General features: G+C 44.1%; 7 protein-coding genes and 2 long non-coding RNA genes across 14 annotated transcripts; 5 read left to right on the top strand and 4 right to left on the bottom strand.

The window, feature by feature from the left end:
* Nucleotides 1-3371: 3371 nt before the first annotated feature.
* Nucleotides 3372-11594, bottom strand: LOC121279029 (leucine-rich repeat-containing G-protein coupled receptor 6-like). Of its 2 annotated transcripts, none has more exons than XM_041189783.1 (2): nt 11278-11594; nt 3372-5182 (listed from the first exon to the last, which is right to left on the bottom strand). In XM_041189783.1, exons 1-2 carry the CDS (start codon nt 11353-11355, stop codon nt 3950-3952), a joined length of 1311 nt encoding a protein of 436 aa, XP_041045717.1. In that variant the 5' UTR covers nt 11356-11594; the 3' UTR covers nt 3372-3949. The 2 variants fall into 2 exon arrangements, with proteins under 2 accessions (XP_041045717.1, XP_041045718.1); XM_041189784.1 differs by lacking the exon at nt 11278-11594 and adding an exon at nt 5951-6159.
* A 2382-nt stretch (nt 11595-13976) lies between these two features.
* On the top strand, nt 13977-42813 carry riok3 (RIO kinase 3 (yeast)). Of its 2 annotated transcripts, XM_041189781.1 has the most exons (13): nt 13977-14183; nt 20126-20247; nt 21407-21549; nt 25344-25451; nt 30338-30447; nt 31643-31786; nt 33980-34107; nt 35142-35324; nt 37518-37677; nt 38064-38144; nt 39126-39215; nt 40969-41076; nt 41980-42813. In XM_041189781.1, exons 1-13 carry the CDS (start codon nt 14124-14126, stop codon nt 42073-42075), a joined length of 1533 nt encoding a protein of 510 aa, XP_041045715.1. In that variant the 5' UTR covers nt 13977-14123; the 3' UTR covers nt 42076-42813. The 2 variants fall into 2 exon arrangements, with proteins under 2 accessions (XP_041045715.1, XP_041045716.1); XM_041189782.1 differs by lacking the exon at nt 35142-35324.
* Nucleotides 42814-50577: 7764 nt separating this feature from the next.
* Nucleotides 50578-137137, top strand: rmc1 (regulator of MON1-CCZ1). 2 transcript variants are annotated; one of them, XR_005943363.1, is made up of 20 exons: nt 50578-50735; nt 59080-59156; nt 74383-74467; nt 74577-74633; nt 74726-74812; nt 79595-79735; nt 82454-82551; nt 83160-83249; nt 83335-83440; nt 86094-86205; nt 86931-86975; nt 91560-91613; nt 94134-94262; nt 101603-101709; nt 103637-103756; nt 106886-106963; nt 107053-107157; nt 116627-116695; nt 127666-127766; nt 131698-131832. XR_005943363.1 is itself a non-coding variant. In XM_041190489.1 (20 exons), the coding sequence occupies exons 1-20, from the start codon at nt 50619-50621 to the stop codon at nt 137003-137005; spliced, it is 1983 nt and encodes a 660-aa protein (XP_041046423.1). In that variant the 5' UTR covers nt 50578-50618; the 3' UTR covers nt 137006-137137. The 2 variants fall into 2 exon arrangements, 1 of the variants encoding a protein (XP_041046423.1); XM_041190489.1 differs by lacking the exon at nt 127666-127766 and adding an exon at nt 136926-137137 and having other exon boundaries at nt 131698-131923.
* Nucleotides 137042-173414, bottom strand: npc1 (Niemann-Pick disease, type C1). Of its 3 annotated transcripts, none has more exons than XM_041190485.1 (25): nt 173226-173414; nt 167580-167711; nt 166147-166253; nt 165101-165261; nt 163433-163600; nt 159782-160031; nt 159563-159642; nt 158915-159285; nt 156511-156737; nt 154738-154838; nt 151735-151837; nt 151405-151594; nt 150725-150907; nt 150519-150633; nt 149818-149945; nt 149169-149300; nt 147396-147485; nt 147120-147310; nt 146167-146282; nt 145448-145577; nt 144037-144237; nt 139868-140099; nt 139085-139198; nt 138570-138732; nt 137042-137485 (listed from the first exon to the last, which is right to left on the bottom strand). In XM_041190485.1, exons 1-25 carry the CDS (start codon nt 173307-173309, stop codon nt 137406-137408), a joined length of 3849 nt encoding a protein of 1282 aa, XP_041046419.1. In that variant the 5' UTR covers nt 173310-173414; the 3' UTR covers nt 137042-137405. The 3 variants fall into 3 exon arrangements, with proteins under 3 accessions (XP_041046419.1, XP_041046422.1, XP_041046420.1); XM_041190488.1 differs by lacking the exon at nt 173226-173414 and adding an exon at nt 172930-173077; XM_041190486.1 differs by lacking the exon at nt 173226-173414 and adding an exon at nt 172922-173076.
* On the top strand, nt 173207-181522 carry LOC121279330. Its single transcript, XR_005943364.1, has 3 exons — nt 173207-173332; nt 179570-179687; nt 180813-181522. It is a non-coding gene; the product is annotated as an uncharacterized LOC121279330 (long non-coding RNA).
* Nucleotides 181523-214822: 33300 nt separating this feature from the next.
* Nucleotides 214823-353871, bottom strand: ankrd29 (ankyrin repeat domain 29). Its single transcript, XM_041189326.1, has 11 exons — nt 353554-353871; nt 352756-352809; nt 344403-344513; nt 344084-344182; nt 341222-341320; nt 336898-336996; nt 302418-302516; nt 283022-283120; nt 227111-227206; nt 223835-223933; nt 214823-214906 (listed from the first exon to the last, which is right to left on the bottom strand). The coding sequence occupies exons 1-11, from the start codon at nt 353869-353871 to the stop codon at nt 214823-214825; spliced, it is 1257 nt and encodes a 418-aa protein (XP_041045260.1).
* A 105466-nt stretch (nt 353872-459337) lies between these two features.
* Nucleotides 459338-968883, top strand: LOC121279009 (laminin subunit alpha-3-like). Its single transcript, XM_041189741.1, has 77 exons — nt 459338-459677; nt 471390-471542; nt 615236-615353; nt 633613-633731; nt 636630-636800; nt 638504-638601; nt 643895-644010; nt 659831-659949; nt 660812-660902; nt 669870-670001; nt 680371-680433; nt 682751-682891; nt 691538-691675; nt 694496-694630; nt 701295-701432; nt 705314-705366; nt 713500-713602; nt 721978-722030; nt 722137-722242; nt 723418-723517; nt 731065-731221; nt 735068-735206; nt 739203-739345; nt 739499-739605; nt 747208-747355; nt 768176-768339; nt 768973-769081; nt 774647-774744; nt 790014-790191; nt 795152-795278; nt 797943-798082; nt 801030-801145; nt 811991-812202; nt 814093-814297; nt 818576-818720; nt 832245-832385; nt 833146-833307; nt 836587-836688; nt 838184-838267; nt 840771-841001; nt 869935-870048; nt 877484-877602; nt 877713-877793; nt 879972-880093; nt 881062-881112; nt 883400-883551; nt 884527-884637; nt 885732-885843; nt 889218-889367; nt 892661-892857; nt 896287-896403; nt 896493-896647; nt 899742-899883; nt 903919-904021; nt 905467-905583; nt 906705-906887; nt 908166-908305; nt 908963-909160; nt 909260-909396; nt 912046-912211; nt 914970-915103; nt 915860-916016; nt 919763-919882; nt 927469-927608; nt 931407-931533; nt 935450-935587; nt 937546-937673; nt 939237-939380; nt 944566-944719; nt 944805-944980; nt 945223-945412; nt 946387-946539; nt 949443-949602; nt 950304-950434; nt 961244-961334; nt 963116-963235; nt 965126-968883. The coding sequence occupies exons 1-77, from the start codon at nt 459423-459425 to the stop codon at nt 965269-965271; spliced, it is 10386 nt and encodes a 3461-aa protein (XP_041045675.1). The 5' UTR covers nt 459338-459422; the 3' UTR covers nt 965272-968883.
* Nucleotides 537286-574563, bottom strand: LOC121279010. Its single transcript, XR_005943312.1, has 3 exons — nt 574517-574563; nt 544722-544900; nt 537286-538518 (listed from the first exon to the last, which is right to left on the bottom strand). It is a non-coding gene; the product is annotated as an uncharacterized LOC121279010 (long non-coding RNA).
* A 5356-nt stretch (nt 968884-974239) lies between the features above and the next one.
* Nucleotides 974240-1101294, top strand: ttc39c (tetratricopeptide repeat domain 39C). Its single transcript, XM_041190568.1, has 14 exons — nt 974240-974402; nt 999096-999144; nt 1002899-1003027; nt 1038788-1038902; nt 1039760-1040111; nt 1046918-1047086; nt 1052808-1052901; nt 1056465-1056572; nt 1067117-1067226; nt 1082145-1082268; nt 1086137-1086234; nt 1086821-1086925; nt 1098238-1098276; nt 1099197-1101294. Exons 1-14 carry the CDS (start codon nt 974350-974352, stop codon nt 1099284-1099286), a joined length of 1635 nt encoding a protein of 544 aa, XP_041046502.1. The 5' UTR covers nt 974240-974349; the 3' UTR covers nt 1099287-1101294.
* The last annotated feature ends 23557 nt before the right edge of the window (nt 1101295-1124851 follow it).

Raw genomic sequence — 1124851 nt, 5'->3', positions numbered from 1 at the left:
TTTCTGATTTGTCTCTGTGTTTGATAAGGCACATCCAAGCAATTTGTCTGCAATGTATAATTTGATCCAGTCATTGTCAGACAGGCAGGGCTTCAGAACTGTTCTGAACAATGGTCATATTTGATTCAAATGTTAACTCTGCTTCTCTCTTGGCAGATGTTGCCTGACCTGCTGACTATTTCCAGCATTTTCTGCTTTCATTTCAGGCTTCAGAACTATTCTGAATAAGAGTCATACTCGATTCAAAACCTTAACTCTGTTTCGCTCCCCACAGATGCTGCCAAGCCTGCAGAGTATTTCCAGCATTCACCGTTTGAATGTCAAAATTCCCAGTGCTGCTGAGATCGAACAGTATGACTGAGGAATGTGCAAATCAGATGAGAATGATGATATGACAATGTGAGAACTGTAAGCTAGCATTGCGGAGACCCTCTGTTATTGAGTGTCGTTGTCTCAAAATAACAGGCATATTATAACCTAATCAGTGGGTTAGTGACTTTTTGGGGTTTTGTTCTTTCTCCCTTCTGGACATGGGGGAACTTCTTTAATTCAGAATTCAAGGTTATGATCAAAGGCAGAAACATTCATTAGGGCAGGAAATAGGGAACAAGTGCAAATAATCACTGGTCTGCATATGTCATTTTCTCAGCAACTTTCTCAGGCTGGTCTTTATCTTCAAGTAAGGCTTAGAGGGGCCCTTCCTAACACTGCACAATATTTCTGACTTCTGTTCTCAAAGATGCTCCCCCTCTGCAGAACTTGTTAACAACTAATTACAACTGTCTGCAGCAAGCAATCAAATGCATTCAAATTCTGTTTGTTTTCAAAATTGATCTCTTCTTTAAAGTCAATCTTAATTCAACAGTTCAGTGATTGCTGCATCTTTCTTAAACATACACATCCCGCTGTTGATGACTGGATACATACCGGAAGGGGAAAAAACAGTGATTGCATTTTATAAGTATCTCATTGGCTGTTGCGCATTTTGCGATGTCCCGAGATTGTGAAAGGTGCTATAGAAATGCAATTTCTTTCTCTTTTTCAGAGTAAAGTGACCTGTCACTCGTCTATACGTTGACCTCACTGAGAAACGCCACAATATAATTTTGCTGGTTGAGATGTGATGGAGCTCTGCTTCTGTTACACAGTCACCACGCATTCTTAATGCTTCTGTTACACAGTCACCACACATTCTTAATGCTTCTGTTACACGCTCACCACGCATTCTTAATGCTTTTTGAATAAATAGTAAAAAAGAAATGCAGCAGTTCAAGAAGGCAGCTCACCACCACCTTCTCAAGCAGTATTAGGGATGGGCAATAAATAACTGGCCCAGCCAGTGACATATACCACGAACAACTAAAAAAAAATATGCTGCAATGTAAGAATACAAGGACAGAAGAAATAGGAGCAGGAGTAGGCCATTCAGCCCCTCAAGCCTGTCCCAGGAGATGTGGCCATAAGTTGAGATAGAGTGAGATGGCACGAGGTTCTGTGAAGCATAAACACCAGCATGAGTGAGCTGAGCCCAACTCCCTTCTCTCAACCCCTTTTTGAAAGTTATTATTGAATCTACTTGCGCTGCCCTTTCAGTCAACGCACTGCAGTCAATAACTTGCTGGGTACATGCAATCTTCCCCGAGTACTTTTGTCAACTATTTTAAATCCATTTCCCTGGTTACCAACCCTCCTGCCAATGGAAATGGTTTCTCCTTATTTACCCCTCATGGATTTCAAACCCTTGTTTCCAGAGTGAATAATTACACCAGGAAGGGGTTAATGGCTATTGGCGAATTCTGGGCTCAAGCGCATCACCGATTTCCATCCCACCACCATTGGCATCTGTGCCCTCCACTGCCTGGAATTCCCTCTTTAAACCTCTCTGCATCTCTCTCTGTGTTTAAGGCCCTCCTTAAGGACATAATAGCTCTGCAGAGAGTGCAGAGGAGGTTTACAAGAATGTTGCCAGGGTTAGAAAAGCGTAGCTACGAGGAGAGATTGGGTGGGGTGGGGTTATTTTCCTTGGAACAAAGAAGGCTGAGAGGTGACTTGATTGAGATGTACAAAATTATGAGGGGAATAGATAGAGTGGACAGGATAAAATTGTTTCCCTTGATGGAGAATTCTAGAACCAGGGGATATAGATTCAAGATAAGTGGCAGAAGGTGTAGGGGGTGACATGAGGAAGAACATTTTTACGCAGAGGGTAGTGGGTGTCTGGAATTCGGTGCCCAAGGTGGTGGTAGAGGCAGAAACTCTAAACTCTTTTAAAAAGTACCTGGATCTGCACCTAAAGTGCTGTAAGCTGCAGGGCTATGGGCCGGGTGCAGGAAGGTGGGATTAGAAAGGGCACCTGGGTGTCCTCGGGCTGGCATGGACAAGATGGGCCAAATGGCTTCCTTCTGTGCTGTAACTTTTCTATAGTTCTATGGTCAGTACTGAGGGATTGCCGCACTGTCAGAGGGTCAGTACTGAGGGAGCGCCGCACTGTCAGAGGGTCAGTACTGAGGGAGTGCTGCACTGTCAGAGGGTCAGTTCTGAGGGAGTGCTGCACTGTCAGAGGGTCAGTACTGAGGGAGCGCTGCACTGTCGGAGGGTCAGTACTGAGGGAGTGCAGCACTGTCAGAGGGTCAGTACTGAGGGATTGCTGCACTGTCAGAGGGTCAGTTCTGAGGGAGTGCTGCACTGTTGGAGCTCAGTTCTGAGGGAGCACTGGAATGTCAGAGGGTCAGTACTGAGGGAGTGCTGCACTGTCAGAGGGTCGGTACTGAGGGAACGCTGCACTGTTGAAGGGTCAGAACTGAGGGAGGACTCCACTGTCAGAAGGTCAGTACCAAGGGAGCATTGCACTGTTGGAGGATCAGTTCTGAAGGAGCGCGGAAATGTCAGAGGGTTGGTACCAAGGGAGTGTTACACTGTTGGAGGGTCAGTACTGAGGGAGTGCTGGAATGTCAGAGGGTTGGTACTGAGGGAGTGCTGCACTGTCAGAGATGCTATCTTTTGGATCTGATTTTAACCAAGACATGCTCTTCCCTTTCAGTTGGACGTAAAGGATCCAATGGCTGTATTTGAAGAAGAGCAGAGGACTTATCTGCAGTGTCCTGGGCAATATTTATTCCTAATTTAAAACTAGTCATGATTACTGTTTGTGGGAGCTTGCTGTGTGAAAATTGGCTGCTATGTTTCCTTTATTAGAACAGGGCCTGCACTTAAAAAGTACTTCATTGAGACATCTTGGGTTGTGAATAGTGCTTTATCAATGCAAGTTTTTCTACTTTCTTTTCTTTGATAGGAATGCATGAACTTCAATTTTAATTTGCCCATGGGATCTGACTGTTGCTGGTTAGGCATAATAAAACTAAACTTCGAAATGAAAAGAATGGCTTTTATTAAAGTAATGCAATGTATTTGTAAATGACTACAGTCTCATTGCTTCAATCTAATGGTAAATTTTGCTGAAATGAGAGCCATGTTGTTGAAGCTTTTCGTCTTGCACTCATCAGGACAAACACAAGAATACCAAATTTCAAATGATCACAACAATTTATGCTCCAGGAGAAAAGAATGGTGATTGGCTGGCAAGTCAGCTCTGATTGGCCAAGGTGGTGCCATGGAGTTTGATTCAATCAGCCAATCACTGGGGTGTATGGCGTATGTACCTGGCATTGCACCGGAACTGAGATTCATACATGAAGTTGCTCAATTGTGTGGTGGGTAGAATGTCTTTTTGGACCGATGGCAGCATTCCGTCAGTAAAAAGTACCACTTGTGTCACCACTGCAGAGCAGCAGCATGAAAATGGCTAGCTTAACCTGTTGTTCAGAGTTTTGAAAAAGCTTTTGTCTCTCTTTTCAGCAAAATTGAATTTCTGTATTGCTAAGCGACGAATGGCAAATCTGCCGATATCATTTCCGCGGAGAATTTTTTTTCAAACTGACTTTCGAGCAGATTAACAATGCTTCTTCGTACACTCAATGTTTGTGGATTCTACTCGTGCTGCATGTCCCCGGTTCAAGCAGATTGGATTGTTGCTCAAGATCACAGATGAAACGTTCTGAAACCCTTCGCTGTCCCATTGCCTGATGAGGTTGTCATTGACTTGGAGGCATTGCAGCTTTACTAGGTTGTCACCAAATTCTTTTGGAAACTCAACCAGCCGGTTAAAGGACAGAGTCAACTCTTCTAACTGCTGCAGTCCTTCAAATACTGGAAGGGTGCGGAGGTTGTTGCTGTCCAAATGCAGGTAAACTAGTTTAGGGTTACATTTGAATATGTCAGCTACCAAGTTGCCAATGAAATTGTCAGAGAGCTTCAACACCTGTAACTGTTGCAAATTGGAAAGGAAATTCTTGGGTAGAAAGGTTAGTGAATTACTGGACAAGTCAAGCTTTAACAGTTTGGTTAAGTTACTAAAGAGCTCAGGAGGAAAATTAACCGGGGCATTTCCAGAGATGGTCAGATACTGTAGGTCGTCCAAATGGGAAAATAAAGTGGCTGTGAGGTTTCTCAACTTATTGTGGTCAAGACGCAGGTCAGTCAGCTTGCGGTGTTTATTGAAGAAACGGGAAGGCAAGGAGCTTAGGTCATTGTTCGACAAATCAAGAACTTTAAGAAGAAATAATTGGTCAAAACCTGTTGCTGGGAGAGCCTTTAGTTGGTTATTATTGAGAAACACTGTGTCCAGCTGAGGCAAGTGTTTGAACGTTTCTTGGAACACAATGAGCTCATTGTTGGACAGATCCAAGTAGGTCAGTTTGGCAAGTGACATCATGGGAGGAAACCTTTGAAGATTGTTGCTGGCCAGGTTTAACCAGGTGAGGTTTGAAAGATTTTCCAATAGAGTTTCCTGGAGCTGCAACAAGTGGTTTGCAGACAGGTCTAAAGCCTGCAGCTTTAGCAGAGGTTCAAATGTGTAGTTTCGAAGGAGGAGCCGATTACTTGATAAACCAAGATAGCTCATGTTCCCTAAATTTCCGAAGGCGTTGCGAGGGATTCTAACCAGGGAGTTCCCGTCCAAGAATAAAGTCTCGGTTCCAGGACTGACGTCGGGTGGAATATTCTGCAGGGCAATGTGGCGGCAGTCGACAAGTGTTGAATAACAAAAACATTTTTCTGGACAGGCAGCGGTGACCCCTGTCCCGAGGAGAATGATCAGGAACTGCACGGCGGTCCTCATGGGTGCCTACATCAGACAGATAAAGCTTTGTTATTGCACACACAGCTTTCACAGTGCAGCGGCTTCAGGAAAAATGGTGGAATTTCATTTTGTTCCCACCCATAGACTTGCTGACCTGGTGGCTGCATAGATGCAAATCACAACATTGATGAGAATAATCTTAGCCTGCTCACCCACTTCAGTTAGCCAAATAAACAAACACTTACATTTCTTTAGCACCTCACACAACCTCAGGGTGTCCCAAAGTGCTTTACAGCCAACTATGTACCTTTGAAGTGTTGTCGCTGTCGTAATATAGAAAACATGGCAGTCAATTTGTACGCAGCAAACTCCTGTAAACATTGATGTGGTTAATGACCAGGTAATCTGTTTTAAATGTAGTCCACAAACCTACCTGTGGTAAAGTGGATTGCTATGTACCTTTAAGAGAATATAGTTGGTTGGCTATGTGACTGTATTGACCTATCACTACACAGCATGGGGCTTCTGGGGTAACTGGAAGTCTAGAGCTGGAGGTGATTGAAGAAGCACACATGGTGTTAGTGCTCTGTTCTGAGTTTCAATAAACCCCCAGTGTTTGTTCAGTTAATCGACCTCTCTGCCTGTATTGTTCCAAGCACCAGCTAATGTGTTAATATCAAGGGCGCAGCTCGCGTTCACCAGACAAAGCGAACCTGATAACCTAAAATATAAAACTGGCGACAAGGATAAACTGGATCAATTGACAGCAAGCAAGAAAGCTGCGGCAAGCCAGCTACGTTACTTCGTCAATACCTTGAAGCTGTTTGAAAGCGCAGTCTCCTTAGTCATCAAGTATACTGCAGTCTCGGCATCTTGAACCATTCGACCCCATTTCCGACTGGTCTCATTATGTCGAACGCCTGGCCTTCTTCTTTACCGCTAACAACATCATGGGAGAGGACAAGAAGAGGGTGATTCTTTTATCCAGATGGGGGATCCGCAGCCTCACGTCACCAAACACTCCCAATATGAAGACTTCCGACGAGTTAGTAAACATTGTAAAAAAAAACCACCTGAAGCCAAAGCCCTCAGTCACTATGCAGCATTTTAAATTCAATTCGAGGAATAGAGACTTCCAGGAGAGACAATCGCTGGCTATGTAGCTGCTTTAAAGGGACTAATGGAATATTGTAAATTCAGAACTTCAATTAATGACATGTTGAGAGACCCTGACTGATATGCGGAATCTGAGACGATGCTATTCAAAAGCGATTGCTATCTGAAACTAATCTGATTTCAGTAAGTCATTAGAGTTGGCAACAGCCTTGGAGAGGCTGTTAGAGACTCAGACGGAAATAAAAGATGCACAAAATGGCACCGACCATCTTGTAGGGCAGGAAGGGCTGGTAACAGAAGGCGTGAAAACATCGGACTCCACAGAAAGGCGGGAAACGCCCACTATGTACAGACCATTGAGGAACAACAGAACTACAGTGAACACTCACAACATTAGGGAGAGAAATGCATCCAGGCAGCCTGCAGGCGATCGACAGTTCAGAAACATCGAATGCTTTCTCTGCCACTGCAATGGTCACATAATGCAGCACCGTCAGGATAGACTGAGACAGCATTTTAAAAACAAAGGTAGAGATCGCGAAATCTGTCTCGTTCAAGAACCAGAGGAAGCAGAATCTGACATCTATTCATTATACAACCTGAAAAAGTGTATAGAACTGAGCCAATCCAGGTAGTCATTGGAGTCAACGAACAACCCATCAGGATGGAGGTTGATACTGGGGCATCAATGTCTGTCAGAGGAGAACATACGTTCAGACACTTGAATGAAGGAGTCCATCCTTTAAGTTTGGAAGAATCGGACACTAAATTAAAAACACGTATGGGCGACAAAATGAGAGTGAAAGGGATATATCAAGTCCTGGAGCAGTATGGGGATCAGTCTGCAAATTTACCCCTTAGAGTAATAGATGGGACGGGCCCCAGTTTTATCAGTTGCAACTGGCTCAAAAAGTTTAAATTGCAATGGGTCAAGGTTTTTTTCAAATCAGAATGAGAAACTTACAGGAATTGTTACAAAAGTGCACTTCCATTTTCAGTGGCAAACCAGGAAGGATTCACGGGCTACAAGCCAAAATCCATGTAGACCCTAATGCAATTTTATCAGAGCCAGACCAGTCCCTTATCCTCTACAGGACTACGTTGAGACTGAGATAAACCGGCTGGAAAAGTTGGGTATCTTATAACAGGTGCAATTTTCCAAGTGGGTGACACCCATAGCACCCGTACTGAAGCCAGACCAACGTGTTCGCTTATGCGGTGACTATAAGTTAACTGTAAACAGAGTGGCCAAACTTGATAGACACCTGATAGCAAAGATTGACAAACTATATTCGAAATTGGCAGTGGGCATCACTTATTCAAAATTGGACATGAGCCACGCCTACCAGCAGGTAGAGTTGGAAGAAGGCGCTAGGGAATTTTGTGACCATCAATACACATCGAGGATTGTATCAATTTACTTGGCTACCGTTTGGATTCTCAGCGGCGTGTGTTATTTTCCAGCGTACCATGGAAAATCAGCTTCAGTGACTGCCCCATGTCGTGTTTATCTGGATGATGTCTTAGTCGCTGGATGAACTGACGAAGAACACTTAGCTAATTCGGAGGAGGTGCTGAAACGCTTCTCACAAGCGGGGGCGGGGGGTGCACTTGAAGCAAGAAAAATGTCTTTTCCAAGCCAAAGAGGGAGTTTACTTGCGCAATAAGGTCAATGTGCAGGGCCTGCACCCCGTGGGAAAGATGGTCAAGGCTATTGACAAGGCACCTGTGCCGAGAAACACTACAGAACTAAAGGCCTTCTTAGCATGATAAACAACTATGGGCAAGTTCTCCCAAATCTATCAACCGTACTGGCTCCGTTAGACGCATTGCTTTAAAAAAAAACATAAATGGGATTGGCAATTTCCTCACCAGGATGCGGTCCGGAAGGTAAAGCAATTGTTACGATCATCGGCCCACTGGTCCCCTTTGACCCAAAGAAAGAATTGCTTTTAACTTGCGACGCATCCCCTGATGGAATAGGGGTTGGACTTTCACACCGGATGGTGGGTGGCTCTGAACGACCCATTGGTTACACATCTCACACGCTCAGTGCTGCAGAGCGCCGAAATTCTCGAACTGATGCGGAGGGCTTGTCTGTTGTGTTTGGTGTTCGGGAATTCCATCAATGCCTCCACGATCGCCATTTTCACATTATATCCAACCACAAGCCTCTGCTGGGATTATTTAGAGAGGATGAGGCGATACCTCCCCATCGCATCCGCTCGCATTTAGAGGTGGGCACTGATATTGGCTGTTTTCGAATACACTTTTATTCACCCATCAGGAAGCCAGATCACACATGCTGACGCACTGAGCTTGCTCCCCACCCCCCAGCCAGATAACAACGTGAAGGCTCCAATTCCCCAGCAACTTGTCTCAGTTTTAAATTTTTTGGGTTCCTCCCCTTGTCCAGGCCAAACAAATCCGTGAGTGGACAAGCCGAGATCCGCTTTTATCTCATATCTGAGAGCAGGCTTTGAGTGGATGGTCAGGTGAACCAAAGTCTGATGACATGAAACCCTATTTTAATCACAGGATGGCATATTGCTCTGGGGAGCAAGGGGTATCGTGCCCCTGAGAGGGCAAAGGCCATTACTGACCGAATTACATAGTGCTCACCCTGGCATTAGTAGGATGAAGATGCTCGCGCGCAGCTACTTATGGTGGCCAGGAATGGACGTGGACATCGAAACCCTAATCAAAAGTTGTCTTCAATGCCAGCAGATACGAAAGCTCCCCCCCCTTAGCTCCATTGTACCCATGGAAATGGCCAAGCCAGCCACGGGTGCACCTCACATCAACTATGTGGGGCCCTTCTTGGGCACGATGTCCCTTTTACTAACAGGCGTCCACTTCAAGTGGATGGATGTCTACAAAGTCCGGTCACCCACATCTGCTGCCACCATAGACTGTTTGTGAAAGAGTTTTTCAGTGCACAGGTTACTAGAGGTGCCCGTGTCAGACAACAGGGCTGCATTTACCAGTGGAGAGTTCCACATGTTCACAACCCTCAATGAAATAACTCACACCAAAACCTCGCCCTACCACCCCACCTCTAATGGTTTGGCTGAGCAGGCGCTCCAAACTTTTAAGTCCGGGATGAAAAAGCTGGACGGGGTTTCCATCAGCATCAGATTGTCATGGTTCCTGTTCACATACTGGACAATGCCACACACAACTACCAGTATTGCCCCCACTGAATTACTAATGAAGAGACGTCTCCGCACCCATCTAACTCTTATCAGGCTGAATTTAGGGGAGAGGGTGGAGAGAAGCCAAGAGGCTCAGAACGCTAGACATGATGGCCATAATCATGAAAAAAATTTCACAGGCGGAGATACAGTTCTCGCGAAGACCTTTGGGGATGGGCCCATTTGACTGTTAGGCTAAGTGAGTGCCGTGACAGGGCCTCTCTCCTATAATGTGTCGGTAAATGGCTGAACAATTAGACGACATGTAGATTATCTCCAGAGAAGAGAGACAGTCCCACAAGAAGGAATGTCGTCACCATTTACGTTTGAGTCTGTACCGCGCGTGGGAGAAACGTCTCATGATTTGAAAGTACCGGTGCGGTCTGTTGGACCCGGGAGGGTCGAAGACACAAACTTGTCCATTTCCACCGAAGAGCCCGGTGGTCAGTTGACCCCTGAGAAGGGGGTCTCAGAAAAACCAGCCGAGGCCTTTGAGCTACAATGCCTGACACGTCTGAGGAAGCCTCCTGAGAGACTTGATTTGTGAATAGTTATTCATGTAAATAATTAGGATGTTGTGATGCTTGTCAGTTATACATTCGAGTAAAGGGGGAGGGCTGTGGTAAAGGGGAGTGCTGTGTACCTCGAAGAGAATGTAGTTGGTTGACCATGTGACTGTATTGACAAATCGCTACACAGCACAGGGCTTCTTGGGTAACTGGAAGTCCAGAGCTGGACTTAGTTCCAATAAACCATCAGTGCTTGTTTAGTTAATTGGTCTCTCTGCCAATTTTGTTTCAAGCACCAACTGTGTTAGTATCAAGGTCGTGGCTAGCGTTCACTGGACAAAGTGAACCTGATAGCCTAAAACATAAAACCACCCTGCTCTGTGCAGATTTCACATTCACTGATCACACATTTGTACACTAATTGGATGGTATGAAATTCTGCTCTGGTTTTAACAAGCTACACTTAAAGAAATGGTTCTACGGTATGGGAGTATGGATCATAATCAGGGCCACAATGTTTAAGCCCTGTTTCCAGTACATGGCTTATCCAATATGTAATCTCCCTTTAATGGGAATGTAGGCTCTTTCACTTTGGCATTGGGTGCCAGAATAACACAACAAACAACATCCTCACTACGTCCACACTGTGTACACAATATATCCTCACTGCAATAACGCTCTGCGCATACTTATGTGCACACAACATCCTGACTATGCAGCCACTACACATGCACTATGTATAAAACTCATGAAAATATTGTGAACGCACAGTGATCTCACAGATCCCAAACACAATCAGAAAGCTAGTTTCATTCGATGTTGCAGAGTTTTGATTGAAAGCTTTCCCGATAGCAGTGGAGAATGGTTTAAATTATCAGTCGAGGAGTATCCAATCTCATGGCATTCTTTTGAGGAGGAGCAGGGGAGTTATCCCCAGTTTCCTGGCCAGTACTTATTGCTCAATCAACATCACTAAAAATATCACATTATCATATTACTGTTTGTGGGATCTTGTGAGAAAATTCCTATCTTACGACAGTGACTATACTTCAAAATTACATCATTGGCTGTAAAGAGATGGCCAGAGGATGTGAAAGGTGCTATATATATGCAATCCCTTCTTTCTAGAGAGCCACGCACACAAAGTATTGGACGTTTATTCATGAAGTATGAAAAAAATAAGCAAACCCAGTCCCAGTTAATCTACATCCCTCATTTATCTCATGTGATTATGTTGCTCTGTTTCTGTACACCAGAAATGAATAAACTCTGTTAAAGCTATTCCATAGTCACAATAACAATTAAAGTCATCAATACTCACTAGTAAAGCCTGTGTCTGTAATGCAAAAATCTTCAAAACAACTGTCAACACCACTGCAGAAATATGTGTTCCTGGCATATTTGTTCATGAGGTTGATATTCCTGGAATCACTGTCGATCATTTATTGATGCAATCTGTTGCCAAGGTCAAAAAACAGATGGCTCTTGGTTTGGTGTTTTCCAGTTGTGAATTGGGAGGCTTTTTTTAAAATTCATCCACAGGATGTGGGCTTCGCTGGCTGGGCCAGCATTTATTGCCCATTCCTAATTGCCCTTGAGAAGGTGGTGGTGAGCTGCCTTCTTGAACCGCCGCAGTCCATGTGGTGTAGTTAGTCCACAGTGCTGTTAGGGAGGAAATTCCAGGATTTTGACCCAGCGACCGTGAAGGAACGGCGATATATTTCCAAGTCAGGATGGTAAGTGACTTGGAGGGGAACTTCCAGGTGGTGGTGTTCCCATGTGTCTGCTGCCCTTGTCCTTCTAGATGGTAGTGGTCGTGGGTTTGGAAAGTGCTGTCTAAGGAATCTTGGTGAACTGCTGCAGTGCACCTGGTAGATGTACACGCTGTTGCCACTGTGCATTGGTGGAAGAGGAAGTGAATGGTTAAGGTGGTGGATGGGGTGCTGATCAAATGGTATGCTTTGTCCTGGATGGCGTCAAGCTTCTTGAGTTGTTGGAGCTGCACTCATCCAGGCAATTGAGGTGTATTCCAACACACTCCTGACTTGTGCCTTGTAGATAGTGGACAGCCTTTGGGGAGTCAGGAGTTGAGTTACTCACCACGGGATTCCCAGCCTCTGACCTGTTGATTACATTTTTGTTAAAACCATTTCTTTAAGTTTTCAGTTCATGTAACTAACTGGGTCAGCTGGTCAGACGGATGACTCAGTCCAGGGCTTTGCTGATGTTACACTGAATCAGTGTCAGAATAACTTGGCAACTCTCAGAAACTCTGGGACATAGGAGCAGGAGGAGGCTATTCAACCCCTCGTGTCTGTTCTCACCATTCGGTGTGACAGTGGCTCAACCTACCTGCCTTGGTTTGCTAACCATTAATACCTAAAAAAAAATTATATCTCAGTCCTGAAATTTTCAATTTACCCCCAGCCTCAACATCTTTTTGGGGTCACATTTTTGTCCCCTTTGTGTGAAGAAGTGCTCCCTGACATCACCCCGGAGTGGCCTGGCTCAAACTTTAAGGCTCTGCCCCCTTGTTCTGGGATCCCTGCCCACCAGAGGAAATAGTTTCTCTCTGTCAACCCTATTAAATTCTTTAATCATCTTAAAGACCTCAATTAGATCATCCCTTAATCTTTTATATTCAAGGGAATACAGCCTAACGTATGCAAACTGTCCTCATAATTTAATCTTTTTAGCGCTGGGATCATTCCCCCCCAACCAAGACCGATAAATTCTTCCTGAGGCATGGTGCCCAGTGCTCGACATAGTGTTGACATAGGATCTGACCAAACTCTGCACCGCTGTCAGATTTCACTGGACGGAATTTTCCCATCCTGTCCATGGCATCCTGCACTGAGGGATCGCCGCACTTTCAGCGGGTCAGTACTGAGGGAGCACCACACTGGCAGAGGGTCAGTACTAAGAGAGCACTGCACCGGCAGAAGGTCAGTACTGAGGGAGCACCGCACTAGCAGAGGGTCAGTACTGAGGGAGCGCCGCACTGTCAGAGGGTCAGTACTGAGGGGTGCCGCACTCTTGGAGGGTGAGGACTGAGACAGTATTGCACTTTCAGATGGTGAGCATTGTGGATGTGCTGCATTGTCAGAGATGCTATCTAAAAACAAGCTAAGAACAGATTATCTGGTTATTGCTGCTGTGAGCTGTTGCTGCTGTGTTTTTTGCTAACCCTTCAAAAACTTCTTAATTTCTGGAAAGGAATTTATGAATGAAAGTGGTGGCAGCAGATTGAATTATGGCTTTCAAAAGATCCTTGCATTATTATCTGAAGAGCAATAATTTGCAGGGCTACAGGGAAAACGGCAGCTGAACAACACTGGGTGTGCTGCTCTTGCAGAGAGCTGGCACAGGCACAATGGGCTGAATGGCCTCCTTTTGTGCTGTAACCATTTCACGATTCTTGCTTTCTTTGATTCTAGTTCCCTCTGCACAGATGGTGTCAGGCCTGCTCAGCATTTCCAGCATGTTTTTGTTTTAAATACTAGTCCTTTCCCTCTTGGTTTCTTTCTTTGGGAGAGATTTTCACCTCCGGGTAGTGGGTGGAGGGGCAAGTGCGGAGGAGAAAAAAAATTTGCCTCACCGGTCCAGCACCATTCCATCCCTGGGCCATTTTCCTGGAGGTGGGATTGGTGAGGCCAGGCTCTCCACCCACAAGCAGTGGGCAGCCAATTGAATTACTTAAAGGCTATTCAAGGCCTGTTGCCAGAGGCAAGCTGGATACTGAGCCACCCACAAGCTACAAATTGGGAAATAAATTGTTTCCAACACAGACCCCCATTTAACCCAAAACCCCCAATCCTGCTTCTTATCTCATTGTTCCTTCACCTCTTTATGTTTTCTTTATTCTCTGTCTTCACTCTTTCCCTTTTCCTTTATTTTCCCCTCCCCCTCCGAGGCTTTGGGGAGGTTCCAGCTTCAATGGCGGCCCCTTCGCCCCGCCCCCTGACCTCACCGGAAAGTCCTCTATGCGCAGCGCGGGGCTGCTTCACCTTTGACCCGAGGGGCGGGAGGTGGTGGATTTCCGCTTCCGGCGGACGCCATTTGCAGCGGCGGCGCCTCCTCCAGTCGGGGCGCAGCTTCTGATTCCTGCCGGGGCCTCTCCGTCTCTTTCCACCACCCGCCCCGTCTCCCGGGTTCCTGCAGCCGAGGATGGAGCAGGTGGCGCCGCCGCCCGGCCCGGCCGCTGGATCACAGCCCTGGAGAAGCAAGGTACCGAGCCGGGCCCCTGTCAACGTCTGACCCCCCCCGGCCCCTGTCTGACCACCCCCCCCCCCCCCACGGCCCCTGTCTGACCGCCCCCCCCCCCCCCCCCCCCCCGTCTGACCACCCCCCCCCCCCCCACGGCCCCTGTCTGACCGCCCCCCCCCCCCCCCGTCTGACCACCCCCCCCCCCCCCCCCCCCCCCCCCCCCCGTCTGACCACCCCCCCCCCCCCCCCCCCGGCCCCTGTCTGACCACCCCCCCCACGGCCCCTGTCTGACCACCCCCCCCACGGCCCCTGTCTGACCACCCCCCCCACGGCCCCTGTCTGACCAACCCCCCCACGGCCCCTGTCTGACCACCCCCCCCACGGCCCCTGTCTGACCACCCCCCCCCACGGCCCCTGTCTGACCACTACCCCCCCCACGGCCCCTGTCTGACCACCCCCCCCACGGCCCCTGTCTGACCACCCCCCCCCACGGCCCCTGTCTGACCCCCCTCCCCTCCCCCCCGGCCCCGCCCCTGTCTGACTCCCCTCCCCCCGCCCCGCCCCTGTCTGACTCCCCTCCCCCCCCGCCCCGTTCCTGTCTGACTCCCCTCCCCCCCGCCCCGCCCCTGTCTGACTCCCCTCCCCCCCGCCCTGCCCCGCCCCGCCCCTGTCTGACTCCCCTCCCCCCCGCCCCGCCCCCGCCCCTGTCTGACTCCCCTCCCCCCCACCCCGCCCCTGTCTGACTCCCCTCCCCCCGCCCCGCCCCTGTCTGACTCCCCTCCCCCCGCCCCGCCCCTGTCTGACTCCCCTCCCCCCCGCCCCGCCCCTGTCTGACTCCCCTCCCCCGCCCCGCCCCTGTCTGACTCCCCTCCCCCCCCGCCCCGCCCCTGTCTGACTCCCCTCCCCCCGCCCCGCCCCTGTCTGACTCCCCTCCCCCCGCCCCGCCCCTGTCTGACTCCCCTCCCCCCGCCCCGCCCCTGTCTGACTCCCCTCCCCCCGCCCCGCCCCTGTCTGACTCCCCTCCCCCCGCCCCGCCCCTGTCTGACTCCCCTCCCCCCGCCCCTGTCTGACTCCTCCCCCGCCCCGCCCCTGTCTGACTCCCCTCCCCCCGCCCCGCCCCTGTCTGACTCCCCTCCCCCCGCCCCGCCCCTGTCTGACTCCCCTCCCCCCGCCCCGCCCCTGTCTGACTCCCCTCCCCCCGCCCCGCCCCTGTCTGACTCCCCTCCCCCCGCCCCGCCCCTGTCTGACTCCCCTCCCCCCCGCCCCGCCCCTGTCTGACTCCCCTCCCCCCGCCCCGCCCCTGTCTGACTCCCCTCCCCCCGCCCCGCCCCTGTCTGACTCCCCTCCCCCCGCCCCGCCCCTGTCTGACTCCCCTCCCCCCGCCCCGCCCCTGTCTGACTCCCCTCCCCCCGCCCCGCCCCTGTCTGACTCCCCTCCCCCCGCCCCGCCCCTGTCTGACTCCCCTCCCCCCGCCCCGCCCCTGTCTGACTCCCCTCCCCCCGCCCCGCCCCTGTCTGACTCCCCTCCCCCCGCCCCGCCCCTGTCTGACTCCCCTCCCCCCGCCCCGCCCCTGTCTGACTCCCCTCCCCCCGCCCCGCCCCTGTCTGACTCCCCTCCCCCCGCCCCGCCCCTGTCTGACTCCCCTCCCCCCGCCCCGCCCCTGTCTGACTCCCCTCCCCCCGCCCCGCCCCTGTCTGACTCCCCTCCCCCCCGCCCCGCCCCTGTCTGACTCCCCTCCCCCCGCCCCGCCCCTGTCTGACTCCCCTCCCCCCGCCCCGCCCCTGTCTGACTCCCCTCCCCCCGCCCCGCCCCTGTCTGACTCCCCTCCCCCCGCCCCGCCCCTGTCTGACTCCCCTCCCCCCGCCCCGCCCCTGTCTGACTCCCCTCCCCCCGCCCCGCCCCTGTCTGACTCCCCTCCCCCCCGCCCCGCCCCTGTCTGACTCCCCTCCCCCCGCCCCGCCCCTGTCTGACTCCCCTCCCCCCGCCCCGCCCCTGTCTGACTCCCCTCCCCCCGCCCCGCCCCTGTCTGACTCCCCTCCCCCCGCCCCGCCCCTGTCTGACTCCCCTCCCCCCGCCCCGCCCCTGTCTGACTCCCCTCCCCCCGCCCCGCCCCTGTCTGACTCCCCTCCCCCCGCCCCGCCCCTGTCTGACTCCCCCCCCCCCGCCCCGCCCCTGTCTGACTCCCCCCCCCCCCGCCCCGCCCCTGTCTGACACCCCCCCCCCGCCCCCCCTCTCTTCTTCCCGGTGGTCCGCCCCGTCTCGTCTTGGCCCCTGTCCCGTCTCGGTCCCCCTCCCCCAAATCTGGTCATGTTCGCCCCCCCCACCCAACCCCTTCTTGCCTGCACCCCCCCCCCCCATCTCGTTTCATCTCTCCCCTACCCCCCGCCGTCTACCACAGGCATCACCTTCCCCTTTCTCCTGTCTACCCTGGACACCCCCTTTTCCACCCCCACCCACCCTCATCTACCATATCTCATGTTCCCAACCCCACCGGCCTAACCTGGAAACTTCCCTGCAACTTGCCCTGGGAATCCCCCTGCAGCCCTTGAGGATGTGAAATATTGGATGGGATAAACAGAGAGAGGGAGGTACTATCAAATGTTTAGCTTCATTGAAAGTGGGTGATCCCCAGACCTGGATGGAAGTATCCCAGATTGTTAAGGGAGGAAATAGCAGAGGCTCTGAGTATTTTCCAATCTCCTGTAGCTGCGGGTGAGATGTTAGAAGAAATTAATGTTATACCATCATTTAAAATGCAGGGATTGGGTTTTGTCCTGTGTCTCTTGATCTACTCGGTCCTGCACTTGGAGCTCCCTTGTAAATCTGTCAGGCTGTTTCAATGTCAGTAGTTTTGTCACAACACCAAGTGACAAAGAGATGTGGACATACAGGACGATGTCATGCATACTCTACACAAAAACTAATGAGGAAGTATTGGCATTGGCTGGAGAGAAGAGGAATTTAGCGCATAACATCAAATATCAGCTGACAGGCAGGGAGTCAGACCAGTGAGTCATACTAAGAAGTGAAAGATTTAATACTTTGATCATGTCATTAGAGCAGGCGTGGACAGAGACTGTTATTGGAGAGGGGAAATTGACAAGGTAGGTGAGGGGAGCAGAGGAGAATGTGGATATGGATGTAATGGAGTGGATATGGTTAATCCAAGTGGAATGCATAAGGGCAGCAGTGACAGATAGAGGTGGAAATCCAGGGCAGTTAACTTCCTGGAAAGAAGATGACACAAATTAATGAAAGCAATTCCACAATAAATAGGATCATACAGCATAGAGGCTGTTCGGCCCATCTTGCCTGTGCCGGCTCTTTGATAGAATTATCCAATTAGTCCCACTCTCACTTCTCTTTCCACATGGTCATGCAAATATTTTCTTAGTATGACTCACTGGTCTGACTCCCTGCCTGTCAGCTGATATTTTGTAATTCTGGTGTGGGGGAAGAATATGTTGTTCTGCTGCTCTGCACTTGAGTGACTCCGACTGCAAACATCTTTTCTTAAACCTCCTATTTTGAAATTTGAAATCCCTGCAAACTGTTCAGTGGCTCAGAGCTGACTCCATTTTGGTTACATTTATGATTTTATTTCAGCCCTTAACGCACTACAGTATTTGATCAGCTTACAAAGAAAAATGTTATCCATTATTATGCTTTGGGTAGTAGTTGTGGCCTGTTCCTCCTCCTCAATACCTGCTTGGTGCTCTGCCTGACCCTTTTACACTGATGACCCAAACTTTGGATATACCCGAGAAGCTGGAGCCAAGCAGCAATCCATCCAGTCGCAGTAACTGCACGTTCTGGGCTTTGGCACAGACCTCTCCTCTCCTCCTGCCTTATCTACCTTTTAGCCTCAGCTCAACTTTTTTGGTTGCTTGCTTTCTGTTTTCGTGGTTGATGATGATGCAACCCATGACCTTCTGGATAAGAATCATAGAAAGTTTACGGCACAGGAAGAGGCCACTTGACCCATCGTCTGCGCCGGATGAAAAGCGAGCCTTCCAGCATTTGGACTGTAGCCCTGCAGGCTTCGGGACTTCAGGTGCATATCCGGACACCTTTTCAATGAGTTGAGGGTTTCTGCCTCTACTACCCTTTCAGGCAGAAAATTCCAGACCCCTACAACCCTCTGGGTGAAAAAATCTTTCCACATCTCCAGGCTAATCTTTCTATCAATCACTTCAGATCTATTCCCCCTAGTCACTGACCTCTCTGCTAAGGTAAATAGGCCCTTCCCATCCACTCTATCCAGGCCCCCCTCAATTTTGTACATCTCAATCAAATCTCTCCTCAGCCTCCTCTGTTCCAAGGAGAACAGCCCCAGCCTATCCAATCTCCTCATCGCTGCAATTTTCCAGTCCTGGCAGCATCCTGGTAAATCTCCTTTGTACCCTCTGTAACGCAGTTCCAGTCTACTGCAGAAGTTCCAATTGTAAATAAATCCTATATTTTAACATGCTTTCCCTAAGTCGTGACATGAAAGATAATAAACATATAGACCAGCAACCTTAATATCAACCTGCAATCAAGCAAAGCTTATTGTTGGAAAATAGTAAATGAGAATTTATTATATTTAAACATCTTGCGAAGGTTCCCACAGGGAGGCCAGTGTGATGAAAGCTCTGGATTTCATCCTGGATCTTACCCCTCTCGTTCAACAGTCAGATTTTGAAGGAGACCTTGTGATTGTAAGTCACCCTGAGTCTGAAAGCCATAGAGTTTGCAGAACAGCTGATCTGCAAAAAGGCTTAGGGTCATTTAACTCTGTAACGCCTAATCCCTCTAAATACCCTCGAAGCCCATGTTCTCTCAGTACTTCCAGTGAGCAACAGAGAAAGCTGAGGCACAAAATCATTTCTAAACATGGGAGAACAACATAGAGTTCAGTTTGGAGCTGCTACCTCAATCCTAAATGCGGCTAGAGACAGGATTACGTAGAAATTATAGCAGAAAAACAAGTCAATTGGCCCAAACAGTTGGTGCATGCCTCTCTATCTTCCATGCAAGCAATAGTCCTGTCTCGTGCCCATATCCTATAACTGGAATTCATTTAAACTGAGGTCACATGAGAGAAAATGTTCTTGCTGATGCATCCTGTTGCTAATGCTCGTGTATACATTAACCTGTTTCACCTGTGTCAGTGCAAAGATTATTTTCCCTGTCCCTTGTTACCTGAGGTTTGATAAAATGAGTGTTTTTCTGAGCACTTCAGAGTCAGCTACCTTGTTTCGGAGTCATATATTGACGCATGCTTGGTATAGACTGTCTTTCTACTTTCCAGGATTTTAATATGTGTCTCTTCCCCACACCCCCTTCTCTCCTCCCCGTCCACCTGCAACCAACCCCCCCTTCCGTCCATCTCCCCCCCCACTCTTCCCCCTCCGCCCTTCCCCCTCCGCCCGTCCCCCCCCCCCTCTCCCTCTGCCCACCCCCCCCCTCTTCTCCCTCTGCCCGTCCCCCCCTCTCTTCCCCCTCCGTCCATCCCCCCTCTCTTCCCCCTCCGCCTGTTCCCCCCCCCTTCCCCCTCCACCCGTCCCCGCATTTCCCCTCTCTTCCCCCTTCACCCACCCCCCGCTCTCACTTTCTCTCTGTATGAATGAAGCAGCCCCAAGGTGTTTGCCAATGTTCCCAGATCAGTAACATTCTATTCACAAGATTAACGTGAGTCTCAGGGGAATTGCTAGTTTTAGCAGATTAAAAATCCAGAAAATGAGCAATCAGGAAACCTTGAATATTTGCATTGTGAGGGAAGTTCCATTTTACTATTTGATGTTAGTCAGCCTGTGCTACTTATAACAGTGAGTGTAGTGCATTGACATTTAATTATGTACCGTGGGTCAGAACGAATGCACTGAGGAATAGGATGCAAGGTTTTTACATGAACATTATTGTGTCATTCACTGATTGTTGATTAGGATTCTGTCCCTGAGATGCTTTGATGTTGTTTTCAGTGTCCTTGGGGATCGCCACCTTCCACTGTAACTCCCTGCTCCCTTTCCGATGTAATGAGTGAAGAGCTTGCTAAAGAACTGCAGCAACAGGAAGAGAGTGCAGCATTCCCTCATGTCATTGGGTATGTGACAAGTTCTCTTTGAAATGTTCGTGTGAGGCTCGGAACATGGAGGAAATGATGAGTTTAATTTTGTTCAGGGCAACAATTTCTTCCACAACACTGAATAAGCCACAAACTACATCCTATGTGACTAGTTGTGATAAACTATCCTCGACCTCTCTGCAACTTTGGACATGGTTGACCACGTCATCCAATGTTTCTCCTGTGCCATGGGATGGCCTTCACACCAGTTCCATCTGTCCAGTCATAGCCAGGGAATCACCACAATGGAATCTTTCCTTCCGCCGCACTGTTACCTCTGGTGTCCCCCTAAGATCTATCCGTAGCTCCTATGTTGCCTGGCATTAAATACTGGATGAGCTGCAGTTTCCTTCATCTAAATATTGGAAGACCAAAGTCATTGTCTTCAGATTCTTGTCACCAATTCTGCCCCCACTCCCAAGCCCGTGTCTGAGGCTGAATCATCCCGTCAGCAACTTTGGCCTCCTATACGACCCTGAGCCGAGCTTCTGACCCCATAATCTTCTCCATCGCCAAGAACACCTATTTCCACTTCCTTAAGATTGTCTGCCTCTGCCCATGTCAGCTGGCCTGCTGAAACTCTCATCCGTGCCTTTGTTATCTTGACTCTACTATTCCAATGCTCACTTGACCTGCCTCCCATCTTCCACCCTCATCCCCGACTCTATTGCCTGTAGCATTACCAAGTCCCATTCACCCCTGTGGATGCTGACCTACATTAACTCCTGGTCCACCAATGCCTGGATTTTAAAATTCTCCCCTCCCTTTCTCTATAACCTCCTCCTGCTGTGCACACCTCCGAGATCTCTGCTCTCCTCCAATTCTGGCTTCCTGATTATCTCGCACTACCTTTGTGTACCATTGGTAGCCTGGCTTCAGCTGTTGGCTCTGGCATTCCTTCCTTAAAGATGTTTGCCCCGCCATCTTGCTCTCTTATCTCTGTTTTAAAACTTTTTATAAAACCTGCTTATTTAGCCAACTGTAAGTCCTAAATCCCAAGATCTCCTTTTTGGCTCACTATCAGTATTTATCTGATTACACTCCTGAATTGCACCTTGGAACAATTCCCTCGTTAAAAGTGCTGTATCAATGTAATTTCTATAACTTAAAAAAAAATAATCCCTTCACTTGTATTCAGAATTGATACGACAGCTCTTATTGGAGAGGGGACTGAAACTTCCAGTGATCTCCTGCTCGCCCAGATGCTACAGATGCAATTTGACCGTGAATATGATGCACAACTTCGCCGGGAAGAAAATAAATTCAATGGTGGCAGCAAAGGTATGAGTGAATGTGTTCTCAGGTTCCAGTGTGAATTTCTATTGTAAATTCATCAATCATTTTGTTTTTTTTTTATAAACATCAGCTGAAGCCTTAAAATGAACTACATGGTATGTATAGCACAGAAGGGGACCATTCAGCCCAACTGGTCCATGCTGGTATTTATGCTCCACATGAGCCTCCTCCCCTCATCTCACCCTATCAACCTATCCCTCTGTTCCTTTCTCCCTCATGCTTATCCACTTCCCCCTTAAGCATATCAATGCTGTTGACCTCAACCACTGCCCGTGGTGGTGAGTTCCACATTCTCTAGATAAAGAAGTTTCTCCTGAGTTCCTTATTCAAGACATAATTTTGTTGGTTCGATACATTGAGCTATTTTCTCTTTGTGAGAAGGAGGACAACACAAAAACTATCTGAAGGTAGATAGTTTTGAGACAAAAGCAAAGTACTGTGGATGCTGGGAGTCTGAAATGGAATTTTTAGCACAGAATGGGCTAATTGGTCCAGCTGGTCTTTGCTGATGTTTGTGCTCTGCGCAAGCCTCCTTATTTCGCCTTGCTCATCAATACACCCTTCTGATCCTTTTCCCTCGTGCTTATCTATCTTCCCCTTAAATGCATCTGTGCTATTCGCCTCAACTGCTCCATGTGGTTGTGACATGCCAATAGTGAGAGCAGGTGGGATACATTAGCATGGACAAGTCAGACCGAGTGATCTGTAGACTCTGTCACTCTGCAGTCCTTCCCTACCAGAATTACCTGCAGAAATAGCCTGACTTTACAGGTAATGACAGATCTCTAACAATTCAGATTTCTAGCATTTTCAGTTTGTCCACTTTGTCAGAAGGTGTAACTTGCAGGCCTGAAGTAGTGTTTCAGATACTGAATAAATAATGTCTACCAATTAAGGCAGCTAAGCGTCTCAATAGAATTCTTCAGTAGCTTTCAAATTTTTTGGTTCACCAGAGGAGTGTGATATATTGTAACTCAGCATTAATATTGTTTTAGAAAGTTTCAGCATGGAATACTAATGTGCTGCAAAGAAATTGAGACCATTTAGTTTTGTAGTTGGAAATGGTTTTTATTTCCAAGTGAAAACAGGCCGTGACGGTGTTAAAGTAAGAACGTGAGAAACAGGAGCAGCTGTAGGCCATTCAGTCCTTCCAGCCCGCTCTGCCATTCAATGAGATCATTGCTGATCTACCTCAACACCATTTTCCTGCACTATCTGTGTATCCCTCGAGGTCCTCAGTCTTAAACATACTCAGTGACTCAGCCTTCACAGCCCACGAGGGCAGAGAATTTCAAACATTCACCACCCTCTAATTGAAGAAATCTCTCCTCTTCTCAGTCCTACGTGGTTTGTCCCTTATTCTGAGAATGTGCCCCCTGGTCCTAGACCTCCCAGCCAAGGGAAACAACCTTCCTGCATCTGCCCTGTCGAGCCCTGTAAGAATTTTGTATGCTTGAATGAGATCACCTCTCAGTCCTCTAAACTCCAGAGAATAAATCTTTCTTCATAGGACAATCCCTCCATCCCAGGACTTAATTTTGTGAACCTTCGCTGCATTCCCTCTATGGCAAACATATCTTTGCTTAGGTAAGGAGACCAAAGCACATTACTCCAGGAGTGGTCTCACCAAGGCTCTATATAATTGCAGTAAGACATCCTTTTCTTTAGAAAAGGTTCAAACCCAACAGCTCGAAAGGTGCAATTGCTGAATCACTGACTTGCAAAATCTAAAAATCATTTTCAATAATCAGTTGGGGATTCGTTGTATTATTTCACAGAATAGCAAGAGTTTTGAAGTTATTCAATTCATCTAAGAATTAATATGAAAGTACAAAATTGACAGGCAGGAAAAGGCTCCATCAGGCCCTGGCCTATATCTCATGATGGATGGAGCATCATAATTAAACATTTCCCACCTAACCCCCACACCCTCCCTTGCAAGCAAACAAAATTCAGACAGGATTTATAGTGAAGTTATTTTCTTACTATTCAAATAATAATAGGAGACTATTGAAGGCTGCTAGCTGTCAGCTGTGGTTCACCAGCAGCATCCTTGAGTCAGTTGGTTGCAGGTTCAAGTCCCACTCCAGAGATGCTGAGCACAAAACCTATGCTGGCACATCAGTGCAGTACTGCTATTTTTTTTTTATTTTTTAAATCTCCTTGTTGGAGTCCAAATTTCAGTAGCATTTTTTTTTTGCTCAATTGGGGAAGGATCAATCAGAAGCCTCATGGGTGCTTCAAGCCATTGTGATTTACACCAAACTGGGAAGCCATTTCGCTCACCTTACTTCTGCTGGCTCTTCGCTAAAACAATTCAAAACCAGTCAGGAACAGTGCAACACGTTTATTTTTCACTCTGCTCTGTGTCACCTAAAAGGAATCAGTTTTGACAGCTCATTAGCAATAATATAACAATACTAATGTGATTCTTCTACTGACAATGCTACATCAAGGAGCACAGCTCAGTTACAAAGCCTACCTTGTATTGTATTTCACAAAAATCCGCCAAAAAATTTATGCCTGTCCAGAAATCAATATTATTCATTCTTGGTTTTAAGTTAACTTGAACACCATTGCAACTTGAATTGTATTTTCCAAGCAAATCATGTCCTAATTTGGAGTTTATTTGCTCTATTGAAACACTGACCCGGGATTGATTCCTGGCTTTACAAGGTTCAGCAAATGGTTCAGTGCAGCCACGACTCAGAGTAACAAGATAGCCCCTGCAAATAAGACAATTGCCCCAAACATGCAGCGACATAAATATGAAATCATTTAAGAAATAAATCACAGAGCATATTGATACCCGTGTAGACAAGGCAACAGCTGTAAATATAAATCGATACTAAATAATTTAACATGTACAAAAATCACTGAGTATTGATGCTTTTGTCAGCCATTGAGTTGGAGGTGAGATGCAATCACAGCAGGGCTCATAATGAACAGAGGCTGGGAATCCTGCGGTGAGGAACTCACCTCCTGACTCCTCAAAGCCTGTCCACCATCTACAAGGCACGAGTCAGGAGTGTGATGAAATACTCCCCCCTTGCCTGGATGAGTGCAGCTCCATCAATACTCAAGAAGCTTGACACCATCCAGGACAAGCCCACTTGATTGTCACCTCTTCCACAAACATTCCCTCCCTCCACCAGCAGTGTGTACCATCTACAAGATGCAATGCTGAAACTCACCAAGGTTCCTTAGCACCTTCTTAACCCGTGACTTCTACCACCTAGAAGGACAAGGGCAGCAGACACAGGGGAATGCCACCACCTGGAAGTTCCCCTCCAAGCCCCTCAACATCCTGACTTGGAAATATATTGCCGTTCCTTCACTGTCTGTGGGTCAAAATCCTGGAACTCCCTCCCTAACAGCACTGTGCGTCTACCTACACCACATGGACTGCAGCGGTTCAAGAAGGCAGCTCACCACCACCTTCTCAAGGGCATCTAGGATTGGACAATAAATGCTGGCCCAGCCAGCGAAGCCCAAATCCAGTTAATGAATAAAAAAGTTTATTTAGACAGTCTCTGCAAAATGCAGCAAACAGAACTCATGACTGAAACTGCAGAAGTGTTCTTGACTAAGCAGGATAATTTCCTCAACCATAATGCAGTGAGTGGACAATAGTAAAGCATACACATAATAGATGTAAAATCAATTCCAGTCCCTTGAGCATCAAGGTCTGAAGGTGTGATTGACGGGTGACTTATGGTGTCTCTATAAGCAACTATATAAAATAAACAAGTATTATTGTGTTATCTCCCTCCACTCAGTTTCCATTTCTTTTGAGAATTATCGAATGGTTCATCCTTTTGAAGACAGTGAAAGCTCGGATGATGAAGTTGATTGGCAGGATACTCGGCACGATCCCTATGGTCCTGGTAATGTCTCACTTGATAGCACTGAGCTTATCTGATGTCTCTGACTATATTAATTTAGCCCTGACCTCCTGTATGATGCATCACATGATAATGATTAAGGAAGTCACCCCTGCCTTACTCCTTGAGAAATCCTTACAATTCCTTGTGTGCTTACAATTCCTTTAGGAAATCACAATTGTTTGACTTTCCCCGCATCTCGAGAAAAAATAGTATATTTTACAGCACCAAATGAAACAGTTTGTCCCATCACGGAGGCCTGAACTAATAATCCTGAGGACATGGGTTCAAATCCCACCATGAAATCTTGAGCATTTAAGTTTAGTTTTTCTTTTCAAAGAAAGCAACTGTGGATGTTATAAAAACCCAGTTAGGTCAAGAAGGCAGCTGACCACTACCTCCTCGAGGACAATTAGGGATGAGCAATAAATGCTGGCCTAGCCAGTGATGCCCACGTCCCATGGATAGTAAAATAAAGTTCACTAATCTTCTAGGGAAGGCAACTTGCTGTTCTTGCTCAATCTGGGCCTGTACTTGTCTTCAGTCCCACATCAGCTTGGTCAGCTCTTAATTATTCTCTGGAATGGCCACTCAGTTTTAGGAATGACCAATCAATGCTGGTCTTGTCAGCGATCTCGAGGATGAATTTTTAAAAAATTCCCAGCTGTGCTAGCTCTCCGAATCAACTCACTTGCCATTTCTCATGTCGGTTTAATTTTTTTTAAACTATTAATCCACTCCTCTTTTAAAAGCTTTATCTGACTAAAGTGTCAGTTGTGGCTCAGTGGGTAGCACACTCGCCTCTGATTCTCAAGGTTCTGAGTTGAAGTTACACTCCAGGGCGTTAGCTCGAAAACCTAGGCTGACGATCCATTGGAGTACTGTGGAAGTGCTGCACTGTTGGAGGTGCTGCCTTTCGGATGAGACACTAAATCTAGCATGCGACTGCTCAGATGGATGTGAAAGGTTCCATGGCACTACTGCAGAGAAGAGCAGTGGAGTTTGCCTTGGTATATTTCCCTTTCAATTAACATCAGTAAAGGGATGATATGGTAATGGTTGGTGTTGCAATTTTAAACATTCATTTACGGGATGTGGACACCGCTGGCTAGGCCAGCATTTATTACCCATCCCTAGTTGCCCTTAAGAAGGTGATGAGCTGCCTCCTTGAACCACTGCAGTCCATGTGATGTAGGTACACCCACAGTGATGTCAGGAAGGGAATTCCAGGATTTTGACCCAGCTACAGTGAAGGCATGGCAATATATTTCCAAGTCAGGATGGTTAGTGGCTTGGTAGTGGCACTACCAGGTAGTGGTGTTCCCATCTATCTGCTGCCCTTATCCTTCTAGAATGTAGTGGTCGTGGGTTTGGAAGATGCTGACTAAGAGCCTTAGCGAATTCCTGCAGTGCCTCTTGTAGATGGTACACACTGCTGCCACTGTGCATTGGTGGAGGAGGGAGTGAATGTTTGTGGACATGGTGTCAATCAAGCGGGCTGCTTTGTCCTGGATGGTGTCCAGCTTCTTGAGTGTTGTGGGAGCTGCACTCATCCAGGCAAGTGGAGAGTATTGCATCACACTCCTGACTCGTGCCTTGTAGATGGTGGACAGGCTTTGGGGAGTCAGGAGATGAGTTACTCATCGCAGGATTCCTAGCCTCTGATCTGCTCTTGTAGCAGCAGTATTTATATGGTGGGTCCAGTTCAGTTTCTGGTCAATGGTAACCCCCAGGATGTTGATAGTGGGGGATTCAGCGGTGGTAATGCCATTGAATGTCAAGTGGCGACGGTTGAATTCTCTCTTGTTGGAGATGGTCATTTCCTGACATTTGTGTGGTGTGAATGTTACTTGCCTTCAGCCATTTCTTGATATCAAGTGGAGTTTATTGAATTGGCTGAAGACTCTGATGCTGGGGCATCCAGAGGAGGCCGAGATAGATCATTCACTTGGCACTTCTGGCTGAATTTGTTGCGAATGCTTCAGCCTTATCGTTTTGCACTGATGTGCTGAGGATGTTTGTGGAGGCTCCTCCTTCAGTGAGTTGTTTGTTTGTTTGTTTGTCGTCCACCATTCACAACTGGATGTGACAGGACTGCAGAGCTTAGATCTAATCTGTTGGTTGTGGAATTGCTTAGCTTTGTCTTTCACTGCTGCTTGTCATATCAGTAGCCCTGTGTTATAGCTTCACCAGGTTGACACCTCATTTTTAGGTATGCCTGGTGCTGCTCCTGGCATGTCCTCCTGCACTCTTCATTGAACCAGGGTTAATTCCCTGGCTTGATGGTAATGGTAGAGTGGGAGATATACCGGGCCATGAGGTTACAGATTGTGTTTGAGTACAATTCTGCTGCTGATGCCCCACAGCGCCTCATGGATGCCCAGTCTTAAGTTGCTCAGTCAATTTGAAATCAATCCCAATTAGCAAGGTGGTAGTGCCACACAATACGATGGAGGGTATCCTCAATGTGAAGGCAGGACTTTGTCTCCACAAGGATTGTGCGGTGATCACTCCTACCGATACTGTCATGGACAGATGTATCTGCAGTAGGCAGGTTGGTGAGGATGAGGTCAAATATTTTTTTCCCTCTTGTTGGTTCCCTCATCACCTGCTGCAGACGCAGTCTACCAGCTATGTCATTTAGGACTCAGCCAGCTCGGTCTCTCGCGGTGCTACCGAGCCACTCTTGGTGATGGACATCGAAGTCCCCCACCCAGAGTTCATTCTGCACCCTTGCCACCCTCAGTGCTTCCTCCAAGTGGTGTTCAACATGGAGGAAGCACTGATTCATCAGCTGAGGGAGGGCGTTACATGGTAATCAGCAGGAGGTTTCCTTGCCCATGTTTGACCTGATGTAATGAGATTTCATGAGGTTCGGAGTCGATGTTAAGGACTCCCAGAGCAACTCCTTCCTGACTCTACACCACTGTGCCACCACCTCTGCTGGGTCTGCCCTGCCGGTGGGATGGTGGTGATGGTGATGTCTGGGACATTATCTATAAGGTATGATTCTGTGAGGATGACTATGTCAGGCTGTTGCTTGACCAGTCTGTGAGACAGCTCTCCCAATTTTGGCTCAAGCCCCCAGATGTTAGTAGGAGGACTTTGCAGGGTCGACAGGGCTGAGATTGCCGTTGTTGTTCCCGGTGCCAGGGTCGATGCTGTGTGGTCTGTCCGGTTTCATTCCTTTTTTGAGATTTGTTAGCAGTTTGACACAACTGAGTGGCTTGCTAGGCCATTTCAGAGGGTATTTCAGAGTCAACCACATTGCTGTGGGTCTGGAGTCACATGTAGGCCAGACCAGGTAAGGACAGCAGATTTCCTTCCCTGAAGGACATCAGTGAACCCGATGGGTTTTTATGACAATCGTTCCATGGACATCATTAGACTTTTTAATTCCAGATTTTTCTTGAAATCCCGTGGTGGGATTTGAACCCGGGTCCCCAGAGGATTACTCTGGATTACCAGTCCAGTGGCAATACCACTATGCACTGCCTCCCCAATTACAGGAGTTAACTGTGCAGATTAACTGTCATTTCATGTAACACTGACCACACGTCATTGGCTGTAAAGTGCTTTGAGACATTTGTAGTTATGAGAATCACTATATAAATGCAGTCTTTTTTATTTTTACAGCTGTTTCTCGTGGACATTCAATTTCCTAACATCTGTGTTTTTTAAAAAAAATTAAAAAATAGAAAAATAAAATCACCCTTTTTCCCTCCCCCTTGTTTTCATGCTGATAATCTTAAATTTATGTGCACTAGTTACTGACTCATCTCACAGTGGTTAAAGTTGTTTTCCTATTGGATATCAAAACCCCTCATATGTTTGGAGCATCTCATTCAGATTTTTAACCACCTTTGCTTTGAAAGAGCTTCAATTTTTCCAATCTTTTCTCATAACTGAAACCTGAGTTTTTTTCTGCACCATTGTCCTGGCCTTGCACATAGGAGCAAGAGGAGGCCATTCAGCCCCTTGAGCCTGTTCTGCTATTTAACTAGATCACAACTGATCTTCTACCTGAACTCCATCTTCCTGCACCATCTCCATATCCTTTGATGTCATTGGTATCTAGAAATCTATCAATCTCTGCTTTGAACATGCTCAATGACTGAGTCTCCACAACCCTCTGGGGCACAGAATTCCAAACATTCACCACGTTCTGAGTGGAGAAATTCCCCTCATCTCAGCTCTAAATGGCCTGCCCCTTATTCTGAGACTGTCTCTCCTGGTTCTAGACTCACCTACCTCTTGAAGCAGGGCTCATTAAAAATTGAACACTGTTTTCTAACTGGTCTAGACGATGATTTGTATGGATTCAGAATGAGTTTATACTTTTATATACTCTATATCCCAATTAAAAAACTTAAAATTCCATTTACTTGCTCTTTTAAACAGCTAGACTGAACTTTGGGATTATTGTACCTGAACCCCAAGTGTTTCTGCCTCTGGTCTATTCTTAACAGTTAAGGCACTTTTTAACAAATGGGGTGGAGGTTGGGGGGAGTCGAGTGGGACTAATTGTATTTTGTCATCTCGAATGACTCCTGTTCTATTAGACTCTTCCTTGTCATTGTGACACATACGGAGTGTATGAATAGTCTTCATCTTAGATCTGAGTGAGTTCTAGCACTACTTGTTACTATAATACATCACTGTATAAAAGACATGGAATTGTCTGACATTCCTTGCTAATATATTTCAATCAACAGTAAAGAGCCAGTGGTTGACATGTTTGTAAGACCCTCTACACAGGTTGGATGTCTTACTATTTTGGTGCAAGGGGCTTCGAGATAAAGAATAGTGTTTTAGGTTTTTTATTAAGGTTTTGTCTAGTGAATCTTTAATTTTTCTAATCAAGGAGTTGAAAATTTTTGTATTGGCAGATAAACCTTCAACAAATGCAAAACGTGGATTTGTAGGAAAGGGCAGAGAGATTACCACCAAGCATGACGAAGTGACTTGTGGCAGAAGGAACACTGCTCGAATGGAAAATGTAAACATTTCTCTCTATTCATATCTCTCTTGCTATCACATACTTGTGTTCTGGGCGGAGTAGGAGTGGTGTTGTTTATACTTGTTGAGCTGCTTGTTTCTACCCTTTCAAAATAGATATTAAGTACATAGCATGTACTGTGAAAAATAATAAATATGCTATTTACTGTTTGCTTATTGTCATGAAGAGATCTATAATGTTATTGGAATTTTTTTTTAAAATAGAGTTTAGTGGAGTCTGTCTATTTGTGTGTGTGTGCATCTTAATTGGATTAAAGCCAGCTAGTCTGGGTGCTTTGCTGTATAGAAAGAAGTCGGTCTGAAATGGTAATTAGACAAACATGGGGAAGTTTAGAAACATGGGTGTTAGGGGGGTACGTTTGCATTTGTTGAATATGGTATTTGAGTGGGAGTAAAATCTTGCACCGAAATGGGAGACGCCAAGCAATGTGTTTATGTTACTAATAAAATTAGTGGGATGAAAAGGTTATTGTTAGAAGATGTGATGTTAAAAACCTAGTAATACAATGGGAAATTTACATTCAAAGGAAAAGCTAGGTAGAAACAGAAAGGAGTTTGTGTATAAGGCAGAGGCATTTAAGATCTAACCAGCTTGTATACAACTGTGTCTGCAAGGAACCTCATTTTGAATTTGTAAGGTCAAATTTGCTTTGCCTGGGGTCTTTTTAAATCTGAGATTTACTGTTGCTTTAAAGGGGGTGTAACTGAGAGTCAGATTAATTTGGGGATTTGTTTAAAAGTTATTATAGTAGGAATTTGTAGCCACGTGTATATGTTTAATTTGTTAAATTAATAAATACTTAATGTAGTTTTATATATAAAAAACTTGGTGCGACTCGCTGGCCTTATAATTACTGAATTCAAAGCCTGCGTCTCGAAACATACAAATTGCAAAAATGGATTATGACAGTTGTTTCAAGTTTCCCTCTGGGGTTTGAACAACTCAGCCCTCACTTTCGGCTGTGTCATGATACTTATTTTCTTATAAAGGGGAGTTTCCACTTGCTAAACTGTAAATGTAAGACCCATTGATACTGTGCTGAAAGCCATAACCTGGATAATGTTAGGTAAGCTTAGAGGCAATCAAGGATAGCAATAACTGTTGACCTTATCGGAGACAATCCATGAGCGAATAAAAAAAAAATTAATGATCCCAAATTTGTTTTTCTTTATAGTTTGCTCCAGAGTTCCAAGTTGGCGATGGAATCGGGATGGATTTGAAACTATCTAACCGTGTTTTCAATGCACTAAAGCAGCACTCGTATTCTGAACAGCGTCGCAGTGCCAGGATTCACGAGAAGAAAGAACATTCCACCTCTGTATGTCTCACTTTCTTAACGTGTTAAATGTGACCTAGCACAGAGGGATAACAGCATAGGAGGTGGTATTAGGACCGCAGCTGATGTTCGTCGCTGAGCAAGCCAAATCCCAGAGGAAAACTTGTCTTACTGATCATCCTTTTTTTTGTTTTTTGCAAACCAGGGCAAAACTATTGACCCCAGAAGCATAGAATCCCAGTAACACTTTTAAGATTTAAAAATTAAAAGATTTATTAACAAAAAACAGACAAGATTAAAATTGCACAGTTGAAATAGTTTTTCAATCCCAAAAAAAACCCACTTGATCAAAACACATAAGTAAACTACTTGGTAACAGCTCCCTTATAGATTTTTATGGCTAAAAATCTATGTAATATTACCCAAGGCATAAACTGCTGCTACTTTAATAAAGTATATCACATGACTTCTCACTTTCTTCCACTCTGCTGTGGAACTGAAGGAAGTTCAGAAACAGACTGCTTTCTGAAAATAAAGACTTTTCTGGCTTGAAACTGGATGGTAAAAACAAAAAACTGCAGATGCTGGAAATCCAAAACAAAAACAGAATTATCTGGAAAAACTCAGCAGGTCTGGCAGCATCGGCGGAGAAGAAAAGAGTTGACGTTTCGAGTCCTCGTGACCCTTCTACAGAACTGATCTTGATCAGTTGATCTAAGATCAGTTCTGCTGAAGGATCATGAGGACTCGAAACGTCAACTCTTTTCTTCTCCGCCAATGCTGCCAGACCTGCTGAGTTTTTCCAGGTAATTCTGTTTTTCAAACTGGATGGGCTGCTTCAAATTCACACTTTTTCTCAGCACAGAGCTGGTCTCAGGATATCTCCCCTGCACAGCCACCTCAACTCAACTAAACATCTCCCTTAAATATCTTTTTTTCCCTTTCATCCTAGGTACCATTGTCCTAAACACCTCTGAACTCAACTTTTCTAAAATATAAAATTGGTTCATCTCTTCCTATTGCCTCTACTTTAGGGTCAGATAAAATTTAATAACCTTCCCTTGTTTACTTATGAAACCTTCGTAAATTGTACAGGTCCTGAAACTCCCTTTGAAGTTTGGCAGCTGAAAAGTCAAGTTGTTACCTATCACCCGATGTAAATTTCAAAACCCAACTTATTTACTTGTAATTGCAGTTTCACCATAGCCACTCATTACAAATGCATGCATTTAGCTCCTTTACCTTTCGCCTCTCAGTTTCTATAGACAAGCTGTCTTTACTAACCTTCCCCCCAGTTTAATTACCCATGGACGCACGCAACGACAAACACACACACACACACACACACACACACACACACACACACACACACACACACACAAACCCTTTACAGAATACCACCATATTCCCAAAAATATTTAAAAAGATAACATCCATCTTCACAGGCCATTCAGCTTATCATGACTGTGCCAGCTCTTGGAAACAGCTATCTAATTAGTCCCATTTCTCTCCCTGTTTCCCCTTAACTCTGAATTTTTTCCCCCTTCAGGTATTTATCTCGCTCCCTTTTGAGAGTTATTATTGAATTTGCTTCCACTGCCCTTTCAGGCAGCGCATTCCTGATCACCACAACTCGCTGAATTAAGGGAAGAAAATTTCTCCTCATCTGCCATTGGCTCTTTTGCCAATTATCTGAAGTCTTTGCCCTCCAGTTAGCCATCCTCCTGCCTCTGGAAACAGAGTAAATAAGGAGAAGCTATCAAAAAGAGAAAAGAACCAGTGTGAATATGATGGAACTGTTGATGTACTCCAGTCCATATGTGATTCAATGTTGAAATGACTAGTTGTTTAAATTGGCTTAAGATCAGCAGTTGGTGATTAATAAATCAGTCTTTAAAAAATACTTTGTAATATTATGCTAATCTTTACCTTCCAGAGGTGATTGAATTCTTGTTTCCCCTGTTGTTGAGCCAGCAACAAATATTTTGTATGGTCTAGTATGATTTGAGCGCATTAATACTTTGCACTATGGCATGACTGTCTTTTACTGGCACTGTCAGTCTGTTTTAAAGTATTTAAAGCCATGTCTTTGAACAAGAACTGTTCTCTGGTAACGTAGTTTCAATCTGCACCGGGGAAAGTTGACTGATGACAAATGTAACTGTCTTTATTTTTGATTGACGGTGAGCTGGTTTGCTATCTAAATTCCCATTGCGTATTTTCTTGCCACTTCAGGACCAAGCTGTAGACTCGAAAACTCGTTTGCTGCTGTACAAAATGGTGAATGCTGGGGTATTGGAAAGCGTCAGTGGCTGCATCAGCACAGGCAAAGAGTCTGTGATCTTCCATGCTAAAGGAGGAAGGTACCTATTCATCTAAAAATAAGCCGTCTCCCCCACCCTCCTTGCAGAAATTCTACCTATCGGCAGAAATTGAGTTCGAGAAGAGAAGACTGAGGGGTGACCTGATTGGGATCTTTAAATGATGAAGGTATTCGATAGGGTGGACGCAGAGAAGATATTTCTATTTACAATAGGAAGTGTAAAACCAGGGGCCATAAATTTAAAATTGTCAGTAATAAACCCGATGGGGGGGAATTCAGGAAAAGCTCCTTTACCCAGAGAGTGGTGAGAATGTGGAACTCGCCACCACAGGGAGTGGGCGGAAGTGAATAGCAGAGATGGATTTAAGGGGAAATTGGATAAACTCATGAGGGAGAAAGGAATAGAAGGATATGGTGAGATAAAATAGGGTGGGAGGAGGTTTGTGTGGAACCTAAACATTGGCATAGTCCTGTTGAGCCAAGTGGCTTTTCTCTGATGTATGTAACGTGCAATCCTATGGAATTGAAAGACCCAATTTAAGATTTTAAGTTGGGCTCGCAGTGTGGCTCAATTACATGTGCTAGACGCCACATAGATTCTCTCTCAGGCCTTGTCCTTCACAGACAGAAGGAACATGCCCACACTTTGCACCTTTTTCACCTAAACAAAAAATTCGGGAACAGTCATTCCCTGGGCAGTGCCTTGATCAATCGTCGATCTGCCTGGTTTGAATTTGAACAAAGCTGCTGAGTTAACTGCCCCATGCTGCATTCTTCTTGGCAATGCCTCCACCAATCAGCACTCTCTTCTCATGCAGTATAAATTGTTGTTCCCCCATCACAGATTGGTAATCTCTTGTGAGATATCCTGATGAGTGCACGATGAAAAGATTAGATAGCATGGCTATTTTCTTAGCAATACTCAAAACTGACTTGTTACAGAGATGTTTCTTTCTATCACCAGCATAATGATCAAGGTGTTTCTTGCTGGCTGTAACATGCATCTCCAAACTGTAATTAACATTGGCAGAAAATCATTGTGGTTTCTCTCTCTCTCTCTTTCTCTCTCTGAAGCATGGATGACAAAATGGTTCCATCAGAGTGTGCCATCAAAGTTTTTAAAACGACACTTAATGAGTTCAAAAACCGTGATAAGTACATCAAAGATGATTATAGATTCAAAGACCGCTTTAGCCATCTGAATCCTCGCAAAATCATTCGCATGTGGGCAGAGAAGGAGATGCACAACTTGGTCAGGTAGTGCCTCTTTCTTTTGAATTGAAAAATTGACTTGAGGTTTGTGAAGTTAGAAAACTTGGTGCACTTTCGTTCTGTACCATGTCAGTTTCACACTTATTGAACGTTTCGAATTCTGTCAATTTATTACAGGAGAAATTGCAATCACATAGACTTAATTGCTGCAGCTTGTGTGATGCATTGACGACTGCTTCCACAGGTATCGTAGGGGACTGGCTGGTGTAGCCCTGGCTGACATGGGAGGGATGTGTGGTGCCCAGAACTGAACACAGTTGGGGTCTAACCAGAGCTTTAAATACCAGATGAAGGCCAACATTCCATTAAACATTTTAATTATTTTTTGCACCTGCCAAAGCTCTTCTTCATGATTTGTTTTTGAAAAAATATTTTTGGTATCTTTGCTACCTCAACCTCTTCCTCCTCTTCTGTGAAGAACATTACGAAGCAATTATTGCGCATGGGGAACATGGGTTCAAATCCCATCATGGCAGCTGCTGGAATTTAAATTTAATAAATCTGGAATTGAAAACTAGTCTCAGTAATGGTGACTATGAAACTTTCATTGTCATAAATCATCTGCTTCACTAATGTCCTTTATGGAAGGAAATCTGCCATCCTTACCTGGTCTGGCCTACGTGTGATTCCAGAACCTCAGCAGTGTGGTTGACTCTTAACTGCCCCCTGAAATGGCCTAGCAAGCCACTCAGTTCAAGGGCAATTAGGGATGGGCAACAAATGCTGGCCTTGCCATCGACACCTGCATCTCATGAAAGAATAAAAAAAGTCTGCCATTTTCTTAACTTTCAATTCCTTTATCACCTGTGGCTGTCTTTAAGAACCCACGTTACCTGAGGCCGCTCTCTCTCTCTCTCTCTCTCTCTCTCTCTCTCTCAATATACCTGTTGAAACTTTTTATGGCACCCTCACAAGCTTTTTTTTAATGATTTTCCGTTTTGCAGCTTGTAACCCTTTGTATTTCCAAACATATCTCCAATATTCTTTGCAGTTGTACAACCCCCTTCCTTCTAGTTTTATACTATCTCAATCCTTTTGGATGATCAAGGGGTAATTATAATTGTATGATTTTTGGATACCATTGCAAGCTTCACCATACATCTGTAGACAAATCAAATGAATCAAGATGAGTGAAGAACAAAGTGGCTTTTTTTTCTGTTCACCAGCCCTTCCTACATGGTCCCTATCTTTTTGACCACCTCCACTATTAAAACTCGCCATAATTTCTATGTCCCTCTTAAATCTGACACTCACCCATCCCTGATTTTCATCACCCACCATCTGCGGCTGGACCTTCAGCTGCTTAACTTTTAAGGAGCGTCTTCTAGTAGGAAAGAGAGGTGGAGAGACCCAGAACTTAGGACCCAGGCAGCTGAAAGCACGACCCCCTCTCCCCCCCCCCCCCCCAGTGGATGATCAAGAGGCTGGAATTGGAGGAGTGCAGAGATCTGAGGGTTGTGGGGCTGGAGGAGATTAGAGAGATGGGGAGGGGCAAAGCTATGAAGGGATTTGAAAACAAGGATGAGAATTTTAAAAACTGAGGCATTGCTTAACCGGGAGCTGATGTATGTGTGAACGGGTTTGCTGAGGGTCAGGACAGGGGCAGCATGGTTTTGAATGACTTCATTATACTGTGGGTAGAATGTTGGAGACCAGCAAGGAGTATGGTGGAATAGTCAAGTCAACAAGGACCTGAATGAGGGATTCAGTAGCAGCTGAACTAAGACGGGTGGAGTTGAGCGATGTTATGGAACTGTAAAGAGGCAACGTGATGGTGCGAATATGTGGTCAGAAGCTCATCTCGGAGGTCAGAAAGGGCACTGAAGTTGTGAACTGTCTGGCTCATACACAGATCATTGCCAGGGTGGGGGGATGGGCTATGGAACAGAGTTGAGAGCAAGGACCAAAGACGAGGTCTTGGGCCTTCTGAACGTTTAATTGGAGGAAATTTCTGCTCATCTAGCACTGGATGTTGGATAAACTGTCTGATAATTTAGACACAGCGGAGGCGTCGAGTGAGACGTTGGAAACTCGAGTTGGGTGTCATTAGTGTACATGTAGTTCAGGATCAAATTATGTATGGTTATGCTCGTGTGGGCATTTCTTATGTTAAAGGTGCTATATCAATAATCCAAGTTATTGGTGTGGTAGTTACACAGTCTGTTTATTTTTCCGCAGAATGCAGGAAGCTGGAATTCCCTGTCCAGAGGTGGTTATGCTTAAGAAGCATGTTCTGGTGATGTCCTTCATTGGCCAGGATCATGTGCCAGCTCCTAAATTAAAGGATGTTAAACTCAGCTCCGAAGATATGAAACGTGCCTACTACCAGGTCTTATATGTAGGTTATTCTTCCTCTACACATGCTCAACTTGCAACGATACGAAAATGTTCTGCTGTTTTCAATCATACTGTCTCTGTCAATTGTTCGGTGAATCCAAACAGAATTGAAAATATATCAAGTCTTGAAAATTTGTGTGTGGGGAGGGTGGTGCGGGTGTGGGTGTGGATGGGTGTCTCTGGGCATGTGGGAGGGTGTCTGTCTGACTGTGGGGCGGGTGCCCACACACAGCCAAGCCATAGTCTCCATCTTCTCTATTCTACCCTGTCTTTCATCTTCAAACCATCAATCTCGTCAACTCAGCTTTCTCTTTTCTCTATCATTCGATATTTGCTTAGCAGAGGTTTTCTTTGTGCCATTTGTTAATGGTCAATCTTCCCTTGCAGATGATGCAGCAACTGTACACAGGATGTAAGCTTGTTCATGCTGATCTGAGTGCGTACAACATGCTGTGGCACATGGGGAAGGTGAGAATACTTTTACTTGTGGAGGGGGGTAAGAAATGTGAGAATTTTGGTGAGGATGGAGTAGAAACCGAAAGCTGGAATACCAGACATGAATTTGAAGCTATTGGAATGGAGTGTGAAGTCCTTTCTTCACTGGTTATGGGCGTTACTGGCTGGGCCTGCATTTATTGCTCATCCCTAATTGCCCCTTGAGAAGGTGGTGGTGAGCTGCCTTCTTGAACCGCTGCAGTCCCTGTGGTGTAGGTACACCCACAGTGCTGTTAGGGAGGGAGTTACAGGACTTTGACCCAGCGACAGTGAGGGAACGGCGATATATTTCCAAGTCAGGATGGTGAGTGACTTGGAAGGGAACTTGCAGGTGGTGGTGTTCCCATGTGCCTGCTGCTCTTCTCCGAGGTAGAGGCCATGGGTTTCCTCTCAGGTTGCTGTAGATAGATTCAGCAATTATTTTAAACTCTAAATTAGTCTAATTTTTAATCCACTTCCTGCTAATACAAAAATTATCATTCATACCCTGGTAGGAATGTTGGAGGGGAGGCCATTCAGCGGCTCAAGCCTGTTCTACCTCCATTCAGTTAGATTATGGCTGATCTACATTTCAGCTTCATTTATCTACCTTGGTCCTGTACCCAGGAAAAATTTAGTAAGAGTAGCTTTGACATTTTCAATTGACCCCAACTTCAAACAGCCTTTGGGGGTGAAAGTTAAGTTTCTACACATATTTGCGTGAAGAAATGCTCCTGACATCTAGAATGATGGAATTGTTTTGATTTGTCTTAATCCTGAATGGCCGTTGAGATGCTGGCAGGTCTTAGCATGTGCTTAAAGTGACCCTCTTCCCCCAACATCAGTGTTAAAGGATCCTTTCATTAAAACGGTTTTACAACAGCAACTGGAATTCCGATGGCAAAGAAATGCCCTGTTGATGATTCACACGGTCGAGATGATTATAAACTTTCCTGTGTTTTTGTTTCTTTATAGGTTTGGCTGATTGATGTCAGTCAGTCTGTGGAACCTACTCACCCTCATGGGCTTGAGTTTCTCTTCAGGGACTGTAAGAATGTTTCTCAGGTATCCGTTACGTTACTTCTCTCTTACAGATCCAGGTTAGACAACTAGCTTAGCCTAGCAGCAGTGAATGAGTGCAGTTTGCTGTAGAATTTACAGCCCAGAAGGAGGCTGCTTGGCCAAACATTGCAGGCCAATGTTAATGCTCCACTGTGGTCTTATTTTACTTCATCCTATCTCACCACCTCCTAATCCTTTCTCCCTCACTGAGTTATCAAACTTCCCCTGAAATGTACTGATGCTCTTCACTCCAACCGCTCCTGGTAGCAACAAGTTCTAACCACTCCCTGGCTAAAGAAGTTTCTCCTGAATTCCCTATTTGATCTTTAAATGGAATCATCACCTCTACATCTGCCCAATAAAACCCCTTCCTAATTTTGATGATCTCTATTGGGTCATCGCTCAACCTTTTCTTTTCTAGAGAAAAATATTCTGCCTTTCCTCATGCTTATTTCCCTTCTCCTTGGGGAGGCGATGGTGCCGTGGTATTGTCACTGGGCTAGTAATCCAGAGGCCCAGGGTAATGCTCTGGGGACTGGGTTTGAAAGCAGATGGTGGAATTTGAATTCAATAAAAATCTGGAATTAAAAGTCTGATGATGACCACAAAGCCATTATCGATGGTTGTAAAAACCCATCTGGTTCGCTAGTGTCCTTCGTGGGAGGAAATCTGGCCGTCCTTACCTGGTCTGGCCTTCATGTGACTCCAGACCCACAGCAATGTAGTTGACTCAGAAGTGGCCTAGCAAGCTGCTCAGTTGTAACAAATTGCTACAAAGTCACAAAAAAAAATGAAACAGGATGGTCCACCTGGCGTCGACTGGTCAAGCAACAGCCTGACATAGTTGCCCTCACGGAATCATACCTTACAGATAGTGTCCCAGACACTGCCATCACCATCCCTGGGTATGTCCTGTCCCACTGGCAGGATAGGCCCAGCAGAGGTGGCGGCACAGTGGTATACAGTCAGGAGGGAGTTGCCCTGGGCATACTTCACATTGACCCCAGACCCCATGAAGTCTCATGGCATCAGGGCAAGGAAACCTGCTGATCACCATGTACCGCCATCCCTCAGCTGATGAATCAGTGCTCCTCCATGTTGAACACCACTCAGAGGAAGGGTGCAGAATGTGCTCTGGGTGGAGGAGTTCAATGTGCATCACCAAGAGTGGCTCGGTAGCACCACAGCTGGCTGAGTCCTAAATGATACAGCTGCTTTACTGGGCAGGTGGTGAGAGAACCAACAAGACGGAAAAACATACTTGACCTCAACCCCATCAACCTGCCTGCCGCAGATGCATCTGTCCATGACAGTGTCGGTAGGAGTGTCCATCACACAGTCGTTGTGGAGACAAGTCCTGCCTTCACGTTGAGGATACCCTCCATCGTGTTGTGTGGCACTACCATTGTGCTAAATGGGATAGATTTCGAACAGATCTAGAACTCAAGACTGGGCATCCATGAGGTGCTGTGGGCCATCAGCAGCAGCAGAATTGTACTCGAACACAATCTATAACCTGATGGCCCAGCATATACCCCACTCTACCATTACCATCAAGCCAGGGGGTCAACCCTGGTTCAATGAAGACTGCAGGAGGGCATGCCAGGAGCAGCACCATGCATTTTGTAAAATGCCAGTTAAATGCATGTCTCTAATTTTGAAATTGGTACTTTTGAATTGATGGTGTGCTTAACTTATGGTTTTATTATGTTACGCATATGTAGAATGATCCTTTTTGTTGCTTTCCTTATTGCAGTTCTTCCAGAAGGCGGGAGTTGTGGACGCAATGGGTGAAAGGGAGCTTTTCAATGCTGTCTCTGGTTTAGATATTACAGCGGATAATGAAGTGGACTTCATTGTTCAGGTATAATCTTTTCATGGAATAAAGCGTGGCTTTTAAGTGTCTTGAAATGTGTTACTATGCTGAAGGAGTTCCATAAATGCAAGTTGTTTTTGAGGACTCAGTTTGTAAGCATTTCGTCGGATAAACCAACTTAAACTGTATTTTCTAATATATTGCTGAAAGTGGGAAATATCACAATTGTAACGGTGCAGAAGGAGGCTGTTTGGCCCATCGTGTTTGCACCAGCTCTCCAAATGAGCAACTCACCTGGTGCCATTCCCCTACCTCTCTCCTAACCCTGCAGATTCTTCCTTTTCAGATAAGTCTAATTCCCTTTTGAATGCTTCAGTTGAACCTGTCTCCTCCCACACTCTCAGGCAGAGCATTCCAAACCCCGAACACTTGCTGCATAAAAGATTTTCCTCATCCTTTTTATTGCTTCTTTTACCAATTACTTCCAATCCGTGCCGTCTCATTCTTGACCCTTTCCCAAGTGGGAAGTTGCTCCCTATCTATTCTGTCCAGACCCCCCTCATGATTTTGAATATCTTTATCAAATCTCCTCTCAACCTTCTTTTCGCTATGGAAAACAGTCCTAACTTCACAATATAATTGAACAGGCAAGGATGAAGCTAATTTTTGTTTTGCTGTGGTGGTGTGAAATCTTTTGATTATCTGAGAGCTTGTTTCTCTGCATGGTGTTTACAGATCGGTGTAATGTGCCAGATGCTTTAATGGATTTAATGAGTCTGGCTTTAAGACAAAATGCAACTTCCAACTTTTATCAATTGATAAATATTTGGCTAAGAAAACTAACAGCATGCTATTCTTTGAAGTATAAAATTTAAAATCAGATGAATGGGTGCATTCATTTTAACGTCTGTGCTAAAAATGTGTTTGCCTTTATCAAAAAAAAAATCTTAGATTGAAGCTTTGGAAAAAATCAATGAAGACCATGTCCAACAAATAGGGAAACGGGCGAGAATGATTCATGAATGTGAAATTCCAGCAGAGGATTAAAGGAGGACTGGCTTTTAAAACATTTTGCAGACTGATCTTTGCAAGCTGGGCTTGAACAGCGATGGAAATTTGATTGTGCAATTTAATTTGATTTAAAATTAGATTATCGATAGGTTTGTATACAGTAATTGGTATTTGCGACAGAAATTAGACTGGTGTGGTGATGTTGAAGATGCTACTGGTGTTCCCTTTGTCTACACCATTTATGTTAATTTGGCACCTGTGACAGAGAAATGCTCTGCATTCTCTTGTGTTGGCAGATTTTCAAACCAAATAAACAATGCATCTTGACTTTAAATTACATTTTGAGTGAAAGCCATATTTTGACGTTTGGAGCGTAACCACAAAATGTTGCACGTTTTACATGGTCACATTGAAATGGGGTGAGAGTGATGCGCACATTCGCTGTGTTATTTTATGAAATTGTAATCCCTTTATTTACCATTTTGATGTGTTGTGAAAGATGCCGCTGCAGTGCAACACCTGCACTCGAGCTATAACTTTTTCCAACCAGATTCTCTGAGACCTCTGCAAATGCTGAGGGCAGCAGAATGTAATCTGAAGAAGTAATTTGGCTTTTAATTCACTTTTTAAAAATTAGTTCGAAACTTCTTGTGGCATTATGAGGTGATTTTGTAACTCATCTCACAATTTGTTTAAACAATACATAATGAAATTCTGTTTGTATTCAACAGATTACTAATGAATCTAAAAGGTATTAAAATATTTGGGATCAAATGGGAAGTTATTCATTTTGTGTTTATAAATGGCATTTAACAAAACATGCTCTGTAAGCTGAGTGTATCCAGAATGTTTTGTGTGGTATCTAGAATGAATATTACTGCGCTTGTCACATTGTGACTAAATATACAAGGCACTAGTTGGACCACACCTAGAATACCGTGAACAGTTTTGGTTCCCTTATCTAAGGAAAGATATACTGGCATTGGAGGCAGTCCAGAGAAGATTCACGAGGTTGATTCTGGGTATGGAGTGATTTTCTTACAGGAGAGGTTGAGTAGGTTGGGCCTGTACTCATTGGAGTGTAGAACAATGAGAGGCGACCTTATTGAAACATAAGATTCTCAGGGTGCTTAACAGAGTAGATGCTGAGAGGTTGTTTCCCCTTTTGGGAGAGTCTAGCACCAAAGGGGCGCCCATTTTAAGACAGAGATGAGGAGGAATTTCTTCTCTCAGAGGATAGGGAATCTGTGGAATTCTTGACCACAGAGAGCTGTAGAGGCTGGGTCATTAACTATATTCAAGGCTGAGACAGATTTTTAATCAGTACAGGAATCAGGGGTTATGAGGGAAAGGCAGGAAAGTGGAATTGAGGATTATCAGATCAACCATGTTCTCATTGAATGGCAGAGCAGACTCGATGGGCAGAATGGCCTACTTCTGCTCCTCCGTCTTATGGTCTTATTAGTAATTGTATTGTACGTCTTAGTTCATTCCATCGGAATACAGGAGGATGTCTATGCCAATTTAGCCTTCATACTGTCCTGTAAGAGTTGCCTCTGTAATACATTTCTTCCAATTAGCATCAATATAACAGCCTTTCCCAAACAGCTTTTTATGATAAGTCGCATGTCATTTTGGTCATATGCGCAAATTTAAATCGAGCAAAACTCTGCTTGGGAACTAAACTCGAACTAAGTCCCATTCAGCCATCACCCCCGTGTTCACTAACCTACCTGGGGACCAGGTTAAGCAAAGGCATGATTTTTTATAATTCCCATCCTTGTTTTCAAATCTCTCCATGATCTTGCCGTTCCCTATCTCTGTAGTCTCCTCCAACCCCACAATGCTGATATTTGTGCTCTAATTCTGACCTTTTGCACATTCCTAATGTAATCACACCTTGCTGTATTGTGTGTGGTGCTGCCTGAGTTGTGTGGCTGGCACTGCCTGGTGTGGTGACTGGCACTGTTTGGCTGATGCACCTTTCACCCATGGTGAAGTGCTTCCTTACTTCTCCCTCTCAGACTTTAAGATAATGCCACATGTCCTACGCTGTAGTCCTATCAGCAGAACATGCTGCTATCCTTTCCGAACCTCAATCAAATTACCCCTGAACATTCTATATTCAAGGACATGCAAGCCTAATTCATGTATTTCTTATATAAAAACAAATAAAGCTAGAACAACTCAGCAGATCAGGCTGTAGAGAGAAACAGTGTTAACATTTCAGGTCACTTTAGTTAAACTGTTAAAAGCAAAATACAGCAGATGCTGGAAATCTGAAACAAAAATAGCGGGAGAAACTCAGCAGGCCTGACAGCATCCGTGGAGAGGAAGACAGAGTTAACGTTTCGAGTCCGTATGACTCTTCATCAGAACTAAAGAAAAATAGAAATGAGATGAAAAATAAGCTGTTTGAGGGGGGTGGAGACAGGTGGAGCTGGATAGAGGGTCAGTGATAGGTGGAGGCAAAAAAGAGATTGCCAAAAATGTCATAGACAAAAGGACAAAGGGGTGTTGACGGTGGTGATATTAGCTAAAGGATGTGCTAATGGGGACATTAAGGGTAGAAAGCAGGACAACAAGGTACAGATAGCCTAATGGGGGTGGGGAGGGGGGAAGGGATCGAAATAGGCTAAAAGGTGGAGATAAAACAATGGATGGAAATAAATTTTAAAGTAATAGAAATAGGTGGGAAAAGAAAAATATATTTAAAAGATATATAAATTATTGGAAAAAAGGGGGATCGGAAAGGGGGTGGGGATGGAGGAGAGAGTTCATGATCTGAAGTTGTTGAACTCAATGTTAAGTCCGGAAGGCTGTAAAGTGCCTAGTCGGAAGCTGAGGTGCTGTTCCTCCAGTTTGCGTTGAGCTTCACTGGAACATTGCAGCAGGCCAAGGATGGACATGTGGGCATGGGAGTAGGGTGGTGTGTTGAAATGGCAAGCGACAGGGAGGTCTGGGTCATGCTTGCGGACAGACTGAAGGTGTTCTGCAAAGCGTTCACCCGGTCTGTGTTTGGTGTCTCCAATGTAGAGCAGAGAATGCAGTAGACGAAATTGAGGGAAGTGCAAGTGAAATGCTGCTTCACTTGAAAGGCCCTAGCATGGTGAGAAGGGGGGAAGTAAAGGGGTAGATGTTGCACATTCAGCAGTTGCATGGGAAGGTGCCATGGGAGGGGGTTGAGGTGTAGGGGATGATGGAGGAGTGGATCAGGGTGTCCCGGAGGGAACAGTCCCTATGGAATGCCGACGGGGGTGGGGTGAAGGGAATCATGCTGGAGTTGGCGGAAATGGCGGAGGATGATCCTTTGAATGCGGAGGCTGGTGGGGTGATAAGTTAGGACAAGGGGGACTCTATCATGGTTCTGGGAGAGAGAGCAAGGTGTGAGGGCAGATGCGTGGGAGATGGGCCGGACACGGATGAGGGCCCCTGTCCACCACCCTGGGTGGAAAGACCTCGGTTAAGGAAGAAGGAAGACGTCAGAGGAACTGTTTTTGAAGGTAGCATCATCAGAACAGATGCGACAGAGGCGACGGAACTGAGAGAATGGGATGGAGTCCTTACAGGAAGCAGGGTGTGAGGAGCTGTAGTCGAGGTAGCTGTGGGAGTCGGTAGGCTTGTAATGGATATTGGTGGACAGTCTATCACCAGAAATTGAGACAGAGAGGTCAAGGAAGGGAAGGGAAGTGTCAGTGATGGACCATGTGAAAATGATGGAGGTAAAAATTAGAAGTAAAATTAATAAATTTTTCCAAGTCCCGACGAGAGCATGAAGCAGCACTGAAGCAATCATCGATGTACCGGAGAAAGAGTTGTGGGCTATTTAACTCCTTACACCCCACAGATGCTGCCTAATCCTCTGAGTCTTTCAAACCTTTTTTTATATTTATTTCATTTACACAGTATTTTGGTTTTGTCCCAGCCCCAACCATTTTCAGCCACTTCATTGATGACCTTCCTTCTATCACAATGTTCAGCATCATTTGCGGCGACTCATACTGAAGCAGTCCATGTTCAAATGCAGCATTACCTGGACAATATCCAGGCTTGGGCTACAAGTGGCAAGTAACATTTGTGCCACACAAGTGCCAGGCAATCACCATCCCCAACAAAATGGAATCCAACAATCGCCCCTTGATGTTCAATGGCATTATCATCACGGACTCCCCCACTATCAACATCCTGGGGGTTACCATTGACGAGAAACTGAACTGGACTAGCCATATAAATACTGTGGCTACGAGAGCAGGTCAGAGGTGAGGAATCCTGCAACAAGTAACTCACCTCCTGACTCTCTAAAACCTGTCCACTATCTACAAGGCACAAGTCAGGAGTGTGATGGAATACTCCGCACTTGCCTGGATGAGTGCAGCTCCCACAACACTCATGAAGCTTGACACCATCCAGGACAAAGCAGCCTGCTTGATTGTCACTACATCCACAAACATTCACTCCCTCCACCACCAACGCAGCAGTGTGTGCTATCTACATGATGCACTGCAGGAACTCACAAGGCTCTTTAGACAGCACCTTCCAAACCCACAACCACTATCATTTAGAAGGACAAGGGCAGCAGTTACATGGGAATGATACCACCTGGAAGATCCAGTTCAAGTCACTCACCATCCTGACTTAGAAATATATTGCTGTTCCTTCATTGTCGCTGGGTCAAAATCCTGGAACTCCCTCCCTAATAGCACTGTGGGTGTACCTACACCACATGGACTGCAGCGGTTCAAGAAGGCAGCTCACCACCTCCTCCTGAAGGGGCAACTTGGGCATGACCAATAAATGCTGGAACAGCCAGTGATAGCCAAATAGTGTGAATGAAAAAAAAGGACCATAAGACATAAGAGCAGAAATTAGGCCATTCGGCCCATCGAGTCTGCTCCGCCATTCAATCATGGCTGATAAGGTTCTCAACCCCATTCTCCTGCCTTCTCCCCGTAACCTTTGATCCCCTTACCAATCAAGAATCTATCTATCTCAGTCTTAAATACACTCATTGACCTGGTCTCCACAGCCTTCTGTGGCAATGAATTCCATAGATTCACCACTCTCTGGCTAAAGAAGTTTCTCCTCATCTCTGTTCTAAAAGGTCTTCCCTTTACTCTGAGGCTGTGCCCTCGGGTCCTAGTCTCTCCTACTAATGGAAACATCTTCCCCACGTCCACTCTATCCAGGCCTTTCAGTATTCTGTAAGTTTCAATCAGATCCCCCCTCATCCTTCTAAACTCCATTGAGTATAGACCCAGAGTCCTCAAACATTCCTCATATGTTAAGCCTTTCATTCCTGGGATCATTCTCGTGAACCTCCTCTGGACCCTCTCCAGGGCCAGAACATCCTTCCTGAGATATGGGGCCCCAAGTTGCTCACAATATTCGAAATGTCTGACCTGAGCCTTATAAAGCCTCAGCAGCACATCCCTGCTTTTATATTCTAGTCCTCTCGAAATAAATGCCAACATTGCATTTGCCTTCCTAACTACCGACTCAACCTGCAAGTTAACCTTAAGAGAATCCTGAACTAGGACTCCCAAGTCCCTTTGCATTCCAGATTTCTGAATTCTCTCCCCATTTAGAAAATAGTCTATGCCTCTATTCTTCCTACCAAAGTGCATGACCTCACACTTCCTCACGTTGTATTCCATCTGCCACTTCTTTGCCCATTCTCCTAACCTGTCCAAATCCTTCTGCAGCCTCCCCACCTCCTCAATACCACCTATCCCTCCACCTATCTTTGTATCATCTGCAAACTTAGCCAGGATGCCCTCAGTTCCTTCATCTAGATCATTAATGTATAATGTGAAAAGTTGTGGTTCCAACATCGACCCCTGCGGAATTCCACTAGTCACCGGCCATCTTCCTGAGAAGGACCCCCTTATCCCCACTCTCTGCCTCCTGCCAGACAGCCAATCTTCTATCCATGCTAGTACCTTGTCTCTAACACCATGAGCTCTTATCTTACTGAGCAGCATCCTGTGCTGCACCTTGTCAAAGGCCTTCTGGAAGTGCAAGTAGATAACATCCAATGGCTCTCCTTTGTCTAACCTACTCGTTACCTCCTCAAAGAATTCTAACAGATTTGTCAGGCATGACCTCCCCTTGATGAAACCATGCTGACTTTGCCCTATTTTATCATGCACTTCCAAGTATTCTGAAATCTCATCCTTAATAATGGACTTTAAAATCTTACCAACGACTGAGGTCAGGCTAATCGGCCTGTAATTTCCCGTCTTTTGCCTCACTCCCTTCTTAAACAGTGGGGTTACATTAGCGATTTTCCAGTCCTCTGGGACCCTCCCTGACTCCAGTGATTCCTGAAAGATCACCACTAACACCTCCACTATCTCTTCAGCTATCTCCTTCAGAACTCTGGGGTGTAATCCATCTGGTCCAGGTGATTTATCCACCTTCAGACGTCTCAGTTTTCCTAGCACCTTCTCCTTGGTAATGGCCATCATACTCACCTCTTCCCCCCAACTCTCTTGAACTTTGGGGAGGTTACTCGTGTCTTCCACGTGAAGACTGATGCAAAGTACCTATTCAGTTCCTCTGCCATTTCTTTGTTCCCCACTACTACTTCTCCAGCGTCATTTCCCAGTGGCCCAATGTCCACTTTTGCCTCTCTCTTATCCTTTATATATCTAAAAAAAACTCTTGCAATCTTCTTTTATATTACTGGCTAGTTTACCCTCATATTTAATCTTCTCCCTCCTTATTTCTTTTTTAGTTATCCTTTGTTGGTCTTTGTAGGCTTCCCAATCCCCTGGTTTCCCACGGCTCTTCGCTGCATTGTATACTTTCTCTTTAGCTTTTATGCTGTCCCTGACTTCTTTTGTCAGCCATGGTTGCCTCGTCCTCCCTTTAGTATGCTTCTTCTTCCTAGGGATGAATTTTTGCTGTGTCTCCCAAATTACTCCCAGAAACTCCTGCCATTGCTGTTCCACTGTCTTTCCTGCTAGGCTCATCTCCCAGTCAATTCTGGCTAGCTCCTCCCTCATGCCTCTGTAGTTGCCTTTATTCAACTGTAATACCGTTACATCTGATTCCAGCTTTTTCCTCTTAAATTGCAGAGTAAATTCTATCATATTATGGTCAATTCGTCTTAAGGTTTCCTTCACCTTAAGCTCCCTTATCAAATCTGCTTCATTACACATCACTAAATCTAGAATTGCCTGTTCCCTAGTGGGCTCCACCACAAGCTGCTCCAAAAAGCCATCTCGTAGACATTCCACAAATTCCTCTTCTTGGGATCCACTACCAACCTGATTTTCCCAGTCTACCTGCATATTGAAATCCCCAATGATCACTGTAACTTTGCCTTTCTTATGCACCTTTTCTATCTCCTGGTGTATCTTGTGCCCCACATCCTGACTACTGTTCGGAGTCCTGTACATAACTCCTATTATGGTTTTTTTACCTTTGCGATTCCTCAACTCTACCCACACAGATTCTACATCATCTGAACATACGTCATTTCTTGCAATCGATTTAATTTCATTTCTTACTAACAAAGCAACCCCATCCCATCTACCAACCTGCCTATCTTTTCGATAGGATGTATATCCTTGAATATTTAGCTCCCAGTCCTGATCACCTTGCAGCCATGTCTCCGTGATGCCCACCACATCATACCTGCCAATTTCAATCTGCACCACAAGCTCATTTACCTTATTTCATATACTGCGTGCATTCAGATACAACACCTTCAGTCCTGTATTTCCAGTCCCCTTTCTCATTGTTGTCCCTTTATCTGATGTGCATGAAGTTAGATCCCTAGCCCTTTCCAAACACTCTGTCCTATTTTGTGTTCTGGGGACTTTAATATCCTCTCCTGGGCTCTCTTTTCAGTTTTTCCATAATTTTCCATGAAGTTGAATCCACCGCCCCCCCCGCCCACATGCTAATCTGCTGAATTGCTTCCGATTAGTCATACTTCTTGGAGTTTTACCCTTCTCTATCCCCTCCCACTTTCTAGTTTGAAGTCCTCTTGACCACCCTATTTACCCTTTTCGCTAGAACATTGGTCCCATCTCTCAAATGCCACCTCTCGTCAATCGAACACTTGGAGCATTGGTTACATGAAGTCAGGGTGTCTGGAACTGTGCTGTACACTGGGCACCTAAAGGGATCTAACCTGGGCTTTGTATTAGCTGTAGCAAAACTGCCTCCCCTGTATAATTAGTTAAAATAATAAAGTTTATTAAAATTATTGTGCACTGATCCCTAAATCCCAAATTAACCCTTTTCTGCTGCAAGATGACTATGATATTTGAAGGCAATATGCAACCCCGGGAAACCGTTATGAGTGTTACTGCTGCAGGAAGTAAAAATAAAAAGATATAAAACTGAGAAGTGAAACTTCAGGTACTCCCCTGATACATAATCATCACATGAAGGGCTGCGCATGCGCACGGTTCAACCGGGCAATGGCTATCGCGCATGTGCAGTACTCGGAGGTGGGGATGGGACCGCGCGTGCGCGGCCAGACCATGGCAGCACCGCGCACGCGCAGTGCGGCGGGGAGCCGGATGTAAACAGCGGCGTTTGGACAGGCGGCTGAGGCGACGCTGATGGCGATGGCGGCACCGCAGCCGCAGGGATATTACCTGGAGCTGTGCGACACCCCGCTGCACTTCGAGAAAGTTTCCGCTGTCAATAACGTATTTTTCGATGAAGCCAATAAACAGGTGAGAGGGGGGAACGCGCGAGGACTCGAGTGCGGCTCGTCAATAACAAAAACCGACAGACCCCCCCCCCCCCCCCCCGTCCCGGCACCGCCGAGCGTGCGGCTCTCCCTCAGTACTGACCCTCCGACAGTGCGGCACTCCCTCAGTACTGACCCTCCGACAGTGTGGCTCTCCCTCAGTACGGACCCTCCGACAGTGCGGCCCTCCCTCGGTGCTGACCCTCTGACAGTGCGGCACTCCCTCGGTACTGACCCTCCGACAGTGCGGCACTCCCTCGGTGCTGACCCTCCGACAGTGCGGCACTCCCTCGGTGCTGACCCTCCGACAGTGCGGCACTCCCTCGGTGCTGACCCTCCGACAGTGCGGCACTCCCTCGGTGCTGACCCTCCGACAGTGCGGCACTCCCTCGGTGCTGACCCTCCGACAGTGCGGCACTCCCTCGGTGCTGACCCTCCGACAGTGCGGCACTCCCTCGGTGCTGACCCTCCGACAGTGCGGCACTCCCTCGGTACTGACCCTCCGACAGTGCGGCACTCCCTCGGTACTGACCCTCCGACAGTGCGGCACTCCCTCGGTACTGACCCTCCGACAGTGCGGCACTCCCTCGGTACTGACCCTCCGACAGTGCGGCACTCCCTCGGTACTGACCCTCCGACAGTGCGGCACTCCCTCGGTACTGACCCTCCGACAGTGCGGCACTCCCTCAGGGCTGACCCTCCGACAGTGCGGCACTCCCTCGGTACTGACCCTCCGACAGTGCGGCACTCCCTCGGTGCTGACCCTCCGACAGTGCGGCACTCCCTCGGTGCTGACCCTCCGACAGTGCGGCACTCCCTCGGTACTGACCCTCCGACAGTGCGGCACTCCCTCGGTACTGACCCTCCGACAGTGCGGCACTCCCTCGGTACTGACCCTCCGACAGTGCGGCACTCCCTCAGGGCTGACCCTCCGACAGTGCGGCACTCCCTCAGGGCTGACCCTCCGACAGTGCGGCACTCCCTCGGTACTGACCCTCCGACCGTGCGGCCCTCCCTCGGTGCTGACCCTCCGACCGTGCGGCCCTCCCTCGGTGCTGACCCTCCGACCGTGCGGCCCTCCCTCGGTGCTGACCCTCCGACCGTGCGGCCCTCCCTCGGTGCTGACCCTCCGACCGTGCGGCCCTCCCTCGGTGCTGACCCTCCGACCGTGCGGCCCTCCCTCGGTGCTGACCCTCCGACCGTGCGGCCCTCCCTCGGTGCTGACCCTCCGACCGTGCGGCCCTCCCTCGGTGCTGACCCTCCGACCGTGCGGCCCTCCCTCGGTGCTGACCCTCCGACCGTGCGGCCCTCCCTCGGTGCTGACCCTCCGACCGTGCGGCCCTCCCTCGGTGCTGACCCTCCGACCGTGCGGCCCTCCCTCGGTGCTGACCCTCCGACCGTGCGGCCCTCCCTCGGTGCTGACCCTCCGACCGTGCGGCCCTCCCTCGGTGCTGACCCTCCGACCGTGCGGCCCTCCCTCGGTGCTGACCCTCCGACCGTGCGGCCCTCCCTCGGTGCTGACCCTCCGACCGTGCGGCCCTCCCTCGGTGCTGACCCTCCGACCGTGCGGCCCTCCCTCGGTGCTGACCCTGCGACCGTGCGGAAAAAGTTCCATTTTGCATGCCCTTTGTTTTCTGCCAGCCGGCCAGCCAATCTTCTATCCATGGTAATATTACCCACTATACCGTGAGTTTTTATTTCCTGCAATAACCTTTGATGTGACACCTTATCAAATTCCTTCTGGAAATCCGAGTCCAGTATGTCTCCTGGCTCCCCTTCATCCACAGCTCATGTTACTCCTCCAAAGAACTCTAATAATTTGGTTAAACATGATTTCCCTTTCACAAAACTGTGCTGACTCATCCCGATTACTTTGTGTTTTTGGAAGTCCCCAGCTATCACCTCTTTAATGATCGACTCTAACACCTTTTCCACGACAGACGTTGAGCTAACTGGCCCATAGTTTCCTGTCCTCTGCCTCCCTCCCTTCTTGAATAGAGGGGTTATATTTGCTACTTCCAGCCTGATGAAACCTTTCCAGAATCTAGGAAACTTTGAAAAATTAACACCAACACACCTACTACCTCATTAGCCGCCTCTTTTAAGACGAAATCCATCTGGACCCGGAGACTTGTTAGCCCACAGCTCCACCAGTTTGCTCAGTACTGTTTCCCTAGTAATTGTAATGTCACCAAGTTCCTCTCTCTGCTCCACCTTCCTCCTGATTTATAGCTATTACTGGAATGTTTTTTATATCATCTGTAGTGAAGACAGGAGCAAAATATTTGTTCATTTGATCTGCCATTTCCTTATTATCTACTATTAACTCCCCATTCTCACTCTCTGGAGGACCAACACTCACCTTACCTACTCTTTTCCTGTTTGAAAACCCATAGAAACTCTTTCTTTCTATTCGTTTTTACATTTTTAGTTAGCTTCCTCTCATACTCTAATTTCTTTCTCCTCATTAACCTTTTAGTCATTTTTTGCTATTTTTTATATTCTGACCAATCATTGACCTGCTGCTCATCTTTGCGCAGTTATATACTTTTTCCTTAAATTTCATGCTTTCCCTAACTTCTTTAGTTAACCACGGATGGTGGATCCTCCCTTTAGAAGTATAATTATTGAGTATTCTGAAAAATTCCCTTAAATGCCTGTTACTGTTTCTTATTGATCTGTCCCCTAGCCTAGTATCCCAGTTCACTTCAGCTAGCTCAGCTTTCGTGTCTGTCATGATAATAGCTGATTGTGGTTGTGGACTCCAGTGTTAGATACTATATGGTACTCCGTACAATATATGGGGGTCACCTGATCAGGTCAGATAGCACATGTTGGAACCTGTCTTGATAGAGTTCAGACGGTACAGATACGTTACCATGTTAGGAACATGTGTTGTCGATAAAGTTAGCTCAGCTACAATGTTGACAGCCTATGTGCATCATTAAACAAAGAAACAAAAAACAAGGCATAGTGTCAGGAGTAAACTAAAAGCATCAGTGGAAGTTCTGAAACCACTGCAGAGCTCAGTTTGGAGGCTAATCTCACTGAAAACTGGAGGAGGTTCCAGCAGCGATTCGAACTGCACCTCACAGCAATGGGCGGTGATTAAAAAAAAGACCCTCCGGTTACAGTCTTCCATCTGTCTTCATGCAGCTGGGGAAGAAGCCCCAGAAGTCTATAACATCCACATTTGAAAGTGATGAGAAACAAAATGACGGAAAAGAAATTCGAAGCCCACTGCAGCCCTAAGAACAACATCATGTATGAAAGATACAGACTTTTTTTTACATGCACACAAGACAGTGACAACAGTAGGCAACTCGGCTGAGAAAATGAGCCAAGTCGTGTGAAATTGGAGAGCTTAACGCATCACTCATTCAGGATAGAATAATTTGCGGGATTGTAAATTACTCCCTGAGAGAACGGCTTTTGAAAGAAGTTGATCTCATGCTGGAGAAAGCAATAAATATCTGCAGAGTGGCAGAGACAATGAAATGCCAGATTGAACAGATGACAGAAGATGATAATCCGCACCCAGCCAAACAGTTAGATGCGGTTAAACAGAAATAGCCCAGGGAAAGAACAAATAACCCGAAGGTAAAAAAAAAACTGGTGTTAAAATATTTTAAATACAGCTGATGTGGAACAGAGCGTGTGCCATTTAGTTGTCTAGCCTACCGAAAGCAGTGTAAAAATGTGATAAGCTCGCTTCACTCAGATGTGTAAACCGAAGAAATGCACATGATTGCAGATGATGACAGATACTGAAACTGGTTTTCGTTGGTACAGCAATAACAAATTCCAAAGAAGACAAATGGAAGGTGGATTTAAAAATTGCCAACATGATGGTGAATTTCAAGCTTGATGCCGGTGCACAGGTAAATGTGATTCCCATAAGCCTGTATCATTAGATAAGGAAGGAAAAACAGCTAACTAAAACAAAAGTGAAGCTGTCCACTTACACAGGTGAAAAAGTTGCTGTAAAAGGCAAGTGCACATTTAAAGTGAACTACAAAAAACAGTCTTAAGCATTTCCATTCATAGTGGTGAAAAATGATGCAAAACCCACTCTTGGAATCATAGCTTGTGCAAAATCTGAAGCCAATCAAGAGAATAATGACTGTCACCATTGATGACATCCTGAGTGAGTATAAAGATGTGTTCCAGGGGATTGGCTGCCTAAAAAGAGAACACACCATCAAGATTGGCGAAACTGTGACACCCAAAATACACCCACCCAGGAAAATGAGAGACTGACTGAAAGCAGAGTTGGACAGAATGGACAAACTTCACATCATTAAGATAATTGAAGAATCAACAAAATGGGTTAATCCAATTGTAATTGTAGAAAAATCAGATGGGAATCTGCCTGGATCCCAGAGATCTAAACCAGGCAGTACAAAGAGATCATTACCAGCTGCCCACAGTAGTAGAGATCATGTGTAAGCTAGCTGACATTAAATACTATACAGCCTTCGATGCGAGTTCAGGCTTCTGTCAGGTCAAGCTGGATGAATGCAGCTCCTATCTCTGTACCTTCATCATACAATACAGGCAATACAGGTTTTCACGCTTACCTTTTGGTATTAATTCAGCACCAGAAGTGTTCCACAGAACAGTGAAGCAGCTGTTTAAAGGGTTAGAGGGCATGAGAACCTATATTGATGATGTGCTGGTCTGGGGAGCCTCACGAGAAGAACACGACCACAGACTGAAGCAGGTGCTGGCCAGAGCTAGAGAAAGGAATCTCAAGTTAAAGAGGAAAAAGTGCAAAACAGGTCTTCATGAAATCAAATACTTGGGGCATGTGCTAACAAGTGAGGGACTGAAGCTGGACCCAAGTAAAGTCAAAGCAGTCGTGAACATGCCACCCCCAGAATGTAAGAAAGACTTGGAGAGGTTTTTGGGAATGATGACCCATCCTGGGAAATTCATTCCGAACATGTCAGACCTGACAGCATCTCCCAGAGAACTTCCACAAAATGATGTGGAATGGCACTGGGAACAAAGTCTCTATGAAGCTTTGACCAGCCTGAAGAGAACACTGACTCAAGTACCAGTATTACGATGTCAGTCAGCTGGCCAAGATCTCAGTAGACACTTCAAAGACTGGCCTGGGAGCTGTCCTCTTGCAAAATGAGGCACCAGTGGCATACACTTCAAAGACAGTGACTGAAGCACAGCAGCGGTATGTCCAAATAGAGAAGGAAATGCGAGCAATTGTGTTTGGCCTAGAATGCTTCCACCAGTTTGTCCACGCAACGACGTGGAGGTAGAGTCTGATCCCTAGCCTTTGGAAGCTGCACTTAAGCCCCTGAACTGTGCACCACCAAGAATCCAAAGATTACTGATGCATCTGTAGAAGTACTAGGTCAGAGTTAAGTACAAACTGGGCAAGGAAATGTACATCGCAGATACTTTGTCACGTGCATACCTACCTATCACAGAGGAAGAGGATAAAGAAACAGAAGCACAGGTTCATATGCTGACAAAGAACTTAGCTCTGGCTGTAACCAAACTGGATGAGATCAGGGCAGCGACCAAGAATGATGCCACCCTGAGAAATCTGCAGCAGATTGTGCAAACTGACAGGTCCACACGTCGGAGCGGAGCCCCTTCTGCTGGACAAGAGAACTGGAACTTTTGTGAGTAACTTCATGTAGCAGAAGAAATACTTTTCAAGGGAAAAAAGATCATAATTCCTGCCACACTGAGGAAAGAAATGCTGCAGCACATACATGAAAGTCACCTCAGCATAGGAACATGCAGGAGAAGAGCTCGAGATGTAGCGTATTGACCTGGAATGGGAGCACAAATCAGGGAAATGGTGAATGCATGTGCAGTGTGCAAAAAGTACAGTAAATCGCAGTAAAAAGAACCACTTCAACCACACAGTGTTCCTGAGAGGCCCTGGCAGAAAACTGGAGTGGACTTGTTCACATTTGACAACAGTGAGTACCTACCAGCAGTAGATTATTACTCAAAGATTTTTGAGACTCTGCTGCTGAGAAATGATAATAAGAACATCACTGTAATAAATGATTTAAAAACAGTTTTTGCTCACCGCAGCATACCTGAAATGCTGTTCCCACATAACTGTCCACAATTCTCAGGCACAGAGTTCCGCAAATTCACAGGACTGGAAGTTTTGCCACACCCCGTCAAGTCCCAAATATCCACAATCCAACGGAATGGTGGAACGTACCATGCAGATCTTAAAACACCAGTTGAAGAAGGCAAAGGTGGACAGAAGAGACCCCTTCCTGGTTGTGCTGGATTTCAGGATACTCCATTAGAGGGCATTGGATCATCTCCAGCACAGCTCCTGATGGGGAGAAAACTAAGAACTAAGCTTCCAACTGGGCCCCAACTATTATTTCCGCAGCCAGTGAGCTACAGCATGCAGGACCTGCTCAAACTGAGACAGCAGAAACAGTACTTTAATCCAGGTGCTTGGCCTCTGCCTGACCTGAACATGGGAGAGACAGTGAGGATTCAGCATGAAGGGATCTGGAATCCTGCTGTTGTCACATGAATCACAGGAGAACCAAGATCTTACTAAGTGCAGACTCCAAATGGACAACAGTACAGGAGAAACCAGAAATTCTAATGGAAAACAAATGAAATGCAACCTTGCTCTGAACCAGAAAGTGTAGCTGAGATCCCACCAGTGAAGCAACAGATAACCAGACAAAGCCTGAGAGTTCTGAAAACTATCCAAGGCATGATAATGGCACAAAGCTGGAGAAGGCCCCTTGTCCTTCAAAATCACTCCTATTACCATTCAGAACATCCAGTGGAAGAATTGTGAAAAAAAACAGAGATACAGAGATGAATAAAAGGCAAAACAGACTGATTAAAACAGAGAGAGAAATAATAGATAAGAGACTTTGCATACTTGAGTTGTATAAAAGTTTTTTTTAAAGAGGGAAATGTCATGATGATAGCTGATTGTGGTTGTGGACTCCAGTATTAGATACTATATGGTATTGTGTACTATATATGGGGTCACCTGACCTGGAGGTTGAAGGTCAGATAGTATATGTTGGAACCTGTCTTGGTAGAGTTCAGACACTGAAGCTATGTTAGGAAAATGTGTTATCCATAAAGTTAGCTCAGCTACAATGTCAGTGGCCTGTGTGCATCGTTAAATCAAAGAAACAAAAAACAAGACAGTGCCCACATAGTTGCCCTTATTTAAGTTTAAATTTTCCGGGTCCTCGATTCGTCTGCTCTATTGCCTCTGGATCCCCTCTTCACTTCTCTTCTAGGTGGTGATTACTGCCTCCGGGGATAACTCACCTGCTCTTCTTTGGAAAAGTGAATGTTGCATCTTTTACATCCATGCAGGAAGATGGGGCCTAGGTTTAATGTCTCATCTGAAAGTCAACACCTTTGATGTCGCAGTTCCGTCTCAATGCTCCATCATTGGCAGCTGTCAAGGCCCTAAGCTCTAGAATTCCCTCCCAGCCCCCTCCATCTATTCCATTGTGGATCAAAAATCTGCCTAACTCAGCCTTGGATATATTCAGTGACCCAGCCTCCACTGCTGTCTGGGGGAGGGAATTCAAACACTAATGACCTTGCAAGAAATTCCTCCTCATCTCCATCTTAAATGGGAGACCCCCTATTTTGAAATTGTCCCCCTTAGTTCTAGAGGAAACATCCTCTCATCAACCCTAGCAAGCCCCCTCACAATCTTATGTGTTTCAATAAGGTTACCTCCCATTTTTCTACACTTCAATGAGTATTACTCAACCTTTCCTCATAGGCAACCGTTTCATCCCAGGAATCAGCCGAATGAATGTTCTCTGAACTGCTTCCAATGCAATTATGTCCCTCCTTAAGTAAGATGAACAAAACTGTACACAGTACTCTAGATGCAGTCTTACCAATGTCCTGTACAGTTGTAGCAAGACATCCCTACTTTTAGACTCCATCCCCCTCGCAATAAAGGCCAGCATTCTATTTACCGTCCTAATCATTTGCTGTACCTGTTTTCTGACCTTTTGCGATTCATGTACAAGAACACCCAGGTCCCTCTGGAAAGGCAGCATTCTGCAATCTCCTTTTAAAGTAATATTTCTTTCTATTTCTTTTCAATTCTTCCTGCTGAAGTGGACAACCTCACATTTTCCCACTTTTATATTCCACCTGACAAATTTTTGATCCCTCACTTAACCTGTCTATGTCCCTTTGTATATGAAATGATAAGCTTCCAACACTAAGCTTATAACTTGGTGATGGTATAGAAATTTATGATTTACTGGATTAGATAGCAGATTTTGTTTTTAAAAATGACTTTTTTCATTTGCTGCTCGTAGGTATTTGCTGTTCGATCTGGGGGAGCTACTGGTGTGGTGGTTAAAGGGCCCGATGACAAGAGCTGCATCTCTTTCAGGTAAGGTATGCTGTACAAACACAGCAAATGTTTTTCTTTACATTCATTCATGAGATGTGGGCGTCGCTGGCCAGGCCAGCATTAATTGCAAATCCATGTTGCCCTTGAGAAGGTGGTGGTGAGCCGCCGCCTTGAAACGCTGCAGTCCACGTGGTGTAGGTACACCCACAGTGCTGTTAGGGAGGGAGTTCCAGGAAGTTGACCCAGTGACGGCGAAGGAACAGTGATATATTTCCAAGTCAGGATGGTGAGTGGCTTGAAGGGAACTGCCAGGTGGTGGTGTTCCCATGTGTCTGCTGCCTTTGCCATTCTAGATGGTAACAGTCGTGAGTTTGGAAGGTGTTATCTAAGGAACCTTGGTGAGTTCCTGAAGTGCATCTTTTAGATGGTACACACTACTGCCTTTATGTGCCAGTGGTGGAGAGAGTAAATGTTTGTGGATGTGGTGCCAATCAAGTGGGTTGCTTTGTCCTGGATGGTGTCAAGCTTCTTTAGTGTTGTTGGAGCTTCATTCATCCAGGCAAGTGGGGAGTATCCCATCACACTCCTGACTTGTGCCTTATAGATGGTGGACAGGCTTTGGAGAGCCAGGAGATGAGTTATTTGCAACAGGATTCCTAGCCTCTAAGCTGCTCTTGTAGCCACAGAGTGGTATTTTCTGTGCCGTTTGGTGTCAGGCATGTTTGGCGGCATGAGTGGACAATATGGCAAAAAGGCCAAAAATCGACTGCACAGCGTCGTGAAACCGGCTCGCAATTGTTTGCGGGCTGCATTTCCTCAGCTGTTGGATGTCGGGAACCTCATTGTAATACATCTGCATATCATTATAAGGCCAGCTTGCCGGAATTACCCCCCCACCACCACGCTGGTGTAGAACACATCTTGATAAGTGTGACATGCAAAACTCAAGACTTACCACCAGGGCCTTGCTCACATCATGGACATCCGAGGAGTGGAAGTTGCTGGAAGCCCGACAACAACCACACACTGGAGGAATGTCCATGGCATACTGGGCAGATTCTGATGGATGGTGTCAAGCTTCTTGAGTGCTGTGGGAGCTGCACTCATCCAGGCAAGTGGGGAGTATCCACCGTGAAGAAGTTCACAGAAGTTGGTAAGTTACCGTTGAGGGTCTGCTCACAATGGATGTTGGTGGAGAGGAAGGTCCAGCTGTGTTTGGGAGAGGAAGATGTACCCAGGAGGGGGTGGGGGGGGGGGGAAGAGGAAGGCCTAGGATCGACTGGGAGAGGGAGAGATGTCAGCGGCGGTGAGATTGGGAGGCAGGGGAATGATGGTGTCTTGGGCTGGTGAACCAGCGTTGTGGCGGGGGGGGTGAGTTTGTTTGGGGGGGAACAAAGATGTCGGGGGTGGGTGAGTTTGTTGGGGAGTAACGAAAGTTCAGGAGGGTGGGTTTGGTGGGGGGTGGAGACGAAGGTGGCGGGGGAGGGTGGGCTTAGGAGTGGGGTGGAGACGAGGGTGCTGGGGGAGGGTGGGCTTAGGAGTGGGGGAGACGAAGGTGGTGGGGGAGCCAAAGTGTCAGTGGCTTGAGGTTGGGTGTGGGGGACAGGTTGGGAGGGAGAAGGGACTATGGGAGGAGGAGGAGGATGGGGTAATGATGGAGAAGATGGAGTGGAAGGTGTCAGGGAAAGGAGTGTGGAGAGGCAAGGGTGGAGTGTGATGAGGGGAGAGAGAAGTGCACAGAGGGGAGGGAGTAAGGGTGGGAGAAGGAGTAATAAATAGGCATTCACACAATTTTTATTCCATCTCATAAAATATTTGTTTTATTAATTTATGGGATGTGGATGTCACTGGCTAGGCCAGCATTTATTGCCTATCCTTAAGTGCCCTTGAGAAGGTCGGGGTGAGCTGCCGCTTTGAACTGCTGCAGCCCATGTGGTGTAGGTACACCCACTGTGCTGTTAGGAAGGGAGTTCTGACCCAGCAACAGTGAAGGAATGATGATATAGTTCCAAGTCAGGGTAGTGTGTGGTTTGGAGGGGAACTTGCAGGTGGTGGTGTTCCCTACCCTTGTCCTTCTTGATGGTAGTGGTTGTTGGTTTGGAAAGGAGCCTTGGTGAATTCCAGCAGTGCATCTTGTAGATGGTGCACACTGCTGTCACTGTTTGTCGGTGGTGGATGGAGTAAATGTTTGTGCCAGAGGTGTCAATCAAGGGGGCTGCTTTGTCCTGGATGGTGTCAGGAGGGGGTGGGGGGGGGGGGAAGAGGAAGGCCTAGGATCGACTGGGAGAGGGAGAGATGTCAGCGGCGGTGAGATTGGGAGGCAGGGGAATGATGGTGTCTTGGGCTGGTGAACCAGCGTTGTGGCGGGGGGGGGTGAGTTTGTTTGGGGGGGAACAAAGATGTCGGGGGTGGGTGAGTTTGTTGGGGAGTAACGAAAGTTCAGGAGGGTGGGTTTGGTGGGGGGTGGAGACGAAGGTGGCGGGGGAGGGTGGGCTTAGGAGTGGGGTGGAGACGAGGGTGCTGGGGGAGGGTGGGCTTAGGAGTGGGGGAGACGAAGGTGGTGGGGGAGCCAAAGTGTCAGTGGCTTGAGGTTGGGTGTGGGGGACAGGTTGGGAGGGAGAAGGGACTATGGGAGGAGGAGGAGGATGGGGTAATGATGGAGAAGATGGAGTGGAAGGTGTCAGGGAAAGGAGTGTGGAGAGGCAAGGGTGGAGTGTGATGAGGGGAGAGAGAAGTGCACAGAGGGTAGGGAGTAAGGGTGGGAGAAGGAGTAATAAATAGGCATTCACACAATTTTTATTCCATCTCATAAAATATTTGTTTTATTAATTTATGGGATGTGGATGTCACTGGCTAGGCCAGCATTTATTGCCTATCCTTAAGTGCCCTTGAGAAGGTCGGGGTGAGCTGCCGCTTTGAACTGCTGCAGCCCATGTGGTGTAGGTACACCCACTGTGCTGTTAGGAAGGGAGTTCTGACCCAGCAACAGTGAAGGAATGATGATATAGTTCCAAGTCAGGGTAGTGTGTGGTTTGGAGGGGAACTTGCAGGTGGTGGTGTTCCCTACCCTTGTCCTTCTTGATGGTAGTGGTTGTTGGTTTGGAAAGGAGCCTTGGTGAATTCCAGCAGTGCATCTTGTAGATGGTGCACACTGCTGTCACTGTTTGTCGGTGGTGGATGGAGTAAATGTTTGTGCCAGAGGTGTCAATCAAGGGGGCTGCTTTGTCCTGGATGGTGTCAAGCTTCTTTCATTGTTGGAGCTGCACTGAGCCAGACAATTGGACAGTATTCCATCACAGTCCTGACTTGTGCCTTGTTGATGGTGGACAGGCTTGTGAGTCAGGCAGTGAGTTACTTGTCACTTGATTCCTAGCCTCTGACCTGCTATTGTAACCACTGCACTTATATGGCTGGTCCAGTTCAGTTTCTGGTCAATGGTAAAACCCCCCCCCACCAGGATGTTGATATTGGGAATTCAGCGATGGTAATGCCATTGAATGTCATGGGGTGATGGTTAGTCTCTCTCTTACTGGAGATGGTCGTTACCTGACACTTGTGTGGGGTGAATGTTACTTGCCACTTGTCAGCCCAAGCCTGGATATTGTCCAGGTCTTGCTGCATTTGGATATGGACTGCTTCAGTATCTGAAGAGTCGCGAATGATGCTGAACATTGTGCAATCATCAGTGAACATCCCCACTTCTGACATTATGATGGAAGGAAGGTCATTGATGAAGCAGCTGAAGATGGTTGGGCCTAGGACACTACCCTGAGGAACTCCTGCAGTGATGTCCTGGAGCTGAGGTGACTGACCTCCAACAACCACAACCATCTTCCTTTGTGCTAAACATGATTCCAACCAGTGGAGAGTTTTCCCTCTGATTCCCATTGACTCCAGTTTTGCTAGGGCTCTTTGATGCCACACTCAGTCAAATGCTGCCTTGATATCAAGGGCAGTCACTCTCACCTCACCTCTGGAGTTCACCTCTTTTGTTCATTTTTGGAGCAAGGCTATAATGAGGTCAGGAGCTGAGTGACCCTGGCAGAACCCAAACTGAGCATCAGTGAGCAGGTTATTGCAAAGCAAGTGCCTCTTCATAGCACTGTTGATGACCCCTTCCATCACTTTTCTGATGATCGAGAGTAGATTAATGGGATGGTAATTGGCTTGGTTGGATTTGTCCTGCTTTTTGTGTGCAGGACATACCTGGGCAATTTTCCATGTAGCTGGGTAGACACCAGTGTTGTAGCTGTGCTGGAACAAATTGGCTCGGAGTGCAAGCCTTCAGATTTATTGCTGGAACCTTGTCAGGGCCCATAGCCTTTGCACTATCCAGTGCCTTCAGCCGTTTTTTGATAACATGTGGAGTAATTGAATTGGCTGAAGACTGACATCTGTGATTCTGGGGACCTCCAGAGGAGGCCGAGATGGATCATCCACTCAGCATGTCTGGCTGAAGATTGTAGCAAATACTTCAGCCTTATCTTTTGCACTGTTGTGCTGGGCTCCTCCATCATTAAGGATGGGGATATTTGTGGAGCCTCTTCCTCCTGCAGTGAGTTGTTTAATTGTCCACCACCATTCATGACTGGATGTTATTATATACAACTAGCTACCTCCACATTCAGTTGAAACACAAAAAAATGCTGGAAGCAATTCAGACCGTTAAGTGTGGAGAGAGAACGGGTTAATGCTTCAGATTGATAACCTTTTGTCTGGGAAAAGTTTGAGATGTAACAGATTATAAGAAAGTACAAAACTGGAGTGGGGTGGGGTGGTGGAGGAAAGAACAAAGGGAAGGCCTGTAATTTGGTTGACGGCAGGAGAAACTAAAAGATGGAAAGAAGATGGTATTGGGACAGGTGTGCAAAACAAAAGTTGGAGGTATATACAGCAGCAACAGCACCATGCCTTACAGATACACAAATTAGGAGCAGCAGTCGACCATTCGACTCCTTGAGCTTACTCTGCTATTCAATAAGATCTTATTGTAGCCTCAACACCTCTTTCCTTCCTACTCTCTGTACCTTTATAGGAGCCATCTGAACTCAGTGGGAACAAGGATTAAGATCTATACCAGGGCATGCTTTGTGCCTCTGAGCAAGGTGGAGCTGATTGGTAAAGTCGCCATGAATAACTTAATGTTCTTTTCAAGCAGCATCCTGTCCTCTTCCCCAGCACCTGCGCATCCATAGGTAGGAGCTAAGAAACTGGCTGGTTCCTGATTGTGGTGGTGCATTGCATCTGGGCTGTGTGATAGCCATGGTACCTTCCTCTGAAATCTTCATTTCCTCTTTGTGAGGAGAATTAAAAAGGGGAAATGGTCTTGAAAGCATGTTTGTTGATGCTTTTTAATAATTTGCCATCAATATGATAATGTTGAAATGGTCTCTTACTGTGAAGGAAAGATACTTTTGACAAAGCCAGTATTACACAACTGTTCATTATAAAGACAGAGCCACTTTAAGCACTATCTCAGCACAATTTTGCCAATAGTTACCAAGTCAGACTAAATTATTGTGCTTTTTAACAGTTTAACAGGAACATTTTTCTGCTTACACCGTATTAGAATTTGCTTGTGGCAACAACTTGCATTAATATAGCACCTGTCCCAAAGTGCTTCACGGGAGCATTATCAGACAGCAGACATAAGGAGATATTAGCCCAGCTGTCCAAAAGCTTGGCCAAAGAGGTAGGTTTTAAGGAGTGTTGTAGAGGAGGAGAGGGAGGTGAAGAGATTTATGTAGTGAATTCCAGAGTTTGAAACCTAGACGGATGAAAGCTCGCATGCCAGTGGTGTAGCAATTAAAATCAAGAATGCGCAAGAGACCAGAATCAGAACAGCACAGCGATCTTGGAGTGTTATAGGGCTAGACTGGTAGGTAATGGGAGTTTGTGCCAGTTAGATGTGTGGCAGCAGAGTTTTGGATGAGCTGACGTGGGTGGGGGTGGGGGTGGGTGGGGGGTGGGTGGGGGGGTGGGAGGGGCAAGGTTTGAGTCAGGCCAGGAGAATATGAACATAAAGTTGAGGATTTCAGCAACAGGTGAGCTGAGGAGGAGGATGACATGGAGTTGGAAATAGGCGGTCTTAATGATAGACGCAATGGGTCAGGAGTTCATTTTGACATGAAATGTGAAGTCAAGGGTACGATCTGTCTGATTCAGTCTCAGACAAGAGCCATTGAGGAGGATGGGATTAATGGTTAGAGAACAGAGTTTGTGGCAGAGTGTGAAGGCAATGACTGCAGTCTCCCCAATACTTCACAAAAAAATGTGTACTTTACAAAAAAGCTTCATTAATATGGATCTATCCTGTTGAAGTATCTTTGAAGTTAATGTTATAAAAGTGATGCGAGGTGGCAGTGGGTTGTTTCATGTATGTTTCATCTTTTCAGTAGCATGATGAGAGCAGCTTGAACAGTTTTGCTGCCTTGTCTGGCATTAATTAAAGGTACATTCTGTCGTAAAAATTAATATTTCTTGAATTACTGTAATGTCGAGAAATCGATGTGAGAGATGAAGGCTTACTATGCTCTCTTGATGTCTCTTTGTTCATTATTTAAACACGGCTGTAAATGTGCACAGTTTGGCTAGCTCCACTACCAATATGGCAGATACCAAAACATCATACAACCTTTTATCTGGTGACATCACCAACAAGAGTTTCTGGTGTTGTAAGGTGACAAATTGCAAATTTATAGTTGAATCTTGATACTTAGAACACAAGAAGTATGAAAAGGAGTAGACCATTCAGCCCCTCGAGCCTGCTCCGCCCTTCAATAAGATGGTGGCCGATCTCTAGCGTTTCGATTTCCACGTTCCCATCTAACCCGGTTAACCTTGTTAGGCAAGGGAATCAATCTACTTCTGCCTTAAAAATATTCAATGACTCTGCCTCCGCCACCTTCTGAGGCGGAGAGTTCCGAAGTCGCACAACCTTCTTGAGAAAAAATTTCTCCTAATCTGCCCTAAAAGGGTGACCCCCAATTTTAAAACAGCGCCCCCTAGTTCTGGACTCACCCACAAGAGGAAATATCCTATCAACGTCCACCTTGTCAAGGCCATTCAGGATCTTGTATACTTCAGTCAAATCACCCCTCACTCTTCTAAACTCCAGACAAGCCCAGTCTGTCCAACCTTTCCTCATAAGACAACCCGCTCATTCCAGGTATCAATCTAGTAAACCTCCTTTGAACCGCCTCCAATGCGTTTACATCTTTCCTTAAATACGGAGACTAAAACTGCACACAGTATTCAAGGTGCAGTCTCACCAACACCCTGTATAACTGAAGCGTAACATCCTTTTATGTTCAATCCCTCTTGTCAAAAAGGATAGCATTCCATTAGCCTTCTTAATTACTTGCTGTATCTGCAAACTAACTTTTTGTGACTCGTACTAGAACACCTAGATCCCGCTGCACCTCAGAATTATGCAGCCATTCTCCATTTAAGTAATTCTCTGCTTTTTTTATTCTTTCTGCCAAGTGATGGAATACTCTCCACTTGCCTGGATGAGTGCAGCTCCATCAACACTCAAGAAGCTTGACACCATGCATGACAAAGCAGTCCAATTGATTGGCACCCCATCCAAAAACATCCCTCCACTACCAACAGAGAGTGGCAGCAGTGTGTACCATCTACAAGATGCACTGCAGAAGCTCACTAATGCTCATTAGACAGCATCTTCCAAACCTACGACCACCACTACCTAGAAGGACAAGGGCAGCAGAAACATTGAAGCACCATCACTTGGAAGTTCCCCTCCAAGCCACTCACCATCCTGACTTGGAAATATATCGCCATTCCTTCACTGTTGCTGGGTCAAAATCCTGGAACTCCCTCCCTAACAGCACTGTGGGTGTACCTACACCACATGGACTGCAGCGGTTTAAGAAGGCAGCTCACCACCACCTTCTCAAGGGCAATTAGAGATGCGCTATTAATGTTGGCCCAGCCAGCATCACCCACATCCCATAAATTAATTAAAATAAAATGGTTAAAATGTAGAACTCACTACCGCATGGAGTGGCTGAGACGAATAGCGTAGATACATTTAAGGAGAAGCTGAATAAATACGTGAGGGAGAAAGGAATAGAAGGATATGGCAATGGGATAAGATGAAGTAGATGTGGAAGGAGGCTTGTGCAGAGCATAAATACCAGTTGGGCTGATTGGCCTGTTTCTGTGCTGTACGTTTGATGTAATTCTGTTTATCATGTTTTTACAAAACGTTGAGGTAACTATCTTATCTGGGTCAAAATCCTGGAACTCCCTCCCTAACAGCACTGTGGGTGTACCTACACCACATGGACTGCAGCGGTTTAAGAAGGCAGCTACCCCGCTCCCCCATCCCCACCCCCTTTCTGTTTTCCCCTCCTTTTCTTTTTTTTCCAATAAATTATATAGATTTTCCTTTTCCCACCTATTTCCATTATATAAAAAAAAAAAATTTTTTTTTTTTTACATCTTTTATGCTCTCCCCACCCCCACTAGAGCTATACCTTGAGTGCCCTACCATCCATTCTTAATTAGCACATTCGTTTAGATAATATCACCAACTTTAACTTTAACACCTATGTGTTCTTTTGTACTATTGTTGTTGACATCTTTTGATGATCTGCTTCTATCACTGCTTGTTTGTCCCTACAACCACACCCCCACTCCACCTCTCTCTCTCTCTCTCTCTCCGCCCCCCCCACACACACACCTTAAACCAGCTTATATTTCAACTCTTTCTTGGACTTGAACTCAAGTTCTGTTGAAGGGTCATGAGGACTCGAAACGTCAACTCTTTTCTTCTCCGCCGATGCTGCCAGACCTGCTGAGTTTTTCCAGGTAATTTTGTTTTTGTTTTGGATTTCCAGCATCCGCAGTTTTTTTGTTTTTATCTCTGTGTTTAATTGACTGCCACTGCTCTTCAAGAAATGCCTACTTCCTTGAAGAAGTTCTGTTCTTTTCTGCGACAAGATTTCCGTTCCTCTCTTTTGCCCTGCTCCCCTTCCTTGCTTTCCATTTCCCTCCTGGTGTTTGACAAGGTGTTTACTAAAACCCGCTTTCACAGCCACATCTCCTTTCTCAGTGACTGTCTCCATCTCCGACTTACCCCACGTAGATTTCAACTGAAATTCCACCCCTCATGTTTCGAACCCACCCAGGATTACAGGTATCTCCGGGACATAAAACGTTTCTCGGACTGCTGTTCCCGTCACATTCTGAAATCTACACTCAGTGCCATGCGCCGCCATATGAACACTCGACCTCTCCCTCCAGCAGCAGCGCCGCACCCTTTTTCAGAGCTGCGCGTGCCCCCAGTTTCATTTTATCCTTCGGCTCATCCGACGCCTCAACAAGAAACTTTTTCTCTTTCTCTCAAGTGCTAAGGAACGCAAGCTCCAACAACTCATCGATACCAACACCCATCTAGGACCCTCCACCCCGTCCTGTCCCTCCGTCCCCACCCCATCTTCCAATCCCAACCCCAGCCGTGTATTCACTATACCCCCTGACCTTCCCCTCTCCGATGCTGAACGTTTAGTGCTCAGCAAAGGACTTAGTTTCATACCCTTACGCCCTCACCTCAATGAATTTCGGGCTCGGCATGATACTGAACTCTTCTTCCGCCATCTTCGTCTCCGGGCTCGCTTCTTTGGGCAGGAGTCCTTTCCCAGTTCAACGGATCCTTTTACCCTCAGGTCCAACACTGACATTGTCATCAAACCCGTTGACAAGGGTGGTGCTGTTGTTGTCTGGCGCACTGACCTCTACCTCGCAGAGGCTGAGCGTCAACTCGCAGACACTTGCTCCTACCTCTCCCTGGACCATGACCCCACCACTGAACATCAAACCATTGTTTCCAGGACTGTCACTGACCTCATCTCCTCTGGGGATCTCCCTCCCACAGCTTCCAACCTGATAGTCGCCCAACCTCGGACGGCCCGCTTCTATCTCCTACCCAAAATCCACAAACAGAACTGCCCCGGTAGACCGATCGTGTCAGCTTGCTCCTGCCCCACAGAACTCATTTCTCGTTATCTTGACTCCCTTCTCTCTCCCCTTGTCCAGTCCCTTCCCACCTACATCCGTGATTCCTCTGACACCTTACGTCACATCAACAATTTCCAGTTCCCTGGCCCCAACCGCTTCCTCTTCACCATGGACGTCCAATCCCTCTACACCTCCATCCCCCACCAGGATGGTCTGAGGGCCCTTAGCTTCTTCCTCAAACAGAGGCCCGAACAATCCCCATCCACCACTACTCTCCTCCATCTGGCTGAACTTGTTCTCACGCTGAACAATTTCTCCTTCAACTCCTCTCACTTCCTCCAAATAAAAGGTGTGGCTATGGGTACCCGCATGGGCCCCAGCTATGCCTGTCTCTTTATGGGATATGTGGAACATTCCTTGTTCCAGTCCTACTCCGGCCCCCTTCCACAACTCTTTCTCCGGTACATCGATGATTACTTCGGTGCCGCTTCGTGCTCTCGTCGGGACTTGGAAAAATTTATTAATTTTGCTTCCAATCTCCACCCCTCCATCATTTTCACGTGGTCCATCACTGACACTTCCCTTCCCTTCCTTGACCTCTCTGTCTCAATCTCTGGTGATAGACTGTCCACCAATATCCATTACAAACCCACCGACTCCCACAGCTATCTCGACTACAGCTCCTCACACCCCGCTTCCTGTAAGGACTCCATCCCATTCTCTCAGTTCCTTCGCCTCCGTCGCATCTGTTCCGATGATGCTACCTTCAAAAACAGTTCCTCTGACATGTCCTCTTTCTTCCTTAACCGAGGTTTTCCACCCACGGTCGTTGACAGGGCCCTCAACCGTGTCCGGCCCATCTCCCGCGCATCTGCCCTCACGCCTTCTCCTCCCTCCCAGAAACATGATAGGGTCCCCCTTGTCCTCACTTATCACCCCACCAGCCTCCACATTCAAAGGATCATCCTCCGCCATTTCCGCCAACTCCAGCATGATGCCACCACCAAACACATCTTCCCTTCATCCCCCTTATCGGCATTCCGTAGGGATCGCTCCCTCCGGGACACCCTGGTCCACTCCTCCATCACCCCCTACTCCTCAACCCCCTCCTATGGCACCACCCCATGCCCACGCAAAAGATGCAACACCTGCCCCTTCACTTCCTCTTTCCTCACCGTCCAAGGACCCAAACACTCCTTTCAAGTGAAGCAGCATTTCACTTGCATTTCCCCCAACTTAGTCTACTGCATTCGTTGCTCCCAATGTGGTCTCCTCTACATTGGAGAGACCAAACGTAAACTGGGCGACCGCTTTGCAGAACACCTGCGGTCTGTCCACAAGAATGACCCAAACCTCCCTGTCGCTTGCCATTTTAACACTCCACCCTGCTCTCTTGCCCACATGTCTGTCCTTGGCTTGCTGCATTGTTCCAGTGAAGCCCAACGCAAACTGGAGGAACAACACCTCATCTTCCGACTAGGCACTTTACAGCCATCCGGACTGAATATTGAATTCAACAACTTCAGGTCGTGAGCCCCATCCCCACCCCCTTTCTGTTTCCCCCTTCCTTTTCTTTTTTTTCCAATAAATTATATAGATTTTCCTTTTCCCACCTATTTCCATTACATAAAAAAAAAATTTTTTTTTTTACATCTTTTATGCTCTCCCCACCCCCACTAGAGCTATACCTTGAGCGCCCTACCATTCATTCTTAATTAGCACATTCGTTTAGATAATATCACCAACTTTAACTTTAACACCTATGTGTTCTTTTGTACTATTGTTGTTGACATCTTTTGATGATCTGCTTCTATCACTGCTTGTTTGTCCCTACAACCACACCCCCACTCCACCTCTCTCTCTCTCTCTCTCTCTCTCTCCGCCCCCCACACACACACCTTAAACCAGCTTATATTTCAACTCTTTCTTGGACTTCTGTTGAAGGGTCATGAGGACTCGAAACGTCAACTCTTTTCTTCTCCGCCGATGCTGCCAGACCTGCTGAGTTTTTCCAGGTAATTTTGTTGTGGTTTTTAACTATCTTATCCGCTGCTGAGTGATTGCAGAAAGAGTACAGACCACATGGTGTCACTCTTTCAACATTCTCAGCTCTGCAGTCAAATGCGCAACTTCGTTATTTTCTGCTCTGCTGTGAAAAAAGAGTCATGTGGTCCCGACATTTAACTGTCTGCCCCTCCACAAATGCTGCCAGACCTGCTGAGCTTTTCCAGCAAATAATTGTTTTCATTTCATCATTTTCTGGCTAACTTCAGTGCAGTGCATCTTTTAGAAAAGGAAGACTTGCATTTATATGCAAAACTTGTGTGACTACTGGACGATTCAAAGTGTTTTACAGACAATGGCGTGTCATTACTGTCGTAATGCAGGAAACGTTATGTAGGAGTGCCCGATATGCATTCAGCAAACTTCCACAAACAGCAATGTGACAATGACTAGACATTTGTCGCCTGTCTTTTGTGATGTTAATTGAGGGATAAATATTGACCAGGACAGTGGGTGGGTTGGTGGGGGGAGTTTAACTCCCCTGCTATTTTTCAAAATGAAGCCATGGGGTCTTTTACATCCACCCGAGCAGGCAGATGGGGCCCATGACTTAACGTCTCATCTGAAGGACAGTACCTTAGTCAGTACTGCACTGGAGTCAGCGTTGATTTTTATGTTCAAGCCCTGGAGTGGGATTTGAACCCAGAACCTTGTGATTGAGAGACGAGAGTATTATCACATCTCTGATTGTTTATAAAATATTGTTTATTATTGAATCCTACAAACTGTAGAGCAAGAAAAAGCATAAATAGCTGCTTCATCTCTAGATAAAAACAAAAAAACTGCGGATGCTGGAAATCCAAAACAAAAACAGAATTACCTGGAAAATCTCAGCAGGTCTGGCAGCATCGGCGGAGAAGAAAAGAGTTGACGTTTCGAGTCCTCATGACCCTTCGACAGAACTAGTCTTACCCTGTGATGGATTTGTTTCTACTTATTAAATGTTCAGAGTTTAGCAACAACAATAGAAGTGTTTGACTTTTTGGGTATATGTGCGTTGCTTTGAAAGTGTGAATGGGTGTTTGAAAGTAGAAGTGGTGTAGCAAAAGGAACTGACTTCTGATTCGGTTTTTAAAAAGACATTTCTGTAGCCAGTGGGCTTTCAATGTGTTTTTTTTAGAAGGTGTCTATTTAATGGGCGTAATTTTGCTGAAACATTAATGGGATGTTAATGACACATGCTATTATTAATGTGCAAATCAGTCAACAAGTTCAGGGGCTGAAGAGATACACCACGAGCTGTGCGTCTTTAGATGTTGCTGCTTCATTTATGCCCCTTGCTGTTTGCCTCATCTTGCCCTTAGCTTCCCTGTTAGTTTTTAGAACTTGCTGTATTTGCACATTAATTATCCATTAAACTCAGCACAGACAGTTAGGGCTTGTGATTAACAGCGGAAGTACACTTTTAACCCTTGATAATTGTTAATTTCCCCTATCCAGATTGTGGTTTGAAGTTGTGAACTCCAAGCTAGTTGATGACACTAAATTAGGAGGCACAGTAAATAGAAAGGGGTAGTAAATTACACAGTTACAGGTTAAAATGATTGCAGAACTGTGGCAAAGGGAGTTCAATATGGATCTAAGAGAAAAATCTGAATTATTTCCTAAAAGTCAGAGACTGGGAGCTGTAGCAGAGGAAAAGGATTTGGGTGTGTAGGTGTACAAATCACTAAGAGGTAATGGACAGCTCCAAAAAGTAATCAAAAGTGGAATGCTGGACTTTATCTCAAAAGTTGGCAACATTCAAAGGGCATGAAATCTTGTTACAGTTTCAAACAGCCTTGGTCAGACACCATCTGGGGTAACTGTTCAGTTCTGGGCACTCGCACCTCAGAAGAGATATTTTTTTTAATTCATTCATGGGATGTGCGTGTTGCTGCTCATCCCTATTTGCCCTTGAGAAGGTGGTGGTGAGCTGCTGCCTTGAGCTGCTGCAGTCCTTGTGGTGTAGGTACACCCACTGTACTGTCAGGGAGGGAGTTCCAGGGACTTTTTTTTAAAAATTCATTCCGGGATGTGGGCTTCGCTGGCTGGGCCCAGCATTTGTTGCCCATCCCTAATTGCCCCTTGAGAAGGTGGTGGTGAGCTGCCTTCTTGAACCACTGCAGTCCATGTGGTGTAGGTACACCCACAGTGCTGTTAGGGAGGGAGTTCCAGGATTTGACCCAGCGACAGTGAAGGAATGGCGATATGTTTCCAAGTCAGCCTTAGAAGAGGTACAGAATGATACCGAGACTAAAAAGTTTAGGTTTCATAAACTTGGTATTTTTTCAAGTTTAGAAGGTTGAATATTGACTTAATTGAAGTGTTAAATATGATTAATGGAATCACGGGAGTCCAGAAAAAGGGGACATAACCTTAAAATTAGAGCCAGGCTATTCAGGGGTGATGTCAGGAAGCACTTCTTCACACAAAAGTCTGTCGATATCTGGAACGCTCCCTCTCAAAAAGATGTTAAAACTGGGGGATCGGTTGAAAATTTCAAAACTGAGATTGACAGATTTTTGTTGGTCAAGGATGTTAAAGATTACAGAACCAAAATGGCTGGATGGAGTTGAGCTACAGATTAGCCATGGCCTAACTGAATGATGGTACAGATCCCAGAGGCTGTTTCTCTGTCCATGGGTGTCAGTCAGCTTGCCTTAGTGACATTATTCGTGAGTTAACCTTGATTTGATAGTGTCAGCACGTTATTTAAAGAGGGGCTTATCTGTTCCTCACCTGATATCCAAAGATGTTAATTTTCAACAGGGTCTCCTGGATACCAATCAAAAGTGAGAATACTGGTTAACTGTGCCCTCCAAAACCAAGAGTGTTGCTTGCAACATGGCATAGACTTAACATCACATTTGATTCTGTCTGATGAATAGGCTCAGCTACTTGCCAAATAAACAGCCATCGAGGGAGATGGCAATGAAAAGTAAACTCTACCAACTTTCAACCCCTGCTGTGACTATATATACTGGGTTGTACTGGGAAGTGGAAACGCTCTCCACAATCCACAGGTCTCCACTTTTTGCTCTGTTATGATGAAATTTAACTCCCCTCCCTACTGAGTCCTGAAAAAGAAGCAGTAGATTTTAAAACTTCATCTGTGTGCTTTTGTGGAACCCAAAACAGCGACCATTTGCCTCTTTCCCCCCTGTGTAATGACAGATTTTATGCTTCAGTCTTATTCTCATTTGGCCTAAAATCACCTTTATTATTCCTCTCAAAGAATGGAGGACAAAGGAGAAGTGAAGTGCATCAAATTTTCACTTGGGAACAAGATTCTAGCTGTGCAGAGAACTCCAAAGGCTGTGGTAAGGAAATGTTTTTACAAATGATGTCTTTTCTTTTTTAATAAGGTTTAGGGTTGGAAGGAAGTAGATTTGTGACAGCGCATGCCAAAATCTTTAATATTTTTTGCAGGATTTTATTAACTTCATTCCTGATCTACCTCAAACGGAGTACTCTCAAGAATGCAAGGTAACAATTATAATTAAAATTGTACAGTTTGAATGTAAAATGTCATTTCCTGCCCTTTTAAAAAGTATCTTTCTATTTTGTCCCTTCTGTAGACTAAAAATGCCAACATCTTGAGTTTCTGTTGGATCAGCGCTAATGAAATAATATTTATTACTGACCAGGGCATCGAGTTTTATCAGGTAAGCACCGTACATAATGAGGACAGGAAAAGCCCAAACTTTTTCCCCCCACACCATCCCAGTTAACCATCATCTTGTTTTATAAAGATTAGTGGAATGTTCAAGATTAACAAGAACCCAGTCATTGCAAATATAAGAGCAAAATATTGCAGATGCTGGAAATCTGAAATAAAGGCAGTGCTGGAAATACTCAGCAGGTCAGGCAGCATCTGCGAAGAGAGAAACAGCGTTAACGTTTCAGATTGATGAACTTGCATCAGAACTGGGATAAATTGAGATGTTTGAAGCAAATGAACTGGGGAATGGTAGAAAAAGAACAGAAGGGAAGGTCTGTGATAGTATGGAACAAAATAGATTAAATGACAAAAGCGTTAGGCTTGCAGGGCCTGTGATAGTATGGAACAAAAGAGAGATTAAAAGACAAAAGTGTTAGTCTTGCAGGGCCACAGGGAGTGGATTTGGGCAAGAAAATAAACAAAAGATGTGCCTAGAGCAGGTGTGCATGGCGGAATAATGAACAGCTGCTATCAAAAGCAAAAACAGGTGAAAAACAAGGTTAAAACATGCACAAAGAAGAGGACATAAACTGGGGGCAGTTCAAAGATGAGGGGGTCGTTCCTCAAGCTTGCGTTGAACTTCACTGGAACATTGAGCAGGGGCGGAGAATGAAAAAGATAAGTGACTGGAAGCTTGGGGTTGTGCTTGTGGATTAAACTGAGGTGTTCTGCAAAGCGACCACCCAATCTGTGTTTGGTCTCTCCAGTGTAGAGCAGACTACATTGTGAGCAGGAAATAGGGTTCACTAGATTGAAAGGAGTATTCATAGATTGCTGTTTGATGTGGAAGGACTGCTTGATACTTTGGATGATGAGGAGCGAGGAGGTGAAAGGACAGGTGTTAATACTTCTGACGAAGAGTCTTACGGACTCCAAACGTTAACTCTGCCTTTCTCTCCACAGATGCTGTGAGACCTGCTAAGTTTTTCCAGCATTTTCTGCTCTTGTTTCAGATTTCCAGCGTCTGCAGTATTTTGCTTTTATCTAAGAGAATTTATGCAGGAGGCAAACTTGAATTGGAGAAATGGTCAATAGCAAGTGAGTTTCTGGGTTGTAACCTGTTTTGGAAGTCAGATGAGGCCATGTTTTATGAATTTTCAGTTGAGGTTAGATTAGAATCTTTGTGGACATGAGCTTTTTCTGAACCATGGTCTTGCCACATCTACTAACAAGCATTATTGACATTACAGACTGTATTTCACAGTCAAGTCTTTCTGCCTTGTAACATTGATGAGCAGTGACTGATTTATTTTAATTTTCTCTTGGTACTCTGAATATATCCAAAAATATAGTCAATTGTCAGAAGGCTTGGGTTCTGCAATTTTCTTTTATATGCCACAATGACCGATGCAGTTGGTAAAGCGGAGTTACTTAAAAATCCCAGAGGAAACTTTAAACAACTGTCATAATCTATAATTTTATGTGTTATGTTTGAGATGCGACTCGAAATACAGGAATCAGACCATCAGTTCTCAAGACTTTACATTAAACTAAATGAAATATTTTATTAATTTTACACAGGTTAAAATATATATACATTGCTTCAAATTACTACTGTCATAACTTTTAACAAATTCCCAAACTAGTCTCCATTAAGGCAACAGCAAATTATAGACTTAACCAAACGCCGGGCAAAGCATTTTCTCCTTACGACTTCAAAGAACAAAAGAGCAAAGAAAAGTACAGCACAGGAACAGGCCCTTCGGCCCTCCAAGCCTGTGCCGACCGTATTGCCCGTCGACTAAAACATTTTGCACTTCCGGGGTCTGTATCCCTCTATTCCCATCCTATTCATGTATTTGTCAAGCTGCCTCTTAAACACTACTATCGTACCTGCTTCCACCACCTCCTCTGACAGCGAATTCCAGACACTCACTACCCTCTGCGTAAAAAAACTTGCCCCGCACATCTCCTCTATAGTTTTCTCCTCTCACCTTAAATCTATGTCTCCTAGTAATTGACTCTTCCACCCTGGGAAAAAGGTTCTGACTATCTACTCTGTTCGTGCCACTCATAATTTTGTAAACTTCTATCAAGTCGCCCCTCAATCTCCATTGCTCTGATGAGAACAATCCGAGTTTCTCCAACCTCTCCTCATAGCTAATAACCTCCAGACCAGGCATCATCAAAATGATGTTCTTTCACTTTGGTTGCTGTGGAGCCAGTTGGAGGCTTACAGCTGCCTTTGAATACAATGCAGATGATACAAAGATAGGTGGAGGGACAGGTAGTATTGAGGAGGCGGGGAGGCTGCAGAAGGATTTGGACAGGTTAGGAGAATGGGCAAAGAAGAAGCAGATGGAATACAATGTGGGTAAGTGTGAGGTCATGCACTCTGGTAGGAAGAATAGAGGCATAGACTATTTTCTAAATGGGGAGAGAATTCAGAAATCTGGAGTGCAAAGGGACTTGGGAGTCCTAGTCCAGGATTCTCTTAAGGTTAACTTGCAGGTTGAGTCGGTAGTTAGGAAGGCAAATGCAATGTTGGCATTTATTTTGAGAGGACTGGAATATAAAAGCAGGGATGTTCTACTGAGGCTTTATAAGGCTCTGGTCAGACCACATTTCGAATATTGTGAGCAATTTGGGGCCCCATATCTCAGGAAGGATGTGCTGGCCCTGGAGAGGGTCCAGAGGAGGTTCACGAGAATGATCCCAGGAATGAAAAGCTTAACATATGAGGAACGTTTGAGGACTCTGGGTCTATACTCAATGGAGCTTAGAAGGATGAGGGAGGATCTGATTGAAACTTACAGAATACTGAGAGGCCTGGATAGAGTGCACGTGGGGAAGATGTTTCCATTAATAGGAGAGACTAGGACTCGAGAGCGCAGCCTCAGGGTAAAGGGAAGACCTTTTAGAACAGAGATGAGGAGAAACTTCTTCAGCCAGAGAGTGGTGAATCTATGGAATTCATTGCCACAGAAGGCTGTGGAGGCCAGGTCATTGAGTGTATTTAAGACCGAGATAGATAGATTCTTGATTGGTAAGGGGATCAAAGGTTACGGGGAGAAAGCAGGAGAATGGGGTTGAGAAACTTATCAGCCATGATTGAATGGCGGAGCAGACTCGATGGGCCGAATGGCCTAATTTCTGCTCCTATGTCTTATGGTCTTATGCCTTTGCATCTCACATTGCCTCTGCTCTGCAACCCGAAAATTACTGAAGTTATACCTACCATTACTGATTGAATTCAAATTCTCATTGTCTCACCAGCCTCTTTGAACTCCACCTTTTAACAATGAAACCCCTTTCATAGTACCAATTTTATTAGTAATATAAACATATTGCTTGGAAGCTGCTAGAAGGGTGTCAGTTTTCAACCCACTTGAATGCTTTGTTCAAAAAATGCAAATGCACACTACCTCTCTTATATATCCAAACAATACACATCAAAGCAACCAGACTAACTGGCTTTAAGCCAATTAAGACACACTCACAGACTCAACCTCTATTTTAAAAGAAAAATATCTTCCAAAATATTATATACACTAATAACTTCATAACATATACATTCTTTCATGGAATGTGGGTGTCACTGGCTGGGCCGGCATTTATTGCCTATCCCCAATTGCGCTTATGAAGGTGGTGGTGAGCTGCCTTCTTGAACCACTGCAATCCATGTAATAGGTACACCCACTGTGCTCTTAGAGATGGAGTTCCAGGATTTTGATCCAGCGACAATGAAAAAATGACAATTTGTTTCAAGTCAGGGTGGTATGTGGCTTGGAGGGGAACTTGCAGGAGGTGATGGTCCCATGAATCTGCTGCCCTTGTCCTTCTAGGTGGTAGAGGCTGCAGGTTTTGAAAGTGCTGTCAAAGGAGCCTTGGTGAGTTGCTGCAGTGCATCTTGTAAAGTTGGCTGCTTTGTCCTGGATGGTGTGGACCTTCTTGAGCGCTACTAAGTTACTGCAAATGTTACTTGCCACTTATCAGCCCAAGCCTGAATAATGTTCAGGTCTTGCTGCATAGGGGCACAGACAGCCTCAGCATCTGAGGAATGGTGCTGAGCATTGTTCAATCATCAGTGAACATCCCCACTTCTGACTTTATGATAAAGGGAAGGTCACCGATGAAGCTGCTGAAGAAGGTTGGGCCTAGGACACTACCCTGAGGAACTCCTGCAGTGATGTCCTGGGACTGAGATGATTGACCTCCAACAACCACAACCATCTTCCTTTGTGCTAGGTATGATTCTAATCAGTGGAGAGTTTTCCTCTGATTCCCAAAAAATTCCAGTTTTGCTAGGGCTCCTTGAAGCTACAATCGGTCAAATGCTGCCTTAGTGGCAAGAGCAGTCACTCTCACCTCACCTCTTGGACTAAGGCTGCAATGAGGCAGATGCAGCAGGAGCTGAGTGGCCCTGGCGGAACCCAAACTGAGCGTCAGTGAACAGTTTATTGCTGAGTCAGTGTGGAAAGGTTAGACAGTTAGACAGCAGTAATCCTTCTATTTCACTAAGAGGTGAACACCTCTTGAATCTTTAACACTATCTTCTTCCTGTACCATCAAAAATTGTTTTATTTCTGTTATGTTTGGCCTCAGACCCACTGTTGCAAATTCAAAAGAAAATAAGGCTGCTTCTGCCATCACTGACGTAATTGGGAAATTGCTTTTTGATTTAAAACTCATCCAGAATGCATAAGCTAAATCCCAAAATGCTGAGAGTTACAACTGTTTGTTTTGCAATGTGGCCTCAGCCATTTGTTGATTTTATTATTCCCAGGTATTACCTGACAAGCGCAGTTTAAAGCTTCTGAAGAATCAGAGCATCAATGTTAACTGGTGTATACACTCCCCAGAAACTGCAGTCCTCCTCCTGTCTACCACAGTGCATGGGAATGTTCTTCAGCCATTTTATTTCAGGGTAAGTTGGGCACGTTTCTCTAATCTCACTGCCTGAAACCTCGGTATAGTTCCTTGAGCTAAATTATTTAATCCTTGAGCTAAATTATTTAAAAAAAAAGGACACAGAAACACTCGGGAAGGTGCAGAAAAGATTTACTAGGTTAATAACGGAACTGGAAAGTCACATCTATCGGGAAAGCTTGAACAGGCTGCGATGCTTTTCTCTAGAAAAGAGACAGGTGACCTGAAGGGATTCCTTAAAATGATGAAAGGGTTCAATAGGGTAGATGTAGAGTTGATGCTTCCACTTACAAGGGGAGACCAATACCAGGGGCCATAAATATAAAACAGTCACTAATAAATGCAATGTTGCGAATTGTCCTGGTGAAAAGCTTCCACAAAAAAAGTCTTTTTTTATTTTACAGCACTATTCAAGCCCTGTACTAACAAACGACTATTAATAAATTTAATGGAGCATTCAGGAGAAACTTCTTTAGGCCAGAGAATGATTAGAATACGAACTCACTAGCAGAAGGAGTTGCACAGGAAATAGGAGCAGGAGTAGGCCATTCGGTCCCTAGAGCCTGCTCTGCAATTAAACTAGACCATGGCTGATCTTCTACCTCAAAGCCATTATCCTGCACCATCCCCACATCCCTCGGTATCCTTAATGTCTAGAAATATATCAGACTCTGCCTTGAACATACTCAATGACTGAGACTTCACAGCCTCCAGGGCGGGAGAATTCCAAAGGTTCACCTCCCTCTTAGTGAAGAAATTCCTCCACTTCTCAGCCCTCGTTGAGACAAATAGTATCAATGCATTAAAAAGGGTAGCACAAAAGGGCAAAAGGGATAGAACAAAATGTTGTTGGGGGTTAAATGAAGGGTGGGAGAAGGGTTGTGTGGAGGAAACACCAGCCGTGTTGAATGATCTGTTTTCTGTTGTGACTATGTTGCAATACTTTTCATGAAGTTTGAAGTTCCTTGAAACGTTATGTGGTTTATTTTCCGAATAGAAAACATGTCTGAAATCCTAACTACTGTGAACGCCCACCTCAGTTCTCAAAATATGCTGCAGGATTGCCAGCTTAATTTTAGTCTTGGGAAGCAGATAAACATGAACAGGAATATTCATTGATGAATGTTAATGGCTGGACAGAGGAGGAAGATGTGGGGGGGAGTGCAATAGTGAAGAACACCAATAATCCAGTGGACATGAATTCCATCTCTGTGATGGGGAACAAGGGAACGATGTGATGAATAATTGGACATGGGCACAGAAGGAAAGGGTCATGTAATTAATAAAAGTAAATCTTTGTGGCAGAATAATGTCATGGTGCTTCATTTTTAAAATCTGAATGTGCTGAATCTGAACCTTTTTAATGGAATGATAATTCTCTCTGGATAAAATCTGTTTTGAGTTGCGAAGAATTTAATATAAATTTATGTGTGCCTTTGTTTAAATAAAAGGACTTTGAACTTTTGCGACGGTTAAAATTCTGTAACATTTTAATAGTTTACTCTTGCAAACATCCTTAACATGTTCTAACCCTAAACAAATAGGGCGTCTCTGACTTTACACAGAAATTGATAAACTCACAGAGGCAGATTCGGCCCAGAGGAATGAATTAGTGTTAATAATTAAACGGCTGATCAAACTTCAAAAACTCAAGTTTCTGGTGCAGAGAGAGTGGGAAGGTTTGGAGATGGGCCCAAATTTTTAACTTGTTAAAAAAACATGGTGATCTGTGCAGGCATTGGGTGGATGTGCTCTTTAGGATCCATCAGGATTAGCATCATGCACCACCGTACAAATGGGTGGTGACTGTGATTCATCTAAATTAGGGAAGTAAACTGAATCATGCAATTGCTACATCAAAAAAAAACCTCGTCATGATCACATTGCTCTCTGTGGGATCTTGCTGTGCACAAATTGGCTGCCACGTTTCCTACATTACAACCGTGATTGTGCTTCAAAAAAAAACTTAATTGGTTGTGAATATTTTGGAACATCTTGAGGTCATGAAAAGTGCTGCAGAAATGCATGTATTTTTTTCTGTTTTGTTTTAACCATTTCCACCCTAGCAGTGCTGGGTGTAAAAGGATGATTCTATATCTGTTATCCAATGTGGCTAAGGTTGTTGGGTTAAAATTTGAAATTTAAAACAACAGCTTTAGTTTATACGTTTAACGTAATGAATCTTCGCAAGGTGCTTCACAGAAGTATTATCAAACCAAGTGTGACACCGAGCCCTGGAAGGAGATATTAGACCAGATGGTCAAAAACTTGGTCAAAGAGGTAAGTTTTCAGGAACATCTTAAAGGAGGAAAGAGAGGGTGAGAGGTGTAGGGAGCGAACTCCAGAGCTCGGAGCCCAGGCAGCTGAAGGCACAGCTGCCAGTGTTGGAGCGATTTAAATCAGGAATGCACAAGAGGCCAAAATTAGAGGAGCGTAGATACCTTGTAGGATTGGAGGAGATTAGAGAGACTGTGAGACCATGGAGAGATTTGAAAACAAACACGAGAATTTTAAAATCAAGACATTGCTTGGTCGGGAGCCAAGGTAGGTCAGCGAGCTATTGCGGTACAGCAGTTTAGCTGTTTAGAAAATGGTTCAGCTTTTCCCTCTGTAACAATCTTTGAGTGCACACAGAAAACCCCCTTTTGTCACAATAAGCAATTGTGGCAAAATGTTTGTGCATTGAGATTTGAATCAGTTTGATTTCACTTTGCAGAGTGGAACAATGTCCAAGATACCAAAGTTTGAAATCGAGTTACCTGCCTCTCCCAAATCTGGAAACCTCTGCGTTTCTGATATTATAATGGCCACCATGTAAGTAAAAAGCTTCTGTTTTTCTTGGACTGACTGCTAATTGCAAATTGGTTCTTACCATTCGCACTTCAGATTGACAAGGTAAATCCATGTTGCCCCCTGGTCGTTGTATATAAAATGGCTGGGAGAGCTATCATTCTACCTGCAGTACTAAATGTGCATCAGAAACTTGTGTAAAGTTTCAAATAATTACAGCAGCTAAAGATAAGCTTGGTCCTATGAATATTACATAAATGCCCTACCCTGGAATATTATACCAATTTTCTCCTCAAAGGATCAAACTCGCTTTTCCTCATACATCTGGTCACCATCCAGCTTTTATTCCTCTAGAACTTTTATCTAGCAATGATTTTTGCATTGCATTACATTGTCTGTAACATTGCTACCACACCGAGACAGCGCTAATCCATAGTACTGGTTTACAAGGCCTTTTGGCTGTGATTGATCCTGACCATTCAGTTACCCCACATTCAATTGGTGCAATAATGCTTACTAATCCCTCCATTATTTATTTGCATTTGCCCTGTTTGTCACACTATATCCCAATGGTAGGGTCAATTTTAAGAATGCAACAGTAATTTTTTTTTTTAACCTATCTTTTACACCAGATATGGGCAACTTTATGTTCTTTATCTGAAGCACCAACCAAGAACCCCTAATAACCTAGGGGCAGAAGTGATCTTGTACTATTTACCCAGGTAAGATTTGTTGATTAGAATCACATTTAGTCTCCACTGTGTTTTAGAATGATTTTCCTAAATGTATGCTGCATTTTAATTGCAGGGAAGGACAGTGTAAGAAACTGCATATATTAAAACTAAATACCACTGGAAAATTTGCTTTGAATGTTGTTGATAATTTGGTTGTGGTGCATCACCAGAGTTCTCAGGTAAGGAATTTACCATCAACCTCTTTCCTGCTTGTCATTCGATGGTCATCTTAGTGCAAGGGTAAAAATTACAAATGGTCTCTGCTTGTCTTATTTAAATTTGGACAATGAATTTGTGAAAAGTTTTACTTCATTTGAGTCTAGGACTAGGGGACACAGTTTAAAAATAAGGGAGATGGAGATGAGGAGTTTAAAAGCTAAATTCTGCGGATGCTGGAAAGCTGAAATAAAAACAGAAAATGCTGGAAAAACTTAGGTCTGGCAGCATCTGTGGGGAGAGAAACAGGGCTAATGTTTCGAGTCTAAATGACTCTTCTGAAGAATCAGATCAGCCTTGATATTATTAAATGGTGGAGTAGGCTCGAGGGGCCTCCTTCTAATTTGTATGTTCTTTCCTTTGTTTACTCTTTCCTTCACTCCCTGTCTTTATGTGTTTGTGTATCTCTGCTTCTATCCCAATCATACACACACAATTTTCATTGTTACTGACTATATTTAGGAACATAGAAGCATGAGAAGGCCATTCAGTCCGTCGAGCCTGCTCTGCCATTCAGTATGAGGACGGCTGATCGTCTACTTCAATGCCTTATCCCCCACACTATCCCCATATCCCTTTACACATTGACAGATTTTTAAATACCAATCTCTACTTCAAACATACTCAATGACTGAGCTTCCGCAGCCCTTTGGCTTAGTGAATTCCAAAGATTCACCATCCTCTGAGTAAAAAAAAAAACTTCCTCCTCATCTCAGTCCTAAGTGGCTTCCCGCTTAATTTGATTGGACTATTTGAGTTTTACAAATACAATTCTTGTCCCCATTTGTACTTGGAATAAATTAAAACTTCTCCCACCCACTTATTGCCTTTATAACTGGTCTGATTTTCCAGGGGACACTGTCAGCTGCAGCTCCCAAATGAAATCGGCTATGTGGAGTGACGTTATGATTATCAACCTTGCCACTTCGCTAACTTCCTGCCCCTTCACGCTTGGTGCAAGTCCTAACCTGCCATTTGAATGATGTTTAAAGGAATCCTCAGTGTCTCTTATGTAAACCCAGCTGAACATTCGGACACATTATTTTGGGACAATAGAATGAGGAGCAGGAGTAGGTCATTTGGCCCCTCAAGCCTCAGTTCCACTTTCCTGCCTGCCCATCCATAAACCTTGACTCCCTTGTCAATCAAAAATCTGTCTAACTCAGCCTTGAATGTGTTTAATGACCCAGCCTCCATTGGTCCATGTCGAAGAGAATTCCAAAGATTACAGAATCACAGAACTATTTCCATGCAGAAGGAGGCCATTCAGCCCGTTGTGTCTGCACCGGCTCGCCGAACGAGCAATTCACTTAGTGCCATTCACTCACCTTCTCCCCATAACTCTGCACATTCTTGCTTGTAACCACCCTCTGAGAAAAGAAATTTCTCTTCATCTCCATCTTAAATGAGAGCCCCCTTATTTTGAGACTCTGCCCCCGAGATCAAAATTCCCCCACAAGGGGAAACATTCTCTCTGCATCCACCCTGTCAAGCCCCCTCAGACTCTTGTGTTTCAAGATCACCAGGTCAGAGGCTAGGAACCCTGCGGCAAGTAACTCACCACCTGACTCCCCAAAGCCTGTCCACCGTCTACAAGGCACAAGACAGGAATGTGATGGAATACTCCCCACTTGCCTGGATGAGTGCAGCTCCCACAACACTCAAGAAGCTTCACGCTATCCCGGACAAAGCAGCCCACTTGATTGGCACCATATCCACAAACATTCACTCCCTCCACCACCGATGCACAGTAGCAGCAGTGTTTACCATCTACAAGATGCACTGCAGGAACTCACCAAGGATCCTTAGACAGCACCTTCCAAACCCACGACCACTACCATCTAGAAGGACAAGGGCAGCAGACACATGGGAACACCACCAACTGGAAGTTCCCCTCCAAGCCACTCACCATCCTGACTTGGAAATATATCACCATTCCTTCACTGTCACTGGGTCAGAATCCTGGAACTCCCTCCCTAACAGCACTGTGGGTGTACCTACACCACATGGACTGCAGCGGTTCAAGAAGGCAGCTCACCACCACCTTCTCAAGGGCAACTAGGGATGGACAATAAATGCTGGCCTAGACAGCAACGCCACATCCCTAAATAATTTTTTTTTAAACTCTCATTTTTGTAAACTCCAATGACTGTAGACCCAAAACCTGTACAGCATTTCCTCATAAAACAACCCCTTCATCCCAGAGAAGGTTCAACCTAGTGAACCTTCTCTGAACTGCTTCCAATGAAAGTACTTAAAAAAAAAAATCTATTCTTGAAATGTGGCCGTCATTGCCCATCGCTGGTTGGCTTTGAGAAGGTGGTGGTGAGCTGCTGCCTTGAACCACTGCAGTCCATGTGGTGGAGGAACACCCGCAGTGCTGTTAGGGCGGGAGTTCCAGGATTTTGATCCAGTGACAATTAAGGAACAGCGACAGTTCCAAGTCAGGATAGTGTGCAGTCGCTTGTGGATGATTTGATCTTAAAGCTTTTGAAAATGATTTAAGTGTAAGTCTTTTGGCTTTGCAGTTGTTCTCTCGATGGAAGTCACTAGGAGACAGTGGGAAGAATTGTCAACCTCAAAATGTGACCTTGCAGTTTGCTTTATTTTATTCAGACATCTATGATTTTTGATATAAAACTGCGAGCAGAATTTGATGGAGCTGTCATGATTCATCATCAAGTGCTCCCAGCTCTATCCATTCACCCATGCAAGATTCCTCGGGCAGGTGTGTAAGTTCAAAAATCTTAAGAGCAAGTAATACTTTTGCATAATTTGATAGTGATTTGCTTAACCTTGAGCACAGTGAAAACAAGATCTAATTTTAAAAATAAATCCTTCCTCTTGTCATGACGTAACTACTGGACAAGCTGATCAGGGTGGAATCCAGCTTGATAGATCGGAACTTATATTTTTTGTTTAGGTACATGGAGAGTAGCTTGCCAACATTCACTGTCTAAGCTCACCCATAAAAAGCAGCCACTCTGGTGAGGTAACAGAGGCTGCTGTTTGCTGATCTCTGTAACCCCCATCCAAATCTGGTGCCTTGCAAACAGAGCTATTTAATCATTGGGGGTTTCCCAGCTGACTCCAATCACATACTTCATTGTGACACCCGGGAACAATCAGAATCCTGATGTCTTTCCCCCCCTTGGAAAGAGGAGCGCTGAGGCTAGTTTTAACACTCTCGGCTGTCTGGGCCCTCAGTTCAGGAATTCCTTCACTAAACCCCTCTGCCTCTCTATTTCTCTCTCCTCCTTTAAAGTGTTCTTGAAAACCTGTCTCTTTGATCTAGCTTTTGATGGCCCATCCTGATGTCTCCTTTTGTATTTTGGTATCGAATTTTATTTGGTAACACCCCTGGTGAAGGTAAATCCTGATGTAGAAATTGCATCTAATGTAAGAGTTTGATTCCACTTAATATTGTCTTAATGTCTTGAAATTCTGTGGCAGGTCCATCAGCTGTGACAACACAAAGCCCTGTCCCATGTGAACTTTGTATCCTTCAGAGGGAATTATACACCAATGTATGATGACAATTAATATTAGTTTCTTTGGAATTTTGGGATAAAATGAGCACAATTCTGTCAATTCTGAGAGTCTGAGATACACTCAGTGGGTCAGGCAGCATCTGTGGAGAGGAAAACTGAGTTAATGATTTCCGGTCAATTCATCAGAACGGTAACGAGTTAGAGATAACATCTTTGTAGTGACACGGGGAGGTGGGGGGGAGGTGGGGGAGGAAAAGGGAAGGTCTGTGATAGGGTGGGGGACAGGAGTGATTGGGAGGAGGGACTGAGTCAGCAGAAGGATCAGGAGGGGCATTAGTGTCTCTTGAACCATTGAAGCTTGCAGTTCTTTACACCTGAAAGGAAGAGCTTTGTTAAAGTGCCGGGTTAGGTGAAGGATGAAATGAACTGTATGTCAGGACACCTCCGAGGCAGAGTGAGTTAGTGCTGCTGTAAAGCGAGGCCATGTGGTGGCACATGGCATTGAGTGTGGATCTCAAGAAGTGGGTATGGTAGCATGATGTTTGCATCTCTGGACTAGAAGTAGAGCGATCTGGATGAGTGATCTGGGGACCTGAGTTCAAATTCCACCATGGCAATTGGGGAATTTAAATTAATTTGATTGCAATTGTAAAGCTAGCTTCTGATTGTTGTAAAAACCTAGCTGGTTCATCACTAATGCCCTTTAGGGAAGAAAATCTGCTGTCCTTTGCAGACCCATAGCAATGTGGTTGACTTTTTAACTGCTTTCTGAAATGGCCAAGTAAACCATTCAAGCAAGAAGGCAGCTCGCCACCACTTTTATCAGTGGTACTTTGGGAGGTGCAGTTGCCAGCTATGCTTGCATCCATAGTTTAGAAAAATAGCTTGAGAAATACTGAACAAAGCAGAGATAAAAATGGTCATGGGTGGATCAAACATTATGAAGGGTGGAATCTAAACTGGAATCCACGTTTTTTAAAAATTTGTTCACGTGATGTGGGCATCGCTGGCTAGGCCATTATTTATTGCCCATCCCTAATTGCCCTTGAGAAGGTGGTGGTGATCTGCCTTCTTGAACGGTTGCAGTTCACATGGTGTAGGTACACCCACAGTGCTATTAGGGAGGGAGCTCCAGGATTTTGACCCAGTAACAGTGAAGCAACAGCAATATATTTCCAAGTCAGGATGGTGAGTGGCTTGAATGGGAACTTCCAGATGGTGGTGTTCCCATCTATCTGCTGCCCTTGTCCTTCTAGATAGTAGTGGTCGTGGGTTTGGAAGTTGCTGTCTAAGGTGGCTTAGTGAGTTCCTCCAGTGCATCTTGTAGATGGTACACGCTGTTGCCACTGTGCGTCAGTGGTGGAGGGAGAACATAAGAAATAGGAACAGGAGTAGACCATTTGACCCCTTGAGCCTGCTCCGCCATTCAATAAGGTCATGGCTGAACTTCTTTTGTTTCGGTTTCCACAATCCCATCTAACCCCGATGACCTTAGGTTCTTATTAGGCAAGAGAATCAATCTACCTCTGCCTTAAATATACTCAGTGACCCCACCTCCACCACCTTCTGAGGCAGAGAGTTCCATATTCGCACAAAGGGTGACCCCTAATTTTAAAACAGTGCCCCCTAGTTCTGGACTCACCCACAGGATGAAACACCCTTTCGATGTCTACCCTGTCAAGGCCGTTCAGGATCATGTATACTTCAATCAAATCACCCCTCACTCTTCTAAACTCCAGTGGAAACAAGCCCAGTCTGTCCAACCTTTCTTCATAAGATAAACCCCCTCATTTCAAGTATCAATCTAGTAAACCTCCTTTGAACTGCCTCTAACGCATTTACATCCTTCTTTAAATAAAGAGACTATAACTGCACACAGTATTAGAAGTGCGGTCTCACCAATGCCCTGTATAACTGAAGTATAACATCCTTACTTTTATGGTCAATCCCTCTCATAATAAAGGATAGCATTCCATTAACCTTCTTAATTACTCGCTGTACCTGCACACTAACTTTGAGTGACTAGCGTACTAGAACACCTAGATGCCTCTGCACCTCAGAATTATGCAGGCGTTCTCCATTTAAGTAATACTCTGCTTTTTTGTTTTTCCTGCCATAGTGAACAACTTCACATTTTCCTATATTAAACTCCATTTGCCAGATCTTTGCCCACTCACTCAACCTATGTATATCCATTTACAGCCTCTTACTGTCCTCTTCACAACGTACTTTCTTACCTAGGAGTGAATGTTTGTGGAAGGGGTTCCAATCAAGTGAGCTGCAACTGCCTCCCCATCCTGGATGGTGTCAAGCTTCTTGAGTGTTATTGGAGCTGCACTCATCGAGGCAAGTGGAGAGTATTCCATCACACTCCTGACTTGTGCCTTGTAGATGGTGGACAGGCTTTGGGGAGTCAGGAGGTGAGTTACTTGCTGCAGGATTCCTAGCCTTTGACCTGCTCTTGTAGGCACAGTATTTATGTGGCTAGCCCAGTTCAGTTTCTGGTCAATAGTAACCTCCAGGATGTTGATAGTGAGGGATTCAGCGATGGTAATTACAGGTAATTACAGGCCAGTGAGCCTGACGTCAGTAGTAGGTAAATTATTGGAAGGTGTTCTGAGAGATCGAATATACAATTATTTGGACAGCCAAGGGCTGATTAAGGATAGTCAGCATGGCTCTGTGCGTGGTAGTTCATGTTTAACAAACCTTGTAGAGTTTTTCAAGGAGGTTACCAAGAAAGTAGATGAAGGAAAGGCTGTGGTTGTTGTCTACATGGACTTTAGTAAGGCCTTTGACAAGGTCCCACATGGGAGGTTAGTTCAGAAGGTTCAGACACTTGGTATCCATGGAGAGGTTGTAAACTGGATTCGAAATTGGCTGTGTGGGAGAAGACAGAGTGGTAGTGGATGATTGCTTCTCAGACTGGAGACCTGTGACTAGTGGTGTGCCTCAGGGATCTGTGCTGGGACCATTGTTGTTTGTTGTCTATATCAATGATCTGGATGATAATGTGGTAAATTGGATCAGCAAGTTTGCTGATGACACTAAGATTGGAGGCGTTGTGAACAGCGAGGAAGGCTTTCAAAGCTTGCAGAGGGATCTGGACCAACTGGAAAAATGGGCCAGAAAATGGCAGATAGAATTTAATGCAGAAAAGTGTGAGGTGTTGCATTTTGGAAGGACAAACCATGGTAGGATATACACAGTAAATGGTAGGGCACTGAGGAGTGTGGAGGAACAAAAGGATCTGGGAGTTCAGATACATAATTCCCTGAAAGTGGCGTCACAGGTAGACAGGGTTGTAAAGAAAGCTTTTGGCATACTGGCCTTCATAAATCAAAGTATTGAGTATAGGAGTTGGGATGTTATGGTGAGGTTGTATAAGACATTGGTGAGGCCAACTTTGGAGTATTGTGTGCAGTTCTGGTCACCTAACTACAGGAAGGATATCAATAAGATTGAAAGAGTGCAGAGAAGAATTACTAGGATGTTGCCTGGTCTTCAGGAGTTGAGTTACAGGGAAAGATTAAACAGATTAGGACTTTATTCTTTGGAGCGTAGAAGAATGAGGGGAGATTTGATAGAAGTTTACAAAATTATGAGAGGTATAGACAGAGTAAATGCGAGTAGGCTCTTTCCACTTAGATTAGGAGAGAGAAACACGAGAGGACATGGCTTTAGGGTGAAAGGGGAAAGGTTTAGAGGGAACTTCTTCACTCAGAGAGTGGTGAGAGTGTGGAAAGAGCTGCCATCTGACGTGGTGTGGACTGGGTGCAGGTCAATGGGACTAGCGGAATAATATTTCCGCACAGACTAGAAGGGCCGAATGGCCTGTTTTTCTGTGCTGTAGTGTTCTATGGTAATGTAATTGAATATCAAGGGGTGATGGTAAGTTCTCTCTTGTTGGAGATGGTCATTGCCTGGCACTTGGGTGGCACGAATGTTACTTGCCACTGTCAACCCAAACCTGGATATTGTCCAGGCCTTGCTGCATTTGGACATGGACTGCTTCAGTATCTGAGGAGTTGCAAATGATGGTGAACATTGTGCAATGATCAACGAACATCTGAACTTCTGACCTTGTGATTGAAGGAAGGTCATTGATGAAGCGGCTGAAGGTGGTTGAGCCTAGGAAGTGGGACAATAGGGAGCCAGAGACAGTTGCAGTTAGGTTTAGGAGACATGTGGTCAGACACAAGGAGAAAATCCTTTGCAAACTCTTTTGGATGAGGTGTTAAACCCCCTCAGGTGGACATAAAAGGCCAGTTAAGGAGCAGGGGGTTTATTGCCGGTGTTCTAGTCAATAATTACCCCTCAGTCAACATCACAAGAATAGATTATCTGGTGATTATCACGTTGCTGTCTTTGAGAGCTCGCGATGTACAAATGTGTTGCTCTCTTTCCTACATCACAACAGTGACGCCACTTCAAAAGTATTTGATTGATTATAAAGCACTTTGAGACACCCAGTGATCATGCAAAGTGCCATATAAAGGCAAGTCCATCTGCCTTGAAAATCGTGTACAAGTAAATTCAATAAAGATGTAATTACCTTGTCGATGGCATCCATGTATTCTTTAACACTTAGATTCTTCCTCGTGGACTGTGTTTCAACCTGATATTATAATCAATGCAAGTGAAGGTGAGTGAATTCTGGGAGTTCTTAATATTTGTCCTGTATTTGTAAACTTGCAAAGTGTCAATTAAGTGGTTTGCAATAATCTCTAACCCGGCCTGTGCCGGCTTTTGAATCTTGCGAGAAGATAGCGGTTTGTTTCTTTGTGGCCAACTGTTACAAATTCACTTTTAATGGGAATCCAGAGAACCGGTGTGCAATGTCATATTTGTGTGTGTGTGTGTGTGGTTCACTCTGCCCTGTCCTCCCACTCATCTACCTTCTGCTGTCTTGCAGGTCTTACAGAAACATGGTTATTGGCAAAAGAACAGGAGGGCACGGGGGTGGGCTGGAGTGGGGCAGGGGATGGTGATAGTTTATTTTTCTAACGCATCCAGTTATTACTGACTGGGATGAGCTGCCTGAAATGTTGATGGCAGCAACAGATTCAAGAGTAACTTTAAAAAGAGTTGGATAAATACTTGAAGGGGAAACATTTACAGGGTTACGGGGAAAGAGTGTGGGAGTGGGCTGTTTCAAAGAGCCAGCACAGGCATGATTGGCTGAATGGCTGCCTTCTGTGCTGTAAGATTCCATGAACAAGCCTGAGATGGAGTGCTGGAAGGAGAGTTTACTTTCTTGGTCACGTTTGGCTATGGGAGATAACCTGACCAAACAGTGATTTAATTTTTCACCAAGTACAAATCCTCACTCTTATTATTCACAAGTATGTTCCTTTATTAATCCTAGACAGAAAACGATCCCTTGGCTCCATTGCTGCATCTACATTGTTGGCTGAATTAAACATTCATTTCGCATTCTCTGTTCGATATTTCCCAAACACCAGACAAATATTTGCCTTGCTCTAAAGAGAGCCTTGGTGGAGGGGGTAAACCATATTGTTTGTAGAATTCAGGCGTAATCCTCACTGTCTCTGAAGATTGAAACTATATACAATCAAATACATAGAATTTACAGCAGAGAAACAGGTCCAACTGGTCTATGTTGGCATTCATCCTTCACACGAGCCTCCTCCCACCCATTTTATCTTGTCTTATCAATATATCCTTCTATTCCTTTTTCTCTCATGTGCTTATCTAGTTTTTCCTTAAATGTCCTCAATATTTTTCACCTCAACCCCACTCTCTGTGATAGTGAGTTCCACATTCTCACCGCTCTCTGGGTAAATGAGTTTCTCCTGAATTCCGGATTGGATTTATTAGTGACTGTCTTGTATTCAAGACCCCAAGTTTAGTTCTTACAACACTGTCTCTATATCTACTCTTTCAAACCCCTCATAATTTTAAAAATCATCCAGTTCACCCTGAACCTGTTGTTTTTAAGAGAAGAGAGCTCCAGTTCATTCACTGTTTACTAAGTTTACTCAGATCTGTACCCTCACTGCTCTGATAGCATCCTAGTAAATCTTTTATGCATCTTCTCCACTATCTTTATATCCTTCTGGTGAGATGGAGACTAGAACTGTGAGTAGTAGTCTTAAGTGTGAGTTGTTATTTTTGGCGCTTATCTACAAAAATAAGTTTATAGATTGTCACATTTTGTTTTCTTTTCAATTTACTAACCTGTGAACGTGGCTTTGCACCTTGGCGTGAGTGTTCATTCCTTAGTCTGATGTAGAAGTAGTGTACCTATTACTTCCACTACCTGCTCTACTTGTGTTATTTAATTAAATCTCAGTCTGTGCTTATTTTCTGTGACCTAGTACTGCTAACAGATTTATACACAAAGGATCATGTACTACAGAAGGAGGCCAATTGTCCCATCGTGTCTGTACTACTCTCCCCTACTCTTTCCCCATAGTCCCTGTAATTTTTGCTTTTTCAGGAACTTGAAGCATTTTTTTAAAAAAATGCTTTCACTGATGCTTTTCTTTTACTAATCATCTTAAATCTGTGTTTCCTGCCAGTGAAAACAGTTTCTCCCATCTCTCCATCCATTTAGGGGAGATGGTGGCATACTGATAATGTCACTGGACTAGTATTCAGAGCCTCGGACAAATGCTGTGAGGGCGTGGGTTCAAATCCCACCATGGCATCTCCATGATGGTACCATGATAACTATCATCGATTGACCTTTAGGAAAGGAAATCTGCCGTCCCTACCTGGCCTGGCCTACATGTGACTCCAGACCCACAGCAATGTGATTGACACTTAACTGCCCTCTGGAATGGTCTAGCAAACCACTCAGTTCAAGGGCAATTAAGGATGGGAAGGGCAACAAATGCTGGCCTAGCCAGGGACGCCACATCCCATGAAAGAATAAAGAAAAAATTATAATTTTGAGCACCTCCTAAATTTTCCTTTCACCTTCTCTGCTCTAAGGAGAACAATCCAGCTTCTCCAGTCTCTCATCACTATTCTGGTGAATCTCCTCCACACCCTCCAAGGCCTTTCCATCCTTCCTAAAGTGTGGGGCTCAGAATTGGATACACTGCTCCAGCCGAGGCTTAAGCAGTTTATAAAGGTCTATTGTAATTTCCTTCTTCCTGTAGCTTTTTAATTGATTGGTTCTATGGATTTTGCATAGGTTATTTGTGGTGTCTCCAGATAAAGCTGCAGCCTATAGTCCACATGCTTCAAGACAAGGGGCGGCTAATGGATTTCCTTCTGCAGAGGAAAGACTGCAAAATGGTCACATTGTCAGTGTGTTGTCAGAGTGAGTACCCTACTGCACTTGGAAGGAATCATAACTGTTTGTGTTATTTATTATTTACATACATTCCAGACTAAAAACAAGTGAAGAAGAGTCATACGGACTCGAAATATTAACCCTGTTTCTCTCTCCACAGATGCTGCGAGACATGCTGAGTTTTCCCAATGCTTTTGTTTTTATTTATTATTTTTGTCACTGGTCAAGTTTGTTTATAGTACTCGTGCAAGCAGTGTAGGTTAAAACAGCAAGACTTGGGAGAGCGAGACTGCAGGAGAGTGAGCTTAAAACAGCGAGACTTCGGGACAGTGAGGTTAAAACCGCGAGGCTCGAGTGGGAGTAAGGGCAAAGTAAAAGCAAGGGTCCACATTCTATTTAGTTAAGATATGTCTGGGGAGCTCAGGCCTGTGGTGTGCACATCCTGCGCTATGTGGGAAATCCTACATGCTCCTGGCGGCCTGGGTGACCATGTGTGCAGGAGGCGCCTCTGACTGGAACAACTCGAGCTCCAGGTTTTGGTGCTTGAGCAGCAGCCGGTGGCACGATGGTGCATTCACAAGGCCGAGAGGGTCGTGGACAGCACGTTTCAGGACGTGGTCACTCTACATCTTAAGGAGGTGCAAGCAGAGAGGGAATGGGTGACCACCAGACAGAAGAAGGGGACCAGGCAGATAGTGAGGGAATCCCCTAAAGGCATCTCACTTGTAAACCATTTTTCAGCTTTGGAAAACGGTGAGAGTGACGTTTCCTCTGTGGAGGCCAATCAGAGACAGGGCCATGGCACTGTGGGTGGTCCCCCTGCTCAGGGGGGAGGAAGAAGTCTGGAGGGGGAATAGCGGTGGCTGAGTTGTTAGTGAGGGGAGCAGACAGGCGCTTCTGTGGCCGTAGACATGACTCCAGGATGGTATGTTGCCTTCTGGGTGCCAGGGTCAAGGCTGTGACGGAACAGCTGCAGGACATTCTGAAGGAGGAGGGTGAACAGCCAGAGGTCGTGATCCACATTGGGACTAATGACATAGGAAGAACGAGAAATGAGGTCCTGCAAGCAGACTTTAGGGGTTAGGTAGAAAATTGAGAAACAGGACTTCAAAGGTAGCAATCTTTGGATTAGCAACAACTCATTGACACCAACAACATGTTGCCCAAACAACTCATTGATACCAACGCTCATCCAGGACCCTCCACCCCTTCCTGTCCCTCTGACTCCAGCCCATCTTCTAATCCCAGCCCCTGCTGTGTATTCATCATACCCTCTGACCTTCACCTCTCTGGTGCTGAACGTTCAGTACTCAGCAAAGGACTCAGTTTCATACCCTTATGCCCTCACCTCAATGAATTCCGGGCTCAGCACAATGCTGAACTCGTCGTCTGCTGCCTTCGCCTCTGTGCTCACTCCTTTGGACTGGAGCCCTCCCCCAGTTCTACAGATCCTTTCACCTGCCTCCAGTATTCTTCCTCCACCTGGACCCCTCCCCTGGCCTCTTACCTGCTCTTGATCTTTTCATTGAGAATTGTCAGTGTGACATCAGCTGTCTCAGTTTCTCTGCTCCTCTCACCCACTCTAACCTGTCTCCTTCTGAACTTGCCACACTCCATTCTGTCAGGTCCAACTCTGACTTTATCAAACCTACTGACAAGGGTGGTGCTGTGGTTGTCCGTTGTACTGACCTCTGCCTCGTAAAGGCTGAGCGCCAACTCTCAGATCCTTTCTCCTACCTCCCCCTGGACTATGACCCCACCACTGAACATCAAGCCATTGTTTCCAGGACTGTCACTAACCTCATCTCCTCTGGAGATTTTCCCTCTACAGCTTCCAACCTCATTGTCTCCCAACCCCAGACAGTCTGCTTCTATCTCCTTCCCAAAATCCACAAACAGGACTGTCCCGGTAGACCCGGGTCAGCTTGCTCCTGCCCCACAGAACTCATTTCGTCCTATCTTGACTCTGTTCTCTCTCCCCTTGTCCAGTATCTTCCCACCTACATCTGTGAATCCTCTGATGCCCCACGTCATATTAACCATTTCCAGTTCCCTGGCCCTAACTGGCCTCTTCACTATAGACGCCCAATCCCTCTACACCTCCATCCCCCACCAGGATGGCCTGAGGGCTCTCCGCTTCTTCCTCGAACAGAGGCCCGAACAATCCCCATCCACCTTCACTTTCCTCTGTCTGGCTGAACTTGTTCCCTTACTGAACAAATTGTTCTTTAACTTGTCTCACTTCCTCCAAATAAAAGGTGTACCTGCATGGGCCCCAGTTATGTCTATCTCTTTCTGGGGTATGTGGAACATTCCCTGTTCCAGTCCTACTCAGGCCCCCTCCCACAACTCTTTTTTTCGGTACATCGATGACTGTTTTGGTTCCACTTCATGTTCTCATTTGAACCTGGAAAACTTTATCAATTTTGTTTCCAGTTTACACCCCTCTATCATCTTCACATGGTCCATCTCTGACATTTTCCTTCCCTGCCTTGACTTCTCTGTCTTAATTTCTTGTGATAGACTGTCCACCAATATACATTACAAGCTCACCAACTCCCACAGCTATCTCGACTACAGCTCCTCACACCCCGCTTCCTGTAAGGACTCCATCCCATTCTCTCAGTTCCTTCACCTCCGTCGCATCTGTTCCGATGATGTCACTTTCCAAAACGGTGCATCTGACATGCCTTCCTTCTTCCTTAACCAAGGTTTCCCTGTGGTTGACAGGGCCCTTCACCGTGTCCGACCCATCTCCCGCGCCTCTGCCCTCACACCTTCCTCTCCCTCCCACAACAATGATAGGGTCCCCCTTGTCCTCACTTTTCACCTCACAAGCCTCCGCATTCAAAGGATCATCCTCCGTCGTTTCCGACAACTCCAGCATGATGCCATCACCAAACACATCTTCCCTTCACCCCCCCGGCAGCATTCCGCAGGGATCATTCCCTCCGGGACACCCTGGTCCACTGCTCCATCACCCCCTACTCCTCAACCCCCTCCCACGGCACTTTCCCATGCAACCGCAGAAGGTGCAACACCTGCCCCTTTACTTCCCCCCTCCTCACCGTCCAAGGGCCCAAACACTCCTTTCAGGTGAAGCAGCATTTCACTTGAAACTTCCTAAATTTAGTCTACTGCATTTGCCGCTCTCAAAGCGGTCTCCTCTACATTGGAGAGACCAAACGCAGACTGGTTGTCCTCTTTGTGGAACACCTTTGGTCTGTCTGCAAGTATGACCCAGACTTTCCTGTCGCTTGCCATTTCAACACTCCACCCTGCTCTAATGCCCACATGTCCATCCTTGACCTGCTGCATTGTTCCAGTGAAGCTCAACGCAGACTGGAGGAACAGCACCTCATCTTCCGACTGGGCACTTTACAGCCTTCCGGACTTAACATTGAGTTCAACAAATTCAGCTCATGAACACTCTCCTCCATCCTTGACTACTTTTTATCCCCTTTTTTCAATATTCATTTTCATTTCTTAATTTTTATTTTTTCATTTTTATTTTTTATCCACTTTATTTTTATTTGTTTTCATTTTTATTCATTGTTCTATCCCCACCTTTTAATCGTATTTTCAATCTTTTTTGCCCACCACCATCCACTCCCCCCAGCCCACCCCCACAAGGGCCATCTATCATTTGTTCATGTTGTTCTTTCCAGAGTGCTTACCCTTGTCCTGCTATTATCACATTCTGCTTTCTGACCTTAACGCTACCATCAACACCTCCTTTAGCCTGTACCACTACCATTAACATCCCCTTTGTCCTTTTGTCCATGACATATTTGTCAATCTCTCCTTTGCCTCCACCTATCACTGGCCTTCAATCCAGCTTCACCTGCTCCACCCCCCCTTAAGCAGTCTAAATTTCATCACATTTTTACTTCTCTGAAGAAGAGTCATAAGGACGTGAAACGTGAACTCTTTTTTTCTCTCCCCAGATGCTGTCAGACCTGCTGAGTTTTTCCAGCATTTTCTGTTTTTGTTTCAGATTTCCAGCACCCGCAGTATTTTGCTTTTAAGAAAGAAGTTAGTTCAGCAAGGCTAAATGGAATCTATTTTAATGCAATAAACCTGAGGAATAAGACAGATGAACTGAGGGCACAGATAGGCACGTGGGAGTATCATATCATATAGCTATGACCGAAACTTGGCTAAAAGGGCAGGATAGGCAGCTGGTTATTCTGGTTATAGGTTATTCAGAGGGATATAGAAGAGGAAGGGGGTGGCGGTTGAAATATTGATCAAAGAATCAATTCTAGCAGTGAGGAAGGATGATATCTTGGAAGGCTCATCAAATGAGGCCACATGGGTAGAAGTAAAAAAAAAACACAAAAGGGGCAAGCATGCTGTTGGGTGTGTACTATAGGCCCAAAGTAGAGAAGGAGCAAAATTCTTAAGTTGCTTCCAAGAGAGCTTTTTTTAGTCAGTACATAGCCCAACATGGGAGGTGGCAGTTTTGGATCTAATATTTGGAAATGAGCCCGGGTAGGTGGAAGGTGTATCAGTAGGGGAGCATTTTGGAGATAGTGACCATAACTCAGTTAGATTTAGGATAGTTATGGAAAAGGATAAGGTTGGGCCGGGAATAAAAGTTCTAAACTGGGGAAAGGCTAATTTTACTAAGATGAGATACAATTTGGCCCAAGTGGACTGGGAGCAGCTACTTGCAGATGAAACTGTGTCAGAGCAGTGGGAGGCATTGAAGGAGGAAATAGTGAGCGTACAGGGCAAATATGTTCCCATAAAGACAAAGGGGGTGACCAATTTTGGAGAACTCTGGATGTCAAGGGACAGAAACATTCGGATTAAGAAAAAAAGAGAAGCATATGACAGATACCGAGGGCTCAACATGGCAGAGTCCCGAGAGGAGTATAAAAGGTGCAGAGAGGAACTTAAAAAGGAAATTAGGAAAGCTAAGAGAGTGCATGAGAAAGGATAGGTGGGTAGAATAAAGGAAGACCCAAAGGGGTTTTTTAAAATATATAAAAAGCGAGAGAATAACTAGGGTAAGAGTAGGGCCAATGGGGACCATAGAGGTAATGTGTGTGTGGACCCAGAAGATGTGGGTACAGTTCTCAATGAATACTTTGCATTGGTCTTCACAATGGAAAAGGACACTGCAGGTATAGACATCAGGGTAGAGGATTGTGAAATATTAGAGGAAAGTAACATGCAGAGAGAGGAGGTACTTGCGGGTTCAGCAACCTTAAAAGTGGATAAATCCACAGGCCTGGATGAGGTGTATCCCAAGCTGCTGAGGGAGGTAAGGGAAGAGATATCAGGGGCTCTGGCAGTAATTTTCAAATCCTCTCTGGCCACAGGTGAGGTGTCAGAGGTCTGGAGGACTGCCAATATTGTCCCATTATTTAAAAAAAAAAGGGAGGAATGGATAGACCAGGAAATTACAGGCCAGTCAGTCTCACCTCAGTCATGGAGAAGTTACTAGAAAGAATTCTGATGGACAGAATATATCTGTACTTGGAGAGACACGGATTAATCAGGGATAGTCAGCATGGATTTGTTAAGGGAAAGCTAAGGGAATCCTTTGAGGAGGTAACCAGGAGTGTTGATGAGGGTAATGCATTTGATGTGGTTTACATGGACTTCAAGGCTTTTGATAAGGTCCCTCATGGCACACTGGTCAAGAAAGAAAGAGCCCATGGGATCCAAGGCAAAGTACATGTTGGATCCAAAATTGGCTGAGAGGCAGGAAGCAGAGGGTGATGGTAGAGGGATGCTTCTGTGCCTGGAAATTTGTTTTGAGTGGGTTTCCACAGTGCTCAGTGCTGGGGTCCTTGCTGCTTGTAGTGTATATAAATGATTTGGACTTAAATGTAGGGGGTATGATCAAGAAGTTTGCTGATGACATGAAAATTGGTGGGGTGTTAAATAGTGAGGAGGATAGCTGTAAACTGCAGGAGGATATCAATGGACTGGTCAGATGGGCAGAGCAGTGGCGAATAGAATTCAACTTGGAAAAGTGTGAGGTCTTTGGGAGGGCTAACAAGGCAAGGGATTACACTATGAATGTACTGGAAAGTACTGAAGATCAGAGGGACCTTGGTGTGCATATCCACAGATCCCTGAAGGTAACAGGGCAAGCAGATAAGGTGGTTAAGAAGGCATATGGGATACCTTTATTAGCTGAGGCATAGAATACAAGAGCAGGGAGATTATACTGGAACTGTATAAAATGCTGGTTAGGCCAGAACTAGAGTACTGTGTGCAGTTCTGGTCACCATGTTATAGGAAGGATGTGATTGCACTGGAGAGGGTGCAGAGGAGATTTACCTGGATGCTGGAGAGTTTGAGCTATGAGGAAAGATTGGATAGGCTGCGGTTGTTTTCCTTGGAGCAGCGAAGGTTGAGAGGGGACCTGATAGAGGTGTATAAGATTGAGAGGGACATAGGGTGGATAGGAAGGCACTTCTTCCATTTAGTAGAGGGTTCAATGACCAGGGGGCGTAGATTTAAGGTAAGTGGTAGAAGGCTAAGAGAGGAGGTGAGGAGAAATGTGGTGGGAGTCTGGAACTCATTGCCTGAAAGGGTGGTTGAATCAGAAATCCTTGTAACATTGAAGAAGTAATTTGATATTCACTTGTGTTTCCATAGCCCTCAGGGGTATGGGCCAAGCGCTGGAAATTGGAATTAGTGTTGTCAGATCTTTGTTGACTGGTGCGGACTTGATGGGCCGAATGGACTCCTTCAGTGCTGTAGTCGTCTGAGTCTGAGGTTTAACACCGTAAAAGCAGAAATTCTTCCAAGGAATTGCTGATAGCTTTGTAGTATATATTCTGCCTGAGGGTCGATGTAAGGGATCAGAGGGTTAATTTATATGAGGACTGGTTGCATAGACTAGGCTTGAATTCCCCCTGAATATAGAAGATATAATTGGCAATTCTTATAGAGGTGTTTATGATGATTGAAGGAGTTGATAGGGTCGATAGAGGACAACAATTTCCTATGGTGGGAGGGAGTTCAGGACAAGAAGGCAGAACCTTAAAATTAGATCTCAGCCACTCAGGGTGGTGTCAAGAAGCACTTCTCCACACAAAGGGTAGTAGAAATGTGGAGCTCCCTCTCTCCAAAAAGCTGTTGAGGCTGGGGGAGGTCAATTGAAAATTTCAAGACTGAGATGATAGATTTTTTTGGGGGTAAGGTGTTTACGATTACGGAACCAAGGCAAGTAGATGGAGTTAAGATACAAATCAAGCATGATCTAATTGAATGAAAGAACAGGCTGAATGGTTTCCTCCTGTTCCTGTGTTCCTGATGGCATATTGCAAAGAAATTTACCAATTATTGTTCATCAGTGTGGTGAGGTTGTCCCGTAATCCTGTTGCACCTTTTTGTTTCAGTGCTGAGCGCAGCAGAGCGGGGTAGCTTGCCTGTGATCGCTACCATATTTGACAAACTCAATCATGTCTACAAGGAATACCTAGAAGCTGAGCAGAACTATACCTTGGTGAGAACTGCCTCCGGAGTATTTGCTGTTCATAACACTTAGTCTGATATGCTGACATGCGGGATATAGTTTAGTTTACTGTTGGATGACATAGCAAGAAGTGCAGGCTAGAATCTCCCTGCCCTTTGATTCCTCTATAACTGATGACCCTGGTGAAATTCAGAAAGCTTTTGATAAAGTCTTACAAAAGAGGTTAGTGTGCAAAATGAAAGCACATGGGATTGGAAATTGGTTAGGCAGGAAATGGAGAGTAGGAGCAAATGGGTCTTTTTTGGAGTGGCAGGCGGTGACTAGATGGCTACCGCAGGGATCAGTGCTTGGACCCCAGCTATTTACAATATATGTTAATGATTTGGATGAGGGAACCAAATGTAATATTTCTAAGTTTGCTGACAACACGAAACTTGGTGGGAATGTGAGCGATGAGGAGCATGTTGAGAGGCTTCAAGGCAATTTAGACAGATTGACGGAGTGGGCAAATACATGGCAGATGCAGTACAACTTGGATAAGTGTGAAGTTATTCATTTCGGTAAGAAAACCAGATTGTCAGAATATTATTTAAATGGTGATAGATTGGGAAATGTTGATGTACAAAGGGACCAATCACTGAACGTACCTGCTTGCTGCACCTGCATGATTATGAAGGCACATGGTTTCTTACTGTAGCTATACAGGGCCTTGGTGAGACCACGCCTGGAGTATTGTGTGCAGTTTTGGTCTCCTCACCTAAGAAAGGATATACTTGCCATAGAGGGAGTGCAGCGAAGGTTCACCAGACTGATTCCTGAGATGGCAGGATGGTCGTATGAGGAGAGATTGGGCCGACTAGGCCTGTTATTCACCGGAGTTTAGATGACTAAAAGGGAATCTCATTGAAATGTATAAAATTCTGATAGGGATGGACAGACTAGATGTACGGATGGGCAGACTGGACCCAGGGATGATGTTTCCTCTGGCTGGGGGTTCCAGAACAAGGGGTCACAGTCTCAGGTTACGGGATAGGCCATTTAGGACTGAGATGAGGAGAAACTTCTCCACTCAGAGGGTGGTGAACCTATGGAATTCTCTACCACAGAAACTGTAGAGGCCAAGTCACTGAATATATTTAAGAAGGAAGCAGATTTCTGGACTCTAAAGGCGTCAAGGGGTTTGGAGAGAGAGCGGGAGTATGGCGTTGAGGTAGCCATGATCATCTTGAATGGTGGAGCAGGTTCTAAGGGCCAAATGACCTACCCCTGCTTCTGTTTTCTATGTTTCCATTATAGGCTTGTCAATTAGGTGAATTACTCAAACATTTTGAGAGTTGTTGTTCCCATCTTTTTAATAGAAGGGACACGCTGTCGAAACTTTTCACCTTGCGCTTGTCAAGACTGATGGAAGAATGCCAAAGTTCAAAGGCAGCAACAATTTGTGCTGTGTGAGAAAAGGGCCCAAAACTGCCATCAACATCTTTTTGTCAAGCAGTGTAAATTGTTGCTCCCTTTGAAATTTGGTATTCTTGAAACTGTCCTGATGAGTGCAAGACAAAAAGCTTTGACAGCATGTCTCTTTTGTCAGCAGTACTGAAGAGTTTTGGGTTTCACCTCCTGCGGCTTCACAGACAATGAAGTACTCTTTTGAACTGAAATCACCTGTTGCAATGTTGGAAGTATGCCAGGCAGCTTGCACACAGCAAAATCCCACAAACAGCATTGTAGCAATGATTAGATAATTTTTTTTTTTGATGATATTGGTTGAGAGATAAATATTGGCCAAGGCAAAGGGGAGAACTCCACTGCACTTCTTTGAAATCGAGCCAAAGGATCTTTGAGCTTTGCGTAAGATCCCACATCTGCCATTTAGGCAGAATCTTTTCTTTTTCCTTCTTAGTTGAATTTGAAAGTAATTACCTTGAGTGAGTGATTGAAGCATTTCTGTTTTGCATAGGCTGTAGAGTCAGGAACAAGTCGCAGCAGCTCCACTCAGAAGAGACCAGTGCGTACACAAGCTGTCATTGACCAATCGGACATGTACACCCACGTCCTGTCTGTGTTCACCGACAAAAAGGTTCGTATCACTGGATGAGATGCACTTGAATTAGGGAAAGCAAAAACTGCCTAAAGCAAAATGATCCAAACATCATTCTAATCCAATAACATGATTGAACCGTCGATCCCAAAAAGAGGAGTCATGTTATTGGATAGGATATGAGAAACTGATTCCATACCAATACCCAAAACCAATCTTAATTGATAACTAAATTTAGATGCTGGATTAAGAAAGAACTTGCATTTATATAGCACCTTTTGTGACATCGGGACACCCCAAATACTGATAAAGAAATTATCTAGCAGTGATATATTGGTACAGTGCAACACCTTTTGGGCTAATCTGTTGATGCTTTCAGAGGTCCTTCAGAACAATATAAACCAATACCCAATTAGGTACTTTTTGAATTGTAATCAGTGTTATAAAGTAGGAAAAGTGGCAGCCAATTTGCGCACAGCAAGCTCCAACAAACAGCAATGCTTTTGCAGGCGTCAGGGCAGAAACTTGAAATCGGAGGACTGGTTCAATATAGTACCCTTCTCAAGGGATCTGTGATTTCTGTGAGCAGGGCCAGCGGCAGTGAGATTTTTTTAACCAGTTCGATCGAAGAATTCACACTCAGATTTGCAAAACCTAAACAAGGAAGTGTAAATTATATTTAAATGATACTGAAAGCTAAATAAAAATTGGGAAAGCCAGGTGAGATGAAGAGAGCGAGAAAGTTTTAAAAAAAACTTTTTAAAAAAATTCTCCCTCATTAATTAGCTTCAAAAGAAATGAGAGTCCACACTTGTAAAATTTCAATGTCAGGTCTAGAGATATTTGTCAGTAATTATTGATTACTACTAGTGGGCAAATATGCTAAGTTCACATCATTACAAGCCTTTCAGTGCTGAGTCTATCAGTGAGGACTGCATCAGTACACCTTGTGGCAGAGTGGGCTATCTCTGACAGCAACTTCTGGATTTCCGTGCATGTGTCGACGTCAGAGTTGCTGTCTGATTTGCCTTGTAATAACGGTGAGCGCAGGATCATAGAATGGCTACAACACAGAAGGATAATTTGGCCCCTCGGATCCAGACCAACTCTGTGAGAGAAATTTCATTCCTCCCCACTCCCCCACCCTTGTGCCATGGCCCTGCAATTTTTTTCCCTTCAGGTGCTTATTCAATTCCCTTCTGAAAGCCACGATTGAACCAGTCTCCGCCACACTCTCTGGCAGTGAACATACAAACTTACGAACAATGACATGAGTAGGCCATTCGACCCCTCGCACCTGCTCCACCATTCAATAAGATAATGGCTGATCTGATGATAACCTCAAATCTGCATCCCACCTACCCCAGTTAGTCTTTCACCCCCTTGCTTACTAAGAATCTATCCATCTCTGCCTTAAAAATATTTAAAGACTCCGCTTCCACCGCCTTTTCAGGAAGAGAGTTCCAAAAGACTCATAATTTTGCCTCATCTCCATTTTAGATGGGCAACCACTAATTTTTCCCAAAGAGGAAACATACTCTCCACATCCACCCTGTCAAGACCCCTCAGGATCTTCTGTTTCAATCAAGTCACCTCTTACTTTTCTAAACTCCAGTGGATACAAGCCTATCCTGTCCAACCTTTCCTCATAAGAATTTCTTGTTTTAGTCTGGTAAACCTTCTCTGAACTGTTTCCAACGCATTTACACCCTTCCTTAAGTAAGATGACCTGTACACAGTACTCCAGATGTGATCACACTAGTGCTTTGTATAACTGAAGCATAATCTCCCTACTTTTGTATTCAGTTCTCCTCACAATAAATGATAACATTCTATTAGCTTTTCTATTTACTTGCTGTACCTGCATGCAAACTTTTTGTGATTCATGCACTAGGACACCCAGATCCCCCTGCATCTCAGAGCTCTGCAATCTCTCACCATTTAGATAATATGCTTGTCTTTTATTCTTCCTGCCAAAATGGACAATTTCATATTTTCCCACATTATACTCCATTTGCCAGATCTTTGCCCACTCACTTAACCTATCTATATCTTTTTGTAACCTCCTTTTGTCCTCTTCACAACTTACTTTCCTACCTACCTATGTGTCATCAGCAAATTTGGCAACCATCCCATCCATACCTTCAATCAAGGCATTTATATAAATTATAAACAGTTGAGGTCCCAGCACCGATCCCTGTGAAACGCCACTTGTCACATCTTGCCAACCTGAAAAAGACCCATTTATGCCCAGTCTCTGCTTCTTCTTAGCTAACCAATCTTCTATCTATGCCGAAATGTTACCCCCCCTACATTAAGAACTTATATTTTCCACAATAACCTCTGACATGGCACTTTATCAAATGCCTTCTGGAAAGTACAGGACATCCACCGGTTCGCCTTTATCTACAGCACATGTTACTTCCTCAAAGAACTCCAGTAAGTTGGTTAAACATGATTTCCCTTTTACGAAATCATGTCAACTCTGCCGGATTACCTTGAACTTATCCAAGTGCTCTGCTATAACATCTTTAATAATAGCTTCCAACATTTTCCCCATCACAGATGTTAAGCAAACTGGCCTGTAGTTTCCTGCTTTCAGTCTCCCTCCCTAATCACTTGCTGCGTTTAGAAAAAAAATTATTCCCCCATGTTGCCTACCACCTTTAAACTGGTACTGTCTAGTTCTCGATCCTTCATCAATGGGAACAGTTTTTTCCTATCTACTCCATTCAGACTGTTCATGATTTTGAATGCCTCTATCAAATCTCTTCTCAACCTTTTGTTCGCTAAGGAAAATAATCTCAGTTTCCCCACTCATTCCACCTAACTGATGTCCCTCATCCCTGGAACCATTGTTGTTAAGTCTTCACATCCTTCCTAAAGGGCAGTGACCAGAATTGGAGACAGTACTACAAGTGATAGCCTCACTGTTATTATTAATGCAAATTCTGGGCCAGTATATTTATTTGAAAGCCAGAGTTGCTTTATAGATTGTAATTCCCGAGTTTGAGTCCTGGTAGCATTACCTGTACATAATTAGCATATTAACTGTGTTAAGAGGCCACGATACGGCTGGTTTTGCATGTTGCTGAAAATGTCGTTGATGGGCTGAATGGTCTCGTTCCATACTTGGATCATGTGATTTTCTACAACTTCTTTTACCAGGGCCTTCCCCACAAGTTTGTTAGCGCAGTATTGATGGAATACATCCGGTCTCTCAATCAGTATCAGATCACTGTCCAGGTAATTCAACCCCTTCACTTTAATCAGAAATATTAACATTTCTGTATTTGAATTATTTACTTCCTTTAAAACATTGTATTTTATTACAGCATTACCTTTATGAATTGGTTATAAAAACCCTTGTCCAGCACAGCTTGTTCTACATGCTTCACCAGTTTCTACAGTACCATGTGCTTAGTGACTCCAAACCACTGGTAAGGTACCAGACTTTCTGAAATATTCACCTGACTGTTGAATTGACCTTTGACTAAAGAAAGCAGATGGATTTCATACTTATAATATAAAAGCAAAATGCTGGAAATACTCAGCAGGTCAGGCAGCATCTGTGGAGAAAGAAACCGAGTTGGCATTGAGGTCTATGACCTTTGGTCAAAACTGGGGAAAGTTGGAAATGCAATAGATCTTGAGCAGCTGAAAATGGGGAGGGTAGAAAAAATAAAAAAAGGGGGAGGTCTTTGATAGGGTGGGGGGCAGCTGAGATTAAATGATTAAATGTTTCATGATGCAAGACCAAGGAAAGCAGTAATGGCCTGGTGCAGTGTTCCAATTAGCTCAATTAAGGGGGCTTGAGGGACAGCATCTTATCCCTACAGCCTTCTGATTTCAACATTTGAGTGCAACAATTTAGATTATGACCCCTGCCCATTTCATTTCCTTTTTCTTTGCTGTTTTTTTTTTCTCTTATATTCTTTTCTTTGTTTGGGTGGCACCTACTCAGGATCTTGCCACTCGCATCTCCTTTAGATGCATCTTATGTTTCTTTACTTGTCCCATTACCACTTCCTTTTGTCTAACACCATCATCCCCTTTGTCATTCGATCTTTCCTACCCTCTGCCCTATCACAGACCTTCCCTTTTAGTCTTTTTTCAACCTCTCTTTTACTCATTTATTCATTCACCGGATGTAGGCATCGCTGGCTAGGCCAGCATTTATTGCCCATTCCTAATTGCCCATGAGAAGGTGGTGGTGAGCTGCTGTTTTGAACTGTTGCAGTCCATGTAGTGTAGGTACACCCACAGTGCTGTTAGGGAGGGAGCTCCAGAATTTTAACCCAATGATGGTGAAGGAATGGCAATATATTTCCAAGTCAGGGTGGTAAGTGACTCTGAGGGGTACTTGAAGGTGGTGGTGTTCCCATGTAACTGCTGCCCTTGTCCTTCTAGATGGTAGTGGTTGTGGGTTTGGAAGGCACTTTTGAAGGAGCCTTGGTGAGTTTCTGCAGTGCATCTTGTAGATGGTACACACTGCTGCCACTGTTCATCGGTGGTGGAGGGAGTAAATGTTTGTGGGTGGGGTGCCAGTGAATTGGGCTGCTTTGTCCCGGACGGTGTCGAGCTTCTTAAGTGTTGTGGGAGCTGCACTCATCCAGGCAAGTGGAGAGTATTCCATCACACTCCTGACTTGTGCCTTGTCGATGGTGGACAGGCTTTGGAAAGTCAGGAGGTGATGACATTGATAGGGCTAGAAAGGAGGTCCTGCTGAAAGAATTTGAACAGTTAGCAACTAAATTAAAATGCAGAACCCCCCCAAGGTAATAATCTCAGGATTACTGCCTGAGCCAAGGGTAAACTGGCATAGGGTAAATAAAGTCAAGGAGTTAAATGTGTGGCTCAAAGATTGGTGTGGGAGTAATGGGTTTCAGTTCATGGGGCACTGGCACCATTACTGGGGTAGAAACTAGCAAGTAATATAAAAACTGAGAGTAAGAGCTTCTTTAAAGATATAAAAAGAAAGAGAGAGGCTAAAGTGAACATAGGCCCCTTAGAGAATGAGGTTTGGGAAATAATAATGGGGAACCAGAAGATGGCAGAGGAGTTGAATAAATACTTTGCATCAGTCTTCATGGTAGAAGACACTAATAACATTCCAAAAATACTAAATTATCAAGGGACAAAAGTGGGGGAGGAAATAAATGCAATAACTATCACTAGAGAAACTAATGGGGCTAAAGGCTGATAAGTCCCCTGGACCTGATGGGTTGCATCCTAGGATATTAAAGGAAGTAGCTGCAGAGAAAGTGGATGCACTGATAGTAATCTTCCAAGAATCCTTAGATTCTGGAAAAGTCCCAGAGGATTGGAAAACTGCTAATGTAACACCCTTACTCAAAAAGGGAGGGAGACAAAAAATGGAACTGTAGGCCAGTTAGCTTAACATCTGTCATTGGGAAAATGTTAGAGTCTATTATAAAGGATGTAATTGGAGAGTATTTAGAAATGCATAACCTAATCAAGCAGAGTCAGTATGGCTTCATGAAGGGGAAATCATGCCTGACAAAATTTATTAGAATTCTTTGAGCAACTAACAAGCAGGATAGAGAAAGGGGAACCAGTAGATGTAATATATTTGGATTCCCATAAGGTACTGCACATAAGGCTACTTAATAAGGTAAGAGCCCATGGTGTTGGGGTGGTACATTAGCATGGATAGAGGATTGGCTAACTAATAGAAGACAGAGTTGGGATAGGGGGGGCATTTTCAGGATGGCAACCTGTGGAGTCCCACAGGGGTCAATGCTGGGGCCACAATTATTTACAATATACATTAATGACTTGGATGAGGGAAATTAATGTACTGTCGCCAAGTTTGCGGATGACAAAAATAGGTGGGAAGGTAAGTGGTGAGGATGACATAAAGAGTTTACAGAGGGATATAGACAGGTTTAGTGAGTGGGCAAAAACTTGGCAGATGGAATATAATGTGGGAAAATGTGAGGTTATGCACTTTGGCAGGAAGAATAGAGGAGCTGAATATTATTTAAATGGAGAAAGACTGTAGAAAGCTGCAGCACAGAGGGATTTGGGGGTCCTCATGCACAAATCACAAAAAGCTAACATACAAGTTCAGCAGGTAATAGGGAACGCAAATGGAATGTTGGCCTTTAATTCAAAGGGAATGGAGTATAAAAATAGGGAAGTCTTGCTAAAAGTATACAAGGCATGTGTTAGACCACACCTAGAATACTGTGAACAGTTTTGGTCCCCTTATCTAAGGAAAGATATACTGAAATTGGAGGCAGTCCAGAGAAGGTTCATTAGGTTGATCCCGGTCTATGGAGGGATTTTCTTATGAAGGGAGGTTGAGTAAGTTGGGCCTGTACTCAATGGAGTGTAGAAGAATGAGAGGTGTCCTTATTGAAAGATATAAGATTCTTAGGGGATTTGATAGGGTAGATGCTGAGAGGTTGTTTCCCCTTGTGTGAGAGTCTTGGACCAGAGGGCAGAATCTCAGTGTAAGGGGTCACCCATTTAAGACAGATGAGAGGAAAGTCTTCTCTTAGAGGGCAGTGAATCTGTGGAATTCTTTACCACATAGGGCTGTAGAGGCTGGGACATTTAAGTATATTCAAGGCTGAGAGAGATTTTTAATCAGTAAGGGAATCAAGTGTTATGGGGAAAAGGCAGGAAAGTGTAATTGAGAATTGTCAGATCAGCCATGATCTCATTGAATGGCAGAGCAGACTGGATGAGCTGAATGGCTTACTTCTGCTCCTACGTCTTATGGTGAGTTATCCAGTGTTTTCAGCCGTTTCTTGATTTCGCGTGGAGTGAATTGAATTGGCTGAAGACTGGCATCTGTGATGCTGGGGACCTCCGAAGGAGACCGAGATGGATCATCCACTTGGCACTTTTAGCTGAACATTGTTGCAAATGCTTCAGCCTTAGCCTAGCACATGAGCGCAAAAGATCACCCATCAATGAGGATGGGGATATTTGTGGAACCTTCTCCTCCAGTGAGTTGTTTAATTGTCCACCATCATTCACGACTGGATATGGCAGGACTGTAGAACTTAGATCTGATCCGTTGGTTGTGGGATCGCTTTGTTCTGCCTATCGCTTGCTACTATTGCTGTTTGGCACTCAAATATTCCTGTGTTGTAGCTACACCAGGTTGACACCTCATTTTTAGGTACGCCTGATGCTACTCCTGGCATGCCCTCCTGCACTCTTCATTGAACCAGGGTTGAACACCTGGCTTTATGGTAACGGTAGAGTGGACGATATACCAGGCCATGAGGTTACAGATTGTGGTTGTAAACAATTCTGCTGCTGATGGCCCACAGCGCCTCATGGATGCCCAGTTTTGAGTTGCTAGATCTGTTTGAAATCTACCCCATTTAGCACGGTGGTAGTGCCACTCAACACAATGGAGGGTACCCTCAATGTGAAGGTGGGACTTTTCGTCTCCACAAGGATTGTGTGGTAGTCACTCCTACCAATTCTGTCATGGACAAATACATCTGCATCTGCATCAGGCAGGTTTGTGAAGAGATGACCTCACCAGTGGTGGTAGGAGTAGGTTTTTCCCTCTTGTTGGTTCCCTCACCACCTGCTGCAGACCCAGTCCAGCAGCTTTGTCCTTTAGGACTCAGCCAGCTTGGTAGTCGTAGTGCTACCGAGCCACTCTTCCTGATGGCCATTGAAGTCCCCCACCTAGAGTACATTCTGTGCCCTTGCCACTCTCGATGCTTCCTCCAAGTGGTGTTCAAATTGGAGGAGCACTGATTCATCAGCTGAGGGAGTGCAGTAGGTAATATCTACAAGGACCTGCATAATCAGTTGCAGTTTCCCTGCCCATGTTTGACCTGATGCTATGAGACTTCATGGGGTCTGGAGTCGATGTTGAGGACTCCCAGGGCAACTCCCTCCCACCTGTATACCACTGTGCCACCACCTCTGCTGGGTCTGTCCTGTTGGTGGGACAGGACATATCCAGGGATGGCGATGGTGGTGTCTTGGATGTTGTCTGTAAGCTATAATTCTGAGAGTATGACTGTCAGGCTGTTGCTTGACTATTCTTTGAGATGGCTCTCCCAATTTAGGCACAAGCCCCCAGTTAGTAAGGAGGACTTTGCAAGGATGAGTTTGCCATTGTCGTTTCTGGTGCCTAGGTCGATACCAGGTGGCCCATCTGGTTTCATTCCTTTTTGAAGGCTTTGTAGCTGTTTTGATACAGGGGAGGCGGTGGCCGAGTGTTCCAGAGACCCAGGGTAATACTATGGGTACCGGGGTTTGAATCCCATCAAGGCAGGTGATGAAATTTGAATTCAATAGAAATCTGAAATTAAAAGTCTGATGATGACCATAAGACATAGGAGCAGAAGTTAGGTCATTCGGCCCATCGAGTCTGCTCCGCCATTCAATCATGGCTGATAAGTTTCTCAATCCCATTCTCCCGCCTTCTCCCCGTAATCTTTGATCCCCTTACCAATCAAGAACCTATCTATCTCGGTCTTAAATACACTCAATGACCTGGCCTCCACAGCCTTCTGTGGCAATGAATTCCATAGATTCACCACTCTTTGGCTAAACAAGTTTCTCCTCATCTGTTCTAAAAGGTCTTTCCCTGCTAAGGCTGTGCCCTCGGGTCCTAGTCTCTCCTACTAATGGAAACATCTTCCCCACGTCCACTCTATCCAGGCCTTTCAGTATTCTGTAAGTTTCAATCAGATCCCTCCTCATCCTTCTAAACTCCATCGAGTATAGACCCAGAGTCCTCAAACATTCCTCATATGTTAAGCCTTTCATTCCTGGGATCATTCTCGTGAACCTCCTCTGGACCATCTCCAGGGCCAGCATAGCCTTCCTGAGTTACGGGGCCCATAATTGCTCACAATATTCTAAATGTGGTCTGACCAGAGCCTTATAAAGCCTCAGCAGCACATACTTGCTTTTATCACAAAACCATTGCTGATTGTCATTAAAACCCATCTGGTTCACTAATGTCCTTTAGGGAAGGAAATCTGCCATCCTTATCTGGTCTGGCCTACATGTTACTTCAGACCCACAGCAATGTGGTTGACTCTTAAATACCCTCTGAAATGGCCTTGCTAATCACTCAGTTCAAGGGACAGATAAGGAACGACAACATATGCTGGCCTTGCCAGTGATTTCCCATGAAAGAATTTTTTAAAAACTAACTTTTTTATATAAAGAACTTGATTGTTCTTTATCTGGATCCCAACTTAAGACACTTTGTGCCAGAACATTGAGTGGGAGCTTGGGATTTCTATGGTAGAGTCTTGTGTTTGTTAGGGAAGGAAATCTGTCATCCTTATCTGGCCTGGCCTGCATGTTACTCCAGACTCTCAGCAATGTGTGATGTGTGATATTTTAGTGATAGCGACCACAACATGGTATAATTTAAGCTTGTTATGGACAAAGAAATAGACAAGTTGCAAAAAAATGCATTGGATTGGGGGAGAGCGGATTTTAGTCAAATAAGGCAGGATCTGGCCAAGGTAGACTGGGAACAGCTCCTTGTGGGGAAATCTACAGAGGAGCAGTGGGGGTGGTGGGAGCGGGGTGGGGGGTGGCGTTCAAAAAGGAAAGCGGGAGGGTACAGGCTCAACATGTTCCCTCTAGGGTGATAAGTAGTAACAAGCCCAGAGAACCATGGATGGCCAGAGATATTCAGGATATGATGAAAAAGAAAAGAGAGGCTTTTAGCAGGTACAAGGGAAACAAATCAGCAGAGGCATTAGTGGAGTACAGAAAGTGCAAGGTGGAGCTTAAGAAAGCAATTAGGAGAGCAAAGAGGGGATATGAGAAAGCTCTGGCTAGTAAAAGTAGGGAAAATCCCAAGATATTCTATAAGTATATAAATGGGAGGAGGATAACCAGGGAAAGAGTAGGGCCCATTAGGGACCAAGGGGGCAATCTATGGGTGGAGCCAGAGGACATCGGTAGAGTGTTGAATGAATACTTCACATCCGTCTTCACCCAAGAGAATGAAGATGAAGGTATCGCACTCGGGAAAAGAGACTGCAAGGTTCTTGAGCAAATTGATATAGGAAGTGACAAAGTATTGGAGATGTTGGCAGGCTTAAAAGTGGACAGACATCCAGGTCTGGATGATTTGTGTCCCAGACTGCTGAGGGAGGCAAGGGAGGAGATCGCAGGGGCTTTGACCCAAATTTTTAATACTTCTCTGTCCGCGGAGGAAAGGACTGGAGAACAGCTAACGTGGTTCTGCTATTTAAGAAGGGTTTAGAGATAAGCCAGGGAACTGCAGGCCAGTAAGTCTCACGTCAGTGATAGGGAAACTATTGGAGAAAATTCTGAAGGAGAGAATCTATCCCCACTTGCAGAGGCAAGGTTTTATCAGGGATATTCAGCATGACTTTGTCAGAGAGAGGTCATGAAAATTTGATTGAATTTTTTGAGGTGACTAGGTGTGTAGATGAGGGTACCACAGTTGATGTAGTTTATATGGATTTCAGCAAACGCTCCACATGGGAGACTTATATAGAAAGCAAATGCACATGGGATACAGGATAAGGTGGATTCAAAATTGGCTTAGTTGTAGGAGACAGAGGGCGATTACAGAAGGATACATTAGTGACTGGAAACCAGTGTCCAGTGGCGTACCACAGGGATTTATATAAACGACTTAGATGACTTATGTGGGGGGTAGGATTAGTAAGTTTGCGGATGACACAAAGATTAGCCGGGTGGTTAACAGTGAGGTTGAATGTCTTGGGCTACAGGAAGATATAGATGGGATGGTCAAATGGGTAGATAAGAGGCAGATGGAATTTAACCCTGAAAAGTGTGAGGTGATACACTTTGAAAGGAGTAATTTGACAAGGAAGTATTCAATGAACGACATGACACTAGGAAGTTCTGAGGAACAAAGGGACCTTGGCGTGTGTGTCCATAGATCTTTGAAGGTGGAGGGGCATGTTAGTGGGGTGGTGAAAAAGGCATATGGGACACTTGCCTTTGTAATCTATGCCTCGATTGATAAAGGTAGGGAGGTCATGTTGGAGTTGTATAGAACCTTGGTGAGGCCACAGCTGGAGTACTGTGTGCAGTTCTGGTTGCCACATTATAGGAAGAATGTGATTGCACTGGAGGGGGTGCAGAGGAGATTCACCAAGATGTTGCCTGGGATGAAACATTTAAGTTATGAAGAGAGGTTGGATAGACTTGGGTTGTTTTTGTTGGAGCAGAGAAGACTGAGGGGTGACCTGATCGAGGTGTACAAGATTATGAGGGGCATGGACAGGGTGGATAGGGAGCAGCTGTTCCCCTTAGTTGAAGGGTCAGTCACGAGGGGACATAAGTTCAAGGTGAGGGGCAGGAGGTTTAGGGGGGATGTGAGGAAAAACGTTTTTACTCAGAGGCTGGTGATGGTCTGGAATGCGCTGCCTGGGAGGGTGATGGAGGCGGGTTGCCTCACATCCTTTAAAAAGTACCTAGATGAGCACTTGGCACGTCTTAACATTCAAGGCTATGGGCCAAGTGCTGGTAAATGGGATTAGGTAGGTAGGTCATGTGTTTCTCATGTGTCGGTGCAGACTCGATGGACCGAAGGGCCTCCTCTGCACTGTGATTCTGTGAATGTGGTTAACCCATAAATGCTCTCTGAACCAGGGCAATTAGGAATGGGCAATAAATGCTGACCTAGCCAGTGATGTCCAAAGCCCCATGAACAAACAAAATCTATATAACCGAGTGGCTTGCTTGGCCATTTCAGAGAACAGTTAAGAGTCAAACTCATTACTTCCCTAAAGGAAGGAAATCTGCCTTTCCTAAAGGTTTCATCACTATTACTGAGACTAGTGGGATTTGAACCCATCTTCCCAGATCTTTAGCCTGGGCCTACTGAATTACCACTACGCCAACACCTCCCCTCACTTGCTCAAAACCCATTGAATTTCTAACTTTTCCCAATTCTGTTGAAATATCACAGACCTGAAACATTAACTCTGACGTTTCGAGTCCTCATGACCCTTCAACAGGAACTAGGTGAATCCAAGGAAGGGGTATTTCACCCCTTGAGGACTCGAAACGTCAACTCTTTTCTTCTCCGCCGATGCTGCCAGACCTGCTGAGTTTTTCCAGGTAATTCTGTTTTTTTGTTTTGGATTTCCAGCATCCGCAGTTTTTTGTTTTTATCATTAACTGTTTCTCTCTCCACAGATGCTGCCAGACCTGCTGAGTATTTCCAGTGTTTTCAATTTTTATTTCATACTGTTGGATGTTCTAATCACAAATATCTCTTAAAATATTTTGGATGTGAAAGAATTGCGGAGGGATCAAAGTTAAACACTAAGGATAAAAGACTAAGAAAGACTTGCATTTATCTCGTGCTTTTGGCAGTCATTGTCCCCCTTTACATTTCCATAATCTCCTTCAGCCCTACAACCCTCGGAGGTCTCTGTGCTCCTCCAATTCTGGCCTCATGTGCATCACTAATTTCCATCGCTTCACCATTGGTTGCTGAGGCCCTAAATTCAGGAATTCTCCTGCTAAACCTCTCCATCTCTTTTCTCCTTTGACTTGGTCCTTAAGGCCTACCTCTTCGATGAAGCTTTTGGTTGCCATATTATGTGGCTCAGTGTCAAATTTTGTTTGATAACTCTTGCGAAGCATCTTCGGACACTGAAGGCCTATTATAAATGCAGGTCCTTGTAGATCGTACTTTTTATGACCCCTTAAAAGTTTGATAATTCACCTTCCCATATAATCCTCCCTCTCTCACCATCTGCTCCTGGGCAGGTGTGTGAGCTACTGTGAGGGCAGCGCGACTCTAAATTTAACCATCTGGGAGATGTGTGAGAACATTCCCATTAAATAAATTGTACAACAGTCACGTTCAACTTCGGAGCTACATGTAAACATTATATTGATTCTATATGTGCTTTCGTGTTCCAGGCCTGTCTGCTTCTGTCGCTGGAGAGCACCTACCCTCCTGCACATCAACTGTCCCTTGACATGCTGAAGGTACGATGGTTTCTATGTTCACTTGGCAAGTCTCTAAAATCTTCACAGATGAAATAATCCTTGAATGCTTTCTGGTAGCATCTTCCTTTCTTCAATCTTGATTTGCCCCCACGATCACCACCTACCCCCCCCCCCCCCCACCCCCCATTAAAGAGTCCTAAAGGGAAGCCTGGATGGGACAGAGTTTAATGCCAGTCAATGGATCCTTTACAACTGAACCATTGGTCTAGCAAGTTGTCCAATAAAACGGATTGTGCCCACTTACCCATTCTCTAAAACAATCTATTCCACAGTTGTAGCACAAAAGGAGGCCTTTTGGCCCATCATGCCTGTGCTCTCACTTCGAAAGTGTTATCCAGTTTGTCTCACTTGCCTGCTGTTTCCACAAACCTCTACAAATGTTTCTTTTCTAGGTCTTAGTCGATCAAACTTTTTGTCAGCTGTCCTAATATCTCCTTGTGGGGGTCAATGTCAGATTTTGTTTGATAATCACTCCTGTGAAACGCCTTGGGATCTTCTATGATGGTAATGGTGCTATATAAATGCAAGTTATTATACATCCATTGCAGCACCTATTAACTATCATGAACTTGACATCTGTGATTTTAGCAGCCTAAGTGAAATTATTGTTATTATGGTTCAGGTATCAAAAACTTAAATCTGCTCCCTCTAATGGCTTGCTGACTGAATCAATGTTTGATAAAAACAAAAAAACTGCGGATGCTGGAAATCCAAAACAAAAACAAAAACAAAATTACCTGGAAAAACTCAGCAGGTCTGGCAGCATCGGCGGAGAAGAAAAGAGTTGATGTTTCGAGTCCTCATGACCCTTCGACAGAACTTGAGTTCGAGTCCAAGAAAGAGTTGAAATATAAGCTGGTTTAAGGTGTGTGTGTGGGGGGCGGAGAGAGAGAGAGAGAGAGAGAGAGAGAGAGAAGTAGAGTGGGGGTGTGGTTGTAGGGACAAACAAGCAGTGATAGAAGCAGATCATCAAAAGATGTCAACAACAATAGTACAAAAGAACACATAGGTGTTAAAGTTAAAGTTGGTGATATTATCTAAACGAATGTGCTAATTAAGAATGGATGGTAGGGCACTCAAGGTATAGCTCTAGTAGGGGTGGGGAGAGCATAAAAGATTTTAAACCTAAAGTTGTTGAATTCAGTATTCAGACCGGAAGGCTGTAAAGTGCCTAGTCGGAAGATGAGGTGTTGTTCCTCCAGTTTGCGTTGGGCTTCACTGGAACAATGCAGCAAGCCAAGGACAGACATGTGGGCAAGAGAGCAGGGTGGAATGTTAAAATGGCAAGCGACAGGGAGGTTTGGGTCATTCTTGCAGACAGACCGCAGGTGTTCTGCAAAGCGGTCGCCCAGTTTACGTTTGGTCTCTCCAATGTAGAGGAGACCACATTGGGAGCAACGAATGCAGTAGACTAAGTTGGGGGAAATGCAAGTGAAATGCTGCTTCACTTGAAAGGAGTGTTTGGGTCCTTGGACGGTGAGGAGAGAGGAAGTGAAGGGGCAGGTGTTGCATCTTTTGCGTGGGCATGGGGTGATGCCATAGGAGGGGGTTGAAGAGTGGACCAGGGTGTCCCGGAGGGAGCGATCCCTACGGAATGCCGATGGGGGGGGTGAAGGGAAGATGTGTTTGGTGGTGGCATCATGCTGGAGTTGGCGGAAATGGCGGAGGATGATCCTTTGAATGCGGAGGCTGGTGGGGTGATAAGTGAGGACAAGGGGGACCCTATCATGTTTCTGGGAGGGAGGAGAAGGCGTGAGGGCGGATGCACGGGAGATGGGCCGGACACGGTTGAGGGCCCTGTCAACGACCGTGGGTGGAAAACCTCAGTTAAGGAAGAAGGAGGACATGTCAGAGGAACTGTTTTTGAAGGTAGCATCATCGGAACAGATGCAACAGAGGCGAAGGAACTGAGAGAATGGGATGGAGTCCTTACAGGAAGCGGGGTGTGAGGAGCTGTAGTCGAGATAGCTGTGGGAGTCGGTGGGTTTGTAATGGATATTGGTGGACAGTCTATCACCAGAGATTGAGACAGAGAGGTCAAGGAAGGGAAGGGAAGTGTCAGAGATGGACCACGTGAAAATGATGGAGGGGTGGAGATTGGAAGCAAAATTAATAAATTTTTCCAAGTCCCGACGAAAGCATGAAGCGGCACCGAAGTAATCATCGATGTACCAGAGAAAGAGTTGTGGAAGGGGGCCGGAGTAGGACTGGAACAGGGAATGTTCCACATATCCCATAAAGAGACAGGCATGGCTGAAGCCCATGCGGGTACCCATAGCCACACCTTTTATTTGGAGGAAGTGAGAGGAGTTGAAGGAGAAATTGTTCAGCGTGAGAACAAGTTCAGCCAGACGGAGGAGAGTAGTGGTGGATGGGGATTGTTCGGGCCTCTGTTCGAGGAAGAAGCTAAGGGCCCTCAGACCATCCTGGTGGGGGATGGAGGTGTAGAGGGATTGGACGTCCATGGTGAAGAGGAGGTGGTTGGGGCCAGGGAACTGGAAACTGTTGATGTGACGTAAGGTGTCAGAGGAATCACGGATGTAGGTGGGAAGGGACTGGACAAGGGGAGAGAGAAGGGAGTCAAGATAATGAGAAATGAGTTCTGTGGGGCAGGAGCAAGCTGAGACGATCGGTCTACCGGGGCAGTTCTGTTTGTGGATTTTGGGTAGGAGATAGAAGCAGGCCGTCCGAGGTTGGGCGACTGTCAGGTTGGAAGCTGTGGGAGGGAGATCCCCAGAGGAGATGAGGTCAGTGACTGTCCTGGTAACAATGGCTTGATGTTCAGTGGTGGGGTCATGGTCCAGGGAGAGGTAGGAGGAAGTGTCTGCGAGTTGATCAATGTTTGGTTGTGAAACAGCTGTTTGGACCAGGAAGACCTTGGTTTCAGTCTCGAGTGCTAGCTGCTTTCAATTGGGGCTATTTTGAGGAAAGGAAGGGGAACTGCTAGAATCCAACCATTTGTTTTCTCCTGCACAAAGTGCATACACATGACCATCTGTGTAGGGAACATTGTATTTGGCTCTTTCCCTGCCACTTAATGGAATGAACTGCAGACACTCACAGTCAAGGCTCACAATTCCAACATAGTCACTGGTGTGAAGTATTAAAGAACAATTGTCTTGTCTCACACAAGGCATCCCAGTTCAGGAAAAAATAGAAGAAAGTAATTGAGAAACCTTCACACTAAAACAGAGTGCAGCTGACTAACTGAGTGAAGACTTGGAATTTGGTGAGAAGGGAGTTCAGTGAAAGGGGAGAAGGAGTTGTTCATTTCCTCTTTCTATCTTTCTCCCCGCATAGAAATTGGTTCTTGCTGTACTACGGGGAAATGGTGCTATATAAATGTTTGGTGGGTGGTAAAGTTAGTAAAATATATAAGAAAGCAACATAAATAAGTGATTAATATAATTAAGTAATTATTTAAAACACATTAAGGATGGCTGGACAGGTGATGTGTCAAAGCTGCATGGATAACATTGTGATCCAAGGCCAAACACATCTGCAGTAAGTATTTGTGGCTTGAGGAACTTCGGCTCAGGGTCATTAAGCTGGAGGTTGAGCTGCTGAAAGATACCTGGATGCTTTATGCCAGGGGGCAGTCACACCATCTAGGATAGGGTCTTCTAATTTGGTCAGTGGCCAGGGACAGGAGGGTGTGACTGTGAGTGAGGCAGGTAAGGGGACCCAGAGGGCAGGAGTGTTGAGCCTCTGCAATTGTCCAACAGGTCTGAGGTTATCTCAGCTTGTTTGGTTGAGAGTGCGGGCTGTAGGGTGGACGAGCAAACTGACCATGGCACTGTGGTACAGGAAGCCATTCAAGTGGGGGGAGCAAAAAGGAATGTAGTGGTTGTAGAGTATGGTAAGGGGGATTGACACTATTCTTTGTAGCAAAGAGCGAAAGGCTAGATGGCTTTTTTTTTTGCAAAAATATACTTTATTCATAAATCTTCAACAACATTTCAAACCATTTCAAAATCGCCATCACAAAAATACAATCAGGTTCAACTTTTACAACATGAATCACAAGGTGTATCAGTACAAATAATGAATATTACAGTCATTGGCAGACATTCATTTTGAGCTGTATACCCCGAGGGGCTCTTTACAGTTCCCAGCCCCTCGGTGCACTGTAACAGAAAGGTCTTAGACAGCGGCCCTTCCCCATTGCGCCTTTGCGGCAGCTGCCCCAAGCTTTAGTGCGTCCCTCAGCACGTAGTCTTGGACCTTGGAATGTGCGCCAGATGTGGCTTTGTTGCCTGCCCGGTGCCACGGTTTGGGACATCTGCTTAGGACTGGAGAGGAACTTGCAGTGGGAGCGGAGGATCCAGTGGTCATGTCACGGTCCATGTAGGTATCAGCCACATAGGCAGGATAAGGAAGGAGGCTCAGTTTAGTCAGTATGACGAGCTAAGGACCAAATTAAGAAGCAGAACCTCAAAGGTAATAATTTCTGGATTATTACCTGAGCCACATGCAAATAGGACAAATAAGATTAGAGAAATGAATGCATGACTTGTGTGGGAGAAGTGGGTTCCGGTCTGTTGGGCACTGGTACCCGTACTGGGGAAAGTGGGATCTTTACTGTTGGGACGGTCTACACCTGAACCGTGCCGGGACTGGTGTCCTTGTGAGCTGCCTAACTGGGGAAGTAGAGAGGGTTTTAAACGTAATAGTGGGGGCAAGGGATCAAATCTGGGAAGATGTGGTAAGCCAAAGAGTAGAGACCAGGCAAGAGACACCAATATTAGTATGGGAAATGGTAAACAGACTGTGACAGGATGAGACAGAGTGCAAACCTATGAGTAAATCAGCAGATAAGGCTGGATACTACAAAGATAAAGAAAGGACAAAACTAAGGGCTCTGTATCTAAACCATGTATCGATTGAAACAAAACAGATGAACCGATAGCACAAATAGAAATAAATAGGTACGATCTGATAGCCATTACAGAGACATAGCTACAGGATGACATAGACTGGGACCTGAATATTGAAGGGTACGTGACATTTAGGAAGGACAAGCAGTTAGGAAAGTGTGGAGGGGTGGATCTGTTAATTAATGATGGTATTAGGATATTATAGAGAGATGACCTAAGTTCAGGATACCAGGATGTAGAAGTGGTTTGGGTTGAGATGAAGAATGATAAAGGCAAGAAGTCACTTGTGGGAGTGGTGTACAGGCTCCTAATTGTAATTACACGGTAGGACAGAGTATAATAGAAGAGATAATGGGAGCTTGCCAGAAATGTACAGCAATAATCATGGGGGATTTTAATCTACATACTCCTTCACCCACAACTATAGCTTTACAGTTGTATATAGATTTGTAAGGATAACACAAGTTACAAGATCTATCTTATACTCTAATGTACACACTAAGTACACAATCCATGTCAACCAATAGGCACCCGATTCTCAGACACACCACACTCAGAAACCAAGTGACAAATGCCACCTCAGTCAGATGCTATGGATCTCTCCTCAACTCCCCTCCCAGACATTTGTCACACCATGAACCAACGAGTCTCACTGAACCCCGTCTTTCACACGATGGCTTCTAATCTCCACTCACCAAGAACTTGCTTTGGAATCTTCTCCCAAACCAACGCTCTCTCAGACGCTTTCCGCAAGAGTTCACCTCCAGGGTTTCGAACTCTCCTTCCAATGTTCCTCTTCCCTGGGTCACCACATGCATTCAAGCTGTCTTCCACGCACTCTCTCTCACCAACTCAGCCGTCAACAGTACTCCACTGTTTCAAATGCCCTAGCAAAGAGTTACAGACCTTCAGCCATCTCTTTGGACTTTCCTGCCTTTTGAAAACTGTTCTCACTTTAAAGCTGCTTTCTGCAGCCTTTGTCTCTTTAAAACTGAAGCTTGGAGCTTCTGCCCCTCATTCTTAACTTCACTTAACAGAACCTTTGAGGTTCCTGTCCTTCCTTTGATTAGAAGGTCATCTTTGAACTTTGTCTTCTTCCACTCCCTTGGACCTTGGGGTTTTTCTTAGCTTGGGACTTGCCATTTGTCCCCTTTTAGACTGCTCCTGCTTCACAGCTTCTAACCAACTGAACACAAACAGCTCCCAAAACTAAACTAATATAAAAACAAAAAAACTGCGGATGCTGGAAGTCCAAAACAAAAACAGAATTACCTGGAAAAACTCAGCAGGTCTGGCAGCATCGGCGGAGAAGAAAAGAGTTGACGTTTCGAGTCCTCATGACCCTTCGACAGAACAACAGTTCTGTCGAAGGGTCATGAGGACTCGAAACGTCAACTCTTTTCTTCTCCGCCGATGCTGCCAGACCTGCTGAGTTTTTCCAGGTAATTCTGTTTTTGCCCAAAACTAAACTGCTATTTTCCTCCTTCTGGGTGTGTGCCTGTGGGAGGGACCTGCCTCTCTGGGATCCTGTTGTTAGGCAACTGTCCAATCCTTCTACCCTTGTATATTTACTTTCTCTTCAGGGGTTGTAAAACTCCCCATTAGAAACTTTATAAAGTTAAACTAAAACTCCATTTGACGTTTCTTAACATACAGATGTTGAAATGCAGATCATGTAAAGCTAAAACACATTCCTAACACCAACAAATATCAATATAACTTAGTCAAATTACCTCTATTTCCTAACACTTAACCTGTCTATATCCCTCTCTAGACTCTGTCATCCTTACAACTTGCCTTCCCACCTATTTTTGTCATTCGCAAACTTGGCAATAGGACATTGACTTAAGAACATAAGAACTAGGAGCAGGAGTAGGCAGTTCAGCCCCTCGAGCCTTCCCCGCCATTCATTACCATCATTTCAGCCTCAACTCCAATTTCTCCCCATAACCTTTCAACCTGTTACTGATTAAAAATCTGTCTATCTCCTCAAATTTATTCAACGTCCCAGCATCCACTGCACTCTGAGGTAATGAAATCCACAGATTCACGACCCTTTGAGAAAAGCAATTCCTCCTCATCTCTGATTTAAATCTACCACCCCTTAGCCTAAAACTATGGCCTCTCATTCTAGAATGCCCCACAAGGGGAAACATCTGCTCCACGTCTACTTTGTCTAACCCCTTTAGCATCTTATATACCTCAATTAGATCTCCTCTCATCCTTCTAAACTCTAGCGAGTATAGGCCTAAACTGCTCAATCTCTCCTCATAAGACAAGCCCCGCATCTCTGGAATCAATCTAGTGAACTTCCTCTGAACTGCCTTCAATGCAACTACATCCTTCCTCAAATAAGGGGACCAAAACTGCACAGTACTCCAGGTGCAGTCTCACCAATGCCTTGTACAGTTGCAACAACACTTCCCTATTTTTATACTCTATTCCTTTAGCATTAAATGCCAAAATTCCATTTGCCTGCCTTATTACCTGCTGTACCTGCATACTAGCTTTCAGCGATTCATGCACAAGGACACCCAGATCCCTCTGCACTGAAGCATTCTGAAGTTTCTCTCCATTTAAGTAATAAGTCGCCTTTTTATTCTTCCGACCAAAATCATACTTATCCATGTTAAACTCCATCTGCCCAATTTTGGCCTTTTCACCTAACCTGTCCATATCCATTTGTAAATTTCTTATTTCTTCATTGCAACTTACTTTCCCACCTATTTTGGTGTCATTTGCAAATTTAGCTATAGTATCTTCTATCCCTGAATCCAAGTCATTAATATAGCTTGTAAATAGTTGGGGCCCAAGGACTGAACTCTGTGGCACCCCACTAGTTACAGCTTGCCATCCAGAAAAAGACCCATTTATCCTGACTCTCTGCTTTCTCATCCCTCATCTTCCCTCATCCAAGTCATTGGTATATATTGTAAGTAATTTCTGGCCCCGGCACTGATCCCTGTGGCACTCCAGTTATAGGCTGCCATCCTGAAAACACCCCCTTTATTCCAACTCTGTCTTCTATTAGTTAGGCAATCCTCTATCCATGCGAATATACCACCCCCAACAACATGGGCTCTTATCTTATTAAGTGGCCTTATGTGCGGTACCTTATCGAACGCCTTTTGGAAATCCAAATATATTACATCTACTGGTTCCCCATTATCTATCCTGCTTGTTACCACCTCAAAGAATTCTAATAAATTTGTCAAGCATGATTACCCTTTCATGAAACCATGCTGAGACTCTGTTGTTTTTGTCTCCTTCCCTTTTTGAGTAAGGGTGTTACATTGGCAGTTTTTCAATCTTCTGGGACTTTTCCAGAATCTAAGGATCCTTGGAAGATTACTACCAGCGCATCCACTATCTCTGTAGCCACTTCCTTCAATATCCTAGGATGCAACCCGTCAGGTCCACAGAACTTATCAGCCTTTAGCCCCATTAGCCTCCTTAGTACTTTTTCTTTAGTGATAGTTATTGCATTTATTTCCTACTCCACTTTTCCCCTTGATTATTTAGTATTTTTGGAATGTTATTAGTATCTTCTACCATCAAGACTGAAGCGAAGTATTTATTCAACTCCTCTGTCATTTCCTGGTTCCCCATTATTATTTCCCAAGCCTCATTCTCTAAGGGGCCTATGTTCACTTTGGCCTTTCTCTTCCTTTTTTTATATTTAAAGAAACTCTTACTGTCTGTTTTTATATTACTTGCTAGTTTGCTCTCAAAATTTATTTTCTCCCTCTTTATTATGTTTTGGTCATCTTTTGTTTTTAAAACTTTCCCAGTCCTCTGGCTTATCACTAATCTTTGCCACGTTGTACGTTTTTTCTTTCAATTTGATACTGTCCTTAACTTATTTGGTTAATCATTGTTGGTTTATCCCCTTTGTTGTGAGTCATGAACTATTTTCTTGACCATCTGCAATTGTTCATCAACTGTCTTTTCTGCTAAACTCCTTTCCCAGTCCACTCCAGCCAACTCTGCCCTCATTCCTTTGTAATTACCTTTATTTCAGTTTATCACAGTTGTTTCTGAACTAAGTTTGTCACTCTCAAACTGAATTTTAAATTCCACCATGTTATGGTCACTGTTTCCTAGGGGACCTTTTACTCTGAGATCATTTGTTAAACCTGCCTCGTTACACATTACCAGATCCAAAATCACCTGATCCCTGTTTGGATCTTGCCCCATCTCCATTTCCCTCAACCCCTTTTCATCTCCCACTCCCTCTTCATTCCCCTACCCCCTCTCCACTCACCTCTCCATCCCTGCTCCCCCCTCTCCCTGATCCCTGGTTGGATCCACAACATATTGTTCTAGGAAACTGTCCCAAATACATTCTATGAATTCTTGCTCGTGGTTACCTCTGCAAATTTGATTTTCCCAATCTACATGAAGATTAAAGTCACCTATGATTATTGTACTGCCTTTTTTACATGCCCTCATTATCTCCTGATTTATTGTCTGTCCTACAGTATAGCTACTGTTAGGGGGGTCAAGAGACTACTCCCACTGGTGTCTTCTTCCCCTTGTTATTTCTTACCTCCACCCATAAGGATTCTACATCTTCCAATCCAAGATCATTTCATGCTATCATACTTATTCCATCTCGTACTAACAAAGCTACCCCACCACCCTTTCCTTCCTGCCTGTCCTTTCGAAAAATCTCATACCCCTGAATATTTATCTCCTTGCAACCCATGTCTCTGTAATGGCTGTAAGATCATACCCATTCACCTCTATTTGTGCCGTTTATTCATTTATTTTGTTCTGAATACTACGTGCATTTAAGATCAATTTTGCCTTTTTACCATTTTTCCTCCTTTGACCCTATTTGCTGCTTTTTTTTAATGTTTGTACACTCTGTCCGTTCCTGTATCTATAGGTATCATTACCTAATTAGCTCCCTGCAATGCTGCCATATCCTTTTTCTTTGTTAGCCTAAATATCCCCTCTCCCCCACTCTATTTAGTTTAAATCCTTCTCTACAGGCCTAGTTATTCGATTTGCAAGGACTGTTCACCGCACGGTTCAAGTGAAGCTCACTCCACCAGAACAGCTCCCTTCTACCTCAGTACTGGTGCCAGTGCCCCATGATCTGAAACCCATTCCTCCCACACCAAACTTTGAGCCATGCATTTAACTCATTGATTTTATTTACCCTAGCAATTCTGAGATTATTACCTTGGAGGTTCTGCTTTTTAATTTAGCTCCTAACTGTTCAAATTCTTTTAGCAGAACCTCCTTTCTAGTCCTATCAACATCGTTGGTACCAATGTGGATGATGACAACTGGATCTCTCCCCTCCCACTCCAGGTTCCTCTCCAGCCCTGAGGTGATGTCCTTAACCTTGGCACCGGGCAGGCAACACCGCCTTCAGGACTCACGCTCATGGCTGCAGAGAACAGTATCTATCCCCCTAATTATACTGTCCCCTACCACTACTATGCTCCTATTTCCTCCCTCTACTTGAATGTCTCCCTAAATCACGGTGCCGTGGTCAGTTCGCTCATCCTCCCTGCAGTCCCCACTCTCGTCCACACAGCTTGCAAGAACCTTGTTACTGTTGGACAATTGTAGGGGCCGAAGCTCCTTAAACGCCACCTGCTGGGCCCCTATACCTGTCTCACCTGCAGTCACACCCTCCTGTCCCTGATCAGAGACCAAATTTGAATGACCTAATCTAAGGGGTGTGACCGCCTCCTGTCCAAGCTCTCCCCTCCCTGATGTGGTGCAATGTCTGCAGCTCAGACTTCAGCTCTTCAACTCAGATATGGAGTTCCTCGAGCTGCAGACACTTACTACAGATGTGTTTGCTCTGGATCACCTTGATGTCCAGCAGTTCCCACATGCTGCAGCAGCAACACATCACCCGTCCTGCCATCACTATTGTATTTTATTTAATTTAATGAATAATTACTCTATTATCCCTTCTCTTTACACTTGATTGTTATTAATTTTTTACGCACCAGTATCGATCTTATACTTAACAAACTACTTTTAAGAAAGAGAAAAAAAATACTAGAGACCTAAGCACAAACTAAAGACCTTTCTTTTACTTTAAAGACTAGAAATACTCACCAATCCTAGTCACCAATCGGCTGCTTTCCCTGCACTCGTGTCATGTTGTGGTTTGTGACATCATTCCGCTGCTGGTCTCACTGCAGGTAGGCCTCTCGATCCATACCTTTTAACCTCTCCCGTTCACCTCGCACTCAAAATATATTATTTTGAGCCTTAGGACTAGAATAAACCTTAATCATTTACCAGATACTCACCAATTAACCAGCTGCTTCTCCTGTAGCATAGCAAGAATCAATTCCTGGAGACTGAAAAAGGTTAGGCAAAAGCCATCAAACACCTCTTTCCTTCCTTCGCTTAACTCCCTGAAGCGCTCAACTCCAGCACTCTATTGTAAGTCGCACTAAGTTGGGTACTTATATATGCTCCTAACACAAAAGGCCTAGCTGAGTGATTCAGTGAGGATCCAGCTTCAGCTGCATCTTAATTAAGCTGTTGTTTCACTGTTTCCTTGAAAAAAAAACCCAATTAAGGTTGGCAACCACAGAATTTAAACTATAGATTTTCAGTTTAATGCCAACTACAAACTAAATTAGCTTTGTACAAATAAAAAGGTAGACTTTCTTACCCAACAACTGCATGCACTCAGTCCTTTGGTTTAGTAAAAGGGAAATCGTGTTTAACCAATTTATCGGAGTTCTTTGAAGGAGTCATGTGTGCTGTGGCTAAAGGGGAACCAGTGAATGTACTCTACTTATATTTCCAGAAGGCATTTGATAAAGTGCCATGTCAAGATTATTGCAGAAAATAAAAGCTCATGGTGTAGGGGGTAACATATTGACATGGATAGAAGATTGGCTGGCTAATAGGAAGCAGAGAGTTGGCATAAATGGATGGATCTTTTTCGGGTTGGCAGGATGTGATGAGGGTGTGCCACAGGGATCAGTGCTGGGGCCTCAACTTTGTTCAATTTATATCAATGACTTGGATGAAGGGACCAAAGGAATGGTGGCTAAATTTACTGAGGACACAAAGTTAGGCAGGAAAGTGATTTGTGAAGAGGAGGCTACAAAGTGACGTAGATTGGTTAAGTGAGTGGGCAAAGATCTGGCAAATGGAGTCTTAATGTGGGTAAATGTGAAATTGTCCATTTTGGCAGGAAGCATAAAAGATGGTGAGAGATTGCAGAACTCAGATTTAGTGGATCTGGGTGTCCTAGTTCATGAATCACAAAAGGTTAGTGTGCAGGTACAGCAGTTAATTAGGAAAGGTAATAGAATGTTATCGTTTATTGTGAGGGGAATTGATTACAAAAGTAGGGAGGTTATACTTCAGTTGTACAGGGCATTGGTGAGAACACATCGGGAGTACTGTGTACAGCACTGGTATCCTTATTTAAAGAAATATGTAAATGTGTTAGAAGCAGTTCAGAGAAGGTTTGCTAGACTAATCCCGGGAATGGGCGGGTTGTCTTATGAGGAAAGGCTGGACAGGTTAGACTTGTATCCACTGCAGTTTAGAAGAGTAGGAGGCAACTTAATTGAAACCTTTAAGATCCTGAGGAGTCTTGACAGGGAGGATGTTTCCTCTTGTGGGAGAACCTGGTTAGCGGGGTGGGGAGGTGGGGGTCACTGTTTTAAAATAAGGGGTCGCTCACTTAAGACAGATGAGAATTTTTTTCTGAGAGTTGAGGGTCTTTGGAACTCTGCTTCCACCATCTTTTGAGGAAGAGAGTCTTTGAATATTATTAAGGCAGAGGTAGATAGATTCTTGATTAACAAGGGGGTGAAAGGTTGTTGGGGTTGAGGTTGCATTCAACCATGATCTTATTGAATGGCAGAGCAGGCTCAAGGGGCTGAGTGGCCTCCTACTGCTCCTAATTGGTATGTAAGAATGAATTGGCCATACAATATGTTGTGATGATTCCAAGAGCTCCAGTGGGGAACTTTCAAACATGTCCATGAAACGGGTATGACATTGCAGGTATCCATTCCTGTACCATGCAGAACCCTAGGACCTGTGTTGCATTATATTGAAGTTACAGCTTAGAAACTGTTCTGTTGCCAGTGCTGTTGTTCCATCTCAGTTGTCTCCTCCTCCCCTCTTTAACTTACCCTGATTTTATACTTCATGTTTATCTAGCTCCCCTTAAGTGCAGTGATGCTATTAGACCTCTTGTCAGCAAAGATTTAGGACAAGGTTCCCAGTCCCTCTACAGGAGTTGGTTTGCTTTTTTTGCTCTACAGTGGAGGTGCTGGGGTTATAAACCTCTGAACAATACACTGGGCTGACTCTTGTGTGTAAAAAAAACATGCAAAGTAAATACAGCTTCTGAGGTGGTCATGTTTTGATATGCAAATAGAAAGCAATTGAAGCAGCAAGAATTAACACAAGGGCTGAGGCAGGAATTTATATTAGGCAGGGATTGTACCCTATTGTCTTGTGTTTTACACTTCCTAGCTCACCTATGAGATACGTCACTTGCATCAAAAATAAACTAAGCATTTCCAGAGTTGTCTATGTCCCCACCAACACTACCCAAAACTTTAAACGCTGCACAAAATGTAATGTTCTATTTCTAATCTTAAATAAAAAGGACTCTGCCCTTACTTGCCGCTTCAGACAAAATCTCTTCTAGAAACCTAACAAATAAAGATTCTCATGATTGCTATGTGTGCCAGAGTTTTCTACTCTGATTCATATTCCATCATTGGTTAAAATAGTTTCCTCAACATACTCCTGTTAGGTTATGCTATCACTATCCATACTGAATTTTGTTGTATTTTTCTAGGTTGCTCAGATTTAGGCAGAATTTGATCAAAATTCTTAACCTTAACAGCCTTAACAAAATTGAAGTCAATGGAAAGCGGGTGGTGGGGTGGACACTCCACTGGTTGGCGTCATACCTAGCACAAAGGAAGATGATTGTGGTTGTTAGAAGTCAATCATCTCCGTCCCAAGACATCACTGAAGGAGTTCCTCAGGATAGTGTCCTAGGCCCAACCATTTTTAACTGTTTTATTGACCTTCCCTTAATCATAAGGTCAGAAGTGGGGATGTTTGTTGCAGAGAGTTCAGTACCTATAGCTCTTCAGAGAATGAAGTAGTCTGTATCTACATGCAGCAAGACTGTACAATATTCAGATTTTGGCTGCTATGTCGCAAAATGTCACTTGTCACGTAATTGCCAGGCAATAACCATCTTGGAATTCTGCGGTGATGAACTTGCTCCTGACTCCCCAAAGTCTGCCCACCACCGACAAGGTATAACTCAGGAGTGTGATGGAATACTCCCCACTTGCCTGGATGACTGCAGCTCCTACAACACTAGAAACTTGACACCATCCAGGACAAAGCAGCCCGCTTGATTGGCAGCACATCCACCATCTTAAACATTCACTCCCTCCACCGCTGATGCACAGTGGCAGCAGTGTGCACCATCTACAAATTGCACACAGCCACTTGCCAAACCTCCCATGACCTCTACCACCTTGAAGGACAAGGGCAGTAGACACGTGGGAACACCAACACTGCGAGTTCCCCTCCAGGCCACACGCCATCCTGACTTGGAAGTATCCGTGTCGAAATCTAACTTCTTGCTAATAACACTGTGGGTGTACCTACACCATTTGGACTGAAGCGGTTCAAGGAGGTGGCTCCCCACCACCTGCTCAAATGCAATTAAGCATGGGCAATAAATACTGGCCTTGCCAGTGACAATCCCACAGATGGATAAAAGCAAGCTGTTTGTGAAAAGTGAGCCACAGTTTCAAAGACAATAGACTAATGAAAGCTTTGTAACAATCCGTCTTTTGGCAGGGTTAGTCTCCCATCTGGCTGTCCAAAAAAGATGACGGCAACGCATTGAATGAGTAGAGAACGACTGTAGTCATTCTCTCCGTTATCAGATGCTTTTGGCAGTATATTCCTAATCTAATCAACAATGCAGAATTCATGTTGACAAAGCAATTGCTCATTCTACAAAACACTGCAGAACACAGCATGCATTGTACTCTTGTGGGTAATGTGATTGACTTGGCTCAGGATGAACATTTTCTGGAAATTTCACCTTTGCAGCGACTCTCCACAGCCAATGATGAGATTGTGGAAGTTTTGCTATCCAAACACCAGGTTCTGGGTGCACTGCGGTTTGTTCGAAGTGTTGGCAGCCATGACAATATATCAGCGCGCAAGTTTTTGGATGCAGCAAGGCAGACTGGAGATGCGATGCTATTCTACACCACCTTCAAATTTTTTGAGCAGAGGAATCAGCGGTTACGAGGAAGTTCACACTTTACACCAGGTAAGTACAAACCACTTCAGACATGTTGGCAGGAGAGGGAGAATAGTCCCACTACTGCAAAAAAAAAAGGTGGATTAATCACTCGACATTTCAAAAGGTTAGAATGGTGGTTTTCCCAAATGAATACTTCAGTATCAGTCTTAAATGAGCAGTAATTCACACAAAATTGTAAACTTCATTTATTTAAACACGACATATGAACGTAAGAAATAGGAGGATTAGGCCATTCGTCCCCTTGACCCTGCTGCACCATTCAGTATGATCATGGCAGATCTGATTGTGGCCTTAAGTCAGCCTAACCAAGATACCCTTTGACTCCCTTGTTAGTCAAGGCCTAAAAAAATATCCCTTGACCCTGCCTCCACCATCCTCTGGGAAAAGAATTACAAAGATTCATGAGAAAATTCTCCTCATCTCTGCCTTAAGTGGGAGACCCCGTATTTTCAAACTGTGTCCCAATTTCTAGACTCTCCCACAAGGGGAAACATCCTTTCAGCATCCTCCCTGTCAAGTCCCCTCAGCATCTTATATCTTTCAATAAGGTCACCTCTCATTCTAAACTCCATTGGGACCAACCTCCCCCCCGAACCCCACTATCAGTTGAGTGAACCTTCTCTGCACTGATAACATATTTATATCCTTAAATAAGGAGATCAAAACTGTACACTTCTTTAGGTCTGGTCTCACCAATGCCCTACAATTGTAGCAAAACATCCCTTATATATACACCATTCTCCTTGTAATAAGCATTCCGCTTGCCTTCCTAATCACTTGCTGTACCTGCACACTAACTTTTTGTAATTTATGGACCAGGACACACACATCCCTCTGTCCCTCAGAGTTCTGCAATCTCTCTCCATGTAAATAATATGCTGCTTTTCTAATCCTCCTCCCAGGGTGGACAAGTTCATTTTTTTTCCCACATTATACTCCATCTGCCAAATTTTTGCCCACTGACTCAACCTATCTGTATCCCTTTGCAGATTCCTTATCTTCACAGCTTACTTTCCTACCTATCTGTGCCTCATCAGCAAATTTAGCAACCATATATTTGTTCCCTTCATCCAAGTCATTGATATAAATTGAAAATAGTTGAGGCCCCAACATGGATCTCTGCGGCTCTTCACTCATCATCTTGCCAACACATTTCTGCCCACTGTCTCCTATTAGCTAACCTATCCTCTATCCAGGCTATGTCTCCCCTCCCCCTCCCCCCCGCCTCCTAATCAGGAGCTCTTATTTTGCATAGTAACTGATGTGCCACCTTGTCAAATACATCCACAGGATCCTTTATCCAGGTTGCTTGCTACTTCCTCAAAGAACTCCAATAAATTAGTCAAACATGATTTCCCTTTCACAAAACCATGTTGACTCTGCCTGATTGCATTGAGGTTTTCAAAGTGCCTTCTATAACCTCAATAGATTCCAGAATTTTCCCTATGGCAGGCCAGCTGGCCTGTAGTTTCCTGCTTTCTATCGCCCTCCTTTCTTGAATATAGGCATCACATTCATTATGATGGGACCTTTCCAGAATCTAGTGATTTTTGGAAAATTAAAACCAATGCATCTGCTGTCTCAGCAATCATTTCTTTTAAGACCCTAGGATGAAGTCCATCAGACCCCTAGGATTTGTCAGCTTTTAGTTCTAATAATTTTCAGTACCATTTCCCTGGTGATTGTAATGGTTTTAAGTTCCTCCCTCCCTTTCACCACCTCATTTACAGTTATTTGTATCCTCTACAGTGAAGACCGATGCAAAATCTGTTGAGTTCATCTGCCATTTCCTTATTTTGCATCATTAATTCCCAGACACACAGTTTAAAGAATCAACACTCACTTTTTTCAAATATGTCTAGAAACTCTTTCTACCAGCTTTCTCTTGTACTCTAACAGCTCTTTGTTATTCTTTGCTGTTCTTCATATTCTGTACAATCTTCTGACCTGCCTCATCTTTGCAGATTGTAATACCTTTAACTTCCTTAGTCACAGATGGTGCATCCTGGAGTTGTCTCGCTAGAATATATGGGTATTCTGAAATCCTTAAATGTCTGTCACTGCATCTCTACTGACTTATCCCTTAACTTAATCTCCCAGTTCATTTTATCTAGCTCTGTCTCATGCCCTCATAATTACCTTTTTTTAAATTTAAAACATTAGTCTTAGATCCAGTCCTCTCCCTCAAAATGAATGTAAAATTCAAACACATGCCCATTGCCTTCACTGAGTTTATTAATTAATCCTGTCTCATTGCACATTACTACAATAGCCTGCTCTCTGGTTGGCTCTAGAGCATGCTGTTCTAAGAAACTGACCCAAAACGTGAATTCCTCACCTAGGCTATCTATTTTATTTCAATTTGGACATATCAATGTAGATTGGAATCATCTATGATTATCACTGGATCTTTTCACAAACTCCCAATATTTCTTCCTGTCTACCCTGTCCTACAGGGTGGTTACTGCTAGGGAGCCTATAATCCATTTCCAATAACTTCTTACCTTCACAATTTCTCATTTTAACTCAAAGTGATTCCATATACTGATCTCCAGAACAGGTCATCTTTCTCTATTGTACTATCACAGATTTTTACAATGCAGAAGGAGCCATTTGGCCCATCAAGTCTGCACTGGCTTGCTGAGAGCATTCCACCTAGTCTCACACCCCTGCCTTATCCTTGTAACCTTGCACATACTCTTTTCAGGTAGCAAGCCAATTCCCTTTTGAATACCTCGATCAAAACTGCCTCCACTACCATATTCCCAAACCACCCTCTGGGTGAAAATAGTCTTTCCTCATCACATTTACTCCTTTTGCCAATTATTTTGAATCCGTGCCCTCTAGTTCTTGATGTTCTCTTGAATGGGAACAGTTTCCTACTATTTACCTTGTCCACACCCCTCAGGATCTTGAATACCTCTATCAAGTCTCCTCTCAGCCTTCTCTTCTCCAAGGAAAAAAAAGTCCCAACCTCTCCAATCTATCCTCATAGCTAGTTGTTTATCCCTGGAATCATTGTGAATCTCCTTTGTACTCTCTCCAGTACCTTCATGTCCTTCAAGTATGGCACCCAGAACTGGATACAGTACTCCAGATGAGGCCTAACTAGTGTCATACAAGTTCAACTTACTCTTGTACTCAATGTCCAAGATACTAAATGCTTTATTAATTGCTCTCTCAACATGCCCTGCCATCTTCAATGACCTATGTATGTATACAGAGGTCCCTCTGTTCCTGTACCTCCTGTAGAGGCTGTCTCTCCAGATCTTTCCTGCTAACACTAATTAATATTTGTCATTCTTAACTACCTCTCCCTTTTCCCTAGCTTCCTGAATATCATGTACCTTTGAACATTCAAATTCAAGGTTTTGATCATGTAGATTTTGTCAAATTTGTTAAGACTGCTATGTGCATCGAGCCTTTAGTTCTTTTTCCTATTTTATTTTTACAGTCCCTTCCTGCTACCCCCTGATCATTTTTTTTACTATCTTGCCTTCTCTAATTTATCACACTTCCTCTTTCCTCTCACTCCGTGTTCTGGCAAGTTGTATAACTGGGGTGGTAGAGATTTAAACTCTGGTCCCAGTGCCTCATGAACCTAAACCCATTTCTCCCACACATCAGATAGGAGAGTAAGTGTGTGGCTCCATTTGCTCAGGTAGTAATCTAGAGATTACCTTTGAGGTTCTACTTTAATTTAGCCCCTAGCTGCTCATGTCATTAGTAGCTACATGGGCCATAACCACTGGATCCTCTCCAGCCAACATGTTCTAAACCCCGGCACCAGGCAGGCAACACAGCCATCTAGACTCCTCTCAGTTGCAGATAATTGGCTACCCTACTATCACTACATTCCTCTTAACTCCCCATACTCTAATGGCTTCCTGTATCACGGTCAGTTTGCTCATCCATCCTGCAGCCCCTGCTTTCATCCATACAAGTTGCAAGAATCTCTCACCTGTTGGACAATTGCAGAGGCAAGGCTCCTTCACTGCCACCTTATCTGTCTCACTTGCAGTCACACCCTCCTGTCCCTGACCAAAATCAGAAGACCCTACCCTAAGGGCTGTGACTGCCCACTAACATTTTTATAGCTCAGCCTCCAGCTCTGACTGAACCAAAGTTCCTCCAACCACAGACAAGTTTGCTCTAGGTCTCACTTGCATCCAGGAGCTCCCACATCTTGCAGTTGCAAGATCATCTACCCTGCCATCTTAATTTTGTTAATTTATTAAAACCCCCACTACTTTAAGCTTTACTGCTTGTAAACTTTACTAATCAAACCTTACATAAAAGACAAAAGAGAACCCAGTTTCCCTGTGATGTCACTTATTCTCTCCAGATGCAGTCGGCTCAGACTCAGCTAGCCAGCTTTGAACTCTGAACTTGCCTCACGCTGGTTTCAATATAGAATATCAATATTGGGACCCAAATTCTACTTTGTTCTGGAAACATGGTCCCATCTGTCCTTCAAGATCCTATGGCACTATTCAATAGGTTTTTCCTTTAGTGGGTGTCACATTAGGTTGTAGCAGCCAAACAGTACAATGCTTCATAGCATTTCTCTTTTGCTTTTATACTATCTTCCCCCACCCCATAGTATGAAAAATGTAAAGTTGATCAATTAAAATGTTTTAGTAGGTTTCTATTAACGATTTGAAATCTAAACTGAGAGGAACTGGTTTAAAAGGTCTAGAGGCTGAGCTGAAATGTCACTGTTCATTCACCAATTACACATCTTTTGCTTTACCTTATGCAGCATTGTGACTTATTAATTCAAGTTTCAAAAGTACAAGACATTAACTAGATAGCTAAAAGTTGTACAGTAAAAATTAAATTTAGGTAGCAAAATGTTGAGTTTATGGCACCCCCCCCTCCCCCAATGTTTAGTTGTTGGGGGTTTGAGAGATTCCTAATGAAATTGCACTAGTACTACAATAATTCATTTTACCTTGAGTCTAATCCCAGGTCACATTCTTTACATTGTGGGTTGTTTTAATTTCAGGAGAGCACTGTGAAGAACATGTCACCCATTTCAAAAGCCTTTTTGGTGAACAAGCACTTCTGACACCGATGGCTGTATGAACTCAGGACTTGCACACAAAGCAATGCACCAGTTACTGAATGTCTAGAAACTTTTATTAATGTGCATATAAAAAGGACCATAAAAATTATCTACATGATTTTGGCATGTATTAAAAATATGTATTAGTGTCACTTCCCAGTGTCATTCTTCAACAGGTCAACTGGAAAGAGAAAATCTTGCATTCAGTTTTATAGATTCACTTTGACTGAACTACCAGTTAAGATATTACTAATCCAATAAAACTGGACAGTCCTTAAATAACTTGTGCTGTAGCAAACTAGCTGATTTCCAGGGTACAGAATGCCACAATTTCTGCATTAAAGTGCAAAATCCTTTGAATATCATCATTTAGGATGCATTAGTTAGTCTTTGATGCTGAAGTTCTTGGTCAATGTTGGTTTATTTCAACAGTCTCTCCTGTTCAGTGTTCTTGTAGAGGTTGTGCAGTGCAGAAACTTTTCCTTTGTTCAAGGGTGGTCCTAAATAAATTGAGTAAACAATTCAGACAGTATAAAATCTCCAACCTAAAATGTTCTAGAAATGGTTGAATTTAGATTATAAATTCTAGTTTGATTTGAGAAAACCAACAATGGCTAGAGTTGGTAACATGTATTATCAACTGGAGGACAAGGCTTGGGGTTGTGAGCATCTATCAAATTATTTCCCCACATCTTGCATATCTGTTCATGAAGTGGTCTAACTAACGCTAGAGCATAGCTGATTTTCAGCTGCTGTGAATGGGGTTTAATGTGACCTGCAATTTACTCATGGAAACTAGACTCATGTACAGGCTAGGTGCGATCAGGCAAATGTTCACTCTAATAGCGTATGTACATATGTAGAATAAGAACAATTCACCCCTTCTAACTGGTTCCAGTCTCCATAGCTTTAAATGGAGGAGATTCTCTCCAATTCTTATCCAGACATCTTTATTGGAAAAAAGAGATACTCAATCTGTTCATGAACCAGAACTCTTCCCTAGATGCTTCCCTTTGTTCTTAAAGTGTGGTTCTCAGAATTGGAGACATACTCCACTTGAGGCCAACCTAGTGTTATGCCCCCAACTATAAAGCCCAGGATCCTGTACACTAACCACTTTTAACCTGCCATGCACCTTCAATGATTTGTTTACATGTTGAAGGTCCTTCTGTTCATATATTTCCTTAATTCATACATTTTGGCAAGATTTAAGAGGTAGTATAAAATGAATCATTTCACATTTCTCTACATTGTGTCTGCCATTCCAGCCTGTTAATGTCTATCATTATCTTTAGTTCAATAGATGTCGAAGTTGTCATTTGCAACTGCATAGTTACCTATCTATTTCAGGAAATGACCCTAGTTTACATAAACTTTACTTATGCCAGCAACATTCTGCACAGGGCAAGATGCTGCACTTTAGCTTACATAAGTCTCAAGAATAGTGTTGAGAAAGGTGAATAGATAATTATTCATTAAGCTATGTTTTAAATGCTGTTAAGACCAGTGCAAGAATTTTCTCCTTTAACCAAAGTTAAAATGATCAGTGACAGCCAGATTGTTGTGCTACAACTTGAATCTTACCTATGTAACTTAGTAATACTGGAAGGAAAATGAGGCCATGAGCAGCTCCCAAAAGCACAATTGCCAAGTACATCCTGAAGTAGAAGATCTGGAAAATCTGGGATTTGGAAAATGCCAGGACCACAATACCTCCAAACTTAGTCAGTGTGATGCCACTAAATACCTAGGAGAAGAGGAGAAAATTGTGAAGTTCAGTTTGACAAGTGCTGGAACAGGACAGCTCCAGTACTTGGAGCTGCTGCCAATGTTGAAGATCCCATGGTGAGCCAAGCTAATCCTTACAGATTGACTGCAGCAGTTCAAGGCAGTGGCTCACCACTACTTTCTCAAGAACTGTTAGATAGGCAACAAATACTGGCCTTGCCAACACATCCATGAGGGGATTTTTAATTTATGCAAGATTAAGATTTCAGACAAATCCTCTTATTCTTAGGATGAAAGTTCCAAATGCAAATTCACTGAATTAAAGTTAAAAGTAATGTATCCTTGACAGATATCACATTAAATTTACTCACCGAACTACCCATATTTGCTAGTGCTTCCTCAGCACGCTGCACCCTGGTTTTCTTCAAACTGACAGAAAATGCACGAACAATATGGCTACAGAACTCAACCGAAATACCACAACACTACAAGGAAATAAAACGTCAATGTCAAATATCCATTCTATTGTCCCAGATTGTAAGACCAAGCCCAATATTTCTTCAGCTAACAAGATAGTGAGCATTCAAACTCTACTAGAAAATGTACTTAGTACTGAGAAACACCCATAATAAGTTTTCCACTCCTAAGATGGTGCGAATACAGAAGCCCAATGACTGACCAGAGTAGGCTAGAAGTGTGAAAGTTTGTTGAACTGCACATTAGAAACTGGTTGAAGAGGAGCAAAAACAGAGTGGAAAAAAAAGGTAAAAAAAAAAAAGCTTACACTTGCCCACACAAGTGCCGGCAAGATGAGTTACAGCAAGTTTACATATAGCATTCAATCTACCATGGCAGATAAGATTAAAGCAATAATAGTGGAGTACAAGATTCAGAATGCTGTATTATGACTCAATGGGATCAAGTACTTAAAAAAGCCATCAGCATGGATGATCAACTACTCAGAATTTAGTGTTAAAGATCACGACAAAAAAGAAGGTACTCTTGTTTCTGACAGCTGTCAGCTATTATTGAAGTTACTAGCTCCAGGCATTGGGAAAAGCCTGCAAGTTGAAAATGGCTTCATTTGGACATTTCACTCAAAATACTAAATAGCTTTTATCTGGAGCAGCTTGTAAATCAAGTAATCCACTTACCATAACCAGGTTTACTAATGAGACTGCATTAAGGCTGATGTTCCACAACCACATAACTCCAAACATGTTTGTGATTATCATAGAAATAGTGATGCAGACGATCACAGCAGACCAGACTTCACAGCCCAGCAGGATTGTAGTCACAACAAATACAGCTCCCAGTGACATGCAGATGTTGAAAATTGTGTCTTTCACAATGGTAAAGTATTGTTCATAAAATACATAAAACACACTGTAAACAAACAGAATAATCTAGTATTACTATGTGCCATTTGCTAAACAAGATTCCCAAGAGCATGGGCTGGAAATTTAAAGATGTAAGTAAACATGACAATTTCAGGCCAGAATAAAATACTCAAGGTTAAAAAACAGGAAAAACTGGAAGCACATTGAGACTTCAGTCATTCGGCACAAACAGTAGTTAACATTTCTGACAACTCAATTAAAAAAAAGTTAGATAATACAATAACATCACAAAACTCTTTTGTTAGGGAGGGTGGACAGGTGCTAAAATACAAGGGAGTGGAGCCCTGGCAAAGTTAGGTTACTCAATAATACAGAATCTAGCCCAACTGGTCTATTCAAGAAGTCTCCTCCCCTTTATTCAATACTAAGCCTACATCTCCCTGATGTTTCTCTGCCTATATCCAACAATTTTCCCCTCCTCAACATACAAATGAACTAGGGGCAGCAGGTCACTCAGCCCTTGAGCCTTCTCCATCATTCAATAAATCATGGCGGATCTGGCTGTAACCTCTCACTTAACTCATATCCTTTCACCCTCTTGTTAAATCAAGAATCTATCTAGCTCTGTCTTAAAAATAGTCAGTGGCTCTGTTTCCACTTCCTTTGAATTCCAAACACTTGTAACCCTGAAAAAAATATGTCTCAACCCCTCAGTTTTAAAGAGTGACCCCCCCTATTTCTAGATTCTCCCACAAGAGGAAACATCCTCTCCACATAAAACAACCCACCCATTCTGGTTATTAGTCCAGTAAACCTTCTTTAACTGCTTCTAATGCATTTCTCTTCTGTTTAGTGAGACCAATACTGTACATAATACTCCAGATGTGGTCTCACTAGTGCTCTGTATAGCTGAAGCATAACATCCCTACTTTTCTATTCAATTCCCCTCAGCAGCTTTCCCAATTACTTGCAAACTAGCCTTTTGCAGTGCATGCACTGGAACACCCTCAATCTGCACTCTGCAAATTGCTCACCATTTGGATATGCTTTTTTGCCAGAAATTGACTACTTCACATTTTACCACATTGAGTGAAGACCTGACAAATGAGCACATTCACCTTTGCAGCCTACTTAAGTGATAGGTATGTCTTCTTCACAATTTATTTCAAGCCAACTCCCACAGCTAGCTGGGGTATTCTTTCCCCCGAGTTTCAGCAACATACATCTTAAGCTGAGACTTCTGTTGTAGTCAGGTTCCTTGACTGGGTCAATTACCGTCTTGTGCCTTTGCCCCAGAACCCACCCCTTACCATGACAATATCCTGGTTTTCATCTCCCACCTACCTGCCTCCACATTTGCCAGGTCTATAGCTTCACGTGACACAGGAACATAAGAGCAGGATAAACCATTCAACCCCTTGGCCCACTCTGCCATTCAACTAGATCATGGCTGATCTACCCAAACACTCCATATCCCTTAAAATCATTAATATCTGGGAATCTATCAATTTTTGTCTTGAACACACTTAAAATATGTTCCCGTAATGACGGGGGGGAGGGGGGGGGGGGTTAGAAACCAAGTCTGGAGAACCCTGGACATCAAGGGACAGAAAAGTTAGGATCAAAAAATTAAAAAGCTTATGGCAGGTACTGAGGACTTGATGCAGAGTCCTCAGAGGAGAGTGTAAAATGTGCAGAGGGGAATTTAAAAAAGGAAATTAGGAAAGCCAAGAGAGTCATGAGAAAGCATTGGTAGGTAGAATAACGGAAAACCCAAAGGGTTTTTTAAAATATATTAAGAGCAAGATAACAACCAGGGAAAGAGTAGGGCCAATTAGGGACCATAGAGGTAATGTGTGGGGACCTGGAAGACATGGGTACAATCCTGAATGAATACTTTGAGTCAGTCTCCACAGTGGAAAAAGGATGATGCAGATATAGACATCAGGGTAGAGGACTGAAATATTAGGAGGAAATTAACAGAGAGAGAGAGGGGCGAGGTACAAGCAGGTTTAGCAGCCTTAAAACTGGATAAATCCACAGGCCCAGATGAGATGTATCCCAGGCTGTTGAGGGAGGCAAGGGAAGAGATATCAGGTGCCCTGGCAGTAATTCTTAAATCCTCTGGCTACAGGTGAAGTGCCAGAAGATTAGGGGACTGCTAACATTGTCCTATTATTAAAAAAAGGGATAGACCAGGAAATTACAGGTCTAACCTGTGGTGGGGAAGTTACTAGAAATATTCTGTACTCTGAGACAGATTAATCAGGGATAGTTTGTGTGGATTTGTTAAGGGAAAGTTATGTTTAACAAATTTGACTGAATTTGAGTAAGTAACCAGGAGTGTTGATGAGGGTAATGCATTTGATGTGGTCTACATGGACTTTAGCAAGACTCTTGATAAGGTTCCTCATGACAGACTGGTCAAGAAAGTAAGAGCCCATGGGATCCAAGGCAAAGTGGCACGTTGGATCCAAAACTGGCTGAGAGGCAGGAAGCAGAGGGTGATAGTACAGGGATGTTTCTGTGACTGGAAGTCTTTCCAGTGGGGTTCTGCACGGCTCAGTGCTGGGGTCCTTGCTGTTTGTGGTGTACATAAGTGATTTGGACTTAAATGTAGGGGCTTTGATCAAGAAGTTTGTGGATGACAATTGGTAGGGTGGTAAATAGTGAGGATACCTGTAAACAGCAGGATGATATCAATGGACTGATCAGAGCAGTAGCAAATGGAATTCAACCTGGAAAAAAGTGAGGTAATGCACTTGGGGAGGGCTAGCAAGGCAAGGGGTTACACCGAATGGTAGGGCCCTGGAAAGTACTGAGGATCAGAGGGACCTTGGTGTGCATATCCACAGATGCCTGAAGGTGGTCAAGAAGGCATATGGGATACTTACCATTATTAGCTGAAGCATAGAATACAAGAGTAGGGAGGTTATGCTGGAACTGTATAAAACGCTGGTTAGGCCACAACTAGAGTACTGTGTGCAGTTCTGGTCACCATATTATAGGAAGGATGTGATTGCACTGAAGAGGGTGCAGAGGAGATTTATCAGGATGCTGCCAGGGCTGGAGAGTTTGAGCTATGAGAAAAGATTAGATAGGCTGGGTTTGTTTTCCTTGGAGCAGTGAAGGTCAAGGGGGAACCTGATAAGAGGCATAAGATTGAGGGACAGATAAAGGTGGATAGGAGGGCACTGTTTCCATTAGTAGAGGGGTCAATAACCCGGGGGCATAGCCTTCTACCTTAAATCTAAGAGGGGAGTGGAGGAGAAATTCTCACCCAGAGGGTGGTGGGCATCTGGAACTCACTGCCTGGAAGTGTGGTCAAGTCAGAAACTCAAACATTGTAGTATTTAGATATTCACTTGCATTGCCATAGCCTCCAGGGCTATGGAGCAAACGCAGGAAAATGGGATTAGTGTAGTCAGATCTTTGTTAGCTGTCATGGACACTTTGTGCCAAATGGCCTCCTTCTGTGCTGTAGATGTCTGAGTCTATGCTCAGTGATTGAGTTTCCACAGCCCTTTGGGATAGAGACTTCCAAAGATTCACTACCCTCAGGTGGGGAAGTGCTTCGTCTAACAAATCCAAGAATATCCTTCATACCCAGATTCACTCATCTGCTTTGTTGATCTTCCTCAGCTTACACAGAAGATGCAACAATTGCCCATTTAGCTCCTCAATGGCTTAAATGCCACAAAACACTCCATGATTCCTGGTACGTTTTCACAGCTATTTCCCAAGGTATTAGATGAAACTATGCTGATCACATGTTGCTTCGTGGCTTGCTACAAACTTCAAAAAGGGATCAGAAACTAATTTACAAGATCACTGTAATGAAAAGAACAGGAAAAAAAGTGACCAGACTCACTACTGATCTGGAAGGCCTTTTGATATATACAGCAATCTACTGCTCGTTTTATAAATTCCTGCTCTTACCAGGAGATTGTGTTTCTGCTATCGGAGCAAATGGTTATAGTTACCTGTATGGAAAGACACGATAGCCTTTGTGAGAAATGTTCATGGATTCAGTTATGTTTTCAGCCAAAATACGTGCACTCTCAGCAGCAGCAATGAAGTCAGCAGATGTTTTCAGCACTGTGTGATAAGTCATAAAATAAGTGGCTCCCACAGCTGTATTGTTCTCAAGCAGATTCACTGCAGAGCCGTATGCTGCATGGCCCCTACAGAGGGAATAGAAAGTTAGCTAGCATTAGTTTTCTATAACAGGAAAGGTGTAGTCTTCTCAAATGTTCTAATTTCAGTACAAACTGGCCATGACTCCAAAAAAAAGGGAAAATATTCAAGAGGGGAAATATTCAACGTCAAGCAGTCAATTTGAAATAGGGAACCTACCATAACACTAAAACCAATACTTTGGGAGAGAGGTCATGAAGTACATATAGCTCACGTTAGATGCAGGCGTTGAATATTTTGCCATTAGGAATGAGGATGGGGAGAAGGCAAGACCACTATGAAGCAATAATATCTCAAAACAGGAATCGGCAAGGCAGAGATAGTTTTAAGTTGGCCAATAGAATCAAAAGGACAACTTGTGTTGCAAGTTAAAGGAAATCAGTCAAAGTACATTCAGCACAAAATTCTCTTGTCAGGGAAAAAGAGATAAGGTGGTGGATGGGGGGGTACCAGTCAGGCAGGCTGTGTGCTGGATGGTGTTGAGGAGAGTACACATTGATGTTAATGCTATTGAATGTCAGGGGGAGATTCTCTTGGCACTTGGCTGGCACTTCATGCAAACATATCACACATCAACCCAAGCCCAAATGTTGTCCAGTTCTTGCTGCATATGGGAACAAAATGCTTCAGCTAACAGATTCCCTGGGAGTGTAACATAAGCATTTATTGCCTTGTGCATCCAAACCTTGAAGCAGCTACAACACTGCACCTGATTTTATGTTAATCAATCAATGCCGTAAGTGGATAAATCCACCAAATTTGAAATTAGAGCAATACTTAGCTTCTAAGGAACAAGATGTACTCTCAATAGGGTATAAAAGTTCAATGTTTTTGCATTAAGCTTGCCCAAATAGCAGTCAGCTTTCTCCTTCCAGTGTCCTCATGTTGCGTAGCAGTGTCAAGACACAATGCAATGAGTCTGTTCTACGGTGAAATGCAGCTCTCAAAACTTGAAAGTGTCTCAATCTGCTCAAGTAGGTGTTATTCAAATACAAGTGGATTCAAAAGACAACAGTACCTAGGCTTCCAACATTTAAAAAACAGTACTCATGGATTTGACAAAAGTTTCAAAGCTAATGATTTTTTTCATAGTAGGTTTGCAGGCTTAGAATATATAGATAATGGAAATGACCCTGCTCAAGTGACTAAATCCAAGCTCCTTAATTTTGCTAGAGTTCAAGGATTGTAGTTCCTTACCCTTTGCCACATTTTGGGCTTGGATTATCAGACAGAAACATGGGAAGAAAAGTCATGAAGTCTTCTCCATAAGGCCTTTGTTTTCCCTCTCTAGTCAATGGACGGCAGTGAACACATGATGAATTAACAACTACAAGAGCATAGAAAGAGCAAAAGTTAGGTTTTTCTCCTTTTCAGGAAGCTTTTGAACTTTGGGTGGAATCCTCATCTTTCCACCTGACCTGAGGAGTGAGCATCAAGTTAAACAACCCTGGGTCATTGCATCCAAAATAGCATCAGAACAGAAACCTTAGCTAAGGTTCCAGAAACTTGTTCCCAATCCAATGATCTGTTAGAGAACATGTTTTGGGGCAGACCAGCATGAAGCCATTCACCCCTCAAGCCAGTTCTGCCATTCATTTAGATCATAGCTGATAACCTCAACTCCATTTACCCACCTGGGGTGTTTGAAAATCCCTAATGAAAATCTACAATTCAGTTTTATAATTTTCAATTGATTTCCAGCCTGTTTTTTGGGGGAGGCATTAGAGCAAGTTTGATTTGCATTACCCTGTGTGAAGTGCCTCCTGACATTTAACCACCACCACCCACCCAAAGTGGTCATGCTCCAAATTTTTGTTATTCTAGGCTGTCCTACTAGATGTTATAGTTTCTATCTACCCTATCAAATTGCATTATGCCCCGCTCATGGGCTCAAAACTGGAAAAGTGCAATGTCACCTGATGCATTGCAGAACTTCTCTGAAGTATTGTAGACTCTGCAGCAGGTTGATTGTGGCTTCACCCAGTCAAAGTAATCATCGATCCATGATGATGGTGGGAAACCAATTCTTGTACTGAAGGAAATTTAAGTTACAGAAGCAGTTAAAAAACCACACTGCACCCAACAACAGCACAAGTCATCTATAAAAGTTGTGGAAAACCTTGAAGATGGCAGAAGTTCATAAGGACATTTATCCAAATCACTTTTTTTTTGATCACAGGAAGCCATTCAGTCCATTGTGTCTGGAAAGCATGGAGTTCCTGGGTTCCCATTTTCTAAATGGAGTGGGGACATGCATATAAAAGTGAAATTACACAATCTTCTGGTCAGGCCCTAGATGGAAATCAAATTCTACCAAACTTCAGGAAGACATAGCTTTTGGGGGTGTGCAAAGGAGATTTACTAGAATGGTACTGAAGACTTCAGTAATGTCAGTTATCAATACACTGTTTATTGGGTTAGTTTTGAAAACTCCAATGAATATGAAATGAAAGGATGAAACAGATTAGTGCAACCCAAGGCCAGAATATTTCTAGTAACCAATGAGGTGTTCTCCTCTTGAATAGTGAGCCAAAACTTGTGCTAAATTAGATCTTTCAATAATCCAGAAAATAGTCTCCCCTGTACATAGTGGGAATTTGTAGAATCCCATATGTCCACTATGTTTGGCAGGCAGTAAAACCCTTTGAGTGAAGCTGCCTGAAATGTCCCTCTGTGGACTTTGCCCAAAATCAAACATGTTAAATTGACAAGTGCACAGCTAAATCTGAATCAGTGCCTTTAAAGACACTGTTAAATGGTGTCATTTGCTGGACATAGAGGGACAGCATGACTGGTAATGACCATCAAGGAAAACAATCACAGACTTGGTAAGGAGTCAAAGTACTATGGTGCTCCTGATGGAACTTACTAGTTGTCCAGCAGAGCAGCGGTATAAATTTGTTGGACAAGTGAATCATTGTTACAGCCAACACCGCCACAGACTATATTCTGTCCTTCCAAAGAAGTGTAATTATGTCCTTCTTCAATCACAAAGTAGACAGGAGGGCCTGCATGCAAGTACTCTGCCATCGATTCAAAGTAGTGCAACACATACGAGTCCTGGGAAGGGAAAATAATCCCATGGTATCAGAAATGTACAACCACAGCAGTTGAACAAAAACAGTGAATCTCAGTTTGTACTTACATCTGGCATTGAATAACTCTGATTTAACCCAATCTCAACTTTGTTTAGTACTGCAATACTAAATGACAGGAGACCAACAAACACAGATATCTGTGGAACAAAAGTAAAATTTAGGTTCTGTGCAAGTAGCTATGGACACAATGATCAGAATACAAGCCTGAAATATGAATATACTCCAATAAATTGAGAATCAACTATGCAAGATAGGAATTCATATTACCAACAGGCAGGTAGGGTTAGAATAAAGGCAGCCTTCATCTGGGCCACACAATTATGAGCCAGAGGCAACAAAAACAAAGTGCTGGAAAAGCTCAGCAGGTCTGACAGCATCTGTGGAGAGAAAGACAGGTCATATGGGCTTGAAATGTTAACTGTCTTTCTCTCCACAGATGCTGTCAGACCTGCTGAGATTTTCCAGCACTTTGTTTTTGTTGCTGATTTCTAGCATCTGCAGTATTTTGCCTTTATCTTATGAAAGAAAGCCTCTGTTTACATTCAACATCAACTCAAATTCTTATACATTACTTAGTCATTCAAACTATTTCAGGCTATTACAAATGACTCCACCCATGTAATAAACAATATTTTCCTCCTTTATGCAATGGAAAGAATCCTTCCTATAGTATGGAGCCCAAACTCCAAATTTTAATTTAGTCATTACTACATCTAGAAACTTGTTAGAAAACTTCAAACAGCTTTATCCACTTGTGCCTTAAATTTAAGGCTGCTACTTCTGGGAATCCCACAAATGGATTTAAGCCGAGGATATATTTGAAATTAGTTAAGTCAAGGATCATTAGCTTGTTCTGTAACTTTTGATAAATGTTATGACCACAGCTGACATTTGCTGAGCAAGCCAAATTCCAGAGGGAAACTTCTTATTGATCATAACTATTTTGAAAAAGGGAAAACTACTAATCCAAAAAACACAATCTTAAAATCAAGATAAAAACTGAGGCACATAAGTTTAAAATCAGTTAAAACAGTCCCAAAAATCCAGTTAGTCAGAAGACACAAACTACTTGGCAACAGCTCCCATTGATTTTTAACCATAAAAGTTCAGCAATATTGCCCAAGACAAAACTGCTGCTGCTTTAATTAAAAAAAGTATAGCACATGACTCTCTTCCACTCTGCTGTGGAAATAAACCAAGTTCAGAAACAGACTTCTCTGGCTTGAAACTGGATGGCTTCTTCAAATTCACAACTTCAGTACTGAGCTGGTTTCAGCTTTCAGCTCTCCCCCACAGCCAACAATTCAACTAAACATCTTTCCTTAAATATTCTCTTCCTCCTTGATCTTAAATGGCAGTTGTAAGCACCTCTGAACTGAATTTTTCAGAAAAATTGAAATCGTTATCTGCCTATTGCCTCCACTTTCAGGTCAAGTTTAATAACCTTCCCTTGTTTACCTAGGAAAACTTTGTAAATTGTAAAAGTCCCTTGTCCCTATACTCCAAAAAGTCCTTACCCATCACCTAATGCAAATTTTAAAATCCAACCTATTTACTTGTACATTCAACTTCATCATAGTCTCATTACAAATACGTGCATCGAACGTCTTTACCCTTCATCTCTGCTCCCACAAATAAGCTCTTTACTAACCTTCCACCAGTTTAATTACACAGCCTTCACAGACCACCACCATATTCCCAAAAATATTTAACACCCATCCTCACATGTAAAACATTTTACATTCCTGAAATTTAAGAATATGACAACTAATCTGTTGTTAGAGCTCTTCAAAAAGTCCATATGGGATCGCAATACTTACCACAGTGGGCCTCACCCAGTTTGATAATAAAAAGGGTGCATATATATGTTTGAAACCTCTGAAGAGGCATTCTTCTGAATGACTACTAACTTTTTCTTGTTTCACACAACACACGATATCCATACGATTACTCTGCAAGCAATGAGAGAGAGTGTATAATGTAGCACCCGAGCTTTGACACCAAGCCACAAAAAAATGATTTCTGAACGGGTGACAAAAACTTCAAAAAGGAACATCTTGAGGGGTAGCATAGAAGGGCGGGGGAGAGATTAAGTAGGAAAACAGCCTTAGCAACTGAAGGTTTGGCTGCCAATGATGGAGCAATAGAAATTTGTGGGGGTGGGGATGGAAAATAAAAACGTACAAGTGGTCAGAATTGGAGGAGACTGGAGGTTGTAGGGCCAGAGGAGAGAGAGAGAGAGAGAGAGAGAGAGAGATAGGGAGAGACAAGGCATGCAGGGATTTGCACATATATGGTTGAGAATTAATGTTGCTATACTGGGAGCCATTGTAAACAAATGAAGATGGTGAATAGAATTTGGTGCCAGTCAGGTTATGGACAAGAATTTTGTCTCATTCAAAGCTGAGGAGGGCAGAAGGTAGGAAGCTGCCCAAATCAGATGGAGCCCATTCCAATATGGAGACTCACCTCTTGTCGCTGAACATCCAGCCCAAAGAGACTTACAAAGCAGGTTATCTGGAGTATAAAATCTATGAATACAGCCATTGCTGCAAAAAGGGAGAAGGTGCGAACGGCTGGCATTGTTGATAAAGAACCTAAAAATAAAGTTAAATCTATATTATAAAAAAGGTCAGAGCAGGTTTTCAAGCTCCAAATAGCTCTTCAGCTCCCAATGAACATCTCATTTACTTCAAAAAACAAAAATAGCTGGAAAAACTCAGCAGGTCTGACAGCATCTGCGGAGAGGGACACCGTTAACGTTGAGTCCGTATGACTCAGCAAAACTGATGAAGAGTCATATGGACTCTCAACATTAGCTGTATTCCCTCCTGTCAGACCTGCTGAGTTTTTCCAACTATTTTTGTTTTTGTTTCAGATTTCCAGCATCTGCAGTATATTTTGCTTTTCTCATTTACTTCACTGCCCTTAAATTGATATCCTTCCATTTCTTTTCCCTCCTACATGCACCTTCACTGCTCCAATGGAGGCGGTGACTGGAAATATTAAGGCACATTTCAAGTCAATCTTGAACAATTGTATTTGCAAGCTAACCCGTTTGTATTTTGAATTACACTTTTAGATCTTGTGTCAACTACAAGATCAAACCTCTGCAGCATTTCCTCCTCCGCCCAATCCCCAATTAACTTCAATTTACCAGTACAACATACCCAGAAAGAATGCCACAGTCTCCGAGAAGGATGAAAGGAATATACTTGGTGCTACTTCCCCCAGAACTCTGCCAATCTGATGGTCGAGTGATTCATTCTGTAAACGTTTGTCTCTCTAGATGGGAAGACAGCAATTGAACTTCATGCATACAATCAAGTGAATACAGGTGAAAACACATTGCAATGCAAGAAAATTGTATCAATACCCGAAATGTCTGAACGATGATAAAGATGTTGTCCACACCAACTGCCAACACCAAAAAGGGGATGACTTCAATCACAATCAGTGTGAGGGGGATACCAGCATAACTGAAAATCCCAAGAGAACAGGCCACCGAACTCAGGACAATCACAATACCAGCAACTCCCAGAGAAATCTTAGAGTCTACCTATAAACAAGAGAGATTGCAATATAAAAAGCAAAAACATTGACAAAGCAATTATGCAATACTCAAGCCTTGCTGAATACATATGCACCATTATAGAACAGTTTATACTTCAGCTAAATATTTGTTAATTTTCAATTTTCCAATCTTAAAAACTTTAAAGTATCTAGGTCTAAACTTCTAGTTCTTAGCTCAGAGGACCAATGTAACTTTTAAACTCAATTTTTGGTTTCCTGATAGAAAAGTGAACATGGTGACTATTTATAGTTAAGGCAGTTTCCCAATCTTGGTTCCATAACAACAATATAAATCCAGAACCAAGCCTTTGTTCATTACCAGTGTTCTATGTCTTTATTGTACAAGCCCTCACTTAATGCCCAGTGTTTTTTGCTTAGTGGCTTGGTTAATCTTTCCTCCACCCCCAGGAGATAAAGCTTCTATTGAAACAATATTCCACTTCTCAAAGAAGCCACTAAATAGTACATTCCAGCTACACCCACCATGAAAGTCCAGCAGCTCTTGATGTGCCCCAGGGAAATGGAGATGTACAAGAACATGACAGCATAGCTAATGATAATTGTGATGATGTCACTGTTACTCTCGCGATTTATCTCGTCTTCAATGCTCCGTTCAGCAGAGAATTTAATGGTCAAGTTGGAGTCATTATAATTTTTCAGAAAATCAATAAATCTGGAGAAGAAAAAGAAAAGACAATCATCTAGTGTTTTTACAAAACTAGAAACAAATCTAAATCAATCTTTAGCCAAGATAGCATCTCCTGGTTTAGTCTAATGGAAGTTGACTAGAATGCAAAAAAAAGGAATACTTACACCTTCTCCCAAGCCAAAGCTTTGTTCAATTTCTCAGTGTCATTGTGATAATTATTTACAGGGAAAGTGATCACCAGTGCTGTGGCATTGTTATAATCATCCCCTATGGGTCAAAAATCATTAACGTTACATGTCAAATTAGTTTCCAACATGTCAATCAATTGTTCATTTCCCCACCCCCCCACATCCATAAAGTAAATGCAGAGAGTGCTTCTGTTCCCATTTGAAGCAGGTAGTTGGGTAGGAGAATGCATTTAACATGCAATTTCAGTAAGTACAATTTTCCTTTATCCCTACAAATCCTGAATTCATTGGTAAATACAATACAAATGCCATGACCTAGATGCATACTGGTTCACCAGCGAGCTTGTGATCTTGGCTTGTTCATTTCAGATGGACAGGAAATTAGTGAGCTCATAAGCAGAAGTAGGAAACTGTGTTTAAACTAGGCAACAACATACAGACAAATCCAAACTGCTCCATACCCATTTACTTGATCCTGCTAGTTAATGGATGGCTTAATTTCTCACCACCCCCCAGACAATATTGTTTGTAAACTAAAATTCCCAATTATGAAGTGATCCCCTGCCAAAATGGTGAATAGAGCCAGAGTGGTTCAAGTCATAGCTCACCTTTGGAGTCAGGCATATGTTCAACCTATTGTGGGATTGAAGTATACAATCCAGAGCAACGCTTCAATGCAGCAGAGAGGGAGTTCTGCATAATTAGCCAAAAATGTTGAGACACGTTTTGAAGAACTGATCGAGTGTTGGCTAATAATCCTTCAACCAAAGATTCACTGAATCAGTTTGGGTTCTGCCAGGGCCACTCAGCTCCTGACCTGATTGCAGCCTTGGTCCAATCCATGCTGGACAAAAGAGCCAATTCTAGAGTTGAGCTGAGAAGGACTGCCCTTGACACCAAGGCAGCATTTGACTGAGTGTGGCATCAAGGAGCCCTAACAAAAACTGAGTCATTGGGAATCAAGGAAAGCTCTCCACTGGCTAGATGCATACCCAACAAAATGGAAAAGAGTGATTACTAGAGGTCATCAGTCCTAGGATATAGCTGCAGAGTTCCTCAGGGTAGTACTTGGCCCATATATCTTCAGCTGAATCAGTGACCTTCCCTCCATTAGAAGGTCAGAAGTTGGATGTTTGAGACTCCTCAGATGTTGAAGCAGTATCTATCCATCTGCAACAAGGCCTGGACAATATTTCAGGCTTGGGCTGATGTATGGTACAAATGTCTACCACTTAAGTGCCAGGCAAAGAAGTCCAAGAAAGGACCCACCATGTCTCTTGACATTCAATGTCATTACCACTGAATACCCCATAATCAACACATCCCAGGGGTTACCATTGACCAGAAATGGAACTTGACCAGCCATATAAATACAGTGGCTAAAGAGGTCAGAGGCTGGGAATTTCTGCAGTGTAACTCATCCCAACCAAGGCTTGTCCCACCATCTGCAAGGCACAAGTCAGGAATGTGATGGAATACTCTCCACTTGCCCAGATGAGTGCAGCGCCAACACCAAGTAGCTTGACACCATCTAGCCCACTTGATTGGCACTGCACCTAAACAATAAATATTCACATCCACCATTCTGTACCATCTACAAGATGGCAGCAACTCAAGGCTCCTTTGACAGCACCTTCCAAACCAGCAACCTGTACCGCCTAGGAGGACAGATGCATGGGACCATCACCTGCAAATTTCCCTCCAAATCACATTATCCTAGCTTGGAATTATTTTCAGTCTTTCACTGTCAAGTCAAAAATCCTGGAACTCCAACAGCACTGTGGGTGTTCCTACAACATAAGAACTTCAGTGGTTCCAGGCACCTTCCAAGGGCATTTAGGGATGGGCAATAATGCCAGCAACACCAGATCCCATGAATATAAAAAAATTGCCTAGTTCATCTAATTTCCTACTTTTGGGGGGACCACAGCATCTATCTGGCAATGTGGAAAACTGCCCACCTGTCCTGTACACAAAGCCAGATAAATTAACCTGGCCAATTATCACCCGTCATTCTACTTTTGATCATCAGTAAAGTGTTTGATCATCAGTAAAGTGATGGAAGGTTTGAGTGCTATCAAGTGGCACTTCCTTAGCAATAACCTGCTCACTGACACTCAGTTTGGCATCCACCAATAACCCTCTCCAACAAGAGAATCTAACCATTGCCCCATAACATTCGCATGCCCATCACTGAATCCTCACTAACATCCTGGGGTTACCATGGACAAGAAACTGAACTAGCCATCTAAATATGGTGGCTACAAGAGCAAGTCAGAGGCTAGGAACCCTGCAGTGAGTAACTCACCTGATTCCCCAAAGCCTGTCCACCATCTACACAGCACAAGTCAGGAGCATGATAGAATATTCTCCACTTGACTGGATGAATGCAGCTCCAACACTACTCAAGCTTGACACTACCCAGGACAAAGCAGCCTGCTTGATTGGCATTCCATCCACAAACATTCACTCCTTACACCAATGCAGTGGCAGCAGTGTGTACCATCTACAAGATGCACTGCAAGACCTCACCAAGGTTCCTTAGACAGCATCTTCCAAACCTATGACCACCAAATTCTAGAAGGTGAAGGGCAGCAGATACATGGGAACACCACCACCTGTAAGTTTCCCTCCAAGCCACACCATCCTGACTTGGAAATATCACCATTCACTGTTACTGGGTCAAAATCCTGCAGCTCTCTCCCTAACAGCATTGTGGATGTATCTACACCACATGGACTGCAGTAGTTCAAGGTGGCAGCTCATTACCACCTTAAGGGCAATAAATGGTGTCCTAGCCAGCAATGCCCAAGTCCCATGAATGAGTAAAAGATTTGCTAGCAGAGTTGGCTGCAATGGTTGCCTGCTAATTGAAGGTTTCAATGGCAAGCAAGAATTAAACCTTTAAATACATTGCACCTCTGTATATTAGGTGAGGCTCTGAAACGATTTGTTACTGCAGCACTAAATCTTGCTTACCATTATATCCTCCTAGAACCAGCCAAGGAAAAACTGGTCCACCAAATGTGCCCAAGCAGGGATCATGGAGCATAGTTGTATCATTCAGTGAAGCTGGAGCCCTGTTTTAAACAAAATAATTTAGGACTGATCAGAATTGCAATCAAGGAGTTCAGATTTGGATCTTAATATTGACACCTGGCAGGAAACTGAAAATTAATATTTGTAGTCATACCAAATTGAAGCAAGCAACTTTAAACCACAGCTACAAACCAATACCACCATGAACTGAGGGGCATGGACAGGGAGCAGCTGTTCCCCTTAGTTGAAGGGTCAGTTACAAGGAGGCATGTTCAAGGTGAGGGGCAGGAAGTTTGGGGGGTGGGGAGGGAAGGAATGAATGTGAGGAAAAAAACTTTTTTTACCCAGAGGGTGGTGACGGTCTGGAATGCACTGCCTGGGAGGGCAGTAGAGGTGGGTTGCCTCACATCCTTTAAAAAGTACCTGGATGAGCACTTGACAAGTCATAACATTCAAGGCAATGAGTCAAGTGCTGGTAAATGGGATTAGGTAGGTAGGTCAGGGGTTTCTCACGTGTCGGTGCAGACTCGATGGGCTGAAGAGCCTGTTCTGCACTGTGATTCACCCTGTCACCACAGGAAATCCACTAGTGTATGAAAGTTTTGCACCAACACCCTCCACCCCAAATGGCTTGGAACAAAAATTCTCTCATGGAAAAATGTGCCTTTACTAGTAAGCACTAAAGGAATACCAGTGAAGTTGGAAGGAGTTGAAAATTATATAGCAGTGTCTAAGTCTGTGGAATAAATGTTGGATAAGCTAAAGGGGCCAAATACCATATTTCCAGACCAGATGGCATGTATCTAGTTTGGAATTAGACTAGGTGTGGCCATACTTTGCTGTTCAAATTTGAGCCCTTTGTAACCAATGAGCTCTAGGAGCATCTGTATAGAGAATAGCAATAATTTTTGTAGCCTAAGAGAGCATTGAAACATAACAAACGTGTTACTAAATGGTTACAGAGGATGCAGTTGAGCTAGGAAATTTAGAAATCGGAAATTTAAGAAATCAAAGTATTGTATGGAGAGATAACAGCGTTAAGAACTAAATGAAGCAGCAAATAAATCCATGACCCAAACAGTGGGTACAATTGGACACTGACATCCTGTAAGAAGAGTACAATTTAGCCTGTTCCTTGGATTACACAGCCCAGCCTTTTATAGCCCAAAGACCCATTTAAGTTACACAAGGATCCCTTGGGTAGGATCCACTTCAAATATAGAAATGTGCTGCTCTTGAACAAACGATTGGGATGTTTCAAATCTTATTTACTAGGCAAGAAAATTTAGTGATCCAGGATAGATTTTTGAACTGTACAGCATGAGGTTATTCATCTAATTATGCTGGCTTTTTGGAATAGTTCCACAGTTCTGCTTTATCCCATGGTTCTGTACATTTCTCTCCTTTCAAGTTCTTTTTGAAGGTTTCCAAATCAGCTCCCATCAGCTTGCATTCAGCACAGCTTAGAACAAAAGCCTGGTAAAAAGCATCTCTCCTCTGGTTCTTCCAGAGTCCAAAATCCATATCCTCAGTTCCAATCTTGCCAGTATATTTTACCTTAAATCTCATAGTTTGGCAATTTTAAAGCCCATCAACTAAAGTACAATATATTCAAAAATCTTGGAACAAGGGTTGAGGGAGAGCTCTAAGTTATGGAAGGAGACAAATTCTGGAGTGCAAGGAATGTCCAGCCCCGAGTCAGTGGTGACCTACCTAGTGCAATACAGGAAGTGGCTATGGTAGTCAGCATACACGTAAAAGTCATCACCAACAGAATGATCAAGGGCAGCATGACTGTTTTGGAAGTAGTTTAAGACACTCAAGATGGTACAGTTATTGTTATATGGAGCCAAAGGTGTCAAGCAGATGTCCTGCAGCTTCACAGTTTCATTCTCGTAATAAGCTTCCAAATCTTGAATAGCATCCTGCAAATCCAGTACCTAAAAATCCAAGATACTTGGTGTTAAATTGGGAACAGTGCTGTTTTCAGTGAAGTCAAGCTTCAAGTTACACCTGAGATAAAAACAAAAAAACTGCGGATGCTGGAAATCCAAAACAAAAACAGAATTACCTGGAAAAACTCAGCAGGTCTGGCAGCATCGGCGGAGAAGAGGACTGAATATTGAATTCAACAACTTTAGGTCGTAAGCTCCCTCCCCCATCCCCATCCCCTTTCTGTTTCCCCCTTCCCTTTTTTTTTCCAATAAATTATAAAGATTTTCCTTTTCCCACCTATTTCCATTATATATATATATATATATATATATATAAAAAAAACCCACTAGAGCTATACCTTGAGTGCCCTACCATCCATTCTTAATTAGCACATTCGTTTAGATAATATCACCAACTTTAATTTTAACACCTATGTGTTCTATTGTACTATTGTCGTTGACATCTTTTGATGATCTGCTTCTATCACTGCTTGTTTGTCCCTACAACCACACACCCCACTCCCCCCTCCACCTCTTTGTCTCTCTATCTCTCCGCCCCCCCCCCACACACACCTTAAACCAGCTTATATTTCAACTCTTTCTTGGACTCGAACGCAAGTTCTGTCGAAGGGTCATGAGGACTCGAAACGTCAACTCTTTTCTTCTCCGCCGATGCTGCCAGACCTGCTGAGTTTTTCCAGGTAATTCTGTTTTTGTTCAAGTTACACCTGTTGTCATGAAGATATATATATATATATATATATATATATATGTTATTGGAAAATATTTTAAATTGGACTTGTTTTTGGGTCTGAGTGAGTCTGTGGATGTGAGAGAGAGTTAATTGGATTAAAGCCAGCTAGTCTGGGTGCTTTGAGATGTTAAACAGTAAGGTAAGGGGATATTTGCATTTTGTTGAATAAACCATTCAAAGAGTGGGGGTGAAATCTTGCACCTAGCCAGGAGACACCAAACAATGTTTATTTTACTAATAAAATTGGTACTATGAAAGGGGTTTTATTGTTAGATGAGGTGGAGCTCAAAGGGCCTGGTGATCAAATGCAAATTCTCATTGTAAGGGAAGGCTAGTTGTATACAAAAAGTGTGGGGAAGTCAGAGATGTGTGATATCCAAAGGTAAAAACAAAAAAACTGCGGATGCTGGAAATCCAAAACAAAAACAGAATTACCTGGAAAAACTCAGCAGGTCTGGCAGCATCGGCGGAGAAGAAAAGAGTTGACGTTTCGAGTCGAAGTTCTGTCGAAGGGTCATGAGGACTCGAAACGTCAACTCTTTTCTTCTCCGCCGATGCTGCCAGACCTGCTGAGTTTTTCCAGGTAATTCTGTTTTTGTTTTATGTGTGATATCCAAGCACCTGTAAGCCTACAACTGTCTGCAAAGGAAACAAATTGAAAGGAACCTCATTTTGAATTTGTAAGATAAAATGTTGTCTGTTTCAAGTCTATAGGTTATTGTTGCCTTGAAGATTTTAAGAGTGATTAATTTGGGGATTTGTTTAATGGTTTAGGATAGTAATTTGTAGGTGTGTGTTTAATACCTTGTTAAATTAATAAATGTTCAATTGAAAAACCTCTGGAGGCTGGTGGCTTCATTTCTGAATTCAGAGCTGCATCTCAAACATACCAATTGAAAACATAGGATATGACATTTGTTTAAAGCTCTTCTGGGATTTTAAATAGCTTAGCCCTTACCAACTGCTGTGTCATAACACTTTGAACATTGGATTTTGGTTTTGATTCTTCAGTGTACCTCCTGTTCAGGAAGGGCTGACTTGTGCCCAGTTAAGTTGGAGCTGCTGGTGGTCAGTTTAGAGAACTGGTCTGTGTGCAGTACCAACTAATGCCTTGTAAGAGCTAGCCAGTTAATTCCACTTCCATTCTCCCTGCTGTATCCCATAGAGCATTTCTCCAAGTCACTAACAAATGATTCCAGATCAGAACTCTGGAAAAACCTTCCTTTCTGGTTTGAAAAAATACCTTAATTCTGTCCCCTGGTTACTGACCCTCCTGCCGATTGCAAGAGTTTTGCCCCATTTACCATATTAAGACCCAGTTTAATCCTCATCACATTTTCTGCTCATAAAATGAAACCCAGCTTCAGTCTCAAAACTGCAATCCCTCATCCCTGGTTATCCTACTTGAATGGTTCCAAAACAAACAAACCTGATGTAGGATGTCCTTGCCCAATGGAGGGCCAAATGGCACATCTGACCCAGATGGATAAGGAGAGTAAGTGGTCCACGAGCTATTTGGGGCTGTAATAATCAACTGCTCAGTGCGGAAAAAGGGTCCAAAGTGGGTGTCAAAATAATACTTTTCCTTGCGAGCTTGGCTAGATGGTGCAGACCAAATGTCGACTGGATCAGTCGTTACTTTCATGAATACCAAACCAGAGCTGCAGACTCCCACTGCAATAATGGTCAGCACAATAACTACAGCAGGTTTTCTCACACAGAAGGACCCCCACTGTGTGAATAGTTCACGGAGGAGCGCTTCTGATTTTGCACCAAGCTGTTCACAACATGATATGTTATCTGAGGAAAGAATAGGAGGCAAGTGATCAATAATGGAAGGAAAACACTACATGCACCCTCACTGATCCCTTAAGGGAAAAAATTTCCAATTCGACATTAATGGCAGAAACAAGCCAATTAATGAAATCCACACCCCCTCCCACCCCAATCCCATGAAGAACCAGCTATATAGCCATAATGGCAACTTCATGGGGGTCAGTTTTAGCAATGATTCACCACCCGATGTTGGCACACCAACTGTGACCCAATTTCAACATTAACAAGTGGAATAACCTACCTAGATCATGACTGATGATGTCTGAATGATTTAAACTGGTATCAATAATTGGTGCATATTCAGAAGCAATGTGCATTTTCCTGTAGGAGTAATGAATTCCAAATCAATTTGGAGATAGTAAGAAAATGCAGACTTTATTGTCAATTGAATCCTGCTCACTGGAACCACTATCAGAACTTCATTGATTTAAGCACATTTGAGCTAAGTAAAGATTGTTACCTGTAATACCACATGCTAAAGACTGCTCCGCCAAAGACAGCCAGGAAGATCAAATAGGAGATCCACATTATAACAGCCATAGCATCCAAACCAAAAATGGTCCATGGGATAGGTGCTGGTGGGGGAACTGGTTTTGGGCCACAAACCAGTGAGCAGTCCTGGCAACTGCATGGTGGAGAACCATCATCCAACGTCTCATTGCAACCTCTGGTTTCATTATTCATGGGGGTCATTCTTCCAATTGGATGATCTATCAAAAAGGGGAGACAGTTGCCAGTACTGATACCAAGTAATATAGTATCACCTTTGCAGCTACAAGTTACTCAAGCACAAGCTTCTATTCACGAGGAAACTCTAGATTTTGACCATTCCAAAACTCTTGGCCAGTATAAACAGAGTTATATATCTCAAACAAAAACAATACCTGGAAAAACTCAGCAGGTCTGGCAGCATCTGCTGAGAGGAGCACAGTTAACGTTTCGAGTCTGCATGACTCTTCAACAGAACTAAGGAAAAATAGAAAAGGGGTGAAATATAAGCGAAATATAAGGGGGGGGGTGGGACAAGAAGAGCTGGATAGAGGGCCAGTGATAGGTAGAGATAACCAAAAAATGTCACAGACAAAAGGACAAAGAGGTGTTGAAGGTGGTGATATTATCTAAAGGAATGTGCTAATTAAGGGTAGAAAGCAGGACAAGCAAGGTACAGATAGCCCTAGTGGGGGTGGGGTGGGGTGAAGGAATCGAAAAAGGCTAAAAGGTAGAGATAAAACAATGGATGGAAATACATTTAAAAATAATGGAAATAGGTGGGAAAAGAAAAATCTATATAAATTATTAGCAAAAACAAAAAGGAGGGGGAAAATCGGAAAGGGGGTGGGTATGGAGGAGAGAGTTCATGATCTAAAATTGTTGAACTCAATATTCAGTCTGGAAGGCTGCAAAGTGCCTAGTTGGAAGATGAGGTGCTGTTCCTCCAGTTTGCGTTGAGCTTCACTGGAAAAATGCAGCAAGCCAAGGATAGACATGTGGGCATGAGAGCAGGGTGGAGTGTTGAAATGGCAAGCGACAGGGAGGTCTGGGTAATGCTTGCGGACAGACCGAACGTGTTCTGCAAAGCGGTCACCCAATCTGCGTTTGGTCTCTCCAGTGTAGAGGAGACCGCATTGGGAGCAACAAATGCAGTAGACTAAATTGAGGGAAGTACAAGTGAAATGCTGCTTCACTTGAAATGAGTGTTTGGGCCCTTGGACGGTGAGGAGAGGGGAAGTAATGGGGCAGGTGTTGCATCTTCTGCAGTTGCATGGGAATGTGCTGTGGGAGGGGGTTGAGGTGTAGGGGGTGATGGAGGAGTGGACCAGGATGTCACGGAGGGAATGATCCCTACGGAATGCCGCCGGCGGGGTGAAGGGAAGATGTGTTTGGTGGTGGCATCATGCTGGATTTGGCGGAAATAGCGGAGGATGATCCTTTGAATGCTGAGGCTGGTGAGGTGAAAAGTGAGGACAAGGGGACCCTATCATGGTTGTGGGAGGGAGAGGAAGTTGTGAGGGCAGAGGCGCGGGAGATGGGTCAGACACGGTGGAGGGCCCTGTCAACCACAGGGAAACCTTGGTTAAGGAAGAAGGAAAACATGTCAGATGTGCCGTTTTGGAAAGTGACATCATCGGAACAGATGCAACGGAGGCGAAGGAAGTGAGACAATGGGATGGAGTCCTGGAAGTGGGGTGTGAGGAGATGTAGTAGACGGTAGGCTTGTAATGGACATTGGTGGACAGTCTATCACCAGAGATTGAGACAGAGAGGTCAAGGAAGGGAAGTGTCAGAGATGGACCATGTGAAAATGATGGAGGGGTGGAAATTGGAAGCAAAATTAATAAATTTTTCCAGGTCCCGACGAGAGCATGAAGCAGCACCGAAGTAATCATCGATGTACCAGAGAAAGAGTTGTGGAAGGGGCCCGAAGTAGGACTGGAACAAAGAACGTTCCACATACCCCATAAAGAAACAGGCATAGCTGGGGCCCATGTGGGTACCCATAGGCACACCTTTTATTTGGAGGAAGTGAGAGGAGTTTAAGGAGAAATTGTTCAGTGTGAGGACAAGTTCAGCCAGACAAAGGAGAATAGTGGTGGATGGGGATTGTTCGGGCCTCTGTTCGAGGAAGAAGCGGAGAGCCTTCAGACCATCCCGGTGGGGGACAGAGGTGTAGAGGGATTGGACATCCATGGTGAAGAGGAAGCGGTTGGGGCCAGGGAACTGGAAATTGTTGATATGATGTAGGGCATCAGAGGAATCACAGATGTAGGTGGGAAGGGACTGGACAAGGGGAGAGAGAATGGAGTCACGATAGCAAGAAATGAGTTCTGTAGGGCAGGAACAGGCTGACACGATCGGTCTGCCAGGACAGTCTTGTTTGTGGATTTTGGGTAGGAGGTAGAAGCGGGCCGTCCAAGGTTGGGAGACTATCAGGTTAGAAGCTGTGGAAGGAAGATCCCCAGAGGAGATGAGGTCAGTAACAGTCCTGGAAACAATGGCTAGGTGTTCAGTGGTAGGGTCATGGTCCAGGGAGAGATAGGAGGAAGTGTCTGCGAGTTGACGCTCAGCCTCTGCGAGGTAGAGGTCAGTGCGCCAGACAACAACAGCACCACCCTTGTCAGCGGGTTTGATGACAATGTCAGGGTTGGACCTGAGAGAACGGAGTGCAGCAAGTTCAGAGACAGGTTAAAATGGGTGAGAGGAGCAGAGAAATTGAGACGACTAATGGCACGGCGACAGTTCTCAATGGAAAGATCAAGAGAAGGTAAGAATCCAGAGGGAGGGGTCCAGGTGGAGGGAGAATATTGGAGGTGGGTAAAAGGATCTGTTGAACAGGGATATCATGTTGCATAATGAACACAAAAGGATGAGAAGTAGCTTAAAAGTTTTCCCGAGTATTCTAACAGATGGTTTCCTTACTTACAGCACATCCCTCCCAATTTTTAAAAAACACACTGGTGTCAAGTCAAGTGCCTGATGTTATAAACATGGTCATTTTGCATTAAAGGAATTGGTGTTCAAAAGGACTGGAATTAGAAAGAACAAATCAGGGTTAAAGTATAGCCAATAATATGAAAGTTGAGATGTGGCATTATCCCAGCCAGTGCTGGTACTCAAGGCCAAGGCATTAGTCGATTATCCTTTATTCCCCTAGCAAGGTATTTTTATCCATTAAAGCCCTTATTTATTCCACCACAGGAAAGTGATCAGGAATACAGCTAGGAGCCAATGCATGAACTTGTATAAATCAGTCAATCAATCTCCTGTTAAAAGGGCTCAACACATGTAGCTCTGGAATTTTCTGCTGTATCTAATCTAAAAACCAGTCCTAAAAATCCAGGTCTTTTACATGGCACTTCCCTTTAAATGGGAAATTACTATGTTTAATTAAAGTTATGGATGATGCAATACTTATTCATGAAGCTATCTGCAACACAGCAAACAACTTCAAATGCACAGGCAATTCTCTTGTTCTACAATGTCATGCTTCCAAGCACCTTGATCAATGTTTATTGAAAGATGCATCTCATTTGGAAGCCCTGATTTGAACAATCAACCAAAGACATTTCTACATTGACCAAGTACACTTGCTCAAATTTCTTCAAAGGCTTACCACCGAAGATGGGAATGATGTTAAAGGGAGTCTGGGCATTGCTAGTGCTACACATGTACTGAATCCAGTTGGTTGCATTGCAATCTTTTGCATCTTTTCCACAAAGCAGCCCCAAAGCCTTGTCATTACTTGAAGGGGACTGAACATCTTTACAGGCATTATACATAGCTGCAAAGAAAACAAAAATTGGTGTGAAAACTCATACAGAATACCATTCATCTTGTGGTCAGTGCCAAAATTCATTCCATTTCCACAGTTTGAAATGTTTCTAGCAACTCAGAACAAATTATGAATTTGCTCTCCCAGTATCTTAACCCACTGGACATGCACATCAATAATAGGTGTGTAGGCCTTTGGGCAATGGTCTTTCCAATCATTAACCATGACCAGAAATCCTACAGCAGCCAACTTCCAATCCAAAATTTGTTTCACATGGCATGAGGTTATTACAGCTCGAGGGGAAAACTCCTTAAATCTTTTAAGACCATGGATAGTATCCAAATGCTATTGGATGCTTGCAGTTACCATTTGCATTCAAATGGTGTCTGTTAAAGCTTCCAAAGCTAAGTGAAATCACCATATCCAGAAATTTATATCTAACCCCAATCTAAAGATCTACTAGTTAGTGATTTGCTTTTACTATTAAGGGAAAGGTTTGTCATTCCTCAGGGGCAGGCTGTGAATCCAACCAGGAGTGGCAGATACCACCTCAGTTGTAGTTGATACGTGACTCTAGGAAGCTAACAGAATGTTTAAGGAGCCTGTCAGTCTGAAGTCAGACAAACATCCTTCCATTATGAAAGCTCATTAATAATTGTGCATAAAAGTGAGCTCAGAGTACTCAAAGACTGGATGGAAGGATTTGACAATGCCCATTTGCAAATAACTGACTATGGTTCAATGAGGCCCACCATTACTTTGCCAGCCCACTTCTATATCCCAACAATAATTAGGCATGTGGAGTTGTGGACTCAATAGAAAAGGTGCACCGCATAGCCACAGCTCATAAAAAGGACAGTTCCTCAGTGGCCTCGGTTTACACAATTTTGCACTTCCACTATTCTAGATAAGAACAACAAAGATTCCTGCCTCATTGTGGCAGGGTTTGAACATGACATTAGACTAGATATCAGTACATATGAACAGGGCAAGAGTAGGCCACTCAAGCCTGCTCTGCCATTCAATAAGATCATGGCTGATCTAATTGTAACCTCCCACCTACCACTAAACCTTTCACCCACCCACCGCCCCCCCCCCAACCTCTGTTGTTGATCAAGAATCTATCTAGCTATGCATTAAAAACAAATATGTTGCTTCCATTGCCTTCTGAGGCAGAGAGTTCCAAGGAGTCATGACCCTCAAATTTCTCATCTGCCTTAAATAAGTGACCCCTTCAAGAATAGAGTCATAGAGGTCTACAGCATAGAAAAAGGCCCTTCGGCTCATTGCTGGTCAAACAAATACTAACTATTCTAATCCCATTTTCCATTCATTAACCAGGCTTGTAGATAAAGAAGTTGCTTGGGCAATTCAGTTGCAGCATTGAAGAATTTAAGGATTTCACTACCAAGTCAAAGTACAAAATCCCTTCTGTCCCCATCATAAATGTTCCTTTATTCCAGAGGAAAATGCTTTTGTTGCATTTTAGCCAGAAATTGGAATTCTCACCATTTGCAAAACTTGATCCAATGTAATATTCCACCTCAGTGATGCTGGTTTGGTTCTGGACATATGGTTCAAATTTGGTGGCATTCAGAAAAAGGCTTTGAGTAGGACTGCAGGTCAGTTCACAATAAAAGGTCATAAAATTGTGAAAGCAAGATGGACATCTGCAAGACAAAAACATGGAAGCACTGGTTATATTTTTGGAATGGGAACCTTACAGCTTGATAGCCATCTTGTAAAAAATTTAATTCAGCACAATCTAGATAGCAGTCTAGCAACATGAATGACAAATCTATTATTCAATCTCAATTTGCAATTGACTTTTCAGCCTCCACAGCATTTTTGGGGATAGGGAACAGGGAGGAAGAGTTCCAGATTTCCACTACTCTGAAGTAGTTCCCAACATCACCCCTAAGCATGCTCCTTCTCTCCACCACTGATAGTGGCAGCAGTGTGTACCATCTACACGATGCACTGCAGCAACTCACCAAGGCTCCTTTGACAAACTGGTGACTTCTACCACCTAGAAGGACAAGTTCCCCTCCAAGCCACACACTATCCAGACTGGGAACTATAATCACCATGCCTTCATTTGTTGAAGGTTCAAAATCCTGGAACTCCCCAACAGCACTGTGGGTGTACCTGCACTGGTTCATGGTGGCTCATCACTACCTTCAAGGTGAATTAGCAATGGATAACAAATGCTGGACTTGCCAGTGACACCCACATCCCATGGAAAAAAATCTACCATCCTTACCCAGTCTGGCCTGCATGTGACCCACAGCAATGTGGTTGACTCTTAACAGCCCTCTGAAATGGTCTAAGCAGCCACACAGGTGACTCACCACCTGCTCAAGGGCAATTAGGGATATGCAATGAATGCTGACCTTACCAGCAATGCTCACATCCCAAGAATAATTAAGAGCAAATTTGACCATTGTCTTGACAATAGGCAATATCAGCAATCCATAAGCAACCTCAGAAGGTTAATAGAAACCCATCCTTGGTTTGGATTGTAACATTTTAAGCAAGAGACAAATAATAGATACCTGGACAAGAACTGCAGTGGTAGCTGCATATTATCCTTCAGTGTATGTAGTTGTTGAACATCACAGCAAAGATCAAGATTTCCATAGTGAAAACTTGGACACAATTCCTAAAAAGGACAAAGGAGTAGTGACTACATCTATGCTTGTTTGAAGTAAAAAGGCTACAGAACATATTTTAAACTATAGTCTACTTTAAAAAAGTTACATACGTTAATTTACAAGAATCAAACAGTGAAAATTGTCATGATGCAAGGCAATGCTTAGAACAGGCAACAAGGAATGGTTTCATATCTTTTAGGAAGGATACAACCTGCTTTTATATGGCATCTTTAAAATTAGCAGAGTGTTCCAAGGTACTTCACAGGAATGCTTTTAAACACTATGCAAAGGAAATTAGGTGACCAAAATGTTAAGGCATCATAAGAGAAGAGAGGCAGACAGAATTCCAGAACTTATGATTTCCTTCTGCTACCTAGATCCTAAGTGCTTAATAGGACAGAATTGGAAGTGCAAAGATGAGTATGTTGTAGAACTGGAGGTTAGAGATAGGCTGGATTTAATGATAAGATAAAAAAGCATGCAGAGAAAATTTACAAGGATGATAGCTGTAATGTGCAAGGGTAAATATTAGGAAGGATTGACAGGCTGGATCACCTTGAGATAAGGTAGCTGATGATGACCCAGTAGAGGTCATCATAATTTTGATGAAGTGGATATAGAGAATGTTTCCTCTTGTGGGGAACAGGATATCTAGAGACCATTTATAAAAGATGGCCAAGAAATCCAAGGGAATTCAGGAGAAACTTTAAGGGGCAGCTAGGCAAGCATAATGGAGAATTGAACAGTGGGTTATGATGCTAGATTTAGATTTGACTGAAGTGGAGCATAAACACCAGCATGGACCAGTTGGACTGAAATTGCCTGCTTGTGCTGTATATTATTCTATGCTGGACAAGGAGCCAATGTGGTCAGCAAGTAGAGATGCACCTTAAGACTGGAAAACCTCAACTATTATATTAACTGAATGAACTGTACATAGTTAGCATTGATGTACAGTCCTAATCAGCATACTTTTCCTCATGCAATATAAATTGTTGCTTCCTTTGAAATTTGGCATTCTTGCATCTGTCCTGATGAGTGCAAGATGAAATGCTTTGGCAATATGGCTTGCACCTGGAGTACTGATGAAAACTGACATCAGCACACTAAGTTATTTTGCAAAATTTAAACCTGCTCATCTTAGGTTTTTCAAAATGCTTCGACAACAAGTTAGAGATCCTAATTTGATTTTCTCTTTGGAAGAGCCATAGAGTCTGTAGACAAATATTTTCAACAGGCTGTTTAGTTTGCATGAAGTGCCCCAAGCCAGATTCTTCCTTCAAAGTTTAGCAGATGGTGTTAATAGATCAAGGTTTAAAAAACAGGCCACTTACATCAATTAATGCATATCCCTCTTCAGGCAACGGTTTTGGTGGGCCGCTATATTTGCAATTATACCGCTTCTGAGAGATTGGATCTTTCCCACATTCTCCGTACCAAACACAAGTTCCATTCAATGCAAATATCTAGAGAAAAAAAAAGTTAGGTTAATCTCAACTGGCAAGTCATAAAGTGCTAGTCACTAAAAGCAGTTTGCACAGTTTTAGGCCTGCTTTTGTCTTATTTATACATTAGAGGAAGTTTCTTTTCTGAAGACTGGCTTCTGCAGAATTTGGCAGCTTCTCACCCAAGTTGCATACCTTTATCAGCCCAAGCAGTGAACATTATCCATTAGCCCACTGAATCTGCACTGGCTCCTTCAAAGAGAAACCCAGTTAGTCCCACTCCTTGCCCATATCACCGAAACATTTCATCCTTTAAAGATTCAGTTCTTTTTGAATCTGTTCCACTATCTTGCTACTTATTGCAGTAAACTTTCCACGTCACCATCTTTCACCAATCATTTTAAATGATTTAAAATCTTTGTTATTTATTCTTCAGCCACTAGAAAAAAAGTTTACTATCTCTAAATCTCCTTCTAGCCTTTTCTGCTCAGGGAGAATAGCCCAGCCTCCCTAGTCCATTCACGTAATGGTAATTACCCCAGAACTACAACTGCAAATCCTCTCTACAGTTCCAATGTCCCCAAAAACAGGATTATGAAAGGATTTATAAAGGCTTGATCAAGAGATTATGTTGCTACTAGTGGGGGAATTCAAAGTTAAATGGGCCATAAATAGAATATTCACAACATAAAATCAATAGGAAAGTCAAGGGAAATGTCTTTGTGGTGAGAATGCTTGGAACTCACTGCAACATAGAGTAGGAGGTGAATAGCATCAGTTGCATTTAAGGTGCATCTAGATAAGTAATGAGGGAGAAAGGAATAGAAGGATGTTGGAATGAGGTAGGTGGGAGGAGGTCTGTGTGGAACATAAACACTGGCATGCACCAATTAGACTGAATGGTCTATGCGTTATAAACAGCAAAGATCAGGAAAGAGACATAATTAAACACCAAAATAAGCCAACATTTGCTGTAGTGGCTTTCTATTCTTCAGGTAGAAAAGACCACCAAATAAAGTGGATTTTGTAGTAGTTAGACAATCTGCAAGTGGAACTTTATATAACTGAATTGTTCATTTTAATAAGGAACAATAGCATGAACATAGATTTTGTTTTTAAGCTAACCAGTTCTGAAGCCACTATTGACAAGGACAGGACCAAGCCAGCCCTCACCCTAACACTGCTGATCTGCCCCCATCAGGTCAAAACCTGATGTCAAGAACAGAAATTACAAAGTGTTACTGTCCACTCCAGATGTATTTGTACTGCCAGATGTATTTGTTTAGCTGACAAATCGTTTACAGCAGGACATCCTTAACCTCTGCTTTACTCCTCAGCTTCTTCCGAAAGCCAGAGTTCAGTAAGAGTTAAACATTAACTGTTTTTAATGCAGGGAAAAGACAAGCAATATTAATATACCAACAGTTCCAAATAGCAACTCCAGGTTGGATGAGAGAGTTATTTTGTTGAGTATTGGGGGTGGTGAGGAGACAAAGGGATGGAATAGTTAAAAATCACTGTTTATTGAAAATCAGTTACAGTCAGACAGGTGCTTCCTTTGAAGAGTTCTCTCTCATCACCTGAAGCCACTGACTGACAAGTGGCCATTCACTCACCAACTTGCCAAAAAGGGAAGAGAGACAAGTTAAATCTCACTTCAATGGCCAGTTTCCTCCAAGGTTCACTTCTAGTTCTCAATAGGATTTCTGACTTTTAGGACACACTTCCCTTACTAAGAAGCCACAAGAACCTTTACCCTCCCATGTCTAATGAGCAGATGGGTTAGCAGTCACCTAGGCATGCTGCACATTAGGAACCCATAGGATTCTCAAAGGGACTGCTTAAGTCAGGTCTTGAGGATAAGGATACAAAGTCATGATTAAGCTCTCTGGCAAATATTAAAAATTCCTTTGTCATTAACAATTGAAGAGGAATATCATAAGTTATATACATTTCTCAAGTATTGGTAATCCCAAGACCAGAACATTCAAATCAAATTAATTTGAGATTGTTTGCAGGAGAAAGGAATAAGTAGACAGGTCTTTGGTCTCAGCAGGCAGGAAAGGAGCTAAGGCTGAGGACCAGCCATGATTATATTGAATGGCAGATCAGGTGAGTGTCCATATGTCTACTCCTGCTTTATCTTCTTGTTGCTAAGAAAACTGCTCAATAGACATGGGAGGATATACAATTCTTAAAGATAAGCATTAGCAGGAGTAGGCCACTTGGCCCATCAAGCCTGCTCTGCCATTCAATAAGATCATGCCTGATCTGAATATAACCTCAGCACCACATTCCCGCCTACCCCCAATAACCTTTCACCCCTTTGATAAATCAATAATCTATCTAGCTCTGCCTTAAAAATATTCGAAGGCTCTCTTCCTCAAAAGGCAGCAAAAGCAGAGTTTCAAAGAATCAAGACCCTCAGAAAAAAATTCTCATCTGTCTTAAATGAGCAACCCCTTATTTTTAAACAGTGACCCCCTAGTTCTAGATTCTCCCACAAGAGGAAACATCCTTTTCACATCCACCCTGTCCAGATCCCTCAAGATCTTAAAGGTTTCGATTAAGTCACCTCTTACTCTAAATTCCAGTGAATACAAGCCTAGTCTGCCCCACCTTTCCTCAAGACAACCCACCCATTCCTGGTACTGATCTAGTAAACTTTCTCTGAACTGCTTCTAACATTTAGATCTTTAAGATAAGGAGATCAATATTGTACACAATACTCCAGATGTGGTCTCAACAGTGCCCTGTACAACTGAAGCATAACCTCCCTGCTTTTATAATCAATTCCCCTCAATAAATGAGGTCATTCTATTAGCTTTCCCAATTACCAGCTGTATCAGCATTCTAACCTTGTGATTCATGCACTAGAACATCCACATCCCTCTGAATCTGAGTTCTGCAATCTCTCACCATTTAGATAATAAACTTCCTGCCAAAATGATGATTTCACATTTGCCCACCTGATACTCCATTTGCCAGATCTTTGCCCACTCACTTAACCTATGTCACTTTGTAGCCTCCTTACATCCTCGTCACAATTTACTTGCCTTCCTATCTTTGTGACATTAGCAAATTTAGCCACCATATCTTCTGTCCCTTCATCCAAGTTATTTGTACAAATTGTAAAAAGTTGCAGCCCCAGCACTGATCCCTGTGGCACACCACTCACAATCTGTCAACCAGAAAAAGACCCATTTATGCCAACTCTGCTTCCTGTTAGCTAAGCTATCTTCTATTCATGCCAGTGTTACCCCCTACGCCATAAGCTTTAATTTTCTGCAATAACCTTTGCTGTGGTATGTTACCAAATGCTTTCTGGAAATCTAAGTATAGTATATCCACTAGTTCCCTTTGATCTGCAGCACATTTGACACCTTGAAAAGAGCTCCAATAAATTAGTTAAACATGATTTCCCTTTTACAAAACCATGCTGATTGCCTTAAAAAAAATCCCAAGTGCCCTGCTATAACATCTTTAATAATAGCTTCTAAATTTTTCTCATGACAGATGTTAAGTTAACCAGGCTATAATTTCCTGCTTTCTGTCCCCCTCCCTTTTTTGAATAAAAAGGAGTTACATTTGCTATTTTCCAATCTAAAAAAGGAACCTTCCTCAAAGCAAGGGAATTTCGGAAAATTAAAACCAGTGCATCAATTATCTCACTATCCACTTGTGGCTAAGTAGGGGATGTTTAAGTCCTATAATGAGAACCAACAATAAACAATGCACAAAACTGGCCATATAGTGTGATTTGACCGGTCTCGAGACAGCAGCCACAGAAAACAAAGATTCAGTGTGACATACAGAAGGAACGGTTTGACAGTGATGATCTGGAATACACTGCCTGAAAAGGTGGTGGCAGGTCCAAAAGTAATTTTCTGAAAGGGAAAAAATGCCCCCTAGTTCTAGATTCCCCAACAAGGGGGAAACATCTTCCCAGCATCCTAAATTAGAGATTCACATACAAGGACTCCCAGATCCTTCTTTATACTGCAGTCTCCCCATTTAAAGATTTGATGATCAGAGAAATAGCGAGACCAGAGGGAAAGGAGCCAGGCTAATTTTGCTATTTCATTCATGAAGCAGGCGCAGGTATAACAGGTGGAATGGGTTCCTGTTGCCCACAGGAGCAGCAGACCACTGCCTTATCAAGCCTGCTCCACCGTTTGATTAGATCATTGCAGATGCAGTGTGGCCTCAACTCCCACTTTCTGCCTACCCCCATGACCCCTGATGATCAAAACAAAAAATCTAGCAGCTTTATATATTCAATGACCCCCCCGCCCCCCACCCCCCCCCAGTCTCCATGGGCATTCTTGGCTCCAGAAAGCAAGGACTAATGACCCTCAAAAAAAATCTCCTTAAATGGGTGCCCCCCTAGTTCTAGATTCCCCAACAAGGTGGGGGGGGGGGGGGGGGACATCTTTCCAGCATCCTAAATTGGAGATTCACGTACAAGGACTCCCAGATCCTTCTTTATACTGCAGTCTCCCCATTTAAAGATTCGATGATCAGAAAAATACTGAGACCATAGGGTTAATGCATTCTAAACACAGCTGTTCTGCTGATGACAACCTTGCACTGTCTTGCAAGTCATGATCTCACCCTTCATTTAATACGAGAGGATTTTAAACAAAAAAAAAAACCCACTTTCTTAAAAAAGACTAGCCAATGCTACCCTTGGCCCAGACACCCATTGCAGATGGTCCAACTCCTCCCAACATGACAAGGAGTGGTTTCAATGGCAAAGCCACAGATCACGAGGTATCCTGTACACACGGGGCGCGTGAACTCCAGGGCAGTGAGCAAACCCGCCCGATCAGGCCATAGGGCCGGGGGTGGGGTGGGGTGGGGGGGGGGTGTGGTGACAGATGAGTCACGTGTGGGCCTGAGGCCAGTTCACTCCTTCGCGCTTGCGCGGGGGGGAAGAAAGAGAGGAGAAGAAGTAAAGATGCGTCAGTCAACCTTGACTACAGTAACTGGGCATCCAACACGGTCCCGATATCCGACAGCGAAACACCAACCCCTTCCCCCACCCCCGAAAAAAAAAAATCGACCCGTCCACACACCACGACTGAGTCAGTCAGTCGGTCGGTCGGTCGGTCACCCCGGGAGGAAATCAGGCGACAAGCTCGCGCATATCCGATCAAAGCCGGTTAATTTACATCGCTCCACCAGCGAAATAAAGGCAGCAGCCGACACGTTCACACACACACACACACATAAACACCTCCCGGCGGTTAAGCCGGCTACTTTACACCGCCGACTCGACTCGACTCGACACGATAACCCGGCACGACGGTCTGCAATAAGCCGGTTAGGTTCGACAGCCTTTCCCGTCCAACGGAACCGTTCCAGCGGCTTCTCGAGTCCCGCCGCCGCCGGCACAGGCGCGCGCGCGCGCGCGCGCACACAGACCGGGACAGCAGCCGCTGCCTCCGCCGCCGCCGCCGCCGCCGCTCGAGAGGCAGTTGGACTGGCGGCCGTTAGGTTTAAAGGCGCAGCGCGGCGGCTCGCGCCACTCACCGAATGTTCTGGAAGCATCAGGATCACCAGCTGCAGCAGCGCGGCGGCGGCGGCCGTACCCGTACCGCCGCTCAGGCTCTTCATGACAGCCGCTCGGGATCCCCACGGTGAGTGAGTCCGTGCACTGCTTGACAGAAATACCTGCTGGTTTTGAACACACACTAACTTCGCCCTGTCCGCCGTCCTCTTTTTTTTTCTCTCTTGTAATTATAAATTGATCCCTCCTCTCCCCGGCGGAGCAAATGAAGATAAAATGCCCGCCCACCCGCAGCTCCTCCTCCAACACCAATCAACCCTTCACACACACACACACCCACACACAGCCGGACCCAGCCCGGAAATTCATCAGATTTAAAGCCCTCCCGTTTCCCACTCCAGAGACTTGAGCTAAAAATCTAGACTGAGACTTCCAGGGCCGCACGGAGGGAGTGCCGCACTGTCGTCGGAGGGTCAGTACCGAGGGAGTGCCGCACTGTCGTCGGAGGGTCAGTACCGAGGGAGTGCCGCACTGTCGTCGGAGGGTCAGTACCGAGGGGGTGCCGCACTGTCGTCGGAGAGTCAGTACCGAGGGAGTGCCGCACTGTCGTCGGAGGGTCAGTACCGAGGGGGTGCCGCACTGTCGTCGGAGGGTCAGTACCGAGGGGGTGCCGCACTGTCGTCGGAGGGTCAGTACCGAGGGAGTGCCGCACTGTCGTCGGAGGGTCAGTACCGAGGGGGTGCCGCACTGTCGTCGGAGGGTCAGTACCGAGGGAGTGCCGCACTGTCGTCGGAGGGTCAGTACCGAGGGAGTGCCGCACTGTCGTCGGAGGGTCAGTACCGAGGGGGTGCCGCACTGTCGTCGGAGGGTCAGTACCGAGGGAGTGCCGCACTGTCGTCGGAGAGTCAGTACCGAGGGAGTGCCGCACTGTCGGAAAGTCAATACCGAGGGAGTGCCGCACTGTCGGAAAGTCAATACCGAGGGAGTGCCGCACTGTCGGAAAGTCAATACCGAGGGAGTGCCGCACTGCTGGAGGGTCAGTACTGAGGGAATGATTCACTACACAATCCCATCTACACACAAGCATAGAAGAGGAGCAGGAGTAGGCCATTCACCCCTTCGAGCCTGCTCCGCCATTCATTATGATCATGGCTGATCCTCTATATCCACGCCATATTCCCGCTTTCTCTCCATACCCCTTGATGCCCCTAATATCCAAAATTTATCAATTTATTTCTTGAATCAGTGACCTGGCCTCCCCAGCCTTCTGTGATAGAGAATTCCACAGATTGACCACCCTCTGAGTGAAGAAATTTTTCCTTATTTCAGTCCATATCCTGAGACTGTGGCCCCTGGTTCTACATTCCCAAACCAGGGGAAACATCCTCTTTGTACCCAGTCTGTCTAGCCCTGTTAGAATTTTATGTTTCAATCAGATCCCCTCTCATTCTTCGAAACTCTGGTGAATACAGGCCTAATTGAACCAATCTCTCCTCGTACAACAGTCCTGCCATCCTTGGTATCAGCCTAGTGAACCTTCACTGCACTCCTGCTATGGCAAGCATCTCCTTTCTTAGGTAGAGAGGCCAAAACTGCACGCAATACTCCAGGTGTGGTCTCACCAAGGCCCTGTATAACTGCAATAAGACATCCTTACTTCTGAACTTAAATCCTCTGGCAATGAAGGCCAACATTATAAGTGTGAGGTGATGCACTTGGGCAGGACAAACAAGGCACGGGAATACACGATGAATGGTGGGACCTTGGGAAGTACCGAGGATCAGAGGGACCTTGGTGTGCATGTCCACCGGTCCATTAAGATAGCAGGGCAGGTAGATAAGGTGATTAAGAAAGCATATGGGATACTTGCCTTTATTAGCCAAGGCATAGAATATAAGAGCAGGGAGGTTATGCTGGAACTGTATAAAACGCTGGTTAAGCCACAGCTAGAGTATTGCATGCAGTTCTGGAATCTGCATTATAGGAAGGATGTGATTGCACTAGAGAAAGTGCAGAGGAGATTTACCAGAATGTTGCCTGGGCTGGAGAGTTTTAGTTATGAGGAGAGATTGGATGGACTGGGGTTACTTTCCCTGGAGCAGAGGAGATTGAGGGGGGGACATGATTGAGGTGTATAATATTATGAGGAGCATATATAGGGTAGACAGGAAGGAACTTTTCCCCTTGGTGGAGGGATCAATACCAGGGGTCATAGATTTAAGGTAAGGGGCAGGAGGTTTAGAGGGATGTGAGGAAGAATCTTTTCACCCAGAGGTTGGTGGGAATCTGGAACTCACTGCCTGAAAGAGTGGTAGAGGCAGAAACCCTCATAACATTTAAGAAGTATTTGGATGTGCACTTGCGATGCCATAGCATACAAGGCTATAGGCCTCGTGTTGGAAAATGGGATTAGAATAGGTAGGTACTTGATTGACCGGCACAGACACAATGGGCCGAAGGGTCTTTTTCTGTGCTGTAGATCTCTATGACACTATGAACATACCATTTGCCTTTCTAATTTCTTGCTGCACCTGCCTATTTGCTTTCATTGACTGGCGTACAAGGACACCCAGATCCTTTTGTACACCCACATTTCCCAACATAGCACCATTTAAATAATACCCCGCCTTTCTGTTCTTCACACCAAAGTATATAACTTCACATTTATCCACGCTATACTGTATCTACCATGTCTTTGTCCACACCCAACTTGTCTAAATTGCCCTGAAGCCTCCTTGCATCCTCCTCACAACCCCGCCCAGTTTTGTGTCATCAGGAAACTTGGAAATATTGCATTTGGTTCCCACATCCAAGTCATTTATACATATCGTGAATAGCTGGGGCACAAGCACTGATCCCTGTGGTACACCACTAGTCACCGCCTGCCACCTGGAAAAAGATCCATTTATTCCCACTCTCTGTTTGCGGTCTGACAACCAATTCTCAATCCAAGCCAGAATATCACCCCCAATCCCATGTGCTTTAATTTTGCCCACCAGCCTCTTGTGTGGGATAAAAGCAAAAAACTGCGGATGCTGGAAATCCCGTTGCAGAGAGGGCGGGGAAGGAGGAGGACCTTCTTGTGAACCTGCTCCTGGGCCTGGCCAAGTTGGCCATCAACAACAGGCAGTGGTTGATCGAAGGGGTTGTCCGGCCTGACTACCTCTCTTCCATGGTCATATTCGTGGCCGGGTGCCCCTGGAGAGGTGTTCACTGGCACAATTAAGGCCTTCCATGCCTGATGGACACCAACAGGCTGGGGTGTTTTATTGACCCCTTTAATCACGTTTCAATTTGAATTTTGTAAGTTTTCTTTAAGATTTTGCTTTTCTTTTTGCAGTATCCCTTTAAGAGGCTGCTTTTTTACGTTGTCCCCGATTTGTTAAGTTAGCTTCATTGGTTTAATTCAAAATAGTTTCGTCTTATGAGACAGAAGACAGTCACTAACACCTTAGCTATTTACCACAGTGAAACCAGAGTAGATTCCAGCTATTGGGCTCGAACTCAATCCTGCTAGTGAGGGATCTTGTCCATGTTAGGGCCCCATAAACATGACATTGGCTTTGGCAGCTATCTGTCGGAGAGGTGGATGTAGGGAGAAAGTTGTGATGTTGGAGAGTAGGATCCCAGTCAACAGTGGCTTATATTATTCTTGTGGAGCTGGAAGGAGCACTCCTGGACTCACACACATAATTTTAACACTTTGCTTTTTGAGCCTCTTCGGCTTTATTGTTACTTTTTACTCAGCAAAGCACCATGGCATATGATCCAAGATTAAAGTTAACACCTGAAATAATTAAAGTCATGTTAAGGCTAGAGGACAGAGGCTGCAAACAATATATTGACAGTGAATGAAACAGGGCTCTGATTTTCATAGATTAATAGAAAAGTCCTGCGTGTTTCAGGTGATTGCCACCACCACCCAGCAGAAATCCCCAAGAAAAATGTGGAATGGTTAGTCTTCCACTTCATTTTAAATCCGCTAGCAGCAGGTTTCTGCCAGGCAGAGGGAATTAGAAACTCCAATCAGATTGGTAGTCTCTGCCTAGAATTTCTGACGTAATATGGCCTGATGAGCAGTGCTGTTGAAATGTGGGAGGAGCCTAAAATTTGCAATTGAGGAAACCAGTCAGTTAAGCTAGACACACTCACTTGTTACCTCAGTAATGACATTTTAAACAGTTGAAAGGTATGTTACAATGTTTGTTTTGTAATACAGCAATAGAAGGGACTGAGACACATTTGTAGATAGCAGCAGTAATACCTGGTGAAAACCTACATCCTTAGAATGAGCGAAACTCATTTTTGATTTGATCAAATATATCACTGCCTATTGGCTTTTCACTAATCATTTTTATTGTTGAGTGTTTCCAGCATTTTCTGTTTTTCTTAACTTTATAATTTTTTTTCCTCTTAAGTGTTCATTTATATAACTGGGAGATTAAGTGACAGGCAGGACCTCTTAAGTATGCCTTACTTAAAGTCATCCAAAACTGTGAAAGGCTTGAGATAGAACTAGGGACCACAGTCTCAGGATAAGGAGTTCGCCATTTCGGACTGAGATGAGAAATTTCTTCACTCAGCGGATAGTGAATTTTTGAAATTCTCTACCCCAGAGAGCTGTGGATACTCAGTCAAGACATTGATCATTGAATTTTTGGACTCTCAGGAAATCTGAAATGGTGTAGTGGTATTGTTGCTGGACTGGTAATCCAGAGACATGCTCTGGGAACCCGGGTTTGAATCCTGCCACGGTGGAATTTAAATTCAATAAAAATCTGGAATAAAAACTTGGATGATGACTATGAAACATTTTTCAATTATTGTAAAAACCCATCTGGTACACAAATGCCCTTTAGGGAAGGAAATCTGTCATCCTTACCCTGGTCTGGCCTACGTATGACACCAGATCCACCAGCAACTCTTACATGCACTTTGAAATAGCCTAGCAAGCCACTCAGTTGTATCAAACCATGGCTAAAAGTCACAAAAAAGGAATGAAACCGGACGGATCATCCGGCTTCGACCTAGGCACTGGAAACAACAAGGGCAAACTCAGCCCTGTCGACCCTGCAAAGCCCTCCTTACTAATGTCTGGAGGCTAGTGCCAAAATTGGGAGAGCTGTCTCAGACTAGTCAAGCAACAGCCTGACACAGTCATCCTCATGGAATCATATCTTACAGACAATGGGCTGAATTTTGTGCTTGACTGGCGGGTGAGCCCGACTGACTCGGTGGCGGACGGGCAGCCGATCCCTGCTGCCGTAACAGGCCACGCCGCCATTTTAAACAGGAGTGCCAATTAAGGCCCGCCCAGCGGGGTACTGACTCCCGTGTTCATCGGGAAAATTAAATCGGCGGCGGGCGTGTTCAGACTGCCGGTTCCAATGGGGAACCGACAGTCTGTATAAAGAGCGGCCAGGCAGCCTCCTTTAGGCTGCCATGGCCAGTCATCGGGCAGCACAAGAGGTGAGGGCAGAGGAGTGGGGCGGGGGGGGGGCAGGCTGCAGGGTAGGCCATTGGGGGGCCACTGTGCCCCTCGGTTCTCAGATGCCTGCCTTGCTGTCCTCCTCGAAGAGGCATCCAACTATCAGGATGTCTTGTTTCCAGGGGATGGGAGGAAGAGGGCCCCCCATGTCACCAGGCAGATGTGGCAGGAGGTGGCGGAAGCTGTTAGCTCTTATGATGATGTGCGGTGCACCGGAACGGAGTGCCGCAAGCACTTCAATGATTTGTTGCGCTCTGGAAGGGTGAGTACCATGTCAGCGTTGGCCATTTGACCCAACAGGTATCCTTAGCCTTTGAGGACCCCCCCCCCCTCCCCCCCATCAGCCCCCACGTCTTAGTGTCGTCACTGCATCGGGCAGTTGGCACACGCTGGGTGGACAAACGGGTAGTGACCATGCTTACATCAGCCTTAGTGGTTGAGGAGAAGATGGGTTCTCCCTGCAGCATATGTTGTTTTTTGCATTTAAGTAGTCTAGGGGCAACTGCAGAGGAGGCAGCTAGACACAAACTCAGAACTCCAGCACATGTCTTATTGATGGTGATGAGATGGTGGAAGGGGAGCCTCACGGTGTCGTGGCCAAGAGCCATCTGCTGGCCTTAGCACCGCACCTAGTTGCGCCTCCTTGCCATGGGTGCTAAGACCCGTGTGTTATTCAAAGTGATGGACACCAAATGTGTCCAAGGTGGCCATTGGGGGAGGGGGTTGGGACCAGCCGTACTATCTTCTGGGGACTGATCACCAGTAGTGTGGACAGGAGCTGCTGGAGGCCTCAGATGGGCGACTATGGTAGGGGTGCAGCATGCGTGTGCAGAGTACATGAGCAATCAGCCCCAATAAATGCTCTTCTATGTTCTGCAGGCAAAAACTGAGAGCAATATGCGGGAGCGGCAGCGAACTGGTGGTGGGCATGCCGTGCTGCAGCGCCTCACCACTATGAGGAGCAGGCCATGGAGCTGGGGAGGAGGCAGGTGGCCAGGTCGGTAGGTGTCGGCGAGGCTGGGGTCCAGCAGCCAGGTATTTGAGGGCCACAGTTCCATCCACCCTGTCTCCCCACCATCCAAAGTACTGATGGTTACTGCAATTGTTAATGCAGTAACACTGCTCATTCAGACTGATACAGTCAGACTTGTGGGTCATACACAAAGGTCCCTTGACCCCTTGAGGATGCGTGTCTTTAGCACTTTCCAAAGTCGCCTTATCCCATTTGTGACCACTATCCCCATGGCCTAACATGCCATGGCATCGCAGCTGCACATCCAAAGACTTATTGCATCTTAGGAGGGTTTGTACCTCCACCACCCTTTCAGCCAGTACGTCCCACATTACTCTGTCCAAAAGATCCTCAGCACCTGTCAACCTCATGGCACTCAACTTAAATAAATGTCACCACGTTAGTCATCCCCGCGCCAAGGGGAAATGTTGCCTTCTGTCTACCCGTTCTATGCCCCTCATGACGGTATTGAGGTCAATAATGTGACCTGTCAATCTCCTGTGCGCCATGGCAAATGTTGCAAGTGTATGCAATGTTTCCTCATCACTCCAACTCTACAGGCCAGCACGTGTCCAGGTTAGGAACCTCTGCACTCTCCCCACTCCAATGTCATCCCTCCCATGAAGCTCAGGTCACAACTGAACGCAGAAGTGTAGATGTGGCCTCGACAGTGTTTTCTACACTTGCAACATGACCTCCCTTTTCCTACCTTCTATTCCTCGGCTAATAAAGGCAAGTCTGGCTTCAACCTTGTTAAATGCCTAATGTTCCTGTTCTTAACAGATCTGTCCAGCAAGATCCCTGTAATTGTCGTGACTTCCCACGGTCCTACCATTACTCATGTATTCCCATACCTTGCTTGTCTTGCCCAAGTGCTTAACCGAACACATATTTACATAACATTCCATGTGGCATTCCTTAGGCCATCTGACCAGCCTGTCTGTATGCGCCTGTAATGTTTGGGCCTCCTCTTGACTATTTACTACACCACCAATGTTCGTCCCCTTAGGTTCTTGAAGGGTGAGCGACTTATGAGGCTAGGGGGGGAAGGGATGAAAGTTGTTACTGACTGAACGCTAACTGATACACTGTCCTTGTTGTTAATTTCAGCATCACCACCGCATGGCCGCCAACAACACGTCCAGAGCACCCCCCTCCACACCTGAGGGCCAAGACTCGCAACTTGCATCACACCCTTTCAGCGAACCAGGCACCAGCGCAGCGACAAACATTTTGGTGGGGATTATTACGTCGGCTAGTGTCCTGGGGCACAGTGGAGGAGATGGCACAGACAGAGAGTGCCAATGGCGCCAGCAGCCAGAGGACTGCAGGGACCAGGCACATGCTGAGTCCGGCAGTGATGATGTGCCTCTGGAGATGTCAGCCATGCAGCAGCTGCAGGACAAGTGGCAGGGTGGGTGGAAGCATCTGGCAGGGTTGCATGAGGGTGTGTTTCATTTGGCCTCTGTGGTGGAGGTGTCCAGGCAGAATGTCAGTGACTGAGCTGGCCAAGTCCTAAAGGACATAGCTGCTAGACTGGGTCTACAGCAGGTGGTGAAGGAACCAACATGAGGGAAAAAAATACTTGACCTCATCCTCGCCAACCTGCCTGCCATGACAGTATCGGTAGGAGTGACCACCACACAGTTGTTGTGGAGATGAAATCCCGCTTTCACTCATTGCAGATACCCCCAGCGTGTTGTGTGGCACTACCACTGTGCTAAATGGGATAGATTTCGAACAGATCTAGCAGTTCAAGACTGGGCATCCATGAGGTGCCATGAGGGCCATTATCAGCAGCAGAATTGCACCCGAACACAATCTGTAACCTCATGGCCCGGTATCCCCCATTCTACCATTGCCATCAAGCCAGGGGATCAACCCTGGTTCAATGAAGAGTGCAGGAGAGTGCACGCCAGGAGCAACACCAGGCATAACTAAGAATGAGGTGTTAACTGGGTGAAGCTATAACACAGGACTACTTGCATGCCAAACAGCATAAGCAGCAACTGATAGACAGGAGCTAAATGATCCACAACCAACAGATCAGATCTTGGCTCTGCAGTCCTGCCATATCCAGTCACGAATGGTGGTGGACAATGGAGGAAGAGGCTCCCCTTCTCAATGATGGAGAGGCCAGCACATCAATGCAAAAGATAAGGCTGAAGCATTTGCTACAATCTTAAGCCAGAAGTGCTGAATGGATGATCCATCTTGGCCTCCTCCAGAGGTCCCCTGCATCGCAGAAGCAAGTCTTCAACCAATTCAATTCACTCCACGTGATATCAAGCAACGGCTGAAAGCACTGGATACTGCAAAGGCTATGAGCCCTGACAATATTCCGGCAAAAATACTGAAGACTTGTGCTCCCGAACTTGCCACGCCCCTAACCAAGGTGTTCCAGTACAGCTACAATACTGGCATCTAACTGGCTATGTGAAAAATTGCCCAGATATGTCATGTCAACAAAAAGCAGGACAAATCCAACCAGACCATTTACCACCCCATCAGTCTACTCTCGATCATCAGTAAAGTAATGGAAGGGGTCATCAGTAGTGCTATCAAGCGACTCTTGCTTAGCAATAACCTGCTCACTGACACCCAGTTTGGGTTCCGCCAGGGCCACATAGCTCCTAACCTCAATACAGCCTTGGCTCAAACATGGACAAAAGAGTTGAACTCCCGAGGTGAGGTGAGGATGACTGCCCTTGACATCAAGGCCGCATTTGACCGAGTGTGGCATCAAGGAGCCCTAGCAAAATTGGATCAATGGGAATCAGGGGGAAAGCTCTCCCCTGGTTGGAGTCATATCTAGCACAAAGGAAGATGGGTGTGGTTGTTGGAGGTCAGTCATCTCAGCTCCAGGACATCACTGCAGGAATTCCTCAGGATAGTGTCCTAGTGTCTACAGCTGCTTCATCAATGACCTTTCTCCCACCATACAGTCAGAAATGGGGATGTTCGCTGATGATTCCACAATGTTCAGCACCATTCGTGACTCCTCAGATACTGAAGCAGTCCATGTCCAAATGCAGCAAGACCTGGACAATATCCAGGCTTGGACTGACAAGTGGCAAGTAACATTTGTGCCACACAAGTGTCAGGCAATGACTATCTCCAACAAGAGAGAATCCAACCATCTTCCCTTGACATTCAATGGCATTACCATTACTGAAGCCCCCACTGTCAACATCCTGGGGGTTACCATTGACCAGGAACTAAAGTCAGAAGAAACATCAGTCAGAAGAAAGGTGTCAGGCAGGTAGTCAGGAAATCCCCAGGGTGCATCTCGCTCAAGAACCATTTTTGTGTTGGAAATGGTCCCTGTGGAGCATGGCACTGTGAGTGGCTGAGCTGCACAGTGGGGTGGAGGAAAAAGAGGGGAAGAGCAATAGTGGTAGGAGACTCAATAGTAAGGGGAACAGACAGGCGTTTCTGCGGCCGTAGACGTGACTCCAGGATGGTATATTGCCTCCCTGGTGCCAGGGTCCAGGATGTCACTGAATGGCTGCAGGGCAATCTAAAGGGCAAACAGACAGAGATCATGGTACATATTGGTACCAACGACATAGGTAGAAAGAGGGATGAGGTCCTGCAAGCAGAATTTAGGGAGCTAGGAAACAGATTAAAAAACAGGACCTCAAAGATAGTAATCTCTGGATTACTTCCGGTGCCACGTGCTAGTGAGTATAGAAATAGGAGGTTAGTCCAGATGAATGCGAGGCTGGAGAGATAGTGCAGGAGGGAGGGCTTTAGATTTCTGGGACATTTGGACTGTTTCTGGGACCTGTACAAGGCGGATAGATTGCACCTGAACCGGAATGGGACTAACATCCTTGCAGGGAGGGTTGCTAGTGCTGTTGGGGAGGATTTAAACTAACTTGGCAGGGGGATGGGATCCTGAGAGGAGGTTCAGCAGGGGGAGATGCACAGCCAAAATTAGAAGAGAGAGCGAGTGAGTCTGGAAGGCATAGAAATTATAGGCCAGTTAAGGCACAAGGGAGTTTGCCAAGGTTGGATGGTATTTACTTTAATGCAAGGAGTTTGACAGATAAGGCAAACAATTTGAGGGCACAAATGAACACATGAAAGTATGATATTGTTGCTGTCACAGAGACATGGTTCAGAGAGGGTCAGGATTGGCAGCGCAATATTTCAGGTTATATGGTCTTCAGGCGAGAAGGGAAGGAGGTAAAAGAGGGAGAGGGTATCGCAATATTGATGAAAGAATCAATTACAGCCGTAAGGAGGGATGATACTTTAGAAGGCTCCTCAAATGGAGCCATATGGGTAGAACTGAAAAACAAAAAAGGAGCAATCACATTGTTGGAAGTGTACTACAGGCCCCTAAACAGTCAGAGAGAAATAGAAGAGCAGATATGTAGGCAAATTTCAGAGAAGTGTAAAAATAATAGGGTAGTAATGGTGGGGGATTTCAACTTCCCCAACATTAACTGGGTTAGTCATGGTGTGATAGGTTTAGAGGGAGCGGAATTCTTTAAGTGCATCCAGGAGAACTTTTGAAGCCAGTATGTAGAAGGCCCTACAAGAGAGGGGGTGGTCTTGGACTTAATTTTAGGGAATGAAGCCGGGCAAGTGGTAGAGATACCAGTGGGGGAGCATTTTGCCGATAGTGATCATAACTCCGTTAGATTCAAGGTTGTTATGGAAAAGGACTAGGATGGGCCAGAAATCAGTGTTCTAAATTAGGGGAAGGCCGATCTTAATAAGATCAGATATGACTTGGCAACATCCTGGTAAATCTCTTCCGCACTCTCTCTAGTGCAATCACATCCTTCCTACAATGCGGATTCCAGAACTGTACGCAATACTCTTGCTCTTCTAGATGCATTTTAAGAATTCCGCTCCCTCTAAACCTTTCACGCTGTGACTAACCCAGTTAATATTGGGAAGTTGAAGTCCCCCACTATTACTACCCTATTATTTTTACACTTCTGTTTTGTCTTATATATGTTGGCAAATTTCAGAGAAGTGTAAGTCAGGAGTGTGATGGAATACTCCCCACTTGCCTGGATGAGTGCAGCTTCCATGACATTCAAGAAGCTTGACACCATCCACGATAAGTTCAGCATGATCTTATTGTTATGTCAATAGGACATGAAAAGAAATTCAAAACTGTATGTAACAAAATTTTATTTTTTGCTATTTTTAAATGGACTCTCTGCTGAACCAAAAATGATGGCTGCTATGAGTCACAAGACCACAGGATTGGCTCTTTGCTCTGGAAGCTACCAACAGGAGTTACAAGAATAAAATAATCCTCCTGTCATCGTTGTGGAGTCTCACACCCATTTGTAAGGATATTATAATCACAAAACCAGGGGACTCACAGATTGAAACTCATTATGCCTGCAGAGCTGTTAACAGACTCATCGCACCGCTGGGACTGTCCTGGTCGTCCATTTCAAATGGGGACCAATGAGGGGAAAATGGATAAAAAGATAAAAACAAAAAACTGCGGATGCTGGAAATCCAAAACAAAAACGGAATTACCTGGATAAACTCAGCAGGTCTGGCAGCATCAGCGGAGAAGAAAAGAGTTGACGTTTCGAATCCTCATGACCCTTCGACAGAACTAAGTAGAAATAGGAAAGGGGTGAAATATAAGCTGGTTAGAGGTGTGTTTGTTGGGGTGGTGGGGGGTGGGGGGTGGGGGTGGGTTGGGGAGGGGGGAGAGAAGTGGAGGGGGGGTGTGGTTGTAGGGACAAACAAGCAGTGATAGAGGCAGATCATCAAAAGATGTCACAGACAACAGAACAAAAGAACACGTGTTGAAGTTGGTGATATATATAAACGGATGTGCTAATTAAGAATGGATGGTAGGGCACTCAAGGTATAGCTCTAGTGGGGGTGGGGGAAGCATAAAAGATTTAAAAATATTTAAAAATAATGGAAATAGGTGGGAAAAAGAAAAATCTATATAATTTTTTGGAAGAAAACAAAAGGAAGGGGTAAGAAACAGAAAGGGGGTGGGGATGGAGGAGGGGGTTCAGGACCTAAAGTTGTTGAATTCAATATTCAGTCCTGAAGGCTGTAAAGTGCCTAGTCGGAAGATGAGGTGTTGTTCCTCCAGTTTGCGTTGGGCTTCACTGGAACAATGCAGCAAGCCAAGGACAGACATGTGGGCAAGAGAGCAGGGTGGAGTGTTGAAATGGCAAGCGACAGGGAGGTTTGGGTCATTCTTGCGGACAGACCGCAGGTGTTCTGCAAAGCGGTCGCCCAGTTTACATTTGGTCTCTCCAATGTAGAGGAGACCACATTGGGAGCAACGAATGCAGTAGATTAAGTTGGGGGAAATGCAAGTGAAATATTGCTTCACTTGAAAGGAGTGTTTGGGCCCTTGGACGGTAAGGAGAGAGGAAGTGAAGGGGCAGGTGTTGCATCTTTTGCGTGGGCATGGGGTGATGCCATAGGTGGAGGTTGAGGAGTAGGGGGTGATGGAGGAGTGGACCAGGGTGTCCCGGAGGGAACGATCCCTACGGAATGCCGACAGTGGGGGTGAAGGGAAGATGTGTTTGGTAGTGGCATCATGCTGGAGTTGGCAGAAATGGCGGAGGATGATCCTTTGAATGCGGAGGCTGGTGGGGTGATAAGTGAGGACAAGGGGGACCCTATCATGTTTCTGGGAGGGAGGAGAAGGCATGAGTGCGGATGTGCGCGAGATGGGCCGGACACAGTTGGCCCTGTCAATGACCGTGGGTGGAAAACCTCAGTTAAGGAAGAAGGAGGACATGTCAGAGGAACTGTTTTTGAAGGTAGCATCATCAGAACAGATGCGACGGAGGCAAAGGAACTGAGAGAATGGGATGGAGTCCTTACAGGAAGCAGGGTGTAAGGAGCTGTAGTCAAGGTAGCTGCGGGAGTCGATAGGCTTGTAATGGATATTGGTGGATAGTCTATCACCAGAGATTGAGACAACGAGGTCAAGGAAGGGAAGTGTCAGAGATGGACCATGTGAAAATGATGGAGGGGTGGAGATTGGAAGCAAAATTAATAAATTTTTCCAAGTCCCGACGAGAGCGTGAAGCAGCACCGAAGTAATCATCGATGTACCGGAGAAAGAGTTGTGGAAGGGGGCCGAAGTAGGACTGAAACAAGGAATGTTCCACATACGCCATAAAGAGACAGGCATAGCTGGGGCCCATGTGGGTACCCATAGCCACACCTTTTATTTGGAGGAAGTGAGAGGAGTTGAAGGAGAAATTGTTCAGTGTGAGAACAAGTCCAGCCAGACGGAGGAGAGTAGTGGTGGATGGGGATTGTTCGGGCCTCTGTTTGAGGAAGAAGCTAAGGGCCCTCAGACCATCCTGGTGGGGGATGGAGGTGTAGAGGGATTGGACGTCCATGGTGAAGAGGAAGCGGTTGGGGCCAGGGAATGGAAATTGTTGATGTGACGTAAGGTGTCAGAGGAATCACGGATGTAGGTGGGACATCATTTGCATCTTGATAAGCTTTCCCTTCTAGCGGAGCCAGAGAATCTGCCTGGACAAGAACCTCAAAGGGATGGTAAGGCTAATGGCTGGGACATTATCAGTCCTGAAATCGAAGCTAGTTCCAGACACTGGATAAACATCTCTTTTGAAATCATTGTGGAGAAAGAAGCTCACATGACTCGAGTGACCATTTTGAAATCTTTATATTCCTTTGAGAACAGAGAAATCCTCAGACTATTGTATTAAGATCAACTGGAAAGGACTCCAGCAGCCCAACTTAACAATCAGTTGGTTACCATCTCTCAATTCTGATTGATTTTAAAAGTCTGCGATCAATGCTCTCCAAGCACAGAAAACTCATCGTGCTGCAGCGTTATTCGTTTCAAGGGTTTTCGTGTTGTCATTTCCAACCAGAAGTTCATCAGGACTAAACACCACCATGAAGGAAACATTTTCTGGACTTTGGCTTCTTGACTCTGAAAATCACATAAACTAATATTCATTTCTATGGTCCTTGTACTGTTACTATCCATAGCTGTGAAACTTATTTTTTCCTATTTCCCCCCTTACTCTGTGTGTGCATAGTAGAATGGGAAGTTGTGAACACTCCTCCCCCAGGTTTTGAATGTGAAGTAAACTAACCTTCTGAGTTAATTATAACGTGCTTTTATTATTAACGTGCGAGTTATTAGTAAATTGGATCTCACAAACCGAGGGTTGGGAAAACACATCACATCATATTTTAAAAATAATTCAAAACACCTGCTTATGGACAGGTGGTGAGAGGAAAAGAGTAGTTTGCCTGTCCATCTTCTGTTCGTAACAGGAGGAAAAATTAGTTGAAGACTGCAGCTGCATCTAACCGGCATGCACTGGAAGCATACTAGTAAATCCAACTGGAAATCAGTTGGTGCCCGATATTGTCAGCCGACTTTGGCTGTGGCTGGAGATTTACTGGAGACTGACTTACCTGGAAACTGACTGGCTGAAGTCTAGACACTGTTATTCTCCATAAGGTCCACTGCATTCCATGTGTCACTGATCAGACTAGTGTTCGCCATTCTTGTATGTTTTCGGATTGGACAGAGTTTGTATACTCTTGCCCATGTTCTGGTTATCAAATTTTGCCAGGTAGTTCTATGTTATGAGAATCAACAGACCTCTTACCAAACCTGAATCCATCCAGGTTGAACAACAGTCCAGTATTTTACAGATTGATGCGGCTTTGCTGTCCTGTGTCCCAACACCAGGTGCAGTGGTGGATGGCCCAAAAGGGTCAGGGGAACAGAGATTCTGGGGGATGCGGGTGGGGGTGGGGTCCAGTAAGGTGTGAAGGAGCGGGGTTCCTGTAGGCCTGATGGGGTCAGGGGTGGGGTTTCTGGGATATTGGGGTTGCCTGATAGGCCTTGGGTGCTGGGGGTCAGGCAGGCCCAAGGGTGCGGGGGATCTGGCAGGACTGTGGGTGCAGAGTGGGTTTGGCAGGCCTGAGGGTGTGGGGTTGTCTGCCAGGCCCAAGGATGCGGGGAGTCTGGCATCCCCATGGGTGCTGGGGGTCCAGCTGGCCCAGGGTTAGACTCATAGACATCTACAGCACAGAAGGAGGCCAATTGGTACATCATATCCGTGCCAGTCAACAGAGATCTGACTACGCTAATCCCATTTTCCAGCACTTGGCCCACAGCCCTGGAGGCTATGCCAATGCAAGTGAATATTTAAATACTTCTTAAATGTCATGAGAGTTTCTGACTTAACCACCCTTTCAGGCAGTGAGTTCCAGACTCCAACCACCCATGGGTGGAAAAAATGTCTCCTTAACTCCCCTCTTAGCCTTCTACCTTTAACCTTAAATCTATGCCCCCTGGTTATTGACACCTCTACTAATGGAAAAAGTGCCTTCCTATCCATCCCATCTATGCTCTTCATAATATTATACACCTCTATCAGATCCCCTCTCAACCTTCGTTGCTCCAAGGAAAACAACCCCAGCCTATCCAATCTTTCCTCATAGCTCAGACCCTCCAGCCCAGGCAACATCCTGGTAAATCACCTTTGTACCCTCTTCAGTTGCAGTCACATCCTTCCTATAATATGGTGACCAGAACTGCATGCAATACTCCAGTTGTGGCCTAACTAGCGTTTTATATAGTTCCAGCATAATCTCCCTGCTATTGTATTCTACGCGTCGGCTAATAAAGGCAAGTATCCCATATGCCTTCTTAACCACCTTATCTACCTGTCCTGCTACCTTCAGGGATCTAAGAATATGCACACCAAGGTCCCTCTGATCTTCAGTACTTTCCTGAGTCCTACCATTCATCGTGTAATCCCTTGCCTTGTTAGCCCTCCTCAAGTGTATTACCAAACACTTTTCTGGGTTGAATTCCATTTGCCACTGGTCTGCTGGTGTGTTGAGAAGGTTGCTGTAGAACCCAGGTTTACTGTTCATTTTCTCCACATGCTGCCATTGCTGTTGATTTCCATTTGCTCTGTTAACAGGCAGGAATGTGACTGTCTCTACAGTAAAGTGAACTCAAGCTGGAACCTTGTTTTAACCATATAGACATAAAAGGATGTTGCACTTGAAGCCCTGACCAGTCCATTGACATCCTCCTGCAGCTTACGGCTTTCCTCCTCACTATTTACCACCCTACCGATTTTTGTGTCATCTGCGAACTCCTTGATCATACCCCCCAAATCATTTATGTACACTACAAACAGCAAGGGACCCAGCACCGAGCCGTGCGGTGCCCCACTGGAAACAGATTTCTAGTCACAGAAACATCCCTCTATAATCACCCTCTGCTTCCTGCCTCTCAGCTAATTTTGGATCCAATGTGCCACTTTGTCTTGGATCCCATGGGCTCTTACTTCCTTGGCCAGTCTGCCATGAGGGACCTTATCAAAAGCTATGCTAAAGGCTGTAGACCTCATCAAATGCCTTACACTCATCAACACACCTGGTCACCTCAAAAAATTCGATCAAATTTGTCAAACGCGACCTTCCCTTAACAAATCCATGCTGACTATCCCTGATTAATCTGTATCTCTCTAAGTGCAGATATATTCTGTACCTCAGAAATCTTTCTGGTAACTTCCCCACACCCGAGGTTAGACTGACTGGCCTGTAATTTCCTGGTCTATCCCTTCCTCCCTTTTTTAATAATGGGACAACGTTAGCAGTCCTCCAATCCTCTGGCACCTCACCTATGGCCAGAGAGGATTTGAAAATTACTGCCAATGTCCCGATACCTCTTCCCTTGCTTCCCTCAACAGCCTGGATACATCTCAGCTGGGCCTGCAGGTGTCTGCCAGGCTGGGTGTGCAGGGGATGGGATCTGGGGACCCTGGAAGGCCATGGGGGAAGGGGTGCGTGGTGTCCTGGGTAGGCCCAGGGGGCTGGGCAGGAGTCTAGCAGGCCATGGGGACCAAGAGCGTGGGGGTGCGGGTGCCATTCCCCTGTCTTTTCCCTGTAACCCTGCACATTCTTTTTCAGATAATAATCCAATTCCTTCTTGAATGTTTTGATTGAACCTGTCTCCAACATACTCTCAGGCAGTGCATTCTAGATCTTAACCACTCACTGTGAAAATAGTTTCTCCTCCTGTCTCTATTAATTTTGCGAATGACCTCATTCTTCATCCTTCCACCAATAGGTGCAGTTTTTCCTTATCTACTCTGTCTAGACTTCTCATGGTTTTAAATACTTCTATCAAATATCCTCTCAGCCTTCTCTTCCCCAAGGAAGATAGTTCCAACTTCGACCATTTATCTATGTAACTGAAGCACCTCATCCTTGGAACCATTCTCGTGAATTTTTTCTGTACCCTCTTTGATGCATTCACATCCTTCCTAAAGTGCAGTGCCCAGAACTGCGATGGGCAGAATCTTCCAGTCTCTCCAGCAGCAGGAAGCTTGGCAGCTGGGGCAATTTAATCTGGCTGGAGGCCGAAAGTCAGTTTCTCAATGCCGGGATGAATTTTAGCAATTATGTTTTTGGGATTTGAAAGGCGGGTTGAGCTTCCAGACAAGCTATGTCCGGAAGCCCTTTTACATGCATTAGTATGCCATGCATTCTCATTAAATTACCCAAATCAAATTTCTCCTCCAAATTAAGTTCCCAGCCAACGAGAAATTAGAATGTTCACATTTATGACTGAATGTAAATAGCATGCACCTGGCGAGCTTGACTTATTACCCAATTTTTGAAGTGAGTAGATGCTGCTTTGGTTTTCCTGAGGACCACTCACAAATCCTGCCTCATATCGGCTGCCAATAGGAGAAGCTGGAGCGAAGGCTGGAGATGAGAGGCAGGCAAAGGGTGGAATAGTGGAGTGAAAGGTAGACAAGGGAGGAAGGTGGAGGGTGAGTTAGGGTGGAGGATGAGGTGAGGGCTGGACAGGGGAGGGCCATCTTTTTGAGTGACATCACTATGAGATAGTTCCTTATGCACATGCTTAATAGCTAGCTTTGGGGTTAACCCTTTACTCTATAACTCCCCCGAGTCTTTATCCCCATATTATATACAAATCCTCCTACAATAAGTATTGTGTCGGCACTAATAAATAGGAAATTCAGGAGAAGCTTACTACACAGAGTGGTGACAATATGGAACTTGATACCACAAGGAGTAGTTGAGGCGAATTGCATAGATGCATTTAAAGGTATCTTTAAAGGAAGGCTAAACAGAATTATAGAATCATAGAATATTACAACACAGGAGGCCACTCAGCGTGTCAAGGCTGTGTGAGTTCTTTCGAAGAGCAATCCAGTTACTCCCATTGCTCCTTTTCATGTGACACTACAGTTTTTTCTCTGTCAAGTATTTATCCAATTCCCTTTTGGGGGTGGGGGATTGGTGGGGGACAGGTTTTGGATCTCAGGCAGGGAGCTGTGGGGGATGGAGGGGTAACATCTTGGGCAGGGTGTGTCCCTGATGTGAACAGGGCACCACTCCCAATGATATGGCCCCCTTCCTACCCGTCTTTTCCATAAAGTTGTTTACACCACTCTTATCAGGCATTGCATTCAAAACCCTATCCACTCATTGCTTAAAAATATTTATCCTCACATCACCCCTGGTTCTTTTGCTAGTCATCCTAAAACTATGTTCTCTAGTTATTGACCCTTCAGCCATGGAAAACAGTTTCGCTTTTGTGATGAACCCAAGGAGGAGAAGGCTGGAACTTACCTTTTTTGAGTCAGAGATCAAGCTTCAGAGTTTGGGAACTACAGTTCCCAGGGGGGCCCCCAGTGAATGGCCAGCAGCCCTAGCAGTCCCAGCAGCGCCAGTCGGTGCTGCTGGGATTGCAGGTAGGATGGAAACAATCCAGACCCAGCTAAGTCTGGGCTTTTGGATGGGGAAGGATAGGGAAGACTAGGGACAGGGGCGAGCGGATGGGGAGAAGGTGCAGTGGGAGGCAAGTGTTGGAGCTCATGCAGGGAGGAACAAAGTTGTGGAGGGGGTGGTAACATCTTGAGCAGGTGTGCCCCTGATGTGCACAGGGCACCACTCCCAATGATATGGCCCCCTTCCTACCCATCATTTCCACAAGCTTGTTTTAAAAATGGCCTTCTCACTCTCGCATGCCAGCCTACACCAACCATATTATGGCATGGACAATGTAATATTCAGGTCAACTGGCTTGTTAACAAGCTCAACTGCCCGTTAATTATTTTTCTGAATTTGGTGGGTGGGCTCCAGATTTCAGTGCTTGCAAGCTTACCATTTTGTAGGAACTGGATCAGGGGAGGGCAAAAAGGTGGTGGGCTAGCCAACCAAAATGATTTACTTGCCTCCTCATGCCAAAAACATGCCCAGCGGGGGCCCATAAAATCTAGCCCATGGAAATTTATGGTACAGAAGGAGACTTTCCAGCCGTTGGTCAGTAGATCTGCAGGTTATAGCACTTCAAGTACATATCAAAGTATTTTTAAATTGCAACAAGCCTTTCTGCTTCCACCACTCTTTCAGACAGTAAATTCCAGATACCCTCCACCCTCTGGTTCTCCCCAACTCATCTTTAATTCTTTTGCCAATTGCAGTAGAAGGAGACCATTCAGCCTGTCATATCTGTGCCAGCTGAAAAAGCAATCCAGCCTAACCCCACTTCCCAGCTCTCGATCTGTACTTTGAATCTATGTCCCTGGTTATTGATCTTGCTGCTAAAAGAAATAGGTCCTTCCTACCCATTTTGTCTGGGCCCCTCATGTTTTTATATACTTTAATTAAATCTCCCCTCAGCGTCCTTTGTTCCAAGCAAAACAACCTCAGCCTATCCAACCTTTCTTCATTGTTAATATTTTCCATTCCTGGCAACATTCTCAAAAATCTTAAAACCTCCTACAGGAATAGAAGGAAATAGTGAGAGGATTAGACGGAGTTGGATGGCAGGACGTTCATGTGAAGTACAAAGACCAAACAGACCATTTGGACCGAATGGAATGTATCTCAATTGAGTAAATCCTGGTAGTCATATGATGATGTTCAATAGATGGGACGGTTTGTCACATGCTTCCAATTTGCCTGCCCAATCCCTGCTCTGGCTTAAAGTCAGGGCTATTCACCTCATAACTGCTTAAAAATAGTTATGAGAGGCCTGTGAGTAGCTGATCCATCAGTCCTATGTATATGTTATGTAAAGGAAATATACCATTCAGAAAATGCTGCAAACAAACATTCATGCAACAAGAATTTATTAATTTGGACCAAATGTTTGCTGTTTCCTTTTCAGTACATGAACCTACATTAGAGAGTGTCAAGGGAGAAATTAGAGGAGTTCTTTTAATCTAAATAATTACATTTGTAATCATATACTATACTTTCTGCATTTCAAACTATTGAATGTACACAATGAATGTACCATTCTGACTATTTGTAGCACCAGCACCATCTGCTGGGCAAAAGCAGTCTCAATCAGTCGATATATAAACAGAAGGAACATGGGGAGAATTTTCCCCACGTCAGGAACACTGCATTGCCATTTAACGTGGGTGGGCCAATTAAGGCCTATCCAGCGTGTTTGGCAACTCCCAGGGATGGCGGGAGTGGGCAGGCGCTAGCAGATCGGCAATCACCGCCGGGTCGAATAGCAACCCTGCGGCCTGTTTAAAGGCTAAGCTGCAGCCGCTCCAAGGCTGTTGTACATGGCCAGAGGTCGGGGCCAAGGCACATCGAGGCTAGCTGAATCTGATATAAAAGAGCCAATCCAAAGCTAAGAGGAAATCTCGGTGGCTGAAACAAATTTTAAAACAGTAACTTACCACAGAAAATTCCTTTTCCTAACACTAAACGAATGGCAATTTTTGATGCCTAAATGAGGACCCAGCAAGGAATTTGGAATGGTGAAACTTTAGCAGCCCTTAGCACAGGGCAACTGAAAGCTGTAGCTAGGGAGGTGCAGTTAAAATTGTCCAGTAAAGTGAAGAGAAATGAACTGATCCAGTTGTTTGTAGAGTATTTGGATCTCGTGTTACCAACACAGCAGTTAGATGTAGAGCTCAACCATGACTCCAAATCCCCTCCCCTAGCCAAATTCATGTTCGAAAAGCTCAGCATACAGCTGGAATTTAAGGAGAGGGAAGGAGGAGCACAGGAGAGGGAACAAGAAAGGGAAAGAGAATTCCAGCTCTGAAAATTGGAAATGGAGCTAGCAGCTAATAGGGAAAGCAAGACAAGACAACTAGAAGCTGCAAGGGAAAATCGCACTCTACCTGGTAGTGCCCCCTATATTTCTAACCCAGGACCACTCTCTGAGGCCTTCAAGTATGCTAGATTAATTCCCAAATTTGAAGAGAATGATGTGGAGTAATTTCTTTGCCACTTTTGAGAAAGTAGCAGGACAACTAAAATGACCATCGGAGATTTGGATGTTTTTAATTCAAGGGCAGCTGTCAGGAAGAACCCAAGAAGTCCACTCCATGCTGACTCCTGATGTGTCCAGGAATAATGAGCAGACCAAAGCTGTCATCCTAAGCGCCTATGAGTTAGCCGCAGAGTCATATCGCCAGCAATTCTGGAACACCTGTAAGAAGCCCACATAAACAGTAACAGAACACTGAAGTGCATTGGCGACTGAGGGATCTGGGTGTACAGGTCCACAGGTCACTGAAAGTGGCAACGCAGGCGGATAAGGTAGTCAGGAAGGCATATGGCATGCTTGCCTTCATTGGCAGGGGTATTGAGTAAAAAATCTGCATAAAAGAAGTCATGCTGCAGCTGTATGGAACCTTGGTTAGGCCACACTTGGAATATTGCATGCAATTCTGGTCGCCACATTACTAGAAGGATATGGAGGCGTTGGAGAGGGTGTAGAGGAGGTTTACCAGGATGCTGCCTGGTCTGGAGGTTATTAGCTATGTGGAAAGGTTGGAGAAACTTGGATTGTTCTCATTAGAGCGACGGAGATTGAGGGACAACTAGATAGAAGTTTACAAAATTATGAGTGGCATAGACAGAGTAGATAGTCAGAAGCTTTTTCCCAGGGTGGAAGAATCAATTACTAGGGGACATAGATTTAAGGTGAGAGGAGAAAACTATAGAGATGTGCAGGGCAAGTTTTTTACGCAGAGGGTAGTGAGTGTCTGGAATTCGTTGCCAGAGGAGGTGGTGGAAGCAGGTACGATAGTGGTGTTGAAGAGGCAGCTTGACAAATATATGAATAGGATGGGAATAGAGGGATACGGACCCCGGAAGTGCAAAATGTTTTAGTTGACGGGCAATATGATCGGCGCAGGCTTGGAGGGCTGAAGGGCCTGTTCCTGTGCTGTATTTTTCTTTGTTCTTTGTTCTCTTTGTTCTAAACCTACATCGAGTTTGAACAGCTGAAGCAAATCGCATTTGACCGATGGATAAGGTCCCTAAGAATCCTACATACCTATGAAAGGCTACATGAGTTGGAATTGTTGGAGGAATTCAAAAATTGCTTACCCTCCAACCTGCGAATGTACTTAGAGGAGCAGAAAATCCTCTCAGTCAGGGATGCAGCTGTAACAGCAGACAGTTATGATCTCACCCATAAGCCTGGAAACTCAGACAGGTTACTTTCTTTCCAAAGTAACCCTATGAGCATTGGAAAGATAAGCAGGGTGATTTAGATAGGAAAGGCACCCCAATCAGATAAGAAAACACAAAGGAGGGTGCGAGAAGCCCTCCTGCAGCCCAGAAGGAGAGCCACCAGAGACCAGTGTGAACCCATTGCAGTAAAATAAATCATTCCGGGCCTGAGTGCTGGAGATTGCGAGGGAAGCCTTTTGGTCTAATAGGGCTTCAAATGAGTAGTTCCCCAAAGGACACCCCAATGGGTAGTGTAACAGAACAGGCAAAAACTTTCGCCAATGAAACAATACCCTTTGGAAGGTATGGCAGCGTGTGTGTTTCTGAGCCAGACAAACTCACAAAGAGCTTCCAGAGTTTTGTCCATTCCAGAACAATGTCCCTCTACCAATCCAAAGTCCATTATACTGCTCCGGGACACAGGGGCCACTCAATTCTTAATGTTAGAAGGAAGCCTAAACCCACTTCCTGAGTACTCCCTGAAGGCCAAAGCACTAATCAGTGGAGTGCAAGGAGGATATGTGTTTGCTTAAGGTCCACTTAAATTGTGACCTTGTTTCAGGGTTGTCGTGGTAGGAATTGGCCTGGAACTTAGTCAGCAAAAAAAGAGTCTGACATCAACAGGCAGAGATCTGCAAGACAGCAGAAAACTGGGGAAGGTCCAGAGGCCCAAAAGGGTGAAATAGCACCCATGAGTATTGAGTGAGGGCTGCACAAATATAGCAAGGCCGAAGTAAAAATGAAAAAAGTAAACAGCTTCACTGAACAATCCCTGAATTAAACAGGAACCAGAACAGGGAAAGAGATAGTGTGAAAGATGCCCCACATAGTCAAAGAGCCTGAAGGAAGGCAAGCTATTAAACTAGGATAGACAAAGGTTAAGGAATTGCCTGAAGTATGGATGGTAGAAAACTTCTTTCCGACATTAAATAGGGACAAAGGGAATTCCCAAACCAAAGAGTAGATTGGGAGTGTCATGAAGCTATTAATGTATATATTATTGGAAAATATTTTTCTTTTAAAATATAGGTTTAGTCTGTGGATGTGTCTTAATTGGATTAAAACCAGCTAGCCTAAGTGCTTTGATAAACACCCACAGAGTGGATAGAGTGCACTTGCACTATTTGAATGCAGCATTTAAGAAGTGACACTTATCTAGCAGATAACAAATCATATGTTTATATTACTAATAAAATGATGAAAGGGGTTTTATTGTTAGGGAGGTTTAGTTCAGAGGTTGTTGATACGATGAGAATTAACATTCAATGGACAGTGGTAAGTATAACTTTAGCAGTTTTCGGGAATGCAGAGCAGAGGCAATGTAAGATCAAAAGGCAGCTGTAAGCCTTCAATGGGCTCCACAGGAACCAAAGTGAAAAGAACCTAATTTTGAATTCATAAGGTGAAATGCTGTGCCTGGTGTTTGGTTAAGCCTATGGGTTGCCTTAATGGAGATTAGTTTTGGGAATTTATTAAAAGTAATGATAATAGTAATTTGTAGCTATGTGTGTATCTCTCTCTCTCTCTCTCTCTATATATATATACATATATATACACACACACACATATATTTTAACCTGTGTAAATTAATAAAATGTTTCATTTAGTTTAATGTAAAACCTCAAGAATTGGTGGCATGAATCCTGAATTTAGAGTCATATCTCAAACATAACACTTAAAATTATAGGTTATGACAGTTGTTTAAAGTTTCCCTCTGGGATATTTAAATAACTCAGCTTTGCCAACTGCATCAGCCATAACAATTGGAGCTCGTCCGGGAATAAATTATATTTCTAATTCCTTGATTGGTTAGGAATTGGTGAATCTTAAGCTTACGAGTACGAGAGGCACTTTGAATTCAGGAGTTGATGAGATATTTTAGAAGTGGTGAGATTGCAAGATGGCTTTGGCAATTGCTAAGACTTGTCTGGGAGTAGAAGAAATAACTCTGATTGGGCTGGAGAAAACCAAAAGTAAGTTAACAGAGTTGGCGGATAAATTAAAATTGGGGTTACCTGAGGGGGATAGAAAATCAGATATAGTTAAAAGTATAGCACAGCATCTACAGTTGGAAGTGAAACCTGACACTAGTGAGTCACAGCTGGAGGTAGTGAGACTTCAGTTACAAATGAAGATGCTAGAATTTTAATAAGCCAAGGAACTGAAAAAGCTTGAATTTGAAGCAAAGGGCAGAGAATTGGCTTTTAAAAGGGAATTATAAATTGTGAAAGTAGAGAAGGAGGAAAGAGAAAAAGAGAGAGAATTCCAACTGAAAATGTTGGCAGTTAGAAAAGAGACGTCAATAGGTGAGGAAGGATTTCTCTCCAGAGTGGAACCCAGTGGGGATATGTTTAAATTTGTACAAGTTCTTCCAAAGTTTGAGGAAAAAGATATTGAAGCATTCTTTAAATCATTTGAGAAGCTAGCTAAACAGATGAAATGGCCACAGGAAAACTGGACATTATTATTACAGTCTAAGTTGCTAACTAGGGCACTTGAGATATAAGCTTCACTTTCAGAAGAAATGTTGGTGAATTATGATGTGGTGAAAAAAGCTATTTTGAGTGCATATGAGTTGGTTCCTGAAGCATACAGGCAGAAATTAGGAATATGAGCAAACAGCCTGGGCAAACTTAAATTGAGTTTGAAAGAGTAAAACAAAGTAATTTTGACTGGTGAAAACAGGCGTTAAAATAGAGACAACCTATGCAGCTCTTAGGGAAGTAATTCTTTTGGAAGAATTTAAATATTCAATCCCTTCAATAGCAAGAACTCATGTGGAGGAACAGATTGTTGTTGATTCTGTAAGACAAGCAGCAGAGATAGCTGATGATTATGAGTTAGTTCATAGAGCTATACCTTTTTTCCGTTACCCTTTAAAATTGGAAAAGGATAAAAAGTGGGAAGGTGAAAGGAAGGTAGGTAGTCAGGGAAGAGAACGAATAGCTGGAAGTTCCAGGAAGTTTTTTTCTCAGAATAAAAAGGAAGGTGCTGAATGTAGAAGTGACATTTGAAAATGGACGTGTTTTCATTGTAATAAAGTGGGGCACACAAAGTCAGTGTGTTGGAGAATGCAGGGAAAATCTGTTGGAATTATTGGGGTACAGAAAAGCTCTGAAAGTAAAAGTATTGTGGGTCCTGAGGTTCAGGCACAGGAGAAACCGGTGGTTTGTCTACAGATGAAACAGGGAGAATCAGTGAAAGGTGAAGAAGTAGGGATGTGTTCACAGTTTACTCAAGAGAATTCTAGGGAGCAGGTTGCAGAAATGTTTAAAGATTTTTTATGTGAAGGGAAAGTCTTTCCATGTGTACAGGGTGGAGTAGGTAAAGATGTTAACATTTTAAGAGACACAGGAGCTAGTCAATCCTTAATGTTATGGGATAGTGATATTTGTTGTTCATAGGGCGTATTGCAGGAGAAGGTAATAATAAGTGGGGTTCATGGAGATGCTAAATCTATTCCATTGTGGAATGTAAATTTAAAGAGCAGATGGAAGGTGGGTGAAGTTATAGTTGGAGTGCTGGAAAAGCTGCCCATTGCAGGGGCTCAATTTATTCTGGGTAATGATATAGCTGGATCGCAAATATGGGTGATGCCTCTGGTAGTTGAGCAGTCTGTAGAAGTGTTTTCAACAGAAGTGCTACAGAAGGAACTTTCTGAATTGTTTCCTGATTGTGTTATAATGAAATCAAAGGCCCATAGGGAAGAACAAAATAAACAAGATAAGCAGGCAGTTCAAAGGCAAGAAGGAGCTATCAAAATCCAATTAGCTGGCACTGTATTTGGTAACATTGTTCAGGAGGAAGGAATGCAGGATAAAAACAGAATTACCTGGAAAAACTCAGCAGGTCTGGCAGCATCGGCGGAGAAGAAAAGAGTTGACGTTTCGAGTCCTCATGATCCTTCGACAGAACTTACTCCGAGTGAGTCCAAGAAAGGGGTGAAATATAAGATGCTGCCAGACCTGCTGAGTTTTTCCAGGTAATTCTTTTTTTGTTTTTATCGGAATGCAGGATAGTTCAGTTGAAGTGTTTAACTCAGAGAGGTTAGTGGAGTTACAGAAAAATGATTTGCAATTAAAACAGTTATATCAGAAAGCTTATTCAAAAACCAAAGCAAAATGTATTCCAGTATGTTATTATCTTTGGGAAGGTATTTTAATGAGAAAATGGCAGTCGGATTATGTCTCAGCAAATGTCTCAGCTGGAATGCGCTGCCTGGGAGGGTGGTGGAGGCCGGTTGCCTCACATCCTTTAAAAAGTACCTGGATGAGCACTTGACACATCATAACATTCAAGGCTATGGGCCAAGTGCTGGTAAATGGGATTAGGTAGGTGGGTCAGGTGTTTCTCATGTGTCGGTGCAGACTCGATGGGCCGAAGGGCCTCTTCTGCACAGTGTGATTCTGTGATTGCTCATGAAATTCCGAAGGGGGGCATTTAGGAATTAGGAAAACACAGGAAAAGATACAGGATTTTTTTTTGGCCAGGACTGCATAGGGATGTAGTCAAATTCTGTAGAACCTGTTATATATGTCAAGTAACAGGAAAACCACAAGTAGTGATTAAGCTGGCGCCTTTAATGCTAATACCAGAATTTGAAGAACCTTTTACCAAGGTCATGATTGATTGTGGAGGGCCCCTCCTGAAGACTAAAAGTGGAAATCAGTACTTACTAACAATAATGGATGTGTCTACCAGATTTCCTGAAGCGATACCTTTAAGAAATATTACAACTAATAAGATTGTGGTGGAGTTAATTAAATTTTTTACAAGATATGGTTTACCTAAAGAAATACAATCAGATCAGGGGTCAAATTTCATGTCACAGCTGTTTAAGGAAGTAATGAACAGTTTGGGGATAAAACAGCTTAAGTTAATAGCTTATCATCAGGAGTCACAAGGAGCTTCAGAAAGGTGTAGGGGGGACATGAGGAAGAACTTTTTTACGCAGAGGGTAGTGGGTGTCTGGAATTCACTGCCCAAGTTGGTGGGTACTTTTAAAAAGTACCTGGATCTGCACCTAAAGTGCTGTAAACTGCAGGGCTATGGGCCGGGTGCAGGAAGGTGGGATTAGGAAGGGCACCTGGGTGTCCTCAGGCTGGCATGGACAAGATGGACCAAATGGCCTCCTTCTGTGCCATGACTTTTCTATGGTTCTATGGTTCTAACTTTAAAAACTATGATAAGAGCAGTCAGAATTTTGCACAAGATTAGTATATGGGAATCCAATTTTTGTTATTTGCTATTAGAGGTGCTCCTAATGCATCATCTGGTTCTAGCACTTTTGAACTAGTTTATGGTCATGAGGTAAGGGGACCACTGAAATTGATTCATGAGAAATTGACGGGTCAAAATTCAGAAACTACTCTCCTGGATTACGTATCAAATTTCAGGGAAAGATTGAACAGAGCATGTGAGCTGGCTAGGGAACATTTAAAGATATCACAGCAAGCGATGAAAGTGAAAGCAGATAAGGCTAAAATTCATAGTTTTGTTTCTGGAGAGAAAGTACTAGTTTTGTTACCAGTTCTAGGTGATACATTAAATGCGAGATTTAGTGGGCCTTAAATTGAGTGAAGTAAATTATTTAATAAATACTCCAGATAGAAGAAAGAAGCAGAGGGTGTTTCATGTAAATATGTTTAAAAAGTACTTTGACAGGGAAGAGGAACAAAAAGAAGTATTAGTGGTAGTGGATGATGAGAAAGAGGTAGAAGCGCAAGACTCTGAAATTGATTTTCCTCTAATCAAATTGGATAATGAGGGGGGCTTGAAAATTTAAATGAAATATTGAGTTACCTTCCAAGCAAGTATCAAAGTGATTTGGAAAAGCTATTCAGTCACACAAACCTATTTGTGGAAATAGGTTGGGAAAGACACATTTAGCTTTACATGATGTATGTATCGGAATATCATCTTCAATAAAGCAGCAACCTTATAGATTAAATCCAGCAAAGTTATCACAAGTTCAAAAGGAAATTGATTTCATGCTTCAAATGATATCATTGAGTCTAGTTGCAGTAACTGGAGTTTGCCTATTGTACTGGTACCGAAACTGGATGGAATACAAAGGGTGCGTGTGGACTATTGAAAGGTGAATGCGGTCACAAAAGCGGATTCATATCTCATACCACGGTTGGAAGATTGCATTGAGAAAGTGTGACAATCAAAATTTATCACAAAGATTGACTTGCTAAAAGGATATTGGCAGGTACCATTGTTGGAGAGAGCAAAGAAGATATCAGCTTTCATAATGCCACGTGAACTATATCAGTTTAAAGTCATGCCATGTGGTATGAAGAATGCACCTGCAACATTTCAAAGCCTGACAAACAAAGTAATTGTGGGTCTAAGCAATTGTGTGGTTTATATTGATGATCTAATTGTTTTCAGACAGACGTGGGAGAAGCATTTACAGCATCTGGAAGAATTATTTACTCAATTACAAGAAACTAATTTGGTGATGAACTTGTCTAAAAGTGAATTTGCAAAAGTGCAAGTTACGTATCTAGGCCACACCATTGGACATGGTAAGGTGGCTCCGAGAGATGCGAAAATCAAGGCTATTGTGGATTTCCCAGTGCCAACAACAAAACAAGAAGTTTTGAGATTTCTGGGCATGAGTGGGTTTTGCTGGAAATTTGTACCAAATTTCCAAGTGGTTGTTCCGCTGGCTGAACTATTAAAAAAGAACAAAAAGTTTCAATGGACACTGGAGTGTCAGAAGTCATTCGATAGTTTGAAAACTGTATTAACTACAACACCAGTGTTGGCAGTACCCAATTATGCCAAGCAATTCAAGTTGGCTGTTGACACAAGCGATATAAGCATTGGGGCCATACTGTTACAAGAAGATGACACTGGAATTGAAAAACCGATAGGGTATTTTCATGGAAACTGAATGTACAACAGAGAAGATATTCAATGATCGATAAAGAGACTTTGGTGTTAGCATTGCAGCATTTTGAAATTTATGTTGCAAACAATTCATCAGAAACAATTGTTTATACAGACTGCAATCCTTTGCAGTTTTGGGCAAATTTCATGACAAAAATGCAAGTACAACCATTTAATCTACAGATTGTACATATTACTGGAAGAGAAAATCTATTCGTAGATGCATTGTCAAGAGTTTGAGGCTTAAAGGAAAATGGGACATTTAAAAAAGAACCTCAGACACTGAACTGTAGTGATTTATTTTGACACCAAGGACTTGTGTATATATACTGTTATGTTAATGCATGCATCTGGTAATGTAATGGTGTAAAGAGTATAGGAGATAATGTGAGATGGATTATTAAATTGAAGCCATCTTTTAGAATTATGATGGTTTATTTTCTGATGAGGAAGGGGATGTCATGAAGCTATTAAAGTATATATTTTTGGAAAATATTTTTCTTTTAAAATATAGGTTTAGTCAGTGGGTGTACTTTAATTGGATTAAAACCAGCTAGTCTGGGTGCTTTGATAGGTAAACAGAGAGGTAGAGTGCACTTGCAGTTTTTGAATAGAACATTGAAGAAGTTGGGTGAAAACTGACACCTTTCTAGCAGTTACCAAGCCATATGTTTATATTACTAATAAAATTGGGGTACTATGAAAGGAGTTTTATTGTTAGAGATGTTTAGTTCAGAGGTTGTTGATATGATGAGAATTAATATTCAATGGGCAGTGGTAGGTATAACTAGCAATTTTCGGGTGTGCAGAGCAGAGGCAATGTAAGATCAAAAAGCCTCCAATGGGCTCCTCAGGAACCAAAGTGAAAAGAACCTCATTTTGAACTTTAAGGTGGATTTTTTTTATTTTATGGGATGTGGGAATCACTGGCTAGGTCAGCATTTATTGCCCATTTAAGAGTCTACCACATTGGTGTAGGTCTGGAGTCATATGTAGACCAGACAAGGACAGCAGATTTCCTTCCTCTAAAGGGGATTAGTGAACCAGATGGGTTTTTAACGACAATCAACAATGGTTTCATGGTCATCATCAGACTTTTATTTACAGATTTCTATTGAATTCAAATTCTTCCATATGCTGTGTTGGGATTTAAACCCAGGTCCCCAGAGCATTGCTCTGGATCTCTGGATTACCAATCTAGTGACATTGCCACTATGCCATCACCTCCCCTCTTTGCCTGGTGTTTGGTTAAGTCTATGGGCTGCTGTTGCCTTAATGGAGATTAGTTTGGGAATTTGTTAAAAGTTATGATAGTAATTTGTAGCCATCTGTATATATATATATTTTTTTAACCTGTGTAAGTTAACATAATGTAAAGCCTTGAGAACTAGTGGTTTGATTCCCGAATTTAGAGTCACATCTCAAATATAACACTCAAAATTAGAGGTTATGACAGTTGTTTAAAGTTTCCCTCTGGGATTTTAAAATAACTCCGCTGTACCAACTGCATTGGTCATAACAGGGAGTAATATGCCTCCCCTAGTTGAAAAGCCACAAAACAGTGTAGTTGGAGCTGTACCTCCACTTGAGGGCAGTGGTGGTCCAGGGAACATGAAACAAGTTAGGAGAGTGCCCATTCCCAAGCCAAAGGCCCCAGCTAGGAAGCCATTTTTTGGTTTGGCTGGTAGCTTTATGGGGAATTTAAATGGGGACCAGGAAAATTCACAAATTGGCCCAAAAAGAGTGAGGGTGAGTGAGCGTGATGGCTCACTTAGTGGAAAAGCCACCAGGAGGTACAATGAGAGTTGACCATCCACCAGAGGGCAGTAGTGTTACAAAAGGCAAGAAGCCTATGACACAACTGACCAGCAGAGGGATCCCAACTACTATGGATCCTATCCCCACCCATCTTAAGGCAAAATCGCGAGACAACCTGACAGGGTTGTCCACTGCATTTAAAATAATCCACACCAGGCCAGAGCCCTGTAGCCCTACTTGGAATGGATGCGGGAGAGACCCCTTCTAGAAGGCCAGCTTTCCATCAGCCGGGCCCAGAAAGGTTGGCCGAAGTTCAGGAGCAGACTGCCTGCGTGTTGCCATCCCAACCTAAAGCACCTAGCAACAGAAGCTGGAACACTCCACTGGTGCTAGTGCCTGAGCCGCCACTGAACCAGAAACCCCTAAAGAGGCCAAAGTCCCTTTAAAACACTCCAATCCACAAACATTCATTCCGTCCACCAACGACGCACAGTGGCAACATTGGGTACCATCGACAAAATGCAATGCAGGAATTCAACAAGGCTCTGAAGATAGCACTTTCCAAACCCACAACCGCTACCATCTAGAAGGACAAGGGCAGCAGATGGATGGGAATACCACCACCTGGAAGTTCCCCTCCAAGTCACTCACCATCCTGACTTGGAAATATATCACCGATCTTTCACTGTCACTGGGTCAAAAATCCTGGAAATCCCTTCCTAACAGCACTGTGGGTGTACCTACACCACATGGACTGCAGCGGTTCAAAAAGGCAGCTCACCACCACCTTCTCAAGGGCAACTAGGGATGGGGAATAAATGCTGGCCCAGCCAGCGAAGCCAACATCCCATGAATGAATAAAAGAAAACATCACCATTCACTCTCTCGCACACACCTTCACTGGCCTCATCCCATCCATAGGACCACTCACCACCCACACATGTCAGGCATACTTATCATCTGGCCTGGCAGGCATCCTCCTTACACTCTCCATCTCTAATCATGCAGGTCAAGCTGCCACACAAGAGGGCAAGGTTGCAGAATGGTGGAGGAATGCCTGAAATTGAGGTCCTCACATACTTTGAAAACAGAACCATCCAGCTGGCTGGTGAAAATCTGGATCATTCCTGTGCTGACTGTCAGGTCAGCAGTGCTCTACCAAGTGAGGATCCAGTATTCCAACATCCATCAGACAACCATGCTATGACTGTTGTGTCCTGTTTCACAGGCCTCTGCCATGCACTAATTATCTCCCTTTGCCTTCGCAGGCACATTTGGAGAACAACCGATGGAGTCCACGACCCAGGGCCTCCAATCAAGCCCCAAAGAAACCTCTGAAGAGGAATCTGGAGGCACTCTCCTTGAAGTCCCATCACAGCGATCACCCACACCTTCCACCTGCGCAGAACCACACACCTCGGTGGCTCCTAGCTTTACAGTAGCTTCAGGATCACAATTTGGTGAGCACATTGCACTGTCTGATCCGCAGCAGACAATAGCAGGGACTTACCAGGTGTCCGGCACTCAGAGGACTGCTGGAGGCCAGATATTTGCTGAGTTTGAGTCACACGATGAGCCTCTGGACTCGGTCATACCTCAGTTGCTGAAGCTGCAAAGGCAAGCTCAGGAACATCAGGAAGGGAAGTCTGCTGCTCTCCTCAGATTGCAAGGCACAATGGAGGAGTCCGTCCGCCTTCAGGCTGAGATAATAGTGCCAGCATGCCAACACACCGAGGTCAACACTGGTAGTATGGTGGCCGCCATGGAGACCTTGGTCCAGGACCTCGCTCCTGCACTGCTGCGTGGGCTCAACTCCATCACTGACGCCATTGTTGGCCTCCAACAGTGTGTACGTGAGAGGTTGCAGGGCAGCTCAATGTCACTCCAGCTACCCCTTCTCCTCAAGGAATCAGCCAGGGGCCCATGGGCACCCTTAGGGATGAGGATCAGCAGCTATACCCCCTGGGGCCATCCATGTGGGTGGCTCCAGGTGTGTCCAGCCCATCTGAATCCCTCTGCCTATGACCTCAGCAGCTCCAGCTCCACAGGCCGAGGAAGGTGCCACTGCCATACAGCAGGATCCCAAAAGCAAGCTGGGGTCCTACAGGTCTCAGCCCTCCAGAGGATGCCTACCAAGGTAATTACAGACAGGGCATAGCTGTCAGCAGGCTACCTCCGCTGTGGATGTGCGGGGAGCACCAAGATGTAGCGGCAGGGTTAGGAAAGTTAAGAGAATGGAGTTGCACAGCCTGGGCTTGGGTGTTAATCACCTGTACATACTGTTCACTATTGTCAATAAACTCCCAAGAATGTCTCCTTGCCTAGGCTCCTTATTCTGATGAACAGTGTTGGTGTCAGATGTGAAACCTTTCTGCACAAGATAAAGGCAGGTGTCTCAGTCTAAGGCCTCTTCTCTGTGCTCTGTGCAGCCTTCAGAGCAAAGTGTTGGTCCAGCCTCACACTCTTGGACACATTACTGATGCCTGCACCTCGTCGGTGCTTGTCATTGCTGCCAGAATGTTGTGGGTAGGCGTCACAGAGTTCCGTCATTCTCTCGGTGTGCTCTCAGCACCTTTAAGGTGGGGCTGGCCCCCGTCTCTTCAGCATCTGTGACCAGTGATGCTGTGCTCCTTAAGAGGTCAGGTGCCGAAGGCAGACAAAGGATCAGACACTTTTAAAGTTTCATGGCTGCTTCTCTAGGATATGATCCTGATCACAAAGCACAAGCGAGCTGCTCTCAGCCAGACAGGAATCCGACATTCTCAGAGGCTATGTGAAGATCTATGGTGTGTCCTCACTATATGTCATCATCCTCCTCCTGCAATAGAGCAACTACTAGGGCCTCCACTGCCTCTCCATGACAGGAGAGCATTATCATAGAGGGTATGTGCGTTGCCAAAAGCCAGATTGGAGTCAAACGTTCGTAGATGCAATGAGAAGATCTATTGTGTCTCCTCACTGCATTTCATGATCACCTTCCACAAATCTAGCAGCTATGAGAGCCTGCCTCATCTGGCCAGTGCGCGGGCCTCATCCCCAGCATCATTGCCTCATCGGAGGAGCCCTCCAGCTTCTCCATCTCCTCCTCAGCCAGTTCCTCTCCCTGTTGCAACACCAGGTTGTAAAGGGCACAGCAGATGACAATAATGCGTGCCCTCTGGTGGACTATATTGCAGGGCTCCACCAGGCCACTCCAGGCACCGGAACCTCATTTTCAGCATCCCATTGGTCTGCTTCGCCAAGTTGTGAGTTACAACATGAGCCTCATTATACTTTCGTTCTGTCGCAGTCTGAAGCCGCTGCATGGGTGTCGTCAGCTACGTCCTCTGTGGGTAGCCCTCGTCCCTGAGGAGCCATCCCTGTAGCTTCTGTGGACCCTGGAAGACCTCAGGGATCTGTGACCAAATGAGAATGTAGGAGTCGTGTCTACTCTCTGGAAACCATGTGCAGACCTGCAGGATGCGCTTGTGGTAGTCACACACCAGCTGCACAATCAACAAATGAAATCCCTTGTGGTTGACATAGTTGACCGCGTGTTGCAATAGAGATCTGAGCACCACATGAGTGCAATCAATGGCACCCTGCACCTGTGGTAGACCCAAGATCTGGGCAAATCCAATCACTCTTGCATCCTGGCTCTCCTGGTCCCAGGTGAAATACACAAACCTGTGTGTCCTCACAAAGATGGCATCCTTGACCTCATGAATGCAGTTGTGGGTGGAGGCTTGTGATATCCCACAGAAGTCACCTGTGGAGCCCTGAAAGGAGCTACTGGCATAGAAATTGAGTGCTGCGGTCACTTTCATGACCATTGGCAGTGGATGCCCTCCATGTCCCCATGGCGCCAAATCCTGCAGTAGCTGGAAGATGTAACTGACCAGTTCCTTAGACATGTGCAGTCTTCAGTGACACTGGTTCTTGGTCATCTGCAGGAATGAAAGGCGGTGTCTATAGACCCTGTGGTTCGCTGTGGCTCTTCGATGATGTGTGCGGGAGCCCCAGCTGTCCCTTCTTCAAGAGGGTGATGCTCCTTTCTCTGTGCAGCCAGGTGCCTCAGTTGCTCTCTTCTCAGTCATCTTCGATCTCTGTAAGCCACAAGGCATACAGCTAGGTCACCAGGCTCCATGATCCTGCAGAATGAAAGAGATGCATGGGTTAGCATGGGTGTACTAAGAACCTGTCTTGGATAGCCAGAGATTCGGGCGCTGCGTGGCTGCCCGAAACCCCACCCACCTCCACCCCACTGGACCTGACCGATTGGCGGCAGCTTTGCCCACTGGACTGCATGCTGTGCTCTCATCTCAGGCGCAGGCATTCTTCTAACCTGCGCTGCAAGGCTGCACTGTTAGCTTGAACAATGGGGGAAGCTGGTTCAAATTGGGATGATGACATTGCAAGGGGCCAGGAGTGTCTCTGCCAGTGAGTGTTCCATGGCTAGCTTTAGCAAGGAGAAGGTATAATGTGCCCAGTCATCCAACTGTTCTGCAGTCCACTATAATGCTTATTACTTTGCCATCTGTGCCTGTGGGGTGAAAAGCTCTGGAGCACTTGGTGGCACTTTGATGCCTCTGCGTTACTTGAGTGGGCAGAGAAGCTAGAGGCTCGACCCCAATCATATCAGTGTGGCTGTGCCTGAACTGTCTTCAGCTGCAGAGGAATGGTTACTTTATACAGGGTTTCTCTAATGTGTGGCTGCTTCCCTTGCCCACTGTTCCCCCAACCCCCAATATCCCTCCCACCCCCAAATGCTTATGCATTACCTTCAACTGCAGCACAGCCCTGGCTTCCCCAACACGCCTCAACCTTGAAGTCCGACAGGTGACCTGGGCGAGAGCTCCGCAACCTTACTATGCACTCACCTTCAAGTTCCCCTCAAAGTGCAGTCTGCCAAGTGCACGCCTTTTACAGGTCGTTGTGAAACACATTGGCATTCAATCACGCCAACGTGAGCAGATGATCCAGTGGGGCAAGTTCAATTCCAGTGTGCTGGGCTTATAATGATATGCAGATGTATTACAATGAGGTTCCCGATGTCCAATGATGAGAAATGCGGCCCACCATTGCGGGCAGAGCAGATGATCACAAACTGGCTTCATGACGCTGTGAAACCAATTTTTGGCTTTCTTGCCATATTGTCCATTCACACCAACGAACATGCCGGCCAGCGAACATGGACGATTCCACCCATACGCTGTGAGGTTTTAATCCTGTTACAGTCCTTATGGAAGCTAGCAGGAGAGTGGTAGGATGCTAGATGGCTCAAAGGGAGAGAAAACCTTCACAGAGAATTCAAGAATAGAATGACCTTTTGATATGCTGTTACAGCCTATGTGTCTATGATTTCTTTGCTACTTATCAGTTAAAGAAAAAAAACCTATGGTCACTGGAGCTAGATCTATCTGAATGTCTATATAAAATTCAATTCTAACATAACATGGCCCAATCCTTATACAATAAAATGAGCTTTCTGTTATTGTTCTCTTAAGCTAGAAATCCCAGTCAGCAGGTGGGACATGATGATTTCAGTGATGAAGCAGGATCTTCTTGACCAATTTTGGAAAAGGATTCTAAAACAGGCATTATTGGCTAATTCAAAGGGCCTAACACCTATTTTAGGCTGATATCAGATACCCATCTACAACAATGAACCAATATGGCACTGGAAGTGGTTCTAACGCTATTGGGGCCTGACAGGTTGACCCCTAATATGGATTTCTATGCACTTATTTTTCACCCCTGTTATCTGCAACTTCCAACTTCCTTTCCTTTTATTCAGTTCATGATGCTTCCACTGATGGGCTCTCCAATTGCCAAGTTTCCATCTCCAGTGCCTTTGTCCCATCAGTTATCAAGGTGCCAGTCCCACCATTCCCTCAGTACTTCAACCAGCTCCAACACCTCAAGTTAATGGCAAGTTGTGGCAATCAACTGGCTCAACCATGTTGGGTAATACTGCTAAAGACAAATGCTCCTGTTAGTTTGGATCCACCTGGTAAGACAAGAATGACTTCAAATGTCTTTTCTCCATTGTAGATTCACGTGCAGGCTTCTGAAGAGTAGGTATGCTTTTGTTTCAACAAGCGTTGAAACTAATCTTAATATGTAATCAGGAACAGTGAGAACCCTTGCTGGCTTTTACTCACCACCTGCCAACCCCCTCACACCACCAACCTGTATCCCCAACCCCCAGACAGGATCCACCTGAGGCCCACGGGTGATCGTGCCTTGGGATATATGGTACTCATTCACAACATGGAAGTCTTACTGAAATGAGACTCAAGGCCCAATATTGATTGGGCCTTGGGATCTATTTGTTTTGATGCCAAGTCTGCTCCCCTGAACCCATACTGTGTTGGTTAAACAGCACAGACAAATTTCTACTCCAACTGCAGGTGAGGACTGATTTAAGGAGAAATTTCTTCACTCAGAGGATCGTGAATCCATGGAATTCTCTATCTCAGAGGGCTGTGAATGTTGATTTGAATATATACAACGGTGAGACCACTAGATATTTGGAATCAAGCAATAGGGGGCTAGTATGGGAAGGTGGAATTGAGATAGAAGATCTTAGTAAAAAGCTGAGCAAGCTGAAGTGACTGTATGGCCCACTCCTACTGCTATTTCTTATGTTCTTATGAGACTTTGGTCTCTTAAGATTCTGATCCTATGGAGGTTTGTGTAGGTGAAACAACACTTTATACTGCCAATTAGTAATAACCTGTGTAAAGGTAGGTACTCTGCTCATTTCTCCATGCCTTGCGGTCTCCCATTTAAGACTGAGATGAGGAGAATTTTTTTCTCTCAGAGGATCATTAGTCTGTGGAATTATCTCACAGAATCACACAGTGCAGAAGAGGCCCTTCAGCCCATCACGTCTGCACCAACATGTGAGAAACACCTTACTTACCTACCTAATCCCATTTACCAGCACTTGGCCCATATCCTTGAATGTTATGACATGCCAAGTGCTCATCCAGGTACTTTTTAAAGGATGTGAGGCAACCCGCCTCCACCACCCTCCCAGGCAGTGCATTCCAGACCATCACCACCCTCTGGGTAAAAAAGTTTTTCCTCACATCCCTCCTAAAGCTCCTGTCCCTCACCTTGAACTTATGTCCCCTTGTGACTGACCCTTCAACTAAGGGGAACAGCTGCTCCATATCCACCCTGTCCATGCCCCCCATAATCTTGCACACCTCGATCAGGTCACACCTCAGTCTTCTCTGCTCCAACGAAAACAACCCAAGTTTATCCAACCTCTCTTCATAACTTAAATGTTTCATCCCAGGCAACAGCCTGGTGAATCTCCTCTGCACGCCCTCCAGTACAATCACATCCTTCCTATAATGTGGCGACCAGAATTGCACACAGTACTCCAGCTGTGGCCTCACCAAGTTTCCATACAACTCCAGCAATGACCTCCCTACTTTTGTAATCTATGCCTCAATTGATAAAGGCAAGTGTCCCATATGCCTTTTTCATCATCTCACTAACATGCCCCTCCGCCTTCAGAGATCTATGGACACACATGCCAAGTTCCCTTTGTTCCTCAGAACTTCCTAGTGTCATGCCATTCATTGAATACTTCCTTGTCAAATTATTCCTCCCAAAGTGTATCACCTCACAGTTTTCAGGGTTAAATTTCATCCACCACTTATCTGCCCATTTCACCGTCCCATCTATATCTTCCTGTAGCCCAAGACACTCAACCTCACCACCCGGCCAACCTTTGTGTCATCTGCAAAGTTACTAATCCTACCCCCCACATAGTCATCTATGTCGTTTATATAAATGACAAATAATAGGGAACCCAGCACAGATCCCTGTGGTACGCCACTGGACACTGGCTTCCAGTCACTAAAGCAGCCTTCTGTCATCACCCTCTGCCTCCTACAGCTAAGCCAATTTTGAATCCACCATATCAAATCACCTTGTATCCCATGTGCATTTGCCTTCTTTATAAGTCTCCCATGTGGAACCTTGTCAAAGGCTTTGCTAAAATCCATATAAACTACATCAACTACACTACCCTCATCTACATACCTGGTCACCTCCTCAAAAAATTCAATCAAATTTATTAGGCATGACTTCCCTCTGACAAAGCCATGCTGACTATCCCTGATCAAACCTTGCCTCTCCAAGTGGAGATAGATTCTCTCCTTCAGAATTTTCTCCAAAAGCTTCCCTACCACTCAGTAGCCTGTAGTTCCCCGTCTTATCTCTACAACCCTTCTTAAATAGTGGAACCACATTAGCTGTTCTCCGGTCCTCTGGCACCTCCCCTGTGACCAGAGAGGAATTAAAAATTTGGGTCAGAGCCTTTGCGATCTCCTCCCTTGCCTCCCGCAGTAGTCTGGGACACAAATCATCTGGACCTGGAGATTTGTTCACTTTTAAGCCTGCCAACACCTCCAGTACCTTGTCACTCCCTTTATGAATTTGCTTAAGAACCTCACAGTCTCTCTCCCCGAGTTCTCAGACTCACAGATGCTCCACTGTGTCCCCAGCCGCCGTTCCAGCTCTGAAACCTGAGCTTCCAGGAGCTGCAGCTGGACACACTTCCTGCACACATGCTGGTCCCGGGCACTGGAAATGTCCCCAGCTTCCCACATGGAGCACGAGGAGCACACCATGGCTTTGAGCTTGCCTGCCATGACTTATCCCTTTAAATAAAACCTTTTAAATTAATTAATCTCCCCCAGAAAGCAGTGGGGGGTGGTTCACTGAATATATTCAATGCTGAGTTAGATAGATATCTGCTTGACAAGGGAGTCAGGGTTATGGGGGTGGTTGGAGGCAGGGGAGGGGGGGTGCGGGTGACAAAAAGGAAAGTCGACCTGAGGCCACAATCAGATCAGCCATGATGTTATCGAATGGCAGAGCAGGCTTGAAGGGCTGAATAGCCTACTCCTGCTCTGAATTCTTGTGTTCTTGCGCTTTCCTCTTCAGCTGGTCCTAGGAGCCTCAAATTTCTATTTGAATGAACAATAAGTAATATGACCAGAGAAAAGAATATGAGATGTTCTCCCACTGCCTTCCGCATATGTGCCTAAAGGAAACACAACTCTTCCCAATGGATCTCTGCCTGTAAGCAGCCGTTGTCCCTCAAGATTCTGGCTCTTCTGCCCTTACCACTGAAAATTCGCTGTTTCCGTCATTGGCCATGACGTGTAACCCTGAAAATGCGACCCTCACCTGGGTCTGGGGCAACTTGCAAAAGGGCAGGGATGACCTCCTGAGGTTTCAAATAACCCTGATACCCTAATACTACCAAAGTACTTTATCCAAAAAATATTTGTCCCCAGTGCTATTTGAGGATTTTCTAATAAAACAGTCAAATAAATACTGGCAACATTTCAGTTTAGTTATGGTTTAATAAAACTATATTAACTTAGAAATTATTATTTGGTTCAGTGCAATTGACCCACCTTGCATATGTATTTGTGTGGTATGGTGCTTAGAAAGTTGCATTGCATGTTTTCTAGTGAAATGACAAATTAGTATTTCAACACTGTCATTTATTAACTATTGAATGACTGTTGATAAAAGATTAGTTTTATGACAGAAAATTTAACCCATTAGCAAGAGACATTGAAGGAATATTTTCTTTGTTTGCTATTTCTAGCAAAAATGTAAATGCATTCTTTATTCTCATGTTTTTAATTTCATCACCAACAAGAAGTAGGAAACTCTACCCATCAGTTCTTAATGAATCAAATGCCAAGAACAATTAGGCACCAGTAACAAGTTAAAATTAGACTTAATTTTTACTTTTAATTAGATAAAATAAAAAAAGGGATGCACAACAACCCTTTATATGGCTCAATAACTTTTATGTAACATCCTTACGACCACTCAACTGAATTGTGTCCCTGGTCAGAAGCAGGTGCCATTACAGTTCTCACTGGACTCTGTGTTTGTCAGAATGGGCCTTGTGCCTAGTGTGTTCTACATCTTCAGCTTTTTGCACTTCTTTGTTTTGACTGAAGCTGTTGGATCAGACGATCATTCCTTGTTAGGTCTGCTGGTAACTCTTCTTCCTGAAATACAAAGTGCAAATTAAGGCTTCCACGATATTTTAGTGCAGCACATTTCCCATGATGGAGCCAGATGTCATGCAGAAGGTTACATGCAGAAGCCGGCACTGGCAATATGTAGCAGTCACAATATGGAAAGAACCCAGTTCGTGTTGATATTTACCCTCAACATGACCAGATAGTTCCAGTAATATTTACTGTTACTAAACCCCTTCAGCCCTTTAGCCTTTTTCCCTTCATCCATCTGGCAAGCAGATAATACTTCAAGCAGTTGTTTACCACATGGCATGTAGAATCATGTAGCACAGAGAAGGCCATTTGACTCACTGTGCTGTGCCTGTGCTGGCTCTTTTAGTCCTACTTTCTACAGCCCTGCAAATTTGTCTCCCTTCAAGTATATATCCAATTCCCCTTTGAAAACAATTAATACAATGTGAAGTATTTATATTGAACTATTTCTACCTACTGTATATACTTGTGTAAAAGTCGACTTTCTAAGACTAAACATTTAGCCAAAAAAGTAGCGGGTCGACTTTTACATGAGTAATATTTTCAAGGGGTTGAAATCCACTCTCTCCCATCATTTCACTATCACAGAATTGCTGGGTCAGAGACTCTTCCTGCCAATCCTGCCCCCAAAAGCAGTGCAAAAAGAGCTACAAAGTATTTTTATTTTTGAATTTTTATTTTTATTTATAAATAAATAATAACCTCCATGGAGACCGACATTAATTTGTGTACGGTAAATTCAGATTTATAAAATTCAAAAACAAAAGCCATATACAAATTTATACAATTTCATTCAGTTTCCTTCACAGTGCAGGAAAGAGTGCTACTTGCAACACAACATGCACTGAACATGTATTAAAGTCCATAAAAATCAACCCCTCCTGGTCTTCAGAACCAAGTAACCCATCCCAATATGCTTCTAGAATGGCATCATCATATGGATCATCAACATCACCTTCATCAGCAATCATGTCATTATTCTACAAATAACCTTTTGTGCCATCAAATGCATTGGATATCCCACATTTCTTGAATGATGACAATCTCTGAACTGATTTCATCCCACGCCTCTACAACCCATTCACACAGGGGCGGAATTTTCCGTGCCTGCTGGCATCGGGTGTCATGGTGGGCATGAGCAGACAATATAGCGGGAAAGCCAAAAATCAGTTTCACGCCATTGTGAAAAACGTTTGCAACCAACTGCTTTGTCCATCAATGGTGGGCTGGGTTTTCAGCTGCTAGATGTTGGGAGCTTCATTGTAATAGATCTGCATTTCATTATAAGCCCAGCTCGCCGGAATCATCCCCCCATGCTAGATCATCTGAGCACGCTGGCGTGCAATGGTGCTTTGCAGCGTTTGCGAGGGTTGCCTGTTGGACCTCAAAGTTGAGGTGCCGTGCATTCAGGCGAGGGCACAGGCAGGTTGCTTTTTCCCAGTTGGTTGACAGTGCACTGCCAGGGCAAGGGCTGCTCTGCAGTTGAGATGAGTTGGGGTGTATGACAGGGGTTGTCCTGTGGTTGAGGCAAGTTGTGGAAGGGCAAGAGCTGTCCTGCAGTTGATGATAATGCACAAGCACATGTGGGGGGTGTGGGGGGGGATTCAGTGTGGACGGAAGCAGCCACACTTGTATAAAGTGACCATTCCTCCGCAGTTGAGACAGTTCAGGCGCAGCCATGTTGACATGCTTGGGTTTGGGCCTCCAGCTTATCAGCCCACTCAATCAACACAGAGGCCTGAAAGTGCCACCAAATACTCTAGTGCTCTTCACCCCTTGAGCACAGACTGAAAACTAATGAGCGTTTTAGTGGACTGCAGAGCAATTGGATGACTGGGCGTGTTGTACAGTCTCCTTGTGAAAGCTGGCCATGGAGCAGTCACTGGTGGAGGCGATCGAGGCCCCTTACAATGTCATCATTTGGGCTAGACCAGTCTCCCCATGATTCAATCTAACAGCGCAGCCTTCTGTGTGGGCTAGGAGAATGTCTGAGTTGAGAGTACAGCATGCAATCCAGCGGGTGAAGCTGCTGCCAGTTGGTCAGGTGGAGTGGGGTGGAGGTGGGTGGGGTTTCGGGCAGCCATGCAGTGCACTGAACTCTGCCCTTCTAAGTGGCTGCCAGCACTCTCAGGGCTGCATTAAGGGACCTTCAAGCTTAACCAAGAGAGGTTCTTAGAACACCCATGCTAACTCATGCGTCTCTCTCTTTCGTCCTGCAGGAGTACATCAGCAACATGAAGCCTGGTGGCCTAGCTGTATGCTTCAAGGCTTACAGAGGATGGAGATGAAGGAGAAGAGAGTGACGGAGGTGCCTGGCTGGGAAGAGGGAGAAGCGGCACTCACAGGAAGAAGGGGTAGCTGGGTTTCCCGCTCATGCCACTGAAGAGCCAAAGCAAGCCATCGCTGGTCGGTGCCGAGGCAGACCCAGGGTCTGTAGATGCCGCCTTTCATTCCTGCAGATGACTGAGAACCAGTGTCATCGAAGATTGTGCATCTCTAGGGAACTGGGCTGTCACATCTTTCACCTGCTGCTACATTTGGCACCATCGGGACATGGCGGGCACTGCCAGTGGCCATGAAAGTGACCGCGACACTCAATTTTGACACCAGCGGCTCCTTTCAGGACTCCACAGGAGACGTCTGTGGGATATCGCAAGCCTCCACCCACAAATCCATGAGGTCACAGAAGCCATCTTGACAAAGACACACAACTTTGTGCATTTTGCCTGATACCAGGAGAACCAGGATGCAAGAGTGCTGGGATTTGTCCAGATCTTTTGCTGGTGTGTGACCACCGCAAAGGCATCCTGCAGGTCTGCGCATGGTTCCCAGAGCATCTGCAACTCCTACATCCTTAGTATGGCTTAGATCTTTGACGTATTCCAGAGTCCACAGAAGCTGCAGGGTTGGCTCCTCAGGGACAAGGGCTACCTGTAGAAGACATGGCTGATGACACCCATGCAGCGGCCTCAGAGTGCAACAGAAAGAAGCTATAACAAGGCTCATGTTGCAGCTCACACCTTGGTGGAATGAACCATCGGGATGTTGAAAATGAGGTTCTGGTGCTTGGCCCCTGGGTATGCACCTGCTGATTCTCCTCCCTATGGGTGCCCAACAGCCCCTGTCTGACTCCTTGAGAAGAAGGGGAAGCTGGAGTGAGATTGAGCTGCCCCGCACCCCTCATCACAGCAGTGCAGGACCGATGTCCTGGACCAAGGTCTCCATGACAGCCGCCATCCTACCAATGTTGACCTTGGTGCATGGGCATGCCGGCGCTATCACCTCAGACTGGAGTATTGTGTACAGTTCTGGGTACCACACTATAGGAAGGATGTGATCACGTTGGAGAGTGTGTAGAAGAGGTTTACAAGAATGGTTCCAGGGGTGAGAACCTTGAGTTATAAAGTGAGATTGGAGAGGTTGGGACAGTTCTCCTTGGAGAAGAAAAGGCTAAGAGGAGATTTGATCAAGGTATTCAAAATCATGAGGGGGCTGGATAGAGTGGATAGGGAGGAACTGTTTCCACTCAATCAAGAAAGAGAGGCCACAGATTTAAAGTGATTTGCAAAAGAAGCAAATATGATGTGAGAAAAAACTTTTTGACACAGCGAGTGGTTTGAGTCTGAAGTGCACTGCCTGGAAGTGCAGTGGAGGCAGGTTCAATCGAGGCATTCAAGAGGGCAATAGATGATTATTTGAATAGAAACAATGTCCAAGGGTACATGGAAAAAATATGAGAATGGCATTAAGTCACAATGCTCATTTGAGAGCCAGTGCAGACACAATGGGCCGAATGGCCTCCTTCTGCGCTGTAACAATTCTGTGATTCTGATTGCAAGTGGACAGACTCCTCCATCGTGCATTTTTAAAAGCTATTCTTTCACGGGACGTGGGCTTCGCTGGCCAGGCCAGCATTTATTGCCCATCCCTAGTTGCCCTTGAGAAAGTGATGGTGAGCTGCCTTCTTGAACCACTGCTTCCATGTGGTGTAGGTAGACCCACAGTGCTGTTAAGAAGGGAGTTCCAGGATTTTGACTCAGCGAAAGTGAAGGAAACATGATATATTTCCAAGTCAGGATGGTGAGTGACTTGGAGGGGAACTTGAAGGTGATGGTGTTCCCATGTATCTGTTGCCCTTGTCCTTCTAGATGGTAGTGGTCATGGGTTTGGAAGATGCTGTCCAAGGAGCCTTGGTGAATTCCTGCAGTGCATCTTGTAGATGGTACACACTGCACTGTGATCTGAGGAGTGCAGCAAACATCCCTTCCTGATGTTCCCTGGCTTGCCTTTGCAGCTCCAGCAACTGAGGTATGACTGAGTCCAGATGCTCGACATCTGACTCAATCTCAGCAGATTTCTGGCCTTCAGTAGTCATCCAAGTGCCAGAAACCTGGGAAGTCCCTGCTGTCTGCTGTGGAACAAACAGATTGTGACCCCGAGGCTACACTAGAACTAGGTGCCACCAAGGTGGCCAGTGGAGGGTGTGGGTGAGTGCTGTGATGGGTTTTTAATTGCGATTTCAATAGATTCCTCTTCTGAGGTGTCTTCAGGTCTTGAGTTGAGAACCTGCATCACGTATCCCCTCAGCTGTTTCCCACATGTACCTGTGAAAGCAAGGAGAGATAATTAAGGCATGGCAGTGGCCTGTGAAGCAGGACACATCACTCAATGCATGATTGTCTGATGGATGTAGCACTGCTGGAACCTCACTTGGTAGAGCACCGCCAATCTCACTGTCAGCACAGTGGAATGGTCCAGATCTTCGCCAGCCAGCTGGATGACTCTATTTTCAAAACCCTTGAGGACATTCAGGTATTCCTCCACCAGCCTGCAACCTCTCCTTTTTGTTGTGTGCCGGCTTGTCCTGCATGAAGACAGATGGAGAGAGTGTAAGCAGGATGCCTGCCAGGCCAGATGATAAGTATGCCTGGCATGTGTGGGTGATGAGTAGTGCCATGGACAGGATGAGGACAATGAAGGTGTGTGTGAGATAGTGAATGGTGACGCCCCTTGAACATAGGTGATCCCTGTGGATGTGTGATGGGTTTGTGAGTGTGTGAGTTGAGAGTGATGAGAAGAGTGACTTATCCTGGCGGAACGGCGGAGATCACGCATCCTCTTTCGGTACTGGGTGGCTTTGCAGGGCATTAGCACTGACCACCATTCCCCCCACCTCCCAAGCCGGACTGGTGATGCTGCTACCCCTCCTAGTGCCAGAGTGGGGGGTAGAGGCCTCCACGCCGTCCAAAAGGCATTCCAGGGACGCATCACTAAATCAGGGGCAGCTGCAGTCTTTTTGCCTTTCAGGGCCATATCTTCTGTGCAGCAGTCCTAGGTTGGAGGCACTGAGAGATGACTGTGCGGCTGCACTTTAAATATGGCACCTGGTGTGAGGAAGCAGCAAGGTAATAGCGTGGCACGCGAATGACAACTCGCTTGCCATCAAACGGTGTATTTGCTGGGAATGCATGATTTATGTGAGGCGGGTTTGAGACAATATGGCGTGAAAAGCCACCATTGCAGCCAGCTACTACCACACTTAGCACAAATCTGAAATGATTCTGCCCAGGGTTGCTAACATCAGAGCCTGTATGTTGCCATCCTTGAAGGGCTTGTTTAGAGAGACATCCAATGGTTGAACAAGGCTGATTAGACCACTGAGAATCACTGCAATCTAACTTTAGCAACAATATCATCGACAAGCTCTGATTTGAACATGTCCCAGATGAGAAGACTTTTTTCCTTTACATAATCCTCCTGGCCGGAAACTCCAAACCTTTCTCAGCCATTTTTTCAAGCCAGCTTCATCAATCCACTTTTTATCCTGAATGTGGATGACTACTCCTTTTGGGAATTGCTGTTGGAGAGGGTTTTCTCTTGAATATCATGATTGACTTAAGCTTTGTCACCTCTATATACACAATTGCAGAACTGTGAATCTGCTCTTAGTCTTCACTCATGCTGTTTTCTCTCTAACTTTGCTCACCGTTTGACTGGCTGCAATGTCAAAGTTCAAGGGAGTCTCATTCATGGTACCTGATACAGGGCAATCTATATCCATTCGTCTGTCGATGTTTGATTATAAACCACTGAAATGTGATAAGCCTGTCATTAACTTCTGCCGGGAGACGCTGAGAAATCTTGGATTTCTGTCACAGTACAAAATTGTTCCTCTTCATAAACCTGGTATACCACCCAAGACTGGCTTTGAAATCTGCAATGTCTAATTTTCTTGCTTGTTTCAGGAAAAAGATTCGGATAGATCCGCAAGAAACCGAGTCCATTCTGGGTATTTTCACTGGTGTATTTTGCAACTTCATTTTCCAACTGCAGCCACATGCTAAATTTTCTCTGTCTGAACAGCCTAAGCTGTGTAGAGAGCTTCCTCTAATCTCTAACGTTCTCGTCAAAATCTTGAATTCTCCATCTGCTGCACAATTATTTGTCTGCTGTCCAATCTCAATTACTTTAAGTTTGAACTGGGCTGTGTATCTGCTGTTCCTTCTTGATGCCACGTTGCCATGTTAGAGGGTGGGATTGGTGGGAACGCAGCATGCACCAGTGAGGTGGTAGCCTTGACAGCACGTGTTGACTTGCACTGACACAAGGAGCTGAACAGCCGCCTTCAATGGTTTGCTACTTTCTAATTCTATCAATGAGTAGGTTTGCACCAGGGTGAATTTGATTTCAGCAGTGAGTGGGCAGTAAGTCAAAGAGTTTGGAATTTTGGCCAAAAGTCCAGGGTCGACTTTTACAAGAGATTGAATCATTACTTGATCATTATTCGAGTATATATGGTATTTTAAAGTAACCAGCAAATATAAATGCATTTTGCTTTTAATATAAATGTACTGGCAGTTTGCTCATTAATAAGGAAGTAAATTAATCTCCTCAATAAGCTTGCCTCTTAGATTGGTAGATAGTGACACTGTTGGTCAATATGTCTCCTCTTCTTCTCCCAACTCCTCTTCCTGCAGGTGATGGTAAACATTCAAGGGCGTACTGCAAGGTTTCCCCAGATTGGAGTAGACAGTGGAATATTGATTTGAGCAAGCAATTGTCAGATAAATGAATTTTCTCATGGTTCATCTTGTAGGCCTGCTATGCACCAGTCCATGACAGGAGCCATGTCTGAAAGGGCTAGTCCTTGTCGCTCAATATCCAGCCTGTAATTTTGCAACCTATTTGGAATAAAGGCAGCAAAGAGGATTGGTATAGAATGAAAAAATCTAGAATGTTGCCTGGACTTTTTCACTCAGAAGGTGGTGGGGGTCTGGAACTCATTCTCTGAAAGATTGGCAGAGGCAGAAGTGCTCATCTTTTAAAAAAATATATTTGTGTATGCACTTGAGGTAACCTACAAGGAAATTAACTAAAAGCTAGAAGGTGGGATTAGACTGGCTAGCTCTTTTTCAGCCAGCACGAACCCAATGCGCTGAAAGGCTTCCTACTATGCTGTAAATATTTCCATATTTTTATGTCTCTATAGCTGGCCCAGAAGTGCATGCAAATCAGCTGTACACTGAAGAAATGGAATTCCTTTTGTCAGTCTAGTGGCAGGGAGTACATAAGACAATGTATCTACAGTTTATAGCTCCTTGCACCCAGGTGCATGTAGGTGAAATCTAGTGCCCACATCCTGTGTCACTTGTCACTTGGCAAAGACAGCCTCAGTGACCTCCCTGATAATTGGTGTATGGAAATTTGGAGATGTCAGCTGTGCAGCATGAAAGAAGCCTGCAGTGTAAAAGTTGAGAGCCATGCTGACCTTGATAGATACAGGGGCAGTGTTGTTCATTCTGTGGTTTGAGACTGGAATTGAGGCTGTAACCAGTGATAAAAAACAAAAACAGAATTACCTGGAAAAACTCAGCAGGTCTGGCAGCATCGGCGGAGAAGAAAAGAGTTGACGTTTCGAGTCCTCATGACCCTTCGACAGAACTTGTGAGTTCTGTCGAAGGGTCATGAGGACTCGAAACGTCAACTCTTTTCTTCTCCGCCAATGCTGCCAGACCTGCTGAGTTTTTCCAGGTAATTCTGTTTTTGTTTTGGATTTCCAGCATCCGCAGTTTTTTTGTTCTTATCTCTGTAACCAGTGATGTCGCACAGTGACAGGCTGTTTGGTGGAGCAACTGTGTCTAAGATATTGCTCCTGAGTAAAATTAATGTAAAAGTGCTCTCTGAATACCCACTGAATATGACCTCCTATGCAGTGCCCTCCTCCTCCTCCTTGTGACAGCTGCTCCTCCTTTAAATTCCAGCCCTTAAGGCAGCCCTAAGAGGTTACTCATGACTGCAGCCCAACTATTTCAGGGGCAGCCAAGAAGAGGGCAACACCAAAATCTTTCCCTAATTTCACAAAATGAACATTCCAGGGTAATTCCGACATTAAAAAAAATCACCAAGTTCACCAGCAGCTTGAAATGACAAGCCAGCAATTAATCTGTAAGAATAACCTGATCCCTCGAAATAGCACTGGCAAGGGGGCCTTCCTGCTGGCTAGCATGTAGCAAGTGAAGCACTGGGGCAATCTACTATCTATAGGAGGTCCTGCAAGAAGTGCAGGACCCTAATTAGATTAAATGACTCCCCCTTTTAAATGTGTTCCAAAACCTGCGCAGCCACCTTGACCAACGATGAAATTTCTTATGAAAGGTTACAGACCTGAAATACTAACTCTTTTTCTCTCTCCACAGGTGCTGCCTAACCTGCTGAATATTTCCAGCATTTTCTAGTCATATTTCACCAATATGGCGGATAGCTCACTTACAAGCTGAAATGCGAATGCACTTCTTGCCCCAACCCATTTTGCGGCCTTGGTAAGCTAGTTAGCACTTGAAAAACAAGTCCTGTGAAGTTGAATTTCTAGGCCTGGACTTCACAAACATTAGGAAATAGAAGGCAAAGGTAAGTGCCTATTACCGTATTCCTTAGACTTGGATCTGCTCCAGAATCAATGAGAAGGCCTACTGTTCTGGCATTGCCTCCTAAAACTGCAGCATGGAGAGCTGTTGTTCCATTCTGTACATGCAAACAAAGAGTGGTCAATAATCTGTCCTGTGTTCAATTACCCTCACTGTACCAATTAAATCATAATACAATTTAATGCACCACAGCTATGTAAATATTAACTGACCACCTGCTTCAGGTAGGGTTAAAATCACCACAAATGCTACAAAGCAGTAGCTGGTTACCAGGTTGTCTTTTTGACTGGGGAAATAGGATAGGTTATGGCGCATGGGAAGGAGTTCAAAGAAGGAGGAAGCTCATTAGAAATAAATTTGAAATGGGATAAAAATAAAACACAATGATGAAGATAGAGCAAATCATTCAGTGCAGCTGCTTATTTTTAAACATGAAATTCTCTGAATGAGGTTATATGATGCTTATCTCTAAGGAGTACTTTTACAGACCTATGTAGCCAGCATGGAACCTCATTTCACCGTCAGTTTAAATGAGATAGTCAGGCACATGCTGACCACAACTTTCCAACCATAGGTAGTTTTACAATTACCCCTTCAGGAATGGAACTGGGATTTGTTCGCTAATTCTCTTTTTTATGTTATGTGACTGTTTATGATGGTGTTAAATATAGCATTAAAGAACGAAGCATCAGAGGAATAGGCACAAAGAAATATTCCTTGGAACTACTGGCCAAATTTTCATTTGAGGTCTCGGTCAAGATTGGATGTGGGTGGGCTTGCAATTTGATGCCGCCGGCCATTGTTCTAGTTCCCTGCCTTGTTCCCAACCCTGAGCCTTTTTCAAAGATGCCAGCAGTGGGTAGCCAATTATCTGCAAATTAACTTAATTAAGGAGTACCTAGTAAGGCCCCATTCCGGGCCGATTGAGACTTCTGGTCAGCAATATGGGCAGACCACCTTGGCCTGGGCCATGTCTGGACCTGGACACCCCTGCACTTGTAATGGCCACCAGGCTGCAGCCCTTGGATGGGGTTGCTCCTTCAGGATCAAACCCAGGCAGCTGTGGCTGTTATAAAATTCTGTCTTTTTCCTTCACTGTCTCCATCTTCAGACTGGCAGCTCCCATCTTGGCCAGCGGGGTCATTGATTTGAGTGCTGGAGGGCTTCCTATTGGCCCTCCAGTGTTGGAGCCCACCTGCCATCGGATAGCAAGCCCACTCCGTGTGTGTCTATAAGAACTAGTTCAAATCCCCACCTCTTTCAGGTTCCTGATCGCTGCATGAAAATTCAGCCCTAGATTTCCTGGCGTTTCCAAAAGCACAAAGCAAGAGGCAGCAAAAACAAATGGCTGTACAATACTGGATCTACCAACTTGATTCCACCCATCCGGACCACTCGTGCAGTTTTGCCGTGCCCCCGTGAGGAAATGTCTGGACCAGAAATGGCTACATTGAGAATGGAAGTGTTGTGATCATGTTACTAGCCCTGTAATCCAAAGAATGTAAGTTCAAATTCCATCATGACAGTTTGAGAATTCATTTGGAATTTTTAAACTAATATACTTTAGGGAAAGAAACCTGCTATCCTTACCTGACCTGATCTATATGTGACTCTGAACCCACACTTCATGGCTGACTTTTAACTGCTCTTTGATGTGAAGTAGATGGCAGGTGGGCTCCTAGTAAGCCACTCAGATGTATCAAAAATGCACCAATTCAAGAGGAAGATTCACTATTACTTTCTCCAGGCAACTAGAGAGAGGCAATAAATGGCAGCCATCTCCCAACAATGAATGAAAAAAGGCAATGAAAAGAGATTTCAATACAGAGCACTTAATAGAAGCTCTGGTAAAATGCTCGGAAAAGAATCATAGAATGCTTACAGCACAGAAGGAGGCCATTGTGTCTGTGATAGCTCTCCGAAGGATCGATTCCTCTAGTGTCACTTCCCTGCCTTGTCCCCTTAGCCCTTCACATTATTTCTTTTAGATAATAATCCAATTCCCTCTTGAATGCCTCAGTTGAACCTGCCTTCACTCCACTTTCAGGCAGTGCATATCAGGTCCTGGTGCATGAAAAACTTCTTCCTCATGTTATTGTTTCTTTTCCCAATTACCTTAAACCTGTACCCTTTGGTTTTTAAGAACATTTGATGTGATCCTTTAACCAATGGGAACAGTTTTTCCCTATCTATTTTGTACAGACCCCTCATGATTTTGAATACCTCTATCAAATTTAATAGAACTTTTAAAAAGTACCTGGATCTGCACCTTAAGTGCTGTAAGCTGCAGGGCTATGGGCCGGGTACAGGAAGGTGGAATTAGAAAGGGCACCTGGGTGTCCCAGGGCTGGCATGGACAAGATGGGCCGAATGGCCTCCTTCTTTGCTGTAACTTTTCTATGGTTCTAAATCTTCTAAATCTCCTCTCAACCCTCTCTTCTCCAAGGAGAATAGTCCCAACTATCCCAATCTATCCATTTAACTTAAATTCCTCATTCCTCAAACATTTCTCGTGAATATTTTCTGCATCCTCCCTAACACTTTCACATCCTTCCTTAACTGGAACTGCCTGGAACTGGGCGCAATACTCTAGTTGAAGCGGGGTAATTGAAATAATTCGATATTAAAACTGATATTAAGATGAACATTAACAGCTTTAAAAGTAGACAAGCGTAGTTATGAGAGCTCTTTCGAGGAATGATGGGGAATACTGTCAGTACTGTGAAAACTAACTAAAAATCACAAACAGTAAACCAAATGACCTTCACAGCATGTGTAAACAAGTTGTTAAAGAGATAAGGAAACAAACAGGGAGTCATTAAGTCCCAAACACAAACACATTGTTGCTGAGGCCAAATGCTGAAATTGCTGAGATAACAGGGAACATCTGCAGAACAAAGTAGCTCCCCCACCCCACACTTGATTAGGTGATGTATGTGTTGAGGCAAAACCAGTGATGGGGATTGTAATAAACAATGTTTTGCTATGTGATAACCAAGGGCTATAAAATTGTGATACAGAGTTTGTATCAAGCAGAATCCTTGGAAAAGCAACCATAATGATCTCTCCAGCATTTACTTGAATAAAACCTTTGCTTACTGGAAACTCAAAGACTTGAGTGGTCTCATCTTTCTACCACACAAGGCTGAGCCAGTGTTTACAAAGGTTTACCATAACTTCCATCCCACTTCTGCTTGCTCATTTTTTATCTTATATTTATGAGTTGGGATTGTTTCTCACATCAACATTGACATTAAACAAATTTACTTTTTACCTTAAGAATTCCCAGTGAAGGAGAACATGCCAGTAACTCTCGAACAATTTCTGTAAAGCCTTTGTATGCAGCTTTGAATAAAGGTGTTGAGCCATCCTTTGGAAAGAATAATAATTGTGGATTAACATGGGATTTCTTGTTTGTTAACGTTAGAAAGGTTTCTATAATCAAGAATGTTCATTTTATGCATTGCATAACCATCCAAGTTGTAAATCTTTTATATATGCAGGAGATAAAAGTTTATTTTAATTCATCATATTTATAGGGTAGGTGGAATGTGGAGTTGAGGTTGCAGTTAGATCAGCCATGATCTTATTGAATGGCAGAACAGGCTCAAGGGATCGTATGTTTGTATGGCTATCATGTGATAAATATTTTTCAATCTGTTTTTTATGACTGCATAGTCAAATATAATTAAGTTATCTTCAATATGGATGCAATCCTGTTATAACATGATGATAATGCATTCCCTATTGTTGCTGATGATGGCAGTCTTTGATTCCCAAATTAATACAGGCTGCACGTCCTCATATGACCATAAAGATCAGTTCTTTGTTAGGAATGGTCTCCTATACACAGGATATTTGGTGTCAAATTGAACTTAAGGCTGATCTTTCTTTGACTTCCTTTGGGCTCTTTGGTGAGCTTGATATGGCTTGTTTCAAACTTTGATTTGTCATTGTGAACCATCTTTTGCCACATTAGCCTGTCACTTGCATCATGCTCCTATGTCATTTGAAATGCTACATTTATTTAGGAATAGTCATTAGATAGTCCTTATATCTTTGAACTGATCACCACATGAGAGTTTACTAAGCTTCAGCTCTTCATGGAATACCATCTTGCGTCATCTTGCATCAAGCGTATGGATCAACAGACATAGAGCCAGGAATCGGCCATTCAGCCCCTCAGCCTGAATTAGATCATGGCTGAACTGTATCTTAAATTCATCTACCCCTTGGCACATCATATCTTGCCTAACAAAATCTATCAATCTCAGTTTTAAAATGTTTGACTCCCAGTTCTCAACAGCTTTTTGAGGGATAGAATTCCAGATTTCCACTATCCTTTATATGAAGAAGTAGTTCCTGACATCACCCCAAATTTTAAGTTTGTGTCCTCTTGTGGACTCCCTCCACCAGAGGAAATAGTGTATTTCTATCTACACTAGCAGATCCTTTAACCAGCCCACCTTAGCTGGATCATTGCAATCATGTGTCTGCCATATTTATTTTCTCTGCTGAAGAAATCAGGATTGGATTACTGTGCCACCATCAACTTTTCACGATCTTTCTTAAGCAACCAGGATGGAAGTGAGTTTTCAGATGTGGCAGCTGTAAGGGTCCAGCGATCACATAGGTACAGTAAGAATGTAGTTACTATCATCCTTCAGTAGATCTTAAGGTTTGTTGCCAGTTTAATGGCCTTTTAACATCAGACGTAGGCCAAGATTTGTGCTATCGAGCTGGGTAGCTTGAGTCAGAAGTTTCACTTGGTACGGGGGTGTGGGGAGAGGCAGGAGTTTGTAGAGCAGGTGCAGGATGGAGTCAGGCCCACTAACCCCAGAAGCAGAGCATAGGTAGCCATAGGGGGTGGCCAAGTACCAAGGGGAGCTGGTCAGAAGGCCCGCCTCAGTTCTCTGGGACTTCCTCCCAGTTGTACTAAAGGTTGTTAGGCCCTCTAGCCCTCACCCCTCACACCCCACACTTCCACCCACTTCCCATGCCAATTTGAGACCCACTCAAGCCCCCCAAACCAACCGCCATGCTCCCCTGTAGCCCCTATGCCACTTCATGGCCTTCCTAGCTATTCACCGAGTATACACTATGCACAGAACTAATGAGCCATGTAGTGACAATAGCTTTTGTGGAACTGCTCAGAAAAAAAAACATCCAATCACAAATCTTCTTTTGAAACAGAAACCTTTGTTCCTACAATCCTATAATAGTGTCAAATACAGATTAATGAAGTATCAATAACAGAGGCTTCAAACATTTGACAACTCTTAATCTTGTGCAAATAAAAAAAGAAATCTCGGAAAGAATAACTTACTATAACCATTTAAAGATGTCAATCAAGCAAAATCAACAGTTCTCTCCAGTTGTCAAAACAGAACCTCCTGAGATAATCTTTTTATGAGTCTGGGCTCTCAGTCAAGCACGTGTGAGGGACCAAGATCTCACAATGTATATTTTTATATGGCTTATGACTATTTTTAAAATTTAAAAAAACTGAACAAAGATCCCTAAAATGGTTGAAACTGTGTCTGTCTATGACCCAGAACAAAATAAGCCACTTCACAGTTTCAGAAATCTCACTGCTTGTTATCTATGAACAGCTACTATGATCACCTGGGGACTGCATGGTCCAAGTTCAAAAGGAGCTATACAGGGGCCATCTGCATTTAATAACCCAGGCTGGCCTGAAGGAGATGGATTGTCTGCTTAGACAAAGGCCCACAACCTTCCTTTCAATTCCTAATAGCTAAGAACTTTTAGAATTCACATCCTTTGTCAAAGATGGTGGAGAGGTGGGAGTTATGTGACATGGACCTATGGCTTGCAAAACAATTAATATTGATTTGATGAACTGAAAAGCTCAGTCTGCTTTTTACCATCTAACTGCCAGAAAAGAAGTTCTGACCTAGATTCAATATCTGGCCCCATCTACTCTGTTTCTGTTGGAAGTTCTTTACCAGTGTCTACAAGACTGATTCACCTCTGCATGCCTATCTCATGATGTGAAGTCAACACCACCAGAAAAGTGAATGATATGACATCGGTTTTCAGTCCACCAACCTCCATGAAGAAATATCTCATTGGATTTTGATTCTGGACACTGGGACCCATGTGAACCAATATTTATTTTCTCTGTACTGTAAATGCTTCTTTTCTCTATCCCTCTCTTTTCTGTCCAAATGTGGAGGCAACATTGCGACCCTCCTCCCGTGTTTTGAGTGTATGCAAATAAACTAACCCTTTGAGTTCATCCTATCTCGAGTTTGCTACGGGGTTAATACTAGAGAATTGGATCACACAAAAACCGAGGGGTTAGGGACATAGGCCACTGTTTATAAAGAGGGAAACAAATGAAAACACCTTTCCATTTATGGACAGGTGATGAGAGGAGAAATTAGTGATGTTTAAATTAACCCTGTTAACACATGCATAATGAGGCAATCCAGTTCTACTCAAAGCATTCTTTAATCCAATTGTGTTCCTCCCCTCAAGAGGAAACATTATTGCTACATCCACTTTACCAAAATCTTTCATAATTTCAAAGACCTCAATTAGGTCACTCCTTCAGTTTTCTTTTTTTCAAGAGAAAAGAGTCCCAGCTTGTCAATCCTTCCCTGATATGTAAACTTACACATTTCTGGTATAATCGTTGTAAGTTGTCTTTGCACCCTTTCCAGTGCCTCTATATCCTTTTTATAATATGGTTGCCAGGACTGCACACAGTACTGTAAGTGCAGTCTAACCAAGGTTTGATACAGGTTTAGCATGACCTTCCTGCTTTTCAACTGTATCCATCTAGACGTAAAGCCTAGTTTCTTTTAATCTTTCATGGGAGACTGAGCATTACTGGCAAGGCCAGCATTTGCTGCTCATACCTAATTTCCCTTGAGCTGCTGCAGTCCACCTATATGTGCACCCACAGTGTATTAGGAAGGGAGTTCCACCACAACAGTGAAGAAACAGCGATATATTTCCGAGTCAGGATGGTGTGTGGCTTGGAGAGGAAATTGCAAGTGGTGATGTTCCCATGCGTCTGATGCCTTTAATGTTCCAGGTGGTAGCGGTCACGAGTTTCGAAGGTCTTGTCAGACGAACCTTTGTGAGTTGCTGCAGTGCATTTTGTAGATGGTACACACTGTTGCCAATGTGCATCAGTGGAGAGGGGGTGATTGTTTATGTTGGTGGATGGGGTGCTGAACAAGTGGGCTGCTTTGTCCTGGATGGTGTCGAGTTTCTTGAGTGTTGTTGGAGCTGCACTCATCCAGGCAAGTGGAGAATATTCCATCACACTCCTGACTTGTGCCTTGTAGATGGCTTTGGAAAATCAGGAGATGAGTTACTTGCCTCAGAACTCTCAGCCTCTGACCTGCTCTTGTAGCCACAGTATTTATATGGCTGGTCCAGTTCAGTTCCTGGTCAATGGTAACCCCCAGGATGTTGATGGAGAGGGATTCAGTGATAGTAATGTCATCAAATGTCATGGGGAGATGGTTAGATCCTCTCTTGTTGGGGATGGTCAATGCCGGGCACTTGTGTGGCACAAATCTTACTTGTCATTTATCAGCCCAAGCCTACTGCTTGGGTTTTTTTTATGTCCTTGAATTGTTTCACAATTTTAGTGATTAGTTTGTTTGCACTCCAAGATTTCTTTGTTCGTCTGCCCTGCCTGGAGTTTAACCTTCCAAATTTTAAATAACCTCCCTATTGTTCCTACCAAAAATGTACTACCTCACATTTAACTGTGTTGAAATTCATTTTCAAATTATTTGCAAATTTATTAATGCCCTCCTGCAATTTGTTGAAGACCTCATCACTTTTGACTCACACCCCCCAGTTTGGTGACATCTGCAAATTTAGAAATTGTGTTTTTGATTTCAAAGTTCAAATCATTAATGCAAGTTTTGAACAGTCGTGGACTCAGCATTGATCTTGTGGAACTTCACTTCTCATCTACTACCGCTCTGAATAATTACCCTTTATGTTTCCTGTCTTGAAGCGAGCTTACCATCTGGTCTGCCTCTTATTCCCGGACACCACATTCTTTGACCATATTATTTTGTCTACAGCATGGCACTTATTGAAGGCCTTTTGGAAATCCAGATAAGTTACATATACTGCGTTATCGTTGTCTACTCTCTGTTATCTCCTCAAAATATTCAATAAGGTTGGTCAAGATTTTAAATGAAAATAGAGGACAGAATTTTTCGTTTGACGTGTGGGGGGGTGGGTCTCGCATGCCCGCGCATAAAATGACGCATGGTGAGGTCAGGCAAGCGTCTCGATGTCACCGTGCGCCATCGCAATATTTTACTGGGCAGGCGAGCGATGAAGTCCAACGCGCACCCGCCATTAATTAACGGGCCATTTAAGGCCCTTTAGTGTTCAATCGACGCTGGTTTTTCAGCGCCCATGTGATCTTCGGGTCGGCGCACGGGCGCAATTGGCAGGCAGGTAGGAAACATTTGTATTAACCTCATCCATAGGCGGGATAAGAGGGCTCAGTGCGGGTCATGGATCTGCTCTGTGAAATGTTTATTGTTGAAACTTTTTCAAACTTGCCTGTATGATCTGCAGATCTTCAAAATGCATCCCTACTCCTTTTTCAGGACCCCTAACCTTCAGGTCAGCACTCTGCAGTGAGGAATCATTTCTGGGCCTGCAGGTTTCAGGAAGCCTTCCCTTAGCCTGGGTATGGGAGCTAATCTGTCCACTAGAGGCAGCTCCACTGAGGAGGAAGGGAGGGCTAGAAGGGTGAGGTGGCCTGGAGTGGATAATCAGCCTCCAGGGGAGCCACCTTTGGGAGGACAGGCGCAGGCACAAGGGCCGCAGAAGATGCCACTATCCTGCTACCAGGGTTCACAGGCGGCGAAGCAGCTACTTCAAATTGTCTGAGGTGCAGTGCTGAAGGAGGCTCCGTCTCTCAAGGGAGACAGTCAACTATATCTGTCAGATGGTTGAGCCTGAGATCTCTTCTAACTGTGTGGGAGGATACCCCACGCCAGTGGCTTTGAAGGTCACAGCTGCTGTCAACTTCTATGCCTCTGGCTCCTCCAGTGCTCGGAGGGTGATCTTTGCGGTGTCTTCCAATCAGCTGTCCACACTTGTGTCAAACAGGTCACAGATGCTCTGTTCAGGGGTGCATTGACCTTCATCCACTTCCGTTGGGACCAGGCATGCCAGACACAGTCAATTAACAATCAAAAAGAAATCATAAGGACCTAATCTCGGGCCAGCAGAAAAGCACCGGTGAAAAACCCGTGGTGTGCCTAAGGTGCCTTATGCTACGTATTGATGCTGCCCCATCACTCAGAGATCATCTGAGACAGTCTGCTGACTCTGCTGTCCTGTTGGCCTTGATAACCTTGGCGGTCGTCCTCTGTCCCGCCTGGGAGGGAGCTGCCTGTTCCGCAGCTGGCATCTCCCCAGTCGTCGCGGCCTTACCAGATGATATGGTCACTGGGAGAGGGATGGAGGAGCTGCCGCCCTCATCTGGAGCACCCTGAGAGGAGCCCACAGAGACAACAGGCAGCTGCTGCTCTGACATACGGTCGCTTTGGACCTCCCTGCTCACCGTGGATGGGTGTGCAACGAGCTGGGAAGCTTGATGCCCACACCATCTCCCACACTGGCATCGACCAGCTGAGGTCATTGCCGATGGCTTGCTGGTCAGAGCGCATGCCCAGGAAGCCTTGGAAGGTCTCCTGCAGTAGGCTGTCCACGAGAGTCGCAAATCTCTCCACAGAGGACGCTGGTGCTCAGACATGTGGCTCATTGCTTCAGCAAGCGTCCGCATGGACTCCTCCACCACAGAGACCGTGCCAAGCATATCCTCATGTATCACCCCCAGATGCTCCTGCACACCCAGCCGCATTTCTTGTGTTGCTGCATAGCAGATGATTCCAGAGGCACATCATCAGGCACCGACTGAGCATGTGCTTGGTCCCCTGCAGTCCTCTGACTGCTGGCACCATAGGCGCTCTCAGTCTCTGCCAGCTCCTCCAGCAACAGTGAAGTGCCCTCACCACTGTGCCCTGGGACACTGGCTGTTGTTCTAACTCCCACCAAAGTGCTAGTATCTGCGCTGGTGCCTGCCTCGCAGAAATGGTGTGACGCTGGTGAGACTTCAGGCACCTCAGGTGTGAGAGGGGGCTTCTGCTTCTCCTCCTCCCGGCCATGCTTTGATGATGCTGAAAGGAAGAAGAAGGACACTGGATCAGTTAGCGTGCAGACAATTACAAAGTTCATCCCTGTCCCCCCAGCTCATTATGCGGTTAACCTTCCATAACCAATGGCCCAGCAATGTTGCAACAATAACTAATTTAACAATCATCAGTGCTACAGCTGTTGGGAGGACAATGTGGACCTCACTGATGGGCTTAAATACCTGGATGTGGCACCCCAGCCTCACCGACACCAGTAGACCTGGGTGAATGGCGCCTCTCCAGTTCCAGGGCCTCCTACTCGAAGCGGCTTAATATGGAGAGCTGTGCCTGGCCACCTCCAGTCCTCACACACTTGGCTGCGTTATGAGCATTCTTCTCCTGAAAAAGAGAGAAGAGCATTGATTAGGGCAAAAGCAAAATACTGTGGATGCTGGAAACCTGAAACAAAAACAAAATTAGCTGGAAAAACTCAGCAGCTCTGAGAGCATCTGCGGAGAGGAACACAGTTAACGTTCCGAGTCTGTGTGACTCTTCATCAGAACTAAGGAAACATAGGAGAGGTGAAATATAAGCTGGTTGAGGGGGGTGGAACAGGTAGAGCTGGATAGAGGGCCAGTGATAGGTGGAGGCAAAGAAGAGGTTGCCAAAGATGTCATAGACAAAAGGACAAAGGGGTGTTGACGGTGGTGATATTAGCTAAGGAATGTGCTAATGGTGACATTAAGGGTAGAAAGCAGGACAAACAAGTGACAGGTAGCCCTGGTGGGGGTGGGGTGGTGGGAAGGGATCGAAATAGACTAAAAGTTGGAGATAAAACAATGGATGTAAATAATTTTAAAATTAATGGAAATAGGTGGGAAAAGAAAAATATATTTAAAAAAATTATAAATTGTTGGAAAAAGGGGATCGGAAAGTGGGTGGGGATGGTGGAGAGAGTTCATGATCTGAAGTTGTTGAACTCAATGTTAAGTCCGGAAGGCTGTAAAGTGCCTAGTCGGAAGATGAGGTGCTGTTCCTCCAGTTTGCGTTGAGCTTCACTGGAACACTGCAGCAGGCCAAGGACAGACATGTGGGCATGAGAGCAGGGTGGTGTGTTGAAATGGCAAGTGACAGGGAGGTCTTGGTCATGCTTGTGGACAGACCGAAGGTGTTCCACAAAGCAGTCACTCAGTCTGCATTTGGTCTCTCCAATGTAGAGGAGACCGCATTGGGAGCAGCGAATGCAGTAGACTAAATTAAGGGAAGTGCAAGTGAAATGCTGCTTCACCTGAAAGCAGTGTTTGGGCCCTTGGACAGTGAGGAGGGGGTAAAAAAAAGGGCAGGTGTTGCACCTTTTGCGGTTACATGGGAAGGTGCAGTGGGAGGGGGTTGAGGTGTAGGGAGTGATGGAGGAGTGGACTAGGGTGTCCTGGAGGGAACGATCCCTGTGGAATGCCATCGGGTGAGGGGCGGGGGGGGGGGGGGGGGAAGATTTGTTTGGTGGTGGCATCATGCTGGAGTTGGCGGAAATGGTGGAAGATGATCCTTTGAATGTGGAGGCTGGTGGGGTGATAAGTGAGGACAAGGGGGACCCTATCATGGTTCTGGGAGAGAGAGGAAGGTGTGAGGGCAGATGCACGGGAGATGAGCTGGACAGGGTTGGGTGGAAAACCTTGGTTAAGGAAGAAGGAAGGTATGTCAGAGGAACTGTTTTGGAAAGTGGCATCATCAGAACAGATGCAACGGAGGCGAAGGAACTGAGAGAATGGGACGGAGTCCTTATAGAAAGCGGAGTGTGAGGGGCTGTAGTTGAGGTAGCTGTGGGAATCGGTAGGCTTGGAATGAATATTAGTGGACAGTCTATCACCAGAAATTGAGACAAAGCGGTCACGGAAGGGAAGGGAAGTGTCAGTGATGGACCATGTGAAAATGATGGAGGGGTGGAAATTGGAAGCAAAATTAATAAATTTTTCCAGGTCCAGATGAGAGCATGAAGCGGCACCGAAGAAGTCATCGATGTCCCGGAGAAAGAGTTGTGGGAGAGGGCCTGAGTAGGACTGAAACAAGGAATGTTCCACATACCCCATAAAGAGACAGGCATAGCTGGGGCCCATGTGGGTACCCATAGCCACACCTTTTATTTGGAGGAAGTGAGACGAGTTTAAGGAGAAATTGTTCAGTGAGAGAACACGTTCAGCCAGACGGAAGAGAGTAGTGGTAGATGGGGATTGTTCGGGCCTCTGTTCAAGGAAGGAGCGGAGAGCCCTCAGACCATCCCTGTGGGGGATGGAGGTGTAGAGGGATTGGACGTCCATGGTGAAGAGGAGGCGGGTGGGGCCAGGGAACTGGAAATTGTTGATATGATGTAGGCCATCAGAGGAATCACAGATATAGTTGGGTAGAGACTGGACAAAGGGAGAGAAAATGGAGTCAAGATAGCAAGAAATTGTTGGTGGGTTGGTGGGGGGGGGGATGTCCAGGTGAACATGTAAGGAAGGGGTCTGTGGAACTAATGACTGCCTCCTGCGGAGAGAAGTAAGGATGGGCATGGTAGAAGGGAATGGTGAGTGTGAGAGGGGACAGAGTGAGCTGGAAGGATGGGAGGGTGAGGATGCGATGGTAGAAGGGACGTCAAAGGTGGTTGGTGGGGACTGGGAGGCAGACACGGACCCTGGGGGGGGGGGAAGGAGGAGGTTAACGTGGATGGGGGTGGATTCTCAGGAAGGTAAGGAAACAGCACATTAGCAAGACATCTTGGAAAGACAAGGGTTCTGCTTGGTAGGAGATGGTGGGGAGGTGGAAGGTGATGCTTGGCGTGTCAACAGTGATGGTGGAAAGGTCTTGGGTGACCGGGGAAGCTGAGCAGAAACATGACAACTACCATTTTTCTCAAATCAAAAGTGAGCAAAGTCTCGTGTTGGACGGACACAGGTGCTGCATGGGAGTGTGATCAGTGGGTGGGTGGAGATGCAGGTTGGCTCAGAGGGATAACGGAAAGAGACAGCAGTGATAATGCTCAGGACATTGAGATGAATGTGATGGAAGACGACTTCGCGTACATGGCAGAATGCTAGCACGATACTCTGAAAGGCCCTGCCACACACACACACACACACACACACACACACACACACACACACAGACTTCTCCCTCCAGAATCACTCGTGGGCTGGCTGCGTGCAGCTGAACTGCTAGTGGGGTTTGGGGAATGTAGTGGGAGGACTTGCGAAGCCTGTAAATGAAGCTGAAAGCACCATTACACATTACTTAGTGAAAGTGAATATATTTTCAGATTATAAAATGACAAAATGTGTTCACCTGTGCAACCACTTGTCTTCAGAAATTCTTAACTTTTCTAGGCCTACCAATTCTTCTAGGTGCTGCCTTGACATCCACTGGATGGTTGGAGACAGCCTGTGCAATGGTTATGCCTGTTGCCTCTGATGACTGGTGTGGGTCCTCTGGAGGGCCAAGGCCGAGGGCCCCGGCTTGCTTTGGACGTCCTCCTATGGGCCAACTGCTCCCTCTGTGGTGATTGAGGATGAGGTTAAGGGGATCACAGGCAAAGGGGACTCGGAGGGAGAGGACAGCCTCTGAGATTCCTGAGTGGATGACCCTGGGTATCCAGCTGCCGCTCCTCCTTCCTTTGGGTGCCCGAGGGCCCTGCCCTGACTCCTTGAGGGGAAGGAGCACCTGGTGGGACATCAAGGTTCCCTTTCGTGTTGCATTGCAGGAACTCACCCATGGCCACTGCAATAAGAGTGCAGGTCTGTATGCATCTCTGCGTTCTGCTGGACCAGAGTATCCATGGCATCAGCCATCCTCCCCATGGACACCTCAATGCGCGTACATGTGGGCACCACTTCATCAGAGAGCAGGCGGATGCACTCATCCGACTCATATGCCAGCCTTTTGAGGACTTCCAAGAGCTCTACATGATTTTTCCCCGCCTTCTGCTGACTCTCCACAATGGGTTGGAAGGCTCATCATCTGACTAGGACCTCACAGATGCCTCTTTCCCAGCAGTCTTCCAAGTGTCAGGGAGCTCAGCTTAACCTGCCTCCTCCTGATGCGGACAGGTGTCCATGTGGTGACCACCAGATTGTGAACCCGAGCCTGCTCTAGATCTAGGTTGCATCGAGGTTTGTGTTTCTGCGCTTGTGCAGGATGTGGGTAAGCACTGTGACAGGTCTTCCAGGCTGTTTATTTCCAGCTCTCCAACAGAGGAGGAGTCCTCTTGGCTGGAGGTAAGGCCCTGGATCGAGCTGAGGGACTGGCTGGCTGATGGTGTCAGTTGCTTGGCAGAGCTCTCTGCGAACCAAAGTAGAGATAATTAGTCAAAAGCAGTAGAGAGAGATTACTCACAGTTGCATTGATAGAGGGATGATGTGGTACAGGATCCTCATGTGAGTGTTTGCCACTGAAATCACCGTCACCACAGGCAAGCTCCTCAAAGTGAGTGAGGGGTTTAATGTGGGCACTCCATCCCTGGTTTGGGACCTCTCCTGGCTGTTGTGAGCCAGCTTCTCCTGCATGAAAGCAGATGGAGAGAGTGTGAGCAGGATGCATGGCACTGCATGGAATGTTTGTGTGGTGAGCGGAGCCATGGAAGGGATGAGGATGTGAGCTCCAGACTATATGAGCCTGATGGAGATGCGAGGGCGTGTGTGAAAGTTAGTGGTGGTGTTCCTCGATTTGTAAGAGTGTGAGTTGAGAATGATGAGAAGAGTAATTTACCCTGGTGGAACGGATGAGAACATTCATCCTCTTCCTCCATTGGATGGCTGTCCTCTTCTGCAGGGCATTGGCACTGACCACTGACTCCCATGCTGGATTGTGACCTTGCTTGCTGGACCTCACCCAGAGCAGGAGTAAGAGACTTCACGGCCAGCCTCCAATGCGTCCAGTAGGCGCTCGAGGGAGGTGTCGCTAAATTTGAGGGCTGAATGTTTCCTCCCTTTGATAGCCATCAGTTCCCAGCAGCTTCCTACCCCTTGAAGAGAGTTAGGTCTGTGTAGGGGTGCCCTTTAAATATGGTGATCAGCTTACTGAAGGCCTGAGGTGATGGCGGGGTGAGCGAATCAGAGGATGCCCTCCCGGTGACCAAGTGGGTTTCCCGGGAATGCATTATATTAGGAAATAGAGACAATTTAAGTAAGCTATATTTGTATTTGTGGGTGTTGGGAATGAGTTTTAGTTTTAAAGCTTAAGTTTGATGTCTATTTCTGTATTTTGTGTTAAGAAAAAGCGAAGTTGAGTTTTAGTTTCACTTAAAAGGTGCCTGCATTTCTAATGAGTTTTATGACTGTTGGCAAGAAGTTAAAGCAAACAGGAAAAAACATGCTGTTGCCTAGCAACAGGGGTCCAGAGAGGCAGGATCTACCCATAGCACCCCACCACATGCACGCACATATGCGCTTATAAAAACACAGCAGTTTGAGTGAAGTTGAAAGAAGGTACTAGGACAGGCAGGAAATGAAAAGGGACAGATAGCAGGTTCCAAACTAAAGAAGAAAGTCCCCAAAATCCAGTGGCATGGAACAGGAGAAAATGCCAAGAAGACCTTCTAGTCAAAGGGAGGACAAGCAGGACAGGGAAGAGGATGGTGTAATGGTATTGTTGCTGGATTAATAATCCAGGGACCCAGGCTAATGCTCTTGGGATCTGTGTTCGAATCATGCCACAGCAGATAATGGAATTTAAATTCAATGAAAATCTGGAAGTCTGATGATGACCCATGATTGTTGTAAAAACCCATCTGGTTCACTAATGCCCTTTAGTAAAGGAAATGTGTCACCCTTACCTGGTTCTGGTCTACACATGACTCCAGCCCCACAACAATGTGACTCTTAAATGTACTTGGAAGCAGTCTAGCAAGCCACTTAGTTTAACAAAGCACTATAAAGTCACGAAAAAGGAATGAAACCAGACAGACCACCTGACATGGACTGGAAATGAGAACAGCATTCTCAGTCCTGTTGACCCTAAAAAGTCCTCTTCCTTACTAACATCTGGGGGCCAGTGCCAAAATTGCAAGAGCTGCCTCAAAGATTAGCCAAGCTAAAGCCTGACATAGTCATCCTCACAGAATCAGACTCAGACCTTCCAGATAATGTCCTAGACATCACCATTCCAGGGTATGTCCTGTCCCATGGGCAGGACAGGCCCAGCAGAGCTGGAGGAACAGTGGTATACAGTCAGGAGAGAGTTGGAACCATAGAAAAGTTACAGCACAGAAGGAGGCCATTTGGCCCATCTTGTCCATGCTAGCCCAAGGACACCCAGGTGGCTCTTTCTAATCCCACCTTCCTGCACCCAGCCCATAGCCGTGCAGATCCAGGTACTTTTCAAAAGAGTTTAAAGTTTCTGTCTCTACCACCAACTTGGGCACCGAATTCTAGACACCCACTATCTTCTGCGTAAAAAAGTTCTTCCTCATGTCCCCCCTACACCTTCTGCCACTTATCTTGAATCTATGTCCCCTGGTTCTAGAATTTTCCACCAAGGGAAACAATTTTATCCTGTCCACTCTATCTATTCCCCTCATAATTTTGTACATCTCAATCAAGTCACCTCTCAGCCTTCTTTGTTCTAAGGAAAATAACCCCAACCTATTCAATCTCTCCTTGTAGCTACACTTTTTTAACCCCGGCAACATTCTTGTAAATCCCCTCTGCACTCTCTCCAGAGCTATTATGTCCTTCCTGTAACATGGTGACCAGAACTGCACACAATGCTCCAGTTGTGGCCTCACCAGTGTTTTATACAATTCCAACATTATATCCTTACTTTTATATTCTATACCTCTGCCAATGAAGGAGAGCATTCCATATGCCTTCTTTACAAACTTGTCTACTTGAACTGCTGCCTTTAGGGACCTGTGTACTTGTACGCCAAGATCTCTCATTTCATCTATCCCTCTTAGTATATTCCCATTTATTTTGTAATCCCTGTAACTGTTTGACCTCCCTAAATGTATGACCTCACACTTCTCTATGTTAAAATCGACCTGCCACTTTACCACCCACTCCACCAACCCATCTATATCGTTTTGGAGATTATGGCTATCCTCTACACTATCCACTACTCGGCCAATCTTTGTATCATCTGCAAATTTCCCAATCGTGCCCCCCACGGTCACGTCCAAATTGTTAATATATAACACAAACAGCAAGGGTCCCAACACTGAGCCCTGTGGAACACTACTTGAGACAACTTTCCATTCACAAGGGCATCCATCGACCATTACCCTTTGTTTCCTGTTACAGAGCCAACCTTTTATCCAGTTTGCCACATTACCCTGAATCCCATGGGCTTTTACTTTCCTAACCAATCTGCCATGTGGGATCTTGCCCTGGGAGTCCTCAACATCGACTCCAAACCCCATGAAGAATCAGTCAAACACAGGCAAGGAAACCTCCCGCAAATTGCCATGTAATTACTCTCTCTCAGCTGATGAATCAGTGCTCCACCATGTTGAACACCACCTGGAGAAATCACTGAGGGTGGCAAGGGTGCAGAACGTACTCTGTGTGGGGGACTTCAATGTCCATCACCAAGAGTGGCTCGGTAGCACCACTACTGACTGAGCTGGCCGAGTCCTAAATGACATAACTTCTAGACTGGGTCAGTGGCAGATGGTGAGGGAACCAACAAGAGGGAAAAACATACTTGACCTCATCCTCACCAACCTGCCTGCCCCAGATGCATCTCAATAGATGACAGTATCGGTAGGAGTGACCACCGCACAGTCATTGTGGAGATGAAGTTCCAGCTTCATATTGAGGATACCCTCCATTGTATTGTGTGGCAATACCACTGTGTTAAATGGGATAGATTTCAAACAGATCCAACAACTCAAGACTGGGCATCCATGAGGCACTGTGGGCCATCAGCAGCAGCAGAATTGTACTCAAACACAATCTGTAACCTCATGGCCTGGCATGTTCCCCACTCTACCATTACCATAAAGCCAGGGGATCAACCCTGGTTCAATGAAGTGTGGGAGGGCATGCCAGGAGCAGTACCAGGCATACCTAAAAATGAGGAGTCAACCTGGTAAAGCTATAACACAGGGCTACTTGCATATCAAACAGCATAAGCAACAAGTGATAGACAGGGCTAAGCGATACCACAACCAACGGATCAGATCTAAGCTCTGCAGTCCTGCCACATCCAGACGTGAATGGTGATGGACAATTAAACAACACATTGGAGGAGGAGGTTCCACAAATATCCCCATACTCAATGATGGAGGAGTCCATCACATCAATGCAAAAGATAATGCTGAAGCATTTACTACAGTCTTTGGCCAGAAGTGCTGAGTGGATGATCCATCTCGGCCTCTCTGGAGGTCCCCAGCATTACAGAGCCAGTCTTCAGCCAATTTGATTCACTCCACATGATATCAAGAAATGGTTGAAGGCACTGGATAAGACCACAAGACATAGGAGCAGAAATTACGCCATTCGGCCCATCGGGTCTGCTCCGCCATTCAATCATGGCTGATAAGTTTCTCAACCCCATTATCCCACCTTCTTCCTGTAACCTTTGATCTCCTTACCAATCAAGAACCTATCTATCTCGGTCTTAAATACACTCAATGACCTGGCCTCCACAGCCTTCTGTGGCAATGAATTCCATAGATTCACCACTCTCTGGCTAAAGAAGTTTCTCCTCATCTCTGTTCTAAAAGGTCTTCCCTTTACTCTGAGGCTGTGCCCTCGGGTCCTAGTCTTTCCTACTAATGAAAACATCTTTCCCACGTCCACTCTATCCAGGCCTTTCAGTATTCTGTAAGTTTCAATCAGATCCCCCCTCATCCTTCTAAACTCCATCGAGTATAGACCCAGAATCCTCAAACGTTCCTCATATGTTAAGCCTTTTATTCCTGGGATCGTTCTCGTGAACCTCCTCTGGACTTTCCAGGGCCAGCACATCCTTCCTGAGATACGGGGCCCAAAATTGCTCACAATATTCTAAATGTGGTCTGACCAGAGCCTTACAAAGCCTCAGCAGCACATCCCTGTTTTTATATTCTAGTCCTCTTGAAATAAATGCCAACATTGCATTTGCCTTCCTAACTAGCGACTCAACCTACAAGTTAACCTTAAGAGAATCCTGAACTAGGACTCCCAAGTCCCTTTGCACTCCAGATTTCTGAATTCTCTCCCCATTTAGAAAATAGTCTATGCCTCTATTCTTCCTACCAAAGTGCATGACCTCACACTTCCCCACATTGTATTTCATCTGCCACTTTTTTGCCCATTCTCCTAACCTGTCCAAATCCTTCTGCAGCCTCCCCGCCTCCTCAATACTACCTGTACCTCCACTTATCTTTGTATCATCTGCAAACTTAGCCAGGATGCCCTCAGTTCCTTCATCTAGATCATTAATGTATAAAGTGAAAAGTTGTGGTCCCAACATTGACCCCTGCGGAACTCCACTAGTCACTGGCCGCCATCCTGAGAAGGACTCCCTTATCCCCACTCTCTGCCTCCTGCCAGACAGCCAAACTTCTATCCATGCTAGTACCTTGCCTCTAATACCATGGGCTCTTATCTTACTGAGCAGCCTCCTGTGCTGCACCTTGTCAAAGGCCTTCTGGAAGTCCAATTTTTGCTGTTTCTCCCAAATTACTCCCAGAAACTCCTGCCATTGCTGTTCCACTGTCTTTCCTGCTAGGCTCATCTTCAGTCAATTCTGGCCAGCTCCTCTCTCATGCCTCTGTAGTTGCCTTTATTTAACTGTAATACCGTTATATCTGATTTCAGCTTTTTCGTCTTGAATTGCAGGGGAATCTCTATCATATTATGGTCACTTCCTCCTAAGGGTTCCTTCACCTTAAGCTCCCTTATCAAATCTGCTTCATTACACATCACTAAATCTAGAATTGCCTGTTCCCTAGTGGGCTCCACCACGAGCTGCTCCAAAAAGCCATCTTGTAGACATTCCACAAATTCCTTTTCTTGGGATCCACTACCAACCTGATTTTCCCAGTCTACCTGCATATTGAAATCCCCCATGATCACTGTAACCTTGCCTTTCTTACACACCTTTTCTATCTCCTGGTGTATCTTGTGCCCCACATCCTGACTACTGTTCGGAGGCCTGTACATAACTCCCATTATGGTTTTTTTACCTTTACAGTTCCTCAACTCTACCCACGCAGATTCTACATCATCTGACCCTACGTCATTTCTTGCTATCGATTTAATTCCATTTCTTACTAACAAAGGAACCCCACCCCTTCTGCCAATCTGCCTATCTTTTCGGTGTATATGCTTGGATATTTAGCTCCCAGTCCTGATCCCCTTGCAGCCATGTCTCTGTGATGCCCACCACTTCATACCTGCCAATTTCAATCTGCGCCATAAGCTCATTTACCTTATTTTGTATACTGCGTGCATTCAGATACAACACCTTCAGTCCTGTATTTCCCGTCCCCTTTCTCATTGTTGTCCCTTTATCTGATGTGCTTGAAGTTAGATTCCTAGCCCTTTCCAAACATTCTGTCCTATTTTGTGTTCTGGGGACTTTAATAGCTTCTCCTGGGCTCTCCTTTCTTTTCAGTTTTGTCATAATTTTCCATGAAGTTGAATCCACCCTCCCATACGCTAACCTGCTGCTTTGTTTCCCATTAGTCATACTTCTTGGAGTTTTACCATTCCCTTCCCCCCACTTTCTAGTTTAAAGTCCTGTTGACCATCCTATTTACCCTTTTCGCTAGAACATTGATCCCAGATTGGTTCAACTGGAGACCGTCGCAATGTTACAGATCCCTCCTGTTCCAATACTGATGCCAGTGCCCCACAAAATAGAACCCCTCTTTCCTGCACCACTCCTTTAGCCACATGTTTACTTCCCTTATTCTCGCATCCCTATGCCAATTTGCACGCGGCTCGGGTAGTAATCCGGATATTATAACCCTTGAGGACCTGTTCTTTAATTTAGTTCCTAGTTCCTGATAATCCCCAAACAGGTCCTCTTTCCTAGTCTTACCTATGTTATTTGTCCCAATGTAGACCACAACAACTGGATCCTCCCCCTCCCTCACCAATATCCTTTCAAGCTGGTCAGAGATGACCCTCACCCTGGCACCGGGCAGGAAACATACCATGCGGGACTCTCGATCCTGCTTACAAAGGATGCTATGAATTCCCCTAATTATAGAATCCCCTACAACTACCACTTGTCTTTTTGCTCCCACCTCTTGAATGACCTCCTGTGCCATGGTGCCGTGGTCAGCTGGCTCATCCTCCCTACAGCCCTGTTCCTCAGTCACACAGGGAGCAAGTACCTCGTACCTGTTGGACAAGGTCAAGAGCTAAGTCTCCTCTGTTCCTGAACACAGGATCCCTCTACCTGCCCCACTTGCAGTCACACCCTGCTGACCCAGACCACTGACCGAACTTGAGGTACTTAATCTACCGGGTGTGACCGCCTCCTGAAACAAAGCGTCCAGGTAACTCTCCCCCTCCTGGATGTGCCGCAGCATCTGGAGCTCAGACTCCAGATCATCAATTCTGAGCCGGAGTTCCTCCAGCAACCAACACCTGCTGCAGATGTGGTCACTGCGGCTCACAATGGGATCTGCCAGCTTCCACATCACCTGCCCAGCCATCTCGACTTAGATAATTAATTTATTGATTAGCTTTGCAGTGTTTCTTTTTCAAATTTGGTGCAGATTTCCTACCCACCAATCAGGTCACAGCTTTCCTGTGATGTCATTTTTTCAGTTTTGGCTTCAGTTACTATGTGCCCTGAGGTCACCACTCCGGTGCTCCCCCCTCCGATCTGCTCCCTGGAGACAAGGCCGCGAATCCCCGAGGTAAGTTAGATTTATACTCACCGCTCCAGTGCTCCTCGCTCTGAGTCTGCTCCCAGGATTTAGTCATCAATCAGCTGTTTTTTCTTTAAAATCCACTTTCAGAAGAGGGTCCCTCGCTAGCCTGGTGCACTCCTGAAGGCAATGCCTCTTCCTCTTTTTTTTTAAGGTTTGAGGAGGGAGGGATGGAAACACTACAGCGATGTAATGTTTGGGACTATTCCGTTCTTTGACAGTGGGTCCTCCTCAATTCCCTCCTGAGTCATGGTGGCTGCGGTGACTTCTCCCAGAATGCTTCAGTCACTTCTCACCAGCGCCCTCTGTTGGTTGTTGGAGGTCAGTCATCTCAGCTCCAGGACATCACTGCAGGAGTTCCTCAAGGTAGTATCCTTGGCCCAAACATCTTCAGCTGCTTCATCAATGACCTTCCTTCCTTCATAAGGTCAGAAGTGGGGATGTTCACTGATGATTGCATGATGTTCAGTACATTCGCAACTCCTCAGATACTGAAGCATTCCAGGTCCAAATACAGCAAGACCTGGACAATACCCAGGTTTGGGCTGACAAGTGGCAAGTAACATTTGCACCAAATAAGTGTCAGGCAATGACCATCTCCAAAAAGAGAGAATCCAACCATCGCCCTTGATGTTCAATGGAATAACCATCACTGAATCCTTCCTGATCAACCTCCTGGGGGTTACCATCGACCAGAAACTGAACTGGACTAACCATATAAATACCGTGGCTACAAGTGCAGGTCAGGGGCTAGGAATCCTGCGACATGTAACCCACCTACTGACTCCTCAAAGCCTGTCCACTATCCCCCACTGAACTTCTACCACTTGTCCGGCTTCATTCTCTAAGATTAGTCCAGGACCGCCCCTTCTTTTGTGGGCCTTTCTACGTGCTGGCTCAAAAAGCTCTAATTCTGCCCCCGCTAAGTCTTTCGCACTAAGACTATCCCAGTTAATAGTGGGGAAGTTAAAATCCCCTACCATTATTACCCTATTATTTTACACTTCTCTGAGATTTGCCTACATATCAGCTCCTCTGTTTCCCCTGACTGTTTAGAGGCCTGTAGTACACTCCCAGCAAAGTGATTATCCCCTTGTTGTTTTTAAGTTCTACCCATATGGCTTCACTTGAGGAAGCTTCAAAGATACCATCCCTCCTTACTGTAGTAATTGACTCCTTGATCAATAGTGCAATGCTACCTCGTCTTTTACATCCCCCTCCCTGTCACGCCTGAAGGTTCTATACCCTGGAATATTGAGCTGCCAGTCCTGCCTTTCCCTCAACCATGTCTCTGTGATAGCAACAATATCATATTCCCATGTGTTAGTCAATGCCCTCAATTCATCTGCCTCACTTGTAAGACTTCTTGCATTAAAATAGACGCAATCCAGCCTTGCATTATTCCCTTATGCCTTAACAGGTCTATATTTGCTCTGCATTCCAGACTGACTTAGCTTCTCTTCCATATTTGGCTGTGCATCATCCCCTACTGTACCTCCATTCTGTATCTCCTTTCCCCCCACCCCTTGCCAAGTCCCCCTGCGGAAGGCATCTGAGAGAAAGCGTCGGTTTGGGAGAAAATTCCTAAGTAAGTTCTTGAAGACTAGAGATTGGAAACCCTTATGTGAAAGACGGAGTTCAGTGAGATTGATTGGCTCACTGTGTGACAAGCACCTGGAGGGGGAGCTGATGAGAGATTCATAGCATCTGTTTGGAGTGACAGATGCCACTTGGTTTCAGAGTGTCATGTGCCTGACCACAGGTCACCAATTGGTTTACATGGACTGTGTACTTATTGTGAACATTAAAGTATAAGATAGTTTTTGTAACTTGTAACAAATCTGTATACATCTGTAAAGGTATAGTTGTGGCGAAGGAGTATTATAATATAGTGCATCTTTTCTTGTTAAATGAATGTTCTATTCTTTTGTTCAAAAATTCATTAGCTGACTCTGGTGACTCTGTTCAGTAGCCACACTCGACACAAATTAAAAGTTAGGATCTATCAAGCTGAGTTCCACTCTGGGATCAGGCTTGTTCAGTGGTAACATCAGCTGGGATCCTAACAATTATTAATGAGGCAGGACATGCTGGGAAGGGGACAAAACGGTGTGAAAAACTGCCACTGCAGCCAGCGGGTAAAATGTCATTTTTCCCACCCGCTTCCACACTTAATGCAAATCTGGGATGATTCTACCCTTCATTTATCTCTTCACAGATGCTACCAGATCCACTGAGTTTTTCCAGCTTTTGCTGTTTATATTTCAGATTTTCAGCATCCACAGTATTTTGCTTTTATTCAAGCAGCATTTTCCTGTTTGCAATCCATGCTGACTATTCATCGTTATATTGTTCATTTCTTCGTGCTCCTCCATTCTCCACTTTAGTAGGGATTCCAGTATTCTTCCTACCACTGATGTTAATCTGACTGGTCTATACTCTTATGCATGTTCTGGTCCCCTTCTTAAATACAGGAAATACATTAGCTATCCTCCAGTCCCCTGGCACTCCACCTTTTTGTAACAATTTATGAAATTGTCCCTAGTGATGCCTTTGCTATTTCTTCCCTTGATACACTTAAAATACATAGGGCAGAGTTTTGCCCTTGGCGTGCGGGCTTGGTGGGGGTGTGCGGGGGCAGTCGGGAAGCCGCCCACTGCCTGTGATCTGGCCCGGAAGGCAATTTCACGCTGGCGGGCCCAGCGTGAAACATGAGCGGCAGTGCTGCTGACACCAGCACGTGCCTGCTGACCGAAATATTGCGCTAGTGCGCGATGATGTTGGAACACTCGCCCGAAGTCACCACGTGTCATTTTACACTCAGTCGGGTCGGGTGCACACCCGCCCACTGAGCGAAAAACCTTACCCATAGATGCAATCCATCTGGATCGGAGGGGCAGGAGTAGGCCATTTGGCCAGTTGAGTCTGCTCCACCATTCAAACAGATCCTGGTTGATCATCTACCTCTACGCCATTTTTGTGCACTACCCCCGTATATCCGCTAATGCCATTAGTATCTAGAAATCTATTGATTTCTGTCTCGAACATGTTCAATGACTGAGCTTCCACAGCCCTCTGGGGTAGAAAATTCCAAAGATTCACCATCCTCTGAGTGAAGAAATTCCTCCTTATCTCAATCTTAAATGACCTAACCCTTATTCTGATACTGTGTCACCAGCCAGGCGAAACATCCTATCCACATCTACCCTGTCACGCTCTGTAAGAATTTTGTAGGTTTCAATGAAATCATCTCTCATTCTTCGAAACTCTAGAGAATACTGGCCCAGTTTCTTCAATCTCTCCTCATAAGACAATCTTGCCATCCCAGGGATGATCTTTTCATGGGATGTGGGCGTCACTGGCAAAGCCAGTATTTGTTGCCCATCCCTAATTGCTCCTTGAACTGAGTGGCTCTCCAGTTAAGAGTCAACACATTGCTGTGGGTCTGGAGTCACATGTAGCCCAGACTGCCTAAGGATGGCAGATTTCCTTCCCTGAAGGACATCAGTGAACTAGATGGGTTTTTACAACAATCAATGATAGTTTCATGGTTACCATTACTGAGACTTGCTTTCAATTCCAGATTTTATTAATTGAATTTAAATTTCACCGCTGGAGTGGTGGGATTTCAACCCACCAGAGCTTTAGCTTGGGCCTCTGGATTACTCGCCTCATGACATTACATAGGGATGCTACCATCTCCCCCTTAGATTAATCTGGTGAACCTCCGTTGCAAGTACATACCTCCTTAGATAAGGAAACCAAAACCGCACACAATATTCCAGGTACAGTCTCACCAAGGCTGTATAAAATGGCAGCAAGACATCTTTACTCCTGTACTTAAATCCCCTTACGATAAAGGCCAACATACCACTTGCCTTCCTAATTGCTTGCTGCACTTGCATGTTAGCTTTTAGCGACTCATGAACAGGGACACATGTCCCTTTGGACATCAACTTGCTAAACACTTGCTATTTAAGAAATATTCTGTGTTGAGTTCCCTATGACAGGAAAAGAAATCCAGAACTTTATTCATTTGCAATTTTTGGAAAATGGACTTTCTGCTGAAGTCTCTGCTACAAATCACATGACCACAGGGTTGGCCCTCTGTTCTTGGAGCTACCATCAGGAGTTACAAGAACAAAAAAATTTCTTCACTCAGTTAGTGGAATCTCACACCTCATTGTATAGGCCCTTTGTAATCAATGAAAGTAGGGGAAGTGCAGACAACTAGCTCCCCCAGCTGGAACTATCATAAAAGGCAGAGGTCAAAACTCATTATACTGGAAGAGATGCCAACAACCATCTCATCTCTCTTCTAAGGAGGAACGATGGAATTCTGGCCAGAAGCACAGGAACTGATTATTAAGCTGCAATTAACCATTAATGGGCCATATTTCATGACCCAAATCTCTGGCCTTTTGGACAGTTTTAACCTTACACCTTTGGCCTCACAGTCAGTTTGCTTTTAACATCCAACCATTGAACCCCCCCCCCCCCCCCCCCCTCCCCCAAGAAGAGCCCCAGGCAGAACAACAGCCTGCTCCTCAAAGCCTGTCTCTGCTGGAAGATTTCCTACCATCGTCCGCAGAACCGACATAGTCTCCGTGTACCTGCTTCATCTGCAGTATCAGCACCAATTGTAAAGCCAACTCTACAACTCTGGTCTTCACCCAGCTGAACTTGAGCTCCGACATGAAAGAATTCCTCATTGGATACTGACTCCGGAAATTACTTGAACTAATATCCATTTCTGTGGTTCTTGTACTGTTACTATCCACAGTTGTAAAACTCCTTTTTCTATTCACCACCGCCCACCACTTACTGAATGTGCGTGTATGTAGTGAAGTGGAAAGCTGTGAACACCGCTGCCACCACTCCCCACCGAGTTTTGAATATGAAATAAACTAACCTGAATTAATCACAATGTGAGTTTGCTGTGAGGATCACACAAGAGTTTGGAGAAACATGCCACCGCATACTTTAAAAATAATTCAAAATACCTTCAACTTGCAGACAGGTGATGAAAGGAAATAAGTACAGTTTGCCTGTCTCTCTCCTGTCTGTAATAGAAATTGGAAGCATAGATCCAGAATAGACCCATTACCAGCAAACCAAACATTGATCAAACAAGAAAATCTGACCAAAAAATTTGACCAGTGTCCAAATCTAAGATACAAGCCAAATCTGATAAAAAGAACCAAATAGAAGCCAAGCAGGAAAATTCAGTGGCCGGAATGATTTTTAAAACACAAGAAAATTACCGTAGCAAATTCCCTTCACCTAACACTAAGAAAATGGCAACTTTCAATACACGAATGTGGGTAAAGCAAGGAGACTTAAATGGCGAAATATTAGCATCCCTAAGCGCAGAACAACTGAAAGCTGTAGCTAGGGAGTTACAACTGAAACCACCCAGCAAGATGAAAAGAAATGAACTGAACCAGTTGCTGGTCGAACATTTGGACCTCACTTATCAATCAGAGCATAAGAGCATAAATAAGAGGAGTAGGCTATTCAGCCCCTCAAGCTTGCCCTGCCATTCAATAAGTTCATGGCTGATCTGCCCCCTAAACTCCTCTTTCGTGCCAGCTCCTCATAGCCTTCTACTCCCTGATATTTCAAAAAGCTATCTACCTCCTCTTTAAATATTTTCCGTGATCTAGCCTTCACAACTCTCTGGGGTAGAGAATTCCAGACATTCATCACCCTCTGAGAGAAGAAATTCCTTTGCATCTCAGTTTTAAATGAGTGTCCCCTTATTCTGTAACTATGTCCCCTAGTTCGAGATTCCCCCACTAGTGGAAAATCTTCTCAACATCTGCCCCGTCAAACCCCCTCAGAATCTTGTATGTTTCAATACGATCACCCCTCATTCTTCTATACTCTAAGGAATAAATGCCTAATCTGTTTAGCTGTTCTTGATAAGTCAACCCCTTCATCCTAGCAATCAGCCTAGTGAATCTCTTTTGAACTGCCTCCAATGCCAGTATATCCTTTCTTAAATACGGGGACCAAAACTATACACAGTACTCCAGGTGCGGCCTCACCAACATGAGTTGTAACAAGACTTCCCTACTTTTAAACTTCAACCCCCTAGCAATACAGGCCAAAATTCCATTTGCCTTCTTAATTATTTGCTGCACCTGCATGTTTACTTTTTGCGTTTCATGCACAAGAACACCCAGATCCCTCTGTGCTGCACTTCTCTGAGTCTTCTCCATTTAAATAATAGTCTGCCTTTTGATTCTTTCCATCAAAATGCATGACCTCACATTTTCCTACATTAAACTCCACCTGCCAAGTTTTTTGCCCACTCACTCAACCTATCTATACCCCCTTGCAGATTCCTTATGTCCTCATCACAACATGCTCTCCCACCTATTTTTATATTGTCAGCAAATTTGCTTATATTACACCCTGCCCCCTCCTTCAAGTCATTAATATAGATAGTATATAATTGAGGCCGTTGGACTGATCCTTGTGGCGCTCCACTAGTCAAATATTTCCAACCTGAAAAAGACCCAATAATCCTGACTCTCTGTCTTCTGTGTGTTAACCCATCCTCAATCCATGCTAACACATTACCCCCAATACCGTGGGCTCCTACCTTGTGCAATAACCTTTTATATGGCATCTTAGGGAATGCCTTCTGGAAATTCAAATACACTACATCTACCAGTTCCTCTTTTTCAACTCTGCTTGTTATATCCTCAAAGAACTCTAGCAAATTTGTCAAACATGATTTCCCTTACACAAAACCATGTTGACTCTATTTGATTGTGTTAAGCTTTTTTAAATGTCCTGTTATTTTTTCCTTAATAATGGACTCTAGCATTTTCCCAATGACAGATGTTAGGCCGACTGGCCTATAGTTTCCTGCTTTTTGTATCCCTCCCTTCTTGAACAGGGGTGTTACATTAGCAGTTTTCCAATCCACTGGGACACTCCTTGAATCCAGTGAGTTCTGGAATATTTCGACCAATGCCTCCACTATCTCTGCAGCCACTTCCTTTAAAACCCTTGGATGCAGGTCATCAGGTTCTGGTGACTTGTCTGTCTTTAGTCCCATTAGTTTGTCAAATACTTTGACCCTTGTGATAGAGACTGTTACAAGATCTTTCCTCCCATTAGCTCCTTGCTTATCTGAAATCTTTGGGATGTTTATAGTGTCCTCCAATGTGAAGACTGATGCAAAATATTGGTTTAAATTATCTGTCATTTCCCTGTTCCCTGTTATTAATTCTACAGTCGCATCCTCCAAGGGTCCCACTCTCATTTCAACTACTTTCTTTTTATATACCTGTACAAGGTTGCTGTTGTTTTTATATTTCTTGCCAATTTACTTTCATAATCAATTTTCTCCGTCTTTATTAGCTTTTTAATCATCCGCCGCTGGTTCCTAAAAATTTCCTAATCCTCTGGCCTACCACTAGATTTCACCGCTTTGTACGCCTTAGTTTTTGACTGGATACTCTCTTTGACCATCTTTGTTAACCATGGGTGGTTCATCCTTCTCATCGAGTCCTTCATTATGTCCGGGATAAATTTTTGCTGAGCTTTAAGAAATATTTGCTTAAATGTCTGCCACTGCTCATCCACTGTCCTTCCCCTTAGACTATTTTCCCAGCCCGCTTTAGACAATTCTTTCTCTTCATGGCTCTGTTATTGCCCTTATTAAAGTTGAGGACACTGGTTTGAGACCCGAGTTGCTTGCCCTCAAACTGAATTTGAAATTCTACCATGTTTGATCGCTACCCTCTACAGGATCCTTAACATTGATATCTTTTATTAATCCCATCCCATTACACATTACTAGATCTAAAAGAGCCTGTTCTTGGGTAGGTTCTGCAACATATTGCTCTAAGAAACAATTCCTAATGCACTCTGCAAATTCGTCTTCAAAGTTACCCCTGCCAACCTGATTTGCCCAGTGAATATGCAGATTAAAATCACCCATTGTAGTGCCCTTCTTACATGCCTCCATTATTCCCTGATTTATACTTTGCCCTACAGTGAGGCAACTCTTTGGGAGCCAATAGACAACTCTCAGCCGTGACTTCGTCCCCTTGCTCTTCCTTATTTTCACACAAACTGATTCCACACCACGATCTACTCAACACCGCACTACCTTCCTTTATTAATAAAGCTACCCATCTCCTTTTCCTTTTTGCCTATATGTCCGGAACGTCGAATACCCTTGAATATTGAGTTCCCAGTCTTGGTCACCCTGCAACCACATCTCTATAATAGCTATCAAGTCATATTCATTTATTTCAATTTGTGCCGTCAACTTATCTATCTTGTTACAAATGCTGTGTGCATTCAGATAAAGAGCCTTAAGCTTTGACTTTTTACCATTATTGCTCATTCTGATTCTGATTTCTGCTGCACTCTTCTGCTTAGATTTTCTGCTTCTTCCTGTCACTTTAATTATCGTTCACTTCTTCACTACCCTGCACCTCTGCTCTCTCGTTTCTTTTTGATTTTTTAAACTTCCCTTCAATTGAACCCAGGTTGATGAGGAGTTCAATCTGGACTTCAAACCCCTTCCCCTATCCAAATTCGAGCTGGAAAAGCTCAGAATGCAGCTGGAGTTTCAGGAGACAGAAAGAGAGTGAGAGAACGAGAAGCTTAGGAAATGGAAAGAGAGAGAGAAAGGGAAAAGGAGGGAAAAAGAGAGGCAGAAAGGGAGAGAGATGAATTCCAGCTCTGAAAATTAGAAATGGAGTTCACAGCCCAAAGGGAAAAAGAGACCAGACAGCTGGAAGCTGCAAGAGAGAAACTCAACTGGTATCAGCCCCTGTTCACCTAATCCAGAACTAATCTCTGAGGCCTCTAAATACATTCCCAAATTTGAAGAGAGTGAGGTGCAATACTTTTGCGCTACTTTTGAGAAAGTAGCAGGACAGTTAAACTGGATTTTTTTAATTCAAGGACAGTTGTTAGGAAAAGCCCAAGAGGTTACCCCATGCTGACTCCTGATGTGTCCACTAATTAGGAAGACAGCAAGGCTGCCATCCTTGGTGCCTATGAGTTAGTCCCAGAAGCATATCACCAGCAATTCTGGAACACTCGTAAGAAACCCACACTGCTTACCATCCAACCTAAGGATGCACTTTGAGGAGCAAAGAACCCTGACAGCCAAGGTTGCAGTCAGCACAGCAGACAACTACAACCTCATGCATTGGCCTGGAAACTCAGGCAGACCCTTTCCAAACCATCCACAGGACCGTTGGAAAGATAAGCAGGGTGACATGGATAGGAAGGGTGCTCCACTCAGAAAGGAAAGTACAAATGAGGATGAGAGGAGTCCTCAAGCCTGAAAAGAGAACAACTCACGGTGACTGGTATGTTCCCATTATAATAAAATAGGACACTCCAGACCTGAATGCTGGAAGTTGAAAGGGAAGACCAAGGGTCTAATAGGGCTCCATAAGAGTCGACCCCAGAAGGACACAACAATAGGCAGAGCAGGTACGTATCCTCACTGCAGAAACTTGCCCTCCAGAGGTACTACCCTATGTGTGACTGAGCCAGGCAAACTCCCAGAGAGCTTTTGGCATTTTGTCCTTTCAGGAACAGTGTCCCCCGTACTCGTCCCAGGATGTGAGCAAGTCCATTGTACTGCTCCAGGATACAGGGGCCACTCAGTCCTTAATGTTGGAAACATAGATCTATCACCCCAGTCCTCCCTGAAAGCCAAGGCACTGATCAGAGGAATGGGAGGAGGATACATGTTTGCGCCGCTCCATCGGGTCCATCTACAGTGTGACCTCATCTCAGGCTTAGTAACAGTAGGAATTGTCCCCGAGCTACTAGTAGCAAGGGTCGATATCCTCCTTGGAAACGATTTGTCTGGCAGTAAAGTGTTAGCTAGCAAAAGAAAAGAGGTCTGCAACAACCAGCAGGAATCTGGAGTGAGGGAGCTGTAGAATGTTCAGAGGCCCCAAAGGGTGAATTAGAACCTGTAACAATTTAGGTAACTAAGAAAGGGCTTCTTGAATTTAACAAGGCCAAAGTTAGGTCAGAAGAGTAAACAGAGGTCCAGGAAGGACCAGTAGAATGTAAAACAGACCCAAAGAATGACCCAGAAATTGGACTGGCAGGAACATCCTGCCTAGAATTAACCAGGACAAGAGAAGGCTAGGAATCCTGCGATGAGTGACTCAACTCCTGACTCCCCAAAGCCTATCACCTGTGTTCCTCTCCGCAGATGCTGTCAGACCTACTGAGTTTTCTCAGGTGTTTTTATTTTTGTTTTTGTCCCCAAAGCCTACCACCGTCTACAAGGCACAAGTCAGGAGTGTGATGGAATACTCCCCACTTGCCTGGATGAGTGCAGCTCCCACAACACTCAGGAAGCTTGACACCATCCAGGACAAAGCAGCCCACTTGAATGGCACCACATCCACAAACATTCAGTCCCTCCACCACCGATGCACAGTAGCAGCAGTGTGTACCATTCACAAGATACATTGCAGGAATTCACCAAGGCTCCTTCGACAATATATCACCGTTCCTTCACTGTCGCTGGGTCAAAATCCTGGAACTCCCTTCCTAACAGCACTGTGGGTGTACCTACACCACATGGACTGCAGCGGTTCAAGAAGGCCTTCTCAAGGGCAACTAGGGACGGGCAATAAATGCTGGCCGAGCCAGTGAAGCCCACATCCCGTGGATGAATTTTTTAAAAAGTCCCAGAGCAGGAAAAGAGACTGTGAGGGGTATGCCCCACTTATTTGAAGAGCCTGAAGGAAGGCAAATTGGTAAAACAGGAAAGGTAAAGGTTGAATATTTGCCTGAAGTATGGTTTACAGAAACCTTCTTTCCAGATTTAAATAGGGACGAAGTGAGTTCCTAAACAGACAAGCAGATAGTGTGTGAGATGCCTCACCCAGTTGAAGAGCCACAAGGGAGAACGGAAGAGGCTGAACATCCATTTGAGGGCAGAAGTGTTCCAAAGGACATGGAAAAAGTTAGGGGAATGCCGCTTTCCAAGCCAAAGGAACAAGCTAATGAGCCAATATGGATTTAGCCAATAGCTTTATGGCAGACTTAAATGGAGACCAGGGAAATTCCCAAATAGACCAAGAAAGAGTGAAGGTGATGGCGCGTTTTACAAAACTGCGCCATGTCCTTGTTAAGACCTGGCCAGTAAAAATTTGATTTATCTGCGCAAGGTTTTCCATATCCCTACATGTCTAGCCATTGGAATATCATATGCTATCCATAATATCTCTTTACAATATTTGGTCAATACCACTACCTGATGAACAACCATCCGCTGTTTGTCTGCAGGTCTGTCAGGAGGTCTGCACTTCCTCATCAGAATCTCCTTTTTAATACAATAACATTCCGGAACCCAATCAGCTTCAGTTTTGGGTGATCGTGCTACCTTATTTAACTCTGGATCGGATTCTTCAGCCTTGATTAGAGAAGATTTACAAAACATTTCTTTTGGATTATCCAAGTCTCTGAAGAAAGTTTTGGCTGACTGAATATCTCTGTGTGGCATCACTTTGACCTCTGATGATGGACTTTTCTTAGCAATGGCTCAGGTCACCACACACGAAGGTAAAATTCCTGGAACCTTTTCCTGTAATTGCTCACTCTCTTTAACTTCACTTGGGCTTTCCATAACTATGGGAGAGGCCACTACCTTCTCTCTAGCTGAATCATTTCCCAGGAGTAAGTCAACTCCATCTACAGATAACTCCTGGACAACCCCTACTGTCACTGTCCCAGACATTAGGTCACACTCCAAGCACACCTGGTACAAAGGTATGGGTATATACTCCTTGCCAATACCATTTATTAAAAACAAAAAACTGCGGATGCTGGAAATCCAAAACAAAAACAGAATTACCTGGAAAAACTCAGCAGGTCTGGCAGCATCGGCGGAGAAGAAAAGAGTTGACGTTTCGAGTCCTCATGACCCTTCAGCAGAACCAGTTTTTCCAGGTAATTCTGTTTTGTTACCATTTATTAAAAGTTTGGCTTTTAATGTGCTCTCTGATGGAAAGGTTATGCCTTCCCCGAGCAAATGTGTTTGGGTAGCTCCGCATCTCTTAATATAGTTATAGGTTTAGCTGTTTCATTTGAGGGATAAGGGGTTACTTTTCCTCTTAACAAAAATTTTTTATAACGCTCATGTACCTTATTCACCTCCCCTGAACTCACAGCAATGTTCACACTTGGTCTCACAGCTCTAGTTAACACTACAAATTGATCTGTTGTATTTTCAGTCAGGGCTCCTTTTTCTGAATCGCCTTTACGTACCCCACGAAGTCCCATGGATTTCCCGCACAACTTCCAGCAGTCTGCATGAAGGTGTCCCACCTTGTTACAGTCGAATATCACTTCCACCCTCAGCATCTTCCTTTTTGGTTTGAGGAAGAGTTCCCGAAGGAATTCCCAGCTGTCCCTTCTCTTTCCTGGCTATTTGCCTTCCTTTCACCTTCCCACCTTCTACCATTGCGATGTTGAAAATGAGGTTCTGGTGCCTGGGCTGGTCTGGTGGAGCCCTGGACTACAATCTACATGCGTCGTCATTGCCTGCTGCACACTTTACAACCTGGCATTGCAACAGAGGGAGGAGCTGACTGAGGAGATGGATGAGCTGCACATCTCCTCCGATAGGGAGGACATCAACGAGGATGAGGGTGAGGAGGTCCTCAAAGGCGAGGATGCTGGCAATGAGGCCATCGTACTGGCCAGACGAGGTAGGAGGGCTCAGGGGGCCCTCATAGCTGCTACATTAGTGGAGGATGTTGACAACATACAATGAGGAGACACCATAAATCCTCACTTTATGTCTGTGATCATTTGACTCCAGTCTGGCTGATAGCAACGCACAAACCCTCAGTGCTCAGGCTCCTGGGATGGAGACACAGCGGAGGCCCTAATAGTCACTAGATTCCAAGAGGATGATGACAACATGCAGTGAGGCCACTCCATAGATCTTCACATTGCCTCTGTTACTGTTTGACTCCTGTCTGGCTGAGGGCAGCTCGCTTAAGCTCTCTGATCAGGGACATATCATGGAGACACAGCTGTGAAACTTTAAATACACCTGATCCTGTGTCAGCCTTCAGCACCTGACCCCTTCAGGAAGACAGCGTCACTGGTCACAGATGCTGTGGGCCTGGGGAGGCAGCCCCAAGAACAGAGAGAATGACACAACTCTGTGACATCGGCCCACAACATTCTGTCAGCAATGTCAAGCATCATCAAGGTGCAAGCATTACAATTATGTCCAGTGAGTGTGAAGCCGGACCATCAGTTTGGTCTGGAGGTTACACAAAGCACAGGGAAAGGGCTCTGGTCTGAGACACCTGCCTTTATCTTGTGCAGGAACCAAGCTTTCACATCTAAGTGACGTGAACATTGCTCATCATAACAAGGAGCCATAGGCAAGGAGATACTCTTGGGAATTTATTTACAACTGTGAATATTATGTATTTGTGATTAACACCCGTGCCCAGGTTGTGCAACTACGTCTTCTTAACTTTCCTAACCTGCCGCTACATCTTGGTACTTCCCCGACATCCACAGCAGAGGTAGAGGCAGCCTGCTGACTGTTAAGCCCTGCCTGTGATGACCTTGGTTGGCGTCCTCTGGAGGGCTGAGACATGGAAGGCCCCAGCCTGCTTTTGAAGTCCTGCTATACGGCAGTGGCACTCTCTGCGGCCTGTGGAGCTGGAGCTGCTGGGGTCCCAGGAAGAGAAGATTCAGATGGGGTGGACAATCCCTGAGTGGATGGCCCCTAGGTGAGTTTCAGTTCATGGGATTTCAGTTCACAGGGCACTGGCACCAGAACTGGGTAGGGCTTCACTTGAACAGTGCTGGGACCAATCTCCTGGTGAACTGAATAACTAGGGCTGTAAAGAGGACTTTAAACTAAATAGAAGGGGCGAGGGTTCTGGAAAGGGCTTACAAATACTGAGGCTTACAAAGCAAAAGGAAATGGCAGCCTTGCAGGGCAGCAATTTAGGGAATGATACCCAGAGTGTGACAGGAAAGGACAGAGTCTACAAACATTAAAAAACAGCAGTAAGTAGGGTCAAAAGGAGAAAAAATGGTAAAAAGACAAAATTAATGGCTCTTTACTTAAATGCGTGTAGTATTCAAACAAAACAAATGAATTAATGGCACAAATTGAGGTTAATGGGTATGATCTTAAAGCCATTACAGAGACGTGGTTACAAGGAGATCAAAGCTGGGAACTAAATATTCAGGGGTATGTGACTTTTTGAAAGGACAGGCAGGAAGGAAAGGGTGGTGGGGTAGTTTTGTTAGCACAAGATGGAATAAGTCTGACTGCAAGAAAGGATCTTGGATCGGAAGATGTAGAATCCATAGGGGTGGAGGTAAGAAATAACGAGGGGAAGAAGATACTGGTAGGAGTAGTCTATAGGCCCCCTGACAGCAGCTATACTGTAGGACAGAGAATAAATCAGGAGATAATGAGGGGATGTAAAAGAGGCAGTACATTAACCTTGGGTGACTTTAACCTTCATGTAGATTGGGAAAAACAAATTGGCAGAGGTAGACACAAGCAAGAATTAATAGAGTGTATTCAGGACAGTTTCTTAGAACAATATGTTGTGAATCCAACCAGGGATCAAGCTATTTTTGATCTGGTAATGTGTAATAAGGCAGGTTTAAAAAATGATTTCAGAGTAAAGTATCCCCCAGGAAGCAGTGACCATAATATGGTGAATTTAGCAATCAGTTTGAGAGTGAGAAACTTGGGTTGGAAACAACTGTGCTAAACTTAAATAAGAGTAATTAGAATGGAATGAAGGCAAAGTTGGCTGGAGTGGACTGGGAAAGCAGTTTAACAGAAAAGGTGGTTGATGAACAACAGCAAACGTTTAAGAGAATAGTTCATGACTCTCAAAAAAAGATATATCCAGTGAGGAAGAATGATTCAAGGAAGGGGATGAAACAACCACAGTTAACCAAGGAAGTTAAGGACAGTATCAAATTGAAAGAAAAAACGTACAACATGGCAAAGATTAATGGTAAGCCAGAGAATTGGGAACGTTTTAAAAACCAAAAGATGACCAAAAAATAACAAAGAGGGAGAAAATAAACTTTGAGGGTAAACTAGCAAGAAATGTAAAAACAGTAAGAGCTTCTTTAAATATATAAAAAGGAAGAGAGAGGCCAAAGTGAACATAGGCCCTTTAGAGAATGAAACTGGGGAAACGATAATGGGAACCAGGAAAAGGAAGAGGAGTTGAATAAATATTTAGCTTCAGTCTTCACAGTAGAAGATACTAATAGTATTCCAAAAATACTAAATAATCAAGGGGCAAATTGGGATGGGAGGGGGAGGAAATAAATACAATAACTATCACTACAGAAAAAGTACTAGCGAAACTAATGGGGCTAAAGGCCGATATGTCCCCTGGACCTGATGGGTTGCATCCTAGGATATTAAAGGAAATAGCTACAGAGATAGTAGATGCACTGGTAGTAATCTTTCAAGAATCCTTAGATTCTGGAAAAGTCCCAGAGGATTGGAGAGCAGCCAATATAACACCCTTATTCAAAAAGGGAGGGAGACAAAAAATAGGTAACCATAGGCCAGTTAGCTTAACATCTGTCATCGGGAAAATGTTGGAATCCATTACAAAGGATGTAATAGCAGAGTGTTTAGAAATACATCACATAATCAAACAGAGTCAGCATGGCTTCATGAAGGGGAAAGCATGCCTAACAAATTTATTAGAATTCTTTGAGGGGGGCAACAAGCAGGATAGCTAAAGGGGAACCAGTAGATATGATGTATTTGGATTTCCAAAAGGCGTACAATAAGGTACTAGACTGGAGGCAGATGTTTGAGGGCAAATCAACAACTGACATGTGGGGGGCTTTCAAACGTCAGTTGATAAGAATTCAGGACCGGCATGTTCCTGCTAGGATGAAGGATAATTATGGCAAGTTTCAGGAACCTTGGATAACGAAGGATATTGTGAAATTAGCCAAAAAGAAAAGGGAAGCATTCGTAAGGGCTAGAAGGCTGGGAACAGATGAAGCTCATGGAGAATATAAAGAAAGTAGGAAGAAGCTTCAGCAAGGAGTCAGGAGGGCTAAAAGGGGTCATGAAAAGTCATTGGCAACTAGGATTAAGGAAAATCCCTAGGTCTTTTATACATATGTAAAAAGAAAGAGGGTAGCCAGGGATAGGGTAGGCCTGCTCAGGGACAGAGTTGGGAATCTGTGTGTGGAGCCAGAAGAAATGGGAGAGATACTAAGTGAGTACTTCTCAGCAGTATTCACCAAAGAGAAGGATTTAGCGGTCAATTTATCTAGGGAAGAGTATGTAGATAGCCTGGATCATGTTGAGATCACAAAAGAGGTGTTAGGCGTCTTGAAGAATATTAAGGTGGATAAGTCCCCAGGGCCAGATGGGATCTACCCCAGAGTACTGTGGGAGGCAAGGGAGGAGGTTGCTGGGGCCTTGACAGAAATCTTTGTATCCTCACTGGTTACAGGTGAGGTCCCAGAGGACTGGAGAATGGCCAATGTTGTTCCATTGTTTAAGAAGGGTAGCAGGGATAATCCAGGAAATTACAGGCCGGTGAGCCCTACGTCAGTGGTAGGGAAATTATTAGAAAAGATTCTTCGTGACAGGATTTACAACCATTTGGAAAAAAATGAGCATATTAGTGAGAAGCAGCATGATTTTGTGAAGGGGAGGTCGTGTCTCACTAACTTGATCGAGTTTTTTGAGAAAGTGACAAAGATGATCAACGATGGAAGGGCAGTGGATGTTATCTAAATGGATTTCAGTAAGGCCTTTGACAAGGTCCCTCATGGCAGACTGGTACAGAAGGTAAAGTCGCACGGGATCAGAGGCGAGCTGGCAAGATGGATACAGAATTGGCTTGGTCATAGAACTCAGAGGGTAGCAATGGAAGGGTGCTTTTCTGAATGGAGAGCTGTGACTAGTGGTGTTCCGCAGGGATCAGTGCTGGGACCTTTGCTGTTTGTAGTATACGTAAATGATTTGGAGGAAAATGTAACTGGACTAATTAGTAAGTTTGCAGACGACACTAAGGTTGGAGGAGTTGCAGATAGTGAAGAGGATTGTCAAAGGATACAACGGGATATAGATCGGTTGGAGACTTGGGCGGAAAAATGGCAGATGGCGTTTAATCCAGACAAATGTGAGGTAGTGCATTTTGGAAGGTCTAATACAGATAGGAATTATACAGTAAATGGCAGGACCCTTAAGTGCATCGACAGGCAGAGGGATCTGGATGTACAGGTCCACAGGTCACTGAAAGTGGCAACGCAGGTGGATAAGGTAGTCAGGAAGGCATATGGCATGCTTGCCTTCATCGGCAGGGGTATTGAGTCTAAAAGCTGGGAAGTCATGCTGCAGCTGTACAGAAACTTGGTTAGGCCGCACTTGGAATATTGCGTGCAATTCTAGTCGCCACATTATCAGAAGGATATGGAGGTGTTGGAGAGGGTGCAGAGGAGGTTTACCAGGATGCTGCCTGTCTGGAGGTTATTAGCTATGAGGGGAGGTTGGAGAAACTCGGATTGTTCTCACTAGAGCGACAGAGATTGAGGAGCGACTTGATAGAAGTTTACAAAATTATGAGTGGCATGGACAGAGTAGATAGTCAGAAGCTTTTTCCCAGGGTGGAAGAGTCAATTACTAGGGGACACAGATTTAAGGTGAGAGGAGAAAACTATGGAGGAGATGTGCGGGGCAAGTTTTTTATGCAGAGGGTAGTGAGTGTCTGGAACTCGCTGTCAGAGGAGGTGGTGGAAGCAGGTACGATAGTAGTGTTTAAGAGGCAGCTTGACAAATACATGAATAGGATGGGAATAGAGGGATACGGACCCTGGAAGTGCAAAATGTTTTAGTTTGACAGACAACATGATCGGCGCAGGCTTGGAGGGCCGAAAGGCCTGTTCCTGTGCTGTACTTTTCTTTGTTCTTTGTACCGCACATTAGGCTATTTAATAAGATAAGGACTCCTGGTATTGGGGGAAGTATATTAGCATGGATAGGCTAACTAATAGAAGACAGAGAGTTGGAATAAGGGAGGCATTTTCAGGATGGCAACCTGTAACTAGCGGAGTGCCACAGGGATCAGTGCTGGGGCCTTAATTATTTACAATATGTATTAATGAATTAGATGAGGGAAGTGAATGTACCATCACCAAGTTTGCGGATGATGCAAAAATAGGTGGGAAGGCACAAGGAGGATGACACAAGGAGTCTACAGAGGGATATAGACAGGTTAAGTGAGTGGGCAAAAACTTGGCAGATGGAATATAATGTGGGAAAATGTGAGGTAATGCACTTTGCATTGGCAGGAAAAATAGAAGAGCTGAATATTATTTAAATGGAGAAAGACTACAGAAAGCTATAGCACAGAGGGATTTGGGGGTCCTCGTGTATGAAACACAAAAAGTTCAACAGGTAATAGGGAAGGCAAATGGAATGTAGGCCTTTAATTCAAAGGGAATGGAGTATAAAAATAGGGAAGTCTTGCTAAAACTATACAAGGCACTAGTTAGAACACACCTGGAATACTGTGAATAATTTTGGTCCCTTATCTAAAGAAAGATATACCGGCATTGGAGGCAGTCCAGAGAATGTTCACTTGGTTGATTTTGGGCATGGAGGGATTTTCTTATGAGGAGAGGTTGAGTAGGTTGGGCCTGTACTCATTGGAATTTAGAAGAATGAGAGGTGACCTAATTGAAACATGTAAGATTCTTAGGGGGCTTGACAGGGTAGATGCTGAGAGACTGTTCCCCTTTGTGGGAGAGTCCAGGACCACAGGGCATAATCTCAGAGTAAGGGGGCACCCATTTAAAACAGAGATGAGGAGGAATTTCTTCTATCAGAGGGTAGTCAATCTGTAGAATTCTTTACTGCAGAGGGCTGTAGAGGTTGGGTCATGAAGTATATTCAAGGGGGAGGCAGACAGATTTTTAATCAGTAAGAGAGTCAAGGGTTATGGGGGAAAAGGCAGGAAAGTGGAGTAGAGGGTTAACAGATCAGCCATGATCTCAGTGAATGGCGGAGCAGACTCAATGGGCAGAATGGTCTTATGGTCTTATAAACCTCTACTGAAAGTGATGCATAAACCTTATGAACCCTGCCCGTCAACCTGCTTTGCAGGAGCAGTGTCCAGTTTTCTTTTGGCCACTTCATTTGCTTAGCTACTTTCTCAAACAAAATGAAGGTTGCCTCTACATCCCTTTCATCAAACTTTGGAAGGGCTTGTACAAATTTAAACATTTCCCCCACTGGGCTCTGGGTTGGGGTTAGTTCTTCCATCATCAAAACTTCCCCCAACAGCTGCGACCTCTTTTTTTAATTCCAGCCTTCTAAGCTGGTATTCCCTTTCTCGTTCCTTCTCTTTTGCCTGAAATTCGAGTTTGAGCTGCTTAAATGCTTTTTCTTGTTCAAGTTTTTTATTTCCATTTCCTTTGTTCTTTCTTTTTCATTTTCCTCTCTCTCTCAAGCCTTCTCAATTCCAATTCTCTTTCCTGTTCAAGCTTAAGTTCCTTCATTTCTTTTTCATGGTCAAGCTGCTTCATTTGCAACTGAATCCCAGTTTACACAATTGACTCACCCCCTGGAGAATATGGTCTCTCTTGTATTCCTTCCAATCTCAACTATGTCTGCTTTCCTCGCCCAGATGGTTAATTCTAACTTCAGTTTATCGTCAATTCCATTAGCTCAGACTTGGTTACTTTTTGTAATCCAGTCAGGAATAAATCTTCCATCTTTAGAAAAGACTTAGCAATGTCCAAAGCCATTTTGGTTTATTAATGTATAAGAAACTTGGGGCAGAATCATCCCAGATTTGCACTAATCTGCACAGATTTGATAACAAGTGGGTAAAACAATGTTTTGCCCGCTGGCCATGATGGTGAGTTTTCACGTTGCATCATTCCAAACCCACAACACTACTTATTCATTTCCAGGAAACATGCCGTTTCCATGGCGGGCATACTCTCATTCATCTGCCACGCCATCATCTCGCTGCTTCATCACGTTGGGCGCCATATTTAAAGTCCAGCTGCACTCAGTGCTTCCAGCCCAGGACTGCGGCAAAGAAGATATGGCTCCAAAAGGCATGAAGACTGCAGCCCTCAAATGCCTTTTGGATGCCTTGGAGGCACGATGTCCTCTATTCCCGCTCTGGCTGCTGGAGGGGCAGCAACATTACTACTTTGGCTTGGTAGGCAATGGCAGTGGTGATCAGTGCCAATGCTGCACAGAACAGGTTGGCTATCCAATGTAGAAAGAGGATGAATGATCTCATCCATGCAGCCAGGGTATGGCAACCATCTGATCACTCAAAACTCACATACTCAAGCCCATTCACTGGCATCTCACTCACTACCAGCTCAAGGGATATCATCACCCATTCTCACACACGTAACCTCACATGTCTATCTGGCCTCATCTCTTCTGGAGAGTGCCTCCTCAACCCTCACCATTTTGAGGACACTTGCACAGATCAACATGTGCCATCACGCACACCACGGGTTACCCTCCTTCCCCAGTACAGCTCTCCTCCTGCAGCCTCTTCTCTTGCCTGAGGTCACTTCTCCCCCTTCTCTAGCTCTGCAGCCATTGAAAAGCCACACACTAATGGCTGACCCGGTAGGTAGAAACCCACTGTGAGCCCCTCTAAAAGTGATGTGGTGCTGTCTGTGAAGCCTGGTGTTGATGACTGTGAGTGCTGACTGAATCAAGGTACACGAGCAAACCTTGAATCCTGAGCGAAGTGCAGCCTGCCTGGTGCATGTCGCTTATGTTGTAAAACATATCGAGGTTTCTTTCCTCGACCTGGGCAGAAAATCCAGTGGGGAGGGATGAGTCCGGTGGGCTGGCCTTATAAAGATGTGCTGACATATTACAATGAGGTTCCCAACACCTCATGGCGGGGAAGGCAGTCCGCTGTCGGCGGGCTGAGCAGATAACTGCAAACTGGTTTCACAGCGCTGTGAAATTGATCACACCATATTGTCCGCTCATGCCACCTAACACGCCTGACACCGGCGTGCATGGAAAATCGTGGCCCTGGTATCTATCCTATTATCTATCAGCAATTATTATTATTCCACATCCAATCACCTGTTGTCCGTGTTTTGATATCCCATAAGAGTCCGCAATCTATGATATGCCCGGGATGGGAGGAGTGCGCAGTTTCTCTACTACTACTTCCAGGTTGCACCATAAGTGTAAATGTTTAATTCACTCACTAAAATGGCCAAATGTTTACTTTTGCTATTGTTAGAACCAGAATAAAAAAAACTTTAACCAGGCTTCTTCCAATGAACTTAGAATGACTGATTTATTATGAAACAAAGCTTCTTTCTAAAAGCAAAATGCAAAAGCTGGTTAACATACAATTTGTAATCTGGAAGTTTCTTTTTTATTCATTCAAGGGGTGTGGGCTTCGCTGGCTGGGCCAGCATTTATTGTCCATCCCTAGTTGCCCTTGAGAGGTGGTGGTCAGCTGCCTTCTTGAACTGCAGCAGCCCATGTGGTGTAGTTATACCCATGGTGCTGTGAGGAAGGGAGTTCCAGGATTTTGACACAGCGACAGTAAAGGAACGGTGATATATTTCCAAGTCAGGATGGTAAGTGACTTGGAGGGGAATGTGCAGGTGGTGGTGTTCCCATCTATTCACTGTCCTTGTCCTTCTAAATGGTAGTGCTCGTGGGTTTTGAAGGTGTGTCAAAAGAACCTTGGTGAATTCCTGCAGTGCATCTTGTAGATGGTACACACTACTTCTATTATGCATCGGTGGTGGAGGGAATGATTGTGGATGTGGTGCCAATCAAGCGGGCTGCTTTGTCCTGGACGGTGTTAAGTTCCTCGAATGTTGTGAGATCTGCACTCATCCAAGTGGGGAGTATTCCATTACATTCCTGACTTATGTCTTGTAGATGGTGGACAGACTTTGGGGGGTCAGAAGATGAGTTACTCTTTGCGCTATTCCTAGCTTCTGACCTGCTCTTGTAGCCACAGTATTTATATGGCTAGTCCAGTTCAGTTTCTGGTCAATGCTAACCCCCAGGATGTTGAAAGTGGGGATTCAGTGATGGTAATGCATTGAACATCAAGGGGCGATGATTGGATTCTCTCTTGTTGGAGGTGGTCATTGCCTGGCACTTGGGTGGCACGAATGTTACTTGCCATTTGTCAGCCCAAGCTTGGATATTGTCCAGGTCTTGCTGCATTTGGACATGGGCTGCTTCAGTATCTGAGGAGTCGAGCATGGTGTTGAACATTGTGCGATCATCAGCGAACATTCCCATTTCTGACCTTATCATGGAAGGAAGGCCATTGATGAAGCAGCTGAAGATGGTTGGGCCGAGGACACTGCTCCGAGGAACTCCTGTGGTGATGTCCTGGAGCTGAGATGACTGATCTCCAGCAACCACAACAATCTTCCTTTGTGCTAGCTATGACTCCAACAAGCAAGGCGTTTCCCCCTGATTTCCACTGAGTCCAGTTTTGCTAGGGCTTCTTCATGCCATACTTGGTCAAATGCAGCCAAAGGGAGTTCACTCTCACCTCACCTCTAGGGTTCAGCTCTTTTGTCCATGTTTGAACCAAGGCTGCAATGAGGTCAAGAGCAGAGTGGCCTTGGCGGAACCCAAACTGGGCATCAGTGAGCAGGTTATTGCTAAGCAAGTGCCGCTTGATAGCAGTGTTGATGAGTCATAGACTCATAGAGTTACACAGCAAAGAAACAAGCCCTTCGGCTCATTGTGTCCATGCCGGCCATCAAGCATCTATCTATTCGAATCCCATTTTCCAGCAGTTGGCCCATAGCCTTGTATGCTATGGTGTTTCAAATGCTCATCTAAATACTTCTTAAATGTTGTGAGGATTCCTGCCTCTTCCACCCCCTCAGGCAGTGTGTTCCAGATTCCAACCACCCTCTGGGTGAAAACATTTTTCCTGAAATCCTCTCTAAACCTCCTGCACCTTACCTTAAATCTATGACCCCTGGTTATTGGCACCTCTGCTAAGGGGAACAGTTTCTTCTTATCTACCCTATCTATGCCCCTCATAATTTTGGATACCTCTGTCAGGTTCCCCCTCAGCATTCTCTGCTCTAAGGAAAACAGCCCTTACCCATCCAGTCTCTCTTCATAGCTGATATGCTCCAGCCAGGCAACATCCTGATGAATCTCCTCTGCATTCCTCCAGTGCGATCACATCCTTCCTACAGTGTGATGACCAGAACTGCACACAGTACTCCAGCTGTGGCCTAACTAGCGTTTTGTACAGCTCCAACAAAACCTCCCTGCTCTTATATTCTATGCCTCGGATAATAAAGGCAAAAAGTATCCTATATGCCTTCTTAACCATCTTATCTACCTGTGCTGCTGCCTTCAGGGATCTATGGACACATACACCAAGGTCCCTCTGATCCTCTGTACTTCCTAGGGTCCTACCATTCATTGTGTATTCCTTTGCCGTGTTAGTCCTCCCAAAATGTATTACCTCATACTTCTCTGGATTAAATTCCATTTGCCACTGCTCTGCCCATCTTACCAGTCCATCTATACCTTCCTGTAATCTAAGGCTTTCCTCCTCACTATTTATGACCCCACCTATTTTCTTGTCAACTGCGAACTTACTGATCATACCTCCTATATTCACCTCTAAACCATTAACGTACACCACAAACAGCAAGGTCCCAGCACCATCCCTGCAGTACACCACTCGTCACAGGCTTCCAATTGCAAAAACAACCTTCTGTTCCTGCCACTAAGGCAATTTTGGATCCAATTTGCCAAATTGCCCTGCATCCCATGACCATTCTCCCATGCGGAACCTTGTCAAAAGCCTTACTGGAGTTTGTGTAGACTACATCAATTGCACTACTCTCATCTACACAACTAGTCACCTCCTCAAAAAACTCAATCAAATTTGTTAGACATGACCTCCCTCTGACAAAGCCATGCTGACCATCCCTGATTAATCCCTGCCTCTCCAAGTGGAGATTAATCCTGTCCCTCAGAATTTTTTTCCAATAGCTTCCCTACCACTGATGTTAGACTCACTGGCCTGTAATTACCTGGTTTATCTCTATTACCCTTCTTGAATAATGGTATCACATTTGCTGTCCTCCAGTCCTCTGGCACCTCTCCTGAGCCCAGAGAGGATGACCCCCTTCCATTACTTTACTGATGATGGAGAGTAGACTGATGGGGCAGTAACTGGCTGGGTTGGATTTGTCCTGCTTTTTGTGGACAGGACATACCTGGACAACCTTCCACTTAGCTGGGTGAATGCTAGTGTTGTAGCTTACTGGAACAGCTTGGCTAGGGTCATGGCAAGTTCTGGAGCACAAGTCTTCAGTACTATTGCTGGAATATTGTCAGGGCCCATAGCCTTTGCAGTATCCAGAGCCTTCAGCCATTTCTTGATATCATGTGGAGTGAATTGAATTAGCTAACTATATACCCCTTTAAATCCCAACACACATATATACACAAAAGACAAAACAAATAGGGTCTCTGCAGAGGTTGGCCAATAGGAAAGCTTTATGAAAAAGTCTAAAGTTCATAGGGCTTAGATGCTGTTGATCTGGTGTTCCTGCGTGCGAAGATGGACTGCTTGTCACAGTAATCGTCAGGAAGTTCTTTTCAAAGGAGCTTCGGTGAATCACTGTCCTTGGGATCCCTCTCTTATCTTAGCTTCTCAGGCTTCCAAATACAGACGAGTTATACTGGGATGAGCTTCTCTAGCTGGAGGTTGATAACCACACTGAATTTCAGACAAGGCATTGAGAGAGATAGTTAGCCAAACTTTTTCAGTTTATTCCCAAAACTGAGTCCAAAATACAAGTTCTAATACAGAAATCCCTCTTAGTCAGGTGGTTTCCAGCAATTGAGCAATGTTTCCAGCATCTGAAAACAATGTTTTCTTTATCTCCAACAACTACATTTCAAGTAAACAAGTGGCTCTTATCTCCCCAGGTGTCTTGCTGGTCATTTTTGCTGAAGTCATGTGATTTCTTGGAAAAAACAGCTTGCTCACAGACCAAACTTGTAACCTTTTAAAAAAGCCCAGGTCAGTTCCCAAAAAAGTGACCAGAGAATTTAATGTCCTTCCAAATTTAACAAAAGTACACTTAGCTCCTGGAGATACGTATTCCTAACAATGTAACTACTGGACAAGTCAGATCCCAGAGTGAAACCCGGCTTGGTACATCCTAACTTTTTCTTAGAAACCATGGAGCTAAATTACTGAACAAATTCACAGGAATCTGATGAACTTTTAACACAAAGAATATTTATTAAATAAGGAGAAGGAACTATATAGCACCAGACAAAAAGATTGGAAATACCTCAAAACAAACCCCAGCTATCACTTAACAGACACATGAGAATTCAGAAATATAAAACAATTCACCATATCTATCTTACACTCTAATATTGGTATATATGCAGTACATGTGAACCAACTGGGGAACTGTGGATGTCACACTACACTCCAAAGTAAATGATATATGCAACCAAAGCAGATTCTTTGGATTTCTCAAAACCTACCCAGAAGCTTGTTACACCGTGAGACAACTGGTCTCACTAAAACTCTGTTTTTCTCAAGAGGGTTTCCAAACTCCACCTTTGAAGAACTCGCCTTGGAATTCTCTCCATAAGTCATTCCCACTCGGACAGCTTCAACAAGGATCCATCTCCAGGGTTTCAATCTCACCTTCCGAGATTCCTTTCCCCTGGATTTAAGTGTACACTCAAGCACCACCTTCCAAGCACAATTTCAGACCTTCGGGCCATGCGAAGCAGAACACCCTTGCTCCAAATGGGTACCTTTTCCCATACGGCCCACAGCGCAGAGTCACCAACCTTTGGCTTCTCAGATTTTCAGGCTTCTCTTGAGCCCACTTTGCTTCAAGATTGCCCCCCACAGCTCCCTCTAATTCAGAGACTAGTGCTCTGCTCCTTTTTCCCAACTTTACTTGACAGGATCTGTTTCTGATCTCTGTCCTTGTCCCTTACCTGGGACTGTCTTCTAGGACCTCTTTCTGTCGCACCTCCTTCTTTGGGAACTTCTTCTTCGTTTGGGACCTTCTCCCTGTCCCCCTCCCGGTGTCCTGCTCCTTGAGACACTTTCTCTGCCATGGCACTCCTCTTCAGCTCACCTGACCTGCAGTTTGCACTTTTTCACTTTCCTTCTTTTTCTTCTGTGCAGGGCCAGTTCCCGGCCTAAAGATGTGAAAGGCACCAATTGTGCATATCAACCTTTTCCCGGCTGATGTGTGTGCAGAAATCCTGAGGCACAGTAGTTCCCAAAGTCTAAACTCCCACTTTAAACTTCAGTTTTTTTTCTTGTTTCGTACAAGATGAATTGCAGGCAGACAAAGGTGAATCCCACATTGAACCCCCTACTATCCAACTAGCCAACAGAGAAATTCTAATGAAATTGGAATCAATATTTGCCCAGCTAAATGCAGAACAGCATGGAGGCCTGACAGGGCTGCTAAATGCATTTAAAACAACCTGTAAAGACAAACTAGGCTGCACCACTGTAGGTCTACCTGATGTGGATATGGGAGAGACCCCTCCCATAAGGCAACACCCTGATCATCTGGGTCCAGAAAAGTTGCCCGAGGTTCGGGAGAAGATTAACCACATGTTGCAGTACCAACTAATAGAGCCTGGCAGCAGCAATTGGAACACCCCAGTTGTGCTTGCACAAAAGCTGCACACTAAACTAGAATCCTTGAGGGAGGCCAAAATCCAATTGTAGCCCACCAATCTCCTGGCAATCATATTGACAATAGTATCTGGATTTGAGCAAAGGAATTCACAGGTTATGAAGGTGGACTGGGAAGAGTTAAGCTTGACAAGAGCAGCTTTGCCCTACGGTCAAAAGAATTTGCATTTACAGGGTGAGACACCCAGAGTGGCCCTACGGGTAACCCAGAACAGCTTGACTATTATTAACAACCTAGGTGCTAATTGCCACGTAAAACCCCGAGACCCTTTAGACAATATGTAATTGGGATTTGAAGAGTCACTGAGTTCTGAAATCAATATCATTGCTTATGCCTGACTCCAAAAGATAGAAAAAAAATCATAATTCTGATCCCCAAATAATCTTTCCTCAATGAAGAATGATTTTAAATGTAACCAGGTTAGCTAAACATTACCCACATCGCAAGAAAGGACAATGTCACACTGATGCCCTATCTCAAGTTTAAACTTCGAAATGCAGCAGGGAACTGACATTGCCCCTGCTATGAAGTATCAACCTGGTGAAGCTACAACATCTTTGCGTGCCAAATAGTGATAAACAGAGCTAAGCGATTCCACAGCCAAAGGATCAGATCTAAGCTCTGCAGTCCTGCCACATCCAGTTATGAATGGTGGTGGACAATTAAACAACTCACTGGAAGAGGAGGCTCCACAAATATCCCCATCCTCAATGATGGAGGAGCCCAACACATCAGTGCAAAAGATAAGGCTGAAGCATTTGCAACAATCTTCAGCCAGAAGTGCTGAGTGGATGATCCATCTTGGCCTCAGCATCGAATATGCCAGTCTTCGGCCAATTCGCTACATTCCCTGTGACATCAAGAAGCGGCTGAAGACAATGGATATTGAAAGGCTATGGGCCCTGACAATATTTTGGCAATAGTACTGAATATTTCTGCTCCAGAACTTGCCGCACCCCTAGCCAAGCTGTTCCAGTACAGCTACAACACCGGCATTTACCCAGCTATTTGGAAAATTACCCAAGTATGTCCTGTATATAAAAAGCAGAACAAATCCAACCTGGTCAATTACCGTCCTATCAGTCTACTTTTGATAAGCAGTAAAATAATGGAAGGGGCCATCAACAGTGCTATCAAGCTGCACTTGCTTAGCAATAGCCTGTTCACTGATGTTCAGTTTGGGTTTTGCAAGTGCCACTCAGCTCCTGGCATCATTACAGCCTTGGTTCAAACATGGACAGAGGTGAGGTGTGAGTGATAAAAACAAAAAACTGCGGATGCTGGACATCCAAAACAAAAACAGAATTACCTGGAAAAACTCAGCAGGTCTGGCAGCATCGGCGGAGAAGAAAAGAGTTGACGTTTCGAGTCCTCATGACCCTTCGACAGAACTGATTGAATCCATCCCACTAGAGCTGTACCTTGAGTGCCCTGCCATCCATTCTTAATTAGCACATTCGTTTAGATAATATCACCACCTTCAACACTTGTTTGTTCCATTGTTTGTGACATCTTTTGATTATCTGCTCCTATCGCTGTTGCTTGTCCCTACAACCACACCACCCCGCCCCCCCCACTTCTCTCCCCCCCCCACCCTAAACCAGCATATATTTCACCCCTCTTCTAACATTCAATCAGTTCTGTCGAAGGGCCATGAGGACTAGAAAAGTCAACTCTTTTCTTCTCTGCCGATGCTGCCAGACCTGCTAAATTTTTCCAGGTAATTCTGTTTTTGTTTTGGTGAGGTGAGAGTGACTGCCCTTGACATCAAAGCAGCATTTGACTGAGTGTGGCATCAAGGAGCCCTAGCAAAACAGGGGTCAATGGTAATCAGGGGGAAGACTTTCCACTGGTTGGAATCACAGCTAGCAAAGAAAGATGGCTGTGGTTGTTGGAGGTCAATCATCTCAGCTTCAGGACATCACTGTAGGAGTTTCTCAGGGTAGTGTCCTAGGCCCAACCATGTTCAGCTGCTTCATCAATGACCTTCCTTCCATCATATGCTCAGAAGTGGGGATGTTGGTTGATAATTGCACAATGTTCAGCACCATTCGCGACTCCTCAGATACTGAAGCAGTCCATATCCAATTGCAGCAAGACCTGGACAATATCGTGGCTTGGGCTGACAAGTGGCAAGTAACATTCGCGCCACACAAGTGCCAGGCAATGACCATCTCCAAAAAGAGAGAATCTAACCCTTGACATTCAATGGTATTACCATTGCTGAATCAGCCATTACCAACATTCTGGGGGTTACCGTTGATCAGATACTAAACTGGACTAGCCATATAAATACTGTGGCTCCAAGAGCAGGTCAGAGGCTAAGAGTCCTGCGATGAGTAACTTACCACCTGACTCCCCACAGCCTGTCCACCATCTACAAGGCTCAAGTTAGGAGTGTAATGAAACATTGTCTACTTGCCTGGATAAGTGCAGCTCCAACAACACCTCCAGGTTAAAGCAGCCCGCTTGATTGGCGCCCCACCAAAAACATTCATTCCCTCCGCCACAGTGGCAACAATGTTTACCACCTACAAGATGCACTGCAGGAACTCACCAAGACTCCTCAGATAGCACCTTCCAAACTCATGACCGCTACCATCTAGAACACAAGGGCAGCAGATGCATGGGAATATCACCACCTGGAAGTTCTCCTCCAAGCCACTTGGAAATATATCACCGTTCCTTCACTGTTGCTGGGTCAAAATCCTGGAACTCCCTCACTAACAGCACTGTGGGTGTACCTACAGCACATGGACTGCAGGATGCTCACAAAGACAGCTCACCATCACCTTCTCAAGGACAATTAGGGATAGGCAATAAATGCCGGCCTAGCCAGCGACACCCACATTCCAGGAACGAATTTTAAAGAAGGCTGTTTTTGACTTTCCAGTATAAACGAGAGAGTGACTGCATACCTTTCTACTTCTTTGTTTTCTTTTGCGAGACCACATGCAAAAAAAAAACGAAACAGTATTCAGTATTTTTCCCCAGGTGAAAGGACAGTTGGGTTTCCTGTGACATGAAAAGAAATCCAGAACTTTTTTCATTTTGCCATTTTTAAAAATGGACTTTCTGCTGATCCAAAAGAGATGGCTGCTTCAAGTCACATAACCACAGCTGAACTCAAGCTTCTAGGTTAAATAATTCCTCATTGGACCCTGACTCTGGATTCTGGAAATCACGTGAAGTGTGGTTTCTGTGGTTCTTGTACTGTTACTATCCATAGATGTAAAATTCCTTTTTCTATTCCCACCACCCCCCCCCATACTATATGTGTGTTTGTGAAATGGAATGGAAAGCTGTGAACACTCCTCCCCCAGGTTTTGAATGTGAAATAAATTAACCTTCCGAATTAATCATAACATGAGTTTGCTGCGGCTATTATTAAATTGGATCACACAAACTGAGGGTTTGGGAAAACACACTACCATATACTCTAAAAATAATTCAATAATAATTACACCTCAACCCCCTCCCACGGCACCTTCCCATGCAACCGCAGAAGGAGCAACACCTGCCCCTTTACTTAGCCCCTCCTCACCGTCCAAGGGCCCAAACACTCCTTTCAAGTGAAGCAGCATTTCACTTGCACGTCCCTCAATTTAGTCTATTGCACTCGCTGCTCCCAATGTGGTTTCCTCTACATTGGAGAGACAAAACGCAGACTGGGTGACCGCTTTGCAGAACACCTCCGGTCTGTCCGCAAGCATGACCCAGACCTCCCTGTCACTTGCCATTTCAACACACCACCCTGCTCTCTTGCCCACATGTCCGTCCTTGGCCTGCTGCAATGTTCCAGTGAAACTCAACGCAAACTGGAGGAACAGCACCTCATCTTCCGACTAGGTACTTTACAGCCTTCCGGACTGAATATTGAGTTCAACAACTTTAGATCATGAACTCTCTCCTCCATCTTCACCCCCATTCTGATCCCCCCTTTTCCAATAATGTATATATATTTTTCTTTTCCCACCTATTTCCATTATTTTTAAATGTAATTCCATCCATTGTTTTATCTCTACCTTTTAGCCTATTTTGATCCCTTCCCCCCACCCCATCCCCACTAGGGCTATCTGTCCCTTGCTCGTCCTGCTTTCTACCCTTAATGTCACCATTAGCACATCTCTTAGCTAATGTCACCACTGTCAACACCTCTTAGTCCTTTTGTCTATGACATCTTATGGCAATCTCCACCTATCACTGGCCTTCTATCCAGCTCTACCTGTCCCCCCCCCCCCCCAAATAAACCAGCTTATATTTCACCTCTTTTCTATTTTTCCTTAGTTCTGACGAAGAGTCATTCGGACTCAAAACGTTAACTGTATCCCTCTCCACAGATGCTGTCAGACCTGCTGAATTTTTCCAGGTATTTTTGTTTTTGTTCAAAATATCTTCAGCTTGTGGACAGGTGGTGAAAGGAAATAAGTTGTTTACTTGTCTCTCTCCTGTCTGTAATACTCTGCCTTTCTGTTTTTTCTACCAAAGTGGATAACTTCACATTTATTCATGTTACATTCCATCTGCCATGTTCTTGCCCATTCACTTTGCTTGTCCAAATCCCCTTGAAGCCTCCTTGCATTCTCCTCACAAATCACATTCCCACCAAATTTTGTGTCATCAGCAAACTTGGAAGTTACACATTTGGCCCCCACACCAAAATCATTGATATAGATTGTGAATAGCTGGGGATCAAGCACTGATCCATGCAGTGCTCCACTAATAACAGGCTGCCATCCTGAGAATGACCCATTTATTCATACTCCCTACTTTCTGTCTGCTAAACAATTCTCAGTCCAATATATCACACCCAATCCCACGTGCTCTAATTTTGTTTACTAACATCCTGTGTGGGACCTTATAGGAAGCCTCCCAAATGCACCGCAACCACTAGTTCTCCTTTATCGATGCTACAAGTAACATCCTCAAGTCTGTCAAACTCTGTTGAGTCTGCCAGTGGCCTACTGAGGAGGATCCCTTTCAAAGGCCCTGAATGCCCAACCAAGGGAACTGACATCAGGAAGTGAGTGTTCACTGAAAGTCAAAAACGGTGAGAGAAGTTGGGGGTGAAGTTGCTTCCTGAGACCATGGAATTTTATCAATGGTGAGGCAGGTGGTAATTGAAGCCCTTAAGTGGCCAATTAAGAGCCACATAGGGGGATCTTTCCGCCATTGCTGGCATTTTACCAGTGGCTGGTGGGCTCCCCGCCATGTGGGAGACTGCCCAGTAAAATCTGGCAACTTCCCTGTAGGCTCGGGGGGGGGGTTGAGTTCCCTCCTTATCAGACACTCTGTGGCCCATAAAGGAGCATCCCTACAACATGGGCTGACCCAGAGAAACAACCCATTCGCCCGCACCAACCCCCCGCCATCATCCGCTAGGGCCCTTGCAGCGCTGGTCTTAGTGAACCGTGACCCTATCTTACCTTGTGGGGAGTCTGGCATCCATTTTTGTTAGCTGCAATACCTGGAGTGAGCACTGGTCCCAGTGGCATCACTGAGACTGAAGAACTGCCGGCCCTCATATTGGCTGGCACTCTTGAGGACAAGCTGCCATCTTTAAAGAGATGAGAACCCCACTGCTAGGTAGCTAAATGCTTGAGCACAGAAAAATGTGGCTGGGGGTGGGGGGGATCCTCTAAATGGTAGAGGTGTGATTGCTCCAACTTTTTGGTCTGGCATCGTGACTCCCGCCACACATTCAGTCCAGTGTGTGCCCTTCAATGGTGATATTGAGTCATATATAGGTTTTATTGGTGTGCAACTTTCATATCTTCGGGCTGATAGTGTGACCAAATTTTTACCAATATCTGAGAAATGTGTGTGTGTGTCTGTGTGTCCGGAACTTAAATGAATTAGAGACACTGGTTTGAAGGCTTTGATGTAAGAAGAGAAGCTAGGTTTGAAATGCTAAATAGGTAAACATGGGTGAAGTTTTAGAATGTGAGGTGTAAAGGGAACATTTGCATTTTTGAATAAACCAGAGTAGCTTGAATTCAAAAGAGAGGGGTTGAAGTGTTTCACCTAGCCAGGAGAAGTTAAGAAACAGTGTGTTTATTTTTCCCAAAGACTACTGGGAAAATTGGTACTATGATAGATTAAATTTTAAAATTTTAATTTTATTTTTATTTGCTTTTGGAAACCTCATCCCAGCCACGGATGAGGGTTCCTAAAAAGTGCAAAGGTCGCTTGGCCTTATCGCCTGCCCGACAACCATAAGGTTGGATGGGCAGCGTAAAATGTAAGTTAATTGAGTCTTTAATGGCCTTAACAGACCTTTTAATTGTCAGTGAGTGCACTGTCGATTCCTGTGCGTGGCCGCTGACTGAAATATCACATGACTGCGCGTTGACATCAGGACGCTCGCCCGACATCAACGCGCCTAATTCTATGCTCGAGCGGGCTGAAACTTTGCCCAATGGAAAATTGTATTTAAAGGGGAAAATATGTATAAAAGAGAGAAGGCTGTGTGTAAGAGAAGGCATTATAAGATCTAACAAGCGTGAAAAACTTCCAACCTCTAAGCCTCAAGTTGTTGTCTACACAAACTGAAGTGGAGAATTCAACTATTCAGAGTATCGTGTTACTTTGCCTGGGTCTTTGCATTCTATAGTTGCCTTAATGGAGGTGTAACTGGGAGTTAGATTAACTAGGGGAGCTCAGAGTTACCATAGTAGTAATTTGTAAACATATGTATGTGCTTAAAATTATTTTTTTATTAATAAATGTTTAGTTTTGTAAGAAACCTTTAAGCCTCAGTGGCCTTTTTATTGAATTCAAAACCTGCATCTTGGAATAAATACAAATTGCAAATAGTTGTGGCAACTTCTTCAAGTATCCCTCTGGGATTCTGGCCACTTGACAATTTACCATCCACCTGCCATAACACCGCTTCGAACTGTCCTGTTCTGTCCTGTCCACTCAACTGCCACTTTCCCTACCTTGAATCTTTTGTAACTGATGAACAAAAGTTTTCAAAGAAAACAAATTATTTTTATTTCACTCTATGGCCAGAATATTCTGCCCCCCCCATTAGCGTCGGGGTCATGGCGGGTGTGAGCGGACAATATGACACGAAGGCCAAAAATGGGTTTTATGCCATCGTGAAACCAATTTGCGATCGTCTACTCCGTCTGTCAATGGCGGGCCACCATCCAACATTGGGAACCTAATTTCAATGCATTTTCATCTCATCATCTTGCCTACTCACCAGAATCATCCCCTACATCAAATTTACCGCCCACATCAGCTAGAAAACATGACAGCCCAAAACAGGTCTTGACAAGTGTGACATGCAGAAGTCAGGACTTACCATTAGGGCCTTGCTCACATTGCAGACATAAGAGGAGTAGCAGATGCTGCAGCTCAATGGCTACCGGACCCTGGAGGAACACGTGCACCACATACTGGATGGATTCCCATGGACGTGGCTCAGCTGTGAAGTGGCTCACTGAAGGTGGGCGGTCTCCATTGATGTCTGGGGTCTGCTTCGGGACATCATAGTCTTGGCCATGGGCTGTTATGGATAATCATTGGCGGGGATGCACAGGAAGGTCCAGCTGTGAGTGAAATAGGAAGGTGTTTTGGGGAGAGCAGGGATGGGAGAGAAAGGTCTAGGTTTCACTGGGCAAGGAAGGTCTAGGTTTCACTGGGAAAGGAAGATGTGCCAGGGGTGGGGGCGGGGTGAGGTTTGGAGGGGGGAACAAAGGTGTTGGTGGGGTGATGTTGGGAGGGGGAGTGTAGGGACTACAGAGAAGGAGCATGTTAACAGAGGAGAATGTGGCAACTGGAGAGGTAGGTACAAGGGCGGAGGAAGGTGTAAGGTGTAAGGGAAGGAGTTTGGAGTGAGGAAGGAGTCCGGGGGGAGAGGACTTTGGGGGGAGGAAGGAGTTTGAAGGATTGAAGGACATCAGGGGGAGGAAGGAGTTTGGAGGGGGAGGGAGTCCGGGGGAGGAAGGTGTTAGGAAGTGGGAAGAATCCGGGGGAAGGAAGGAGATTGGATGGGCAAAGAGTCCAGGGGGAGGAAGGAGTCCGAGGGAGGAGGGAGTAAGGGTGGAGGAGGGGGTAAGGAGTGGGGGGGGGTGTCCAGGTGAATTTGCAAGGGAAGAGCCTTGTGTTGGGTGGGCATAGGTGCTGCATGGGAGTGCGATCAATGGGTGAGCAGATATGCAGGTCAGCTCAGATGGTGGAGAGTGCTTGCATGAGGCTCCGAAAGGCCTGCCCACACACACACTTTTCCTTCTGGAATCACTCGTGATCCAGCTGCATGTGGATGTGGATCTGTGATGGGCTTGTGAGTGCGTGAGTTGAGAGTGATGAGAAGGATGACTTAACCTGGCAGAATGAATGAGACCATTTATCCTCTTCCTGCACTGGATGGCTATCCTCGTTTGCAGGGCATTGGCGCTAACCACCACTGCCACCACCTCCCATGCTGGATTGGTGAACTTGCCTGCTGGTCTTCGCTCAGAGTGGGGGGGGGGTGGGTGGGTGGGGGTGTGTGTGTGTGTGTGTGTGTGGGTGGAGATAGGTGGATAGAGGGCTTTGTAGCCGGCCTCCACTGCATCCATTAGGTGCTCGAGGGAGGCATCGCTAAATGTGGGGACAGCATGTTTCCTCCCTTTGGCAACCATCAGTTCCCAGCAGCCTCCTATCCCTTGAAGAGTGCTAGCTCTGGGCAGGGGTGCCTTTTAAATATGGCACCCGGTTTTACTGAAGGCCTGAGCTGACGGCAGAGTGGGTGAATCAGAGACCTTCCCGCCAGTGACCCAGCGTGTTTCCTGGGAGTTCATTATTAATGAGGCAGAACATGCTGGGAAGGGGATGACACAGCGTGAAAAGCCACCATTGTGGCCGGCGGGTAAAATGTCCTTTTGCCCACCCACTACCACACTTTGTGCAAATCTGGGACGATTCCACCCTATGATTATTTTTTCTCAGATGTTGCATAAAGCAGCGGTCTAGAAATTAATCTTTAATTTCTGGAGACTCCAGGGAGACCTGGATGGTGGCAACTCTACTCGATATAGATTTTGAATCAAGGTTTCTATTTTACCTTGTAAAGCTATCAAGTTGCAGCATGTGACCAGCCAGTAGGACTAGGACACAGCTATGCAACTCGAGTTGGCAGACAGGAAACAAAAAGTAGGAATAAATGGGTCTTTTTCCGAATGGCAGGCAGTGACTAGTGGGGTGCCGCAGGGATCGGTGCTGGAACCCCAGCTATTCACAATATATATTAATGATTTAGATGAGGGAACTAAATGTAATACCTCCAAATTGGCAGGCGACACAAAGCTGGGTAGGAGGGTGAGCTGTGAGGAGGATGCAGAGATGCTTCAGTGTGATTTGGACAAGCTGAGTGAGTGGGCAAATGCATGGCAGATACGGTACAATGTGGATAAATGTGAGGTTATCCACTTTGGTAGCAAAAACAGGAAGGCAGATTATTATCTGAATGGCTATAAATTGAGAGAGGGGAATGTGCAATGAGAGCTGGGTGTCCTCATACACCAGTCGCTGAAGGTAAGCATGCAGGTGGTAAAGAAGGCAAATGGTATGTTGGCCTTCATAGCGAGAGGATTCAAGTACAGGAGCAGGGTGTCTTGCTGCAATTGTACAGAGCCTTGGTGAGACCACACTTGGAATACTGTTTGCAGTTTTGGTCTCCTTATCTGAGGAAGGATGTTCTTGCTATAGAGGGAGTGAAGCGAAGGTTTACCAGACTGATCCCTGGGATGGCGGGACTGACATATGAGGAGAGATTGAGTCGGTTAGGAATATATTTGCTGGAGTTCAGAAGAATGAGGGGGGATCTCGTAGAAACCTGTAAAACTCTAACAGGACTAGACAAGGTAGATGCAGAATGTTCCTGATGGTGGGGGAGTCCAGAACCAGGGGTCACAGCCTGAGGATACGGGGTAGACCATTTAGGACTGAGATGAGGAGAAATTTCTTCACCCAGAGAGCGGTGAGCCTGTGGAATTCACTACCACAGAAAATAGTTGAGGCCAAAACATTGTATGTTTTCAAGAAGGAGTTAGATATAGCTGTTGGGGCGAAAGGGATCAAAGGATATGGGGAGAAAGTGGGAGCAGGGTATTGAGTTGGATGATCAGCCATGATCATAATGAATGGCGGAGCAGACTCGAAGGGCCGAATGGACCATTCCTGCTCCTATTTTCTATGTTTTTATGTTAAGAGCTTGTTAACCAACATGATATATGTAAACATGAAGAAATTAACTGAGATGGGAAAACTGGAAATGTAAAATTACCAAAAGTAAAGTTTGCAATGAAATGACTTTGTTCACTGCTCCAGCCTTGGGGGCCTCATTTTACATAATTAACAATATGTTTTCCACTGAACTGATATAAACTAAGTGCAAATATAAAGCTCTTTCTTTCACAAAGAGTAATCTGACCTTCCGAGGAGTATCCGAATCAGCTCCCCGTTGGAGCAGTAGCTTAACAATATCTCGGTGTCCCATCTGTGCAGCTATCCACAATGGAGTTATTAGATCCTAAACAAAAGAAATAAAGAGATTTCAGGGCAGGCTTTATCAAAGAGGTTGCTTTTAAGAAGTGTTTTAAGGGAGAAAAGGCAGAGAAGTTTAGGGAGGGCATCCAGGGTTTAGGGTCAAGACGTTTGCCAATTGTGGGATTAAGGAAATTGAGGATGCACAACAGGCCAGAATTGGAGGAATGCAGAGTAATTGGAGGATTGTAGGGCTGGAGAAGGTTACAGATGTAGGGAGGCAGATTGGAGGGTGGCAAATGTAACCCCACTAGTTAAGAAAGGAGGGAGGGAGAAAACAGCGAATTACAGTCTGGTTAGCCTAAAATCAGTAGTAGGGAAAATGTTTTATAAAGGATGTGATAACAGGACACTTAGAAAATATAAACAGGATTAGACAAAGTCAACATGAATTTATGAAAGGGAAATCATGTTTGACTAAACTACTGGAGTTATTGAGGATGTAACTAGCAGAATAGATAAGGGAGAACCAGTGGATGTGGTGCATTTGCATTTTTAGAAAGCTTTTGATAAAGTCCCACATAAGAGGCTAGTGCGCAAAATTAAAGCACATGGGATTGGGGGTAATATATTGGCGTGAATTGAGAATTGGTTAGCAGGCAGGAAACAGAGAGTAGGAATAAATGGAACAAAAACAGAAAATGCTGGAAAAACTCGGCAGGTCTAACAGCATCTGTGGAGAGAAAAAAACAGTTAACATTTGAAGTCCATATGACTCTTCTTCAGAGCTAAAGAGAAGTAAAGATGTGATGAACTTTATACTGTTTAAGGTGGAGCAGGTGAAGCTGGATAGAAGGTCAGTGATAGGTAAAGGCAAAGGAGAGGTTGCCAGAGATGTCATGAACAAAAGGACAAAGGGGTGTTAATGGTAGTGGTACTGGCTAGAGAGGATGCTGATGGTGGCATTAAGGTCAGAAAGCAGAATGTGATAATAGCAGCACAAGGGTAAGCACTCTGGAAAGAACAATGTGAAAAAGTGTCTTTTATGGGGGTGGGGTGGGGGAGGGGATGGTGGTAGGATAAAAGATACAAGGTGGGGATAAAACAATTAATAAAAATGAAAATAAATAAAAATAAAAATAAGTGGATAAAAAAATAAAAAATAAAAATGAAAATATATATTAAACAACGGGAATAAAATGGGGGGTGAGGATAGAGGAAAGAGTTCATGGTTTGAAGATGTTGAACTCAATGTTAAGTCTGGAAGGCTGTGAAGTGCCTAATCGGAAGATGAAGTGCTGTTCCTCCAGTGTGCGTTGGGCTTCACTGGAACATTGCAGCAGGCCAAGGATGGAAGGATGGACATGTGAGCTTGAGGGCAGGATGGGGTGTTGAAATGGCAAGCAACAGGGAGGTCTGGGTCATGCTTGCGGACAGGTCGAAGGTGTTCCACAAAACGGTCACCCAGTCTGTGTTTGACCTCTCCAACGTAGAGGAGACCGCATTGGTAGCAGCGAAGGCAGTAGACCAAACTGAAGGAGGTGCAAGCTTCACCTTGGATGGTGAGGAGGGAGGAGGTAAAGGGGCAGGTGTTGCACCTTCTGCAATTGCATGAGAAGTTGCCGTGGGAGGGGGGTTAAGGTGTCGGGGTGATGGAGGAGTGGACCAGGGTGTCCGGGAGAGAATGGTCCGTATGGAATGCCGACAGGGGGTGGTGGTGGTGGTGGTGAAGGAAAGCGCAGGGATCAATGGTTGGGCCCCAGCTATTCACAGTACGTATCAACGATTCGGATGAGGGAGCCGAATGTAATATGCTGACGACACGAAACTTGGTGTGAATGTGAGTGGTGAGGAAAGTGTTAAGAGGCTTCAGGGCGATTTAGACAGGTTGAGCGTGTGGGCAAATACAAGGCAGATGCAGTATAACATGGATAACTGTGAAGTTATCCATTTTGGTAGGAAAAACAGAATGGCAGAGTATTATTTAAATGGTGATAGATTGGGAAATGCTGACGTACAATGGGACCTGCGTGTCCTTGTATACCAGTCACTGAAAGCTAGCATGCAGGTGCAGCAAAGAAGCAAACAGTTAAGAAGGCAAATGATATGTTGGCCTTCATTGCAAGAGGACTTGAGTACAGGATGTCTTACTGCAGCCAGACAGGGCTTTGGTGAGACCACACCTGGAGTATTATGTGCAGTTTTGGTCTCCTTATCTAAGAAAGGATATATTTGACATAGATGGATTTCAGTGAAAGTCCACTAGACTCATTCCTGGGATGGCAGGATTGTTGTATGAGGAGAGAGGGAGTTTGGAAGAATGAGAGGGGATCTCATTGAAACATATAGAACTCTGACAGGGCCGGACAGAGTGGATGCAGGGATGATGTTTCCTCTGGTTGGGGGGGGTCTAGAACAAGGGGTCACAGTCTCAGGACACAGGCTAGACCATTTAGGGTTGAGATGAGGAGAAACTTCTTCAGTCAGAGGGTGGTGAACCTGTGGAATTCTCTATCAGAAGCTGTGGAGGCCAAGTCACACATATTTACGAAGGAGATAGATAGATTTCTAGACTAGAGGCATCAAGGGGTATAGGGAGTGCGTGGGCGTATGGCATATACAGGACTAGCCATGATCATATTGAATGGCGGAGCAGGCTCGAGGGGACCTACTCCTGCTCCTATTTTCTATGTTTCTATGAAACTACTGGATTATCATAATAATCCATCTGGTTCACTAATTTCCTTCAGGGAAGGAAATCTGCCATTCTCACTCACTCTGATTTGTATGCGACTCTCAACTGCCCACTGAAATGGTCTTACAAGCCATTCAGTTGTATCAAACTGCTAAAGAAATGTCAAAATGGCAAAGCCAGATGAACCACCTGGCATCGACCTAGGTATCAGAAACCTGTCCAGTCGACTCTGGAAAGACGTCGTTACAAACATTGGGGACTTAAACTAAAATTGGGAAAGCTGTCCACAGAGTAGTCAAGCAACAGCCTGTGGCAGATGAATCTGTCTATGATAGTATTAGCAGGAGTGACCACCACCTGCCCTTGTGGGGACAAAGCCCTGTCTTCACACTGAGGACATTCTTCACTGTGTTCTGTGGCACAACCACTGTGCTATATGGGATAGATTCAGAACAGCTCAAAACTGGGCATCCATGAGGTGCTGTGGGCCATCAACAGCAGCAGAACTGTATTCATCCATAATGTGTAATTAGTGGATCAGATCAAAGCTCTTCAATCCAGCCATATCCAGTCTTGAATGGTGGTAGACAATTGAACAACCAGAGGAGGGAGCTCAGCAAATATCCCCATGCATAAAGATGGGGGAGCTCAGCAGGTAAGTACAAAAGCCAAGACTGAAGGATTTACAACCATCTTCAGCCAGAAATGCCAAATGGATGATCCATCTTGGCCTCCTCCTGAGGTCCCCAGCCAATTCGATTTACTCCATGTGATTTCAATAATTGGCTGAAGGCACTGGATACTGCAAAGGCAATGAACCTTGACAACATTCTGTCTGTAGTACTGAAGGCATATCCAGAACTAACCATGCCCTTGGCCACATTGCTCCAGTACTACCTGACATTGTGGAAAATTGCCCAAGTATGTTCTATGTAAAGGAAGGAGACAAATCCAATATGGCCAATTACCGCCCCTTATGTCTACTCAGCAATAACTCAGCAATAACCTGAGAATCAATATGCAGTTTGCTTTCAGCCAGGAACACTTGCATCAGACCTCATTCGAGCCTTTGTCCAAACTTGGAGTAGAGAGTTAAATTCCAACGGTGAGGTAAAAGTGACTGGCAGGATTTGACTGAGTGTGGCATCAAGAGGCCCTAGCATAATTGAGGACAATAGGATTTAAGAGAAAAGCTCTCCACTGGTTAGAATCATACTTACCACCAAGGAAAATGGCTGTATTTGTTGGAAGCCATCAGCTAAGCTTAAGGCCATTGTTGCAGGAATTCCTCCAGGTAATTTCCTAGGCCAATCCATTGTCAGCTGCTTCATCAAAGACCTGTCTTCTATCATCAGGTCAGAAGTGGGGATCTTCACTAATAATTGCACACTGTGCAGTCCCATTCATAAGTCCTCAGAAGCAGACTGTACCCGCATTCAGCAAGACCTGGATAACATTCAGGCTTGGTTTGATAAGTGACATTTTTTATGACCGGTCCCCAGGCGAGGTTCCCCAATTTGTTATGATCCTGGATGAGGTACTCCAAATTGTTATGCTTCCGGGTGAGGAGGAATGAGCAGACTCCCTTTCTTTATTCAACCCCCTTGGTTGGTCGCAACAAGGTTAATTTAGAAAGGATCCCTTCCCTCGTGGATACCTTTTCCCAGTCCAAATGCATTTATGTTTTAAAAAGGAGCCAATTTAACCAGGCTGTCTTGAGTTGAAGAAAGAGTTAGTTTATGAGTCACTAAACACGAGAAAAAAAATTTAAAAATGCAACACACATACACACAGATTAGAAATTGAGAAATTGAGTCCAAAAATAAAAGTTAAAAAGATATACAAATCAGTCCTTTGGCTTGTCTGTGAGGAGTAGATGGTGAAACGTTGCAGTCGTTAAGTTGGGGTGATTCCATTGACACTGACTTTGGCAGTTGAGCAGTTGGTTTGGAGATTCTTGGTTTTGCAGATTAGCTGAAAGGAGTTGTCCTGTTTCCTTTTTGACCGTGGCTTTGCTGACCTGTAACTTGCTTCCAACAATCAGAGAGAAAGAGCATTTTTACCTGCAAGCGCAGGGATGCCTAGATGGTGTTCTTCAGCTGTGACCTTCACAGCACACACACCACAACAGAACACCAGGCTAGCACATAGAACTAGGGTTGCAGTTGGCTTTTTTAAACCCCTCCTTGTATATTCGTGGAATGGAAAAAACAAACATGTATTTCTCCCAGATCTGTTTTTCTTTCACTCAGTGCATGTTCACAGTCTGGGATATAATTCAACAGGAGGTGGTTTCGGCTAAGATGGTAATAATTTTCTATTGTCTCCTCAACCGCAGAAGATTATAGTTTGCATTGTCTCTTTCCTTTGAAGTAGAGCATGTCATAGCTTTTAGGTGTGACATTCTGCTCACTCTGAATTAGTTGGTCAAGTAATCCATATAGGAATTTTCCAGCAAGTGGTTACTACATAGTCTCAGCCAGCTTTTGCTTGTATGTCCTTTTTTAAAAAAAACACAGGTCTTACTTAAAAGTTCAATATGTCCAAAAGTAATTCAAGGATAGGATCCGTAGTCATGACACTTTCCCATATGACAAGTGAAACAAGATTAATTCTCATTTCATTACAAAAGAAGGAAAAAATAAGTATAAAACAACAAACACACTCACACACACATCCATTCTTCTAGCCTTGGTTAATATTATCTTTTCAATTCTAACTGGATCTCATTAAGTTCTGGACTGGGCGCCTGGTTTGATTTGATTTCCCGGCAATGTGGGTGGTTTTTAGGTGGTAGGGTTGGAGAAGCAAACTCCAATGGAATAACCTGGCATTCTGGGTCTTAGATTCTTCCACAAAGGTTAGTGGGTTGTGGTCAGTATAGACTGTAGTCTCTCTGTATCCATTTCGGACATATATCTCAGTGTTTGAGAGCCAATAGCAAACCAATGGTTTCCTTCTCTGCTGTGGAGTACTGTTTCTCATACTTGTTTAGTTTTTTGGAGAAGCACCTGATTGGTCTCTTTATCCCTGATTCATTGTCCTGGAGGAGGACAGCCCCTACCTGATGTCACTCGCATTGATGGCTACTTTAAATGCTTTGCTAAAGTTCAAAGATGCAAGCACAGACTCTCCTACTAATGCCAGGATAGCTTTTCAACAGCTGTCTGGCATTTCTCGGTCCATATTATCTTTGCTTTTTTTCTGTAGTAGGTCTGTCAGAGGGGAGGCTACTGTGCTGAAGTTTGGGACGAACTTGCGATAGAATCCACATATCCCGAAGATCCTCATGATCTCCCATTTCGTTGTGGGAATGAGGAATTGTGCTATTGCGTGTACCTTTGTAGGCCTGGGCAGTACTTGTTCTTGATCCATTACGTGTCCTAGATAGGTAATTGAGCCTTAGTGAACTCACTCTTTGCGAGATTGACCACTAGGTCAGCTGACTGTATTTCTGGAAGAGGGCTTCCAGTTACTCTAAGTGAGTTTCCCAGGTGTTGCTGCACACTAGAAGGTTGTCTAGGTCTACTACGCAATTGGCTAAACCTGCCGCTACTTGGTTAATCAGCCTTTGAAAGGTGGCTGGGGCATTTTGAAGTCCAAATAGCATGACTCAACGTTGGTGTGACCCATCTGGAGTTATAAAGGTGGAGATTCCCCTCACGCGGGCAGTCAAGGGAACCTGCCAGTATCCCTTGAGTAAATCTCTTTGTATGCTGCTTTACCTACCCTATCTATGCAGTCTTCAAGCTGGGATATTGGGTCAGCTCTGGTCACTGCATTAACTTTTCAGAAGTTTACTAGTCAATGCAGAACCTTGTGGAGCCATCCAACTTGGGCACGAGCACAACATGCAAGCTCCAGTTATAGTTGCTAGGCTCCATTAGTTGGTGCTCCAGCACGTAGTTAATCTCTTCCCAACCCTGTGGCAGCTTTTCTGGGCACAGACGATGGGGATGTTGTCTTATGGGAGGGACCTCTCCCACATCCACATCATGTAGAGCTAGTGGTGCATCCTGGTTTGTCTCTGCATAAGGCTTTAAATGCAGTGAGCAGTCTCGTCAAGTCTGCTCGCTGTTCTGCACTTAGTTGGGTAATAAGGAGCCTAAGTTTGCTATTATCTCAGCGTTGGTTAGCTGGATAGTAGGGGGTTCAATGTGGGCCTCACCTGCATCTCCCTCCAATTCATCCCTACGGCTACACTCATCTTCTCGGTCGGTGGCAATGGAACAGACCATTACCTGCATGTCCCTTTCTCGCTGTGATATCACTTTATTATGCTGACATGACACAGCCTTTGCCTTTTCCCCTAATCTGGGTTCTCAGTTAAACAGTTTACTTCCCTGAGCTTCTTTGCTACTTTGCATAGTTCGCTGAACTGTGCTTTTAAGGATTCACCTCCTATTGGTAGAGCACTAACACACAGTCTCCTGGCTGAAAGGCTCGTGCCCTGGCAATACTTGTCTGCCTGTTTCTTCATTGCTGACTGAAAGATTTTCAAGTGTTCTCGGGCCACAGCACAGACTCTCATGAGTCGCTCCTGGAACACTGTTACATAGTCTAACATGGAGACTTCCTTCTTCTGTTCTAAAACCCTCTCCTGGATTAGTTTCAGAGGCCCACGCACTTGGTGCCTGTAAACTAATTCAAACTGAGTAAAGCCAGTGGACTCATTGGGTGGGTCCCTGGTAGCAAACAGAAGAAAACCTAATCCTTTATGTCAGTCATAAGGGTACTCGTGGCAGTGTGCCCTGACCATTGTTTTTAGGATCTGATGGTAGCGTTCTAGTGCCCTCTGGGACTGCGGGTGATACACTGAAGGCTTCAGCTGTGTCACGCCCAGGTTACCCATGACTTCCTGGAATATTCTGGACATGAAATTTGAGCCCTGATCCGACTGAATCTCGTTGGGCAGACCATATCTGGTAATAAAATTGGGTCAATTCCCTCACCACTGTTTTGGTAGACATTTTTCTCAGGGGAACAGCAGATAACCACACCGATGATGGTAAGGATATATTGGTGGGCCCCCCTTTTATTTTTGGCAGGGGCCCCACACAGCCCACTAACACCTTGCTGAATTGTTCCCCAAAAGTTGGCACTGGAATCATAGATGTAGGTCTTATTGCAGGCTGGGGCTTTCCCACAACCTGGCAGGTGTAGCATGTTCTGCAAAACCTTACGACATCCCTGTGGAGGTGTGGCCAGTAAAAATGTTGGCTGATGCAGACTTGAGTTTTGCATATCCCGACACGCCCAGCCATTGGAATTTCATGAGCTAGCTGCAAAAAGCCAACTGCAACCCTAGCTCTGTGTGCTAGTCTGGTGTTCTGTCCTGATGTGTGTGTGTGTGCTGTGAGGGTCACAGCTGAAGAACGCCAACTTGGCATCCCTGCACTTGCAAGTAAAAAATCTCTTTCTCTCTGATTGCTGGAAGCAAGTTCAAGGTCAACAAAGCCACAGTTGAAAAGGAAACAGGACAACTCCTTTCAGCTATACTACAAAGCCAAGAATCTCCAACCCAATTGCTCAACTGCCAAAGTCAGCGCTACCGGAGTCACCCCAACTTAACAGCTGCAACATTTCACCATCTACTCCTCAGGGACAAGCCAAAGGACTGTTTCATGTATTGTTTTTTAACTTTTATTTTTTGGACTCAATTTCTCATTTCTAATCTGTGTGTATGTGTTGTGTTTTTATTTTTTTTTCTCGTGTTTAGTACTTACTCTTTCTTCAATTCAAGACAGCCTGGTTAAATTGGCTCCTTTTTAAAGCATAAATACATTTGGACTGGGAAAAGGTATCCAGGACAGAAGGGATCCTTTTTAAATTAACCTTTTTGCGACCAACCAAGTGTGTTGAATAAAGGAAGGGAGCCAGTTCATCCCTCCTCACCTGGGAGCATAACAATTTGGGGTACCTCATCTGGGATCATAACAAAATGGGGGAACCCCACCCCGGGACTGGTCGTAACACAAGTAACATTTGCACCACACAAGTGACAGGCAATGACCATCTCCAATAAGAGAGAATCTAATCACAATCACTTGTCTTTATGTTCAACTGCATTATCATCATTGAATCCTGACCATCAACATCCTCGGGGTCACTATTGGCCAGAAATTTAATTGGACCAGCTACCTAAATACTGAGCTGCAAGAGCAGGCAAGAGGCTGAGAATTCTGTGATGCATAACTCACCTCCAGACTTACAAAAATCTGTTCACCATATACAAGGCATAAATCTGGAATTTGATGCAATATCCTCCACCTGACTGGATGAGTGCAGCTCCAAACAACACTCAAGAAGTTTGATGCAATCCAGGACAAGGCAGCTGCTTGATCCACACCACATCCACCATCTCAAACATTCACTCCCTCCATTATGGAACATTGACTTTTTCAACAGCACCTTCCAAACTTGCAACCACCAAGGGAAGCAGACACATGGGAACACCATCACCTACAAAGTTCCCCTCCAAGTTACACACCATCCTGTTGCTAGATCAAAATCCTGGAATGTCCTCTTTAACAGCACTCTGGAAGCATCTACACCACAAAAACAGCAGTAGTTTGAGAAAGCGGCTCACCACCACCTTCTCATTGTTAATTAGAGGTGTGTGTTGGAATCATCTCTCAAGACTGAGTACTTATTCTACAATATGTAGAGACATGGCATGATCTGGACATTTGGATGTCAACCTGGGATTTTTTTTAAAAGGTCATAAGTTCACTTTGGAACTGTCAGCAAGCAGGCCTCTTCCAAGAAATCACCTGACCTTTATGGTACCTGAGGAAGATCTGGTGGTTTGTTTTGAAATGCAATCACTTTAACTGATGAAGCAAAAAACAGAAAAGGAGGTTGGTAAGTTGCTGGAAATCACATCGATGAAAGAAAAATACTTAAATAGCTTGATTTGAAGGCAGTCTTGTTGGGGAACAAGCTGAGGAAGGAAGGCCACCCTAATTGGCTCCCTCTCTTTACCTTGTCTAAAATAGTGTGTGACTATCAACTCGTAGCCAGAGAACCCTCATCTGAGTGTAACCAGTCTGCATTTGGACCTACAAAGCTGAGACCTGTTGGTGAGAACTTCCAGACATCCACCAGGATCAGCAATTCATCTTCACATGATGGAGCTCCAGGCAACAGCATCGAGACCCTGTAGACTTTGACTTTTATTTTATAACGCCCATCCTCCAAAGCCCATCTCTGCAGGCAGACTCTATCTGTCCTTTGTTTGTCTGTGTGTGTGTGTGTTGGGGGAATTCTTTAGGAAGAGATAGGTAATTGTACTTCCCAATTATAATTGTGTGTTAACCAGTACTGTTAAAAGAAGATTTTTTAAAAAATAAATTAATCATTCTGAGTTTTTTGAAAAAAGCCTCGTCAGAGACTCTTTTCTTTTGGGTACTAGAAGTATAGGTACACAATTGACCAGTTCAATGAGAGAATTAAACATTTAAATTAATGGCATGGCCTGCGGTGTAGTGGGGCTTGACAATTCACACACTCCTCCCATCCTGGTCATAACATAAATTGGAGGCTCTTGCAGGATTTGAAATGCGGACAGTGGCTGATTGGATGCAGGATAATAATTGGCAAGGGATAAAGGGACTGAGACCAGCTGAAATGGCTTTGAAAGTTGCTAAGGCTTTTCTACAGATGGAAAATGTAACCCTGACTGGTTTAGTAAAAGCAACCAAGGCCAGAATTTTATGCTGGTCGTGTGGGTGTGTGCCTAACCCAACAGCATGTGAAATCGCGTGAGATGAAGTCAGGTGCGCGTCCCAACGTCATCACGCACTCGCACACCAACAATTAAGCAGGCAATTAAGCACATTAAGGAAGTAATTGAAATAGATTTTATGTGGCTAGTCCACTTTTACAGTTGGCGGACAGGCCAATCAGCCAGGTGGCCTTTACGTTTTCGCTGAAACCTTGATCCAGGGTGAATGAAGTGTCTGGGGTGAAACATAATAAAAAAAGATATCTAGGGACTGATGTTTTTTGAGCTTTGCTGTCAGGAGCTTGAATGTGTTGCATAGACACATTTTGGTGCATTTTATTTTTGCCATTTAATCTGCCCAGGTCTGCAGCTCCCTGAGGCAGCCCACCCACACCCTCACTTTTACCGGCACCCACCCTCTTCCTGTGCCGCCCCCCCCGCCATCCCCAATCCCCTGGCAGCGCTGAGAGTTTCTCAGTGCGTGTTTCACACTGGCTGGCCGTTAATTGGCCAGCCAGCATGAAAGTGTTCGGGGGGCCGATTGCAGGTGGAAGCACACTTCACATCTGCTTCCGGGCCCACCGATTGCGCGTGCCTAATGAGATTCAGGTCCAAGACTCAGCTAAATGGAATTGGCGGATAAGTTGGAGTTAGAATTACCTGTTGGGACGAGGAAGGCAGACATAGTTGAGGTAATAGCACAGCATTTGAAATTGGAAAGGATACCAGAGAGACCACATTCCCCAGGGGGTGAGTCATTTGAGTTAGTAAAGATCCAGTTGAGAATGAGGCAACTTGAAAATGAAAAGGAACTGAAAAAGCTTTAATTGGAGGCAGAAGAAAAAGATAGGAAAGAGGAAAAGAAAAAGAAGGGGAAAAAGGGGAAAAGGGAAAAGAGAAAATGAGAAAGCTCAATCTCCAGCAAGAGAGAGCTTAGCAATGGAGAAAAGAAAGACAGAACAAGAAAGGGAATACTGGCTTAAAAGGCTAGACTTTAAAAATGAGACTGCAGATGCTGAGCAAGGTTCTGATGATGAAAAACCTCCAACACAAAGCCTAGTAGGGAAATGTTTAACTTTGTGCAAGCTCTCCTAAAGTTTGAGGAAAAGGATATAGAGGCACCCTTTATCTCGTTCGAAAAGATAGCTAAGCAAGTTATGTGGCCAAAAGAAATCTGCTCTTACAGAGTAAGCTGGTGGATAGAGCTCATGAGGTTTATGTATCAATGTCAGAAGAGGTTTCTGTGGATTATGATGCAATGATAATGGCAGTGCTGATGAGTTAGTCCCTGAGATGTACAGGCAGAAATTTCAGAACATTTTTGAATAAGAAAAAGGGATGGGCAATAAATGCTGGCCTCTTATACTTAGAGATAAGGGAGCCACCCAAACACTTTTGCCGAGGAAAGGCATAACATTTCCAGCAGAGAGTGCATTAAAAGCCAATGTTTTAGTCAATGACATTGGTGGGGTGTATAGGCCCATATCTTTGTACTGGGTACACTTGGAGTGTGACCTGATGCCTGCGACAGTGATGGTAAGGGTTGTTCAGGAGTTACCCACAGATGGTGTTGATTTACTCCTGGGAAATAATTTAGCTGGAGCGCAGTTGGTAGCTTCTCCCATAATTACAGAGAGCCCAAGTGAAGTTAAAGAGATGGAACAGTTACAGGAAAAGGGTCTAGCAATTTTTCCTTCGTGTGTGATGACCCTCGCAATGGCTAAGCAAACTCCATCATTGAAAGTCAAAGTGATACCACAGCTAGATATTTGGCTGGCTGAAACTTCCTTTAAAGATTTAGATAATCCGAAAGAGATGTTTAACAAATCTTCTCTAGTTGAGGCTCAACAAGCTGATCCAGAGTTAAAATAGCACAATCAGCCCAAATTGAAGCTGAGGTTAAGGCAGTTCCACAATGTTATAGTGGAAATGGAATTCAAATGGGGAAGTGGAGACCTCCTCACAGACCTACAGATGAGGAGTGGATGCTTGTTGATCAGATAGTAGTACCACCCAAATATTGTAAAGAGCTATTATGGATGACACATGAAATTCCTATGGCAGGACATGTAGGGATGTGGAAAACTTAAGCGTGGATAAACTGGCAGTTTTACTGGCCAGGTCTTCATAAGGACATGATGCAGTCTTGTAAAATGTGTCTCACGTGCCTGATGGTGGGAAAACCATGAAATGCAATCAAACTGGCACCTTAATTTCCATACCAGTTTTGAGGATCCATTTAGTAGGGTGATAGTGGACTGCATGGGACCGTTACCAAAAATGAAAGTAGGACACCAGTGTGTCCTTACTATTACGTATATGACAACTCGAGTTCCAGAGGCCATCCCTTTCACAGAATCACAGAATCACAGTGCAGAAGAGGCCTTTCGGCCCATTGAGCCTGCACCGACACGTGAGAAACACCTGACCTACCTACTTAATCCCATTTACCAGCACTTGGCCCATAGCCTTGAATGTTATGACATGCCAAGTGCTCATCCAGGTACTTTTTAAAGGGTGTGAGGCAACAGGTACTTTTTAAAGGGTGTGAGGCAACCTGCCTCCACCACCCTCCCAGGCAGTGCAGTCCAGACCGTCACTACCCTCTGGGTAAAAAAGGTTTTCCTCACATCCCTCCTAAACCTCCTGCCCCTCACCTTGAACTTATGCCCCCTTATGACTGACCCTTCAAATAAGGGGAACAGCTGCTCCCTATCCACCCTGTCCATGCCCCTCATAATCTTGTACACCTCGATCAAGTTGCCCCTCAGTTTTCTTTGCTCCAACGAAAGCAACCCAAGTCCTTCCAACCTCTCTTCGTAACTTAAATGTTTCATCCCAGGCAACATCCTGATGAATCTCCTCTGCACCCCCTCCAGTGCAATCACATCCTTCCTATAATGTGGCAACCAGAACTGCACACAGTACTCCAGCTGTGGCCTCACTAAGATTCTATACAACTCCAACATGACCTCCCTACTTTTGTAATCTATGCCTCTGTTGATAAAGGCTAGTGTCCCATATGCCTTTTTCACCACCCCACTAACATGCCACTCCGCCTTCAGAGATCTATGGACACACACACCAAGGTCCCTTTGTTCCTCAGAACTTCCTAGTGTCATGCCGTTCTTTGAATACTTCCTTGTCAAATTACTCCTTCCAAAGTGTAACACCTCACACTTTTCAGGGTTAAATTCCATCTGCCCATTTGACCATCCCATCTATATTTTCCTGTAGCCCAAGACACTCAACCTCACTGTTAACCACCCGGCCAATCTTTGTGTCATCCACAAACTTACTAATCCTACCCCCCACATAGTCATCTATGTCATTCATATAAATGACAAATAATAGGGGACCCAGCACAGATCCCTGTGGTACGCCACTGGACACCGGCTTCCAGTCACTAAAGCATCCTTCTGTCATCACCCTCTGTCTCCTACAACTAAGCCAATTTTGAATCCACCCTATCAAATTACCTTGTATCCCATGTGCATTTGCTTTCTTTATAAGTCTCCCATGTGGGACCTTGTCAAGGGCTTTGCTGAAATCCATATAAACTACATCAACTGCACTACCCTCATCTACATGCCTGGTCACCTCCTCAAAAAATTCAACCAAATTTGTTAGGCATGACCTCCCTCTGACAAAGCCATGCTGACTATCCGTGATCAAACTTTGCCTCTCCAAGTAGAGATAGATACTCTCCTTCAGAACTTTCTCCAATAGTTTCCCTACCACTGACGTGAGACTCACTGGCCTGTAATTCCCTGGCTTTAAGGACAATTACGACTAAAGTAGTGGTAAAGAAGTTAACCAAATTGTTTACTCAAGATGGATTACCGGTGGATATAAAATGATCCAATCTTTTGTCTCAGATTTTTCAGAACATAATGAGTAGTTTGGGTATAAAACAGTTAAAGTCCACAGCATATCATCCACAAATAAAGGTACAATCAAACTCTCAAAACAACGATTAAAGCATATTATCATGAATATCTCCATGACTGGGACAAATACTGGATTTTCCTTTATTTGCTACCCGAGATTCACCAACTGAATCTACTGGTTTTAGCCCTTCTGAATTAATTTATGGTCATGAGATGAGGTCGTCTGAAATTAGTCAAAGGAAAGTTTTTAGGAGAAAAGGACGAATCCTCTAGGTTAGATTATGGGCAGAATTTTCGGGTCGGCATGCAGGTGAGGGGCCCACTCACCAATGTGTTAAATGACGCATGATGACATCAGGCCTGCGCCCGATATGATATTTTGTTCGGCGGGCGCGCACTGCAGTCGGCTGAGCGCCTGCCAAAATGTCAACGACCAATAAAGGCCATTAAGAAATCAATTAAAGCAGTTAAGAATGCTGCCCGTCCAACCTTAAGGTTGGTGGACAGGTGAAGAGCCCAGGTTGCATTTTTCATGGAACCTCATCCACAGGCAGGATGAGGTTTCATGAAGTGTTTATATATTGAATAAAATTTTTTAAAAGGTCTTTGACAGGTCCCAGCTCATGTGACATGTTTTAAAATTTTTTCTTTCCTTTATTCAGCTTTTTAAAACTTAAACTTATCACCCTGAAGCACCTCTGTGCCACAGGGAGCGCGCAGAAGAGTACAGGCCCTGACTCAGGGAATCCGTCCCCACCCACATAAGGAGCGCTCAGTGTTTCCGGGCGTGCGTCATGCTGGGCGGGCCTTAATTGGCCCACACACGTAAAATGGTGGCACAGACCTGATCGGGGGAAAATTCTCCCCTATGTGTCCATGTTCCATGAACAGCTCATGGGAGACTGCAAAGTGGCTCAAAAGCATCTTAAAGTTTCTCAAAGATGAAGGAATGGGCAGATAAGCAAATTGCAACCCCCCGAACTTTACAACCAGTGGATGAAGTATTAGTATTATTGCCTTTACAGGGGGAATCTCTGAAAACATGGTTCTGTGGTCCATACAAGGTAATCAAGAGGGTTAGTAAAGTCAATTATTTGATAAATACTTCAGATCATTAGAAAAAGAATCGGCTATGTCATATCAACATGGTAAAACAATATCATCGTAGGTAGGAAGATAGGAAGAGCAGGTTTGTCAGTTTGTAAGCATAGTGCAGGATGAAAGAGGCAGTGACAGTGAGGTAGAAGGAGATAGTTCACAAATTGAACTATCTGGTTAGTTAACACTGAAATATTAGGACAGCCGGACACCAAATTTTCATACTTAAAGGGCTGAATTTTGCCCTCGGCGAGCGGGGGGGGGCGGGGCCTGCTCGCCGACAGGCAAAATGATGCGGGATGATGTCGGGGGGAACCCACCCCATTTAAATCTTCAGGAAGGTGGGGGCACAGCAAAATCAGCTGTGCGCCCGCCGACCTGTCAATAGCCAATTGAGGCCATTGACAGGATAATTAAAACAATTAAAGGACCTGCCCGTCCAACCTTAAGGTTGGTGGGCAGGCCAGGAGCCCCGGTGGGCTTCTGAAAAAACATGAAATCTCATCCACCGGCGGGATGAGGTTTCATGTAGGGTTAAAAAAAAACTTTAATAAAGTTTTAGTGAAATTTATTAACATGTCCCATCTCGTGTGACATTGTCACATGAGGGGGGCATGTTAAGGATTTTTTTATTTCTCTATTTTAAATGTTTGAACAACTTTCAGCGATCTCCCTGAGATAGCACTTAGCCTCAGCGAGATATGCATTCTTTCATGCGCATGCGCAAAAAAGTGCACTCTCACATTTGGGGAATCCCCTCCTGCCCGCACAGGGAGCGCATAGCGCTTCCCGCTGTGCATCACGCTGGGCGGGCCTTAATTGGCCCGCCCACTTAAAATGGTGGCAGGGACTGCTTCTCCGACAGGGATTGGCTCCCCGCCCACCGGAGATCGGGCCCGCCCGCCCGACAAGCAGAAAATTCTGCCCAAAGGTAGGCCAATGAGAAGATCAAGTGAGCTTACTTACTAAATTTAAAGGGATCTGTAATGATAAACCAGGGTCTACAACTTTAGCCATGTGTGATGTGGATGTAAGGAAGTCCAGAGAAACAAGCTCAAGTGACAGCAGGAATTCAATATATGTTAGAAAATCACCTAATTGAGTCTAGTCAAAGCAGTTGGTGCTCTCCAGTAGTGTTAGTGCCGAAACCTGATGGGTCAACCAGATTCTACATAGACTATAGAAAGGTTAATGCGGTAACAAAAACGGATTCCTACCCAATCCCTCGTCTACAAGACTGTATTGACAGGATTGCCAGTGCCATGTTCCTTACTAAGATAGATTTGTTGAAAGGATATTGGCAAGTACATTTAACATCAGGAGCTAAGGAGATATCAGCTTTTGTCACACCAAATAGGCTATACCAAAGTCCAGTAATGTCATTTGGACTAAAAAATGATCCAGCCACTTTCCAAAAACTAATGATTCAATTTGTAACCAGTGTTCCTAACTGTGTGATTTACTTGGATGAAGTATTGGTTTATAGTAGCACATGGAAAGATCATTTAAAACAACTGGAAGTCCTATGTAAACAATTACAGTTGCCAGATCTAGTAATAAGCCTTGCCAGAAGTAGTTCGCAAAAGTGTGAATAACTTAACTAGAGCATATCATAGGGCAGGGACAAGTCTTGCCAAGAACAACAAAGATACAGGCTTTCATGGAATTCCCTTCTTTAAAACTAAATAGGAAATCATGAGATTTTTAGGGATGTGCGGTTTCTATCGTAAATTTGTGTCAAACTTCAGCACTATAGTGGCTCCACTAACGGATTTATTGCAAAAAAAAGCAAAGGTGGTATGGTCAAGAGAGTGCCAGACAGCTTTTGAGAAGCTGAAGGCGATTCTAACTAATGAACCAATATTAGCCGCCTCTCATTTCGCTAAACCCGTCAAGCTGACAATCAACATTAGTGATTTGGGGGTGGGTGCAATCTTATTGCAAGAAGATGAATCAGGCATAGGGAAGCCGGTGGGGCCTAAATAGCCAAGTGGTTATGGTACTGGGTTTGTAACCCCAAGATCAAGAGTTCAAATCTCACAATGGCAAACTATGAAACAATATAACTTCATCTGAAACAGATGGAAACGGGTTTGTACTCGAAAGAGTTACTTCTCTAAAAAATTAAATCGGCATCAAAAGAGATAATCTACAGTAGAAAAGGAAACCCTGGGATTGTTACTGGCTCCTAAGCATTTTGAGGTATATATCCATCTTTGCTGTAAAGAAACATTGGTACTTACTGACCATAACCCTTTGGCCTTTGTGGAAAAATTTAAGACTCAGAATGAAAGACTTTCAATGGAGCTTGTCTTATAACCTAAAAGATTATTCATATTGCTGGGAAGGATTATATGATTGCTGATGCATTATCAAGAATGTACACTTTTTTATAATTGTCATTCTAGGCAAGAAAGGTAGAAAACTGAACAGATTCTGTTTAAGGAGTGAACGGCTGAGTAGGTGCATCTTTGAATTCTGTTTATATGTGCTACATATCTTTTTCTGTCTTCTTTGTGAATGAAACACATTTGGAAATGGTGTTTGTCCTTTGTTTACCTGTGTGTGTGTCTGTGTGTTGCTGGGGGAATTCTTTAGGAAGAGATAGATAGTTATACTTCCCGATTACAATTGTGAGATAACCAGTACTTGCAACTTGTTAAGAGAAGTTTTGTTTTAAAATAAATTAATCATTCTGAGTTTTTGAAAGAAGCCTAATTAGAGCATCTTTTCTTCTGGGTACTAGAAGAATAGATACACAAATAGATGATAGAAGAATGTGTTTCTGGTGTCAAGCTTCACTCATTGGGAATAAACTCTGGGAATTTTGGACCTACAGAACTGTCTTCCATTAAATCTAATCTTTGGAATGATCTGTGGATTCTCCTGAGCTTTGAGCACATTCTGTACATGAACTAGCACTATGCGTACAGGTATGAAAAGTGTTAAGTAGGCTTCAACATCCAAAGGTTGAACAAAGTTGCATTTTTCTCTCTACTGGCTTTCATAGGGACATAAGGCTTATGAGCACGAGCAGGCAATTCGGCCCTTAGAGCCTGCTCAGCCATTCAATAAGATCATGGCTGTTCTGGCTGTGCTCTCAACTCTACTTTTCTGTTTGCCTCAATAGCCATTGACTCTCTTGATTATCAAAAATCTGTCTAACTCTGCCTTGAATAAATTCAATGACCCAGCCTCCATCGCTTTCTGAGCAGAGAATTCCACAGACTAACAACCTTCTGAGAGAAAAAAAATTCTCCTAATCTCTGTCTTAAAAGTGAGACCCCCTTAATTTTAAACTGGGTCACCTAATTCTAGTCTCCCCCACAAGCGGAAACTACCTCCCTGTCCCTACCATCACAAGTCCCCTCAGAATCTTATATGTTTGAATAAGATCACCCCTCGTTCTTCTAAACTCCAATGGAGTGACCAACTGTCCCGGGTTTGATGGCAGCGTCTTGTAATCGAGGCTTTTGTCCCGTGTCCCAGGTTGTATGATGCTATGTTTCTAGGATGCTGTCCCTCTCATATTTTAGACCTTTAAATTTCGTGCATGTGCAGTGCGCATCTGCACGTTTCCACTTCTCTTGCCCACCTGATTAGACATGTTTGCCACATTTTCCATTTTCACAGGTTCAACAACTCCCTCCTCAACCCACCCTCCACTCTCAACGGTTCACCAGCAACCCCTGAAAACTCATACAGTCCCAAAGTGTCTCTTTACCTTTTCCTGAGAGCTAGTCACCTATAGGCCCAACCAGTTCAACCTTTCTTCATAAGATAAGGCCTTTGTCCCAGGAATGAGTGGAGTAAACCTTTTCTGGACTGCTTCTAATGCAATGCAAGGTAATGTTATAATAAGCCAGTCAAGTTGTTGGAGTTAGTTAGATTAATTAATTCACATATTTCTGCAAATATAAAGCACAATATATACCTCTCTTGGTTGGTCAATCTTTGCCCCTGAAGCAAGTAGCATGTGAACCACATTAAGATGGCCTCCTTGCGCTGCCAGAAAAAGTGATGTAGCACCATCCTGAAACAAAGAAAGGAATCTGGTCTATCTCTGTGCTCTTTAAAAAAAATTTGGAAAGTGTGAGAATGAAATTTCTGCCCACAAATTTTAACAAAAAAAATCACACCATGCTTAAGAAAATCTAAAATTTTATCAGTTTGCATTTAACACATGTACATATGAATTAGGTGCAGGAGTAGGCCATTCAGCCCCTTGAGTCTGCTGTGCCAGTCAATAAGGTCATGGGCAGAAATTTCCGCATGGTGGATGGGCGCCCGCCCAACCTGCTCGAGTGTGAAATGATGCGAGTTGACGATGGCCGAGCGTGCTGATGTCAACGTGCAGTTGCGAGAGATTTCAGTCGGTGAACGCGCGCTGGAGCCAGCAGCTTGGCCGCCGATAAAAGGCCTGTTAAAGCCATTAAATAATCAATTAAGCTAAATTTTTCGCTGCCTGTTCAAACTAACGGTTAATGGACAGGTGAAAAGGCCAAGCGGCCTTTGCAGTTTTTTGGAAATCTCATCCACGAGTGGGATGAGGTTTCCAAAAGCAAATAAAAATAATTTAAAAGTTTTGCAATTGAATTAACAACATGTCCCTGCTCATGTGACATGTTTTACTACACGTTTATTTTCTTGATTATTTTTTGTTGTATCTCTTCATCTCCATGAGGCAGCTTGGCCTGCTCACTCTCCTCCCCCCACCCACACAGGCAGCACTCAGCTCTGCCGCTCGTGTTTCACGCTGGGCGGGCCTTAACTGGCCCACCACCGTGAAATTGCGATGCAGTGCCGATCGCAGGCAGCGGTCGGCTTCCTGACCACCCCCGCCCGCCCCTGCCGAGCCCGCACGCCAAGGGCAAAATTCTGCCCCATGGCTGATCTGATTGTGGTCTCAGCTCCATATTTCCCCCATCTTCCAATAACCTTTGACTTCTTTGTTAGTCAATAATCTACCTACCTCTGCTTTGAAAATATTCAAGGACCATGCCTCCACCGTTCTCTGGAGAAGAGAGTTCCAAAGTTTCACGACCCTCTGAGAGAAAATTTCTCTTCATCTCCGTCTTAAATAGGAGACCCCTTATTTTTAAAATGTGCCTCCTAGTTTTGGTTTCCCACAAGGGGAAACATCCTTTCAGCATCCATCCTGTAAAGTCTCTTCAGGATCTCATATGTTTCAATAAGATCACCTCTCATTCTTATAAAGTCCAATGGATACAGGCCGAGGCTGACCAACCTTTCCTCAGAAGATAACCCCCCATCATCCCAGGTATCAGTCGAGTGAACCTTCTCTGAACTGTTTCTAATGTTTTATATCCTTACTGAAATAAGGAGGCTATTTAAAACTGTACACAAGAACATACACAAAGACACATGAAGTCGGAGCAGGAGTAGACCATATGGCCCATCAAGTCTACTCCGCCATTCAGTACAACCATGGCTGATCTTGGGTTTCAACTCCACTTTCCTGCCTGATCCCATTATCCCTTGATTCCCTGGGAGACCAAAAATCTGTTTATCCCAGCCTTAAATCTATTCAATGATGAAACATCCAAGCCATCTGCAGCAGAGATTTCGAAAGATTGACAACCCTTTGAATGAAATAATTTCTCCTAATCTCATTCCAAAATAATCGACTCCTCAGTACTCCAGATGTGGTCTCACAACTGTAGCGAAACATCCCTACTTTTATATTCCATTCCCCTTGCAATAAACGAAAACATTCCATTTGCCTTCAAGTCACTTGCTGTTCCTGCATACTAGCTTTTTGTAATTCATGTAGCAGGGCACCCAGATCCCTCTGCCCTCAGAGTAGTTTCCTAGGCCTAACCATCTGCAGCTGCATCATCAATGACCTTCCTCCATCATAAGGTCAGAGGTGCAGATGTTCGCTGATGATTGTAGTATATTCAGCACCATTCGTGACTCCTCAGATCCATGTCTGAATGCAGTAGGACTTGGGCAATATCCAGGCTTGGGCTGACAAGAGGCAAGTAACATTCACCACACATGGTGTTCCCCAGCATGACAAATGCCAGTCTTCAGCCAATTCAATTCACTCCAAATGATATCAAGAAACGGCTGAAGGCACTGGGTACTGCAAAGACTATGAGCCTGACAATATTCCGGCAATAGTACTGAAGACTTGTACGCGGCCTAGCTAAGTTGTTCCAGTACAGCTACAACACTGGCATCTAAGCAGCTATGTAGAAAATTGCCCAGGTATGTCCTGTACAAAAAAGGTGGACAAATCCAAACTGGCCAATGACCGTCCCATCAGTCTATCTCCATCATCAGTAATGTAATGGAAGGGGTCATCAACAGTGCTATCAAGCGGCACTTGCTTCACAATAACCTGCTCACTGATACCCAGTTTGGGTTCCACCAGGGCTGCTCAGCTCCTGACCTCATTACAGTCTGGGTTCAAACATGGACCAAAGAGCTGAACTCCCGAGGTGAGGTGAGAGTGACTGCCCTTGACATCAAGGCAGCATTTGACTGAGTGTGGCATCAAGCAGTCCTAGCAAAACTGGAGTCAATGAGAATCTGGGGGAAAACTCTCCACTGGTTGGAGTCATAACTAGCACAAAGGAAGATGGTTGTGGTTGTTGGAGGTCAGTCATCTCAGCTCTAGGACATCACTGCAGGAGTTCCTCAGGGTAGTGTCCTAGGCCCAATCATCTTCAGCTGCTTCATCAATGACCTTCCTTCAACTGTAAGGTCAGAAGTGGGGATGTTCGCTGATGATTGCACAATGTTCAGCATCATTCGCAACTCCTCAGATACTGAAGCAGTCCAAATGCAACAAGGCTGGGCAATATCCAGGCTTGGGCTGATAAGTGACAAGTAACATTCGTGCCACACAATGTCAGGCAATGACCATCTCCAACAAGAGAGAATCCAATCATCGCCCCTTGACATTTAATGGCATTACCATCACTGAATCCCCCATTACCAACATCCTGGGAGTTACCATTGACCAGAAACTGAACTGGACTCGCCATATAAATGCTCCAAGAGCAGGTCAAAAGCTAGGAATAGTGTGACAATTAACTCACCTCCTGACACCCCATAGCCTGTCCACCATCTACAAGGCACAAGTCATAAGTGTGATAGAATACTTTCCACTTGCCTGGATGAGTGCAGCTCCCACAACACTCACTGTAGCTACAAGAGCAGGTCAGAGGCTGGGAATTTTGCGGTGAGTGACTCACCTCCCGACTGTCACGGAACTATCATATTTTTCATAATATTATTGTGGAGTATTGTAAAGCAGGCTTCTTTGTGTATGTGTGGTTGTGTGTGTGGCTGATTTAGTTAAATTAGAGATGGGTAGACTGCAAGGTTGAAATTATCAAAACAAGTGTAAAAAGGCATATGAAATGCTGATGAGTGAGCTAGGGTAAAGTCAGCAGATAGGGTGTGAATGAAATTTGCATTTTCAGATAAGGGGAAAAGTTGCTGGAGTTTCAAAGAGACATGATAATGTTTTTACGGCTGGCAAAATAAACAGGGCAATGTTATTATGTTGATTTTTCCCAGAAGTGCTGACCATAATGATAAAATGTGGGAACAATAGGATTTACAAATCAAAGAAGGAGAAATATATTTAAAGAAGGATGGAAGGCTGTATGAGGTGTGGCCATGTGAGATCTGAAAGGTACACCATGTGAAACAGATTTGGGGAAAAGCCTTTAGCCACTTTGTAGAAGTCTGCTTTCCCAGTCACCAAAATTGTGTTAAAAGCCTTTGGAATTCTACTGTCAAATGGGTGCTTGTGGTAACCTTGCTGGATAGTCTCCATAAATCTAAAATCTATTTTGGACTGTTGCCTTAAAGGGGGCCTATAGTTGGGGGTCTGGTTACTTAGGAAATTTTGGGAACTGCTATAATATTAAGTGATTGTGTAACTGTAATCTTGCATATGTGTTTTATTCTTTTCTTAATAAATGTTTCAATTTACTTTTTAAAATCTCTAAAGTTTAGTGGACTCATTACATCCAAATTCTGTGCAAAAACCTTCTTGTACTAAATACAAACTGCAAAACTGTTGTAACAGCGTGGCTAAGTTTCCCTTGTGGATTTGGTTAACCTGGCAAATACCACCTGCTGTATCATAACATGACATCCCAAAACCTGTCCACTAACTACAAGGCACAAGTCAGGGGCATGATGGATTAGGCTCCACTTGCTTCCATGAGTATGGCTCCAACAATGCTCCTGGATACTATCTAGGACAAAGGAGCCTGCTTGATTGGCACCCCATCCACCACCTTCACTACAGCAACTTAACAAGACTCTTCTGACACATGACCTCTACCATCGAGAAGTACAAAGGTAGCAGGTGCATGAGAATACCACCACCTGCGAGCTCTCTCCAAGCCACACACTGGCCTGATTTGAACGGTATCACCGTTCCCTCTCTGTCACTGAGTCAAAACCCTGAAGCTCCCTTTCGAACAGCAATCTGGGTGTACCAACAGCATATGTTAATCTCACTGTTTATGCATTGAGGAAAGGATGAAACTGAAGCTAATCTTTTCCTTAGTCTAAGTTTGTTTCAAAAACTACACAGTAATGGCACAGATTCCTCTTGTTCCCCACCACACCCAGTGTGAACTGGTTTTTACACACTTGCAATAAATCGCTAATCTTTTCCCAGTTGGTGGCAGCTGCTGTTAATTGCATACTTAAAGCATGCATTCAATTGCAGCATGATTCTAACATTAACAACCATGGGCTGCAGCAATTCAAGAAGGCAGCTCACCACCACTTTCTCATGGACAATTAGAGATGGGCAATAAATGCGACATCTGCAGCCTATGAATGAAAAACCTGAGTCCTGCAATTTCTCTCCATTTAAATAATATGCTGCTTTTCTAATCGTCCTTCCAGGGTGGACAAGTTCATTTTTTCCCACATTATACTCCATCTGCCAAATTTTTGCCCGTTCACTTAACCTGTCTATGTCTCTTTGCAGACTTATATGCTTTTACTTACTTTCCTATCAATCTTTGTGTCATCAGCAAATTTAGCAACCATACATTTCATCCCTTCTTTCAGGTCATTGATATAAATTGTAAATAGGTGAGGCCCCAGTAATGATCTCTCCACTCATTACACCTTGCAAACTGGAAAATGACTTACTTGTGCCTACTCTTCTGTTTCCTGTTAACTAACCAATCCCCTCTCTATACTGATATGTTACTCCCTACACCATGAACTCTTATCTTGCATAGTAACCTTTGATGTGGCACCATGTCAAATGCCGTCTGGAAATCTAAGTATAGCACATCCACAGGTGCCCATTTATCCATGTTGCATGTTACTTCCTCAAAGAACACCAATAAATTAGTCAAACATTATTTCCCCTTCACAAAACAATGTTGACTCTGCCTGATTGCATTGAGATTTTCTCACTGCCCCACTATAATCTCCTTAATAACAGATTCCAGCAATTTTCCTATGACAGATGTTAAGCTAACTGGCCTGTAGTTTCCTCCTTTCTGTGTCCCTCCTTTTTTGAATTGGGAGTCACATTCGTTACTTTTCAATCTGATGGGACCTTTCCAGAATCTAGGGAATTTTGGAAAATTAAAATCAATGTATCTAATTGCTTATTAGGTATTTCTTCTCCATGCCTCAATAAGTTGCACTGGAGCAGTTTTCTACATTAAAGGTGTTATTCAAATAAAATTATTGTTTTAAGTAAGATCAGAATTTTAAAATTTGTGAATGAGAAAATCCATTGGAGTGCACTGAGCTCTGTGTTTGAATATACAAAAGTCATCAAGCTCTGTGCTGGACAAATAAGATCGTAAAACATATCCTCTAGGGTCTATGAGAAATTGGAAATATTGCACTAAAACAAGTTTTATTGTTCTTTTTAAAAAACATTGAACAAATAAAATCTAAGTTCTTGAAACAATGTATTTTTCAGTTTTAAGTTGTTTCTTCCCTTTGATTCTTCACAACAGTTAAAAGATAGACTTGCATTTCTATAACACCTTGTACAACCTCACAATATGCCAAAATTCTTCATAACCAATGAAGCACTCAAGCTTGGGCACTGTTGCAATGCAGGAAACATGGCAGCTAATTTGCACACAGCAAGTTTCTACAAACAACAATGTGATAGTGACCAAATAATTTATTTTAGTGATGTTGGCTGAGGGATTGATGTTTGCCAGGGGAGAGTTCCATCGCTCTACTTCAAATAGAACGGTGGGATTTAAAAAAAAATTCTTTCATGGGATGTGGGCGTCGCTGGCAAGGCCAGCATTTGTTGCCCATCCCTAATTGCTTGTGGATTGAGTAGCTCGCTAAGCCATTTCAGAGGGCAGCTAAGAGTCAACCACATTGCTGTGGATCTGGAGTCACATGTAGGCCAGGCCAGGTAACTATGGCAAATTTCCTTCCCTAAAGGACATTAGAGAACCAGATAGTTTACAACAATTGATGATAGTTTTATACCATAGGAATGTGGGGACAGGGGTACACCACCGTTCAGCCCCTCAAACCCATTGTACCATTCAATGAGGTTATGGGCAGAATTTTGCCCTTGGCGAGCGGGCTCACTGGGAGCAGGCAGGGTGGTCAGGAAGCCCGCAACTGGCACCGCACTGCGATTTCATGCTGATGGGCCAATTAAAGCCCACCCAGCATGAAACGCGAGCGGCAGTCTTGAGCGCTGCCTGTGCGGGGAGCGAGGAGGATGAGCAGGCCAAGCGTGAACTTCAAGCATGCGTGCGAGTGAGCGCTTCATAATCTCCCTGAGGCACAGAGCTGCAGAGACATAAAAAATAAAAATAAAAATGTAATAAAACATGTCCCCTCATGTGACTCTGTCACATGAGCAGGGATATGTTACTAATTCAAATTTAAAACTTTTATTCTATTTTAATTTGTTTCTGGAAACCTCACACCGCCCGTGGATGAGGTTTCCAAAAAAAATGCAAAGGCTGCTTGGCCTCTTAGACTGCCCACCAGCCATTAGCAGCGTAAAATTAAAGTTAATTGATTATTTAATGGTCATTCGGAGGAGAGTATAAAAACAGGCCATCTTACAGTGCTGACTTTGTCTGCACTGGAGTGCTGCTCTGGGCTGCAGTAGAGTGCTTAAGTTGGAGTTTAGTGACTGAGGGAGTTCGGTGAGGAGGGAACAAGGTGATCCTTTGAGTACCGTGAGTACAGCCGGGTAAGCATTTACTACTTTTATTGCTTATAGTTTTTAAGGTCTTATTTTGTGGTTCATCATTTGTAAGGGCTATATTCTGGAACAACAAGGAGCAGGGAAAAAGGGCCCTAGAGTAATTGATATTATTTGATATTAAGTATCTTCCAAAACGTTTAATTTAATTTAAAGGGGTAAGTCATGGCAGGAGAGCTCAAAGCTGTGGTGTGCGCCTCCTGCTCTATTTGGGAAGCCGTAACATTTCCAGTGCCCGAGGCCAGCATGTGTGCGGGAAGTGTCTCCAGCTGCAGCTCCTGGAAGCCCGGGTTTCAGAGCTGGAGCAGCGGCTGGGGACACGGTGGACTATCCGCGAGGCAGAGAATATTGTGGATAGCACATATAGAGAGGTGGTCACACCGCAGGCTAAGAGTCCACAAGCAGGAAGGGAATGGGTGACCACCAGGCAAAGCAAGAGGACTAGGCAGGCAGTGCAGGAATCTCCTGTGGCTATCCCCCTGCAAAAAAGATATACTGTTTTGGATACTGTTGGGGGGAATGGCCTCTCAGGGGAAAGCAGCAACAGCCAAATTCGTTGCACCACTGTTGGCTCTGCTGCACAGAGGAGGAGTAAAAAGTGTGGGAATGCAATAGTTATAAGGGATTCAATTATAAGGGGAATAGATAGGCGTTTCTGTGGCCGCAAACGAGGTTCCAGGATGGTATGTTGCCTCTTTGGTGCTAGGGTTAGGGATGTCTCAGAGCGGCTACAGGATATCTTGAAGGGGGAGGGTGAACAGCCAGTGGTCGTGGTACACATTGGTACAAACAACATAGCTAAAAAAAAAGGGATAAGGTCCTATAAGCAGAATATAGGAAGTTAGGAAGTAAGTTGAAAAGTAGGACCTCAAAGGTAGTGGTCTCAGGATTACTACCAGTGCCATGTGCTAGTCAGAGTAGGAATAGCAGGATACATCAGATAAATACGTGGCTAAAGAGATAGTGTTGGGGGGGAGGTTTCAGATTCCTGGGACATTGGGACCGGTCCTGAGGGAGGTGGGGCCAGTACAAACTGGATGGGTTACACCTGGGCAGGACTGGGACTGATGTCCTAGGGGGAATATTTGCTCGAGTGGTTGGGGAGGGTTTAAACTAAAATGGCAGGGGGATGGGAACCTATGCAAGGAGTCACAGGAGGGGGAATCAAGAACAAGAACAAAAGACAGAAAGGGGAATAAGAAAAGCGATAGGCAGAGAAATCAAGGGCAAGTATCAAACAAGGCCTCAGTGAAAAATAGTGGGATCGGAACATGTAATGTTAAAAAGACAAGCCTCAAGGCTTTGTGCTTTAATGCAAGGAGCATTCGCAATAAAGTGGTTGAATTAACCGCGCAAATAGATGTGAACAGGTATGATATAGTCGGGATTACAGAGACATGGCTGCAGGATGACCAGGGGTGGGAACTGGACATCCAGGGGTATTCAATGTTTAGGAAGGGCAGACTAAAAGGAAAAGCAGCGGAGTTGCATTGCTGGTTAAAGAGGAAATTAACTTAATAGTGAGGAAAGATATTAGCTCAGACGATGTGGAATCTGTATGGGTAGAGCTGAGAAACACTAAGGGGCAAAAAACGTTAGTGGGGGTTGCATATAGACCCCCAAACTGTAGTGGTGATGTTGGACATAGCATTAAACACAAAATTTGAGACACATGCAATAAAGGAACATCTGTAATTATGGGTGACTTTAATCTGCATATAGATTGGGCAAATCAAATTAGTAACAATTCTGTAGAGGAGGAATTCCTGGAGTGTATACGGGATGGTTTTCTGGACCAATATGTTGAGGAACCAACCAGAGAACAGGCCATCCTAGACAGGGTATTGTGTAATGAGAAAGGAGTAATTGACAATCTAGTTGTGCGAAGCCCCTTGGGGATGAGTGACCATAATATGATAGAATTCTTGATCAAGATGGAGAGTGACATAGTTGATTCTGAGACTAGGGTCCTGAATCTTAATAAAGGAAACTACGATGGCATGAGGCGCGAGTTGGCTATGATGGATTAGGAAACATTACTTAAAGGGATGGCAGTAGAGAGGCAATGGCAAACATTCAAAGAGTGCATGGGTGAACTGCAACAATTGTTTATTCCTGTCTGGTGCAACAGTAAACTAGGAAAGGTGGCCAAACCATGGCTTACAAGGGAAATTAGAGATAGTCTTAGATCCAAGGAAGAGGCATACAAATTGGGCAGAAAAAACAACAGACCTGAGGATTGGGAGCAGTTTACAATTCAGCAAAGGAGGACCAAGGGTTTGATTAAGAAGGGGAAAATAGAGTACAAGAGTGAGCTTGCAGGGAACATAAAAACTGACTGTAAAAGTTTCTATAGGTATGTGAAGAGAAGAAGATTAGTGAAGACAAATGTAGGTCCCTTACAGTCAGAAACAGGGGAATTTATAATGGGGAACAAAGAAATGGCTGACCAACTAAATACATACTTTGTTTCTTTATTCACAAAGGAGGACACAAGTAACATACCAGAAATGCTGGGGAACACAGGGAGTGAGAGGGAGGAACTGAAAGAAATCAGTATTAGTAGGGAAATGGTGTTGGGGAAATTGATGGGATTAAAGGCCAATAACTCCCCAGGGCTTGATAATCTGCATCCCAGAGTACTTAAGGAAGTGGCCCTAGAAATAGTGGGTGCATTGGTGGTCATCTTCTGAGATTCTATAGACTCGGGAACAGTTCCTACAGATTGGAGGGTAGCTAATGTAACCCCACTATTTAAAAAGGGAGGTAGAGAGAAAATAGGGAATTATAGACCAGTCAGCCTGACGTCAATAGTGGGGGAAATTCTAGAGTCCATTATAAAAGATTTAATAGCTGAGCACTTGGAAAACAGTAACAGAATCAGACAGAGTCAGCATGGATTTACGAAAGGGAAATCATGCTTGACAAACCTACTGGAATTTTTCGAGGATGTAACTAATAGAGTTGATGAGGGGGAGCCAATGGATGTGGTTTATTTGGACTTTCAGAAGGCTTTCGACAAAGTCCCACGTAAGAGATTAGCGTGTAAAATTAAAGTGCATGGGATTGGGGGTAGTGTATTGAGATGGATAGAAAACTGGTTGGCAGACAGGAAACAAAGAGTAGGAATAAACGGGTCTTTTTCCGAATAGCAGGCAGTACCGCAGAGATCGGTGCTGGCACTTCAGCTATTCACAACATATATTAATGATTTAGATGAGGGGACTAAATGTTATTTCTCCAAATTTGCAGATGACACAAAGCTGGGTGGGAGGGTGAGCTGTGAGGAGGATGCAGAAATGCTTCAATGTGACTTGGACAAGCTGAGTGAGTGGGCAAATGCATGGCAGATGCAGTATAATGTGGATAAATGTGAGGTTATCCATTTTGGTAGCAAAACAGGAAACATATTATTATCTGAATGGCTATAAATTGAGAGTGGAATGTGCAACGAGACCTGGGTGTCCTCGTATACCAGTCACTGAAGGTAAGCATGCAGGTACAGCAGGCAGTAACAAAGGCAAATGGCATGTTGGCCTTCATAGCCAGAGGATTCGAGTACAGGAGCAGGGATGTCTTGCTCCAATTATACAGGGCCTTGATGAGACCGTGCTTGGAATATTGATTGCAGTTTTTGTCTCATTATCTGAGGAAGGATGTTCTTGCTATAGAGGGAGTGCAGCGAAGGTTTACTAGACTGATTCCTGGAATGGTGGGACTGACATATGAGGAGAGATTGAGTCGGTTAGGATTATATTTGCTGGGGTTCAGAAGAATGAGAGAGTGAGGGGGGATCTCATAGAAACCTATAAAATTCTAACAGGGCTAGACAGGGTAGATGCAGGAAGGATGTTCCCGATGGTGGGGTAGTCCAGAACCAGGGGGCCCAGTCTGAGGACATGGGGTAGATCATTTAGGACTGAGATGAGGAGAAATTTCTTCACCCAGAGAGTGGTGAGCCTGTGGAATTCGCTACCACAGAAAGTAGTTGAGGCCAAAACATTGTATGTTTTCAAGGAGGAGTTAGATATAGCTCTTGGGGTGAAAGGGATCAAAGGATATGGGGAGAAAGCGGGAGCAGGCTATTGAGTTGGATGATCAGCCATGATCATAATGAATGGTGCAGCAGGCTCAAAGGGCCGAATGGCCTACTCCGGCTCCTATTTTCTATGTTTCTATGTTAACAGGCCTTTTAAATGTCGGTGGGTGCGCTGCCGACTCTGGTGTGCGCCCGCCGACCAAACATTCGTGCGACTGTGCATTAACGTCAGCACACTCGGCTGACGTCAACGCACATCATTTCACGCTCGGGTGAGTTGGGCGCGTGCCCACCCACCGAGCGAAAATGTTTGCCCTATGACTGATCTGTGACCTAACTCCACCTAAGATGGCAGACTCAGCTGAACATGTCATTTGAAAGATGGTACCTCCAACAGTGCAGCTCTCTTGCAGCAGTGCACTGGAGTGCAAGCCTTGACTTTATGCTCCTGTTCCTGGAATGGGACGTGCACCCACAACCATGCTTAATCGTGATAAAAGCAAAATACTGCGGATGCTGGGAGCTTGAAACAAAAACAGAAAATGCTGGAAAACTCAGCAGGCCTGACAGCATCTGTGGAGAGAAAAACAGAGATAATATTTCGAGTTCTTACAACTGTTCTTCAGAACTCGAAACGTTAACTCTGTTTTTCTCTCCACAGATATTGTCAGACTTGCTGAGGTTTTCCAGCATTTTCTGTTTTTGTATACTTAATCATGTTCTGCTTCCTTGATCAATATAAAACAGTTACCTAAATGTGACAGATTATTAATATGTAACATAAATGTTATTCATTTAGATAACAGCTACCGATTCTCTGCCCATTTTAAGCAATCAATAATATAAATCGAGCTTCCTTTTTTAATGTAACATTAAGCATTTCCAAGCACTTAACCATGTTGGCCTTGAAAAGTTAGTCCATGTGGTTATAATTAATTAAATGCTTAATCCTGTTGTTATTGATCACTGAGAAAACCACGTGGTGCGTATTTCTCAGATATCAATATTTGAATGTTTTCTTGGAACTTTGGGCAAGGCTGCATTAGTTATCTACCATCGGAACAGAGAAGCAGGAGTTGGTCATTCAGCCCCTCCAGCCTTCTCTGCCTGGACCCTGGTTCAAGAATCCCCCAGCCAGGAGAAACATCCTTCCTGCATCTACCCTGTCAAGCCCTGTAAGAATTTTGTGTGTTCTAATGGGATCACCTCTTATTTTTCTAAACTCTTGCAAATACAGGCCCAATCTCTTCAATCTCTCCTCACAGGACAATCCTGCCATCCCAGGAATCAGCCTAGTGAACCTTCGTCGCATTCCCTCTGTGATAAGTATATCCTTCCTTAGGTAAGGAGACCAAAACTGTACACAATACTCCAGGCACAGTCTCACCAAGGCTATATGCAATTGCAGCAAGACTTCTTTACTCCTGTACTTGAATCTTCTTGCAATAAAGGCCAACATATCTAATTTGCCTTCCTAATTCCTTGTTGCACCTGAATGTTAGCTTTCAGTGACTTATGAACAGGGCCACCGTGGTCCCTTCGGACATCAACACTTCCCAATCTCTCACCATGTAACAAATACTCTGCATTTCTGTTTTCCCTATCAAAGTGGATAACAAGTTTTTTCCACATTATATTCCATCTGCCATGTTCTTGCCCACTCACTTAGCCTGTCTAAATTCCCTTGAAGCCTCTGCATCATCCTTACAACTCACATTCCCACCAAATTTTGTGTCATCTGCAAACTTGGAAATTATACATTTGGTCCCACATCAAAATCATTTATATAGATTGTGAATAGCTGGGGCCCAAGCACTGATCCTTGAGGTACCCCATTAGTCACAGCCCACCAACCTGTGACTGACCCGTTTATTCCTACTCTCTGCTTTCTGTTCGTTAACCATTTCTCAATCAATGCCAGTATATTATCCCCAATTCCATGTGCTCAAATTTTGCTTACTAACCTCTTCTGTGGGATCTTATCGAAAGCCTTCTGAAAATCCAAATACACCACATACAATGGTTCTCCCTGATCTATTTTGCTGGTGAGATCCTCAAAAGACTCCAACAGGTTTGTCAAACATGATTTCCTGTTCATATATCCATGTTGACTCTGCCTAATCCTACCATTATTTTTTAATTCTGTTTCAGATTTCCAGCATCCGCAGTATTTTGCTTTTACATTATTTTTAATTGTCTAGTTATCACATCCTTTATAATCAATTCTAGCATTTTTCCTACCACTGATGTCAAGCTAGCAGATCTGCAGTTCCTTGTTTTCTCTCTCCCTCCTTTCTTAAACACTACAGTTACAGTGAAGCCCGGGCTTCAAATTTAAGGTTGGTCGAGCAGGTCCATTAATTAAGTCAATTACTTTTTAAATGGCCTCAATAGATCATTGACGGGTCGGCGGGCGCACAGTTGATTCGGCTGCCCCCCGCTGACTTTAAAATTGAAATGACGCGGGGTGGCGTCGGGAGTTCCGCCCAACGTCATCCTGCAACATTTTATGTGTCGGCGAGTGGGCTCCGCCCCCCCCCGCTCACCAACCTAAAGATCCTGGCGTTGGCCTTCCTTGGCTGAGTTCTAAAATACTCCCAGTCCTCAGGCTTACTGCTTTTTTTTGGCAGAATTATAAGCCTCTTCCATTGATCTAATACAATCCTTAACATCTCATTAACCTTGGTTGGATCAGAACATAACATATTAATTGGAACAAGAGTAGACCATTTGACCCTTCGAGCCATTCAATAAGTTCATGGCTGATCGTCTTGTGTTTTGATTTCCACATTGCCACCTAACCAGATAACCTTTGATTACTTTGCCTAACAAGAATCTATTTACCTCTGTCTTAAAAATATTCAATGACCCCGCTTCCACCACCTTCTGAGGCAAAGAATTCCAAAGTCGCACAACCCCCTGAGAGAAGAAAATTCTCCTCATCTCTGTCCTAAAAGGATGACCCCTAATTTTAAAACAGTGTCCCCTAGTTCTGGACTCACCCACAAGAGGGAACATCCTTTCGACACCCACCTTGTCAAGGCCATTCAGGATTTTGTATACTTCAACCAAATCAACCCTCACTCTTCTAAACCTTAGGAAACAAACCCAGTCTATCCAACCTTTCCTCATAAGACAATATACTCATTCCAGGTATCAATCTAGTAAACCTCCTCTAAATCGCCTCTAATGCATTTACATCCTTCCTTAAATAAGGTGACCAAAACTGCACATAGTATTTGAGGTGCGGTCTCACCAATGCCCTGTATAACTGAAGCATAACATCTTTACTTTTATATTCAATCCTTCTCATAATAAAGTATAGCATTCCATTAGCCTTCTTAATTATTTGCTGTACCTGCGTACTAATTTTTTGTGACTCATCAACTAGAACACCTAGATCCCTATGCACCTCAGAATTGTGCAGCCAATCTCCATTTAAGTAATACTCTGCCTTTTTGTTCTTCCTGCCAAAGTGAATAACTTCACATTTTCCCACATTAAACTCCATTTGCCAGATCTTTGCCCACTCACTCAACCTATCTATATCCACCTGCAACCTCCTCATGTCCTCTTCACAACATACTTTCCTATCTATCTTTGTGTCATCTGCAAATCTAACTATCATGTCTTCATTCACCTCATCTAAGTCATTGATGTAAATCGTAAAAAGTTGAGGCCCCAGTACAGACCCCTGTGGGACTCCACTCAACACATCCTGCCAATCCGAAAAAGACCATTTATGCCAACTCTCTGCTTTCTGCCAGCCAGCCGATCTTCTATCCATGCTAATATGTTACCCCCTTCACCATGCACTTTTATTTTCCATAACAGCCTTTGATGTGACACCTCATCAAATGCCTTCAGGAAACTTAGGTACTGTACGTCTACAGACTCCTCTTTAACCATTCTGCATGTTATTCCTTCAAAAAACTCCAATAAATTGGTTAAACATGACTTTCCTTTCACAAAACCATTGCCTTGAGCTCTTCTAAGTGCCCAGCTATAACCTCCTTAATGACTGATTCTAACAACTTCCCCACAACAGATGTCAATCTAACTGGCCTAAAGTTTCCTGTTTTCTGCCTCCCTCCCTTCTTGAATAGAGGAGTTACATTTGCTACTTTCCAACCTGATGGAAGCGTTCCAGAATCTAGCGAACTTTGGAAAATTAACGCCAGTGCATCAGCCACCTCATTAGCCACCTCTTTTAAGACCCTAAGATGTAGTTCATCGGGACCCGGAGACTTGCCAGCCGGCAGCTCCATCAATTTGCTCAGTACCGTTTCCCTAGTGATTTCAATTTCACCAAGTTCCTCTCTCCCTTTCACGTCCTGATATGCAACTATTACTGGAATTTTTTCTGTATCCTCCATAGCAAACACAGAAGCAAAGTATTTGTTTGTTCATTTCTTCTGCCATTTCCTTATTATCTACTATTAACTCCCCACTGTCACTCTCTAGACGACCAACACTTACTTTACTTGCTCTTCTTTTTAAATACCTGTAGAAACTCTTGCTATCCATTTTTACTTTTCTAGCTAGCTTCCTCTCATACTGTAATTTCTTTCTCTGATTAACTTTTTAGTTATTCTCTGCCATTCTTTATATTCTGTCCAATCATCTATCCTGCCACTCATCTTTGCGAAGTTGTATGTTTTTCCTTAAGTTTCATACTTTCCTTAACTTCTTTAGTTAACCATGGTTGGTGGGTCCTCCCCTTAAGAATTTTTCTTTATAGTAGGAATATACTTATTCTGAATAATTTGAAATATCCCCTTAAATGTTTGCCACTGCTTCTCTATTGATCTATCCCCTAGCCTAGTTTCCCAGTTCGCTTCAGCTAGCTCAGTTTTCATCCCCACATAGTTGCCCTTATTTAAGTTTAAGATATTTGTCTTACATCCTTTCAAACTGGCTGTAAAATTCAACCATACTGTGGTCACTGTTACCTACAGATGCCTTTATTCTGAGGTCATTAATTAATCCTGTCACATTACACAATACCAAGTCTAATATAATCTGCTCTCTGGTTGGTTCCAAAACAAGCTGCTCTAAGAAACTATCTCGAAAGCATTCTAAGAACTCCTGATCCAGGCTATTACTGCAAAGCTGATTTTTCCAGTCTATGTGTAGATTAAAATCGCCCATGATTATTGCCATCCCTTTATCAAAAGCGCACAATATTTTCTCTTGAATATTTTGTCCTACACTGTGGCTACTGTTAGGGGGCCTGTAGACCACTCCCACTAATGACTTTTTCCCTTAACATTCCTCATCTCCATCCAAACCAATTCTACATCCTGATCTCCTGAACCAAGGTCATCTCTAACTATTGCACCAATGCCCTCTTTGATTAACAGTGCTACCCTTTGTCATGAAGCTATTAATGTATATAATGTTGGAAATTATTATTTTTTTAAATAAAAGTTTAGTCTGTGGGTGTGTGTTAATTGGATTAAAGCCAACTAGTCTGGGTACTTTGATGTACACTAGTTTTGAGATGTAACAGAGGTAGAGTGCATTTGCATTTTGTTGAATAGAGCATTCAAGAAGGGGAGTGAAATCTGGCTAGCAGAGGCCAAGCAACGTTTATATTACTAATAAAATTGGTACTATGAAAGGGGGTTATTATTAGAAGAGATGGCGTTCAAACAAGCTGGTGATACAATGAGAATTTACACTCAATGAGATGTGCTAGGTATAACAGAGGGAGGTTTTGTGTGTGCAGAGCAGATGCAATGTAAGATGCAAAGCCTGTAAACCTACCACTTTGTCTGCAAAGGAACCAAAGTGAAAAAACCTCATTTTTTAATTTGTAAAGTGAAAATGCTTTGCCTGGTGTCTGCTTGAAGTCTATGGATTGTTGTTACCTTAATGGCGATTAGTTTAAGAATTTGTTATAAGTTATGATAGTAGTAACTTGTAGCCTTGTGTATATATTTAACTTGTGTAAATTAATAAATGTCTCATTTATTTTGATATAAAACCTCTCGAGAACTGGTGGTCTGATTCCTGAATTTAGAGCTGCATCTCATACATTCCACTTAAAAATATAGGCTCTGACAGTTGTTCAAAGTTTCCCTCTGGGATTTGTAAATAACTCATCTTTACCAGCTGCTGTGTCATAACACCCCTCCACCTTTACCCAGCTTCCTATTCTTCTTGAATGTTATGTATCCCTCAACATTAAGGATCCAATCTTTGTCATCCTGCAGCTACGTCTCCGTAATTGCTATCAGGTCATATTTATTTACTTTGATGTGGGCCATCAATTCATTTAGTTTGTCATGAATGCCATGTGCATTCAGATAGAGAGCCTTAACCATAAGACTATAAGATGAAGGAGCAGAAATAGGCCATTCGACCCATCAAGTCTGCTCCGCCATTCAGTGAGATCATGGTTGATCTGATAATCCTCAACTCCACTTTCCTGCCTTTTCCCCATAACCCTTCATTCCCTTACTGATTAAAAATCTGTCTATCTCAGCCTTGAATATGCCTAAGGACTCAGCTCTACAGCCCACTGCAGTAAAGAATTCCACATATTGACTACCCTCTGAGAGTAGAAATTCCTCCTCATCTCTGTTTTAAATGGGTGCCCCCTTACTCTGAGATTATGCCCTCTGGTCCGAGACTCTCATACAAGGGGAAACAGCCTCTCAGCATCTACTCTGTCAAGCCCCCTAAGAATCTTGTATGTTTCAATGAGGTCGCCTTTCATTCTTCTAAACTCGAATGAGTACAGGCCCAACCTACTCAACCTCTCCTCATAAGAAAATCCCTCCAACCCTGGTATCAACATAGTGAACCTTCTCTGGACTGCCTCCAATGCCAGTATATCTTTCCTTAGATAAGAGGACCAAAATTGTTCACAGTATTTTAGGTACGGACTAACTAGTGCCTTGTATAGTTTTAGCAAGACTTGCCTATTTTTATACCCCATTCCCTTTGAAATAAATCTCCATTTGCCTTACATCTTACCTGCTGAACTTGTATGTTAGCTTTTTGTGATTCATGCACAAGGACCCCCAAATTCCTCTGTGCTACAGCTTTCTTTAGTCTTTCTCCATTTAAGTAATATTCAGCTCCTCTATTCTTCCTGCCAAAGTGCATAACCTCACATTTTCCCACATTATATTCCATCTGCCACGTTTTTGCCCACTTACTTAACCTGTCTATATCCCTTTGTAAACTCTTTGTGTCATCCTTACCACTTGCCTTCCCAACTAATTTTGTGTCATCTGCAAACTTGGCGATAGTACATTCATTTCCCTCATCCAAGTCATTAATATATATTGTAAATAATTCTGCCCCTAGCACTGATCCCTGTGGCACTCCATTAGTTACAGATTGCCAGCCTGAAAATTCCCCCCTTATCCCAACTCTCTGTCTTCTATTAGTTAGCCAGTCCTCTATCCATGCTAATATACTACCCCGAACACCATGAGCTCTTATCTTATTAAGTAGCCTTATGTGTGGTACCTTATCAAACACTTTTTGGAAATCCAAATATATTACATCGACTGGTTCCCCTTTACCTATCCTGCTTGTTACTTCCTCGAAGAATTCTAATAAATTTGTCAGGCATGGTCTCCCCTTCATGAAGCCACGCTGACTCTGCTTGATTATATTGTGCATTTCTAAATGCTCTGCTATTACATTCTTTATAATAGATTCTAACATTTTCCCAATGACAGATGTTAAGCTAACTGGGCTATTTTTTGTCTCCCTCCCTTTTTGAATTTGAACAGTATTACATTGGCCAGCTTTGTCTTTTTATTACCGCTGTAACATCTAGCCTTGACTGTTAATGTATTCTTAGATTTTTTCTCTCTGTTCCTTCCTGCCATTCTGTGACCCTCATTTCTCATATTACTATTTTGCTCTCCTATCTTGACTCTACACCTTGAATTGCTACCTCTATCCAAGCTTGATCCTTTTCCTGCTGTGTTTTTGTGCCTTAAAGGAATGTAAATTTGTTGTAAATCATGTATTGATTCTTTAAATGCTAGCCATTACCTGTCTATCATCATACCTTTTGATGTGGTTTCCCAATCTACCTCAGCCAATTTTCCCCTCATACCTTACCTGCCACATGCTGAATACCATTTCTCTTATTGCTACTTTGCTGTCTTGCCTTCTCCTTTCTCTTTAATTTACAACTCCTTCCGTTACATGATCCCTCATGCTCATAATTTACTTTAAAGCCCTCTCTACCGCCCTAGTTATATGACTCACCAGAACACTGTTCCCAGCATGGTTCAGGTGAAGATATTCCTAGTGGTGCAGCTTCCACTTTCTCCAGCACTGGTGCCAGCGCCCCAGAAATCAAAACCCATTTCTCTCTGACCAATGTTTCGGCCACATATTTTATTCTCTAGTCTTATTTACTCTACACCAATTTGCTTGTGGCTCAGGTAATGATGCATAGGTTATTACCTTCAAGGTTGTGCTTTGTAATTTAGTCCCCAGCTGCTCATATTCTCTACACAGAACCTTCTTCCTAGCCCTACCTATATTATTGGTACCTATGTGGATCACATCAACTGGATCCTACTCCTCCCACTGCAAGTTTCCCTCCAGCTCTGAGCAGATGTCCCAAGCCCTGACACGGACAGACAGCACAGCCTTTTGGACTCTGGCTCTCGGAACTGTGTCTTTGCCCCTGACTATACTGTCCCCTACTACCACTACATTCCTATTAACTCCCCCCACTTAAATGGCTTCCTGTACCATGGTGCCATGGTCATTTCACTCATCCACCCTGCAGCTCCCACTTTCATTCGTACAGGCTGCAAGAACCTTAAACTTATTGGACAATGAGTGTAGCACTATTCTCACCTGAGTCAGAAGGGTGTGACTGTAGCACACAATCTAGGCTGACCCTCAGTTTAGTACTGAGTGATTCTTTCACTGACGGAGATGCAGTCTTTTGAATGACACCAGTCTTTTGAATCAAACCAAGACCCTGGTCTGCTGCTTCAGGTGGATGTAAAAGATCCCATGGCACCATTTTAATGAAGGACAGAGTTCTCAGCAGGGTCTTGGCAATTTTTGTTCCTTATTTAGCATCACTAGAAATAGATTATCTGGACATTAATCCATTGCTGCTTGTGGGAATTTGCTGAGCACAAACTAGCTGCTTGTGTTTCCTTCATTATAGCAGTACTTACACTTCAAAAGTACTTAAATGGTTATAGAACACTTTGGGATGTCTGGCTGTTTTGAAAGATGCTATAGAAATGCTTTCTTTCTTCAGTTCATCTTAGAAGATGATGGTGGACCATCCTTTTGATCAATCTGTTCATTTTTTTACTGAATTCTTTGCTGGTCCACTTCAGAAAGCTTCAGGGCTCAACCCCACAGGGGAGGAATTTCCATGGGGATCTTCCCACTCGTCTGCTACAAGTTCAGTGGAAATCCCACAGGAAACTCAGAAAAATAGCATACAAGTTATTTGCACTGTTTTCCCTGAGGCTTTCACTCCACTTTCAGCTAAACTTACAGCAGACGAAAGAGAAAATCCCAATTGAAATTCACCTGCTTTGGAAAAGAAAAAACTGAGAGGTGACAGGGTGGCAACCTTTAACATTATAAAGGGGTTCAATAGGGTTGACATTGAGAAGATATTCCCATTTGTCAAAAAGTCCAAAACCAGGGGCCATAAATATAAGATAGTCACTAATATGTCCAATAGAGAATTCAGGAGAAACTTCTTTACTCAGAGTCGTGAGAATATGGAATTTGCTACCAATTGAATCAATTGAGGTAAATAACACAGATGCATTTGAGAGGAAGCACAATAGGTATATGAGGGAGAAAGAATAGAAAGACATGCTGATTGGGTTAGTTCAAGGGAGGTGGAAGGAGATTCACATGGAGAATAATCACTGGTATAGATCAGTTGGCCTGAATGGCCTGTTTCTGCACTGTAAAATATTATGCAATTCTCTCTAGTTAAGGCAGCCCAGGTAAGGGTAAGCTGGTTTGCCTCTCTTCAAGACATTAGTGACCCAATTGGATGTTTACAACAATTATCATTTCTCTGGCGCTGGCTCATAAATCATCACAATTCACTGAATTCAATTTCACAACTTGCTTACATGGGATTGGACTGTGCAGCAGATGAAATTGGACAAAAATACAAATGAGTGGAAATCACATTTCCCACTTCTTATACAATATGAGATATTCCTGAGGCCTGGATAAGTGGAGTCTTTAGCAGGATTTAAACATGAACCTGCGTACCCAACAGAGCTTGGGGTCTGATCATGTGATCACGGCTGCACCATAATGGAAAGTCAGCTCATAATATTCACTAGTCATTCTCGACAAGTTGTGTGAAAAGGGATGAAATATAAGCTGGCTTAAGGGGGGGGGGACCCCTTTTCTATTTTTCCTTAGTTCTGTTGAAGGGTCATGCAAACTCGAAACGTTAACTGTGCTCCTCTCCACAGATGCTGCCAGACCTGTTGAGTTTTTCCAGGTATTTTTGTTTTTGTTTCTCACATTTTTTTATATTGAGCCATCCTTCAGTTCCCATGTTAATGAGTATGAATTGACTGGTGCACTCCTAACCAAGCAAAATGGTTGAATTGTTAGTACAGGTAAAATACGTATGCATGACCTGATAGCAATTACAGAGATATGGTTGCAAGGTGACCAAGGCTGGGACCTCAATATTGAAGGGTATTTGACATTTTGAAAAGACAGGAGGTTAGGAGAAGGTGGTCTGTTAATTAAGGATGTCATTAGTACCGTATTGAGAGATGACCTTAGCTTGAAACAGCAAGGTGGAGAATCAGTTTGGGTGGAAATAGGAAATATGAAAGGTGAGAAGTCATTTGTGGGATTAGTTTATAGGTCCCTAACAGTAGTTCACTGTAGGACAGAGTATACAGGAAGAAATAAATGGGACACGTAAAAAAGTTACCGTAATAATCATGGGTGACTTTAATCTAGATGTAGTTCAGGCGATTCGGAATGGCAAAGGCATCCTGGAAAATGAGTTCAGAGTGTGTATTTGGGACAACTTCTTAGAACAATTTCTAGAGCCAACCAAGGAGCAGGCTATCCTGGACCTGGTGATGAGCAATGAGACAGGATTAATTAATAACATCATGGTAAAGGAGCCTCCAGTTGACAGCAATCACAACATGCTAGGATTTCATATTCAGTTTAAAGGGAAGAAGTGTGGGTCTGAGACTAAGGTAATTTTAATGGTATGAAGGCAGTGCTAGCTAAAGTGAACTGGGAAACTAGGTTAAAAGGTAGGACAGCAGAGATGCAGTGGCAGACATTTCAGGAGATGTTTAATAACTCTCAGAAAATATCCCAGTGAGAATGAAAGACTATTTGAGAAGGTTGCATTATTCATAGCTAACTAAGGAAATAAAGGTTAGTATCGAATTGAAATAAACACTGCACAAAGCTGTCATGTTCATTGGTAGGTCAGAAGATTGGTCAGATTTTACAAACTAGCAAAGAATGACTATAAAAAAAAATGAGGGAGAAAGTAGAGTATGAGAGAAAGCTAGCTAGTAATATAAAAAGATAGTAAGAGTTTCTACAAGTATTTAAATAGGAAAATAGAAACTAAAACCAGTGTTGGACATCTAAAGAATGAGTCTAGGGAATTGATAATGGAAAACAAGGAAATGGAAGAGACGTTGAACAGGTACTTTGAGCCTGTCTTCTGAAACAAAACTAACATATTTTTCATAATAGTATTGTGGGATCTTGTAAGGTAGGCTTATGCGTGTGCATGTGGTTCTATTTGTGGCTGATTTAATTGAATTAGAGTCGAATAGACTGAAAGGTTGAAATTATCAAAAGAATTAGGTGTAAAAATGCTAACGAGTGAGCTAAGGTAAAAGTCTCAGCAGATGGAGTGAATGAAGTTTGCATGATAAGTGGAGAGTTGTTTGGTTTTCAAAGAGACAGGGTAGGATGTCTACAACTAACAAGATAAATAGGGCAAGGTTATTACGTTTATTTTTCCCAAAAGGGAAAGGCCATATTAACAACATATAGGTATGTAAAAAGGAAGTGTTTGGCCAGGAAAAATGAGGGGGCCAGCATTTATTGCCCTTGCCTAGTTGCCCTTGAGAAGGTGGTGGTGAGCTGCCTTCTTGAACCGCTGCAGTCCATGTGGTGTAGGTACACCCATAGTGTTGTTAGGAAGGGAGTTCCAGGATTTTGACCCAGCGACAGTGAAGGAATGGCGATATATTTCCAAGTCAGGATGGTGAGTGACTTGGAAGGGAACTTCCAGGTGGTGGTGTTCCCATGTTTCTGCTGCCCTTGTCCTTCTATGGTAGTGGTCGTGGGTTTGGAAGGTGCTGTCTAAGGAGCCATGGTGAATTCCTGCAGTACATCTTGTAGATGGTACACACTGCTGCTACTGTGTGTCGGTGGTGGAGGGAGGGAATGTTTGTGGATGTGCTGCCAATCAAGTAAACTGCTTTGTCCAGTTGTTCGAGCTGCACTCATCTGTCACACTCCTGATGTGTGCCTTAGATGGTGGGCAGGCTTTGGGGAGTCAGGAGGTGAGTTACTCGTCACATGATTCCTAGCCTCTGACCTGCTCTTGTAGCCACAATATTTATATGGCTAATCCAGTTCAGTTTCTGGTCAATGGTAACCCCCAGGATGTTGAGACCCTTGGACCTGATGATCTACATCCCAGGGTGTTGAAAGAGGTAGCTATGAGATAGTGGATATATTGGTGATCATCTTCCAAACTTCTATAGATTCTGGAATGGTTCCTGCAGATTACAAGGTAGCATAGAAACATAGAAAATAGGAGCAGGAGTAGGCCATTCGGCCCTTCGAACCTGCTCTGCCATTCATTATGGTCATGGCTGGTAATCCAACACAACAGCTTGCTCCCGCTCTGTCACCCCACTCTTTAAGAAGGGAGGGAGAGAGAAAACAGGGAATTATAGACCTAAAATAAAACAGAAAATGCTGGAAAAACTCAGCAGCTCTGGCAGCATCTGTGGAGAGAGAAAAATAATTAACATTTGTTAACTCTGATTCTCTCTCCACAGACGCTGCCGGAGCTGCTGAGTTTTTCTAGCATTTTCTGTTTTTATTTCAGATTTCCAGCATCCCAAGTATTTTGCTTTTATCTTAGAATTACAGACATGTTAGCTTTACATCAATAGTCAGGAAATTGATAGAATCTATTCTAAAGGATATGATAAATGGACACTTGAATAATAACGATTTGATTGAACATAGTCAACATGGATTTACTATTGGGAAACTATGTTTGATGAACCTGTTTTGAGGATGTTACTAACACAATTGATAAAATGGAGTCAGTGGACATAGTATACTTGGATTTTCAGAAGGCTTTTGATAAAGTCCCCCACAAAATTAAAGCACATCGGTTAGGAGGTAATATACTGGCATGGATTAAGGATTGGCTAACAGGCAGAAAACAGAGAGTAGGAATAAATGGGTCATTCTCACATTGGCAGGCTGTGACTAGTGGGCTACCACAAGGATCAGCACATGGGCCCCAACTGTTCACAATATATATATCAATGATTTGGATGTGGGGGCCAAATGTAATATTTCCAGGTTTGCAGATGACACAAAGGTAGGTGGGGATGTGTGTTGTGAGAAAGATGCAAAGCAGCTTCAAGAGGATTCAGACAGACTTAGTGAGTGGACAAGAACATGGCAGAAGGAATATAAAGCAGAAAAATGAGAGGTTATCCACTTTGGTTAAAAGAACAGATGTGCAGGGTATTTCTTAAATGGTAAGAGATAAGAAAGTGTAGATGTACAAAACCTGGGCATCCTTGTCAATAAGCCACTGAATGTTAACATGCTGGTGCAGCAAGCAATTAGGAAGGCTAATGGTACGTTAGCCTTTATTGCAAGAGGATTTGAGTACAGGAGTAGCGAAGCCTTGCTTCAATTGTATAGTCTTACTGCAGCTGTAAGATCACACCTGGACTATTGTGTGCAGTTTTAGTCTCCTTACTTAAGAAAGGATATACTTGACATGGAGAGAGTACAGCAAAGGTTCGCCAGACTGATTCCTGGGATGGCAGGATTGTTATATGAGGAGAGACTGGGCTAACTAGGCCTGTATTCACTGGAGTTTAGAAGAATGAGAGGGGATCTCATTGAAACGTATAAAATTCTGGCAGGGATGGACAGACTGAATCACAGAATCTTAATGGCACAGAAGGAGGCCATTCGGCCCATCACATCTGCATTGGCTCTCCAAATGAACATTATGACCTAGTGCATTGTCCTGCCTTTTCCCTGTAACATTGCACATTGCTTCTATTCAAATACTCATCTAATGCCCCCTTGAATACCTCGATTGAACCTACCTCCATCACACTTCCAGAAAGTGCATTCCAGACCCGAACCACTCATTGTGTGAAAAAGCTTTTCTCATGTCACACTTGCTTCTTTTGTAAATCACTTTGCCCTCTCGTTCTTGATCCTCTTACGAGCAGGAACAGCTTCTCCCTATCTAGTCTGTCCAGCCCCCTCATGATTTTGAACATCTCTATCAAATCTCATCTCAGCCTTCTTCTCTCCATGGAGAACAGTCCCAACCTCTCCAATCTATCCTCATAGCTGAAGTTTCTCATCCCTGGAACCATTCTCGTAATGGATGCAGGGATGATGTTTCCTCTGGCTGGCGGGGGGAGGGGAGGGGGTTTAAAAGAAAGGGGTCACAGTCTCGGGATGTGGGGTAGACCATATTGGACTGAAATGAGGAGGAACTTCTTCTTCACTCAGAGGGTGGTGAACCTATGGAATTCTACCACAGAAGCTGTGGAGGCCAAGTCACTGAATATATTTAAGAAAGAAACAGATTTCTGGACTCGAAAGGCATCAAGAGGTATGAGGAGAGAGCAGGAGTATGCCGTTGAGATAAAGGATCAGCCATGATCATATTGACTGGCGGAGCAGGCTCAAAGGGCTGAATTACCTACTCCTGCTCCTATTCTCTATGTTTCTATGTCTATGTTTTTAACCTTGGTTAGGCCACATCTGCACTGTGTGCAGTTTTGGTCCCCTTATCTTAGGGAGGATATTATTGCCATAGGTGGAGTGCAATGAAGGTTCACCAGACTTTTTTCCCAGGATTGCGAGACTGTCCTATGAAGAGAAATTGGGGAAACTGGGCCTGTATTCCCTAGAGTTTCAAAGATTGAGAGGTGATCTCATTGAAACCTACAAAATACTTAAAGGGATAGACAGGGTAGATGCAGGTAAGGTGTTTCCCCCGGTTGGGGAGTCTAGAACCAGGGGACACAATTTCAAAATAAGGGGGAAGCCACTCAGGCCTGAGATGAGGAGAAATATTTTGACTCAGTAGGTTGTGAATCTTTGGAATTCTCTATCCCAGAGGGCTGTGGGAGCTCAGTCATTGAGAATGTTTAAAGTAGAGATTGACAGATTTCTAAATGTCAATGATGTAAAGGAATGTGGGGATAGTGTGGGAAAAAGGCATTGAAATGGATGATCAGCTATGATTGCATTGAATGGTGGAGCAGGCTCAATGGACTGGATGCAGAGATAGTAGAGGCATTGCTAATAATTTTCCAAAATTCCTTAGGTTCTGGAAGAGTCCCTCGAGATTGAAAAATAGCAAATAGAACTATAGGCCAGTTAGCCTAACTTCTGTCATTGGGAAATTGCTAGAATCCATTATTAAAGAGGTTATAGCAGGTTATTTAGAAAAACATTATGGGATCAGGCAGGGTCAACATGATTTTGTGAAAAGGGGAATCTTGTTTAACTAATTTATAAAGTTATTTGAGGAAGTAACAAGCAAGCTAGATAAAGGGAAACCTGCAGATGTGGTGTACTTGGTTTTCTAAAAGGAATTTGATAGGTGCTAGATCAAAGGTTACTACACAAGATAAAAGCACATGGTGTAGGGGGTAACATTTTTAGCATGGATAAAGGATTAGTTAGCTAACAGGAAGTAACAGTAGGGATAAATGGGTCTTTTTCGATTGGCTGGCTGTAACTGGCCACAGGGAATAGCGCTGGGGCATCAACTATTTACAATCTATATCAATGACTTGGATGAAGGGACCAAAGGTATAGTAGCTAAAGTTGTCAAAGACATCAAGATAGATAGGAAAGTAAGTAATTGAGAGGATTTACAGAGTCTACAAAGGGATACAGATAGGTTAAGTAAGTGGGCAAAAATTTGGCAGATAGAGTATAATGTGGGAAAATGTGAACTTGTCCACTTTGGGAGGAAGAATAGAAAAGCAGTATACTAATTAAATGGAGAGAGCGAGAGAGGGAGAGCGAGAGAGAGAGAGAGAGAGAGAGATTACAGAACTCTGATATACAGAGGGCTCTGGGTGTCCTGGTACATAACTCTCAAAAAGCTAGTACGTAGGTTCAGTAAGTAGTTAGGAAGAAAAATGGAATGTTGGCGTTTACTGCAAGGGGAATGGAATATAAAAGTAGAGAAGTTTTACTGTAGCTTTGGTCTTGGTGAGAACATGTCTGGAGTACTGTGTATGATTTTGGTCTCCTTATTGAAAAAGACATAATATCATTGGAAGGTATTCCAAGAAGGTTCATTCGACTCATTCCTGAGATGGTCTTATCTTATGAAGAAGGGTTGAGTAGATTAGGACTATAATCCTTTGGAATTTCGAAGAATGAGAGGTGATCTTATTGAAACATATAAGATCCTGAGGACACTTGATATATTGGGTACTAGTAGGAAGCTTTGACCTGTAGAGGAGACTAGAACTAGGAGTCACAGTTTAAGAATAAGAGGTCGATGAAGAGAAATGTTTTCTCTCAGATGTCTGTAGAATTCTCTTCCCCAGAAAGTAGTGGAGGCTGGTTTATTGAATTTATTCAAGGCTGAGTTAGATAGATTTTTGATACACAAGTGAGTCAAGGGTTATGGGGGGCTGACAGGAAGGTGGTGTTGAGGCCACAACCAGATCAGCCATGATCTTATTGAATGGTGGAGCAGATTAGAAGGGCCAGATCGTCTACTCCTGATATTAAGTCCTATATTTATTGGATATCCTATGTAACTACTCTAAGAAATTATCCTATGTTCCAACATTCTTATATGGGTTCAATTGAAGCTGGAGTCTTTGGGCAAGTCTAAAATCTAAATTTAACCAAGACTTAAACAACCATATGATATAGGACAAAAAATGCAAAAAGAAAAACAGGCAAAGTTCAGAAAACAGAGAGAGGGAGGGAAAGGATAGATATTTGAAAAGGAAAAAATTGTAAGGCTATGAGGAAAGAACAAAGCAGAGTGGAACTAATTGGATGGCTCTTTCAAATAAACATATGCATGCAACTGTACGTAATGCCCTTTTTTTCTGTTAGATTTTAGGAAGAATAATAGGGTGGAAAAGCTAGGATGGAAGATGAATAAAGACTGATAGGTCACATAATAGAAAATAGTAAATGATTTTCTGAACAAATAAAAAGTAAAAGAATAGCTAAGGATAAAATAAGACTTTGCATCTGTCTTCACAAAAGAGGGGAATGATGCAGATATTGTACTTAAGGAGGAGGAGTGTGAAGTGCTGGATGTGATAAACATAGGTAGAGAAGAAGTATTAATGGGATTAGTTTCCTTGAAAGTGGATAAATCACTAGGGCTGGATGAAACGTATCCCATGCTGTCAAAAGAAGCCAAGCAGGAAAGAGCACAAGGTCTGATCATCATTTTCCAATCCTCACTGGATACAGGTGAGGTGCCAGAGGATTGGAGATCTGCTAAGATTGTATCTTTGTTAAAAAAAAGAGCAAGGGATAGACCAAATAATTACAGGCCAGTCAGTTTAACCTCGGTCGTGGGAAATTTATTAGAAGCAATTCTGAGGGACAGATAAACTGTCACTTAGAAAGGCACAGATTAATCAAGGATAATGAGCATGGATTTGTCAAGGGAAGATCCTCAGCCCACTTCTCTCTCTCTCTCTTCCCGCCACCACCACCCCCCCACCAACCCCCCCAACACACACACCTTAAACCAGCTTATATTTCACCTCTTTCTTGGACTCACTCAAGTTCTGTCGAAGGGTCATGAGGACTCGAAACGTCAACTCTTTTCTTCTCCGCCGATGCCAGACCTGCTGAGTTTTTCCAGGTAATTCTGTTTTTGTAAGGGAAGATCATGTCTGACTAACTTGATTGAACTTTTTGTGGGGGTAACAAGGAAGATTAACGAAGGTAGTGTAGTTGATGTGGCCTACATGGACTTTAGCAAGGCTTTTGACAAGATTCCACATGGCAGACTGGTTAAAAAAAATAAAAGTCCATGGGATCCAGGGGAATGTAGCAAGCTGGATACAAAACTGGCTCGTGGCAGGAAACAAAGGGTAATTGTTGATGGGTGTTTATGTGACAGGAAGGCTGTTTCCATTGGGGTTTCCTCAGGGCTCAATATTAAGTCACCTGCTTTTTGTGGCATATATTAATGATTTGAATGTAAACGTAGGGGCATGATCAAGAAGTTGGCAGATGGCACAAAATTGGCCATGTGTTTGATAGTGAGGAGGATTGCTGTAGACTGCAGAAAGACATCAATGGACTGGTCAGGTGGGCAGAAAAGTGGCAAATGGAATTCAGCCCAGAGAAGTGTGAGGTGATGCATTTGAGGAGGTCTAACAAGGTAAAGGAATACCACAATAAATGGGAGGATACCGAGAGGCGTAGAGGAAGTGAGGAACTTTGGAGTGAATGGCCACAGATCCCTGAAGGTAGCAGGACAGGTCGATAAGGTGGGTAAAAAGGCAGAAGGAATCCTTTCCTTTATTAACCAAAGTATAGAATATAAGAGCAGGGAGGTTATGCTGGAACTATGGGCAGAATTCCACCCCCCCCCCCACCTCCCCCCCTAATTAAGGCCCGCCCAGCATGATGTCTACACGGAAGTGCTATGCGCTCCCTGTGCACTATAATTACATTTTTTAAAACCTACATGAAACCTCATCCCACCCATGGATGAGGTTCCATGCTTTTTCTAACGCCTGCCAGGGGACCTGGCCTGCCCGCCAACCTTAAAGTTAGACAGACAGGTCCATTAATTACTTTACAAAAACAGAATTACCTGGAAAAACTCAGCAGGTCTGGCAGCATCGGCGGAGAAGAAAAGAGTTGACATTTCGAGTCCTCGAAACGTCAACTCTTTTCTTCTCCGCCGATGCTGCCAGACCTGCTGAGTTTTTCCAGGTAATTCTGTTTTTGTTTTGGATTTCCAGCATCCGCAGTTTTTTTTGTTTTTATTACCATTAATTACTTTAATGACTCTGTCAAAGGCCTCAATTGGCCACTGACAGGTCAGCAGGTGCACAGCTGATTCTGATGTGCCTCCACCTACCTGAAAATTTAAATGGGGTGGGGGTGACGTCGGGAGTTCTGCCTGACGTCATCCCACGTCAGCGAACGGGCTCCACCCCCCGCTTGCCGACTAGGAAATCCTGGCCTATATAAAACATTAGTTAGACCACAACTTGAGCACTGTGTGCAGTTCTGGTCACCTCATTACAGAAAGGGTGTAATTGCATTAGAGAGGGTACAGAAGAGATTTACAAGGATGTTGCCAGTACAGGAAAATTGCAGCTATGAGGAAAGATTGGATAGACTGGGTCTGTTCTCCTTGGAACAGAGGAGGTTGAGGGAAGATTTAGAACCACAGAACCATAGAGAAGTTACAGCACAGAAGGAGGCCATTCTTCCCATCTTGTCCATGCCAGCCCGAGGACACCCAGGTGCCCTTTCTAATCCCACCTTCTGCACCCGGCCGATAGCCCTGCAGCTTACAGCACTTAAGGTGCAGATCCAGGTACTTTTTAAAAGAGTTTAAAGTTTCTGCCTCTACCACCAACTTGGGCAGCGAATTCCAGACACCCACTACCCTCCGCGTAAAAAAAGTTCTTCCTCATGTCCCCCCTACACCTTCTGCCACTTATCTTGAATCTATGTCCCCTGGTTCTAGAATTCTCCATCAAGGGAAACAATATTCTCCTGTCCACTCTATCTATTCCCCTCATAAACTTGTACACCTTAATCAAGTCACTTCTCAGCCTTCTTTGTTCCAACGAAAATAACCCCACCCTATCCAATCTCTCTTCATAGCTACACTTTTTTAACCCTGGCAACATTCTTGTAAACCTCCTCTGCACTCTCTCCAGAGCTATTACGTCCTTCCTGTAATGTGGTGATCAGAACTGCACACAATGCTCCAGTTGTGGCTTCACAAGTGTTTTATACAATTCCAACATTATATCCTTACTTTTATATTCTATACCTCTACCAATGAAGGAGACCATTCCATATGCCTTCTTTACAACCTTGTCTACTTGAACTGCTGCCTTCAGGGATCTGTGTACTTGTATGCCAAGATCTCTCACTTCATCTACCCCTCTTAGTATATTCCCATTTATTTTGTAATCCCTATAACTGTTTGACCTCCCTAAATGTATGACCTCACACTTCTCTATGTTAAAATCCATCTGCCACTTTACCGCCCACTCCACCAGCCCATCTATATCGTTTTGGAGATTATGGCTATCCTCTACACTATCCACTACTCAGCCAATCTTCCCAATTGTGACCCCCACGTTCACGTCCAAATCGTTAATATATAAACAAACAGCAAGGGTCCCAACACTGAGCCCTGTGGAACATCACTTGAGACAACTTTCCATTCGCAAGGGCATCCATCGACCATTACCCTTTGTTTCCTGTTACAGAGCCAACCATTTATCCAGTTTGCCACATTACCCTGAATCCCATGGGCTTTTACCTTCCTGACCAATCTGCCACGTGGGACCTTTTCAAATGCCTTGCTAAAATCCATGTACACAACATCCACTGCACTACCTTCATCAACCCTTCTTGTCACTTCCTCAAAGAATTCAATCAAATCTGTGAGGCAAGACCTTCCTTTGACAAATCCATGCTGACCATCCCTGACTAGTCCATGCCCTTCCACATGACAGTTAATCCTATCTCTCAGAATTGATTTTACTAATTTGCTCACCACCAATGTAAGACTAACTGGCCTATAATTATTTGGCATTTCATTTGATCCCTTCTTAAACAATGGAACTACATTTGCATTTCTCCAGTCCTCCGGTACCTCCCCTGTATCTAGTGAAGATTGGAAAATCGTCCTCAGAGCATCTGCTATCTCCTCCCTGACTTCCTGCAGCAGCCTCGGAACCAATCCATCTGGCCCTGGCGACTTATCAACTTTCAAGGATTTCAACCCTTCAAGTACTTCCTCTCTCTTTGTGACTATCCCGTCCAATATCTCACAGTGTTCCTCCTGGACTACTATATCTACATCCTCCCTTTCCTTTGTAAACACGGAGACAAAATATTCATTCAAAACCCTTCCCACAGCCTCTGCATCTACACACAAGTTGCCATCTTCATCTCTGATAGGTCCCACTTTTTCCTTAATTAACCTTTTAGCATTAATGTTTTGGTCAAACATCTTTGGGTTATCTTTAACTTTACTTGCTAATCTTTTTTCATGCCCTCTCTTTGATTTCCTTATTTCCTTTTTTAATTCGTCCCTGCACTTCCTATATTCGTCTCGGCTATCAGCAATGTTTAGTTCTTTGATTGAGATGTACAATATTATGTTCTGAAGAAGAGTCATATGGACTCGAAACATTAACTCTGTCTTTCTCTCCACAGATGCTGTCAGACCTGCTGAGTTTTTCCAGCAATTTTTGTTTTTGTTTCAGGGCTATGGACCAAATGCTGGAAAGTGGGATTAGGCTGTTTGGCTCGTTTCTCGGCTGGCGCAGACACAATGGGCACAATGACCTCTTTCTGAGCTTTAAACTTTCGATGGCCTAGAAAATATAGGATGAAGGAAAAACAAACTTATCTCACATTTCACCTAACCTATCAGCATATCAGGATCATAGAATGATTCAGCCATTGTGCCTTTGTCGCCTCTTAGAAAGAGTTGTGCCTTTGTCGCCTCTTAGAAAGAACACTCCCTCCCCCATAATAGCTTTGCAAATATCTCCTTTTCAAGTATTTGTCCAATTCCCTTTTGAATGTTGCCACTAAATTTGCTTCCACCAACCTTTCAGTTAGTGCAAACCAGATCATGATAACTTACTGTGTAAAAAACCTTCTCTTCTCACCTCTAGTTCTTTTCCAACTACCTTATACTTTAGTCTCCCTTCTACTCCTTTCTTCATCATCTACTTAACAAGCTTTCCCTTAATCATTTCTATGCTATTTCTCTCAAACACTCCCTGTGATAGCTAGTTCCATATTCTCACCACTCTAGGTAAACTGCAGCGATTCAAGAAGGCAGCTCACCACCACCTTTTCAAGGGCATTTAGGGATGGGCAATAAATGCTGGCCTATCTAGCGATGCTCACATCCCATCAATAAATTTTTTTAAAAGTTTCTCCTGAATTCCCCATCGGACTCATAGTGATTACTTTATATTTATGGCCGCCAATTCCTATCTCCTTCAAAAGTGTAAACATCTTCTGCATGTCTATCTAACTCTTTCATAGAAAGACCTCTATTAGGTCATCCCACAGCCTTCACTTTTCTAATGAATTCTTAAAGAACCTCTGTCTTTTGTGATAGCTATAATCTCTCAAATTTGGTATCATCCCCATAAATCCTTTTCTGTATCTTCTCCAGTGCCTCTACATCCTTTTTACTACATGTCGACCAAAACTGCATACAATTCTGGTCTAACCAAGGTTTTAATTATAAGTTTATTTGTACAGAAATGCAACAAGGCTCCTTAGGCAGCATCTTCCAAACCCACGACCTCTACACTTGGAAGGACAAGGGCAGCAGAAACATGGGAACACCATCACCTGCAAGTTCCCCTCCAACACACTCACCATCCTGACTCGGCAATATATCTCCGTTCCTTCACTGCTGCTGAGTCAAAATCCTGGAACTCCCTCCCTAACAACATTGTGGGTGAACCTACACCACATGGGCTGCAGCGGTTCAAGAAAGTGGTTAACCACCACCTTCTCAAGGGCAATTTGCTCAGGCTAATAAGTGAGCCAGCGACGCCCACATCTCATGAGAAAATAAAAAGGATTCAGGTGCTGATTTCAAATATCAAATAGTAGTGTCGCTCAGTCACACCAAGCTCTTACCTTCAGCTGGATGTTAACATTGCATCTTCTGTTGAGTAATGTCTCCACCACATTTATATGCCCGTGCTGACTGGCAATTGAAAGGGGAGTAGCACCATTCTGTACAGGGAGAACACATCGAAAATTTATTTTATTTTATCTTCACCAAATTTTCTCTCCTGCTGTTATCTCCTGAAGAAACACATTCATTATTAGAACCCCATTTCCACAGGTAAAACCAAAATACCGCACATGCTGGAAATCTGAAACAAAAACAGAAAATGCTGGAAAAACTCAGCAGGTCTAACAGCATCTGTGGAGAAAAGAAAAACAGGGTTAACGTTTTAAGTCCTTATGACTATTCTTCAGAGCTAAAGAGAAGTAAAATGTAATGCAATTTATACTGTTTAAGGGGGGGAGGAGCAGGTGAAGCTGGATAGAAGGCCAGTGATAGGTGGAGGCAAAGGAGTGATTGCCAGAGATGTCTGGACAAAAGGACAAAGGGGTGTTAATGGTAGTGGCACAGGCTAAAGGAGGTGCTCCTGGTGGCATTAAGGTCAGAAAGCAGAATGTGATAATAGCAGGACAAGGGTAAGCAATCTGGAAAGAACAACATGAAATGATCAAGTGACAGATGGCCCTAGTGGGGGTAGGTTCGTGGGGGGGACGATGGTGGGAAAAAAGATTGAAAATAGAATAAAACAATGAATAAGAATGAATTTAAATAAAAATAGAAATAAAAATAAGTGGATAAAAAATAAAAATTAAAAAATTAAAAATAAAAATTCAGAAATGAGAATGAACATTGAAACAAGGGGATATAAAGGGGGTGAGGATAGAGGAGAGAGTTCATGGTCTGAAGTTGTTGAACTCAATGTTAAGTCCAGAAGGCTGTAAAATGCCTAATCCAAAGATGAGATGCTGTTCTTCCATTTTGCGCTGGGTTTCATTGGAACAATGCAGTAAGCCAAGGACGAACATGTGGGCATGAGAGCAGGATGGGGTGTTGAAATGGCAAGCAACAGGAAGGTCTGGGTCATGCTTGTGGACAGACTGAAGGTGTTCCACAAAGCCCAGTGGGCCACATTGGGAACTTTAATCTGCAATGTACAGTTATGTGTTTTATTTCTTTTCTGACCTTTAGATAAATTGTAAAGTTCAACACTAAACAATACAAACTTTTAAAAAATTCATTCACGGGATGTGGGCTTCGCTGGCTGGGCCAGCATTTATTGCCCATCCCTAGTTGCCCTTGAGAAGGTGGTGATGAGCTGCCTTCTTGAACCGCTGCAGTCCATGTGGTGTAGGTACACCCACAGTGCTGTTACGAAGGAAGTTCCAGGATTTTGACCCGGTCACAGTGAAGGAAAAGTGATACATTTCCAAGTCAGGATGGTGAGTGACTTAGAGGGGAACTTTCAGGCGGTGGTCTTCCCATCTATCTGTTGTCCTTGTCCTTCTAGATGGTTGTGGTTGTGGGTTTGGAAGTTGCTGTCTAAAGAGCTTTGGTGAATTCCTGCAGTGCATCTTGTAGACGGTACACACTGCTGCTACTGTGCGTTGGTGGTGGAGGAAGTGAATGATTGTGGATGTGGTGCCAATCAAGTGGACTGCTTTGTCCTGGATGGTGTCAAGCCTCTTGTGTGTTGTGGGAGCTGCACTCATTCAGGCAAGTAAGGAGTATTCCATCGCACTCCTGACTTGTGCCTTGGACAGGCTCTGGGGAGTTAGGGAGGTGAGTTACTCATCACACAAATCCTAGCCTCTAACCTGCTCTTGTAGCCACAGTATTTATATGGCTAGTCCAGTTGAGTTTCTGGTCAATGGTAACCCCTAAGACACTGATAGTGGGGAATTCAGTGATGGTAATGCCATCACTGACCGTCAAGGGCGATGGTTAGATTCTCTGATATTGGAGATGGTCATTGCCTGGCACTTTTGTGGCATGAATATTACTTGCCACTTGGCAGCCCAACCGTGGATATTGTCCAGGTTTTGCTGCAGCTGGACATGGACTGCACCAATATCTGAGGTGTTGCGAATGGTACTGAACATTGTGCAATCTTCAGAGAACATCCCCACCTCTGACCTTATGATAGAAGGAAGGTCATTGATGAAGCAGCTGAAGATGGTTGGGCTGAGGACACTACCCTGAGGAACTCCTGCAGTGATGTCCTGGAGCTGAGATGACTGCCCTCCAACAACCACAGCCATCTTCCTTTGTGCTAGGTATGACTCCAACCAGCAGAGAATTTTCCCCAGATTCCAACTGACTCCAGTTTTGCTAGGGCTCCTTGATGCCACACTCGGTCAAATGCTGCCTTGATGTCAAGGGCAGTCACTCTCACCTCACCTCGGGAGTTCAGCTCTTTTCACCATGTTTGAACCAAGGCTATAATGAGGTCAGGAGCTGAGTGGTCCTGGCTGAACCCAAACTGGACATCAATGAACAGCTTATTGCTAAGCAAGTGCCACTTGATAGCACTGTTGATGACCCCTTCCATTATTTTACTGATGATCGAGAGTAGACTGATAGGCTGGTAATTGGCCAGGTTGGATTTATTCTGTTTTTTGTGTACAGGACATAACTGGGCAATTTTCCACATAGTCAGGTAGATGCCAGTGTTGTAGCTGTACTGGAACAGCTTGGCTAGGGGCACGGCAAGTTCTGGAGGACAAGTCTTCAGTACTATTGCCGAAATATTGTTAGCGTCCATAGCCTTTGCAATATCCAATGCCTTCAGCTGTTTCTTGATATCATGAGAAGTGAATTGAATTGGCTGAAGATTGGCATCTATGAAGCTGAGGACTTCTGGAGGAGGCCAAGATGGATCATCCACTCGGCACTTCTGGCTGAAGATTGTAGCAAATGCTTCAGCCTTATCTTTTGTACTGATGTGCTGATCTCTTCTATTAGGGGAGGTGGCGGTGTAGCAGTATTGTCCCTAGACTGGTAATCTAGAAATCCAGGGTAATGCTCTGAGGACCTGAGTTCAAATCCCACTATGGCAGATAGTGGAATTTGAATTTTTAAAAAATGACCATGAAACCATTGCCAATTGTTACAGAAACCCATCTGGTTGAGTAATGCCCTTTAGGGAAGGAAATCTGCTGTCCTTACACATGACTCCAGACCCATAGCCATGTGGGTGACTCTTAAAACAGTGCCCTCTGAACAAGGGCAATTAGGGATAGATAATAAATGCTGCTCTTGCCACCCTCAGTGCTTCCTCCAAGTGGTGTTCAACATGGAGGAGCACTGATTCATCAGCTGAGGGAGGACAGTACATGGTGATTAGCAGGAGATTTCCTCACCCATGTTTGACCTGATGCCATGAGACTTCATAGGGGTCCAGAGTCAATGTTGAGGACTCCCAGCGCAACTCCCTCCCAACTGTGCCATCACCTCTGATTGGTCTGTCCTGCCGGTGGGACAGGACATACCCAGGGATGGTGATGGTGGTGTCTGGGAAATTATCTGTAAGATATGATTCTGTGAGGATGACCATGTCAGGCTGTTGATAGTCTGTGAGACAGTTCTGCCAATTTTGGCACTAATCCCCAGATAAGTGGCAGAAGGTGTAGGGGGGCAGAGGGTAGCGGGTGTCTGGAATTTGCTGCCCAAGTTGGTAGTAGAGGCCACTCTTAAACTCTTTTAAGTACCACCTGGATCTGCACCGTAAGTGCTGTAAGCTGCAGGGCTATGGGCCGGGTGCAGGAAGGTGGGATTATGAAGGGCACCTGGGTGTCCTCGGGCTGGCATAGACAAGATAGGCCGAATGGCCTCCTTCTGTGCTGTAACTTTTCTATGGTTCTATGTTATTGAGGAGGACTTTGCAGGGTTGACAGGGCTGAGCTTGCCTTTGTTGTTTCCTGTGCCTAAGTCGATGCCGGATGGTTGGTCCGGTTTCGTTCCTTTTTTGTGACTTTGTAGCAGTTTGATGCAACTCAGTTGCTTGCTGAGCCTTTTCAGAGGGCATGTAAGAGTCAACCACATTGCTGTGGGTCTGGAGTCACATGTAGGCCAGACCAGGTAAGGAGGATTGATTTCCTTCCCTAAAGGGCATTAGTGAACCGGATGGGTTTTTTCATGGTCAGCATTAGACCTTAATTGCAGACTTTTATTGAATTAAAATTCCACCATCTGCCATGGAGGGATTCCAACCCAGGTCCCCAGAGCATTATCCTGGGTCTCTGGATTACTAGCCCAGTGACAATACCACGACACCATCACCTCCCCAACACAGTGACAACACAGGAATAAACCAATGTGTCAATGATCAATGACTTCCAGTTATGTGAGATATATCACTGCAGTTTCTATATGAATACTTAGATCTCTTACTTTCGTTGATAGTTCAGTGGAAGCCCCATACTCCAAAAGAAATTTCACAACTGTATCATTTCCTTGTTGAGCAGCAAAGTATAACGCTGTAGAACCTGACTGGGGGAAAAGAAAGGGCATTAATTCAGTCAGAAAAAATCAGCTACTGCTCTCAATCTTTTATCAGGCTTTAACTAAGTTAATGGTAATGTTTTAATTGAGTTTGAATTGTTGTTGTTCTTCCTAATTGTTAATGTTGCTTTGTTCCCACACTGAAAGTTGTTTTTTTCTAACTTCCTTCAAGGCACATTGCAGAGAATTTCCTTGGGGCAATTTTCTTGACTGGCTGCCGTCACGGCACGTCACATTGGCTGACGCCCCACATACAGCCGCTAACCAGGGTTTCTGCCAATACTTCACCAAAGTTACACTGGCCAATCGATGAACTCCATAGGAAATTCCCCGTTTCAGAAAATTAAGTAGGGAAAAGCAAAAAGTGTGTTTTGAACTCATAGAATTTACAGCACAGAAACAGGTTATTCAGCCCAATAGGCCTCTGCCAGTATTAATGCTTCACTCGAGCCTCCTCCCATCTTACTTCATCTCACCTATCAGCATATCCTTCTATTCCTTTCTATCTTGTGTTTTGTTTTATTCATTCACAGGATGCAGGCATCATTGGCTAGGCCAGCATTTATTGCCCATCCCTAATTGCCCTTGAACTGATTGGCTTGTTAAGCCATTTCAGAGGGTATTTAAGAGTCAACCACATTGTTATTGCCTGAATATTGTCAGGATCTATTTCCTCTGCAGTATCCAGTAACTTCAGCCATTTTTTTATATCTCATGGAGTGAATCAAATTGGCTGAAGACTGACTTCTGTGATGCTGGGGACGTCCGGAGGAGGCCAAGATGGATCATCCACCTGGCACTTCTGGCTGAAGATGGTTGCAAATACTTCAGTCTTGCCTTTTGCACCGATGTGCTGGGCTCCCCCAGCAATGATAGGGATATTTGTGTGGCCTCCTCCTCCATTGTTTAATTGTTCAGCACCATTCATCACTGGATGTGGCAGGACTGCACAGCTTAGATCTGATCTATTGTGGAATCACTTAGCTCTATCTATCACATGCTGCTTATGCTGTTTGGCACACAAGTAGTCCTGTGTTATAGCTTTACCTGGTTGACACGTCATTTTTAGATATGCTTGGTGGTGCTCCTGGCATGCTCTCCTGCACTCTTCAGGAAGGGTTGGTCCCCTGGCTTGATGATAATGATACAATGGGGGAGATGGTGGGCATGAGGTTACAGATTCTGGCTGAGTACAATCCTGCTGCTGCTGATGGCCCACTGTGCCTTGTGGTTGTTCAGTTTTGAGCTCCTAGATCTGTTTGATAGCTGTCCCATTTAGCATGGTGGTAGTGCCACACAACACGATGGAAGACATCCTCAAGGTGAAGGCAAGACTTTGGCTCCACAAGGTCTGTGCTGTTGTCACTCCTACCAAAACTATCATGGACAGATGCATTTGCACCAGGTAAATTGGCAAGGATGTGGTCAAGTAGGTCTTTCCCTCTTGTTGGTTCCCTCACCACCTGCCACAGACCCAGTCTAGCAACTATGTCCTTTAGGACTCAGCCAGCTCAGTCAGTAGTGGTGCTACCAAGCCAGTTATGGTGATACACTGAAGTTCTCCAGACTATGTTCTGTGCCCTTGCCATATTCACTGCTTCTTCCAGTTGGTGCTCAACATGGAGGAGTACTGATTCATCAGCTGAGGGGGCACAGAAGGTGGTAATCAGCAGGAGGTTTACTTGCCCATGTTTAAGCTAATGCCATGAGACTTCATGGGGTTCGGAGTCAATGTTGAGGACTCCCAGAGCAACTCCCTCCCGACTTTGCCTCCACCCCAAGTGTATCTGTCCAGTTGGTGGGACAGGACATACTCAGGGATGGTGATGGTGGTATCTGGGACATTATCTCTAAGGTACGATTCTATGAATATGGCCACATCAGGCTGTTTGACCAATCTGTGGGACAGCACTCCCAATTTTGGCTTAAGCCCCCAGATTTAGTAAAGGGGACTTTGTAGTGTTGACGGTACTTGGGTTGCCATTGTGGTTTTCAGTGCCTAAATCGGTGCTGGGTGGTCCCCCCAGTTTCATTCCTTTTTATAGACTTTTTAGCAGACTGATACAACTGAGTGGTTTGCTAGGCCATTTCAGGGGGCAGTTAAGAGTCAATCACATTGCTGTGGGTCTGGAGTCACATGTAGGCCAGACCAGGTAGGGATGACACTAAAGGACATTAGTGAACCAGATTAGTTTTTAAACAAAAAAAATAACAATAATGTCATGGTGGGATTAGAACCCATGCACCCAGAGCATTAGGCTTGGTCTCTGGATTATTAGTGGAGTAACATCATCACTTTGCCACCGCCTCCCCATTATGTCACTTATCTATTGTGCACTTATCCAGCTTCCCTTTAACCACTCACTGTGTTAACACGTCTCACATTCTCACCACGCTCTGGATAAAGAAGTTTGTTCTGAATTCCTTATTAGATTTTTCAGTGACTACCTTACTCTTATGGCCTCTAGTTTTGATGCCCCCCAACAACAAAAAAAAAATTGGAAACATCTACTCTACATCTACCCTATCGAAACTCCTCCATAATTTTGAAGACTTCTATTAAGTAGCTCTTGGATTTCTTCTTTTGAGCCCGACAAAACAACATAATGATTTGACTGAGATTATCTTTGCACATCTCCCGAAACATGGTAACGTTCAGCCCCCTAAGTCATCCACCTTGCATAATGTGTTCCAGGATGAATAGTTCCCAGTTCATATACAGTCATTACATTAACATTTGCTACGCATTACCTCTCTTTGGATATTGATGTCTGCTCCTTGCAGAATCAGTTCCCGAACACAATCCTTATGATTGCAGTATGAAGCCACCATTAGAGCAGTGGTCCCAAGCTGCCAATAAGAAAATATTAATGATCATCAAAAATTGGATAGCAGCAGGTTGGGATATTTAATGAAATCAGCCATGAATCGAATGGATTTAGCAGACAATGCATGCAATTAAAAAATAAGTAGAAGGTTTTCTAGTTTGAAAGCTTTGCTGCAACCCCTACCACAATGGATTATGGGAAAGGGGATACTGTTGCAGTTGGCATGCATTCATTGACCATACACTGTCTTTGCAGTCCGCATCCATTCGACCACTGTTTAAAAGCAGCCTCAAGAGTGTCACATTTCCTTTTCGTGCAGTCCAGAATACAGCATTTGCAAGTGGCATTTCCCTCTGTTAGAAAAATACAAGTTTAGTTTCAGTATATACCATCATCAAAATATGTAAAATAGTTCTTAAATGTTTTGTAGTTTTAAGTTGGAACTGAGGAAATCACATATCAATTTACGCTATTGACTTTGTATCTTCATTACACAAATTCTGTGTTCCAAGTGTACTTGTGGTTATTACCATGCCTAGTACTGCACTAAGGAGCAAACCTATCCCCTAAAAGAAAGGCTTGCATCCTTTCATAACTTCAGGACCTCCCAAAGCACTTCACAACCAGTAAAGTACTTTTGAAGTACAGTCACTGTTGAAATATTGGAAACAGGGCACCCAGTTTACACATAGCAAGCTCCCACAAACAGCAGCGTAAAAAATGACCAGGTAATCTGTTTTTCAGTTATGTTGACTGAGGGATAAATATTGGCCCAGGACACTGGGGATAACTTCCTTGCTCTTTTTTCAAAATAGTGCTATGAATCTTTTATATCCACATGAGTGGGGCAGAGAAGGCAGATATTTCATGCAGTAAAAGGCAGCTCCAATAGTGCAGCACGCCCTCAGTCCCTGAGAAGATTACACAATGCAGCATCAACAGCTTGCAGTTATATAGTACCTTTAATATAGTATAATGTCCCAAGTCTCTTCACAAGAGCATTACGAAACAAAATGTTGAGCCTCATCAGGCAATATTAGGACCAGTGATCAAAAGCTTAATAAAAGAGTTAAACTTAAGGAGCACCTTGAAGGAAGAGAGGCAACAAGGAAAAAATGACTGGAAGCCATTTTCATCTCCTAGTAGGAAACAGAAGGAAGCTGAATGTAAAGGAAACAATAATTGCCTGGAGACTCAGCTGGGACACCATCCAGTTTTAAGGTTGGCCTTCTCAAATGCACCACTGAAACAAACTGCTACCACAAAACATGTTCTCTATGGGCAGCAGGAAACTGGATGATATTGCAGGTTAAGGGTATTAAGAGTATCAAGCGACTTAAATAGGGATGCAACATTCGGAGCCGTTGAACTCCAGCAAAAAGAGACCGGGGTTACAGATAGAGCTGTGGAACAAGTTCACATTAGAAAGAAAGGTCCCCTTCTCTAGAGATGGTCAATAGGTAATTAGTCAAATTTGTGAATATTCTTGAGACTTGGCACTACATGTGACTGTGATCAGCCTTATCACCAGGACCTGACTGCAGTGCCAATATAAATTTACCGGTCTCACCAAGGTTGCCAAGGTAAAATTCCCCATCACAAATTTCATACCTTTGCATCATCAGCACAATCAATCCTCCCCTTTCTCTCTTGACATGGCTGCTCATAGATCAGCAGCGAAGGCTTCATTGCATATCCTTTTTTCTTTTGTTACTATAAGATTGTTATGATTTGGGACTGTGCCTTTAAGGTAAAAATGAAGGGAGTCATGTGACCTGTTCTAAATTCTGTCTGATGCCAAGCTTAGGTGGTTTGATTGCTAGAGATAAAAGGGAGCCAGACTGTTTTGCTGGGAAGAAGGTGTTTATACTTGGAGACAATGGCAGTAACCTGTGTGCTAACAGTGGATAGAATGTGAGTCTCCAAATTCCCGGAAAAGTGAAGAATATCAGGTTGTAAACAGTTATACTTTAAGCTATCCATTTAGTTCCAAGATAAAAGACAGATGGGCTCTCAAGAATACCTAATCAGCATCTCCACCGGCATACAAGGCCCATGAGCATAAAATGTATGAATTAGGAGTAGGCATAGGCCATTTGGCCCCTCGAGGCTGATCCACCAGTTGATAAGATCATGGCTGACCTGACTGTGACCTTAACTCCACTTTCTTGCCTACCCTCTATACCCTTTGAGCCCCTTATGAGTCAAGAATCATTCTCACTGACTGTAGGCAGTCCTATACTCTCTCAGTACTGTTTATATCTAGCTGCTCTTGCCGACTCTGGCAGGTCCTGCTATCTCTCACCACTGTTTATATGATTGGCACTTAGAGGAAGCACTGAGGGTGGCAAGGACACAGATGTACCCTGGATGGGGGTCTTCAATATCCGTCACCAAGAATGGCTTGGTAGTACCACTGCTGACTGAGCTGGCCGAGCCCTAAATGACATAGCTGCTAGACTGGGTCTGCGGCAGGTGGTGAGGGAACCAACAAGAGGGAAAAAACTTACTGGATCTCATCCTCACCAACATGCCTGCTGCAGATGTATTTGCCCATGACAGTATCGGTAGGAGTGACCACTGCACAGTCATTGTGGAGACGAAGTCCTGCCTTCACTGAGGATACCCTCCATCGTGTTGTGTAGCACTGCCACCGTGCTAAATGGGATAGATTTCAAACAGATCTAGCAACTCAAGACTGGGCATCCATGAGGCGCTGTGGGCCATCAGCAGCAGCAGGATTTCACTCAAACACAATCTATAACCTCATGGCCCGGCATATCCCCCACTCCACTATTATCATCAAGAAAGAGGATCAATCCTGGTTCAGTGAAGAGTGCAGGAGGACATGCCAGGAGCAGCATCAGGCATAACTAAAAATGAGGTGTCAACCTGGTGAAGCTATAACACAGGGCTACTTGCGTGCCAAACAGCATAAGCAGCAAGTGATAGACAGGGCTAAGTGATCCCACAACCAACAGATCAGATCTAAGCTCTGCAGTCCTGCCACATCCAGTCGTGAATGGTGTGGGCAATTAAACAACCCACTGGAGGGGGAGGCTCCACAAATATCCCAATCCTCAATGATGGAGGAGCCTAGCACTCGCTACAATCTTCAACCAGAAGTGCCAAGTGGATGATCCATCTCAGCCTCCTCCGGAGGTCCCCAGATTCACAGATGCCAGTCTTCAGCCAATTTGATTCATTCCAGCTGAGAAACCTCAGCAATGAGGATAGATTGGAGAAGTTGGGACTGTTTTCCTTGGAGAGGAGATGGATGAGAGGAGATTTGATAGAAGTTTTCAAAATCAAGAGGGGGCTGGACGGAATAGATAAGGAGCTGTTCCTGCTCACAAAAGGATCAAGAACGAGAGGACATAGATTTAGTGATTTGCGAAAGAAGCAAATGTGACATGAGAAAAAACTTTTTCACACAATGAGTGGTTTGGGTCTGGAATGCACTGCCTGGAAGTATGGTGGAGGCAGGTTCAATCGAGGCATTCAAAAAGGCATTAGATGATTATTTGAATAGAAACAAGGTGCAGGGGTAGGGGGAAAAGGTAGGGCAATGGCACTAAGTCATGATGCTCATTTGGAGAGCCGGTGCAGACACGATGGGCCGACTGGCCTCCTCCTGTGCTATTAAGATTCTGTGATTCTGTGATCCCACGTGATATCAAGAAATGGCTGAAGGCACTGGATACTGCAAAGACTATGGGCCCTGACAATATTCCAGCAATAGTAATGAAGACTTGTGCTCCAGAACTTGTTGCACCCCTAGCCAAGCTGTTCCAGTACAGCTACAACACTGGCTTCTAATCAGCTATGTGGAAAATTGCCCAGGTATGTCCTGTACACAAAAAGCAGGACAAATCCAACCTGGCCAATTACACTCCATCAGTCTACTCTCGATCATCAGTAAAGTGATGGAAGGGGTCATTGACAGTGCTATCATGTGGCACTTGCTTAGCAATAACCTGCTCACTGATGCCCAGTTTGGGTTCCGCCAGGGCCACTCAGCTCCTGACCTCGTTATAGCCATGATTCAAACATGGACAAAAGAGGTAAACTCCCGAGGTGAGGTGAGAATTACTGCCCTTGACATCAAGGCAGCATTTGACCGAGTGTGGCATCAAGGAGCCCTAGCAAAACTGGAGTCAATGGGAATCGGGGGAAAACTCTCCGCTGGTTGGAGTCATATCTAGCACAAAGAAAGACAGTTGTGGATGTTGGAGGTCAGTCATCTCAGCTCCAGGACATCACCGCAGGAGTTCCTCAGGATAGGGTTCTCGGCCCAACCATCTTCAGCTACCTCATCAATGACCTTCCTTCCATCATAAAGTCAGAAGTGGGGATGGTCGCTGATTATTGCATGATGTTCAGCACCATTTGTGACTCCTTAGACACTGAAGGTGTCCATGTCCAAATGCAGCAAGACCTAGACAATATCCAGGCTTGGGCTGCCAAGTGGCAAGTAACATTCGTGCCACTCAAATGACCATCTCCAACAAGAGCCATACATTGTCCCTTGATGTTCAATGGCATTACCATCATTGAATCCCCCGCTATCAACAGCCTGGGGGCTTTTCATTGACCAGAAACTCAACTGGACTAGCCATATAAATACAATGGCTACAAGAGCAGGTCAGAGGCTAGGAATCGTGCGACAAGTAACCCACCTCCTCACTCTCCAAAGCCTGTCCACCATCTACAAAGCACAAGTCAGGAGTGTGATGGAATACTCCCCACTTGTCTGGATGAGTGCAGCTCCCGCAACACACAAGAAGCTTGATACCATTCAGGACAAAGCAGGCCGCTTGATTGGCACCATATCCATGAACATTCACTCCCTTCACCACCGATGCCCTGTAGCAGCAGTGTGTACCATCTACAAGATGCACTGCAGGAATTCACCAAGGCTCCTTCAACAGCACCTTCCAAACCCACAACCACCACCATCTAGAAGGACAAGGGCAGCAGATAGATGGGAACACCACCACCTCGAAGTTCCTCATCAAGTCACCCATCATCCTGACTTAGAAATATATTGCCGCTCCTTCACTGTCGCTGGGTCAAAATCCTGGAACTCCCTTACTATCGGCACTATGGCTGTACCTACACCATATGGACTGCAGCATTTCAAGAAGGCAGCTCACCACCACCTTCTCAAGGGCAATTAGGGGTGGGCAATAAATGCTGGCCCAGCCAGTGAAGCCCACATCCCATGAATGATTAAAAAAAAAATCACATTGCCATTGTGAAAGACTTTGAGATGGGAAGGGTACAGAGGAAGCCATTGTGATATTGAGTTACAAGTTTTCCTAAAAAACTCACTATATAATCACCCAACAGGTGGATTAATCTGTCAGGAAGCGGAAGAGAGAGACCAGCTAGAGGCCAAAAATCTTTATGCTTCACCGTGCCGGAATGCAGGTGGAAGCTCATGCTCAGACAGAAAAGACTAAATTCATTATGAACTAAAATGAAGCTGAATGATTCAGCTAGCTTGTGCTAGAGGAAGAATCTCCAGTAATGCTCTCACATAATGAAGGACAGTCCTGGAGTTAGAAGTTACCTGGCTGAGAACGGAAAAGAAGGAAATGACACCCTTGGGAGCTAAGAATCATTTCGGACTGATTCTGGGAGAACTGAATGACTACTTAAAAGACTGTGAATTATATACCTGTGAAGTGTGTTTTTTCAGTAGTGCTAAAATTAAGAAGGGGAGTTTTCCATTCTGTGGTTTAAAGTCTAAGTTGCCTACAAAGTAGCCTAGTGTTTAGTCAATAGTGCTTTTAGCCTTCTTACAGTAACCATCTTGAAAACTGAAACCTTGTCGTGTCATCCTTGTTGCTATTAACTGGAAGTTCAAATTTCTTTTTAAAAGTTATCAGTCTCTAAGAAGCCTATAATATCTTGCACTCACCCTGAAAAACTGAGCGAAAACAGGGAGTATGATGCATTGTCAAGTGAATTCTTCAAGCGGGAACCAGGCTAAATACAATAAGTTGAGAGTGGAAGCTAAGAGGTAAATAAGACTGGCAAAGAATGAATCTGAGAACTGATTGCCAGTTAACTTATAAGGGAACCCAAAAATCTTCTACTGGCATATAAATAGTGGTCCAATTAGGGACAATGAGAACAATATATGCTTCAAGGCACAGGGCAAGGCTTGAATACTTAATCGAAGGTGTTTATGAAGGAAGAGGATGTTGACAAATTAATGGAGTATGATGCATTGTCAAGTGAATTCTTCAAGCGGGAACCAGGCTAAATACAATAAGTTGAGAGTGGAAGCTAAGAGGTAAATAAGACTGGCAAAGAATGAATCTGAGAACTGATTGCCAGTTAACTTATAAGGGAACCCAAAAATATTCTACTGGCATATAAATAGTGGTCCAATTAGGGACAATGAGAACAATATATGCTTCAAGGCACAGGGCAAGGCTTGAATACTTAATCGAAGGTGTTTATGAAGGAAGAGGATGTTGACAAATTAATGGTGGAAGCGGGGATGGTAGTGGTAATGGAAGATTGAAAGTACTACTGGAAAAACTAGCTATGCTTAGAGTGGACAGGCTGCCTGATCTGGATGGTGTGCATCCCAGATTACTAAGGGAAGCTTTAATCTTCCCTAGGTACAGGGGGTGTGCCAGAGAATTTGAGAGTGGCAAATGTGATACCCTTATTCAAGAAAGAAAGTAATGGTGCTCCAATGTCTACAGGCCAGTCAGCTTAATATTAGTGATGGGTTTTCAGGAAAAAAAAACAGGCACTTGCAGAGGTTTGAGTTAATTAACGAGAGCCAGCATGGATTTGTAAAAGACAGACTGCTTTATTAGCCTAATTGAATATTTTTGATGAAGTAACAGAGAACATTGATGAAGGGAAAATAATACTTGTTCATGTGAATATTATGAAAGTGTTTGACTAAGTACATAAAAGTCTGATTAACAAAATTTAGGCTCACAGAATAGGAGGGTCAGCGTCAGCTTGGATAAAATATCAGCTTAAGCACAGTAAACAGTGAGTTGTGGTAAATGGTTGTTTTTATTTTGTTTGGAGGATGCTAGTCAGTGTGTTCCCCAAGGTTCAGTGTGAGGATCACTGCTTTTCGAAATATCTAAATGACTTGAATATTAGAATACAGGGTAAAATTTCAAAATTTGCCGATGATACCAAATTTGGAAGGTACAGCAGAGAGTAAGGTTGGCATCTATTGACTGCAACAGGACATAGATAGGCTAGAAAACTGGGCAGACAAGTGGCAGATGAAATTTAATGCAGAGAAATGTATTTTAGCAGAAGGGGTAAGGAGAATCAATATAGTATTATTGGCACAGTTTTGAAGAGTGTGCAGAGACAGAGGGACCTGGGGAAGTGGGGGGAGTAGGTTCATGTACATTAATCCTTTGAAAGTGGCAGAACAAATTGAGAAAGTGGTTAGCAAAGCATCTTCGGCTTCATAAATAGACATATTGAGTACAAAAGTGGAGAAGTTATGCTGAACCTTTATAAAGGCCTGGTTAGGCCACAACCCAAGTATTGCATCCAGTTCTGATCACCACACTTTATGAAGGATGTGAGAGTCCTTGCGAAGGTGCAGAGTAGATTTAGCAGAATGCTTTCAGGGAAGAGGGATTTTAGCTAAAAGATTAAGTTGCAGAAGCTAGAGTTGTTCTCCTTGGAGCAAAGGAGCTTGAGGGGAGAATTGATAGATTATACAGGATTATGACTGGTTTCAGTGAGGTAGACAAAGAAAAGCAGTTCTCATTGGCTGATCATCCAAGGACTAAGGGACCACAGATCTAAAATTTTGGGCAAGAGATCCAGTGGGAAAGGAGGAGATGCAATTGCACAGTGAATGGGAGTGATCTGGAACACACTGCCTGTGAGGGTGGTGGAAGTGGAGATGGTGATTGATTTCAAAAGGAAATTGGATGGCCACTTGAAGGAAATCAACTTGCCAGACCACAAGGACACAGTGGGGGAATGGGACTGATTGGATTGCTCTGTAGAGAGTTGGCATGGACTTGATGGGCTCGATGGCCTCTTCTGTATGATGACGAATCTATGGATAGAATCTCCTGCCCTGCCACGCCCCCATTGCCCCTCCACCCATAGTGAGTTTGATGACAGGGGAGGCATTTAATTCCCACCTTCATCCTGATTAAGTCTGTGGTGGGAAGGCCCGTGAATGGCCTTCACGCCCTGTCACCAATTGAGGCCATTAAGTGGGCAATTAATACCCATTTAAGGTCCTCATTCAGCTGCCGCTGCTGGTATTAACCCAGCAACAGGCCAGAAGCTCGCCATGTGGGAAGCATAACCTGTGCAGAATGCTTGTAGGCTCCCAGGAGAGGTCTCTCATTCAAAGGTACTCCGTGCCTGATTGAGGGACCCGGCATCAGGAAGGGGATTGAGGCCCACTAAAAGCCACCCCCCTGTTCTTGCTGTTAAGCCCCATCGCCTGCGACCCCAAGCCCCTCTTCACAGCCCCCATTCCATGATGCCCCTCTTGCTATCGCTGGTTTGGGATATAGCAACAATACTGGACCTTGGGTGGGTGTCATACCGGCAGAACCTCCAGCCCACCCAGTGGCGCTGATGTCCAACAGAGCTGCTGGCCTCTGATTGGCCGGCAGCTCTCTGAACACAAGAACAAAACGAAAAAGAGCAGGAGTACACCACACGGTCCATCGAGCCTGCTCCACCATTGAATACGATCATGGCTGATCGTGGATCTCAACTCCACTTTTCTACCCACTCCGCATGTCCCTTAATTCACTGAGAGACTAAAAATTTGTCTATTCCAGCCTTAAATATATTCAATAATAGAGCATCCACAGCCCTCTGGGGTAAAGAATTCCAAAGATTCACCACCCTTTGAGTGAAGTAATTGTTCCTCACTTAAGTCGTAAATGATTAGCTCCTTATCCTGAGACTGTGCCCCCATGTTTTGGATTCTCCAACTAGCAGAAACAATCTGTCAGCACCTACCCCATCAAGCCCCTTCAGAATCTTGTATGTTTCAATGAGATCACCTCTCATTCTTTGAAACTCCAGAGAATATATGCCAAATTTACTCAGCCTCTAATTTTAGGACAGCCCTCTGATCCTAGGGACCAATTTAATGAAGCTTCGCTGTACCGCCTCCAATGCAAGTGTATCCTTTCTTAAATGTGGAGACCAAAACTCCACACAGTATTCCAGATGTGGTGTCACCAAAACCCAGTACAATTTTCGCAACACTTATTTATTCTTGTACTCCAATCACCTTGCAATAAAGGCCAACATGCCAGTTGTCTTCCTAAAAGCTTCCTGTACCTGCATGCTAAATTTCTGCATTCCTTATACAAGCACACCCAAGTCTCATTGAATGTCAACACTTACAAGATTTTCATCTTTTAAAAAATATTCTGGTTTTCTATCCTTCTGACCAAAGTGAATAACTTCACGCTTCTCTCCATTATACTCCATCTGCGGGAGGGATTTCCTCCCCCAGGTCCTTGATGCTGTTCCTTGTCCTGTCAAGTGCCTGAGTGGAACAAGATGCGGCGAGCCTTTCCGAAAAGCAGTGATGAAGGACTCTCGCTGGCTCTCCAGCTGCTGGCCAATACCCTGCTCACCTCTAAAATATTCAGCCCTAGACTCTACTGCCCTCATGGCTATTTCTCTGTCTTGGTGACGTTTCCTGCTTCTACTTGTCATCGTGTGCACAATGGTAAACTGGCTCAATATTGTTAAAAACATTTGTTCACTTCCATTTGTCTCGTAGAGAAAGCTGACTCACAGTAGGGGAACACAACCAGCACATTAATTGGCCTTGTGTCTCTGAAACACTCAACACTATGGAAGAGGCTGCGATCGCATCATAGGAAGACTCACAGCAGCTAGAATCGGAGATGGCAAGACTGGAGGATTGACACAGCAGAATATGTTGTCATATTACTTCCCTATTTTCTTTCCACTTAAACTCTTTCAGACACACTGTTGCACAGTTGCACACCCAGGGCTGAATTTTCACTTCCAAATCGGAGAAAACCCCGTCCGACTTGGAATAAATTGTCTGTAAATTCGTATTTTCATTCACTGGGGGGGGGGGAACGGGAGGCAGGCTCGGTGCCCCCGGCAACAGTGAAGAGGCAGCAACAGGGACTGCTAGGTTCAAGGGCAGGCTGTTTAAAAAGCCCACATCAGTGCTTTGGAAATTCGTTCCAACTGTAAAAGTAAAAATAAAACCAAAAAGAACCCTCGAGCACTTACTCCTCATATCATGCCTCACCCCTCACACGCTTCCCATGCACTATTCATGCCAACTCATACCACCTCATGTTGTCCAGAATGGCCCCTTATACGTCTAGGCCAGCCTATGCCACTCTACCCACCATCCAGGTCCCTGATACCCTCTATGTAAAACTATGCCCCCTAACTACATGGTCCTTTATAGCCTCTGTGCCAACTTAGTGCCAACTTATGTCAAACCATGCCAACTCACCCAATATCTACCATTGACAGACCTCAAGAGCCATGCAGAGATGAAATAAAAGTCTACTGATGACTTCACTATTTAAAGAACACTCTCATTGATAAATCCCCATTCAATACATTTAAATGACCTCTTATAAAAACAAAAATTTCCTTCAAGCATGTGCTCCTCCCCCTTATGAAAACAAGCATTTCATTCTATTACTTTACCTTTCTGAAAACAAACATTTGTGTTCATAGTCCCACATCAAAGACTTTACAACCACTTGAAGCTGTCAATTAATCAGTGAATTTACAGGCCCCCCACCGTGATAATGACAGGTTGTGGAATCAGTCATGCACTAATCATATGCTGATAACCCTCAGGCTTATGTCAACAGGCAGTTAGTGAATTACAAGCACTTATTTTTTTCTTTCAACTGCATGCTAAATTTCTGCATTCCTTATACAAGCACACCCAAGTCTCATTGAACGTCAACACTTACAAGATTTTCATCTTTTAAAAAATATTCTGGTTTTCTATTCTTCTGACCAAAATGAATAACTTCACGCTTCTCTCCATTATACTCCATCTGCAAGGAGCCAAATGGCCTACTTCTGCTCCTATTTCGTATGTTCATATGTGTGTTCTTATGCCATGAATCACCTGCACTTGCCACGGTTTCTCTCCTTGCTATTGCACCATTACTTCTGGTTTCCCTCAAGGATCTATCCTTGGCCCCCTCCTATTTCTCAGCTACGTGTCCCTCAGCAACACCATATGAAAGCAGTGTCAATGTCAATTTCTACAAGTACATGGCTGACACCCAGCCCGACCTCACCACCACCTCCCACTCGACCCTTCCACATTCTCTAAATTGTCACACTTCTTATCTGACATAAAGTACTGGATGAGCAGAAATTTCCTCCAACTCGTCTCTGATTCCTGTGACAAGTCCATTCCACAGCCACTGGCTGCTTTACTTTCCCTGGCAACTCTGATAGTCTAAACCAAACTGAACCAGACTATTAATAATCTTGGTATTATATTCAACCCCGAGATAAGCTGTCCACCTCATAGCCATGCTATCACAAAGGCCTCCTACTTCCAGCTCCATAGGGTCCCTTGCTGTTTTGGTATATATAAACGATTTAGACTTGAACGTAGGAGGGTTGATCAGTAAGTTCGCAGATGACATGAAAATTGGTGGGGTGGTAAATAGTGAGGAGGATATCCTTAGATTACAGGAGGATATAGATGGGCTGATCAGTGGCAAATGGAATCTAACACGGATAAGTGTAAGGTAATGCACTTGGGCAGGACAAAGAAGGCACGGGAATACATAATGAACAGTAAGACCCTGAGAAGTACTGAGGATCAAAGGAACCTTGGTGTGCATATCCACCGGTCCCTTAAGTTAGCGGGACAGGTAGATAAGGAGGTTAAGAAGGCATATGGGATACATGCCTTTATTAGCCTTAGCTTTTATAAGAGAGGTTATGTTGGAACTGTGTAAAATGCTGGTTAGGCCACATCTAGAGTATTGCGTGCAGTTCTGGAATCCGCATTATAGGAAGGATGTAATTGCATTAGAGAGAGTGCAGAGGAGATTTACCAGGATGTTGCCTGGGCTGGAGAGTTTTAGTTATGAAGAGAGATTGGATAGGCTGGCGTTATTTTCCTTGGAACAGAGGAGATTGAGTGGGGACACGATTGAGGTGTATAAAATTATGAGGGGCATTGACAGGGTAGACAAGAAGGAACTTTTCCCCTTGGTGGAGGGATCACTAACCAAGGGGTAGGAGGTTTAGAGGGGATGTGAGGGAGAATTTTTTCACCCAGAGGATGGTGGGAACCTGGAACTCACTGCCTGAAAGGGTGGTAGAGGCAGAAACTCTCATAATATTTAACAAGTATTTGAATGTACACTTGTGATACTATGGCACACAAGGCTATGGGACTAGTGCCGGAACATGGGAATAGAATAGTTAGACACTTGTTTGACTGGCGCAGACTCAATGGGCCGAAGGGCCCTTTTCCATGCTGTCGACCTCTATGACTCTATAACATCGCTTGCTTCCACCCCTGCCTCAGCTCATCTGCTGCTCAAACCTTCATTCATGTCTTCGTTACCTCTAGACTTGACTATTCCAACATGCTCCTGGATAGCCTCTCACACTCTACCCTCAGTAAACTTGAGGTCATCCTAACTCACACGAAGTTCCATTCACCCATTACCCCTGTGTTTGCTGACATACATTGGCTCCAGCTTAAACAGTGCCTTGGTTTTAAAATTCTCATCTTGTTTCCAAATCATCCATGGCCTTTCCACTCCCTGGCCAGGATTTTATGGTCCCACCATGGCGTGTCTCCCCCCGGTGGATGCAGCGAGCCACTTAAATCCTCATTCAGTTCGGCAGGACCGTAATATCCCCCTGGGCGGGCATAAAATTCTGGCCCCTATCTCTGTGATCTTCACTAGACCCAAATCCTTTATGATCCCTGTACTGCTCCAATCTAGCATGGTGAACATCCAAATTTTGATCACTCTATCATTGCGGTTGTACCTTTTGCTGCCATGGCCCTAAAGTCTGGAATTCTCTACCTAAAACTCTTTGCTTCTCTTGTTGCCTCATCTTTAAGGTGCTCTTTAAAAACTATGTCTTTGCCCGAGCTTTTGGTTCCTGCCCTAACATTTACTCGTCTGCCTCGGTGTCAAATTTTGATCACGCTACTGTGACGGGCCTTGGTTTGTGTGGAGCAGGGGAGACACTGGAAGCAACAGTGAAAGGGTAAGGGACCTGCTGTATACAGTAGACAGCTTTTAATAGTTAAAGCTACCAATTCATCTTGTCTTGTTCCAGCATAGCATCAATTAATATCATTGTGAAAGAATTGGACTTTTACTAAATTAAAGGTGCTATATAAATATAAGCTGTTGTCATTCCAAAACATATTGGATAGTCTGGTGGAATCCACTGCCAACTTGTATATGTTCTTATAAATAGCGTTAACACTCTGCAGCCAATTATAGAACAGGTGGACACCTCTACTGCTATTGCAGCTGAGCTGCTCAATGGAGGAGTCTTTGACATCTTCTGCCATAGATGTCCATATCAGCACTGTACAGACTTGGAGTTAAAACATCTCCTCTGCCTTGGATAGGATGGGAGAGTGACTGGACAGAAGCTTCAGCTCCAGCTTCTGGGCACAGCTCTTCAAAGCCTGTGAGGTGCCCAAAGAGCATTTAAAAGCTCCCCAGCAAACAGGAAAAGCTGGCAGACAGGCGTGTCAAGGTCCGGACTCTCCAACCAGGAGACCAAGTATTAGTGCTGCTACCCCTACCCACTCACCCTTTCTAAGCCAAGGTCAGTAGCCCGTATTGTGTGGCCAAAAAGATCAGCAAAGTCAATTACTTGACCTACACCCTGATAGCAACAAATAGCACTGGTTGTACCATCTAAATCTACTAAAGTAATATGACAGTTGAGAGCCCAGTTAACCAGTGGGTGTTTGCCACAGAAACATCTGAGGGTGGCCAGGAGGAGTCAGCAGAGGAGGGACCCCCCAATTTACCACCACTGCCCCCACCCCCCCCAAACCCCACCCCCGCCACCACCACCAGACTAGTAAACACTGGAGTCCTGGAAGACTTAAATACCCAGTTAACACACCTGACCAAAGAGCAGCAGGAGGATGTGGCCACCCTGTGCAGAAAATTTAAACAAATCTGTAGGGACCACCCTAACAGTCCACAACATGGGCATGGGAGACACCCTATCAATCAAACAAAACTCCTACTGGCTGAACACTGACAAGCTGGCTCAGGTCAGGCAGAAAATCCAATACAAGCTGGAGAACAATATAATTGAGCCTAGCCAGAGTAGTTGGTGCACCCCCATGGTACTGGTCCCAAAGCCGGATGGAACTGGCTCTGCACTGACTACCGGAAATGCAGTAACCAGGCTGACTTCTTCCTAATCCCATGTCTTGAGGATTGTATAGACAAGGTGGGGCAGTCGGCCTACCTCAGCAAAATTGAGCTTTTGAAAGGGTACTGGCAAATCGCTATGATACCCAGGGTGAGAGACATCTCAGCCTTTGCCACCCTGGATCATAAGACCATAAAACATAGGAGCAGAAGTAGGCCATTTGGCCCATCGAGTCTGCTCGGCCATTCAATGAGATCATGGCTGATCTGATAATCCTTAACTCCACTTTCCTGCCTTTTCCCCATAACCCTTAATTCCCTTACTGATGGCCTATATCGATGTAAGATCATGTCCTTTGGCCTTAAAAATGCCCCGGCAACATTTCAGAGATTGACCAACCAGGTAGTAGCTGGACTCAGCAATTATGCAGTGTACCTGGATGACTTGATCATTTACAGTGGCACCTGGAATGACTACTTCTGCCACCTAGAGGCTGTGTTCCAGGGTCTGAAAAGGGCAAACCTGGTAGTGAACTTGGCGAAAAAGCAAGTTCGCAAAGGCAAAGGTGACTTGCCTGGGACATATAGTGGGACAGGAAAAAGTGCTACCCCGTGAAGCCAAGGTACATGCCCTAGTCGAATTCATACATAAGAACATATGAACATATAGATTAGGAACAGGAGTAGGCCACTAGGCCCCTCGAGCCTGCTCCACCATTCAATAAGATCATAGCTGATCTGATTATAACCTCAACTCCACATTCCTGCCTACCCACGATAACTTTCAACCCCCCGTTAATCAAGAATCTATCTAGCTCTGCATTTAAAATATTTAAAGACTCTGCTTTCACCATCTTTTGAGGAAAAAAGTTCCAAATACTCACAAACCGCTGAGAGAAAAAAAATTTCCCATTTAAGACAGAGTTGAGGAAATTTTTTTGAGGAAAGGTTGGAGAGGTTTAGGCTTGTATCCACTGGAGTTTAGAAGTGTAAGAGACCTACTGCTCCGAATATCCCCATGACTAGGATAAGAGTTTAGGCTAAAACAAAAACAGAATTACCTGGAAAAACTCAGCAGGTCTGGCAGCATCGGCGGAGAAGAAAAGAGTTGACGTTTCGAGTCATCAAGAGACTTCGACAGTTCTGTCGAAGGATCACGAGGACTCGAAACGTCAACTCTTTTCTTCTTCGCCGATGCTGCCAGACCTGCTGAGTTTTTCCAGGTAATTCTGTTTTTGTTTTGGATTTCCAGCATCCGCAGTTTTTTTGTTTTTATCTAAGAGTTTAGGCTTCCTGTTGTTGTTGATTGAAACCTTTAAGATCCTGAGGGATCTTGTCAGGGTGGATGCGAAGAGCATGTTTCCTCTTGTGGGAGAATCTAGAACTTATTTTTAAACAGTGACCTCTAGTACCCCATCTTCCTCCCATCCAGCAGGCCCACCACATAAAATTACATTGAATTTACAGCACAGAAACAGACCATTCAGCCCAACTGGCCAGGTATTGGTGTTTATGTTCCAGAAGAGCATCCTCCCACCTAATTTCATCTCACCTTAGCTTAACCTTCTGTTCCTTTTCTGCCTCATGTACCATCAAGCTGACCCTTGAGTGCATCTATGATTACCCGTACAACTGCAAGATCACATTGCAAAAATGGAGGAAACGGAAACTGCTTCCAACCTTCTCACAAAACAAGCATCACAATTACAGGGCCGTATACAGGTTTTCCTCTGGTGTCTGCAGTGAGTGTATGCCTCCCTGGAGACATATGGATGTACACCGGCCGTCTCTCCATTCAGTCTGTGACACTGGGTGGGGGAGGAGGAAATAGCAAATTCTTGACAGATCTTGGCGTTTTGCTTTTTCCATTACAGGGTAAAATGCAATAAAAAAAGGTTGCAAACAATGTGAAGGTTTCACAACATGTCGGTGTTTAATCTTTACACAGGATCCGATCCTTTTTTTTAAACAAGGTCTCCAATCATGCGTTTGTTCATAGTGCCCTCCTCTGCAATAATGTAAACCCCATGCTGTTCTGAGTCAAATAGCAAATACCTTAAAAGACATCCTGATGCAATTGCCCGGGAAGTGATATTAAGGCAGAGGTGACCCGAGCCTTGCTGGTTGCTTTCCTCCTCTCACTGGATTTAGGAACCGTTATCTGGCTAGGTGGAGCGGTTCACTCCCGCAGAGCACCCAGCACCAACATCCCTAATTAATATGAAGCTGACTGCTCAACGATCGGTCTGGCACTGCACTTCCCCGAGCACAAACGGACCCTGCGCATCCCCGTGATCTGGCACTTGTTTTCGTAGATCTGCGCGGCACTCTCCAAGCTCATGCTCACTAAACCAACACAATCTTACAGCACGCAACATTTTCCATGTGAAAGAGCTATCCGCACTCCCCTGTAACACCTCAATTTCTCATTTTTAAGTAAAGGGGGAAGGAAAAAAAAACTTGCACCCTTTCGTGTTTCTGCAACCTCAGGAATTCCAGAGCTTGGGGCCCAGGCTCCTGGAGGCATGGTCACCAGTGGTGGAGGAACTGAAATCAGAATGCACCAGAGGTCAGAACTGAAGGAGCACAGAGACCTTCCAGGGCTGCAGGACTGGAGAAGATTACAGAGATAGGGAGGGATTCAGCCAGGGAGAGATTTGAAAACAAGGTTGAGAATTTTAAAATTGATAGATTGCCAGACTGGGATTCAATGCAGGTCACCAAGCACAAGGGTCAGGGGTGAAAGGAACTTGATGTGAGTTAGGATACAGGCTGCACATTTTTGGAGGAACTCAAGTTTATGGAATGAGTCTTATGAGAAAAGGCTAGAAAGGCTAGGCTTGTATCTGCTGGAGTTTAGAAGAGTAAGAGGCAACTCAATTGAAACGTAAAAGATCCTGAGGGGACTTGACAGGGTTAATGTGGAGAGGATGTTTCCTCTTGTGGCAGAATCTAGACCTAAATGTCACTTTTTAAAATAATGGGGTCGTCCATTTAAGACAAATATGAGAATTTTTTCTCTCAGGGTGTCGTGCGTCTTTGGCACTCTCTTCCTCAAAAGGCGGCAGAGGCATAATCTTTCAATATTTTAAAGGCAGAGTTAGACAGATTCTTGATAAGCAAGGGGGTGGAAGGCTATCGGAAGTAGGCAGGAAGGTTACAATCAGATCAGCCATGATCTTATTGAATAGTGGAGCAGACTCGAGGGGCTGAGTGGCCTACTCCTGCTCCTAATTTGTATGTTCATATGAGGGGTGGAACACAGGAGGCTGACCAGAAGAGCCTCGGAATGTCAAATCTAGAGGTAACAAAGGCTTGGGTGAAGGTATCAGCAGCAAATGAGCTAGGCAGGACTGAGTCAGGTATATTAGGGAGGTGAAAATCTTAATACAAGTTCATCTTGTGGTCAGATATGACAACAAAGTTGCGAACAGTCTTATTCAGCCCCAAGCACTTGCCAGGGAGAGCGATGGAATTAATAGAAAACAGAAAATGCTGGAAAAACTCAGCAGGTCTGGCAGCATCTGTGGAAAGAGAAATGGAGTTAACGTTACGAGTCCGTATAGTGTAGTGGTTTATCACTGGACTGGTAATCCAGAGAGCCAGGGTAATGCTCTGGGGATCCAAGTTTGAATCCCACCATGGCACATGGTGGAATTTGAATTCAATAAATATCTGGAATTAAAAGTCTAATGATGACCATGAAACCATTGCTGTAAAAAACCCATCTGGTTCGCTAATGCCCTTTAGGGAAGGAAATCTGCTGTCCTTACCTGGTCTAGCTTACATGTGACTCCAAACCTACAGCAATGTGGTTGACTCTTAAAAAAAAAGCCCTCTGAACAAGGGCAATTATGGATGGGCAATAAATGCTGGTCTAGCCAGCGACACCCACATCCAACAAACAAATTTAAAAAAATACAGCTACAAGACTGGCATCTACCCAGCAATGTCGAACATTGCCCAGGTATGTCCTGTACACAAAAAGCAGGACAAATCTAACCCAGCCAATTACTGCCCACCAGCCTTCTCTTGATCATCAATGAAATGATGGAAGGAGTCATCAACAGTGCTATCCAGCAGCACTTGCGTAGCAATAGCCTGCTCACTGACGCTCAGTTTGGGTTCTGCCAGGGTCACTCTGTCCTGACCTCATTACAGCCTTGGTTCAAACATGGACAAAAGAGCTGAACTCCAGAGGTGAGGTGAGAGTGACTGCCCTTGACATCAAGGCAGCATTTGACTGAGTGTGGCATTAAGGAGCCCTAGCAAAATTCGAGTCAATGGTAATCAGGGGGAAAACTCTCTCCAGGTTGGAATATTACCTAGCACAAAGGAAGATGGTTATGGTTGTTGGAGGTCAATCATCTCAGCTCCAGGACATCACTGCAGGAGTTCCTCAGGGTAGTGTCCTCGGCCCAACCATCTTCAGCTGCTTCATCAATGACCTTCCTCCCATCATAAGATCAGAAATGGGGATATCCACTGATGGCACTATGTTCAGCACCATTCGCAACTCCTTAGATACTGAACAGTCCATGTCCAAATGCAGTAAGAGAGAATCTAACCATCGCCCCTTGACATTCAATGGCATTATCACTGCTGAATCCACCACTATCAACATCCTGAAGGTTACCATTGACAAAAGACTGAATTGGACTAGCCATATAAATACTGTGGCTACAAGAATAGGTCAGAGGTCAGGAGTCCTGTCTCCCCAAAACCGGCCCACCATCTACAAGGCACAACTCAGGAGTGTGATGGAATATTCCCCACATGCCTAAATGAGTGTAGCTATAACAACACTCAAGAAGCTTGACACCATCCAGGACAAAGCAGCCCATTTGATTGGCACCCCTTCCACAAGCATTTACTCCCTCCACCATCAATGCACAGTGGCAGCAGTGTGTACCATCTACAAGATGCACTGCAGGAACTCATCGAGGCTCCTTAGACAGCACCTTCCAATCCCTTGACCACTATCATTGTTATGATATGGCAGGTGGTACATGCCAGGCTGACCAAATCCCAGAGGGAAACTTGGCCAGGCTATCACAACGATTTCACAATTTGTATTTATTACAATAAGGTTGTGCACTGAAGTCAGAAGTAATGAGTCCATTACCATCTTTAGAGATTTTAAAACACCTTTAGAGATTAAACTAAAACATTTATTAATAAAAGAAGAAAAAATACACACAAGATTACAGTTACACAGTTACTTAGTCTTATAACAGTTCTCACAAGACTTATACTTAACAGGGCTCCCAATTACACACCCCTTTCAGGCAACAGTCCAAAATAGGTTATTAATCTATTAAACATCCAGCAAGATTACCACAAGCACTCACTGTTGCTGTAGGGAGGTATTTCACAGCTTCTTTCCCCCTCTCACTTGACAGTGAAACTCCAAAGGCTTTTAACACAACCTTGGTTACTGGAACAGCAAACTTCTCCAAGGTAGCTGGAGGCTTTTTCCACAAGTCTGTTTCACACAGTGCCCACCTTTCAAAATCTCACCAAGCCACCCCCATATAGTCTTCCATCCTTCTTTAAATATATTCCCTCCTTTTGATCTGCAAATTCCATTGTTTCAAACTGTCTTTGGAAGTTACTTTTCCCAGAATATAAAACTCTTTCGTGTTGTCATTATGGCCAGCACTTTTGGGAAAAATAAATGTAATAACTTTGCCTTATTGTCACCATGACCCTTTGAAAAGCCAACAAGCTCTTCACTTATCTAAAAATGCAAATTCCATTTTACTTAGATTGTCCATTAGCCATTCAAATACCTGTTTTTTATATTTATATATATGATAGTGCCTTTAGACCACCTAGAAGGACAAGGGCAGCAGATACATGGGAATATCACCACCTGGAAGTTTCCCTCTAAGCCATTCACCATCCTGATTTGGAAATATATCGCTGTTTATTCACTGTCGCTGAGTCAAAATCGTGGAACTCCCTCCCTAACAGCACTGTGGGTGTACCCACACCACATGGATTGCAGCAGTTCAAGAAGGCAGCTCGCCATTACCTTCTCAAGGGCAACTCGGGATGGGTAATAAATGCTGGCATGATAAAAATGCAGCTTCATGCTGGTGTTGCTGTGGGAGTGAATAAGAAGACATATTATCCAAAGCTTGGAAGAATCATTTGTTCCACATTTTTCTACAGTTTCCAACCTTTGATATGTCAGATATCCAGGTTGGATTCTTTGAAGGAACAGAAGATCCTGTGATGTTTGAATCCTTGGGACAATATGCTTGAATTTTGTGCCATTTCATTGAAGCAGAGTAATCTTGAGATTGTGCACATTGAGAGAAGTGCACGGATATAAGACCATTAGCAATAGGAGGAGACTGGAAAGTAGCTAATATAACCCCTCTATTCAAGAAGGGAGGGAGGCAGTAACAGGAAACTATAGGCCAGTTATCTTGACATCTATCGGAGGGAAGATGTTAGAATCGATCATTAAGAAGGATATAGCTGGGCACTTATAAAAACTCAAGGTAACCTGGAAGAGTCAGTATGGTTTTGTGAAAGGGAAGTCATGTTTAACCAAGTTTATTGGAGTTCTTTGAAAGAGTAACATGCACTGTGGATAAAGGGGAGCCTGTACACATGGGGAAAAATTTTCCCCCCACCAGGGAAGAAGTGCAGGAGTGGGCGTGGGCAAGCCCACCTCTGAATGGTGCCCCCAATTGGGGGTGTGGGGGGGGGGTGGGGGGGGGCGCCGCCATTTTACATGGGCGTGCCAATTAAGACCCACCCAGTGTGATGTCCACCAGGAAGTGCTATGCGTTCCCTGAGAGGGTTGGGGGGGGGTGTGGGGGGATTCCTTCTGCTGGGAGTGTGCTCTTTCACGCATGCTCATGAAAGAGCGCAGTGATCTCCCTGAGGCTAAGTGTGGCTTCAGGGAGATCGGCTCCAAATTTAAAACAGTTAAAGAAACGATATCAAAATTTCCCTGACGTCCCCTCATGTGACACTGTCAAATGAGTTGGGACATGTCCATCACTTTTACTGAAACCTTTATTAAATATTTAAAAACTCTCATGAAACCTCATCCTGCCTGTTGATGAGGTTTCATGCTTTTTCTTAAGCCCGCCAGGGCTCCTGGCCTGCCCACCAACCCTAAGATTGGACGGGCAGGTCCATTAATGATGTTAAGTACTTTTTAAATGGTCTCAATAGACCGTTGACAGGTCGACGGGCGCACAGCTGATTTGGCTGCGCCCCTGCTGACCTGAAAATGGAAATGACGCAGGGTGACCTAGGGAGTTCGGCCGGATGTCATCCCACGTCATTTTATGCGTTGGCGAGTGGGCCCCGCCCCCTCTTGTCAACCGGAAGATCCTCCCCATGCTGCACTTGGATTTCCAGAAGGCATTTGATAAGGAGTCACATCAAAGGTTATTGCAAAGAATAAAAGCTCATGGTGTGGGGGTAACATATTAGCATGGATAGAAGATTGGCCTGCTGGCAGAAAACAGTATACATAAATTGGTCTTTTTCTGATTGGCCAGATGTAATGAGTGGAGTCCCACAGGGGTCAGTGCAGGGGCTTCAACTTTTAATAGTTTATATTAATGACTTAGGTGAGGAAAGTGAAGGCATTGTAGCTAAATTTGCAGATGACACATAGAGAGGTAGGAAAGTATGTTGTGAAGAGGGCATAAGGAGGTTGCAAACGGATATAAATAGGTTCAGTAAATGGGAAAAAATCTGGCAGATGGAGTATAATGTGGGAAAATGGGAAGTTTTTCACTTTGGCAGGAAGAATAAAAAAAACAGAGCATTACTTAAAAATGGAGAATGGCCACAGAATTCTGAGGTGCAGAGGGATCCAGGTGTTCTAGTGCATGAGTCACAAAAAGTTAGCATACAGGTACAACAAGTACTTAGGAAGGCTAATGGAATGCTATCTTTTATTTATTTACAGGAAATGAACATAAAAGTAAGGATGTTATATTTCAGTTATACAGGGCATTGGTAAGACCACACCTTGAATATTGTGTGCAGTTTTGGTCTTCTTATTTAAGAAAGGTTGTAAATGCATTGGAGGCAGTTCAGAGGAGATTTACTAGATTAACACGTGGAATGAGAGGATTGTCTTATGAGAAAAGGTTAGATAAGCTGGGCTTGTTTCCATTGGAGTTTAGAAGAGTGAGCAGTGACTTGGTTGAAGTATACAAGATCCTGAATGGTATTGACAAGGTGGATGTGGAAAGGATGTTTCCTCTTGTGGGTGAGTCCAAAACTAGGGGGTACTGTTTTAAAATTAGGTGTTGCCCTTTTTCGGACAGAGATGAGGAGAAACTTTTTCCTCTCAGAGGGTTGTGCCACTTGGAACTCTGCCTCAGAAGGCAGTGAAGACGGGGTCATTGAATATTTTTAAGGCGGAGGTAAATAGTTTCTTGTTAAGTGTTATGAAAAGCCGATCACTGCCACAAATGACTTACGAGCATATTGAACTTTTTAAGGAAGACTTGTGTGATTTGAAAAAATATACAGGCAAGGACACTGAGCAAAAAATGGTAAAGTGACCACTTCCTGGAAAATTCCAAGTGGATTATACTGACAGACCTGTCCTGAGAGAACATGGAATGTCAAACCTGAAAAGGTGTCATGGCCTTCTTCAAACAGAGAAACTTGAAAGGGAGATAAGAAAGATGCAAAAGACTGAACTGTAATCTCCTGTGGTAGTGGAGACAAAACACTGATTTGCACGTCACAGCAGTCGTCCAAAAATCCATCTCCTATTGATTTATATCTCACAATTTGTAAATAGTTCTGAGATGGATACAAGATAACTATTTCCCCTAATGGAATACACAGGGAAAATGGGTTAAAAAGCTAGTTGCAGTGCAGTGCAGTACAAGCCAAAGATTGATTCATATATTTTTAAAACTTTTATCTGGATTCTTAACTTCTCATTCCTGATCTGTGTGTATGTGTGTTGTGTTTTTATTATTTTTTCTTGGGTTTTACTAACTAATAACTCTTTCTTTGACTCAAGGAAACCTGGTTAAATTGGCTCCTTCTAAAAAATAAATACATTCGGACTGGGAAAAGGGGGAATGGATCCTTTTTAAATTAACCTTGTTGCAACCTACTGAGGAGGTTGGATGAAGAAGGGGAGACAGCTCATTCCTTCTTAACCGGGAGCATGACAAACTTGGGGCTTCGTTCAGGAAGTTAACAAATTGGGGGAACCTTGCCCGGGGACCAATCGTGACATTAGGCAAGGGAGTCAAAGATTATTGGGGGTAGATAGAAATGTGGAATTTGAAACACAAACACATCAGCCATGATCTTATTCAATGACAGAGCAGGCTTGAGGGGCTGAATGGCTTACTTCTGCTCCTATTTCATATGTTCATATGTTCAAGTAGCAACTCACCAATGTTCCTTCGACAGCACCTTCCCAAATTGTGAAGAGGACATAAGGAGTCTGCAAAGGAACAGAGATAGGTTAAGTAAAGTGGGCGAAAATTGGTGCAGTGCATCTCGTAAATGGTACTGCTGCCAATGGTGGAGGGGGTGAATGTTTAATCTGGTGGATGGGATTGCCAATCAAGCGGGCTGCTTTGTCTTGGATGGTGTCAAGTTTCTTGAGTGTTGTTGGAGCTGGACTCAACCAGGCAAGTGGAGAGCATAAGCCTTGAAAATGGTGGACAGGATTTAGGGAGTCAGGAGGTGAGTTACACACCACAGAATTCCCAGCCCCTGACCTCCTCTTGTAGCCATAATGTTTATATGGCTAGTCCAGTTCAGTTTCTGGTCACATCCCCCAGGATATTGGTGGATTATATGGTTGTGTGTGGGCTTGGCATCAGCAAACAGTAAATTGAGAACAGCTTAATAGGCAACAATTTTTGAGATGAAATCTTTGCCTTGTTGCCAGGTACACGTATTTGGTTTTGCTTGGTGTTGTTACTGAGCCAGATACTTTTAAAGTTTAATATCAAAGCAAAATACAGTAGATGCTAGAAATCTGAGGGCAAATCTAATGTGGCAACTATTTATCCTTCACCTAACATCACTAAAAAAACGATTATCTGATTAGTCACCTCATTATTGTTTGTGATACCTTGGTCTTTTCAAATTGGCTGCTGCATATTTCTGCATTGCAACAGTGATTTAATCTCTTCTTATCAGGCAGTCCCTCAGGATTGAGGCTCGAGGCTTCTACTCCTGTCCAGTGGACTCTGAGATGGCTGATGAGGCCAATGAGCGATCTCAGGCCCTGCCACATGCGAGGTAGGTGGTGCTTGAAGGATCAGGAAGATGAGTTGTCTATAGGTTTTTGCGCTGCCTCCGACACCCCAACTTCACCTCCAAGAACCCCTGATGAAGTCTCTCAATGTGTTCAATGCCTTCCCAAATAAACCTTCTGCATTTTGGTCGGTCAAAAGCCAGGGACTCCCATGAATTGGTGGGGACATTTGATCTCTTCAGGAATGCTTTGCGGACACCCCTAAAGCATTTCCACTGTCCCCTTCGGAGTATCCTGCTGAGACCAAGTTCCGAGTAGGGCAGCTGCTTTGGGAGATGTTATTCGTATGCCTGACACCAGTGCCTCAATAGTACTTTGTTGACTGTAAAGCACTTTGGGATGCCCTGAGGTCGTGAAAGGCACTATATAAATGCAAGTCTTTCTTTCTCCTTTAGCGAAGAACACAATGTTCGCCACAGGTGCGCCATAGAATTTGCAGGAGAGGATCTGAAAGAAAGCTTCTAAACATTGGGCTTCTAGATTAACATATATTCATCCAAGTTTAACAAAAGGCACTGAGCCATGGGCGGTTGAAATATAAAATCTTTGACATTGTTTCCCAATAGTCTGTAGATAATTAATTAGCCTATCTCAGCAATAGATATAAACCTGATTTTCATTATGTTGGCCCTTTCTGGCTGTGAACGCAGGGTAATAAAGAAGAGACTGGAATGGGCAGAGAGGTGACTTTGAACTGTTGCTCAATACAGGCACAAAAATTGGCAATGCAACCTCCTTCATGGACTTAGGGCAGCCGGACACTCAAAATAGTTTGGCTTCATTAGAATCCACTTGCCGATCTGCCCCTTGTTTCAACAGCTAGTGGTCAACTCAGTCCACCCTGGATAGGAAAATCCATTGGTTCCCATGGCCCCAAAACCTATTCCCAAAAGATGTCCCAAGCTAATTTTTGAGCAGCCCCTGATCCTTTAAAAACTTCCATTAAGGCTTGCAAAAGAAGCAGAGGGGAGATGAGCAGTTTTTTTTTGTGCTGTGAGTTGTTGTGATCCAGTATGCACTGCCTGAAAGGGTGTTGGAAGCAAATTCAATTGCCACTCTCAAACGGGAGCTGAATAAAAACTTGATAAATTCACGGGGCTTGGGAAATCCAGTAGCTGATGGAAGGCACGAAAGGCTGCAGCAGCTATGTTTCTTGCCAGCACTGCTGATGGGCCAAAGCTACCCCCACCTTCATGTTATCTCATAAACCACAACCCAACTTCCTCAATTGACCACTTAATCCCCACCCCCACCCCCACCCCGATTGGACCTTTTCATGTCCAAGTCTGCCTCCCCACCAAGATCCACCCCAAGTCTGAATCACCTCTGCTCTGATCCTCTGCTGCCTACCAGTCAGCCAGCCTAATCAGTCTGGCTCTGATTCAAAAGATTTAAATCATGGCCTGTTCTTTAATTTAGCTGGACTTTTGGGAAACCTATGCTTCCATCTCTACTGCCGTCAATTCCTCCCATTTCCTCCCTCAAACTCAAGGGGCCAAATGCCCTACACCTGCTCCTAATTCTTGGGCAGAATTTTGCCCTTGACGTGCGGGATTGGTGGAAGTGGTCGGGAAGCGGCCCACTGTCCGCATCAGCAGCTGCTGTCCGCAATCAGCAATTTTACGCGGGTGGGCCAATTAAGGCCCTCCCAGCATAAGAAACGGCTGTGGAATGAGCGCAAAGGGGTGGGTGGGGATGGGGGCGGGGGCGGGTGCTCAATGTCCACCAGGTCCAATGGCGACCCAGTGGCCGATTCAAATGCTGCCATGGCAGCCCTTGGAAGGCTGCCACCGAAAGATGCGGAAGCCGTGATAGACAGCATGGCAGGCGGGAGGGCAGGTCGGCAGGGCATTCGATGCCGAATTTCTCTGATGAGTGCCCTGCTGGAGGAGGTGGCAGGGTGGAGAGAAACCCTTGTCCCCAGGGCCGGGAGGAGGAGGCCCCCCCTACCTCACCAAAAGGGCCTGGGAGAAAGTGGCATCCAGGGTCAGCAGCCACGATGTGGTGAGGTGCACATGGGTGCAGTGTTTGAAGCGCTTCAATGAAATCCTGCAATCGGGAATGGTGAGTACCGTGTTGGCATGGATCACTTTGCAGAACAGTTGGGAGATGCCCATGCCCATCCCCCCTCTCCCCCACCCCTGCCCCATGGACCTTAGAAGTGTTAGAGTGTGAGTGGCAAATGTCAATGAGGCAGCATTTGGCCAAGGGAGTGAGCGCTGGCTGCTTAGACTGAGTGCCTTGCAGCTCCAGAGTCACGAATTGGCTGAGCCCTGCAAGCTGTTCCTCAGGTGGGGTTGGCCATGGTGCAATGGCGCTGCAGGTAGAGAGTGGACTCATCAATGCTCCTCTGTCCTTTCAGGAGAAAACATTCCATAACAATGTAGAGAGGTCACGTATTGGCGGGGGACCGCCACACCTACTAATCCTCACTCGTTATGAGCAGGAGGCCCTGGAGCTGGAGAGACGCCATGAGGTAAGAGTGCAGTGCACTGAGATGAGAATGTCAGGAAATGCAACCATTCCACTGTGGTCTCTATATTGATGTGAGCCTTGAACCTGGAATCCCCATTGATAATGGAAAGATGAGGGCACCCTGATGCCCATCTCTGTCTTATGACACTGCACAGTAACAGTGTGACGACTTCAACTAATGGCATGTCCTTGTTCTTCCTTTTAGGGCCACTACCAGCCCTGAGGGATGAGGAGCCTTAAGGCCCACCCCTGCCTCTGAGGACCAGCATGCTGAGCACACATCTGTGTCACACCCGCTCTCTCAAGCAGGCACCAGCGCAGATACCAACACCTCAGTGGGCATTAGATCGCCGGCTACTATCTCGGTGCACATTGGTGAGGGCACTTTACACTCGCTTGAGGTGCAGGCGGAGGCAAAGAGTGCCTGTCGGAGGAAGGCCAGGCACCAGGACAATGCCCAGTCGATGGCTGATGACGTGCCTCTGGAGTTGTCCATGAGGCAGCAGATGCTGGACATCCAGCAGGGTGTGAAGAAGGATCCGGAGGAGATAGATGAGGGAATGCATGCCGTGGTCACTGTTGTAAAGGAGTCTTTGCAAAACATAAGGAGTAAGCAATGCATTGACCCTCATGGCCAAGTACAATGCCTCCTCCATGGAGATAGTGGTGACTCTCATGGAGAGGCTCCTCCAGAAGCTGAATCAGGGGTCCTGGGGGTGTGCTCGGATCTGCAAGCCCTCATACCTGCAATGACCTCAGTGGCCAGTGTGGGAGATGAATTGGGCACCCATTATCCCAACTAGGTGTCCGTCCATCACTGGTGAGCAGGGAGTCCAGAGTGACCTCATGACGGCGCATGAGCTGGCTGTCGTCTCTGCGGGATCCTCTCAAGGTGCCCCAGGTGAAGGCAGCAGCTCCTCTGCTCCTCTGCCAGTGACCGTGGCATCCAATGAGGCTACGGTGACTGGGGAGATGCCAGCTGTGGCACTGGCCGCTCCCTCCCAGGCGGCGCCAGCACAATCTCCACGGGCCAGTGGACGCCTGCTAAAGTCATCAAGGCCAACAGGGACAGCAGAGTCAGCAGGCTGTCTCCAATGCCGGTGCTAGGGAGGCAGTGTTGAGGTGGGGGGGGGGGGGGGGGGGGGGGGGGGGCGCACCTAGACATAGCACCCACAAGCAAAAACTTAAAACACCTTAATCACAACATGGCCTGATCACAGATGATGTTTGTGTCCCACATTTTTCCGTTCAGTGCTTATTGGTGTGATGGAAAACGCCTGTCAATGTTAATTTGTATAATGTATGCCAGGCACCATTTAATTAAATGTGTTTTTGTGCAACTGGCCTCTGGATGCTTCATTTGTTCTGTAGGTGCAGGGTAAGCCATGATGTTTTGATGGATGTGTTTCTCCTTAAACTTTATTGAAATGGCACATAGTGTATGTTGTTGACCAAGGAACTGGTCCTGTCAGGGATTGAGTATAGAGCCTGCAGTGCTGGCATTTGGCGATAGCTCTTATTTGGTAGGCTAGCTGAAAGAGCATTGGGTCAAAGCGTCCCAGGTGTCCCTGCCCCCCTGGAGGGTCCCAGGTCAACGTCTATGCTCTCAGCGTTCTCCTGACCATGCTTGTCCTCTGACTCACTACTGGAGTCATTATCTGTTGCCTGAGCAGCTGTGCCAAGATCTTCTTCCTCCACTGCATCCCCCCTTTCCAGCACCAGATTGTGGAGAGCGCAGCATGCAACCACTATCAGTGACACCTACTCTGGGGGGTATTGCAGTGCACCCCCTGAACAGTCCAGGCATCGGAAGTGATTGAGAAGACCTAAGGTTCTCTCTACCACACCTTTGTGGAGGCATGGCTCCTGTTGTAACGCTACTCAGCCTCTGTTCTTGGGTGGCGGAGATGTGTCATGAGCCACATTTTGAGGGCATAGCCCTTGTCACCAGTAGGGCTGGAGCACTGAAGAGCCTCGGCACCTGGGAGTAGCTCAGGACGTAAGCGTCATGGGGGCTGCCTGTACCTTACACCGACTTGCAGAATCTGCATTCTATGGTCACACACTATCTGCACGTTCGTGGAGTGGAATCCCTTCCTGTTGATGAAGGCACCCAGCTGACCCGCTGCTGCCTTGATGGCCACATATGTGCAGTCAATTGCACCCTGGAAACGGGGGAACCCAGCAATCACTGTGAAGCCTCTGATTCGCTCAGCCTAGCTGGCCTTGTTCGTACGGCAGTGAATGAAAGTCAATGCAGGCCTGAACAGAGTGTCTGTCACCGGCTTGATGCAACTATGGACAGCTGATTGGGAAATTCCACACAGATCCCCCACTGACCCCTGGAAGGAGCCAGAGACATAGAAGTTGAGGGTCGCTATGACCTTCAGCGCCACTGGCATGGGGTGCCCACCCACACAGTCAGAGCTGATCTCAGGGTCGATCCTCTGACAAATGGAGATCACTGTCTCCCTTGGAAGGCAGAGCCTCCTTCAGCATTGCACCTCAGACATTTTGAGGTAGCTGCATCGCTACCTGTAAACCCTGGCAGCAGGATAGTGGCATCTTCTGCGGCCTCTTCCGCCTTGGACTTCCTGTTGGCCCTGCGCCCCTTGTGCCTGTGCCTTTCTTCCCACAGGTTGCTCCCCTGGTGACTGAATAGTGACACCTTGCCTCCTCCCCCTTCTGCCCCTCTCGTCCTCCTCAGAGGAGGTGCCTCCAGCAGAGACCACAATCCCCATTACCAGGGTAACAGAAGGCTGTCTGATACCTGGAAGGGTCCACACTGTCTGAATCCTACGGGGGCCTGGAAAACAACACTAAGTCCTGAACTGAAGCCTCTTATTTCTGTCAAAGCAGCTCTGAAGCAAAATGAAGATGTACTGATCACACAAGCAAGCAGCAGCAAGTTATGTCCTAAACTACAAACTACTCGCATTTACAAGCTCACTGACCCTCCTTATCCCACCCGTGAAAGAGGTTTTTGAAATTGTGGCCTTCCCGCATGCCCGTTTAGTCTGTGGACGGCCTGAAAATCGCACGGGCTACGTAGACTCAATTGATGTTTCAAGGGCCTTAACTGGCCATTTACTTAATGACGGGCGCGCCTGTCTTCATCACGCGTCCGCTAGCGAAATATTGCGAGAGTGCACAGTGACATCAGCACGCTTGGTCAACGTCATCATGCTTTATTTCACACTCGGGTGTGTCAGGTGCGCGCCTGCACGCCGGGCTAAAAATTCTGGCCCTTGTGTTCTTGCCTATATACCAGCAAGTAAAAAGGATTTGTTTATCTGAGACAATATTTTTCCTGTAGAGGGCAGTATGAGCTAATACTCATGACAGTTCAGCTCCTCTATTGAGGTCTGCTTACGAAATGATTAGCAGGGGGCTGGATGAGTATATTCCTTTCTGAACATGGTAAAATCAAGGACACTTAAATCTATAAAATTTCAGGACCCCTGAATAAAAGAGCCTTCTTACAGCTTAAAAATTAGCACCTTTTAAAATAATAAAATTAGTCATCTGTAACTTTGAACAAATCAGCACCTATTAAAGTTAATTTTTTCCCTCCCCCATTTCCTTCCCTTTATCTACCCTCTCTTACCCTCCATGTCCCCTGCTGCAGTCGCTCTCCCCCACCTTATTCCCTTCTTGCCTTTAACCAATTATTCAATCGCCTTCTGACTGTTCAACCTAACAAGCCCTTGGTTTTGACACTGACTAGCAGAATTGTAACAAAACTTACACCACAGAAAGAGGTAATTCAGCTCATTGTACTGGGGCTTTGAAGGAGCTATCCCACTTGTCCCACTTCCTCTCTTTCCTAATAGCTCTGCAATTTTTTTAAGTTATAGGAATGACAGTAGGCCATTCAGCTCCTCAGACCCCTTTGGCCATTCAATTAGATCATGTCTCATCTATTCCTAAACTCCATTTTCCTGCCTTTTCTCCATATCCCTTGATACTCTTAGCCAAGAGAAATCTGTCTAATATTTGGACAGGGCAGCAGAACAGCAGTTATAGTAAATTTGTGTTATGCTTTTTAAAAAGGCTGGAAGTTTGGAGGATTGAAAGATTGTGAACTTAAGGAAAAGGACAGAACTGGACTATGAAGCCAAAAGAACCAGAACCATAAACCTAACCTGCCCCCTCTGCCACACCTCAATTATGCAAACACCTTAGAGGCAAAAAAACCCAAGAAACTGTGGGCCAATTTAGAAAAAGCTCTAGAAATCTCTGCTCAGATCCACTTAATTTCTATAATTTGTGATGCCCTTCTCTCATTGTAATTTGTATTGGCAATGTGGTACAAAGGTTGAGCACTGTCAGGGAAAAGAAGTAATCACAGAATCACAGAATCTCACAGTGCAGAAGAGGCCCTTCGGCCCATCAAGTCTGCACTGACACGTGAGAAACACCTGACCTACCTACCTAATCCCATTTACCAGCACTTGGCCCATAGCCTTGAATGTTATGATGTGCCAAGAGCTCATCCAGGTACTATTTAAAGGATGTGAGGCAACCCGCCTCCACCACACTCCCAGGCAGTGCATTCCAGATCACCACCACCCTCTGGGTAAAAACATTTTTCCTTACATCCCCTCTAAAGCTCATGCCCCTCACCTTGAACTTATGTCCCCTCGTGATTGACCCTTCAACTAAGGGGAACAGCTGCTCCCTATCCTCCCTGTCCATGCTCTCATAATCTTGTACACCTCGATCAGATTGCCCCTCAGTTTTCTCTGCTTCAATGAAAATAACCCAAGTCCATCCAACCTCTCTTCATAACTTAAATGTTTCATCCCAGACAACATCCTTGTGAATCTTCTCTGCACCCCCTCCAGTGCAATCACATCCTTCCTATAATGTGCCAACGTTCTATACAACTCCAGCATGACCTCCCTACTTTTGTAATCTATGCCTCGATTGATAAAGGCAAGTGTCCCGTATGCCTTTTTCACCCCCACTAACATGCCCCTCTACCTTCAGAGGTCTATGGACACACACACCAAGATCTCTTTGTTCCTCAGAAGTTCCTAGTGTCATGCCGTTCATAGAATACTTCCTCGTCAAATTACTTCTTCCAAAGTGTATCACCTCACACTTTTCAGGGTTAAGTTCCATCTCCCACTTATCTGACCATTTGACCGTCCCATCTATATCTTCCTGTAGCCCAAACCACCTAACCTATCTTCATGCTTTTGTGTTATCCCCTCCTTATTTACAATAACAGCTTGCATTTAAATAGTACCTATAAAGTCATAAACATGTCAAAGCACTTGACAGAAATGTTATCAAACAAATGGACAGATAAGTGTGTGTCCATAGATCTCTGAAGGCGGAGGGGCATGTTAGTGGGGTGGTGAAAAAACCTAATGGGACACTTGCCTTTATCAATCGAGGCATAGATTACAAAAGGTGGAGATCATGTTGGAGTTGTACAGAACCTTGGTGAGGCCACAGCTGGAGTATTGTGTGCAGTTCTGGTCGCCACATTTTAGGAAAGCTGTGATTACACTGGAGGGGGTGCAGAGAATATTCACCAGGATGTTGCCTGGGATGAAACGTTTAAGTTATAAAGAGAGGTTGGATAGACTTGGGTTGTTTTTGTTGGAGCAGAGAAGACTGAGTGGTGACCTGATCGAAGTGTACAAGATTATGAGGGGCATGGACAGGGTGGATAGGGAGCAGCTGTTCCCCTTAGTTGAAGGGTCAGTCATGAGGGGGGCATAAGTTCAAGGTGAGGGGCAGGAGGTTTAGAGGGGTAATATGACGAAAAACGATTTTACCCAGAGGGTGGTGACGGTCTGGAATGCGCTGCCTGGGAGGGTGGTGGAGGTGGGTTGCCTCACATCCTTTAAAAAGTACCTGCATGAGCACTTGGCATAACACTCAAGGCTATGGGCCAAGTGCTGGTAAATGGGATTAGATAGGTAGGTAGGTCAGGTGTTTCTCACGTGTAGGTCAGGTGTTTCTCACGACTCAATGGGCCGAAGGGCCCCTTCTGCACTGTGTGATTCTGTGATACAAGTTAGGATATGGGTAGCAGAGTTTAGGGTGAGCCAAATTTTAAGAAAGATGCAACATAGGAGGGCAGCCAGTGGTTGAGTATAGCAGTAACAAAGGCAGGGCTAAGGCTCCATCAGCGAATTGGCTGAGGCAGGGGCAGAGATGGTAATACCAATTAGAATGATGCAGCACAGAAGGAGGCCATTTGGCTTATCACACCTTTTCTAGCTCTTTGAAAGATTTAATTCTGTCCAACTCCCTCTTCTCTTTCTCTACCACCCTGTAAAATGTTTCCCTTCAAATATTTATCCAATTCCCTTTTGAAAGTTGCTATTGAATCTGCTTCCACTGCCCCTTCATGCAGCACATTCCAGATCACAACAATTTGCTGCGTAAAAAGCAATTCCTCACGCCACCGCTGGTTCTTTTGTCAATTACCTTAAATCTGTGTTGCCAGTTTCTCCTCATTTATTCTAACAAAACTCTTCATGATTTCGAATACTTCTATCAAAATCTCCCCTTAAACTTTTCAGCTGAAAGGAGAACAACTTCAGCTTCACCAGTCTCTGTGCACAATTGAAGTCCCCAATTCCTGGTACAGTTGTAGTAAATCCCTTCTGCACCATCTCCAAGGCTTTGACATCTTTCCCAAAGTGTGCTGATCAGAAATGGTTTTGCTATGGAAGCAGATTCATTAGTAACTTTCAAAAGGGAATTTGATACATTCTTGAACAATAATCGTTTGCAGGGCTATGGGGAAAGAAGAGGGGGAATGGAACTAATTGGATAACTCTTTCACAGGCATGGGCCCAAAAGGTCTTGAGTGCTGTATGAATCTGTGCTGAAACTGTATCCTACTCTTCTGCTGCCCTGCCTGCCACATCTGAAAGTATTACTCTGGATTTCCATTCTCTACCTTCAGTACCATAAATATAACAAGGTAGTTGCTGACACACTCCTGTTCAAGGTTGAAGAGTGCAATTTTATCAAGTTGTTCTTTATAGCTTATTGTGGTAATACTCGCTCTCAACTCATTGCTCTCTTCTGCAGCACCTTAAGAGCTTGATTAGACCCCTCAGCCGGTGCCACCCATTTATTTTACATTTAGAAAAGTCTATTTTTGCTTTGCTTTGGGTGTGTGGGAATCATGTTGACAGATTCCCTTTGTGTTTTCAGTAAACAGCAGGAATGTGGGCACAGTAAACATGGATAGTGTGGAAAATGTTTTCAGTGGGATAATGCCAGCGGAAGTGTTGTACAAAGTCATTTGCATCAGCTCCATTGCTTTTTCCTAGTGTTAGCAATACTTTGGTTACTTAGAGATATTTTGACTACATATATCCTGTGAATGCTGAGTGCCTAATTCCCTTGAATAAGTATGAGTACAATATACACACTGTGCAAATACTATATTCATAGTGAACATCAGTGTTCTCCAATTTACAGCCTATGCTCTATAAGATTAGTTGATGTTTTAAAGGGACTAATAAATGCTTAGCTATAACTTGTTAAATGAAAAATACCATTGTGGTGAAAAATGACCTTTGATCTATTTAATCAGTTGTTTCATATACTGTTTTGCAGTGTTTGTCAAACTAAGGTTGACTGACCGCTGAAGCTCCAGAGACTTTCCAGTGGTCTGTAAAATAATGTGATCCAAGACAAAAGTGTACCAACTCCTCATCAGAAAGTTGCTTTATGCTGACGATGCCTCACTAGCATTCCATACTGAGGAACACCTGAAGCAGCAAATGGATAGGCTCTCTCATGCTTGCAAAGAGTTTGGTTTGACCATCAGCATTTAGGAGTCAAATATCATGGTTCAGGACGCTGCCATCATTTATCAGCATTGACAGTGTGACACTGGAGGTTGTTGATAGTTTCACATACCTAGGCTCTAAAATCACCAGCAACCTGCTACTTGGTGCTGAAATCAGTACACACATCACAAAAGCTGTAGCTGTTATGTCCAAGCTGAGTAAGAGCATGTGGAACAACAGCAACCTGACTGAGAACACTAAACTGCAAGTCTTCCAAGCCTTTGTCCTCAGCGCACTCCTCTACAGTGGTGAGACCTGGGCAACATATGCTTGGCAGGAAAAAAGGCTGAACAGTTCTCACCTTCACAGTTTCAGACTTATCTTGGCAAGACAAGAGCACCATCCCAGATATCCTAGAGTGTGCAAATTCTATCAGCATACACTCATGATAAGCCAAATACCTCTGTGCTGACTCAGCCACATTCACTTTGGGCCTATACTCACTGGAGTTTAGAAGAATGAGAGGTGATCTTATTGAATATGAGATTTCCAAGGGAGCTTGACAGTGTACATATTGTACTCATACTTATCTCAAGGGAATTAGTTACAGCATTCACAGGATATATGTAGTCAAAATATCTCTAAGTAACCAAAGTATTGCTAACACTAGGAAAAAGCAATGGAGCTGATGCAAATGACTGTACAACACTTCTGCTGGCATTATCAAGGTAGATGCTGAGAGGATGTTTCACCCTTAAGGGGGAATCTAGAACTAGGGGGCACTGTTTCAGAACATAAGAACATAAGAACTAAGAGCAGGAGTGGGCAATTCAGCCCCTCGAGCCTGCCCCACCATTCAATACGATCATGAATGATCTCATTTCGGCCTCAACTCCAATTTTCCACCCTCTCCCCATAACCTTTCAACCCATTACTAATTAAAAATCTGTCTATCTCCTCTTTAAATTTATTCAGTGTCCCAGCATCCACTGAACTCTGAGGTAGTGAATACCTCAGATTCACGACCCTTTGAGAAAAGTAATTCCTCCTCATCTCTGATTTAAACCCCTTAGCCTAAAACTATGGCCTTTGGTTCTAGAATGCCCCACAAGGGGAAACATCTGCTCCACGTCTATTTAGTCTATCCCCTTTAGCATCTTATATACCTCAATTAGATCTCCTCTCATTCTTATAAACTCTAGTGAATATAGGCCTAAACTGCTCAATCTCTCCTCATAAGACAAGCCCCGCATCTCTGGAATCAATCTAGTGAACCTCCTTTGAACCACCTCCAATGCAACTACATCCTTCCTCAAGTAAGGGGACCAAAACTGTTCACAGTACTCCAGGTGCGGTCTCACCAATGCCTTGTACACTTGCAACAACACTTCCCTATTTTAATACTCTGTTCCTTTAGCAATAAATGCCAAAATTCCATTTGCTTTCCTTATTACCTGTATACTAGCTTCCAGTGATTCATGCCCGAGGACACCTAGATCCCTCTACACTGAAGCATTCTGAAGTTCCTCTCCATTTAAATAAAAAGTCACCTTTTTATTCTTCCGACCAAAATGGATAACTTCACATTTATCCACGTTAAACTCCATCTGCCAAATTTTGGCCCATTCATCTAACCTGTCCATATCCAAGTGTAAATTTCTTCTTTCTTCATTGGAACTTACTTTCCCACCTATTTTGGTGTCATCTGCAAATTTAGCTATAGTACCTTCTATCCCTGAATCCAAGTCATTAATATAAATTGTAAATAGTTGGAATAGGGGGTCTTCCATTTAAGATGGAAAATAGAAGGAACTTCTTCTCTCAGAGGGACATCAATTTTTGGAATTCTCTACCCAATGTCATTGAACATATTCAAGGCATAGTTAGACAGGTCTTTGATCTACGAGGAACTCAGGGGTTATGGAGCAGTAGGCAGGAAAGTGGAGTTGAGGCCATGATCAGATCAACCATGACCACCATTTAGTTTAAAGCCCTCTCTACACCCCTAGGTATACAACTCGCCAGGACACCCCAACATGATTCAGGTGAAGACTGTCTCAATGGCGCACTCCCCCTTTCCTCAGTACTGGTGCCAGTGCTCCAGGAATCAAAACCCCTTTCTCCCACTCCAATCTTTGAGCCGCACATTCAACTCTCTGATCTCATTTATCTGATGCATATTTACTCATGGCTAAGATAGTAATTCAGAGATTATTAGAGAGTCACAGAATCACACTGTGCAGAAGAGGCCCTTTGGCCCATCAATTCCACAACGACACGTGAGAAAAACCTGACCTATCTACCTAATCCCATTTACCAGCACTTGGCCCATAGCCTTGAATGTTATAACGTACCAAATGCTCATTCAGGTACTTTTTAGAGGATTTGAGGCAACCCGCCTCCACCACCCTCCCAGTCAGTGCATTCCAGATCATCACCACCCTCTGGGTAAAAAGGTTTTTCCTCACATCCCCTCTAAACCTCCTGCCCCTCACCTTGAGCTTGTGTCCCCTCGTGACTGACCCTTCAACTAAGGGGAACAGCTGCTCCCTATCCACCCTGTCCATGCCCCTCCTAATCTTGTACACCTCGATCAGGTCGCCCCTCAGTCTTCTCTACTCCAACGAAAACAACCCAAGTCTATCCAACCTCTCTTCATAACTTAAATGTTTCATCCCAGGCAACATCCTGGTGAATCTCCTCTGCACCCTCTCCAGTTCAATCACATCCTTCCTATAATGTGGCGACCAGAGCCGCGCACAGTACTCCAGCTGTGGCCTCACCAAGGTTCTAAACAACTCCAACATGATCTCTCTACTTTTGTAATCTGCCTCGATTGATAAAGACAAGTGTCCCATATGCCTTTTCCACCACCCCACTAACATGCCCCTCCACCTTCAGAGATCTATGGACACACACACCAAGGTCCCTTTGTTCCTCAGAGCTTCCTAGTGTCATGCCATTCATTGAATACTTCCTTGTCAAATTACTCCTTCCAAAATGTATCATCTCACACGTTTCAGGGATAAATTCCATCTGTCACTTATCTGCCCATTTGACCCTCCCGTCTATATCTGCCTGTAGCCCAACACATTCAACCTCACTGTTAACCACCCAGCCAATCTTTGTGCCATCCACAAACTTACTAATCCTACCCCCCACATAGTCACCTATGTCGTTTTTATAAATGACGAATAATAGGGGACCCAGCTCAGATCCTTGTGGTATGCCACTGGCTTCCAGTCACTAAAGCAGCCTTCTGTCATCACCCTCTGTCTCCTACAGCTAAGCCAATTTTGAATCCACCTTATCAAATTACCCTGTATCCCATGTGCATTTGCCTTCCTTATAAGTCTCCCATGTGGGACTTTGTCAAAGGCTTTGCTGAAATCCATATAAACTGCATCAACTGCACTACCCTCATCTACACATCTGGTCACCTCCTCAAAAAATTCAATCAAATTTGTTAGGCATGACCTCCTCTGACAAAGCCATGCTGACTATCCCTAATCAAACCTTGCCTCTCCAAGTGGAGATAGATTCTCCCTTTCAGGATTTTCTTCAATAGCTTCCCTACCACTGACGTGAGACTCACTGGTCTGTAGTTCCCTGGCTTATCCCTACAACCCTTCTTAAATAACGGAACCACATTAGCTGTTCTCCAGTCCTCTGGCACCTCCCCCATGGCCAGAGACGAATTAAAAATTTGGGTCAGAGCCCCTGCGATCTCCTCCCTTGTCTCCCTTAGCAGTCTGGAACACAAATCATCCAGACCTGGAGATTTGTCCAATTTTAAGCCTCCCAACACCTCCAATACCTTGTCACTCCCTATATCAGTTTGCTCAAGAACCTCGCAGTCTCTCTCCCGGGTTCCATTTGTTCATCCTCATTCTCTTAGGAGAAGACGGATGTGAAGTGTTCATTCAATACTCTACCAATGTCTTCTGGCTCCACCCATAGATTTCCCTCTTGGTCCCTAATGGGCCCTACTCTTTCTTTGGTTATCCTCTTCCCATTGATATACTTACAGAATATCTTGGGATTTTCCCTACTTTTACCAGCCAGAGCTTTCTCATATCCCCTCTTTGCTCTCCTAATTGCTTTCTTAAGCTCCACCCTGCACTTTCTTGACTCTACTAATGCCTCCCCTGATTTGCTCCCCTTGTACCTGTTAAAAGCCTCTTTTTTCCTTCTCATCGTAACTGGAATATCTCTGGTCATCCATGGTTCTCTGGGCTTGTTACTCCTTCCTATCACCCTGGAGGGAACATGTTGAATCTGCACACTCCCCATTTCCTTTTTGAACACCCTCCCAGTGCTCTTCTATAGATTTCTCACAAGTAGCTGTTCCCCATCTACCTCGGCCAGATCCTGCCTTATTTTACTAAAATCCACTCTCCCCCAATCCAAAACATTTTTTTGCAACTTGTTGATTTCTTTGTCCGTAACAAGCTTAAACTGTACCATGTTGTGGTCGCTATCACTAAAATGCTCCCCCACACTACCTCAGCCACCTGTCCAGCTTCATTCCCCAGAATTAGGTCCAGCAATGCTCCGTCCCTCGTTGGACCCTCTACATATTGACCTAAAAAGTTCTCCTGTACACATTTCAAGAAATCCACGCCATCAAGCACTTAACACTATGTCTATCCCAACTAGTGTTGGGAAAGTTGAAATCACTTAGTATAATTACTCTGTTGTTATTGTTTTTACACACCTCTGAGAATTTTGCACATATTTGCTCCTCAATTTCCCACTGACTATCTGGGGGTCTATAATATACACCTAACAATGTGGCTGCTCCTTTTTTATTCCTAAGCTCTACCCACAAAGCTTCATCCGATGCCCCCTCCAAGATATCATCTCTCCTTACTGCAGTAACTGACTCCTTAACCAATAATGCAACACCTCCTCCTCTTTTACCCCCTCCCCTCTCTTTCCTGAAGATTCTATATCCCGGAATGTTGAGTTTCCAATCCTGCCCCTCCCTCAACCACATCTCAGTGATGGCTGCTATATCACAATTCCATGTGTCAATCCTTACCCTTAACTCATCTGTTTTACCTGTAATACTCCTGGCATTAAAGTAGAGGCCATCCAGCCTTGCCATACTTCCTTGAAACTTAACGCAGTTGTACTCCCTCTGACTTGATTGTTTTACTGTATTATGATGTGTCCCTATTCTGCTAACATTCTGTGTCCCCTCCACCTGCCAAATTAATTTAAACTCCTCCCAACAGCACTAGCAAACCTGCCCACAAGGATGTTAGTCCCGCTCTGGTTCAGATGTAGACCGTCCCGCTTTTACAGGTCCCATCTTCCCCAGAAATGGTCCCAGTGATCCAGGAATCTAAAACCCTCCCTCCTGCAGCAACTCTTAAGTCACGTATTACCTTTGCAGTTCTGCTTTTTAACTTAGCCTCTAGGTGCTTATACTTCCTTAGCAGAATTTTGTGCTTGTCCTATCTATGTTGCTCGTACCCATGTGCACTATGACAAGTGGATCCTTCCCCTCCAACTCCAAGTTCCTCGGCAGCCCGGAGAAGATGCCTGTGTTATGAAGAAGTTGCCCAGAAGCTTGATGAGGAACTGTTGGAAGGAATTTTCTGCTCCCGTTGGTGTCGGGTGTCATGGCAGGCATGAGTGGACAATATGGCAGGAAGGACAAAAATCAGTTTAATGACTTTGTGAAACCAGTTTGCAATCGCCCACTGTGCCCATCAATGGCAGTCTGCATTTCCCACCGCCGCATGCCAGGAACATCATTTTAATACATCTGCATATCTTTATTAGCCCTGCTCACTGGAATTATCCCCCTATGTTGGATCATCTGGGCACGTCGACGTGATTGCATGCCAATGTGTTTCACAAGTCAACATAAGCGACGTGCTGTTGGCGAGCTGCACTTCTCTCAGGACTTTGAGGTTTGTTTGCCTTCCTGGCTTTGGGCAGCAACTCAGGGTCATCAGCGCCAGGCTTTGCAGGCAGCACCACATCACTTTTAGGGGGGCTCATGGGCAAGCCTCTACCCACCAGACCAGCTGTGAGACGGGAGCGGCTTTTCAATAGTTGCAGGGCTAGGGCTTGCTTGGGGAAGGGGAGAAGTAGCCTCAGGCAAGGGAAGGGGCTGAAGGCCTAGGGCATTACTGGGGAAGGAGTATCCCAGGGTGTGTGTGGGGACACATATTGTTCTGTGCAAGTGGCCTCAAGAGGGAGAGGGCTGAGGATCCAGTCTCCAGAGGAGATAAGGCCAGATCGAGATGTGAGGGTGTGTGTGAGAATGAGTGGTGATGCCTCTTGAGCTGCCACCGCCTCCCTAGCCGGACTGGTGACACTGATGCCCCTCCTGTGGCCAGAGCGGGGGTAGAGAATATTGCGGCGGGCTCCAACGGTGTTCAGAAGGCATCCCAGGTAGACGTCACTGAATCAGGGGCTGCAGTCTTCTTGCCTTTCAGGGCCATGTCTACTTTGCAGCAGCCCTGGGCTGGAAGCACTGGGAGGTGTGCAGATGATTGCATTTTAAATATGGGCCCAGTGTGAGGAAGCAGTGAGATAATGGCGCGGTAGGCTAATTGGAGACCGCCCTCCAGCGAAGTGCCTTGTTTCCCGGAAATACATGATTAATGAGGCAGGATTAGGATGATACAGTGTGAAAAGCCGTCATTGCGGCCAACGGGTAAAATGTTCTTTTTTCCACCCGCTACCGTGCTTAGTACAAATCTGGGGCAATTCCACCTGTTGTCTTTTTGGACATGAAGAAAGTGTTTATCGAAGGACCACATAAAAGGCTGGTTAACAAAATTGAAGGAATAGGAGGGTTAGTGTCAGGCTTAAGGACAGAAAGCAGTGAGTTGTAATAAATGGTTGTCTTTTTGACTGGAGGATGAGGACAGTGATGTTACCCAAGGGCCATTGTTAGGTTTACTACTCTTTTCACATTTATAAGCGGTTTGGATTCTGGAATAAAGTAAAATTTCAAAATTCACCAGTAAGACCATCCTTGGAGGTATGGCAAACAGTGAACATGATACCAATCGCTTGCAACATGGCATAGATAGGCTAGCAGATTGACACACAAATGGCAAATGGAATTTAATATAGAGAAATGTGAGGTGATATATTTTGGCAGAAGGGATAGGGAGAGGCAATATATACTTAAAGGCAAAGTTCTAAAAAGTGTGCAGGAACAGAGGGACCTGGGGGTTCATGTGTCTTTGACTATGGCAGGACATATTGAGAGAGCAGTTAGTAAAGTATATGGGATCTCGGGCTTCATAAATATAGGGCAGAATTTTTCCCTCGTTGGGCAGGCGCGTGCCTGATCCGAATGGGAGTAAAATAGTGTGTGATGATGTCGGACGAGCGTCCCGCCATCATCGCGCCCTCTCGCGATATTTTGCTTGGCGAGCGCACACGAGAAGTGGCAGCACACCTGCCAACAATTAAGTCATTAAGGCCTTTAATCAATTAATTAAATTGAATTTTTCGCTGCCTGTCCAACCATTCGGTTGGCAGGCAGGTGAATAGGCCAGGCGGCTTCTGCATTTCTGATGAAACCTCATCCATGGGCAGGATGAGATTTCGGACAGTAAGTCAAAAACCAATAAAATTTTTAAAACAGAGTCACATGAGGGGACATGTTTTCCTTATTTTTAAAAACTTTATTTTTAATGTTAAAAGTCTTCTGCTCCCTGAGGCATCTCTGTGCCTTCAGAGAGCATTCACTGAGTGCACCTGCGCGCATGCGCACACTTCAGCACTTGTGCTCCTCCTGCCCCCACCCAGGCAATGCTGAGGTTATCAACATGCGTTTCACGTGAAATCGCAGTCAAGCCCGATCGCAGGCGGTGGACTGTTGCGTGGCCACTCTCGGGCTCGCTCGCTGCGCCCACCCGCCACAGCCGCCTGACAAGGGAAAAATTCTGCCCATTGTTACCGAGTACAAAAACAGGGAAGTTATGCTGAATCTTCAGAAAGCTCTGGATAGGCCGGTTCTGGTCACCAGATCTTATGAAGGATGTGAGGGTCCTTGAGAAGTGCAGAGGAGATTTACCACAAAGGTTCCGGGCGTGAGGATATTTGACTATTAGGTCAGCTTGTAAAGGCTGGGTTTGTTCGCCTTGGAGCAAAGAAAGTTGAGGGAGATCTGAAAGAGGTGTACAAGATTATGACAGTTTTAGATAAGGTAGAGAAAGAAAAGCTGTTCCCAATGGCTGATGGCAGAAGGTCAAGGGGACGCAGATTTAAGGCTTTGAGCAAGAGATGCAGGGAGGATGTGAGGAAGAACGTTTTTACATAGCGAGTGGTAATGAACTGCAACACTTTGCTGAAGAAGTTGGCGGAAGCAGAGACAATCAATGATTTGCAAAGGAAATTGGATAGGCAATTGAGGGAACTAAACTTGCAAAGCTATGGGGGTATAGAGTGGGAGAATGGGACTGACTGGATTGGTCTTCGGACAGTCAGCTTGGACTTGAGGAGCTGAATGGCCTCCTTATTTGCTGTCATTAGTCTTCTTTCAATCCATGACCTAAACCTGTCAGCAGGGGACAAGATCACTTATCTCGGCATCATGCTCTCCCTATATTGATGCAGAGACACATGCAAACATTGTCTAAATAAGTGTAACCTTCAGCAGACTTGGAACATTAGTCTGGGAATGGAGGTGAGTAAGTCTGCCTTACCAAATTGAAAGTCTCTAGAGCAGTAGACCTACCCAATCTGCTCTGCTGTGTGCATGTGAGACTTGGACCATGTACCAGCATTATGCCAGAAAGCTCAACCACTTTCACTTGAGCTGCCTTTGGAAGTTTCTGAAGATCAGGTGGTAGGCCAAGATACCAGACAATGAAGTGCTCACCCAAGCTGGCATGGCAAGCATCCACACCATATTGAGACAGACACGACTGAATTGGGCTGGTCATGTAACCAGAATGCCTGACATTTGCTTATCAAAGTGAATCTTCTATGTTGAGCTATGAAGAGGGATGTGCTTTCATGCTGGTCAAAGTTTTGATGCCAACTTTGAGAGACTTGGGAGAAGCTCGCTTAGGATCACTGCACCTGGCACAACCAAATAAAAAATGGTGCGGCCTCCTTCAAAAGCATGCACATATCAGAGGCAGAGAAAAATGCACGGAGAGGAAAGCCTGAGCCAGCAACTCATCCAAAATGCAACTGTTTGCAGTCTCGTGCCCTACTTGCAGTGGAACCTTCCAGGTGCAGATCGACCTTAGCAGTTACCTATGTACCCAGCAGAACCTTACCAAACAACCCTGATGATGAACATGGTCATCTTCGCGTTGAAGGATGAATAAGAATGACTCTATGGGCTGAACTTTTAAACAGTTGCAGACAACCAGCCAGAGGCAGACAGTACCTCAATTTCCCATCACCAGTCGGCATGCCAGTTTGCCTGCAAGCAAGGGTACCCTATTAAGGCAATAAGGCAATTCAGGGGCCAATTCAGGTCAATGTTCTGTGGCCGACTGGAGTCTTCTAGTTGACTGGTGGCCCACCCTTGGTGGTTGAAGCCAAGCTGATCCTTGCAGGAGGACTCCCAGCTGGGGGTCAATGATGCAGCAGCACTTTAGTCTTAGCGCTTCCACCCCCCCACCACCGCCTCCCCCGACAACCCAAAGCTCCACAGTCAACATATCAAGATGGCCACAGCTGTAGCTACAGGCTGCACTGTGGAAGGGCACACCTCCACAATGGCGGTCGTGCAGCTCTGGCCATTTCCTGTTTTTAAAAGGTCCATAGAGTGTGCCTCCATTTTGGAATGCCTTCTGTTTCACCCACCTACATCAGCATCTCCCACTTTGGTGGCGGGATTGCTGATCTCTGAGTGCTGGAGGATCCCCCAGCCACAGGACCCTGACTGCCATCGTTAAATGGTTAGGGCTCCCAGAGGCAGCCAAACTGCCACCTCAAAAATCACCTTGTGTCTGACGCTGGCAGATGCATGTGGATTCCTGAGCACATTTCTTTCCAACAGCAGGATTGGGTCTCACAAACAAACATTCAGCCTTATGACCCTATCACTGGATAGCTCTTTTCAAGTGACAACAGTAGGTCGATGGACTGAATGGCCTTCATTTTGCACCATATCACCATATGATTCTATGAAAAGCTGAAAATGCTGGGAACATTGGCAAGAAATGTTAATAGAACTGGCCTGGCCCTCCATCAACACATGAGGTTACCCATTCCATTCAAAATGTCAAATCGAATCTTGAGCCCACAGTTTGTTGGTTACTGGTGGTTTCTAGAATAATTTACATAATAGTTTTGTTGCAGATGTGCTGGTGGCCTAGAGATAGGTCCATGGCAGATTTTCTTGATGATTTAATGATAGATTGATGGTAGGTATTCAGGGAATCTAATTTGTGAGCTTGGAACATATTCATTATGGTTTAGTGGTGGATTTAGAAATAATTTTCCTGCAGCTTGCTCTAATTTGCTGGTGGTTTAGTATTGGGTTTGTGACAAACTGCCTGGAAATGCCTTAGAGAATGCAACTGATTCCCTAATAAATTGCTGCCAAATGACTGGTTGTCTCATTGTTGTTCTGTTTAGATTAATGGCAGCTGTATGTTATCCACTTTCCTGGTAGTAAGGAATGTTATGACAGCGGACCATAGCCCGAATTACTTAGGGACATATTGAACTTTTAAAGTAAGGCATGTGTTTTTTTTTAAAAAGCCACACAAGCAAAAGCTGGCTGGGACTGTGTAGTAACCACTTGCTGGAAAATCCTTATGTGAATTACTGTTGACCAACTAGTCCAGAGAATGGAATGTCACACCTAAAAGAGGTGTCAAGGCCCACTTCAGTCAGAGACACTTCAAAGGAAAAGATGCAATGAAAAAAATGAACTGTAATCCCCTGTGGTTGTGGAGATAATGAAGGCTGATTACCATCTCACCAGAAACCATCTCCTATGAGATATATCCCTGACTGTGTACATGATGTGAGTTGAAAAGAAAGCAGATCTGGGCAAAAGACACGTTTGTTTATTCACTTCCTGGAATACACAGGAACAGGGGTTAAAAGCCAACTGCAACCCTGGTCTCCGTGTGCTAGTTTCAGTGGTCCAGGCCTGGTGTGCAAGGGTGTGTTGTGAAGGTCACAGCTGAAGAATATCAACTAGGCATCCCTGCGCATGCAGGTTAAAAAAATATGTCCTCTCTGATTGCAGGAGGCAAGTCACAAGTCAGCAAAGCCACAGTCGAAAAGGAAACAGGACAACTCCTTTCAGCTAATCTGCAGAGCCAAGAATCTCCACTTGCTCAACTGCCCAAAGTCAGTATGATCCAATTTAACAGCTACAACATTTCATCATCTACTCCTCATGGACAAGACAAAGACTGAAGCCTATATCTTTTTAACTTTTATTCCTGGACTCATTTCTCATTTCTAATCTATGTGTATGTGTTACTTTTTTACTTTTTCTCTCGTGTTTTACTAACTAATAAACTCACTCTTTCTTTAACTCAGGAAAGCCTGGTTAAATTGGCTCCTTTTAAAACATAAATACATTTGGACTGAGAAAAGTTACCGAGTAAACCAGTTACCAGGTAACTGAATAAAGGGACCGAGGGAAGGGATCCTTTCTAAATTAACCTTGTTGCGACCAACCGAGGGGGCTGAATAAAGAGGGGGAGCCAATTCATCCCACCTCGCTTGGGAGCATAACAATTTGGGGTACCTTGTCCAGAATCATAACAAATTCGGGGGGAACCTCGCCTGGGGACCAGTCGTAACAAATTGGGGACTTGGTGCTGGAATTGTCCCCATGGACAAAACAAAAGAATTAGAGTGAGAAAAGTAAATTGTTCCTTTGAAACCAATTTTAAAAGCTGCAGAAAGGCTTTTTGAGGTGTACCACTAAAATATAGAAATGTCCAAATTTGATGCCAGTGCTTCTCTATGTGAATTAGGGGAAGTTACTTTTGAGAATTTAAAAGTTCTGTCGCTCGAACAGTTAAAAGATTTAACGAGGTACTTAGGATTAGAATTCCATCCGAAAATCAGAAAACCCAAAATTTTAAGACGGGCGGCCAACAGTCTACAGGAGGAAATTGAAAACGTTGAAATGGATAGAGTAGCGGTAGAGAGATTAAAATTGGAGCAGCAGAAATTAGAATTTCAGAAGAGAGAAAAGGAGGAAAGACAGGAAAGGGCATGGAATAAAGAGAGAATTTCAGGGCAGAGAGAGAGAGAAAGGGAGTTTAAACTAAAACAGCTCAAGCAGAGGGGTAGAAATCCTACTGTGTCCCTTGAAGACACCACTAGTTCAAGCCTAAAGGCTGAGGCGATCATTTAATCCCTAAATTTGATGAAGCAGAGGTGGAAGCCTTCTTTATCTCTTTCAAGCAGTTATTTTTTTTTTATTCATCATGGGACGTTGGCTTCGCTGGCTGGGCTAGCATTTATTGCCCATCTCTAGTTGCCCTTGAGAAAGTGGTGGTGAGCTGTGTTCTTGATCCATTGCATTCCACGTGGTGTAGGTACTTAGGATTAGAATTCCTAACCCAGCACCCACAGTGCTGTTAGGAAGGGAGTTCCTGGATTTTTACACAGCGACAGTGAAGGAACGGCGATATATTTCCAAGTCAGGATGGTGTGTGACTTGGAGGGGAAGTTGCAGGTGGTGGTGTTCCCATCTATCTGCTGCCTGTGTCCTTCAAAATGGTAGTGGTTGTGTGTTTGGAAGGTGCTGTCTAAGGAGCCTTGGTGAATTTCTGCAGTACAGAAATGGTACACACTGCTGCTACTGTGCATCAGTGGTGAAGGGAGTGAATGTTTGTGGATGTGGTGCCTATCAAGCAGACTGCTTTGTCCTGGATGGTGTCAAGATTCTTGAGTGTTGTTGGAGTTGCACTCATCCAGGTAAGTGGGAAAATTCCATCACAGTCCTGAATTGTGCCTTGTAGATGGTGGACAGGCTTTGGGGAGTCAGGAGATGGGTTGCTTGTCACAGGATTCCTAGCCTCTGACCTGTTCTTGTAGCCACAATATTTATATGGCTAGTCCAGTTCAGTTTCTGGTCAATGGTAGCCCCCAGGGTTCCTCCAGGGCCACTCAGCTCCTGATCTCATTATAGCCTTGGTTCAAACATGGGGGATTCAGTGATGGGAATGCCATTGAGGGTCAAGCAGCAATGGTTAGATTCTCTCTTGTTAGAGATGATCATTGCCTGGCACTTGTGTGGTATGAATGTTACTTGCCTTTTGTCAGCCCAGGCCTGGATATTGTCCAGGTCTTGCTGCATTTGAACATGGACTGCTTCAGTATCTGAGGAGTTGTGAATGGTGCTGAACATTGTACGATCATTAGTGAACATCCCCACTTCTTATGATGGAAGGAAGGTCATTGATGAAGCAGCTGAAGATGGTTGAACTCTACCCTGAGAAACTCCTGCAGTGATGCCCTCCAGCTGAGATAATTCACCTCCAACAACCATAACCATCTTCCTTTCTGCTAGCTATGACTCCAACCAGTGGAGAGCTTTCCCCCTGATTCCCCTTGACTCCAGTTTTGCTAAGACTCCTTGATGCCACACTCGGTCAAATGCAGCCTTGTTGTCAAGGGCAGTCACTCTCACCTCACCTCGGGAGTTCAGCTCTTTTGTCCATGTTTGAACCAAGGCTGTAATGAGGTCAGGAGCTGAGTGGCCCTGGTGGAACCCAAACTGGGTGTCAGTGAGCAGGTTATTGCTAAGCAAGTGCTGCTTGATAACACTGTTGATAACACCTTCCATCACTTTACTGATGATCGAGAGTAGGCTGTTGGGGCAGTAATTGGCTAGCTTGGATTTGTCCTGCTTTTTGTGTCCAGGATATCCCTAGGCAATTTTCCACATAGCCAGGTAGAGGCCAGTGTTGTAGCTGCAGTGGAACAGCTTGGCTGGGGGCGCAGCAAGTTCTGGAGCACAAGTCTTCTGTGCTATTGCCGGAATATTGTCAGGGCCCTGAGCCTTTGCAATATCCAGTGCCTTCAGCCGTTTCTTGATATCATGTGGAGTGAATCAAATTGGCTGAAAATTGGCATCTGTGATACTGGGGACCTCTGGAGGAGGTTAGATGGATCATCCACTTGGCACTTCTGGCTGAAGATTGTAGCAAATGCTTCAGCCTTATCTTTTGCACTGATGTGCTGGACTCCAACATTAAGGATGGGGATATTTGTGGAACCTCCTCCTCCAGTGAATTGTTTAATTGTCCACCACCATTCACGACTGGATGTGGCAGGACTGCAGAGCTTAGACCTGATCCATTGGCTACGGGATTGCTTAGTTCTATCACTTGCTGCTTATGCTGTTTGGCATGCAATTAGTCCTGTGTTATAGCTTCATCAGATTGACACTCATTTTAGGGTAAGCCTGGTGCTGCCCCTGGCATGCCCTCCTACACTCTACATTGAACCAGGGTTGATCCCCTGGCTTGATTGTGATGATAGAGTGGGAGATGTGCCAGGCCATGAGATTACAGATTGTGTTTGAGTACAGTTCTGCTGCTGCTGATGGCCCACAGTGCCTCTTGGTTGCCCAGTTTTGAGCTGCTTGCTCTGTTTGAAATCTATCCCATTTAGCACGGTGGTGGTGCCACACAACACAATGGAGGGTATCTTCAATGTGAAGGCGGGACTTTGTCTCCACAATGACTGTGTGGTGGTAACTCCTACCAATACGGTCATGGACAGATGCATCTGCGGCAGGCAGGTTGGTGGGAATGAGGTCAAGTATGTTTTTCTCTCTTGCTGGTTCCCTCACCACCTGCCGCAGACCCAGTCTAGCAGTTGTGTCCTTTAGGACTCTGCCAGCTCGGTCAGTCATGGACATTGAAGTCCCCCACTCAGAGCACATTCTGTGCCCTTGCCACCATCAGTGCTTCCTCTAAGTGGTGTTCAACATGGTAGAGTACTGATTCATCAGCTGAGGGAGGACAATATGTGGTAATCAGCAGGAGGTGTCCTTGCCCATGTTTGATGCCATGAGACTTCATGTGGTCTCCCAGGGCAACTCCTTCCTGACAGTATACCACTGTGCCGCCACCTCTCAGGGATGGTGGTGTTGGGGATATCATCCGTGAGGATGACTATGTCAGGCTGCTGCTTGGCTAATCTGTGAGACAGCTCTCCCCATTTTGGCAGATGTTAGTAAGGAGGACTTTGCTGGGTCAGCAGGGCCTGTTGGCGTTTCCAGTGCCTAGGTCGATGCCAGTTTCATTCCTTTTTGAGGCTCTGTCGGTAGGCCATTTCAGAGGGCATTTAAGAGTCAGCCACCTTACTGGGGATCTGGAGTCACATGTTGGCCAGACCAGTCCAGCAGATTTCCTTCCCTAAAAAGCATTCGTGAACCAGATGGTTTTATGGTCATCGTTGGACTTTTAATTTCACATTTTTATTGAATTTACATTCCACCATCTGCCGTGGCAGGATTCAAACACCAGAGCATATTCCTGGGTCTCTGGATTATTAGTCCAGTGACAATATCACTATGCCATGTCCTCTGCAGTTAAAGTGGCCAGTCCAATATTGGCCTTTATTACCACAGAGTAAACTTCCAAGGAGAGCTCATGGGGTTTACTCCCTCCTGTCTGAGGAAAATGCCACTGACTATGAGGCAGCAAAAAGGGCTATTTTAAGTGCGTTCCAGTTAGTGCTGGAGACAGACTGTCAGAAACTCCACAGCCTCAGGAAAAGGCCTGATCAGACGTACCTGGAATTTGAAAGGCTTAAGCAACTTGCTTTTGACCAGTGGGTGCGTGCACTTAAAACAAAAGCTACTTAAGCGCATCCGTGACCTCCTTTTTGAATTGATGTGTTGCAGACTGAGAGATGATGCTTAAAGCAACCTCTGTGAAATAGTTCTACAGTTTAAAAACTCCCTACCCTTTTCAATAAGAACACATATAGTGGAACAAAGGGTAAGAGGGGCCAGGCAGGCAGCCACACTGACTGATGATTATGAGCTGATCCACAAACCTTTGTTCCAGAAGAGACCCTCCCCTAGTCACCCCTAACCAACTGGAAAGGATAGAGGTGGAGAGAGTGATAGGAAACTGAGCACCCACGGGAGAGAGGGAACTGCTGGGGGCCCACCTCAGGACAGAAAGAGTGGTGCTGAGATGAAATGTGAGGTTAAGAAACCTGAGTTTTAACTGCCAAAAGGTAAGGCATCTCCGGGCCAACAGCTGGAGGTTATGGGAAAAAGCAGTGGGGCACATACACCTCATGTAGAGAATGGGAGGCAGTAGAGAGTATGGCAGAGCAGGTTATGGCTCTGACTGCAGCTGCAAATTTGTATAGAAGCACTCCTGAGAGTGTGGATGAAGTTAACCAGAACACTGAGAGTTACAAGGATTTTGTATCTGAAGGAAGGTTGAGTAAGCCTGTAGTAATACTGAGGGATACAGCGGTTAGCCAAACTCTACTGCTGTGAAAAAGCATGACCTTTCCACCAGAGAATGCAGTAAGTGCCAAGATGTTGGTAAAGGGGATTGAAGGAGGGTACATACCCATCTCCTTATATTGGGTGCATCTGGAGTATGACTTTGTGTCAGGGCCACTGACTGTGGGAGTTGTCCCCAGTTTGCCAGTGGACAGGGTTGACCTGCTGCTCGGAAATGACCTGGCAGGATCAAAGGTAATAGCATCCCCAGTGGTCGCAAAGAAGCCCACTGAGATCAGGGGACAGAACAGCTGCAGGACAGAGTGCCTGGCATTTTCCCAGACTGTGTAGTAATGCGGTCCATGGCCAGACAAGCACCATCACTGGAGGCTGAAGTGGCACTGCAGGCAGAAGACCCTACAATCTGGTTATCTGAAACCTTTTTCGGGATTCTAGAAGACCCTAAGGAGGCAATAAATAGACCTTGCTTGGTAGCGGTCCAGCAGGCTGACCCACTGTTAAAAACATTAACTCAGACTGGCCACACTGAAGCTGAGGCAGAAGCAGCCCCTGAATGCTACGATATTAAAGATGAGGTGCTGATGAGGAAATGGAGACCACCAACACAGACCAGCAAATGAGGAGTGGACAGTAATCCACCAGGTAGTTGTGCTGCCGAGGTACTGTAGCTCACGAAATCCGTATATGCAAAACCCAAGCCCACTTCAGCCAGAATTTTTACTGGCCATGCCTCCACAGGGAGGCAGTGAGGTTTTGCAGAACCTGCCACAACTGCTAGGTTGTGGGAAAACCCCAGCCTACAATGAGACCTGCACTTATGATTCCTGTGCCTGCTTTTGGGGAACCATTCAGCAAGGTGTTAGTGGACTGTGTAAGGCCCCTACCCAAAACAAAAGAGGGCGACAAGGTATCCTTCCCATCATGGACATGGCTACCTGCATCCCAGAGGCTCTTGCCCTGAGAACAATATCTGCTAAAACAGTGGTGAGGGAATTGACCCAATTCTTTACCAGGTATGTTCTGCCCAGCGAGATCCAGTTGGATCAGGACTCAAATTTCATGTCCAGAATTTTCAGGGAAATCATGGGTAACCTGAGTGTGACCCAGCTGAAGCCTTCAGTGTATCACCTGCAGTCCCAGGGGGCACTAGAGTGGTACCACCAGACCCTAAAAACAATGGTCAGTGCACACTGCCACAAGTACCCCCATGACTGGGATAAAGGACTAGATTTTCTTCTGTTCGCTACTAGGGACCCACCCAATGAGTCCACTGGCTTTACTCAGTTTGAATTAGTTTACGGGCACCAAGTGCATGGGCCTCTGAAACTAATCAAGGAGAGGTTTTAAGAATAGAAGGAGGAAGTCTCCATGTTAGACTATGTAACAGTCCTCCTGGAGCGTCTCAGGAGAGCCTGTGATGTGGCCCGAGAACACATGAAAATCTCCCAGACAGGGAGGAACAGGCAGGTGAACATTCCAGGACCTGAACCTTTCAGTCAGGAGACTGTGTGTTAGTGCTCTACCAATACCAGGTGAATCCTTAAAAACACAGTTCAGTGGACTGTACAGAGTAGCAAAGAAGCTCAGGGAAGTAAACTATCTAATTGACACCCCAGATTAGGGGAAAAGGCAAAGGCTGTGTAATGTCAACATGATAAAGTGATAGCACAGTGAGAAGGGGACAAGCAGGTAATGGTCTGTCCCACTGTCACTGACCTAGAAGATGAGGGTAGCAGTAGGGATGAATTGGAGGGAGATGTGGGTGAGGCCCACATTGAACCCCTACTACCCAGCTAACCAACACTGAGATACCAGCAAACTTAGATACCTTATTCACCCACCTTGGTGCAGAACAGTGAGCAGACTTGACGAGGTTGCTCACTGCATTTAAAGGCGTATGCAGAGACAAGCCAGGCTGCACCACACTAGCTCTACGTGATGTGGGTGTGGGAGAGGCCGCTCCCATAAGACAACATCCCCATCGTCTACGCCCAGAAAAGCTGCCACAGGGTTGGGAAGAGATTAACTACATGCTGGAGCACCAACTAATTGAGCCTAGCAGCTGTAACTGGCGCTCCCCAGTTGTGCTTGTGCCCAAGCTGGATGGCGCCACAATGTTCTGCATTGACTTCCGAAAAGATAATGCAGTGACCAGAGCCAACTCCTACCCGATACTTCGGCTGGAATACTGCATAGATAAGGTAGGTAAAGCAGCCTACATTACAAAGATAGATTTAATCAAGGGATATCTGCCTTCATAACTCCAACAGGGTTATACCAGTGTTGCTATCTGGGCTCCAAAATGCCCTAGCCACCTTTCAAAGGCTGATGAACCAGGTAGTGGCGGGCTTATCCAATTGTGTCATGTACCTAGACGACCTTCTAGTGTACAGTGACACCTGGGAAACTCACTTAGAGCAACCAACAGCATTGATAGGACTAGAAAGGAGGTTATGCTGAAAGAATTTGAACAGTTAGGAGTTAAAGTAAAAAGCAGAACCTCCAAGGTTATAATCTCAGGATTACTACCTCAGCCATGGGCAAACTGGTATAGGGTAAATAAAGTCAAGGAGTTAAATATGTGGTTCAAAGATTGGTGTGGGAGGAAAGGGTTTTAGTTCATGGGGCACTGGCACCAGTACTGGGGTAGAAGGGAGCTGTTCCAGCAGGACAGGCTTCACTTGAACTGTGCTAGGACCAGTGTCCTGGTGAATCGAATAACTAGAGCTGTAGAGAAGGCTTTAAACTAAATTGGGGGGGTGGGGGGGGGGGGGGTGCTTCCAAAGCAAAAGGATATGGCAGCATTGCAGGGCAGCTACTTCGGTAATGATAGTTAGAGTGTGACAGGAAGGGAATGTAGAAACATAAAACACAGCAGCAAATAGGGTCAAAGGTGGAAAAATAGTAAAAAGGCCTAATTAATAGCTCTTTACATAGATGCTCATAGTATTCAGAACAAAATAAATGAATTAGCGCCACAAATAGAAGTCAAAGGGTATGACCTTATAATATGGTGACAAGGTTACAAGGAGATCAAAGCTAGGAACTAAATATTTAGGGGAATGTGACTTTTGAAAGGATGGGCAGGAAGGAAAGGGTGGTGGGTAGCTTTGTTAGTACGAGATGGTGTTATGGCACAGCCAATGGTAAAGGCTGAGTTGTTCAAATCCCAAAGGGAAATTTGAAACAACTACCAGAACTTGTTTTGGAATTTCTATAAATTTTGAGATGTGTGCCTTGAATTCACTAGTAATAAGACCACCAAGTCTTACAGATTTTTACAAAAACATTTATTAACAAGAGAAATGATTTTAAACTCATACATAGATCTACAAATTACTATTGTGATAACTTCTAAATCCCCTACTTAATCTGACTCCCAAGGCAACAGTAAGATGTATAGATTTTAAAAGACCCAGGCAAGGTGACACACAATACCCTGAACCAGTCGAATTCAAAGTGAGTTTTTTTAACTTTAGCTCTTTGAAAATAGCAGCTTGAAGTATAGAAGCTGAAGGTTTTTCACAATCGTTTCATCTTAAAAATGTCAATCCTTACACACAGCTTTCACTCCTTTATACATATTTTCCCATTTGAATGCAAATTCCCATTGTTTTACTTTGTGTTTGAACTTTACCTTTCTGATTATAACAATCTCTTATAGCGCTAAGTTTTACCAATAATCTTTGGGGAAAATAAACACACCGTCTCTAAACTTCACCTGGTTAGGTGACACATTTCATCCCTCCTTTGAAAACAATCTAGTCTGGTTTATCTAAAAATACAAATGTCCTTTTACACCTTACATTTTAAACTTCCTCTGTGTTTACCAAGGTTACGTCAAAGCCTTCAGACCAGCTGCCATTAATCCAATTAAGTCACACATACACACACACACACACACACACACATATACGCACAGACACATACAGACACAGAGGCCACTGTTTTACAATAAATTCCAATAACATTATGAGAATTATTATATCTCCCTGCCAATGGGATAAGTACGAGAGCAAGAAATGACCTTGGATCGGAAGATGTAGAATCCATATGGGTGGAGGTAAGAAATAACAAGAGGAAGAAGACACTGGTGGGTGTAGTCTATAGGCCCTCTAACAGTAGCTAACTGTTGGGCAGAGAATAAATCAGGAGATAATGAGGGCATGTTAAAAAAGACATACTTTAATCATGGGTGACTTTAATCTTCATGTAGATTGGGAAAATCAAGTTGGCAGAGGTAGCCACAAGCAAGAAGTCATTGAGTGTATTCGGGACAGTTTCCTAGAAAAATATGTTGTGGATCCAACCAATGATCAGGCTATTTTGGACCTGGTAATGTGTAATGAGGCAGGTTTAATAAATGATCTCAGAGTGAAATATCCCCTAGGCATCAGTGTCCATAACATAGGATTTAGCATTCAGTTTGAGAGTGAGAAACTGGGTCGGAAACAACTGTGCTAAACTTAAATAAGGGTAATTTCAAAGGAATGAGGGCAGAGTTGGTTGGAGTGGACCGGGAAAGGAGTTTAGCAGAAAAGACTGTTGATGAACAATAGCAGATGTTTAAGAAAATAGTTCATGACTCACAACAAAGATATATCCTAATGAGGAAGAAGGATTCTAGGAAGGGGATAAACCAACCATAGTTAACCAAGGAAGTTAAGGGTAGTATCAAATTGGAAGAAAAACATACAATGTGGCAAAGATTAGTGGATTGGGAAAGTTTTAAAAATCAACAAAAGATGACCAAAAAAATAAAGAGGGAGAAAATAAACTTTGAGGGTAAGTTGGCAAGAAGTATAAAAATGTACAGTAAGAGCTTCATTAAATATATAAAAAAGAAGAGAGAGGCCAAAATGAACTTAGGCCCCTTAGAGAATGAGGCTGGGGAAATAATAATGGGGAACCAGGAAATGGCAGAGGAGTTGAATAAATACTTTGCTTCAGTCTTCATGGTAGAAGACACTAATAGCATTCCAAAAATACTGCCACCTAGAAGGACAAGGGCAGCAGATAGATGGGAGAACCACCACCTGGAGATTCCCCTCCAAGTCACTCACCATCCTGACTTGGAAATATATTGCTGTTCCTTCACTGTCGCTGGGTCAAAATCCTGGAACTCCCTCCCTAACAGCACTGTGGGTGTACGTGCACCATATGGACTGCAGCGGTTTAAGAAGGCAGCTCACCACCACCTTCTCAAGGGCAACTAGGGATGGGCAATAAATGCTGGGCCAGCCAGCGAAGCCCACATTCTGTGAATGAATAAGAAAAAAATCAAGGGGCAAAAGGTGGGGGGAGGAAATAAATAAAATAACCATCAGTAGAGAAAAAGTACGAGGGAAACTAATGGAGCTGCATGCTGATAAGTCCCCTGGACCTGATGGGTTGTATCCTTGGATTTTAAAGGAAGAAGCTACACAAATAGTGGATGCACTGGTAATAATCTTCCAAGAATCCTTAGATTCTGGAAAAGAGCCAAGGGATTGGAAAACTGCCAATCTCCATACCCCTTGATGCCCCTAATATCCAAAAAAATTATCAATTTCTTTCTTGAATATATTCAGTGATCCGGCCTCCACAGCCTTCTGTGGTAGAGAATTTCACAGGTTGACCACCCTCTGAGTGAAGAAATTTTTCCTTATTTCAGTCCTAAGTAGCTTACCCCATATCCTGAGACTGTGACCCCTGGTTCTGGGCTCCCCAACCAGGGGGAGTATCCTCCCTGCATCTAGTCTGTCTAGCCCTGTTAGAATTTTTTTATATGTTTCAATCTGATCACATCTCATTCTTCTAAACTCTAGTGAATACAGGCCTAGTCAAACCAATCTCTCTTCATGTGACAGTTCTGCCATCCCCAGTATCAGCCTAGTGAACCTTCGCTGCACTCCCTCTATGGCAAGTATATCCTTTCTTAGGTAGGGAGACCAAAACTGCATGTAATACTCCAGGTGTGGTCTCACCAAGGCCCTGTATAACTGCAGTAAGACATCCCTACTTCTGAAGTCAAATTCTCTTGCAATGAAGGCCAACATACCATTTGCTTTCCTAATTGTTTGCTGTACCTGCCTGTTTACTTTCATTGACTGGTATACAAGGACATCCAGATCCTTTGTACATCCACAGTTTCCTTTATATTACCATTTAAAAAATACTCTGCCTTTCTGTTTTTCACACCGAAGTGTATAACCTCACATTTATCCACGTTATACCGCATCTGTCATGTGTTTGCCCACACACACAATTTACCGAAATCTCCCTGAAGCCTCCTTGCATCCTCCTCACAACTCACAACCCTGCCCAGTTTTGTGCTGTCAGCAATCTTGGAAATATTGCATTTGGCTTCCTCATCCAAGTCATTTATATATATTGTGAATAGCTGGGGCCCCAAGCACTAATCCCTGCGTAACATCACTAGTCAACGCCTGCCATCTGGATAAAGATCCATTTATTCCCACTCCGTTTTCAGTCTGTAAACCAATTCTCAATCCATGCCAGTATATTACCCCCGATCCCATGTGTTTTCATTTTGCCCACTAGCCTCTTATGTGGGACCTTATCAACAGCCTTCTTGAAATCCAAATACACCACATCCACTCGTTCACCCTTATCTACTTGACTAGTTATATCCTCAAAAAACTCCAGTAGATTAGTTAAGCATGATTTCCCTTTCATAAACCCATGCTAATTTTGTCTAATCCCGTTAATGCTTTCCAGGTGTTCTGTTACCATGTATTTTATAATAAACTCTGGCATTTTCCCCACTACTGATGTTAGGCTAACTGGTCTGTAATTCTCTGCTTTTTCTCTCCCTTCTTTTTTTAAGTAGTGGGGTTACATTTGCCACCCTCCAACCTGTGGGAACTGCTCCAGAGTCAATAGAATTTTGGAAGATGGCCAACAATGCATCCAATATTTCCAGGGTCACTTCATTTAGGACTCTGGGATGTAAATTATCAGGGAATTTCTCTAATTCCATTAATTTCTCTAGCACCATTTTTTTACTAACACTGATTTTCTTCAATTCCTCCCTTTCACTAGGCCCTTGGTGAAGACAGAACCAAGGGATATGTTCCATTCTTCTGCCATTTCTTTGTTCCCCATTATAATTTCCCCTGTTTCTGACCTACATCTGTCTTTCTAATCTTTTTCTCTTATATATTTATACAAGCGTTTACAGTCAGTTTTTATGTTCCCTGCAAGTTTACTCTCATACTTCATTTTTCCCTTCTTATTCAATTTTTTTGTCCATTTTTGCTGAATTCTAAACTGTTTCCAATCCTCTGGCTTGCTGCTTTTTCTGACAATTTTCTATGTCTCCTCTTTGGATCTAATACTATCCCTAATTTCTTTTGTAAGCCATGGTTGAGCCATATTTCCTGTTTTATTTTTGCACCAGACAGCAATGAATAATTGTTGTAATTCATGCATACGCTCCTTAGATTTGAGCCATTTCCTATCCACCATCAACCCTTTTAGTAAATAAAAACAAAAAAACTGCGGATGCTGGAAATCCAAAACAAAAACAGAATTACCTGGAAAAACTCAGCAGGTCTGGCAGCATCGGCGGAGAAGAAAAAAGTTCCCCAATCTATCATTGCCAACTCACGCCTCATACCCTTGTTGTTCCCTTTATTTAGATTCAGGACCCTAGTTTCAGATTCAACTTCTTCACTCTCCATCTTAAAGGACAATTCTATCATTTTATGCCGGCTCTTCCCCAAGGGAAGATTGTTAATTAATCCTTTCTCATTGCACAATACCCAGTCTAGGATAGCCTGTTCTCCAAAACAAAAACAAAAACAGAATTACCTGGAAAAACTCAGCAGGTCTGGCAGCATCGGCGGAGAAGAAAAGAGTTGACGTTTCGAGTCCTCATGACCCTTCGACAGAACTTCTGTCGAAGGGTCATGAGGACTCGAAACGTCAACTCTTTTCTTCTCCGCCGATGCTGCCAGACCTGCTGTGTTTTTCCAGGTAATTCTGTTTTTGTTTTTGTTTTGGATTTCCAGCATCCGCAGTTTTCTTGTTTTTAGCCTGTTCCCCAGTTGGTTCCTCAACGTACTGGTCTAAAAAACCATCATGTGCACACTTCCGGAAATCCTCCTCCACAATATTATTGTTAGCTTGATTTGTCCAATCTATATGTAGATTAAAGTCACCCATGATTACAGTAGTACCCCTATTGCATGCATCTCTAATTTCCTGTTTAATGCCTTCCCTTACATCTCCGTTACTGTTTGGGGATCTATAGATAACTCCCAACAATGTTTTCTGCCACTTGGTGTTTCTTATCTCCATCCAAACAGATTCCACATCGTGATTTTCCAAGCCAATATCCTTCCTCACTACTGCGTTGATTTCCTGCTTTGCCAACAATGCTACCCCACCTTCTTTCCCTATTTGTCTGTCCTTCCTAAATATTGAAAACCCCTGGATGTTCAGTTCCCACCCTTGATCACCCTGCAGACATGTCTCTGTAATTGCAACTATATCATAACCGTTTATATCTATTTGCGTTGTTAATTCATTTACCTTATTGCGAATGCTCCGTGCATTAAGACACAATGCCTTTTGACTTGATTTTTTAACCTTTTTAATCATCTTAGTTTTATTTTGTGCTGTGATCCATTTTGTTTCTCACCCTTGTTTTTTCTGTCTTCCACTTTTGCTCCTTACTTTTCTGTCTTTTGTTTCTATCCTTGTTTCCCCCTCCTCTGTCTCCCTGCTCAGGTTCGATCTCCCTGCCATTCTGGTTTAAATCCTCCCCGAATGCACTAGCAAACACTCCCCCGAGGAGATTGGTCCCAGTCCTGCCCAGATGCAACCTGTCCTGTCTGTACTGGTCCCACCTTCCCCAGAACCCATCCCAATGTCCCAGGAATCTGAGTCCCTCCCCTCTGCACCATTTCTTCAGCCATATATTCATCCGAGATATCCTGTTGTTTTTACTCTCGCTAGCACATGGCAGGTAGTAATCCTGAGATTACTACCTTGAGGTCCTACTTATAAATTTCTGTCCTAACTCCCTATATTCAGCTTGTAGGAACTCATCCCTTTTTTTAACCATGTCATTGGTACCAATATGTACCACGACCACTGGCTGTTTGCCCTCCCCCTTCAGAATGCCCTGCAGACATCCTTAAATGGATAGAGGATTGGCTAACTAAAAGAAGACAGAGAGTTGGGATAAGGTTTCATTTTCAGGATGGCAGCCTGTAACTAGTGCAGTACCACAGGGATCAGTGCTGGGACCACAATTATTTACAATATATATTAATGACTTGGATGAGAGAAGGAGCCTGGAGAGGGGAAGGAATAAGGGTGAAGGAAGGAGTCGAGAAGGGGGGAGGAGTAAAACTGGAGGAAGAAGTAAGGCTGGAGGAAGGAGTCTGCAGAGCGGAAGGAGTAAAGGTGGCAGAAGAACTAATATGGAGGAAGGAGTCAGGAAGGAGGAAGGACTAAGGCGGGAGAGGCAGTCTGGGGCGGGGCTGGCAGGGGTTGGGGTGGGGGGGGGGGTGATGGGGGAGAGTCCATGAGGGGTTGGGAAGGAGTTCCAAGAGGAGAAAGAGTTCCATGGGGGAAAGGAGTTACAAGAAGCGTGTGTGACACAGGGCCTTTGGGAGCCTTGTGCAAGCAGCCTCCAAGAAGCTCCAAACCAACTGCCCAAAGTCAACACTACCAGAATCATCTGACTTAATGGCCGCAACATTTCATCATCTGTTCCTCATGGACAAACCATAGACTGATTCATATATCTTTTTAACTTTTATTTTTGGACTCACTTCTCATTTCTAATGTGTGTGTGTGTGTGTGTGTGTGTGTGTGTGTGTGCGCGCATGTGTGTGTTTGCGCGTGTGTGTTCATGCATGTGTGTGCGTGTGTGTGCGCATGTGTGTGTGTGTGCGTGCGCGTGTGTGTGTGCGTGTGTGTGTGTGCGTGTGTGTATGTGTGCATGTGTGTATGTGTGCGCATGTGTGTGTGTGTACGCATGTGTGTGTGTGTGTGTGTGTGTGTGCGTGTGCGCGCATGTGTGTGTGTGTATGCGCATGTGTGTGCGTGCGCGTGTGCGCGTGTGTGTGTATGTGTATGTGTGCATGCGTTGCGTTTTTATTATATTTTTTCTTGCGTTTTAGCAACTAACAAACTCATTCTTTCTTTAATTCAAGAAAGCCTGGTTAAATTAGCTCCTTTTAAAATATTTGGACTGAGAAAAGGTATCCACAAGGGAACAGATCCTTTTTAAATTAACCTCGTTGTGACCGACCGAGGGGCTTGAATAAAGAAGGGGAGCCAATTCATCCCTCCTCACCACACCCAGGGTACCTCGTCCGGGATCATAACAAACTGGGGGAACCTCGCCCAGGAATTGTGTCTAAATCTCTGGTCATCTGCATCATATATTTTGATGTTGTCTTGTTGGAGTGCCATTAAACCATTCTGCATTTCCTACGTTACAACAGTAACTGCACTTCAAAACGTATCAGCAACTCTCATTTTCCACTTTGATCCAATGTTGAGAAAATAAATTGAAGTTAAACCAAATGTATCTATGAATAAATGGTTTTGCACTGGGTTTGATGTTTTTATATAGTAGTGCAGCTGGATCAAAAAGTATGCATAGAAACATAGAAAAGAGGAGCAGGAGTGGGCCATTTGACCCCTTGAGCCTGCTCATCATTCAATAGATCATGGCTGATCCTCTGTCTCAATGCCATACTCCCGCACTGTTTCCATACCCCTTGATGCCTTTAGAGTCTAGAAATCTATCTAGTTCCTTCTTAAATATATTTAATGACTTGGCCTCTACAGCCTTCTGTGGTAGAGAATTTCATAGGTTCCCCACCCTTTGAAGGAAGAAATATCTCCTCACCTCAGTCCTAAATGGCCTACCCCATATCCTGAGATTGTGACCCCTTGTTCTAGGCCCCCCAGCCTGAGGAAACATCATCTCTGCATCCAGTCTGTCCAACTCTGTCAGGATTTTATATGTTTCAATGAGATCCACTCTCACCCTTCTAAACTCCAGTGAATACAGGCCTAGTTGACACAATGTCTCCTTATACAACAATCCTGCCAATGTGGGAATCAGTCTGGTGACCTTCGCAGCACTACCTCTATGGCAAATATATCCTTCCTTAGGAAAGGAGACCAAAACTGTGCACAATACTCCAAATTTGGTCTCACCAAGGCCCTGTACATCTGCAGTAAGACATCCTTGCTTCTGTACTCAAATCCTGTCGTAATGAAGGCCAACAGGCAATTTGCCTTCCTAACAGCTTGCCGCACCTGCATGCTTGCTTTCATTGCTTGGTATACAAGGACACCCCACTTTGTACATCAACATTTCCCAATCTATCACCATTTAATTAATACTCTGCCATTCTGTTTTCCCTGAAGTGGATAACTTCACACTTACCCATGTTATAGTGCACCTGCCATGGTTTTGCCCAGTCACTCAACTTGCCTAAATTGCCTTGAAGCCTCTTAACATCCTCCTCACCACTCACATTCCCAACTAGTTTTGTGTCATCAGGACACTTGCAAATATTACATTTGGTTCCCTCATCCAAATCATTGATATATATTGTGAATAGCTGGGGACCAAGCACTGATCCCTGCAGTACCCCACTAGTCACCGCCTGCCACTCCAACAAAGACATGTTTATTCCTACTCTCTGTTTCCTGTCTGTTAACCATTGCTCAATCCACACCAATATATTACACCTGTTCTCAAGTGCTTTAATTTTACACACTAACCTCTTATGTGGGACTTTATCAAAAGCTTTCTGAAAACCAAAAGACACTACATCCTCTGGTTCTCTGTTATCTATTCTGCTAGTTACATCCTCAAAAACTCCAGTAGGTTTGTCAAACATGATTTCCCTTTCATAAACCCATGTTGACTTTGTCTAATCCCATTGATATTTTCTAAGTGTCCTGTTATCACATTCTTTGTCCTGTTATCAATTACTATGCGACATTAAGTTTAGGTACAGAATATTACATGTTTGAATGAGAATCATTACAACATTTGTCCTTGACTCTAAAGCTAAGGAAATACCTGGTCTTATTGGACTTGAAACTAAATGTTAGAGAATGCCTACTTATTTTCCGAAAACTAACTTGTTGATGAAACTGCAACACAACTTGAAATATGAAGGATTATGGAATTACATTTGTACAGTAAGTAGGCACAAATATAGGTATCACTAGTCAGCTGTAATTTTTGGCATCAGTGCATCAGTATTCATCAGTGTATTAAAATAGAAGTTAGTTGCTAATGAGTTGAAAAACAGCAACCTGACTGAGTACATTGAACTGTGAGTCAACCAAGCCTGCATCCTCAATCCACTTGTCAATAGTGGTGAGACCTGGATATCGTAAGCAAGGCAGGAGAAAAGGCTGAACAGTTTCCACTGTTCACTGGGGGAGGCGATTGTCACCAGACTAGTAATCTGGGAAACGGGGTTCAAAACCTGCCATGGCAGATGGTGGAATTTGAATTCAATAAAAATCTGAAAATAAAAGTCCAATGATAACCATGAAACCATTGTAGGCTATTATAAAAATCCCATCTGGTTCACTAATGTCTTTAGGGAAGGAAATCTGCTGTCTTTACCTGACCTACATGTGACTCCAGATCCACAGTAATGTGGTTGACTTTGAACTGCCCTCTGAAATGGCCTAGCAAGCTACTCAGTTGTATCAAACTGCTACAAAGATGCAAAAAAGGAATGACACCGGACGGACCAACCTGACATTGACATAGGCACCAGAAACGACAATGGCAAACTCAGCCCTGCTGACCCTGCAAAGTTCTTCTTAATAACATTTGGGGGGCTAGTGCCAAAATTGGGAGAGCTGTCTCACAGACTCGTCAAGCAACAGCCTGAAAGGATCACATTGAGGATATGCTCCATCGTGTCGTGCGGCACTACCACCGTTCTAAATGGCATAGATTTCGACCAGACCTAGCAGCTCAAAACTGGGCATCCGTGAGGTACTGTGGTCCATCAGTAACAGCAGAATTGTACTCAACCACAATCTGTGGCTCGCCATATCTCCACTCTACCATTACCATCAAGCCAGGCAATCAACCCTGGTTCAATGAAGAGTGCAGGAGGGCATGCTAGGAGCAGCATCAGGCATACTTAAAAATGAGGTGTCAACCTGGTGAAGCTATAACACAGGACTACTTGCGTGCTAAACAGCAGGAGCAGCAAGTGATAGACAGAGCTAAGCGATCTAAGCTCTGCAGTCCTGCCACATCCAGTTGTGAATGGTGGTGGACAATTAAACAACTCACTGGAGGAGGGGGCTCCACAAATATCCCTATCCTCAATGATGGGGGAGCCCAGCACATCAATGCAAAAGATAAGGCTGAAGCATTTGCTACAATCTTCAGTCAGAACTGCCAAGTGGATGATTCATTGCGATCTCCTCAGGAAGTCCCCAGCATCACAGATGCCAGTCTTCGGCCAATTCATTTCACTCCACATGATATCAAGAAACAGCTGAAGGCACTGGATAGTGCAAAGGCTATGGGGCCTGACAATATTCTGGTAATAGTACTGAAGACTTGTGCTCTAGAACTCGCCGTGCCTCTAGCCAAGCTGTTCCAGTACAGCTACAACACTGGCATCTACCTGGCTATGTAAAAAATTGCCCAGGTATGTCCTGTACACAAAAAGTAGGACAAATCCAACCCGGCCAATTACCACCCCATCAGTCTACTCTCCATCATCAGTAAAGTAATGAAAGGTGTCATCAACAGTGCTATCTAGCCGCACTCTCTTAGCAATAAGCTGCTCACTGATGCCCAGTTTGGGCTCTGCCATAATCACTCAGCTCCTGACATCTTTACAGCCTTGGTTCAAACATGGACAAAAGAGCTGAACTCCCGAGGTGAAGTGAGACCGACTGCCTTTGACATCAAGGCTACATTTGACTGAGTGTGGCGTCAAGGAGCCCTAGCAAAACTGGAGTCAATGGGAATCAGGGGGAAAACTCTCCACTAGTTGGAGGAATTGGAGGTTGCAGGAATTCACCAAGGCTCCTTAGACAGCACCTTCCAAACCAACAACAACTACAACCTAGAAGGACAAGGGCAGCAGATAGATGGGAACACCACCACCTGCAAGTTCCCCTCCAAGTCACTCACCATCCTGACTTGGAAATAGATCACCGTCCCTTCACTTGACAGGGCCCTCAACCATGTCCAGCCCATCTCCCGCGCATCCACCCTCATGCCTTCTCCTCCCTCCCAGAAACATGATAGGGTCCTCCTTGTCCTCACTCATCACCCCAGCAGCCTCCGCGTTCAAAGGATCATCCTCCGCCATTTCCGCCAACTCCAGCATGATGCCACCACCAAACACATCTTCCCTTCAACCCCCCTGGCGGCATTCCGTAGGGATCATTCCCTCCGGGACACCCTGGTCCACTCCTCCATCACCGCCTACTCCTCAACCCCCACCTATGGCACCTCCCCATGCCCACACAAAAGATGCAACACCTGCCCCTTCACTTCCTCTCTCCTCACCACCCAAGGGCCCAAACACTCCTTTCAAGTGAAACAGCATTTCACTTGCATTTCCCCCAACTTATTCTACTGCATTCATTGCTCCCAATGCAGTCTCCTCTACATTGGAGAGACCAAACGTAAACTGAGCGACCGCCTTGCAGAACACCTGCGGTCTGTCCGCAAGAATGATCCAAACCTCCCTGTTGCTTGGCATTTTAACATTCCACCCTGCTCTCTTGCCCACAAGTCTGTCCTTGGCTTGTTGCATTGTTCCAGTGAAGCCCAACGCAAACTGGAGGAACAGCACCACATCTTCCGACTAGGCACTTTACAGCCTTCTGGACTGAATATTGAATTCAACAACTTTAGATCTTGAACTCCCCCCTTCATCCCCACCCCCTTTCTGTTTCTTCCCCCTTCCTTTTGTTTTTTCCAATAATTTATATAGAATTTTCTTTTTCCACATATTTCCATTATTTTTAAATCTTTTACACCCTGCTAGTCTTTCCACCCCACCCGCACTAGAGCTGTACCTTGAGTACCCTACCATCCATTCTTAATTAGCACATTCATTTACATAATATCACCACCTTCAACACCTCTGTGTTCTTTTGTTCTTTTGTCTGTGATATCTTTTGATTATCTGCTCCTATCACTGCTTGCTTTTCCCTACAACCACACCACCCCCCCCCACCACTTCTCTACCCCCACCCCCCCACCCCACCTTAAACCAGCTTATATTTCACCCCTCTCCTTATATTCACTCAGTTCTGTGGAAGCGTCATGGGGACTCGAAATGTCAACTCTTTTCTTCTCCACCGATGCTGCCAGACCTGCTGAGTTTTTCCAAGTAATTCTGTTTTTGTTCCTTCACTGTCGCTGGGTCAAAATTGTGGAACTCCCTTCCTAACAGCTCTGTGGGTGTATCTGCACCACATGGACTGCAGCAGTTCAAGAAGGCAGCTCACCACCACCTTCTCAAGGGCAACTAGGGATGGGCATAAATACTGGCCCAGCCAGCAAAGCCCACATCCAATGAATGAATAAGAAAAAAGTCATACCTAGCACAAAGGAAAATGGTTGTGGTTGTTGGAGGTCAGTCATCTCAGCTCCAGGACATTACTACAGGAGTTCCAAAGGGTAGTGTCCTAGGCCAAACCATCTTCAATTGCTTCATCAATGACCTCCTTTCCATTGTAAGTTCAGAAGCGGGGATGTTTGCTGATGATTGCACAATGTTCAGCAGCATTTGCGACTCCACAGGTACTGAAGTAGTCCATGTCCAAATGCAGCAAGACCTGGACAATATCCAGGCTTGGGCTGACAAGTGGCAAATAACATACATACTACGTAAGTGCCAGGCAATGACCATCTCCAACAAGAGAGAATCTAACCATCACCTCCTAATGTTCAATGGCATTACCATCACTGAATCCCTCACTATCATCATCCTCGGGGTTACCATTGAACAGAAACTGAACTGGACTAGCCATATAAATACTGTATCTACAAGAGCAGGTCAGAGGCTAGAAATAGTGCGACGAGTAACTCGCCTCCTGACTCCCCAAAGCCTGTCCACCATCTACAAGGCACAAGTCAGGAGTGTGATGGAATACTCCCCACTTGCCTGGATGAGTGCAGCTCCCACAACACTCAAGAAGCTTGACACTGTCCAGGACAAAGCAGCCCGCTTGATTGGCACCCCATCCACAAACATTCACTCCCTCCACCGCCGATGCACAGTAGCAGCAGTGTGTACCATCTACAAGATGCACTGCAGGAATTCACCAAGGCTCCTTCGACAGCATCTTCCAAACCCATGACCACTACCATCTAGAAGGACAAGAGCAGCAGATAGATGGGAACAACACCATCTAGAAGTCCCTCCAAGTCACTCACCATACTGACTTGGAAATATATCGTCGTTCCTTCACTGTCGCTGGGTCAAAATCCTGAAACTCACTTTCTAACAGCATTGTGAGTGTACCTACACCACAAGGACTGTAGCAGTTCAAGAAGGCAGTTCAGCAACACCTTCTCAAGGGCAATTAGGGATGGGCAATAAATGCTGGCCCAGCCAGATAAGTCCACATCCCGTGAATGAATAAAAATAATACCTTTTCCGTATTAGACATATCCTCTGCATCTTGGCAATACAAGGTCACCAACTCAGAAGTCCTAAAGCACGCTAATTCCATCAGCAAACATTCATTCCTGAACATGGCTGGCTTGGCCATGCTTATCGGTTGGGTAACGGACACATAACCAAAGACCCTCTTTACGGTGAATTGGCCACTGGGTCATGACCTCATGAATGTCCACACCTCCACTGCAAGGACGTTTGTAAACGAGATATGATGATGGAAGACAATTGGGAAACAGTCAATGACAGCCATGACCTCTAGAGCCTGATTATTCGAAGGGCATGAGAAGAGGCGAACAGAAATTAAAAGATCAGCTAGTTGAGAAGAGGGCTCAGAGAAAGCAGAGGCCAATGAATTGAGTACCTTCTCAGCCCCACTGTCTTCCTAAAAGCAAATCAGCGCAGACTGCCATGCCAGAGTGGTGCTCCAGAGTTGACCACCCCAGTGCAAGCCATCGTCTTACGAGATGGAAGGCTGCCAAAGCTGCTACAGTGTAATTCTCTTAAGCCTTTTTCATACCTTTCTTTTAATTCTGCATTTGGTCCAGTTTCCATATGTAACCAGAAAAAAATTATCAGCAAATACTGGGAGTCACATTTTGTGGTAAAATATGCGGATAACTTGGAGAAGCTGGATTTGTTCTTCTGAGAGAAGATATTTGATAGAAGTGTGCAAAATCATGAGGACGTCTAGGCAGACCAAATAAAGGGAGAAACTGTTCCTATTAGCTGAAGGGTCAAGAACCAGACAACACCGATTTTAAAGTGATTTTCAAAAGAACCATGAGGAAAAATATTTTCACACAGTGAGCAGTTATGAATTGGAATTTTTTTAAGTATTCGTTCATGGGATGTGAGCATTGCTGGCTGGGCCAAATTTATTGCCCAACTGCCCTTGTTGAGAGGGCATATAAGAGTAAACCACATTGCTGTGGATCTGGAGTCACATGTAAGCCAGAAGGTTTCCTTTCCTAAAGGACATTAGTGAGCCAGATGGGTTTTTACAACAATTGATAGTAGTTTCATGGTCATCATTAGACTTCTAATTCCAGATTTTTAAAATTGAATTCAAATCCCACTATTTGCTATGGTTGGATTTGAATCCAGGTCACCAGAGCGTTGCCCTGGGTATCAGGATTATCAGTAACAACATCACTACACCACTCCAAGAATGCACTTCCTGAGAGGGTGGCAGAGGCAGGTTCAATCTTGGCTCTCAATGGCAAATTGGAGAAGCACCCAAGGGAAAAATTTTGCAGGGTTATGAGGAAAGGGCAGAGATTCAAGAAGGCGGCTCAGCGCCACCTCCCCAAGGGCAAAAAAGGATGGGCTACAAATGCTGGCCTTCCAGCGTTGCCAACATCCTGTGAAAGAGTAATACAAAATATCCGAATTGCTCTTGCAGACAGGGGCATGACAGGCCAAATGACCTCTTTCTGTGCTGTGATTCTATGATTCTTTGAAATGCTCACTACTTGGCTTGATGGGTGCAACTGCAAAAACACTCCAGAAACTTGATATCATCCAGGATGGAGCAGTCCTCTTTTGCCAGTGGAAACAATGTCCACTTCCTTCACCAATGACTCATTGTGGCTATCTGCAGGAGGCTTTGCAACAACTTATCAAGCTTATTGCAACAGTACCCATCAACTCTGGGAAGCCCCACCACTTAAAAAGGCAAGGAAGGAAGGAACTTGTATTCATATTGCATCTTTCATGAACTCAGGATGTCCTTTACACCCAATTATGTATTTTTTAAGTGTAGTCACTGTTGTAATGTAGGAAATGAGCAGCCATTTGCACACAACAAGTTCTCAAGCACCACAATGTCATAAGACCAGGTGATCTGATTCACAGTATGCGCATGAGGAAAGGACATTAGTGATGAGGATAATATAGGCCCAGGCAAGAGGGTGGAGAGCTTAGTGGAGCACAGGATACTGTAGCAAATGCCCACTGCTGGCCAATCACTTGTATGTTTGGACACTTGGTTTGGTGGGGCTTGTCCCAGATTGCCTTCAAGAATTCAATTCAATTCAATTTCACTTCATTGTCCATCTGGATATTCAGTTTGGATACATCGCTCATTCATTTAAAAATAACTGAAGCAGATGAATAATTATCCCATAACATAACAATAATCCGTTAGCTCACTCCAGATAATAAGCATTCAGCATGTTCCTTCTTCTCTTCTGAAGCAGTCCCTTAAGATCAAAGATGACTAGCTTCTACACCAGTTTGATGGGATCTAGGATGGCTGATAAGTCCAATGCACAAAGTTCAGACTCTGCCACATTTAGGGCAGGTGGTGCTTGGAGGATCTGGTAGATGAGTTGTTTGGAGGTTTATGCACTCTCTCTAATGCTTTGGTTTCACCTTTGTGTGTTTCCAATGAAGTCTCTCAATTTGTCAGTGCCTTCCCGAATGAACCTTTCTTCATTTTGGTTGGTAACAAGCCAGGGCCTCCCATCATCTGGCAGGAGATGTTTAACATGTTCAGGGATGCTTTGAATACACCGCTAAAGCATTTCCATTGTCCTCTCGGGAGTCTCTGCCATGACCAATTTCCAAGTAGAGCAGTTGCTTCGGGATTCTGATGTCAGGCATACGGACAGCAGTCCTGGTTTTGAAAGATTAGCGCCTCAATGCTCGGCATGTTGGTTTGAGAGAAGACGCTGCTGTCGGATTGTCTTTCTAGCCACTGAGTTTGGAGGATATTGCAAAGACACCACTGGTTCTCCAGTGCTTTGAGGCTCCTGCTGTAGGTTGTCCAAGTCTCTGAAGCATATAGAGAGCGGGGGTTACTGCTGCCCGGTAAACCATGACCTTAGTCTCGGGTTTGAGATCCTAGTCCTCAAATACTCTTTTCCTCAGTCGGACGAAGGCTGAGCTGGCATATTGGAGGCAATGATGAATTTGATATCTATGCCTACTTCTGCTGAGAGGATGTTCCCAAGATATAGAAAATGGTCCACATTTTCCAGGATCTCATTATTGATCTTAAAAAATGGTGGGAGGTGTAATGCTGTGGGAGCTGGTTTGAAGAGAACCTTAGTTTTCCGGGTGTTTAGTGAAATGCTCATTTTCTCTTTTGCCTCAGAGGAATTGACAATGACCTGGAACTCAGTTTTTGGGTGAGTGCGCACACACAAACATCATCAGTATACTGGAGTTCAATGATTGAAGTTAGAGTGACTTTGGTTTTGGATTGAAGGTAGTGTAGATTGAACAATTTTCCATCTGTTCTGTAAAATTATCTCCATGCCTGTAAGGTGTAGTATAGCAGTGAGGAAGATGGAGAATAGGATTAGTGTGATGACATAGCTATGCTTGACTTCACTTTCCATTGAGATAGTGTCTGTGATGGTTCCCCGGTGAAGATCACTGATTGCACGTCATCATGGAGTAGGTGGAGGATGGTGACAAATTTCTGAGAGTGGCCTTCACAGTTGACCGAGTCAAAGGCTTTCATGACGTCGAAAAAGACCATATAGAGTAGTTGGTGCGACTCCTCACATTTTTGTTGGATTTAGCATTGGGTGAAGATCATGTCTGTGGTGCCTCTCGATGTGGGTGAAAACCACACTACAACTCATGAAGGAGCTCTTTGGCCACTTCGGAATGAGGTGATTGAGGTGGATCTTTGCAATTATCTTTCCTGTGGCAGATAGCTAGGGAAACTCCTCCATCATTACCACAATTGCTCTTATCTCCCTCTTGATGTTAGTCATGATCAGAATGTCCCTGAGATCCCCTGGCATGCACTCCTCTTCCCAGGTGAGAAATTTGAGTTTGTGCAGCCTTTCAGAATTTCAGCAAGGATTCCATCTGCTTTGTTGTTTATCAGCTGTCAAATCACCTTTTCCGCTTTGCTGTGGGCTGGGGAAGCACCAAGACGGGATGGGGTAGTGAGAAATGGAGTTGAAGACTTAAAATTCTTGATCGAGGAACTCTTCAAACAGTTTCTACTCTGTCGAGTACCCTCATGATTTTGAATACCTCTATCAAATCTCTTCTCAACCTTTCTCCTCCAAGGAAAACAGTCCCAACTTCTCCAATCTGTCGACATAACTGGAGTTCCTCATTTTGGAATCATTCTAATGAATCTTTTCTGCACTCTCTCTAATGCCGTCACATCTTTCCTGAAGTGTGGTGCGCAGAACTCGACACAATATTCCAGTTGTGGCCAAACCAGTGTTTTATACAAATTTAACATAACTTCCTTGCTTTTATACTCTATGTCCCTATTAATAGTGCCTAGGGTATTGTATGCTTTATTAAACGTGCTCTCAATCTGTCCTGCCACCTTCAACAAATTATGTACATATATGTCCAGGTCCTCCTACTTCTGCAACACCTTTAGAATTGCACATTTTATATTGTGTTTCTGCGTTCTTCCTACCAAAATAAATCACTTCATACTTTTCTGCATTAAATTTCATCTGCCACTTATCCATTCATACCACCAATGTGTCTATGACCTCTACACAGTTCGCAATGCTTCCAAGTTTTGTATCATTCAAAAATTTTGAAATTGTGTCATGTAAACCAAGAGCTAGGTCATAAATATATATCAGGAAGAGCAGGGATCCTAACACTGACTGCTGGTGAACTCCACTACAAGCCTTCCTCCAGACCAAAGAAATCCATTAACCATTAATGTCTGTTTCCTTAGCCAATTTATTTTCCCTGTTGCCACTGCCCCTTTCATTCCATGAACTACAAGTTTGCCTTCAAGTCTGTTATACAGCACTTTATCAAGTCTATTTCCATAGCAACAATAGTTTTGCCCTCAACAGCTTTCCCTGTTACCTCATCAAAAGCTTCAGCTTTTGTTAATTAAATACAATTTGTCCTTAACAATTCCATGCTCACTGCATGAAAAAGTTTTTCCTCATGTTGCCATTGCTTCCTTTGTCACTTAAATCTGTGCCCTATGATTCTTGATTCTTCCACTAATGGAAACAGTTTCTCCCTATCTACTCTGTCCAGATCCTTCATTATTTTGAATACCTCGGTCAAATTTCCCCTCAACATTAGTTTCTCCAAGGAAAACAGTCCCAATTTCTTCAATCTATCTATCTAACTGAAGTTCCTCCTCCCAGATCCATTCTCATGAATCTTTTCTGCACCCTCTTTAACACCTTCACATCCTACCTAAAGTGTGTTCTTTCTACCAAAATGAATAACTGAATTAAATTCCATCTGCCACTTGGATAAAAACAAAAAAACTGCGGATGCTGGAAATCCAAAACAAAAACAGAATTACCTGGAAAAACTCAGCAGGTCTGGCAGCATCGGCGGAGAAGAAAAGAGTTGACGTTTCGAGTCCTCATGACCCTTCGACAGAACTTGAGTTCGAGTCCAGGAAAGAGCTGAAATATAAGCTGGTTTAAGGTGTGTGTGTGGGGGGCGGAGAGATAGAGAGACAGAGAGGTGGAGGGGGGGGGTGTGGTTGTAGGGACAAACAAGCAGTGATAGAAGCAGATCATCGAAACGTCAACTCTTTTCTTCTCCGCCGATGCTGCCAGACCTGCTGAGTTTTTCCAGGTAATTCTGTTTTTGTTTTCCATCTGCCACTTGTCTGCCAATTTCACCAACTTGTGTATATGGTTTTGAGAAACTACACTCTCCTCCTCACAGTTCAAATGGCTTCGAGTTTTGTATCTTCTGAAAATTTTGAATTTGTGCTCTTTTCACCAAGATCTAACTCATTAATATATATCAGAAAGACCAGGAGTCCTAACACCAATCCCTGGGGAACTCCACTATAAACATTCCTCTAACCCGAAAAACAACCATTCACCACTGCTCTTTGTTTCCTGCCACACAGCCAATTTCTTATCCATGTTGCTACTGTCTCCTTTACTCCATGAGCTCAAACATTGTTCACAAGTCTGTTGTATGGCCCTTAATCAAATGCCCTTTGGAAGTCCATGTACAACATATAATAGCATTACCCTCATCAACCCTCCCTGTTACCTCATCAAAAAGTTCAAGAAGGTTAGTTAAACAAATCGGTGCTGGCTTTCCTTAATTAATCCATATTTGCCCAAGTGACTATTAATTTTGTTTCATTTCTAGAAGCTCCCCCACCGCTGAGGTTAAACTGACTGGCCTATAGTTGCTGGACTTATCTTAACAAACTTTTTTGAACAAGTGTGTAACATTTGCCATTCTCCAGTCCTTTGGCACCACCCTTGAGTCTAAGGAAGACTGGAAAATTATGGCCAGTGCCTTCACAATTTAATTCTCACTTCCTACAGTATCCTTGGATGCATCTGGTCCTGGTGTCTTACCAACTTTAAGTACAGAAAGCCTATCCAGTAACTCATACTTATCAATTTTAAAACCATGAAATGTCTAAATTACTTCCTCTTTCGTCATGACAGTGAGCAGCATCTTCTTCCTTGGTAAAAAGATGCAAAATATTCATTTAATACACCAGCTATGCCCCTCTGCCTCATTGTGTAAATCTCCAATTTGGACTCTAGTTGGCAGCCCCCCCCCTCCCTTTACCACCTTTTTGCTATTTATATGCCTATAGAAGACTTTTGGATTCCCTTTCATGTTGGCTGACAGTCACCTCTCATACTAGTTATTTGTTTCTCTTAATTGCTTTTTAATTTCCACTCTGAACCTTCTATAATCAGCCTCATTCTTGGTGGCATTATTCACTTGACACTTGTCATAAGCACACTTTTTCTTCTTCATCTTAATCTCTATCTCTTATGTCATTCAGGGAGCTCTGGATTTGTTTGCCCTGCCTTTCTTCTTCATGGGCAAACACATTGACTGTATCTGAATTATCTCCTCTTTAAAGGCAGTCCATTGTTCTGTTACAGTTTTGCCTGCCAACCTTTGATTCCAATTTAGCTGGGTCAGATCCATTCTTACTCTCATTGAAGCTGACTTTCCCCCTGTTAATTATTCTTATTCTGGTTTGCTCCTTGTCCTTTTCTATAGCTAACCGCAAAACTTATGATACAATGATCACTGTTCCCTAAATGTACCCCTACTGTCACTTGATCCACTTGGCCCACCTCATTCCCAAGAAGCAGGACCATTACTGCTTCATTCCTCTTTGAACTGGAAGCAAACTGCTCTGGAAAGTTCTCCTGAACAATTTCTAGGAACTCTTGCCCCTATCTGCCGTTTGTACTACTACTATCCTAGTCTATATTTGGATAAGTAAAATCCTACATTAGAACTGCTCTACAATTCTTGAACCTCCCTGTACAGCCCTATCAAGTTTGTTTAAACCACACCCCCATGTAAAGGGTTAACATCAGAAGCACATGATGGTGATGTAATGATGACATAACAAAGACCTGGGGGAGCAGAGCAATCTACTTTGGGAGAATAGACCCTGAACACACAATGAAACATCCTCTAATGCCAGTAAAGTAATGCCCTGCAAGGAAATTGAGATTCTGTTTAGGTGTAGCCTAACCGGCCTGTACAAGCTCCATCTCCTCCAGAACTTGTCTCAACGTCCAAGAAATTTATACCCTCCCTCTTGCACCATCTTTCTAGCCATGCATTCATCTGCTTTGGCATCTGATTTCTGTACTCATTAGTGTGTGCTACTGGAAGTAAACTGGAGATTAATACTTTTGAGGTCCTGTTTGCTAACTTCCTACCTAGCTCTCTAAAATTTTACTGCAGGACCACATCCCTCTTTCTACCTATGCTGTTAGTAACAATGTGACTGTTCACTCTCCCCTCACAGGGTATTGAACTTATCTTAACACCTTTTTTTGAAAAAGGGTGTAACATTTGCAATTCCCCAGTCCCCTGGGTCTAAGGAAGATTTTCAGTGATATTGTTGACCCTGGCATCTGTGTCATGAAAAGCGGATTACAGCCACAATTGGGCATATTGAACTTTTAAGGAAGACTTGTGCGTTGGTTAAAGATGTACAGGCAAAGACAGTGAACAAAAGATGGCTGATAATGTAAAGTTGCCACTTACTGGAAAATTCCTATGTGGGCAATACTGACAGACCTGTCCTGAGAGAACATGGAATGTCATGCCTGAAAAGGTTTCATGGCCTTCTTCAGGCAGAAACACTTCAAAGGGAGAAAAGAAAGATGCAAAAGACTCAACTATAATGTCCTGTTGTTGCAGAGACAAAAGACTGATTTGCACGTCTCAGCAGACATCCAAAATCCATTTCTTGTTGATTTAGGTCTCAGAATGTGTAAATGGTCTGAGGTGAAAAAAGCAAGGACTCTGGGTGCGAGTCATAGTTTTTTACCCTTTCAGGATGCACAGGGAAAAATCAGTTAAAATGCTGGTGTGCTGGGCAAGCAGAAAAATAAGCTAGTCATCCCCCTGCAGCTTGCAGGTGAAGGATTTCTCTCTCTCTCTCTCTGTTGCTGGAGGCAAAGTTCAGCAGAAGCCACAATCTAAAGGAAATAGGACAGCCTTTCAGCCACCCTGCACAACCAAGTGTCTCCAAACTAACTGCAAAACTGCCACAGTCAGCTCTATCAAATCACCCAACTTAATGCCTGCAATGTTTCATCATCTAATCCTCACGGACAAGCCAAAGACTAACTCATATATCTTTTAAAACTTTTATCTGGACTCTTAACTTTCCATTTCTGATCTGTGTGTATGTCTGTTGTATTTTTATTCTTCTTCTCTTGGTTTTAGTAACTAATAAACTTACTCTTTCATTGACTCAAAAAAGCCTGATTAAATTGGCTCCTTCTAAAAAATAAATACATTTGGATTAGGAAAAGGTATCCACAGGAAAAGGGATCCATTTTAATTTAACCTTGTTGCGACCAACTAAGGTTTGAATGAAGAAGGGGTGCCAGCTCATTCATCCTTACCCAGGAGCAAAACAAAATTGGGGTCCCATTCAGGAAGTTATCAAATTAGGGGACCTCACGCAGGGACCAGTTGTGACATCTGGCAGGCAACATCCGGGATTCATGTTTGTGGCCACAAAATTCCTGCCTGTTCCCCTGACTATCCAATCTCCTATCACAATTACTCTTCCAGTCTTCTTCGTGTGCTTCATTACAGCCAAGGAAACCGTGGTGCCATGGACCTGGCTCTGGCTGCAGTCCCCAGAATCATCACTTCCATCAGTATTCAGAATACTGGCTGGATGGTGAGATGCACTCCGGGACTCCTGTGTTACCTGACTGTTCTTCTTGACTGCATGGTGGTCACCCATTCCTTCTCTCCTTGTATCCATACACGCACTATCCACAAAGTTCTCAACCTCACAGATGCATTGCAGTGATGCCAGCTGCTGCTCAAACTCCAAAACCCGGAGCTTGAGCTGCTTCAGCTGATGAGACCTCTTGCATATATATAGTTATCTGGAACATGGGAAGTGTCCTGGAATTTCCACATAAAAACAGGATGTGCACTCAAGAGGTCGGAACTGCCCTGCCATTCCTCTATCTATTAGACCATAAACCTTACTACCTAAAAGAAAAGAAAGACTCACCAACTACTCACTTCCTTTTTGTTGATCTCACTTAAATAGTGGAAAGTTAGCTGAATGTTTTACGTAACCCTTTTAAAAAAATTACGTTTTTAATCTTCCAGCTCCTTAAACTAACTCCCTGACTTTGGAGATAGGGAAAAAGAGCTACCAGCCAATCAACTCATGACTTTCCTGTGATGTCACAGTTTAATTTTTTTTTTTCTCTTTTTTTTTGCTCTCATTTTCTCAAACTCCGGCGCGACCCAGCCCACTCCAGCTGCCTACTCTTTCTCCAGGTAAGTTTCTCTCTGTCTCTATTCTTTTATCCTCCATTGCCTGTGCTGTATCCAATTAGGCCTGTGTTTTTCTTGGCCTGAATTTTTCACTCAGCATGCATACGAGCCTGGAAGCAGATGTAACGTCCGCTCCAGCCCAACACCGACAGCCGACAGCAATCACGTGCTGGCTGCCCAATTAAAGTCACTCACTGAGAGGGCCAGTGCTATTGTGGAGGCGGGAAGAGGGCAGGCTCCTCCATGAAGCCAGCTGTGGGCGGGGGAGTTCTAAAGGACACCAAGAAGGACACTGGGAAGACTGAGGGAACAAATTTGGGACTTTGTGCAGTGGCAGGACCTCTTCAGAGACAGTCAATTTCTGCTATCCTGCAGCGCAGGCAGGACCAACTTGTAAAGGGATTTGTGGCAATGGTGGCCAGAGGACAAAGCCAAACTAATGGCAACGGAAATGTTTGCACACAAGAAGCCCCTTGTTTCTGCAATGACTGCTTGTGGCCCCACTGCAGGCGGTCAGTGATCAATGGGAGATACTATAGCCAGGTGATGGCAAGAGGAAGCCTCCATACCTAACAAAGAAATGTTGGGCAGAGGTGGTGGTGATAGTGAGCAGCTGTGGGCTTGTGTGTAGCACTTTGTTGTAGTGTCAGAAACGGGTGAATGGCTTTTTCTGTTCGGCGAGGGTGAATAAGGAAGCATATTTGCATCTTGAATAAATGTATACGTGTGGGCATGCATTTGGTGGGGCTGAAGATGTTACGCGATCAGGTCCAGAAGCAAAGGAGGCCTGTGCCCAGCATTGCTATTTAGGGCTAGATAGGATTGCAGGCATGTCTAAAAGGGAGGAATCCTACAATGTGATGGGTACAAGGACCAGTGATGCTAGGGCGGAGCATGTAAACCTCAGTCACGTAGAAAAGGGGCGCATGAACGTGCTTTTGTCTTCACAGAAGAAGAGGAGGGCAATGGCCCGTAAATGTAACCATAAAGGTGTTGGAGCCCCAAAGCTGACGGCGATGGAGGAGGGCATTTTAGAGTTGCCAGGCAAGCTGGGAGGGCGAAATCTGCTGGTCGATGAGAGGTGGGGTTTTTTGAGGAGGGTGAGAGTGAATGGGGTGCACTTTCAATGGAGGGGGTCTTCAGAAATGAAAGGCTCAGGGGCAAGGAGTGCAAAGTCATGTTCACGGTTCTTCTGCACATCAGTATATGTTGGAATCACATCATGCTCATGTGCAGGAAGCAGCAGCAGCTACTCACTCTTCATGCTCATGTATACTTCCTGCTGTTTTTCATCCATTGGATGAATCATCCTCCAGAGCAGTGGAGGATCCAGACAGTGCACCCTTGACATTGGAGGAGGAGCGGCCCTCAGATGCTGCTGTGTCACATCATCGTTCTGCACCTCTCCCCACCTCAGGCACTGGCACTTCAGTGGGGCTGAGCGCGTTTGTACAGACAGTAGTCCATACGGGGAGAAGCACCTCACATTCACCTGAGCAGCTGTTGGAGACTGAGAGTTCACAGGCCCCTGATAGGCTGAGGAGTGTTGGAGTCCAGGAGACCCAGGCAGATGACGAGCCTCTGGAGTCACCCATCAGGCAGCAAATGCTGGATGTCAAGCGGGAGGTAGGTGGTGATCTGGTCTGTATATTGCCATTCTTGGCATTACCGGTGTGAGAAATGGATGAGGCATGAGGATGATGTCTCTGCTAGCTGCTAGCTCACCTATGGTGAGCAGGGACATCCAAGCAAGCCTCATGTTGGCAGGTGAGCAACAGCCATCTGCATTGGGGGGCTCACCTCATTGTGTTCCTGCTGGTGACTGCAGCTCCTCTGCCCCTCTGCCATAGACAGTGCTGCCGGAAGAAACCATGATGATTGAAGCATATCCCACCATTGTGCAGGATTCTCCCGCCCAGTCGGGGCCCACACAGTTGCTGGTGGCCAGAGGACACCCACCAAGGTCATCTAAGCTAATAGGGCATCTGAGTCAGCAGGTGCTTCCAACATAGCTGCTAGCAATGGGTGAGCACCAAGATGAAGCACTCCTAAACAGTTTAAGAAATCACAGTAAACACAGAAGGACAATCACGGCTGAAATTATTATCTGTCTTGTTCCACATCACTTTATTAAATTATTGCCTCATATCACATGTTTTTCTTGTGCTATGAGTGCCGTGAAGAGCAGAGGCTTTCAACTCAATCCTAAAAAGTAATTAAGCATGACTGTTCTTTCCCAGAGGAAGCATAGGCCAAAGAGGGTGTCAAGAGGAGTTCATGAGGTCTGAGCAATTATGTAACTACAGCTTTTCATGGATATGGACTGAGGATTTTGGAAGCCTATTGGAAGCTCCTTTGAATGAGAGTTCCCCTGGTCTCCCTGGCTCCCAAAAGCTGCTGCCCTGCTGGGTCCTCAACATGGCTTTGTGGTTGTACTGGTTCGTCCTTGGAGTCTGTGTTGGATTCATCCTCAAACATTTGTGGTTGTACACCCCAGTCTTCCTCCTCCATCTGATCTCCCCAAGAGAGCCAGATTGTGCAGGACACAGCACACAACAACAATGCGCGATATGCGATCTGGTATATATTGAAGAGAGCCCAGACCAGTCTGGAATGGAACCTCATTTTGAGCAGGCCACAGGCACAGGGTGCCCCCATAACAGTTGGATGCGATCTCAGGCCCAATCATCTCACAGATCATGGTCACTGTCTCACTTGAGAGGCGGATCGGCCTTCTGCACTGCACCTTGGTCGTAGCCAGATAGTTGGATCTAACTCTGTATACTCTACCAGCAGTGTAATAGCACCCCCACTGGCCCCTTCTCCCTTGCAAGACTCACTGGCCTTTGCTTGCTGTTGTGGGCAGACACATTGATAATATGTCCGGCCAGCTGGCTTCCTCTCCCTTCTTCCCCTCTCCTCCTCATCTGAGGAAGAGCCTCCACCTGTCATAACAATCCCCATTTTTGAACTATTGAATTGCTGAGGTGCAAACTAAATGATGCTATGACCAGTCAGTAAATGGCTCTTTAAGGACAGAAGCCTTCTTACCTCAGAAAAAAATGAACAACCTAGTTCACAGAACAATCGAGCAAGTCCAGATTTGCACAAAAATTATTGACTCCTACCTCCAAATTCTTTGCTCCATCCTCAGCCCTGGATGGAGAAAATCCTAATTGTGAGTTCCCCACCACACAGGCTGTATAAAATTACCTTTTTAATTGGATGAATTGCCTCAATTGACGTCGGGCGGGCGGCCGACACTTGGCCACGTCCACCCACTGAAATATTGCGATGCGGCGTGATTTGGTCGGAAACCCCTCCCGACGTCATCACACTCTATTTCACGGCACATCGGTAGCACCGTGTGCCTGCACCCGCACCTTCAAATTCAGCCCCTTCTGTTCTTATGCAAATGAAGCTGCTCAATGTAAAAGATCCCATGGCGTTGCTTTGAAGAAGATCAGGATAGTTCTCCCTGATGTTCTGGCCAATATTGATTCCTCAACCAACATCACAAAAGAACAGGTTATCTGGTCATTATCAGATTGCTGTTTGTGGAAGCTCGCTGTGTGCAAATTGCCTGACTCATTTCCTACATTACAACTGCGACTAGACCTCAAAAGTACTTCATTGGCTGTAAAGCACTTCGAGGTGATGGTTGGTCATGAAAAGTGTTATATAAATGTGTATCTTTCTTTTTATTTTAACTTTTAGAATATGCAAGTGTAAAGTTTTTCTTACTTTTACTTTCTGTCACTTTTTCTCTCTCTTTTAATCCAATCTTTCTTTGTCTCTCTTTATTTCTCGTCCTGTACCTGATTTACTTTATTTCCTTCTCCACCATTCCTCAGCTTCACTCTTAATCCTTAAATCTCATTGATTAAGGATGTAGAAATTTAGACCTATCATTCACTAAGATCCCACATTCTCATTCCCCTCACTGCACCGTTATCAACTAACAATTCCAGCAATTTACAGGGCAAAAGGTTTTCAAGGTGAAAGGCACAACAAAGTTTCTAACTCACAGCACATTCCGCAAGATGATTCAATCCAGTAATGATTCAGAAGGTGTGCCCACTTGTTGCTACTCAGGGCAGAATTTTCCCAGAATGGCACTAAGTGCGGTAGCGGGCGGGTAAAATGGAGTCCCACCCACTGATGAAAGTGACGGGTCTTCACACCGTATCTTCCCGAGCCCGCCTCATTATTTATGTATTCCCATAAAACAAGTTGTTTCCATGGCAGGCGGGTTCTCATTCACCCTTTCGCCATCACCCCGCTGTTGCATTACGCTGGCCGCCATCTTTAAAAGGCAGCCGCCAGCAAAGTGCTCATCGCCACCAGCTCACCACTGCTGCCTGGGAGACATGGCCAGCAAAAGCAAAAAGACTGCAGCCCACCCCTCCCGCTTCAATGACGGGTCCCTCAAGCGACTGCTGGTTGCCGTGGAGGCCCGCTGGGATATGCTCTACCCCTGCTCTGGCCGCAGGATGGGCATCAATATCACCAGCCCGGCTTGGGAGGTGGTGGCAGCGGTGGTCAGTGCGAACGACCTGCAGAGGAGGACAGCCACCCAGTGCTGCAAAAGGATGAATGATCTCCTCCGTTCCGCCAGGGTAAGTCACTCTTGTCATCACTCCCAATGCACACACTCACAAACCCATCACACACCCACAGGGATCACTCAATGCCAGTGCAAGGGACATCACCATTCATTCTCTCACACATGCTGTCATTGTCCTCATCCTGTCCATGGGACCACTCACCACCCACACAGGCCAGGCGTACATATCATCTGGCCCGGCAGGAGTCCTGATACACTCTCCCCATCTCTATCCATTCAGGACACACTGGCTCACAACAGGAGGGAAAGGTCGCAGACAGGTGGTAGGATGCCGGAAATCAAAGTCCTGACAGAATTCGAAAACAGAGCAGTTCAGACGGCCGGTGATGACCGGGACCGGTCCTGTGCTGACGGTGAGGTCGGCGCTGTTCTACCAAGTGAGGATCCAGCAGTGCAACATCCATCAGACTACCATTCCGTGAGTGATGTGTCCTCTTTCACAAGCCACTGCCATGCACTAATTATCTCTCCTTGCTTTCGCAGGGACATCTGCCAAACAGCTGACAGAGTCCATGACCCAGGGCCTTCAATCAAGCTCCGAAGAAACCTCTGAAGAGGAATCTGAAGGCGCCCTCCATGAAGCCCTGTCACAGCACTCACCCACATCTTTCACCAGCGCAGAGACACACACCTCGGTGGGACAACTTTAGAGTAGTCTTGGGATCACAACCTGGTGAGCACATCACACTTTCTGATCCACAGCAGGCGGAGCTGGGACTTCCCAGGCCCCCGGCACTCGGAGGACAGCTGGAGGCCAGAACATTGCTGAGTCTGAGACAGATGATGAGCCTCTGGACTCGGTCATGACACAGTTGCTGGAGCAGCAAAGGCAAGCTCGGGAACATCAGGAAGGGATGTCCGCTGCACTCCTCAGATTGCAAGGCACAATGGAGGAGTCCATCTATCTTCTGGATGAGGTGATAGCACTGGCATTGCAACGCATTGTGGTCCAACTGGTAGGATGGCAGCCACCATGGAGACCTTGGTCCAGGGCGTCACTCCTGCACTGCTGTGCAGGCTTAACTTCATCGCTGATGCCATAGTTGGCCTCCAGTAGTGTGTACACAAGAGGGGTGCTGGGCAGCTTGATCTCAGTCCAACTATTCCTTCCGCTGACGTTGTCAGTTAAGGGCCCTCAGGCACCCATAGGGAGGAAGAACAGCAGGTTAGGAATCATGAGATGAGTAACTCACCTCCTGACTCCTCAAAGCCTGTCAACCATCTACCAGGCACAAGTTAGGAATGTGATGGAATACTCCCCACTTGCCTGGATGAGTGCAGCTCCCATAACACTCAAGAAGCTGGACACCGTCCACATCCACAAACATTCACTCCCTCCACCACCCATGCACAGTAGCAGCACTGCAGGAATTCACCAAGGCTCCTTAGACAGCACCTTCCAAACCCACAACCACTACCACCTAGAAGGACAAGGGCAGCAGACACATGGGAACACCACCACTTGCAAGTTCCCCTCCAAGTCACTCACCATCCTGACTTGGAAATATATCACAGTTCCTTCACTGTCGCTGGGTCAAAATCCTGGAACTCCCTTCCTAACAGCACTGTGGGTGTACCCACACCACATGGACTGCAGCGGTTCAGGAAGGCAGCTCACCAGCACCTTCTCAAGGGCAACTAGGGATGGGCAATAAATGCTGGCCCAGCCAGTGAAGCCCACATCCCGTGACTGAATTTTTAAAAATAGATGCACGCTCCGGGGCCTTCTAACCAGGTGACCCCAGGAGTGACTGGCCTATCCAAATCCTACCTTCCTGTGACCTCCGGAGATCCAGCTTCACAGGCTGAGGAGGGTGCCACTGCCACACAGCAGGTCACCGTAAGCAGGCTGGGGCTCTCCAAATCTCAGCCCTCCAGAGGACGCCCGCCAAAGTCATCACAGACAGACCGTCACAGTCAGCAGGCTGCCTCCACCTCTGCTGTGAATGTCCAGGTTAGGCAGGGTTAGGAAAGTTAGGTAAAAGTAATTGCTCAACCTGGCCACGGGTGTTAATCACTTGTGCTTGCTGTTCACTACTGTCAATAAACTCCTAAGAATGTCACCCTGCTTGTGGCTCCTTGTTCTGATGAGCTGTGTTCTTATCACTCAGATGTGAAACCTTTCTGTACAAGATAAAGGCAGGTGTCTCAGTCCAGGGCCTCTTCCCTGTGCTCTGTGTAGCCTTCAGACCACAGTGATGGTCCAGCATCATGCTCCCTGCAAACATTAATGATGCCTGCACCTCGGCAGTGCTGGTCATTGCCGCCAGACTGTAGTGGGCAGGCGCCACAGAGTTTTCTCATACTCTCTGTGTACTCTCAGCACCTTTAAGGTGGGGCTGGGCCCCATCACACCAGCATCTGCAACCAGTGATGCTGTGCACTAGCTCTTGAAAGGCTGAGGTGCTGAAGGCAGGCACAGCATCAGATGCGTCTAAAGTTTCATGGCTGCATCTTTGAGGTGGATGGAGCACAAGGGAACTGCCCTCTGCCAGACAGGAGTCAGACATTCTCAGAGGCTATGTGAAGATCTATGGAGTGTCCTCACTGCATGTCGTCATCATCCTCCTGCGATAGAGTGACTATTAGGGCCTCCACTGCATCTCCATGACAGGAGCATTCTCACAGAGGGTATTGGCGCTGCGATAAGCCAGGCTGGAGACAAACATTCACAGATGCGATGTGAGGATCTATGGAGACACCTCACTGCATGTTGTCATCATCCTCCACAAGTCTGGCAGATATGAGGGCCTCCCAAGTGCGCCTGTCTCATCTGGCCAGTGTGCAAGGGCCTTATCCTGGTCGTTGTCACCACCGAGGACCCCCTCACCTCATCCCCGTCAGTGTCCTCCTCATCAGAGGAGACATACAGCTCCTCCATCTCTTCCTCAGCCAGCTCCTCTCCCCATTGCAGCGGACGATTGAGACCTGCCTTCATGCCATCGTGAAGCAGGTCACGCCATATTTTCCGCGCATGCCACACATCACACTCGCCTTCGGTGTTGAATCTGGAAAGATTTCTCCAGGCTCAAAATTATATGTCCTGTGTTGACCAAAGAGCTGTGTATGCTCGCTGGAAATTAGAGCGCAGCATTTTTAAAAAAAGCTAATTGTGCCTGAAGATTGCAGCAGCCAGCTGAGGAACAGGAAAGTGTTCAGCTCACTGTTGGGTGCCTGCACTGAATGACTTGTGTGCTACTTTGTTCCACTTTTCAAGAATGTCTTTCATTGGAACATCTGACATGGCCAAAAAAAAAGAATAAGAGCATTGCAAGGACAAATTGAGAAGAAGGAAAGAATGAAAGACTTGCATTTATTTAGCAGCTTGCATGATCTTAACACCTCTTGAAACATTTTGGAGCCAATGAGGTACTGTCATAATATAGGAAATGCGGCAACCAATTTGTGCATAACAAGCTCCCATAAACAATAATGAGGCAATCACCAAATAATCTATTCTTAGGTGCTGGTTCGGGGCCAAGACACTAAAAACATCTTATCTGCTCTTTTTTGAAATAGTGCCGTGGATCTTTTACATTCACCTGGGAGGGCAGATGGACCTAGGGTTGAGGTTTGGCAATGTCCCGAGATAGTAAACCTGAGCCTATACATTGAGCATAAAATCCAAACCAGGTTAGCATTTCTTAACGGTGGTGGGCTAGGATTGAGGGATTGAGGGAAAAACCTTTCCTTGGAATAATAAGTAAACCTGTGGCACCTTTAATAAATTTAAGTTGCATTTGTGGACAGAACTTTGCATATACATAATGTAGGTTTCTTTTCCTTATAAAATGTTATACAAATGATCAAATTTTGGTTTGATTTTATGGGAGGATTGGGGGGAGGAATATATTAGAGAGATATGGATGGACATGGCCACAGAGGGATTTGAGAACAGCAACAGTAGCAAGGTACCTATATTTCTGGAGGTTAGTTGCTCTCCAAAGAAGGTGGTGCAGTGTAAATGTTCCCCCTCTATGTCTCTTTAAATCTTGCCATTGAGCTGCCTTAAAGCCTAATTCCAACCTCAGTCTTATCCAACTGGATGCCCACATGATGTGATAATTTCTCTGCTTCAACCATGGCTCGGGTATAGTAATCTCACCTCTTAGAAGACTCGATCACATAATCTATACAGACACTCCTGTGCTGCACTATTGGAAGTTCTGTCCTTTGGATCAGACATTAAACTGAGGCCCCCATTTATCCTCTGAGATGGATGTAAAAGATCCCATGTCACTACTTTGAAGAATGAGGTGGTTCCCTCCAGTATCCTGACCCTGGTCCTGGTCTCTTAACTGACATCACTAAAACATATTATCTGGTCATTGTAAGGCTAAGGGGAAAGGGTGGAGGAGTGGGACTAGTTTAGAGACCTTCAGGGATCTGGTGTTGGGGCTTGTGAGGTTTTATGCCTGATTGGGTTGAGCGCACGCTGGCCCGCAGGACATAAAATACAGCCCTTGGTCGTGCTATCACAATGGTTTTGCAATTTGTATTTGTTTTGAGGTGTGTGCACTGAATTCAGAAGTAATAAGTCCACCTAGGCTTTTAGAGATTAAAAAAAAATTAAATTAAAATCTTTATTAACAAAAGAAAAGATTTCAAACACATACATAGGACTATAAATCACTACTGTAATAACTCCTAAAATTCCTAATTAACTTGGCTCCTAGTTACACCCCCTTTAAGGAAACAGTTCAAAAATAGATTTTAGATTTTAAACAGATCCAGCAAATTAATACGATATAAAAACAAAAAAACTGCGGATGCTGGAAATCCAAAACAAAAACAGAATTACCTGGAAAAACTCAACAGGTCTGGCAGCATCGGCGGAGAAGAAAAGAGTTGACGTTTCGAGTCCTCATGACCCTTTGACAGAACTTGAGTTCGAGTCCAAGAAAGAGTTGAAATATAAGCTGGTTTAAGGTGTGTGTGTGGGGGGGGGCGGAGAGATTTCCGTCCCCCACACACACACCTTAAACCAGTTTATATTTCAACTCTTTTTTGGACTCGAACTCAAGTTCTGTCGAAGGGTCATGAGGACTCGAAACGTCAACTCTTTTCTTCTCCGCCGATGCTGCCAGACCTGCTGAGTTTTTCCAAATTAATACGATACCCTGGACAGTGGAATTCCAAATGACTTTTCTCCAGCTTCAGTTTTGGTAGACAGAAGACTTATGCACAAATGCTGAAAGCTTTATTATGGCTATTTCACACACTTCTGTTAGATATCACAATGCCTTCTCCTGACACATATTTGCATTCTCCTTTTTATATGTTTCTCTCTTTCATATGTTTTGAAACTATATCTCCCTCATTAGAAAAACTTTCATGTTGCTACTATTTATTGTCAGTAACCTTTGGAAAAAATAAACAGATTCCTGCGCCTTGCTTATCTGGCTAATTGCAAACAAACTAAAATCCCTTTGAAATCCAAATCTCCCTTTATCCATCTAAAATGCAAATTCCCTTCACACCTTACATGCTAAGCCAGCATCCATGTTTACTCATTAGCATGTCAAGCACCTAACTGCTTTTGATGAGTCAAAGCCTGCAGTCTACTTGATTCCAAATGTAATTAAATCACACACAGACAGACCTAACTATACTTACCCCCCTAAACCTACTTTACAATAAATCAGAAAAATATTATGAAAATTATTATCCTCAAGATAGATGGTCATTGCCTGGTTCTTTTGTAGCTTATGTTACTTGCCACTTGTCAGCCCAAGCCTGGGTATTATCCAGGTCTTACTGTATTTGGACATGGACAGCTTCAGTATCTGAGGAGTCACAAATAGCACTGAATGTTGTGCAATCATCAGTGAGCACCCCTACTTCTGACCTTATGATGGGAGAAGGTCATTGATGAAGCAGCTGAAAACGGTTGGGCCTAGGACACTACCCTGAAGAACTCCTGCTGAGATGTCCTGTAGCTGAGATGATTGACCTCCAACAACCACAACCATCTTCCTTTGTGCTAGCTATGACCCCAACAGCGGAGAGTTTTCACCCTGATTCCCATTGACTCCAGTTTTGCTAGGGCTCCTTGATGCCACACTTGGTCATATGCAGCCTTGATGTCAAGGGCAGTCACTCTCACCTCACCTCGGGAGTTCAGCTCTTTTTTCCATGCTTGAGCCAAGGCTGCAATGAGGTCAGGAGTTGAATGGCCCTGGCAGAACCCAAACTGTGAGCAGGTTGCTACGTAAGTGCCGCTTGATAGCACTGTTGATGACTCCTTCCATCACTTTACTGATGATCGAGATTAGACTGACAGGGCGGTAACTGGACAGGTTGGATTTGTCCTGCTTTTTGTGTATAGGACCTACCTGGGCAATTTTCCACAATGCTGGGTAGATGCCAGTGTTGTAGTTGTACTGGAACAGCTTGGCTAGGGGTGTGGCAAGTTCTCAGTAATTTTTTTTTCACAGTATCTTAACAGTGCAGAAGGAGGCCATTCAGCCCATTGAGTCTGCACTGGCTCTCTGAAAGAGCATTCCACCTAGTCCCACTCCCCTGCCTTATCCCTATAACCTTGCACATTCTCTGTTTCAGGTAGCAATCCAATCCCTTCTTGATCAAGTCTGCCTCCACCACCTTTTCAGGAAGTTTGTTCCAGACTCCAACAACCCTCTGAGTTAAAAATTTTTCCTCACATCACATTTACTCCCTTTGCCAATTATTTTGAATCTGTGCCCTCTAGTTCTTGATGTTCTCTTGAGTGGGAACACTTTGTCACCATTTACCCTGTCCATACCTTGATCTTGAATACCTCTATTAAGTCTCTTCTCAGCCTGCTTTTCTGCAAGGAAAACAGTCCCAACCTCTCCACCTCATGACTACAATTCTTTATCACTGGAATCATTCTTGTGCACCTCCTCTGTAATCTCTCCAAAACCTTCACATCCCTTCTCAAGTATGGCACCCAGAACTAGACACAGTACTACTGATGAGGCCTAACTATTGTCTTATACAAGTTCAACATGACCTCTTTACTCTTGTACTCAATGTCCCTATTAATAGAGCCTAAGATACCATATACTTTATTAACTTCTCTCTCAACATGCCCTGCCATCTTCAATGACCTATGTATATATACACCGAGGTCCCTCTGTTCCTGCACCTCCATTAGACGCTCTCCCTTTATTTTATATTTGCTGACCATAATTTTTCTGCCAAAATGAATCCCTCACACTTCTCTGCATTTAACATCATCTGCCACTTGTCTGCCCAATCCACCAACATCTCTCTGTCCTTTTGAAGTTCAAGACTATCCCCATCACAGTTGACAACTTTTCCAATCTTCGTATCATCTGCAAATTTTGAACTCATGCCCTGCACACCACAGTCTAGGTCATTAATGTATGTAAGGAAGAGCAAGGATCCCAAACTGACCCCTGGAGAACTCCAATGCAACCTTTCCTCCAATCTGAAAAACAACCATTTATCAATACTCTCTGTTTCCTGTCACTCAGCCAATTTCTTATCCAAGTGCCTACTTTCCTTTTTATTCTATGACCTATTCTATTGATGAAGCAGCTGAAGATACTTAGGCTTAGGGCACTACCCTGAGAAACTCTTGCAGCAATGTCCCAGGACTGAGATGATTGACCTCCAACAACCACAACCATCATCCTTTGTGCCATGTATGACTCCAACTCGTGGAGAGTTTTACGCTGATCCCCATTGACTTCAGTTTTGCTAGGTCTCCTTGATACTACAAAGCATTCAAGAAATTGGCAGTTTCTTGGACAAAAGACCTTAATTTTTAAGATAGCTTTACAGGCGAGCTAATCAAGTTATAATCGGAATATACAATTATGTTTGAATTACTGGCAGTAGGAGCAAGATCATAGTACCAGCCAAGTCTTATGTTTTTAGGCACATGGGATTCTCATCAGAACGGAACTGACAGTTGAGACAAGTAGAGCTCCTGCTTCACCTAATAAGTTTAGACAGTGCCTAATTTGACTTTGTCTCCATTCTGCAGTAGACAGAGATTTTAAAGAAAGAACTCAACTCCGCAGCTGTGCCTCCTGTTGGATCAACCAACTCCGGTGTCTACATCTTAATCGGAAGCCTGAAGTCTGTAAATTCTCCAGGGTACGAACAGTGAACTTATTTCTTATGGACTCTAATTTGGCCAATCTATCACCCCCTACTCTGTATTTGTGTGTGGACTTGGTGTTTCTGAGAGTGTGTATGGAAGTCACAGCATATGCTATTATTTTACCCAGACCAGTTTAAATATAATAGAGCTAACCTCCTGCTTTGTTAAACACAAAGCTTGTCTGATTGATTTTTTGATAGCTGTTTACACACTCTAATTATAAAAGAAGCAAAGTACTCATTGAATTGGCAAGTGTAATCTTTTTAAAACAAAATATCTGTTGCAGTCAAACAAGGAGAGGGGAAATTGGGCAGCCATTTGATCCCTCCTCACCTGGTTGTAACACTAGGCACAAAAATGTTATCACCACAATTCCATTCATCTACTAGAATAGATTAAAGGAGAAGTTGACCTTGAGGAAAGAACACTGCTTCCACAGCTGTCTAATACTTGAAAAACATTAAAGCATCATGGAAAGACATGACAATGTCTTCTGGATGGAAAGCACACCAATCCAAACTGACATCTGGAATCTTGTTCCACTCCAACTAGAGATCTGGGACATGGTCTGATGGGGGAAGATGAGCAAGTAATTTCGCACTGCCTGCCGGTTTGTCATCCTACCCATGAGCCATTTGGGGGAAGGCCAAGCAGAGAGTAGAATGGCTACCTGCCTTTAACAGGCCAATCAAAGCCTTGGATTAGAGTCCAACTGTAACTGGTATTGGTACCATAGCAGCTGTCTTCAGGCAGCCTCCAGGCAGCAGATTGGGGGTGGAGGAGACAGGGCTTCAGGGAGACTCCCAGGCCCCCTATCAACCTGGCCAGAGAGAGTTGCAGCCACAGGCTGTTATGTGGAAGAGAAACATGAGGAAGAACATTTATGCAGCGAGAGGTAATGATCTGGAACTCGCTGCCCACTAGGGTGGTATATGAGGGTAGCCAGAGGATTCGAGTACAGGAACAGGGATGTCTTGCTGCAATTGTACAGGGCCTTGGTGAGACCACACCTGGAATACTGTGTGCAGTTTTGGTCTCCTTATCTGAGGAAGGACGTACTTGCTATAGAGGGAGTGCAGCGAAGGTTTACCCAACTGATTCCTGGGATGGCGGGACTGACATATGAGGAGAGATTGAGTCGATTAGAATTATATTCGCTGGAGTTCAGTAGAATGAGACGGGATCTCATAGAAACCTATAAAATTCTAACAGGACTAGACAGGGTAGATGCAGGAAGGATGTTCCCGATGGTGGGAGAGTCCAAAACCAGGGGTCACAGTCTGAGGATATGGGGTAGGCCATTTAGGACTGAGATGAGGAGAAATTTCTTCACCCAGAGAGTGGTGAGCCTGTGGAATTCGTTACTACAGAAAGTAGTTGAGACCAAAACATTGTATGCTTTCAAGAAGGAGTTAGATATATGTCTTGGGGTGAAAGGGATTAAAGGGTATGGGGAGAAAGTGGGAGCAGGCTATTGAGTTGGATGATCAGCCATGATCATAATGAATGGCGGAGCAGGCTCAAAGGGCCGAATGGCCTATTCCTGCTCCTAGTTTCTATTAAGAAACAATCAATGATTTCAAAAGGAAATTGGATGGGCCCCTGTGCTGTTAATGACTATGACCTGAGGCAGCAGCTGGGCCTTGGCTTAAAATTTAATTTGAAAGACAGCATCTCTGACAATATAGCACTCCCTCAGTACTGCACTGGCGTATCCGGTTATATTTTGTGCGCTCTGTCTCTGGAGTGAGATGTGAAACCACAACTTTGACTCAGAAGCGAAGCTGCTGTCCACTGAGCCATGGTTGGCACTTTGCTATATAAATACAAAAGTCAGTGAAAAAAGAAGTGTGCAGTCATATCCCATGAGTATATCCATAACACGGCAAAATGCCAATTAATTTATTCTGAAAGCAAAACAACAAGGAGAATTGAGTGTTGTGGTTAGATTGGGATTTCATCTCCTGGATCTAAATTCAGTCAAAACTGTGAGGAAAAATCTTCTCTACATCATCTATAAAGGTCCTAAGTGAAATCAATCAGCTCATACAATCTTAAATTTGGTTCCTACTAAGTACTGAACAGTGACAGAATGTCTGGTATGAGGAAATGTGACAACCTGGCCCCAACATCAAGGCAGCATCCAACCAAATCTTACACCAGGCAGCTCTAACAAAACAGAGATCAATGGGTTTCTAAAGGAAAACTCCTCCAGTAGCTGGAGCCTGGGGGAAGTGTAGCAGTTATCGTAGGCCAACCACTGCAATTCCAGGACATCACTGTAAAGGCTATGTGCTGCTATCCCACACCTCCTCCAATAACAAAGACACCTACAGAAGCATCTGGACAGCATCCTGGGTTGGATTGTCAAGTAGCAGATATTGGTCGGACCACACAATTGACTCACAGCATCCATCTTCAATAAGAAATCTGGACCATCTACACATTATCTTCCTTCAACATCACCACCACCATTGCAGAGACCTCATTCTTCAACATCTTGTGGATCAACTATAACCTGAAGCTTAACTGCACCAAGCAGATTAGCATTGTGGTCGCAAAGTTCTGGAGCACAAGTCTTCAGTGCTATTGCCAGAATATTATCAGGGCCACATTTCCTACATTACATGCTGCCACATTTCCTAACAGTGGCTCTACTTCATTGGCTGTAAAGCACTTTGAGATGTCTTGAGGTCATAAAAGGTGCTATATAAATGCATGTTCTTTCTTTCATGCACCTCACCCTGAGTCCCAGCTCAGCTTGAACTTTTCCCACAATTCACTTTGCACACCTCTCCCACCTGCTTCCCCCTGGTAGTTCCTGTGTCTTGCTTCAAATGCACCGCGCACACCCTCACATGGACTCAGGCCAACTCATTAAATGGTATTACCCAACATCAGTATGAGATGTTATGATTCTTAGAAATGTGTGATTCTCACTAAATGTTGACCCAATATTTGCTAACAGTAAATTTTACTGCTGAAATAGTTTATGTTGGCACAACACAACTTGAAGCTCAAGGGGGAAAAGAGTACTTTAAGCATTTAGAATCTTCAGTATTGGCCAAGTAAATTACACTGTAACCATTCGAGTCCAGGAATCTATTGTTTGGAAATGCCAACTGTCCAGAAATATTTTGAACAGAGCCAAGAAACTCACAGCATCATTTTAGTTCAGTACTTTGGGAGCAGGAACATGGAAGATGCAACATTTGGTAGGCTAAACAAGTTTTATCACTGCTTTATAATTTTTTTATCACCATCTTAAGCTTCAGGTGAATATTTATATCTCCAGTGTTTTCCAATTTATTCATTTGTGGTTAGACGTTCTAATGTCATTTACTAATTGAGAAAATTCTGAAATACAGAAGTGACTTGGTCCCAAACGCTCCAGACTGGAGAGGTTACAGTGTTTTAACTTTAAATACGATAACCTGTATTCCTCTGGAATAATTAGGACACATGAGAGTAATGATAATGCTGTGAATTTAACCCATGTATTAGAAAGCTTTAATATTAGCCAAAGGAAAACCACAGTGAGACTTGTGAATCTAGCAATTTATAGGTTATGACGTCAGGGCTGGCTTCAACTTCCTTGGATGATGGTTACAGGCAACATGAAGAAGAATGTTTAAATGTAGTTTTTTTGTTCGTTCACAGGATGTGGCTGCCGCTGGTTAGGCCAGCATTTATTGCCCGTACCAAATTGCCCTTGAGAAGGTGGTGGTGAGCTACCTTCTTGAACCGCTACAGTCCATGTGGCGTAGGTACACCCACAGTGCTGTTAGGAAGGGAGTTCCAGGGTTTTGACTCAGTGACAGCAAAAGAATGGCAATATATTTCCAAGTCAGGATGTTGAATGACTTGCAGGGGAACTTCCAGGTGGTGGTGTTCCCATGTTTCTGCTGCCTTTGTCCTTCTAGATGGCAGAGGCCGTGGGTTTAGAAGGTGCTGTTGAAGAATCCTTGGTGAGTTGCGGCAGTGCATCTTGTAGATGGTACACTCTGCTGCCACCATTCATCAGTAATGGAGGGACTGAATACTTAAGATGGTGAATGGGGTGCCAATTAAGCAGGCTGTTTTGTCCTGGATGGTATTGAGTTTCTTGAGTTTTGTTGAAACTGCACTCATCTAGTCTTGTCGATAGTGGACAAGCTTTGGGAGTCAGGAAGTGAATTACTAACCACAGAATTCCTCGCCTCTGACCTGCTTTTGTAGCCACAGTATTTATATATTTATATATGTCTAGTCCAGCTCAATTTCTGGTCAATGGTAACCCCCGCAAGTTAATAGTGAGTGATTCAGCAATGGTAATACCATTGAATGTCAAGAAGAGATGATTAGGTCCTCTCTTGGTGAGACCACACCTGGAGTATTGTGTGCAGTTTTGGTCTCCTTACCTAAGAAAAGATATACTTGCCATGGAGAGAGTGCAGCAATGGGTCACCAGACTGATACCTGGGATGGCAGGATTGTCGTGTGAGGAGAGATTAGGCTGATTAGGACTGTATTCACTGGAGTTAGAAGAATGAGAGGGTATCTCATTGAAAATATAAAATTCTGACAGGGCTGGACAGACTGGATGCAGGGATGATGTTTCCGTTGGCTGGAGGGTCTAGGACAAGGGGTCACAATCTCAGGATAAGGCGTAGGTCATTTAGGCCACTAGGGTGAGGAGAAACCTCTTCACTTAGAGGGTGGTGAACCTATGGAATTTTCTACCACAGAAGGCTGTGGAGGCCAAGTCACTAAATTTATTTAAGAAGGAAATAGATTTCTAGACTCTAAAGGCATCAAGGGGTATGGGGAGAGAGCGGGAGCACGGCATTGAGATAGAGGATCAGCCATGATCATATTGAATGGCAGAGCAGGCTCGAAAGGTTGAATGACGTACTCCTGTTTCTATTTTCCTCTGGGCAGGATTTTCGGGTGGTCGGGTGGGCGGGCCCAGGAGCAGCTGGGAAATGGGCCGCCACCTGCGATTGGCCCCAACCGCGATTTCATATTGGCTGGCCAATTAACAGCCAGCCAGCATGAAACGCATGCTGAGAATCTCAGCGCTGCCAGAGTGGGGGGCGGGAGGAGGGCAAGCGCTGAAGTTAGCACAGGCACGAGGGAGCATGCAATGAAAGCTCCCTGAAAGCAGAGAGCTGCCTCAGGGAGCTGAAGAATTTTAAAAGCAAAAGTAAAGATTCTGAAAGGCAGAAAAAAATGTCCCCACATAGGACTCATTCATCTGAACATATGGATATTAAAAATTCTGTCAAGACATTTTTTATTTAATAATCTTGAGGTTTCCTCAAAAATCCAAAGACTGCCTGGCTGATTCGTCCACCTGCCGACCGTAAGCTTCAATGGGCAGCACAAAATCACTCTTAATTAATACATTAATGGCCTTAATTGGCTTCTTAATTGTCAGCAGGCGCACTACCGACTGTCACGTGAGCCCACTGACTGAAATAACATGCGAGTACGCGATGACATCGGGACGCTTGCCCAACGTCATCACGCACTATTCTACCCCTGATTGGGTTGGGTACTTATGGGACATAAAATTCTGCCCATTTTTCTATGTTTCTATGTTTCTTGTTACAGATGGCCATTGCCTGGCACTTGTGTGACACGAATATTATGTCCAGGATTTTACATCCAGCGTGCGGAGGTGGGCCTGACACACCAGAACATAAAATGATGCACAAAGATGTCGGGCGTGCGTCCCGATGTCATCGCGCAGCCTCGCGATGTTTCATTTGGTGGGCGTGCACCCGAGTTGGCTGCATGCCCGCTGATAATTGATAGGCCTATTAAGACCGTTAAACAGGTAATTAAATGAAGACTTCTGCTCTAGAACTTGCTGCGCCCTTAGCCAAGCTTTTTCATTACAGCTACAACACTGGTATCTACTCGGCTATGTGGAAACTTGCCCAGGTATGTCCTGCACACAAAAAGCAGGACAAATCCAACCTGACCAATTACCACCCCATCAGTCTACTCTCGATCATCAGTAAAGTAATGGAAGGGGTCATCAGCAGTGCTGTCAAGCAGCACTTGCTTCACCATAGCATGCTCACTGATGCCCAGCTTGGGCTTCACCAGGGCCACTCAGCTCCTGACCTCGTTATAGCCTTGGTTCAAACATGGACAAAAGAGCTGAACTCCTGAGATGAAATCAAAATGACTGACCTTGACATCAAGGCAGCAGTTGACCAAGTGTGGCATCAAGGAGCCCTAGCAAAACTGGAATCAATGGGAATCAGGGGGAAAACTCTCCACTGGTTGGACTCATAGCTAGCACAAAGGAAGATGGTTGTGGTTTTGGAGGTCAGTCATTTCAGATCCAGGACATCATTGGAGTTCCTCAGGGTAGAGTCCTCAGCCCAACCATCTTCAGCTGCTTCATCATAAGGTCAGAAGTGGGGATGTTCACTGATGACTGCACAATGTTCAGCACCATTCGCGACTCCTCAGATACTGAAGCAGTCCATGTCCAAATGCAACAAGACCTGGATATTCATAACCATTTCCAGGCTCGGGTTGACAAGTGGCAAGTAACATTCATGCCCCACAAGTGTCAGGCAATGACCATTTCCAACAAGAGAGATTCCAACCCTTGATGTTCAATGGCATTACCATCACTTAATCCCCCACTATTAACATCCTGGGGGTCACCATTGACCAGAAACTGAACTGCACTAGCCGTATAAATACTGTGGCTACAAGAGCAGGTCAGAGGCTAGGAATCCTGTGATGAGTAACTCACCTCCTGACTCCCCAAAGCCTGTCCATCATCTACAAGACACAGGTCAGGAGTGTGATGGAATACTCTCCACCTGCCTGGATGAGTGCAGCTCCCACAACACTCAAGAAGTCTGACACTGTCCAGGACAAAGCAGCCCCCTTGATTGGTACCACATCCATAAACATTCACTCCCCCATAACCGACGCAGAGTAGCAGCAGTGTGTACCATCTACTGGAAGCAGTGCAGGAATTCACCAAAGCTCCTTCAACAGCACCTTCCAAACCCATGATCACTACCATCTAGAAGGACAAGGGCAGCAGAAACATGGGAACACCACCACCCTTCAAGCCATTCACCATCCTGACTTGGAAATATATCGTCGTTCCTTCACTGTCGCTGGGTCAAAATCCTGGAACTCCCTCCCTAAAAGCACTATGGGTGTACCTACACCACATGGACTGCAGTTGTTCAATAAGGCAGCTCACCACCACCTTCTCAAGTGCAATTAGTGAAGGGCAATAAATGCTGGCCCAGCCAATGATGCCTACATCCCATGAATGAAATTAAAAAAGCAAAAAAGAAACAAAAAAAAATAAAGAAATGGAGTTAGGAATTAAGGATTCTGAAATTTATCTTCCTCTGATTAAATTGGACAATGAGGGAGTGCTTAAGAATTTTGATGTAATATTGGATTAAAAGTGTTAAAGGAATTTAAAAGGGCTATTACAATCACACAAAGCAATTTGTGGAAATATACCGGAGAAAACAGATTTAGTTGTACATGATGTTGAATTTAGAAAGCAGTTTAAGTTGGCCATTGATGCCTGTGACATCGGTATTGGTGCCGCATTGCTACAGGAAGATGGACTAGGATCTGAGAAGCCAGTAAGATATATATCACAGAAATTGAATGTACACCAGAAGAAGTATTCAACTATAGAGAGAGAGTCTATAAATTTTGTCTTAAATTTGCAGCATTTTGAAGTGCATGTTGCAAACAATTCTTCAGAGACAGTTATATATACGAACCACAATACTTTGAAGCTTCTGGGCAAGTTTCGAAACAGAAACACAAGACCATTTCGGTAGAGTTTATTATTGCAACTGTTCAATTTACAGATTATACACATGGCTGGATGAGAAAATTTGATTGCAGATGCATTGTCAGGAGTTTAAAATTCAAAAGAACTTGGATATTGACAAACATAATTTATTAGTTATGCAGCTGGGCAAGCAATGAGTTAGTCAAGGACCTAGAGTAATAATAGACATATTGTAAACGTTACGTTCCCAGCTGCTGTTAATACTGAATAAGGCAAATCTCAGAGTTAAACCTGGCTTGATAGATTCTAACTTTTTTTGAGAAACCATCAAGGAAAATTACTGAACAAATTCACAGGAGTCTGCTGATGAATTTTTAATACAAAGAATAAAATATTCATTAAAAAAGGAAATGTGAACTATATTGCACTAGAGAAATAGGCTGGAAGGATCTCAATATAAACATGAGAAGATGACTCAAATTCCCACTATTCCTTTACCCCAGCAATATCTTTACAGATGCATAAACCAGTGAAATGTTATCACCACTTTGACACAAAGGCTTCTCACTTGGGACTGGCATAGTTGCAAAAGGTTTCCTTCCAATGATTCTTGAGCATTCACTTGATGTTTCTCACCCCAATTCATTTCTCTCCGTGAGACACCGAAACATCGCACTCTGAATCATTGTTTCTTCACCTGTAAAGCAAACAGATGAGTTCCCTAAACTCAGTCTTCCAGTACCACACCCACTAAACTGATCACTTTAATGAGTCCCATAACTGGTTATTCAGTTAACTACTGTCCCACTAACTTTACAGTTTTTCTCCTCTGAGAGCTTGAAATCCCTGTCTTCTCCTTCTGACACACACACTCTGAACTCTCTTTCTCTCTCTCAGCCTCTGTCTTTTTTCCCTGTTTCTGTGTGGCTAGATCACTGTCACTAGGAAACAAAAATGTTTTTTCCACTTTTTGTTTTGTTTCCAGAGCCACTGAACTTCCAACCCCCTTCAACCCACCTCTTTAAGTTCAGGGGTTGTAAGACCTCATTAAAAATGATTAAATATACAGACAAACCCAAAAGATCTGAAACCTTGTATTCAGAATCCAGACTCCAGGCACCAAGGCTCATAAACAAAACCTAACTGAAATTGAAACCATTTTTACCTTTCTTAACACACAAAAATAATATATATGGTGTAAAACAGTGACATGTGATTGAATACTGATTGTTACATGCCCCAACCATTGCCCATCCAGCTTGTTGTATATCGCACGCATTAAAAAACCTGCCCCACACAGGTGGGTGTATAACAGTGGGGTGTATAATGGAGGGTGTAAAATGGGTGAGGTATGTAACAGGCAGTCTGTGTAATGGGCGGTGTGCCAAATGAGGAGGGTGTGTAAAGGCCAGAGTAACTAGTGGGCAGGGCGAGTAACAGGCATGGTGTATAACAAGTGGGGTGTGTGAAAGGCGGTGTGCATAGTGGGAGGCATGCTTAATGGACAGCATGTAAAACAGGTGGGATATGTAACCGACAGTGAGTATAAGAGGCGGGATGCACAGCCATATGACCGCACAGCAACCCAAAAGCTAGCCATACACAAATTGGCCCCTTCACATTACTGCATAAAAATTTAGAGAGACCACACAATTAAATAACCCCTGCACAATCCCAGAAAAAAAAATAGAACGAATGTGGATAATGACCTGAGGATGTAATTGGTTGATTATCCAAATCCCCTTGCTAGGCCTAATGCTAGTTATTAATCTAAATGGTTCCCTCTCCTCAGGTGTTGTTCTCCTCCCTTTCAAATACACAAGAATACAAGAATTAGGAACAGGAGTAAGCCATTCAGCACCTTGAGACTGCTCCGCCATTCAAAAAGGTCATGGCTTATCTGATCGTGGCCTCAACTTCACAACTTCTTGCCCATCTCCCACAACCCCCTTGACTCCCTGTCTACAAAATAATCAGCCTAACTCAGCCGTCAATAAATTCAATGCCCCGCCTCCACAGCTCTCTGAAGATGAGAATTCCACAGACCAACACTCACTGAGAGAAAAACATTCTCCTTATCTCAGTCTTAAATGGGATATCCCTAATTTTTAAACCATGGGCGGAGTTTTTTGCACCTGCCCGCTGCCATGATCTTCCAGTCCTGCTGCAAGTCAATGGACTTCTGGCTGGGGCGCTGCCTCACCCGTGGCGGGCCCCACCTACAACAGGGCTGGAAAATACCGGCCTATGTCTCCCCTACAAGGGGAAGCATCCTCTCAGCATCCACCCTGTCAAGTCCCCTCAGGATTTAACCTGTTTAAATCAGATCACTTATCACTCTTCTAAACTCCAATGGGTATAGGCCCAACTTGTATCCCAGGTATTGAGTGATGCAAGGGAGGAGATAGCAGGGGCACTGGCAATGATTTTCAATACCCCTCTGGCCACAGGAGAGGTGCCAGAGAACTGGAGGACAGCCAATGTGGTACCGTTATTCAAGAAGGGAGGAAGGGATAAACCAGGGAACTACAGGCCAGTCAGGCTAACCTCAGTGGTGGGGAAACTATTGGAAGCAATTCTGGGGGGCAGAATTAATCTACACTTAGAGAGGCAGGGTTTAATCAAGGACAGTCAGCATGATTTTGTTAAGGGGAGATCATGTCTGACCAATTTGATTGAATTTTTCGAAGAGGTGACCAGGTGTGTAGATGAGGGCAATGCATTCGACATAGTCTACTTGGACTTCAGCAAGGCTTTTGATAAGGTCCCGCATGGGAGACTGATAACAAAGGTAAGAGCCCATGGGATCCAAGGCAATTTGGCAAGTAAGATCCAGAATTGGCTGAGTGGCAGGAAGCAGAGGGTCAAGGGGTGTTTTTGTGACTGGACGCCTGTGTTCAGTGGGGTTTGACAGGGATTGGTGTTGGGTCCCTTGTTGTTTGTGGTATATATAAATGATTTAGACTTGAATGTAGGAGGGTTGATCAGTAAGTTCGTGGATGACACGAAAATTGGTGGGGTGGTAAATAGTGAGGAGGATAGCCTTTGCTGACAGGAGGATATAGACGGGCTGGTCAAATAGGCTGATCAGTGGCAAATGGAAGTTAATTCGGATAAGTGTGAGGTGATGCACTTAGGCAGGACAAACAAGGCACAGGAATACACGATGAATGGGAGGGCCTTGGGAAGTACCAAGGATCAGAGGGACCTTGGTGTGCATGTCCACCAGTCCCTTAAGGTAGCGGGGCAGGTAGATAAGGTGGTTAAGAAGGCATATGGGATACTTGCCTTTATTTGCTGAGGCATAGAATATAAGAGCAGGGAGGTTATGCTGGAACTATATAAAATGCTGGTTAGGCCACAGCTAGAATATTGCATGCAGTTCTGAAATTCACATTATAGGAAGGATGTGATTGCACTAGAGAGAGTGCAGAGGAGATTTACCAGGATGTTGCCTGGGCTGGAGAGTTTTAGTCATGAGGAGAGATTGGATGGGCTGGGGTTATTTTCCCTGGAGCAGATGAGATTGAGGGGGGACATGATTGAGGTGTATAAAATTATGAGGGGCATTGATAGGGTAGACAGGAAGGAACTTTTCCCCTTGGTGGAGGGATCAATAACCAGGGGGCATAGATTTAAGGTAAGGGGCAGGAGGTTTAGAGGGGATGTGAGGAAGATTTTTTTCGCCCAGAGGGTGGTGGGAATCTGGAACTCACTGCCTGAAAGGGTGGTAGAGGCAGAAACCCTCATAACATTTAACAAGTGCACTTGCAACACCATGGCATACAAGGCTATGGGCCTAGTTCTGGAAAATGGGATTAAAATAGTTAGTCACTTGTTTGGCTGGCGCAGACTCGATGGGCTGAAGGGCCTTTTTCTGTGCTGTAGATCTCTATGACTCTATGACTATAACTTCCTTTCCTCACAAGATAACCCCTTTATCTCAGGAATCAGTTGAGTGAGCCTTCTCTGAACTGCTTCTAATGCAATTATATGTTTTCTTAAATAAGGAGACCAAAACTGTGCACAGTACTCCAGATTTGGTTTCATCAATGCCCTACACAACTGTAGCATAACTTCTCTATTTTGATCTGCCATTAACAACACACCCCTCCTTATAAAAAAACCCACCCTTGACTCCTCCACCCTAACAAACTACAGCCCCTCTTCATCAACCTCACTTTCCTCTCCAAAGTCCTTCATTATGTTGTCACCTCCCAATACTATGCCGATCTTCCCACAATTCCATGTATGAACTTCTCCAATCTGATTTCCACTCCCGTCCCAGCTCTGAAATTCCCCTAACCAAAGTCACAAATGACATACTCTGTGAATGTGACCATGGGGCATCATCTCTCTCAATCTGGACTTGTTTAAGCCTTTGTGGTTCTCTTACCGTTATCTCATGCCCCATAACTTTCCCAAAACTCTCTGTTTTCCAATCTGGCTTCTTGGGATTTCCAGCCCTTCTTTGCCCTTTCACTGGGAGTTGTGGCACAACCCTCTAAGCCCATGCCCTGAAATTCCTTCCCTGAACTCCTCTAACATCCTCTCCTCCTTTAAGGCCTTCCTTAAAACTGGTCTCTTTTGCACAATGCTAAAATTTTTAATCACCCTCATAATATTTCCTTCTTGATGTTTCAATGTTCATTTTTGTCCAATCATACAGAATCATAGATTGATGAAACACAGGGGGCCATTTGACCTATGATGCCTGTGCCAACTCTTTGAAAGAGATATCTAATTAATCCCACTCTCTTGTTCTTCCCCCATAGCCCTGTAAATCTTTCCAGTTTAAGTGCTTATCTAATTTCCTTTTGAAAGTTGTCAGTGAATCTGCTTCCACCGTTCAATTGGGCAGTGTGTTCCAGATCACAGCAACTCGTTGAGGGACAAAATAATTCCCTCACATCACCTCCGGTTCTTTGGGCAATTATCTTAAATTTGTGTTTTCTGAAACTGGGAACAGTTTCTCCTTATTTGTCCTATCAAACCCTGATCGATTTTGAATCAAATCTCCCCTTACACTTCTCTGCTCTAGGGAGAACAACCCCAGTTTCTCCAGTCTCTACTCATACAACCCTAGTGTTATTCCAATAAATCTCCTCTGCATCTAATACCTTAACATCTCTCTGTGAAGAGCCTTGGGGTGTTTTTATACATTAAAGGTATTACAGAAATGCCAGTTGCTGTTATATGTCAGGGAATGGTCATTTCCAGCAATGTGAAAGGAGCTGCAGTCGGGTAAAGCTGAGTAGAGCTTCTGGAGAAATCTTACGATAGTTGGTTTTGGGTTTTTCCAGTTTTTTATCTTAAAGAATTTGAAAGCTGATGCTCTGCAGTGTTCCTTCTTTCAGTTCCCGCTGAGACAAAAATCCGAGACAAAAATTACCCCACATTCTGATTCATTTAGCGTCAGCTGTTCCCCAATTTTTTTTTAGATCACTGGTCAAGGCCAGGCCCTGCTTCAAAGGCACAAGACAAGATTACTCTGTTACTATGCAAGAGCTTTGAGTTATTGCTCGGCCTGCGCTAAAGAGTTGAAATACATTGAGAGAGGTGTTCGCGTGGGATTAAATATGATACATTTCTATTTCATCAGTAATTTAAGAAATACAAGTCTCACCTTTATAAGGATTGGAGGATATGATTATTATAATACAAGAAGATTGTTATAGAGATAACACAGGCACACTGTAGGGAAGGACAGACTAGAGCAGGTGCAGGTGTAAAAATTAGAATTCATTGCATGAGAATGAAATAGGAGCTCATGTTACTTAAATTATTTTATTTTAAAAATAAAGTTTTCGGAGGTTAGGTCAGGGACGCTGGCGAACACGATACAATATTTTTCTATGGCACTCCTCATTCTGACATCTGATACATTCAAACAATGCCCCTGCAAATATCAACATACCCCAAGCAACTCCTAACTTCCCAACGGCAGCATCAGCTAGCCAAATCCAGTATACACTTTTATTAGCATTTAGCAATGTCAATAACATCTTTGTACGTTAATTACATTAAAAAATGTAAAATACATAATTCTAGTGAGAAGCAATTTAAACCCATGAGGGAGGAAGGAATAAAAGGATATGTTGAAAGGGTTAAGTAGGGTGGGAGGAGGTTCGTGTGGAGCATAAACAATGGCACATTTGGGCCGAATGGCCTGATTCTGTACATTCTATGTAATTCTAAGCATCCTGAGGAAGGGAGCAGATATTTGATAATCTCATTGACCCTCTGGACTCTCTTCACAGACTCTTTAAGGACTGGAGAGCCCAGTTTGAAAACCTATTCTGTAATACTTGCTTTCCCCTCTGGGAATATGTTACCCAATTTAATGGGGAGAATTTTCTCCCCGTTGGGGGGACTGAGCGGAAGTGGGCATGGGCGGGCGCACAGCCAATTGCCGTCCGCGATTGGCTGCATGCTGCCATTTTACATGGGCGGGCCAATTAAGGCCCGCCCAGCGTGATGCGCTGAGCGCTCCCTGTGCGGGTGGGGGGGGGAGGAGGGAGAGTTGGGGCCTGCACTGTTTCACACATGCGCACGCGAAAGAATGCAGAAATCTCCTGAGGCACGGAGCTGCCTCAGGGAGATTTATTTCATTGTGAAAAAGTCAATAAAAGATTTCTAAAAATTATTTGGACGTGTTCCCTCATGTGACAGTGTCAAACGAGCTGGGACGTGGCTGTAACTTGTATTGAAAATTTTTATTAAACTTTAAAAACTTTCATGAAACCTCATCCCGCCTGTGGATGAGGTTCCATGAAGAATGTGAAGGCCGCCTGGGCTCTTTGCCTGCCCCCCCAACCCCCACCCCCCCACACCAACCCCCCCCCCCCCCCCCCGCCCCCACCCCACCCACCAACCTTAAGGTTGGATGAGCAGCCCTGTTAATTGTTTAAATTGCTATTTAAATGGTCTTAATAGGCCTTTAACAGTTCAGCAGGTGCGCAGCCAACTCCAGTGCACCCCTGCCAAACTGAAGACCTGAACGATGCGCGGTGATGTCGGGACACACACCCAACATCAGCTTGCATTATTTTACGCATCGGCAAGTGGGGCCTGCCCCCGCACGCCACCCAGAAGATTCAGGCCAATAAATTGCATCTGAAATACTGTGAAGCTGTTCCATATATTTTCAGGGTCCACAGTGTGTTATTCAGTGTTAAAGATTGAAAAGCACCAGATTGAAAACAGACTGCAGAAAGATCAGAGTCAATATTTAGGAATTATTTTTATGCAGCAAGTTATTAAGGTTTGGAACGCACAGTCTGAAAGGATGATGAAAGAATATATGATTGCAAATTTGAAAAGGGGATTTGGATAAATACTTTAAGGCGGGAAAAGTGGGAGGAAATAGACAAAAGGAGGACAGTGGGATTAATTGGATAGTTCTTTTATAAAGCTGGCAAAGATATGATGGCCTGAATGGCCTCCTTACGTGTTGTAAGATTCTCAGGGCTGGATTTTCCCTTGGGGTGGGAAACAGATGTTGGGGCTGTTTTCACCTCCCAAACCCACCCACAAGGAAACGGTCACTAACTGGGATTTTCTTGGTCGTGCCCTCTTAATTGGTATGGAGAAAGGTTCCCGACCAATTAAGGCTGGTGGATAGGCTCTCAAAGGTGGAGGCCCAACCAGAGGCCTTGCAGTTTCAGTGAAGCAGCAGGTTCTAATAGTGGGTAAATAAGAAAGTGGACTCTCTCAAACTTTTTCAAACTTTTAATTAAAAAGTAGATTCAGCAGTCATGCCACCATTTTGTAGGGGGAAGGGGTGGGGGGTGGTGTCTGTTAGGTCCTGCACCCAGGCAGGCAAGGAGGGCCGATTAGCCGATTAGCCTGCATGCAGCGCCATTCCCCGGCTGGCTCCAGGCCCCTAAACTGGTCCCCATCAGAGCGTGAATCTGGAAGTCATGAAAGATTCCAGTCTGCCTTCTTTAATTGCCCTGAATTAGGCTCTTAATCAGGGTGTGGGTAGGTAGCCCTGCTGGGCCCAACGTGATCTCTGTAAAAAATGGCCCGGAGATGGGGTAGAACCAGGGAATCGGCATGACGGATGGTGGGGCTAATTTTCGGTGCTCCCTGCCTCCAACAGCCCCAGCAGGGGGGCAAAAATCCAGCTTTATGATTCTATACCAAGAAATAGAATTTTTGCCACATTACTCCCAAACTGTACCCACAGTTTAAATAAGTGTTAAATATACTTATTCAACAAACACCTATTACACAGAATGAGCTATTTTTCCAGAATTTCTGCTTTTCCACAGAAATTATGGTGGACGAATCAGAAGAATCCTGAGAAAGTTTATCCCCATAACTTTTTTTCACCACCAAGCAAACAGAAAATCTAATCTAAGGTATTTTACTGCCTTTAGCAGTTATTCTGGACTTTGATAAACACCAACAACACTGTACTGACCAGTAAATATGAACATATGTAAAAGGTAAAGGGATAAGAAAAGACTGAATGTTCTATGAAGCCTGTTCCAACCTAGCATAGTGAGCGTATGCTGCACCGTCTATTCCCAAATCACATAATAAACAACAATCTTTCTTTTGTTGAATTATCTCTGCCTCAGCTCACCCTGGAAATCTTTTTCTGTTCCACTGGGAAAGTTGTGTTAAACATGGCCCAGGCAAAGCTTAGAAATTCTGCTCATCAATCGGATTTTCAAACAATAAACAAAAATCCTTAAAGGTGACATTGCAAATTGATAAGGTGGTTAAAACACATATGAGTTACTTGGGTCATAAATAGAGGAATAAAATACGAAAGCAAAGAGATTGTGCTAGAAATTTATAAGTCATTGGTTAGGCCTCAGTTAAAGCATTGTGGACCATTCTGGGCACCACAATTCAGGAAAGATGTAAAAGCCTTAGAAAGGGTAAGAGGATGTTTATCAGGACATTGCCAAGGATGAGGGATTTCGGTTACAAAGAGAGATTGGAAAGTTGAAACAAGAGATAAAAAGGTGGCCTTATAGAGTTTTTCAGGATAATGAGGGGTTTTTGTGGAGTAGATAGGGAAAAAGTATTCCCTCTGGCGACTGATTAAAAGTTTTAGCAAAAGGCGTAGAGGGAAGTTCAGAATTTTTTTCACTCAGTGAGCTGTCAGGATCTGGAACCTGTCTTTACCTGAAAAGGTGGCGGAAGCTGATTTGGTGAATAATTAAAAGGGAATTGGACAGGTACTTAAGGATGAGGGGCATAAGGGGTTATGGTTAAAAAGCAGGGATATGGGAGTAAGCATGAGTGCTCTTTTAAAGAGCCAACAACAGGCCAGATGGCTTGAATAGCCCCTGTGCTTCTGAACTGTAAGCTTCTACGATATTAATTGCAAAATTGATGATTCATTCTCTGCTGGTCGGAAAGTGTCATCAGGGAAACAACATCAATGTATTTTGGTTGCAAACAGGATCACAATTTCCCACCTGCTGATATTTTGTGAGTGAGATATTTGTGAAAAATTGCATCATAAATAAGTCAGAGGTGGGAACAGGGCATTTAGCCCATCGCACAAATCCCATCTCTATGATACACATGACTTCTTGTTATGGCAGCTGATTGTATTTTGAATAACAAAGATGGTTTTATATCAAATAACTACATGGAAAACTATTTGCAGGGGGATGGTGTCATAGTGGCATTGTCACTGGACTAGTAATCCAGAGACCCAGGGTAATTCCCTGGTGACTGGGGTTCAAATCCCACCAAAGCAGGTGGTGAAATTTGAATTCATTAAAAATCTGGAATTAAGAGTCTAATGATGACCATGAAACCATTGTCTATTGTTGTAAAAACCCATCTGATTCACTAATGCCCTTTAGGGAATAAAATTTCTGTCCTCACTTGGTCTGGCCTACATGTGATTCCAGATCCACAGTGATGTGGGTGACTTGCAAATGGCCCAGCAAGCCACTCAGTTGTATCAAACAATTATGAAGTCTGTAAGTAATGAAACTGAACAGACCACTTAGGCATTGGAAACGTCAATGGCAAGCTCAGTCCTGTCGACCCCACAAAGTCCTCCTTGCTAACATCTGGGAGCTTGTGCCAAAATTGGGAGAGCTGTTTCAAACGCTAGTCACGCAACAGCCTGACATAGTCATGCTCACAGAATCATACCTTACAGTTAATGTCCCAGACACCACCATCACCATCCCTGGGTATGTCCTGTCCCACCGGCAGGACAGACCCAGCAGAGGTGGCGGAACAGTGGTATACAGTTGGGAGGGAGTTGCCCTGGGAGTCCTCAGCATAAGCCTTGACCCCATGAAGTCTCATGGCATCAGGTCAAACATGGGCAAGCAAACCTCCTGGTGATTACCACGTACCACCCTCCCTCAGCTGATGAATCAGTGCTCCTCCATGTTGAATATCTCTTGGACGAAGCACAGAGGGTGGCAAGGGGGCAGAATGCACTCTGGGTGGTGGACTTCAACGTCCAACATCAAGAGTGGCTCAGTAGCACCACTTCTGAGTCCTAAAGGACATAGCTGCTAGACTGGGCCTGTAGCAGGCAGCAAGGGAACCAACAAGAGGAAATAACATGCTTGACCTTAACTTCACCAATCTGTCGCAGATTTATCTGTCCATGACAGCATTGGTAGGAATGGCCACTGCACAGTCCTTGTGGAGGCAAAGTCCCATCTTCACATTGAGGATATTCTCCATCATGTTGTGTGGCACTACCACTGTGCTAAATGGGATAGATTTCAAACAGATCTAGCAACTCAAAACTGAGCATCCATGAGGTGCTGTGGGCCATCAGCAGCAGAATTATACTCAAACACAATCTGTAATCTCATGGCCCGCCATATCCCCCACTCTACCATTACCACCAAGCTAGGGGATCAACCCTGGTTCAATGAAGAGTGCAGGAAGGCATGCCAGGAGCAGCACCAGGCATACCTAAAAATGAGGTGTCAACCTGGTGAAGCTATAACTCAGGACAACTTATGTGCTAAACAGCATGAGCAGCAAGTGATAGACAGAGCTAAGTGATTCCACAACCAACAGATCAGATCTAAGCTCTGCAGTCCTGCCACGCCATCATGAATGGTGGTGGACAATTAAACAACTCACTGGAGGAGGATCCACAAACATCCCCATCCTCAATGATGGAGGAGCTGAGCACATCAGTGCAAAAGATAAGGTTGAAGCATTTGCAACAACCTTCAGCCAGAAGTGCCGAGTGCATGATCCATCTCAGTCTCTGACGGAAGTCCCCAGCATCACTGATACCAGTAAAGGTCTTCCCTTTACTCTGAGGTTGTGCCCTTGGGTCCTAGTCTCTCCTACTAATGGAAATTCTGCCAATTTGATTCATTCCACATGATATCAAGAAGTGGCTGAAAGCACTGGATATTGTGAAGGCTATGGGCCCTGACAATATTCCGGAAATAATACTGAAGACTTGTACTCCAGAACTTTCCACGCCCCTAGCCAAGCTGTTCCAGAAAAGCTACAACACTGGCATCTTTCAGGGGAGGCGATGGCACAGTGGTAGTGTAACTGGGCTAGTAATCCAGAGACCCGGGGTAATGCTTTGGCGGACTTGGGTTCGAATCCAGCCACAGCAGATGGTGGAATTTGAATTCAATAAATCTGGAATTTAAAGTCTGATGATTAGCATAAAACCATTGTCAGTTGTTGCAAAAACCCATAAGACATAGGAGCAGAAATTAGGCCATTCGGCCCATCGAATCTGCTCCGCCATTCAATCATAGCTGATAAGTTTCTCAACCACAATCTCCTGCCTTCTTCCCGTAACCTTTGATCCCCTTACTAATCAAGAACATATCTATCTCGGTCTTAAATACACTCAATGACCTGGCCTCCACAGCCTTCTGTGGTAATGAATTCCATAGATTCACCACTCTCTGGCTAAACAAGTTTCTCCTCATTTCTGTTCTAAAAGGTCTTCCCTTTACTCTGAGGTTGTGCCCTTGGGTCCTAGTCTCTCCTACTAATGGAAGCATCTTCCCCAAATCCATTCTATCCAGGCCTTTCAGTATTCTGTAAGTTTCAATCAGATCCCCCCTCTTCCTTCTAAGCTCCATTGAGTATAGACCCAGCGTCCTCAAATGTTCCTCATATGTTAAGCCTTTCATTCCTGGGATTGTTCTTGTGAACCTCCTCTGGACCCTCCTGGTTCACTAATGTCCTTTAGGGAAGGAAATCCACCATCCTTATCTGGTCTGGCCTACATGTGACTCCAGACCCACAGCAATGTGGCTGATTCTTAAATGCCCTCTGAACAAGGGAAGTTAGGGATGGGCAATAAATGCTGGCCTAGCCAGAGAAGCCCACATCCCATAAGTGGACAAATAAAACTACCACCCATAGAAAATTGCCCAGGTGTGTCCTGAACACAAAAAGCAGGGCAAATCCAACCCACCAATTACCACCCCATCAGTCCATTCTCGATCACCAGTAAAGGAATGGAAGGGGCCATCAAGTGGCACTTGCTTAGAAACATCCTGCTCGCTGACACTCAGTTTGGGTTCCATCAGGATCACTCAGCTCCTGACCTCATCACAGCCTTGGCTCAAACATGGACAAAAGAGCTGAAGTCCTGAGGTGAGGTGAGAGTGACTGCTCTTGACATCAAGGCAGCATTTGACCGAGTGTGGCATCAAGGAGCCCTAGCAAAACTGGAGTCAATGGGAATCAGGGGGAAAACTCTCTGCTGGTTGGAGTTATACCTAAAACAAAGGAAGATGGCTGTGGCTGTTGAGATCAGTCATCTCAGTCTCAGGACAAAATTGCAGGAGCTCTTCAGGGTAGTGTCCTTAGCCCAACCATCTTCAGCTGCTTCATCAATGACCTTCCTTCCATCATAAGGACAGAAATAGGGATGTTTGTTGATGATTGCAGTATGTTCAGCACCATTCGCAACTCCTCAAATGCTGATGCAGTCCATGTCCAAATGCAGCACGACCTGGACAATATCCAGGCTTGGGCTGACAAGTGGCAAGTAACATTCGCACACACAAATGCCAGGGAATGACCATCTCCAACAAGAGAGCATCTAACCATCTCCCCTTGACACTCAATGGCATTACCATCACTGAATCCCCCACTATCAACATCCTGGGGGTTACCATTGACCAAAACTGAACTGGACTAGTCATATAAATACTGTGGCTACAAGAACAGGTCAGAGACTAGGAATCCTGTGACAAGTAACTCACCTCCTGACTCCCCACAGCCTGTCCACCATTTACAATTCACACTACTACACACAATTTACTCTCCACTTGCCTGGATGAGTGCAGCTCCCACAACACTCAAGAAGTTTGACACCATCCAGGACAAAGCAGCTGCTTAATTGGCACCACATCCACAAACATTCATTCCCTCCGCCAACGACGCACAGTAGCACCAGTGTATACCATGTGCAAGAAGCACTTTAGTAACTCACCAAGGCTCCTTAAACAGCACCTTCCAAACTTATGGCCGCTACTACCTAGAAGGTCAAGGGCAGCAGATGCATGAGAACACCACCATCTGGAAGTTCGCGTCCACGTCACACACCATCCTGATTTAGAAATATATTGTCATTCTTCACTGTTGCTGGGTCAAAATCCTGGAACTCCCTTCCTAACAGCACTGTGGGTGTACCTACACCACATGGACTGCAGTGGTTCAAGAAGACAGCTCACCACCACCTTCTCAAGGGCAATTAGAGATGGGCAATAAGTGCTGGCCCAGCCAGCGATGTCCACATCCCGTGACTGAATAAAGAAAAACACTAAATTTACTTTTCTCGCATTTCCAAATCTATCCTTTGGCTTTTATTTCTCACCTTATTTTGGATTAATAATTGGGGTTTATCCTAAAATTCTGATTCTGTTGTATATGTTGAATTTATGATTCTATTCTGTACACTTTATTGAGCTCTTCCTGAATGACTGAATGATCAGAAAGCCTGAAGTGGGCTAATCTTTAGTGATAATTACACCGGGAAGGGTGGTGGTGCAATTTTTATCCTAACCCTCCCAGCAGGTGTCGGAAGGGGTGTAAAATGGGAGGATGACCAGAAGACACCAATTTAAGGTGATTAGTAAAAGAAACAGAGATGCCATGAAGAAAAAACTTTCTTACACAGTGAGTGCTTAGGATCTGAAATGCACTGCCTGACAGTGTGGTGGAAGCAGATTCAATCCTGGCTTTCAAAGGGGAAATGTGAAATCTTCAGCACCTGAAGAGAACATTTTTGCAGGGATACCGGGAAAAGGCAAAAGAGCAGGGCTAGGTGAGTAATACTGCAGAAAACTGGCACGTTCGCAATGGGCCAAATGGCCTCATTCTACGATTCTAAGTGGAGTCCTTTGATCATGGAAACAGAAGTAGGCCATTCAGTCTCTCCAGCCTGTTCTGTCACCACTTAATTAGATCATCTGTACTCCATTTACCAACATTCCATACCCCTTAATCCCATTACCTAACAAAACTATCAGTTTTTGTTACATTTCCAATTGGCTCCCAGCCCAGGGGTAGAGAGTTCCAGGTTTGTATCATCCACTGATATATTCTGGAGAAGTGTTTGTTCCCAGTGATTTTGTCTCCCAACACAAGTCAACGATGCTGCTATTGATGCAGACATATTCTTTGCTCCTATACAGGGTCAAGATCGGGAAGAGGGGTGGGGCATACCAACAAATATTCATGCCATTTATTTCAGATCTCCCGCATCCGCAGTATTTTGCTTTCATCAATATTCATGCCAAAAAAGGTGAGCAGCAGATATAAATATGCGTAAGCATTCTCAAGATTAAAAAAAAACTCTCTCAAATGATTACTACTTCACGGGGCTTTTGATTTTTTAAAGCTCAGCTTTGTGGAAACGCCCAGCTCAGTGAACCTCGTTCATGCTCGGATCAGTTTTAAAAAAAGACACCCAACATGAAGCAGATCACGGCACGACATTTTCAACAGGTGTGATCCAAATGGGAAATAATGTGCACAGCATGGAGCGAGGAGACTGCCGTCAGAGGTTTCAAACTGGCCAGGAGGGTGGGGGAGGGAACGTTAGTGGTTTCTGAATATTGCAACACAGTTCCAGATCAGACCGCAATACTGGCACTGCTCCCCTCGCTCTGTTATCTATTAAGACATTTTGAACATTTTGGTTGTTCTTTAAGTCACCACAAGAATGGTGAATCTCCCTGTTTACGGTACCGGCTGGATGTTGTGCGAACTTAAAGTGGGCAGTTTAATGCGAAAACCTTGGCGACTTAGATCCCTCAACGACTGCTTGTCGTTGAGCGTGATAAAAGGACAGCTGACAGCAGCCTACTGTTGGAGATGCTGCTGTTTGAGCCCTCTGTGGTAAAGTGATATGTAAAAGTATATAGCATGACCTTCCTTAAAGGGTACTAAAAGGGTAATGTTACTTTGATTGTAGAGGTAGAAAGCATAGTTTGTACATATTTTCACTGCAGTGACGATTCACAGAATCTTACATCACAGAAGGCGACGATTCAGCCTACGTCCTTCTTGAAAGAGCTAACCATTGAGTGCCACATACATAGTCTGGCAAATAGTTCCTTTTCAACTATATATACCGTTTTCATTGATGTACATCCAAGACATAAAATGTACAAGCCTTTCAATATTAGAAATAAAGGACTTCAGCTATCCATTTAAACAACTTAGCTGGACACTGCAACTCTGTTTCGTAGAGTCATTTACATCACAGAAGGAGGCCATTCAGCCTAACAAGTCCATGCTGGCTTCCTGCAAAGCGATCCCATCAGCTCCATTCCCCCACTCCATTCCTGTAGCCCTGCAAGTTTATTTCATCCAGGGGCCCACCCATTTTCCTTCAGGAATCATTTTCTGCTTCTACTGCCCTGGCGGGCAGTGAATTCCAGGTCATTACCAATCGCTGCACGAAAAAGTTCTTCCTCACAGTCCCAGTGCCCCCCTCCCCATCTCTTGCCACTTTCTTAAATCTGTGTCCCCCTCGTCCTTGCACCGTCAGCCAATGGGAACAGCTTTTCTTTGCCTGTCATCATCTTATTCCCCTCTATCAAATCTCCCCTCCATCTCCTTCGCTCCAAGGTGAACAGCCCCAGCTTCTCCAATCCTAACCCTGTCGCTAAAAACCCTCATCCCTGGAACCAGTCTGGTAAATCCCCTCCGCACCCTCTCGAGGACCCTGACATCTTTTCTAAATTAATTAATAAATTAATGGATTAGTTTAAATTAAATAAGACATAATACAGGACATGATCATGTGTCAGTCGGTCCCGCGAATATAGAGGTGGTGAAGAAAGAATGTCAGGCACTTTGCTGACAGGAAAGGTATGTTCAGGCTTGCACTTGGGCTTCTATTCCTTGATTTCATTCACTGGCTGTTTGCCAGCAAACAAAATGTGCACACGCAGTACTTTCTTCGCACTTTTATTTGTCATTTTTTTTTCCAATTAAAAAAAAACCCGGTTACCATGGGAAAACGCATCGGACGGGATGGAATTTACACAAATAAACTGCATAGAAAGTTTTACTGGGAGATTACACTGATTTTTCGTGAATATCCAGTTGATTAGAGCTTACTATTGCCGCTAATGCCATAGAGTCACATTTACTGCACGGCGGTGTGAAGCAATGCGTATTAAAACAAATTTACTTATGCAGAGAAAAATGAATCGAACCAACAGAAGTTTACGTTTAATAATCTAGTTAATCCTATTTTCATAAATTCTTTTCGAGGACAATTAGTACAGATTTCGAATACATATTTATTTTAGCTGATGTCCAATTAGTTTTTAAAAAAAGCTTCTAAATATAGCAGTTTGAAACAATGATTTTTGAGAATTGTGTAGCCAGGATTTCCTTGCAGTCCCAGTTCCTGGGTAGATACAGGGTGTGTGTTGTTGGGTATAGACGAGGAGCAGAGCTCCAGTGTTGAGAGACAGACAGAGAGAGAGAGAGAGAGACCAGTGAGTGTGAAACATGGCGAGAGGTGCAAGGGGAGGATTGCTGCTCGCTGCTGTCCTGCTACACTTTGGACCACTCGTAACCAGCCGAGAGGCGCCAGACAAAGTCAACGGCTTCAGCCTGCACCCGCCCTACTTGAACATAGCCCAAGGGTCCAGGATCGCGGCCACGGCCACTTGCGGAAAGGACGGATCGGGCAGGCCGAGGTTGGACCTCTACTGTAAGCTGGTGGGAGGACCAGCTGCCGGAGCCTCCAGCCAGACCATTCAGGTACATGGCATGCTGCTAACTGAGTGTGATAGCCCACCTCCACACAGGGCGTTCCGCTTTCCCAACGACCAGAGGAAATATCTTTGCAATGAGGGGAAATTCTGTAGTGTTATGCGGGTTAATTGGATAGCTCTTTCAAAGGGCCAACAGAAACACGATGGGCCGAATGGCCTTTTTCTGCGCTGTATACTTATACCATTATGCCTGTGCGTTTTAAAAACTTATAAAAGTTTATTTAATGTGGATATGGTTAGATATATTGGTTTTATTTATTTGCGAAGAACAATTTGTTGAATGTTAAAACCTTTCAGTGAAAACGTAGACTCAGGTTAAACAAATAGTGCGAGAGCTAGCTGTTCATGTGGATGGGATAGGAGGCTGTTCCTGTGCGCTGTACATGATTATAGTCCAGTTTGTACATTGGAGGCAAGCGACTCAGTCCTAACACCCGTGTATTGTTAAATGCAGAAAGCAGGACAGAATTACCATTCTAGCCACAGAAAGCGGATTTAATAATAGCCAGGCTTCTAAACAAAATGTACAGCCGACTGGAGTAACATTTCAAATTAACACAACCTTAATCTGCCTTAAAATGGAAAATAAAAACTGCAAATACCGGAAAGCTCATATCAAAGTAGAAAGCGCTAAACATACACATCTGCAGCAGTAAAGAAATAAAACCAGGTTTATTTCATGTTTGAGGCTGGTGCCATTCATCAGCAAGCTTCCCCGATCTGCTTACACCGAAATGTTAACCTGTTTTTTTTCTGCTGACTGGTCTGCCGTGCACTTCCAGCAATTTCCGTTTACATTTTTAATTACTTGGTCATAACTAAATTTTCAACGAAATTTGGGATTGACTGTAGCCTCTTTGATGACCAACAGTTTTTCCCCAATTGCAAGAGTACTTTGAAACATAAAGTTTCTCTCACGTTATTGCAGACATGGTTGGCTTTTTGTCTGTATAAGAAATGGAAAGAATCTACTATAGTTTCAACTGTCTGCTGTGTGCCGTGTTTCCCCAGATCAACTGTTCATTGTCCTTGAAGTGTTGGAACATTTGGGCACAGTACTGGGTCACAGGATGGGTCAAACCAGTGGAATACACTATCAATCACATGACTGGGTTAAACGATCAGTCTCGTGATTGGGTCGAAATAAGGTAAATGAGTTTATGGCGCAGATTGAAATTGGCAGGTATGATGTGGTGTACATCACGGAGACATGACTGCAAGGGGATCAGGATTGGGAGCTAAATATCCAAGGAAAAACATCCTATTGAAAAGATAGGCAGGTTGGCAGAAGGCGTGGGGTTGCTTTGTTAGTAAGAAATGAAATTAAATTGATAGCAAGAAATGACGTAGGGTCAGATGATGTAGAATCTGTGTGGGTAGAGTTGAGGAACCGCAAAGGTAAAAAAACCATAATGGGAGTTATGTACAGGCCTCCGAACAGTAGTCAGGATGTGGGGCACAAGATACACCAGGAGATAGAAAAGGAGTGTAAGAAAGGCAAGGTTACAGTGATCATGGGGGATTTCAATATGCAGGTAGACTGGGAAAATCAGGTTGGTAGTGGATCCCAAGAAAAGGAATTTGTGGAATGTCTACGAGATGGCTTTTTGGAGCAGCTTGTGGTGGAGCGCACTAGGGAACAGGCAATTCTAGATTTAATGATGTGTAATGAGGCAGATTTGATAAGGGAGCTTAAGGTGAAGGAACCCTTAGGAGGAAATGACCATATTATGATAGAATTTATTCTGCAATTTGTGAAGAAAAAGCTAGAATCAGATGTAACAGTCTTACAGTTGAATAAAGGCAACTACAGTGGCATGAGGGAGGAGCTGGCCAGAATTGACTGGGAGATGAGCCTAGCAGGAAAGACAGTGGAACAGCAATGGCAGGAGTTTCTGGGAGTAATTTGGGAGACACAGCAAAAATTCATCCCTAGGAAGAAGAAGCATACTAAAGGGAGGACGAGGCAACCATGGCTGACAAGAAGCATAAAAGCTAAAGAGAAAGCATACAATGCGGCGAAGAGCAATGGGAAACCAGGGGATTGGGAAGCCTACAAAGACCAACAGAAGACAACTAAAAAAGAAATAAGGAGGGAGAAAATTAAATATGAGGGTAAACTAGCCAGTAATATAAAAGAATATTGCAAGAGTTTTTTTAGATATATAAAGAGTAAGAGAGAGGCAAAAATGGACATTGGGCTGCTGGAAATTATGCTGGAGAAGTAGTAGTGGGGAACAAAGAAATGGCGGAGGAACTGAATAGGTACTTTGCATCAGTCTTCACAGTGGAAGAAAAGAGTAACATCCCTAAAGTTCAAGAGAGTTGGGGGGAAGAGGTGAGTATGGTGGCCATTACCAAGGAGAAGGTGCTAGGAAAACTGAAAGGTTTGAAGGTGGATAAATCACCTGGACCAGATGGATTACACCCCAGAGTTCTGAAGGAGATAGCTGAAGAGATAGTGGAGGCGTTAGTGGTGATCTTTCAGGAATCACTGGAGTCAGGGAGGGTCCCAGAGGACTGGAAAATCGTTAATGTAACCCCCCTGTTTAAGAAGGGAGTGAGGCAAAAGACAGGAAATTACAGGCCAATTAGCCTGACCTCGGTCGTTGGTAAGATTTTAGAGTCCATTATTAAGGATGAGATTTCAGAATACTTGGAAGTGCATGGTAAAAAAGGGCAAAGTCAGCATGATTTCATCAAGGGGAGGTCATGCCTGACAAATCTGTTAGAATTCTTTGAGGAGGTAACGAGTAGGTTAGACAAAGGAGAGCCAATGGATGTTATCTACTTGGACTTCCAGAAGGCCTTTGACAAGGTGCCACACAGAAGGCTGCTCAATAAATAAGAGCCCATGGTGTTAGAGGCAAGGTACTAGCATGGATAGAAGATTGGCTGTCTGGCAGGAGGCAGAGAGTGGGGATAAGTGGGTCCTTCTCAGGATGGTGGCCGGTGACTAGTGGAGTTCCGCAGGAGTCAGTGTTGGGACCACAACTTTTCACTTTATGCATTAATGATCTGGATGAAGGAACTGAGGGCATCCTGGCTAAGTTTGCAGATGATACAAAGATAAGTGGAGGGACAGGTAGTATTGAGGAGGCGGGGAGGCTGCAGAAGAATTTGGACAGGTTAGGAGAATGGGCAAAGAAGTGGCAGATGGAATACAATGTGGGGAAGTGTGAGGTCATGCACTTTGGTAGGAAGAATAGAGACATAGACTATTTTCTAAATGGGGAGAGAATTCAGAAATCTGGAGTGCAAAGGGACTTGGGCGTGCTAGTCCAGGATTCTCTTAAGGTTAACTTGCAAGTTGAGTCTGTAGTTAGGAAGGCAAATGCGATGTTGGCATTTATTTCGAGAGGATTAGAAAAAAAAGCAGGGATGTGCTGCTGAGGCTTTATAAGGCTCTGATCAGACCACATTTAGAATATTGTGAACAATTTTGGGCCCTATATCTCAGGAAGGATGTTCTGGCCCTGGAGAGGGTCCAGAGGAGGTTCACTAGAATGATCCCAGGAATGAAAGGCTTTACATATGATGAACGTTTGAAGACTCTGGGTCTATACTCGATGAAGTTTAGAAGGATGAGGGGTACCTGATTGAAACTTACAGAATACTGAAAGGCCTGGATAGAGTGGACGTGGGAAAGATGTTTCCATTAGCAGAGAGACTAGGACCCGAGGGCACACCCTCAGAGTAAAGGGAAGACCTTGTAGAAGAGAGATGAGGAGAAACTTCTTAGCCAGAGAGTGGTGATTCTATGGAATTCATTGCCACAGAAGGCTGTGGAGGCCAGGTCATTGAGTGTATTTAAGATCGAGGTAGATAGTTTCTTGATTGGTAAGGGAATCAAAGATTATGGGGAGAAGGCAGAAGAATGGGGTTGAGAAATTATCAGCCATGATTGAATGGCGGAGCAGATTCGATGAGCCGAATGACCTAATTTCTGCTCCTATGTCTTATGGTCTTATGGGTCACTGTGGTTTGCATGATGGATCACCCAATTATATGATCAATCACATGATTGGGTCACAGTGGGCCACACTAAAGGATTGCATGATTGAATTACACAAATGGACAAACTTTGGGCCATGATAAGATACACAAATGGGCCACACAAAGTATCATACGTCGATCACATGATGAGGTACACAAACAGGCATATGATGGGAAACAGTGGGGCTCTGGTGATGATTTGCACTGAAGCAGTGACTATAGAAACCATTCAAAACCCCTTGTGTAGAGCTTATGTTGAGTGGGGTATTATTTTGATCAGGTATTTGCTGCCGATTGATGTTGGGCTGATAAAGATTCAGTAATTTCATCAGTGTATCAAAAAAAGTTAGCATTTGTCAATTTTTAAAAAAACTCAGTTTCTCACATTTACATAATTGAAAGCCTTGCATGTTTCTGTCATGTTTTGGTATCACTATAAAGTGCAACTTAAAAGTGACACCACAGAAGAGTTAGATTTCAGAACAGAGGGATCAAGGGCAGGATGTAGGAGTCAGAGAACTGTTGAAGGGTTGAAGGCGGAATTTAGGGGGACAAAGTACCCAACAGGGGATAAATGAAGGTGGCCTGACTGAGTGACGGGAGGGTAGCAGACAGGAGAGAATGGTTCAAAAGGGATAAAGAGGAGAGAAAGGATAGAAGTAATGGGCTCAGGATTAGAATGGCAGTTGATCATACCATCCTTTTCAAACGTTTCTCTGTTGTTCAAATGAATTGGGCTTTCCTTTGCCTGATTCCCTTCTTACCGATCTAATCATTGCTAGAGATTGTCCTCCAATGGCTTCTTTTTCGGTCCCCACAGCATTATCTCTGGTGTTACCCCAAGGAACTATCCTGGGCTGCATCCCCTATTTTTCATCTAGATTTTTCCTGACAATGACGCCAACCAAAGACATGTTCTGCATGTACACTGACAACGCCTCTCTCGACCCCTCCCCTGTCTCGAAATGTCAGACTGCTCATCTGACAACTTTTCCTTGATGAGCTGCAATTTCCTCTAATTAAACATTAGGAAGACTGCAGCCATTGTCTTTGGTCTCGGTCACAAAGTTCATTATTTCATCACAGATTGCATTTCCTTCCCTGGTCACTGTCTGAGAATAAACTGGACTGTTCACAACCTTAGCCTCCGGCCCTCAGCTGATTTTCCACCCAATACCATAACCAAGTTCTGATGAAGAGTCATACGGACTCAAAATGTTAACTGTGTTCCTCTCCGCAGATGCTGTCAGACCTGCTGAGTTTTTCCAGCTATTTTTGTTTTTGTTTCAGATTTCCAGCATCTGCAGTATTTTGCTTTTACCATTACCAAGGTGTCTATTTCCACGTCTATAATATCACCAATTTCCACTCCTGCCTATGCACTGCTGAAATTTTCATCTATACTTTTATTACCTGCAACCCAGCTATTTCAATGTTCTCTGGTTCAGCTTTCCATCTTTCACCATCTATAAACTTCTGCTGCCTCAATTTTAAAATTTTCGTCCTTATTTTCAAATTCCTCCATGGCCTCGGCTTAACCCTTTCCCTGTAGGAACATAGGAACACAGGAGCAGGAGTAGGCCATTCAGCCCATCGAGCCTGCTCCACCATTCAATATAAACAGCCCAACATCAATCGGCAGCAAATACCTGATCGAAATAATACCCCACTCGACGTAAGCTCTACACAAGGGGTTTTGAATGGTTTCTATAGTCACTGCTTCAGTGCAAATCATCACCAGAGCCCAACTGTTTCCCATCATATGCCTGTTTGTGTACCTCATCATGTAATCGACGTATGACACCTTGTGTGGCCCATTTGTGTATCTTATCTTTGCCCAAAGTTTGCCCATTTGTGTAATTCAATCGTGCGATCCTTTAGTGTGGCCCATTGTGTGACCCAATCATGTAATTGATCATGTAATTGGGTGATCCATCGCTTCAATGTCTTTTTTCCCACACTATCCACATACACCTTTATGTCATTGGTATTTAGAAATCTGTCAATCTCTACTTTAAACATACTCAATGACTAAGCTCCCATGGCCCCCTGGGGTAGAGAATTCCAAAGATTCACAACTGTCTGATTTAAAAAAATTCTCCTCATCTCAGTCCAAAGTGGCTTCCCTCTTATTGTGAAATTGTGACCTCTGGTTCTAGACACCCCACCCAGGGGAAACATCTTACCTGCATCTACCTTGTCCATTGTCTTAGATATTTTGTAAACACCTCCTGCCTCACTACCCTCTGAGATCTCTATATTTCTCAAACCCTGGTCACTTATACATCTTTCATTCTCTTCACCCTACCACTGGCAGCCATGCCTTCAATTGTCTAGACCCTAAGCTCTGAAATTCCATGTCTAAACCTCGTAGCCTCTCTCCTTTTAGATGCTTCTTAAAACCTACCTCTTTAAATAAGCTATGACTCCAACCAATTTCTTTGGTTTGCTGTCAATTTTTACCAAATAACACGACTGTTCTTGTTTCTCTATATTAAAGGTGCCATCAAATGCAAATTGATGCTATGTTAATGCAAGATTGGAGATAGAATTTAAAAGTTGTGTTGGTGATCTAATTCTCAGCTACTAAAGTACAACATGAAACAACATAGAGGAGGTGGTTTCATCCACCTTATCAAACTCAATTTTCACAGCACTTTGGAGATGCTCAGGGAGGCAGGAGGGCTGACTTGTGCTGTTGGAAGGCATTGGGAAGGGAGCATATTGCTAGGGGTGGAAACCTCAGTGACATGGCCCCATCCCCTCATCAGTCAGCCAACTGAGCCATTTAAAGGCCGAATTGAGGGCCACCTCCTGCTCCCATGGGCATTTTTCTTGCATCGGGCAGGCCTGCTGTGGCCAGCAAGTTCCTGGACGTTGTGTAGGCCCCTCTTACTTGGGGGTTTCAAGACCCCTCGGTAGCAATGGCTGCTCAGTGCCTAACTCGCCAGTGGTTTTCCATGATCACTTTCCCTCACCACAATCATAAGAGCCTGCCTGCCTGGCCCCAGTTTCCTCAAAATAACACACCAGACTTGAAGGGCTCCTCAGCATTGAGGTGCTCTAATCCTCATGCTGCAGCCTCAGCAATGGGCACTGTTAGCTTCTGAGCTGCTGCTCCTTTGGTTGGGCACTCCTCTGATTGAGCAATGGGTTGCTGTCCTCAATTGGAAGGAGGCCCTGGCAAACAGTCTGTTGACTGGCCAAAAGCTAGTCTAAGGTCCTGCCGTCCACCAGTGTGGGGTCAGCTCCCACTTTCAGCCCCCACTGTGGGACTTGGAAAAAATTCAGCACCTTGTGTCTAACTTGTTTGCATGCAGATACACCCCAGGGAATTTACTGCACAATTAGTTTGTTTTACATTAATGGTGAAAAATATAACAAATTCAATTATAACAACTAACTTCAATCAATTGTTTTCAATAGCTATCTTTTCAGAAACACTATATAACAACAGTGACTGCATTCAAAGTAATCCATTAATTGTACTTTAGGATACCCTGAGGATGATTTAACATGCTAAAGAAATATTTATTTCTTGTGTTCAGGCTTTGTAGTCGAATCTTGTTAAGGTGAGCACTTGTGAACATGAGTATTCAGATGCACGAATGTTCCTTCTGTTGCATGCCTGAGCATTGGCTTTCAGCGTATGCATGGCTGTGGTCTCTCACTGATAATGGCTAGTGTTAAAACACCTTTAGGCAATAAATTGGGTTGAAACCTGGATGTTTCATGGACACCACAAACTATCTGAAATGATGACAAACTGTTTTACTACCAAGAGTGAACTATGTAAGATAGTCGCTATTAAGTCCAATAGGGAATTCAGGATAATGTTCTTTACCAGAGAGTGGTGAGAATGTGGAACTTGCTACCACAGGGAGTGGTTGAGGTGAACAGCAGAGGTGCATCTAAGGGGAAACTGCATAAGCGCATGAGGAAGAAAGGAATAGAAGGATACACTGATAGGAGGTGATGGGATAAATAGAGTGGGAAGAGGTTCATGTGGAGCACAAACGCCTGCATAAACCTGTTGGATCGAATTGCCTCATCCATTCTGCATGTAATTTTATATGATTATTGAATCTATGTAGGTCTACAGAATTGTTATTTTAATTAAGGCTTTTTATCAGTAGAATGGTATTTGTAGCAGAGATTGCCCTGGGCATGTTGTGTAAAATCATATTTAAATTAAATTCTGGCAATATGTTTTGAAATGAGAAGTCTAATTAGATACATTTTAAAGTGAACTTGATTAAAATGTTGTGATGTTTTATGTAATGCAGTGATTGACTAGGCAGGGAACTCATCCACAAGAAAAGGAAATTAGTCTAGAGGTAATTAGTATGTAAGTGTTTTACTGTGAGTTTTATTATGTTTGGGAATGTGGTGAGAATGAGCATTTTCATTTGGTGTCTGCTCACCTCATTGTGGAGGACAGATGTTTTCTGTTGTGTTGAGATTTTTCTTTTTTATATAAGGTGAGACTTTTGGCTTGAGTATTCCTTGTAATGGACATTAGTCAGATAATGATGGCACATGTCTGACCTCTGAAGAAGTCATATGGACTCTAACCATTAACCTTGTTTCTCTCTCCACAGATGCTGCCAGACCTGCTGAGTTTTTCCAGCACTTTCTGTTTTTATTTCAGATTTCCAGCTTCTGCAGTATTTTTTTATATTATAATGGTATATGCCAATTACATTGTTGGATAGCAGTTGTCCAATTGAGAACAGGTAATTTTTGATGACATTTGTGCAATGTTGTGATTGGAATGTGGAGGTTTGATTAGGAATATAATAAATGGGAAGAACATTCAGGAACATAGAAACAGGATAAGCCATATGGTCCATGGGATTCATTCCACTACTTGATTAGATTATGGCTGATCTGTTTCTTATCTCCTTTAACCTACCTTGGTTTCATAATACTTAAAACCCTTATTTAAAAGAAAGTCTCTCAATCTCAATTTGAAATTTTCAGTTGATCCCCACCCTCAACAGCATTTTTGGGGGAAACAGTTGCTGATTTCTACTTGTCTTCCAAACCCATGGCCTCTACCACCTAGAAGGACAAGAGAAACAGGCACAAGGGGCCGATTGGACTACTCCTGCTTCTAATTTGTATGTTTGTACCCAAGCCTCAATCCTTTACATGCAGCAGAAGAAAAGAGCTGCTGTGAAAGTGCAACAACTATCACAAACTCATCTTCATTCTAGGATCGCTCCTCACTTCATGCAGCAGGTACCAGGTCCCAATAAGACTGTTCAAATTTGCAACAGCTTACTCGGTATAAGTCTACCAGCTGCAAAGTTTAAGCAGAGCTAGCTGACAGAATAATCAAGCTTGTGACAGCATCTGCCCTGATAGAAATATTCTTGGACCAACCCAAAGGTTACACCGTAGAAGCACTACTGCAAAGTGGACGCAAGTACAAAGCCATACTAGTGGGTAGACAGAGTCTACAGGCCATGCATAATTCACTCACCATTGGCATGGCATAGACAATACAGGCAAGCTTAGTGAGCGATGGAGGGGGTGCAGTCTCCTCCATGCATCCAGAAGTTGTCCAGTTTTTAATGCTGTATGCAAGGCATGTGGCACCAGGGGACATTGCGAGCGCCAATTGGAAGCAAAGCCCAAAACAAGTGGTTTGACATCACAAGAAGCTACAAACAGAGGCCAGACAGGTGCAGCATTTCAAACAACCAAGAGTGCGCACCAAACTGTGTCAAGACAAAATCCATGAAATGTCTCACCAAGCAAAATGGTCCGATGATGAGCATGACCAGAGCTTTGATACATAACGTGAGCAGACATCCAGTACAATGAACTTCAAAGAATGTATTGGCACAGTGGTACCAACAGAAGCCTTTGCCACTGCCCAGATTATATGTCCACAGATGCAGATCAGCATAACCCATATGCACACCTGGATACTAGTGCAGGTGAAAACATCCTTCCCCTTCTCAGAAGTGGCAAGTGATGGTTCAACCAACAAATGCCAAACTCATGTACAATAGCTTTGAGATTCCATTCCTAGGATGTATTACACACAAGTGTCCATACAAAAAATCACCCTGGTCGCCCCAACTGTTTTATATTGTGGACACCATGGATCCAGCATTCACAGGCCTACTGGCATGCAGGGATCTGTCCTTGGTCACCATCCACAGTATCATCAGGACAAAGGCCAAAGACCACAAAGCATCACTGGGAGAAGACCATCTAACTCTGCAATGCAGGTCACCAGCTGACAAGCTGAGTAGCCCAATTTGCACCAAATTTGTGTACCCATTCCAAACATGCACACTTTATCGTACTGCAGAAACAAGGCAGAACAATTATTCAAAGACAAGTGTGGACAACCCTCCCCAGTCATCACTGTTGATACTCCCAGGAGTGCAAGATGCATTGATTGAAACACAGGGGAAAAAGAAAGATGCCCATGTGGGTGAAGAATGACTAAACCTGAACAATGGACAGAAAGTTTGAGTACAACATCCAACAGATGGCATCTGAAATCCAGCAGAAATCGTCAGCATATGTCTAGAACCAAGATCATATAAAATATGATCATCAAATGCCATAACAGTGCAACAAAACAGATGCTAAATCAGAACAATACCACTACCAGAAACACAGAGTAACCCTATTGCGAACAGAACAGGGTCTAAGATACAACACAAAGCACCCCTGACCAGCATTCTGAGAAATTACAACTGCCTTCAGCAAAGACCACCATAGCCGAATTTGGACGGATAAGCAAACTGCTGATACATTTCAGGGACTCTTAAATTGATTGTTTTGTGTAATCATTAATTCAGGCATAATGTTATTTCCTTTTGCTGTCATGTAAATAGTTTAATTTTTTAAAGGTAAACCTTTTTTCACAGGCAGAACTCATGCGTTCTCCTACAGCTCTTGATCAGCATGTTTTGTACAGAAAGAGGTGTGTGTTTTCTTACCTTGGAATCTGTAACCCAATTGAATAATTCAGCAGCAGGCTTTTATGAATTTAAAAATAAAGAATATTATTTATTCTCACACACTTCTCCCATTTAAACACAACATCACGTGCACTCAGTCTCACATACACACCCACAAAGATTGGGTACAGATAAAGGTCATACAGTTTTACGGATTACAGTTATCTCAGTCTCTGATTTACGATCTCTGGTCTCCCTCATTGCAGACCTGTGGTCTTTTGAATGGATTAGATGATTTAAAGTTAGACCGAGGGTCCTGTAAAGCGAATAGTTCACAGCAGGTTGTAAAGTTTCTTGTAGGTTTCTTGGTTCTCAGGCAAGCTTTAAACTGGAACAGGTTACACACTCTGCTGGGTCTGGAATCACATGTAGGCCAGCAGATTACCTTCCCTAAAGGACACAGACATGACATGCCAAATGCCCACCTTCTATAAGTGGTAATAATGCAATTGAGATCAATGTAAAAAAGGAAAAAAAGATATGAGGAGGAATGAGATAGTCTCACAAAGAACAGTGCAAAGCTGTGAAAAAAGCTTGATTATGATCTTAATTACAATACTTTAAGTACTTGGGCTTAAATTATTTCCACTTGCTAATGATGAGAACAGAGTTGTTTCTTGGAATTGTGTACAGCTATCTATAAAAGCTTTTCAGAATTAAATGTTGGTCTTAATTTTAACCTTTATATTAATCCTTCATTTCATATTTTTTAGGGGCAATTCTGTGATCACTGTTTGTCTGATGATGCGTACAAAGCTCATGCAATCACCAATGCCATCGATGGTACTGAGCGCTGGTGGCAAAGCCCACCTCTTTCACGTGGGCTACACTACAATCAAGTCAATGTCACTCTGGACTTTGGTCAGGTTGGTAAATGGAGATGTTTTTTTCATCTTTGGTTGATGCATCTGTTATTTCAATACCAACTTCTTTGAGTATTATATCCGGGCATCAAACATTTGGAAGGATGTCAAGGCTTGGAGAGCTTGCAGAAGAGATTTTTAAGAATGGCACCAAGGATGTGGAACTTGGTTATGTGCAGAGACTTAGAGAAGCTGAAGGCTGAGAGGAGTACTCTTCACAGTTGGGGAAGTTAAGTGGAGACTTAACTGAGGTGCTCAAAGTGATGACTGGATAGGCACTTTGATAGATTAAATAAAGATAAATTGTTTCCGGTGACAAGAGGTTCGGTAACCAGGGGACACAGATTTATGGGATTTTAAAAATTAATCCATGGGATGTGGGCGTTGGTGGCTAGACTAGCATTTATTGCCCATCCCTAATTGTCCTTGAGAATGTGGTGGTGAGCTGCCTTCTTGAACGACTGCAGTCCCCGTGGTGTAGGTACACCTGTGGTGCTGTTAGGAAGGAAGTTCCAGGATTTTGACCCAGTGACAGTGAAAGAACGGTGATATATTTCAAAGTCAGGAAGGTGTGTGGCTTGGAGGGGAAATTCTAGTTGGTGGTATTCCCATGTATCTGCTGCCCTTGTCCTGCTGGATGGTAGTGGTCGTGGGTTTGGAAGGTGCTGCCTAAGGAGCCTTGGTGAGTTTCTACAGTGCATCTTGTAGATGGTACACGCTGTGGCCGCTGCTCATCAGTGGTGGGGGGAGTGAATATTTGTGAATGGGTGCCAATCAAGCGGGTTGCTTTACCCTAGATGATGTTAAGCTTCTTAAGTGTTGCTGGAGCTGCACTCATCCAGACAAGGCAAGAGTATTCCATCACACTCCTGACTTGTACCTTGTATATGCTGGACAGGCTTTGGGGAGTCAGGAGGTGAGTTATGCACTGCAGGACTCCAAGCCTCTGATCTGCTCTTGTAGTATTTATATGGCTAGTCCAGTTCAATTTCTGGTCAATGAAAATAGAGGACGAGAGTAAACTTGCGGGGAACATAAAAACTGACTGTAAAAGTTTCTATAGGCATGTGAAAAGAAAAAGATTGGTGAAAACAAATGCAGGTCCCTTACAGTCAGAAACAGGGGAATTTATAATGGGGAACAAAGAAATGGCTGACTAACTAAATACATACTTTGGTTCTGTCTTGTCAAAGGAGGACACAAATAACATACCAGAAATTGTTGGGGAACTCAGGGTTTAGTGAGAGGGAGGAACTGAAAGAAATCAGTACTAATAGGAAAATTGGTGTTGAGGAAATTAATGGGATTGAAAGCCGATAAATCTCCAGGGTCTGATAATCTACATCCCAGAATACTTAAGGAAGTGGCCCTAGAAATAGTGGATGCATTGGTGGTCATCTTCCGAGGTTCTATAGATTCTGGAACAGTTCCTTCAGATTGGAGGGTAGCTAATGTAACCCCACTATTTAAAAAGGGTGGTAGAGAGAAAACAGGGAATTATAGACCAGTCAGTTGGTAGTGGGGAAAATTCTAGAGTCCATTATAAAAGATTTAATAGCTGAGCTCTTGGAAAACAGTGGCAGAATAGGACAGAGTCAGCATGGATTTATGAAAGGGAAATCATGCTTGACAAATCTATTTTTAGAGGATGTAACTAGTAGAGTTGATGAGGGGGAGCCAGTGGAAATCATGCTTGACAAATTTACTGGAATTTTTCGAGGATGTAACTAGTAGAGTTGATGAGGGGGAGCCAGTGGATGTGGTTTATTTGGACTTTCAGAAGGCTTTCGACAAAGTGCCACATAAGAGATTAGCATGTAAAATTAAAGCGCATGGGATTGGGGTAGTGTGTTGAGATGGATAGAAAACTGGTTGGCAGACAGGAAACAAAGAGTAGGAATAACCAATCTTTTTCCAAATGGCAGGCAGTGACTAGTGGTGTACTGCAGGGATCGGTGCCACGACCCCAGCTACTCATAATATATTAATGATTTAGATGAGGGAACTAAGTGTAATATCTCCAAAATTGCAGATGACACAAAGCTGGGTGGGAGGGTGAGCTATGAGGAGGATGCAGGGATGCTTCAGTGTGATTTGGACAAGCTGAGTGAGTGGGCAAATGCATGGCAGGTGCAGCATAATGTGGATAAATGTGAGGTTATCCACTTTGGTAACAAAAGCAGGAAGGCAGATTATTATCTGAATGGCTATAAATTGAGAGAGGGGAATGTGCAATGAGACCTGGCTGTCCATGTACACCAGTCGCTGAAGGTAAGCATGCAGGTGCAGCAGGTGGTAAAAAAGGCAAATGGTATGTTGGCCTTCATAGCGAGAGGATTTGAGTACAGGAGCAGGGATGTCTTGCTGCAATTGTACAGGGCCTTGATGAGACCACACCTGGAATATTTTGTGCAGTTTTGGTCTCCTTATCTGAGGAAGGATGTTCTTGCTATAGAGGCAGTGCAGCGAAGTTTTACCAGACTGATTCCTGGGATGGTGGGACTGACATATGAGGAGAGATTGAGTCGATTAGGATTATCTTCACTGGAGTTCAGAAGAATGAGGGGGGATCTCACAGAAACCTATAAAATTCTAACAGGACTAGGCAGGGTAGATGCAGGAAGTATGCTCCTGATGGTGGAGAGTCCAGAACCAGGGGTCAGAGTCTGAGGATAAGGGGTAGACCATTTAGGACTGAGATGAGGAGAAATTTCTTCACCCAGAGTGTGGTGAGGCTGTGGAATTCGCTACCACAGAAAGTAGTTGAGGCCAAAACATTGTGGGCAGCATTTTCTGCCTGCTGGGCACCAAACCCAATCTCTGGCGGGCAGGGATCCAATTCCTGCTGGAGAAGCGGGCCCCACCGCCATTTTAAGTGGGGCCCGCCCAGCATGATGCCCGCCGGGAAGCTCTATGTGCTTCCTGTGTGGGCGGGGGGAGGGATTCCCCAAAAGCGAGAGTGCGCTCTATCGCGCATGCGCACATCTCCCAGAGGCTAAGTGCTGCCTCATGGAGATCGCTGACAGTTTTAAAAACGTTAAAAATAGAAAAAAAATCCTTAACATGTCCCCTTCATGTGACATGTTCATAAATTACACTAAAACTTTATTAAACTTTTTAAATCCCTACATGAAACCTCATCCTGTAGGTGGATGAGGTTTCCTGTTTTTTCTATTGCCCACCAGGGCTCCTGGCCTGCCCGCCAGCCTTAAGGTTGGACGGGCAGGTCCTTTAATTGTTTAACTGATCCTGTCAATGGCCTCAATTGGCCATTGATAGTCGGCTGGCCTGCAGCTGATTCTGCTGCGGGCCCATCTTCCTGAAGATTTAAATGGGGCGGGATGATGTCGGGGGTTCCCCCCGATGTCATCCCGTGTCATTTTACGCGTCGGCGAGTGGGCCACGCCCCCTGCTCGCTGACAACAAAATTCAGCCCCGTATGTTTTCAAGATGGAGTTAGATATAGCTTTTGGGGTGAAAGGGATCAAAGGATATGGGGAGGAAGCCAGAGCAGGCTATTGACTTGGATGATCAGCCATGATCATGATGAATGGCGGGGGAGGCTTGAAGGGTTGAATGGCCTAGTCCTGCTCCAATTTTCCATGTTTCTATGCTCCCAGGATGTCGATAGTGATTGGCAAATGAACCAGAGGGAGAGATGAGACTTTTTTTTAACACAGCAAGTTGTTGTAATCGGCAACACCCTTCCTGGAAACAGATTTAATTGTAAGTTTAAAAGGGAATTGGCTAAATCCTTACAATGGAAAATGTGTGTGGCTATTGGGGGAAGAACAGGGAGGAGTGGGCTAATTGGATTGCTCTTTCAAAGATGCTGGCACAGACTTGATGGCCGATTGATTGCCTCCTGTGCTGTAAATTCTATGATGATGGTGATTAGCCGAAGTGGCAGTCGTATTTCCAAGTCAGGATGGTGAGCGGCTTGGCGGAGAACTTCCAGGTAGTGGTGTTCCCATCTATCTGCGGCTCTTGTCCTTCTAGATTGTAGCTGTCGTTAACATATTAATAATTAAAATCTAAAATTCTTCTTTGCTGACCCACCCCTGGTTTAAAAATAATTTGGATTAAATTAATTATTTTAATGATCAATGTTACAGCAAATAAAAAACTAACGTTCTGAGGACCGGTCAACAACATCGGGAAGAATTTTTATGGTTCCCCGTCAGCCCCGGGTTTGCCCCGAAGAGGTCCTTGGGCAGAATTTTGCCCTTGGCATGCAGGCTCGGTGGGGGCGGGCGGGGGACTATCGGGAAGGCAATTTCTTGCTGGTGGGCCAGTTAAGGCCTGCCCAGCGCAATACACAGTGACAACACTGTGTGCTGCCTGTCCGGGCAGAGAGCTACCTCCGGGAGGTGAAGATATATGGGAAAACATAATTAAAAGAATAAAAATGTAATGAAACATATCCCTGCTCATGTGACTCTGTCACATGAGCAGGGACATGTTAGTAATGAAAAAATATAGTTTTTATTTGATTTTTATTAGCTTTTGGATGAGATTTCCAAAAAAGTGCAAAGGCTGCTTGGGCTTTTCGCCTGCCCGCTAACCGTAAGGTTGGACGGGTAGTGAATGCTTTCTTTTAATCAACTTGCTGATGGCCTTAATAGGCCTTTTAATTGTCGGCGGGCAGCCACTGACCAAAATATGGTTGGGATGCGCGCCCGATGTCATCACGCATACTTTTATGCTGGGTCGGGTCGGGCGTATGCACGCCCGCCAAGCTAAAAATTTTACCCCGTGTGGCCTTCCTGCCGCACTCCTGCCCATTCCTGACCTGTTTGCAAATTTACATGTGACAGGCAAGGCCTAGGACGGCCTGTTTGCCCTCACCCCAATTCAGGCCCTTAAGTGGCCATTATTAGCTGCAATTTTGAGGTTGATGGGACAGGCAGGGAGGTGAGCACAGCAGTTCCCCTGCTCGGGCTTTGGGCAGAAGTGGGTGGGGGGGGGGAGCACCTCCATCAAGCCTTACATCTGGTGTTGTCCCCACCCCCCACAAGGTCTGCCTCCCATGGGTTCTCTCTCCCGCCCATCCCCCGACCTCTCCATCAAGACCTTCAACACCTTCTGCCCATTCTTCCCAGGTCCCACCTCCCCTTCCCACCATCAGGTCCTCTACACTTACCTGGCCCTGGATTTTGGGACTTAGAATCTGGGGTCTGCCTGTGGTCCTGGTCCTGGCCACTGCTGCCACTGGTGCTGTTGAGACTACAGACTGCCCGCCAATCAGATTGGCCCTCACTCGCTGAGGCAGGACTTCCTTCCAAGTGAGGGGCTGAGGACCTGTCTCCAGCTCCATGAAAGAGCTAAAAAACAAAGAACTGCGGATGCTGGAAATCCAAAACAAAAACAGAAACAGAAATACCTGGAAAAACTCAGCAGGTCTGGCAGCATCGGCAGAGAAGAGCACAGTTGACGTTTCGAGTCCTCATGACCCTTCAACAGAACGGTTCTGTTGAAGGGTCATGAGGACTCGAAACGTCAACTGTGCTCTTCTCTGCCGATGCTGCCAGACCTGCTGAGTTTTTCCAGGTATTTCTGTTTCTGTTTTTGTTCCATGAAAGAGCTATCCAGTTAGTTACATTCCCCTGCTCTTTCTCTGTATCTTGCACATTTTTTATTTCTAATTATTTATCCAATTCTCTTTTGAAAGTGATTATTGAATATGCTTCCACAACTTCCGGCTGAGCATGTTGGATCTTGGGGAAGAATTTTCTCCCCGCTAGGGGGAACATTCAGGAGTGGGCGTAGGCGGGCATGCCTCCAATAGGCCCCCCTGATTGGGGGTGCGCCGCCATTTTACGTGGGCAGACCAATTAAGGCCCGCCCAGCATGACGTCTGGCAGAAAGTGCTATGTGCTCCCTGTGCAAGCGGTGGGGGGGCGGGGGGGGGAATTCCCTCAGCCGGGAGTGTGCTGCTTTGCGCATGCGCGTGAAAGAGAGCACTCATCTCCATTGAGGCTAAGTGCTGCCTCAGGGAGATCGGCGCCAAATTCAAAAATGTGAAATATAGAAAAATTAAATTTCCCTGACATGTCCCCTCATGTGACATTAAGCTTTTATTAAATTTTTTAAAACCCACATGAAACCTCATCCCGCCCGTGGATGAGGTTTCATGCATTTTCTAAAGCCCACCAGGGCTCCCAGGCTGTCATTGACAGGTCGGTGGGCGCACAGCTGATACGGCTACGCCCCCACCTACCTGAAAATTGAAATGATGTGGGTTGATGTCGGGAGTTCTGCCCGATGTCATCCCGCGTCATTTTACACATTGGCAAGCGGCCCCCGCCCCCCCACTCGCTGAATTCAACATCCTGCCCTTTAACAAAAAACTTGCCCCTGGATCTTTAACCAATGACCTTAAATTTGTGTCCTCTGATTATTGAATCTCCTGCAAATGGAAACATTTTCTTTGTATCTATTCTGTCAAATTCCTTCATAAATACAAATATCTTTATTAAATATCCCTTTAATCTTTTGTTATAAGGTGAACAATCCTAGCTTCTTTTGTCTGTACAGAAATAGGAATCAAAATCTGAAGGCTGAACCGGAGGGTTGCCCACTAGCTGGTTAAGGCTTATGTTTATCGTTTACAGAAATCTTCAATTAGAATAAATAAGGAGAAACTGTTGTAACCAGTAGACTCCAGGGCTCAGAATACACAGACTGCAGACAAATTCACCCTGGAAACCTCACAAAGTAGCTGAAAGCTTAATGATGAGGGCGAAAAATTCAAAGAAGGTTAGCTCCATATATTTTGATTCAAGGATCAGTGAGCACGGGAGACAGAATCTGTAAGGAGCTGCTCCTCCAATCACTGATTCTGTCTCGACCATGTAGCTGCTTCAGCTCCTCCAGTCACAGGTCCCCCCTCCCTTCCCACTTTTTTTTTCCTGATCTTGTCCTCTTATCTTGCTGGAGTGTCCAGTTTTCTTGGGCAGCGACATGGCCTGGTTGTTGGACCCTGCCCTGGACTATGCTGAGTCCTTCCAGCAGCTTTTGAGCTCCTTGTTGTCATGGGTGGCGAACTGTGGGTGGCAAGGTCGAAGTGGGTCTTCTTGTTGTCCTGCACCACGTTGCCAGCCAGGTCCAGGATCTCAATGGTGATCAGGTAGGTGAGGGCTCTGGCCTCGACACACTTGGCCTAGTGACCCTTGCGCGCTGTGCTGTAGCTGGTGGATGTGTCTGACAGGTAACAGGAGACTGGCTCTGAAGGAGCTGGCCTTGTCTTTGGCCTGAGCAGGTACCAGCCACTGGGCCTGCTACCTGTCAGGGAGGAGCCAATGAGGGCTCCACACCCTTCTGCCCTGCACTTTTCTCCTCTTGGTGGAGGCTCACTAGGCTCCAGCTCTGAGCCCTAGGGTATCCGCCTATAACTGTGTCTGGGCTGGGCTTCAACTGAGGTGGGTTTGCAACTTGGGAATGGCCAGCACTAGTGGGCAGCAGCCCAGTCTCTGTGCGTGTGTGTGTGTGTGTGTGTGTGTGTGTGTGTCTCCTCCCACCCCACTGGAGAAGTGGTAGAGCATTACCTTGTGGTTCTGTTTTCTTAAATTTTGTCCAATAACTTGGTACTTTGAACTGATATTTCTAACAAAGTGTCATGAAGCAGAATTGAGTTGTAAGAATGTTATTTACTTTGCAAAGTGAGGAACCACTCATCTAAGTTGTCAGTGAAGCTCAATGAGCTTACAGTTGAAATTCTTGATTAGATTACAACATTGAATCTCATTCCTTATGTTAAACGTTTTGTGTAGATTTATACCCATGCTCTTTGTAGCCTTGCAATTACTGTTTCATTGTACCAAATGGTCAGAATTTGAGATAAATCTGATCTTAGTTCATTGTTGCAAATTGGGAATTGCATTTAGAATCAAAAGTTGGGAGACAATACCAAGGAATTATGGAAGAATAGTATCTGAACTCCTCAAAAGGAGCCCCCGTAAACTGAAAAATTGCTCCTGAAACTCAAAAGCCAGTCTTCAATAAAACCTCAAGAAGAGCCCTTGAAAAGAAAAATTATTTTGACTCCTGGAGGACACAGATTGAAGATAATTGGCAAAAGAAGAAGCGGGGAGATGAGGAGGATATTTTTCAAAGCAGTGAGTTGATATGATCTGAAATGCTCTGCCTGAAAGGATGGTGGAAGCAGGTTCAATAGCTGTCAAAAGGGAGTTCAATAAATACTTAAAGGCAAAACATTTGCAGAGCTATGGTGAAAAAGCAGGTTGAGTTGGACTAATTGTATAGGTCTTTCAAATAGCTCTTCCCAAATAGCTCAGACATGATGGGCTAAATGACCTTTTTCTGTGTTGCAAGATAACTAAATAATCATATTAAATAGTGGAACATGCTAAGAGGTCCAACAGGGTTGGTTAACAAGGGTTGAATTTCAATATAATGTTTGGATAAGTGACTTTGAACAATCGTTTTGAAACAGAATTTTAAACTAACATAAGCTTTTTTGACTTCCAACCCACTCTCCATTTACATACTATTGTATAATATTAGGATTAATGATTTTCTTACTTCCCAAATTCCACCTTGCCACACAAAACAACCTCCTCTCTCCATCCCTTGTCTATGTTTTAAGAACACAGAAAACTATTCTTGTTTACTTCTGTTTGCTTGTTGAAATATTTGCTGACTTTTTGTTCATAAATAGCTTCCCAGATTTAACAACTATTATTAAAATGTAACAGTAACAATCTATCTTTTCAGTTCCTCTTTTGATATGAATAAAAAATTCATTCAACAACAAAAACTTACATCAATGTAACATTTTTAACGCAACTTCCAGAGCATTAGAATGAAATAAACCAACTTTACTTTTTAAGTAAAGAAGGCTATGGATTATTTTAAATTGACTCAATCACTCCAAGGGTGAAGTACACGAACTCACATACAAATACATTATTTACAGTGATTTTGGGCAAACGCCTTTTAAAGTGTCTGTGAAGAAGGATTTACTTGCATTGGAAGCAGTACAGAAAAAGTTCACTAGACTGATTCTTGGGCCAAAATTTTCTGTTTGGTGGGCGGGCGAAGCAGGTGCTAATGCGGGCAGGTGTGGACCTGATCGCCACCAGTGATCGGGGCCACGCCACCATTTTGCACGGGAGGACCAATTAAGGTCCACCCAGCACATTTTCGACACCTGTTGAGAGCGGGAGTGTGAATTTTACGTCGGGCGTGTACAATGGTGACCTGGCAGTTTGTTTAAAAGAAGGCCTGGCAACCTCCTGTAGGCTGTTCGCTATGGCCAGCTGCAGGCCCCTACCACACGGGGTCTGCTCAGCAAGTCAGTGTTGAGGGAACGGCAGAGGAGGAGGACAGTCTGCAGGGTCTGCCCCAGGAGCAGGGCAGGCTGCAGGGTAGGCCAAAAGGGGGCCAATGTGCCCCTAGCTTTTCTGATGATTGCCTTGCTGTCCTTGTCGAAGAGGTGGCAGCACGGTGGGAGGTGCTGGTTCCCCAGGATGGCAGGAGGAGCACCCCCCCCCCTCCATGATGAAGCGTGCCTGGGAGGAGGCAGTGGAGGTGGTGAGCTCCCACGACGTGGTGCGGCGCACCTGGATCCAGTACCATAAGCACTTCAAAAACTTGTTGCGCTCTGGCAGGGTGAGTACCATGTTGGTGTTGGGCATTTAACCCAGAATGTAGCTTTAGTCTTTGCGGGCCCCCCCACCCCCAAGTCTTACTGTCTTGACTGCGTTGAATCATGTTGGGCATTTTTTGTACACTGGGTGAGCAAGCAGATAGTGCCCATGCTTACATCAGCCTCAGTTGGTTCATGAGGAGATGGGCTCTACCCCGCACCTTGTGTTGATTTTAGTCACATATGACTAGTCTGGGGGCAACCTGCAGGAGATGCAGCTCAGTGCATACTCAGAACTCCAACACATGTCCTATTCACGCTGATGAGATTGTGGAGGGAAGCCTGAAGGTCTCGTGGGCAAGGGTCATCAGCTGCCCTCGGCGCCACACCTAGTTGTGCCTCCTTGCCATGGGAATGAAGACCATGTGTTTCTTAAAGTGATGGATGCAGAATGTGTCCAAGAAGGCCATTCACAGACTGAAAGAGTCAGATGTGTGGGTCATAGACAAAGGTCCCTCGGCCCTTCGAAGATGCGCGTGTCCAGCACCTTCCAAAGTCACCTTATTCCATTTTTGACGACTATCCCCATGGCTTTGTATGCCATGGCATCGCAACTGCACATCCAAACACTTATTACATTTTAGGAGGGTTTCTGCGTCCACCACCCTTTCAGCCAGTGCGTCCCACATTACCGTGTGCAAAAGTTCCCCATCACCTCACCTGTCAACCTCAGGTCCTTTACCTTAAATAAATGCCACCAGGTTACTCATCACTCCGCCTAGGGGAAAGTTGATTTCTGTCGACGCTATCTATGGCCCTCATAATGTTACAAAGCTCAATAATGTCATCCCTCAATCTCCTCTGCTCCACGGCAAATATCCCCAGTCTATGCTATGTGTCCTCATAACTCGAACTTTCCAGCCCAGCATGCATCCTGGTAAGCGACCTCTGCGCTCTCTCCATTCCAATCGCATCCCTCCTGTGAAGCGCTGATCACAACTGCACGCAGACTATAGCTGTGGCTTTGGCAGCGTTTTCTGCACTTGCAACATGACCTCCCTGTTGCTATATTCTATTCCCCGGCTAATAAAGGCAAGTATGGCATTTACCTTCTTAAACACCTTATGTACCTGTCCCGCTACCTGAACGGGCCTGTCGACATGCCCAGCAAGATCCCTCTGATCCTCCTTACTTTCCACGGTCCTACCTTTCCTCGTGTATTCCCGTATCTTGTTTGTCCTGCCCAAGTGTATCACCTCACACTTATCCACATAACATTCCATTTGGCATTCCCTAGGCCATCTGACCAGCCCATCTGTATCAGCTTGTAATGTTTGGGCCTCCTCCTGACTATTTGCCACCCCGTCAATGTTCATCTCCTTAGGTTCTGGAAGGTTAAGCGCATAATGAGCCTGGGAGAAAGGGATGAAGTGTGTCACTGTGTGGATGCTAACTGATCCACTGTCCTTGTTGTTATTTTCAGCATCATCAGAGGCTGGAGATCAGGCTCCATCACACCTGAGGGTCGTGAACTGTCACCTGCGTCACACCATTTTTGCCAGGCAGGCACCAGCGCAGATAACAGCACATCGGTGGGAATTGCAACATCGGCTAGTGTCCCGGGGCACCGTGGAGAGGGCACGCCACAATTGCTGGAGGAGATGGCAGAGAAAGGGAGTGCCGATGGCGCCAGCAGCCGGAGGACTGCATGGGACCAGGCACATGCTGAGTTAGGGCGTGATGATGTGCCTCTGGAGTCGTCCGTGATGCAGCAGCTGCAGGAATTGCGGCCGGGTGTGCGGGAGCATCTGGGAGTGTTGCATGAGACCATGCTTCGCTTGGTGTCTGTGGTGGAGGAGTCCATGCGGAGCAAGAGTGATGCCATGAGCCTCATATCAGAGTGTCATGCTTCCTCCATGGAGAGAGTGGCGACTTTCCTGGAGAGGGGCTTCCAGGAGAACCAGGGGATATGCTCGGACCTGCAAGCCCTTACAGCGCCAGTGGCCACAGCTGGTCATTGGCAATGTGGGAGATGGTCTGGGCACCAAGTTTCCCAGAGCTGTCGTCTCTGCAGGCTCCTCGCAGGGCGCTGCGGATGAGGGCAGCAGCTCCTCTGCCCCTCTGTCAGTGACCGTTGTATCCATTGAGGCTGCAGTGACTGGGGAGATGCCAGCAGTGGAACAGACCACACCCTCCCAGACCGGGCCAGCATAGGCTCCATGGGCCAGAGGATGTCTGCCAAGGACATCGAGGCCAACAGGACAGCAGAGTCAGCAGGCTGTCTCAGGAGTCACTCCGAGCAATGGGGCGGCACCAACATTTAGCACCCATAAATGTAAGCATAAGGCACCTTAGGCACACCACAGGTTTCTCACTGGTGCTTTTGTGTTGGCCCTAGATTAGGGAATAATTATTTCCTGCTGTTGTAAAAATGTTTTGCTTTCATTTTGTTGGACCATATCATGGGTGAAATTAAATCCAGATGTTACCATGGCTGAGGCTGGCTCCTTTTTGCTGCATTTGTATGTTTTACAGACTTGTCATGTGTGTTTGAGTGGACATTGAGGTTTATGTCCAAAGCCCTTAGTTGCAGCTGATGAAGTGGCAGATGTAGCGCTTAGGAGCGGTGTATGGAAGCGTCAGGCAAGGCTGGTCCTCCTGATCCATTTGTGTGGAACTAGCTGAAGGGTCATTGGATTAAAGTCTCCTGGGTGTCCCTGCCTCCTTGGCGTAGTGCTGGCTCAGCGTTCAGCCCCTCATCATTGCCCTGTGCTTCCTCATCTCCCGAATCAATGCTGGACTTATCATGTGCAGCCGCAGCCACTGCTTCAACATCTTCATCGCCCACTGCGTCCCCCCTTTCCAGAGCAAGATTGTGCAGAGCGCAGCATGCTACCACTATCACTGAGACATGATCTGGGAGGTACTGGAGTGCACCCCCTGAGCGGTCCAGGCATCGGAAGCGCATCTTGAGAAGACTGATGGGTCTCTCTACCACAGCCCTTGTGGTGCTGCGGCTCCTATTGTAACGCTCCTCAGCTTCTGTTCTTGGATGGCGGAGAGGTGTCATGAACCACCTTCTGAGGGGATAGCCCTTGTCTCCCAGCAGCCATCCATCCAGCTGGGCTGGAGCACTGAAGAGTCCCGGCACCTGGGAGTGTCTGAGGATGTAGGCAACGTGGGAGCTGCCTGGGTACCTTGCACAGACTTGCAGAATCTGCAGCTTGTGGTCACACACTATCTGCACGTTCATGGAGTGGAAGCCCTTCTTGTTGATGAAGGCACTGGACTTGCCTGCTGGCGCCTTGATACCCACACGTGTGCAGTCTATAGCACACTGGACGTGGGGGAAACCAGCAATGGCCGCGAAGCCTCTGGCTCACTGTGTCTGACTTGCCTGGTTGCAGCAGAAGTGGATGAAAGTCAATGCCCGTCTGAACAGAACTTCTCTGACCTGCTTGACACAAGTGTGGACAGCTGATTGGGAGACACAGCAAAGATCACCCACCGAGCCCTGGAAAGAGCCAGAGGCATAGAAGTCAAGGGCAACTGTGAGCTTCAGAGCCACTGGCATGGGGTGTCTGCCCACACAGTTAGCAGAGATCTCGGGCCCAATCATCTAACAGATGTAGTTGACTGTCTCCCTTGACAGTCAGAGCCTCCTTCGACACTGCACCTCAGTCATTTTGAGGTAGCTGCTTCTCTGCCTGTATGCCCTGTCAGCATCTTCTGCAGCCCCTGCCACCTTGGGCTACCTCTTGGCCCTGATCCCTTTGTGCCTGTGCCTCTCCTCCCAAAGGAGGCTCCCCTGGAGGCTGATTGTGCACTCCTGGCCTCCTCCTTATTCTATCCCTCCCTTCCTCCTCAGAGGAGCTGCCTCCAGTGGACATGTCAGAACCCATACCCAGGATAAAGGGAGGCCTCCAGAAAGCTGCAGGCCCTATAAAGATTACTGACTGCAGAAATGCTGAGCTGAAGGTTCAAAAAACAGAGAAAGCTGCTGGAATTCTTTCTGAACTGCTGCAGATCACACAGGCAAGTTTACAAAACTTACTGCAATAAAGACTCATAGACCAGACTGACAACCCCACTGAGCCCTCTCATCCTGTCCGTGGATGAGTTTTATTAAAAAGTCGCTTACCCGCCTGCCCATTGCCCCCATGCGCCGAGCCGAAGATCGCACAGGCGCCTGAAAATCGGCGTCGATTGCTGATTTAAGGGCCTTAACTAACCCATTAATTAATGGCGGGTGCGTGTCGCACTGAATCGTGCGCCCACCCAGCGAAATATCGCGATAGTGCACGGTGACGTCGGGACACTCACCTGATGTCACTGCGCAACATTTTATGCACTGACGTGTGGGGCCCACTCCCGCACGTCACCCAGAAAATTCCGCCCTTGGGATTAATCACCAAGTTCCAAGGCACTTTGCAGAAGCCAATTTAAAATAAAATATTACATTGAGTCACATAAGGAGATGTTAGGCCAAATGACTAAAGGCTTGGTCAAAGATATAAGTTACAATGAGTGCCTAAAGGAGGAAAGTGAGATAAGTGGAGAGGTATAGGGAGGATATTCCAGAGCTTAGGGCCCAAGCAAATATAAGAACATAAACTATAGGAGCAATAAGTAGGCCATTCAGCCCTTAGAGCCTGCTCTGCCATTTGAAATGTCCGTGGCTGATTTGATTGTCACCTTAACTCCACTTTCTTGCCTGCCCCATATAACCCTTGACTGCCTTGTAGATCAAAAATCTGTATAACCTAGCCTTAAATATATTCGATGACCTCGTCTACATTGCTCTTTCCAAAGATTAATTCCTTCTCATCTCCATCTGAAATGAGAGACGCCTTATTCTGAAATCGTGGCCCCTGTACTGGATTACTATAAGACCATAAGAAATAGGAGCAGAAATTAGGCCATTTAGCCCATCGAGACTGCTCTGCCATTCAATCATGGCTGATAAGTTTCTCAACCCCATTCTCCTGTCTTCTCCCCGTAACCTTTGATCCCCTTACAATCAAGAACCTATCTACCTCGGTCTAAAATACACTCAATGACCTGGCCTCCACAGCCTTCTGTGGCAATGAATTCCATAGATTCACCACTCTCTGGCTAAAGTAGTTTCTCCTCATCTCTGTTCTAAAAGGTCTTCCCTTTACTCTGAGGCTGTGCCCTCGGGTCCTAGTCTCTCCTACTAAAGGAAACATCTTCCCCACGTCCACCCTATCCAGGCCTTTCAGTATTCTGTAAGTTTCAATCAGATCCCTCCTCATCCTTCTAAACTCCATTGAGTACAGACCCAGAGTCCTCAAACGTTCCTCATATGTTAAGCCTTTCATTCCTGGGATCATTCTCGTGAACCTCCTCTGGACCCTCTCCAGGGCCAGAACATCCTTCCTGAGATACGGGGCCCAAAATTGCTCACAATATTCTAAATGTGGTCTGACCAGAGCCTTACAAAGCCTCAGCAGCACATCCCTGTTTTTATATTCTAGTCCTCTCGAAATAAATGCCAAGATTGCATTTGCCTTCCTAATTACCGACTTAACCTGCAAGTTAACCTTAAGAGAATCCTGGACTAGGACTCCCAAGTCCTTTTGCACTCCAGATTTCTGAATTCTCTCCCCATTTAGAAAATAGTCTATGCCTCTATTCTTCCTACCAAAGTGCATGACCTCACACTTCTCCACATTGTATTCCACCTGTCACTTCTTTGCCCATTCTCCTAACCTGTCCAAATCCTTCTGCAGCCTCCCCACCTCCTCAATACTACCTGTCCCTCCACCTATCTTTGTATCATCTGCAAACTTAGCCAGGATGCCCTCAGTTCCTTCATCCAGATCATTAATGTATAAAGTGAAAAGTTGTGGTCCCAACACTGACTCCTGCGGAACTCCACTGGTCACCAGCCGCCATCCTGAGAAGGACCCACTTATCCCCACTCTCTGCCTCCTGCCAGACAGCCAATCTTCTATCCATGCTAGTACCTTGCCTCTAACACCATGGGCTCTTATCTTACTGAGCAGCCTCCTGTGCGGCACCTTGTCAAAGGCCTTCTGGAAGTCCAAGTAGATAACATCCATTGGCTCTCCTTTGTCTAACCTACTCGTTACCTCCTCAAAGAATTCTAACAGATTTGTCAGGCATGACCTCCCCTTGATGAAATCATGCTGACTTTGCCCTATTTTACCATGCACTTCCAAGTATTCTGAAATCTCATCCTTAATAATGGACTCTAAAATCTTACCAACGACCGAGGTCAGGCTAATCGGCCTGTAATCTCCCGTCTTTTGCCTCACTCCCTTCTTAAACAGGGGGGTTACATTAGCGATTTTCCAGTCCTCTGGGACCCTCCCTGACTCCAGTGATTCCTGAAAGATCACCACTAACGCCTCCACTATCTCTTCAGCTATCTTCCTCAGAACTATGGGGTATAATCCATCTGGTCCAGGTGATTTATTCACCTTCAGACCTTTCAGTTTTCCTAGCATCTTCTCTTTGGTAATGGCCACCATACTCATGGCCCCCCGATTCTCTTGAATTCTGGGGATGTTACTCGTGTCTTCCACCGTGAAGACTGACGCAAAGTACCTATTCAGTTCCTCTACCATTTTTTTGTTCCCCACTACTACTTCTCCAGTGTCATTTTCCAGCGGCCCAATGTCCACTTTTGCCTCTCTCTTACCCTTTATATATCTAAAAAACCTCTTGCAATATTCTTTTATATTACTGGCTAGTTTATTCTCATATTTAATCTTCTCCTTCCTTATTTCTTTTTTAGTTGTCCTCTGTTGGGCTTTGTAGGCTTCCCAATCCCCTGGTTTCTCACTGCTCTTCGCCACATTGTCTGCTTTCTCTTTAGCTTTTATGCTGTCCCTGACTTCCCTTGTCAGCCATGGTTGCCTCGTCCTGCCTTTAGTATGCTTCTTCTTCCTAGGGATGAATTTTTGCTGTGTCTCCCAAATTACTCCCAGAAACTCCTGCCATTGCTGTTCCACTGTCTTTCCTGATAGGCTCATCTCCCAGTCAGTTCTGTGCAGCTCCTCCCTCATGCCTCTGTAGTTGCCTTTATTCAACTGTAATACCGTTACATCTGATTCCAGCTTTTTCCTCACAAATTGCAGAGTAAATTCTATCATATTATGGTCACTTCCTCCTGAGGGTTCCTTCACCTTAAGCTCCCTTATCAAATCTGCCTCATTACACATCACTAAATCTAGAATTGCCTGTTCCCTAGTGGGCTCCACCACGAGCTGCTCCGAAAAGCCATCTCGTAGACATTCCACAAATTCCTTTTCTTGGGATCCACTACTAACCTGATTTTCCCAGTCTACTTGCATATTGAAATCCCCCATGATCATGCTTTTCTTACACGCCTTTTCTATCTCCTAGAGTATCTTGTGCCCCACATCCTGACTACTGTTCAGAGGCCTGTACATAACTCCCATTATGGTTTTTTAACTTTTGCGGTTCCTCAACTCTACCCACACAGATTCTACATCATCTGACCCTACGTCATTTCTTGCTATTGATTTAATTTCATTTCTTACTAACAAAGCAACCCCACGCCCTCTGCCAACCTGCCTATCTTTTCGATAGGATGTATATCCTTGGATATTTAGCTCCCAGTCCTGATCCCCTTGCAGCCATGTCTCCATGATGCCCACCACATCATACCTGCCAATTTCAATCTGCACCACAAGCTCATTTACCTTATTTCATATACTGCGTGCATTCAGATACAACACCTTCAGTCCTGTATTTCCCATCCCCTTTCTCATTGTCATCCCTTTATCTGATGTGCATGAAGTTAGATCCCTAATCCTTTCCAAACACTCTGTCCTATTTTGTGTTCTGGGGACTTTAATAGCCTCTCCTGGGCTCTCCTTTCTTTCCAGTTTTTTCATAATTTTCCATGAAGTTGAATCCACCCCCGTACACGCTAACCTGCTGCTTTGTTTCCCATTAGTCATACTTCTTGGAGTTTTACCCTTCCCTTCCCCCCCACTTTCTAGTTTAAAGTCCTGTTGACCACCCTATTTACCCTGTTCACTAGGATATTTGTCCCAGATCGGTTCAGATGGAGACCTTCCCAATGGTACAGATCCCTCCTGTTCCAATACTGATGCCAGTGCCCCATGAAATGGAACCCCTCTTCCCCGCTCCACTCCTTTAGCTACGTGTTTACTTCCCTTCTTCTCGCGTCCCTATGCCAATTTGCACATGGCTTGGGTAGCAATCCGGAGATTATAACCCTTGAGGACCTGTTCTTTAATTTAGTTCCTAGTTCCTGATAATCCCCAAACAGGTCCTCTTTCCCAGTCTTACCTATGTTATTTGTCCCGACGTGGTCCACAACAACTGGATCCTCCCCTTCCCTCTCCATTATCCTTTCAAGCTGGTCAGAGATGTCCCTCACCCTGGCACTGGGCAGGCAACAAACCACGCGGGACTCTCGATCCTGCTTACAAAGGATGCTATCACTTCCCCTAATTATAGAATCTCCTACAACTACCACGTCTTGTTGCTCCCACCTCTTGAATGGCCTCCTGTGCCACGGTGCCGTGGTCAGCTGGTTCATCCTCCCTACAGCCCTCTTCCTCATCCACACAGGGAGCAAGTACCTCGTACCTGTTGGACAAGGTCAGGAGCTGAGGCTCCTTTGTTTCTGAACACAGGATTTCTCTATCTGCCTCACTTGCAGTCACACCCTGCTGACCCTGACCACTGACCGAACTTGAGGTACTTAATCTACCATGTGTGACCGCCTCCTGAAACAAAGCATCCAGGTAAATCTCCCCCTCCCGGATGTGCCGCAGTGTCTGGAGCTCGGACTCCAGCTCATCAATTCTGAGCCAGAGTTCCTCCAGCAGCCAACACTTGCTGCAGATGTGGTCACTGCGGCTCACAATGGGATCTGCCAGCTCCCACATCATACAGCTACAGCACATCACCTGCCTAGCCATCTCAACTTAGATAATTAACTTATTAATTAGCTTTGCAGTGTTTTTTTTTTCAAATTTGGTGCAGATTTCCTACCCACCAGTCAGGTCACAGCTTTCCTGTGATGTCACTTTTTCAGTTTTGGCTTCGGTTACTGTGTCCCGAGGTCACTGCTCCAGTGCTCCTCCTTTCTGAGTCTGCTCTCTGGAGACAAGGCCGCGAATCCCCGAGGTAAGCTACATTTATACTCACCACTCCGGTGCTCCTCCTTCTGAGTCTGCTCCCTGGAGACAAGACCGTGAATCCCTGAGGTAAGCTAGATTTATACTCACTGCTCCAGTGCTCCTCCCTTCGAGTCTGCTGCCAGGATTTACTCACCATTCAGCTGCTTTTTCTTTAAAATCCACTTTCAGAAGAGCGTCCCTCGCAGGTCTGGTGCACTCCTGAAGGCACAGCCTCTGCCTCTCTCTCTTTTTCTTTAGGTTTGATGAGGAGGGAGGGATGGAAACACTACAGCAATGTAATGTTTGGGGCTATTCCGTTCTTTGATAGTGGGTCTTCCTCGATTCCCTCCTGAGTCGCGGTGGCTGCGGTGACTTCTTCCAGAATGCTTCAGTCACTTCTCACCAACGCCCTCTGTTGGATTACCTCATAAGGGGAAGTATCTTCTCAGCATCTATCCTGTCAAGACACTCAGACCTTTCATAGCGCTGAGCCTATACCTTTCATAGCGCTGAGCTTATACCTTGCATAGCGATGAGCTCATACCTTTCATAGCGCTGAGTTTATACCTTTCATAGTGCTGAGTTTATACCTTTCATAGCGCTGAGTTTATACCTTTCATAGCGCTGAGCTTATACCTTGCATAGCGATGAGCTCATACCTTTCATAGCGCTGAGTTTATATCTTTCATAGTGCTGAGTTTATACCTTTCATAGCGCTGAGTATGAAAGTTATGAGCTCAGCACTATGAAAGGTATAAGCTCAGCGCTTTCATAGTGCTGAGCTTATACCTTACATAGTGCTGAGCTCATACCTTTTATAGCGCTGAGCTTATACCTTTCATAGTGCTGAGCTCATACCTTTCATAGCGCTGAGCTTATACCTTTCATAGCGCTGAGCTTATACCTTTCATAGTGCTGAGCTCATAAGTTTCGTAGCGCTGAGTTATACCTTTCATCGCGCTGAGCTCATACCTTTCATAGCGCTGAGCTTATACCTTTCATAGTGCTGAAATCATAACTTTCATACTGCATAGATCATACCTTTCATAGCGCTGAGCTTATACCTTTTATAGCACTGAGCTTATACCTTTATATTTTAATAAGACCATCTTTCATTCTTTTAAACTCCAATAAAGCCCAACCTGCTCAACCATTCCTCATAAGACAACCCTTTCATCCCAGGAATCAGTCCAATGAACCTTCTCTGAACTGCTTCCAATGTAAGTATATCCTTTTTCATGGAAACTTTAAAAGGGGTTTCCCCAAAATCACTGTGCGCAATGTATTTATATGTGAGTGTGTATACTTTACCCTTGGAGTGATTGAGTCAATTTAAAATAACCCAGTAGCAAAGCCTTTTTTGCTTAAAAAGAAAAGGCTCGTTTATTTCACACCATTGTTCTGGAAGTTACTTAAGAAAAGACAGTCACTATGCGCGGAATCATCCAGTCCCTTTGGCGGCAGGCATCATGGCATATGGGGGTGGGGGCTCAGTTCAGCAGGAGGGGGCATAAATTGATTTCACACCAGCAAGAAACCATAGCAGGATAATCTGATGGTGTCCGCCATAGCGGAATGCAGATCCTGTTAGAGGCATGAAGAGATATTAATGTCGATAATGTTATTGGACATTATTTTAAAATTGGAATTGTAGTAGGGTCTTTGTCTATGTGTGTATCTGTGTGTGTCTTAATTGGATTAAAGCCAGCTAGTCTGGGTGCTTTGATGTATAGTAGTTTTGAGATGAGGGGACATGAGGAAAAACTTTTTCACTCAGAGGGTGGTGCATGTCTGGAATTCACTGCCCAAGTTGGTGGTTAATGTTGAAATTCTGAACTCATTTAAAAGGTACCTGGATCTGCATCTGAAATGCTGTAACCTTCAAGGCTATGGACCAGGTGCTGGAAACTTGGATTAAAATGAGTGGCTAGTTTCTTTTTTCTCTTTTTGGCTGGCGCAGATACAATGGGCTGAGTGGCCTCTTTCTGCACCATAACTTTTCTCTGGTTCTTCTACGGTTCTTTGTTGAGAGTTACAAAATATTTCCTTAAATCTCTGTCACTATTTATCTACCATCTTATCTTTCAACCTACTTTCCCTATCCACTTTAGCCAACTTTGGCTTCATACTTTTCTAATTGTCTTTATTTAATTTCAAGACATGAGTTTCAGACCCAAGTTTCTTACCCTCAAACTGAATGTGATGTTCCATCATGTTATGATCACTTTTGCCCACGGGATCCTTTACTAAGAGATCATTAATTAACCCTGTCTCATTACACATTACCAAGTGTAAAATAGCCTGTTTCCTGGTTGGTTCCACAGTGTATTGCTCTAACAAACTCTACCAAATACACTCTATGAACTCATCCTCAAGGATACCTCTGTCAATTTGACTTGTCCAATCTCTATGAAGATTAAAATTGCCTACATCTATTGCAGTACCTTTCTCATAAACCCCCATTATTTATTGATTTATACTGTGTTCTACAGTATAGCTACTATTAGGGCGCTTATAAACTACTCCCACCAGTGACTTCTTTCCCTTGATATTTCTTATCTCCACCCAAAACTGTTTCTATCACTTGATCTTCCGAGCCAAGATCATTTCTTACTACTGTATTGATCTTATCCTTTATCAACAGAGATACACCATCTACTTTTCCTTTCTTCCTATCCTCTGTGATGGCCATCATATTATACCCATTTATTTCTGTTTGTGCTATCAATTCATATATATCGCTACAAATTCTACGTACATTCGGATAAAGAGCCTTAATTCTATCTTTTTAGCATTTTTCCTTACTCTGACCTATTTGCTGGTGCACACTTATGTGTATGCTCTGTCCCCTCCAGTCACACCCTGGTTATCATTAGCCAAATTGCAACCCAGTACTGTTGCCTTTTTCTTTCTATTTAACTTCTAAATTTCCTAGCCCAGTTCTAATTCTTGTTTTCTTGTTGTCTGAAGCTCATCCCGGGATCAAATATGACACCAAGTTACAAACAGACTGGTTTAATCTCAGGCTGTTGCCAGGGAAAGGGGTGAAGTAGGCAGCTAGGGAATGGAGTTTGGAGCGGCCTCTGAAACAATGGCTTAAGTCTTCCCGATATTTATCCCGGAGGAGATTAATTGTGAGAAAAATCTTTTTCACGATTGTTTGGGGTCTGGAATGCACTGCCTGGAAGTGTGACAGAGGCAGGTTCAATCGAGGCGTCCACGAGGACATTAAATGATTATTTGAATAGAAACAATGTGCAGGGGTCAGGGGAAAAGGCAGGGCAATGGCATTAGGTCATAATGCTCATTTGGAGAGCCAGTGCAGTCATGATGGGCCAAATGGCCTTCTGTGCTGTTAAAATTCTGTGATTCTGTGAATTTCTGCTCCTCTGATTGTCAGATAAGTAGTCTGATAATTTTGCAACAATGAAGTGTTCAACTGAGGTGGTGGTAAGGTAGAGTTGAGTGTTATTAATGTGTATGTTCATTCCAATAAACATATATATCATTGGCTGGTGAACTGATATAGAGGAAAAGTTATCATTCTGTATTTTCTATATAAAGTCCATTTAAAATTCGAGCCTGGCCAGGCTACTGAGCAAACCACACAATTTCATTGGTTTCTGGAACTGGAAATGTTACTGGTTGGAAAATATACCGTTTCTCACATCACTAAAAACCCTCCTTCAAGCTCTGGCCCTATCTCTAACCTCACCCTCTGCCTGCAGGTCCTTGAATATATTTCCATGTCCCAAATCAATGCCCATCTCTCCCGTAACTCCATGTTTGAACATCTCCAATCGGGTTTCTACTCCTCCCACAGCTTTGAAATGGTTTTAACCGAAGTCACAAGTAGCATTCTCCCTCCTTGTCACCCTGGACCTTGCTGGAGCATTTGATATGGACAATCACAGCTTCTGTGATGTCTCTGCTCCACTCTCCAGCCCAATGAGTCTCCCCTCACTTTGTCCCACTTTACCTATCTAACTATAGCCAGAGTATCTCCGGCAATGGCCTGCCCAACAACCCCCATATCCTCTCAATCACTTGTGTTCCCCTCCATAACATCATGTTTGTCAGCTGTGGCTCAGTTGCAACCAGTCTTGCTTTTGAATCACTAGTCCCACTCCAGGGCTTGTGCACAAAACTTAAAGCTAACACTCCAGCAAAGTACTGTCAGAGAGGTTTTCTTTTGGATGAGATACCTGCCTACTTGGATGGATGTAAAAGATCCCTTGGCACCATTTTGAAGAAGAGCAGGGAGGTATCTTCAGTGTCCTGGCCAATATTTATCCCTCAGCCACCATCACAGAAAGCAAATTATCTGGTCAGTGTTATACTGCTGTTTGTGGGAGTTTGTTGTATGCAATTCCCTGCTGCATTTCCTACTTTACAACAATGGCTACACTTCAAGAGCATTTCATTGGCTGAGGAGAGATCGTAATGTAGTGTTAATGTCACTGGACTAATAATCCAGAGGCCTAGGCTAATGCTCTAGGGATAGGGGTTCAAATCCCATCATGGCAGCTAGCACAAGGAAATCTGCTGTCCTTATCCGGTCTGGCCTACATTGATTCCAGACCCACAACAAAGCTCTTGGCTCTTAACTGCCCTGTGAAATGGCCTAACAAGCCACTCAGTTCAAGGGAAATTAGGGATAGGCAACAAATGCTGGCCTTGCCAGGAATCCCATGAAAGAATAAAGAAAAAAAAGTGCTTTGTGATGTCCTTGAGGCTGTGAAAAGCATTATATAAATGCAAGTATTTCTTTTCTCTTTTTCTGTCTCCACCGTGCCTCAGCCCATCTGTTGATGAATCCCTCAGTAATGCTTTATCATCTCAATACAGGAATATTCTAATGTTCTCCATGGAGGGTTCTCATCATTCAGCTCATTGCAAATCTCTGCTGACTGTATTGTACCCTACAGCAAGTCCTGCTCACTCATCACCCCTGTCCGTGCCAACATTCCATTGCATCTCTTTCTTAGTTTTCCAAAATTAAAATTCTCATCCTTGTGTTCAAATCCTTCTGCAGCCTCCAATTGAATGATGGAACAGTTTCAAGGGGCTGAATGTCTTCCTTCTATTCTATGCTGATGTAACCTTCAGTTCTTGAAAACCGAAATGCAACCACACAATATCTGGTTCTGCAGCAACCCCAGGGGCAAAACATAAGTCTTGTACTTTATTTATCATAACACTCATGATTTCCTAGATTTCAGAAACCAGTACAATAAACACTCTTAACAGACCTTGACTTAGGCTAAAAGCCATAGAACAAATTTATTAAAATATAGCAGGTAAACAGTAGCAGTAGACAACACAACAGATTACAGGACTTCAGTTCTACCTCTCCACCTACCAGAAAACAAATTATATGACACTTCACTAATTTTCTGGGTAATTGTCTGAGCCACAGACTCTTCAGCACATATTTTAATGGCGCCTGATGAACTGGAGGAGGAATTCCATGGTGTAGTCTCTGTCTCATTTGAGGTTCTATCAGGAACAAAGGAAATCAAATGTGTATCTCTTGCACAGTTAAACATCGACAGAATTAAAAACACAAGAGATCTTTGTAATCCAGGACAGTGGTTCTTCAAATTCACATCCTTGTTTTCAGTTCCCTCCATGGCTTCACTCCTGCCAGCTCTGTAGCATCCTCCAGACATACAATCCTCTAAGATCTCTGTATTCCTCTAATTCTGGACTTTTGCGCATCCTCAATTTTAATAGCTCCACCACTGGGAGCCATTCCTTCAGCTGCCTAGGCCCTAAACTCTGGAATTCTCTTCTAAACCGCTCCACCTCTCTCCCTGTCTCTTCTTTAAGGTGCTCATTAAAGTATAACTATTTGACCAAGCTAATGCCCAGAGTTAACCCAGTTACACAACTTAATTGTAACGTTAACTGAGTGCATCATGAACAGAATGGTAAGTTTAGCATTTGGTGAGAGTAGGGATTTAATGCAAAGGGTGACTTAAACTATGCAAAGGAAATAGCAGCAATAGGCGCTATTGGGAGAAGTATCACAGAGTTGTTACAGCACAGAGAGAGGCCATTCGGCCCATCATGTCTGCACTGGCTCTCTGAATGAGCATTTCACTTAGTGCCATTCTCTAGCTTTCTGTCCGTAACCCTGCAAATTGTTTCTTTCCAAATAATCACCTAATCCCCTCTCGAATGCCTTGATTGAACCTGCCTTCACCACACTCTCAGGCAGTACATTCCAGACCTTAACCGCTCGCTGCGTGAAAAAGTTTTTCTCATATCACTTTTGCTTCTTTTACCAGTTACCTTAAATCTGTGTCCTTTTGTTCACTATCCTTCCGCCAATAGGAGCCGTTTTCCCCTATCTGCTGTGTCCAGGCCCCTCTTGATTTTGAATATTGCTATCACATATCCTCTCAGCTTTCTTTTCCCCAAGGAAAACAGTCCCAAGCTCTCCAATTTATCTTCATAACTGAAGTTTCTCACCCTTGGAATCATTCTCGTAAACCTCTTTTGCACTCTCTCCAATGCCTCCACATCCGTCCTAAAATGCGACACTCAGAACTGTACGCAGTACTCCAGCTGAGGCCTAACGAGTGTCTTATACAAGCTCAACATTACCTCCTTGTTCTTTTACTCCATGCCCCTATTAATAAAGTCTAGGATAAGCTTTATTAACTGCTCTCTCAACTTGTCGTGCCATCTTTAATGACTTATTTACATATGCACCCAGGCCCCACTGTTCTTGCACCCCCTTTAGAGTTGTACCCTTTATTCCCATTTTCCAGCACTTGGCCCATAGCCCTGCATGCTATGGTGTTTCAATTGCTCATCTAAATACTCCTTAAATGTTGTGAGGGCTCCTGCCTCTACTACCCCCTCAGGCAGTGTGTCCCAGATTCCAACCACCCTCTGGGTGAAAAAAAAATCCTCAAATCCTTTCTTAACCTCCTGCACCTTACCTTAAATTTATGCCTCCTGGTTATTGACATCTCTGCTAAGGGGAAAAGTTTCTTTCCATCTATCCTGCCAGTGCCCCGCATAATTTTGTGTACCTCTATCAGGTCCACCCTCAGCCTTCTCTACTCTAAGGAAAAAAGCCCTAGCCTATCCAGCCTCTCTTCATAGCTGAAATGCTCCAGCCCAGGCAACATCTTTGTGAAGCTCCTCTGTTCCCTCTCCAGTGCAGCCACGTCCTTCCTATATATCTCTTCCCCTTCAATCTGTAAATTCCATTGCTCCCCCATGACTTTTCCCATATTATAAAAACTTTTATGTTGTCATTATGGTCAGCATTTTTGGGAAAAATCAACTTAATAACCTGCCTTATTTATCTTGTTAGTTGTAAACATCCTACCATGTCTCTTTGAAAACCAAACGCCTCTCCACTTATCTTAAAATGCAAATTTCATTCACACCCTATCTGCTGATTTTACCCAAGCTCGCTCATTAGCATTTCAAATGCCCTTTTGCACCTAACTATTCTGATAATTTCAACCTTGCGGTCTATCCGCCTCTAATTTAATTAAATCAGCTACACAGACAGAGCCATCCACGCACATGAACATAAGCCTAGTTTATAATATCCCTCAATAAACATTATGATAAATATAAAAACAAAAAAACTGCGGATGCTGGAAATCCAAAACAAAAACAGAATTACCTGGAAAATCTCAGCAGGTCTGGCAGCATCGGCGGAGAAGAAAAGAGTTGACGTTTCGAGTCCTCATGACCCTTCGACAGAACTTGAGTTCGAGTCCAAGAATGAGTTGAAATATAAGCTGGTTTAAGGTGTGTGTGTGGGGGGGCGGAGAGATAGAGAGACAGAGAGGTGGAGGGGGGGTGGGTGGTGTGGTTGTAGGGACAAACAAGCAGTGATGGAAGCAGATCATCAAAAGATGTCAACGACAATAGTACAATAGAACACATAGGTGTTAAAGTTAAAGTTGGTGATATTATCTAAACGAATGTGCTAATTAAGAATGGATGGTAGGGCACTCAAGGTATAGCTCTAGTGGGTTTTTTTTTATTATATAATGGAAATAGGTGGGAAAAGCAAAATCTTTATAATTTATTGGAAAAAAAAAGGGAAGGGGGAAACAGAAAGGGGGTGGGGATGGGGGAGGGAGCTCACGACCTAAAGTTGTTGAATTCAATATTCAGTCCGGAAGGCTGTAAAGTCCCTAGTCGGAAGATGAGGTGTTGTTCCTCCAGTTTGCGTTGGGCTTCACTGGAACAATGCAGCAAGCCAAGGACAGACATGTGGGCAAGAGAGCAGGGTGGAGTGTTAAAATGGCAAGCGACAGGGAGGTTTGGGTCATTCTTGCGGACAGACAGCAGGTGTTCTGCAAAGCGGTCGCCCAGTTTACGTTTGGTCTCTCCAATGTAGAGGAGACCACATTGGGAGCAACGAATGCAGTAGACTAAGTTGGGGGAAATGCAAGTGAAATGCTGCTTCACTTGAAAGGAATGTTTGGGTCCTTGGACGGTGAGGAGAGAGGAAGTGAAGGGGCAGGTGTTGCATCTTTTGCGTGGGCATGGGGTGGTGCCATAGGACGGGGTTGAGGAGCAGGGGGTGATGGAGGAGTGGACCAGGGTGTCCCGGAGGGAGCGCTCCCTACGGAATGCCAATAAGGTGGGTGAAGAGAAGATGTGTTTGGTGGTGGCATCATGCTGGAGTTGGCGGAAATGGCGGAGGATGATCCTTTGAATGCGGAGGCTGGTGGGGTGATAAGTGAGGACAAGGGGGACCCTATCATGTTTCTGGGAGGGAGGAGAAGGCGTGAGGGCGGATGCGCGGGAGATGGGCCGGACACGGTTGAGGGCCCTGTCAACGACTGTGGGTGGAAAACCTCAGTTAAGGAAGAAGGAGGACATGTCAGAGGAACTGTTTTTGAATGTAGCATCATTGGAACAGATGCGACGGAGGCGAAGGAACTGAGAGAATGGGATGGAGTCCTTACAGGAAGCGGGGTGTGAGGAGCTGTAGTCGAGATAGCTGTGGGAGTCGGTGGGTTTGTAATGGATATTGGTGGACAGTCTATCACCAGAGATTGAGACAGAGAGGTCAAGGAAGGGAAGGGAAGTGTCAGAGATGGACCACGTGAAAATGATGGAGGGGTGGAGATTGGAAGCAAAATTAATAAATTTTTCCAAGTCCCGACGAGAGCATGAAGCGGCACCGAAGTAATCATCGATGTACCGGAGAAAGAGTTGTGGAAGGGGGCCGGAGCAGGACTGGAACAAGGAATGTTCCACGTACCCCATAAAGAGACAGGCATGGCTGGGGCCCATGCGGGTACCCATAGCCACACCTTTTATTTGGAGGAAGTGAGAGGAGTTGAAGGAGAAATTGTTCAGCGTGAGAACAAGTTCAGCCAGACGGAGGAGAGTAGTGGTGGATGGGGATTGTTCAGGCCTCTGTTTGAGGAAGAAGCTAAGGGCCCTCAGACCATCCTGGTGGGGGATGGAGGTGTGGAGGGATTGGACGTCCATGGTGAAGAGGAAGCGGTTGGGGCCAGGGAACTGGAAATTGTTGATGTGATGTAAGGTGTCAGAGGAATCACGGATGTAGGTGGGAAGGGACTGGACAAGGGGAGAGAGAAGGGAGTCAAGATAACGAGAAATGAGTTCTGTGGGGCAGGAGCAAGCTGAGATGATTGGTCTACCGGGGCAGTTCTGTTTGTGAATTTTGGGTAGGAGATAGAAGCGGGCCGTCCGAGGTTGGGCGACTATCAGGTTGGAAGCTGTGGGAGGGAGATCCCCAGAGGAGATGAGGTCAGTGACAGTCCTGGAAACAATGGCTTGATGTTCAGTGGTGGGGTCATGGTCCAGGGAGAGGTAGGAGAAAGTGTCTGCGAGTTGACGCTCAGCCTCCGCGAGGTAGAGGTCAGTGCGCCAGACAACAACAGCACCACCCTTGTCAGCGGGTTTGATGACAATGTCAGGGTTGGACCTGAGAGAATGGAGTGCAGTAAGTTCAGAGAGAGACAGGTTAGAATGGGTGAGAGGAGCAGAGAAATTGAGATGACTAATGTCGCGCCGACAGTTCTCAATGAAAAGATCGAGAGAAGGTAAGAATCCAGAGGGAGGGGTCCAGGTGGAGGGAGAATATTGGAGATGGGTAAAAGGATCCGTTGAACTGGGAGAGGACTCCTGCCAAAAGAAGTGAGCCCGGAGACGAAGACGGCGGAAGAAGAGTTCAGTATCATGCCGAGCCCGAAATTCACTGAGGTGAGGGCGTAAGGGTATGAAACTAAGTCCTTTGTTATGATAAATATGATGATTTTTTGACATTTGTGATAAACAGAGTAGCATATTTTGGAAAGATAGTGAATTTCTTGTACGTCCAAGATAATTTTCTGCAGTAACATGCTCTAGAATGAATTAGGTGATATGCCACATCAGATTTAATCATGAGGAATGAGCCAGATTTAGTAACAGCCTAATGTTATGTGAACATTCATCTAATAGTGATCATAATATGATTAAGTTCAGTATAAAGTTTGAAAGAGAAAAATGTGAGACAATTACCAAGATTTTAGATTTAGGTAATGCTGACTCCAATGGGATGAGATAAACACCATCTGCAGCAGAGCTGACAGAAGATCAGTGTGACTTGTTCAACAAAGAATTTAATATGATACAGAACCTGCTGGGAGGGACAAGAGTTCTATTTTCCAGAAAAAAGATGGAGGGACAACATAAAATTGAAAGAAAAAGCATACAAAAATGTGAAAAAAAGCACAGATCATGACAAATGGGAAAGATACAATGTACACCATAAGGTGACAAGACATTGTAAGGGCTCAGAAAAAGGGAATCTGAAAACAAACTTGCAAGGGATCTCAAAATCAATATGCGCAATCTTTTAAAATTGTTTTAGGACAAGGAGGGTGGGTAGCAGCAATGTGGCCCCTTAAAAACTGACAATGGTGAATTTATAATTGAAAATAAGGAAATGGCAGGCACGTTACGTAATTACTTTGTGTCCGTGTTTAGAGTATAAAAAGAGAACTTGCCGGACATCCCAAGGAAACTAATTTTGAATCAGGACAGAAGCTCAACAAAATTAACATAAACAAGCTCATAGTAATGAAGAAAATAATGGCATTAATGAATGACATATCCCTAGGGCCAGATGGTTTCCACTCCAGGGTTTTAAACAAAGTAGTTGAGAACATTGTTAGAGCAGATGCTGTAACAATAATCTACCAAAGTTCTTAAGATTCAGGATGCAATAGTTTGGAAAACTGTGCATGTCATTCTACTATTTATGAAAGGTGAGAGAGGGAAACCAGAGAATCATAGACCAGTTAGACTAATATCTATTGTTAGATTACCAGATTCTAAAATGAAGGATGGAGTGACTGAACACCTTGAAATCTTTCAGCTGCTCAGAGGGAGCCTGTGGGCGGAGTCTTGCATTCTGGAATTTAAGCTTGTCGCCAGAAGCGGAATTGAGAGTCATTTTTGCATGGGGGGGGCGGGGGTGGGGGGGGGCGGTGGTGATGCTGGGACGAGACAGCTGGCAATGCACGATCTTTTACTATTCAGCTCATTACACATACACCTGCGAGGAATTCAGCAAGCCACACAGTGGGCGGGCAGGAAGTTGCTGTCACCACCATTACCTTATAGGGTCAAAGATCCAGGTGCCATATTAACAGTGCACCTGGACAGCCATTCACTCACTGGAAGCCAGGAGCTCTGGATTGAATCAAACATATGGACATCCACATTAGGAGCAGGAGCAGGCCATTTGGTCCCTTGAACCTGCTCCGCCATTCAATAAGATCATGGCTGATCTGATTGTGGCCTTAACTCCACATTCTGCAGATCACAGTCAGTATGTGGCAGAGAATACAACGTGTGGCCCCCATGGTTTAATGAAGGCACCCTGCAGATTCTCCTCCAGGACGTTCAGGAAAGGCGGGAGGTGCTGTTTCCCATGGATGGCAGCAGGAGGCCCTCCCATCTGACCATGGTAGCCTGGGCAGAGGTCGCAGCAGAGGTTAGTGCCCTGGGCCTGGTAGGAGCACGTCCCAGCAGTGCAGGTAAAGGATGAACAAATTCTGCACTCTGCCAGGGCAAGTGGCACAGTCTACTCACTGCAAAATGACACTCATATTGGCATCAGGTGGTGCAAGTGTGCAAGTGTACATGGATGTCAGACAGAAGTTTGGTTTGCAGGACTCAGCCGCAGATGGGACATGTGCCCTGAATTTGTGGCAGCCACTTTGTGCTCTCAATGTTCTACCAGTTGCAGGACACCCTGCTTGTTAATCACTTACTGGGGAGGGATCAGGAGCTTGCAAAGGCATGCATGTTCCTAAACTACTCATGCACCCATTTGGATGGCAATTAATCCTTCTGTCTGGCTGCAGGACAGGAACTCACACATCAGGAGGGAGCGGGCAAGACTGGCGGCAGCATGGCTGATATTCAAATGCTTACCTCATTTTAGGAGGAGGCCGGGAGCTGGGGAGGATCAGGACCTTGCCTGAGCTCAAGACGTGATAGAACTCTCCCAGGAAGCCAATGAGGATGCCTTCAGTCTGCAGTTGTCAGATGCACCCACAGTGTGAGACGTTGCTTTAATAAGGGAGCCTGCTTAGGTATCCAGTAAATCTTTCTTTTCTCCATTCCAGGTATCAGCATGAAAAGGGTGAGGCCCACAAGGGACACCAGCCACTAAACCAGACCCAGCCCCTCTGAGGATGATGCTTCAGAAGCACCAGAGGATGCACCGTCACGGTGTTCACCTGCACCCTCCACAAGCACAGTTACATTCACCTTAGTGGGTGCATGTTTTAAACTAGCCTCGGGGTTACAATCCAGTGAGCACTTCTCTGAATCACAGAATCACAGAATTTTAATGGCACTGAAGGGGACCATTCAGCCCATCATGCCTGCACAGCTGTTCAAATGAGCATTATGACCTCGTGCCATTATTTCTATTCAAATAGTCACCTAATGCCCTCTTGAATGCCTCGATTAAACCTGCCTCCACCACACTTCCAGGCAATGCATTCCAGACCCAAACCACTCACTGTGTGAAAATATTTCTTCTCATATCACATTTGCTTCTTTTACAAATCACTTTAAATCTGTGCCCTCTTGCTCTTGATCCTTTTACGAGCAGGAACAGCTTCTCCCTATCTACTCTTCCAGCCCCCTCATGATTTTGAACAACTCTATCAAATCTCCTCTTAGCCTTCTCTTCAAGGAGAACAGTCCCATCCTCTCCAATCTATCCTCATAGCTGAAGTGTCTCACCCCTGGATCCATTCTTGTAAAGCTCTTCTGCACTCTCTCCAATGTGTTCACATCCTTCCTATAATATGACACCCAGAACTGTACACAATACTCCAGCTGATGTCTAAGGAATGTCTTACATAAATTCAGCATAACCTCCTTGCTCTTATACTCTATTTCCCTATTAATAAAGCCCAGAATACTATGTGCTTTATTAACTGCTCTCTCTGCCTGTCCTGCCACCTTCAATGGTCTAAGCACACATACACCCAGATCTTTCTGCTCCTGCGTCCCCTTCAAAATTTCACCCCTTTTTTTGTATTATCTGTCCATGTTCTTCATACTAAAATACATCACCTCACACTTCTCTGCATTGAACTTCATCTGCCACCTATCTGCCCACTCCACCAACTTGTCTATGTTCTTTTACAGTTCTACCCTGTTCTCTGCACAGTTTACAACACTCCCAAGCTTCGTATCATCCTCAAACTTCACTGACATGGGTCCACAGCATGCGGAGGAATTGACAGCCAAGGTTTCTGACACTCAGACAACTGCTGGAGGCCAGGGCCCTGCTCATCCCCATGCAGATGACAAGCCTCTGGATTTGGTCATAAGAGACCTGATGGATTTGCAGAGACAGGCAGGGGAACATCAGGCAGGGATGCCAGAGGCCATGCACAGACAGGGGGTAGAAGCACTAGCCAGAAATCTCAGGGACTTCATCCTAGGATACTCCGAGGGTGCCCTGCCACTCCACCTCCCCTCTGCCAGTGACCCATCACCTTCAGCAGGTCAGGCCGAGGAGGGTGCACCTGCACCCTTTGCAGGTTGAGGCCCTCTAGGCCTAAGGCTATTAGAGGGTGCCCACCAAAGTCCTCACAGTCAACAGGGCATAGCCATCAGCAGGCTGCCTCCATCTCAACTGTGGATGTCAGGCTGCACCTAGCAATAGAAAAAGGATGAAGAAATTTTGAAAGCACATAGGTGGCAGAGCGATCCAATCACAGTATGTATATATACTGTTACAATCCCAGCTGATGTTAATATTGGACAAGTCTGACCCCAGAGTGAAGCTTTAGGCCTAGAGGGCCTCAACCTGCAAAGGTTGCAGGTGCACCCTCCTCAGCCTGACCTGCTGAAGGCGATGGGTCACTGGCAGAGGGGAGGTGGAATGGCAGGGCACCCTCGGAGTATCCTAGGATGAAGTCCCCAAGGTTTCTGGCTGGCACTTCTACCCCCCATGGGTGCATGATTGTACTTCCCTGCCTCCTATCAGACAGCACGTGGACAGCAAAGCAAATGCATGAGTTCCGTAAACTCAGTTCCCCAGCAGTCTCGTAGGATTTCTTACTAGAGAGTTTAGACCTTCTGCCTTTACTCTCTGGCATACAGATATTGACTGACCTGATCTTCTGTCTTTCCCTGTGTCTCTGTGTGTCCCTGGACCTCTGTTGCTAGGCAACAGCAGAGTTTTTTTCTACACTTTTTTTTTCCTAAATTCATTAAACTACTAACCCCTTTGCAACCCACCTCTTCACTTCAAGGGTTGTAAAACATCATTAAAAATGCATGTACACAAACAAGACCTCCAGACTTCCCAGCAGCAAGCTTACAAAAAACTCGAAGGCCAGGATCTTACATTCAGTGTGTGGGGGTGGGCCCGACATGCTGGAATGTAAAACAACACTCGATGATGACAGGCGTGCTTCCTGATGTCATCGCGCTGTCTCACGATATTTCGTTCAGCGGGCGCGCTCCGGAGTCAGCTGAGTGCCTGCCGATAATTGATGGGCCTATTAACCTATTAACCTATTAACCAGGTAATTAACCTGAATTTGACGCTGCCCATCCAACCTTATGGTTGGTGGGCAGGCAAAAAGGCCAAGCGGTCTTTACGTTTTTTAGGAAACCTCACCCACGAGTGAGATGAGGTTTCCTAAAGCTTTTACGAATTAAATAAAAACCTTTCCTGAAAAATCAAAACATGTCCCATCTCACGTGACACAGTCACATGAGGTGGGACATGTTTAATTAAGTTTATTTTCCATTTATTTAATTATTTCAATATTGATTCACTCTCCCTGAAGCACAGAGCTGCCTCAGGGAGATTGAAGTGCTCTGTCGCGTGCATGCCCAAAAAAGCGCTGGGCCCTGACTCTCCCCCCGCCCGTTTAACGTTACTGCTCACGTATTATGCTGGGTGGGCCTTAATTGACCCGCCTGCATAAAATGGCGGTGCTGAGCCGATTGCAGGCAGCAGTCGGCTCTGCGACTGCCCCCACCCGCTCCCGCTGAGCCCGCCCGATGCTGGAAATATTCAGGCCTAAATGAAACCGCAACCACGTTCCACCTTTCTTAGCATTAATATACAAAAATAATTTAAACTTGAAGTTTGCATTGCTCTTAACAATATGATTCACATTTCTAAATATATGTTTAATCGCATGTGTTTAGGTTTGCTACATTCTCATTGTGCTGCTAGCTGCTGCAATGATCGCGAGGAATTAAGGGCATTGCATCTGGTTCTCGATCAGATTCTGATGATGTGGTTCTACCGACATGCCATTTATTGTCTCAGATCATCAGTGGTGTCATCACAAGGTATCCTGACTTGAATATGTTTGAGCCTTGGCCATCATTAGTGAATGTGAGGCCCAGGCCTGCACCAGGCGATCCAGCAAGTATTGCTCACCTGATTTTGAGCCCTCTGACAATGATGTCTGCACAGCATTTGCAGCCATGTCCTGCTGGTGTCTTGCAGCGAGTTGTGAGGAAGATGCAAAGAGGCCTCAAGAGCAGTTAGACAGATTAAATGAGTGGGCAGGAACATGGCAGATGGAGTATGAGGGTCAAAAGTGTGAGGCTCTGCACTGTGGTCTGAGGAATAGAAAACCAGAGCCTTTCCGAGATGTTGAGATCATGAGAAATATAGATGGCCACACAAACCTGGCTGTCCTTGTCCAAAAATAACATGCAGGTGCAGGCAGTAAGTAAGGAGGAAATGGGAAAACTTCCTTAATTACAAGAGGGATTGACTGTAGGAGTGGAGGTCTGGCTGCAGTTGTCAACAGCCTTGGTCTGATTTCACCTGGAGTATTGTGTGTCCTGTTCATCTCCTTACCTGGGGAAGGAAAGCCTCCAATCGAGGGATTACAACCAAGGTTCACTAGACTGATTCAAGGGACTGTGGAATTGTCCACGAATATGAAAGTGAGGAGATTGGGCCTGTATTCTCGAGAGTGCAGAGGACTGAGAGGCTATCTATGTGAACCGTAAAGGCCTTTTACAGAGCTCTGCACTGTGAATGCAGGAAGGATGTTTCCCATGGCTGGGATGCCCAGGATGAGGGGGAAGTAGTCTCAGGATGAGGTTGGTTATCGGGGATTGAGATATGTAGGGATTTCAACACTCAGAGGGTGGTGTGTTTGGAAGTTTCCACCACATTGGGCAGTGAGGTTCTGTCATTGAGTATGCTCAATTAGCAGATCGATAGGTTTGTAGTCAGACACCCCATAGTAAAAACTGGCACATTATTGTGTCCCCTCCCTCCCACACCCCATGCCCCTTGGAGCTAGATCCTGCCTCTCTCCCTCCAATCTTCCCTCCATTCCCCCCAGCGCAAACCCCCCTCCCCCCACCCCCTCCGGCCTCCTGCCTTTAAAGCAGGGTTTACTGCAGCTCTTGATGTAACGAGACCCATGATCAGGGAGCAAACCTGCTGCCATGTGTGCTTCACCATAGAGAGGAGAACACAACTGAATATGGTTCTCATCCAGTTGACTTATGATTTTTAGGGTGTCCTTTAGTCAACTAATTGTGCTCACCATTATCTCCATCCAACCAAAACGACCCTCCTCCCACTTCGAAGGATCACACAGAATGACGGCATTTCAAAGAACACCTTTAAAATAATGGTGTGGCACATTCCAGACCCCTTGTCACCCATCAACAACCCCACATCACCCTTGACCCACCCAATATAACTATTCCTCTCCCCTCTGTTACCCTTCAACCTCCCCCGTTACCCTTGAGCCTAAAACCGCATGCCTTCTCCCCCTTCTGAGCTGACACCCATTAAGTCCCCGTGCCCACCCTGAGCTGTTCCATGGCACCTATTCATCTGGTTCTGTAACCTCTCCCCCTAGCCCCCGCAACCCCCATGTGACCATCCACTACCCAACCATGACTTAGGACCGGCCACCCCACCACATCCCACTCCTCCTCTCTAGTGCTCTCAGTTCAATCCCCAGCATCCCTTCAAAGATAGCATTGACCCCGCCCTTTCGGACCATCTCTCTCTCACCATCCCTGCCTGGAACTTCCCTCCCCCCTCAACCTTAGGACACCTACATCCAACATGCAATGCCCTTCCCTCCCTCCCACCACTGGGAAACTGATTTTTGGCCTCATGCCACATTATGCTCCCACACCCAAGCTTTCCACTGCAGGCAGGCCTGGAAGATTCCAGCCCCAGAATGTGCTGCCTGAAAGAGTGGCGGAAGCAAATTCAAAATTAACTTTTAGAAGGAAATTGGATAAATACTTGAGAAGGAACAATTTACAGGACTATGGGGAAAGAATGGGGGTAGTGGGACTAATTAAAAAGCTTCTTCAAAGAGCCAGTACAGGCACGATGGGCTGTAATGTGCAGCCATGTCCCACAGGCTGGTGAGTGCAAAACGGGATACTAAAATGAAGAATCAGGATTTGAATGCAAACACACAGCATTGTTCCCTCTACAATAAAGGAAATGTCCCTATCTGCAGCCACCAATGTGTGTCAACCATGAGGCATGTTAGTACATTTAGCTCTCTGATTAAGCTAAGAAATGATGATGCACACATTAATAAAGTGAAACCAATATATAGTGCAATATTTTCATGTGGCAAATAGAACATTTTTAACACCTCTGTGTTCTCATAAAGTCTTAAGTTTTCTCTTAACCCCACTATGTGTTGGTGTGACACTGACATCAGCAGCTGAGGTGGAGGCGGTCTGCTCAGTGTGTTGCCCTGTTGTCTTTGATGACTACGGTGGGTGCCCTCTGGAGGTTCAAAGCTTTGAGGGCTCTGGCCTACTGGGGGTCTCCTGCACTGGTGCAGGGGCTTCCTTCTTGGCCTTACCAGCTGGAGGCAATGGGCTCAATGGCAGAAGGAATGAGGAGAGGCCGCTCACTCTGAGGGTTTCCTGAGAGGAAGCCACAGGGGTGGAATGCATGTGCTCCCTCTCTGTGCACGATAGCACTTCTCTGTCTTCTGAGGGGAAGGGGCACCTTGATGGAGGCCTAGATACATTTTCTTCCTCTTACCTAGCCACTGCTTTATGGAGCCCATGATTAAAGTGACAGAATGGGTCAGAGCGCATATGGGTTGTATGTTGGACCCGGCTTTCCATGACAGTTGCCAATCTCTCTATGGAGGAAGCCATGCATTCACATGCCTGAGTCATGGCAGAGCCTATGGCTTGCATGGACTCCTCCACACCTGTACAAAGCTGTGCATGACTTCTGGCATCTCTGCCATATGTTCCCCTAACTAATGCTACATGTCCAGCAGACCTCATGTGACCATGGCTAGAGGGCCATCATCAGCATGGAGCTCAGCAGATGCCTGGTCCTCTGCAGTCATAGAATTGTTATAGCACAGAAGAAGGCCATTTTGTCCATAGTGACTATGCTGGCCCTCCTAAGGAGCAATTCACAAATTGCCACTACCCCACCCTCTCCCCACATCCCTGTACATTGCTTCTTTTCAGATACTTAGAAAATGTAGAAACATTTCCAGCAAAGAAGGAGGCCACTCTGCCCATCTTGTCTGCACCAGCCGAAAAAAGAGCCCCCCCAGCCTAACCCAATTTTTCAACACTTGGTCAGTACCCTGGAAGTTATGGGACTTCAGATGCATACCAGGCACCTTTTAAATTAGTTTAGGGTTTATGCCTCTACTACTTTTTCAGGCAGCAAGTTCCGGACACCTACCGTTCTCTGAGTGGAAAATGTTTTCCTCACCCCTTTTATGCTTCTACCAATCACTTTAAATCTATGTCCCCTTGTCACTGACTTCACTGCTAAGGTAAATAGACCTTTCCCATCCACTTCATCCAGGCCCCTCACATTCAAATCTCCCCTCAGCCTCCTCTGTTCCAAGGAGAACAGCCCCAGCCTATCTAGTCTTTCATCATAGCTGCAATTTTCCAGTCCTGGCAACATCCTTTTAAATCTCTTCTGTACCCTCTCCAGCACAATTACATCCTTCCTGTAATGAAGTGACCAGAACTGCACACAGTGCTCAAGATGTGGCCTAACTAATGTTTTATATATAGTTCCAGCATTACCTCCCTGCTCTTATATCCTATACCTTGGCTAATAAAGGAAAGGATTCCATAAGCTTTCTTAACCACCTTATCGACCTGTTCTGTTACCTTTAGGGATCTGTGGACATTCCTCTGGAAGTCCCCAGCATCACAAATGCCAGTCTTCAGCCAATCCAATTCACTCCATATTATATCAAGAAACAGCTGAAGGCAATGGATACTGCTATGGGCCCTGACAATATTCCAGCAATAGTACTGAAGCCTTGTACTCAAGAACTTGTCGCGCCCCTAGCCAAGCTGTTCCAGTACAGCTACAACACTGGCATCTACCTGGCTACATGGAAAATTGCCCAGATATGTCCTGTACACAAAAAGCAGGACAAATCCAACCCGGTCAATTACTGCCCCATCAGTCTACTCTTGAATAATAAAATAATAAAGTAATGGAAGGGGTCATCAGCAGTGCTATCAAGCGGCACTTGCTTAGCAATAACCTGCTCACTAACAGCCAGTTTGGGATCTGCCAGGGCCACTCAGCTCCTGACCTCATTACAGCCTTGGTTCAAACATGGACAAAAGGGCTGAACTCCTGAGGTGAGGTGAGAGTAACTGCCCTTGACATCAATGCAGCATTTAAAAGAAGGCTAGGAGCCCTAGCAATACTGGAGTCAATGGGAATCATGGAGAAAACTCTTGACTGGTTGGAGTCATAACAAGCACAAAGGAAGATGGTTCTGGTTGTTGGAGGTCAGTTATCCCAGCTTCAGGACATCACTGCAGGAGTTCCTCAGGGTAGTGTCCTCGGCCCAAACATCTTCGGCTGCTTCATCAATGACCTTCCTTCCATCATAAGGTCAGAAGTGGGGATGTTCGCTGATGATTGCACAATGTTCAGCGCCATTCGTGACTCCTCAGATACCGAAGCAGTCCATGTCCAAATGCAGCAAGACCTGGACAACATCCAGGCTTGGGCTGACAACTGGCAAGTAACATTCGCGCCACCCAAGTATCAGGCAATGACCATTTCCAATGAGAGAGAACCCAACCATCGCCCCCTGATGTTCAATGGCATTGCCATCACTCAATCCCCCACTATCAACATTCTGGGGGTTATTATTGACCAAAAACTGAACTGGACTAGCCGTATAAAAACTGTGGCTACAAGAGCAGGTCAGAGGCTAGGAATCCTGCGAAGAGTAACTCATCTCCTGACTCCCCAAAACCTGTCCACCATCTACAAGGCACAAGTCAGGTGTGTGATGGAATACTCCTCACTTGCCTGGATGAGTGCAGCTGCCACAACACTCAAGAAGCTTGATGCCATCTCGGACAAAGCAGCCCACTTGATTGGCACCACATCCACAAATATTCACTTCCTCCACCACCGATGCACAGTAGCAGCAGTGTGTACCATCTACAAGATGCACTGCAGGAATTCACCAAGGCTCCTTCGACAGCACCTTCCAAACCCATGACCACTACCATTTTGAATGACAAGGGCAACAGATAGATGGTAACGCCACCATCTAGAAGTTCCCCTCCAGGTCACTCACCATCCTGACTTGGAAATATATTGCTGTTCCTTCACTGTCACTGGGTCAAAATCCTGAAACTCCCTTCCTAACAGCACTGTGGGTGTACCTACACCACATGGACTGCAGCGGTTCAAGAAGGCAGCTCACCACCACCTTCTCAAGGCCTACTAGGAATGGACAATAAATGCTGGCCCAATCAGCACAGCTCACATCCTCTGAGTGAATAAAAAAAATTCACCCCAAGGTCCCTCACTTCCTCTCAGTATCCTCCCATTTATTGTGTATCCTTTGCCTTGTTTGACCTCCACAGATGCATTACCTCATTCTTTGCCGGGTAGAATTCCATCTGCCACTTTTCAGCCCCCCAACCAGTACATTGATATCTTCCTGCAGTCTACAGCTGTCTTCCTCACTAACAACCGTGCGGTCAATTTTTGTGTCATCTGTAAACTTATTGAGCATGTCCCCTGTATTTAATCCTCTGAATGTCAGGGTCCAAGTCTGTCACATCCTCCAATCAGCTGCTGGGAAGTGTGTACAATGTGCTGACCAGATTGTGCTCCTGATTCTAAAAATGACCCCTCTGCAACCCATGTGGGTGCGCATGTGGGTGCAAATGTGCTGGTGGAAGTTGTGGAAGAGGCAGGCGACAGTGCATCTTCTGGGTCAGTGGTGTCATTGTACCTAGGGCTGGAGTCTTCAGTCTCCTGCAGTGGCTTTGGTCTCGGCTAGGCATTGCAAGGACCTGTAGTAGAGAGCAAAAAGACTAAGGATCTTAAATAAGGATCAGCAAAGTCGGAGCATACCACATTTCCACGTGTGCCTCCATGTGCCAGCACCAGATTCGTTGCATTCCCACACTTACGCCTGACCATTCCAGTCTTGCCATCTGCGATTACTCAGTCTCCCTCTTCTCATGAAACCTTTGTTCCCTCTTCCTCTCCATGTGGGAGCGGCTTCATGTCTGGCTCTCCACTGCTGACTCTTGACCTCTCACATTGTGGGTCTGCTTATCCTACATGGCATCATGCAGATTTAGTGAAATGTTATGTGACACCTAACCACCTCGTCTATGCCCATCACACAAAAGTGCTTACAGAAGTCAAACTGTCACACGCTTTGGCCTCAATTGCCAAGTGGTACTGAAGCTATTCAAATATTGACCCCCTGGCCTAGCTGCCTACTTGCAAAGATGCAGTACTTGAGACCCATTAGAGACCTTTGGTAACATGTGACTGTGCCACTTACCCTAGCAGATTGGAGAAAAAGAATGCATCCTCTTCCTGCACTGAACCCAGGCTCTTTGATCGACCCCACACTTGCTTACCTCCTCTTTGATCTCTGATCAGGCCGCCTTAGGATGGAGGGAGGGTGTTGCTGTCTGCAGGAAAAAGCACCTTCCACCATTCCCTGATAGCCTGGAGGGGAATCTGCAGGGAGGTGTCGCTAAATCTTGGGGTAGATCTCTGTCTGGTCTCAAACGTGTGTGCAATTGAAAAGTCTTCAATATGATTGATGGAAGGATGGTGTTGCAGAACACAAAAGAATAATAAGGGGGGACTGAGGGGGGAGAAGCTTGATGAGGGATGAGGGTGGTGAAGGATTGCAGCACGAAATGGGGCAAAGTTTTGATAGAGTGGAGGTGGGCAGGAACATTATGGCCCTTAGGCAGAGCCTCCCTGTTTTCCAGGAGTCTCTTTTATAGCCCGCCCACACTTGGTGCATTGTCAGATAATGATAAGATCCACTGATGAATAACTGATCCCACTGCGTGATTGCAAACGCCTCCCATGCACTTCGAATTTTAATTTGAATTGCATGTGAGCTGCTCCGAATATGAAAGCAGAAGTGGTGTCTATTTCTGGTTTTGCCATCAGGAATGGCATACCATTGATTAAATACTTCCATTGTAACTCAATGTTCATATCTAATGCTCCATATTACGTATGAGGCATGTGGGACTTGCCTTTGGTCAAAAGTGGGCTATTTTCTTACTGTTCCTTCAAAGTAAAAGCAAAGCTGTTCAGTGACTATCAGATGCTATCGGTTAAGGATATCTGTGCAGAAGGTTCTTTATGCCTTCAGACTAAAGGGAGGTTATAAGGGTAATTCCATCTCTTATATTCTGTTGTCTCAGCTCAGTCACTAAAAGCTGCTAAAAAAAAGTTAGAGGTCGTTGTATTTTTAAAATAACTCTTGATGCAATCACAGAACAAAAGAATAGGACAGCTCCGAGGGAGGCCATTCAGCCCATTGAGTCTGCATTGGCTCTTTCAAAGAGCATTTCAGTTAGTTCCACTCCTCTGCTCTCTCCTCATATCCTTACAATTATTTTCTCTTCAAAGGTTTCTGCAACTCCCTTTTGAAGGTTACTATTGAATCTGTATCCATCACCCTATCAGACATATTCCAAATTCTAACCACTCATGGCTTTAAAAGCAATTTTCCTCATACTGCCTCTGGTTCTTTTGGCAATCATCAGCATTTATTGCCCTTGAGAAGCTACCTTTTTAAGGGCAGTTAGGGTTGGGCAATAAATGCAGACTTTGCCACATCCCATGAATGATTACATTAAACCCCACCCCCCCCTCCGCCATCAACCCTTTCTCATTATCAATTCTTCAGCCTTTGGAAACAGCTTATCTTTATTTACGTTAACTAATCTCTTTGAACACCTCTATCAAGATCTCCTCTTAGGCACTTTGCCTTGAGGAAAACAACTCCAACTTATTCAGTCTCTTCACGTAACCTTCATCTCTGCATCCATACCAGTAGTTAGGTAAATGTTTGTTATGAAGGGTTTTGAGAGAGTAATAGGAGGAAACTGTTTCATTGGTGGGTGTGGTAATCTGAGGTGCAATACACCTTTAAGAGAATTTGAGCAGATTGACCATGTGACTGTATGACCCAATTGCTGTGTAGTGCAGGCTACAGCGTTAAGCGTACTTGAGAGTAGGGTCTGGTTGGAGAAGGATACATCATGTTAGTGCTCTGTTATCTGTGTAAATAAACAGTATGTGCTTCATCTATATGTTGGTCTCTGCATCTGCAGCATACTGTTGCCAACTTACTAGCCGTTAGATAGGCGTGCAACCGTGTTCGCGAGCAAAGCAACCCAACTGTAGAACATAACAACTGGCAACGAGGCAAAACATGACCAGTCAATGGCACCAAGGAAAGCCGCGAAAACTCAACTGAAGTGAATCAGTCTGGTTTTCAGGCTGATTGTAGGTACAGCCCTCACCATAGTCGTCAAAGTTATCTCCCTCCAGTATGCCACAATTTGGCCTCATCGAAACGTTTGATCAGACCACCAATAGCTGGTCACATTATATTGAACACCTCACTTTTTTTCTTTTTGGCCAACGACATAGTGGGGAAGGAGAAGAGGTGAGCAATCCTCTTATCAACATTTGGAGTAAAACATACGGCCTAATTTGTAGTCTAATGGCACTCAGTGTCCCAGATTCCAAGAGCTTTGATGAGTTGGTGAATCTAGTGAAAAGCCACTTCCAGCCAAAACCCTCGGTAACAATGCAGCGTTTTAAATTCAATTCAAGGTGGTGCATCCCTGGAAGGACAGTCACTTGCTATGTAGCAGCCTTAAAACAATTGACAGAGCACTATGAGTTTGGGACATCGATTAGTGACGTGTTAAGAGACCGATTATAATGTGGGATTAACAAAGACTCCATTCAAAAAGGTTGTTGTCAGAAACGAATTTAGACCAGCAAGGCACTGGAGTTGGTGCTCGCAATGGAGAGGCATTCAGAAACGATCAAGAGAGCACAAAATGGGGCCATCCTTCATGTCTGGAGGGAGGCACCGGTTAGAAATGGAGTGGAATCGCAGGGCTCCATGGAAAGGTGGGCAACAGCCAATATTAACAGACCAGCAAAAAGCAATGGACAACAGATAAAACCCACATTAATAATGGCAGAACTGGAACTAGACAGACTGCTATCAAATGACAATTTAAAAGAACCGAGTGTTTTTGCTGCCATCGCAGTGGGCACATTATGCGATTCTGTAAAGACAGATTGAGGGAAAATTTCAAACAAAAAGGCAGAAATCGTGAAATCCATATAATAGAGGAACCAGAAGAAACAATCAGATATGTACTTACTGCACAATTTAAAAATGGGTACAACGGAGCTGATCTACGTGACAGTGGAAGTCAAAGGAAAACCTATCCAAATGGAAGTGGACACAGGGGCATCCACAACAGTTATAGAGAAACATATGTTTGAATATCTGAATGGAGGAGGCCACTCACTAAAGCTGGAAAATTCAGATGCTAAGTTATAGACGTATACTGGCGAAGATATATACGCAAGTTTCCAGTATAGTATGGAAGCCAATCTGCTAATCTACCCCTAATGGTGATAGCAGGCAGAGGACCGAGTCTCCTTGGAAGAAACTGGTTAAGAGAAATCCATTTTGAGAGATTACTGAGATCTCAATCAGGAGCAGGCAATGTTGCTGTTTGGAAAAGGGAACATGTAAAGACTCAACAAGAGGAACCTGTAGAGCTGATGCTTCAGGACAGAGTTCGAGTTGAAGTCAGTAACCTCCAAAAAGAAAGAGAAAACCTGTGGAAGGACTTTCGCACGTTGCAAGGTTCCCTCAGATCCCAATTTGTACCACTAAAAAGGTATGAGGAAGAACAGGAAGAATTCAGCATATCTCTGGCTGCAATGAAGAATTAATTAGCTGAGAAAGCACAACAATACTTAATTCTCCAGGAAACAACTAACAAATATAAAATAGAAATGGGAGAACTGAAGAATCAGCTTCATGGAAGCCAGGAAGCTTTAAAAATAGAGACCTGAGTTTTCAAAGGAGCTGACAGATGAGGAAATGCTGGAAGGTTCAACCACTGAGTTCACTCAAGTTGAGCTCATACCTGAGCCTAGTCTGGCCAATATGGAAGTTGAAGAGGAAGCCGAGATTAAAGTCAGCGCTACCAAGAAGAAAGCCCATCAAAAGAAGACATGTAGGAAGAAAAAGCGGAATTACTGACAATGCCCTAATTTTTTTTTTACACAATAGGCAGCTGATCATTCTGTGTTAAATTTAGCCTTGTCCAACATCCTGATTCCTCAAAGCCTGCCTGACCGTTGTCTTTCTTACTGTTGAACTAGGAGGGGCAGCATGAGTGCATGTGATGGGGCCCAAAAGAGAGTGAAAACATTCCTATTGGAGTCAACACCACAGATAGAAGCAACTCTTCTTGCTTTGGAAGTACCTGTAGGATCTGTTGAGTCTGAGAGAGTCAAAGAGGCAAACTTACAGGTTCCTACTGGGGAGCTTAGTGGACAAATAACTCCTGAGAGAGGGGCCTCAGATAAACTATCCAAAGTCATAGAACTACGACGGTCGACACGTTTGAAGAAGCCTCCCAAGAGACTGCATTTATAAATAGTTTATTTGTGTAAATAGTTAATATATTGTGAAAATTGTAAATTGTATTTTCAAGTAAAGGGGTAGGGATGTGGTAATCTGAGGCGCAATAGCCCTTTAAGAGAATGTGAGCAGATTGGCCATGTGACTATATGACCCAATTGCTGTGTAGCACAGGCTACAACATTAAGGGTAGTTTAGAGTAGGGTCTGGTTGGAGAAGCATGCATCATGTTAGTAGTCTGTTATCTGAGTAAATAAACAGTGTGTGCTTCATCTTATATTGGTCTCTGTGTCTGCAGCATATTGTTGCCAACTCACCAGCCATTAGGTAGGCATGCAACCGTGTTCACGAGCAAAGCAACCCAACTATAGGATATAACAGTAGGAGTGTCAGTAATCAGAGGATGCAAATTTAAAATAATTGGCAAAAGTACCATAAGAACATTAGAAATAGGAACAGCAGTAGGCCATTCAGCCCTTTGTGCCCACTCTGCCATTCAGGGGGATCTTCTATGTTCCATTTTCCTGCACTATCCCCGTGTCCCTTGATGTTTTTTAAAATGTAAAAATCTATTGATCTCAGTGTTGGACATATTCAATGACTGAGCCTCCACAGCCCCCTGGGACAGAGAATTCCAAAGATTCGCCACCCTCTGGGTGAAGAAATTCCTCCTCATCTCAGTTCTAAATGACCTGCCCCCTTATTCTGAGGCTGTGTCCCCTGGTTCTAGACACCCCACCTACCTCCCCCCCAGCCAGGGGAGGCATCCTTCCTGCATTAACCCTGTCAACACCTGTAAGAATTTTGTATGTTTGAATGAGATCACCTCTCATTCCTCTCAACTGCAGAGAATACAGGCCCAGTCTATTTAATCTTTCCTCGTAGGACAATCCCTCTATCCCAGGAATTATTTTAGTGAAGCTTTGTTCCATTCCTTCTATGGCAAGTATATCTTTCTGTCAGTGAGGAGACCAAAATTGTGCACACAGTACTCCAGGCGTGGCCTCTATATAATTGCAGTAAGACATCTTTACTCCTGTACTCAAGTCCTCTTGGAATAATGCCCAACACACCGTACCATGAGGGAAATTAGGTGATTTTGTTTTATTCACTGAGAGATTACAATTTGGAATTTGCTGCCTGAAAGGGCATTGGAAACAGATTCAGAAGTAACTTGCAAACTCCATGATACCCTCCTTCACTCCTCAATCACTCCCAACACCACATCCCACTCCCACAGCACCTTTCCATGCAAATGCAGGAGCTGTAACACCTGTCCTTCTATCTCCTCTTTCCTCATTGTTCAAAGCCCCAAACACCCCTTCCAGGTGAAGCAAAAATTTACTCGTACTTCTTTCAATTTATACTGTATCCAGTGCTCACAGTGTAGTCCCGTCTACACTGAGGGAGACCAAACGCAGATTGGGTGACCACTTTGCAGAGTATCTCCATTCAGTCCGTAAGCATGGCCCCGAGCTTCCGCAGGCCTGTCATTTTAATTCTTGATCTTGCTCTTGTGCTGACATCTCTATCCTTGGCCTGCTGCACTGTTCCAGTGAAGCTCAACATAAGCTTGAGGAACAGCACTCATCTTTCAGTTAGGTACTTTACAGCCTTCTGGATTCAACCTTGCATTTGACAATTTCAAACTGCAAACTCTGTCCACCTATTTTGTTTCCTGTTCTCTGCATACTTTGGTTTTTTCTCTTATTTTCACTTTCAGACAAGTAGCACACTTACATCTTTTGTCTCTGTTTCTTTTCTTGCCCTGTCACTATCCCTTTGGCTTTTTAAGACCAACCCTTCTGTCATTCAATCTCTTCTGTCTTCCACCCTATCACAGACCCTTTTGCCCTTGCTCCAGCTACCCCTTGCTCAAAACCTATTACATTTCTAACTTTCTTCAGTTCTGATGAAAGGCCATTGACCTGAAACGTTAACTCTGTTTCTCTCTCCACAGATGCTGCCTGAACTGCTGAGTATTTCCAACATATTGTGTTTTTACTTTTAATTGGAAATCCCGCTATCGGGGAAAGACCAGGGAGGAGTTGGACTTTCAAAGAGGTGGCACAGGCATAATGGGTTGAATGGCTTCCAATGCTGTATGATTCTATGATTATTTACAGATTCACAGTAAATTGATTATACCCATGTTGCTTGACAGGAATGCCAATCAAGAATTGGGCATTGAGGCCTTCCCACACATTCCACAACATCAAAGATTTTCAAGAGCCTTTTAAACCTTCCCCATTTCATGATTTTTATCTGTTGAGACAAATGTATAAAACCTTAGCAGGCTGGACTGATTATTTTTAAACTCATCAAAATTAAGTTTAACATTAAACAGTTTAAAGTTATGGGCAAGTTTGTGAAAAGCTTTGCCAAAGATACTAAGCATATTTTGTTTGCCATAATGTAAGAATTTTGTCAAAGCAGTTCTTTGGAGGAGCGGAAGGGATTTTTTGTGACATTTTTGGCAAATGCGCACAGTGCATTTTTTCCTGTTTTGTAAAGGACTGATGGGACACAGAGACGAGAACATTTTATTACTGGTTAGACAATTTAACAGCTGTCGGAATCATTAGTAGGCTGGATAAGGTAGTATTTCCGCCTTGCTGCCACTCTGATCTTTCTGTCCATGGCCTGCTATAGTGTTCCATTGAAGCTCAATGCAAGCTCGAGGAATAGCACCTCACCTTTTGCCTCGGCACTTCACAGCCTTCTGAACATAAGAACATAGGAACATAGGAGCAGGAGTGGGCCATTCGGCCCCTTGAGCCTGCTCTGCCATTCAAACAGATCATGGTTGATCATCTACCTTTATGCCATTTTCCCTCACTATCCCCATATCCCTTGATGTCATTCGTATCCAGAAATCTGTCAATTTCTGTCTTGAACATGCTCATTCACTGAGCTTCCTCAGTCTCTGGGGTAGAGAATTCCACAGATTCACCACCCTCTGAGTGAAGAAATTCCTCCTCATCTCAATCTTAAATGGCCTGACCCTTATTCTGAGACTGTGTCCCCTGGTTCTAGACTCACCAGCCAGGGGAAACATCCTATCCACATCTACCCTGTCACACCCTATACGAATTTTCTAAGTTTCAGTGAGATCACCTCTCATTCTTCGCAACTCTGGAGAATACAGGCCCAGTTTCCTCAATCTCTCCTTATAAGACAATCCCACCATCCCAGGGGTTAGTCTAGTGAACATCCATTGCACCCCCTCTATGGCAATTACATCCTTCCTGAGGTAAAGAGACCAAAACTATACACAATACTTCAGGTGCAGTTTTACCAAGACTTTACGCAATTGCAGCAAGACATCTTTACTCCTATACTCAAATCCCCTTGCGATGAAGGCCGACATACCATTTGCCTTCCTAATTGCTTGCTGTACCTCTATGTTAGCTTTTAGTGACTCATGAACAAGGCATCCAGGTCCCTTTGAACCTCAACACTTTTCCAATGTCCCACCTAATAAGAAATATTCTGCATTTCTGTTTTTTCTCCTAAGTGGATAACTTCACACTTATTCACATTGCATTCCATCTGCCATGTTTTAGCCCACTGACTTAGCCTTTCCAGATCCACTTGAAGCCTTCTTGCATGCCCCTCAACTGACATTCCCACCTAGTTTTGTGTCATCAACAAACTTGGAACTATTACAATTCATCCCCACATCCAAATCTTTGATGTAAACTGTAAGCAGCTGTGGCCCCAGCACTGATTGTTATGGTACCCCACTAGTAACAGCCTGAAATCCTGAGAATGATCCGTTTATCGATATAAGACAAAAAATAAAAAATACCTGGAAAAACCCAGCAGGTCTGGTAGCATCGGCGGAGAAGAGTACAGTTGATGTTTCGAGTCCTCATGACCCTTCAACAGAACTAAGTAAAAATAGGAGAGGGGTGAAATATAAGCTGGTTTAAGGGTGGGTGTTGGGGGGGGGGTGCTTAAACCAGCTTATATTTCACCCCTTTCCTATTTTTACTTAGTTCTGTTGAAGGGTCATGAGGACTCGAAACGTCAACTGTGCTCTTCTCCGCCGATGCTGCTAGACCTGCTGAGTTTTTCCAGGTATTTTTTATTTTTTGTTTTGGATTTCCAGCATCCGCAGTTTTTTGTTTTTATCTCTGCATTTACCGATATTCTCTGTTTTCTGTCAATTAACCAATTCTCAATCCATACCAGTATATTACCCCTAATCCCATGTGCTTTAATTTTTTTTGTCAATCACCTGTGTGGGGCCATATCAAAAGCCTTTTGAAAATCCAAAGACACCACTGGTTCTCCTTTATCAATGCTGCAAGTAGCATCCAAAAAAAACTGCAACAGGTTTGTCAAACATGATTTCTTTTTCACAAATTTATGGTGATTCCGCACAATCATATCCTCATTTCTTGGTGTCCAGTTATTACATCCTTTATAATAGATTCTAAGATTTTCCCTACTACTGACGTCAAGCTAACAGGTCTATAGTTTTCCATTTTCTCTCTTTCTTCCCCTTCTTAAATACTGGGGTTACATTTACTACTTTCCAGCCTGCAGGAACTTTTCCAGAATCTATAGGATTTTGAAAGATAACCACTAAAATGCATCCACTATCTCAATAGCCACCTCCTTCAACACTCTGGGGTGTAGCAACCTTCAATCCAATTAATTTTTTGAATACTACTGCTTTACTAATTTCTCTTGGTTCCTCAATTTCACAAGTCCCTTGGTTCCCTAGTATTTCAGGGAGACTTTCTGTATCTTCCTCTGTGAGCACGTGAAGGGTGAGGGTTTAAGCTAACGTGGCAGGGGGATGGAAACCTGGGCAGGGAGACACAAGAGAGCGAAACAGAAATGAAAGACAGAAAAGCAGAAAGCAAAATGAGAGGCAGAGGTAACAAGGACTAGCAGCAAATAGGGTCATGGTACAAAAAAGTTGAGTAAAAATGTTAAAAAGGCAAGTCTAAAGGCACTGTATCTGAATGCATGGAGCATTCGCAATAAGGTAAATGAATTAACAGCTCAAAAAGATGTAAACGGGTATAGTATGATTGCGATTGTGGAGACATGGCTGCAGGGTGACCAAGGCTGGGAACTGAATATCCAAGGGTATTCGATATTTAGCAAGGACAGGCAAAAAGAAAAATGAGGTGGGGCAGTGTTGTTGGTTATGGATGAAATCAGTGCAATAGAGAGAAAGGATATTGGCCCAGAAAATCTAGATGTAGAATCATCTAGGTGGAGCTAAGAAGCAACAAGGGGCAGAAAACCTTAGTGAGAGTTGTCTATAGGTCTCCAAACAGCAGTGATGAGGTAGGGGACAGTATTAAACAGGAAATTAGAGATGCATGTAACAAGGGTGCTACAGTAATCATGGGTGACTTTAATCTACATATAGACTGGGCGAACCAAATTAGCAATAATACTGTGGGAGATGAATTCCTGGAATGTGTATGAGATGGTTTTTAAGACCAATATGTTGCTGAACTGACTAAGGAATAGGCTACCATTGATTTGGTATTGTGCAATGAGAGGGGGTTAATTAATAATCTTCTTGTGCGGGGTCCTTTAGGGAACAGTGACCATAACATGATAGAATTCTTCATTAGGATGGAAAGTGAAGTAGTCCAATCCAAAACTAGGTTCCTATTTATTGGAGTTCTTTGAAGAAGGAGCATGTGGCATAGATAAAGGGGAGCTGGTGGATATCCTGTACTTAAATTTCCTGAAGACTGTCACATCAAAGGTTATTGTGGAAAGTAAAAGCTCATTGTGAAGGGGGTAACATACTAGTATAGATAGAAGATTAGCTAGCTTACAGGAAATAGAGAGTAGGCATAAATGGGTCATTTTCTGGTTGGCAAGATGTAATGAGTAGAGTGCCACAGGGATCAGTGCTGGGGCCTCAACTTTTTACAATTTATATAAATGACTTGGATGAAGGGGCAGAAGGAATGGTTGCTAAATTTGCTGATGATACAAAGATAGGTCGGAAAGTCAGTTGTGTAGAGAACATAAGGAGGCTGCAAAAGGACATAGATAGGTTAAGCGATAGGTTAAGGGCAAAGATCTGGCAAAAGAAGTACAATGTGGGAAAATGTGAAATTGTCCATTTTGGCAAGAAGAATAAAAAAGAATCATATTATCTAAATGTTTAGAGATTGCAGAGCTCTGAAATGCAGAGGGATCTGGATGTCCTCGTGCATGAATCGTGAGGATAAAAGTTTATTGGGAGCAGGCAGAAATGTGGAGTTGAGGTTGCAATTTGATCAACCATGATCTTATTGAATGGTGGAGCAGGTCCAAAGGGCCAAGTGGCCCACTCCTGCTCCTATTTCCTACTTTCGTATGGAAGAACAGATGTGTTTTTTATATTTCAAAGCCAATGGCCGGTTGATCAACAAATCCCAGGTGCAGGGAGCTGTACTTTGTTTGGTCCTTCACTTGAGCTGTCCCCCCACCGTGGTTCACAACTCCTCTGAAGTGCCATGAACAATGCCTCTTAATGGAAAGGACCCAACTCCTTCGAAACCGCAGGGGGAGGGCTTTGACTTGTCCAACTCTGCAATGGCAGGCAGCATGGTTGGGAGTGGTGTGTGCAGGATGGCTACCTACACCCTTATCCCACGCTGGTAATAATTCAATAATTTGTACACAAATACACCCAGGTCTCTGTTTCTGCACTCCCTTTAGAATTGTGCTTTTTAATTTACATTGCCTCTCCTTGCTTTTTCCTACTAAAATGTATCACTTCACACTTCCCTGCATCAAATTTAATCTGCTACGCGTTCCCCCATTCCACTAGTCTATGTGTTCTTGAAGTCTATCACTATCCTCCTCACAGTTCACAGTACTTCTAAATTTTGTTGCATGTGCAGATTTTGAAATTGTGCCCTGTACATCTAAGTCTAGGTCATTAAAATATACCAAGAGAAGCAGGAGTCCTTATACCAACTCATGGGGCAGAATTTTGCCTTTGGCATGCAGGCTCGGCAGGGGCAATCGGGAAGCCAACCGCCGCACGCAATCGGACCTGGAAAGCAATTTCATGTGAGTGGCAGCACTCAGCGTTGCCTGAGCGGGCAGGGGAGGAGGGCGAGTGTGACCTTGGCGCATGCATGCGAGTGCCGCTACATAATCTCCCTGAGGTAAAGAGCTGCCTCAGGCAGATGGAGTGATTTCAAAAAAATATTAAAACATTTTATAAATGTCATGAAACATATCCCCTCATGTCACATGAGCAGGGATGTGTTATTAATGAAAAAATAAAGTCTTTATTTGATTTTTATTCGCTTTTTGAAACCTCAACCCAACCATGGATGAGGCTTCCAAAAAAGGCGCTTGGTCTTTTCACCTCTCCACCAACCGTAAGGTTGGACTGGCAGCGAAAAATTTCTTTTAATTAACTTTTTAATGGCCTTAATAGGCCTTTTAATTTTCGGCGGGAGCGCTGCCAATTCCGGCGCACCCGCCGACCGAAATATCACGCGAGTGCGCAATGTTGACATGACGCATACCCAACGTCATTGCATGTCATTTTATGCTCAGTTGGGTTGGGCGTGTGACTGCCTACCGAGCTAAAACTTTTACCCATGGGGAACCCCACTATATACCTTCCTCCAGTCCGAAAAGCAACCATTCACTACGACTCTCTCTTTCCTGTCAGGTAATTCAGAGAACTTCTTATACATAGCCCCCATGTTCCTTTTATAACATGGACTCTAACTTTGCTGTTATGTGGCACTTTATAAAACTCTTTTGGGAAGTCCATGTACACCGCATCAATAGCATTACCCTCATCAACCTTCTGTTACTTCATCAAAAAACTCAATCAAGCTAGTTAACCATGATTTGCCTTAAACAAATCTGTGCTGGATTTCCTTAATTAGTTGATATTTGTCTAAGTGACTATTAATTTAGTCACGAGTTATTGTTTCTCAAAGTTTTTCCACCATTGAGGTTAAACTGACTGGCCTGTAGTTGCTGGGTTGATCCTTACAAACTCTTTTTGAGCAAGGGTATAACATTTGCAATTCTCCTTTGGCAAACCCCTGTATCAAAAGAGGATTGGAAAATTATGGCTGCTGCATCCTCAATCTTCATCCTTACATCTCAGTATCCTTGACTATTTTGTTGCGACCGGGTGAGGAAGAGTGAGCTGGCTCCCCTTCTATTCAGCCTCCTCTGTTGGTTACAACAAAAGGTTTTAAAACTTCTTCTTAGTAAATACCTTTCCAACCCAAATGTATTTATTTGGTAATAAGGAGCTAATCACACCATGTTTCCTTGAGTCAAAGAAATAGTGAGTTTATTAGTTACTAAACCCGAGAAAAATAATAAAGATATGATGACATACACACACCGATCAGAGGTAAGGAAGTTAGCGTCCAATAAAAAGTTAAAAGAATATACGAATAAGTCCTTTGCTTGTCTTTGAGGCATAGATTGTTGTATGAGGCAGCCGTTTGAAGTTAGTTGGTTTCCTGTAGAGTTTTGGAGTTGACTTGGTTCAGGTCTGCACTTTGTTGAAGACATTCTTTTAGCTTCAAAGAGAGAGAGAGGGAGAGAGAGAGGGAGGGAAAGGAAAAGAGATCACAGAATCACAGAATCTTAATGGCACAGAAGGAGGCCATTCAGCCCATCATGTCTGCACCGCCTCTCCAAATGAGCATTATGGCTGAGTGCCATTGCCCTGCCTTTTCCCCTTACCCCTGCACATTGTTTCTATTCAAATAATCATCCTATATCCTCTTGAATGCCTCTAATTGAACCTGCCTCCACCACACTTCCAGGCAGTGCATTCTAGGCCTGAACCGCTCGTTGTGTGAAAACGTTTTTTCTCATGTCACACTTGCTTCTTTCACAAATCACTTTAAATCTGTGCCCTCTCGTTCTTGATCCTTTTATGAGTGGGGACAGTTTCTCCCTATCTACTCTATCCAGTCTCCTCATGATTTTGAACATCTCTATCAAATCTCCTCTGAGCCTTTTTCTCTCCAAGGAGAACAGTCTCAATCTCTCCAACCTATCCTTCATTGGCTGAGGTTTTTCATCACTGGAGCCATTCTTGTAAACCTCTTCTGCATTCTCTTCAATGTGTTCACATCCTCCCTACAATATGGTGCCCAGAACAAACAAGTGTCTTATATAAATTCAGCATAACCTCCCTGCTCTTGTACTCTATGCCCTTATTGATAAAGTCCAGGATGCTATATGCTTTATTAACTGCTCTCTCCACTTATATGCCACCTTCAATGATCTTTTCACATATACACCCAAGTCTTTCTGCTCCTGCAACCCCTTCAAAATTTCACCCCTTATTTTATATTGTCTGTCCATGTTCTTCCTACCAAAATGCATCACCTCACACTCCTTTACTGCTCTCTTCCAGCAGTGTTATAGATGACCGTGACATTTCTTTTTTCTTCTCCTTCTTCTGACTCTGCTTGGCAGGACCAGTTTTAAAACACCTGTCTGTATATCCCAAGAAAATAATTTGGTTAGCATGTCTTGTAGTCATTGTTGCAGAGCAGGCAATCTAATTTTTTGATCTTTTCATTTCCAAAACCTTTGACAGATTTCAAGATAGAAATCAGCAGGGGATGAAGTTATTTCATCCTCCACAGGCAATTTTGAATGTCTGATGAGTATGTGGCTGGTTAGCAATTCCAATTGTCTTGATAGAATGGCTGTTGATTAAAGTCTAGCACTTTGTATTTGAATGCCTTCCTTTCAAGAGAATCCCTGTTTGAAGTGGGCCTTGACACTTGCCCCCCCTGCTGCTTCCCACCCCCATTGCTCACACCCCCCCAGGTGTGAGATTACATGCAACAGGCCTGCAGTGCAATTGATATAGAAATTTTCCAGGGAAGTGGTCGCCTTATAGTATTAGACTTCATGTGATTTATGGCAGCCATTTTTGATCAGTGTCTCTTAAACTTTTTTTAAAAAACAGGCCATCTTTAAACAGTTCAATGTGCCTGTGGTTAGCTGGTAAAGTTGTAGGTAGATTTCACTCAGTTACAGTTTCCTATTATTGCGACAACACTCGATCCAGTCCTGGTCACTTATCAACTTTAAGTGCAGCTAGCCTTTCTATCACCTCCTCTTTATTGACTTTTAGCCTGTCCAGTATCTCAATTCCCTCCTCTTTCACTAGGTCTTTGGAAGCATCTTCTTTCTTAGTAAAGACAGATGTAAAGTAGTCTTTTAGTACCCAACCATGCCCTCTGACTCCATGAGTAAATCTGTTTTATCATCCCTAATTGGCCCCATTCCTCCTCTTATTATTTAGAAGCCTGCAGTAGACTTTTGAACTCCCTTTTATGTTAGCCGCCAATCTCTTCTCATTCTCACTATTTGTTGCTTCTATTTCTTTTCTCACTCCCCCTCAGAACTTTGTATATTCATTCTGGTTCTCATTTGCATTGTCAACCTGAAATCAGTCCTACATTATTATAATTACCATGGTCCTTTAATATGTCATGATTTAGTTTATGATGTAAAGAAAAACTGTAATTGCGGGGAATGTGAAAAAAGTCAAAAATGTTGGAAACTCAAGGTTTTCATGGTGAGAAAGATAAAATTGAGTAAGTCGATTTTATGGTTGCACCATGTAAAATGAGCAGTTGTTACTTTAAAAGAGTCCCTTTGAAAAAATTGGTAGCCCTTGACCTTTCGGACAATGTCTGGAGGAATGATTGCAACAAGTGAAAGAGGTAGTCATATATAGTGAAGGATGGGAATGTGGGTCGAATCTTACTGCCGATTGGTTAGGCTGTTGTGTTCGTAATAGGTCGTACATGTTAACATTCTTACTGCTAATTGGTTGACTGTGCAGAATAGATGGTAATGTGTTTCTTGCATAAGAGTAGCCAGATGTCATTGATGAGAAGTCTTGGGGGAATGGTGTTAAACATAAAAACTGACTGTAAAAGCTTTTATAAATATGTGAAGAGAAAAAGATAAGCGAAGACAAATACAGGTCCCTTACAGTCAGAAACGGGGGAAATTATAATGGGGAATAAAGAAATGGCAGAATAATTGAACTCATATTTTGGTTCTGCCTTCACAAAAGAGGACACAAATAATTTCCCAGAAATGTTAGGGAACCAAGGGTCTAGTGAGAGGGAGGAATTGAAGAAAATTAGTATTAGTAAAAATATGGTGCTAGAGAAATTAATGGGGTTAAAGGCTGAAAAATCCCCAGGGCCTGATAATCTACATCCTAGAGTACTAAAGGAATTGGCCCTCGAAATATTGGGTGTATTGGTGGTCATCTTCCAAAATTCTGTAAACCCTGGAGCAGCTCCTACAGATTGGAGGGTGGCAAATGTAACCCCACTATTTAAAAAAGGAGGGAGAGAAAAAACAGAGAATAACAGATCAGTTAGCTGAACATCAGTAGAGGGGAAAATGCTAGAGTCTATTATAAAATATATGGTAACAGGACACTTGGAAAGCATTAACGGGATTAGACAAAGCCAGCATCGGTTTATGCTTAACTAATCTACTAGAGTTTTTTGAGTATGTAACTAGTAAAGTAGATAAGGGAGAACCAGTGGATGTGGTGCATTTAGATTTCAAGAAGGCTTTTGATAAGGTCCCACATAAGAGGCTAGTAGGCAAAATTAAAGCACATGGGATCGGGGTAATATTCTGGCATGAACTGAGACTTGGTTGACAGCCTGGAAACAGAGAGTGGGAATAAATGGATCTTTTTCTGGATGGCAGGCAATGACTAGTGGTGTACCTCAGGGATCAGTGCTTGGGGCTCCAGCTATTCACAATATATATAAATGACTTGGATGGGGGAACCAAATGCAATATTTCCAAGTTTGCTGATGACACAAAGGTGGGCAGGGTTGTGAGGAGGATGCAAGGAGGCTTCAGGATGAGTTAGGCAAGTTGTGTGTGGGAAAATGCATGGCAGATGCAGTATAATATGGATAAATGTGAAGTTACACGCTTCAGTGTGAAAAGTAGAAAGACAGAGTATCATTTAAATAGTGATATATTGGGAAATGTGGATGTACAAAGGGATCTGGGTGTCCTTGTACACCAGTCAATGAAAGTAAACAGGCAGGTGCAGCAAGGAATTATGAAGGCAAATGGTATGTTGGCCTTCATTGCAATAGGATTTGTGTTCAGAAGTAGTGATATCTTACTACAGTTATACAGGGCCTTGGTGAGACCACAGTTTTGCATGCAGTTTTGGTCTCCCTACCTAAGAAAGTATATACTTGCCATAGAGGGAGTGCAGCGAAGGTTCACTGGACTGATACCAGGGATGGCAGGACTGTCGTATGAGGAGAGGTTGGTTTGACTGGGCCTTTATTCACTAGAGTTTAGAAGGAGGAGCGAAGATCTGATTGAAATGTATAAAATTCTAACAGGACTAGACAGACTGGATGCAGGGAGGATGCTTCCCCTGGTTGAGGGGTCTGGAACCAGCGACCACAGTCTCAAAATACAGGACAGGCCATTTAGGACTGAGATGAGGAAAAATTTCTTCACTCAGAGAGCGGTCAACCTGTGGAATTCTCTACCACAGAAGGCTATGGAGATGGGTCACTGTGTATATTCAAGAAAGAAATTGATACATTTTTGGATATTAGGGGCATCAAGGGGTATGAGGAGAAAGCAGGAAAGTGTTGTTGAAATAGAGGATCAGCCATGATCATATTGAATGGTGGAGCAGGCTCAAAGGGCCAACTGGCCGAGTTCTGCTCCTAGTTTCTATGTTTCTATGTGGTGTTGGTAGATCTCCATGGCTTCCCTGATGTGTCTTGTGTACCAGTGCATGATGGATAAGTCTAGAGTTGGACCATTGGATGTAGTGGTACATCACATCTACTGTAACCCCGCTAACACTGACAGTTACCTGAACTAATTCAGCACAGTTGACCAATCAGCAGCATGTACTGACCTATTACAAAATAGCCTGAAATCAGCAGTAAGATCCTGCCCATATTCCCATCCTCCATTACGAATAGTTGCGTCTTTCACCTGTTCTAGCCATTCTTCCAGATGAGGGGCGGAGTATACTGCCTGAAACATTGAGGCCTATCAGTTCTTCTAAGGAACTCTTCTAAGGTAACAACTGCTCTTTCCAGAGAAATTTTACATGGTTACTGTAAAATCATCTTACTCAATGCTGTAAATGTACAGGCAGTTTTCTGTATTTGAGAGTTAAACAGGGGTGATTTCCGTGAGTTTCTGACAAGTCACCATCAGAGCGTCAGCAGAATTCGGCAAACAGCCCTAGACTCGCCGAATGTTATGGTGGAAGATTGGAAGAAGCCTGTAGGAAATTCAGCTCCTTACAGTTTAGTGCATTGGGTCAGTTGTCAGCAGTGGCTCAGTGGGTAGTGCTCTCGCCTCCAAGTCAGAAGGTCATAGGCTCAAATCCCACTCACAGAGTTGTGTACTTGCAGTGTTGTACTGAGTAAACACTTCCCTGTTGGAGGGGAAGTACTAAAAGAGTGTTGTACTGTCAGAGGAGTAGCACTGAGAGTGTGCTGCATCTTTGAAGGGAATATTGAGGGAATGGTGGGGGGGGCAGAACCAAGGGAGTGTGGCAATTTTGAAGATGCTGTACTAAGGAGTGCTGCTCTGTTGGAGGGGCTGTATGGAGTGAGCACCAAAGGGCAGTACTGAAGGAATGCTGTACTGTTGAGGAGTCAGTACTGAGGGTGTGCTGCCCTGTCAGAGAATCAGTACCGAGGGAGTGCTGCACTGTCGGAGGTGCTGTCTTTCATATACAAACTAAGGCCTTGTTGGACCACCACTATTTTGAAGAAGAGTCGAGGAATTTTCACTAGTGTCCTGCCCAATATTCATCCCTCAACTACCATTAATGAGGCAGATTATCTGGCTGTTATCACATTGTTGTTTGTGGGAACTTGTGTGCAAATCAGCTGCCATTTTTCATGCATTACAACATCACTGTATGTCAAAAGTATTTCATTTGCTGTAAAGCTCCTTGGCACATCCTGAGGTTGTGAAAGATGCTATGTAAGTCAAAGTCTTCCTTTCTTTGACCGTCAATTTCAGTTAGTAATTTATTTCTAAAATGACTGGCAATAAATTTATAGTAATTGCAGCAATATCAAATTCTGCTACTGAAAATATTTCTGATAATATATGGTTAAATGTGTACAGGTAATTCTGGCAGAAGACCCAGTCTTTATCAGATTCTAGTTAAAATGTTACGTGACTGAGTCTTCAGGCATCTGTCTCAGCCTGCAAGAACTTGAATAAAGGGACAATTTATGAAGAATTACGTTCCTCTAACTTTCTGGCTGAAAATGCATTAAATAGTTGTCTAATCTTGTTTTACCAACTATTTATACAGTAGTGTGGTTTATAATAGAGAAAGAATATTGCTGAAAAGAGAGACATGTTGCTGAAGCTTTTCACCTTGTACTCATCAGGACAAATGCAAGAATGCCAAATTTCAAACGATCACAACCATTTACACTGCAGGAGAAAAGGGGTGCTGATTACAGCAAGTCGACTCTAATGGGCTGAAGTGCTGTCATGGAGAAAGCGATGGGGAGCTATAAGCTACTCAAGCTCCTTGGTAATTCAAAAGAAAGGTGCAAGATTTGAACAGATTCCTTTTGTTTGCAGTGTAAAAGAGCCACATTACGAGCATGACTGATTACCTTAAATTGGTTGTTAGTGTAGCTATTAGCATAATCAGGTTTGCTTAGCAAGTGCTACCCAATTGTGGAATCACAACTAACAACAGATCTTTTGCTTTGGGTCTTGCAAGTGCGCGCCAGTTGAATATAGTCTGCACTCTGCCTATTATGGACAACTGAAGCAGCATGCTGTATGATTTGATCAGGCAATCGCTGGGACTTACTGCCTACGTACCAGGCATCAGAAAGCATCTACAGTTAGATGTGATTCCTCAAAAGAGATGATATAAAATAATGGGCACACTTCTGAAGAGGGTACAGGGGAGAGGGACCAAGGTGTACATGTGCATAAGTCAATGAAGGTGGCAGCACAGGTTGAGAGTGCAGTTAACAAAGCATACAGTATTCTAGGCTTTATCAATAGAGGCATAGACTACAAAAGCAAGGAAGTTACTTCAAATTTGTATCGAACACTAGCTCATCTTCAACTGGATTGCATTCTCGAGAAGATGTGTAGGCATTAGAGAGAGTGCAGAAAGATTTATGAAAATGTTTGCAGGGATGTGAAACTTCAGTTACGTAGATAGATTGGAGAAGTTCGGACTGTTTCCCTTGGAGAATAGAAGGCTGAGAGGAGATTTGATGGAGGTATACAAAATCATGAGGGATCTGGACAGAGTGAGTATGGAGAAACTGTTCTCAATGGTTGAAGGATTGAGAGCTAGAGGGCACAGATTTAAGATAATTGGCAAAAGAAACAATGGAGACATGAGGAAAAACTTTTCCATGCTGTGAGTGGTTGGGATCTGGAATGCACTTCAGACAGTGTCACAGAGGGAGGTTCAATTGAGGCATTGTAAGAGGGAATTGATTCATTATCTGCAAGGGAAAAATATGCAGGACTATGGGTAGAAGGCACTAGGTAAATTGCTCCCTCGGAGAGCCAGATCAGACATGACAGGCTGAATGGCCTCCTCCTGTACTGTAACCATTCTGTGATTCATAGTCCTGCAAATTTATCCTGTATCTCAATTTATTTCTTCTGAGTCTCTTGTAAGATGTCTGTGTGGCTGCTCTGAATAAAGGTAATAGGAGGTGTGTTTCAGATCAGAGGCCTGAAAGCCTGATACCTTTAGAAAATGGAGAAAATCTCCAGGCCCATGTTCTTCATTTTATTTTCCCTGTAGTAATGTGCAGTAAGAACTAATTTTATGTTGTTTTGTTCAGTTATTATCACTGACTCCCTTATGTACCTCTTGAGGTCTCCAGTGGTTAGATAAAGATCAGAGCCATTTTAAATTTTGTTCCAAGTTTAACAAGCTGTGGAAAATACAATGTGTAGGACATTTAGCAAATACTTGTTTTCTGGCAGTCTCAATCCAGTCTTAATTGGACTAGCAGCCGAAAATTATCCTTACTTTGGTACAGAAAGGTTTTGTTTACAAATTTATGTTTCTGGCACAAAACCCTGTGCATCTGTTGAGTGTGATGGAATACTCTCTACTTGCCTGGATGCGTGCAGCTCCCACAACACTCAAGAAACTTGACACCATCCAGGACAAAGCAGCCCGCTTGATTGGCACCCCATCCACAAACATTCACTCCCACCACCACTGATGCACAGTAGTAGCAGTGTGTACTATCTACAATATGCACTGCAGCAACTCACCAATGTTCCTTAGACAGTGCCTTCCAAACACATGACCACTACCACCTAGAAGGACATGGGCAGCAGATAGATGGGAAGACCACCATCTAGAATTTCCCCTCCAAGTCACTCACCATCCTGATTTGGAAATATATCGCTGTTCCTTCACTGTCGCTGGGTCAAAATCCTGAAACTCCCTTTCTAACAACACTGTGCGTGTACCCATACCACATGGACTGCAGCAGTTCAAGAAGGCAGCTCACCATCACCTTCTCAAGGATACCTAGGGATGGGCAATAAACACTGGCCCAGCCAGCAAAGCCCACATTCCATGAATGAATTTTTAAAAATCATACCTTGGTTCCCAATATTTAGTCCCAGTAAAGTTCCATGGCAGGAGTGCAAATCTATAAAATATACCTTGAGAACTGTAATCTGACTGAGAGAGGGTATAAAATGACTGGTCAAGAAAATGGAAAATTCACATGTTGGTGCAGTTGGAGTACTTCTCTGAGGTTGGTGATGAGGTACATTTTTGAGATGCAATAGTAAATCTTTTCCTTACATCTAATCTAAGGCGCCAACCGGCTTACTCCTGTATTTATATCCTATGTCCCTATGTTTCCAAGCAGATTCAACTGCAGATAATTGTAAGTCCATCAGGAAACTGACAGGATGAAATGCAAACCCCTGAGTATTTTAACCTTTATTGAGGCTCCTCATTCACTGACCCAATACTGAGTCACACTAGGGCTCCTCACTCACTGACCCAGTGTTGAGTCATACTGGGGCTCCACACTCACTGAACCAGTGCTAAGTCACACTGGGGCTGCTCACTCACGGACCCAGTACTGTACCACACTGGGGTTCCTCAGTCACTGACCCAATACTGAGTCACACTGGGGCTCCTCAGTCTCTGACCCAGTACTGAGTCACACTGGGGCTCCTCAGTCTCTGACCCAGTACTGAGTCACACTGGGGCACCTCACTCACTCACCAGTAATGAGTCACACTGGGGTACTCAGTCACTCACCCAGTGCCGAGTCGCACTGGGGCTCCTCACTCACTCACCCAGTGCCGAGTCACACTGGGGCTCCTCACTCACTCACCCAGTGCAGTGTCACACTGGGGTTCCTCAGTCACTGACACAGTGCTGGGTCACACTGGAGCTCCTCACTCACTGACCCAGTACTGAGTTGCACTGGAGCACCTCACTCACTGACCCAGTACTGAGTCACACTGGGGCTCCTCACTCACTCACCCAGTGCTGTGTCACACTGGGGTTCCTCAGTCACTGACCCAGTGCTGAGTCACACTGGGGTTCCTCAGTCTCTGACCCAGTACTGAGTCACACTGGGGCTCCTCACTCACTCACCCAGTGCCGAGTCACACTGGGGCTCCTCACTCACTCACCCAGTGCTGTGTCACACTGGAGCTCCTCACTCACTCACTCAGTACTGAGTCAGAGTGGGGCTCCTCACTCACTCACCCAGTACTGAGTCACACCGGGGTTCCTTACTCATTGACCCAGTACTGAGTCACACTGGGTCTCCTCACTCACTCACCCAGTACTGAGTCACAGTGGAAATCCTCACTCACTGACGATATCCATGTTTACTCTCCATTGAGGTTAGTATTGGATGGGATGTGAAACGAAAGTTACATCTGGTTCTATCGGACTCCCACCCAGTAATTTCTGTTAGAATGACCTCCATAGGAGGCTTTTCAGATAACTAAACTCTACTTGTACAATGCTGACTTTTATTTTTTACACCAAAAAGTCCTAATTTGTTTCATCCATCATTATCTCATTAGAAATTCTATTAGTAACATGTTTTACTCCTCTCCATGTGTTTTGTCTCTGAAGCTAAACTTTCCAAACTCCTGAAAGCTTGCTAAGGTAGTCTGATTGAAAGCAGATGTAGTAGCGGCGGGCCAAGGACTGCAGCTTCAGCATTGTTTTTATGATATGCTTTGGTACAATTCACTGCTGTTGTGCTGATTTTTTTGCTGCTGTTGATTGCTGTGAACTGAGACACAGGTATCATTTCTACGTTGTACCCAATCTGTCAACCCTGTATTCAGGCCATGTCTTGTTTCTGCTGATCATGGGCTTCCTCGCTTTCAGTTGCAATCACAGTCAGGCTGCTGTTAACTTGGTTGAAATGCTTTGGTAGTCACCTCATCTGGTGATGATTTCACTGTATAAGATATTCTCTGATCACCCTGTGCAACTACGTGGCAAACACTTTTTGTGCGAGGGTTCACTCTGTTCGATAGGAAGCAAAAAAGAATTCTAAGCTCCTTGGAATCTCACTCCTCCATCACATGTCCAGTGAGCCCTGCTGGGAAAATGCCAGCGTCTGTGGCGTACCCCTCTGTCAATAATGCATTGCCTCTGCTCAGATGGATAATGTAGCAGAGGGCTTCCCAACCTGTGGAACCAAAAATCTAAAGGATTTTGCAAAGTATTTGCAACACAGTTCAATTTGATTGGGCATGTGCACATCAGAATTTTGTGTGCGTTGATAGTCTGCTGCAGTCACAAGGGGAGTAATTCCAAAGGTGATTATGGAGCTGATTTGTGCTGAGCTGAAATTGCTGCAGCCTGAAGCCTAATCCTGATGTTCTTTCTTTGCCAAGATGATCTTGGAGCAGAGCATTTGCATGTCAGAAAAAGCACAACTCGAAGTTCAGTGATGGTTTTTTAGTTTTATCATCAAATGTATAAATATCAATAGGTTATGAAAGTCACATTACAAGCTTTCAAATTACTTCTTGTTAGTTACAAGAGTTCTTCTGTCACTTCCAGCCTTCCAGTTATAGCATAGTTCCTATAAAGATTGCATATAGTTCCAGTTGAGATGAGCTCCAGTGAATTTGATCACCCAGGGTTTATATTGGCAGCTGCCCAGTTTTAGTTGAAGTGTAGACGGTATTAAATTACCAGCACATTGCCTTTACTGAGCTTTCTTTTCCTACAACTGGAGATTTCAATCAGGTGATTATACTGGTTCATTGTAATTCCCTTACTTCACAGAGTCGAGACCTCAAGAGGTAAAGGCTTTTAATTCCAAACTAGAAATGCAGTAAATCACTCCATACTGTTTACTCTTCACATAGATAAATTTCCAGCCATCGTATGAACAGGACTATAAACACAATACAGACAGTAATCTTCTGCTAGGAATAGCAATGCCAAGGCTAGTAATATATGCGTAGTGGAATCTAACATTGTGTAAATATGCACACTGAAGCCATAAACAAAGGGCTAGGCCCATTTTTGGGTGCAGGGTGTTATTATCCAAAAAGTCAGTTGATGAAGGATAGAAATGGAGCCAATCTTCTTTACACGCTCTTATATTTATTATCATTACAACCATACATCTCCTAACCCAACAACCACAGTTTCAATAGAGATCAAAGAGAATCACCAGTCAGTGCCCACTGCCTGCAAAAAATTAATTAATCACAATTAATATGCATTTAACACCTGGGTTGCAGGTCGCACCCTGCCTGTGCCTGTTGCCATTGAGGCAGGCAGCACATGAACTTGGTCCTGTCTCCTCATTTACCTCATTGTAATGTTAGTGTGAACAGGGGCCGTGCTGCTGATTGCCTGAGCACTCAGCAGGAGACTGATAGCATATGGTGAAGAAAGCCTGCGCTTCATAAAAGCAGTCTACACCTCCAACTAAAGACCGTCTGCACCTCTATCTAAATGCAACCTGCATCTCCACCTAAAGGCAGCCTGCACCTCTGCCTAAAGGCAGTCTGCATGTTATGTTCCTTCTATCGGGTCGCTTTGCTTAGCGAACACGGTTGCACACCTATCTACTAGTGAGTGAGTTGGTAGACAAGATACTGCAGACACAGAGACCAATGTAAGATGAAGCACATGCTGTTCATTAACACAAGTAACAGAACACTAACACGTGTGCTGCTCAAACCAGATCCTGTTTTAAACTCAGAGATAAAAACAAAAAACTGCGGATGCTTGAAATCCAAAACAAAAACAGAATTACCTGGAAAAACTCAGCAGGTCTGGCAGCATCGGTGGAGAAGAACTGTGGAAGGGTCATGAGGACTCGAAACGTCAACTCTTTTCTTCTCCGCCGATGCTGCCAGACCTGCTGAGTTTTTCCAGGTAATTCTGTTTTTGTCCTGTTTTAAACTACTGATTAACATTGTGGCCTGTACTACACAGCAATTGGGTAATACAGTCACGTGGTTAATCTGCTTACATTCTCTTAAAGGTGTATTGCACCTCAGATTATCACATCCTTTCCTCCTTACTCAAAAGTACAACTGACAACTTTACTATATATCAACTATTTACATAAATAAACTATTTACAAATTCAGTCTCTCTGGAGGCTTCTTCAAATGTGTCGAACGTTGTAGTTCTACAACTTCAAATGGTTTATCCGAGGCCTCCCTCTCAGGAGTTATCTTTCCACTAGACCCTCCAGTATGGACCAGTAAGTTTGTTTCTTTGACTCTTGCAGGCTCAAACAGATCCTACAGGTACCTCCAAACCAAGTGGAGATCCTTCTACATGTGGTGTAGACTCAAATGGGAATGTTTGGTGCATCCTTTCTTGTAGATCTGTTTCCCTTTTCCTGAGGTGATCTATGAGTCTCCTCATTATCCAGCCTTCGACCGATATGTGATAGGAAAGGGGTCCTGTCAAGCACTAACTTCACTTGAGAGACATTTGGGCCCATCTCCAAAGTTCTTTGCAAAAACAGTGTCTCCAACAGTGAAGTTTCTTTCATGACTATGGTAATCGTGTCCATTGTTCTGGGCCTCCTGACTTCTCTCTACCATCCCCCCCCAACCACCTGGCCTTATGAGACTCAAAAGTGCCCTGAGGTGTCTCTTCATCAATAACTCGGTGGGGCCAATACCGGTGGTAGTGTGTGGCGTAGTCCTACAGCTGAGTGGGAAATGTGATAATCTAGTTACAATAGTTTTTTTCATCCTGGACTTGAAGGTCAGGACTGCCCCCTCGGCCAAACCATTGGATGCAGGGTGGTATGGTGAGGTCTTAGCCTGTGTTATGCCATTGCAAATTGTAAATCTTTGGAATTCTCTGCGGGTGAATGACGTTCCATTATCAGATACAATTGCCTCTGGTGACCCATGTATCACAGAAATCTGATGCAATCTGTCTGTGGTGGTGGCAGATGTGGGTGATCTCATCTCGTATACATCCATCCACTTCAAGTGAGCTTGCACACAAACAGGGGAGAGAGCACGTCCTGAGTGGGGCACAGCCAGATTGGTATTCGGAATTCAGTGCAAAGTGGGAATTCGGTCCATAGGGGACGAGGTGCTCTTTGCATTTTTTCCTTGCGATCCAACTTCTTAAATCTTCAGAGCGTACTGCAGCAGGAGAGGCTACAAGGGAAAGGAATCACTGGTAAATAGTGGGTAAGGTATTTACTACTTTAAGTTTTAGTTATAGTTTGCTTATAGTTTAAGGTCTTTTTGTGTTTTACAGTTTGTATATTCTACAGTAACGAGGATCAAGAAAGAAGGGTCCTAGAGTAATTGAATTAAAAGGTTTAATTTAAAGGGATAAGTCATGGCAGGAGCACTCAAAGCCGTGGTGTGCTCCTCGTGCTCCATGTGGGAAGCCGGGGACATTTCCAGTGCCCGGGACCAGCATGTGTGCAGGAAGTGTGTCCAGCTGCAGCTCCTGGAAGCTCAGGCTTCAAAGCTGGAACGGCAGCTGGGGACACTGTGGAGCATCCACGAGTCTGAGAGCATCGTGGATAGCACGTTTAGAGAGGTGGTCACACCGCAGATGAAGGGACTTGAGGAAGGAAGGGAATGGGTGACCACCAGGCAGTCCAAGAGAAACAGGCAGGTAGTTCAGGAGACCCCTGGGGTACCGCTCACAAATCGGTATTCCATTTTGGAGGCTGATGAAGGCATTGGTTCCTCCAGGGAGTGCGGACAGAGCCAAGCTTCTGGCACCATAAGCAGCCTATATGTACAGTAGGGGAGGAAGGGAGGAAGAGCAATAGTAATAGGACTCCAGGATGGTATGTTGCCTCCCTGGTGCCAGGGTCCAGGATGTCACTGAACGGCTGCAGGGCAACCTGAAGGGGGAGGGTGGTAAGGCAGAGGTCATGGTACATGTTTGTACCATTGATATAGGTAGAAAGAAGGATGAGGTCTTGCGTCAAGAATTCAGGGAGTTAGGAAGTAGACTGAAAAGCAAGACCTCTCGGGTTGTAATCTCTGGATTACTCCCAGTGCCATGTGCTAGCGAGCTCAGAAATAGGAGAATAATGCAGATGAATACGTGGCTTAAAGTTGGTGCAGGAGGGAGGGTTTAAGATTCCTGGATCACTGGGTCCGTTTCTGGGGAAGGTGGGACCTGTACAAGCGGGAGGGTCTACATCTGAACCAGAGCGGGACTAACATCCTTGTGGGCTGGTTTGCTGGTGCTGTTGGGAGGAGTTGAAACTAATTCGGCAGGGGGAGGGGACACAGAATGTTAGCAGAATAGGGACGCATCATAATACAGTAAAACAATCAAGTCAGAGGGAGTACAGCTGCAATAAGCTTCAAGGGAGAAAGGCAAGGCTGGATGGCCTCTATTTTAATGCCAGGAGTATTACAGGTAAAACGGATGAGTTAAGGGTGAGGATTGACACGTGGAATTGTGATATAGTAGCCATCACTGAGACATGGTTGAGGGAAGGGCAGGATTGGCAGCTCAACATTCCGGGATATAGAATCTTCAGGCGAGACAGGGGAAGGGGTAAAAGAGGAGGAGGCATTGCATTAGTAGTTAAGGAGTCAGTTACTGCAGTAAGGAGAGATGATATCTTGGAAGGGGCATCAAATGAAGCTTTGTGGGTAGAGCTTAGGAATAAACAAGGGGCAACCACATTATTAGGTGTTTATTATAGACCCCCAGATAGTCAGTGGGAAATTGAAGAGCAAATATGTGCACAATTTGTGGAGGTGGTAAAAACAATAACAATAGCGTAATCATATTAGGTGATTTCAACTTTCCAAATATTAATTGGGGTAGACATAGTGTTTATGGCATGGATGGAGTGGATTTCTTGAAATGTATACTGGAGAACCTTTTAGGTCAATAAGTAGAGGGTCCAACAAGGGACGGTGCATTGCTGGACCTAATTCTGGGGAATGAAGCTGGACAGGTGGCTGAGGTGGTGGTGGGGGAGCATTTTAGTGATAGTGACCACAACATGGTACAGTTTAAGTTTGTTATGGACAAAGAAATAGGCAAGTTGCAAAAAAACGTTTTGGATTGGGGGAGAGTGGATTTTAGTAAAATAAGGCAGGATCTGGCCAAGGTGGACTGGGAACAGTTACTTGTGGGGAAATCTACAGGGGAGCAGTGGGGTGTGTTCAAAAAGGAAATGGGGAGGGTACGGGCTGAACATGTTCCCTCCAGGGTGATAGGAAGGAGTAAGAAGCCCAAAGAACCATGGATGACCAGAGATATTCAGGTTACAATGAGAAGGAAAAGAGGCTTTTAGCAGGTACATGGGGAACAAGTTGGCAGAGGTGTTAGTGGAGTACAGACAATGCAGGGTGGAGCTTAAGAAAGCAATTAGAAGAGCAAAAAGGGCAAATGAGAAAGCTCTGGCTGATAAAAGTAGGGAAAATCCCAAGATATTCTATAAGTATATCAATGGGAAGAGGATAACCAGGGAAAGAGTAGGGCCCATAAGGGACCAAGGGGGCAATCTATGGGTGGAGCCAGAGGACATCGCTAGAGCGTTGAATGAATACTTCACATCCGTCTTCACCCAAGAGAATGAGGATGAAGGTATTGAACTTGGGGAGAGAGACTGTAAGGTTCTTAAGCAAATTGATATAGGGAGTGACAAGGTATTGGAGGTGTTGGCAGGCTTAAAAGTGGAGAAATCTCCAGGTCCGAATGATTTGTGTCCCATACTGCTGAGGGAGGCAAGGGAGGAGATCACAGGGGCTCTGACCCAAATTTTTAATTCCTCTCTGGCTACGGGGGAGGTGCCAGAGGACTGGAGAACAGCTTATGTGGTTCTGCTATTTAAGAAGGGTTGTAGAGAGAAGCCAGGGAACTACAGGCCAGTGAGTCTCACGTCAGTGGTAGAGAAGCTATTGGAGAAAGTTCTGAAGGAAAGTATCTATCTCCACTTGGAGAGGCAAGGTTTGATCAGGGATAGTCAGCATGGCTTTGTCAGAGAGAGGTCATGCCTAACAAATTTGATTGAATTTTTGGAGGAGATGACCAGGTGTGTAGATGAGGGTAGTGCAGTTGATGTAGTTTATATGGATTTCAGCAAAGCCTTTGACAAGGTCCCACATGGGAGACTTGTAAAGAAGGCAAATGCACATGGGATACAGGATAATATGATAAGGTGGATTCAAAATTGGCTTAGTTGTAGGAGGCAGAGGGTGATGACAGAAGGATGCTTTAGTGACTGGAAGCCAGTGCCCAGTGGCGTACCACAAGGATCTGTGATGGGTCCCCTATTATTTGTCATTTATATAAATGACATAGATGACTATGTGGGAGGTAGGATTAGTAAGTTTGTGGATGACACAAAGCTTGGCCGGGTGGTTAACAGTGAGATAAAAGCAAAAAACTACAGATGCTGGAAATCCAAAACAAAAATAAAAATACCTGGAAAAACTCAACAGGCCTGACAGCATCTGCAGAGAGGAACACAGTTAACGTTTCGAGTCTGAATGACTCTTCATCAGAACTAAGGAAAAATGGAAAAGAGGTGAAATATACGCTGGTTTAAGGGGGGTGTTGGTGAGACAGGTAGAGCTGGATAGAGGGCCAGTGATAGTTGGAAATTGAGTGTATTTAAGACCGAGATAGATAGGTTCTTGATTGGTAAGGGGATCAAAGGTTACGGGGAGAAGGCAGGAGTATGGGGTTCAGAAACCTATCAGCCATGATTGAATGCGGAGCAGACTCGATGGGCTGAATGGCCTAATTTCTGCTCCTATGTCTTATGGTCTTATGGTCTTATATTGCCAAAAGTTGTCATAGACAAAGGGACAAAGAGGTGTTGACGGTGGTGATATTAGCTAAGATATGTGCTAATGGCGACATTAAGAGTAGAAAGCAGGACGATCAAGGTACAGATAGCCCTAGTGGGGGTGGGGTGGGGGGAAGGGATCGAAATAGGCTAAAAGGTAGAGATAAAACAATGGTTGGAAATACATTTAAAAATAATGGAAATAGGTGGGAAAAGAAAAAATTATATAAATTATTGGAAAAGGGGGGATTGGAAGGAGGGGTGGGAATGGAGGAGAGGGTTAACAGTGAGGTTGAGTGTCTTGGTTTACAGGAAGATATAGATGGGATGGTCAAATGGGCAGATAAGTGGCAGATGGAATTTAACCCAGAAAAGTGCGAGGTGATACACTTTGGGAGGAGTAATTTAACAAGGAGGTATTCAATGAACGGCATGGCACTAGGAAATTCTGAGGAACAAAGGGACCTTGGCGTGTGTGTCCGTAGATCTCTGTTGGCGGAGGGGCATGTTAGTTGGGTGGTGAAAAAGACATATGGGACACTTGCCTTTATCAGTCAAGTCATAGATTACAAAAGTAGGGAGTTGTATAGAACCTTGGTGAGGCCACAGGTGGATTACTGTGTGCAGTTTTGGTCACCACATTATAGGAAGGATGTGATTACACTGGCGGGGGTGCAGAGAAGATTCACCAAGAGTTGCCTGGGATGAAACATTTAAGTTATGAGGAGAGGTTGGATAGCCTTGGGTTGTTTTCATTGGAGAAGAGAAGACTGAGGGGCGACCTGATTGAGGTGTACAAGATTATGAGGGGCATTGACAGGGTGGATAGGGAGCAGCTGTTCCCCTTCGTTAAAGGGTCAGTTACAAGGAGGCATAAGTTCACATTGATGGGCAGGGGGTTTAGGGGGAATGTGAGGAAAAACTTTTTTACCCAGAGGGTGCTGACGGCTTGGAATGCACTGCCTGGAGGCAGGTTGCCTCACATCCTTTAAAAAGTACCTGGATGAGCACTTGGCACATCATAACATTCAAGGCTATGGGCTCAGTGCTGGTAAATGGGATTAGGTAATTAGGTCAGGTGTTTCTCACGTGTCGGTGCAGACTCGATGGGCCAAAGGGCCTCTTCTGCACTGTGATTCTGTGACTCTGTGATTCTGTGAGCGTCTCTAATTAAGATCATGAGGAGCATTGTGTGCCTTCAAGAATCTGGGGGTTTCCCAGGATCCACTTGGATTTTAGCTTATTGAATCTTCCCAAGCTCTTCCCTGAAAACGGAGGCATATTTCTGTAATAAGTCTTGCAGGTCTTTCATTCTGAGTTGAAAAATCTCCGTCCACTCCAACTTTATTTCCTTAAGCCAGTTCCGACCAAGTAGACATGGACACTCCCCTGCTACCACTATCATGGGTAAATTAATAGACTGATTTCCATACTGTGCTGGAACCTTGCATATACCTCTCACTTGTATACTTTCATCGGTATATGTCTTTAATTTAGCATTTGAATTTTCCATATTCAATGAGTGGTCTCCTCTATTCAGATATTTGAATGTATGTTCCCCTATAACTGTCGTGGGTGCCCCTGTATCCACCTCCGCTCGGATGGGTTTCCTGTTGACTTCCAATGTCACATAGATTGGCTCTGTTTTACCCATTTTTAAGTTGAGTAGTGAGTAAATATGTGACTCTGTTTCTTCTGACTCCTCTGTTATGTGGCTTTCACGATTTCTACCTTTCTGCTTAAAGTTTTTTGCCTTAATCTGTCTTTACAATTATCACATAGTGTGCCCATTATGATGGCAATAGTAACACACGATTCTTTTAAATTGTTGTTCACTTGCAGGCTGTCTATTTCCATTTCTGCTGTTATTTTTGTGGGTTTTCTCAAAACCATCGCTTTTTGCTCACCTGTAAATAGTGGCTGTTTCCCCCTTTCTGCAGTGCCCTGAGCCTCCGCGCCATTTCTAACCTGTGATTCCCTCCCAACATAAAAGTTGGCACCATTTTGTGCTCCCTTGATTGGTTCTGAATCCCTGACTACGCTCACCATTACGAGTACAAACTCCAGCGGCTTGCTGAATTCTAAATTCATTTCTGACAACAACCTATTTTGAATGTGCCTTCATTAATCCCACATACCAGTCAGTCTCTTAACATGTTGTTAATTGACATCCCAAACTCAGAGTGCTCTGTCAGTTGTTTTAAGGCTGCTACATAGCAAGCGGCTATCTCTCCAGGGCCGTGACACCTCGAATTAAATTTAAAACTCTGTTGTTATTGAAGGTTTTGGTTGAAAGTGGCTTTGCACAAGATTTACCAACTCATCAAAGCTCTTGGAATCTGGGTATTAGGTGCTGTTAGACAATGAATTAGACTGTATATTTTACTGCCACATTTCCAAAAGAGGATCGCTCGCCTCTTCTCCTCCCCTGATATGTCGTTGGCCAAAAAGAAGAATGCGAGGCCTTTAATATAATGTGACTAGTCATCGGTGATCTGATCAAATGGTTCGATATGACCAAACTGTGGCATGCTGGAGAGAGATAACTTCGAGGACTATGATGAAGGCTGTACTTACAATCACCTTGCAAAGTACGGCTGATTTACCTCTGTTTAATTTTTGCGGGTTTCTTTGGTGTCCTCGACTGGTCGTGTTTGGCCTCGTCACCAGTTGTTATGTGCCATCTTCCGAGTCGCTTTGCTCAGCCAATGTGGTTGCATGTCTGTTTACTGGTGCGCGAGTTGGGAAACAAGATACTACAGATGCAGAGACCAATATAAGATGAAGCACATGTTGTTAATTAACACAAGTAACAAAGCACTAACACATGTATGCTATTCAAACCAGACCCTATTCTAAACTACTGATTAACATTGTAGCCCCTGCTACACGGCAATTGGGGAATACGGTCACATGGTCAATCTGCTCACATTATCTTAAAGGTGTATTGCACCTCAGATTACCGTACTGCACCTCTACCTAAAGGCAGTCTGCACCTGTAACTAAAGGCAGTCAGCACCTCTACCTAAAGGCAGCGTGCACCCAAACATGGTACAATACAATCACTGATATTCTTCCCTATCTCATGCAGACAAATTTGCATATAATCATTGGGAGCAGACCTCAGCCTGGGGGGACAGCCACACCTGTATCTCCTGAACCCTATAGAGGAGTTGGTTCTCCGCACCAGTTGGCCAGCAATGACAGAGGCTGAGGCTGCCAGTGTTGCTAAAAACATTGATGATGGCAGTATATTCCAGCCTTATGCCCATTCTCAATTCCAAGCTCACCCTTATCCTGCTAGCTGGCTTGATGTGCAAGCTGCTGTTGGTGTCACCATGGATCTCTTGTTCTCCATCCCAACCCCCTTCTCTCACCAAACCTTCGCCTTTCTGATTTTCTGCTTTTAGACATCAAAGAACTGCTGTCTGATCAGCCACAACACATCCAGGAGTAGGAGAGAGAGCAACGGCAAAGCATTATTGAAGAAGCTCTGTTATTTTATCTAACACTAACAAACACCAGTACAGTGTGTTATGAGTCATTGGGCATGAGAGGGCTGAAATCATGCCAGGATTAAAGGATAGTTCACCAGGAGATGAGATTGCAGGCAACTTCTGCTACAGGGGTCTCAGATGAGGGTCTCAATGGATTAGTCACAGGGGAATGCCAATAAAGGTGCACACTGAGATGCCGTGTGCATTGGCTGAACTGCCAGATAACCTCCATCACTGTCAAGGAGTATGGAGCATTCTAGTTCCAACTTGGCAGAGGGCATCATGTGGAGCTTCCCCTCTCTTCAACTTCCACACCATCTCAAATGTTCTGCTGCAAACTCTGAGGCACTTCAGCTACAGCCTCATACGTGTTATAGGCTTTGTGTGAACAGGGCATCAAATCCACTGCCCTCCTTCTGTGGATGTAGTAACACTCCCTGCCAAATCACAAACTCATCACAGCACCTTCAAACACATTCCACATTATGACTGAGACATTGCAACAACAGAAGAGTTAGTCTGAATTACCATACCTGCAAGTTGGGTCCCCACGTAGCACCCCTGGTGAGTCTGACTTTCAACCCTATGCATGTACTTCCATGAATGATAAATGAAAACTTTGAACGGACTTGCATTGTCCAAGTTTGTAAATCGTGCACTAAATCAGCCCCTGGCACATGCATGGCGTATCCTTCCCAGCATGGGTTGCTATGCGGGCCCCTCTGGAAATGACCAGAGTTGTCCCATTCAGAGGATCAGCACTACAGATTTGAATTCTGTCTCCAAAGTATCTTACTAGTTTGTGATAACTAGTTCAACATACGAACATACAAATTAGGAGCAGGAGTAGGCCACTTGGCACCTCAAGCCTGCTCCTGATTGTAACTTCCTGCCTTCCCCTGATAACCTATCACCCCCTTGCTTATCAAAAATCTATCTACCATTGCCTTAAAAATATTCAAAGACTCTACTTCCACTGCCTTTTGAGTAAGAGAGTTCCAAAGACTCACAACCCTCTGAGAGAAAAAAATTTCCTCATCTCTGTCACAAATGAGCGTCCCCTTATTTTTGAACAGTGAACCCTAGTTCTAGATTCTCCCACAAGAGAAAACATCCTCTCCGCATCCAAAACAAAAACAGAATTACCTGGAAAAATTCAGCAGGTCTGGCAGCATCGGCGGAGAAGAAAAGAGTTGACGTTTCGAGTCCTCATGACCCTTCAGCAGAACTGAGTAATATTAGGAGAGGAGTGAAATATAAGCTGGTTTAAGGTGGGGGGGGGTGGGGGGCGGAGAGATGTGGGGGGGCGTGTTGTAGGGACAAGCTAGCAGTGATAGGAGCAGATAATCAAAAGATGTCACAGACAAAAGAACAACGAGGTGTTGAAGGTAGTGATATTATCTAAACAGATGTGCTAATTAAGAATGGATGGCAGGACACCCAAGGTACAGCTCTAGTGGGGCTGGGGTGGAAAGACTAACAGGGCATAAAAGGTATAGATTTAAAAATAATGGAAACAGGTGGGAAAAGAAAAATCTATATAAATTATTGGAAAAAACAAAAGGAAGGGGGAAGAAACAGAAAGGGGGTGGGGATGGAGGAGAGAGTTCAAGATCTAAAGTTGTTGAATTCAATATTCAGTCCGGAAGGTTGTAAAGTGCCTAGTCGAAAGATGAGGTGCTGTTCCTCCAGTTTGCGTTGGGCTTCACTTGAACAATGCAGCAAGCCAAGGACAAGAGTGTCTCACCAGTGCCCTGTACAACCAAAGCACAACCTCCCTACTTAGTTATTCAATTGCCCTCACAATAAATGATATCTTTCTATAGCTTTCCTAATTATCTGCTGTACCTGCATACTAGCCTTTTGCGATTCATGCACTAGGGCACCCAGATCCCACTGAACCTCGGAGCTCTGCAATCTCTCATCAGTTAGATAATATGCTTCTTTTTTATTCTTCCATCCAAAATGGACAATTTCACTTTTGCCCACATTATACTCCATATGTCAGATCTTTGTCCACTCACTTAACCTATCTATGTCCCTTTTTTTGCCTCCTTATTTCCTCTTCACAACTTATTTTCCTACCTATCTTTGTGTCATCAGCAAATTTAGTAAAGATACCTTCGGTCCCTTCATCCAAGTTATTTATATAAGTTGTAAAAAGTTGAGGCCCCAGCACTGATTGCTGTGGCACACCACTCGTTACATCCTGCCAACCAAAAAAAATACCCATTTATGCCTACTCTCTGCTTCCTGTTAAGTAGCCAGTCATCTATCCATGCCAATATGTTACCACGTACACCATGAGGTTTTATTTTCTGCAATAACTTTTGGTGTGGCACTTCATCAAATGGCTTCTGTAAATCTAATATCATTACATTCACCAGCTGTTCAACAAAAACTTTCTATCAATCATATTAAATATCCACACTCATTAAGCAGCTACCAATCAAATAACCTTTTGTGGAGCAAGATTCAATTCATATCTTTGCAGTGTTGTGTAATTATAGGCTTATGTTGATCACCTGCCGAGTTTTAGTGTAATTTAATCCTGTCAGGTAGAATATTTCCATCACTGGGCACCACACTTTAGGAAAAATGTTAAGGCCTTTGAGAGGATGCGGAGAATATTTACTAGAATGGTGGCAGGAATGAGGGACTTCAGTTATGTAGAAAGACTGGAACATTGTTCTCTTTAGGGAGAAATGGTTTCCATTGAGGGTGGGTTGGGGGGAGGAGGTGCAGAGGGGGGAGTTGGTAACCAGAGAACACATATTTAAGATAATTGACAAAATAAATAGAGAGGGGATGAGAGTGGCTTCCACAGTCGGCTGATACCTGGAATGTGTGGGTTGTCTTATGAGGAAAGGTTGGACAGAATGGACTTGTTTCCACTGGAGTTTAGAAGAGTGAGGGGTGATTTGATTGAAGTATACAAGATCCTGAACGGCCTTTTTAAGGTGGTCGTGGAAAGGATGTTTCCTTTTGTGGGTGAGTCCAAAACTTGGGGGCACTGTTTTAAAATTAGGGGGCGCCCTTTTTAGGACAGAGAAGGAGAGAATTTTTTTCTCTCAGAGGGTTGTGCGACTTTGGAACTCTCTGCCTCAGAAGGCAGTGGAGGTGGGATCATTGAATATTTTTAAGGCAGAGGTAGGTAGATTCCTGTTAGGCAAAGGAATCAAAAGGTTATTGGGGGTCAGTGGGAATGTGGAAATCGAAACACAAGCAGATCAGCCATGATCTTATTGAATGGCAGAGCAGGCTTGAGGGGTTGAATGGTCTACTCCTGTCCCTATTTCTTACGTTCCTATACGATCTGGAATATGCAGCCTGGAAGAGCAGAAGAAATAGATTCAACAGGAACTTTTAAAAGGGAATTAGATAAATACTTAAAAATGAAAAATTTGCATGGTAATTGGGAGAGATGAGGATAGTGGCACTAATCGAATAGCTCTGGGAATTCAGGCACTGAGGTGAACAGAGCTTCTTATTTAATATGATCAATGGAAAGTTTTTGTTGGACTTGCCAACTCAAACTTCCAATATGCATTGCTCCCATGTAAAGCTATAATCTAGTGTTACGGAGAGGATGGGGTTTAATTTAAACAGTTCCGATTTCTCCTCTCAACACCCATCCGTAAACAGAAAGGCGTTTTGACTTGCTTCCTCCCTCATAAGTGGTGGCATGTATCCAAGCCCTACAGTTTTGGTGTGATCCAATTTTCTAAAAATAACACCTCAGGAAACTTGGGATAGGATGAACTCGGAGGGTTAGTTTATTTCCAGACACTCAAATGCCGGAGGAGGGTAGCAACACTGCCTCCTTTTCACTGATAGTAAAAGAGAGATAGAGAAAAGAAAGATCTACAGGGCAAAGACCACAGAGAAAAGAATTATTGTTTCATCTAAGTCCAGAGTCCAGAATAAAAGTCTAATGGTGTATTCCTGCACAGAGGTCAGCACACTGAACTGATGCTGGATGATTCACCTTTCCGGTAGAGTTGACTTCCATGATGAGATAGGCATGCAGAGGTGAATAAGCCTTATAAGCGGTGGTACAGAAGTTCCAGTAGAAACGTATAGCTGGGGCTAGGCATTCAACCTGGAGAAGTGTAAAAATAATAAAATAATAGGATAGTAATAGTGGAGGATTTCAACTTCCCCGCCATTAACTTGGTTAGTCATAGTGTGATAGAGGGAGCGGAATTCTTAAAATGCATCCAGGAGAGCTTTTTAAGCCAGTATGTAGAAGTCCTACAAGAGAGGGGGCGGTCCTGGACTCAATTTTAAGGAATAAAGCTGGGCAAGTGGTAGGGGTATCAGTGGGAAGGAACATTTTGCAGATAGTGATCATAACTCCGTTAGATTCAAGGTTGTTATGGGAAAGGACAAGGATGGGCCAAAAATCAGAGTTCTTAATTGAGGGAAGGCCGATTTTAATAAGATCAGATATGATTTGGCCAGAATGGACTGGGAGCAGCTATTTTTAGGTAAATCTGTGTCAGAGCGTCACTGCATCAGTGGGACTCATTCAAGAAGGAAATAGAGAGAATACAGGGCCAACGTATTCCAGTAAAGACAAAGGGTGGAACCAACAAATCCAGGGAACCTTGGATGTTGAGGGAGAGACAGGACTGGATAAAGAGAAAAAAGGAGGCTCATGGCAGATGCCGAGGGATCAAAACAGCGGAAGCCCCAGAGGAATATAGAATTTGTAGGGAGGAACTTAAAATGGAAGTTAAAAGGGCAAAAAGGGGCATGAAAAAACATTGGCAGATAAAATAAAGGAAAATCCAAAGTTATTTTATTGGCACATGAAGTGTAAGAGGATAACTAGGCAGAGAGTAATTAAGGACCAAAGTGGTAATTTGTGTGTGGAGCCAGAAGACGTAGGTAGGGTTCTAAATGAATACTTTCTGTTAGTGTTCACAAGTGAGAGGGACGATGTGGGTATGTAAATCAGACAGAAGGACTGTGATATAATTAAAGAAATTAGCATAGAAAAAGAGGAGGTTCTAAGTGGTCTGGCAAGCTTAAAAGTAGATAAATCTCCAGGCCTGGATGAAATGTATCCCAGGCTGTTGGGTGAGGCAAGGGAGGAGATAGCAGAGGCGCTGGCAATAATTTTGAATACCACTCTGGCTACAGGAGAGATGCCAGAGGACTGGAGGATAGCCAATATGGTACCGTTATTCAAGAAGGGAGGAAGGGATAAACCAGGGAACTACAGGCCAGCCAGTCTAACCTCAGTGACGGGGAAACTATTGGAAGCAATTCTGAGGGACATAATTAATTTACACTTGGAGAGGCAAAGATTAATCAAGGACAGTCAGCATGATTTTGTTAAGGGGAGGTCATGTCTGACCAATTTGAGTTTTTCAAAGAGGTGACCAGGTGTGTAGATGAGGGCAATGTATTTGACGTAGTCTACTTGGACTTCAGCAAGTTTTTTGATAAGGTTCCGCTTGGGAGACTGATAATGAAAGTAAGAGCCCATGGGATCCAAGGCAATTTGGCAAATTGGATCCAGAATTGGCTAAGTGGCAGGAAGCAGAGGGTGATGGTCGAGGGGTGTTTTTGTGACTGGACTCCTGTGTCCAGTCGGGTTCCACCGGGATCGGTGTTGGGTCCCTTGCTGTTTGTGGTATATATAAACGACTTAGATTTGAATGTAGGAGGGTTGACCAGTAAGTCCGCAGATGAGATGAAAATTAGTGGGGTGGTAAATAGTGAGGAGGATAGCCTTAGATTACAAGAGGATATAGACAGGCTGGTCAGATGGGCTGATCAGTGGTAAATGGAATTTAATCCAGATAAGTGTGAGGTGATGCACTTGGGCAGGACAAACAAGGCACGGGAATACACGATGAATGGTAGGACCTTGGGAAGTACCGAGGATCAGAGGGCCCTTGGTGTGCATAACCACCGTTCCCTTAAGGTAGCGGGACAGGTAGATAAGGTGATTAAGAAAGCATATGGGATACTTGCCTTTATTAGCCGAGGCATAGAATATCAGAGCAGGTAGGCTATGCTGAAACTGTATAAAACACTGGTTAGGCCACAGCTAGTGTATTACGTGTAGTTCTGGAATCTGCATTATAGTAAGGATGTGATTGCACTAGAGAGAGTACAGAGGAGATTTACCAGGATATTGCCTGGGCTGGTGAGTTTTAGTTCTGAGGAGAGATTGGATAGACTGGGGTTATTTTCCCTGGAGCAGAGGAGATTGATGGGGGACATGATTGAGGTGTATAAAATTACGAGGGGCATAGATAGAGTAGACAGGAAGGCAGGAAGGAACTTTTCCCCTTGGTGGAGGGATCAATAACCGGGGGAATAGATTTAAGGTAAGGGGCAGGAGGTGTAGAGGGGGTGTGAGGCAGAACTTTTTCACCCAGAGGGTGGTGGGAACCTGGAACTCACTGCCTGAAAGGGTGGTAGAGGCAGAAACCCTCATAACATTTAAGAAGTATTTGGATGTGCACTTGCAATGCCATGACATACAAGGCTATAGGCCTAGTGCTGGAAAATGAGATTAGAATAGTTAGGTACTTGTTTGACTGGCGCAGACTCGATGGGCTGAAGGGCCTTTTATTATGCTGTAGACCTCTATAACTCCATGACTGGACAGAGCCCCTTTTTTGTGCTGCTGCTTAGTAGATGGAAAGATGGCAGACAGCTTTGGAGCCCCATAAGGCAATATTACTGGTTCCACCAGCTAGGAGAGTCATGTCACATGACTCCCACCTCCCTACTTTGCCTTTGATAAATGGTGTGCATCCTTTTGTCTGAGTCCCTGAGATTGTTAATGCTTTATCCATTAAGTCTTAAAGGGAGGCTGTGAGGTCCTTTGTCCGAGCAGATGAATTGGCACCGGTTGGCCAGGCCTGGCTTATGAAATGTAGATGGCCTTTGTATTGTTCCCTTTGAATTTTGTGTCTTCCACCCACAGGGGCTGTTAGCATCTCTTCAGGGATAACAAGGTCCAAATTTTTTTGATACTGCCAAATAGCCCCTTTTGTTCAATGTCATTGACAGACATCTTAAAAGGCCATTGTCCAGCTTTTAAAATTTTAGAAATAAGCCATAGGGATACATATATATATATTATAAAAATATATGGTGTGTGGTCTTAGCCCCCTTACACCAGGAATATGATTTAAAAAAAAAATCCATGTAATACTGCAGTACAAATCAGTTGTTTCAGTCATGTTGTTCAATTGTTCACTCTTTAACTCATACCTTGCCCTGTATAGTTTGAGCAGGCAATTTCATATTATTTCTAGACCTCCTTAACCAATCTGCGATTTTTGATAAAATGACTTGCCTAGAATTACATGGAATTTGCAGCTTAGATGCAAACCTTGGCCCAATTGGTTTCTGCCAATGCTTATGCTCCACATGAACCTCCTCCCACCCACCCTACTCCATCTCAGCCTATCAGCATATCCCTATATTCCTTTCTCCCTTGTGTTTATCTAGCATCCCCTTAAATGCATTAATCTCAGCTAGTCCTTGTAACAGTGAGATCCACATTCTAACCACTCTCTGGGTAAAGAGGTTTCTCTTGAATTTCCTAGTGGATTTATGAATAGTGATCTCATATTTATGGTCCTCTAATTCCAGTGTCCTCCACAAATGGAAACAACTACCCTATCAGAGCCCCTTTCATAATTTTAAAGACCTCTATCAGGTCACCCCTCAGCCTTTTCTAGCTTTTTTTCATTCATTCACAGGATGTGGGCTTCGCTGGTGGGTCAACATTTATTGCCCTTCCTTAGTTGCCCTTAATGTTAGAGATGGTGGTGAGCTGCCTTCTTGAACCGCTGCAGCCCCTGTGGTGTAGGTACACCTACAGTGCTGCCAGGAACAGAGTTCCAGGATTTTGACCCAGCAACAGTGAAGGAACGGTGATATATTTGCAAGTCAGGATGGTGAGTGACTTGGAGGGGAACTTCCAGGTGGTGGTGTTCCCACCTATCTGCTGCCCTTGTACTTCTACATGGGTTTGGAAGGTGCAGTCTAAGGAGCCTTGGCAAATTCCTGCAGTGCATCTTGTAGATGGTACACACTGCTGCGACTGTGCATCGGTGGTAGAGGGAATGAATGTTTGTGGATGTCGTGCCAATCAAGGGGACTTGATTGTCCTGAACGGCTTTGTCCCGGACAGTGTCCAGCTTCATCGGTGTTGTGGGAGCTGCACTCATCCAGGCAAGTGGGGAGTCTTCCATCACATTCCTGACTTGTGCCTTGTGGATGGTGGAGAGGCTTTAGGGAGTCAGGAGGTGAGTTACTCGTCGCACGATTCCTAGCCTCTGATCTGCTCTTGCAGCCGCAGTATTTATATGGCGAGTCCAGTTTCTGGTCAATGGTAACCCCCAGAATGTTGTTAGTGGGGGATTCAGCAATAGTAATGCCATTGAAAGTCAAGGGGAAATGGTTGGATTCTCTCCTGGAGATGGTCATTGCCTGGTACTTGTGTGGTGCGAATGTACTTGCCACTTGTTAGCCCAAGCCTGGATTTTGTCCAGGCCTTGCTGCATTTGGACATGGACTACTTCAGTATCTGAGAAGTCACGAATAGTGCTGAACATTGTGCAATCATCAGTGAACATCCCCACTTCTGAACTTATGATGGAAGGAAGGTCATTGATGAAGCAGCTGAAGATGGTTGGGCCTAGCACACTACCCTGAGGAACTCCTGCAGTGATGTCCTGAAGCTGAGATGACTGACCTCCAACAACCACAGCCATTTTCCTCTGTGCTAGGTGTGACTCCAACCAGTGGAGAGTTTTCCCCCTGATTTCCATTGACTCCAGTTTTGCTAGGGCTCCTTGATGCCACACTCGGTCAAGTGCTGTCTTGATGTCAATGGCAGTCACTCTCACCTCACCTCTGGAGTTAAGCTTTTTTGTCCTTTTTTGAACCAAGGCTGTAATGAGCCCAGGAGCTGAGTGGCCCTGGTGGAACCCAAACTGGGCATCAATGAGCAGGTTATTGATAAGCAAGTGCCCCTTGATAGCACTGTTGATGACCCCTTCCATTACTTTACTGATGATCAAGAGTACTCTGATGGGGCAGTAATTGGCTGGGTTGGATTTGTCCTGCACTTTGTGTACAGGACAAACCTGGGCAATTTTCCACATAGTCGGATAGATACCGGTATTGTAGCTGAACTGGAACAGCTTGTGTTCTGGAGCACAAGTCTTCAGCACTATCGCCGGAATATTGACAGGGCCCATAGCCTTTGCACTATCCAGTGCCTTCAGCTGTTTCTTGATATGACGTGGAGTGAATCGAATTGGCTGAAGACTGGCATCTATGATGCTGGGGACCTCCGAAGGAGGCCAAGATGAAACATCCACTCAGCACTTCTCGGTGAAGATTGTTGCAAATGCTTCAGCCTTACCTTTTGCACTGCTGTGCTGGGCTGCTCCATCATTGAGGATAGGGCTATTTGTGGAGCTTGCTCCTCCAGTGAGTTGTTTGATTTTCCACCACCATTCACGACTGGATGTGGCAGGACTGCAGATCTTAGATCTGATCTGTTGGTTGTGGGATCGCTTAGCTCTGTCTATCACTTGCTGCTTATGCTGTTTGGCATGCACGTATTCCAGTTTTATAGCTTCGCCAGGTTGACACCTCATTTTTAGATATGCCTGGAGCTGCTCCTGGCATGCCCTCCTGCACTCCTCTTTGAACCAGGGTTGATCCCCTGGTTTGATGGTAATGGTAGAGTGGGGGATATGCCGGGCCATGAGAATACAGATTGTGTTCGAGTACAATTCTGCTGCTGATGGCCCACAGCACCTCATGGAAGCCCAGTCTTGAGTTGCTAGATTTGTTTGAAATCTATCCCATTTAGCATGGTGGTAGTACCATACAACACGATGGAGGATATCCTCAATGTGAAGGTGGGACTTTGTCTCCGCGATGACTGTGTGGTGGACACTCCTACCGATACTGTCATGGACAGATGCACCTGCAGCAGGCAGGTTGGTGAGGATGAGGTCAAGTATGTTTTTCCCTCTTGTTGGTTCCCTCACCACCTACCACAGACCCAGTCTAGCAGCTATGTCCTTTAGGACTCGGCCAGCTCTGTCAGTAGTGGGTTCCCCACCCAGAATACTTTCTACACCCTTGCCACCCTCAGTGCTTCCTCCAAGTGATATTCAACATGGAGAAGCACTGATTCTTCACTGAGGGAGGGCGGTACATGGTAATCAGCAGGAGGTTTCCTTGCCCATGTCAGTCTGGAGTTGATGTTGAGGACTCCCAGGGGAACTCCCTCTTGACTGTATACCACTGTGCTGCCACCTCTGCTGGGCCTGTCCTGCCAGTGGGTCAGGACATACCCAGGGATGGTGATGGTGGTGTCTGGGACATTATCTGTAAGATATGATTCCGTGAGGATGACTATGTCAGGCTGTTACTTGACTAGTCTGTGAGACAGCTCCCCCAATTTTGGCACAAACCCCCAGATGTTACTAAGGAGGACTTTGCAGGGTCGACAGGACTGTGATTGCCGTTGTCATTACCGGTGTATTGGTCAATGCCAGGTGGTCCGTCTGGTTTCATTACTTTTTTGAGTCTTTGTAGCGGTTTGATACAATTGAGTGGCTTGCTCGGCCATTTCAGAGGGCAGTTAAGCGTTAACCCCATTGCTGTGGGTCTGGAGTCACGTGTAGGCCAGGCCAGACCAGGCAAGGCAAGGATGGCAGATTTTCCTCCCTGAAGGTCATTAGTGAACCAGATAGGTTTTTACATCAATCGGCAATGGTTTTGTGGTCATCATGGGAATTTTAATTCCAGACTTCTATTGAATTCATATTCCACCATCTGCCATGGCGGGATTCAAACCCAGGTTCCTGGATTACTAGTCCAACAACAATGCCACTATGTCATTGCCTCCCTATTGAGGGAGGAGGCGAGAAGTTCCAGCCTGCTCAGTTGTTCTTGATGATCTTCGTCATTTTTGTAGGTCATTTCTTGCAACTTCTCCATGCCTTCTTCATCACCCCTCTGTGGTCCTTTGTGATTTTACCATCTCATTGATGCTCAATTGATATCTGTACCAATGAAGCCTAGTAACATTTCCTGGAATTACTCAACATGATAATTAGAGCTGGGGTGATGCCAGGAAGCACGTCTTCATGCAAAGGAAGTGGAAATTTGGAACTCTGTCCCCCGAAAAGCTGTTGAGGCTGGGGGTTCAATTAAAAATGTCAAAAGTGGGATCGATAGGTTTTTGTTGGGTAAGGGGATTAAAAGTTACGGATAAGTGGAGTCAAGTTGTAGATCAGCCATAATCTAATTGAATGATGGAACAGGCTGGAGAGGCTGAATGGCCATTTTGTGTTCCCATGTGTTCCTGTGTTCCTCAACGTAGTTTTGTGGAGCTGGCTGTTTTAAAGTGGAATATGTTTGACCAGGCTTGTATTCCCTTGAAAATAGAAGGTTGATGGGTGATTGAATTGTGGTGTTGTTAGTTAAAAGATGTAATAGGGTAGATAAAGAAAATCTATATCCTCTGATGGGGAGTCGAGATCGAGGAGGTGTAACTTTAAAATTATAGTTAGGTTGGTCAGGCGTGATGCCGGGGAACACTTCACACAAAGGGGAGTGGAAATCTGGAAAGCTCTTCCCTTAAAAGCTGTTGAGGCCAGAGGTTGATTGAAAATTTCAAAACTGAGATTAATAGATTTTTGTTGGCTAAGGGTATTAAGGGTTACTGAGCCAATGTGGGTAGATGGAGTTAAGATAAGATCAGGCATGTTCCAACTGAATGACTTGTTTTGTATTCTACCTCGAAAAGAAGTGCCTGGTTAGCTTGTTTTTAATCCAGTAGGGCTGCTCTCTCTTGACAGTTTCTTAATGATCATCATGCTATTGCAGCAGTAGCTGCTTTACTGATACTCGGATTATGGATAGTGTCAGGTCAGAGGTAGGATGGGAGCTTTATCCTGCATTTATCTGTACTGCACCTGATCCAGAAGCAACTGGATTGATGTCTGTTGTAAAAAAATGTAAATTTTTCATTTTCTCAGAATGAATAAGAGTCAAAGGATTTGCTAGAAAGTTTTCATGGTACACAGATATTTGATGTATGTGGTGAATAAACTACAATATTAGAAGCTTTCCACTAGGTGACAGTGTACATTTCATTCTCAATTAACATTGTCGAATTATCAAGCTTGCAAGTCTTGCCTGGACGTTGGAGAGAGTGAGAATACTGCCTGAGGAGAGATTTCTTTCTGCACTATTCAGACAAAAGAAAGATAAAAAACTGACCTGTATTTAAAAAGCACCTTAAAAAGTGGGATTAAAATGAGTGGTTAGTTTCTTTTCTGTCTTTGTGGCCGGCGCAGACATGGTGGGCTGAATGGCCTCTTTCTTCAACGTAACATTTCTGTGGTTCTAATATTTCTTTTGAAGCTGAACTTTCAACCTCATATTCTCTCCAACACAAAGACTGCCTACCTCCATCTCTGCCTTTGGTCCTATATCAACACATCCGCTGTTGAATCATTCATTCATGCTTTTTGATCACCTCCAAACATAATTATCCCAATGCTCTCCCAGCTGGTCTTCCATCCTTCATCATCCAGGTCATTTAAAACTCTGCTGCCTTCATATAATACCACACCATGTTCCACACCCCCAACAACTCCATCCTTGTTGATCTGCATTGGTTCCCAGTACCTGAATGTCCCATATTTAAAATTTTTATTCCTCATGTTTAAATTCCATTATTGTCTCATGCCTGTCCATCTCTGTAAGTCTGGCACGTACCCTGCACTATTCATTCCCCTAAACGCTGGCCACTTGTATCTCCTTTCAATGTACCATTGCAGCTTTCCCATTACCAGCCCAGGTGCTAGTTTTTGGAATTCCCTTTCTACACCTCTCTGGCCAGGATTTTCTGTGCCCGTCGGCGTTGGGCGTGTTCGGTGGCACGAGCGAACAATGCGGTGCGATCGGTTTCATGACGGCGTGAAACCAGTTCACGATCATCCGCTCAGCCCACTGTTCTCCTCCATCGGACGTCCAGAACCTCATTGTAATACATCAGCATATCATTATTAGGCCAGTCCACCGGAATCATCCTCCCGCTACTGGATTGTCTGTCCATGTAAGTGGGAAAACATGCCAATATGTTTCACAACAGCACATAAGCGACGTGCATCTGACAGGTTTGTTTGCCTACCTTGCTTTGGTCAGCACCTGCAGCCATCGGTGCCAGGCTTCACAGACACACCACATCATTTTTAGGGGGGCTCACGGCAGGTCTCTACCTACCAGATCAGCCATATGTGGGTGGCTTTTCAATAGCTGCAGGGCTAGGGCTTGCTTGAGGAAGGGGGAGAAGTAGCCTGAGGCAAGGGAAGAGGCTGCAGGACAAGGGCTGTACTGGGGAATGGGAATATCCCAGGGCATGCGTGGGGGCACACGTTGATCTGTGCAAGTGGCCTCAAGATGTTGAGGGCTGAGGAGGCAGTCTCTAGAGGAAATGAGGCCAGATATGAGGTATTTGTGTGAAAATGGGTGGCGATGTCCCTTGAGCCGGCAGTGAGTGAGATGCCAGTGAATGTGTGATGGGTTGAGTGTGAGGTCAGCGTGATGAGATGGCTGCCATACCCTGGCTTCACGGATGAGATCATTCATCCTCTAGCATTGGATGGCCAACCTCTCCTGTGCAACATTGGCACTGATCACCACTACCATAACCTACCAAGTCTGGTTGGTCACACCACTGCCCAACCTGCAGCCAGTGTGGGGGATAGAGGACATCGCGGCAGGCCTCCATGGCATCCAAAGGGCATTCCAGTGATGTGTCACTAAACCTGGAGGCTGCAGTCTTTTTCCCTTTTGTGGACATCTTCCCTGCAGTAGTTGTGGGCTAGAAGCACTGAGATGTGTGTGCATGGCTGGACTTTAAATATGGCACCTGGCATGATGAACAGCGAGCGGCAGAATGAGAGCCCACCCGCCATGGAAACGGTGTGTTTCCCAAGAATGCATAGGCAATGCGATGATATTGAGCAAAAACCTGGCATCGCAACCAGCAGGCAAAACATCATTTTACCTGCCTGCTACAGCACTTAGTGCAAATCTGCGATGATTCCACCCTCAGTCTTTCCACTTCCCTGTGAGACTTTGCTTAAAGTCCACCATTTGCCACCTCTCCTAATATGGCCTTCTTTGGCACAGTATCCATTTTTATGATTGCATCTCTGCAAGGTGGTGTGGCATGTTTTTTCACAGTATAAGCGCTTTGTCAATGTAAATTGATGTGTATCAGAATCATTTCAAAGCACTTACGAACACATACAACATATGACTTAGGAGCAGGAGTAGGTCATTCAACTCCTCAAGCCTGCCCCGCCATTCAGTAAGATCCTGACTTTCAGATTGTGGCCTCAACGTCACATTTCACCTACCCCCTGATACCTTTTGACTTCCTTGTTTGTTAAGAACCTATCTACCTCAGCCTTAAAAATATTCACTAATCCTGCCTCCATCGCTCTCTGGGGAAGAAAGTTCCAAAGAATCACAACCCTCTGAGAGAAAAATTTCTTCTCATCTCCATCTTATATGACAGACCTCTTATTTTTAAACTGACCCCTTATCTTTAAACTGTGTACCCTAGTTCTAGTCTCTCCCACAAGGGGAAACATCCATTCAGCATCGCCCCCCACCACCACCCCCCCCCCCCCCCCCCCCCCCCCCCAACCTGGTCAAGAATCTAATGTGATAGAATTGTGACCATAATATGATAGAATTTACCCTGCAATTTGAGAGGAAAAAGGTGGAATCAGATGTAACGGTATTACAGTTCAATAAAGGCAACTACAGAGGCATGAGGGAGGAGCTGGCCAGAATTGACTGGGAGATGAGCCTAGCAGGAAAGACAGTGGAACAGCAATGGCAGGAGTTTCTGGGAGTAATTTGGGAGACACAGCAAAAACTCATCCCTAGGAAGAAGAAGCATACTAAAGGGAAGACAAGGCAACCATGGCTGACAAGCGAAGTCAGGGACAGCATAAAAGCTAAAGAGAAAGCATACAATGCGGCGAAGAGCAGTGGGAAACCAGGGGATTGGGAAGCCTACAAAGACCAATAGAAGACAACTAAAAAAGAAATAAGGAGGGAGAAAATTAAATATGAGGGTAAACTAGCCAGTAATATAAAAGAATATTGCAAGAGTTTTTTTTAGATATATAAAGAGTAAGAGAGAGGCAAAAGTGGACATCGGGCCACTGGAAAATGACGCTGGAGAAGTAGTAGTAGGGAACAAAGAAATAGCGGAGGAACTGAATAGGTACTTTGCGTCAGTCTTCACAGTGGAAGACACGAGTAACATCCCCAAAGTTCAAGACAGTCAGGGGGCATAGGTGAGTATGGTGGCCATTACCAAGGAGAAGGTGCTAGGAAAACTGAAAGGTCTGAAGGTGGATAAATCACCTGGACCAGATGGATTACACCCCAGAGTTCTGAAGGAGATAGCTGAAGAGATAGTGGAGGCATTAGTGGTGATCTTTCAGAATCACTGGAGTCAGGGAGAGCCCCAGAGGACTGGAAAATCGCTAATGTAACCCCCCTGTTTAAGAAGGGAGTGGGGCAAAAGACAGGAAATTACAGGCCGATTAGCCTGACCTCGGTCGTTGGTAAGATTTTAGAGTCCATTATTAAGGATGAGATTTCAGAATACTTGGAAGTGCATGGTAAAATAGGGCAAAGTCAGCATGGTTTCATTAAGGGGAGGTCATGCCTGACAAATCTGTTAGAATTCTTTGAGGAGATAACGAGTAGGTTAGACAAAGGAGAGCCAATGAATGTTATCTACTTGGACTCCAGAAGGCCTTTGACAAGGTGCCGCACAGGAGGCTGCTCAGTAAGATAAAAGCCCATCGTGTCAGAGGCAAGGTACTAGCATGGATAGAAGATTGGCTGTCTGGCAGGAGGCAGAGAGTGGGGATAAGGGGGTCCTTCTCAGGATGGCGGCCGCTGACTAGTGGAGTTCAGCAGGGGTCAGTGTTGGAGCCACAACTTTTCACTTTATACATTAATGATCTAGATGAAGGAACTGAGGGCATCCTGGCTAAGTTTGCAGATGATACAAAGATAGGTGGAGGGACAGGTAGTATTGAGGAAGCGGGGAGGCTGCAGAAGGATTTGGACAGGTTAGGAGAATGGGCAAAGAAGTGGTAGATGGAATACAATGTGGGGAAGTATGAGGTCATGCACTATGGTAGGAAGAATAGAGACATAGACTATTTTCTAATGAGGAGAGAATTCAGAAATCTGGAGTGCAAAGGGACTTGGGAGTCCTAGTCCAGGATTCTCTTAAGGTTAACTTGCAGGTTGAGTCAGTAGTTAGGAAGGCAAATGCAATGTTGGCATTTATTTTGAGAGGACTAGAATATGGGATGTGCTGCTGAGGCTTTATAAGGCTCTGGTCAGACCACGTTTAGAATATTGTGAGCAATTTTGGGCCCTGTATCTCAGGAAGGATGTGCTGACCCTGGAGAGGGTCCAGAGGATGTTCACGAGAATGATCCCAGGAATGAAAGACTTAACATATGAGGAACATTTGAGGACTCTGGGTCTATACTCGATGGAGTTTAGAAGGATGAGGTGAATCTGACTGAAACTTACAGAATACTGAAAGGCCTGGATAAAGTGGACATGGGGAAGATGTTTCCATTAGTAGGAGAGACTAGGACCCGAAGGCCCAGCCTCAGAGTAAAGGGAAGACCTTTTAGAACAGAGGTGAGGAGAAACTTCTTTAGCCAGAGAGTGGTGAATCTATGGAATTCATTGCCACAGAAGGCTGTGGAGGCCAGGTCATTGAGTGTATTTTAGACCGAGATAGATAGGTTCTTGATTGGTAAGGGGATCAAAGGTTACGGGGAGAAGGCGCGAGAATGGGGTTGAGAAACTTATCAGCCATGATTGAATGGCGGAGCAGACTTGGTAGGCCAAATGTCCTAATTTCTGCTCCAGTGTCTTATAGTCTTATGGCCTAAGACCCCTCAGGAATTTATATGTTTCAGTAAGATCACCTCCCAAAGTTTGAGTCTCCAATGGATAAAGACCCAGCCTGTCCAACCTTTCCTTGTAAGCTACCCCTCTCCCCAACCCAGGAATCAGCTGAGTAAATCTTCTCTGAACTGCGTCTAACACATTTATATCCTTTCTTAATTAAGGAGACCAAACTGTACATAGTTCTCTTGATGTGTTCTCAGCAAATGTAGCAAAACATTCCTGCTTTTATATTCTATCCCCTTTGCAATAAATGACAACATTCCATTGGCCTTCCTAATTGCTTGCTGTACCTGCATACTAACATTTCCTGATTCATTTACCAGGACAACCTCTGTACCTCAGAGTTCTGCAATCTTTCTTCCTTTAAATAATATGCTTATTTCTATCCTTCCTACCAAAGTGGACAAGTTCACATTTCCCCACATTTAACTCCATCTGCCAAATCTTTGCTCATTTACTTATCTTACTGATATGCCTTTGCAGGATCCTTATTTCTTCTTCATAACTTACTTCCCCACCTATCTTTATGCCATCAGCAAATTTAGCAACCATACCTTCATTCCCTTCATCCAATTCATTTATATAAATTGTAAAAAGTTGAGGCCCCAGCACTCGATATCTTTGGCACTCCGTTTGTCACACCTTGCCTACCAGAAAGTGACCCATTTATGCCTACTCCCTGTTTCCTGTTAGTTAACCAATCCTCTATCCATGCTAATATGTTACTGCCAAACCATGTGCTCTTATTTTCCATAGTAACCTTTGATGTGGCACCTTGTTAAATGCCTTGTGAAATCTCAGCACAGCACACCCACAGCTTCCCCTTTATCCGTGTTGCTTGTTACTTCCTCAAGGAACTCTAATAAATTAGTCAAATATGATTTCCATGTTGATTCTGCCAGATTGCATTGAGATTGAGTGCCCCACTATAACCCCCTTAATAATAGCAGCAATTTCCCTATGTCAGGCATTAAGCTAACTGGCCTGTTGTTTCCTGTTTCTGTCTCCCTCCTTTCTCAAATAGAGGAGTCACATTCACTATTTTTCAATCTGATGGGACCTTTCCAGAATATAGGGAATGTTGGAAAATTAAAACCAATAGATCTACTATCTCAGCAACCATTTCTCTTAAGATCCTAGGATGAAGTCCATTAGGACCTGGGGACTTGTCAGCTTTTAATTGTAATAATTCTCTCAGTATTCTTTCCTTGTTGATTGTAATTGTTTTAAGTTCCTCCCTTCCTTTCACCTCCAGATTCATAATTATTTCTGGGATATTATTGTATCTTTTACAGTGAAGATAGATGCAAAATATCTGTTAAGTTCATCCGCCATTTCCTTATTTTCCATTGTTATTTCTCCATTCTCACTCTCTAGAGAACCACTTCACAAATCACTAATCATTTTGAAGTATATTTGACTGTTATATAGGTTGCTGATAGGTCATTCAATAAGATGTGGGTTCCTCAGATGCTTTTTTCTCATATCAGCATTGCTAATTACAGACACAAGATGGCTAAAATTAGCTAGTCCCCAAAAAGGGACGCAGATTTTGTGATGCACAATAAACCCATATCCCTCCCCCGCCATTGACTGAACTGTATTATTCTACCTGCCCATTATAATGATTGCAGTGTGAAACCAGCATGAACTGCATTGCTCATTGGCTGTGCACATTAGCAGGGTGCCCAAAATATTAATTTCTCAGCACTGCATAAAGTTTGTCTGCACCAGACAACTCGCTGGAGTTGGAGGCTCCACAAATACCCCCATCTTACAAGACTCTTCAGCCAGAAATGTCGAGTGGATGATCCATCTCGGCCTCCTCCGAAGGTCCCCAGCATCACAGATGCCAGTATTCAGCCAATTCGATTCACTTCACGTGATATCCAGAAACGGTTGAAGGCACTGGATACTGCAAAGGCTATGGGTCCTGACAATATTCCAACAATAGTTCTGAAGGCTTGTGCTCCAGAAGCACCCTAGCCAAGCTGTTCCAGTACAGCTACAACAGTGGCATTTATCCGGCTATGTGGAAAATTGCCCAGGTATGTCCTGTACACAAAGAGCAGGAGAAATTCAACCTGGTAAATTACTGCCCCATCAGCCTACTCTCCGTCATCAGTAAAGTGATGGAAGGGGTCATCAACAGTGCTGTCAAGCGGCACTTGCTTAGCAATAACCTGCTCACTGATGCTCAGTTTGGGTTCCGCCAGGGCCACTCAGCTCCTAATTTTAATACAGCCTTGGTTCAAACATGGACAAAAGAGCTGAACTGCCGAAGTGAGATGAGAGTGACTGCCCTTGACATCAAGGAAGCATTTGACTGAGTGTGGCATTAAGGAGCCCTAGCAAAATTGGAGTTAATGGGAATCAGGGGGGAAACTCTCCATTGGTTGGATTCATACCTTGCACAAGGGAAGGTGGTTGTGGTTGTTGGAGGTCAATCATTTCAGTTCCAGGATATCACAGCAGGAGTTCCTCAGAGTAGTGTCCTCGGCCCAACTGTCTTTAGCAGCTTCATCAATGACCTTCCTTCCATCGTAAGGTCAGAGATAGGGATGTTTGCTGATGATTGTACAATGTTCAGCACCATTCAGGACTCCCCAGGTACTGAAGCAGTCCATATTCAAATGCAGCAAGACCTGGACAATATCCAGGCTTGAGCTGATAATTGGCAAGTAACATTCATGCCACATAAGTGCCAGGCAATGACCAACTTCAACAAGAGAGAATCCAACCATCACCCCTTGACCTTCAATGGCATTACCATCACTGAATCCCTCATTACCAACATCCTGGGTGTTACCATTGACCAGAAACTGAACTGGACAAGCCATCTCAATACTGTGGCTAAAAGAGCAGGTCAGAGGCTAGGAATCCTGTGATGAGTAACTCACCTCTTGACTCCCAAAGCCTGTCCACAAGACACAAATCAGGAGTGTTATGAAATACGCTCCACTTGCCTGGATGAGTGCAACTCCATCAGCACTCAAGAAGCTTGACACCACAAAGGACAAAGCAGCTCACTTTATTGGCACCCCATCCACAAACATTCATTCCCTCCACCACTGACGCACAGTGGCATCAGTGTGCACCATCTACGAGATGCACTGCAGGAACTCACAAATTCTCCTCCAACAGCACCTTCCAAACCTATGACTGCTACCATCTAGAAGGACACGTGCAGCAGACACATGGGAACACCACCACCTGGAAGTTCCTCTCTAAATCACCATTCTGACTTGGAAATATATTGCCATTCCTCCACTGTCAGTGGGTCAAAATCCTGGAACTCCCTCCATAACTGCACTGTGGGTGTACCTACATCACATGTACTGCAGCGGTTCAAGAGGGCAGTTTACCTTCTCAAGGGCAATTAGGGATGGATAATAAATGCTGGCCCAGCCAGCGATGCCTACATCCCATAAAATTAACAAAAATAAAGCTATGTCATCATGATGTCATTCACTGAGAGAAGATGAATGAGAAGCACCTCAGAGAGTCGCTGATGTTCTATAGCCTTGTAAATAGTTAGTGATGTAAATAAAAACTATTTTGAATAAAAGACTGTTGCTTTCAGCAAGATCTCTTCTAGAGAAAGAAACCAAGGAATCCCAAGTCAAACCCACAATAACAGGTTTGAGAGATGATTTGAGAGAGGTATTCAAAATTATGAAAGGTTTTGATAGAGTAAATAGAGACTATTTCCACTGAAGCTTAGTGCCAAAGGACACAGCTTTAAAGAGATTAACAATAGAACAGAGGGAACATGAGCAAAAAGGAACTTTCGCAGCCAATTGTCATGATCTGGAATACGCTGACTGAAAGGGTGGAGCATGCAGATTCAATAATAGCTTTCTAAAGGGAATTGGATAAATATCTGAAGGGGAATAATTTGCAGGACTATGAGGCAAAAGCAAAGGAATGGCCTAAGGACCTAAACAGCTGAAGACAAGGCCACCAATGGTGGAGTGATGAGGCATGCTTAAGAGGCCAGAACTGAAGCAGCACAGAGCTCTCCCAGGGTGATAAGGTTGGGAGATGCTACAGAGATAGGGGATTGAGGGGTGCAGGCTCTAGAGGGATTTGAAAACAAAACTGAGAATTTTAAAATTAAGGCATAGCCGGACGTTTATAGGTGAGCAAGCATGGGGTTGAGGGATGAATGGAACTTGGGGTGGAATTTAGTGGCGATGACATGGATCCTGGCCATCAGGTGGAGAATGGGTGAGAGCCTCGCATCGTCTTTCTATGGGAAGCACGGCACTTTTCTGAGGTAACCAGGCGTTTACCTGGACAATGTCAGGCCTCCCTGATTTAAGCCCTGTGCAGTGTGGAGGTCCTACCCTTCAGAGCTGCTGGCCAATCAGAGGCCAGCAGTTCTGCAGTATTAGCAGGACCACTGGAAGTGGTAGCCACTGCTGGCATTGCACTTGAACCTACCCAGAGGATCAGTGATGGATCCTCCTGAGACAGGTAAATAGGGCGTGATGGGGTCCCAAGGAAAGGGGTACAGTTTGGCTGGGGAGGGCAAAGGGGAGGTAGCCTGCAAGGGCCTCCTTTGGACCCCTACTTCCCAATGCCAGGTCTCTTGATTACATAAGAACATCAGAAATAGGAGCAGGAGTAGGCTATTCAGCCCCTCAAGCCTGCCCCGCCATTCAATAAGATCATGGCTGACTTGCCCCAAGCCTCAACTCCTCTTTCGTGCCAGCTCCTCATAACCCTCAACTCTCCAATATTTTAAAAGTCTATCGACCTCCTCTTTAAATACTTCCAGTGATCTAGCCTCCACAATTCTCTGGGGTAGAGAATTCCAGACATTCACTACCTTCTGACAGAAGAAATTCCTTTGCATCTCGGTTTTAAACGAGTGTCCCCTTGTTCTGTAACTATAATCGGAGAGGAGAGGCCAGCGAGAGCGGTATAAAAGGGCATGAAAAACAGAGGCCGAGACCGGAGAGGAGAGGCCAGCGAGAGCGGTATAAGAGGGCACAAAAAACAGAGGCTGAGACCGGAGAGGAGAGGTGTACCCTCAGGACCTTCAAGCGGAGGAGTTCGAAGTGACGTCACAGTTCAAAAAGTGACGCAATGCAGGGGAGGCAGCTGATTGGTAAGTAGGGTCAGGTGAGTATTTCTACTACTTTTTCTACTAATTGAACTGCTGCCGTCCATTAGCTTAAACAAAATTTGAGGATTTTGGACTGTAATGGGAGTGTTTGGAGTGGAATAAAACCCCTGGTGTAATTATTGTTCTTTAAAGGGGGCAACTAACGATCTTAATCTAAAGATAAGTCATGGCAGCAGAGTTTGCGCCTGTGATATGCTCCACCTGTACTATGTGGGAAGTCATGGACACTTCCAGTGTCCCTGGCAACCATGTGTGCAGGATATGCGTCCAGCTGCAGCTATTGGCTAATGGCATTTCCGAGCTGGAACTGCGGGTGGATTCACTGTGGAGCATCTGCAATGCTGAGTTATTGTTGACAGCACATTCAGTGAGGTGGTCACACTGCAGTTAAAGACTGAACATGCAGAAATGGATGGGTCGCCACCAGGCAGCGTAGAGGAAGGCAGGTAGTGCAGGGGTCCCCTGTGGCCGTCCCCCTCTCTAAGAGATATACCGTTTTGGATACTGTTGGAGGGAGATGACTTCTCAGGGGAAAGCAGCAGGAGCCAAGTCCATGGCACCACGGGTGGCTCTGCTGCACAAGAGGGGAGTAAGAAGAGTGGCAGGGCTATAGTGATGGGGGATTCACTAGTAAGGGGAATGGACAGGCATTTCTGTGGCCGCAAAAGAGACTCCAGGTATGTTGCCTCCCTGGTGCCAGGGTCAAGATTGTCCTGGAGGGTAAACGGTCAGTGGTCGTGGTCCATATTGGTACTAACAACATAGGTAAAAAAAGGGATGAGATCCTACCAGCTGAATATAGGGAGCTAGGATGTAAATTAAAAAGTAGGACCTCAAAGGTAGTAATCTCAGGATTACTAACAGTGCCATGTGCTAGCGAGAGTAGAAATAACAGGTTATATCAGATGAATACGTGGCTGAAGAAATGGTGTAGAGGGGAGGGAATCAGATTCCTGGGACATTGGGACGGGTTCTGGGGAAGGTGGGATGAGTACAAACAGGACAGGTTTCATCTGGCCAGGACCAAGGCCCATCTCCTTGGGGGAGTGTTTGCTAGTGCGGTTGGAGAGGGTTTAAACTAGAATGGCGGGGAATGAGAACCTGAGCAGGGAGACAGAGGAGGGGGAAACATGGATAGAAACAAAAGACAGAAAAGTAAGGAGCAAAAGTAGAAGGCAGAAAAAACAAGAGCGAAAATCAAATGGGGTCATAGTGCAAAATAAAGCTAAGATGACTAACAAGGTTAAAAAGACAAGTCTAAAGGCATTGTACCTTAATGCATGGAGCATTCGCAACAAGTTAGATAAATTAACAGTGCAAATAGATATAAACGATTATGATATAGTTGCAATTACGGAGACATGACTGCAGGGTGACCAAGGGAACTGAACATCCAGGGGTATTCAATATTTATGAAGGATAGACAAATAGGGAAAGGAGATGGGGTAGCATTGTTAGTATAGGTAGAAATCAATGCAATAGTGAGGAAGGATATTGGCTCAGAGAATCATGATGTGGAATCAGTTTGGGTAGATATAAGAAACACCAAGGGGCAGAAAACATTGGTGGGGGTTGTCCATGGACCCCCAAACAGTGATAGAGATATAAGGGAAAGCATTAAACAGGAAATTTGATACGCATGCAATAGGGGTACAACTGTAATCATGGGTGACTTTAATCTACATATAGATTGGGCAAACCAAACTGGCAATACTATTGTGGAGGAGGATTTCCTGGAGTATGTCTGTGATGGATTTTTAGACCAATACATTGAGGAACCAACTAGAGAGCAGGCTATTCTAGACTGGGTATTGTGCAATAAGAAAGGATTAATTAACAATCTTATTGTGGGGTCCCTTGGGGAAGAGCGACCATAAAATGATAGATACAAATACAAAAAGAGCTGGAAAAACCCAGCAGGTCTGACAGTATCTGTGGAGAGGAAGACTGAGTTAACATTTTGGGTCCAAATTCTATTTTCCTCTCCACAGATGCTGTCAGACCTGCTGAGTTTTTCCAGCTATTTTTGTTTTTGTTTCAGATTTCCCGCATCCGCAGTATTTTGCTTTTATCATAAAATGATAAAATTGTTCATTAGGATGGATAGTGAGGAAGTTGAATCTGAAACTAGGGACCTGAATCTAAATAATGGGAACTGCGAAGTGCAAGGCGTGAGTCGACAAAGATGGGTTGGGAAGCTTACTAAAAGGGTTGACGGTGGATAGGCAATGGCCAATAGTTAAGGAAGGTAGAAAAAATGTAATTAAACTGTGTCACATGAGATGGGGCATGTTTTTGTATCTTGGAAAATTTATATATTTATTTAATAAAAGCTTTAGGAAACCCACTTGTGGATGAGGTTCCCTAAAAAATGTAAAGGCCGCCTGGTCTTTTTGCCTGCCTGCCAACCTTAAGGTTGGACGGGCAGCGTTAACAATTACATTAATTACTTCCTTAATGGCCTTAATGGGCCGTTTATATATTGACGGGCGTGCAGCCAACTCTGGCACATGCCAACCAAATGAAACATCGCACATCATTTTATGTGTGTATGTCAGCCTCGCCCCCGCACGTCAACTGAAAAATCCTGCCCCAAGGCTCTAGTGAGAGGGAGGAATTGAATTGAATTGAAGAAAATCAGTATTAGTAAAAAAATGGTGCAAGAGAAATTAATGAGGTGAAAGGCTGAAAATTCCCCAAGGCCTGATAATCTACATCCCGGAGCACTAAAGGAAGTGGCCCTGGAATTATTGGATGCATTGGTAGCCATCTTCCAAAATTCTATAGACTCTGGGGCAGTTCCTACAGATTGGAGGGTGGCAAATGTAACCCCACAATTTAAAAAAGGTGGGAGAGAAAAAGCAGGGAATTACAGACCAGTTAGCCTAACATCAGTAGAGGGGAAATTACTAGAGTCTGTTATAAAAGGTGTGGTAACAGAACACTTGGAAGATATCAACGGAATTAGACAAAGTCAGCATGGGCTTATGAAAGAGAAATCATGCTTAACTAATCTACTGCAGATTTTTGAGGATGTAACTAGTAGAATAGATGAGGGAGAACAAGTGGATATGCTGTATTTGGATTTCAGGAAGGCTTTTGATAAGGTCTCACATAAGTAGCTAGTGGGCAAAATGAAAGCATATGGGAATGGGGGTTAATATACTGACATGGATTGAGAATTGGTTGACAGACCGGAATCAGAGAGTGAGAATAAATGGGTCTTTTTCCGGGTGGCAGGTGTTGACTAATGGTGTAGTGCAGGGATCAGTGCTTAGGCCCCTGCTATTCATGATATATATAAATGACTTGGATAAGGGAACCAAATGCAATCTTTCCAAATTTGCTGTCGACACAAAAGTGGGTGGAGTTGTGAGTTGTGAGGAGGATGCAAGGAAGCTTCAGGGCGATTTAGGCAAGCTGTGTATGTGGGTAAACACATGGCAGATGCAGTATAACGTGGATAAATGTGAAGGTATAAGCTTCGGTGTGAAAAACAGAAAGGCAGAGTTTTATTTAAATGGTGATATATTGGGAAATGTGGATGTACAAAGGGATTGGGTGTCCTTGTACACCAGTCAATGAAAGTAAACAGGCAGGTGCAGCAAGCAATTAGGAAAGCAAATGGTCTGTTGGTTTTCATTGCAAGTGGATTTGCATTCAGAAGTAGGGATATCTTACTGCAGTTATACAGGGCCTTGGTGAGACCACAGTATTGCATGTGGTTTTGGTCTCCTGACCTAAGAAAGGATATACTTGCCATAGAGGGAGTGATGCAAAGGTTTGCTAGGCTGATACTGGGGATGGCAGGACTGTCGTAGGAGGAGAGATTGGTTCGACTGGGCCTGTATTTACTAGAGCTTAGAAGAATGAGAGGAGATCTGATTGAAATGTATAAAATTCTAACAGGGCTAGACAGACGAGATGCAGGGAGGATGTTTCCCCTGGTTGGGGAGTCTGGAACCAGGGGCCACAGCCTCAGGATACGGGGTAGGCCATTTAGGATTGAGGTGAGGAAAAATTTCTTCCCTCAGAGGGTGGTCAACCTGTGGAATTCTCTCCCACAGAAGGCTGTGGAGGCCAGGTCACTGAGTATATTCAAGAAAGAAATTGATAATATTTTGAATATTAGGGGCATCAAGGGGTATGGAGAGTAACCAGGAATATGGTGTTGAGGTAGAGGATCAGCCATGACCATATTGAATGGTGGAGTAGGCTCAAAGGGCCGAATGGCCTATTTCTGCTCCTAGTTTGTATGTTCCTGTGTTCCCTAGTTCGAGAATCCACCACTGGTGGAAACACCTTCTCAACATCTACCCTGTTAAGCCCGCTTAGAATCTTGTACATTTCAGTAAGATCACCCCTTATTCTTCCAAACTCTAATGAAAAAATGCCTAACCCGTTAAGCTGTTCTTGATCAATCAGCCTGTTCATCCCAGGAATCAGCCTAGTGAATCTCTTTTAAACTGCCTCCAATGGCAGTATATCTTTTCATAAGTAAGGGGACCAAAACTATACACAATACCCCAGGTGCAGCCTCACTGATACCCTGTACAGTTGTAACAAGACTTCCCAATTTTTAAACTCCAACCCCCTAGCAATACAGGCCAAAATTCCATTTGCCTTCTTAATTACTTGCTGCACCTGCATGCTAACTTTTTGTGTTTAATGCCCAAGAACACCCAGATCCCTCCGTACTGCACTTTTTTGGAGTCTTCTTCATTTTAATAATAGTCTGCCTTTTCATTCTTCCTACTGAAGTGCATGACCTCACACTTTCCTACATTAAACTCCATCTGCCAAATTTTTGCCCACTCACTCAACCTTCCTATATCCCCTTGCAGATTCTTTATGTCCTCATCACAACATGCCCTCCCACCTATTTTTGTATCATCAGTAAATTTGGATACATTACACTCTGCCCCTTCCACCTAGTCATTAATATAGATAGTAAATAATTGAGGCCCTAGGACTGATCCTTGTGGCACTCCACTAGTTACATCTTTCTAACCTGGAAAAGACCCATTAATTCCAACTTTCTGTCTTCTGTGTGTTAACCAATCCTCAATCCATGCTAACACATTACCCCCAGTACCATGAGCTTCTAACTTGTGCAATAATCTTTTAAGTGGCACCTTATCGAATGCCTTCTGGAAATCCAAATACACTACATGTACTGGTTCCCCTTTATTAACTCTGCTTGTTATATCCTCAAAGAACTCTAGCAAACTTGTCAAACATGATTCCCCTTTCGCAAAACCATGTTGACTCAGTTTGATTGCATTAAGCTTCTCTAAATGTCCTGCTATTTCTTCCTTAATAATGGGCTCCATCATTTTCCCAATGATAGATGTTAGGCTGACTGGCCTATAGTTTCCGGCTTTTTGCCTCCCTCCCTTCTTGAACAGGGGCATCACATTAGCGGTTTTCCAGGCTGTTGGGACCCTCTCGGAATCCATTGAGTTCTGGAATATTTCAACCACTGCCTCCACTATCTCTGTAGCCATAGAGATAAAGATTGTGCATAGAGAGATCCCCCAAGAAGGCTTCTGGCAAACTCGATCGGGTTTGCTGGCCAGCCTTCCCAGATGGCAAGACCCTCGACTACCATTGGTTGAATACCAGCAATGGTGGGATGAAGCCTTTAAGTGGTCCTCAAGGGCCTCAATTGGCTCTGTCTGAATCAAAGAAAGGTGGGAAAGCTGTGGGATCTCCACCCTGCACCCTCCTGCCCGATCTCATGGCACCCTCCCACTTCCCCCCAACTGCCTCTGAACTTTGGGTTGGGGGCATCAAATGCTGCCCTTGCTGTGAGTTATGAAATAGGCAGCAGAATTTTGGATGAGCTGAAGCTTGCACAGGGTGGAAGGCGGGGGGCCAGCCAGAAGAGCATTGGAAGGGTGGAGTCTGAATGTAAGCAGACCGAATAAAACATTCTTCTCCCACTCACATGCATTAATTTCAATGAGATTTAATGCATCAAATTATTGTGAGAAAAATACATTTCGTCTGTCCTGGAAACCAATGACTGGTATTCCTTTATCATCTCAACACACAACAGTAGGAAACTTGGGCTGATTCCTCCTACAATAAGATTCAAATCTCTGCGAAATGGAGGCAGACATCTGCCCACAAAAAGGGAGATGAAATCATATGAAAATCACATCATTGCCAGAAAAAGAGTTCATGCGGTTATTAATATTTGAAGACAATAACTATAAACAACTGCCATTGTGTGATTTGGCTGCCCATCAGTCCATTGTTGCAAGGGTTGTTTTAAATTGCACTGCTAAAGAGCAATTGCCATTTCTCAAAGTAACACAAACCTAATCCAGTAAATATTTGGCATACCTTTCAATTAGTTAGAGCTGCTAGCAGTAGAGACATGTAAAAAGATTATTTTATTCCAACGTAATTAAGATAGGAGCCAACATGTAATATCACTCCAATACTTAATTATAATTATGAAAATAAATATAAAAGGACCTTTTGTAGTGACATTGGTATGCACATTATCACTCTGCTTTAAAACAAAAATTGAGATTGTGAATGATTTGCCGAAGTGCATGTTTCATTCTGACTTTTGATACAACATTGGTTATTACATACTTAATAATGAAGGAAACATTTCAACCAGCCTTGGTGTAATTTGTCCCTTACATTTCTACAACAACAATATAAGTTCACTATACCTTTGACATGAAATTGCGTTTTGTGTTATTCTCAGTCGAAGTCTGAGTTTCACTACCCAGGATATGAGTCAATGGGTAACTGCTGGTTAGTGTTGAACCGTGGAAACATTCCCGTGGCTATATTGTGTAACTTAGGCAATGACTGGCAGCCCAGTCATTTGGCTTAAGGAGTGGAATTACTTATCAAACCTTTAGTAATATATCTAAGAAAGGTGTAATAATGACACATTGGGTCAGGTCCTACTGGAACTCTGCTGGTGTGTTAATGATGCATACCATTATTAATGTTCAAATTGGTCAACAAGTTCAAGGGATGAAGAAATGTGCCCTGAATTGTGATTTATGCTGCCCCTCCATTTGATCCGCACAAACAACATCTTGCCCTTAGCCTCCCCATTATTTTTAAGTACTTGTTGGATTTTTGTTAATTAATTGTTCATTAAGTGGGGAAGAGGCACAAAAAGATATAGGGGCACACATACACATATCATTAGAAGTAGCAACACAAATTAACAAGACCATGAAAATGTAAGCTTAGCGCTGAGGTTCATTTCTAGAGGAACAGAATTGAAAAACAGGGAAACTTCTTCAGAACCTGGTGAACTTCGTCAGAACCAGTGAAAACTTCTTCAGAACCTTGGTTATATCACATTAAGTATATATACACAGTTCTAGTCGTCATGTTACAAATTGGATTTAGAGGCAATGAGGAAACTGCAAAAAATGATACCAAGGATGATTCTAGAACTGAGAAGTTATAACTATCAGGAATACACTTGTGTTCTTTTCTCTGGAAAAGAAAAGGCTGAGGGGTGACGTGATGGGAGGCCTTAAAAATGATGAAGAAGTTGATAGGGGAGAGTTTGAAAGAGAAGTTTCTCCTGGTGAAGCCTAAAACTTGGGGTCATCAATATAAGATAGTCATTAATAAATCTAATAGGGAATTCTGGACAAATTTCTTGACCCAGAGAGTGGTGAGAATGTGGAACTCCTTACCACAGGGAGTAGCTGAGGTGAATAGCATATATGTTGTTATGAATCCCATAGAGTCCAATACTTTAAAAAGAGATGAATTTCTCAGATGAATTTCACCAGAAATAAACTGAAGGACAAGATTTCATGTGTTTTAAGACTTTTACTGTAACAAACTAAAAACATAAATCAAACATTATTTAACAGGCAAAAATACATCGAACTAAAGAAAAGGTACTTTTGTATGAACTAGTTAATGCAATCAAGATACGCCTTACAACTCCTTTTGCTGTGCACCACACGTCTGGAAGATGGGTAGCATTGCAAGAATAAGTCCCACATTACTCCCACTTCCCTACAGGCTCACTTCTTCCTGCCCCACTAAGTTGAATCTTCCAGTTTCTTTCGAAAATTGTCCTACTCAGCCTGAGTATTCCAGAACAGACTGCAATCAGCAAGGCCATTTGGATTAGGAACATATAGGCCAAGAACATATAGATTAGGAAACTGTGAGAGATGCCCTTCCCTTAATGCATAATATACATTGTGGAATTTACCTTCCACAAATTGTTCAGGAATTTTGTCTATCATACATTGTCAAAACACATTTGCATCAGTGCACTGTAAAAGCAGGAGCACAAATGGGCTTGATGCAATGTCTAACTAAATATTATTGCTGGTGCAGTAAATGTTTGCTGGGTGTGTCATGCTCAGTCATTCTCATAAAATCATGCTGGGTCTCTCTTTTTGCACTCTGATTACACTGGTTAAAAGCAGGTGACTACTTAGGAAGCACAGGAACCAAACTAAATGGACCAATCATGCCATCATTGTGTCATCAAGGCTAGGGCGATGACTGCAACCAGTGGCTCACTTCCTGAGATATGAGGACACATGACGAAAAGCTTGGTCAAAGAATAGAGAGTCGAATACATAGCTCAAAGATTGGTGTGGGGGAAATGGGTTTCTTGGATGTCAGGGGCACTGGCACCAGTACTGGGGAAAGAGGGAGCTGTACTGTTGGAGTGACCTTCACCTAAACTGGGCTGGGATCACTGTATGTGCAATTGCAGAAATGAGCCCAGGCAGGTGGAAGGCGTATCAGTAGGGGAGCATTTTGGAGATAGTGACCATAACTCAGTTAGATCTAGGATAGTTACGGAAAAGGATCAGGCTGGGCTGAGAATAAAAGTTCTGAACTGTGGAAAGGCTAATTTTACTAAGATGAGACATGATTTGGCCCAAGTGGACTGGGAGCAGCTACTTGCAGATAAAACTGTCTCAGAGCAGTGGGAGGCATTTAAGGAGGAAATAGTGAGAGTACAGGGCAAATATGTTCCCGTAAAGATAAAGGGGGTGACCAAGTTCGCAGAACCTTGGATGTCAAGGGTCATAAAGGTTAGGATTAAGGAAAAAAGAGAAGCTAATGGCAGGTGCTGAGGGCTCAATACAGCAGAGCCCTTAGAAGAGTATAAAAATTGCAGAGGGGAACTTAAAAAGGAAATTCAGAAAGCTAAGGGAGTGCATGAGAAGGCATTGGTGGGTAGAATAAAGGAAAACCCAAAGGGGTTTTTTAAATGTATAAAGAGCAAGAGAATAACTAGGGAAGGAGTAGGACTAATTAGGGACCATAGAGGTAATCTGTGTATGGAGAGCTGGAAGACGTGGGTTCAGTCCTCAATGAATACTTTGCGTTGGTCTTCACAATAGAAAAAGACGACGCAGATATAGACATCGGGTAGAGGACTGTGAAATATTAGAGGAAATTAACATAGAGAGAGAGGAGGCTCTAGCAGGTTTAGTGGCCTTAAAAGTGGATAAACTCGCTGGCTCAGTTGAGATGTATCCCAGGCTGTTGAGGGAGGCAGGGGAAGGGATACCAGGAGCACTGGCAGTAATTTTCAAACCCTCTCTGACCTGAGGTGCCAGAGGACTGGAGGACTGCTAATGTTGTTCCATTATTAAAACAGGGAGGAAGGGATAGACCAGGAAATTACAGGTCAGTCAGTCTAACCTTGGTGGCAGGGAAATTACCAGAAAGAATTCTGAAGGACAGAATATATCTGCACTTAGAAAGACACGGATTAATCAGGGATAGTCAGAGTGGATTTGTAAAGGGAAATTTGATCGAATTTTTTTGAGGAGGTGACCAGGAGTGTTGATGAGGGTAATGCATTTCATGTGGTCTACATGGGTTTTAGCAAGGCTTTTGATAAGGCCCCTCATGGCAGAGTGGTCAAGAAAGTAAGAGCCCGTGGGATCCAAGGCAAAGTGGCACATTGAATCCAAAATTGGCTGAAAGGCAGGAAGCAGAGGGTGATGATAGAGGGGTGTTTCTGTGATTGGAAGTCTGTTTCCAGTGAGGTTCCACAGGGCTCGGTGTTCGGTCCCTTGCTGTTTGTGGTGTACATAAATGATTTGGGCTTAAATGTAGGGGGTATGATCAAGGAGTTTGCGGCTGACGCAACAATTGGTAGGGTGGTAAATAGTGAGGAGGATAGCTGTAAACTGCAGGAGGATATCAATGGATTGGTCAGGTGGGCAGAGCAGTGGCAAATGGAATTCAATCTGGAAAAGTGTGAGATAATGCACTTGGGGAGGGCTAACAAGGCAAGGGATTACACTATGAATGGTAGGACCCTGGAAAGTACTGAAGACCAGAGGGACCTTGGTATTCATATCCACAGATCCCTGAAGGTAGCAGGGCAGGTAGATAAGGTGGTCAAGAGGCATATAGGATACTTGCCTTTATTAGCCGACGCGTAGAATGTAAGAGCAGGGAGGTTATGCTGGAACTGTATAAAATGCTGATTAGGCCACAACTGGAGCACTGTGTGCAAGTTCTGGTCACCACATTATAGGAAGGATGTGATTGTACTGGGGAGATGCAGAGGAAAGCTAGCAGGATGCTGCCTGGGCTAGAGGGTCTGAGCTATGAGGAAGGTGGGATAGGCTGGGGTTGTTTTCTTTGAGGCAGCGGAAGTTGAGAGGGGACCTGATAGAGGTATATAAGATTTTGAGGAGCATAGATAAGGTGGATAGGAAGACACTTTTTCCATTAGTAGAGGGGTCAATAACCAGGGGGCATAGATTTAAGGTAAGAGGTAGAAGGCTAAGAGAAGAGTTGAGGAGACATTTTTTCACCCAGAGGGTGGTGGGAGCCTGGAACTCACTGCCTGAAAGGGTGGTTGAGTCAGAAGCTCTCATAACAGTTAAGAAGTATTTAGATATTCACTTGCATTGCCATAGCCTCCAGGGCTACGGGCCAAGTGCTGGAAAATGGGATTAGCATAGCCAGATCTTTGTTGACTGGTGCAGACACAGTGGGCTGAATAGCCTTCTTCTGTGCTGTAGATTTCCATGAGTCTATGAGTAACTAGGGGTGTAGGGAGGGCTTTAAATGAAATAGTCTGGGGGAGTGTTCAGGTGAGGAGATATTTGGAAAGTTAAAGAGAAAGGACAAGACAATAGTGTAAAGTAGTGATGTGGGTCCTGATAACCAGAGTGTGACAGGAAGGGGCAGAGCGTACAAACAGTGCACCAGCAAATAAGGTCAGAGTTTGGAAAATTGGTAAAAATACTGGACTAAAGCCTCTTTATTTAAATGCATGTAAAATTCATAACATGATGGATGAATTGATAACACAAATAGAAATACATGAGTATAATCTGGCAGCCTTAACAGAGACATGATGGCAAAGTGACCTTCGCTGGGATCTGAATATTCAAGGGTTTCTTACATTTTTGAAGGGTAGGAAGAAAGGAAAAGGAGGTGAGGTAGCTCTGTTAATGAAGGATGACATCAGTACAGGAGTGAGAAAGGATCTTGGTACGCAGGATCAAAATATAGAACCAGTTTAGATGGAGATAAGAAATAGCAAAGAAAAGGTTCCAGAGGGAGAGATTCAGATTTCTGGGAACTTGGGACTGGTTCTGGGGAAGGTAGGATCTGTACAAGCCGGACGGTCTGCACCTGAACAGGACCGGGACAAATGTCCTTGCAGGGAGATTTGCCAGTGTTGTTGGAGAGGTTTTAATCTAGATTGGCAGGGGATGGGAGCCTGATGGTAGATTTGGATAGGACAAATTCAGTGCAGGGAACAGGAGACAGAAAATTAGCGAGGGACTCTGAAGGAGAAAAGAAGCATAGGTTAAGAAATGTACAGCATAGGAATCAGTTTCAAAAAGTATATATTTAAATGCAAGGACTATAGCAAACAAAGCCAGTGAGCTGAAGGCACAGATAGATACATGGCAGCAGGATTTCATTGCTGTAATGGAAACTTGGCTTAATTAGGGCCTAAAATGGCAGTTCACCAACCCTGGATATAGGATTTTCAGGCAGGATAGAGAGGGAGCTAAAAAGGTGGGGGTGTGGCAATATTGGTTAAAGAATCAATTACAGCTATGAGCAGTGTGATATATTAAATGTATCATCAAATGAGGCCATGCAGGTTGAGCTCAGAAATTAAAAAAAGGGGCAGCCACACTACGAGGAGTATATTATTGACCCCCAAATGCTGAGAGGGAGATGGAAGAGCAAACGTGTAGGCAAATTTCTGAGTGCAAAAACAATGGGGCAATAATAGTTTAGGGCTTAAATCCCAATATCAGCTATAATATGAACAGTGTGAAGGACACAGAGGGCACAAAATTCTTGAACTGCATTCAAGAGCACTTTCTTAGCCTGCACGTAACAAGCCCAAAGAGAGGAAGTGCAATTCTAGATTTTTTTTATTCATTCATTGGAAGTGGGTGTTGCTGGCTAGGCCAGTATTTACTGCCTATCCCTAATACCTCTTGAGAAGGCAGTGGTGAGCTGCCTTCTTGAACCGCTGCAGTCCATGTAGTGTAGGTACACCCACAGTGCTGTTAGTGAGGGAGTTCCAGCATGTTGACCCAGAGACAGTGAGGAAACGGCGATATATTTCCAAATCAGGATGATGAGTGGTTTGGAGGGGAACTTCCAGGTGTCAGTGTTCCCATGTATCTGCTGCCCTTGTCCTTCTAGATGGCAGGTGCTATCTAAGGAACCTTACTGAGTTTCTGCAGTGCATCTTGTAGATGGTACACTGCTGCTACTGTGCATCGATGGTGGAGGGAGTGAATGGTTGTAGATGGGGTGCCAATCAAGTGGGCTACTTTGTTCTGGATGGCGTCAAGCTTCTTGAATGGTGTTGGAGCTGCATTCATCCAGAAATGGAATTATCCTCAATGAATCCCCCACATCAACATCCTTGGAGTTACCATTCACCAGAAACTGAACTGGACTAGCCATATAAATACTGTGGCTACAAGAGCAGGTCAGAGGCTAGGAATCGTGCGACGAGTAACTTGTCTTCTGATTCCCCAAAGCTTGTCCACCATCTACAAGGCACAAGTCAGGAATGTGATGGAATACTCCCCACTTGCCTCGATGAGTGCAGCTTCTACAAAACTGAAGAAGCTGGACACCGTTCAGGACAAAGCAGCCTGCTTGACTGATGTTATGATCACCCTTACCTAGAGGATCCTTCACTATGAGGTCATTTATTAATCCGCATTGCATGTTACCAGGTCTGAAAGAGCCTGTTCCCTGCTTCATTACAGAACGTATTATTCTAAAAGACTGCACTGAATACACTCAAGAACTTATCCTGCAGGCTACATTTGGCAATTTGTTTCATCCGATCGATACAATTATGGCAGTACCTTTTTTACAAGTCCCCATTATTTCTTGATTTATTTATTTTTTTATTCATTCACAGGATGTGGGCTTTGCTGGCTGGGCCAGCAATTACTGCCCGTCCCTAGTTGCCCTTGAGAAGGTGGTTGTGAGCTGCCTTCTTGAACTGCTGCGGTTCATGTGGTGTAGGTACACCCACACTGCTGTTAGGAAGGGAGTTCCAGGATTTTGACCCAGTGACAGTGAAGGAATGGCAATATATTTCCAAGTCAGGATGGTGAGTTACTTGGAGGGGAACTTCCAGGTGGCGGTGTTCCCATCTATCTGCTGCCCTTGTCCTTCTAGATTCTAGATGGTAGTGGTCGTGGGTTTGGAAGATGCTGTCGAAGGATACTTGGTGAATTTCTGGAGTGCATCTTGTAGATAGTACATACAGCTGCTACTGTGCATCTGTGGTGGGGGGAGTGAATATTTGTGGATGTGGTGCCAATCAAATGGGCTGCTTTGTCCTGGACGGTGTCGAGCGTCTTGCGTATTGTGGGAGTTGCATGCATCCAGGCAAGTGGGGAGTATTACATCACACTCCTGGCTCGTGCCTTGTAGATGTGGATAGGCTTTGGGGAGTCAGGAGGTGAGTTACTCATCGCAGGATTCCTAGCCTCTCACCTGCTCCTGCAGCCACAGTATTTGTATGGCTAGTCCAGTTTGGTTTCTGGTCAATGGTAACCCCAGGATGTTGATAGTGGGAGATTCAGTGGTGGTAATGCCATTGAATGTCAAGGAACAATGGTTACGTTCACCCTTGTTGGAGATGGTCATTGCCTGGCACTTGTGTGGCACGAACGTTACCTGCCACTTGTCAGCCCAAGCCTGGATATTGTCCAGATCTTGCTGCAATTGGGCATTGACTGCTTCAGTATCTGAGGAGTCGCGAATGAGGCTGAACATTGTGCAATCATCAGCGAACATCCCCACTTCTGACCTTATGATGGAAGGAAGGTTATTGATGAAGCAGCTGAAGATGGTTGGACTCAGGGCCCCTGAGGAATGACTGCAGTGATGTCCTGGAGCTGAGATGACTGACCTCCTTTGTGCTAGGTATGACTCCAACCAGCAGAGAGCTTTCTCCCTGATTCCCATTGACTTCAGTTTTGCTAGGGCTCCTTGATGTCACACTCGGTCAAATGCGGTCCTGATGTCAAGGGCAGTCACTCTCACCTCACCTCGGGAGTTCAGGTCTTTTGTCCGTGTTTGGAGCAAGGCTGTAATGAGGCCAGGAGCTGAGTGATCCTGGTGGAACCAAAACTGAGCATCAGTGAGCAGGATGCTTCTAAGCAAGTGCCGCCTGTCGGCATTGTTGATGACCCCTTCCATTACTTTACTGATGATATAGAGTGTGTTTGGATTTGTCCTGCTTTTTGTGTACAGGACATACCTGGGCAATTTTCCAAATAGCCGGGTAGATGCCAGTGTTGTAGCCGTGCTGGAATGAATCCAAGCCGTGCTTGGCTAGGAGTGCGGCAAGCTCTGGAGCACAAGTCTTCAGTACTATTGTCGGAATATTGTCAGGGCCCATAGCCTTTGCACTGTCCAGTGCCTTCAGCTGTTTCTTAACATCACGTGGAATGAATCGAATTGGCTGAACACTGGCATCTGTGATGCTGGGGACCTCCGGAGCAGCTGAGATGGATCATCTGCTCGACTCTTCTGGCTGATGATTGTGGCAAATGCTTCAGCCTTATCTTTTGCACTGATGTACTGGGCTCCTCCATCATTGAGGAAGAAGTTATTTGTGGAGCCGCCTCCTCCAGTGAGTAGTTTCATTGTCCACCACCATTCACGACTGGATGTGGCAGGACTTGAAAGCTTGGATCTGATCCATTGGTTATGGGATTGCTTAGCTCTGTCTACCACTTGCTGCTTATGCTGTTTGGCATGCCAGTAGCCCTGTGTTATAGCTTCACCAGGTTGACACCTCATTTTTAGGTATGCCTGGTGCTGCTCCTGGCATGCTCTCCTGCACTCTTCAATGAACCAGGGTTGATCCCCTGGCTTGATTGTAATGGTAGAATGAGGGATATGCCTGGCCATGAGGCTACAGATTGTGCTCTAGTACAATTCTGCTGCTGCTGATGGCCCACAGCACCTCGTGGATGCCCAGTCTTGAGTTGCTAGATCTGTTTGAAATCCATCCCATTTAGCATGGTGGTAGTACCACACAACACAATGGAGGGGATCCTCAATGTGAAGATGGGACTTTGTCTCCACAACAACTGTGCAGCTGTCACTCCTACCAATACGGTCATGGACTGATGCATCGGCAGGTTCATGGGGATGAGGTCAAGTATGTTCTGGGGAATAAATAATGGGAATCAAGGAAATGGCAGGGACTTTGAACAGTATTTTGTATGTCTCTTCACAGCAGGAAACATCTCACGATTAGTAGAAAAGCAGGGAGGAATCAATCACGAACACTGGGGAAAAAATGTGCTGGAGAAACTAATAGGCTGACACTCCCCTGGGTCTGATCACCTACATTCTAGTGTCTTTCAGGAAGTTGTTGCAGAAGTAGTGAATGCATTGGCTGTAATCTTCCAAACTTCCCAAGATTCTGGAAAGGTCCCAACGGATTGGAAAGCAACAACTGTAACACCATTATTAAAGAAAGGAGGGAGACAGAAGGCAGGAAACTATTGCCCAGTTAGTCTAATATCTGTCATTGAGAAATTGTTAGAATCCATTATTAAGGAGGTAGTGGCAGGACATTTAGAAAATCATAATGCAATCAGACAGAGACAACGTGGTTTTGTGAAAGAGAAATCATGTTTGAACCATTTATAAGAGTTCTTTGAGGATGTAACATGCAGGGTGAATAAAGGGGAACTCGTAGATGTGACATATTTGGATTACCAAAAGACATTCAATAAGGTGCCACATAAAAGGTTACTGTAGAAGGTAAGATCTCAAGTGGTATGTTAGCATGGATTGAGGATTGACTAACTCACAAGAAACAGAGAATCAGTATAAATGGATCATTTTCAGTTTAGCAAACCGTATCTAGTGGACTGCTGCAGGGGTCAGTGCTGTGGCCTCAACTATTTACATTAGAACCATAGAACCATAGAACACTACAGCACAGAAAACAGGCCATTTGGCCCTTCTAGTGTGTGCTGAAATATTATTCCGCTAGTCCCATTGACCTGCACCTAGTCCATAACCCTCCAGACCTCTCCCATCCATGTATCCATCCAATTTATTCTTAAAACTTAAGAGTGAGCCTGCATTTACCATGTCAGATGGTAGCTCGTTCCACACTCTCACAACTCTCTGAGTGAAGAAGTTCCCCCTAATGTTCCCCCTAAACCTTTCCCCTTTCACCCTAAAGCCATGTCCTCTCGTGTTTCTTTCTCCTAATCTAAGTGGAAAGAGCCTACTCGCATTTACTCTGTCTATACCCCTCAATTTTGTAAACATCTATCAAATCTCCCCTCCTTCTTCTACGCTCCAAGGAATAAAGTCCTAACCTATTTAATCTTTCCCTGCAACTCAACTCCTTAAGACCCGGCAACATCCTAGTAAATCTTCTCTGCACTCTCTCAATCTTACTGATATCCTTCCTGTAGTTAGGCGACCAGAACTGCACACAATACTCCAAAGTTGTCCTCACCAATGTCCTATACAACCTCACCATAACATCCCAACTCCTATACTCAATATTTTAATTTATTCTATATTGATGACTTGGATGAGTGTCCTTCTCAAGGGCAATTAGGGATGGGCAATAAATGCCCACCTAGCCAGCGATGTCCACATCGCATGAATGAATTTTTAAAAAGGGACTAACCATAGTGTGTCCAAATTTGCTAATGATACAAAGACAGTGATCCAGTTCACAGTGATCATGACCTGCTTCACACTCCTTCTGGTCTCAAAGAAAGGCAGGTAGGAAAGCCAGTTATGAGGAGGATACAAAGAGTCTGCAAAGGGATAGGGATAGGTTAAGTGAGTAGGAAAAAAATTGTCACATGGAGCATAATGTGTGAAAATATGAGGTCATTTTGGCAGGAAGAATAGAATAGCAGAATATTATTTAAGTGGAGAGAGACTGCAAAACACTGCGGGCACAAAGGGATCTAGGTGACCTCGCACATGGATCACAAAAAGTTAGCATACAGGTACAGCAAGTAATTAGGAAGGCAAATTGAATGCTGGCCTTAATCACAAAGGGGTTGGGGTATAAACATAGGGAAGTATTGCTGCAACTGTACAGGGAATTGGTGAGACCGCATCTGGAGCACTGTATATAGTTTTGATCTCCTTATTTAAGAAAGATTATACTTGCATCGGAAGCAGTTCAGAGATGGTTCACTCAACTGATTCCTGGGATGAAAGGGTTGTCTTATGAGGAAAGGTTGAGCAAGTTAGGCCTATACTCATTGGAGTTTAGAAGAATGAGAGGTGATCTTATTGAAAAATATAGGATTCTGAGGAGGCTTGACAAGGTGAATGGTGACAGGATGTTTCCTCTCGTGGGAAAATCTAGAACTCGGGCTCACAGTATAAAAATAAGACATCTCCCATTTAAGGTGAAGATGATGGGAATTTCTTCTCTCAGAGGGTCATTAGTATGTGGAATTCTCTTCCACTGAGAGCAGAAGAGGCTGGGTCATTAAATATATTCAAGGCTGAGCTAGACAGATTTTTGATTGTCAAGGGATTGAAAGGTTATGGGGGGCAGGCAGGAAAGTAGAGTTAAGGTAACAATCCAATCAGCCATGATCTTACTGAGTAGTGAAGCAGGCTAAATGGACTGAATGGCCTGCGCCTGCCCCTATTTCTAATGAGTATATGATCTTATGCTTCCCAGTGATCCTGGCCTGCTTCATGGTCCTTCCAGTCTCAAAGAAAATGTAGCACCAAGTCGCATGAAGAAATATTAGTACAGATAACCAAAAGCTTGCTCAAAGTGGTAGGTTTTAAGGAGCAACTTAAAGGAGAAGAGAGAGGCAGAAAGAGGTCTAGGGAGGGTATTTCAAAGCTTAGGGCCACGTAGTGGAAGACAAGACCACCAATGGTGGGGTGATGAAGCAGAAAAGTTAAATTAAAGACATAATGCTGAGAATGAACACATTTCTACAACATTTAAAAATAATTAAATATGGGCTAGGATAATAAAATGTAAGAACTGGCGAATGGTTATAACACTTTGAATTGACTCAGAATTACACATTTTCTAAACCTTTATAAAACTAGCTAAGGCGAGTATTGGGTATGAGCCATGATCTTGAAACACTTTAATGTCCAAAAGAGATTTGTGTTAAGACACAGCAACAGGATAGTCATTCTTTGAGATGCTGTGACATAATTTTGCGCAAAGCAGCTGTACAGTTATGTTGTGATTCTGTATTAGAACCTAACAGTGAGAACAGTTTGCTATGCAAACCTTAAGGAGATTCAGTTTGGTTTGCACTCATATAATGTCGATTGCAAGAAGGTCCTTGAATGATAATGTGATAAATCTGTTGTCCTGTGTTAGCATATGTACCGTTGTAATGTACAATTAGATCCCCCTGGGAACACGGATACATTTATGGGCTCTATTAATTCTTCCCTTAACCTTTTTTGCTTGAAGAAGAACAAACTCAGCTTCACTGGGGTCTCCATGTGACCAAGGTTCTTCATCACAGGACAGGGAAAGCTTTTCCTCCTGCTTAGTAGGAATGTTTTGATGTTTTGGAACTTCCCGATGTGATATAAAATTTACTCTTCAGACTCTCTTAACTTTAAATAGTTTCCATGAAACCTAAAGAAAACTACTATAACTAAAAAAACAGTAAAAATAAATGAGCATTCTGTGCCATTAATAACAGGTTGAAACTAGAGTTGATAATTCCATTTGTAGGAATGTAACTTTGACAGACTTCGACAGTATGAGTGGATGTGGGATCTATTATATTAGGATTTTTCATGGGCAGTTCTAAGTAAGATCTCTATTTCTACAGCTGTGAGATGAATCAGACAAGTACTCCTGAGTAACAAGTTATAAGACTTTGAACTGATCCAGAATTACATGTTCTGCACCTTTATAAAACAGCTAAAGTAAGAAATGGGTATGTCCTTTACTTCAAACACTTATAACAAATGGCCTGTCTGTGGTACAAAACCGCTCAGAATTTTATAGCTGGCTTTTAAAAGCATAGAAACATAAGAACATAGGAACAGGAAGAGGCCATTTAGCCAATTCAATGTGATCAAGGCTAATCTACCTAACTCCATAAACTCACCTTCGCCCCATATCCCTTAACACCTTTGGTTAACAAAAATCTTTCAATCTCAGTTTTACAATTAACAGTGATCTAGCAATTCCCCTTTGTGTGTGAATGTCAGAGAGAGTGCTGGAGAGAGTGCAGAAGAGGTTTACAAGAATAGTTCCAGGGATGAGACACTTCAGTTATGAGGAAAGATTGGAGAAAGTGGGACTGTTTTCCTTGGAGAGGAGAAGGCTAAGAGGAGACTTGACTTGGTTTCAGCATCATGAGAGGCCTGGACAGAGTAGATAGGGAGAAACTGTTCCCGCTCATAAACAGACCGAGAATCAGAGGGCACAGTTTTAAAGTGTTTTGCAAAAGAAGCAAATACAAAGTGAGAAAAAACATGGCAGTTAGGGTTTGGAATGCGCAGCCTAGAAGTATGGTGGACACATTTTCAATTGAGGCATTCAAGAGGGCATTGGATGATTATTTAAATAGAAACTATGTGCAGGGCTATGGGGAAAAGACAAGAGATTGGCACTGAGTTAAAATGCTCAGAGAGCTGGTGCAGACATGATGGGCCGAATGGCCTCCTTCTACACCGTAACAATTCTGTGATTCTGTGAATGCGTGTGTGCATGTTTCCTAATTTAACTCCTGTAAGGTTTGGCTCCATTCTTTATATTATGCCCCCTAATCCTAGACTCCCCAGCCAACGGAAATAGTTTCTTGCCATGTACCATATCAATTCCCTTGAAAAACTTGAAAACTTCAATAAAATCACCCAATAACCTTCCAAACTGCAGGAAATAAAAACCTAGTTTGTTTAATCTCTCCTTGGAGCTTAGCATTTGGAATATCAGCATCATTCTGTCCACTCTGCATTCTCTCCAAGGCCAATGGGACAATACTGAGAGGTGTATCAGAAGTGAGGGACCTTGAAGTGCATGTCCACAGACCCCTGAAGGTAGTGGGGCAGGTCAATAAGGTGGTTAAGAAGGCATATGGAATCCTTTCCTTTATTAGCCAATGCATTGAATATAAGAACAGGGAGGTTATGCTGGAACTGTATAAAACACTGGTTAGGCCATAACTTGAGCACTGTGTGCAGTTCTAGTCACCTCATTACAGAAAGGATGTAATTGGACAAGGGAGGATACAGATGAGATTTACAAGGATGTTGCCGGGACTGGAAAATTGCAGCTATGAGGAACGCTTGGATAGGCTGGGGATTTTCTCCTTAGAACAGAGGAGGCTGAGGGGAGATTTGATTGAGGTGTACAAGGTTATGAGGAGGCTGGATAGAAGGGATTGGAAGGGCCTAGTTACCTTAACAAAGAGGTCAGTGACTAAGATTTAAAGTGATTGGTAGTAGGATTAGAGGGGAGATGAGGAAAGATTTTTTTACCCAGAGGGATGTGGGAGTCTGGAACTCACTGCCTGAAAGGTAGAGGAGGTAGAGAAACCCCTAAACTCATTTAAAAGGTGTTTGTATACTCACCTGAAGTCCTGAAACCTCCAGGGCTATAGACCAAGGGCTGAAAAATGGGATTAGGCTGGGCAGCTTGTTTTTTGGCTGGCACAGACACGATGGGCAGAATGGCCTCCTTCAGTGCCATAAATCTTTTTACATTTAAATTGTCAGTTAAGATAGTAAAAGTGCAATGAACACAGTTACTTATAATGTAAACCGAAATTCTTAGATCAAATTTCCTTCTGCACCCATTTGACTTACATCCCTCAAAAATTCAAGTCAGATACTTATCAGAAATTGGAAATTTAACCACTTGGTCTGAGGACTGTTTCAAAGGTTTAGATAAGCATTAAGATTTCTTGTTTCTTCAGCTTATTTCTGGCAAGGTTATCCCTTCAAATCTCCTCCAGCCATTCCATGGTTGTAGACTCCCCAGTCAACACAGACGTTGCCAGCATCTTAAGCATAGCCATTGTGGGTCATAAACCTCCTGGTTCTATTTTTTTTAACTCTGGAGTCTTGCATATAAAACTCCCTCTCCCTCTTCTCAGCTATCCCAAAATTTCAACTCACTGTTCGTAGAGTCTACAAGTTAACAAGAGTTAAAACTCTTCTGCAAACACACAGAATTTCACTGAATCCTGCTTGAAAGAGATGTGTCATACACCAAGCTTATTCTAAACTAAATCAAACTTTTGCTTGAAACAGAACCATACCCACATCCCTATATTTAGCTTCTTAGTTGATCCTTTGCTATTCTATTATTTATCTCCCAGGCAACTTGTTCACATGATAATTTACTGAAAGCCAGGTGCTTTACCAGAAATCCCTTTTAGAGAAACCTAGTTCTTTACACCCAACATAAAATATAGGTTTATCCCCAAGCACAAGGGTCATATCAGTTCCAAGAGCTCCAACTTTAGCAGCCTTATGAGGGACTTTACCCAATGCCTTCTGGAAGTCCATATAAATAACATCCATAGACATTTTTCTGTGCATTACTTAAGTCACTTCATCAAAACATTCAATTTGATTCATCAGGCATAACCTACCCATGCTGACTTTTTGAATTCTTTGTACGAGTATACCCAAGTCTCTCTAAACCAACATTTAGAAGTTTCATGCCTTTCAAAAAATATTCTGCTTTTTTATTCTTAAGAACAAAGTGAATTCACACTTCCCCACATTATTGTCCATCTGCCACCTTGTTGCTTACACACTTAACTTGTCTATAACTCTTTGCAGTCTCTTTGTGTCTTCCTCACAACTTACACTTCCACCTCATTTTGTATTGTTAGCAAACTTAGATACGTTACTCTCTGTCTCTTTGTGGCCCCAACATTAATCCATGCAGCACTCCACTAGTCACAACTTGAAAATGCCCCATTAATCCCTGCTGTCTGCTTCCTGCCCATTAACCAATCCTCTCTCCATGCTAATATATCACCCCCAACTCTCTGAACCCTTATCTTGTGCATTAACATTTTGTGTGGGGCTTATTGAATGCCTTTTGGAAATCCAATATACAACAAATATACTGCATCTACTGGTTCCCCTTTACCTTCCCTACTAGTTAGCATCCTCAAAAGAGGATTTTCCTTTTATAAAACAACATCGACCTGTTCTAATCATACTATGCTTTTCTAAGTGCATTGTTAAGGCTTTCTTCATAATAGATTCCAGCACTTTTCTGATGTCTGAAATCAGGCTAACTGGCCTGCAGTTCCCTGTTTTCTCTCCCCCTCCTTTCTTGAACAGAGGGTTGCATTTACTAACTTTGAATCTGCTCAGACAATCTAAAAAACAGCGAACTTTGGAGAATCATAGTCAACGTATCCACGGTCTCTGCAGCTAACTTTGATAGAACCCGAGGATGTAGGTCATCAGGTCCTGGGAATTTGTCAGATTTTAATTTCTTGAGCTTCACCAATACTTTTTCTCTTGTTGATATTAATTACCTTAATATCCTCTCTCTTATTCGCCCTTAGGCTGCCGCCTATCTCTGGTATGTAATCTGTGTCTTCTACTGCAAAGGCAGATAAAAGTATTTGTTCAATGTCTTTGCCATTTCCTTGTTCCCCATGATAATTTCTTCTGTCTCTGCTTCTAATGGACCAACATTTAATTTAGTTACTCTCTTCCTTTTTAAGTACTTGTAAAAGGTCTTACAATCTGTTTTTTATATTTCTAGTCAGCTTACTCTGGATTCTAAAACACTCCCAATCCTCAGATGACTATTCCTTGCAATATTATAAGCCTCTTCTTTTAATCTAATACTATTCTTAACCTCCTTAGTAAGCCATAGCTGCGCTGATTTTTTGTTTTTCCTGGGAATGTATTTTAGTTGAATTGTTTCTTTAATTGTTTCCCACTGTTTATTTACCATTGTACCTTTTATTCTTTTTACCAAATCAATCTTATCTAGCTCTCCCCTCAAACCTAAGTAATTGATCTTATTTATGTTCCTTTTCTGTGATTGGAGTATGTAATTTTCAAACTTAATGTGAAATTCAGTTGTATTATGATCACTATTTTTTAAATTCATTTACGGGTTGTGGGCATCACTGGCTAGGCCATTTTGCCCATCCCTAACTGTCCTTGAGAAGGTGGTGGTGAGCTACCTTCTTGAACCGCTGCAGTCCATGTGGTGTAGGTACACCCACAGTGCTGATAGGGAGGGAGTTCCAGGATTTTGACCCAGCGACAGTGAAGGAACAGCGATATATTTCCAAGTCAGGATGGTGAGCAGCTTGGTGGTGGTGTTCCCATGTGTTTGCTGTCCTTGTCTTTCTACATAGTAGTAGTTGTGGGTTTGGAAGGTGCTGCCTAAGGACCTTGGTGAGTTTAAGCAGTGCATCTTGTAGATGGTACACGCTGCTGCCACTGTGCGTCGGCAGTGGGGGGAGTGAATGTTTGTGGATGGGGTGCCAATCAAGTGGGCTGCTTTGTTCTGGATGCTGTCAAGCTTCTTGACCTGCATTCATCCAGGCAAATGGAAAGTATTCCATCACACTCCTGACTTGTGCCTTTGTAGATGGTGGACAGGCTTTGGTGAGTCAGGAGGTGAGTTACTTGTTGCAGGATTCTGACCTGCTCTTATAGCTACAGTATTTATATGGCTAGTCCAGTTCAGTTTCTGGTCAATGGTGACCCAAGGATGTTGATAGTGGGGGATTCAGCACTGGTAATGCCATTGAACATCAAGAGGCGATGGTTAGATTCTCTCTTGCTGGAGGTGGTCATTGTCTGGCACTTGTGTGGTGTGTATTTACTTGCCAATTGTCAGCCCAATCTGGATATTGTCCAGGTCTTGCTGCATTTGGACACAGATTGCTTAATTATCTGAGGAGTCGCAATCGTCAGCGAACATCCCCACTTCTGACCTTATGATGGAAGGAAGGTCATTGATGAAGCAGCTGAAGATGGTTGGGCCTAGGACACTACCCTAAGGAACTCCTGCAGTGATGTTCTGGAGCTGAGTTGATTGACCTCCAACAACCACAATCATCTTCCTTTGTGCTCGGTATGAATCCAACCAATGGAGAGTTTTCCCTGATTCCCATTGACTCAACTTTTGCTGGGGCTTCTTGATACCACACCCTGTGAAATGCAGCCTTGATGTCAAGGGCAGTCACTCTCATCTCACCTGTGGCCTTTGCAGTATCCATGGGATCTTTTACTGTGATATTAATAATTAACTGAGCTTCATTGCGCAATAATGGATCTAAATTGCTTTATCCCTGTTGGTTCCATAACGTATTGCTCGAGGAAACTGTCCTGAAAGTATTCTACAAACTCATGTTTCAGACCATATTCGCCAATTTGTATACTCCAGTCTATTTGAAGATTAAAGTCCCCCACAAGTATTACATTGCCTTTGTTACAAAGTCCAATAATTTCTTGTTTAATGCTCTGTTAGTGGGCCTATAAACTACTCCCACTGTTGATTTCTGACCTTTCCTATTCCTAATTTCTGCCCATACTGATTTTACATCATGATCTTCTGAGCTAAGATCCTTCATCACTGATGTCCTTATGTCATCCTCTATTAACAGGGCTACCCTCCATCCTTTTCTATTCTGCATACCTTTTCAAAATGTTATGTACCCTGGATTTATTTCCCAACTTTGGTCACCTTGCAATCATGGGCTGAAATTTATGGGGCGCTGTGGTCCCTGCACCCCCTGCTAAAATATCAGTGGAGCCCACCCAGGAGGGAAAGGCTGCCCTGGCTAGAGATGGGATCTCTGCCTCTCAGGCAGAGGAAGTTCCACCTCAGAGAGCTGTCAACCAATCAGAGGCTGGCAGTTCTTGATGTGCCAGTTGCATCACTGGGAGAGCAGTGGCTACTGCAGATACTGCACTTGGACGATGAGGAGGTGAGCTGCATGGATTGGAACTTTGTAAATATATGGGGATCGGTGAGGGGTTGACGAAGGGGATGGGAGACTGGGGTTTGAGAGGCCATGGGTTGAGGGCAACCTGGGGGGTGGGGGATGATGTGAAACCTTCGTAAGGGGGCCTCTGAGGGCCTGTTATGCAGGGGCCACCCTGTTCTGCACCAGCCCACGTGAGCTGGTGAGCTGGTCGCTTGGAATGGGCCCCGGTCGTCACCTGTTAAAGGCCAGCATCAATGGAATAAGACACTTAACTAGGTATTGATTGCCCACTTATGAGCCTCAATTGGCTCAGCTGGTGGGTTGCGCAATGCCACTCCCACCTTTGGCATCATTCTAGTGGAGGCAGAGCCGGGTGGGTAGGCAGCGGGCAAGGTGCCTGCTAGATTTATTGTGCCATCCTGCCTTCAGAGTTGTTGGCATGGAATGTTAAATCCAGCCCCATGCTTTTGTAGTGCCGATTAGATCTCAACCATTTACTTCCATTTGTGCCACTAGTTCATCTAATTGTGAATGCTCCATGCATTCAGATAAAGTGTTTTCAATTTTTTTGTACTATATTCCCTGCCTGAACCTTACTCTCTGATGCACTATTACTGTTAAACTCTCTGTCCCTATCTGTTCCACCCAGCTTGTCTTCACCCGCACCTTTGAATTTTTAATTCTCCCTGAATCAGACCTGTCCTCCCGCTCTGTTAGTTTAAAGACATTTTGCTCTACTCTGACCATATGTGCTGGTGCACTCTTATGTTTGTGTGCTCTGTGCCTTCCTGTCACACTCTGGTTACCAGTATACATAGCACTAGCCTGCATTATTGCCTTGACCTATTTTTTAATTTTTCAAGACCTACCTCATGTGAACTCTTGCCCTCAATATTTCTTTTAGGGCCCTCTCTAAGACCCTAGTTAATTAACTTGCCAGGACACTGGGTCCACTGCAGTTCAGGTGAAGATGGTCCGAACAGTACACTTCCCACTTTCCCCAGCACTGGTGCCAGCGCCCCATGTATTGAGTGAAGCCCAGTTCTCCCAGACCAGTCTTTGAGCCATGCATTCAACTCTCTGATCTTATTTACCCTTTGTCAATTTGCTCGTGGCTCAGTTAGCAATCCAGAGATTATTAACTTTGTGGTTCTGCCTTTTAATTTAGCCCCTAGCTATTTATATTCCCTCAATAGAACCTCTTTTTTTACTCTTTCCTAGATTGTTGCTTTCCATGTGCACCATGACAATGGAATCCTCCCCCAGGCAGGCCACCTAGCATCGACCTAGGCACTTAAAACAACAATAGCAAACCCAGCCCTGCTGACCCTGCAAAATCCTCCATACTTACACCTGGGGGTTAGTGCCAAAATTGGGAGAGCTGTCTCACACACTGGTCAAGCAATGGCCTGACGTAGTCATCCTCACGGAATCACCTTACAGATAATGTCCCAGACACCACCACCACCATCACCATCCCTGGATATGTCCTGACCCACCAGCAGGACAAACCCAGCAGATGTGATGCACAGTGGCATAGAGTTTGGAGGGAGTCGCCATGGGAGTCCTCAACATCGACCCCAGACTCCGTGAAGTCTCATGGCACCAGGTCAAATATGGGCAAGGAAAACGTCTGCTGATTAACATGTACCGCCCTCCCTCAGCTGATCCTCCACTGTGCACCACTTGGGAGAAGCACCGAAGGTGCAAGGGCGCAGAATGTATCCTGAGTGGGGAGCTTCAATGTCCATCACCAAGAGTGGCTCATTTGTACCACCATAGACCGAGCTTGTTGAGTCATAAAGGACATAGCTGCTAGACTGGGTCTGCAGCAGGTGATGAAGGAACTAACAAGAGCGAAAAACATACTTGACTTCATCCTCATCAATCTGCCTGCCGCAGATGTATCTGTCCATGACAGTATTGGTAGGAGTGACCACCGCACAGTCCTTGTGGTGAAGAAGTCACATCTTCAAATTGACGATACCCACCAATGTGTTGTGTGGCACTACCACCGTGCTAAATGGGATAGATTTCAGCGGATCTAGCAACTCAAGACGGGCCAACCATGAGGTGCTTTGGGCCATCAGCAGCAGAAATGTACTCAACCACAATCTGTAACCTCATGGCCTGACATATCCCCCACTCTACCATTACCATCAAGCCAGGGGATCAACCCTGGTTCAATGTAGAGTGCAGGAGGACGTGCCAGAAGTAGCACCAGGCATGCCTAAAAATGAGGCATCAACCTGGTGAAGCTATAACACAGGATGACTTGCATGCCAAACAATGTAAGCAGTAAGAGATGGACAGAGCTAAGCGATTCTACAACTAACAGATCAGATCTAAGCTCTACAGCCCTGTCACATCCAGCCATGAATGGTGGTGGACAATTGAACAACTCACTGGAGGAGGTGGCTCTACAGATATCCCCATCCTCAATGATGGAGCAGCCCAGCACATCAGTGCAAAAGATAAGGCTTGAAGCATTTGCAGCAATGCATGATCCCACCACCTTCTCAAGGGCAATTAGGGATGGGCGATAAATGCTGGTCTAGCCAGCAATGCCTACACCCCATGAATGAATTTTAAAAAAACACAAATCCTCCTACCACTACTACATTCCTTCCCCTCCCCCCCATTCCTCCCCACTTGATTGGCTTCCTACACCATGGTACCATAGTCAGTTTACTGATCTGCCCTGCATTCCCTCCTCTCATCCACACAAGCTGCAGGAACCTTGAACCTGTGGATAAGTGCAGGGGCAAAAGGTTCTTAATTGCTACCTGCCTCACTTCCAGTCACACCCTCCTGACTCTGACCACAGACAAATCAGAAGTACCGTCAAATCAGGTGTAGCCTCCTGGAACAAAACATTAAGGTTACTCCCCACTGCCCCCCCCCCCCCCCCCCCCCCCCCCCACCCCACCCCGCCGAAGTGTTACAGTGTCCGAAGCTTGGCCTCCAGCTCATCAACTCTTAGCCCAAGTTCCTTCAGCTGCAGACACAGACAGCACTTGGTTAACATGCATCGAATTGGCGTCCACCAGCTCCAATACGCTACAGCTGCAAAATATGACCTCCCTGCCATCTATTGGTACCAGCAACTGATTCAAGTTGTTAGCTGATGGAGTGGATCAGTGCATAAACATTAGATTAATCTCGCCACCATTCAAACTGATGATACAACTCTGACACCTCTGAAATGCAAAATGTAATTGAGCCAAAGTTGGGAAAGGAATGTAAGTCACAGCGCCTTAGAGAGGGTCATCATGGCTGCAGGGAAGTAGAAAGGGCAATGTCTTAAAGCTATCAAGGGATATGAAACTGGAGCAGGACAATGGAGATGAGTTCAGTCATGATCTAATTGAATGACAGAACAGGCTTAACGAGTTTAATGGCCTCCTTCTGTTCCTGTGAAGTGATGCATCAAGCAATTGAATGTCTTTGAAAAACTAATGCAAAGAAAATGGGCTTCTCGTTTAATAGCAAGTTCTCACAAACAGCTATGACATGTTGGGGCTTGGCCTAAATAGCCAAGTGGTTATGGTACTGGGTTTGTAACCCCCAGATCAAGAGTTCAAATCTCACAATGGCAAACTATGAAACAATGTAACTTCATCTGAAACAGATGGAAACAGGTTTACTCAAAAAGAGTATCAAGAGTTCAAATCTTACAATGGCAAACTATGAAACAATGTAACTTCGTCTGGAACAGATGGAAATGGGTTTGTACTCGAAAGAGTTATGACATGTTGGCCTGGACTTTGTTCTCATTGGCAAGGGAACAATGCTCACTGAGATAAAAACAAAAAACTGTGGATGCTGGAAATCCAAAACAAAAACAGAATTACCTGGAAAAAATCAGCAGGTCTGGCAGCATCGGCGGAGAAGAAAAACGTTGATGTTTCGAGTCCTCATGACCCTTCAACAGAACTGAATGAAATTAGGAGAGGGGTGAAATATAAGCTGGTTTAAGGTGGGGGGTGGGCTTGGGGGAGAGAAGTGGGGGGGAGTGGGTGTTGTGGTTGTAGGGACAAGCAAGCAGTCTTAGGAGCAGATAATCAAAAGATGTCACAGACAAAAGAACACAGAGGTGTTGAAGGTGGTGATATTATCTAAACGAATGTGCTAATTAAGAATGGATGGCAGGACACACAAGGTACAGCTCTAGTGGGGGTGGGGTGGAATAAGACTAACTGGGCATAAAAGGTATAGATTTAAAATAATGGAGATAAAAACAAAAAAACTGCGGATGCTGGAAATCCAAAACAAAAACAGAATTACCTGGAAAAACTCAGCAGGTCTGGCAGCATCGGCGGAGAAGAAAAGAGTTGACGTTTCGAGTCCTCATGACCCTTCGACAGAACTTGAGTTCGAGTCCAGGAAAGAGCTGAAATATAAGCAGGTTTAAGGTGTGTGTGTGGGGGGCGGAGAGATAGAGAGACAGAGAGGTGGAGGGGGTTGGTGTGGTTGTAGGGAAAAACAAACAGTGATAGAAGCAGATCATCAAAAGATGTCAACGACAATAGTACAATAGAACACATAGGTGTTAAAGTTAAAGTTGGTGATATTATCTAAACGAATGTGCTAATTAAGAATGGATGGTAGGGCACTCAAGGTATAGCTCTAGTGGGTTTTTTTTTATTTTTTTTTTAAATAATGGAAATAGGTGGGAAAAGGAAAATCTTTATAAGTTATTGGAAAAAAAAAGAAGGGGGAAACAGAAAGGGGGTGGGGATGGGGGAGGGAGCTCACGACCTAAAATTGTTGAATTCAATATTCAGTCCGGAAGGCTGTAAAGTCCCTAGTCGGAAGATGAGGTGTTGTTCCTCCAGTTTGCGTTGGGCTTCACTGGAACAATGCAGCAAGCCAAGGACAGACATGTGGGCAAGAGAGCAGGGTGGAGTGTTAAAATGGCAAGCGACAGGGAGGTTTGGGTCATTCTTGCGGACAGACCAAAGGATCATCCTCCGCCATTTCCGCCAACTCCAGCATGATGCCACCACCAAACACATCTTCCCTTCACCCCCCTTATCGGCATTCCGTAGGGATCGCTCCCTCCGGGACACCCTGGTCCACTCCTCCATCACCCCCTACTCCTCAACCCCCTCCTATGGCACAACCCCATGCCCACACAAAAGATGCAACACCTGCCCCTTCACTTCCTCTCTCCTCACCGTCCAAGGACCCAAACACTCCTTTCAAGTGAAGCAGCATTTCACTTGCATTTCACCCAACTTAGTCTACTGCATTCGTTGCTCCCAATGTGGTCTCCTCTACATTGGAGAGACCAAACGTAAGCTGGGCGACCGCTTTGCAGAACACCTGCGGTCTGTCCGCAAGAATGACCCAAACCTCCCTGTCGCTTGCCATTTTAACACTCCACCCTGCTCTCTTGCCCACATGTCTGTCCTTGGCTTGCTGCATTGTTCCAGTGAAGCCCAACGCAAACTGGAGGAACAACACCTCATCTTCCGACTAGGGACTTTACAGCCTTCCGGACTGCATATTGAATTCAACAATTTTAGGTCGTGAGCTCCCTCCCCCATCCCCACCCCCTTTCTGTTTCCCCCTTCTTTTTTTTTTCCAATAAATTATAAAGATTTTCCTTTTCCCACCTATTTCCATTATTAAAAAAAAACCCACTAGAGCTATACCTTGAGTGCCCTACCATCCATTCTTAATTAGCACATTCGTTTAGATAATATCACCAACTTTAACTTTAACACCTATGTGTTCTATTGTACTATTGTCGTTGACATCTTTTGATGATCTGCTTCTATCACTGCTTGTTTGTCCCTACAACCACACCAACCCCCTCCACCTCTCTGTCTCTCTATCTCTCCGCCCCCCACACACACACCTTAAACCAGCTTATATTTCAGCTCTTTCCTGGACTCGAACTCAAGTTCTGTCGAAGGGTCATGAGGACTCGAAACGTCAACTCTTTTCTTCTCCGCCGATGCTGCCAGACCTGCTGAGTTTTTCCAGGTAATTCTGTTTTTGTTTAAAATAATGGAAATAGGTGGGAAAAGAAAAATCTATATAAATTATTGGAAAAAACAAAAGGAGGCGGGAAGAAATGGAAAGGGGGTGGGGATGGAGGAGGGAGTTCAAGGTCTAAAGTTGTTGAATTCAATATTCAGTCCGGAAGGCTGTAAAGTGCCTAGTCAGAAGATGAGGTGCTGTTCCTCCAGTTTGCGTTGGGCTTCACTGGAACAATGCAACAAGCCAAGGACAGACATGTGGGTAAGAGAGCAGGGTGGAGTGATAAAATGGCAAGCGACAGGGAGGTTTGGGTCTTTCTTGCGGACAGACCTCTGGTGTTCTGCAAAGCGGTTGCCCAGTTTGCGTTTGGTCTCTCTAATGTAGAGGAGACCGCATTGGGAGCAACGAATGCATTAGACTAAGTTGGGGGAAATGCAAGTGAAATGCTGCTTCACTTGAAAGGAGCGTTTGGGCCCTTGGACGGTGAGGAGAGAGGAAGTGAAGGGGCAGGTGTTGCATCTTTTGCGTTTGCATGGGGAGGGGTTGAGGAGTAGGGGGTGATGGAGGAGTGGACCTCCACTCCACACCTTCACTTCCTCTCTCCTCACCGTCCAAGGACCCAAACACTCCTTTCAAGTGAAGCAGCATTTCACTTGCATTTCCCCCAACTTAGTCTACTGCATTCGTTGCTCCCAATGTAGTCTCCTCTACACTGGAGAGACCAAACGCAAACTGGGCGACCGCTTTGCAGAACACCTGTGGTCTGTCCACAAGAAAGACCCAGAACTCCCTGTCGCTTGCCATTTTAACACTCCACCCTGCTCTCTTACCCACATGTCTGTCCTTGGCTTGCTGCATTGTTCCAGTGAAGCCCAACGCAAACTGGAGGAACAGCACCTCATCTTCCGACTAGGCACTTTACAGCCTTCCGGACTGAATATTGAATTCAACAACTTTAGGTTTTGAAGTCCCTCCTCCATCCCCACCCCCTTTCCGTTTCTTCCCGCTCCCTTTTGTTTTTTCCAATAATTTATATAGATTTTTCTTTTCCCACTTATTTCCATTATTTTAAATCTATACCTTTTATGCCCGGTTAGTCTTATTCCACCCCACCCCCACTAGAGCTGTACCTTGTGTGTCCTGCCATCCATGCTTAATTAGCACATTCGTTTAGATAATAGCACCACCTTCAACACCTCTTTGTTCTTTTGTCTGTGACACCTTTTGATTATTTGCTCCTATCACTGCTTGCTTGTCCCTACAACCATATCACACCCACCCCCCCACTTCTCTCCCCCAACCCCCCACCTCCCACCTTAAACCAGCTTATATTTCACCCCTCTCCTAATCTCACTCAGTTCTGCTGAAGTGTCATGAGGACTCGAAACGTCAACTTTGTTCTTCTCCGCCGATGCTGCCAGACCTGCTGAGTTTTTCCAGGTAATTCTGTTTTTGTTTTGAACAATGCTCACTGTTCACTTCGCTGACAGCTGCCCACAAACTTTCTGCAAGCTCACAAGCAGAGGTTTCTGTTAATGTGGCATCTGTTACATTGCAGAAACCTCAACAAGAAGTCTATGAACAGGACAAATGACAGAAAGTCTCCTCAACCATTCAGATTGAAGTATGCTTACTGAGATATTCAAAGTCCACCCAGTTACACAGTTAAAATTGGGTCCACAGCGCGTAAACCAGGAATATATGTATAAAGCAGGAAAAATAAATGAGATTTAAATGGCTTACAGATAGTGAAATTATGATTGAAAAATGCAGATGGTACTCAGGGAGAGAGATAAAAGAGACAGAAAAAGCAAAAAAGAATTTTTAAAAATCTCCAGCAATATTTCTTCTGAGGGAAAGAGACTGCACATTTCTCAAAATTACTTTTCAAGGACAGAAAGGTTGTTTAGCAGTAGTTAGTGCTCATCGCATGTTAAAACTCACTTATTTCTGAAAGCAGCAGCTTTTATATTTTCTGCCATTTTTAATTTAGAACTTGTACCCAAGTTCATATTGTTTTTTCTTTATTCTTTCATGGGATGTGGGCATCATTGGCAAGGCCAGCATTTGTTGCCCATCCCTAATCGCTCTTGAACTGAGTGGCTTGCTAGGCCATTTCAGAGGGCAGTTAAGAGTCAACCACATTGCCGTGGGTCTGGAGTCACATGTAGGCCAGACCACGTAAGAACAACTGATTTCCTTCCCTAAAGGACATTAGTGAACCAGGTGGATTTTTACAACAATCAATGATAGTTTCGTGGTCATAATTACTGAGACTAGCTTTCAATTCCAGATTTATTAGCTGAATTTAATTGGATTTGAACTCATGTCCCCAGAGAATTAGCTTGGGTCTCTGGATTACTAGCCCAGTGACATCACCACTATGCCATCATCTATCCCATCTCATTTCAATGCTGAGCCTCTCAGCAAGGACTGTAACAGTGCATTCTCACAAGGAACAGGATAGCTCTAACTGGTTTTTCACATGTAACTGTGCATTTGTATACCCCAGATCTTGCTGCCAAATTTCCTTCATTCCAACAGTGAGCTCTGATAGCCTCACCATTATTCTCATCATAAATTTCAGGCTAAATGAGCAGATCATCTGTTTTGGTGAGAAAAATACAAAATGCTGGAAATATTCAATCGGTCAGGCAGCATCTGTGGAGAGTGGAATGAAGTTCCAGATCAATAACGTTTCATCAGAACTGAGACGAGTGCAGAGTCCGGTAAAAAGGGGGTTTTGGGAGCTGAATGAACAAAGGGGAAAGGTCTGTAATAAGGTGGAGGACAAGAGTGATTAAATGACAAAATGGATGATGGCTCAAGGCAAAATGGGGTGGGAACAGAACATGTAAAGAAACAGAAGTTGGGTGTAGAGGAGGTGTAAATGTTGCAGCAGCACCTGATGCTGGAGAAACTAGAAGCAGTGGTTATGATCTAAAATTGCTAAATTGAAAGATGAGGACAGGGTGCACTTGGAATGGAGAATTAAAGTAGAGAACTAAAGATTCCGTGTTAGTTTGAATGTCAGCAGCAGCTTTATAATACAAGCATTTCCAAGGGCAGTTTCAAGTAAGCTGAAAGCAAAATACTGCGGATGCTGAAAATCTGGTATAAAAATGGAAAATGCTGGAAAAACTCAGCAGGTCTAGCAACATCTGTGGAGAGAGAAACAGAGTTTACGTTTTGAGTCCGCATGACTCTTCTCCAGCTCTGAAGAGGAGTACCCCCTTTAACCACCCTCTCTTAAACAGTATAAATTTAATCACATTTCCACTTCTCCAGCCCTGAAGAAGGGTCATATGGACTCGAAACGTTAACTCTGTTTCTCGCTCCACAGATGTTGCTAGATCTGCGGAGTTCTTCCAGCATTTTCTGCTTTTATTTCATAAATTAGCTCCTTGGTCCCTTGGCAGTGCCCTGAAATAATTGCGTACAGAATATTGGATTAGTAAAAGAGCGGAATTCACTAATCATCTGACCTTATGTTAAAGACGCAGTGATACTGGAATAATTACTGACTCAGCAAATCATCACTCACAAAGCTCAACCTAGTATTTTCCTTCAGTGAGGCATCTGGACAACATAAACCAATAGAAGCAGCCAGCAGCCAAAAATTCCAAGCTGATTCATATTCAGCTATCTTACTTTTTGAATATAAATATGAATACTGGCATAAAAAGAGCTCTCAGAGGATAATAACTGCAAATGATGCTGGTGTGATACATGTTCCAAGAATGCCTCCCTACCCCATGGTAAACAGATTCCCTGAAAAGTCTATTAATTCAGGATTTGGGAGAAGTCTCGATGCAGTTACAGGAGGCAAAGACAGGAATAGATCAACATAGAAATCTGGAAAATTGATAAGCAAAGGCCACTGAGGGATTTGAAAACTGAGTCTTAAGCTCTGGAATTTGCTCCCTAAACTACTCCACCTCGACCTCTCACTCCTTCTTTAAATTGCTTCTTAAAACCTATCTCTTTGATCAAGCTTTTGGTTATCTCTCCTAATACCTCCTGATGTGGCTCAGTGTCAAACCATGTTTGAAAACACCTGTGAACTGCTTTTGAATGTTTTAATAAATGAAAGCTTCTCTACTGATGTGAGCTGCTTTGCTGTGTAAAAATAAGTTAATACTTTCCTTCGTTTCAGTGTTACAAAGCTTGCACACTAGAGTGTCATATTTCACTCTATGCACTCTAAATCATTCAGTACAAGCTTGTGTTGTTTTACTTTATTAATGTCATCAACCCAGCGCTTATTTTAAACTTCTCATTAAACTTTAATTGTCTGTAATCTCAAAATTTAGTAGCAGACTTCAGCCCACAGAACAGCTAATCAATGTTATTAAATGCTGCTCTCTTAACATGCTTGTGCATTTTTCTTACTGTTGCATCGCCAGTATCAACAATTCCTAAATAAAGATTAGTTAGTTCCATATTTCCTATGCAAGTTAACATTCCTCTCCCACTTGAAAAAAAAGTTCATTTGATATATGAAACAATCCATTGCTTCTCGAGGCATTGTTATGATTTTCAGTTCCATGGCATAATTTTCTTGATTAATAACCACATAACAGTTCTTATTAACAGACTACAGCCCCTTACAATTGGAAATCTGTATTGTTCTGCCTTCTGCACTTGCAAGCCGGGATTTTTCGGGACCCGGCGGGAATGTGTAGATAGATCCAGAAACAGGTGGTGAAGGCCTTCCTGCTACCTCATGCCGCTTGGCCAATTAAGGGCCAGCAGGAAGGGTGGCCGAGTGCTCAGCTTGACGGACGGAGGCTTGAGATTGCATTGTCACCTAACGCAGAAGGAAGTGCTAGCACCATGTTTAAAGCACCACCAGCAATCGAGCCCTGATCTGAATGGTCCTTGCCTCAGCGACCCTACCTGCACTGATCCAGAGAAGACTGAGGCCTTCAAGAATCCAGCAGCCAGTGACCACCCTCAACAGCCAGTAACCATCTAAACCCACCCCCAAGAGTGAGCAGCCAGGACCCCTGCAAGAAAGCGACAGTGGAAATCTGCTTATTGACAGAAGGAAGATCTCGGTTGACTCCTAGGTTCAGTGATAACTCCCTGCATGTTCTCCTCCAGGGTACTCAGGCAGGCGGGGGGGTTGTCTTCCCTGGGGACAGAAGGGGGAAACACCCTGCCTAACCAAACAAGCCTGGCAGAGGTCACAGAGGAAGTCAGCTGGCATGGGGCTGTCCAGGGAATCTGTCTACAGTGCCACAAGTGGGTCAATGCTCTGCTCCACCCCACAGGGGTGTGTTCCACACCTCAGTTCTCTTTGAATAGCATTGTGTCAGCGCGCAGCTGCTGGGGAAGGAGGGCACACTAGGTTGATAGCAATGGTGGAGGCTACAGCATATCCTTGGAAAGGAATGGCTTTAGCTCTGTCAAGGGGTGAGAGCCTAGCACTGCCAACTCTTGCAAGGTTACTCAAGAGTAACCAGTGCCATACGCATGCCGTTGGCCACAGATACAGCAGCAAACATGCAAAGCAATTAGGCATTGTGCTTGCCCTAGTGTGGCCACTGACGTTATTCTCCTGTGTTCTCACAGAAGAAGAGGGCCCTGAACGCCAGTGAAAGGGCCCAGATCTGTGGTGGAGTCATGATGATCACCATCTTGACTCCCTTGGAAGAGGAGGAGGCTCTGGAACTGGTTGGCTATCAGAGCGGTTGCTACATCATGGATGGTGAGGCTGGAGTTCAGTCGCAGGAGGGGGAATCGGCTCAGCACTGGGAACAATGGAAGCCCCAGCCCTGCTGTAAGCTCCTATTTGGAGGGGCAAGAAGCAATGATCCTTCTGTTCTCTCTTGTAGGTCAACCACAGGAAGAGAGAACTGCTCTTTCTTTAGGAAACTCGTACACCTTTGAGGAGGACGAGGAGATGACCTCAAAGGGCACATCATTCCCACCCCATCCTCCCACGGTGCAGTTACTGTCACCGTTGTGGGTATCCACTCACAATTAGAGTCAGGGTCACAATCTGGTTTGAGCACCACATGTGCCTGACCATCTGTCGAAGCCTGTGACAGACAAGGCCTTTGACACTCGCAGGACTGTGGGAGTCCAGGCACATGCTGAGCCCTAGGCTAACGATACCCCTCTTGAGTTGCCCTGAGATAGCAAATTCTGGGAGTCCTGCCACATTCAGTCGTGAATGGTGGTGGGCAATTAAACAACTCATTGGAGGAGGAGGCTCCATAAATATCCCCAATCTTAATGATGGGAGAGCCCAGCACATCAGTGCAAAAGATAAGACTGAAGCGTTTGCAACAATTTTCAGTCAGAAGTGCTGAGTGGATCACCATCTCAGCCTCCTCCGGAGATCACCAGGTTCACAGCTGCCAGCCTTCAGCCAATTCAATTCACTCCATGGCTGAAGGTATTGGTTACTGCAAAGGCTATGGGCCCTGACAATATTGCGTCAATAGTACTGAAGACTTGTGCTCCAGAACTTGCCGCACCCCTAGCCAAGCTGTTCCAGTACAGCTACAACACTGGCATTTACCCGGCAACGTGGAAAAATCACCCAGGTATGTCCTGTACACAAAAAGCAGGACAAATCCAATCTGGCCAATTACAGCCCCATCAGTCTACTCTCATTCATCAGTAAAGTGATGTAAGGGGCTATCAACAGTGTTATCAAGAGGCACTTGCTTAGCAATAATCTGCTCACTGACATTCAATTTGGATTCCACCAGGGCCACACAGCTCTGACCTCATTACAGTCTTGGTTTAAATATGGACAAAAGAGCTGAACTCCTGAGGTGAGGTGAGAGTGACTGCCTTTGACATCAAGGCAGCATTTGACGAAGTGTGGCATCAAGGAGCCCTAGCAAAACTGGAATCAATGGGAACCAGGGGAAAACTCTCCGCTGGTTGGAGTCATACCTAGCACAAAGGAAGATGGTTGTGGTTGTTGGAGGTCAATCATCCCAACTCCAGGACATCACTGCAGGAGTTCCTCAGGGTAGTGTCCTTGGCCCAACCATCTTCAGCTGCTTCATCACTGACATCCCTTTCAGCATAAGGTCAGAAGTGGTGATGTTCGCTGATGATTACACAACGTTCAGCACCATTCACGACTTCTCAAGTACTGAAGCAGTCCATGTCTAAATGCAGCAATACTTGCACAATATCCAGGCTTTGGCTGAAAAGTGGCAAGTAACATTCGCACCACACAGATGCCAGGCAATGACCATCGCCAACAAGAGAGAATCCAACTATCGCCCCTTGAATTTCAATGGCATTACCATCGCTGAATCCTCCACTATCAACATCCTGGGGGCTTCCATTTACCAGAAACTGAATTGGACTAGCCATATAAAAACTGTGGCTACAAGAACAGGTCAGAGGCTAGGAATCCTGCGGTGAGTAACTCATCTCCTGACTCCCCAAAGCCTGTCCATCATCTACAAGGCACAAGTCAAGAGTGTGATGGAATACTCCCCACTTGCCTAGATGAGTGCAGCTCCCACAACACTGAAGAAGCTTGACACCATCCAGGACAAAGCAGCCCATTTGAATGGCACCCCATCCAAAAACATTCACTCCCTCAACGAATAGGAGCAGCAGTGTGTACCATCTACAATTTGCACTGCTCAAACTCACCAAGGCGCCTTCAACAGCACCTTTCAATCCACAACCAGTACCACCTAGATGGGCAAGGGCAGCAGACACATGGGAACACGACCACCTGGAAGTTCCCCTCCAAGCCACTCATCATCCTGACTTGGCAATATATTGCCATCCTTCACTGTCACTGGGTCAAAATCCTGGAACTCCCTTCCTAACCTCATTGTGGATGTATCTACTGCACCACATGGGCTGCAGTGGTTCAAGAAAGCAGCTCACCACCACCTTCTCAAGGGCAATTATGGATGGGCAATACATGCTGGTCTAGCCAGTGATGCCCATATCCCATGAATGAATGAACACCTGTGCAAGGTGTGTATTGATCTGGTTCAGACAGTGGACTCCATTCAGGCTATTGGTGCTCCCTCTCACCTGCAAGCATGGCCTCTGCCATTGAGACATTGACAAAAAACTGCCAGCGAAGCCCACATCCCAGAAATGAATTAAAAACAATCTCATGGAGAGCCACATCCAGAGGACCCAAACAGTAGATGGCGGCAATGCATGCAGATCTGTATGCCATTGCCTTGTCCATGGGCTCAAGGTAGCATTGGCAAGGCAAGAAGGGAGGCAAGGTGCCTGGCATCCCCCCCAGGTCCTTGTACTTCTCAGGTCAGCAGGAAGGTGCAAATGTGCCTTACAAGGGAGGAGGAGCAGCTGCCTTCTGCTTCTGGGGGGTCCTCTCAGGGCATTCTGAGTGTAGACAGCGACTCCTCAGCCCTTCTGCCAGTGACACCAGCATCTTAAGTTGCCACAACCACCAATGTGGCATGTGCTCCTGTGCAACAGTCCCTCAACATGCTGGAGCACTCCAGACAATCAGAAAATAGTTGTCAATGTCATCCCAAGCCTCAAGGGCAGCAGTCTGCCTCCACCATAGCTAGCAGTGAGGGGAACTCCACCTAGGAGCACTCATATAAGAATTAAGAAAATACCATAGATTCACTTGGGCCTCGCGGGTGATTAGAACTTTAATGATTCTCAGCTTGTGTATTCTGATAAATGTAAAAAATGTCTGATTTGGTTTAAGAAAGTTCCTATTCAATGTTGCTGGTCACCTGGCACTGCAGGAGTAGCGGGTGTCGACCCAAAGGCTAGCTCAGGGTGATCATGGTACGTGCATGCTCATCATTTGCACGTTGCAGAAGAAACAGGGTGCTAGTGGCCGAGAGGGTCCGGGCTTTTAGAAGAGTTGAGTGCCTTTTTTTGCTTGGATTGTGGATCTTCATTTGGCTAGATGGTTGAATTGGTGAGGGTCAGCTGACAAACATGCTTCCCAGCTCGGAAGGAAAAAACAACAAAAACTGGGAAATGAGAACACTGGTCTGAACTGGTCTTATATACCTTAAAATGGAACACCTGTAAAAACTGGGAAATAAGAATACTGACCCAAACTGTTTTTTCCCCTTCTGGGAAGCCTCCCTTGCACCTATACCTTGGCCTGTCTTGTCTACCAGGGTGCTACTGTTCCTCCTCAGCTTCCTCACCTTCCTCCTCATCTGAACATTCCTCTCCTCTAATATATTTTCAGCAGCTAGGGTTTTCCCCTCTCTGCAGTGCCAGGTTGTGTAAAGCACAACAAGCTACCACTATTCAGAAGACCCTTGCTGGGGCATATTGAAGTGCCCCACCTGTTTGGTCCAGGCACCCTGAATCTCAATCTGAGGATAGTTGCTCTGGTCATAGTGTGGCTTGCATTATAACATTTCTCTGTCCTTGGGGCTCTTCACTGGATGTCAGCAGCTATCTCTTCAGTGGGTAACTATTGTTGGCAAGAATCCATCCCTGTAAGCGTGCAGAGTGGCGAAGGAAAGCTGTGGCACTTGGAAATCACAGAAAATTTAAGCATCATGGCTGCTCCCAGTGTAATGAGCACACACCTGCAGGATCCACTGGTGGTCCTGGGCAAGTTGCACATTGTGGGGATGAAATCTCCTCCAATTAATGAAAACACTGGCTGGCCTGTGGGAGCCTTGATGACCACATACAAGTAGTATATGAGACCTCATACCTGGGGGAATCCAGCCAAAACCTCTGTCTCTCTCAGCCTGACTCGCCATATCAGTTCTGAACTTGATATACTGAAGAGAACATTGGTCACCACCCAGATGCAGTGATGTGTGGCTCATTGGGAGATGCAGCACATGTCTCCAGTGGGCACCTGGAGCGAACCAGAGGTGCAGAAATTCAGGGCCACAGTGATTTTGACTGGCATCAGGTACCCATCAATACAATTGGAGCTTACCTCTTCCGAGCCCATGGTACACAGATCAGTTATTGCTTCTCAGGATAAGCACAGTCTTCCCGACACTGCTGACATCTGAAGGTCGTTGTTGTCCATATACCCTGGCTGCGAGGTACCCTTGTGCTGCCGCTTGCTTGCAACCCGCTCTGTAGCCTTGTGCCTCTTCCCAATCACGAGATTTCCCCTGTGGATGGCCAGGAGATTGCTGCTGCACTGATCCATGTAGATGCACCTTTTTTTTATTCATTCATGGGATGTGGGCTTCGCTGGCTGGGCCAGCAATTATTGCCCATTCCTGGTTGCCCTTGATAAGGTGGTGGTGAGCTGCCTTCTTGAACCGCTGCAGTCCATGTGGTGTAGCTATACCCACAGTGCTGTTAGGAGGGGATTTTGACCCAGCAACAGTGAAGGATCGGAAATATATTTCCAAGTAAGGATGGTGAGTGACTTGGAGGGGAAACTTACGGATGGGATGTTCCCATGTATCTGCTGTCCTTGTCCTTCTAGATGGTAGTGATCGATGGTTTGGAAGGTGGTAGTGGTCGATGGTTTGGAAGGTGCTGTCGAAGGAGCCTTGGTGAATTTCTACAGTGCATCTTGTAGATGGTACATACTGCTGCCACTGTGCAGCGGTGGTGAAGGGAGTGAATGTTTGTGGATGTGGTGCCAGTCAAGTCGGCTGCTTTGTCCTGAACGATGTCAAGCTTCTTGAGTGCTGTGGGAGCTGCACCCATCCGGGCAAGTGGAGAGAATTTCACCACACCCCTGACTTATGTCTTGTAGATGGTGGACAGGCTTTGGGGAGGCAGGAGGTGAGTTATTCATTGCATGTTTCCTAGCTTCTGACCTGCTCTTGTAGCCACAGTATTTAAATGGCTAGTCCAGTTCAGTTTTTGGTCAGGTTCCCCTCTCTCAGGTTCTCCTCCTCACTGGAAGAACCTTCTTGGGAATATGTGGTGCCTGCGCTTGTCTGGGCACTGCCAATCTGACTGGACACCCTTCCAGTTGGTGTCACAATGCTGCCCAGACTCCCTCTCAACCCCTATCACAACTCAGATTCCTCTCCAGTGAGCATCCTGCCAAAAGTACGATCTCCTCAACCCCAAACCAAAGGCTGCCCAACTCTCTCCTGGGAAAGAGAGTGGAAAGCCTCAATGCATGGCCGCCAAGTGCAGCAACAACAACACCTGCTGCCTTTTAAAAAATGATGAGGCTCTGAACCCTTAAATGTGGAGGGCCAGTAAAGTCAGGTTCAATTGCTGCCTTAGCAACCTCAGTTGCCTCTCAGTTATTCACACTGCGATTGTGAGCAGGGTCCTCATGCATCTTGTTGTACACTATTTGTAATATTGTGGCCAGGTGTGATGAAGCCAGGGGCCCAACCCAATGTCATTGCATACAATTTTATGACCCGCCTCCACTGCCTTCCGTTTCTGCACCATAAAACCCTGGCTGCAGTCAGCAAGGATCTGAATTAACAGTTGCTCCAATTGTTGTACCGGTATTGGATTAAACATTGTTTTATCCCTGCATACACTTCATAACATGGGAAGTATAATGTACAAAGCAGTGATTTGACAGACTAAATCAACTAATCAAAATCAAACTTAGGTATTGTTATGGCTGATGTAGCTGGTAAATCGGAGTTATTTAAAAAATCCCAGAGGGAAACTTTAATCAACTGTCATAACCTATAAGTTTAAGTGTCATGTTTGTGATGCAACTTTAAATTCAGGAATCAGACACCAGTTCTCAAGGCTTCACATTAAACTGAAGGAAACATTTTATTAATTTACACAGGTTGAAATAGATATACACATGGCTACAAATTACTACTACCATAACTTTTAACAAATTCCCAAACCAATCTCCATTAAGGCAACAGCAACCCATAGACTTAACCAGACACCAGGCAAAGCATTTTCATCTTACGAGTTCAAAACCTGTGGAGCCAGCTGGAGGCTTGCAGCTGCCTTTTGATCTCACATTGCCTCTGCTCTGCACACCCAAAAACTACTGAAGTTATACTTACCAGCCCCATTGAATGTTAATTTTCATTGTATCAACAACCCCTGAACTAAACCTCTCTAACAATAAAATCCCTTTCATAGTACCAACTTTATTAGTAATATAAACATAGTGCTTGGTAACTGCTAGAAAGGTGTCAGTTTTCACCCCATTTCTTGAATGCTGTATTCAAAAAAATTCAAATACACGCTATCCCTCTTACATATCAAAACTAGTACCCATCAAAGCACCCAGACTAGCTGGCTTTAATCCAATTAAGGCACGCCCGCAGACTAAACCTCTATTTTAAAATAAAAATATTTTCCAAAATATTATATACATTAATATCTTCATGACAGTTATGAAGATATGAAATGCTGCATGATACAACAGTTTACATTTATATACTGCCTTTAACGTAGTAAAATGTCCCAAGATGTTCCATAGAAGCATTTTCAAACAACTTGACACCGAGCCACATAAGTTTCCTTAGAAATATTAGGACAGGCGACCAAATGCTTGATGAAAGATTTAGGTTTTAAGGATCTTCTTAATGAAGAAAGGAAAGGTCGTGTGGAGGAAAGGTTTATGGAGGAAATACCAGAGCTGGGGTCCGGACAACAGAAGGCTCAGCCTCCAGCGGTGGTGCAATTAACATCAGGGATGCTCAAAGAGCCAGAATTGGAGTAGGTTTATAGGGCTGGGGAAGATTACAAAGATAAGGAGGGTCAAGATGAGTTATTTTAAATCAAGGCTTGGCATCCAACACGTTAGTAGTAAAGTCTATTACTATAGTACAAAGTAGTGCCAATTCTCAGTACGTCTCTAACAACTGTACAGAAAACCTAGGACAGAAAGTAGGGGTAAATTTCCACCTCCAGTGTGGTGGAATAACTGCAGTTGGAGATTGGGTGGCCATTTTCTGCCTCACCCCAATTTTCATTCATTTCCGTGGAATCAGATCGGCGATTTGTAAAATATTACAAAGTATTTACAGCACAAAAATAGGTCGTACAGCTCAACTGGTCTATGCTCACGTTTATGCTCCATATAAGTCTCCCCGCACCCTAGTTCAATGAACCCAATCAACAAACCCTTTTATTCCTTTCTCCCTCATTTACTTAACTATCCTCCCCATAACCGTGTCTCTGCTATTTATCTCAACCATGCAATCTGGCAGTGAGCTCCACATTCTCACCTCTTTCTGGGTGAAGAAGTTTATCTTGAAGTCCATTTTGAATTTATTAGTAACATTTAATGGCCTTGCCTGTATTTGGGAACATCTTTGCTACGTCTACCCTATCAAGCCCCTTCATAATTTTAAACACCTCTATCAGGTCGCCCCTCAGGCTTCACTTTTCGAGAGAAAAGAGCCCGGCCTATTCAATCTTTCCTCAGGGGCATAACCACTTGGTTGTAGTACTATCCTTGTAATTTTTTTGCACCTTCTCCAGTGCCTCGATATATCTTTTTTGTAATATGGAGACCAGAATTGTGCACAGTACACTAAGTGGGGGCTAACCAAGGTTGTATAGGAATTTAACACATCTTTGTTACTTTTCAGGAATGAATACCGGTGCTTTGTTTGCTTTTATATGGCCTTGATAACTATATCACTGCTTTTACAAAAGAAAGACTTACATTTATATAACACTTTTCATAACTGCTGAAAGTTCCAAAGCGCTTTACAGTTAACAAAGTACTTTTGAAGTGTAGTCAGTGTTGTAATGTAGGAAACGTGGCAGCCAATTTGCGTACAGTACATTCCCACAAGCAACAATGTGAAAATGACCAGATCATCTCATTTTTAGTGATGGCTGATTGAGTTATAAGTATTGGCTAGGATACTGGGGATAACTCGCCTGCTCTTCAAAACAGTGCCATGGTTTTACATCCACCTGAATAAGAGATGGGACCTCAGTTTAATGTTTCATCCAAAAGACAGCATGTTGATTGTACAGCTCTGGATTGTTAGCCTTGATATTTATATACAAGGTCAGGAGTGGGACTTGCATTCGGAACCTTGTGATTCAGAAGCGAGAGCACTGCCAACTGAGTCACAACTGAAACTCTAATGACTGGGTACCTGCAGTCCTCTGTTCCTATACCCCATTCAGACATTTAATTTTCACACAATATGTGGCCACTTTGTTCCTCCTGCCAAAATTTACCATGTCACATTTAGTCACTTAGAACAGAATGTTGAAAAAATAGACATACTGTCAAAGCTTTTCTTCTTGCACTCATCAGGACAGATGCAAGAATGCCAAATTTCAAGAGAAACAACAATCTACAATTTATACTGCATGGGAAAAGGATGCTGATTGGTTGGCAAGTTGACTTTGGTTGGGGCAGAAAATGTGCAATAGCACCAACGTGTACATGGCTGGATATTGCACCATTTTTGAATTTGACAAAAGCCTGGGGGACAATAGTTCCTTGGTGCATTCCCCATGGAAATGCTTTGTGTGTGTGTGTGTGTGTCTGTGTGTGTGTGTGTGTGTGTGTGTGTGTGTGTGTGTGTGTGTGTGTGTGTGTGTGTGTGAGTTAGGATATTTAGAAAGTCTTAGACAGCAACTTCCAAACCCACGACTGCTACCATCTAAAAGGGTAAGGGCAGCAGACACTTGGGAATCTCACCAGTTCAAAGTTCCCCTTCAAGCCTCTCACCACCCTGACTTGGAAATATATTGGTACTCCTTCACTGTCGCTGGGTCAAAATCCTGGAACTTCCTCCCTAACAGCACTGTGGGTGCACCTACACCACAGGGACTGCAGCAGTTCAAGAAGGCGGCTCACCACCACCTTCTTAAGGGCAATTAGGGATAGGCAATAAATGCTGGCCTAGCTAGTGACACCCACATCCTATGAATGAATAAATAAAAAAGCATCATTATTATACTTTTGTATTTCATAGTATATGTTAATAAGCTTTGTCTTTCTACTTGACAAGCCTGGTTTTATAATGAATGAATAATTTTGTCATTTATTGAAGAAGCCTGGGGATTGAGTGGTCATTCTGAGATTAATAGGTAAAACACGTATCTGGCCATATAGCTAGCTGGAAAAATCATTTGCGTATATGTTGTGACCTGTGGAGTAGTGGAACTAGAGACAAAAGTGCACTCCTCCTATCTCAGTCATAACACTAATGGAACGGTAACCTTACTTTAATGGGGTTTGAAGATAAAAGGGTGCAAATTATGCTACAATTGTATAAAGCTGTGGTTAGATTGTGACTGGAAAACAGTGTTCAATTTAGGGCAGGAAGGATGTATTAGCCTTGGAGGAGGGTGTAGTGCAGATTCACCGGAACGATACTAGGCTAAAAGAGCTAAATTATGATGAAAGGTTGCATAGATTTCCCTTGAGTATAGAAGATTAAGGAGTGAATCAACTGAGGCAGTTAAGATGATTAAAGGATTTGATAGGGTGGATAAAGAGAAACTGTCTCCTCTGGTAGGGCAAGTCCAGCACAATGAGGCAAAACCTTAAAATTACAGCTGGGCCCATCAGGGGTGATGTTTGGAAGCAGTTCTTTACACAAAGGGGAGTGGAAATCTGGAATTCTCCCCACAAAGAGATGTTAAGGTTGGCCGGGTCAATTGAAAATTTCTAAACTTAGACCAGAGCACGTAAATTATGTGTAGTTGACTCTTAACTGACCTCTGCAATGACCTAATAAGCCATTCAGTTCAAGGACAATTAGGGATGGGCAACAAATGCTGCCAGTGTGCCCACATCCCATGAAAGAATATGGAAGGAATGGAAGAAATGTAACATTGAATGTAAATGTTCATTGAAACTGAGAATTTCTAACTGAATCAGCATAATTGATTATTAATACCCAGCTTGAACAATCAGTTGGTGGTTTGTGAACTGGAATAATTTTAATTTAATCTTTGTTTCAGTTCAGAAACCTCAGAAAAACTCAAATATTAAAACAGATAATGAAAGCGCATATACAATCACAAAAGCTAACCCCTTCAGACAGGCAAATTGATCGATCAGTGTAAATATTTCTGTTTGCAGTGCTGTTGTACTAATATCAATGAATACATTTGTCTTCTTAACAGCTCTTTCATGTGGCTTATATTCTTATCAAGTTTGCTAATTCTCCACGTCCAGACCTTTGGGTACTTGAAAGATCAGTTGACTTTGGAAGATCCTACAACCCATGGCAGTATTTTGCTCGTAAGTCTCAAAAGTTTTTTATTCAGTTTTGTTGTTGTTTTGTTTTCTTGTTGCTTTTATGAACTGGAGGCTCTTCAAGATTCAACTTGAGTTCTTTTTCTGAATCAAAAGCAAAATACTTTGGATGCTGGAAATTTGAAATAAAAACAGGAATGGCTGGAAATAGTCAGCAGGCCAGGCAGCATCTGTGGAGAGAAACAGAGTTAATGGGCGGAATCGTCCCAGGTTTGCACTAAGTGCGGTAGAGGGTGGGAAAAAAGATGTTTTACCTGCTGCCACAATGGCAGATTTTTGTGCCATGTCGCCTCTTCCGGCCTCATAAATTATGCAGTCACTGGAAACATGCCAGAGTGCTGGCGGCTGGCCCTCGATTTGCCTGCCATGCCATTACCTCGCTGTTTCCTCACATAGGGCACCATATTCAAACTGTAACCATGTGCACAGTTACCAATGCTTGCTGCCCTGGACTGCTCCGATGAAGACATGGCGCCAAAAGCCAAGAAGAGTGCAGCTCCCCGATTTAGTGTTGCATCCCTGGGATGCCTTTTGGACGCTGTGGAGGCCCACCACAATGTCCTCTACCCCCACTCTGACTGCATGAGGCCCATCAGTCTCACCACTCCGGCTTGGGAGGTGGTCAGTGCCAATGCTGCACACAAGAGGTTGGCCATCCAGTGCAGAAAAAGGATGAATGATCCCATCCGTGCCTCCAGGGTAAGGCAGTCATCTCATCACTCTAAACTCACAAGCCTATCACACATTCACTGGTATCTCACTCATTACCAGCCGAAGAGATATCACCACTCTCTCACACACACCCTCTCATCTCCACACACGCACGCCTGGCATCTGCCTTGCTCACAATCTCTCCATTTGTCTTTATTCAGGATAAGATCATGCACAATCGATGGGAGAGGTCCTAGACTGGGAGTGCTGGACATCAACAGATCCTCACTCTGTTCGAGCCATGCGTTGGAGCTGGACAGGGAGGATGTGGACCATTCCTGTGGCAATGGTGAAGTTGGTGGCATGCATCCATGTGAGAATCTTGCACCACGTAATCCCTCTGTCAATGCTATGCTGAGTGCACTGTTCTGTGTCTAACGTGGCTGCCAAGCATTAATAATCTCTACTTTCTCTCTTCGGCACTTCTGCAACATCAGCCTCAGCAACCTTGACCTCAAATCCTGTGCTGAGAGCACCTCGGATGAGGACCCTGAGGGCAGCACCTGCTGAGTCCGAGTCAGATGATGAGCCTCTGGACTTGATCCTCAATCAGTTGATGGAGCTGCAAAGACAATCATGCAAACATCAGGAAGGAATGTCTGGTGCACTCTTCAGATTGCAAGGGACAATGGAGGAGTCTGTCCACCTTCAGTCTGAGGTGATAGCGCCCGCATGCCAAAGCACCGAGGTCAACACTGATGGGATGGCAGCCACCCTGGAGACCTTGTTACAGGACATCGGTCCTGCACTGCTGCATAGGCTGAGTTCTATCACTGACGCAATAGCTGGCCTGCAATAGTGTCAACGCAAGAGGGGTGGGGGCAGTTCAACCTCACTCCAGCTTCCTCTTCTCCTCAAGGAGTCAGCCAGAGGCCATCGGGCACCCTTAATGAGGAGAACACCCTTAGGGAGGAGAACCAGCAGCTTGACACCCCGGGGCCATCCTCCCAGGTGATTCCTGGAATGTTCGGCCGTCCCCATACTGCTAGATCACCAGGCTCCATGTATTGTTTCTGCAGGATGAAAGAGACAGACTCGTGGTTTAGCATGGGTGTACTAAGACCCTCTCTTGGTTAATTCTGAAGGTCCTTTCATGCATGATGGAGAGTACTAGCCACCACTTGGATGGCCAGTGTGTAGTTCGCTCATTGGCTATTCGAAATCTCACCCACCTCTGCCTCACTCCACTTGACCGATTGGCAGCAGCTTTGGCCATTGGACTGCATGCTGTGCTCCCAGCTCAGGCACAGGCATTCTCCTAACCTGCACTGCAAGGCTGCATTATTAGCTTGAACCATGAAGGATGCTGATCCAATCCCTAATAAAGACATTGCAAGGGGCTGTGATTGAACAACTTGCCCAATTGGCCAAATGCACATTAATTTGCAGTCTGCGTCTGAGGGATGAAAAATGCTGGAGCATTTGGTGGCACATTCATACCTTTGCATGGCTTGAGTGGGCAGAAAAGCTTCGGAGGCCTGACTGGGCAAGCACATCACTGGAGCTGCAGCTGAAAGATCTCAGCTGCGGAAGAATGCTCAAGTTTGACAAGCTTTTCTAAGTGCGTGGCTGCTTCTCTCACCCTCCGCCCTCCCTCCCCACCCACACCACCACCCCCCCTCACCCCACCTGCACTGGAGTCCTTGCCCTGGCACCGCACTGAAAGCCAGCCAGGGGAAAGGGACTTGCCTGTACCTCCTGCGAATGTGTGCCGCCTCTTTCATGATGTCCTATGGGCAGTCCTCGCGAGCACTGAGCAAGGCTGTGTGCACTCACCTCCGAGTGCCCCTTGAAGTTCAGCTCACCAGGTGCACGCCTTTTAAAGGCAGCTGTATCTCACGCCATTCTGAAATCACGCTGACGTGGCAGTACATTTGACATGGGCGGATGATCCCGGTCCATGGCCACAATGATGAGATGCAAATGCATTAAAATTAAGTTCCCGACGTTGGATGGCGGGAAATACAGCCCGCTAGTGGCAAGCAGAGCGGACGACCACAAACTAGTTTCATGATGGTGTAAAACTGATTTTTGGCCTTCTCGCCATATTGTCTGCTTACACCTGCTATGATGCCCGACTCTAACGGGAGTGGAAAATTCCAGCCAACGTTTCAAGTCTATGACCTTTCATCATTGACCTGTAATGTTGGGCTACATTTTGCCATCCTGATGCTAGGTCAACCCATGCCAGGTGGCTGGCAATGGAGTTGTTGCGGAGAAGGGATGGGGGCAGCTCCATAAATTTAAATTTCCCAATCAAATTCCACTGGCCGCAAGTTTGACTGGTATGGCAAACTTGGTGGATGGTTACCCATCGCTCATTCAAAGTGAGACTGGCTTCAGTCCTTTAAATGCCTGCCTCACTTTTGAATTTCCTTGAGTTGGATATCTTCAGTGAAACAGGGAGTTCCAGAACCTTGTGTGAAATATGTCCAGTCAGTCAGATTGTGAGCCTTGGGGGAAGCCTGTTGTGGAGTCGGGTACCTTTTGAGAGGTAAATTTAAAAGGTGTTGTCAACTTCAAATTTTACAATTAGATGCTGTATGATAAACCTGTATTTAGTACAGTGATTGATCTCCGGGCTCTGTCCTTAAAAGGTAAATGATTGTTAAATTGACAAATATTGTGTAAGTGGTCAGATGTATTAGAGTACTTTCTCTAGTGATTAAAGGGCTCTTATGCATTCAGCCATATTAAGAATCACATTAATGTTTCATCTGTTTTGATTTCTATATTGATTTGAAGTCCAGATGTCAGTCAACACTTTGAAAAAAGCTAAACAATGCCTGATGTAAAGGATATTACTGTGAAGTACTGAAACAGGCTTGTGGGGGCTGTGTGTGAGTGTGTTATGTGTGTGTGAAATGAATTTAATAAACTGAAGACAGTCAGACTGCCAGGTTTAAATTATCAAAGGGGTGAGGTGTATGTAGGCATTTTGAAATGGACATGGACAAGTTAATATTTGCATTTGTAAATAAGTTGAGAGGTTGTTTGAATTTCAAAGGGGAATTAGAAGGGGATGAGGAAAATGATTGATACTTGCAGGAGGTCATAGGTAAACAAGCAGTGGGGATATCATGTTTTATTGACCCAAAAGTAAAGACAAGATGGAAACATGGAAGAACTTATATTTGGAAGAGTTTGAGCTTCAAAGAAAGTTTAAAACAATGGATTTAAAGAATAAAATAGCAGAAAATATATTTAAGAAAAGATTGAAAGCTGTATGAAGAGTAGCCATGTGAGATCCTGAAGAGTGTACTATGAAGTATCAACTTCTAGCCACCTCAGAGAAGTGCTTGCTTGTTCCAGAAAGCAAGGTTTTGTTAAAAACCTTGGATTTCTATTGTCAAGTGAGAGGAAGAGAGCTGTGAAATACCTTCCTTATAGCAAAATTGGGTGCTTTGTGGTAATATTACTGGATGTTTTATAGATTAAGAATCTATTTGGACTGTTGCCTGGAAAAGGATGCTCATTTGGGAGCCTAGCTAGGTAGAAGCAGTGGCATATTGGTATTATCATTAGACTAGCATTCCAGAGACCCAGGGTAATGCCCTAGGGACCTGGGTTCAAATCCTACCCTGGTAGATGGTGAAATTTGAATTCAGTAAAAAATCTGGAATTAAAAGTCTGGTGATGACCTTGAAACCATTGCTGATTGCTGTAAAAATACATCTGGTTTACAAATGCTCTTTAAGGAAGGAAATCTGCTGTCCTTACTTGGTCCAGTCTACATGACTCCAGATCCACAGCATATGTGGTTGACTCTTAACTGCCCTCTGAACAAGGGCAAATAGGGATGGGCAATAACTACTGGCCTAGCTAGTGATGCCCACACCCCATGAAGGAATTTAAAAAATCATTTCGGAAATGTTATAAGACTAAATGTAACTGTAATCTTGTGTGTTTAAGTTAATAAATGTTTTAATTTAAACATAGAAACTAGGAGCAGGAGTAGGCCATTTGGCCCTTCGAGCCTTCTCCACCATTCAATAAGATCATGGCTGATCTTCTCCCTCAACACCATATCCCTGCTTTTTCTCCGTGATGCCCCTAATATCCAAAAATATCTTTCTTGAATATACTCAGTGACCCAGCCTCCACAGCCTTCTGTGGTAGAGAATTCCACAGGTTGACCACCCTCTGAATGAAGAAATTTTTTCTCATCTCAGCCCTAAATGGCCTGCCCTGTATTCTGAGACTGAGGCCCATGGTTCTAGACTCCCAAACCAGGGGAAACATCCTCCCTGCATTCAGTCTATCTAGTCCTGTTAGAATTTTATACGTTTCAATCAGATCTTCTCTCATTCTTCTAAACTGTAATGAATACAGCCCGGTCAAACCAATCTCTCCTCAAACCACAGCCCTGCCATCCCTGGTATCAGCCTAGTGAACCTTCACTGCACTCCCTCAATGGCAAGCATGTCCTTTCTTAGGCAGGGAGACAAAACTGCACGCAATACTCCAGGTGTGGTCTCACCAAGGCCCTGTATAACTGCAGAAAGACATTCCTACTTCTAAACGCAAATCCTCTTGCAATGAAGGCCAACATACTATTTGCCTTCCTAATTACTTGCTGCACCTGCCTGTTTACTTTCATTGACTGGTGTACAAGGACACCCAGATCCATTTGTACATCCACATTTCCTAATATATTGCCATTTAAATAACACTCTGCCTTTCTGTTTTTCACACCGAAGCGTATACCTTCATATTTCTCTATGTTATACTCCATCTGCCATGCGTTTTCCCACACACACAACTTGTCTAAATCGCCCTGAAGCCTCCTTGCAACCTCCTCACAACCCTGCACATTTTTGTATTGTCAGAAAACTTGGAAATATTGCATTTGGTTCCCTTATCCAAGCCATTTATATATATCGTGAATAGCTGGAGCCCAAGTATTGATCCCTGTGGTACACCACTAGTCACCACCTGCCACTCTGAAAATGACCAAATCCCAAAGGGAAACTTGGCAAAGCTATCACAGCAATTGCAATTTGTATTTTTATTATTGGAGGGGATGTGCACTGAAGTCAGAAGGAAAGAGTCCATGACCACTTTTGGAGATTTTTAAACATTAAGTGAAAACATTTATTGACAAAAGAAAAGAAAACTTAAACACACAAGGTTACAGTTATACAGTTAAATTTAGTCTTACAACATTTCCCAAGAGATTTCTACTTAGCTAGACTCCCAAAATAACACCCTTTTTAGGCAACAGTCCAAATAGATTCTTGATCTATAAAACATCCAGTAATACTACCTCAAAGCACCCACTGTTGCTATAAGGGAGGTATTTTACAGGGCTTCCCTCTTCGTCTCGCTCAACAATGGAAATCCAAGGCTTTTAACAAAACCTTGCTTTCTGGAACAAATAAGCACTTCTATGGGTTGGCTAGAGGGTGCTTTTCCCAGGTCTGTCCTCACACAGTCTACCTTTCAAGATCTCACATGGCCACTCCCCCCATATAGCTTTCAATCTTTCCTTAAATATATTTTCTCCTTTTTGATTCTTTAAACCCATTGTTATAAACTTTCTTTGAAAGTTACTTTTCCTTGAATATAAAAGTCTTTCATAAGGTCATTGTGGCCAGCATTTTCGGGAAAAATAAGTTTAATAACTTTATCTAATTTATTTACAACTTTGCCAGTTGTAAAACTTCCTGTCATGCCTCTTTGGAAATTCAAACAGCAACAGTTCACTCCTCACATATCTCATAACGCAAATTCCCATTAATACTGTATCTACTGGGTCTCATTTTAGCTTAAAAACAAAAAAACTGCGGATGCTGGAAATCCAAAACAAAAACAGAATTACCTGGAAAAACTCAGCAGGTCTGGCAGCATCGGCGGAGAAGAAAAAAGTTGATGTTTTGAGTCCTCATGACCCTTCGACAGAACTTGAGTTCGAGTCCAAGAAAGAGTAGAATTTCTTGGACTCGAACTCAAGTTCTGTCGAAGGGTCATGAGGACTCGAAACGTCAACTCTTTTCTTCTCATTTTAGCTTGCCCATCTCCATTTCAAAATGCCTGCTTTTGCACCTGACCCTTTAATGAGTTAAACCTTAAACTGTCTTCAGTTTAATCAAATTAGTCACACACCCACAGAAACATGCATACACAGCCCCTATAAGCCTGCTTCAGTGTCCCACAGTAATATTGGGAAAACAATGATATTCTCTTTACAAAAACAGCTCCCTAAAACGATAAAACAATCCTGAATTGGTCTGTTCACAACAGCTCTCCAAAATGATAAAACAACTCCAAATTTGTCTGTTTGAGGCAGCTCCCTAAAATGGTAAAACTCCCCTTGGTCCAAGCCCACAGCAATGTGGTTGACTCTTAACTACCCTCTGAAATGGCCTAGCAAGCCATTCAGTTCAAGGGCAATTAGGGATAGGCAATAAATGCTGGCCTAGCCAGCAATGCCCTTATCCCATGAATGAATAAAAAAGTTGGATAGGTGGGTGAAACACTACCTTGAGTTGTGTTCTGGGGAGAACATTGTCACCCTGAAACTCTGAACACCATGGAAAGCCTGCCTATTGTGGCAGAGCTAGATATCGCATCTACAACAGAGGAGCTTAGCTATTGATTCACTTGCTATGGGCAAAGCACCAGGTGCTGATGTCATACCACTTGAACTCATCAAGCATGGGAAACCGATACTCCTATATTCCTATCTTCATGAACTTCTTCATCTCTGCTGGAAAGAGGAAGCAGTGCTCCAGGGTGTGCATAATGAAAAAATTGTGACCTTTTCAAAGAACAAAGACAACCGCAGCAATTGCAACAACTACCAATGTATCTCCCTGCTGAGTATTGTGGGAAAAGTATCTGCCTGTCTCACCTTTGTCAGACTAGATCTCAGCTGAACACATCTAACCCGAAAAGAGTGTGTTTACAGGATTGACATGATCTCCTCAGTCTGTCAACTGCAAGAGAAATGCTGTGAATAAAGGAGACCACTTTATCCTTCATCATTCTTAGCAGGACATTCAATCATGTGAGCAGAGGTGGTCTGTTAAGCTGCCGGAGAAAATCAGCTGCCCACTGAAGCAGCTCAATGTGATCTCTTTTCAAGACAACCTGATGGGTAAGGTCAGCTATGATGGGGCAGCATTGGAACCCTTTGAGATCTTGAGTGGAGAAAGCAGGTTTGTGTTCTGGCACCAACACTCTTTGTCATATTCTTCTCTATACTGCTGCTTCAGTGGAACTGGCCGAAAATCCCAAGTCCTGCCCCTGAACACAGCATTTCCCATTTTCGACGGGGTACTAATGGGGGCGACGTGTGCTTCGCACATGCACATTTTACAGAGGCAACTGGGCATTTAAATCATCAGCTGCCTCCACTCGAGGCAGATTTTGATAGCCCGGGAGGGTGCAACCTGAAGTGTGGAATGTAGACCTGATAAGAGCAGGTCTGAACTTAGCATATTTCTTTGGATAGACAGGAGACCCCTTTGGAGAGGTAGGGTACCACTGTTGAATTTGCATAAAAATTTTATTCACAGCCTCAGGCAGTAAGAGGGTGTGTATCCTGGTTTTGCAGGGCAATAATTTTTGCCCCATTTTGACTCGTGCACCCAGGTGCCAGGAAAAACTTTGTGATGGTGATGTGCAAAGGAACGGTAAAGATGGGCATGGCACCCTCACATGCAGAGGCCAGAAAAGCCAGTCACTCTGAGCAGCCAGAGACCAGAGGGAAGCCAGAAGGTCAGGGCAGTTGATCATGGACAAAAGAGCTGAACTCCAGAGGTGAGGTGAGAGTGACTTCCCTTGACATCAAGGCAGCATTTGGCTGAGTGAGGGGAGGTGATGGCATGGTGGTTTTGTCGCTGGGCTAGTAATCCCAAAACCCAGAGTAATGCCACCACGGCAGATGTGGAATTTGAATTCAATAAAAACCTGGAATCAAAAGTCTAATGATGACCATGAAACCATTGTAGATTGTCGTAAAAAACCTATCTGGTTCACTAATGGCCTTTAGAGAAGGAAATCTGCCATCCTTACCTGGTCTGGCCTCCATGTGATTCTAGAACCATAGCAATGTGGTTGACTCTTAACTGTCTTCTGAAATGCCCTTACAAGCCGCTCAGATGTATCAAACCGCTACAAAGACTCAAACAAGGAATGAAACCAGACAGACCACCCTGCATCGACCTAGGCATGAAAACAATGATGGCAAACTCAGCCCTGTCAAACCTTCAAAGTCCTCTTTACTAACATCTGGGGGCTAGTGTCAAAATTTGGAGAGTTGCCTCACAGTTAGTCAGGCAACAACCTGACATAGTCATCCTTATGGAATCATACATTACAGATAATGTCCCAGACACTGCTATCACCATCCCTGGGTATGACTGATCCCGCTGGCAGGATAGACCCAGCAGAGGTGGTGGCACAGTGGTATACAGTCAGAAGGGAGTTGCTCTGGGAGTCCTCAACATCAGCTATGGACCCCATGAAGTTTCATGGCATCAAATCAAACATGGGCAAGGAACCCTCCTGTTGATTACCACTCCCTCAGCTGATGAATCAGTGCTCCTCCATGCTGAACATCACTTGGAGGAAGCATTGATCGTGGTAAGGGCGCAGAATGTACTTTGGGTGGGGTGCATCAGTGTCCATCACCAAGAGTGGCTCAGTAGCATCACTACTGATTGAGTTGGCCAAGTCCCAAAGGACATAGCTGCTATTCTGGGTCTGCGGCAGGTGGCGAGGGAACCAAGTGGGAAAAACATGACCTCATCCTCACCAATCTGCCTGCCGCAGATGCATCTGTCCATGACAGTATTGGTAGGAGCTTTTGTGGAGATGAATCCTACCTTCACATTGAGGATACCATGCTAAATGGGATAGATTTCGAACAGATCTAGCAACTCAACTGGGCACCCATGAGGCACTGTGGGCCATCAGCAGCAGCAGAATTGTACTCAAACGCAATCCATAACCTCATGGCCTGGCATATCCCTCACTCTACCATTACCAGAAGCCAGGGGATCAACCCTGGTTCAATGAAGAGTGCAGGAGAGCATACCAGGAGCAGCACCAGGCATATCTAAAAATGATGTGTCAACCTGGTGAAGCTATAGCACAGGACTACTTGCGTGGCATAGGCAGCAAGTGATAGACAGAGCTAAGCGATTCTATAACCATTGGATCAGATCTAAGCTCTGCAGTCCTGCCACATCCAGTCGTGAATGGTAGTGGATAATTAAACAACTCATTGGAGGAGGAGGCTCCACAAATATCCCCTTCCTCAATGGTGGGGGAGCCCAGCACATCAGTGCAAAAGATAAGGCTGAAGCATTTGCAATGATCTTCAGCCAGAAGTGCTGAGTGGATGACCCATCTCAGCCACCTCCAGCATCACAGATGCCAGTCTTCAGCTAAGTCGATTCACTCCAGATGATATCAAGAAATGGCTGAAGGCACTGGATAGTGCAAAGGCTATGGGACCTTCCAATATTCCAGCAATAGTACTGAAGACTTGTGATTCAGAACTTGCTGCGGCCCTAGCCAAGCTGTTCCAGTACAGCTACAACACTGGCATCTACCCGGCTGTGTGGAAAATTGCCCAGGTATGTCCTGTACACAAAAAGTAGGACAAATCCAATCCAACCAATTACTGGCCTCTCAGTCTACTCTCGATCATCAGTTAAATAAAGGAAGGGGTCATCAAAAGTACTATCAAAAGGTAAAAACAAAAAAATTGCGGATGATGGAAATCCTAATCAAAAACAGAATTACCTGGAAAAACTCAGCAGGTCTGGCAGCATCGGCGGAGAAGAAAAGAGTTGATGTTTTGAGTCCTCATGACCCTTCAACAGAACTAGGTGGTTGTTTAGCAATAACCTGCTCACTGACACTGACATCTGGGTTCCGTCAGGATCACTCAGCTCCCTACCTCATTACAGCCTTGCTTCAAACATGGACAAAAGAGCTGAACTCCTGAGGTGAGGTGAGAGTGACTGCCTTTGACATCAAGGCTGCATTTGACCTAGTGTGGCATCAAAGAGCCCTAGCAAAACTGGAGTCAATGGGAATCAGGGGGAAAACTCTCCACTGGTTGGAGTCATACCTAGCACAAAGGAAGATGATTGTGGTTGTTGGAGGTCAGTCATCTCAGCTCCAGGACATCACTGCAGGAGTCCCTCAGGGTAGTGTCCTCAGCCCAACCATCTTCAGCTGCTTCATCAATGACCTTCCCTCCATCATAAGGTCAGAATTGGGGATGTTCGCTGATGATTGCACAATGTTGAGTACCATTCGCAACTCCTCAGGTTCTGAGCAGTCCATGCCCAAATGCAGCACGACCTGGACAATATCCAGACTTGGGCTGACAAGTGGCAAATAACATTTGGGTCACACAAATGCCAGGCCATGCACATCTCCAACAAGGGAGAACCTAACCATCGCCCCTTGGCGTTCAATGCCATTACTATTACTGAATCTCCCACTATCAACATCCTGGGGGTTAGCATTGACCAAATACTGAACTGGACTAGCCATATAAATATTGTGGCTACAAAAGCAGGTCAAAGACTAGGAACCCTGCAACGAATAACTCAGCTCCTGATTCCCCAAAGCCTGTCCACCATCTGCAAGGCCCAAGTCAGAAGTGTGATGGAATACTCCCTAATTACCTGGATGAGTGCAGCTCCCACAACACTCAAGAAGCTTGACACCGTCCAGGACAAAGTAATCTGTCCGATTGGCACCACATCCACAAACATTCACTCCCTTCACCACTAATGCACAGTAGCGGCAGTGTGTACTATCTACAAGATGCACTGCAGGAATTCACCAAGGCTCCTTAGAAAGTACCTTCCAAACCCATGATCACTGCCATCTGGAAGGACAAGGACAGCAGACAGATGGGAACACCACTACCTGGAAGTTCCCCTCCAAGCCTCACACTACCCTGACTTGGAAATATACCACCGTCGCTTCAGTGTCACTGGGTCAAAATCCTGAAACACCCTCTCTAACAGCACTGTGGGTGTACCTACACTACATGGACTGCAGCAGCTCAAGAAGGTAGCTCACCACCACATTCTCAAGGGCAATTGGTGAAGGGCAATAAATGCTGGATTAGCCAGGGACGCCGACATCCCATGAATGAAAAAAAATGGCCTTTATATAATTCCCTTTGAATTTGGTTTTTGCCACTCACAAGACTGTTAGCATGTCTTCTGAGGTAACGTGGTGTCAGCTTCCCTAATATTGCCATAAAAAGCTCTTTCTGTTCAGGGTTACAGGCAGACATAGCTTCAGCCTTTTTAAAGTCTTTGTCCAGTTGACACAAGTTCCATCCTTGAGACTAAAACTTAAACACAATTTCACCTCGAATGACCATGAGAGGGTAAAACAGCACGAGGAATAACAGAAAAACAAACAGGCTCGGAACTTTAACCACAGGACAGAGCGCTGAGTTACCAGTGCTGAAGCCCAGGGAGAGAGTATGGGTACGAGACCAACAGAAAGAAGGCACTAACATTGAAAAAACTTCACAACTGAGAACATACAGAATTGAGACAGCCCAGGGAACCATGAGGAGAAACAGCAGTGTCTTAACATCCTTGGAAAGAAAGCCAGTGGAAACTTGGACTTACTACTCAGATCCTGAAGAAAAAGAAGAAGGAATAAGACGAAGCTCTACAGCTACCCAGGAGAAGAACACTCACATCGACAGAAAGGAGAGTATGGAATTTCCTTGACCTCAGAAAGAGACCAGAACAGCATCAAGGAGATTGGCACCTCATAGACTAACCCTGTGAAGTCTGAGAGTTTGGGTGGAGATGTAGGACGATGTAAATATGATAGGGATAAAGGCTTGGGGGAAGTTGTAGAGTAAAAGGTTAACATCAGAAGCACATGATGCTGACGTAATGATGATGTAACATCACATGATTGAGTAACAGTGCTCTGAAAGGTCTAACCTCATGCAGAGGTCCCAGAATGTATATGGTAGCTGCAAATAAAGAGTAATGGTTTTAACAAACTACAGTCTAAAGCAGCCTACTTTGAGAGGATAGATGAGCTCCAAAGGATCCCTTCTAGACCCCAAACACAAACAAAACAATTATTATAAGATTTGGTGGAGAAAATACTGGTTTTTGTGCACAAACACTTGAAAGGGTTATGAAGGGTTATAAAGACACTGTAATGCGATAATGATCATATAACCTTTGATGACATTGATTAAAGGATAAAAATTGGCCAGAATACCACAGGGAGAACTCCTCTGCTCTCCTCCAAAATAGCACCATCCACCTGATAGAGCAGACAGGCCTCTGTTTAATATCTCACCTGAAAGTCTGTGCAGCACCCCCTCAGTATAGCACTGGAGTGTCATCCTGGTTTTTGTGCTCAAGACTCTGGAGCAGGACATGAATCGATGACCTCTTGACTCAGTGGAAGAGTGATAGCCACTTTTGAACTGTAGGTATTTTCGTGGTATACGAAATGTGGCAGCCAATTAGCATACAGCAAGTTCCCAGAAATGCGATAATGATCATATAACCTTTGATGACATTGATTAAAGGATAAAAATTGGCCAGAACATCACAGGGAGAACTCCTCTGCTCTCCTTCAAAATAGCACCATCTACCTGAGAGGGCAGACAGACCTCTGTTTAATATCTCACCTGAAAATCTGTGCAGCACCCCCTCAGTATAGCACTAGAATGTCATCCTGGTTTTTGTGCTCAAGTCTCTGGAGCAGGACATGAATCGATGACCTCCTGACTCAGTGGAAGAGTGATAGCCACTGGTCAGGCCTGATGTCACAATCATTATGGAAAGGAGTTATCAGCTTGACTAGCACAGAACCTTCACTGCATAGTGAGTGGAACCTGTGCACTGTACAACCATTGAGACTGGTCATTAATGCATAACTGACAAAGTCCACAGCTGTTCTTTGGAAACATTTACTCAAAAGTCGATGCAATGCAGCTCTCCTTGCACTCATGTCATCATACAACATGTCTACTTTGCCAGCCACAAAACAGGGAGTCAGGTGTTGCCCTGCTTTGTCACTTGTGGAAATACTTCATTTGATGCCCCTTCATTGGGTTCCCTTTCATTTTATTTTTGTCTTCACATCATCCCTCCCTTTCCCTAACTCCCTGCCTTGTAGGTGTAGTCTAAAAATGATTTAAAATCCATTTTGAACCTTTACAAGGCTAAAACAAATATTTGTCCCCACTTACAACCACTTACCTTTAAGTCAGCTTCCCTTTAAATTTGAACTGTGATCCAGATTTCTGCATCTCCCAATTGGATGAGTTGGCAGCACAAATCAAAGCTGTACTGGGATGAACGTCATCCTTAAATGACCACTACCTTGCCCGTGGTGAGCTCAATGGCCCATAACTTCTGTGGAGTGGCAATCATAGTCAGATTGTCACTCCACTCCTAGGTTTTTATCTTGAAGTCCAGCTGCTCCTGTCTCACCCAAAGTTCCAACTCAGGCCAGGTGAGAATCGTAAAACAAAAACAGAATTACCTGGAAAAACTCAGCAGGTCTGGCAGCATCGGCGGAGAAGAAAAGAGTTGACGTTTCGAGTCCTCATGACCCTTCGACAGAACTTGAGTTCGAGTCCAGGAAAGAGCTGAAATATAAGCTGGTTTAAGGTGTGTGTGTGGGGGGCGGAGAGATAGAGAGACAGAGAGGTGGAGGGGGTTGGTGTGGTTGTAGCGACAAACAAGCAGTGATAGAAGCAGATCATCAAAAGATGTCAACAACAATAGTACAATAGAACACATAGGTGTTAAAGTTAAAGTTGGTGATATTATCTAAACGAATGTGCTAATTAAGAATGGATGGTAGGGCACTCAAGGTATAGCTCTAGTGGGTTTTTTTTTATTTTATATAATGGAAATAGGTGGGAAAAGGAAAATCTTTATAATTTATTGGGAAAAAAAAAGAAGGGGGAAACAGAAAGGGGGTGGGGATGGGGGAGGGGACTCACGACCTAAAGTTGTTGAATTCAATATTCAGTCCGGAAGGCTGTAAAGTCCCTAGTCGGAAGATGAGGTGTTGTTCCTCCAGTTTGCGTTGGGCTTCACTGGAACAATGCAGCAAGCCAAGGACAGACATGTGGGCAAGAGAGCAGGGTGGAGTGTTAAAATGGCAAGCGACAGGGAGGTTTGGGTCATTCTTGCGGACAGACCGCAGGTGTTCTGCAAAGCGGTCGCCCAGTTTACGTTTGGTCTCTCCAATGTAGAGGAGACCACATTGGGAGCAACGAATGCAGTAGACTAAGTTGGGGGAAATGCAAGTGAAATGCTGCTTCACTTGAAAGGAGTGTTTGGGTCCTTGGACGGTGAGGAGAGAGGAAGTGAAGGGGCAGGTGTTGCATCTTTTGCGTGGGCAAGGGGTTGTGCCATAGGAGGGGGTTGAGGAGTAGGGGGTGATGGAGGAGTGGACCAGGGTGTCCCGGAGGGAGCGATCCCTACGGAATGCCGATAAGGGGGGTGAAGGGAAGATGTGTTTGGTAGTGGCATCATGCTGGAGTTGGCGGAAATGGCGGAGGATGATCCTTTGAATGCGGAGGCTGGTGGGGTGATAAGTGAGGACAAGGGGGACCCTATCATGTTTCTGGGAGGGAGGAGAAGGAGTGAGGGCGGATGCGCGGGAGATGGGCCGGACACGGTTGAGGGCCCTGTCAACGACCGTGGGTGGAAAACCTCGGTTAAGGAAGAAGGAGGACATGTCAGAGGAACTGTTTTTGAATGTAGCATCATCGGAACAGATGCGACGGAGGCGAAGGAACTGAGAGAATGGGATGGAGTCCTTACAGGAAGTGGGGTGTGAGGAGCTGTAGTCGAGATAGCTGTGGGTGTCGGTGGGTTTGTAATGGATATTGGTGGACAGTCTATCACCAGAGATTGAGACAGAGAGGTCAAGGAAGGGAAGGGAAGTGTCAGAGATGGACCACGTGAAAATGATGGAGGGGTGGAGATTGGAAGCAAAATTAATAAATTTTTCCAAGTCCTGACGAGAGCATGAAGCAGCACCGAAATAATCATCAATGTACCGGAGAAAGAGTTGTGGAAGGGGGCCGGAGTAGGACTGCAACAAGGAATGTTCCACATACCCCATAAAGAGACAGGCATAGCTGGGGCCCATGCGGGTACCCATAGCCACACCTTTTATTTAGAGGAGTTGAAGGAGAAATTGTTCAGCGTGAGAACAAGTTCAGCCAGACGGAGGAGAGTAGTGGGGATGGGGATTGTTCGGGCCTCTGTTCGAGGAAGAAGCTAAGGGCCCTCAGACCATCCTGGTGGGGGATGGAGGTGTAGAGGGATTGGACGTCCATGGTGAAGAGGAAGCGGTTGGGGCCAGGGAACTGGAAATTGTTGATGTGACGTAAGGTGTCAGAGGAATCACGGATGTAGGTGGGAAGGGACTGGACAAGGGGAGAGAGAAGGGAGTCAAGATAACGAGAAATGAGTTCTGTGGGGCAGGAGCAAGCTGAGACGATCGGTCTACCGGGGCAGTTCTGTTTGTGGATTTTGGGTAGGAGATAGAAGCGGGCCGTCCGAGGTTGGGCAACTATCAGGTTGGAAGCTGTGGGAGGGAGATCCCCAGAGGAGATGAGGTCAGTGACAGTCCTGGAAACAATGGCTTGATGTTCAGTGGTGGGGTCATGGTCCAGGGAGAGGTAGGAGGAAGTGTCTGCGAGTTGACACTCAGCCTCCGCGTGGTAGAGGTCAGTGCGCCAGACAACAACAGCACCACCCTTGTCAGCGGGTTTGATGACAATGTCAGGGTTGGACCTGAGAGAATGGAGTGCAGTAAGTTCAGAGAGAGACAGGTTAGAATGGGTGAGAGGAGCAGAGAAATTGAGACGACTAATGTCGCGCCGACAGTTCTCAATGAAAAGATCGAGAGAAGGTAAGAATCCAGAGGGAGGGGTCCAGGTGGAGGGAGAATATTGAAGATGGGTAAAAGGATCCGTTGAACTGGGAGAGGACTCCTGCCCAAAGAAGTGAGCCCGGAGACGAAGACGGCGGAAGAAGAGTTCAGTATCATGCCGAGCCCGAAATTCATTGAGGTGAGGGCGTAAGGGTATGAAACTAAGTCCTTTGCTGAGCACTGAACGTTCAGCATCGGAGAGGGGAAGGTCAGGGGGTATAGTGAATACACGGCTGGGGCTGGAATTGGAAGATGGGGTGGGGACGGAGGGACAGGCAGGGGTGGAGGGTCCTAGATGGGTGTTGGTGTCGATGAGTTGTTGGAGCTTGCGTTCCTTAGCACTTGAGAGAAAGAGAAAAAGTTTCTTGTTGAGGCGTCGGATGAGCCGAAGGAAAAAAAGGAAACTGGGGGCACGCGCAGCTTTGAAAAAGTGTACGGCGGTGCTGCTGGAGGGAGAGGTCGAGTGTGTTCATATGGCGGCGCATGGCACTGAGAGTGGATTTCAGAATGTGACGGGAACAGCAGTCCGAGAAACGTTTTATGTCCCGGAGATACCTGTAATCCTGGGTGGGTTCGAAACATGAGGGGTGGAATTTCAGTTGAAATCCATGTGGGGTAAGTCGGAAACGGAGACAGTCACTGAGAAAGGAGATATGGCTGTGAAAGCGGGTTTTAGTAAACACCTTGTCAAACACTAGGAGAGAAATGAATCGTGTTGTGCAGCCTGAGGCCTTGTGTCAAGGGCAGGAGTGTCAGTGCTATGGAAGCCCCTTTTTTTAAAGCACTAGCTGCCACTAGTTGCGGTCTGATGGTTAGTGGGGTGGGGGGGAGTTGGGAGGTCGAGGGAAGTTGGGTAGTTGGGGGGGTGAATCGTGTGGTCAGTAGAGGGATGGGGACGGGGGGTTCAGAGGGGATTGGGTGGTCAGTGGGAGTGTGGTTGTTGTGTCATTGGGGGTGTGATCATTGGGGATGTGGTCTTTGGGGGGGGTCGGATCGTTAGTAGGGGGCTCAGCTGGTCAGTGGTGGGGGTGGGGGTTGAGACGTCACTGGGGATGTGTGGGTGGGGTGGCTAGTGGAGTGTAGTCAGTGGCGGGTTAGCTGGTCAGGAGAATGGCTGGGGAAGGGAGGGGAGGGCAGTCCAGGAGGGTCAGGGGAGTGGGGGGAATCATATGGGAGTTGGAGGGCTCCCATAAGGGGTTGCTTGGTGGGGAAGTCCCATGAGGTGTTGGAGGGGAGCGGTCAGGAGAGTGGTGGGAGATTAGTAGGGGGTGTGGATGTAGTCCTGTGGGTGGGGATCAGGGAAGTTGACCTGGGATGTCCAGTGTAGGTGGGGGCAGGGTGTTCCCCAACTTGGGGTATCCCCCTGTTATGATACGTCGGAGCTCAGGAGTTACGGGTCAAGCTTTGCAGTATCAGAGTGTCATTCCCAGCATAAACTCTGCCAGGAACTCAGAAACATTCAACTTGAGTATCTGATAAGCAAAGCACAGATGCTACTCAGTGTGAAGAAAAATGACCATGGGAACCAAACTCAGATAGTGACAGACATCGAGTTACTTACAAATAAATAACAAGGCGCCATTTGGCTCAATTTACACTCCAGATTCCAAACGCGATTGTGAGGATTTATTCAGAACAAGAGCTCGTGGGCGGATTACAAGAGACGATGATGTAATCTGCACTACAGAATATTCCCGGATTTTGCCGCTTGAGAATGGCGAGGTAAGAAGCTGAGCTGAAATAAAGAAGCAGTGTTCATGGTTAGGCTAACGACGGATGCTAAAATGAAGTTTGCTTTTTACAGGCCACTAGTAGTTGAGAGCTAAGCAGACGTCTGCAGTCAAAGTTATTGTAAAGAACAAACAAATGAATCTGTTAATACTGTAGTTGTCGTGCAGCATAGAACTATGTAAAAACTGCCTAAAGCTATTAATTAAATTCATTATTTAAAGAAGAGGAATTGCACTAGAGTGATTCAAAATTACAAGGGGCTTTGATTAGAGTTAAAAGGAGAAACTTTTTCTACTGACAGGAGGGCTGGTAACCAGAGGATACAGGTTTAAAATAATTTACAAACAAAGCAAAGCCAATTACATCGGTATGAACTGACTAACGTTAATTGGGGAAATAGACTAAAAGGTATGGAGGTAAATGAACAGTGGGAAACAATTAAAGAAATAATTCAAAATGTTCAACAAAAATACATTCCATTGAAGGACAAAAACTCAACAAGAAGGACCCATCTGTGGCTCAGTCAGGAAGTTAAGGGTAGCATTAGATCAAAAGAAGAGGCTTACAGTATTGCAAAAAACAGTAGCATGATTAAGGATTAGGAGTGCTTTAGAAACCAGCAAAGGACCACCAAAAAATTAATTAAAAGGGAAAAAATAGAATATGAGAATGAACTAGCTAGAACAGTAAGGGCTTTTTTTTATTCATTCAGGAGATGTGGGTGTCACTGGCTAGGCCAGCATTTATTGCCCATCCCTAATTGCCTTTGAGAAGACCATGGTGAGTATATAAATAGGAAGAGAGGAGCTAAAGTAAATGTTGGTCCCTTAGAAACAGAGACGGGAGAAATTATCATGGGGAACGAGGAAATGGCAGCGGCATTGAGCAAATATTTTGTGTTTGTCTTCACAGTAGAAGACACAAGTTTCATATCAGAAATAGATGGTAATATACAGGCTAAAAAGAGGAAATTAATATCAGCAGAGAAAAAGTATCAGAGAAGCTCAAGGGACTAAAATCTGACAAATCTCTGGGACCCTACACCTTAAGGTTCTAAAAGGGATATCTGTATGGACGTGCTAGCTATGATTTTCCAAAGTTCCTTAGGTTCAGGAATGGTCCAATCAGAATGGAAGTTGTCAAGTGTTTCAAGAAAAGAGTGCGAGAGTAAACAGTGAATTACAGGTCAGTTAACGTAACATCAGTCATTGGGAAAATGCTTGAACTATTATTAAGGAAGTCTTAACAAACAATAGACTTAGAAAAGCATTGTTTGTTTAGAAGAAGTCAACATGGCTAAAAGGAAATCCTATTTAACAAATTTATTTGAGTTTTTTGAGAATGTAAACAGTAGGGAATTTGAAGGGGAACCAGTAGATGTAGTATACCTAGATTTCCAAAAGGCATTCAATAACATACTGTGCAAAAGGTTAATGCGCAAGTTAAGGACTCATGGAGCTGGGGTAATATCTTAGCATGGATAAAGGATTGGTTAATGGATAGAAAGCAGAGTGGGCATAAACAGGGCATTTTCAAGTTACCAGGTAGTGAATAGTTGAGTGCCGCAAGGATCAATGCGAAGGCCTCAGCTATTTACAATCTATATTAATGACTTTGATGAAGAGACAGAGAGTAGTGTATCTACGTTTGCTGATGATACCAAGCTAGGTGGAAAGGTGGGGAGGACACAGGCTGCAAAAAGGTATAGACAGGTTAAGTAACTGGGCAAAAAGATAGCAGATGGAGTACAATGTAGGTAAGTGTGAAGTTATTCACTTTGGTCGTAAGAAAGGAAAAGCAAATATTTTTGAAGGTGCGAAACTTGTAAATGTTGATGTTCAAAGAGATTTGGGTATGCACGTACAAGGAACACAGAAAGTTTGCATGCAGGTGCAGCAAGAAATTAGGAAGGCAAATGGCATGTTGGCCTTTATTGCAAGGGGATTGAAGTACAGGAATAAAGAAGTCTTGCTACAGTTGTACAGGGTTTTGGTGAGACCACACCTGGAGTCTGTATGCCATTTTGGTCTCCAATTTAAGAAAAGATATACTTGCATTGGTGGCGGTACAACAAAGGTTCACTAGGTTGGTCCTGGGATTAGGAGGTTGTCCTGGGATGGGAGGCTGAGTAAATTGGGTCTATGTTCTCTGGAGTTTAGAAGAATGAGAGGCAATCTCATTGAAACCTACAACATTCTGAGAGGGCTTGATAGGGTAAACCCTGAGAGGTTGTTTCCATTGGTCAGGGAATCTAAACCACAGGGACTGACTCAGGATAAGGGACCAATCATTTAAGACTGAGATGAGGAGAAATTATTTCACTCAAAAAGTTGTGAATCTTTGGAATTCTCTACCCCAGAGGGTTGTGAATGCTCCATCGTTGAATACATTTAAGGCTGGGATTGACAGGTTTTTGGTCTTTCAGGGAATAAAGGGATACGGCAAGTGGGCTGGAAAGTGGAGTTGAAGCCTAAGGTCAGCCACGATCATATTGAACGGCAGAGCGGGCTTGATGGGCCATACGTTCTACTCCTGCTTCTATCTCTTGTGTTCTTTTGAAACAGGGTGAAATTTAGGGAATTTTTTTAATGCAGCGAGTTGTTGTGATCTAGATGCACTGTCTGAAAGGGTGGTGTATGTAGATCTAATGATGACTTTCAAAAGGGAATTGGATAAATACTTGAAGAGGAGAAATTTTCAGGGCTGCCAGGAAAGTGCAGGGGGAATGGAACTAATTGGATAACTCTTTCAAAGGGACAGGATGGGTTCAATGGCTTCCTTCAGTGTTCTATGATTCTACTATTTGAGTTAAAAATAACTTTTGTTTAATCCACCAATAATTCTACACAGAAAACTTGTCCTATCTTCTAATGGCAATATTTTCCTTAGATTGTTATATCTTTGGTGAATGGTCGTCCGGGATCCACAAACTTCAATGATTCTCCTGTCTTAAGAGAATTTACAAAAGCTACAAATATCCGACTTCGATTTCTTAGGACCAACACTTTATTGGGTCATCTGATATCTAAGACCCAAAAGGATCCCACAGTCACGCGAAGGGTAGGTGCAATGCTGACTCGATATAGAAGCAGAACTTTGATTTGAGATTATGAGCAGGATTTTCCCAGCAGGCTTCCGAACCCCATCATCAGGCTGAAGTGTGGGTCAGAAACCCGCATTGTCACTCATTGTGATTTTCCCCGGGGCAGTCAGTTAATGGCCAGAAGGTGAGCTCGTCATTCAATTAAGGACAGCAGGCAGGCTCTCAAAGCTGGAGGGCCAATCAGAGGCTTTCCAGCTGAGAGGAGCAGCAAAGTGCAAAAGAATTAAGTAAGGGAGAAGATGCTTAAAAATGGGGTGCCCTCTCTCCAACTTCTTAAAATTAAACCAAAAAATGACTTTTGCAGCCAGTACACCTCTTGGATTGGGGGAATGGCGATACAGGGGAGGGTGGCCTGAGGCTGCTGCAGCACCCGGGCAGGCAGCAAGGCCTAACTGGGCCCCTCTTCCCTGTTGCTGCGAAGCTGATTCCAGATAGTTAAAACTGACTCTTGCCACCTGTGGGTCCCTGGAAGCCTTAATTGGCCCTTAATGAGCAATTTTGGGGTAGCCCTGCTGAACACCCCCCCCCCCCCAACCCCTCCATCCTGCCTCTGTGAAAATGGGGTTGGGGTGGAATCAGGGAATTAGCTTGCAGGCTGGCAGAGCTATTTTTAGCACCCACCAACTTCCATTCTCAGTCCCAGTGGAGCCTAAAAATCAAGCCCTATGGGTCTGCAAATATTAGGTTGTAATTTAATGGAAAGCAGCTGAAGTAGTGTCAAACGATGTCCTGTTTTGGGCTCAATGGGTAACATTGAAGTTCAGTGAGTTCAACCCTTGCCCCAGAGACTTGAGCAAAAAATTAATGTTGATACTCCAAGGAGAGTGCTGCACTGTCGGAGGTGCCACCTTTCAGGTGAGACATTAAACCTAGGCCCTGTCTGCCCTCTCAGGTGCATGCAAAAGATCCCAGGGCACCATTTTGAAGGAGAGCAGCAGAGTTCTTGCTTTTATCCCTCATCGCCATCACCGGTGAAAAGCTTGACCTGGTCATTAACACATTGTTGCTTGTGGCATCTTGCTGTGCACAAATTGGCTGCCACGTTTCCTATATTACAACAGTGATTACACTTCAAAAAGTATAGAATTGGCTGAGAAGCACTTTTGGACGTTCCGAGGTTGTGAAAAATGCTATTTAAATTCAAGTCTTGATGTTTTTACTTTTTACAATTGGCTCAAACTTGATGTGACAAAGGAATCATTAAACTTGGGTTGGCTCCTCAATCAAAGCCAAATTTTTTGCCTCCTTCAACTCAAAGACAAGCTTCTTCTCACGTAGCATGACTTCCCCACTAACACCAAATTAAAGAGCTTCATGCTTCAAAAGCTAATAACATGAGTTAACCACATGGGAAGCCCATCAAACCCTCACATCCTCACCCAATGCATCGTACTGGCTCCTGGGATAACTTTTGCATTTAGAGTCAATACAAACAGTTGTTATTGTATCAGCGAGATACTTTCTCTCATTGTTTTAGGCTAGATTTGGAAGGAAAGCTATTTACTTTATTTCTACTTTCAACTGTCAGTTCATTGATAAGCTGTACAATGTAGTTGTAGTGAACTCTTTTTATGATGGTAAGCCAACAGTTTAATCCTCTTTTTTGGCAATAAAAGGAATGAAGGTAATGTTCAGTCATTAGTGGTGTTTGTTTTCTTAGTATTATTACAGCATCAAGGATATCAGTGTTGGAGGTCGATGCGTTTGCAATGGACATGCTGACACTTGCCAAGCAAAGAGTCCAGAAAACCCATTCCAGTAAGCAGTCTTTTAATTTGTTAATTGTACACTAACGCAAGTTTTTTTTCATTATTTTGAACCCTGATGGAAGCGCAAGAGCATCTGGCGTGGGGTTCCCACTGTTTGCAACCAGGAAAATGTGCCCAGAATGCGGCTGACACTGCATCAGGTTTGCAGATGTGAAGTTGTTCTCTGTTTTCCAAGTAAACTCATTAGTATAAGGCTCAATGTAAAATCTCTCATGAACCAGTGCAATTCATCGGTGTCATCGATCAAAATTGATTGTAAGTGGAGGAGAGCATTCTCCAGCAGCACAAAGTGGAGTGGGACTGTTGAGGAATGAGCCACTATCCATTGGATTGATTTAGTGCCCTTGCTCTTACTTTTTCATTGACTTCAATTGGCTACTTAGTTGTGTTCTGGGTGCAAAAGGCCTGTTACAGATGTGCCCTGCGCTCCTTCAGTTGATTGAATTTAGACTGATTTATACTGAATTTACAGTAATTGAAGTGACATCAGGAGAAACAGAGCTCAGTCTAACTTCAGTTGATTGCATGATCATTCCAGATACCAGTGATTAATGTTGGAGTCATGTGACAACAAGTACCTGTGCTCCCATGAATCTTGCTGTTGTGTGATATACATCCCCAAATAAGTGCAGTTGATGGAAAGTTAACATGCCAACCTTTGGGCATGACTGGTTTTGCGGACAGGGACTGCTTCAGGAAAATGGACTTTGTAATCAACATAAACGATTGCACTCCAGTCTGGTTTAGCCAGGACCAACCATATAAATGTTGGCGGAATATGGATATTAGTTCGTGATGCCGACACAACTAAAGCAGAAGCAGAAGCAAAGCAGTGTATAAGAGTGTATATGTACATAAATCATTAAAGGTGGCAGGACAGGTAGGGAGAGCTGTTCCTAAAGCATGCAGTATTCTAGGCTTTGTTAATAGGGGCATAGTGTACAAGAGCAGGTTGGTTATGATGAACTTACATAAGACACTGGTTAGACCTCATCTGGAATATTGTGTATAGTTCTGGGTGCCACACTATAGGAAGGGTATGAACGTATTGGAGAGAGTGCAGAAGAGGTTTACAAGAATGTTTCCAGGGATGAGACACTTCAGTTATGAGGAAAGATTGGAGAAGTTGGGACTGTTTTCTTTGGAGAGGAGAAGGCTAAGAGGAGACTTGACAGAAGTTCTCAAGGTCATGAGGGGTCTGAACAGAATAGATTGGGAGATACTGTTCTCCCTCATAAATGGACCAAGAACCAGAGAGCACAGTTTTAAAGTGTTTTGCAAAAGAAGCAAATGCTTTTTCACACAGCGAGTAGTTAAGGTTTGGAATGCACTGCCTGGAAGTGTGGTGGAGGCAGGTTCAATTGAGCATTCAAGGCAACTTTGGATGATTATTTAAATAGAAACTATGTGCAGGGTTGGTTACAGTGAAAAGGCAGGAGGTTGGCACTAAGTTAAAATGCTCAGAGAGCTGGTGCAGACACGATGGGCCGAATGGCCTCCTTCTACACCATAACAATTCTGTGATTGTGACTATCTTCATCCTTGGATTTTAGCGCTTTTTTAAACTCAAGTTCCCTTTGTTTCCTGAGGTAGTCTTCCTAGTACATGCACAAGTTATGGCAAGTCTCAAAGGCAATAAGGGATGGGCAACAAATGCTAGCCTTGTTAGTGACACTTACCTCCCATAAAAAATATGAAAGAAAGAACCTGCTCTTATGACCAAGTGCGGAGGGGTTTGAAGGGATCACCTCTTTTCCCTCTCCTCATTAGCCGCAACAGGTTGTTTTTGTTTGAAAGGCTATGCTTGCCAATTCAGTGTACGTGCTGTGATTAAAAATAACTAGTCAGACAGGTTTTCTTGAGTTTAACAAAGTAAGGGGTTAGTTTTATTACATTAAAGACCAACCTGGGGTAAAATGCATGGTCACGCACACTGGAAAATCCGTGCACACAAATACAGATTACAGAGTAGGGGAGGATAGATTTGGCCACGTTCGAGTTCATATAAAATACAAGGAGTCCACAGTTCAGAGCTTGCTGTCTTGCCCGATTGCAGGTAGGATTCAATGTTCACTCGATTCATTCCTGGGATGAGGGGCTTAGCTTATAAGGAAAGGTTGAACAAGTTGGGCTGATACTCATTGGAGCTTAGAAGATTGAGAGGTGATCTTATTGATACGTTTAAGATCCTGAGGGGATTTGGTAGGGTGGATAGCTGGAGGATGTTTCCTCTTGAGGGAGAGACGAGAACCAGGGACACGGTAAAGAATCAGAGGTCTACTGTTTAAAACGGAGATGTAGAGAAATTCTTTCTCTGAGAGGGTCGTTAGTATGTGGAATTTCCCAGAAAGCAATGGAGCCTGGGACATTGAATTTATTCACAGCAGAGTTAGACAGATTTTTGATAGACAAGATAGTCAAGGGTTATGGGGAAGATGGAAAAGTGGAGTTGAGATACAACAAGATCAGCCATGATTTTATTGAATGGCGGAACAGACTCAAGGGACTGAATGGCCTACTCCTGCTCCTATGTTTCTATGGCGGTTTGAAGTTGAAATTGAATTCTTTCTTTAAAAATCACTGTCTATGGAATGGAGATACAGTCAGTGGTAGACAGAGCTCAGCTTTCATTTGGGGAAAGAGAGATGGACAGGAAGTTTTGTTTTGCTTAACTGCTACTAATGTTTTGCCCTATATGCATAAAACACACACTGAATGCTTGGCTGGTCACGTGACTTCTCTTCCACAACTGCCAGTAATTCAAAATAAGTTTTGAAATATTCAAAACTATAGCAGATAGGTGGCAGATGAAGTTTAATGAAGAGAAATGTGAAGTGATTCATTTTGTTAGGAAGAACATGGAGAGACAAATTAAAATAAAGGGTACAATTCTAAAGGGGGTGCAGGAGCAGAGGGACCTGGGTGTAAATGTACGTAGGTCATTGAAGGTGGCAGGACAGGTTGAGAAAGCAGTTAATAAATTATACTGAATCCTGGGTTTTATAAATAAGGCTACAAAGTACAAAAACAAGTAAGTTATGAACCTTCATAAAACACTGGTTCAACCTCAGTGGGAAAGATGGGAAGGTTTTTCACGAATAGTTCCGAGGATGAGAGACTTCAGTGTGGGTAGATTGGTGAAGCTTGGGTTGTTGTCCTTGGAGAAGAGAAGGTTGAGAGGAGATTTGTTAGATGTGTTCAAAGTCATGAAGGACCTGGAGAGAGTAAATGGGGAGGAACTGTTCCCATCAGCAGAAGGGCGAGAACCCCAAGGTGATTAACAAAAGAACCAGAGGCGACATGAGGAAAAACATCTTTATGCAACAAGTGGTTTGAATCTGGAATGCACGGCCTGAGCGTGTGGAGGAGACAGATTCAATTGCGGTTTTCAAAAAGGAACTGGATAATTATCTTGAGAGAAAAGATTTTACAGGGAAAAGGTAGGGGAATGGTACTAGCTAAGTTGATGTTGCAGAGAACTCACACAAAGACAATGCGCTGAATGGCCTCTTTCTGTGCTGTAACTATTCTATGATTCTGGTATAAATAAGTTCAAGGAACTTGATAAACACATGAGGAAGAAAGAAGCTGAAGGCTACCCTGATATTGTGATGAAGAAGGGTAGGAGGAGGCGTATGTGGAATATAAACGCCAACATAGATGAGGTGGGCCAAATGGCCTGTTTCTATGCTGCAAATATCATGTAAAGCTGCCAGCAGGGAATACAAACAGGGAATATAAAATATACTGTGTTTCCCATCCTCAGATCATCACAGCCGAGGAATTAATGTGAATCACTCTCCCGCCACCCCCTGAATTTCTCCTTCCCCACCCCCTCACACTTCCCCTCCCCTCACATTCTCCCTCCCTCCACCCCCTCACAGTCACTCCCCTTCCACTCCCTCACACTCTCTCATCCTACCCCCTCACACCCTCTCTCTTCCCCCACACCCTCATACTCACTCTCCCCCCACTCGCTCACATTCACTCTCCTCCCACCCACTCACACATTCTCCCCCCACTCCCTCACACTGTCTCCCTTTCCCACCCCCTCACACTCTCTTTCCCCCCCGACCCTCTAATACTCCCTATCTCACTCCAACCCCTCACATTCTCTCTCTCATACAGTCTCCAGTCAATCACTTAGTCAAGCGCTGGTGGACCCTGCTCTGGCTGCCTCACATCTCACTGATCCGGCTGCCTTGCCTGGGCCCCGCTATTCCAGCTGCCTCGCACTCCGGGCCCTGGAACTTACCTTCAAAACTTACCTTACCACTTTTTGAGTTCATCCAATCACAGGCTGGTTTCTCCCTGCATTTGCTGCTTGCAGGGAGGAATCAGCCTGTGATTGGATGAGCAGCATTGCAGCATTTTTCAGATATAAGTCACTTGAATGAGAAACAAGATGGTCGAGGACTTTGAGTTGGGCAAGTCTGCTTTAAATAGAAGGTGCCGGAGCAACGCTCTGGCAGAACTATACCACTGATTTTTGACAATTAATTGATTCAATTTTCCTCCCTCTATAGTCTGTATCCTCTCTCACATGTACAACCAAAATCAAACTAATCTCATCCAGGCTGTTGCTGCAGAAATCCACACCTGACCCTTCATTGAGTTGATATGTTTTTTGTTTTCCCATAAATTTAGTCATTTTCTTATGACAAATCGGGGCAAATCTCTTCTAGTCGGTTAACCAGTTATCGGAAGTATATCATTACGCATCATTTTTATATCAGCTCATCAGCAAAATGCACCAGAAATTGATTATAACTACATTCATTCTGATATCTAAAAAAAGCACTCAAAAAATCAGATTCATGCTGAATCATTTTCTGACCGTGTTCGTCAACCCATACAGCACAGAACACAGAATATAACCATTCAATCATCATCCCTATGCCGGCCCTTTGAAAGAACTATCAAATTATTCATATCCCCCCCCCCCTCTGTTCTTTACCCATGGGTCTGCAGATTTTTTCTTTTTTAAAAGTAAATATCAAATTGCTTTTTAAAAGTTTTAATTTGACCTGCTACCACTGCCCTTTGAAATGGTACATCCCAGATCACATTTTTATGTTGCATAAAACAAATTCTCATCACCTTCTCGCTGGTTCTCTTTGTAATTACCTTAGACTATTATTTTATAATAGTGAAACTATGTAAAAGATGTTTAGTTTCTAGTTTCTGTGTAAGACATTTGTCAAAATTTGTTGACTCCAAGTCAAAACATTGACAGCAGTTGTCTCTGATTACATGTTACTGACAAGGATTGTGATGTTCAGATTGCAGTGTGAGTGCCAGCATAACACCTGTGGAATATCATGTGACCACTGTTGTCCTGGGTACAATCAGAAACAATGGCAACCAGCTACTACTTCATCTGCCAATGAATGTGAACGTGAGTATTAATATTTAATTTTAGCACAGGTTAAGGGATGTCATTGCCCTTGGACAGCAGTTCTTATTAACAGGCGCAAAGTAAAGTAACCTGCCTTTTTTTATTCCTGGGATGTAAGCGTTGCTGGCTAGTCCAGCATTTATTGCCCACCTCTAATTGCCCTTGAGAAGGTGGTGGTGAGCTGCCTTCTTGAACCGCTGCAGTCCATGCGCTTTAGGTACACCCACAGTGCTGTTAGGGAGGGAGTTCCAGGATTTTGGCCCAGCGACAGTGAAAGAATGGCAATATAAGTCCAAGTCAGGATGGTGAATGATTTGGGGCAGAACTTTTCGTGCCCGCTGGTGTTGGGCATGCTCCGCGACATGAGCAGACAACATGGTGAGAAGGCCAAAAATCGGTTTCAGGATATCCTGAAACCAGTTTGCACTCATCCGCTCAGCCTGTCAGTGACAGGCTGCATTACCCACCATTGAATGTCGGAAACCTCATTGTAATACATCGGCAAATCATTATAAGGCTAGACTGCCCCACTCATCCCCACAAGCTGAATCATCCTCCCACAATCACGCCAATGTGTTTCACAACTGCACATTAGTAACGTGCACCTGGCGGGCAGCACTTTGCTCGGGACTTCAAGGTTTGTTTGTCTATCTTGCTTCGGGCAGCATTCGTGGTCATCAGTGCCAGGCTTCACAGGCAGCACCACATCAGTTTTAGGGAGGCTCACAGGCAGGTCTCTACCTACCAGACCAGCCATAAGGCAGGGGTGATTTTGTATGGCTGCAGGGCTAGAGCTTGCTTGAGAAAGGGGGAGAAGTGGCCTCAGGCAGGGGAAGAGGCTGCATGACGAAGGCTGTACTGAGAAAGGAGGGTATCTCAGGGTGTTTGTGGGGGCACAAGTTGATCTGTGCAAGTGGCCTCAAGATAGTGAGGGCTGAGGAGGCAGTCTCCAGAGGAGATGAGGCCAGATGGAGAAATGAAGGTGTGTGTGAGAGAGTGAGTGGTGGTGTCGCTCGAGCTGGGAGTGAGATGCTAGTGAATGCGTGATGGGCTTGTGAGTGTATGAGTTTAGAGTGATGAGATGGTTGCCTTACCCTGGCAGCACAGATGAGACCATTCATTCTCTTTCTACATTGGATGGCCAACCTCTTCTGTGCAGCATTGGCACTGATTACCACAGCCATTACCTACCATTTTGATGCCCTTTCTGCATCTAAAATGGGGGTAGAGGACATCGCGGTGAGCCTCCACGGCATCAAAAAGGCGCTCGACGGATGCATCATTGAACCTGGGCGCTGCAGTCTTTTTGCCTTTTGGGGCCATGTCTTTCATGCAGCAGATCTGGGCTTGAATCAGTGGGAGGTGTGTGCATGGCTGCCCTTTAAATATGGCATCTAGCGTGATGAAGCGGTGAGGTGATGGTGTGGCAGGCAAATGAGAGCCCACCTGCTATGGAAACAGCGTGTTTCCTTGGAATATATAATTAATGCGGCAGGCTTGGGACGATATGGCGTGAGAAGCCGCCATTGCGGCCAGTAGGTAAAACGTTGTTTTACTCGCCTGAATGCGAATGTGGGACTATTCTGTCCTTGGAGGGGCAGTGGCGGCATTCCCATGCATCTGCTGCACTTGTTCTCCTAGTTAGTAGAGGTCATGGGTTTAAAGAAGCTGCTGAAGAAGCCTTGGCAAGTTACTACAGAACATCTTGCAGATGATACACACTGCAGCACCTTAGCTGTCTGGTTTAGGTTGTGTTTTTTGTGGTTTTCATGCAAGTTTTCATTTTATGCTTATATTGCTTGCATGGGGAAGACAAATCACTGATGTAATAATATAATTTCTGTCTAGAGTTATAAGTTATCTGAGGAAGGATGTTCTTGCTATAGTGGGAGTGCAGCGACTGATTTCTGGGACGGCAGGACTGACATATGAGGAGAGATTGAGTCGATTAGGATTATATTCGCTGGAGTTCAGAAGAATGAGGGGGGATGTCATAGAAACCTATAAAATTCTAACAGGACTAGACAGGGTAGATGCAGGAAGGATGTTCCCGATGGTGGGGGAGTCCAGAACCAGGGGTCACAGTCTGAGGATATGATGTAGACCATTTAGGACTGAGATGAGGAGAAATTTCTTCACCCAGAGAGTGGTGAGCCTGTGGAATTCGGTACCACAGAAAGTAGTTGAGGCCAAAATATTGTGTGTTTTCAAGAAGGAGTTAGATATGTGTCTTGGGGCGAAAGGGATCAAAGGGTATAGGGGAGAAACCGGGAGCAGGTTATTGAGTTGAATGATCAGCCATGATCATAATGAATGGCAGAGCAGGCTCGAAGGGCCAAATGGCCTACTCCTTGTTAGAAACTTTGTTTCTAAGTTAATAAATAAGTTAAATCAATAAATAAATCAGATAATTTCAACAAAAATATTTTTTCATTGAACTAATTGCAAAAGTAATTTGAGAAATCGTAGGGCGGAATCCCCTCAGATTTGCACTAAGTGCAGTAGCGGGCGTGAAAAATGTCATTTTGCCCACCGGCCACAATGGTGGGTTTTCACGCCGTATTGTCCCCTTCCAGCATCATTAATTATGCAGCCACAGGAAACACAGTGTCTCACTGGCGGGTGACATCTGATTTGCCCTCTCCGTCGTTACCTTGCTGCTTCCTCATACCAGTTACCATGTTTGAACTGCAGCCGCATGAGCATTTCTCCATGCTTGCAGCCCAGGACTGCCCTGGTGAAGACATGGCCCACAAGCTAGGAAGAGCTCAGCTCCCCCCAGTGACTTCTGGACACTGGAGGCCCACCGCGATGTCCTCTACCCCCGATCTGGCTGCAGGAGTCACATCGGCCTCACCACTCCGGTTCGGGAGGCAGTGGTGGTCAGTGCCAATGCTGCACAAAAGAGGTTGGTCATCCAATGCAGGAAATGGATGAACGATCTCAGCTGTGCCTCCAGGGTAAGGCAACCATCTCATCACTCTAAACTCACACACTCACAAGCCCATCACACATTCACTGGCATCTCACTCACATCCAGATCAAGGGACATCACCACTCACTCTCTCACACACACCCTCACAACTCCATCTGGCCTCATCCCCTCTAGAGACTGCCTCCACAGCCATCACCATCTTGAGGCCAGTTGCACAGATCAACATGTGCCCCCACGCGCACCCTGGGATACTCCCATTTCCCAGTACAGCCTTCACCCTGCAGCTTTTTCCCTTGCCTGAGGTCTCTTTTCCCCCTTCCCGAAGAAAGATCTAGTCCTGCATCCCTGTGGCTGGTATGGTAGGTAGAGACCTGCCCGTAAACCCCCTAAATGTGATGTGATTCTGTCTGCGAAGCCTGGCACTGATGACCGTGAGTGCTGCATGAAGCAAGGTAGGCAATCAAACCTCGAAGTCCCAAGCAAAGTGCAGCTCACCAGCTGCATGTCGCTTATGTACAGTTGTGAAATACATCGATGAGCAATCATGCCGATGTGTCAAGATGATCCAGCGTGGGGGGGCTGATTTGGATGAGTTGGGTTAATAATGAGATGCTCAAGTGTTGAAATTAGATTCTGATGTGTGGCAGCGGGAAACACGACCCGCCATTGACGGGTGGAGCGGACGATTGCAAACTGGCTTCATGACAGTTTAATTCTGCTTTTTGGACTTCTTGCCATATTGTCCACTCACGCCTGCCATATGCCTGTCATCATCGGGACTGGAAAATTCTAGCCATAAGATGAATTTATTTAGCCCTGTTGCCCTGATGCCCAACAGCCGATTCTGGCACTGGTCATGTCCAGGACCAGAATTACTAGGAAGCAAATTCCAGGGTTTGAGAACAAGACGGAGTGGAACTAATCAGATAGCTCCAGCACAGGCATGATGGTCAAATGGCCTCATTTTCTCCTGAATGATCCTATAAATCTTGTCCCAGACAAGAACAGCAGCATGCAGATTAGCATAGGAACATAGGAAATAGGAGCAGGAGGAGGCCATTCAGCATGTCAAATTTACTCTGACATTCAAACAGATCATGGCTGATCATCTACCTCAACACCATTTTTTCCCCATATCCCTTGAGTCATTAGTCTCCAAAAATCTATCAATTTTTGTCTTGAACATGCTCAATGATTAAAAGCAAAAAAACTGCGGATGCTGGAAATCCAAAACAAAAATAAAAATACTTGGAAGAACTCAGCAGGTCTGACAGCATCTGTGGAGAGGAACACAGTTAACATTTCGAGTCCGTATGACTCTTCAACAGAACTAAGGAAAAATAGAAAAGAGGTGAAATATAAGCTGGTTTAAGGGGGGTGGGGTGGGACAAGTAGAGCTGGATAGAGGGCCAGTGATATGTGGAGATAGCCAAAAGATGTCATAGACAAAAGAACAAAGAGGTGTTGAAGGTGGTGATATTATCTAAGGAATGTGCTAATAGGTGACATTAAGGGTAGAAAGCAGGATGAGCAAGGTACAGATAACCCTAGTGGGGGTGGGGTGGGGGGAAGGGATCGAAATAGGCTAAAAGGTAGAGATAAAACAATGGATGGAAATACATTTAAAAATAATGGAAATAGGTGGGAAAAGAAAAATCTATATAAATTATTGGAAAAAAGGGGGATCGAAAAGGGGGTGGGGATGGAGGAGAGAGTTCATGAACTAAAATTGTTGAACTCAATATTCAGTCCAGAAGGCTGTAAAATGCCTAGTCGGAAGATGAGGTGCTGTTCCTCCAGTTTGCATTGAGCTTCACTGGAGCATTGCAGCAGGCCAAGGACAGACATGTGGGCATGAGAACAGGGTGGAGTGTTGAAATGGCAAGCGACAGGGAGGTCTGGGTCATGCTTGCAGACAGACCGAAGGTGTTCCGCAAAGTGGTCACTCAGTCTGCATTTGGTCTCTCCAATGTAGAGGAAACCGCATTGGGAGCAGCGAATGCAGTAGATTAAACTGAGGGAAGTGCAAGTGAAGTGCAGTTTCACTTGAAGGGAGTGTTTGGGCCTTTGGACGGTGAGGAGAGGGGAAGTAAAGTTGCGCCTTCTGCGGTTGCATGGGAAGGTGCCGTGGGAGGGGGTTGAGGTGTAGGGGGTGATGTAGGAGTGGACCAATGATTGAGCCTCCACAGCCGTCTGGGGTAGACAATTCAAAGATTCACCAACCCCTGAGTGAAGAAATTGCTCCTCATTTCAGTCTTAAATGGCCTGCCCCTTATCCTGAGACTAGATTCAGAAAAGGTTGGAAAATAACTAATTTAACTCCTTTATTTAACAAGGGAGACAGGAAACAGGAAACTATGGGCCAGTTTCTTTAACCTGTGCACATTATACATAGAATCGGGGGTCACTGTTTAAAATAAGGGGTCGCCCATTTTAGACAAAAATGTGGAGAATTTTTTTCTCTCAGGGGAACATGAGCCTGTGAAATCTTCCTGAAAAGGCAGTGGAGGCAGAGTCTTTGAATATTTGTAAGGCAGAAGTGGATGGATACTTGATAAGCAAGGGGGTGAAAGGTAATCAGGGCTCGGTGGGAATGTGGGGTTGAGGTTACAATCAGATCAGCCATAACCTTATTGAATGGCGGAGCAGGCTCGAGGGGCCAAGTGGCCAACTCCTGCTCCTAATTCATATGTTCTTATGTTCATATTACATTTGGTCCCCAGATACAAATCATTTATATAGATTGTGAACAGCTGTGACCCAAGCATTGATCCTTGCGATACCCCACAAGTAACAGCCTACCATCCTGAGAATGACCCACTTATCCCTACTCTCTGATTTCTGTCTGTTAACCAATTCTCAATCCATAGCATTGTATTACCCATAATCCAAGTGCTTTAATTTTGTTTGCTAACCTCCTGCGTGAGACCTTATCGATAGATAGCCTTGTGAAAATCCAAATACACCACATCTACTGGTTCTCTTTTATGTACAAGCAGCATCCTCAAAAAACTCCAACAGGTTTCTCAAACAAGATTTATCTTTCATAAATCCATGTTGACTCTGCTCAATCATGTCATCATTTTCCGGTGTCCAGTTATCACATCCTTTTATAATAGATTCTAAAATTTTACCTATTACTGACGTCAAACTAACAAATCTGCACTTTTCCCTTTTCTCTCCCCCTTCCTTCTTAAATAGTGGGGTTACATTTGCTACTTTCCAATCTACAGGAACCTTTCCAGAATCTATACAATTTTGAAAGATAATCACCTATGCATCCGTTACCTCTGTGGCCACCTCCTTCAACACTCTGGGATGTAGTTCATATGGTCCAAGGATTTATCAAGCTTCAATCCAGTTAACTTTTTGAACACTAACTCTGTACTTAAACTAATTTCCTCCAGCTCCTTATTTTCACAAATTCCTTGGTTCCCTAGTATTTCTGGGAGAAGACAAACACAAAAGTTGGGATTTCCCAGTCCCGTGGCGGGCAAGACCTGAAAAATCCCAGCCAAATGTAATTGTTTAGTTTTTTTGCTATTTCCCCATTCTCCGTTATAAATTCTCCTGTCTCCGCCTGTAATGGACCCACATTTGTCCTTGCTAATCTTTTCCTTTTAACATACCTAAGGAAGCTTCTACAATCTGACTTTAAGTTATTTACGAGCTTGCTTTCATATTCTCCTTTCCCTGTCTTTATTAGCTTCTTAGTCATTCTTATCTGGATTCTAAATTGCTCCCAATCCTTGGGTTTACACTTTTTCTGGCAACTTTATAAGCCACTTCCTTTGATTTAATGCAATCCTTAACTTTTTTTTAAGCCATGGTTGATTCGCCTTTCCTGCTGGGATTTTGTGTCTTAGAGCAATGTATATTTATTGTAGGCCATATAATACCTCTTTAAACACTAACCATCGCTGTGTACTGTCAAATCTATGAATGCATTTTCCAATCCACCATAGCCTACTTGCCACTCATAACTTCATAATTTCCTTTTTTTAGATTTATGACCCTAGTAACAGAATGAACTATATCACTTTCAAATTTAATGTAAAACTCTATAATATTATGGTTACTATTTCCTAGTGGCTCCTTTACAGTAAGGCTATTAATTAGCCCTTTCTCATTACATAATACTAAATCTGAAATAGCCCAATCCCTAGTTGGTCTTCAGCAAACTGCTCTGGAAACCCATCTCGTACATACTCCAGGAATTCATCCTCCACAGTATTAGTGCTAGTTAGGTTTACCCAGTCTATGTGTAAATTGAAGCCACCCTTTATTACTATATTACGCTTGTTACATGCAGGTCTAATTTCCTGTGCCCAAATATAGTTATTGTCCGATAATTAATTCTCACCAATGTTTGCCTCCTCTTGCTGTTTCTTAGCTCCACCCAAACTGATTCTATATCTTGATCCTTCAATCTAAGATCCTCTCACTAATGTACTGATTTTGTCCCTTATTAGCAGTGCTACCCCACCTCCTTTTCCCCTCCGTCTATCCTTCCTAAATGACAAATATCTCTGAACATTCAGTTTCCAGTCTTGGTCACCCTGTAATCACATCTCCATAATAGCAAATAAATCATACCCATTACTTCCATTTGCACCTTCAAATCAACCACATTGTTGTGAATGCTACGTGCATTCAAATAGAGTGCCCTTAATATTGTCTTTTTAACATTATTCTGCATTCTGATCCTATTTGATGCTTGCCTTTGTTTTGTCTGCCTTCTAATCTTGTTTACTATTTTTCTATTTCCTGTTACCAGTTTTTGCTTCCCTCCAATCTGAGCTCCCTCTCAGGTTCCCAACCCCCTGCTAATCTAGTTTAGACAGCCCTCAACAGCAGTAGCAAATCTCCCTGCGATGATGTTGGTCCCGGTCCTGTGAAGATGCAACCCGCCATTTTGTACAGGTCCCATCTGCCCCAGAACCAGTCCATGCCTCAGAAATCTAATGCCATCCCCACTGCACCAGTTCTCCAGTCACATGTTTCAATCGCTCAATCCTCCTATTCCTAATCTCATTAGCATGTGGCACTGGGAGTAATCCTGAGATTACTGCTTTTGAGATCTTGATTTTTAATTTCTTTCCTAGCTCCCTAAAATCTGCTTTCAGTACCTTATCTCTCTTCCTACCTATGTTGTTGGGACCAATCTGGCTGTTAACCCTCCCCCAGAAGAATATCCTGCAGTCGTTCCATGACACCCTTGATCCTGACCAGGAAGACAACATACCATCCTGCAGTCATATCTATGGCTGCAGAAATGCCTGTCTTTTCCCCTAACTATCGAATCCCTTATCACTATTGCTCTTCCACTCTTCTTTCTCCATTCCTGTGTAGCTGAGCCAGCCATGGTGTCACTGACTTCGCTGTTGCTGCGCTGCTCTGAAGAACCATTGTCTTCACCAGTATCCAAATTGGAAAACTGCTTAGTTTTTTTAAAAATTAATTCATCGGATGTGGGCTTCTCTTGCTGGGCCAGGATTTATTGCCAATCTCTAGTTGCCCTTGAGAATCACAGAATCACACAGTGCAGAAGAGGTCCTTCGGCTCATCGAGTCTGCACTGACACGTGAGAAACACCTGACCTACCTACCTAATCCCATTTAACAGCACTTGCCCCATAGCCTTGAACGTTGTGACGTGCTAAATGCTCATCCAGGTACTTTTAAAGGATGTGAGGCAACCCACCTCGACCACCCTCCCAGGCAATGCATTCCAAACCATCACCACCCTCTGGGTAAAATGTTTTTCATCACTCCCCGCTAAACCTCCTGCCACTCACCTTGAACTTATGTCCCCTCGTGACTGACCCTTCAACTAAGGGGAACAGCTGCTCCCTATCCACCCTGTCTATGCCCCTCATAATTTTGTACACCTCAATCAGGTCACCCCTCAATCTTTTCTGCTCCAACGAAAACAACCCAAGTCTATCCAATCTCTCTTCATAACTTAAATGTTTCATCCCAGGCAACATCCTGGTGAATCTCCTCTGTACCCAATTCAGTACAATTACATCCTTCCTATAATGTGGCGACCAGAACTGCACACAGTACTCCAGCTGTGGCTTCACCAAGGTTCGATACAACTCCAACATGATCTCCCTACTTTTGTAATCCATGCCTCGATTGATAAAGGCAAGTGTCCCATATGCCTTTTTCACCACCCCACTAACATGCCCCTCCGCCTTCAGAGATCTATGGACACACACACCAAGGTCCCTTTGTTCCTCAGAACTTCCTAGTGTCATGCCATTCATTGAATACTTCCTTGTCAAATTATTCCTTCCAAAGTGTATCACCTCACACTTTTCAGGGTTAAATTCCATCTGCCACTTATCTGCCCATTTGACCATCCGGTCTATATCTTCCTGTAACCCAAGACACTCAGTCTCACTATTAACCACCCAGGCAATCTTTGTGTCATCAGCAAATTTACTAATCCTACCCCCCACATAGTCATCTATGTCATTTATATAAATGACGAATAACAGGGGACCCAGCACAGATCCCTGTGGTACGCCACTGGACACTGGCTTCCAGACACTAAAGCATTCTTCTGTCATCACCCTCTGTCTCCTACAACTAAACTAATTTTGAATCCACCTTATCAACTTACCCTGTATCCCATGTGCATCTTCCTTCTTTATAAGTCTCCCATGTGAGGCCTTGTTAAAGGCTTTGCTGAAATACATATAAACTACATCAACTGCACTACCCTCATCTACACATCTGGTCACCTCCTCAAAAAATTCAATCAAATTTGTTAGGCATGACCTCCCTCTGACAAAGCCATGCCAACTATCCCTGATCAAACCTTGCCTCTCCAAGTGGAGAAAGATTCCCTCCTTCAGAATTTTCTCCAATAGTTTCCCTACCACTGACGTGAGACTTATTGGCCTGTAGTTCCCTGGCTTATCTCTACGACCGTTCTTAGATAGCAGAACCACACTAGCTGTTCTCCAGTCCTCTGGCACCTGCCCGTGGCCAGGGAGGAATTAAAAATTTGGTTCAGAGCCCCTGTGATCTCCTCCCTTGCTTCCCTCAGCAGTCTGGGACACAAATCATCCGGACCTGGAATTTGTCCACTTTTAAGCCTGCCAACGCCTCCAATACTTTGTCACTCCCTATATCAATTTGCTTAAGAACCTCACAGTCTCTCTCTCCCCAAGTTCGATATCTTCATCCTCATTCTCTTGGGTGAAGACGGATGTGAAGTATTCATTCAACACTCTAGCGATGTCATCTGGCTCCACCCATAGATTGCCCCCTTGGTCCCTTATGGGCCCTACTCTTTCCCTGGTTATCCTCTTCCCATTGATATACTTATAGAATATATTTGGGATTTTACTCTTTTACCAGCCAGAGCTTTCTCATATCCCCTCTTTGCTCTCTTAATTGCTTTCTTAAGCTCCACCCTTTACTTTCTGCACTCCACTAATGCCTCCACTGATTTGCTTCCGTTGTACCTGCTAAAAGTCTCACTTTTCCTTCTCATCGTAACCTGAATATCTCTGGTCGTCCATGGTTCTCTGAGCTTGTTACTCCTTCCTATCACCCTAGACGGCACATGTTGAGCCTGTAACCTCCCCATTTCCTTTTTGAATACCGCCCACTGCTCCTCTGTCGATTTCCCCACATGTAGCTGTTCCCAGTTTACCTTGGCCAGATCCTGCCTTATCTTACTAAAATCCACTCTTCCCCCAATCCAAAACATTTTTTTGCAACTTGTCTATTTCTTTGTCCATAACAAACTTAAACTGTACCATGTTGTGGTCGCTATCATTAAAATGCTCCCCCACCACCATCTCAGCCACTTGTCCGGCTTCATTCCCCAGAATTAGGTCCAGCACTGCACCGTCCCTTGTTGGACCCTCTACTTATTGACCTAAAAAGTTCCCCTGTACACATTTCAAGAAATCCACTGCATCCAAGCCCTTAACACTATGTCTATCCCAATTAATGTTGGGAAAGTTGAAATCACCTAACATAATTGCCCTATTGTTTTTGTTTTTACACACCTCCGCAATTTGTGCACATATTTGCTCCTCAATTTCCCGCTGACTATCTGTGGGTCTATAATAAACACCTAACAATGTGGCTGCCCCTTTTTTATTCCTTAGCTCTACCCATAAAGCTTCATTCCATGCCCCCTCCAAGATATCATCTGTCCTTACTGCAGTAACTGACTCCTTAACTAATAATGCAACGCCTCCTCCTCTTTTACCCCCTCCCCTATCTCGCCTGAAGATTCTATATCCCAGAATGTTGAGCTGCCAATCCTGCCCCTCCCTCAACCGCATCTCAGTGATGGCTACGAAATCACAATTCCACATGTCAGTCCTCACCCTTAACTCATCCGCTTTACCTGTAATACTCCTGGCATTAAAGTAGAAGCCATCCAGCCTTGCCTTACTACCTTGAAACTTAATGTAGCTGTACTCCCTCTGACTTGATTATTTTACTGTATTATGATCTGTCCCTATTCTGCTAACATTCTGTGTCCCCTCCCCCACCGAACTAGTTTAAACTCCTCCCAACAGCACTAGCAAACCTGCCCGCAGGGATGTTAGCCCTTAATGTTAGAGATGGTGGTGGTGAGCTGCCTTCTTGAACCACTGCAGTCCATGTGGTGTAGGTGCACCCACAGTGCTGTTAGGGAGGGAGTTCCAGGATTTTGACTCAGCGACATTGAAGGAACGGCGAAATATTTCCAAGTCAGGATGGTGAGTGACTTGGAGGGGAACTTCTAGATGGTGGTGTTCCTATCTATCTGCTGCCCTTGTCCTTCTAGATGGTGGTGGTAGTGGGTTTGGACAATGCTGTCGAAGGAGCCTTGGTGAATTCCTGCAGTGCAGCTTGTAGATGGTGCACACTGCTGCTACTGTGCATCAGTGCTGGAGGGAGTGAGTGTTTGTGGATGTGGTTCCAATCAAGGAAGCTGCTTTGTCCTGGATGGTGTTGAGCTTCTTGAGTATTTTGGGAGCTGCACTCATCCAGGCAAGTGGGGAGTATTCCATCACACTCCTGACTTGTGCCTTGTAGATGGTGGACGGGCTTTAGGGAGCCAGGAAGTGAGTTACCCTTGCAGCCAAAGTACTTCTATGGCTAGTCCAGTTCAGCCTCTGGCCAGTGGTAACCCCCAGTAGTGAGTGAGATTGACTCAGGGAACTCCTGAACTACCTGCACTAGCTGCCTGGTTCTCTTAGACTGACTGGCAGTCACCCATTCCCTCTCTGCCTGCACACTGTTAACCTGCGATGTGAGCCCCTCCCTAAATGTGCTATCCACATAGCTCTGAGTCTTGTGGATGCACCACAGTGACTCCAGTTGCTGTGCGAGTTCCAAAACCTAGAGCTCAAGCTTTTGCAGCCAGTGACACATCCTGCAGTTGTGTTTGTTTAGGACACATGGTGTGTCCATGACTTCCAACATACCACAGGAGGCACATTCCACTCGGCAGCCAGAGCATCCAAATTGGAGTTCAATCTGGGGGAGGTAAGAAGGATTTAAACAGTGTTTTTTTTAAAAGCATACTTGCATATTTCCACTTTCTTATCGAAGGTCAGCACCTACTCCTGCTCCCAATTCATAAGTTCATATGTTCTCCTAGTATCCTCATGTACCCAGGACTGCTAGGATTAAATCCATGGGTAGTTTCTACTGTTAACAATGGCAGACTTCCAGGGTTAAAGAAAGAAAGAATTTGCATTTATGTAGCACCAATCATAACCTCAGAACATCCCAAAGTGCTTTAAGCTTACTTTTGAGATGCACCCACTGTTGTAATGTAAGGAAATGCTGCAGCCAATTTGTGCACAGCAAGTTCCTACAAACAGCAATGTGAAAATAACCAGATGGTCTACTTTTAGATGTTGGTTGATGGATAAGTATTGGCTAGGGCACAAAAAAGTGGTGGTTCCCTAATTAGACTGCCACTAGCATCGGAATCTGGGATGCTGACTGTAGCAGCAACACTGGAAAGATAAGTAAAGGAATAGTAGATGAGCAGAGGGTGTCCCTCCACCAAGCTGTAATAGAAACCCATAGATGTCCTCCCCACCCCACCCCACCTTTGTCCTTGCAGCCCAATGATTCTTGGGGTTTTGTTCCCAGCCTTTGCAGTGCTGATTGGAGCAGAGGCACTTCCCCAATGGAAGGGTGTAAATCTGGTCCTTGTGCCTACACTTTTAAGAGTGGCATTGGTAGAAATCTAGGGTCTGCATAGTGTCACGGCCAGCAAGCGACATGGGGTCAAAGGAAACCTAAATGGAAACAGTAAGAACATAGGAACAGGAAGAGGCCATTCAGCCCCTCAACCCCATTCCGCCATTCAATTAAATCATGGCTGACCTGTATCTTAACTATATCTATCCACCTTGGCTCCATAACCCTTAATGTCCCTACCCAATAAAAATGTATCAATTTTGGTCTTGATATTTTCAATTGACCCCCAACCTTGATAGCTTTTTGCGGGAGTGAGTTCCAGATTTCCACTGCCTAAATAGCCAAGTGGTTATGGTACTGGGCTTATAACCCCAAGATCAAGAGTTCAAATCTCACAATGGCAAACTATGAAACAATGTAACTTCATCTGAATAGGAACAGATGGAAATGTGTTTGTACTTGAAAGCGTTACACTTTGTGTGAAAAAGCGCTTCCTGACATCACCCCTGAATGGCTTGGCTCTAATTTTAAGGTTATGCCCCATTGTTCCGGACTCCTCCAACCAGAGGAAATAGTTCCTCTCTATCTGCCCTAACGATTTTTTAAATCATCTTAAACACCTCAATGAAATCACCCTTTAATCTTCCATATTTATATACTATTCTATGTAACAATCTTTCTAACTTAATCCTTTTAGCCCAACAAGTTATGACAGGATAACCTCTAGCCTGCTGTTTTTTTTAAATTAAAAACCTATTTCGGTTTTGCTGTTGGGCTGTGATTGCAAAATCACTGTTAAACACTTTGCCTCAGTCCCCATTTAGAATTTGCTGTTTGTGAAGTGCAATTAAGCAGTGATGTTCACATGCAGTTACTTTCTGGCAAGGAAAAAGCTGGATGCCTGCCAACAGCTCATAAAGAGAAAGTTTTCTCCTTTTCTATTGTTTCTTTTGTTGTATTCCGATCCTGTAATTCTTAAGATAGTCTTGCCTTGATCAAGTGAAATATAGATGGTGAACCCATGAACTCCAAACGACACAGGCTAATGATTTGATGCAAACGTTATTTGTAACATCCCTAACAACGTTAATGTTTCCCACAAAAAAAGTATGAGAACAGAGAAGAGATAAATGGCCCATCTCATTCTCCAGTAACCCACTTCACACTTTGAAAGTTTATTTTCTGGGATTTGGAGTCTAGTTAATTTAATGCAAATTATCAGTGGCAGGGATTTTGCCACTTCAAAGCCTGAAAACTTTTTCCACAATTCAATATTTATATGGTGTCTTAAACATTGTAAAATATCACAAGGCGCTTCACGGTTCATGATCAGGCAGAAAATGCTAGAAAAACACAGCAGGTCTGGCAGTATCCATGGAGAGAGAAATAGTTAACATTTTGAGTTGAATATGATGAAGAAGAGTCATACTGTTAGGGTCATTTTAATATGTTCTGTGAGTTCCTGGTGTGATTCCTGCATGTGTTTGGGAGCTCATCTTAGGATAGAGAGAGAACTTGCTGTTGCAATAGAGCTACAAATAATGTTGAAGATAAACTATCTAGACAAACTCCTTAACAAAAACAAAAATACCTGGAAAAACTCAGCAGGTCTGACAGCATCTGCGGAGAGGAACACAGTTAACGTTTTGGTTCTGTATGACTCTTCAACAGAACTAAGGAAAAATAGAAAAGAGGTGAAATATAAGCTGGTTTAAGGGGGGACGGTAGGACAGGTAGAGCTGGATAGACGGCCAGTGATAGGTGGAGATAACCAAGAGATGTCATAGACAAAAGGACAAAGAGGTGTTGAAGCTGGTGATATTATCTAAGGAATGTGATAATAAAGGTACAGATAGCCCTAGTGGGGGTGGGGTGGGGGGAAGGGATCGAAATAGGCTAAAAGGCAGAGATAAAACATTGGATGGAAATACATTTAGAAATAATGGAAATAGGTGGGAAAAGAAAAATCTATATAAATTATTGGAAAAAGGGGGGATCAGAAAGGGGGTGGGGATGGAGGAGAGAGTTCATGATCTAAAATTATTGAACTCAATATTCAGTCCAGAAGGTTGTAAAGTGCCTAGTTGGAAGATGAGGTGCTGTTCCTCCAGTTTGTGTTGAGCTTCACTGGAACAATGCAGCAGGCCAAGGATGGACTGACAGAGCAGGGTGGAGTGTTGAAATGGCAAGCGACAGGGAGGGTCATGCTTGTGGACAGACTGAACTCCTTCACTAGCACTGGATCAAAATCCTGGAACTCCCTCCCTAACAGCACTGTACCTACACCACATGGACGGCAGTGGTTCAAGAAGGCAGCTCATCACCACCTTTTCAAGGGCAATTAGGGACGGCAATAAATGCTGGCCTAGCCAGCGACACTCACGTCCCAGGAACAAATAAAAAGTCCTGATTTGTAGTAAACAAATGCTATTGGATTTAGGACTAGGTTTTCATGTATGAGAGTATTCTAAGATGAATTCGATATTGCTTTCTGGATCATTCTTACACTCCCAATAACATTTTGTAGCACTAAGCATCCCAATGATATCATATGACCAATGATTGAATATCCAGACCCCTTGCATTGCAAATATAAGCATGTTAATTGCAATGACAACATTCTCCAAGTTGTCGTTGTTTATTTTTGTATAGTGGAAGTATTGATAAGATGGACGTTGAGATAACAATTTTTCACATCATTTTACAGCCTGCAACTGCCATGGACATGCCAAGGATTGTTATTACGATGCTGAAGTCAGCCATCGCAGAGCAAGTGTGAACAGCTATGGGCGCTATGCAGGTGGAGGTGTTTGCTTGAACTGCCAGGTATGAGGCAAGATGTTCAAGTCAGGACGAATACTTCCATTAATTGATAGATGAAGGTTTCATTGCTGGGAAGCATATGTTACGCGTTACATCACAGATATTTCCAATACTTGTTAAAACTGGTTGTCTCAGTTTGTCCTAAAGTTAGAATGAAAACATACAAATTCTGCCAACTTCATCATTATTTGATTTGCTAAAAAAAGGGCCACAAAATATTTTGTAAACCCTAGATCAGTATTAAACACAGGCAGCAACAATATATGGAATATTTTAACAGCAATGTGCCTTTAACTTGAGAAGACACACAAGACCTTTTTAATGGTCTTGACACAGAACTGATTTCTGTGACACAGTCACAATCATTTACGGGATGGGGGCATCGCTGGCTAGGCCAGCATTTATTGCCCATCCCTAACTGCCCTTGAGAAGGTGGTGGTGAGCTGGCTTCTTGAACTGCTGCAGTCCATGTGGTGTAGGTACACCCACAGTGCTGTTAGAGAGGGATTGTGATACGGTCTTTGAATTTAACTGTCTACAGTCCAGCCTGTGCATAAACCCTAAACCAATCGCATGTTTATAATCTGTTTAGCTGATTTAAACAAGCATAAGTATTGCTACTAACAGAAAATTGCCACTGCAGCTTCATTCAGTGGCAATTGGCACATGAAGGAAAGGTTTGTTTTTGCTAAATTTCCATATTGTAAGTCTGAAGTGTCCAGTTGAAAAGTCAGCATAAGAGGTTGAGTTTTATTTCATAGAACAATAGCTCAATTGTTAATGTGCTAATTTCTTATCTCAGACTAGTAAATATTCACAGTAGCACAAGATTTGGTGAGTCATGTGTCTCTAACTTTCTCCATAGCACAACACTGCGGGAATAAACTGTGAGCGGTGTGCACCATTTTATTATCGACCATCTGGAGTTCCAAAGGAAGCAGCGGATGGCTGTTTACGTACGTTTTTCCTGTGATTTTCTTTCTCCACCAGTGAAATTGACTCTGCAAAACTCTTCACTGAAAATTTTGCGCATAATTTTAACCTATCTCATGGGACGGGAATCCCATGGGATCGGACACAATGTCAGTTTTGCGATCCACCAGATGTTGCTAACCATTGACTTCCAATGTGAGTAAAATTGGTCAGGACGTGACACCAGCATTATCCCTGATCCTGTCAGTCTGGTTTTGTTAAAGTTACCCATCTGTTATTTCTCAACAACATTTCAAAATGCGAGGTGTTTCCAGTTTTATTTTTTTAATTGCTCAAAGAATTGCAGTGAAAATAGACTGCGAGGAGATTTTTAAAAAAATTCTGTATTCCCTCTTTATTCTACCCTTTTCTTTATGGCTACTTAACCCAATGAAAAGAAGGGAAGAAGGCTTGCATTATATTGTGGCTTTCACTACCTCAAGATGTCCAAAAGCAGTTTATGAAGTATTTTTTCAAGTGTAGCAGCTGTTGTACTACAGAGAACATGACAACCAATTTTCACACAAGATCTCACAGACAACATGTAATAAAGCCCAAAACCTCTGTTTTAGTAATGTTGGTTGAGGGATAAATTTTAGGCCGGGCACTGGGAGAGACCCCCACTGGTCTTTGAAATACTGCCAACAGATCTTTTAAGTCCACCTGAGAGGGGGCCTCATTTTTTTATATTCATTTCTGGAATGTGGGCCAGGCGATCATTTATTATCCATCTCTACTTACCCTTGAGAAGGTAGTGGTGAGCTGCCTTCTTGAACCACTGCAGACCATGCGGTGTATATACAGCCACAGTGCTGTTAGGGAGGGAGTTCCAAATTTTGACCAAGTGCCAGTGAAGGAACAGTGATATATTTCCAAGTCAGGATGGTGAGTGACTTGGAGGGGAACTTTCATGTGGTGTTGATTCCATGCATCTGCTAACCTTGTTCTTCTTTGTGGTAGAGGTCGTGGGTTTGGAAGGTGCTATCAAAGGAACTTTGGTGAGATGCTGCAGTGCACCCTATAGATGGTACACACTGCTGCACCTGTGCATCAGTGGTGGAGGGAATGAATGTTTAAGGTGGCGGATGGGATACTGATCAGGCAGTCTGATTTGTCCTGGTGTTCAGCTTCTTGAGTGTTGTTGGAGCTGCACACATCTAGCCTGACTTGTGCCTTGTAGATGGTGGACAGACTTTGGGGAGTCAGGAGATAAGTTACACACTGCAGAATTCCCAGCCTCTGATGTGCTCTTGTAGCCACAGTATTTATATGGCTGGTCCAGTTGAGTTTATGACCAGTGGTAACCCCAGCGTGTTAACATCTCATTTGAAAGATCGCACCTTAACAGTGCAGCAAACACTCTACTGAAGGAGGCACGTCAGTCTCTATTATGTGTTCAAATCTCTGGAATGAGGCTTTCACCCATGATCTTCTGACTCAGAGACAAGAGTGATACCCTCTTAACAGCTCTCTTTGATCCTGCAGTGTCTCAACCCCTCAAAGCTTTTGAAGGATTTCAGCAATGGGACAAGTAGTTAGAGTTAAGCTCCAGTTCAGCATTCCCTCATTACTACACTGGGGTTGTCACCCTCAATTATATGCATGCAAGATGGCCAATAAGCAATGTCTTGATTTTAAAATTCTCAACCTTGTTTTCAAATCATTCCATGTCCTCGTCCCTCCCTATCTCTATAATCTCCTCCAGCTCCACAACCCTCTGGGATATCTGTGCTCCTCCATCCTAGCTTCTTGGCATCCTCAGTTTTAATCACCTCATCATTGGCAGCAGTGCCTCGAATTGATTCGGCATTAAGCTCTAAGGTTCCCTCCCTCAATCTCTCGACCTCTCTATCTCCCTTTCCTCCTTTAAGAAGGTTCTAACACCTACTTCAATGGCTTGTCCAATATGCAGCCCGTGAGCCAGATGTGGCCTGTGAAGACCCCCTGTGTAGCCCCCGGAGGTAGGTTTCAAAATGCCGGCAAGTGGAGTGAAAGATTCTGAAAGAAACTGCTCCTCCAATCACAGGCCATCCCTCTCCCGTGTTTTTTGCTCTCAGCAGCAAATGTGAGAGAGAAGACGTCTGAGATTGGAGGAACCATGCAAGCAGCAGCGAGTGTGCTCTGGAAAAAGAGGTATTGGTGGGGGTGGTGGGCAGGGGTAGAGAGAGAGAGGCTGGCTGCCATACTGGGTGGGGGAGGGAGGAGGATGCTGTACCAGGCTGGAAGAGGGAGGGAGGAGGATGCTGTACCAGGCTGGAAGAGGGAGGGAGGAGGATGCTGTACCAGGCTGGAAGAGGGAGGAGGAGGATGCTGTACCAGGCTGGAAGAGGGAGGGAGGAGGATGCTGTGCCAGGCTGGAAGAGGGAGGGAGGAGGATGCTGTGCCAGGCTGGGTGGGGGAGGGAGGAGGATGCTGTGCCGGGCTGGAAGAGGGAGGGAGGAGGATGCTGTGCCAGGCTGGAAGAGGGAGGGAGGAGGATGCTGTGCCGGGCTGGAAGAGGGAGGGAGGAGGATGCTGTGCCGGGCTGGGTGGGGGAGGGAGGAGGATGCTGTGCCAGGCTGGGTGGGGGAGGGAGGAGGATGCTGTACCAGGCTGGAAGAGGGAGGGAGGAGGATGCTGTACCAGGCTGGAAGAGGGAGGGAGGAGGATGCTGTACCAGGCTGGGTGGGGGAGGGAGGAGGATGCTGTACCAGGCTGGAAGAGGGAGGGAGAAGGATGCTGTACCAGGCTGGAAGAGGGAGGGAGGAGGATGCTGTGCCAGGCTGGGTGGGGGAGGGAGGAGGATGCTGTACCAGGCTGGAAGAGGGAGGGAGGAGGACGCTGTGCCAGGCTGGAAGAGGTAGGGAGGAGGATGCTGTGCCAGGCTGGGTGGGGGAGGGAGGAGGATGCTGTACCAGGCTGGAAGAGGGAGGGAGGAGGATGCTGTGCCAGGCTGGAAGAGGGAGGGAGGAGGATGCTGTACCAGGCTGGAAGAGGGAGGGAGGAGGATGCTGTGCCAGGCTGGGTGGGGGAGGGAGGAGGATGCTGTGCCAGGCTGGAAGAGGGAGGGAGGAGGATGCTGTACCAGGCTGGAAGAGGGAGGGAGGAAGATGCTGTGCCAGGCTGGAAGAGGGAGGGAGGAGGATGCTGTGCCAGGCTGGAAGAGGGAGGGAGGAGGATGCTGTGCCAGGCTGGGTGGGGGAGGGAGGAGGATGCTGAACCAGACTGGGTGGGGGAGGGAGGAGGATGCTGTACCAGGCTAGAAGAGGGAGGGAGGAGGATGCTGTGCCGGGCTGGAAGAGGGAGGGAGGAGGATGCTGTGCCGGGCTGGAAGAGGGGGGAGGAGGATGCTGTGCCAGGCTGGGTGGGGGAGGGAGGAGGATGCTGAACCAGACTGGGTGGGGGAGGGAGGAGGATGCTGTACCAGGCTGGAAGAGGGAGGGAGGAGGATGCTGTGCCGGGCTGGAAGAGGGAGGGAGGAGGATGCTGTGCCGGGCTGTAAGAGGGAGGGAGGAGGATGCTGTGCCGGGCTGGAAGAGGGAGGGAGGAGGATGCTGTGCCGGGCTGGAAGAGGGAGGGAGGAGGATGCTGTGCCAGGCTGGGTGGGGGAGGGAGGAGGATGCTGTACCAGGCTGGAAGAGGGAGGGAGGAGGATGCTGTGCCAGGCTGGAAGAGGGAGGGAGGAGGATGCTGTGCCGGGCTGGAAGAGGGAGGGAGGAGGATGCTGTGCCAGGCTGGAAGAGGGAGGGAGGAGGATGCTGTGCCAGGCTGGAAGAGGGAGGGAGGAGGATGCTGTGCCAGGCTGGGTGGGGGAGGGAGGAGGATGCTGTACCAGGCTGGAAGAGGGAGGGAGGAGGATGCTGTGCCAGGCTGGGTGGGGGAGGGAGGAGGATGCTGTACCAGGCTGGAAGAGGGAGGGAGGAGGATGCTGTGCCAGGCTGGGTGGGGGAGGGAGGAGGATGCTGTACCAGGCTGGGTGGGGGAGGGAGGAGGATGCTGTGCCAGGCTGGAAGAGGGAGGGAGGAGGATGCTGTGCCAGGCTGGAAGAGGGAGGGAGGAGGATGCTGTGCCAGGCTGGAAGAGGGAGGGAGGAGGATGCTGTACCGGGCTGGAAGAGGGAGGGAGGAGGATGCTGTACCAGGCTGGAAGAGGGAGGGAGGAGGATGCTGTACCAGGCTGGGTGGGGGAGGGAGGAGGATGCTGTACCAGGCTGGAAGAGGGAGGGAGGAGGATGCTGTGCCAGGCTGGAAGAGGGAGGGAGGAGGATGCTGTGCCAGGCTGGGTGGGGGAGGGAGGAGGATGCTGTACCAGGCTGGAAGAGGGAGGGAGGAGGATGCTGTGCCAGGCTGGGTGGGGGAGGGAGGAGGATGCTGTACCAGGCTGGAAGAGGGAGGGAGGAGGATGCTGTGCCAGGCTGGGTGGGGGTGGGAGGAGGATGCTGTACCGGGCTGGAAGAGGGAGGGAGGAGGATGCTGTACCGGGCTGGAAGAGGGAGGGAGGAGGATGCTGTGCCAGGCTGGAAGAGGGAGGGAGGAGGATGCTGTGCCAGGCTGGAAGAGGGAGGGAGGAGGATGCTGTGCTGGGCTGGAAGAGGGAGGGAGGAGGATGCTGTGCCAGGCTGGAAGAGGGAGGGAGGAGGATGCTGTGCCAGGCTGGAAGAGGGAGGGAGGAGGATGCTGTACCAGGCTGGAAGAGGGAGGGAGGAGGATGCTGTGCCAGGCTGGAAGAGGGAGGGAGGAGGATGCTGTGCCAGGCTGGGTGGGGGAGGGAGGAGGATGCTGTACCAGGCTGGAAGAGGGAGGGAGGAGGATGCTGTGCCAGGCTGGGTGGGGGAGGGAGGAGGATGCTGTACCGGGCTGGAAGAGGGAGGGAGGAGGATGCTGTACCGGGCTGGAAGAGGGAGGGAGGAGGATGCTGTGCCAGGCTGGAAGAGGGAGGGAGGAGGATGCTGTGCCAGGCTGGAAGAGGGAGGGAGGAGGATGCTGTGCTGGGCTGGAAGAGGGAGGGAGGAGGATGCTGTGCCAGGCTGGAAGAGGGAGGGAGGAGGATGCTGTGCCAGGCTGGAAGAGGGAGGGAGGAGGATGCTGTACCAGGCTGGAAGAGGGAGGGAGGAGGATGCTGTGCCAGGCTGGAAGAGGGAGGGAGGAGGATGCTGTGCCAGGCTGGAAGAGGGAGGGAGGAGGATGCTGTACCAGGCTGGGTGGGGGAGGGAGGAGGATGCTGTGCTGGGCTGGGTGGGGAGGAGGCTGAATGTTATGGTGCAGGCAGGTAGGGAGGCAGCATGCGTGGTGAGGGTGAAGAAACTTGCAGCCCAGGGGTGTGGGAGAGAGAGTGACTGAGTGAGTAAGTGTGGAAGAGAGAGAGAGTGTGGGGGAGAGAGATAGAGAGAGTGAGTGTGGGGGAGAGAGAGAGTGGGAGAGAGAGAATGGCTGGAATTTTCCAGCCCCTCACACTAGCGGGATCTTCCAGTGCTGCCGATGTGAATGGAGATTTCAGTGGCTCGCCTACCCCACCGCGGGGGTGCTGGAAAATTCTGGCCAGTGAGTGAGTGTGGAAGAGAGAGAGTGAATGTGGGAGAGAGGAAGAGAGTGGGTAAGTGAATGATGGCGAGAGTGAGTGAGGGGGAGTGTGTGTGTCTGGCTCACTCGCAGTCTCAGGATTACCACTCACCCTTACCCCCACACACCAATTCAATCACACCCACTCACAGTGGGTTAGGGTGAGTGAGCATTGTGTTATGGCCCAGCCGATGGTAAATGCTGAGCTGCTCAAATCCCAAATGGAAACTTGAAACAACTGTCACAACTGTTCTGCAATTTGCATGTATTTTGAGATGTGTGCCTTGAATTCAGTAGCAATAAGACCACTGAGTCTTATAGGTTTCTTACAAAATTAAATTAAACCTTTATTAACAGAAGAAATGATTTTAAGTACATACATAGACATATATATTACTACTATGATAACTTCCAAATCCCCTAATTAGTCCAAACCCCCAGTTATACTTTCATTAAGGCAACAATAAAACACAGATTTTAAAAGACCCAGGCAAAGAAACATGATACCCTGAACAATCCAATTCAAAATGAGTTTCCTTAACATCAATTCTTTGTAGGCAGCAGCTTGAGGCTTAGATGCTAGAGGTTTTTCACACTTGCTACATCTTAGAATGCCTTCCCTTGCACACAGCCTTCTCTCCTCTATCCACATTTTCCACTTTGAATGCAGATCCCATTGTTTCACTATGTCTTTGGACTTTACCTCTAATAATAAAAATCTCTTATAGCATCAAGTTTACTAGTAATCTTTGGGAAAAATAAACACACTGTTTTTTAACTTCTCCTGGCTAGGTGAAACAGTTCACCCTTCCTTTGAAATCAATCTAAACTGGTTTATTTAAAAATGCAAATGTTCCCTTTACACTCGTGTTTACCTGCTTAACATTTCAAACCTAGCTTACCTTCTGTTACATCAAAGCCTTCAGACCAGCTGCCTTAAATTCAATTAAGAGACACACTCAGACACATGCGCAGACACACAGACATAGACCCCTCCATTACTCTACAATAAATTCCAATAACATTAGGAGAATTATTATATCTTCCTGACAGCATCAAGAGATTGGGAGTGTGCCAGACAAACAGACTCTGTCCCTCTCACACACCAATGGTGATATTTATTAATAACTATTCTTTATTTATTAATTTATTGCTTTGACGTTGTTTTACTTTTGCTCAGCACATCATTTCTTTTCTTGATGCCTGAACTTTATTTTGAAATTCATGTTTGATGGCCAGGATTTTCCATGCCCGCTGGTGTCAAGTGTGTTTGGTAGTGTGAGCCCACTCACCATCAAATGGCGTGTTTCCTGGCAATGTATAAATAATGTGGTGGGGTTGGAACGATGCTGCGTGAAAACCTGCCATCGCAGCCAGTGGGGAGAGCGTCATTTTACCTGCCCGCTACCGCACTTTGTGCAAATCTGGCACAATGCAAACCAAGGTTTGGTACAACATTGGGTAGAATTGGCCCAGTTTTTCACTAAGTGCAGTAGCAGGTGGGAAAAGAGTGGTTGTACCTGCAGCTGTTTTCATGCTGCGTCATCCCACACCTGCCTCATTAATTATGCAGCCACCGGAAACACGCTGTCTCGCTGGCGGGTGGCCTCTAGTTTGCCCGCCATGTCATTACCTCAACACTTCCTCATGCAGGGCGCCATACTTAAACTGCAGCTGCGCCCACACTTCTCAATGCATGCAGCTAAGGACTGCTCCGGTGAAGACATAGCCCCAAAAGACCACGCATTCCTGAGACGCATTCTGGACACTGTGGAGGCCCACCACGATGTCTCCTAATCCTGCTCTGGTCACAGGAGGCCCATCAGTCTCACCACTCTGGCTTGGAAGGTGGTGGCAGAGGTGGATCAGTGCCAATGTTGCACACAAGAGGTCAGCCATCTAGTGCAGAAAATGATCTCATCCATGCTGCCACTCAACACTCGCAAGGCCATCATGCATTCACTGCCATTTCACTCATTGCCAGCTGAAGGGACATCATCACTCACTCTCTCACACACACCCCCACACCTCCATCTGGCCTTAACTCGTCTGGAGACTGCTCAGCCTTCACCATCATGAGACCACTTGTACAGGTCAACGTGTGTCCCCACACACACCTGGGAAACCCCACTTCCCCAGTACAGCCCTCACTCTGCAGACTCTTTCTTTGCCTGAGGCCACTTCTCCCCCTTCCCCATACAAACCCTAGCCTTGCAGCCATTGAAAAGCCACCCCACCTTACAGCTGGTCTGGTAGGTAGAGACCTGCCCCTGAGCTAAAACTGATGTGGTGCTGCCGTGAAGCCATGTGCTGGTGACCCTGAGCACTGACCAAAGCAAGGTAGGCAAACAAACCTTGAAGTCCTGAGCAAAGTGAAGCTCCCCAGAGATGCTAAAGTACTGAAATTAGGTTCCCGACATGTGGCAGCGGGAAACGCGACCCGCCATTGACAGGTGGAGCAGACAATCACAAACTGGTTTCACGACAGCATGAAACTGACTTTTGACCTTCTCACCATATTACCCACCACCACCACCCCCCCCACCCGCCTTGACGCCTGATGCCAATGGGACTGGAAAATTCCAGCCTAAGTGTCCAGTTATCACATCCTTTATAATAGACTCTAACATTTTCTCTACTACTGATGTCAGGCTAACAGGACTGTAGTGCCCTGTTTTCTCTCTCCCTTATTATTATATTATATAAATATTGTTTAATATTCTTTCAGCTGCAAATTTCCTCTAAATATATTGTTCAACATATATTAAATGTTTCACTTGAACAAGTTACATTGATTATCTCAGTTTGATTACCTATGCCTTTTGCATTTATATAGTGCCTTTATCATAGTAAAGCTGCTTCATATGAGTTATTATCAACAAAGGTTTGCACCTGACCACATAGGGAAATTTTAGAATAGGCAACCAAAATCTTGGTCAAAGAGGTAGGTTTTACAGAGTGTCATAAAGGAGGAGAAAGAGGCAGAGAGGTTTAGGGAGGGAATTCCAGTGCTTAGGACCCAAGCAGCTTAAGACACAGAGCCAATGGTGAAACGATGAATACATAGGACACACATGAGGTTAATATTCCGATCTATAGGAGTTAGGGAGTGTCAAGTCCATGGAACGATTTCAGCAAAAATAAAATACTGCAGATGCCAGTAATATGAAATATAAACAGAAAATGCTAAAAAAAAAAATGCTTAGCACCTATGGGGAGAGAGACAGAATTAACATTTCAGTCTGGCGACCTTTTATCAGAATGGTTAACTCTGTTAATTCCATTTCTTGCTCTATAGATGCTGTCTGATCTGCTGAGTACTTCCAGCATTGTCTGAGAGATTTGAACACATGGATGGGAGTTTTAAATTCGATTTATAAATAAAGCATGAAAATGGTATCTTATTCTCTTCAGCCTGCAGGTGCAACCCTGAATTTACAGATGGATGTGACGGAACAACAGGTCAATGTCGCTGCAAACCTCAGTTCAGTGGTGAAAACTGCGATAGATGTTCCCATGGATACTACAACTTTCCTCAGTGCCTCTGTATGTATTACAGCTTTATCCATATGTCTTTAAGGATTCACCTTCTTCATAGGCCCAGCAAAATACTCTTTTGCACAGTTCCCAGCAACTGGCAATGTCAGCAATCTAACATTTTGTCTATTCTGGTTGGAGAATTTGACACCTGTAATCCAGAGATGATGATCTGATCTCTGATTTAAGTATGTTGTACTTGCTTACATTTTGGGCTCTGAAATTCACACTGGTTATGATCCTTGTAACAATGTGACAACCTCAGTTGTCCTCCAAGAGTGAATCCGACCAGCTGGACAGGCACCTCATTTGGATGGGGCCAATGGGCATTGACTCTGTAGAGAGTCCAGAAAGTGCAAATTTAACACACGTATTCATACTTTTTGCAGACTGGCACAGAATTACATAGAATCTACAGCAAAGGCATAGCCATTCAGCCTAACTGGTCTACTCTCCACCCGGACATCTCCCACCTTACTTCATCCCAGTTTATCTATATATCCTTCAATTTCTTTCACCTTCATGTTTTTAATCAAGCTTCCCCTTAAATGCCTCAACTAATCCCTGTCATAGTGAGTTCTACATTTTCACCACCTTCCCAATGCACTTTTCAAAGAAATTTCTCCTGAATTCCTTCCTGGATTTATTAGTATCTATCTCATATTTATGACCATCAGTTTTAGGCTCCCCCTATAGGACCCTTTCATAATTTTAAAGATTACTAATAGATCACCCACTAACCTCCAATTTTCTAGAGAAAAATACCCCAGCCTGTTCAGTCTTTCCTAACAGTTATACCGTCCTAGTTGTGATATCATCCTTTTAAATTGTTTTTGCATTTTCTCCAGTGCTTCTGTATCCTTTTTGTAATAATGGAGGCCAGGGCTGTGCACAATACTTCAAGGTCTGAATTTTTCCCGTGTCGGGCAGACTCAGCGGGAGTGGGCGGTAGCGGTCATGGAGCCGCCCGTCGCCCACAATCGGCTCCGCACCTCCATATTATGTAGGCAGGCCAATTAAGTCCAGTGTAATACGCGAGCGGTAGCAGTGTTACCTGTGAGGGCATGGGGAGGAGGGAGAGTCGGGGCCAGCGCTTTTTTGCACATGCACACTCCAATCTCCCTGAGGCCATGATCTCATTGAATGGCAGAGCAGGCTTGAGGGGCCGAGTGGCCTATTCCTGCTCCTAATTCGTATGTTTGTACATATCTTGTAACTAAGATGTAACCTTTCTGAATATACATACAGTAGACTTTATTTACAAACATAATACAGTTTTCTTTCCATATTTATTAATGATCTAGATCTTGGTGTGCAGGGGACAATTTTAAAGTTTGCGGATGATACGAACCTTGGGAGTGTTGTGAACTGCGAGGAGGACAGTGTAGAACTTCAAAAGGACATAGACAAGTTGGTGAAGTGGATAGATAGGTGGCAGATGAAGTTCAATGTGATGTGATGCATCTTGGTAGGTAGAACATGGACCGACAATATAAAATAAGGGGTGAAATTTTGAAGGGGGTGCAGGAGCAGAGGAACCTGGGTGTAAATGTGCTTAGATCATTGAAGGTGGCAGTTCAAGTGGAGAGAGCAGTTGATAAAGCATATAGTATTCTGGGCTTTATTAATGTGGGCGTAGAGTACAAGAGCAAGGAGGTTATGCTGAATTTATATAAGATACTCATTAGACCTCAGCTAGAGTATTGTGTACAGTTGTGAGTGCTACGTTATAGGAAGGATGTAAACACATTGGAGAGAGTGCAGAAGTTACAAGAAAGGATCCAGGGATGTGAAACTTCAGTTAAAAAAATAGATTGGAGAGGTCGGGATTGTTCTCCTTGGAGAGAAGAAGGCTAAGAGAAGATTTGATAGCGATGTTCAAAATCATGAGGGGGCTGGACACAGTAGATAGGGAGAAACTGTTCCTGCTTGTAAAGGATTGAGAATGAGAGGGCACAGATTTAAACTGATTTGCATAAGAAGCAAATGTGACATGAGAAAAAACTTTTTCACACAATAAGTGATTGGGGTCTGGAATGCACTGCCTGGAAGTGTGGTGGAGGCAGGTTCAATCGAGGCATTCAAGAGGGCATTAGATGATTATTTGAGTAGAAACAATGTGCAGGGGTCTGGGGAAAAGGCAGGGCAATGGCACTAGGTCATAATGCCCATTTGGAGAGCCAGTGCAGACATGATGGGCCAAATGGCCTCCGCTGTTAAAATTCTGTGATCCTGTGATTCTTTAGAAGTATAGAGTTGACTTTTCCCAATTCCATGCAGGCAGGTTTGAAGGCATGGTGGGCTGGGAAAATAGCGTGGAGCTACGTCGGGACACCTTCCCAATACATTTTCACTGCTGGGGATGTTTCACAGCGCGGCCTGGAAAATGGATTGGCTTTTTGTAAATTTATTCGTTCACGGAATGTGGGCATCACTAACTAGACCAGCATATATTGTCCATCCCTAATTGCCCTTGAGAAGGTTGTGGTGAGCCACTGAACGAAGGCAGGCAGCCAATTTACATATTAAATCCCCAATTAGGGATGAATTAGAAGGCTTGCTGGCATTTTGAAGGCAGCAGGGTGGCCTCCTGCTACTTGTGAAGGCCATCAGCTCCCTCAGTGGGGGGGGGGGGGGGTCCGCTGGAGCCAGAGGCTCCATCTCCCAATGACAGGGCCACCGGCAGCAAAGAGCTGAAACGCTGCTGTTGGAGGGGACTCCCTGCTTGGATCCTCTTGGGATTGCTGAGGCTCTTGAGCTGCAGGCCCAGTAATTGGGCCTCCAACATTGGGACAGAAACAGAAAATGCTGGAAAAACTCAGCAGGTCTAACAGCACCCGTGGAGAGAAAAAAAAGAGTTAACATTTCGAGTCCTTATGACTCTCCTTCAGAACTAAGCTCTTTATTTTCTCTCTTTTAGCTCTGAAGAAGAGTCATACGGACTCGAAACGTTAACTCTGGGTTTTTTTTTCTCTCCACAGACGCTTAGACCTGCTGAGTTTTTCCCGCATGTTGTATTTTTCTTTCAGATTTCCAGCATCCGCAGTATTTTGCTTTTATCTCCAACATTGGCATTTCAAGTTGTGACCATTTATTATAACAATTAAAATGAAAGTGAATAAAATGAGGTAAACTGAAAGACTTGCATTTATATAGCACCCGTCATGACAAATGGACATCCATTAGTGCGTTACAGCCAATGAAGTATTTTTGAAGTGTAGTCACTGTTGTAATGAAGGAAATGTAGGAACAGTATTTTACCTTTCTGTTAGGCATTTTACATCCTCTGACTTTAACAATAAGTTTAGATCATAATTATTGGCTCTATTTTCTCAGGAACTATTTACTCCTCCTCTGGTCCCACCTATTGTTTCTTTACTTGGCCTATTACTATCTTCGCAGCTGTCCTCCATCCTATCAGAGATTTTTCCCTTTGTTCATCCATGCCCTCCCCCGATCACCCCAACAAAACCCCTCATTTTCCCTGACTCTGTACTTGTTTATGAACTGGTGAATCTCTTACACAGCTGTCTTCACTATTTTTCAAGCAAGGGCCACTTTAGTGGAAAACCTGCAGTGTGAGAGCCACATCGACTACTAAATTAGCATTGCTTACTACTCCAGTAACTCACTTGGACCAAAAAAATACACGACACCAACGGTTGAGTACTCTGCTAGTTCTATGGTGGACACTATGGTAATATAACTGTTACTATACAATGCACGTACTTAGATATACTTATTGGAGCACATTGTTAACATGAAAAGAAGGCTGACTTTTGATAGGCTCGGTACACATTTTTTAATATTAAAAATAAAATAAATAGGAATATAATGCTGGATTGGGCTCCGGCTTACCACGACCCTCTGAGGGTAAAGCGGTTACTGCAAATGGATGGACGGAGTCGGAGAACTGCACTTAGTGCTGATGGGAGCAGCCACTGGCTTGCGGGTCTTGCAGTGAAGAACACTGCTCTAACATCTTTCAGTTCATCACTCTGAAACATTAACTCTGTTTCTCTTGCCACAGATGATAGCACACTTGCTGAGTATTTCTAGGATTTTCTGTTTCTATTTCAGACTTATTTAATGAACTCATTGGTGGCACAACAACATGTGAATTAGGATCAAGCACCTCCAGAGTTCCTCCAAAATACCAACATAGCAGCTAGTTTCAACAGCTTACCATTTCCTGAGTGGAAAATGCATGTGTAAGGTATTTACACATAGCGTGGAAAATATTTCCTTATACAAGTAAGGTTAAAAAAGTGGCCTTGATACCTCAATGGATTAATGCTGAGAAAAAAAGAAAGACCCAGCCAGCTTCAGCTGCTTCATCAGTGACCTTCCCACCATCAGAAGGTTTTTAAACTTTTTTTCTTTCACAGGATGTGGGCTTTGCTGGCTAGGCCAGCATTTATTGCCCATCCCTAATTGCCCTGGTGGTGGTGAGCTGCCTTCTTGAACCGCTGCAGTCCCTGTGCTGTAGGTACATCCACAGTGCTGTTAGAAAGGGAGTTTCAGGATTTTGACCCAGAAATAGTGAAGGAACGGTGATATTGTTCCAAGTCAGAATGGTGTGTGAGTTGGAGGGGAAGCCTGGATATTGTCCAGGTCTTGTTGCACTTGGACATGAACTGCTTTAGTATCTGAGGAGTCACAAATGGTGCTGAACATTGTGCAATCATCAGCGAACATCCCTATTGCTGACCTTATGATGGAAGGGAGGTCATTGGTGAAGCAGCTGAAGATGGTCGGGCCTAGGACACTACCCTGTGGAACTCCTGCAGTGATGCCCTGGGACTGAGATGATTAATCTCCAACAACCACAATCATCTTCCTTCCTGCAAGGTATGGCCCCAACCAATGGAGAATTTTCCCCTGACTCTCATTGACTCCAGTTTTGCTAGGATTCTTTGATGCCACACAGTCAAATGCTGCTTTGATGTCAAGGGCAGTCACTCTCACCTCATCTTGGGAGATCAGATTTTTTTGGCCATGTTTGGAACAAAGCTGTGATGAGGTCAGGAGCCGAGTGACCCTGGTGGAACCTGGTTGAAAGTACAAATGTTCACTGATGATATCACAATACTCAGTTCCAGTTGCAACTCTTCAGAAGCCATTGGTGCCCACAGCAAGATCAGGACAACGTTCAGGATTGGGCTGATATGTAACAATCATGCCACACTAGTACCAGGGCAATGACCATCTCTAATGCATGAGAGTCTTTTGTGTCATCAATCAGTAACAGTCTTGCCTCTGGATTTTGGGTTTAAGTCCTACTCTAGGACTTGAGCACAAAAATTAAAGCTGACTCCAGTGTAGTACTGAGGGGGCATTGCATTATCAGAGGTGTTTCTTTTGGATGAGGAATCAAACCAAAGCCTCATGTCCATCTCAACATCCCCTTTACACTATTTTGCAGATTAGGGGAGTTCTCTCCCATTTCACAGAATTACAGTGCAGAAGAGACCCTTCGGTCCATCGAGTCTGCACCAATACATGAGAAACACCTGACCTACCTACTTAATCCCGTTTACCAGCACTTGGCCCATAGCCTTGAATATTATGACATGCCAAGTGCTCATCCAGGTATTTCCTTGCCAATATTTATATCTCAATCACAAGAAAAAACTGGTCAGCTAGTCATTATCTGATTGCTCTTTGTGGGAGCTTGCTATGTGTAAATTGGTTGCCATGTTTTCTATGTTACAACAGTTACAACAGTGACCATACTTCAAAAGTACTTCATGGCTGTAAAGCACTTTGAATTGTCCAGTGGTTATGAAAAGTGCTATATAAATGCAAGTATTTTTTTTCCTAACCACCTCCCCTTGACATTTAACAGCATTACCGTGGCTGAATCCCCTGCCATCAATATCTTGGGGTCACCATAGACCAAAAACCTAAATAGGCTGGCCAAGTAAATGCTGTGGCTACAGGAACAGGACAGAGGCTGTGAATTCTGCAGTAAGTAACTCACCTTCTGACTCCCCAAAGCCTGCCCACCATCTATAAGATAAGAGTCAGGAGTGTCATGAAATACTCTCCACTTGTCTGGATGAATGCAACTCCAACAACACTCAAGAAGCTCAATACCATCCAGGACAAAGCAGCCTGCTTGAATGGCACCCCATCCACCATTTTAAACATTCATTCCCTCCACCACTAGGTCACATTGGAAGCAGAGCATACCATCTATAAGCATCATTGCAGCAGCTCGCCAAGCCTCCCTCGACAACATCTTCCAAACCCATGACCTCTTTCTAGAAGGATAAGGGCAGTAGGCACATGGAAACACCAGTGCCTACAAGATACCCTCTAAGTCACACATTATCCTGTCTTGGAAATATATCGCCATTCTTTCACCGTTGTTGGGTCAAAATCCTGGAACTACCTCCCGAACAGCACTGTGAGAGTACCTACACCACATGGACTGCAGCAGTTCAAGAAGATGGCTCACCACCACCTTCTCAAGGGCAATTAGGGTTGGGCAATAAAGGATGGCCTTGCCAGTGACATCTACATCTCATGAACAAATAAAAGAAATCCCTGTCTAAACCTCTCTACCTCTTTTGCCTCCTTTAAAATCTACTTACAAATTTCTGCGATTCAGTGTGAAATTTTGTTTGATAATGTTCCTGTGAAGCACCTTGTGACATTTTCCTATGTTAAAGGAGCTGTATAAATACAAATTGTTGTTGTTATGGTACTGATCTAGTAAGTACAGAGTTTATGTGTTCAAATTCCACCACAGCAAGTTGTGAAATTCAATTCAATTAAGCTGGCAGGATTGTGATGGAATATTCTCCACTTGTCTGGATGAGTGCAGTTCCAACAACACTCACGAGGTTTCACACCACCTAGGCCAAAGCAGCCCTCTTAGTTGGCACCACATCTACAAACATTCACTCCCTCCACCACCGAATAACAGTAGCAGCAGTGTGTGTACTACCTATAAGATGCACTGCAGGAACTCACCAAGGCTCCTTAGGCAGCACCTTCCAAACCCACGACCACTACCATCTAGAAGGACAAGGGCAGCAGATAGATGGGAACAGCATCACCTGGAAGTTCCTTTTCAAGTCACTCACTATCCTGACTTGGAAATATATCACTGTTCTTCACTGTCACTGGGTCAAAATCCTGGAACTCCCTTCCTAACAGCACTGTGGGTGTACCTACACCACATGGACTGCAGCAGCTCAAGAAGGCAGCTCAACACCACCTTCTCAAGGGCAATTAGGGATGGGCAATAAATGCTGGCCCAGCCAGCGATGCCCACATCCCGTAAATGAATTAACAAAATGTTTAATTGGATAGCTTTGTCAAAAAGCAAGCACAGGTGTGATAGGTCGAATGGTCGCCTGTGGTGTACAATTCTAACAGCCGCTGGGAAGAGGTGCTGTATGGGACCAGCATGTAGAGACTTAGGGGTCCAGGTACATAGATCATTAAATGTCATGAACAAATACAAAAAAAAATCAGAAAGCTTGACGAATTACTGCCCTTTATATTTAGAGGAATAGAATAGATTGTTTCAGTGATACAAGGCCTTGGTTAGACCAGACTTGTAATGCTCTGAGCAGTTCTGGACACCAGACCTTAAGGATATATTCCCATGGGCATCAGCTAAAAATTAGAGGCAGGTCTTTCAGCATTGTGCTCCAGCATAGATCAACACCTTCAGAGACCAATTAAGGTCCACCAAGCGTAATGCGCGACTCCCAAGGATAGTGGGAGTGGGTGGGTGGGCAGGCAGCGGGAGTACACTGTCCACTGAGTCCAGTGGCGACCCGGCGGCCTGTTTATGTGAAGCGCTGGCAGCCTTTACAAGGCCGCTCACAATGGCAAGTGGAAGAGCTCACCAGAGGGCTTCTGGTGAGCAGGCCAGTCCGGGTGGTAGGCCAGCGGAGCAGCCCAGGATGGAGGGCAGGGCAGCGGAGCAGGGGAGGCTGGAGGGTAAGGCAGCAGGACAGGCCATGCTGGAGGGTGGGGCGGGGGGCCAGTGTGTCCCTCATTTTTCGGATGACTGCCTTGCTGCCCTCCTCGAGGAGGTGGCAGCACAGCGGGTGGTGCTGGGTCCCCAGGATAGGTGGAGGAGGGCCCCCCACATCACGAAACATGCCTGGGAGGAGGTGGCGGAGGTGGTGAGCTCCTCGATCCAGTGTTCCAAGCACTTCAATGATTTGTTGCGCTCTGGCAGGGTGAGTACTATGTTGGCATTGGTCATTTAACCCAGCAGGTAGGCTTTGCCCCCTGGGCACCCCCCCCCCCCCCCACCCCCACCCCCACCACACCCCAAATCCGAGTGTAGTGACTGCAATGAATCATTAACGGCATGTGTCCTTAGCTGGGTGGGCCGGCAGATATTACCCATGCCAAGGTCAGCCTGAGAGGGTGATAAAGAGATGTGTTTTGCCCCTGCAGCATGTGTTACACTGAGTCCCACATGACTGGTTAGGGGGCAACCTGGAGGAGCTGCACCTAGGCGCAGTGCTGGAACTCCAGGGCATATCCAGGTCAGGGTGATGACATGCTGGGAGGGGAGCTTCAAGGTGGTGTGGCAACAAACCATATGTGCTCTGTGCTCCATGTGCTTGTGCCTCCTTGCTATGGAAGGTTAGACCATAATTTGGTCTAATTTGATGTAGGCAGCATGCGTCCAAGGGAGGGGAGTGGGGAACAGGCCCAGCATCTTTGTATGAGTGTTCATCAGCAGGGGGGTGTGGAGGCACTGGAGCCCTGATATGTTCCACTCTGGTTGAGGTGGGCCGTTCGTGAAGAGAGCCCATGTACAATTTGCACTAATCAATGTTCATCTCTCATTTTCAGGAGAAGAATGTTCATAATGCTACAGAGCGTATGAGGGCTGGTGGCGGCCAGGTGCAGATCACCATTCTTAGCTGGTTCGAGTAGGAGACCTTAGATCTGGAGAGGCGCCATGCGCCCAGGTTCACTGGTGTTGGTGGGGTGCCACGGCCAGGTATTTATGCCCAACAGTGAGGTCAGCATTGTCCTCCCAACAGCTATAGCACTGCTGAATGTTAATTGATTTAATTTTGCAACATGGCTTGACCATTGGTTATGGAAGGATGAGCACATAATGATCCGGGGGACAGGGATGCACCTTGTCATTGTCTCCACGTTAACTGATCCACTGTCCTTGTTCTTCCTTTCAGCATCATCGGAGTAGGGCCGGGAGGAGGAGCAGCAGATGCCCCCTCTCACACCTGAGGGGCCTTAAGTCTCACCAGTGTCACATCATTTCTGCAAGGCAGGCACAAATGCAGATACCAACACCTTGGTGGGAATTCGAATATCGGCTAGTGTCCCAGGGCACAGCGGTGCGGGCACTTCACAGTCCCTGGAGTTGCTGGCAGAGACACAGAGTGCCCATGGTGCCAGCAGTTGGAGGACTGCAGGGGACCAGGCACATGCTCAGTCTGATGATGTGCCTCTGGAGTCACCAGCGATGCAGCAAGCACAGGAATTGCAGCCGGGTGTGCGGGAGCATCTGGAGGAGACATGTGAGGCTATGCTTGGTTTGGTCTCCATGGGGGAGGAGTCTATGCGGACGATCGCCAAAGCAGTGAGCCATATGTCTGAGCGCCATGCATCCTCCATGGAGAGAATGGCGACTCTCGTGGAGAGGCTACTCCGGGAGACCCGTCAGGGCTTCCTGGGGATGCGCTTGGACCAGCAAGCCCTCACTTCGACATTGACCTCAGCTGGTCAGTGCCAGTGTGGGAGATGGTCTGGGCATCAACTTTCCCAACTTGGTACCCATCCATCCACAGTGAGCAGGGAAGTCTGAAGTGACCTCACTTTGGTGCAGCAGCTGCCTGGTGTCTCTGCGGGTACCTCTCAGGGTGCTCCGGATAAAGGCGGCAGCTCCTCAGCCCCTCTCCCAGTGACCATAGCATCTGGCGAGGCTGCGACGACAGGGGAGATGTCAGCACGGAACTGGCAGCTCCCTCCCAGGCGGGGCCAGCACAGGCTCCATGGGCCAGAGGACGACCGCCATGATCATTGAGGCCTACAGGACAGCAGAGACAGAAGGCTGTCTCAGATGCCACTCGCAGCAAGGGGTCAACACCAAGATGAAGCACCCAGGAACGAAAACATAAGGCACCTTAGGCACGCCACGGGCTTATCACTGGTGCTTTCGTGTTGGCCTGAGATGAGGTCCTTATGATTTGTTTTGGTTTGTAACACTATTGTCTTTTTTTTTGGAAAAAGTTGGTTTGCTTGACATATTAAATTCAGATATGGCCCCTGCACGCCAGTGGGAAAATCCTGCCCCATGTGTAAGAGTCAATTGGTTTGCATGTGATGTAGATTTGGCATTTTTAACGATGAACGTGTTTTTTTCTAGCTGTTCCTGTTTACCCCACTCCTCGTCCGGTAACCGAAGACCCATCGGCTGGAGATTTCCAAAGTAAGCATTTACAATTTTACATTGAGCTACTGAGGGTTTGATTGGTATCGTGTCACGGCAGGGTCCAGAGGTGGCCAGAAAGCATCTTCTTCACAATTGTGCAACGGTGCTACCGAGAGTCACACACCACAACATGACTCGGTAATTAAAGGGCTAAATGATAAAAAATGTTCTATTCATTTCTGTCAGCTCCTTTAACCTATAAATTACATTCAAGCAAAGATTTTATGGGCAGAATCTTCACCTCAGGGTTGGGAAACAGGGGCCAGGATTTCCTTTTTGCTTTATTCCTTCATGGGATGTGGGTGTCATGAGCAAGCCCAGTATTTGTTGCCCATTCCTAACTGCCCTTGAATTGAGGGCTTGCTTGGCCACTTCAAAGGGCAGTTAAGAGTCAACCACATTGCTGTAGGTCTGGAGCCACATGTAGGCCAGACCAAATAAAGAGGGCAGATTTCCTTCTCTAGAGGGTAGCCTTTAGCTGTATCTCAACCAGGTAGGCAGGAAGAGCCTGCAGACCGACCTAAAACACTGGCACCCCTAGGTGGGTTTTTATGACAATTGATGATAGTTTTATGGTCACTATTACTGAGACAAGCTTTATATTCCAGATTTATTCATTGAATTCAACCTATGTCCCCAGATCATTAGCCTGGTCTCTGGGTTACTTGTCCCATGACATCACCACTATGCCACCATCTCCGCATTTTAAATTCCAGCTTCCAAACCTGTCCAGGGGAAATAGTCACTCATTGGAATTTTTACTGCTGTGCTCCCTTAGTTGGCTTGGAGACAGGTTCTCTGTCCAATTATGGGTGGTGGGCGGGATCTTGAACCAATCAGAGGCACAACCAGCTTCAGAGGCACAACCAGCTGAATTAAGTAACTGAGAAGGCACTTCAACATGAAACATGAAAAATTGTTACAACAACTTTTTCTTAACACTTTAATTAAAAGATAAAAAAAGCAGGCAGGCTACCACTGTGCCAGGGGTCATCGGCGGGAGCCCTGCTGCAGGACAGCCTTTGGCTATACCTCAATCCAGGTAGGCAGGAAGAGCCTGCAGGTCGACCTAGAACAATGGCACCCCCAGCCTTCTGCTGGATACTAGCCTTCAGGCAGTTAATCTGCCCCAGTCAGCCTCCTTCATTGCTGGTTGACAAGGCTCTTAATGAGCCTAATTGCCTGCCTGCCTTGTGAGGATGGGAGACCTTCCTCGGCCTGAACCTGTACCAGGCAAAAAGCTCAGGAAACCAACATGTGGCTGGCCTTGTAATTTTTGGGCTCCGTCCACCTCTGTCCTGACGTTTGAGGGGCCTGAAAATTCATTCCTATGAATCTGATTACATCAATGGGTTATTCTTTACTGTGAAAATTATCCACAGAAACAGTTCATGTGATTTTTAAGTTTGTTTTGAATTCTAGTCAGCTAAAATGAAAAGGTATTTATGAACAGATGACAGCTCTTAAGTTAAAGAAAGTATTGAGCACCAAGTGTTGCAAGACACATTTCTAACGTTCTGCTGTTAGGAAAATATTCTTATCAGGGAAATAAAGTTATGATGTTTCTTGCGCTGGAATTTTTCAAATAGCAATCTAAAAGTATCCAGATGGAAACCATTCTGTATTTTAGTAAGTGAAAAAAAGCATTTTTCAACAAATCCTGCTTGTGAAATTCAGTCAGTATTGAACAAATTTATTTCTCTTTGTGACATTCCTGCTTTCAGCTCATGATGTATATAAACGGACCTATAGTACCATCATACCATGGGGATAGAATTTCACCCCTCCACTGTTGCAAGTTTCTAGTTTCTGCTGTATTGCTGTGCATGTCTCAGCTCACCCATAGCTGAGACAGGAAAGGGGTTCCCAAGTGGGGAAATCGCCACTGTACTGCACTTATGTGGCAAACCTAACAGTGACATTGATGAAGGTCTAGAGCAGGTCACCTGCTCACCAACTCAGCTGCAAGAAAAACAAAAGGAGGTAAAAACAAAGAGAAAACTTAGAGGGTAGCCAAAACTAAAAATATTCTTCTTTAGGTACCTGATGGAGATTAGGAGCTTATTGTGTGTGAAAATCCAACCATTAAGCCATTTGTTATCAAGCTATGGACTAACATGTTGGAACTCAAAAGTCTAAAACCTGCAATGATCTCTTCCCCAGCATCAACAGAACATTGTGGCACAATGTTGTTTAAGACTATGAGGATGTGGTCAACAGCATTGGAGTGGAAAATGTCAATGTACACTGATAGGCAGTTTTGTTTTGGAACTGAAGTACTGATTTTTCAGTCATTTGCTTTTGCTCTTTACAGATTGTAAATGTAATGTGCAGGGCACAGTAGCAAATACTTGTTACGTGGATCCTTACACTCGGCGTTGTGATTGCAAACCACACTACACTGGTCCCTACTGTACTCACTGTGCCACAGGATACTTTGGAAATTATTGTCAACGTAAGTATGTACAAATCAAAAATTAAGTTGCTAAGTGGCTACATCATCTATTTAGATAGCTTTTAACAGATCAAGAGAAATTATTTCCTCTAGGGGGAAGAGTCTAGAATAAGGGGGTATAACCTTAAAATTAGAGCTGGGCCCTTCAGGAATGATGTCAGGAAGCACCTCTTCACATAATAGTGGAAATATAGAAGTCTCTCCCTCACAAAGTTTTGAAGCTGGGGATCAATTAACAATGCTAACATTGAGATTGATAGATTTTTGTTGTAGATCCAAATAGAATTCAGATGAAGATCAGTCACAATCAAATTGAATAGTGGAGCAGATTCAATGAACTGAATAGCCTCCTCCTGTTCCTATTTCAGATAATCACAATCCAATTGTCCATCAATGGGTTAAAAAGAAAATTGAATGTTGAAGTTTTTGATATATTTTTATTAATTTCATGTTGACTCTCATGACATGTCAAATTTTAATAAGCCAAGCAATATGAAACAGTATTCATTTAGTCATTTGGTAGTACAGAATTTGGGTATTGCTGGAAAAAGACATTTTGTCAAAGCTTTTCATCTTGCACTGATCAGAACAATCGCAAGAATACCAATGCCAGGGGAAGAAACAACTTTATACTGTATGAGAAGCTTGGCAGTTAACTGTCAGTCACCATTAACTGGTACATTCTCCATTGCAATGCTTCCACCAATCAGAGTCCACAAGCACTCTCATACAGTATAAATTAGTTGTTTCCCCTGACATTAGTATCCTTGCGATGGTCCTGATGAGTGCAAGATGAAAAGCTTTGACAAAATGCCTTTTGTCATCAATACTGTATTCATTAGCACTGTGTTCCGATTGTGTGATGTTTTATTTGGGAGATGTAAATAGGGGCATCGATACAAGGGCAAGAAGTCTCATCCACTTGTACAAGACAATAGTTCGGTCATTGTGGTGTAATGTGTACAAGTCTAGGTTCCCCATTAGAGAAGAGACATTAAAACCATAAAGAATATTCAGCATAGATTCACCAAGATGGTACCGAGATGCTATAGTTCTGAGGAGAGGTTTGAGGTTTGCAACAATTTCCCTGGTGCAAAGATTGAAAATTTTCAGGCTAGCTTTTTAAAATGATTACAGGTTTAGATGGGGAGAAATGGAAAAGCCTGTTTGAGGCTGGGGTAGGGATATTAACTTAACAAAAATTGAAGGCAGCGATTGGAAATCTGAAACCAAACAGAAAATGCTGGAAACAGTCAAAACCATCTGTGAAAGGAACTGACAAGTTGACATTCTAATGAAGGGTTTTGGCTGACACATTAACTTGTCACATGTCTGAAATGTCAGTGTATTACTATTGATATTCTTTTAATTGTAAAACTCTAAAATTAGTCCTCATGACTGTCCGTGGTTTCCAGGTTAATTATTATTGATATAACAAAGGAACTGGATACATTTCATACAATGACACAACACAGCATGAGGTCATTTGGTTTATTATGCATATGCCGCCTTGTTGAAAGAGCCATCCAATTAATCCCACTTCCCCTGGTCTTTCCCCATAGTCTTGCAAATTTTTCCTTTTCAGTTATGTATCCAATTTCCTTTGAAACTTAGTACTGAATCTGCCCTTTCAGCCACTGCATTCCAGATCAACAACTCGCTGAGTCTTTTTGCCAATTACTTTAAAACTGTGTTCTCTGTTATTGACCCTCTTGTCAGTGGAAACACTTTTTCCTTGTTTGCTGGTATTGAAACCCTTTATTAGTTTGAACACCTCTAGCAAGTCTCTCCTGTACAAATAATTAAGTGAAATAATAGCTTTGGGCAGCTTCTACACAGTTGCAGCATCAACAACAAAATCATTTGCTTTCTCCTTTTCTTGAGTAAGAGGCATGCGAGGAGACAGGCGACTACACTGGAGTGAGACGGAGACTGACTGAGTAGCGAATTAGGCTCACTAGGGAATTCGGTGCACAGGGGAAAGAGGTGTGGTATACATAGGAATTATTCCAACTCAGGAACAGGAGCAGCTAAGCAGAAACAGACCTGGGTGTAAACCTCAACTTCGGAGCTAAGTTTGAACAACAAATTGAACAGTGACATCACAGGAAAACTGTAAGTTCATTGGTTGGTAAGAAACTGCTGTTAGGGAGTGTCTTTAAATAGCTGTAAATTAGAAAAGCGTATTTTTTTAAAGAAGTAGCTACTTGTATTTGAGTAAGAAACACTAGGAATACGTGGAAGTCAGGGCAATAACTAAATTAATGTAAGAAAACCAAAGTAAAATAAAGTTAACATAAGGGCAGGGCAGCTTGGACGTGTGAAATGCATGTCCTGTAATATGTGGGAAGCCGTGGACACTACTGGTGACCTAGAAGACCACATGTGCAGGAAGTGCTGCCAGCTGCAGAAACTTGAGCTCTGTGTTTCAGAGCTCTAGCGGCAGCTGGAATCACTGTAGCGCATCCATGAGGCTGAGAGCTATGTGGATAGTATGTTCAAAGAGGTGGTCAATCCACAGGTTAGGAGTCTGGAGGCAGAAAACGAATGGGTGACTGCTAGTCAGTCCAAGAGAACCAGACAAGTAGTGCAGGAATCCCCTGGGGTCCCGCTCGCTAATCAGTTTTCCATTATGGATACTGGTGAGGGCGGGTCCTCAAAGGAGTGCAGTCAGAGCCAAGTTTGTGGCACCATGAGCAGCTTGGCTGTACAGCAAGGGAGGAAGAAGAAAGGGAGAGCAGTAGTGATTGGGGATTCGTTAGTTAGGAGAGCAGACAGGCGTTTCTGCAGCCATAGACATGACTCCAAGATGGTATGTTGCCTCCCTGTTGCCAGGGTCAAGGATGTCACTGAGCAGCTGCAGGACATTCTTCTGGGGGAGGGTGAACAGCCAGAGGTCGGGGTCCACATTGGTACCAATGACTTAGGTAGGAAGGGGGATGTGGTCAGAATTTAGGGAGCTAGGCAGAAAATTAGGAAGCAGGACCTCAAAAACAGTTATCTCCGGATGATTCCCGGTTCCACGTGCAAGTTAGTACAGAAATAGGAGGATAAGACATATGAACGCATGGCTGGAAAGCTGTTGCAGGAGGGAGGGCTTTAGATTCCTGGGACACTGGGACTGGCTCTGGGGGATATGGCACCTGTACAAGCTGGGCGGGTTGCCCTTGAACAGAGCTGGGACTGAGTTCCTTGTGGGGCATTTTGCTAAGTGCTGTTGGGGGGGCTTTAGACTAACTCAGCAGGGTTGTGGGAACCAGGAGAGAATATTGGAGAGTAATACCAAGCTGTACAAAATACTGGGAGAGACAGATAGCGCTAGAATAGAGAATAATATGTTAATATGCTAGACAGAGTAAGGGAGAAAGTAATGAAGTCTATATCAGGGTTATACTGCATGCATGTGAATGCATGGAGTATAGTAAATAAGATTGGTGAGTTACAGGCACAGGTTGCCATGTGGAATTATAATGTTGTGGCGATAAAAGAGACCTGGCTCAAGGAAGGGCAGGACTGGGTGTTAAATATTCCTCTGTACAAGGTGTTCAGGAAAGATAGGGCAGGAAGAAAAGGAGGAGTGGTGGCTGTATTGGTTAAGGAGAGCATTGCTGTGCTGGAGAAAGAGGATGTCCCAGAGGGTTCAAGGACAGAATCAATTTGGCTAGAGCTAAGGAACAAAAATGGTGCAATTACATTGCTCGATGTGGTCTATAGGCCACCAACTAGTGGGAAGGATGTCGAGGGACATATCTACAGAGAAATTACAGAGGAATACAAATATTATAGAGTAGTTATAATGGGGGACTTCAATTACCTGAATATAGACTGGGACAGTGGTAGTGTAAAGGGTGGAGAGGGGCAAGAGTTCCTAGAATGTGTTAGGGAGAATTTTCTACAGCAGCATGTGTCCAGTGAGAAAAGAAAGGAGGCACTGTTAGATCTGATCCTTGGAAATGAGGTGGACCAAGTAGACCAAGTGTCAGAGGGGGTACTTTTAGGAGACAGTGACCATTGTATCATAAGATTTAAGATGACAATAGAAAAGGACAATGGGCGATCCACACTAAGAATAATTAACTGGGGGAGAGCTGACATCAATGGGGCAAGAACGCAGCTGGGTTGGATAGGCTGAAACCAAAGGTTGGCGGGAAAAAGTATAGCTGAACAATGGGCTACCTTCAAAGAAGAAATGATTTGGGCACTGTCAAGGTATATTCCCTCAAAAGCGAAAGGTAAAGCAAACAAATCCAGAGCTCCCTGGATGAAAAAGGAGATAGAAATTATGATATAAAAGAAAATGTGTGCTTATGACAGGTGTCAGATAGAAAATATAACTGAGAACCATGCTGAATGTAGAAGGTTCAGAGGACAGGTGAAGAAGCGATAAGAGAAGTGAAGAGGGATAATGAGAAAAGACTGGCAGCCAACATAAAGGGGAATCTCAAAGTCTCCTATAGGCATATAAATAGGAAAAAGGTAGTAAAAGGAGGAGTAGGGCCAATCAGCGACCAAAAGGGAGGCAGGGGGCATGACTGAGGTGTTAAATAAATACTTTAAATCTGTCTTTACCAAGGAAGCAGTTGCTACCGAGGCCACAGTGGCAGAGGTGGAAACTCTGTCATTAGAAGGAATCAAAATTAATAAGGAGGAAGTATTGGATAAACTGTTGGTACTTAAAGTTGACAAGACATCGGGACCAGATGAGATGCATCCAAGGATATTGAAGGAAGTGAGAATGAAAATTGCAGGGGCACTGGCTGTAATCTTTCAGTCTTCCCTAGACTCAGGGGAGGTGCCAGATGACTAGAGAATTGCAAACATTACACCCTTGTTCAAAAAAGGTTGTAACGATAAACAGAGCAATTGCAGACCAGTTTATTTAACTTCGGTGGTGGGAAGCTTCTAGAAACAATTATTCAGGATAGAATTAGTAATCACATGGAGAAATGTGGGTTGATTAGGAAGAGCCAGCATGGATTTCTTAAGGGAAAACCGTATTTAACTAACTTGTTGGAGGTTTTTGAAGAACAGCGAGGATTGATAAGGGTAATGCTGTTGATGTGGTGTACATGGACTTCCAAAGGGCATTCAATATAGTGCCGCACAACTGACTTGTGAGAAAAGTTATAGCTCATGGAACAAAAGGGACAGTAGCAACATGGATGCAAAATTGGCTGAGTAATAGGAAACAGCGAGTAATGGTTAATGGATATTTTTTTGGCTGTTGGAAGGTTCGTAGTGGAGTTCCCCAGGGTCAGTATTGGGACTCTTGCTTTTCCTGATATTCATTAATGATATAGATCTTGGTGTGCAGGGGACAACTTCAAAGTTTGCCGATGATACAAAGCTTGGAAGCATTGTAAACTGCAAGGACAGTGTAGAACTTCAAAAGGACATAAACAAGTTGGTGGAGTGGGAAGATAGATAGCAGATGAAGTTCAATGCAGAGAATGTGAGGTAATTCATTTTGGTAGGAAGGACATGGAGAGACAATATAAAATAAGGGGTACAACCTTAAAGGGTGTTCAGGAGCAGATGGGCCTGGGTTTATATGTGCATAAGTCATTGAAGGTGACAGGACAGGTGGAGAAGGCAGTTAATAAAGCATACAGTATCCTGGGCTTTATTAGTAGGGGCATAGCGTATAAGAGCAAGGAGATTATGCTGAACTTGTATAGGACACTAGCTAGTCCTCAGCTGGAGTATTGTGTACAGTTCTGGGTGCCACACTTTAAGAAAGATGTGAACACATTGGAGAGAGTGCAGAAGATGTTTACAAAAATGGTTCCAGGAATGATAAACTTCAGTTATGAGGAAAGATTGGAGAAGTTGGGACTGTTCTCTTTGGAGAGGTGAAGTTTAAGAGGAGATTTGATAGAGCTGTTCAAAATCATGAGGGGGCTGGACAGAGTAGATAGGGAAAAACGGTTCCTGCTCATAAAAGGGTCGAGAATGAGAGGGCACAGATTTAAAGTGATTTTCAAATGTAACAAATGTGGTGAGAAAAAACTTTTTCACACAGCAAGTGGTTTAGGTCTGGAATGTGATACCTGGAGATGTGGTGGAGGCAGATTCAATCAAGACATTCAAGAGGGTATTAGATGATTAAGTGAATGGAAACCATGTGTAGTTATGGGGAAGAGGCAGGAGGATGGCACTAAGTCATAACGCTTATTCAGACAGCCAGTGCAGACACAATGTGGCAAATGGCCTCCTTCTGCGCTGTAACAATTCTGTGATTCAGTGATTCTATTACTCTGACTGCAGACATCCGGTGAGTCCTGCAATTTGCTGCATTTGTAGTATGTATTCAATTTTTTTTTGAAAGTTATTATTGAATCTGGTTTCACTGCCCTTTCAGAGAGCACATTCCAGATCATAAAACCTCAGTGTAAAAAAGATTCTCATCAGCCCTCTTTTGCTAATTGCCTTAAATCTGTGTCTTCTGGTTACCAAATTCCTGTCAGTGGAAATAGATGGGAGAAGAGTTTGCATTATGTTTATACTATTGCTAACACATCGGATTTCCGCTCATTGCATTATTAGATGCACTGAAGGCCTGAGACCTTTCATGTGTGTAATGGGCTCAGTGCCCACTGGTGATGCCATGTGTTTCCAGGCTGCAAATTTGGGTGTGAGATTCATTTGTGTTATCAAAAATATTTAAATTAGAGGACCTCATATAATAAAGAGAAGAGAAAATATTGCATTTAAATAGAACCGTTCATGATTTCAGGATGTCCCAAAGCAATTTTTGAATTGTAGTCACTGTTGTAATGTCATAATCCTGGCAGTCAATTTTTACACATCAAGCTTCCAAAGACAGCAATAATATTTTTTAGTGATGTTGATTGAGGTGCAAATATTGTCCCAGAGCACAGGGGAGTCCTGATCTTCTTCAGACTAGTGACGTGGGATCTTTTACATCATCTGAGATGGTGGCCCTGTTTGAACCTTAACCACAGAACAGCATCCCCACCCGGACTCCCTCAATACTAAACTGTGTTACGTACCCAAGTCTTTGGAGTGGAGACTTGAACCCCCAACCTTCTGATTCAGACAGGGAGTTCCACCATTGGGCCATGGCTGCCAATTAACTCCTTTGTGTGGAGCAATATTATATACATAGTGGGAAGATTTCCTCTGTTCACTATTTTTTCGTGGAATCATGCTGAATAATTCTGAGCAATTCTCTGGTTACAGGTCACCTATTGGTAGGAGAGGCTATAAAGTTCCTTCTGGCTCATCTTTCCTCCTATTGTTTTCTTCTTCCCTGAAAACATTCAGACTTACAAGGGGCAGGTGTAGCTCTTTACTGGCTGCTGGTCCTGTAATTGCCAACCCTAATGCTGGCAATTGGGGAACCATCAAGTACACCAGAAAAATATTCAAATGAGTTGACCTTGTGTTAACTGGTGACATTTAAATGCCTGAATGGCATTGCTTGCGAAGCTTAGGGACCTTATTATCAACTCCATAATAATGACCAAGTAAAATTCTTCCCTCCACCTACTCTTCTGTCCTGGAGCATTGTTTGATGATTTTTTTAGTTAAATTTCAAACAATGCTTGGGAGTTAACTGTTAGTCACCATCAATTGGTGCATTCTTCAATGTAACACTTCTACCAATCAGAGTCCACTTGCCAACCAATCAGCACTCTCTTCTGATATAGTATAAATTGTTGTTCTCTTTACATTTGGCATTCTTAACGAATTGTCCTGATAAGTGCAAGATGGAAAGTTTCAACAAAAAAAGTCTCTTTTTCAGCAATACTCAAGTTATACCAAATGACCATTAATATTTATTAAGAAACTGATTAATATACCAAAGAAAGTAGTAAATAGTTCAGTATAATTATTTCAAGTCATTTTCAGTGATTCAGGTTACTCATATGCAGAGGACCATTATTAATAATGCCTATTTTTGGTGAGGAGCATATTTTCAACTGTATTAATTTTAGTGGAAGCTTGAACTGTAACCTAATTAGCACAATTCTGCAGAAATTCTACTCCATAATGCCCAAGTCTGTCTACAGCTCTTGTACCCAATCCAGTGTTATGACATGACAATGTAACAGAGCCCTGTGCTTACTTCTCTGATGTAAGGCCATTTTTCTTATTTTTTTTTAAATTCATTCAAGGAGTGTGGGCTTCGCTGGCTGGGCCAGCATTTATTGCCCATCCTTAATCTCCCTTGAGAAGGTGGTGGTGAGCCATCTTCTTGAACTGCTGCAGTCCATGTGGTGTAGGTACACCCAAAGTGCTGTTAGAAAGGGAGTTCCAGGATTTTGACCCAGCGACAGTGAAGGAACAGCGATATATTTCCAAATCAGTATGATGAGTAGCTTGGGGGGGAACTTCCAACTGGTGGTGTTCCCATGTATTTGCTGCCTTATGTGTAAAACTCCAGTGGCTAGTTGGTAAGAAAGAAAGAAGCCAAGTCTTTTCATCTTCTTGACAGCTTTATTCCAACTCACATAAAACTCGATTCCATAGACCATCACCTGTTTTCCCCTTTATATGCACCCAATGATGTGCGTAATCAATTAACCTTTAATTATTAACTTAATCACTTGTTGATTATTAATTATTTCCTACCTTAACACTATATGTATAGCCCTTTAATATTATACAATGTTTGTTTAGAATGCCAATGTTACAGTGCTGGCGTGACGCATCAAGTGTGTGACCCAAACACCGGACGGTGTTTGTGTCGGAGTGGATTTCAAGGTTATTTTTGTGAGAGCTGCTCGAAGGGATATTTTCAGTTCCCCCTCTGCGAACGTAAGTAACAATCACTACTATTGTTAGACAATGCTGTTTAGTTACAGTTACAAAGAACAGTGTTCTCATTTCACACAACCTATGTGTCAGATTAGATTAATTTTTTAATACTCCTCCTCAGAAGGATGATTTAAACACTGAGGGAGAGACATGTCAAAACTACTAAAGTACAGATAATAAATGGGAATCAGTGTTATGATTCGGTGTAACATGGTAGAGTTATAGAGCCATAGAATGCTACAGCACAGAAAGTGGACATCAATTATGTCTTTCGAATGAGAAATTAAAACCAAGGCCCTGCCAGCTTTCTTGGAAGCAAAGGATCCCATAGCACTATTTTGAAGAAGTGTGAATGAATGAGCAGGGGAGTTCTCCCTGGACTCCTGACCAATATTTACCTCTCAGTCATACATGGATGGGGTTGGTTGGAGTCATACCCAGCACAAAGGATTATGGTTGTTGGAGGTCAGTCATCTCAGCTCCAGGACATCACTGCAGGAGTTCCTCAGGGTAGTGTCCTTGGCCCAACCATATTCAGCTGCTTCATCAATGACCTTCCTTCCATCATAAGGTCAGAAGTAAGGATGTTCGCTGATGATTGCACAATGTTCAGCATCATTCACAACTCCTCAGTCCATGTCCAAATGCAGCAAGACCTGGACAATATCCAGGCTAGGTCTGACATGTGGCAAGTAACATTCGTGCCACCCAAGTGCCAGGCAATGACCATCTCCAACAAGAGAGACTCTAACCATCGTCCCTTGTTGTCCAATGGCATTACCATTGCTGAATCCTCCACTATCAACATCCTGGGGGTTACCATTGACCAGAAACTGAACTGGAGTCGCCATATAAATACTGTGGCTACAAGAGCAGGTCAGAGGCTAGGAATCGTGTGATGAGTAACTCACCTCCTGACTCCCCAAAGTCTGTCCACCATCTACAAGGTGCAAGTCAGGAGTGTGATGGAATACTCCCCATTTGCCTGGATGAGTGCAGCTCCCACAACACTCAAGAAACTTGACACTGCCCAGGACAAAGCAGCCCACTTTGTTGGCACCACATCAACAAACATTCACTCGCTCCACAACAGTAGCAGCAGTGTGTACCATCTACAAGATGCAATGCAGGCATTCATCAAGGGTCCTTTGACAGCACCTTCCAAACCCATGACCACTACTGTCTAGAAGAACAAGGGCAGAAGATAGATGGGAACACCATCACCTGGAAGATCCCCTCCAAGTCACAGACCATCCTGACTTGGAAATATATCACCATTCCTTCACTGTTGCTGGGTCAAAACCCTGGAACTCCCTTCCTAACAGCACTGTGGGTGTACCTACACCACATGGACTGCAGTTGTTCAAGAAGCCAGCTCACCACCACCTTCTCAAGGGCAACTAGGGATGGGCAATAAGTACTGGCCCAGCCAGTGAAGCCCACATCCCGTGAATGAATTTTTAAAAAAATAGGGTTCTCTGTTGGGTGGATCAATCAGGATGGGCTGAATGGTCTTATTCATTGTGGTTTCAACTCAGCTGCAGAGGAATTCTATATTAAAATAAATACAAGTTGGCACATCCCATGAGCACTCAAAAAAAAAGTATCGTTTGAACCATTGCTGTAATTGAAACCTTTCCACTGTGGAAAATTTCAAGTTAAAAGGAGTTTAGTTATCTTATTTAAAAAAAGGAATCAAAGGAACTTCAACGAAACAAATTAAAAATCATGCACCGAGTAATTTCTATTCCTTAATTTGCAATTTTACTGAGACATCCCAAACAACTGGGGCTAGATACTGAAAGATTCAAAAATAGGTTGCAGCACAATGTTGAGAAGGTGAGGGACAGATGTTGCACAGAGTGATACAGGTTCAAAGCTGTACTTTAAGGTCATCGGTAATAACATCAGAGGGAAGATTAGTTTTTTTATGTATGTAACTGGCGTGTGCATACCTAATCTGAGGATTTGAGCTAAGTACCAAAAATTCATCTGACTAAAAATTACCACAACAAGGAAAATATTTTGAAACACTCGGGCTGGGCTGAAATGCCATTGGTTACTATTGGTCTGATCTACCTTTCTTGCCCCTGATGCACTACTTTGCTGCTACTTCCACAACGTCAGCCCCCTTGGCCTCAACCCCTCACCACCCAACAAGTTGCAGCTGAGGTTGGGAACCCATCAGGTGTAAGAATTTGTATCATAGGATCTTACAGCACAGAAGGTCATTCAGCTCACCTGCATGTGCCGGCTCCTTGAAAGAGCTATCAAATTAATTGCTCTGGAAAATTTTCTCCAGCAAGCATTTATCCAATCTCCGCTTGAAATTCACTATTTTTGAATCTGCTTCCACGCCCTTTCAGGCATGAGCATTCCAGATCACAACTGGTTACATACATAAAAAAAACTAATCTTCCCTCTGATGTTATTACCGATGACCTTAAAGTACAGCTTTGAACCTGTATCACTCTATGCAACATCCGTCATGGCACCACAACTTTCCTGTCTCTAACACACAATTTAAACTTTGACTTTGAATGATTTACAAACATACAAAGATATAAAATTGACAGGCAGGAAAAGACCAGCTGGCTCATAAAGCATACCCCATACCATGATGGCAGTAAGTGTTGCGACTAAGAACATTTTACTTTCCCTCACACAACCATTTAACCTCCCAGGGTAAGATCTCCATTTGGAAGGAGTATTAAAGTCAGCATGTCAGTAAATGGATGTTAAGGAGATTAATTTGCTGCTATGTATGTTTCCTGTTGTTGCTTATTGTATTGTGTAAACTGTGAGCTGAACATTTTACAGCATGTCGCTGTAACAATGCTGGAACTCTCCCTGAAATCTGTGATGACTCTGGGAGATGCCTCTGTCGGGCAGAATTTGCCGGCAATCAATGTGACCAATGTCACCCAGGATATCACTCATTCCCACACTGTCAAGGTAAGAGTTTTCTTTCTTAATAACCAAGGCATTCTGGGGTAAAGTCTTGCATATTTGTATATCGTACAATTTTGTTACAACTAGAGCACTTTTATTGGTAGAATAACTTCATGCAACAACATTTTTAAAAGAAAAACCTGCATTAATAATAGTCATTCACAACCTCAGAATTTCTCAAAGTTCTTTACACCAATGAAGTAGTTTTTGAAGCATAGCCACTAGTGTAATGTAAGAAACCAATTTGGAAGCCAATTTGTGCATAGCAAGCTGCCACAAACTGTAATCTGATAATGGCTAGATAGTCCGCTTTCGTGACAGTGATTGAGGGATAAATAAATAATAGGAAAAATATTCCTGCTTTCTTGGAAAGTAGTGCCACAGCAGCTTTTACATTCCCCTGAGGGAACAGACACGGTTTAAAATCTTGTCTGAGAGACAAACACCTCTGATCTTTCTACCTCAGTACTGACAATGGGAGCATCAGCTTTTATTTTGTGCTCAAGTCTCTGAAATGGGATTTTAAAACATGGGGCCAGATTTTCGTGGAGGAGATGAAAAGGAGATGGAAACTCCCCGACCTGGCAAACCCATCTCCCATAAAAAGGACCCATATTTTCACCATATTTTCATTCCAGGGAGGTGGAAGTGGGAATTGGCCTCTGGAAATAGGCTTGAGGTTGGAAGCTATTGGATGGCCAGGCCAGCAGGGGAGGATGGTCAGGCTGACAGGCGATGGATGGCCAGGCAAGGATGACCAGGCCGGCAGACTAGGATTCCTGCCTCCATTTCTGGGTGATCTGCCCAGTTTCAATTATGGCCCATAAACCCTTACCCCTAACCCCTCACCCCTCCATATATCCACCATGATATCCCCATAGCCATCTATACCCCCTCATATTCCCATGCCCCATCCATGCCCCGTCATATCAACATATCTCCTCCATGCCTTTCATATCCTACATATCCGCTGCATGCCCTTCATACCAACATGCCTCCTCAATGCCTCCCGCATGCTCCCATGCAACCCCATAGCCATTCATGCAGTATCCATTATCGGCAGACCTTAGGATATCTTTGAAATGGACATTAAAAACAATTAAACTTCTAACAGTCTAATTTCATTGAAATGTACCATACTGAAAAAAAAACTGTCCTTCAAAAAAATTCCAAAGAAATTAAATAAACTCATGTGGTCAATCTGCTGTATAAACAAACAAACTTCTATTACACCAACTCCATCAAAGATAGCTAATCTTTTAATTGCCTCTTAAAACTGTCAATCAAAATGTCTATATAGCCCCTGCTGAGATATATGGTTCTGAAATTTTTTGATACTCAGCCAAGCATCATAATGGCCACAGCTGCCATAACAAACCATTCCAGCTAACAGACCATGGAATTTATTGAAATTACAAAAACATGTGGCTAAGTCTTTTTAAGCAACACCAGATGGTCTGTCAATCAAAGCAGTTCAGGAGCAGGTGGGGGCTCTTTTGTCTCTAACTGACAGCTGCTGATATTTGTTTCATTTTAGAAGGACTCTGGGGCATTTAAGTCACTTCAGATTATTATACTAGAGGTCCCAATCACTGCAGTAAAACACATCTAACTTACAATGCAGCATCTAACTATTGAAACTGAAAGACCATTTTTTTTTTGTACTTCAAGCCTGTTACTGAAAATATTCCAGCAGCAGATGACTGTTTCTTTTGGTTCTCCACTTCAGACTGGGGTTTCTCCGTCGTTCGCCCTTCCTCAAAGAGGCCACAAACCATACCTACTTACTGAAGGGGCCTGACTCCACTAAAATTTTGGGTGGGGTTTAAACTGCCCAACCCTGCAATGAAGCTGGCAAGGGTGGGAGTGCCGTGGGTGGGTGAGTTACCCGCACCCTTATCCTGTGCCAGTGAAAATTGCTGGTAATGGGAATGGGGGCATGAATCCCTGGATTGGGTCCTACCTGCCACTCTTATCGGGCTTCCGAGTCATCTGGACTCTGCTAACTGGCTGATTAGAGATCAGGAGTTAAGCTCTCAATGGTATCCTGGTGGATCTGGAGAGTTAGCCATGAATGTCCATTATAGTTCATTACTTTTGAGTTAAGCTTTTCCATTAATGTTAATATAGATTCGTGACAGTGGAATAAGAGATCCCTGTTTTATAAAAAAGTTGACACAACTCCTCACGCTGAACTATCCCACCATCAAAATAGCTGAAACCAAAAAAAAACTATGATGAAGACCATTGTTTCAGGATTCAATACTTAAATTCCTGTTTACTAGTTTTGTTTTCATGATTCTAGCCACTTACAGAACCATTCAAGCACTTGAAGCTTAGTCCACTGAAAAACTGAATCTCCTCTGCAGCTTATATCCTAACTCACATCAGGTTCCATCACCTCTGTACTCAGTGACCTACATTGATCCTGGTCCAGCACCAACCCAACTTTAAATTTTTTTTTTAAATCCCTTCATGACCTCATCCCTCCCTATCTCTTTAATCTCCTCGAGTCCGACAACCCTCCAAAATCTTGTGCATCCCTGTTTGCCTTCACGATTGGTGACTTTTACCTGTCTGGATCCTAAACTCAGGAATAGCTTCCCTAAACCTAACATCACTCTACCCCTCTGTCCTCCTTTAAGTCGTTCCTTAAAAGCTAGCTGCAAGCTTTTAATCATCTGTCCTAATATCCCTTTATATGGCTGTGTGTCAGCTTATGTCCAATAACGCCCCTCTGATGCAACTTATGATGGTTTATTACGTTAAAGATATTATATCAACCCAAGTTGTTATAGAACCATAGAAAAGTTACAGTGCAGAAAAAGGCCAATCAGCCCATCGTGTCTACGCTGGTCAAAAAAGAGAAAAAAATAAACTAGCCGCTCATTTTTAATCCCACTTTCCTGCACCTGGTCCATAGCCTTGCAGGTTACAGTACTTCAGAACAGATCCAGATACCTTTCAAAAGAGTTGAGTGTTTCAGCCTCAACCACCAACTTAGGCAATGAATTCCAGATGCCCACCACCTTCTGGGTGAAAAAGGTTTTCCTCATGTCCCCTCTAACCTTTCTGCCAATCACCTTAAACCTGTGTCCCATGGTAACTGACCCCCCAGCTAGGGAAACAGATCTTTCTCATCTACCCTATCTAGGCCTCTCATAATTTTGTACACTTCAATTAGGTCACCATTTAGCCTCCTCTATTCGAAGGAAAACAACCCTAGCCTATCCAATCTTTCCTTATAGCTGCAATTTTACAGCCCTGGCAACATTCTTGTAAATCTCCTCTGTCTCTCTCCAGAGCAATTATGTCCTTCCTGTAATGTGGTGACCAGAACTATACACAAAATTCCAGCTGTGGCCTAACCAGCATTTTATACAGTTCCATCATTACATCCCTGCTTTTGTATTCAATACATCTTCCAATAAAGGAAAGCATTCCATATAGTTTCTTTACCACCTTATCCACATCTCTTGCTACCTTCAAGGACCTGTGGACATGCACTTCATGGTCTCTCACTTCCTCAACCCCTCTCGATATCCTTCGGTTTATTGAGTATTTCCTTGCTTTGTTTGCCTTCCCCAAATGCATTACCACACACTTTTCCAGACTGAACTCCATTTGCCACTTTTCCACCGACTCAAACAAACCATTGATATCTGGAAGCAACAGCTATGCTCTTCACTATCAACCACACAGCCAGTTTTTATGTCATCCGCAAATTTCCCAATCATGCCTCACACATTTAAATCTGAATCGATATATATATAAATCATTAATATATACAACAAACAGCAAGGACCGCAACACGGCCCTGTGGAAAACCACTGGAAACCGCTTTCCACATGCAAAAACATCCATCGACCATTACCTTTTGTTTCCTGTCACTGAGCCAATTTTGGATCCAACTCGCCACCTTCCCCTGTATCCTGTAGGATCTCACCTTTCTGACCAGTCTGCCATGTGGGACCCTATCAAATGCCTTACTGAAATCCATGTAGACAACATCCACTACACTACCCTCACCAATTTTCCTTTGTTATGTTAGTAAAACACGATCTTTCCCTCCCAAAACTGTGCTGGCTATCCCTGATCAACCCCTGCCTTTCTAATTGACAATTTATCCTGTCTCTCAGAATTGTTTCCAATAATTTCCCACCACCGAAGTTGGACAGACCGACCTATATTTTTCTGGCCTACCCTTCGCACCCTTTTTAAATATTGATACAGCGTTTGCAGACCTCCAATCCTCTGATACCTCACCTGTACCTAATGAGGATTGGAAAATGATCCTTAGAGCATCCATTATTTGCTCCTTGGCTTCCTTTAACAACCTGGGATACAATCCATCTGGCCCTGGTGATTTATCCACCTTCAAGGATGCCAGTCTCTCCAGTGCTTCCTCTTTCATTAATCTTATTGTGTCTAATATTTCACACTCCTCCTCTTTAACTAGAATGTCTTCATCCTCCTTCTCCTTAGTGAAGACAGAGACAAAGTACTCATTGAGAATCCTGCCCACATCTTCAACATCAACCCACAAATTACCTTGTACATCTCTGATAGGCCCTACCTTTGCCTTAGTTATTCCCTTGCTCTTAATGTACTGGTAAAATGTCTTAAGATTTTCTTCGATTTTACCTGCCAATATCTTTTCGTATCCACTCTTTGCTTTCCTAATTCCCTTTTTTATTTCACCCCTATACCTTCTATATTCCTCTAGGGTTTCCACAGTGCTAAGCTTTTTGTGACTGCCATAAGCATTCTTTATCTGCTTTATCTTGGTCTGTATGTTTCTGGATATCCAGGGGCCTCTAGATTTGGTAGTACCACCCTTTTTCTACACTGTGCCCATAGAATCTCACTTTTGAATACCTCCCATTGATTTGACACCTTTTTCCCTTATAGTAGCTGTACTTAGTCCACTTTCGCAAGTTCACTTCTCAGCTTTATAAAATTTGTCTCCCCCCAATTTAGAACTTTTGATCTATCTTTGTCCTTTTCCATAATGATGCTAAATCTAACTGTATTATGGCCACTACATGCAGTCTTGATATTCATCCACTTTTCCCTGGATGCCCCTCCATTCTGTTGTATCCTCATCCCTCCTCTAGGCTTCCACTGTCCACCAATCGGACTGCTGCTCTGGACCAGCCCTGCTCCCTCCCCCATGTACCTGAAACATGAAAGGCTGTCAATTGTAGTCTCTGCCCTGAGGTCTCCCTGAGTCCTAACCTCTTTTTTAAGCCTTTCCCCTCACTGCCCACAATCAATTAACATCTTTGTGATTCATGGGTTTATTGCTGGCTTTTGGTGGCAGGTCACTCTGAAGAGAATATAGAAAACTATTTTTCAGAAGTTGAAAGGAGAAATGTATAGGCCATAGAGAAAGAGGACGGCTAGTAGGGCTAATTATTGTTTTGGAAGGCCAATCATCTCAGTTTCAGGACATCACTGCAGGAGTTCCTCAGGGTAGTGTCCTAGATCCAAACACCTTCATTTGCTTCATTAATGATCTTTCTTCCATATCATAACGTCAGAAATTGAGATGTTCACTGATGATTGTACATTGTTCAGTTGGATTTGCAACTCCTCAGATAATGAAGCAGTCCATGTCTGCATGCAGCTAGACCTGGATTATGTTCAGGCTTGGGTTGATAGGTGGCAACTCAGGTTGTGCACACTGGGTCAGCAATATGTACCATCTACATGATGCACTGTTGCGACTTGCCAAGTCGCCATCAACAGCATCATCCAAACCCGTGACCTCTACCACCTAGAAGGACAAGGGCAGCAGATGTATGGGAACACCACCATCTGCAAGTTCCTCTCCAAATCACACACCATCCTAACCTGGAACTATATTCTTTTTCCTTCACTGTCGTTGTGTCAAAAACCTGGATCTCACACTCGAACAGCACTGTGGATGTACTTACACCATATGGTCTATAGTGTTTCAAGAATGCGGCTCACCACCACCTTCTCAAGGGCAATAAAGGATGAACAATAAATGCTGGCCTTGCCAGCGACACTCACAACCAATGAAAGAATAATAAAAAGAGCCTGCACAGGCAAGATGGGCCGTATAGTCTCCTACTGTGCTGTGAGATTCAGTAATTCTGTCTACAAATTCATTCGAGATATACTTCCCGTTCCTTTGTACTTTGAGCAGTGTTTTTAGAACTATAAATCTGGAGTTAGGCCTGAAAGAACGATCCCACTCAATGCACTCAAAATTGGGCCTTGAGCCTGATTTTCATTGAGCTGGTAAAGTGCAGAGTGTAACAGTCAGATCATCAGTTCAGCTTGATTGATAATTGGACTGAAGACAGGAAGAGGGAGCCAGGAGGATGGTGGAAGCTATCGTGGGGTGAGGGGAAGAGCATCTGCTAGACTGCACGTAGTCCTTGTTTTACTGAGTTCCTCAGGGGAATAACACTCTTAAACTGGGGGCCTTAAACACATGGGGCTTAACATCGATTTTTTTTAAAAATTGGCATTTACCAATCTGGTAGCTGGTGCATCCCTGGTTTGAAATGTGCTGATGTTCCCAGCTTGCCATATTGAAGGCTTAAGAGACTGTGACATGCGGCTGAATATCTAGGTCAGAGTGTTTGGCTTCTTCTTCAGTAATGTGAATATTTTTGCTTTCTCTTTTTAAAAGCATGTGAGTGTTCTGCTGATGGCTCTTATAATTCTGAATGTGACCAGATCACTGGAAAGTGTAACTGCCGGCCACATGTCACTGGACAGCGCTGTGATACTTGTGTCCCAGAAGTGTACAACTTCCCTACTTGTCAAGGTAGCATTTTTTTATTATTGTTGTATATTACTATTGCTCCTGTGAGAGATTGCTTGTTTGTGTTACAATTAAAAGCTGTAATTTTGTTGTAATTAATTTAAAGTAGGAAATTTTCAATAGGTGCTGCAGGTAGCAGTATGGAGGTTGCTTAAACTTCTGTCACATCCACCGATTCACCTTTTGCCATATCTGTAACTCGTACTAAACATCACTGAGTCCTTTTTGCCAAATGGGACACCAGTAGCTTATGATTTTTTTGAAAATACTTTATATGAAAAGGAAAAATTTGCAGGGCAATTGGAAAGAGTGAGGGCAGTGGAACTAATTGGATTGCTCTTTCAAAGAGCAGGCACAGGCACAGCCAGCTCAATGGCCTACTTCTGTGGTCTATAATTTCATGATTCTCATCAACATGCAATTTATCTCGATGAAAATTTCATTCTTTTATTCTGTTGGAGAGATGAACAATAACAGGCATTAGATCTAAGAAATAAATTTCTGTGAAATCCTTCGTTGGCTACTGGTATCAATCTAACAGACATTAGAAGAATGTTCGATGCTGACTAATTGCATTCAACAGACAGCATTTCCGTAGTCCCAGCAGAACTTGCGATTCTAACCTTGATTTCATTCTTAACACATATTCATCTTTTTAAATAAGACCATAAGACACAGGAGCAGAAGTATGCCATTCGGCGCATCAAGTCTGCTCTGCCATTCAATGACATCATGGCTGATCTAATAATCCTCAACTTCACTTTTCTGCCTATTCCCCATAACCCTTGATTCCCTTGCTGATTAAAAATCTGTCTACCTCAGCCTTGAATATACTTAACGACCCAGCCTCTACAGTCCTCTGCGGTAAAGAATTCCACAGGTTCACTACCCTCTGAGAGAAGAAATTCCTCCTCATCTCTGTTTTAAATGGGCACCTCCTTACTCTGAGATTATGTCTTCTGGTCCTGTACTCTCTCAGAAAGGGAAATAACCTCTCAGCATCTACCCTGCCAAGCCCCCGAAGAACCTTATATGTTTCAATAAGGTCGCCTTTCATTCTTTTAAACTCCAATGAGTACAGGCCAAACCTACTCAACCTCTCATAAGAAAATCCCTCCATACCCCGGGATCAACTGAGTGAACCTTCTCTGGACTGCCTTTAATGCCAGTATAGCTTTCCTTAGATAAAGGGACCAAACTTGTTCACAGTATTCTAGGTGTAGTCTAACTAGTGCCTTGTATAGTTTTGTCAAGACTTCCCTATTTTTATATTCCATTCCCTTTGAAATTAATGTCAACATTCCATTTGTCTTCCCTATTACCTGCTGAACTTGTATGCTAGCATTTTGTGTTTCATGCACAAGGACCCCCAAATCCCTCTGTGCTGCAGCGTTCTTCAGTCTTTCTCCATTTAAATAATATTCAGCTCTTCTACTCTTCCTGACAAAGTGCATAACCTCACATTTTCCCACATTATATTCCATCTGCCAAGTTTTTGCCCACACACTTAACCTGTCTATGTCCCTCTTTAGACTTTTTGTGTCATCCTCACCACTTGCCTTCCCACTTATTTTTGTCATCCACAAACTTGGTGACAGTACATTCATTTCCCACATCCAAGTCATTAATATATATTGTAAATAATTGAGGCCCCAGCACTGATCCTTGTGGCACTCTACTAGTGACAGGTTGCCATCCTTATAATGCCCCCTTTATCCCAACTCTTTGTCTTCTATTAGTTAGCCAATCATCTAACCATGCTAATATACTACCTCCAATACCATGGGTTTTATCTTATTAAGTAGCCTTTTGTGCAGTACCTTATCAAACGCCTTTTGGAAATCCAAATATATATCATCTACCAGTTCCCCTTTATCTATCCTGCTTGTTACTTCCTCAAAGAATTCTAATAAATTTTTCAGGCATGATTTCCCCTACATGAAGCCATGCTGACTCTGCTTGATTATATTGTGCATTTCTAAATGCTCTGCTATTACATCCTTTATAATATCCTTTGTGAGGTGATACACTTTGGAAGGAGTAATTTGACAGGGAAGTATTCAATGAACGGCATGGCACTAGGAAGTTGTGAGGAACAAAGGGACATTGGTGTGTATATCCATAGATCTCTGAAGGCAGACGGGCACGTTAGTGGGGTGGTAAAAAAAGCATATGGGACACTTGCCTTTCTCAATCGAGGCATAGATTACAAAGTAGGGAGATCATGTTGGAGTTGTATGGAACTTTGGTGAAGCCACAGCTGGAGTACTGTGTGCAGTTCTGGTCGCCACATTATAGGAAGGTTGTGATTGCACTGGAGGGGGTGCAGAGGAGATTCACCAGGATGTTGCCTGGGATGAAACATTTAAGTTATGAAGAGAGGTTGGATAGACTTGGGTTGTTTTCGTTGGAGCAGAGAAGACTGAGGGGCGACCTGATCGAGGTGTACAAGATTATGAGGGGCATAGACAGGGTGGATCGGGAGCAGCTGTTCCCCTTAGTTGAAGGGTCAGTCACGAGGGGACATAAGTTCAAGGTGTGGGGCAAGAGGTTTAGGGTGGATGTAAGGAAAAACTTTTTTAACCAGAGGGTCGTGATGGTCTGGAATGCGCTGCCTGGGAGGGTGGTGGAGGCGGGTTTCCTCACATCCTTTAAAAAGTACCTGGATGAGCACTTGGCACACCATAACATCCAAGGCTACGTGCCAAGTGCTGGTAAATGGGATTAAGTAGGTAGGTCAGGTGTTTCTCACGTGTCGGTGCAGACTCGATGGGCCGAAGGGCCTCTTCTGCACTGTGATTCTGTGTGAATAGACTTTAACATTTTCCCAATGACAGATGTTAAGCTACCTGGCTATAGTTACCAATATTTTTATCTTCCTCCCTTTTTGAATTAAAAGCAATTTACTGACAAAATATTAACTGTATATGTACCACTATCACACCAGCTGCTGGGGTTTGTTTTAAAATCCCCAAATTTTAATTGGTCCACCATTGGTGCCCATGCCTTAAGCTGCCTGAGGTCCTAAGCTCTGGAATTCCCTCCCTAAACCTCTCCACCTCTCCTCCTCTCTCTCCTCCTTTGAGACACTCCTTAAAATCTGCGCCTTTGACCAAGCTTTTGGTCACCTGCCCTAATATCTCCTTATGTGGGGTGTTTTGATGTCAAATTTTGTGTTATAATGCTCCTGTGAAGTGTGTTCTGATATTTTACAATGTTAAAGGAAATATATAAATACAACTTGTTTTTAAGGCATTGGCGTTTTCTCACAAATATTTACCCAATTCCCTTTTGAATGTTCCCGTTGAATCTGTTTCTGCCACATGTTCAGATAGTATGAAAATTAAGCGGTGATCTAATTGAATAGTTTAAGATGATTGAAGAAGTTAATAGGTAGAGAGAAATTATTTCCTCTGATGGGGAGAGTCTGGAACAAGGGGAATAGTCTTAAAGATAGGGCTAAGCTGTTCAGGGAGTAATGTCAGGAAGCACTTGTTTGTACAAAGGGTAATAGAAATCTGGAACTCCCCAAAAAGCTGTTGAGGCTGGGGGATCAATTGTGAATGTCAAAACTGAGATTAATAGATTTTTGTTGGGTCAGTGAATTAAGTGTCACAAAACCAAGCTAGGCAATTGGATTTGACTTACAGATCAACCAGGACCTAATTGAATGACAGAATAGGTTGATGGGCTGAATGGCCTAGTTCCGTCCCATATGATTCTATCATTCTACTGTTGTATCAAAAATGTAATCATTATTACAAAACCAAGCTGGATGTCAGTGTGTGCACAGAGTAAGAGATAGTGTGTGTTATTTAGCATTTGTTATGAGGTATTTCATATTATTGAATATTTCTGTTCCTAATTTGTGGTATTCTTTTCAGTTACTGACTGCCATTCAGCTGGTACAGCAAGTCATGTTCCTTCACCTCGTTTTGTAAGTATTTGTGTTTTTGTAGTTAAAATACATGGGACTGGAATGTATTTCTGGCACTGATATTAGTTGGATTGCTGCAGAGATCGGCCCCATTCTGGGAGTTAATGGACCGTTGCCAATGATTACTGCTTCACATCTCTGGTTTCTGCAGTAGCTCAGATCCAACTGCACCAGATCAAACGAGTAATGACTTAAGCAAATGTGTTTTCAAGTGCAGTTTAGATAAGCACCAGCAAACTTGTACATAGAGGGAAAAGTCCGAATATTGTTCTCACAAATGCGTGTGAGTTTCAAATTCTATTTGCGGCTGCAAGACTCACTGGCACAGTCCAGGGGCCAGAATTTCGCTGCTGCTATCAGGTCTGAATGGAGGAGGGCGATCGAAAAAAATGGCACTGACATCACCATTGTAGATTTTCATGAGCACAGGGGAGGGTAAATCTGAGAACTTGCCTGCATTCATGGGTAAGGCCAGCTGAGGTCAAAAATCCCCTCTTTTTACCTGCCTCGAAATTTTGTGGAGGCAGCAAGCTCTCAGTACTGAAACAAAAACAAAAATGCTGGAAAATCTCAGCAGGTCTGACATCATCTGTGGAAAGAAAGACAGAGTTAACGTTTCGAGTTCGTATGACTCTTCTTCAGAGCTGACTCTCAGTTCTTCCAGGCAACTTTCAGTACTGGCCTGTCTCAGACTGGCTAAAAGCAGACATGGGTCAAATCAGGCATGAGTTAGTCAGGCAAGAGAAGTTTCTGAGGATAAAAGCCTAAAGGCTGATAAGAGCTGAAAGGGCTTCCCTCTTTGAAGGAAAAATTGTCATCATAGGTTGACATTAAGAACTTTGCCAGTTCAGGGGGGTCATCGCGTGGGCATTGGAGTGAAGGGCAAGGCTGTCAGGACTCCAACTGAGCGCCAAGAAGGGTGCGGGGGTGGGGGGGGGGCTACTGTTTGAAGATGTATCTGCCTCTGATGCCTCCTCCCACACATGAGTGCTCTGCATCTCATCCAGTGCCCCCGTATCTGCATGCAAGGACCCGCCAAGGTGAATGTGTCTGCCCTCATGGACGGTGTACTAGTAAGATTTGATGCTGCATTCTCCAATATAAGACCATAAGACATAAGAGCAGAAGTAGGCCATTCGGCCCATCGTATCTGCTTCACCATTTAATGAGATTTTGGCTGATCTGATAATCCTTAACTACACTTTCCTGCCTTTTCCCCATAACCCTTGATTCCCTTACGGATTAAAAATCTGTCTACCTCAGCCTTGAATATACTTAACAACCCAGCCTCTGCAGCCCTCTGTGGTAAAGAATTCCACAGGTTCACTAACCTTTGAGAGAAGAAATTCCTCCTCATCTCTGTTTTAAATGGGCAACCCCTCACTCTGAGATTATGTCTTCTGGTCCTAGACTTTCCCACAAGGGGAAACAACCTCTCATCATCTACCCTGTCAAGCCCCCTAAAGGCCAACATTCAATTTGCCTTCCCTGTTACCTGCTGAACTTATATGCTAGCTTTTTGTGATTCATACACAAGGACCCCCAAATCCCTCTGTGCTGCAGCTTTCTTTAGTCTTTCTCCATTTAAATAATATTCAGCTCTTCTATTATTCCTTCCAGAGTGCATAACCTCACACTTTCCCACATTATATTCAATCTGCTACATTTTTCCCACTCACTTAACTGTCTGTATCCCTCTGTAGACTCTTTGTGTCATCCTCACCACTTGCCTTCCCACCTATTTTTGTGTCATCCGCAAACGTGGCAATAGTACATTTGTTTCCCTCATCCAAGTAATTAATATATAATGTAAATAATTGTGGCCCCAGCACTGATCCCTGTGGCACTCCATTAGTCATAGGTTACCAAGTTGAAAATGCTTCCCGTATCCCAACTCTCTATCATCTATTAGTTAGCCAGTCCTCTATTCATAATAATATACTATCCCCAATATCATGGGCTCCTATCTTATTAAGCAGCCTTATGTGTGATACCTTATCAATTGCCTTTTGGAAATCCAAATATATTACATCTACCAGTTCCCCTTTATCTATCCTGCTTGATACTTCCTCAAAGAATTCTAATAAATTTTTCAGGCATGATTTCCCATCCATGAAGCCATGCTAACTCTGCTTGATTAGATTATGCATTTCTAAATGCTCTGCTATTACATCCTTTACAATAGACTCCAACATTTTCCCAATGATGAATGTTAAGCTAACTGGCCTGTAGTTACCTGTTATTTGTCTCCCTTCCTTTTTGAAAAAGGGTGTTACATTGGCAGTTTTGCAAGGGGAGGTTGTGATGTAGTGGTATTGTCACTGGACTGATAATCCAGAAACCCAGGATAATGCTCTGAGGACCCAGGTTCACAATCCCACCATGACAGATTTTTTTTAAAATCTGTAATTAAAAAGTCTAATAATGACCTTGAAACTGTTGTCGATTGTCATAAAAGCCCATCTGGTTCACTAATGTCCTTTAGGGAAGGAAATCTGCCATCCTTACTTCTTAAAAAAAATCATTTATGGGATGTGGGTGTCGCTGGCTAGACCAGCCTTTATTGCCCATCCTTAATTGCCTTTATTGCCCATCCCTAATTCCCTTGATCAGAGGGCATTTAAGAGCCAACCACATGTGGGTTTGGAGTCACATGTGAGCCAGACCAGGTAAGGATAGCAGCTTTCCTTCCCTACAACAATCAACAATGGTTTCATGGTCATCATTAGACTTTTAATTCCAGATTTTTATTGAATTCAAATTCCACCATGGCAGCATTCCACCGGGGCAGGATTTGAATCCAGGTCCCCAGAGCAACACCCTGGGTCTCTGGATTACTAGTTCAGCGACAATACCACTGCGCCATCACCTCCCTCCAAAATGGTACATCCTACATGTGACTCCAATCGTACAGCAATGTGGTTGACTCTTAACTGACTCTGAAATTGCCTAGCAAGCCATTCAGTTCAAGGGAAATTAGGGATGGGCAACAAATGCTGGCCTAGCCAGTGATGCCCACATCCCATGAAAATAATTTAAAAAAAACATCCTTAGAAGCATCATGTTTCAATATTGGCATGTCCTCAGAAGATTATGGCTCCGAGGGGTAAGTGAGTGTCCTGGGCAAACACTCCTCCAATGTTGAGGAGCAGCATGAGTCCTGTGGCTTCTCAGCTGCTGTGAGTGGTGTAGGGTCTATACCCAAGAGTTGTCCTAATGATTGGAAATTGCACTTGCCTTGCCAGAGCATATGAGGCCATTGAACCTTTTGCTACACTGCACCAATGTCCTCTGTGTGACTCTTCCGTTGCTCACTATTTCAGGCCCTCTTGGTCTAGGCAGGTGACATCCTCCTTCCACCCTCCTCTCACTAATGACCTCAGCCATGGTCTCCAGGTCGAGGTCAAGGGGCACCCTGCCTTGGCTCTAGCTCTCCTGAAACATCATGGCATAAGTTGTAAGCCATTTCAGAAGTCTTGAAATGGCAGCCACAGCAATGGCTGTCTTTGCACATTTAAATCTGGAAATCACTGAATGTTTTTGGGACAATTTCTTCAACCAATATGTTCTAGAGCCAAGCAGGGAGCATGCTGTCCTAGACTTGGTATTGTGCAATAATGTTCTAGAGCCAAGCAGGGAGCATCCTGTCCTTGACCTGATAATGTGCAATAAGTCAGGATTAATTAATAACTCTTGGTAAAGGAGTCTGTAAGTGACAGTGATCATAATATGATAGAATTTCACATTCAGTTTGAAAGCGAGAAGTGTGGGTCCATGACTAGTGGTTTAAACCTAAATAAGGGTAACTCTGAGGTATGATGGCAGAGCTATCTACGGTGAAATGGGAAACTCAGTTAAAATGTAGCACAGTAGAATTGCACTGGCTGACTTTTAAAGAGATATTAATAGCGCTCAGCAAGTATTTATCGCAGTGATTAAAAAATGCTCTTTGCGAAGGATGCACCATCTGTGTGGAAGTTAAAGAATCATATTAAATTGAAAGAAACACTGTACAAATCTGCAAAGATTAGTGGTCACTCAGAGGATTGAACAGAGTTTAAGGACCAGCAAAGAATGGCTAAAAAGATATTAAAGAGGCAGAGAGCAGAGTATGAGAGAAAGCTAGCTAGTAATATAAAAAGAGTTAGTAAAAGTTTCTACAAGTATTTGAAGAGGAAAATAGTAACTAAAACCAGTGTTGTTGCTCTAGAGAGTAGGCGGAACCGTCCTAGATTTGTACTAAGTACAGTAGGACATTTTACTCACTGGCCGCAATGGCAGCTTTTCACGCTGTATCATCCCAATCCCACCTCATTAATCATGCAATCCCAGGAAACACGCCGTTTTGATGGCGAGCGGGGTCCTTGCCACTTTCTCACGCCGGGTGCCACATTTAAAGTGCAGCCGTGCACACACCTCTCAGTGCTTACAGCCCAGGACAGGTAAAGAAGACATGGCTCCGAAAGGCAAGAAGACTGCAATCCTCTGGTTTAGTGACATGCCCCTTGTACGGCTATTGGATGCCGTGGAGGCCGGCTGTGATGTCGTCTACCACCGCTCTGGCTGTAGGAAGGGCGGCAACATTACTACTCCGGCTTGGTAGGTGATGGCAGTGGTGATCAGTGCCAATGCTGCACAGAAAAGGTTGGCCATCCAATGCAGAAAGAGGATGAATGATCTCGTCCACACAGCCAGGGTAAGGCAACCATCTCATCACTCTAAACTCACATACTCAAGCTCATCACACATTCACTGGCATCTCACTCACTGCCAGCTCAAGGGACATCACCACTCAATTTCTCACACACACCCTCACATCTCCAACTGGCCTCATCTCCCCTGGAGACTGCCTCCTCAGCTGTCACCATCTTGAGGCCACTTGCAGAGATCAACTTGTGCCCCGACGCATGCCCTGGGATACCTCCCTTCCCCAGTACAGCCTTTGCCTTGCAGTCTCTTCCCTTGCCTGAGGCCACTATCCCCACTTCCCCAAGCAAGTCCTAGCCCTGCAGCCATTGAAAAGCTTTGTGGCTGATCTGGTGGGCAGAGACCTGCCCGTGAGCCCCCTAAAAGTGATGTGGTGCTGTCTGCGAAGCCTGGTGCTGATGGCTTTGAGTGGTGTCCGAAGCAAGGTAGGCAAACAAACTTCGAAGTCCTGAGCAAAGTGCAGCTTGCCAGGTGCAAGTTGCTTATGTACAGTTGTGAAAGTTTGCACACAGACATGCTCAGATGATCCAGTGTTGGGGGGATGACTCTGGCAATGTATTACAATGAGGTTTCTGACATTCAACGTAAAAAAAAATGCAGCCCACCATTGATGGGCAGAGTAGACGATTGCAAACTGGTTTCATTATGTTGTGAAACTGATTTCTTGCCATTTGTCCGCTTACACGCCTGATGCCAGTGGGCACGGAAAATCTCACCCAGTGAGTCTGGGGTATTGGAAATGAAAACCAAAGAAATGGCGGTGTTGGTGAACACGTATTTTTGTGTCTGTCTTCACATTAGAAGACTTGGAAAACTTCCCAAAGTTGACAATCAACAAGTGATAGGACGAGGGATGAAGTTAAAACAATCATGATCACCAGGGAAAAGGTGCCAGCAAAACTATTAGATCTAAAGGCTGACAAGCCCTCAGGACCGGATGGCCTGCGTCCTAGAGTCTTAAAAGAAGTGGCTGCACTGATATTAGATGCATTGGTTATAATCTTCCAAAATTCCTTAGCTTCTGCAATGGTCCCATTGGATTGGAAAATAGTTCAAGAAACGAGTGAGACAGAAAATAGGAAACTATAGGCCAGTTAGCCTGACACCTGTCACAGAGAAAGTGCTAGAATCCATTATTAAGGAGGTTATAGCAGGATACTTAGAAATTCACGATGTGATCAGGCAGACCCGACATGGCTTTGTGAAACGGAAATTGTGTTTAACTAATCTATTAGAGCTTTTTGACAAAGTAACATTTCAAGTATATAAAGGGGAACCGGTAGATGTGGTGTACCTAGATTTCCAAAAGACATTTGATAAGGTACCATAACAAAGATTACTATACAAGATAAGAGCACATGGTGTAGGGGGTAAAATATTAACATGGATTAAGGACTGGTTAGCTAACAGGAAGCAAACGGTAGGGATAACTGAGTCTTTTTCAGATTAGCCCAAGTTGTAACTAGTGGAGTGACCACAAAGAACAGTGCCTTAACTATTTACAATCAATATCAATGACTTGGATGAAAGGACTGAATGTATGGTCACTAAATTTGCCGATGACACCAAGGTAGGTAGGAAAGCAAGTTGTGAAGAGGAGGTAGAGAATCTGCAAAGGGATATAGACAGGTTAAGTGAGTGGGCAAAACTTGACAGATGGAATATAATAACGTGGGTAAATGTCAATGTCTTCACTTTGGCAGGAAGAATAGTAAAGCAGTATACTATTAGAATGGAGAGAGATTGCAGAACTCGGTGATACAGAGGGATCTAGGTGTCCTGGTATATGAATCACAAAAAATTAGCATACAGGCACAGAAAGTGATTAAGAAGGCAAATAGAATGTTGGCATTTATTGCAAGGGGAATAGCATATAAAAGTGGGGATATTTTAATGCAGCTGTACAGGACCTTGGTGAGACCACATCTGGAGTACTGTGTACAGTTTTGGCCTCCTTATCTGAATAAGGGTATAATTGCACTAGAATCAGTTCAGAGAAGGTTCACTTGACTCATTTCTGAGATGAAGCATTTATCCTGTGAAGAAAGGTTGATCAGGTTGGTCCTATATGCCTTGGAGTTTAGAAGAGCGAGAGCTTACTTTACAAGATAAGAGCACATCGTGTTCATCATGTTGAAATATATAAGATCTTGGTGGAACTTGACAGGGTGGATACCCAGATGATGTTTCCTCTTGTAGGGGACACAGTTTAAAAATAAGAGGTCTTCCTTTTAAGACTGAGATGAGGAGAATTTGTTCTCTCAGAGGGGTGTTAGTATGTGGAATTCTCTTCCCCAGAAAGTAGTGGAGGCTGGATCTTTGAATTTATTCAAGACTGAGTTAGATAGATTTTGGAAAGATTAAGGAATCAAGGATTATTGGAGGCAGACAGGAAGGTGGAGCTGAGACTACAACCAGATCAGCCATGATCATATTGAATGGTGGAGCAGGCGCAAAAGGCCAAATGGCCTACTCCTGCTCTAAGTTCTGTGTTCCTATGAAGGAGATTTGCCTCTATTTCCACCCCTACGGCCACTTATTGGCCAGCTGTCCAATTAACCCCTCGCCTCTGCCAAAATAGTAAGGACCTCCTGGTTCACGTCCAAGTCGGGCTGGGTTTCCGACCCGGATACAAACCCACCTCCCTATTCCCACCTCCTCTGTTAAAATCTGGTACCAGGTGTATTTAATGAAATACTTACTGTGTATTAATTTATGAATGCTGTGCAATGACTTGTAAAAATAGCAAAGATTTTGCAGGCCAACTCCAAGTGGCTGACCGTACTTACACAGGGAAACACCTGGCACATTGTTCATGTTCTGGGTTGCCAACCCTCCAGGATTGCCCTGGAGTCTCTAGGAAGTTCTGACTAATCTCCAGGACCTTGCTGCGAGAAAAAAATAGTCAGTGAAATGAAAAAAAAATGTATAAAGTTGTCCATTTATCAAATACATTTCTTTGAACATATTTTAATTAATAATTTATAAAAAAAATATTGGCATGGGAAGAACTGTTGTTTGACTGGCTGTCTAGAATCATCCAATTGAGTAATGACTGCCACTTGGCCATAGGAAGGTGAGGAACTGCAACTGTGGACAAGTCAGGAGACCAATAGCAGGATCAAGGCAGGAGGTCACGTGCTGAAATCTCAAGCAATATGTCCAACCAGAGTTGGCAACCCCTGCTTTATACACAGATTTTAAACTTGTAAATTCAAACTTATGAGAAGCGAATGTGCAGTATATTTATTAAAATAAATGTAGATTAGGGCATAGCCCCAGCTTAGGAAAGTATAAGTAACTAATAGCGGGCAAAATTGTGAAAAGGTCTGTGTCCATTATTTTAATGTGCTACTGAACTGACAACAAGCTGGCTTATGAACAATGTTTTAACTCTCATAAGTCTCCTGTAAATTTCCTGTTCAGCAGGGTTCCTGTCCGTGCCTGGCAAATGTCGAGGGGTCTAAATGTGACCAATGTAAGTCACTCTACTGGAACCTAGCTGAGCAAAATCCTGATGGTTGCATTGGTAAGTAATCAATGTGTTTCTTACCTAGGTTAAAACGGCTGGACCATGCGGTGGACCTGTTCATTGTACCTGTTCATGAGCTCTGCATGTGTGAGATATTTAGCAATAAATATGTCTGATATAATTCAATATTTATGAATTGATATCAATAGTTTTAACTTGATTGCTGTGGAATAATGCTCATTGACACTTTCAACAAACCTAAAAAAACTTATTATTTTCAAACTCAGCTACAAATAACTGCTAAAAATAGTGCCACAGATTAACTAGGCACTAAGGCCTGAATGTTCAGCTCGTTGGGCAGGCACAATTGGCGGGCCTGGGATCAGCTGGGAAACGGACCACCAACTGCGATCGCCCCCCCAACCGCGATTTCACGCTGGCTGAAGAGCTCAGCACTGCCGGGGTGGGGCAGGAGGAGGGCGGGCAATGATGTCAACGCAGGTGTGGCTGAGCACTGAAAAAAATCTTCCTGCCTCAGGGAGCTGCAGACTCGAAAACCATGAAATAAAGTTTTAAAAATCAGAGAAAAAATGTCCAAGCATCACAATCAGGCACCTGAACCAGATGAGAAAATTGCTGTCCACAGAGTTTTATTTTAATTTTATTTAATAACGGAAACCTCATCCACACTTGGATGAGGTTTGATGAAAAATGCAACGTCCGTCTAGCCAATTTGCCAGTAGGTTGGACAGGCCATGAAAAATCGGAGACAATTGCACTGTTAATGGGCTTAGTGCAAGTGCAGGGTGATGTCAGGACGCTCACCCCATGCTTACCCATCCGCAAGGTGTAAAATTCTGCCCTAAGTTAAAAAAACAGAACCTCAAAGGTAATAATCTCTGGATTATTACCTGAGCCATGTGCAAATTGGTATAGGGAAAATAAAATGAGAGAGATGGATACATGGCTCAAATATTGGTGGGGGAGGAGTGGGTTCTGGTTCATGGGGCACTGGCACCAGTACGAGGGAAAGTGAGAGTTGTACCATTCGGTATGTCTTCATCTGAACCATGCTGGGACCAGTTTTCTAGCCAGCCGCATAACTATGGAAGTAGAGAAGGTTTTAAACTGAATAGTGGGGATAAGGGATCAAATTTGGTAAATCAAAGAGTAGAGACAAGGTAAGAGAGAAAGGTATTAATATGGAAAATGATAATCAGACCATGACAGGAAGTGACAGAGAGTACAATTCTCAGAGGAAATCAGAAGATAAGGCTAGAGGTTAGAAAAATAATAAAAGGACAAAACTAAAGGCTTCGTATCTGCATGCATGTAGCATTCGAAACAAAACAGATGAACTGAGAGCACATATAGAAATAAATAGTCTGCACTGATAGCCATTACAGAGGTTGCAGGATGACATAGGTTGGGACCTGAATATCGAAGGGTATGGGACGTTTAGGTAGGACAGGAAGCTAGGAAAATGTGGAGGGTTTGCTCTATTAATTATTGATATTATTAGCACATTAGAGAGTGATGACCTAAGTTCAGGAAAACAGGATGTAGAGGCAGTTTGGATAGAAATGAGAAACAATAGAGCCAAGAAGTCAGTGGTGGGAGTGGTGTACAAGCCCCCTATGAGTAACCATATGGTCGGACGGGGTATCAGGAGGAAATAATGGGAGCTTGTCAGACACAGAATGTTTTCGGGATAGTTTCTTAGAACAGCACCTTCTGAAGCCAATCAGAGAGCAGCCTATACTAGACCTGGGGCTGCATCTTCTGGTTGGTGAGTGGGGGGCGGGGCCTGCTTGCGGACACGTAAAATGATGCGAGGTGATGTCAGGCATGCGTCCCAACGTCACCCCACGTCATTTAGATTTTCAGTTTGGTGGGCGTGCAGCCGATTCAGCTGCGCACCTGCCGAATTGTCAAAGGCCTATTAAGGCCATTAAAAAAGTAATTTAAATGATTAATGGACCTGCCAATCCAACCTTAAGATTGGCGGGCAAGCGAAGAGCCCAGGCGACCTTCAGAAAAACATGAAACCTCATCCACAAGCAGGATGAGGTTTCATGAGGGTATTAAAATTTGTATAAAATGTCTAAATAAAAGAAATTGACATGTCCCAGCTCATGTGACAGTGTTACATGAGGGGACATGTCAAGAGTATTTTTTTCCTGCCTTTAATGAAAGTTTGAATTTTGAGTCAATATCCCTGATGCAGCACTTTGCCTCAGGGAGATCTGTGTGCTCCGCACTCCTGGCTTAGGAAATCCCACCACCCCCCCCCCACCCGCACAGGGAGCGCATAGTGCTTCCAGGCGGACGTCACACCTTAATTGGCCTGCCCATGTAAAATGGCGCTGCGCCCCCAACCGGGGCCACTGATCGGGAACCCATCCGCTTGCGCCTGCTCCCTCACAACACCCCCAATGGGCAGGGGGCGGAATGCTACCCCTGGTACTGTACAACAAGATAGGATTAATTAATGACCTCATAGTGAAGGCAACCCTAGTTGGCAGTGATCATAAGATGATTGAATTTATACATTCAATTTGAGGGAGAGAAGAGTGACTCTAAGACTTGTATTTTAAACTTAAATAAGGGCAATTGTGGGGCATGAAAGTAGAGCTAGCTAAAGTGAACTGGCAAACTAGGTTAAGGGATAGGTTATTAGAGAAGCAGTTTAAGGCGATATTTCAGAATACACAGTATAGGTATATTTCAATGAGAAATAAAAATTCCAAGGGGAGGACACACTGTCTGTGGTTAACTAAAAAAGTTACAGATAGTACCAAACTTGAATATAAAGCATATAATTGTGCAAAGATGGATGACTAGTCGGAAGATTGGACAGATTATAAAGAACAGCCCAGAATGACAAAAATGTTAATAAGGAGGGAAAAATTAGAGTATGAGAGAAAGCTAACTGGAAATAAAAAGACAGGTAGTAAGAATTTCTATAGATATTTAAAAAGAAAAGTTAACAAAGTGAGCATTGGTCCTACAGAAAGTGAATCTGGGGAATTAATAATGGAAAATAAAGAGATGGCAGATGAATTGAACAGATATTTTTCATTGGCCTTCACTATAGAGGATACAAGTAACATCTCAGAAATATCTGTAAATCAGGAAATGGAAGGGAGTGAGGATCTCGGGAAATTTACAATCACCAGGGAAGTGGTATTGAACAAATTGTTGGAGCTGCCGGCTGACAAATCCTTGGGTCCTGATGGACTTCATCCTAGGGTCTTAAAAGAAGTGGCTAGTGAGATAATTAACACGTTGGTTTTATTTTCCAAAATTCTCTAATTTCAGAGAAGGTTCCATTAGAATGGAAATTGGGGAATACATGCAGAAGGATCTGTGTGCCCTATTGCAAGAATCATAAAAGGTTAGTTTGCAGGTACAGCAGGTAATTAGGAAAGCTAATAGGATATCATTGTTTATTATGAGGGAAATTGAATACAAAAGTAGTTCACAGTGGAAGACATGAGTGACATCCCCAAAGTTCAAGAGAGTCAGGGGGCAGAGGTGAGTATGATGGCCATTACCAAGGAGAAGGTGCTAGGAAAACGGAAAGGTCTGAAGGTGGATAAATCACCTGGACCAGATGGATTACACCCCAGAGTTCTGAAGGAGATAGCTGAAGAGATAGTGGAGGCGTTAGTGGTGATCTTTCAGGAATCACTGGAGTCAGGGAGGGTCCCAGAGGACTGGAAAATCGCTAATGTAACCCCCCTGGTTAAGAAAGGAATGAGGCAAAAGACAGGAAATTACAGGCCGATTAGCCTGACCTTGGTCGTTGGTAAGATTTTAGAGTCCATTATTAAAGATGAGATTTCAGAATACTTGCAAGTGCATGGTAAAATAGGGCAAAGTCAGCATGGTTTCATCAAGGAGAGGTCATGCCTGACAAAGCTGTTAGAATTCTTTGAGTAGGCAACGAGTAGGTTAGACAAAGGAGAGCCAATGGATGTTATCTACTTGGACTTCCAGAAGGCCTTTGACAAGGTGCCGCACAGAAGGCTGCTCAGTAAGATAAGAGCTCATGGTGTCAGAGGCAAGGTACTAGCATGGATAGAAGATTGGCTTCTGGCAGGAGGCAGAGAGTGGGGATAAGGGGGACCTTCTCAGGATGGCGGCTGGTGACTGGTGGAGTTCCGCAGGGGTCAGTGTTGGAACCACAACTTTTCACTTTATACATTAATGATCTAGATGAAGGAACTGATGGCATCCTGGCTAAGTTTGCAGATGATACAAAGATAGGTGGAGGGACAGGTAGTATTGAGGAGGCGGGGAGGCTGCAGAAGGATTTGAACAGATTAGGAGAATAGGCAAAGAAGTGGTAGATGGAATACAACGTGGGGAAGTGTGAGGTCATGAACTTTGGTAGGAAGAATAGAGGCATAGACTTTTTACTAAATGGGGAGAGAATTCAGAAATCTGGAGTGCAAAGGGACTTGGGAGTCCTAGTCCAGGATTCTCTTAAATTACCTTGCAGGTTGAGTTGGTAGTTAGGAAGGCAAATGCAATGTTGGCATTTATTTCGATAGGACTAGAATATGAAAGCAGGGATGTGCTGCAGAGGCTTTATAAGGCTCTGGTCAGACCACATTTAGAATATTGTGAGCAATTTTAGGCCCCGTATCTCAGGAAGATTGCTGGCCCTGGAGAGGGTCCAGAGGAGGTTCACGAGAATGATCCCAGGAATGAAAGGCTTAACATATGAGGAACGTTTGAGGACTCTGGGTCTATACTCGATGGAGTTTAGAAGGATGAGGGGGAATCTGATTGAAACTTACAGAATACTGAAAGGCCTGGATAGAGTGGACGTGGGGAAGATGTTTCCATTTGTAGGAGAGACTAGGACCCGAGGGCACAGCCTCAGAGTAAAGGGAAGACCTTTTAGAACAGAGATGAGGAGAAACTTCTTAAGCCAGAGAGTGGTGAATCTATGGAATTCATTGCCACAGAAGGCTGTGGAGGCCAGGTCATTGAGTGTATTTAAGACCGAGATAGATAGGTTCTTGATTGGTAAGGGGTTCAAAGGTTACGGGGAGAAGGCGGGAGAATGGGGTTGAGAAACTTATCAACCATGAGTAAATGGCGGAGCAGACTTGATGGGCCGATTAGCCTAGTTTCTGCTCCTATGTCTTATGGTCTTATGGTAGAGAGTTTATGCTTCGTTTATACAGGGCATGAGTGAGACTACATCTGGAGTACTGTGTACAGTATCGGCCTTCTTATTTAAAGAAGGATGTAAAAGTGTTGGAAGCTGTTTGAAGAAGGTTTACCAGACTAATACCTGAATTGGGCGGGTTGTCTTATGAGGAAAGGTTGGACAGGCTAGGCTTGTGTCTGCTGGAGTTTAGAAGAGTGAGAGGCAACTTGATTTAAACATATAAGATCCTGAAGGCTCTTGGCAGGATGGATGTGGAAAGGATGTTTCCTCTTGTTGGAGAATCTAGAACTTGGGGCAAAAACAGAATTACCTGGAAAAACTCAGCAGGTCTGGCAGCATCGGCGGAGAAGAAAAGAGTTGACATTTCGAATCCTCATGACCCTTCGACAGAACCATTCCAGGTAATTCTGTTTTTGTTTTGGATTTCCAGCATCCGCAGTTTTTTGTTTTTATCTAGAACTTGGGGCCACTGTTTAAAAATAAGGAGAAGCACATTTAAAACGGAGATGAGGAAAATTTTTTTCTCTCAGAAAGTCATGAGTCTATGGAACTCTCTTCCTCAAAAGGCTGTGAAAGCAGTCTTTGAATAGTTTTAAGGTAGAGGTAGATAGATTCTCGATATGCAAGGGGGTGAAAGGTTATCAGGGTGGGGTGGTTGGGAACATGGACTTGATATTACAACCAGATTGGCCATAATCTTATTGAATGGTAGAACAGGCTCGAGGAGCCAAGTGGCCTACTCCTGCCCCTAATTCATCTGTCAGTGTGTTTATATGTACTAAAGAATTACATCGAATTTACGGCACAGACTCAGGTCATTCAGCCAAACTGGTCATCCTGCTGTTTATGCTCCATACGAACCTCTTCCCAGCCTATTTCAACTAAGCCTTTCAATATAACCTTCAATTCTTTCTCCATCATGTGCTTCTCTAGCCTCTCCTTAAATGCATCTGCACTACTTGCCTCAAACTACTAAGTGTGATAGTGAGTTCCACATCCTTAACGTCTTCTGGGTAAAGAACTTTCTCCTGAGCTCCTCATTGGTTAGAGATTATCTTATGTTCATGACCCCTAGTTTTGGATTCCTCGCAAGCAGGAAAATTTTCTTTACTTCTACCCTATCAAACCCTTGCATAATTTTAAAGATCTCTATCAGGTCACCCACTCAGCCATCTCTTTTCTAGAGGAAGGAGCACTAACCTGATCAGCCTGACAGCTTTTTTTAATTCAGTCATGGGATGTGGGCATCACTGTCTAGGCCAGCATTTATTGCCCTTGAGAAGGTGGTGGTGAGCTGCTTTCTTGAGCTGCTGCAGCCCATGGTGTAGGTACACCCACAGTGCTGTTAGGAAGGGAGTTCCAGGATTTTGACCCAGCAACAATGAAGGAATGGCAATATATTTCCAAGTCAGGATGGTGTGTGTGTCTTGGAGGGAACTTGCAGGTGGTAGTGTTCCCATGTGTCTACTGCCCTTGTCCTTCTAGATAGTTGTAACCTCTTAGTTCAGGATTCATGGTTCTAAATCTTTTTCTTTTGCTCCTCCTCCAGTGCCTCAAAAGCCTTTTTGTTAACATGAAGACCAGTCTGTAGATAGTATAACATGTGAAGCATTTGTCTAGCAATATCAGTTACGATAACTTGGATTTAAAAGTTGAAATGTAGTCTTTAAAATTTATACCAGTTATAACGACCAAGATGGGAGGAGTGCACTGTCTGTCTCTAGTTCCAATACTCCAGGTTCCAGCTAGCTATACCACCAAATATGTGCTTTACCTATTAATCTACTAATCTCAGAATGACTACTTAATGCCTGGCTTCTTCACACACACACACACACACACACACACACACACACACACACACACACACACACACACACACACACACACACACACACACACACACACACACACACACACACACACACACACACACACACACACACACGGAATTCTGACCAAAAGGGTAAAAGTCATTGTGCTCAGCACTGGTCTGTGAAACAGTCGAACACACTTGAATTACTTTTCAGGGTGGGCTTCACAGAAAACTTGCAGTCAGTTGATTTCGGAATGGAGATCAACTTTGGAGCAACTTCCATTCACCCTTTGCTTTGGACTAGGTCTGGAGATTCAGGAGCTGCTGTCTTCTTTATCCAAACAGTTGATCCTTCTTGTTTTCTCCCCAAAACAAAAGCCAGCCTACCAGCTTTAAACAGTTTTCCAGGCACTTTTTTTCTCCTCAAATCCATAAACCACCGTGTGGCCCTTTTGTAAACAGTCTGGGTTATATGGTTGGTCTCTCAGCACTGGTCTGCAAAACAGTCAATGACACCAAATCATTGGTGTTTTGTGTCCAGTTTTGAACACCAGACATCAGAAAGGATGTCAAGGTCATGGTGGGAGATTGGCTTGAATGGTATCAGGGATAAGGGACTTCAATTATGTGCAGATACTTCAGAGACTGGGGTTATACTCCTTGGAATAGCGAACATTAAGGGGGGATTAATAGAGATACTCACAAACATGAATGGTTTTGATAGAGTTAATAAGGAGAAATTGTTACCACTGGCAGGAAGATCGGTAACCAGAAGGCGTGGAATTAAGGCCATTGGCAAAATAACCAAATGTGTGATGAAGAATAAGCTCTTTACAAAGCAAGTTGTTATTATTGAATCATATCAGTCACAGAATCGTTACAGCACAGAAAAAGGCCATTTGGCCCATTGTGTCCGTGCTGGCTCTTGTAAGGAGAAATTCAAATCCTGAAATATAGAAAACGTAGACAAATTTACAGTACAGAAGAAATCATTTCTGCGCCGACTGAAAATTGAGTCACCCAGCCTAATCCTATTTTCCAGCACTTGGTATGTAGCCCTGGAGATTACAGGACTTCAGGTGGCTATCTGGACACTTTTTAAATGAGTAGAGGGTTTCTGTCTCTGTTCCCTTTCAGGCAGTGATTTTGACATGCTGCATGAAAGACTGGTGGAAACAAATTCAGAAGTAACTTTCAGAAGAGAATTGGATTAATTCTTGAAAAGGAAAAAAAATTGCAAGGCTATGGGGGAGTGGGATTAATTGGATAGCTCTTTCAAAGAGCTGCCACAGGCACAATGGGCCAAATAGCCTTTTTATCATTCTGTGAAGAGGTTCTTTTTCATCAATATAGTGCTGTCATTTCAAGCTGGGCGTGAATGTAGATCTGAAATAAGCTCAACCAGTTTCTTTTCTTTTCCTTTTACAGAATGTCGCTGTAGTGTGATTGGTACAGTTAGTGGGATTGGAGAATGCAATCAGGTGAGCGTACAGCAGAAATCTCAGGATTAGCAAGGGGATGATCAGGAACAGCCTCTGCACAGGGAGATTTTGTTTTGGCTTTTAATTTGTGACCTTAATGTTTTAGGATGATGGCCAATGCAACTGTAAATCTAATGTGTGTGGTAAGCTCTGTGATTGGTGCAAGGAAGGACACTATGCCTTAGGAGAGAGGAACTATTTTGGTTGTCGAGGTGAGTCAAAACGTTAATGGTAAAAATTGGATAAATCTAAGTATTTCATTTTTTGACATAATACGTGATGCCTGATTATAATCATCCTCAAATTGCTGGACAATCCAGATCAACCAAGAAGTCCCCCTGGAAACTCACCATAAGAATGTTAGAAATAGGAACCAGAGTAGGCCACATGGCCCCTTGCCTGCTCCACTATTCAATAAGTTGATGGTCAATCTTCTTCAACAACTCCACCTTTCTACCCGATCCCCAAATCCCTTGATTCCCTTGATATCCAAATACCTAGCTATTTCAGCCTTGAATATACCCAATGACTGAGCATCCACAACTCTCTGGAGTAGACAATGCCAATGGTTCACAACCCTCTGAATGAAAAAGAATAGGATTCCAGGCCAGGCTAAGAAGAGATGCACCAAAAATTACATAAAATAATGACAAGGCTGGTATTCAATTCCATGTTTGCTGAACACAATAGATTGGAATTACAAGATCAAGGCAGAAACTGGGGACTCTCTGTTTCCCTCTCAAGACCAATCTCTCATCTACAAAGCTTGTCAGGAGTGTAGTGGAATACTCACTATTCACCCCAATGGAGGCAGCTACAATAACTTTTTCCTTTGAGGCAGGAGGTTCAGGTCCCATTCCAGACACTTGAGAATAAAGTCTAGGCTGACATTCCCAGTGCAATACTTAGGGAGCTCTGCACTGTTGGGGGTGATGTCTTTTGGATGAGGTATTAAACTGAAGCTCTATCTACCATCTTGAATGGATGTAATAGATCCAATCACACTATTTTGAAAAGGAATTCTCCTAGCCAACATTTACCCCTCAACCAGCATCACTAAAATGCAGAATATCTGATCATTCTCTCATTGCTGTTTGGGGAATTGGAAGGAGTTAGAAAATTATCAGGTTTTTAAGCAAAACCTGTGTTAAGTGGTGTTAAATCTCTAACCTCTTCCAGTTCTGATGAAGGGTCATTGGCCTGAAACATTAACTCTGTTTCTTTCTCTATAGATGCTGCTGACTTGCTGAATGTTTCCAGTGTTTTCTGTTTTTATTTTAGATTTCCAGTGTCCACTGTGTTTTGCTTTTTTTAAAATTTGGATTTGCTCTATTTGAAGTTGCTTGAAATGATAAATTCTTACTCATTCCTCTAATTCTACTGACAGGCTGCCAGTGTGACATCGGAGGTTCTACTAATCTAACATGCAATTTGTCGTCAGGGACCTGCCAGTGTAGACCGAATATAGAGGGGCGCACTTGTAACCAGTAAGATCCCAATGCACTATTCTCTGTACTTAATATGCACTGTATTTGTGTGGGAATTGTTATGATCCTAACCCAGACCCCTTTACTTTAAATTAGACAAAGTTTGAGATTCAAGAAACTTCTTCAGTGAATAAAGCCGTGAGATTTCACAGGTTTTGAACAAACAAAAATAAACGTTACTATACGAGGTCAGAAAGATAAAACAATTTTATATCTATCTTATACTCTAATATTCAAGGTTATTATGAGGTACATGTGAATTAACAAGCAAACTGTGCTGAAACACACCACACTGCACAGTAAATGGCAGATGCGACCAAGACATAGGGTGGAATCATCCCAGATTTGCACTAAGCGCAGTAGTGTGCAGGAAGAGGAAAGTTTTACCCGTTAGCCGTAATGGCGGTCTTTCACCTTATCATCCCAATCCCGCCTCGTTAATCATGCATTCCCAGGAAACACACTATTTTTCTGATGGGCAGCCACATGCACACCTCTCAGTGCTTCCAGCCCAGGACTGCTGCACAGAAGACATGGCCCCGAAAGGCAAGAAGAATGAAGCTCCCTGATTCATTGATGCATCTCTGGAATGCCTTTTGGATGTCATGGAGGCCCACCATGATGTCTTCTACCTCCGCTCTGGCTCCTGGAGGGGCAGAAACATCACCACTCTGGCTTGGGAGGCGGTGACAGCGGTGGTCAGTGCCAATGCCCTGCAAAAGAGGACAGCCGCCCAGTGCCGAAAAAGGATGACTGATCTCCTCCGTTCTGCCAGGGTAAGTCACTCTTCTCATCACTGTCAACTCACACACTCACAGGCCCATCACACATCCACAGAGAACTCACTCACTGCCAGTTCAAGGGACTCTCTCACCATTCACTCTCTCACACACACCTTTATTGTCCTCTTCCCGTCTGTGGGACCACTTACCACCCACACTTCCAGACATACTTATCATCTGAAACAAAAATAAAAATACCTGGAAAAACTCAGCAGGTCTGAAAGCATCTGCGGAGAGGAACACAGTTAACGTTTCGAGTCCTTATACTTATCATCTGGCCTGGCAGGTGTCCTGCTTACATTCTCTCCATCTCTATTCATGCAGGACAAGCTGGCACACAACAACAGGGAGAGATCACAGGCCAGTGGAGGACTGCCTCAAATCAAGGTCCTCACAGACTTTGAAAACAGAGCCATCTAGCTGGCCGTCAAAGATCTGGACCAGACCTGTGCTGACAGTGAGGTCGACGGTAGTCTACCAAGTGAGGATCCAGCAATGCCATATCCATCAGACAACAATGCTGTGAGTGATGTGTCCCATTTCACAGGCCATTGCCATGCACGAATTATCTCTCCTTGCTTTCGCAGGCACATCTGGGAAACAGCCGAGGGAGCCCATGAACCCAGGTCCTCAACTCGAGTCCCGAAGACACCTCATGAGGAATCTGGTGAAATCCTAATTGAAGACCCAGCACAGCACTCACCATAACCTCCACCAGCGCAGAAACACACACCTTAGTGGGACCTAGCATTAGAGTAGCTTCGGGGTCACAATTTGGTGAGCACATCACCCTTTCTGATCCACAGCAGGTGGTGGCAGGGACTTCTTGAGTCTCCAGCACTCAGAGGACTGCTGGAGGCCAGAAGTCTGCTGAGTCCGAGTCAGATGATGAGCCTCTGGACTCCGTCACACCTCAGTTGCTGGAGCTACAAAAGCAAGCTCAGGAACATCAGGAAGGGATGTCCACTGCACTCCTCAGGTTGCAAGGCATGATGCAGGAGTCCGTCCACCTTCCGTCTGAGGTGATAGTGCCGGCATGTCAACACACCAAGGTCAACACTGATAGGATGGCGGGCTTCATGGAGACCTTGGTCCAGGACATCAGTCCTGTGCTGCTGCACAGGCTGAACTCCATCGCTGATGCCATTGTTGGCCTCCAACAGTTACAGCACGAGAAGGGTGCAGGGCATCTTGATCTTGCTCCAGCTTTGCCTTCTCCTCAAGGAGACAGCCAGGGGCCCTCGGACACCAATAGGGAGGAGCATCAGCAGGTTTACACCCCCAGGGTCATCCTACAGGATTGACCTTGCGACTCTGGGATTGTCTGGCCCATCCGAATCCCCTTTTCCTGTGACCTCAGCAGTTCCAGCTCCACGGGCCAAGGAGGGTGCCACTGCCACACAGCAAGACTCCAAAAGCAGGCTGGGGATTTCCAGGTCTCAGCCCACCAGGGGACACCAACCAAGGTCATCAGAGACAAAGCGCAGCAGTCAGCAGGCTGCCTCCACCTCCGCTGTGGATGTTGGGGGAGGACCAAGACGTAGCAGCAAGGTTAGGGAGGTTAAGAAGATGTAGTTGCACACCTTGAGCACGGGTGTTCATTGTTGTAAATAATGTTCATTATTGTAAATAAACTCCCAAGAATGTCTCCCTGGCTATGACTCCTTGCTATGATGAGCAGCATTTCTGTCACTTAGATGTGAAATCTTGGCCCCCACATAAGATGAAAGCAGATGTCTCAGTCCAGGGCCTCTTCCCTGTGCTTTGTATAACCTTCCCAGCACAATTTTGGTGCACCTTCACAATCACTGGACACAATACTGATGCCTGCACCTCATTGGGGCTTATCATTGCTGCCAGAATGTCCTGGGCTGGCGGCACAGAGTTCCATCATTCTCTCTGTGTGCTCTCAGCATTTTTGAGGTGCGGTGGCCCCTCCATCTCATCAGCATCTGTCCGGTGACAGTGTGGTCCTGAAGGGTTCAGCTTATGATGCCATGGGATCAGGAGAAGTTAAAGTTTCTCTGCTGCACCTCCATAATATGACCCTGAGGTGCCATTTGGCAGACAGGAGTCAGACATTCTCAGACGCTATGTGAGGATCTGTGGAGTATCCCCACTGCATGTCATCATCATCCTCCTGGAACGTAGGGACTATGGGCATCTGCTGCATCTTCATGACAGGAGCCTTATCACAAGAGGGTATTCGTACTGCCATCAGCCAGATTGGAATCAAACATTCACAGATACAATGTGAGGATCTATGGTGTCTCCTCACTGCATGTCATCATCATCCTCCACAAATCTAGCAGCTATAAGGGCCTCTTGAGTGCACCTGCCTTATTTTGCCAGTGCAATGGCCTCGTCACTCATCAATGGCTTCGAGGAACTCCTCACCCTCATCCCCGACAATGTTCTCCTCATCGGAGGAGACATGCAGCTCCTCCATCTCCTCCTCAGCCAGCTCCCCTCCCCGTTGCAGCGCCAGGTTGTGAAGGTCGCAACAAGCGACGATGATGCGTGACACCCTCTGTGGAGAGTATTGCAGGGCCCCACCAGTCTAGTCCAGGCACCGGAATCTCATTTTCAACATTCTGATGGTCTGTTCCACCAAGGCGCAAGTTGCAGCTTGAGCCTCGAACCTTCTCTCTGCTGCACTCTGAGGCCGCCACACATCTCCCCCAATGCGCCTCAATCGCAGGGCAGCCTTTGCCCTGGCTCCGCACTGTCAACCAGATGGGAAAATGTCACTTGCCTGTGCCCTCGCCTGAATGCACGGCGCCTCAACCTTGAAGTCCAACAGGTGACCTTGCGAGTGCTGTGTAACATTACTGTGCACTCACCTCCGAGTTCCCCTCAAAGTGCAGCTCGCTAGGTGCACGCCTTATAAATGCTGTTGTGAAACAATCATGCTGACGTGCTTGGATGATCCAGCATGGGGGGGATGATTCCAGCGAGCAGGGCTTATAATGATTTGCAGATGTATTAAAATGAAGTTTCAGATGTGCAGTAGCAGGAAACGCAGCCCGCCATTGATGGGTGGAGTGGATGATCACAAACTGGTTTCATGACATTGTGAAACCGATTTTTGGCCTTATGCTCTATATTCCTGCTCACGCCTGCTTGGAAACTGACAAACAGTGCGCCATTGACTAGGTAAGGTGCAGAATCATCAATGTGCACTCAGAAAGTACCCTATAGAAGTTTTAGTTTTAAGGCTCTGTTACATCCTTTTTTACATCCTTTGCCCGACACCATCAATGTCAGTAACATTGTGAGTCAACCAATCTCACTGAAACTCTGTTTTTCTCATGGGGGATTTCAGTCTTCACCTTTGAAGATCTAACCTGGGAATTCTCTCCAAAAGTTGCTTCAACGACAGCCCACCCCACAGGATTTCAATCTTGTCTCCCGAAATGCCGTTCCCCTGGATTCCCGAGTCTGCACTAAGCACCAACTCACAAGCACAACTTCAGATCTTCGGCCACGTTGAGCAGAACACAGCACGGAGTCACCAACCTTCGACTGCCTCCTTGGATCTTCAGAGCTTCTCCTGAGCCCCCTTTGATTACCAGGTGAGCCCTCTTCACTTAAAGTCTGCTAACTGCAGCCCTTTCCCTGTTTGGAGCCTGTTTCTCTGCTCCTCTCTTTTTTACATCAACCTAACGGGGACCTGTCTCTGCCCTCTGTTTCTTTCCCCTACCTGGGACCTCCGTTTGAAACCTCTCCACTCTCCCTTTGGGAACTCTCTCTTTCTCCTCTCCGCTCCCAATTAACCTACCAGGGTTTTCTCACTGTTTTCCTTAATGCATAAGCGCGTTGGACCCAAAGAATGTAAGAATTGCAGAACAGTGTATGTGCAGCCTGCTCTTGGTCTGCTCATGTGCAAAACCTCAGAGGTCCATTGGGAGTTGACATTCCTGACCTCTGCTCTCAACAAGGTAAGTATAGTTTTCATAACAGAATAAAACATCTAAAATCCAAATCACTTTTTATGTTGTCCACTTTCACTTTGTCAGTTCACCTCTGTGAGACTCAACCACCTTTGCTAGTAAAAATAAGGAAGAGTATTAAAAAATGATGTAACAGACCAGGGTACAGGGTATTTTCTGAGTGCACACTGATGGATCTGCACCTTACCTAATCAGTGGCGCACTGCTTGTCAGTTTCCAATATGCATATCGTAATCGTTCGACTATCTCAGGCAGAAACAGATGTGCTTACTCAACAGTTCACATTTCTGAATGCTAAAATAAATTGCCATTCCTATAGTGTAGCTGGAAGACTAATTGTATCAGTAGAGAAACCCTCTCCTGTGTTTAGAACACCTGTGGCCATCAGCGATACACTCAGTACAAGCTTGTATAGTAACCAAGGAAGAATCTTTGATCACATATGCCAGGAATAGCAAAAGACATTTTTTTCACCATTTAAGCCCAGGGGAAGAGATCCATGACAAAAAACTCAGTAAATAGGGTGTCGGACCTTTTAGGAAGCAAATAAGTTCAATGAGACCGAGAGCAGAAATTGAGAGAAACGTTGTTGTGAATTGACATCGTAGTCTATAAATTCTGTTAAAATTACTGCTTATTTGGCAAAAGCCTGTTAAATGTTAGAACTGTCATCTCATATAGTGGAAAAATTGTGTTCATACCATGGGGACTACTCCAATTTCTCACGCACAGAATATTTCAGTACTATTTAAATCATTCCAAGCTGATGATTTTATGTAAAGTTATGAAGTCAAGTTTTGATGGCTATCTGTAGTTTTGCTCATCACTTCCCACCAAGCAGCAGGTTAATGAACATGTCCAAAAGTAATAAAATAGCTAAAGGGATGTTGGCATTGACCACTAGGCAACATGAAATAGAAAGGGGTGGAAGTCAGACTTCATTTATATAAAGCTCGGGTTAGATCCATCTGGAGTAACTGCAATCAGTTCTGGACACCAAGGTATATTGGCCTTAGAATGGGTGGAGCACAGATTCACCAAAATGCTGCCAGGGCTAAAAGGGTTAAATTGTGGGGAATGGCTACATAGAGTTACATAGATTATAATGCCCTCCCCTTGGCAATTTTGGTAACATGGGTTCCCTGCCACCTTCCCACCACTGCCCTGATTAAGTCTGTGGTGGGAAGGTCCATGGGTGACCTTCCTGCCCCAAATGCTAATTAAGGCCCTTAAGTGGGCAAATGATCCCACTTAATTGCTGCTGGCACTGAAATTCACCCAGTGGCAACTTGTCATGCTGAAACCTGAAAAGCAAACCCTGTGGGGATTGCTTGCAGGCTCTCAGAAGATCGCTCAGTTCCTGATTGAGATACCTGGCATTGGGAATGGTGGGGGTTGGGTGGGAGATGGTGGTCCTGAGAGCCAGCCCCCAGCCTTCTTGCTCCGACCCACCGCCCCCCCACCCTTGCCATCCTACCCTTGACTCTCCCGTGTGTCCCCTGGTCGTCACTCAACTGTACCTGTGTCCATGGCAATCCTACACCTCTGGTGGGGTGTAGTACTGGCAGCCGCCACCTCATCACTGGTGGTGCTGCCAATCAATGAAGAGCTGGTGGCCTGTGATTGGTTGGCAGTTCTCGGTGAGTGGGACTTCCAGTCTTGGGGGTCTTTGATCCCAGGGAAAGCCTGCCACTGCCCAGTTGAATGCCCGAGTGCCACTGAATTTGGGAGATCTTCCAGAAAAGTGCCAGCAAGTCAAAGTCGCCTTCCATTAAATAGCCACTGTAGGCTAGGTTTGTATTCCCTTGAGCATAGAAGGCTGAGGGAAGATCTAATCAAGCATTTGAAAATGATGATAGGATTTGGAAGGGTAGATACAGAGAACCAATGTCCTCTGCTGGAGGTATCCTGAACAAGGGGGCATAATTATTTAAATTAGAGCTTGAGAATTTAGGAGTGATATCAGGAAGCACCTCTTCACACAAAAGGGTAGTGAAAATGGGACTCTCTGGATGATGGATCAATTGAAATTTTCAAGACTGGGATTGATATCCTTGTCCAACAAAACAAAAACTGTCAAGGAATTTGGATCAAAGGTAGGTAAGTAGAGTTGAGATATAGATCAATCACAATCTAATTGAATAGCTAAAAAGACTTGAGGGCCTCAAATGATCTGCTGCCGTTCCCAAGTTCCTAATTGTAATCCAGGTGGTATGGATACTTGGAGCGGTTTAAGGAGGATGCTGCCTAACATTTTATCACAAATGCCTAACTGCCCAATTAGCTACTCCTGAGCGGTGAAGGTCCAATTAATTGAAATTTGATGTGTTTAAAGTCTCACCAGAAGAATGGCATTGAAAACAACTCTTGTGCATTTATTAATCACAGGAACAATCCAGCTTCTGATTGATGTGTGTTTTAAACAAGAAGCAATGGAGAGAAAACAGGATTTTAGTTTTGTAGTGAGGCCATCTCCCCTCTCAGGCGGTCATTAAAGATCCCATGGTTGCATTGAAGATGAGCAGGGGAGTTCTCCCCAGTTCCCCGGCCAATATTTATCCCGCAACATTACGAAAACAGATCATTGCTGTTTGTGGGATCTTGCTGTGCATAAATTGAAACCCGTATTTCTTACATTGCAACAGTGCCTGCAATTCATTTGGCTGTAAAGTACTTTTGGACACCCTGGGATTGTGAAAGGTGCGATATAAATGCATGTTCTTTCTTTATGGAGAAATACTACTAAATAAATTGTAACTTTTGCATGGATATTATTTGCACGGAGACTAAAGTATCGAACCTGTATTTGAAGGCCATGGAAGAACCACTATTTCCCAGATCTTCACCATTTGAAGTATGAAATTGAAGATGGCACCACGCCCAATGGAAGAGCTGTTCGGTTTGGATTTGATCCACAGGAGTTCCTGCACTTCAGCTGGAGAGGCTATGTACGAATGTCAACAGTGCAAGTATGTGATTAAAGGTTCTGGTGAAATGGATGTCTAACCCTCAGATTTTCTGGAAGGAGCTTCATAATCAATTTTATATTGCCTAAATATGCACAATGCAGACTTTTTGCCCATTTAAAGAGATTAAAGAGCATTAAGTTTGAAAAAAGATTATAAACATATGTCCATTTAATAAATAAAACTTCTTGCAATTTCCAAAGTTAGATGGCAATTACTTAAGAAAATAAAGTACTAAAAATGTTCTAAATAGGAGGGAGTTTAGGGATGTGTTTTGCATGATTTAAAGCTGGGCAGTTTCATGGCAGTTGCAAAATTCAGTGTTTTTAGGAGCGTAACTGGCCCAGTTTTCATGCAGTCTTGCAAATATGCAAAATTGAGCACAATGACTCCCAGTTCTGTTATACCCCACAATCTGAGACTTTTAAATTGGGTGACAATGTGACTTCCCATGCATTTGTCCTGTTTGTGGTTATAAAGAGGATTGGTTGTTCTTTTGTGTTGGGTCAGTGTAAATATTTCCCCCTCTTCCCCAAGCAGTTTTTTTTTTAAATTATATAGGGCAGGATTTTTTGGATGGTGTTGTTACCTGCCCTGCCACCTGAAGAGTTGATGGGGAACTCACCTGGATTGATCAGAGCAGCCCCACAGCCAATGCTCTGAGAAGAGCTAATTGGCTGGAGTCGGGATTTCTGCACCTCACTCGGGAAGAAGTCCCACCTCAGGGAAATGCTGGCCAATCTGATTGGCCAGCAGCTCTGTAGTCCCAGCAGTGCCTGTGACAGCAGTGGCCATGGGAATATCAGGTTTTAAAGCCCAGAATCCAGGACCAGGTTAATGTGGGTGGTTTCAGGGAGGGGAGGTGAGGCCCTGGGGAATGGTTAGGGGGTTGGCGGAGGGGTGTGTAGAGAGAGATAGGGTAGAGGTCTTGATGAAGAGACCAGTGAGGGAGGCAGGGAGAACCTGCAGGGAACACACCTTGAAGTGGGTGGCGCCTGTTATGGGAAGGGGGTTCTTGATGGAGGTGCACCTCCCTCTTGCCAGAGACCAGAGCAGGTTGAACTGCCAGGCTTGTCCCCTGTCCCTGAACTTCTCCCACCAGCCTCAAAATTGAGGCTGGGCAGGAGTGGCCATTTTTAAGGCCTCAATTGGGGTGAGGGTTGGCAGGAACCCCCACCCTGCCACAAGGCTTTGCCCACCCCAAGAAAACTGTGGACAGACTGGGGTCAGCAGGCAGGTCGGAGGGAAGACCACCTGTGGAATTTTACAGGCCCCCCCTGCCTGCAAACCCCCCCATCAGGGGACCGTAAAATTCAAAAATTATGATTGCCACCAGTAACTTGGCTATTGGCTATTTGTCCTCAGATACAGAAGCAGCCTTTCTGTCAATGCTGCTGAGAGTCCATTGTGCTTTCTCTTTCTGTTGGCCTTTATTGCAAGGGGGATGAAAAGTAGTGAAGTCTTGCTCCAACTGTGGAGGATGTTGGAGAGACCACATTTAGAGTACTTTTTATATAAGGAGGCATAAATTGCATTGGAGGAGTTCACTATATTGATTCCTGGGATGAAGGGGTCGTCTTATGAAAAAAAGTTAAGTAGGTTAGCCCTGTACTCACCAGAATTTATTGAGATATATATGAGCCTGAGGGGGCTTGACAGAGTAAATGCTGAGAAAATGTTACCCCACATGGGGGAATCTAGAACTGGGGCAAAGTTTCAGCATAAGGAATTGCCCATTTAAGATGGAGACAAGGGGGAATTTCTTCTCAGAGATTCATAAATCTTTGAAATTCTCTATCCATAGAACTGTGGAGCTGACTCATTGGATATATTCAAAGCTGAAAGGACTTTTGAACTTATAGGGCAGTCGAGAGTTCTGGGGAACAGGCAGGAGTGTGGAGCTGAGGCCAAGATGAGATCAGCCATGATCTTATTGAATGGCAGAGTAGACTTGAGGTGGAGGGGAGGGGGAGGGTATGGTCCACTCCTGTTCCTGTTTCTTTTGTTCCAATGTACCCTGCAACTTCCATTTGTGCTTATTTTTTTCCCTTCATAACACTGCTTTTTCAATTAGAATTAGTGTCCCAGTTAGCCATTGTCACTAGGGGGGACTTATTGCTGGAAAGATACTCTACAAACAGACACGTCGGAGGCGGATTTCCATGGGAGTTCTGCCAACTCCTTAATGCCATTTTCCCAAGGTTTTCAAGGCTCCTCCTCCAAAGTTAAGTCAGGCAAGCACTGGGACTGAGGAACAAGACGAGGCCACTCAGCCCCTGTAGCTTGTTTCACCATTTATGGCTAATCTCGATCTTAACTCTATCAATCCACCTTCGATCCATGACCTATAATACCCTTGACTAACAAATATCTATAAATCTCAGTTTTTAAATTTTACCAATTGATCCCCAGCCTCAACATTTTTGGAGGAGAGTGTTCCAGATTTCCACTGCCCTTTATGTGCAGAAGTGCTTCCTGACATCGCACCTGAATGGTCAATCTCAATTTTAAGATTCTGCCTCCTTGTTCTAAAGTCCCTACACCAGGGAAAAGCATTTCTATCTATCTACCCTTATCCATTCCTTTAATCATCTTCAACACTTCAATTAGATCACCCCTTAATCTCCTACACTCAGGGGATTACAAACCTTGTCTATGTAACCTGTTCTCATAGTTAACCCTTTTAGCCCAAAGCAAGAACCTCTATGGAAATTACTCAATGCTATTTTGTTTGTTATATTCCATTCTTTCTAATGGGCGTTTAGCACCAGAATGAACTCTCTGTGATATGCTGCATAAGATATTCCCAGTCAGACCCCACGAGAATATTGTTATGGCCCTTATAAGTAAGGCATCTTTGCAGGTACATCATAATAGGGCAGAATTTTATGTTCCACAGACGGGTGCGTGCCGGACCCAAACGGGTGTAAAATTGCATGAGATGACGTTGGACAAGCATCCCGACATCATCATGCACTCGTGCAATATTTCACGTGGCCAGCATGTGCGGCAGTTGGAAGAGCGCCTGTCAACAATTAAGCGGGCAATTAAGCCCATGGCATAATTATAAACGATTTTTCGTGACCCATCCAACCTTATGGTTGATGGGTGGGCCAATTGGCCAGGCAGCCTTTACATTTTTGATGAAACCTCATCCAAGGTGGTGGGGGGGGTGGGGGGGGGGATGAAATCTCCGTTAGGATGTAAATTTAGAAGAAATATCTGGGGACAGCATTTTTAAGAGGTATGTTTTCAGGTTCTTGGTTATGTCGCGTGGACATTTTTTGCACCATTTTTGTGTTTTATTTTATTATTTGAAGGTCCGCAGCTCACTGAGGCAGCTGTCTGCCTTCAGGGAGCTCAGTGGAAGCTGTTGACATCAGCACCAGCCATCTTCCCGCCCCACCCTAGCAGCGCTGAGCTTTTCAGCGAGCGTTTCATGCTGGCTGGCTGTTAATTGGCCAGCCAGCATGAAAGCATGGTCGGAGTCCCATTTCCCGACTGCGCCCAGGCCTGCTGATTATGCATGCCCAACGAATGCAAAATTCAGGCCTATGAAAATCAACCTATAAAGAGCTCACTAATTGAAAATTGTAAGTTATCTTATAATTAAAGTGGAGTAATCCTATGTAATATTATAATTTAGCTATTGAATTGAACTTGTTATGTGTCCTTTTAATTTTTTTTGCCAGATATCTCTGCTGCTAACTTGCTACAGTTTGAGGTTACCAGTTCAAACAACACCATTGCTTGCTTTATGGCGTGCAAATGCTACTTAGTGTGATTCTTCTGCTATTGGTGGAGTTTGGGTTTTCCTTTATGCTCCTTTGACTGCTTTTTTCTTCCCAGCCAGAGGTGATCATGTCTGTCACTGTGACTTCTCCTAATCTGTTTCGCATAATCTTCCGGTACAAGAACCGTACCCCAAAGCCTGTTAGAGGAAGGATCTCAATCACTGAGGAAGTAAATGTTGATTCTTGCTGTAACTGTAAGTGGCTTTCATTTCTGCACCTAGTTTGTCCACCATCTTTCCAAAATCTTAACATGCCAACTTACTACCCTTATTTATTCATTTGAGGTGATTCCCTTTGACTTTGAAGGATCTCCCTCTAACTGGCTGGTCTTCATTCTGCATGAGCTCCCTCGACTAGCACTGCTGCTAACTCTGCTTCTAGATCACCCTACCAGTCAAGTGTTAATTAACTTCACTTTTACAGAATAACGTGAGGGTAACAGTGCATGTGGAGAATAGAAACCTCAATTTGTTCCGCATCGCCTTCAGATATATTAACCCAGGATTCACTACTGTGTACGGCCATGTAGCAGTTTATCAAGCACAACCAAGCACAGGTAAGGATGAACAGTATAGACGGTCCAAAAACTTAACCAGCCTGAATTGATTGTCGTTTTATGGTAAGTAACAAAATTATTTTTTTAATCGTCTTGGATTTTGCCTCATACCATCAGTGCTGCATTTGCATGGGTAACACATAGGGTTGCCAACTTTGTTGGATGTATTCCTGGAGGTTTTGTTACATGACATCCCACTTCTGCCTATCCCATCCATTCCCCATGCCCCCTCATTACAACACATCCAGCCTCATGATGCCCCACCTTCCCACAGCCAACTGGGAAGAGGACAGGCTCTTCATCACTTGATTGGATGATTCTTGACTGTCAGCCAAATAGCCTTTTCGCCCATCTCCAATATTTTTGTAACTAAAAAACATGTGTTTAAAGAAATTCAAGCTCTCTCTCAGCCTCAGTCTCTCTGCCTTTGTCTCCCTGACTCTTTGCCTCACTTAATCTCACCTCACAGTATAAACAATGTGGTGGTGTCCAGGAGACTCTTTTTAATTCTTGGAGACTCCAGGACTACCCGGAAGGTTGGCAACCTGAGTAACATCATAAACTATGGTGACTTCAGCCTGTGTCTTGGAGTGGCTGCAGTTGTACTTGAACATTAACTGTACATGCAGCTCCCGCTGTTAGCTAACAAACCTTTTTGACTCGGAATTTCCCAGAGAGCACCCAAATAGCAGAATTTACCATGATGTTTGTCCCAACAGGAACAGCTTTCGAAAGTTTCTGCAGAGCTCATTTTCCTATGTTGCAACAAAAAATATCGTGGGAAAAAAAATGTAAATTCTGCAGTATTATCTTGTATTCTAATTCCTATTTTTGAATTGGCTGGGACAGAGGTTTAAATTAATGGTTGTTTGTTGCCGTATCTCCATAAAATGGATTAGAAGGTGGTGATGAGTCACCTTCTTGAATACAACTGAGTGGCTTGTGAGGTCACTTCAGAGGGCAATTAAGAATCAGCCACTTTGCTATGTGTATGGAGTCACATGTAGGCCAGACCAGGTAAGGATGGCTGATTTTCTTCCCTAAAGGATGTCAGTAAGCTTTTTACCACAATCTGATAGCTTCATGGACACCATGAAACTTTCATTTATATCCTGATTTTTATTTAATTAATTGAATTTAAATTCCCCACATGCCATATTGAGATTTGAACTCATATCTCTGAATTGTTAATCTAGGTCTCTGGATATGTCTACCCAAATCACATAATATATGCCTACCCAAATCAGCTAATCACATAATCATGAAGAAGTCATGGATTCTAGGCATTTTGGAGTTGTGTTTCAGTCATTTACAGAATCAAGTGATGCATTTTGGATGAAAAATTAGGAGAAACAAGATAAACTAAATGTTGACATTAAAATGTGGATGCAGGAACAGTGACCTAGGGGTTCACACACATATATCTTTGAAGCTGGCAGGGCAAGTTGATAAGACTGTTGATAAAGCATATGGGATCCTTGTCTTTATTAATGAATTTTCAGCTTTGGCTTGAGAATCACGAAGTCTGATTGAACAAAATACGTGGTATTAACACCCAGGAGAGTCAGGGGTGGGCTGGAGTCAGAGCCGCCACCTTCCGATGCAGGCCCGAGGTGGGAACAGAGAAGGGTGGATGCTGAAGCTAACAAGTTAGGCCTGCCTCTATCTACTTGGACATCAGCCCAGTTCTGTGAATGGCTGTTAGGCTCCTAAGCCTTCATCCCTCAACTACTTATCCCCCGTGCCTCCCCATGGCCCCTCCATGCCCTTCCATTCCCCCTCACCCAGTATCTCCTATGGACAGAACTCAGAAGCCCTATAATAACACTGGGAAATCTTTGAAATGCTCATGACATTTTTTTTTTAAATCATCTATTAATACTCCAGTTTTTAAAATTGCCTCTCTTAGAAACTCATAAAACTGTCAAACAAACACACACAGCCATTGAAATTCCCCTTGAAAAACAAACTGCCTTCTCTCGAGTGGTCATTAATCAGTCAAAATAAACAAACAGCCATTTAAAAACCTCTTCAATACATTTGCTCCTGTAATCGAACAAAGCACACAGCCCCGTCCCCAGCTTTGTCAAAAATCCCATCTGAACTAAATCCACTAGTAGGGTTTAGAACTCAGCCATGCATTCACAATGGGATTTCGTTGACAACCGATTAAGCAAACCCTACAGATCTCAATACAATACAGTCTTTGAAGTTGCATGACTAGATGGCCAACCATCTATTTTTTGTTTTGAAAGGCTTACCAAGATGGAGTTTAAATCTAAAGAAGTCTGGCATCTGTTCAATTTTTTCAAAGGCTCAACAGATGTCTGGACTTTAAATCAATGTGAAAATCAAAGCATAGTGTCCTGACAAAATCAGATTCCCAATACTGTTGAATGCATAAGACCACTTTATCCATGGGACTCTTATCGATGCTAGTCAATTTATGGTCATTTACCTCTTAAGGATAGAACCCTATGATCAGTCACTGAATTAAAATCATGCTTAAATCATCATATATCATTACATTATGACATTTGATGTTGGAAAGATCTTTTAAACTTATTAGTCAAAAAGTTCCTTATTCCACAAGAGCCTTCACTCAAGGTTCATGAGCTGACTGACCTGATATATTTCATACAGCTTTCACGAACCTGTCCACCTCACTGATGGTTGCAATCTCTGGGAAATTCACCATTTAGGGCAGGCATTTAAAACGCTTAACCCAATGTCACTTTGAGTGAGCGTCAGATCGCAACCCTCCACATGTCCCATGCTGATCAAAAGGATGGCGGGTGAGAATTGGTTGGAAAATTTAAAATTAATTCCCCCACCTCCATTTTAGGATGCCTGACATGGACTACTATAGCAAGGAATTTATAGTAAATCTTTATAAAGCACTGGCTAGGCCTCAGTTAAGTATTGTGTCCAATTCTGGGCACTGCGCTTCAGGAAGAATGTTAAAGCATTGGAAAGGGTGTGGACAAGATTTATTGGAGCATTACCAGGGAGAGATTATGTGAAGAGACTGAAGACCACAGGGGCTGTTCTCCTTAGAACAGGACAGCTAAGGGGAGATTTCATAGAGTTAGTCAAAATTCTGAGATTTTTTGATACAGTTGATAGGGAGAAACTGCTTCCACTGGTAGCAGAGTCAGTAATGCTCATTGAAGATAATTGACAAAAGAACTAGAAGCATTTTTTTTTACACAGTGAGCTGTTGTGGTCTGGAATGCCCTGCCTGTAAGAGTGGTGAAAGCAGATTCAATAGTTACCCTCAAAAGAGGAATTGGATATATACCTAAAATGGAAAAAATTGCAGGGTAATGGGAAGAGAGCAGGGGAGTGTGGGACTAACTGAGCAGCTCTTTCAAAGAGGCAACACAAGCACAATGGCTCGAATGGCCCCCTTCTGTGCTGTATGTGTCTATGCCTACTTTTTTTTTATCTGGAGGAAAATCAGAAATATTTTAAATGATCTGAAATTTTCAACATAAAGCATAATAAATGAACTTGTAAACGTGTTTCTCTGCTTAAATTCTGCAGCTCGAATTCCGTGTCTCTGTCTGTTTTGGCTGCACCAGCCTATAGTCCAGTATTTGTGAATGATCCAGCCTTTTGACCTTGTTCCTAGTTTTGACCCAGGCAAAAGAAATTACCTTTCCTCGTAGTAAGGAGCCATCTTTTGTTACCGTTGCAAGAAGTAACTATGGTGACCCATTCCCGCTCACACCCGGGACTTGGACTGTCAACATAGAGGCTGATGGAGTGCTCTTGGTGAGAACAATATATGTTATATGATGGTAAAATTCTTTCTGTAGCTTTTAAAATGGATTGAACATCTGTTGGGATGAAAGTAAATTTCTAGTCAGATTCAGCCTTTGAGTTGATTGTCTAATCCATCAATGTATTTTTAAATCTGCACATTAGGATTATATGATCCTGCTGCCCAGTGATTATTATGAAGCTCCGATTCTGCAGTTACAAGTAACCGATCCCTGCACTTACGCTGCTAACCCCGAACAAGTGGGAAAAAAGTAAGCAAAACACAGATAGAAAATTTCTGTAGATTTCATAGTTGAAGATGTGAAGAACATGACATAGTTGGGAGTGAAATGCTAATTTTCAGTTTTGTGGATGAAAACCCTTTTTTGGTTCAGCAACACAGAAGTCATGAGTGACCAATCAGATTCCGTTCGCATCCCCTCTGCCCTGCCCAAGTAAATAAAAGTCAGAATTGACCTCTGTTTGCTGACCTACCTAGACTTCCAGCCTAGTAATGCTTCAATTTTAAATTCTCATCCTTGTTTTCAAATGTCTCCATGCCCTTGCACCCTCCCTATCTCTGTAAACTCTTCCAGCCCCACAACTCTCTGAGATATCTGCGCTCGTCCTATTCTGGACTCCTGAGCTTCCCCAATTTTAATCACTTTGCCATTAGTGACAGTGTCTTCAGCTGCCTGCGCCCCAAATTCTGGAATTCCCCCTGTAAACCTATCCGCCTCCCTCTCCACTTTTATGACCCTCCATAAAACCTACTTTTTTTGGCCAAACATGGTGACCTGCCCTGTTATCTCTTTCAGCTGGATATTACAGCCCCTGCTGGCATACTTGAAGGCAGGGGGAGCTCTTAAGATAAAGCGGTGGCCTTTCCACTGCCTTCCTGCACACCCCCAATCTGTCTCCCATATTTTGGGGGGCAGGGAAGGTGTCAGGCAACCTCAGGCTCAGGGATAATGGTTGTCAGTTGTCAATAGTATATTAATTATATTGTTTATATTGTTAAGATATACAGGTAAAGGATTGTTGAAGTACTTTAATCACATTATAACTAGGGGACAGCTGGGACACTGGCTGTTGAAAGGAGAGGTATGAGACCGAACAGTCAATAATCTCTTTTAGGAAAGAAAAGCTCTGTGTCTTGGTTTTGACTTCACCAATGGGCTTGGATTCTATTAACATTGGTAGCAGAGAATAGTTAGCCTAAAGGTGAAGATTAGAAACTATGATTTCTTTTCAGACAGAAGCTTGTAATTGGACTTACTTTTGAGAAGAATGACTGAAAGCAAGTGTAAAGTATCAGGGTATGATTTTCCACCATTGTTCTGTGAAGCTGAACCATATGCCCAATGGAAGGATGAAGTGGATAAGTGGGCATGGATTATGTCCTTATCAAAGAGAAAGCAAGGTATGGCCTTGGCATTTTCACTTCCCACCAGAAACAGGATCAGATGCAAAGCATTTTCTGAGATAAAGGCTCATCATTTGGACACTGAGGAAGGTTTGGATAATCTCTTAAAATTTATGGACAAAAACTATAAGAAAGATGATCTATTAAATGCATATGAGGCATGGTTAAACTTTGATAAACTTAGAAGGATGGCTGGTTATTCCATTGAAGAATATATCTTGGAATTTAACAGGTTATATACAAGATTGCCGAAATTCTATTTGGAGATTCCTAATTCCGTGCTTGCTTTCAAGTAGTTGGATTGTGCTAAAGTATCGAACATGGATGGACTCCTGACCTTGACTGGAGTTAGATTCCCAGAAGGAGATATGCTTTTGGAACAGATGCCTGAAGCTTTAAAGAACATTTTGGGGAAACATTCATTTCCAGTCACTTTCATGGCACCAATGAGACATTCAGTGGTAACACAAAAGATGGAGGATTCGATGCTGGTAGCATTTTGAGATCATTTAGATATGGGACGCCTGCATAAATACAAAAGAAAAACCACAAAATAAAAACCACAACAAAAGAAATGAGGATAGAGACCCTGTTGGTAGCTGTAACAGACAACAGGAAGTGGGTAACTCTGGCAGGAGAATGAACCCCAGGAATAACCAAGGAATGGTAAACAGATGTTTCAGATGTGACTCGAAATATCATTATGTGAGGAATTGTCCGAAACGGAATAACAGGGCTTTTGAAAGGACAAATGTCAAGGAAGGTTCAGAAGGGGAAGATGAGATACTGATCAGTCAGAAGGAATTGTACTGGTCACCAGAAGCTTTAGCCTAGTTGCAGACTCATTCAGTTATGCTGTATTAGTCAATGGGTGAACATTTATAACGTGCAATCAAGGAGTGGATTAGTTAAAGTGTTACCTGGATTCTCTACATAGTAAAGACCAAAGTAAGGTTAAGGAATATGAAAGTTTTCCTTCCTTCAGGTTTGGGGGAAGATAACATGTTCAAATTACTAAAGAAAGTGGTGATTCTGTGTAAAATAACTGGGGTAAACCATTTTATCAGCACAGATATAGTATCCAGTGAAATGCCCTTACTGTTGAGTAAGGATGTAGTTGCATTGGAGGCGGTTCAGAGGAGGTTCACTAGATTGATTTCAGGGGCTTGTCTTATGAGGAGAGATTGAGCAGTTTAGGCCTATACACGCTAGAGTTTAGAAGGATGAGAGGAGATCTAATTGAGGTATATAAGATGCTAAAGGGGATAGACAAAGTAGGCGTGGAGTGGATGTTTCCCCTTGTGGGGCATTCTAGAACGAGAAGTCATAGTTTTAGGCTAAGGGGTGGTAGATTTAAATCAGAGATGAGGAGGAATTACTTTTCTCAAAGGGTCGTGAATCTGTGGAATTCACTACCTCAGAGTGCAGTGGATGCCGGAACGCTGAATAAATTTAAGGAGGAGATGGACAGATTTTTAATCAGTAATGGGTTGAAAGGTTATGGGGAGAGGGTGGGAAATTGGAGTTGAGGCCGAACTGAGATCAGCCATGTTCGTATTGAATGGCGGGGCAGGCTCGCGGGGCTGAATTGCCTACTCCTGCTCCTAGTTCTTATGTTCTTCTGTTCTTCTGTAAATGAAATTAGACACAGAACATGATAAGGCAATTGTTTTTGGGAAAATATGTAGATTTACAGTTTACATCAAGGGTTAGGGGTTTAAAGGAAAAAAGACAAATTGTTTTAAAACTACATTGGCAATTCACCCATCTTGTCATAGGTTAAAAATTCTACTATCGGATACAGGAGTAATGGATGATGAATATACTAAATTTACAGAAGAGATCAGTGAGAAATGTGACATATGTAAAATTATAGGAGAACACCATCACGTCCTGTAGTGAGTCTCCCATTAGCAAGAGATTTTAATGACATTGTAGCAATGGACTTGAAGGTATAGGGTGAGGTTCTCTTGCAGTTCATCGACATAGCAACTAGATTCAGTCTGTCAACAGTAAAATGTATTAAGGACAAAAAGGTAATTGTGGACAAGATAATGGAAAAATGGATAGGAACTGAACTGACAACACTGGCTAAATCCCAACTGACAATGCTGGGGGGTGGGAGTTTGCCAATGAAGAAGTTAAATGTATGTGTGAAAATGTGAACATCGTAGTAATGAACACAGCAACAGAATGTCACTTTAGTAATAGGAAAGAAATCATGCAATAATTGATGAGATGCTTCACAAAATCTTAGCTGACCAACCGAGCTGTAAGCTGACATCTGCCCTGGTGTGGGCAGTGTATGCAAAGAATTCGCATCAAATGGTTGGGGACTACAGTCCCTATCAATTAGTTTGTGGGAAAAATCCAAAAATACCTTCGGTGATGTGGGATCATCCCCTGGCTTTGGTAGGGACTACAATTAGTTCATATTTTTCTGTGCACTTGAATGCCCTGCATGCAGGGAGAAAGGCATTTATCAAGGCTGAGGTTTCAGACAAAACTTGGCAAGCCTTATGGCACCATATAAAGCCATCAGGAATAACATTTTAACCCGGGGACATGGTATATTACAAAAGAGAAAGACAAAAAGAATGGTAAGGTTATAGACAGTGATGGAAAAATGGTAATTTTACAACATGACAATCAAACTGTTAGGGCACATTCCTCAAGGCTAATTGGCACTAATTATACATTTATAGAATCTGAACAGGTAATAGAAAGTGAAGAAGCACCGTGCATTTCACATACATATATGTTGGACAATTACAAGAGCAGATTATGGCAGATAACGAGCCAACTGAATATGAACAAAGTGATACTGAAGTGCCGGATAAGATTATTTACCCCAAAGGACAATTCCCCAAAGTTGGCACCAGCACCAGAGGAACATATATGCCAGTAGGGGCCAGCGAATGGAGGGGCGCCACTATTATAGGCAGAGCAGGAAAAGCCACTGGCAAATACAAATATTGGCTGAGTGTGCAAGATGAGGGACAGAAGGTAAGACCCATGGATTGGCAAATTGATGGGTAGAGATGTGGAAAGGCCAGAAAATGCAGTGTGAGTTCTGAAAGTGGGCCGGGAAGTGATCACAGTCCTAGGAAAAGATTACAGACCTACAAAAGAGACTTTAATCATAAGAGGGAAAGAGATAGGAGGGCAAGAAGTTTAACAAGTACAAGGACCATGGAACAAGCTCAGAATGCCTCTAGAAGTAGAAGCCCTTATGATCGAGAACTTTTAGTGGCTACTAACAAATTAGAAGTTGATGAAGGATTGCCAAACAAAAAGAATTGAAAAGTTGGAAAGAATTTGGTGTATACATTGAAAAACCAGACAGGAGGCAGCCAGCCTTATCACAGAAGTGGGTATGCACAGAAAAGGTTCTTCCTGATGGCACGTATAAGGCGAAAGCCAGACTAGTAGCTCGAGGTTTCATAGAGAGACTTCGTGATCAAAATGTCAGAGTGGACTCCCCCACTGAAGGAAAAGTGAACTTGAAGATTTTCTTAGATCTTTTAGCAACATATTCCTGGGAATGTAAATCAATTGATCTAAAAGCTACATTTTTGCAGGGTGAGAAACTTCAAAGGGAAGTGTTTTTGAAACCACCTAAAAAAGCTGGCGATATGGAAGGGAAACTGTAGAAATTAAATAAGTATTGTTTATGGGCTAAATGATGCATCAAGTGTATAGTATTTCTCAGTTAGGTCCATCCTGTTGAAAATGAGTTGTACCCAGCTAAAAGCAGACCCAGCAATGTTCTATCAGTATGACAAGGAGAAATTAGCAGGCATCTTTATGATGCACATTGATGGTTTTCTGTGGGGAGTTTCTGGAGAATTTGAGCACTGGGTGATAGATAAAATAAAGAGGGTCAGTGGGCTATAAATATATAGGGTTAGACATTAAGCAGAATAAGTCAGGACTGAGCTTGAATCAACAGTCTTATTTAAAAATGTCAATTGCATCCCAATAAATTGGACCAGGTCCTCACAAAAAGAGGATCCTGCATCCAAGGAAAAAAATAGACCAATTAAGAAGTTTAATTGGACAGTTAAACTTCATTCAGGCTAGATCTGATTCTAGTTTTGACATATTGGAACTGATTACTATGATGAAACATGCTACAGTTGAGGAAGTTCAGAGGGCAAATAGAACATTACAGAAATTAAATTCAGAGAAATGCACACTCAAGTTTCCAGCCTTGGGTGACCATAAGACCATAAGACATAGGAGCAGAAATTAGGCCATTCGGCCCATTGAGTCTGCTCCACCATTCACTCATGGCTGATAAGTTTCTCAACCCCATTCTCCCACCTTTTCCCCGTAACCTTTGGATGAACCCAGAAGATATGAGGTTAGTCATTTTTAGGGATGCTTTACATGCCAATCTTCCAGATGGATGAACACTTGGCATGCCATAACATTCAAGGCTATGGACCAAGTGCTGGTAAATGGGATTAGGTAGGTAGGTCAAGCGTTTCTCACGTGTCCTTGCAGACTCAATGGGCCGAAGGGCCTCTTCTGCACTGTGTGATTCTGTGATATTCTAGTACAACAGGGTTTATCGTATTTTAGAAGAGAAAGAATAACAAATGTTGTCCATTGGCCTGGGAAGCAAAGAAAATAAAGTGTAGTTATAAGCAGCTTAGCTGCAGAAACACTGGTTCTAGTAGAAGCAATAGATATGGGATTTTACTTTTCAAATATTTTGAGGGAAATCCTATTCAAGGATCATTCTGAGAAAAGTTGGCCCATTGAATATTGGATAACCATTCTCTATGGGATCATGTACATTCAACAAAGAGTGTGACTGAGAAAAGGCTAAAAATTGACCTTGCCAGCATAAAAGAAATGTTAGAGAGAAAAGAGCCCCCTAAGACAAGATAGATTGACCCATGTCACTAATTATCAGACTGTTTTACAAGAAGGAGTGCCTGCTTGAAGAAATTGTTGGAGGTCCTAGAAGAGAGACGTTTTGTACTATGGAGGGCTATATGAAATGTGGAAAAGAATTTTTTTATTTGTTTTGAAATTATTTTAGTATGTTATAAAGTTTATTTTTTAAGGAAAGGGGAATCTGTTAATAATGTGTTAATTATATTGTTTATGTTGTTAAGATACAAAGGTGAAGGACCTTGTTTAATTAAATACTTGGATCACATTTAAATAGGGGACAGTTGCGACACTGGGGGTTGGGAAGAGATATATGAGACTGAACAGTCAATAAACTCTCTTAGTAAAGAAAAGCTCTGTGTCTTGGTTTTGACTTCACCAACCAGCTTGGATTCTATTAACAGCAATTGGCTCATTATGAGCCTAATTGACATCCTGCCGGCGGAGGGCGGGAATCCCACGTCAATCCCTTCTGCCCTCCGATTTTAATCAGGCGGAGGTTTTGCTGCTGACAGGAGACTGACGTGGGGCCTGTGCCATGATTAATAGGATCCGGCAGCCATGCTTACCGCTGCAATGGGCTACATTAAATCCAGCCCACTATTTCCAGGAGGTTTGTTAACCAGAGGAAACAAATTTAATGTAATTGGCAAAAAATCCAGGGGGAGATGAGAATTTGAGAATTTTTTTATGCGCAGTATGTTGTTTTGATCTGCAATGCACTGCCTGAAAGGACGTGAAGTGGAGTGAATGGTAACTTTCAAAAGGAAATAGGCTTGGAAAGGAGACATTTGCAAGGCTACGGGGAAAGAGCAGAGGGAGTGAGGTTAATTGGGTGGCACTTTCAAAGAGCCAGCACAGGCACAGTGGGCAGAATGGCCTTCTGTGCTGTACAATTCTATAATCTCCAATATTATTTCCATATCCTCCTGGATTGCGTGTAGTTTCTCATTTCCACTATTGATACAATATACAGAAATAGGCCATTTGGCCCAACTTGTCTATTCCATGTTTCACATGACCCACCTCCCAACTTATTTAACTCGCCCTATCAACATACCCTTTCTCCCTCATGTACGTAGAGCTAACTTCCCCTTAACTATATCAATACAATTTGCTTTAACCATTCACATTCTCACCACTCCTTGGATAAGAGGCTTTTCTTAATATATATATGTATGTATGTATGTATGTATGTATGTATGTGTATAATATGTTTTGGATGTCCCCCAGGAGTGAAAGCATTTTCTGTATTCCAACTCTATGAAACTCCTTCATAATTTTAAATAGATATTATCTGGTCACTTTTCAACCTTCAAAATAGCCCCACATGGTTCAGCCTTTAAAGAACTCATAAGCATTTGTTCTGTTGTCCTGCTGTAATTTTTTTTCCCATTGTCCCGATGGCCTCTATGTCTTTTTTGTAATATGGAGAGCAGAGCTATGTACAGAACTTTAAATGTGATTGGTCAGCCAAGGTTCTATTCAAGTTTAATACAACCCCTGCCATTCAGTTAACTTAACTCTAAATTGCCCCCAACAGCTGCTTGTTATACAAGTACCTGCCTTTGGATATCTTCCCATCAGCTGGAGTTGATGATGTCATGTACACTGTGGATGGCCAACAGCAATCTTCAATTCAAAAACCGACCTCCTACCGCACAAAGATGGCTGATCTGACTGGCAGACAGGTACCAAAGAATACCTATCAAACTTTATATTCAGTTTATGGGGATGTTATTCTTTTTAAAATCAGGCACTTAGAAATTAGTGAATGTATTTTTGCTAATTGCATAATAATGCCAAATCAATTTCCCATATACTGTTCAAATATTAAAAGAAATGATACAAAGGCCTGGGAATTCCACATGATTGAGTTTCATCCACAGATAATTCTCATCGGGGGTTAATTGGAGACATCTCCAGTGGGAATCTCCTGTTAAACAGCAGTTCCGTGCCAGCAGGTGGTTGGAAGTTAAAATTGTAGCTTGTAAGTCTGGCTGCAAGTTATAGCAACAGCAGGTTGGGGGAATATCTTGTAAGTTTAGCTCAGGGGACTGTCCAGTAACTGCACTGGATGGCTCATGCAACCTTTTAACCCACTTCTGAATAACGACTTCTGGTCAAGAAGCTGGTGTGGACAGGTGGACAGAAGGACAAGTGCAATGCGAGAGCTATAGTGCGTTGGTGAAGACGCAACGTTACATGTTTCAAAGAGTGTAAGAGAGCAGTGTAGATGATCCAGTTTCTCAGGGGAAAGAAAGAACCTGCAATTCTGTTGCATCTTTCATGATCTCAGAATGAACTACCACAGCCAATGAACTGCTTTTTGAAGTGTAGTCATTGTTGTAATGTAGGAAACTCTGCACACAGCAAGCTCCAACACTCTGCAATGTGATAACGACTGGTTAATTTGTTTTAATGATATTGGTTAAAGATTGGTTCAGGACATCAGGGAGAACACCTCTGCTTTTCTTGGAAATAACGGCAAGGCATCTTTTACATTTACCTGATAGGGCAGACGGTCTAAAGTCTCACCCGAAAGGAGAATGCTGCCCATGGCTTCAGAGAAGTGGGAGATAGAGTTTATGGGTACACACCTGAAAAGACATACAAGGAACATCACATCTGTATACAGTCACTAAGCTGACAATTGTGTTATAGCTATCAGATCATGGGCTTTAGGAAATAAGGGGAAACTGTTAACATGGCAGGAGGGGCATTAACCAGAGAACACAGGTTTAAGATAATTTACAAAAGAACCATAGGGGAGATGTGAAGAATTCTTTGTACCCAATGAGTTTTTTGAATCTGGAAACAGATTCAATGGTAACTTTTAAAAGGGAATTTAATACATTCTTAAGTCAGAGAATGTTGAAGAACAGTGGGGAATGAGCTGAGGCAGGGAGGGGATTGGCGGTGGGACTACTTGTGTAGCTTTCAGTGTGCTGACACAGGCAGGATGGGCAGTATGACCTGGTTCTGGACTGTATGATTTACTGAACATCAGGGGAATGTTTATTTCATTGCCACCATTAATGAAGTAAGATTCTTTGGAATCTGCTGCAAATTCTGGCCTAGGGACCATGCGTTTTAGAGACGCTCAACTAAGCAGTAGAGCACAAGTACTCAGAGTTAATGTAAGTTTGTGACTAGCACTTTTCAGTTTTGATCTAAAGCCATTTTTTCAAGTAAGTTGGCACCAGTTAGAGACTTTTTACCAAAGGTAAATGAAAAGTGTCAGTTCACAGTGCCTCCTTGTGGCTATATCCAGAGAGGCATCAGTCATGGCCTGATTGAGGAAAAAAAATAATGTAGAGGAAATTAATTATTTTTAAGTGGGATATATTTAGAGTTAGTCTACTAACCTTGAGTGTTAATATAACAATTTCTGTATTCATACTTTGCAAAACTTTATATAAGAAAGTGTAAATTTTGTGTTTATAACATTTATTGAAGGTTGTCAGAATATCATGTCATTATTGCATTAAAGACCAGGATGAAATTATTAGGTTCAGGATAATGTCACTGATTAACTTTGTTTATACTAAACATTTCAGGATTTTTCATCCTTTCTTTCTCTTTATTTGTGTTGGTATTTAAATTAAAATTCATCCATTTTTTTCCATGCGTCAGATTTGCTAATTCTTGGTTTACGTAACAAATGTTGCTCTGTTGTTTTGTAAAAATCTTGCTGGTTTTACGTGAATTGAAAATTTTTTTACATTTTCTATTGCATTCTGAACCTTTATGCAGTAGCTTAACAGACTCAGCTAAGCAGTGGAAAAATTGTTCCGATATGTAGAATGATAGGTTGACTGTGAGTTAACTCCTCATTAAACAAAACATTTCTTCCATCACCAGACACCCCTTTATCTCTTTTTTCTTAAGCTTTATTTTTTGAAGTGTATGTTGGATCTTGCAGATGTGGGACATGAGAGGAGCCCTTATCAATACTCATAGGTTTGTCTAACAGGCCAGAAAAGTAGCTTTGACAGCTGCTGTTGTTTAAGTTACTAGGGCTAAGAATAATGTCATGAATAATAGGCGCAGATTATTTGTTTTCGTTGGGAGATATGTTTGTTCTTTCATGTGTTTGCAGCCGAAAGAACAGCAAAAAAAGCGTGCTGACAGATGTTTCTGTGCTTCTTTAAAGAAATATTGGTGCATTCGCAAAGGTCTTATTGCCTCTCTGATCACTGACCCTATTATTTCCGCAGTGTTGTATTTCTTTTATCAAATTGTAGAGAGGTTTTGTCACAGCTGCGTGGTTTGGACAATTGATGAGGAAGATGGTGGCTGACCGTTTATTTTAATCCATCCTTAGGATATGAGCATTGTTGGCAAGGCTAGCATCTATTGGCTTTCCCCAGTAGCACTTGAGGTGGTGATGGTGAGTCACCTTCTTGAAACACCACAAGCGTACAACTGAGTGGGTTATTAGTACATTTTCTGAGGTGCTGTAGGTCTGAAGTCACATGTAAGTCAGACCAGGAAAGGATAGCAGATTTCCTTCTCTAAAGGACCTGAGTGAACAAGATGGATTTTTATTCTAATTCGATAGTTTCATGGTCTCCGTCACTAATCCTATTTTTTATTCAGATTTATTCAGTTAACTGAATTTAAATTCCCCCACTGTAACGTGATGGGATTTGAACTCATTTCTTCTCGATCAAAAGTCCCAGTCTCTGGACAGCTAGTCCAGTAACACAACCACTATGCCACTGTATCCATTTCCCAACCATACAGTCAAAGCTGTGAAATTATAGCTTTCTCATTGTCCCTCCAAATACCGAAACAATTCAGTGTTTGGCAGGAAATCCACTAGGAAAATCTTAATATTTTTGAATCCTCATATATTTTTCCTGTGTTACGACCTCCACGGAGACTGATAACTTTTAGAGAGATATTTGAATTCCCACTGACTGGCTGGAGGGAATCATACAACAACATTTCAAGTTTTAAGAGTCACTGTAACAAACAAATTAAAGGCAACATTGAAAAAATACTATTTCAGTAGGCAGCTTATACTCTAAACATCAGAAAAGTTTCCCCATTTAACTTTTAAATGACCAAAAATCCCTCTCCACGATTATACTTTACTCTGCCCCTTAAACGACACTTCATTCTCCAGGAATCAGTCTAAAGCTATTCTCAGCTCCTGATAACTTGATTCCTTTTTTTCCTTTTCCAGCTGGGTAACTTCTAATCCCTGAATTGACTTTCATGGTTAGGGTTACCCTGGAGATCCCTAATCTTCCAGTCTCATTTAAATATTCATGGACTTGGCCTTCTCAATCCGAGCATGAGCTCCCACCTGCATTCTGCATGGCGAACAACAGAGACTGGGTGCCTCTATCTATCTGCCCTCCCTCTCTCAGGTTCCTGCAGACTGTATCTGACAGTTTCTGTCAGATACAGCGATATCTTAGAGAACCCTATAAGCCAATCCTACAATGGCTTTGTATGGACTATTCCTTCCCAAAGTCCATCCACATAGCAACATAAATCATTTGATCTTTGTATCCAGGTAGAAATGCTAATTAGCTATGCTTGAGACCTGCAACTCCATTCTATCTTGAAATTAAATAGATCATTTAAAATATAACCAGTCTTAAAACCTGACATTCCTAACACCTCTTTGTGAGACTTGGAGACTAATGGTCTGCCCACAGTCAGCGTAGATGCTCTTGCCATTGTCTACAGGTATGAGTATCTTGCACCTTCTTCACAGTAAGACAACCTGGACTCTCTTTTCACCTTTAACAACCAAGCCACCCAAGCTTATTGTCGGGCAGGATTCAGAACAGGTCACATGACTCCCTTCATTCCTCTATTTTACCCTAAATTAAAGAGACAGTCCCAAAACATCACAATCTTATAAAATTTATATTAGTAACACCTGCAATGTCTCACCTGAGCCTCCCTAATAAGGTTTCTGCCCCGGCCACAGCAGTGGAATAGCCCTTATCAAAGTCACAAACTACACCATGTGACCACAGCAGGCAACCCCACTTCATCCTTTTTGACCTGTCCGACAGGGTTAACCACGCCAACCTCCTCCAATTTCTTTCCTCTGTAGTCCAGTTGCACTGAATTGTTTCTGTTCTTATCTCCATACAATTACCTCTGATTTCTGTCAAGAATCTATCCTATTTCTTATTGGCATACTTCCCCTCAGTGACACCATCCAAAAGCACATTAGATTCCACATGCACACTAACAACACTCAGCTCCACATCACTAAATCTTACTTTGAATCGTTATGTTGCATGTCCAATATTCAGTATTGGATGAGCAGAAATTTCTTCCAATTAAATATTGCAAAAACATCGGGCAGAATTTTCTGCCTACCGGGCGGGTGGGCCCCACCCAATCTCTGGTGGGTGGGGAGCCGATACCCGCCGGAGAAGCCCGGGCCCCACCGCCATTTTAAGTGGGTGGGCCAATTAAGGCCCGCCCAACGTGACGCCTGGTGGGAAGCACTATGAGCTCCCTGGTGGGTGGGAGAGGGGATTCCCCAAAAGCGAGAGTGTGTTCTTTCGTGCATGCGCTCATCTCCCTGAGGCTAAGTACAGCCTCAGGGAGATCGCTGACAGTTGTAAAAACAGTGAAAATAGAGAAGAAAACATCCTTAACATGTCCCCCTCAGTCACATGAGATGGGCCATGTTCATAAATTTCACTAAAACTTTATTGAACTTTTTAAATTCCGACATGAAACCTCATCCCGCCGGTGGATGAGGTTTCCTGTTTTGTCTATTGCCCGCCGGGGCTCCTGGCCTGCCCACCAGGCTTAAGATTGGATGGGCAGGTCCTTTAATTGTTTAACTGATCCTGTCAATGGCCTGAATTGGCCATTGACAGGTCGGCTGGCCCCCAGCTGATTTGGCTGTGCCCCCGCCTTCCTGAAGACTTAAATAGGGCGGGATGATGGTGTCTTTTTGCGCATCGGTGAGCGGGCCCCAACCCTGCTCACCAACAGCAAAATTCAGCCCATTGCATTTGGCTTCTGCTTATTTTTATTCATTCATGGGATGTGGGCGTCACTGGCTAGGCCAGCATTTATTGCCAATCCCAAATTGCCCTTGTTGAAAGGGCGTTTAACCACATTGCTGTGGGTCTGGAGTCACATGGAGGCCAGACCAGGTAAGGACAGCAAATTCTCTTCCCTAAAGGAAGGACATTAGTGAACCAGTGGTTTCATGGTCATCATTAGACTTTTAATTCCCGATTTTTATTGAATTTAAATTCAACCATCTGCCATGGTGGGATTCGAACCCGGTTCCTCAGAGCATTAACCTGGGTCTCTGGATTACTAGTCCAGTGACTACACCATCATCTCCCCACAGGAGAGGCGCTAGAGGAATTATAACTAAACAGGAACATGAGAAGGCCATTCAGCCCGTCGAACCTGCTCTGCCATTCAATACGAGCATGGCTGATCGAACACGTCAATGCCTTTTACCCACATTATTCCCATAACCCTTTATCCATCAACCTCTACCTTAAACATACTCAATGACTGAGCTTCCATGGCCCTCTGGGGTAGAGAATTCCAAGGATTCACAATCCTCTGAGTAAAGAAATTTCTCTTCATCTTGGTCCTAAGTGGCTTCCCCTTTATTTTGAAATTGTGTCCCCTGGATCCAGACTCCCCAATCAGGGGAAACACCTTACCGGCATTTACCCTGTCTATTCCTTTAAGTATTTTGTAGGTTTCAATGAGATCACCTCTCATTCTTCGAAACTCTAGAGAATACAGGCCCAGTTTTCCCATTCTCTCTTCATAAGACAGTCCCGCCATCCCCAGAACAAGCCTGGTGAACCTTCATTGCACTCCCTCTATGGCAATAATATCCTTTGAGGTAAGGGGACAAAAACTGCACACAGTACTCCAGGTGCGGTCTAAGCAAACTCCTATACAATTGAAGCAAGACTTCACTACTCCTGTACTCAAATCCTCTTGTGATAAAGGCTAACATTCCATTAGCCTTCCTAATCACTTACTGTACCTGCATGTTAGCTTTCAGTGACTTATGGACAAGGACACCCAGGTCCCTTTGTACATTCACACTTTCTGATCTCTTACCATTTAGGAAATACTCTGCACATCTGTTCCTTCTACCAAAGTGGATAACCTCACATTTTTCCACATTATATTCCATCTGCCACATTCTTACGCACTCACTAAGTCTGTCCTAATCCTTCTGTTGCTGCTTTACATCTTCTTCACAACACCCATTCCTGCCTAGCTTTGTATCATCCCCGAACTTGGAAATATTACATTTGGTCTGCACATCCAAATCATTGATATATAATGTGAACAGCTGGGGCCCGAGTACTGATCCTTGCAGTACCCCACTGCCTGTCAATGCAAGAATGCCCCATTTATTCCTACTCTCTGTTTTCTGCCTATTAACCAATTCTTAATCCAAGCATGTGCTTTTATTTTGCTAATAAACCTCCTGTGGGGGACTTTATCAAAAGCCTTCTGAAAATCAAATATACTACGTCCATCGACTCTCCTTTATCAATTTTGTCAGTAACATCCTCAAAAAACTCCAACAAGTTCATCAAACATGATTTCCCATTCACAAATCCATGCTGATTAAGTCCAATCAGATCATGATTATCCAAGTGTTCATTTATCACATCCTTTATAATAGATTCTAGCATTTTCCCTACTACTGATGTCAGGCTAATAGGTCTGTAGTTCCCTGTTTTCTCTCTCCCTCCCTTCTTAAGTGGGGTGACATTTGATACCTCCCAATCTTTAGGAACTATTCCAGAATCTACAGAATTTTGGAAATGATCATCAATACATCCACTATCTATATAGCAACCCCTATCAACACTCTGGAATGCAGAATATCAGGTCCCGGGGACTTAATCAACTTTCAGTCTCATTAATTTCTCCAATACAACCTTCTTACTTACACTAATTTCCATCAACTCCTCATTCTTCCTAGTCCCTTGGATCTCTAAATCTGGGAGATTTCCTGTATCTTCCTCAGTGAAAACAGACACAAAGTAATCATTTAGCTTTTCTGCCATTTCTCTATTCCCCATTGTGAATCCATGCCTGTAATGGACCCACATTTGTCTTAGCCAACCACTTCCTTTTTATATACCTAAAGAAGCTTTTACAGCCTGTTTTTATGTTTTTGCTAGATTCCTTCGTCAGCAACGCTTTTGCATTTTTGTGCCTTGAAGGAATGTATAGGTGCTGTAAGCTATGTAATAGTTTTTTGAAGACTATCTATTGCCTATGTACCGTCATACCTTTTAATGTATTTTCCCAATCTACCTCAGCCAATTTGCCCATCATGCCTTCATAATTTCCTTTATTTGACTTTAACACCCTTGTTTCAGAATGAACTACTTCACTTTTAAACATAAAGTAAAATTCGACCATATTGTGGTCACTCATCCCTAAAGGTTCTTTTACAACAAGATTATTAATAGGTCTTTCTTCATTACATAATACTAGATCTAAAATAGACTGTCCTCTAGTCGGCTCCTCAACATACTGCTCTAGAAAACCATCTCTAACACACTCCAGAAACTCATCTTCCACAGCATTACTGCTCAGTTGGCTTACCCAGTCTATATGCAGATTGAAGTCACCCGTGATTACCATATTGCTCATGCTACATTCTTCTGTCATTTCCTGATTAATACCATGCCCCACATTACTACTACTGTTTGGTGGCCTATGAACAACTCCAACCAATGTCTGCTGCCCTTTGCTGTTTCTAGGCCCCAGCCAAACAGGTTCCACACATTGGGCTGGATTTTCAGTTCAGCATGCGAGTGCACGGCCAACATACACGAGCGTAAAATTGTGTGTGACTACATCAGGTGAGCATCCCGACGTCATCACGCACTCACGTGATATTTCAGTCGACGGGCGCACGCGGGAGTTGGCAGCGCACCCGCCGACAATTAAGAGGGCTGTTAGGCCCAAGCTCAGGTCCGCGCCAGCATATTACACGGGCAGGCTAATTAAGGCCCACCCAGCATGAATCGTGGCTCCCGAGGACAGCGGGAGTGGGCAGGCAGCGGCAGGTCTGCAATGACCACCGGGTCCAATGGCGACCCAGCGGCCTGTTTGAAAAAGCTGCTGCAGCCTTTCAAAGGCTGTCAAACATGGCTGCTGGTGAGCAGGCCAGGCAGAAGGGTAGAGCGGGGGGGGGGGCCAGTGTGCCCCTCATTTTTTGGATGATTGCCTTGTTGCCCTCCTCGAGGAGGTGGTAGCACGGCAGGAGGCCCTCGTAACCCAGGACGGGAGGAGGAGGCACCCCCCAGATAACCAAATGTGCCTGGGAGGAGGTTGCGGAGGTGGTGAGCTCCCACGATGTGGTGCGATGCACCTGGATCCAATGTCGCAAGCTCTTCAATGACCTGTTGAGCTCAGGAAGGGTGAGTACCATGTTGGCATTGGTCACTTAACCCAGCAGGTAGGCTTTCCCTCTTGGCGCCTAGGTCACCCTGAGAGGGTGGTGGAAAGACAGGTTCTGCCCCCACAGCATGTGATACACTGAGACCAACATTATGGTTTTGGGGGCAACCTGGAGGAGCTGTACCAAGGTGCAGTGCTGGAACTCCAGAACATGTCAAAGTCAGGGTGATGACATTCTGGGAGGGGAGTTTCAAGGTGGCGTGGCGCCGATCGATTTGCTGCCCTCTGCGCTCCATGTGCTTGCGCCTCCTTGCTATGGAAGGTTAGGCCGTGTGGTGCCACAAGCGATGTAGACAGCATTTGGCCAAGGTGGTGGACAGGCCTGGCAACTTTGTATCAGTGTTCGGGGTGAGGAGGCACTGGAGCCCTGCAATGTCCCACTCTGGTTGGGGTGGGCCGGCCGCGAAGAGAGTCCATATACAATTAGCACTAATCAATGCTCTTCTCTCCTTTTCAGGAGAGGAATGCACATAATGCCACCAGGCAGATGAGGACTGGCGGAGGGTCGGCCCAGGTGGTGATGCTTACCCGGTTCGAGCAGGAAGCCCTAGGTCTGGAGATGCGCCAGGGTCCAACGGTGTCGGTGAGGCTGGGCTGCCACGGGCAGGTATGTTTGCCCAGCACTGAGGTCACCATTGTTCTCCCAACAGCCATGGCAGTGCTGAATGTTCAGTGATTGAAGTTTGCAACATGGCTTGACCATCGCTTATGGAAGGATGAGCGCATAATGATCCGGGGGACATAAATGCACATTGACATTATGCACATCTCCATATTAACTAATCAAATGTCCTTGTTCTTCCTTTCTGCATCAGCAGAGCAGGGCCGGGAGGAGGAGCAGCAGAGGCCCCCTCTCACAACTGAGGGCCCTGAAGTCTCGGACTCACCAGCATCACACCATCTCTGCCAGGCAGGCACCAACGCAGATACTAGCACCTCAGCGGGAATTAGATCATCAGCTAGTGTCCTGGGGCACAGCAGTGAGGGCACTTCACAGTCACTGAAGGAGCTGGCAGAGGCAGAGAGTGCCCATGGCGCCAGCAGTCGAAGGACTGCAGGGGACCAGGCACATGCTCAGTCGGTGCCTGTTGATGTGCCTCTGGAGTCGTCACTGATGCAGCAAGCACAGGAAATGCAGCCAGGTGTGCGGGAGCATCTAGAGGAGATACATGAGGCTATGCTCGGCTTGGTGTCCGTGGTGGAGGAGTCTACGCGGATGATCGCCGATGCAATGAGCCTCATGTCCAAGCGCCATGTGAACTCCATGGAGGGAGTGGCAAATCTCATGGAGAGGATCCTCCAATAGACCAAACAGGGCTTCCTGGGGTGCGCTCAGACCAGCAAGCCCTCACATCAACATTGACCTCAGCCGGTCAGTGCCGGTGTGGGAGATGATCTGGGCACCAGGTTTCCCAGCTCGGTGTCCATCCATCCACGCTGAGCAGGGAGGTCCAGAGGGAACTCACGTCGGTGCAGCAGCTGCCAGTCATCTCTGCGGGCGCCTCTCAGGCTGCTCCAGATGAGGGCGGCAGCTCCTCCGCCCCTCTGCCAGTGACCGTTGCATCCAATGAGGCTGTGGTGACTGGGGAGATGCCAGCTGTGGAACTGGCAGCCTCCTTCCAGGCAGGGCCAGCACAGGCTCCACGGGCCAGAGGACGCCCATCAAGATCATCGAGGCCAACAGGACAAGACAGTGAGCAGTCTGTCTCAGGTGCCAGGCCCAGCAAGGGGGCAGCACCAAGACCTAGCACCCGAAAGCGTAAACATAAGGCACCTCATGCACACCACGGGTTTATCATTGTTGCTTTTGTGTTGGCCCGCAATGTGGTGTTTATGAGTTGGTGTGATGTTTAACACCTTTGTCATTCTGTTTTCTTAAGTTCCTTTTGTTATACCATTAAATTCAGACATGTCACCATGGCTGAGGGTACCTCTTTTCTTCTGCAGGTGGATGGTTACCAATAATGTTATGAGTGATTCGTGTGACATTCAGCTTTATTAATGAGGACCTTAGTTATTGTTCCCATCCAGGCAGACTCAGCACTCAGGAATTGAGTATGGAGCCTGCAGCCCAGGCTTGTGCAGGAGGTCCATATGCGGTGTGCTAGCTGAAGATTCAGTGGATTAAAGCCTCCTAGGTGTCCCTGCCTCCCTGGAGTATGCCCGGGTCAGCGTCTACCTCCTCAGCAGTGTGTCCTCATCCTCGGACTCACTGCTGGACTCATCGTGTGCAGCTGCATCCACAGCGTCGACATCTTCTTCACCCACAGCATCCCCCCTTTCCAGTGCAAGATTGTGGAGAGTGCAGCGTGCAACCACTATCAGCGACACATGATCTGGGGGATACTGGAATGCCTCCCCTGAGCGGTCCAGGCATCGGAAGCGCATTTTGAGAAGGCCAATGGTTCTCTCCACCACAGCCCTTGTGGAGCCGTGGCTCCTATTGTACCGCTGCTCAGCTTCTGTTCTTGGATGGGGAGAGGTGTCATGAGCCACCTTCTGAGGGGATAGCCTTTGTCACCCAGCAGCCATCCATCCAGCCGGGCTGGAGCACTGAAGAGCCCCGGCACCTGGGAGTGTCTGAGGATGTAGGTGTCGTGGGAGCTGCCTGGGTACCTTGCACAGACTTGTAGAATCAGCATCCTGTGATCACACACTATCTGCACGTTCATGGAGTGGAAGCCCTTCCTGTTGACGAAGGCACCGGGCTCACCCGCTGGCACCTTGATGGCCACGTGTGTACAGTCTATTGCACACTGGACGCAGGGGAAGGCAGCAATGGCTGCGAAGCCACTGGCTTATGCATCTGGCTTGCCTGGTCACAACGGTAGTAGATGAAGGTCAATGCACGCCTGAACAGAGTGTCTGTAGCCTGTTTGACACAAGTGTGGACAGCTGACTGGGAGGCACTGCAAAGATCACCCACCGACCCCTGGAAAGAGCCAGAGGCATAAAGTTGAGGGCAGCTGTGACCTTTAGAGCCACTGGCACGGGGTGTCCACCTACACAGTTTACAGAGATCTCAGGCCCAACCATCTGACAGATATTGTTAACTGTCTCCCGGAGCCTTCTTCGGCACTGCACCTCAGACATATTGAGGTAGCTGCTTTGCCGCCTGCATACCCTGGCAGCAGGATAATGGCATCATCTGCGGCCCCTTCCGCCTTGGACTACCCCTTGGCCCTGCAGCTCTTGTGCCTGCGCCTCTCCTCCCAAAGGTGGCTCCCCTGGAGGCTGCATGTGTACTCCTGGCCTTCTCCCCCTTCTAGCCCTCCCTTCCTCCTCAGAGGAGTTGCCCCCAGTGGAGAGTTCAATTCCCATTCCCAGGCTAAGGGAAGGCTTTCTGAAACTTGCAGGTCCCAAAACGATTCTTCACTGCAGAGTGCTGACCTGAAGGTTGAGATAAAAACAAAAAACTGCGGATGCTGGAAATACAAAACAAAAACAGAATTACCTGGAAAAACTCAGCAGGTCTGGCAGCATCGGCAGAGAAGAAAAGAGTTGACGTTTCGAGTCCTAATGACCCTTCAACAGATCTGGTCCAAGCAGCTGGTATGTGTTTTGAAGTATTTTAGCTCACAGGCAAGCATCAGTTACTTCCCAAATTAAATATTTGACAGAGCAAACTTGCGACCCCACTGAGCCCTCTTATCCCACCCGTGGATGAGGTTTATACAAATGTATCCTACCCGCCTGCCCGTCTCACCCGTGTGACGACCTGAAGATCAGATGGGCCCCGACAAATCGCCATCAATTGGTGCCTCAGGGGCTTTAAGTGGCCCATTTAATAGTGGGCATGAATGGGAGATTGTCGCACGCCCACCCACCAAAATATCATGATGGTGCAGTGACATCAGGAAGCTTGCCCGACGTCCCCGCCGATCTTTTTATGAGTTGGTGTGTGGGTCTCGCCCCTGCACGCCAACGGGAGAATTCTGCCCAAAGTGAATTTTTCCCTTTCCATCCAGCCTTACGGTTGGCAGGTGGGTGAGAAGGCCAAGCCACCTTTGGGTTTTTGAGGAAACCTCATCCACGGGTGGGATTTTAAATCTCATTTTTAACATGTCTCTGCTCATATGACAGAGTCACACAAAGGGACATGTTTACCTTAAATTTTAAAATATTTACTTTTAATGTTACAAACCTTCAGCTCCCTGAGGCAGCTCTATGCCTTCAGGCAGCTTTTACTGGGCACACCCTCGTGCATGCGCTGCATTTCGCCATCACCCTCTTCCCCTCCCCCCACCCAGGCAGCACTGAACCTTTCAGCGCATGATTCGCTCTGGCTGGCCCATTAATTGAACAGCCAGCATGAAATCGTGGTTGGGGCCCGATCGCGGGTGGTGGACCATTGTACAGCTGCTCCTGTCGCGCCCACGCAACGAGGGAAAAATCCTCCCCATTGTTCTTCCGATCTGAAACTCTTCCTTGAATATTCAGTTCCTGGTCTTGATCACCGTACAGCCATGTTTCTGTAATGGCAATTATATCATACCCTTTTATCCCTATTTGTGCCTTTAGATCATCTACCTTATTGTGAATGCTGCGCACATTCAGGTAGAGTGCCCATAACTTTGTCTTTTTGGCATCATTCCACATTCGAAGCATACTCAGTACTCTGCTTGGTTTCTCCTACCTTCTAGTCTCACTACTACTTCCTGTTACCAATTTTACTTTTTTCCATTTTGGTCCACCCCTCAGGTCCCCCCCCCCTGCCCCGGACAAGCTAGTTTAAACACATCCCAACAGCACTAGCAAATCTTCCTGCGAGTATATCAGTCCCAGTCCTGTTAAAATGTAATCCATCTAGCTTGTACAGGTCCCACGCCCTAGAACCGGACCCAATGCCTCAGAAATCTGATGCCCTCCTTCCGACACCAGTTCTCCCGCCATGTATTTAATCGATCAATCTTCCTATTCCTGTGCTCACTAGTACGTGATACTGGGAGTGATCCTAAGATTACTGCCCTTGAGGTTCTGCTTTTTAATTTGCTTCTGAACTCCCTGAAATCTGCCTTCAGGACCTCATCCCTCTTCCTATCTATGTCGTTGGTACCAATGTGGACCACGGCTTCTGGCTGATCCCCCTCCCCCCTGAAGGATGTCCTGCAGCCACTCTGTGACATCCTTGACCCTGGCACACAGGGAGGCAACACACCATCCTGGAGTCACATTTACTGCCGCAGAAATGCCTGTCCGATCCCCTGACTATGGATCCCCTACCGCCATTGCCCTTCCATTCTTCTTCCCGCACCCCTGTACAGCTGAGCCACCCATGATGCCACAGGCTTGACTCTGGCTGCACTTCACTGAGAAACCATCGCACTCATCAGCATCCAAAATAGAAAACTGATTAGCAAGCAAGGACTCCTGCCTGGTTCTCTTAGACTGCCTGGCAGTCACCCATTCCCTCTCTGGCTGTATGCTTCTGACCTGTGATGTGACCACATCCCTAAACATGCTATCCATGTAATCCTCTGCCTCACGGATGCACAACTGTGACTCCAGCCACCACTCAAGATCCGAAACCTGGAGCTCAAGCTTGTGCAGTTGGTGACACGTCATACAGCTGGTGTGTCCACGACTTCACACATACTGCAGGATGTACACTCCACTTGGCCAAGCTGACCTGCCATTCCGTAACTCTAAAAGCTAATGATTACACTTACAGTAAGTAGAATGAGTAGAATAAACTATTTATAACTTTACTCCACTTACGCTAACTTTATCTTACTTTGGTTTACTTTATTTCGCTTTGACTTGATTTAACTTTACTTTCCTATTGCTAGCATTCCTTACTGAAATCCAAATAGCTACTTCTTTATAAATGATACATTTTTCTAGCTCTAAACTATTTAAACACGCTCCCTAACAGCAGCTTCTCACCAACCAATAAACTTAGTTTTCCTGTGATGTCACACCTGGATTTTTTTCCCCCAAACTCAGCCCACTGCCTGTGTAGAGATGTCCCTCTCAGGTCCAGCTTTCTCCACTCCCGGAAGGTGAGTGAAGGCCCCAAGCCTTGCCCTCTACTTATCCACTGCCTGAGTAGAGATGTCCCTCGCAGGTCCAGCTGTTTCCGCTCCTGGAAGGTGAGTGAAGGCCCTGAGCCTTGGCCTCTACCTACCTGTTGCCAAAGTAGTGGTTTCCCTCACAGGTCTGGCTGTCTCCGCTCACGGAAGGTGCAAACTCCATTCCTGACCAACCTACTCCATCCCGCTCTCTGGTGGCCGTCTGAGATTTAACCAGACTGTTCACAACTTGTGTCATGTTGACCCCTATTGTTACAATCCCAGCTGAGGTTACCCCTAGATGAGCCTGATCCCAAAGTGGAACCCAGCTTGATAAATCCTCATTTTTATTTGTTTGCTTAGATACTTGGAGAGTAGCTACTGAACAGAGTCACAGGAGTCAGCTGATCAACATTTTTACAAAAGAATGAAGCATTTATTCAACAAGAAAAGATTAACTATATTACAATACTCCTTCACCCACAACTGTACCTTTACAGATATATACAGATTTGTAAAGATAACCCAAGTTACAAAAGCTATCTTATACTTAAACGTCCACAGTAAATACACAGTCAGTCAGTGTAAACCTATAGCACCCTTTGGTCAGACACACCACACTCTGAAACCAAGTGATAGATGCCACTTCAACAAGATGCTATGGATCTCTCCTCAGCTCCCAAACGCTTGTCTCACCATGAACCAACCAGTCTCACTGAACTCCATCCTTCACGTGAGGGTTTCCAATCTCCACTCTCCAAGACTGCGCCTTGGAATCTTCTCCCAAACTGACATTTTCTCTCAGACACCTGCCGCAAGGGTTCACCTCCAGAGTTTCGAACTCTCCTTTCAATGTATTCAAGCTGTTTTCCACGCACTCTCTCTCACCAACTCAGGCGTCAAAGTGGCTTCTGTTTGGCAGCTGTCTTCCAAACCAGCTGAACTCCAACAGCTTCCAAATCAAACTGCTGTCTTTTCTTCTGTGTTTATCAGTGGGAGGGACCTGCCTGTCTGGCCCTCTGTTGCTCGGCAACAGTCCAATTCTTCTACCCTTGTATGTTTACCTTCTGTTTAGGAGTTGTAAAACGCCTCATTAGAAATACAAGCATTTTAAAGTGAAAACTGTTTGACCTTTCTTAACACACCGATACAGAAATATAAATCAAACTTAAACCTTAAAGCTAAAACTGATTCATAACACCCACAAATATAACTTACTTAACCTATCTCTATTTCCTAAAAATATCCACTCTAATACTTAGACTGCTGACTTCCACTGGGATAGAAGCTATATGAGTGAGTGTAATTGTTGTTTAGTTTGTTTTCAATTGATGTTGAATCAATCAATTAATGTTTAATTGATGTTTTGGAGAATTCCCAAAAATAATTATTTCAGCACAGCAGTATAACAAGCAATAATTCTGGGGCTGAAAGAAAATTGAGTGTCAACATTTCTTCCATAAATGTTGCTAATATTTTTGTGGAGATGGGATGATCTGATGCAGTACTATACTATATGAGCAGTTTATCCGTAAAATATAGTCCTAAAGTGTTTCACTTGAATGAGGCCCAGATCTTTTCGTCTTTGTATTGCTGGAGACCGGATATACTCCCAAGGTATGTTTTGGGACCCCATGGAAGTTTTTTCAACCAATTAGTGACAATGAGAGAAGATGCAATTTTAGACCTAGTCGTGGGGAACGAAGAAGGGCAAGTGGGTGAAATAACAGTTGGCGACAGTGACCACAATTCAGTTAGATTTAGCATTACCTTGGAAAAGGACAGATATAAGGCAGAAGTAAAAGTCTTGAACTGGGGGAAATCAAATTTTGCAGAAATGAAAAGGGACTTGGCTAAGGTGGACTGGACAGCACTGCTGGAGGGTAAAACAGTGGAAAACCAGTGGTAAGCACTAAAAAGCGAGATCCTAATTGTACAAAGTTGACATGTTCCCTTCAACAATAAGAGTGCTACTGCCAAATCTAGACCTCCCTGGTTGTCTAGAGGAATACAGGGGAAGATCAAACAGAAAAAGAAAGCGTACAATAGGCACAAAGAACTAAGCACTGCAGATAGCCTAGACGACTATAGGAAGTGTAGGGGTGAAGTAAAAAAGGAAATAAGGAAATCAAAGAGAGGGCATGACAAAAAGATTAGCAAGTAAAGTTAAAGATAACCCAAAGATGTTTTACCAATACACTAATGCTAAAAGGTTAATTAAAGAAAAGGTGGGACCTATCAGAGATGAAGATGGAAACTTGTGTGTAGATGCAGAGGTTGTGTGAAGAGTTTTGAATGAATATTTTGTCTTTGTGTTTACAAAGCAAAGGGAGGATGGAGATATAGTAGTCCAGGAGGAACACTGTGAGATATTAGACGGGATAGTCACAAAGAGAGAGGAAGTACTCGAAGGATTGAAATCCTTGAAAGTTGATAAATCACCAGGGCCAGATGGATTGTTTCCGAGGCTGCTGCAGGAAGTCAGGGAGGAGATAGCAGATGCTCTGAGGATGATTTTCCAATCTTCACTTGATACAGGGGAGGTACCAGAGGACTGGAGAAATGCAAACGTAGTTCCATTGTTTAAAAAGGGATCAAAGGTAATGCCAAATAATTATAGACCAGTTAGTCTTACATCGGTGGTGAGCAAATTAGTAAAATCAATCCTGAGAGATATGATTAACTGTCATGTGGAAAGGCATGGACTAGTCAGGGATGGTCAGCATGGATTTGTTAAAGGAAGGTCTTGCCTCACAAATTTGATTGAATTCTTTGAGGAAGTGACAAGAAGGGTTGATGAAGGTATTGCAGTGGATGTTGTGTACATGGATTTTAGCAAGGCATTTGACAAGGTCCCACATGGCAGATTGGTCAGGAAAGTAAAAGCCCATGGGATTCAGGTTAATGTGGCAAACTGGATAAAAGGTTGGCTTTGTAACAGGAAACAAAGGGCAATGGTTGGTGGATGCCCTTACGAATGGAAAGTTGACTCAAGTGGTATTCCACAGGGCTCAGTGTTGGGACCCTTGCTGTTTGTGTTATATATTGACGATTTAGACGTGAACCTGGGGGGCACGATTGGGAAATTTGCAGATGACACAAAGATTGGCCGAGTAGTGGATAGTGTAGAGGATGGCCATAATCTCCAAAATGATATAGATGGGCTGGTGGAGTGGGTGGTAAAGTGGCAGATGGATTTTAACATAGAGAAGTGTGAGGTCATACATTTAGGGAGGTCAAACAGTTACAGGGATTACAAAATAAATGGAAATATACTAAGAGGGGTAGATGAAGGGCGAGATCTTGGCGTACAACTACACAGGTCCCGGAAGGCAGCAGTTCAAGTAGACAAGGTTGTAAAGAAGGCATATGGAATGCTCTCCTTCATTGGCAGAGGTATAGAATATAAAAGTAAGGATATAATGTTGAATTATATAAAACACTGGTGAGGCCACAACTGGAGTATTGTGTGCAGTCCTGGTCACCACATTACAGGATGGACATAATAGCTCTTGAGAGAGTGCAGAGGAGGTTTACAAGAATGTTGCCAGGGTTAGAAAAGTGTAGCTATGAGAAAAGATTAGATAGAGTGGGGTTATTTTCCTTAGAAGGCTGAGAGCTGACTTGATTGAGGTGTACAAAATTATGAGGGGAATAGGTAGAGTGGACAGGGTAAAATTGTTTCCCTTGGTGGAAAATTCTAGAACCAGGGGACATAGATTCAAGATAAGTGGCAGAAGGTGTAGGGAGGACATGAAGAACTTTTTTTTTTACACAGAGGGTAGTGGGTGTCTGGAATTTGGTGCCCAAGTTGGTGGTTGAGGCATAAACTTTAAACGCTTTTAAAAATTACCTAGATCTGCACCTAAAATGTTGTAAGCTGCAGGGCTATGGGCTGGTTGCAGGAAGGTGGAATTAGAAAGGGCACCTGGGTGTCCTTGGGCTGGCATGGACAAGATGGGCCAAATGGCCTCCTTCCGTGCTGTAAATTTTCTATGGTGCTAAGTCCCGACACACTGACTCTGTGGGAATTGCCTAGTAAGTTTGAACTTCTGCTAGGCTATTCCCCTGCTCCAAGACCCTTGGAAAAAGCCATCCATTCTGAGTTACCTGGATAGTTCCAACTTACCTGGATAGTTATCCAGGAAATGTTAGACAGAAAAATACTAGCCTAACTCCTGTGTAACAATACAACTGACATCCCCTTGAATCCCTGACCTAACCCCCTGACACCCCCGACTCCCTCCGACTCCCAGGCTCCTCCCCCCCAACCCCCTGAATCCACCGACCCGATATGACTAGCTCCCACCACCCAATTCGCCGCCAACATGATTGACTAGCTCCTGACCTGACAACCCCTCCCAACCCAACCCGATTATCCCCTGACCCATCTACTGACTCATGCACCCTACCCACTTACCTTAACCACATACCCATTTACACACCTACACACTCATCCATTCATATATTGGACTGCATTTTACATGCCCCTGCTGGATGTGTTTCTCGCGGGGGGGAATGTCGGTGGGGGAGGGGGGTGGGTGGAGGGGGCGGTGCAAGTAGGGCGGGTCCGATCCCACCACCTTCCCATCCATCCCTGAGCTCACCCCCATAATAGGGGGTGAAAATGGAAACCCACCTGCCATATTTAAATGGTAATCAAGCGTCAATTAGGCTTGTTAGGAAGCCATTTGACCCTGATAATACGCTGCCCACGTGATAAAACGTTTGGCATGGGCAGCCAGGCAGGACTGGACAGCCCAATTTTTTTCTAAGTCTAACCTTTAAAGCACGGGAAGGTAGAGGGGGCTTCAACCTTTTGAGGGATGCTCCTTGTGGATTGGGGGCAGCCCCTCTAAGATGGAAGCTCCCCCTTTCTTCCTGCCTTCCCGCAGCCTTAAACTCAACCACCGCCCCTCATCCTCACCCCAGTCCCCCTCCCTGAGCAGCCATGACCCTACCTGCCCTAGACCCTGGACTTACCTGCTGCAGAGATACATGGACCTTCTTTGTCATCTTATTCTTGCCGTCCTGGCAGCAGCTACTCACACGCTCTTGGCGCTGCCGAGACTGATGGAGCTGCCAGCCAATGGAGCTCCAGAGGGGCCTTGTTTAGCCTGCCCGCAGCATGTTATGGCCACGGGATGGGCTGGCATGGAGCGGGTTAGCTCCATGTCAACTTTGATTCCGGGACTGGGGGTGGGGTGTGGCGAGAGAGTGAGGTGGGTAAAGTGGGTCTGATCAGCATCGTATACAGAGGTTCTGATAGGAAGTTTTGGGTCATTCTTTTTGCTCAGTAAGCATAGGCTGTACCATATAAAATGAGGTTAATTAATCTGGATGATATATCAAAATGTATAATGGGAATAACACATCAGATTCTTGCCAGCAGTTTAAAAAGCTGCTATAATTTCTTTCTTCACTTGTGTGTTCCATTCCCAGGAATTCCTTTGTCTCCTCAGTGTCCATCTGTTTTTATTGTCTGAGCCATTCATTCTTCTAATTATTGTTAGGTCTGATAGAAATTGAAGACGTTATTTAATTGTCATGGAGTACCATCAGCCTGTTTGGAACTAAATTTTACTGCTAAATGTCCACAGTGAGACTCCAGAGAAACCACTGCATTAGAAGTGTTCGAAGGTAGGGTATCAATGTACAGAATAATTAGACAGCACCTTCCAAATCCACGACCACTACCATCTAGAAGGACAAGGGCAGCAGGTACATGGGAACACCATCACCTGGAAGTTCCCCTCCAAGTCACTCATCATCCTGACTTGGAAATATATCACCGTTCCTTCACTGTCGCTGGGTCAAAATCCTCGAACTCCCTCACTAACAGCACTGTGGGTGCACCTACATAATATGGACTGCAGTGGTTCAAAAAGGCAGCTCACCATCATTTTCTCAAGGGAAATTAGGGATGGGTGATAAATGCTGGCCTAGCCAGCGAAGCCCACATCCTGTAAATGAATAAAAAAAAGCACAAAGAATGTTTAGAGCTTTTTCCACTAACATCAGTTGTCATTTCCTCAGGTTCAGTTGCAGTTTAGAATTAAGCTTCCTGAACCAGGCCAATATGTTCTTGTCGTTGAATATGCCAATGAAGATGAGAGACTGCACAAGCTTAATGTGGCTCTGCAAAAACCTATTGGAGCAACAATGCGAGGGGAATTTAATCTGTACGGCTGCAAATACAGGTATGGTTAGGCACAGTGGGATGGACCAAGGTAATATGAGGCCTCATTGGTGTGGCTACATGCAACAGGTCTGACATTGGTAATGTAAAGATGAATCTCTGCTCGTTAGTGTGTTTAGACACAACATGACAACCCAGCAATATAGTCATAAAAATGCAGTGAGCAATTTTCACAAGTTAGTGTGGCTAAACCCCACATGAATGATCCTAGAAATATAGTAATAAGAGGCAAAGAGGTTTCTCATGAAATCCCTATTGGATTATTGAACCCCTTCAGACTTCCATCAGGTTACCCTTCAGTCTTGTCTCTTTTAGAGAAAAGCAGCCCCAGCCTTTGAGGGTTAAATGCTCAAGGTTCTGGCATTATTCTTGTGATAATAAACAAAAGCAAAATACTGCAGATGCTGGAAATCTGAAACAAGCAGATCAGGCAGCATCTGTGGAGAGAAACATATAGTGATAAATCTGGTTAGTGCATCATCAGCAATGCAAAATAAGATCAGGAATTGCAATGAAATATTGTAATAAAATACTGTAATTTACTAATATAAAATCAATGGACTGCTGGATGACAAATGTTTTGATTTGTTGTATTTATAAAAGATAAACTAATGCCCATGTGCATTTACTGCAGTTTCCTTTGCCGGAGTGTTGCAGTTGACTCACAGAATCGCATTGCGGTTTTTGATCTGCCTTCTTATGCTGACCTCCTTCTACAGGGAAGATCGATCAGTTTTTTACTGGTAGGTACACAATTCATTGTGATGTGTGTACCAGATGTGCAAGCCATGTATTTTCTTCAGTACTGTACGTTTTAGAAAAAGTTGCATTTGACAAGTTTATTGTTTTTCTTGAGGTAAGATATATTTTCTAATCTCGAAGAAGTTGCTATACCTGCTGTTAGAACACATCAGCTAACAGCACACAGCATATGTTGGTGATGGACAAGGTACACACTGAAAATTCACTGAACAAAAAATTAATTATTTTACCAAAAAAAATCCTCTAGGTAACAATTGTGCAGCTTAATGTCTGTAAAGTAACATCTTCAGATGTTCAGCACCATTCACGACTCCTCACATACTGAAACAGTCCATGTCCAAATGCAGCAAGACCTGAACAATGTCCAGGCTTGGGCTGACAAGTGGCAAGTAACATTCACACCACACAAGTGCCAGGTAATGACCATCTCCAACAAGAGAAAATCCAACCATCACCCCTTGATGTTCAATAGCATTATCACCACTGAATCCCCCACTATCAACATCCTGGGGGTTACCATTGACCAGAAACTGAACTGGACTAGCCATAGAAATACTGTCACTACAAGAGCAGGTCAGAGGCTAGGAATCATGCAATGAGTAACTCACCTCCTGACTCCCCAAACCTGTCCACCATCTACAAGGCACAAGTCAGGAGTGTGATGGAATACTCTCCACTTGCCTGGATGAGTGCAGCTCCCACAACATTCAAGAAGCTTGACACCATCCAGGACAAAGCAACCCACTTGATTGGCACCACATCCACAAACATTCACTCCCTTCACTACCCATGCACAGTAGCAGCAGTGTGTACCATCTACAAGATGCACTGCAGGAATTCACCAAGGCTCCTTCAACAGCACCTTCCAAAACCATGACTATTACCAACTAGAAGGACAAGGGCAGCAGACACATGGGAACACCACCACCTGGAAATTCCTCTCCAAGTCACTCACCATCTTAACTTGGAAATATATCACCGTTCCGTCGCTGGGTCAAAACCCTGGAACTCCCTTCCTAACAGCACTGTGGGTGTACCTATACCCACATGAACTGCAGCAGTTCAAAAAGGCAGCTCACCACCACCTTCTCAAGGGCAACTAGGGATGGGCAATAAATGCTGGCCCAGCCAGTGAAGCCCACATCCCCCCGTAGATGAATAAAAACAAAATCCATAATTAATTAAAGAGCTGCTCTAAAATCTTAATAGGTTGAAATTATAGGATACTATAGCAACAAACATTCATTGCATTCATGTGACCTCTTTGTTTACTATTTTAATGAAGGTGTTAGTCTCTTCAGTTTATCCGTTTAGGCCATTCAGCCCTTTGAGCCTACTCTGCCATTCAGTGGCTGACCTCCTACTTCAATACCATTTTCCTGCACTATCCCTGTATCCCTTGAAGCTTTTAACATGTAGGAATCTATTGATCTCAGTCTTGGACATACTCAATGACTAAGCTTCCACAGCCCTCTGGGGCAGAGAATTCTAAAGATTCACCACTCTGTGTAAAGAAATTCTTCCTCATCTCAGTCCTAAATGGCCTGACTCTTATTCTGAGGCTGTGTCCCCTGGTTCTAGAACCACCCCTTCCCCACCCCACCACCTCTCCCAGCAAGGGGAAACATCCTTCCGGAACCACCCTGCCGAACCCTGTAAGAATTTTGTATGTTTGAATGAGATCACCTCTCATTCCTCTAAACTCCAGAGAATACGGGCCCAGTCTATTTAATCTTTCCTTATAGGACAATCCCTCCATCCCAGGAATTAATTTAGTGAACCTCTGTTGCACTCTCTCTATGGCAAGTATATCTCTCCTTAGGTAAGGAGATCAAAACTGCGCACAGTTCTCCAGATGAGGTCTCACCAAGGCTCTATATGATTGCAGTAAGACATCTTTATTCCTATACTCAAATCCTCTTGAAATAAAGGCCAGCATAACATTTGCCTTCTTAATTGCTTGCTGTACCTTCATGTTAGCTTTCAGTGACTCATGAACAAGGACTCCCAAGTCCCTTTGAAGTTCAAAACTTCCCAGCCTCTCACCATTTCTGTTTTTCCTACCAAGGTGGTTAGCCTCACATTCTCCAGTGTAAGCTATCTGCCAAATTTTTGCCCACTTGCTTTGCCTCTCCAAATCCTCTTTAGTGTCTTAGCATCCTCCTCACAACTCACACTTCCACCTAGTTTTGTGTCATCTGCAAACTTGGAAATATGACATTTAATCCCTATATCCAAATCATTGACAGATTGTGAATAGCTGCCCCACTTGTCACAGCGTGCTAACCTCAAAATGACCCATTTATTCCTACTGTTTTCTGTCCATTAACCAGTTCTCAATTCATGCCTGTATACTACCCCCAATCCCATGTGCTCCAATTTTGTTTACCAACATCTTGAGGGACCATATCAAAAGCTTTCTGAAAATCTAAATGTACCACATCCACTGGTTCCCCCTTATCTATTTTGCTAGTTACATCCTCAAAAAACTTCAACAGGTTTATTAAACATAATTTCCGTTTCATAAATCCATGTTGACTTTGCCCAACACTACCATTATTTTCTAGGTGTCTTGTTATCACATCCTTTATTATAGACATCCAGTATTTTCCCTGATGTTAGGCCACCAGGTCTGTAGTTCCTTGTTTCCTCCTTCCCTCCTTTCTTAAATAGTGGGGATACATTTGCCATCTTCCAATCTGAAGGAACCATTCCAGAGGCCATGGAATTTTGAAAGATGACTGCCAAGCTCTACAGCCACCTCTTTCAACATTCTCCGATATAAATCGTCAGGTCCCGGGGAACTAACTACTTTAAATTCCATTTATTTTTCTAGGACTATTTTTTATTTACTCATATTAATTTCCTGCAGTTTCTCACTTGCACAAGTCCATTGATCCTGCATGATTTCTGACAGGTTTTTAGTATTCTCCTCCATGAATGCAGACACAAAGTATTTGTTTAATTTCTCTGCCATTTCCTTATTCCCCATTATAAATTCTCCTGACAAAAGTAAAATTCAGCGGATGCTGGAAATCTGAAACAAAAACAGAAAATGCTGGAAAAAATCAGCAGGTCTAGTAGCATCAGTGGAAAGAGAGACAGAGTTAATGTTTCTGAAGAAGGGTCAGCATTTTCTGTTTTTGTTTCATAAATTCTCCTGACTGTTTGTAATGAACCCACATTTGTCCTTGCTAATCTTTTCCTTTTTACATAGTTAGGAACTTTTACAGACCATTTTTATGTTTCATGCTAGTTTACTCTCACATTCTATTTTCCCTTTCTTAATCCTTTTCTTGGTCCTCCTTTGCAGAATTCTAAAATGCTCCCAATTCTCAGGCTTACCATTTTTTTTGGTGACTTTATACACCTCTTCCTTTGATATGATGCAACTCTTGGGGCAGAATCTTCTGGTTGGTGTGCGTGGGTGGGCCTTGCTCGCCGATGCATAAAATGACGCACGGTGATGTTGGATGTGCGTCCTGACGTTATCTCGCATCATTCTGATCTTCTGTTAGACAGGCTTGCACCGGAGTCAGCTGCGCTCCCGCCGAACTGTCAAAGGCTTGTTAAGGCCCTAAATAAAACAGTTAACCCAATTGAGAAAGCTGCCGTCCAACCTTAAGGTTGGTGGACAGGCGAAGAGCACAGGCGGCCTTTGCATTTTTCATGAAACCTCATCCACGGGCAGGATGAGGTTTCATGAAGGTTTTTTTTTTAGTTAAATAAAAATTATGAAAATTCATAAACATGTCCCAGCTCATGCGACACTGACATGTGTAAATGAGTTTTAACTTTTTTTACTTTGACCTTTCATAGTTGAATTTAATCTCTGAGGCAGCTCTGTAACCAAGGGAGATTGCTGCGCTCTTTCGGGTGCATGTGCTAAAGAGGGCAGGCCCCGACTCTCCGTCCTCTTCCCACCCACACTGGTAGCAATGAGCCTTAATTGACCTGCCCACATAAAATGGTGGCGCACAGCCGATCACGGGTGGCGATCAGCTCCGTGCCCACTCCCAACCAGCCCACCCAACAGGGCGAAAATTCTTCCCTTGCTGTCTTTTGTTAGCCATGGTTGAAATACTTCCCTTGCTGGGTTTTTGTGAATTCGAGGAATGTATTTTGATAGATCTTCTGTATTCAGGGAATACATTCCTAGTCTATGCAATCTGCCCTCATAATATAACCAGTTTAGCCAGAGTATCATTCTGGTAAATCTACACTGCATTTCAGTCAAGGTCACGATATCCTTCCTGAGGTGCAGTGCCCAGAACTGAACGCAGTTTCTCCACTTGGGGTCTAACCTGTATAGCTATTACTTTACTTTCACCCCCACCCCTTTTGTATTCCAACCCCCTTGAAATAAAGCTCCATATTTCATTTGTCTTTTCAATACTAGGTGGACAGGTATAAAAAGTTATTAGTACCCCCACTGCTGCTTTAGTTGGGATCTGCTGACTCTACACAGAATGGGAATTGATCCTGCTACCTTTTAATTTACATGGCTCTGTCATTCACAGAATCAGAGTGCAGAAGAGGCCCTTCGGCCCATCGAGTCTGCACCGATACATGAGAAACACCTGACCTACCTAATCCCATGTACCAACACTTAGCCCATTGCCTTGAATGTTAAGATGTGCCAAGAACTCATCCAGTACTTTTTGAAGGATTGAGGCAACCCACATCCACCACCCTCTGGATAAAAAAGTTTTTCCTCACATTCCCCCTAAACCTCCTGCCCCTCACCTTGAACTTATGTCCCCTTGTGACTCACCCTTCAACCAAGGGGAACAGCTGCCCCCTATCCACTCTGTCCATGTCCCTCATACTCTTGTACACCTCGATCAGGTCGCCCCTCAGTCTTCTCTGCTGTAACGAAAACAAGCCAAGTCTATCCCACCTCTCTTCATAACTTAAATGTTTCATCCCAGGCAACATCCTGGTGAATCTCCTCTGCACCCCCTCCAGTGCAATCACATCCTTCCTATAATGTGGCAACCAGACCTGCATGACATATGTGCTATGAGTCATAAAGGGAAACTCACTGTTATCAAATGCATTAAAATATCCCGACAAGATGCTGAAGGGGATAGACAAAGTAGATGTGAAGCAGATGTTTCCCCTTGAGGGGCATTCTAGAATGAGAGGCATAGTTTTAGGCTAAGGGGTGGTAGATTTAAATCAGAGGTGAGGAGTAATTACTTTTCTCAAAGGGTCATGAATCTGTGGATTTCACTACCTCAGTGCAGTGGACGCCGGGACGTTAAATAAATTTAAGGAGGAGATGGACAGATTTTAATTCTTAATGAGTTGAAAGGTTATGGGGAGAGGGCAGGAAATTGGAGTTGAGGCCAAAATGAGATCAGCCATGATCGTATTGAATGGTGGGGCAGGCTTGAGGGGCTGATTTGCCTCCTCCTGCTCCTAGTTCTTTTGTTCTTAAGACAGCACATTTGTATTTCTGAACTGACTTGGATTTGCTGAACAGATTAAGATAACATGATATTTATTAATATTTTGCATTTTTTATTCCTTTCCATTGACAGCACAAAGTTTATTTCATACCATTTAAAGAATTCTGCATTGAACACATAGAACCCAAAGTCCACTGCGTCGCCACTCATGGACCTGTCACAAACAGGAGGTAAAACCTATCATATGAACTTTCCTGTTCCACATTTCAAAATGGGGAAAATTATAAAACAATGGCTGTAAAAATCCAGGGGGCCATTATCTCATCAGTCTTAGGTTGAGCCTGTTGTGACCTTGCCAAAGGTCACTTCATTAATCCATGTAAATTAACCAGGCAAGTGCACGATGGAGGCTGAAAAATAGAACAGAGCTCCCACGACCTAGGGTGAGAGGGCTGGTGCATACCTTGGTATTATTGCCCCCTATTAAAAGAGTGTTGAAATACTTTATATTTATTATGATCTGGAATGTGCAGGCTAAAAAGGCAGTGGAAGCAGATTCCACAATAACCTATCGGACAGAATTGGATAAATACTTAAAAAGGAGGAATTTGCAGGGCTATGGGGAAAGAGCAGGAGAGTGGGACTAATTGGATAGCCTTTTCAAAGAACCAGAATAGGCACAATGGGCTGAATGGCTTCCTTATGTACTGTGAGATTCTATGATTCTTGGAATGTGGGAATGCTGCAAACTTAAAGTTTATTGACCATCTGTAAATGCCCTTGAGATTCTGAAGGTCATAGTGAGCCACCTTCTGCTGCAGTCCAGGCGTGAAGCGCACCCAGAATGCTGTTGGGAAGGGAGTTTCAGGATTTTGACTCAGCAATGATGAAGCACCAACAATATATTTCCACATCAGGTTGATGTGTGACTGGGAGGGGAACCTCTAGGAGATGATATTCCCATAACATTGCTGCTGTTCCCATTCTTGTGCTGAGCGGTGCTGAAAACTTGGCAAAGGGCTGCAGTACATTGTATAGATTGTAAGTACTGCAGTTGAACTATGCCAGTGGTGGAAGAGGTAGATATTGGGTTCAGGGGAGGGGCAGAAATTAAGTGGCCTGCTTCATACCAGATAGCGTTGAGCTCCTTGAAAGTTGTTGTGGCTAAGCCTATCAGGGAAGTGGAGAGTATTCTATCACACTGGGGATAGAAAGATTTAATTATAAGGGCAGATTGTATAGGTGAGGCTTCTATTCCTTAAAGTATAGGAGATTAAAGGATACTGTGTTTGAGGTATTTAAGATACAAACATACGAATTAGGAGCAGGATTAGGCCTCTCGGCCCCTCAAGCAAGCTCTGCCATTCAATAAGGTCATGGCTGATCTGAATTAACCTCAACCCCACATTCCTGCCTACCCCTGATAACCTCTCACCCACCTATCTAGCTCTGTCTTAAAAATATTCAAAGACTCTGCTTCCACCACCTTTCGAGGAAGAGAGTTCCAAAGACTTTCAATCCTCATCTGTCTTAAATGAGCGATCCTTTTTTTTAAACAATGACCCCCTAGTTCTAGGTTCTCCCATAAGAGGAAACATCCTTTCTACATCCACTCTGTCAAGACCCCTCAGGATCTTAAAGATTTCAGTTAAGCTGCCTCTTACTCTTCTAAATTCCAGTGGGTACAAGCCTAACCTGTCCAGTCTTTCCTCATAACACAACCCGCCCATTCTTGGTATTAGTCCAGTAAACCTGCTCTGAACTGTTTCTAATGCATTTACATCTTTCTTTAAATAAGGAGACTAGTACTGTACACATTCCAGATGCAACTGAAGCATAACCTCCCTACTTCTGTATTCAACTCACCTCACAATAAGTGATAACATTCTATTAGCTTTCCCAATTACCTGCTGTATCTGAAAACTAACCTTTTGTGATTCATGCAGTAGGACATTCCAATCCCTCTGAATCTGAGCTCTGCAATCTCTCACCATTTAGATAATAAGCTTCCTTTTTATTCTTCCTGCCAAAATGAACAATTTCACATTTGCCCACATTATACTCCATTTGCCAGATCTTTACCCACTCACTTAACCTAGCTAACACTTTGTAGCCTCCTTAAATCCTCTTCACAATTTACTTTCCTATCTATGCTTGTGTCGTCAGCCAACTTAGCCACCATTCCCTCCATCCCTTCATCCAAGTCATTGATATAAATTGTAAAAAGTTGAGGCCCCAGCACTGACCCCTGTGGCACACCCTCATCACATCCTGCCAACCAGAAAAAGACCCATTTATGCCTACTCACTGCTTCCTGTTAGCTAACCAATCTTCTATCCATGCCAATATGATACCCCCTACACCATGAGCTTTTATTTTCTGCAATAACCTTTGATGTGGCACTTTATCAAATGCCATCTGGAAATCTAAACCAGTACGTCCACTGGTACCCCTTTATCCACAGCACACATGACTCCTTCAAAAGAAGGCCAATAAATTGATTAAAAAAAACATGATTTCCCTTTTACAAAGCCATGTTGACTCTGCCTTATTGCCTTGAATTTTTCTAAGTACCCTGCTATAGCCTCTTTAATCATAGCTTCTAACATTTTCCCTATGACAGATATCAGGCTAACTGGCCTATAATTTCCTGCTTTCTGTCTCCTTCCCTTTTTGAATAAAGTTATATTTGCTACTTTCCAATCTACTGGCGCCTTCCCCAAATCTAGGGAATTTTGGAAAATTAAAACTATTGCATCAGCTATCTCTCTAGCCACTTCTTTCAAGACCTTAGCATGAAATCCATCTGGATCTGGGGATTTGTCAGCCCACAGCCTCAATAATTTGCTCGATACCGCTTCCCTGGTGATTGTAATTTTCCCAAGTTCCTCCCTCCCTTCCATTTCCTGATTTACAGCTATTTCTGGGATGTTACTTGTGTCCTCTATAATGAAGACTGAAGCAAAATATCTGTTTAACTCATCTGCCATCTCCCTACTTTCCATTATCTATTCCCCAGACACTCTATCGGACCAATGCCCACTTTGGTAACTCTTTTCTTATTTAAATATGTATAAAAACTCTTACTCTCCATCTTTATATTACTACATAGCTTTCTCTCATACTCTAATTTTTCTCTCCTTATTAATCTTTTCGTCACTCTTTGTTCTTTAAATTCTTTCAAATCTTCTAACCTGCCACCCATCTTTGCACAATTATATGCTCTTTTTTAAGTTTGATACTTTCTTTAGCTTTTTTAGTTAGCCACAGATGGTGGGCCCTCCCCTTGGAATTTTTCCTTTCTCATTGGAATGTATATATTCTGAAATATCTTTTTAAATGTCTGCCACCGAACTTCTATTGGCATATCCGTTAACCTCATTTGCCAGTTCACTATAGCTAGCTCTGCTTTCATGCCCTCATAATTGCCCTTATTTAAGTTTAAAATAATAGCCTTGGATGCAATCATTTCTCCCTCAAAATGAATGTAAAATTCAGTCATATTATGATCGCTGCTACCTAGGGGTGTCTTCACTAGGAGGTTATCAATTAATCCTATCTTGTTGCTCAATACCAGGTCTAGTATAGCCTGCTCTCTGGTTGGCTCCAGAATGTGCTGTTTTAAGAAAATATCTCGAAAACATTCTAATAACCTCTTATCTGCATTACCTCTGCTCACCTGATTTTTCCAGTCTATATGTAGATTAAAATCCCCCATGATTATTGCTTACCTTTCTGGCAAGCTCCCATTTTCCCTTCTATTATACTCTGTCCTACTATGTAGCTATAATTAGGAGCCTGTACACCATTCCCACAAGTGACTTCTTGTCTTTATCATTCCTCATCTCAACCCAAACCACTTCTACATCCTGGTATCCTGAACTTAGGTCATCCTTCTCTAATGTGCTAATACCATCATTAATTAACAGAGCCACCTCTCCACCTTTTCCCAACTTCTTGTCCTCCCTAAATGTCACATACCCTTCAATATTCAGGTCCCAATCAATCTCATCTTGTAGCCATGTCTCTGCAGTGGCTATCAAATCGTATTTATTTATTTCTATTTGCGTTATCAGTTTCTGTTTTGTTACAGAGCCATCAGTTCAGTCCTTCTATTATTCTTGTAGCATCCAGCCTTATCTGCTGATTTACTCTTAGATTTGTACTCTGTCCTCTCATGTCACAGTGTGTTTATTATTATTTCCCGCATTAATACTTGTCTCTCTTGCCGTGTCTCTACTCTTTGGTTTACCACATCTTCCCAGATTTGATCCCTTGCCCCTACTATTCAGTTTCAAACCCTCTCTACTTCCCTAGTTATGCAGCTCGTGAGGACACCAGCCCCAGCACTGTTCAGGTGTAGACCATCCCAATGGTACAGACCCCACTTTTCCCAATACTGGTGCCAATGCCCCACAAACCTGAATGCTCTTCTCCCCCACCAGTCTTTGAGCCACGCATTCGTTCCTCTAATCTTATTTGCCCAATGCCAATTTGCCCATGGTTCATGTAATAATCCAGAAATTATTACCTTTGAGGTTCTGCTTCTTAATTTGGTGCCTAGCTCATCATACTGACAATGAGCCCCCTTCCTCATCCTGCCTATGTTGTTGGTACCTACATGGGCCATGATCACTGGATCCTCCCTCTCCCACTGCAAGTTCCTTTCCAGCCCTGAGCAGATGTCCCAAATCCTGGCACAGGGCAGGCCCTAAAACCATAAGCCCATAAGACTTAGGAGCAGAAGTAGGTCATTCGGCCCACCGAGTCTGCACCGCCATTCAATGAGATCATGGCTGATCTGATAATCCTCCACTCCACTTTCCTGCCTTTTCCCCATAACCCTCGATTCTCTTACTGATTAAAAATTCCCAACCTTGTACAAACTTGATATGTCATTTGCAACCTAGAGCAAATTCCAATTAAGGGTGTAGCTTATAACTTATCCAGACATGCAGAAGTCATGTATAAGTTCAAGAAATTGCGGTTTTTAAAATAATTTATAATAAATCCTGCCTTAATTTTCTTTTTGTCCCAGTAACACAAAATCCCTTGCCATCCTATTTTGAGCCTCAAATCTTTCTTGCTGTTTGTTTTGTTGCCATTTCTCGGTTGATATCACCCTTTCTCCCCCACTATAGTTCTCTATCTCTTTCCTATTCTGTCAAGCAGTTTGATGGGGTAGGCATAGAGAAGATGTTTCATTTGTGGGGTATTCAAAACTAAGGGACTACCCAATATAAATCCAAGGGGGAATTCATGAGAAATCTCCTTACCTAGAGAATGGTGAAAATGTGGAACTTGCTACTAGAGGGAATGGCTGAAGTGAATAGTATAAATGTAATTAAGGGGAAGCTAGATAAACACATAAGGGAGAAAGGAATAAAAGGTTAGGTCACAGCTGGAATTTTGTGCACAGTTCTCGTCACCACATTACAGGAAGGACTTAATTGCTCTGGAGAGATTGCAGAGGAGATTTACAAGAATGTTGCCAGGGCTAGAAAGTTGCAGCTACAGTTGGGTAGGCTAGGGTTGTTTGCCTTAGAACAGAGCAGGCTGAGGGGTGATCTAATTGACATATACAAATTATGAAGGACCTAGATAGGGTTGACAGGAAAGACTTATTTCCCCTAGCTGAGGGGTCAATTACCAGGGGGTATAGATTTAAGGTTAGTGGAGAAGGATTAGAGGGGACATGAGGAAAAACCTTTTCACTCAGAGGGTGATGGACATCTGGAATTCACTGCCTAAGCTGGTGGTTGAGGCTGAAATGCTCAACTCATTGAAAAGGTACCTGGGTCTGCACCTGAAGTGATGTAACCTGCAAGGCTATGGACCAGGTGCTGGAAAGTGGGATTAAGAATGAGCGACTAGTTTCTTTTATTCTTTTTTTTGGCTGGCACAGACACGATGAGCTGAATGGCCTCTTTCTGCATCATAATTTTTTATGGTTAGATGGATATGCTGGTTGGATGAGATGAAGCGAGGTGGAACAAGGCTTGCATGGAACATAAATACCAGCATGAACCTGTTGGACCAAATGTTTCCTATAGAAAATCTGGGATGGACATATTTTTGGTCTCTCGGAATTAAGGGATATGAGGAGTGGGTGGGAAAATGGAGTTGGAGCCCAAGATCAGCCGTGATCACATTGAATGGCGAAGCAGGCTCGATGAGCCATATGGTCTAATCCTGCTTCAGTTTCTTCTTATGATGCAGCACGTTCAGGAGACCATTTGAAATATCATGCATGTGCCAGCTTTTTGAAAGAACTATCTAATTCATAGAATCACACAGCATTGATGAGGGAACATTCTCCTGTGTCATATTTGCTTTGTCAGCTCTTCTCTTTCAACAACTTTTCTGCTTCCTCTGTTGTCATATTCACTGCTGGTGAAACAATTACTCAATTTAGAGCTCCCAACTGTTAGAAGGTGAAGTTAGTTCAGCCGCTCCAAGGGTGTGGCCAGTAAAATAGAGACAGTGGGCTGAATTTTAGTCTGCTAGGGTGCAATCTGAGACTCTGGCCCAGATTTTTGACGCGACTGAGAGCCTCTTCATCAATGTGAAAATCCAGAAGTGGCTAAAATAGTTAGGTCCCGCCCCTGAACCTGGCCATTCCCATCTTAGCGAGGCTGGGACTGGAGTCAGGCTGGGGTTTGTACATGGGCGATTCATGGAGGTAACTGGTCATTTAAATCACCAGCTGCCTCCACTGAAGTGCATTTTGGAAGAACAGGAGTGTGGAATATGGAGTGTGCAGATTAGAACAGATAAGAGGAGGTCTGGACTTAGTAGATATGTTTAGACAGCCAAAAGAGATATCCAAGATAACCTTTGCAGCGCTAAGATACCCCCTGGATAGGTTTGCACTTGGGAGAGGTAAGGCACCTTTTGGGATTGTTAAAAATGAACATGAGTATGCACTTTTTACGCACAAAATCATTGGAACTGTCCAGCTGTCAAAAACCCTGAGCAGCTGTCATTGAGCTGTCTAGCTGTCAAGGAGCTGTCTAGCTGTCAAGGAGCTGCTAAGGAACTGTTCAGTTATCAAGGAACTGTTAAAGAACTCTTCAGCTGTCAAAACTGCCAAAGCTATCCAGGAAATGTCAAACCTATCAAAGCTGTCAAAGTTATCCAGGAAGTGTCAAAGCTGTCACAAACTGTCCAAGGATACTAGGTGAGTTGGCAGGGAGGAAGTAGGGGCGAAGTGTGGTGGGTGGAGGGGCATGCCATGAATTGGCATTAAGTTGGCATAGGAGGTATGGGTCAGTGGGGGTGGCTAGAGGGGCATTAATTTGGCATGAGGGTATGGGGGCCAACGAGGCTGGGTGGGGGGAATTGGTTGGCAAAGGTCGGCATGCTTAGAGCATAGGGAGTGTTTGGGGGTCCGGTTGAGATCTAGAGGAATGTCTTTTGTTTTACTATTCATTTTTATTTATTTAAACACAGTGCTGGGGCACAGAGGCACCTGGCAAGCTACACATTCGTTCTGGGGTTCCCCCGTCCGGCTCCTGTTTCAGTGGGCAGACATTTTTAAAGGTCGGGTTTGCCGAGCCGGGAAATCTCCCAACTTGTTGAACCCAACCAGAAATCTGAGCCTCTGTGTTTCTCCACTGCAATCCTCCTCTGACGCACTCAAGGTGGCAATCACCAGAGAAACACTTCTGGTTCTCTGTCTCACCCTGGTGTTTTGCTTTCTTCTGTGAGGGGAGAGAAAGAAGAGAGCTATGAATGTGAGAAATGTATTGTGTTGAGTCATAGAGTCATTTACAGCACAGAATGAGGTCATTCAGCCCACGTAATCCACGGCGGCTCCCTGCAGAGCAATCCAGTCAGCCCTGCTCATGACCATTTTGGAGACTGAGTAAAGGGTGTGAATGGCAATGAGATGAGGGAGACCATCGCTGAAGGCTTTTCAGATGTGATGGTGGACCAGGTGTGTTGATTTGAGTAGTGCAGTGCAGGAGAAAGCTCTAATACATAATGAGGGTGTTGGCACTTGATTGTGGCATGCCACTCACCTTTCCTGCCCTGATGAAGTCAATGAACCTCTTGCAGCACTATTATCCATGAGCGCGGAACCACACTCCAGCTGTTCACCTCAGTCATTTCGAGCCATGCAAGCTTGGCTTCAGAGGCAAGCTTCGTCCTCCCATCAGCTGGGAGCAAGATGTCTCTGTGGGCCCTGATAGCCCACAGCAGATCCCCCGGGATGCCTTAGAGGACTGGAGGGCAGTCTTTTCCCTTTGAGACTCCCCTCATTCTAATTGTCTCTCCGTTGGAATTTGTAAAATGCTTCCATTCTGTCCCTCACTGGGGTCCCTTTAAATACTGAGGCTTCAACAGTCAGTCACTGGTTGTGATCACACTCGCCTGCTCTAAAAGCCCAGAAGCTAATGCCATGCCTCAGTTAAAGAGGCATGGAAAAGCCCACTTGATGAACTTAGTTTCCCGACCTGCTGCTGGTCTCTGCTGTGAACGGGTCGAAAAGTTAAAATACAGCCCAATATTTCACTCAGTTACATGAATCACTGGTTAGGCTGGTGTATTGGGTCCAAATCTGAGTGCCACACTTTGAGAAGGATGTTAAGGGCTTCGAGAGGGTGTTGAGGAGATTTACTAGAATTGTTCCAGGGGTGAGTGATTTTAGTTATGTGGAGACACTGGAGAAGCTGGAATTGTTCTCTCTGGAGCAGAAAGAAATGTATAAGAGTCGTTCAAAATTACGAAGGGTTTTGATCAAGTAAATTATGCAGGTCAGTAACCAGGAGGCAAAGATTGAAGGTGATTGTCAAAAAGAACTAGAGGGTAGATGAAGAAAAATTGTTTTAAGTAATGAATTGTTATGATCTGGAATGTACTACCTCAGACAGTGGTTGGTGCAGATCCAATAGTAACTTTCAAAAGGGAATTTACAGGGCTAAGGAGAAAGAGCAGGGGAGTGGGGATAGTTAATATGCTAACATAGGCATGATGGGCTGAATAACCTCCTTCCAGTGCTGTATCATTCTACAATATCAAATAAACTGCATTACTTTGGGGAAGGCTTCTTTTGGTAGCTATTTAGAAAAGGCACGAGTAAAGAGCGGGTGAAATGGTTTCATTTGATAAAATGGAAAAGAAAATTATGCTACGGGGGTTTCACTGATTTGGAGATCTGGAGGTAAAAGGGTAATTGAAAATAGCATTGTTCATCAACTTCAGGCAGGCTTGATTGAATAACATTTATTTATGCAAGTTACTCAAACATAAATGATTCCAGCTTTTAAGGATAGCTATTGAAAGTAATAACACAGCAAGCTTGATTAGATCAAGAACATTTGGGCCATCAGAGATCAAATCCATAATAGAAAACATTGGCAAAATACCAGAGTACAGGCTTAGCTCCTGAGTTGCATGAAAATGCTTGTTTTGTTTAGATCCATGAAACTGCTACAATATTTATGTCTACAATGGCAGTGTTTTTCTACAGCAGTTAGGAAGGAATGCCTTTCACCATGCATTTAACATAGAATGAGACAGCACAGAAGGAGGCTATTCAACCTTCTTTTCTGTGCAGCTCTTCGAAAAAAATTATCCAATTTATCTCACTTTGCCTGCTCTTTCCCCATAGCCTTGTAAATTTCTCCCCTCCAAATATTTATCTTACAGCCTTTTGGATATTACTGTTGAATCTGCTTCCATCATCTTTTCAGGCAGTTTGTTCCAGATCATCATAACTTGCTATGCAAAAGTATCTCTCAAGTTGCCTCTGACTCTTTTACCTTAATTACCTTAAATCTGTGTCCCTCTGGTTACTGACCCTCCTGCTAGTGGAAGCAGTTTTGCCTTACTTACTCTTTTAAACCCCTCAAGATTATAAACACTTCTATTATATTTCACTTTAACCGGTAGTGTAGTGGTAATGTCACTGGACAAGTAATCCAGCGGCCTAGCCTAATGCTCTGGAGACATGGATTCAAATCCCACCATGGCAGTTGATGGAATTTGAATTCAGCTAATAAATCTGGAATATAAAGCTAGTCTCAGTGATAGTGACCATGAAACTATTTTCAATTGTTGCAAAAATCCACCTGTTTCACTAATGACCTTTAGGGAAAGAAATTTGTCATTCTTATCTAGTCTGGCCTATGTGTGACTACAGACCCACAACTGACCATAAGACATAGGAGCAGAAAAAGGCTATTCGGCCCATCGAATCTGCTCCGCCATTCAATGAGATCATTTATGACCTGATAATTCTCAACTCCACTTTCCTGCTTTTTCCCCATAGCCCTCGATTCCCTTACTGATTAAAAATCTCTCTATCTCAGCCTTGAATATACTTAACATATCCCTCTGTGGTAAAGAATTCCACAGGTTGACTACCCTCTGAGAGAAGAAATTCCTCCTCATCTCTGTTTTAATTGGGCGCCCCCTTACTCCGAGATTATGCCCTCTGGTCCTAGACTCTCCCACAAGGGGAAACAACTTCTCAGCATCTACTCCGTTAAGCCCCCAAAGAATCTTATATGTTTCAATCAGGTCACCTCTCATTCTTCTAAATTTCAATGAGTACAGGCCCAACCTACTCAACCTCTCCTCATCAGAAAATCACTCCGGGATCAACCAAGAGAATCTTCTCTGCACTTCCTCCAATGCCAGTATATCTTTCCTTAGAAAAGGGGACCAAAACTGTTTGCAATATTCTAGGTGTCGTCTAACTAGTGCCTTGTATAGTTTTAGCAAGACTTCCCTGTTTTTACACCCCATTCCCTTTGAAATAAAAGCCAACATTCCATTGGCCTTCCTTACTACCTGTTGAACTTGTATGTTAGCTTTTTGGGATTCATGCACAAGGACTCCCAAATCCCTCTGTGCTGCAGCTTTCTGCAGTCTTTCACCATTTAAATAACATTCAGCTCCTCTATTCTTCCTGCCAAAGTGCATAACTTAACATTTTCCCACATTATATTCCATCTGCCAAGTTTTTGCGCATTCACTTAATCTGTCTATGTCCCTCTGTAGACTCTTTGTGTTACCCTCACCACTTGCCTTCCCACCTATTTCTGTGTCATCCGCAAACTTGGTGATAGTACATTCACTTCCCTCATCTAAGTCATTAATATATATTGTAAATAATTATGGCCCCAGCACTGATCCCTGTGCACTTCAGTAGTCACAGGTTGCCATCCCAAAAATGCCCCCCCCATCCCAACTCTCTGTCTTCTATTAGTTAGCCAGTCCTCTATCCATACTAATATACTACCCCCAACACTGTGGGCTATTATCTTATCAAGTAACAAAACAACAACCGAATTATCTTATCAAGTAGCCTTATGTGTGGTACCTTATCAAATGCCTTTTGGAAATTCAAATACATTACGTCTACTGGTTCCCTTTTATCTATCCTTTTTGTTACCTCCTCAAAGAATTCTATTAAATTTGGTAGGCATGATTTCCCCTTCTTGAAACAATGCTGACTCTGCTTGATTAGATTATGTATTTCTAAATGCTCTGCTATTACATCCTTTATAATAAACTTCAACATTTTCCCAATGACAGATGTTAAGCTAACTGGCCTATAGTTACCTGTTTTTTGTTTCCCTCCCTTTTTGAATAAGGGTGTTACATTGGCTGTTCTTCAGTCCGCTGGGACTATTCCAGAATCTAAGGATTATTGCAAGATTACTACCAGTGCACTCACTATCTCTGTAGCTACTTCCTTTAATATCCTAGGATACAACTCATCAGGTCCAGGGGACATATTGGCCTTTAGCCCAATTAAATTCCCTAGTACATTTTCTCTAGTGATATTTATTGTATTCATTTCGAATCCACCCCTGCTAACCTTTGCCCTTGATTATTTGACATTTTTGGAATGCTATTAGTATCTTCTACCGTGAAGACTAAAGCAAAGTATATATTCAACTCCTCTGCCATTTCCTGGTTCCCCATTATTATTTCCACAGCTTCATTCCCTAAGGGGCCTATGTTCAATTTGGCCTCTCTCTTCCTTTTTATATATTTAAAGAAACTCTTACTGTCTGTTTTTATATTACTTGCTAGTTTATCCTCAAAGTTTATTTTCTCCCTTTTTATTTCTTTTTGGTCCTCTTTTGTTGGTTTTTTAAACTTTCCCAATCCTCTGGCTTCCCACTAATCTTTGCCACATTGTATGTTTTTTCTTTCAATTTGATGCTGTGCTTAACTTCCTTGGTTAACCATGGTTAGCTTATCCCCTTGCTTGAATCCTTCTCCCTCACTGGGGTATATTTTTGTTGAGAGTCATGAACTATTTTCTTAAACGTCTGATATTGTTAATCAAACATCTTTTCTGCTCAACTGCTTTCCCCATCAACTCCAGCCAAGTCTTCCCTCATTCCATTGTAATTTCCCTTATTTAAATTTAGCACAGTTGTTTCCGACCCAAGTTTCTCACTCTCAAACTGAATGCTAAATTCTACCATATTATGGTCACTGTTTCCTAGGGAATCCTTTACTCTGAGATCATTTATTAAACCTGCCTCATTACACCTTACCAGATCCAAAATCGCCTGATCCCTGGTTGGATCCACAACATATTATTCTAAGAAACTGTCCCAAATACACTCTATGGATTCTGGCTTGTGTTTACCTCTGCCAATTTGATTTTCCCAATCTACATGAAGATTAAAGTCACCCATGATTAATGCACTGCCTTTTTTACATGCCCTCATTTTCTCCTGATTTATTCTCTGTCCTACAGTATAGCTACTGTCAGGGGGCCTATAGACTACTCCCACCAATGTCGTCTTCTCCTTGTTATTTCTTACCTCCACCCATATGGATTCGACATCTTCTGACCCAGGATCCTTTCTTGCTATCATACTTATTCCATCTCGTACTAACAAAGCTACCCCACCACCCTTTCCTCCCTGCCTGTGCTTTTGAAAAGTCATATACCCTGAATATTTTGTTCCCAGCTTTGCTCTCCTTGTAACCACGTCACCATAATGGCTATAAGATCATAACCATTATCCTCTATTTTTGCCATTAAGTCATTAATTTTGTTCCAAATACTACTTGCATTTAAGTAAAGAGCCATTAATTTTGCCTTTTTACCATTTTTCCCCTTTTGACCCTATTTGCTGCTGCTCTTTTTATGTTTGTACACTTTGTCCCTTCCTGTCATACTTTGGGTATCATTACCTAAATAGCTGCCCTGCAAGGCTGCCATATCCTTTAGCTTTGTAAGCCTACGTATCCCCATTCCAGAACCGTCCCGCGCTCTATTTAGTTTAAAGGCCTCTCTACTGCCCTAGTTGTTTGTTTCACCGGGACACTGGTCCCAGCACAGTTCAAGTGAGGCCCATCCCAATGGAACAGCTCCCTTCTACCCCTGGTACTGGTGCCAGTGCCCCATGAACTGAAATCCATTCCTCCCACACCAATCTCTGAGCCACGCATTTAATTCCTTGACTTTATTTACCCTACGTCAGTTTTCCCATGATTCAGTTAGCAATCCCGAGATTATTACCTTGGAGGTTGTGCTTTTTAATTTAGCTCCTAACTGTTCAAATTCTTTCAGCAGAGCCTCCTTTCTAGTCCTATCAATGTCATCGGTACCAATATGGATGACAACAACTGGATCGCTCCCCTCCCACTCCAAGTTTCTCTCCAGCCCTGAGGAGATGTCCTTAACCCTGGCACCGGGCAGGCAATGCAGCCTTCAGGACTCACACTCACAGCTGCAGAGCACAGTATCTGTCCCCTACCACTACTACATTCCCATTTCCTCCCCTCACTTGAATGTCTCCCTGTACCATGGTGCCATGGTCAGTTCATTCACCCTCCCTGCAGTCCCTGCTCTCATCCACACAGCTTGCAAGAACCTTGTTACTGTTGGACAGTTGCAGGGGTCGAGGCTCCTCGAACGCTAGCCCCTGGGTCCCCATAGCTGCTTTACCTGCAGTCACACTCCCCTGTCCCTGATCACAGACCAAATTTGAATGACCTAATCTGAGGAATGTGACTGCCTCCTGGGGCAAAGTGTCCAGGTAACTTTTCCCCTCCCTGATGTGGCGCAATGTTGGCAGCTCGGACTCCATATCCTTAACTCAGATCTGAAGTTCCTTGAGCTGTAAACACTCAGTACAGATGTGTTCGCTCTGGATCATCTTGGTGTCCAGCACTTCCCACATGCTGCAGCAGCAACACATCACCCATCCTGCCATCGCTATCGTATTTTATTTAATTTATTAATTTACTACTCTTGTATCCCCACTCTTTACAATTTTTATTATAATTATTTTTATATCCAACGATATCAAACTTATATTTAACAAGCTAACTTTAAGAAAAAGAGAAAAAAAGACTAGAGATCTAAACACAAACTAAAGACTTCACTTTAAAGACTAGAAATCCTCACCAATCCTACTCACCAGTCAGCTGCTCTCCACACTCTTTTCCCTGGATTCTGAGCCACAGACATTGCACTACATCAGGGAGGGGCAAAGTTACCTGGACACTTTGCCCCAGTAGGCAGTCACATCTCTCAGATTAGGTCATTCAAATTTGGTCTGTGATCAGGGACAGGAAGGTGTGACTGCAGATGAAGCAGCTATGGGGACCCAGGGGATAGCATTTGAGGAGCCTCGACCCCTTTAATAGTCTCACATGCTTCTCTCACTCTGTCATTATTAAAGGCGCCACTCCTCTCATACTCTCTCGCTGTAAATGAGCAACTGTTTCTCTCGCGCACTCTCACTGTAAGTGAGCAATTGCTCCTCTCGCACTTTCTCACTGTAAATGACCACGCCATTTCTCTCGCACTCTCACTGTAAATGCCCTCTGAAATGACCTCTAACAAGGGCAAATAAGGATATGCAACAAATGCCCATATCCCATGAAAATAATTTTAAAAAACTTCTCTTAGGACAGCTTCTCCAGTCCCTCCATGTAACTGAAGTCTCTCATCCCTGTTACCATTCTAGTAAATCTCCTTTTCACTCTCTCCTTCCTAAGGTGTGGTCAGAACTGGACACAATACTTTTTCTGAGGCCTAACCAGAGTTTAGAAAATCCAGTTCTGTACTCATGTTGTTCGCAAGAGAAATTCATCCTCTTTATTTTGCTTTTGCCCAAAAAATAGATCAATTTTGTGACAGGTGACTTAATCCAATAGTCCCACTCCCTCCTGTTCTTTCCCCATCATCCTGCAATATTCTCCTTTTCAAGCGTATATCTGATTCCCTTTGAGAGTTACTATGCAATCTGCGTCCCCCACCCTTTTCTATAGTGCATTCCAAATCGTAACACCTTGCTGAGTAAAAACAAAATCTCTTCATCCACCTCCTGGTCCTCTTGCCAATTATCTTAAATCTGTGTCACTGACTTTTCTACCAGCTGAAAAAGTTTCTCACTATCTACCCCATCAAGACCCCTCATAATTTTGAACACAAATTTATGCATCATTGTGATTGACCAGAATATTGTCCTTATAAATGGCATTGACTTTATTTTGAATTTTTGAACAGTTCCTGTGTTGCATCCAAGTATGAAATACCTGTGTCTTCAGTGAAGGTGAAGAATGGACTGCTTTCAACTGCAGGCTTTCCTTCACAACCTAACTTGCCTAATGATCCACAACTCCTATCCAAGCACCCTACAACCATGGTGGAACCAGGAGACATTATTTTACTAAAATCACCACAGGTAATAACTGTTTTAAGTGTGGAAATGTGTTAATGTGAAAGAATATCTGCAAAATAGAAAGAAAGACTTAGAGTAGAATTTTCCTGGCTCCAGGATAGCGTGAATGGAGGCAGGGGGCCAGAAAAATGGTGTGGAGCCACATCAGGCTGGTTCCCCACGCATGGATCTGTTTAGTCACACGTTCTGATTATGGACACCACATTATCCTGTTTCCAATCTTCACATATCTAATTAGTTTCCTCTGGCTGTCTCATAATGATTGCAATGCCTCCCAAATCTTTTCCATACTCTCTCATCGCTGGAATAAAATACATTTATTTCTGGGGATTTATTTATTTTCAGTCCGTTTACCTTATCCAGAACATCTATTTAATTGATAAAACTTGGGGACATCTTTGGCAAGGGTGTGTTACTCAATCTTTCCCTTTTCATTCAGAATATTTGCGATTTGGTGTTCGTCCTTGCTTCACAAGTCACACATGCACAAACATACGAGTGAAGAGCAGGAGTAAGCCATTTGGTCCTTCAAACATGCTCCGTCATTTAATAAGATCATGGCTGATCTGATTTTAACCTCCAGCCTACCCCTGATAACCCTTCACCCCCATGTGTATCAAGAATCTATCTAGCTTTGCCTCGAAGACATTCAAAGGGCAAAATTTTACATTTGGCGTGCGGGCTTGCGTCCGACACGTCGGAACGTAAAATGAGCCACGATGACGTTGGGCGTGTGTCCCGACACCATCGCAAATTCGTGCGATATTTCGCTCGGCGGGAGCCAGCTGACTCCGGCGCACACCCGCCGACAATTGAAAGGCCTATTAAGGCCATTAGGGACCTAATTAACCTGAATTTTACGCTGCTCCCAAGACCAGAAGGCCAAGCGGCCTTCACATTTTTTAGGAAACCTCATCCATGAGCGGAATGAGGTTTCCTAAAGCTATTGCAAATTTAATAAAAATTTTCATCTGAAATTAAAAACATGTCCCATCTTATGTGACAGTCACATGAGGGGACATTTCATTGAATTTTTATTGTATTTATTAATTTTTCCAAAAATCGTTTCAATCTCTCTGAGACAGCTCCGTGCGTCGGAGATTGAAGCGCTCTTTCGTGCGTATGCACGAACCTGGTGCCAGACCCACTCTCCCTCCTCCCCACGCCTGCACAGGTATACCGCTTGCGATCCACCCAGGAGGCCCGCCCGTGTGAAATCGCGGAGCACAGCCAATCGCGGGCGGCGGCTGGTTCCCTAACTGCCCCTGCCCGCTCCCGCCAAGCCCACCCAACAATTGGAAAATCCTGGCCAAAGACTCTGCTTCCACTGACTTTTGACAAAGGGAGTTCCAAAGATTCACCACCCTCTAAAAGAAAAAACTTCTCACGTCTTTCTTAAATGGATAACCTCTTATTTTTAAACAGTGACCCCTAGTTCTAGATCCTCCCATAAGTGGAAAAATCCTCTACACATCCACCCTTTCAAGACTCCTCATGATCTTATATGTTTCAGTCAAGCTGCCTCTCACTCTTCTAAGCTCCAGCAGATACAAGCCTAGCCTGTCCAACCTTTTCTCATAAGACAGCCCACCCGCTCCAGGTATTAGTCTGGTAAACCTTCTCTCAACTGCTTCCAATGCGTTTACATCCTTCCTTAAATAATACGGCACTCCAGATGTGGTCTCACCAGTATCCTGTACAATTGAAGCATAACCTACCTACTTTTATATTCAATTCCCCTAGCAATGAACGATAACATTCTATTAGCTTTCCTAATTACTTGCTATACCTGCATATTAGCCTTTTGTGATTCATGTACTGAGACACCCAGATCCCTCTGCATCTCAGAGCTCTGCAATCTCTCACCACTTAGATAATATGCGTCTTTTTTTTATTCTTCCTGCCAAAATGGACAATTTCACATTTTCCCATATTGTACTTCATTTGCCAGATCTTTGCTCACTCGCTTAACTTATCTATGTCCTTTTGCAGCCTCCTTATGTTCTCTACACAACTGACTTTCCTACCTATCTTTGTATCATCAGCAAATTTAGCAAACACTCCTTCTGGCCCTTCATCTAAGTCATTTATATAAATTGTAAAAAGTTGAGGCCCCAGAACTGACCTCTGTGGTACACCACTCGCCAAATCCTGCCAACCAGAAAAAGATCCAGAGGCTAGCCTCAGTGTCCTGTTAGCCAGCCAATTTTCTATCCATGCCAATAAGTTATCCCCTACACCACAAGCTTTTATTTTTTGCAATAATCTTTGATGTGGTTTGTTATCAAATGTCTTCTGGAAATCTAAGTACAGTACATCCACCAGTTCCCCTTTATCCACAGCACATGTGACTCCTTCAAAGAATTCCAGTAAATTGGTTAAACATGATTTCCCTTTCACAAAACCATGTTGCCTCTTCCTGATTGTCCTGAATTTTTCCAAGTGCCCTACTATAACATCTTTAATTATAGCTCCTAACATTTTCCCTATGACAGATGGTAAGTTAAGTGGCCTGTAGTGTCCTGCTTTCTGTCTTCCTCCCTCTTTGAAGAAAGGAGTTACATTCACTATTTTCCAATCTAATGGCACCTTCCCCAAATCCAGGGAATTTTTGGAAAATTGAAACCAACGTGTCAACTATTTCACTAGCCACTTCATTTAAGGCCTAGGATGAAGTCCATGAGGACCCAGGGATTTGTCAGCCCACAGCTCCAACAGTTTGCTCAGTACCACTTGCCTGGTGATTGTAATCTTCCTGAATTCCTCCCTCCCTTCCAATTCCGGATTTGCACAGAAAGCGGAATCCTCCCAGATTTGCACTAAGTGCAGTAGCAGGCGGGAAAAATAACATTTTGCCTGCCGGCTGTAATGGTGGCTTTTCACGCCTTATCATCCCAATCCTGCCTCATTAATCATGCATTCCCAGGAAACACGCTGTTTCAATGGTGGGCAGGCTCTCATTTGCCTGCCACGCCATCACCTTGCTACTTCCTCACACCGAGTGCCATATTTAAAGTGCTGACGCCTGCACACCTCTCTGTGCTTGGATAGGAATTGTGGATCATTAGGCATCCAAAAGGCATTTCAGGGATGCATCACTGAATCAGGGGGCTGCAGTCTTCTTGTCTTGTGGGTCCATGTCTTCTGTGCTGCAATCCTGGCCTGGATTGCTGCACAGAAAACATGGACCCACAGGACAAGAAGACTGCAGCCCCCTGATTCAGTGATGCATCCCTGAAATGCCTTTTGGATGCCTAATGATCCACAATTCCTATCCAAGCACCTCCAGCCATGGTGAGGATGAGATCAAGAAGAGCTCAATGACCTGTCACTGGAATTCCTTTTGGAGGCCTGCCATGATGTCCTCTACCCTGGCTCTGGCCACAAGAGGTCCAGCAATCTCACCACTCCGGCTTGGTAGGCAATGGCAGTGGTGATCAGTACCAATGCTGCACAGAAGGGGGGTGACTATCCAATGCAGAATGATCTCATCTGTGCCGCCAGGGTAAGGCGGCCATCTCATCACTCTGAACTCCCACACTCAAGCCCATCACACATTCACTGGCATCTCACTCACTGCCAGCACAAGGGACATCACCACTCACTCTCTCACACACACCCTCACATCTCCATCTGGACTCATTTCCCCTGGAGACTGCCTCCTCGGCACTCACTATCCTGAGGCCACTTCTACAGATCAACTTGTGCCCCCACACACACCTTGGGTTACCCCACTTTCCCAGTACAGCCCTCGCCCTGCAGTCTCTTCCCTTGCCTGAGGCCGCATCTCCCCCTGCCCCAAGCAAGCCCTAGCCATGCAGCCATTGAAAAGTCAACCCCACTTTGCGACTGGTCTGGTAGGTGGAGACCTGCCCGTGAGCCCCTCTAAAAGTAATGTGGTGCTGTCTGCAAAGCCTGGCGCTGATGACCAAAGCAATATAGGCAAACACTCCTCAAAGTCCCAAGCAAAGTGCAGCTTGCCATGTGCACGTCGCTTATGTACAGTTGTGAAACACACTGGCACGCTTGAATGATCCAGTGTGGGGGGGACAACTCTGGCGGGCTAGCCGTATAATATAATGCAGATGTATTACAATGCAGTTCCCAACATCTGGTGGCGGGAAACACGGCCCGCCATTGACGGGCAGAACGGAAGATTGCAAACAGGTTTCATGACACCGTGAAACTGATTTTTGGCCTTCTCACCACATTGTCTGCTCACGCTGCCAAACACACCCGCTGCCAACCAGCATGAAGAATTCCACCCAGAATCATACAACCTGTGGGACACTGATTGTTCCATTGTGCCTGGTCTGCTTATTTGAGAGAGCTCTTCAATTGGTCCCTCTCTCCTCAGTTCTTTCCCCATAGCACTGTACATTTTTTCTTTCCAAGTTTATATCCAATCCCCATTTTAAAGTTATTATTGAATCACAGGTCCTTTCCGACCACAAAACTGACCATGTCAAAAATATCTCCTGCTCTCCCTTCTGTTTCTTTTGTCAATTATCTTAAACCTGTGTGCACTGGTTACTGATACTCCTGCAAATGGAAACTGTTTCTCCTTATTCACTCTATCAAAACCTTTATTAAATTGAACACATCTATTAAATCCCTGCTTAACAATCTAAGCTAATCCAGTCTCTCCAAATACATTCTGTTACAACTCTGTATTGACAAGTTTATAAACAAGTTATCTCTAAACAGGTTTATGATTTTGCGTACGGATAAAATTTTCCTTCCTTCTGAATTAAAAACAGTTTTAATAGGGAAAAGAATTCAGTTGAATGTGAATTGGAAAAACATTCAATGTAACACCAGTGTTCAAACTAGATAACCATAATAATTTATAGGCTTGGGAATAATAAGTAGTGTACGTTGTGCATACCTGCTGAAAGTTTTGGAAATAAGTTTATAAATGAGGATTTTTCCTTTACCAAGACAAGGCTTATTTATTTTATAGAATCAGATCACCTTCAGAACAAGAGTGCCAAATGCAGGCAAACATGTGGTTATGGTGCATTTTTATCAGCCTTTGTACCCAGCATTCCCAGTTGAGGTGATGGTGGATGGAGGCCGTCCCTATGATGGTGAGTATATTATTCAATAATTGGACTGTGCTGTTTTTGAACATTCTCCAGCCACTGCACTTCAGGATGGGTATATTGGCCTTAGATTGGTGTAGCACAGACTCATCAGAATAACAATAATACCCACGTTGGCACAAGTCGTCACGAACCCCCACACCGCCCCCCCCCCGTCCCCAGCCACTGATCCGCTGTGACGCAGTGACCCTCCATGTAGCTCAGCGGATCAACAAAAACAAACGCCTCCCTGTCCACCAGGATCTCACCATCGTTCCTCACCTCCACTTGAAGCCCTTTTGGACCCATGCACACGATCTCAGGCAATGCGATTTCAACCCTGAAGAAGCTTGGAAAAATGAATGTTCCTTACAAGAAATCACGAATAAACACCTTGTGGAAGACTCAACACAGAAATCCCTGGTTTCAACTTCTCACAAAGCTCATGGGCCTCCCTAAACCACATCCGTACAAACCATGGCAGATGCTGATACCTGATGCACAAAAGGAAAATTAAAAACTCTCCTGTGTGCAACTGTGGTAACTCAATGCCTGACTCATCAATACAAAGGAGATATTACAGCGATACACAATGCCACAACTTATGTAATATCCTGGCTTCACCACTTTGCTGTAAAATTATAGTTGTTGCTCTATACCCAGCCAAACGAAAGAAGAAGAAAAACCAGAATAATACTGTCCAGTTATGAGAACAGATTGCATGGACTAGGCTTGTATTCTCTCCAGTGTGCAAGATGAAGGTTGTGATCTAATTAAGACAATTAAAGAATTTGATAGCCTTGGCGATGAGAACCTATTTCATCTGGTGAGGGAGGTTTTTTTAAATTTGTTCATGGGATGTGGGTGTCACTGGCTAGGCCAGCATTTATTGCCCATCCCAAATTGCCCTTGTTCAGAGGGCATTTAAGAGTCAACTGCACTGCTGCAGGTCTGGAGTCACATGTAGACCAGACCAGGTAAGGATAGCAGATTTCCTTCCCTAAAGGACATTAATGAACCAGATGGGTTTTTACAACAATTGACAATGGTTTCATGGTCATTGGACTTTTAATTCCTGATTTTTATTGAATTCAAATTCCACCGTCTGCCATGGCAGGATTCGAACCCAAAGCATTACCCTGGAATTACTGGTCCAGCAACAATATCACTACACCATTGACTCATAACCTTAAAGTTAGAGCTAGGTCACATAAGTGTGATGTCAGGAAGCATTTTCATCACAAAGAAGCAGCCCAGGTTTGAGAGTTAGTGAAGAAAATGGAAAACCTACTGAGGAGTCTGAAACATTCTGAAAGGTAAGTGTGAAGTGTTTCATACCTTCAAATGATACTATTAGGTGCAGTGTTATAATGTAGATGTATTTTTAATGCAGTGATTCATCATGAGGATCTGCCTTTAAAGGTCAAGTGACCCTTACATTGACCAGCCTTGTGTATTTGTTCACATGCATTACAGTAGTTTTCCAATGGAAAAAGCACCATGATGCAGTGAAAAATATTGCAAAATGTCCAATCAGCCTGTGCTTTCATCTTTTCTGATTTAAAAAAAAACAGTTGGTTGTGACATTTGAAAAAGTATCCAACCACAGACTTCAAAATTGAAACAAGCATCTGTTCTTTCCTTCCCAGTGAATAGTCTATTGCTGTGGTCATTATCAATGCTTCACTGAGTTTCAAATGCTAATGGGTCTCATCACAGTAGATTTTCCATTTATCAGAGAATGAATAACAGTTTTGAGAAGTTATAATGACAAGATTGCCTCCTTGATGTGGTTTCTGGTTTTTTCACACAAACTAATAGGATTACAAGTGTTTTTTTTTAATTTGCTCATGGGATGAGGGCGTTGCTGGCTTGGCCAGCATTTATTGCCCATCCCTAATTGCCCTTGAGGACTGAGTGCTTTGCTAGGCCATTTCGGAGAGCGTTTAAGAGTCGACCATGTAAGCTTTTTCACATGGAGGAATGTACTTTTTTCTCAGTATCAATGATTATGGAGGCTTTTATTCGATGGTGATAGGTTTATTTTTTCCCAAGAAATTTAAAATATTTTCCATTGATACTGCATGGAGTCTGAGGACTGCAGTGGCTATGGAGGATACATAGTGGGGGGAGGGCATAGAGGTGGCATGAGTAATCTGAGGGCATGGAGGATACATGGGGGCATAGAGGTCACATGGTAGGGGAGCAATGGATATGAGAAGTGAGGTTTAGGGGTCTTGAATCAATGTTGAGAGCTGGGTTGGAGAATGGAGGGGGCCTTCTAACTGGCCCACCTCCACACCCACACTCCTGACGCACTCCGGTGTAGCTTGCCAACTGCACTCTGAACCCGACCCTGGTGTCAAAAGACAAAATGCCATGTGAAGTCCCGTGCGGGTTGAGAGTGCAGTTTGTGAGCTGTGAAAGTGCACAGGTTGGGTTTTCCCAAGCTCAGCGGAAGATTCAGCCCTGGGAGTCAGTTGAAAATTTCACAACTGAGATTGATGGATTTTTCTTGGATTAAGGGCTATGGGTGGGGTCAACAAAGTTTAGATATATATCAACAATGATTAAATTGAATGGCGTAACAGGCTTGAGAGGATGAATGGTCTACTCCTGTTCCTATGGGCAGTCCTTAATTTTGGTTGTGAACTTCATCTGTTTTTTTAGGATTCTTTACTGCTTTCTTCTGTCCACATGGTTTTGGATGCCGCAACCAGGTCATTTCAGGGAATAGAATAGAATTGGATATAAACAACCTGGAGTTGTCCATCATTCTTACTGTTCCAAAAGAGAAAGCACTTTGGGTGGTAAGTTTTGAACAAATACTACCAGAATTATTGCTGCTGGGTTTCTTGGATAACTTGCATTTATATAGTGCCTTTAATGTAGTAAAATGTTCCAGGGCACTTCACAGGAGCGACGATCAAACTACTTTTGACATTGAGCCACATAATGGACAGATGAGCAGAAGCAGCTTTAAGGAGCCTTTTTTCAAACTTTATCAGGATGTTGGCATCACTGGATAGACCAACATTTGTCTCCCATTCCTTGTTACCTTTGAGAAGGTGGTGGTGAGCTGCCCTCTTAAACCGTTGCAGTCCATGTGGTGTAGGTACACCCACAGTGCTGTTAGGAAGGGAGTTCCAGGATTTTAGCCCGTTTTAAAGGAGGAAAAAAAGGAAGAGGATTAGGAACGGAATTCCAGATCTCAAAATGTTCTTAATTGGCTGTAAAGTCATTTGGGATGTTCTGAGGTCGTGAAAGGCACAAGACAAATTCAAATCTTTCTTTCTTTCTTTCTTCTGCACTGCACCAGGGAACAAGGTTCTCATAAGGTGACCACTTTCATTCTGCCTTAAAGCTGTAAAGTATTTTAGAACCATGAAACATATAAACATAGAAAATAGGAGCAGAAGTGGGCCATTCGGCCCTTCGAGCCTGCTCTGCCATTCATTATGATCATGGCTGATCATCCAACTCAATAGCCTGCTTCCGCTTTCTCCCCATATCCTTTGATCCCTTTCACCCCAAGACATATATCTAATTCCTTCTTGAAAACATACAATGTTTTGGCCTCAACTACTTTCTGTGGTAACGAATTCCACAGGCTCACTACTCTCTGGGTGAAGAAATTTCTCCTCATCTCAGTCCTAACTGGTCTACCCTGTATCCTCAGACTGTGACCCCTGGTTCTGGACTCCCCTACCATCACGAACATCCTTCCTGCCCCTGTCTAGTCCTGTTAGAATTTTATAGGTTTCTATGAGATCCCTCCTCATTTTTCTGAACTCCAGCAAATATATTCCTAACCGACTCAATCCCTCCTCATATGTCAGTCCCACCATCCCAGCAATCAGTCTGGTAAACCTTCGCTGCCCTCCCTCTATAGCAAGAATATCCTTCCTCGGATAAGGAGACCAAAACTGCACACAATATTCCAGGTGTGGTCTCACCAAGGCCCTGTATAATTGCAGCAAGACATCCCTGCTCCTGTACTCGAATCCTCTCGCTATGAAGGCCAACATATCATTTGCCTTCTTTACCGCCAGCTGCACCTGCATGCTTACCTTCAGCAACTGGTGTACGAGGACACACAGGTCTTGTTGCACATTCCCCTCTCTCAATTTATAGCCATTCAGATAATAATCTGCCTTCCTGTTTGTGCTACCAAAGTGGATAACCTCACATTTATCCACATTATACTGCATCTGCCATGCATTTGCCCACTCACTCAGCTTGTCCAAATCACACTGAAGCATCTCTGCATCCTCCTCACAGCTCACCTCCCAACCAGCTTTGTGTCATCTGCAAATTTGGAGATATTACATTTAGTTCCCTCATCTAAATCATTAATATATATTGTGAATAACTGGGGTCCCAGCACCGATCTCTGTGGTACCCCACTAGTCACTGCCTGCCATTCGGAAAAATACCCATTTATTCCTACTCTTTGTTTCCTGTCTGCGAACCAGTTTTCTATCCATCTCAATACACTACCCCCAATCCCATGCGCTTTAATTTTACATGCTAATCTCTTATGTGATAGTTTGTCGAAAGCCTTCTGAAAGTCCAAATACACCACATCCATGACTCCCTCTCATCAACTCTACTAGTTAAATCCTCGAAAAATTCCAGTAGATTTGTCAAGCATGATTTCTCTTTCGTAAATCCATGCTGACTCTGTCCGATTCTGCCACTGTTTTCCAATTGCTCAGCTATTAAATCTTTTATAATGGACTCTAGAATTATCCCCGCTACTAACGTCAGGCTGACTGGTCTATAATTCCCTGTTTTCTTTCTACCTCGCTTTTAATTGAAGGGCTTTGTTCAAAGATTGTTATTATAGCAAAAAGTTATCCAGGAAGGGAATATCCTGCATAGTTAATCTTAACATCTAAGAGCAATTTTGATAGGCACTAGAAGAAGAAACCTATAAAGAATTCAAGAGTAAAGCAGAAAAAGGGAATAAAAGCAGATGACCTGGAAAATTGTTTTCCAGTATTGGAGGTGGGAATGCCAGTTACTGTTCCTGACCCTGGATGATGATATCCAAGGTGCTTTTGAGGATGAGATAGAGGGAGGTGGTTTGCATTGTTGTAATGTGAGGTAGGAGGGGTCACACCTGCTCCATGCAGCTCTATATTCAGACAAATATGAAAAAGGCCTTCTGCTGGTTCATGCCACGATGTGCTGTGTGAGTTCAGCCCACAGAGATTGAAATCTGAGGGTGAGCGCTAATTGAAAGTGGCCCTCCAAAGAGCAGCAGACTCTAATTTGAATACCTTATTCTGCAAATGTTCCATCATGTACCCCTGCCGCTAGCATATCACAGAACCGTAGAAAGACTGCGGTGCAGAAAGAGGCCATTCAGCCCATCGTGTCTACGCCGGCCAAAAAGAGAAAAAAGAAACTAGCCACTCATTTTAATCCCACTTTCCAGCACCTGGTCCATAGCCTTGCAGGTTACAGCACTTCAGATGCAGATCCAGGTACCTTTTAAATGAGTTGAATGTTTCAGCCTCAACCACCAACTTAGGCAGTTAATTCCACACCAATCTTATCGAATATGGCAGGCAGTGCACTTCAAGCTGGGATTGTGCCCACCACATTGAGTTCAGTATATCGATTAACACAAGCAGAAGCACTATGGACCAGTTGGCCTGCTTCTGAATTGAAATTTCTATGTAGGAATCTCTTTGTAGTGCTAATTTACTTCCAAAAGCATAACTGTCTGAAAATACTTTTCTTTCTTAGGACTACATCTTAATTCTTCCTTCAGAGAGTTATGACCCTGACTTAAGAAATGAAAAACCTCTGGATAAATCATTTGATTTCATTACTGAATGTGGTGGAAATAGCTTTCACATCGAGTGAGTATAATTAACTCTTTGGTGTCCTTTGTGTTTTATATTCACTTACAGCCGAGTAGAAAATAATTGGCTGGAATCTCCTAGAACTAAACTGCTGTTTTACTTTGATCAGGCTTGTCTTGGCAATAACTGTGAAGCAGCTAACATGAGTGTAGAATAGAATTTTACATGCTCTGGTTAGACCTCAGCTGGAGTATTGTGTCCACTTCTAGGTTCCACACTGTCGGAAGGATGTCAACATAGAAACTAGGAGCAGGAATAGGCCATTTGGCCCTTCGAGCCTGCTCCGCCATTCAATATGATCATGGCTGATCGTCTATCTCAACGCCTTATTCCCGCTTTCTCTCCAAACCCCTTGATGCCCCGATATCCAAAAATTTATCAATTTCTTTCCTGAATATACTCAGTGACCTAGCCTCCACAGCCTTTCGTGGTAGAGAATTCCACAGGTTGACCACCCTCTGAGTGAAGAAATTTTTCCTCATCTCAGTCCTAAATGGTCAACCCCATATCCTGAGACTGTGACCCCTGGTTCTAGACTCCCAAACCAGAGGAACCATCCTCCCTGCATCTAGTCTGTCTAGCCCTGTTAGAATTTTTTACGTTTCAATCAGATCCCCTCTCATTCTTCTAAACTCTAGTGAACACAGGCCCAGTTGAACCAATCTCTCCTCATACGACAGTCCTGCCATCCCTGATGTCCGCCTAGTGAACCTTCACTGCACTCCCTCTATGGCAAGTACATCCTCTCTTAGGTAGGGAGACCAAAACTGCACGCAATACTCCAGGTGTGGTCTCACCAAGGCCCTGTATAACTGCAGTAAGACATCCTTACTTCTGAACTCAAATCCTCTTGTAATTAAGGCCAACATACCATTTGCCTTCCGAATTGCTTGCTGACTGGTGTACAAGGACATCCAGATCCCTTTGTAGATCCAAATTTCCCAATATATCACCATTTAAGTAATACTCTGCCGTTCTGTTTTTCACACCAAAGCACCTTCACATTTATCCACGTTTTTCTGCATCATCTGTTTGCCCACATATACAGCTTGTCTAAATCGCCCTGAAGCCTCCTTGCATCCTCCTCAGAACTAAAAACCCTGCCCACTTTTGTGTCAGCAGCAAACTTGGAAATATTGCATTTGATTTCCTCACCCAGGTCATTTATATATATTGTGAATAGCTGGGGCCCAAGCACTAATCCCTGCGGTAGGTACACCACTAGTCACCACCTGCCATCTGGAAAAAGACCCATTGATTCCCACTCCCTGGGCAGAATTTTGCCCTCGGTTGGCGTGCGGACCCCACCGGCTCGGCGGCGGGCAAACAGCCAACCCCCACTGCTGACATGGGGCCCATCGCCATTTTGAGTGGGCGGGCCAATCAAGGCCCACCCAGCGGCCTGCCCGACTGTATGCGCTATGCGCTTCCTGTGCAGGGGGGTAGGGATTCCCCATCTGTCAAAGTGCGCTGTTTCACGCATGCTCTCACGAAAGAGCGCACTGCTCCCTGAGATGAAGTACTGCCTTGGGGAGATTAGTGACACTGTCAGAAATGTAAAAAATAGAGAAATAAAAATATTATTAATGTCCCCCTCATGTGACAATGTGACATTTATTAAAGTTTTTAAAAAGGAACATGAAACCTCATCCCGCCAGTGGATGAGATTTCATGTATTATCAGAAGCCTGCTGGGGCTCCCAACATCATCCCGGGTCATTTTCCCATCGGCGAGTGGGCCCCACCCACAAATCGCCGACGGGAAAATTCTGACCTCTGTTTCCAGTCTGTCAACCAATTCTCAGCCCATGCCAGTATATTACATCCAATTCCATGTGCTTTAAATTTGCCCACTAGCCTCTTATGTGGGACCTTATCAAAAGTCTTCTTGAAATCCAAATACACCACATCCACTGGTTCTCCCTTATCTATTCTACTAGTTCCATCTTCAAAAAACTCCAGTAGATTAGTTAAGCATGATTTCTCTTTCATAAACCCATGCTGACTTTGTCTAATCCCGTTAATGCTTTCCAAATGTTCTGTTACCACATCTTTTATAATGGACTCTAGCATTTTCCCCACTACTGATGTTAGGCCAACCGGTCTGTAATTCTTCCTCCCTCCTTTTTTAAATAGTGGAGTTACATTTGCCACCCTCTAACCTGTAAGAACAGCCCCAGAGTCTATAGAATTTTGGAAGATGGCCACCAATGCATCCAATATTTCCAAGGCCACTTCCTTTCATACTCTGGGATGTCGATTATAAAATTCTGTGGATTTTCAGCCTTTAACCCCATTAATTCCTCCAGCACCATTTTTTAAATAATACTGTTTTTCTTCAAAAAGAAAAACAGAATTACCTGGAAAAACTCAGCAGGTCTGACAGCATTGGTGGAGAAGAAAAGAGTTGACGTTTCGAGTCCTCATGACCCTTCGACAGAACTTGAGTTCGAGTCCAAGAAAGAGTTGAAATATAAGCTGGTTTAAGGTGTGTGGGGGGGGGCAGAGAGAGAGAGAGAGAGAGAGAGAAGTGGAGGGGGGGTGTGGTTGTAGGGACAAACAAGCAGTGATAGAAGCAGATCATCAAAAGATGTCAACAACAATAGAACAAAAGAACACATAGGTGTTAAAGTTGGTGATATTATCTAAACGAATGTGCTAATTAAGAATGGATGGTAGAGCACTCAAGGTATAGCTCTAGTGGGGGTGGAGGGAGCATAAAAGATTTTAAAATATTTAAAAATAATGGAAATAGGTGGGAAAAGAAAAATCTATATAATTTATTGGAAAAAAAAAGGAAGGGGGAAACAGAAAGGGGGTGGGGATGGGGGAGGGAGCTCAAGACCTAAAGTTGTTGAATTCAATATTCAGTCCAGAAGGCTGTAAAGTGCCTAGTCGGAAGATGAGGTGTTGTTGAGCTTTGGGCTTCACTGGGCTTCATTGGGCTTCACAACAACTCATCTTCCAACTAGGCACTTTACAACCTTCCGGACTGAATATTGAATTCAACAACTTTAGGTCTTGAGCTCCCTCCTCCATCCCCACCCCCTTTCTGTTTCCCCTTTCCTTTTTTTTCCAATAAATTATATAGATTTTTCTTTTCCCACCTATTTCCATTATTTTTAAATATTTTAAAATCTTTTATGCTCCCTCCACCCCCACTAGAGCTATACCTTGAGTGCCCTACCATCCATTCTTAATTAGCACATTCGTTTAGATAATATCACCAACTTTAACACCTATGTGTTCTTTTGTTCTATTGTTGTTGACATCTTTTGATGATCTGCTTCTATCACTGCTTGTTTGTCCCTACAACCACACCCCCCCCCCACTTCTCTCTCTCTCTCTCTCTCCGCGCCCCCCCCCACACACCTTAAACCAGCTTATATTTCAACTCTTTCTTGGACTCGAACTCAAGTTCTGTCGAAGGGTCATGAGGACTCGAAACGTCAACTCTTTTCTTCTCCGCCGATGCTGCCAGACCTGCTGAGTTTTTCCAGGTAATTCTGTTTTTGTTTTGGATTTCCAGCATCCACAGTTTTTTTGTTTTTATCTCTGTTTTTCTTTAATTCCTCCCTCTCATTAGACTCTTGGTTCCCTAACATTTCTGGGAAATTATTCATGTCCTCTTTTGTGAAGACAGAACCAAAATATGTGTTCAGTTCTTCTGCCATTTCTTTGTTCCCCATCATAATTTCCCCCGTCTCTGACTGGAACGGACCTACATTTGTCTTTACTAATCTTTTTCTCTTCATATATTTATAGAAGCTTTTACAGTCAGTTTTTATGTTCCCTGCAAGTTTATTCTCATACTCCATTTTCCCCTTCTTGATTAATCTTTTTGTCCACTTTTGCTGAATCCTAAACTGTTCCCAATCCTCAGACTTGCTGCTTTTTCTGGCAGCAATTTTATATGTCTCCTCTTTGGATCTACTTCTATCCCTAATTTTTTTTTTGTAATCCATGGTTGAGCCACATTTCCTGTTTTATTTTTGCACCAGACAGGAATGAATAATTGTTGTAATTCATGCTTACTTAAATATTAGCCATTACCTATCCACCATCAACCCTTTCAGTAAGGTTTCCCAATCCATCATTGCCAACTTGCACCTCATACACTTGTAGTTCCCTTTATTTAGATTCAGGACCCTAGTTTCAGATTCAACTTCTTCATTCTCCATCTTAATGGACAATTCTATCATTTTATGGTCGCTCTTCCCCAAGGGACCCCACACAACAAGATTGTTAATTAATCCTTTCTTATTGCACAATACCCAGCCTAGGCTAACCTGCTCCCTAGTTGGTTCCTTAACGTATAGGTCTAAAAAACCATCACGCACATACTCCAGAAATCCTCCTCTACAGTATTATTGCTAGTTTGGTTTGTCCAATCTATATGTAGATTAAAGTCACCCATGATTACACTTGTACCCTTATTGCATGCGTCTCTAATTTCCTGTTTAATGCCTTCCCTTACATCTCCATTACTGTTTGGGGGGCCTATAGTCAACCCCCCACCGACGTTTTCTGCCCCTTAGTATTTCCTATCTCCACCCAAACAGACTCTACATTGATTTTCTGAGCCAATATCCTTCCTCACTACTGCGTTGATTTCCTGCTTTGCCAACAGTGCTACCCCACCTCCTTTCCCTATTTGTCTGTCCTTCCTAAATATTGAATACCCCTGGATGTTCAGTTCCCACCCTTGGTCACCCTGCAGCTATGTCTCTATAATTGCAACTATATCATAACCATTTATATCTATTTGCCTTGTTAATTCATCTACCTTAGAGAGGGTGCAGAAGGGATTTACTAGAATGGTACCAGAGATCAGTTACATAGAGAGATGAGAGAAGCTGGGAATAATCTCCTCAGAACAGAGAAGATTCAAAGGAGATTTGAATTGAGATGTTCCAAATCATGAATGGTTTTGATAAAGTTTTTAAGGGGAAACTGTTTCCACTGGCAGGAAGGTCAATAACCAGAGGACAGATTTAAGGTAATTTTTAAAATTCTTTCACGGGATGTGGACGTCGCTGGCTGGGCCAGCATTTATTGCCCATCCCTAGTTGCCCTTGAGAAGATGGTGGTGAACTGCCGCCTTGAACTGCTGCAGTCCATGTGGTGTAGGTACACCCATAGTGCTGTTAGGGAGGGAGTTCCAGGATTTTGTCCCAGCAACAGTGAAGGATATATTTCCAAGTCAGGATGGTGCTGCTCAAGGTCAGCTTTTTAGTTTACATCTTACTGATTGTCATATCCTGGCCCTTTCTAAATACTTGCATAGATAAGTGGGTGTACAAGGTGCCATTCTGTCATCTTAGGAATGTCAACATCCTCTTTCCAGGGAGAGAATCGATACTGTTTAGCTAATTCCATAAAATGTAAAAAATACCCACTTATTAAAGACCCCAATTTCTTACAACACACCCTTCATACACCCAACCACCCCTCACACACCCAAACACCCCTCACCCAACCTCACACACACTAATTCACCCAGCCAGTCACATCCTCTTATTTACTGACCGACCCCTCACGTATTCACTCACTCACCTACCCACCCTCATGAACACTGATTCACTCACTCACTCACACTCACTCGCCTATCCTCACACACACAGTCACTCACCTAACACTCACTCATCCATCCTCACAAACACTCACTCACCCACCTAACACTCACTCACCCGTCCTCACATGCACTCACTTACTCACGCTCCCATACAGTCACTCACACTCAATCAATCACTCACCCACCCTCAACTCACTCACTCACCCTCACATTCGCTCACTCACCTACTCTCACCCACCCTCAAACATGCTCACTCACCCTCATACTCACTCACTCACACACCTATCCTCATGCTCACTCAACCTCCCACCCACAGGCACACTCATCCACCCACCCTCACACACACACTCACACACCCACCCTCACCCTCACTGCATCTCCCACCCTCACACTCACTCACCTACTCTCATCCACTTGATCCACACTCACCCACGCTTACCCACCCTCACACTCACTCACTCACTCTCAATTGGTAAATTGGCTGGCTGAGGCAGGGGTGGTGTAGGTGCAATGAGAGCGGAAGAGAGACCTAGACCCAGGCCTGTGGCCTAGTGTCGCCTGAATGTGGATGTTCGCCAAGGAGAGCGCCAAGAGCCGTTGGAACGTAGCGAGAACTGGGGAATAGCAGCCAGAGTCGGGTCAAAGCATCTGGAGCCAGCGGAAGGTGGCTGAAGCTGAGCAGAAGCACTGGGAACCAGGAAAAAGCGACTAGAGCCACGGGAAAGCTATTGAGCCTATCAGCAGCAAACACAGGAGAGAAACAGGCTGTGGTTGGAGGAGCAGTTCCCCACAGAAATATTCAACCTCAATGACCATCTTACTGTTGTTTTCAACAATCGCTCCAGGGACCACATAGAGGGCTGTGGGTTGTGGGCAGCGACTTGCAGGTTGGATTAGCCATTTCTAGGTGGTCAAGGTCATGAGTTTGGTTCTTTCAAGTGGTGTTCAGCGTGGAGGAGCATTGATTCATCAGCTGAGGGAGGGGGGTGGTGGGGTGGGGGTTAAGGTGGTGGGGGGTTAAGTTAGGTGGTAATCATTAGGAGGTTTCCTTGCCCATGTTTGACTCGATGCCATGAGACTTCATGGGGTCCACAGTCAATGTTGAGGACTCTCAGGCCAATTCCCTCCTGAGTGTACGCCACTGCCTTCCACCTCTGTCAGTGGGACAGGACAAACCCAGGGATGGTGATGATAGTGCCTGAGACATTGTCTGTAAGGTACGATTCTGTGACTATGACTGTGTCAGGCTGTTGCTTGACCAGTCTGTGTGACAGCTCTCCCAATTCGGGCAGAAGGCCCCAGATGTTAGTAAGGAGGACTTGGCAGTGTCAACCAGGTCTGGTTTGCCATTGCTGTTTCTGGCGCCTAGGTCGATGCGGAATGATCCATCTGGTTTCATTCCTTATTAACTTTTCTGTAGCAGTTTGATACAACTGAGTGGCTTGCTCGTCCAGTTCAGGGAGAAGTTAAGAGTCAATCAGATTATTCTGGGACTGGAGTCACATGTAGGCAAGACCAGGCAAGGACAGCAGATTTCCTTCCCTAAAGGGCATTAATAAACCAGATTGGTTTTTACCATAATGGTTTCAAGGTCACCATCACCGAGAACAGCTTTCAATTCCAGATTTGATAATTGAATTTAAATTTCACCAGCTGCTGTGATGGGATTTGAACCCATCTCCCCAGGAAATTAGACTGGGCCTACGCTTACTAACCGAGTGACATCACCACTACGCCACAACTGCTATAAAGTTCTGTTATTTAAAGGTCAAACAGCCTTAGCTGTTCAGTCTCCCACTTTAAATACAGTTGGAGTCCCATATGAAGACTAGAATATAAGGCCAGGACCTAAATATACTGTCTTAGCAATACAGGAATGTTAAGCTGCCAGAGGCACGTGCAATCTTTTTGGAATTGGGCTGTGCATTCCCACAGAAATGTTCTATGAAGCACAAGATTGTTGGAAACAAATCCTGCAGAACGAGTAAGTATTTAAATGTACAAATCAAAATGTTGCAGAGACTGGAAATCTGAAACAAAAACAGAAAATATTTGAGTTAAATAGCAGGGCTTTGAAATTTACAGGGCAATAGGTAAGGAACAGAGGGAAATGAGACTAATTCAATAGCTCTTTCAAATAACCAGCACAGGCATAATGGGCCAAATGGCCTTGTTCCATGTTTGTGATTCAATGATCCAGTACTTGTAGCATTTGCAGCTTTTTCTACTCATGAACGGACAGCTAATATCAATTGCCCAGGTAGTACACTGTAGAGAAGTAGCAAGTCTCAGGTTTCGGCTACATATTTTTATAAAGTGAGAAAAGCAGTCATGTCATGAAGCACCTGTACCTCTCTATTTCACCTCTTCATGACTGAATAGGAAATAGCATCTGGAAAACCCAGGATCTTTTTGCCTTCCCGGCCATAGATTAAGCTAGGACTGCCATAATTAGCAGAATAAAAGAGAGGAAACTAAAATTAAAAACAAATACCTGAACATTCACAATTATTATTGTTTAGATAATATGATGAAATAAAGAAATAATTGCATTTTTATAGCGCCTTTCACAACTTAGGAAAGGCTTTACAGATATAACTTTGAAGTGTGGTCACTGTTATAGAGAACAAAGCAGCCAATTTACACATAATAAGTTCCCACAAACAGCAATGTGAAAATGACCAGATAATCTGTTTTTTTAATATGATGTTGATTGATGGGTAAATATTAGCCCTAGGACACTGGGAAGAACTCCCCTGCTGTACCTCAAAATAGGATTTGGGATCTCTTACATTCACCTGAAGGACGGATGGTGTCTTGGTTGATCGCATCCAAAAAGACCGAGTTTAATAGGAAAGATGTATAAAAATATTAATGCTTGTGGGAGAGTCCAAAACAAGAGGACATCAATATTAATATAAGAATATAAATATAATATAAGTTAGTCACTAATAAACTTAATAAGAAATTCAGGAGAAACTGCTTTACCCAGAAAGTGGTGACAATTTTTATATTCTTTCATATCAATGGTCACCAATTAGTCATCAACAGTGCTATCAAGCGGCACTTGCTTAGCAATAACCTGCTCACTGACACCCAGTTTGGGTTCTGCCAGGACCTCAGCTCCTGACCTCATTACAGCCTTGGTTCAAACATGGACAAAAGAGCTGAACTCCTGAGGTGAGGTGAGAGTGACTGCCTTTGATATCAAGGCAGCATTTGACCGAGTGTGGCATCAAGGAGCCCTAGCAAAACTGGAATCAGTGGGAATCAGGGGGAAAACTCTCTGCTGGTTGGAGACGACCTAGCAGAAAGGAAGATGGTTGAGCTTGTTGGAGGTCAGTCATCTCAGCTCCAGGACATCACTGCAGAAGTTCCTCAGGGTAGTGTCCTCAGCCCAACCGTCTTCAGCTGCTTCGTCAATGACCTTCTTTCGATCATAAGATCATAAGTGGGGATGTTCGCTGATGATTGCACAATGTTCAGCACCATTCATGACTCTTCAGATACTGAAGCAGTCTATGTCCAAATGCAGCAAGACCTGGACAATATGCAGGCTTGGGCTGACAGGTGTCAAGTAACATTCGCACCACACAAGTGTCAGGCAATGACCATGTCCAACAAGAGAGAATCCAACCATCGACCCCTGATGTTCAATGGCATCACCATCACTGAATCTCCCACTATCAACATCTTGGGGGTTACCATTGGCCAGGAACTGAACTGGACTAGCCAGTTAAATACTGTGGCTACAAGAGCAGGCTTGGAATCATGTGATGAATAACTCACCTCCTGACTCCCCAAAGCCTGTCCGCCATCTACAAGGCACAAGTCAGGAATGTGATGAAATACTCTCCACTTGCCTGGATAAGTGCAGCTCCCACAACACTCAAGAAGCTTGACACCATCCAGGACAAAGCAGCTGCCTGTTTGGCACCACATCCACAAACATTCACTCCCTCTACCATTGACGCACAGTAGCAGCAGTGTGTACCATCTACAAGATGCACTGCAGGAATTCACCAAGATTCCTTCGACAGCAACTTCCAAACCCACGACCACTACTATCTAGAAGGACAAGGGCAGCTGATAAGATGGGAACACCACCGACTGGAAGTTCCCCCCCCCACCAAGTCACTCACCATCCTGACTTGGAAATTTATCACCGTTCCTTCACTGTCGCTGGGTCAAAATCCTGGAAGTCCCTTCCTAACAGCACTGTGGGTGTACCTACACCACATGGACTGCAGCGGTTCAAGAAGGCAGCTCACCACCACTTTCTCAAGAGCAACTAGGGATGGGCAATTGACGCTGACACAGCCAGCCAAGCCCACAATTCAGGAATTAATTTTTAAAAATAGGATGTGGGCATCGCTGGCTAGGCTAGAATTTATTGCCCATATCTAATTGCCCCTTGAGGAGGTGATGGTGAGCTGCCTTCTTGAACCGTTGCAGGCCCTATGATGTAGGTATATCCACAGTGTTGTTAGGGAGGGAGTTCCAGGATTTTGACCCAGCGACAGTGAAAGCATGGTGACATTGGAGGAGATGGTGATGTAGTGGTAATGTCACTGAATTAGTAATGCCCACTATGGCAGCTGGTGGAATTTAAATTCTATTAATAAATCTGGACATCAGCTGTCCTTTCATAAACTAGCAATCCAGAGGCACAGACTAATATCCTAGGGACATGGGTTCACATCCAATTATGGCAACTGGTGGAATTTAAATTCAATTAATAAATCTGCCCTTGAGAAGATGGTGGTGGTGAGCCACCATTTAACGATGACCATGGAGCTATCACCATAAAAAAAAATCTCATTCACAAATGTTCATTAGGGAAGGAAATCTGCCATCCTTACCTGGTCTGGCCCACACGTGACTCCAGACCCACAGCAATCTGGTTGACTCTTAAAACTGCCCTCCAAAATGGCCTAGCAAGCCAGTCAGTTTAAGAGCAACAAGGGATGGGTAACAAATGCTGGCTTTGCGAGCGACACCCACATCCTATGAAAGAATAAAGAAAAAAAATAATTCCAAGTCAGGATGGCTTGTGGCTTGGAGGAGAACTTACAGGTGGTGGTGTTCCTAAACAGCTGCTGCCCTATATACTATAGACGCACTTAAAGGGCAGCTAGAAATGTACATGAGGGAGAATAGAATGTTATGCCAATAGGATGAGATGAAGTTAACTGGTAGGATGTTTCAATGGAGCATAAATACCAGTTTAGATCTGTGCTGGAAATTCTATGTAATTCTGTTTTTCAGTCCAGCTACATCATCCCGATTCTGTACAGATTCTGCAAAGTCACTCGTGGCATTCTACAATAATGGAGCTGTATCCTGTCAGTGTAATGAAGAAGGTGCCACCAGCCCTGCATGTAATCCATTTGGAGGCCAGTGTTCCTGCCGGCCAAATGTTATTGGACGTCGATGTGACAGATGTGCCACTGGCTATTTTATGTTTCCCAATTGCCGACGTAAGTAGGCATCTGTACAATTGCAAAATAATCAGGCAGGAGAGTTATATTAGGCACTTTGAGACGTTTTGACAATATAACAAGGCACAATAAATTCTATCTAGTTATAAATTTATGTTCTATTTTTGGAGATGAAATTGTAAAACTCAATCCATATCCTAAATTGACTTCCCTGGTAATGAGGTCATCCTATCAAAGACAGGAGACATAGCAGCATCACCAGACAAGCACAGTCCTATTGTCTATTGCTGCCTCCCTCCCTTGATGATGTGATTGTAGAATTGTAGTGATACAGTAAAGAATGAGCTATTCAGCTCATTGTAGCTGCATGAGCTATTTGAAAGAACCTTGTAAAATTTGCACAGCATTGTTACAGCACGGAAGGAGGCCATTCAGCCCATCGTGTCTGCACCGACTCTCCAAATGAGCCTTTCACCTAATGCCATTCTCGCGCATTCTCCCCATAACCCTGCAGATTGTTTCTTTTCAAATAGTCAGCCTAACTCCCCCTTGAATGCCTCCATTGAACCCCCACCCACACACTCTCAGGCAGTGCATTCCAGACCCTAGTTACTTGCTCTGTGAAAAAGATTTTTCTCATGTTGCTTTTGCTTCTTTTGCCAATTAATTTAAATTTGTGCCCTCTTATTCTCGATCCTTTCATGAGTGGGAACAATTTCTCCCTATCTACTCTGCCCAGACCCCTCATGATTTTGAATACCTCTATCACATCCCCTCTCAGTCTTCTTTTCTCCACAGAAGAGTCCCAACTTCTCTAATCTTACCTCATAACTGAAGTTCCTCATCTCTGGTACCATTCTTTTTTTCCTTTTCAAATATTTGTCCAGTTCTAACTTTCATTTGATCATATAGTATTATGGGCCTGAATTTTCCCAGGTGGATGGCAATCCCAACATTGGGCTCAATTCCTGATCGCAAACCCAGAAGTGGCTGTGGTGGAACTCCAGAGGAGGCCAAGTAAGAGCTCCGGGCACCCTTCCAATTGGGAATGGAGGCCGGGCTCCAGCACTGGGAGATCGATTCAGCATGTCCTGTGGAAAGGGCCTCCAGCCTCTTTCTCAGGAGCTCAGGAGGGGCAACATCGCCATGGGGGCACCTTCATTTGGAGGGGTGTGGTTGCCATTGCAGCAGGTACATCAGCGGGGATATCCATGAAATGGCTATAATACCATGCCTTCTGGTTGAGGAAACCTGAGCATTGCGATTTACTGTGGGCAATTAATAAATGGCCTCAAATGTTTCACATCTCTGATCTCCCACTGTGAAGCCACCTTTGCTACCTGGCTCCGTGAACAGTCAGAAAAATCTCAATCCATTACCGGAATAGGGGTTGATTGCCTTATTAAGTACCCTAATAGGCTACCCGCTGCAACTAGACAGGTGGCTGTACCACAAGGAGGCTGCCTCCATAAAAAGCGCATAGAGGCAGGAATGTGTCACCAAGCCAGCCCACCCCCTCCAAAACTGTCCCCATAGGGATGAATACATGCCAAATATCGGTATTTGAGGGGTGTAGTCAGCTTTTGGTGACAACATGCAGAGAAGACCAGACTGTCTTCCTCTCAGAACCAATCTTTCCAAGACCAACACTAATAGAATTGAGCCTCTATATCATACGGATAGCAATGAAGGGCAGACATGGTCTTTTGGGCAGAATGACCTGTTTTCATGTAATAACTTCTCTGTAATTAATTTCTGGCTTATTTAAAAAGAATATATGTTGCTAAATCGCATCCATGTATTGGGTATAATTTTGTATCGATGTATCTGATACCCACTTGTATCAGTTCAAAGTTTTATTTGTTATAAAAAATGTTAATTTGGGGGACAAAAGAAGCAAACTTCCTGCATTTTTTGTTTCATCTTAAGCTTGCAATTGTGGAAGGCGCCTGTGTGATGAGGTCACAGGCCAATGCATCTGCCCTCCTCAAACGGTGAAGCCTTCATGCGAATCATGTGTTAAACAAACCTTCAGTTACCACCCTCTGGCCGGCTGTGAAAAATGCAACTGTTCACGAGAAGGAATCACCACACCTGCAAATCCAGACTGCAATCGACAAACTGGGCAGTGTCGGTAGGTAGAACTACACTAAACAATGCTCTCACTTCTCACTGGCATCGCCAAAATAGTTGGCAACAAACACCAACAACTTGCATTTATGTAGTATCTTTAATGTAGTACAACTTCTCAAGGCGTTTCACAGGAGCATTTTCAAACAAAGTTTGATACCAGTCTGTATAAGGAAGTATTATGACAGCTTGGTCAAAGAGCTAGGGTTTAAGAAGCATCTTAAAGGAAGGAGAGGTGAGAGAGGGATTTCCAGAGCTTAGGGTTTCGGCAGCAGAAGGCAAGGTTCCCAACTGCGGAGCAGTTAAAATCGGGGATTTTTCAAGATGCCAGCTGTGATATAGAGATTTTGGAGGGTTGTAGGACTGTAGGAGGTTACAGAGGTTGGGCGGGGTGAGGCCATGGAGGACTTTGAAAACAAGGATCAGATTTTTTTAAATCGAGGTGTTGCTGGACTGGGAGCCAACGTAGGTCAGCAAGCACGGGGCATTTGAGTTAATGGGACTTGGTTAGGATACGGGCAGCAAAGTTTTGGATGAGCCCAAGTTAATGGATGGAAAATGGATGGCCAGTCAGGAGAGTATGGAAATAGTGGAGGTATGAATGACCATTTTCGGAACTGAAGAACTGTGGTGGAGCTGGAACCAGGCACTGGAATGACCATTCAGTAAAAGATTCAGGATCTTAAAACGGTTAAACAAAAATCAAAGACTATGGGCGGGATTTTACAGCCCTGCCCACTGCCGGGATCTCTTGGCTGGGCCGCTGAACCTCCCACGGGTGGGTCCCACCACAACGGGGCTGTAAAATCCCGGCCAATGTGTATGCAAAATATGCACCACATGAAACAGTATCTCATCTCTGAGATATCTGATTGCAGATGGAAGCACGTTTCAAATATTATGGTGGACCCTTAAAATAATCCATAAAATTAAAAATTATTAATAGATAGAATGTGCAAGATTATGGGGATAAGGCAAGGGAGTAGGACTAGGTGGAATGCTCTTTCAGAGAGCCAGTACAGACTTGATGGGCTGAATGGCCTCCTTCTGCACTGCAAAGGTGCTGTGATACTGTAAATGTAGCAGATTGCTAGTATGTATAGGTCCAAGAGTGGCCTCATCTTACTGCCTCTTGGTTTCAATGAACAGAGTGTCTGATCACCTTCCCAGTACCCAGATAAGTAATCTTTTAATAGCTCTATTTCCTGATGTTCCTTCTTCAGTGAATGGGACAATCGATGGCTTATTCCTGAAATGATGCTTGAGGTATTTTATAGTATTCTTTAATGCTCTTATTTACAATGTTCACTTTCCAGTTTTCAACATTGCCTTTCTTGGATTCATTAGATCTTCACGGTGTTATAGTCATTTAATAGGTGTCAGCTGTGGCTGAGTGAGTAACTTTCTCAGGGCCAGCTTTTCAAATGGATTGGGGCTGAGATTGGATTTGGGGAGGCGCGCATCTTCATGCCACTGGCTTCCATGCTGGTTCCCGCCACCATCCAGACTGACATGGTGGGCTCCGAGTGGGGAGTGAGGGGTAGTTGGGAGGTGGTGGGGGTGCTGTGGATCATACGAGAACCCTCCCCCCCCTCCCATAATGGCTGCTGGGCCATAGCTGCGACCACTCCCAGAAGGAAAAACAGCTGGAACCAGCATTCCTATTTCCCAGTTTTTACTTCTGGGACTGGCCACCACCCCATGAAGGGGTTGTCCCTCCACAATCACAGCCAGGCAGCTGTGGCCATTTTAAAACACAAAAATAACTGACGTCCTCTTCAGAAGGCACCTCCATGTTGAAACGCTCCTTCTCTATCTCCAAATCTGCAGCCCCCACCTCAACTGGTGGGGGCTGACAATCTGTTAGATATGTTGTCCTTTCAGTCTTGGGAGCCTGCCCATGACTTCTGATTGGACAGCAAGCCTGTTCCCTGCCATTAACTAGCCTGGGGGGGGGGTTAGTGCCGGGAAGTGAGCCGGCAGCTGGGTTCCTAAGCCAGATGTGAAACTCCTGGTCTCTGAGTCAGAAGCCTGAGAGTTTAAGTGCCCCCCTAGAGACATGGGGTAAAACTTTTAGCTCAGCAGGCGGACGTGCCCCCGACAAAACCAAGCGTAAAATGACGCGCGATGACATCAGGCGAGCGTCCCAACATCATCGCGTACTCACACGATATTTCAGTCGGTGGGCACATGCCGGAGTCAGCAGCACGGCCTGCCAACAATTAAAGGGCCTATTAAGGCCATTTAAAAGTTCATTAAAAGAAGTTTTGCGCTACCTGTCCAACCTTACGGTTGGCGGCCAGGCGAAGAGGCCAAGCTGCCTTTGCACTTTTTTGGAAACCTCATCCACAGGCAGGGTGAGGTTTCCAAAAGCAAATTAAAATAAAATAAAAACTTTAATTTTTCATTAATAACATGTCCCTGCTTATGTGACAGAGTCACATGAGGTGACATGTTTTATAACATTTATAAAATCTTTATTTTTCTTTTTTAAACCTGTTCATCTCCCTGAGGCAGCTCTGTGCTTCAGGGAGATTTGCCAGCGCGCAGTCGTGTGCATGGGCAAAGTCCGCACTCACCCCGCTCACACTCCACCTTCGCCTGCACAGGCAACGCTAAGCGCTGCAGCTCGTGTTTTACGCTGGGCGGGCCTTAATTGGCACACCAGCGTGAAATCGCCTTTCGGTCGGCTTCCTGACCACCCCCACCCGTCCCTGCCAAGCCCCCCCAACATGGGTGAAATTCTGCCTATGAGCACGTAATGCAGACTTTCAGTCTCAGCACAGAACTGAGGGAGTGCTGCACTATTGGGTGGGGTTGGGGGGGGTGACGCCTTTGGGATGGATTGTTAAACCAAGGCATAACCCATAAGAAGTTCGTCTACCTCTACTAACTACACTTTCCTGCCCAATCCCTAATTTCCTGCCTTATCCCTTTATCCTTTGATCCCATAGAGACTAAAAGCTTATTGATTTCAGCCATGAAATCCACAATGTGGATTGATCATCCACAACCCTCTGGAGTAGAGAATTCCAAAGATTCATTACCCTTTGAGTGAAGAAACTTCTCTTCAATTATTTTATCTATGGCTTTTTAAAATTCATTTATGGATGTGGGTGTCGCTGGCTGGGCCAGCATTTATTGCCCATTGCTAATTGCCCTTCAGAAGGTGGTGATGAGCTGCCTTCCTGAGCTGCTGCAGTCCCTGTGGTGTAGTTACACCCACTGTTAGGGAGTGAGTTCCGGGAATTTGACCCCTAGGAAAGAATTTTCCCGTTGACGAGCAGGGGCGGGGCTCACTCGCTGACGCATAAAATGACACACGGTGACTTCAGGCGGGTATCCCAACATCAACACGTGTCATTTAGATTGTTAGTTCAGCGGCCTTTAACAAAGTAATTGGGATGAGGTTTCATGAAGGGTTCATTAATTAAATAACATTTTTTGAAAAAACTAATGGACATGTCCCAGCTCAAGTGATAGTTTCACATGAGGAGACATGTTCTTAAAATTTTGTTTGACCTATATTACATTTTTCAAGACTTATGCTAATCTCCCTGAGGCACCTCTGTGCCTCGGAGATTTCTGCTCTCTTTCGCGACTCAGGAATCTGCCCCACCCGCATAGGAAGCGCTCAGCCTTGGCCTGTCCACATAAAATGGTGGCGCGCACCCGATCGGGGGTGTCAATCAGGTTCGTGCTCGCTCCTGCGCAACCGCCCCCAACGGAGGGAAAATTCAGCCCCTAATTCTAGATTTCCCAGCAGAGGAAACAGCCTCTTGGTTAAAACCCTGTCAAGACCTCTCAGAATCTTATATGTTTTAATAAGGTCACCTCTCCTTCTTCTAAACTCTATGGACTTTCGGTCCATTCTATTCTAGGCACCATCTGCCTTCTCAGAACCCATGGCACTGCTTTGAAGATGGGCAGGGGGTTATCCCCAGTGTACTGGCCAATATTTATCCCTCAGCTAACACCACTAAAATCATTATAATCATGACAATATTTCAAAAATATTCTGTCCAATATCTGTGAAGCACTTTGGGATATCCTGAGGTTGTGAAAGACGCTATATAAATCTTAGTCTTTCTTTATGCGTGCAGTAATGGGACTAAGAGGAACATGGCAGACTTAAATTCAGCCAATTTAGTTCTTAACTTTAAAAGTAATAATAGTTATCCAAAAGCAAATATATTGAAAATACTAAGAGATTATTTTAGAAAGAAATGTGCTCCATAGACCAGCTGTGAGCAATTTAATTTCATGTACCTTTTCCATTTAGATGCAAATCAAAAGTAACAGGCCGCCAGTGTGACCGCTGTTCTGTTGGTTACTCCCGTTACCCGGACTGTGTTCCCTGTAACTGTAACCGTGAAGCAACACAGCCGACGGTGTGTGATCCTGTAACCGGACAGTGTCTTTGCAAGGTCAGTCCTAAGGTGTTTAACCATTTTCTAAGGGGGCAGTTGGAAGTACTTTGCAAATAAAGAGAAATTATTATACACTATGATTTTCTCATATTAGACTAAGAAGGAGGCCACTTGGTCATTGTGTCTGTGCCAGTTCTTTGAAAGAGCTATCCGCTTAATCTTACTTGTCACCACTCTTTCTCCATAGCCCTTCCAATTTTTTCTTATCAAATATTTATCCAATTTCCTTTTGAATGTTACTGTTAAATCTCTTTCCTCCTGTTTCAGGCAGCAAACCTTAACAACTCACTGGGTTAAAACATTTCCTACATCTCACCTCTGGCACTTTGACTTGAATTGGAATCTTCTGGTTACCAAGCCTCCTGCAAATGAAAACCATTTCCCCTATCAACACCACAACCCCAACCCCCATCCCCGCCACACACACTTACACTTGTAGTTTTGAACACTTCTTTTAAATCTTCTCTTAAACTTCTCTGCTCTGGGGAGAATAATATCAGCTTCTATAATCTCTGCACATAACTGAATTCCCTCATCCCAGGTAGCATTCCAGTCAATCTCCTCTACATCCTTGGTAAGTTCAGTCTGTGGATTGATAAGGACCCATGCAATAAATTACTTCTTGTTCATAATAGTCACTCCTCACAAGGATTGGAATTTTTTGGCATTATAAATGTATTCACACTCACAGATTGTGTCTGCCCTTCATCACCAACAGAGTTTCTGATCTTAGCCTGGCTGACTGTTGGGAGAGATGCCAAGCAGAGGAAAGGGAAAAAGGCAACATTACAATGTCAATTTGAAAAACAAATTTAAACAGCAAAGATGTCATTAGTTAGAGGAAGTAAATGGAATGATTCTGTAGCTTTGACATTATACAGAGCAAATATTAACATACCAAGGCTTGATGAATTATTTTTTATTTGTTTCTTATTGCTGCCATTTTAATGGAGACTTAAGCTATTTAACATGCGTACATGGAATCATAGAATGATACAGCACAGAATGAGGTCATTTGGCCTGTCGATCCTATGCCACCTCTTTGAAGAAGCTGTCCAATTAGTCTTAACTGTTAATGATTTTGAAGACCTCTATTAAATCCAAGTTTCTTCAGCATGTCCATATAACTGAAGACCCTTGTAGCTAGTAGCATTCTAGTAAATCATGGAATCATAGAATGGTTACAGTGTAGAAGAAGGCTGTAATTTCAGTACCGGTTCTCTGCAAGAAAGGGTGTAAGGACAGTTCTAGCAACTACAGGCCAGTTAGTCAAACATCAGTGGTGGGTAATGTTTTGGAATCCTTAATCGGGGGAAAAACAATCAACAGGCACTTGGAGAGTTTTGAGTTAATTAAGGAGAGCCAGATCAAATTTGTAAAAGGCAGGTCATGCTTGGCTAATTTAGTTGAATTTTTTGATCAAATAACAGAAAAGGTTCATGAAGGGAATGTGGTGGATGTTGTCTATATGGATTTTAAGAAAGCATTTGACAAGGTCCCGCATAAAGGGTTGGTTTACAAAATTGTGGCTTATCGAATAGGAGGGCCAATGAGCAATTGGATAAAAAAAACCTGCTTAAGGACAGAAAGCAGAGAGTCATGGTATGTTGTTATTTTTCAGATTGCAGGGTAGTAAAAAATGGTGTTCTCCAAGGGTCAGTGCTAGAACAACTTTTTTATATATATGTGACTTGAACCTTGAAATACAAAGTAAAATTTCTAAGTTTTTCAATAATACGAAATTTGGAATCGTGGCGAACAGTAAGGGCACTACAAATTGCCTGCAGCAGGGTATAGGTGGACTATCAGAATGGGCAAACAAGTGGCAGATGGAATTTAATACAGAGAAGTATGAGGTGATACATTTTGGCAGGAGGGATAGGGAGAGACAATATAGAATTAATGACACAGTTCTAAACAGTGTGCAGGAAAAGAGGGACCTGGAAAGGCATGTGTAGCGATCTTTGAAGGTGGCAGGACATATTGAGAGAAGTGTTTGGGATCTTGGGCTTCATAAATAGAGGCATTGAGTACAGAAGCAGGGAAGTTATGCTGAACCTTTTTAAAGCTCTGTTTAGGCTCCAACTAGAGTTTTGTGTCCAATTCTGGTCACCGCACTTTAGAAAAGATCTGAAGGTCCCTTGAACATAAGAACATAAGAACTAGGAGCAGGAGTAGGCAATTCAGCCCCTTGAGCCTGCCTGGCCATTCATTACGATCATGGCTGATCTCATTTCAGCCTCAACTCCTGAGAGAGAGCAAAGGAGGTTTACCCAACATGGTTCAGGGATGAGGGGCTTTTAGTTACAAGGTTGGAGAAGCTGGGGTTGTTCTTTGTGGAGCAAAGGATATTGAGGGGAGATTTGACAAGGATGTACCAGACTATGAGACATTTAGATAAGGTAGACAAGGATAAACTCTTCCAATTAGCTGATGATACCAGGATGAGGGAACATAGATTTAAGATTTTGGGCAAGAGATGCAGGGGGAATGTGAGGAAGAACTTTTTTACACAGTGAATGGTAATGACCTAGAACTTGTTGCACACAAGGGTGGTGGAAGCGGAAACAATCAATGATTCCAAAAGGAAATTGGATGGGCACCTGAAGAAAATAAACTACAGAGACCGAGTGGGAGAGTGGGACTGATTGGATTTCTCTGGTGGAAACGGCAAGGGCTTGATGGGCTGAATGGCTTCCTACTGTGCCATTGGTGACTTTATGATTCATGTATTCTAATTTCACGGCATTAAGGTTGTATGCAGAAGGAAATTTTAATGATCATCTTGAAATGATGATAAATTGAATTATGCTGTTGGAATGGTCTTTGGAAGCCTATTACTATTTCAGAATAACTTGCATTTACACAGACCCTTTAACACAAAAAAAGTCACAAAATACCTAGGAACATAGGAACAGGAGGAAGCTGTTCAGCCCCTCGAGTCATGTTGGATCATTTAATTAGACCATGGCTGATCAATATCATAACTTTTTATACATCTACCTTGCTTCTGTTATGGCACAGCAGATAGTAAACTCTGAATTGTTCAAATCCCAGAGGGAAGTTTGAAACAACTGCTATAGCTGTTTTGCAATTTGTATCTTTATTTTGAGATGTGTGCCTTGAATTCAGTAGTAATAATTCCACCAAGTCTTAGAGATTTTTCTATAAGAAATAATTTTAAGCACATACATAGGTCTACAAATTGCTACTATGACAACACCTAGCTCCCCTAATTAATCTGACTCCGAGTTACACCCCCGTTATGATATTGATCAGCCATGGTCTAATTAAATGATCCAACATGACTTGAGGGGCTGAACAGCTCCCTCCTGTTCCTATGTTCCTAGGTATTTTGTGACTTTTTTTGTGTTAAAGGGTCTGTGTAAATGCAAGTTATTCTGAAATAGTAATAGGCTTCCAAAGACCATTCTAACAGCATAATTCAATTTATCATCATTTCAACAGTAAAATCAAAATAGATTTTAACAGACCCAGGCAAAGCACACAATACCCTGGACAGTGATATTCACAGTGAATTCTCTTAGCTTCGGTTCTTATAGGCAACAACTTGGTACATAGAGGCTGGAGGCTTTTCACGCTTGTTAGATCTTAGAATGCCTTCTTTCCTTACACATAACCTCATCTCCTTTATATACTTTTCTCCTTTTAATGTAAATCCCATTGTCTCAATATGTCTTTGGACTTTACCTTTCTAATAAGAAAAATCTTTCATAGTACCAATTTTATCAGTAAGCTTTGAGAAAAATAAACACACTGTTTGGCTTCTTCTGGCTAAGTGTAACATTTCACCCTCTCTTTGAAATTCACAACTACTCTAGTTTATCTGAAAATTCAAACCCCACGTTCTAAAACTTCAGCCATGTTAACTTATTTAGCATTTCAAACCTAGCTTCTCTTCTGATATATCAAAGCCTTCAGACCAGCTGTCTTTAATTCAATTAAGTCCCACACACACACACACTATCCAGACCACACTATTCCTACTTTACAATAAATCCCAATAACCTTATAAAAATTATTATATTTCATGACACTTCTATAACCCTTAATACTCTTATCCAACAAAAAACTATCACATCTATCTATCCTCCACCCTGTCACAAACCTTCTCTTTTGTTCTTCCTTTCCTCTCCCCTGCCCCTCCCCCCCACCACACCCCTTCCACTAGCTCAAAACCTATTACATTTTTATTCTCCTTCAGTTTTGATAAAGGGTCATTGACCTGGAGGAATGAACTCTGTTTCTTGCCACAGATGCTGCCTGGCTTGCTGAATATATCCAAAGTATTTGAGACTTCCAGCACCTGCAGCATTTCACTTTTATAAAAATCTCAGTTTTGAAATTTTCAATTGACTCCCAGCTTCAAGAATTCTTTGGGGAGAGATTTCCAGATTCCCACTACCTTTTATCTGACAAAGTGCTTCCTGACATCACCCCTAAAAACCCTAGCTCTAATTTTAAGGTTATACCCCCTTTGTTTTGTACTCCTGCCACCAGCTAAAATAGGGCAGATGTGGGGATCCTAGCAACTCCTCCAATCTTAAACATTGCAATTAGATCACCCCTTAATCCCCTATATTGAAGAGAAAAATCTGTCTGGATAATTTAACCCTGTTAGCCCCGGTTTCATTCTGGTGAATGCACACTGCATCCTCTCCATGGCCAAAATATCTTTCATGAGATGCGGTGCCTGGAACTGAACACAGTTCTCCAGATGCAATCTAACCATAACTATATACAGCTGTTGCAAAAATTCCACTGGTTTGCATTCCAGCAGCCTTGAGATTAAGCCCAACATTCCATTACATAGTATTACATGATAATTACAGCACAGAAACAGGCCATTCAGCCCATCCAGTCAATGTCAAGTTTTTTTTGCTCCACATGAGCCTCCTCCCACCCCTCTTCATCTCACCCAACCAGCATAATCATTTTATTTTCTTCTCCCTTCTCTATTCATTTAGTTTCTCCTCAAGATATGCTATACTATTCACTTCAACCACTCCAAGTGATAGCTAGTGTAAAACTGCTCTAGAAAAATGTAAAAAACTGAGTGCTTAGCACACACTTGTAGGTACAATAGCTTTCTGGAAATACTACTAAATCCAACAGTGACTGCAGATTTTTTTTCAGTGCCACTTAAATTCATGTGTTTCTTGCTATTAAAATTTTAATGGGTGATAAGTGAAATTAATTGTTCCTTACAAAAATCTTCTTGCAGCGTTACAAGGCTGTTTTGTTTCAAATTGACATTGGATGAACAGTTAACTACAGCAACGTCACTTTTATGCATGACTTTATTCTAGGTCCATATGATTGGATTCACCTTCTTGATTTTTTTTATACCAGTCGACTAATTTTTAATAATTACTGTATATGGGCTCCTACATAAAGGCACAATAAGATAATGACAGTGAGCGAGAGGGACAATATTACAAGAAATGACCAAACTTTGGTTAAAGAGCTGGGTTTTAAGGAGGGAGGAAGTTCCAGAGTGGGCTTAGACACTGAAGGTGCAGCTACATTGTGGCAAAGAGGCAGGGGGGAGCTTCACGAGAGACCTGAGTCTTGGAAAGTATGCGGCTAGATTGAAGTTACAGAGGTAAGGAGGGACCAGGCCATGAAGAAATTTAAACATGAGAATTTTAAATTTAAGACACTGGGAGACCAGGAGCTGTAGAGGCTGGGGATCAATGGAAAATTTCAAAATTGAGGTTGATTGATTTTTGTTGGGTAAATATATTAAAGGATTTGGAACCTAGTCAAATAAATGGAGTTAAGGTACAGATCAGGAATGATCCAGCTGCATAGTAGAACAGGCTTGAGAGGCTGAATGGCCTCCTCCTCTTCCTATAAACCAATTTCAGATGGGGTAATAGGTAAATGGGATTAAGAGAGCAGGAGAGTGTCATAGTTAAGATGGGCTCAGAGCAGGTGTGTGGCGTGAGGAGATAGGAGAGAAATTAGAGAGGCTGGTTCAGGATTGGGGAATGTTGAGCTTGCTGTGTGAAGGAATGTGGCAGAAGCAGTGGAACATTTGTTCTGAATCTTTGGGTGGCATTCTCCTATCCTGCCCATGGCAGGTTTCATGGCGGGCGAGAGTGGAGAATTTAGCAGGAGGCCAAAAATTGAAAACCTGCCGGTGTAAAAATACTTTGCGATTCTCCCGATGGTGGGTTAATGGCAGATTAAAGGTTGGGTATCCCGCTGTACAATGGCGTGAACACCATTTGCATTCATTACTATCTCATGAATGCTCATTAAATTAGCTTCTTGCCAGAATCACATACTGCCTTCCAATCTTGCGTAACGCCAGCAAGAAAGCATGTCGGCCTGAAGCTCGTTTGAAAAAGGGTAGCATCAGACCTTACTTCGCTTGCAAGTTTGAGATCAGCATAGCGCAAGTAGCCTACATTTAATAACATTGCACCGGTCTCGTCATGATGCCAGTGGAACACCATACTGCTGGGGCTGTAGGGTTGGCCTGTTCCCAGTGTTTGCCTCCATAGTCACAAGGACACCTCTGTGTAGTGGTACTCAGGCAGGGCTCAACTTTCAGACACTGACCAGTATTGCGACCTGAGGAGGCATCGGTGTAGGAGTGGTCTGGTCCTGGTGGGCACCACCATTGTCCAAAAGGACACCACTGTTCAGCAGTATTCACACAGTGCTGAGCATATAGAAACCAGCATTTCGACCGGGGAAGGAGTGGGGAGGGGTCAGTGGTTGGGAGGGGAAGGGCCAACACAAGGGGTTGATGAGGAGAAGGGGGCATGATGGAAGACAGAAAAGGGCAGGAAGGTGGTGGAAGCAGAGGAGGAATGATGGGAGGCAAAGAGTAGGTGGGAAACTGGAACCCGACAAAAATAATTGAAGCAGTGACAAACAAGGGGGTGAAAGGGATATCACATGAATGAAGACTCTCTAATAGAAAAGTTGGGGTAGGTGGGTTGTTAGTGTGCCACAAAGGGAATGGATTGCACGCAAACTCATAAGTTGAGGGGGTGTTGCTGGGAAGAGAGACAGTTTAGTTTTCGGTCCTGAGGGTAATGGGGAACTCTGTGAAAGTCAAAGTCCTTGGTCTGGGGCTTGCAGTCAGGAATCAGAGTAGAGACATCCCTGGGCAGTTGTGGAAAGCAGTCAGAGAGCAGAGACAGTCTTGGGACTCTGTGCACCTCACAGTCAACAGTCAAAGAGTAGAGAGACCATCATGGGGAGCAGCAGGCATGCAGCAGGAGTAATCGTTGGGAGCATGGTGTACTCCCACTCCACGGAGAGGCAAGGGTTCTGTGCTCAATCAGAATAATGCACAGCTTGGTGTGCAGGGCTGTCTCACAGTCACTGTCCATGGACTTGTCTGTCTCTGTACTGGGCTGCAGATGGGATGGTGATAGTAATGGGAGGCATCAGCAGCCTGTATTTGGGGACTGCATAATAAAGGGGGGTGGGGGGAGATGGGCATGTGAAGCTTTTCTGTGGGGGAGGGGTTCACCTGGGTAGGTGATGTGCACACAGCCTCCAGATGGGGAAGGTAGAGGTCCACATGGGGCATGGGCACTTCGGTAGTGCTGGGCCCAGGGGGGAGGGTAGGAATATCCACCACAAGTATGGGATCCAGTATTATTGGGGGAGGGTGGAGAATAACTGGAGCAAGCTCTACCTTCACACCATGAGGTTCCAGCTAGATTTCTGGGACACAGACCATGAGAGGGGGACCGTTGAAACTCATTTTGAAATAGTAATGTAGGACCAGCATCTCGCTCTACTGGAGTTATGGTGCAATTATAAATCAAAAGTAGAAGTGAATCTGAATGGGAGGCTGTGTGGGAGGAGCACACTGCTGGAGTAAGGGGCCCTTTCTGGGGGCGCCCTCTAACTTGTTGGTGCTGCAAAACTGAATTGGAGTCTTATAACAGAGGAAGGAAGAAGATCTCCCTGTGAAGAAAGCCGTTGGAAGCCAATGCCTTTATCAGTGCTGTAACAGGGATACTCAGAAGTCAATGGCTTAACATCACATTCACAACATATCAGCATTAACAAATCAGAATGTGAAATTTGGGAATGCAGGCAATCGGAAAGAAAGCACAGGTACAGCATATATGGCATTGCATTGCAATAATGGAGGCCCATCACATGCTCTCCGGAATTGGAATTCCTAATGGGCCAAAGGGCATCCAGTCATTAATAATCATTATTGATCATTAGAATGCCAAATCAGAGATTGGAGCAATGAGCTAGGTTAGGTAGTGCTTGTCATTCAAACCTTTTCATAACAATGAGGGATTCAGATGTTACATCTCTGGGATGGCATCTTGGTCACCTCAGTGTGGGTGGTAGCACCTCAAAGACAAGGCAGCATCAATGACAATGCAATTAGGGCAGAAACCACTATAGACCATTACAGTTGTTGTTGGTAACAGATTGTGAGCTTCAGTATCTTGACCAGTTACTCTTCAATATTTCATTTCATTTCAGAGAGAAGGTAAAAGCAAAAATGGATCCAAGGCTCAATTATCATTAATAAGTTATTGATGATTAATGACTGGATGCCCTTTGGCCCATTAGGAATTCCAATTCTGGAGAGCATGTGACTGGCCTCCATTAATGCAATGCCATATATGCTGCACCTATGCCTCCTTACCAATTGCCTGCATTCCCAGATTTGAGGGTCCTAATGCAATGGAGGAGGTGAAGGAGGGAAAGACGACACAGAGTGCAGCTCCAGGAGGTGGCCCTGCCTGGTGTCCAGGCTCAAGGGGAACCACAGCAAGAACGAGAGGGTCAGAAGGAGAGACCCAGACAATGGAGGCAAATTGCCAGACCAAGGGTATAGTGAAGAAGACTCTCCTATTTACAAATGATTGAGAGACAATACCGGGCACGTCTGCGCTTGTCCCAATTTCTGGTAGATCATATCTGCCACATTCTTCGTGAAGACCTGACGCCCCATGGAGTGGGAGGCTATCTCCTACCAGTGACTTTAAAGGTGACTGCAGCGCTAAATTTCTTTGTCTGTGGGTCATTCCAGGGATCCACAGGCGACCCGTGTGGCATTTCTCAGTCCACAACACATAGATGATTAAAGAAGGTCACAGATGCCCTTTACAGCTGCTCTGGACAAAGATAGCCAGGCTGCAAGATTCATCAGCTTCATCGCTATCTCAAGCTTCCCAAGAGTGCAGGGTGCAATGGACTGTACCCATATGGCTTTAGGGGCTCCATTGCAGTAAGCCCCTAATGTTTATAAACCCAAAGCCTACCATTCCATGAATGTACAACTGGTGTGTGATCATTGAAAGCACATACTGCACGTTTGTTCCAGTTACCCTGGAGTTGCCATGACTCAAGCATCCTGAGTTACTCCCAAGTGCCTCGAAGGGCCTGAACGTCTGCAGGGATGGCTGCTTGGAGATAAGGGGCACCCACTGAAATGCTGGCTGATGACATTGGTGCGTCCCCCTTAGAGTTGATCTAAGGAGAGGTACAACGCCGCTCACAGTTCCACACAAACCCTAATAGAGCAGACCATTGGGATTCTGAAGATGCGCTTCAGATGTTTGGACCACTCAGGTGATGCACTACCATACATTCCTGATAGGGTTTCGTGCATCATTGCTGTGTGTTACACCCTTCACAACCTCACACTGCAAAGAGGTGATCTTGCCAGAGGCTGAAATGGAGGAGAACGAGAGCTCTTCAGAGGTTGAAGAGTAGGAGGCCCAGGAACCTCAAGAGGGTGATGAGAGTCAGTTTGAAGGTGATGATTCCATAGATGAAACAAGACATGGAAGACATACCTGTGACACTTTAATCACTGCCAGATTCATTAGTAGGAGAAGTAAAGTGAAGGCAAAGGGAGAAGGCCCAAGTCCTCCTGGCCCTCAATGTCATTCCCTTTCATCTCCAGGAATTTCCAACTAACCAAATCAAGAATGAGTCCAGCATTGACACTTGCACCTTTTGGCCTCATGATTCACTAGGCCATGATCTTACGGGGCCCTCTGTATGTGCTCGCTCTGGGAACTGAGAGTCCACTCAACAATGAGAGCAATGCAAGAAGTGACTTGAAGCAGTCCTTGCCACATAATTAAGAAACTACAGTGGACAGTGAGCTGAGCACATGGTTAGGGATCTCCTCCTCCTGTCCGTGTCTTGTCCTTTTCCACTATTACTTTTGCCACTAATCAATCGAGGTTGATGAGCTTCCCTCACACAATGGCCTTCCGTGAAGAGGAAGGGTTAAAAGCGCATAAATCACACACTTCTAATAAAGATTTTAACACATCTCCCTAACCTTACACAAGGGTACGGAGACGATCTTCAGTGAGGTTGCTATGATATGAATGTGGATCTCACAAAGGGAGACTGTCACTGCGTGGGAGGAAGGATAAACCTCAAAATAAGAGGATTCCAATGTATATAATCACAGTGCCTACAAGTGATCAAGCCATTCACAGAAACATCAAATGTATTTACAAAAGTGCAACATTTTTGCTGCAATAACACATCTGTGACCCAAAAGTGATTTCAAAATGTCTTAATTTTCCTAACCCGACCACTATGCCTATCCCCAATATTCGCAGCAGAGGCAGAGGCAGCGTGCTGACTGCTACGTCCTGATGTCTTTGTTTACCTTGGCAGATGTCCTCTGGTGGCCCATGGCCTGGAGGGCCCGGCCTGATAAGGGTCTCATTCTTAGAGGCAGATGCACCCTCCTTGGCCTAAGCGGCTGGAGTGGATGGGATCATAGGCAGAGAGGATTGTTGGCAAATGCACACCCATGGAGTGTCATGAGAGGATGCCCCTAGGGTGTCCAGATGACCGAGGGCCCTGCTCTGACTTCTTGAGGCGATGATGCACCTGGAGGGAGGTCAAAGTGCCTCATCCCCCTGTCCCTGTCACCCACATCTTGATGATGCCTACCAGCATGTGTGAGACCATGGAGTCCAGGGCCAAGTGCAAATCTGGCAAAACCTGCTAGGCCAAGGTGTTCATGGTGGTTGCCAACCTTCCCATGGTGACCTCGAGGCGCTGGCATGTCGGAGCCACAATATCAGACAGAACGTGGACTAACTCCTCCACCCTTCACTCTAGTCTGCCGAGCGACTGCCAAATCTCTGCCCGATGTTCTGCTGCCTGATCTTGCATCTCCAGCATGGAGTTGGCAGCCACTCGCAGAAGCTCATCATCTGACCCGGATTGAGCAAGTGGCTGGTTTCCAGCAACTTGCCGAGTGCCTGAGACCTGGGCTATCCCTGCCTCTGACTGCTGCGGGGACATGTGAGTGAGATGTTCTCCAGTAGGTGAGCCGGAGCCTAATCTAGAGCTCTGCTGCACTGAGGTGTGTGTCACTGTGCTGGTGGAGGGTGCGGGTGAGTGCTGTGCTGGTCTTTCCTCAGCTTCCTCTTCAGATGCGGTCTGGGGGCTGGGACTTATGGTGGGCTGCCTTGTGGGCCTCGATCTGCTGGTACTTATAAGATAGAAAATTGAGTTTCAGTTGATAAGGATGAGGTATATAAGACTGTGTAACACTCACTGTGCTTGTCATGATGCAATAAGCTGTTGGAGATGTGATCCATACAAGGTTGCTGAGACAGTCCAATCTCCCCTTCCCCACAGGAGCGATCCCTTTCATTCCCAGCAATCTCAGCTGCAGTGTCCTCGAACTCACTGAGGGCAATGATGTTGGCCGTGCCCCCCACCAAATCTTTCCCACCTGTTGCGGGCAAACTTTCCCTGGATGAAGACAAAAGAAAGGCACGTGATGAGAAGGGATGGAGCTTAGGTTGGGAAAGATGTTTGCCCCATGTGTGTGGTGAGCCCTCCCCTGCAGCTCTAAAGGTGGAGAGTGCGCAGCACGATAGATGGAATGGTGGTAATGTGAAAGGTTCCGTTAGTCAATCAGTGCTGATATGTATCCCCTGCTAATGGCTGTGTGATGTTCCTGAAGAGAGCAGCCCTTGGACTGCACAATGCCATGATGAGAGTTTGATACTGGATGGAGTTGAAGGATGACTTACCCTGGTGGAGTAGATGAGATCATTCATCCTCTTCATGCACTGGATGGCGTTGCAGGTGCAGTGGTCATCCGCACTGACATCCTTTGTGATGGCCTTCAAACCAGAGAGGTGAGGCCGGTATGCTTCCTGGATCTGTCCCTGGGATACAGAACATCCCCATGCACCCGCAGTCCTCTGATCAAGGCCTCAAAGGCCTGATGGATGAAGCAGGGTGCAGCTTTCTTCTTTTGCTTCGACGACATCTTGAACAGTCTCCTGGATACAGGTTTGCCGGAGAGTGGAGAGTGAGATGTATGTGCCCTGGTGGCATTTAAATGTGGTGCCCAGACCTTCGACATGGCAGGTAACAGGGGGGGGTGGGGGGCGGTGCAGACGAATCAGCTCCTGAGCTGCCAGGTAATTCAGAAAGATACCCACCTGTGCTTAATTAATGAGCTTCTAAGTGTGGGGTCAAGCGCAATTTCCTGCCCTTCCAAGCAGCAAGATATGTGCCGCAAAACCCGCCTGCCACCGCACTTCGTTTCAAAAACGGACATTTAGTTCCTAAGTGACAAAGCAGTACGTGAGCTTCTTGCGCTTGTTAGAGGTGGGGTGGAAGACGATGTAGATATCCAACATCGGAGGGGCTCGGGTAAGCTTTGATTATGGAATTATCCAGATGCCTTATTGAGTGTAAGATTTTTGGTATGTTTATTATCACTTTTCTATGCCAGTTATGCATTTAAAGATGTTGAAATACAGTTCCAAAAGGTGATGGAAATCTAAAATTAAAATAGAAGATGCCAGGAATGCTCAGCATATCAGGTAGCATCTGTGAAGAGAGAACTCTGATGGAAGGTCATCAGCCTGAAATGTTAACTCAATTTCCTTTTTTTCCTTTATTCATTCATGAGATGTGGGTATCACTTGCAACTCCAGCATTTATTGTCCATCTCTAATTGCCCTTGAACTGGCTTTTAAGGCCATTTTAGAGGGCATTTAAGAGTCATATGACAGCCAGACCAGGTAAAGACTGCAGATTTTGTTTCCTAAAGGGCATTTGTGAACTAGATGGGTTTTTACAGCAATCACATTTACTGAGACCAGCTTTAAATTCCAGATCTTATTAATTAAATTTAAATACCACCAGCTGCCATGTTGGGATTTGAACCTGTGACCCCAGCACATTTGCCTGGGCCTCTGAAAAAAGTCTAGTGAAATTACCACTGCATCACTGTCTCCCCATGAGTCATTTTCTGGACACATGCTGCCAGGCCTGCTGAGCATTGAAACACGGTTACTTTGGCTGGGAATTTCTGGCGCCAGCAGTGGCAGGCATCATCGCGGGTGGGACCAAACTGCTCTCCAAATGTTCCCGTCCCACCCGTGACAATGCCGGAAAATCCCGCCCTTTATCTCAGAGTGACCAGGCCATTACATTCAACATGAAAAATAATATTTATACAAACTTCAAATCTTTCTGCTTTAATCATTTTAGGAGAACGTTATGGGTGCATATTGTGACATTTGTCGACCTGGCTCATTTCATCTGGATCCAGCCAATCCCAAAGGCTGCACAAGCTGTTTTTGCTTTGGAGTAACAAATGAGTGTCGGAGCTCCAGTAAGCCCAGGACTAAAGTGAGTGAAAAAAATCTGAGTCCTCAATTTTGAATTTCTTCCAAATATATGGTTTATATCTGAAGTAACCTCTTATTCTTAAACTGTGTCCCGCTAGTTCTAATCTCACCCACAAGAGGAAACATCCTCCCGGTATCTACTCTATCAAACCCCCTCAGGATCTTATATGTTTCAATGAGATCACCTGTCATCCTTCTAAACTCCAATGGGTATAGGTCCAACCTGTTCAACCTTTCTTCATAAGATAAGCCCCTCATCCCAGGAATGAGTCAATTGGATCCTCTCTGGACTGCTTCTAATGCAATTTTTCAAATAGGGAGACCAAAACTGTACACAGTATTCCAGATGCAGTCTCACCAAGTTCTTGTACAGCTGCAATAAAACTTCTCTACTTAATAAATAAAAAGTGTTTAAAGAATTTCCTTTTAAAAAGACACAAGTTTTCAATGTCCCGGAGTTGTTTCATTACTCCTGCAATAAATGCCAACATTCCATTTGCCTTCCTAATCACTTGCCGTACCTGCATATTAACTTTTTGTGATTCATGTACCAGGACACCCAGACCCTTTGTACCACTAGTGCCTCTATCATTTTGTAATATGGAATGGTGAGCTAGTATTTGGTCAAGCTATTGAATTACTAATTAGTTCACAACACATTTATCATCTAAAGTATAAAGATACACTACTTTCACAGTAGAACAATTTTTAATTGTTGATTTAGTTTTGATGTTGCAGTTCAGATTTGTACTTTCTTTTAGCATATGCAAATGAAGAAATGGGATTTATTCACGGGGAATAAGCAGAGCATTCCAGTTGTTTATAACCAACGGAGTAACACTGTCGTAGCTGATGTACAAGAACTACCTAGTGTTATTCGTGATTTATACTGGCTAGCCCCAGAGTCCTACCTGGGAGACAAGGTGAGTGAAGCCTAAGGCTTTAGAATTTCATCAAACCGTAAGATGTTACAGGCCGTTCCGCTAATCAAGCCTGCGCTGTGTTACTAATCTCACTCTCCAACTCATTCCTCGTATCCTTTGTCACAATTGTGTAATTATGATATCACAGATATTAAGGACAGCTGTTTAAAAGTATATTTCTGTTTTCAAACTTTTACATTAGGTTTAAAAACATTTTTTCAAAATAGAAGTATGATAGACAACCTGGTACCTTTTCTGAGTTTGTTCAAAGCTTATCAGACTCTTATCTCCAGAGCTGGCTATGAAGAGTCATTAAAATGCAAAGACTCCTCCAGGGATGTCCACAAGGTATGATAGAAGCAGATCATCAAAAGATGTCAACAACAATAGTACAATAGAACACATAGGTGTTAAAGTTAAAGTTGGTGATATTATCTAAACGAATGTGCTAATTAAGAATGGATGGTAGGGCACTCAAGGTATAGCTCTAGTGGGTTTTTTTTTTATATAATGGAAATAGGTGGGAAAAGGAAAATCTTTATAATTTATTGGGAAAAAAAAGAAGGGGGAAACAGAAAGGGGGTGGGGATGGGGGAGGGGACTCACGACCTAAAGTTGTTGAATTCAATATTCAGTCCGGAAGGCTGTAAAGTCCCTAGTCGGAAGATGAGGTGTTGTTCCTCCAGTTTGCGTTGGGCTTCACTGGAACAATGCAGCAAGCCAAGGACAGACATGTGGGCAAGAGAGCAGGGTGGAGTGTTAAAATGGCAAGCGACAGGGAGGTTTGGGTCATTCTTGCGGACAGACCGCAGGTGTTCTGCAAAGCGGTCGCCCAGTTTACGTTTGGTCTCTCCAATGTAGAGGAGACCACATTGGGAGCAACGAATGCAGTAGACTAAGTTGGGGGAAATGCAAGTGAAATGCTGCTTCACTTGAAAGGAGTGTTTGGGTCCTTGGACGGTGAGGAGAGAGGAAGTGAAGGGGCAGGTGTTGCATCTTTTGCGTGGGCAAGGGGTTGTGCCATACGAGGGGGTTGAGGAGTAGGGGGTGATGGAGGAGTGGACCAGGGTGTCCCGGAGGGAGCGATCCCTACGGAATGCCGATAAGGGGGGTGAAGGGAAGATGTGTTTGGTAGTGGCATCATGCTGGAGTTGGCGGAAATGGCGGAGGATGATCCTTTGAATGCGGAGGCTGGTGGGGTGATAAGTGAGGACAAGGGGGACCCTATCATGTTTCTGGGAGGGAGGAGAAGGAGTGAGGGCAGATGCGCGGGAGATGGGCCGGACACGGTTGAGGGCCCTGTCAACGACCGTGGGTGGAAAACCTCGGTTAAGGAAGAAGGAGGACATGTCAGAGGAACTGTTTTTGAATGTAGCATCATCGGAACAGATGCGACGGAGGCGAAGGAACTGAGAGAATGGGATGGAGTCCTTACAGGAAGTGGGGTGTGAGGAGCTGTAGTCGAGATAGCTGTGGGTGTCGGTGGGTTTGTAATGGATATTGGTGGACAGTCTATCACCAGAGATTGAGACAGAGAGGTCAAGGAAGGGAAGGGAAGTGTCAGAGATGGACCACGTGAAAATGATGGAGGGGTGGAGATTGGAAGCAAAATTAATAAATTTTTCCAAGTCCTGACGAGAGCATGAAGCAGCACCTCGTCAGGACTTGGAAAAATTTATTAATTTTGCTTCCAATCTCCACCCCTCCATCATTTTCACGTGGTCCATCTCTGACACTTCCCTTCCCTTCCTTGACCTCTCTGTCTCAATCTCTGGTGATAGACTGTCCACCAATATCCATTACAAACCCACCGACACCCACAGCTATCTCGACTACAGCTCCTCACACCCCACTTCCTGTAAGGACTCCATCCCATTCTCTCAGTTCCTTCGCCTCCGTCGCATCTGTTCCGATGATGCTACATTCAAAAACAGTTCCTCTGACATGTCCTCCTTCTTCCTTAACCGAGGTTTTCCACCCACGGTCGTTGACAGGGCCCTCAACCGTGTCCGGCCCATCTCCCGCGCATCCGCCCTCACTCCTTCTCCTCCCTCCCAGAAACATGATAGGGTCCCCCTTGTCCTCACTTATCACCCCACCAGCCTCCGCATTCAAAGGATCATCCTCCGCCATTTCCGCCAACTCCAGCATGATGCCACTACCAAACACATCTTCCCTTCACCCCCCTTATCGGCATTCCGTAGGGATCGCTCCCTCCGGGACACCCTGGTCCACTCCTCCATCACCCCCTACTCCTCAACCCCCTCGTATGGCACAACCCCTTGCCCACGCAAAAGATGCAACACCTGCCCCTTCACTTCCTCTCTCCTCACCGTCCAAGGACCCAAACACTCAACCCTTTGGCTTCTAAGGGAACAGGAAACAGGAAGGGACTTCAAAGGACCTCAACTTAATTAACTTCCTTGCTTGTTTAAAACAATGGCTTATTGAAAATTAACATAGCAGCCATTTTTGTGTTTTTGAACTGTATAAGGGAGGCTGTAAGAAGCCATCTTGTGAGGCAGGGTGCAGAACCCCCAGAAAAAACTCTGGGAGGCAACATGAGAAAGGGCTCTTGGCCAAGGGAAGAAAAAGAGGAAGGTATTAAGAAATCATTTGCTGTTCTGCTGAAAGAGTCCAGGCAAATCTGCAAGTGCATTAATGTTATCACTTTTACTTCAGTAACATTAAGCAGTTGTTTGTATAATAAATGAACTTTTATCCTGTTTAAGGCTTTGCTAGCTGGTTAATTTTAAATTGGATCATTTGCAAATTTACTATATACACACACACAAATTCTTAGTTCATGGACCACTTTGAGGAAACGCATTTTATGTGGTTGTGATACCTTTAACACTTGCTTTATCAAACAACTATTTAATTTTTTTTTAATGATTTCTGGATTCAGTTTGTGACACATTATATCTGCTAACTACAATCTGTATCAAGGTTTTTTTTTCTAACTTCTCCTTAAATGCTGTTTTTAATTCTTACATGGATTCTTATCATCAATGGCAAAGACAGCCGTTATTACCCATTCCAAATTGCCGTTGAGAAGGGCAATTGATAAGGGCTATTTGTGATTATCTTCAATTTTTGCCCTATCCTTAGCATCAGGTTGACCACTGTGAATATCACTAGAACTACTCAGAACCTTTTATAAGCTTGAAGAACTCTCCTAAGTCACCCTTTTACCTGCTCAGCTTTAAGATTAAGAGCCCTCAATTCTAATTGTTTAAGCAAGGCTTTAAAAGTAACTTTACATCTATTTTCCATCAGGTCTCATCATATGGTGGCTTCCTGACATACCAAGTAAAATCCTTTGGCTTACCAAGTGAAGGGATGACTTTACTTGAGAAAAGATCTGATGTCGAATTGAGGGTGAGAACTGCTCTTTCTAGATGAGAAAACAGAGGGTATATATAGCCAGTATGTGGCACTGATATATGAGTTGATCAGAGCGGGGGACATTTATGTGCAGTTTCCCCACTGCGTTCAGGTCTGGGCACATCAGGAAGAATATATTTACCTGAGAAAAGATGCAGCCCAGATTCACCAGACTGATACCTGGGCTGAAAGGGTTAAATTATGAAAACTGGTTGCATTGACTAGGTTTGTATTTCCTCAAGTATAGAAGAATAAGGGGTGATTAATTCAGGTAATTAAATGATTAAGGGATTTGATAGGATGGGTGGAGAGAAACTATTTCCTCTGGTGGAGGTGAGTCCAGAACAAGAGAGCAGAACCTTAAAAACTAGAGCCAGGCAATTCAGGGGTGATGTCAGGAAACATTTCTTCATGCAATGGGGAGTGGAAATGCAGAACAATCTCCCTCAAAAAGCTGTTCAGGCTGGGAGGATCAATTGAAATTTTGAAAACTGAGATTGCTATATTTTTGTTGGTAAGAGTATTAAAGTTCATGAAACCAAGGCGGGTAGATGGAGTTAAGAAACAGAGCAGCCATGATCTAACGGATTGGTGGAACAGGCTCGAGGGGATGAATGGCCTCTTCCTGTTCCTATGTTCCAAAATGCACTCATTAAAATGAAATCAATAAGAGAATTGGAATATGCATGTAGTCAGTTCCAGCAAAAGTATTTTGCTTGAAATAATCTTACAAAGTTACTTTAAAACTTTTGAATTGGAAGCAAGCTACACTGTGCCACACAACAGTGATTGCCAAATTTCCTTGGCTATTCTTGTAAGGTCCTTATCAAATTATGGCTGGAATCCAGAAGGGCCACTTAGAAATAGTTAAGAGCCATCTGCCCAGTGTTAACATTAACTACCCAAGCAAGCTTGGCCTGAATAGCCAAGTGGTTATGGTACTGGGTTTGTAACCCCAAGATCAAGAGTTCAAATCTCACAATGGCAAACTATGGGCTTGGCCTAAATGGCCAAGTGGTTATGGTACTGAGCTTGTAACCCCAAGATCAAGAGTTCAAATCTCACAATGGCAAACTATGAATCAAGAGTTCAAATCCCACAATGGCAAACTATGAAACAATGTAACTTCACTTGAATAGGAACAGATGGAAACGTGTTTGTACTCGAAAGAGTTAACTACCAAAGCTAGCAGTTGTTGATTTCCTGGCCATGTCCAATCTAGGTGCATTCATGGAACTTGGAATGGTTAGGAAGTTTAGGAAGGACCCAAGTGGAGTCTGACCAGATCAGTGATTCTGGTGTTGAGATCTACCCTGTTCTCCAAAATCCTGTCAGCTTTCTCATCTGCCATTCAAGTAAAGTCTTCCTCTGAAGGTAGAATAGTTAATACTTTTAATTTAAAACATTTTGCACAATGAATATACAAACAGTATAAGAAATTCTGAACGTAGACTTTTCATCGGGTAAATATAGACTTTTGTATTTTAAGGGTGAACAAATGACCGTTGTTTATTTTGATCCACGGAATCCGCTTCCGGATCGAGTTTACCACGGACGAGTCCGGCTTCTAGAGGTAAACATAACATTATTGATGATAGTTTGATAATCTATTATGATACTTAATCAAAACTGGATCAAATTTCACAGCTCAGAAACAGGCCATTTGGCCCAACTGATCTATCCCAATGATAATATTCCACACAAGCCTCCTCCAACCTTACTTTATCTCACGCAATCATCATATCCTTTATTCCTTTCTCCATTGTGTGTTTATCTAGCTTCTCCTAAAATACACCCATGTTATTCACCTCAACAACTCTTTGTGGTAACAATTGCTGCAGGAGTCCCTCAGGGTCCTAGGCCCAACCATCTTCAGCTGTTTCATCAATGACCTTCCAGCCATCATAAGGCCGGGCTTGATGATCGTCAGTACCACTTGTGACTCCTCGGATACTGAAACAGTCCATTCCCACTTGCAGCAAGTCCTAGACAACATCCAGGCTTGGGCTGACAAGTGGCAAGTAACATTCATGTAACACAAGTGTCAGGTAATGGCCATCTGCAAAAAGAGAGAATCTAATCATCTTCCCTTGACATTCATTTGCATTACCATCACTGATTACTCCACCCTCAACATCATTGGAGTTACCATTGACCAGAAATTGAACTGGACTTGCCATATAGATAACATGGCTACAAGAATAGATCAGAGATTGGGAATTTTTTGGTGAGTAAGTAACTCATCTACTGACTCCTGAAAGCCTGTCTAACATCTATAAGGCTCAAGTCAAGAGTGTGATGGAATACTCTCCACTTGCCTGAATGAGTGCAGCTACAACAACACTCAAGAAGCTCGACTTCATCCAGGACAAAGCAGCCTGATTGATCAGCATCCCATCAACCATCATAAACATTCATTCCCTCCATCACTGGTGCACACTAGCAGCAGTGTGTACCATCTACAAGATGCAGGGCAGTAATTTGCGAAGCCTCCTTCGATAACATCTTCGAAAAAAGTGACCTCTACCACTTAGTAGGATAAGGGTAGCAGCTGCATGGGAACACCACCATCTGCAAGTTCCCATCCAGGTCACTCGCCATCTTGACTTGGAACTATATCATGGTCAGTAGGTCAAAATCCTGGAGCTCCCTCCCTACCAGCATTGTGGGCCTACACCTCATGGACTGCAGAGGTTCAAGAAGGTGGCTCATCACCACCTTCTGAGGACAATTCTGGATAAATGCTGACACTCAGACTAACTCTTTGAAGGATAGGAGCTGAGTTTCCCTTGTGAGGAAGACAGAGTTTTAAAGAATTTTTGTGACTCACAGTGATCACTGATGTCTGGATGGGTTGCTGAGAAATTAGTGGATCTGTCTTGGTTGTGTCTGCCATTTAATGTGCAGTTTTTGGTGTGTTTGACCACAATTTGCCTGTTACTTCATGTTTACATCATGTTAATTCTGGATGTTAGAGTATAAGATAGATAGTGTTGACTGTTTACTTTGCTGACATTTGTATAGAAAAAAATCAAAAGTTCTTTTTGGTTAAAACAGTGGAATATTGTGGCTTTATTCTTTCAGTAAATACCTGGGAATTCAAATTTCTTCTACTTTACAGCAAAAGTTATTGGTTCCTAACTGAGTTATGACAATACAAAGAGTGTTTTACAAGGATGATGCCAGAACAGAGAGCTTATAAATATCAGGAGAGACTGAATAGACTGGGGGTTCCTTTATTATGCTAAAAAAAAGTTGAACGTCTAAAGAGTTCCTTAAAATTATGAAAAGGGTTTAATAGGGTAGAGGTAAAGAATATGGGTGAAACTTTATCAGAAGTGTGGATGTCCCGAAGTCAAGCCCATATGCAAGTTCTAAGCTGATTCTACTCCAACCAAGTTCCACGGGTACGATCTTCACCTAAACACACTCTATTCCAGATCTGTATAGATTTGCTCCCAGGTCCAGCCTTCTTGGTCTTCTTTTCCAACTGAGCTGACCTACTTCTGAGACACTCCAGTGTCTAAATGCAGGTATGCTCCCAGTCCCTCAGTCACACTGCTGCCAACAACTGCTGTTCACCATCCAGCTCTCTACCAGATAACCACTCTGGGCTTTTCTGAGCCCCAACACCCCAGCTGAGCTGCTACCAACAACTAAAACTTCACTGAGCTATATCAACTCTTCAGTAGCACAGAGATATCACCTGCACCTGGGCTTTTTTGAGCCCCAACACCTCACGGGCTTCTCTGAGCCCCAGGTGCACAGAGCTAGCGACCTTCTATGCTGCCTTTTCAGCTACCGACTAAACTTGTCACGTGGGCTCACTTTCTCACCACACACAGGTCCTGTGGTTGTTGCTTCGCACCACACCACCATGCAGGCACAGTGCCCAATCCCTATCGAACTATCAAAAGAATGGCAGAAACCAAGCATGTGTGCTTATCCCTGTCAAACTCTGCACTTGTGCTGGAGCTCTAAGTTTAAAATTCAGACTTCGTCACAATATGATACCAGGTAGAATAATATAAAAATTCAATGAAAAATGAAGTACTAATTATCTGTTCTATTAACAGGATAATTTCCAGCACGCTGTCATTAATACTCCAGTAACTAGGGAAGACTTCATGCTATTGTTGAGTAATTTGGAAGAACTACAAATTAGGGCCCTTTATTACTCGCAAACACAGCGCCTTTCCCTTGGCCAAGTTCAGCTTGAGGAAGCCTCAGTTTCTGGAGCTGGAAGTCCTGCTACTAATGTGGAAGTGTGCACGTGTCCCCCAAACTACTTGGGAGATTCCTGCCAGGTAGGACCTGTCATTCACTGAAATACACATTTTCTGTGATTTGCAACATGTCAGTTTTTTTTAATGTTTTAATTTTAGCCTTTCAAAAAAAATATTGGTTGTTTTTATAACTGGATATTTTGCTGTTCAGTCTGTGGCATAAACTGTTGTTTAAAATCCAATGTTCCTTGATCTTTTAACATTGTGGAACAGGAATGGAACCTGTTAACCAAATAACTGTCACAGGGGTTGATTCTGCTGGGATAGAGGTTGCTCATAAGATAGTCTTGGAGTTTTCTACAAATGTGCATTGGTCCTTATTTCTGTATGACTTTACATCACAAGTTTGTCCATATGTAAAACAATATGTTTTTTGACTTCTTAAAATATGTAAATTGCCTCAAATTACTTTTGATAGATTATTGGTTTAATATTTTTATAAGTTGATTGTATATCTGGTGGTCCATTCTGCTCAGTAATGTAGTAACTGTACGGGTTTAATAAATACTACACTGATATGTCTGACATTTGTAGCATCTTTTGTTTTCCCCTTTGTGATGGTTTTATCTTTGCAAATATTTATCTCTTGTGGTCTTTAAATTTCTTGCTGATTGATTTCTGCAGCTAATGTTTTCAGTTTTTACTGTGGGGTAATTTTTATTTGATGTCTAATCTAACCAAATAATAACAAGAAAAATGTCGAGAGTATTGACTTGCTCATTGGTTAGAAAATTTGGATTTGAACAAGATAACGATTTGTGTTGTAGCTGTTGTTTCTTCAGTTAATACTTTTATGTAGTCATTGGAGAAATACATATTTGTTTATATTCATTCTCTGAAACTTTCGGTGCTGTAAATGTTGTAGATCCATTCAAGGAAACTGTGAATTGCATTATTTTACATTAATATGCAGCTCATATTCTGATTTATTGATATTGAAATTTTTGCTTACCTCCACATCCGTAATATCAAGTGACCCAGTTCCTGCCTCAGCCCATCTGCCACTGAAATCCACATCCATATTTTTGTTCCCTCCTAGATTCGAACATTCCAGTGCTCTGCTGGCCGGCCTCCCATACTCTGTTCTCAATAAATTTAGGATTATACAAAACTCTACTGCCCACATTCTAATTTGCACCAAGTTCCATTCACCCATCTCCCTTGTGCTCACTGACCGACACTTGCTCCCGGTTTGGCAACACCTCAGTTTTAAAGTTTCCATCCTTCTAATAAAATGGCTATATGACCTTGCACCTCCCCATAACCTCCTCCAGCCCTACAACCCTTCAAGATCTCTGCACTCCTCCAACTTTGGCTACTTACACACAGTTGATTTTAATTGCTTCACCATTGGCAACTGGGCCTCAGCTGCCTGAGTTCTAAGCTCTTATTCCCTCCCAACCTCTCTTTTTCTCTCTCCCTTTAAAACACTCCTTCAAACCTACCCTTTTTAGATAGCTTTTGATGACCTGAATTATGTGGTTTCGTGTCAAATTTGGTTTCATAACAGTGAATGACCCTGAGATGTTTTACTATGTTAAAGGTGCTATTTAGTGCAAGTTGTTGTTGCTGTTTTGAGGGGTATTCAAGTTTTGCTCTTCTTGGGCTCATTGAATGCACATGACAGAGCCCCATGTGCGGACGTGTCCTGCTCGCCAACGCATAAAGTGACACATGGTGACGTTGGGCGTGCGTCCCAATGTCATCGCACGTCATAACGATCTTCAGTTTGGTGGATGCGCACCAGAGCTGGCTGCATGCCCGCCAAACTGTCAAAGGCCTGTTAAGGCCATTTAACAACCACTTGAAACAATTAACAGGACTGCCCGTCCAACATTAAGGTTGGTGGGCAGGTGAAGAGCCCAGGCGGCCTTCGCATTTATCATGAAACCTCATCCACGGGTGGGATGAGGTTTCATGAAGGCATTGCCTGGGATGAAACATTTAAGTTATGAAGAGAGGTTGGATAGACTTGGGTTGTTTTTGTTGGAGCAGAGAAGACTGAGGGGCGACCTGATCGAGGTGTACAAGATTATGAGGGGCATGGACAGGGTGGATAGGGAGCAGCTGCTCCCCTTAGCTGAAGGGTCAATTGAAAGGGGACATAAGTTCAAGGTGAGGGGCAGGAGGTTTAGGGGGGATGTGAGGAAAAACTTTTTTACCCAGAGGGTGGTGATGGTCTGGAATGCGCTGCCTGGGAGGGTGGTGGAGGTGGGTTGCCTCACATCCTTTAAAAAGTACCTGGATGAGCACTTGGCACATCATAACATTCAAGGCTGTGGGCCAAGTGCTGGTAAATGGGATTAGGTAGGTATGTCGGGTGTTTCTCCGTGTCGGTGCAGAGTCGATGGGCCGAAGGGCCTCTTCTGCACTGTGATTCTGTGATTACTAGCTAAATAAAAATTTTTATTAAGATTCATTGATATGTCCCAGCTCATGTGAAAGTGTCACATGAGGGGACATGTCTGAATATTTTTTTTTCCTTATTTCAATTCTTCATAATCAAAGTAATCTCCCTGAGGCAGCTCCGTGCTTCAGGGAGATTTCTGTGCTCTTTCGCATGCATGCGCTAAAGAGCACAGGCCCCAACTCTCCCTCCTCCCCTCAGGGAGTGCTCAGCGCTTCCAGGTGTGCATCACACTGGGTGGGCCTTAATTTGCCCGCCCACGTAAAATGGCGGCACGCAGCTGATCGCAGGCGGCAATCGGCTGTGCGCCTGCCCGCACCCGCTCTCGCCCAGCCAGCCCAACGGAGAGAAAATTCTCCCCATCAACTAGTATCAATTAAAAAGTATTGGAGATGTACTCGAAATTGATTAATTTAAGGAGTACAGGGAAAGAATATGTGAGTGGAACTAATTTGATAGTTCTTTTGAACAGCCAGGACAAACACGATCGGCCGAATGGCCTTCTTCTCTGCTGTAAGGCTCTATGAAATGAATAACTAGTAAACTTGTTTTGGTGGTGCTTAAGGGAGGAATGTTGATTGGGGTATCAAGAGGACTCTCTGTTTTTCTTCTAAAAGGTCTGTTGGACCTGTTATGTCCACTAACGTTGCCTGAGTTTAACATCCTGTCATTAAGGATATTCCCCAAATGCTGTCAAAGTCCCTCAGTGCTGCACTAAGGTGCCAGCCTTGAATTAAATGCTCGAGTCCTGGAATGGAATTTGAACACACAACATCGAGTCAAAGGCTGTGTGAACTAGCAACCAAGCCAAGATAATGCTCATTGGTATAGTGTGTGATTTTGTCTTTTAGGGTTTAGCGGTGTTGTAGCATACAAGGATTCATGAAGTGAAGGCCACTGATGATATAAGAATTGGAGCAGCATTCAGAGTGTTAATATTATTAGGTGTGAGAAAATGTAATCTCCTTTCTGCAGTGAGAGACAAACAATCTAGCCAAGGTACAGATAGCTTTTACAGCATTCTGTTTTAACTTCAGTTAAAGTTACACTGCTTTTGACTTCTGACAATATTCCAATTGTGCTAAGATTGCAATGGGAGTTCCCACATTCACAGCTATAATCTTAAAATATTTTAACAGCTGTTTAAATATTTGAAATGGAAATATAATTTAGAGTGAAAAATTGAAACTCCAGGTGTGACCTTTGATTTGTAGCTAAACTGATTAGATAATTCTGTCGAAGGGTCATGAGGACTCGAAACGTCAACTCTTTTCTTCTCCGCCGATGCTGCCAGACCTGCTGAGTTTTTCCAGGTAATTCTGTTTTTGTTTTTGATTAGATAATTTGCTGCCTGTATGTTGCTAAATAGTCTGAAGTCTCTTTGATAGGCTGTTGTAACAGCACAGTCCTCCTTCCCTACCTTCAAATTAAACACAAGATATAAGAACCAGAAGTAATAATCAGTATTAATACACGCACCAAAATTGGGCCATACAGGAAATTTACATTGCTCACGTCGCCTATGTCATACAGGAAATTTACATTGCTCACGTCGCCTATGTCATACAGGAAATTTACATTGCTAACGTCGCCTATGTCACATGCATACTCAAAAGTAGAATACTGCAGATGCTGGAAATCTGAAATAAAAACTAACAGGAAATTCTTGGAGATACACAGCTGGGCAGGCAAAATCTGTGGAGAGAGAAGCAAAGTTAATGTTTCAGATGGATGATCTTTCATTAGAACTGTCTATGCTCAAAGCATCCACGCCTTTCTCAAGAAAAGAATTGCCAAATCAAGTGTATTTCCATCTTTAAACATACATTAGTAACTCCCAACCTCCCTTTCCCGTCTACACTGGTCACCAGGCTGCAGTTGCCTTGGAGAAGTAACTGAATGTTGTTGTTGTTGTTGTAACATGCCTTTAAGGGATAGCAGCATGCCATCACTAGAAGGGAAGTGTCATGTGATGCAGTCTCAGTTTCACTTTGGCCTGTGAGCAGAACAAAGCACAGCTCTGATGCTTTCAAGCTTGTACCTTTGTATATCTGCTCTTATGTGCCTAGTCTAAATAAATGAACCCACAATGTGTTTACCCAATCGCTTATGAGTGCTTGGTGCCTTTATATCATTAAAGCAACACGACATGGTGTTCAGCGGTGGTCAAACAGCTTGGCAACAAGATTAAGTGCAGATAAGACATGGTGAATAACCTTAAATAGTACTACGAGGAAAGAGATGATTCTTGATGTGCTGGTCAGAGCACAATCAAGTTGCAGCATTGGAGAGCATTGAAATCGCAGAGTGTTGACTGCACAGAAAAGCTTTCAAGGCACAATGCTGGGATAGTGCCCAAATAAAGAACTGGTAAGCAAACAAATCCCTCATGGTGAGTAGGACAGTATGTCGAGAGAACCAGCACCAGGTTAGCTTAGTCGGGAAAGATGCGAGACCACGGTGTGGGCCCAATCGGTAGCAATGGAGGGTTAAACAAAAAAAAACTGTCATAAAAATCAGGCCAGAGAAGGTTGCAATTATAATGGGCGGAGCTTCAGAAAAGCACACGAAAGCAGCCAAAATGACGCTCATCCCAAGTACTATAGGAGAATGAAGGTCAAAGGGATATTGTCAAAATGTCCTCAAAATTCCCCACTTTAAATTGGGATGCAGCTGACTATCCAAATTCAGAACGTTTAAACAGCATACAGAGATATAGTTCCTTGATTCAGGTGTGTCTGAAGCAGACAAATAAGCCATAAAAATTCACCTAGCAACTGAGAATGAAGGTCTACACAGGCTGAATATGTCAGGATTAACAGAAGAAGAGCTAAAGGATCCCCAAAAGATATGGACTATATTTGAAGACCACTTCAGTATCAGGTTAAACTTCCATATTCGTGGACTAGAGTTCACATCATTTTGACAGCAGCCTACAGAATCCATAGACCACTTTGTCAGCAGATGCAGAGGAAAGGGTACATACTGTGGTTTTTCAGATGCAGAACTAGCAGACAGAATTGTTAAATTGGTAATTGTATCCACTCCTACAGAAGCATTTCAGAAAGACCTGCTAGACAAACCCAAAATGAATACCACTGAAGAGCTACTTATGGATGGACATCAGTACAAAGTGATTCTCACAGTTCAACAAAGCTTATAGGTCCCATATACAACACCAATTTTGACAGGCTCACTAGAACACCCAAACTGAGCAAGGCATGTGGAAGGAGTGGTCTTCTGCATGCACCAAGGAAATGCTCAGATTTCCAGCAATTCTGCAAAGCATGTGGCAGAAAGGGCCATTGGCAGCGGCAGTGCACTAGAGCAAAGGCTGATGCAGATACAAAGAGCTGTGCACTGATCCAAACAGACCCTACACAACCGTATCTTCAAGCAATAAGAATGACTATCTGGTATCCCATCAAAAACGTACATGAGGTGATTGACAAACCAGAAAATGACGATGATGTGCACAATGTGACAAGGAGCAGTGAACACTTTTCACACTGTCAATCTCATGGAAAACATCTGAAGTGTTTGTCAAGATTCAATTATCTGCTCTAAGAAAGTTGGTAACCACTCAATATTGGCCAAGATTGACACAGGGCCAAGCAACTGTCTCTGTCGATTCTAAAAGACATGTATCTACATACATGGAAGGCCATGGCAAAACTTACTACCGCAAAACTTTTGATGTACAAAAGTTCACTAATTCCATGTGCAGGATCCATAGTCCTGGGGTGCAAGTACAACCAATTCTCCTGGGTGTCACAGATGTTCTACATTGCGGAGACTGTAGGCCCAGTGATTGCAGATCTACCACCATGCTGTGACCTCACACTAGTAACAATCCATAGGATTAGTCAGACATCACCCAGCAGATTAACCTTAAACTGCTCTTATCGCCTTAGTTCATGACCTAACATCAAAATATCTAAAATGTTTTGACAAAATGGGCAGTTTCATGGGAGATGCAAGGGAGATGCAATGTTACACTTGCAGGAGAATGCAAGTCCGTCAACTGATCTGGTACATTTTGGCACAATGCAATACTAGCAGCTACAAGAAGAAGCAGTGAAAGATTCCACACTGTGGAAATTGTGGAAAACCATCATCAAAGGATGGCCGGATTTGATTCAGCATGTCCACGAACATGTGAGACCACTTGGGCCTTACTGGGATGAGGTAGGCATCTCCCAGGGAGTCATTTTTAAAGACAGGCAGGTTATCATACTGGATTCTTTGCAGCCTGATGTTCTCCAACAATGTAATCACTTGCACAAGAACACAAGAAATAGGAGGAGGAGTAGACCATATGGCCCATCCAAGCTGCTTTGCCACACATGAATAGAAATCGGCCGAGAAGACTCTCAAGAAAGAGACTATTGGCCGGCTATGAACAATGACATTGAAGTTGTTATCAAGAAGTGCATAGCATGTCAAGACCATCTACCAATTCAGCACACAACACCATTGATTCCACATCAGGTTTCCTATCTATCCTTGGTCCAAGATCAGATCTGACCTCGGTCATGTCAAGGTTACTGACTTTGTCATCGTCAACTATTTTAAAAAGTGCCTCATTATTCCTCAATATATCAAGCAGAACTTTCACACAGGCTCCAAGTGCTATTTTCAGTTTACTTATTGCACCTAGAAAGAGCATTAGGGATAACGGTCTGCAATTTATTGGTAAGCCAATTCAGGATACATGAGAGAAGTGGAATATCGTTCGCACTACTTATTTCCTCATCACCTTAAATCTAACGGCCTAGCCAAACAAATGATTTGCACAGTGAAATCCCCAATTCCCAAATGTAGACAGACCAAGCAAACTCTACACATTGCACTGTTATATCCGAGAGCAACATCTTTAAGTGCAACTATTCCATCCCTGCAGAGCTCGTGTTTATCAGACCAGTGTGTACCAACTTACTTATTCTTACCCATTCTACTCTCTCAGAAGCTAGAGAGCAACTTTTAAAACTGCAAGAGAAGATGACAGAATTGCCACATTTATAATTGGGACAACAAGATAGCATCCAGAATCCCACAGAAAGTGTGTGGCAACCAGCCAAAATGACAAGAATTTGTCTGGACCCAAGGTCCTATGAAGTTATTACACACAAAGTACAATGGTGAGGCATAACCAAGGGCAAAGCAAATCCATTCCAGCTCCTCAACCCCATGGTACAGTCCTATTGCATCTGGGACAAGGTCCAAAATGAAACCAGGAACAACATCCAAGAATGGCAATCTCACAGATCACTATCAGCAATGAAAGAAACTTCCGAACAAGGTTACCATTACAAGATCTGGGCATACCAGCAGATTACCTCTATGTTTTAGAGACTCAGATTCACCATTCCTATATGCTTATGTAATGGTAAATAAATATGAACATGTATTGTAAATAGTTTGCTTCTTTGGAAGGGGGAAAGTATCTTTAAAAAGAAAAGGGGATATTATAATATGCCTTTAAGGGATAGCAGCATGCTATCACTAGAAGGAAAGTGCGTCATGTTATCAGTCTCAGTTTCATTTTGGCCTGTGAGCAAAACACAGCACAGCTCTGATATCTTCAAGTCTTTACCTTTGTATACCTGCTCTTATGTGCCTAGTCTCAGTAAATAAACCCACAATGTGTTTGCCCAATCCCTTGTGAATGATTGGTGCCTCTATACCATATATAATATCTTTATAACAAAACAACAGTTCTCATGTAAAAGCCATCATTAGATGTCTATTCAATGAGTTAAATTTTACCCGCCCTTTGGCAGTGGCCTGGGAGGCAGGTAGGCTGGCAAATTTGTGTGAGGGAGGATGTTTTCAATGTTTTCCTTCGCCATGCTTCAGTCTTCCCAATACTTGGAAAAAATTTCTGCTCAATTAAATACTGGGAAAGTTGAAGCCATTTTTTTCGGTCATTGCCCAAACTCCATTACCTAACTAAAAGCAAAATACTGCAGATGCTGGAAGTCTGAAATAAGAACAGGAAATGCTGGAAAAACTCAGCAGGTCTGGTAGCATCTATGGAGAGAGAAACAGAGTTAATGTTCCGTGTCCATATGACTCTTCTTTAGCTCTGAAGAAGAGTCGTAAGGACTCAAAACGTTAACTATGTATCTCTCTCCACAGGTGCTGCCAGGCCTGCTGAGTTTTTTCAGCATTTCCTGTTTTTATTCCATTACCTAGCTACTGATTCCATCCTTCTCCCTGACAACAGTCTGCTACTTTGCAACGGTTGATATTGACATGAGCTTCTGACCTCATATTCATGCCAGCACTAAGACCACCCAACCCACAAACATTCGCTCCCTCCAGCACTGACAAACAGTGGCAACAGTGTGTACCATCTACAAGATGCACTGCAGAAACACACCAAGGCTCCTTAGACAGCACCTTCCAAGCCTACGACCAGTACCTTGAAGGACAAGATACGTGGGAACACCACCATCTGGAAGTTCTCCTCCAAGCCACTCGCCATCCTGACTTGGAAATATATCACCGTTCCTTCACTGTCGCTGGGTCAAAATCCCGGAACTCCCTCCCTAACAGCACTGTGGATATACCTCCACCACATGGACTGCAGCGATTCAAGAAGGCAGCTCACCACCACCTTCTCAAGGGCAATTAGGGATGGGCAGTAAATGCTGGCCTAGACAACGAAGCCCACATCCCTTGAAGTAAACAAAAACTTATTTCCACCTCCTTAACATTGCCTGACTTTGCCCCTGCCTCAGTTCATACGTTGCTCAAACCCTCATTCATGCCCTCATTACTTCTAGACTTGACTATTTCAACACACTGCTGGCTGATCTCCCACATTCTACACTCCGTTAACTTGAGGTTAAGCAAAGCTCTGCCTATGTCTTAACTTGCAGCAGGTCCCATTCCCCTATACTCACTTTGCTCACTGACTTACATTGGCTCCCAGTTAAGCAATGTCTTGACTTTAAAATTCTCATCCTTGTTTTCACACCTGTCCATGGCCTTGCCCCTCACTATCTCTACAATCTCCTCTAGCCCCACAACCTCCTGAGATCTGTGCGCTCCTTTAATTCTGGCCTATTGTGTGTCTCCAGGTTAAATGCTCCACCATTGGTGACTGTGCCTTTAGTTGCCCAGGTCAAGCTCTGGAATCCATGCCCTTTACCTCTCTGCTTTTCTACCTTGCTTTCCTCCTTTAAGACACTATATGACCAAATCTCTCCTTATGTGGCTTGGAATCATACTTTGTTTTATTATGCTCCTTTGAAATGCCTTGGGACTAAGGAAAATAGGAATTAGGAGCAGGAGCAGGCCATTTGGCCCCTTGACCTGCCCTGCCATTCAACAAGATCATGGCTGATCTTCGACCTCACTGCCATTTTCCCATACTATTCCCAAATCCCTTGATACCTTTAAAACATCTATCAATCTCTGCCTTGAACACACTCAATGATTAAGCCTTCAAAGCTCTCCCTGGGGTAGAGAATTGCAAAGATTCACCAACCTCTGAATGAAGAAATTCCTCCTCATTTCAGCCCTAAGTGGCCTACCCTGGATGTTTAATTGTTTAAAGTGACATTTTTTTAAAAATATCATTCATGGGATGTGGGCGTTACTACTTAGGCCAACATTTATTGCCTATCCATAATTGCTCTTGAGAAGGTTATGGGGAGCTGTCTTCTTGAACCACTGCAGTCCATGTGGTGTACAATCACCCACAGTGCTGTTAGGAAGGGAGTTCGTGGATTTTGACCCAGCGACAGTGAAGAAACGGTGATATATTTCCAAGTCAGGATGGTAAGTGACTTGGAGGGGAACCTCCAGGTGGTGGTGTTCCCATGCATCTGTTGCCCTTGTCCTTCTAGATGGTAGTGGTCATGGGTTTGGAAGGTGCTGCCTAAGGAGCCTTGGTGAGTTCCTGTGGTGCATCTTGTAGATGATACACACTGCATGCTACTGTGCGTCGGTGGTGGAGGGAGTGAATGCTTGTGGATGGGGTGCCAATCAAGCGGGTGCCCTGGATGATGTTGAGCTTCTTGAGTGATCTAATGTGGTTCAGATGGCAGAGAAGTTGAACAAATATTATGTGTTTCATCACAGTAGAAGACAAAAACAAAGCCCAGGAATAGATGCAAACCAAGCAGCTAATAAGAGTGAGGCACTTAAGATAGTATCAGCAGCGATAAAGTACTAGAGAAACTTAAGAGACTAAAACCTGACAAATCTCCAGGATTTGATGACCTACAACCTTGGTTTCTAAAAGAGACAGTGGATGACCTGTTCCTGATTTTCCAAAATTCCCTAGATTCTAGAACAGTCCCTGTGAATTGGAAGGTAGCAAATGTATCACTGGTATTTAATAAAGGAGAGGGTGAGAAAATAGGAATTACAGGCCACTTAGCCTGACATCAGTCATTGTGAAAATGCTGGAACCAATTGTTAAATAAGCCTTAATGTAATTAGAAAATCAGAGTATGATCAGACAAAGTCAACATGATTTTACAAAAGGCACATCATGTTTGACAAGCTTATTAATTTTTTGAGAGTGTAACTAGTAGGGAAGCCAGTAGATATAGTGTACTTGGATTTCCAAAGCACATTAGATAAAGTGCCACATGAAATATTAATGAGCAAGATAAGGGAAAATGGAGTTGGAAGTGATATATTAGCAGGGACTGAGGATTAGTTAACATTCAGGAAGCATAGAGTGGGGATAAACAGGGCAGTTTCAAATTGGCAGGCTACATACGAATATATGAATTAGGAGCAGGAGTAGGCCATATCTAAAATGAGTGCCACAAGGTTCAGTGCTGAGGCCTTAGTATTTTACTATCATAAGAACATAAGACTTAGAAGCAAGAGTAGGCCATTTGGCCGTTTGAGACTGCTCTCCATTCAATAAGATCATGGCTGATCTGGTTGTGGTCTCAACTCCACTTTCTTGTCTGCTCCTCGTAACCCTTTACTCCCCTGACCATCAAAAATCTGCCTAACTCAGCCTTGAATAAATTCACTGACCCAGCCTCTATTGTTTTCTGAGGAAGACAATTCCACAAACCCTCTTAGAGAAGAAATTTCCCCTCATCTGCATCTTAAAAATGTAAGATCCTAGTTCTAGTCTCCACCACAAGAGGAAACATCATCCCATTATCCACCCTATCCAGGATCTTATGTTTCAATAAGATCACCTCTCATTCTTCTAAACTCCAGTGGGTCCACCTCTTCAACCTTTCTTCATAAGATAAGTCCTTCATCCCAGGAATGAGTCGAGTGAACCTACTCTGAACGGCTTCTAATACAATTATATCCTTTTTCAAATAAGGAGACCAAAACTGTACACAATACTCCAGATTTGGTCTCACCACGGCCCTGTACAGCTGCAGTGAAATTGCCCACTTTTATATTCTATTCCATTTGCCTCCCTAATCACTTGCTGCACCTGCATGCTAACTTTTTTGTGACTCATGTACCAGAACACCCAGATCCCTCTGTACCGCTGAGTTCTGCAATCTCTCTCCATTTAGATAATATGGTGCTTTTCTTCCTGCAAATTTGACAATCTTGCATTTTCCCACATTATACTTAATCTGTCAATTTTTGCCCACTCTCCTAAACTATCTGTGTCCCTTTACATACTCCTTATGTCTGCTTCACAATTAACTTTCCTGTCTATCTTAGTGCCGTTGTCAAATTTACCTACTGTATGCCAGTACCTTCATCCAATTCATTGATGTAGATTGTAGTTAAGGCCTTAGCACTGATCCCTGTGGCACACCACTAGTTACATTATTTTTGCTTTTGCAAGCTGTATCCCTACTCTCTGCTTTCTGTTAGCTAACCAATCCTTTATCCATGTTAATATGTCAACCCTGCACCATGAGAAGTAACCTTTGATGTGGCACCTTATCAATACAAGTACACCACATCAACAGGTTCCCCCTTATCCATCTTGCTTATTACTTCCTCAAAAGACTCTAATAAATAAGTTAAACATGATTTCCCTTTCCTAAAACTATGTTGACTCTGCCTGATCTCATTGTGATTTTCTAATTATCTTACTATGACCTCAGTAATAATGGATTCAAACAATTTCACTATGACAGGTATTAGGAAACTATAGGTCAGTTAGCCTGCTTTCTGTCTCCCTCCTTCCTTAATTGTGGGTTTTACATTTACTATTTTCTAATCCGCACTCTTCCAGATTGTGAGGAATTTTGGAAGGTTATAACCAATGCCTCTACTATCGATACTGATGGGCCAGAATTTTGCGGCCCATGGGAGGGCGCGCACCAGACCCGAACAGGTGTAAAATCACGTGAGATGATGTCGACCGAACGTCCTGATGTCATTGCACCCTCATGCGATATTTCGGTTGGTGGACGGGCCAATCAGCCAGGCAGACTTTAAATTTTTGATCAAGCCTCACCCAAAGGGGGGATGAAATCTCCTTTAGGATTTAAAATAAAAAGAAATACCTGGGGACTTTTTTTATGATGTATGCTTTCAGGTGCTTAATTGTGCTGCATGGACATTTTTTTGCAGCATTTTTGAGCTTTTATTATTCGGAGGTATGCAGCTGCCTGAGGCATCTGTCCAATTTCAGAGAGCTCAGTGGAAGCGTTCACCAGCACCCGTGGTGATGTCAGCGTTCGCCCTCTTTCTGCCCCCACTGGCAGTGCTGAGCCTTTCTCAGGGCTCGTTTCATGCTGGCTGTCCATTAATTGGCCAGTCAGCGTGAAATCACGGTTGGGGACTGATCGCAGTCAGGGACCGGTTTCCCGTCCACTCCCTGGCCCAATGAGAGCAGAACTCAGGCCATGACTTAGACGAAGAGACTGAGTATAATATATCTTAGTTTGCTTACAAAACAAAGCTATGTGAGAATGTAAGCTGTGAGGAGGACACAAAGAGGCTGCAAAGAGATATAATTAGCTTAAGTGAATGAGCAGATGGACTATAATGTAGGGAAGGGTGAGGTTACTCATTTTCAGGATTAAAAAATTATATATTTTTTAAATTGCGTGAGACTTCTAAATGTTGACTTTTGGAGACTTGAGTGCATTTGTATAAAAAGCACAACAAATAGCATGCAAATACAGCAAACTATAGGAAGGCAAATGGCATATTGGCCTTTATTGAAAGGCAATTGGAGTACAAGAATAAAGAACTCTTGCTGCAACTGTATATGACTTTAGGGGAATCACATCTACTACAGTGTACAGTTTTCACCTTGTTATGATCCTTGGCTAGGCCCCTAAGTTGTTAATACCTGGTTAGGGACCAATAATGTTTTGTTTAAAGGTGTTAAAGTTTGAGATTTAAAACACTTGCTCAGTGAATAAAGCCGTGAGATTCCACAGGTTTTGAACAAACAAAAATAGACGTTACTATACAAGGTCAGAAAGATAAAACAGTTTACGATATCTATCTTATACTCTAATATTCAAGGTTAATATGAGGTACATGTGAATTAACAGGCAAACTGTGGTCAAACACACACCATACTGCAGAATAATTGCCAAGTGTGACCAAAGCACAGTCCACGAATTTCTCAGCAACCCACCTGGACATCTGTAACACTGAGAGTCAACTAATCTCATTGAAACTCTGTCTCTCTCACGAGGGATTCCAGTCTTCACCTTTGAAGATTTAATCTTGGGGCAGGATCTTCAATTTTCAGGTCACCGGCGGCGCGGCCGAGTCAGCTGTGCACCCACCGACCAGTCAACCGCCTATTGAGGCATGGAAAAACTAATTAAGGTAATTAATGGACCTGCCCGTTCAACCTTAAGGTTGGCGGGCAGACCGGGAGCCCTGGCGGGCTTCAGAAAAAGGATCAAACCTCATCCATGGGTGGGATGAGGTTTCATGAGGGTATTTAAATTTTTATCAAATCTTTCAAAAGGGACCTGTGCCCCAACGGTCCACAGCACCAAGTAACCAATCTTCGGCTGTCACTTCACTTGATGTCTGCTACCCGCAGCCTTTTCCCTGTTTGGAACCTGTTTCCATGCTCCTCTCTTTTTTACCGTAACTTAATGGGGACCTGTCTTTGTACCCTACCTGGGACTTTTGTTTTTGGCAACTCTCCCTGTCCGCCGCCTGGGACACTAGCCTTCCATGGTGCTCCGCTCAGTCACATGACCTTTTTTTGTGCCGTTTTTATTCTTGCACACGTGCACTGGGCCCAACGTTAAAAATTGCAGAATTCCCGTTCCTGTGCATACGCGAGAGCTACTTTGGCCAAACTTTCAGTGACCGATCCGAATATCTCCAATTTAGCTCAGTGTTAAATTTTGTCAGCTGACACTCCTGTGAAGCACCCTGAGCTGTTTTACTATGTCAAAGGTGCAACATTAATGCAAGTTGTTGTTTTTAAGGGGAATGTTTTCCTTTCAGTAACTGCCATGTTTGCAGCTATTCCTGTTGTCCAGCTGTCTTCAAAGCAATTAATGAGAGCTTTTTAAAGTTTGGCCCTTTTGACCTTACTTCAACTGTATTTTTGGAATATGAAGCCAGTATTGCTTTAAAAATGTTCAGAAGCAGTTTAATAGCTGCTGGCATTGGATGCCCCACCCCTTGCAACTTGTGCACTCCCCTGAAAGTCACTGGATCTATAGTTATTGGTTCAGTAGTCTTGTACTGTTGGCATAGTAGCATTTTGTTATGTTTCCAACTGGTTTGATGTGGTTCCAAAACACACAACATACTGTTGTGCCATTCTTCACTTAGGAGTTTGGCCCTGCAATAAAAATAGAAATTTGTACGTGAGCCACAAGTTCTTCTGGGATAGCTCGCAAAAGTTATCTGGTTACAAGCTCTTTGCTGTTGGCTGTGGTGTGTAATTTCCAAATCCACAGTTCTCATTTATAAGTGTGTTTGATATCCGGAATGTCTGGACTAATCAGCTGGTGAACAATCATAATAAACTGTGGACTTGAGCCCCAGCAATTTTTTGCAGTGTCTTTCTCTTTTACCTTGTTTTACTATTCGAACTTTTCTTGCAGAATTGCAATTTTTAAAACTATTGATGAAACTATTAAAAACATTGTGGACAGGAAAAAAAAAGCAGTACATAGAATATTGCTGAAGAGAGGGACATGTTGCCAAAGCTTCTTACATAAACATAGAAACTAGGAGCAGGAGTAGGCCATTTGGCCCTTTGAGCCTGCTCCGCCATTCATTATGATCATGGCTGATCATTCAACTCAATAGCCTGCTCCCGCTTTCTCCCCATACCCTTTGATCCCTTTCACCCCAAGAGTTATGCCTAGACTCAATTGGCCAAATGGCCTAATTTCTGCTCTTATGTCTTATGGTTATATCTAACTCCTTCTTGAAAACACACAATGTTTTTGCCTCAACTACTTTCTGTGGTAGCGAATTCCACAAGCTCACCACTCTCTGGGTGAAGAAATTTCTCCTCATCTCAGTCCTAAATGGTCTACCCTGTATCCTCTGACCCCTGGTTCTGGACTCCCCCACCATCGGGAACATCCTTCCTGCATCTACCCTGTCTAGTCCTGTTAGAATTTTATAGGTTTCTATGAGATCCCCCTTCATCCTTCTGAACTCCAGCAAATATAATCCTAATCAACTCAATCTCTCCTCATATTGTCAGTCCCACCATCCCAGGAATCAGTCTGGCTAACCTTCAATGCACTCCCTCCACAGCAAGAACATCCTTTCTCAGATAAGGAGACCAAAACTGCACACAATATTCCAGGTGTGGACTCACCAAGGCCCTGTATAATTGCAGCAAGACATCCCTGCTCCTGTACTCGAATCCTCTTGCTATGAAGGCCAACATGCCATTTGCCTTTGTTACCGCCTGCTGCACCTGCATGCTTACATTCAGTGACTGGTGTACGAGGACACTCAGGTCTCGTTGCACTTTTCACAGGCTTCCATACCCTGCACTCATTAGAACACAAGAATGCACCTCAGGCAATTAATCAGCACCCTTTTCTCTTGTCGTATAAATTATTGATCATTTGAAATTTGGCATTCCTGTGTTTGTCCTGATGAGTGCAAGATGAAAAGCTTCGGCAACATGTCTGTCTTTACAGCATGATTCAATTTCTGTAATACCAAGTGACTGAGAATATACAATCATGGAATGGTTACAGCACAGAAGAAGGCCATTTGACCCAAAGGGAAGAATTTTCCAGTTGTCGAGCAGGGGTGGGGCATTTAGATTGGCAGTTCGGCGGGTGTGCAGTTGATGCAACTGCACGCCCACCGAACTGCCAAAGGCCTATTAAGGCCATTAAGAAAGTAATTAAAGTTGTTAATAATGCTGCCAACTAACATTAAGGTTGGCGGGCAGGTGAAGAGCCCAGGCGGCCTTCGCATTTTTCATGAAACCTCATCCACAGGCGGGATTAGGTTTCACGAAGAGTTTATTAATTAAATAAAAAATTTTGAAAAAATTAATGGACATGTCCCAGCTCATGTCAGTTTCACATGAGTGGGACATGTCCTTAAATTTTTTTTTCCTTTATTAAATTTTTCAGTTCTTTAAGCTAATCAGCGCTCTTTCGTGCGCATACGTAAAAGAGCGCGGGCCCAAACTCAGGGAAGCCCCCCCGCTCACACAGGAAGCGCACAGCACTTCCAGGTGTGAGTCACTCTGGGTGGGCCTTAGCTGGCCCGCCCATGTAAAATGGCGGCGTACTCCCGATTGGGGGTGCCGATCAGGTACGCGCTTGGTCCCACCCACCCCTGCACAACTCCCCTGACAGGGGGATAATTCAGCCCCTAGTGTCCATGCTGGCTCTCTGCAAGAGGAATTCAGCTCATAGCACTTACAAGCCCTGCTTTCCCTATAGCCCTGCAAATTCTCTCGTTTCAGACGCTCATCTAATTCCCTTCTGAAAGCTACAAATAAATCTGCCTCCGCCACCTCTCAGGCAGTGCATTCCAGATCCTAAATACTCACTGCTGTTTTTAAAAAAAGGGCTTTTCCTCACCTCACTGTTGATTCTTTTATCACTCACTTTAAATCATGGTCCCCTGGTTCTCAGCCCTTCTGCCAATAAGAAGAATTTCTCTCCATCTACTCTGTCCGGATTCCTCAAAATTTCGAACACTTTAGCCTAGGCCTGTTCCTAGATTTGTCCATTCAGCCCTCCAGCCTGTTCTGTAATTCAGTTAGACATGGCCACCTTTAGTGTCTGGATCAGAAGGTTGTGGGTTCAAGTCCCATTCCAAGAAACTTGACAACAGCCTATATATGTATATAGCACTTTTAACATAATAAAACATCTCAGGGTGCTTCACAAGAGTATTATAAAACAAATTTTGACACTGAGCCACATAAGGAGATATTTGGTCAGAAGACAACAATCTCAGTCAAAGAGAGAGATTTATTGTAGTGGGTGTCACTGGCTAGGCCAGCTTGCCCATCCTTAATTGCCCCTGAGAAGGTGATGGTGAGCTGCTGCCTTAAACCGCTGCAGTCGCTGTGGTGTATGTACACCCACAGTGCTTTTGGGAAGGGAGTTCCAGGATGTTGATCCAGCAACAGTAAAGAACAATGATATGGTTCTAAGTCAGGATGGTGGTGTTCCCACGCACCTGCTGCCCTTGTCCTTCTAGGCAGTAGAGGTGATAGTTGTGGGAGGTGCTCTCAAAGGAGCCTTGGTGAGTTGCTGCAGTGCATCTTGTAAATGGTACACATTGTTGCCACTGAGCGTCAGTGGTGGAGATAATGAATTTTAAGGTTGCGGTTGACATGCCAGTCAAGCGGGCTGCTTTGTTCTGGATGGTGTCAAGCTTCTTGTCTGTTGTGGGAGCTGCACTCATCCAGGTTCGTGGACAGTATTCCGTCATACTCCTGACTTGTGCCTTGTGGAGGGTGAACAGGCTTTTTGGAGACAGGTGGTGAGTTACTCGCCACAGAACTCCCAGCCTCTAACCTGCTCTTGTAGTTGCAGTATTTATACGGCTAGTCCAGTTCAGTTTCTGGTCAATGGTAACCCCGAGGATGTTGATACTGGGCGATTCAGCGATGGTAATGCCATTGAATGTCAAGGAGAGATGGTTAGATTCTCTATTGTTGGAGGTGGTCATTGCCTGGCACTTGTGTGGCATGAATGTTACTTGCCACTTATCAATCGAGACTGAATGTTATCCAGGTCTTGCTGCATTTGGAAATGGATTGCTTCAGTATCTGAGGAGTCATGAATGGTGCTGAAGATTGTTCAATCATCAGCGAACATCTCCATTTCACCAAGGCTCCTGGAATTCACCAAGGCTTCTTAGACAGCACCTTCCAAAGCCATGACCAGTACCATTTAGAAGGACAAGGGCAGCAGGTAGATGGGAGCACCATTACCTAGATGTTCCCCTCCAAGTCACTCATCATCCTGACTTGGAAGTGTATCGTTATTCCTTCACTGCCACCGGGTCTCAATCCTGGAACTCCCTTCCTAACAGTACTGTGAGTGTACCTACAGCACATGGACTGCACCGGTTCAAGAAGGCAGCTCACCACCACCTTCTCAAGGGCAACTAGGGATGGGCAATAAATGCTGGCCCAGCCAGCAAAGCCCACAACTTGTGAATGAATAAAAAGAAACTTCTGATCTTATGATGGATGGAAGGTCTTTGATGAAGCAGCTGAAGATTGTGGGGCATAGGACATGACTCTGAGGAACTCCTGCAGTGATGTCCTGGGACACCCTGCAGAGGTAGAGTGGCTAGAGTTGTAGTGAGGGTATTCTAGAGATTGGGGCACAGCCACCAATGGTGAAGAGATTAAAATTTGGGATGCACAAGAGACCAGAATTAGAGAAGTGCAGACATCTCAGAGGGTTGTGAGGGCTGGAGTAGATTAGAGTTTACAAAGGGTAAAGGCCTCGAGTTTACAGAGGGTAAAGAGTGTATTGAAATAGTCAACTCTATAGGTAATGAAGGCATGAATGAGGGTTTCAACAGCAGTTCACAATGCTTCTGAGTTTCATATTATCCATAAACTTTGAAATTGTGCCCTGTACACCAAGATCTAGTGTCTAGGAGAGAAAGTTCACCTTCATCACTGTCAAATAGGATGTCATAGGGTGACAGAAACCTGATTGGAGGAATTCAAACATGGAGTTCGGTAAAGATAGGAATGGATTTAGGAGGTGACAAAAAGTTCAAGAACTTTAGAGTTGTGCAGGGAGAAAAGTGATGAAGACATCTCGGTGGCACTTCAGCATCAAAATTTTGGGATAACACTCCAGTGTGGTACCGAGGGAGTTATTCACCATCTTTTAGATGAGACCTTAATCCACCACCTAAACATTGACTACAATGCAATGCGTACCGTATATAAGATGTACAGCAGCAACTCACCAAAGGTTGACAGCACCTTCCAAACCCATGTCCTCTACCACCTAGAAGGACAAGGGGAGCAGATATGTGGGAACACCATTACCTGCAAGTTCCCCTTCTGAGCAACACAGCACCCTGATTTGGAACTATGTCACCATTCCGTCACTGTCACTAGTGCAAACTCCTGGATCTCCATCTCCAACTGCACTCTGGGCATGTCTGCAGTGGTTCAAGAAGGTCGCTCCCCAGCAACTTCTCATGGACAATTAGGGCTGAGTTACACCCACATCCCGTGAATGAAAGAGAATGAAAAAAAAGACTCCAGGATAATTCTGAGGGGTTATCAACCCTACTTTGTACCCTTGCTGAAATTAGATCTTACCCCCAACATCAATAATAATTTGTGATTATATAGTGCTTATTAATGGAGTAAAATCACCTAAGAAACCATATTGAGATAGATTTGCCATAATTTTTAAATTTTCTCTTCGAGCCTGTTCCACCATTCAACAAATCATAGCTGATTTTCCATCTCAACTCCACCTTCCTGCACTATTCCCATATCCCTTAGTCCCTTGATACCCCAAAATCTATTGAACTTTGTCTTGAATTTACTTAATGACTGAACATCCACAACTCTCTGGGATAGAGAATTGTATTGAAAATTCTCATGTACTCATCTAGCTTCCCCCTAAATTCATCCTTGCTGTGCAGCTCAACTACTCATTTATGTTCTGTGTAAAAAAAAAAGGTTTCTCTTAATTCCCTTTTGGATTATTAGTAACTAACATATATATGGCTCACCCACAAGTGGAAACATCCTCTCTATGGCCACCCAGTCATACCCCTTCAAAGTTTTAGAGAAAGTTCAGTCTCGTCCTGATAGTTATTCATTTGCGTTTTGCTAACTTTTGAGTAGGTTTGGAGTGGACAAGGCTAGAAAACTGAGCAGAAGCCATTTCTCAGTTCACAGCCACATCCGGGTGACGTCAGCCATTGATCGCCGAAAGACTGCACAGCAATTAAAGAGCACAAAAACTTCCAAGCTTTTCTGAAGAATTCTGGCTTGAAATTTACCAGCAAAAGTGAGACAATCTTCTCATCTCAGTAGATGCAATAATGAAACTTCTACTAGCTGTGAGACAGATGGATTATCTTGTTGTGAGTGGAAATGCAGATGTGGAAACTGAAGCTGAATGAAAAACTATTAATGTTTGCAATGGAAGCCAGGGAGTTTTCAGTCTTGAAAGATGCTGCACAGCTGAAGACTGCCCAAAATAAACACAAACAAAAGAATGTCAGTGACCCACTTGTAAGCAATGATGAAAATTTTCCCCCTTCCACCAAAATGTTCTGAAAGAATAAAAAGAGTGCAAACTGCTCAGTTAAAAGTAGGCTTCCATTGTTAGAACTAAGGTAGACAGGCAATGAAGAATTAAAAAATTGGAACTAAGTCTTTCTACGCCCACAAGCTTTTACTGACAGAGATACATATTATATATTGAGCACCTCTAACCCAACAGCCACAGTTTTAGCCTGCTTCTGTATATCTGAGCACAGGGACATTTCAAGTGAATTCCCACCACTTAACTATGATTCAACAGCCAATTAATATGCAGTTAGCATCCAGCAGCACATGTCACAGCTTCCCGAACTAGAAGGATGAGTAGAGCCAAGAGCTCCTATTCTGCAAATAACAGGAGGTCCCACATTGCTAAAGTCTAAATTTGATTTCTAGCTTCTGAGGACAATGATTTGTTTGTCAAAAATGGGGAAAAATGTATTTAGCTTTACAGGAAACCCACTCTCCAAAGAAATGATGGTCAATATCTCCACTGGAGGTAGACAGAATATTCAATTTCCCGCTAGCAAAATGAACAATGCAGAAGTAACTGGACAAAGGTGATGCAAATTTTGAACAACTATCTCGTCAGGTGAATAAAATGTGAAAGATGAGAAAATAAAACCTAGGAGGTTACAACACACACTATGGCCAGGATTTATCAGTCAGCATGTGGGGGTTGGGCCCGATGCGCCGGCGCATAAAATGACACACGATGATGTCAGGCGTGCATCCCGATGTCATTGTGCTGTCTCGCAACGTTTTGCTCGGGTGCGTGCTGGAGTCGGCTGCATCCTCACCGATATTTAAAAGGCCTATTAAGGCCATTAAGGACGTAATTAAGGTTGAACGGGCAGCATAAAGTTGACCTTATGGTTGGCGGGCAGGCAAAAAGGCCAAGTGGCCTTTATGTCTCTTAGGAAACCTCATCCATGAGCAGGATGAGGTTTCCTAAAGCTTTTATGAATTAAATGAAAAATTTTTCTGAAATATAAAAACATGTCCCATCTCATGTGACACAGTCATATGAGGGGATGTTTAATTAAATTTTTAGTTCATTTATTTATTTCAAAAGTGCTTCTGTGCCTCAGGGAGAATGAAGCGCTCATGCACGTGAAGAGCGCTGAGCCCTCCTTTCCCTCCTCTCCCACCCACCCCCCACCACCACTCGCGTCTTATGCTGGGCGGGCCTTAATTGCCCTACCTGCATAAAATGGTGGCGCGGACGGTGAGTACCTCCATGGCCACACCCACCCACTCCCACCGAGCCTGCCCGACGTGGGAAAAATTCAGACCTATTTGTGTGAATTTTTATTTAGAGTGGCATAATTTTAATGTGGTTTGATAGCGAATAAAGTTGTTCTGTTTTCCACACAGATATAGACAAGCCTACTTAAAGTGATGTGTGATGCTGGAAAATTTGCAGATGACATAAAACTTGGAAACATAGAGAATTGAGGAAGATAGTGATAGACATCAAAAGGACAGAGGCTAATAGAATCAGCGAACACATGACAGATGAAATTTAATGCAGAGAGTGTGAAGAAATGCATTTTGGTAGGAAAAAAGAGGAGAGGCAATATAAAATGAAGGATACAAATCTAAAAGGGGTACAGGAACAGAGACCTGAAGATGTGTGTGCATAATGCATTGAAAGTGGCAGGGCAGGTTGAGAGAGTGGTTAAGAAGGCACGCAGGATCCTGGGCTTTAACATTAATTTATAAGTAGTGGCAAATATACAGGTAAGTGAAAAATTTAAAATAAGAGGAGCGACGAGGACAGGTCTCTTCAGATGGCCTACTGGGGCCTCAGGGATGGTGTTCCCTCCCCTGTGCTCTGTTTAAGGCACAGAGCATCCAGCTCCAATAGGCCCCAGATGGCTGCAGAGAGACCTCCATCCTGAAGCTGGCTGCCTCCCCATACGGTAGGGGGCTGCACCACTGTTGGTTCAATGCTGACGGGTCTGGAAAATTTCCCCAAATAGGGGTCTTTTAATTATATGGACTTAATTTTATGCCTGCCTCTGTTTGGCAGGCAGCCAAACTATGTCTGTTCTAGCTGCTAGAAACTTCCCCAGTGGTGGGACTGCATTGAAGAGCAGTCCCGATGCAACTCCTTGCTATTTTCCTGGCCACCAACACACCCTGCCCCCGCCCCCGTAACATGTCTGGGACACTGTTGTGGCCGCTCAAATCCTGGGCAAAGATGTAAGTATGCAAAGTCCTAGTTTTTAATCTCCAGCCATGACTTGCTCAGTATGACAATCCCACTTAAGTACTTTTCAAGGCCTAACTTTATCCTTCCCTTTCCTAAATGCTCCTCCATTTGTCCATATTTTACAGCAGGTTAGACATGAAGAGTCTACTGTTAATAAATATCTCAAAACTAATTGTTCTTTAGAAATATTGGGCTGGACTTTGGGCCAGGCATGATTTTGGCAGGAGGGTTTGTAAAGAACGAGGGCTGGCAAACCCACCACCTCCCGGCCCACTCCTGATCTGTCCGCTTTAATAGGGTAGATGGATAGGCAACAAAATCTGCAGACTGCCCACCATTTTCAAATAAATAATTAAACTTGTTGCCAAGCCAATTGATCCAAATGGTACACTGCCCATGTGATAATATGGTTGGCATGGGAAGGACCTAGTACACAAGTGTTTAAAAGGCGGGAAGGAAGAGGAGGAATGCCTTTGAGGGGTCCCCTGTGCACATCAGGGGCACCATCCTTGCCCCCAAAGATGCATCCCCCCACCTTTGTTCCTTCTCACCTGGCCTCCAAAACCCACCATCCCATCCCCCTCAATCACACCCCACCCCCCCAACCAGATTGCCCAATCCCTTCCCGTCCTAAGAATCCATGGATTTACTTCACTCCAGATACCATCACTCTTCCTCATGGCCTGCTTGTAGTCCAGCAGCACCCATTACTGAATTTTAATGCTGCTGGGACTGGCCAAACTGATTGACCCTTGAGGGAGGGCCCTTCTCCCGCTGAGGGGACTGGCAGTTGGGTTCATATTTTAATTTAAGAATGTAAATAACCCTTCAGAGGACAATTCAGGATGGAGGTGCCCTGGTGGTCCCCATCCTGCAGTGGCAGTGCCCACTTGTGTCTTTGATACACACTGATCAAATTTGCAGCCTCAAGAACCCACCTACCATCCTTAATTAGACAGGGGTGCAGAGGTGGCCAATAAAGAGGCCACCTCCGAGAAGATCCTTTTTTTTATTCATTCATTAACAGTCACCTTTTTGTCTTATTCTGTATTTTCTGATTTTTTTTGCTTCTCTTGATCAATTTCTCTTGGTTTTATTTTGCTATAGTTGTCCATTCCCTTATTCATTGTATCCATTCATTTTGCTTTCCTCAGTTTGGTTACTTATATCCCTGTCTCTGTGTTTACATTCAGCAATGCACATTCTCAAATGCTGGTTTTCAAATCCCTTCATGGACTTGCATCTTCCTATCTCTTCCATCTTCTCCAGTCCTACAATCCTCTGGGACTCTGGACTCCTCCAGTTATGGTCTTCTACACATCCCTGATTTTGATTGCTCTACTTGTTAGCGGCCATGCTTTCACTTGGGCTCTATGCTTTGGAATTCCTTCCCTACGTTGCCTTTCTACCTCTCCCTTCTCCTTTTAAGATGCTCCTTAGAACCTATGGCCAGGATTTTCCCAACACCGTTGTGGCAGGACCCACTGCGGGAGATTTGGTGGCCCAGCCAAAAGCCCATCAACTTTTGGCGGGACCAGCCAATCCCGGCAATGGGCAGGGCTGGAAAATCCCATCCTATCTCTTTGACCAAGTTTTTGGTCATCTGCCCTAAAACATGGCTCAGTGTCTAGTTTTGTTTGATAAAGCTCCTGCGAAATGCCTCGGGATATTTTATTATGTTTAAGTCGCTACATAAATTGAGGTTTTGTTGCTAGCTGGAGTTTAGAAAGGCACACAGGTAATCATGGAAATCTCAAACTTACATTGATATTCCCTCCTAAACTTATCACAGATTGATCTTTATCCCCTTGATTAGGTGTTTGTAACTTACCAACAGATATAGTGGGCTATTCAGGGTGGCTAACAATAATATCAAGTCTTGTTTCTAGCATATCACTAAATATCATTCATGTTGATTGAATATCGAAGTTGATGTTAGAAGGATGAATGCAATCGAACAGAAATATAAAGTGATGGGCAATTTCAGATCTCACTAAGCTAAAATTGTAAATATGAATAGGGGATTTGTAAGAAATTAAGGAGAGGTTACTTAGAAGCAGGCTGTTTGGCCCAACTGGACCTTACCAGTGTTTATGCTTCCCATGAGTCTCCTCCCATCTTTCTTCTCCATTAGTTTATCCTTGACTTCATTTCTCCCTCATATGTTTATCCAGCTTTCCCTTAAATCCATCTTTGCTATTCACCTCAACCACTCCCTGTGGTAGTGAGTTCTACATTCTCACCACTCTCTGGGGAAAAACATATCCCATTCCCAATGGGATTTCTTAGTGATTACTTTATATTTATGGCCCCTAGTTCTGGGTGTCCCCCTCAAGTGGAAATATATGTAAATATATAGAAATATACTTGTCTACGTCTACCCTTTGAAACCCTTTCATCACTTTACAGATCTCTATCAAGTCACCCTTCAAATGGTATGAAGGGAATGGAACAAAGGCAGAAATATGGGGTTAAAGTACAGATCAGTCATGATGGGGGAAGAGGCTTGCGGGACTGAATATCCTCCTCCTGTCCTGATGTTCCCATGGAAGGAAAGCCAAGCTAGGAATCAATAGGAGAAAAATGGCATCAGTGTTAAGAAACCAAAAAAAAATTGTGAACAGTTTTTGCACTAAAAGCCTTGAATTGAAAGTAGGGGCTTGAAAGAAGAATTTGTTTATTTTTTTAATATGTTTCCACATATTTAACAAAAGGACTAATGAGGTTACCTGAGTTATTATAAATGTGTGAACATGGCATTATACTTTCATTGTTTGTGTCTCTTCCTGATGATAAGCCTGGTGGAGAAAATAAAATCTCTAAGGGGAAGGCAATGTATCAGCACTTCAGTTTTACAAATAAATTGCATTAATATGAAATGACTGAGTGATCGTCTAGACCTGTCTCAGTCCAGACATGAAAAAAGGTGTGTAGCTGCCACACCTTCCAACTAGTACCAACGAGACCTACGAATGCGTTGTCTGATTTGTCAGTGTTGTATTAATGATTACAGCCATTATAAATCCTGAGTCAGAGAGAGGCAGGGTTTAAAGGTGGAGTATCAGACACCATTGCATGCCTGATTCAACCCGAGTACAGGCAGTGCTTATAAAAGAGGCGTTCAGTGGTGAAGTTCATAACTGAGGTATTACCCCACGAGACTTGAAGATTAAAGAATGCTCAAATATATGTTGCGAATGAAGAGCCTCAGTGTCCTGGCTGTCCTGTTATCGATTATTGGACCATGTTTAACAGGGATGAGACCATATGATAAACCAAAGAATATACCACAGGCTCCAAAAAACGTTTCCTTGAATAGCAGCAGTAAGAGAATCAACTGCCGACAGGTAATATTCTGCAATGGGATACTGTGAAACAGCTCGATTAAATTTAAATGAGAAGGAAGATAGTTTTATGATTTAAAGGAACATTCAGTTTTGTGTGCAGGAGCTCAGTTCTATTTCCAATTAAATAAGATACATTTAGAAAATGAAAAGGTGCTGTAGAATTGTTTAATTCGATGGGATTTTCATAGTTGTCTTTTCAGGTACAACTACATGTTTAATCGCTATTTGATACATTTTTTAAAAAGTTGTGAAGGTGATGTTTACTGGTACTTTTGTAAGTATAGCTGTGACTCCATGGATGACACAAATGACCAAGATCTCACACAATTTAATGGGAGTGAAATATAAAAAAGTTTATTTTTATTCCCAACGGAGGAGAATTATATACACAGCAAGTTGTCGAGTTCTGGAAGGTGCTTACTGAAAGGGCATTGGAAGCAGATTCAGTAGTAACTTTCAAGAGGGAATTGGGTATATACCTGAAGGGAAAAAAAGAATCAGGGCTATGGAGGGAAAGAAAGGGGGGAGAGAGACTAATTGGATAGCTCTTCCACAGACATGATGAAATGCTGTACAATCTGCATTATTTAGAAACACATAGAAGTTATAACACAAAAAAAAAGCACGCGTTGATGTTTATTCTCCATATGAGCACATGGTCTTAATCATGTTTACGCACCCTGTTCCCATATCCATTAATCCTCTTTTCCTTCATTCTCCTCTACAATCTAATCTTAAATGTTGACTTAGTTCCTGCCTCAGCCGCTATAACACTGAAGGTGAATTCCACAGCCTCATGATTCTCTATAAAGAAGTTTCTCTTGCCCTCTACTCCAAATCTCTTATAGTTTGAAGCAGTGAAAAAAAAACCATTTAGTTATATAGGGCCTTTCACATCCTCAGGATGTCCCAAAACACTTCACTGCCAAAGAGGTGTTTTCTGAAGTTTTGTTACTGTTGTAATATAGAGAAAGATGGCTGTCAATATGCACACAGCAAGATCCCACAAACAGCAATGAGTTAAATAACCACACAATCTGTTTTAGTGAAGTTTGTGAGGGATAAATATTGACCAGGACACTAGAGAGAACTCCCTGCTCTTCTTTAAAATTGTAGAATATATTACATCTACCCGGGAGGGCAGACAGGGACCTCAGTTTAATACATCTGAAAAATAGCACCTCTAACAGAGGAGCACTCCCTCAGTATTGTACTAGAGTATTAACCTAGATAATGTGGTCAAGTCTCTGGAGTGGGGCTTGAAACTACAGCCTTCTGTCTCAAAGGTGAGAATACTATCCATTAAGCCACAGCTGCCTTTATGTTTTAGACCCCTTAACTACAAGAAATGGCTTGTTTCTCTCTACCCTGTTCTATCTTTTCATAATTTTAAATATTTTTATATCACCTGTAAGGCCCCAATCTTTCACATTTTTCTTTGGATTATTTCCTCACAATCGTCAACATCCCAATGACCCTACATTGTATTCTCTCTAAAGTCTCAATATGCTTCGTGTGTCTGAACCCAGTATTCTAACTGACATCTTTTCATGGTTTTAAATCCAGTTTACCTTATTTTCCTTTTGCTTTCTTTATCTTTGGGATAAATGTTAGCTTATTATATAGAATTACATTGTGATTACAGCACAGAAAGAGGCCATTTGGGCCAACTGTTTGATGTTGGTGCTTATGGTCCACTTAAGCCTCCCCCTATGTTGCTTCATCTCACCTTATCGGTATATTCTTTTCTCTCTCGTGTTTATCCAGCTCTCTTGAAATACACTTATGTTGTTCACCTCAACCACTCCATGTAGTGGTGAGTTCCACAGCACTACTAGTCTCTGCCTAAAGAAGTTTTGCCTGAATTTCCAATTGAATATTATATATTTCTGGCCTCTCATTTTATTCTTGGCCCAAAGGTGGAAACATCTTCTGTACAGATATCCTTCTAATGACTTCTATCTCAGCCTTCTCTTTTCTAGAGAAAAGAGCCACAGCCTTTCAATCTTCCCTGATGATTGAAATCTCTCAGTTGTGGTATAATACTTAAATCTTTTCCAGTGCCTCCATATCCTTTTTATAATATGGAGGCTTGAACTGTGCACAAAAATCCAAGTGTGGTCTAACCAAACTATGCAAGTTTAACACAACTTATTGTGCTTTTCAATTCTATCCCTCTAGAAATGAAACCCTGGGCCCTTTTTATTGCCTTATTAACGTACATCACTACTTTTGGTGATTTGGGTATCTGTACCCCTACATCTCTCTGCCCCTCTACCTCAGAGTAAATGTTAACTTACACCTTCTTCAATGTTGATCTTTAATAGAAATGTGGCATTGGATACTACAGAGAACGGACTGGCTTCTTCCTGGGGCGCTGTGTTCCTTGTCGCTGTAATGGACACTCAAGCAAATGTGAAGATCGATCTGGAAAATGCATTGTAAGTATCCAGATATAAATTTTTATTGTACTGTACAAAATATTACAAAATATTCACAGCACACAAACAGGGCATTCAGCCCAACAAGTCCATTTACGCTCCACACAAACCTCCACCCATCATTACTTATCTAACCCCATCACCATATATTCTATTCCTTCCTCCCTCAACTATTCATCGCCTCCCCTGAAATGCATTTATGCTGTTCACCACAAATGCTCCCTGTGGTAACAAATTCCAAATTCTCACTTGCTGAGTGAAGAAGTTTTTCCTGAATTCCCTATTGAATTTATTAGTCACTATCTTATATTGATGGCCATTAGTTCCAGCCTCACTCGCAAGTGGAAACATACGAACATAAGAAATAGGAGCAGGAGTAGACCATTTGGTTCCTTGAGCCTGCTCTGCTGTTCAATAAGATCATGGCTGATCTCTGATTAAGGCCTTAGCTCCAGTTTCCTGCCTGTCCCCATAAACCTTGACTCCCTTGTAGATCAAAAATCTGTCCAACTGGACCCTGAATAAATTCAATGACCTAAGTTCCACTGCTTACTGGGGAGGAGAATTTCAAAGATTAACAACCCTCTGGGAGAAGATATTCCTCATCTTTGTTTTAAATGGGAGGCCCCTTATTTTAAAACTGTGCCCCCCCTAGTTTTAGATTCCCCCATGAAGGGAAATATTGGGCAACATTTTCCCCCACGTGGGGGGAAAGTGCGGGAACGGGCATGGGCGGGTGGACCTCCGATTGGGGTCACACCACCATTTTCCAAATAAAGCCCACCCTGTGTGACGTCCGCACGGAAGCGCTATGCGCTGTGCGGGCAGGGGGTGAATGCGGAAGTGCACTCTTTCGCATGCGCGTGAAGGAGCACTCCAATCTCCCTGAGACTAAATGCTGCCTCAGGGAGATCAGTTCTCAAAGTGAAAAAGTTATTCTGTCGAAAATTTCATTTACCATCCATGTCCCTTCATGCGACAATGTCACATGAATAGGGACATGGACATAGCTTTAAATAAAAGTGAATCTTAATTTTTTAAATTCAGTCAAGAAACCTCATCTCAACCGTGGATGAGGTTTCATGCTTTTTCAGGTGGCCGCCAGCACTCCCGGCCCGCCTGCCAAACGTAAGGTGAGTTCCACCCAACGTCATTCCACGTCGTTTTACACGTTGGCAAGCGGGCCCCGCCCCCGCTTGCCGACGGGAAAATTCTTCCCATTATCCTAGCATCCACCCTGTCAATCTCCCTCAAAATCTTACATTTAAATAAGATCGCCTTTCATTCTTCTAAACTCCAATGAGTATAGTCCCAACCTGCTCAACCCTTCTTCATTAGACAAACCCCTTTATTCCAGAAATCAACCTCATGAACATTCTCTGAACTATCTTCAGTGCAAGTATGTCCCTCCTTAAATAAAGACACCAAAACTGCAGGTGCCGTTTCACCAATGTCCTTTACAGTTGTAGCAAGACTTCCCTACTTTTATACTCCTTGAAATAAAGGCTAACATTCCATTTGCCTCCCTAATTACTTTCTGTATCTGCATGCTAGCCTTTGTGATTCATGTACAAGGTCACCCAGTTCCTCCGTATCGTAGCACTCTGCAGTCTCCCTCCATTTAAATAATATTCTGCTTTTCTATTCTCCGTCCCAAAGTGCACAATCTTGCATCTTCCCACATTATACTCCATCTGCCAATTTTTTGCCCACTCGCCTATCTGTATCCCTTTGCAGACTCTTTGTGTCCTCTCCCCAAGTTCCTAAGTGCCTATCTTTATATCATCAGCAAATTTGGTTACAATATACTCGGTGTCGTCATCCAAGTCATTAATATAGATTGTAAATAGTTGAAGCTCCAGCACTGTGGCTCTCCACTAGTTACAGTTTACCGACCTGAAAATGACCCTTTTATCCCTACTCTCTGTTTCCTCTACATCCATCCTATCAAACCTCTTCATAATTTTTAAGACCCCTCTCAGCTCAGTAAATCAGATTCAATACCAGATTCAATACCATAGAGCAAAAAAGACTCTGCTTAGAAATTGCAGGATATTTGTAATTCGAAATTCAATCTAAATCTGACTCCTTTGATAGAACAGTACCTACTTATTGATACCATGAAATATCCAAACCAAAATATAGGTTTAATCCTAAACAAAGAGATCCTTTGTTCAATGATAAACTGTTATGAATTATCCTTATCACTCACGACCTTTGAGACCATATACTAAAGCTCCAGCATTAGGCCCGGAACTGATTTTTATTGGAGTAATTGTGCAGCCACATGCTCCCAACAGGAAGTCACAGAGACAGTGTGGGTCCCAAAAGCAGGGCTTTGATGTTCTAACTTTATCTTCTACTCATCATTGCAGCAAGCATTGCTCTCATATGAGAAACAGAGAGTAAGAAACTAGCCCTTACATTCAAAGCTTTGGGTGTTCAGAGGAGCTGGGAGACACTCTCATTTATCTGAGTGGTGAGGCTGCAGGTGACCCCAATATTACTTGTCACTGTACTAGTAATTCAGAATCTCAGGTTAATGCTCTGGGGATATGGGTTCAAATCCCACCACTGCAGCTGGTGGAACTTAAATTCATTTCAGTGAAAGCTAGTCTTGGTAATGGTGACCATGAAACTATTGATTGTCATAAAAACCAGATTGTCATCTGGTTCACTAATGTCCTTTAGGGAAGGAAATCTACCATTTTTATCTAGTCTGTTCTACATGTGACTCCACACCCACAGCAATGTGGTTGACTTTTAACTGCCCTCTGAAATTCCATTCAAGGGCAGTTGGGGATGGGCAACAAATGATGGCCTTGCCAGTGACACCCACATCCCATGAAAGAATAAGAGAAAGGATCTTAATGAAGCTGGCCTGGCATGAATAGACAACTGGAGTAAACCAAGATTGGGCATCTGCTCACACCGCAGTGTCCTTCAGGCAAGTGAGGACTGGGAGATCAGAATTCAGGGAGCAAGAGGAAATTGCCTAAGTGCACCTCATTAGCATGTTGAGTAAGAACAAACAACATGCTTTCTTTATAGGACCTGACAACTGTTTGAGGTCCCTGTCCTCTGGGGAAGGATTAGGACTAATTGAACAGTTCAACCAGCCAGCAGAGCTATGATGGGCTGAATGGACTCCTGTACTGTTTCATTCTATGACTTTTACATACCACTTTAAAACACATCATATTGAAACACTTCTTGAATAAAACTTAGATTTAGTTTTAAATGATTGTGACAATTGTTTTTTTTTACAAATTCTTTATAGTTTATGCCGTTTCTTTGATTTAAGCCCCTACTTCAATAGCGTTTTGTTTTAACTGGTTTGTGGTAATAGTACAGTTCAATAGGAAAGTAAACTCATCTGGAACAGTGATTCACAGTGTGATTCACTGCTGGATTAAGATTTATTATACAACATTGGGTTAGGACTGGCTGAGGTTAAAGCAAGATATGCACAGAAAGTACAACAAACACAGAAGTCTATTGCAATGCCCTGAAGGCTATTAACTGAGAATGTGACACTTAGTACATTCAACTAAATGTTAGGAGGAGATTTCCTCAGAATATTACTTCGTGTGTGAACCGGTCTGTGTAGGATCACTGTAAAGTAGGACTTCAATATAAAGAAAATTAAAGTTAAAAAGGAGTTTATTGTGAACTTCCAGTAACCACTCCTTGCAGTGCGATGTCTCGAGGCTATTTGTTTTATTATTCATTCATGAGATGTGGGTGTTAGTAGCTAGGCCAGCATTTATTGCTCATCCTAATTGCCCTTATTCAGAGGCCATTTTAAGAGTCAACCACATTGCTGTGGGTCTGGAGTCGCATGTAGGCCAGACCAGGTAAGGACGGCAGATTTCCTTCCCTAAAGGATATTAGTGACCCAGATGGTTTTGTGGTCATCATCAGATTCCAGATCTCTATTGATTCAAATTTCACCATCTGCCATGGTGGGATTTGAACCCAGGTCCCCAGAGTATTGCCCTGGGTCTCCGGAATACTAGTCCAGTGACAATATTACTACGCCTCTGTCTCCGCCTCCCCCCTTTGATGGAATTGTGTAATTTAGACAAAAATTATAAACAGTTAACTGATAACTAATATGACAAGATGTGAACTTTGTCTACAAGCCATGTGCTTGAGAGGAATACTCAGGAACAAAGTAAATAGGAAGATAGACTTAGCAGCAGTCAGCCATTCAGCCTGCACTACCATTCAATAAGATCATGGCTGACCTGGGTGTGGTCTCAGCTCCACCTTCCTGTCTGTCCGCCCATAACCCTTGACTCCCTTGTCTATCAAAAATCTATCTAACTTAGACTTGATCCAATGATCCAGCCTCCAGTACTTTCTGGGGAAGAGAATTCCACAGACTAATGACTCTCAGAGAAAAAATTTCTTCTCATCTCTGTCTTAAAAGGGATTCCTCTCATTTCTAAACTACCTTCCCTACTTTTAGTCTCCCCCACAAGAGGGAACATCCTCTGGATTTCCACCCTATCAAGTCCCCTCAAACTCTCATGAATCAGTAAGATCCACCTCTCATTTGAATGTAGGAGGGTTGATCAGTAAGTTCGCGATGACACGAAAATTGTTGGGGCGGTAAATAGTGAGGAGGATAGCCTTACAGGAGGATATAGACAGGCTGATCAGTGGCAAATGGAATTTAATCCAGATAAGTGTGAGGTGATGCACTTGGGCAGAACAAACAAGGCACAGGAATACACGATGGACCCTGGGAAGTACCGAGGATCAGAGAGACCTTGGCGTGCATGTCCACCAGTCCCTTAAGGTAGCTGGACAGGCAGATAAGGTGGTTAAGAAGGCATATGAGATATTTGCCTTTATTAGCCAAGGCATAGATTATAAGAGTAGGAAGGTTATGCTGGAACAGTATAAAATGCTAGTTAGGCCACAGCTAGAGTATTGCGTGCAGTTCTGGAATTCGCATTATAGGAAGGATGTGATTGCACTAGAGAGAGTGCAGAGGAGATTTACCAGGATGTTGCCTGGGCTGGAGAGTTTTAGTTATGAAGAGAGATTGGATAGACTGGGGTTACTTTCCCTGGAGCAGAGGAGATTGAGGGGGGACATGATTGAGGGGTATGAAATTATGAGAGGCATAGATAGGGTAGTCTGGAAGGAACTTTTCCCCTTGGTGGAGGGATCAATAACCAGGGGGCATAGATTTAAGGTAAGGGGCAAGAGGTTTAGAGGGGATGTGAGGAAGATTTTTTTCACCCAGAGGATGGTGGGAATCTGGAACACTCTGCCTGAAAGGGTGGTAGAGAAGAATGCCTCATAGCATTTAAGAAGTATTTGGATATGCACTTGCGATGCCATGGCATACAAGGCTATGGGCCTAGTGTTGGAAAATAGGATTAGAATAGTTAGGTACTTGTTTGACTGGCGCAGACTTGATTGGCTGAAGGGCCTTTTTCTGTGCTATAGACTTCTATGACTCTCTTACTCTATGACTCGTTCTTCTCAACTCCAATGGTTGATCTAAGTCGAGACATTAAATAAAAATAGTGTATCCTTCGGGCACGATTATAAAAACAGATTTTAATTTTTAATCCAGCTGTTTTTGCCACACTTCAGCCTGTCAGCTGAAGCATGTCTGTTCTGCCTGAGGATAGGGATCAGGCATGATTGGTGGGAACATGCAGCAGCTGCAATCTTACAAGGTGGAGTCTTGATGGTGTAGCTGGAGTACTAAGATCATGTTCCAATTACATGCTTTATTTGGCATTTTGTTCATGGAGTTGTAATTAAAGAAACATAATTTTTCAGTGTATTTTTATATGTTCTTTTATTTGACAAATTGTAATCCTATAGAATCTTACAGCACAGAAGGCCTTCAGCCCAACGTACAATGCTGGTTCTTTGAAGGAGTTATCTGATTAGTCCCACTCCTCCTATCAGCTGATTCCTAACTGGTAATTTATAGGCCTGAATTTTCCCATTGGCGATTTGGGGGCGGGGCCCGCTCGCCGACGGGAAAATGAAGTGGGATGACATTGGGAGGAACCCCCGATGTCATCCCTGTCCGTTTAAATATTGAGGAAGGCGGGTGGACAGTGAAATCAGCTGTCCGCCCGCTGACCTGTCAATGGCCGATTAAGGCCATTGACAGGGTAATTAAGGTAGTTAAAGGCCCTGCCCGTCCAACCTTAAGGCTGGTGGGCAGGCCAGGAGCCCCAGCGGACAATAGTAAAAACATAAAACCTCATCCACTGGCGGGATGAAGTTTCATGTCCGCTTTAAAAATGTTTAATAAATTTTATGTGACATTTATTAACATGTCCCATCTCGTGTGGCATTGTCACATGAGGGGGATAAGTTAATTTTTTTATTTTTATATTTTTTAAGTTTGTAAAACTTTCACTGATCTCCCTGAGACAGCACTCAGTGTCAGGGAGATGTGCGCTCTTTCACACGCGTGCACGAAAGAGCGCACTTTGACAGATGGGGAATCTCCCCTCCCCGCCCCCCCCGGCACAGGAAGCGCATAAGATGGCGGCGGGGCCCACTTCAGCGGTGGAGTTTGGCTGCCTGTCCGCCGCCGAGCCAGTGGGGCCCGCCCGCCAGCCTAGGACAAAATTCTGCCCATAAAGTTTTGGCATAACTTCCTTGCTTCTATTTACGAACATACGTAAGTATTCATACGTAAATAGCAAAGAGCAAGAGTAGGCCATTCAGCCCCTCGAGCCGACTGAAAATCATGAGAGGTCTGAACAGAGCAGAGAGGGAGAAACTGTTCCGATTGGTGGGAGGGGTGAGAACCAGAGGACACCTATTTAGGGTAATTGGTAAAAGAACCAGAGGGGAACATAAGGAAAAACATTTTTACTCAGTGAGTGGAATGCACTACCTAAGGGAGTAGTGTAGGCAAATTCCAGCATGGCTTTCAAAAGGGAATTGGATAATTATTGGAAGAGGAAAACATTGTAGGACTAGGGGGAGAAGGCAGAGGCATGGGACTAGCTAAGTTGCCTCTTACAGGGAGCCAGATACAAGCAGAATGGCCTCCTTCTGTGCTGTAATCATTCTATGATTGTCAGAGTATAAATCCAAGGATCCCATTTACTTTTAACAGTCTTATTGATTTGTCCTGCCACCTTCAAAGATTTGTGGACAGTCACCTCCAGGTCCCTCGGTTCCTGCACTCCCTCTGAAATTGTACCATTTAGTTTATATTGCCTCTCCTCATTTTTCCTCCCAACATGTGTCGCTTCACCTTCTCTGTATTAAGTTGCATCTGTCAGGTGTATGTCCATTTCTTAAGTTTGCGTATGTCTTCTTAATGTCTCCTCACTTTCCCCCTCGCTTACGAGTTTTCCGTCTCGAAAGTATGCAGCCCTTTTTAAGTGAGTGAATGGGTATTGTATTAAATAATCTGCTACTCTTTTTCTAACAGGACTGCAAACATAACACAGAAGGGGATCACTGTGAACAATGCAAATCAGGTTTCTTTGGAAATGCTGCCCGAGGTGCCTGCAGCCCCTGTCCTTGTCCATATACACAGAGTTCCAACAAGTAAGGTTCACACACACACTGAAATAGAACCGACGTCATTGACTGATTAGTTCAATTACTCCTACTTCAGCTTGATTTTATTGATAACCTGTCATTGTTTTTGTTTACAGCTTTGCCATGCAGTGTGGTGAGATGAATGGTGTCTTGAAATGTTTGTGTAACCAGGGGTACACTGGATCAAGATGTGAGAGGTTGGTGTTTATATTTTGAACACAATGACTGGTAGAATTGAGATTGAGTAGACTAGGTTTATATTCTCTGGAATTTCGAGGGATGAGAGGTGCTCTCATTGAAACATATAAAATTATTAGAGAGCTTGACAGGGTTGGTGCTGAGAGGTTTCTCCTTGGCTTGAAAGTCTGGAACTAGGGTGCCATTTTCACTGATTATGAAGTTAGCCATTTAGGGCTGATATGAGAAATTTCTTCACTCAGATGATGAATGCTTGGAATTCTCTACTCTGGGGAGTTGTGGATGCTCTGTCTGTTAAGCATATTCAAGATTGTGATTGATAGATTTTTGGGCATTTAGGGAATTAATGGAGATGTGGATAGGATGGGAAAGTGGAGTTGATATAGCAGATCAGCCATGATTTTATTAAATGGCAAAGCAGGTATGAGGGGCCAGATAACCTACTCCTGCGCTTGTTTCTTATGTCATTCAATCTTTACTCTTTGACAACATTAGGAAGGCTCTATCAGGCAGGGAAATAGAGGCACAGTCTCCCATGCCTCAAACCCATTCTGCCTTGAAAAATGAGTGAGAGAGGACCTTCAAATGATATTTGTTCAGAATTCATAAAACCAAAAAAATGTGAGTAGATGAAGAGATTCTGAATGTTCTAGAACATTTTCTTTTTTCTTGATACTAAATTAAGTTGGTTTCTTAATGCTGCATTGATTGTTGTGATCTGGAATGCGCTGTTTGAAAGGGCAGTGGAAGCAGATTTGATAGTAAATTTCAAAAGAGAATTGGATAAATAATTGAAAAGGAAAAAAGAAATTGCAGGGCTATGGGGAAGGGGGATTAATTGGATAGCTCTTTCGAAGTGCCAGTACAAGGATTGCAGTGCATCATTCTGTGATTCTATTATTCTATCTGGACTAATTTTTCTTTTGATTTGTTCATGGAATGTGGGTATCACTGCCTGGGCCAGCAATTATTACCCATCCCTAATTGCCCTTGAGAAGGTAGTGGTGAGCTGCCTTCTTGAACTGCTGCAGTCCCTATGGCATAGGTACACCCACAGTGCTGTTCGGGAGGCAGTTCCAGAATGCCAGGCTGAAGTTCTTTGTGCCTATGTAAGATTCTATAGACTGAATTTTTCTGGGTGGTTGGAGATCCGACATTGGCCTCAATTCTGGAAGTGGCCTCAATGAGACATCAGTCAAAATCCTCCCTGAGGCAGCCAATTGAGAAACCATCCCATCCAGTTAAGGACTGCAGGCAAATCATGGAATTGGAAGTCACAATGGGAAGGCCTACAGCATGGGAGAGGTGGGAGCTGCTGGGGCATGCTTCAAGATGGAGGTATCCTCTGAAGAATTATGAAATTGTGAAAAAATAATGTGGCAAAAGCTGCCAGGCCAGTCAGTCTGGAGGGTGATAACCTGTGGCCATGGCGGTGATCCACTGATCGCCATGTTACCTAGAGGGTTGGAAGGTGGGTTTTAAAGGAGGTGTCAATGGCTGCCCAGTCTGTTGCCTGGAGGCTGCATCAAGGCATCTCCAGTAAGCTTTCTTGGAGGAAGGAACATGTCAGGGAGCCACTCTCTCCTCCACCTCCTCCCTCCCCCTGCTCCCACTGTAAAAATCTGTAATATTGTTCCAGGTCCTGTCTCCAAACCTAGGCATTTTGGAATAATCCTAAATCAAATAAAGTCATAATTAAAGGAACATTAAATGAAAAGTTGAATACTACAGATATTGGAAATTTTAAATAAGAGGAAATTTTAAATAAGAACAGAAAAATCTAGAAAACACTCAGCCCGGCAAGCAGCATCGGTCAAGAGAACAACGGAGTGAGGGAAGTTTAACATCACTTATCCTTTGGAAACTGACAAGGTCGGGTATGATGCTGGTTTTACAGCTTAATGTTACTCCAAATTGAAGTCGATGTTGAGGAGGGAGTAAAATCAACGTTCCACCCAATCTTATGAGTCTCCTGCAGGGTGAGTTAGATTAAAAAATGACCACTGTTTCTAATCAATAACCATGCATCAAGGTTCATCATCAAAATTGAAATGCTGTTTATCTCCCTCTCCCTGCACAGATGCTGCCTGACCTGCTGAGTGATTTTTCTTTTTGGCTTCTTGGCTCCTGATAATAGGAGCATGTTGCATTAAAGTTTTTATTCATTAAATCTGCAGGTGTGCTCCAGGTTACTTTGGAAACCCTCTGGAGATAGGAAGCAAGTGTAGGCCTTGTCAGTGTGGCCATTCAAGTTCTACAAGCTGTGACCCACTGACTGGTCAATGCAGCAACTGCCAAGGTAACAGTGTCGGACTATGTGGCAGAGAAAATCTGAGTCCCATTAATCTGTGATGCTGCGATAGCTAAACAGGATTCTTTACAATCAGAACTCACTCCTGATAAACAAGTATCATTACATGTGCTGTATGTTCAGCGTAATGTTCAACCAAGATATTTTCATTGGCAAACCGTGCCACACGTACCCTGACAGCTATGCTTCTCTCTCTGGGGTTGAATTTTTCCCCCTCTGGGGGGGGTTATGTGGAGGTGGGCGGGAGTGAGTGTGAACCCGATTGGCGCCCCCGATTGGGTGTGTGCCGCCATTTTACATGGATGGGCCAATTAAGGCCCACCCAGCGTGACGCACACCCGGAAGCACACAGTGCTCCCTGAGCGGGTGGGGGGGGGATTCCCTGAGTCGGGGCCTGTGCTCTTTCACAGAGGTACCTCATGGAGATTAGTTTAAGTTGTGAAAAATGTAACAAAGGAAAAAAAATTTAAGGACATGTCCCCTCATGTGAAGCTGTTACATGAGCTGGGACATGTCCATTAATTTTCTCAAAACATTTTATTTAATTAGTGAACCTTTCATGAAACCTCACCCCGCCCGTGGATGAGGGTTCATGAAAAATGCAAAGGCCGCCTGGGCTCTTCGCCTGTCCCCCCGCAAACCTTAAGATTGGGCAGGCAGCATTCCTAACAGCTTTAATTACTTTGTCAATGGCCTTAATAGGCCTTGACAGTTTGGCGGGGGTGCAGCTGACGCGGCTGCACACCCACTGAACTGACAATCTAAATTACACATGGTGACATCGGGACGCCCGCCTGACATCACCGCGCATCATTTTACACATCGGCGAGCAGGCCCCGCCCCCAGTCGCTGACGGGAAAATTGTTCCCATGATGTTTTAATTTGTATATAAAATCTTTTAAAGCTTCGAACTTCCTTTGTCGGGTTAATTAATTTGTTTGAGCTTTTTTCCACAGACTGTACGAATGAAGAACCCAAGGACACTAGCTCTGATGAAAAGTGTGACAGTAAGTGAAAAATTCAACAGACCTATTCTGTGGTAATTTTGTCTTTGGGAAAGAAAGGACGCTCACTGAATTGCAGTTGGAGTTACCATACTGCACTAATAACAGCAAGTACATTGAGTGTTATGATCAGGACTGCACTGCCTGAAAAGATGCTGGGTGCAGATTCAATAGTAACTTTCAAAAGGGAATTTGCAGGCAAAGGAGTGGGATTCATTGCATTGTTCTTTCAAAGAGCCGACACAGACACGATGGACTAAATGATCTCCTTCTGTGCTGTAACATTCTATGATTCCATATAAGGTATAGCACAGAGTGAGAAAGGGATGAAGGGCTTTAGTTATGAAGAGAAACATGCGAAATTGGCGCTTGCCTCACTAAACCATAGAAGGTTGAGAGAAAATCTGATTTAGGTGTTCAAAGCGATACAGGGTTTTGATGACGTTAAGAGGTAGTGAGTCCAGTCATTAGGAAAGGGAAAAAAGGTTAGGAGATGTTATTCTGTACATGGAATGTTCAGGAATTGTTTGGAGCAGAATCCTAATTGTTTTTCAAAGGTAAGTGAATAAATAAAAGAAAAAGCAAGACATACATTTCTACAGCACCTTGCATGCTCTCATGCATTCCAAAGCACTTCCACAGGCAAAAAAGTAATATTTGAAGTGTAATCTGTATTGTAAAGTAGGAAATGGGGCAACCAATTTGACAGCAAGATGCAGATACAACATCATAATGTCCAGATGATCTGTTTTAATCATATTGGTTGAGGGAAAATTATCGACCAAGAGACTGGAGGCTACAGTTTAATGTCTCATCCAAAAAATGGCACTTCCGATGGTGCGGCACTCCTTCAGTACTGACCCTCCGACAGTACGGTGCTCCCTCAGTACTGACCCTCTGACAGTACGGCGCTCCCTCAGTACTGACCCTCCGACAGTGCAGCGCTTCCTCAGTACTGACCCTCCGACAGTGCGGCGCTCCCTCAGTACTGACCCTCCAACAGTACGGCGCACCCTCAGTACTGACCCTCCAACTTTAAGGGGCAGAATATACCATTCACATGTATTAACTAAACACAGGTCTGCTCATATTGCCAGCAATAATTTCTAGGTTAAGGTAGCTTCAATAGATGACCTCACCCAGATTTATATTACAAGCACACTTCCTTACACTTCCATCCTCTTTGATATTTTAAAATGTGTCATTCTGGCCTGGAGTTTACTCCCGGTTTGGGATTTCCTTGCTCCGCAAACCCAACCTAGGAAAAAGTGGCCCAGAACATTGGATTTCCATTGCAGGATGGCAGGGTTCCCTGGGAGGTGGGATGGGCACCCCTGAGCCATGTGCAGAGGATGCTGGGTGCAGAGGCCAGCGAGACGTAAGGCCTGCCTCAGTGCACTGGCACTGTGTTGAATTTTTTTTTTAAAAAGGAAAAACATAAAACAGCCATCCAGCCCTCCCCTTTCACAACCCCTCATAACCCCCACAGACTCTCCAAGTCCTGTCCACGCCAACCCATGCCACCTCATGGTGCCTACCCACCTTCCCATGGCCCCTGTACCCTCCATGCTAACTTATGCCCCCTGCCAACCCCCATGGCCTCTCATACACTCTATGTCAACCTATACCTCCACCTCCCTCATGACCTTTTATAGCCCTAAAGCTAATGTCAACAGACAGAGTGAAATAGCAAACAATCATTTTTGAACACTCTAGACAGTTTTTTTCAAAGTGTTAAAGGGCAGGAATTTTAAATGCCTTGGTTGCTTGAAAGCTCCTTTTGACAGGTGCTTTTGACAATTCCAATGAGCTTCACAGTTCCAATGAATTTAGGTACTTTTAGCAATCTCAAAGGGCACCTGACCTCCCTCAAAGGTATCCCAGAACCATATCCAAAGGGTTACCTTAACTATCAAAAAGGGTACCCTGGCAATCCAAGTGAATTCACAAAGCTCAGACCTGCTCCTACCAGGTTTACTCTGCGGACATTCGGTTTCAGACACCAGTCGCAACAAAATCACACGAGCAGAGGGAGCTGCTGATTTATATGGGCAGCTGCCTCTGCGAAATGCACATGCACGAATCCCAACCCAGGTCCATTCCTGCCCCCGTGAAAATGGTAGGTGCCATGCTCAAGTGTGGGGCGTCTGGATTCTGGCCTCTTCCACCATCTTTGTAACGATGGCTATCCATCATTGCAAGAATCCAACCCTATGTGTTCAGCTTCTGTGTTGTTAAATCTGTGACCAATGATGTTAAATCCATGATAATCTATTCTTTCATTTTCCAGCCTGTGACAGTTGTGTTGAAACCCTGCTAATTGACCTGGACAAGATGGATTCCGATCTTCGAAAGATCAAACTCCAGCTTCAAAATGCAAATACAAGTGCTGCTGCACAGCATCGAATGAACAACTTAGACAAGGCCATAAAAGAGACTGAGGTAAATGCGAAATGAGGCTCGCGTTCTGTGGTAATCTGATGTGTAATATAGCTTTAAGAAGAACATTATAATGGAAGATCACACAATCTTGGTATCCAATAGCAGAGTATCACAGGCTACCTTAGTAAGGAGTAGTCTAGAGTTAGAGTCTGTAATGTAGAGACGGGGTTTGAGTTGTAAGCACACACGTGTAGCTGCTGAGCTCTTTCGTAAGTAAATAGAATGTGTTCTACATAAGAACTGTCTGTTGACCTGCTCTGTCTATGGTACCAACTGAGCCCTCCCGAAACAAGCGTGCAGCCCGGATCCATTAGTCCAACTAAACCATTGACCAGGAGCCAACACATTCATTATCTTTTACAAAGTCTTATCCTGTCACTTCCATGGCCATCTCCTAAACTTTATAGGCTGGTCCTAAGCAAAGTCTGATACAGTTTTCTTGCTTGCTAGAACCAATTTTTTTAAAAAAATTTAAACAAAATACCAATATAAGATTAAAAATTTCAATTAGTGAAAAAAGGTGGTGAAGGTGGGTGTGACTTTGGCATATATGTGTGGGCCTGTAGTTTGTGCATGTATGTTGGTGGGGGGGCAGGGGGGGTGTGTGTGTGTATGTGTGGGCCTGCAGTATGCCTATGTATGTGGACGTGTGGGTGTGTAGGTCTGCAGTGTGTCTATGTACGTGGGTGTCGGTGTGTGCGCGTGTTTGGGCATGTGGTGTGCATATGTGTGTGTGGCAGTGTGTGTGTGTGCATTCAAGTACAAGGTATGACAGTAAACTTGAAATCAGCTACACTCAAAAGTTGAGATTTAAAGTTAGAAAATACAGTTCGTTTATTATAAATGCATTATTTTATTTTTAACATAATATTCCTTGATTGATTGGGAAACGATTTATGCTTTGCTTAAGCAAACAGAGTGCAAAAAATTGCATTGTGTTACAAATTTAATGTTATAAGTGGTTCTCCATTTTAGAATCAGTTGAAGAAGTATCGGGCCACTGTGGAACAGCAAGTCAGAACGACTGATAATTTGGAAAATGACAACATGAACCTCATTCAAGATATTAATGCACTCAAGGAAAAGGCAAGTGTTATTTGTAACATTTGGAACATTTAGCAAACGTTAAAGCCTCTGAGTGAGTATAGAAAGGATTTACCAGAATGATACCAGAGATGAGGGAGTTAGGTGCAGAAATTACAGGAGCTAGGATTGTTCTCCTTGGAGCAGAGAGGCTTAGGGGGAGATTAAATGGAGGCGTTCAAAATTATGAGGAGCTTTGCTAGAGTACGTAAGAAGCAGAGGGGAGATGAGGAGAATGTTGCTATGATCTGGAAAGCACTGTCTGAAAGGCAAGTGAATTCAACAGTAACTTTCAAAAGGGAATTGGATTAATACTTGAAAAGGAAAATTTGTGGGGATATGGGGAAAGGACAGTAAACTGGAACATGGAGCAGAATTTTCCGTTGGCGTGTGTGATCGGTGGGGGCTGGCGGGGGCAGTCAGGAAGCCGACTGCCGCCCGTAATCGACAGCGCACCGCGATTTCACACTGGCGTGTCAGTTAAGGCCCACCCAGCATGATACACAAGCGGCAACGCTCAGTGCTTTCTGTGCAGGCGGGAGGAGGACGATCAGGCCTAGCGCAACCTTCACACATGCGTGCAAGAGAGCGCTGAATAATCTCCCTGAGGCACTCCCTGATTCATGGAGATGAAGAGATATTTTTAAAAATAATAAAGAGCAGGAAAACGTAATAAAACATGTCCCTTCATGTGATTCTGACACGTTTTCAATTAAAAAATAAAGTTTTTATTTTATTTGCTTTTGGAGACCTCATCCCACCCATGGATGAGGCTTTCAAAAAAGCCTTTTCACCTGCCTTAATAGGCCTTTTAATGCCGGCGGGTGCACTGCCCACTCCGGCAGTGCCCGCTGACTGAGCTATCGTGTGACTGCGTGTTGACGTTGGCACACTTGGCAGACATAATCGCACGGTCCAGTCGGAAGCACGCCCACCCGCCAAGCTAAAAATTCTGGCCATGCTCTTTCAAAGAGCGGGCACAGGCATGGTAGACCAAATGGCCACCGCCTATATTGTAACATCCTACAAGAGATTATCCCCTTTAACTGTCTATGTAAATTTAAGCTGTGCTAAGATCTGAAAATGTTTATTTTAAGGCGGAAAAGAGTTCCCGAAGTATTCAGCTGTTGCTCACTTCAATCACTGAGACCCATGGACGTGCACAAGATATGCTGACAAATATAGAACGTGTGCTGTTGAAGATCTTAGGTGAGGTGCTTCTTTTAACAGCAAATGGATAGCTTAGTGTTTTTGCATGTTTTTGTAATGCTGAATGAAAATGGCCTTTAAAAAGAAAGACTTCTGTTTCTAAAGCACATTTTAAAAAAATTAATTCAAGGGATGTGGGCTTCACTGGCTGGGCCAGCATCTACCTAATTGCCCTTGAGAAGGTGGTGGTAAGGACATCCCAAAGCACTTTACAGCAATTCATTACTTTTGAAGTGTAGTCACTGCTGTATTGTAGGAAACACAGCAGCCAGAAAGATGCAGCCATGTGATATAAACTTTTTATTTTGCGATGTTGATTGAGGGATAGATAACTCATTGCTTAGGAAACTGGGGAGAACTCCCCAGCTTTTTCTCAAAATAGTCATGGGAACTTTTATGTCCAGATGAGGACTCAATTTAATATCTCACCTGAAAGATGACATTTTTGACACGGCAGCACTCTCCTAATACTGCCTGGGAGTCTTGGCCCAAATTTGGTGCTCAAGTTTCTGGAGCGGGGTTCGAACCTTTGCACTCAAAGGAGAGTGTTCATGCTACCCACTGAGTCACAGATGACGCAAAGCATTTGAAATAGAGAACATCACACTTCAGCTAAAAGATCATAGGCTAGTTTTTCTCCTGAAATCCTGTATAAAATTGATCTTGGGGTGGGGGGATGCCGTGGGGGGAGTGGGTGGCATGTGGGTAGGGGTGGAAATGTTGAGAAAATGAGCTGCTGAGGCCTGCCTGATATCATGTCCACATTAACCTTGAGTTGCCTTCGCCCAAATTGCTGGACGACTGCCTCCACTCCCAGAAACTTCCTGATAGAAGGTAGTTCAAGGGGTAATGACCCCAACATCCACAAATGAAGGCTAGCAGGCTGAATAGGGGCCCCCTCTCATTCCTACTCTGTTGCCGTGCCCTTGGTTTCTGCCAAGGCCTACCAAACTATATCTTCTGGGTTCCCTTATCTTTTAAAGTCCCTTGCAGTGCATCCAGATCTCCCTTCGGCTCTGGTGGACTCGGTCTTGGTAGCAGAATTCCCTCAGGAAATGCCTGGTCAATAGGAAAATAGATTGGCATTGCAACAAGTTTGAAATGAAGATCCAATCCTGTAAGCGCACAAGAACTAAGGCCAGAATTTTTCCCTCATCGGGCGGGCTCGGTGGGAACGGGTGGGGGCAGTCGGGAAGCCTCCTGCCGCCCGCAATCAGCTCCGCTTCGCGTTTTCAAGCGGGCAGGCCAATTAAGGCCCGTCCTGCGTGGATCACGAGTAGCAGCGCTGAGTGCTACCTGTGCGGGAGAGGGGAGGAGAGACAGCAGGCCTGGCGCGCAATTCGTGCACGCACGCGAAAGATCGCTTCGATCTCCCTGAGGCAGCTCCGTGCCTCAGGGAGATCGAAGCACTTTTTAAAAAAATTAATAACGACAATAAAAATTTAATGAAACATGTCCCTTTGTGTGACTGTGGCACACGAGCTGGACATGTTTTTAAAATCAAAATAAAGCTTTTATGTCATTTGTACTAGCTTTCGGAAATCTCATCCTGCTCGTGGATAAGGTTTCCTACAAAAGGCCCTTTTGCCTGCCCGCCAACCTTTAGGTTGGACAGGCAGCATAAATTTCAAGTTAATTGCCTCGTTAATTGCCTTAATAAGCCTTGAAATTATTGGTGGGTGCGCAGCCAACTCCAGCGCACACCTGCTGAATGAAATATTGCGCAAGTGCACGTTGATGTCGGGATGCACGCCTGATGTCATCACGCTTCATATTACGTTCAGACATGTCGGGCATCCACCCACCCACCGAAGATAAAATTCTGACTTAAGAAATGTTTCAAATGAGTGAATTAACAAAATGATGAAATAACAACATTCATGTATTATAAGAATCACAGGGCAGAATCTTCTGTTCGGTGTGTGGGGAAGGGCCCCGCACACTGACGCATAAAATAATGCACGGTGACATCAGGTGTGCGTCCTGACATCGCCGCGCATCATTCCGATCTTTAGCTTGGTGAGTGCGCACTGGAGTCAGCTGTTGCCCGCCGAACTGTCAAAGGCCTGTTAAGGCCATTAAGAAACTAACTAAAGTAATTGTCAGGCCTGTCCATCCAACCTTAAGGTTAGCGTGGGGCAGACGAATAGCCCAAGCGGCCTTTGCATTTATCATGAAAACTCATCCACGGGTGGGATGAGGTTTCATGAAACGTTTTTAAATTGAATAAAAATTTTCATTCAAATTCATAAACATGTCCTAGCTCATGTGACATTGTCTGAATAATTTTATTTTTTCTTTTTTTTCAATGTGTCATTATGAAATTAATCTCCCTGAGGCAGCTCCATGCGACAGGGAGATTTCTGCGCACTTTTGCGCACATACACCTTAATTGGCCTACCCACGCAAAATGGTGGCACGCAGCTGATTATGGGTGGATATCAGCTCCGCGCCTGCTCCCGACTGGCCCACCTGATGGGGAGAAAATTCTCCCCATAGAGTCATTTACGGCACAGAAGGAGGCCATTCGCCCATCGGTCTATGCTAGCTCTCCATGGAGCAATCTGGCTAGTCCATATTCCAATATCCAAGTCCTTTTTATATGTCAAAAATTTCTGTTAGAAATCCACCCTGTTGCTGAATTTAGCGCTAACAATCTTGCATTTATATAGTGCCTTCAACTTAGTAAAACATCCCAAGGTGCTTCACATGAGTATTAAAAGACAACAATTTGACACCAAAGGCACAAAAGGAACTATTTGAACAGGTGACCAAAGGCTTGCTCAAAGAGAGAGGTTTTAAAGAGGAAAAGGGGCTTGAGAAGCAGAGCGGGTTAGGCAGGGAATTCCAGAGGTTAGGGCCGAGACCGAAGGCATGGCTGCAAACGGTAGATTGATTAAAGTCAGGGATGGAGAATTTTTTATTTATTCGTTCATGGGATATTGCCCATCCCTAATTGCCCTTGTTCAGGGGGCACTTAGGAGTCATTGCTGTGGGACTGAAGTCACATGTAGGCCAGGCCAGGTAAGGATGGCAGATTTCCTTCCCTAAAAGATATTAGTGAATCAGGTGGATTTTTACAACAATCGGCAATGGTTTCATGGCCATCATCAGGTTTTTAATTCCAGATTTTTATTGAATTCAAATTTCATAATCTGCCATGGCGGGATTCACACTCGGGGCCCCCAGAGATTTACCCTGGGTCGCTGGAATACTGGTCCAGTGACAATACCACTATGCCACCACAACTTGAGGAGCTGATTGTTTTTAGCATTACAATTACTGAAAATGTGCACTGCGTTAGATTAACAGAACATCCTTACAAGGAGAAACTAGGAAAGGCTTTGCTCCTCCAACTGCATCTTGCCTTCCAGATACGCTAAAAATGTTGAACACCCTTGATCCATCTTCTGGCACTGCAGCCAAGTTAGATGAGGTGGAACGGATGCTCAATGAAATGAGAAGCCGCAACTTTGATGGGGAGAGAAGAGTGGCTGACAGGGAGAAGCAAGAGTCAAAGACTTGTAAGTATTTCTGCTTTTTCTCTTCCTTTAAAAAAGAGAACATATTTTTCATTGCATTTCTTTAGACCTCCAAATCCAGCAGTTTGATTCAGATTTGCTGAAGGTCAATAAAATAGATTGTGAAACTTGCTACCACAAGGAATGGTTAAGGCAAATAACATAGGTGCCTTTAAGGGGAAACTGCCTGACAAGACTTTCAACCTGTGCAGGTTTTGATCATAGTCTCACTTCGATTTTCAGAAAAACAAATTATTGTCTTATCAACAGTACTCTTCTTTATATCTTTGGGCACATTACAGTTTACAACAAGGAAGATTATATTCAGTGTGACAGGATGACAAATGCAATTGAAATTCAGTTCGATTTCCTGGTTTAGAATATAACTTCCTTTATTCGAGGGTTATAAATATAAGTCACTAATAAATGCAACAAAGAATTGATGTCAAATTTCTTTACCCAGAGAGTGGTGAGAATATGAAACTCATTACCGCAGCGAGTGGCTGAGGTGAATACATTGATAATTTATGGGGAAGCTAGATAAACACATGGGGGAGAAAGGAATAGAAGGATATGTTTACAGGATAGGAGGAAGCTCATAAACGTAGACCTGTTGGGCCAAGTGCCTGCTCCTGTGCTGTGTCATAGTTCAATAAAAACAAGTGGCTGAATTTTCTGGTTGGAGATGGGAAACAGTAGCCAGGTCTGTTTTTGTGTCAGAAACTCTCCTCTGGTGGGAAGCTGACTGAATTCAGATTTTACCAGGGGTGATTTCTTAATTGATATGGAGACAGGTTTCCTGTCCAATTCAAGCTGGTGGGGGCAGGAATGTAAGTGAGTTACAGACACCCAAGGCAGCCATCACGGAGGCTGCTGGTTGCTCTGAGGGAGAGCAATTTTGCCACTGTGTGACAGGGAAGCTAGATGCCACAGGAGAGTTGGATGACCAGCAACCATGAGGGAGAGGCAGGAGGTCCTGGTCCCAGAGGGTGGCAGGAGGGTGGAACCTCATCATGCAGCAGGGGCACCTTTCTGTTCAATGTCATCTTTGTCTGCCTCCACTTCTTCCTCCTCTTTTACCTCTTGCTCCCAATGAGCTGTCCCCTTCCAGGCTCTCACTGTACTCAAGGTCCACACCCTTTTTTAAATTGTTTTATTCTTTCACAGGATGTGGGCGCCACTGGCAAAGCCAGCATTTTTATTGCCCATCCCTAATTGCCCTCGAGTAGGTGGTGGTGAGCTGCCTTCTTGAACTACTGCAGTCCATGTGCTTTTAGGGTGCGAGTTCCAGGATATTGACCCAGCGACAGTGAAGGAACAACGATATATTTCCAAGTCAGGGTGATGAGTGGCTTGGAAAGGAACTTCCAGGTGGTGGTGTTCCCATGTATCTGCTCTAGGTGGTAGAGGTCGCAGGTTTGGAAGGTGCTGTCGAAAGAGCCTTTATGAGTTCCTGCAGTGCATCTAGTAGATGATACACACTGCTGCCAGTGTGTATCAGTGGTGGAGGGGTGCCAATCAAGTGGGCTGCTTTGCCCTGGATGGTGTCAAGCTTCTTGAATATTGTTGGAGCTGCACTCATCCAGGCAAGTGGAGACTATTTCATCACACTCCTGACTTGTGCCTTGTAGATGGTGGACAGGCTTTGGGGATTCAGGAGGTGAGTTACTGTCTGCAGAATTCCCAATCTCTGACCTACTCGTTTAGCCACAGTATATAAATGGCTTGTCCAGTTCAGTTTCTGATCAATGGTAATCCCCAAGATGTTGATGGTGAGGGATTCAGCGATGGTAATGCCATTGAATCTTAAGGGCAGATGGTTTGATTCTCTCTGGTTGGAGATGGTTGTTGCCTGGCACTTGTGTTGCACAAATGTTACTTATCACTTATCAGCCCAAGCTTCAGTGTTGTCCAGGCCTTGCGGCATTTGGACATGGACTGCTTCAGTATATGAGGGGTCAGGAATAGTGCTGAACATTGTATAATCATCAGCCATCATCCCCACTTCTAACTTATGATGGAAGGAAGGTCCTTGATGTGGTACCGAGCAAATCGTTGCAGCTGCGGGCTGACAAGTCTCCAAGTCCTAACGGTCTTCATCCTAGAATCTTAAAAGAAGCAGTGAGGGAGATAGTTGATATTTGGTTTTAATTTTCCAAAATTCCCTGGATTTGGGGGAGGTGCCATTAGATTGGAAAGTAGCAAATATAACTCCTTAATTCAAAACAGGAGGGAGACAGAACGAAGGAAACTACAGGCCTGTTAACCTAACATCTGTCATAGGGAAAATGTTAGAAGTTATTATTAAAGATGTTATAGCAGGGCACTTGGAAAAATTCAAGGGGGAGAATTTTCTCCCCGTCGTGTGGGCTGGGTGGAAGCGGTTGGGCATGAGGGCATAGATATCTGTGACCATCTGCCTAGAGAGTCGCAATCTCTTTTGCAAATGGTTCAAAGACATCTGTAGATCTCTTCAGCTCTTGAAGTCCAGTGTTCTGCCCTCCCCGTGCAGACTGCTGCTTCTCATGTCCAATGATTTTGATTTCTGAGGGTGTAGCATCTGTTTCTAGTTACACCTTTCCTGATGCTCAAAGGAGTCTGAATAACCATGCCCACTGCCTACATAATACCATGGGAGATGACAATGCCCTGAACTGGTAAACCTTTTAATGCTGACCCCACCCTAGCCTGTGATGCCTGATGCAACTTGAACTTCAAAACATTAAGCCCTTAACCTATATCAGAGAAGTGTAAAAATAACAGGGTAATATTAGTAGGGGATTTCAACTTCTCCAAATTAATGGGGATAGGCTTAGAGGAGGCAGAATTCTTAAAGTGCACCCAGCTTTTGAGCCAGCACATAGAAAGTCCTACAAGAGAAGGGCAGTACTGGGCCTAACTTTAGGGAATGAAGCTGGGCAAGTGGTAGAAATGTCAGTGGGGGGGGGGCGCATTTCGGGGATAGTGACCATAACTCTGTAAGATTTAAGTTGTTTATGGAAAAGGACAAAGATGGACCGGAAATAAAGGTCCTGAATTGGGGGCAGACCGATTTCAATATGATAAGACAGGTTCTGGCCAATCTTTTTTTAAACAGCCCACCTCCTGTCCCAATCGAGGCCATCAAAATCTGGCCCTAGGTATCAGCCTTGGTCTCACTGAACAGAGGACAGGCTCAATGGCCTAAATAGCTTCATCTTGTTCCTGTCTTCACAGGTACAATCTGTATGATTTTTTTAACAAACATGTGATTTGCTGTATTGTAACTCTCTTGTTTCTTATTTATTATCTTTCAGTGCTTGACCGTATTAAGAATAATCTAGTAAGAAATATTGACGAGAACAAGGAACTCGCAAGTAATATAAAGGATGCACTAAGCTTGTATCAGTCTAAGTTAATGGATCTTCAAGAAGCAATGACTGAAGCAGCCAATCTATCCAGAAAGGCTGATGACCTGAACAGAATCAATTCCATTTCACTGGAAGCTATTAAGGTGATTGTTGTTGAATATCAATTTCATAATATAACTGTTGAGTTGTATTTCTTTACAAAGCCAATGTTCTTAATGCCTCATAGGTTAGATTTTTTGATGAGCATTGTGTATTTATGAAGAGTTTTGAAGGATTTATGATGGATTTTGTTTTCAGTGGTAGGAGGGTCTATAGCCAGAGGACATGAACTTAAGAAAATTGCAAAAGAACCAGAAGGGAATGTAGCAAATTTTCTTTTGCAGTGAGTTGCTATGATATGGAATGTGCTGCCTGAAAGGGCAGTCAAAGCAGATTCACTATAGACTCTCAAAAAGGAATTGGAAAGGGAGAACATTTCAGAACTATAGGGAAAAAGGAGGGGGAGGCTGACAAATTGGGCAGCTCTTTCAAGGAAGCATGATGGGCTGAATGGCCTCATTAAGCTGTATGATTCTGTAATGCAATTGTGTGTTAGCACAGAAAATCTAACAGTGATTTGAATGACTTGTCCGACTATCACATCAAGAAAAATAAAGGCCTGAATTTTTCAGTCGGTGGGCAGGCTTGGTGGGAGCGGTGGCGGATCTGATCGCTACCCGCGGTCGGCTCTGCGCCACCATTTTGTGCGGACGGGTCAATTAATGCCAGCCCAGCATAAGATGCGAGGAGGAGGGAAAGTCAGGGCCAGTGCTCTTTCGCGCAAGCACACGAAAGATCGCTTCAATCTCCCTGAGGCACGGAGCTGAATCGATATTGAAATAATTAAATTGTATCTCAGAAATTTTTAAAATTTATTTAATAAAAGCTTTAACCTGCTGGTGGATGAGGTTTCCTAAAAAACGTAAAGGCCGCTTGGACTTTTCGCCTGCCCGCCCACCTTAAGGTTGGATGGGCAGCTTTAACAATGACTTTAATCACTTCCTTAATGGCCTTAATAGGCCGTTTATATATCAGCGGGCGAGCAGCTGACTCTGGCGTGCGCCCGCTGAATGAAACATCGCGACACAGCGTGATGACGTTGGGACGCACGCCCGACATCATCGTGCGTCATTTTACGTGTCGGCATGTCAGGCCCACCCCCGCATGTCAACTGAAAAATACTGCCCAAATAGTCCATAGCATTCAGCTTCTTTTAGACTTTCAGAGTGAAAGGGTCCAGAATTTGATTCCTCAGAATTCTGAGTTTGAACACTAATGCTAGTAAGCGGGAAGCATTCTAGCCCACCTAGCCCCACATCAGCAAGAAAAAACTACTGAAAGAGGCTGTTAAAGTTCCTTAAGGCAAAGAAAAACTACATTTTCTAATGCAGCGCCAAAAATATTTTGTGTCTTTTTAATGCTTTCATTAAATTTCTTTGGCATAAAGTTGGGAAGCGCCCTTAAAAAAAAAGGGTGATGAAAGTTTGGAACACTCATCCACAAACGGCAATTGAAATGAGGTCAATTGCTGATTTTAAATTTGAGATTGATAGATTTTTGTTAACCAAATGTATTAAATGATATGTGGCTAAAATGGGTATATGGAGTTCAGTCGTAGATCAGCCATGGTGTCTTTCAGGGACTTGAAATATTAAATGACCTCCCCTGTTTTTCTGTTCCTGTGAATACCACCTTTCTTGTTCAAACTTTAATGCTAGTGAAAGGATTTGGTTTCAGCTAAAGCGGATAGTTTAAAGCAGCTCTATTCAATACACACCAGTGACATCTCTTGGCAGAATATTGGTACTGAACATCAATTTTATCTTTATTTCTCTTGGTACAGTATAATGTTTGAAATTGCTTGTGTAAGTATCATTGTTAAACACCAAAGTCAACAAGCTGGTGTAGAGCTGATTTAAATGATATTAATACACATTAGGACATTTTCTTATGTTAGGGACACTATATAAATGCAAGTTGTTGTTAATCATCCATTCTCCACCCTTCCTGGACTTCACTTCATCCAAAACTCCATATCCAAACATCCATATCCTAACCCCCTATAAATCCGACTAAGCCATCACCCCTCATGCTTCCCACCTTCTCTTCTCAAAAATAACTTATATTTAGATAATGTTTTTAATATAAATAAACATCCTAAGGCACTTTACAAGGGCATTATTAAACTAAGCACGACACTGAGCCACATAAGGAGATACCAGGTCAGATGACCAAAGTTTAATCAAAGAGGTAGGTATTAAGGAGCATCTTAAAAGATGAAATTGAGATGGAGAGGTTTAGGGAAAGAATTCCAGAGCTTAGGGCTTAGGCAACTGAAGGTTCAGCCACCAGTGATGGAGTGATGAAAATTTGGATTGCTCAAGAGATATCCCCCCACAGATATCTCAAGAGGGCTGGAAAAGATTACAGAGATGGGCAACTGTGCTGTCAGCTGTCTCGACCCTCTGCTCTGGAATTTTTTCCCAAAGCCCCTCCCCTTTCCACCTGGTCTTCCTTTAAGACCTTCTTTAAAACACACCTCTTTGACATTTGGACAACACCCACCCCACCGCAATTTTTTTTACTCTTCCTCGGTGAAATATCTTCTATTGGTTTTTTACATTAAAGGCACTATGTGTAGGCAATTGTTTGTTGATAATGGCTGTACGCATCCAAAGTCATTGGCCTGTAAAGTGAATGTTCCTAACTATTTTGAAGCTGGTCAGGATTGAAAAGTGGAATATGGCACAATATCAGGCTGAATCTTGATGTGATCTAGGACTTTGGTAATCTTTAGGAGAATGAATGAGTTGGTTAGAATTTTTTATGTATTTGTTTTTTCACAGATGTGGGTGTCACTGGCAAGGTCAGCATTTATTGCTGATGGTGTGGTTTAAATTGTAAATGGCCTTAATTAACCTATGTCTTATGAACAAATGTGGTAACATTGATTTGGCTAGAGGTGCTCTAGTAAATATGCACCATTGTAGAGTAGTATTGTTAGTTGTGCAAATGACATCCTGTTTAGGGAAATCACAAGTGCAACAATTTCACTGCAGGAAAGCATGGAGCAGCTACTTCACTACTACAACAATCTGCATTTATAAAGTGCCTTTAACATAGTGAAGTACCACAAGGCACTTCACAGGAGCATTATAAAACAAAATTTGACACCAAATAACATAAGAGGATATTGGAACAGATGACCAAAAGCTTGGTCAAAGAGGTAGGTTTTAAGGAGTGCCGTAAAGGAGGCGAGAGAGGTAGGGGCTTAAAGAGGGAATTCCAGAACTAAGGTCCACAATGGTAGGATACACAATGCATAGAGCTCCGAGGGGCGTGGAATTGGAGGAGGTTACAAAAATACAAGAAAGGAAGAGAAGTAAATCGACTGTCAGTCCATTCGGAGCACTCACTAGTGGCCAAATAACATTCCTGGAGACATTAGAAAGTATCTCCTTTCATAGTGTGAATTAAGAGTCTTTAATATGAAGACATGATACAGAAAGTCAAAAGCTAATTTTTTTTCACAGAAAAAACACAATGAATTAGATGTTAAGCAGGCAGAAGTCTCAAGTTTGCTTCAAAAGATTGATGTCACCCTTACTAATCTGAAAAACATGCTTCAAATGTTGGATGAAAGTCAGGAGGTAAGAGAAAGCGTTCATCACCAGCACTTTATATGATACCAAATAAAACTTCACATTTGTGCTCATAGTAATCTTTTTTTATTAACTAGGATTATGAAAAACATGGAGCTCAGTTAGATGGAGCCATATCATTGCTCGAAGACAAAGTTAAGAAGCTCTCAGATGCAAAAAGGAAGGAGCCCATTGTGCTTAGTGCTGAGAAACATGCTGAAAACTTGGATCAGTTGTCAAAGCAACTCCAGAGGTGAGAGGGATGTGGGGATAGGGCAGGAAAGTGGAGCTGAGATAGACGATTAGCCATAATCTTATTGAATAGTATAGTAGGCTATAGGGGCCAAATAGCCTTCACCTGCTCCTATTTCTTACGTTCTTATTTAATAACATTCGCTGGCTGAAAAAGTACACAACAAAAACAGATTGGCACAATATATTAGTGAGTTGTTTTTGCTATCTACTGCATGTTGGAGGAGAGAGACTAGGGCCGGAATTTTCCCTGAGTTGCACTAAGTGCGGTGGTGGGCATGAAAAAAGACATTTTGCCCACCATCCAGAAGGGCGGGCTTTGGTGCCATATCGTCTGCCTAATTAATTATGCAGCCACAGGAAACATACCATATTGCTGGAAGGTGGCCTCTGAATTGCCCGCCACACTGTTACCTCATCATTTCCTCACTCCGGGTGCCATATGTAAACTGCAGCCGCACACACAGTCCTCAATACTTGCAGCCCAGAATTGGTTCAGTGAAGACATGGCCCCAAAGGCAAGAAAAGTTCAGTGACCTGTCACTGAAATGCCTTTTGGAGATCTGGTAGGATGTCCTCTATCTCTACTCTGGCTGCAAGAGGTCCAGTAATGTCTCCATTCTGGCTTGGGAGGCAGTGGCAGTGGAGGTCACTGCCAATGCTGCACAGCAGAGGTTGGCCATTCAGTGCAGAAAGAGGATGAATAATGTCATCCGTGCCGCCAGGGTAAGTCAACCATCTCATCACTCTAAACTTACACACTCACAAGCTCATCTCACATTCACTGATGTTTTACTCACTGCCAGCTCAAGGGACCTCACCTCTCACTCTCTCACATACACCCTCACCATCTGGCTTCATCTCCTCTGGAGACTGCCTCCTCAGCCATCATCATCTTGAGGCCACTTGTGCAGATCAACATGTGCTTCCACACACATTTTGAGTTACCACCCTTCCCCAATACAGCCCTCACCCTGCAGCCTCTTCCTTTGGTCTCTTCTCCCCCTTCCCCAAACAAGCCCTAGCCCTGCATCTGTTGAAAAGCCACCCTCGCCTTCTGTCTGGTCTGGTAGGCAGAGACCTGCCCGTGAGCCCCTCTAAAAGTGATGTGGTGCTGCCTGCGAAGCCTGGCGCTGATGACCCTGAGTGCTGCCCGAAGCAAGGTAGGCAAACAAGCCTCGAAGTCCAGAGCGAAGTGCAGATCGCCAGGTGTACGTCGCTTATGTACAGCTGTGAAACATGCTGATGTGAGCTCATGATCCAGCATTGGGGAACGATTCCGGTGAGCTGGGCGTATGATGAGATTCTAATATATTGAAATTAGCTTTCCTGACGTGTGGTAGCGGGAAATACGGCCCTCCTTTGATGGGTGGAGTGGACGATCACTGGCTGGACATGCGGCCCTCCATTTTTGGGTGAAGCAGACTGGCTAGTTTTACGATGACGTGAAACAGATTTTTGCTATCTCCCAATATTTTCCGCTCCCATGCGCAATGACACCCACCAGAAATGGGAGCGGAAAATTCCCGCTTAGTTAGTCTCTCACATGTTACCATTCTCAATCATGCTGCTCCTTTCAACTTGGGAAGATGCATGGCATGGAGTGACAATAAGTAGGAGAAAATAACACAGAGCTCATATTTTTCTAGCCATCTCCTAGGTGCAGAGCTCAGGAAAAGGGAAGCTGGCAACCTGTGATGCTTGTTCCCTGATCTGGTTGCTAATCATGGCTCGGTTGTTAGCGTTCTCGTCTTTGGTTGTGGGCTCAAGTCCCACCTCCAGAGACACGAGCAGAGTCCAAGCTGACACTCTGGTGCAATACTGAAGGAATACTGCACTGTGAGAGGTACCTTTTTTTGAGAAGCCATGTCTTTCCTCTTGGGTGGATGTGAAAGATCCCATGGCATTATTTTGAAGTTCGGGGGGAGTTTTCCCTGATGTGCTGACCAACATTTACCCCTCAATCAACATCACAAAAACAGATTATCTGGTCAATATCGCATTGCTGTTTGTAGGAACTTGCTGTGCACAAATCATCTGTCACGTTTCCTACAATACAATAGTGACTACACCTCAGAAAAAGCTTCATTAGCTATCAAATGCTTTGGCACATCCTGAGGTCATGAAAGGCACTATGTAAACGTGTCTCTTTTTATAACATTGTTCTGTTATTTGGTACATGTACACAATGCGCTTATTAAATGAGGGAGGAGGGGGCTTTCTTGCATCATTTTCTTGTGACCAGACACTGAGATGCAGGAAGTCTTGAGGGGCCCTGACAACAAAACCAAAGGGCACCTCACTTCTTCAGTTTCAGCAAAATTACTTTGGGGCTTTCTACAACAGCTGCTTTGAGACCAGTGGACAGGCCAAATAGAATTACTAACTCTGATCGGACATACTGCTGGAGGTAGCATAGTATGACCTTTTCATATTTCCCTCCTGCCATTGGCCAACCCTCTTGACACATCGCCTCCCTGCAGGCAATCTGAAAACCATCAGACTCTCCTGAATCTGATTTGATGCTTCTTGACTGTCAGTCAAACAGCCTTTTCTCTCCATCTCCCATAATATTATATCTAATTAATGATGTTGTTCAAAAGTTAATGAAAAATAATTTCAATGCCCCAGTATTTTGTCGGTGGGGTTCCTTGAAGCAGTGTGCTGGAGATTAATCGATAATCCTTGGAGACTCCTGGGCAACCCTGGAGGGTTGGCAACTCTCAGAGGCCCAGAACTATGTACACATTCCCAGCAGCAACCCCTCCCCGCCCCTGCCAACATCTCTCCTCATTTTGGCATTATCCTGGATCTTAACTCATTTCTGGCCTAGCATTTAATTAACCTTGGATTCTTGAGGCGTTTAGTTTAACTAGGAGCTTTTAATGTTCAACTTCGTCAAAAATAAACTTCTTTGAAAGGCTAGGTCATCTGTAAGATAGAGGGTTCCAAATTTTTTTAAATGTGTACCCCATTAGTTTTTAAGTGTCCTAATTGCTGATCTGGAGTTTTGATGCATTACTGTGGTAAGTATATTTATATAGAATTTTTTATGAAAGTTTTGACTTTAATTTAAACCATTTACGTTGTAACAGAGCAACAGAAGAAGTAAACCAAGATGCCTTAATCCAACGTGTTCTCAATGCCTCCGATGCCTATGAGAACATAATCAACGCAGTGAATGCAGCAGAGGCAGCGGCCAACAAAGCAGCAGGTGCAGCAGATGATGCTTTGCAGGTAAATGTTAGAGCAATGGAGAAAGTGCAGTTGGTCAAGTGCTCGTAGTGGTCAAATAGAAACATGCACTAAATTGTATAAATATATAGCCTGTAAACCACTGGTTAGGCCTCAGTTGGAGTGCTACTCCAATTTCAGGCACTGTACTTTAGGAAGGACATTAAGCTCTTGGAGAAGTGGAGACTGGAGGAAACCACAGCACTAGAGAGGGTACGGCGAATTGTGGGGGGGGTGGTGAGGTAATGGGGGAGTTTGAAGCTGAGTGAATTGATTCAATAACAACTCAACTGGCTTCTTCTGATTGCTGCACACACGAGCTGTTTCCGAGAAAAGCGGGAAGAGGCGGAAACATGACTCCATTCCAATCCAAGGTCATTTTTTTTCTAATTTTCACAGCCTTTCCCACCGCCTCATTTTCAAGAGCCTGGGAAAAATCCCCCCCAGTAAGAATATTTTATTTTATTCTTTCACAGGATGTGGGCGTCACTGGCTAGGCCAGCATTTTTAAAGCACATCCCTAATTGACCTTCAGAAGGTGGTGGTGAGCTGCCTTCTTGAGCCACTGCAGTCCAATATATAACAGGACAAATCAACTAGAAGCAGGGGGAGGCCAGAGAGCCCCTTGAGTCTGCTCCGCCAGTCATTAAGTTTATGACCGATCTCATCTTGGCCTCAACTCCACTTTCCTGCAAAATCTCCTTATGGATTCAAATTGTATTTGGTAATCCCCTTATGAAACACCTTGGGGCGTTTTGTAAATTAAACGGGCTATATAAATGCAGGAAGAAAAGCAAAATCTTGTGGATGCTGGAGAACTGAAATAGAAACAGAAAGTGCTGGAAAAACTCAGCAGGTCATCTCCACAGATGCTGTCAGACCTGCTGAGTTTTCCCAGCACTTTCTGTTTTTATTTCTAGTTAAATGCAAGTTCTGGTTGTCGCAAGAAGTTTACAGGAGTTCTGTCCTGTTTTGCTATTACGAAGGCAGGAACAAAAATGTGGAATTTTCCATTTTGGATGAATTCCATCAGACTCCGGGCTGCCTGCTTTCCAGGCTGGTCTTTGTCAACTCAGCAGGTCTGACAGCATCTGTGGAGATGACCTGCTGAGTTTTTCCAGCACTTCTTGTTTCTATTTCAGATCTCCAGCATCCGCAGGATTTTGCTTTTCTTCCTGCATTTATATAGCCCATTTAATGTAATAAAACACCCCGAGGTGCTTCATAAGGGGATTACCAAATACAATTTGAACAAAGCCTCATAAGGGGATTTTGCAGGAAAGTGGAATTGAGGCCAAGATGAGATCGGTCATAAACTTAATGACTGGCGGAGCAGACTCAAGGGGCTCTCTGGCCTCCCCCTGCTTCTAGTTGATTTGTCCTGTTATATATTGGACTGCAGTGGCTCAAGAAGGCAGCTCACCACGACTTTCTGAAGGTCAATTAGGGATGTGCTTTAAAAATGCTGGCCTAGCCAGTGACGCCCACATCCTGTGAAAGAATAAAATAAAATATTCTTACTGGGGGGGATTTTTCCCAGGCTCTTGGAGATGAGGCGGTGGGAAAGGCTGTGAAAATTGGAAAAAAAAATGACCTTGGATTGGAATGGAGTCATGTTTCCGCCTCTTCCTGCTTTTCTCGGAAACAGCTCGTGTGTGCAGCAGCAATTCACCTTGCAGCCAGAGGAAGCCAGTTGAGTTGTTAGTGAACCAATTGTCAGGGATAATGGTATTTTATTAGTGGTGCAGTGTCTGCGCTCGTCAACTCACAGAAGGCGAGTGCAGGGTGGGAGCTTGAGACAGCACGAAAATAACAAGCAATCTAGACATTACAGTTGCAATTTGGCAAGCCTGAGGCCATTCACAAGCAGGGGCTGGTCATTGCAAGGGTAGCTGCTGGAGTCTGCAGTCACAGGCAATGGTCGCTGTACAGAGATGGCTACCAGTTCCTCAACCTACTCCCAAATCCATTTTTCCCTGTCCTCCTTTGTGTCATTCATTTCAGCAACACTGTCAGTACAGACACAGCTGCCCTTTAATTTGCATGTAATTTTTTTCTTCTGCCTCCTCAATCGCCCATTGGACAGCAATCCGGATGCAGGTTCTTAACTGGAAGCCTTGCAGAAGATTGGACTGACAGGCCCCCTACTGTGGCAGTTGGGTTTGAAAATGGTCCTGACATCCAGAAAAACACTAAAGTGGCAAAGTTCAGCCCATTAGGATTGTTGACTAAAAGGCTGGTCAAAGTGGTGGGTTTTAACTTCTTAAAGGAGAAGAGGGAGATAGAGGGATGGAGATATTAAGGGAGAACTTCTAAAGCTTAATGTAGGCAGCTGAGCCGCCAGTGATGGAATGATGAAAATTGGGGATGCACTGAAATGGCCTAGCAAGCCACTCAGTTGAATCAAACCACTACAAAGTCTCAGAAAAGGAATGAAACCAGATTGACCATCCGGCATCCACCTAGGCACCAGAAATTGCAATGGCAAACTCAGCCCTGTCGACCCTGCAAAGTCCTCCTTACTAATACCTGGGAGCTAGCGCCAAAATTAGGAGAGCGTCTCTCAGACTAGCCAATTAGAATCATATCTTACAGATAATGTCCCAGACACCAGCATCACCATCCCTGGGGATGTCCCACCAACAGGTGCGGCACTGCAGTATATAGTTAGGACCTCATGAAGTTTTTTTCTTATTCGTTCATGGGATGTGGCTATAGCCAGGCCATTCCCTAATTGCTCATGTTCCGCGGGCATTGTTGCGGGTCTGAAGTCACATGAAGGCCAGACCAAGTACAGCAGATTTCTTTCCCTAAAGGGCATTAGTGAACCAGATGGGCTTTTACAACAATCGACAATGGTTTCACGGTTCCAGATTTTTATTGAATTCAAATTCCGCTATCTGCCGTAGCAGGATTCAAACCCAGGTCCCCAGAGTATTATCTTGGGTCTCCGGATCACTAGTCTTGCGACAATACCACTATGCCATCACCAAGTCTCATGGCATCAGGTCAAACATGGGCAAGGAAACCTCCTGCTGATTACCACATACCGCCCTCCCTCAGATAATGAATCAATGCTCTTCCATATTGAACATCACTTGGAGGAAGCACCAAGCTAGCATACAAGTAACTCACCTCCTGACTCCCCAAAGCCTGTCCACCTGCAAGACACAAGTCAAGAGTGTGATGGAATACTCCCCACTTGCCTGGATGAGTGCAGCTCCCACAACACTCAAGAAGCTTGACACCGTCCAGGACAAAACAGCACACTTGATTGGCACCACATCCACAAACATTCACTCCCTCCACCACTGATGCACAATAGCAGCAGTGTGCATCATCTACAAGATGCACTGCAGGAATTCACCAATGCTCCTTAGACAGCGCCTTCCAAACCCACAACCACTATCATCTAGAAGGGCAAGGGCAGCAGATAGATGGGAACACCACCATCTGGAAGTTCCCCTCCAAGCCACTCACCATCCTGACTTGGAAATATACAGCCATTCTTTCACTCAAAATCCTGGAACTCCCTCCCTAACAGCACTGTGGGTGTACCTATACCACATGGACTGCAGCAGTTCAAGAAGGCAGCTCACCACCACCTTCTCAAGGGGCATTTAGGGATGGGCAATTAGTGCTGACCTATCTAGCGATGCCCACATCCCGTGAATGAATAAAAAAAGATGCCACAATTGGAGGAGTGCAATGAGTGCAGAGGGCTGTAGGGCTGCAGCAGATGACAGAGGTAGGGAGGGGTGAGGCCATGGAGGGATCGGAAAACAAGGCTGTGAGATTTTTTTTAAACAAGGCATCGCTGGAGCGGGAGACAGTGAAGGACAGCGAGCACAGGAGTGAAGGGTGAACAAGACTTAGTGAGGTTTAGCGTATGAGTAGCAGAATTGCGGATGAGTTCAGCTTGATGGAAGGACAGCCAGGAGGGCATTGGAGTCTGGAGGTGACAAAGACATGGCTGAGTGTTTCAGCAGCAGGTGCAGACTTATTATTTATTAAGACTACTTTTTATTGTGGTTTCAGACTGTGGTGAAGGAGAATTTGCCTGGCCAAGCAGCTGATTTAAAAACCAGAAGTGAAAAAGTTCTTATCCTGACAAAGGAAGCTGAAATGGAATTTGACACAGGTAGAGTATTTAACTTGAATTTAATACAATACCCTGTAGATCCCAGTGATGATCCAACATTAAGCCAAGTCTCAAAATATCAAACAATCAAAAAAGGTAATAAAAAGATGTACAAAAGATATTTGGAAATCTAAAATAAAAACACTAGAATATAGGATATCCTTGAAAGGGATGTTTTCAGCCATCTTAAACACAACAACAGTTGCAGAACAGCTGTTGCATCAGCTACCCTGCCGAGGGTTGGCCCATTACACAGGGTGAAATTCAATGCCCTCCCCAAGGTGATTTTGGTGGTGGTGGTGGGGCTGTGGGTGACATTTAATTGGATGGGAGGCTGCCAGATGGGGAGATTGTCATCTTCTCGCATCTGCCCCAGTTACATCCAGGGCAGGTTCGTCGACGGTGAATGTCAATTAGGGCCTCATCCCACTGCTGCTGGTATTCAACCAGCGCCAGGCAGGGCAGTCACCATGTGGAAAGCTCGAAAGGCAGGCCGTGACATGTTTTCTTTTAGGCAGCTGCAGGGGGGTGGGGGGGGGGGGTGGTGCGGGGGTTAGTGGGGATGTGGGTATTTGTGGCATGGGGGTGTGTGGTGTTCCCTCATCCAAATGCACTTAGTGCCTAATTGAGGAAACTGGCATCAAGAAGGAGGAGGCCCCACAGAAAGCCACACCCCCTTGCCTTCGCTGCTGAGCCCCCCTCTTCCATGACTCCCACCTCGTGATCCCATCCTGCCCTCTCTCACTTGTGGCCAGGGAACCCTCGCTGATCCTGGGTCTCTGGTGGGTGTGTTGCTCAGAGCTGCCACCGCTTACAATGGTGCCACCTGCAACAGACAGCTGCTGGCCTCTGATTGGCCGGCAGCTCTTGGGGGAACGGATTTCCACTCCTGGGGTCCTTGATCCCAGGGAAGGCCCACCGCTAGTCACCTAAGTGCCTGACTAACATTTAATATGGTGGGCCTCCCCCAAAGGAGGCAAGCTGGGGCTCTTGGTGGTTCTGCAGCCCATTGTAAGATGTGCCTGCATGCCATTGTAATGTAAGGGTGCTTGGAAGAGCAAGGGTTAATGTGGAACAGGAGAAAAACACCACCCGTGGTATAATGTATAGAGTTACATGGTAATAGACTGACAGAACACTCTGGAACCAGCCTGCATGGAGGCAGCAGCCCCATGCATGACAGTAACCTGAGATCTGCAAATAGTTGAAGTTCAACAATAAAGGGTTCATGCTTAAATATACAAGTCTCAAGATCTCATCATTGAGACATCGAAAGAACCCATCTTACAACACAGCCGGCAGGCAAGGCCTCCTTCGCCTGGATTAAATACCACCCCAGACTCTCTTTCTGTTATTTGTGTGTTAGCAACATCTCCCAATCAAATAATATTTGAAAATCATTCAACCTTGTTTCTGTCCATGAATTTAACTCTGTCGTTTTTCAGTTGTTCTTCCGAAGCTTAAAGATGCAAAATCTCGCCTCAACAGTGCAATACGTAAGAAAAATCAATCACTGCTGGATCTTCCATCACTTCGGAACAAAGTTAAACAAATAAATCGAGGTACGGGTTCACGTGTCATGTGTTAGCTGGTTCAGGTAATCGGGCTGGATTTTTAGGTCAAACGGGCGGCACGAACAGCCGGTCCGGAATCTGCCGGGGAATGGATTGCCGACTGTGAATTCACGCTGACTGGCCAGTTAGCGGCTCAGCGCCACTGGGAGCGGGAGGAGGGCGAGTGCTGAAGTCAGCGCAGGCAAGCGCTGACAGAAAGCTCCCTGAAGGCAGGGAGCTGCCTCGGGGAGCTGAAGACCTGAACAACCTAAAATAAAGGTCACAGAAACCAGAAAAAAAGTGTCCGAACTTCATAATCAGTCACCTGAAAATGTAGGTCATGAAAATGTTGTCTACAGAAATTTATTTTTATTTTAAATCTTTACGGAAACCTCATCCCACCCATGGATGAGGCTTCATATAAAATGCAAAGGCCGCCTGGCCGATTTGCCTGCGAGCCAACTGTTACATTGGACGGGCAACAAAAATTCTCTGTTAATTGGGATGTTAATGGGCTTAATTGCCCTTTTAATTGCCAGCGGGCATGCTTCTGAGTTTAGCGCTCGCCTGCCATCCGAAGTATCACGTGAATGCACAATGATGTTGGGACCCTCGCCATTATGCGATATTTGACGCTCTAGCAGGTCGGGCAGCGCCCACCTGCTCAGCGAAAAGTTCTGCCCATAGGTACAGGAGAGGCCATTCAGCCCCCCAAGCCTCATCTTCCATTCAATAACAGCATGGTTAATCTATACCTTAGCTCCATTTACCTGCCTTGGTTCTGAGACCCTGAATACACATACCCAACACACATTCATCAGTTGCAGCTTTTTTTTTTCATTTTAAATTGACCCTCAGCCTCAGCAGCCTTTTGGAGGGAGAGAGTTCCAGGTTTCTGCCACTCCCCGTGAGAACAACCCCTGAAAAGCCTAGCTCTAATTTTAATGTTATTGCCCCTTGCTCTGAGCTCTTAATCACCAGAGGAAATCATTTCTCTGTATTACCCTGTCAGATCCTGTATTCATTTTTAACACCCCAATAAGATCACACTTAACCTTTGACACTCAAGGGACGTCTTGACATTATATCCTGTTGTTACTGAAATAAACATTTTCAATATCCTCTTTCAGATGATGTTGGTGAGACTTTAGACCGAGCAAAAGATGCAGCTGATGAAGCAACTAAAATCGCTACAAGAGTGATGGATAAATTGCAGCCGATAATTAACGATGTAGGAAACATCAACAAGACATCAGGGAATCTTACAAACACTACTGCTATTAACATAGCATTAAGGGAAGCAGAAAACTCAGGCAAGTAAAATGGTACCTATTGGTGATTAATGTAAAACACTATCACCCAACCACCTGCAGTGATAAAATTGAAATAACTTGCTGTTTTACCCAGTTCGAGCATACACGTGACTCCAGTCCCAAACCGATGTGGTAAACTCTCTAAATTAACCGAAAAAGTCACTCAGTTGTATTAAACTGATTTTTAAAAAAACACTACATGGACTGTAACTGTTCAAAATAAAGCTTTGAGATGGGAAATAAATGTCAGCCTCGCCTCAAATGTCCATTCATTCTAATATAGGCTGGATTAATATATCATGTCTCTCTTAGAGAGAGTGCAGGGTAAATTTTCTAGAGTGGTACCAAGAATGAGGAGATTTAGTTAATGTGGAGGGACTAGAGAAATTGGGATTGTTCTCCTTTGAGCAATTAAACAGATATTTAATAGAAGCATTCAAAATTATAAGAAGTTTTGGTAAGAGTAAAATAGAGAGACTATTTACATTTACAGAAAGGTGAGCTAACAGAGGACAGAGATAGGAACATAGGAAATAACAGCAGGAACAGAGGGTACGACCCAACAAACCTTTTCCACCATTCAATATGATCGTGGTTGATCTTGTCTCAACTGCATGTTCCTGCCTGCTCAACATATCCCTTGATTCCCTGAGAGATCAAAAATCTATTGATCTCAGACTTACATATGTTCAATGACTGAACATCCAGAGCCCTCTTGGGTAGAGAATTCCAAAGATTCACAAATGAAAACATTCCTCCTCACCTCAGTCCTAAATGATCAGCCCCTGTACTGAGACTGTGCCCCGGTGTTCTAGATTCCCCAGCCAAGGGAAACAATTTCTCAGTCTCTCCCCTGTCAAGCCCCTTCAGAATCTTATATGTTTCAGTTAGATCATATCTCATTCTCCTAAACTTCAGAGAGTATAGAGCTAATTTACTAAGCCTCTCATCATAGGACAACCCTCTGATCCCAGGAACTAATCCAGTAGAAATCTAGTTGGTTCAAAGTAATTAGTGAAAGAGCCAGGGGTGAGTTGAGGAGTAAGTTCTTAGCGCAGTGAATTGTTATGATCTGTAATTTACTGCCTGAAAGGGCGGTGGAAGCAGATTCTAACTCTCAAAGGGAATTGAATAAATATGTGAAGTGGAGGGAATTTTCAGGGCTATGGGGAAAGAGCAGACAGAAGTGCGATAATTTATGCTGTGTGATTCTGAACACACTTGGCTAACAAACATTTGTGGTAACCATTGAAATTTGATATTTATTCTCTTTCACAGTAAAAAATTTGACTAATACCCTGCCAGGCCTTGTGAAGAAGCTAAAGGATTTAAGCCAAATACAACCTGTCAATAACATCTCCAAAAATATAGGTCGTATCAGGGAGCTTATTGATCAGGCCAGAGAAGCTGCTAATAAGGTTTGTGTTATTAAATTGATTAAACTCTAGGTTTTTGGATATTTATTTGAATTTTCCCACATATTTATTATAAGCTGATGCTTTCTGCATTATAATACGTGAAGTTAACAGCAATAAAGCTACATCGGAACAGGAGGAGGCCATTCAGTGCCACAAGTCTATCCTGCCATTCAGTTAGATCAAGGCTGATTTGGATCCTAATTCGATTTACACTCATTGGTTCTTTCACCCTGCCCTCTCAGATGGCATTAAGAAAATAAATCCCACGACTCTATGTTGAAGAAGAGGACGGGAGTTCTCCCCTGTGTCCTAGGTCAATATTTACCCTTCAGTCAGAAAGAAAATGCCCTCTGAACAAAGGACTGTTTGGGATGGGCAATAAATGCTAGCCTAGCCAGCCTCATCCACATCCCATGAACGAATTTTTAAAAAAAAATCAAAATCACTGAAAAAAAAGACACATGATCTTGTCAATATTATATTTTTTTTTTGGGACCTTGCTGTGTGAAAATTGGCAGCCACATTTCTGACTGTACTATTTTGGCCATGAAGCATTTTGGACATCCTGAAGTTGTGAAAGGTGCTATAGAAATGTAATGTTCTCTCTTCCATTGAGTAAGTTTCTAAGACTTTTCCCTTTCCCCTCTGTGGTTGTAGATAAATGTGGCAATGAAATTCAACGGTAATTCTGGTGTTGAAGTACGTCTTCCTGGCAATCTAGATGGTTTAAAAGCTTACACATCTCTACTGTTACACCTCAAACGACCGGATAACCTACCAGCCCGAGGAGGCGGTAGGAGGCGTAAGCAACAAGATTCCAAAAACATGTTTGTTTTGTACCTAGGCAACAGGGATGTAAGTATTCTTCTCTTGGACATCAGGAAGGTTACAAGGAGAAAAATTATTAAGTATGTCATCTAACATTTTGTACAAATGATTTTTCTTTGTTACCAGACTTCCAAGGATTACATGGGCATGGCATTAGAGAATGAGAAACTGGTTACTGTCTATAAACTAGGAAACGAAGAAATGAAAATAGTCTCTGAGAAAACAGTCCACAATAAAAACTTTGACCATATCAAATTCGAGAGGTAATTCATGGACTTGACTTTTCAATTTTTTGTGAAGTTCCTGTTTGTTGTAAATCTATTATTTGTTATACACACTTTGTGAAAATACCAGTAAAGAGCTATATATTTGTGAAAATACCAGTAAAGAGCTATATATTTATACTCCATCCCCCTTGCCCAAATGACATAAAATCATAAGAAATAGGAGCAGGAGTGGGCCATTTGGCCCCTTGAGCCTGCTCCGACATTCAATAAGATCATGGCTGACCTGATTGAGCTTTTAACTCCATTTTCCTGCTTGCCCCCATCCATAACTCTTGACTCCCTTGTGGATCAAAAATTTGTCAAACTCAGCCTTGGCTATATTCAATGACCCAGACTCAACTGCTCTCTGGAGGAGAGAATTCCAAAGAATCCTCAGGGGAGGCAGTGGCATATTGGTAATGTCACTGGACTAGTGTTCCAGAGACCCAGACACCACAGCAGATGTTGGAATTTGAATTCAATAAATATCTGGAATTTAAAGTCGAACGATGACCATTAAACAATTATCATTAAAAATAATGTCCTTTAGGGAAGGAAATCTGCCACCCTCGCCTGCTCTGGCCAACATGTGACTCCAGACCCACAGCAATGCCCTCTGAACAAGGGCAATTAGGGATGGACAATAAATGCTGGCCTAGCCAGAGATGCCCACATCCCATGAACGAATATTAAAAAAAAATTATCGACCCTCTGAGGGGAAAGATTCCTCCTCATCTCTGAATTAAATGAGAGACTCCATATTTTGAAACTGTGGCCTGAATTTTACGCTCCACTGCCAGCGGGTTTTAGGCAGGAGGTGCCTGAAATTGAAGGAATGGTATTTCCTCTGGGTTCCATGCAGCAATTTTACGCCAGGGCGGGCGAGTCCCCAGATGGGAAGACTGCCCTTTCCCCAAATAAGACCCCTAAGTCAATTATTGGCTACTCAAGGACTGTTTCCCACCCAGCCTCAATTTTTAGGCTGGCGGGAGGATTGACCTTGCGTAGGGGAAGCCTGAAAATCAATGGACTTAGATCTTGGGCAGGAAGGGGTGGTTGGGGGAGTGGTGTTGCCTCCATCAGAAGCTCTCTTCTGAAGTCATGCCCCCCCCCCCCCCCCCACAAGGTCCAGTGGCCCTGGACAACCTCCCCAACCCCCATCCCCTGGCATCTTCCCCAAGACCCCGATTGCTTCCACTGTGCACCCCCACCCCCACCAGGCCTTCCCTACCCTTCCCACCCTGAGGCCATTTAAACATACTTTCACCCCCGGTGCCCAGATTTAATCTCATGTGTCCTACGAGTATACAAAATAGGAACAGAAGTAGGCCATTTGACAACTCAAGCCTATTCCGTCATTTAATAAGATCATAATAAACCTTTACTCTGAGGTCATTAATTAATCCTGTTGCATTCACAATATGAAGTCTAATGTAACCTGCTTTCTAATTGGTTCCAGAATGTGTGCTCTAAGAAACTATGTCGAAAGCATTCTATGAACTCCTCATCCAGGCGGCTACTACCAATCTGATTTTTCCAGTTCATATGTAGATTAAAATTACCCATGATTATTGCCAGCCCTTTATCACAAGCACCGAATATTCCTACCTGCATACTTTGTCCTACATTGTGGTTACTGTTAGGGGGCCTGTAGACCAGTCCCACTAGTGGCTTCTTTCCCCTACTATTCCTTCTCTCCACCCAAACCAATTCTACATCCTGATCTCCTGAACTAAGGTCATCTCTAACTATTGCACTAGTGCCATCTTTGATTGACAGTGCTACCCCTCCACCTTTAGCTATCTTTCTATTCTTCCTGAATGTCATGTACCTCTCAATATTCAGGACCCAATCCCTGTCATCCTGCAGCCACGTCTCCTTAATAGCTATTAGATCATATTTATTTACTTCAATGTGCGCTATCAATTCATTTACTTTATGAATGCTATGCACATTTGGATACAGAGTCTTTAGTTTTGTCTTTTTGTCCTCATGCACTTTGTCTTCTCTCCACTGCAGCTCCCATCTCTGCAGGGACTGGAGAGCTGCTGGGTACTGCCTTGGGGATGGGTGGTTGGTGCCCCTGGTGGGCACAGGGGACACCACTCCCACCCACCAAAGAAGGTGCCTGCCCCCTTCTTTCCTAACAGCAGCCCACACTGTCAAAGCCATTGGGCTGTTCACCATTCCTCCAACATCCCAAGCAGATGTAAAATTGAGGCGGAGGTGGATTGAAGCCCTTAAGTGGCAGTTCATTGTCCTCTTAGTGGCCTCCAAATAGGCCCAAGGGTGAGCAGGCTGCTTGACGCCTTACCTGCTCCCCAGTAATATTGGGTCAGGGTTGAGGTGAGCGGGAAGGCAGTAGACTGGCCGCCCGCTTTATTTCATGTGCCCCTACCTTCAAATACGCCGACAGGTGGGGGTGGTGTAAAATGCACCCCATTAATTTCAACTTTATATTTGGCTCCTGAAGCACCATGATACATATATTTTGATGGCACACTCTGACATATGTTTGGGTAGCTCTGGTTCCCACAACCCTAATAACATCCAGTGCAAAGATGTCACCTGTGTAGCTGAGTCCACAGGAAATTTGTAAATTCCTCATATGAAGTCCTGTGTTTTATGGAAACTCCTCTGTTCCAGGATCCTGCAGTACGGCATCTTAAACTACAGTCTAGTAAGTCCTAAAATTGGAAAACTTGTGGAGAGCGCAACATACAACAAAACCGGAACTGGTGATGACATGCTACTTAACCTTGACCCAAAGAATACAGTCTTCTATGTTGGAGGATTTCCCTCCACTTTTACGGTAAAACCACCTACCATGCTATCTCTATTCAAGGATTATTTCTTGTCACTATATCACGGCAATCCAGACATTGTCTGAGTCTGTATTTATAGGACTTAGCAACTGATGTAGTTGAGTTCAGCTTCGATGACACCTTTTATGCCCAAGTAGATTACGTTGCCATGGTATCTCCTCCAGGCCCAGCTCTTGGTAACATTTTCATTGCTCTTCACGAGAAACATGTTTTCGATGGAAAGACCCCTAAATGTCTACCCCTTGCATATTTTCGATATGTAGATGATACATTTGCTATATTTGAATCTGTAGCTGTATGTAAGAATTTCCTTACACACCTGAAGATGGGCTCCATCTGCACTCAAACTCACTTTTAAAATGGAGCAGTCTAACAATCACCTTTTCCTTGACATGCGATTTGAGAAATCTGCTAATGGGCTCTTTACTACTGTCTACCATAAGCCTATCTTCACTGGTCAATATACACATTGGGATTCATACAATTCCATGTGCTACAGGATTGGCTTTATCAGCAATCTTGTAAATAGCACCCGAGCCATTTGCAATAGGTCCTCACCCTCAACAGCTTCTTTGAGGGGGAGAGGGCCAGATTTCCATTACCCTTTGTGTGAAGAAGTGCTTCCTGCCGTCACCCCTAAATGGCCTAGGTCTAATTTTAGTATTGTGCTGCCTTGTTCTGGACTTCCTTAATCTGTTTCTTCTGGTGAGGAAGTCTTGCTACAATTGTACAGGGCTTTGGTGAGACCACACCTGGGATACTGTGTGCAGTTTTGGTCGCCATATTTATGGAAGGATTTACTTGCAGTGGAGGCAGTACAGTGAAGATTCACCAGATTGGTCCCTGGGATGAGGGGGGGTTGTCCTATGATGGGAGGCTGAGTAAATTGAGCCTATATTCTCTGGAGTTTAAAAGAATGAGAGGTGTTCTCATTGAAACATACAAGATTCTGAAGGAGCTTGACAGGGAGGTTGTTTCCGCTGGCTGGGGAATCTAGACTGGGGTGGGGGGTGTACAGTTTCAGTATAATGGGTCGATCATGTAGGACTGAGATGAGGAGAAATTTCTTCACTCAAAGTGTTGTGAGTCTTTGGAATTCCCTACCCCAGTGGGTTGTGGATGCTCCATCGTTGGCCATGTTTAATGCCGGGAAATGCAGATATCTAGTCTTAGGAACTCGAAGGATCTGTGAAGCAGGCAGGAAAGTGGAGTTGAAGCTTAAGATCAGCCATGGTCATGTTGAATTACGAAGCAGGCTTGACGGATTGTATGCTTTACTCCTACTTGTATCTCTTGTTATCCTCTGTTTTTATCTCTATACATCCTATCAAATTCTTTAATCATTTACACCTCAATTGAGATCACTGCTTAATCTCTTATGCTCAGGGCTGTATCTTCCGGTTGGCGAACAGGGGCGGGGCACACTCACCGACACGTAAAATGATGCGGGGTGATGTTGGGCGTGCATCCCAACGTCACCCCGTGTCATTCAGACCTTCAATTCGGCGGGCAGGCACCCGAGTCAACTGCGCGCCTGCCGACCTGTCAACAGCCTTTTAAGGCTATTAACAAAGTAGTTGAAGTCGTTAATGGACCTGCCCATCCAATCTTAAGGTTGGCGGGCAGGCCAGGAGCCCTGGCAGGCTTCTGAAAAAGCATGAAACCTCATCCACGAGCGGGATGAGGTTTCATGAGGATTTAAAGGTCTCTCAATATTTTAAAATAAAAGTTATGGATGTGTCCCAACTCATGTGACAGTGTCACATGAGAGGACATGGCAGGGAAATTTTTTTCTCAGCTTTATTTGAAGTTTAAAATGTCAGCCGATTTCCCTGAGGCAGCACTTTGCCTCAGGGAGACCTGTGTGCTCTTCCATGCGCATGCGCGAAAGAGAGCGCTCCCGGCTGAGGGAATCTCCCAGCCCCGCCCGCACGGGGAACACATAGCGCTTCCTGGTGGACATCACGTTGGGCGGGCCTAATTGGCCCGCCTACATAAAATGGTGGCACGCCCCCAATCGAGGATGCCGATTGGAAGCCTGTCCGCCCGCGCCCTTTCCCGCGCTTCCTCCCCAACGAGGGGGAGAATGTTCCCTAAGAGAATACAAGTCTAGTCTATGCATCAGTCTTCATAACTTAATCATTTCGGTAATCCCCAGTTTCATTCTGGTGAATCTCTCTGCACTCACTCCATGGCCAATATATCCTTCTTGTAGTACCCAGAACTGAATACAACTCTCCAGGTACAGCTTAATCAAATCTTTATACAGCTGTAGCAAAATTTTCACTCTTTTGTATTGCAGTCCCCTGAAACTTGGCCAGCATTTCCATTAAGATTTTCAATTTTTTTAATTGATTCCATACTTTCAATACAGACTCATATTCTGCTTAATTTAAGAAAATGATTATACAAATTGAATCTGTTGCACTTTGTTTATAGTAAGCAGTTTTAGTTCCCAGTGACGTTTATAGTAAAGTTTAAAAGATTTTCAGTATGTCTTTCCACTAATGTTAGTGCGAGAGGGTGGGAGGAGGCTCATGTGGAGCATAAACGCTGACCAATTTTGCTGATTGGCGTGCAAATTTGATGTAATGAAGCAATCAGCAGCACCAGCATTAACAGGTAATCATTGATGCAAAGTCACATAAAGTAACTGCACTCATAAACATTGAGCTTCTAAGAATTTTATATGACCATTTAACTTGATATACAAGATTGTTTTAATTGTAAGCCTTTTTTATCCAGCCTCCAGTTACCTTAAATTATCCAAAATATGAGGGTTGCATTGAGCTCGGTGTCTTGAATGAGAAACTGATCAGTTTATACAACTTTGAAAGAATATTGAACATCAATACCACAAAAGACAGACCATGTGAAAGGTATGGAGCAACTACCACTGTATGGTTTATCCTTGGAGAACATTTTTAAGAAATGATTTCATGTAAAATGTTGAACTTTTTTTAAAGTCTTACATTTATATAGCACCTTTCACAGCCTCAGGACATTCCAGAGCACTTTGAGGTGTTGTCACTGCTGTAATATAGAAAACGCGATTGCCAATTTTCACACAATCTCCCACAAACAGCAATGAAATAAATGATCAGATAATCTGCTTTTAGCGAAGTTGGTTAAGGGATAAATATTGCACTTGCATACCAGGAAGAACTCCCCTGTTCTTCTTCAGTATAGTGCCACATGATCTTTTCCTTTCCATTGAGAAAGCAGACAGGCCTCTGTTTAATGTCTCATCTGAAAGATGGAACCTTCAACAGTGCAGCACTCCATCAGTCCTGGTGGTGGGGGTGTCAGCGTAGATTATGTGACCAGGTCTCTGGAGTGGGACCTGAATCCTGATTCAGAGGAAAGAGTACTGGGCTACTAAAGATTCTTGCCAGCATTTGGAGAGGCCCTCTCACACTGCCTAACACAGGCCAGTTAAATTGGCAAGGGACATAAATCTGGAATCCAATCTAGAGGGGTAGGTCATTGCTTCAATTTTAATTCTCTGCATGCTCCATGGGTGTAGGGAATTTAGATCAGGTCTTCAGGATTTTGATACAATAACCATAATTTCAACACTGTAATGATTACAGATTAATCTGATCTCAAACTATCTACATTTCTTTATTTTACAGATATAAGCCAACTAAGGAACCAGGAAGGGATGGTTTCTATTTTGATGGAACTGGATATGCAGTAATTAAATTGTCCGGTCCTTTACACACAGTAACAATTGAACAAACCATTCTAACTTCAAGCAAAAATGCAGTCCTGTTATATTTGGAGAAAAAGGTAAAATTTTATGTCTTATCTACAATGTCAACATAGTACTAACATCCCTCAGTACCACCAATTATTTGGCCCTCTGGGTGCTGGTACACCGAGAAGTGCATTAGGTCTATCATGTCCAATTTCTGTCCATGATACACCATGGTAGCATTGTGATTATATGCCAATCCCCTTGCTGATACTTAGAACACTGCAACACACCATTCCCCAGTGTTTTTTTTATTATTCATTCATGGGATGTGGGCATTACTGGCTAGGCCAGCATTTATTGCGCATCCCTAACTACCCTTATTCAGAGGGCATTTAAGAGTCAATCACATTGCTGTGGGCCTGGAGTCACAATTAGGCCAGACCAGGTAAGGACAGCAGATTTCCTTCCCTAAAGGACATTAGTGAACCAGATGGGTTTTTATAACAATCGACAATGGTTTTGTGGCCATCATTAATTCCAGATTTTTATTAAATTCACATTTCACTATCTGTTGAGATGGGATTTGAACCTGTTTTCCTTGTACAATACACCCAAGTCTCTTTGAACATCAACACTTACAAGTTTCACACCCTTTAATAAACATTCTGCTTTTCTGTTCTTACGACCAAAACGAATAACTTCACACTTCCCTACACTCTACTCCATTTTCCATCTTGTTACCCATTAACTTAACCTGTCTATATCTCTTTACAGTCTCTTCGTGTCCTCCCCACAGCTTATCTTTCCACCTAGCTTGGTATCATAAGCAAACTTAGATACTCTCTGTCTCTTCATCTAAGTCATTAATATAGATTGTAAATAGCTGAGGCTCAAACACTGATCCTTGCGGTACTCCACAATTCACTGCCTGCAAGTATGAAAAAGCTTTGCTTATGCCTTCCCTCTGCTTTCTATCTGTTAACTAATCCTTTTAAAAATCCAGGTGTACTACATCTACTGGTTCCCCTTTATCTACCCTACTAGTTAAATCCTCAAAAATTCTAATAAATTTGTCAAACAGGATTTCCCTTTTTATTAGAACCATGTTGGCTTGTTCTAATCATACTATGCCTTTCTAAGTGCCTTGTTAAGACTTCCTTAATAATAGATTTTAGCATTTTCCCAACAACTGATGTTTGGCTAACTGATCTGTAATTCAATCTTTTCCCTCTCCCTCCTTGCTTAAAAAGCAGAGTAATATTTGCCAATTTACAATCTAATGAGACCGTTCCCAAAACTAAGGAATTTTGGAAAATTGTAGCTAGCACATCCTCTATCTCTACACCTATCTCTTTTTAGCCCCTAAGGTGTAGGCTATCAGATTTTGAGGATTTGTCAGGTTTTAGTCCCTTAAGTTTCTCCATTACTTAATCTATGCTGATAGTAATTTCCCTAATTTCCTCACTCCTTTTAGCCCCTAGGTTATCGTCCATTTCTGATATGGAACTTGTGTCTTCTACTGTGAAGACAGACACAAAATATTGTTCAATGCCTCAGCTGTTTCCTCATTCCCCATGATAATTTCTCCTGTCTGTGTTTCTAAGGGACGGTTGTGGAGAGCACAGAGTTGACTGGAGGTAGATTCAGCAGTAGTTCTTTATTTAATACAAGTGTGCACACATGGGAAATGCTTTTTCAGAATGCTCTAAAAGGCAATTCAAAGTTATACAGTTTCTGTCAGAAATACCATCTTTTGGCGTAACTGATCATCAATTCACAATTTTCTTATCTTGTATGTCTAATTGTTACATCCTTAGTTACAAATGAGTTTGCAATATAAACATGTAATGACCTGTTCACCACCTCTGCAGTTCCTGAGGAATTTGTGAAATAATCACAAAATGACCTGACCTTTAGCACAAACGATATTCATAGTTCAGTCCAAAACATCAACCTTGCTTATCTATCCTGATATTTTGCTGCTGTGCCTAGTCATTTGCATATCTTGACCCTGAGGTCAGGCTTTCAGTTTATTACAGTATAACTTATAGACCATTCATCACATTGTTTTAGCCTGATCCAAAGGTCACATTCCTTAGCTTATCATGGTCTGATCCATAGGCTAGTCATCAGCTTCTGGGCCTGGCCAAAAGGTCATATGCATTCTATTTTTTTTCCTAAACTGCAAAATCTATATCCACAACTTGGCCAAGCCTGGGCACATCCTAACATGCCTCTTCAGGACCAACATTTGCTTTAGCTACTCTCTTCCTTTTTATATACTTCTAAAAGCTCTTATAAACTGTTTTCATATTTCTGGCTAGTTTACTCTCATTCTGTTTTTTCCCTTTTTCAACTTTTTGGTGGCCCTTTGCTGGTTTCTAAAACACTCCCAATTCTCAATTCCCAATTTTCAATGGAATTTATTTTGGTTGAACATTTTGAATTACGCCTCGTGCAAATTCATTCTTTGCTGCAAGCATGTACTTCCTTAGCTGGCAGCAGGCTGCAACAATATTGGTTGGATTCGTTTATCAACAGTCCTAATTGTGTAGTATCAAAGGCACTGGGAGAAGTTATTTACTAGCCTAGAAATTAACAGCTGTGTAGTTCCTGCTTTATGGCTGCTAACTGCCTGACTAGGCCCCCAACAGGCATGTGCACATTTCCGGCACATCCAATCCACTATACTGGAAAAAGAAAATAATCAACCATAAAGCGGCCACATTGAAACCAATGTTAGATGCTTTGTCTATAAAGCAAGTGGGCCTAATATCAATTTGAGGCCAAAAACCAGGGGCAGGCTTCAGGACCCCACCATCAAGCTCAAATGGGGGTCAGAAACCCTCATTCTATCAAGAAAAGTCACTCAGCTGTGATTTTCCCCAAATTGGCTAGTTAGAGGCCAGACGCGAGCTCACTATGACAGGCAGGCTCTCGTGGCTGGAGGGCTAATATTACACCCTTTAGGTTGGAAACAGCATCAGAGTTCCCTTATTGGTCAGTGAGGGAGAGGGTAGCCCAAAATGGAGGCTTCCTTCCTCCAACCTTTTGAAATTGAAATTGAAAATGAAAAATGGCCTTTGCAGCCAGGTCATCATTGTGGGGGTAGGGATACTCCTCCACAGAGTGGCCTGCAGCTGCAGCTGAACCCAGGCAGGCAGGGGTCCTGGAGGTCGGCTAGAAAATTGAAAATGAAACTACTGAATTTCTGTAAAATCCCATCTGGTTCACTAATATCCTTCAGAGAATGAAAACTGCTGTCCTTACCTGGTCTGGCCTATATGCAAAGCCAGACCCACAGCAATGTGGTTGATTCTTAACTGGCCTCTGAAATGGCCTAGCAAACAGTTCAGTTGTACTGTAGAAGGCAGATCATGCCACCTTCTCAAGGGCTATCAGGGATGAGCAGTAAATGCTGACCTTGCCAACCTTGCCCTCATCCTGTAAAATAATTAAAAGAGCTTGAACCCATCCAAAATTTGCAGCTCATCTTCCAGCTACATTGGCTCCAAAGCCTTGATTTTTAAATTCTCATCCTTTCAAAATGCATCATGGCCTTGCCATTCCTGTAACCTTCTTCAGTGCTCTGAGATCTCTCTGCTCCTCCAATGTTAGCCTTTACACATTCACTATTGGCAGCCATGCCTTAGCTGCCAGGGCCCTAAGCTCTGGAATTCCCTCACTAAATCTCTCCACCTCGCTCTCCTCCTTTATGACCCTCCTTAAAACCTACCTCTTTGAGCAAGGTTTTGGTCACTTGTCCTAATATCTCCTTAATTGTTCAGGGTCAAACTTAAAAGTTGTGGTTTATAACCAGGTTTATTGTTTGATTTAGAATTCTAGCTGTGCTTTAACCATTGAGGATGGAAAATTGGTACTCAGATATTATCTCAAATCCAACGCACCCAAGATTATGGTTTCAGAAAACACACTAGACACCAGCAAGGAGAATGTGGTAATTATTTTTTTTATTATTGTTTACATTAAGAACAAATGTTTGATACCTTATAAATAACAGAGTGAATAATAACTCTCTAGTTTGTGGATGCGGTATCTTATTTGCTGAGTTACTTTCAATTTAAATAAATAAAAATGAATAATTGCTGGTTAGAAATATATAAAAATATTTCTCTATGACATTCCTTGTAAAATATAGAGTCGTAAGTCAGAATTTTTAGCTTGGCGGGTGGGCGCACCTCCCACCTGACCGAGCGTGAAATGACAGTCACATGACAGTTTGGCTGGCGGCCAGGCACTGGAGCTGGCAGCGCACCCACCGATGATTCAAAGGCCCATTAAGTTATCGATTGTGCTTAATTTCCCATTGCCTAAGCGGCCTTTGCATTTTCCTGGAAACCTCATCCATGGATGGGTTTTCCAAAAGCAAATGAACAAATGAAGCCTTTAATTTTGCACACACGCGCATGTGCAAAGTTTGTGGTAGGCCTGCTCGCCACCGCACCCCCCCCCCACCCCCCCCAGCCCGCTGCCTACACAGGCAGCGCTGAGCTCTGCCGCTCGCGTATCATGCTGGACGGGCATTAATTGGCCTGCCAGCATGAAATCGCGAAGTGCTGTCAATCACGGGCAGCGGTTGGCTTCCTGACTGCCCCCACCAATCCCACCCATTGTGACCGTGCTGGCCATCTAGCACCTATCTATTCTAATCCCACTTTCCAGCACTGGGCCCATAGCCCTGTATGCTATGGCATTTCAAGTGCTCATCTAAATACTTCTTAAATGTTGTGAGGGTTCCTGCCTCTACCACCCCCTCAGGCAGTGTTTTCCAAATTCCAACTACCCTCTGGCTGAAAAAAGTTTTCCTCAAATCCCCTCTAAACCTCCTGACCCTTACTTTAAATCTATGCCCCCTGTATATTGACACCAACGCTAAGGGGAAAAGTTTCTTCCTATGTACCCTATCTATGCCCCTCATAATTTTGTAAACCTTTATCAAGTCCCCCTCAGCCTTCCCTGCTCTAAGGAAAACAACCCTAGTTTATGCAGTCTCTCTTCATAGCTGAAACGTTCCAGCCCAAGCAACATCCTGGCGAATCTCCTCTGCACCCTCTCCAGTGCAACCACATAGCGTGGTGACCAGAACTGCACACAGTACTCCAGCTGTGACCTAACTAGCATTTTATACAGCTTCAATATAACCTCCCTGCTCTTATATTCTATGCCTTGGCTAATAAAGGCAAGTATCCCATATGCCTTCTTAACCATCTTATCTACCTGTGCTGCTGCCTTCAGGGATCTAAGGACATGTACACCAAGGTCCCTCTGATCCTCTGTACTTCCTAAGGTCCTACCATTCATTGTGTATTCCCTTGCTGTGTTAGTCCTCCCAAAATGCATCACCTCACACTTCTCAGGATTAAATTCCATTTGCCACTGCTCTGCCCATCTTACCAGCCCATCTATAACATCTGGTAATCTAAGAGTTTCCTCCTCACTATTTATGACACCACCAATTTTCATGTCATCTGCAAACTTACTGATCATATCTCCTATGTTCATGTTTAAATCATTAATGTACACTACAAACTGCATGGGTCCCAACACCAATCCCTGAGATAATCCACTTATCACAGGCTTCCAATTGCAAAAACAATCTTCGACTGTTGCCCTCTGCCTCCTGCCACTAAGAAAATTTTGGATCCAATTTGTCCTGGACCCCATGGGCTCTTACTTACTTGACCATTCTCCCATGTGGGACCTTGTCAAAAGCCTTGCTGAAGTCCATGTAGACTACATGCCCTCATCTACATAACTAGACACCTCCTTGAAAAATTCAGTCAAATTTGTAAGACATGATCTCCCCCTGACAAAGCCATGCTGACTATCCCTGATTAATCCCTGCCTCTCCAAGTGTGGATTAATCCTGCCCTCAGAATTTTTTCCAATAGTTCCACTGTCACTGATGTTAGACTCACTGGCCTGTGATTACCTGGTTTATCCCTACCACCCTTCTTGAATAATGGTACCACATGTGCTGTCCTCCAGTCCTCTGGCACCTCTCCTGTGGCCAGAGAGAATTTGAAAATTAGTGTCAGAGCCCCTACAATCTCCTCCCTTGCCTCACACAGCAACCTGGGATACATCTCATCTGGGTCTGGGGATTTATCTACTTTTAAGCCCACTAAAACCGCTCATACCTCCTCCCTTTCAATGTTAATTTGTTCAACTATATCACAGTCCCTTTCCCTGATTTCTACATCTACATCGTCCTTCTCCATAGTGAACACAGATGAAAAGTAATCATCAAAACCTCACCTACGTCCTCTAGCTCCAAGCACAGATGGCCACTTTGGTCCCTAATGGGCCCTACTCTTTCCCTGGTTATCCTCTTGTTCTTAATATATTTATAAAATGCCGTGGGATTTTCCTTTATCTTGCCCGCTAGTGTTTTCTCATGCTCTTCGCTGTCCTAATTAGTTTTTTAAGTACCCCTCTACACTTTCTACAGTCCTCTAGGATTTCCGCTGTTTTCAGCCCCCTGTATCTGCCATAAGCCTCCTTTTTTCCTTACCCAATCCTCTATATCTCTTGACATCCAGGGTTACCTGGGTTGGTTGATCCTACCCTTCATCTTTAAGGGAACATGTTGGCCCTGAACTTTCACTATTTCCTTTTTGAATGACTCCCACTGGTCTGATGTAGACTTTCCTACAAGTAGTTACTCCCAGTCCATTTTGGCCAGATCCTGTCTCATCAAACTGAAATTGGCCTTCCACCAATTCAGGACCTTTATTTCCAGTCCATCTTTGTCCTTTTCCATAACTACCTTAAATTTACTACTATATCTACTAATATACTTTGAGAGGCTTGATTTCTAGGCTCCTTTGGGGCCAGGAGTAAAGGCGGGAGGACAAGTGAGTGCTAAAAACAGTGAAGTCAGCTAGTGTGCTGGATTTCCAGATCCATCTGGAACCCGGTTCAATTTTTGGATGTTGGATGACAGGTCAGTGGGGTACCTGCCTACACACAGCGGATAGCCGCTCCAGGTAGTTAATAGCCACTTAAGGCCAATTATAAGATGCCAGACTGTGGGGAGGTGGTGTGGAGGGTGGGAGGTAGGGGGGATGGGTGGCAGCATTCCAGGCAGGTCCTACCTGCCTGCCTGGGCCCAGCAGCAGCTGCCGGCTGCCCTCTAGAGGGCCCTCCATCTTCCACCTCCAGTGGCCTGGATGCAGAAGTTTAAAAAGTTGGAGTCAGAGTGCCTCCATTTTGAAATGCCTTTTCTCTTACTTACCACTCTTATAATCTGCTGCTCCTTTCAAGCTGGAAGTCTTCTGATTGGCCCACCAGCTTCAAGATCTCACCTGCAGTTCTTAATTGGATGGAAACTTGCCTTCTGGCCATTAATTGGCAGCTCCAGGGAAAATCACAATGAGTGACTGTTCTCCACACAGTGTGGGTTACTGACCCACATTTCAGCCTGATGGTGGGCTTCAGAAGCCCACAGGGAAAATCCTGCCCATGGACTCTTTCTTGTCTTTGTCTGTACATGTTATATATAGCACATTGAGCCTGACTGGTCAATGTTGTTTTTATGTTTCAAACCAACCTCCCCCCACCCCTCTTCACCTTGCTCCCTCAATATCTCCTTCTGTTGCTTTCTCCCTCATTTATGTATCGAGCTTTCCCTCAGTACTGGAACCATCTTCACTATGTCTCCCGATTAAACCCCTTCATGATATTAAAGACCTCTCCCAGGTCCCCTCTTTATTTTCTCTTTTCCAGAGAAAAGCATCTTGGCCCGTTCAATCTTTCGTGATGGTTATATCAGTTCTGGTACCATCCTTCTAAATTTTTGTCCTCCTTTCTTGAGCACTTCTATATCCACGTAAAGACTAGAAATGCACACTGGCAGCAAATGGTGAGAAATAGAGGAGTGGTTGGCTACCATTGCATCGTAAGAAAACAACAACTTACAAAATATTGCTAAATATTTACAGCATGGAATCAGGCCATTCGGTCTCCATTCTCATCATCTCATCCTACCAGAAAGAAAGATTTGGTTTTATAGGCCTTTTGCCACCACTGGGCATCTCAAAACACTTTACAGCCAATGAAGTAATTTTGAATTGTACTGTAAGGTTCAGGTTCAGGACTCACGTTACCCAAAAAGGGGGGGATGAGCTCACAAGTGATTTTCAAGTGGTTTATTAACAAGCAACAGTTTAAAAACGATGCATAAGTTAAATAGATAGGAAAAGCATACCACCCATGACAGATGAGAATGGCTTACGACTCCTGGAGGACGAAAGGATGGATGGTGCATAATGAGCATTGATACTTGAAGCTTCAGGCAGCAGCTTCTGTGGCTCTCTAGCCAAAGTGTTATGAAACTCTTCACCCAGTCTTCCTCGCTCTTCCCCAGTCTTCCCCCATTTGAAGAAGGCAGCTGCCCGATGAGGGCTGCCCCCTTTCCTTCTGAGCACCCATTAATATGCTTTATTTCCAGGGATTGGTTGTTTAACCTGCGTCAATCAACCGTCCAAGTTCTTCTGGCCAATGACCAGGGGTCAAGGGCGAAATTTTATGGACCCTCCCATTGGTGGGATCTTCTGGTCCCACCGAAGTCCATGGGCTTTTGAACAGCTTGTCGCGTTTTCCGGCCCCGCCCCTGCCACAGCGGAGCCTTAAAATTCTGCCCCAGGTGTCACCTCGCACCTGTCCAATTGGCTCGAGGTTGGCCTCCAGCTTGTCTCGTGCTGGGTACCATCATTAACTCCTGCCAGACACTTGCCTTAAGAGAATACAAGACACCATCCTACCAACTCAGGAATGTCAGCATGGAAACCTGTATCAGGAGACTATGATATGAGATGCTTGATAGCACCATTCTCCATTGCTATTTTCTTCATTTTATTTCAGCCCCTGACTGCCAGGGACTGCTCGAGTGTTTTTCCTGAGAGAGAAAAGCCTTCTACCAGATAGCCTCACACTTACTTAGACTTAGTCCCGCATGTGACAAGAACTAAGGACAACAAGACCCAGCCACCGGCCCTTCGTAATCTCTTTTTCTCAGCCCAGGTGGCGTTCCCACTCTTGAGGCTCCTCTTTAAATGTACGTCACTAGGTCTTATTCCACCTGTTTTCTTTTCATTAGTCGAACAGATGGGTTTTCACAAGTTGATGAAAGCTTCATGATCATCAATTTCAGATTTTTTTAATTATTGGGTTTAAATTCCACTGGCTGCCATTGGTAGGACTTGAACCTGTGTCTTCAGAGGATTAGCTTGAGTCTCTAGATTGCTAGTCCAGTGACAGTACCCCAACACCATCATTTCCGCCCCTGGCGGTGTCCATTCTACTGCCATTCTGGCAGGGCCAGGAGGCAAAATACATGTCCTGCCAGCCTCAGTTGTCTCCCTGTCATGATGTCTTGCAGATGCCTCTGACCAGTCTTCTGTAGCACTTCTTCATTGGTGATGCTGTCTGTCCATGTGATGCCGAGGATCTTACAGGCAGCACTGGTGGCCATACTTGACACCTTTGTTATTCTCTTCCATGTCTCGTTGGCATAGATTGCAGTTGGTACTACTAAGGACAGCAGAGTTGCAGCTTCATGGCCGTGTTGATGGGGATGGATGCCCAGACTGTGTGGAGCCATTGGAAGACCGATGCTGCTTTGCCAATTCTTGTATGTTGATCCCTACATCACCCTCCCTGGAGACTTTGCTCCCTGGGTAGGGGGAGTGATCAATGTTCTCTATTTTCTGTTGCCCGATGCTGATGGAAGGGCCTTGTTGCCCTCCTGTCATCATTGTCCTGGTCTTCTCACAGCTGATGCATTGACCAACCTTGGGGCCGTTAAGTTAAAGACTGGTGGTCATGTCTTGGAGCTCACGTACGATATCTTGGCCAGCAAGGCGATGATCTCTGCGAATCCAGGTCTGCCAACCAGTGGTGTTGCCACAGCATGCCAAAGCACCCACCTTCCCTATGATGAACTCAGTACCGATAGGAAAAGGAATGGGGAGAGAGTGCAGCCTTGCCATACTCCTGCAATGATATTGAAAGAGTCTGTGGTGCCCGTGCTGGTCTTGATGCAGCAGCTGGAGTGGTGGTATAAGGCTTTGAAGATGTTAATATACTGCTCCGGGATACATTCTGTCTTGCAATGCCCCAGAATGACCAGATAGATGCTGTCGCAAGCTTCTTGAAATCAATGAAGTTGGACTGTCTCCAATGCCTTCACAGTCTTCCTAAAGTGCAGCACCCAGAACTGCAAGACTCCAGCTGGGGCTGAACCAGCATATTGTACATGTTCAATATTATCTCCAGCAAGACCACCCAGGAGACCATCACCCACCCCCACACACAAACCGCGCCCCCCACCACCCCCCGCACCACCCCCCCCCCACCCCCTCACCCCCAACTCCACCCCAATCGCTCTTCTTTTAAAGAGCAGACATGAAATCTTACAGCTGAAAGGGCAGACGTTGGTTTAATGTTGCATTCAAAACACTATACCTCTGACAGTACAGCCCTCCCTCAGTACTGGAGTGGAGTGGTGGATTATTTGTGACTCAAGTCCTTGGGTGGAACTTAAACCTGGAATCTTTTGACTTGGGGGGAGAGAATGCTACCAGCTGAGCCAAAGCTGACAATATCAGCATATCTTCCTATTCTTTTCTCCTTCATATGCTAATCTAACTTTCATTAAATGCATCTATGCTTTTCACCTCAACTACTCCATTGGTAAAATTTCCACATTCCGACCACTTTCCGCTAAAGACATTCCTCCTGAATTCTTAAGTGATTACTTTATGTTTATGGCCCCTACTTCTGGTCTCACTCATAAGCATCTTCTCCAGATCTACCCATCTTCTCCACATCTACCCTATCAAGCTCCTTCATAATTTGAAAGATCTCTGTTAAATCACTTCCCTTTACTGGAGAAATGAACCTCATCCTGCTTAATCTTTTATGATAGTTATACCTCTCAGCTCTGGCATTAACCTCTTAACTGTTTGTCCTTTCATCAGTGCTTTTATGACCTTTTCGTAATATGAAGACCAGACCCTTGTGCAGTGTTCTCATCAAGTTTCTATATAATTTTAACGTAACTTCTCTGCTTTTAAGTATTAGTGGTATTTAATGCATTATATTCCTGCAGATGAACAGCTTGCTTCAGTACTAGGTTCACACTTTGTGAGGTGCTGAATGGTATTTTCATGAAACTCTGCTTCCTGACAATATTTCAAAAGTGGTTTTGAATTAACTCAGTCTAAAAATATTTTTCAGAGAAAAAAAGCTATTGCTGAAGACTCAAAGGCTGGAGTTTTCCAGCACTGTGGTGGGTTCCCGCATGGCAGGGCCAGTAAACCATTGAAATCTCCATTCGCATCAGCGAGACCACCAACATGAGAGGCTGGCAAATTCCAGCCAAAGTTTTCAGATGTACCTTTAGCTGAAGAGAAGCTAACAATTTCTAGCTCTCAACCCTTATCTAGCAATTAATTAGTTTTATCATATTTGAAATCGTATTCAGACTTACAATTTTTTTCAACTTCCACTTAATTTAAGATCAAGCTCCTAATGCTCAAACTCAAGCGTGTGGTTGTATTTGTCAATGCTGAGAAATATTTGGATGTCGAGGATGCTTTCAATGAGTTGAATTTCCCTGATTACTACCTTGGAGGAATACCATCACATCTTCAGGAAGGGTATGTTGATGTGCTTTTCTTTTTTTTTCTGAAAAGGAAGCTGGATGCAAGATATAATTGCCTTTTTAACAAATGTTTCTCTGTACAAGTTTTTTTAGAGCAAGAGTAGTTTCAACTTATTGTGAGATATAAATATGAAATATGAAAATAAAAATCAGGCCTCTCAATTTCCATGGAGGTCTCCCTATTTTTGTAGCTACAATTTCAGCAGGAGGTCGGTGGAGACACATTATGCCAAGGGAACTGAAATGAAGACTGACGTAGGGGAAGTCAGTGGCAGAGTGGCATTGTCACTGGACTAGTAATCCAGCAGCTAGTGGAATCATTGGTTGTCGTAAAGACCCATCTGGTTCGCTAATGTCCTTTAAGGAAAGAAATCGCCGTCCTTACCTGGTCTGGCCTATGTGTGACTCCAGTGTGGTTGACTCTTAGCTGCCTTCTGAAATGGCCTAGCAAGCTACTCAGTTCAAGGGCAATTAGGGATGAGCAATAAATGCTGGCCTTGCCCCTGACACCCACATCTTAAGAATAAATTAATTAAAATGAACAAATTCTCCTGCAATTCTTCCTAACTGTTCATGCCATTTCACCTGGCAGCTCTGCCGATCTCCCCTTGCTGAGCAGTGCAAGATGACAACATCAACAACTTGCATTTTATAGCACATTTAAGATAGTAAAATGCTCCATTAAGATGCTACATAGGAGTGTTATCCAACAGGATTTAATACCAAGCTACATGAGATACTAGGACAAGTGACTGGATTCTTGATCAAACAGGTACATGAATTATAGAGTAATTATAATGGGGGACTTTACTTGAATGTAGACTGGAATTGTTTACGGGATGAGACACTCCAGTTATGAGGAAAGATTGGAGAAGTTAGAACTGTTTTCCTCGGAGAGGAGAAGGCTGAGGGGATACTTGATAGAAGTTTTCAAAATCATGAGGGGTCTGGACAGACTAAATAGGGAGAAACTCTTGCTGCTCGTAAACAGATCGAGAACCAGAGGGCACGGTTTTAAAGTTTTTTCCTAAAGAAGCAAATGTGAGGTGAGAAAAAGGTTTGGAATGCACTGCCAGGAAGTGTGGTGGAGGCAGGTTCAATTGAGGCACTGAAGAGGGAATTGTTAGATTATTTAAATAGAAACAATGTGCAGGGTTACAGGGAAAAGGTAGGAGATTGGCACTGGGTTAAAATGCTCAGAGAGCCAGACACAATGGGCTGAATGGCCTCCTTCTACAACTTAATTCTGAGATTCTGGGATAGTAATCATCTAAAAAGAAGAGATGGGCAAGAGTTTCTACAGCATGTTCAAGAGAATTTTCCAGATTAGTATGTTTCCAGTCCAACAAGGAAAATTTGGCAGATTTGGTTCAGGGGGATGAGGTGGGTCAAGTGAATCAAGTGTCAATAGGGGAACATTTAGGAGACAGTGATAATTGTATGATAAGGCTTAGGTTGGCTGTTGAAAAAGACAAGGAGCAATCCAGAGTAAAATTCATTCACTGGGGAGGCTCAATTGCAACGGTGTAGGAATAGACCTGGCCCAGATAAATTGGAAGCAAAGATTGGCAGGCAAAACAGTAATGGAACAATTGGTTGCCTTTAAAAAGATGGTTTTGGATATATCAAGGTGCATTCCCATTAGGTTGAAAGGTAGGGCATAGAAATCCAGAGCTCCCTGGATGACAAAAGAGATAAATATGAAGCTGAAGCAGAAAAATGGTGCATATGACAGATTTATAAGGTGGATAACACAGTTGAGAACCAGGCTCAATGCAGAAGGATCAGAGGGTAACTGGAAAAAGAAGTAAGAGAAGCAAAGAGAGAATATGAGAAGAGACTGGTGGCTAACATAAAAGGGGATCCAAGAGATTTCTATATGCATATTAATAGTTAATGGTGATAAGAGGAGTGGAGCTGATTAGGGAACTAAAAGGAGATTTACGCTTGGAGGCAGGGGGCATGGCTGAGGTACTAAATGAATACTTTGCATCTGTCTTCGTCAAGGAAGATGATGTTCCCAGGTCACAATGAAAGAGGAGGTAGTTGAGTGTCTGAATGGGTTAAAACTTAATAAAGAGGAAGCATTAGATAAATGTGGCTGGCTGTATGTAAAGTTGATAAGTCACCAGGACTGGAAATTAAACATTGAATTGAAAAAGTAATTGTGTAGCTCACTCTAATATTGGGCCACACAGAATGGCCAGACTCCAGGTCACTCCTGAATCTGTGCAGTATTAGGTGCCTTCAGTTAGGCTGACAGCAAGACATCTCCAGTCACCCAATCTAGGAACTGCTCTTGTCTCAATCTGAAGTAAAGGGCAAGACCTGGTGAGCTGCACTCTTCTAGAATTACATAACTTATTGACGTTCACTGTCGAGATTCACATTCTCAGAATGACCACGGGCAGTGAATGGCACTGGCAGTATAATCATGCCATAGTGTGTTATCACCTTCAGGAATGGAAGGAAAAGAAATAGGGCAGTACTTCCTGCCTGTCGGGTGGACGGGCCCGACCCAATCTCTGGCGGGTGGGAAGCCAATCCCTGCCGGAGAAGCAGGCCCCGCTGCCACTTTAAGTGGGCGGGCCAATTAAGGCCTGCCCAGCGTGATGTCCACTGGGAAGTGCTATGCGCTCCCTGTGCGGGCAGGGGGGGGATCCCCAAATGTGAGAGTGCACTCTTTCATGCATGCGCACGTTAGCAAGTGCTGATGATTTTCAAATGTAGCAGCCTTTTGTAATTTTGGAAAATGAGATAGTGCAGCTTTTAAATTTCTAAATGAAACATGATCAATTATTGTTTCTTGGCTAATCAGTTTGACTGAGGGAAGTAATGAGAGGCCTCATTACACCGTACCCAACATGGTAATTGCACCTAATAAGTCTTTTCTTCTCTTCCCAACATTATGGGCTGAATTTTGCCGTCAGCGAGCGGGGGGGCAGGGCCCGCTCGTCAACAGGCAAAACGATGCGGGATGATGTCGGGGGGAACCCATCCCATTTAAATCTTCAGGAAGTGCAGCCTCAGGGAGATCACTGACATCTGTGTAAACTTTAAAAATAGGAAAATAAAAACACCCTTAACATGTGACAATGTCACATGAGATGGGACATGTTAATAAATTTCACTAAAACTTTATTAAAGTTTTTTATGTTTTTTCAGAAGCCCACCTGGGCTCCTGGCCTGCCCACCAACCTTAAGGTTGGACGGGCAGGTCCTTTTAATTGTTTCAATTACCCTGTCAATGGCCTCAATTGGCCATTGACAGGTCGGCGTGCGCACAGCTGATTTCGCTGTGCCCCCACCTTCCTGAAGATTTAAATGGGATGGGTTCCCCCCGACATCATCCCGCATCGTTTTGCCTGTTGACGAGCGGGCCCCGCCCCCGGGCCCCGCCCCCCCCCTGCTCGCCGACGGCAAAATTCAGCCCATAAGGTTGGGAAGAGAAGAAAAGACTTATTAGGTGCAATTACCATGTTGGGTACGGTGTAATGAGGCCTCTCATTACTTCCCTCAGTCAAACTGATTAGCCAAGAAGCAATAACTGATCATGTTTCATTTAGATATTTAAAAGCTGCACTATCTCATTTTCCAAAATTACAAAAGGCTGCTACATTTGAAAATCATCAGCACTTGCTAACGTGTTTATATGAGTTAGATGATGGGTGACATTAAGTAGGGTAGGAGGAGACTCGTGTAGACCGTAAACACAGCATGGACCAGTTGGGTCGAGTGGTCTTTTGCTATCCTGTAAGTTCTGTGTAATTCTATTTTGATGTTTTAATTTCAGATTAAACATGCCTGTAAAAACATCCATACGAGCCTGTGTGAAAAATCCGAAAGCTAATGGTAGGAACATAGATCTATCCGTCGAACACATTGTTGGTGTTAGTAAAGGCTGCTCACATGCACTATTGGTGAGTTTTAGTATTAATTTCCTGCTGATGATCGATAATAATGAATATCTCTAAAGAAAATAACAAAATACCTCAGGGTTTTAGATGATTTGTTAGCCAATCATGTGGAAGACAGTGGCTGGGATTTTCTGTTCCTGGCTCCGCCCACTGCTGGCTGGACCGAAAATTCCACCCAGTGACTTTTTAAACTAAAGAAAGACTTTATCTTATGTAAAACCTTTTGCAATATCATGACATCTCAGCCAATTAAGTGCTTTGAAGTGTAGTCATTGTTGTAATATGGGAAAATATGGCAGCCATGTTATGCACAGCAGCCTCCAACAGGCAGAAATTAGAGTGTGACCGCATAGTCTGTTTTAGCGATGTTGATTGAGGAATAAATATTGCTATATGAAGCCATGAAGCCACATAGTCTGCTTAAGCTTATTAACAGGAAAAGATTTGAGTTTATTCATTTATCTCCTGAAGAAAGGTTGTACAGGTTGGGCCTACACCCAGTGGAGTTTAAAAGAATGAGAGGTGAATTTATGGAAACATATAAGATCCTGAGGAGACGTGATAGGGTGGATACGGGAGATGTTCCTCTTTGGGGGAGACTAGAACTAGGGGACACAGTTTAAGAATAAGAGGTCTCCCTTTTAAGATGGAGATGAACAAAATTTTTTTCGGAGAGTTGTTTGTGGATTTCTCTCCCCCAGAGAGCAGTGGAGGCTGAATATGTTGAAGACTGAGTTAGGCAGATTTTTGATAGACAAGGGAGTTAAGGGTTATGAGAGGCAGACAGGAAAGTGGGGTTGAGACCACAACCAGATCAGCCATGATCTTATTGAATGGCGGAGCAGGCTCGAAGGGCCAAATGGCCTACCCCTGCTCCAAATTCTTGTGTTCTTATAAAAATATACTAGTATTAATTTCTTAAGTTTCCTATTTATTTATTGATTCATTAATCACTGCACATTTTATTCATGTAATTTCAGAGATAGTCTTAACAATTCATTGGTATATTAAAATTGTTATATTCTGCTAAATTAATTTGGGTAATAGCTTGGTAGTCACATGAAACTAAAACGTTTTCCTGAAATCTTGAAAAATTAGAGGAAGCACGTGGATTGTAATACGTAGGCCTCTCACCTATCAATCACTTAGTTAAGACCTGGTTAAGATTTAATAGTTTGGTCCCTCGGATGAGAGGGTTACCCTATGATGAAAGGCTGAGTAAATAGGGCCTATATTCTTGGAGTTCAGAAGAATGAGAGCTGATCTAATTGAAATATACAAGATTCTGACGGGGCTTGACAGGGTAGACACCAAGATGTTGTTTCTGCCAGCTGAGGAATCTGGAACGCAGGGGCACACTTTCAACTAAAGAGGACAATCATTTAGTACTGAGGAGACATTTCTTCTTCAAAGAGTTGTGAACCTTTGGAAATATCTATGTCAAAGGGGTGTGGTTGCTCCATTTAAGGCTGGGATAGACAGATTTTTCATCTCTCAGGGATTCAAGGGATATGAGGAATGGACAGGAAAGTAGAGTTAAAGCCCAAGATCAGTCATGATCTATTGAATGGTAGACCAGGCATGAGGAGCCATATCATCTACTCCTGCTCCTATCTCTTGTGCTATTGTCATAAATAATTGTGCTAAGTTAGTCAAGTAATTCAAAAGCATCACTATCTGAAATGCTTTAATGTGTGGTGGAAGCAGACTCAATAATAACTTTCAAATAAAACAGGAAAGGTGGCTCAACCATGGATTACCAAAGAAATTAGGATAGTATTAGATCTAAAGAGGAGACATATAAAATTGTCAGAAAAAGTAGCAAGCCTGAGGATTGGGAGCAGTTTAGAATTCAGCAAAAGTGGACAAAAAGATTGATCAAGAAGGGGAAAATGGGGTATGAGACTAAACTAGCAGGGAACATAAAAACTGACTAAAAACTTCTATAAATAATGTGAAGAGAAAAAGATTAGCAAAGACAACAGTCAGAAACAGGGGAAATTATAATGGGGAGCAAAGATATGGCAGAAGAATTGAACACACATTTTGGTTTTGTCTTCACAAAAGAGGGCAGGAATAATTTCCAAGAAATGTTAGGGAACCAAGGGTTCAGTGAGAGGGAGGAATTGAAGAAAATTAGTAATAGCAAAAAAATATGGTGCTAGAGAAATTAATGGGGTTAAAGGCTGAAAAATCCCCAGGGCCTGATAATCTACACCCCAGAGCACTAAAGGAAGTGGCCCTGGAATTATTGGATGCATTGGTGGTCATCTTCCAAAATTCTATAGACTCTGGAGCAATTCCTACAGATTGGAGGGTGGAAATGTAACAACACAGTTTAAAAAAGGAGAGAAAAAAACAGAATTACAGACCAGTTGGCCTAACATCAGTAGTGGGGAAAATGCTAGAGTCTATTATAAAAAACGTGGTAACAGAACACTTGGAAAGCATTAATGGCATTAGACAAAGTCAGCAGGGATTTATGAAAGGGAAATCATGCTTAACTAATCTACTGGAGTTTTTTGAGGATGTAACTAGTAGAATAGATGAGGGAGAGCCAGTGGATGTGGTGTATTTGTATTTCAAGAAGGCTTTTGAAAAGGTCCCACAAAGAGGCTAGTGGGCAAAATTAAAGCACTTGGGATTGAGTATAATATACTGGCATGGATTGAGAATTGGTTGACAGATCAGAAGCAGAGAGCGGGGATAAATAGGTCTTTTTCCAAATGGCAGGCGGTGACTAGTGGTGTACCACAGGGATCAGTGCTTGGGCCCCAGCTATTCACGATATATATAAATAATTTGGAAGGGGAAACCAAATGCAATATTTCCAAGGTTGTTGATGACACAAAACTGGGCAGGGTTGTGAGTTGTGAGGAGGCTGCAAGGAGGCTTCAGGGTGATTTAGTCAAGTTATGTGTGTGGGTAAACACATGACAGATGGAGTATAATATGGATAAATCTGAAGTTATACGCTTCGGTGTGAAAAACAAAGGCAGAGTATTACTTAAATGGTGATATATTGGGAAATATGGACGTACAAAGGGATCTGGATGGCCTTGTACAGCAGTCAATTAAAGTAAACAGGCAGGTACAGCAAGCAGTTTGGAAGGCAAATTGTATGTTGGCCTTCGTTGCGATAGATTTGAGTTCAGAAGTAGGGGTGTCTTACTGCAGTTATACAAGGCCTTGGTGAGACCACATCTGGAGTATTGTGTGCAGTTTTGTTCTCCCTACCTAAGAAAGGATATAGTTGCCATAGAGGGAGTGCAGCGAAGGTTCACTAGGCTGATACCAGGGATGACAGGACTGTCATCTGAGGAGAGGTTGGTTTGACTAGGCCTATACTCACTAGAGTTTAAAAGAATGAGAAGGGATCTGATCGAAATGTATAAAATTATAACAGACTAGGTGCAGGGAGGATGTTTCCTCTGGTTGGGGAGTCTAGAACCAAGGGATATGGGGAAGGCCATTTAGGACTGAGATGAGGAAAAATTTCTTCACTCAGAGGGCAGTTAACCAGTGAAATTCTCTATCACAGGGGGCTGTGGGGGCCGGGTTACTGAGAATATTCAAGAAAGAAATTGATACATTTTTGGATATTAGGGGCATCAAGGGGTATGGAGAGAAAGCGGGAATATGGTGTTGAGATCGAGAATTAGCCATAATCATATTGAATGGCGGAGCAGGCTCAAAGGGCTGAATGACCTACTTTTGCTCCTAGTTTCTATGTTTCAAAAGGTATTGGTTAAATACTTGGAAAGAAACAAATTACAGGACTATGGGGAGAGAGGTGAGTGGGACTAATTTGTATAGTTCTTTTAAGAGCTGGATCAGGCACAATGGGTGTGTGGCCTTTTATGTTGTATGGACATAAATAGTTACCTAATACAATGTTTTCTATTTTTCCTTTTGTTAGCTGGTCCGTACTGCCCATTTTAATGGTAGTGGATTATTGGGCCTTTCTGCAGCTGACTTATCCTTCCCTGAAAACTTCCACATTGGATTTGGCTTTTCAACAAGCCAGTTGAACAGTCTACTGTTTTCTTATGAAAAGGTAAGAAATATACCGGGTGGCTTGCTCTGCCCAACTCTTTTTTTTAAACAACATGGCCTATTATTATCCTGCAGCAAAGCATATCAAATTTTCTTTAAGAATATTTTTTGCTTAGAATTGAGTAGTTTATGCACATGAATAATATAGACATTATGGTCTCAAGGGAGACCATTAACTGAAAAAGAAAATCAATCTCTCAGTTATTAACAAAGTATTATGCCACAAGGTTTCACATTTTAAACAAAAACTTTTATTGTACAAGAGTGAAACAAAACAAGTAGTGCTATTGACACTATATTTCATAAACAATTATTCTTTAGGCTCGTAAATCTCAAAGGGTCACTTCCAATTCTACATTTATTTCCACCCAATAGTTGCCCTATATGTTACAGGATCTTGAGGGTTCCTTCACTTCTCTTGGCACCAAACCAAGGTGTGCCACAGCGCTCAGGAATTCACTTTGATTCACTTCCGTATTCAGTGGTCAGCTATTCTCTGAGGTGTGAGATTTCTTGGGGTCCTTCCATTAGCATTTGGCCAAACAACCCTCTAACCCTCCTTAAGCACTTCATAATTGTGGACATCCCATGGGGTTTACTGCATTCTTGCTTAGCGACTCCAGCTCAGAAACACCCCTCTGTTCCTGGTGTACAGCTCCGTTACAGCTTCTGGCAGCTTTGCTCTCGGTCTCTCTCTTTGCCTATTTCCAAGCTGTCCAGCTCCCCCCAGACATAAACTGCCTGTTTCAGAGCTGCTCCCAAGCTCACTTATAGTTTCTGTGAGCTTCTCACACACAGATAAACCCGAAACAAAAGGCTACCTCTCTGCATAACCTACCTCCATACCAACTCTGACGTTATTAAATAAACACAGGCCAACCTTTAAATGGCAATTACTTCAGGTCTGCATATCAGCCTCTCACCAGGCGTTTCCATTCATCTTACATTTAAAACTTCAATCCCTAAATTAAATGTTATACTCCTTAGACACATGAATCTGGAAAATAGATTTTTTTGCAATAACGTTAATTAGTCATTATCAAAAGAAAAGCAGAAATAAGCATGCAGCACTGAGCACCACTTTAAACTTTCTCAGGCAATTAAAAATTAATGAAAAGATAAGATTGGCATTTCTATAGCGCCTTTCAGAACCACAGCATGTGTCAATGCTCTTTACAGCCAATGAAGTTGAATTGTAGTCACCGTTGTAATGTCGTAAACATAGCTGCCAATTGACCCACAGCTTGCTCCCACGAACAGCAATGTGATAATGACCAGGTAATTTTTTTTTAACGAGGTTGATTGAGGGATAAATATTGACCCAAGTGGAAGCAAGTTCAATAGTAACTTTCAAAAGGGTTTGGATGAATACTTGGAAAAGAAAAAAAATACAGGACTATGGGAAAAGAGAAGGGGCAGTGGAACTAATTAGATAGCTCTTTCAAGAGTTGGCATCAGCACAATGGACTGAATTAATTTATTACCCCCTTGGGATATTTTATATCCACCTGAGAGGGGAGACATTGCATCTGAAAGGCATCACCTCTAGCAGTGCAGCACTACCTCAGTACTGCACTGGAAAATGAACCTGGGCTTTCTGTTCAAGTCACTGGAGTAAGACTTTAAACGCAGCACCCTCCTAGTCAGAGACAGTAATGTTATCCACTGAACCACAGTTTATATCTAATTACTGAAAGGGAGAACAAAAACCCATCAACACACATAGCAGATGATATACAGATGTTTTAGCTCATTACTCTTACTTTGCAACCCAATGGTGTCATCACACTGTGATCTCTGCATCTTAAATGGGTTTCTGCCTACTATTAATGGAAGCCTCATCTGTCATTAATATTATGCTGGCCAGGAGCACAGTGGGTTGGAGGCAGGCTTTTTAATTTATAACCAAAACTGATCGATTCTGATTCTGAAAATAAAAGATTTTATTTCATTTTGTAGGATAACTTTGAAGTTTTGCTGGAAAACGGCATAGTGAAGGTTAATATTCTGGGCACAGTCTTAACATCTCAAAGCTCTTTCAATGATGGTGCCAACCATTATGTATCAGTCCAGAGGAGAGGAAATAGGTATGTTTCTTACAATTGCTTTCTTCACATTTTATCAATTCAGAGATTTGTCTCCTTTAGTAGAGCACAGGATAGGAGGAGATGGTGACGCAGTCATAATGTCACTGGAGTAGTAATTCAGAGGCCGAGGCTAATGCTCTGGGGGCATGGCAGCAGGTGGAATTTAAATCTAATTAATAAAATCTGTAATTGAAAACTAGGCTCAGTAATGGTGACTGTGAAACTATCATCACTTGTCTTAAAAACCCATCTGGTTCGCTAATGTCCTTTGGGAAAAGGAAATCTGTCATCCTTACCTGGTCTGGCTGTCATATGACTCCAGATCACATCCAGACTCTTAACTATCCTCTGAAATGGCCTCGCAAGCCACTCAGTGATGGGGCAATTAGGAATGGGCAACAAACAAAATAAGGATAAACTTTTAGGCCAAAATCTACACGCGCGCAGCATGGGAATTACTTCCCATGAGGTTGTTTTCAAAACATTTTATTAAATTTTATAATTATGATTGAATAAAATATATTGCAAAATAACTGACAATTAGAAATCACTGGTTAGGCTTGAGTTGGTATTGGGCCTAATTCTGGGCACCACACTTTAGGAAGGATGTCAAGGCCTTGGAGAGTGTGAAGAGGATATATACTAGAATGGTACCAGGTATGAGGGACTTCAGTTATGTGGACAGGCTGAAGAAGCTGGAATTGCTCTCCTTAAAGCAGAGAAGGTGAAGGGGAAATTTGATAGAGGTCTAAAAAATCATGAAGGATTTTGGTAGAGTGAATATTGAGAAACTGAGCAAGATTTTGACTCACTCAAAACGCATCCACTTACACAGAGTTAAAATCAGGCCCACTGTTTCTGCAATGGAACCAGAGGGAAGACAAGAGGGAAGTTTTTACAAAATGAACTGTTATGATCTGGAATGGGCTGCCTGAAAGGGTGATAAAGCAGACTCAGCAGTAATGGGGAATGGGATAAATACTTTAAGAGGAAAAGTCAAGGCTGTGGGGAAAGATAGAAGGAGATATTAGGTCAGATGATGAAAACTTGGTCAAAGAAGTAGGTTTTAAGTATTGCTTGAGAGGTGGAGAGATGTAGGGAGAGAATTCCAGAGCATAGGACTTAGGAAACTGAAGGCACAACCAATGGTGCAGCAGTTAAAATTTGTTAAAATAGATTTAAAAATCTAAGTTATTATTTAGAACTTGATGGTTTCTAGGTACGTTCCTAATTGTATTGGTTTATAACTATTTTCTTGATTAGCTGTAACCTGAGTAATTGCTACCATGTCAAATGGTTGAGGTGCATATTGTAGATGCATTTAAGGGGAAGCTACAAGAGGGAGAAAGGAATAAAGGATAAACTGATAATGACATGTAGGGAAGGGATGGAAATATAGGGGAGATGGAAACTCAAACCAGTCTGGCTGAGGGCCGGACCTGTACATTCTATGTAATGTTTCGTATAAATAAATATTCATCATCACTTTTGTGCTCTTTACTTTTTGAGAATCAGCTGCTCTGTATTTACCACTTTGTCTTTTTTTCGAAAAAAAACTTTCAGGGTCTATCTGAATATAGATGATTCAGAAAACAAAACAGCAGAATTAAGATTGGGCCAGCCTGCCCCAAAAATGTCGGTATACCTGGGTGGAGACAAAGACACAAGGAACTTTGATGGCTGCATTAGCAATGTGTTTCTACGAAGGTAAATTATTCACTCTCTCTCATTCAACCAATCAGCAAAGGGCAAATGTAACTCATTTCAACTGACATTGAGAAATGTTAATTTACTACAGAGAATTGTTGAGGGGAATAGCATTAAAGCCTTTAAGGGTAACTTGGATAAATATATGTTGGAGAAAGGATATGCTGAGAGGGTTAGATGGATTAGGGTGGGAGGTGGTTTGTGTAGACCATTAAAATCAATACAGACCAATATGGCCTGTTTCTGTGCTTTTTTTTATTTGTTAATTGGACGTGGGCATTGTTGGCTAGGCCAGCATTTATTGCCCATCCCTAATTGCCATTGAGAAGGAAATGGTGAGCTGTCTTCTTGAATCGTTGTGTAGGTAGACCCACAGTGCTGTTAGAGAGGGAGTGCAGGATTTTGACCCAGCAACAGTGAAGGAACAGAGATATATTTCCAAGTCAGGATAATGAATGGCTTGAAGTGGAGCTTCCAGGTGGTGGTATTCCTATCTTATCAGCTGCCCTTGTCCTTCTAGATGGTAGCGGTCATGGGTTTTGAAGGTGCGGTCTAAGGAGCCTTGGTGAGTTCCTGCAGTGCATCTTGTAGATGGTATACACTACTGTCACTGTACATCAATGGTGGAGGGAGTGAATGTTTGTGCATGGGGTGTCAATCAAGCAGGTTGCTTTGTCCGGATGGTGTCAAGCTTCTTGACTGTTCTTGGAGCTATACTCATCCAGGCAAGAGGAGAGTATTCCATCACACTCCTGATTTGTGCTGTGTAGATGATGGACAGGCTTTGGGGAGTCAGGAGGTGATTAATCACGGCAGGATTCCTAGCCTCTGATCTGCTCTTGTAGCCAGAGTATTTATATGGCTAGTCCAGTTCAGTCTTTGGTCAATGGTAAACGCCAGAATGTTGATAGTGGAGGATTCAGCGATGGTAATGTCATTGAATGTCAAGGGGATGATGGTTAGATTCTCTCTTGGTGGAGATGGTCATTGCCCAAAACTTGTGTGGCGCGAATGTTTCTTCCACTTGTCAGCCCAAGCCTGGATATTGTCCGGGTCTTGCTGCATTTGGACATGGACTGCTTCAGTATCTGAGGAGTCGCGAATGGTGCTGAACATTGTGCAATCATCAGCGAACATCCCTGCTTCTGACCTTATGATGGAAGGAAGGTCATTGATGAAGCAGCTGAAGATGGCTCCAACCAGCAGAGAGCTTTCCCCCGAATCCCATTGACTCCAATTTTTCTAGGGTTCCTTGATACTGCACTTGGTCACATGCTGCCTTGATGTCAAGGGCAGTCACTCTCACCTCAGCTCAGGAGTTCAGCTCTTTTATCCATGTTTGAACCAAGGCTGAAATGAGGTCAGGAGCTGAGTGACCCTGGGGGAACAGAAACTGAGTGTCAACGAGCAGGTTATTGCTAAGCAAGGGCTGCTTGATGGCACTGTCGATGACCCCTTTCATCACTTGCTGATGATCGAGAGTAGACTGATGGGGCAATAATTAGCTGGGTTGCATTTGTCCTGCTTTTTGTGGACAGGACATAGCCGGGCAATTTTTCACATAACCGGGTAGATACCAGTGTTGTAGCTGTATGGAACAGCTTGGCTAGGGGTGCAGCAAGTTCTGGAGCACAAGTCTTCAGTACTATTGCAGGAATATTGTCAGGGCCCATAACCTTTGCAGTATCCAGTGCCTTCAGCCGTTTCTTGATATCTTGGTGTGACTCGAATTGGCTGAAGGCTAGCATCTGTGATGCTGGGGTCATCCAGAGGAGGCCAATTTGGATCATCCATTTGGTACTTCTGGCTGAAGGTTGTGGCAAATGCTTCAGCCTTATCAGTTGTTTAATTGTCCACCACCATTCACGACTAAACGTGGCAGGACTGCAAAGCTTACATCTGATCTATTGGTTGTGGGTTGACTTAGCTCTGTCTATCACTTGCTGCTTATGCTGTTTGGCATGCAAGTAGTCCTGTGTTGTAGCCTCACCAGGTTGACACCTCATTTTTAGGTGTGCCTGGTGCTGCTCCTGATGTGCCCTCCTGCACTCTTCATTGAACCAGGGTTGATCCCCTGGCTTTATGGTAATGAGAGAGTGGGGAATATGCCAGGCCATAATGTTACAGATTGTGTGTGCGTACAATTCTGCTGCTGCTGATGGCCCACAGCGCCTCATGGATGCCCAGTATTGAGTTGCTAGATCTGTTCGAAATGTCTCCCATTTAACAAGGTGGTAGTGCCAAACATGATGGAGAGTATCCTCAATGTGAAGACAGGACTTTGTCTCCACAAGGACTTTACGGTGGTCACCCCTACTGATGCTGCAATTGACAGATGCATCTGCAACAGGCAGATTGGTGAGGGTGAGGTCAAGTACGTTTTTCCCTCTTGTTGGTTCCCTCCTTCAGCAGTCCCCAGCATCACAGATACCAGTCTTCAGCCAATTCAATTCACTCCATGTGATATCAAGAAATGGCTGAAGGCACTGGATACTGCGAAGGCCATGGGCCCTGACAATATTCCAGCAATAATACTGATGACTTGTGCTCCAGAACTTGCCATGCCCCTAACCAAGCTGTTTCAGTACAGCTACAATACTGGCATCTACCTGGCAATGTGGAAAATTGCCCAGGTATGTCTTGCACACAAAAAGCAGGACAAACCCAAACTGGCTAATTACCGTCCCATCAACCTACTCTTGATTCCCATCAGTAAAGTGATGGAAGGTGTAATCAACAGTGCTATCAATGGCACTTGCTTAGCAATAACCTGCTCGCTGATGCTCAGTTTTGGTTCCACCAGGATTACTCGGCTCCTGACCTCATTACAGCCTTGGTTCAAACATGGATAAAAGTGCTGAACTCCAGGAGTGAGGTGAGGATGACTGCCCTTGACATCAAGGCAGCATTTGACCGAGTGTGGCATCAAGATGACCTAGCAAAACTGGAGTCAGTAGGAATCAGGGGGAAAACTCTCCACTGATTGGAGTCACCTGCCGCAGACCCAGTCTGTCAGCTATGATCCTTTAGGACTCTGCCAGCTCGGTCAGTAGTCCCTCACCCAGAGTACTTCCTGTGCTTTTGACATCCTCAATGCTTCCTCCAAGTGGTGTTCAACATGGAGGAGCTACTGATTCATCGGCTGAGGGTGGATGGTATGTGGCAATCAGTAGGAGGTTTTCTTGCCCATGTTTGATCAGATGCCATAAGATTTCATGAAGTCCAGAGTCGATGTTGAGGACTCCCAGGGCAACTCCCTCCTGACTGGATACCGCTGTGCTGCCACCTCTGCTGGGACTGTTCTGCCGGTGGGACAGGACATACCCAGGGATGGTGATGGTGGTGTCTGGGACATTGTAAGGTACGATTCCATGAGTATGACCATGTCGGGCTGTTGCTTGACTAATATGTGAGACAGCTCTCCCAATTTTAGCACAAGTCCCCAGATGTTAGTAAGAAGGACTTTGCAATGTCGACAGGGCTGAGTTTGCACTTGTTGCTTCCGGTGCTTATCGACTTTGTAACTGAGTGCTAGGACATTTCACTCAAAGGCAATAGTGCTACCAAAGGATCTAAGATTGATGCCATGACTCTTACCACGGAATGGGACTATATAGTATTTCAGTCCTTAATCTTGTGCTCAGATAAGACAATCTTGGTGGTGGAATTTGACACACACTGATGGAAAGATCCTGACGGTACAACCAAAAGGCTTGTTCGGCTTAGAACCATAGAAAAGTTACAGCACAGAAGGAGGCCATTCGGCCCATCTTGTCCATGCCAGCCCGAGGATATCCAGGTGCCCTTTCTAATCCCACCTTCCTGCACCCAGCCCATAGCCCTGCAGCTTACAGCACTTTAGGTGCAGATCCAGGTACTTTTTAAAAGAGTTTAAAGTTTCTGCCTCTACCACCAACTTGGGCAGCGAATTCCAGACACCCACTGCCCTCTGCGTAAAAAAAAAAGTTCTTCCTCATGTCTCCCCTACACCTTCTGCAATTTATCTTGAATCTATGTCCCCGGTTCTAGAATTCTCCACCAAGAGAAACAATTTTATCCTGTCCACTCTATCTATTCCCCTCATAATTTTGTACACCTCAATCAAGTCACCTCTCAGCCTTCTTTGTTCTAAGGAAAATAACCCCAACCTATCTAATCTCTCCTCGTAGCTACACTTTTCTAACCCTAGCAACATTCTTGTAAATCTCCTCTGTACTCTCTCCAGAGTTATTATGACCTTCCTGTAATGTGGTGACCAGAACTGCACATAATACTCCAGTTGTGGCCTTACCAGTGTTTTATACAATTCCAACATTATATCCTTACTTTTATATTCTATACCTCTACCAGTGAAGGAGAGCATTTCATATGCCTTCTTTATAACCTTGTCTACTTGAACTGCTGTCTTCTGGGACCTGTGTACTAGTATGCCTGGAGTCACATATAGGCCAGACTAGGTAAGGACAGCAGATTTCCTTCCATAAATTGACAATGGCTTCATGGTTATCATTAGATTTTTATTGAATTCAAATTCCACCATGGTGGGATTTGAACCCAGGCATTACCCTGGGTCTTTGGATTACTAGTCCAGAGTAAGTACCACTATGCCACCACCTCTCCTTGATGCAGTCCAGGAACTCACCAAGGCTCCTTAGACAGCACCTTCCAAATCCACAACCACTACCATCTAGAAGGAAAAGGGCAACAGACAAATGGGAACACCACCACCTGGAAGTTTCCCTGCAAGCCACTCATCATCCTGATTTGGAAATATATCGCTGTTCCTTCACTCTCAAAATCCTGGAACTCCCCCTCCACAAACTAACAGCACTGTAGTGTACCTACGCCACAGCACAGGACTGCAGCAGTTCAAGGAGGCAGCTGACCAACATCTTCTCCAGGGCAATTAAGGATGAGCAATAAATGTTGGTCTAGCCAGCGATGCCCACATCCCATGAATGAATAAAAAGACACAGGGGTGAACAATGTATTCTTGTATTAGAAAGTATATATTTCAGCTTTTTTATGTTAGCCTATCTTACTGGTTTACCCAAATAATTCATTACTCTAATTAATTTTCCATCTTTTAATGGTGATTTTCTCGAATACATGGATAACATTGCTGCTCTAAACAGATGATTTGGGGTTGGAAAGGACCTGGCTAATCTCAACTCTTTGCCTTTAGGAATAATCAGTTGCCCACAGTTGAAAATTTGGCAATTTCTACTGAGGACACTGGAGTGTACCTGGACACCTGTCCCCAACAGAGAGCCCCAGAAATGCTCATGTTGAAAGAGGGCAGAAAATGGAATGGTCAAGAGACAGTTAAAGTGAATAAGGTATGAAAACGTTCTTGGTGTATGCGGCAGCCTGAGTAAAATCAATAAACAAATGTATGTTGATGAAATGTTTCTTTTGTCACAGAATGGAAAGAATCATAAAGTTGTTCCTGATCATTCAGTGAAGGAAAATGCAGGACAAGACTTTAAAGGGTGTCAGTTGCCATGGCAACCAAAAGCAATCAATGGTGCCTATCAATTTGGAGATTCACCAGATAGCAGATTGGAGTATGACTCTTTTCCTGAATCATTTAAAGAGAGGTAAAATGAGATCTTATTTTAGCACTTGTATTTTAATTATAAATCTATTGATATCAATGTTTCTATAACAGCTGTCATGTTTCACGTGTTGCATACTTTGTGGGTGCCATAAGTAGTTAAAAGAAAGTATATCATGTCTTGTGTGGCTTGGTACTTGTGTTAGAAAACAGAGCACCACCTGACTCTCACTGAGCAACATAACAAAAGGATATATTTTAAATGCGATATTTTACATTTTTTAGGTCCAAATTCTCCATCGATGTGCGAACGGTTGCACCAGAAGGAACCATCTTTTATGTAGCAGATAAATCGGGGAAATCTTACATGACGCTTTATGTTTCAAGAGGCCGTTTCTTCTTTTCCTTTGCTTTTGACGGGAAGCAACTGAAAATTAAGAGCAAAGCTAAACACAATGATGGACAGTGGCATACAGTAAGTAACGAAACAACAGCTAGTAGCTCCAAATATATGATTGTACATGAAATAGGTACTTTTACCAATCTGTACTGTTTGTTTATCACTTGTCCAAAATCATTGTCTCATCCCTCACTAGGTTTGTAATCTTATCTAGCCCTACAATCCTCCGAGATTCCTATGCTCCTTCAGTTCGGGCCTCTTTCACATCCACAGTTCCTTCTCTCCACCATTGGCCATGCTTTCAGCTGCTTTGCCCCTAAACACTGGAATTCCCTCCCTAAACTCCGCATCACCACCTCTCTTCACCTTTAAGATACTCCTTAAAAACTACAGTTTGCGTGGTTTTGGCCACCTTATCTCCTTATGTGGTTTGGTGTCAAAATTTACCTGATAATGTTCCTGTGAAGATCCTTGACTACATTAAATGTGCTATATAAGTGTAAGTTGTTGTTGATATTTTGGCCACAGCAATACAAAAGGCAAGCTGCCAACCCAAAAAGGTGAACAGAGAGCTAGTCCATAACCTGTACATTGGATTTTACAATTAACATATCGGACATTTTCATAGAAATTTGAATTACCAAAACACAGGGCTGAAGAAGACCATTCAATCCATCCGACAATCCTCCCAACTGGAGAATCCTAAACTAGTTCCATTTTCCTGCTGTTTACCAACTCTCTTGAGTGTTTCTCTGAGTGTTAGTCCAGCTTTAATGTCATGACTGCGTCAGCTGCAACAGCTATTTGTGGTAAAGCATCTCATATCCTTTCCATGAAAAATACCTAATCCATCCATGTTTTGTTAAAATTTCACAATCCTGAATGTAAAAACTTAAAAATAAGTTAAGAAAAATGTGGCTTGGGTTAAAAGAATTCATGCTGTAATAAAATTTACAAAAAAAAAAGCATTGAATAACTAAGTATTATGTTCTGTGAATTCCTGCACTGCTATATGCATAATTTACAATTTTTATGACCTTTTTTTTAAGGTGGTATTTAGCAGAGAAAATAACAAGGGAAAGCTCATTATTGATGGCCTCCGGACACGTCAGGACAGCATGGCCAGTAGTCCACTCTTGAAAGTTGAATCTCCATTTTATCTGGGTGGGTTACCTCCAAGCAAAAGGCGACGCAATAAGAAGGTAATGTGAAATTGGCAATTTGCATCCAGATCCCTCCATGGCTTTGCTCCCTTCCTATCTTTGCAACCTCCCCCAGCCATACAACCCACCAAGATCTCAGCAATCCTCCACTTGTGGCCTCTTGCACATCCCTGATTATGATTGCACCACCGATGGCAGCTGTGCCTTCAGCTGCCAAGGCCCTTAGCTCTGGAATTCCCTCCCTAAAATTCTCTGTCCCTTTTTCCTCTTATAAATCTTACCTCTTTGACCATGGGAACATAAGAACAGTAAGAGACCATTTAGCCCCCTCAGCCTGTTCCACTATTCAGTGAGATCATGGTTGATCTGTGACCTAACTCCGTATATCTGCCTTTGCCCCATATTCCTTAATGCAAAATTTTATCAAAAATCTATCAATTTCAGATTTAAAATTAGCAATTGATCTGGCATCAATTGCCGTTTGCGGAAGAGAGTTGCAAACTTCTGCCATCCTTTGGCCGGGATTTCCTGACCTCACTGTGACTTTCGGTGGGACCAGAAGATCCCTGCAGCGGGTAGGATGGGAAAATCCCAGCCCTTGTGTATGGAAGTGTTTCCTAATTTCAGTCCTGAAAGATTTGGCTCTAATTATTAGACTCTGCCACTTAATCCTCGACTCCCCAACCAACAGAAACAGTTTATCTGTCTACCCTACCCTGTTCTCCATAATATCTTGAAAACTTCGATCAAATTATCCTTTAACTTCCTCTCCTTGTAATTGAACCCTTGGAATCCAGTTATCATTTTGATAAATCTACTCTACAATCCCTCCGAGGTTAATATATCCTTCCTAAGATACTACACAGAACTGTTTGCAGGTGTGGGCTAACCAGGCCTTTGTATAACTAAAGCATATTTCTACCCCATTGTATTCTAGTACTCTGGATATAAAGGTCAGAGCATTCATTTGCCTTTTTGATTATTTTCTTTACTTGTTTATGGCATATTGGTCACAAGGTTTTGGTCACTTGTTCTACTATCTCCTCATGTGGTCCTGTGTCAGATTTTGTCTGATTATGCTCCTGTAATGTGCCTTATATTAAAGGAGCTATATAAATGCTAATTGTGGTAGGGTAGATTCTAACTCAAGCTTCATGTGAGATTCTTAAGTCACTTGTTAGGGAGGACTAGCTGAGCTTCCCCTTACCTTCCTCGTAATTGTCTAAAGAGTTCCATCTACCCATCGCAATGGGCACCCGCACCCCATCAAATACAAGTATCCCCAGTAGACATAAATGGGGTATTAAGGGCCAGGTTCTAATTGTTGTATACCTGTATAACTAGGGCCATAAAGAGAGCTTGAAACTAAATAGTTGGGAGGGGGTAGGGTGTGCAAGGGGGAAGGTTCATGAGGGGAGATTTGGAATGTTAAAGAAAAAAGACAGGGCAGTAATGTGGTTAGCGATAAGGGTAACAATAACCGGAATGACAGGAAGGGACAGAACATGCAAACATAAAAGTGCACGAGCCAAATATTGTTCTGAATAGGAAAAAGTGGCTTTAAACTAACGGAGGAGGAGGATTTAGGTGAAGGGAGATTCAGAAATTCAAAGATAAAAGTTGAGGAATAGGAAATTATATCAATGTGGGAAAAGACAAGCTGCATAGTACAGGGAGGGACGGAGAGTTTAACAGTGATAGTGCTTCAGAGTAAGGTGCATTCAGGGAATGGCAGTTTAAAAAAAATGAAGTCATTATATCTGAATTCCCGGAGCATTCACAATAAGATAGGTGAACTGGTGGTACAAATAGAGATAAATGGTTTTGACCTAATTGCCATGAGAGAGACATGGTTGCAAGGTGACCAAGATTGGGAATTAAATATTCCAGGCTGCACATCATTTTGGAAAGATCGGCAAAAGGGTAAAGGAGGAGGGGTATGCCTGATAATAAAGGAACACATAAGGGCATCAGTGAGAAAGGATATTGGCTCAGAAAATCAGGAAGTAGAAACAGGAACAGCAAAGGTCAGAAAACACTGGTGGGAATAGTTTATAATAGTAATTATACTGTTAGACAGGGCATTAAACAAGAAATTATTGGGGCTGGTAACAAAGACAATGTAATAGTTGTGGGGGACTTTAATCTTCATATAGATTGGACCAAAGTGGAAAACGTGGTCCAGAAGATGCATTTGTCGAATGCTTTTGTGATAGTTCCTGGAGCAATATGTTGTGGAACCAATTAGAGAGAAAGCTATTTCAGATCTAGTATTGTGCAATGAAGCAGGGTTAATTAGTAATGTTATAGTAGAAGATTCAGTGAGATATGATCTGGAATGCGCTGTCTGAAATAGAGACGGAAGCTGATTCAGCAGTAACTTGAAAAAGGAATTGGATAAACACTTGAAGGGGAGAAACTTATTGAATATATTCAAGGCTAACACACATTTTTTTAAACATAGAGGACTCGAGGAATATGGGGAACAGGCAGGAGAGTGGAGTTGAGACCAAGATCAGCTATGATCTTATCGAATAGGGGAGCAGGTTTGAATGGCTGTGTGGCCTACTCTTGCTGCTGTTTCTTCTGTTCCTATGTTCTTGATAAAAGACAATGGGAAACAGCAGTGGAGTGGGCCCAACTGGTCAGCATGGCATGATAGGCTGGCCACCTCTGTGCTGTAGAATTCAGGTCAATAACCCATTATCAGGATTTTCAGTTCTCAATTATATAGTAATGCAAGGCGTACTGGTCCTGTTGAATGGAGCCTGAGTTAAATGAACTGTTGCTTTTGGCCCAAAGGAAAATAGGAATGAATTGCCGTAAATATTGAGGACCTTGTCACTTAAATAGGCTCCTGATTTAGATTTAGTTGACAAATAACCCGAAAACTACTTTTGTGGTTGTAATTCTATTCCATTGATTATCTTTTACTTGCCAAGCAGCCACAACGACACAGTTTCCAGGGATGTCTAAGAAACTTTAAGCTGGATGGTAATCAACTGCATTCCCCTGTGCGCACGTTTGGAGTCACGCCATGCTTCGAAAGCAACTTTGAGCAAGGGGCTTATTTCTCAGCCGAAGGAGGATATGTTGTTTTAGGTTTGTTAAATCCTTAACTTAATTTTACTTTCTGCTTTAAAAAAAATCTCTTCCAACATTCTGAAAAATGTTTTTTGCAAACACATATTAGGAAAGTGAACTAATTAGTAGGTCTCATCTCACCTCTTAGTCAGGATTTGTGGATTCAAGTCCCCCTCCAGGAATTTGATCACTACATCTAGACTAACACTCCCAGTGCAGTAATGAGGGAGTGCTGCACTGTCAGAGGGTTGATACTGAGGGAGTGCTGCACTGTCAGAGGGTCAAAACTGAGGGAGTACTGCACCATTGGAAGGTCAGTGGAGAGCTCTGCACTGTTGAAGGTTCAGTCATGAGGTAGCGCCGCATTGTTGGAGGGGCAGTACTGAGGCAGCTATGCATTGTTGGAGGGGAGTACTGAGGGAGTGGTGTCCTGTGTAATATTTATCCTTCAATGAACATTACTAAAACAGAGCATTATCACATTATTACAACAGTGACTACAATTCAAAAAAGTACTTTCCCTAGTTCTTTCTTGTTTTCCACTTTACTCTGTTCAGTACTTGCCTTTGTCAGACTGGTTGAAAGTGCAGATTAATCTGGTAAGGATTCACAAGTGCAAGCACCCCAACATCCACTAGCTTAGCACATTGCCATAAATATCATGAACAATGTTGTAACATCTTATCCCTCACTACTGATACCTGAATGCTTGTTTTCAGATAACTCATTTGTGGTGGGCAAGGATTTTGAGCTTCTGTTTGAAGTGCGCCCTCGAAGCCAGAATGCTGTCCTTTTCCATGTCAACAGTCCACAGGGAAATTACCTCAGTCTATATATGTACAAGGGGAAGGTAGGAATGACTGTTAACTGATTACCTAAACATCATGAAACATTCAGTTTGTTTACTTTCTGTGTTTTGTATTAAACGGTTATTACAACTTTATAGTCTTGTTGTAAGTATCGTCTCAGATTCAGCAGTTCTCATCATTCCTGTAGCAGTCTGAACTCTGGTACTGTCCAGTATCCAATAAGATCACATAACCAAGAGGTGTAATAATAGCTCTCCTTGTGATCTGAACTTGATATTCATGCCTTTTGCACATGACTGATCTTTTTGATGAGGTTACAGAGAGGGCTGATAAAAGTAATGCAGTTAACGTGGTATACATGGACTTCTAAAAGGCATTTGATAAAGTGCCACATAACAGGCTTGTCAGTAAAGTCAAACCCATGGAATAAGAGGGAGAATGACAGCATGGATACAAAGTTGGCTGAGTGAGAGGAAACAGAGAATAGTGGCAAACGGCTGTTTTCCAAACTGGAGGGGTGGGGTTCCCCAGAAACTTGCTTTTTTTGGTCTATTTTGATGACCTAGACTTGAGTGTATAAGGCACATTTTCAAATTTTTCATAAGATGCAAAACTTGGATGTATTGCACCTATTAATATAATAATGATAAAGAGAAGTGTGAAGTGATTCATTTTGATAGGAAGAAAGAGGAGAGACAATATAAAATAAATTATGAAACAATTTTAAAGGGGAGCAGAGGGACCTTTTTCTTATTCATTCATGGAATATGGGCATCACTGGCTAGGCCAGCATTTATTGCTCATCCCTAATTGCCCTTCCTCAGGCGCATTTAAGAGTCAACCACATTGTTGTGGGTCTGGAGTCACTGGGGGTACATGTGCACCAATCATTGAAGATGGAAGCACAGGGTGAGTTGGGAGGAGGCTGAGTGGGGGGAGGTGGGCGGGGAGGCATTGGTGGTGGTGGTGCTGGTTAAATGAGACCTATAGGCCTGAATTTTCATTCTTGAGGCGGTTTGCGGGAGTCTGGAAATTCCCGGTTTGGACAGCCTGGCCTGTGAGAAAGCGCCTGCAAAGGCAGGATCTTCATGGCTGGAGGGACGGGTGCTGGAGTCGGACCAGCAGACCCGGGAAAAAGTTTGGAGGCAACCACTGGGGCTGCCAGGTGTGGAGGCAGGCTGTTTAAAATGCCCAGCTCAGTGCCTTGGGACTTCGTCCCAGTTATAATGAAAACAGGAAGGCCCTCCAACCCTCACCCCTCAGGCCCCCTCACCCTCCAAATACTCTTCATGTCCCATTCATGCCACCTCATGCTCCCATGTCAAGCTCTGCCCTTCCACCCACCCCCTCAATGGCCCCCTCATGCCTCATGCCAAGCTATACCTTTCCACCTACCCACCATGGCCCATCGTACCCCCAATACCAAGCTATAAGAACATGAGAAGCAGGAGTAGACCATAGGCCCATTGAGACTGCTCTCCCATTCAATACGATCCTGGGCTTCAACTCTAATTTCCCGCCCATTCCCCATATCCCTTAATTCCCTGAGAGACCAGAAATCTCTGTCCCAGCCTTAAATGTCTTCAATGATGGGGCATCCATAACCCTCTGGGGTAGAGAATTCCAAAGATTCACAACCCTTTCAGTGAAGTAATTTCTCCGCATCTCATTTCTGAATGATCAGCCCCTTATCCTGAGACTCTGCCCCCATGTTTCAGGTTCCCTGACAAGTGAAAACAATCTGTCAGTGTCTATCCTATCAAGCCCCGTCAGAATAATATGGGTTTCAATGAGATCACTTTTCATTCTTCTAAACTCCAGAGAATATAAATCCAATTTACTTAGTCTTTCATCATAGGACAACCCCCTCATCCCAGGAACCAAATTAGTGAACCTTCACTGTACTGCCTCCAATGCAAGTATATCCTTTTTTAAATGTGGAGATCAAAATGCACACAGAATTGCAGATGTGGTCTCACCAAAACCCTGTAGCAAGACTTATTTATTCTTGCACTCCCCTTGCAATAGGAGCCTACATGCCATTTGCTTTCCCAATTGCTTGCTGCACCTGCATGCTAACTTGCTGCTTTCCTTATACAAGCATGCTCAGGTCTCTTTGAACATCAACATTTACAAGATTCACACCTTGTTAAAAAAAAATTCTGCTTTTCTATTCTTACGGCTAAAATGAATAATTTCACACCTCCCCACATTATACTCCATCTGCCATCTTGTTGCCCACTCACTTAACCTGTCTATATCTCTTTGCAACCTCTCCGTGTACTCCCCATAGCTTAACTTTCCACCTAGTTATTTATCATGAACTAACTTTGATACATTACTTTCTGTCTCTCCAACTAAGTCATTAATATAGTTTGTAAAAGCTGAGGCCCAGCACTGATCCTTGTGGCACTCCACTATTCACTGCCTGCCACCTTGAAAAAGCCCCATTTATGCCCACTCTCTGCTTTCTATCCATAACTAATCCTCTATCCAGGCTAAAATATTACCCCAACTCCATGAGCCCTTATCTTGCCCATTAACCTTTACATTTTTTAAACACATACTACTATCATTATAGGGTTCATTGGTACTATACAGTGTATTGTGGGTCAGTGGCATGGAAGCTTGACATAGGGGGCGTGAGGGACCATGGGGAGTAGGTGGAAAGGCAGAGCTTGGCATTGGAGGCATGAGAGGCCATGTGGAAGGGGGTAGGTGGAAGGGCATAGCTTGGCATTGGTGGTTTGAGGGACCATGGAGGGAGGGGGGAGTGGGCTGGAAGGGCAGAACTTGGCAGAGGGGATATGAAGAGGACCTTTTGAACTTACCTTTTAAAAGGTCCCCTCACGCAGAGTAGGGTTCACGACACTTCTGTGGGGCCGTGAGCCGTGACTCTTTAAAAACTTGGCCCGACTCCACGAAGATTGCAGAGGAATAGGACATGTCTATCTCCAAAATGGAGTCAGCCAGGTTGGGAATGCCGGATGCAGGCTTTTAATAGGAATCAGCCCACGTCCTTTAAAGACATACCTGAAAATCAGAAAGCCAAGGACTGGGGTCAGGAATCCTGGAATCGAGACCTACCCGCTTTTATAAAGGGCTCCTGAGTCATCTCGACCCAGTGAAAATCCAGACCATAGTTTTAATTTACTCATAATCTGAAGCAAACAGAGTCCATTTATAATTAAACTACAGCAGTTTCCTTAGTACAGCAATATTTTTTCCCCAGCAAATGCAGCGAGTATAGTTACAGGATACAAGTTCTGAAAGTAAAACCAATCCTATTCACTTGCAGCTGCGTGATCTCCAAGCATGATTGACAGTTGAATTGCCCAGTCATCTCTATTGCAGGACTGATGGTGTCACTGTATGCAGCCAAAAGTTTACTTTTTGAGCTCTTCGCTTACCCCACCCCTATTCAAATCAACACCAATCACCAATTTCTGAATTAGAACCACTTTAATCAATGCTGTCACTCGGACTCAAAGGTCATGATCCTGGCAGGCCTTTGGTGAACAGCAGCAGCCTAATTTATTGGGCCAAGATTGACTTCCTTTTAAGTATCTTTCCAATACCTGCATCAATTATTTATCACCAACTTTGCAAAGAGCAGCTGGGCCAGAAACATAACATCTGCAGCTAGAAAACTATGCTCTGAGGCGTATTTAACATTGGTTTTTTTTTTTGCTTTGTCTAAAAATAATAGCAACCTCTGTTTCATGGGCGGGAAAAGTCGGCAAAGAGCTGAGCCTGCTCAACCTTGCAAAGTGTTGTCAATCTGAAACACTTGTGAAAGATCGTCAAATCCAATGTGATTGACAGTGCAAGAAGTTACGTGATAATGATTTATATAGTCTCCCTTTATACATGACCTTATAATCTTTGCCACGGGTATCAGCTGTGGCTCAGTGGTAGCACTCTCGCCTCTGAGTTCATGGGCTGGATTTTCAGTTCGTCATGCGGGTGCCACTTGACACGCAGAAGCGTGAAATAGCGCGTGATGACACGGGCGAGCATCCCGATGTCATCATGTACTCGGGCGATATTTCGGTTGACGGGTGCGCACGGGAATTGGCAGCACACCCGCTGACAATTAAGAGGGCTGTTAAGCCCATTAATAAGTTAATTAAAAGTGAATTTTTTCCCTGCCCGTCCAACTTAATGATTGGCGGGTGGGGGGAAAAGGCCGAGCGGCTCTTGGATTTTTGAGGAAATCTCATTCGCAGGCGGGATGAGGTTTCCAATGTTAATTAACAATAAGATAAAATGTAAATCTCATTTTTAACATGTCCCTGCTCATGTGACAAAGTTACATGAGGGGACATGTTTATCTTAATTTTAATATCTCTGATGTCATAAATCTTCAGCTCCCTGAGGCAGCTCTATGCCTTCAGGGAGCTTTCACCTAAGTACACCCGCATGCATGCACTGACTTCTGTGCTTGCCCTCCTCTGTTAAGTCTGTTAATTGGCCAGCCAACGTGAAATTGCAGTCGGGGCCCAAGCACAGACGATGGACTGTTGCGCAGCCACTCCCGGGCCCACCCACTGCGCATGCCCGACAAGGGGAAAATCCTCCTCCCTGGGTTTAAGTCCTACACTACAGACTGGAACAAAAATTTAGACTGACAATTCACAGCCTGTACTCCATGTTTCTAAAGCATTATGTTGAGGAACCAACTAGGGAACAGGCTGTTTTAGATCTAGTATTATGCAATGAGAAAGGGCTAATTAATAATCTTGTTGTAAAAGAACCCTTAGGGAAGAGTGACCATAATATGGTAGAACTTTCCACTAAGTTTGAAAATGAAACTAGGGTCTTAAATTTAAACAAAGGAAATGACAAAGGTATAAGGGGCAAGTTGGCTGTGGTGGATTGGGAAAACACATTCAAATGTACAACAATGGACAGGCAATAGCTAATACTTAAAGAACTAACACATGGGCCAGGATTTTCCCCTCGGCGATTTGGGGGCAGGGCCCACTTGCCGAAGGGAAAATGACGAGGGATGACGTCAGGAAGAATCCCCGACGTCATCCTGGTGCCTTTAAATTTTCAGGAAGGAGGGCGGACAGCGAAATCAGCCGTCCACCCGCTGACCTGTCACTGGCCAATTGAGGCCATTGACAGGCTAATTAAGATAATTAAAGACTTGCCTGTCCAAGCTTAAGGCTGACGGGCAGGCTAGGAGCCCCAGCGGGCTCCTGATAATACGGGAAACCTCATCCACTGGCCGGATGAAGTTTCATGTCTGTTTTTTAAAAATATAATAAATTTTACGTGTTTATTAACATGTCCCATCTCGTGTGACATTGTCACATGATGGGGACATGTTAATAATTTTAATATTTATCTATTTTTAGACTTGACTTACCTTTCACGAACTCCATGAGACAGGACTTTGTCTCAGGGAGATGTGTGCTCTTTCGCGCGTATGCCTCCACACCCCCCTGCACAGGAAGTGTGAAGCGCGTAGCGCTTCCCGTCAGGCAGGCCGCTGGCCGGGCCTTAATTGGCCCGCCCGCTCAAAGTGGCGGCGGGCCCAGTTTCGGTGGCGAGGGTTGGCTGTCCGCCCACCGCCGAGCCGGTGGGGCCCGCATGCCATTCGAGGGCAAAATTCTGCCCGTGGTTTACAAAAACTTTGCATTCCTTTAAAGCACAAAAACCCAACAGGAAAAGTAAATCAACTTTTATGGCTAACAAAGGAAGTTAAAGATTGTATTGAATTAAAGGAAGCTTCTTATAAAGTTGCCAAAAAAGTAGTAAGGCTAAGGATTGAGAGCATTTTTGAGGAGGACCAAGAAACTAATAAACAAGAGAGAAAAGAAAATGTAAACTAGCAAGAAACATAAAAATAGACTGTCAAAGCTTCTATAGGTAAATAAAAAAGAAAAGGTTAGCAAGGAAACATGTGGGCCCATTACAGACAGGAACATAGGGAAATGGCATGGAGGAAGATGCAAGAAATCTCCCAAAAATAATAGTGGACTAAGGGGCTAGTTATAATGAGGAACTGAAAGAAATTAATATTAGTAAAGAAGTAGTACTGGAGAAATTAATGAGACTGAAAGTTGATAAATTCCCAGGATCAGATGAGCTACATCCCAGAGTGTTGAAACAGGTGGCCATAGAGATAGTGGAATGCATTGGTGGTCATCTTTCAGAATTCATTAGATTCTGGAACAGTTCCTGCAGATTGGAAAGTTACAAATGTAACTCCACTGTTTAAAGGAGAGAGAAAATGAGAAACTACAGACCTGTTAACATTATATCAGTAGTAGGGAAAATACTAAAATCTGTAATAAAGGATCTGATAACTAGATACTTAGAAAATAATGGTAGGATTGAGCAGAGTCAACATGGATTTATGAAAGGGAAATCATGTTTGACAAACCTTTTGGGGTTTTTTGAGGATGTTATTAGCAGAATAGATAAGGGGAAACTAATGGATGTAGTGTATTTGGATTTTCAGAAGGCTTTCAATAAGGTCCCACACAGAAGGTTAGTAAACAAGATTAGAGCACATGACATGGGGGTAATGTTCTGACATAGATTGAGGTTTGGTTAATGGACAGAAAACAGAGTAGGAACAAATGGATCATTCTTGCGTTGGCAGGCTGTGACTAGTGGGGTACTGCGAGAATCGGTACTTGGACACCAACTGTTCACAATTTATATCAATGGTTTGGATATGGGGACTAAATGTAATATTTCCAAATTTGCTGATGACACAAAACTAGGTGAAAAGTGAGTTGTGAGGAGGATGCAAAGAGGCTTCAAGGAGATGTAGACAGACTTAATGTGGGCAAGACCATAGCAGATGGAATATATTGTGGATACATGTGAGGTTTTTATTTTGGCAGGAGGAATGGAGGGTATTTCTTAAATGGTGAGAGATTGAGAATTTTTGATGTCCAAAGGAACAGAGTGTCCTTGTTCATAAGTCAATAAAAGTTAACGTGCAGGTGCAGCAAGCAGTTAGGAAGGTAAATGGTTTGTTGGCCTTCGTCGCAAAAGGATTTGAGTACAGCAGTAAAGACTTTTTGCTTCAATTATATAGAACCTTGGTTAGACTGCACCTACTATTGTGTACAGTTTTAGTCCCCTTACCTAAGGAAATATATACTTAACATTAAAGGACTGTAGGGGAGGTTCACCAGACTAATTCCTCAGATAGTGGGGTTGGCCTGTGAGAAGACACTGAGGAGACTGGGCTTGTATTTTCTATATTTTAGAAGAATGAGGTGATCTCATTGAAGCTTAAAAATTTCTTTTAAATGGCTAGACATTGTGGGTGTTGAAAGGATATTTCCCCTGGCTGGGGTTTCTAGAACCAGGGGCTACAGTCTCTGAATAAGGGGCAGGCCATTTAGGACTGAGATGAGGAGGAATTTCTTCACTCAGAGGGTGGTGAACTTTTGGAATTCTCTAGCCCAGAGGGCTGTGGAGGCTCAGTCATTGAGAATGTTTCGGGTTTTGGCTTGAAAGTTTATTTGGATAAAATTTAGAAGTCAAAATGATAATACTTTTTGGAATTAGTAAAAATATTGCTTATTAATGATCGTTTTTTTCTTGGAAGTGTCACCTTTTGTTGATATCAGATGATTAATACTTCAGCAATATATACACTTACAAACCATAGCTCGGTGACTGAACACATCTACCCTTGAGCATTAGATTTTTTAATTACGCAGAGGACTTTTAGAACATAGGAGCAACAGTAGGCCATTCAGCCCCTCGTGATTGCCCCGCCATTCAACTGGATCATGGCTGATCATTTACCACAATGCCACTTTCCCATGCTATCCCCATATCCCCTGAAATTATTAGGGTCGATAAATCTATCGATCACCATTGCATGTCCCAAAGCACTTCACAAGCAATGAAGTACTTTTTGAAGTGTAGTCAATGTATTTAGTAGGAAACGTGGAAGTCAATTTGCACACAGCAAGCTCTCACAAATGGCATTGTGATATCCATCTGGATAATCTGCAGTTCCTCTTATTTTCTGCTGGTTACAGGGGAACATTAGGGGAATGAGGTTTCATCACGTCACCTCCCATCCAATTAATCAGCACTTTCCTATCTTCAATAATTTTATGAATAAATCTATTCAATTAAGCTGAAGAAGCACACAGTTAATTCAATACCCCGCAATTTTCCTCCCAGGTTTGCTTGTTGCAGTGTCCTGGAGATTAATCTTCAATTCCTGGAGATTTCAGAACAATCCTGAAGGGTCAGCAACCCCTACGGGATAATGTGACAATCTCCGTAGAATTTTGGGACCAAAGTGTTTAATTTATAAGTTTGTTGCTCATACCTAGCCTTACAAAGGCTTCATGGCCTCAACTATTTACAATCTATATCAGTGACTTAGATGACAGGATGATCATATGGTAGCTAAATTTGCCAATTACATCCAGATAGGTAGGAAAGTTGTCAAGAGGAAGCAGAGTTTATAAAGGGAAATAGGTAGGTTAAATGAGTGGGCAAAAATTTGGTAGGTGGAATATAATGTGGGAAAATGTGAACTTGTCCACTTCAGCTGGAAGAATAGAAAAGCAGTATATTATTTGAATGGAGAGAAATTGTAGAACTCTGTGGTACAGAGGGTTCTGGGTGTCCTGGTACATGAATCACAGTAAGTTAGTATTCAGCTACAGCAAGGGACTAGGAAGGCAAATGGAATGTTGTCATTCATTGCAAGGGGAATGGAAAATAGAAGTAGGGAAGTCTTACTGCAGCTGTACAGGGCCTTTGTGAGACCACATCTGGAATACTGTGTAAAACCTTTGTCTCCTTATTTGCAAAACAATATAATTACATTAGGAGCAGATCAGAGAAGGTTCACTTGACTCATTCCTGGAATTAAGGGCTTATCTTAAGAAGAAAGATTGAATAGGTCGGGCCTGTGCTTATTGGAGTTTAAAAGAATGAGAGGTGAGCTTATTGAAATATATAAGATCCTGAGGGGACTTGATTGGGTGGATATAAGGTGGATGTTTCCTTTTGTGGGGAGACTAGAACTAGAGAACACAGTTCAAGAATAAGAGGTCTCCCTTTTAAGATGGAGATGAGGAAATTTTTTTCTGAGGGTTGTTAGTCTGTGGAATGTTTTTCCTCATAAAGCAGTGGAGGCAGGGTCATTGAATTTATTCAAGGCTGAGTTAGATAGATTTTTGATAGACAAGTGTATCAAGGGTTATGGAGGGCAGACAGGAAAGTAGAGTTGAGACCACAACCAGATCGGCCATTATCTTATTGAATGGCAGAGCAGGCTTGAAGCGCTGAATGGCCTACTCCTTTTAACTCCTGTGTTCCTATTCTATATTGGTATACATGTAAGTAAACTGAGTGTACCTTTTCTTGTTGGAAGGTTGACATCTCAATGCATACACACTTTGGGTGAAGATTTCCTGTGTGATTAGTGTGTCTCATAAATACATTCTTGGTTAACTCATTGGGCAGATGTTTAACTTGTCATACAAGCATTAAACTGATGTTGAAAACCTGCCCCATTCATGAGCTGATTCATTTGATCTTTCTAGACCATAGCAAAGAAAGCATAGATTAGCTGGGGCATATTTAAGACAGCAGCTCGAGGAGAGAAAGTGGAATGATGTATGCATTGCATAATTGGGTGTAAACCTGACCTAGAAGATTCCCTAATTTGAAAGCAAAATGCTGCAGATGCTGGAAATCTGAAATAAAAACAGAAAATGCTGGAAAAACTCAGCAGGTCTGGCAGCAGCTGTGGAGAGAGAAACAGAGTTAACGTTTTGAGCCCATATGACTCTGCATGTTTTTATTATACTAGCAGAATCCCTGCTTGTTATATAAACCACCTGATTTCAATTGCAATGAATATGAGCCAGATTATATAACGAATGGCCAATTTGCAATGCCACTTTCACACAGAATTTATTATTTTGTTCCATGAGGTGCACAGACAAAATCCTTCCTCCTTGTTTCTCTCCTTGATTAATTGCCTTGCTATGCTTCCAGACTAGAAATCCTAGTGGGCTTGGATTGCTAGCCCAGATAGAATTTGAGTTCAAATTACATCACATTAGGTTAATAATTTGAAATTCAGGATTAAAAAAATTGGAACCAGTAAAAGTGATCATGAGGCTGTTGAATTGTTGTAAATAAAAACAGCTGGCTCTTGGGGAAAAAAACAGACTTGCATTTATATCGTGCTTTCACAACCATCGGCCTTTCCAAAATGCTTTACAGCCAATGAAGTACTTTTTGAAGTGCAATTACTGTTGTCATGTAGGAAACACGATAGACAAGTTGCGCACAGCAAGGTTCCACAAACAGGAATGAGGTAATGACCAGATCATCATTTTTTTGCTGAAAGCAAATACTGCAGATGCTGGAAATCTGAAATAAAAACAAAAAATGCTGGAAAAACTCAGCAGGTCTGGCAGCATCTGTGGAGAGAGAGAAACAGAGTTAATGTTTCTTGTCCATATGACTCTTCTTCTGATCCTTTTTTGCGATGCTGATTGAGGGACAAACATTGTCCAGGATGCTGGGGAAGACTCCCCTGCTCTTCTTTGAAATTGTGCCATAGGATCTGCTACATCCATTTGAGAGGGTAGGGGGGGTCATGATTTAGCGTCTCATGTGAAGGATTAGGGAAGGAAACCTGCCATCCTTATCCAGCCTGGGCCGATATGTGACTCCAGTCTCTCAACTGCTCCAGGTTTTGCTCCACCAAAATTTAGCAATGTAATGTTGAGCAAAGCTACTTTTTATGGTCGCATCCCTTTCAATATGAGAAAAACAAATGCTAGTTTTCTTTAAAAATTAATGAAACGTGTTCTAATTTTTATTCTCAGGTCACTGTCCATGTAAACAATGGAGCTGGTGATTTCAACACATCAGTCACACCTCAGTCACTGTGTGATGGACAGTGGCACAGAATAGCAGGTAAGAATTTTTTCATTTTGTTCTAAGCCTGCCTTAACTGCAGTAACAAACAACTAAGGGATATCTTCTCATGCAGACAATTTAGCAATCAAACGTCAGACCTACCGCAACATTCATTAGAAAGTATTTTTTAAAATCAATGTTTATTATACCAGAATGAAAGTAGATCTATTACCAAGCAGTACACTCAGTAGAGATCTGACAAGTTTGGCAATAGCTGATTTTGGGGGATCATTTCAGGCAGAAGTCAATGATGGTCAAATAAACATTGTTTATTGGGAGATAGAAGAGTCAAAGTTTGGGAAGAAGTGAAATGAGACCTGTGACCTGAAGCTGGAGTCAGGTGAGGGTGTTAGGGATAGGGGTCCCAACCTTCCTGGAATCACTAGGAGTTTCCAGAATGAAGATTCCTCTGAAATCAGAAGGCGCTCTGATATGAGGGGCAGTGGGACAAAATGGATTGCTGTTTCATGGAGCCAGCACATTGGCTCGAATGGCTTCCCTCTGTGCTATATCAGTCTATGAGCCAAGTTTTCTTTCAGGAAAGTATCTTTTCGTTCCAGCAAACACTCCTGTTTAAATTGGAAATAAATGTATAGAACAGATTTATGGAAAGACTGGATTGATGCCTGTACCAAGTTCTAATTAATGAAAGTAAATATCCAGCAATGTTCCAGTGGGAGTAAAATTTCTGCACATTCTCCACACCAAGCTCTAGGTGTTTAAAATCACACGGCATGCATCTTAACCCAGAAAACAAAAGGTCTAGGATTGCTGTTGGGATTTTTGTTGTTGTAGTAACCATTGGCTGTTTTTGTCTTAAAAAGACACAAGGAACAGAAAGAAAGTCAAACTTGCATTTATATAGCACCTTAGACAACTTCAGGACATTTCAAAGCACTTTACAGCTGTGTACTCATTGTTGTAATGTAGGAAACTGATGCCAGGAGGATGTTTCCCCTTGCTGGGGAATCTAGAACCAATGGACACAGTTTAAAAATTAGGGGTCTCCCATTCAAGACTGAGATGAGGAGACTTTTTCTTTCCTCAGAACATCGTTGGCCTGTGGAATTCTCTCCCCCAGATAACAGTGGAAACTGGTTATTGAATACATTCAAGGCTGAGTCAGATTTTGATCAACAAGGGAGTCAAGGGTTATGGGGGCAGACAGGAAAGTGGAGATAAGACCACAATCAGATCAACCATATCGAATGTGGAGCAGGCTTGAAGGGCTAAATGGCCTATTCCTGCTGCTCCTTTTTGTGTTCTGGTGAAACCACAGAAACCAATTTGTGCACTGCAAGCTCCCATAAATAGAAATGTCTGTATGTCCATAAAGACTAGATAATCTTATTTAGTGATGTTTGGTCAGGGATAAAAGTTGGCTGAGGACATTGGACAAGTGAAATATTAAGTCATTATATACAATTCTAATTTTTGAAAATAACCATATATCCAAATGTTCTTAGTTTTACCAAAGATATAAAAGAAAGACATGCATTTAAACAACATCTTTCATAACCTCTGGATGTCCCAAAGCATCTTAGGAAAATAAAAACAGGAGGAGGCTGCTCAGCTTCTTGAGCCTGCTCCATCATTCCATTGGACCATAGTCGATCTGTATCCGACATTCATTTACCTGCCTTGGTTTCATTACTGTTAATATCCTTACCCAACAAAAAGCTTTCAAACTCAGTTTCAATTGACAAAGTTTTTATAGCCAGTGGAGTACTTTTTTTGAAGTGTAATCATTGTTGTGTGTGCTTTTTGCTCTGATACAGTCATTAAAAGAAATAATGTGGTGCAGCTTGACGTGGATACAGAACGTGACCATATTGTAGGACCTTCTACTTCACTCTCCACCGACACTGCTGACCCCCTCTATGTTGGTGGCATCCCAGGTAAGAACTGAAAGCAAGCATGCAGGTGCAGCAAGTAGTTAAGAAGGCAAATAGTATGTTGGCCTTCATTGTGAGAGGACTTGAGTACAGGAGCAAGGATGTCTTACTGCAGCTGTCTGGAGCCTTGGTGAGACTACACCTGGACTACTGTGTGCAGGTTTGGTCTCCTTTCCTAAGGAAGGATATACTTGCTATAGATGGAGTGTAGCAAAGGTTCACCAGACTGATTCCTGGGATGACAGGATTGTCAACTGGACAGACTGGATGCAGGGATGATGTTGCCTCTGGTTGGGGGGGGGTCTAGAACAAGGGGTCACAATCTTAGGATACGGGGTAGGCCATTTAGGACTGAGATGAGGAGAAACTTCTTCACTCAGAGGGGTGAACCTGTGGAATTCTCTACCAGAGAAGGCTGTGGAGGCCAAATCACTGAATATATTTAAGAAGGAAATAGATAGGACTCTATCTGGACTCTAAAGGCATCAAGGGGTATGGGGAGAGCACAGGAGTACGACATTGAGATAGAAGATCAGCCATGATCATATTGGTAGAGCAGGCTTGAAGGGCTGAATGACCTACTCCTGCTCCTATTTTTTATGTTTCTAAAAAGCTTGTTATCAAGAAAAAAAATAATCATTTTGAGATTTGCCCTGGTCATCTTAATTTCCATCTGTTTCTCCTCTTCAATCAAGATATGACTATTACTCTCAAATAATTGGAAATATTCCAATTACAACAGCATTGTGCATTTATATGGCACCTTTAATGTAGTAAAACCTCCAAAGGCGCTTCATAGGAGTGTTGTCAAAACAAAATTTGACATCAAATGAAAAATGACGTGCGATAAATTGAATGGGAAGAGACTATGAAGAGTATAAATACCTGCACAGACCCGGTGGGCTGAATGGCCTGTTCAGTCCTATATATTCAATATAACTTACCAATGATTAACATTTGTTAGCTATTTATGAGCACATTTTGTCATTATTCATGTTAACATATCCAGGCTCTCACGGGGAACTGTTGAATGTTAGATCATGAGCCTTGTTGGATATGGCATAAGCTGTTTAAGCAATCTGAAAATTGTCAGGTGACAATAAGCACTGCAAATCTTTGAGCTGATGTGTCCAATTCAACACATTACTCATCAGTGTCCTTGATGTCTGTTTTAGTTAACTGAGAGCGTAGGATATTTACAATGCCCTATTCTTTAGGCTCCTCCCACCTCACCACAACATCCTCTGAGTGCTATGAGGCAATTTTTCCACAACCCACTGTCAATGCTGCTCAATCATAGAGGTGCACGTGAAGAAATCAGGTTGAGGCATGGAAATTAGTGCCTCAATGAGCAACTTGCCTTAAAATGACCCTTTTCAGGCTGGAGAATGAGATGTGGTTTGAAGGACATGTACAAAGAAGGGGAAAGAAAGTTTTGACATCTCACTGATGTCAAAGAAATGGTTGCATATATATAACTCCTTTCTCGACCGTAGGACATATCAAAGCGCTTTACAGCCAATGAAGTACCTTTGAAGCGTAGCCTCTTTCATAATGTAGGAAACATGACAGCCGATTTGCACACAGCAAGCTCCCATAAACAGCAAAGTAATAATGATCAGATAATCTGATAGTGATGAGGGATAAATATTGATTAGGATACCAGGGAGAACTGCCCTGTTCTTCATTGAATAGTGCTTTATTCCACAAAGCATCAAATGGAAAGAAAAGAGAAAGCAACACCTTAATAACACAAGGAAATATCACCCTAATATATTTTAGTAATAGAACTGCTGTTGGCTCTAACTTTTAACACAGGATTTTGAATGAGGTATTTTGCATGTTATAGTTATGTTTTAATTCTAAATTCTATTGATCTTTTTGAACTTGCAGATTCTGTACAGTTACCTCATTTCCCAACTCGCAATCCATTCACTGGCTGCATGAGGAATGTATTGATCAATGTGAAACCAGTATCGTTCAAGAAAGCAGAGGCAGTCCATGGTGCTGTTAGTGTGGCTCGGTGCCCTACCATGTAAACTCCAGCTACTGTCTGTACCTGCAAGATAATTTAACCTTCCTGCACTTGATTGTAACGGACAACTGAACCACTGTCAAAAGTAAAAACTATTAATTTATTGTAACTTGGATTTTGCATTCTTCTCATTTCAGTCAATTGAATTTGACATTTATGTTTGGCTTAAAATAATGGCAATCCTTTACTATTAAATGAAAAATGACCCACTAACTTTGTGAAATGTGATACAGATATTTTACTTCCTAACTGGTGCTGTATTCTGTGGGGCCAAATACATTACTAAATTTTGCTGCTAATTTTATATTTTTATACTTGAATAATTAATATGCTAAACATATTTCTAAAATAAACATGATTTAACCATCATTATTAAAAGCCTTTTAAATTATTTTTTGGTGAGAGTATACGATCTTCTAGCAAAGGAATGATTTCCCCTTCTGCACTGCCTGATTGGGAACATGAGAGAGGTCTGATGCAGACACAGTGCAGATTATAACTCTTCCTGTGGGCATCCATATGGTTCATGAAGCAAGCCAGATACTGGGGATGTAGTGGAGAGGAGCCTGAGACTTGTATCTCTGGCACTATGTTGGTGGTCCAATGAAATCTCTGCCAAAACTAGCAGCCCACAAAATAAGATAGGAATGTAAGAAATAGGAGCAGGAGGAGGCCATATTGCTCCTTGACTGACCAGTCAATAAGGTCATGGCTGATCTTCTTCCTGCCTTATCCACATATCACTTGACTCCCTTAATGCTAAAAAAAAACAACCTCAGTTTTGAATATACTCAAGATGGAGCACCAGAACCCTCTGGGGTAGAAAATTCTAAAGATTCACAATCTTCTGAGTGAAGGAATTTCTCCTCCTCTTAGTCCTAAATAGCTGATCCCTTGTCCTGAGGCTATGACCCCTAGTTCTCCAGCCAGGGAAACCAGCCTCTCAACGCTGTAAAGCCCTTTTAGAATTTTGGAATTCAGGAGAAAATGCTTAATAAGAGTAATGAGATTGTGGAACTTGGTACCACATGGGATAGTTGAAGTGGATAGTATAGGTGCATTTAAAAGAAAACTACAGAAGCATATGCGGGAGAAAAGAATAGAAGGCTATGTCGATAGGGTGAGATTAAAAGAGCTGCAGGATGAACACCAACTGAGACTAGTTGTGCTGAATGGCCTGTTTATGAGCTGTAAATAGTTTGTAATTATATGTAAATGGAACTTACTGTTTTAAATAAACAAAACCTGAACTAAATAATGGACTCTAGGGATCAGATGAGAAATGACAGACTACTGGGAGAAATTTTAACCTGACCCATCCATCAGCAAACTGTCAGGAATGGGTGCAATGCTGGTTCCAGTGATGTCACCCAACAAGTTAGATGAAAATGACTCCCCTCTGTGTGAACATAATTCCAACTAAGGGTATTGGCCCAAATCAACAAAGACAACAACATACATATATGCAAGTTATTACTATTAGAAAACAACATTTCAGTTTCAATTCATTTCCATCATCTCCAATAATTTTCTGTTTATACGTTTTGTGTTTTGATTGCATAATCCATTACTGGGTCCTTGTCTGATGTTTACATCTTTAGAATAGCAGATCTCACATAGCAATATCCCATCTCTGATTGAAAGTATCAAGGGATTCACATGATCACACCAAGCTATAACTGCAGAAAAGTAACTTAAATGACCGTATAATCTAACTTTTTTATCACATTGCTTTTTGTGAGACCTTGCTGGGTTTCAAGAATCATTGGGTGAGATTTTAAATCACTCGAAATCCATTTGCTTAGAGTTAAAATTGGGCCCATTTCAAAACCACTGAAATACTCTCAATGTGAATGTTTCCAAAATCTTCATTGCTCTGTACTACTGCTGCCTTGGTGTAAGTACGATCAGACATAGCAACTGAAAATTAACTATTTTTAAAAAAATAAACAAAAACATTGACAAACCCTTGATCTAATGGCAATGATGAACTCAATATAGTGGATAAAGGAGAGTTAACACTCTGGATTGATTTTAATCCCAGGCATCCTACAGAAACCGGTTGTCTGGGCAGTTGACAATGAGCAGGATATTTCACCAGTCTAAATCCTGATTGAGATATTAACAAGGAGAGGGGGAACGCGGCACATGGCTGAAGCCACTTAATTCAATGCGAATCGAGACTATTATACGATTTAATCCAGGGCCTGAGTGTGAACATAAGAACATACAAATTAGGAGTAGAGCAGGCCATTCGGCCCCTCGAGCCTGCTGAGCCACTCAATAAGATCATGGCCGATTTGATTGAGGACTCAACTCCATATTCCGCCTACCCCCATAACCTTTGACTCCTTTGTTAGTCAAGAATTTATCTACCTCTGCCTTAAAAATATTCATTAGCTCTTCCTCTACTGCTCTAAAGGAAAGAGCTGCAAAGATTTACAACCCTTTGAGAGAAAAAATTTCTTCTCATCTCCGTCTTAGATGGGAGGCCCCTTCTTTTTAAACTGTGTCTCCCAGTTCTAGCCTCTCCCACAAGAGGAAACATCCTATCAGTATCCATCCTGTCAAGTGCCCTCAGGTGAAAGCTGCAGCAAACCTTCAGGCCCCACTGTGAAAGTGGCAGCCTTCTCCGTATCCTCCCTCCTTATTTGTGCGAGGCCCACCCTACCCCCTCCACTCCACCTCGGCTACCTAACCTTTGTTAGCTGACATCGGCTCCACACCCTCTTCAGACTTGTTCTGGGTGGGAAATCAGCCGGCAGCAATTACGCAAAGCTCAGTGGCTAAAGTTGCTATAGCTTTCCTACTTCATTCTGCTTCTGCCAAGAGCTGAAACCTACAGGCAGCAAACCCAACCTAGCCTAAAGTTCATCCCAATTCAATTGTCTGTTATTGTCAAACACTTGAGAAAGAGAGAACTTGCATTTATATAGCACCTTTCATGTCCCAAAGTGCATCACAACTAATGAAATATTTTCAGTGTAACTACTGTCTACTAGATCTACAATTGCTCCAATATTATTGCCTAATTAGAATACCATCAAAAATTCATCAGCAAAATATTGCACTTTTCCAGGTAATAAATTTTTAAAAATTCTAGTTACTTTTTTATTTGGTGTTCATAATTAATTTTTTCTAAGGAATGCATATCAAGAGTGGTTTAGGTTTTGTTCTTAACTGTAATGATATGGAAGACCCACAATATTCACTAATTAAAATTAAGTTCTCAGAGCTGTCTCCATATGATTAAAACAAACCCAAATTTTGATTTCAAACCACTTAGTGAATTGTGGAACGTGGAAGTTTTAACCTGTTGATCTGCTGTTGCAATACAATTGTTAACCCTTTTATTTTCAATGTGGTATATCCTCCATTAAAATATCAGACAGAAGAGTGTCATATGACCCTTTTTATTGCTTAGATAATATTTTATTAATTCATTGAACTTACAAACTAACTTTTAGGTGGACGGTTGCATTAGATTTTGGTTTCGAACCGTCAAAATTACACTAATGCAAAACGTAAGATGTGCATCTTCATTTACTCATGTTTTGGTGATGCTGGTAACTTGTATAATTTCTCTCACTTATGTAATAAAAAGTATGTTATCTCAGCTTATTGCTTTTTTTGTGATATGTGTCTGCACCCTTTTTTTAAATGAAAGGTAGGCAGATGACAAGTGGTTTGAGTGGTAAGAGCCCATGACGTTAGAGGCAAGGTACTAGCATGGATAGAAGATTGGCTGTCTGGCAGGAGGCAGAGAGTGGGGATAAGGGGGTCCTTCTCAGGATGGTGGCCAGTGACTAGTGGAGTTCCACAGGGGTCAGTGTTGGGACCACAACTTTTCACTTTATACATTAATGATCTGGATGAAGGAACTGAGGGCACCCTGGCTAAATTTGCAGATGATACAAAGATAGGTGGAGGGACAGGTAGTATTGAGGAGGCGGGGAGGCTGCAGAAGGATTTGGACAGGTTAGGAGAATGGGCAAAGAAATGGCAGATGGAATACAACGTGGGGAAGTGTGAGGTCATGCAGTTTGGTAGAAAGAATAGAGGCATAGACTATTTTCTAAATGGGGAGAGAATTCAGAAGAGACTTGGGAGGCCCAGTCCCGGATTCCCTTAAGGTTAACTTGCAGATTGAGTTGGTGGTTAGGAAGGAAAATGCAATGTTGGCATTTATTTCAAGAGGACTGGAATATAAAAGCAGGGATGTGCTGCTGAGGCTTTATAAGGCTCTGGTCAGACCACATTTAGAATATTGTGAGCAATTTTGGGCCCCGTATTTCAGGAAGGATATTCTGGCCCTGGAGAGGGTCCAGAGGAGGTTCACGAGAACGATCCCAGGAATGAAAGGCTTAACATATGAGGAACGTTTGAGGACTTTGGGTCTATACTCGATGGAGTTTAGAAGGATGAGGAGGGATCTGATTGAAACTTACAGAATACTGAAAGGCCTGGATAGAGTGGACGTGGGGAAGATGTTTCCGTTAATAGGAGAGACTAGGACCCGAGGGCACAGCCTCAGAGTAAAGGGAAGACCTTTTGGAACAAAGATGAGGAGAAACTTCTTTGGCCAGAGAGTGGTGAATCTATGGAATTCATTGCCACAGAAGGTTGTGGCGGCCAGGTCATTGAGTGTATTTAAGACCGAAATAGATAGGTTCTTGATTGGTAAGGGGATCAAAGGTGATGGGGAGAAGGCAGGAGAATGGGGTTGAGAAACTTATCAGCCATGATTGAATGGCGGAGCAGACTCGATGGGCCGAATGGCCTAATTTCTGCTCCTATGTCTTATGGTCTTATGGTTTGCACTCAGAATTTTAACCTAATTCACTGGGTGGGAAACCCACTGGGTCAATGGAATGCTTATTTTATAACCTGTTCTACTGGGGCAACTTAACTCATCCTATCAGTGATAGGATTGGTGGGGGGATGGTCAATGTGGTCTTACACCCCATCCAATTTTACTTTCCATGTAAGTCAACGTATAAGATTGGGCAACATGTAAAATCAGCGCTCCAGTCCCTTTCTGCCCTCTAAGAAGAATATAAAAGATCCCATGGCACTCCTTTGAAGAGCAGGGCAATCTCTCCAATATCCTCTGCTGATATTTATCCTCAATCAACATCTACACCCCATCCAATTTTACTTTCCATGGAAGTCAACATATAAGATTGGGCAACATGTAAAATCAGCACTCCAGTCCCTGTCTGCTCTCTAAGAAGAATATAAAAGATCCCATGGCACTCCTTTGAAGAACAGGGCAATCTCTCCAATATCCTATGCTGATATTTATCCTCAATCAACATCTAAAAACCAATTAACTGGTCATTATTACATTGCTGTTTGTGGGAGCTTGCTGTGTGCAAATTGGCTGCCATGTTATCCTACATTACAAAAGTGATTACACTTCAGGAGTACTTCCTTGGTTGTAATGTGTTTTGGGACATCCTGAAAGGCACCAGAAATGCAAGTTCTTTTCCAATTCATCTCAAGGATTAGAGTTTAAATCAAATCAGAATAAATTGATGAAAATCTCTCTTTACCAGCCGTGTAGGTTATGTATGATGTGAGTTTGGGTAGTCACTACCTCGTTCATAACAGTTTGGAGCAGAGATCCAAGGCCTGCTGTGCTCCCAATGGTGCAAGGGTAGCTATTGTAAGAATAACAACAACTTGCATTTATGTAGTACCTTTAATTAGTAAAATGTTCTACAGCCTTTCATAGGAGCTTAACCAAACAAAATCTCTGACAACACGGCATATAAGGAGATATTATGATGGATGACCAAAAGCTTAGTCAAATAGGTAGGTTTTAAGGAACATTTTAAAAGGAGGAAAGAGAAAGGTAGAGAGGTAGAGGGATTTAGGGAAGCAATGCCTGAGCTTGGAGCCTAGCTGGTTTAGTGACATGGTCGTCAATGGTGGTGCAAAGCAAATTGGAGGAATACAGACATCTTTGGAGGATTGTATAGCTGGAGCAGATTACACTGATCGGGAGAAGTGAATGCTAACTATGGCTCAGTTGGTAGCATTTTTGCCTCTGAGTCAAAAGGTTCCAGGGTTAAGTCCAATTCCAGGGCTTGAATACAAAAATCAAAGCTGTACAAAGAGTGCAGTACAGAGAGTGCTTGCTTGGGTGGATGTGAAAGATCCCATGGCACTATTTTGAAAAAGAACCGGGAGGGACCCCCAGTGTTCTGCTAATATTTATGCTTAATCAATCTCATAGTAACAGATTGGTCATTGTCACATTACTGTTTGTGGGAGTCAAGAGTCGTTGTGGGTCTGGAGTCACATGTAGGCCAGACCAGGTAAGGACAGCAGATTTCCTTCCCTAAAGGACATTAGTGAACCAGATGGGTTTTTCCAACAATGGTTCCATGGTTATCATCAGGCTTTTTTATTTCCGGATTTTTATTGAATTCAAATTCCACCATCTCCCCATGGGGCAGATGGTGATTTTTGAGCTCTTTAAAAATCTGTAATTAAAAGTCTGATGACGACCATGAAACCATGGCCGATTGTCATAAAAACCCATCTGGTTCACTAATGCCCTTTAGGGAAGGAAATCTGCCATCTTTACCTGGTCTGGCCTACATGTGACTCCAGACCCACAGTGATGTGGTTGACTCTTAAATGCCCTCTGAAAAGGACAATTAAGGATGGGCAATAAATGCTGGCAATGCGACGCCCACATCAAGTCTGCTCCGCCACTCAATCATGGCTGATAAGTTTCTCAACCCCATTCTCCCGCCTTCTCCCCGTAACTTTTGATCCCCTTACCAATCAAGAACCTATCTATTTCGGTCTTAAACACACGCAATGACCTGGCCTCCACAGCCTTCTGTGGCAATGAATTCCATAGATTCACCACTCTCTGGCTAAAGAAGTTTCTCCTCATCTCTGTTCTAAAAGGTCTTCCCGTTCCTCTGAGGCTGCGCCCTCGGGTCCTAAACACTTCAAAAGTTCCTCAATGGCTGCAAAGCAGTTTGAGACATCTGGTAGCTGTGAAAAGAGCTCTGCAAATGCAAGTATTTTTTTTCCCCTGGAGGGATTTAAGGTCTTGTGTTTATTGCCTACTTTGAGGTTACACACCTATGGGCACACTCACCACAAATGTAACATTACATGATTTGTTAAATATGATGATGCAGCATTTTAAAATCCTGATTAATCTGCAGGTAAATTGTCTAAAACAAACCCATGTTGTGGCTTCCCAGGAAGCTAGAACTGTAAAGTGCAAATTAAGTTTATCAAATTTGACTAGGTAAGTTTTGATGTTGTGATCTAGGTTTTTAAAAATATTGCCCTTTTGGCAAATGGGGCTTACCATTGACCAGAAACTGAACTGGACTAGCCATATAAATACTGTGGCTACAAGAACAGGTCAGAGGCTAGGAATCCTGCAGCGAGTAACTCACCTCCTGACTCCCCAAAACCTGTCTACCATCTACAAAGCACAAGTCAGGATTGTGATGGAACACTGTCCATTTGCCTGGATGAATGCAGCTCCAACAATACTAAAGGAGTTTGACACCATCCAAGACAAAGCAGCCCACTTGATTGGCATCCACATCCATTCAGTCCCTCCAGCACTGACGCACAATGGCAGCAGTGTATACTGTCTACAAGATGCACTGCAGGAGCTCACCAAGACTCCTTAGAAAGGACCTTCCAAACTCACGAGTGCGGTCATCTAGAAGGACAAAGGCAGCATGGGAACACTGCACCTGGAATTTCCCCTCCAAGTCATTCACCATTCTGACTTGGAAATATATCGCAATTTCTTCACTGTCACTAAGTCAAAATCCTGGAGCAGGATTCTTCCTAACAGCACTGTGGGTGTACCTACACCACAGGGACTGCAGCGATTCAAGAAGGTAGCTCAAGGGAAATGAGGGATGGGAAATAAATGTTGCCTGAGCCAGTGATGCTCACATCCCATGAATGAATGTTAAAAAAATTGTTGATGACACAAAGCTAGGCAGGAGAGTAAGTTGTGAAGAGGACCTAAGGAGTCTGTGAAAGGACATTGGTTAAATGAAGGGGCAAAAAATTGGCAGATGGATGATAATGTGGGGAAATGAGAACTTGTCCACTTGGCAGGATGAATAGGAACGCAGCACGTTATTTAGATGGAGATGGCAAAACTCTGAGGTACAGAGGGATCTGGAGGTCCTAGTGAATCGCAAAAGGTACAGCTACAGATACAGCAAGTGACCAGGAAGGCAAATGGGATGTTGTTGTTTTTTGCAAGGGGAATGGAATATAAAAGTAGGGAAGTTTTACAACAGTTGTACAGTTTTTGGTCTCCTTATTTAAGAAAGAATTGCTGAGAAGCAGGTCAGAGAAATTCACTTGCCTGATGCCTGGAAGGAGGGGGGGCTTTCCTCTCAGGAATGGTTAAGGCCTATATCCATTGGAGTTTAGAAGAATGAGGGGTGATCGTGAGGGGACTGGATAGGGTGGATGCTGAAAGGATGTTTCCCCTCATGTGGAGCTGGTAACCGGAGGGAAAGGGGTTTGAAGGGAGGGACTGTGTCCCGGGCAATCCAGGAGAGTTGGTAACCCTGGAGGAGCGCCCAGGACGGATCGACAGCCGGAGGGCGGGGCTTGCGGCTGATTGGCTGGATTTGGGGGGGGGGGGGGGAGGGGAAGGTGAAAGGTCGCCGTTGCTATGTCACCGCCTGCGCGTTGCGAGGTGCGTGCTGGACAGGTCGGCCGGGCGAGAGGACGCGGAAGGGGCAACATTGAGCGGGAGCGGGAGCGGGACCGGGAGTGGGGGAGGGGATGGAGTGAGCGGCAGCAGCGGCGGGGCCGGTGAGGAGGGCGAGAACCGGCCGAGACCTTTCCCCAGGCGGAAAACCTACAGAGCGGAGCCCCGGTGGGTGGCGGGGGGCCTGGGCTGACACCCGGACCGGACCCCGGCGGGCGGGCGGGCGGGCGGATGGATCGCAGGCGAGGGGAGGCTTCGGGCTCAGCCCCCGGATCGGAGTCCGGCCCCGGGCCGGCGGCCGGCAGCCCCCAGCGGCCGCTGGACGATGCCGAACTGGCGCTGGCCGGGATTAACATGCTGCTCAACAACGGCTTCAGGGAATCGGACCAGCTCTTCAAAAAATACAGGTGAGCGAGGCTGGAGGCGGCTGTCGGAACCGCTCGGCTCCCAGTCGGCCTCACCCGGGACCGGGGTTGAGATGCGGATCCGGGGCTCGGCTCGATTCGGGATGCACTCGGCATCACTCGGAGAGGCTCGGGTCCCCGGCTCGGCTTCTTTCGGCTGCACTCGGCTCGGCTCCTCCTGCACCAGCCCGCGGCTGCCCTCAGCACTCTGTGTGTTCTCTCTCTCTCTCTCTCTCTCTTTCTTTCTCTCTCTCTGCTTCTTACAAACTCTGGATTCTCCCCCTCGCCTCCTTAATGAGGCCGTTTGGCTCCATGTGCCCCGTGCCAGCTCTTTGAAAGATCTATCCAGTGAGTCCCCCCCCTCCCCCGCCTTCCCCATCGCCCTGCAACTTCTTTCCTTTTCATGTATTTATCTGATTCCCTTTTGAAAGTTACACTTGAATCTGCTTTCAGCGCCCTTTATTGGCAGCGCACTCCAGACTGCAACTCACCTGGTTACAACTACGTTCTCATCTCTCCTTTTTAATGACCAGTTACCAGAAATGCAAAGACATGGGAAATAGGAGCAGGAGGAGACTGTACAGCTGTCAAGCATTCAATTCGACCATGGCTGACTTTGGGCTTCAACTCAGTTTTCCCACTCACTGCCCATGTCCCTTCCCTGAGGGACCTGTATTCCAGCTTTAAATGTATACAACGATGGAACATCCACAACCCCCTGGGGTAGAGAATTCCAAAGATTTACCACCCTTGGGGTGAACGAATTTCTCCTCATCTCAGTCTTAAATGATTGGACCCTTATCCTGAGACTGTGCTCAACTCCCCCCCCCCCCCCACCCCCTGCCGCCTAAATTCTCCAGCCAGGGAAAACAACCTCTCTGTGTCTACCTTATCAAGCCCCTTTAGAATCTTGTATGTTTCAATGAGATCACCTCTCACTTTTTAAACTCCAAAGAATATAGATCCAATTTACTCAGCCTCTCATCATAGGGCAAACCCGGTCATATCAGGAGCCAATCTAGTGAGCCTTTGTTGTACAGACTCCAATGCAAGTAAGTCCTCAAGTCCTTCCTTAGACATGGAGACCAAAACCGCACACAATATTCCAGATGTCAGCTCACCAAAGCCCTGAGTAATTGTAGCGAGACTTCTTTATTCTTGTACTCCAATCCCCCCGTGATAAAGGCCAGCATGCCATTTGCCTTCCTAATGGCTTGCTGTACCTGCACGGTAGCTTTGAGTTCCTTTATCAGCACGTCCAAATCTCTCTGAATGCGAACATTTACAAGTTTCACACCTTTTAGAAAATATTCTGCTTTTCCATTCTTACAACCAAACTGAATAACTTCACACTTCCCCACATTATATTCTATCTGCCACCTTGTTGCCCAACCATTTTACCAGTCTATATTTTCTTTGCAGCCTCCCTGTGTCCTCTTCATGACTTACTTTTGCAGCTAGCTTTGTATCATCAGCGAACTTAGATACATTACTCTCTGTCTCTTTGTCTAAGTCAGTAATATAGGTTGTAAATAGCTGAGACCTCAGCACTGATCCTTGCGGTACTCCACTAGCCACAGCCTGCCAACATGAGAATTTATGCCTACTCTGCCACCTGTCTGTTTCTAATTCTCTGCCCGCGTTAATATATCACCCCCAATTCCATGAGCCCTTATCTTGCCTATTAACCTTTTGTGTGGCACCTTACTGAATACCTTTTGGAAATCCAGTTATACTAATTTACTGGTTCCCCTTTAGCTACCCTACTAGTTACATCATCAAAAAAATGATATCAATTTGTGAAGCACAATTTCCCTCATGTAAAAGTGTATAGACTTGTTCTAATCGCACAATGATTTTTAAATGCATTGTTCAGATTTCCTGAAGAATAGATTCCAGCACTTTCCCAACGACTGATGTATGTAGTTCCTTGTTTTCTCTCTGACTCTTTTTTGAATTGCATTGTGACATTTGTTAAGTTCCAATCTGATGGGACTATCCAGAAACCTGGGAATTTCAGAAAATCATAACCAGAGCATCCACTAACTTTGCAGTTATCTCTTTTAGAACCCTAGGATGGAGGCCTTTGGGTCCTGGGCATTTGTTGAATTTTAGTCCCTTAGGTCCCTCCAATTCTTTTTCTCTGCTGATATTAATGACCTTAATTTCCTCACATTTTAGTCCCTAGGTTGCTCTGTTTTTCTGGTATGTAAATTAAGTCTGCTACTGTGAAGACAGACACAAAATGTTTGTTCAGTGTCTCTGTAATTGCCTCACTTCTCATGATCATTTCTCCTGTTTCTACTTCGAAGGAATTGACACTTACTTTAGCTACTCTCTTCCTTTTTATATATTTATAAAAGATCTAACAATCTATTTTTATATTCTTGGCCCGTTTACTCATTCTATTTTTCCCTTTAAGCAATTTTTTGGTGGCCCTTTGCTGGTTTCTAAAATACCTCCAATTCTCAGACTTTCTATTCTTTTTGCAACATTATGAGCCTCTCCTTTTAATCTAATGCTACCCTTAACCTCCTTTGTAAGCCACAGATGGTTATTTTTCATTGAATTTTTATTTTCTGTGGAATGTTTTAAATTCGTTGAATATTTTAAATTGCTTCTTTAAACGTTTCTCACTGTTTCGTTACCACCATGCCTTTTAGTCTATTTATCCATTCAGCCCTTGCCAGCTCTCTCCTCATACCTATGTAATTGGCTTTGTTTAAGGTTAAGATTCTTATCTGTGATTGGAGTATGTAATTTTCAAGTTTAATGTGGAATTCAGTGGTATTATGTATCCTCTGATGTTGACTCTCCTGTCTCTGGACAGTTTCTCCTTATTTACTCTGTCAAAACCCTTCATAATTTTGAACATCTCTATCAAATATTCCTTAACCTTCTCTGCTCTAAGGAGCATAATCCCAGCCTCTCCAGTCTCTCCACATTAACTGAAGTCCCTCATGCCTAGTACCATGCTAGTAAATGTCCTTTGCATCTTCTTGAACCTCCTTCCTAAAGTGTGACTCTCAGAATTCCAGCTGAGGCTTAACTGGTCAACCTGTCTTATTTGTTTAAATGAAGAATAGTCTGGTTAAAATTTTTTAATTTATTCTACTGTTTTAAAATGTAAACTGATGATGGAAGCTTTCCATCGTGTCTGATTTATAACTGTCCATTTCAGTTCATTGGAAGAATGTTATTGGTAAGAAAGTTAGTTCCTATGAGCCTGTGGTGTTGTAATGGTAAATAAGCTACCTATGTAATGAAGGACGAGCAGGTAATAGTTTGTTCTAACAATTAGGTTAAATATTTAAAGTCAGACTTCGTATCAAGCTGGTTGAAAAAAGTTGCCATGAAGTACTTGAGGTTACAGCCATTAAGAGCTTCTTGTGTAACGTGGAAATGTTTTTTAAGCATGCCTAAGGTTGCTGCACCTTGCTGTTTCTTTGTGCTTTCAAACCACTTTTGCATTGAGAAGTTAAGATGAAGCCAGTTTGTAATGATTCACCGAAGTGTTTGGCGAACATCCATACATTAAAGTAAACAGCGCCTGGTGTTCCAGTTCTTCATTCATTTACTGTGGGGTTAGATTAATTTTGTAGCTGTTCATCATATCCCCGGATGGGTTTTTCATCTTCAGTTCTCATGGAGTGTTTTTTTTAAAGTTATTCTAATGTCGAATCTCATTCTGTCATGTACCTTGTCCTGAAGGAGCAAAGTGACTTTATGTGAAAATTTGTTTCAATTCTTTACCCCCATTTTATTGTGTGTTGGGGGTGTGATTAAGGGGCAGTATTAGAGACATGTTGGAGGTCCTTGCAGAATGTTTTAGTTTGGAGGTTAATTGCGTGAGTTGCTCTCTTCAAACCATTCGGTTTGTTGCACTGCTCCTGCAGTTGCTTAACAAGCTTTTGACTTTTAAGGCGATCTAGATTGAACTGAATGTTGCAGAATACAGAGTAAATAATAAATTATACAAAGCATGCCTTGAAATGACCGATTCTGACCTTGTTCAGAAATACCAAATCCCCGAAAATGAATGCGTTAGTTGTGACTATTGCATTTGGTGGTTGCAATATTAGTAAGGAAACATCCATTTATTGACTCTGGCAGCTGTGTAGCGGTGTTGTTTCTTCCTGACTGGTCGAACATCTGTACCAGTTGAAATATGCACTGCAGCAATATGGAAATGCAGAAGTGTGGTCATGAGTAGGATTGCATTCAGAAGGGAGTTACAATACAGGAGAGGCCTGTAAGATAATTTGTATGATGCAATCACCAGCCAGTCACAAGATGTAAGCAATGTCAGGTACTTGTAAATCTCTCCACTTGCGTCAAACACAGAGATCTAGTCAGATTGACATCTTAAGTTCTTTGTAAGTGGGTGTTATGTATTAATAATCGCTTCAAGGCTTAACATATAATTGCCTCTGGCACAATTATTAAATTTATCGAATTTGAGTTGATTATTTCCAGATTTACTATAATTTCTCTTTTACCCCTCAGTCTGTCCAAATGAAATGTTCATAAACTGGTTTTCTTACGCTCAAGGGATCTGGGAGATGAACAGAAATCTAAATTTACGTCACCAATTTGGGTAATTTCTGTACTCGATTTATCAGAATGTTACTTCTGCAATAGCTGTTTTATTTCAAGATTTGACTTTGTTTTCCTTTTGGGTCAACTGATACATCTGTAAATTAGGCAAATAGATTATGCCAATATTTGCAGTGGCTGCCCCACACAGAAACATTTTGGCAGTTGTTGGTTTAGTACCTGTCTCTCAATTTCCTCCACAGCCCCTCTCATAATTTCTCCATCTATCAACACTATTGGCCAATAAAGGTCCTTGCATCACAAACAGTCACCATCTATAAATATCCTGGGGTTACCATTGACAAGAAACTGAACTGGAGCAGTCATGTAAATACCATGGCTACGAGAGCAGGTCAGAGGCTGGGAATCCTGCGGCAAGTAACTCCCATCCTGACTTCCCAAAGCCTGTCCACCATCTACAAGGCGAAAGTAAGAAGTGTGATGAATACTCTCCACTTGCCGGGATGAGTGCAGCTCCAACAACACTTGAGAAGCTTGACACCATCCAGGATAAAGCAACCATCTGGATTGGTACCCCATCCATCGCCTTAAACATTCACTCCCTCCCTCACTGACACACTGGCAGCAGTATGTACCATCTGCAAGCTACACTGCAGCAGCTCGCCATGGCTTCTTTGACGGCACCTTTCAAACCCACAGCTTCCATCATCTAGAAGGACAAGGGCAGCAGGCACATGGGAACACCACCATCTGTAAGTTTCCCTCCAGGCCTCTCACCATCCTGATTCAGAATTATATCGCCGTTCCTTCGCTGTTGCTGGGTCAAAATCCTGGAACTCCCTTCCTAATTGCACTGTGGATGTACCTACACTACATGGACGACAGCGGCTCAAGAAGGCAGCTCACCACCACCTTCTCAAGGGCAATTAGGGATGGGCAAATGCTGGACTTGCCAATGTTACTCTCATCCCTGAAAGAATAAAAAAGTCTCCTGTCTTCCAAAACCTTCACATTTATTGAACTTGTGAAAACTATTTCTTGCCACTGTCCTCCAGACTGATCATGCTGATCAACCTGAGGATCTTAGCGCTGGAATGTTGCCTATTTCTACACTCTCATGTCCTCATATCAGTTTTGTTATTCATTGGGGGTCGTAGATTCAAGCTCTGCCCCAGAGTTTGGCCTGTTTCTGTACTGTATTCAGCTCAACGTGTCTGTTTATGCTCCACACAAGCCTCCTCCCACACTTCTTCATCCAGCATATCCTTCTATGCCTTCCATCCTCGTGCAGTTATCTAGCTTCCCCTTAAATGTATTTATTATTTACTATTTGCCTCAAACACTCCATGTGGTACCATGTTCCACATACTCACCATTCTCTATGTAAAAAAAAAAGACAGAAGAGATTAAGCTAGATCCCCAGCCCCAAAGAGGAGGAGGGAACTCAACTCGTTAAACCTGTCCTGCCTTTCATTTGGCTCATGGCTGATGTGCGCCTCCAATCCATTTAACTGCATTGGTTCCGTAGCCTTTAGTACCTTTATTAAGAAAAACTGCCTGTCTCAGATTTCCGCTCTCCTTTGTGTGAACAAGTGCTTCCTGACATCACCCTTGACAGCCTAGCTTTGGTTTTAAGGTTATGTCCCCTTGTTCTGCACTCAACTGGATCAGCACTTAATCATCGACACTGAAGGGAACATAGCAACAAAAACTTGCTCGTTGTATCGCACCTTTGATATTGTAGAACGTCTCCAGGTGCCCCTCCGGGGTGTTAACAAGCAAAGTTTGACGCTGAGCTGCATAAGGAGACATTAGGGCAGATGACCAAAAGCTTGGTGAAAGAAGTAGATTTTAAAGAGTGTCATAAAGAAACAGAGAATTGGAGGATTGGAGATATTTAGAGAGGAAATTTTAGAGTTTAAGGGTTTGGCAACTGAATGCACAGCTGCCAACGGCTGAGTGATTGAAATTGGAGATGCTCAAGAGGTCATTATTGGAGAAGTATAGATATCTCTGAGCAACGTAGGGCTGTGGCGATTAGAGATGGGGCGCGTGGGGCCATGGAGGGATTTGAAAACAGTGAAAAGAATTTTAAAATTGAGGTGTTCTAAACAAAAAGCCAAAATAGGTCAGTTAACATGGGGATGTTGGAATGGGACTTGGTGCAAGTTAAAACATAAGTTTTGGGTGACTTCAGGTTTACAGAGGGTAGAATGTTTGAGGCCACCCAGGTATGTGTTGGAATAGTCAAGTGGAAAGGTAACAGAGACATGAGCGTTTCTGCAGCAGGTAAGCTCAGGCAGGGGTGGAGTCAGGTGAACCTACATCTGGCCAGCCAAATATTCCACTCTTCATATATGTTGAAGGAGAGACTAGAAAATGTTGAACACTTCCCATACCTCGGCAACCGGCTCTCTCAAAAGGCCGCCATTGACGAGATCCAACAGCGGATCAGAGCCTTTTTTTTTAGGACATTGCTGGCCCGGAACGGTTGTGTGTCACTAAGAGTTATTTCAGAATTCCAAAAACAATTCAATGTAAAGCACATTGGGACGTTTCCATGTGGCTGGATGCTATTAAGTATTGTATTCAGCATTTCTAGATTATGTGTCCTGTAGCCTAACTCCCTGCAGAATAAAACACTTGTACTTTGCCCCAGTCTTTCTCCTGTCCTGTCCCACTGTTACATTCTCCCATTTCCCAGCTTGATACTAGTTTGGGGTACCTTTAATGTAATGCTTGCATTAATGAGGAACCAGGTTGAGACTAGCCACTCTCATTTCAGGTTAGACTTGTGAAGGAGAGAAACTTTGCACAAACTTGTGAAACTTTGCACAAATATTCTGGACTGATTTTGATCTCTATGTCCTTTAATGCCCACTATTTTAGATAGAAAAGCTGGCCTAGAACAAAGGTATTTTATTGTGAGAAAGTTTATAGGTGCAAGTTTTTTTTATATTCGGTCATGGGATGTGTGTGTTGTTGGCTAGGCCAGTATTTATTGCCCGCCCCTAATTGCCCTTGAGAAGGTGGTGGTGAGCTGCCTTCTTGAACTGCTGCAGTCCATGTGTTTTAGCTACAATTGAAGATGAACAACAGTGCAATATTTTAAAAAGCCAAACTGCAACAAGACTCTTAAACATGGCTATTAAACAGGATCCTGCCAAACTATCTGATGAGAAAGAGATTTATTCAGTTAAAGTAGAAGTGTTGTGCTTTAATCTGGTACCTGAAGCATCTTCAGTGCAATTGAGAGCTGTTGTGAAGGAAGATTGCGAGACTGCATTGGGGGCTAAATCATCTGGTGATTAAACTGGAATTAGTTATGTTGGTCTGCAAACATGTAAAATTACACACACTATTTTCATAAAAGCCAAATACTGCAGATGCTGGAAATCTGAAATAAAACAGAAAATGCTGGAAAAACTCAGCAGGTCCGGCAACGTCTGTGAAGAGAGAAACAGTATTAATATTTTGAGTCTAATATGATTTTCCGTCAGAACAATTCAATAGAAATCAGAATTTTCATGCTGATTTAAAGTTATAATCGAAAAGCATGTCTGGGCTAGTGCTTTCCAACAAACCAATGGGGGTCTGAAAATACTGTACAGTGTCCAACCCATGATTAAATGCTGCCTTGATATCAAGGACAGTCACTCTCACCTCACCTCAGGAGTTCAGCTCTTTTGTCCATGTTTGAACCAAGGCTGTAATTAAGTCAGGAGCTGAGTGGCCCTAGCAGAACCTAAACTGGATGTCAGTGAGCAGGTTATTACTAAACAGGTGCTGCCTGATAGCACTGTTGATAACTCTTTCCATTACTTTTACTGATGATGGAGAGTAGACTGATGGGGCGGTAATTGTCCAGGTTGGATTTATCCTGCTTTTTGTGTACAGGACCTACTTGGGCAATTTTCCATACAGCTGGGTAGATGCTAGTGTTGTCGTTGTACTGAAAAGGCTGGCTATGGGCACGGCAAGTTGTGGGGCACAAGTCTTCGGTACTATTGCCGGAATATTGTCAGGGCCCATAGCCTTTGCACTATCGAGTGCCTTCAGCCATTTCTTGATATCACATAGAGTAAATCGAATTGGCTGAAGACTGGCACCTATGATGCTGGGGACCTCTGGAGGAGGCTGAGATGGATTATCCACTTGGCATTTCTGGCTGAAGATTGTAGCAAATGTTTCAGCCTTATCTTCTGCACTGATGTGCTGGGATGGGGATATTTGTAGAACTGCCTCCTCCAGTGAGTTGTTTAATTGTCCACCACCATTCATGACTGGATGTTACAGGGCTGCAGAGCTTAGATCTGATATGTTGGTTGTGGGATCGCTTAGCTCTGTCTATCACTTGCTGCTTATGCTCTTTGGCACGCAAGTAGTGCTGTGTTACAGCTTCACCAGATTGACACCTTATTTTTAAGTATGCCTGGTGCTGCTTCTGGCGTGCCCTCCTGCACTCATTGAACCGGGGTTGATCCCCTGGCTTGACGGTAAGTCTAGAGTGGGGGATATGCCGGGCCAAGAGATTACGGATTGTGTTGGAGTACAATTCTGCTGCTGCTGAAGGCTCATAGCTCCTCATGGATGCCCAATCTTGAGTTGCTAGATCTGTTTGAAATCTATCACAATTAGCCTGGTGGTAGTGCCACACAACACTGTGGAGGGTATCCTCAATGTGAGTGTGGGACATCATCTCTTCAACGATTGTGCGGTGGTCACTTCTACAGATACTGTCATGGACAGGTGCATCTGCGGCAGGCAGGTTGGTGAGGGTGAGGCCAAGTATGTTTATCCCTCTCGTTGGTTCCCTTACCACCTGCTGCAGACCTAGTCTAGCAGCTATGCCCTCTAGGACTCGGCCAGCTTGGTCAGTAATGGTGATACCGAGCCACACTTGGTGATGGGCATTGAAGTCCCCCACGCAAAGTACTTTCTGCATTCTTGCCACCCTTAGTGCTTCGTCCAAGTGATATTTAACATGGAGGAGCAATGATTCATCAGCTGAGGGAGGGTGGTATGTGGTAGTCAGCAGGAGGTTTCCTTGTCCATGTTTGACCTGATGCCATGAGACTTCATGGGGTCTGAAGTTAATATTGAGGACTCCCAGGGCAACTCCCTCCTGACTGTATACCACTGTGCTGCCCGCCTCCTCTGCTGGGTCTGTCCTGCCGGTGGGACAGGACATACCCAGGGATGGTGATGGTGGTGTCTGGGACATTATCTGTAAGGTATGATTCTGTGAGGATGATTATGTCAGGCTGTTGCTTGACTAGTCTATGAGACATTCTCCCAATTTTGGTGCTAGCCCCCAGATGTTGGTAAGGAGGACTTAGCAGGGTTGACAGTGCCGAGTTTGCCATTGTTGGTTCCGGTGCCTAGGTTGAGGCCGGGTGGTCCGTTCGGTTTCGTTCCTAAAGGCGTCAAGGGGTATGTGGAGAGCGCAGGAGCACGGCGCTGAGATAGAGGGTTAGCTATGATTCTATTTATTGGTGCAGCAGGCTCGAAGGACCAAATGACCTGTTCCTGTTCCTATTTTCTATGTTTATAACTTGAGGGATAGCGCAGCCAACAGCTGAAGTTTTTATCAATGCTAGAGTGTGGTAAGGGAAAAATCACATGGGTTCTCTGCAGGTCTCAGTACTTAGACTGGGAGCTTTAGTCAAAACGTGAGAACCATGCTGATGTACTTTTCTAAAGCAAGAGCACCTTTAATGTATTTCTTGTGGGTACAAACTCTGCAGGTCAATTCACAATTTTGCAACCTCACTGCGATGACTGGTGCAGAGTGTGCGGAGCAATTCACACTACGGGTGTACAAGATGTTGTAAGGCCCTGTTGTTGGGACAGAGATTTATGGACATTTGACTCTGCTGTTGATTCTGCCACTAGTGCTCCAATCAGAAAATAAGTGACCATGAGGTATATCACTTAACGTCCCACTCGTTTTTTTATGCAGCAGTGTTAACCTCCTCCACCAGCTCATCCAGCTCCCTTTTGAATATTTGCAGCTAATTCATAACCACTGCACAAGCATGCAGAACCTCCTGACATCTAACCTCATTAAATGCTTACGTAATTTATACTCTTCTCCCTTGTTCTTCCTAATGTATCTAATTCAATTAATCTGTCCCCATGTACATAGTCTAGTCCTTCCATCAATTTAAATAATCAAATCTCCACAAATTTTGTTCTTCCAGAGTAAAAAGACCCTGTTCCCTGTACCTTCTGTGGCTGGATTCATTTCACAAGTGGTACAATGGAGAAATTTATAAAAGTTAGCAACACTCATCTTCCACAAATTAAGCAAAATCTTGTACCTTCCCAATGAAGACATATTAAGAACAATTTGCCTTTCTCCCTATTTATTGTACAAGTGACTAGGCATTATGCAACTTGAATTCAGTTGATGTGTAAAGGCTACTTGTTTTTGATTTAATAATTTGGCAAGCCACTCAGTTTAATGGAAATTAGGGATGGGCAACAAATACTGGCCTTGCCTACATCCCATGAAAGAGTAAAGTAAGAAAATGTATATCAGATCACAAAGAGAAGCACCATCTATTTCTTGTTTAAGTATAGCTAGTGAGAGAAAAGTCAAAGATGAAAACTTTCATTCTTCTCTAAATTAGTAAAATCCCGTTTCTATTTCCAGTTTGATTCCACAAGATTGAGAAGCAATTCTCTATCCTGTTATCCTGCAGTGATCTAAAAGTGTCCCTGGAGTTCACTTCATAACTCTCTTTTAAGACTGCACTATCAATTCTGTAACAGAATTAAGAAGATTATATTCTCTAAGGTTTTTCCAAAGGGTATGAAGTTCAAATGTTTGGATTCACTCCCTTTCTCCAATTTTGATCCAGTTTTACCTATGAAATTGAGCTTATTTCTGATTAGCATTGGAATTAGCAAAGGTTTGTTTACAAGATACACGGGTACATAGGGAAATTGAGTCTGTTTTCTCTTGTAAAAAGATGTCAAGTCAAGTCAAATGATAAATGCTTTGGTATGTAATGGTAATCTTGTGATGGTAATCTTGTGTCACAGAATTGCACTTGAGTTTCTCTATGCAAAATTCATAGAGTGAAGTATGTCTTTTGAGCGAGGACTTATGAGGGGAGTGAGTCATAGAATCATAGCTTATGGCACAAAAAGAGGCCACTTGGCCCATCATGTCTGTGTTGGGCGCTATATATGCTGAATATGTAGGCAGCTATGCTGTTGGCTTTCTTTTCCATTCTGCATTTGAATGGCATTTGAAGGAATTTTTAAAGTTGAAGTTAACTCTAAAATGCACTTCAGTTACCTTTCAATCAGCTATGGCCTGAAATCAGTGACAATACAATATTGACTGCATGATTGTGAGTGGTGACATTGCCAATCCAGGTTGTGACATTTAGGGTGGGGAACTGCTTGCTTCAGTAGCTAGAAACAGCAGAAAAGGAAATTGTGAAATGAATGGTCTGCACAGAGGGATGTGCTGTTTATTGAAATATTCTTTCTTCACCCACGTGCAGATTTCAGTATTGATGATATACAATAAGTTAACCAAAATCGCTATTCTCAAATTCCACCACAATCCTTTAGTATATTCGTTTTGTTTATGCTCTGTATTTTGTTGGTACTGGACAGGCTGCATTTATTGCCAAATCCTATTTGTACTCAGCCTCAAACAGTTGTGGTCCGTTCGATGCTCCCTCAATGGTGTTGTATAGGAAAATCCTGGGCATTGACCGAATGATGATAAAGGAATGCTGTTATATGTCCGAGGATGTGTAGGGATGATGTGTGACTAGAAGGTGGTGGTGCTGTATTATTCTTGTCTTTTTCATGGGTGTGGATTTCCAGGGCAGAAAGGTACTGTTAAAGTAAACGTGGTGTGCTATTGCTGCAGTACAGCTAAGCTACAGCCTGCTGTGAGGGGTGTTCATTTTGCAGACATCATTGCCCTGGATGCTTGAGTGTTGTATTTGCCCCTGCCTGATTGAATGTTGAGTATTCTATTAAAAACTCTTGACTTTAGTCCTCTGAAGAGACGTTTTGTGGCCATCAGGTGAGTCATTCTTTGGAAAGTATTCAGCCTCGGTCTTGCTCTTGCGACCACAATGCTAATCTGCTTGGTGCAGTTAAGCTTCAGGTTATGGTTGATCCACAAGATGTTGAAGAATGAGGTCTCTGCAATGGTGGTGGTGATGTTGAAGGAAGATTATGTGTAGATGGTCCAGATTTCTTATTGGAGATGGATGCTGTGAGTCAATTGTGTGGTCCGACCAATATCTGCTACTTGACAATCCAACCAATGATGCTGTCCAGATGCTTCTGTAGGTGTCTTTGTTATTGGAGGAGCTGTGGGATAGCAGCACATAGCCTTTACAGTGATGTCCTGCAATTGCAGTGGTTGGTCTACGATAACTGCTACACCTTCCCCAGGCTCCAGCTACTGGAGGAGTTTTCCTTTAGAAACCCATTGATCTCTGTTTTGTTAGAGCTGCCTGGTGTAAGATTTGGTTGGATGCTGCCTTGATGTTGGGGCCAGGTTGTCACATTTCCTCATACCAGACATTCCGTCACTGTTCAGTATTTAGTAGGAACCAAATTTAAGATTGTATGAGCTTATTGATTTCACTTAGGACCTTTATAGATAATGTAGAGAAGATTTTTCCTCACAGTTTTGACTGAATTTAGATCCAGGAGATGAAATCCCAGTCTAACCACAACACTGAATTCTCCTTGTTGTTTTGCTTTCAGAATAAATTAATTGGCATTTTGCCTTGTTATGGATATACTCATGGGATATGACTGCACATTTCTTTTTTCACTGACTTTTGTATTTATATAGCAAAGTGCCAACCATGGCTCAGTGGACAGCAGCTTCGCTTCTGAGTCAAAGTTGTGGTTTCACGTCTCACTCCAAAGACAGAGCGCACAAAATATAACCGGATACGCCAGTGCAGTACTGAGGGAGTGCTGTATTGTCAGAGGTGCTGTCTTTCAAATTAAATTTTAAGCCAGGGCTCAGCTGCTGCCTCAGGTCATAGTCATTAACAGCACAGGGGCCCATCCAATTTCCTTTTGAAATCATTGATTGTTTCTTCGTAGAAACTAGGAGCAGGAGTAGGCCATTCGGCCCTTCGAGCCTGCTCCGCCATTCATTATGATCATGGCTGATCATCCAACTCAATAGCCTGCTCACACTTTCTCCCCATACCCTTTAATCCCTTTCACCCCAAGACATATATCTAACTCCTTCTTGAAAGCATACAATGTTTTGGTCTCAACTACTTTCTGTGGTAACGAATTCCACAGGCTCACCACTCTCTGGGTGAAGAAATTTCTCCTCATCTCAGTCCTAAATGGTCTACCCCATATCCTCAGACTGTGGCCCCTGGTTTTGGACTCCCCCACCATCGGGAGCATCCTTCCTGCATCTACCCTGTCTAGTCCTGTTAGAATTTTATAGGTTTCTATGAGATCCCCTCTCATTCTACTGAACTCCAGCGAATATAATCCTAATTGATTCAATCTCTCCTCACATGTCATTCCCGCCATCCCAGGAATCAGTTGAGTAAACCTTCGCTGCACTCCCTCTATAGCAAGTACGTCCTTCCTCAGATAAGGAGACCAAAACTGCACACACTATTCCAGATGTGGTCTCACCAAGGCCCTGTACAATTGCAGCAAGACATCCCTGTTCCTGTACTCGAATCCTCTGGCTACCCTCATTTACCACCCTAGTGGGCAGCGAGTTCCAGATCATTACCTCTCGCTGCATAAATGTTCTTTCTCCTGTTTCTCTTCCACATAACAGCCTGTGGCTGCAACTCTCTCTGGCCAGATTGATGGGGGGGCCTGGGAGTCTCCCTGAAGCCCTGTCTCCTCCACCCCCAATCTGCTGCCTGGAGGCTGCCTGAAGACAGCTGCTATGGTACCAATACCAGTTCCAGTTGGACTCTAATCCAAGGCTTTGATTGGCCTGTTAATGGCAGGTAGCCATTCTGCTCTCTGCTTGGCCTTCCCCCAAATGTCTCATGGGTAGGATGACAAACTGGCAGGCAGTGCGAAATTACTTGCCCATCTTCCCCTATCAGACCATGTCCCAGATCTCTAATTGGAGTGGAAAAAGATTCCAGATGTCAGTTTGGATTGGTGTGCTTTCCATCCAGAAGACATTGCCATGTCTTTCCATGATGCTTTAATGTTTTTCAAGTATTAGACAGCTGTGGAAGCAGTGTTCTTTCCTCAAGGTCAACTTCTCCTTTAATCTATTCTAGTAGATGAATGGAATTGTGGTGATATCATTTTTGTACCTAGTGTTACAGCCAGGTGAGGAGGGATCAAATGGCTGCCCAATTTCCCTCTCCTCATTTGACTACAACAGATATTTTGTTTTAAAAAGATTACACTTGCCAATTCAATGAGTACTTTGCTTCTTTTATAATTAGAGTGTGTAAACAGCTATCAAAAAATCAATCAGACAAGCTTTGTGTTTAACAAAGTAGGAGGTTAGTTCTATTATCTTTAAACTGGTCTGGGTAAAATAATAACATATGCTGTGACTTCCATACACACTCTCAGAAACACCAAGTCCACACACAAGTACAGAGTAGGGGATGATAGATTGGCCAAATTAGAGTCGGTAAGAAATAAGTTCGCTGTTTGTAGCTTGGAGACTTTACAGACTTCAAGCTTCCGATTAAGATGTAGACACCGGAGTTGGTTGATCCAACAGGAGGCATAGCTGTGGAGTTGAGTTCTTTCTATAAAATCTTTGTCTACTGCAGAATGGAGACAAAGTCAAATTAGGCAGGGTCCAAACTTATTAGATAGATGAAGCAGGAGCTCTACTTGTCTCAACTGTCAGTTTCGTTTTGATGAGAATCCCGTGTGCCTAAAAACATAAGACTTGGCTGGTACTGTGATCTTGTTCCTACTGCCAGTAATTCGAACATAATTGTATATTCCGATTATAAATTGATTAGCTCGCCTGTAAAGCTATCTTAAAAATTAAGGTCTTTTGTCCAAGAAACTGCCAATTTCTTGAATGCTTTGTAGTATCAAGGAGACCTAGCAAAACTGAAGTCAATGGGGATCAGCGTAAAACTCTCCACGAGTTGGAGTCATACATGGCACAAAGGATGATGGTTGTGGTTGTTGGAGACAATCATCTTAGTTCTGGGACATTGCTGCAAGAGTTTCTCAGGGTAGTGTCCTAAGCCTAAGTATCTTCAGCTGCTTCATCAATAGAATAGTTCATAGAAAAAAAAGGAAAGTAGGCACTTGGATAAGAAATTGGCTGAGTGACAGGAAACAGAGTAGTGATAAATGGTTGTTTTTCAGATTGGAGGAAAGGTTGCATTGGAGTTCCCCAGGGGTCAGTTTGGGACCCTTGCTCTTCCTGACATACATTAATGACCTAGACTGTGGTGTGTAGGGCATGATTTCAAAATTTACAGATGATACAAAGATTGGAAAAGTTGTCAACTGTGATGGGGATAGTCTTGAACTTCAAAAGGACATAGAGATGTTGGTGGATTGGGCAGACAAGTGGCAGATGATGTTAAATGCAGAGAAGTGTGAGGGATTCATTTTGGCAGAAAAAAATATGGTCAGCAAATATAAAGGGAGAGCCTCTAATGGAGGTGCAGGAACAGAGGGACCTCGGTGTATACATACATAGGTCATTGAAGATGGCAGGGCATGTTGAGAGAAAAGTTAATAAAGCATATGGTATCTTAGGCTCTATTAATAGGGGCATTGAGTACAAGAGTAAAGAGGTCATGTCGAACTTGTATAAGACAATAGTTAGGCCTTATCAGTAGAACTGTGTCCAGTTCTGGGTGCCATGCACGAAAAGGGATGTGAAGGTTTTGGAGAGATTACAGAGGAGGTTCACAAGAATGATTCCAGTGATAAAAGAATTGTAGTCATGAGGATAGATTGGAGAGGTTGGGACTGTTTTCCTTGGGGAAAAGCAGGCTGAGAGGAGACTTGATAGAGGTATTCAAGATCAAGGTATGGACAGGGTAAATACTGTTTCCACTAAAGAGAACATCAAGAACTAGAGGGCACAGATTCAAAATAATTGGCAAAGAGAATAAATGTGATGTGAGGAAAAATTTTTCACCCAAAGGGTCGTTGGAGTCTGGAACAAACTTCCTGAAAGGGTGGTGGAGGCAGGCTTGATCAAGAAGGGAATTGGATTGCTACCTGAAGATAGAGAATGTGCAAGGTTATGGGGATAAAGCAGGGGAGTGGGACTAGGGGGAATGCTTTTTCAGAGAGCCAGTGTAGACTCGATGGGCTGAATGGCCTCCTTCTGCACTGTAAAGATACTGTGAAATTACCCTTTGAATGATTCGTCTTCAGCTGATGAATACTGTAGGTACTTGTCAATAGGACAGGAAGGAGGGTCTTTCATAGCCCTGGGGATAGGTGGAGGAGGTGTATGTGACTTTTCGAAAAGACAGGCAGGAAGGAAAGGGTGGTGGGGTCTATGATAGCAAAAAATGACCTTGGATCGGAAGATGTAGAATCCATATGAATTGAGGTAAGAAATAACAAGAGGAAGAAGGCATTAATGGGAATAGTCTATAGGCCCCTAACAGTAGCTAAACTGTAGGACAGAATAAATTAGCAGATAATGAAGGCATGTAGAAAAGGCAGTACATTAATCATGGTTGACTTTTAATCTTCATGTAGATTGGGAAAATCAAATTGGAGAGGTAGCCATGAGCAAGAATTCATAGAGTGTATTCGGGACAGTTTCCTAGAACAATATGTTGTGGATCCAAGCAGGGATCAGGTTAAAAAACAAAAAAACTGCGGATGCTGGAAATCCAAAACAAAAACAGAATTACCTGGAAAAACTCAGCAGGTCCGGCAGCATCGGCGGAGAAGAAAAGAGTTGACGTTTCGAGTCCTCATGACCCTTCGACAGAACTTGAGGGATCAGGTTATTTTGGATCTGGTCATGTGTAATAAGGTAGGATCAATAAATGATCTCAGAGTAAAGAACCCCCTAGGAAACAGTGACCACAACATGGTAGAATTTAGCATTCAGTTTGAGAGTGAGAAACTTGGGTTGGAAACAACTGTGCTAAACTGAAATAAGGGTAATTAGAATGGAACGAGGGCAGAGATGGCTGAAGTGGACTGGGAAGGGAGTTTAGCAGAAAAGATGGTTGATGAACAATTGCAGACATTTCAGAAAATAGTTCATGATTCTCAACAGAGATATACCCCAGTGAGGAAGAAGGATTCAAAGAAGGGGATAAACCAACAATGGTTAACCAGGGAAGTTAAGGATGGTATCAAATTGAAAGAAAAAACATACAATGTGGCAAAGATTGCTGGTAAGCTAGAGGATTGGGAAAGTTTTTAAAAACAACAAAAGATGACTAAAAAAAAAATAGATGGAGAAAATAAACTTTGAGGCTAAACTAGCAAGTAATGTAAAAACAGTTAGAGCTTCTTTAATTATATAAAAAGGAAGAGAGAGGCCGAAGTGAACATAGACACCCTCCAGAATGAGGCTGTGGAAATAATAATGAGGAACCAGGAAATGGCAGAGAAGTTGAATAAATACTTTGCATCAGTCTTCATGGTAGAAGACACTAAAAGCATTCCAAAAATGCTAAATAATCAAGAGGCAAAAGAGGGGGGGCAGGAAATAAATACAATAACTATCACTGGAGAAAAAGTACTAGGGAAACTAATGGAGCTAATGGCCGTTAAGTCCCCCAGACCTGATGGGTTGCATCCTAGGGTATTAAAGGAAGTAGCTGCACAAGTAGTGGATGCACTGGTAGTAACCTTCCAAGAATCCTTAGATCCTGGAAAAGTCCCAGAAGATTAAAAAACTGCTAATGTAACACTCTTATTCAAAAACGGAGGGAGATAAAAACAGGTAACTATAGGCCAGTTAGTTTAACACTCGTCATTGGGAAAATGTTGAAGTCTATTATAAAGGATGTAATGGCAGAGCATTTAGAAATGCATAATATAACCAAGCAGAGTCAACATGGCTTCATGAAGGAAAAATCATGCCTGACAAATTTATTAGAATTCGTCGAGGCAGCAAGCAGGATAGATAAAGGGGAACCAGTAGATGTAATTTATTTGGATGTCCAAAAGGCTTTTGATAAGATACCACACATAAGGCTACTTAATAAGATAAGAGCCCATGGTGTTGGGGTAGTATATTCGCATGCAGATGCAAATAATAAAATTGAAGTGCTTCCTTGACAAAACTTTGTTGTAGGAATATATTGATGGGTAATTTATAATGTGGAGGATAGTAGCTGTGCAAAAAACGGCAGTTCAACTTGATGTCTTTTCTCTTATTTTACATGGAGTTGGATCACAGATCAACCTTAGAGTTCAGCACAGAAGGAGGCCATTTGACCCATCGAGTCTGCTCCAGCTCTTTTGAAGAGGAACTCAGTTAGTCCCACTGTTTTACTGTTTCCCCAGCATACTCTTCTCTCTCAAATAGTCATCCAATTCACTTTAGAAGTCAGCTGTTGAATGTGTTTCACCACCACATCAGACAATGATTTTGATTATTTTGTTTGTTCTTTCATGGGATGTGGGTGTCGCTGGCTAGGCCAGCATTTATTGCCCACCCTTAATTGCCCTTGAAAAGGTGGTGGTGAGCTGCCTCTTGAACCGCGACAGTCCATGTGGTGTAGGTACACCTACAGAGCTGTTCGGAGGGAAATCCAGGATTTTGACCCAATGACATTAAAGGAATAGGGATATAGTTCCCAGTTGGGGTGGTGTGTGACTTGGAGGGGAACTTGCAGTTGGTGTTCCCATGCGCCTGCTGTCCTTGCCCTTGTAGCTTGCGGATTTGGAAGTGCTGTCGCAGGAGCCATGATGAGTTGCTGCAGTGCATGTTGTGGATGGCACACATTGCCACTGTGCATTGGTGGTGGAGAGAGTGAATGTTTGTGGATGGGGTACCAATCAAGTGGTCTGCTTTGTCCTGGATGGTGTCTACCTTCTTGTGTTGTTAGAGCTGCGCTCATCCAGGCAAGTGGGGAGTATTCCATCATACCCCTGACTTGTGCATTGTAGATGTTGGACAGATTTTGGGGAGACAGGAGATGAGTTACTTGCCACAGAATTCCTAGCCTCTGACCTGCTCTTGTAGCCACAGTATTTATATGGCTAGTCCAGTTCTGATTCTGCTCAATGGTAACCCCCTGGATGTTGTTAGTGGGGGATTCAGTGATGGTAATGCCAGTGATCATCAAGGGGAGATGGTTGGATTCTCTCTTGTTGGAGATGATCATTGCTTGGCACTTGTGTGGCATGAATGTTACTTGCCACTTGTCAACCCAAGCTGAATGTTATCCAACTCTTGCTACATATTGGCAGGGACTGCTTCAGCATCTGAAGAGACGCAAATAATGCTGAATGTTGTGCAATTATCGGTGAACATCCCCACTTCTGACCTTATAATGGAAGGAAGGTCATTGTTGAAGCAGCTGAAAATGGTTTGGCCTAGGACACTACCCTGAGGAACTCCTGCAGCGATGTCCTGGGACTGAGATGCTTGGCGTCTAACAATTATAACCATCTTCCTTTGTGTTGTGTATGACTCCAACCGGTGAAGAGTTTCCCCCTGATTTCCAGTTTTGTTACAGCTCCTTGATGCCACACACAGTCAAATGCTGTCTTGATGTCAAGGGCAGTCACTCTCACCTCACCTCACCTCAAGCAATGTTGCCAGACCTGCTGAGTTTTTCCAGGTAATTCTGTTTTTGTTTTGGATTTCCAGCATCCGCAGTTTTTTTGTTTTTATCTCTGTGTTTAATTGACTGCCACTGCTCTTCAAGAAATGCCTACCTCCTTGAAGAAGTTCTGTTCGTCTCTGCGACAAGATTTCCGTATCTCTCTTTTGCCTTGCTACCAGCTTATATTTCACCCCTTTCTTGGATTCACTCAAGTTCTGTCGAAGAGTCATGAGGACTTGAAACGTCAATTCTTTTCTTCTCCGCCGATGCTGCCAGACCTGCTGAGTTTTTCCAGGTAATTTTGTTTTTGTTTCAGCTGTTTTGTCCATGTATGAACCAAGGCTGTAATAAAGTCAGGAGCTGAGTGGCCCCTGGTGGCACCCAGACTGCATCAGTGAGCAGGTTATTGCTCAGCAAATGCCACTCGATAGCACTGTCACTGACACCTTCCGTCACTTTTCTATTGCTCAAGAGTAGACTAATAAAGTGGTAATTGGTCTAGCTGGGTTTGCTCTTTTTGTGTACAGGACATACCTGTGCAATTTTCCACATTGCCGTATAGATGCAAGTGCAGTGGCTGTACTGCAACAGCTTGGCTAGGGGCGCAGCTAGTTCTGGAGCACAAATCTTCCAACTATTGCTGGAATGTTGGCAGGGCCCATTGCCTTTCTGTATCTAGTGCCTTCAGCCATTTCTTGCTGAAGTGAATCGAATAGGCTGAGGACTGGCATCTTTCTGGAGGGGGGCTGAGATGGATCCACTCCACACTTCTGGTTGAAGATTGTTGCGAATGCTTCAACCTTATCTTTTGCACTGATGTGCCGGGCTCACCTATCAATGTGGATGGGGATATTTGTGGAGTCGCATCCTCTAGTTAGTTGGTTAATTGTCCCCCACCATTCACGAATGGATATGGCAGGACTGGAGAGCTTAGATCCGATCAGTTGATTCAAAAAAATGTGTAAAAAGAGAAGTCTAAAGGCACTGTATCTGAACACACGGGGCATTTGCAATAAAGTAGATGAATTAACCGTGCAAATAGATGTAAACGGATATGATATGATTGTGATTACAGAGACATGGCTGCAGGGTGACCAAGGCTGGGAACTGAATATCCAAGGGTATTCGATATTTAGGAAGGACGGGCACAAAGGAAAAGGTGGTGATGTGGCATTGTTAGTTAATTTAAGGATGAAATCAGTGCAATAGTGAGAGAAGGATATTGGCTCAGAAAATCTAAATGTAGAATCAGTCTGGGTGGAGCTAAGAAGCAACAATGCGTGGAACACATTAGTGAGCATTGTCTGTAGGCCTCCAAACAGTAGTGGCAAGGTTGGGGACAGTATTAAACAGGAAATTAGAGATGCAAGTAACAAGGGTGCTACAGTAATCATGGGTGACTTTAATCTAGACTGGGCAAACCAAATTAGCAATAATACTGTGGCAAATGAATTCCTGGAGTGTGTACGAGATGGGTATTTTTTTTAAGACCAGCATGTTGAGGAACCAATTAGGGAACAGGCTATCCTTGATTTGGTTTTGTGCAATGAGAAGGGGTTAATTAATAATCATGTTGTGCGGGGTCCTTTAGGGGACAGTGACCATCATATGATAGAATTCTTCTTTGGGTTGGAAAGTGAGGTAGTCCAATATGAAACTAGGGTCCTAAATCTAAACAAAGGAAACTACAACGGTGTGGGGATTAAGAGGCGCGATTGTGGATAGGCAATGACTAATATTTAAGGAATGAATATATGCATTGCAAGATTTATGTATTCCTTTCTGATGTGAAAGCACAACAGGAAAAGTGGCCCAACCATGGCTAACAAAAGAAATTAAGAATAGTATTTGATCCAAATAGGGGTTATATAAAGTTGCTAGAAAAAGTAGCAAACCTGAGGATTGAGAACAGTTTAGAATTCAGGAAATGAGTTCCAAGTGATTGATAAGAGGGGGAAAAATAGAGCATGAGAGTAAACTTGCAAAGAACATAAGAGGACTTTAAAAGCTTCTATAAGTATGTAAGAAGAAAAAGATTGGTGAAGACAAATGTAGGTCCCTTACAGTCTGAATCAGGAGAATTTATAATAGAGAGCAAGGAAATGGCAGAGCAATTAAACAACTACTTTAGTTCTGTCTTCATGGAGGAAGACACAAATAACTTCCCAGAAATGCTAGGGAATGGAGGTTCGAGTGAGAAGGAGGAATTGAAGGAAATTAGTATTACTGAAACAACAGTGCTGGAGAAATTAATGGGACTGAAAGCTGATAATCTATATCCCAGGGTACTAAAGGAGGTGGCCATGGAAATAGTGGATGCGTTGGTTGTCATCTTCTGGATGCAGGGATTATGTTTCCTGTGGCTGGTGGGGTTTAGAACAAGCGGTTACAGTCTCAGGATATGGAATACAAAATTTAGGACTGAGATGAGGAGAAACTTCTTCGCTCAGAGCATGGTGAACCTGTGGAACTCTTTACCACAGAAGGCTATTTAAGAAGGAAATAGATTTCTTGAATCTAAAGGCATCAAGGGGTATGGGGAGAGAGCAGGATAGTGGCGTTGAGATAGAGGATCAGCCATGATCATATTGAATGATGGAGCAGGCTTGAAGGGCCGAATGATCTACTCCTATTTTCTATGTTTGTATGGATCGCTTAACTCTGTCAATTGCATTCTGGTTCCACTTCTTGGCATGCACACAGCCCTGTGTTGTAGCTTTGCCAGGTTGACACCTCATTTTTAGGTATGCCTGGTGCTGCATCTGGCACGCCCTCCTGTACTCTTCATTGAACCAGGGTTAATCCCCTGGCTTGATGGTAATGGTAGAGTGGGGGTTATGTCAGGCCATGCAGATTGTGGTTGAGTACGATTCTGCTGCTGATGGCCATCAATGCCTCATGGATTCCCAGTTTTGTGTTGCTAGATCTGTTTGAAATCTATCCCATTTAGCACAGTGATAGTGCCACACAACACAGTAGAGGGTGTTCTCGTTGTGATGCAGGGACTTCATCTCCACAAGAACTGTGCAGTGGTCATTCCTATCAAAACTGTCATGAGCAGATGCATTTACGATATGTAGATCGGTGAGGATGAGGTCAAGTAGGTTTTCTCAGTCGCTGGCTGCCTCACCACCTCCGCAGATGCAGTCTAGCAGCTTTGTTCTTTAGAACTCGGCCAGCTCAGTCAGTAGTGGTGCTGCTGAGCCACTCTTGGTGATGGGTATTGAAGTCCCCCACCCTGAACACATTCTGTTCCCTGTTCACTCAGCACCTTCAGTGCTTCTTCCAAGTTGTGTTCCATATGGAAGAGTTCGGATTCATCAGCTGCGGGGCACATGGTAGATGGTAACCAACAGGAGGTTTCCTTACCCATGTTTGACCTGGTGCCATGAGACTTCATGAGGTCTGGAGTTGATGTTGAGGACTCCCAGGGCAGCTCCCTCTCGACTATATACCATTGTGCCACCACCTCAAGGATGCTGATGGTGGTGCCTGGGACTTTGTAAGAAATTATTCTGTGAGTATGACTATGTCAGGCTGTTGCTTGACTAGGCTGAGAGACAGACCACCCAATTTTGGCACAAGCACCCACTTATTAGTAAGGAGGACTTTAAAGAGTGGACAGGGCTGGGTTTGCTGTTGTTTCCAGTGACTAGTTTGATGCTGGGTGGTCAGACCAGTTTCATTCCTTTTATAATTGGTAGTAGTTTGATACAACTGAGTGCCTTGCAAGGCCATTTCAGAGAGCAGTTAAGAGTTACCTACATTACTGTGTCTGGAGTCACATGTAAGCCAGATCAGATAAAGATGACAGATTTCCTCCTCTAAAGGACATTTAATGAACCAGATGGCTTTTTAAGACAGCCAACAGTGGTTTCATGGTCACTATTACTGAGACCAGCTTTTAATTCCAGATTTATTAATTGAATTTAAATTTCACCAGCTGCCATGTTGAGATTCAAACCCGTGTTCTAAGACTATTAGTCTTTGCTTTGGGATTGCCAGTCTAGTGACATTACCACCATGCCATTGCCTCCTCCAATAATAGCAAAACAAGCCCGAGGAGCTAAATGACCTAATCAGGATGGAATTGTTAATTAGAAACTGAGAGGCTATTGCATGTGCTATGCAAAACTGGACCTTAGAATTAAATGGTTAATTACATGGCATATATTGTATGGCTTTTGGTTGTGTAAATAAGCCGGTTAAATGTATAGTTGTCATTTAAGGCTTTCATAGTGTTAACAAGTGACATTGTTCTGATACTACTTATTCACATTTGGTAAAGGTACAGTAGGTATGTTTTGTGTTTCATTTGGGGTATTATAAAGTATGAGTGGAATAAAGAATTTATTGCAGTTTTTAATTGTATATAATTTTCACGTATCCTTTGTAGGCACAACAGTCCTCTGATGAGCTTTGGAGCGAGTTTTGTTAGTTTCTTGGTGAGTAACCATATAAGTACTGTGTGTGTATGTATTTTGTCAATTTTGATCACAAAAAGGAATTAATCATTAATTATTAGACCATACTTTGCTGCAAACCCATTAATTAAATGGTCTTAAATGCACATATTTCTACATCAAATAATGCATATCGATCACAATATAAGAGAATTTGAATATGACATCAAATATGGTTATAACAAACCCATTGATTGTGTTTGACCAAGTCTTAACATACTGTCTCTAAGCAGTAGTCACAGAGAAGTGAACAATAGTACCCTGCTTTTTCACCCGGTGGAGAGTCATAACCTTAATACTTCAGTTTTTGTCTCTCCAAATTGTGAAGGAAAGCTAAAGACTTTTTAGGCCTCTAGTAACGCATTGTCCTTGAGTCATTATGGTGTGATAAAAGTTATTTCGGACAGAACTTCCAGTATGAGGTTACAGGTCTCTGATATCGGTGTAACAAGATTGTGGAACTTTAAACATAAGCCGCGCCCTCAGGCTGAATTAATTTTCAACATTTTAAAATTGAGTTACTCGCAGTGGTGAATTGCCACTGATTTTAAAGGACTTGTTATGACCCAGCAGTTGGTAAAGCGGAGTTATTTAAAAATCCCAGAGGGAAATTTTAAGCAACTGTCATAACCTATATTTTTAAGTGCTATCTTTGAGATGCAGTGAAATATATACACATGGTTACAAATTACTACTATCATAACTTTTGATAAATTTCCAAACTAATCTCCATTAAGGCAGCAACAACCCAGAGACTTAACCAGACACCAGGCAAAGCATTTTCATCTTACAAATTCAAAATGAGGTTCCCCTCACTTTGGTTCCTGTGGAGACAGTAGGAGGCTCACAGCTGCTTTGATCTTACAAAGTCTCTGCCCTGCAAATACGAAAACCATCGGTTATATCCAGCACATCTCATTGAATGTAAATTCACATTGTATCACCAGCCTCTTTGAACTCCACCTCTTGTAACAAGAAGACCCCTTTCATAGTTACAATTTTATTAGTCATATAAACATGTTGCTTGGTCTCTGCTAGTAAGGTACTGGATTTCACCCCATTCCTTGAATGCTCTATTCAAAAAATGTAAATGCACTCTACTTCTCTTACATCTCAAAATTAGCACACATCAAAGCCCCCAGACTAGCTGGTTTTAATTCAGATAGGACACACCCACAGACTAAACCTCTATTTTAAAAGAAAAAATATTTTCCAATCATATATATATATATATATATATATATTATATATATATTAATAGCTTCATGACAGGACTGTTGCTGTGATAAATCTATTTTTATCTGTATTAACCTATAGCAAGTGATCGCTTAAATATATTTTTAAAAGCAATTTTAAAAATAAACTGTTTTTAAACTCTGTTGGATTGCATTAGTTCATGACAGATTTTACATTTGTTGATATGCAAATTAGTTTGACCAGAAATTTGCTTGTGTTGGTGGGGAGGAGAGACAATTGTCAGAAAACCACTGCCCAGCTGTATCATCTTTGACAGATTGATCACTTTTATACACTGGGATCTGCAATCCCATTTGTAAATTGACTATGTAAAAAGATTGAATGCATTGATTTTATAACCTTGCTGACTCATGGAAATCATTATCTCCCACGTATGTAAGGGTCATGTATTCTTTAGTGGTGCATTTTGTCTCTTGAGGAATGCCCAGACTTAGTTGTCATTGCACAATGCTTTTATGGCTTTAGCGAGTGGTGTATTTTATGGTATTTATTTTATTTGGTCAAAAGACTTGATTTTACAATAAAGGAAAATGATTCAACAAGGGCTCAATGTTTCATGTGCAGTTGGTTGAACAGCCACTGAGGTTTATATTTTAATGCAATGAATATTTTAAAACAATTCAGTGTTGCAAAACCTGTGGAGCGGGAATCTAGCTACCTATCACCAACGATGGGAAACTAAGATCATCTTGCTTGGAATAACACTCACTAATGAGGTGAAGGAATAGTGGAAAGCCACTGATGTCTTGTGTCGTAGACTTAGCTTGCTTAATTTTCATAGACTGACACAGGAGGCCATATCATTCAGCCCATCGCGCCTATGCTGGCTCTTGAAAGGCTAACCAATTAGTCCAATTAGATTCCTCTTATAGCAACTGCAAGGTTTTCAGTCCCATTACAATGGGCTTATCTGTGGTAATTTTCCATTGCTTTCAAAGTAACAGCCCTCCCCCTCCTCGCCATTTCCCTTCCACTCATACTAACAAAGCCCAGCTTCCACTATTCAGTCCTCAATCCCCAGCAGATGTGGTTTTTCTGCACCCTTCAGTTATTCTGGATTTCTCCATAGTCCAGCAAATTTGAGCAATCACTTTTTTTAGAAATACTTTAAAGTCTGCTAACCTTTTAGATTGCATAGGAAATAGGAAGATGCAGCTATTTAATCACCATTCCAATGTATATTAATGCAACTTTTCACTGGCCTGGTGGATTAATGGCATAAAACAATGACATAAAAGTAAAATATTATAAATGGCATTAGATTTGAAAGTTGTTCATATTGATGAGGGGCCTGGGACAGGATAGATTGGGAGAAACTGTTCCCATTGGTGTAAGGATCAAGACCCCAAGGGCACAGACTTAAAGTAGTTGGCAAAAGGAGCAATGACAACATGAGCAAAAACTTTTTCACTCGGTGAATGGTTAGGATCTGGAATGCGCTGCCTGACAGTGTGATGGAAGCAGGTTCAGTCGAGCATTCAAGAGGAAATTGGATTGCTATCTGAAAAGGAAGAATGTTCAGGGCTGCAGGGAGAAAGCAGGGCAACTGGATCTAGGTGAATTGCTCCTTCGGCAAGTCAGCACAAACACGATGGGCTGAATGGCCTCCTTCTGTGCTGTAACCATTCTCTGATTCTGTAACATCATGCAGATTGGAAGGTTGCACATTTTCATTCCTCACATAGTTGGCTTGGGTAGCTGAATTGCTACATTTGATGTTAGTGCTCCTGGACTAGGGAAAATGGTAATTAGCATTCACTTTCAAGACCTATTAGCCCTGGTTCCCTGTAAAATTGTCAATCTCACGTTCAATTGCTGTTCTAAATAAAAGCTGATAATTTTTAGTTTTGACTTGGAAGACAAAGCTGCTATCCATAAAGAGATTCTGGAATAAATAGGACTATAACTGACAGGGAAAATATTCACTCTTCAGGCTTGACTCTGAAACACCATACAAGGCCATTAATTCTCAGGTATTCAAATCTTGTGACCCTGAAAGGAATAGATTGAATATGTAGCCTTGGGACTTTCTTCATTTTATAACCTGAAAAGAAGTCATCCTTTTCATAAATAAACCTGACTGTGCTACAAACTGAACGGGAGGGTAATTCTGCCATACCTCTGTGCGTTTGCAGGTGTAACCTATTTGGTTTGAGATTTTAATACTTAGAAACTAAAGGCATCTTCTCTGAAAGTATTGTCTTACTAGTACAGAATTAGGATTAATGGTGTTCGGATATCTTTTGTGATTTGCATAAGAAATGGACAAGACATTAGTTTATATTTTTACAACATTGAATTACTGTAGTTAAGTGATAGCTCCAGCTACTGTATAATTTAATTTTAATTAAGAGTATATTTATTAAACATGCTTGTTAGCAAATGTGAGCTTATTAGACTGATAGGTACAATCATTTTAACTGTACTTGTCACTAACCACGACAAAATGGATATTGTTAATTCAAACTTCATTTTCCAGAATGCCATGATGACCTTTGAAGATGAAAAAATGCAGTTGGCTTGTGACGATTTAAAAAACACGGAGAAACTCTGTGAAAGTAGTGAAGCAGGTGTCATTGAAACAATCAGGAATAAAATTAAAAAGAATGTGAGTACACCGTCTGCATTGGTAATACTATCCAATATATACCAATTAAAAACAAATAATGGGGAGAATGTTTTCTTCATTCTTGCAAGATGCAAGCGTATTCTTACTTCAAACTCTACAGTTGAAAAGAAAACATTTAACTGTTTTTGTAATGAACTTTTGCAAGTGCTATAGAGCGTACTGTGTGACATAGCTCTTTACCTAGGCTAAAAGTAGGGGTTCTAATTTCCTGAATTGACTCTTCAACACATTCCATAACATTTCTTTTGTGCATTGTTCATGCCCTCTTCGAGCCTATCTTGTCCGCGTGACCCATCCTGCTTTCTCGACCCTATTCCCATTAAACTACTGTTGCTTTGTTCCGCTCTTGCCCAGTCATAACTAGAGACCCTCCTGCGGTGGCTCCTCATTTTGCCCCTTGCCTCTGGTGTCCCCAAGGACTTATTGGTTGCCCTCTCCTGTATTGCGTTGATTTGTTTCTCCTTGGCGACATCATCCAAAAACAGGTTGGCAGGTTCTACATGTATGTTGATGACCTTTCTTGACCACTCCTCTGTCTTATTGTTAGGCAAATCTTCCAATACCCAGTCCCAGACAAACAGAAATTTCCTCCAGTTAATTTTCGGGAAGACCAGTTTGATCCTGAGCTGAGGTTCCAACCCCACATCCTCTCCATCAACAAGATTGCCTACTTCTACTTCTGTGATAATTTCCCATCTTGCCTCAGTCCATCTGCCTCTTTATATCCTCCTCACAGCTTAAATTTCCACCTAACTGTTATGATCCCCAGCTGAAGTTACCACAGGACCAGCCTGATTCCAGGATGGAACCCAGCTTGATAGATCCTAACTTTTATTTGTTTGTTTTAGATACGCGGAGAGTAGCTACTGAACAGAGCCACAGGAGTCAGCTGATAACTTTTAGCAAAAGAATAAAACATTTATTCAACAAGAAAAGAGGAACTATATTACAAATCTCCTTTACCCACAACTAAAACTATATATACAGATTTGTAAGGATAGCACAAGTTACAAAAGCTATCTTATACTTTAATGTTGACCGTAAATACACAGACCATATAAACCAATCGGTGACCTATAGTCAGGCACACCACACTCTGAAACCAAGTGACAGATGCCACCTCAACCAGATGCTATGGATCTCTCCTCAACTTGCCTGCCACCGCCACCCCCCAACCACCAGACGCTTGTCACACCGTGAGCCAATCAGTCTCACTGATTTCCATCTTTCACATGAAGGGTACCATTCTCCACTCTCCAAGAACTTGCTTTGGAATCTTCTCCCAAACCGACACTTCCCCTCAGACGCTTTCCGCAAGGGCTCACCTCCAAGGTTTTGAGCTCTCCTTCCGATGTTCCTCTCCCCTGGATTACCACATGCATTCAAGCTTTCTTCCATGCACTCCCTCTCTCAGACTCAGCCATCAATAGTACACCTCTGCTTCACATGCCCATAGCAAAGGTTACAGACCTTCAGGTATCACTTTGGACCTTCTGACCTCTCACTTTAAATGTACTTCCTTTAAGCTTGAAGCTTGGAGTCTTCCTCTCTGCTCCTTACTTTCGCTTCCACAGAACAGGACCTTTCCCAGGTTCCTGTCCTTCCTTTTGACTAGAAGGTCTGCTTGGGACTTCCTCTTGTTCTGCTCCCCTGGATTCTTAGGGGCTTTCTTCTTTACATTGGAACTGGCTATCTGCCCCTTCTAGGTTGTTTCTGCTTGGCAGCTATCTTCAAAACCAACTGAACTTGAACAGCTTCCAAATCAAGCTGCTGTTTCTAGTTTCTTCTGTGTGTCTGTGTATGCCTCTCTTTCAGAATTTTCTCCAATAGTTTCCCTACCACTGACGTGAGACTCACTGGCCTGTAGTTCCCTGGCTTATCGCTACCACCCTTCTTAAATAGCGGAACCACATTAGCCGTTCTCCAGTCCTCTGGCATCTCCCCCGTGGCCAGAGAGGAATTAAAAATTTGGGTCAGAGCCCCTGCGATCTCTTCCCTTGCCTCCCTCATTAGTCAGGGACACAAATCAACTGGACCTGGAGATTTGTCCACTTTTAAGCCTGCCAACACCTCCAATACCTTGTCACTCCCTATATCAATTTGCTTAAGAACCTCGCAGTCTCTCTCCCCGAGTTTGATACTTTCATCCTCATTCTCTTGGGTGAAGACGGATGTGAAGTATTCATTCAACACTCTACCAATGTCTTCTGGCTCCACCCATAGATTGCTCCCTTGATCCCTTATGGGCCCTACTCTTTCCCTGATTATCCTTTTCCCATTGATATACTTATAGAATATCTTGGGATTTTCCCTCCTTTTACCAGCCAGAGCTTTCTCATATCCCCTCTTTGCTCTCTTAATTGCTTTCTTAAGCTCCACCCTGCACTTTCTGTACTCCACTAATGCCTCCACTGATTTGCTTCCCTTGTACCTGCTAAAAGCCTCTCTTTTCCTTCTCATCGTAACCTGAATATCTCTGGTCATCCTGAGGAATAAAAGGACCTTGGTGTGTGTGTCCATAGATCTCTGAAGCTGTAGGGGCATGTTAGTGGGGTGGTGAAAAAGGCATATGGGACACTTGCCTTTATCAATCGAGGCATAGATTACAAAAGTAGGGAGGTCTTGTTAGAGTTGTATAGAACCTTGGTGAGGCCGCAGCTGGAGTACTGTGTGCAGTTCTGGTCACCACATTATAGGAAGGATGTGATTGCACTGGAGGGGGTGCAGAGGAGATTCACCAGGATGTTGCCTGGGATGAAACATTTAAGCTATGAAGAGAGGTTGGATAGACTTGAGTTGTTTTTGGAGCAGAGACGACTGAGGTGTGACCTGATCGAGGTGTACAGGAGTATGAGGGGCATGGACAGGGTGGATAGGGAGCAGCTGTTCCCCTTAGTTGAAGGGTCATTCACAAGGGGACATCAGTTCAAGGTGAGGGGCAGGAGGTTTAAAGGGGATGTGAGGAAAAACTTTTTTACCCAGAGGGTGGTGACGGTCTGGAATGCGCTGCCTGGGAGGGTGATGGAGGCGGGTTGCCTCACATCCTTTAAAATGTGCCTGGATGAGCATTTGGCACGTCATAACATTCAAGGCTATGGGCCAAGTGCTGGTAAATGGGATTAGGTAGGTAGATCAGGTGTTTTTCATGTGTCGGTGCAGACTCGATGGGCCGAAGGGCCTCTTCTGCACTGTGAGATTCTGTGATTCTGAGGGGCCTGCCTATTTCAAACCACAGAAACGTAGAACAATAGAAGCAGGAGTAGGTCATTTGGCCCCTCGAGCCTGCTCCGTTATTCAGTATGATCATAGCTGATCCTCTATCTCAACGCCATACTCCCTCACTCTCTCCATACCCTTTGATGCCTTTAGAGTCCAAAATTTATCTATTTCCTGAATAAATATATTCAGTGACTTGGCCTTCATAGCCTTCAGTGGTAGAAAATGCCACAGGTTCACAGTTTCTCCTTATTTCAGTCCTAAATGGCCTAGCTGCATTCTCAGATTGTGACCCCTTGTTCTAGACCCCTCAGCCAGAGGAAACATCATCCCTTCATCCAGTCTGTCCAGCTCTGTTAGAATTTTATGTTTCAATGAGATCCCCTCTCATTATTCTAAATCCCAGTGAATACAAGCCTAGTCAGCCCAATCTCTCCTCCAACAATAATCCTGCCACCCTAGGAATCAGTCTGGTGAACCTTTGCTGCACTCTCTCTATGGCAAGTATATCCTTTCTTGGGTAAGGAGACCAAAACTGTGCACCCATCTTCAGGTATGATCTCACCAAGGCCCTATATAGCTGCAGTAAGACATCCTTGCTCCTGTAACTCTTTCAAGTACAAACCTGTTTCCATCTGTTTCAGATGAAGTTAGATTGTTTCATAGTTTTGCCATTGTGAGATTTGAACTCTTGATCTTGGGGTTACAAACCCAGTACCATAACCACTTGGCTATTTAGGCCAAGCATCCTTGCTCCTGTACTCAAGTCCTCTTGTGATGAAGGCCAGCATACCATTTGCTGCCTTAACTGCTTGCTGCACCTGCATGCTTGCTTTCAGTGATTGTTGTACAAATACACCCAGGTCCCTTTGTACATCAACATTTCCCAATCTTTCACTATTTAAGCAATACTCTACCGTTCTGTTTCTCCTACCAAAGCGAATCACTTCACACTTATGCACGTTATACTGTATGTGCATTTATTTGCCTACTCACTCAACTTGTCTAAATCGCCTTGAAGCCTCTTAACATCCTCCTCACCCTCTCACTCCCACCTGATTTTGCGTCATCAGCATACTTGGAAATATTACATTTGGTTCCCTCATCCAAATCATGGAAATATATTGTGAATAGCTGGGGCCCAAGCACTGATCCCGTGGGACCCCACTAGTCACTGCCTGCAATTTTGAAAAAGACCCATTTGTTCCTTCTCGCCATTTCCTGCGTGTTAACCAATTCTTAATCTCTGCTAATATAATATCCCCAATCCCATGTGGTTTAATTTTACACACTAACCTCTTATGTGGGATTTTATCAAAAGCTTTCTGAAAATCCAAATACATCGCATCCACTGATTCTCCCTTATCTATGCTGCTAGTTAAGTCCTCAAAAAAAAACTCCAGTAGGTTTGTCAAACATGATTTCCCTTTCATAAATCCATGTTGACTTTGTCTAATCTAATGATATTTTCTAAGTGTCCTGTTATAATATCCTTTCATAATAGACTCTAGCATTTTCCCTACCACTGATGTTAAGCTAACCAGTATGTAATTCCCTATTTTTTCCCTCCCTCCTTTTGTAAATAGTGGGATTACACTTACCACCCTCCAGTCTGCCAGGGCTGTCCCAGAATCTACACAATTTTGGAAAATGACAACCAACGCATCAACTACTTCCATGGCCACCTCCTTTAGTACCCTAGAATGTAGATTATCAGACCCTGGGGATTTATCAGCTTTCAATCCCATTAATTTCTCCAGCACTCTTTTTTTAGTAATAATTTTCTTCAATTCTTCCTTCTCACTAGACCTTTCTTTCCCTAATATTTCTGGGAAGTTATTTGTATCTTCCTCCATGAAGGCGGAACAAAAGTAGTTTAATTGCTCTGCCATATCCTTGTTCTCTATTATAAATCCTCCCGTTTCGGACTGTAAGGGGCCGACATTTGTCTTCAATCTTTTTCTTGTTAACAAACTTTTAGAAGCTTTTACAGTTTTCTTATGTTCCTTGCAAGTTTACTCTCATACTCTATTTTTGCCCCGCTTAATCAATCTCTTGGCCCCTCTTGCTGAATTGCTCCCGATCCTCAGGCTAGCTACTTTTTTTTAGCAACTCATATGACTCCTCTTTGGATCCAGTATTATCCTCAATTTCTTTTGTTAGCTGTAGTTGGGCCACTTTTCCTGTTGTGTTTTACGCCAGAAAGGAACATATAATAACTGTTGAATGTATACATTCGTTCCTTAAATATTAGCCATTGCCTATCCACCATCTTTTTAATGAAGTTCCCCAATCTATCTTAGCCAACTCGTGCCTCATACCTTCATAATTTCCCTTGTTTAGATTTAGGACTCTAGTTTCGGTTTGGACTACTTCGCTTTCTAACCTAAGGAACAATTCTTATCATGTTATGTTCACTGTCCCCTAAAGGACCCCACACAACAAGATTATTACTTAACCCCTTCTTATTGCACAAAACCAAATCTTGGACAACCCTTGATGGTTCCTCGATGTACTGGTCTGAAAAACCATTTTCTACACACTCCAGGAATTCATCCGCCACAGTATTATTGCTAATTTGGTTTGCCCAGTCTATATATAGATTAAAGTCACCCATGATTACTGTAGCACCCTTGTTACATGCATCTCTAATTTCCTGTTTAATGCTGTCCCCTACCTTACCACTAATGTTTGGAGGCCTATAGACAACTCCCACTAATGTTTTCCACCCCTTGTTGCTCCTTAGCTACACCCAGGCTGATTCTGCATCTAGGTTTTCTGAGCCAAAACCCTCTCTCACTATTGCACTGATTACATTCTTATCTAACAATGCCATGCTACCTCCTTTTCCTTTTCTACCTGTCCTTCCTAAATGTTAAATACCCTTAAATATTCAGTTCCCAGCCTTGGCCACCCTGCAGCCATATTTCTGTAATTGCAATCATTTCGTACCCATTTACATCTATTTGCGCTGTTAATACGTCTCCCTTTATTGTGAATGCTCCCTGCATTCTGATAGTGTCTTTAGATTTGTCTTTTTTACACACTTTTTTTGTACTATGGCCCTATTTGCTGCTAGCCCCTGTTTCCTTTGCCTTCCACTTTTGCTTTTTACTGTTCTGTCTTTCATTTCTATATTTGTTTCCTTCTCTTGTGCCTCCCCACTCAAGTTTCCATCCCCCTGTCCCTCTAGTTTAAACCATCCTTCCACAGCACTAGCGAATACCCCTGTGAGGAAATGGGTCCCAGTTTTGCTGAGGTGCAACCCGTCCAGCTTGTACAGGTCCCATCTTCCCCAGAATTGGTCCCAATGCCTCATGAATCTAAATCCATCTCTCCAGCCACGCATTCATCCGGTCTATTCTCCTGTTCCTGATCTCACTAGCATGCGGCACTGAGAATAATCCTGAGGTGACTACCTTTTGAGGTCCTGCTATTTAATTTAGTTCCAAGCTCCCTATATTCTGCTTACAGGACCTCCTCCCTGTTGTTACCTATGCCGTTGGTACCGATTTGGATCATGAACTCTGGCTATTCACCCTCCCTCTTCAGAATGTCCTGCAGTCACTCAGTGACATGCTTGACCCTGGCACCAGGGGTGTAACATACCTCTGAAGAAGGGCCATACGGACTCAAAACATTAACTCTGTTTCTCTCTCCACAGATGCTGCTAGACCTGCTGAGTTTTTCCAGCATTTTCTGCTTTTGTTTCAGATTTCCAGCATTCGCAGTATTTTGCTTTTATCTTAGTAATCAGCATACCATCCTGGTGTGATGTATGCGACTGCAGAAATGTCTAACTGTTCCCCTTACAATAGAATCCCCTATCACTATTGTTCTCCCGTTCTTATTTCGAACCCCCCCCCCCATGCAGCAGAGCCACTCATGGCGCCGCAGACTTGTCTCTTGCTGCATTCTGCATTCCACCGAAAATTCATCTCCCCCCAGCAGTATCCAAAAAAGAAAATCTGTTAGAGCAGGAGATGGACCCAGGGGATTCCACTACCTGCATAGTGCCTTTACTCTGTCTGATGGTAACCCATTCCCTTTCTCCCTTTACCTGTGGTATGACCAGCTTACTGTATGTGCTGTCCATAAAGATCTCAGCCCTGTGGATGCTCCACAGTGATTGCAACTGCTACTCCAGATCCAAAATGCAGATTTCAAGTCGCTGTAGCTGGAGACACTTTCTGCACATGTGGTCACCATGGACACTGGAAGTGTCCCTGACTTCCCACGTCACACAGGAGGAGCATTTCACGTGACCCTAGCTGCCTTGCCATGACTTACCCTTAAATTACTTTTTTCTTTTACTTCGTCTAGTTTAGAGAATATTAAGGAAAGTAGAAATATTCACCAAGTCCTACCTACCAAGACCACTGTTCTTCTTTCTGAGAAAAGGTAGAAAATGAAAAGATCACTACCTTCCCTCTTCAGTAAACTCCCTCACTCACCAAACTCCAACTGAAGCACTCAAATGCAACCTAAAGCAGCACTCTAGTGCAGATCCCTGTTGCTTGGCCACAGCCCAAGTTTTTTACTCTTGTTTGGTTTACTTAGCTTAGAGTCATAAAACTCTTATTCGAAATGCAGGCACCTTTTGAAGTGAAACTAAAACTCAACTTGACTTTTTCTTAGCATGCAAATACAGAAGTACAAATCAAACTTAAACATTAAAGCTGAAACTCATTCCTAACACCCACAGATACTTATATAACTTACTTAAACTATCTCTATTTCCTAACATAACTTTGTCAGAAAACTTAGAATAATCACTCTGTCTCTTCATCCAAGTCATTAATATAAATTTGTAAATAGCTGAAACCTTAGCATTGATACTTGTGGCACTCCGCTTGTCACAGCCTGCAGGTTTTGGTTTACTCTCTTGCTCTTTCATTTTGCTTTCAGACAGCACTGGTTCATTTTTCTGCCATTCACACCTCCTCTGGACACCCTTTTTTTCTTTACTTGTCCCTTACCTTTGGCCTTGCATCACTGACTCTAGTTATTTAATCTCTGCTATCTTTCACCCTATCACAGGCCTTCCCTCTTCTTTACACACCATCCTCATCCCTTTTATTTATGGTCTAATAAATTTCTAACCTTTCTGATGAAAGATCATCGACCTGAAACATGAACTTACTATCTGTGCAGATGCTTCCTGAGTATTTTCAGTTTTTATTTCAGATTTATGGCATCTACAATATTTTGCTTCAGAAATGAGCATATGCTTCCTAAGTCAAAGCCTTGCCTTGTGTGTGAAGTATCCCTGATAACTACTTCTGGTTGTACAATGGCATGTACTGGCAAAGTATGAAAATTCATCAGGATTACTAATATTTGTAAAATATGGATTACTGCCTTGGGTTATGCGAATCCCATCCTCTTGAAGTTGAAGCTAATTTTAAATGTAAAGGTATTTGCACAAATAAAATGATTTTCAAGAACACAATGGTAGCAGATGGTTTTTTTCCTATACTTGAGTTGTGACATCCAGTGTTGACGTTACTGAGGAAGTACTAATGGTGGTAATGTGTCACCTTGCCCTTTCATACAAAACAGATTCCACATTTCTGATTCTTGTTAACCTTGTAAAACAGATGGGCAAGCATTCCAATCATATGCGTAGAATTACATAGACTTTACAACATAGAAACAGGTCGTTTGTCCTAATCAGTTTGTATTGGTGTTTTAACCTCAACATGGGCAGTCCTCTAACTCCCATTTATCTGCTCTGTTCCTAAATCCCTATTTCCCCCCTTCAACCGCATGTTTAACCTATTCTGAATTGTTAAGGTATTTTCTGCTTCAGTCACTAACTCCAGCTGTGTATTTCACAGCCTCATGACCCTCTTGTATACTAAAAGCAGAGTCTGTTTTGTGTCAAAGAGCAGGTGACGCATTGTCAGTGTTCCTCAGTCATAAATACTGGGTGTCACTACCCATTCTTATAGAAAGTGGCCACCTGCTGCCTTTGTGCAGCTGAAATGTACTTTAATTGTGAAAGTGTCTTGCGTTTACTCTTGGCCTCAATTTCAATAGGATAGTTAGTCAAAGCAAGGCTCGGGCTAATTCAGGACCAAAAATGGGGCTGGGGTACTAAATGAGTGCTTTGACAACATCCTCTTCTTTAGATGTAATGTCACAGTAAAGGAGGAGGCAGCAGAGGAATTGAATGAGATAAAAATACCTAAAGGGGATATAATTAAAAGGTTGGCAGGGCTCAGGGTAGAAAAGTCACCCAATCCAGATGGGATGAATCCTAGGTTGCTAGGGAGATAAGGGTGAAAATTGCAGAGGCCCTGGCCACAACCTTCCAATCCTCCTTTAGATATGGGAGTTGTACCAAAGCACTGGAGGATTACAAATGTTGCATCTTGCTCATCAAAATGCAGAGGGATAAACTTGGCAATTTAGCGCCATTCAAACTAATGTCAGCTTTCAAGGACAATTATTGAGGCAAAATTAATTGGCATTTGGAGAAATATGGGTTAGTAAATAATAAAAAAAAGCTCGGCCCAACCATTTTCAGCTGTTTCATCAATGACCTTCCTTCTATCATAAGGTCAGAAGTGGGGTTGTTCTGATGATTGCACAATGTTCATCATTCGCGATTCTTCAGATACCGAAGCAGCCCATGTCGAAATGCAGCAAGACCTGGACAAAATCCAGGCTTGGGCTGACTGTGGCAAGTAACACAAATGCCAGGCAATGACCATCTCCCAACGAGAGAATCTAGCCATCACTCCCAACGAGAGAATCTAGCCATCACTCCCAACGAGAGAATCTAGCCATCACTCCCAACGAGAGAATCTAGCCATCACTCCCAACGAGAGAATCTAGCCATCACTCCCAACGAGAGAATCTAGCCATCACTCCCAACGAGAGAATCTAGCCATCACTCCCAACGAGAGAATCTAGCCATCACTCCCAACGAGAGAATCTAGCCATCACTCCCAACGAGAGAATCTAGCCATCACTCCCAACGAGAGAATCTAGCCATCACTCCCAACGAGAGAATCTAGCCATCACTCCCAACGAGAGAATCTAGCCATCACTCCCAACGAGAGAATCTAGCCATCACTCCCAACGAGAGAATCTAGCCATCACTCCCAACGAGAGAATCTAGCCATCACTCCCAACGAGAGAATCTAGCCATCACTCCCAACGAGAGAATCTAGCCATCACTCCCAACGAGAGAATCTAGCCATCACTCCCAACGAGAGAATCTAGCCATCACTCCCAACGAGAGAATCTAGCCATCACTCCCAACGAGAGAATCTAGCCATCACTCCCAACGAGAGAATCTAGCCATCACTCCCAACGAGAGAATCTAGCCATCACTCCCAACGAGAGAATCTAGCCATCACTCCCAACGAGAGAATCTAGCCATCACTCCCAACGAGAGAATCTAGCCATCACTCCCAACGAGAGAATCTAGCCATCACTCCCAACGAGAGAATCTAGCCATCACTCCCAACGAGAGAATCTAGCCATCACTCCCAACGAGAGAATCTAGCCATCACTCCCAACGAGAGAATCTAGCCATCACTCCCAACGAGAGAATCTAGCCATCACTCCCAACGAGAGAATCTAGCCATCACTCCCAACGAGAGAATCTAGCCATCACTCCCAACGAGAGAATCTAGCCATCACTCCCAACGAGAGAATCTAGCCATCACTCCCAACGAGAGAATCTAGCCATCACTCCCAACGAGAGAATCTAGCCATCACTCCCAACGAGAGAATCTAGCCATCACTCCCAACGAGAGAATCTAGCCATCACTCCCAACGAGAGAATCTAGCCATCACTCCCAACGAGAGAATCTAGCCATCACTCCTTCATGTTCAATGGCATTAACATCACTGAATCCTTCACGATCAACATGCTGGGGGGGTTATCATTGACCAGAAACTGAACTGGACTAGCCACATAAAAACTGTGGCTACAAGAGCAGGTCAGAGGCTAGGAATCATGTGATGGGTAATTCATCTTCTGACTCCCCAAACCTGTCCACCATGTACAAGGTGCAAGTCAGGAGTGTGATGGAATACTCCCCACTTGCCTGGATGAGTGCAGCTCCCACAGCACTCAGGAAGCTTTACACCACCTAGGACAAAGCAGCCAGCTTGATTGGCACCACATCCACAAACATTTACTCCCTCCACCACCAACACAAGGTTGCAGCAGTGTGTATCATTGACAAGGTGCACTGCAGAAACTCACCAAGGCTCTTTAGACAGCACCTTCCAAACCCACAACCACTACAATCTAGAAGGACAAGGGCAGCAGATAGATGGGGACACCACCACCTGCAAGTTCCCCTCCAAGTCACTCACCATCCTGACTTGGAAATATATCGCCATTCCTTTACTGTCGCTGGGTCAAAATCCTGGAACTCCCTTCCTAACAGCACTGTGGGTGTACCTACACCACTTGAAATACAGGAAGGCAGCTCACCACCACCTTCTCAAGGGCAACTGGGGATGGGTAATAAATGCTGGCCCAACCAATGAAGCCCAGATCCCATGAATGAATGAATGAATGAATAAATAAATTGTGAAAGGCAAATTGCATTGTGGTGACATAGTGGTATTGTCACTGGGCTAGTGTTCCTGAGACTCAGGGTAATGCTCTGGGGGACCTGGGTTGGAATCCCACCACGGCAGTTGGAATTTGAATCCAGTAACAGTCTGGAATTAAAATTCTTATGATGGCCATAAAACCATTGTTAAAAACAGAATTACCTGGAAAAACTCAGCAGGTCTGGCAGCATTGGCGGAGAAGAAAAGAGTTGACGTTTCGAGTCCTCATGACCCTTCAAGTTCTGTGGAAGGGTTATGAAGACTCGAAACGTCAACTCTTTTCTTCTCCACCGATGCTGCCAGACCTGCTGAGTTTTTCCAGGTAACTCTGTTTTTGTTTTGGATTTCCAGCATCCGCAGTTTTCTGTTTTTATAAAACCATTGTTGATTGTTGTAAAAACCCATCTGGTCCACTGATGTCCCTTAAGGACAGCAGATTTTCTTCCCTACCTGGTCTGGCCTATATGTGAATTCAGATCCACAGCAATGTGGTTGACTCTAAAATGCCCTCTGAAATGGTCTAGCAAGCCACTCAGTTTCTCAAGGGCAATTAGGGATGGTCAATAAATGCTGGCCTAGCCAGTGATGATCATGTTCCGTGAATAAGTAAAAAAAAAAACAGATTGAGTTCTTTGTTGAGGTAACAGGGACGGTTAGTGAGGTTGGTGTTATGTATGTTGACTCTCAAAAGGAACTCCCTAATAGTACTGTACCTACACCACATGGACTGCAAATTTGAAGAAGGTGGCTCATCACCACCACCTCAAAGGCAATTTTGGATGGGTGGTAAAGGCTGGTCTTGTCATTGAAGCTCACATCAGAGAATCACACAGTGCAGAAGAGGCCCATTGAGTCTGCACCGACACGTGAGAAACACCTGACCTACCTACCTAATCCTATTTACCAGCACTTGGCCCATAGCCTTGAATGTTATGACATGCCAAGTGCTCATCCAGGTACTTTTTAAAGGATGTGAGGCAACCCGCCTCCATCACCCTCCCAGGCAGCGCATTCCAGACCATCACCACCCTCTGGGTAAAAAAGATTTTCCTCACAGCCCCCCCCTAAACCTCCTGCCCCTCACCTTCAACTTGTGTCCCCTCGTGACTGACCCTTCAACTAAGGGGAGCAGCTGCTCCCTATCCACCCTGTCCATGCCCCTCATGATCTTGTACACCTCGATCAGGTCGCCCCTCAGTCTTCTCTGCTCCAACGAAAACAACCCAAGTCTATCCAACCTCTCTTCATAACTTAAATGTTTCATCCCAGGCAACATCCTGTTGAATCTCCTCTGCACCCTCTCCAGTGCAATCACATCCTTCCTATAATGTGGTGACCAGAACTGCACACAGTACTCCAGCTGCAATCTCCTCCCTTGCCTCCCTCAGCAGTCTGGGACACAAATCATCCGGACCTGGAGATTTGTCCACTTTTAAGCCTGCCAACACCTCCAATACCTTGTCACTCCCTATACCAATTTGCTCAAGAACCTCGCAGTCTCTTTCCCCGAGTTCCATACCTTCATCCTCATTCTTTTGGGTAAAGACGGATGTGAAGTGTTCATTCAACTCTCTACCGATATCCTTTGGCTCCACCTATAGATTACCCCCTTGGTCCCTAATGGGCCCTTCTCTTTCCCTGGTTATCCTCTTCCCATTGATATACTTATAGAATATCTTGGGATTTTCCATAACAGACATAACATAACAGACTTGTTAGCAAAACTGAAGCTCATGGAATTAAAGGGGCTGCGTGCATTCAAAATTGGCTAAGGAACATAGACAGTAGTGTGAACAGATGTCCTTTAGACTGGCAGGAAGTGGTCAATCATGCCCAACCCCTCTTTTTCATGTTGTACTGATGATCTGGAATTAGGTATATGTTGGCATAATTCCAAAGTTTGCTGATAACACAGAAATGTAGAAAACAATGGGAAAGATAGGAAGAAGATTTCAGGAGGACATAGGCAAACTGGTGAAATGGTCAGGTTCATGAGGATGAAATTTTATGTAGAAAAGCGTGAAGTGACCCATTTTGGTAGGAAGTATGAGCAGAGGTTATAGAAAATAAATGGTGCAATGTTGAAGAGCACAGAGACCTGTCAATGTACTTATCCAAATCTTTGAAGGTGGCAAGGCAAGTTGAGAATACTATTAATTGATAGAGATGTGGATAGTGCACAAAGTGAGGGAGAAGATTGATGGATACAAAGGTGGGATACTGATTGGCAGGCGACTGAATTTCAAATCTTTGATATGCTGATGACATTATTCTGCTCGTTATCTCAGTGGATCAGCTACAGAAGTTGGTGGATCTTCTTGATCAAGTTAACCAGAAATTGTGTCCTGTCAGAGTTGACAAGACAAAGCTGATGAGGATAGGTGGAAGGATGTGCAAGATTCTGATTAACTGAGTTCAGCTTGAAACGCTCTATTTGGGTCATGCATCATAGAAGATGCAGAGTCTACCAAAGAAATTCAGGCTAGACTTAACAAGAGTCATGGCATTGTGAACTGACATAAGGTATGGAATAGCCACAGCATCTCGACTACAAATAAATTTCATCTTCTGAAAGCCCTTGTGTGGCCGGTGACAATGTATGGCTGTGAAAGCTGAACCATCAAGAAGAGTGACAATGTTTGAATAAGAGCGTTTGAAATGAAAGGACTGAGGTGGATATTACGTGTGTCACAGACAAAACGAGTGGGTGCTGGAGAAAGCTGGTGTTCAGAGGAACTTGTTTGTGGCAGTGATATCAAGGAAGCTCACGTATTTTGGACATGTGATGTGAACAACGGGGGATTGTTTGGAAAAGGGGGTAATGCAAGGCAAACACACCTGGAAAACGTACACAGGGAAGACCCAAGATGGCCTGGATGGATAATATCGGAATGTGGACTGGCCTCTCTACGGAACAGGCAGAGAGAGCAGCAGAGGCTAGAGATCAGTGGAGAAAGATTGTTCTTAGTTTGCCAACAGTAATGCAGCCCATTCTCACCTCTCCACATATCTGAAACCTCTTCCAGCCCTACAGCTTTCTGAAATCTCTGCGCTCCTCCAATTCGAGCCTCTTGGGCACCCCTGATTTTTTTTTTTAACCACTCCGTTATTAGCAGTCATACTTTCAGCTGCCTTGGCTCTAAGCTCTGGAATTCTGTCCCTAAACCTATCACCACTCTACTTCTCTGTCTCGTGCATGTGCCCTGTCTTTTCCTTTAAGATTCTTCATAAAATTTGAAATAAAAGCAGCAAATGCTGGAATTATTCAGGTCAGGCAGCATCTGTGGAGAGAGGAACAGATTTAACCTTTCATCAGATGACCTTTCATCTGATGACCTTTCATCAGATTTTCTTCAGCTTTATCTTGAAGCGTGCCTCTTTGACCAAGGTTTTGGTCATCTGTCCTATATCTCTTCATGTAGCTTGACAAATTTTGTTTAATCTTCATGCTGTATTGCTTTTAACATTTTACTATGTTAAAGACACTATATAAATGCAAGTTATTGTAGGCAGCAATGAGCCTTGTCATACTTCTGCTGTGTCATTGTTGCCTTGCTGCTGTTCATTCCTTCCTTTGATGTTGTATCAGTTTGTGATCCATAGAATTAAAGTACCATTTCATTTGGTTTGTATCAAGTTGTCGTTATTGCATCATCTTGTGATGAATTTGAGTGAAGCCCTCTGTTTTTGCAACACGAGTCCTGTGTTTCCAACATCTCTGGATCAGAATGCTGCTGGCTCTAGCCCCACTACAGAGATTTGAGCACATGATCTAAGATGGCAACTGATCTAATCTGTAGTTCTGAGGGAATGCTTTAATGTGGAGGTACTAACTTTCAGATGAGATACTAAATTAAGGCCATAATTGATCCCTTTGAAGGAAGAGTGGGGAAATTCTTCCAGTGTACTGGTCATATTCATTCTTCAGCCAGCACTGTTAAATAAATACTAGAATAAATTACTTGGACATTTATCTCATTACTACTGCATTATTAGTGACTAAATTTTGGAAATTGAAAATTCTTTCCGGCTGCCTTTTGAATGAGAGCCCTTGCCTGCCCTCTCAGCTGAATGTGAAAGATCCTTATGGCACTATTTTAAAGAGCAGGGGAGTTGTCCCCTGAAGAAGAGTCATATGGACTTGAAATGTTAACTCTTTTTCTCTCCACAGATGCTGTTAGACCTGCTGAGTTTTTTCAGCATTTTCTGTTTTGTTTCAGATTTCCAGCATCTGCAGTATTTTGCTTTTGTCTTAGGGGGAGTTGTCCTGCTGTCCTGACCAATATAAATTCCTCAACCAGCACCTAAAACACATAATCCGTTCGTTACCACTTTTTTTTTGTAGGATCTTGCTGTGTGCGAATTAGCTGCTAATATAACTCATATTATAAGAACGTAAATAGGAGCAGCAGTAGGAAATTCAACCGAGCTTACTCTGCAATTCAGTACGATCATGGCTGATCATCAAATGAGCTGCACCTTCCCACACTACTTCCATATCCATTTATTCCGTTAGTGTCCAAAAATCTAATACAACAGTGAACTTCAAAAGTATTTAACCAGCTATAACGTGTGTTGGGCCATCCTGGAGATACCGGTGCTATACAAATGCAGCATTCTTTCTCTGCAGTTTTACATGTGGGCCTATTATAGTTTGAACTGCAAGTTTTAGTGGGTCAGCTTTGATCTTAACTATAGCTGCCTGTGCTTTTTCAAAGTCTGATTCACTTTTATGTTCGGGATTTTAAAATTTTTTTTGTCTGATTGAGAACAATGAAAATACATAAGTGGAAACCATTGTGCCTTGATCATAAAGTACTTCTATTTTGCTCCATTATGTTGTCAGTGGAGGGGATTTTGTATAATTCTATTGCCTCTTAAGTGCTTCATATCAATACATTAGCACATTTTCATCTACAAATTCAGTGTTTACTGTTGGCATTGCTAATGGGATTACCACAAATGCCTTTGATTGAAAAAGAAAGTTCAAAGAGAAGCTTGTGTTTCTAATGACTTCTAATGGCCATTGACCAGTTGTGGCTCAGTGGGCGGTCTTGGTCCAACTGACTTCAGAAGACTGAAGTCTTCAGTCATAGCTGGCACTTTTGTTTGATATTCATGTAGTGCTGCACTGTTGATGCTGCCATATTTGGGATGAGATGTTCAACCAAAATGGATGTAAAAGATCCCCTGGCACTGTTTCAAAGAGGAGCATAGGATCAATATTTATCCCTCTGCCAATATTGCTTTTTTTTTAAGAGATGACCTAATTGATTTCATTGCTGTTTGTGAGGTATTTCTGTGCACAAACCTCTTTGCTGTGAAGGCCAGGTGGCATCTCAATGGTAAGGCTTGGATTGTACAAGAGTGGAGGGCGAAGAGCAAAATACTGCTGGAAATCTAAACCAAAAACAGAAAATGCTGGAAATACTCAGGCTAGGCAGCATCTGCGGAGAGCAGAACATTTAATAACATAGTAAATGGTGGCCCTTTTATCAGCACTGGAAAAAGTTAGCGATATAACAGGTTTTAAGCAAGTACGGGGGCAAGGAAAGAGGGGAGAGGAGGCGAGGAAAGAAGAAAAGGGAAGGCTTGTGATAGGGTAGAAGGCGGGAGAGGTTGAATGGCAGAACATATAATGTTGTAAGGTTAAAGACGACGACAATAGTAGAAGTAAAGAAACGTGAGTATTGCTGAAAAAAGAGACGTCGAAGCGTTTCGTCTTGCACTCTTCAGGACATCCTAACATAAGGGGAAAGCAACAGTTTATGGCACTAAGTCATATGCTCAGTTGGAGACATGATGGGCCGAATGGCCGCCTGCGCTGTAACAATTCTGTGATTATACTGTGCAGAGCGTGCTGATTGGTGACAAGTGGACCCTGGTAGTTGCATTGCTATGGAGAATGTACCAATGATGGTGACTGATGGTTAACTGCCAAGGCATTACCGTGAGGAATGAGTCAGCAAATGCCTCTCACTTATTTTGTTTAGCTGAAACAAGCGCAGTGTGTGTACATGTTCTTTCTGTCTGCAAAGAACAGGGCCCTGTGCATTAATATATGTAGCTTCCAATACACACACATGCACCACACTGCAAGCCTGACTGACTGTCTTAAATTGGTTGTCAGTGTAATTCCTAACACTGAGGATTATTTAGCAATTGTTGTCCAATCGCAGAATCACATCTAATGTTGGAGGCTGTGTTTTGAGTTTTGCAAGCATGGCCAGGTTGGGTACGGTGTGTACCTTGCCTGTTGTGCATTGTGGCTGGGACATGCTGTTTGATATGATCCGCCAGTCCTTGGGGATGTACGGCCTAGATACCTAGCATCACACTGGCACTGAAATTCATACACGACGTTAGTCATTTGTGTGGTCGGCAGATCGTCTTTTTGGCTTGTTGTTTTCCTCTTATGTTTATATTATTGTGAAGTGCCCTGATGAGCGCAAGACAAAAAGCTTTGATGTATCTTTTTTTCAGCAACACTCAAGATCTGTACCACCAAACGACCAAGTAAAGGAACACATGATAGGTCTAGAGGAGGTGTAGGCAGAGGAGGTATATGGGGAAATGGTGGCGTAGTGGTACTGTCACTAGGTTGGTAATTCAGAGACTCGGGTTAATGCTCTGGGGACCTGGGGTTTGAATCCCTCCATGGCAGAAATATCTGGAATAAAAACCTGGAATTTAAAGTCTAATGATGACTATGAAACCATTGTTGAATATCGTAAAAAACGATCTGGTTCACTAATCCCCTTTAGGGAAGGAAATCCGACCTTACCTAGCCTTGCCTACATGTGACTTCAGACCCACAGCAATGTGGTTGACTCTTAAATGCAAGGACAATTAGGGAAGGGCGATAAATGTTGGCCAAGCCAGTGATGTCTACTTTCCATGAACAAATAATGAAACAAGAAATAACAGTCATCACATCTGCCATCCAAATAAATGGGAGCAGTGGTCATGATCTAAAATTGTTGTACTCGTTAAATCCGGAAGGCTGTAATTGAAAAATTAATATCGGTTGAGCTTCATAGGAACAGTGTAGGAGGCCAAGGGCAGAGAAGTCAGAGTGAGTGTGGGGCAGGGAATTAAAATAACAAGTGACTGGAAGTCTGGTTCTGCTTACAGACTGAACAGCAGTTTCATTAAAGCGATTACCTAATCTGCATTTCGTCACCCCAGTATAGAGCAGACCACAGCATGAGAAGTAAATTAAAAGATGTACAAACCAATTGCTGTTCCGTTTGGAAGAAATGTTTGGGGCCCTGAACAGTGGGAAGTAAGGAGGTAAAGAGACAGGTTACATCTGTGTTGCACAGAAAGGAACTAGGTAAAGGGGAAGAGGTGATAGGGTGATTTGAGGAGCGGACCAGGGTAGAGAGAATGGTCCATTCAGATTGCTGAGAGGGGTTGGGAAAATGAGTTTGGTGGTGGTGTCACTCTAAGTGCTTGGAAATGTAAGTGCTGAGATAATCTGTTGAATATGCAGACTGAACTATAGGTTTCTAACACAGATGCCATTTGGCCAATCATGTATGCATCAGCTCAAAAAAGCCATCCAGTTTAATCCCTCTTTTCAGCTCTTGCTCTGTAGCCCTATAGGTTACAGTAGAAATTGCCGCTTCTAGTAAAATGTGATGTGGGTTTCTGCCTCTACCACTCTTTTTCAAGTGGTGAGTTCCAGATCTCCACCACCCACTGGGATCTCAACTCCCCTCTAATCCTTCTGCCAATTACTTTAAATATATGCCTCCTGCTTATTCACCTCTCTGTTAAGGCCCTTTGTAATCCACCCTATGTAGGCCTTTTGTAATTTTTTATACCTCGTTTAAATCTTCCCTCAGCCTTGCCTGTTCCAAAGAAAACAACCCCAATCTATCCAATCTTTCCTCATAGCTAAAATTCACCATTTCTGGCAACATATTCGTAAATCCCCTCTATATTTTTTCTAGGGCAACCACATCTTTCCTGTAATGGGGTGACTGGAACTGTCGTTTAACCAATGTTTTGTACAGTTCCAGCATAACCTTTTGCTTTTGGCTAATAAAAGAAAGTATCCTGTATGCCTTCTTAAACACCTTATCTACCTGTTCTGGCATCTTCACTGATTGCGTTCATGTGACTGATTCCTAGGATGAGGGGGTTATCTTGAGGAAAAGTTGGACAGATTGGGCATGTATCCATTGGAGTTTATAAGAATAAGGGGTGATCAGATTTTAGGTTTAAAAAGAATACAAACTAGTGGTAAGGTTAATAAAATATATTTTAAAAAAGGGAAAATAATTACTGCTTAAATTATTTTATTCAATTAATAAAGACATATTAAATATGGCAGGATAGGTGATGTGCCACGGCTGCAGCGTGTGGGAGCTCCTGGATGCGAGTGTGATCCAGGGCAAACATCTGCACTAGGTGTTATGGCTTGAGGAGCTTTGGCTCAGAGTTATTGAGCTGGAGGCCAAGCTGCAGATTCTGTGAGACATCAGAGAGGGGCAAAGTTACCTGGATACTTTGTACCAGGACGTAGTCACACCTCTTAAGACAGGGCCTTTTGATTCAGTCATTGCTCAGGGACAGGAGATTATGACTGTGGGTGAAGCAGGTGAGGGGACCCAGAGGGTAGAAGCCTCAGCCTCTGCTTTTGTCCAACAGGTTTGAGGTTCTTTCAGCTTGTTTGGATGGGAGTGGGGGCTGCAGGATGGATGAGTTGACTGACCACGCACCAAGATACAGGAAGCCGTTTAAGCAGATGGAGCAAAAAGGAATGTAGTGGTAGTAAGGGACAGTATAGTGAGGAGGATTGATGCTGTTCTCTGCAGCAAAGAGCGAGAATCCAGAAGGCTGTGTTGCCTGGGTTTGATTCATTTGCTCAGGGTTGGAGAGGAGCTTGCAGTGATAGGGGAAGGATCCAGTTATTGTGGATCATGTAGGTACCAACGATGTAGGTAGAACTAGGAAAGTGGTTCTGCATAGTCAGTATGAGGAGCTAGGCAGCAAATTAAGATGCAAAGCTTCAAAGGTAATAATCTCTGGATTGTTACCTGAGCCACGTGCGAATTGGCATAGGACAAATAACTTGGAGAAATGAATGCACAGCTCAAAGACTGGTGTAGAAGAAGTTGGTTGCGGTTTGTGGGGCACTGGCACCAGTATTGGGGAAAGTGAAATCTGTACCGTTGGGACGCTCTACATCTGAACTGTGCTGTGATTGATGTTCTAGTGAGTCACATATATTGGGGAAATTGAGAGTGTTTTAAACTAAACAATGGGGGCGAGGGATCAAATTAGGGAAGCTGTGGTAAATCAAAGGGTAGAGACAAGGCTAGAGAAAAAATTATTAATATGGGAAATGATAAACAGATCGTTCCAGGAAGGGATAGAGTGTACAAAGCTAAGAGTATATTAGCAGTTAAGGCTAGAGGTTACAAAACTAAAATGTATTGCTGAAAAAAACATTCTTTTTTGTCGAAGCTTTTCACCTTGCACTCATCAGGACAATTCGCAAGAACACCACATGTAAAGGGAACAGCACTTTATACTGTATGAGAAGAGAATGCTGATTGGCAAGTGCACTTTGGCAGAGGCATTGCCATGGAGAATGCACCAGTTGTCCACTTGCCAACCAGTCAGAATTCTCTCCCCGTACGGAATAAATTGTTGTGCCCTTAACATTTGGTATTCTTGTGAAATGTCCTGATGAGTACAAGATGCAAAGCTTCAACAAAAAAAGTACCTTTTTTTCAGGAGTGTAATCTGATAGCCATTATAAAGACTTGGCTGCAGGGTGATACAGATTGAGTCCTGAATGTTGAAAGGTACATGACAATTAGGAAGGATAGGAAGTTAGAAAAAGGTGGAGAGATGCCTTTATTAATTAATGATGGTATTAACACAATAGAAGGGGATGACCTTAGTTCAGGAAACCAGAATGCAGCGATGCTTTGGGTAGAGATGAGAAATGATAAAGGCAAAAAGTCACTTGTAGGAGTGGTGTACAGCCCTCCTAACAGTAGCCACATGGCACAGCAGAGTATAAAGGAAGGAGTAATGGGAGCTTGTCAGAAAGGTATGGCGGTAATCATGGGGATTTTAATCTACATATAAATTGGATAAATCAGATGGGATAAGGTAGCCCAGATGAGGAGTTCAGAGTGTTTTAGGGATAGTTTCCTCGAACAGCACGTTCTGGAGCCAACCAAAAAACAGGCTATACTAGACCTGGTAAACAATGGGGGCGAGGGATCAAATTAGGGAAGCTGTGGTAAATCAAAGGGTAGAGACAAGGCTAGAGAAAAAATTATTAATATGGGAAATGATAAACAGATCGTTCCAGGAAGGGATAGAGTGCAACGAGAAAGGATTAATAATCTCTTAGTGAAGGTGCCCATAGGCAGCAGTGATCATCAGATAACTGAATTTTAACACTCACTTTGAGGGAGGGAAGACTGGGTCCAAGACTAGTATTTTAATTTTAAACAGGGGCAATTATGAGAGTATGAAAACAGAACAGCTCAAGTGAACTGGCAAATGAGGTTAAGGCATAGGTCAGTGGAGATGCAGTGGCAGACATTTAAGGGATATTTCAGAATACTCGGAATAAATGCATTCCAACGAGAAAGAAAAATTCAGGGGATGGATCCACCATCCATGGTTAACTAAAGTCATAGTATCAAATTTAAAGGAAAAGCATATAATTGCACAAGGATGGGTGGTAGATCAGAAGACTGGACAGAACATAAAGAACAGCAAATAAAGACTAAAATAATATTAAGGAGGGAAAAATTAGAGTATGCGTGAAAGCTAGTTAGAAATATAAAGACAGATGGTGAGAGTTTCTATCGATATTTAAATAAAAAAAGAGTTAACAAAGTGAGCCTTGGCCTTATAGGAACTGAGCCTATAGAATTAATAATGGAAACTAAGGAGATGGTAGATGAATTGTACAGATATTTTGCACCGGTCTTAGTTATAGAGTATATAAGTAACATCCCAGAAAAAGCCTTAAATTGGGAATTGGAAGAGCAGGAGGAACTTGGGAAAATTACAGTCACGAGGGAAGTGGTACTTAGCAAATTGTTGGAACTGTGGGCTGACAAATCCTCAGGTCTTCATCCTAGGGTCTTAAAAGAAGTGGCTAGTGAAATCGTTCATGTGTTGGTTTTAATTTTCTAAAATTCTATAGATTCATAAGACCATAGGCCGTAGGAGCGGAAATTAGGCCACTCGGCCCATCGAGTCTGCTCCGATATTCAATCATGGCTGATAAATTTCTCAACCCCATTCTCCCGCCTTCTCCCCGTAACCTTTGATCCCCTTACCAATCAAGAACCTATCTATCTCGGTCTTAAATGCACTCAATGACCTGGCCTCCACAGCCTTCTGTGGCAATGAATTCCATAGATTCACCACTCTCTGGCTAAAGAAGTTTCTCCTCATCTCTGTTCTAAAAGGTCTTCCCTTTACTCTGAGGCTGTGCCCTCGGGTCCTAGTCTCTCCTACTAATGGAAACATCTTCCCCACGTCCACTCTATCCAGGCCTTTCGTTATTCAGTAAGTTTCAATCAGATCCCCCCATATCCTTCTAAATTCCATCAAGTATAGACCAGAGTCCTCAAATGTTCCTCATACGTTAAGCCTTTCATTCCTGGGATCGTTCTCGTGAACCTCCTCTGGACCCTCTCCAGAGCCAGCGCATCCTTCCTGAGATATGAGGCCCAAAATTGCTCACAATATTCTAAATGTGGTCTGACCAGAGCCTTATAAAGCCTCAGCAGCACATCCCTGCTTTTATATTCTAGTCCTCTTGAAATAAATGCCAACATTGCATTTGCCTTCCTAACTACTGACTCCCCCTGCAAGTTAACCTTATGAGAATCCCAAGTCCCTTTGCACTCCAGATTTCTGAATTCTCTCTCCATTTAGAAAATAGTCTATGCCTCTATTCTTCCTACCAAAGTGCATGACCTCACACTTCCCCACGTTGTATTCCATCTGCTACTTCTTTGCCTATTCTCCTAACCTGTCCAAATCCTTTTGCAGCCTCCCCACCTCCTCAATACTACCTATCTCTCCACCTATCTTTGTATCATCTACAAACTTAGCCAGGATGCCCTCAGTTCCTTCATCTAGATCATTAATATATAAAGTGAAAAGTTGTGGTCCCAACACTGACCCCTGCGGAACTCCACTAGTCACCGGCCGCCATCCTGCGAAGGACCCCCTTATCCCCACTCTCTGCCTCCTGCCAGATAGCCAATCTTCTACCTTGCCTCTAACACCATGGGCTCTTATCTTATTGAGCAGCCTCCTGTCTGGCACCTTGTCAAAGGCCCAAGGTTCCATTAGATTGGAAAATAGTGAATGTAACTCTTTATTCAAAAAAGCAGGGAGATAAAGCAGGAAACTACAGGCCAGTTAGCTTAAATCTGCCATAGGGAAAATGTTAGAAGCTATTATTAAAGATGTTATGGCAGGGCACTTGGCAAAATTCAAGGCAATCAGGTAGAGTCAACATAGTTTTGTGAGAGGGAAATCATGTTTATTAGAGTTTTACTGAAAAAAGAGACGTCTAAGCTTTTCATCTTGCACTCAGGGCAGAAGGGAATAAGGGAAAAACAACAATTTATACTGTATGAGAAGAATGCTGATTGGTTGGCAAGTGGGCTTGGTAGAGGCATTGTCATGGAGAATGCACCAGTGATGGTGACTGATAGTTAACTGCCAAGCATTGTTTGAAACTTAAACCAGGCAGCTTGACCCTGATTGGTCAAGGCATTGCCCTGAGCAATGAGTCAGCAAATAGCTGTCACTTATTTTGTTTAGCTCAAACAGTCGTAATGTGTGTATATGTTCTTCCTGTCTGCAAAGAACAGTGGCCCTGTGTGTTAATATGTGTAACTTCCAGTAGACGCAAATGCGCCACCCTGTAAACCTGACTGATGATCTTAAATTGGTTGTTGGTGTAAATCTTAGCACACTGAGGATTATTTAGCAAATATTGTTGAATCATGGAATCACATCTAATGTTGGACACTGTTCTGAGTTTTGCAAGCATGGGCTGGTTAGGTATGGTCTGGGACATGCTGTTTGATATGATCCACCGATCTTTGGGATGTACAGCCTACATCGCTGGCATCACACTGGCACTGAAATTCATATACCACATTACCCATTTGGGTGATGGGCAGAACGTCTTTTTGGCTTGATAGCAGTATCCTGTTGGTGGTGAATACCACTCATGTTGCTACCGCATAGTAACAGCGTGAAATGGCTAGCTTCACCTGTTGCTCAAATTTTTGATACCTTGCCTTTCCAGGGTAATCTGAGGTAGACTGGGCACTTTTCAGGGCTGAAAATGGCGGCCTTAGGCCCGTTCATGAGCTTGTGTAATATACAGCCAGCAATGATCAGATCAGGGTAGCCTTTATCCCGCAGGATGCCTTCAGTGCACCCTATTTCAGCATCAAGGTGCTGTCGAAGGAGCCTTGGTGCATTCCCTCAGTGAATTTTATAGATGGTACACACTGCTGCCTCTCTGAGGAGCTGGAGAAGGGAGAGAATACTTAAGTTGATGGATGAGGTTAAACTTGTTGGTAATCTTTTAAAGCTTCCAGGTTGTTTACATGAGACCTCTTAGCAGAAGGTTAGAGCAAGTACATTCTCTCGCTGTCTTGTAGGTTTTTTTTATCCTTTCATGGAATGGGGCTGTCACTGGCTAGGCCAACACTTTTATTGCCCATCCCTAACTGTACTTGAGAAGGTGGTGGTGAGCTGCCTTCTTGAACCGCTGGGGTCCATGTTGCAGGAGCACCTATAGTGCTGTTAGGAAGGGATTTCCAGGATTTTGACCCAGCGACAGTGAAGGAATGATGATATAGTTCTAAGTCAGAATGGCATGTGGCTTGATGGGGAACTTGCAGGTGGTGGTGCTAGCAGCAGATTTCAAAGGCGCTGTTGAAGGAGCCAGGGAGAGTTGCTGCAGTGCATCTTGTAGATGGTATACACTTCTATCATTGTGTGTCAGTGGTAGAGGGTGTGAATGTTGAAGGTGGTGGATGGGGTTCCAGTCAAGTGGGCTGCTTTGTCCTGGATGGTGTCAAGCTTCTTGTGCTGTTGGAACTGCCCTCATCCAGGCAAGTGTTGAGTGTTCCATCGCACTGCTGACTTGTTCCTTTGTAGATGGTGGTCAGGCTTTGGGGAGTCAGGAGGTGAGTTACTCAGTGCAGAGTTCCATTCCTCTGACCTGCTGTTATAGCCACAGTATTTATATTTTATATGGCTAGCCCAATTCAATTTCTGGTCAATGGTAGCACCCAGGATGTTGATAGTGGGGGATTTAGTGATGGTTATGATGATGAATGTCAAGGGGAAGTGGTTAGGTTCTTTCTTGTTGGAAATGGTCATTGCCTGGCCCTTGTTTGGCACGAATGTCGCTTGCCACTTGTCAGCCCAAGCCTGGACATTGTCCAGGTCTTGCTGCATTTGTACATGGACTGCTTCAGTAAGGGGAAAGCTCCACTGTTAGACAACACTGAGATAACTCTTACCTATGTAATAGTGATTGCGTGTCAAAAGTAATCCATTACTTGAAGAACTTTGAGGTTTTTATTGTATAACGGCACTGAAATCCTCTTTTTTTTTAACCATGATATATATTGTGAATAATTACAAATAATGAAAATTTGTTTTCGTTTAATTTTTTTTCTTTTCTCTTTTTATTGTACTGTCATGAACTTTTAAGTGCAAGTGAACATTTCATTCTGTCTTTCACTTTCTTTCCCCCCCTCCCCCACCCCCGCCAATATCTGTCTTTGGGAAGCTTAGTTATTCTATTTATGTATTAGTAGTCTGATGAGTATCAGTGCAGATATTAAAAGTTTGACATTCCACCTGGTCAGATTATCTGCAACCATATTACTTGCAGAAAGGAAATGACAAGCCATAAATGACCATGTTTAAAATAGTATTGGCCACAAAAAGCTAAACCAACCGCAAAAGCTGAATTTGTGAGGAATGAAGTGACCAATGATCATGCATCTGTTTAAAGATGGATGGAAGCAAGCTGAGACTACTGAATGTGTTTCATGTTGATGAAGCAGTAAGAACATACTTGGTATTGGATTAGATATCATCGTTCTGGCTTAATTAAAATTGATTTGGAAGTGGGCAACTCAGTTAGAAAGACTGAATAGAATCTAAAAGCACTGGAGATGCAAATTAAACCCATCAGCTATTCTGCTTGTGTATATTTCAAACATAGCTTTCAACTTTTCTTTATTGAAAAAAATTGTTGGGGTAAATGGAACGGAATGGTATGTGCTCTCTGAGCGCACAAGAAAAGTGAGAAATGACCAGCAGCCTCACTATTACCCCCTCCACCTCCCACTCCCCTAACACCTGACAAAGATGCAATCTAGTGCACAATTCCCTGACTGTTGAATCAATTACCTCCTGGTAGAGGTAAGTAAAGAGGGGAGAGCAAACTTGCATTGAAATAAAATGGAAATTTATTAACTTATGACTACTGTCAGTCCTACTCGAGTCACATAATGAACGACAGAACCCCTGTCCTGACCAATTTAATGGTACTTCATATTCTGATTGGTGGAGAAGATGCCATCCCCTTTGATCAGGTGCAAATATCTCACTGGATGTCAACCTATTCCGCGGAGAGTGGAACACTATGCTTGCTGGCACTCTGCAGTGTGATTTCAACCCATCATGTTTGTGGACTCTTCAGATGGAAATGCTACCACCAAGCCTAGACTCACTCCACAGTAATATGGATATAAGATTTCATTATTCATATATCAGACACCTTTAAATATAGAATCACAGAACTTTTAGTACTGCACATCATGCTTGCACTGGCTTTGAACTTTTCATTCATTTGCTTATTCCTTTGAAAAGCTATTATGAATTCCACTTCATGGTAGGACATTCCCTGTCCTAGTAGCATTATTTTTTTATTAATATATAAAAGTGGTCTTAGTTTCTTCTATCAGCCTCTTGGTTCTGATCTTCAAGTCTCTGCTCACACCAACCAGTGAAAATAGTTTTTCCTAATTACTATATCAAAGCCTTATCTTAATCTTCAATGCCCCAGTGAAAAGAACTCATCTTCTCAAGTGTGCCCTAAACCTCATAACTAAATCTGACTGAAGCCTCTTATCCCTGGTATCATTTTCACTAAATCTCTTTACCTACTGCATAATTACTGCATCCTTCCTAAGGAAGGGCACGCACAACTAAACATGCTTTTCAAATTACAATCTAACAACTGATTTGTACAGTGATTCAAAGTTGTTTCTCTGCACGAAAAATTAATTATCCAGTGATTTGAAATAAACAATGCAAATTAAATAGGAATTTAGTTGCCTTGAAGAACTGTATTATCTGATACAACTTTGAATTTAAGAGACTATACATGAACGTTACCATTGCTTTGTTTTTTTTTCATAAATTACCCTTGCCTCAGCTCATTTGCTGATATTGCTGGCAGTCTTTGTCTGTATGCAGCAACACCTGGAAACTATCCAGGCTTGGGCTAAGTGGCAAGTAACGTTTGCGCCACACAAGTGCCAAGCAATGACCATTTCCAACAAGAGAGAATCTAACCATATCCCCTTGACATTTATTGGCATTGCTATTACTAAATACCCCACAATCAACATCCTGGATTTTACCATTCACCAGAAACTGAACTGGACCAGTCATATAAACACTCTTGTAGCCAGAGCAGGTCAGAGGATCAGAATTCTGCAGTGAGTAACTAGCCTAACTCCTCACAAGCCTGTCCACTTCAACTCAGGAGTGTGATGGAATATTCTGTACTGGCCTGGATGAGTGCAGCTTCAATGCTGAAGAAGCTTGACACTATCCAGGACAAAGCAGCCCAATGGATTGGCACCCCATCCACCACCTTTAACATTCACTCCCTCCACCACCGATGCACAGTGGCCGCAGTGTAGCAACTAACCAAGGCTCCTTCGACAGCACCTTCCAAACTTTTGACCACTACTGCCTTGAAGGACAAGGACAACAGACCTGGGGGAATACTGCCACCTGCAAGTTCCCCTCTAAGCCGCACACCATTCTGACTTGGAAATATACTGGCGTTCCTTCATTGTCACTGGGTCAAAATCCTGGAGCTCCCTCCCTAACACCACAATGGGTGCTCCTATATCAGATGGACTGCAGCGATTCAAGGTAGTGGCAGTGGTGTAGTGGTATTGTCACTGGCCTGGTAATTCAGGCACCCGGGGTAATGCTCTGGGGACCCAGGTTCGAATCCCACCACGGCAGATGGTGGAATTTGAATTCAAAAAAATCTGGAATTAAAAGTCTGCTGTTAACCGCGAACCCATTGTTGGTTGTCATAAAACCCCATCTGGTTCACTTAATATCCCTTAGGGAAGGAAATCTGCCATCCTCACAGCAGAGACAGTCTTCTGTCTGGCCTGGCCTCCAGACCCACAGCAATGTGGTTGACTCTTAAATGCCCTCTGAAATGTCACTCAGTTGTATCAAACCACCAACAAGTCAATAAAAAGGAATGAAACTGGACAGACCACCTGACATCGATCTTTGCATTGGGAACGGCAATGGCAAACTCATCCATGCAAAGTCCTCCTTACTAACATCTGGGGGCTTGCGCCAAAATTAGGAGAGCTGTCTTACAGACCAGTCGAGCAATAGCCTGATATAGTCATTTTCATGGAATCATACCTTACAGATAATGTTCCAGACATCACCATCACCACCACCATCCTTGATATGACCTTTCTCACCGGCAGGGCCCACCAGAGTTGGCGGCACAGTGGCATATGGTCGGGAAGGAGTTACCCTGGGAGCCTGCAACATCATGGTATCGGGTCAAACATGGGCAAGGAAACCTCCTGCTGATTACACCCCCCCCCCAGCTGATGAATCAGTGCTCCTCCATGCTGAACACTACTTGGAGAAAGCACTGTGGTGGCAAGGGCACAGAATGTACTCTGGGTGGGGGGCTTCAATGTCCATCACCAAGAGTGGCTTGGAAGCACCACCAGAGACCAAGCTTGCCGAGTCATAGCTTCTAGACTGGGTCTGCGGCAGGTGGTGAGGGAATCAACAAGAGGAAGAAACGTACTTGACCTTTTCCTCACCGACCCACCTGCTGCAGATGCACCTGTCCATGACAGTGTTAGTAGGAGTGTCCCCGCACAGTCCTTATGGAGACCAAGTCCTGTCTTCACATTGAGGATGCCCTCTATTGTGTTGTGTGGCACTACCACTGTGCTAAACGGAATAGATTTCGAACAGATCTAGCAACTCGAGACTGGGCATCCATGAGGCGCTATGAGCCATCAGCAACAACAGAATTGTACTCAATCACAGTCTGTAATCCCATGGTCTGGCAGATCCCCCATTCTACAATAACCACCAAGCCAGGGGATCAACCCTTGCTCAATGAAGAATACAGGAGGTCATGCCAGGCATACCTAAAAATGAGGTGTCAACCTGGTGAATCTACAACACGTGCATGCCAGACAGCATAAACAACAATTGATAGACAGAGCTAAGTGATTCCATAACCAACAGATCAGATCTAAGCTCTGCAATCCTGCCACATCCAGCCGTGAATGGTGGTGGACAATGAAACAGTTCACTGGAGGAGGAGGCTCCACAGATATCCCCGTCCTTAATGATGGAGGAGCCCAGCACACCAGTGCAAAAGATAAGGTTGAATTATTTGCAACAATTGTCAACTAGAAATGCCAAGTGGTTGATCCATCTTGGCCTCCTCCTCCTCTGGCGGAAGTCCCCAGCATCACAGATGCCAGTCTTTTGCCAATTCGATTCACTCCACATGATATCAAGAAACAGCTGAAGGCACTGGAAACTGCAAAGGCAATGACCAAGTGTGGCATTAAGGAGCCCAAGCAAAACTAGAGTCAATGGGAATCGGGGGGTAAACTCTCCGCTGGTTTGAGTTATAGTTAGCTCAAAGGAAGATGGTTGTGGTTGTTGGAGGTTAATTATCTAAGTTCCAGGACATCCCTGTAGGAGTTCCTCCAGGTCGTGTCCTCAGCCCAACCATCATCAACTGCTTCATCAATGACCTTCCTTCCATCATAAGGTCAGAAGTGGAGATGTTCGCTGATGATTGCACCATGTTCAGCACCATTTGCAATGGCTCAGATTCTGAAGCAGTCCATAGTTAAAGCAGCAAGACCTGGAAACTATCCAGGCTTGGACTGACAAGTGGCAAGGAATGTTTGCGCCACAGAAGTGCCGGGCAATGACCATCTCCAACAAGGGAGAATTAAGTCATTACCCCTTGATGTTATCATCACTGAATCCCCCACTGTCAACATCCTGGGGGTTACCATTGACCAGAAACTGAAGTGGACTAGTCACATAAATACAGAGATAAAAACAAAAAAACTGCGGATGCTGGAAATCCAAAACAAAAACAGAATTACCTGGAAAAACTCAGCAGGTCTGGCAGCATCGGCGGAGAAGAAAAGAGTTGACGTTTCGAGTCCTCATGACCCTTCGACAGAACTTGAGTTCGAGTCCAGGAAAGAGCTGAAATATAAGCTGGTTTAAGGTGTGTGTGTGGGGGGCGGAGAGATAGAGAGACAGAGAGGTGGAGGGGGTTGGTGTGGTTGTAGCGACAAACAAGCAGTGATAGAAGCAGATCATCAAAAGATGTCAACAACAATACTACAATAGAACACATAGGTGTTAAAGTTAAAGTTGGTGATATTATCTAAACGAATGTGCTAATTAAGAATGGATGGTAGGGCACTCAAGGTATAGCTCTAGTGGGTTTTTTTTTTTATTTTATATAATGGAAATAGGTGGGAAAAGGAAAATCTTTATAATTTATTGGGAAAAAAAAAGAAGGGGGAAACAGAAAGGGGGTGGGGATGGGGGAGGGGACTCACGACCTAAAGTTGTTGAATTCAATATTCAGTCCGGAAGGCTGTAAAGTCCCTAGTCGGAAGATGAGGTGTTGTTCCTCCAGTTTGCGTTGGGCTTCACTGGAACAATGCAGCAAGCCAAGGACAGACATGTGGGCAAGAGAGCAGGGTGGAGTGTTAAAATGGCAAGCGACAGGGAGGTTTGGGTCATTCTTGCGGACAGACCGCAGGTGTTCTGAAAAGCGGTCGCCCAGTTTACGTTTGGTCTCTCCAATGTAGAGGAGACCACATTGGGAGCAACGAATGCAGTAGACTAAGTTGGGGGAAATGCAAGTGAAATGCTGCTTCACTTGAAAGGAGTGTTTGGGTCCTTGGACGGTGAGGAGAGAGGAAGTGAAGGGGCAGGTGTTGCATCTTTTGCGTGGGCAAGGGGTTGTGCCATAGGAGGGGGTTGAGGAGTAGGGGGTGATGGAGGAGTGGACCAGGGTGTCCCGGAGGGAGCGATCCCTACGGAATGCCGATAAGGGGGGTGAAGGGAAGATGTGTTTGGTAGTGGCATCATGCTGGAGTTGGCGGAAATGGCGGAGGATGATCCTTTGAATGCGGAGGCTGGTGGGGTGATAAGTGAGGACAAGGGGGACCCTATCATGTTTCTGGGAGGGAGGAGAAGGAGTGAGGGCGGATGCGCGGGAGATGGGCCGGACACGGTTGAGGGCCCTGTCAACGACCGTGGGTGGAAAACCTCGGTTAAGGAAGAAGGAGGACATGTCAGAGGAACTGTTTTTGAATGTAGCATCATCGGAACAGATGCGACGGAGGCGAAGGAACTGAGAGAATGGGATGGAGTCCTTACAGGAAGTGGGGTGTGAGGAGCTGTAGTCGAGATAGCTGTGGGTGTCGGTGGGTTTGTAATGGATATTGGTGGACAGTCTATCACCAGAGATTGAGACAGAGAGGTCAAGGAAGGGAAGGGAAGTGTCAGAGATGGACCACGTGAAAATGATGGAGGGGTGGAGATTGGAAGCAAAATTAATAAATTTTTCCAAGTCCTGACGAGAGCATGAAGCAGCACCGAAATAATCATCGATGTACCGGAGAAAGAGTTGTGGAAGGGGGCCGGAGTAGGACTGCAACAAGGAATGTTCCACATACCCCATAAAGAGACAGGCATAGCCCCAGCTATGCCTGTCTCTTTATGGGGTATGTGGAACATTCCTTGTTGCAGTCCTACTCCGGCCCCCTTCCACAACTCCTTCTCCGGTACATCGATGATTATTTCGGTGCTGCTTCATGCTCTCGTCAGGACTTGGAAAAATTTATTAATTTTGCTTCCAATCTCCACCCCTCCATCATTTTCACGTGGTCCATCTCTGACACTTCCCTTCCCTTCCTTGACCTCTCTGTCTCAATCTCTGGTGATAGACTGTCCACCAATATCCATTACAAACCCACCGACACCCACAGCTATCTCGACTACAGCTCCTCACACCCCACTTCCTGTAAGGACTCCATCCCATTCTCTCAGTTCCTTCGCCTCCGTCGCATCTGTTCCGATGATGCTACATTCAAAAACAGTTCCTCTGACATGTCCTCCTTCTTCCTTAACCGAGGTTTTCCACCCACGGTCGTTGACAGGGCCCTCAACCGTGTCCGGCCCATCTCCCGCGCATCCGCCCTCACTCCTTCTCCTCCCTCCCAGAAACATGATAGGGTCCCCCTTGTCCTCACTTATCACCCCACCAGCCTCCGCATTCAAAGGATCATCCTCCGCCATTTCCGCCAACTCCAGCATGATGCCACTACCAAACACATCTTCCCTTCACCCCCCTTATCGGCATTCCGTAGGGATCGCTCCCTCCGGGACACCCTGGTCCACTCCTCCATCACCCCCTACTCCTCAACCCCCTCCTATGGCACAACCCCTTGCCCACGCAAAAGATGCAACACCTGCCCCTTCACTTCCTCTCTCCTCACCGTCCAAGGACCCAAACACTCCTTTCAAGTGAAGCAGCATTTCACTTGCATTTCCCCCAACTTAGTCTACTGCATTCGTTGCTCCCAATGTGGTCTCCTCTACATTGGAGAGACCAAACGTAAACTGGGCGACCGCTTTTCAGAACACCTGCGGTCTGTCCGCAAGAATGACCCAAACCTCCCTGTCGCTTGCCATTTTAACACTCCACCCTGCTCTCTTGCCCACATGTCTGTCCTTGGCTTGCTGCATTGTTCCAGTGAAGCCCAACGCAAACTGGAGGAACAACACCTCATCTTCCGACTAGGGACTTTACAGCCTTCCGGACTGAATATTGAATTCAACAACTTTAGGTCGTGAGTCCCCTCCCCCATCCCCACCCCCTTTCTGTTTCCCCCTTCTTTTTTTTTTTCCCAATAAATTATAAAGATTTTCCTTTTCCCACCTATTTCCATTATATAAAATAAAAAAAAAAACCCACTAGAGCTATACCTTGAGTGCCCTACCATCCATTCTTAATTAGCACATTCGTTTAGATAATATCACCAACTTTAACTTTAACACCTATGTGTTCTATTGTAGTATTGTTGTTGACATCTTTTGATGATCTGCTTCTATCACTGCTTGTTTGTCGCTACAACCACACCAACCCCCTCCACCTCTCTGTCTCTCTATCTCTCCGCCCCCCACACACACACCTTAAACCAGCTTATATTTCAGCTCTTTCCTCGACTCGAACTCAAGTTCTGTCGAAGGGTCATGAGGACTCGAAACGTCAACTCTTTTCTTCTCCGCCGATGCTGCCAGACCTGCTGAGTTTTTCCAGGTAATTCTGTTTTTGTTTTAGTCACATAAATATCCTGGCTACAAGAGCAGGTCAGAGGCTGGGGACGCTCGCCTTTTGACTCCCCAAAACCTGTGCACCATCTATCTACAAGGTGCAAGTCTGGAGTGAGATGTAGTACTCTCCAACTGTCTGGATGAGTGCAGCTCCAACAACCCTCAAGAAGCATGACAATATCCAGGACAAAGCAGCTTTCCATGGCATCATCCCTGGCAGCTGTGCCTTCAGCCGTCTAGGCGATAAACTCCTTAAACCTCTGCTTCTGTACTTCTCTCCTTTTAAGAGACACTTTTTAAAATCCACCTCTTTTTGTCCAAGCTTTTAGGACCATAGCTTAAAATCTTGATGTGGCTCTCCCTATTTGTTAACACTCCCTTGAAGTGTCTTTAGCAGTTTACTGGGTTAAAGGTACAATATAAATGCAAGTTGATGCTGAAATCAGTGCTGAGGAATTTCCAGCAACTCATCTATATCATTTCAGGACCTCTTAATCCCTTTGGCTCGTTCCTGACAACTTCAATATAAAACTTTATATGTCCATATTTGTCGAGTGGGAGAATAATCATTTAATGTGCAAGTTCTGATATTCCACTGATCCAAGGAGTACATCTACAGCTTGGAACAAGGTCCTGGTCAAAGCCTTCAAGCCCAGGATAGCATTTAAAAGTTTGGCACTGATTGCAAAGCCATTATGTTTAATTACAGGAAGGGAGCAAGCTGAGCTGTTTCCTGGCACTTTTTTTAAACAGTTTGCCAAATTATATTGTATCCTGAACAATATTGTCTAAAATACTTATTTTTAGTACCTAAGTCCTTTTAACTAAGCGCTGGTCTGTGAATCAGTTGCAGCATGTTAGATACTTGAATTTGTAATCTCTTGCATCAGTTAGTAAGATTAATCATGACAATCCTGCTTATTAAGGACAAGGTTTGACTAGAAAATGAGTCTACCATGAGTTTCCAGGCATAAAATAATTGCATAGCAAAATAACTAAAATCACAGACTATTTATGTCTTGGGGTTGAGTTGAGGCTAAGCTTGATGTGCCATCAATCTCTCTATATTACTTAATTTCACAGGTTTCAGTTTGTGTTTCTCTGATACCAGAGTTATCTGACCATTGGAGAAAACTAAAGCTGACAATAATTGGGCCCTTTAAACTTGTTACGCCATGTTAAAACTTTTCTTTTCCTTCTATTTAACAGGTTGATATGCAGAAGCCCAGTGCATTAGATGTTGATAGACTCCAACGACAAATCATCATTGCAGACTGTCAGGTCTATCTTGCAGTACTTTCCTTTGTGAAACAGGAGCTCTCAGGTATGTTGAGAGTTCAAGTGAAATTTTTTATTTTAATGTTCCCGGGTTGAAAGTTATTTGGATATCCTTCAGAAAATTTCTATTTGTAATAATTCTCACTAGTGTGTTTAAAAGGAAAGAATTGAGCCCTTTTTACCTATATTCAGTAGTCCTTTTAATACTTTTTGTACTGCTGTCTGTGCTCAGCTCCTTAGTGCATTATTGCTCTTTCTCTCTCTCTCTCTCTCTCTCTCTCTCTCTCTCTATATATATAGCAACAATGTAATATGTAATATTGTTTATCTATTTATATACAAATATAGCTTGGCTGGTCCACTTGTCATTGGTGAGAAGAAGCAGCTTAGGCCACACTCAGGCCCATGGGATATATCACCCGGGAAAACTACCCACAGCAACCTCTGCAAAACATGTTCATAGGAGTGTAATTCCAGATAAGGGTGGGTGGCTTGGTGTGTAATTACAGGTTAATCCCATATTCTTAAATTAAGCTTCAGAGGTTATAAGCACAGAAACGCCATGCTGCCATGTCTTTGGGCCTATGAATGGCATTGGGTGCCAAGTACAATTATATCTCCCTGTGCAATAGTTTTCACCTTACCACATCACTAGCTAGTCACCACAGATCAAACAGTGTCCTGTGCTGAGTGCAGGGTGCTGAGTGGATTGGTGAGGTAGGTTGGGGTGGGTGGGTGGAGGAGATTAATCTTTCACAGGACTGCTTTGGTTTATTTTTCTGCTTTTTGGTGATTTTAGTCAATTTAGCTTAACTTTGCCACAGTTACAGGGTGTTTTTTTTTTTAAAAAGTGTTTCTTCTAAAGGTTGACCAAGATTTTCTTTCTCTCCTCCCAAATTAAAGCATACATTAAAGGTGGATGGATCCTCCGAAAAGCATGGAAAATTTATAATAAGTGTTATGCCGAAATTGATGCTCTACAGATGATGCATAAAAAGAGGTCTCAGGAATCGCTGACATCTGATCGGGCTAATGATAACCATATTCCTGCTGTATCTCTACAAGAAGAGTCACTAAGTAGACTGAAAGGTGCTGTCAGCTTTGGGTACGGACTTTTCCATCTTTGTATATCAATGGTACCTCCTAACCTGCTGAAAATCATCAACTTACTGGGGTTTCCTGGAGACCGTCTGCAGGGATTATCTTCCCTCATGTATGCAAGTGAAAGTAAGGACATGAAGGCTCCATTAGCTACGTGAGTAGGTGCATTGAGTATTTTTAAGATTTTTGATAACTGCGCCGTTGGCATAGTCTGTTTGAGTAAATAAACCTCTCGCTGTCTTAGCACTTGGGACATCTTTCCTGTTCACCTTATGAAAGTTAGTGAGTGCAGTGTTTTGGGGGAGAGACTGCGCTGGATAAAATTGAGGCATGTCAGCTTACTGATCATCTTTGATGTGGTCTGATTCTGTGTTGGCACAAGTAATTAATGTTTGGGGGTACCAATCTTATTTGGAAAATTCTTTTTTGAAATCCGCGATCGAATCTGCCTCCACTACGTTCTTGAGCAATGCATTCCTGATCCTAACCACTTGCTGCTTAAAATAACTTTTTCTCATGTTGCCTTTTCATTTGTTTGCTGATCACCTCAAATCGGTGTCCTCTGGTCCCCAGCCCTTCTGCCAAAGGAAACAGTTTCTCTCAGCCTACAGTATCCAGATCCCTCATGATTTTAAACAGCTCCATCAAAAGGCCCATCAACCTTCTCTAAGGAAAACAACCCCAGCTTCTCCAATCTATCCACATAAATGGAACCCCTCATCTGCAGCACCATTCTTATAAATCTTTTTCTACCCTCTCTAAAGCTTCCCATCCTTCCTATAGTGCAGTGCCCAGAATTGGACACGATGTTCCAGTAGAAGCCAAACACATGTCTTTATGTCATATCTATGTTGCTACTGCTCTTTTTATTCCATTACACCATATCAACTATGTCCTATATTACCCTCCCCTCTGTTTCCTCATCGAAAAACTGGTTAAACATGATTTGTCTTTAATAAATCTGTACTGACTTTCCTTAAATATCCTGTAAAGCTGGCTTTATTCCAGGATCTGGCAAAGAAACCACTCCCTGTGAAGGAGAATTGAACCAACAATGGTGGGGTTGCTATTCCAATTCTGGTTGTCTCTGATATTTGATGTGATTTGGATCATTGGTATTTGCCCAGTGTTTTTGATGCTGCATTTACTCATTTGAGTATCTCAGTATCACCTTGTAGTTTTGCAGCATAGAAACCTTTCTGCTTCTCCACCTCCTACCTCTCCTTTCAGACCCTCCTTGAAATTCACTTTTACCAAGTTTTTTTTCACCACCCCGACTCTTAATATCTCCACCTTTGGCTGGGAGTCAATTTGTGCGTGATTATGTTTCTGTCAAGTACCTTGGAACGTTTTGCTCTGTCAAGGAGCACGGTTGAGGGCCCTGTCAACCACCGTGGGTGGAAAACCTCAGTTAAGAAAGAAGGAGGACATGTCAGAGGAACTGATTTTGAAAGTGGCATCATCAGAACAGATGCGACGGAGGCAAAGGAACTGAGAGAATGGGATGGAGTCCTTACAGGAAGCGGGGTGTGAGGAGCTGTAGTCGAGGTAGCTGGGGGAGTTGGTAGGCTTGTAATGGATATTGGTGGACAGTCCGTCACCAGAAATTGAGACAGAGAGGTCAAGGAAGGGAAGGGAAGTGTCAGAGATGGACCATGTGAAAATGATGAAGGGGTGGAAATTTCTAAGATCACATTTCTTCCTCTTCAGCCTTTTGCTGCCTTTGTTCCTACCACGTGGCCACTGTCACACATGTCAGCTCCAGATTCTATCCACTCCCAAACCCAATCCTGTTTTTCCATCACGCCTATTTTCACAGATCTGGATTTTTCTACATTTCTCAATTTAATCAGTTTGAAACCCTTGTTCTCATTTGGCAAGCTACATCAGTGGAGTGCTGCAAGGATCAGTACTGAGGCCTCAGTTATTTGCAATCTAAATTAATGGCTTGGACAGAGAGATTGAGAGTAATGTATCCAAGTTTGCTGCTGATATAAAGTTAGATGGGAATGTAAACTGTGAGGGGGACACAGGCTGCAAAGAGATATAGACAAGTTAAGTGAGTGGGTAACAAGGTGACAGATAGAATATAATGTGGGGAAGTGTGAGGTTATTCACTTGGTATTAAGAATAAAACTAACATTTTTTTTTAACAGCACACGAAGCTTTTAAATGTTGATGTTCAGAAAACTTTGGTGTGCTCATATAAGAAGCATAAAAAGTTAATATGGAGATGCAGCAAGCAGTTAGGAAAACAAATGAAATGTTGTCTTTTGTTGCAAGGGGATTGGAATACAACAATAAGAAAGTCTTGCTACAATTGTTTGGGCTTTTGTGAGACTGCACCTGGAATACTGTGAGCAATTTTGGTCTCCATATTTAAGGAAGATATACTTACCTTGGAGACAGTACAACAAAGGTTCACTAAAATGTGCCTGGGATGAGGGGGTTACCCTATGATGGGAGGCAGAGTAAATTGGGCCTATAATCCCAAGAGTTGAAAAGAATGAGAGATGATCTCATTGAAACCTACTGGATTCTGAAGGAGCTTAACAGGGTATAGACTCTGAGAGGTTGTTTCCCCTGGCTGGGGAATCTGGAACACAAGGAAACAGTTTCAGGATAAGGGGCCGATCGTTTAGAGTTGAGATGAGGAGGAATTTCTTCACTCAGAAGATTATGAATCTGTTGAATTGCCTAACTCAGAGGGTTTTGGATGCTCCACCATTGAGTCTGGTCAAGGCTGAGACAGATTTTTGATTTCTAGGAATTGTGGGTAATAGGGAGTAGGTGAAGAAATGGAGTTGAGGCATAAGGCTAGCCTGTTGAATGGCAGAGCAGGCTCCTATTTCTGATCCTAAACCTCTCCATGGCTTTACTGAACTGTAGACTTCTCCAGCCAGCCTATATCCTTTGACCCTGTGACTGGTTTTCTGTGTCGTCCCCTAAGTTGTTTCCATTACCAATGACTGTTGCACCTGAAGTACCTCACCACTCCTTCAGGCAGTGAGTTCCAGATTCCCAACACCCTCTGGGTGAAAAATTTCTTCCTCACATCCCCTCTAAACCTCCTGCCCCTTACCTTAAATCTATGCTCCCTGGTTACTGATCCTTCCGTCAAGGAGAAAAGTTCCTTCCTGTCTACCCTATCTATGCCCCTCATAATTTTATACACCTCCACCATGACCCCCCTCAATCTCCTCTGCTGCAGGGAAAATAACCCTGGTCTACCAAATCTTTCCACATAACTAAAACTCTCCAGCCCAGGCAATATCCTGGTAAATCTCCTCTGCACACTCTCTAGTGCAATCACATCCTTCCTATAATGTGGATTCCAGAACTGCACGCAATACTCTAGCTGTGGCCTAATCATCGTTTTATACAGTTCCAGCATAACCTCCCTGCTCTTATATTCTATGCCTCAGCTAGTAAAGGCAAGTATCCTAAATGCCTTCTTAACTACCTTACCTACCTATCCCACTACCTTAAGAGACTGGTGGACATGCACACCAAGGTCCATCTGATCCTCGGTACTTCCCAGGGTCCTATCATTCATGATGTATTCCCATGCCTTGTTTGTCCTGCCCAAGTGCACCACCTCACACTTTTCTGGATTAAATTCCATTTGCCACTGATCAGCCCATCTGACCAGCCTGTCTATATCCTCCTGTAATCTAAGGCTATCCTCCTCGCTATTTACCAACCCACCAATTTTTGTGTCAAGCGCGAACTTACTGATCAACCCTCCTACATTCAAGTCTAAATTGCTTATATATACCACAAACAGCAAGGGTCCCAACACCGATCCCTGTGGAACCCCACTGGACACAGTCACAAAAACCTTGACCATCACCTTCTGCTTCCTGCCACTCAGCCAATTCTGGATCCGATTTGCCAAATTGCCTTGGATGCCATGGGCTCTTACCTTCGTTATCAGTCTCCCATACGAGACCTTATCAAAAGACTTGCTGAAGTCCAAGTAGACTACGTCAAATGCATTGCACTCATCTACACACCTGGTCACCTCTTCGAAAAATTCAATCAAATTGGTCAGTCACGACTTCCCCTTAACAAAACCATGCTGACTGTCCTTGATTACTCCCTGCCTCTCTAAGTGTAGATTAATTCTGTTAGTCAGAATTGCTTCCAATAGTTTCCCCACCACTGAGGTTAGACTTACTGGCCTGTAGTTCCCTGGTTTATCTCCTCCTCACTTCTTGAATAACGGTACCACATTGGCTGTCCTCCAGTCCTCTGGCACCTCTCCTGTGGCCAGAGAGGTATTGAAAATTATTGCCAGCGCCCCTGCTATCTCCTCCCTTGCCTCACTCAACAGCCTGGGATACATTTCATCTGGGCCTGGAGATTTATCTACTTTTAAGCCTGCCAGATCACTTAAAACTTCCTCCCTTTCTATGGTAATTTCTTTAATTATATCACAGTCCTTCTGCCTGATTTACATACCCACGTCGTCCCTCTCACATGTGAACATGGACACAAAGTATTCATTTAGAACCCTACCTACATCTTCCGAATCCACACATCAATTACCATTATGGTCCTTAATAGGCCCTACTCTTTCCCTAGTTATCCACTTACTCTTAAAGTACTTGTAAAATAACTTTGGATTTTCCTTTATTTTACCTGCCAATGTTTTTTCATGCCCCTTTTTGCTCTCCTAATTTCCTTTTTAAGTTCCCCCCCTACACCTTCTATACTCCTCTAGGGCTTCCGCTGTTTTGAGCCCTTTTATCGGCCATAAGCCTCCCTTTTTCTCTTTATCCGATCCTGTATATCCCTCGACATCTAGGGTTCCCTGGATTTGATGGTCCCACCTTTTGTCTTTACTGGAATATGTTGGCCCTGTATTTCCCTATTTTCTTCTTGAATGAGTCCCACTGCTCTGACACAGATTTACCTAAAAGTAGCTGCTCCCAGCCCACTCTGGCCAAATCATATCTGATTTTATTAAAATTGGCTTTCCCCCAGTTTTGTACTCTGATTTCTGTCCCATCCTTGTCCTTTTCCATAACAACCTTGAATCTAACGGAGTTATGATCACTATCTGCAAAATTCTCCCCCACTGATACCTCTACCACTTGCCCCACTTTATTCCCTAAAATTAAGTCCAGGACCACCCCCTCTCTTGGAGAACAGTCTGTGTACTGGCTTAAAAAGCTCTCCTGGATGCATTTTAAGAATTCCGCTCCCTCTAAACTATCACACTATGACTAACCCAGTTAATGTTGGGGAAGTAGAAATCTTCCACTATTACCACCCTATTATTTTTACACTTCTCTGAAATTTGCCTACGTATCTGCTCTTCTATTTCTCTCTGGCTGTTTGGGAGCCTTTAGTCCACTCCCAGCAGAAAAACTTTTTTTTTCAGTTCTATCCAAATGGCTTCATTTGAGGAGCCTTCTAAGATGTCATCCCTCCTTACTGCTGTAATTGATTCCTTGATCAATATTGCGATACCCCCTCCTCTTCTACCTCCTTCCCTGTCTTGCCTGAAGACCCTATATCCTGGACTATTGAGCTGCCAGTCCTGCTCCTCTCTCAACCTTGTCTCTGTGATAGCAATGACATCATACTGCCATGTGTTAATTTGTGCCCTCAACTCATCTGCCTTCTTCGTCAGACTCCTGGCATTAAAGTAAATACCATCCAACCTTGCCAAACTCCCTTGTGCCTTAACTGGCCTATAATTTCTATGCCTTCCAGACTCACTTGCTCTCTCTTCCAATTTTGGCTGTGCACCTCCCCCAACTGAACCTCCTCTCAGGATCCCATCCCCCTGCCAAGTTAGTTTAAACCCTCCCCAACAGCACTAGCAAATCTCCCTGCAAGGATGTTGGTCCCATTCTGGTTCAGCTGCGAACCACCCACCTTGTACAGGTCCCACCGCCGCCAGAAACGGTCCCAATGTCCCAGAAATCTAAAGCTCTCCCCCATGCACGATCTCTCCAGCCACGCATTCATCTGGACTAACCTCCTATTTCTATACTTACTAGCATGTGGCACCGGAAGTAATCCAGAGGTTACTACCTTTGAGGTCCTGTTTTTTAATGCGTTTCCTAGCGCCCTAAATTTTGCTTGCAGGACCTCACCCCACTTTCTCTCTGTGTCGTTGGTACCAATATGTACCACGATCTCTGTCTGTTTTCCCTCCCCCTTTGAACAGCTGCAGGGCAATATAGTGACATCCTTGACCCTGGCACCAGGGAGGCAACATACCATCCTGGAGTCACATATACGGCTGCAGAAACATTGACTGTTCCCCTTACTATCGAGTCTCCTACCACTATTGCTCTTCCCTTCTTTCCACCCCCCCCCCACCCAGTGCAGCTGAGCCACTCACAGTGCCATGAGCGTGGCTGCACTCCCCAGAGGAACCATCACTATGTTTTCCAACACAGAAAAATGGTTCTTGAGCGAGATGCACCCTGGGGAGTACCTGACTACCTGCCTGACACCTTTCTTCTGACTGATGGTCACCCATTCCCCCTCTGTCTGTACTTCTGTAAGCTGTGAAGTCACCACGTCTAAAAATGTGCTATCCATGTAAAATGTCGTAAGGTGTTTCACTGGAGCATAATGGGACAAAAATTGACATTGATGCACATGAGCTATTAGGAGAGGTGACTGAAAGCTTGATAGGTTATATGGCAGAGGAGCTTACAGGCAGTTGTCGAGTTTCATAAACTGAATACATAGATGGTATCATCTTGGGCTTTCAGCTATCAGAGAGCCATCCATCATGTAGAGAAACCACGTAGCCACATCCTGTACTAATTTACAGGCAGCATATCAGCGGCGTGAAAAGGTTAATTTTTTACGGTATATTGTTTTGGCCCTGGAGTCATGGACTTGCCTGCAGAAAGCAGTCCTCTTACTCAGAACAAGTAGCAGGTTTTAAGGAGGGCACAAATTATAATATTTTTCTGTTTTATCTTTTAGATTAGCTTTGCTCTGGTACCATACAGTGGTGCGCCCTTTCTTTGCTTTGGATAGCATCGATGCGCAAGCTGGGTTGAAGGAGGCAAAAGAAATCCTGCAGACAAAGGAAGCCATTTATCCAGACTCTTCATTGTTTCTGTTTTTCAAGGGGAGAATTCAGCGATTGGAGGTACAGTTTTGTTTGTATTCATAGACTTAAAATATTTGTGATGAGCAGAAATAAAAATGAACATTTCCTGTTTAGGAACAAAGGTAGTTGTCACATCTGTCGATGGACTTTATCCTACTCAACCTGCCTTTTTGCCATTTTCTTTCCTTCCTTCTGTCCACAGAAATTTAACCAATACCTTTTTTGAATCTACTTATCCTGTCTTATTTCAAATGCCTGGATGGTAAATGATTTCACAAGTATTTTATGGTTTGTGTAAAATAAACAAAATTCTGCTGAGCTTTAGTTAAAATTAGGAAGTTTTAACTCTTCACCATTGTGAGCATTTTGCTTGGATTAACCATTTGGGGTGATGATGTAATGATAATGTCACTGGACTAGTAATGCAGAGGCCCAGACTAATGCCCTGGGGACATAGATTCAAATCCCACCGTGGTAGCTGGCAGAATTTAAATTCAAAAATAAAAAAGATGTGGAATTGAAAGCTAGTCTTGGTAATGGCGACCGTGAAACTAAAAACCCACCTGGTTCGCTCATATCGTTTCAGGGTAGAAATCTGTCATTCTTACCCCATCCTGGTCTACACGTGACTCCAGACCCACAGCAATGTGATTGACTCTTAACTTCCCTATAAAGCAGCTAGTAAGCCACTCAGTTCAGGGGCAATTAGGGATGGGCAACAAATGCTGGCCTTGCCAGCAGCACGCACATACCATGAAAGAATAAATAATTAATGAACCTAATATAATTTTGAGAAGCTCTGGTCCCTTTGAAGTCTCTTTCTCGTGATCCCATGAGGGAGTTGTCTTTGGATTCCTAAACATTCACTCTGGACCCCATGAAGTCTCATGGCATCAAGTCAAGCATGGACAAGGAAACCTCCTGCTAGTTCCCACCTACTACCCCCTCACAGCTGATGAATCAGGACTCCTCCATGTTGAACACCACTTGGAAGATGCACTGAGGATGACAAGAGTGCAGAATGTACTCTGGGTGGAGACTTCAATGTCCATCAGTGGGCTCGGTAGCACCACTACTGACCAAGTTGGCCAAGTCCGAAAGGACATAGCTACTAAACTGGGTCTGCGGCAGATGGTGAGGGAACCTATAAGTAAAAAATCTACTTGATCTCAACCTTACCAATCTACCTGTCACAGATACATCTGTCAGTGACTGTATTGGTAGGAGCGATCACTACTCAGTCGTTTTGGAGACAAAGCCCTGCTTTCACATTGATGACGCCTCCCATTGTGTTGTGTGGCACGACCACCATGCAAAATGGGATAGATTTAGAACGGATCTAGCAACTCAAAAATCTGGGCCTCCATGAGGCATTGTGAGCCATCAGCATATACAACCACAATCTGTAAACTCATGGCCCAACATATTGCTCACTCTGCCATTACCATCCAGCTGGAAGATCAACCCTAGTTCAATGAAGAGTGTGAGAGGGCATCCCAGGAGCAGCAACAGGCATACCTAAAAATGAGGTGTCACTCTGATGAAGCTATAACACAGAACTACTTGCATGCCAAGCAGCAAAAGCAGCACTCAATAGGCAGAGCTAGGTGATTCCACAACTAGTGGATCAGACCTAAGCTCTGCAGTCCTACCACATCAGTCATGAATGGTGGTGGACAATTAAACAACTCACTGGAGTAGGATGCTCCACAAATATCCCCATCCTCAATGATGGGGGGAGCCCAGCACATCTGTGTGAAGGAGAAGGCTGAAGCACTTGCACCCATCTTCAGGCAAAAGGTTCAAGTGCATGACCCATCTTTGCCTACTCCTGAGGTCCAGAGCATCACAGATGCCAGTCTTCAGCCAATTTGATTCACTCCATATGATATCAAGAAACAGCTGAAGGCACTGGATACTGAAAAGGCGATGAGACCTGACAAGATTCCAACAATATTATTGAAGTCTTGCGCTCTTAGCCAAGCTGCTCCAGTACAGCTACAACATTGGCATCTACCCGCCAAAGTGGAAAATTCCCCAGGTATGTCGTGTGCACAAAAAAGCAGGACAAATTAAACCCGACCATTACAGCCCCATCAATCTACTCTGGATCACCGGCAAATTGATAGAAGGGGTTGTTGACCATCAAGAGGCTCTTACTCAAAAATAACCTGCTCACTGATGCTCAGTTTGGGTTCCACCAGGGCCACTCAGCTCCTGACCTCATTAGAGCCATGGTCCAAACAAGGACAAAAGAGCTGAACTCCACTGGCGAGGTGAGAGTGACTGTCCTTGACATCAAGGCAGAATTTAAACTGAGTGTGGCATCAAGGTTCCCTAGCAAAGCTGGAATGAATGGGAACCAGGGAAATCTCTCTCCTGGTTGGAGTCATACCTAGCAAAAAGGAAGATGGTTTGGTTGTCGGAGGTCAATCATCTTAGTTCCAGGACATCACTGCAGGAGCTCATCAGGGTTGTGTCCTTGGCCCAACCATCAATGACCTTCCTTCCATGATAGGGTCAGAAGTGGGGATGTTCGCTGCTGATTGTGCAATGTTCAACATGATTTGTGGCTCCTCAGACACTGAAGCAGTCCATGTTGTGAAGAACCCCCAAGGAGCGAAAATAGTTACCTTTTAAATTGCAGTTTGAAAAATACCGTTCCCAGCAGGGAGCGGGGGGGGTTCCAGCGCATGCACCAGCCGTGGAATGGCTGTACACACGCAGTTCATTCTTTTTTACCATCTTTGGGTTCTGCGAACATGCCAGCCAGAGGATGGCCACATGTGCAAGGTTGGTGCATGTTTGTGTTTTCAGGCTGGCAAACAGCCCTGTGCAGTCGTTTTTGTTATTTCTTCAGCTGGAAGCTGGCCCCGTGTGCTTGCGCAGAAGAAGAAGAAAGGAGGAAAAGTGAAATAGCATGAAAAGGTCAGGTGACCTGGAAGAGGAACACTGTTCCAGAGAAAGTGCCCCAGTGAGCAGCACACGGGATGGGGGACAGGAAGAAGGTCCCAAATCAAGAAGCTGGTCCCAAACCAGGGAGTGGGACGGAAGCAGACCCAAGAAGGACGGTTAAGAGACGAGGACAGGATTTTGAAAACAGGTTAAGTGAAGTTAAGAGCAAGGAGCAGAGAAACAGGCTCCAAATTAGAGAGAAAGCTGCGGGGAGCAGACTTGGAGCAAAGTGGGCTTGCGAGAAGCCTGCAGATCCGAGGAGGCAGCCGAAAATTGGTGACTCCGTGCTGTAGGCTGTAAGGGCAAGGGTACCCTTTGGAGCAGTGGTGTTCTGCTTTGCATGGCCGAATATCTGAAAATGTGTGTGTAAGGTGAAGTGAGTATATGTGGATATCCAGGGGAAAGGAATATCGGAAGGAGAGATTGAAATCCTGGAGGTGCATCCTTGTTAAAGACATCTGAGTGAAAACACCATTTGAGGGAGACTCCCAAGATGCAAGCCCTTTGAGTGTGGAGATTGGAAGCCCTGTAAGAAAGACAAGTTTCGGTGAGATGGGTTGGCGGTGTAACAAGCGTCTGGAGGTCAAAGAGAAATTCATACAATTTGCTTTGGTAGCATCTGACATATCACTTTGGGTTGTGGTATCTCCGACCACAGTTTGTCTATTAGTCCACATATACGGCATACTTACTCCGAATATTAGTATAAGAGATTTTGTAACTTATTATCTTTACAAATTTGTCTGTATCTGTGAAGGAATACTGTGATTTGATTTATTTTCTGGCATTTATTTTGAAATCTAACCTTTTTGTTTAGTGTGATATATTTCATTATTCTTGTTTAATAAAAGTTTTATTCTTTGTGTTAAAAGTGCACTGGCAGACACCTTTGAATCTCTAGAGTGGCTGCCCTCCACAGTTTTTAAAAAAAAATATATATAAAAGTTAAGATCCATCAAGCCAGGTTTCACTTTGGGATTTGACTTGTCCCGCAGTTACATCAGCTTTTATCCCCGCAGTTACATCAGCTTTGATGGTAACAGTGTCCATATGCAATAATACCTGGATCGCATTCATGCTTGGGCTGATAAGTGGCAAGTAAAATTCGTGTCATACAAGTGCCAGGCATTAACCATCTCCAAGAAGAGAGGATGCAACCATCTCCCCTTGATATTCATTGGCATTGCAGAATCCTCCACTATCAAAATCCTGGGGAATTTCCATTGACCAGAAACTGAACTGGACCAGCCATCTAAATACTGTAGCTACAAGGGCAAGGTCAGGGGCTGGGAATTCTGCTGCGAGTAACTCCCCCCTTGATTTCCCAAAGCCTGTCCATCACCCATGAGGCACAAGTCAGGAGTGTGATAGAATACTCTCCACTTGCCTGGGTGAGTGCAGCTGCAACATCACTGAAGAAGCTTGACACCATCAAGGACAAATCCATCTATTTGATTGGCACCCCACCCACCACCTTCAGTGTTCGTTCCCGCCACCACCACTGACACACAGTGTGTTACAATCTACAAGATGCACTGCAGCAACTTGCCAAGACTCCTTCGACAACACCTTCTAAACCCGTGCCCTCCACCACCTAGAAGGACAAGGGCAAGCAGATGCATGGGAACATTTCAACCTGCAGGTTCCTCGAACTATATCACTTCCTCCATTCTCGCTGGGTCAAAATCCTGGATCTCCCTTCCTAACAGCACTGTGGGCGTACCTACGCCACATGAACTGCAGCAGTTGAAGGCGGCAGCTCACCATCAACTTCCCAAGGGGCATTTAGGGATAGGCAATAAATGCTGGCACGATCAGCAACCCCGCATCCCGTGAAAGAATAAATTGGAAAAAATATGATTGATTCCTGGGAGGCTGGGATTGTCCTATTAGGAGACTGGGCCTGTGCTCTCTCGAGTTTGGAAGAATGAGGGACGATCTCATTGAAACTTGGAAAATTCTTTCGAGAATCGACAAGGTAGATGCAGGAAGGAAGATCCCCCTAGTTGGGGTGTTTAGGTCCAGCAGTCACAGTCTTGGAATAAGAGGTCGGCCATTTTGGACTGAGATGAGGAGGAGTTTCTTCAGTCAGAAGGAGGTGAACCTTGGCAATTCTCTACCCCAGAGGGCTGTGAAGGCTCAGTCATTGACCACATTCAAGACAGAGATTGATAGAATTCCAGATAGTAAAGACATCAAGGGATATGGGGATAGTGTAGGAAAATAGAGTTGAGGTAGGTGATGGGCCATGATATAGCTGAATGGTGGAGCAAGCTTCAGGGGGTCAAATGGCCTATTCCTGCCCCTATTTTCTATGTTACAATCTACAAGATGCACTGCAGCAACTTGCCAAGACTTCTTCGACAACACCTTCTAAACCCGTGCCCTCCACCACCTAGAAGGACAAGGGCAGCAGATGCATGGGAACATTTCAACCTGCAGATTCCTCGAACTATTTCACTTCCTCCATTGTCGCTGGGTCAAAATCCTGGAACTCCCTTCCTAACAGCACTGTGGGTGTACCTACTCCACATGAACTGCAGCAGTTTAATGTAGTAAAAAATCCCAAGGCGTTTCATGGAAGTATAATCAAATGAAATTAGACACCAGGCCACATTAGAACAGATGCAAATGTTGTCGTTTTGGTGCCACTGGATGCATAACTCGCACATCTGGAATGCTGATGGCTGAAAAACAGTATAAAGGCGGCTACAGTATGGAACGAAAATGGCAAAATGTCTCCTTTGTATGTTGGAAATGTTTCTATTGGGCATGGATTTAAAATCACTCTTTGTTTTCCTCTAGTGTAAAATTAACAGTGCCTTGACATCATTCCAAACTGCGTTAGAACTAGCTATAGATCAGCGAGAAATCCAACATGTATGCCTTTATGAGATAGGTAAGTGTTTTATTTCCATGGGTTGAGGTTCATACTGGGAGTTTAAAAGTAGCGATTTCAATCTGAATGATTTATTACTTGCATAATGCTTCTCTGCTTAAGATGAAGTGAGGCCATATTGTGCACAAGACAAAAATTCATCCAGGGTATACACTTGCATCTAACTTGCATTTCTGTATCGCTCATGCTCAGAGATTCAAGTAATGGCTATTCCTCTTGGGTTTGGTGGGAGGCAAGGAAAAGAGAAGGAATAATAAAAGGTAGGTGAGCGAGGTCTTTTTTGATTTTAGGTGGCTCAAATGTGACACGCCTGGTGATGGAAGTTTAGAATTCAGTCAACCAGCTATGGCTCAGTCTATAATCTTGCGCGTAAACTGGGTAGGCCTGCAGCCCCTAGTGGTCAGTTTTTTATCGGCCAGCCTGGTCACTAATGGAACCTGAAGAGTAGATCTGTCACTCGATGCAGGGATTTTTCCAACTCTGTTTCCTATCTTAGACATTAACTGGATGAACACTTGAATTTTTTTTTCTCCTCCAGATATGATAAACTATTTAGGTAGTAGTCTACTCATTTAATTTCCTAAATATATATTAAATTTTAATAATCTGGCATTCAGTTTGCTGACTGGACCTTGTCTGATAGAGGTGTATAAGATTTTGAGGGGCATAGATAGGGTGCATAGGAAGTCACTTTTTCCATTAGTTGAGGGGTCAATAACCAGGGGGCATAGATTTAAGCTAAAAAGAAGGCTAAAAGGGGCGATGAGAAATTCTTTCACCCAGAAGGTGGTGGGAGTCTGAAATTCATTGCCTGAAAGGGTAGTTGAGTCAGAAACTCTCGTAACAATGAAGAAGTATTTAGATATTTACTTGCATTGCCAGAGCCTCCAGGGGTATGGGCCAAGTGCTGGAAAATGGGATTAGTGTAGTCAGATCTTTGTTGACCAGTGTGGATACAATGGGCCAAATGGTCTCCTTCTGTGCTGTAAACGTCTGAGCCTAGACCCTTTTTGTTTTGAATGCCATTAGTTTGCTATCCCAGCCCCCCTTAGCTGATATTGGTTAGCTGCGTGGTTTTAGTAATCTTTTGAGGATGCCAAAGCCTAGGCTCTGCCAACAGTTACCTACGTACCCTGAACTTGGCTAAGCAAAACAGACAACATTTCCATTTAGGACAAACTGAGATTAGCTTGAGAGTGGCCAACATGGAGTTTGAAGGGATTCTAGTCTAGAGGCAACTAGTTGTTTGTAGAAGTTAAAGGAGGAAGGATTTGGTTGGAGGAGGTTTGTGCTGATCTGGATCCTCTCTGCAGTAGCATTTGGAGAGGATAGAAGCAGCCCTGGGCTCACTGAAGGAGCTGGAGGACAAGATCAAAAATTTATAACATGCTACAAGGATGGGACAAGTCACCTTGTAAAACGTTTGTGTGCTTCCTGTGATTTACCTTATAATGTGCACCATCAGGCCAAAGATGTACCAGTAAATTCCCATCAGCCGAAGTTCACTGAACTCCTCCCTCGCTGTGATGGGTTTTTTTCAAAAAAAAGTTTCCCTTGCCTCTTGAGTTCAGGCATCTGGTGCAGAATTATATTAAAAAGAGTCAGCCAACCAGAGGGAATGGAACCTAAAATGGTAACTGTGGGTGTGGACTGAAGTGAAAAGAGAAAATTTTCATTTTAAATATCAGCACCAGAGGAGCAGAATAATATTTGAAAAGAATATATTGGTTGAAATTTGGTGGCTTACAGCTTTGTAATATTGCATGAAGTAAAGATTTTTGGGGAGAAGAGGGGAAAAGGATTGGAATTTGGTGAGTGGGGTATGAGTTTTTTTAATGTTGCATGAAAGTACATACAGTAGATGTACCTTTACAATATATTAAATTGTATTATGGCAGGCAGATGGTAAATGCCAAGCTGCTCAAATCCCAGAGTGAAATATGAAGCAGCTGCCACAACTATTTGCAGTTTGTACTTATTTCGAGATGTGGGCTTTGAATTCACTAAAAAGCTCACCAAGTCTTATAGGTTTCTTACAAAACTAAATTAAATCTTTATTAAAAGAATAAATGATTTTAAGTGCATACTTAGATCTACAAATTACTACAATAAGATAACTTCTAAATCCCCTACTTAATCTAACTCCCAGTTATACCTCAGTTAAGGCAACAGTAAAAACACATAGGACAGAATTTTCTGCCTGTCAGGTGGGCGGGCCCCACCCAATCTCCAGCGGGCGGGGAGCTGATCCCCGCCAGAGAAGCGGGCCCCGCCGCCATTTTAAGTGGGCGGGCCAATTAAGGCCCGCCCAGTATGACGTCCGGCGGGAAGCACTATGCACTTCCTGTGTGGGCAGGGAGGAATCCATAAAATCGAGAGTGCGCTCTTTCGCGCGTGCGAATTAAAGAGTGCACTCATCTCCCTGAGGCTAAGTGCTGCCTCAGGGAGATCGCTTACATTTTTAAAAATATGAAAAATAGAAAAAAAAGTTCCCTAACATGTTTCCTTCATGTGACAATGTCCATAATATACATACTAACTTAATTAAAACTCTGCATGAAACCTCATCCCACCGGTGGATGAGGTTTCATGTTTTCTCTATTGCTCGCCGGGGCTCCTGGCCTGCCTGCCAACCTTAAGGTTGGACGGGCATGTCCTTTAATTGTTTTAATGATCCTGTCAGTGGCCTCAGTTGGCCATTGACAGGTTGGCGGGCGCACAGTTGATTTCGTTGTGCCCCCACCTTCCTGAAAATTTAAGTGGGGAGGGATGATGTCGGGGGTTCCCCCAACATCATCCCGCGTCATTTTACGCATCGGCGAGTGGGCCCTGCCCCCTGCTCACCGACGGCAAAATTCTGCCCATACTTTTAAAGACCTAGGCAAAGTAACACGATATCATGAACAGTTGAATTCAAAGTGAGTTTTCTTAACTTCAGTTCCTTTAGACAGCAGCTTGAGGCTTAGATGCTGGAGGCTTTTCACACTTGTTAGATCTTAGAATTCCTTCTTTCCTACACATCAACCTCAGCTCCTATATACAGATTTCCACTTTGAATACAAATTCCCATTGTTTCACTATGTCTTTGGACTTTACCTCTCTAATAATAAAATTCTATCATAGTACCAATTTTATCAGTAATTTTAGGGAAAAATAAACGCACTGTTTCTTAACTTCTCCTCGCCAGGTGAAACATTTCGCCCCCTCTTTTGAATTCACCCACTCTGGTTTATTTAAAAATGCATAAGTTCCCTTTACACCTCACATTCTAAAACTTCACCATTGTTTACCTACTTAACATTTCAAACTGAGCTTACCTTCTGATACATCAAAGCCTTCAGACCTGCTGCCTTTAATTCGGTTAAGACACACGCACGCACACACCCCCCCCCTCACCCCCCACTATGATTATACTGTGCAATAAATTCTAATAACGCTATGAAAATTATTATATCTTCCAGGAAGCTGCTTAAAGGATAAAACATCAGATTAGATTAGGTGACCTGTTATTGACCCAGTTGGTTCATGTTTGTATTTAACTTGAGATTTGTTCCTATTTTCAGGTTGGTGCAGCATGATAGAAATGAATTTCAAGGATGCATGCAAGTCTTTTGCACGGCTTAAAAATGAGTCCAGGTGGTCTCAATGCTATTACGCCTATTTGACTGCAGGTTTGTTCCAACATTGTTATTTTTGTATGAAAAATGCATCCTATAATAGTATGATAAATACTAGGCTAACAATGTGCTGCATGGCCAAGATTTGAAGACTTGATTGTGGTTTGTTGGGTGTAAAGTAACATAGGCATGATGGGTGTCAAACATGTGAATGTAGGCTATTTTTTTCCCTAACTCCCTCAGAGTTTTAAGTCATTTGAAAAAAACCTTTGTAGATTGTTAGTGAAGCTATGCTATTTACAGAGAGCAAGCCTTGTAAATACAATAAATTGCTTTCTTGATAGGTTTTTTAAAAAATGAAGGAAACCATTCACTCTCAGTCTTCTGTTTCTTGTTCTTGTTCTTGTGTTCTGCCTGGTTACTGACTGTGATGAATATTCCTTCAGGCCTTCAGCTGGAAGTATAGGATCTAGAACTCTGTCATTGTTTACTTTGCAGCAAAATAAGTATATTCAGAAAAGAAATTGCCTACCTTGGCTAATGTTTTATCTGTCTTTGACAAAGCAGCTTCCACATGCTGCTGGAGTGCCCCAACACTATGACAAGCTCTTGGAAGAAGCATGAAACATAGAAACTAGGAGCAGGAGTAGGCCATTCGGCCCTTCGAGCCTGCTCTGCAATCCATTATGATCATGGCTGGTCATCCAACTCAATAGCCTGCTCCCGCTTTCTCCCCATACCCTTTGATCACTTTCGCACCAAGAGTTATATCCATCTCCTTCCTGAAAACACACAGTGTTTTGGTCTCAACTACTTTCTGTGGTAACGAATTCCACAGGCTCACCACTCTCTGGGTGAAGAAATTCCTTCTCATCTCAGTCCTAAATGATCTACCCCATATCCTCAGACTGTGACCCCTGATTCTGGACTCCCTCACCATCGGGAACATCCTTCCTGCATCTACCCTGTCTAGTCCTGTTAGAATTTTATATGTCTCTATGAGATTCCCCCCTCATTCTTCTGAACTCCAGCGAATATAATCCTGATCGACTCAATTTCTCCTCATATGTCAATCCCGCCATCCCAGAAATCAGTCGAGTAAACCTTCGCTGCACTCCCTCTATAACAAGTACAACCTTGCTCAGATAAGGAGACCAAAACTGCACACAATATGCCAGGTGTGGTCTCACCAAGGCCCTGTACAATTGCAGCGAGACATCCCTGTTCCTGTACTCGAATCCTCTCGCTGTGAAGGCCAACATACCATTTGCCTTCTTTATTGCCTGCTGCACCTGCATGCTTACCTTCAGCGACTGGTGTACAAGGACACCTAGGTATCGTTGCACATTCCCCTCTCTCAATTTATAGCCATTCAGATAATAATCTGCCTTCCTGTTTTTGCTACCAAAATGGATAACCTCACATTTATCCACATTATATTGCATCTGCCATGCATTTGCCCACTCACTCAGCTTGTCCAAATCACACTGAAGCATCTCTGCATCCTCCTCACAGCTCACCCTCCCACCCAGCCTTTGTGTCATCTGCAAATTTGGAGATATTACATTTAATTCCCTCATCTAAATCATTAATATATATTGTGAATAACTGGGGTCCCAGCACCGATCCCTGGGTACCCCACTAGTCACTGCCTGCCATTTGGAAAAAGACCTGTTTATTCCTACTCTTTGTTTCTTGTCTGCCAACCACTTTTCTCCATCTCAATACATTACCCCCAATCCCATTTAATTTTACATGCCAATCTCTTATGTGGCACTTTGCCGAAAGCCTTCTGAAAGTCCAAATAAACCACATCCACTGGCTCCCCCTCATCAACTCCACTCTTTACATCCTTGAAAAATTCCAGTAGATTTGTCAAGCATGATTTCCCTTTCATAAATCCATACTGACTCTGTCCGATTCTGCCACTGTTTTCCAATTGCTCAGCTATTAAATCTTTTATAATGGGCTCTAGAATTTCCCCCACTATTGACATCAGGCTGACTGGTCTATAATTCCCTGTTTTCTCTCTGCCATCACTTTTTAAATAGTGGAGTTACATTAGCTGCCCTCCAATCTGTAGGAACTGTTCCAGAGTCTATAGAATTTCAGAAGATGACCACCAATGCATCCAGTTCCTTAAGTACTCTGGGATGTAGATTATCAGGCCCCGGGGGTTTATCGGCCTTCAATCCCATCAACTTCCCCAACACCATTTCCCTACTAATATTGATTTCTTTCAGTTCTTCCCTCTCACTAAACCCTGTGTTCCCCAACATTTCTGGTATGTTATTTGTGTCCTCCTTTGTGAAGACAGAACCAAAGTGTGTATTTAGTTGGTCAGCCATTTCTCTGTTCCCATTATAAAATCCCCTGTTTCTGACTGTAAGGGACCTACATTTGTCTTCACCAATCTTTTTCTCTTCACATACCTATAGAAATATTTACAGTCAGTTTTTATGTTCCCTGCAAGCTTACTTTCGTGCTCTATTTTCCCCTTCTTAATCAATCCCTTGGTCCTCCTTTGCTGAATTTTAAACTGCTCCCAATTCTCAGGTCAGTTGTTTTTTCTGGTCAATTTGTATGCCTCTTCCTTGCATCTAATACAATCTTTAATTTCCCTTGTAAGCCATGGTTTGGCCACCTTTCCTGTTTTACTTTTGTGCCAGACAGGAATAAATAATTGTTGCAGTTCACCCATGCGCTCTTTGAATGTCTGCAATTGCTTATCCACCATCATCCCTTTAAGTAACATTTCCCAATCCATCATAGCCAACTCGAGCCTCATACCATCGTAGTTCCCGTTGTTAAGATTCAGGACCCAAGTCTCAGAATTAACTATGTCACTCTCTATCTTGATGAAGAATTCTATCATATATTATGTGAAGAGAGACTACCTCCTTCAAGACTTTTCCTTGTGATATTATAACATTACTAAGTTTGATCCTTGTCCATAAAAGATGAGCTCTGCCCTTAGATGAAAGATTTTTTTACCATCAAACCACCAGAAATAGTATCGTCTATTCCCTGAATAACATGAAAATGGATGAGGTGGACCATCATGGAAGTGTGGTATGTAGAAAGGTTGACTTTCCTCTACAGCGTGTATGCTCCACACACATCATAAACACTGCTAAGTAGGGCAGGATTGGAGAATGGGAAGTCTTTATGGGGGACCTACCAAATCGGTAAAGAATAAAGCCAGACAGTAACGTAACCAAGGGATTTGGGTGGGGGCAGACAACTCCATCTTACCTCACGAGAAATGTCAGAATGGGTACTTGTTTTATCATAGGATCATGGAATGGTTACAGCATAGACGGAGGCCATTCAGCTTATCATGTCTGTAGCTCATCATATCTGTGCTGGCCCTCTGAAGGAGCGTTTCACCTAGTGCTGCTCCTTTTCCTTTTCCCCATTGCTGTAAAAAGTTTTTCCTTTTCAGATAATGATTCCATTCCCTTTTGAAAGTTTCAACTGAACCTGCCTCCACCACAGTCAGACAGTGCATTCCAGATCCTAACCACTCGCTGCGTGAAAAAGTTGCTCCTCATGTTGCCATCGCTTCTTTTACCAATTAGAGCAGTCCCAACCTGTTCAATCTCTCTACATAATTGAAGTTCCTCATTCCTTGAACCAATCTCATGAATCTTTTCTGCAACCTCTCTAATGCCTTCTCATTCTTCCTAAAGCGTGATGCCCAGAAATAGACGCATACTGCAGTTGAGGCTGAACCAGTGTTTTATACAGGGTTATCATAACAACTGTTTCTATCTCCACAGATGCTGTCAGACCTGCTGAGTTTTTCCAGCAGTTTCTGTTTTTATTTAACATAACATCCTTGCTTTTGTACACTATGCTGCTATTGATAAAGCCTAGAATATTATATGCTTTATTAACTGCACTCTCAACCTTTCCTGCCACCGTCAATGATTTATGCCCATATACACCCAGGTCCCTCTTACCCTGCACCCCTTTAGAATTGTACCCTATATTGACTCTGTGATCTCCCTACAAAATGAATTGCTTCAAACTTCTCTGCATTAAATTTCATCTGCCAGTTGTCCGCCCTTTCCAACCTCTCTGTCCTTTTGAAGCTCTACATTATCTTTCTTATGGTTCACAATGCTTTCAAGTTTTGCCTCATATGCAAATTTTGAAATTGTGCCCTGTACACCCAAGTTCTATGTCATTAATATAAATCAGGAAGAGTGGAGTCCTAACACCGATCCCTGGGGAACTCCACTATAAACCTTCCCCCAGTCCAAAAAGCAGCCATTCATCACTACTGTTACTCAGCCAATTTCACGTCCAGGTTGCCACTGTTCCATTAATTCCACGAGCTCTAACTTTGCTCATAAGTCTGTTGTGTGGCATTTTATCAAATACCTTTTGGAAGTCATTGTACATCACATCAACAGCATTACCCTCATCAACCCTCTCTATTAACTCATCAAAAATCCCAAGCAAATTAATTAAAAAAAATTTGCGCTTAACAATTCCATGCTTGCTTTCCTTAATTTGCCCACGTGACTTAATTTTTTTCCCAAATTATCATTTCTAAAAGCTTCCCCATCACAGGGTTTAAACTGACTGGCCTGTAGTCACTGGGCTTATCTTTACATCTTTGTTCAAACAAGGGTGTAACACCTAGTGCTGTGGGAGACATAACTATGGGGTGGGACTTCACCAACCCAGGGGTATTCCTGTTGGGAAAGTATTGTGTGCTGTTCAAAGGCAACTGAGTAAACCCCAAATTAATCAGTTTAATTCCGCCCCCCCCCCCCCCCCAAGTTCCACCCCACCTATCTTGGCAGCACTCCCCAGGAATTTGAGGCCATAAAGAGACAAAAATTTGATTTGAGCTGCAAGTACTTCGGTTATTGATGCATTGATTGCACTATGACCTATGACTTGTTACAACAAAGCTGATGGACAGACTTCTAACAGAAGCCATTTTAGGCTTATTCATTCACAGGATGTGGGCTTCGCTGGCTGGGCCAGCATTTATTGCCCATCCCAAGTTGCCCTTGAGAAGGTGGTGGTGAGCTGCCTTCTTGAACCGCTGCAGTCCATGTGGTGTAGGTACACCCATAGTGCTGTTAGGAAGGGAATTCCAGGATTTTGACTTAGCGACAGTGAAGGAATGGCGATATATTTCCAAGTCAGGATGGTGAGTGACTTGGAGGGGAACTTCCAGGTGGTGGTGTTCCTATCTATCTGCTGCCCTTGTCCTTCTAGGTGGTAGTGATTGTGGGTTTAGAAGGTGCTGCCTAAGGAGCCTTGGTGAATTCCTGTAGTGCATCTTGTAGATGATACACACTGCTGCTACTGTGCGTTGGTTGTGGAGGGAGTGAATGTTTGTGGATGTGGTGCTAATCAATTGGGCTGCTTTGTCCTGGACAGTGTCCAGCTTCTTGAGTGTTGTAGGAGCTGCACTTATCCAGGCAAGTGGGGAGTATTCCATCACATTCCTGACTTGTTCCTTGTAGATGGTGGACAGGCTTTGGAGACTCAGGAGCTGAGTTACTTGTCACACGATTCCTAGCCTGTGACCTGCTGTTGCAGCCACAGTATTTATGTGGCTAGTCCAGTTCAGTTTCTGGTCAATGGTAACCCCCAGGATGTTGATAGTGGAGGATTCAGCGCTGGTAATACCATTGAACATCAAGGGGCGATGTCTGGATTCTCTCTTGTTGGAAATGGTCATTGCCTGACATTTGTATGGTGCGAATGTTACTTGCCACTTGTCAGCCCAAGCCTGGATATTGTCCAGGTCTTGCTGCATTTGGGCATAGACTGCTTCAGTATCTGAGGAGTTGCGAATTGTGCTGAACATTGTGCAATCATCAGCGAACATCCCCGCTCCTGACCTTATGATGGAAGGCCATTGATGAAGCAGTTGAAGATGGTTGGGTTTAGGACACTACCCTGAGGAGTTCCTGCAGTGATGCGCTGGATCTGAGATGACTGACCTCCAGCAACCACAACCATCTTCCTTTGTGCTAGGTATGACTCCAACAGTGCAGAGTTTTCCCCCTGATTCCCATTGACTCCAGTTTTGCTAGGGCCATACTCGGTCAAATACTGCCCCGATGTCCAGGGCAGTCACTGTCACCTCACCTCTGGAGTTCAACTTCTGGAAATGTAGCATGGTGAAGCCTATGCCTCCCATTAATTCTGCAATGTGAATCATGTGGCATCATGAGTTCAAGGACCAGCTGTATCACCTCTGCTTCTTAGGATGTATCCCGGTTTCCATTCAAAGGTAGCTCCTCATTTCCTTTGGGACAAGAAATTGCCATTCCTCTTATTCATCCACTTTATTAATCTGAACTAAGATACTTGTAGGGCCATAGTTGTTAAATATTAATTGTACCAAATTCCTCTCCAAACATGTGCTTACATTTTGTTCCAAGATCCTAGAAACATCAGGTTCCAAACACTTCCAAAATGGACAGTGGAGTGTGTTCTTTGTTGCTATGACACCTCCAAAAGTCCAAGTGGATACATAGAGGTTACTTTACCAGTTCCACAGCAGTTACTTGTGCCTTGCTTTATAGTAGAGAATAATACAACTCAGCAGGAGGCCATTCAGACCATTGTCCTTTGTCATCTCTCTTAAAGAGCTCAGTTTGTTCCACTCCTTGTCCTTTTCCCCCATAGCCTTACAATTTTTTTTCTTTCTAAGTATGTACCATTTCCTTTTTGGAAGCCACTGTTGAACCTGCTTTCACTGCCTTTCCATGCAGCACATTCCAGATCATATCTTGCCCAGCAAAACAGAATTCTCATTTCCCTTCATCCCCGCCCTTGCCCCCAGCCCTCAGCCCTGGCCAGTTACTTAAAATCTGTATGCTTTGCTTACAAATTCTCCTGCTGGTGGAAATGGTTTTACCTGAATCTATCAAAATACCAGCAAAGGAGTTGCATAGAGGAATCGATAAATCTATAGAGAGGGAGATGGTGGCGTAATGGCAATGTCACTGGGCTAGTAATCCAGAGGCCCAGACCAGTGCTTTTGGGATATGGGGATAGAAAGCTCATCTCCATAATGGTGACCATGAAACTATCATCAATTGTTTTAAGGACCTTTCTTGTTCACTATTGCCCTTTATGGAAGGAAATCTGCCATCCTTACCCTGTCTGATCTATGTGTGACTCTAGATCGATAGCAATGTGGTTGACTGCCCTCTGAAATGTTCAGTTCAAGGGCAATTCAAGGGATGGGTAACAAGTGCAGGCTCTGCCAGTGACGCCCGCATCCCATGAAAAAATAAAATCTGATACCATTCCTGAGAGATCGTGAAGAGTTCATTTTAAAAAAAAACAAATTCTCCTCTGAACCTTTGGGTTGGCAGCTTGCATTGTCTCCTCTATGCAATCTGTGTAATACCAAAAAGCCTGTATGCCACAATTTGCTGTCACCTGACATTTTCAGAGGAATGTTTCTTCCCCCCCACATTTCTTCCCCTGCCCACACAGATCCTTAAGGCTGTGATCCAAGCATCTTCCGGAGGATTTCTTCCCTACCCCCCCTCTCCCAAGAGAAGCTGAAGGTCATCCAACTAAGGCTAATTTCTTGTTCCGCTAAAGAGGACTAATTTAAAAGCTGTAGTCTGATACATTGATGAGCAGAAAGAGCAAAAGGAGGATGCAGATTTGCAGCACTGTCTATTTGTGAATAGAATTTAGCAATTTATTGTAATGTTGACACCCCAGCAACTTGATAGAGGTAAACTTACCTTGATTATCTGTTAAGAGTTTAAAAATGCAAAAATGTAATAAATTAGTTTGTTTCAAAACCTCAGAGTTAACTAGGGGAGTGCTTTGTTAAATTTTTTAATTTGGGGCGGTGAGACTTCCTGATTGGCTGTGCCTGGATTTGAACTTGAGACCAAATAACAGGAACAACTTGGATTTATATAGCACCTTTAACCTAGTAAAATGTCCCTTTCACAGGAAGCTTATGAAACAAAATTTGGCACTGAGCCATATAAAAGGATGTTGGCTGATATTTTTTATTCGTTCATGGGATGTGGGCATCACTGCCCAGGCCAGCACTTATTACGCATCCCTCATTGTCTTATTAAATGCAGAGGGCATTTAATAGTCAGCCATATTGCTGTGTGTCTGGAGTCCCATGTAGGCCAGACCAGGTAAGGACAGCAGATTTAGCAATTTATTACAATGTTAGTGAACCAGATGGGTTTTTTCAACAATCAACAATGGGCATCATTAGACTTTCAATTCCAGATTTTTTTAAATTGAATTCAAATTCCACCATCTGCCTTGGCAGGATTCGAATCCAGGTCCCCAGACCATTACCCGGGGTCCCTGGGTTGCTAGCGACGCTGCCACTAAGCCATTGCCTCCCCATGACCGAAAGCTTAGTCAAATAAGTAGGCTTTAAGGAGCATGTTAGTGGAGGAACATGAGGGAGAGAATTTTGGGGAGGAGATTGCAGGACTGAGGACTCAGGCAGCTGAAGGCACTTCTGCCAGGGTTCGAGCGATTGTTATTGGAGATGCACAGCAGGACTGGAGGAGCCCAGATTTCAGAGGGTTGTAGGACTGGAGAATGTTTTAGACATAGGGAGGGGCTGAGAGGACAAGGAGGGATTTGAAAACAAGGATGTTAATTTTACCTAGGAGCAGAACTTTAAATGCCATCTACTTCAAAGTTTTTTTTTAACTTAAAAACAACTCTAATGGAATCCTGCCAATTGTGCCATAGAATCATGATGCTCCATATCATTACTGAGCATGTTATCTTGGTAGAGGTGAGTAACTTTAAAAAAAGAAATTTAAACTCCCTGTTATTAACTGAAAGAATTCCGTCACAAGATTTCACATTTTAACACAAACTTTTACTGTACAAGACAGCACCACTAACTTAACACCATTTCGTAAACACTTATTCTTTAAACCTGAAAATCTCAACCAAAAACCTCTCTTTCTACTTTTCTTTCCACCCAAGAGTTCCCCTGCACTTTACAGGATCTTGAGTGTTCCTTCACTTCCCCTGGGACCAAACCAAAGTATGCCACAGTTGTCAGGTATTCACTTTGATCCCCCTCAGTGTTCCTGCTATTCTGAGGTATGTGATTTCTTGGGGTCCTTCGGCTAGCATCTGGCTAGGTGAACCCTCCAACGTTCCTTCAGCACCACACATTTGTGGACTCCCCAGCTCAAGCATGGGTCTCCCTGCAAACCTGCTTATTGTCTTCAAATCAGAAATAACTCTTCGGGCAGGATTTTGCCCTTGGCGGGGATGCTCAGCGGGGGCAGCCGGGAAGCCGACAACCACCACCGATCGGCTCTGCACCGTGATTTCACGCGGGAGGGCCAGTTAAGGCCCTCCCAGCGTGGAACGCAAGCGGCAGAGCTGAGCATTGCCCGTGCGGGTGAGGGAAGATGGGCCAGCGGGCCTAGTGCGCAGTTTGCGCATGCATGAGAAAGAGCTGTCTCAGGATGATTGAAGCACTGTGTAAAAGAAAAAATAATGAAGAGAATAAAAATTTAATAAAACATGCCCCCTCATGTGACTGTCACATGAGCTGGGGCATGTTTTTAATTCTAAAATAAAGTTTTTATCCGCTCGTCGATGAGGTTTCCTAAAAAATGTAATGGCTGTTAGGCCTTTTCTCCTGCCTGCCAACCGTAAGGTTGGACAGGCAGCATAAATTTGAATTTAATTAGATTGTTAACGGTCTTAATAGGCCTTCTAATTATCGGTGGGCGCGCAGCCAACTCCGGTGTGCGCTCGTCGAAGGAAATGTCACAAGACTGCGTGATGACGTCGGGATGCACGCCTGACATCATCGTGCGCCATTTTACACTCGGGCGTGTCGGGCGCGTGCCCACACACTGAGCGTCATATTCTGCCCTTAATTTCTGATAGCCCTCTGCTACTGGTCTACTTCTCCTGAAAGATCCTTTCTCTGGCTCCTCAAAACTGCTCCAGACCCAGACTCCAACTGCCTGTTTCTGAGAGAAATCACGCAGGTAAAACCTAAAACCAAAATAAAACTCCCTGAAATCTAGCAACATGGCAACGTGGAACATCTGAGATGTCCCAGATAGCGATTTAAACTACTTACCTCCAAGCCACCCCTTTGTTCTGGGAAGCCATATCAATAATTTAAATCCCTTATTGAGGCAGCTGTAAACATCCCATCTCCACTAAGAAGCTTAGTGGGGTAGTCCATTGTTTAGTTTACAATACTTCCCACTATGACGTTATAAAACAAACATTGGCCACCCTCTGATTAGCAATTATTTTACCAGCTTCTCAAACCAGGCATTTTCATTTGCCTTACATTTAAAATGTTCAATTCCCAAGCTAAAAGTTACACTCCTAAAACCAATGATTATTTGAATATCCATTGGATATTCGCAACAAATGAGAAACAGCATCAACACACTCAGAAGAATAGATTACTGTTTAGTAAACATTCATAGAAGTTAATTAGGGTATGGTCTTTCTTATGGCTGCCTTTTCACTTCTGTTTCACTTTTACTTTATTTGCTGCATTGTTGCGTATTGAAATTTTGAGCTGATAGACTTACAAAAATCCTGTTTTATTTGTAATCCAGCATGCCAGGGAGCAACAGGTGAGACTGACAAGGCACAAGAAGTGTTCATAGAAGTCCAGAAGCTTTTCAGAAGGAAGAATAATCAAATTGAGCAATTTTCTGTCCGAAAGGTAGGCTGACAGAATTCAGTTTTTTTTTTAATTTGACAAATTGTTAGAAGAATAAATGCTTCTGTAAAATACTTGAGTGCAAATTTGAAATTAATATCCAAGTTATACAATAGATGGGGCTTTGGAAAGTTGCAGCAGCAGTGATGCCATCAAGGGATGTTTTCAGCAGTCACAATGGTGCCACATGGACAGTTACTCCACAGTCTCTGTTCCCACATTTCAATTTTGAAAGACGGCAAGGGAGAAAAAAACATCAACGTTGAAATGGTTGAACAAATCCAGCCAATCATTTTCCTTAAATAACCTCCAAGCATGAAAACTGCAATCAAAATCGGGGAAGGAATTGAGTCAGTGTAATTTAAACATTTTTTTAAAAAAATTGGTTCATAAGACTTAATGGTTGAAGCCTCACTGCAAAACAGCACCCCTGACAACATGGCATTTCCTCATTACTGCACTGCACATACATTATATGCTCAGATCTGCTGTGGTGGCTGAAATCTGCAATCTTCTGACTTAGCTGAGAATGCTACTAGCTGATCTAAGCTGGCGTGAAAAGGGGAACATTTGTAACTTGCAAGCTGGTGAATTTGATTTGGTAATATCAAGTTTTATTTCCAGTTTGAAATTCCAGTTGTAATATTTGAGATGCACAGTCTTTAGTAGATTTGTCTTTCAAAAATGTTTTAAAAATTTGCTGTCATTAGATTTCATAACTTCACTTTTGTGACTTGTTTATTTTTTAAATGTTTCCCTTGTAATTACAAAGATCCAACTGGGCCAGTGTTGCAGTAAAATTGTATTATAAATAGTTTTGAAAATTGTCCTGTAAGTTTGGCAAATGCTTTTAATCGACAACACCCCCCTCGTACTGCAAGAGTTATCTTGAACAATAGGTACCTGCAGGCATTTTATTTAGACTTTCACCATTTATAGTTTTTTTAACTCACATTTTCAGGGATGGATTGTGTCAACGTTTTATTGACTCCTTAGGCATTTAATAAACTCCGGAATTTAAAAAGTCTGTTCCTTGAATTGTAGTAATCCGGTAGATGTAGTGAAATTGGATTTCCAAAAGTCATTTCATAAGGTGCCACATAATAGGTTATTATACAAAATGAGAGTTCATGATGTTGGAGTAAAATCTTTTGAAGTCCCCACTGCTGTACTAAAAGAAGAAAATATCATACTTCTGTGGGACTTGAATGCCAGGGTTAGCCGTGACTCCAATGTTTGGAGAGGAACCATTGGGAAAAACAGGGTAGGAAAAGCCAATGGAAATTGTGTCCTCCTGCTGACAATGTTTGCTCAGCATGGCCTTGTTATTACAAACACCCGTTTTCACCAGAAGGACAAATACAAAACCAAATAGAAGTATCCTAGTGAAAGGTCTGAAGGTGGATAAATCACCTGGACCAGATGGATTACACCCCAGAGTTCTGCAGGAGATAGCTGAAGAGATAGTGGAGGTGTTAGTGGTGATCTTTCAGGAATCACTGGAGTCAGGGAGGGTCCCATTGCTAATGTATCCCCCCTGTTTAAGAAGGGAGTGAGGCAAAAGACGGGAAATTCCAGGCCGATTAGCCTGACCTCGGTCGTTGGTAAGATTTTAGAGTCCATTATTAAGGATGAGATTTCAGAATACTTGGAAGTGCATGGTAAAATAGGGCAAAGCCAGCATGGTTTCATCAAGGGGAGGTCATGCCTGACAAATCTGGTAGAATTATTTGAGGAGATAACGAGCAGGTTAGACAAAGGAAAGCCAATGGATGTTATCTACTTGGACTTCCAGAAGGCCTTTGACAAGGTGCCGCACAGGAGGCTGCTCAGTAAGATAAGAGCCCATGGTGTTAGAGGCAAGGTACTAGCATGGAGAGAAGATTGGCTGTCTGGCAGGAGGCAGAGAGTGGGGATAAGGGGGTCCTTCTCAGGATGGTGGCCGGGGACTAGCGGAGTTCCGCAGGAGTCAGTGTTGGGAACACAACTTTTCACTTTATACATTAATGATCTAGATGAAGGAACCCGGGGGCATTCTGGCTAAGTTTGCAGATGATACAAAGTTAGATAGAGGGACAGGTAGTATTGAGGAGGCGGGGAGGCTGCAGAAGGATTTGGACAGGTTAGGAGAATGGGCAAAGAAGTGGCAGATGGAATACAACGTGGGGAAGTGTGAGGTCATGCACTTTGGTAGGAAGAATAGAGGCATAGACGATTTTCTAAATGGAGAAAGAATTCAGAAATCTGGAGTGCAAAGGGGTCCTAGTCCAGGATTCTCTTAAGGTTAACTTGCAGGTTGAGTCGGTAGTTAAGAAGGCAAATGCAATGTTGGCATTTATTTTGAGAGGACTAGAATATAAAAGTAGGGATGTGCTGCTGAGGCTTTATAAGGCTCTGGTCAGACCACATTTAGAATATTGTGAGCAGGTTTGGGACTTGTATCTCAGGAAGGATGTGCTGGCCCTGGAGAGGGTCCAGAGGAGGTTCACGAGAACAATATGAGGAACGTTTGAGGACTCTGGGTCTATACTCGATGGACTTTAGAAGGATGAGGGGGGATCTGATTGAAACTTCCAGAATACTGAAATGCCTGGATAGAGTGTATGTGGGGAAGATGTTTCCATTAGTAGGAGAGACTAGGACCCGAGGGCACAGCCTCAGAGTAAAGGGAAGATCTTTTAGAATAGAGATGAGGAGAAACTTGTTTAGCCAGAGAGTGGTGAATCTATGGAATTCATTGCCACAGAAGGCTGTGGAGGCCAGGTCATTGAGTGTATTTAAGACCGAGATAGATAGGTTCTTGATTGGTAAGGAGATCAAATGTTACGGGGAGAAGGCGGGAGAATGGGGTTGAGAAATTTATCAGCCATGATTGAATGGCGGAGCAGACTCGATGGGCTGAATGGCCTAATTTCTGCTCCTATGTCTGATGGTCTTATGGTCCAAAGCACTGGCACCTCCTGGATTATGTCATTGGTCGAGTCAAAGTGATATCTGTATCACTCTATCCAGGTGGGGGACCGGTACTTGCTGGTGAACACCTAGCACCAAGAAATCGCAAGACTGAAAAGTCCAAAGGTGCGATCAACATCTCCGTCTGAAAGCAGCTGTACAGAGGAGAGGAATTCCAAGTGCAGCTCATGACTAATCTGGAAAATTTTAACATATGCAACTCAATTTTAGAACCGTGGGATCATGGGGAGGTGATGGTGTAGTGGTCACTGGACTAGTAATTCAGAGACCCAGGGTAATGCTCTGGGGACCTGGGTTCGAATCCAGCCATGGCAGATGGTGGAAATCAATTTCAATAAAAATCTGGAATTAAAAGTTTAACGATGACATGGAACCATTATCGATTGTTGTAAAAACCCATCTGGTTCACTCTTGTCCTTTAGGGAAGGTAATCTGTCATCCTTACCTGGTCTGGCCTACACATGACTCCAGACTCTCAGCAATGTGATTGACTCTACAAGCCACTCAGTTGTAACAAACCACTACAAAGTCTCAAAAAAGGAATGAAACTGGACGGACTACCTGGCATTGACCCAGGTACTGGAAGCGACAAAGGCAATCGCAGCCCTGTCGACCCTGCAAAGTCCTCCTTACTAACATCTGTGGGCTTGTGCCAAAATTGGATAATGCCCCAGACACCACCATCACCATCCTTGGGTGTGTCCTGTCCCATCAGGTGGGCAGTAGAGGTGGCGGCACAGTAGTATACAGTCGGGAGGGAGTTGCCTTGGGAGTCCTCAACATCGACTCTGGACCCCGTGAAGTCTCATGACATCAGGCCCACCATAGGCAAGGAAACCTCCTGCCACCCTCCCTCAGCTGATGAATAATGCTCCTCCATGTTGAGCACCACTTGGAGGAAGATCTGAGGCTGGCAAGGGTACAGAATGCACTCTGGGTTGGAGACTTCAGTGTCCATCACCAAGAGTGCTCAATAGCAGCATTACTGACCCAGCTGGCCGAGTCCTAAATGAAATAGCTGCTAGACTGGGTCTGCGGCAGGTGGTGAGAGGTCCAACAAGAGGGAAAAACATACTTGACCTCATCCTCACCAATCTGCCTGCCGCAGATGCATCTGTCCTTGAAAGTATCAGTAGGAGTAACCACCGCACAGTCATTGTGGAGACAAAGTCCCTCCTTCACATTGAGGATATGCTCCATTGTGTTGTGTGGCACTACCACTGTGCTAAATGAGATAGATTTCGAACAGATCTAGCAGTTCAAGGCTGGGCATCCATGAGGCGCTGTGGGCCATCAGCAGCAGCAGCAGAATTGTACTCGAATACAATCTGTAACCTCATGGCTTGGCATGTCCCCCTGTCTACCATCAAGCCAGAGGATCAACCCTGATTCAATGAAGAGTGCAGAAGGGCATGCCAGGAGCAGCCCCAGGCATACCTTAAAATGAGGTGTCAACCTGCTGAAGCTGTAACACAGGATTACTTGCATGCCAAGCAGCATAAGCAGCAGTTGATAGACACTAAATGATCCCACAACCAACGGATCAGATTTAAGCTCTGCAGTCCTGCCACATCCAGTCATGAATGGTGGTGGACAATTAAACAACTCACTGGAGGAGGAACCTCCACAATTATCCCCATCCTCAATGATGGAGGAGCCCAGCACATCAGTGCAAAAGATAAAGCTATAATCTTCGGCCAGAAGTGCCGAGTGGATGATCCATCTCGGCCTCCTCTGGAGGTCCCTAGCATCATAGATGCCAGTCTTCAGCCAACTCGATTCACTCCAAGTGATATCAAGAAATGGCTGAAAGCACTTGATACTGCAAAGGCTATGGGCCCTGACATTATTCCGGCAATAGTACTGAAGGCTCGTGCTCCAAAACATGTCGTGCCCCTAGCCAAGCTGTTCCAGTACAGCTACAACACTGGCATCTCGCAGGCTGTGTGGAAAATTGCCTAGCTCTATCCTGTACGCAAAAAGCAGAACAATTACAACCCAGTCTACTCTCCATCATCAGTAAAGTAATGGAAGGGGTCATTAACAATGCTATCAAGTGACACTTGCTTAGCAATAACCTGTTCCCTGACACTCAGTTTGGGTTGCGCCAGATCCACTTGGCTCCTGACCTCATTACAGCCTTGGTTCAAACATGGACAAAAGAGCTGAACTCCAGAGGTGAGGTGAGAGTGACTGCCCTTGACATCAAGGCAGCTTTTGACCGAGTGTGGCATCAAGGAGCCCTAGCAAAACTGGAGTCAATGGGAATCAGGGGGAAAACTCTCCACTAGTTGGAGTCATACCTAGCACAAAGGAAGATGGTTGTGGTTGTTGGAGGTCAGCCATCTCAGCTCCAGGACGTCACTGCAGGAGTTCTTCAAGGTAGCATCTTCGGCCCAACCATCTACCAGCTGCTTCATCAATGACCTTCCTTCCGTCATAAGGTCAGAAGTGGGGATATTCGCTGATGATTGCACAATGTTCAGCACCATTCGTGACTCCTCAGATAATGAAGCAGTCGATGTCTATTTGCAGCAAGACCTGGACAATATCCAGGTTTGGGCTGACAGTGGCAAGTAACATTCGCGCCAAATAAGTGTCAGGCAATGACCATGTCCAACCAGAGGGAATCCAGCCATCGCCCCTTGATATTCAGTGGCATTACCAGCACTGAATCCCCCACTATCAACATCCTGGGGGTTACCATTGACCAGAAACTGAACTGGACTATCCATATAAATACTGTGGCTACAAGAGCAAGTCAGAGGCTCGGAATCACATGACGAGTAACCCACCTCCTGATTCCCCAAATCCTGTCCACTAACTGCAAGGTACAAGTCAGGAATGTGATGGAACACTCCCCACTTGCCTGGATGAATGCAGCTCCCACACCACTGAAGAAGTTGGACACTGTCCAGGACAAAGCAATCCTTTTTATTGGCACCATATCCACAAACATTCAAGCATCCACCACCTGTGCACAGTAGCAGCAGTGTGCATCATCCACAAGATGAACTGCAGGAATTTGCCAAGGTTCCTTTGACAGCACCTTCCAAACCCACAACCACTACCATCTGGAAGGACAAGGGCAGCAGACAGATGGGAACACCACCACCCGGAAATTCCCCTCCAAGTCACTCACCATCCTGACTTGGAAGTATATTGCCGTTCCTTCACTGTCGCTGGGTCAAAATCCTTGCACTCCCTCCCTAACAGCACTGTGGATATAACTATACTACATGGACTGCAGTGGTCCAAGAAGGCAGCTCACAACCTTCTCAAGGGCTATTATGTGTGGGCAATAAATGCTGGCCTGCCAGTAAATGAATAAAAAAAAATGTCAGCTGTACCAAACCTCCTGCGCCCAGACCGTTGGGTTTGAGTATCGTCGCCACCAGGACTAGTTTGATAAAAAAGGTGGTGAAATAGATGAATTCCTAAATCAAAAACACCCAGCCTTCATTGTCTGGTTGAACTACCCAACTTCACAAGCCAAGAAGGCAGCATTCTAACAGATCAAGGCTGACACCCAAAGACAAAGCCAGAAGATAAGACATGACATGGGAAGGATCTGAGGGATCCAACAATAGGCTGACCATCATGATGTGAAGATTTTTTTGAGGCCACGAGGGCCATCTATAGACCGAGGTCAAATGGACAAAATCCCCTTTGCTCATAGGGTCGTGTCTCTCAGCTTAAAGATGTCAATGCCATCAGTCAGTACAGGAAAGAACATTTTCAACAGCTTATCAATCATGAATCCATGGGTGAACCACCTTTGATGGGAAGCTGCAACAGGCAATCAAACGGATGATGGAAACAACAAAGCCTGAGACCCCAATGGTATTCGAGCTGAAATTTTCAAAGCTGTGGTGATGTTTGCTCATTTCTATGCACTCACCAGGTCAGAGGCTGAGTGGTCCTTGTGGAACCCAAACTGAGCGTCACTGAGCAGGTTATTGCTAAGCAAGTGCCTCTTGATAGCACTATTGATGACCACACCTTGAATACTGTGAACAGTTTTGGTCCCCTTACCTAAGCAAAGATTTACTGGCATTGGAGGCAGTCCAGAGAAGATTCACTAGGTTGATCCTGAGTATGGAGGGATTTTCTTATGAGGAGAGGTTGAGTAGGTTGGGCCTGTACTCATTGGAGTTTAGAAGAATGAGAGGTTACCTTATTGAAACATATAAGATTCCTAGGGGGCTTGACAGGGGTAGATGCTGAGAGGTTGTCCCCCCTTGTGGGAGAATCTAGTACCAGAGGGCATAATCTCAGAATAAGGGGGCGCCCATTTAAGACAGAGATAAAGGGGAATTTCTTCTCTGAATGTAGTGAATCTGTGGCATTCTTTACCGCAGAGGGCTGTAGCGGCTGGGTGGTTAAGTATATTCAAGACAGATTTTTAATCAGTAAGGGAATCGAGGATTATGGGAAAAGGCAGGAAGTGAAGTTGAGGATTATCAGATCAGCCATGATCTCATTGAATGGCAGAGTAAACTCACTGGGCTGAATGGCGTAATTCTGCTCCTACATCTTATGGTCTTTTGGATGATTGTTTTGAAGGTAAGGTAACAAAAATGCTGGGCTCTAGAGATTGCCAAAACACTTAAAAGAAAATGGCAGTTCAAAAGGTTACCCGTGTTTGTTTAATAGAGTCCAAATAGAAGAGATGGAGCTATAAAACATCAGGTGGGCTTAATTTGCTGGAGAGCAAGAGATCTAATGTCAACATTTCTTGCAAGGAAGTGCAGTCCAGAGAGATGTTTTGTTTTGGAAGTTAGAGTTAAATCAGTTTGAAAGCAGTCAGTAAACCCTGAAAGGCTATGTCATCATGGAGAGGGGTGGAACTTAAGAAGGTTCTCTAGTTTCATTTTATCTGTGTTTTACAGAAAGGGAAGAAACTGGATACCGAAAAAGTGCTGCTGTTAGCAGGCTCCAGACAGTAAGGGCTCGAAGAAGCCCTGGGAGCTATTCAGCGCAGCTGAGGGTTGCAGTTTGGACCTCATGTGGTTTTCAGCTCAGTGAGAAGTCCTGGGAGCTGTTTGGTGCAGTTGGGGATCAGAGAAGTCCTGGGGAACTGAGAAGGTGGCAGAAGGTCACTGGCTCCGTAGACGACAGGGCTCAGACCAGCTCTAGGAGCAATTTAAAGCTTGGTGCATCTGGAGACTGGAGTTCGGAGGAACCCGGGGCAATGCCAGCTTAGTGGAGCTACCGGCCTGCAAAAGAGTTGAAATTGTGCTGGTGATTAGGGCCTGAAATGTAACTTTGCGAATCCCATGGAACGCGTTGTGAGGAGAAGCAATTGAACCTTCGGGAGGTGAGCAGCCGTTGTACAGTACAAGTCAGAGTGACTTTCGAGGGAGTTCAGAGGTTAGATCTTCGAAAGTGAATAAGTTAAGTCCCGCATGAGGGAAACAGTTTTAGCAAGATTTTGTGACTCTCACTGGTCGCTAATGTCTGGGTGGTATGCTGAGAAATCTGTGGGATCTGTCTTGGTCGAATGTTCCATTTCATGTGCAGCGTGGTCTTTGACCACACTTTGCCTGTTGATTCATATTTACCTCATGTTAATTCTGAATGTTGGAGCATAAGATAGATTTGAGGCATTAAAACCCAACAGGAAAATGATCCAACCTTGGATAACAAGAGAAATTAAAGATTGTATTAAATCAAAGGAAGAGGCTAATAAAGTTGCCAAAAAGAGGAGTAAGCCTCCTGACGATTGGGAGCTTTATTTAGAATTCAGCAATGGAGTACCAAGAAACTGATGAAGACAAAATAGAATATGGGAATAAGCTAGCAAGAAACATAAAAATAGACTGTAAAAGCTTTTATAGGTGTATAAAAAGGAAAAGATCAGCAAAGACAAATGTGGGCCCATTACAGGCAGAGATAGGAGAATTTATAATGGGGAATAAGGAAATGGCAGAGGAACTAAATAAATATTTTGTCTGTCCTCATGGAGGAAGGTACAAAAATCCTCCCAGATATGCATAAATAAAGAACCAAGGGACTAGCGGGAATGAGGGATTGAAAGAAAGGGTGAGATAAGTGGATATGGCGTACTTGGAATTTCAGAAGGCTTTCAGTAAGGTACTACACAAGAAGTTAGTAAACAAAATTAGAGCACATAGGGCAGAATTTCACAGGTCAGCGAGCGGGGGCGGGGCCTGCTCACTGATGGGTAAAATGATGCGCAGTGACCTCGGGGGGAACTCCTGATGTTACCGCGCCCCATTTAAATTTTCAGGAAGGCGGGAGCTCAGCCAAATTAGCTGTGCGCCCGCCGACCTATCAATGGCCAATTGAGACCATTGACAGGGTCAATTAAGTAATTAAAGGACGGTCCTGTCCAACCTTTAGGTTGCTGGGCAGGCCAGGAGCCTGGCGGGAACTAGAAAAAGCATGAAACCTCATCCACGGGCGGGATGAGGTTTCATGTAGGCTTTAAAAAATTTTGGTGAAGATTTCGTAAAAATTATAGACATGGCCCAACTCGTGACATTGTCACATGAGGGGACATGTAAGGGAAATTTTATTTTTCTATTTTTGTCTTTTTTACATGTAGAGCAGATCTCCCTGAGGCAGCACTTAGCCTCAGGGAGATGAGTGCACTCTTTCGTGCGCATGCACAAAAGAGCACACTCTTGATTTTGAGATCCCCCCCGCCCCCCCTCCCCCCCTGCCCACACAGGGAGCGCATCGCGCTTCAGTGCGGACATCAAGCTAGGTGGGCCTTAATTGGCGAGCTTATGTAAAATGGCGGCATGCCTCCGATTGAGCGGAAAGTTCAGCCCACATAGGATTGGGATAGCCTACAGACATGGATTGAGAATTGGTCAACAGACAGAAAACAGTAGGAATAGGCTGGGCTGTTACTAGTGGGGTACTGTAAGGATCAGTGCTGGGGCCGCAGCTGTTCATCTATATAAATGATTTGGATGTGGGGGCCAATTATGTAATATTTGTAAGTTTGCTGATGCCACAAAACTAGATAGGAATTTGAATTATGAGGAGGGTCCAAAGAGGCTTCAAGGGGAGTTAAACAGACTGAGGTGGGCAAGAACATGACAAGATGGAATATAATGTGGAAAAATGTGAAGATATCCACTTTGATAAGGACAGAAATAAATAACGAGAGATCGGGAACATAGAGACAGGAGTAGGCCATTCAGCCCATCGAGCCTGCTCAATGAACAAGACACCCAGTCTCATGGCTGATCATCCACTTTAATGCTGTTTTTCCACACTATCCCCATATCCCTTTATTTAATTGGTTTTAGAGTTTCCAAAGCCCTCTGGGGTAGAGAATTCCAAAGATTTCCCCAATCTCTGTTCATAGGACAGTCCCGCCGTCTGACGAACAAGTCTGGTAAACCTTCATTGCACTCCCCCTATGGCAATAATATCCTTCCTAAGATAAGGGGACCAAAACTGCATACGGTACTGGAAATGTGGTCGAACCAAGGTTCTATACAATTGAAGCAAGACTTTCTTACTCCTGTACTCAAATCTTCTTGCGATCACCAATGCATCCACTATCTCCATCACTACCTCTTTCAACACTCTGGAATGTAGAATATCAGGTCTCGAGGACTTATCAACCTTCAGTCCCATTTAATTTCTCCAGTACAGCTGCCTTACTAATACAAATTTCCTTCTATTCCTTACCCTCCCTAGTCCCTTGAATCTCTAATCCTAGGAGGTTTCTTGTATCTCCCTTAGCGAAGACACACACACACAATAGTCTCTGCTATTTCTCTATTACCCATTATAAATTTCCCTGACTCTGCCTGTAATGGGCCCACATTTGTCAGCCAAATGTTTCCTTCTTACATGCCTACAGAAGCTTTTACAGTCTGTTTTTATGTTTTCTGCTAGTTTAGGTTCATATTCTGTTCTCCCTTTCTTTATCAGTTTCTTAGCCCTATGCTGTATTCTGTATTCTAAAATGCTCCTAATCCTCAAGTTTACTACTACTTCTGGCAACTTTATAGGCCTTTTCTTTTAATCTTATATAATCCTTAACTTCTTTTGTTAGCCACGGTTGACTGACTTTTCTTTTTGGGTTTTTGTGCCTTGAAGGACTGTATAATTGCTGCAAACTATGCAATAACTCTTTAGAGGCTGTCCATTACTTATGTACTTTTAACGTATTTTCCCAATCCGCCTCAGCCAATTTGCCCCTCATACTGTCATAATTTCCTTTGTTCAGATTTATGCCGAAGGAACCTGAGTGCCTTGTTCATGAGTCACTGGAAGCTAGCAATTAGGAAGGCGAATGGTATGTTAGCCTTTATTGGAAGAGGATTTGAGTACAGTAGCAAAGATGTCTTGCTGCAATAGTATAGAGCCTTGGTGAGACCACACCTGGGGTATTGCATATAGTTTTGGTCTCCTTCCTAAGGAAGGATATACTTGCCATAGAGAGAGCTCAACAAAGGTTCATCAGGCTGATTCCTGGGATGACGGGTTTGTCCAATGGTGACGTTGAAGAGACTGGACCTATATTTCCTAGGGTTTAAAAGAATGAGAGGCAATCTCATTAAAATATATAAAATTCTTGCAGGGTTTCATGAGGTAGATAGAGGAAGGATGTTTATCCTGGCTTGGGTACCTAGAACCAGGGGACACAGTCTCAGCATAAGAGGTAGGCCATTTAAGATTGAGATGAGGAGGAATTTCTTCACTCAGAGAGTGATGAACCTTTGCAGTTCTCTACCCCAGAGGGCTGTGGAAGCTCAGTCATTGAGTATGTTCAAGACAGAAATTGATAGATTTCTAGATAGTAAAGACATCAAGTGATATGGGGATAGTGTGGGGAAAATAGCGTTGAGGTAGAAGATCAGTCATGATCTCATTGAATGGTGGAGGGGTCAGGTGGCCTACTCCTATTTTCCCTATATTGTAAATTGTTTTCTGACTTTGTATAGTAAAATTTATTTTGTTTGTTTAAAGCTGTGGTATCTTGTGGCTTTATTCGCCTAGTGGCTAACTGGGATTTCAAACTTTGTCTACTTGAATTAAAAAGTTACTGACCCCTAACTGGATTTTAACACATGGATAGATGATCGACTAACTGGAAATGGGTAGTCAGGATAAATGGGTCATTTTCAGGTTGGCAGATTGTAACAAGTGGACTGCCACAGGGATCAATGCTGGGACCTCAACTATTTGCAGTCAATTTGGATGAAGGGACTAAGTGAATGTATGGTAGCCAAATTAGTTGATGATACAGCTTGATTTGCTGCCTACCTTTGTGTGGATGATTTAAGGAGTCTGCAAAGAGATATAGGTAGGTTAAGTAAGTGGGCAAAATTTTGTCTGATGGAGAAGAATGTGGCAAAATGTGAGGTTGTCCACTTTGGTGGAAAGAATAGGAAAGCATAATATTATTTAAATGGAGAGAGACTGGAGAATGCTGCAGTGCAGAAGAATCTGGGGTCCTCGTACATGAATCACAAATCCAACATGCAGGTACAGCAAATAATTAGGAAGGCAAATGGAATGCTAGCCTTTATTTCAAGGTGAGTGAGTGGCTTGCAGGGGAACTTCCAGGTGTTGGTGTTCCCATGCATCTGCTGTCCTTGTCCTTCTAGATGTTAGTGGTTGTAGGTTTGGAAGATGCTGTCTAAGGAGCCTTGGTGAGTTCCTGCAATGCATCTTATAGATTATACACTGCTGCCACTGTGTGTCGGTGGTGGAGGGAGTGAATATTTGTGGATGGGGCACCAATCAAGCGGGGCTGCTTTGTCTTGGATGGTGTCAGGCTTCTTGAGTGTTGTTGGAGTTGCACTCATCCAGGGAAGTGGAGAGTATTCCATTACATTCCTCACTTGTGCCTTGTAGATGATGGACATCCTTTGGCGAGTCAGGAGGTGAGTCGCTCACTGCAGGATTCCTAGCCTCTGACTTGCTTTTATAGCCACAGTATATGGCTAGTCCAGTTCAGTTTCTGGTTAATGGTAAACCATTGATAGTGGGGGATTCAGCAATGGTAATGCCATTGAATGTCAAGGGCCGATGGCTGGATTCTCTCTTGTTGGAAATGGTCATTGTCCTGCACTTGTATGGCGCGAATGTTACTTGCCACTTGTCAGCCCAAGCCTGGATATTGTCCAGGTCTTGCTGCATTTGGGCATGGACTGCTTCTGTATCTGAGGAGTTGTGAATGGTGCTGAACATTGTGCAAGCATCAGCGAACATCCCCACTTCTGACCTTCTGATGGAAGGAAGGTCATTGATGAAGCAGCTGAAGATGGTTGGGTCTAGGACACTACCCTGAGGAACCCGCCTTAAGGTATTCATCCAATTCGCCTTTTGAAAGCTATTATTAAATTTGCTTCAACCTCCCTTTCCAGCAGCGCATTACAGATAAAGTCAACTCAGTGTATTTTAAAAGAAGTTCTCATTCTATTCCCCCCTCCCCCCACCACCTCACCCTGACCCTTCTTGTAGCTTAAATCCTCTGGTTGCTGACTGCTCCCTCCCCTGCTGCCAATGGAAACAGTTTCCTTCCTTATATCAAACTATTCACTATTAAATAGCTTCACTATCTTGACCATATTATACAGATTTATACATCTATTATAGTTATTACTATATCAAACCTTTGTCTCATTGTAATTATTTCTTTGGCAAGTAAGGTGGTGCCACAGGACATGCTTGCCATTGGATGCAGTCTCCTCATAATGATGATGTGAAATTGTTTTGATGCTTGGAAAAGTGTAAATACTGCAGTGTGTGAATTTGGTGTTTAAAACTGATACTTTGAAATAAGTGACTTTGAATTAAAGTTAAGCTGTAAATTCATGTGTATTATCAGGATTACATTTTTGAGGAAGTATAAAACACTGCATTCATGCAAGGAAAACAAATGATGAATTCCCATATCATCCACATCAGATAAAGTCATAGCCTAGTTTGACTCTCACTTTTCAATAAAGAATACACTCTCTTTAAAATATATTCCTTTCAATCTTTTTGGCTGTTCACGCATTAAAACTAAATGAAAATGGTGCCTGTGCACAGAAATACTGATGTTTGAAAGTATTCTAGTGCCTATTTAAATAGAAAAATAATTGCTTATTGGATGTGTTGTTGTTCGCAGATACACTTAAGATTTTTACCCCGTGTAATAAGAAAGGCAGTTTTTATGTATATAAAGGCCGGATTTTCCCATTTGAGGTGTAAATCGCGCATTGGGCCATTTCCCTACATTGCGATTCTACCTACAAAGGGAGGTTTCCAGTCACTGTATTTTCCCCCTTTGAGTTGGGTTGCAGGCTAAGGTTGGGGCTGTGGCCTCCTGAAGCAGGCTGCAGGTGGGCATAAGCCAAGGCACAAGGCTAGTGGTGCAGCTCCATTTACTGGAACATCGACCCAGTTCTGTGAATGAGCCTGAGGCCTCACCCCACCTTCAGCCCCCTCACTTCCCCTCTCCCACCCTCTCCCTCTCCTAACTCTGCTCAATCCCTTCCCCCCCACCTCACCACACCCCTCATTCTCCACCACCCTCACCCCCCCCCACCTCTCGCCCCTCATCCTCAAAATAGCTGGCTACAGGAATGGGGACGGGTCTTCCATATGAGGGACCCACCTGCTTTCATTTCCACATGAGGCAAACCCTGCCTCGGGATGAGAAAATGTTTGTGGAGGACATGCGTGGTTCTACAAAAAACAATTTGAAATAAAAGCAATAAATGCTGAAAATGCTCAGCATCTTGCAGCACCTGTGGAGAGAAACAGAGTTAACATATGGGATGATGATTTTTTTGAGAGGTCAACCTGAAACATTAACTCTGTTTCTCTCTCCACAGAAGCTGCCAGACCTGTTGAGTATTTCTAGCATTTTCTGTTCTTATATGGATATGGTGCCTATTGTAAATATGGTGAAACTAAATTAACGTTTCTTTTTGATGTCGTGTTTGTTAATTTCTGTGCAGGCTGAAAGATTCCAGAAGGAGAAGCCCACCAAAGAATTATGTGTGCTCGCTGCCATTGAAGTGCTCTATTTGTGGAAAGCACTTACCAATTGTTCCCCTTCGAACCTACAACGAATGAATCAAGGTAGCTTACTACTTCACGTGGTTTACTTCATATTACATTGAGTGTTACAGCACTAAACAGTCCATTTGGGCCTAGTGGTCTATTCCAGTATTTATGGTCCACAAAACCTTTTCCCACCCTACTTCATAGCACCCTAACAGCATTACCTTCTGTTCTATTTCCTTCCTGTGTTATCTAGCTTCCCCTTAAATACATCTGTGCTATTAGCCACAGCCACTCCATGTGGTAGCAAGTTCCACATTCTCCCCACTCTGTACATAACTGAAGTTCCTCATACCTGGCACCATTCTAGTTAATCTCTTCCATGTCAGTTTTCCTGAATAAGTACCAATATTTTCCATTATCCAAAGTCTTTCATACAAAAGCATCTTGGCTATCATGACTTGTGGCTTGTTCCTCCCATTGTTGTAAGTGAATTGAAATTTTTCATGTTATAATTAACTCTGTTGTTCAAAGTTACCAGTTTAGCAGGTCTGGATATTAATGTATTTTTCACAGAGAATGAAATATTTTTATACGGTATGAAAATACCAGGGGCCATTGCTCACCCAGATAATGTGGTGTACAAATTGGTATGAAGGCTGACTAAATGGGTCACAGCTTCTTTGTTAAATCTCCAATAAATCATAATGAGATTGATTCTTCCCCATTACCAGAAAGGGAACAATAAAAATCCAGTTTTCAGAAGAATATAAGAAATAGAAGCAGGAGTAGACCATACCGCCTCTTAAAGCTGCTTTGCCATTCAGTATGATTATGGCTGAACTTCCATATCAACTCCACTTTCTCACCTTATCCCCATATCCCTTGATTCTGTTAGAGCCCAGAAATCTGTCAATCTCTGTCTTGAATATTCTCTATGACTGAGTATCCACAATTCTCTAGGGTAGAGAATTCTAAAGGTTCACAACTCTGAGTGAAGGGATCTCTCCTCACCGGTCCTCAATGAGTGACTCCTTATTCTAAAACTATGACTCCCCGCCAACCCACCCCCACCCTGACCAGTTCTGGACTTTCCAGCCAAGGAAAACTTCCTCAACATGTTATCCTGTAAAGCCCTCTAAGAGTTTTTTATGTCACCGTGAAATCAGCTCTAATTCTTCTGAACTCCAGACCATTTTATTCAATCTCTTCCTGTAGGACAGCCGCCTTGAAGGTAAGGAGATTCTTCCTTGGCTAAGGAGACCAAATCTGTACAGTGCTCCAGGTGGCGTCTCACCAAAGACCTACTAACTGCAGCAAAACCCCTTTACTCTTACAGTTAATTCCCTCAGAATAAAGACTGACATTCCATTTACCACCTTAATCGCTTACTGTACCTGCCAGTCATTCTGTATTTTGTGTACAAGGGCCCATTATTTTTTGCATTCCAACATTTACTGGCCTCTCATCTTTTTTTAAAAAAAGAGTCCCTTCGCTCAGAGTGCTGTGCATCTTTGGAACTCTCTACCCCAGAGGGTTGTGGATGCTTAATTAGTGAGTAGTCACTGGAATTATGACTGTTCTTTAGAGTCTTCCTAAATTTAATTTTCATAGCTTGTTTTATAACATTTTTAAAAATATTCGTTCATGGGATGTGGGCATTGCTGGCTTGGCCAGCATTTATTGCCCATCCCTAATTGCCTTGAGAAGGTGGTGGTAAGCTCCCTTCTTGAACTGCTGCAGCCCACGTCACACAGTCAAGTGACTATCCCTCATTACAAGTCAAATTAGGCAATTGAACCATGTAATGAGTTGGCCTCTGCCTGTCTGTGTGAGTGTGACAGGTAAGACCAGGAGATGGAACGTATATAGTTAGAGTACGTTTTCAAATAAGGACATTGACAGGGTTACCATTTGCAACAACACAGTATCAGTACAATAAAACTAACCAATCTCATGATGGTCTAAATCCAGATCACAATTCAATATATTTCTACAAAATGAATTGAGTGGTTTGTTGAGAGGACAAGTATTTAATCTGTTCCCAATAGTTTTTATCAAATATATTGAAATTAATACTTTTTCACAATCCATTAGGGAATCTGTAGTGTGTATGTGTGTGATGGAATTCCTACAGTTTAATAGTAAAAGCAAAGACCTGCGGATACTGGAAATCCAAAACAAAAACAGAAACAGAAATACCTAGAAAAACTCAGCAGGTCTGGCAGCATCGGCGGAGAAGAGCACAGTTGATGTTTCGAGTCCTCATGACCCTTCAACAGAACTAAGTAAAAATAGGAAAGGGGTGAAAAATAAGCTGGTTTAAAGTTTAACCCCCCCACCCCTTAAACCAGCTTATATTTCACCCCTTTCCTATTTTTACTTAGTTCTGTTGAAGGGTCATGAAGACTCGAAACATCAACTGTGCTCTTCTCCGCCGATGCTGCCAGACCTGCTGAGTTTTTCCAGGTATTTCTGCTCATACAGTTTAATTCTGTACACCACAGTAATATTTAATAAAGGAATGTTCTGTGAATGGTTTCACTTCATAGAATTTATTTGGAATTGAGTGACGCCTGAGACATACCATATATGTGTTTATAATATGTTCATTTACACAAAGCTGTAAATGAACACCTGTTTAAAAATGTGTTTTAGTTATATTACCCTGATTCCTTACTTGTTACAAATTTGAGCTTGTGCTCAATATTCCTCTGATGCTTTTTGTTCCCATAAGTAATCTTGAGTACCATTGTACTGTCTGATATTCAACTAAACAAGGATGATCCATCATAAAACTGGCACATTTGCACTTACTCCCACATTTGCAACTCCAATGTTTTTGAGAGTGGTCTAAGACATTTGTTGAGACAAGGAATTGTGAACTGCTTTATTGGATTCATTTTATTCAATCAGTGCAGCACAATTAATATTAATGCACAATAATGAACATGATGCCCTACATCCCTGCACCTTCCCTTAAAAACCTAACTCTTGGCAAGTGTTTCTATTCAACTCCTTATCTGAAGTGTGTATTGGCATCACTCTGCCAGTTAGAGGTGAGGCAGCACTGGTGGCAGGACTCGCAACAAACAATTTATTGACTCAACAAACAGAGCCTATTTAAAAATTGTCTCTACCAGTTATAGCAAACTCCACTCATGACCGAAACTGCAACAAAGTCTCCTGATTAAGCAGGATTATTAAACAGGATTATTTCTCCAGCAAAATGCACTGAGTGGAGGACATCAACAGAATTACCAGCCATTTAACAGCACTGTGGTCTGCAGACTTGATTGACAGGGGAATTACACACTCATCTCCATTCTGGCCAGGATTAGTGGTGTCACTATACGCAGCCTCCTTAGCTCCGTATTGACCCACCTGTTGAGAGGTCAGTATTAACAATACTCCACCACTGTGGGTATGAGGTGCTAGTGATTGCTTATTGATTGGCTACTGCATTTCTTTGTGGAAACAACTTCAGTGGCTGTAAAATATTAGCATTTAACTGCCTCTCATCTATGTGCTTGATGTAAATAGACTTGCTCTTGCATTTAAGTGCAACCCTCTGCCTAATCCTTTCTGTGGGTCAGGGAAGATTGGCATATTGATAATTCTAAATTCCTGATGCTCACCCTTATTGAATTAATGAAGCAATGAGATTATCAGGAAGAGAATATTTAATCTTTAACAACATCAGCCTGATACTGTATATTCAGTGTTTGTAATTTTATATTAGTATAATCTGAAATTGATCTGAAATTTTAATGCCGTAAATACACTTTGAACAAAGCTGTAGTTTTAAAAAATGGTACTTTTTCACAATATTTGCATCTTCCTATTTATTTTTTCCTATAATGATTGGTGATTCTAAGTCTGAATGCAGCATGGACAGTGAATCAGGTTTTACAGTAGACAATCTAATGTGTCCTCTTTTATTCAGCTTGTCAGGAAATGCATGAGCCATTAACAATTGGGTTAAAACACCTACTCCTTGGTGCAATACACAAATGTCTAGGAAATTCAGATGGTGCTATTCAGGTGTGTATGGTATAGTTTGTCTTGAACAATTCTCCTTCTTGTATAAAGAATAAAACATTTTCTGTGTATATAAGAGTTGACTGTGTTTATACTGAGCAGCAAAGCAAACAATAAAATTAAGTACAATATGAAGCTTCCGGCTACAGTATATCAACAATTCTGTATTGTAATAATGTATTGCTAACTAGACCTAAAATGCAGAAATACCTTTGCAGAAACCTGCAATTGCACAGACATATTTACAATTAGCTCAATTACTGCTCTACAATTTAATTAAATTGATACATTCATTCTGCCTGGTCTGATAAGTGTGCTTCATGATTCACTTGTAAGGAAAAATACATTTGAAAACCAGGAGCTTGATCAATTTACAACAAAAATGTTGTTAGGCAGTTATTACTTACCACAGTATTGGACGGCTCAGCACTTAAAGCCTTCTCCCTTCCCCCTTATGGGTGCATGGTGTTACCGATGTACACCTATAAATATATATTTATATTACATGTACACACACACACTACACCACATACACACACCCCCCAATACATGGTTTTCACACTGTAACTTGTATTTTTTCTTCTTGCAGTTCTTCCAACTAGCTATAAAAGATGAGTTGAGTCGTCAGAACAATGCATACATACAGCCGTATGCTTGTTATGAGCTTGGATGTCTGTTGTTAGAGAATCCAGAGGTATGGGAGCTGCTTTTTGTATATCCAACATTAGTCAAAACTGCAAATTATGAACCTAGCTAAATGTAGCAACTTAGATAAAAGCAAAAAACTGCGGATGCTGGAAATCCAAAACAAAAACAAAAATACTTGGAAAACCTCAGCAAGTCTGGCAGCATCTGTGGAGAGGAATACAGTTAACGTTTCGACTCCGCATGACTCTTCAACAGAACTAAGGAAAAATAGAAAAGGGGTGAAATATAAGCTGGCTTAAGGGGGGTGGTGGGACAAGAAGAGTGGATAGAGGGCCAGTGATAAGTGGAGATAACCAAAAGATGTCACAGACAAAAGGGCAAAGAGGTGTTGACGGTGGTGATATTATCTAAGGAATGTGCTAATTAAGGGTAGAAAGCAGGACGAGCAAAGTACAGATAGCCCTAGTGAGGGTGGAGTGGGGTGAAGGAAGTGAAAAAGGCTAAAAGGTAGAGATAAAACAATGGATGGAAATACATTTAAAAATAATGGAAGACTAACAGGGCATAAAAGGTATAGATTTAAAAATAATGGAAATAGGTGGGAAAAGAAAAAACTGTATAAATTATTGGAAAAACCAAAAAGGAAGGGGAAAATCGGAGGGGGTGGGGATAGAGGAGAGAGTTCATGATCTAAAATTGTTGAACTCAATATTCATTCCGGAAGGCTGTAAAGTGCCTAGTCGAAGATGAGGTGCTGTTCCTCCAGTTTGCGTTGAGCTTCACCGGAACAATGCAGCAAGCCAAGGACAGACACGTGGGCATGAGAGCAGGGTGGAGTGTTGAAATGGCAAGTGTCAGGGAGGTCTGGGTAATGCTTGTGGACAGACCGAAGGTGTTCTGCAAAGCGATCACCCAGTCTGGGTTTGGTCTCTCCAATGTAGAGGAAACCGAATGCAGTAGACTAAGTTGAGGAAAGTGCAAGTGAAATGCTGCTTCACTTGAAATGAGTGTTTGGGCCCTTGGACGGTGAGGAGAGGGGAAGTGAAGGGGCAGGTGTTGCATCTTCTGCAGTTGCATGGGAAGGTGCCGTGGGAGGGGGTTGAGGAGTAAGGGTGGAGGAGTGGACCAGCGTGTCACGGAGGGAACGATCCCTACGGAATGCCGCGGGGGGGGGTGGTGAAGGGAAGATGTGTTTGGTGATGGCATCATGCTGGAATTGGCGGAAATGGCGGAGGATGATCCTTTGAATGCGGAGGCTGGTGGGGTGATAAGTGAGGACAAGTGGGACCCTATCATGTTTCTGGGAGCGAGAAGAAGGTGTGAGGGCGGATGCGCAGGAGATGGGCCGGACAAGGTTGAGGGCCCTTTCAACCACCGTGGGTGGAAAACCTCAGTTAAGAAGGAGGACATGTCAGAGGAACTGTTTTGGAAAGTGACATCATCAGAACAGATGCGACGGAGGCGAAGGAACTGAGAGAATGGGATGGAGTCCTTACAGGAAGCGGGGTGTGCGGAGTTGTAGATGTGGGAGTTGGTAGGCTTGTAATGGATATTGGTGACAGTCTATCACCAGAGATTGAGACAGAGACGTCAAGGAAGGGAAGGGAAGTGTCAGAGATGGACCATGTGAAAATGATGGAGGGGTGGAAATTGGAAGCAAAATTAATAAATTTTTCCAGGTCCAGACGAGAGCATGAAGCAGCACTGAAGTAATCATCGATGCGGTCTGTCCACAAGCAAGAGTTGTGGAAAGGGGCCGGAGTAGGACTGGAACAAGGAATGTTCCACATACCCCATAAAGAGACAGGCATAGTTGGGGCCCATGTGGGTACCCATAGCCACAACCTTTATTTGGAGGAAGTGAGAGGAGTTTAAGGAGAAATTGTTCAGTGTGAGAGCAATTTCAGCCAGACGGAGGAGGGTAGTGGTGGATGGGGATTGTTCGGGCCTCTGTTCGAGGAAGAAGCAGAGAGCCTTCAGACCATCCTGGTGGGGGATGGAGGTGTAGAGGGATTGGACATCCATGGTGAAGAGGAGGCGGTTGGGGCCAGGGAACTGGAAATTGTTGATATATGATGTAGGGTGTCAGAGGAATCACGGATGTAGGTGGGAAGGGACTGGACAAGGGGAGAGAGAATGGAGTCAAGAAAGCAAGAAATGAGTTCCGTGATGGCAGGAACAGGCTGACACGATCGGTCTGCTGGGACAGTCCTGTTTGTGGATTTTGGGTAGGAGGTAGAAGCGGGCCGTCTGAGTTTGGGAGACTATCAGGTTGGAAGCTGTGGAAGGAAGATCCCCAGAGGAGATGAGGTCAGTAACAGTCCTGGAAGCAATGGCTTGATGTTCAGTGGTGGGATCATGGTCCAGGGAGAGGTGGGAGGAAGTGTCTGCGAGTTGACGCTCAGCTTCTGCGAGGTAGAGGTCAGTGTGCCAGACAACAACAACACCACCCTTGTCAGCGGGTTTGATGACAATGTCAGGGTTGAACCCGAGAGAACGGAGTGCAGCAAGTTCAGAGAGAGACAGGTTAGAATGGGTGAGAGGAACAGAGAAATTGAGACGACTAATGTCACGCCGACAGTTCAGCATTTTGTCCATTTTTGCTGATTTTTTTTTAAAGAATTGTACCACAAAGTAGTAACCACTTTTTCAATTGGGTGTATGTTTATGGATCTGAAAGTACTGCTCATATTGCCATGCAATGTTTTGAGACTCACATTAATTTTCATTTTTATTTTGCATTATCCCAGGATTCCTATGAATTTATTTGCACTTGTCTATCCCACTGTTCCTACTCATGATCAAAATTTCCAGAAAACTTTGTGATGCAGAAGAAATTATGCATTTTGAAAGATAAAAATTGTACACTGGAGATGGAGATAGGGTATAAATCAAGTATGATCTGATTGAATGGCACAACAAACTTGAAGGGCTGAATGGCTTCTTTCTGTTCCTATGCAATGTCCATAAATTATTGAATGTAAATGATAATCTTATAAATGCACCTTGATATATATTAATGACCTAGACAGGTGTTCAGAGCATGATTTCAAAATTTGCAGATGATATCGGGGATGCGATGGCATAGTGGTATTGTCGCTGGACTAGTAATCAATAGACCCAGGGTAATGCTTTGGGAATCGGGTTTGAATCCTACCACAACAGATGATGGAAATTGAGTTCAATAAAAACCTGGAATTAAAACCATTGGTGATTGTTGTAAAAACCCATCTGGTTCACTAATGTCCTTTAGGGAAGGAAACCTGTTGTCCTTACCTAGCCTGGCATGTGACTCAGACCAGACTCAGACTCCAGACCCACAGCAATGTTGACTCTTAAATGCCATCTGAAATGGCTTAGCAAACCACTCCGTTGTATCAAACCACTACAAAGTCACAAAAAAGGAATGAAACCAGACGGACCACCCGGCATCGACCTAGGCACTGGAAATGACAACAGCAATCTCAGCCCTGTCGACCCTGCAAAGTCCTCCTTACCAACATCTGGGCACGAGTGCCAAAATTGGGAGAGCTGTCTCACAGACAAGTCAAGCAACAGCCTGATACAGTCATCCTCACAGAATCATACCTTACAAATAGTGTCCCAGACTCCACCATTACCATCCCTGGGTATGTCCTGTCCCACCGGCAGGACAGACCCAGCAGAGGTGGCACACAGTGGTATACAGTTGGGAGGGAGTTGCCCTGGGAGTCCTCAACATGGACTCCAGGCCCCATGAGATCTCATGGCATCAGGTCAAACATGGGCAAGGAAACCTCCTGCTGATTACCATGTTCCGCCCTCCCTCAGCTGATGAGTCAGTGCTCCTCCATGTTGAACATCACTTGGAGGAAGCACTGAGGGTGGCAAAGGCGCAGAATGCACTCTGGGTGAGGGACTTCAATGTCCATCAGCAAGAGTGGCTCGGTAGCACCACTACTGACCGAACTGGTGGGGTCCTAAATGACGTAGCTGCTAGAATGGATCTGTGGGAGATGGTGAGGGGACCAACAAGAGGGAAAAACATACTTGACCTCATCCTCACCAAAGATGCATCTGTCCATGACAGTATCGCTAGGAGTGACCACTGCACAGCCATTGTGGAGACAAAGTCCTGCCTTCACATTTCGGATACCCTCCATAGTGTGGCACTATCACTGTGCTAATGGGATAGATTTTGAATGCATCCAGCAAGTCAAGACTGGGCATCCATGAGGTGCTGTGGGCCATTGGCAGCAGCAGAATTGTACTCGAACACAAACTGTAACCTCATGGCCCCAGCATATCCCCCACTCTACCATTACCATCAGGGGACCAACCCTGGTTCAATGAAGAGTGCAGGAGGGCATGCCAGGAGCAACACCAGGCATATCTAAAAATGGGGTGTCAACCTGGTGAAGCCATAACACAGGACTACTTGCGTGCCAAGCAGCATAAAGCAGCAACTGATAGACAGAGCTAAGCGGTCCCACAACCAATGGATCAGGTCTAAGCTCTGCAGTCCTGCCACATCCAGTCGTGAATGGTGGTAGACAATGAAACAACTCACTGGAGGAGGAGGCTCCACAAATATCCTCGCCCTTAATGATGGAGGAGCCCAGCACATCAGTGCAAAAGATAAGGCTGAAGCTTTTGCTATAGGCTTCAACTAGAAGTGCCGAGTGGATGATCCATCTCAGCCTCCTCCAGAGGTCCCCAGCATCACAAATGGCAGTCTTCAGCAAATTCAATTCACGCCACATGATATCAAGAAACAGCTGAAGGCACTGGAGACTGCAAAGGCTATGGGCCTTGACAATATTCCAGCAATACTACTGGAGACTTGTGCTCCAGAACTTGCCGCGCCCCTAACCAAGCTATTCCAGTACAGCTACAAGACTGGCATTTACCCGGCTATGTGGAAAATTGCCCAGGTATGTCCTGTACACAAAAAGCAGGACCAATCCAACCTGGCCAATTACCGCCCCATGAGTCCACTCTCCCTCATCAGTAAATTAATGGAAGGGATCATAACAGTGCTATCAAGCGGCACTTGCTTAGCAATAACCTGTTCACTGATGCTCAGCTTGGGTTCTGCCAGGGCCACTCAGCTCCTGACCTCATTACAGCCTTGGTTCAAATATGGACAAAAGAGCTAACTCCCGAGGTGAGGTGAGTGAGACTGCCCTTGACATCAAGGCCGCATTTGACCAAGTGTGGCATCAAGGAGCCCTTGCAAAACTGGAGTCAATGGGAATTGGAGGGGAAACTCTCTACTGGTTGGAGTCATACCTAGCACAAAGGAAGATGGTTGTGGTTGTTGAAGGTCAGTCATCTCAGCTCCAGGACGTCACTGCAGGAGTTTCTCGGGGTAGTGTCCTCGGCCCAAGCTGAGAGGTTGTTTCCCCTTGTGGCTGAGTCTAGGACCAGAGAGCATAATCTCAGAGTAAAGGGTCGCCCATTTAAGACAGAGATGAGGAGAAATTTCTTCTCTGAGGGTAGTGAATCTGTGGAATTCTTTACCTCAGAGGGCTGTAGAGGCTGGGTCGTCAAGTATTTTCAAGGCTGAGATAGACAGATTTTTAATCAGTGAGGGAATTGATGGTTAAGGGGAAAAGGCAGGAAAGTGGAATTGAGGATTATCAGATCAGCCATGATCCCATTGAATGGTGGTGCAGATTCAGTGGGCTGAATGGCCTTCTTCTGCTCCTACGTTGCATGGTCTTAATTAAGATGAGGAAGAAAAAGTGTGCAGATGACAGGTGTCAGGTAGAAAATTCAATTGAGAACCAACTGAGTACAGACGTTTCAGAGGATGGGTGAAGAAGCAAATAAGAGAAGTACAGAGGGATTATGAGAAAAAACTGGCAGCCAACTTAAATATAGGCACATTAATAGTAAAAGGATGCTAAAAGGTAGAATAGGGTTGATTAGGGACCAAAAAGGGCATTTACATGCAGGCAGGGGAATGGCTCGGATGTTAAATGAATACTTTGCATCTGTCTTTACCAAGGAGGTAGATGCTACCCAGGCCATGTGACAGAGGAGAAAACTGAGGAAACTCTGTTTTAGAGGCGTAACTAGTGGATGCCACAAGGATCAGTCCTAGGGCTTCAATTATTTATTATCTATGTTCATGACTTGGTGGAAGGGGCGGGGGTAGAGCATAAGGTATCCAAATTTTCTGACAATACAAAAATTGATAGGAGGGTATGTTGTGATGAGGACATAGAGTCTGCAAGAGGATATAGACAGAGCTCATGCACTTTGGTAGGAAGAATCAAAAGGCAGACTATTATTTAAATGGAGAGAGACTCTAAAGAAAAGCTCAGCACAGAGGGACCTGGGTGTTCTTGTGCATGAAACAAAAAAAGTAAGCATGCAGGCGCAGCAAGTAATTAAGAAGGCAAATGGAATTTTGGCCTGTATTGCTAGCGGGCTGGAGTTTAAAAATAGGGAAGTCTTGTTACAACTGTACAGGATATTGGTGAGGATGCACCTGGAGTACTGTCTACAGTTTTGGTCCCCATATTTATGAAAGGATATACTAGCAGCTCAAAAGAGATTCACTAGGCTGATTGCTGGGATGAAGAGGAGGAGGATTATCATGAACGGTTAAACAGGTGGTCTTTATTCATTAGAGTATAGAAGAATGAGGGGTGATCTTATTGAAACGTACAAGATTCTGAGGGGGCTTGACAGGGTAGATGTTCAGAAGATGTTTCCAATAGTGGGGGAATCTCGAACTAGGGGACATAGTTACGGAATAAGGGAACACTCATTTAAAACTGAGATGCAAAGGAATTTCTTCTCTCGGAGGGTAGTGAATGCCTGGAATTCTCTACCTCGGAGAGTTGCGGAGTCTAGATCATGAAAAATATTTAAAGAGGTGGATAGATTTTGAAATATTGGGGGGTTGAGGTCTATGAGGAGCTGGCACAAAAGAGGAGTTGAGGCCTGGGGTAGATCAGCCATGATCTTATTGAATGGCAGGGCAAGCTTGAGGGGCTGAATGCCCAACTCCTCCTATTTCTTACGTCCTTATGTCATTAGAAGGGTTCAAAATTGACGGGGGGAGTTAATGGATAAACTGTCAGTACTTAAAGTTGACAAGGCGCTGGGACTGGATGAGATGCATCCAAGGATATTTAAGGAAGTGAGAGTAGAAATTGCAGGGACCCTGGCCATTATCTTTGTTTCACTAGACTTGGGAGGTGCTAGAGGACTGGAGAATTGCAAACATTACACCCTTGTTCAAAAAAGGTTGTAAGGATAAACCCAGTAATTGCAGATCAGTCAGTTTAACTTTGGTGGTAGAGAAGCTTCTAGAAACAATTATTTGAGATGGAATTAATAGTCACTTGGAAAAATGTGGGTTGATTAGGAAGAGCCAGCATAGATTTCTTAAGGCAAAATCTTGTTTAACTAACTTGCTGGAGTTTTTTGAAGAGGTAACAGCGAGGATTGATGAGGGTAGTGCTGTTGATGTAGTACACATGGACTTCCAAAAGACTTTCGATACAGTGCCATACAACTGAGAAAAGTTATAGCTCATGGAATAAAAAGGACAGTAGCAATGTGGATGCAAAATTGGCTGAGTAATAGGAAACAGAGAGAAATGGTCAATGGATAGTTCTTGGTCTGGAGGAAGACTTGTAGTGGAGCTCCCCAGGGGTCGGTATTGGGACCCTCGCTGTTCCTGATATTTATTAATGATCTAGTGTGCATGGGACAATTTCAAAGTTTGTGGATGTTACAAAACTTGGAATCTTTGTAAACTGTGAGTAGGACAGTGTACTTCAAGAGGTCATAGATAAGTTGGTGGAGTGGGCAGAAAGGTGGCAGATAAAGTTCAATGCAGAGAAGTGTGAGGTGATTAATTTTGGTAGGAAGAACAAGGAGAGAGAATATAAAATAACTGGTGCGACTCTAATGAGTGTGCAGGAACAGAGGAACCTGGCTGTACATGTGCTTAAGTCATTAAAGGTGGCAGGACAGGTGGAGTGAGTAGTCGGTAAAGCATACGGTTTCCTAGGTTTTATTAAAGGGGCATAGAGTACAAGAGCAGGGAGTTTATGCTGAACTTGTATAGGGTGCTGGTTAGTCCTCAGCTGGAGGATTGTGTACAATTCTGGGCACCACACTATAGGAAAGATGTGAAGGCATTGGAGAGAGTGCAGAAGAGGTTTACAAGAATAGAGAGATGAGACAAGTGTGTTATCAAGGAGCCCTAGCAAAACTGGAATCATCGGGAATTAGGGGAAAACTCTCTGCTAGTTCAAGTCATGCCTAACACAGAATCATACAATTGTTAGTGCAGAAGGAGGCCATTTAGCCCATTGTGTCTGCACCGGCTCTCCGAATGGCATGAGTCATAATGCTCATTCTCCTGCCTTTTCCACATAACCCTGAACATTGGATGATTATTTAAATAGAAACAATGGCCTTTTGAATGCCTCAATTGAATCTGCTTCCACCACACTTCCAGGCAGTGTATTCCAGACCCAAACGACTCACTCTGTCAGGGTATGAGAAACTTCACTGATGTAGGTAGACTGGAGAGGTTGAGACTGTTCTCCTAGGAGCAGAGAAGGCTCGGAGGAGATTTTGATGAAAGTGTTGAAAATCCTGAAGGAGTTGGACAGAGTAGATAGGGAGAAACTGTTCCTGTGCATAAAAGGATCAAGAACGAGAGGGCACAGATTTAAAGTGGTTTGTAAAAGAAGCAAAGGCGATGTGAGAAAAATCTTTTTGACAGAGTGAGTTGTTTGGGTCTGGAATGCACTGCCTGGAAGTGTGGTGAAAGCAGATTCAATTGAGGCATTCAAAAGGCCATTGTTTCTATTTAAATAATCATCCAATGTTCAGGGTTATGTGGAAAAGGCAGGAGAATGAGCATTATGACTCACGCCATTCGGAGAGCCGGTGCAGACACAATGGGCTAAATGGCCTCCTTCTGCACTAACAATTGTATGATTCTGTGCTAGGCATGACTTGAGCCAGCGGAGAGTTTTCCCCTGATTCCCATTGATTCCAGTTTTGCTAGGGCTCCTTGATGCCACACTTGGTCAAATGCTGCCTTGATGTCAAAGGTAGGCACTCTCACCTCACCTCGTGAGTTCAGCTCTTTTGTCCATATTTGAACCAAGGCTGTAATGAGGTCAGGAGCTGAGTGGCCCTGGCGGAACCCAAACTGAGCATCAGTGAACAGGTTATTGCTAAGCAGGTGCCGCTTGATAGCACTGTTATGATCCCTTCCATTACTTTACTGATGATCGAGAGTAGACTGATGGGGCGGTATTTGGCCGGGTTGGATTTGTCCTGCTTTTTGTGTACAGGACATACCTGGGCAATTTTCCACATAGCCAGGTAGGTGCTGGTGTTGTAGCTGTACTGGAACAGCTTGGCTAGGGGTGAGGCAAGTTCTGGAGCACAAGTCTTAAATACTATTGCCGGAATATCATCAGCGTCCATAGCCTTTGCAGTATCCGGTGCCTACAGCCGCTCCTTGATCTTAGGTGCAGTGAATCGAATTGGCTGAAGACTGGCATCTGTGATCCTGGGAACCTCAGGAGGAGGCCGAATGGATCATCCACTCGACACTTCTGGCTGAAGATTGTTCCAAACGCTGCAGCCTTATCTTTTGCACTGATGTGCTGGGCTTCCCCATCATTGAGGTTGGGGGTATTTGTGGAGCCTCTGCCTCCTCTTCCAGTGAGTTGTTTCATTGTCCACCGCCATTCATGACTGGATGTGGCAGGACTGCAGAGTTCAGATCTGATCCGTTGGTTGTGGAATTACTTAGCTCTATTCATCACTTGAATGCCAAACAAGCATTAGCAGCAAGTACTCCTGTGTTATATCTTCATCAGGTTGACACATCATTTTTAGGTATGCCTGGTGCTGCTCCTGGCATATCCTCCTGCACTCTTCATCAAGGCAGGGCTGACCCCCTGGCATGGTGGTAATGATAGGTTGGGGAATATATCGGGCCATGAGGTTACAGACTGTAGTTGTGTATAATTCTGCTGCTGATGGCCCAGAACGCCTCATGCCTAGTCTTGAATTGCTAGATCTGTTTGAAATCTATTCCATTTAACATGTGCCACGCAACACAATGGAGGCCATCCTCAATGTGAAGATAGGACTTTGTCTCCACAAGCACTGTCCCGGCGGTCATTCCTACCGATACTCTCGTGGATAGATGCGTCTGTGGCAGGCAGGTTGGTAAGGATGAGGTCAAGTCTGTTGTGCCCCTTTTGTTGGTTCCCTCACCACCTGCCGCAGACCCAGTTTAGCAGCTGTGTTCTTTAGGACTCGGCCAGCTCAGTAGTGGTGTTACTGAACCACTCTTGGTGATGGACATTGAAGTCCCTCACCCGGAGCACATTCTGCACCCTTACCACCCTCAGTGCATCCTTCAAGTGGTGTTCAACATGGAGGAACACCGATTCATCAGCTGAGGGGGGAATGGTACGTGGTAATCAGCAGGAGGTTTCCTTGCCCAGCTTTGACCTGATGGCATGAGACTTCATGAGGTCCAATGTCAATGTTGAGGACTCCTAGGGCAACTCCCTCCCAACTGTATACCACTGTGCCGCCACCTCTGCTGGGCCTGTCCTGCTGGTTGGACAGGACATACCCAGGGATGGTGATGGTCATGTCTGGGAGGCATAAGCCCCCTGACGTTAGTAAGGAGGACTTTGCAGGATCGACAGGGCTGTTTGCCATTGTTATTTCTGGTGCCTAGATCTTTGCCGGGTGATTCATGTGGTTTCATTCCTTTTTCACTTGTTTTTAGCAATTTGATACAACTGAGTGGCTTGCTTGGCCATTTCAGAGGGCATTTAACAGTCATCATTAGACTTTTAATTCCATATATTTTATTGAATTCAAATTCCACCATTTGCCGTGGTGGGATTCGAACCCGGGTACCCAGGACAGTACCCTGAGTCTCGATTACTAGTCTAGGCACAATACCACTAAGGCATCGCCTTCTCAAGCGAAAGTCAAGACCTAGAGGGCCCAGATTCAAAATAATTTGAAAAAGGAGTAAAAGTGATGTGAGGAAAAAATTTTTCACCCAGAGGGTAGTTGGAGTCTGGAAGGAACTTCTTGAGACAATGGCGGAAGCAGGTTCAGTCGAGGCATTTAAAGGGGAATTGAATTGATATCTGATAAGGGAGAGTGTGCAAAGTTACATGGATAAGGCAGGGGAGTGGGACTAGGGAGAATGCTCTTTTAGAGAGCCAGTGCAGATTTAATGAGCCAAGTGGCCTTCTGCTGTGTGAAGATTCTGTGAATTATAATGATGTAGCACTCCAACATTATTTGGCTAAAGGATATATTGATACATTTTTTGCTTTTTTTTAACGATAGACTTTGGACAAAGGCAGAACTTTACTGTACCAAGCCAAGGTAAGTTGGATAACTCATGTGCAATAAGAACAGACTTTGCAGTTGTGATGATATTTTTGACTTTGGTGTAACCCTTGCATGTCAGTACTGTAAACAAATAGCCTCCATTGCAAAATGTATTACTTGTTGACTAAACATCTGTCATTGTTAAGCACACTTGATACACTCCAACATAGATGGGTATGTTTTAAAAATTCTTTCACAGGATGTGGGAATTGATGGCCAGGCAAAACATTTATTGCCCAGTCCTAATTGCCCTCGAGAAGGTGGTGGTGAACTGTCTTCTTGACCCGCTGCAGTCCATGTGGTGTAGGTACACCCACAGTGCTGTTAGGGAGGGAGTTCCAGGATTTTGACCCAGACACATTGAAGGAACAGTAATCTCGTTCCAAGTCAGGACTGTGTGTGGCTTGGAGGGGAACTTGCAGGTGGTATTCTCATGCGTCTGCTGCCCTTCTTCTAGGTGGTAGAGGTTGATGGTTTGAAAGGTGCTGTTGGTCCCTGCTCCAAATTCTGTGTTCTCATCATGATGGACCTAGATGCTTCTGGCATCCAAATTGGGGATTCAACTGGTTTTCACTGGCGCTGGAGTATTTAACTCACCCACTAGACAGTTTCAGAATGATATTTGAGATGCCAATTTTTAACTGTATTTTTCAAAAAGTCCTAACAATTTTAAAATTTGCGCAGTCAACACTTTTTTTGTAGAGGGATGCAAATTTTTTTTGAGTATTCAATGGTATATTTTCAATTGTTTCACTTTCTACTGATGGATATGATCTGGGTGGGTAAAAATACTTTATATTGAATTTAGTCCCATTATTATCCGTATTATAATTGAGTATAAACCATCTTTTGTTGGTGATTCAGAAGAAGGCATTTTTTCCTTGCTAATTAATTCTCATTTTCTTCCTCTGCAGGAAGAGTTTGCTGGTTATGATTTTGAAAACCGTCTACACGTGCGTATTCATACTGCATTAGCATCCTTGAAAGAAGTTGTTCCGCAGTGATCTTTGCCAAACAGGAATCTTCTTCAGTGCACACATGCAATTGAACTTAAATCAGTTCCTGCACTTTATGCTGTAAGTACACAGCAAAGGAAATAGAGTGGTTGGTCTGAGCTCACGAAGGCTGCATTAAACCTAAGCATGTAGAATATCTTCGGATGTGTAGGGGCAGTTTCACTGATAAATGAAAGATGCATTGAAGCTGTTGCTTCTTTATTATAGGTAGTTAAACAGGAAGTGGCTTAGGGTTCCAAGGATTATCAAGTGACCTTGCTTATTTCCCCACTTTGACTGAAGCTCAATTCAGAGCTAACTCGAATATCAGTGCAGCTTAAAGCACAGAGCCTGTTCACGTCATTGGGGAAGATTCTAAATGTGCTTTGGTTGAGGTAGTAGAAGATCAGGAAGGAAAAAGTGTTCACTGCTTTTGCCTGTTAATAGCCATATTTTTGTTGCACTTGTATTTTTAATTTGCCTAGCTTTAACACCACCATTATTTTAAGATGTGTAAAATATTGTTAGCACTTTTTAAATTCCCTTTTGTATCAGACCCCACAGAACACCAGCAGCAAAGGACTTGAGTTCATTTCTGCTCAGGGTCGTTTGTTAATTATGAATGAAAGATGCAGTATCTACAAGGTCTTTTTTTTGAAAAGCTTGTTTAGTCCTGTGATGCCACTACACAAAGATGTTCTTTGAGATCTTCTGGTATACTTGTAAAAAAAAAAAATCCAAATACCTCAGTTGTAGATCAGATGTAAAAAAAACCAAGAAAAATTGTGAAATTCATACATTTTTAAAGGATATCTCTGGGAAACAGGATAATGGACAAATGAAATTGCCTTGTAGCATCTCAGTGTCTAATTATCTATTTTGTCATTTGTTTTGCCATATTATGACATGTTTGTATCTACTGTTAATAGCATCTTAACAGGGTAAACAAGATTTTATTCTGTTAGATTATGCCTCTGCCAAGTTATTTTTGCATCATTATCTGAGAGGTGGAAGCCATTAACTAAGAACATATCACTTGGATGCGGATGTCACTTATCACATTTCGTTTTAAAAATATATTTTTTTATAAATCCCTATCGAAATCTGAGGCATGATCTAATGGGAATAAAATCAAAAAGAATACATCATTCCTGAATTAAATATGCTTTGTATGGATTGGCAATGAATGTTTATTGCGCCAGTTTTTGCTGTTTCCTGAAGCCTGCTGCTTTGATTCTATAGGCGCTGGTTGCCGTCTGGTACCTTGTCCAACTGGCCAGTTGACTTGGCGCAGATTTGGGTTCTTTCTGTGTGACTAAGCAACTCCTTGGAGATGCTCACCTGAACTGTCGCTGGTTATGTTAGGTTTTTATTTATTTCAGAATTTTCAAGTTGTTGCTCAGCAAAAGGGTTTTATTTGTAATTTGGAATCTTGTCGCCCTGTGTTTTCAAACTTGCGATCCTAGGATTTAAGTCCCCTTATTTACACAGTATAATTCCATTATGTGGTCACTTTTGTTTTATTTTAACAGTAGAATTAAATAACTGAGCTGTTTGACATCGAGTAATGTGATAAAGTAATGTAACGTGAATCTTCCAATTTGCTCACACTGGAGAATGTTATCAACATTCTTGCTCTTGTACACACATTGCTCAGGGGAAGGGAAAATTTTTTAAAAATTTACAAAAATGTTAATGAACTGATGTTGTAAATTACCCAAGAAATTGATGTGTTTCTGTTCGTGGTAACTGTATTTCATAAATGGAGGAAGAATTAGTTCATCTTGCATTGACGAGTGACTTGATTACAGAAGGAACAAGTACTTGTAAATGTTCTGCCTGCCCATCACTCACTGTTACTGTGATGCTCTTTGAGATTAGGATCGAGAACTGGATCTGTTCATTGTGTACGAGTGGAAATGTTGACTAACTGGATGGTGATGAAAACTGTCATTGTATTTTTGACTGTATGTAGACTGCTATAACTCTGCTGTATTAAAAAAAGACATGTCCAGTTCTTTCGTGGTTCAAAATATTTGATCATATTTGGGGAAGAAATCAGTATGTTAAATTGTTACTTCTAAGCACAGTGCTATTGTAACCTGTTATGACCGATGCAGTTGGTAAAGCGGAGTTATTTAAAAAATCCCAGAGGGAAACTTAAACAATTGTCATAACCAATAATTTAAGTTATGTTTGAAATGTGACTCTATACTCAGGAATCAGACCTCGTTCTCAAGGTTTTACATTAAACTAATTGAAATATTTTATTAATTTACCACAGGTTAAAATATATACACATAGCTACAAATTACTACTATCATAACTTTTAACAAATTCCCAAACTGATCTCCATTCAGGCAACAGCAACCCATTGACTTAACCAAACACTAGACAAAGCATTTTCACCTTACAAATTCAGAATGAGGTTCTTTTCACTGTGGAGCCAGTTGGAGGCTTACAGCTGCCTTTTGATCCTAGATTGTCTCTGTCCTCACACCCGAAAACTACTGAAGTTATACCTACCACCACTGATTGAATTCAAATTCTCATTGTCTCACCAGCCTCTTTGAACTTTATCTTTTAACACTGAAACCCCTCTCATAGTACCAATTTTATTAGTAATATAAACATATTGCTTGGTAGCTGCTAGAAAAGCGTCAAGCTTTCACCCCACTTCTTGAATGTTCTATTCAAAAAATGCAAATGCAGCTATCTCTCTCTTTACATCTCAAACTACCCAGGCTAGCTGGCTTTAATCCAATTAAAACACACCAACAAACTAAGCCTCTATTTTAAAAGAAAAATATTTCCCAAAATATTATATACATTAATAGCTTCATGACATAACCTCAAAAGTTCCATTGGACAAGATTCTACATTACCGTATATACATCACACTCTGTATTACCTTGGTTTTAGCTTCATATCATACTCAAAATTTTGTTTTGTTTCTAAACCTAAACAATCATACAACTTGGGTCCAAGTGTAATGCTGAAATACTGGCAGATAACTAATGTAATCCCTATATTTAACAATGGGGACTGAACTATTCAGGCAACTATAGACCAGTCAGTTTAACGTAGGTGATAGTAGGGATTCCATTATTTTTCTCAAGGAGAGAATAAAAAAAACATATAGAAAAGGGAAAATCTTACTTGGCCAACCTTAATTGAATGTTTTGAAGAAATAAAAGAGTGGGTATTGGTAATGAAGATGTAATTTAATTGAATTTTCAAAAGGCCTTTTATAAGGATCCCCACTATAGACTAATGAATAAGATTGTAGACTCAGGTGACAAGTGCCAGAATGGATTGTGAGCTGGTCTCACTGTACAGTGGGCAGGAATGGTGGGGGTGGGGGGGCGGTGGGGTGGAGGGGGTGGAAATTTTGGGGATATTTATTGGGACTTGATACCTGAAACCTTTTGATCCAAAGGTGAGTGTTACTAATTAAAAAAAAAAGAAAGACTTGCATTTATATAACATCTGTTGTGACCACCGGATGTCTGAAAGGGCTTTACACCCAATGAAGTTTTAAAAAAAAATAAAATAAAAGGGAAGTGCTGGAAAAACTCAGCGTCTGGCAGTATCAGTGGTGACAGAAACACAGTCAATTTCGAAGGTCTTTTCCATGTTGGATGATGGAGCAGAGGTGGGGGGGGGGGGGGGAGGGGTGCAAGCAGCTTCTCACTGAGGTGGGGAAGTGTAAAGGTTGGAATCCCAGACACAGTCAGTGACATTTTGACGTGCGCAGCCTGGGGAAATTCCCTCCTTTTTTTTTTGACACTGAGCGCACGTGCTTTGGCGGGAAACGTCCATTTTGACCAGCATCTCATCACGTGGGAGGGTGGTGGGGCGCTGAAGGGGCGGGGCCTGAGGTAACTGACGTGATCACACGTCGTTGTTGCGCCACCGGGCCGGGGCCTGAGGTCGGGTGGCAGGTGAGCTGGCGGTGACGTGAACAATCTCCTTGTGTGTTTTGAGGCGGCCACGCGCAGGGCCGGCCGTTTGGTTTCAAAACGCGTTAAGCGTCCGCGAGAGACGGAAAGCCGGTGGGTACACAGCGAGAGGAAGGAGAGCGAATCAGCAGGAGGATCGACAGGGATTCTCCACATCCAGCAACCAAACTTCATCCACACACACGCACACCCTCAAGGTGTTTACTGCACTGATTGGTGAGTGCAGTTCCTGGATGGACCTGGGGATCACATTGCAATGATTTGGGATCTGGTGATCACATTGCAGTGATTTGGGATCTGGTGATCACATTGCAGTGATTTGGGATCTGGGGATCACATTGCAGTGATTTGGGATCTGGGGATCACATTGCAATGATTTGGGATCTGGGGATCACATTGCAGTGAGTTGGGATCTGGAGGTCCTGTTGCAGTGTTTTGGGATCTGGGGGTCCTGTTGCAGTGGGTTGGGATCTGGGGATCACATTGCAGTGAGTTGGGATCTGGAGGTCCTGTTGCAGTGTTTTGGGATCTGGGGGTCCTGTTGCAGTGGGTTGGGATCTGGGGATCACAATGCAGTGAGTTGGGATCTGGGGGTCACAATGCAGTGGGTTGGGATCTGGGGATCACATTGCAGTGAGTTGGGATCTGAGGGTCACAATGCAGTGGGTTGGGATCTGAGGGTCACATTGCAGTGATTTGGGATCTGGTGATCACAATGCATTGAATTGGGATCTGGGGATCACTAGTGATTTGGGATCTGGGGATCACATTGCAGTGAGTTGGGATCTGTGGATCACATTGCAGTGATTTGGGATCTGGAGGTCCTGTTGCACTGAGTTGGGATCTGGGGGTCCTGTTGCAGTGGGTTGGGATCTGGGGATCACAATGCAGTGAGTTGGGATCTGGGGGTCACAATGCAGTGGGTTGGGATCTGGGGATCACATTGCAGTCGGTTGGGATCTGGGGGTCCTGTTGCAGTCAGTTGGGATCTGGGGATCACAATGCAGTGGGTTGGGATCTGGGGGTCATATTGCAGTGGGTTGGGATCTGAGGGTCACAATGCAGTGAGTTGGGATCTGGGGTCACAATGCAGTGGGTTGGGATCTGAGGGTCACATTGCAGTGGGTTGGGATCTGAGGGTCACATTGCAGTGATTTGGGATCTGGGGATCATATTGCAGTGGGTTGGGATCTGGGGATCACAATGCAGTGAGTTGGGATCTAGAGGTCCTGTTGCAGTGAGTTGGGATCTGAGGGTCACAATGCAGTGAGTTGGGATCTGGGGGTCGCAATGCAGTGGGTTGGAATCTAGAGGTCCTGTTGCAGTGAGTTGGGATCTGAGGGTCACAATGCAGTGAGTTGGGATCTGGGGGTCACAATGCAGTGGGTTGGGATCTGAGGGTCAGATTGCAGTGGGTTTGTGATCTGGGGATCACATTGCAGTGAGTTGGGATCTGGGGATCACATTGCAGTGAGTTGGGATCTAGAGGTCCTGTTGCAGTGAGTTGGGATCTGGGGGTCCTGTTGCAGTGGGTTGGGATCTGGGGATCATAATGCAGTGGGTTGGGATCTGGGAATCACATTGCAGTGAGTTGGGATCTGAGGGTCACATTGCAGTGGATTGGGATCTGGGGATCACATTGCAGTGAGTTGGGATCTGGGGATCACATTGCAGTGAGTTGGGATCTGGGGATCACATTGCAGTGAGTTGGGATCTGGGGATCACAATGCAGTGAGTTGGGATCACATTACTGTAAGTTGAGACCTGGGATCACATTGCAGTGAGTTGGGATCTGGGGCCACTTTGCATGAGTTGGGATCCAGTGGGGTGCCTGTGCAGTGAGTTGGGATCTGGGAGTCACATTACAGTGGGTTGGGATCTGTAGATCACATTGTAATGAATTGGGACCTGGGTGTTGTATGTTGTGGCAGGAAGAAGTCTAGAGGTTTGTATGGTTATTAGTAACTCATAACTTTATACAGGATACAGTCCTGACTAGGTGCTAAATTTGTATCAACTTCTACCGGACTCAAACTCTACACTCTCCGTGTGACTCTCTACATCATAATGTGGGCATTACTGTTCCCAAACCCATATTAACCCTTACAGTCCCGAACACCCTAATACTACACCTCCCCCCAAGTCTTTATCAAAATATATTTACAATAATGTTTACATGCTACCCCGTCTCCCCCCTCCCCCAAGTCTTTGATTTTACAGATTCAGACGGCCTGGAGGCTTTACTCTTCCAGATCTCGTTCTTTTCAGGTTTGGAGGAGTGCTTTGTGCTTTGTTGGCCTGGAGTTGAAATTGTAGTACTTGGGATTTCAAATACTTAGGTGCCTCATCTGGTTTGCTCAAATGCATGATAGGAGGTTCGCCATGAGGAATGAGAAGACCTTTCCTGTTCTGTCTGATTGCGCCTTCTGAGGTATGTATCAAGTTTTTTTTTAATTCATTCTTGGGATAAGGACGTTGCTGGCTAGGTCAGCATTAATTGCCCATCCCTAATTGCCCTTGTGAAGATGGTGGGGAGCTGCCTTCTTGAATCACTGCAATAAGACCGACATTGATCTACATTCCTCAGGACAATGACGCCTTCTCTGTCAAGGTCCCTGATCCAAACCTTGTCACCTCTGTTTAGCCTGGGCAGGTTTCTAGGACGGTACTTTTATTGTAAGTGGAGTTTGTTGCTGTCTGCAGAACTGTTCTCGGCTCTGAACCTTCTGATAGTCCCTGATCGCCAACCCTGGGATTAATTTCTTCAGCAACATGGGAAGTTCAGTGCGAAGTTTTCTGCCTATCAGCACCTCTGATGGGGCTAATCCACATTGCACTGGGATGGATCTATATGTTGAAAGGTTTATTGGAAAGTTGTCATTTTTCTTCAAGAGGGTTTTAAGTGTGGACGTCCCTTTCCGTCTTACTGTTAGATTGTGGATACCTTGGGGAGCTGGCGAGGTGTTGAAATCTGTAATTTTTAGCGAATCTTGGCCATTGTCAGGCATCACCTGGTTCAGAATGCCATGGATTAGGAAGATTTCTTTCAATGACCTAATGACCAACTTTGGTCATTGTGTGTAAAAGCTTCTCTTCGATCCACTGAGAGACGTAGTCAATAATGAGGAGGAAGGGCTTGCCATTGTATAGAAATAGATCCATTCCCAAACGTTCCCATGGTCTTGTAGGGAATGGAGTGGAGATAAAGGGCTCCCTCTGGACTGCTTTATGCAATACGCACACCTGGCAGTTTAAAATCATCTCTTCAATTTCTCTCGATATTCCCGGCCACCACATTGCAGCCTGGGCTCATGCTCTGCACTTTGTGGTGCCCAAGTGGTCTTGGTAGATTCATTGCAGCATCTCCAGCTGGAAATGGGAATGATTAATGCTCTGGTAATGGTAATGCCCTGGGGAACCAGGTTCGAATTCCACCATGGCAGATGCTGAAATTTGAATTCAGTAATAAAATCTGGAATTAAAAGTCTTATGAAACCACGAAACCATTGTCAATTGTCGTAAAAGCCCACCTGGTTCACTAATGCCTTTTAAGGAAGAAAATCTGCTGTCCTTACCTGGTCTAGCCTACATGTGACTCCAGACCCACAGCCTACTTTGCCATAGTGTGGTCATGGCTGACCTTCTTTCTCCATGTCATACTCCCGATCTCCCCCAATACCCCTTGACACCTTAGATTCCAGAAATCTATTTCCTCCTTAAATATATTCAGTGACTTGGCCTCCACAGCCTTCTGTAGTAGAGAATTCCATAGGTTTACCACCCTCTGACTGAAGAATTTTCTCCTCATCTCAGTCCTAAATGGTCCACCCTGTGTCCTGAGGCTGTGACCCCATGTTCTAGAAACCTCAGCCAGAGGAATCATCATCCCTGCATCCAGTCTGTCCAGCCCTGCCACAACTTTATACCTTACAATGAGATCTCCTCTCATTCTTCTAAACCCCCAACAAATACAGGCCTAGTCAGCCCACTCGCTCCTCCGACAATAATCCTGCCATCCCAGGAATCAGCCTGGTGAATCTTCACTGCACTCCCTCTATGGCAAGTATATCCTTTCTTAGGTAAGGAGACCAAAAGTGCACACAAGACTCCAGTTGTGGTCTCACCAAGGCCCTGTACAGCTGCAGTAAGACATCCTTGCTTTGCCCCATCAGTCTACTCAAGATCATCAGTAAAGTGATGGAAAGGTTCATCAACTGCGCTATCAAGCAGCACTTGCTTAGCAATACCCTGCTAACTGATGCTCAGTTTGGGTTCCGCCAGGGTCACTCAGGTCCTGACCTCATTACAGCCTTGATTTAAACATGAACAAAAGAGCTGAACTCCAGAGGCGAGGTGAGAGTGACTGCCCTTGACACCAAGGCAGCATTTGACCGAGTGTGGCATCAAGGAGCCCTAGCAAAACTGGAGTCAATGAAATTGAATCGGGGAAAATTCTCTAATGGTTGGAGTCACACCTAGCACAAAGGAAGATGGTTGTGGGTGTTGGCGGTCAGTCATCTCAGCTCCAGGACATCAACTACAGGAGTCCCTCAGGGTGTGCCCTCAGCCCAACCATCTTCAGCTGCTTCATCAATGACCTTCCTTCCATCATAAAGTCAGAAGTGAGGATGTTCACCTATGATTGCACAATATTTAGCACTATTTGCGACTTCTCAGATACTGAAGCAGTCCATGTCCAAGTGCAGCAAGACCTGTACAATATCCAGAGTTGGGCTGACAAGTGACAATAACCTAAGTGCCACTCAAGTGCCAGGTAATGATTATCTCCAACATGAGAGAATCTACACATCACCCCTTGACATTCAGTGGCATTACCATCGCTGAATTCCCCACTATCAACATCCTGGGGGTTCCTATTGACCAGAAACTGAACTGAATTAGCTATATCAGTACTGTGGCTACTAGAGCAGGTCAGAGGCGAGGAATCATGCGGTGAGCAATTCACCTCCTGACTCCCCAAAACCTGTCCATCATCAACAAGGCACAGGTCAGGAGTGTGATGGAATGCTCTCCACTTGCCTAGATGAGTGCAACTCCAAAAACACTCAAGAAGCCTGACACCACCCAGGGCAAAACAGCCTGCTTGATTGGCACCCAATTCACAAACATTCACTCCCTCCACCACCGACGTACAGTGGCAGCAGTCTGTACCATCAACAAGATGCACTGCAGCAACTCTCCAAGGCTCCTTGGACAGCACCTTCCAAACCCATGACCACTATCATCTAGGACAAGGGCAGCAGGTACATGGGATCCTGCAACCTGGAAGTCCCCCTCCAAGTCACTCATCATCCTGGCTTGGAAACATATTGCTGTTCCTTCATGGTTGCTGGGCCAATATCCTGGAACTCTCTCTCTAACAGCACTGTGGGTGTACCTGTACCACATGGACTGCAGCGGTTCAAGAAGGTGACTCACCACCACCTTCTTAGGGCAATTAAGGAGGGCAATAAACACTGCGCCACATCCTATGAATGAATTAAATAAAATGCCCCATTATATACCAGCAGATCATCAATTAGAGTGAAGCATTTCTGCTGTTCAAAGTAACTTGGTATAACATTGCCACCTGGACGCTGTAGTGGACAATCTTGTAGGCAGCGCTGAGGGATGCGGACGCATTCTTCATCTCGCAGCTGTTCCTGGCGTGTTTGTTGAAGCTTTTTGGAGCTCACGGGCTGTTACGTGGTCACGAACTGGGAATATGACTTGAACAGGTCAACCAGATTGACATTATGTGTCCCAGGATGGTCGACTGTGGTCCTGGACAATGTGTCCACAGTTGTTTGATCTCTCCCTTGGACATATACTGCAAGGTATGCAAAGTCCATGAGATGTAAGTGGAATCTCTGATTTCTGTGGGTGATCCTGGCGAGCTCTTTCTTGTTCAGTAGTGAGACCAGTGGTTTGTGATCTGTCTCAATGATCATTTTCAGCCCAACAATCTCATCAGAGAGCTTCTCACAAACCTACATTAATGAAAGAACCTAATTTTCAATAACTGCATAATGCACCCCTGTGTCTGACAGCCCCCTAGACGTGTAATAGAACTTCCCTAGCCCAGGTGATGTGCTGTCCACTGCAATTGCAGTTGTCAAGGATGGGTCATAGTGAGCTAGGATTGCAGCTTGTCTTTGCTGTAATTCTTGCTCTTGCTGTGCACCCCAACACCACGCTTGCTTCTTTATGAGAAGGTGTGGCAGAGGCTCTGTGACCTGCAGCAGGTTGGGCAGAAATTTCACTAACTGGTTCATCATGCCTAGGAATTTTTGGAGTTTTGGAATGGATGACACGGTTGGAAACTCACTAATTGCCTTCATTTTGTGTGAGTCTGCCATGATGCCTTTGCTGCTCACAATATGACCCAAGAGCCAAATGAAGGTCTTAAAGAATTTGCACTTATCATTCAGCATCAATCCTGCTTCCTGTAAGTGTTTCAGGATAGCCATGGCTCTACTGTCGTGTTCCTCAGCAGTCGTACCATGGACAAGGACATCATCCATATGGCAGATGACTCCTTTCAGGCCTTGTAAGATGGCCGACATCATCTGCTGAAAAGTCCCAGGTGCCAAGGTCATGCCGAAGGGCAAATGATTGAAGCAGAATCTATCAAAATGAGTGATAAAAGTTGTCAGCAACTCCGATTTCTGATCTAACTTAACCTGTGAGAAACTGCTGTTGGCATCTGGTTAATCCCATCAATCTTTTGGATGAGGCTGAGGTCTGCACAGGCTTTTCTGCTTAGGAGAGAAAATTCTTAGTTGTGGAGTACATTTAACTTTTCCTGTATTTGTTTATTTATATAGTGGAGCGTTGCTTGCTGTGTACCTTTGACCTGGACTTTGATGCCTCCTGGTCCATATAACTGTTGTAAGTGACTTCAGACATTGTTTGGCTAGCCACAGTTTCTTATCCAACAGGACTGGCACACTGGCTCTTGTGACTAATTTGAAATTTGGGAGGTGACCATTTACAGATGTGTCAGAATTCCAAAATGTAAATCTGGGATCAATAATTTCTCACAAGAAACATTGTTGGACTTCTTGATGTGGCTCATCTTTCTCATGGACTCATTTGGGATCCACTGCACATCTCAAGTACTTGGACTTACACAGCTTTCCAAAATGTCCCAGGCGATTGTAGTGAAAGCACTGCGCAGTGATTGCTGGACACTGCTCATGTCAGTGAGGTCTTTTGGCGCCACAGCGCTGACATGGTCTATCACCATCTTGTGTTTTGCTTCAGTATTGCTTTCCTTACCCTGGACTTTCCTTGTCCTTTTGTTGCTTTATGAGCTGGACTTTTGGGGTTGTTCAGTACCACGTTTTAACTTTGCCACACAAATGGATTGGTTTTGCTGGTGGATTTCCAGTTGTCTGACGATTTGGTTGGCTTTATAAAGAGTCAGATCTTCTTTAGATTGGAGTACATCTGAAAGAGTATCATCAGCACCTCCTGCTACAATTTGGTCTTTATGAGCTCTGTAGTCACCATAGTCACAAACTTCAGCCAGTCTGTATAACTAATTTATGAAAGAGACTACAGCTTTCCTGGGTTCTTGGACTTCTGGTTAAATTTTGTTTGCTCCAAAATGTTATTGTTTCTTAGTTAAAGTAGGTGTCAAAGGACCTCTTGACCTCTTCAAAGTTATCGCAAGATTCGTTTATTCCTTGTCTGGGAGTTATGCCATCAGCTATTGGACCCACTAAATATAATAGTGTATTTACTTGTTCAGCCTTTGTTTTCTTATTCAAGCCTGATACAATCATATATCTTAAAAATCTTCTCCATAACACCCAATTTTGCACCTGGTCTGGTCCTTCCATTTGCCTTAATTGGTCTGAGCAGTGTTGCTTTACCATCTATGGCTTTTTTCAGCACAAGAGAGTACAGCTTTCGTTTTTTTTCAAATGGCACCGCAGCAATTGTTTAAAAAACGATCTTCCCCTGCTTATTGGGATTTGGCAGGCTACCCTCGTGGGAGCTATTTTAAACTTGTGACTCTGCAGAAAATCTTTTGAATGAATCATTTTAGCCAGCTAGTTGCTTTCCTGAGCTTGAGGAATTGAATTGAAGCCGAAGTTTTGTTCTGACTTCTCTTTAAAAAAAACTTTATTTTGTTTGTGCAGTTATGGTGCTGACTATGGATCCGGATTGCATTGATTTTCATGCCGTGCTCATTAAAATAATCGGTATTCCTGTGCTCCCGGATTATTACACTGAATTTAAAAGCTTATTTCAGCCTTTTTTTGGAGATTGCCTATCCTTTTGTGATTTGGCCAGGTCCTTTGACTCTGCTTTCGATTGGATCGCGTACCAGACCTCCACATGTTCTTGTGGAGTCCTCTTAGGCCACACAGTGGATCTTTCTTCTGCCCTCCAGCCTCCATGACTGTAATGGAAATTAGGCAATCTCCAGCCGTATATTCGAGGTCTCCAAGTTGGGATCTGGGAGTCACGTTGCAGTGAGTTGAGATCTGGGATCTGGAGTTCGTATTGTAATGATTTGGGATCTGGTGGTCACATTGTAATGAGTTGGGATCTGGGGCTCACATCTCAGTGATTTGGGATCTGCAAATCACATTGCAGTGAGTTGGAATCTGGGGGTCACATTACAGTGAGCTGGGATTTGGGGATCACGTTGCAATGAGCTGGGATCTGGGGGTCATATTGAAGTGAGCCAGGATCTGGGAGTGTCCCTGTAGCGAGTTGGGATCTGGGACCTCTGTGCAGTGAACTGGGATGCTTGGATTTCTGTGCAGTGTGTTTAAACAGCTGAGTTATTAAAGACAGGTAAACACAGTGAAATGGTCAGGCACCAAAAGCCTGACTCTTCAATCTAGATGAGGGAAAGGGAGGACAATTTTGGTATTTGAAATTACTGCCTGGAATCAAATAGCTAGACCAGGTGACAGCGCCAGCATGTTTTTATTTGTACCTTGAATGTGATCGTCACTGCCAAGGTCAGCATTCATTGCCCACCTCTAATTGCCCTTAAATAAAAGTGGTGGTGAGACTTCTTGAACCACTACAGTCCCTGTGGTGTAGGTCCACTGTGATGACCTTTCCAGAAGCAGTACAGTAAGGAAAACAGTAATTTTTTTAAAAGGTCTGTGGGATCTGTAATTGTTTTAAAGAATGTTTGAAAATTACTTTTGAGAGTCCGCATCAATTGTAAAAAGATCAATTGTACGTTTCTTGGATAATAAGAAAAGCTGGTCCATGTGACTTGACGAACATTGACCTGGAAGCAGTACCAACAGGAAGGAAGTTAAAACAGAAATTTTGTGGGCCAGACACAATGAAGAAGTACAAGCAGAGGAGCTGGAGGGTGACGGCACAGATGCAAACACAAAGAGGAAGCAAACAGATATAAGAAAGATGAACATACCAAATACTTCATAGGAGAAAAAGCAAATCTCTGACAGAGGTCAGTTTTTCTGTTTGGCAAAAAAGGAGACATGAGCTCTTGGAGGTAGTGTGCAAGCTGGCTAAAAAGGTTTAAAACTTGGAAAGCTGTATGTATAGCTTGGAGACACTAAAGAGCTGGGTCTTTTCCTAGAAATGGCCAACCATGAATCCAGGTGTTATTGGTTGGTTGAAAAATAACACTGGAAAGCTACACCATCAGGACCCGAGGGAGAGAGGGTTTGTAGAAGTGTGCTTTGCTTATGATAATTGCACCTGTGAAATTTGAAGGTGAAAGCTGTTGTCGGATAGGACGGCTGACCTACTCTGTGTGAAGAAAGAACAGCAAATTGTGGAACTGTGTAACTACACAATGCCATACATGCTGAAGGGGAAAGCTTCTGTAGTTGCGTAAAACAATTCTTTGTTGTATCAACTATTTAAAGAGAAATTTACCTTTTTCTTTGAGGTATCATTTGCCTGTGAATTAATGTTTAATTTACATTGGTCCTGACTTGTATTAAAGTAAAAGTGACATGAAGTGTTGGTATTTTCTTCATTTGGGGTCGTTTGTTAAATTTGGTTATTTTGATTTACGGTTTCTCCACGAGGATCATGATAGTGCCCGCAGTGAAGGAATGGCAATATAGCTCCAAGTCAGAATGTTATGTGACTTTGAGGGGAACTTGCAGTTGGTGGTGATCCCATGTGTCTGCTGCCTGTTTTAATCTCAAGGGAGACCTTTACAAGAGTTAAACAAAGTAAGTACTGCTAACATAACACTAAGTTTTGTAAGCATTTATACTTTACACCCAAACATCTCAATAGCACATTCCTTGTTCTACTTTTATTTCCTCCCAGAGAGAGCCACTATACTTTACACTTGTGACCAAACCAAATTGTGCCACAGCTCTCAGGAATTCACTTTGATTCTCTTCAGTGTTCCCTCTGTTCTCTGAGGTATACAATTTCTTGTGTCCCTTCCATGAGCATCCGGCTAAACGACCCTCCAAATCTCCTTAAGAACCTGATTGTAGACTCCCCAGCCTAACATGGGCTTCCCTGTTAGGGAAAAAAAAAAGTTAGCATATAGTTACAGCAAGCAAACAGGAAGTCAAATGGCACGTTGGCCTTTATTGCAAGGGATTGGAGTACAGGAATAAAGAAACCTTACTAGAGTTATACTGTGTTTTGTTGAGCCTTGTTAATTTGCTGCAGTGCATCTTGTCAATGGCACACACTGCTGCCACTGTGCGCCGATGGTGGAGGGAGGGAGTTTAAGAACATAACATAAGAAATAGGAGGCGTAGGCCATTCAGCCCCTCAAGCCTAACCTGCCATTCAATAAGATTATGGCTGATCTGCCCCAGGCCTCATCTCCTCTTGTGCCAGCTCCTCATAGCCCTCAACTCCCAGATATTTCAAAAATCTATCTACCTTCTCTTTAAATACTTCCAGTGATCTAGACTCCACAACTCCCCGGGGTAGAGAATTTCGGACGTTCACTATCCTCTGAGAGAAGAAATTCCTTTGCAATTCAATTTTAAATTATTGTCCCCTTATTCTGTAACTATGTCCCCTAGTTCGAGATACCCCACTGGTGGAAATATCTTCGCAACATCTACCCTGTCATGCCCCCTCAAAATCTTGTACGTTTCAATAAAATCACCCCTCATTCTTCTAAACTCTAATGAACAAAGACCTAACCTGTTTAGCCGTTCTTGATGTCAATCCCTTCATCCCAGGAATCAGCCCAGTGAATCTCTTTTGAACTGCCTCCAATGCCAGTGTATTCTTTCTTAAATATGGGACTAAAACTGTACACAGTACTCCAGATGCGGCCTCACCAATATCCTGTACAGTTCTAACAAGACTTCCCTATTTTTAAACTCCAACCCCCTAGCAAAACAGGCCAAAATTCCATTTGCCTTCTTAATTACTTGCTGCACCTACATGCTAACTTTTTGTGTTTCATGCACAAGAACACCCAGCTCCCTCTGTGCTGCACTTTTTTTGGAGTCTCTCTATTTAAATAAATTCTGCCTTTTGATTCTTCCTACCAAAGTGCATGACCTTATATTTTTCTATATTAAACTCCATCTGCCAAGTTTTTGCCCACTCACTCAACCTATATCCCCTTGCAAATTCCTTACGTCCTCATCACAACATGCTCTCCCACCTATTTTTCTATCATCAGCAAATTTGGATACATTACACTCTGCCCCTTCCTCCAAGTCATTATTATAGATGGTAAATAATTAAGACCCCAGGACTGATCCTTGTGGCACTCCACTAGTTACGTCTTTCCAACCTGAAAGAGACCCATTAATTCCGACTTTCTGTCTTCTGTGTGTTAACCAATCCTCGATCCGTGCTAACACATTAACCCAATACTGTGAGCTCCTATCTTGTGCAATAACCTTTTATGTGGCACCTTGTCGAATAGAAACATAGAAACTAGGAGCAGGAGTAGCCATTTGGCCCTTCGGGCCTGCTCCACCATTCAGTATGATCATGGCTGATCTTCTATCTCAACGCGGTATTCCCGCTTTCTCTCCAGATCCCTTGATGCCCCTAATATCCTAACATTTATCAATTTCTTTCTTGAATATACTCAGTGACCTGGCCTCCACAGCCTTCTGTGGTAGAGAATTCCACAGGTTGACCACCCTCTGAGTGAAGAAATTTTTCCTCATCTCAGTCTAACGGCCTGCCCCATATCCTGAGACTGTGGCCCCTGGTTCTAGACTCCCCAAACCAGTTTTCTAGCCCTGTTAGAATTTTGTATGTTTTAATCAGATCCCTTCTCATTCTTCTAAACTCTAGTAAATACAGGCCCATCCAAGTCATTTATATATATCATGAATAGTTGGGGCCCAAGCACTGATCCCTACGGTGCACCACTAGTCACCGCCTGTCACCTGGAAAAAGACCCATTTATTCCCACTCTCTGTTTCCGGTCTGTCAACCAGATCATGCCGGTGTATTACCCCACATCCCATGTGCTTTAATTTTGCCCACTAATCTTTTATTGGGACCTTATCAAAAGCCTCCTTGAAATCCAAATACACCATATCTGCTGATTCTCCCTTATCTATTCTACTAGTTACATCCTCAAAAGACTCCAGTAGATTAGTTAAGCATGATTCCCCTTTCATAAACCCATAGTGACTTTGTCTAATCCAATTAATGCTTTCCAGGTGTTCTGTTACCATGTATTTTATAATAGACTTTAGCATTTCCCCACTACCGATGTTAGACTAACTGGTCTATAATTCTCTTACTTTTCTACCTCTTTTGAATAGTGGGGTTACATTTGCCACCCTCCAATCTGTAGGAACTGCTCCAAAGTCTATAGAATTTTGGAAGATGCATCCAATATTTCCAAGGCCACTTCCTTTAGTAAGTTGGGATGTAGATTATCAGGCCTTGGGGTTTTTCCAGCTTTTAACCCCATTAATTTCTCTAGCAGCATTTTTTTACTAATATTGTTTTTCTTGAATTCCTCCCTCTCACTAGACCATTGATTCCCTAACATTTCTGGGGAATTATTCATGTCCTCTTTTGTGTAGAGGGGACCAAAATATGTATTCAATTCTTCTGTTATTTCTTTGTTCCACATTATAATTTCCCCCATTTTTGACTGTAAGGGACCTACATTTGTCTTCGCTAATCTTTTTCTCTTCACACATTTAGAGAAGCTTTTAAAATCAGTTTTTACGTTCCCTGCAAGTTTACTGTCATACACCATTTTCCCCTTTTTGTTCAATCGTTTTGTCCACTTCTGCTGAATTCTAAACTGCTCCCAATCCTCAGGCTTGCTAATTTTTCTGACTATTTTATACGTCTCCTCTTTGGATCTAATATTATTCCGGTTTCTTTTGTAAGTCATGGTTGTGCCACCTTTCCTGTTTTATTTTTGCGCCAGACAGGAATGAATAATTGTGTAATTCATGCATATGTTCCTTAAATATTAGCCATTGCCTATCCACTGTCAACCCTTTCAGTAAGGTTCTCCAATCCATCATTGCCAAGTCACGCCTCATAGCCTCGTAGTTCCCTTTATTTAGATTCAGGACCCTAGTTTCGGATTCAACTCCTTCACTCCCCATCCTAATGAACAATTCTATCATTTTATGGTCGGTCCTCCCCAAGGGACCCCACACAACAAGATTGTTGATTAATCCTTTCTCATTGCACAATACCCTGTCTAGGATAGCCTGCTCTCTAGTTAGTTCCTCAACATATTGGTCTAAGAAACCATCATGCACACACTCCAGGAATTTCTCCTCCACAGTATTATTGCTAGTTTGGTTTGTCCAATCTATATGTAGATTAAAGTCGCCCATGATTACAGTTGTACCCTTACTGCATGCGTCCCTAATTTCCTGCTTAATGGCTTCCCTTACATCTCCATTACTGTTTGGGGGCCGATAGACAACCCCCCACCAACGTTTTCAGCTTTCCACCCAAACAGATTCCATTTCATGATTTTCCGAGTCAACATCCTTCCTCACGATTGCATTGATTTCTCCTTTAGTAACAATGCTACCCCTATTTGTCTATGCTGCCTAAATACTGAATACCCCTGGATGTTCAGTTCCCATCCTTGGTCACCCTGCAGCCATTTCCCTGTGATTGCAACTATATCATAACCATTTATATCTATTTGCGCTGTTGATTCATCCACCTTATTGCGAATGCTCTGCGCATTAAGAAACAATGCCTTTAGACTTGTCTTTTTAATCGTTAGTCATCTTAGCTTTATTTTGCACTATGACCCCATTTGTTTTTCACCCTTGTTTTTTCTGCCTTCCACTTTTGCTTCTTTTCTGTCTTTTGTCTATCCTTGTTTCCTCCTTCTCTGTCTCCCTGCTCAGGTTCCCATCTCCCCGCCATTCTAGTTTAAACCCTCCTTTAACCGTACAAGCAAACACCCCACCAAGGACATTGGCTCTGGTCCTACCCGTCCAGTTTGTACTGGTCCTGCCTTCCACAGAACCAGTCCCAATGTCCCAGGAATCTGAATCCCTCCCCTACACCATTTCTTCAGCCATGTATTTATCTGATATATCCTGTTACACTCGCTAGCACATGGCACTGGTAGAAATCCTGAGATGACTATCTTTGAGGTCCTTTTTAATTTATGTCCTAACTCCCTATATTCAACTTATAAGACCTCATCCCTATTTTACCTATGTTGTTGGTACCAATATGTACCACGACCACTTGCAGCCTCTTTGAGACATCCTTGACCCTGGCACCAGGGAGGCAACATACCATCCTGGAGTTTCTTTTGCAGCTGCAGAAATGCCTGTCTGTTCCCCTTACTAGTGAATCCCCTATCACTGTAGCCCTGCCACTCTTCTTACTCCCCTCTTGTGTAGCAGAGCCACCTGTGGTGCCATGGACTTGGCTCCTGCTGCTTTCCCCTGAGAAGTCATCTCCCCCAACAGTATCCAAAACAGTACATCTGTTAGAGAGGGGGACAGCCACAGGGGACTCCTGCACTACCTGCCTTCCTCTACTCTGCCTGTTCGTCACCCATCCGCTTTCTGCCTGTTCATTCTTTACCTGCCATGTGACCACCTCACTGAACATGCTGTGCACGATAATCTCAGCATCGCGGATGCTCCAGTGAATCCACCCGCAGCTCCAGCTCTGAAATGCGGGACACACTTCCTGCACACATGGTTGCCAGGGACACTAGAAGTGTCCATGACTTCCCACATAGCAGGGGAGCAGCATATCATGGGTGTGAGCTCTGCTGCCATGACTTCCCTTGAGATTAACCTCATTAGTTACTTCCTCTAAAGAATACTAATTACGCTAGGGGCCTTATTCTACTCCAAACACTCCCGCTACTGTCCAAAGTCCTCACCTTATTTTGTTTAAGCTAATGAACTGCAGTAGTTTAATTAGTAGAAGAAGTAGAAGTATGCACCTGACCTTACTTACCAATCAGCTGCCTCCCCGCATCGCATCACTTTTTGAATCGTGATATCCTCGCTCCACTTTCTGCTCCGAGTCTTCCCAGAACTCTCGCTCTGTCCTTCCTCCGTTTTCAGCCCCGAACCCAGCTCCCTCTCTTTTTAAATCTCCGCTCTGACTCTCAGCTCCCGCTCTTTCTAAATCTCTGCTCTCTGAGCTCCCGCTCTTTTTAAGTCTCCGCTCCGACTCTCAGCTCCCGCTCATTTTATATCTAACCAAGGCAGTTCCTCTCGCACTGCCTCCTGGTCCCACTTTTGCCTTCTGGAAATCCAAATGCACTACACCTACTGGTTCCCCTTTATCATCTCTGCTTATTATATCCTCAGAGAACTCCAGCAAATTTGTCAAACATGATTTCCCTTTCACAAAACCACGTTGACTCTGTTTGATCGTGTTAAGCTTTTCTAAATGTCCTATTTCTTCCTTAGTAATGGACTCTCCTATTTTCCCAACGACAGATGTTAGGCTGACTGGCCTAAGGTTTCCTGCTTTTTGTTTCCCTCCCTTCTTGAACAGGGGCATCACAATAGTGGTTTTCCAATCCGCTGGGACCCTCCCAGAATCCAGTTCTGGAATATTTCGACCAATGCCTCCACTATCTCTGCAGCCACTTCTTTTAAAACCCTTGGATACAGGCCATCAGGTCCTGGTGACTTATCTGCCTTTAGTCCCATTAGTTTCTCAAATACTTTGCCCCTCGTGATAGAGACTATTACAAGATCGTTCCTCCCATTAGCTCCTTGCTTACCTGGTATCTTTGGAACGTTTAAGGTGTCCTCCATCATGAAGACTGATGCAAAATATTGGTTTAAATGATCTGCCATTTCCCTGTTCCTCATTATCATTTCTCCAGTTGCATCCTCCAAGGGTCCCACACTCACTTTAGCTACTCTCTTTCTTTTTATATACCTGTAGAAGCTCTCGCTGTTTGTTTTTATATTTCTTGTCAATTTAATTTCATGATCATTTTTCTCCATTGTTATTAGTTTTTTAGTCATCTGCTGCTGGTTCCTAAAAAATTCCCAATCTTCTGGCCTACCACTAGTTTTTGCTGTTTTGTATGCTTTAGTTTTTGATTGGATACTCTCCTTGACCACCTTTGTTAACAATGGGTGGTTCATCCTTCTCACCGAGTCTTTCTTTTTGATTGGGATAGATTTTTGCTGAGTGTTATTAAACATCAGCTTAAATGTCTGTCACGGATATTTCTTTCGCATTCCGCTTTAGATAACTCTTTCTTCATACCTCTGTAATTGCCCTTATTTAAGTCGAGGATACTGGTTTGAGATGCGAGTTGCTGACCCTCAAACTGAATTTGAAATTCTACCATGTTGTGATTGTTACCCCCTAGAGGATCCTTAACTACGAGATCTCACATTAATCCTACCTCATTATATATTACTGGATCTAAAATAGCCTGTTCCCAGGTAGGTTCTGCCACGTATTGCTCTAAGAAACAATCCCTGATGCACTCTACCAATTCAACTTCCATGTTACCCCTGCCAATCTGATTTGTCCAATCAATATGCAGATTAAAATCACCCATGACAATTGTAGCGCCCTTCTTACAGGCCTCCATTATTTCCTGATTTATACTTTGTCCTCCAATGAGGCAACTCTTTGGGGGCCTGTAGACGGTTCCCACCCATGACTTCTTGTCTTTGCTATTCCTTATTTCCACCCAAACTGATTCCACATCACGATCTATTGCACCTATTTCACTACTCACCACTGCACTGATACCTCCCTTTATTAACAAAGCTACCCTACCTCCTTTTCCTTTTTACCTATTTTTCCAGTAAGTAAAACACTCCTGAATATTGAGTTCCTAGTCTTGGTCACCCTGCAACCATGTTTCTGTAATAGCTGTCAAGTCATATTCATTAATTCCAATTGTGCCATCAACTCATCTATCTTGTTACAAATGCTGCATGCATTCAGATAAAGAGTCTTAAGCTTTGACTTTTTACCATTATTACTCATTCTGGTTCTAATTCCTGCTGCACTCTTCTGCTTATATTTTCTGCCCCTTCCTGTCATACTTTGATTTGCCTCTTCACTACCCTGCACCTCGACTCTCTCCTTTATTTTTGATTTTCTAAACTTCTCTTCATTTGAGCCCTCCACCCTCCTACTTAGTTTAAAGCCCTATCTACCATCCTAGTTATACAATTCGCCAGGACACTGGTGCCAGCATGGTTCAGTTGAAGCCCAACCCAACTGAACAGCTCTCTCCCCCAGTACTGGTGCCAGTGCCCCATGAATTGGAACCCACTTCTCCCACACCAGTCTTTGAGCCAAACATTTATCTCTCTAATCTTTATTACCCTATGCCAATTTCCACGTGGCTCAGGTAGTAATCCAGAGATTATTACCTTCGTGGTTCTGCTTTTTAATTTAACCCCAAGTTGTTCGTAATCCCTCAGCAGAACCTCTTTCCCCCATCCTACCTTTTTCATTGGTACTTATGTGGACCATGACAACTGGATCCTTCCCCTCCCACTCCAAGTTTCTCTCCAGCCCAGAAGAGATGTCCTTAACCTTGGCACCAGATAGGCAACACAGCCTTTGGGACTCTCTGTCTTTGCTGCAGAAAACAGTATCGATTCCCCTAACTACGCTATCCCCATTACTACTACATTTCTCTTTTCTCACCCCCTTGAATAGCGCTCTGTACCACGGTGCTGTGGTCAGTTCGCTCATCTTGCCTGCAGTCTGCCCTCGTCCACACTGGGAACAAGAACCTTGTACCTGTTGGACAAAGGCACTGGCTGAGGCTCCTCCAAAGCTAAATTCTAGATCCCCATACCTGCCTCATTTGCAGTCATACCCTCCTGGTCCCTGACCACTGATCAAATTTGATGTAATTAATCTAAGGGGCGTGACTGCCTCCTGAAACACAGTGTCCAGGACACTCTCCCCCTCCCTGATGTGTTACAGTGTCTGCAGCTCGGCCTCCAGCTCACCAGCTCTGAGCTGAAGTTCCTCGAGCAGCCAACACTTGCTGCAGATGTGGTCACCATGGATCGCACCAGCTCCCACATACTACAGCTGCAACACATCACCTGCCCAGCCATCTTTATTTCATTAATTAATTTGGATGTTAAATATTTTGAAAGTGAATTTCTTAACTGTACTCCACAGATGTAATAACGTTTCCTGATTTAAACCACTTGGCCAATCAAAAGAGACAGGGAAGAGATACCCACCAATCACTTGCCTGTTTTCCTGTGACGTCACACTTCAGCTCTGACAGGTAGAAACAGGTTGATGGGGCTCTCTGCCGCCGGTTTTTATCTCCCGTTGCTGCTGCCCTTTTCGTGTAGGTCTGCTCTTCATGTGCCCCTGGCTCTCCTCTCACTGTTTTAAACTGTGAAAATCCCAGATCTGCTCTCACTGTTTTGAACTGTGAAAATGCTGATTCTCCTCTCACTGTTTTGAACTGTGAAAATGCCGGTTCTCTTCTCATTGTTTTAAACTGTGAACCCGGCTCTCTTCTCGCTGTTTTAAACTGTGAAAATCCCAGCTTTCCTCTCACTGTTTTAAACTGTGAAAATGTCGGTTCTCTTCTCACTGTTTTAAACTGTGAACCCGGCTCTCTTCTCGCTGTTTTAAACTGAAAATCCCAGCTCTCCTCTCGCTGTCTGGAACAGTGAAAATCCCGGCTCTCCTCTCGCTGTTTTAAACTGTGAAAATGCCGGTTCTCTTCTCATTGTTTTAAACTGTGAACCCGGCTCTCTTCTCGCTGTTTTAAGCTGTGAAAATCCCGGCTTTCCTCTCACTGTTTTAAACTGTGAAAATGTCGATTCTCTTCTCACTGTTTTAAACCGTGAACCCGGCTCTCTTCTCGCTGTTTTAAACTGAAAATCCCAGCTCTCCTCTCGCTAAGATGTTGGATGCGGTGCAGATTAGGTGCTTGCTTTTTTCTAGATAGTGTTCAGCTTCTTGAGTGTTGTTGGGGAGTCAGGAGATGAGTTATTTACTGTAGAATTCCCAGCCTCAGACCTGCTCTTCTAGCCATAGGATTTATATGGCATTCCAGTTCAGTTTCTGGTCAGTGATAACCCCCAAGATGTTGATGGTGGGGGATTCAGCGATGGTAATGCTGTTGGAATGTTAAGGGAAATGGTTAGAATGGTTGTCCATGGGGTATATCATCAACATCAGGTTTGTCCAATTCCCGGCCCGTGGGTCGGGTTGTGGCCCCCGAGGCCTCTGAATTCAGCTGCCAAACTTATTGGACATTCATTGATTTATATTTGAAAACTGCTGTAAAGCATTTCATCCAATCACAGGTTGGATCATTCCCTCATTTGCTGCTGTTAAGTTCACTAGTGAACAGCAAATGAAGTGTGAAACCAGCCTGTGATTGGATGAGTAGAAAACAGTGGGAAGTTATGTTTTTAAGGTAAGTTTCAGGGCCCGGAGAGTGAAGCAGGGCCTGAAGAAGGCACGGGGGGGACTAAGAAAGGTGAGAGCGGGGAACGGGTTGAGAGCAGGGATGGGGCAAGAGCTGGGTTGGGGCGAGAGCGTGGATAGGGGCGAGAGCGTGGACAGGTCAAGAGCAGGGATGGGGTGAGTTGTTGGTGGGGTGAGAGCATGGACGGGATGAAAGAGGGGCCTGAAGGAGGCGGAGCGGTGACTGTGGAGGTTGAGAGCGGGAACTGAGAAAAGCGAGAGCAAGGATGGTGTGAGAGGGGAGAAGCGGAGTTGAGGTAAGAACAGGGCCCGAGGAAGGCAGAGCAGAGCATGAGGAGGGCGAAACCAGGAACAGGCTGAGAGCGGGGACGGGATGAGACTGTGGACGAGGTGAGAGCAGGCTCCGAGGAAGGCTGAGCAGAGCCTGAGGTGAGCAAGAGTGGGAAAGGAGTGAGAGCGGAAACCAAGGAGGGCAAGAGCAGGACCTGATGAGGGTGAGAGTGGGGCCTCAGGAGGGCAAGGGCGGAACCTGAGGAGCGTGAGAGCAGGGCCTGAGGAGGGCAAGAACAGGGCCGTAGGGAGCTGGAGCGGGGTCCACCTGCTTGTGAGTAGAGACTGAGAGGAGAGTGAGGGGGGAGAGGGGAATGTGTGAGAGGGAGAGAGAAAGAGAGGGGAAAGCGTGTGCATAAATCTGGCTCACTCCCAGTCTCAAGGTTCTCATTCACCTTTACCCAACATGCCATGCAATCTTACCCATTCTCACAATGGGTGTTTGTGAGTGAGTGAGCACCCTAAGACCGGAAGTGAGCCAGACACACACATTCTCACCTTATTGCACTCTTAATGGTCATCTTTATTACTCAATTTTTAAAATGATCAATTCATTGCTTTGACAAGTTTTCTTTTCATGCCTCAGTTTTTTGAAATTCATATTTAATATTGTGCCAAACCTTATCTTTCTGAAACTTGCTCATTGGCCCCTTGAGTAGGAAAAAAACTGAAATGTGGCCCTCACCTGAAAAAGGTTGAATACATACATGGAGCCAGTTTCCATGTATATGTAGTTGATGTCCAGTTGTGTCTCTCCACTACCTTTCATCTACTTCTGCTTCTTTGCTGTCAGACTGTTTGTACAACATTCAGGCTTGGATATGCTATAGTTTTCTCCAGTGTAACATTTGGAAGATCAAAGTTATTACCTTTCCTCTTGCTTTTGCCTCCTCTTTCCCTGTATGTGTCTGAAGCAGGCTGCCACCGTGGCATCCCTTAGATCCTGAGCTGACCCAATGTCATATCTTCTCCATCATAAATGAGCTTATATCTCTGCTATCACCTGCCAACATCCCTACCTTAGCTCATTTGCTACTGAAATCCTCATAGGGCTTTCTGTTACTGCCAAATTCGATTAGTACAGTGCTTTCCTAACATTCCATGTAATAGTTAGTTCATTCAGACTTCTGTTGTCCCTATTTCCCTACTCCAAATCCTGCTCACTCATCAGCCTATCCTCACGTAGTGGCTCCCGGTCTTCAATGCGTCAAAATTAAAAATCTCAATCCCTCAGTGCATATTCCTTTCCTTATCTGTAACCATCACGCATAGTGCTTTCAGACAGAAATGGCTCCCAGTACACCGGTGCCTTGAATTAAAAAAATTCATTCCTGTGTTCATATTCCTCTGTACCAAACCCTCACCCCCTCCCTTCCCTGCAATCTTTGTAACCTTTCCTCCAATCGTAAAACCCTCTGAGAACTCGAACAACATGCTGTCGTT

Source organism: Carcharodon carcharias, chromosome 6, assembly GCF_017639515.1.
Source record: "Carcharodon carcharias isolate sCarCar2 chromosome 6, sCarCar2.pri, whole genome shotgun sequence".
Lineage (NCBI taxonomy): Eukaryota > Metazoa > Chordata > Chondrichthyes > Lamniformes > Lamnidae > Carcharodon > Carcharodon carcharias.
The sequence above is the reverse complement of the archived record's forward strand: the minus strand, read 5'-3'. Positions and strand labels throughout refer to the sequence as shown.

Excerpts from the sequence above, each read along its gene's own strand:
- ttc39c (XM_041190568.1), top strand. The coding sequence starts at position 974,350 with ATGCTGCTCAACAACGGCTTCAGGGAATCGGACCAGCTCTTCAAAAAA. Across the intron at positions 1,040,112-1,046,917 it reads ATGAAGGCTCCATTAGCTAC|ATTAGCTTTGCTCTGGTACC; the intron begins GTGAGTAGGTGC and ends TTTATCTTTTAG. Across the intron at positions 1,098,277-1,099,196 it reads CTTTACTGTACCAAGCCAAG|GAAGAGTTTGCTGGTTATGA; the intron begins GTAAGTTGGATA and ends CTTCCTCTGCAG.
- riok3 (XM_041189781.1), top strand. The coding sequence starts at position 14,124 with ATGGAGCAGGTGGCGCCGCCGCCCGGCCCGGCCGCTGGATCACAGCCC. Across the intron at positions 31,787-33,979 it reads AGAAAGAACATTCCACCTCT|GACCAAGCTGTAGACTCGAA; the intron begins GTATGTCTCACT and ends TTGCCACTTCAG. Across the intron at positions 39,216-40,968 it reads ACTGTAAGAATGTTTCTCAG|TTCTTCCAGAAGGCGGGAGT; the intron begins GTATCCGTTACG and ends TCCTTATTGCAG.
- rmc1 (XM_041190489.1), top strand. The coding sequence starts at position 50,619 with ATGGCGATGGCGGCACCGCAGCCGCAGGGATATTACCTGGAGCTGTGC. Across the intron at positions 74,634-74,725 it reads AGTACTCTCAAGAATGCAAG|ACTAAAAATGCCAACATCTT; the intron begins GTAACAATTATA and ends TCCCTTCTGTAG. Across the intron at positions 82,552-83,159 it reads GATATTATAATGGCCACCAT|ATATGGGCAACTTTATGTTC; the intron begins GTAAGTAAAAAG and ends CTTTTACACCAG.
- npc1 (XM_041190485.1), bottom strand. The coding sequence starts at position 173,309 with ATGAAGAGCCTGAGCGGCGGTACGGGTACGGCCGCCGCCGCCGCGCTG. Across the intron at positions 166,254-167,579 it reads AGGGATATGCATTAATTGAT|GAATTGTGTCCAAGTTTTCA; the intron begins GTAAGTGGCCTG and ends TGTCCTTTTTAG. Across the intron at positions 154,839-156,510 it reads CACTTCCTGTATTGCACTAG|GGCTCCAGCTTCACTGAATG; the intron begins GTAGGTCACCAC and ends TGTTTAAAACAG.
- ankrd29 (XM_041189326.1), bottom strand. The coding sequence starts at position 353,871 with ATGACAAGTAGAAGCAGGAAACGTCACCAAGACAGAGAAATAGCCATG. Across the intron at positions 352,810-353,553 it reads TTTTAAAAGATGAAAATCTT|AGAGCTGCCGGCCAATCAGA; the intron begins GTAAGTGTTGAC and ends TCTTGTGTTCAG. Across the intron at positions 223,934-227,110 it reads CTTCACTGGGAATTCTTAAG|AATGGAACAACAGCTCTCCA; the intron begins GTAAAAAGTAAA and ends TTGCATGTACAG.
- LOC121279029 (XM_041189783.1), bottom strand. The coding sequence starts at position 11,355 with ATGCCAGGAACACATATTTCTGCAGTGGTGTTGACAGTTGTTTTGAAG. Across the intron at positions 5,183-11,277 it reads TACAGACACAGGCTTTACTA|GCACCCATGAGGACCGCCGT; the intron begins GTGAGTATTGAT and ends TGTCTGATGTAG.
- LOC121279009 (XM_041189741.1), top strand. The coding sequence starts at position 459,423 with ATGGCGAGAGGTGCAAGGGGAGGATTGCTGCTCGCTGCTGTCCTGCTA. Across the intron at positions 682,892-691,537 it reads CTTTGGAAATTATTGTCAAC|AATGCCAATGTTACAGTGCT; the intron begins GTAAGTATGTAC and ends ATGTTTGTTTAG. Across the intron at positions 919,883-927,468 it reads ACACCAGCAAGGAGAATGTG|ATCAAGCTCCTAATGCTCAA; the intron begins GTAATTATTTTT and ends ACTTAATTTAAG.